General features: G+C 43.2%; 5 protein-coding genes and 1 pseudogene across 10 annotated transcripts in view; 5 read left to right on the forward strand and 1 right to left on the reverse strand.

Moving 5' to 3' along the window:
• Nucleotides 1-114,776, forward strand: part of ARHGEF12 (Rho guanine nucleotide exchange factor 12) — a 169,894-nt gene extending 55,118 nt beyond the window's left edge. Inside the window, exons 2-41 of one of the 2 annotated variants that reach the window (XM_049857588.1) lie at nucleotides 26,957-26,980; nucleotides 28,256-28,341; nucleotides 30,035-30,091; nucleotides 49,100-49,198; nucleotides 49,864-49,913; nucleotides 52,710-52,767; nucleotides 55,451-55,629; nucleotides 57,039-57,116; nucleotides 58,460-58,579; nucleotides 60,120-60,260; nucleotides 65,583-65,657; nucleotides 68,254-68,346; nucleotides 70,528-70,638; nucleotides 70,928-71,026; nucleotides 73,703-73,745; nucleotides 74,051-74,156; nucleotides 74,816-74,953; nucleotides 75,453-75,485; nucleotides 75,826-75,940; nucleotides 77,448-77,553; nucleotides 78,921-79,133; nucleotides 83,048-83,180; nucleotides 83,488-83,523; nucleotides 83,842-83,996; nucleotides 85,089-85,235; nucleotides 87,466-87,551; nucleotides 91,849-91,974; nucleotides 94,400-94,514; nucleotides 95,928-96,028; nucleotides 99,666-99,743; nucleotides 100,840-100,915; nucleotides 101,394-101,561; nucleotides 102,588-102,675; nucleotides 103,082-103,168; nucleotides 103,473-103,552; nucleotides 103,830-104,063; nucleotides 106,609-107,079; nucleotides 108,505-108,821; nucleotides 110,105-110,174; nucleotides 110,764-114,776. In XM_049857588.1, the coding sequence (XP_049713545.1) occupies nucleotides 26,957-26,980; nucleotides 28,256-28,341; nucleotides 30,035-30,091; nucleotides 49,100-49,198; nucleotides 49,864-49,913; nucleotides 52,710-52,767; nucleotides 55,451-55,629; nucleotides 57,039-57,116; nucleotides 58,460-58,579; nucleotides 60,120-60,260; nucleotides 65,583-65,657; nucleotides 68,254-68,346; nucleotides 70,528-70,638; nucleotides 70,928-71,026; nucleotides 73,703-73,745; nucleotides 74,051-74,156; nucleotides 74,816-74,953; nucleotides 75,453-75,485; nucleotides 75,826-75,940; nucleotides 77,448-77,553; nucleotides 78,921-79,133; nucleotides 83,048-83,180; nucleotides 83,488-83,523; nucleotides 83,842-83,996; nucleotides 85,089-85,235; nucleotides 87,466-87,551; nucleotides 91,849-91,974; nucleotides 94,400-94,514; nucleotides 95,928-96,028; nucleotides 99,666-99,743; nucleotides 100,840-100,915; nucleotides 101,394-101,561; nucleotides 102,588-102,675; nucleotides 103,082-103,168; nucleotides 103,473-103,552; nucleotides 103,830-104,063; nucleotides 106,609-107,079; nucleotides 108,505-108,821; nucleotides 110,105-110,174; nucleotides 110,764-110,774 (4,603 nt within the window). In that variant the 3' untranslated portion in view covers nucleotides 110,775-114,776. The remainder of the gene's footprint in view (nucleotides 1-26,956; nucleotides 26,981-28,255; nucleotides 28,342-30,034; nucleotides 30,092-49,099; nucleotides 49,199-49,863; nucleotides 49,914-52,709; nucleotides 52,768-55,450; nucleotides 55,630-57,038; nucleotides 57,117-58,459; nucleotides 58,580-60,119; nucleotides 60,261-65,582; nucleotides 65,658-68,253; nucleotides 68,347-70,527; nucleotides 70,639-70,927; nucleotides 71,027-73,702; nucleotides 73,746-74,050; nucleotides 74,157-74,815; nucleotides 74,954-75,452; nucleotides 75,486-75,825; nucleotides 75,941-77,447; nucleotides 77,554-78,920; nucleotides 79,134-83,047; nucleotides 83,181-83,487; nucleotides 83,524-83,841; nucleotides 83,997-85,088; nucleotides 85,236-87,465; nucleotides 87,552-91,848; nucleotides 91,975-94,399; nucleotides 94,515-95,927; nucleotides 96,029-99,665; nucleotides 99,744-100,839; nucleotides 100,916-101,393; nucleotides 101,562-102,587; nucleotides 102,676-103,081; nucleotides 103,169-103,472; nucleotides 103,553-103,829; nucleotides 104,064-106,608; nucleotides 107,080-108,504; nucleotides 108,822-110,104; nucleotides 110,175-110,763) is intronic. The other variant, XM_049857589.1, reaches the window with a different exon arrangement.
• Nucleotides 114,777-135,507: 20,731 nt separating this feature from the next.
• Nucleotides 135,508-655,200, forward strand: GRIK4 (glutamate ionotropic receptor kainate type subunit 4). 2 transcript variants are annotated; one of them, XM_049856800.1, is made up of 23 exons: nucleotides 135,508-135,715; nucleotides 267,064-267,209; nucleotides 285,461-285,566; nucleotides 290,966-291,097; nucleotides 451,352-451,516; nucleotides 474,211-474,308; nucleotides 478,676-478,841; nucleotides 494,425-494,603; nucleotides 500,045-500,098; nucleotides 529,186-529,347; nucleotides 540,869-541,021; nucleotides 541,904-542,008; nucleotides 566,910-567,017; nucleotides 573,499-573,702; nucleotides 603,382-603,525; nucleotides 609,806-609,919; nucleotides 621,168-621,277; nucleotides 624,699-624,872; nucleotides 630,350-630,515; nucleotides 632,649-632,874; nucleotides 637,296-637,424; nucleotides 652,355-652,473; nucleotides 654,766-655,200. In XM_049856800.1, exons 4-23 carry the CDS (start codon nucleotides 291,016-291,018, stop codon nucleotides 655,120-655,122), a joined length of 3,015 nt encoding a protein of 1,004 aa, XP_049712757.1. In that variant the 5' UTR covers nucleotides 135,508-135,715; nucleotides 267,064-267,209; nucleotides 285,461-285,566; nucleotides 290,966-291,015; the 3' UTR covers nucleotides 655,123-655,200. The 2 variants fall into 2 exon arrangements, with proteins under 2 accessions (XP_049712757.1, XP_049712758.1); XM_049856801.1 differs by lacking the exon at nucleotides 603,382-603,525.
• Nucleotides 388,907-397,913, reverse strand: LOC126060461 (SANT and BTB domain regulator of class switch recombination-like; annotated as a pseudogene).
• A 66,148-nt stretch (nucleotides 655,201-721,348) lies between the features above and the next one.
• TBCEL (tubulin folding cofactor E like) lies at nucleotides 721,349-803,159 on the forward strand. The gene is made up of 8 exons (XM_049856802.1): nucleotides 721,349-721,559; nucleotides 759,761-759,910; nucleotides 762,167-762,306; nucleotides 770,275-770,456; nucleotides 771,779-772,035; nucleotides 773,512-773,638; nucleotides 775,981-776,097; nucleotides 799,146-803,159. The coding sequence occupies exons 2-8, from the start codon at nucleotides 759,778-759,780 to the stop codon at nucleotides 799,462-799,464; spliced, it is 1,275 nt and encodes a 424-aa protein (XP_049712759.1). The 5' UTR covers nucleotides 721,349-721,559; nucleotides 759,761-759,777; the 3' UTR covers nucleotides 799,465-803,159.
• Nucleotides 803,160-820,681: 17,522 nt separating this feature from the next.
• TECTA (tectorin alpha) lies at nucleotides 820,682-921,457 on the forward strand. The gene is made up of 23 exons (XM_049856799.1): nucleotides 820,682-820,745; nucleotides 824,252-824,385; nucleotides 826,976-827,263; nucleotides 831,362-831,499; nucleotides 831,845-832,010; nucleotides 835,926-836,338; nucleotides 843,054-843,624; nucleotides 845,745-846,337; nucleotides 847,710-848,283; nucleotides 873,552-874,153; nucleotides 881,741-882,302; nucleotides 887,946-888,145; nucleotides 899,284-899,667; nucleotides 902,560-902,846; nucleotides 904,353-904,648; nucleotides 907,350-907,460; nucleotides 908,716-908,918; nucleotides 910,205-910,368; nucleotides 910,812-911,060; nucleotides 917,006-917,168; nucleotides 919,640-919,727; nucleotides 920,676-920,792; nucleotides 921,357-921,457. Exons 1-23 carry the CDS (start codon nucleotides 820,682-820,684, stop codon nucleotides 921,455-921,457), a joined length of 6,468 nt encoding a protein of 2,155 aa, XP_049712756.1.
• A 124,939-nt stretch (nucleotides 921,458-1,046,396) lies between these two features.
• SC5D (sterol-C5-desaturase) lies at nucleotides 1,046,397-1,064,778 on the forward strand. Of its 4 annotated transcripts, none has more exons than XM_049856806.1 (6): nucleotides 1,046,397-1,046,565; nucleotides 1,046,971-1,047,014; nucleotides 1,055,194-1,055,411; nucleotides 1,056,199-1,056,331; nucleotides 1,058,431-1,058,531; nucleotides 1,058,873-1,064,778. In XM_049856806.1, exons 3-6 carry the CDS (start codon nucleotides 1,055,202-1,055,204, stop codon nucleotides 1,059,326-1,059,328), a joined length of 900 nt encoding a protein of 299 aa, XP_049712763.1. In that variant the 5' UTR covers nucleotides 1,046,397-1,046,565; nucleotides 1,046,971-1,047,014; nucleotides 1,055,194-1,055,201; the 3' UTR covers nucleotides 1,059,329-1,064,778. The 4 variants fall into 4 exon arrangements, with proteins under 4 accessions (XP_049712763.1, XP_049712760.1, XP_049712762.1 ...); XM_049856803.1 differs by having other exon boundaries at nucleotides 1,046,398-1,046,565; nucleotides 1,046,971-1,047,159; XM_049856805.1 differs by having other exon boundaries at nucleotides 1,046,398-1,046,535; nucleotides 1,046,971-1,047,159.
• Nucleotides 1,064,779-1,153,433: the final 88,655 nt, after the last annotated feature.

Here is a 1,153,433-nt window from a genome sequence, read left to right on the forward strand (position 1 = left end):
GTAAACTGAAGTTTGTTGGAATTTCCCCATATAAGGCTGTTGATAGTATAGAACTTGATAATCATAGATTTGCTCAGTGTCTATTTAATAATACTTTACTAAAGTGATATGAGATGATTTCATGTCTACACAGAAAAGCATGGTAGCAGAATTCTTTCTTGATTAATTAGTTAACTTACGCATACTCTCAAATGCTGTTACTTTACAGTGGATTTAATATGCAGACTATTGAATCTTTTATGATTTCTCATGAAGTATAAAAATGTTTGCTAGTATTTTGTTTTGTTTGAATGTTAGACTTTTAAAATGTTTAACAGCTTTATTGTGGTTTTATGGGTATCTAATCGACCACATATGTTTACATTGTGCAGTTTGATAAGTTTTGATGTGTGTATGTAAATATGTGTGTATTCAGTCTGGAGGCCTTTTATTTATCTTTCTTGTCTTACTGCACTGTAAGTACCTATAGTGCAGTGTTGAATAAAAGTGGTGAGAGGGGACATCTCTGTCCTGGTATGATATTAGGGGAAAACATTCAGTTTTTCACAACTAAGCATGATGTTAGCTGTGGGTTTCTGTAGATGTCCTTTGTCAGGTTAGACTTTTTATAAGTGTTTATTGCTTTCAGGACTAGAAATGATCACATGTAAATATTTTAGGAAGAAGGGCTTTCAGAGTATTTTCAAAATGGTAATACTCTTTGAACCCTTTCAGGACCAGCGGCATATTCATTGTGAAGCTACTCTTCTGTAGACTACTATACAGGCAGGGTCCTATATAAACAGTCTGAAATGGATAGAACAGGCATGTGCTGCAAATTCCTTTTTTAAATAGGGTTTTGTATGAGGTGGTGCTGAATCATTGAATTTTTGGCAGAAAAAACATGAGTTTTGGAAAATTCTACTTGGTACACCTCTGGACTTGGTAAAATTTATGTTCACAAGGGGTACACGTATGTACCTCTGGACTCTGATGGTATGATTAGTGAAATAACGCATAAAACAAAAACCATATTACCTACCAAAAATTCATACACACTAAGTGATTTGGCATGCTCTCCATTATTGAAGACACGTAGTATCAACAACAAATTAAAAGGAAAAAATAATTGGGTCACAAAAAGGTTTTAAGCAGGTGAATTCTACCACTACCAGTATTCTGGCATTGCAGAAGAAGACGTAGCTAAGCCGTCTTATATTTTCCCTCCTATGCAATAGCTGCGACATAAAGCTGAATTCAAAATATATTGTAAGACCACGATGAGGAGGTAGAAACTAAAGGTGTCTAATATAAACTTCAAAATAAAGGGCTTGTTTCCATAAGCCACACAGAAAAACCACTGATAATAATTGACTGATTTCTTGTGTTTCAGTATTTGTATTATTTATAGTACACCTTAACACACACACACACAAAAAAACACACAAAGAAAACAAAAATTCTCACAACTGGAGTAATAAGCAACATCATGATAAACGCAGAAAAGATTGAGGTTGTCAAGGATTTTATTTTACTTAGATCCACAGTCAACACCCATGGAAGCAGCAGTCAAAAAATCAAAAGACACATTGCCTTAGGCAAATCAGCTGCAAAGGACCTCTTTAAAGTGTTGAAAAGCAAGGATGTCACCTTGAGGACTAAGGTGCGCCTGACCCAAGCCATGGTGTTTTTAGTCTCCTCATACGCATGTGAAAGCTGGAAGATGAATAGGGAAGACCGAAGAAGAATTGAAGCCTTTGAATTGTGGTGTTGGCAAAGAATACTGAATATACCATGACTGCCAAAAGAACGAACAAATCTGTCTTGGAAGAAGTACAACCAGAATGCCCCTTAGAAGCAAGGATGGCGAGACTACGTCTCACATACTTTGGACGTGTTATTGGGAGGGATCAGTTCCTAGAAAAGGGCATTATGCTTGGTAGAGTATAGGGTCACCGAAAAAGAAGACCTTCAAGGAGATGCATTGACATAGTGGCTGCAGCAGTGGGCTCAAGCACAGAAACAATTGTGAGGATGGCGCAGGACCGGGTAGTATTTTGTCTGTTGTGCATAGAGTCGCTATGAGTCAGAACAGACTCCACTGCACCTAGCAACAACAGCTATTTATAGGGCATTTCAGATTATTTAGTCTACCCCTTACATGTCACAGATGATATTAAGGTGGTGTGATATTCTCTGGGGGAATCTCATCTACTTTCATGATTTGTGCTGTCATGTTGATGTCATACAAATCTGAATTTCCAGATTAGACCTTTCCTCTGAACTCAAGTCCGTAGTAGACATCTTTTCCAGGGTTCCTACAGGTACCTTGACAGACATAAAACTGTTTCTCTCCAAAATTGCTCTCGTATTTCTTTTCTTGGTGAGTGGCACGACTACCTGTTTGTCATCTATGCCGGAAACTTGGGAGTTCCTTCCTTCTTTCACTTTCTAAGTCAACTAGATTTATAGTGCCTGTTTCCTTAGTATTATTATATTATTTTTGGTCGTTATATTCTTTTCTTTATCGTCTTTGATATTGCCCTTGTTTAAATCTTTTTTTCTTTTTTTTTACATGTACTATTACAGTTTCCTAATTGGTGTCCCTGCCACCAGTTCCGTAACTTCTCCATCCGTTCTCATCACTGTTTTGCAGGACAGTATTTCTGAAATACAAATTGGATCACATTGTCTCTAGCAGTGGTTCTTTGGGGGAGGGTTTTATCGACCCCTTTTGAGTATCTCCCTGGAGACTACCTTACCCCAAAGTATTCATTACCCATAGAAGCTGAACCCTAGCTTAAGAACCTTTTTTCTACAGAAGTTTAACCCTTTCAAGACTCCATTATTTTCTCCTTTGAATTTTTTGTTGATACCATGTGTTTTCACTAATGGAAGGCATGCTGATTAAAGGACCAATTCAGAATTTTTGTTACGATTCATGGATTTCGATACCCACAGAGATCACATATGTCTCAGGGCACCTGGGATGTTTTAAGTCTGCCACTATGGGTCAATGATAAAAATCTTTTTTTTTTTTTTTAATTCTTGAAAATTTGCAAAACATGCAGTAAAACATGAAGGCACCTGGCAATGACAGCACATAACATTTTATTCTGGTTTCCTTTTCTTAGCCTTTTTATTATTTTTCATGAAACTTTTCAAAACATGAAAAGTTTCACAACGCATCCTTCCTTACTGCAAAAGCAGTAATTACAGCCTAAATAAAGCCAAGGGATTTTTTATCTCTGGAAAATTACCACCCCAACACATTATTCATTGCTGCAAAGCAGTACGAAGAGGCCAAATAAGTAACACTAAAGGAATTTGAATCTCAGGAAAATGACCAGTACTATATAGGGTGCCTGGTGGTGCAGTGGTTAAGTGATACGGCTGCTAACCAAAAGGTCGGCAGTTCAAATCCACCAGCTGCTCCTTGGAAACCCTATGGGGCAAAGTTCTACTCTGTCTTATAGGTCTGTCTGTGGGTCGGAATTGACTCGACGGCAACAGGTCAACTACGTATTCTTCATTATAACAAAAGCAGTACTAATAGCTAGGAAGCAGCTACAGCAGCCCTAGAATACTGCGGAACCACTGACATCAGGCATTCCTCCTGCTACGCGTGGAAGCAATGTTTGGGCCCTGATATTGGAGGGAGGGTAAAAATAACTTATAGGAGCTCTTGTCTCGTGAAGTCCCGCTGCAGTGCATTATTCCTTATTGCAAAGACACTGTTCACTGTTCAGAAGCTAGAAATATAGGGAACCAGTGACACCTGGGAACAATGAATGGCGTCAGGGATAAAACGGCCACTGTGACTAAATGAAAACTAGGAATAGCTTATTCCTGTGATAAGTACATTTTCACGAGAACATAGTAACTGGGAAACATAGTGAGGAGACCTCCCTCACAGAAATAAAGACTAGCCTTCAAAAGTTTAGAAAATTCACACATCCAGGAGGCACATCCTAAGACAATGTTCAGTCTACAGAAAAAAAATGACGCCGCAAGTCAGGTTTCTCGAGTTTCACTGGCTCCCACCTTAAGGCTAAACACGTAATAAAGTCAGCTATCTCCATTCCCAAAGGACTCAAGAGGCATAAGAAGCAGTTGGGATACTGTTGTACCACAAGTCATGAGGGAGCATGAATTCCTTTGTATGGTATATAGACCCACCTTATATGGTGTATAGAGATCTGCCACTGCTCATCTCTCCAGCTCCACCCAGTCCCAGTGCTCCAGCCATACTGAGCCACTTGCATTTTCTCCAAACACATCAGCATGTGCTACTCCCTTTCCTTAGAATTTCTCTACTTGGCTCTTTGCCTTGGTTAAATTATTAATTCGTTAAACAAACATTTATTGAACACTTTCAGGAGCTAAGCCAGTTGCTGCGTTTACAGTCCCATATACTCATGGAGCTGTCTAATGGTGTAGATTAATATTAGACACAAAATAGAGCAAAACCTGCAAAAGCCAGAACCTGTGTAAGCTGGCGTTACGAATTGAATTGAGTCCTCCCAAAATATGTGTTGTAAATCCTAACCTCTATGCCTGTGGTTATAATCCCATTTGGGAATGGGTTGTCTTTGTTATATGTCTTGAGTCAATCTCTTTTGAGACATGTATAAAAGAGATTAAACAGCTGACTCTGACAGATGGAAATGTTTGTGGTAAAGATGGAGGCCCTGTTCCAGGCAGAGGGAACAGCATAAGCAAAGATGCAGAACTCAGAGACCTGCTGTGTTAGAGGAACAGTACCTTCAGCCTTAGAGCAGTGGTGTTCAGACTGTTTCAAGGAGACTACTAACTAATGATGCCTCAGAGACTGTGAAAGGTAGGGACGGGATGTGGTGGTATTGCTGGGGCCCCATTTCAGCTATATTTTATATTTTAAAAATGAATTCTACCATTAAAAATGAAAAACTTGAAAAATATCACTGAGCCAACACACAGGGCCCTTCTAAAATCATCACCTAGAGCCATGCCTGGCATGTAGTAGGCATTCAGATATTCATTGAATAAATAAATGAATCAATTAAAAAAAAAAAAAGATTAAACAAACAAGTGAGGGAACAGAAATGAGGGGAAGAGAGATACTGAGCCACGTGAAGATTGCTCAGGAGTAGAAAAAGACAAGGACCTTCCATGAGGGCCAACAGAGAGAGAAAGCCTTCCTCTAGAGCCGGCACCCTGAATTTGGACTTTTAGCCTCCGAAACTGTGAAAAAATAAACCTGTTAAGGCCACCCACTTGTAGCGTTTCTGTTGTACCAGCAGTAGATAACTAAGATAGGTGGAAACCTGTCAGAGAAGGAAAACGCAAATATTTTCCTCTAAAACAAGTGATAGAAAAGTAGTAAGACTGCAGTCTGTCAAAGGCAGAAAACTTGTGAGACTTGGAAAAATAAGGCAGTCCCGTAGAGTTCTGGCTCTCACAGGTTTCACTGTAATTGTATAACTATAAAATGTGATAAATGGTTAAAAAAAAAAACAAAAACGGGTAGTTCTGGGAGAAAATAACATGAGGAACCTAGTTTAAATGGAGGAGCAGAGGTCAGGAAAGGTCTTTCTGAGGAAGCAACCTTTAAGCAGAGACCTAAAGTATGCTCGGAAGTTGGAACTGGGTGAGAGGGTGTTCCGGATAGAGAGAACAGCGTGCGAGACACAGGTTTTTGTGGAAGAGAACATTTGAGGCACTGAAGAAAGGCCACTATGGCTGGAGAATAGTTGAGTGAGAGAGTGATAAGAGTTAAAGTTAGAGAGGTGGCAAAGAGCTCTATTACTTGGGGCTTTTGTATGTTATGTTTGACATTTGGATTTTTTTCCATAAATGTAGTGGGAAGCTCTTGAAGGCATTTAAGCAGAGAAGGGACACAATAAGATTTATGTTTTTAAATTATATGGCTGCTGTATGGGAAAATTAATTGGAGGAGTAAGCAAGAGTGGTAATGACAAGGCCTCTTAAACTATTATAGTATTCGTTGCTAGCTCTAAGCTAGCAATGGAGAAGGTCAGAAATAGATGAATTTCAGATATTTATAGAAGGTAAAAATCAATAGACTATGATGATGGATGTAAATTCCATGAAAATAGAGAGTTTATTTATCATGGTATCTTCAGCCTCTGGAACACTGCCTGGTATACAATAGATGCTCAATAAATATTATTGGGTGGATGGAGAGTTGGCTACATTGGGTGTGGGGCTGAGGAAAAGGAAGGTGTAATTAATAGCTTCTAGATTTCTGACTAGATCAGTTAGGTGAGTAGAAGGCTATTGAGATGGAGAAGTAGGTTTTGGGGGCAGAGGGACAATTTAGTTTTGGATTTATTAAATTAGCAATGCCAGTGAGATAGCCAAAAGAATATGCTCAGAAAAAGGAGTCTCGGGATGGTTATATACTTGACGACTTGCCAAAAGATTGGTGATTCGAACCTGTCCAGAGACGCCCAGAAGACAGGCCTGGTGATTTGCTTCAGAAAGGTCACAGCCTTGAAATCCTATGAAGCGGTTCTACCCCGCACACGTGGAATCTCCATGAGTTGGAATCTACTTGATGGCAGCCAACAATAACATGCCAAGTAAGCAGTTGGTTGGAGCAGGTCCATCTGCCCATGTCTGATGTCCATCCATTCGGTAGGCAGGTATCTATTGAGCACACCTGCTCTGTGCCTACCGCTGTCCTGGGGTATAGCAGTGAACCAGAGATCTTGCCGTCACAGAGTTTATGTTCCATAAATTGGTTGTTGTTGAGTAACTGACATATGCGGTGTAGAAAGGGTACAAAGTTAATACAAATTCTCTAGGGAAGAAATGCTAATGTTTTGCCGAATGGGGTTGGGGTAGCTGTTGTTACAAGATGCTTATTAGTTTCTGTGTGTTAATAGATCCAGTGCTTATTCGCAATCCTTTTAGCCTCCACTCCTGCATTCTTTTAGTAGTAGTATTGTGTTTTTGTTGGATGGATTTTTTCAAGTAGGTTTTTTATTGTTTGATTTCTGTCCAAGAAGGGCTTGTGAGTGCTCTATATTCTTAGTTTTCCAATAAGTTTGAAAATATATGTCTTTTGTTTTAATATTGGATGACTTGGGGCAGAAACAAAATTTTTGGAAAGAAATTTCGGGCATGCTATCTTCTTGCACTGGATCTTATTTTGGAGAAATCTTGAGGCCAACTTAATTTTTCCCATTTGTCTTAAATTTTTATGTCTCGGTACCATACCAAAAACCCAAAACCAAACCCACTGCCATCGAGTTGATTCCGACTCATAGCGACCGTATAGGACAGAGTAGAACTGCTGCCCCATAGGGTTTCCAAGGACCGCCTTGGGGATTCGAACTGTGACCTTTTGGTTAGCAGCCATAGCTCTTAACCACTATGCCACCAGGGTTTCCCTAGGTGCCACAGAGCTCTTTATTTTAAAGACTTGTTTTCATAGCTTTAGCAGCGTGTTAGTATTGATTATCTTAGCAGCGTGTTAGTATTGATTATCTGGTATCAATTTTTTTCTAGGGCTCAGTATGCCCTTTCAATCTCCAGATTCAAGTCATTGTTTATATTTTGGAATTTTTTTCTAGGCTGTGTTTGAATGTTCTCTTTATTCTGTAAAGAATGGTGATTAAAAACAAGTTCCAGAGCTATAAGGTCTGGGTTTGTATCTCAGCCTCTCTGCTTAGTATCTAATCTTGGGCAAGTTCCTTAATCTTTCCACGCCTCAGTTTCGTCATCTATAAAATAGGGATAATAACAGTACTTTAAAAAAGGATTAAATGAGTTAATATATGTAATGCAATTAACATCAGTTAGTGCCATATATTACGTGCACACTGAGGGTTAGATATTATCATCAGCAGTTCCGTATTTCTGTTATTTACTCTTCTGTCAGTGCTCAGAAGGCCTGAGCTGCTCATAGCAAAGTCTTTGAGGTCACAGGCTCTCTGTGTGACCTGGTGGCAGTTGCTCTTTCTCTCCACTTTACCCCAGCAGTGTACCCTAAACCTAGGAATGTGTCGACATGTTTGTTTGTTTCTTTGTTTCCACCTCCCGTTGGTTTTCTGGGTCTCTACAGGGTCCCTTACTCCCTTGGTCCACACACACACCTGGATATTGCCTTCCTAATCAAAGGATTGGATCAGCCTTTTAGGTCTTTGCTTCTTACGTTTAGGGAAATCTGTTTTCCTGTTCAAAGTCTACCAGTCCAGACTTCTTTGGTTTTGGTCCAGAATTGAGCAGATTGGCAAGTATGTTTTACAGTTAGGGGTTTGAGGTTATAGTCATGTCCTTTCATGGAAGATGGATTATTTTCCCTTTGTTTATTTTTTAACTTATTTTTGCTTTTAGTGTTTTCTAAGGAAGGATAGTGAAGTAACTGCTCTTGCTGTCTTCCATCTTTACCTGGAATTTAACACATATTTATAGAAGGAATGAGTGGTTTGCCACGAAGAAACACATTCAGGTGCAAACAGGTTTGTCTTTAGATGTGTAGCTGGCACGTTGCCCATGTGGCAACTAGATATTAGCTGAATTCTCTACTGGCTGTGGGATTTGCAGACACAGATTCTGCAGGATTGGGAGTTCTTTTTAAACTAGTTTATGTTGGCTAATCTTTTAATCGGCCTTATCTGAAACTATATAAAGTGCGTGAATACCTTGCTAGCTAAATATCTTTATGACTGATAGAGAGCTGTTTTGTGGTAAGCTTAGTTTTACTGACCATAGTAGTTATACTAGATCTGGTTTTCTGAATTCCACTGGTGGAAAACTGTAAAAAAACCCATTCAAAAGGAAGTTGGTAATGTTTTCGTTGTAAGGCATTAAGTCCAGAGGTTGAGAGCAGGGGCTGTAGTTAGACTGTGTTTGAATCTAAGCGTCTCCAGTTACCTGCTCGTCACCTAACTTGTATAAGTTACTTAACCTCTGAACCTCACAATTTCTCTTCTGTTAAATAAGGCTAAAAATAATATGTATCTCGTAAGTTTATCGTTAAAATTAAATGAATTAATACCTCTGAAGTACTTAAGCAGAGACTGGCACATGGCAAGTACTGGACTAAGTTTTAAGTTAGTTTCCAAACTTAGTTTAACTTTAGTTTCCATGGTTTTAATTGTTACATATCATCATGGATAGTGGAGGACGTGTATTTGGAGCAGTCTGCCTCAAATAATTTTTGGCTACCAAGTGTGACTTAAAGTTATTGAGTATTCCTCAGCTAACCATTCTTCCTGTATGAGTAATTGTTTTAGATTTTGCTTTAGGGAAGCCAACCCCAGGAAATACGGAACAGCTTACTGTATTATTCTTTACCTCTGTATTTTTTATTTCTAGCTAGTTCACCTCCTCTTTAAATAGAGTTCAGCATAATGGTTTTTCTCATAAGAATTAAGAAACCTTTGTTCTGATGATGAGCCCATTTAAATTTGGAGTAGAGCACTGAGAGAAAAAGAAGCTGGGTTCCCTTAATGAGGAATCTCGCCATCCACCCTCTCCCTTCCTCTCAGGATAGAATTTTTTTCGGGAACTAAATAGCTCTATCTAGCAGGGTCTTCCTGCCTTTAGCAGTGGAACGGTACAAAGGCCACATTGAGCATAGCTGCTGGGGAAACCCTTTTTCCTTCTCTGGCCTGTAAATGCTGTTCTGTCTCTGTGAAAAGCCCTGACATCAGCTCTTGGAAAAATCCAAATACTTGTGTCAGAACACGGCTGAAACACTTGCCTGGGCAGAGACTAAATGGCTGAACTATATAGTTCTAAGTTTACCAAATGCCTCAGCCATGTTATGCATTTTGAAAAAATACTAAGTGTATGAGTTTTAGACATACGTAGAGAAATTTTTTTTTTTTTTTAGAAATTAGGAAAGAAACGATAGCTCGTTCAGTGCCCCTTTACCCCCAATTCTTTGCTAGTTTCTCCTCATTTTATTATTTTTCCTAAATAAAATCTACCTTCAATATAATGTGGAGTTCTTCCATGGGACAGAGGGCAGAATAAATTAACAGTGTAAACTTTGTGTAGTGTTCTTCACATATTAGGTGTTTCATTTGATGATATTTGTGGTGAAATATACTGTCACTGTAAACATAGACTGAATTTGACTTTCTTAGTGTTCACATCTATGAAATATAAAGGCTTATTCATTGATCAGGTGCTCCTTTGAAGTATAAATCAGATTGTGACTGAAACTCCCCAGTCCTTTTCCATTGTACTTTGAATAAAATCTAAAACTCCTTACCATGGCTCACAGTCTTGCATTATCTGGTCCCTGTCTGCTTTTGTTGATCTTATTTCAATATTACTCATTGTTGAGCCACAGCGGACTTTGTTTTCTCAAATACTCTAAGCTTCTTCTCCCTTATGACCCTTGTACTAGCTATTTCCTTGGCCTGTAAATCTCTGGCCCCAGATCTTCGCACTGCTCGTTTCTTCACCTCATTTAGGTCTCAGTTTAAATGCCTCAGAGGGTCCTCTTTGAATAAACAAAATTAACACCTTTTATCACAATCACATCTGTTCTGTTTTCCTCGTAGCATTTATCATTATCTGAAATTATTTGATACATGTTCTGTTTATACATTACCTGTAGAATGTAAGCTTCTTGTGAGCAGGGCCTTATCTGTTCACTGCAGTAATCTCCAGTGTTGAGAACAGTGCCTGGTACAAGTTGGTGTTTGTGTAACTTAGTACGCATTTGACTGCATGGAACAGGGAACTTAAATCAAACTCACTTAAGCAGTAAGGACATTCCAGGGGTAGGCTTCAGGGATTTTTGATTTGGTGGCTTGATTGTATCAAGGGACCAGGTTCTTTCCATCCTTCCACTCTTGCCATCTAGTGCCAGCTTCTTCCTAAACTAGTTCTTAAGGATGGGTATTCAGTAGCAGTCAGGGCTACTTGCTTCCTTGTTTGTTTGCAGTGGGAGGGAGGGGAAAGAAGTTTCTTGTGGTTCTATCTTGAGAGTAAGGAAGTACTTTCACAGATACGTCCAGTGAATTTTTTCATTCTCATTGCCTGTTTCTGAACCAATCACCCAAGAATGGAATCACCATTAGGCTGAAAAGACCCATCTCTTTTGCTGCAGACTGGGTCTGCTGGGATCCAAGGTAGTAGTGCATAACTGAATAAAATTGGGGCTGTCTTGAAAGGTTGTGGTTTCTGCATTGGGAATCACCTATATCCTCTATAATTCTAAGTAAAAGTTGTTCAGTGTGTTCACTTAGTAAACATGGACTGAATGTCAAGTATGTGCTCAGCACTGTGCCAGTTAATTAGAATATAAAGTTAAAGGGAACATGATCTTTGTCTTCAGATCATTTTAAGGTCTAGTGCAAGAGACAGACAAGTTAACAAGCTATTAAAATTGTTTAAAATAACAATTAGTTGGTTAAAATAATTTAATTCAAAAGAAGGCAGAGAAAGAGAAAAAGGAGGACAAAGAATAGATGTTGTTTTTAGGGGCTGTGGAGTCGATTCCTACTCATAGTAGCCCAATATGACAGAGTAGAATGCCCCACAGGGTTTTCTAGGCTGTAATCTTTACAAGAGTGGATCTCCAGGTCTTTTGCCCTCACAGAGCTGCTGAGTGAGTTCAAACCGTCAACGTTTTGGTTTGCAGCTGAGCGCTTAGCCGTTGCACCATCACAGCTCCTTTTTAAAGAACAGATAAGACAATAAAAAACACATGGCGAGATGATAGACCTAAACTTTACCACATCAATAATCATATTAAAAGTAAATGGTCTGCAATACAGACAAGAGGAACCTCTGAGACTATGGGCCTAAGACACCCTTTGAACTTGGAACTGAAGCTATTTCTGGAGGTCACCTTTCAGCCAAATAATAGGTTGGCTTGTAAACAAACAGTATCACCTGTGAGTAACATCCTCCCTGGAACCATCAACCATATGAAACCAAAGGGTCAACATTTATGCAAAAGCAAGATGAGAAGGCAAGGAAGGAAAGGCAAGCTAGATCAATGGGAAAAGAAACAGAATGGAAATAATGAGAATGCTGACATATTGTGAAAATTGTAACCAATGGCATGGAAAAATCTGTACAAAAACTGTTAGCGGAAGCTAATTTGCTGTATAAACTTTCACCTAAAACACAATAAAATATTATTTTTAAAAAAGGTAAATGGTCTAAAGCACCTCAATTAAAAGGCAGAGATTTTCAGAGTGTATAGAACAGCAAAGCCCAACTACATACTGTCTACAAGTAACGTTTTAAAAAATAAAGATACAAGTAGATTAAAAATAAAAGAATGTAAAAAGATATGCTATTCTAATCGAAAGAAAGCTAGAGTGACAACAGTAATATTAGACAAAGTAGATTTCAGAGCAAAAATGATAATGGGGTCAATTAAAAAAAAGACATAATGGCTCAAAACTTGTTTTTGTACCTTATAACGGAGCTTCAAAATTCATGAAATAAAACATGATATAACTGCAAGAAGAAATAGACAAATCTACCATTATTGTCAATAATTTCAATACTCCTTTCTCAATAATTGCTAGACTTTGAAAATCTGCAAGGTTATAGAAGACTTAACACTACCAACCAATTACATTTGTAGAACACTTTGCCCGACAACATAATACATCTTTTTTGCAGGTGTACGTGGAGCATTTGCCAAGATAGATCATATTCTGGGGCATAAAATGAGTCTCAATAATTCAAAAGGATTCAGGTCATGCAAAGTATGTTCTCTGACCGCAATGGAATTAAATTAGAAATCAGTTAAATCAGTTGAAAAGAGCACTCTGGAAAATTCCCAAGTATTTGGAAATTAAACAACACAATTCTGAATAACTGTAGGTAGGAGAAGAAATCAACAGGGAAAGTATTTTGAATTGAACGAAAATGAAAACACAATATATAATTTGGGGGATACCACTAAATCATTACTTAGAAATTTACGGCATTAAACACCTATATTAGAATTGAAGAAGGGTTAATATTAACGACATCAGCTTCTGTTTCAAGCAACTAGAAAAAGAAGAGCAAATTAAAACCAAAGTAACTAGAAGAAAAGTAGTAGTAAAGATCAGAGCAGAAAACAGAAAATAGGGAAAATTAACGAAACGAAGAGCTGATTATTTTTATAAGATCAATAAAATTGATAAACCTCTAGCCAAGCTGATAAGGAATAAAAGAGAGAAGACACACCATGACCAATATCAGGAATGGAAGAGGTAACATCACTACATATTCTGTAGGTATTAGAAGGATAATAAGGGAATATTATGAATAGCTTTATGGCAGTAAATCCAACAATTTAGACTGAAATGGATACATTACTTAAAAGACGAAGTATCAAAGCTCACTGAAGAATAGATAACTTGAATAGCCCTATATCTGTTAAAGATATGTGTTTGTGTAGATTGTGCTTATAGTTGGAAATGTTTCCACAGGAAAACTGTAGGTACTGATGAATTCTATCAGACAATAAAAAAGAAATGATACCAGTTTTACACAAACTCTTCTAGAACATTGAGTAAGGGGAAATACTTTCCAACATATTATATGAGGCTAACATTAACCTGATACCAAATAGAGTCAAAGACATTAAAGAAAACTATAGAGATATCTCTCATGAACATAGGTGCAAAAATTCCAAACAATATTTTAGCTAATCAAATCCAATAATATATAAAAAGGACAATACATTATGAACAAGTTAGGTTTATTCTAGGAATGTGAAGCTGGTTCAACATTCAAAAATCAATCAATATGAATAAATGAATTGGAGCCAGGTTTCTCAGATAAGGAAGTTACAGATAAGCAATAGGAAAGCTAAAAACTTGGTACTGGATTAGAATCAGAGACATTAGTATGAACTTATGTTTAGCTTAATATATATACAAATGGATAGTTACACAATTACAGAAATGTGTGTAAGTGCGTGTACACATAGGTTAGTTTATGAACATAAGTTTCCTGTCTGCTTAGAGGACCTGGAAGTAGTGACATCCCAGGAGCAGTGAGCACACTCAGCACCCAGATCTTGGCTTCTAACTACCATTCTCCAGTAAAAGGAACCATGGCTTTTTAGAGAAATGGCTGCTCCTAGGACTGCAGTAGGGAAAATAAAAGATGAACCTGGAGCATCTTGTAACACAAGAAAGCCAGAAAGTGCTCAAAAGCAAAAGTTGGGGTATATGTCCAAGGGACACAGGCACCTACCTAAAAGAACTGTCAATGGCTTAAGCTAGAACAATTTGAGAAAGAAAATAAATAATGTAGCATTGGATTAGAACTCAAAGTATAAAATAGATGTACATGGGTCCATGGTGATATAGATGAATGAATAAGTGGAGGAGAAGACACAAATCTTCCTTATGGAAGAATTCCAAATAATATATGTAGATTTTCTCTCCTTCAGGAGATGGAGCTTAATCTCCCCAACTCTAAATGTGGGTTAAATTTAGTGACTTGCTTCTAAAGAATAGAGTATGGAAGAAAAAAATAGTAACTTTGCAGTGGAGAAGCCTGGCAAACTACTTTAACCAAATGACCAAAGTTACCCTCAGCAGTGATAAGTCATGTTGATATCACGTACCCTCTGGTATGATACGATGAGAAGAGCACTTCACCTCTCTGGTATTTTGGAAGTAGACCCACACAATATATGGACAACTGATTTTCAACAAAAGTGGAGAGGCAATTCAGTGGAGAAAGGATGGTCTTTTCAACGAATGGTGTTGAGACAACTACATATTCATATGCAAAAAAAAAAAAAAAAACTATCCATACCACATGCTATATACAAAAAATTATCATAAAATATACCGTATACCTGAAAATAAAATCCTAAATTATTAAACTTCTGGAAGAAAATATAGGAGAAAATCTTTAGTACTTTGGATTGGGCAAAGACTTTGATGTAACAGCAGAAGCACAATCCATAAAAGAAAAAAAAAGATAAATTGGAGTTTATTAAAGTAAAAACCTTCTGCTCTTTGAAGGACACTTTATTAAAAAAAAAAAAATTTTTTTTTTTTTTTTAATGAAAATTCAAGTCACAGAACTTGGAGAAAATATTTGCAGGAGATTAATCTGAGAAAGGACATGTATCCAGAATGTATAAAGAATTCTCAAAACTAAGAAAGCAAACAACCCAGTGCAAAAACGCACAAAAGATTCGAGCATACACGTCACCAGAGATGTACAGACGGCAAATCAGCGTGTACAAAGGTGCTCACCATTACCAATAGTGACAGCAGATGTGAAATTCTTCAGCAGGGAAGAGAGATACTTCTTCATAGTGAAAAGGTAGAGAGCTTTTTAAGGAAACTTTACTTTTTTTTTTTAATTGTACTTCAGATGAAGGTTTACAGAACAAACTAGTTTCTAAATAAACTACACATACTGTTTTATGACATTAGTTAACAACCCCGCTACATGTCAACACTCTCCCTTCTTAACCTTGGGTTCCCTATGACCAGCTTTCCTGTTCCCTCCTGCCGTCTAGTCCTTGCCCCTGGGCTGGTGTGCCCCCTTTAGTCTCGTTTTGTTTTATGGGCCATCCAATCTTTGGCTGAAGGGTGAACCTCAGGGGAGACTTCATTACTGAGCTGAAAGGGGAAACTTCATATTTTGAAAAGATAATTTTATTCCTCAATCCCTTGAGAAAGAATTATTGTTTTGAAAATGTTATCAAAATAGTAACATGTATTTGGAGGCTATTAACGTCAACAGTCTTATGTGTAACGTGTACTAGGATAAGTCACATTTTTCAGCAGCCGAAAGAGAAAATAGAAGTGAGTTAGAAAATGAACTAAACTTTGTAGTGTAGTGATTCCCAATGCTGGAATGATGTAAGAGAAATATCAAAATCATTAAAACACCCCTTCCTTCCAACCTTCCAAATTCCATGCTGTGGGAGCCAGTATTACTGAGAAGAATATCTTGTGTGAGGAAAAACGTTTGTCTAAGCAACTGTGAAGCGGCATATATATGACTAATTTTCTCACCCTTTCCACATAAAATTGGAGATCTTTCTTTATGTTATGGTCTGAAGGCTTGGGGTATTCAGATTTGGCAATCGAAGATGTGTTTTTCGTGGTAAAATCAGTGGATAGATAGCTAAGAGGAATTGGTAATATCTGATGCCAGAACCAAAGCAGTCATGAAGAGAAATCTTTTTAGTATAAAGCGAAACTTTTCATTAGAGCATTTGTCATATAAACAACCAGTAAAAGTATTTTTAATGAAAAAGAATTTTCTCAGAAGAAAATAATTAAGATACTGTTTCCGTGGATGTGTGGAAGGTTTGTTATATAGAAGATTTAATTGTAACGATATTGGCTGTGATCAGTTTTTTTTAGTAGTCTTATCTTTACCTATATTTTATATTCCTACAGCCTCTAAATTTTACATATTTATAGAAATATATTTACCAACTAAGGAATATACCGTTCATAAATTTAAGGATCTGTAACCAAAAGTTTTATACATAATGTATTTAATTATGATATAAAACCACCAAACCAGCTGCGGTTGAGTTGACCCCGACTCGTGGTAAGCCTGTTTGTGTCACAGTAGAACTGTGCTCCGTAGATTGTCAGTGGCTGGTTTTATGAGCTGTAGGTCACCAGGCCTTTCTTCCTAGTCTGCCGTAGCCTGGAATCCCTGCTGAGACTGCTCAGTGGTGTAGCAACACCCAGGCCTCCACTGACAGATGGCTGGTGGCTGCACACGAGGTGCGCTGACCAGAAATTGAACCTGGGTCTTCGGCATGGGAGGCGGGAGCTCTACCACTGCACCACCATTACCCCGTAGACGCTTAGCAACCAGCTGCTGTTCATTCGACTCCGACTTGCGGTGACCACGTGTGTATCAGAGTGGAGCTGTACTCTGTGGAGTTTTTAATGGCTGATTTTTTCAGGAGATCGCCAGGCCTTTCTTCTGAGGCACCTCCAGTTGGGCTTGAACCTCCAAACTTTCCCTTAGTAGCCAAGCATGTTAACCATTTGCACCACCCAGGGACCAGACCCTTAGTGAGGGCCTTTTATTTCCTGGACTTACTTTGATAAACAGTAAATTTCTTCTACATTATTTTAATTCCCTTTACTGAAACCCTGGTGGCATAGTGGTTAAGAGCTATGGCTGCTAACCAAAAGGTCGGCGGCTCAGATCCACCAGGCGCTTCTTGGAAACTCTGTAGGGCAGTTCTACTCTGTCCTGTAGGGTGGCTACAAGTCGGAACTGACTCGAGGGCAGCGGGTTGGTGGTGACCAGAGCTCTCCCCAGCAGCCTCCCTGGGAAAAACGTGTGGCAGTCTGCTTCTGTAAAGATCTTCAGCCTTGGAAACCCCATGGGGAAGCTCTGCTCTGTCTTGTAGGGTTACTAAGAGTCGGAATCGACTTGTAGGGTTTGACTTGGTTACCAGAGAGCGCTCTTATGGATTGAACGTTGCTGTTTCTGAACTGTGTCACGGTAAATGTCACAGCTTTTGTTAAAGGCTTCCATTTCCTTATTAACAGCCTGGAAGATTATCACCTTTGTGAATATTTCCTCTAAGGTTAATTCATAACTTTCTTTTAAGATATATGAGCATCACTGTTACACAGTTTCTTTTTAGAGCCTGAACTATTCATTACAGAAAACCTGGTAAACAGAACTGCCACATTGACCACTACTGATCCCATTGACCACTACTCAGACCATCAAGTCCAAGTTTATAAAAGGAATATTAAATCAAGCAAGTATAAGCAATAAACTGGATTTACAGAATCTCGTGATTTATGAAGTCGGGGCAGTGCATGATTTTTGTTAGTTAGAAGTTTAAATCTTAATCTTGTTTCACATTTCCCTCTTTCAAGATATTCTTATAAAAATAGTAAAAATGAGAGGGAAAAAGATACTCTTAAACTGGGGTAGGCATTTTTCCTACCAATGTTTTTTTTATAAACTACATTAATATTACTTGTTCAGATTTTGTAAAGTGAAGTGAGAATAGTTGTACAAGATCTGTTAGGACAAGCTGCTTTTTGGAAATTTGCCAGAAGATATAATTGTGCTCCTGAAAAAAGCAGAAAGTTCTAGTTAGCATTTATCTTTTGCGTTTTGGTGTCATTGACACAGGTTCCAGCATATAGTGTTTACTTCTCAACCTGAGCCCAAGAATTTCATTAAAATATAAAATAATACATCAACATAAATATAAAATAATAAGTAGACATGTTTACTTTCTTGAATAAATATACTCTATGGAGTCGGGAGTCGACTCAGGGACCGCTGACAGTGACACTAAGGGTCGGTCACCTGTTTCAATTTCTCATTAAAAGTTGTTGTAAGGGGCCATCGAGTTGATTCTGACTCGTAGCAACACCGTGTGACAGAGTAGAACTGCCCCATAGGGTTTTTGTGGCTGTAATCTTTACAGAAGCAGATCACCAGGTCTTTTTCCCACGGAGCTGCTGGGTGGGTTTGAACCATCTCAACCTTTCAGTTAGCAACGGTGCACTTACTTTGAGCTACCAAGGCTCTATTTATTAAAAGTAGCAGTGTATTAAACTATATTTAAAAGGTTAATCTGAGATCTTACATTACATCTAGTGATCTGGATTTTACATTAACTGGGCTCCTTGATCCATGTCATTAGGTGGTTTGTATTGCAAAGTAAAGAAGTTTAAAACAAATAACATTATGAAAAATTCTCTGTGAGTCATCTGTCAGCTGTAGCTTCAGCTTTCCAGTCCTACTGATAGAACTCATGTTTTATTGGCAGCTCTGCTAACAACTTTTCATGCTTTGGGTTTATGTAGATATATAAAAAGGTACATCGGTAAGGCTATTGCAGGTAATGTTCAGATTCTTTTTTTTTTTTTGACCAGTTCCATACTTTTCTAGTTCTTTTAGTGACTTTCAGCTACACTGTAGATGATGAAAGGATTTATGACTTGCTTTTTTTGGGGAGGGGGGTGGTTCTTTACTGCTTTTGGTTCTGTAAATTTTTCTGTTCAGAGATTTGAAGATTGAATTAACAGTTCAGCTGGAGTCAGCACTTGGTGATAAATCCCTATACTTAAGGGTTCTTACACATTGCAGACAAATGCTCTCTGAGCTGTTTCGTTTGTTATTTTTGAAAAATGATATAATACTAGAGCAAGCTGGTTGATATTTATGTTAGAGTAGCTTCAGATTTTAAGCATTATGCTTTAGGCTGCTTAGATTATCTTATAGAAATAAAAAATAGGTAAATGAAAAACTTGATTCGGCATCCAGCCCACAAAATGCCTTAATCATTCTTGATATTTTAAAGGAGATGAGGAAATAATGAGCTTGTTTGCTGATAAATGGCAAGTATGGGGAACAAAATTTCATAATGTTTCTAAAAACCACTGACCCTGGTTGCTAAGCAAATTAAAAGCTGAGGTTATAACCTGATATTTTTTTTTTCTTACCCTGTAGTATCTGGGAGTTGTTTTGAGTATTGATATTAATTTTATGCACTTTTGACTTTGTGACTTAAATCTGTGGTTTTATCATTGGCTGTGCACTATTCACTTCTGTGGATCTCATGGAGCCTATTTGAATACAGGCGGTCCCTGGGCTACGAAGGAGATCCGTTCCTAAGTCTGTCTTTAAGTTGAATTTGTAGGTAAGCCGGAACAGGTGTTCATACAGTTCATATCTAGCATCAGTAAGTCAAATGTTTGTCTTAGTATGTAATATATATTTTACCTCTCTGTGCATATAAACGCTTAGGAACACTCCCAAACTGTGCGATGTTTTCAGTGTCACAAAGTAGTGGATGCTTTTGTTATTACGAACTACTGTATGTATTTAACTCAGAATTTTTTTTTTAACTCAGAACTTAAATATTATAGACTTTATGGCAGTCCATTCTTAAGTATGAGTTCTCTGTAAGTTGGACACTCATAACCTGAGGTTTGCCTGTAACTGTGTTTTTACGCAAATAATGCGTGCATTCTAGGTTTTTTTTTATTTGCCAACGTGCCTGCCCCAAGGTATTTTCATAAGCTTGCTATGCTAATTTGTTTTTACATGTTGCTATAAAAAATTAGCATAGCGTGCTTACAAAAATACCTTGGGGGGAGGGTGCGGTTGGCAAAAAAAAAAAAAAAAGCAGGTCAGACTCATTATTTGCGTAAAAATACGGTGACTGAATATTGTTAGTCTTTTATTTTCCCATTCTATTTACTTTGGAGTCATACCACTAATGTTGAGATTTCATTTTGTTCTTCCAAATAGCTAATAATAAGTAATTGGTGCTATGTGCTAGGCAATGCTTCTCGTTCTAAATTCTCAAATTTGTGAGATTTAAGTGCTATTACTAATCTCCATTTTACAGATGAGGCTTGGAGAGGTTAAGCAACCTCTCAAGCTGAAGCACCTATTCAATTGTGAAACTATAATATGAACTCAGGCATATTTTTCTGAGGAGTCCCCTACCGAAGGCCTTGAGATCACATGGACTGACTGTAACAATCATTGATAATATCCCCATACCATTCTTGCCCATTTCTGATGTTTTCAGAATACCTCTCACTGGGGTGTTGTCAAAAGTCTAGTAATTAACTATTCTAACTAAAACCGGTAACAGGAAAATGTGATTTCTAGTAGACTGCTTATTATAAGCAAATATGTGGCAACGTAAAAATTTGGTGACCCACTGTTTTTTTTTTAACCCAGAAGAAATTCTGTTTAATAACCTTTAAAAGAAATATCCCGATCATAAAATCGTGTGTATGTATATATTGTAGAATAGTTAAATCTTGCTAAAGGAAGTCTGACTCTAGCATACTAATTTATTGGGTTAACCAAAAAAACCCAAATGCATTGCTGTCAAGTTGATTCCGACTCATAGTGACCCTTCTGGACAGAGTAGAACTGCCTCATAGGGCTACTAAGGTAGATTTGAACTGCCGACCTTTTGGTTAGCAGCGGAGCTTTTAACTAATGTGCTAGGCTTATTTAATTAATTACATTTGTGTATATACTGTATTGCAAATAACAGCATATTGGGAGGGGTGTGAAAAAATAGAATTTGAGGAAGTTTCTGCATATTGCCACCTAAGGTTTTAATATTAGAGCTCAGAACCAAGAAGGAAAAGACATCCCAGGTTGAGAGAATAAATGTATTCTGAACATTTAAGGCCCTTGGTGTGTGCATGTGTACATACACACAGTTTTGTACTCTAAATCCCAAGCAGTCATGAGACCATTAGGATCCAGTTGGGTCGCACACACAAAGACACTTTACAAAGTGTTGCCAATTGAAAGTCATTATTTCCTATGGAAAATAGTAAACAACAGGAACAAATTACTCATGGAAAACAAACAGTAAACAAGGGGAACAGATTTGAGGTGAACTGGACCCCTTAGGAGAGAGACCTACATAAGTGGGGGGGTGTCCACTCACCTTCCCAAAGAATCAATGTCCATTTTTGTGTCACTGGGTGGCCATGTGTGTTGCCAGCTCAGGCCAGGTACACATTGCTGTATTTTCTGTCTCATTGTCACCCTCTGTGGCTTTTCTTGGCAGCCTTTGCTTTCTTGTGGTTACTGGTCCAGCTCTCAACCTGGGACAACCCTGGACCTGTGCCGTCATCATGTCAGCTCTGGAGGCAGGAGTTTTATTTGTAACCCCCGCACAGAGTATGCCCAAGCCTCTGCAGGCAGCATCACTTGCAGTGCACCCAGCCAGGCTCCAGCGGGCCCGTTCACAAGTTAGGGCAGGCCTCCTTCTCTCCAAGGATCATAGCTTTCAGCACAGCCAGGTGTCCACTTCTGCATTTTGGTGGCCAGGTTGGCCCGCATCGCCATCTGAGGGGGCCCCCTGACAGCTCTCAGCTCAGCCGGGACTTTGACTGCCGTCTTTCTTGCAGCTGTCCACATCCCTGTACCGCTGTCTGGAGTGTGCCCTCGACAGCTCTCAGCTCAGCTGGGGCTTCTGCTGCTACTTTTTCAGTGGGGTGGCTTGACCCGCTCTGCCATATACTGCTGAGAGCCGGTTTGGCCTTGCGCCCCCACAGCTCTGCTGCTGAGGTCTGCAGTGCTAGTCTTTGGCTTCGCTCCCGCTGCCACCCTGACTGCCACCAGCAATGGGCCTCTTGGCTCCCGCCGCTCACCGCTTGCTTTGTGGCATCTTCTCTGAGGGCTGGGCCCTTTTGGATGGAGCTCTGTGTCACCTACTGCAGTCTGTTCCATGGGTTTTCCCACTACTGCCACCTGTGGGCACTGTCTTCGGTTTTACCAGCTCAGTGTTACAGCAGCCCTTTCATTTGGGTCTAGGCAGTTCTGAGCCCAGAGACCCTGAGTCCAAAGGATGTGTTCCTCTCCAGACGCTTGTTGATCAGGAGGTCCCCAAAAACCTTTGTGAGTTTGGTCTCATATAGGAAAACTCCTTGTTAATTTCAAGACTGGCTTTCAGGCAGGATCGCAGACTGACCAATCCTCTCATGTAGATTGCAGCTCAACCAATCCCATGGCAGATTGTGGCCTGACCAATCATTTTAAGAGAATTGTAAACTCGGTCAGAAAGGCCATGTAAGAGAAACACATGTACCACAATTCATGAGTATACTTAGTGTAAATCAGGGCGTCTTATCCTTATCCAAATGGCTGGAATTCCTGATACTCCTTTTCTTTATTCATCATGGTTCTTCGTATTGGTGCTTTGACTTTGGGTTATATCTAGAAAGGTGTACACAAACACATGTAACAGCAAACAAAGCACTTGCTATCGAGTAGATTCCGACTCATGGCAACCCCTGATGTGTCAAGGTAGAGCTGTGCTCCATAGGGCTTTCAGTGGCTGATTTTTTGCAAGTACATCACCAGACCTTTCTTCCAAGGCACTTCTGGGTGGAATCAAACCTCCAGTCTTTTGGTTAGCAGCTGAGTGTATTAATTATTTGCATTACCCAGGGGATATACACAAACATATTCATTGTTGGCTCAATGTCCAAGTCATCAATATGATATTTTCAAAAGCTAGGCCAGTTTGATTAGACACATCTAACATTATATCAGCATTCAAGTATGATTGTTCTCCGTAAATACCTACCCCCCTGGCGGCATAGTGGTTAAGTGCTACGGCTGCTAACCAAAGGGTCGGCAGTTCGAATCCGCCAGGCGCTCCTTGGAAACTCTATGGGGCAGTTCTACTCTGGCCTGTAGGGTCACTATGAGTCGAAATTGACTCGATGGCACTTGGTTTGGTTTGGTGGTTTAAATACCTAACCAAAACAAGATTGCCTTGATTTCATGAATGGACTGTGCAGTGGACAGGAGAGTTGAGAATATAGAATTTGTTTCACTAGTCTTGTGTTGGACTAATTTGTTGTTTAGGACATAATTACTTTTTAGTTTTCAGACCTGCCTTTCTTCAGCATTTGATAGTATCGATTATTTCCTCTTCCGTGGCCTCTGTGACAGCCCTTTTTCTTTTCTGACTTGTCACCCTCATCTCCTTCATTGGCTGCCACCCCCATTCTGCATCACTGAGATGCTAGTTTTCCCAAAGGATTCGATGTTTTCTTTATATGCTGTTTAAAGTTTCAATAACCATCCCCAACTTTTTCCAGTTACCTGATTACACCCCCTGTCATAGTCATCTAGTGCTGCCATAACAGAAATACCACAAGTGGATGGTTTTAACAAAGAGAAATTACTTTTCTCACGGTCTAGTAGGTTACGAGTCCAAATTCAGGGTGTCGGCTCCCGGGGAAGGCTTTCTCTCTCTATTGGCGCTGGAGGAAGGTCCTTGTCTTCAATCTTCCCCTGGTTCAGGAGCTTCTCAGGCACAGGGACCCCGTGTCCAATGGACACGCTCTGCTCCTGGGGCTACTTTCTTGGTAGTATGAAGTCTCCAACTCTCTGCATGCTTCTCTTTCCTTTTATCTCTTGAGACATAAAGGGTGGTGCAGGCCACACCCCAAGAAAACTCCCTTTACCTTGGATCAGGGAGGTGACCTAAGTAAGGGTGGTGTTACAATCCCACCCTAATCCTCTCAACATAAAATTAGACTCACAAAATGGAGGACAACCACACAATTCTGGGAATCATGACCTAACCAAGTTGACACATATTTTTGGGGGGTCAGAGTTCAATCCATGGCACCCCCTTCTTAATATCCAGGAGATGACAGCATTTTTTCAAAACTGCAGGATTATTTTGGTGATTTTCTTAGCTGCAGCAGAGGGAGCAAATGAAATAATCATAAAGGCTCTTGACATTGTTACTTATGTGTTTATGTAGTTATGCACATATGTACATAGATGTTTGTTTTACCAGATACTTTTAACCCTTTATTTTCTGCTTTGAATTTTTTTTTTATACTACATGTTTTCATTAACAGAAGCATGTTGAGCCCTGGAGTGTAATTAAATTTTTGGTTTATAATATGGGTTTCGAGAAATATTATTTGGGAATACGTGGTTCCCGTAAACCTTGGCGGGGAGGGATTCTAGGGCACCAGGATTAGTGAGTGCCTGTCTGTCCTACTGGTCATGGAAGGCAGGATGTATTGCAACACACAGAAACCAAACTCACCAGGGCTCCCTAACTGTCACAAGGAAACCATAAATATGCTTACAAGGCTTACTTAGCTGTGCAAAAGCCAAAAGAGACAATTTTTTCAACCTAATCACACTTCCTGGATTTGCTACCTTATATTTAAGGCTGATACCCCAGCTATTTTGCTTCAATGAATGTTTCTTTTGCTGTTTGCCATTACACAAATTTCCACTGGAGGAAGGCAAATGCTTTTAGTGGAAAAAGTAGAGTCCCAAGAAATCTGAGAGCCAGAAGAAGTGGGTGGGATACTGTATGTCTCATGGATCATATAAGTAGAATTCAGTGATTAGAGAAAAGATCGTTATGAATTAAAAATTTTATTTGAAAAATGTTTCTGTACTTAATGAATGTAGATTGTGGAATGTAGATTGTCCTCTTCTTTCCCCTCCTTTTCCATTCCCTTAAAGGAGAAAATAGCTCCAGAAACTGGTTAAGTCTGAGAACTTTCAGGATTCTTTACCAGAATCCTTCTGGATTTTGCTGTCCCTGATGAAAGCAGCATTGTTTTGGGGTTGGACTTTTTATAATGGCTGTGAGGCAGAGTGGCTGAGGTTGATAACTATAGGTGTTGTCCTTTGCAGAAACTAAGTTGGGAATCTTCTTCTGCCAACTTTTACATTCATCTGTAAATTAAAAAAGAACATATTCTCATTCATATTCATTTTCTCTCTTTCTCTAACAGGTAAGGGGCTATTTATGAACTCCTATTTCTGAGGAATTTGGTAGTCTTTTGTAAGCCTATGTTCTCTTAGAGCAGTGTCCCCTTGTTCCAGAACCCCTTTTCCTTGTTATCGCTAACTTTCTTATGAGTTAACATGCCATCACTTATTAGGGAAGTTTTTAGGTTCTTTGCCTTCTCCTGTAAGTCACTTTGATTTAAATAGGAATTAAATGGGATTGTAATTAAGTGGATATTTTAGAATTTTTTTTTAACAGAAGTACCTCTCTACTAATTATATTCTTTCAAGTATGGTTGTTTTATGTTTATTTCTTACAGTCTTTACTAATAGTCTTTTTTTTCAAATAGCCTTTTTTTTGTGCTTTGAGTGAGAGTTTCCAAACCAAGTCAGTCTCTCACACAAAAACGTATACACGCCTTGCTATGTACTCCTAGCTGCTCTCCCCGTAATGAGACAGCACACTGCTCCTCTACACCTTGTATTCCCCGTATCCATTCAGCCAGCTCCTTTCCCCCTCTGCCTTCTCATCTTATCTCCGGACAGGAGTTGCCCACCTAGTCTCATGTGTCTACTTGAGCCAAGAAGGGCACTTCTTACCAGTATCATTTTCTGTCTTATAGTCCAGTCCAATCCCTGTCTGAAGAGTTGGCTTTGGGGATAATTCCTACCTTGGGCTAATAAAGGGTCCGGGGACTATGACCTCCAGCGTCCATCCAGTCTCAGTTAGACCATTAAGTCTAACAGCCTTTTTTTAAACTCTGATGATAAGCACTGTTCTTATTACCTAGCTAAATAGTTTTTATAAAATGCCTAAGATTGGTAGAATCTAAAAAGGACAGAAATCAAAAGAGGAATAGGAGGAAACTTGAGACCACCCTTTTAGAATTAGGTTAGTATTTTTGTTTAGCATCAAATTCATCTCACAAAACCTCCAATAATATTTATTTCAAGAAAGACAACCGGGAAGAAATACCGTAGTTCTTTTAGTGTACAGAGCCACCCCCCACAAAAAAAGAACCTATATTTTATTTTTCCTACTTGTGAAATGTATTTTTAGTAACTAGTAGTACCCCAGTTTTGATCTAGATTTCTTGGATGTGCCTATTATTTGTTACTAAAGCCAAACATAAATACTTGAGGATCATGATTTGATCAAAGGATAGGCAAAGATCAAATAGTGCAATAATCAGAACCCCCTTATTTTGAGGGATGGGGAGAGGTGATGAGCAGGAAAAGATATTCCTTGCTAGAGAAGCTAAGTGTAATGTCTTAATGGTAAAATAGTTCTCCTTGCTTCAGTTTTTTAAACTTGTAAAATGGAAATAGCAATATCTCTTCTTGGGATTATTTTTGAGGATTAAATGAGATAATATAGTTTAGAATAGCGTTTAGTATATAAAAACCAAAAACCAAGCCCATTATCGTCAAATCAGTTCCGACTCATAGTGACCTTATAGCAAGCTCTTAATGAATTTAGCTGTTGCTATTATTGTTTGGATTTTTAAAAAGAGAACCCATACACAGGGAGACCTGGTAAATGTGCCTGCAATTTAAGATTCAGCAAAGTAGTTAAGGTATTAAAAGGTGGTATCCAGCTTCTTACTCCATGTGTTTGTTGGATCTTGGCTTTCAGAAAGTTAGCATAAGATTTAAATCCCTTATTCTGGTTTAGTAGAATGAATAAATTTAATTACGGAATATTACAAATGAAATAACTGCATCTTTTTTTTTTTTTCTCTCTTTGTTTCAGGTTTCCTCCCAAAAAACCTATAAGGTAAGTTGTCCAGTTACAATTCATAAGTTTAGGTTAAATTTAATTAGACTCATTTCTTTGAAATTATGTTGGATTTTCGTGGTTTTTGAAAATGAGGCTTTAAGTTGTTGAAAATTTCAAAATGTTTACAAATGTAAAATATAACAGGTGTTGCGTATTTTTACTAGAAGACAGTATTGTTTTGATAACATTCTCAGTGTTTTTAATGTAAGCATTTTAAAAGTTTGTTCAAATTGATACTTAAGATCACTCCCTATGAAAAGACTCAATTTTAAAACCTGTGATGTTTTCAGTCACGAGCAGCATGGCGAGTGTAAAAGAGTTTCAGGTTTTTGATGTGTTTTATATAGTTGTTGAACTCTGGCAAACTGATTTAATCTTAATTACTGTAAAATGTTAAAGAAAAAAATCTAAAATGGTGAAATATGTCTGTGCCTATATTTATATCTACATATTTATTCACTTCCAGATATTAAATGCTTTTTCCTCAGTGTTTGTGTTTAAACGTCTCTCTTATCTTAGCTACCATAAATGTTGTTTAAAATGTAGAATAATGTGTCATTCCTAATTGCTACAGTACTGTTATCATTTTTCAGTAATAGCATAATCTAGGATACCAAATGCTAATCTTGGCATTTCAGTTATTTAATAGTGTATGTATTATTGTCATAGCCTTATTTGTTGCTTAGCCATTATCTGATCAGTGTAATAGGGCAGGCCATGGGAAAAATAATAATCCTAGTGCCAGCCAGGCCTGAAGGTGGTTGGCTAAATCTTCTATGCTAGAATTATAAGCAGGCTTAGAGTGAGGCTTGCCTAACTTTTTTTTTTTTTTTTTAACTGTTCCCATGCATGCTGTAGGGTTAGAGAATTTATTTGATTCCTTTTTGGCCCAGTTTTTTTATCTGTCAAAATGGAAATGATAGTAATTAACTTCTGAAAACCACTGAACATTTTTAAGCAGTTATTTCTAAAACTAAAATAGACTGTAATATTAAATACTGTATTATTTTCAAGCACTTTTTATAACCAAAGTAAATAGGCTGCGCATTACACATAGCATAGACTGAGTTTTAAATTTTTCAGTTTTGAATTTTCTTCTTGAAAAAGGTAAATTAGAGTGGTTTATGATACTGCGTAAGTTTTTTGGTGTTTTTGAAGGTGAACTAATTTCCTAGGTTCTCTTTGTAAGACACACTTTTGGGATTTTTAAATTAAATTTTTATTCTAAGGATTTTCTTATAGTAAACACTTGATCGCTTTGATTTAATTTAGGCATGGAAGTATTTTGAACCGAGAGTTACCAACAGATAAGAAGCAGAAAGTTGAGCGCAGTACATCGCATGATTTTGACCCCACAGGTAAAACACTGTCAGTTCTTCCAAAGAGTATTGAAAGCAGGGAAATTCAGAAGTAATATAGCTTAAGCTGAATAACTTCCTGAAACATCCAGAAGTAGTGGTTAGATTTGTTTTAATACCCTTCTCTCCCCCCCACCCCGCACCCCCACCCCCAGCATTTTATAACATAAACCTTTGCACACCGGAGAAATGCAAGCATTCTTAACTTTTAACGTTATAGTTCTCACTCTGGAAACATCATTGTTGAGAGTATTATATTGAAAAATAATACTAATAACAGAGTAATATCTTAATTGGAGATTTTGATCAGATGAAGGACTTAAGTATGAAGATAAATCATAAATATGAATAGCAGTGTGTCATAAAGGCAAGACTTAAAAACTACAAACTTCTGTAGTCATTTAAAAATTCAGTTGGGATCATGGTGAATTAGAGCATTGCATAAAATAAGACTTCAAAATTAATGATTGACTCATTTTAGAGTCAGCAAATGAATAAAGATCCCTTATTCTTCAGTCAAAAGTGTTCTGAAGTCAGAGAGCTGTCGTTCAGTCTCAGTTGTGTTGAATATTCATCCTAGAGTTTTTATGTTAGTGGACCGTTAACTATTTATATTCTTAATTTTTATGCGTATAGATTGAACTCCTCTTATAAAATAGAGGATTTTGCTTTAAAAGTTGACCTCATAGTTATAAGCAGATTGTTTCAGAACTTTCCCCTAGTAAACTCACTCAGTATTTAATTTATAAAAATTGCTTGATAATTTTGCTTTTGTCATTTGGAACCGATATATGTTTTTTGTACACGTGCTGTTTTATTCAGTTGTATGTCTCTGTGGCAACAAAGTAAGTAAAAGCTGAGGTCTCAAATATATAAATATTTTTACATTTTTATTTATAAATATAATTTTAAGTATTTAATAGAAAGTAAATATGTTTTTTGTATCTAATTAAGATGCTTCATACTTTTAGTATAAATTGTTCTCTTATGTTGAAAAGGATTATAAATATGATCTATAAAGGGAAAAGTAATCAATGAATAGTTAATAATTTACCTGCGTATGGGGCAGTAAGTAAAATGAAATTCCAGCCATCAATTCAGGAGGTTTAGGTGGTGGGAGTAGGTAGCATGTCACGTCTGGATCTCCATTAAGAGAGAATTCTTTGTTTCTGACCCCTAATTTTGAAGTTATGGGGTTCAGAGGCTTTCATTTATATGATTAGTTACTGTCTTGCTAATTCGGGTCACAAGTTTCAGCCCAGTGTTCATAAAAGTATTATAGTCATGTTAGACTGACTTATTCTGTATTGTTCACCTGTGGGGTACCCATCTCAAGAGACAGATTTAGCAAAGGGGTATGCAGTGCTTCATAATGAAGTTGTTACAGATTTCAGTGCTTTGTCATCTTTCCAACTGCCAGATGATGTATTTTGTAGACTCTCGTTATTCATGTGTTGTTTTGTTTGAATGTATTTTTATTACACTGTCTTTTCCTTGATAAATCTTTAAAATTTGTCGTTACCTATGCTATTCGTGACTATTCTAAGTGCTGTCACCTGCGATGTTCATACTTTGTGTTTGCACGATTTAACTTGATCATGATTCCTTCTTTTTTTCACCCATGAAGTTTTTTCCCCTTACATTGGTCTCCATATTTTCTATATCTCTCTCCTTTTCTCCCGCTCTTGTGCAGATAGCTCCTCCAAGAAGACAAAGTCTAGTTCAGAGGAGAGTAGATCCGAGACATATGGTAAGATCATGTAGCCAATTCAGCCTTGCACCTTGGAAGCTTGCTTTGTGCTGCTTCTTTCGTCCTTTTTTTTTTTTTTTTAAATAACTGCATCCTTTCTTATGTCTGCTCTGCATGGCGTGATCTTCTGCAGGGAGAGGGAGCCTGGGTTTTGATGTGGCTGTGACGTGGAAGCTCAAGGTTGCTAGAAACTAACGTTGTAGAGCAAGGACAGGCCACGTCACCCATCTTCTCCTTTTCTCTTGTTTTTGTTAGGCAAGTGATTGTCTCTACTATGTTTGGGTCAGGTTCCTCCAGATCACACGGATGGACTTTGAATTCCTGACATCCTCTCCCCGTGTCTCATTTGTGGACTTTCGATCACACAGAATTTAAGCAACATACCGACCGGCCTAATTAGGATGCGTCAGCAGCTCTTGGGAGTTTTAATTTCGTTTTCTTTGTAATCATCTCCTGAGCTGGAGAAGCCATTCTTACATAATTTATCCACAATTATCCACAGCAGCAAAAACACCAAAGTGTTTTATTTTCTCCACGTGAAGAATCTGTGCCTTTTATAAGTTTCTCCGAAGCTTATCCTGAACGGGAAAGTTTCAAAATGGCACCTTTTAAAAATAATCTTCACAAAGGGTAGGTTTAACCTCAGTGGTCAACTTTTGCAACAGACGATTGAAACACTAATGTTTCCAAACGGTGTCCTGTCTTCCAGAGAAAATACGGAGCAGTTTCGAAGTTCATACATATTTTTTCTCTTCCTTTTCCTGGTTACACCTGCCGCCTTCCTTTCTTTGGAGTCTTAATTAGTCTTCTGAGAAGAGCGATTGGGAGAGTGGCTGCCTGGACCCAAGGCTTTTAAAATAATCTCTAGAAGACTGAGACATTATTTCTTTTCAGGAAGGTTCCAGATTTGGCCTCCAAGGAAAACTGGGTTTTCTCTACCCAAAACTAAAACCAAACCCACTGCAGTTGAGTCAATTCTGACTCAAAGTCTATTAAGTAGAAGTTTCCTCAGGTGCAGCTCTTTCCTAGCTTGACATTCATGAAAGGAAAACATATATGTGGGAATACATTAAGTTAGCATGCCAACTCTGTTCTGATCAACTCATCCCTGTGATGATCAATCTCTTTGTTCATTTAAGACATTTTACTGTTTGAATGTCGTGGCACTTGAGTCCATAATATCAGATACTGTTTAATATTATGAAGCCTCAGTGTTTGCTTTTATTTAGATACATACACAAAGTTCTAGCTCGGGTTTTTGTGACCAGTGTTTTTTTTTTTTTTTTTTAATGCGGTTAAACTTTTACATGTAATTGGACAGGAAATGTATACTGTGTCTTGTGGCATGTCAAGTTTATGGTTTTTCTTCCCACCACAGTGTTTTGGCTGTTTATGAGTAAGACATAGCTTTCTAATTTTTTGAGGCTTGCTTTCTGCTCTACAGAAAAGGCTTCCTATAGTTTATTCTCTCCTTGGGAACCTGACACTATCCTTATTGCTCTGTTCATCTCTAGAAGCCTTTGCAGTGGATCTCCCCCACTGTTCTCCAAGATCCGTGGTATATACGCACAAGCTTGCTGGTTGCTTTGGATTAGGACTAACAGTTCAGGAATCTTTGACTAGAAATATTGTACTAATATTTTTCTTACCAGTGATAGGAATATTAACACGGGTTCAGACATGCCATTGGCTTGGTAGTAATAGAAACATTCTAAGTGGGGAAGTAAGGTGTGGCTTCTCTGCATGCTTGTTTGTTGAGAACCCTTGAAATACATTTTTGGAAGAAATCGTGAACCATGAGTCCTCAAAAAAGCGCTCATCACAGGGGTGAGTTGATCAGGACAGGGCTTGCATAGTCACTTAAATCTCTTTGATATCACGGATATTTTATCACCAGTGTGAATAGACTTCCAGCATGGGTAAAAAGGAATCTCTGAGTAGGCAAGGAGGCTTGGGAATCCTGGAATATGATTACAGTTGTAGCAATTGTGACATTGTACTTTAGTGTAGGGTCTCCTAACAAGCCCACTTCTAGCTTTTGAGATTATACATTGTCTTCTATTGAGGTAAAATTCATCAGCCGAGTCCTTATCACAAATGTTATTTACTTACAAATTATTTATTTTAAACTTTTCTAGCCATTTTTAAAGCTGTTCTGTGGGAAAGATTTACTTGCTCATTTTAAAAGGAAACCAAGAGTCTGATTTGTATTGACTTCTTTTAAGTTTATTCTCAGGGCGGTAGGACAATATTCCATTTCCCCTTATTTTTCCCTCTGTACCTTTTGGACTCTATTAAATGTGTAGGATATGTTTTCTGATCTGCAACTTTGGCAATACTTAATTTCTATTTTTCTCATTAATATAGGAATGGAGAACTTTTGTGGATCTTTGTGGAATATGAGAGATGAAGCAAGGGAGTTTTGAGTTAGACTACAGCTTCTTCCTAATTTCTCAGTGTCACGAAGGGATTCTAGCCGATATAGTCTTGTTGTAAAAGAAAATAAGCCATGTATTTTTGAAGTAAAGTGTTAGTACTTGAGATATGCTGATTTGGATACTTCAGAGGCTATTTAAAAAAAATTCTTCTGACTTTTCTTATTCAGGCTTTTCAAATCTTTAAAAAAGTTTTTGGTTTGATTTGCCCACCAAATTATTATTCTGCCTTTTTTCTTCTTCAGCCTTGCAAAGAGCATTAGCTTTCTTGTGTCCTCATGAATCATTCATTTCTTAACCTCTTGTAATCTGACGTCTGAATTCTTTCTATCTTGAAGCAAAACATTCTAATTGAAAATCCATGAACTTTTTCTCAGTTCTCATCTTCCTTCTGAGCCATTTGGCAATGCCGATGCCCCTTCTTTAATGTCTGTAATAGTGCATCCTCCTTGTTCTTTTCTCTTTTAATTGTTTTGTCTTCTCTTTGATTACTTTTTCCCTCTTACAAGTGTAGGAATGACCCAAATTTCCGAATTTCCGTCCCTGATCTTTCCTCCAATCTCCAGTCTTATATTTTTAACAGTTTGCTTACTGCCCCTGAAATTCAGAATGACCAGGCTGAAATTCATCATTGTTCCCTACTGCTGGAAGTCACTCTTCCTCTTGATGTCCCTGAATCCTTTAGTGGTACTGCCATTCTTCCATTCACCTGGTCTTGTTTCCCCAGTCATCTTTGACTTCTCTCTTTCCCCAGTAGTCAACTATTTGCCAGGTCTCATTGATTCTACCATCACAGTGTTTTTTACCCCTCTCACACCTTCATTTCATCCCCGCTGTCTTGTTCAGCGTTTTATCATTGCATTAGAATATTTAAATAGACTCATAACTTTCTTTCCTACTTCTTGTTATTTTCCTTCACCTCCTTTCCTCCATTCTACTATATTCTACCTTATATTGCTGTCAGATTAATATTGCTAAAGTAAGGATTTGGTAGTTCTTGCTAGGAAACTTTCAATGACTTCCCATTTATCTATAAGATAAAGTATAAATAGCTATTAAGATATGCCATAAAATTTGTTTTCAGCTCATCTTTCTGGCTTACTCTACTACCATTTGCCTAAAGGTACCAGACTCTCCTCTAAATTTTCGTTTCCCAAATATGGTTTGGTGTTCTTCCTTTGCTTATGTTGTTCCCTTGTCTGGAATGGCTTGCCTTCTACAACGCCCTGTTAGAACCCTACCCATCCTCCAATGCCTAATTCTGGTGTTACCTTTTTCACAGGGTTTTCCTAGTTTTGCCCATCTACTTCTGTTGTTTCGGAACTTGGACATCCTGTTTCTGAGCTTTGACATCCTGCTTTGTATCTGCTTATTTGTACTTGCCATCTTCGCATCTTTCCCTTAGTGCCTGATGCAGCGGAGGCACTCATTAAGTGTTTTGAATGAATGCTTGTTGAGATTGGGATGAAATATTTTAATAAAGAGAATTGATGGATTAAGATCTTGACTCATCTTGGCTGGATTTTTCTTCCTTTCTGAAAAATTTTAAGTTAGAAGAAAGTGTGACTTGGAAAGAGACTTATTTTTGGAAATAGTCTAAAAGAATGAAATCAGTATACTTGGAACTTCAGGCTCTTCTTGCTGGCAGCACTGTGCATTGAGAATCAAGAAGCTTCTTAATCAAAGGATTATCAGAGGTCTTACTCATAAAACATGTATGTCTGGCAGCAGTTTAAAAATGAGCTGTTTTTATGAGGTTGCACATGGTCTTTCTCCACACCCTTCCCTGAAGTGAATTCTTGAGAGGTGAGACTTGGAGAAGTTTGGTCGTGTAGTAAAATCGAAGGTGAAGAAAGAAGAACATGCTTTCACCAAAGTCAGCGCAGCCTGGAAGGGCTAGCCTGTCTCCTTACGCGTTTAACACTCTGTCTTCACTGAGTTACTGTCTGGTGTCACAGATGTGGCCGTCTTTCAGGACACTTGAGAGCGCTTTCTCACCTTTTTCAGAATACCTTTTATATCACTTCCTCCAGAAATTGCAAAGGACTACACCTTAATTTTTTTCACACTCAGAATCCTTGGTAATTATCTCTTGAGTAAGAAACAGTCCTTTTATGCTGGTTTCAAACACCACATTGTTACACAAGTAACAAAAGCATGTCCTTTGTTATGAAGAAAAAACAAAATCTAGGAAAGGATAGTGTTTATGTCAATTCAATAATAAAAAAAAAAATTCAATAGGACATCTTTATTTCACTGATGGTATGAAGTATAATGTCTAACAACTTCGAGGTGAAATATCATGGTTCTTAAAAAATAGGAAATGAAAATAAATTTATTTATAACCAGAGCAGTTATTTTGGGGTAGATAAGCAATGAAATTATTTTGGTTGGAATTTAGCCAGGGCAGAAGGTTAATTAGTGTTCTTATAAAACTATTTTTCTACTTTGAATAGCCATTGGAGCTATGATTTTACTTTTCATAAAAAAAAAGTAACTTATTTTAAAAAGTTTTTGGAAAAACTTATTTAAAAAAGTGACTTACTTAAAACTTTACGTAGAATAAATACAAATTTATTTAGTACTTACTCATTGAGCACCTACTGTATTGCGAGGTACTATGCTAAGACATAGAGATGGAAAGAAAATAGGTGACTGTACCTGCCTTCAGGAAGCTAACAGTCTGGTGAAAAAGAAGGAATTGTAATGTATTTTGACAAGTGCAGTAATAGAAAGATACGCTCATTTACCAACCCTCATTATGCATTAAAAAATAGTTATGAAAAAAACCTTTATGTGGAGCCAAGAACAATGGGAATGAAGAGGTATTACTGTGACTAAGTTTTGAGGAAATTTAAGCCTTATCGTTACCTTACTTGTTAAGTACCCTCTTGGCCTGTCTCCATATGGACACAGCTCATATAAAAGTAATTATGTGATGTTATAAAACTCATATTCAGAGATAAATATATTTGTATGATAATTATGAATAATATTCTTTATACCAGACAATAAGAGATTTAGCCCCCCCCCAAGAAAAATCATGGACTCTGTGTGTCTATAAAAACCATTAAAGTAAAAATAATGAAAGCTGTTTATTTTATATTAATGAAATGTGGAGTTAGAAGTCGACGTTTATCTTTCCCTTCTTTTATAGCATAAAAAAACCAATCCCGTTCCTGTCGAGTCAATTCCAACTCATAGCTACCCTGTAGGATAGAGTAGAACTGCCGCATGGGGTTTCCAAGGAGCAGCTGATAGATTTGAACTGCTGACTTTTTGGTTAGCAGCTGAGCTCTTAACCACAGGGCCACCAGGGCACCTTTGTAACATATACCAAAAAAACAAAAAACAAAAAACCAAACCCAGTGCCTGTTGAGTCAATTCCGACTCATAGCGACCCTATAGGGCAGAGTAGAACTGCCCCATAGAGTTTCCAAGGAGCATCTGGCGGATTCAAACTGCCGACCCTTTGGTTAGCAGCTGTAACACTTAACCACTACGCCACCAGGGTTTCTTTATAACATATAGGGCCCATTTTCTGTGCCATACTCTAATTCCTAGGCATAGTGATTGCTTGTTTGTTTCTGTTCTGTTGTTCCTGTCAAGATTTTAAGTTCTTTGAGGGCAAAGACCCTTGTAGTTTTGTATTACTCACAGCATCTACAGATAACAGTGTTAAAACAACTAGTAAACAAATGCTGAATACAAATTTGCTGAAACAAAGAAGTGGTGGGGTTTTTTTTTTTTTTGTCAAAAAAGACACTTTAAAGATTTTATGATGACTTAGCCAGTTTTTTTTTTTTTTTTTAGTGGTTTCCGTGTTTAAGGTTAGCATGTTCTTGTTAGCTGCCATTGGATGGGGCCCCGACTCATGGCAGCCACATGCACAACAGGATCAGACTATTGTGACCCATAAGGTTTTTTTGGCTGGTTTTTGGAAGTGGGTATTCAGATCTTTCTTCTTAGTCTGTCTTAGTCTGGAAATTCCACTGAAACCTATTCAATATCATAGCAACACACACCTCCTCTGACAGACAGGTGGTGGCTGAGCACGAGGTTCGCTGGCCAGGAATTGAACCATGGTCTCCTGCATTGAAGGCGAGAATTTTATCAGTGAACCACTATTGCCCTAAAGGGTAACATAAAGGGTAGAATTTATCCTCAGTGAAACTTCCAGACTAAGACAGACTAGGAGGGACCTGGCAGTCTACTTCTGAAAAAATTGGTCAGTGAAAACCTTATGAATAGCAACAGAACATTGTCTGATTTAGTGCCAGAAGATAAGCCTCTCAGGTTGAAAGGCACTGAAGATAGGAGTAGGGAAGTGCTGCCTCCTCAAAGTACAGTCGACTTTAATGACGTAGCTGAAGTCAAGCATTGGGGACCTTCATTTGCTGATGTGGTATGACTCAAAATGAGATAGAATTTTGCACAAGCAACGACTTCTTCATTGCAAATACTTTTTTCAACAACATAAACAGTGACTATACACATGGACCTCGCCAGCTGGAACGCACGGGAATCAAATTGACTACGTCTATGGAAAGAGATGATGGAGAAACTCAGTATCATCAGCTACAACAAGGCCAGGGGCCCACTGTGGAACAGACCATCAATTGCTTATATGCAAGTTCAAGTTGAAGCTGAAGAAAATTAAAGCAAGTCCATGAGAGCCAAAATATGACCTTGAGTATATCACATCTGAATTTAGAGGCTATCTCAAGAACAGATTTGACACACTGAACACTAATGACCAAAAACCAGGTAAGTTGTGGAATGACATCAAAGACATCTAACATGAGGAAATCAAGAGGTCATTAAAAAGACAGGAAAGAAAGAAAAATCCAAAGTGAATGTCAGAAGAGACTCTGAAACTTGCCCTTGAATGCGGAGTAGCTAAAGCAAACAAAAGAAATGATGAAATAAAAGAGCCGAACAGAGGATTTCAAGGGCAGCTCAAGAAGACATAGTAAAGTATTATAATGATATGTGCAAAGACATGGAGTTAGAAAACCAAAAGGGAAGAACATGCTTGGCATCTGTCAAGCTGAAAGAAAAAAATTCAAGCCACGAGTTGCTATTGAAGGATTCTACAGGGAAAATATTGAATGATGCAGAAAGTATCAAAAGAAGATGGAAGGAATACACAGAGTTACTGTACCAAAAAGAACTGGTTGATGTTCAGCCATTTCAGGAGGGAGCATATGATCAGGAACGGATGGCACCGAAGGAAGAAGTCCAAACTGCATTGACGGCATTGGCAAAACAAAACAAAAAAGGCTGCAGGAATTGATGGAATACCAATTGAGATGTTTTAACAAATGTATGCAGCACTGGTGGTACTCACTCATCTATGCCAAGAAATTTGGAAGACAGCTATCTGGCCAACCAACTGGAAGAGATCCGTATTTGTGCCCATTCCTAAGAAAGATGATCCAACAGAAAGTGGAAGTTATCAAACGGTATCATTCATGTCACATACGGGTAACATTTTGCTGAAAATCATACAAAAAGGGTTGAAGTAGCACTGCCAGAAAGTCAAACCGGATTCAGAAGAGGATGTAGAACGAGGAATATCATCGCTGATGTCAGACGCATCTTGGCTGAAAGCAGAGGATACCAGAAAGATGTTTACCTGTGTTTTATTGACTATGCAAAGACATTTGACTCTGTGCATCATTACAAATTATGGATAACATTGCAAGAATGGGAACTCCTGAACACTTAGTTGTGCTCATGAGGAACCTGTACATAGATCAAGAGGTAGTTGTTTGGACTAAACAAGGGGATACTGTGTGGTTTAAAGTCAGGAATGGTGTGAGTCAGGGTTGTATTCTTTTACCGTACTTATTCAATCTGTATGCTGAGCAAATAATCTGCGAAGCTGACCTCTATGAAGAAGGACATGGCATCAAGATAGGAAGACTCATTAATAACCTGAGATATGCAGATTACACAACCTACCTACTGAAAGTGAAGAGGACTTGAAGCACTTACTGATGAAGATCAAAGACCACAGCCTTTAGTATGGATTACACCTTAACATAAAGAAAACAAAAATCCTGATGACTGGACCAATAAGCAACATCATGATAAACGGAGAAAAGATTGAAGTTGTCAAGGATTTCATTTTACTTGGATCCACTATCAACACCCATGGAAGCAGCAGTCAGGAACTCAAACACCGTATTGCATTGGGCAAATCTTCTTGAAGAGACCTCTTTAAAGTGTTAAAAAGCAAAGATGTTACCTTGAGGATTAAGGTGCACCTGACGCTAGCTATGGTGTTTTCAGTCACTTCATATGCATGTGAAAGCTGGACAATTAATAAAGGAGACTGAAGAAGAATTGATGCTTTTGAATCACGGTGTTGGCGAAGAATACTGAACATAACCATGGACTGCCTGAAGAATGAACAAATCTTTCTTGGAAGAAGCACCACAAGAATGCTCCTTAGAAGCAAGGGTCTCATGTACTCTCAGTGAGATAGATTGACCCAGTGGCTGTAACCCTGAGCTCAAACATAGCAATGATTGTGAGAATGGCACAGGACCAGGCAGTGTTTTGTTATGTTGTACGTAGAGTCACTGTAAGTCGGAACCAACTTGATGGCACCTAAGAATAGCAACAACAGTAATGTGTTAAAACAGCTTCTGGTATGCAATGAGTAGAACATTTCTCTCAAGAAACAGGAAAACAATTTTATTTGACTTTGGATGGGAAGGAACATAATAGACATGAGCTTTTGAGTAGCTGGATTTCTAAATTTTGAATGATAGGACAGCTTAGTTTTCAGTTAATTTTGACCCCAAACCTAATTTTATGCAGACAGCACAGATTCAAAAGACAGGATAGTATCGTTAATTTGAATTCCATAGATCCTGAATTGCCTGTATACGTAAAGTATGTTTTCTTTTTCTCCTAGCCTAGTAATTCTTATGTTTATGTGCATCACATGCTCAGAATGGCAGATTGACTTAGACTAATGATAATATAGTGAGGTTGGGGAGAGTAGAAAGATGGATAGGATGTGCACATAGCTCTTTTTCCTTTTTGTCCTTTGCCCCTCTTCTTTTGATGTAGAATTAAAAAGGGAAGTATTAGGCTGAAATGGCTATGAATTGGAGAAGACATATTTATAGTATTCTAAGATAATCCTACTGTATTTACTCAATCCTAGCAGTCTGCTAGAGCCCTGTCATATTTGTACAATTGCCTGTGTGTAGTAGTGGTGATGCTTTGTTTTTTGTTTGTCCCTCTGATCACCTCCCTTTTTGAACTTGCATTCAATTTTAGACTCTCTTACTTTTCTGATTTTCATTATTTATTTAGCAGTTTTGTTTTCATTTTCTTCTATGTACTGGGATATAAGCCAGGTTCTGAGATAAAATTGTAAATAAGATACAGCTTCTGCATCCATGGAACATGTAGTCTGAAGAGGGGATACAAACAAATACTAACCCAGGTGAGTGATAATGATATGATAGGAGTAAATACAGTGTGTAGTAGGAATCGATAAGAAGGGAAGCTAACTTAGTCTATATAGTCAGGAAAAGCTACCAGAGGAGGTAACCTGTATCCTGCGCAGCCTTCTTGCTATCTCTTATCTTATAAAGGTACCTATCACAAGAAGCCCTGCTTTTTAAAGTTTACATTCTGTCTGTCTTCCCCATCCCAAACTAATTTGCTTACCAAAACCTGTGGGACATAGTAAAGGCAGTGCTCAGAGGTCAATTTATAGTAGTAAATGCACATATTATAAAAGAAGAATGGACCAAAACCAAAACGTTAGCCCAACAACTCATAAAAATAGAGAACAGCAAAAGAAGGCCACAGCCACCAGAAGAAAGAAAATAATAGAGATTAGAGGATAAATAAATAAAATAGAGAACAGAAAAAGAATAGAAAGAATCAACAAGACCAAAAGTTGGTTCTTTGAAAAGATCAACAAAATGGACAAGCCATTGGCCAAACTGACAAAAGAAATACCAGAGAGACGTCAAATAACCCAATAAGAAATGAGATCATGGACATGAAAACAGATCTAAGTGAAATAAAAAGGGTCATAACAGAATACTATGAAAAACTGTACTCTAATAATTTTGAAAACCTAGAGAAAATGGACAGATTTCTAGAAACATACACCTACCTAAGCTAACACAAGCTGAGATAGAAAATCTGACAGACCCATTAACAAGAGAAGAGGTTGAAGAGGTAATTAAAAACACAAAACAAAACAAAACAAACTCCCAACAGCAACAAAAAAAATCCCTGGTCTGGACAACTTCACTGGAGGATTCTCCCAGACATTCAGAGAAGAGCTCACACCAGCACTACTCACACTGTTTCAGAGCATAGAAAAGGAAGGAATATTCCTGAATTCATTCTCTGAAGCTAGTATAACCCTGATACAAGACCAGGCAGACACTACGAAAAAAATTACAGACCAGTATCTCTCATGAATATAGATGTAAAAATTGTCAACAAAATTCTAGTCAATAGAATTCAGCATTGCATAAAAAAAGTAATACACCATGACTAAGTGGGATGTATACTAGGTATGCAAGGGTGGTTCAACATTAGAAAAATCAATCACTGTAATCCATCACATAAATAGAACAAAAGAAAAGAATCATATGATCACCTCAGTTGACACAGAGAAGGCGTTTGATAAAGTCCAACACCCATTCCTAATAAAAACTCTCAATAAGATACGAATAGAAGGGAAATTCCCCAACATAATAAAGGCCATCGATACAGAACCAAGGAATCCCTGGTGGTGTAGTGGTTAAGTGCTACGGCTGCCAACCAAAGGGACGGCCGTTTGAATCCGCCAGGCACTCCTTGGAAACTCTATGGGGCAGTTCTACTCTGTCCTATAGGGTCGCTGTAAGTCGAAATCGACTCAACGGCACTGGTTTGGTTTTTGGTTTATACAGAACCAACAGCCAACATCATTCCCAATGAAGAGAAGCTGAAAATGTTCCCCCTGTGAATGGAAACAAGACAAGGATGCCCTTTATCACCAGTCTTATTTAACATTGTACTGGCAGTCCTGGCTAGAGCAATAAGGCAAGAAAAAGAAATAAAATGCATCCAAATTGGAAAGAAAGAAGTAAAACTATCCCTATTCATAAGATGATATGATCTTATAAGTAGAAAACCCAAAAGATTCCACAGGAAAACTACTGGAACTAATAGAAAGATTCAGCAGAGTAGCAGGATACAAGGCCAACATACAAAAACCAGTTGGATTCTTATATACTAAAAAAGAGAATTTTGAACAGGAAATCAGGAAAACAATACCATTTATAGTAGCCCCTAAAAAAATAAATTAAAAAAAAAAATTACTTAGGAATAAATCTAACCAAGGACGTAAAAGACCTGTTCAAAGAAAACTACAAAACTCATTGCAAGAAACCAAAAGAGATTTACATAAATGGAAAAACATACCATGTGCATGGATAGGAAGGCTCAACATTGTGAAAATGTCAGTCACACCCAAAGAGATGTATAGATCCAGTGCAATCTCGATTCAAATACAAACAGCATTCTTTAACGAGATAGAAAAACTAATCACCAATTTTATATGGAAATGAAGGAGACCTTGGATAAACAAAGTATTGCTGAAGAAGAAGAACAAAGCAGAAGGCCTGATCTCAGAACCTACTGTACAACCACAGTAGTCAAAACAGCGTGGTAGTGGTATAGTGACAGACATGTAGACCAATGGAACAAAATCGAGAACCCAGACATAAATCCATCCACCTAAGGTCACCTGATCTTTGACAAAGGACCAGAGTTCATTAAATGGGGGGAAAGACAGTCTTTTTAACAAACGGTACTGCCAAAACTGGATGTCTGTCTGTAAAAAAAAAAATGTAACAGGGCCCATACCTCACACCATACACAAAACCTAACTCAAAATGGATCAAAGACCCTAATATAAAACCTAAAATGATAAAGATCATGGAAGAAAAAATAGGGGCCAAAAATACTATACAAACCATAATTTACAATGCACGAACACCAGAAGAGAAACTAAAAAACTGGGAGCTCCTAAAAATTAAACATTTATGCTCATCAAAAGAATAAAAAGGGAACCTATAGACTGGGAAAAAAAAAATTGGCTATAACATATCCAACAAGGGTCTAATCTCTAAAATCCATGGAATACTTCCACACCTGTACAATATAAAGACAAATAATTCAGATAAAAAGTGGGTAAAGGGTGTGAACAGACACTTCACCAAAGAAGACATTCAGGTGGCTAACAGACACATGAGGAAATGCTCACAGTCATTAGCCAAATGCAAATCAAAACCATAATGAGATATCATCTCACCCTGACACGACTAACACTAATAAAAAATAACAAATGTTGGAGAAGTTGTGGGGAGACTGGAACACTTATCCACTGCAGGTTGGAATGTAAAATGGCACAACCATTTTGAAAAATGATATGGTACCTCCTTAAAAAGCCAGAAACAGAAATACCATACGATCCAGCAATCCCACTCCTAGGAATACATCCTAGAGAAATGAAAGCTGTCACACAAATAGACATATGCACACCCATGTTCACTGCAGCATTACTCACAGTAGCAAAAAGATGGAAGCAACCTAAGTGCCCATCAACAGATGAATGGGTAAACAAATATGATGCACACACAATGGAATACTATGCAACGATAAATAACAATGATGAATCCATGAACCAGCTCATAAATCAATAACCAGAGAACAAATATTGTATGAGTCCACTATTATAAAACCCAAGACAAAGTGTACACACAGGGAAAAAAAAAAACAATCTTTGATGGTTATGAGGAAGGGGAGGGATAGGGAAGGAAAATCACTAAATAGTAGACAAGTGTTAACTTTGGTGAAGGGAAGGACAATGCACAATATAGGGGAAAGCAGCACAACTTGACCAAGGCAAAAGTCATAGAAACTTCCTGGACATATCCAAACACCTTGAGGGACTGAATTACTGGCTCTGAGGGCTCGGGACTGTGGACTTGGGACTCTAAGTTTATTTGGCATAACATACTTTATAGAGAAAGTGTCCCACCTCTTACTTTGGTGAGTAACATCTGGGTTCTTAAAAGCTTTCAAGCTGACATCTAAGATACATCTATTTGTCACATCATATTCAGAGCAAAGGAGATCAGTCCAAAGGACTAGTAGACCACATGAGCCACAGCAACCAGTCTGAGCCCAGAAGAACTAGATGGTGCCCGGCTACCACACCCACCCGTTGTAACAGATTTCAAAATAGAGGGTCCTAGACAGAGTAGGAGAAAAATGTAGAACAAAATTCATACTCACTAAAAAAGTCCAGGACTTACTGGTCTGACAGAGACTGGAAGAACCCCCGAGACTAAGGCCCCCCAGATACCCTGCTAACTCAAAACTGAGGCCAGTCCCAAAGTCCACCTTTCAGCCAAAGATTAGACAGGCTTATAAAACAATAACACACTTGAGTAATATGCTTCTTAGTTCAGTCAAGGATAGGAGACCAAATGGGCAATACTACCCCCAAAGCAAAGGCAGGAAGGGACAGAAAAACTGGAAGAATGGGCTCAGAAAACCCAGGGTGGACATTGAAAGGTGGAGAGTGCCGACACATTGCAGGGAGAGTCCAGATACTTTGTGGGGATTGCAACCAATGTTACAAAACAATTAGTGTATAAATTTTTGAATGAAAAACTAGTTTGCGCAGTAAACTTTCACCTAAAACACAATAAAATTAAAAAAAAAACTGATTTGCTTGTCTGTCAATACAAAACAAAATAAAGTGGGACAAATGCATGAGTGAGAGTTTATTCCCTTAAGGGAGTGCTTGTATTTAATGAGGAATTTATTAATACAGAAGTATTTTTTTTATTGTGCTTTAAGTGAAAGTTTACAAATCAAGTCAGTCTCATGCAAAAATTTGTATATACCTTGCTATATACTCCTAGTTGCTCTCCCTCTAATGAGACAGAACACTCCTTCCCCCTACTCTCTATTTTTGTGTCCATTCGCCCAGTGTCTGCCCCCCTCTGCCCTCTCATCTCTTCTCCAGACAGGAGCTACCCCTGTAGTCTCATGTGTCTGCTTGATCCAAGAAGCTCACTCCTCACCAGTATCATTTTCTATCCCGTAAACCAAAACCCACTGCCATCGAGTCTATTCCGACTCATAGTGACCTTATGGGACAGAGTAGAACTATACCATAGAGTTTCCAAGTTGCGCCTGGCGGATTCAAACTGCTGACCTCTTTGTTAGCAGCTGTAGTACTTAAGCACTACGCCACCAGGGTTTCCTTCTATCCTGTAGTCTAGTCTAATCCCTGTCTGAAGAGTTGGCTTTTGGAATGGTTCCTGTTTTGAGCAACAGAAGACCTGGAGACCATGACCTCCAGGGTCCTTCTAGTCTCTGTCAGACCGTTAACGGTCTTTTTACGAGAATTTGGGATCTGCGCCCCACTGCTCTCCTGCTCCCTCAGGGGTTGTCTGTTGTGTTCTCTGTCACAGCAGTCATGGGTTATATCCGGGCACCATCTAGTTCTTCTGGTCTCAGGCTGATGTAGTCTCTGATTTATGTGGCTCTTTCTGACTCTTGGGCTCATACTTACCTTGTGTCTTTGGTATTCTTCATTCTCCTTTGGTCCAGGTGGGTTGAGACCAATTGATGCATCTTAGATGGCCGCTTGCTAGCGTTTAAGACCCCAGGCGCCACTGTCCAAAATGGGATGCCAAAAGTTTCCTAATAGATTTTATTATGCCAGTTGACCTAGATGTGCCCTGAAACCATGATCCCCACGCCCCCGCCCCTGCTACACTGACCTTTGAAGCGTTGGGTTTATTCAGGAAACTTCTTGGCTTTTGGTTTAGTCCAGTTGTGCTGACCTCCCCTGTATTGTGTGCTGTCTTTCCCTTCACCTTGATTCTTGTCTACTATATAAAAAAAAACAACAAAAACTATATAATATTAGTGAATTCCCCTCTCTCTCCCTCCCTCCTCCACTCTTACTGATTCTTATATTTATTTTATAATGTACTAGAAATTTATAAAGAGTGCTTGTTTTACATGATTGTATATATTCATACCTATTCTGTTTATAGTTCTTCCTAATTACTTGAAAGAAGCAACATTAAATACACAAATGAAAAAGGCTGAATTTTCCTCGGTCCTTCTTACAATTGACTATTTTGTGGGAGTGGTGAATTTTTTAATTCAAGTACAGTTTAGTAGAATTGAGGCTAAATTTTTTTTTTTAATGTTCAAAATCAACTTTATTGAGGTACAATTTTCATAAAATAAGATGCACTCATTTTAAGTATACAGTTCAATGAGTGCTCACAAATGAGCATACTTATGTAAACACCACTTGAATCAAGAGTCCATCACCCCCAGAATTCTTTCATTCATTCCCATTTCTCCTTCCCACCCCACTGCTAGACAACTGATAATCTGCTTTTACCTTAATCATTTATTTTTGTTGTTGTTGTTGAGGATATATACAGCCGAATATACACCAATTCAGAATTTCTACATGTGCATTTCAGTGACACTGATGACATTCTTCGAGTTATGCAATCCTTCTCACCCTCCTTTTCTTAGTTGTCCTTCCTGCATTAACATAAACTCAATGCCCCCTAAGTTTCCTATCTAATCTTTTAAGTTTCTGTTGTCAGTTTGATCCCATATATATAGATCTTAAAAGAGCATAATGCGCAAGACAGACATTCTTTACTGGTGAAGCTACACTGTTGTTTGGCTTTAGGAAGACTTCAGGTGGTATTATTGGTTTAAGGTTTAAAGATTATCTCAGGGCGGTGGTTTCAGGGGTTCATGCAGCCACTTTGCCTCCAGAAAATCTGGATTCTCTGAGACTTGGAAATTCTGTTCTGCATTTCCCCTTTTTGATTAGGATTCTTCTATAGAATCTTTGATCACAATGTTCAGTAGTGGTTAGCTGGGCACCATCCAGCTCTTCTGGTCTCATGGCAAAGAAGGCAGTTGTTCATGGAGGCAGTTAGCCATGCACTCTGTATCCTCCCCTTATTCCTGACTCTCCTTCTTCCTCTTTTGCTCCAAGTGAATAGAGACCAACTGGTATAACTTGGATGGCTGCTTCCAAGGGATAATCTGATTTTTGTTACTATACTTTAGTTTTGCCTATTCTGAGATTGGAATCGTATAGTATGTCCTTTTGTGATTTATCTATGTTGTTGCTTATGGGGAGTTTTTTTTTTTTTAACTAGGTAGTATTTTCTTATATAAACCACAATTTATTTATCTTTTCACCTGTTAATGGGTGTTTGAGTTGTCTGCAGTTTTGGCTCTTAAGAACAAAACTGCTATGAAGGTTTTCATACCAGTCTTTATGTGGACATGAGTTTTCAGTTTTCTTAGGAATGAAATTACTGAGTCGTAAGTATATGTTTACCTTTATAAGAAACTTCCAAACTGTACCATTTTACACTTATACCAGCAATATTTGAGAGTTCCAGTTGTTCCATATCCTTGCCAACCCTTGATATTATTCTTCTTTTTAATTTCAACCATTCTAATTGTATGGTGGTGTGTGTTTTTGGTTTTAATTTGCATTTGTACATCGTGCATCTTTGCATGTGCTTTTTGGCCATTGGTGTATCTTTCTCTGTGATATGTTTATTTAGATCTCTTGCATTCTTTGAAATTTGTTTTCTTTATTAAATTGTAGACTTTTTTTTTTTTAAATATAGTCTGGGTACAATCCTTTTATCAGATTTTTTTTATTGTGAATATTTTCTCCCAGTCCGTAGTTTGTCTTTTTGTTTTCTTATCAGTGTCCTTGGAGGACCAGATGTTTCATATTGTGAAGTCCAATTTATCAATTTTTTCTTTTATGGTTGGTATAGTTTATGTCCTAAGAGATCTTAGTCTACTGAGGGCTCGAAGATAAGATTTTTTCCTGTGTTTACTTCTAAAATGCTTTAGCTTTTATGTTTAGGACCATGATCTATTTTAAGTTATATTTTGTGTAGGGTATGAGATAAGGTTCGAGGTTTATTTTTTCCATATGGGTATTTAGTTATTACAGTCTTTTAGCTATACTGTGATCACATCCTCGTGACATAGCATTACCAACAAGAATATATATATATACTTATGTGTATAAACCAAAAAAAAAAAAAACCAAACCCATTGCTGTCTAGTCGGTTCCGACTCATAGCAACTCTATAGGACAAAGTAGAACTGCCGCATAGAGTTTCCAAGGAGTGGCTGGTAGATTTGAACTGCTGACCTTTTGATCAGCAGCCAAGCTCTAAACCACTGTGCCACCAGAGCTCCTATATGTGTATATATATACATAACCAAGGTAAAAAAACAAACCGGTTGCTGTTGAGTCGATTCCGATTCATTGCGACCTTAAAGGACAGAGTAGAACTGCCCCATAGGGTGTCCAAGGAGCGCCTGGTGCATTCGAACTGCTAACCTTCTGGTTAGCAGCTGTAGCTCTAACCAGCAGGGCACACCACCAGGGTTTCCATATATATATACATACACACATAGACTCGTTAATATATAATTTTAATATATCCTTTGGTTTGCACATCAGACATGTTTAGAAGATCATGGCTTTTTGCATAAAAGTCTTTATTTGAAAGATGTTTTTGTTTTCTAATCATCATTGTACTTGTGCTATTTTATGTGTTCTTAGACATTGATTTTTGAGGAAATGTTTAGATTCTGCAAAACTTTCAGTCTATATTAAGTCTCTGGCTAACACAGAGTTCAGGATCCTCAGAGGCATTTGTGATAAAACAGCCCTGGGTGCTAATCAGGGTTCTAGAAGGGGGCACCCCTGTTCCTTTGGTTGGGGTCCTCTTTCTCTCACCTTGTCTTTTCATTTGCTGTTTAACTAGAAGAAAAACAAATTCTCTTCTAGGAGGCTGGTGAGTATATGAAATAGATGAAAGAAATGGTTGAGCTCATAGGTTCTTCATCTTTTCTACCTTTTTCTCCTTCCTGCTTATTTTCCCTATGAGCTAGGCTAGAAAGCTTCCTTTTCTGTCTCCCTCTTGGGATAAAAGCTGCGCTGCAGGTGCTCTGGACACACCTCTTTTCTTTTTACAGTCTGCTTAAGTATATTTTCTTGAGAGTGAGATTAGATTTCCCCAGAATTTACCATGGGATGCACCTAGCCTAAAGCCCCAAAATGTTAAACACCAATTAGAGCACTAAACACATAGCGTGGTGGGGGAGGATTTTGTTTTGCAAATAAATAGGGTAGATGTGAATGGGCTTTCCTTCTAACTGTCTCATCTCTAATACTTCATCCTTTCCAGTGTGCCATAGTGTTTTTAACCTTGGAGCAATTCTGCTGTACCTCTGCAGTGAGAAACCAACATATGTGATTCTTTGTGATGTTCTTGTGTGTGTTTGGTTTATGAGGTTACCACCCTCTATTTTATATTGGTTTTCACTTGCTGCTTTGTGCTTCTCCAGATAGAATACAGTTCATTGCTAACATGTATTGTCTTTTTCTTTCTGTTTTCTCTACCTTTTCTCTCTCCCTGTTGTTCTTGCGCAGGTCTTGTTCAGCGTTGTGTGATTATCCAGAAGGACGACAATGGATTTGGGCTGACGGTCAGTGGAGACAATCCAGTCTTCGTACAGTCTGTCAAAGAAGGCAAGGCATTTTTTTAAAAAATTGTCTTGTTACTTGAGAGCAAACAGTAAGAATGGAAAGGCTTAAATAATGTCTATTTTCTTCTTTTGGATACAATATTATGTGGATTGCAAATCATAAGTGCTTTTGTGCGAGATTTGTCTTTTGTACCATAGCAATAGGCATAAGTTTACCTCAGTTGGTTTTCATTGTACTCTGCAGAAAGTAAACAGTTCTTAAGTAGTTTTTAGAAATCATATGACACCTTGGTCATGATACGTTATACATCATCACTGTAAGTTTTTAATTTCTGGAACTTCTTAATGACACCAGGAATGTTTTGGTAGATAAAGATTGAAGAGATGGTTGTAGGCTCAAAAATATTAATTTATTTCCAAAAACAACAATAACAGTATCTTTTAGTCTTACTATATACTGAATACCTCTTTGTGTATTGAGTGTTATAATTTGAGGTATTTTTTATCCACATTTCACAGTTGATATCGAGGCTTAGAGTACAAAAAAAACAACCAGTCTGAGGCCACGCAGCTAGTAAGTGGCAGAGGCAGGATTTGAACCTGTCAGTCTGACCTTAACAGCCTGTGTTTAGTCAGTGCCTCTCCTCCAAGAAAATTATGAGTGAATGCAATTGAATTAGATTTTAAGTAAAGTAATTTCTCTTATAGATGGAGCAGCCATGCGGGCTGGAGTACAGACAGGTGATCGAATCATCAAGGTAAGAGCTGGTAGGGAATGTATGGCAGGATTTAAAAACATCGTATTAACCATATTCTGATTTTCCTTTCATGCAGATTTTTATAAAAAACAGCACATAATTGATGATGGATCTGTTGACTCTAAAAATTTATTTTGTTTTAAAATTAATATATCTCTTTACTGAAGGACATAATAAAAGGCTTGTATAAAAGGAATCATATATGTTCCTGGGTAGGAGGATAACAAACTGTTAGAAAGATAACCATTTCACTCCAAATTAATTTGTTAGCAAGGAATTCCTGTCAAAATATACTAATAGAATTGGGGAGGTGTGTTGTTACTTGTCAAACTGATTATTCTCCCAGGTGAACTTTACAAAGGTATAATAATAGCTAAACAAAAAAATGTGTTGTATGTATAGGTATGTATGAAGGGAGATGGTGTGGCTTAATTTAAAACATGTGACTCTAGTCTAGGTCTAGACCTATCAGTGGGACACAGCAGAGAGGCCAGAAAGAGGTCTTGCGTTTCAGATTAGTGGGAAAAGAATGGATTAGTCAATACTTTTAAGACAACTGACTAATTTAACTACTTAAAATCAAATTGCTGTATAGGAAAAAACACCATGAATATACTTTACAAATAAAAACAATCTGGAGAAAATATTTGAAACTTATTATATAGTATAATATTTTTAATATGTAGGGAATTCTTAAAATTAATAAAGCAATAAATCAAAAAATGGACAAAGGATTTTATTAGGCAATTCCCCAAAATAATTGAAGTTGATAACAGTAATGAGAATATGTTCAACCGCATTAATAACAAAGAAGTTAAAGTGATAAGTGAAAAATATATTTGTTAGAAGCTAAAAAGAATGTAAATGTGCATAAAATGAGGGATAGATAAATTACAATTCATCTGAAGCTTTTAAGAAGAATGGACTAGGTTTGTGTGTATCTATATTGAAAGATATCCACAATACAATAAAAAAACACATGTATATATTCATTTTTTCTTAAGGGGAAAAAGCTATACTATAGTTTTTTTTTTTTTTTTTTTTTAATGTGTGTATGTGTCTGTGTATCTGGTGGGTACATGCTTGAAAAGTGTTTCCAAGGTGAAACATTATGGTTAACAGTGATTCTCTCTGGTGGACATGACGAGGATACTTTTGTTTTATCCTCTGTTGTATTTGCACTTTTTAAAAATTAGTATTCCTTGCATCAGAAAAAAAATGTTAGATCCATGTTTGCTATTTTTTTACCTTAATTTGTTTGATTTAGTGGAGACTTTGGATAACATTTCCTACCTTTAACCTGCCTAAAAAGTAATTATCTTTTTTAAGATTAGGTCATGATCAGAAAAATTAAAAGTAAATTGAGTTATTATCGTGGAAATATCACTTAATTTTTTTTGTGTGTCGTTCTTTAAGTGAAAGTTTACAGATCAAGTCAGTCTCATATAAAACCTCATACACACCCCACTGTGTACTCCTAGTTGCTCTCCCCCTAATGAGAGAGCACATTCCTTCTCTCCACCCTGTGTTTCTGCATCCATTCAGCCAGCTTCTGTCCCCCTCGGCCTTCACATCTTCCCTCCAGACAGGAGCTGTCCAGATAGTCTCATGTGTCTACCTGATCTAAGAAGCCCACTCCTCACCAGTATCATTTTCTGTCTTGTAGTCCCGTCCAATCCCTGTCTGAAGAGTTGGCTTCGAGAATGGTTCCTGTCTTGGGCTAACATAAGGCATGGGGACAATGACCTCTGGGGTCCCAGTAGTCTCAGTCAGACAATTAAGTCTGGTCTTTTTACTAGAATTTGGGGCCTGCATCCCACTGCTCACCCGCTCCATCAGGGATTCTCTGTTGTGCTCTCCTGTCATGGCAGTCATCAGTTGTAGCTGGGTACTATCTAATTCTTCTGGTCTCAGGCTGATGTAGTCTCTGGTTTATGTGGCCCATTCTGACCCTTGGGCTCATACTTATCTTTTGTCTTTGGTGTTCTTCATTCTCCTTTGCTCCATGTGGGTTGAGACCAATTGTTGCATCTTAGATGGCCGCTTGCTAGCGTTTAAGACCCCAGGCGCCACTCTCCAAAATGGGATACAGAATGTTTTCTTAATAGTTTTTATTATGCCAATTGACCAAGATGTCCCCTGACATCTACGCTGCTGCTACGCTGGCTTTCGAAATGTTCACTTAATATTTTATGTTTTTTTGATTTATTATGATTTTGACAAATCGGTAAATTAGTAATTAAAAACAAAGAGACATTTTCTATTTGTAAGAGCCCTTAGTTGTGATGGATTTGTAAATCTGTTGCTTGGCATGTATAGTCATTTGTCATGGTGAATAAGTTGTAATGTTCATTAAATCAAGGCCTTGTTTTGTGTTCAAGTTCATTTTGTTGCTGAGTATAACTTATAGAATATTTGTAAAAGTGGATATTGAACCAAGTGTGTAGGTGTATACACACACACATATATACACACACATATACATACCTGTACACACACACACACACATATGTGGCTCAGACACAGCAACAATTGTGAGGATGGCGCAGGACCGGGCAGTGTTTCATTCTGTTGTACACAGGGTCACTATGAGTCGAAACTGACTCAATGACGCCTAACAATATATCTATACATCTGTCTGTCAGTCTGTGTATCTATCTGTGGCCTGGTTTCCTTATCTATAGCCTGGTTTCCTATATTGTAATTGGTTGTATTATGAATGATAACTCCTGAAATCATTTTATCCATTGTTCCAATAGAACGTATCTGACGTGCACTGTTTTCATTTTCTTACAGGTGAATGGAACTCTAGTGACTCATTCAAACCATTTGGAGGTGGTGAAACTAATCAAATGTAGGTGAATGTTATTCACAATTTTAATTATTTTTTGAAATCCTTAAAGCAAGGATCAGCAAACTTTTTTCTAATGAGACAGATGGTAAATATTTTAGGCTTTGTGGGCCATGTGGTAAACCACCAAGGAGTCCTGGCGGCACAGTGGTTAAAGCACTTGACTGCTAACCAAAAGGTCGGTGGTTGGAACCCACCAGCCGCTCCATGAGAGAAGGATGTGGCGGACTACTTGTGTAAAGATTTACAGCTTTGGAAACCCTACAGAGCAGTTCTACTCTGTCCTATACAGTTTCTATGAGTCAGAATCAGCTCAATGGCAGTGGGTTTGGTTTTGGTTGGGGCTGTATGGCCAGCTACTGAGGAGCCCTGGTGGTGCAGTGGTTAAAGCTCTTGGCCAGTAACTGAAAGGTTGGCGTTTTGAATCTACCATCTGCTCCAAGGGAGAAGGATGCAGCAGTCTGCTTTCGTAAGATTTACAGCCTTGGAAACCCTGTGGGGCAGTTCTACTCTGTTCTGTAGGGTCACTGTGAGCCGGAGTTGACTCAACGGCACCGAGGGTGGTAAACTACTTAACTCTGTCATTGTAGAGCAGGAGCAGCCATAAATGTATGTAACTGAATGGACTTGGCTGTTCCAATAAAACTTTATTTACAAAAGCAGCTTGTGCCCTGGATTTAGCTCATGGCATTAATGGAAAGTCTGATATGAACGCTCTTAATTTACAAACAGCTATCTTCTGGCAACCCCATGTGTATGGTTGTTTATAGTATCTCATATATCTGAAAGAGATGCATATGTCACCTGAGAGGGAGGAGGTTTTGAAATCAGAGTCAATGGTGTGTTGAACTGTAGTGAAACTTTAAAAATATCATTTAGCATAATCACTTTGCCTCAGACAAGCAAATGATTCAATAATCCAGGGTAGTTATCTTCTCTGGGAAATCTCCAGGGTTAAGAACTTCTAACCTTTGGAATTTCACTTTAGAGCACAAATAAGAGAGAACTGTTTGTTTCCAAGCAGAATCACTACTGCTTTATTTAATCCTATTTCTTCAATTGAGTGAACATCTTTAGAATAAATTCAATAAATTAAATTCTTTTGGACTTCTTATTTCTTAGGTTAAGCAATGCTAAATTCCTTTACCTTTTCATCAAAGTGTCAATGGTCTAAGTGGTCACTTTGATCGTATTTTTAAAGTTCAGTGTATTTTTATAAGAAATGTGGTGATCAAAATTAGATCTCCATATTTGAATAAATTTGATTACTTATTTTCTGAGATTGTGACTTATAAATTTTTATATGCTACATAAATATGATGGTTTATGATAATAGAGGTAATAAGTATATGCCTGATGTCTGACTATTACAGAGTATAAAAAGTAAGATAATTTCTTTAGCTTTCTAAGTTATATTTTTCGTTCATCCCAGTATAAATATTACTTAAAAATTAAATCCTAGGACTATAGCAATTTTTTTCCCCAGTAGCCAGAGCCTAGCTAAAATCTTGAAGTTAAGCGTAAAACAATTCTGAATATCCAAAACCAGATATAAATTTGGCATGCCTGAAACCTGTATACTGTTCTTATAAAAGAGCTCCTTCATGTTCTACATTTTAGTGCATATTTTAGAAATAGTAAATGTGGTTTCAACTCAAAAGCAGTCTAGAAAGTGCTGAAGAAAGGAAGAGCTAGGAAGCTGTTGGAAGCCGACACATGAGCGAGTGAATACGGCATGACAGATGACTTTCTGTCAGTGAGAAAAAAGACTGGACAACCTTTAAAAATACAGTATTTGGGACCATTCAGTGTAACAATAGTAATTTTTAGAACCCTGGAACGTTGTGAAATAATATTAAAAAAAAAAAGTAAACAAAATAAACAAAAACCAAACCCACTGTTGCCCATAGGAGGGTTAAATTGGGGAAAAAGTGTGAAATATATTTAAATCTGTTTGCAAAGAAAAAGGTTTTGTCACATAAAGATCAGTTATCTAGAAGAGTCGTTTATTTGGAACACCAGATTTCTTGCCGATGCTAGATAAATAATGGATGTCTGTTGTTGAGTCTTTCTGATGACGAATTTTGCCTTCTAGAATTTTTTTTCTGTAATAGGCCTAGTGAATTTTCCTCCTCTGTCCTGCAAGTTTTTAAAATTAAAACCCACTGAGTATTTATTGTGTTTTTTTGTCATTCTGTGGGATCTTTTTATCATTTTCATTTTGTGAAGTTAATTTAAAAGTGCATCATATTCCAGAATATTAGTTAAACCTGCCTCGTTTCATCTTAAAATGTGATGATTTTTTAGATTTGCATTAAAAAAATTAACTGAACATAGCCATTGATAGATGGTTGATATTAATTCACTCTCCTCTAAATTGAAAAAAAAAGAAAAGTTTCTCAGGGTTTTAATTTTTTTTTTTTTTTTGCTTTTAAGTAATATCTGATCTTATGAGTAGTAATTTGTTGTCTGAAAATGGCATTTTTTTTTTTTAGATTTTTAGGGCAGTCACAAAAGAGAATTGACAATTTGATTTTTTTCCTGCAGAGAAATGGTTAGCAACTGACTTTCTCATGTAACTGGATATTTTAGAACGGTCAAAGGTTAAATAGTGAAGTGGTATAAAATGTTTCATGACAGTGTGCTTTTTCTCTCCCTCCCCTTTTTTCCATCTCCCCACTCCAAGCTGGTTCCTATGTAGCGCTCACTGTTCAGGGACGCCCACCTGGGTCGCCCCAGATTCCACTAGCTGATCCTGAAGTAGAGCCATCAGTCATTGGACATATGTCTCCCATCATGTCATCCCCTCATTCACCTGGAGCGTCTGGGAATATGGAGAGAATCACTAGTCCTGTGCTCGTGGGGGTAAGAGTAGGACTATTTCTTTGTAAATGCTCAGTTGCATAATGATGTCTTTGCTTTATTTTGCTTTGTATTGAGAGTTTTAAAGTATTGGGCTGATAAATTTAATTGAACTATTCTAGAAGATAATTTCTTAATAAGAAATTCCATCATAATTTAGAACGATTATATAGAGTATTGGGGGAGCAGATTTAATTCAGCAAATATGCATATGCAAAGTGGAAACGCTTGTGGCGTAGTGGTTAAGTGCTATGGCTGCTGACTAAAAAGTTGGCAGTTGGAATCCACCATTCACTCCTTGGAAACTCTGTGGGGCAGTTCTGCTCTGTCCTGTAGGCTTGCTATGAGTTGGAATTGATTTGACGACAACAGGTTTTTGTTTTTTTTTTAATATATGCAAAGCAGTGTTCCAGCCGTGAGAATATAATTAGCACATCTTATAGTCAAGGTTTGTAGTCATCTTAGGATGTTTGCTCTAAGAGGACAAGGACTTTTTGTTTATTTTGTTTACTGTGGGTCCCCGTTGCCTAGAATATTGCTTAGTATATGGTAGGTGTTTAATAAACTTTTGGTGATTGAGTTTGAATCAAGAGTATACAGGTAACTAATACAAAGTCAGAATGTAGACATTGTGAGGGAAAAAATATTAAGTTCTATGAGAAGGAAGAAGGCACATCCAGTTGTGATAAAGAAGGAATTTATAGAAAGGTATTATATGAATTGACCCTTGGAAAACAGGTTATATTTAAGGAGTAGAGATGAGAAAAAGGCCATGCAAGTGGAGGGGGAGTAGAATAAACCAAGGTAAAGATCCAAGAAAGCACCAAGTACTTTTGGAAAGTAGCCAGGACTCTTCTTTGATTGGTGTAAATGATGCCAATTAAGAAGGTATGTTGAGAGAGATGAGTTTGAAAAAAGTAGATTGACAATTTATTTTGGAAAATCATTTTGATTGTAACTAGGTAGGCAATCAGAACCGATTGAAGTTTTTCTTGAGCAAGAGAGTGATGTGATCATGACATGGTTTTAGGAAGATGAATGCGGTAAATAGGGTTGTGAAGCAAGGAGAGATGGTGGGAGATGAGTTAGGAGCCTGTCTTCATATTTCAGGTAGGAGGTCCTGTGAATCTGAGGATGCATGGGGTTTGATACTGAAGATCTTAGCAGAACAAGTATAAAATATTATACTTAAAGAAATTTCATTTCTCCAACCAATATCAGTATTTAATGTTTTTGAACCCAAAATAGAAGGCCAGAAATTTCTCTGTAATCTTTTATCTTTAAAACTGTCATGTTTAAAGCCTGTCTTTATAACTACCAGGAATAAAGAAAACCCAATAGGTAGCTTTCAGTTTCCCTGTATTGATTCTTGTTTGCTTGTTTACTGTTTTTTTTTTTTAATCTTTATCTAGGAGGAAAACAATGTGGTTCATAACCAGAAAGTAGAAATTCTGAGAAAAATGTTACAAAAAGAACAGGAGCGACTACAGGTACTGAATTTGAAATGGGGCTACTTACAGGCCAATAAAAATGTGAGTGGGAGTAGTTAAGTTGGTATTTATCTGAATTATAATTACGCAGTATTGTAATCAATGCTATCATCTTTTTTTTTTAACTTTTATTTTATTGTTGAGAATATACACACCAAAATATATACCAACTCAGCAGTTTCTACATGTGCAAATCAGTGACATTGATTATGATTTGTGCAACCATTCTGATCTTCCTTTTCTGAATTGTTCCTCCTCCATTAACATAAACTCACTGCACCCTAAGATTCCTGTGTACTCTTTCAAATTGCTGTTGTCACTTTGATTCCACATAAAAAAACATAGATAGTTCTTAAAAGAGCGTAATGCTCAAGGGAGACATTTTCTACTAGTTAAGCTAAACTATTGTTTGGCTTTAAGAAGACTTCAGGGGATAATTTTGGTTTAAGGTTTAAAGCTTATCTCAGGGCAATAATTTCAGGGGTTCGTTCAGCTCCTTTGGCTCCAGAAAGTCTGAAATCCTTGAGAATTTGAATATGGATAGAGCTGGAAGACGTTATGCTAAGTGAAATAAGTCAGTCACAAAAGGACAAATACTGTATGACCTCACTTATGTACAAAGGCAAATGTGTAGAGACTAAAAGTTTGTTAGTAGTTACCAGGGGCGGGAGGGAGGGGGACAATAGGGGTAACGGTGATGGACAAGTCATATTGTTTAAGGGTAGAGTTGTACAGGGAATTATTACAATTGCCGTCAATAAGTTGTACACCTATACAAAGTTGAACTGGAAAAAGTTGTGTGATAGACATTTTTACAACAATGACAAGAAAAAGAAAAAAAGGAGTAGCAGCTGAAGCTGCTTATGTACAACCAAACACCTCAGAGGATTTGTTTCCTTGGTTTGGAGGTTTACTGTCATGGTTTTATGGGACATCCCAGTTAACTGGCCTAATAATGTGTTTAGTGCTTCTATTCTACCTCCTAGTTCCTTGCGTAGTGCCTGGGGTGTTAAAAGCTTGCAAGAGACCATCTAAGGCACAATAATTGGTCTCTATTCACCTGGAGCAACAGAGGAAGGAGGAGAGTCAGGAATAGGAGAAGGATATGGAATGTGTGGCTGACTGCCTCCATGAACGACTGCGTACTTTGCCTTATGGATGGTACCTGGCTACTGTTGACTGACGATTTTGATCAGAGATTCTGTAGAAGAATCCTGGTCAAAAGGGGGAAAATGCTGTCATCTGTTTTGTGGAATGGATGCTTTGTATGCTTATAGCATGGATTTTTCTATGTTTTGTTGATATAAGTAATTAATTCTCAAAATATTTTTCTAACTTTTCAGTCATTGCAGGAAGATTACAACCGGACACCTGTCCAAAGATTGCTAAAAGAGATCCAAGAGGCCAAGAAGCACATTCCCCAGCTGCAAGAGCAGTTATCCAAAGCCACAGGCTCTGCTCAGGTAGCATCACTATTAAAAGTGCTACCCGACATTTTGCAGGAGAATTTTCTTCTGGGAATGTGCCAGAGAATGTTTCAGTTGCCTTTAAGAAAAGTTATTTTTTATAGCATGGGACAACAGGATGTCCTGTAGAGGATGTAACAGAAATAATGATGAAAAGAAATGTGGGCTTCTGATTGTTTGCTTGGCCATGATAGCATGTTTCTTTGTTCCATAAAAATGTAAAAAACAATTGAGTGCTTTTGCTTTGATGTGACAGACTACTAAAAAGTATGTACATAGACCTGTGAACTTTTTTGTGGTTCATTCTGCCATTTTGAAACAGAATAGCAATCGATACATTTTTAAGTAGGGACTTAATATTTTACAAAATGACAGGCATTCTCTTATTTAATCTTCACAAGAACCCTCTGATTTTAATTTCTGCTTTTCCCCCGTTTTATGTTAAACGTTTTGAAACTTAGATTAAATAACTTGTTTAAGATTATGTAGCTCAAACTCAGTCTGATGATTTCAAAGCATGTTCATATTCTGAATGACTATGTTTTTACTGTACTTGTAAACAGCATTTGCTGCATGGGTGTAACTTACCGAGGTAACGGTCTCGTTAGAAAAGGAAAGCTCAGCATTTGTATGTCAACCAAATTTATCTTCTATAATACTGATATTTGACCTATGAAAAGAAACTTTAATTATAAGCTCCTCATACCTCATCTTAAAGCTAAATGATCCAGTTGCCTACACCATTTTAAATGGATAAAAGCTGTTTTGTCACTGTTGCTGGGTTAGATCCGTATGTGAAAGCCACAGACTGATAGAAAACTAAAAGGATTTTTTTTTTTTAAACCATCATCAGCCTAATCCGATCACTTTAAAGCTGAAAAATCATGTTACAGTTGAGAAAACTAGGGCCTAGATTAGTTAAATGACTTATTTAAGGCCACATAGTTTATAAATTCTCCTGACTTCCTGGTTTGGTGTACTTTTCATTACATGTTATTCATTAATTTTTCCATAATTTGTAGTTTCACTATCCAGTTGGAGTATTATGCTTCAGTTATGTGGACAGTTGAACAAAGACAACATTGTTAGTCTGTTCAAATATGAAAAATGTGGTTCCTGATCTAAAAGCTTACGATAATTTATGGTATAGCATTGTGTCCCCAAATTGGCAACTTCTTGAAATTCTGAGTTAATGGAAGGGACGTAACCAGAAGTACTGCATAATAATCTTAATCTTAAGGGGTAAAGACTAATAGGCAGGAAATATGAATTATATAAGTCGATAAACAATTTTATCTTTTTGCTCTATTTCAAAGTTTCACCTTGTATTTCCTTTATTCAGATGTCACTTTTTTTGTCTTTGAGGTCATGCCGTTTTAGAATTTGTAGTTACGCTTTTTACTTTTAAAGCTTTAAGCATTCTTGATCACACCGGAGTGTCCAACTTTTAACAATCTCCATTTAGGTTGTAATGCAGGTCAGTTTCTATGTGTGGTTTGTAGTGAAAGTTGTTTGTTTTTTCTTTAACCTGTTGTAGGATGGAGCTGTATTTACACCCTCCAAGCCTTTATGTGATGCAGTAACGGTCAGTGACGTGGAAGCAGATCCTGGTGATGGACTAGGCAGACTTGACTCCAGCAGTGGCGATGGTTCTCGGCCCAGTAGTGACAATGCAGATGTAAGCATGAAGTGTTCTTGATCTTTGTCTTCTTGTCTTCTCTCTCACAGCCCCTTTCTAAATTTGATTTTAAGTTATGCAGATTAAAGTGTTATCCTATTACTTTTTTTTTTTCTTTTGCATGCAGTTCATCTTTAACATAGCAATTTGATGAGCAGAAATTCTGGACACTATGTATATGAGCTTTTAATTCCAGAGTTCACTTTTTCCCTTGGATACCCATTGCCAAATGTTGTTTCTTTTGAGGGGCTGGAATTTCCCAGCAGGCATCTTGTTTGTGGGTAGAGAAGTTAATAACGTCAGTGATTCTACTGAACCGAGAGGCCAAGTGTTGATATCTTTAAGAGCACGTTAATATTCCATTTGTGGTCAGAGTGACTCAGTCTTGAATCATGGGACACTTTGTCATTACCAAGAGGAAAAGCCCTAGTCCTATAAAAAAAAAAAAATTAGATAGGCTTCAGTTAATAACCCATGTTTAGTAACAAATCTTTCTTGATTAACCCAGAAACTGCCAACTGAACATGGGTATTTGTCAGAAGGTGATAATGAAATATTTTAAGTTGACTATGATGAAGCGCCATTGTCGTAGGAGTAATTAAAAGCTGAGCTCAGTGTTGTTTCCTCAGCAGTACTTTTAAGTAGTGTGCAGTGGTAGCAATGACGACTGGAAAATGGATGAACCTCTTTAAATAATGGGGGAAGTAGTCTGAGCCACCGGGTCATGAAAATCAGTTTAGTGAGTTGGGACCAGCAAAAAGGCTGAAAGAGGAATAGGATAGGAAATACGAGTGCTTTGCGTATACAAGAGGAAAATGTTATTTTTTCGTGACTTTTGTTGATTTCACACGTACACAGACGTGTGTATCTGTTTACATGTATGTGTGTACTGGGTAACAATGTAAAATCTATCTCTTTGAATGGTCGTGGTAAAAAAATTTGAAAGCCACTAGTCTCAGGCATCATTCAGGCCAACTTTTGAGGTTTAGGCCCAATGACTCAGTTCCTCATGCAAGGAAAATTAAAAAAAAAAAAATTGTGATTGGGTAGGCTAAAGATTTTCATGGAAAATTTCAGTTTCGACTTAAGAAAAAAATTCATAATAGCTAACATAATAGCTAACAGTTATTGCCATAACTATGATAAATGTTTTACATTCCTTATCTTAGTTAATTTTCAAAACAACCTAATGAAGTAGCACTATTGTTAACATAACTTTGCAAAAGAAAACAAAACAAAAACAGAGGCGAACGGGAGTTAACGAAGTTGCCAGACTTACCCAGGCAATTAGTGGTCTTCCTTCACCTAGCTCCAAAGTACTAATACCCTAAATATACACAAAGTCACTGAGATGTGGAAACATGTAACATTTTGGGGAAATAGTGAAAACTTTAGGACAGCCTGGTATATTTGGGTTATGGATGAAATGGCTAGGATTATCTTAGAAGCAAAGTTTTGAGGCCAAGTCATACAGGGGTTCAGCTTGTAGTAACAGGAGTGCTTTCAGGAACCCATCTTTGTGACTTAGGACTGCCTCTCCTCTGTGTGCTCATGGCTTGTCTACGGTTAGATGGGAAATTCCATGAGAGCACCAAAAAACAAAAAACAACAAAAAACCCAAACCTGTTGCCTTTGAGTTGATTCCAACTCATAGTGACCCTATAGGACAGAGTAGAACTGCCCCATCGGGTTTCCAAGGAGTGGCTAATGGATTCGACTGTCTGTTCAGCCTTCTGTTTCCAAAGCTTGGCAGATTATATGAATTCAGAACAAGTGATCTGAATTAGAAGTTTGAATTCTATGTTGAATTGTAAGGAATATTACAATCAAGTCTGTGTCTTAGAAAGATACCTTTATAATATAAAGAGTGAACTGGTGAGTGTAGAAATGGGCATTCCTGTGAATTAAGACTGCTTGACATGTAAATAAGAGCTCAGCTGCTAACCAAAAGGTCCGCAGTTTGAATCCACTAGCCACTCCTTGGAAACCCTATGGGGAAATTTCTATTCTGTCCTATACGGTCCACCGAGAGTTGGGATCGACATAACAGCAACAGGTTTGGGTTTTTTTTTTTCATATAATTAGCGTTTAATAAAAATTAACAACAAAATGAACAAATGAGAGAATAAGTAAAGGGTTTAGTCTTTATCTTGCATGCAGAGGAGAGGGACAGTCAGGCCTGTATATATCAAAAACATGTCAGTATGGAAAATGAATTAGGGTCAAGAGACAGGGAGGGAGATCTGTAAGAAAAGAAGAATGTTTGGCTTAACAGATGCTAACAAGTGTGTAGAATGGCTACTAGTTACCATTTGCTGATTACTTACTTTTAGTTAGAGAATGTACATCATACTTTACAGATATTCTTATTTAACTCTCATAATATCCCAAAATTAAATGTGACGAAGCAGTATCACCCCTTCAGAGATGAGGAAACTGAGGCCAAATGAAGAAACTAAAATTGTAGAAATCCAGGAGAGATGATAAAGCCCAAACTAGGATATCTACTGAACATATAACAAACTGGTTTAATTCTTACAAATGTCCATTTGAGGCTAAAAATTTGCTTCTTTTAGCTTATAGATTTCCATGTTTATTTCAATTGTACTATATTAAGTTTATAGGAATCCGTTTTCTTACCTTTTGAGTCAACACTTTTTTTTTTCCTACTCATATTTACAATATAATCTCCTGGTGGAGTTTCTGCTAATCATTTATCATTTAAAAAAAAAGAGAAGAAAGATCCCTGCTCTTGCTTACTTTGGAGAAGGCCTTTAAGAGTGTCCACATGCCCAGTTCTCATCAGAGAAGCAAACTGGTCACAGATCATCATCTAACATTCCGCGTGTCTGCCACTCTGATTTGCAATTTGTGGCTGATATTTTTAAAAAGAAAACGTGTATTTTGGGAAATTTGCAAACATATTCAGAAGTAGAGAGAATGGATAGTGATCCTCAGTCATGTACCTGATTACCCAGCTTCAGCAGTCACCAACGCCTGCACAGACTTGCTTTGTCTGCATCCCCCGTTCCCCACACTGCCAAACACGGGGCTATTTTAAAGTAAACCCTAGGTATTATTTTACCGGTATGCATCTCTAGGAGATAAAAAGGGTTTTAAAAACATCATTATCAAGTAATATAATTAATAATATACAATAGTACAATAATAGAAACCAAAAACCCAGTGCCAGTGAGTCGATTCCGACTCGTAGTGACCCTATAGGACAGAGTAGAACTGCCCCATAGAGTTTCCAAGGAGCGCCTGGCAGATTTGAACTGCCGACACTTTGGTTAGCAGCCATAGCACTGAACCACTACGCCACCAGGGTTTCCAGTATAATGATAGATAATATAATAAGTAATCCAATATCATTATCAAACCTTAGCAATTAATGTTTCTTTAATATCATCCACTTTGATTACCCCAATTGTCTTACAATGAAGTTTTTACAGTTGGTTTATTTGAATTAGAATTCATTCAAGTTTTTCACTTTAACTTTGTTGAGGAGTCATTTTAATTTATAATACTTCCACCCTTGTTCTTTTTTTTTTTTTTTCCTTGCTATTTTTGTGTTAAAGAAACTGGTTCGTGTCCAATAGAATAACCCACATTCTAATTGTGTTTTCATGGTGCTTCGCATATTTTTCTGTCTATATTTCCTGAAAACTGATAGTTAGAGCTGGAGTCTTGATCAAATTAAAGTTTGGCAGTGGTGGCTGCTGTTGTTCTTTGGCAAGAACTATTCGTAGATGGTACTGTGTACTTCATACTTCATCCTATTAGGAGGTGAACGTCTGGTTGTCTGGTTGTTTCTTTAACGTGTTCAGGCTATGTCAGCACAATTCCTTCATTATGTCGCTGCAGTGCCCCATCAGGCTTTCCTGTAATGTTTTTACTTGCCATTAATGATCAAAATGCCTAGGTCCATTATTAAATTGGGGGTTTCAAGATGATGATATTATAATTTTGTCAATTTTTTATGCATTTATTAGATGGAATTATTTTATAGAGGAAAATTTTCCCTCATTAGCTGTTACTGTTACCTATTGCTGTCAAGTCAATTCCGACTCATAGCGACCCTATAGGACAGAGTAGAACTGCCCCTATAGAGTTTCCAAGGACTACCTGGTGGATTTGAACTGCTGACCTTTTGGTTAGCAGCGGTAATGGTTAACCACTATACCACGAGGGTTTCCAATTAGCTGCTGGGTTACACTAAAATACAGCTTACACAGGAATACAAGATACTGAATTCTTTCCCTTCATGTGTTTGTTTTGAGAAGAGTCAATCCCCTAACAAACTCCCCAGGTGACAAATCAGGGGCGTGTATGTGTTTGTGTGTATGTGTTTAACTCAGATTTTAACATATTTGCTTGTTGTATTTCAGTACATTACAGTCATTATTCCTTTTGACATTCAGATTGTCCCTTTTTGACTGGTTGCGAGTCCCTTCATTTTGTCATCTGTGTTCTTTTGACGAGATCCCCCAGTGTCTTTGATAGCTTCCTTGCTTTTTTGTTGTGACAGGATTTTAGTCTTATTTTTTATGTCTTATTTCTGAGACCCAGAGTCATCCATTTCTCCAAGGTGGGGCTTGTATTTGAAACTCCTGTTTTCTCTGTCTGTGGTCTCTTGGTACACATATAGGTAGCATGTGTCTTCTGTATTGGCATTCTTATACAAGTCTCTTGTTTCTCATTTCCAGCTGCTCTGAAGGATGACTCCTGATGCTCTGAGGTGTTTCTATTCCTCCAAAGTGAACTTTCTGCATGTTACATAGTCTATATTTTATATTAGATCATCCCAAACATACCCGTAAATTTTATGAAAATCTACCTACCCGTTTTCACATGAGGTAGTAACAGAAAACAGAAGTTTAATTTCATTTCTGTAAATAGGACAAAATGCTTTTAACTTAGAAAGAACGGTTTGAGGAAGGGATTAAAGGCAGTGGCTAGAGTTTGATTTTGATGTAGTAAGTTTGAGCTGTATGATATATTCAGTTAGAGTGATTTGGTAGAAATCTAGCCTCCAGGTTTGGAGATTAGGTTAAACTGTTCTCTTGGTTCTATCTTGTTAAAGTTTTAAATTGTGCCTTGGGTTCTATATTGTTTTATTGATGTGAAATTAAAAAGTTGAGAGAATAAGTGACTTGCCCAAAGCCAGGAAGAAAGTAGCAGAGCCAGGTATTACATGAAAGATATTTAGTAGCCCCAGAGACAAACATGAAATTCAGAACATCATTCTTTCACGATTTTTTTTCCTTATTCCTTTTTGGTGAGCCAGTTGAAATTAATTGAATGTCGTTTTTGCCTTAGAGCCCCAGGAGTGGCCTGAAAGAGAGGATTTATCTAGAAGAAAGCCCAGACAAAAGCGAAGTCATTCCGGACACCGTGAGTATGGAATACATACTGTGCTAGTGCTTTCTTTGGAAACCCCAGTGGCGTAGTGGTTAAGTGCTACGGCTGCTAACCAAAGGGTCGGCAGTTCAAATCTGCCAGGCGCTCCTTGGAAACTCTATGGGGCAGTTCTACTCTATAGTTCTACTCTGTCCTGTAGGGTCACTATGAGTCGGAATTGACTCGACGACACTGGGTTTGGTTTTTTTTTTTTTTGGTTCAGTGCTTTCTTTAGCTGTCCTGGTACTTAAGTGATAATAGACGTGCCTGATAATTTTGCATATTCTTAGTTGAATGCTTTTAGTGTTCTGATTTTATTTTTTAATTAGGCTTGTTCAAATCTTTTTAGTAAAAAATTTTAAAGTATTTTGCGATGCACAGATTATTAATTAGCAACAAAAGGACTATTAAAAACCAAGATACATCTAATCAAATATAAAATCAAAAGTTGTCTGACTGCTGCTCTTAAAAAATTCCTGTTGTTCTACCTGATTTTTTTTTTTAATTATTAAAGCTCTGGGGGTAAAAAAAAATAGTAAAAAAGACAGAATCAAGTTTCAGAGATGCAAGTGCACACTGTTGCAACATACTTAAGGAGGAAAAAGCAACAGCTACGTATTATTCACTCCGTTTATAACTTGTGAATCTGCTTATAGTTTCAACTATAACAACTATGCTGATCTTTATTTCTGGCCCTACCCTTTTTGCTGACCTCCAGGTCCTACATGTTTAACTGCTGTCATATTTGAACCAAACTTATTTCTTCATTTCCTTTTTCTCCCCAAATTCTTATTTCTCTTAATGGTATATGGTCTTTTTTATTTTGGTACTTGTGATTTTCAGACAACCCGTGTTTTTTATATTGCACATTGATGGCTCTACACTGCCTTTGACCACATTGAATCCAACTTAGTAAAGTCAGTTGATAAGTGGAGAGCTGTTGCATGGGGATGCTATCTGCTGACCTGCAATTTCTTGCTGCCGTTTTGCTATCTCTGTTTCTATAGCAGTGTTTGTGTGATTCCTTGGAAAATCTTATTGCATTATGCCAGTGATTTTCAACTGGGAGTAATTTTGCCCCCCAGGAAACATTTGGCAATGTCTGGGAACATTTTTGGTTGTCATAACTGGGGGCCTGCTAGTGGCATCTAATGGATGGGTATAGGCCAGGGATGTTGCTAAATATCTTACAATGCACAAGACAACCCCCACAACAAAAATTTAAAAAAAAAAAAAAAAAAAAAAAAAATTTTTTTTTTTTTTACCTGGCCCAAAATGTCCACATGCCAAAGCTGAGAAACCTTGCATTATACACTCATGACAGTGAATTAAAAATGAAAAATAGTAGTAGGATTCAGCAATGACTTTAAATTATGTGACATTAATGGAAATCTTTTGGTAGTACTTCTGAGGTGTATTAACCTTTCTGCTAACATTGTCTTATCATCTCTGCTATCATTTTCCTTTTGTCCTGTTGTCCACATTCACTTTCTTTTTAATTTAACTTTTTTATATTGTAACTGTTTATGTAAATCAACTTCAGTTTTTTCTGTAACAAGGTGTAGGTATGTGTGAATTAATAAGTGAAGTATTCAGAAAGTGATTAGAATCAGATAACCAATGCTATAATGAGAGGGTAATGAGTGAGCTGGAAAATGAATAAGGAAGGCTGAAGAAGAATTGATTTCTTTGAATTGTGGTGTTGGTGAAGAATATTGAATATGCCATTGGCTGCCAGAAGAATGAACAAATCTGTCCTGGAAGAAGTACAACCAGAATGCTCCTTGAAAGCAAGGATGGCAAGACTGTGTCTTACTTTGAACATGTTGTCAGGAGGGATCAGTCCCTGGAGAAGGATATCATGCTTGGTAAAGTACAGAGTCAGTAGAAAAGAGGAAGACCCTCAGTGAGATGGATTGACACAGTGGCTGCAACAGTGAACTTACGCATAACAATTGTGAGGATGGTGCAGGACCGGGCAGTGTTTCGTTCTGTGGTACATAGGGTTGCTGTGAGTCGGAACCGACTCGATGGTACCTAACAACAACAACAACAACAACAACAACAATAACAGTATAGTGAGTGGGTAAAGGGTATTTGCTGTTCCCAGAGGACATGTTTTTTCCCATGAAAAGCAATTAGTACTATTATGGCGGTTTTTTGTGCTGAAAGGATTCATGGCCTTGAAAATTTGAGAACTACTACTTTGAAAATAAAGTTGTTTTTAGTTGCCTTCAAGTTGATTCTGACTCATGGTGACCCCACATGTGCGGAATAGAATTGCTCCATAGGGTTTTCAAGGCTGTGACCTTTTGGAAACAGATAACCAGGCTGTCTTCTGAGGGGCCTCTGGGTGGGTTCAGAATGCCAGTCACTTGGCTAGTAGTGGATCCCTTAACCTTTTATGCCACTCAGGGACTCCTTGTAAATAAAGTACCTTGAAACATAAATAAGAAGATAACCCCAAGGCTTTAATAATTTTAAAAGTTAAGTGAATCATGTCTTTTTTTAGTATCAGTTTGGCTTTATTCCTTCTTTGAAATTTGACCATCGGATAATTTTTCTGTTCCTTTTCTCTGAACGCTACCAGGATACTCAGTCACTTATCGGGAGTCCTTCAACCCGTATAACACCTCATATTATTGGGGCAGAGGATGATGATTTTGGCACTGAACATGAACAGGTGATGACATTTTTTCTAAAAAATAAGTTATTAATTTTATGAGATGTCTGATTTACTGCAAAACTTAACACTTTCTGGAGCTTGAAATAACTTTGTAAGGGCTGAAAGCTAAATATCAGAGCTGGTAGTCCCTTAAGTTAATTGCTTATTTCAGCTTTCACCGATAGGAATGACTTGGATTTTAAAACTGATGAGAGTTAGGTCACTGACTTATACCTAAGTACTTCGGTTTTTGGTGGGTATTATTATAAATGGTATTTTTTGTTTGTTTATTTCAAATTGCAATTGTTCGTTGATGGTTTATGTATAGGAATACTGTTGGCTTTATTATAAATGGTATTTTTTTATTTCAAATTCTTCCAGTTGTTTATCAATGGCATATGTATAGGAATACGATCAGCTTGATTGTTGATCTTGTGTCCTGCAATATTGCTTAAACTCTCCTGTTACTTCTAGGAGTTTTTTTTTTTTTTTCTTGTAAATTCTTCGGGGTTTTCTACATAGACAAATATATTTCAATCTGTGTATCTCTTATTTCTGGCTCTTGCCCTAGTGCTGTGGCTAGACCTTCCACTATGAGGTTGAATCGGAGTGATGAGACAGGACATCCCTGCCTTATTCCTGGTCTCAGGGAGAAAGCACTCAGTCTCTTCACCAGTCTGATGTTAGCTGTAGTTTTTTGTCAATGCCTTTATTAGGTTAAGGAAGTTTCCTTTTGTTCCTAGTTTGCCAAGAGTTTTTTTTTTTTTATCATGAATGGATGTTGAATTTTGTTAAATGATTTTTCTGAATCTATTTTTTTTTTATTGAGATAATCGTATGAGTTTTCTTATTTAGTCTGTTAATATAGTAAATTACATTGATATTTGAATGTTGAGGGAAAAAAAAAAGTTGCCATTGAGTTGATTCCAACCCATGGTGACCCCGTATATGTCAGAGTAGTGCTCCGTAGGGTTTTGAATGGCATATTTTTCAGAAGTAAGATTGCTAAACCTTTCTTCCAAGGTGCCTCTGGGTAGACTCAAACCTCCAACCTTACAGTTAACAGCTGAGCATGTTGATTATTTGCACCACCCAGGAACTCCATTTGAATATGGAACCAACTTTTTATTCCTGGAGCGAACCACAATTGGTCATGATGTTTTATTGTTATGTATTGCTGGATTCAATTTGGTAATATTCTGCTGAGGAATATTGGTCTGTAGTTTCTTTCTATGTGGTGTCTCTTCTGTGATGTCACTGCTTGTTTTTTGGTATTTGGGTAATTCTGGCATTATAGAATGTGTTCCCTCCTTTTCTGTTTTCTGGAAGAGATTGTATAAAATTGGTATTATTTGTTGCTTAAATTTATTTGGTAAAATTCTTCAATAAAACCATCTGGGTCTGAAGTTTTCTTTTGGGGGAGGTTTTTAAGAGTTAGATCATGGAGCAATCAATAGTTATTTACAAACTCCCCCCATGGGAAAGTGAAGGATTCTTGTCTGTTCTCTTAGATGAACTTTGTTCTCTATTTTTGTGAAGATGAAAAACTATATGGAAATTGTGATGCTAGTTTACCTACACTCTTACTGTTTTCTGTGTTCATTGTATTTAGGGAATATACAAGTATTCTAGGAGTTCCCTACTTAAAATCATACAATTCTGTTTCCTACCACCATTTCTGTGATTAGTCCAAAAGTAAAGGGAAGAGCTATTTCATTGTTAGGCAAAAGGCCTTCCATTGTCTTTTTAGAAATGTTTTTAAACTATTTTTAATATACTGATATTTGAATGGTGAGGAAAAAAAAAAAGTTGCCATAGAATTGATTCCAACCCATCATGACCCCGTATATGTCAGAGTAGTACCCGATAAAAAAAATCAATTTATAAATATTGAAGCTCCTGAAAATCATCTCCTCAATTTCCATTTTCTGCAGACGGTCTTTTTTCCCATCTCTCCCCGAGAGATGTTGCATGTTGAGAGGAAGAGAGTCCATAGCCTATGTTGCTAATAAATTCTAGTGAATTTTTTAAAATATTGAATTTTCGTAATATCTAACTTAATCCTTTCTGTCTGATTTAAAGCGTAAAATAATTAGGGTAGGTCAGAGTAGAATTTGGACAGTTAGGTGAAGTTGAGCCTACAGTGCATTTTTGATTTGTGTGTTGAAGTTATTGATGTTCAATGATTTCTTTTTCTAGATCAATGGACAGTGCAGCTGTTTCCAGAGCATTGAACTGCTAAAATCTCGTCCTGCTCATTTGGCTGTTTTCTTACACCATGTGGTTTCACAGTTTGACCCTGCAACATTGGTAATATGTTTTATGATTTAGCCAATTCAGAGTTCTTATATTGATTTATATACCATTATGCATTTCACATTTGCGTGAGAAGTGAGCCTTTTTTCAGTCTTCCAGTTATATACATAAAGTAAAAGATAATTAAAATGTTATTAATTTTTTTTAAAGACTTGGTTACATGCTCACAAGTACATTGGTTATGGTGACCTACCTATTCCAAATATTCCTACCCAGTGATGTAGCAGATTACATTTTTTTGTGATTTCTAACTTTAACTTTTCTATTACTTTCTCTGCGGCAGCTCTGTTATCTCTATTCAGACCTGTATAAACAGACCAATTCCAAGGAGACTCGTCGAGTCTTCCTTGAGTTTCATCAGTTCTTCCTGGATCGATCTGCAGTAAGTTGTCAAATTAAAGTTATAATCTTTGCTTTAGTACATTGAATTATTGGCCTCCTGCTTCTAACCTTCCATCCTTGTGTTTTTGGACTTTATTGTATTTTCTGACATCTGTATTACATCTCAATTATTGATTGCTGTTTTTACTGTTTTGATAAAGTCCATTGATGAATGTAAGTATTTAATTTTTATGAGGTCCCAGTTACCTATTTCGTTTTCTGGTTCTTGTGCATTGGATGTTGTGTTTGATAGTCTCTCCTTAAAAAATAATTGGGTCCCATAGCTTCACCCCTATATTCAATTATTGACTACTCTTGACTTATTTTTTTATCCTTTCTAAATCAGTTGTAGGCATGTGAATTCTCACAGTAGGTGTATATATGTGTATTGGGGTTTATACATGTGCTTAATTAGAGTGAGGGAGTGAAGAAGATGTCAAGTATGATATATGTTTATATATTAGGATGCAGGGGATAATACTTGCATAATTGAACTGTGGCTGCCCTCTGTGAAGTTTGGAGGCACAAATTTAAGTAAAAGGTGATGAAAAAGATCTTAACAGTGAAACAAACAGTAATAGTGTTTTACCAATAGAAATCTTAGCAAAGTTTTTAAACTCTAGTTAGTTTTATTATTAGCCTTGTTACAGGGTAAATAGCAGTTAGCCCTTGCTGCTTCCTGGTGCACTTCCTAGTCCTTCCACTTTTGCAGTTCTCTTACATGACTGCTATGTACCTTCTGTCTTCTGAAACCTCTGTCACTTCCTCTCTTCTTCTCTCAGCTGATGACCTTGCTATTTCTCTGAGAAATTTAAAGCATGTAGAAGAGAACACCTACTGCCTTCATCTCCTCACTCTCTCAGACCATATACTCTGCCCTTGGTGGCATGAATGGATTGTCCGTGGTCTTGCCTGAAGTCAACTCTTCCCCGTGTGCACTGGTTTCTGTTTCCTCACACCTACTCAGAGACTTCACTCTAGCAATTATTTCCTCTTTCTCCTGCATCAGCTGTGTTTTGTTTTCAGCTGAATCATTCACATATCGTTGTTTCTCCTATCTTAAAACAAACATGCACAAATACACTTCGGCTCCACCAATCTCTCCTGGTTGGCCCCATTTTCTTTGCATTCCTTTACAAAGTCGTCTGCATACCTTCACACTGCTAAATACAGTTACCTTCCCAATGAGGCCATCCCTGACCAACCTCCTCAGATTTCACTCCTTTCATTTTCTGGTACTTTTCCTGCTTTATTTCTGTCCATAGAAATTATGTATTTATTTTTGCCTATATTCCTCCTCTTCTGCCCTGGGTGTTAATTCCATTAAGGCAGATATTTCTGTCTGTTCACTGCTGTGTCCCCAACGTTGAACAGATCCTGGCATGTAGTGGGCACTTAAATATTTGTTGAATGAATTACAGTTCTGATGTGCTGCCATTATTTAAACTATTATGCATTATTTTTATTAAAATAATTTGCTCCCATGAAGAAATGACAATATATTCAAGTATATTTGAATCTCACATTTCTTAAAGGGAGCTCCAAGCTAAGTTAAAACTTTATGTTTTGCTACTCATGAGCTATATATCATCAAAGTGAAATCAGAACTCTAGTTATATAATTTTCACATTCTTTTAGTGCTACAAGTGATATTTATTTTATATAAACACCCACATACACAAATGAACTTTTGTCTACTTTGTGCACTTCCGCTAGATGTGTTTTTAAGAAAGTTGATTTGTGCAACCGCGTGGCAGTCTCAGTTAAAGAGGAAGCTTTGAAACCCATTTTGTTGTTCTTTAAATGAATAAGAGAAATCTAATTCTTAGAAGTGATTCTTTCAAACTTAAAACTTCATGTCTCGTAGGAATTGTTTCGTTTCTGGAAGCTCATGACTTAAGTGGGTCTGCTCTCCAGAATAAGTGCGAAGAGGTTAAGACATTTCCTCTTAATGCAGAGTAATTTTTTTCAAGACAGATTCTAAACTGATGAGGGAAAACCACCTTCTGATAATGGGACCAAAAACTGCAGTTATTATGGTGAAAATCCTAGCTAAGACGAGGTAAATTATAAGATAGCCCCCTTAGTTAGTTCAGCAATAAATTACTGGAGATAGAAGACTCCAAAAACTCAACACTGTCCTACAACACCTTCTCGTTGGGCGTGTGACTAATGTGACAATTCTTTATGTGGAAAAATGACTGTGAGTATCATGGTCTGTAGTGTGAATATCTCAAATACAGAAAATAAAAATCATGGTCATATATCAGTAAATCTTCATACGATAATAGACGCTTTGTTTAGATTTTATCTGTATTGACTTAAAATTATATATAACTGATTATATAAACCAATGATTCTAAAAAGCCCAAGGCAGCATATTCATTAGGAATAAATATGGTGCAGAAGCGTTCAGTAACCTAGTGAAATGACCGTAGATATTTTCTTTACAGTATGATTCTTGGGAAGAAGGTTTATTTTCAAGTTTAATCAATACTGTGCTCCAAAGCTGTGAAATTTGGATGAGTGGAACTCAATAAATGAGTTTATGTATGAGTATGCTTTTAAGAACAGGTATCCCAAGTCGTATTATATCCTTTTAGTTTATACAAGCACTTATATACATCTTGAAAATCCCTTTGTGCTATTTCAATTTTTGTTTGCATTTTTGTTTTAGCACCTGAAAGTTTCTGTTCCTGATGAAATATCTATAGATCTAGGTAAGTTGGGAGCACCAATATCCTGGAAAATTACTTTTCTGTAGATATGTAGCTCATCTTTAAAGACAGTTTTTTGTGTCATGTGGTGTCTAATTGGTCACCCGAATTGAAAGAGAAGGAAAGTTTATAATACATTTAAGGTTAATGAAACCCGAGTTCTGAAATCAGAGAGGTGAAAAGCGCTGAGGCACTTCTCTTCGGCTGCCCCTCGGGTCGGATTCCCCCAGATAGCGCTGACCCCTTGCCAGCTGTAACGCACAGAACATACCTTTAGACGGAATGCTTCTTTCCTTTCCATTTTGCAGAAAAGAGAAGACCAGAGCTTATTCCTGAGGATCTGCATCGCCATTATATCCAAACTATGCAAGAAAGAGTTCACCCAGAAGTTCAAAGGCACTTGGAAGATTTCCGGTAATCTTGGCAGTAGATATAAGCTAATAAGGTCATTCTGAATTAAATTTTTTTTTTTTTTTTTTTTGATCGGGAAATGTTACACATTTAATCCTTATCTTAAAACCAGAAAACCCAGTTGCCATCGAGTTGATTCCAACCCTGTGTGTATAGAGTAGAACTGCTCCATAGGGTTTTCAAGGCTGTGACCTTTTGGAAGCAGATCACTAGGCCTTTCTTCTGAGATGCCTCTGGGAGGGTTTGAACAGCCAACCTTTCAGTTAGTAGTCAAGCAGCCAACCCAGGGACTCCATCCTTACCTTAGTGCCAGGTAAACCGTATACGGTCTTTATCGCCATATTAAAAGTAGAATGAACATCTGGAGTCAAAGGGCTAGAGTAGAACTGAGAGCCCATGGTCCCTATTCCGTAAGCTTTCAGAATTTGAGCTCAGTACTGGCTCTGTGCTAAGTGTGTCCCTTTAGGATGTGTGTTCTGTTGAGTGAGTGTCTCTAGAATTTTTTTCCTCTGGCATCCTAGGTGACATGGGTACAGATGTAGAACACTGTGTCATTTTGCCTGTTGCTAGAAACTCATAGCTGTGGGGAGTCCGATGAGCCAACTCCAGAGGAAGATAGTTTTTCTTAAGTTATATGAGGAAATTTCTCCTATTCTTTTTAGGCAAAAGCGTAGTATGGGGCTGACTTTGGCTGAAAGTGAGCTGACTAAACTCGATGCAGAGCGAGACAAGGACCGGGTAACTTTGGAGAAGGAACGGGCATGTGCAGAACAGATCGTTGCCAAAATTGAAGAAGTGTTGTAAGTAATAGAAGTATATGTGGAAACGCCCTCTCTACTGAGATGCCACGTAATTATGCTTGAAGTATGAGCTGAACAAATTTAGAAGGAATGTCAGATTATGCGTGGAGCTGTTTATTTTGTCACAATACTTGAGAAGCTGGAATTTTTTCCCCCTCTCTGATGATATCTTATTTCTGGTAAAGTCCTTGTGTTTCTTTTTCTGGATGTTGATTAAATGAGTAACTCTAAAATTTCTAGTCGGTGATCAAAAATAGGTTGAATGTTTTCATTGGTTTTGGGAATACTTTTTTGCTACGTAACATGTACATTCGATGACATGAGCATGAAAAGCACGTAGTCCCTTTGTGGATTAGAGTCCCTTTTGGCATTTTATTCTAGGGGACATTAGGATAGGGACCAAGGCGTTTGACTCTGTTCTATTGTTTCAGGTATCTGAGTATAATAACAACTCTTTTATTAAACTTTCATATTTCATTTTTAACATTTTTGCTTTTAGGATGACTGCTCAGGCCATAGAAGAAGATAAAAGGTAATATAACTGTTTAATCCTGGGATTTTAAGAAAAACAAACAAACAAACAAACCGTGTTTTCTCCTGTCAGCCCTAAATTATGACTTCTTTCTTTTAACTTAAAAATATAGGCTGTGGTCTCCCTCTGGTGGCCTGTTTTTTATCTGATTCATATTCTAGTGACTTCTTGAATGGAATCCCTTCCTGTCTGCAATGAATAGATAATTCCTTATTTTTTGCTTGATGAATTAACTCCAAGAATTCCAGAGTTGGAGTTTTGGGTTTGATGTCATTTTATGTCTTTATTCTAATCACGCCCCATCTCAGAAGTCTTATTTTACTAATCCTTTCCTTTCCAGTTCAACAATGCAGTATGTTATTCTCATGTACATGAAGCATTTGGGTGTAAAAGTGAAAGAACCTCGAAATTTGGAGCACAAGCGAGGTCGGATTGGATTCCTTCCAAAAATCAAGGTGAGACCGGAATGATAACGGAGTGTTCAAGTCTTTGTGCTTCCTTTCTTTTTTTTTTTTTAAATAATATTTTACTGTGTTTTTGGTGAAAGTTTACACAGCAAGTAAGGTTCCCATTTTACAATTTCTGTACAGATTATTCAGTGACATTTGTTACATTTTTCATGGTGTGTCAATGTTCTTTTTAATTGCTTTTTGGTAGTTCCATTTCCAGTACGTTAGTTTCCCTGTATCCTTATCTTCTCATCTTTGCCTTTAGAGTAATTGTTGACCTTTTGGTCTCAAAGAGATGGTTTTGTAATGGAGTACCGTACTCATGGGTAATATCCTTTATTTTGTGTGCCAATCTGTCATTTCGCCAAAAGGTGACCTTGGGATATATAGTTTCAGTTCAAGGTTTAAAGAGTATCTCAGGGTGATAGTCTCAGAGAATCTCCTAGTCTCAACTGGTCCAGAAAGTCTGGACTTCTTAAGAATGAGTTCTATTCAGATTTTCTCCCATTCTATCAGGGTCCATCTGTTGTGGCCTTGATCAACTCGATCGATAGTGGTATCCGGGCACCATCTAGTTCTTTTGGTCTCAGGGTAGATGAGGCCGTGGCTTATGTAGGCTATTAGCGCTGTAAACTACTTTCTCCTCTGAGACTTTGGTCTCCTTCTTTCCTTTTTGCTTCTGACAAGTAGGGACTAATAGTTGTATCTTGAATGGCTCCTCACAAGCTTTTAAGACCCCAGATGCTACTCACCTCACCTAGAATGCAGAACATGAACTTTGTGAACTATATTATGCCAACTGACTGAATTGTCCCATGAGACTAAGGGCCTCTGTGCCTCTTTACATTTGGTTGTAGTGCTTTCCTTCTCTTAATTGTATTTATTTATTCGTCAAATTAGCGTTAGACATCCTAATAGATGTAAGATATGGTCCTTGTTCTCAAGAAAGTCAAAATCCAGTGAGAAATCCAGAGTTAAGACTGAATTATTAGACAGTGCAAAAAGTGTAAATAGTGGTTTACACAGAGTACCGTCCCCAGCTCACTGCCTTAGACTTTTCATTTTTAGTATCTGCTACAGTTTGTAATTATTTGTGTTTTTGTTTAATGTTTGCTAGATTGAGGGTGAGGACCTTGTCTATGTCTTCATCACTGTAACCCCAGCTTTTAGCCAAGCACCCTCATACATTCTGAGCTGCGTAAACATTTGTCAAATGTGAGTGAATTGCTTAGAACAAGTTCCTGGTAAATGTGTTATCAAACTACCTTTTTATTTTCCAAAATTGTCAGCTCTAAAGGATCTGAGAAGACATCTTGAGTTTGATGCATACACAATGCTGTATACTCACCTCTGATGGGTGCTCTGTGTGTGTGTGTGTATGTGTGTCTTCCATTTGTATTTAACCAGTTTCTGTCAACTCACCATTAGATTGCATTTCTGTGTTTGAAAGCAGTAAAAAGACATCTGTTCTTTACACATCTCTTATATCTTTAATTGTATATATCCACTCTAGCACAGCATGAAGAAAGATAGGGAAGGCGAAGAAAAAGGGAAGCGAAGAGGATTCACCAGCATCCTGGGACCCCCAAGGAGACCAAGCCGCCATGACAACAGTGCGAGTACGTTGAAGTTTAAAATGCTGCGTTCGCACTGTTCCCTGCAGTCTTTATATCAGAGACTCATTCAGCTAGGATGAATTACTGGAAAAGAGTGTACTTAAATCTAACCCCACTGAGCTTCCAATGTGCCGTGTTTCCTTTCAGTGTTATTTCTGAACTGCGTACCCCCATGTTGCAACATAATTGTCATAAACATCTTTAATGGCAGTACAGTATCACATCAGTTATTCATGGCAGAATTTATGTATTCTGATTTTGTTTGCATTCAATTTGTGATGGTTAAATTAAGAAAAGTGTACATAGATCTCTCCAACATACTTTGTTTAATCTCTTTATACCTATATTACTGACTGTCTCCACATTTCTTCTGCGATCTCTCCACCTCTCCAATGTACTTTATTTCATGATCTTCCTCCACCCCCAGGTCAATGGAGAGAGGTCAGCCCACTCAAGAGGGCTGTAGGAGAATTAGGGAGGGTGGTACTGGGGAGAGACTTAACTAGATCAGGTAGTGGTTCTCAACCTTGGCAGTACCACATTTTAAAACATCACCTTAGTTGGGGTGGGTGTTGTGAACAGTGATACTGAATGCCCCACACAGTGAGGAATTTTCACTGAAATGTTAGTAGCGCCTCTTGTTGAGAAACACAGAAGATGAAATAAATTTTCAGAGAGCAGGTTGAGGAGATGGAGGATTTCACAGATACTAACCACGAGTTCTAGGGGTACAGAAGAAGGATTTTATGAATTAGGGGAGATAGGGTTAGATTAGGACTGTACAAAGCTGTGTAAGGGTGTGTAGTGCTATGGAGGATGATGACCTGAGAGACTTTAGCCTCTTGTGGTGACTGATGTGAACAGGGATAAAGAACAGACTGGGAAATCATCTGGATGGCCTGAGGCATATCGTGATGAGACAGCTGTGGGCATCGGGCAGAAGTGGGGTGGGAGGCTTGCTAAGCGTTCACAGAGCTTAAGGCTTTACCTTCACTCTTACACACGAGCTCAGCTCCTTAGGAATCTGCTTCTGTCTCTGAGCATTCCCTCTCTGCTCTCCCCACTGTTGTTGTCCCCATCTCCTTTTCTCATAACCCTTCCTCTTCGTCTCCTCCCTTCCTTTTCTCTTCATCCTTCCTCCATCTCCTCCTCTTTCTCCTTTGCCTTTCTCTGCCTTTCTCTCTCTACCTCTTTTCTCTCTCCCTCCATTTGTCTGTCTATCCATCTATCTATTTCTGACTCTGTATAATAATTCAACTAATATTTTTCTAGGGCCTACCAGGTCCCAGGCATTTTTCAGATCCTTTTACATTATTATCTTTGTTTAACTGTTTTGCGGCCCATATCGCTAACCATTGCTTTCTGTTCAGTTGGCAGAGCCATGGAACTACAGAAGCAGCGCCATCCTAAACATTTATCCACACTCTCATCATTGAGTCCTGAGACTCAAGACTCTGCTAAGTTGCGCCAGAGTGGAATAGCAAATGAAGGACCAGATATTGGATATCTGCCTGCCAATCCCACGTCCTCTGTGGCTGCAGGGACCACTCTTTCCCAGGAAGGAGGGAAAGAGAATGACATGGGTGAGCTAGTGCTATAGTTCAATTTAACTAAGTATCATGATTTTAGAACAAACACCTTAACTGGAAAATCTAGTAGCAGGTTACTTAGTCAAGACTGAATCCCAGTTTAATTTAGTTTTAAAATCTTAACATGCCACAACCAGCAACAAATATAAAAAAGCAAAACTCATTGCTGTTGAGTTGGTTTTGACTCATGGCGACCCCATGTGTTGCAGAGTGAAACTAGCCTGTTGGGTTTTCTTGGCTGTAATCTTTATGGAAGGAGATCTCCAGACCTTTTTTTTCATGCTGCTGTGGGGTGGGTTTCAACTGTCAACCTTCAGGTTAGTAGTTGAGGGCAGACCACTTGTGCCACCGAAGGACCTATTGACAAATACATGCTGAGTGATAATTTCTAGTTCTCACTCATTCAAAAAAGATTCATTAAACTCTCTGCCAGGCATCAGGCATTAGCTTTGCATTAGATGTTAGCATGCGGTAATGACGCTGCTTAGTCTCAGGGGGAGACAGTCCTACAAATAAAAGCTTCATATTGTGCTAAGTCCCATAAAGAAACAGGAAAGAGAGTGTTGAGGGGCTGGTCAGTAGGTGGAGGCAACATGGGGGGTCTAAGGAAGACATTTTTAAAGTCTGAGATACTAGATTTTTTAATACTAAGGGGGAGCCAGTTGAGAGAAAGAGGTTGAAAATGTGGGAGACAGAGGGTATCACCAACAGAAGAAAGGCTTGAGAAGGAGATGGGAGGCAGAGGGTATGTGAAGGGCTAGGTTATTTGCTGAGAGTAGGGATTTAAGAAGGGCAAAGGGGTTTGAAGAGTAAAGAGTGCTATGAAGTAGTTGTTGCCGATAATTGGGAAAGGAGCTTATTGGAGAAATCGTACCGTATTTCTTCATACTTGTTATAATGGATGTCTTAACAAGCGAGCTGGGAAAATAGGTGGCTTTGGTTGAAGAAGAGCATGCCTGTCTGTATTAGTGATTTTAGAGGTGGTTCAGATTCTCATGACGACAAGATCAAGGATAAGGCTGTGTGTATGGGTCATGGAGGTGGCAGAGAGGAGGTTACTGGAGATGCAGAAGTCAAGGAACCAAGGAGCCAGGGGTTTGAATAATTCAATAGGTGTGGGTGCAAATGTCCCCTAGTGTGCTGTCTGCATGGAGAGGAAGACCGAGCCAGCAGCCAAGGCTCAGTGTTGGTGGATGATTGTTGTTAAGATGGAGGCATGATAATATCCAGAGGGTGTGAGCCTCAGTGGAGCAAGGCATTTGATAAGAAGAGGCAGCAAGGTAATAGTCTGAAATCAGTTTTGAGGAACAAGGAGCGTATCCATTTCCTCACCACCCTGAAGCACACAGTGTATGACAGAAGCGCCAGCATCTGTTTGAAAGGACTGTAGCAGGAGAGGTAACTCCCCTCTTCTGGGATCAGGGGTAGGGATGGACAGGTTTCTGTTTAAGAGAAAGATATGAAAATGACGTTTGGAGAAAAGTCTGGGAATGTTGTCAAATACGGAATTTTGAAGATGTTGGATTGAGTATATTCATTGATATTTGAAGACTCCCATAGTTCATTGAAATAAAAACATAGTAGTTAAAGGAGCGGAGCCCTGGTGGTGCAGTGGTTAAGAGGTGGGCTGCTAACGGCAGTTTGAATCTGCCACTTGTTCCTTGAAAACCCTATGGGACAGTTCTGCCTGGTCCTATAGAGTTGTTCTGAGTTGCAATCAACTCGAAGGCAATGGTTTTGTTTATTTAAAGGAATAAACAAAAACTGCAGAGTGAAAGGAAGTAGAGGAAGGGAAAACATTACCAGCAAATAAGAGATTTCAATAAATATTTGGGAGAAAGAAAGTAAACAAGAGTGGTTAGATAGATGAAAGAATGAAAAGGAAGCCAGAATCCGTAATCTGTGTAAGGGGCCCAGGATGGAAGCCAGTACGCCCACTGGATCCCTGAAGAGACTTTGGTCTTAGAATTGGGATGAGTTACGCAGCACATGGATAATAAGTAGAGCTGAAAATGATGAATTTAATTGAAGGTCTGTAATCAAAACAACTGTGTCAGCAGCTTCTGACCCCTGCATTGTGTGATACGAGCTGTTTATCATTTATGCACCAGAAGAAAATGGGTGTGCTATTTTTTAGAGAAATCAATACTTCCAAACCACTACTACAGCCAGAATTAAAAGAAGTCCCTGAAAATAAAGTCAAGGAAATATTTCAGAATGTAGATTGGAAACATTAAAGGCGTAGAAATTTGAGAGAAAAAAAAAAACATATAGATAGCCATTACAGAGGTCCAAGTCCAATATCCATCTCTTTACATTATATTTTTACAGAGAAAATGGATGAAACATATTTAACAAAACACAATAGAAGAAAGTTTACCAGAGTTGAAAAACAATACATGTTTTTAGATTGAAGGGGCTCCCCAAGAACCAACTACAATGAATAATAATAAAAAAAAAAGACCCATACCTAAAATGTCCTTGGAAATTTCAGTGTGCCAGGAATAAAGAAAAAGTCCTAAGAGCGTCTAAGAGAAAGAGAAGAGGGATTATGCTGCATCATACTTCTCATGATGACACTGGGTGCTAAAATGCAAAGGCACACTGGCTTCAACTTTCTGAATAACACTGGTTTTAAACTTAGAACTCTCTACCCACCCATCCAAAACAAACAAACAAACAAAACCTATTGCCATCGAGTCAATTCCAACTCACAGCAATGCCAGCAGACAGAGTAGAACCGCCCTGTAGGGTTTCTAAGGTTATAAATCTGTAAGGAAGCAGACTGCCACATCTTGCTCCCAAGGAGTGGCTGGTGGGTTTGAACTGCCAACTTTTGTGTTAACAGCCGAGTGCTTAACCATTGTACCACCAGGGCTCCTTTGTATCCACCCAAACTGCCCTAACAAATATGAAGAAAGAACAGACATTTTTAGAGAAGCAAGGATTGAAAGCTTAATTAAAACACACCTTTTGCTTGGAAATTATTTGAGGATACACACTCCAGCAAAATGAGAGGAAAAATTAAGAAAATCTCATGGGTCCAGGAGACAACCCAGGAAAGCAGTGATGGAAAGTTTTAGGATGATGGTGGTTGTCGCAGGTCGCCACTGCCCCAGGCTGGAGCTCGAGAATATAGGAAAGCTTTTAAGAAAAGGGGGGATTTGAAGCAGTTGATAGTATGATGTAGGAGATGAAAAAATTTGAGACTTAATAAATTATATTATTTTGACAGCAAGGAAATAAGCCATGATGTAAACATGAAGCAAAATAAAAAGTGACAGGATTTTAAAGCAACTGATGAAGTATAGGATAGAGTTGAGATGCTAACTCCTTGATGGAGCAAAAATATAGATTATGATTGTATCATCTTAATTTAGGTAATAACTAATAACACCATTAATAATTGTAATAATATAATTATTAAACTTTGGAACAAAATGGGAGGAAGTGAAGACGGGAAGTATAAGTGAACCAGATTGTCAGGGAGGAAGAAATAGATATTGCCTAAAAGATAATCAATCAAGAAAAAGACATAGGTTATTACTTGGAGTTGGAACACTGAAAGAATTCAAAGTTGAAACCACGAAAAAGGGCTGGCACTGGGGATAGAAAAGGATGGGGTAGGAAAATGTTGCTGCTTATCACAAGCTCTTCTGAACTCTTTGAGTTGTTGCCGTGTTTTATATCGATATATTAAAAACTGATTACAAATGATTTTTACATTTATATTTTAGTGCATTTTAGAATTTGATATATTAAAAATCTTGTTTTAACTAATCTACGGTTGTTTATATAAGAATGTGCCTATGGATTCAGTTGAAGTTCTTTTGGGGACTAATTTTTTATTTTGGAATCAGTGACTTTACTATTAATACTCTTTGAATGTCTGACTTTTGACTTTTCAGGGTCAAAGCAAGTTGGAGAAACACCAACATCTGGAGACTCCACAGATGGCACACCTCGTACCCCTAATACCGTCTTCGATTTCCCACCTCCTCCATTAGACCAGGTGCAGGAGGAGGAGTGTGAAGTAGAAAGGTAATTCAGCCAGGCCTTTGGAGAGGGTTAGGGAAGTGCTTCAAGTTTTTCTGCAGTGCATATTATTCCTGTACTTTCTGGGATTTTTTACTGTATGTAATTTTTGGGAAAGCGCTAGCACTTTTTGGCAGTAAATATTAGATAGGCACTGAAATTTTCTTTAATTTATATTTTATTAAATCATTACACTACCCAGAAGAACTGATTATCAAGCTACTGCCATTTAATCCGGTTTTGAGTATCTTCGGCGTAAATTTCTTGATCACTGTTTTGTTTTCATGTTGACTCTTTACCTTTCATTGTTTAGGGCGATTGAACATGGGACACCAAAGCCTTTTCGAAAGTAAGTAATTTTTAAGTAGCTTTCAGTAAATGCACATTAAAAAAAATCTGTCTTTCTCCTAAGGTCCCAGTTTTAAAGGAAAGCAGCCCTGTACATTAATCTGTTAGACAGTATAAAAGAAAGTTCTTAATGAGCACAGGTCATTCAAAAGGCATCCATTCAGGTGCGTATAACAACCGTTAGCTATTTGGTAGGAGATGATGGTCGTTCAGGCTCTGTGCTAAGCCATACTTTAGAAATCTGACTGTGAAGACTTGTCTTTTTGCCCGTTGTCCACCTGATGTTTTCAAATGGGATTCATCATTTTCTTTTCATTAGATTTGACAGCATAGCCTTTAGAGAAAGTCAAAGTGAGGATGAACAATTTGAAAATGACTTAGAGACAGATCCACCCAACTGGCAGCAGCTTGTTAGTCGAGAAGTGTTACTGGAACTAAAACCTTGTGAGATCAAAAGACAGGAAGTGATTAATGGTGAGTTTAATCAATTTTTGTTTTGTTCTTTCAGTTTCTATATATTGAGTTTTGTAAGGGGCGAAGCAAACCCGTCAGCCCTGGAGTCTGCTTCCAAGTTTCTGCTAGCCTTTTAAAGTAAAGTGAAAATTACATTAGGTAGATGATCTTTGAACGCTTCAACTAAAAAAAAATGCAAATGGTTCTTTGACTCTTACTGATAATTTTAGAGGGAAAGGTGTTTAGCCTTAGGATACTTAAGGTTTATAGCATCATGATCTCAAACTTGAAAAATCCTTTGGATAACACGTACCCCATCCTCTTACTTTTATTCATAAATTATAAGTGAGGAAGCTAAGTTTCAGGGAAATTAGTTGAGTTAATTAAGATCATACAGCTGATAAGTAATAAGGTGAAAACTCTGATCCTGGTCGTCCTTAATCCTAGTGCAGCGTTCTTTATTTCACCCTAGCGTGCCTGTGGCAGATATGTGACATGGGTGCTGTGCCCTCTGCTGCCCTTAGCATGTGACTTGAGTGAATATCCTTCCCGTCTCTAATAACATTGAGAAATAATGAAATTATAAGTCTGACTCCAAAAATGAGGGTGTATAGGCAGATAAGATAACCAAAACCAAACCCGTTGTCGCGTCGATTCTGACTCCCCAAGCAGCAGCTGGTAGATCGGAACTGTTGACCTTTTGGTAGCAGCCAAACACTTAACCACTTTGCCGCCAGGGCCCCAAGATAACCAAAAGTACTGTTATTTCTGAAAAGGACTCAGTATAAAGGCTGTATGATGTCTGAGCATATGGTTTTCTAGTTTTGTAGTTGTAACAGAAAAGAGGGCCGAGTTTTAGGGTACACTGTTAACTTTTAAATACAAAGTAGTTTTGAATGATAGTTTTCACTTGTCAGTATTCAACTGTCAGAGCCAGTATGTAGGAGAGTTTCATGGACTCAAGAAGGGGACTTCTGAGCCATTGCCTCCTCTCTAAACTAATTCATTTGTTATGTAACTCATTTGCTACTTCCTTCCAGATGTGGCTGATGTTTGGCCCCATGAAATGATTGCAAGTAAGGTAACATTTCTTATCTCCTTTCTTCTGCTTAGAATTGTTCTACACTGAAAGAGCTCATGTCCGAACACTGAAGGTTCTTGATCAAGTGTTCTATCAGCGAGTGTCCAGGGAAGGAATTTTGTCACCTTCAGAACTACGGAAAATTTTCTCAAATTTGGAAGATATTCTTCAACTTCATAGTAAGAGAAATTGACTCTGCTCTTTGTCCCTAACATTTCCATAGAGAAGAGATTGTGAGTATAAAGGTACCATAAGAGTAAAATTTTGTGAATGTATCCATGTTAGTGCTCCTGAAATTATATGTGAGCATGGAACCTAAAGAAATGATTGAATCTTTGAATCTTTTTTTCCCACAATTAACCTTTTGTGTAGAGCTTAGGATCTAAAGTCAGTACATAAAGTAAAAAATATGAGTAGTCAAAATTACCCTTGAAAATTTTCTTAAATTTCCTATTAATTACAGTATGTATTTTTTAAAATTTTATTTTAAGTGAAAGTGTACACATCAAATCAGTCTCTCATACAAAACCTTATATACACCTTGAAAAAAAAATTTTTATTATTTTTTGTATACTCCTAGTTGCTCTCGCCCTAATGAGACAGTACATGCCTTCCCTCCAACCCTATGTTTCTATGTCCATTCAGTCAGCTTCTGTCCCCCTCTGCCTTCACATCTCCCCTCCAGACAGGAGGTGCCCAGATAGTCTCATGTATCTACTTGATCCAAGAAGCCCACTCCTCACTAGTATCATTTTTCTGTCTACAATCCAGTCCAATCCTTGTCTGGAGAGTTGGCTTCGAGAATGGTTCCTGTCTTGGGCTAACAGAAGGTCTGGGGACAATGACCTCCAGGATTCCTCTAGTCTCAGTCAGACCGTTAAGTCTGGCCTTTTTACTAGAATTTGGGGTCTGTATCTCACTGCTCTCCTGCTCCTTCAGGGATTCTCTGTTGTGCTCCCTGTCATGGCAGTCATCAGTTGTTGCTGGGCACTATCTAGTTCTTCTAGTCTCGGGCTGATGTAGTCTTTGATTTATGTGGCCCAGTCTGACTCCTGGGCTCATACTTACCTTGTGTCTTTGGTGTTCTTCATTCTCCTTTGCTCCATGTGGGTTGAGACCAATTGTTGCATCTTAGATGACCACTTGCTAGTGTTTAAGACCCCAGACTTCACTCTCCAAAATGGGATGCAGAGTGTTTTCTTAATAGTTTTTATTATGCCAGTTGACCTAGGTGTCTGCTGAAACCATGGTCCCTAAACCCTGGCCCCTGCTACTCTGGCCTTTGAAGCATTCGGTTTATTCAGGAAACTTCTTTGCTGTTGGTATAGTTCAGTTGTGCTGACTTCTCCTGTATTGTGTGTTGTCCATCCCTTCACCTAAATTAGTTCTTGTCTACTGTCTAAGTAGTGAGTCCCCCTCTCCCTCCCTGCTCTTGTAACCATCAGAGAATATTTTCTTCTCTGTTTAGACTATATCCTGAGTTCTTATAATAGAATTACAGTATATATGTTTTTCAAAAGATATGTCCCATATAATAATGTTGTTGTTGTTAGGTGCTGTCAAGTCGGTTCCTACTCATAGTGACCCTATGTACAACAGAATGAAACACTAGCTGGTCCTGGGCCATCTTCAGAGTCATTGTCAGAGCCCATTGTTGCAGCCACTGTATCAGTCCTTCTCGTTGAGGATCTTCCTCTTTTTCCCTGACCCTCTACTTTAATGTATAAGTGTGTTTTGTAAATAGTAATAGTATATAATCCCATGGTGGGATAATTTTCAGGAACTGAATTATTGTTTTGTTACTTGGAGCACTCGAGTAGGCATACAAAAATTCGACCTTGCTGGCTTTCCCTGGTTATAGTTGTCTTGGACTTTTGTAGAGAGTCGTGTCATTTCCTCTTTTTTTAAGTCATTGTTTCTCTATGATGCTTAACTAATTTTTCAGTCTTTCTTTTCGTCAAGCATGTCATTACCTCCCCTTCCTGCCCACTAGATGGGATGCCTTTTACTTCTTTCTGGGCCATCTTTGATTTCACCATTATGCATTGCCAGAGTCAGGCTCGATTCCTCCCTGTGCCTGTGCACATAGACATTTTGAGAGGAACAGTAGGCAGAGTCAGGTACACTATTTAAATTTAAGTTCTCTTCTAGCGTGATTATAGATGGGGTCTTGATGTTAAATGCATGTTTGATGCAACTGCACTGTGTGTAATGTACTAGTTCCAGAGGTGTTGTTTCATGCTTTGGCACCTGTTTTTCTGATAGAGCTCAGAGATTCATAGATGTATAAGCTTTCTGTCCAGATTTAAGGATATTGGAAGCAGCTCTACTACTCTGAAAATCCTTTCTTGGAAAATTTAGCTTGTTATACTCCGCTTAAAATGATTACATACTTAATTTTTTCCTTAGTTGGATTGAATGAACAAATGAAGGTTGTTCGAAAGAGGAATGAGACTTCTGTTATTGATCAGATTGGGGAAGATTTGCTGAGCTGGGTAAGGAAATTTCCTTTTTTTTTTTTAATATCATTACAGACAATTGATGATGAGAATCAAGATTGAGTAACTAACCTTTCCAAATATGCAAACTCAACCGTTTTGTAATGATAATGTTAAGCTTTGTAAATGTCACACTTTTTTTTTTTCTACTGTGTTTTAGGTTAAAGTTTACAGCTCAAGTTAGTTTCTCATACAGAAATTCATACACACATCGTTATGTGACCCTAGTTGCACTCCCTAGGATGTGACAGCACACTCCTCCTTTCCAACCCAGATTTCCCATGTCCATTCAACCAACTCTTTTCCTTTCTGCCTTCTCGTCTTGCCTCCGGACAGCAAACTTTTTTAATATAAACTGTCTAGAGCATATATTCAACTTCTTCATCGAATTAAAGACACTAGTCCTTTGTGTTTTAAAGAATATACAGTAATATAGATCTTGATAGAAATAATTCATCTGATGTAGATTTTTAGTCGTCTTCTGTTTTCCAAATCTAGAAATCTTAATATACAACACTAGACAATTACATAGCCCCAAAACTATCATCACCAGTACTGGAAAGTGATGATTGCTTAATCTTGTTCACAGTATAAGGAAAGAGTCCAGAGGATGTGGCAGCAGTTTGTCATAATCTGCTTATCTTTACGTCTGACGCTGTCAGTGTATTCTCGACAATGCCGTATGTACTTTTGTGCCAAGCACTGTGCTGTGTGCTGAGCGTATAGTAGTGATCAAAGCAGATCCTGGAGTTTACAGTCAACAGGAAAACAGTCATTAATTCTTTCTAGTATGATAAGTGTTACAAAAATGTCAAAGTGCGAGTTGTTACTGGAACAGGGAGACCTAAACTAGAACGTACAGAGTGCCTTACTAGGAAAAAGTGCATTTGACTGAGGCTTTTAAAGAAAGTACTGCAGTTAAGGCTACAAATGATAGTAAAGTTATGGTGTACACCCCAGAGTCTTCCAATAATTTGAACAGAACTGTTTAGATATGCCCACAGAAATTTGCTTCAACATATAGACCACTTGGGGAAATGCAACAAGACTGTGTTAGTTCTACAATAATAACTTTTTAAAAGATTCAGGACTAGGAAGTCGACTAAAACAATCATCTTACTCCTGTCATTGGTGGTGAGATCTGGCTTAGAATCTGCTAATCCAATTAGTAGATCTCTCCTTAGCCGTTCAGCTCATACAACAGGAGCAAGGAATCATAAACCAGTTTCCTGCTGCAGCTATTCAACTCTCCGAAGCATTTTCTAACCCCAGGCCCACCTTGGCAATGTTGTTATTAAGATTTGACTTCTATCTATGGCTACTCTATGACAGTGTGGCTGTCGGTTTTCATTTTGCATCTTGATCTCAGTATAACAAGGAAAACTTATAGCTAGTTCTATTGGCTTGACAGTACACTGCTCAAGTTGAAACCGAAAACAGAAAATTTTATAAGATTATCATTTCATTTTGTAATACTACGTAATGTAGCATCCATTTCCATGTCAAACTTGATTAAAAAGTTGCAAGTCATGTGCACTTAAGATAGCATGTCTTGATTCTTAAGTGGCTTCACTCATCTTAACAGTTGCATCTCCTGTTAATAATGTTTAACACCAAGTATCAAGTGAGAGTCATCATTGATAAGGCACAGAAGTGCAGCTGGTCCTCCTGTCATGGTTCGTTGGACTGCACTGCATAGATCTACAGGGTGAAGTGGAGAAACTTCTGAGCAGAGAGGACAAAGAATTTTTTTTAGAACATGCAGAAAGAAGTGGATTCTTGATCAATGTGATATACCCATAAAAAGTTAAGGAAAAAACAGAATGGACTGAGCAGCCTGGCTTGTAACTATTACATACAAAGGATTAATTTAGAAAAAAGCATTGGCCAGAAATCCCAAAAAGCAAAAATTATCAATAGGCCTTTAGATTTACTCCCGCTATTCTGCTGTGGAACTGCTTGAGGTTAGGGGTGTTATTTTCTTTTGTAAGCCCAGCTGCCTTAAGTATTCTTATGGCCCTCTGATTGACTAACATGCCAGTAATGCTGCTAGTTTTATCTTTAAACATGTTAAGTGTCATATTTTTCATAGACTAAGAATACAACATTGGAGTAACCTATTAAAATATCACTTTCTGTGTGTCCTACTTGAAAAGAAAAATACTCGGAATTTTATCTACAAACCCATTACAAAAGAATTTTTCACAAAATGTCTTCACGTACAAACTTTTGGGAATAAGGCTTTAAATAAGAGATTGTATGGAAAAGTGTAAAACATACACCAGTTATTACAGATGTTGAGGTGGTGTTAAAAAAGAGTTTATTACCTCTGTGGTTTACGAGAGTACTTACTGTGAATGGAGCACTCAGTAGGCGTTTTATCAGAAACTTTAAAATGGCATACACAAACTTACAAATTAAAAAATATCAGTTAAAAGTATAATACTTGGCAAAAGAGATTCACGTACTCGTGGATCTCTCCCCCAAGTCGGCTCCAGCCTCTGCACAGGTGAAACGGCAATGATTTAATTTTACTGCAACCCAGAAAAGTTATGACCTGTTTCTGGGTTTCATAGCAGGGCTTCAAACCAGTTCTAAACAGTTCAGTCATGGCCAAGGGAAACAAGTCAGGCTTTCAAACTGGTTAGAAGGGGTTCAGCCATGGCCGATAGAAACAAGGGCAGCATTGCACATTGCATAGCAACCAAATCTCTTGTGTGTTGGCTTTTGACCCGAGTAGGAAACAGGCAGCAATGCCCTGCTCAGAGATGGTGGCCTACCATGCCACTTTGAATATGTATCGCTCTCCATAGCCCTGCCAATAATCCAGTCTCCTGCATCAATCAGGCTTCTGAAAGTTTCCTGATGCAGGAGATTAGTTATTGGCTCCTTACAGGTTCCTGATACGGGAGACTCGGTTATTGGCAGGACTGTGCAGGGTGACATACACAGTGGCGTGATCAGCTGCCATCTTCGAGTGGGACACTGGTGCCTGTTTCCTACTTGGGTCAAAAGCCGACACACAAGAGATTTGCTTGCTGCACAATGTGTATGCTGCCCTTGTTTCCACTGGCCATGACTGAACCACTTTGAACTGGTTTGAAGCCCTGCCTTATTTATATTGGCCATGACTGAACCATTGAACTGGTTCGAAGCCCTGTTTCATAAATAGTGAGTAAGAAAGAAAGCTGGAATCCCAAGGATTTGCTTCCAGGAACAGTCACAGAGTAATTTTTCTGCTGGTGTCAGGATCCAAGAAAATGAAAATTTAATTTCAGTTTCCAGGTGTTTGTTGTCTCGTAGTCCCCAAACATCAACCTTTCTGTCTAATTTATAAGTGTGCAGACTGAAAGGTAATAAGTTGTGGTAGTCTGAGAGCAAGAGAACATTGGAATGTGATCAGGAAAGGTCTGGATATGTCAAGGTCAGCCTTTTATTTTTTTGTACTTTAGGTGAAGGTTTACAGAACAAACTAGTTTCTCATTAAACAGTTAGTACACACATTGTTCTATGACGTTGGTTAACAACCCCACAACACGTCAACACTCTCCCTTCTCAACCTTGGGTTCCCTACTACCAGCTTTCCTGTCCCCTCCTGCCTTCTAGTCCCTGCCCCAGGGCTGGTGTGTCCCTTTAGTCTTTTTTTTTTTTTTTCCCTATGGCCCTGTTCAATCTTTGGCTGAAGGGTGAACTGCAGGAGTGACCTTATTACTGAGCTGAAAGTGTGTCTGGGGGCCATACTCTCAGTGTTTCTCCAGTCTCTGTTAGGCCAGCAAGTCTGGTCTTTCTTTTTGAGTTAGAATTTTGTTCTGCATTTTTCTTCAGCTCTGTCTGGGACCCTCTATTGTGATCCCTGTCATAGCAGTCAGTGGTGGTAGCCGGGCACCATCTGGTTTTACTGGACTCATTCTGGTGGAGGCCATGGTAGATGTGGTCCATTAGTCCTTTGGACTAATCTTTCCCTTGTATCTTTAGTTCTTTTCATTCTTTCTTACTCCTGAAGGGGTGAGACCAGTGGAGTATCCTACATGGCCACTCACAGGCTTTTAAGACCCCGGACGCTACTCGCCACAGTAGAATGTTGAACATATTCTTCATAAACTATAATATGCAAGGTCAGCCTTTTTAATGGATAAACATGGATATTCCACATAGATCTATAGTTCTGTTTTTCCTGTCACTTGGGAATACTTACTTGAATGTTGAACAGGATTGTGGTTGTCTGTCGTTTTGCCTGGCGTTATATAAGCTCAATATCCCATTCTCGATTGTTTTCTTTACATTCTTGGCACAGTTCAGCGGAGCAGGAGAGGAGAAGTTGAAACATGCTGCTGCTACCTTTTGTAGTAACCAACCTTTCGCTCTGGAAATGATCAAGTCTCGTCAGAAAAAGGATTCTCGATTCCAGACTTTTGTGCAAGTGAGTTGAGTGATTCATGCAAGAAAAAAAAAACTAATGCAAGTTTTTATCAATTATAGAAACCACTGGGGAGTTGTGTCTAAATTGTTTACAAGGATTATATCTATGTTAACAATTTTTAAAGCTATAAGTTATTCCTTAAATTACTGGCGGATATAAAGTTGATATTAGAATGGTAAATAATAAAGAATATAGGTCAGGATTAAAATACTTGTCATAGAATTCCACATTGCCATGGAATATTACCAGGAAATGACTCACACACACTATTAAAAGAACACTGTCAAAACATTAAAATGGGCTAATATCAGGCCCAGGGAAGAATATAACAACAGGTGTATCCACTGAGAGATACAGCTAGTCCCTGACTTATGATGGAGTTCCGTTCTGACAACGCTGTCATACGTCGGTTTTGACATAAATCGTTTTTTTTTTTTTTGAGTTTTCATTATTATTGCCTTTTATTATCAATTTCTTTATAAATACAATCTTTATTTGTCTTTGAGGGGTTGAAAACATTACATATAAACTTACAGATATATTTTGATAGATACATATATACATTAAAAAATACACGAAGCATAAAAAAAGACGGCTGTAAGTGCAGTTCACCCTAACTTGCATACACTGTGAATTGGGGCCTAGCTGTATGTTGGTGCAGTTCACCCTAACTTGTGTACACCGTGAGTTGGGGACTACGTGTATTTTGGTGCAGTTCACCCTAACTAGCATACACCATGAGTTGGGGACTACCTGTATGTTGGTGTATATTAAGGGATGGTAAACTACAGCCTATGGGCTACATCCAGCCTGTTGTCTGTTTTTGTAAATAAAGCTCTATTGGAACATAATGTATTAGTTTCCTATTGCTGCATAACAAATTACTACAGACGTAGCAACTTAAAACAACACAAATTTATTATCTCACAGTTTCTGTGGTTTGGGAGTCTGGGTTTCCTTCAGCTGGGTCCCCTGCTTGGAGTCTGACCAGGCTGAAATCCAGGGTGTTGGCTGGGGCCGCAGTTCTTGTCTGAAGCTCAGGGTCATCTTCTAAGCTCACTGGCTGTGTAACTGAATTGGCATCTTCCTGTAGTTGTTAGCCAGGACCAGCTCCTAGAGAACACCTACGCTTCTGGGCTGTAGTCCCCATAGATAGTTCACAACATGGATATTTGCTTTTTTAAAAATTTTTTTTCAGGTAAGGAGAGGTGTATCTCTCTGACACTTTACTTTCTTTTTACTCTTTCATTACCTGTTGTACGTGTAGTGACCACTTACTTTTTCAGCCTCTGGGGTTTATTAGGAAGCTGCTTTTCCATTGATAGTGTGTGCTGCCACAAAGCAGGGGCCTTTATGACTGTTTGAAACCCAAGAAACAGGTGTGTGCTGCAAATCACTGTTTTTACAGGGCATCGTATGAGGGGATACTGAATTGATTTTTCTTTTTGGGTAAAATAGGGATTTTGAAAAATCTTTAAGTGGTACAGATACATACCTCTGGGTTCTGGGGTTCGAGTTAGGGGTACACATATGTACCACTGTACTCTGAGGGTAGGGTTGTAGGAGGGGGCAAGAAAAAAAGTCTATACTACTTACCAAAAATTTAGACACACCCAATGATTCAGCATGTTTCCATTCATTAAAACACATGGTATCAACAGAAAATTCAAAGCAGAAAATAATTGGTGTTGAAAGGGTTAAAGGTTCCTCTGACTTTGATTAACTCCAAGAAAACTGATTAGTAACCTCCTCATGGGAGTGATATCCCATCATATTCATAGGCTGCAGCAATATTCAAGGGGAGTTCCACTGGTACTACCAGAGGGTGGGAATCTTGAAAGCCATGCCCATTCATTTCCGTATTGTCTATGGCTGTGTTTGTGCCCTAAGGGCAGAGTTAAGTCACCGTGACAGATCATATGCCCTCCCAAGTCTAAATTATTTACTCTCAGGCCCTTTACAGAAACCCTTGCAGACCCCTGGCGTAGATGAGCTGACAGATCCAAACTGATAATTCATTATGCCTACGTGGAAAGTCAGAGAGCAAATTAGCTGATTAATTTTTGGTTAGGAATGCCAATCACGGAAAGTGTGATGAGATTTTCTGAATAGGTGAGGATGAAACCCTTTTGTCACACAAGAGCAATTCTTAGAGTTGATTATAGGTGCTCTCGTTCCTTGTTTAAACAGAAAACAAAGAAGTCTTTGGTTTAATGATAAAGGCCCCTTTTCCTATTATGTGATTAAGGGAGAAAGCAGAGTGTAGCTTGGTGAGGAGACATCTTCACCTTTTTCCAATCTCTATTTAATAGTCAGAACTATGATGGTGGAGACATATATGGGGAATACATGGTGCATGTCAGGTAATTACGGTCTTAATAAGAATTAGGACTATAAGAATTTAATTATTTGACTTTAATTTTAGGATGCTGAGAGTAATCCGCTGTGTCGTCGTCTGCAACTGAAGGATATCATTCCCACCCAAATGCAGAGGCTTACTAAGTATCCTCTTTTATTGGATAATATTGCCAAATATACAGGTACAGCATTCTCACTGAAATAAAAAAGCTTAGGAACAAAAAATAACATGTCCTGCTAAATAATCTCTCAGTGTCCAGATTGGATTTCCAAATGGTATGGCAAGATTTTCTAACAAGATATAATCAAGTCTTCTTCAGGCTGTTTGGTTTAATGCGCTCCATTAGTAGCTCTAGTAAAGAGTTTGACAAATCCTGGCTTGTGGGTCAAATATGGCTCACCACCTGTTTTTATAAATAAAGTTTTATTGGAACGCAGCCATGCTTATTGGTTTGCATGCTGTCCGTGACTGCCTTTACACTACAGCAGCAGAGTTGAGTAGTTGCAACAATAACTGTATGGCTTGCAAAGTGTAAAATATTTATTATCTGGCTCTTTACAGAAAAAGAAAATTGTCAACCCTTGTTCTAGTAGATATTATATTTGATTTGAAGAGAGCATACACTGGATCAAAGAGACGTTTTGTGTCTATATATGTACTTTATTAAGCCAGACTAACATAGGCTCCGGAAAGGAAGCAAGGTTTAGAGTGCATTGTAATTCCAGCTCTCCTGTTTTGAAACATGAAGTGAATCTGAATTTCTTAGTTGGTCTTTGGGCTCTTATACCTAGATCTCATTAATAATTCTGTGGAACCAAACTGTTTATTATGTCTGAGAATTTGAATGCATAATTGGAAAATTTTAAATTATGGTACCTTATAACAAAAGTGGTTTGTACTCATATAAATTAACTTTTATACTTGAATGAATCAGTTCAGTGTAGTTGGACTGTGATTTGGATGATTATAATTTTGAATATTCTGATTTTGGTATTGTTTACATTGTAGACATCAACACATTTTGGTAAATTTCATTTTCTTTCAATGATACAAATGCTGTAATCTTTTTTTTTTTTTTCTTTAAACAATCTCAAATTTAAAGAAACTTTTTTGAGGTTATTTTGAATTGTGTTGTCATTCAGAAATATGGCTTAGAAGATCCACTGCACATCATGGAGGCCATGTACTGTGGATCTCGGGGCAGGGGAGGGCCCCATTTGTATAGCTTTTGATGGGAGTGGGACCCACCCCTGGAGCTATATATAACATAGTGTCCTTGATACTTGGTGCAAAGCATCACTTCTTGGATTCTATACTATGTTTTTTTTTTTTTTAAAGATTAGTATTTATGTTTAAAGTACAGTCATAAAAAGGCTTACTTGCCCAAAGACTATCTGAATTGAGATTCTGCCATAGGTATTAGCTTGGCATAAAAATATACAAGGTCTTAGTATGTTCTTATCACTGTTGAATAAAATGAAGTTATGTATATATATGTGTGTATATGTATGCACACACACACATATATATATTTTTTCTTTTTTTGTAACTCTTTTCTAATTTCCTCCATTTTGGATTTCCCCTGAATATTTAGAGTGGCCAACAGAAAGAGAAAGGGTGAAGAAAGCTGCAGATCATTGCCGTCAGATCTTAAATTATGTAAATCAGGCTGTCAAGGAGGCAGAAAACAAGCAGGTAAGAAGGGAAAAGCAAGAAAATACAGGCTGACGTAGTGAGAATATGAAGTTAGTATTAAGCGGAATCTGTAAAATAGTCATAGAAACTATCACTACATAATTGAAGGCAAGACATTTGTTAACTGTGCATGTGATAGTTGGGTCCGGATCATTTCGTGATAGAACATTAAAGTTATATTTGACTTTTTTGAGCATTATATTTGGTTGTTTGTATTAAATAGATTATAGTCCAAGTTTTTTCTCCATTGTGATAGCTGCTATGAAGGAGAGTTTCAGGATGCTATGAGTATACAAGAGATGTTGTTGGTTCAGTGATAGAATTCTCACCTTCTCACCTCCCATGTGGGAGAGCCGGGTTTGAGCCCTGCTCTGTGCATCTGGTGTGCAGCCACCACCTGTTCATCAGTGGAGGCGTGCATGTTGCCATAATGCTGAAGAGGCCTCAGCGGAGCGTCCAGGTAAAGACAGATGAGGAAGAAAGGCCTGCTGATCTACTTCTAAAAAGCAGCCAGTGATCACAATAGTTCAGTCCACAACTCATCATGGGGATGGTTAGGACTGGGCAGGGTTTTGTTCCGTTTTGCGTGGGGTCACCATGAGTGAGGGGCCAGTTCAACAGCAGCTAACAGCAGTAACGAGTGTATAACTAGGGGGCCTAGCCTAGGTTGGGGATGTTGGGTGATGGCTATCAGAGAAAGTTTCCTTGAGGAATTGACATTTGAGCCAAGCTCTGAAGAATGAGTAGAAATGAAGCCAAAGGATGTGGACGAGAACAACCTTCCAGGTATAGGGAATAGCATGTACAAAAGTCCTGAGGTAATAGGAAGCATGGTCTGTTTGAGGAATTGAGAGATTAATGTGGATCATGCCCAAAGCAGAAGTCAGAGTGGTGTGAAATGAGGTGAAGTGGGCCAGGGCCAAATCATATAGGGCCTGGAGACCACGTTGAAGATTTTTTTTTTATTCTAATAGGAATTCATTATAGACATTTAAGGATGGGGTAGCATGTTCAGATTTTCACTTTAGAAGTATCATTTGAACTACATGGAGAATGGGCCACAGGGGCAAGAGAGTGGGCGAAAAGGGCTCAGGTAGTAGTCATTGCAGCAGTCAAGGCCAGAGGTGATGGTAGCTTAGAGAAGTGTAAGAATTGGACATGTATATAGAAGGTGGACTGACAGGACTTGGTGATTGATTTAGGGTAGGATTCGAAGAAGAGGTGACGTCAAGGATAAATCCCAGGCGTCTGGCTTACACATTTGAATGAACAGGATAGGAGAATGGAGAAGCCCCAGATTTGTGGGGAAGATGATCAGTTTGGGATGTCAGGTGGGTGGAGGTCAATCAACAGTAAGCAATTGGCTATGTGAGTCCAGCTCTAAGAGAACTGTGCTGAAGATAAACGTTTAAGATTGTGACCACAGAGAGGCTCATTGAATCTATGGACATAGATGTAAATTTCTTACGAACTGAGTATGATGACAGTTGTGTTGGTGAGGCTGTAGGAAAACAAGTACTTTCAAATGTATGTTTTAGTGCAACAGATAACTCCAGAGGGCAATTTAGCAGTATTCATTAAATTAAAAATGAGCATACCTATATGTCTACCTCTGACCCAGAAATTCTACTTCTAGTGATTTACCCAGGAATCCCAGGAATAAAGAAGGTATATGTCCACAAAAAGACTTGTCTAAGAATATTTTATAGCAGCTTTATTCATAAACCAGTGATGGTATACGCATGTAATAGAGTATAAAAGATAAAAACTGACTGCGAAGAACTACGATAGAACTTTCTGGGATGATGATAATTTTTTTTAAATTGTGTTTTAGGTGAAATTAAGTTCCCATTTAACAATTTTTGTACAAATTGTTTTATGACATTGTTTATATTTTTCACAGTGTGTCAGCATTCTCATTATTCCCATTCTGTTTGTTCTGTTGCCATTAATCTAGCCTCCCTGCCCTTCCTGACCATCTCATCTTTGTTTTAGGGTAAATGTGGACCATTTGGTCTCATATAGTTGATTATTTAAAGGAGCACTTACTCATGGGTGATATTGTTTATTTTATAAGCCAATCCTTTATTTGGATGAAAGGTGACTTCCAAGAGTGGTTTCAGTTCCCAATTCAAAGCGTATATTAGGATAATACTCTCAGAGTTCCTCTAGTCTCTATCTGTCCAGTAAGTCAGGTTTTTTTAGGAATTTGAGTTTTGTTCTACATTTCTCTCCCATTCTGAGAACCTTCTGTTGTGTCACTTGTCAGAACAGTCACTAGTGGTAGCTGGGCACCATCTAGTCCCTCCGGTCTCAGGCTGGGTGAGGCCGTGGTGTAATATATTTTATATCTTGATAGGAGTTTGCCTTGCACAGATGTATGCATTTGTCAGAACTCATAGAAAGGTACACTTAAGATGTGTGCATTTCATTGCATATAAATGTTACTTAAACTGTGAACAAATACTGAATTCTTATTAGTGATATGCATACTGAAACGTTTAGGGGTGAAGTGTATTTATACCTGCAGCTTGTTTTGAAATGCATCAAAAAAATAAGATGGGTTGGTGAATAGAGGGATAGATAATTGATAAAACAAATATGGCAAAATATGAATTGTAGAATGTAGGTGGAGGGCATGTTGGTATTCACATTCATATTCAAAATTTTCTATATGTTTGGAAATTTTTATGATGTTGGGGAAAAATGCACATAGTCTTCAACCCAAGGGTTCTTCTTCTAAGAATTTATCACGCAGACATTTCAACACACTTGTGTAAAGGCATGTTGGAAGCCGTTTTATTGTAGTGTTGCTTGTTATAGTAGAAGGTTGGAAGTAACCTAAATGTCCGTCAGTAAAGTCTAGTTAAGTAGATTGTAGTTCTTTCAGAGTTGAGTCTTGCAGTCATTGAAATGAATGAGGCAGCTCTACATGTTCCAGTAACATAGAATAATCTCCAAGATATATTAATAAGTGATACACACACAGGAATATGTATATGAATATATTAGGCTACCATTTAGTTTTTTTAAAAGGATATATAGATATATATACACACAGCACTGGGTTTTGGGATACACACATACACAGAGACAAGCATACATTTATACTCACAGATATTCTATTAGCCTTCTTGACGGCTCCTCAAGAAATGGGTACTAGAGATTTGTTCTTTAGAGGAAGTTAGAGGGCAAGGGGACAGGGCTGGAGGAAGACTTACTTTGTATTGTGTGACTTGTTTTACCTTCTAAATTTTGTACCGTGTGTAGGATTTGCATATTCAAAAAATAAATATAAGCTAGTTAGAGGGCAGTGTGTTTGAAAAAAAGATTGAGAAAGAACAATCAGAGAGGTGGGAGGAAAACCAGGAGAGTGTAATATCACCAAAGCCAAGGGCAGAGAGTGTTTTTTCTTCTTAATTTTATTAATTTTGTTGTTATTGTTGAGAATTACACAGCAAAACATATACCAATTCAACAGTTCAGAGGGTGTTTTAAGAAAGAATGTGTTGTCAATCCTGTCTAATATTGCTGAGAGCCCAGTAAAATGCAAATTTAAAACATCCATTTTATTTGAGAATAGGGAGGTCGCTGATGATCAAAGTAGTAACCTTGGCTTCAACCTGTCTAATTTCAGCGCTTAGAAGATTATCAGCGTCGCCTCGATACCTCCAGTCTGAAGCTGTCGGAGTACCCGAATGTGGAAGAGCTCAGGGTGAGAGATGGTCTAATCATCATTTTAAAAACATAAAATTTACTAAAGACCTGGCATTTAAATAAAACATCTCAGTGGGAACACATATCACCTGAAGGAGTTCTTTATTGACGGTTTTATTTCTTTTAAGTCTCTGATTGTGTAAGGATCACTTTAGTCTTTCCTTAGAGAGATATTTTGTGCGAAACTAACTTTATGTGACAGGAATTGGCGGGAGACTAAGGAACGCTAGTTATTAAATTTAATTTTCTTGTGTTTTATAGTTTGAATAAGTGTAGTACTGTTTAATGCGGGAACTTTCTAGATCGTCGAGTAAAGAAAAATAACTTGTTTTTCCATGAAGCTCTTCAAAAGCATTAAACCTCCAACTGTTATAGAAATGATAGTACACTATGTACTAATTGCTACTTCTAGTATGTTGACCCTTGTATTAAGTAACTTTTGAGGATTTTAAGTCTTTCTGGTACCGTTTCACTAGGTAGTTGTTTTGGCAGATTTAGTGACTGTTCAAAACAGACTTTCATGTCATACGTAACAGCTTCTCAGGAGGTATGCTAGTGTTCTTAGCCCCTTAGCTTCCAGAGAATGACATTTTTCTAGAGCTTCTTATCCTAGAAGGTGAGTCTCCTGCTAATGAATTATTCGTATTTAATGCAAGCCTGCATATTGCCTGGACTTCTCATGATGAATGCTGTGTTTCTCAGGACGCCTTTGGAACTAGGGCCTTGGATCTCCGAGGTCCCTGACAGACTAGCACAGGCATCATCCCCATCTGCTTATTCGCGGAAAAATTAAGGGGTGGGCTAAGAATCTAGTGGCTGAATGTAACTTCCTAAGATCTTCTCAGCTACTTAGACTGAGATTTGGAAGGCAGTACCCTTGAATGTTTTTCTGGAAGACACCTTTACCTTTCTAGAAAATTGATGCAGATTACTTTAACTTGGTCTTTACTCTGTCTTCAAAATAGACAACAGTAATGATAGTGAACGTAAGTGGTATCTGTTAAGAATTTCTTGAAAAAAGAGACTAGATCATACAGAATATCATCACTGAACACTGGGAAATAATTTGTGTGCAATTCTCTTTATTTTTGCAGAATTTGGATTTAACAAAAAGGAAGATGATTCATGAAGGGCCGTTGGTTTGGAAGGTGAATAGAGATAAAACGATTGGTAGGTCTAATGTTACATGCCGATTTGGGGAAGTGGAGAAGGGAAAAGAACAGGAAAATCTCCTCATGCCAAAGGGAAGGCCAGATAATTACCAGTATCCGGTTAGCAGTGTTACTTTGTGTCATTTGTGCACTTGTAGATCTGCTTAGGCCTGAAGTCCGTTAAATATTCTGCAGAAGACTTTATGATTGAGTACTATTTTCATCATCGTTGTATTCTAATGAGTTTTTCATAAGCTTTCCTTAGATTAGTGCATCTCAAACTATCTGTGGTGAAGAACATTTTTTCAATTTCAGATCTGTCACAGACTGACAATTCTGTGAACTACAGTAAAAATAAATGATTAAAAAAATGAAATAAAGGCAACGTACAAGTCAATTTGTACATTTAAGATGTAAAATGTCTGTCAAGTTGTTACGAAGTTTAGAAAACACATCTTAACTTCTGTACTTATCACCTTCCCTGCTTTTGTTTCTAGACCTATACACACTGCTGCTGGAAGACATTCTTGTACTATTACAAAAGCAGGATGATAGACTGGTGCTAAGGTGTCACAGTAAGATTCTGGCATCTACAGCTGATAGCAAACACACGTTTAGCCCTGTCATTAAGCTGAATACAGTGTTGGTTCGACAAGTGGCCACAGGCAAGTATGCCCACTGAGCAACGCTAATCTCCAGATTTGTTGTGAAGTTGCAGAAGGTAGTGTTTAAGCAGCATACCTGGCATAGAGTTTTGCTCATTTTATATTTTTAGGCAAATTAGATTAATTTTACGTATAGTGAATTTCAAGTAAGTGTTTATACCCCAAAATGATTTCGGATGCCTAGATCCTCTGAGTGATTTTCTGCATTCGAAACATTTTATGTAGTTTGCTTTATGCAGATTACTGTGGTCTTTTTTTCTGTGTTCATATCATTGATAGATACCAGTGAAGACAGTGAACCGGGGTAATCTAATCACCACGTCTAGCACACAGGCTTTTTGTATTAAGTAACTTTTTAGGGTCTTAAACCTTTCATGTACCACTTCACTAGGTAGTTGTTTTGACAGATTTTTTTGGTGGCAGTTTAGAATAGACGTTTATGTGTGTAACAAGTAATCCCAATGAAAAAGCTTTCATTAGAGTGGTGTTTTTTGATTTGGTAAAAATAAAGCAGAAACTGAAGGAGGTGAGTATCGTTTGGGGTTTTTGAAATCAATGAGTTGGCAAGTTATATTTTAACTATCAAAGATGAAATCCCTTTGAAAACCTTTTAGCTCTGGGATGGCAAGATAAATTAACGGCCTCTTTACTCAACAGCCATCGAGTGTTATCAATGGCCTACCGAGAGGGCAATCCCGAATTAACGCAAAAGAGCAGTAGCGTTCAGTGCAGTGATTTAGATGTGTTGATATCTTCCTGTGTCTGATAATCCTGTGGGACCCCTGTTACTTTTTGTAATCTTTGTTTTACTGAAGTAGCCTATGTATAGTATAATATACAGGAAGTTGCACACTTTAAGTATACGACTTGATGAATTTTTACAAAGTGAATACGTGTTTCCAAGGTGAACCCGTATAACCTTTATCTAGATTAAGATGCAGAATATTACCAAGGTCCTAGAAACCTTTCTTATGTCTGCTGTAGGTCATAGTGTTAGAGTCAGTTTTGTCTTTTTTTCCCCCCCAGATAACAAAGCATTATTCGTCATTTCCATGTCAGACAATGGAGCCCAAATTTATGAACTAGTGGCTCAGACAGTTTCTGAAAAGACCGTGTAAGTATTAGATTTAGCTGCCTTACCCCAACTAATATTCATCTTTATCCTGAGGTATACTGTTTAACAAACTTGACTTTGTTTAGTAGGACTTTGAAAACCAAAGACTGGAGTGGAAACCAAACACTTCCCCTGTTACTCTTTCAGAGATGCTCTTTTCGAAAGTCTTTTATTTTGATTCTGTTTTGTTGGAAGTGTCTTTTTTGTAAAAGAAAAAATTCTCAGAAGTGTCAAGTGAAGTTTTTTTAATGGGTAGTATATCCAAAATGATGTTAGGCTTTTCTTTAAGGTAGAGTTCTCTTAGGTGTTGTGTTTTTGTTTTGTTTTGATTTTTGCTGAGTATATTTAAGGGTGTTTCTTTTTCCCTCCCCTTTTGTATTTTGGGTTCTTTTAATACTTCCTGCAGCTGGCAGGACCTAATCTGTCGGATGGCTGCATCAGTGAAAGAGCAATCCACAAAACCAATTCCATTACCAGAGTCACCACCTTGCGAGTGAGTGTTCCCTTTGTGCTTTATAGGTCTTATTTTGTATTTTGGAGCCCTGGTGGAGCAGTGGTTAAGAGCTCAGCTGCGAACCAAAAGGTTGGCAATTTGAATCCACCAGCCGCTCCTTGGAAACCCTATGGGGCAGTTCTACTCTGTCCTATAGGGTTGCTGTGAGCTGGAATTGACTCGAAGGCAACGGGTTTGGTTATTTTGTATTTTTGGTCAGAAAAGGAATAGTTAATTCTTAATTTTGTTGCAATGGTGTTTAAGTACCTCATGAAGCTGAAAGATTGTTTTCTTTGTCCCACAGAGGAGACAATGATGAAGAAGAACCTTCAAAATTAAAAGGGGAACATCGTGGCATTTCAGGCACTGGCCTGCAGAGTCCAGGTAAACACTTCCTTTAAGTTAACCTGAAAGAATGGAGCCTGTCTTTTAAAATGCAAAGAAACGTTAAAACTCTTTTGGTTAATGCAGATTCTGGCATCAGCTATTCAGTTTTCCAAACTTCGCTCTGAGCCTGCTGCCTGCCCAGAGTGCTGTGTGTTTTATTTAACAGCTACCTCTGTAGCAAATGTGGTTATTTTTTTCCAAGTGTTTCCTGAATGCTTCATGTTAAAAGTTAAGTGTTGTTAAAATACACTCTACCTTTTCTCCCATTGAACAGACAGAGATTTGGGATTAGGGTCTCCCTTAATGTCCTCAAAAGCTCAGGCTCGTTCACTGGGCACCGCTGAGAAACCGGAGGTTGACGAGTTCTTGGCAGCTGAGAGACCCTTTGCAGAGGAGCGGCATGCAGATGGGGCCCTAAAGGAGCTTGGAGTCGGTTACCAAATCTCAATCCCAGGTCCGCATTTTCCTGTCTCAGAGGAACGGTGGGCATTGGACGCCCTAAGGAATTGTAAGTTTTATTCACGCCTTATGACCAATACTTATTAAGGACTAAGTTGTATAATGTATTTTCCAGGCATTTACGGAGAATCCAAAGAAGTAATAGCTGTGATTTTTACCTTTAAGAAATTTAGTTTAGTTGGGAAGATGGTAGAAACAACACCCTCACCCTCCTTTTTTATCAATGAAGATATGTCACAGTTGGCCTGTGTCGGGTTAACTATAGAAGGGGGAAGCATCAGAGAACAAGGGAGATGTGATTATTGTTTGAAGAATGGGTGTGATTCAGATAAGTGTGTAGAGGAATGAAAGGCGTTTAGATGGGAATAATGGTAGGTCCAAAGCATAGGGGGAGAAAACTCTGAGGGTTTTCAGAGAGTGGCATGTAGACTGGAGCCCTGGTGGCACAGTGGTCAAGAGCTCAGCTGCTAACCAAGAGGTCAGCAGTTTGAATCCACCAGCCGCTCCTTGGAAACCCTGCGGGGCAGTTCTACTTTGTCCTGTAGGGTCGCTATGAGTCGGAATCTACTCACTGGCAATGGATTTTAGTGAGTAGACCAGTTGGGCTGAGGTAGAATGTATAAGTTAAAGGAATCATGTGAGATAAGGTTGGAAAGATGAAGATGTGCCGTTGAGCCCAGCTGTCGTGAATCTTGAATCCTCCATACTTTAGGGATGACACGTCACAGTGTTTTGAGGACTTTTTCAAACTACATTTTCTTGCGGAGATTCTAGTATTCTTCACTGTGCTGGCCCTGTTTCCTCCCATCCCAGCACCCCTCCCACCCCCATACACATACACATGAGAGTGTGTGGCCCTTGTCACTCCATAGCTGCCCCCTCCCTTCCCAGCTTGGTGGAGAATCACTAATAGGCTATGTCTCTGTTACAGGTGGGAGTGTAGCACATCTTCCAGGTATACTGAGGTGGGAAAAAAGTTGTGAACCATTCCTCTAGCTGTGGAGAACCATTCAGAGTTTTCATTAGCATGGCTAATGAAAAAAAGATTAATCTGGGAAAGCCACATAAGGATTATGATGGAAAGAAGTTTTGGGGCGGGGCGGGGGGTGCGGGGTGCAGTTACTAAATAAGCTGTTGTGGGTAGTACCCTGGGCTTGAGGCTAAAAGGTTTTAGACTAGAGTGGTATCAGAAGGGATAAAAATGAAGTAATGGTGTCAACCAATACTTGAAAGAATTGACTTTGAATGTGAGGGCAAAGGAAAGGGAATACTGAGGTATTTTCAGTATTCTTGTGAGAAATAAGAGGGAGAAAGGGACGCCCCCCCTTCCCTCACCCCCACCTCAGACACACTTCTTTTTTTGTTTGGCAGAGATTATGGGCCCAGTCTTAAAACATGTTGAGATTAAGATAAGGAATGACAAGGGATTTAGGGGATGTGACTACCAAGAAGTTGGAGTTCTAGGACTGGAACTCTGGAGAGAGATAAGGGAAGAGGTGGGTTTGAGTTTCAAAGCCTTAAAACTTCATAGAAGCTCTGAGGAGGTGAATGTAGAGCAGAAAGGTGGAGGGCCAAAGACTCAACCTACACGGAAACTGTTTACCTAAAGGATGTAAAAAAGAAAAAAAAAAAGGATGTAAAGGAATTGGTAAAGTTATTCAAAACCTAATTTACTCTGAATTCTCTTAAATTGGCATTGTCTTAATGATTTCTGATGGTTTGACTAAATTTGTCTGAGTAATTTTATCACGATGTGAGTGACCTCATTGCATCACTTTGTCCATTCAAAATTCAATTGGTTCTTATTTTCAACAACCTCAAGAAGCTGTGCCACTAGTAAGGTAATTTTTAAAACACTGGTAAATATTTCCTTATTCTTTGAAATTATACATGTGACCAAATCATTGGAAACCCTGGTGCTGTAATGGCTAAGTGCTACAGCTGCTAGCCAAAGGGTCGGTAGTTCGAATCCGCCAGGCACTCCTTGGAAACTCTATGGGGCAGTTGTACTCTGTCCTATAGGGCCGCTATGAGTCGGAATCGACTCGAGGGCACTGGGTTTTTGGACCAGATCATTGGAATTAAATTTTATTATGAGGCACTTTTATTTCCTTCTTCATCATTTAGGGGGATTCTTTGGGTTATCATAAAATGATAATATAAATGTTCTGTGTATCTAAGAAAATTAGAAAAAGAAATAACGCTTATGTGTAGAGTACCTGCTTCTGGAAAAAGCAGAACTTCTAGCATTTTTTTTCCTGGCTTACCAAGGCTTTCAACATCCTTAAGAAGTACCTCTGGGGTGTTATTCCAGTTATACGGAACGAAAAATAGAGGCATAGTTATTTAGGAGTTCTAAGACTATGCTTAGATCTCTTCCATTCTAGTTTAATGTTAAATCTTCTCTAGAAAATGGTGCCCTATTTCATTTTTCAAAACAAAACCATGATTATATGAAATTAATATTTGATCCTATTTTACTAAAAAGATACTTTTTGAGGTACAAATTGGCAATTCAGCAAATGTAATTCTGGCAGTCTGAGATTATAGTAATGAGTGTGCTTTTTGTCTTTTTTCCTTCCTAAATCTTTCAGTGGGTTTGTTGAAGCAGTTGCTGGTACACCAGCTAGGTTTGACTGAGAGGAGCACTCAGGAAGACTGGCACCATTTCCCGAGATCTAGGACAGCCTCTCAGGGGGTACAGGCAGAGAGTGGAATCCAGAACTCTGAAAATATTAAAGCCTATCATCCTGGTGAAGGACAGATGCCCTTTAGAACTGGAACTGGTAACATTTCTGCTTATTGCAGTCCGAGGACTTCAACTGAATCTTCTGCTCCACGGGATTCAGTGGTACTGGCATCCCATGATAGCCAGGCAGGTAACATTGTAGTCATGGACCATATGAATATGACCCCAGAGATGCCTAGCCCAGAGCCTGAAGGGGGTCTGGATGAGAGTGGAGAGCACTTTTTCGATGCCCGTGAAGCACATAGTGATGATAATCCATCCGAAGGCGATGGAGCCATTAAAAAGGAAGAGAAGGATGTTCATTCACGCATCTCAGGCAAGTTTCTTTCCCCCATTGAAACCTTAATTTGGATTGTTAACAGATGCCATGTGTGCAGAAATGGGTGCTGTTTTGTTATTCTAGCATTACAGTGTGTGTGTGCACAGAAAAATCCCTCTGCTCATGAAGCGCGAGTACTAGTAGGGGAAAGAGTAATGATAAATAAGTGACCAAATAAGTAGATGTCAGATAGTGAGAAGTATAGGAAGAAACATGAGTCAGCCCCGGGGGAAAGGGAGTAATGGAGGCAGGGAGGTGCTGTTCTAGGTAGAGTGATCAGGCAGAGAGCCTCCGATGAGGTGACATTTGAGCAGAGACCTGGGTGAAGTGAGGGAACAAGCCACGTCGACAACTGGGAGCAGAGTGCTCCAGCAGAGAGAAGCAGGGGTGCCAAGGCTGTGCGGCCAGAGCAAGCTCCTTATGGTTAAGGAACAGCAAGGATGTCACGTGGCTGGAAGAAGGGAGAAAATGGTTGGAGATGAGACAAGAGAGGGATTTGGCAGGGGGAGTGGTGGCAAGATCAAATAGGGGCTCTGTAATTATCAACTTTTAACTTTTAAAATATTAACTGATAAATTATTTAGGAATTGCCTTGAAATTTTGCTAAATTTAGCTATAATCTGAAGTGATAAAATGTATTTAAAACTAAATTTGAGAATTAAGGAATTAATGGCATTTTCCCATTTAATAAACTTCAAAGTTGTCAGCAAATTGTTGTTAGGTGCTGTCTAGTTGGTTCCACTTCATAGCGACCCTACATTCAACAGAACAAAACACCGCCTGGTACTGTGCCATCGTCACAGTCATTGCTGTGTTTGAGCCCATTGTTGCAGCCACCGTGTCAATCCATTTCATTGAGGGTCTTCCTCTTTTTCACTGACCCTCTACTTTACCAAGCATGATGTCCTTCTCCAGGGACTGGTCCCTCTCGATAGCATGTCCAAAGTACGTGAGATGAAGTCTTGCCATCCTCGCCTCTAATGAGCATTCTGGCTGTACTTCCAAGACAGATTTGTTCTTCTGGCAGTCCATGGTATATTCAATATTCTTTGCCAATAGCATAATTCAAAGGCATCAATTCTTCTTCAGTCTTCCTTATTCATTGTCGAGCTTTCACATGCATATAAGGCGATTGAAAATACCATGGCTTGGGTCAGTCGCACCTTAGTCCTCAAAGTGACATCTTTGCTTTTCAACACTTTAAAGAGGTCTTTTGCAGCAATCAGTATGGTGTTTGATTACTTGACTGCTGTTCCTATGGGTGTTGATTTGTGGATCCAAGTAAAATGAAATCCTTGACAACTCCAGTCTTTTCTCATTTATCATCGTGTTGCCTTATTGTTCCAGCAAATTACCGTCTCTGTTCTCTGATTTGATGATGATAGTACTAATCTCATCAAAGTGTTCTGTTCCCATCAACAGGAAACTACTTCATCCTTGATGGCTATGAGACCGTGCAGGAGAGCTCCACAGATGAGGAGGTTGTCTCCTCGCTTCCCCTGCAGCCTACGGCAGGCATCCCCTCTACGGACTCTACCTACCAGCAGCAGCATTCTCCCCAAGATGCTCATTCTGATGGGGCAAGCTCACCCTTCACCCCAGAATTCCTGGTCCAGCAACGCTGGGGAGCTATGGAGGATTCCTGTTTTGAGATCCAGACTCCCTCTTCTTGTGCAGACTCACAAAGCCAGATCATGGAGTACATCCATAAGATAGAGGCTGACCTTGAACACTTAAAGGTACCTCCAGTTTCAGCATCCTCAGGACTTGATTATAAGAAACCCATTTGGCAGAGGGGAAGTACAGAATGATTGAAATGCTGATGTCAGTAAACTTGTTCAGGTTCTAGATTTGTATGCTTCTTTGATCCTATCCATGAGTAGTGTTGTTGTTAGCTGCCATTGACTCTGTTCCCAGATGATGGCAACCCAGTGCACAATGGGATTGGACCATTGTAATCCATAGGGTTTTCAGTGGCTGAGATTTGGAAGTAGATCACTAGGCCTTTCTTTCTACCTGGATTAAAAGCTGAGATCAGCATTATTCCTCTGGTTATAAATCACAGGAACAGAAAAAGATGTAGCTCTATAAACTGTGTTTATATGAGTTCTCAAGTTTAAGAACCAAAATATATTTGGGATTGTTGGCTATCCTCCATGAGAAGATGTGAACAGTAAGCATAGATAGGTGGGGTTTGTATAGTCAGGCATCTAGGCCGGGAAATGCTATAACTTGCCATAACCTATGAATTATCTGTGAATCATTAGGCGGTGTGGGTAGTTTCCCAGACGCTGTGACAGGTAGGAATTGGCTTCGGTGACTCTCATAATCTAAAAACCAGGCCATGACTGGGATTTTTGTTAACTGGTAATTGAAAATAGCCCTGTTTTAGCCACTATTTTAAAACTGGCTTGTATAGTAATTTCTGAGAAAAGGACCCTGTTCACATTTGCCATCAGTAGACACAGCTGCAGGAACCCATTTCATTACATTTGGAAAAATAAGAGCTTCAAGTAGTTAGAGGTGTTGGGGACAAAGTTAAAATCTGATGCTGCTCCGTTTTTCCTTTAACTTTATATGCTAGGTTTCCCCTTGTTTCATATAATTATAGGTATGCAGTATCACCCCGTTGCTGAGATGAGGTGAAATATCCACAAGGCAATTGAGGGCAGGTCCTTTCTAATACAGTTCATCATACCATATGATATAGGACTACTTTAGGGCAACTTCTGGGGGTGAGGAAATCACCTTGTATGGTTGTCCCCTCTTCGCTTTCTTTTTTACATAGGAAAGTTTGAAGTTATTCATTGAAGAGAAAAATGAATAAAAAGAATAAAGTTCACTATTCCCCCCACTAAGAAAATTTCTAACAATGTTAATGTTGAAACTTGGAAGCATATACCTATAATGTTAAAAAAAAAAAAAAAAAAAAAGCCTCCTTTATTATTTTCAGAAGTTTTTTTTTTTTTTTTTTCTTTCCCCATCAAGTTTAAGTGAAAAACATATGGGTTTTATTTTACAGAAGGTGGAGGAAAGTTACACCATTCTTTGCCAAAGGCTGGCTGGATCAGCCCTCACAGACAAGCACTCAGGTATGTGAAAAGGACTCTAGACTTCAGAATCATCCTGCCTGAGCACTACGTTGAATAAAATGATTTATTATTATTCTTTACAGCGAAAACCTTCTGAGATTCCATTTCTTTGCTGTTTTTTAAAAAACTGCGTATTTCTAAACATTGTAGATCACGCAGAGGCTGTGGTCTGCTGACTCAGCTTTCCTTCTCTCAGAGAGGAACTGCTGCTGTCAGTTCCCAGGCCGCCCCCTCCGCTCTCTCTTTACCTTTTCAAAAGCAGAAGGCGGGGCGGTGGTAAGCCTAGTAAATCTTAGTTTTGGTGCAAGATTTGCTGGTGCCCGTGGGACTCGCTAGTGGTGGAGGATTGGTGTCCTTGGGTCATGCAGTGCTTTTGTGTCTGCCCTGATGAGGAGGACAGTGACCCCTTCACTGGAAATGCATCTGTTCAGTGCAGTCATTTCTACCCATTTGCGCACATCCTTTCAGAGGGAGCTGTTCTGATTTAGAAGCAGGTATAACCACGCCCACGTATTTCATAGCTGTACTTTACAGTGTTAATTTCTTCTTTCCCCTTAATGTGGTCCCCACTTATCTGTATTCTTCTCAGATAAAAGTTAGAGCCGCGCGTCCTGGAGGGACTGAAGGTTGTTGGATTTTGAGCATCAGCGCTGTATCACCGCATCCCGGCTCCAGCGTGGACGCAGAGAGTGTGCCAGAGGGTCTGCCTGTGAACCACCTGGGGCTGGCCATGTCCCAGTGTGCCCAAAGCGGGACTAGTTCTTCACAGTCTGGCAGCTGCACTAGTCTGTCTGTGAGGGGATGTCCGTTCTCTCACTCTGCTCTCCTCACTATTGGAAATTCACTTTGATTCTGAACAAAAACCAAATGTACAGAGCTTTGGGTGTAGGATATGAAATTGTACTTAGACTTAAGAAAAAGAAAAAAAAAAATCAAATGTATTTATTTGACTTCATTCCGTATTTGAAAGCACATTTTAATTTTTATTCTGCCATGTTTTGTTTTAATTAAGTAGTGAGAGTTTTAGCCCATTGTATTTAGTACACCCAAGGATCAACTGCTCCTGAAGCAGAGTTCTGGATGGGGTTTTCGGAGGTTGGGTAGAGAGGTGAAGAAGATGAGGAAGTGAGAAGGGGGACGAGGAAGGGGTACTCCTTGCTCTCTGCTGTTCAGTTAGGCTGCCTCTCTGAGGGTCACCTCAGGGGCACAGTGTGCTGTGTGGCTCTTACGTGCAGAGGACTTGAGAGCTGTGTGCTACGCAGGTGGTCAGAGAGTAGGTCCCCCGCGAGGCAAGCACCTCTTCTCTGTAGCTGGCATCAACCCCCAATTAACAGGAATCCTCAGTGTACTAAATAGCCAGGCACTTGAAAATGGGTATGTTTTCTTCTCTTGTCTTCTTTTCTATTGAGGGTTGGGATTTGGGAGGGAAAGGAAAGCAAATTTTATTTTCTTGACTATAAATTTGTTATTCTTGGTATTGTTTCATTTTTATAATTATACATTAGACTTTGGCATTTGTGTAAAATTATCCCTGCAGCTCAAGCAGGAAGTAAAAACAAATGGAACTGCTTCAGACGGTGGTAGGGGTGGGGGTTGCTAAGGAAGGGTGGGATGGGAGCGGGTAAAGAGTTTGGGAAGGTTATCTAACTGAATCACTACTGAGTTAAACCATGGCTGTCATTAGCCACGGGTACTGCTGATTCTAAGGCCAGTAAAATTTTAGTACCTGGAGGTTTGACTCTAATTTTTGCACTGATGGTGCCAAAGGGCTCTCTTGAGTCAGAAGGAGAGCCAAGGGTGGAGTGGAGAGAGAGGAGGTGGAAAAGGCAGAACTGCCCAAAACGTGCTCCAGAAGTACACTCTCTGCCTTCGCTGCCAGAGCTCTTTCCACACTGGTGCATGGCTGACCTTCAAAATTGCAGACCAGAACGTACACTGGATACTGCAGGCAAGGCCTGCTCTGGGATGACGGTGGTACCGGCAACACCCTACAGAGAATAAATGTTTCAGAATTGTCACTTGAGAACTCCTTCAATTATATTGGGTTTCTGTGGTTTTCTTTGTACATCAGGTATATATATGTTTTGAAGTATTTCTGCCAACTGAAACCAAATCATTTGCCAAATCTGTAAATTCTGTTAATATACAAGAAACTCGTCCACTGCTCACAGACTTCTATAGTGCCCTCTGGTCTCTGTGGGTAGTAGTCAGGATGTAATTGGTATTTTCCTGCAGTCAAAAAAAAAAATTTTTTTTTTCTTATGACAAATAGTAAGGATTCCCAACTACTTTTATAAACACTTCTGCAACTTAACAAGCTCGTCTATGTCCAGATGGCTATTTCTGTCTTTTCAAAACTGATCTCTGTTTTCAGATGGATCCCCTTGGATCTTTGGACCTCATCTATGAACTAGAATTATCTTGTGAGTTGTATATCAAGTATAACTTAAATCAGAAGGAAATAAAAACATTTTAGAAAGGGAGGCTTATCTGGTGACGCTTGGGACCGGAAACGATCTGTATCTCTTAGGAGAAGCAAGTAGAAACCAAATGGTTACACTGGGCTGCTGAAATGTTGTAGCTGTACACCTGCAGCCACTTGACACTAACACTGTCAGCTGGCAGGTAATCAGGAGAAAGGTAAATATAATAGAACTTTCATCTGAACTTCAGACACTACAGGATAATGACGTAATTCTGTAGTGCTTAATTAAGCTTGTGGGTTAAGCAAAGTTTTCGGTTGTCTTTTAGCTCAGCCAATAACCTGGCCTTAGCTTTTCTTGTTGCCCAGTTTAACCTCCCCTGGGAACAGTAACAGGGCTAACTGGGAAGATACTTTGACCGTAGCTCTAGTACTTCTGAATAAATTCATTTTTTTTTTCCTTCCAAATAAAGCCCCCAAGACGAAGTTTTCTTTTGAAAAGATCCCACAATTTTGAGTGTTGTTTTCATCTTACCGGCTTAATGTCTTCGCTCCGCCTCCCCAGCCTGGCACCCCACACCTTTCATTTCATTTTGACTGTAATTTCCTTACGGTCGCATCCATTTTTACTTTGATACTTATATCAGCCTTTCGGGATGATGGAATTCGATATTCATCCTGTCTTTGGGTGAGACCTGTTACTCTGCTACTCTCAGAGTGTTTTTCGCAAAGCTGTGTGACTACAAGTTGGAATCTACTTCATTTACCTGACGACACAGGACGGTGGACAAGGCAGCCTTCCCAGAGCTGGAGAGCTGGGGTTTAGCTACTGAAGTGACCTGCTGTGACACTGCGCTCTCTCCTGGGGGCTTAATGGCTCCTCTGCTATTAAGTGGCAAATTACATTTGGAGTGTCTCCTTCCTCTTCAGAGAACAGAGTTAATCAAGGCAAATCAGCAAGCCCCCAAAGTACTCTAATTTAAAATCGTGATTACTGTCCTAGAAGCCATATGTTTTGCATACTTTATAAAATCAGCTAACTTGGACTGCTTGAGTTATCTTGGCTTTTAGGACCTAAAATGTTAACTATTTATGGTGTAATAAATAGTTTTTTGGCTTTCTCTTCCCCTAAAATAACTAGCACTGTTAGAAAGGACAGGTCCCCTTTTAAAAAGTTTTGTTGTTGTTTGTTTCGGGGGGTGGCAGGGCTAATGTGACAGTAGAGGAGAAAAGTCCATTTTCTTCTTTTTGGAAGCTAAAGAAAATATGCTTCCAGCCAGTTTTCTTTTCCTTGCATACTTTTCTCTCTCTCTTTCTCTTTGATGTTGGTAAACTTGGTGTATTACACGGGCCTACATATTTTAAATGGGAAGCTGTCTTCTCTGAAGTTGATGTGTGATGTTGTTTGGAGCGACTAGAGCTTTGGTCACTCGTTCCTTCCCGTCTGCCACACAGGGCACCACCAACCTGTGCAGAGGACCTCAAAACCCAGAAATGAGGGGACCTTCCCGGGAACTTTCTGCTGGCTAGTATCCCCCCCTAGTATTACAATTTTTGTTTTGTAAATCATAGAGCTTTTTTTTTTTTTTTTTTCCTGATTTTGCCCCTTCTTTTCAAAGCGATCTACAAAATTGTTCTCTTTCAAGAAGAGTTTCTTGTGCTGTTTCCTTATGCCTCCTCCACTGGTACTGATGGTTTTGATCATAAGTTGGTAGGAAAAAAATGTACCTCCTAGAAGGAAGCCCTCCCCTCATTTCCAGGTGCCAACTGCTAAGCGGACATACTGCAAAAATGGTAACTGTTATGTGCACACTGTTGGTTATTTTTAATAAGCCTCTTCCTGTTAGAACATTTTATTCTCCTTGTTCACCATACAATCATGTACTCTTTAACAGAAATTGCTTTAAAAAAAAAATCTGGAACTATCTTTTAAAAATCTTTATTAATAACCATGTATTTTTACTGATCACATTTTGAAATGCCTAAAAGACTTTATTGTTCTAATTATCCAGATGTACCTTTGTAAAATAGCTCTTTTATGAATTAGCTGATAAGGCTGTATGTTTCTGGAACAAAATATTGGTCATCTAAAAACTTTCTGTTTTCTGGGGTCTGGGAAAATAGAAAATGAGAGTTCAAATATTAAATAAGCTTAAAGGAACCAAATACTTGACTTTTTATTTGTATTCTTGTTTTTTTTTCTCTTTGTGCTAGTTATATTAGAAAAGTTGAGGAGCAGAGGAGGCCTTAATTTACCTGCCTGGTGGTTACTTCCTGCTTCATGGGAGCATCTTCACTAGTGAGAGTGGCCAGTTGATCTCAGTAACTTACAAACCTCCACGAGAAAACTGGCAAGCCGGGATTGGGGAACGCCTAGTGTCTGGGGGCAGCTTTTATGATTCACTTGACGATAACTTTGGCCTACTGCTACCCTAAATGAAAAGAAGAAGAAAAAAAAAAAAGTATTATCATTTCTATCCCCCAATCCCAGGCTTCCTAACGAACATTTCTATGTTCTAGTGGATACCAGTTTACCCAGAAAGCTCACTCAGTTTTGGTCTTTTCTGCAGGTTGGTTTTGAAGTAGACACGTGATTTGACTTATCCTTGAGATGGTGTTTTTGTTTTAAGTCATTCACAGGGCACATTTGGCTACCAGATCTAATAGAGCATAACAAAAACACTTAGTATTTTTTAAGGATCTTTTAAACATGTAAAAAATGAACGGCATTCAAATGTGCTTTGCATAAGAGCAGTTCACCTGTTTGTGATAGAACAATACCTATACCATTCTCACTTGCTCCTAGATAGCCGGCAAAACCAAACCAAACCCATTGCTGTCGAGTCAGTTCTGAATCACAGTGACCCTACAGAACAGAGTAGAACTGCCCAAAGGGATTCTAAGGAGCGCCTGGTGGATTTGAACTGCCAACCTTTTGGTTAGCAGCCGAACTCTTAACCACTATGCCACCAGGGTTAGCCATCATCCAGTAGAAATGGAGAAAATGACACTGTATTTGCATGTGAGCAGTATCTCGACTTTTTGCTGAACTCTTTCAAGCCAAGTGACTGGCTTTCCAAAGGTTTAATACCAGCTTGAAAGACAAGAGGCTCTACCCTGATTAAAAAGCTGCTTTTCAGTTCAGCATGTCTTCCCGCTATGGTGAGTGTTGTAAAACATTACAGATAAATAGCTGGATGTCTTTCCTATTTTCCCCCATAATGTCAAGTATAATTATTATTACTAGTTGAAAGCACTTTCTTGATTTTAGTTGTCAGGGAATGTTTGTTTTGCCACCTATTATTACCAGTGAAGAGAGAGCTGGTGGTGCAATGGTTAAGCACCAGCTGCTAACTGAAATATTGGCAGTTCGAGCCCACCAGCTGTTCCATGAGAGAAAGATGTGGCAGTTTGCTTCCATAAAGATTTACAGCCTTGGAAACCCTGTGGGGCAGTTCTACTCTGTCCTGTAGAGTCTCTGTGAGTGCAATGGTTTTGTTACTAGTGAGATGTCAGCATTACCTTAGCGTCAGCTGAGGCCTTGGTTTGAAATCATTTAAAGTGGGGAAAACTCTGGTGGTGCCATGGCTAAGAGCTCAGGCTGCTATCCAAAACGTTGGCAGTTTGACTCCACCAGCCACTCCTCGGAAGCCCTATGGGGCACTCCTACTCTGTCCCATAGGGTTGCTACGAGTGGGAATTGACTGGAAGACAACCGGTAAAGCTCTCTTGCTAGCCTTTCTGTGTTTGATTAGGGTGCTTTAGGACCTACCAATAATTTAAGGCTTCCCTTAGAACATTTATTCGAGGGTATTCCTTTCTTTGCACAGGGACCATAGGGGTGGGGCTGCCTGAACACACCCTGCTCAATAACACTAATTAGGGTACATCTTGATAATCTGTTATAAAATGTTTACAAAAGTATCTCTACAGAGAATTTTTTTCTATCATTTTTAATATTAAAGATAGGTAGCATGATATAGTACAGCAGTTCTCAATCTTTTCTATCTCAGGACCCCTTTCTACACTCAAAAATCATTGAAGACTTTATTTTATTAAGGAGCTGATTTTCATGTGGATTATATTGACATTTACCTTATTAGAAATTAAAATGAGAAAACTGAAGCATCTATTAAGTCTTTTAGAAATAATACTAAACATGTTACATGATAACGTAAGTCACATTTTTATGAAAAACTCCTGTATTTTCCACAATAGGAAAAATTTATTGCGATGTCCATAGTTTTTCAAATCTCTTTCAGTGTCTGGTTGAATAGAAGACAGCTGGGTTATCACGTTGGCTCTGCATGCAATCTTTTGTGATATGTTGCTCTGAAGTATATGAAGAAAATCCAGCCTCACACAAATATAAGTTTAGGAAAGGAAGGAGTATTTTAATAGCCTTTTCAGATAATAGTGAATATTCTTCTTTGATGCTACACCAAAATTTACAAAGCGGTAGTATCTTAAAGGATTACTGCAATGTGAAATCTGAAACCAAAGAACTTTTTGTACTCTTCCATTAAAGCCCATCGGTCTATTTTAAACTTGAAATGTGCAAAAGATGGGATCTTTTACCCATGCATGATTTTGTAACATCCTGTATCGGACCTTTGGAAAGTATTAGTTCACTGAGTTATGCAGGTCTTCCAAAGTTATGACACATTTCTTTATACAAAAAAAAAAAAAAAAAAAAGACATTTGTTAATATCGCTACTGACCTCATCGGAAAAATCTCAGGGTGGTGGATACAAATTTCCCATAATTCTAATTTGTCCTTGAAAACTTGGATTTCATCCTTGGCAACAAATACAGTTGTTTTCCTTGAAATGACAGGCTCACTTTCTTTGTTTTTGAGAAAATGCCTGCCAGATACCCACATCTGAATAGTAATTGCTTATTAGTGATTTTTTTCAAGTAAAAATGGTCTTCCATTAAAAAAAAAAAAAGGCGACTGGTTTAGCTCTCAGCATAAACAGTTCCACAAGTACTTTTTCCTGAAACACAAGCACTTTGGTATGTGACGGGGTGCTTTACGCATATTTTCCGTGTCATCACACAGAAATACTAAAAAGATATGTACGCAAGTATTGAGATTTAATAAAATGACTAATTTTTACAGTTTCAATGAGGGTATTCAAGTAAAAATGTCATTGTTTGTATCGCAAGTGAGTGTTAGTAATACAGATCTGTGCTAAGCTGTCCGTTTTACCCTCCATTGCTTTTGCACCATTGGTGCAAACGTTAATACGGTGAAAAAGCAAGTGGTGTGTTAGTAGTTTTATGAAATAATTTTGACTTCTTAGACCCTCTGAAAGAGTCTTGGGGACCCTCAAGGTTTTGCAGACCACACTTTGATAACTGTTGGTATAGTGAAAAGAGCCTGACCTTAGACCGTCTGGATTCAGTCCCAACTCTTCTACTTACTTGCTGGGTGGCCTTGAGAGGGTTGCCCTCTTGGTTTCCATTTTCTCATCTGTAAAATGAGGCAAATAATACTTAACTCAGCAGAGTTGTTGTGAAGATTAATTAAATGAGAAATCGCCACGCATGTGGTTGGTTATCTCCCAAATATTTTTTTCTTTCCTTCGAGGATCTGGGTAATTAAAGTTGGAGAGGAAAACTACGATTAATGAATTTAGAACGTGTAAACCTCTCTTGCTGACTTAATGGTTATAATGGCTCTGTATATGTAAACCCTAGGCTCTTAGGTATGTGTGTGTGTGTGTTTGTGTTCATTTTTTAAAAAATTGGTTTGCTGACCTTGATAATAATATACTTGTTTAACGTAATTACTTTCCTAGATGCGAAGGAAGAAAGAAAACTTTCCATTTGATTTAGTAAGAACCTTCCTTTTAGAGAAGCCTGTATATTGGACTTGTGCCGTCTTGGTGCTACTGTTATAAGGGGGTACGGTGTGGTAGTACTGAATGTTCTAGAAACATCAACACTTATGTGTAACTGTAGTGATTTTTTTCTTGCTGAAAGCCCCTTTCCATATGTAACATGCTAATACTGCCTGAGTTTATCTTCTAGTTAAAACTAGATCTTGGTAGTTTTGAAATATCCTTAACCTCAAAATACACGAGGCTGCTTACATTCTTTTTAATTCTTAATGGAAGACGAAGTTGTATTTCATGAGCGTTTGCATTTTGTCTTCCTGAAAATGCAATGATTGCCTTGTTTACTGATTTTGATAGGCAGATCATTATAGTACACTGAGACCTTTCCTGCGAACTCTAGAGCCAACCTAGACATTACAATGTCCAGCATATGGCAAGGTTTCTGGATTTCTCTCCACCTTCTCCTCTGCAAAGGGAGAGGGCATGCATACCAAGGAAGCAAGACCAAGCCAAACAGTGCTTTCTAGTCTCTGCTCTGATATTAGCTGGTGTTCTAATCTAGAACAAGTCATTTGTTTCATCTGGGCCTCAGCTGTCTCACTGTACACTGAGGAAGTGCCTTCGACTCTCACATCTGTGAAACTGACAACACAGGACCACAGAGACAGCGCTTACTGCCGACTTGCTGAGTAGTCTCAGGTAAGCTTTATTCTTTCCTTTCCCAACCTTGTGTGTTGCTTCAAATAAGAATATGATCTTAATCCCTGATGGAGCAGGACAACAGTGGGATGCAGATCTCAAATTCTTGTAAAAAGACCAGACTTAATGGCCTAAATGACACTGTAGGGACCCCGGAGGTCATGGTCCCCAGACCCTTTGTTAGCCCAAGACTGGAACCATTCCCGAAGCCAACTCTTTGAAAGGGATTGGGCTGGACTGTAAGACAGAAAATGATACTGGTGAGGAGTGAGCTTCTTGGCTCAAGTAGACACATGAGACTATGTGAGCAGCTCTTGTCTGGGGGCGAGATGAAAAGCCAGAGGAGGACAGGAGCTAGCTGAATGGATATGAGAAAGGTAGGATGGAGAGAAGGAGGGTGCTCTTTCATTAGGGGGAGAGCAGCTAGGAGAACATAGCAAGGTGTGTATAAGTTTTTATACGAGAGACTGACTTCCACTTAAAGCACAATTAAAAAAAAAAAAGTATGATCTTAATATCACCCACAGGAGTCTGTCCTCGGACAATTCTCCTATTCCTTGGAGTACTTCTCTTTGGATAGCTTCCCCTAGTTCAGTGTTACCTGCAGGCTGGTGAAACATTATTTTCATTTCTTTAATCCTACTCTCACTGCCAGTTTACAAGAAACTTGGGGGCTTTGGTGGAAAAGAGCTGACATTCCTGGTTCAGAGAGACCTGTTGAAATTAGGCTGAGGAGAAACTGACAGATGTTATCTCCACTCCAGCTCCTGTCCTGACTGATGGCTTGTTTTGAAAGGTTTATGCAATTTGGAGACTTCCTAAAAGCTGAGTCCCTGGGACATGAGCTAGCTGGATTGATTCTTTAGCAAGCAAATGTACCATGAGGGAAACTGGTCCAGTCAGCAAGAATAAGTCCCAGAGAACTTGGAAGCTTTCATGCAATCAAATATTTACAAACTAACAGCTAAAGTGAAAGGAAAGGATGTGGAACAAAACTTTCCATGTCTTGCCACCTACTGGAAGTAAAAAAAAAAAAAAAAAAGGACTCAAATATTCTCAACGGTCTTTGCTCTTTTCCTTTTAGAAATTGGTCTCTTTGGGATAAATTCTACCTTGGTTGGGCAGACAGTGACATTTAGCTGCAATACATAGCGAGCCAAATGTTTGCTTCCTGTGGGAATATTTGTACTCCATTAGGAGTATGTGGGGGGAAGACTCTGGGTCTTTAAGCGTGAGTTATGGTTAACTGACATTCTCAACATCTTTTTCGTCCTTTCTCTTCAGAGAAGTCTGTGCTGAATTGCAAATAAGGCTGGGTGTGTCTAGACAGATTAAAATAAGCAGGAATCTTTCTATCTTGAGCCAGAGTGGCTTGGCAGCAGTGACTAAAGAGTTGATTGATTAATTGATTAACTTATTCCCTGCTTTGTGTCAGAAAACAAGGACTTGTGGGAGCAGAGTGTTTGAAGATGGTTTGAGGAGAAAAATGAAATATGGGGTTTGGGGAAAGGAAGCTAAAGGTTAGGATCATTTACGGTATTTGTTACTAAGTTCTGTGATTTTTTTTTTTTTTTTTTTTCCTATTCCCAAAATGTTTCTGAGTTCTCCCTTCCACTCTTCTCATGGTAGCCAGGAAATTTTGCCACACAGCTGGATGTCTAACACCTGCATAAACGTCCTTCTGCACTCCAGTCTGTCATGCACATGGCTATCCATTCTGTTGTCCAAAAAGCACAACTTTCACCATGTCATTTTCCTGCCCAAGAAAGAACCTACAGTGGCCCCTACGGTTACTCTAGTACTGAGGTGAAACTCCTTTGTTGCGTTTCTGAAATGCTTATAATTTATCTGGCCAACTTCATTTTTCTCTACTACCCATCATGGACCCCCCCCCCGCCCCCGTAAGGCTGAGCTTCCTCCCTGTCTCCCCGTCAGGTATTTCAGGTCCTGCCTCAACATTTGATTTTATGTCAATCTGAAATGTACCCCTTCTTCCTATCTAAATCATGCCCATCTTCTCAAGCTCACCCTTCTCAGTTCCTGTAACTGCTAGTTACTGTTCTCTGCCCAACTCTTCCCTGATGCTGTGGCTTCCTCTTGTATCCTCTGGGACCCCACATCTCCCCCAGCAACACAAGTACTTTGGAAGACCCACTCTGTGCAGAACAGCGTGCTGGATCTTGCAGAAGATTCAAAGATGAGTATTAAAAGTAACAGCTACAATTTATTAAGTACAAACTATGAGTCAGGTGTCAGGTACTGCACACTGTGTTTGGAGAGGTGTAGGCAGAATTCAAGATGAAGTCTGTCTTCCACCAAAGCCCTTAAAAGTGTTTACAGTCAAGTAGTGAAGAGAACAAGTTTGTGCAGATCACTTTTCTGCCTTTCTCCCTTATTAGACTGCAGTTACCTACTCTGGGGCTAATGGGTAGAAATCCTGAGCAGTTTGCCTCCCATTTAAGGTGTTGGATCTTGGGGTAACTTGAACAAAATAGATGAATTCAGCAACTGACTAGTATGGAGTAGAAAAAGGAGAATGAGGAGGCAGGAATAATATTGTAATATCCAAATAAAAGGCTGAAATTTGATAAAGCAGTGATGGAATGGAAAAGAATAGTATAGTTGATAGAATTGACATATCTTGGCACATAATGACACAAAGGAGAAGGAAGAGCAAAAAGGAAAGGAGAATTCTGTTTTGTGACCCTACAAGATTGGTATTGCCATTAACCAAAGTAGGGAAGCATGGAGCCCAAGTAAGCTTTGAGGGAAAAAGTAGCTTCATTTTGCCACGTTGATAGCAGTGGGGTATCAACTTGGAGCTGTCCAGCAAGAAGGTGCAAGTATAGCTCTGGGGCTGAATTGACTCAAGTCAGATATGCTAGTCTTCCTGGCTAGATAAATGCCAGGGACCTTGTGTTCATAAAAGTGTAGAGCTGAAAGCATTTACGAGTCTGTCAGCTAATGAATGAGTTAACAAAATGTGGTGTATCCATAAAAAGGCATATTATTCAGCCATAAAAAGGAATAAAGTACTGATACATTCTACAACACTGATCAACCCTGAAAACTTCATGAAGTGAAAGAAGCCAGTCACAAAAGACCACATATCCTGTGACTCATTTATATGAAATGTTCAGGATAAGCAAATCCCCAGAGACAGAAAGCAGATTAGTGGCTGCCAGGGAGAAGGGGGAGTGACTGCTAATGGATATAGGTTTCTGGGGGGTGATGAAAATGTTCCGGTATTAGATGGTGATGCACAACCTTGTGAATATTACTAAAAATCACTGAGTTGTATACTTCAAAACAGCGAATTTTAGGGCATGTGAATCATACCTTTAAAAAGGTGGAAGGGAATACAGCAAAGAAAGTACCCTAGAAGTCACCCTGTCTCTGTACCGAGTGACTGCCTGCATCCATCCTCTGCTTACACCGGCTGTGCTTATACATTTCCTGTCACAGGGAACTTATTCTTGGCACAGCAACCTGCTGGTTTTTTTTTTTTTTTTGAGACTTCTTATTGATACGTGTGGCATAGTTGTTAAAGAGCATGGACTCTGGCTGTTTATTCTGGCTCTGCCATTTATTAGCTTGTGTGACACTGGGTAAGTTTTTTTCACTTCACTGAGCCATAATGATTGTAGCTACCTCATAAGGTATATCAACAGGGAACTGCCAGAAATTCAAGCTGGATTCAGAAGAGGACGTGGAACCAGGGATATCACTGCTGATGTCAGATGGATCCTGGCTGAAGGAAGAAAATACCAGAAAGATGTTTACCTGTGTTTTATTGACTGTGGTAAGGCATTCGACTGTGTGAACCATAACAAATTATGGATAACATTGCAGAGAATGGGAATTCCAGAACACTTAATTGTGATCATGAGGAATCTGTATGTGGATCAAGAGGCAGTCATTCGAACAGAACAAGGGGATACTGCATGGTTTAAACTCAGGAAAGGTGTGTGTCAGGGTTGTATCCTTTCACTATACCTATTCAATCTGTATGCTGAGCAAATAATCCGAGAAACTGGACTATATGAAGAAGAACAGGGCATCAAGACTGGAGGAAGACTGATTAACAACCTACATTATGCAGATGACACGACCTTGCTTGCTGAAAGTGAGGAGGACTTGAAGCACTTACTGATGAAGATAAAAAACCACAGCCTTCAGTATGGATTACACCTTAACATAAAGAAAACAAAAATCCTCACAACTGGACCAATAAACAACATCATGATAAACAGGAGATTGAAGCTGTCAAGGATTTCATTTTACTTGCATCCACAATCAACACCCACGGAAGCAGCAGTCAAGAAATCAAAAGACATATTGCATTGGGCAAATCGCCTGCAAAAGATGTCTTTAAAGTGTTGAAAAGTAAAGCTGTCACCTTAAAGACTAAGGTGTGCCTGACCCAAGCCATGGTAGAGTAGAGGGTCAGTGAAAAAGAGGAAGACCCTCAAGGAGATGGATTGGCACAGTGGTTGCAACAATGGGCTCGAGCATAACGATGACTGTGAAGACGGCGCAGGACCGGGCAGTATCCTGTTCTGTTGTACATAGGGTCGCTATGAGTTGGAACTGACCAGATGGCATCTAACAACAACAACCTCATAAGGTTGTATTGATGAAAATGAAGCAGTGCATGAAAGGTATATAGTGCTTAGCATATAGTAAGCACTCGGTAAATGATAACAGTTGTTATTTCTCACCTGTCCCTCACAATGCTAAATACCTAGTAAGAGTTCATTACAACAGTTGCCTATTTTTTGATTGCCCAATAACCCCAAAAGTCTGTAGCTCCAAATTGAGGAATATAGGGCACTGACTTTGTTGGAATGAGCTGTGGAAATTTATGGTTTGTGTTTTTGTTTTTTAAGGGTCTCGATAGTACATGCTGATGTTCTATGGCAATTAGGTCCCTGTGCCAGAAGTTCTCTTATTCTCTTCATGAGCATGTTCACAGTGTGGCAACAGATCTGTACGAGGTGCTTTGGGATCTCCGCAGCTGCCTGTGGCATGCATGGCCCTGCCAGTAGAGCTCTGCGTTCAACTTTAGTGTTTCTCCCCACCCTCCGAAGACTTAATGACATTAAGAACGCTGGGAGCAGCCATCTTTAGCGTAAGGTGGCAGACCAGAACCTTCCTAATATTCCTGTGCTCTTTGGTAACGGGAGGATATACAGAAAGATAGTTTGCGAAGTGTGTGAAAGTAAACAAGTTGTTTCCTACTTCTTGTCCTTACCTCAGACTTCTGGTCCTAGTTTTGGCTACGGTTAGACGAGTACTGTGGACTGGTGTGGTGCCAAAAGCCTAGACAAGAGACGATTTATTTAGGGTCAATCACCTAGAAGATTCAGCAACCTTTTACAAGCCATTTGTTGTATTATGTGTCTAATGCAATCCTGGTGTTAGCTGAAGATGTCTGGGTAATCTCTTGTATGGCTTCATAAAACACAGTAATAAACCCAATAGCTTTGCACCCAGGCAGCATCTCCTCCCACCTCTCATTCCCTCTGCTTTCTCTCCCTTACCCCTAACTCATTCCCCACCTCAGGCAGCTGGAACTACAAATCACACTTATCGCTTTCACGGGAATACAATAACCTAAATCTCCTACCTGCTTTTTTAACTGGGTTGTGTGTTTCCAGATTTCAGTATTTTCCCTCATTGATGTTTTAACCTTCTTGTGGATATTTATTCAGCTCTGTTGAGTATACTGTATTAAACCGAGCTCCATGGATAGGAGAGTGAATCTGAATTTCTCTCTGTCCTCTGGAGACATGATAATATTTCCTGTTATCGGAGGTTATTGTTTTGCTAGGATATTAACAAGCAGTGTCCCTGCTGGAGTTATCATTTCTTTCCCTTCAGCCCCAAACAGTTTTGAATTAACATGGAAACCAAGTGTAATTTCTTGACTCACCTCCTCCGGTTCTGGATCTCTTTCTCAGTTTCATGCCAGTGTAGGTAATTTGGTGTTCCCATCTGTCCATCTCCTCTGACCCTGCCACTGATTCTGTGATTAAACCCTCCTCTCTGTTGCTTTTCATTTACTTCTGGATTATTTCTGATTGTGTGTGCTGTTTTTTCTTTATTTAGATCCAAGGTATAATTAGGGAAGAGAGCTGAACAAAAAAGAGCTAATTTTTTTTCTTTCTCTCACCATGGTGTTGGCTTAAAAATGTTCTCCAACATGTCCGATGGGATACCGACTGGTCTGTGTCTTTTGTTAATAGGTGGGAGGTGTTTACCTACATAAAGCCACATGTGTGATGGTACCTTGTTTATCTTACTTTGCGGTTAACAAGATTCTTCAGATATTGTTACCTTTAAGTATTTCCATTTTTATTATCTAACATTGTTAAATGTTAACCATGTGCTCTGTTAAACACAAAGATAGCGTGGTTCTGTCTGGATTTAGAGTCTAGAATGCTTGCAAGTTCAGTTTCAGCCCTGTTGTTACGTGCCGTGGAGTCAGTTCTGACTCAAAGTGACCCTATGTGCAATGGCACAAAACACTGAGCCACCCTCACAATCATTGCTATGTTTGAGCCCATTGTTGCAGCCACTGTGTCAATCCGTCTCCTTGAGGGCCCTCCTCTTTTTCACTGACCCTCTACTTTACCAAACCTGATGTCCTTCTCCAGGGACTGATCCCTCCTGATAACGTGCCCAAAGTATGTGAGATGAAGTGTTGCCCCCCTCGCTTCTGGTTTCAGCCCTAGTGACTCAAGGATGTAGAGTGGGCGGTGTTTATGCCATCCTGGGGAATGTTTTCCTAATATTTTCTATTAAACTAATACATATGAGAACCGACTCCTGGGGGAGATATAAATAAAGCAAGGCATAAATTAAGAGAGAGAGAAAATCTACTGGCATTTACTTTAAAAGTAAGGTAGATTTTACCTTAAGCTTTGCTCTTATTTCAGGTGGTGGGTTGGACTTTCCAGCTATTTTGATCTCACACTGTCTTTCATACTGCAAAGAATGTTTTGATCTTTCCCTTTGGCCCAAGGCAAAATCGGTGACTTGGCTCAGTTGCAAGGAAGGGGTCTTGGAACCTCAAGGACAAGAGTGGGGGTCTTAGCTCACTTAAACAATCAGTGGCACAGGTTTCGCTTAAACGCTCTGTACTTCAGGCCCCGTATGTGTTAGGACGGGCGTGTGGTTGTTAAAATCTAACCGTAGTGGAAGGGGAATTTTCTGATTTAAAATTAGAAAATAAACCTCCAAGTCTTATCATTGACTACTAACTAGGTTAGTTTCCTCATCTTTGCAATGAGGCTGCCACAGGGCTCACAAGGCTGTGATGAGAAACAAACGTGGCGATGGTGGATGGAAAAGTACTTTGTAAACCGTGACGTGCTGGACAAATTGCTTGTGATTAAGAAGAACCTGTTGTCGTCGAGTCAATTCCGACTCATAGAGACCCTATAGGATAGAGCAGACCTGCCCATTAGGCTTCCAAGGAGTAGCTGATTTGAACTCCTGACCTTTTGGTCAACAGCTGAGCTCTTAACGACTATGCCACCAGGGTTAACGAGAGCGGTGGTGATATATAGATCGTGTACCTACATTGCAACAGGATTCAAAAGTATTTATCCCGAGAGCTCCTGCTGTTCCATTTATATATATCTATATTTAAGATATATGTAAAATACGTATCAAGATGTATCTACTCACGCATTTGGCAGTGTTGAGCTGAGAACTGAAGCTAGTGGAGTTGACAGGAAAATGCTGCCTCACTATACCTCTGTGAGCTCCTGGAGGCCAGGGACCGCCTCTACTCAAACGTATATCCCCAGCATCCAGTACAGTGCCTGGCACGTGGTCCAACCAAACCTGTTGCCAAGTCGATTCCAACTCATAGCAACTCTACAGGACAGAGTGAACTGCCCCCTTAGGGTTTCCAAGGAGCATCTGGTAGCAGCCATAGCTCCTAATCACTGTGCCACAGGGCTCCTGGCATATGGTAGCAACTGAATAACTGTCCGTCTAAATTATACTGAAGCATTTAAACACATCCCCAGGAGTAACCTCCTTTATTTAATTCTCTCTTCCTTGCCCTCCTCCATCCACTTCTTTAGCTAACTACAACATAAAATGGATCCTTATATCGCTACTGAAAAATGAAAATCTTGTCTTAGGGGGTTTGGAAGTTAGAAGACTTGCTTTACTGTATAGGTATTTATGTATATGTTCCTTTCCCTGTGTCTACTTTTGCTTTTTTTTTTTTAATTTAGTTTTCCTATTCCTCTTTCCCCGCCAAATTTTTAAGTCAGCTATATATCACCTCTAAAGTGGGCCTAATTAATTAGCATTTGAAAAGCAGTGCACTCCATCAGACTGGGGGAAGGGTAGCTTGGAGTCAATGCGTATTCAGAAGAACAAGATACTATTGTGTGTGCTGAGCTTTACCCAAGCACTTAATGCTTGAGAATGCATCAAGAAAACTACCCTTCTTCTAGCGTTAGGTCAGTCTGACTCAAAGGCATAAAGGCAGTAGATGTATTGAGACACGTTTTCGTTTTTTACCCCACTCTGGGTTTTCATTCCTGAACGTGTACGCATGTGTGTGTTATAAGGAGTCCTTTTAAAAACAAGCACGATGTTCATCCATTCAGATCAGACTTATTTTGGAGCTGTCTTCCTCTCATGTAAATATATTCTTGTTTTTAAGAAGGCCATTAATACTATGTACCCCCTAACACTTGAGTGTGTCAATACTATGACTTTCGTCAATGGAGCCCTTAGGTAATTACTGCATTTGATAGTATTAAGTGTCTTCACTGCATTTAAAGAAAAGTGCCCATGCGTTTTTTAAAATGCAGGGATTCCAACAGGTTCCTTCTGGTTCAACCCCTGCTGAGATTTTGCATCTCTAACAAGTTCCCTGCTGAAAATTTGCATTTCCACTCCCCAAATATACTGAATCAGAATCTACATTTTAACAAGATCCTCAACCAAAAAAAAAAAAAAAAGCCAAACCCACTACCTGCCGTTGAGTCAATTCCGAAACGTAGCGACCCTATAGGACAGAGTAGAACTGCCCCATAGAGTTTCCAAGGCGCGCCTGGCGGATTTGAACTGCCGACCATTTGTTTGGCAGCCATAGCACTTAACCACTATGGCACCAGGGTTTCCAAAACAAGATTCCCAGGTGATTCTTATGTATAATCTCCTGGGAACTTGTTAGAAATGCAGATTCTCAGCGGGGGTTCCCTGTTTAAAAGGCAAGTTTTCATTTTTACTAAGAAATGTTCCATTTCTCCAAAGACTTTTTTTTTAGCCTTGGGCCAAGGAGACAGATTGAGAATCCAAGAATTTAGAGATGGAAAGTACCTCATTTCAGCCCCTAATCCAATCTGGGATACTCTCTACAGCAATCCTGGCAGATGGCCGTCCATCTGCTTGTATACTTCCAGTGCTGGGGAGCTCATTATCTCCTGAGGCAACTCATAAACTCCTCCTTATCTGCACTAACAGGGGCTTTTCTTTAGCTTCTAACCATTGGCCCTGGTTGTGGAACATCACAGGACAGATCTTAAAAATTTGAATACAAGTGTCCACGTCTTCCTTTAGTCTTTTCTAAATTAACTGGATTCTTGTAAAGTTAAGACTTTTGCTTGGAATCTAGAAGAACAAGACTTGACTTAAACCACATGGTACCCAACATGAAAAGTCTGCTAGCTGGTAAAGCATCTACCTCTTCCGGTAACTCGGACATAGCCCACCACATAGTGTAGTTCTTGAATGTGACCCATCGCTAATTTAGTGAAGATGAGTAAGAAACCCCTCCTGGGGAAATAGAAATTCTGCTATCTTATTTCTTTTTCTATTCTGAATTCCTCGAGAGAGCACAAGCTCCTAAAAATTGCTGTGAGATAAAATTGAAAGGTTTTCCTTTGGGAGGAGAAATTAAATGCACTATACTCTAAGCTTTTTTGAAAGTAGGAACCATGTCCAATTTGTCTTTCTGTCCCCAAATACGGTACCTGGCAGACAGAAGCTGCTCAGTGACTTATTGTTCCGTTGAGCTGAAAAAGATAACTGGCCAACATTATGTTGAAATATGCATGTGTGTATAAATATGCACAGACACGCACCAAACTTTTTTTTGCCTTCAAGTACGTTCATTATATTTCTGAGTCGTTTCACGATAATTCATAGGGAGACTTGATGACACTGTCCAGACAAAACTATATTCTGGATAAACTGCAAGTCCCAAACGCCGTGGGTGATACGACAATGCCATCTTATTTCTGACGTGCACAGGTTGTTGCAGCGAGAAGAGAGACCCTCTTCTATGTACCTGCCATTGCTGAGGAGCTTATACTCTTCTCCCAGGTAGCCAGTGCAACCCTTCTCCTCATCCCCCCTCCTCTTCCTTCTGTTCAATTGCATTGCTTCTTCAGTTGCTCCTGGTATTGGAGACTGAAAGGGAAAAGAGTGAAAGGATGAAAGAAAATGCAGCTTCTTTGGTCCTTATTTAACATTCTGCCCAATTTGACTTACATCCCTTCTGGAGCCAGAAGCCCTGAGCTTCAGCCCAGCTTTGGTTCTTCCTTACTGGGTGGTTTGTATCTATAACATGGTATAATAGAGCCTACCTAGACTAACTGTAATAATCAGATGAGGAAAGATGGCTGTGGAAGTATGAAGCTCACCGTAAGTAAAATGCTGCTTTTAGAAGTGAACATAGTACCCCGTACTGTCGTGGTACTGGTTATAAGCCTTTGTACAGGTGAATGAAGGTCAGTGTCTCTTTCCCTTAGCGGCAAACCTCCAGCTATAGTGCAGAGGATTCAGACTCAGAATTCTGGGTGTATGTCCAAGCCTACTTATGTTAAAGACCCTGGCTCCAACGGTTGAACTGCCATGAGCCACATACCCTTGCCCCACTCCCATGCAGCCTGCTGGCCTAAACTATGACCACATAACTGAGTTATGGGAAATACCATACAGAAAGTATCGATGTCAGACCAAAGCTGTAAGGAGAAGAATGTACTGCCCCTGTGATACCTTTTACCTGACCATAAACACCAAGGGGACAAGCCCTGAGTCTGTCGTGTTTTCTGTTTTGCCTCCGGAGCCTGGCATGTAATAGACACCAAAGATTTCTTAAAGAACTAATTGCCATGCCAGATTCTCTCCTCTGCAGAGTAGTAAATGGAAACTGAGACATGTGGTGGGAATGAATTAGGTTCCCACACTAGAGATGAGGGCAGGGCTTCAGAATGACAGGTTTATGTTGTATTTTGATGAAGAATAATCCAAATTTTCATTTTAATTTCAGTGTGAGCAATATTCTTTATGCCTAGACTAATAAAATGGAAACAAGAGGTGTTAGGGGAAGGGAGCTGCATTATAATACACTTGTCAAGTGGGGGGGTGGGACTTTTTAGCATTAGATGTGCTCTTTGTAGCCCATTTGTTGGTTCCAACTCATAGCGACCTTTATGTACAACAGAACAAAACACTGCCCGGTCCTGTACCATCCTCATAATTGTTGCTATATTTGAGTTCATTCTTGCAGGCACTGTATCAGTCCATCTTGTTGAGGTCTTCACCTCAACACTCATTCTCTACTGGGCATGAGGTCCTTCTCTAGGGACTGGTCCCTCCTGATAACATGTCCAAGGTACATGACAAGAAAAGTCTCACTGTCTTTGCTTCCAAGGAGCACTTTGGCTGTACTTTTTCCAAGAGAGACTTGTCCGTTCTTCTGGTAGTCCACGGTATATTCGGTATTCTTCGCTAATGCCATAATTCAAAGGCATCAATTCTTCTTTGATCTTCCTTACTCATTGTCCAGCTTTTGCATGCCTAAGAGGTGATTGAAAATACCATGGCTTGGGTCAGATGAACTTTAGTCCTCAAAGTGACATCTTTGCTTTTTAACACTTTAAAGAGGACGTTTGCAGCAGATTTGCCCAGTGCAATACGGTGTTTGATTTCTTGCCCACTGCTTCCATGGGCATCGGTTGTGGATCCTTGACAACTTCAGTTTTTTTCTCCGCTTATCATGATGTTGCCTACTGGTCCAGTTGTGAGGATTTTTGTTTTCTTTATGTTGAGGTGAAACCCATACTGGTGGCTTTGATCTTCATTAGTAAGTGCTTCAAGTCCTTGTCACTTTCAGCAAGCAGTGTTGTGTCATCTGCATATCACAGGTTGTTAATGAGTATTCCTCCAATTTTGAGACCCCGTTCTTCTTCATATAGTCCAGCTTCTCTGATTATGTGCTCAGCATACAGACTGAATAAGTATGGTGAAATGATACAACCTTCATGCACACTTTTCCTGATTTTAAACCACTCACTATCCCCTAGTTCTGTCTGAACAACTGCCTCTTGGTCTATGTTCAGGTTCCTCATGAGCACAATTAAGTGTTCTGAATTCCCATCCTTCTCAACGTTATCCACAATTTGTTATGATTCACACAGTCGGATGCCTTTGCACAGTCAATAAAACACAGGTAAACATCTTTCTGGTATTCTTTGCTTTCAACCAAAATCCGTCTGACATCAGCAACGATATTCCTCATCTCATGTCCTCTTCTGAATCTGGCTTGAATGTCTGGCAGCTCCCTACCAATGTGCTGCTGCGATTGCTTTTGAATTATCTTCAGCAAAATTTTACTTGCGCATGATATTGTTTGATAAGTTCTGCGTTCTGCTGGATCACTTTTCTTAGGAATGGGCACAAATATGGATCCCTTCCAATCAGTTGGCCAGGTAGCTGTCTTCCAAATTTCTTGGCATAGACAAGTGAGCACCTCTAGCACTGCGTCCATTTGTTGAAACATCTTTGTAGCCCGCTAGGCTGAGTGATACGCTGCTATAAGGCTTGGGGACTATGTGCATCTAAACCCATTCACATCTATATTTGCTTTTGTCAACACTTATCCACAATGTCTTTGAGCAAAACCACTGCTTCTTGCATCCTTTAAGACATGAGTAAAAAGCAAAGAACAGTTCTCTTTCTAACTTCAATTCTGCTTCTAAACCAGTTCTGTTAGACATTATCCTTTAGGAATGAACCATTTATCCCCAAACAAGCGATAAGAAGGAGACATACAGAATATATTTCATTCATCTGGCATTTAAGTACTCTGGTAGGATTTTAATAATATACGGCCATGAAGGGTATACAGTCAGGCTCTTGTTACCTTCAACCTCATGTTTCTCAAATGTGAACCCCAACTTCGGCTTAGGTTTGTTGAGGCTTCAAGCTTAGTGGGGACTGAAAGTTTTGTATGTTACTTAGATAATCTCATTTGACTCCTCTAAACCAACGACTGCAGCAAATTTGAATTGCCTGGATTATGGAGTCCACTAACCCTGGCTCCATGGTGGTTCATTCATTCAACACTTTACTGAGCATCTACCATGCCAGGCATTGTGCTATAAAAATAGAGATTTTTTTTTTTGAAGGACATACTCTCGTTATGAAGTTGTGAGGTATCTTCAAAAGGACCTTTTGAAAAGAAATCATAGCTAAATTTAAGATTAAGTATTCTGCTTCGTGGATTTACCTGAGGCAAATACAAAAAAGAACAAGCTAAAAATAAGTCCAGGAGAACAAACTCCCTGTGGGATCCAGCCACCAAAGAGCTTGGATCTCCCAGTCTTAGTCATGATGCCCAATCACCCTGACTGAGCCCTGTCCATCTAGCACGGCACAGCAGCTGGCTGTGACAGATGCTTCAGACAAGGGGTTCTAGAGGAGGGGCCCCATTCCCAACCCTCCTGCTTTTCCATGCAAGACCATAGCCTCAGAGGTAGATCAGCCGGGCCAGCCTTGTTCCCCTTCTGACATCCCTTTGCCATGGAATTCAAAATCATCTGGGTTGACCTTCCCGCCCCTAGAGCTGGGTTTGGGAAGTTAGCTTGCATGGAATTAAATTTTGATTGCCAGTGGCACCGATGTTCATGAGCAAAGAGAATGGAGAGCAAGCAGTGAGCAACTCAGAACACTCAGCAGCTAGGAGAGGAGGGTAGAGACAGGAGCATGCATGGAGCTAAAGGTGGGCTTCTCTGCATTGCTACCCACCATCGGACTTGTAGAGTGCTCCTTGCTTCCAGGGCAGAAGCCTTAAGCTAGGAAAAGTCAGAATCATCCTTGCAGGAAGGGGGTGAACCCGGGCCCTCAGGTTTTATCAGGGGTAAACCAAGGCTACCCTCAGAGCTGTCAGCAATCCCTCTGCCCTCCCCCAAGCTCCTCCCTCCCCTTTTCTGGTTAATAGGATGTGCTCACCAGGCAAAAGAATAAGATAAAGGATTTCACTTTGACAATATGTTTCTTCCAAAGTACTTTTCTTGCGACCTTCCAATGATACTTGGCATTTCAGAGCTTGAGGTAACTTTAGAGATCATTTAGTCTGCTTCCCTCATTTTCAGACATGTGGAAACTGAAGCCGAGGGAAGTGGAGTCACTTGCCCAGGGCCACAGGGATGCCCCTCTTTCCTGCCTTTCCAGCATACTTCCTGCTTGGCCTGTGCTGCTATTCTGCCCATTCTGCAAATGAGGGAAACGAGGCCCAGCATGAGGGAATGGAGCTAGAATCAGGTATCAGGCCTGTGTAACCTACTCACCCTGAAATGTGGCTGGCTTACGGTGATCTTAACCAAGTTTCCTCATCTCTAAATGGGGTGACTGTCGCTATGTCGTAGGGTCGCTATGAGTCGGAATCGACTCGATGGCACTGGGTTCTGGGTTGTGTTGCCTTAACACCTACCTTGCAAAGTTGATGCAAAGATTTATTAGAAATAAAACCTGTGTAAGTGCTGTAGCCTTGGCATACCCACGCCCGTTGCCATCATAGTGACCCTATAGGACAGGGTAGAACTGTCCCACAGGGCTCCCAAGGCTGTCATCTTTACAGAAGCAGATTGCCACATCTTTCTCCCAAGGAGCAGCTAGTGGGTTCAAACCACCAACCTTTCGGTTAAGCAGCTGAGTGCTTAGCCAGTGCACCACCAGGGTTCCTTCCTTGGCACACAAACCCAAACCAAGCCAGTAGTTATGGAGTCAACTCCAGCTTATAACAACCCTATAAGACACAGTAGAGCTGCCCTGTAGGGTTTCCAAGGAGCAGCAGGTGGCACACAGGTGCTAAATAATGTTTGGCTGGAAAAATGAAGCCCTGTTCCAACGTGGTGATTCCCCTCCCTAAGCAGCCCAGTGTGTGAAGGTGGTGATGGGAAGGCACGACTCTCGTGACCCACATTTCTCCCTGCAACCTGGTTCACAGAAGTGGGAAGCTCAGGGCTGGCTCATGGGGAACGCAGTGTCAATGGCTATTCTGTAGTTCAGGCGTCATTCTTTCATGCCCAGGGCCCAATCAGGTAAGTCTGGAAAGGCACCCTTAACAGAGAACTTAAGTTGTGCTGATGGTTGGGTGTCCGGCACAGGCCCTTGAAGATGGTAGGGCGGGGGTGATCCGTTTGATGGTCTGCCCAAGACAGAGACCCTGTGGGTTGGAAAACAGAAGCCGATAGGCTTGAAGAGGTCACATGTCCGTTGGACCTCCTTTTATTCTCCCTCATTCCACAGCTGTGATGTAGTAAAATGAGCACTGGACTGCGCGTCAGAAAGCTTGGTTGCCTTTCTGGTCCCAAGTGCTCTTGGTAGTCTAGTTCCTTCACCTCTCCTAGCCTCGGGTACTCATCTGTAAAATGGGGATGACAGGCCCTCCCAAGATGTTTGTATTAGTAAAGCAGTGCCTCGGAACTACTAATGCAAGCTGTTTCTCTTCAGCCGCAATGAACAATTTGCTCCTTTCTCTTCCCCTAAAATCTCCCTACTACTCAGGCGGCAGGCTCTTCCCGCGCACGGTCCCCGGAAACCCCACCAGGAGGCGCCCTTTGCCCGCTGAAACCTGCCGGGCTCTAACTCCTCGGCCCGGGGTGGTCGGCCCCTTTCACAGGGCGGCGGAGAGTGGGCTGCACCTCGTCTCCCCACCAGAGGTCGATACACCGCAGCGCCCGCGCCTCGCATTGCGGACCGCTCGGCGTCCGCACCCCTGGCTCCGCGCGCCAGCCCCTGCGCAGCCCCCCCGGCCGGGCTCCTCCCGCTCGGCCCTCAGCCCTCCGGGACCGCGGCAAGTTGGCCCCTCGTCCCCCGGGGCCCGCTCCCTGCGCCGCCGCCGCCACGCTCACCTTCCTGGCGTCTGGAGCTCGGGCCGTGTGAGGTCGACGAGGGCGCGGACGGTGCGTGGGCGTGCACCTCCCGGCCCAGCTCTCGGCCGCGGCCCCGAGGGGGCGCCCCTCCCGGCCGGCTGGCGCGCGGGGTCGCCGCAGTTCCCGCGCTGCCCGCCGGGCGTCGCCCCGCGCCTCGGCCCGCTCCCCGCTCCCCAGCGCGCGCCCCGCGCCCCGCGCCCCGCGCCCCGCTCGCTCGCTCGCTCGCAGCCGGACACCGACTCTGCCTTCAGCTGCCGGCGGAGCGGGCTGGAGCCGCCGCGGCTGCTGCAGAAGGAAAAAAAAAAAGGGAAAAACAACAGACCAGCAGCCGGCGGAGCAGCGTCTGGCCCCACCTCAGCCCCCAAGTTCGGACCCGCTCAGGTAAGGAAGCGGCACCAGCCCCCGGGCCCGCGCAGCGCCCGGAGCCCGGACCTTGGGGTGCCCCTGCGACCCCCGAGTCCCGTCGCGCGGAGCCCCCAGTGCGTGCCCCCAGCCCCACGCGCCCGTATCCCCGACTTCTGACGTCTCTGCGCCTCTTCCCTCCCCTCCTTCCCTCTGGGGCCGCTTCTCCGCACCCCTTCCCCACCCGCGCCCACAGCCCGCTTCCCGGCGCCCTGCCTCGCCTCCCCGCCTACAGCCAGCAATGTCCCCTGCACGCCGGTCCCTGCGTCTCCAGATTCGGCCCCGTCGCCCTGCTGTCTCAGTTCCTCCAGTCTCCATGCCCATCTTCCTCCGTCCGCATCCCTTTCCCGGGCTCGCAGCCCTCTCGCTCTGGTCTTGCCTCTTCCCCAGTACAACTCCCAACCCTGCCTCTGCCCCCTGCAGGGATGACGGCCTCTTCTCTACGCGGCTCTTCTCCCCTACACCTCGTCACCCTCGTTTCTCGGATCGCCCGATCGCCGCAGGTCCCTGGCCACGGTCCCCCATCGCACCCCAGCCCTGGATCCCACGAAGCCCTCTCCCCCTTTCCTCACTGCCATCTGCCTCACCGCTCCTTACCCCTGCTCTGGACTCTGGCCACCCTACCGCCTCCCCGACCCCCCGGACCCCCACTGTACTGCTTTGGGGGAGCCAGCATCCTATGAGAACTGGCCCTCTTTCCCTGGACTAATGGGGCTCCCACCTATTCCACCCTAGTTCACCCGACAGGGAAGTGATGGAGAAACTCTAGAGACCTGCATTGGGTGTGTGATGGGGGAAGGGGCCTTGGGAGGAGGAGAGCTGATTGCGATTCCCTCCAGTGAGGACTGGCAGCGCTGTGAGCGCCTCAGACCCGGGCAGGGTGAGGCAAAGCTCGCTACAGCCGGGACAGGAATTTCAAGACACTGAGAGCACCTGTGTCTCTTCCTCTGGGTCCCTTGAGCTGAAGAAAGTGGGAGGGGAGCAGTTGGAGCCTGGGGAGAGTGGACTGAGGGCCCTTGGTGGGAGGAGGAGGCAGTGGAGGGGGCCGGGCCAGGGCGCATCTGGCTCTGTCTGCCTGGCAGTGGTGGGGCAATGCGGGCTGAGCCGTTCTGTGGCTGGACCTTTGGCTACACACAGCTCTTGGCATCTGTACTTTATGCTGCCATCTTCCTCCTGGTGCCGTTGTCTGGTGATGCCATGCGGTGCCACCTCCCTGCCTCCCTCCAGTGGTTCTCCTGGGCATGTCTCCCAGGGGCCTGGGCTGTCTGGAAAGAGGAGTGGAGCTCTGGGCTCGCCTGGCCCCTTTGCCAGGTAGTGGGCATCTGTGGAGACCAGTCCACTTCCCATCCCCAGGCCAAGAGGTCTGAGGACTGGCTGAGAGGACTCCCCTCACTTTCACTGCCTCTGGGGCACCTGGGTGATAGTGGCACTTCCAGTAGCACTTGGAAACAGCTGGCATGGTATCCCTGTGATAGAGACTGGGTTGCCAGTGGGTGTCGGAGAGAGAAATCTCCTCTGCCTTACTCCCTGAGTGTCGGTGCTTGTGTGGTGGGGGGTGAGGGCCTGAAGAGGTTGGCTGTGCGCTGGTCCCCCCAGGAAGGCAGCTCCGGGAACCCCATCGGGCATCACCAGGCTGGCTTTATTTGTTGAAGCTGCAGCTCATTCCTCGTCGTTAATCAGGTTTATTATTTTCTCTCCTGGCTGGATGTGTTCCTCAAGGTCGTGACCCTTTGAAGAGTTAATCTAGTATGCACACATTACAGTGTCTGAGTTTGTTTAATTTTCCATATTTTGATCATTTCTTGTGGAACGAGCCTTCCACAGGGAGCTGTGGCCTAGGCTTGCCCACCAGCCTCCTTGTGTGCCTCCCCGGCTTCACCCCCCATCCTTCTCCAGACCTGAGACCCAGAGCAAGGCTGGTCCCCGGGGTTATAGGGGAGTGTCTGGTGAAAAAGAGGCCGAGTGTTAGTGGAAGGGGTTAGGAGGAGACCTTGGTTTTCTGTGTTTTCCCCTTCCCCCAACGCCGGGCATCTTGATCATTGGCTGAAGTTTTCCCAGCACCAAAAGTTTTTCAGAGAAACTGGGTCTGATTGGTGGTCTGGTTCCAGCTGGGTTTTCCCTTAGGATGGAGACGGGACTTTTGCATATTGGGAAAGAAGTAAAGACCCTAGGCAGAGGGTTCCAGCTGCTGGGAGGCAAGGGGTCCTGGAGAGTGGATCTCTGCTTCCCCAGTTGGGTCTCAGCCCTATAGAGATGGTGGAAAGGAAGACTGGCCCTGAGTGAGGGGAAAAACAAGAAGAGCAAGGAATAGGAAGCTTGCGGTTTTGTGGCTGGTGAGGGTAGGCGAGTGGCGGTGAATGTGTGTGGGAAGAAAGCGTGTCTTGTTACTTCTGCATAGTACTAACCCCTCGTGTGTGTATGGAGTTCTGCAGCCTACCAAATGCTTTTCAGAAAAATCACTTCATTTGATCTCTGCTACAGCTCTGTAAGCTTTTGATCTGTACTAAACCTGTTGCCGTCTTCATCAATTCCGATGCATGGTGACCCTATAGGACAGAGTAGGGTTTCTAAGGCTGTAATCTTTATAGAGGAGGTTGGCACATCTTTCTCCCGCAGAGGGGCTACTGGGTTCAAACCACCTACCTTAACCACTGTACCACCAGGGCTCCTTTTGATCTGTACTATAGCCCTATTTTAAGAGCTCGGCTGCTAACCAAAAGGTCTGTAGTTCGAATCCACCAGCTGCTCTTTGGAAACGCTGTAGAGCAGTCCTGCTCTGTTCTGCAGAGCTGTTATGGGTTGGAGTTGACTTGACCCAATGGGTTTGGTGCGTTTGTTTGTTTGGTTTTAGCCCCGTAAAAGGAAGCCCTGGTGGTGCAGTGGTTAAGTGCTTGGCTGCTGACAGAAAGTTGGTGGTTCAAACCCACTGGCGGCTCCGCAGGAGAAAAGACCTGGTGATCTCCCGTAAAGACTACAGCCTAGGAAACCCTGTGGGGCAGTTCTGCTCTGTCCTGCAGGGTCTCTTTGAGTTGGAATCAACTCAGTGGCACAGAACAACAACATAGCCTTATAAAGGAGTCCTTGGTTGGTACAGATGATTAAAAGGGCTAGCCTACTAACTGAAAGGTTGGTGGTTCCTGTCCACCCAGAGGCGCCTTGGAAGAAAGGCCTGCTGATCTACTTTTGAAAGATCACAGCCATGAAAACCCTATGGGGCACAGTTTTACTCTGAAACACATGGGGTCGCCATGAATTGGAGTTGGCTTGACAGCAACTGTGTTTTTTTTGTTGTTGTAGTTTACAGCCCTATAACCTTGCCATCAAGTTGATTCTGACTCATAGTGACCCTATAGGGCAAGATAGAACTGCCCCATAGGGTTTCGAAGGCTTTAAATCTTTACAGAAGCAGACTGCCACATTTTTCTCCTGCAGAATGGCTGGTGGGGTTGAAGCACTGACCTTTTGGTTAGCAGCCGAGTGCTAAACCACTGTGCCACCAGGGCTCCTTTTGCAGCCCTAAAAGGAAGTGTTATTGATTCCCCAGAAACTGAGGCTCACAGGGGCTAAATGACTTGGCCAAGGTCCCACAGTTACAGCTGAGGCCTCCCAGCCCAGGGCTTTTGCTACTTCCTGTCGCTTTTTAAAAGTCAGCCCTCAGGTAGACCTTCCTCCACCTTTTCCCCACCCCATACCATCACTCTTTCCAACGTCAGCTCAACACTTTCTTCCTCCATGTCAAGGCTGGCCTTTTTGGCTGCCACCTCTTCCCTGGGTCTGGCTGAATCTTTGTTCTGCATTCTTCTCAGCCCTCAGATGGTTGCTGGAACACCTACGTGTGTTCACTACTCCTCAGACCCCCCAGGTCGGGTCGGACTCTCTGCTTCCCTTTTGCTGAGGTAGTACCACCAGGCCTGTAGGCTCCTCCTTCACGTCTCCTTCAGCCTCTCCTACCCCATTTGCTGGCTGCCTTATCACTTAAGCCCTCTTAGTTCCTTCGGGGACTTCTAGTGCCCAGTCTGACCTTCCCTTTCCCACTGCCACTGTCCTCACTTGGGGCTTTTGCTGCTCCCGCTTGGGTCATGGGAAGGACAGCCTCCTTACTGGCTCCTAGCCTCCCGGCTCTCCTTGCAGGCACACTGCTGTCTCACCTGTCTTCCTACGAAGGGTTGTGCTTTTAACATGTGACCCTGTCTCAAAAACCCTCAGTGGGAATGCTTCAAAGGTCAGCGGAGCAAGGGCGGGGGTTTAGGAACTATGGTTTAAGGGGACTTCTAAGTCAATTGGCAAAATAATACTATTATGAAAACATTCTGCATCCCATTTTGAAATGTGGCGTCTGGGGTCTTAAATGCTAACAAGCGGCCATCTAAGATGCATCAATGGGTCTCAACCCACCTGAATCAAAGGAGAATGAAGAACACCAAGGTCACACGACAACTAAGAGCCCAAGAGACAGAAAGGGCCACATGAACCAGAGACTTACATCATCCCGAGAACAGAAGAACTAGATGGTGCCCGGCCACAACCGATGACTGCCCTGACAGGGAGCACAACAGAGAACCCCTGAGGGAGCAGGAGATCAGTGGGATGCAGACCGCAAATTCTCATAAAAAGACCAGACTTAATGGTCTGACTGAGACTAGAGGAATCCCGGCGGTCATGGTCCCCAAACCTTCTGTTGGCCCAGGACCGGAACCATTCCTGAAGACAACTCATCAGACATGGAAGGGACTGGACAGTGGGTTGGAGAGAGATGCTGATGAAGAGTGAGCTACTTGTATCAGGTGGACACTTGAGAATGTGTTGGCATCTCCTGTCTGGAGGGGAGATAGGAGGGTAGAGAGGGTTAGAAACTGGCAAAATTGTCACAAAAGGAGAGACTGGATGGGCTGACTCATTAGGGGGAGAGTAAGTGGTAAGTGGGAGTATGGAGTAAGGTGTATATAAGCTTATATGTGACGGACTGACTTGATCTGTAAACGTTCACTTAAAGCTCAATAAAAATTATTAAAAAAAAAAAAAAAAACCCTCAGTGGCCTGCTGGGCTAGTGGATAGGGTGCAAATGCCTCAACATGGAGTTACAGGCTCTCCGTGCTCTGGCTCCGGCTTTGTGTCACATCCAGGCACCTGCTGTACAAGATCCTGTGCCCACTTCTCTGCCTCCCCCACCCCCAGCACCAGGTACTCTGTGACCTCGCCCAGGTCGTTTATTTTCTTTGTCTTTTCTGCCCGTCCCCATCTTGCGCGGCCTTCAGAGCACAGCTGGAACCCACTTCTCTGGGAAGCCTTCCCAGCAGAAAGTGGTCTGGCATCTCTGACGGTTATGAGTCAGGCAGCCCTGGGTTCCGGTCTTGGTTGTCACACCCTGAATGACCTTGGACGCATCCCTTAACTTTCCTCACCTGTAAAATGAGGATAGAGCACCTGCCCCAGAGGGTTGTTGTCAGCATGGAACTTGAACGGTATAGGAATGTGAATTGTAAAACGTTCAGGGGTGTCCGCATAAGTATCCAGAGAATGTCGCCTGGGTGGACTCCTACTCTTTCTCTTAGGGGTGCTGGTTTAGCTCCCAGTCTCTTCCTGGTATTGATAGTTATATGCCCCCATTTCCTCCCCACCCAAAGGACAAGCCCTTGAGGACTAAGGTCTTTGTCTGATGCCTTTTAATATCCTATAGCTCCTAAGAGAGCCAGTGCTCTCCTTGACCATCCCGTAAATTGGCCCTTGTTCATAAGAAATAGTTGTTACTTGATTATAAGTTAAATAGGGTATGCCTTACACTTAGCAAATCCACTGTAAAGAAATCTCATGCATGGTACTAGCCGAGGTAAATTACAGGAAAGAAGAAAGGGAGGAATCAATTTAGCATTGTATTGACTGCACACTTGGCTCGTTTTCCTCAGTCACCCCAGCTACCCTGTGAGTTATATGTGAGCATCTCTATTTTTACAGATGAGGAAAGGCGGCTCTGAGGGGCTCCACAGTGTAATGCACTCTGTCCCGGGTAGCTGAGCCAGGGAGCACAGAGCTGGGGTGTGGGCGTAGAACCTCAGGTGCTAGCACTCTGGCTCCTTCCCCTGTACTTGGGCATCACGTGCTTAAAAAATACGTGTATGGAAAGAAAAAAGCTCTTTGCTTTGTAAAGAGATTCATCACAGATTCCCTTTAAATAACTGGACATTTAAATCATTTACCTGCAGCCTAGGTGTAGGGATTGGACAGTAGTTGAATACTCACCCACTCTGTGCTGGGAATAAGGGGAATTTAAAGATGGGTGAGACAGGACCCTCCTCCTTAGGTAGGCTCATGATTTGGGTGGGAAGACCGCACTGAGGCACACCACATGATCAGAAAAACAAGAACGTGTTGATGTGGTGCATCGAAGCAGGCCTCCAGACGGAGCTGGAGCTGGCAAGTCTTTGTGAGGAAGGAGGGAGGGCTTTACGGATAAGGAGGGGCTGCACCGGCAGAGTGAGGGAGAGAAGATGCTCTGAGGAGTGGTGGGTGAGGTGGGCAGAACGGACAACTCCATGGTGGGGAGAGTGGAGAGAGAACCCTGGCTGTGGCAGAAGAGTTGAATCCAGGAGCGACAGGAAGCAAGGATGGATAGAGCAGAACTGGCTGGGGAACACTGGTGGTTCGGTGGTAGAATTCTCGCTTTCTGTGCAGGAGACCAGGCTTTGATTCCTGGCTGGTGTACCTCAGCTGGTGCAGCTGTCTGTCCATGGAAGCATGCATGTTGCTATGATGCTGAACAGGTTTCACTAGAGCTTCCAGACTAAGATGGACTAGGAAGAAAGGCCTGGCAATCTGCTTCCAAAAATCAACCATTGAAAAATGGTCTGATCCACAATTGCGTGGGGATGTTACGGGACCGGGTAGTGTTTCATTCCATTATATAGGGGGTCACCGTGAATCAGGGGCCAACTAGATGACAGCTAACACAACAACAATGAAAAAAAATGGCAGTGGAGTAGACTCCAACTCATGGTGGCCTCGTGTGTCAGAGTAGAACTGTGCTCCATAGGGTTTTCAATGGCAGATTCTTTGTTTGGATCTAGATTGCCAGGCCTTTCTTCCATGGTACTTCTGAGTGGACTTGAACCTTCAACCTTTCGGTTATTAGCAGCTGAGTGCATTAATTGTTTTGACCACTCAGGGACTTCAACAACAGCAGCAACAGAACTAACTAAACTCAAGAAGATCTTGAAAGCTAAAGAGAAATGGTTCAGCTTGCTGCGATGGGTGTGGGGCAGTAGTTGCAGATTCTTGGGCAGACGAGAGATATGCCCAAAAGACGGGTTGAGGGCCTAGCCAGGGGAGATGGCAAAAGGGGGGATACATTTAAATGCCATTTCCAAGAGACAGTAGAACTAGTTGACAGATTGGATATAGCAGCTGAGGGAGCAGGAAGTGTCAGAGATAACTGAGATTTCTAGCCCCAGAGACTGCGGGGAATGGTAATGCTGTTTTCAGAAACAGGAAAGCTGGAAGGTGAAGTGGTTTTGAGGGAAAGCTGATGAGTTTGTTCCAAGACAAGCCATGACTGAGGTGACTGGAGCAATTGGGGATCGGCCGGTGGAGTTCCTGGACAGCCGGGGAGCAGTCTTGTGGGAGTCTTTTGGGCCTCAAGAATGTGCTGTGGAAGGGCCTGTTTCCAGGGCCTTTTGATGCTTGAATTTTACTTTCCCAACCTCCTGTCAGCCCTTTGAGACTGGATTTTTTATTTCTTTTCTCTCTGCCTTCCCCTTATGGCACCGGGGCTCCACACCTGGCACGACTCATTCTGTGTTTGTGACCTCCAGGGGACCCTGAGTGGTGCTTCCATCCAAGAGGCTCTGTTTTGCTCAGTGTTGTATCCCTCGTGTCTCACACAGAGAAGGTGTTATATAAATGTCTGTCTTTTTAAGTGATCTCCACTCAGGTTTAACGAGTGTTTGTTGCAGAGATAAATTCATAGAAAGTGGGAGCTAACGAAGGCTGTGTGGGCCTTAAGCTTCTGGGAATGGGGTGTCCCTGGCTCCTGGGTCAGGCTGTACCCTCTGAAGTCTGTGACTCTTTTTTTTTCCTTTTTGTCCCACCGCTTGGTGTCTGATGGTATAGTCAGCACTTCCCTGGGGCTGCCTGGGTCCTGAGTAGGGGCAAGAAGGGTGGACCCAGAGACTGACAGGCCTCACTTTTTCACTCAGTCCTGAGTGTCAGACTGGCCTGCCTGCTGCCCACTTCAGTGAGGCATCGATCAGGCCTGCTGACTCCCGTGAGCTTCTTCTTCCTCACCTGTTAGTCAGCCCTCATGCACCCAGCCCTTCCTGCTCTTCAGGTTTTTCATGAGGGTCAGGCAAGAGACTGTGAGTGAAAGTCTTCATGAAGCACCGAGCAAACGGGTTACTGTTCCCAGGCTGTGGTGGGCATGCAGGGCAGCCCGCTGGGGTCAAAGCAGCCCTGTTACCTGAAAGGTCTGGGGATGGCCGTGGTGAAATCGCTGCCTGATGGGGCACAGAGGCAGAGGAGACGGCCGTTCCTGCCCTCTCTGGGGGGAGAAGGAAGGGAGAGGAATGCCTGGCTGGTCAGCATAGCGCGGGAGCCATTTGCTCAGAGGAATCGGGGAAAACCAAGTGGAGGCGTTATTGCTGTGCAGGAGCGCTGCGGGGTGTTTTGGCCAGGGAGAGGCTGAATGAAGCCAGGACATGTGCAGAGTCACCGTGGGCACCTTAGAGGGGAGCTGTGGAACTGTGGAAAAGAGCTAGCCTAGAAATAGGAAATCCCGTCTACTTATTACAGCCTCAGTTTCCTTTCTATAAAAATGGGCATATAGTAAATTCTGCCTCACACATAACAAAATGTATTATGAAAACATTCTGCATTCCACTTTGGTGAGTGGTGTCTGGGGTCTTAAATGCTAATAAGTGGCCACCTAAGATGCATCAGTTGGTCGCAACCCATCTGGAGCAAAGGAGAATGAAGAACACCAAAGACACAGAGTACTCATAAGCCCAAGAGACAGAAAGGGCCACATAAATCAGAGACCAGCCTGAGACCAGAAGAACTAGATGGTGCCCAGCTACCATCAATGACTATCCTGACAGGGAACGTAATAGAGAATCTCTGATGGAGCAGGAGAACAGTGGGATGCAGACCTCAAATTCTTGTAAAAAGACCAGACTTAATGGTCTGACCGAGACTGGCGGGACCCCTGAGGTTATGGTCCCCAGACCTTCTGTTGGCCCAAGACAGGAGCCATTCCCAAAGCTAGCTCTTCAGACCGGGATTGGTCTGGACTATAAGACATAAAATGATACTGGTGAGGAGTGAGCTTCTTGGCTCAAGTTGGCACATGAGACTATGTGGGCAGCTGCTGTCTGGAGGGGAGATGAGAAGGCAGAGGGGGACAGAAGCAGGCTGAATGGACACAGGGAATACAGGGTGGAGAGGAGGAGTGTGCTGTCTCATAAGGGAGACAGCAGCTAGGAGTACATAGCAAGGTGTGTATAAATTTTTGTATGAGAGACTGACTTGATTTGTAAACTTTCACTTAAAGCACAATAAATAAAAAAAAAAAAGTCTGTCTCACAGAGCTCCTGATTCAGCAAGATAAGCACAGGAAGGCATCAGGCATGCAGTGTGTGCTTAATAAATGCAGACAGATTCTGTCCTGGGGGCCTCCACCATAGCCCCAGGAAGGAGCAGGGAAGCGATATGCCTCCCCTCCCAGGACAGGAAGAGTTGTAGCGTGGTCTGGGAGAGCAGCTGTGGAGTAAATACATGTTTAGAATTGGAGTTTAAGGGCCAGAGTTAAAGAGGAAGATTTAATAGACGAGAGATCAATAGCCCGGAGGAGGTTAAGATGTGTAAGTGAGAGGCTGGCTGCAAGGCACATAACACAAAAAACAAAAGATGAAGACGATGCGGAAGATGGAGGCACATCTAAGGTGGTGCAGGAAGCTGGGGCTGCCTGTTTCTGCTCTCCCACGTGGGAGAAGGAGGTTCCCTGAGCAGGGAGAATGTGATTAGGGAGTGAAGTGCCACTTTTTCCTTTTAAGGGTGCCCTCTCCCTCTGCTGCTCTCTCCCTGCTGGGGCGCCCTGAGTGGGGCACCTCCCTCTCTTCTTCCCCCAGAGACTGTGTGGTGCAGTGGCTGGCCTGATTGCCCAGGATTCAAATCCCAGCCTTTCCTGTTCCAGCAGCGGCCTTGGGTACCGAGTTTAATACCTGCCCCTGTAAATCTCAGCGGGTGTGGCAAGGGTTTCGTAAACGGTAGAAGTTATTGTTCAGTTATGGTTACGTTCCCATCTTCACAGCATCTCTCCTGGCCCAGTCCAGTTCATTAGACTCCACGGAACAACAACTATGGCAAGGCCGGTGATAGGATGGAAATTTGGGTGAACAGAGGCCTTTTTGGTCATCAGACAAGTCCAGAGTGGGTTAGGCCAAGTCCCAGAGGGTCCTGAGGCTCGGAGAGGTAATATACTTGCCCAGGTTATATAGCCTGGGAGTGCAGAGCTGGGGCATAAGTCTAGGCTTCAGGCGCTCAGGCTGTGTCCTTTTAACTGAGTCTTGTGAACCTCCACACAGGAGGACGAAGACTGGAAAAGACATACTGACACCAAGTTTGGTCCAGTCCCTAGCATCCAGATAAAATTGGACAGGAACAAATTCAGCAAATGATTTTGATTCTTTACGGCACAACAGTGAGTTCCTTGGGGGCAGAGATAGCATCCTACCTTTTTGTCTCCAGCACTGTGCTGACACATAGTAGGTGCTCAGTAAATGTTTGTTAAACAGATCACTTAGTTAACAGCAACAACAGTGACAATAATTATAAACCAAAAATCAAACCCCTTGCTGTCAAGTCGATTCCGACTCATAGCAACCCTATAGGACAGAGTTGAACTGCCCCGTAGGGTTTCCAAGGAGTGGCTGGTGGATTTGAACTGCTCACTTTTTGGTTAGCAGCCACGCTCTCCACCACACATCACCAAGGCTCTGACAATAATGTTTATTGTTGTTAGGTGCCATTGAGTCGGTTCCGACTCATAGTGGCCCTATGTACCACAGAACGAAACAGTGCCTGGTCCTGCGCCATGCTCACAATCGTTGTTATGCTTGAGCCCGTTGTTGCAGCCACTATCTCATTGAGGGAGGGTCTTTCCCGCTGACCCTGTACTTTACCAAGCATGATGTCCTTCTTCAGGGACTGATCCCTCCTGACAACACGTCCAAAGTATGTAAGATGCAGTCTCGCCATCCTTGCTTCTAAGGAGCATTCTGCTTGTACTTCTTCTAAGACAGATTTGTTCATTATTTTGCCAGCATACTCAGTGTTCTTCACCAGCACCACAGTTCGAAGGAGTCAGTTCTTCTTCGGTCTTCCTTATTCATTGTCCAGCTTTAGCATGCATATGATGCAATTGAAAATATCATGGTTTGGGTCAGGTGCACCTTAGTCTTCAAGGTGACATCTTTGCTTTTCGACACTTTAAACAGGCCCTTTGCAGCAGATTCAGCACTGCCTGTAATAGGATAATAGCCACACGCCTATAAGGAAGACCATTTCATACAACTATGACTCAAATTTACGCACCAAGCACTAAGGCCAAAGATGAAGAAATTGAAGATTTTTATTATCTTCTACAGTCTGAAATTGATGGAACATGCAATCAGGATGCCTTCATAATTACTGGTGATTGGAATGCGAACGTTGGAAAAAAAGAAGGATCGGTAGTTGGGAAATATGGCCTTGATGATAGAAACAGTGCTGGAGATCGAATGATAGAATTTCGTAAGACCAAAGACTTCTTCATTGCAAATGCCTGACAATAATAATAACTAATATTTATTGAATGCTTATTATGTACTAAGCAGGGTGCAAAGTTCTTTTCATGTACTATCTTAGTTAATCTTCTTAAAAACCGTAACCAGTAACCAGTCACTGTCCAGTCGATTTTGACTCACGGCAACCCCATGCGTATCAGAGGAGAACCGTGCTCCATACTGTTTTCAATGGCAGATTTTTTGGAGTAGATTGCCAGGCCTAGCAGCAAGCATGTTAACTGTTTTTACCACCCAGGGACTCCCATTAATAGCCATTAGGTGCTATTAGCATACCCATTTTATAGATGAGGAGGCTGGGATTCAGGGTAGATAATTAATTAACCCAAAGTCCCATAGCTAGTAAGAAGCAGAGTTGGAATTTGTATCCAGGCAGCCTGATTTCAAATTCTAGTGGTAAAATTTCCTTGTGTGTGTGTGCGTGTGTGTGCGTGCATGCGCATACGTATATGTCATGTACACTGATCTGATCCTAATTTCCTAGACTCCCCCTCTGGCTACCTCACTGCTTTTCCTATTCTCCATCTCTTAGCCGAGGAGACCAATGCTCATTTCTAGAGCTGGTGCCCTCCAGCCCCAGTGTCAGCCTATCCATCCATCAGCAGGCATGGAGAAGGGGTGGTGGATCCTCCATCCATTCTTGTGTTTGTATTTCCTTTGCCTGATTATTTGACTCCTCAGTGAGAGGGTCACTGGCAATGTTGGGGGATTGATTAAAAACTCACCAGACAGAGCTACTGCTGAGGCTACTCTGTCTTGGGCCAGTTTTTTCCAACATGGAGGCTGCAGAGAAGGGCCTGGGATAAAGGCAGGAAAACACAGGGAGAGGAAACACTGGGGAGACCATCTCAGGAGCTGCAAAGCTTGAGCATTGGTTGGAGCTTAGGGTGAGACTGGGCTTGGTGAGGTCAGGATGAACCGGTGTCCAGTTGTCTAATCACCCTTGTACTCCAAAGGATCAGGGCCCAGCTGCAGCATGACTGCTCTGTTTATCAGTTGGGGGTAATCAGGAGGAGGACGTAACTGCCGTCTTGGGCTCTCGGGAGCATATGGAGAGTCTCTTGAGGAGAAACCTGATGTTAGCTGTGCTGTTACAGTTACGGTTTTTGTTGATTTTACAGTGCCTCCCCAGGCCAGTTCAGCGCGTAAGACCATGACAGACTACTATCCATAGCAAGGTTGGTGACGGGATGGGAATTTGGAGATCCCTCTTTTTGGAGATAATGAGGCTTTTTTAGATTAGAAAAGACTAGAATGTGTTTGTGGGGTGTGATGGTGGTTCAGCGGTAGAATTCTCACCTTCTGTGGGAAACCTGGGTTTGATTCCTGGCCAGTGCACCTCACGCATAGCTACCACTGATGCCGAACAGATTTTGGTGGAGCTTTTTTTTTTCCAGACTAAGATGGACTAGGAAGGAGGCCTGGCAATCTACTCCCCAAAACCAGCTAGTGAAAACCCTACGGATCACAATGGTTTGATCTACGACTGATCATGGGGATGGTGCAGAACTGAGTAGCGTTTTGTTTCCTTGTGTGTAGGGTTGCCATGAGTCAGGGCTGAGCTCTATGGCAGCTAACATCAACAACAAGAGTACGTGTAGGGAGGGCCCTGAGGCCTCAGTGGAGAAGGCCATTATGGTGTCGCGTCATGGGTGGGTTGTGGAGCTCCTCACTAGGCCTTTGAACCTTCATCAGTAGAACCCACCCTATGCTGAAGTTGCCAGTGGTACTGCCTGATGAATGATCACATATCCAAAGACTCATTACGTGTTTGGTGATTTCTGCTCCTCTCCCCAAAATCTCCCAGGGCCACAAGCCTGAGGGGTAGATAGGGCAGGCAGGAATCACTGTCCCAGACTCTGAATTTCAGTAACTAGCTGAAAACCACAGTTATTTGATTGAGACATTGGCTCAGGACACAAGACTCCTGACCCCTACCCAGGGCTCTATCCACACCCATTCTGAAGGCCACCCACGGCCTGTGGAAAGGGTGGAGGCAGTGGCCCTTAGGTGTACCTGCTCTTCCTGCCATTGAGACTGTCACACAGAACAAAGCAGCATTTGTCCAGGAATGATAATGCCCTTTTTATTTCTGGGAAAACTGAAACCCAGAGAGGTTAAAGAATCATAGAACCTTCTCCCTAGAAGGAACTGGGAATTATATCTTTCAGCATCCTGCCAGATGCTTTATTCTCTCCTGCAGACAGAATCTCCCACGGAGAGTTACCCTGCCTCGGTGGTCCTTGCCTCCTCCCCTTCTCCCTCTTCTCCTCCTTTTTCTCCCTCTTTTGCTCCTTCTTCCTTTTTCTTTCTCCTCCTTTTCACCCTCTTTCTCCTTCTCTTCCCTATTTTCTCCCTTCCCTTCTCCTCCTCCGTCTGATTGCTAACAGTCTCCAGCACTCACTGTGTTGCAGGCATAGTTCTATGTGCTTCCTATGTATTTCATTGATCCTCTAACAAACTTACTAAGTAAGTACTATTGTTACCTTACTTACGTATGAGACAGCTGAGGCCCAGAGACGTTTAGTAACTTGCCCAAGGGAACAGACTGGTAAATGGTAGAACCAGAATATAAGTTATAGTCTGGGCCATGCTGTTGACCACTCATAAGGCAGGCCGTCCCCTAGCTGGGCAGCTGTAAATGAGGGGTATGTGAAAGCACCCAGCACCGTGCTTGGTACACAGAAGGTGCTCACTAAGTGCTAATGACCTTCTTCCAAAAAGACCAGAAGGTTTTTTCTTATACCCTGCCACATTTACTTCCCTTGGGCCCTTGTTCTGTACCTTCTCTGGAATACTATAGAGCACTTCTTCCCATGCCAGCCTTCAGAATTTGGAGATACCCAATGAGCACAAAACAAAGTAGGGTTCAGCCTCATCCTTCTTGTGTTTCTGTCCAAGACACTGCCCCAAACTTGGCCCCCCTGGGAAACTGACTGCCGGGGGGGCTCACAGAAATGTCTAGGGCTCGGACTTGCCTCATGGAGTGGGTAGTTGCTGAATTCTGGGCCATGAGGGCTGTGCAGAGTGTGGCCACCTACACATTCATTCAGCTCTCATTTCCTGAGTACCTCCTGTGTGCCAGGCATATGTCACACACACAGCGGGTACAGGGTGGGCTCACCCCAAGGCTAGGTCTTTACAAAATGTGTGCACAGATTTCTTCTGAAATCCGTTAGAAGCTGGGGACAGGGGAACTGAGGACTAGGCTGACTGCCTGCTCCTTTGAGCTCTTAGGAGGCTCAGGCAATGCTGCAGATACCTCGTCAGAGGGGTACAAAGTTCACATGACCCACATTGCCGTCAAGCCAACTCCAACTCATAGCGACCCGGTAGAGCAGAGTAGAACTGCCCCATGGGGTTTCCATGGAGCCACTGGTGGATTTAAACCGCTGACCTTTAGGTTAGTAGCCATAATTCTTCATGTGCACCACCAGGGCTCCACATCTTTAAGGTACAGAGTGGCAAGTAGGTGGAGAAAGCTCACCAGTTTCTTGAGCTAAAATAGCCCCATCCCACACTCCTTTGAAAAGTAAGAGTCCTGCCTGAGTCCAAAGTAAATAGGCTGGAACATGCGATCTGTCAGGTAGGGTGCAAATTGGAAGTAAACAAGGCAATTGGCTCTTGGAGTAGCGGAAAATCAGCTGAGAAGATGTATTTCCACCAGCGCGAAGCCTGCAGGTGGGCAGCTGGGCGGGCTGTCTCTCTTCCTTTCAGCTCCTCTACGGGGAGAAGGATCAGAGGGAGGGTGGATGCTCTGAGGTTGACCTTGGGCCTTAGGAGCTGAGGTGGAACCAAGCTTTGTGCTATATTCCTGGCCGATAATGCCGCTGCTCTTCTTGCTTTTTAGAGCCCTGGTGGCACAGTGGTTAAGAGCTACAGCTGCTAACCTAACCAAAAGGTCGGCAGTTAGAATCCACCAGCTGCTCCTTGGAAACCCTATGGGGTAGTTCTGTTCTGTCCTGTAGGGTTGCTCTGAGTCAGAACCGACTCGGCGGCATCAGGTTTGGTTTGGTTCTTGTTGGTTTTAGGAGTTCCCACTTGTTGAGCACCTACTGTCCTTATATGTCGCCCCAAATCCTTACAGCAACCCTGCACCATAGGTATTATTTGTTCCATTTGACAAGGGGAAAACATGCGCAGAGAATCTGAGTAACTTATACATGGTCACACAGTGGAGCCATGGCATCGCTCAGGTCTGCCCTCTTCTCTGCGTGTCCCTGCTTCTCCTCAGGGACCAGTTGCCTCTCTGAGGAACTGATAGGTGTGTCTGCTTGAGCCTCCAGCCCTTAGCAGGGGAGAAACTTAAGGAGCCAAGAGGTGGTCTCACCTGGGGGACGACCAGGGTGGGTGATGATGAGGCAAGGTCAGGCCACATTTGGGTGCTTTGGAGAGGTCATCAGAGGTCATCGTCTGTCTCTGTGACAGGACCCTGAGCTCTGCTGGCGCAGGGGCTGAGTCTGTCTCTCAGCACTCCATCCCCAGCAGTAGGACACCAGTGTATAGGAGATGTGCAGTAAGTAGTTGTTGAATAAGTGGCTTTTGTGAACTGCTTGTCTGCAGAGACAGAGGGTACTAGAGCCCTAGGCTAGCAATGAGCCTCAGCTCTAGAACACTTGGATGGGCTATCTTCAGCTCACAGATGTGTGGGATTAGAAGGTGAATTGTGGGATTCTCCACACATTTTCACTGCTGGATCATAGAATTAGGTTCTCAGGTTTGCATAACCCATATGGAGCTGAGGCAGTACAGAGGGTAACTCTGGGCCTGCCTAGACCTTGGCCCTAAGCACTTCACCCCCTTCTCTAACCCCTCTGAGCCTGGCATCAGAGGGTTGAGGGAGAGCAAAGGTGGCATACAGGATGATGGAACTCTTGACACTTGGTCGGTGGTGGGCGAGGGGCACTGTAGCCCTGTGGTCAGAAGAGGGAGCTCGGGGGGCAGAGGCTAGAGCTCCAGTGATATACCTCCAGACATACCCAGTGTGAGCTGGGACTGTGTGCACCTGGATTCCTTTACCCCTTGGGTAGATCAGTCTTGTGGGAGGTCAGTGGGCAGGGCGTGGAGTAGGTACTGCTGAGGATAGAGGGACCTAGGACAAGGTGGCCTCTGTGTAGGAACAGTATTCCTGGAGCGTGGTCATGAACTGCACCATCGATGCCGAGCTCCTGTGACACATGCAGACAGTGCTAGCTATAGTCAGGGTGTCAGGTGAGTTTCCTCTCCCGGATGGGTGGTGATGCCTGGAGGACTGGGTTGAAAGGAGTCTGAGGCCAAGTGTGGGCTCCATGGGAAGGCGCCCTGGGATCAACTTGTGATGTCTGCCTTGGGCACAAGATGCAAGGAATTTGTCAAGTCAGATTTAGTCCAGTCATTTTATCTTGCAAATGAGGGAACTGAGACTTAGATAACCCATTGCCATCCAGCCAATTGCAACTCATAGTAACCCTATAGGACAAAGTAGAACTGCCCCATAGGGTTTCCAAGGCTGTGAATCCTTACAGAAGCAGACTGACACATCTTTCCCCCATGGAATGACTGGTGAGTTTGAACTGCCAAGCTTTAAGTTAGCAGCTTAGCGCTTAACTCCTGTGTCACCAGGGCTGCAAAGCTCAGATAGGGGAAGTAATTTGCCCAAGATCACATAACCTGCAGAATTAGGATTTGAAATGCGGTCCCCTGGCACCTAATCATTTTTTGTCTCATGCCTTTCATTAGACTGACTCAGAAGGAGCCACAGAGGTGGAGAAATGGCCTCTTTTCAAACCAGGGTGCATGTACATGGCTCCCACTGCTCCTCGTCTCCTGGGGCTGATTCAGTGATCCCCCCACAGTCCCCAGCTTCTAGCCAGCCCCATTCACATGGAGTGAACCATAGAAGCAGGTGCTGCTCTAAGAGGCACGTGGAGAAGGAAAAGAGGGGTGGGGACATTGCACAGACCCACAGCAGGCAGTAAATATACGCCCCTCCGATGTATGCATGCATGGGAAGACCCAGGGTCCTGTGCTAAAACGGGGCAGAGAGAGGACAAGCTGGTGGCTGTCTCCTGAGCAATCCAAAGAAGCTTCCTGGAGGAAATAAGACTTTGGAGGAGGGGGCTTAACTGCAGCATGCGGGAGGCAGGTTTGGATGTGTGGAAAGTCTGGTGTAGTGGAAAGATGACACGAGAGAGGTTTGTATATCCCAGGGCCGCCATAACAAAGTACCACAAAGTGGATGGCTTTGAATAACAAAAAATTATTGAATCACAGTTCTGGAGGCTAAAAGCTGAAATTAATGAGTGGGCTGGTTATGCTCCCACTGAAGGCTCTAGGGAATAATGTTCTATTGCCTCTCCCAGCTTCTGGTAGCCCAAGAGTTCCTTGGCTTGCAGATACGTCTTGCATGGCTGTCTTTCCTCTGTCTGTCTCTCTACGTCACTTCTGTTTTGTAAGGACACCACTCAGATTGGGTTAGGAATCACCTTACCGCAACATGACCTCATGTTAATTTAACTGGTAACATCTAACACCCTGTGTCTAAACAGGGTCACACTTACAGGTGCCAGGGGGACACAATTCAGTCTGTAACTCGGTTGGACAGTTGGGTTAGAGTCCCTGCCTCTTACTTGCTATGCAGCCTTGGGCATGTCGGTTAACATACCTGAAGCCTCTGTTAGTTCAGCAATAAAACAGGGCTAATAAAAAACTTAATCTCAAAGGGCCTGGGGAAGAGCAAATAAGATAACATACATGAAAGGGCTCTTAAGTCGTAAAGTGCTTTCAGTACGTTATGTGATTTCATTCATATCCATCTCTAAAACACACAAACTAATCTATGGTAGAAGAAGTCAGGATAGTAGTTCCTTTGAAAGGGGACACGAGGCGGGGGCCTCTGGAGTGCTGGTAAGTTCTGACGTCATCTGAGAACTGTTATGTGGGTAATTCATCAGCTGTATGCTTATGTGCACTTTTTTGTACGTACATTATTGTTCAGTTTTTAAAGTAGTTTTTGAAGTGCTTATAATGTTTATAATGACCAGGTTGTAATGGCGAAAACATGGTTTCCTGACAGAATGTTCTGGAAGAGACCTGGAATGGTGTTAATAAAAATAGTTGCCAATGTTTGCTGAACATTTTATAGGCAGTGTGCTAATCATTAGAAACGCTGGTGGCACAGTGGTTAAAATGCTTGGCCACTAACCGAAAGATCAGCGATTTGAACCCACCGCCCCTCCACTGGAGAGAAAGACGTGACAGTCTGCTTCTGTGAAGATTTACTGCCTTGGAAACCCTGTGGGGCAGTTCTACTCTGTCCTATAGGGTCGCTATGAGTCAGAATCCGACTCTACAGCAGTCAGTAGGTTTGGTTTTGGGGTGGATGCTAATCACCTCACATACCTTTTCTCATTTAATTCTTAGGACAACCCACATCTTATAGGTGGGAAACTGAGGTCCAGAAAGATTACTTAAGTGGCCCAAAGCCATGCAGCCAGCCCGGGGCAGGGATGGGGCTGGGCCAGGTCTGACGCCAGAGCTCTCAGTGGGAGTGAAGTTATGAAGGACTCAAGGCACCATGAGTGTTGCCCTGACCCCAGGGCTAACTGGAGGTTGGGCTCCTGGGTCTAGGTTGTTTTTGCAATTCAGACTGTGCCAGGGTCTGACAGAACGGCCTCAGTTCCTGTGCTGGTCCCAAGCTGGAGGTACTTCAGAGAGGAAGTCAAAAGCAGCAGCAGGAATGACTGCACTGTCTGGAGAGCTGCAAGACGTGTTGTGCCTGGTGCACGGGGCGGCCGAGGGCCCCGGAAGGGAGAGGAAGCTGGGTGGAGGCTCCAGGGCAAATGGCATTGCACTCGATTAACAGTGCTCTGGGAAGATCCAGCCAGGTGAGGGAGCGGGAGATGTGCAATATTTATCCCAGCGGTGGGGGGGTGGGGGGAGGTGCTGCTGCATAACGTGAATTCCTTCGCTGTCTCCCCTGAGCCAGTGCTGGGGGATTTGCGTCTTTGTGGAGACCTTACTGCTCACCGGAAGAAGCCAGGATGGGCTGGGGGAACGTGGGCTGTCAGGCACTTTTCTGTTACCTTTATTATTTGCCTAAGCAAGTCAGCCCAGCTTAGTCTAACCTACCCCTGACGCGTGTGGCCTTGTCTAGTGACAGAGAGGTAGCATTGTGTCCGTGTTTATATGCACCTGGGAAAGCTGAGAAAGTCCTATTGTCGTCCAAGGTTTCCAATTAGATGGGAAAAAAGAGGACCTGGTGGCACCATGCGGGGTGCTGCTGGATGCTTGTTTACCAGCTGAGCCAGCCTCACCTCCTTTGGGAGGCTTGCCTTGATTAACCCCTTCAGCTCTCGCTGGTTCCATCCTGGCCCTCAGCAACAACGTACGTGCTGTGAATAGAGTAAGCACATTAACAAGCTGTGGTCGTTTATAACTGTTTATATTTTCAGTCTGTCTCTAGCGTGTTGGTCCTGTCACCCCTTTTTGACTGGAATCTGGTTGAGGGCAGGGATTATAAGGACCCTTCTCCTGAACCTCTCTTAGGGATCCCATCCATTTAGCAGGTGCCCATCTGCAGTGCTGACTCCAGTTCCCCAGTGTAGCTTTGACTGTGCCTCAGGACCTTTGCACATGCTATTCACCCTGCTTGGAACTCCTTTCTCCATCTCCTCTCCTTCTGTTTCTTCACTCTTGCTTATCCACTCCTCTTCCAGGAAGCCCTTCCCTGCTGCTTTCCCCAGCCTGAGCGAGGGCCCTCTTGTGTATTCCCCAGCCCCTGTATTCCTTCCTTTTGGGGTACTCCCTCCACTGCATTGTAACTGCCTGCAATTGCCTGTGTAAGTTCTCATACTAGGCACTGAGCTCTGGGAGGCCAGAGACTGGCTTACATACCCACTCCTGTGCCCCAGCCCCTAACAGAGACCCTGACACACAGGAGGAGCTTACTGAATGTTTGTTGAAAGAACAAAGCCTTTGAGACCTGAGGAGAAGACCAAGGCTTTGGAATTCCTTCTCTGGGACCCCAGCTGCTGTGCCTGTCTGCACAGGAAGAAGGACTCCCTTTGGGCGTTGACTCCCTCCAGATGAGTCTGTACCCGAAAACAGCTACTAGAGGCAGCAGTCTGGAGCCAACCTGGGCACTAGTGACCACATCTGTCTTGCTCAGTGTTGGGTTCTGACATCTGCTTAATGTTATTGTTGTTAGTTGCTGTTGAATAGACTGCAACTCATGGTAACCTTACGTACAGTAGTAGAACATGGTGACCTTACGTACAGTAGAACATGGCGACCTTACGTACAGTAGAACATGGCGACCTTACGTACAGCAAACATTGCTGATCCTGTGTCATCCTCATGATTGCTGGCGTGTTCAAGACCATTGTTGCAGCTGTTGTGCCATCCCATCTCACTGAGGGTTTCTGCACCCTTGTTGGCCCTCTCATTCATCAAACATGACGTCTTCCTCCAGCGATTGATCCCTCCTGATGATGTGTCCAAAGCAAGCAAGTTCTATAGTGATCTATAAGGTTTTTACTGGCTAATTTTCTGAGGTTGATTGCCAGGACTTTCTTCCTAGTCTGTGTTAGACTAGAAGCTCTGCTGAAACCTGTCCACCACGGGTGACCCTGCTGCTATTTGAAGTACGGGTAACATAGCTTCCAGCTTCACAGCAACACACAACCACCTTAGTGCTGCAAACTGACATATGAATGGTGGTGCAGCATAATCGTACCCCACAAATATGCCTGAATATTCAAACGTGTCTGGAGTGGTGGGGGAACCAGGGAAGGTGGTTCCCATTGTTTATCCTTCTGTGGAACAGGAAGGTAAAGGTGATTTCAGTGTATCTGACCCTTCCTGGTAGTGAGAATTCCCCTTCCCTTGTGCCCCACATGGCCACCATCCCTACTACGTGCCAGGTCAGCTGCTAACTGCTTTCACATGCAGCATCTCATCTTCTCTCCCAGCAGCTTGGTGAGGTGGGTGCTGTTGACCCCATTTTACAAGTGAGGAAACAAAAGTTCGGAGAGGCTAAGTTGACATGCCCCAGGTCATGTAGCTGGTAGCCATTCTTCATTTTCTAGCTTCCCTACCTTCCTGGCAGCTCAGTGGCCTACTTAGGAATTGGGGAGCCCCCTTGCAGTCCTTTCTTGGTGCCCGATAGTCCACGACCTTGCAGTGCCTGTATCCCAACCACAAGGAGCGGGTGGGGAAGGAAGCCTGGCTTTGACAAATAGCCCTGTGGTCCCAGGACACACGGGGCTAATTCAAGTGCAAACAGTATATTAGTATTTATTACTCATGCTCCACCGCTAATAAAATCTGAGTTTTAAAAATAATGGTGAGCCCATGAATTGGTCGATGGCCTGTGGGGACAGCATGCAGGGGAAGGATATTTCATGGAGACAAGTGGCATGGGGACTAAGCTGTTTCAACTCTAGGAGACAAGTCTCTTACTGGGTTGGGGGCACAGGGACCTATAACCAGGGGCAGCTCTCTATGTGCTGGTGCAGTTGGGAAAGCCATTAATCTGCACACTAAAATTTTTTGGACTGTACATTTGCTAACAGTGGCAGCTTCTCCAGGCTGGAGAGGTGGTGGTGGGCTGAGCTAATAGCCCCCAACTATCTGTTTCAGTCATCTGTGCTTAAAGTCCTTAATTTGGAAAGCCACTTACTGCAAGATTCCATACCTGCTATCCAGTAGAAGCTTGCCTCTTCTGATGACTGGCTTACAGAGCGGGCTGGGTCCTGCCAAGGAGGGCTGAGGATGAAGTTATGAGACTTTAGAAGGTTCTAAGGAAAACCAGGTGGCATGCCACAGGCAAACTCCATGACGTCTGGGAGAGGGAGAGAGGGCCCCGGGGTGGGAGGGGAATCAGAGCTGGGTAGTATTTGGGGGATAAGCAGAGCATAAGAGATTCCTCCATTCCTTGGGCGTGACCTCCAAGGTCGTTTAGTCCACTGCCCTCTCTGCAGTCAGGGACACAGTTCAGGGTTCTAGGCCACTCCATGCAGCATTAGAGCTGAAGAGGACTTTGGAGACATCTTCGTCCATTCCATCATATTATAGATGAAGAAACCTAGGCCTGGAGAACTTGAGGGACTTGTCTGAGCTCACAAAGCTAGACAGTGAGGGTTGGAACCAGAACCCAGGCCTTCTGCCTTCTCATCTTTTCAAGCTCCTCTGAAGCTCTGCCAGCTTGTCAGATGAGGTGGTCATTGCTGGCGTCTCTCCTTGGCGTAACCTGGCCATCCCACTGGCTGGCTTTACCCAGCCACGAGCCAGGCCCAGAAGTGTTGGGAAGGAGGGTTTGCTTGCCACTGCCTCTCCTTTTCTTCTCATGGTCTTTGCAAGGAGCCCAAGGATGGACGAGGAGATTGGGCCAGCTCTGGAGCCAACAAGTTCTCGGGCTCTAGGATAGATTGCTAGGATGGAGGGAGCTTCAAGGTCGCCTGGTTTAACCATGGATCCTTCTCTCCTCCTACTCCAGAGCCCCCTCCACAGCCTCCCTGAGAGTTGTCCTTCAGCTCCTGCTTCATCGCCTCCATGGTGGGGGCTCACCATCTCATGACACACTGCATTCCTGTGGGTGGGGGGAGTTGTAATTGCGAGACTGCTCTTCCCTATAGCAGACAACACCCCTTTCCCTGTAGCTCATTGGTCCTGCTTGTGGTCTCAGAAGCATCGTGGACTGGAAAAAATACTAAATTAAGAAAGAAGGCCTGCTGCTCTGTGACTTTGGGCAAGTCTTGTCACCTCTTTGTGTCTTAGTTTCCTCATCTGTAAAATGGGGATGATGAAACCTGCTTGGCCCACTTCGTAGAATCCAGTATAATAACGAAGCGGGGAAAACAGGCCCTTCATGTATTTGGAGACAGTTCTCACGTTTTCCTCAAGAAATTGCTCTGCCTAAAGCTGGGCTTTTGGAGGGCTTAGCATATGTGAGGGGATTTGGGATTTGTATGTGTGGGTACTACCTGCAACATTTTTCAGAATTCATCCATCAGGGCCGGAGAGGTCAGGATTATAACTCAGGTAAGCAGCTAGAGGCAGGGCTGTTGCACTGGGTTAATGTACACCTGTTTATGGAATGAGGGATGATGTTTTCCTCCCCTGTATCCTCTCACTCTCCCCAACCCTGGGAGCCTGCCCTGTCTGTGGTGCTGCTGCCTGCATTTGTGCTTAGAGACCAGGAGCTACCAGAGCTGTGGGCCAGGTGCTTTGCACATGTGCTCTCCAGCTCTCACACTGACCTCGAGTGGGTACTGGTATTATTCCATTTTACTGGAGCAGGAAATTGAGGCCTAGGGCAGTGAGAGGGCCTGCCTGAGGTCCCGGTTAGATCTGAGCTTCGCCTGGCTCCCTTAGCACCCCTGCTCCTGTAAGTCATTGTCTGGCCCAAGCCTATTACCCCAAGGGTGGCATCAGTGACCTTGGGGTGTCCCTGCTGCATTGGAGTCATCCCTTCTCCATCCCTTCATTCCCAGATGAAGACCTTCTCCCTGCACCCATCTCTGGATGCCTTGAGCATGAAGCAGGACTTCACTGCCCCTAACGGTGTTGGCTTGGAAAGGAGTTGTGGATATTTTACCTCTAAAGTGCCATTGCCTGCAGGCAGCAAGCTATCCAAAGGCTGGTCTAGGCTTCTGTGGCCACCTGAAGCCTTGGGCTGCTGATGCAAGGGTGATTGCATGATTCTGATTTTGGCCTCTTGGAGTCCTTGGTTACTCTTCCCCAGTCTCAGAAGAGACCTGGCCTCTCTGCTCTGAACATCCTCCCAGCCCCAGGCCAAGCTCTTTCCCTCTGCCTTAGCCCCCGTCCATCCCCCACCCCCAGCTTCTGCTCACCTGGCTGCCCCAGTGCCATGCGGTTGGCCTGGGGCACTAGCATGTAGGGAATGTTCAAGGACCTGGGAAGTATTGAATCCAGGTCTTCTCAGAGAGGGAAAGAGTATTGTTTAGACATTTTGTGTGAATTAGTAAAATTGTAACTGTTAATTGAATGTCCATTGATTGCCTGTCGGGGTTGATTTAATCTGTGGTTCCTGTTCTGAGTCTTAGTCCACTACTTAAATAGTTTGCTTGCCTTGCCTGATTTTTTTGTTCTTCTAATGTGGATTCCTTCCCTGCCCCGGTCCCCCCAACCTTGGTTTCATTTCACTGGTTTCATAATTAGCATCTTTTGTTTTCTGGAGTTGGCCTTGGCCTCCCTGCAACACTGGTCCCTCCCAAGTGATTCCTGTGACTCACTCCTCAACTGGAGTTTTCTGAAGCATCTGGAGACCCAGGACAAAGAAAAAGTCGGCCTGGCCTGTTTCCTTTGGGGATTTCAGTACCTTTGGATTTTCTTTGGAAGGAAGTGGAAAGGGCAGTAGCCTGGAGACAGGGGATAAGCCCTGGTTTTGCTGCTTCATTCATTGACTCATTCAGTGACTATTTTGGGGGTTCAACTCTATAGCAGGCTCTCTGTTCAGCACTAAGGGGACAAGTCCCCGAGACCAACATCTTATAGTGATCAGGGAGAAGGAAGGAGATAGTCACAAAGCAGCATAACGTGACTGGTGGAGGCCAACACAGGGGATCGTGGGAACACAGAAGAGGACATTAAAATCAGACTTGAGCAGCAGGAAAGGCTTCCTGGAGAAGGAGGTGCTTGAGCTGTGTTTCAGGAACAAGTGGGAGTTAGCCTGAAAAAGAAAAGGGCAAGGGTCTCCTTGACAGAGGGAACAGCATGTGCGATGACCGGGGCAGAGGGGCCACCTGGAGGGAGGTGACAGAGGAGAGGCTGTTGTCGTTGTGAGGTGTGTCAATTCCAACTCATAGTGACCCCCTGTGACAGTAGAACTGCCCTATAGTTCTGTCGTAGGCTGTAATCTTTATAAGAGAAAATCGCCAGGTGTTTCTCCTGCAAAGCTGTCGGGTGGGTTTGAACCACCAACCTGTTAGCAGCTGAGCCCTTAATCATTGCACCACCATGGCTCCTCTTAGAGAAGAGACTAGGGGCTAATAATTATAATAATGATAATATATTGAGTGCTTACTAAACATCAGGTACTATTCTAAACGATTTCCTTGTATTATCTACTTTAAACCTTATAACAACCCTCTGAAAAAAACTAAATCCATTGCCACTGAGTTAATTCCAACTCATAGTGACCCTATTGGATAGAGTAGAACTGCCGCATAGTGTTTCCAAGGAGTGGCTGGTGGATTTGAACTGCTGACCTTTTGGTTAGCAGCTGAGCTCTTTACCACTGTGCCACCAGGGCTTCCCATACACAAGGGCTATCGTCATCCCCTTTAGTAGCTGAGGTGGCTGAGCACAGATCACACATCTCCTTGGTGGAGGACCAGAGATGTAAACTCAGCCTGATTGCCGAGTGCTGGCTCCTTCAGCACCCCTGCTGCCTCACAGTCCTTGTCTGGCCCGAGGGTGTTACACCAAGGGCTCAATCACCGACCTCTGGATGTCCCTGCCATGCCAGATTCTGGAGGGCCTTAAATATATGCTAAACAGTTGGAACTTAATTCTGAAAACCATGGAGGAACCACTGAAAAAATTTAAACAGAGGAATAGCTTAGCCGGATTTATTTTTAAAAGTAATCACTCTAGCTGTAATATGGAGGATGGATTGGACTTGACCCAGAATGGAGGCATGGAGATCAGCTACCAAGTGTGGCAGTGATCCTGGGACAAGGGCTGGGCGCTGAGCTAGGGCTGGGGCATCAGGGTGCAGAGGAGAGCATGTGCCCGAGACATGAAGGCCGTGGGATCTTCAGAGCATCTGGGGATTGACCGGATGTGGGCGAGAGGTGGCAGGTGAAAGGGAGGCATCTAGATGATTCTCAGATTCTTCATTTGAGGCAGTTGGGAGTCATTCACCAAGATGGAGGATATGGGGCAGGACTGGACTGCAGTGGAAGGTGATGTGATTTGGACCCACCCACTGGTGCTTCAGAAGACAGGGGTGGTGGTCTGCTCCTGAAAGGTCACAGCCTGGAAAACCCTATGGAGCAGTTCCACTCGGCACACACGGTGTCACCATGAGTCAGAATCAACTTGATAGACAGCAACTCACAACAAGAAGGAATGGGTGAAAAATCATCCTTACAATGCTGAGAAGGCCTGAGGTGGCGTGGCAGCATCATTAGACCAGGTCTGGGGAGGTAGGAGAAGCGTGTGTGGTAGCCCAGGAGGGAAGGGCCAGGTCATGCCAGGGCATAGGTTTTGCAGCCTCTCCCCTCAGCTAAGCCCTCTCATTCTGGCTGCAGAACTGAGCCTTGTCCAGGAGCCCAGCTCTCATCCCAGGACCACGGAGGTCCCTGGGTAGAAACAGGGCTCCTCTTTGAGAGCCCTCCTCCGCTTCCTTTGCTGCATTTTGTCTCTGCACTTGGGCATGATTTGAGGCTGAGCCAGAGAACAAGGTTCTTGGCTGATGCAGCCCCAGACTAATGTCTTCTGGGGCTTGGGGGAGGCTGTATACTGAGCTTCAGAGTCAGACAGACTCAGCTTGAGTCCCAGCCCTTAGGTTTGAGTCCTGGCTGCATTATTTAAACTCTGTGGCTCCTTGGTCAAGAGGCTTAACCTCTCAGTGGTCTCAGTTTTCTGATCTGTGAAAGGGGGATACTAATAGCACTCACCTTATGGACTTGTGAGGATTAGATGCAGTAATTCATGTAACGTGTTTGGCACCATGCCTACGTGCAGACACTGCTCAGCCAGTGTTAGACGTGATGACTGCGGACCTGTGTCAGCTCTAACTTGCCCTCATTCAGTCTTTCTCATCTGTATCTGCCTCCTCCGATTCATGGAATGGTCTTGGCTCACCATCACCCCTGTTAGACGGGGAAGTTAGGCAGCTGAGGGACTGTGCATTTTCATTGGAGTGCTGGGGTAGTTCAGTGGGTAGTTGAAGGGATGCCCTCTATGCCTTTCTGGCTGGCACTTCTCGTGGGAGCTGAGGAAGAGTCTCAGAGTTCAGGATCCAGTGGCAAAGCTGCCTGCAACATCCCTCTTCTCGACTCCCTCTCCTGCTTTCTTTCTCACAGTAGCACTCGCCACTGTCTACAAGGCTATATATTTTGCTTGCTTGGTTTATTGTGTGTCTCCTCTCACTAGAATGTGATCTCCACGAAGGCAGGGATTTTTGTCTTTTGTTCTCTGCTCTATCCCCAGTATCTGAAACGGTGCCTGGAATACAGTAGGCATTCAATAAATATGTATTGAATGAATGAACAAGTGAAAGCCCCAAATAGCCTGAAGACTTTATTCTTGCTATTTTTTTGTCAGCTGCCTGGCTCAGAAGTCCTTGTTCTGGAATCTTTCACTGTTTACCAAGCCTGATGTAGCTGGTTGTGATATAATGTAATATAAACAGCTTGCTGTAGGCCCAGAAAAGAGGGAGCTAGTTATCCTACTTGGGGTGCGATTAGAACATGCATCACAGAAAAGGTGACATTGAACTGGGCTTTGAAGGATGAATAGAAGTTTTCTGAATGGACACGAGGAGAAGGATATTCCATGCAGAGGCAACAGAGACACAGTGGTGGGGAAGTGTGTGGACTGTTCAAGGCACGGTGAGTATCCAGATGTAAAGACTGGGTGGTGTGTGCTGGGGGGCTGGAAGAAATGAAGTGGAGAGCCTGGACTGGGGTCTTGCTGATGTATGTAAACATGCCTAAGAAGCAGCAGCAGCAGTAGTAGTTGAGAGCCCATGTTCTGGGGCTGGCTGTTTGGGTTCCAGTCCTGGCTTTACCACTCACAGCTGTGTGCTTCTGCCTGCTGTAAAGTGGGGATAATGATAGTGCCCACCTGAAAGGATTGTAGTGACGATTAAACGAGTTAAAATACATAAAACACAGAGTCCCCGCAGCATGGTAAGTGATATAAAGCATTAACAGTTATTAGGATAGCAGGAACTCAGTGGATGTTGTATTTTTTATACACTTGTCATGCACATTTGCTCACACTTGCGTTGCCACACATATTCATGCCTTGCTCACGTAAAGCACCTCCTTAAAATTTGTAAGTGATACCATAACCCACCTTCAATCAGTGGAGCACAATTTTTTATTTTTCGACTGTGGGCATGAAGGCACATGAGTGCGGTATGAACACGCCTGACTGGCTCCTCCTGACCACGGGGCCCCATTTCCACCACGATGGGCCACAGCTAGGGATCGGATCCGAGACCAGGACAGAAAAAGGTAGTTGTGAAGTCCTTCTTAGGGGAGCAGTGGAACATGATAAATGTGATTCTGGAAGCATTTTACTGAGAAATGGTGGAGAAGGTGAGAGGTGCCAGAAACCTGAAGGGAGGCAGATGTTTTCACAGAGAAGAAAAAGCTGGATTAAAAAATATTATAAAGCAATACGTGTTATGCCATTTTCCTCCAGTGTTTTTAAAGAGTGTATGAAGTGGGTGGTTTTGAGCTCGGGGAGACAAAGAGATGATCAGTAGGACCAGTAGGAGTTCCTGAAGAACAAGGCAGGCCAGACTCACCTCATTTTTGTTTTTCCAAAAGTGTACATGGGACGTCTTAATTTCAGCAAACATTGAAGCCAAATCTTGATGGCATCTTTAGGGATACGATGATAAGAGGTGCCAACAGGTGGATTCATAGTTGGTTGAACCATTGGACCCAGTGCACTGATGAAGGATCAGGGTGGACCTATAGAGAGGTCACATTTGTCTGTTTATTCATTGTCACTCATTTATTTGTGTGGCAAATATTAACTGAGCCCTTCCTGGAGGTCTCTAGTGCCACATAATCCTTGGGCCGGTCCTACTTGACGTACTTATCGCTGGCTTGGATGAAGACAGAGAAGGCAGATTCTCAAATTCACATGATCCTAGGGTAGAAGGGAAAGGAGTCCTTCCACCAGATGACATGATCAGTGTGCAGTGATCGATAGGCAGAACAGCGGGCGAAAACCAACAAGATGGAATTGACCATGAGCAAATGAAAAGTCCTACATTTAGATTAAAAAAAAAATCAATGCCATAAATGTAGGATGGGGAGGCCTCGGGACTTAGAGGCAGGCTGACCACAAGCTTGGTGTGGGTTGATGCAAGCCTAGGAAGAGACCAAGGGTCCAGCCGAAGGGCATGTCTCCCATGTGCCACCTGATAAGAGCATGCATGGAGGCTCCTGTGCCCGGTGCTGAGATCCTTTCTGAGACCCACTGATAAAACCTGTGGGTCATCCAGATGAGGGATGGCAAGATGGCAGGGGATCTAAGCTCTACTTCCTGGGAAGTGTGGCTGAAGGAGGGAGCCTTCCCTGAAGGAGAGAAGACCCAGGGTGACTGAGTCAAATATTTGAAGGGCTGCAGGGTGTCTGAGGAGCTCTGGTGGCACAGTGGTTAAGAGCTCAGCTGTTTACCAGAAGGTCAACAGTTCGAATCCACCAGCCACTCGTCAGAAACCCTATGGGGCAGTTCTGCTCTGTCTTAAAGTGTTGCTATGAGTCAGAATCGACTCTACAGCACTGGGTTTGTTTTTTTTTTTTGTTTAAGGTGACTAAAGGAGAGCCTAACTTATTTGTGTCACTGTCGTCGCCCTTTGCCCTCTGATTGGCGGCCTGCGGGATCCCTCCTTTTCTCTCCACACCCCCATCATCCTCTCCTCACCTGGCTAAATGGGCTCCTTAGGAATGAGAGAATGGAAAGTAGGAGGAAATTTGAGTTGTGGGCAGAGGGGAACACTCAGAGCTGGAGATGTTAAATTCCTCTATGGGCCCTGGGGATCTTAAAAATAAACAGTCATCATCCTTAATAGGGATGTCTCATTGCTTTTTATTGGGAATGAAGAGAAGGCAGATGAGCGTGTACAAATGAGATCTCTGGGATTCGTCGTCCTGGCAGCCTCCGTACTGCCTGGGGGATTCCTACCTGGAAACCCACAGTAAGGAAGCAAACTCAGATGCCTCCTTGAAGCACTCCCCAAAGCCTGAGGCAGAATGAATCATCCTCTCTTTTGGTCTCCAGTCGCTTTGTACCCGCCTCTATTAGAGCACTGTCGTAGTGCATTATGAATGGGCGGTGCCTAAGCCTTACTCCCCTGCCGCACTGTGGAGCTTCCTCACCTGTTTATAGCCTCAGCCTTGGCCCCGGGCCGGGCACAAAGTAGGTGGTCAGTAAGGAATGGTTGACTCTGTTGTGGAATAAACGTGTTCTTCTGTGTACAGGTTGGCACAAATACTATTCGCTTGTTCTCAAAAAAAAAAAAAAACAAAAAACACCTGTGAATGGTTTGTCTTTGTTAAGGACAAACCCAGGGTAAGGGTGGAGGGAGGACTATATATCTATATAGCATACATCATGGAAAACCACCAACAAGTTCATGATTTATTGTCAAGGCCAATGTTTCAATGAAAACGTTGTCTTGGTTATTTAGACTTAATAAACCAAAGTGTGTTTTGATGTTGCAGCCACAGACTTTTCATATATTACACAGCTCCAGAGAGGGCAGAAGTCTTTCTGCAGAGGTATGAAGAAGCTCGGGTACGAAGCCTGGGGACACAGCGTGACAGAGCGCAGTCTCCGAAATCCCCCACGAGCCTCCTGAGGGGGGCCTGTCTCCAGGGTGGGTCTGATTTCCCGCACAGCTTGGGCACATCACTTTGGCACTAAGGCAGGGGGACAAGGCCTGTTTCTGGAGATGGTGTCTCCTCCTGGAGAAAAAAGAGGGGCGTACAGTAGTTGGTTATAGGTAGGTGCTTGTTCAGGAAGGTAGAAAATGCCCAGGTGATCTCCTCACTGCATCCCCCTGTCCACCAGGCAGACGTCTGACTCTGTCCTTGTGAGGTCTATACTGTAAAAGGTCCACTCTCCCAGCACAACTACATCCAGCCATTCCAAATCCTTGGGACTTCACATTCCAAGCAGATTTCACTTTTCTTTCTTCCTGGGTTAGAATCAGTTTTCACATTAGTAATGAAATTGTGTCTATTGCATTAGCCATTGTCATTGGCTTCCTTGCCCCTCAAGGCTGGCCGGGCAGACTGCCTCAAGTCCCTTCTGTGCCGGAAGTGTGGAGATGGGCCAGGTGCTGAAGCTTGCTACTCCTTTGAGAGCTTTAAACTGGCATCCCTCCTGGCCAACCACCTGTCTCACCTCAGAGAAGGAGGGAGTCAGGAGAAAAAGAGGGTTGGATTTCTTCATTGGTAAGTCAGTGCAGTTCATTGATAAGTAAGTCTAAGGGCAGTTTTGCAGGTGCCAGGCCTGGAGGTCAGACCTCTGACTATATCCCAGGGATGGGGATGGGGTAGGGTCTTCTCAAGGGAGGTATCAGAGAGAAGGCCTGGGGCTGAGTTAGGTATGTCTCTTCTCCCTACTCTCTGGATTGGGGAATTCTGTGCTGAGGAAGGAAAGAGGTGCTGACTACCTATCCCCTAAGTTCCTTGGGTATACCCAAGGCCAGAGCCACTTCCAGAGGAGGTGAGAGGCTCAAGCTGGGGGAGCGATCCCTAGGGTTTGGGAGATAGCACGGAGAGCACTCTGCTCAGGAGAAGGCATTCCTCAGAGGACTGTCTGCCTCCGGGGGAGAGTAGAGCCCCTTTGATGGTGATGGGGTAGTTTCCGGGGGCCCCTGAGGCCATCCTGGGTATATTGGCCAACTTGTGTTCCCTCTCCTAAAGAGCTTCTGGGTAAGAGGTCTGGCAAACCATATGGTGGACCACTCGAGGATGAACTGGGAGCCTCTTTAACTGCTAGTGACAATGATCCCTTAGGTCTTTATGCACTTAGTAGATCATAAAATAAAGCATTTTTTGCAAATGTGATCTTGTTTGCTTTTCACAGCAACACAAGGAGAATAAGCATTATCTGTCCCCTTTACAGATGGACTCCAAATCCAGTGCTCTTCCCGGGAGACACAGCTGCCCCTTGTGGCCATCTGCTGTGAGGGAAGCTGGCCAGGGAGTTAATTAGAAGTGTTTCAGGTTCAACAAATCTTATTTGATCGAGAGCTTAATTTGAGCTGCCATCAGCAAAGTTATTATCATTACCCACGTCTTTAAAGTGGTTAAATATTTAAAGCCGTGTCAGCTTCTCCTGGCTGAACAGGGTCATCAAACACATAAGCAAAACTCCTCCATTGGGGGCCAGACTGTGGGTTTCTTCAAAGGGTATGTGTGTGGAGTGGCTTAACGGAGCTCCTTAAGGGGTAAATAGGCAGCCAGATGAAGGGGAACCAGCAACTCTAATCTGCTTGGCTTTCAAAGGCCTTTTCAAGGTTACCCACTGAAGGCAGTTTTAAAATAATTGAGTTACTGTGGGGCTGGGGCTACTACTTTGTCTGAGATAAAGAAGCTGTTTGGTGACAGGCAGTGAAGGGAGGCATGGCTGGGTCCAGGAATGGAGTGTTTCTTGGGACCGGACCTGGACTTATTGAACACTTTTATAAATGATGAATGAGAAAGTGCTCAAAGGGTAATCTCCAGGTTTGCAGAAGACTCTCCCAGGCTTCTGGGGAAAGACCACCAAAAGGTCTCACAGTCCTGGGCAGGCTGCTGGGAAAGAGCCAAAAACAAAACAAAACTCATTGCCGTGGAGTCCAACTCATAGCGCCCTGTGGGACAGAGTAGAACTTTGCCATAGGCTTTCCAAGGATCAGCTGGTGGATTTGAAACGCCAACCTTTTGGTTAGCAGCCGAGCTTTTAACCACCGTGCCACCAGGGCTCACACCTGAGAAAGGGCGGAGGAGCTTTAATGTAAAAAAGTGTGCTGTGGTACTTTTAGGGAGTAATATTCCAAACCACACAGTGTAAGGTCCAAGTCATCTGACATACTCCCGTGGAGTGGTGGGGTCACATCGCCAGGGTTTATTCCTGAGGACACTGGGCCAATGAGGGACATTGAGCTTTTAACCTGGGGTTCATGAACACCCAGGTTGGGTCTATTGATAGAATCCTGGGGTGGGAAGCTCCTGAATTGTACGCAAAATTGTGAAGATTTGCGTTTTGAGGGGTACAAGGTCAATAGCCTCCATCAGGTTCACAGAGGGCTGTGACCTCCCAAAGTATGAGGAGACCCTTGTTTGTTCACCGTGTAAGGCCCTCCCCAAACTGTCCCTGCAGGATAATTTTTACCACTGCCCCCCATCCCACCACCTGTGTCCAGCCAGGCTGACCCAGGGCAGCTTCCTGAATGTGCTGTGTTAGTTCAAGTGTTTGGGCCTCTGCCCGCGCTCTACCTCTCTGTCCTTGCCTCCTTGCCTGCCTGCCGAACTCCTGCTCATCCTCCATGGCCCAGCTCAAGCCTTTGCTGACCCAGCCCTGCCGGGCAGAGCCGATTGCCCCCTGCTTTGTGCTAGCATCAGACCTTGTACGGGTGTATTGGAGCACTTACCACACAGTGTGCTGAAACTGTTAATGTGTCTGTCTCACCCAGAAGACTAGGCAGCATTTCTTTTCTTTTTTAAACAACATGAATGTATTATCTTATAGTTCTGGAGGTCAGATTCTGATGAGCGTCTCGCTGGGCTAAAACCAAGGTATCGGCAGGCTGCATTTCTTTCTGGGAAGTCTAGGGGAGAAACCATTTTCTTGCCTTTTCCAGCTTCTAGAAGCTTAGACAGTATTTCCTGAGTGTAGGGGCTGTCCTATTCATTTCCAAGTAGGCCTTTTGAGTAAGCCTTCATAAATATTTGTTAAATTGACCCGAATAAGCTGTTTGAAGCAAAAGGGCCACACCATGTAGGTATCAAGAAAAATACTTGTTTTAAACTTGGAAATTGGAAAAATGGCAGCACTGATGTTATTAGGAAGTGTGTCCCCCCACCTGACTCCCGAAGCATGCACCAGTGATGTTTCCTTGGGTTTGGACCAGGCTGAGTTTGAGTTTGCCCGGCGGACACAGAAGGGAGACGTCCTATAGGGCATCAGAGCTCTGGCCGTAAGGCAGGGATGAGAGGTCAGGGCTGGAAATGGAACCATCGGTAGAGAGGTCATCATTGAAATCACATTAGACTCTTTTCACCAAGGACCCATTGGGAAGGAACTGTGAAGAACTAAGGGAAGAGGAACCAAGCTGTGCTGAACATAACTCAGGTTCTTAGTCTAGTGCTAGGCACGGGACCTGAAGTGTCTAATTTAATCATACCAGCGACCCTATGCTGGAGCGTTACTATTGTCTCTAATTTGTGAATGGGGAAACTGAGGCAGAGAGGCTGCACAGTTGTCGCAGGGTACGCAGCTACTCAGTGGCAGGGTCAGTTGTGAAGTCTGTGCAGTCCCCTCTCCCTGTGGTGATGTTGGGGGGCCATGACGGTGTCTGAGAGGCATGAGCCAACCAGGGAAGGTCCCGGCCTGGCATCCTGCAGGGTTATGATACTTCAGTCATAGTTGTGAGGAGGTGACTTGAGACAGTGCTCAAAAGGAAATGGGAGCACTTTTGTGTGTGACTCTGACCACAAGGCACACCAGAAATGGAGCTCTGCTCACTCAAAACTGTCTTATCCGTAGTCTCTAGAACATTCTTTTGCTTGAAACTATATTAAGTTAATTTAATTGAGGGTTATTTTCATAAGATAATTTTTTTCCTTATAAAATGATGATATGTGCTCATTGAAGAAAGTTTAAAAAATATATCGTGAAGCAAGTATAAAACCAAATCAAACCAGTTGCCGTTGAGTTGATTCTGATCATGGCAACCCATGTGTTGCAGAGTAGAACTGCGCTCCGTAGGGCTTTCACAGCTGTGACCCTTTGGAAGCGGATTGCGAGGTCTTTCTTCCAAGGTGCTTCTGGGTGGGTTCGAACCACAACTTTTTGTTTAGCAGTAGAATGCCTACCATTTGTGCTACCCAGGGTGGAAGTTGACCACACTCCTAATCATGTACAATAATATTAATAATAGTAACTGACATGTATTGAGTGATTACTGTTTAGCAAGCACTATTCTGGAGGATGGAGCCCTGGTGGCCCAGTGGTTAAGAACTCGGTTGCTAACCAAGAGGTCAGTAAGAATCTACCAGCTGCTTCTTGGAAACCCTGTAGGTCAGTTCTGTTCTGTCCTATAGGGTTGCTATGAGTCAGAATCGAGTTGACAGCAAGAGTTTTTTTTATTCTGGTGGGCACTGGTGGTTCAGTGGTAGAACTCTCACCTGCCATGCTGAAGACCTGAGTTCAGTTCCTGGCCATTTTACCTCACGCGCAGCCACCACCACCTGTCTCCCAGTGGAGGCTTGAGTGTTGCTATGATGCTGAACAGGTTTCAGTGGAGTTTCCAGACTAAGACAGACTAGGAAGACAGTTCTAGTGATCTACTTCTGAAAATCAACCTGTGAAAACCCTACGGATCACAACGGTCTGATCTGCCACTGATCGTGGGGATGGTGCAGGACGGGGCCGTGTTTAGTTGTATTGTGCACGGAGCCACCGTGAGTCAGGAGCCGACAAGATGGCAGTTAACGACAACAAGCACTGTTTTAAGTGCTTTAAGACACTGTTATTATTAACCCATTTTTATATGTGAGGAAAACTGAGGCTCAAAGAGGTTAAGTGACTTGGTGAAGGCCACACAGCCAGGAAATGATGAGATTTTAATATACACAGTTCGACTTCAGGGCCCAGGCCTTTAAATACCTGTCTTTTGTATGAGACAGCGATACTAATTTTAAAACAGAGTAGTTGAAGCTGTTTACTGGGTTTTACCTACTCTGGACTGCAGTAATCTTGATTATAATTGTCAGGTAGGGACCAACAGTTTCAGAAATCTTTAGATAACAATACCTAGAGGCTCTGTAACTCAGGCTTTATGAAGACAGAGAAAGACTTATTGAGAACCACTGACCGAGCTTTGAGCTTTGAGTTTCATAATGAGAACTTCAGTTGCCGCTGTATGCTTAAAGAGACAAGCAAAGGGTGGGACACGGATGCCTTCCCTCCCCGGTGGTGTGGCTCTGGGCTGGAGTGCTTCACACCTCTCCTGTGGGCTCAGCTTGTGGTCTGGTGCCCCATGGCCTGGTCTGGGTACCCTCTGTTTCTCTGCCTGGTGTCCCTATGGCCAGTGATCCAGAGGACTTGGTCTTCAGACTTACTGGTCTGACCGAGACTGGAGAAACCCTGAGAATATGACCCCTGGACACCATCTTAGTTCGGTAATGAAGTCACTCCTGAGGGTTACCCTTCAGCCAAAGATTAGACAGTCCCATAAAACAAAATGAGACTGAATGGGCACACCAACCCAGGGGCAAGGACAAGAAGGCAGGAGTGGACAGGAAAGCTGGTTATAGGGAACCCAATGTTGAAAAGTGTTGACATGTAATGGGTTGGCAACCAATGTCACAAAACAATATGTGTACTAATCGTTTAATGAGAATCTAGTTTGTTCTGTAAACCTTCATCTAATGTACAATTAAAAAAAAAAGAGGCCTTGGTCTTCATTGGTGGTCCATGTGTTGACCTGAGGCACAGTGGTTCTGTGGTTCTAATGGGGGTCCCTTGGGCTGCATTCTATATGGGGGGACCAGTATGTGCAGGAGACAGGAGATTTAAGCAGCCAGGAGCTCTCATTGAAAACCACTCCTTACAGCACTAGCTTTGCATTACTCTAACTGGTTTTGGCCCATTCGACATGGGTTTGCTTATGCAGTCTCACTTAGCGCCCTGGATGCGGTTCTCAGGACCCAAGAAAGATATGCTGGTCCAGAGAAGTGATTTTCCAAGGAGGGGTTGGAAAGAGCGTGAGCCATGTGTGAGCAGAAGAACCATTTGGAATGGCAAAGGACTTCCTGAGGGGCTATGTCTGTTTCTTCCACGTGGGTGGATACAGGCTGGGGGTTTATGGCTCCTGTGCCTGCCATTCCAACAGCCTGACTGCTTCTCCTATGTGGTGTACTCAGAAGAAGGGGGATATAATCTGACATGTCATCATAACAATCCTGCCACAGAGTGTGTAGAAGGTGAAGGATGGCATCTATAGCATGCACGGTGCATGGAAAGGGGTACAGGATTTGCTTCCTGGCTCAGCTGCACTGTTAACCCTGAGTTCTTTAGTCTGTCACTGCCCTTGCAGAGTTGCAGACCCCTGGCTTCCAATGACCTCCCCCCCACCCCAATGTGGTTAATAGGAGTAAGGGTGGAATTGGTGTGGGGCTTCGGGCCGCCATGAACTGGCCACGAAATGGAAATCCAAGAAGATGATTTGTAGACTTGCTAGAGGAACTTTGATCTCCCTGTAATCTCGCCAGGCTCTGGGACGAAGGGCAGCCGTAGAACAGCGAGGGGCGTTTGGCATTGCCTGACTGTCCGTTGTGAAGCTCTTGATGCAGAGCTCTGTGTTTCTTCCCTGCCTCCCTGGCCCTTTGGCTCTGGCAGCACCAAACACTTTTCCATTCCCTCTACACGCTGTGTCTTGCATGTACCAGTCCCTTTGCGTGAAGTCTTCTTCCTTCTCTCTCACCTCCATTTCTGCTCATGAATTCCCAGCTCTGCTGGACCACTCATCTGCAGGAGCCAGCTCAGTGGTCATCTTCTCCACAAAACCTTGCCTGGAAGCCTTTCCTGGAAACAGTCACCCTCCTCTTTGCTCCCAGAATACCCTGGGCAAGCCTTATTGTGGCTCTTAGCATCTGTGCTCTGTTTGTGCTGATGTCTGACTTTGGGGCTCATGGAGTTCAGAGGCCTTGCCTAGGCATCTTTGTATGTCTAGTTTCTAGCACGCAGTGCCCATGCCAGGTGGCTGGGTGCCTGGATGGGTGGAAGCAGAGATAGGTGAATGGATGATATGGTGACATGGAGAAGGAAAGAGAGTCTTCCTCTTGGTTTGATCAGGAGCTGGCTAGAGGTGACCAGATGTCCACACAGACATAAAGCCCCCCAAACATTTTCAAGGCAACAATCAGATAAGTGAGGGAGAAGGTGTTGGAGGGGCACTGGAGCTGAGGGAACGGGCAAGCAGGGAAGGCTTCCTCCTTGTTTTTGTCCTGACATAAACAATTGGTTTTTCCACTGAAACATTTTACATGAGAAATCAGAAAATCTTTCTTAGGGGGAGACCGGAAATTACATGAGCTGATCATTATGATTTTTTAATTAAAAGATAGTGACTGCCTGGTATTTAGTAAATTCAGCCATCCCTCCCTTCCCCCAATCCCTGTGGGTTTACTAATATGCTGAAATCTGGGTTTAATGTATTTTTTATAAGAATCTGTTACTGAACCTGCTCAGTGGAAGGAGCCTTGTCAGAGCTTTAAGAAACTTATCCTCAGTGGGATAAATGTGCTGCGTGCTGGGGGAATCAGCAACCCACCACTCTAGGCACCTGCCAGGGTGAGCAGGGCTGCCTGGCCTTATGTCAGGCTGATTCCTGAGGGCTCCTGTTGGAGTGTGTACCTGGGGGTGATGAGAGGGCTGACTCTGGGGACTGCTGTCCACGGGGGGAGGACACTGGGAACTCGTACGCATAAGCATTCTGCTTGAAGTCTTTGCTTGAGAGTCATCCGCTGTTGCCTGGTGATGGCAGGTGACTAAGCCTGAATCATACACAGCCCAGACCTGCTTGGCCTCTAAGACTCCTGCTCTTCGCCCCGCACTGCCTGGCACCGAGAAGCTCACTGATGTGGGAAAGTAGACACAATGCCATGGTGTAAGTACTGTCTATGGTGGGAACATAGAAGAGGCCGCAGTACCATGGATGTCCACGTAAGAGATCTTAATTCTGATTGGGGGTGGGAGTGGGAAAGGACACTTGAGCAGAGCCTTGATTATGAAGTAGAATTACAATAGATAGAAACGTGGGGGCAAAGAGGATTCCAAACAGAGGGAACAGCACAAGCAAAAGTATGGTAGTGTGGAAATAGAAGGCGGGGCCAGAGAAGGCCAGGGCGTCTCGTTTGGCTGGACCTCAGGCTTGCAAGAGGGATGGGAGGAGATAAGACTACTGATTGCCTTGCTGGGGGATTTAAACTTTGTCTTCTGAGCAGTGGGTTTTAAGAGTGAGGGAGAATGACATGATCATATCGATGTTTTGGGAAGAAGACTCTGATGGCAGTGTGGAAGATGGTGTGCGGAGAGGAGCGACTGACTACCTGCATAAAAGCACCAGCGCAGATGCCCTAAAGCAGAGGTGTGGCCATGGGGACGTCTGTCCCAGCCCCAAGATCCCTTTGTGTTGCATCAGCAAACTTTTTTGAGGGCGGGGGACAAGCATTTTGTGTGGAAACACAACTGCAAACTTACATTCTAGGCTGAAGAATCATCATTGCCTATTGGAGCAGAATAGGCCCTAAAGATCACTTTCCCAGCCCCTTCAGTGTACAGACAGGACACAAGCTCAGAAAGGTTAAGTGATTTACCAAAAGTTGCTCAGCAGAGGTGGCAGAATTTTCAGGGGAGAAAGGCATCTGCTGCACTGGAGTGCACCTCTGCTCAGGGGCATAGTCCCCACAAGACTCTCAGACACAACCCAAGCGTCTATCAACAGATGAATGAATAAACAAACTGTGGTATACACACACAGTGGAATAGTATTCCCTCATAAAAAGGAACAGAGTTCCATTATGCTAAGTAAAATAAGTCAAACGCAAAAGGGCAAATATCATATCATCTCTCTCACTTAAGATACCTAGAACAGGCAAATGCATTGAGTCAGAAAGTAGATTAGTGGTTAGACCGATTGGGCGGCAGGCAATGGGGAGTTAATGGGTGCTGAGTTTCTGTGTGAGGTGATGAAAAGTTTTGGAAATAGAGAGTGGTAATGGTTGCACACCACTGTGAATATAATTAATGCCTCTGACTTGTACACTTAAAAATGGTTAAAGGGAAAAGTTTGTTATATATATTTTCCCATTAAAAAAATTATTGCATGAAGAAAACTGTACGCACGCACACACACACACACACACACACACACACACACACACACACACAGCCCATCTGACCTGCAGGGGTGGTGGTGGCCTCTGCCTCTGGCACTGTACACTTTAGCATGTCATGGGCAGAGAGGGCCCTGAAAGATGCTGTTTTCTAGGCTATTGCTTACTGGAAGAAGCATGCCCCATGGGGTGCTGTTGGCAGATGTGGACGACACAAACTGCAACAAAGAAGGAGTGATGCCTGGATGCGGAGCTGCCATAGCGCATGTTTAAAGGCCTCTTCCCTTTAGAAGGATGTGGGGATGCAGAGAGGATGGGAAGAGGCAGAGCAGCGCCCTACCCCAGAGCCCACCTCCCTTTGTCAGGCCCTTCACTGAGCAGGGAGGAAAGGCATCTGCAGTCAATGCGGCTGGGATGACAGCATCAGCCCGGGCCCAGAAGGAGCAGAGGCGAGGAGGATGACCTGTGAGCAGCTGGTAGAGCTGGGCACCGCAGGGGGGCTGGCAGGGGCGGGCAGCTGCTGAAATGAGGGAAGACCAGGGAAATTTCTGAGTAGGCAGAGCCCCAAGAGATTGAGGTCTCTCACCTGAGCTCCCGGCGCTGCTGCAGGCCTATCTGCTCCCTTTGTGGTATTTAGAAAAAGGCCTCCCCCGGATACTGAGGTACGAAGATGTGAAGTCAGCAACATCTTCAGCCATTTTGCTATCAACAAATTAGTGTTTGTCGTTTAAGCCAGTTGGAGTTGGGTTTTCTGCCACTTGCAGTGGATTTTGTTCTAAGTGCAATGAAAAGCCGGTGAAGGATTTTGAGCAGAAAGTGACGCGATCTGATCTACATGTTAACAATATCCCTGTGGCTGGTGGTGGAGAATGGGCTGCAGAGCAGCAGGAGAGGGGTGGGAAGACTACCCTGGCAGCTGTTGTGGTAGTTCAGGTGGAGATGGTTTTACGTGAGTAGCAGTAGTGGGGTGACCAGACACCGACAGAGCCGTGGTATACTTTGGATGGAGAACCAGCAAGACAGCTGCTGATGCATTGGAAGGAGAGGGCAAAAGAAGAGGCAGAATTAAGGATGGCTTCTAAATCCTGATTGCAGGAGGGAGGTTGGTGCCATTAAGTGATGATACTGGTATAGGAACAGAATTTGAGGTGTTATGGGTTGGATGAGAGAGCAGGGGGTTCTCTTGAGCAGGATAAATTTGAGATGCCAAATAGACAAATTTAAGTGGAGATAACAAGTCAGCAGTTGGATACTTAAGTCTTTTGCCTAGCTGAAAGGTCAGGACTGAAGAAGATATAATTCGAGAGTCATCAGAGATTAAGAGGAAAATAGAAAAGATAGCTTAGGGAGAAATATATATATAGGAGAAGAGGGCTGAGGACAGTGCTGGGATAGTATGAGAGTCAGGTAGAGGGGAGAGGCCACTATGGGAAACAGAGAAAGAGAGGCCAGAGAGACAGAGGGCAAGCCAGGGTGCCATGGCAGTAGCGAGAGGAATGAGCATCAGGAAGGAGGGAGAGGTCAGCCATGTCCACCGGTTCTGAAGGACCACACAAAAGAAGAATACAGATATGTCTGTAGGATTTGGCATCATGGCAGGCATTGGCGACCTTGATAAGAAGCCACACTGGAGTGATTAAAGAGTGAGTGGGAGCAGAAGAACAGGGGAACAAGCACAGAAAGTTCTTTGAGTTATGCTGTGAACAGGGACAGATAAATGGGGCAGTGACTGGAGGGGAACATGGGGTCAGTGAAGGTATTTTATTTTTAAAGATGGGAAACAACAGAACGTGTATGTATAGTGATGAGGACAATCTCGTATAGGGGGAATAAATTGATAATAGAGGAGAGAGAGGGGAGAACTTCAAGAATGAAAGCCTTGAGAAGGTGAGGGGTTGGGATTCAGAGAACAAATCGTTTGGCCACTGTTGGGAGTAGGGGCACTTCTACCATAAATAAAACGAAGACAGAGAAAATGAGAACAGAAAGAAGTAAGTTTGTAGATTTGGTGGTGGGAAGCTGTGGGAGTGCATTGTTCATTGTTTTCTCAATGAACTATGGGGCAAGGCAGTAGGCTGAGAGTGATGGGGAGATTGAGGTGAAATGAAGGGCATAAAGTAGCAGTCCAAGAGTTGGGTGATAACCTTACCAGGGAAATGTAGGAGGATTACAGGATGTCATGGATTGAATTGTGTCCCCCCCAAAATATCTGTCAACTTAGCTGGGCCATGACTCTCGGTATTGTGTGATTGTCCACCGTTTTATGTGATTGTGAACCATTTTATGTGATTTTCCCATATGTTGTAAATCCTATCACTATGATATAATTAGATGGATTAGCGGTAGTTATAACTGATGAGGTCCACAAGATTAGGTAGTGTCTTAAGCCAATCTCTTTTGAGATATGAAAGAGAGAAGTGAGCAGAGAAACATGGGGACCTCATACCACCAAGAAAGCAGTGCTGGGAGCAGAGCGTGTCCTTTGAACCTGAGGTTCCTGAGCTGAAATGTTCCCAGAACAAGGGAAGACTGATGACAAGGACCTTCCTCCAGAGCCGACAGAGAGAGAAATCCTCCCCCTGGAGCCAGCGATTCTCACTTACTGGACTGTGAGAGAAGAAACTTCTCTTTGTTAAAGCCATCCACTTGTGATATTTCTGTTATAGCAGCACAAGATAACCAAGACACAGGGCAGTGCTGAGTGCCTTTTTCAGCAGTGTGCCTATATATTTAAATTGCAACTAGTCAAGTTGGTTATGTGGTTTTCTCCAGGAATGTTCAGTTGCTGAGGTGCAGGTGTGGAGAAGATGAATGTATAGTTGGGGCTTGGGGTTTAGCCAGGTGAGTCAAAGGAGGAGGAAGAGGCAAAGGATTAGAGGTAGTTTGCAAGGGAGAGAATAATGGGGCTATAGTTACGCATATCCAACTACTTCCTAGGTAGAAAAGAAGCTGGAAATAAAGATTTGAGATCATCAGCTAATAGACAGTAAGTAGGTGAAGGGTTTAGATGAGATTGCCCAGGGTGAGTGTGTAGAGTGAGAAAAAAATGGAGTGAATGATCAATCCCTGGGACTCAACAGGTAGGGTTTGAGCAGAGGAACCTATAAAAGGGACTGAGAGGGAGCAGCCAGAGAAGGAGAAACCAGTAAAGGCAGTGTCATGGAAACCAGTAGGCAGGAAGAGTAGGTGTGGCCAACAGTGTCGCAGGCTTCCAAGAAGCCAAATGAGGTTGAAATTCTTACTTTGGAGAGCACTGGTGACCTAGGTGAGAGCATTTTCAGAGTAGCAGTGGGGTGGTGGGGAGGCACAGGGGCTAGAATGACGGGGAGAAGGGAGGAAGTGGAGACAACGAATGGGATCCAAAGAGGATTAAAAGTGTTAGAAACCGAGGGAACTTGACCTGGGCCTGGAGAAATGAGAAATCAGTTAATTTTCTGACGGGCTATAGGGACATGAAGTTATAACTTGAACTTAGAGGCTGTATTTGGAATCAGCAAACAGCACTTGGCTTCCTTGGGGGCTGGAGCTGTGAGAGAGAACCCTCTGAGCCTGGAGGGGAAAGGGGAAGTTAAAAGGGATCAGGGAACAGGTTGAAAGTGAGGAGTTGGTACTGTTGAACTTTGAGTGAGCTGAGTTACTGCAAATTGCCTGCCCATATGTCAGTGGTGCCCTGAGCTTTCTCACTCTGTAGTAAAGTGGATTGTGTGCTCCCAAAGCTGGCAGAGTGGAGAAGGTGCATGGTAGAGGATTAAGGAAGATCATGGCCACAGTCTCAAGGTTGTGATTTAAAGGAGAGAAACCACTTTGGAGGCAGATGTGGATGTGACTAGGAGTAGATGTGGGGAACACTTACATTAAGAATAATGTTAAGGGTTTCAGAATACACCCAAAGTATCTGGAAGACCAAAAAAACCCAAAACCAAACCCATTGCCATTGAGTCGATTCTGACTCATAGTGACCCTATAGGACAGAGTAGAGCTGCCCCATAGGATTTCCAAGGAGTAGCTGGTAGATTCAGACTGCTGACCTTTTGGTCAGCTGCCACAGCTCTTAACCACTGTACCACCAGGGCCCTGTGCTCGTCATACTTATAAGGCTACATGAATGAATAAAGACAGGTGAATACATGATGTTAAGAAACTAGGGTTTGGCCCAAATGGGACTAACAAAAATAGCTGTAGACTGCATGAGTTTTTGAGCTCAGGCTATCATTGGCAGAGACAGTTTATGCCCTAAATCAGCTCTGGACAGTTGGCTGAGGCAATTCATTATTCTTAGCCATGAACACCTTTCCAGTGTCTCTGGGCATGTCCGTTCTGCCCTCTCCAAGGTTAGAATCAGGGGAGTGGTCAGAGCTCAGTGTTGGACGACAGTGCCTCTCAAACTTGCAGGGCTGCATGGGCTCATACCTCCATTTAGGGCTTTTTGTTTGCTCGTTTTTTGAGTTGCTCTCCTTACACCCAAGACTGGTGTGTAGGGTAAAGTCAAGGGGTTAGGCTGGCTTCCTTTTCCTTTCCTGTTTCTTGTGGCCGGGGCTCAGTTGGCGAGCCCCTCTCTCCCCTCCTTTCTAATGGGGAGCATCTGCTCAGCTCAGGGTAGCGCAGTGAGGAGGAGGTGGCCGTCACACTGGGGTGCACGCTCCCTGGAAGAGTGGTCCACCGAGGTCCAGAAAGGAGCCAGTTGCTTCTGGAGAATGTGGGGCACGAGAAGGCTCTGTTGAGCCCCAGGGCACACCCTGCCCTGTAGTTGCTGTACAGATGTCCTCCAGGACATGTGTGCTTGGGTCAAAGTGCAGATGTTGCTGTGCCCTCTGTTGGTCTTCACATTACTTCAAGCTCAGCTCCTGCATATACAGATGTTTTTTCCTTCACTGGCTGGAATTCCTAATGCAGAGCCCAGCCAGTGGCTTCCTGTTTATTCATCAGGTCTGGAAGCTCTCATTATCGGGTGGTAAACCAGAAGCCACAGCAAGTAGAGGGCCAGATTAGAAGTGGAAAAGCATCTCTGGAGCTGACACGGCAGTCAGAGGTCTGGCTTTTGTTTCTCCAGGCTGGATTTGCATTGAGGTTGCTAAGAAAGCCTTCTGCCCTTCTACCCTTCCACTCTATTTGCCGAGCCTACACGCACAGCCTTTTTCATCTTCCCTCAGGAAAATTCACTTTGGAGCTGAGGCTGCTGCCAGTGCACACAGTGGGCATCCTTCTCTCTCATGGTCCGTCTGCCTTTCTCGACCTCTCCACTCCTGAGGCAGCTTCTTATTTGGCAAATCGAATTAAAGAATGCCCAGCAGTTGAGGGGTGGGGACAGAGAGCAAGTCTGCTTCTTTAGACTCTCAGGAAAGCTGTACCTGGCAGGCAGTATGCAAGTTCCTTTTACCTCCATCCCTAACCGCTCTGTCATCCTGCGAGGCCTTGGGGTTTCTTCCAGCCCGTCCTCTTTATCGATGCTCCTGCTCATAGACAGGCTGGGCACTAGTGGTTCCATTTGTCTTGGGGATGGTGGGAATTGCTTGCCTTGGATTTGATGGGTTAGGCAATGACAGAGTTTATACAGGTGCCCCCCACTTATGTACGGGCCACCTTTCTAATGGTTTATTTATAAATTGGCTCTTAGCTACTTGAAACCAGCTCTTCTCATAGAAATATATTCTCAGGTGGTGGTTAGGTTTCCATGCCAGTGCACAAAGGCTGTTTAACTTAGATTAAAGTAAATTACCCTGTGGCTGGAAGGAGCAGGTATAAATCAAGTTTGAAGTTGACCAGAAGGTGGGAGTAGGAGTAGGGGTAAGCTAGGGAGAAAGAAATGTCATTGCACCTGGGTCCAAGCCACTGCAGTCAGGGTGGGGCATTTGTACATTCATTCATTCTTGATTCCTCTCTTTCTCTCACATCTCATATTCAATTCCTCATCAAGCCTGTTTGTTCTTCACTCAAAATATACCCCAAATCTTCTGCTAGTTACCATGATAGTCCAGGCCACCATCCTCTCTGCTTTCACTCTCCCCCGTCCCCACAGTCTATTTTCATATTACAGCCAGAATAAACCTTTTAAATGCAGGTTAGACCAAGCCATTTTGCAAAGATAAGGCAAAGTGCATCCAGGAGACAGCACCTACCCAGTAGCATCACTAGGGGGGTGTGAAGGGCGTGAGCCACACTGGGTGACACCATCTGAGAGGGTGAGCATCGTGAGAAGTGCCAAGTGCCAGTGCCGGGCCAGCCTCTGGGCCACAACCTTCAGAGGGGAGCAGAGTTGTCAGACGGGCAGGGACCCAGAGGTCATGAAGAGGAGGGTAAGGCAGGCAGCAGGGAGGCCGCAAAGAGGTTGCTGGGTGCGCGCTCTTGGGGAAGGGGCGCACAGGGAGTGATGGGGGGCCCTGCCTTTCTCCGAGGTGGAGGGGGTGATGGGTTTCACCTGCACGGCTACAAGCACACACTGTTGATTTCATTGCTGGAGGTTTTGCGGGGGAGGTGTAACACCATGAGTTACCGCACTGTGTGATACCAACCCTAGTCATGCCCCCGCACCACCACGCAGCCCCCTGCCAGTCAACTCAGAGAATCTGCTGCCAACTCTACAAAGAAGGGGGGTCATCAAGATTTCCTGGGCACTCTTGCTTGCTTTTGGCCTCTGCCTGGTTTCCTTTCGACCTGCCTAATTTCTCCAAGTCCCTGGGTTCCTGTTTGCTTTCTTGAACAAATAACATTTGCCTTTAGAATTGGCTTAACCCTTACCCATGGCCTTTGCTTTAGGAGGAAAAAAAAAACTGAACCCTCGTCTCCCCTCCCGCGTTTACACATGGTACACAGGAGGACCACTTCTGCTTTTACCGTGCACCACGGGCACATAATTACCGTAATTCATCTTCTCTCCGTTCCTTTAGTAGTTATGGATGGCAGTCACGTTCCTGCCCCTGAGTCAGCTTAGCTGCACTCCACGCACCGGGCCTCTGACTTCTCCTCATTAGTCGCTGTCTCTCCCGTCCATCCTGCCACCCTGCCCTAGGTCCCCAGCTGCCCTTGGTCCTCAACTTCCTGGTATTGGGTTACATTCACCCTTGAGCTGACCCCATCCAGGCTGCCTCCTGCCACAGAAGGCACCCACCTCTGACCGAGGCCTCAATTGTCCTGACTTGCGGGGCAGACAGACAGCTTCTTCTTGAAGGCTACTTGGTGACAGCATTCAGGGACTCACAGCTGCCTTTCTCTTGTGACCCTATCTGTGCATTTCTGGGCCATGTTTATGACTGCACAGAATTCAGGGACTAGAAGAAACTCTTGAGGTCATATTTCCCCTCCCTTACCCCTACCATTTGCAAGCACCTTCACCTTACCCAGAAAGAACCCTCTTCCCTGTGGAGCTAGCCCTGCCCAGCTTTCCTTCTGTCTGCCTGCAGTCTTCTTGCTACAGACTGTAGTTCTGCTGCTTTGGGACAAAAAACTGTGCCTCCTGCTGTTGGACTCTCCTCTCAGATGGGCCTTGCCCTGGTTGAGCTCCTCCTTCTGCCCATCACCAGCCTCTTCTCTTGACCACTTGTTTACCGTTCCCCAGCCTCTCTGCTGTCAGGGTGACGTGGGAGCACCCAGCCAAGACCATCTGAATTCATTTTGCAGGTAAAATTTCATCAGATGACCTATCAAGCGCTTCACTAAATCAAGACATATTACATTGTGTGTGTGCTCCGAGTCCATTTGTCATGTAAGTCAGCCCCCAAATACCAGCTGAAATAGGCTGAAAACGAGGAACATTCTTGTCTGAGGTCAGAGGGGGTCTTCCTTATCCCCAGATTTGCCATCCAGAAGGCCTCACTCTCTTCTTTTGTTGATGATAATCATCAAGAAGGCATTGTCAGTGGTACATGGAGTCACAGTCAGATGAACTTGAAATGGAATCCCTGTTTTGACATTTACTAGCTGTGTGACTTTGAGCAAGTTACATAACCTCTCTAAGCCTCAGTTTGCTCATGTATAAAATGGAAATAATATCTACCTTCTGAGGTTAAAGGGAGAAACCTACGTGAGATATAGTAGTTGCTCTATAAACGTTAGTCCCTTTACCCCCTTATGAAGTACATTAAAAACACCAAAGATGTTTTTGGTTCAAACAGTCATGCTAATGTAGAAGCATTTGTATACAGCATAGAAGCATTTGTATACAGCATAAATGATAGAAAATTAAAAAAACAGTTAGGTTATATATAAATAACACCGAAATGAATTTAGCTGCTAGAGGGAAGGGAGATGGGACCAGGGGACATTTTAGGTTCGCATAGAAAGTGGACAAAAGTTTTTACGTTCTAGATGGGTTGCTATGAGTTGGAATTGACTCACCAGCAACGGGTTTGTTTTGTTTAGATATGGTGTGGGTTTCATAGGTTGGTCCCTCACTTGTTTTCTTGCTCTGGCTCGTTACCTGAGAGTGTTTGGTTTTCCAGAGGCGTCTGAGATCCTTGATAAGGCTTCACTATGGTGATGTTGATAGATCCTCATTTTTTAACTTTGTTTACTTTTCCTGTCACCTTCCCGAGCAGCAGCTGATTAGAGCCATTTAGGACCAGTTAAAGGCAGATGGAGGAACCTTTTTTTATCAGCTGGAGGTTGGCTGCTGACAGCTTAGATTAGGATAAGTCCTTCCAGAGAAGGCTAGAGCCCTGGTAGTGTAGTGGTTAAAAGCTTGGCTGCTAACCAAAAGGTAAGCTGTTCAAATCCACCAGCCACTCCTTGGAAACCCTATGGGGGCAGTTCTACTCTGCCCTTATAGGGTTGCCTCAACGGCAGTGGGTTTTTTGGTCTAGAGAAGTCTGGGAATGGTGATCTTAGTGGGATAGCAGAGGTCCCCTGAGGCTAAACCAAAAAACCACACCCACTGCAGTCAATTCCCACTCATAGGGACCCTGTAGGATGGAGTAGAGCTGATCTATAGGATTTCCGAGGTTGTAATCTTTATGGAAGCAGACTGGTACATCTTTCTCCCATGGATTGGCTGGTGGGTTTGAACTGTTGACCTTTTGGTTAGCAGCTGAGCAGTTAATCACCGCACCACCAGACCTAGGTGGTGGTAATTCCACTCTAGGCTTGGCCCCCTGAGAGCTGTGGAATGAGGTCCTGGGCTCCCCAGGACTGGCTTTGGAGGGGGTCCAGACTCCCTGGCTTCCCCTACCTTTTTGGCAATAGTGACAGTCATCGTTTGTGGTGTGCTTACCTGTGCTGAGCACTGAGCAGAGAGGACCCACCAAAACTATTCCTGTCCACCAGGAGCTTCCAGTCCTGACCAGCTGTGGCCCTTAATTATATACCATAATTCATATTTCAACAGGCATTTTAGGAGAATGTAACTTACTCCTTTAAGCACCAAAACTTAAAATGTTCTATATCTTAATGTAAGTAGTGACTAGGGTCTTAAAAGCTTGCGAGTGGCCGTCTAAGATACATCTACTGGTCCCATCCCAGCTGGAGTAAATAAGAATGAAGAAGACCAAAGACACAAGAGAAAGATTACTCCAAAGGACTAATGGATCACAACTACCACAACCTCCACCAGACTGAGTCCAGCACAACTAGATGGTGCCCAGTTACCACCACCAACTGCTCTGGCAAGGATCACAGTAGAGGATCCCAGAGCAGAGCAGGAGAAAAATGTAGAACAAAATTAAAATTCACACACACACACACACGCAAAGACCAGGCTTCCAGGTCTGACAGAGACTGGAGAAACACCGAGAGTTTGGCCCCCGGACGCCCTTTTAACTCAGTACTGAAGTCACTCCTGAGGTTCACCATTCAGCCAAAGATTAGACAGGCCTATAGGGCCAACAATAACACACATGAGGGACATGCTTCATAGTTCAACCATGTATATGAGACTAATGGGCACACCAGCCCAAATGCAAAGATAAGATGGCAGGAAGGGACAGGAAAACTGGATGAACGGAAACAGGGAACCTGGGCTGGAGAAGGGGAGAGTGTTGATGCATTGTGGGGTTGGCAACTAGTGTCACAAAACAATTTGTGTATTAACTGTTTAATGAGAAATTAATTTGCCCTGTAAACTTTCACCTACATCACAATTAAAAAAAAAAAGCTTATATATATGTATTTTTTTGTCACTTTAACTATTTGCATTCAAATGAGCACAAGAAAAGTATGACTGATGTGCATACTTTCTAAAGCAGCATACACAGAACACAATATGATAATTTTTTCATCACCCATGGTCATTATTATAAACATTAGCTACTAACCTGTGTTCTAATGAATGGATACTCCCAGAGGATAGTACAGTATTCTGTTTTCTCCCACACCAAGTGGCCCAAGACTGCTGAACTTTTTATCTACCTTGGGTGTTTGCCTCCTCTCCGGTTTGATCAGCTGCCTCTTCTTACTTTTTGCCTGCCTACCTGCCACCCTTCTCTTCTCTGTTCTGTGTTTCATGTTCATAAACTATCGGAATTACACTTACAGCAAGAGGAGATAGGTTTACAGTGAGTGGGGCCTAAGAGGGTCTTTCTTGTTCGTTCTGAGTGTTTGTTTCCTTCTTTTAATGGAGAGCTGAGGCCGCTAGGTAAGAGGGTGCTGCTCTGCTGCCTTGTCTTGGTGCTGCATGGTTTTGCAATTAGATTTTAAGATCCCGGTAGACAAGGGCCCTTGCCTCACATTTATTCTGCCGTCCCCACAGGATTGCTCCATGTATAGCAACGTGTACACATATGTACACATCAAATTTATCTATAAATCTACTTACCAGTGAGCTATGGAATTCAACTGAATTAAAACATAGCAGAGTTGTGCCAGTCAAAAGAAGACATTTCTGTTATTCACACAAAATAGACAGTATGATAGTGGGATAAGAATTGAATCAGCTACCTCGTTTACTAGCTGGGTGATCTTGGTCAGGCTTAGGTTACTCTGTGCCTCAGTTTCCTAATCCATGACGTGGGATAATTATAGTGCCTACCTCATAAGGTTGTGAGGAGTAAATGAGATCATGGCTGCTAAAATTGCTTAGCATAATGCCTGATGCATAATAACTGCACAGTGATGTTAATAACAATAATTTAAAAATTAGCTGTTTGATTTGGTGGAAGAGTGGTAGGAATGGTATGAGCTTGAAAGGAGCCAGTGGTTTTCCAGGGACCCTTCCTCTTTGCTCAGGATTTCATCCCCATCCCTCCCCACTTCTGTACCCCGGGAAGATCTTTACTTGACCTTAGCTCTTATTATTGTTGTTGTTAGGTGCCATCGAGTCAGTTCCAACTCATAGCGACCCTTATGTACAAAAGAATGAAACACTGCCCAGTCCTGCGCCATCCTCACAATCCTTGCTATATATGAGCCCCTTCTTGCAGCCGCTGTGTCAGTCCATCTCGTTGAGGGTCTTTCTTTGCTTTACCAAGCATGATGTCCTTTAGGGACTGTTCTCTCCTGATAACACGTCCAAAGTACGAGAGATGAAGTCTCGCCATCCTTGCTTCCAAGGAGCACTCTGGCTGTATTTCTTCCAAGACAGACTTAGTAGGTCTTATGGTGATCAATAGTGTATTTAGTATTCTTCACCAGCACCATAATTCAAAGGTATCAATTCTTTGGTCTTCCTTATTCATTGTCCAGCTTTCGCATGCATATGAGGCAATTGAAAATATCATGGCTTGAGTCAGGTGCACCTTAGTCCTCAAAGTGACATCTTTGCTTTTTAACACTTTAAAGAGGCCTTTTGCAGCAGATTTGCCCAGTGCAATACTTCATTTAATTTTCTGACTGCTGCTTCTGTTGGTGTTTATTGTGGATCCAAGTAAAATGAAATACTTGACAACTTTAATATTTCCTCCATTTACCATGATGTTGCTTATTGGACCAGTTGTGAGGATTTTTGTCTTCTTTATGTTGAGGTGTAATCCATACTGAAAGCTGTAGTCTTTGATCTTCATCAGTAAGTGCTTCAAGTCCTCTTCACTTTCAGCAAGCAAGGTTGTGTCATCTGCATATTGCAGGCTGTTAATGAGTCTTCTACCAGTCCTGATGCTGCGTTCTTCATATAGCCCAGCTTCTAGGATTATTTGCTCAGAATACAGATTGAATAAGTATGGTAAAAGGACACAACCCTGACACACACCTTTCTTGATTTTAAACCATGCAGCATCTCCTTGCTCTGTTAAAATGACTGCCTCTTGATCTATGTACAGGTTCTACATGAACACAATTAAGTGTTCTGGAATTCCCATTCTTCGCAGTGTTATCCATAATTGTTATGATCCACACAGTCTGGATGGGTAGCTCTAGATGGATATTAATGCAAAAATATTAGGGCTGGAGATTTCCACAGCCTTTGAATAATTTTTTTTTTGAATAATACACATTTGGAGAATTAAGTATTTCTGTCAAGTGTGGCATAAATCTTGGCTGTTTAGGAAGGTGAGAAATTAAAATTGTAAAACAGCCAGGCAGAGTGAGCCTGCCCAGTCCCGTGTGTATAGTCTCAGGGTGAGGTGGGAAATGGGGGGCTGGTGTATGGCACAGGGATAGGCCTTTGGCTAAGGGTCAGCCAGTAGAGGGTTGGTTGCTGCAGGTCATTGAGGTCTAGCCAGTTCTGATGGACTGCTTAGCCCTTTGTGTCCTAGATCCCTTTCAGGCTGCCCTGCTGGGCTTCAGACCTTCCTTTTTCTTCTCTCCCACCCACCCACTCATGCGCCTCCCAGGCCCCTTCCCTTCCCCAACCTCAGAGTGCAGCCGCATTAGTTCCATTTCACTGCTGGAGAACCACACAGGGAGGGAGAAGTCAATTCTGGGACTCCCCAGAGAACCTTATAGGCACCCCCTGCCCTGTGAGAGGGGCAGGTTGACGTATAGAGAGGGTATCCCAGGTCACATGGGGCAGCACATGTATCCCTAAGGATCATGATACAGCAAAGAGAATACACTTTGGTTGAGGCCTGTTTACATATGACATGAATCTGTCTTCTGGAAGAACATGACCCATCCCCGTATCTCCTTCCTTTCCTCCTCCAAGTCCCGAGGTGACCAGAGAGATGCAGCCACCCCTTGCTGCCTTCTCACCCATTCATACATCAGGATTTGACTCTCGACAACTGCACTGTATACATTTGATGATGGGTGTATGACTCGGTCACCAGTTCTTTGTGATCCACTTGAAAAGGGATACAAGAAAACCAAAGGATATCCAGGAGAGAACAGCCATGGTGGTAGAGACTCAGAACCATGTCATACTTCATTTCATCCATGTGTGGACTCAACAGTTATGAATAAGTGGTGAGAATGTGCTGATGCTAAGGAAATACAAATAATAAAGGGAAGAGTCCTTCTTGCCATGTGCCAAGCATTGTGCTAAATTGTTTAAGCTCATTAGTTCATTTAACCCTTATGGCCATGAGGTATTATTATTATCCATTTTAATAAAGAAACCGTGATTTAGAGAAATTAAGCGCCTAGATGGAAGATCTGAGAACCAAACCTACTTCTGACTGACCTCAAAGCCAGATTCTTAAACATTGCCAATAAGGCCTTGGTGAAGAGTCAGCGGGGACTGGGCCTTGCCCGTTAGGAATTCGCAATCCAGTGGGGAGCACGTGACTCTATTTGAGGGGCTAGTTCAACCAAGCATGAATGTCAGGGAACGAGGGTGGGCTTCCTGAAGGAGATAATGCCTAGGCTGAGTCTGGAAGGATGTGCAGGAGCCAGCCAGAGGGAGAGAGGGAGTTGGGGTATTGTGAGGCTGGAGGAAGGGCTTTCAGGAACACACAGAAGTGAGCTCTTGTTTGGGTAAAGGCAAGCAAGCTGGAGCCCAGGCTCCATGGGGACAGAGGAGTCAGAGAGGTGGTGGTGATGGAGTCACGAAGGGTCTTGTATACCAGACTGAAGGCACTGTGACGATTTAGACAAAGAAAGAACAGGTGGAGGCCCTTTGGTGGTAGTAAGGGGGCTGGATGAAAGGAGGCAGAAAAACCATGAGACTACTACAGCGAGAAATGTGTGTGGCTTAAACTAAGGTCTGGAAGTGGACTCATTTGAGGGACTTTCTAGAATGTAGAATCAACAGAACTAGTGCTGACTGGATATGGGGAGTGTTCTGTGTGAAGAGGGAGGAACCAGGTCTAGGGGACCAGAGTGGGCAGCCAGCCCCCTAATATGCATGGTCCAGCTGCTTGGTTGCAGTGGGGAAGCCTCACCCATGGACATGACCCCATTCTGGCTTATGTGAATGTAGCCAATGCATTGTGACCACCGGGCTATGGGATGTGTGTGCCTATTGAGATATCAGTCACGCAGGCAGGCATCTAGCTGGCCCAGCTCCCTGGAACTGGATGGGGAAGTGTGCCTCTCCACCTCTTCCTCCCCTCAGGCAAAACCCAGGATGGGCTCCCTCCTTTGTCTGTTACAAAGGAAATAGACTCTGTATTAGACATGTGGGCAATGTCTCTTACTAGCCTCTTTTTTCTGTACGGCATTGGGATTGTTTGCCCAGTAAGCATTGGTTTGGGGCTTAGCTTCTCCTAGGTTACTAGCATATGGCTCTTTGGAAGGCAGATGCCCCTGAAGCCTTAGCCTAGCTTTAGGAGAGGAGCTGTGCGATTCTGAGGGCCGATTCCAGGTTGCCCTCTACCCTTGGCTTCTCTGAGCTCTAGGTGAGAACAACTTCTGGGGCCTGGATGAAGCCCAAAGAGAAGCATGTAAAAGGAGATAAGGCAGGCCTTATATTTTTGGAAGAGCCTCTGGGTGGTGCAAATGTTTAACGTGCTTGGCTGCTAACTGAATGGCTGGAGGTTCTAGTCTACCTGGAGATCTACTTCTGAAAAGTCTGACATTGGAAAACCTCATGAAGCCCAGTTCTACTCTGATACACGTGGGCTCTCCATGAGTTGGGGCCTATCCCTTGACAACAGGTTATATTGTTGGATCCCTGGGAAAAAAGCAGGATGGATGGCAACCTTAACTTTCTGGAGTAAAATTTGAACTTTTGAAAAATGAGAACCAACAGCTAAGTTCAGTCTTGGGCCAACTTAGGCCAAGGGCTGGGAGAAAGCAACAACAGTGGGTCTTGTGGTTATGGGTGGGATGGATGGGTTTTGTTTACCATCCACCTAGTCTCTTCCGTTAGCTTATTAGACCCAAAGTTCTTCTGGATCTCTGTTCTTTGGTTCTCCTCCTCAGTTGAGGGAAATTAGCTGTAAAAACCAAACCAAACCTGCTGCCATTGAGTCGATCCTGACTCAAAGGGTTTCCAAGGACTCATAGCGACCCTATAGGAGAGGGTAGGACTGCCTCATAGGGTTTCCAAGGCTGTAATCTTTACCCAAACAAACTGCCACAGCCTTCTCCCATGGCACGGCTGGTGGGTTCAAACCACTGGCCTTTGAGTTAGCAGCTGAGCTCGTCACCACTGCAGCAGCTAAAAAGCAAATCAAACCCACTGCCATCAAGTCAATTCCAACTATAGTGACCCTATAGGACAGGGTAGAACTGCCCCATAGGGTTCCCAAGGCTGTAAATCTTGAGGAAAGCAGACTGCCACATCTTTATGCAAAGCGGATGGTAGATTCCAACCATGACCTTTTGGTTAGCAGCCAAGCGCTTAACCACTGTGCCACCAGGCTCCTTCTGGGCCACCTAAACCTGACCTTTTGGCTAGCAGCTGTAGCACTTAACCACTATGGCATCAGGGTTTCCCTGCGCTACCTGGGGACTTTAAAATTAGAAGTAACCCCCCCCCACCTCCCGTCATTCAACGCACAATTCCCCTCCACCCTTCTCCAGAACTCTCAGAAAAGCGACCCCTTGCTCCATTGGAGAGCTAAGGAATTCCCACCCGCTTTTTTTTTTTTTTTTTCTCTCTAGCTGTTTGTACCAGTTCAGGCACCTACTACACCTGGGCTCTGCTATGTCTCCTGGGCTGCTCTGAGCACAGCCCGTCACCCCAGGCCTGGCGCATTAGCTCTCACTGAGTACGTGTTCCGGAGCGTCTTATGAATTTAATACAAGCTCCCAGAGAGCTTGTTAAAGGCTGGAGGCTGGGTAGTGGTATTGTGACAGCGGATTGTTGGGCTGAAGAAAGACCCATAACGGTCGTGGCGCTGCGCTCTGGGGCCTGGGCGTCATTGTCCGAGGCGGTGGCGGCTCTACACAGCCCTGGAACCCCCCTGAGCCGTGCTCGCTCTCACCACGTGTGCGCTAGGCCTTGGTTACTCTGGCAACTCGCCCGGCTCAGACCGCAGCAGACAGCTGAATCCAGCCCCTTGTTACGGGGGAAAATGCTCTCATTGAAGCGCCAGAGCGGAGCTTCTGCCTTTTATTGCAAACGGCGCCAACGGCTTCCATTTGTAAACTTATTAACGTGCGCGCGCTGGGAGAGGGCCCGGGAATCCAGGCCGCCGTGCGCCGGGGACCAGAGGGGGCGACAGCCGCTGCATGCTAATCAGGGTTTGGGGCGGACTGAGCAATGGAGCGGGCAGGGGCCGCCCAGACCCCCGCCCCTAGCGGCGGCGCCCCAGTAATGCCCTTGCCTGTTTCCATTCCTCACGACGTTCCGCAAGGACTGAGATGGGACGGCAGAATTGGGGAGGGCTTAGGAATCCAAAGAGGAGACAGGTGCGTCTCGGGGGAGGAACCCTGCTCCCCCTATGAGGAGAAGTAGCTCCCTGCCCTCCCCCTGGGAGCTGTGATAGCCCCAGTTCCTGGGCTTCCAGCAGCCACAGCCGGTTGTTGCTGTGGCTGGAGCCGCGGCGACCCCGTGAGGGGAGGCAGCCTGCTGTCTGGAATGATAACACGCTCTCTCGCCTGCGCCTCTTTATTTTTAAAGGTCAGCCGCTGGGCTGCTGTACCAGGTAATTAGCTGGACAGATGGGAACAGCCTCGGAGGTAGATGTTTGCAGCGAGGATAGGCGCCCTTCTCAGCCTCCCTGTATTGCTCCCTGAAGACGCCTGATTGGGATGACGAACAAAGCGTGGGCCCTCCGGAAGCGAGGTGCTTTGGACTCATCTCAAGACTTCGCATAAGGGCAGCTCTTTGTTTACAGCTCTTCTTTCCTTCTCTCCGTTTCCTTCTCTCCCGTCTATTTCCATTTCCGGTTATCTGCTCCATGGGAGGCTGGGGGTGGGGAGCTTCTGTTTAACTGCCCTCCCCTCAATACTTGCCCATCGTTATTGTTAGGGGACCCTCTGCCAGTGTGTCTGGCGCGCGCGCACACACACACACACACACACACCTGTGGAGGCAGTGACACTGGGGCAGGCGTGGGAGGACATACCCTGGAGTCAACATCATCCTGCCCTTGGGGAGTGCTGTCTGCCCTCCAGCCAGAAGGCGGAGGTGCCCTGGCCGCAACCAAGCAGGGGTTTGCCTGCCATGTCGCCGCCAGCTGCTGACCTCATTAGGGCCAGTGTCGTGGAGGAGCCGGTGGTTAAAGGACCATAAGACCTAGAGCTGAGAGGCTGCCAAGATATTGTCAGTGTCCTGAGAAACTCACTTTTCAATGAGCTACTGCATCCCCTCCTCCTTTAATTAGCAGGAGGGAGCTGGACAAGTTGTTACAACTGCAGGGAGAACGATAAAAGATGGCTTTGTATTAGTGTGGCAAATTTTATTAAACCGAAAGAAAGGGTAACTGAAACATGACAGCCGTGTGAGTGGAGCCTCCAGAATTTGTAATAACCCAATCTTGTTCTGAATCATCCCTGAGTTGGCAAACGGAATATAAAGCATTTAACAGATCCAATATTGTAAGAGGTACAACAGAGAAGAACCAGGTGGGGAGGGACAGGTAGGAGAGCTGCTGCCCAACCCAGGGCAGTGCCTGCTCCTTAATGAGACTCGCGGCAGAAATGCAGGGTCTGGTTTAAGACTTTGTCTCATTAATTACTCCTGTCCCCTGGCTCTTTTTTTAAGTACGTCTTTCCGTTTATAATTCAGAGGTAATATCTGGCTGGGCAAGAAAACTTAACTAATAGGATATTAGTTGGTAGGGAACGGACAAAGCTATCTTTTTCTAAAGGGAGTAAAAGGCAAGACGGGACGTCTAGGAGACAGAGAGGAGGATGGGCATGTGGCTTGTCCTGGGTTTGGACGTGACTTCGGTACCTAAGCTCGAAGGGAGGAGGGTGGCACCATGTTTACTACACATCAGCTACGGTGCCAATAGGTATCATTATTTTTATGATAAAGATACCAGCGAGACCTAGAGATATTAAGTCGTGTCCAAGGTTTAGTAAGTGGCAGCCTGAATTTGTGCTTTGGATGTTCAGACTCTAAAGCCAATGCTTTTCCTGTTATCCTAGCCTCAGATTTTATTGGACAAGAAACAAGAAGCCTTCATTTGTGGAGGACATTTAGTGAGGACATTTAGCTGTTAAGCTGTGTGGAACTTCAGGAGACCTTCTGATCTATAGGAAACCTTGGTGGTGTAGTGATTAAGTGCTCCGGCTGCTAACCAAAATATCGACAGTTCGAATCCACCAGGCGCTCCTTGGAAACTCTGTGTGGCAGTTCTACTCTGTCCTGTAGGGTCGCTATGAGTCGGAATCGACTTGAAGGCAACGGGTTTGGTTTGGTTTGGTTTGGTTTGGTTTCTGATCTATGTAAGATAGTATTTACTCTGCTTTTCAGAGGAGGTGACTGGGGCCCAGAGGCATTAAGGTACCGGTCGAGAGTCACCCAGCCAGGAAGTGATTGAGAAGGAGACCAAACTTCAAATTCCTTCCTACTGAGTAAGGCCTCTGATAAAGGACGAGTCCATGCTGGTATTAAAATAGGGACTGTTTAGAATCTTAAGGGAATCTGTGAACTAAATTGAGCCAACAGATGATGTTAGACCTTTTATAGAGTTGGAATAGAAAGGTGTTTAGCATATGTATCACAAACTGTTCCAACAACACATAAACCCTTTTCGACTCTAGTTTCGGTTTTCTAAATGAGAGACAGTACAGTTAAGGAGATTCATAATTGATTGAGTAATGATGTCAGCCATAAGGGAGCTTCTAAGAACATGCCACAGGGGTTTGTCCTTGTTCTTATCCACTTCAATGCTTTTGATGTGTTGAATATTGGAATTAAGACTCAAGAAGCTATCAGCAGGATGGGAGAGCTTGGGGAGGGGATTTCTGTGCTTGATTAGCTAAGGGTGTAGGACAGACATGTGATTGAAGGCATTGAATGCCCAGACTCTAAGAAAGGCTTGTGAGAGTGGCTGGTACTTCCCAAGCAGGAGAACAGGGTGATAAACTCATGGTCTCCGTGACAGAGAAAGACATCCCTAGTTATACTGGGAAAGCCTCATTCCCTTCAAAGACACTTGTGTTTTTTCTGCCTGGCCCTTGGTAACCAGTGGGTATCTGATGTCAACAGGAAGAGTGGCATGTGTGACTAGCATATCACACTGTTGGCTTTTCAAAAGCTACCTGTCCCATTCCCCTGCCCCAAGGCACATATGGACTGAAGACATCCCATAAAGATAGTTGTCTAACCACACAAAGACTTTTACAACCTCTTTGGGGAATGTAACCAAATGTTGCCTCTGTTTCTATAGCAAGTCACCTCCTCCCGGTATCCAGCCTAAGTTCTTGTTGCTGCCATTTTCTTCTGTCCTCTGTGGAGAAAGACACAGGCCACCCTCTCTCTAGTTACTCTTCCTGGATTTGAAGGCTGGCGTTTAAGTCTCACCTCTCCTTTCACTCAAATTCTTTCTGCTAGACCCTCTGAGGGACTTTACTCCCCACTCAGGAGTGATTAACATGCCCCTTTTCCCAGAGTGGAGAGGAAACGAGCAAAGCTCTTTGGTTAAAAAAAGAAGACAAAAATATGTAATATAACCCCAGGCTCCAGTTTGGGTTTGCAAAGTGGAAAACAAAACAGAACCATTTTCCGGGTACTTTTATGTTATTGCCTCTATAATGTGCCCAAAAATATTTTTTCAAGGGATTCATCTACAATCCAATAAGAACAACGGCTGTTGCCATTCGGATGAAAGGAGCTGAGGAGCATTAGTGAGCGGATTTTATTTTATGAAGGGGAAGTGGCACAGGTGTTTGGAACCATTTGCCTGAGGCACTGAGGTCTGTGCCTGGGACCTCTGCAGCTTCAGGCTGGGCAGCTGGCAGGGCTGTAGTTGGTTAGTATGGGAAAGAGCTGCCCATGGTGGAGACTTTTTAACTTCAACGCATTGGTCCCCTGCCTCTCAAGGATCTCTTTCTACTCTGCTAAGTTTTAAAATTATTGTTAATACTAATTTATACTAATAAAAATAATAATAGCGATAATAATAATTCAGATTTGTAAGGGACTTCGCAGCTTACAAAGCTGCACTCTGTTTATTATCTAACTTCATCCTGATAACCACTCTGGGGGTGAAACAGATACTATTATCCCCATTTTACAGAAGAGAAAGCCGAGGCTTTGAGATGTTTACCACTTTGTCCATTAAGAAATTCCTCCTCTCTCATCCCGTTATTTCTATATGTGCGTATTCCCTTGTGAATGTCAGGGATGTTACCTTGAATTCCGGTTTTGATGGTGGAGGGGCGGGGGTGTGGGCTTTGCTAAAGGGTAATGATGCATAATGTCAGTCACTGGAGGAAGAGGAAGGTCCTTAGCCACAAAGCAGGAGTCACGAGGAGGGCCCCAGGTTGGCAGGGGAGAGTCTCTGGGCTTCACATGTGTCTACAGATGTAGAGGAGGCCAGAGGAGGAAACGGTGGTATCTTCCCACATGATGGGCTGGGGCTAGGAAGGGAAACCCAGAGAGTGTCTAACCATACGTGATGGGCTGGGCCTAGGAAGGGAAACCCAGAGAGTGTCTAACCATACATGACGGGCTGGGCCTAGGAAGGGAAACCCAGAGAGTGTCTAATCATACATGACAGGCTGGGCCTAGGAAGGGAAACCCAGAGAGTGTCTAACCATACATGATGGGCTGGGCCTAGGATGGGAAACCCAGAGAGTGTCAAATCATACATGATGGGCTGGGCCTAGGAAGGGAAGCCCAGAGAGTGTCTAACCATACATGATGGGCTGGGCCTAGGAAGGGAAACCCAGAGAGTGTCTAACCATACATGATGGGCTGGGGCTAGGAAGGGAAACCCAGAGAGTGTCTAACCATACATGATGGGCTGGGCCTAGGATGGGAAAGCCAGAGAGTGTCTAACCATACATGATGGGCTGGGCCTAGGATGGGAAACCCAGAGAGTGTCTAACCATATCTGCGAAGGCCACATCAGCTTGAGTGTCCCTCTCTTGTTGCTTTTCCCTTTGTATTTCCAGACTTGTTAGAAAAGTCTTATTTAATCATTCCAGTCTTATTAGCTGTACTTGTGGGATTTAAAGCAAAAGACTCATGTTCACTGCAAAGCATTAGATGAAATGGGTGGCCGACACTCTTGAGGCCATCCTGGTAGTGGCAGCAATAATGAGGGAGAGACCCCCAGGATGAGATGAAATTTAGGTGACAAGGTCAGCGTAGAAGGAGTCCACTGTCTTCCTTCACCTGGAGAGTCTCCCTCACTGCCAGCTGTGCAGGCTCAGGGTTTGAGGTTTAAAATGAATTGTAATAATTGCTCATAGTTTATAAGTCAAATAGTATTAAAAGCCTTAAACAGTCCCCCAGCCTTTTTCCTTAGAAGCAGTTACGTTCAACTTTTTAGCTCTTTCTCTTGATATTTATATATCTCCACAAACCCAGTGCTGTCAAGTCGATTCCGACTCATAGCAACCCTATAGGACAGAGTAGAGCTGCCCATAGAGTTTCCAAGGAGCGCCTGGTGGATTTGAACAGCTGACCGTTTGGTTAGCAGCCGTAGCTCTTAACCACTACGTATCTCCATAAAAAATACAGTTCTGAATAATACGTGTGTATTGCTGTTTTATTGCCATGACTGTACATATTGTCTTTTGACTTCCTGTTTATGGTAGATGAGGATTTAGTTCTCTCACACTGCCATCCTCTGATTCTTACCCCAATGTTGTATTTAAATCTTAGTTAAATCACTAGAGTTTACATTACTTTGCCTCTTTACCTATGACTTACAACTGACTCTTGTGTTATGTTATGGTTGTGTTTCCCTTCTTACCTTTTGTTTTTTCTAAAGTCAATGACTTCATGCTTTGTCATTTGCTTTTTTTCTTTGTACTCATCTGTCATTCCTCAAGGTCAGTCTCATCAGGCAGCCAACCCATTCCAGCTTTTTTTCTGAGAGACTTTGCCCCTGCACACCTCTGTTCTTCTGTCTGGATGTGTTGCTCTCTAGGCCTGCATGGCTGTTAGCCTCGGAGTCATCCTTGCTGTCATCCCTGGAATTCCCTTTGCCTTTCCATGATTTATAGTCTCTATTTCCAGGACCTTGCATTGTCTTCTTTCTTGGTTTATTCCATTGTTTTGCTGGAGCACATTCTTCAGGAGTTCCATCAGGTTAGGAAGATGCACAGTGACAGAGGGCGTGGTGACGACCGTCCCCAGTGTACCACGGCGCAAGTTACGTTACACCACCTGGGCTGCCATCTGCATCTGGCCCACGGCGTCGCTTCTCCCCTGGGCTGGATCCCCTGTTTTCCTTTGCCCACGTATTCCACTTTCTTAGGTTATTTTCTCCTCTTGCTGGAGGGTTTTGATTTTTAGGAAGGCTGGTTGGTGGCAGGGCCCTGATGTGGTCACACTAGTAGGTGGCAGAATTGTTATTTGGACCCAGATCCGCAGGCTCCAAGTCTGGTGCCCTTTTGCCCCCCCTGGGCTATAATGTTCTCATTCTGCTGTGGCCTGGGATCAGTGCTCTCCACCTGTCCCTCCCCTCCCCTCCCCACTGATTGTCCATCTGAGCCTCTCCCACTGGCCCTTACCTCTTCTCCTTCTCTCTGGGCAAGCCTAGTGCCGGACCCTGCTGCCGAGGTCTGTCTGTCTGACACCCTGCACCTTTTCCTGGACCACTTCCAGGGCATGGTCTCCCAAGTGGAAACCTCATGTGAGCTGACTTGGACTTTTTATTCTGGGTGGCTGGTCTACTTGGTGGAGGGGAGATACGGCTATAAGGACCAAGGTCACCACTGTTCCTCCTTTGTCCGTCACACAGCCCTGCTCATGTCCCTTTGAATTGGCAGGAAGTCATTGGAGGGATCCCCCGCAGTATGCCTGATAGCCTTTGCATGGAAAAATGAAAAATTCAGGTCAAGGAGCGCTGCATTTGGGGGAAGCCCAGGCGAGAGTGCATCTGAATCCCATGCTCAGTAGGCGGGAGAGTGTTGAGGTGGGAGACAGAGACAGAGAGCCCCTCGCTCCTTTGCAAGCTGTCTTTGGATTTGCCTGATCTGCTTAAGGAGGCTCTCTTCTCCTGACTGGGCTCCTTCCCTCCCTCTCCTCTCTCAATCACCTGCTGAAGCATTGCCTTGGTTGGGAAGTTTTCCAGGTGGAGTAGAAGCAAGATGGCAATTCATGCCAGAAGTCATACATAAATAAAGTCCGCAGATAATTCCCGAGCCCTACTTTGGCCATTAGTTTCAATCTTCTCATCCACTAAACCCTTTCCCGGAGCTGCTTAAGGGGACAACACTGATTGATTTGTGTCTTTTTGCTTTTCATTTCCTCTGTTCCCTCCCTCTTCTTCTGATTGAGGTACAAATTAGCAATGAAATGATCCAAGTAAGGTCCATTAAATGTTCTGCAAGAAGATGGGAAAGCAAGAGTCCTCAGTAATCCATAAATTAAATAATCAGGCTCAAAGCAATTGAGAGGTGACTATACTCTTGGAGCAGTAGTGGTTCAGTGGTGGAATTCTTGCCTTCCTTATGGGAGACCCTGGTTCAGTTCCCGGCCGGTGCCCCTCATGTGCAGCCACCAACTGTCTCTCAGTAGAGGCTTGAGTATTGCCATGATGCTGAACAGGTCTCAGTGGAGCTTCCAGAATAAGACAGACTAGGACGAAAGTTCTGGCTATCTCTTCCTAAAAATCAGCCAGTGAAAACCGTATGGGAGCACAGTGGTCCAATCCAGTTATGCATGGGCTGGTCACGAGTTGGGGGCTGACTTGACAGCAGCTAACAAGAACAACATATTCTGTTTATTCATTCATTCATTCATTCATTTATTCACTCAGTTGTCTTCTGTTGTTATCAAATCACAGTGCCTTTTAGTTTGAGGTATTCCGGTGTTGGTATGCCTTTACACAGTGTATTTAAAGCAAAGTGACCTCTTGTGGATTATAATCACCCCAAGGCCATGAACCAGGTTGGCTTTCCTGGCTTGGTTGGTATCCTCAGGGTTCCGCTACTTGGAATGGGAGACAGGCAGTGTGCTCAGACTGAGAACCCCATAAATATTTACTGTTGATGATGGTGACGCTTGATCAATAAAGCTAATCTTACTGTTGTCATCAGGGTATAAATCTTCAGTCATGTGCATGAGAATTTCCCCTGGAACCTGATTCTAAGGATTCTCATTCATGAAGACTTTCTGTGTATAGTTTACAAGAGCCGAGGCATGATGAAAAAAGATCTTAGTGATTTGCTGCTGAGGAGAATTTGAGACAACAACAAAGAGTTGCTCAATTAGTCCAGGTCTAACTGCCACCTTCCACCCTCCACCTGACACCACCCCCACAGCTGCCAAAGACACTTTCCCTCAGCTCTCTTTGGTCATAGCTTGTGGGTCCTTTAAGGTCCAACTCAAATCTTGTCTAACTGGGTGGAAGGGGGAGGCATACATGATGATGGAAAGCCAGAGTAAGAGCCTTGGGGACTTGGAGTGGTCATTGAGCAGGTATACAAGAAGGGCTAGCCAGTTAACTGAAGGAGATCAGGGATGGACAGAGAAGTGGAATAAGGCCTAGGCTTGGAGTCTAGGCCACAAGACTTGGAGTCCTGTCCACGAGAGACAGTATGTGGAAGACCTGGATCAGGAGCCAGGAAGCCAGAATTTGCTTCTCTGGAGTCGGCTCAGGGACCCTGTCCCATCCCTTTATATCTGGAAGTGGCCTGGACTGACAGCTAACTCAGCACTCTTGCTTCTGGCTCCTCCTCACCATAAAGGCCCAGAAAGAACCCCACTGAAGCCAAGCTGATGTTAAGGCCATGGAGCTCCTGCTGACTCATCGCCCCTGGCTCACAGGGTGCGGGTTGTACGCTGAAAGGGCTTTAGAGCCCTGAGAACATCTGACAAATTCTCTCACCCCTGGGGCCAGTCAAATGCCTTCTGGATAGACTATACAGTATTAAATTTAGTACTTTGTTATGTGTCTTCTTTTGACCTCTCATCACCTCTCCAACATTATGATAAACTTCTTAAGAACAAGTCATACACCTCTTTTCTATTTCAGACATGCTCCAGCATGTGCCAGGGCATGGTGGAGGCTCAGGAAACGCTGACTGAATTGAGCAGGGGGTTACGCTGTGGGATTATGCCTGATTGGGTAGGGAACAATGTAGGGAGCAGGCTTCCAAGATTAAGCTATGGGGCTGGGTGGGCCTCCTTGTTTTTAGAGGGAATCATGGAGGGGTGATGAAATAATAACAGCCAAAATAGCGAACGCTTAAACAGTGTTTGCTGCACACCAGAAACTGTTATAACACTTTACACGTGTTATGTCATTTAATTCTCACAACAACCCTATGAGGCAGGTATCTTATTATCCCCATTTTGTTGTTGTTGGTTCCACTGAGTCAGCTCTGACTCTTGATGACCCTGTGTACAACAGAACAAAACGTTGCTTGGTCCTGCACCATTTTCACAATCGTTGGTATGCTCGAGTCCACCGTTGTAGCCACTGTGTATATTGAGTGCCTTCCAACCTGGGGAGCCCATCTTCTTGCACTACATCAGATAATATTCTGTTGTAATCCATAGAATTTTCATTGGCTAATTTTTGGAACTACGTCACCAGGCCCTTCTTCCTAGTCTGTCTTAGTCCGAAAGCTCTGCTGAAAACTGTTCACCATGGGTGACCCTGATGATATTTGAAATACTGGTGACACAGCTTCCAGCATCACAGCAACATGCAAGCCACCACAGTACGACGAACTGACAGATGGCTGGAGGACCCCCATGGTAGATGAGGAAATGGAGGCACCTGGCTCACTACTGTTTATTCTTCGGGTCTCAGTTTGAATGTCTCTTCCTTTGAGAAGGCCATAATGCCCTCTACCTCCTTACCTTTGCATTTCTTACTTCTCCTGGTTATTGTTTGCTTGCTTTTCTTGCCTGGGATTATAAGCTCTTTAAGAGCAGAGACTACGCCTGTCTTGCTCACTATTCCATCCCTGATGCCTGGCACATAGCTGGTATGGAGTAGGTGCTCAGTAAGTGGCTTTTGAATGAATGGATGAATGACCAAGTTCTTAGAGCGTCAGTTGGCCTCCACTGAAGCACTTCATCAATCCTGTCTCTTTTCCCCGTGTCTCCCCACAGTGCCTGCTGAGAAGGGGGGTATCCCGGAACCAGGCATCTCTGTTTAACCTGTGTTTATGGAGCATCCACTATGTGCGTGGGTGTATTCTGAGTGACAGGGAAGGGGTCCCTGACCTCAGGGAGCTTCTAACATTGTTCATAGGGTGTGCGGGCTGTAGACCACATCTCCTGCAAAGAAACCCCTTCACTTGACTCTCTCTAACAGGTCTCTCATGCTCTTGCTAAATAACTCCTGCTTTGCCCCGTGAGTTCTGGAAGGGGGCTGATGGGCACCATGCTCAGCAGCCTTGTAGGCTTCACAGGGGCCTACCATGCCCGCCATTCCTCAGGTAGACCAGTGGAGAGGATTCGGTTATGCACATCAAACCTGGGATCCTCTGCCCCTTCTGTGTGAGGACACGAGCATTTTTGCAAATTCTGAGGAGTGCACATTTTCTGCTGAGCTTCTCTCGGGCTGACAGTGCCTCTATGCTGGTTTCTTTCCACCTGTCGTCTCACGCCTTTCCTTCCGTTTCCCTGCCCAGCTATTGCCTTTTATCTGATTTAATTTTCATACTTTATTCAGTGTCTTCTCATGCAACTTGCCTGCATCCTTTTACTTTTCTTTCCTCTGGCTAGTAAGTCATCTCACCATTTTCCATGCCTCCCCCTCCAAAAATTTTTTTTTAATTAAATCAGAATGTTTTTATTGACAAGTTTTCTAAATATATAATTGTATTATCAGCAAGTTTTTTTCATTGTTTGTATAAATTACTTCATTTTCTTGTCTAATTTCTTTTGTTCATACTTTTTCCCTCATTCCTTTTTTTTCTAAATTTTATTTATTTTTTTGTTGTTGACAATATACGCAGTAAAACTTACACTAATTTAAGAGTTTGTACATATCTGACATTGATTACATTCTTTGAGTTATGCGACCACTCTCACCCTCATTTCCTGAGTTGTTCCTCCCTCATTAACATAAACTCACTGCCTCCTAAGTTTCCTATCTAATCTTTCAAATTGCTGTTGTCAGTTTGATCCCATATAGATAGTTCTAAAAAGAGCATAATGCTCAAGGCAGACTTTTTTTTTTTTTTTTAAGCAAACTATTGTTCATTTTTAAGATGACTTCAGGGGATATTTTTGGTTTAAGGTTCAAAGATTATCTTAGGACAATAGTTTCAGGAGGTTCATCCACCTTCCATGGCTCCAGAAAGTCTAGAGTCCATGTGAATTTGCTGTTCTGTTCTGTGTTTTCCCTGTTTTGATTAGGATCCATCTGTGGAATCAAATCAATTTGTTTGTGGATCAAAATGGTCAGTAATAGGAGCTGGGCACCATCCAGTTCTTCTGGTCTCATGGCAAAGGAGACAGTTGTTCACAGAGGCAATTAGCCACATATTCCATGTCCCCCTCCTGTCCCTGACTCTCCTTCTTCCTCCGTTGCTCCAGGTGAATAGAGACTAATTTTTGGGCCTTGGATGGCCACTTGCAAGCTTTTAAGACCCCAGGCACTACTTAACAAACTAGGAGGTAGAACAGAAGCACTAAACATGTTATTAGGCCAATACAAAAAAACATTTTTGCAGAAAAGGACTGTTACCAAAGTTTTTTTTTCCACTGCCCATCTAGCCAGGTGTTGTCTGTTGCTAAATGGGTGTGTTTATAAGAGTGCAAGTTTGTATTTGGGGCATGTACCTCACACACGTACCAAGCGATGGTATTTTCAATCGCATCATATGCATGTGAAAGCTGGACGATGAATAAGGAAGACCAAAGAATTGATGCCTTTGAATTGTGGTGTTGGTGAAGAATATTGAATATACCGGGGACTGCCAAGAGAATGAACAAATCTGTCTTGGAAGAAGTACAACCAAAGTGCTCCTTAGAAGCAAGGATGGAGAGACTGCATCTTATATACTTTGGATATGTTGTCAGGAGGAATCAGTTCCTGGAGAAGGACATCATGCTTGGTAAGGTACCGGGTCAGCGGAAAAGAGGAAGACCCTCAGTGAGATGGATTGACACAGTCGCTGCAACAGTGGGCTCAAGCATAACAATGATTGTAAGGATGGCACAGGACTGGGCAGTGTTTTGTTCTGTGGTACATAGGGTTGCTATGAGTCGGATCCAACTCAACAGCACCTAACAACAACAACAACCTCACACTACTCCGTCACAACCATACATATGACCTCAACTCTTGCCTGATTCTTCACCATTCTCCCTCCAGCAACCACAAGCCACTCTGACTTCCTGCTGGGCATCCCTACATGTGTTGGCAGAATTTGGGCATCCAGCACCCCCCTGCATTCATCATGTGCTTATGAGCCAAGCAGTAGAAGGCCTGCTGCTGTTGAGGAGGGACCCAAGGAGGAGCGGCTCACAGGCAGTCCAGACGGCATCCTGCTGTGGCCGGAACATGCAGCCCCTTTGATTGTAGGAGTCGATCGTAGGAAAACAAAGTTTGAATGGCCGTAATTTACTGGGCTTCTGGATAAATTTGTATTTCATTCTGATTATTGAATGTGCCACCTAATTGCAGCTATAAAAATGAATAGTCCATCTTCCCCATGAAAGCTCGGTGCTGGCTGATTATTGTTTAATTAGCTGATTCCAGTGGTCGAGGGGTGAGTTTGGAATTACAATTGCAACTTCTATTATTTCAGGGAGATTGCTGAATTAATTAGTGGAACAATAGGATTCCTCATTGTTGACATCTTAAGAATCCACAATAATAACTTTAAAATTGGTTGCAATAATGGAAGTTGGTAATAAATTTGTCTTCTCTGCTGGGCGAGGCTGGACTTGGGAAGGACTGGGGCCTCCCTCTCTGTTCCCATCATGGGGAAGGGGTGTGAGTACGGGGAGACAGCTGCTCTGGACTTGGTGAGATTTTGACAATCTAGGGGTGATGGAGGAAGCAGGGAGGGATTACATACCTGTATTTAGCTTGCTCATCACCTGGGCAGGTGGAGACCAAAGATAATGTGAAGTAGCATGGTGGAGAGAGAAAGAGGAGAGAGAGGGTCAAGTCAAGAATGTGCAGGATTTAACTCAAGGTCAATGAAGAGGAGCCCTGCTTACAGTGCTGATGGCCATGGACAGCTACTCTGGCCAGAGGCAAGTGGCAGTGCCTCCAGAGAGCCAGGCCCAAGAGAGGGCCAGGTCAAGGTCATGCACAGAGGGAGCTGTTGGAGCTGGATGGGTTCTCGTGAGCCTGTGTTCCCAAGGCCCCTCTGTGACGGCCAGACTGCACTGCCCAGGGACAAGGCCGGCTGTTTGGTTCCGGGTGACCTCTGGCCTTCTGGTCAAGGTCTTGCCTTGGCTCCTGCTGAGCATCCAGATTGCCTGTTGAGGTGGGAGCTGGAAGGAGTCCCCTCCCTCTTCCCCTAAGCTTGCCCTCTCCTTCCCTTTCTTGCTTCTTTTCCCTCTCCCCAGGAGTCACCAGAAGCATCTTCCACGTTGGATATAAAAGAGAAATATTGCACTTTAGCTTCAGCAAGAGAGGTGATAATGAGGATTTAGGAGAAACTGTTTATTCAGGTGGTTAATATTTGAGTAATCCTGAAGGTCATGTGGCATCTTTCTTTCACGGGAAGATTTTTACCCTACCCTCGGTTGTGCCCATGGAGGAGTGGGGACAGGCACAGTCTGCCCTGAAGTGTACAAGTGCCTGGGATGGAGGAGGGCCAGGTGGGTTTCGGAGTGGGTGAAGACTGGTCTGAAAGGAGAGTGTGAAGGAAGGGGTCCTGTGGGTAGCGCAGAATGGGACCATGGGGATTTCTTGTTTTAGAAGGACCTTTTTCCCTCAGGCTAAAACACAGCTGCCCCATGAAAGATGGATGGAGCTCCTTCCTGATAACCCTCTACTGGGTATTCATCTTCCCTGCCTCCCACCAGCATCTCATTCTGAAAGGCTTAGGTGTCTTCCTGGGGACAGTGGGGCTAGGGAATTTCTTGGAAGGCAGATCATTAAAATTTTACTGGACTATTCCCACCAGACAGGGGGATCGTAAAATACAGCTAATTTAGAGAGCTAGGGGATCACAGAGTCATTGTGCTTGTCGGCTAGGAAAGGGCAGACATGAAATTATGCCAGTCCCTGCCCTGCTCTCTCTAGCCCTCCCTAACCACACTGCTGGGCTGCAGCCAAGGTGGTCCAGTGCATCTGCTGGACAGAGCCCCTCCTCACTGGTGTCCACGTGTGCAGGTGCAGCTGACTGACGCCAGGTGACTAGTGGGCTGCTTAACATGGCTGAGAGCTTAATGAGAATCTGCGATGTGGGAGAAGGGTCTAGCACCACCAGCCCCTGTGGACCGTACAGGCTGCTCAGCTCCAGCTCTGGGGACCACAGCCCCACCCAGATATCCTTTTGATACCATTGATCCCTTACGGCAGCAGCATCCTCTCCTTTAGGAGGGATGAGTTGAACAGTTGACGGAAGTGAGCTGGAAAAGGGCAGTATGAGTGCATGCACGAGACAAACAGAGGGGGACAGAGAGACAAACAAAGGCTGGGGCACGGGGCAGACACAGGAAGATGGAGACCAAAGTGGAGAAGCAAGACCAGAAGGCAGGTTGCCTTTTCTCTGCTTTTTAGGAAAAATTATGGGGAAGGAAAAATGGAAGCAATGAATAGTGGTAGGTTAGGCAAGAGCTGATGGAGGGTTTGTACAAACAAGTGGCCTCGGAGGCAACATGTATGTGCTGAGCAGATTCAAGGTGTGTGTGTGTTTTTAAAAGGTATAATTTACGTACAGTAAAATCAACTTTTTTTTAGGGTAAAGTTCTATGCATTTTGATAAACACATACAGTTGTATAAGCACCACACTGTCGCTTATCCCTGTAGGCTTGCCTTCTCTAAAAAGCCATGAATGTAATCATGCAGTATGTAGCCTTTTGAGTCTGGTGTCTTTCATTTAGCAGAAGGCATTTGAGTTTCATCCATGTACCTGCGTATCAGTAGTTCATTTCTTTTTACTGCTGAGTGGTATTCCATTGTACAGAAATGCCAGTTTGTTTTTTCTTCCATTAGTTGAAGGACATTTGAGTCGTTTTCAATTTTTGTAAATTTCAAGTAAAGCTGCATTAAACATGTGAGTACCAGTTTTTATGTAAACATAACGTTTTCATTTCACGTGGGTAAATACGCAGGAGTGGGATTGTTGGATCATAAGGCAAATGTGTGTTTCACTTTATAAGAAACTGCTAAGCTGTTTTTCAGGGTGGCTGCGCCATTTTGCCTTGCTGCCAGCCATGTATCAGAGTTTCTGTTGCTCTGCATCTTCTCCAGCACTTGGTATATTCCTTTTTGTCTTTTTTCAGTAGAATTTTATCCATTCCAGTGGGTATGTTTAGTGATATCTGATGGTTTTAATTTGCATTTTCCTAATGATTAATGGGAGCCCTGGTGGTATGGTTGGTTAAGCGCCTGGCTGCTAACCAAAAAGTCAGTAGCTCGAATCTACTTGGAAACCCTATGGGACAGTTCTGCTCTGTTCTGTAGGGTCACTGTGAGTCGGAATCAACTCGACAGCAACGGCTTTGGTTTTTTTTTTTTAAAGGACTAATGATCTGCTTATGGGCGTCCACATATCTTCTTTGGTGAAGTGTCTATTCACATCTTTTGTGCATTTTTATATTGGGTTGTTTGTTTTCTTATTATGGGACTTTGAAAGGTTTTTTTTTTTTTTTTTTTTTGTATATTCTGGTTGGAAACCCCAGTGGCGTAGTGGTTAAGTGCTACAGCTGCTAACCAAAGGGTTGGCAGTTCAAATCCGCCAGGCGTTCCTTGGAAACTCTATGGGGCAGTTCTACTCTGGCCTATAGGGTAGCTATGAGTCGTAATCGACTCGACGGCACTGGGTTTGGTTTTTTTGGTCTTCTGGTTGCAGACCTTTTCTCAGATATGTGATTTGCAAATATTTTCTCCAGGTCTATGGCTTGTTTTTTTTAATTAAAATTTATTAATATTTTCTTTCCAAGTGATCAGATGAGATCTGACTTACCAATTTTTTTCTTTTATAGATTGTTCTTTTGGTGTTGTATCTAAGAACTCATTGCCTAACTAACCCAGGGTCGCAAAGATTTTCTCCTATGTTTTCTTCTAGAAGTTTTATATTAGGTTTTATACCTAGGTCTGTGATTCATTTTGAGTTTTGTTGAAAAGACTTCTTCCTCCATTGAATAACTTTTGCATTAGACATGTTTCTGAGATGGGTTGACAGGACTTGTTTTTGGACATGAGGGAGAGGAGTTATTAAGAGTGAACGTGAGTCTGGGTGAAGCAACTGGTTGGAGCAGGGTGCCGTTTTCTAAGATGGGGGAGCCTTGGGGAGAGGCAGGTTTAGTGTTTGGAGATACCCATTAGGCATAAGAAGATTTGTCAAGGAGACAGGTGGACATATGAGTCTGGAGTCCAGAACATACATAAGGGCTGGAGATAATACACTTTGCAAGCCATTGGTACATACAGACAGACATATAAGCTGATACTTCCAAACCAAAAAACCAAACCTGTTGCCGGCAAGTCAGTTCCGACTCATAGTGACCCTATAGGGTGGAGTAGAACTGCCCCATAGAGTTTCCAAGGCTGTAAGTCTTTATGGAAGCAGACTGCCGTATCTTTCTCCTGCAGAGTGGCTGGTGGGTTCGAACTGCTGACTTTTGGGTTCAGACCACTGACCTTTGGGTTGGCAGCTGAGCGCTTAACCACTGCATCACCAGGGCTCTTTAGAGGGCCATGTACTGGATTCAGTGATAAAGCTATGTACAAGGAGTGGGTAGAGCCCTGAGGCAGGAATGCAGGAGGGATCAGGGAAGGTGCCTCAGAGGAGGACATGTGGGTAGATCTTAAAGGGTGAGTAGGGGGTTCCCAAGCAGAGAAGCTACAGAATGGATTTCAGGGGAAGGATCAGTGCGTGCAAAGGCTTAGGAGCAAAATACGTAGAATGTGTTCAGGAAACAGCAAAGGGTTCAGAACAGCCAGAGGAAAAGGTGCATTGGTAGGCAAACAATGTGAGGCTGAATGAGAAGGCAAGGCCAGTTCAGGGAAGGCCTTTACTTAAAGAGAGTGAGTTGGACCTTCTCATGTAGACATTGGAGGAATCAATGAAAAACTTTCTGTAAGGGAGTGACCATTCCTTGCTTCATCAAGTGTTTGTTGTAGGTTGATCACCAGGGCCACAGAGTGAATTAGAGGCCAGGAGATGGGAAGCAGGAAGGTCAGTGAGGAAGCTGCCGTCCAGGTACGAGAGGAAGAGTGTCTGAACTCGGCGATGGTTGTAGGCATGGAGAGTCTAAGAGATGACATTTAGGATGGGCTTCCGCCTCTCCGGTTTCCCTCCCTTCTGCCCCACAGCAGGGCTGCCCTCCTCCACCTACTGGGTGTATGGCTCCGAGGAATCCCCTGATTGGATTATACTCCACGATTTAGGTGAAGCTCTCTGTGCAGCAGCCTCCCCAAAGCCCAGTGTGCAATTGAGATCAAGGCACACGCTACCCCCTTCTCTGCTCCAGGAGCTGCTGAGGGCCTCAGACCTGGCAGTGAGGGGGCATTCAGATACAAACCTTCAGGGTACTGGTGTTGGGTCTGGTCCCTCATCCATCGGCCTAATCAGACCCTGTCTGCCCTGACAGGGATACAGATGTGACGCTGCTTTTTCACTCTGCCTGGAATTGCTTTGGAATAACAGTAGGAGTCAGAGAGGCATTTTTATTGATTACACAATCGAGGCGATTTGTCTTTACAAAACTGAAAATATAGAGGTGTCTCTTTCTCCCTCTGTATGCAGTCCACATGCTTCCTTATTAGAGGCACAGTCTCTGCTGGTAATGGAGCCGATGTTTATGATGGGGCTGCTTTGTAATGCCAGTCTGAGATGATATAATGGGAACTGGAGTGAAAAGAAACCTGATGTAATGACACTGACAATGAGGGGTGAGAGGCGCCCGGGGAAGTCAGCTTAGGTCAAGGATGAGTGGATAGAGTCTTTGGAGCCATTTTGATAAGGGAAAAGGATTCTCATCATGTCATGTATAGAGAGGAGCACAGGCTTGGGATCAGACGACTCAGGGTTTGAATGCTAGCTCTGCTCTGTATTGCCTTTGTCACCTTGGAAAAGTTACTTCAAGTAACTGATGAGATGGTGGATGTGAAATGCCCAGCACAGTATCAGACATACAGACATATCTATATAGCTATTGTTGCTGTCATCTCTCCAGGATGGAGTTCTAGGTAGGAAGGGGTCTGTGTAGTGGCTTGGGCCAGTAACATGTAGGGAGTAAGCCAGGAGCCCTTCGGGACTAATTTTCAGGCCAGGCTCATTCATTCTACACTCTGTTTGCAAAGCCTGCCTGATTGTGGATCAGGCAGGCAGGTACATTTAATCTCAGTGTGATGGTTAAGGTTGTGTCAACCTGGCCGGGTCAGGATTCTCAGAAGTTTGGCAGTTATGATATAGATTGGTAGCTATGTAATGATATAATCACTTCCCTGATGAGAGTTGCTATGAGGAGCCAGTTGGTTAAAAGGGAGTTTCCTTGGAGGTGTGGCCTGCATCCAATATATGTGGACTTCCTGGCAAAGCTCGTTGGCTTTTGCTCACTCTGGATCCTGCAGCTGGCTCCTAATTCACCTGACCTCCAGTTCTTGGGACTTGAACTAGCAGCTTACTTGCCGATCTTGGAATTCGTTGGCTTCCACAGCCTGTGAACCAGAGGCCTGCTGTCTGACCTGCTGATCTTGAGTTTGCCAGCTCCTGCAGCTACCTGAGTCAGGAGAAGGCTCCAGCCTGACCCATGGACTTGGCACTTTCCAGCCTCTACGACCGCGTGAGCCATTTCCTTGTTATAAATCTCTCTCTCTCTCTCCTCTTATATGTATGTACATAGGTGCGCACACACACACATACACCTGTGTATCTATATGTTTATATATATACGTGTCACTGGTTTTGCTCCTCTAGAGAACCCAGCCTCAGATACATGATGTCTTGGGTCTGCTAAGCTACCTGGCCAGGTACTGGTCAGCTCAGGTGCTGGGTAAGTCTGCAGGGGTGAGGCAGGTACCCAGAGGCCAGTGATCTGCATTTCGAATTGAGTGGGAAGAACAGTGCCTTACTGGACAAGGACGCTGCTGCTGGAGCAACTGGCCACATTATTAAGAGATCTTTCTCATTCTATCCTGATATGGCATAATTGTTCCAGAATGCAGGGCTCAGTATGAAAACTGCTGTCAGTCACTTGACTGCTGGGATTTGCCAGACCGCGTTCTTGAATTTAATTTCTTGCCCTGGACTGTGAGCTGCCCACGCAGACCATGGACATGCAGACTCAGGAGGGCAGGTGCTGGAGGTGAGGGAGACAGAAACATCCAGGGCGCCTATCTTTGTTGGTATGTGGCTGGACTCTGCCCACACTTGGGGACACCTGGGATTCAGAGGGAGGTGAAATAGCTTAGGCAGAGCTCAAGGAATATTCTCCTGGTCCTCAGGTTTCTCAATGCCTGGGTCCAGGGTCTACTGGGAAGGAGGCATCTTGGAGTATGGTGTTCTTGGTGTTGGAGTGTTAGGGTGAGGTGATCACCCTGCTGGTCAGCTTCTTTTCTTAATGCTTGGCAACCAGTAAACGTGCACATATCTGGTACCTACCATGTGCAAACCAGGGCTTCAAACTGGTTCATTCCGGTTCTTATAGATCCCCAGGTGATTCTTATGTATATGCTTATGTATACATAAAAATCACCTGGGAATCTTGTTAAAATGTAGATTCTGATTCATTATATCTGGGTGGAAATGCAAATTTTCCACAGAGTTTGAACTAGAATGAACCAGTTCCAAGCCCTGGTGCAAACACAGAGTGTGATAGGAGAGTGTAAGACTGAGTGGGCCCTCTCGGGACTCATGGTGGGAGGGGGAGACAGTGGTCACAACATAAGGCCCTTTATTCCGTGGCTCATTCTAGAGTAGGTTTTCAGAGGGCAGGCAGTTACTGCAAGCTAGACTGGTCAGGAAAGCCTCACAGCACAAGTGGGTTTGCAAAAGATTCATAAAGGCATGGTTGACAGGAGAGGGATTCTAGAGAGGTCAAGGAGCTAAGCCAAGGGGAAAAGTGTTTGGAATAATGAATGTAAGAGCTTAGCCTCAGAGGAACGTGTAGGGCAAGATCTCCCAACTCAGGTACTGTTGACATTTTAGGCCAGGTAATTTTTACTGTGGAGGCTGTCCTCTACATTGTAGGGTGTCTAGCAGCATCCTGGCCTCTACCCACCAGATGCCAGTAACAAACTCCTTCCCCCCAAGTTGTGACAACAAAAACTATCTCTGGGCTTTGTCAAATGTCTTCTGGGTAGCAAACTGCTGGTGTAAGGAATTGTCAGAGATAAGAGTTTAAAAGTTGGCTGGTCAGGTCTAGGTGGGCCTTGGGTTTCAGGTTAAGAGACTTTACTCTGGAAATAATGGGGAACCTTTTATAAGAAGATGGTGGTGCAAAGAGGCTGTGGCACCAGGAAACTATTATGAGGAGATTTTGTTCAGGATGGAGCTGCCTTCTCTGCCAAGGGTCACAGAAGTCAGATGCTCTGTGGGAGACTCAGCTGGCTGGTAGTATAAATGCACCAGGCAGGCCAAGCTTAAGACCAAAAACCAAATAAAACTCATTGCCATTGGTCGCCTCCCACTAATAGCGACCCTATAGGGCAGAGCAGAACTACCCCATAGGGGTTTCCAAGACTGTAATCTTTACTGAAGCAGATTGCCACATCTTTTTCCTGTGGAACAGCTGGTGGGTTCAAACCACCGACCTTCTGGTTAGCAGCCGGGTGCTTAACCGCTACACCACCAGATCTCCTTAGTTAAAGCTCAAGACAATAGGTGTTAAACATCTTGTATTGGGTCCAAGACTAACCCTACCTTGTCAGTGGTTTGCATACTTTACCAAGCATCAGAATCACCTGCAGAATTTATTTAAACACAGATCGTTGGGTCCTGCACCCCGAGTCTCTGACTGAGTAGTGGCCCAAGTATTTGCATTTCTCACAAGTTCCCAGGTGGTGCTATGCTCAACCCTGTCCTGTTGTGAATCACCGCCCAGGCCAAACAATGCAGAGTTTGCAGGCTGCAGACATGCAGCCCCTGACCTCATCCTAGCAGTGGTCAGAAGCCTACCTTGGCCACCAGCTAAATGGTCCAGACCTTTCTAGGAAGGCCTGACAGATTGGAGACACCTGCTTTTGGCCCAAGATGAAGTCTCAACAACCCTTACTGGCTCGACTCATGGACCTCCACAGTACCAGCTCCCTGTGTTTTATTCTGGCAGTCAACATCTTGAATTAGATGCAGTCTCTGAAGACGGACGGGGCTCAGTACACAAAGGCGTTAAGCCAGCAGCTGTCTGCTGTGGGAGCACTCCTGTTTGCATGCCTTGGCTCACAGGGGGGACTTGGAAAACAAAACAACCCTCACCGCAGAGGTGGATCCCCCTGGGTCTCTGGCTACCCCCTGCCTGCCTGGCTCCTCCATCCATAATAAATCCCCTCCCCAGCAGGGCAGAAACACATTTGTCTCTCTTATATATATTTCAAAGGTATCGATAGCCAAGAAGGCCAGAGGGACGCACAGGTCGATCTGCCTGAGTGGCTGGCATTTTCACATGTAAAGGCTTTTCTGTATCTTCACTCCTAGAAGGCCAGAGCAGGAGACCTTAATGGTCATTACACCAAAGCCTTGAGGCCCAGAGAGGGAAGTATGGGTCACATGGTCATGGGGCCGAGGAGGGACAGAGCCAGCTCTGCGACTCTTAACTGCTTTTAACTGATGCTTCCTGCTGATTCAAGGCCTTCCTGTCCTGAAGGCCAAGTTCTGGGACCAAATCTCAATGCCCTTTTCATCCGTAAAGGATTAGTTCCCACTGGCTTTTCCTCTTTCTCTTTAGTGTTTCAGCCTCATCCCAGAGCCCACACCTTACCCCTGTCTGTTCTTCCTCACAGCTGGTCATGGGGCCCCCAGCTGCTGGCCTAAGTACCCCAGCTCCCAAGTCCATCTCATCTGGGCCAAGCGTTTCCCTCAGCCTCGGGCTTTCTCTGTCCAAAGGATTTAGAGTTAAATCAGCTTGCAGGCTCTGCAGTCTGACCTGGAACTAGCACTCTGCCTTGTGGATCAACCTGGTGGCCTGGGCCTACTGCCCAGACAGACTCCTCAGTGAGAACTCCCCACTGGTGACTTCCAGGCACCACCTGCTGCTGGCAGATCATCTCGGGCGTGTCTGTCTCGTTCATTGCTGAATTTCTAGGCTGAGCACAGTGCCTGGAGTATAACTGGCAGTCAGTTCAATTGTAGAATGAATAAATGGATACATTTGTGCTTTGCTCATTACCTTGATCTGGACTCAGGTCTCTCTTGGGATCCCCAAGACTAACTGTATGGTGACTCATATGTGACATGGTGACCGGTATCAGTGGGACCTTAGGCCTCAGTTGTCTGATGACCTTTCTGGAGGCAGCCTCTAACTGCAAGGCCCCTTCTCTAGGCAAGCCTAACCTTTCATTTGTGGAATACTTCCTATAAGCTGGCTGAATGGTTGACACACATAGGTAATTCTCTCAGCAACCCTTGAGACGGGCATGGCTACATTAAGATGTAGAGCAGTTAAGGGAACTTGATTTTGCTTACCTTCAACTTCCTTCTTTCTCCGAGTTTCTGTAGGCTGAATCTGTCCTGGGCCTCGGAGACTCTTACCCATTGTCATTGTTGGAGAGGCAGTGTGTTTATTTGTTAAATCACTGGAGATCTGGCTTCCTAATTTGCATTTGTCTCAGGCTTGAGGGGTAAACTGAGGCAAGTCACCATACTGGGAGATCTGGGCACATCTGAAAAATAACAGCGTAGAGCCTGCCCTCACACACCTCCTCCCTTAGCTGCAGGACACGCACCTCTGGGAGCTGCCTTCTCCCATCCTTCCTTCTGTGTGTGCAGTCCGGTTTTGACACTGGCAGATGGACCCGGGGTGAGCCTATGCCACTGCCTGGCAGGGGAGCTAGTGCCTCAAGAAGGCATCATCCTGTGACTACTGTCTTGATACAACTCAGTCTTGTTTTCACACTCTTCCTCATGATACCTTCTCACTGTAGCTGTAGTCATAATAATGTCACAAGTTTAACTTAAACGTGTGCTCCCTGGCTGCCTTCCTGCCTCTTCTCCCCTCCACCTTCCACCACCACCTCTTCTTTGAAGGCCCCCTAGTCAGAGCAGTGGCACGCAGCTGGCTTTTCTCCTTGTCCCTGTCCCAGGAAGCCCTGGTGCTTGTCTGCCCCTGGACTGATGCCCACAGACAAACATTTTGGGCATAAGCATAGTGCTGATGCTCACATTGTGATACGTTGTAAAGTGCCTGTTCCACCCCCTCTGCTGGCATCCCCCCTTGTCTTCTGTATTCACATCAGCACAGAAAGTCTTGTTCTCATCAAATGAGTCAGGGGAGAGATCTTGGAAGAGTAATTAATTTGAGCAGATGTGTGTCACTGTCCCAGGAAATAATAGGTGTCAGTACAACCCTCCTGTGCATGCCATGGGCACAAAAGCTCCAGGAGTGCAGGTGGGCCTCCCTTTAGGAAAACCAATGGGGGGAGACTATTTGCATTACAAAAGACTTTGATTTACAAAGAATTTGCTGCAAGGTTTCTGAAAATTGGAGCTCTTTTGCTTTATTTAAGTGTTTTACAGGTCATTAAAAAAAAAAAAAAAAGTACTTGATAAAGAGGCTTTAGGGACCGGAAGACTTTATGTTCAGCCTTAAGAACCAGTTATAGATCCTTCAGAAATGAAGATGGAGCATCTCAGAAATGGTATGTAAATCAGTGGAGAAATGCAGCCTGGTTTGCCAAAACATGTCCACTGCACACCTTTTTAGAGATGATTGCCATTGTAGGAGTCCCTGGGTGGGGCAAATGGCTCTTCATACCTACCCAGTGGGCGCCTCAGAAGAAAGAAGGGCCTGGTGATCTCACAGCCTTGAAAACGCAATAGAATGCACTTCCGTTTTGACAGACATGGGGTCTCCATGAGTCAGAATAGACTGGACAGCAACTGGTCACTGGTCGCCATTATCGAAGGTCAGGGACCCCTACATAAATGTGCCTAATTTTTCTTAATGATGAATCCTGAGAATGGGAACTGAGTTCTCTGCACCAGTTTGTAATACTCAGTGTTGCATTCCCTGGGGCCAGGAGATCTCCTAACTGAAAGTCATGGTTCAATTCGGTGGCCTTTTAAGATGCTTTATCATCTGATGTTTCTCTAGGAGACTCCCTCTCCCTCCCCAAGGCTTCTATTTCCTACCTTCTCTCACTTCAGATTTCCCACATGGCCTCCCACACCCTCTTTCTCAGCTCTCAGTCTCACCTCATACTTGACGGAGGAAACAGAAGGCAGCAGACTGGGGCTCCCTCACCTTCCACCCCCAAATCTTTAAGCCCACCTGCAGCCGCACTCAGATCCGTCCCTCCTGATGCTCCCAGGGGCCGGTGCTTCCTTTGGATCCCACCTCTCACTGCCTCTAGGACTACACTCTTGGATCGTTCCCAACAGTGTTGAACATGCTCTGTTACTATCATCTTTAAAAGAGCCACCTATAAGGGTTTTTTCTTTCAGCTTTTGCTCCATTTCTACTTCCTCTCATGGCCAAACAACTCAGGAGTTGGGGACACACACTGCCTCTACTTCCTTACCTCCTGTCACTTTCCTGCCTATTTCAATATGGCTTCCGTCCCCACCACTTCACTGAACAGCTTGTGGAGGTCGCTGGTAGCTTCCATGTTGCTCAATCCCGGGGATGCTTTACTGTCTTCATCTTGGCTTCTCAGCAGCATTTGACATCCTCTCTTCAGAGACACTTTCTCTAGGCTCCGAGAAAAAGCCCTCGGTCTCTCGTTTTTTTGTTTTTTTCTGTTTATTCCTCCTTTAGACTAGCTAACTAGTTGCTGTTGAGTTGATTCTGACTGGGTGACATGGTTAACATGGTAGACTCCTAAACTGAAAGGTTGGCGGTTTGAGTCCACCCAGAGGAGCCTTAGAAGAAAGGCCTGGTTATCTACTTCTGAAAAATCAGCCACTGAAAACCCTTTGGAGCACAGTTCTACTCTGACGCACATGGAGGGTCATTCTTCCTTGACCCTTACCTAAATGTTAGATGTCCCAGGTCTTGGCCCCTACGCCTTCTTCTCTCTCTACACTCTCTCACTAGGTGAGCTCACCTAGTGCCAGGCTTTAAATACCATCCCTATAGTAATGGGAACCCTGGTGGCTCAGTGGTTAAGAGTTTGGTTGCTAACCAAAAGGTTGGCAGTTCAAACCTACCAGCCGCTCCTTGGAAACCCTATGGGCAGTTCTACTCTGTTATATAGGGTTGCTATGAGTCGGAATCCACTTGATGGCAATGTTTTTTTTTTATTTTTTACAGTAACGACTTCCAAATTTATGTCTTAACCCCAGACCTTTTCTTTGAACTCTACTCTTGCAATTACATCTGCCTACTTTAATTTTTCATTTGAATGTCCCACGGATATCGCAAACTTAAAAAAAAAAAAACAAAAACCCAAACTCTTGATTTCTCCTCCTGCCTTGATCTCTCCCTAAATTTCTCCCATCCCAGTCAGTGGCACCATTGTCCACCAGTTTGCAAGGCCAAAAACGTGGGAGTCCTGCCCAATTTCTCCTTTCTCTTGCCCTCTACATTCCATATCCCAAGTCCTGCTAATTTACCTAATGTGACTTTGAGTCACATTAATTTACCTAACATGACTCAAAGTTCTACCCTTCTCTCCATCTGCCTGGCCACCACCCCAATCCAAGCCACCCTCGTCTCTTCCTGAACTAGGGCAGCAGCCTCCTGATTGGTCTCTGCTTCCGCTCTTGCGCTTGCTCCCTGTTCCTCACACAGCACAACATTTTAAAAACTTACATTGTTTCATGTTAACTCCCTGGCTTAAAACCCTTTAAGAGTTACCACTGCCCTTAGAATAAAATTCTGCCTCCTGCAATGCCTTATAAGGCCCTGTGTGAATTGGTTCATCTAATTCTCCAACCTCTTCTGGATCAGTTGCTCTCCTGACAACCATTTCCTCCCATCTTCCCTGGTAGCAGAATCCTTATTTTGTTCATCCTATGGGGGATTTTTTTTTTTTAGTGAAAGAGGTGGCAACTTTTCAGGGAAGGCGAGTGCTTCTCCCATCTGCGGGAGGAGAATGCCATAACTCCCTTGTCAGTGATTGGTTTAAAGGCAGGCATGTGACTTGGTTCTGACCAGTGGGACTTTAGAGAATGTCTGAGGATGCCATCTAGGAAAGACTAGTAGTCCACTATTTATGACGTAGTTGAGTTACCATGAACTGCACACTTACGACCGTGCTTTTTTTTTTTTTTTGTACATCTTACCCATTTTTTTACCCTTAGTAATATGCACAACATATAACACGAGGGTGAGTCAGAAAGTATTGCTACTAGGGTTCCAGTTCATACATGCACGGCTTTATTCCAAACAGACATGTTTAAACATGTCTCTGTGATCAGCGAATGGCTGCAGACAAATTCTCACAGTCATACACTTGTCCTAGTCTCTTTAAAAAAAAAAGTCTCTTTAGGGTGCCTTAAAAAAAAAGGCGGGGGGGATACTTTTTGTGCCATGGAAAAAAATGATTTTGAGGTCAGGGCTGATATCAAATTTTTAACAAAACTCAAGTGGACATCTTCCCAAATCCTTGAAGCTTTGCAACAAGTTTATGGGAATGCTGCCCCACATAAGACAACAGCTTTTAGATGGAGCAAGTATTTTAAGGAAGGTTGGGAAGACCGCAAAGATGAGCTACGGAGATGGAAGACCGCTCAGCAGGTTATGATGACTGCTTTTTGGGATCCCAAAGGGGTAACCTTGATAGGTTTTCTCAGAGGACCCTGCACAATCACAGGGGCTTATTATGAAGAAGTTTTAAGAAAATTGAAAACTGCATAGGTAAGAAAAAGGCCAGGAATTTTTTTCCGTCACGACAATGCACGTGCTCATTCTTTGAGGGTAACAAGGACTGCCCTACGAGAATTTCATTGAGAAGCCTTACCCCATCCATCCTACAGCCCTGATCTTGCCTCTTCAGACTTCTTTTTGTTCCCAATACTCAAAGAACACTTAAAGGGAATACAATTTGAGTCACTTGAGGATGCCAGAACTGCCGTTTTGTCGTGGTGTAAATTGAAGAGCGCCAAATTCTTTGGAGAAGGCTTAGGGAAACATGAAAACAATAGCTTTATATTTTGATACTTTTGTTTAATAAAGGTTTCTATGATTTTGGAGGAATACTTTTTGACTTATCCTTGTATCCTAGCACATAATTTGCTGATGTTGTCTTTCTCAGATGTTCTCATTGTCAGATTTTGAACAGAAAATTATAAAAATTGCAAATGTTCAATTTTATGATTTACAGTTCAAAACACTGCCGTGTAGATTGGGTTTTCTAAACTAAATCAGCGGTTTCAGTTACTTGAAAACATGGACCCAAACACTTATTGCTTTGCTAAAGTTGATAGGCAGATTCAGGCAGCAGTGAGATGTTACCGAGAAATATATGAAGAAAAAACGAAAAGAAACATACAGCCAACTCTCACTAATTTTCTGACTGGAAGCGGCATCTCCATTTCTAGGAATAATCCAGATGATCCAGAACTTTCCACAAGTATAGTTATTACCGCAACTGACAAAGTACTGGAATCGTCCACCTCTTCTTCATGGTCAGAGTAAATTTTTTGATTTGTGTATTTTTTTATCTGTGTATGCATGAAAATATATCTGTAAGTTTATATGTAATGTTTCCAACCCCCAAAGACAAATATAGATCAGATTTATAAAGATACTGATAATAAAAGGCAGTCATAATGAAAGCTAAAAAAAAATGAGGTATTCGACGTACATCGGAACTGATTTACAACAGAGACGTCACAACGGAAACCCGTTGTAAGTTGGGGATGACCTGTACTGTTGTAAGAGAATTTTCAGGAGGAGACTTCTCCACATTTCTCTTCCTGTGTTTGGATGTTGGTGGTTGAGGACCAGTCATCTAACAACCATGAGAGAGACACTGCCCGCACATCAAGGATGGCAGATGGAAGAAGCAGGTCCTTAAAGACACTGGGGAGCTACTGAATCAACCCTGGAATTGATTAAATGGGATAATAAATGTGTTTACAATTCAAGCCGCATTTAGGAAGATACTCTGTTGCTGGCAGCTGAACACATCCGAACTGATAGACTTTCTGCTCACTTTCTGTGTTTCGTCCCCGTTGGCCTTTCAGCCGTTGGACGTGCCTCAGGAGGTTTGCACATGCTGGTCCCTCCTTTGGGAACACTCTTCACCCTGCTTTTCACAAGCTAGTGGTTTTCCATCCTTTTAGTCTCAGAATCCTCTCACACGAAGATTTTCTTGCCTCTGTTGGTTTTTTTGTTTATTATTTCTTTAGGTCCCTGAGTGGTACAAACGGTTTGTGATCAACTACTAACCTAAAAAGGATCCCTTGATGGCACAAGTGGCTAAGCGCTTGACTATTTGCCAAAAGGTTGGTGGTTTGAACCCACCCAGCTGTACCGCAGAAGAAAGGCCTGACAATCTGCTTCTGTAAAGATCACACCCAAAAAGCTCCTGCGTAACAATTCTACTGTGTAACACATGGGGTCATCATGAGCCAGAATCAATTTGATGGCAAGAAGTTCTTTTAACTTCTTGTTAGTTTTATTCATAGTCCTTGGCACACTTTGAAAGTATATCATTTGTGTGTTTACACTTTTCTTCCCCTCGAGACTGTAAGCTCCACGTGGGCAAGGATCGTACATGTTGTTCACCATCTCCTCCCAACCACCTCACATGGTGTATTGCAGAGAGAACGTACTCACCAAGTATTTTTCTTTTTTCTGAATTGTACTTTCGGTGAAGGTTTACAGAGCAAACTAGTTTCTCATTAAACAGTTAGTGCACATATTGTGTTGTGGCATTGGTTGCCAACCCCAAGACCTGTCAACACTCTCCCCCTCTCTGCCCCGGGTTCCCCATTACCAGATTTCCTTCCCCTCCTGCCTTCTCATCCATGCCTCGGGGCTGGTGTGCTCATTTAGTCTCGTTTTGTTTTATGGGCCTGTCTAATCTTTAGGCTGAAGAGTGAACCTCAGGAACGATTTCAGCACCGAGCTAAAAGGATGTCTGGGGGCCATAGTCTCGGGGCCTTTCCAGCCTCTGTCAGCCCAGTAAGTCTGGTCTTTTTTTATGAGTTAGAATTTTGGCCTATGGTTTTCTCCAGCTCTGTCCGGTACTTTCTATTGTGATCCCCGTCAGAGCAGTCAGTGGTGGAAGCCGAGCACCATCTAGTTGTGCTGGACTCAGTCTGGTGGAGGCTGTGGTAGTTGTGGCCCATTAGTCCTTTGGACTAATCTCTCCCTTGTACCTTTAGTTTTCTTCATTCTCCCTTGTTCCCGATGGGATGAGACCAGTGGAGTATCTTAGATGGCTGCTCACAAGCTTCTAAGACCCCAGATGCTACTTACCAAAGTATGGTATGGGTAGGAACGTTTTCTTTATAAACTATGTTATGCCGATTGAGCTAGATGTTCCCTGAGACCATTCATCATGTATTTCTTGACTGTTTGAATGAGTGGAGGAATGATGTGATCCAGGCTTATCTTCCTGTTCCTGTCCTCTGCTACTCGATGATGTCTTATACTTTGTACTCTAACCACACTGACCTATGGTATTTCAGTTTCTAGAATATTCCTTAGTCTTTCTAACCTATGGATCTTTGCATATGCAGTTCAGTATGCCTGGAACAGCACTCCCTTCTTCACTTAGATACCTCCCAATCTTCCATAGGTCTTGGCTGTGATGCCATCTCTTCCCAGAAGCTTCCCTCCCTAGACCGCGTGCCCCAGGACCCTGTTCTTACCCCACCAAAGTACTCCCCATAGGCCTGTGATTGCCTGACTCTCTTCCTGGACTCTGTGCTCCTTGAGAAGGTGCCTCCTCTATCACTGTGTCCCTAACAGTGGCCCACAGTGTCCCTAACACTGGCCCACAGTAAAAAAACACTGGCCCACAGTAGGTGCTCACAAATTGTTTATTGAATTAATTCCTTTGGCTAATACACTTGAATACCTGTTATGTGTCAAACATATCTTCTGCTGTGTGTTGGTGATACAAAGATGAATAAGTGTTTCTATGCTTTCATTCTAGAAAGGCAGACGGGCCCATTAGCCAGTGAATAGAACACAACGCACTGTGTGTGGGAAAAGAGGCATTTGTAAAGTGCTGTGGGGACCTGGGTGAGGGAACTCTGAATCATCTGCCTTGCAAGTGGGAGAATGGGGTGTTAGGCAGAGGTTCTGAGAGGAAAGATAGACTGGGGCTCAAGCCAGCAAAGTTATTTTCAAAAAGGAAGGGCGGATATCTGTGGCTATGGCTATATATAAAAATCTGAAAGAAGGAGTAGGCTGGTGAGATTGGGGAGGGTATGGGTAGGAAAGATGAGGGGGAGGGCCTGAGAAGGGGCTTCAGAAGCTAGACTTGTGTTCCATTCAGTCCTCACCTCACCTGATGCTTCTTTGTGTATAAATACTAGAGGGCCTCAGGACCACTGGCTTAGTCAGCAGCCACCCACAGAGTCTCTGGGTGACGCAAATGGTTAACCTCTGCTGCTAACTGAAAGATTAGAGGTTCAGTTCCATCCAGAGGCACCTTGGAATAAAGGCCTGGCAATCTACTTCCAATAGATCACAGCCACTGAAAACCCCATGGAGCACAGTTCTACTCTGACTCTCATGGGGCCACCATGAGTTGAAGTCGACTCTTCACGCAACTGGTTTGGTTTTGGTTTTACCCACAGAGTTTGGCCACAGGACAGCCTTGTGCCAGGTCAGCGTTGGGTGGCTTGTACCTAAGCTCCTTGGTTGCCAGAAGTGTCTCCTCTCACCTTGGAGTGCTGACCCCTTTCCTCCTCCAGAACCTATGTGGTTCTGCTCCTTACCTGCTGGGTGACTGGAGGCAAGTTCCTCCCCACTGTGTCAGGGTGATAATGCTGCTCACAGGGTTCTCAGGAGGATTCACTGGGGCGATGTATGTAAAGCACCTCACACAGTACCTGGTGCACTGTGGGAGCTCACTAATTGCCAGTTCTTGGCTGGCTCCACCCGGTAGGTGTCTGCTCTCTGTCCCAGGCCCCCAGTCCCTTCACCGGAGCCCCGGGGCAGGCAGTGTAATGTAAGGTGGTTTCTTGAGCGGCTTCTTTTTAAGCAACGAAAATAAAATTGCCTCTCAGTCTTACTTGGCTGCCTCAGCCAACACGTTTACATTAAGGGATCCGCGGGGGTCCCCCAGGTTGTGGGCTGTGTGTTTTGCCTATTTGGTGTGGCTCCTACTTTGTCTAATTTCCTAATACGGTGCGGCATTCTCATTTTTTCTTTAAGGGTGTGGAAGGAAAAGGGAAATTGTGCCTTTGAATGAGTCCCTCTTAGCAACCTCTGTGAGACGCCCCCCAAAGTCATTCTCTATCCCAGTTAGACACCTGCTTGGCTTTTAGGACCGGCGGTGTCTGCTGACCAAGATTCCTGTTCTGGGCCCTAATTCCTTTTTGATGGAATGAATAAAGACGTTGTGTTTTCTGCATTTTACTTACAGAGTTGCTGATGCGGTGAATGTTGGGTGAAACGTCTCTTTCCTCAGAATAAAAGCTAAGTGCCTCAGCGAGAGATCCAAGTGGCTGTTTTGGCCACAGACTTTCCCTCTTGCCCTCTCTTGGCCCTGCGGTTTGAGCTTGTCTGGGGTCAGGGAGAGTGAGTCCCCTTGGGGGAGCCTGTACTTTCTGGAATCAAGGTGGAAGACACTTTGATGATCTAGTCTTGCTAGAAAAGAGAAACAGCGAGAGATTCATTTATTAAGCATTTACTGTAGGTCAAGGGTTTTCCCACCCGTGCTCTCATTTCCTTCTCACAATGTTATGAAATGTCTTGTTTTCCCCATTGTAGAGATGGGGAAGCTGAGGATCAGAGAGTTATTAAGTATCTTGCCTGAGATCACACACAGCAGGCAGCACAACTGTGGTTTGAATTGAGGCCTCTGATGCTCTTTCCCTATTGGCTCTAAGGACACCTTCCTGGTCTGCCTGATAGAGTCTGCCCAGCCCTCGAGGAGCCAACAGTTCTTTTCCTTGAGAGTGAATGGCAAGGAGAGTGTATTGGTTAACTTTTGCTGCATAAAAACTCACCCCCAAACTTAGTGACTTAAACCAGCTTTATTATTTTCCAAAGCTCTGTGTTACCTACATGGCTTTTCTGGTCTGGGCCAGCTTGGCTGGGCCAATGGCCACATGGTCTTACCTTCCAAGAGACTACCCCAGGCCTGGTCCCTTCCTCTGTGTTTTATATGTAGGTGTAAAGAGAGAGATACCAACAGAGATAGAGACATAGATATCCATCCTTCCTCTCTAAAAATAACCTTGAACCCCCATCTGTCTTTCTTCATTCAAGTGGTGGCAGAAGGTTCCTAGTAGCAGCAGAGGGAAGCCCTGATGCACAAATACTTTTAGAGCTTCTGTTGTGGTGGCATAGTGGTTAAGTTCTACGGCTGCTAACCAAAGGGTCGGCAGTTCAAATCCACCAAGCACTTCTTGGAAACTCTATGGGGTAGTTCTACTGTGTCCTATAGGGTCGCTATGAGTCGGAATCGACTCAGCGGCACTGGGTTTTGGGTTTTTTTTTGTTGTTGTTGTTTCATGTTTGTTAATGCCTGGCTGGCCAAAGAGAGTCATGTGTTCAAGCCCAGATTTAAGGGGAGAGTGGACTCCATATCTTGATGGGAGGAGCTGAAAAGTTGCTTTACAAAAACAGCCTGCATACAGGAGTGGTAAGACTTGTGACCTTCATTTTGCAATCTACCACCAAGGATAAAGTTCTTCAGAAGGTTCTCTCAGGACTCTTGGTCAACCAAGGACTTGGGGAGGAGGCTGAGCTCATCCCCTGCATCTGGACAGGATATCACTAAGGCTATTCCTGACAGGTGTCTTGATTTTTTTGTTTATTTATTTATTTTAACATGTAGAGAATGAAAAAACAAAGCCTCCCTTTGATAATTCTTCCACATTCTCATAACCAACCATTGTCTTTTATTATTTTTAATTCTCTAGACCAGGTGCTTCAGATGCCTGAGGGTGCGTTTTAGAGTTGGTGGTAGGGAACATCCCCGCCCTGCAGCATGTAGCTGCCGGGATGAAGGAGGGGACATGTGTGCCCCATACCTCAACGCGTCTCTAGAGCTCGCGGCGTGCTTTGGGGTTTCCACTCGGACTTAATATGCCCCCCATCATCTGGGAAATGCAGACCAGAGAGTTTTAGATTGTTAAAGGAGAAGCTCTGAAGAATCAGTACGGTGATTGGCAGCTTCGTCTTAGATTCTATATTCCCAATGCCCACCCGCCTCCCTCCCAGCCCCTCCTTGTGATTCCAAGGCCTTGGTGACCTGCTTTAAGAATAGAAACTGCTATCATCAGAGGCTTGTGGAAACCAGTTTGCAGGCTGCCTGCCTTGGGCATTACTGGGGTGTGGGCCCCCGGGCCTCATTTCAAGGTTGCTCTGAAACTCTCCCTCCAACAGGGAGAGAAAAGGGCAGTGGGAACTATAAACACCTGGGGCCTTTGCCAAGCTCAGCCTTCTCAGAGCAAGATCGAATTCCCATCACAGGGTCTGGGAGCCAAAGGTGAAAGGCTTTTTTGGTGCCTCTTGCAGCCAGAGGATGTTTTAAAAGTAGTGCCTGGTTTTTGGTTTTACTTCTTCCTCTGTCGGCTTGAGTATCTAGCACAGGGCCTGGCACAGGAGGACTATTTTAGAATTGCACTTGCTCTTTGACCTCTGTGCAGGTGGCTTTACCCCTCTGGTGGAAGGTTCCAAGGGAGATAGTGTTGGCAGCTCTGAAGAAGGAGGAAGTGTGACCCAATATTCTCGTTGGTTCTGGTGGGTTTGGGGGACGACACCCTCAATATGAGGCCCTGCCTTTGTGGACACCTTAGGCTACAGCATTTGCCCTTAGACAAATGGAAACTCTTGAAACTGCTCCCTGTACCCAGCCCCCTCCCCCCTTGACCCCCTGCCTGCCCCCCCCCCACCCCCCAACCTGCTGGCTTCTCAGCAGGGCTGATTCCTGGCGCACTGTCAGCCTTTATGGGTTCCATCAGAGCAAGAGAGTGAAACGTTTTATGAGGTTTTTTTTTTTTTTTCCTGTCTTAAAAAAAAAAAAAAGTAGAATTTTCCTGCAAGTTAAACAAATGTCACATTGGCTTTTGTTGCCTGGTTGGTAGCCTTCCAGAAGCAGTGCCTGAGGCTAACCTGGGAAGCTGTGGGTTCCCACTCTTTAGGGCCTCTTGGGAGCACCCACCTGGTTCTTGTTCTGCTCCTGGAACAGAGGGCTGAAGAGAGGTGCTGGTCTTTGTTTTGCCCCTGGAATCAGGGCTGGAAGTGATTCAATGCAAGGTTGCTGTGCCAGGGCTCTGTGCACCCCCAGGAGGGGCTTCAAGGGCTCTGGGAGCCTCTGACATGACAGGTAGTCTTTTGTATATGTGTTGTTAGTTCCCATCAAGTCAGCTCCAGCTCACGCGACCCCGTGTACAACAGAACACAGTGTCGCCTGGTCCTGTGCCATCTTCATGATTGATGGCATGTTTGAGGCCATTGTTGCAGCTGTTGTGTAGTGCTTCCAACCCAGGGGGCTCATCTTCCAGCATTTTACTGGGCAGCATTCAGTTGTGATCTATAGGGTTGTCACTGATTAATTTTCGGAAGTAGATCATCAGGCCTTTCTTCCTAGTCTTAGTCTGAAAGCTTCACTGAAACCTGTCTCCCATGGGTGACCCTGCTGGTATTTGATATGTTGATGGCATAGCTTCCAGCATCACAGCAACATGCAAGCCTCCATAGTTCCACAAACTGACAGATGTGTGGTGGTGTGTATATGGATATACAGTGAAACTGGAGGTGATATAGCTTTCTTCAGATTCCCAAGGAGGTCAGTGGCCCTCAAAATTAAGAAGAACTCATGAGAACTAGTACAGCACCCTCATTTTGGACAGGAGAAACTTCAGGCCCAGAGAGGGCAAGCGACTTGATTGAAATCACATAGCCATTAAAAAAAATTTTTTTTTTAATTTAAAGATCAAATCCCTATGTTTAAGGGGAGGGGGCGATAGCGAGGAGAGTAGGCTTTTTCTCATTTGCTGGTGATTTGCAAGCAGCTTGTCTCTTAATTGGTTGTGGGCTTTTTTTTTTTTTTTTTTTTTGAAGTTGGAAGCACTCCCAGAAGTAAAGGGGCTGAGATGAGCAAAATAAATAAGGAATAAACAGGCTCAACGTGTGGGGGAAGTGGAAAGTGATAAGTAACTGAGTTTGGGGTAAAACTGACTCAGAACTGAATAGGAGCAAAACCAAAGCTATGCTTGTCCAGGTGTGATGAGATGGAAAAAGAGCAGCATTAATGATAAAAAGCTGGGGTGAGTGCCCATATATATTTTTTTTCTCGTACAGTGGGGCTAAGGCATTGCCTTTCTCTTTTGATGATGAGCCCTGGGCTTGGAGTGTTCCCCAATTTTGTAGGTCTGTAGGATTGAAATGAAACTCTCACCTTCTGGGCCATTGGTCCTGTGCTTTGATTTTTGCCTGGGTCCCAGTTACCAGCTCAGTCTCCAGCCAGGTACCCGACCCGGGGCCTTCTTCCATTTACTCTCATCTTCCTGTTTCATCCAGCGGCTCCCTAAATTTCCCGCCTGTTCCACTTAGGGTATTGATCAGGAAGCCCCTTTTTCTTTATTACCTTTGGCAAGCCTTGAATCCCCCCTCCTGGTTTCTCTGAGATGAAGAGGATGTTGCAAACACCCTTTTGCTGTTCTCAACTGATAAGAGTTTTTGATTCCTGGGGCCAGCCTCCGCTTAAAGGATAAAATAGAACTCTATAGGAATTGATTATCACCCTCTGGCTCCTGGCAGGCTAGCAGCCTGGCAAGGAGGTGGGCATTGGCTTGGCATCTTATGACACCATCTCAGGTCAGCCCCATCACAGCCCTATATGGAGCAGGTATTGATAGGCCCAGTTTTGCACATGAGAAAACAAAGGCTGGGAGAAGTGGAGTAGCAAGCCTCAGTGTTGACAGAAGGAGACCATGAACACAGAATGTCCGAACCCAAAGCCCATGTCCTGGCCCAGGTTCTGACTGGCAGATAAGCTGATAGCTCAAGTCCCAAGAACCAGAGGTCAGATGAACAGGAGATAGCTACAGAATCCAGAGTGAGCAAAAAAGCCAGAACGTCTGCTTATGTTCAGATGCAGGCCACACCCCCAAGGAAACTCCGTTTCAACTGATTGGCCACTCACAGCAGATTCAATCATGGGAGTGATCGCATATAAACACTGAGAATCACAGCCTAGCCAAGTTGACACACATTCTTACCCATCACGGTGGTGGCCGGGTGCCATTTAGCTCTCCTGGGCTCAGGCTGGTGGAGGCTCTGGTTCATGTGGTCCTTCAGCCCTTTGGAATAATATTTGCCTTGTAGTATTGGTTTTCTTCCTTCTTCTTTGCCCCGGATGAGATGGAACCAATAGATGGAGCTTAGGTGACCACTTGTAAACTTTTAAGACCCCAGATGCTACCCACCAAAGTAAGATGTAGAACATTTTTTTACGAACTACGTTAATGCCAGTTGACCTAGATATCCTCTGAGACCATGGTCCCCAACCTTCAGCTCCAGCAACTCGGTCCCTCAAGGTGTTTGGATGTGTCTGGGAAACTTCTGTGATTTTGCCTTGGTCAAGTTGTCCCAGCTGCGTTTTCATTAGTACTCCTAGTAATATTAAAGCTATCCATCATGTTCGGTGCTAGCTCTGACAATAGAGGACTGAAGGCAGAAGAAGGGACAGAGGAAGGAAGGCTGAGGACTGATTTTCTGATGGAGAAGCTCCAGAGCAGTGGTCACAATCTGGTGGTCTGGGTCCTGCTGGCAGACGCACTTTATTTGTCCAGGATCTGCTGTTGTGTTGTTTTGCTTTGAAGTGACTTGGAATCCCATCAAGCAGGGCAAGCATTGCCCAGTGGGGCCCGAGGTCCACCATTCCCTACTGTCCCCCTTTCCCTGCCCAGGTCACGCATATTTATTCGCTCGGCTGGCTCGAGAGATCATTCTGCATATCTCTTGCCAATTTAGTACTCAGTGACATCATGTTGGTAGCTTGAAATTGGCCATTTGGGGAGTATTCGCACCATGGGGATCAGCAAACATTTCAAATCAGAGCCTCTTAGTTAGTTAGTTGTTTATTTTTAGAGAGCCAGTTTACCTGCAGACCACACTACCTATAGGCATTTGTGTTCAACTCCTGTTCTAAAAGTCCCTCCAGTTTCTTCTAGGCATGTTCACACGCGTCAGTTTATCTAATTCAATCTCATTTAATTCTTTCAACAACCCAGTGTGGCAGATATCATTGACCTTATCTTGAAGATAAAGAAATAGATGCAGAGAGAGTGGGGCCAGAGTTGGATTCAAAGACAAGTCCGTTGCCTTCGAGCTCAACACTTCTTGATGCTTAGCTTAGTGTAATGAATGGATGTAGCTATATATGAGATTTATGGTTCTCAACAGGAGGTTGGGGGTGGCATGATTTGCCCCCCAGGGGACATTTGGCAATATTTGGGGACATGTGTGATTGTCACAACTAGGGGGTGCTACTGGTGTCTAGAGGGAGGAGATCAAGGATGCTACTAAACATCCTACAATGCAAGGACGGCCTCTCACAACAAAGAATTATCCAGCCCCAAATGTCAGTAGTGCTGAGGTTGAGGACCCCTGGCTCAGCTTAGCTGGTGGTGCCCCCTGAATATTTCCCTTTTCTTGTCCCAGAAAAAAGAGATGAATAAAGATGACATTCATCTTGGTCAGGAAGGAGGAAGCACCATTTGGAGGACATGACTGTCCTGCCAATGAGGGTTTCAGAGGGTTGGGTTAGCCCTGACTGGGCTTGTCCCTACCTAGAAAGTTAACATAAGGCAGGAGAGGATCCTGGCCATCACCAAGCAGGGGGAACTGTGACCTGAAGACAGAGGACATGGGAAGACTTCACAAGACAAAGAGAAGCTTGAAGGATGATTGAATAAACAGAAAGAGGATCCATCCTAGGAAGGGGCCAACTGGTTTCCATTAGCCCTAAGTCAGAACTGGGGGAAATAGAGTCAGGCTCCAGGTGAGAGGATTAAAGGGTTCCCAAACCTGCCTCATCATCAGAATCATCCACAGAGCTTTAAACAGAAAAAAAAAAAGAACATATGGTCAGACCCCAGCCCCAGACTTAACTGAGATCACCAGAAGTGGGGCTCAGAGCTCTGAATTTTTAAAAACTCTTAAGTAATGCTGATAACCTGCCAAGTGTGGGAACCCCTGGGTGGATGAGCATGTTACCTGTCGGTGAGGGATGTTAAAGATCAAGATGAGTGTTTCAAACATCATTAAACATCAAGATTGATGTAGTCTGTGGGTACTCTAGGAGTCCCTAAGTGGTACAAATAGTTAACAGGCTTGGCTCCTGACTAAAAAATTGGAGGTCAAGTCCACCCAGAGGTGCCTCGGAAGAAAGGCCTGGCGATCTGCTTCCAAAAAATCAGCTATTGGAAGCCCTATAAAGCACACTTCTACTCTGATACACATGGGGTCGCCATGAGTTGGAATCAACTCAGTGGAAACTGGAGTGGGGACAGTGCTGGTTCAGGGGTAGAATCCTTGCCTTCCTTTCAGCAGACCTGGGTTGGAGTCCATGCAGGTGGACCTCATGCACAGCCACCACCCATTGGTCGGTGGCTATTGTTCAGGTGGTCACCATGAGCCGGGGGCCAGCTCCACAGCAGCTAACAACCACAACAGCATGGAATCAATACTCATTTACTTCACAAAGTTTTTGAAGACTCACCGGGTGCCAGGCCCAGCTGTAGGGGCTGAGGTTGCAGCAGCAGGGTGGACGGGTTTCATGCTGTCCAGGAGCTTACAGAATGTTACTAGGCACCGGTGACAAAACCTCTCAGCCTCGTTTTCCTCATTACTTAAATGGGACAAGTAATACCTAGAGCACAGGGTCTTTTGTGAGAATCATATGAAAAAGCAATGTAAAAACCATTGGCGAGTGCCTAGCTTAGCAGGCCAGAGTAGGTTCTCCGGAGCCGCCTGTTGTCTGTGGCTCTTGATATGAAACCCTCCTCTCTTTTATCAGATACTGTGCAGTGAGGGTCTACTCTGTGTCAGGGATGTTCCAGGCTCTCGGGATGTTGAAGGAAGGAGACTAGTTGTCATCCTCAGAGGCCTTACAGTGCGGCGGGGAGTCAGATATCTGTCTACACACCCAGGCCTTCCGTGTATAGGATGTCAGGCCATGCTGGGCACAGAGAGGAGAGCGGTTGCACAGAGGAAAGCAGGACGCACTTTCTGTGGGTCTGGGGTGAGTGGCTGCACGGGTCAGGGGCAGCTGCTTAGATTCCAAAGGAAGCTGGTGGATTTTGCAGGATGAATAAAATTCTTCAGGTGGGCAAGGTAGAGGAGGCTTGAGAGTGTGGCTGGCCAGAGGTCTCTGTGTCTTTCCTTCTGGAGTCTATAGGCCCTTGGCTCCTTCCTGCGCCTTTACCTCTCTTTCCCCCCTTCTCCCCTCCTGAGGCCTGGGACATGTCAGGTGCAGACGCTTGAAAAAGTTCATCTGCTTGGTACTTAATTTATCATTTAAACCTTCGGCAACCGATTTCCAGTCTTGTAAAATATTAAATACATCCATATATTGAATATCACATTTGGATATGTTTTCATGCCTCATTTGCCACTGAAGTCAAGGACATACTCACATTTTTCATGGCATGGGGCCCAGATTTGTCCTCAGACAGTGTTTTATTATAGCCCCTCGAGCCACCCCCCACCCTTCCACTGCAGACCTGCATCCCTTAGTGTCTCACCTGAGCAGCTACACTGACAGCCCACTTGGCATGGACCACCGCAGGCCTGGGGCAGAAAGGCCACATGCATCACCCCAGGAGAGAGCTGTTGACATAGCACTGTAAACATTTGCAGAAGGACAAGGTCTGTGCCAGTCATCTCCAGATCCCACAACAGATAGTCGCCAAGCCAGTGACAGAGCCTAAGGGAAAGAGGCCGTATCTTCCTACATCCCTGTGAGTCCATTCATTCATTCTCTTATGTTTTCAACCAACATTGAATGAGTACCTACCAGGTGTCAGGCACTGAGTTAGACAGTGGGGATTTTAAGATGATAAGCTCTAGCCTTGCCTTCAAGGGAGGAAGGTGTATATGCCATTTGGGGCACTAGAGTACCACAGGTTTCCTGAGAAAAGTGTGTTCTAGAACTATGAGGGTAGAGGGGAAGGCACGCAATGCCCTCATTTTGGATGAGGGGAGGGAGAGGTGACAAGGGTGGCAGGAAAGATTTCATAGAAGGAGTGATCTTTGAGCTCAGTTTTGGCTAAGAGTAAGCGTGCAGCCCACCCCTCATCTGTCAGTTTGTTATACAGTGGTGGCTTGTGTGTTCCTATGATGCTGGAAGCTATGTCTCTGGTATTTCAAATACCAGTAGATGATCCGTGGTGAACAGGTGTCAGCAGAGCCTCCAGACTAAGATTGACTAAGAAGCAATCTAGTTCTGAAAATTAGCCAATGAAAACCCTGAGGATTTTTCGGAATATTGTCTGATGTAGTGCTGGAAGATGACTCGCCGAGGTTGGAAGTCGTTCAGAATACACAGTGGCCGCTGCGATAGACTTGAGCATACCAGCAATCCTGAAGATGGCGCAGGATCGAGCAACATTTTGTTATGTTGTACATGAGGTCACCGTGAACCAGAGCCGACCTGATGGCAACTAACAGGTGTGCAGCAGGCAGAAGGAGGACAAAGATATTCCAGGAAAAGTGGGCCACTGGATCAACAGTATGGACTTGTGAAGTCACTTGTTCAATATGGCTGTTGTTGTAGGGTTCATGGAGAGGCCTGATGGAGTTCAATATAGAGGGAAGGTGAGGACAGATCAGGAAGGGCCTTTGAAGCCACACAAAGACATTTAGATTTTATCCTGTGGGCTCTGGGGGTCCACTGAAGGGTTTAAAGCAAGACAGTGCCATGGTCAGCTTTGTCATTTGCAGGATGGTCTGGAGCAGGGCAAGACCAGAAGCAGGGAAGCCAATCAGATGGCTAGTTCAGTAGCCAGGTGAGAAATGATGCGAGCTGGACCCAGGGTGGAGATGAAGGAACACAGCTTCAAGAGACATTTGGGGACTGAACTCTTTAGTGGTGACCGACTGAAAAGCGATGGGTACTTAGGCTGGCTTTCCCCAGAGGTAGAACATGAGAGAAAGATTTAGGTGTAAAAGATTTATCTGGGATATAATCGTATGACGTGCCAATGGCAAAGTGAGACAAGGAAGGGGATGAAGCCAATTCAAGGTGCTTAAAAAGCAGGTTACTGTGGTGGACAAACGGGACCTTTTTGTTTGTTTGTTTTTACTGTGTTTTAAGTGGAAGTTTACAGTTCGAGTTAGTTTCTCATATAAAAATTTATGTACACGTTGTTATGTATCCCTAGTTGCTCTCCCTATAATGTGACAGTACACTCCTCCTTTCCACCCCGGATTTCCCGTGTCCATTCAACCAGCTTCTGTCCCTTTCTGCCTTCTCATCTCACCTCTGGACAGGAGCTGCCCATTTATTCTCATGTCTCTCTCTCTACTTGAACTAAGAAGCACTGTCTTCACGAGTGTCATTTTAAGTCTTATAGTCAAGTCTAATCTTTGTCTGAAGAGTTGGCTTCAGGAATAGTTTCAATTCTGGGCTAACAGAGAGTCTGGGAGCCATGTCTTCAGAGTCCTTGTGGATTCAGCCAGACCATTAAGTCTGGTGTTTTTACTAGAATTTGAATTCTATACCCCACTCTTCTCCTTTTCTGTTGTGTTCCTTGTCAGGGTGGAAATGGGACCTTTTTTAAAAATAATATTTTATGGAGTTTTTGGTGAAAGTGTACACAGGAAATCAAGTTCCCATTTGACTATTTCCACACAAATTATTCAATGATGTTAGTTACATTTATTATAGTGTGTCAATATTCTCTAATTGTGTTCTTTTTTTTTCTTTCTAATACTCTGATCTCTCTGCCTCCTTATCTTCTCATCCTTACTTTTGAGTAAGTGTTGACCTTCTGGTCTCATACTGATGGTTTTTAAGCAGGGCACTGATCTTTGTGTGCCACTCTACTATTTTACTAAAAGGCAGTCTCAAGGGATAGGCTCAGTTCTGGGTTTAAAGAGTGTCTCAGGGCGACAGCCTCAGGGAGTCCCTTGTTGTCTACTGTTCTAGTTTGTCTGGCTATTTTTTTTTTTTTTTAAATAATAATTTCAGTTCTGCTCCATATTTTACTCCCATTCTATCCAGGACCATCTGTTGTGACCTTGGGCAGAACAGTCAGTGGTGGTAGCTAGACACCATCTAGTTCTTCTGGTCTCAGGGTAGATGAGGTTGTGGCTTGAATAGATTTTTTACTTCTCTGAACTTTTGGTTATCTTCTTATTGTTTTGCTTTTGGTGTATAGATACCCATAGTTGTGTCTTAAATGGTCGCTTGCAAACTTTTAAGACCCCAGACACTTCTTACTTTACTAGGACGCAGATCATGATTTTTATGAACTGTGCTATGTCAGTTGAATGAGTTGTACCACGAGGCTATGGTCTTAAGCCTTCAAACCCAGAAAATCAATCTTAGAAGGTATTTGGTTATGTCTGAGGAGTATCTGTAGCAAATGAGACTTAATTGCGTTGGAATCTCCAGCAGATTGGGAAACATGTCTCCGAGGTGTCTACCAGAAGGACCAGGAAACTGGGATGTTTATCATCCAGTTCCCATTCATCACTGGCTGAGGGTTGCTTCCATGTTTAACTCTGCATGTTACTTTGTTCTGTGGGAGGCCAAGAGGAAGTCCACAGGAGAGAGACATAGGTGCTTGCATATGGAGGTGGTGATTGCTAGTTGAATTAAGCAGGGCACCCGCTAAGGGGGGTAAAGGAGAGGGAGGAGGTGAAGATGATCCTCTGGGCCACTGGTCGGGTGATGATGCCATTCATAAGAAGAGAGAATTTGGGGAGAGTCGCCAATTTGGGGCAGAAAGGGATATGACTAATTCAGTTTGCATACTTTGAGTTTGGGATAGAATGCCTACATGGAAGTATCCAACAAGCAGCTGGTTGATGGCTCCTGGAATTCAGGCAAGTGGTGTGGGCCAAAGACACAGATTTGGTCTTTTTTTGATAGAGATGGTAGCCCAGGCCATGGGCTCAGAATAAGTTGCTTAAGGTCACATAAGGAGTAAGAAAAACAGAAAACGGGGGAAAGAGCTGGGAAACTCAAGAATTTATGGAACAAGTCGAGGAAGAAAGCCCAGAATGTCAGGCGAGGAGTAACCAGAGAGGTAGAAGGAAAAACAAGAGGATTTTAGACCATAGCAATCAAGGGAGGCGGTTACAAGGAAATGACAGATGTTACTGAGAGAGGGGTCAAGAAAGATGAAGGCAGAAAAGTGTTCATGGGTGACCTTATGGGGAGTATTTTCAGTTGAATCATGGGAGCAGAAACCAGACAGCAGAGGCAGCCGAATGAGATTTTTAAGCAAGGAAATGTCAAGGTCAAAGTAGCACTTTAGAAGATTATCCTGGAATTGGTGTGTGAGAACGGAGGAAAGAGAGACTGAGATCAGGGAGGCCAGCGAAGGGCCCAGCCTGGAATGTAGCAGTGGGCTTCAGAAAGGAGACAGATAGACATATTGCAAGAAGGACTTGATAGGGCTCAAAATCACTGGGCTGAGAGGGTACATTTGCAGTGGTTCTTAGGGCCAGTCCCACCCGCTGGCCACACTCTGCTGGGAGCCTGTATTCTCTGTAGTATCCATGAGTGTGTGTGTGTGTGTGTGTATTTCCTGGGCAAAATGCTGTTTTCATTAACACACACAGTCTGCCCATCCCCTGCTAAGAGGGTGACCTTGAACAGGGTCCAAGCCTCTCATTGTAGAGGAAGCAATGATGCCCACCTTGGCCACCTTGTAGGGCTGTGAGACTTGAACCAGTGATGCATGTCAAAGCCTGGCACAGGTTGTGATGGACTATGTGGGTTTTTAACTATGGTGAAAACAACCGTCAGGGCCTATGGCTTTGGGGGGTCCAGGATGGTGCACCCAGAAACTGACCCTGCTGGTTCCTCTACTGCTTCTCTGCCATTTGGGCTTTGAACCCCCAGTCTCACCCTTCTGGAAGCGCCATATGTGCTGACCTTGGTTGCTCTGACCTCAAGGCGGACAGGCCTGGCGGGACGGCAGCCTGGGTACAAAGAAGTGAACTGCCATTAGGAGCCTTTTTCTCTCTATTCTCTTCCATTCAGGGCTGGTCTGCAACCCACTGGCAGGGAGATTATTGAATCTGATTTGCTGAAATACAATAGCAAATTGATTTTGTAGCCAACAATGCCTGTAACAAATTCCAAGCGAAGTTTGAATAGCACGATTGTGGGGTAATGACACTTTAATTATGTATTACATTTACAGTGGCTAAATTCTGGAGGCCTGGGGCAGAGGCCCAACCCTCCGCTCCCTTGAAGTGTGTCTCCTGTCAGATACGTCATACCCTCTGACCCGGGCTCCTCCTGCCTCAGGGGTCTGGGAGCAGTGTAGTTGGGGTGCAGTTGAAGATGACTCTGGCCTTGCATCTGTTTCAGAGTCTTTCCCCCTTTCCAGCACCTTCTGCAGCTATCCTACCTTTCTTTTTCCCTCTCTGCTTCCTCTTTCTCCCCTCTGCTTCCTCCCTCTGCTTTCTACCACTTCTTCCTCTCACCCACGCTTATTTTTCCTGTCCCCTTTCTCAACTCACCACCCATGTGATCTTGGGCCAGCCCCAGTCCTCATTTATAAAATGAGGGGATTAAACTAATTGGTCTCTGAGGTCCGTTGGTGGGAATCCTCTCTGATCCCCCCTGTTTGCGACCCTCTTTCCCTCCCACCTGTCTTCTCCTCCTTTATTTCCTCCCTCTCACTTCTTGGCCTCACTTGCCCTTCCGTGGCCAGCCTGCATTCTGGCCAAGCCACAGCATGGACTGCTGGGCGCAGGCGTCTCCCTCCCCACAGTATGGGTGGAGGCCCAGGCTGCCTTTTATGATCCTGAACCTTCCACAGAAGATGGATTTAGCGAGGAGCTGACTTGGCTCCCCTCCCCCAGAACAGCCAAGTAATTGAAGAAAACATGAATGTTAATGATGCATTTAGCATTTGGAAGTTAGAGGGGCTGATTAATATGTTGTAAGTTGTATATTAACACCTTCGCAGTGGCGCAATGAAGAAAGAATATACACTCAGCAATGAAATTGTTTATCCTTGGGTGCGGCGCTCCGGCTTCCCAGGCCCTTAACGCCGCAGAGAACACAGCATTGCTCTGTGTGGCAGGAGAGGGTGGGTGGAGGGGTGGTTTTCTGATGTTGTGGTTCCTGCTGTCTCACCTGCCTCAGAACTGGTCCAGGTAACTGCGAGTGGAGTGTGGTGAGCATGGTTGGACTGGGGTACTCGGAGTCACCGTGGGGCCCCGTGGTGTAGGACACTGTCATGCAGGATCGTTAGGACACAGAAGACAGTGCAGCATATTCTTCGTGTCCCACGGAGCTGACTCTAAGTTTTCAAAGGGGAACGGGACAGCAAAGGGTAAAATGAAGGAAGGGCACGGGAGATAGTCTTGAACCTCAGGAATGGCGGGGATTTGCCCGGCCTGCTCTGGGGAGGTATCCTGTCCCTGGCCTGGGAGATCTTGTGTACAGATTATTCCCAGTAAATCACAGGCTTGGGCCCAAGCAAAATATACTGATGGGAAACTCTCTGGCTAGCTTCTAGTTTTAGTATTTGATGCTCAGTTTAGGCTAAAAGCACGGGATCGCAGATTGTCAGAGCGAAAGGGTCTTGAAAGAACATCTAGTCCAAGTCTTGTATTTTTCAGTCAGAAGCTGAGGCCCAGTGAGGGGAAGACACTTTGATGTGGGCACATAGCTAGAGGCAGAGCCTGGAGAGGGTCCCTCTCTCCTTTGTTACTCCTCAGGAACTCTAGATTGAGGTGTTGAGACTTGGGGACTGTGGCTCCTTGACTCGATGGCTCCTTTGGCTGGGTAGGCCTGTGGATGGCTCAGTTGTTCAGGAGGTCAACTGTGGACTGACCCAATAGTTCCCAAGCGTGGGATCACAGGTAGAATATGGTCAGATTTAATCCTAACTCTGCTGCTTTCTATTACTGGCTGTGTGGCCATGAGAAAGTCACTTCATCTCTCTAGGTCTCAGTATCCCCATTCATCAAGCAGGAATGATAATATTTCATAAGTAATGTGGTTTTCAGGATCACTCGCATCCTATCCACACATACGCAAAAGCTGAGTTAATGTGTGTGTGCACGCTTATGTGTGTGTGTGTGTGTGTGTGTGTGTGTGAAATGCCAAGTGTAGGAATACCTGGTACAAAACAAGGCAGGCACTCAAAGAATCATGGTAATGATGGTGTATTATAATTATTATTACTGGTATCATCAATATTTGCTTTCATGGCTGCCCCCTGCATACCCAGTGCCTACCTGTTCTTCAGGATTTGGCTTAGTTATCAATTCTGGGCAGTTTCCTTCACTGCCCCGCCTCCCCCAGTCTGGATACAGGGCCCTCCTGTGTGTGGTACAAACACTCATCTGTCTGTATTCTCGCTTAGAGCTTACCTGTCTCACTCTCCCATCTGGCAATGAGCTCAGTGAAGGCAGAGACTGCGCCTTCCCCTCTATGGTATCCTCCGCATCAGCTACTGATAAATGTGTATTGAATGAACAAGTGATCTAACTGTGGGCCTGGTAAGCACACTGTGGAAGGAAGCCAGTAGGTGTGTACACACCGGGTTCTCATTTTCCAACATTAATCAGGCGTTCGCTTGTGCTGTGCAGGAAAGACGGTGCTTCTGGGGTTACAGCAGCATCTCCTAGTGAGGGGCCGTCTGTGATCCAGTTTACCTCCACACAGGACCAGTTGTGACTCAGGTCTTGCTGCTTGGTAATTCCACCTTTTCTGTATTCCCATAATACTTTGTTCTTCTCCTAGCATGCCTGCCATATTTCACCTTGTCCTCTACTCACTTGCTTATGTACTCTATTTCCTCCAAGCTCTTTGAGAATATACCCATATTAAGAGCTTGGCTGCTAACCAGAAGGTCGGCAGTTTGAATCTACCAACCACTCCTTGGAAATACTTTGGGGGCAGTTCTACTGTATCCTGCAGGGTCGCTGTAAGTCGGAATGGACTTGATGCCAACAGGTTTGGGTGTTCGATTCCTATTTGGGAGCCCTGGTGGAGCAGTGGTTAAGCATTTGGCTGCACCTCCTGTGTAGCCAGCACCCATCTGTCATTAGAGGCTTGTGTGTTGCTATGATGCTGAATGGTTTCAGTGGAACTTCCAGACTAAGATGGACTAGGAAGAAAAGCCTGGCAATCTACTTCTGAAAATCAGCTAGAGAAAACCCTGTGGAACATAATGGTCTGATCCACAACCGATCGTGAGGATGGCGCAGGACTAGGTAGTGTTTGGTTCCATTGTGCGTGGGTGTTATGGATTGAATTGTGTCCCCTTAAAATATGTGTCAACTTGGTCGGACCATGATTTCCAATATTGTGTGGTTGTCCTCCATTTTGTGATCTGATGTAGTTACCCTCCATTTTGTAATGGGTTGTAAATCCTGATGTGTTAATGAGTCAGGATTAAGTTATGTTAATGAGGATTGGGTTATGTTTGTTGTGTTAGTGAGGCAGGATTAGGGTGGGATGCCACACCCTTACTCAGGTCACAGCCCTGATCTGATGTAAGGGGAGTTTTCCCTGGGGTGTGGCCCGCATCACCTTACAAGAGATAAAAGGAGACAGAAATGAGCAGAGAGGGAAGAACCTCATTGCCATTAAGAAAGAAGAGCTGTAAGCAGGCACGTCCTTTGGACTTGGGGTCCCTGTGCTGAGAACATCCTAGACCCAGGGGAAGATTGATGCCAAGGCACATGGAGATCTCCAAGGAACATCGAGCCCACAGATGTTGAAAGGAAGCAAGGACCTTCCCCCAGAGCCAACAGAGAGAGAAAGCCTTCTCCTAGAGTTGGCGCCCTGAATTTGGACTTCTAGCTCCTAAATTGTGGGACAGTAGACTTCTGTTTGTTATAAGCCATCCACTTGTGGTATTTCTGTTATAGCGGCACTAAATAACTAAGACAGTGGGCTTTCTATGAGTCAAGGGCTGACTTGATGGCAGATGCAACAACAGCCCTCATTGTAAGTAGAGCTCTGTGTGTGAGTGATGGGTATATTGGAATGAACAAAGTCGTTCGAGGCAGGAAGGACTGGTCTTTGCCATGTCATGCTGGGTAGCGAAAATGACAAGGATAGTATCTACAGTAGTATATAGCAGTGACTAAGAGAGACCTAAGCTTATAGCTGAGCTCGGCCACTTACTAGCTGACTGACCTTGGATAAGTTACTTAAACTCTGTTTCTTTTTTTTTTTTACATGGGGATATCATAGTGAGTGTGTCATGGGGATGGTTGTGAGGCTTCAATGAGGTAATGTGTTGTACGGCTTTTAGCACAGAGCGTGGCACATCATAAGCGCTCAATAAATGGTAGCTGCTGCCATGGCAATGATGACGAGGAAGATCACAATGGTGATTCTTTATAAAGCGATTTCACATGTTTTGTCTCATAGCCACCTTGGGAAGGAGGCATGCAGGTGAGGAATCTGAGGCTCAGAGAGGCTGTGGCAAGGAGACAAGGCTCACCACGTGGGTCTAGAACCTGGGTCTTGTCAACTCATGTCCTGCGCTTTCTATAGACTATAGCTGAGGGGAAGAGGGACTCTGTCTGTTTAATTTGTGGATGTTGGTATAAGCTTTGGAGATACAAAACTCTAAATAACCGCTAATCCCCTTAATCTGTGTAGGGCTGATGTGTGAATGTAACATAGAAGGCGAACAGCACTGGGGGAATTGACTAGCGTGCAGGGTAGCACGGAGAGTGGATATGTGCACATGTGTGTGCATATGTGCACATGTGTGTTTTTTATACTCCCCTCGGGGATGCTGCCGAAATGAAGGGTGGGGGGTGGTTGGAGGTGCCCTCTTGTTTGGAGGAGGTGCCCTTCTGTCTTTTCATCCCAGAAAGACTGAGATTCTATCCTCGCCTGGAAGGTGACCTGGGTTCTGGGGCAGGGAAGCTCCTGGGCTCCAATGAGGCTGGTCCCAGGGAAGGGTTGAGAGCCCAGAGTCAGATGCAGAGTAAGCTTTCTGCATGCTGCCATGATCATCATCTCGGGATGCCTGTAGCATTTCAAAATGGCCCTGATGAATCCTCCTGGCACAGTTTCCAGCCCTCCTGTAGCCTAGAGTTGGGGAATCTGAACTCAGAGACATTCTGTTCTGTTTTTTCCCCAGGAGTTTAGATTTGGCCTTAAATGATCAATCAGTTGTTTCTCCCCTCTGGGCCCTCCTTCCCTCCATACGTAGGCTACACCCACATCCTCCGTAGCTTCTGTGCCCCTTCCCTCTCAGTGGTGACAGGGAACAGGTCTTCAGTGTGGTGCCTGGCCTGCACCCTTAAAACAGATACCTCTCCCAGGAGCTGACCTTGAGACAAATGTAAGTGCAAGTAGCTACTTGATAGGTGATCCCAGGAAACACTGAGAGAGGTGGTTGTGGTTTTAAAAAGCTAGATCATTTGCCAGTTAGAGGAGTAGGGAAATGAGACAGGGAAGGGAAGAAGACCACAAAGCAGACCAGAGGTTGTTGCAGTAGGTTCCGTCTCTCTGGACTCAGGTCCCCTGGGCATCCTGGGAGAGCAGAGAGTCTGCCTCAGAGCTGGTTCTCCCGCTGGTCATTGATGCAGCGTTGTGGCGCTTGGACCTGCCCCATGTACCTGGACCGAATGGCCTAGAGACCAGCAAGGCTCAGGGGAGTCCTCCACTGGTCACTGATGCAGGGTTGTGGCACTTGGACCTGCCCCATGTACCTGGACCGAATGGCCTAGAGACCAGCGAGGCTCAGAGGAGTCCCCCACTGGTCACTGATGCAGGGTTGTGGCACTTGGACCTGCCCCATGTACCTGGACCGAATGGCCTAGAGACCAGCGAGGCTCAGGGGAGTCTCAGGGGAGTCTCAGGTGCAGGGTGGAAGCCGTCAGGTGGGCTGAGTGTGAGGGGCTATAACATGGGAACCTAGCTTCCCCTGGCCACTCTGAACCAACCTGTAAACCAGACTGGTGTTTGGGCCTGTTGAGTTTGGGGTGAGGGCAGCTCTTTTGGTCATAACCTCCCTCACTATAGGTTCTGGGGGCATTTCTGCAATTTTCATTTCTCAAAGGCACAGGCAGTGATCTGATTTGTTAAAGCCACACGCGCACACATTTATTGAGTGTTTCCTGAGTGCTGGACACCACACTAAATACTTTTCCTGCATATTTCATTTTACCAGTACCAGTCGCTGTGGAGCCGATTCCAACTCATGGCGACCCCATATGTGTCAGAGCAGGACGGTGCTCCAGACGGTTTTCAGTGGCTGATTTTTCGGAAGTAGACCTCCAGGCCTTTCTTCTGAGGCATCTCTGGGTGGATTTGAACTTCCAGCCTTTCAGTTAGCAGGGGAGCATGTAACTGTACCACCCGGGAATTTAGTCCTTTTGTGTTCCTAATAAATAGCTGTTGTTCTTATTTTCCAGTTAAAGCAACTGAGGCACAGAATAGTTAAGCGATTTGCCCCAGCTTACGCAACCAGAGATGAATTTGGGATTCTAATCAGGCCCGTAATCCCACACTGTACCAGCTCTCCTACCTGATCTCAGTCTGTGGGTGCTGGTTATGCCAGTTGGCACTTCACCAAGCACTGGGTGGGTGGGTTGACCGCTGCTGTGGGTCGCTTGTGATTAAAGACACCAACATGAGTCTCAACCCTCTAAAAACCCACTAATTACTCCCCTGGATTATGGATTGATTGGTGCCTGGGCCCGGATGGATGGGAGCCTACCTTTAAGCCAACCTGTGAGGAATGTCCCAGCCTCTGCCCCTTTGATGAATTCATCTCTGCCTGGCAGGGCCTGGCAATTGCTCGTGCTCCAGCTCTCTCCTTGATTCCAGGAAGCGCAACCGTGCCAGCCTGCTTGTCACTGTCTTTGTCCTGGGATGCCCCTTGGGACCTCCTAGCAACACATTTTCCCTGTTGGGCCTGGCGCTTTCTCTACCCCTAGGCCTGGTACGGTGACTTTGCCGAGTAGTCAGGCTCTGTGTCTGCAGCTTATTGGCAGGGACGCAGGGTCCTCTTGTAGTGGATGCTTAGTTTGCATTTTAATCTTACGGCTGAAGAGGCTTCCGGAGATCTTGACCTCAGGCCCACTAATTTCATGTGTGGCCTTGTACTTCTCCTCTCTGGGCCTCAGATTCCCCATCCGTGAAGTAATGGAATCTGATATCCCTCCCAGTCCTGAAATTCCAGGAGTTGGGGAGACGAAGGAATTGGGTCACACAGAGGGTAGAGTTAGTAGCTGATTTCAGAGGCTGGTCTCCCCTGGGTCTCAGCTGTCTGCCAGCTGACAGTTCGAGCACCCGGAGCCATTAGAATAGCCCAGAGACCTTGGGCCCTGCCAGTCCTAGGAGCTTGAGAAAACTGCTGGCTCCAGGTCTCCAAGGGGATGGCGGCAGGGGCAGAGGGAAGAACTTGGAAATCTGTGTGTGGTGGGGGTGAGGGGAGGGGGTCTCTGGACCCTGCCAGATAGGAGGCATTGGAGTCTGGGCAGCTCCAGGAGCAGAGGGGCTTGTGGAATGGACCAGGCCATGATGGACTGTAACAACTTGGCTTCTGGGTCAATAATCCTTCCACTAAGGGATCCCCAGGTGCAGCTTAGTGGGAGCTCAGTCATAAAGACAGCAGTGGAGAATGAAGCTTTGGTAAGGAGGTCCTGAGGAAAATCCTTTTGTGCTTGCTCTTTCAGATTGGCCTTGACAGGCACGTCCCTCAAGGAGCCAGTATTAGCTCTCTCATCAGACAGAAACTGGGTACTTTGGTTGGGAGGATTTGACCCTAAGCCACTTAGCCAGGGTGAGTGGGAGAGGAGGTGGCCTTACAGTGCCTCAGGCTAAAGGCGCTAGGCTCAGCTAGACAGTCCTGATCCTCTTCTGCAGCCTACCAGCTTACCCTCATCCCTGTTTTTCCGAAGAAGAAAGCAAAGTTGACTGAGCACCTGCTGCGTGCCAGGCACAGTACTAGGCTTTAGGGGACTCCAAGGTGAATGAACAGAAACCCTTTCCTCCAGGGGCTTAGAGTCTATGAGCAGAGACAGGGCATGTGCACACGTAGAAGATGAAGAATGCAGAAAAGGAGAGAGTGCCACCTACTGAGATACAGTTAACAACTTCCCAGAGAAGGAGTATTCACCCAGGTTGAGGGTGAGGAGGAGAGTGAGGTTTGTCTAGGGGACCTGCATAAACAAAGGCAGGATGGCAGGGACACGTACCTGCCCAGCATGGATGAGATGGGAGAGCAAGGCTGTAACAAGCACCTGGGAATAGTGGTCAGCTCTGACCCTTTTGTAGGAAAGGAGGCCGGGTCTTGAATGTACGCTAGAAGGATTGGAGAACACAGTGCATGAGGCACCAAGCCCCTCCCAAGGGCGACTGGAAAACCAAAGGCCAGTGTCTTAGTTTCTTAGAGCTGCTGTGACAGAAATACCACAAGTGGGTGGCTTTAAAGTACAGGAATTTATTTTCTCACAGTTTGGGAGGCTAGACTTCTGAATTCAGGGCACTGGCTCTATGGGAAGGCTGTTTATCAACTCTGGGGGAAGAGCCTTGTCTCTTTGAGCTTCTGTAACCCTGGCGTTTCTTGGTTCCTTGGCAGTTCTCATGTGGCATCTCTCTTACCCCATTTGTGCTTTCTTGTCTCTGTGTCTCAGAAGTGATTAGGTTTAGGACACACCCTACAATGATACGGCTTCATTAACATAACAAGGAAAAATCTGTTCCCAATGGGATTATATCTACAGGTACAGGAGTTAGGATTCCAACACATATTTTGGGAGGAAGCAATTCAGTCCATAACAGCCAGCGCTTGAAGCCAAGTTGAGACGTTTATTAAGGAAGCAGACAGGTTTCAGACAGGAGAGTGGGATGCTTGGATTTTACCATATACCCCGTCTGCCTCATACAATGAGCTTTCCTTGAACAGAACAAGCTTACAATATCCTGTGATTACCTGTGCAGGTGATTCTAGTACACTCCCTGCATAAAGTGGTTTTTACTGGGCTTTTGCCTCTGTTAGAAGGTCATGAATGTTTTCCGGGAGTGGCAGTGGACAGGTATGGCTATGGCAGAAAGTTCACTTAGGGAGATAGGGGTTTTCGCTGGGCTCACAGAGGCCTTCTCTGAGCCCCCTGAGTGTCTGCAAAGTGTTATGTATATGGAGTGAAGTGTGGTTTTGTAGAGAAGAGTCTAGAAACAGCCAATCCGATTTTTGGAATGGTCTCTTATCCCCCAAAGGATTTAAGAACCTGTAAAAACAGTGTGGGGGCAGTGTCTGACCTCCTCTAACTTCAGAAGGGGAAAGGAGAGCTAAGATCAACAGCCCAAGACTGATTCCCATGAGGCGGAGGCCAGACGAGCCTCCTCTCTCTGCCATCTTCACTAATTCTGACACCAGCCGTCTCTCCCTCAGCACTCTCGGCTGGGTTCAATAATTCATTGCAGTGGTCACACAGAACTCACAGACCATACTCACGATTATGGGGTTTATTAGGGAGCTGATAGTTACAATTCAGGCTCAGGAACACTCGAGATACAGTTCTTCTATCAGGACAGCCTCTTCCCAACCGTGCTCGTCCTGGCCCTAGACCTCCCCTCAAAGCCACTCAGTCTTTTCTCTCTGTGAGCTGGGAACCCCACTGGCTGTCTCTGTGCTGCCAGGTCTCTCCTTCCACTGCTTCTCTCCATCTTCAGGTGTTAAAGCTTGCTCTCTCTCTCTCTCTGTGTCTTCTGCTTCCAGGGGCTTCTCAGCACAGGGATCCTGGGCCCAAAGGACACACTTTCCACTCCTGTCTGTTCTTCCTTGGTGGTGGTGGGATCCTCCTCTCTGCTGTGGAATTGGATCTCTCTTAAATCAAAACTGACCAATCATAATTGCCCTATCACAAGTCACCTGGGTGGGAGTTACATGACTGCGTCTAGAAAGCCCCCACACAGAAGTAACTAATTGCACTGCAGAACCACAGTAAGCACTACAAGGGTAGGGACTAGGTCTGTGGTGCTTAGTACTTTTTTCCCAGTGCCAACCTGGGACATAGTTCCTTGGTAAATAATTGCTGGATCAATAGGTGATTACGAAGAATAATGGTTCATGAATGGGGAAAGCTTTTAGTGCAGATATTCACAGCCCATCCACAGAAATGGAGCATTTCTGGTTTAATTAATTCCTATTATATGCCAGGTATTATAATAGTAGTAGTAGTAGTACTAGTACTACAAGTACCACCCACCAAAAACCAAACCCACTGCTGCCGAGTTGATTTTGACTCCTAGTGACCCTATAGCACAGAATAGAACTGCCCCGTAGGATTTCTAAGGTTGTGCATCTTTACGGAAACAGATTGCCACATCTTCTGCAGAGTGGCTTGGGGGTTAGAGCTGCCGATCCTTCGGTTAGCAGCTGAGTGCTTAACCACTGCACCACCAGGGCTCCTTACCACTACTGTTACTACTACTAGTTCTTCTACTATTTACCACCGTTTACTGGATTTTTTTTTTTTTACTGGTTATACATGATGTGACAGCAGGACCAGACAGTGTTTCATCCTGTCGTACACAGGGTTGCTATGAGTCGGAATTGACTCGACGGCACCTAACAACGATGATGACAGGCATTGTGCTAAGCCCTTTTCAAACATGATCTCATTTAATTCTTACAACAATCTGATGAAGTAGATATCGTTATCCCTATTCTATAGATGAGACAACCAAGGCACAGAGAGAAGTCAAGTCACTTGCCCAAGATCACATAACTAGTAAGTGGAAAAGCAGTTACAACCCAAATCTGCCTGACTCCAAAACCTGTATCCTTAACCCTTACACCCACTCCTCACTTAGCGACATGGTGACATGGTTCCAAAGGCCAGTCATTATGTGAAAATGGAGGATGACCACATCAGATCACAAAACGGAGGGTGACTACATCATTACATAACTGCCAAACCACTGAGAATCACGGCCCAGCCAAGTTGACACATAACCTTAACCATCGCAGGCAGTGTTACTCTTTCGTCACGCTCTGGCATTTGTTACTGCCAGACATACATCCTTAATGTGCAAAAGGGTCAGATAGCAGATTTTTTACTATTGTTGTAAATGTGAAATGTCAGATAATGAGATAGGTGATAAGTAAGGAGTAGTATATTTAATCGTCAGGGCTGGGTACTGGGTGCTGGGAACACAAGGACTCATCCGCCATTTTCCCTATTTCTGCAGATTGGCTGAGAGGTGCCATGGAGCAGCCTACACAAACTGCCAAGCTCAGAAACCCCTGTTAACTAGGAAAATAACACGATCACTCTGAGTCCTGGGTAAAGTTGGGAAAGCTGCTGGGGGGAGCTTGGCATGTGGAGATTTGGAGAGTGATCCTGTGGACTCTTTCCCCAGTTTAGCCTCTCCTGCAGTCTGTGTTCTTGTCTTCGATCAGCTGGCTTCCTGTCCGATGGGGTCAGGGGATTTGGCACTTGGAGCTATCAGAGAGAAATACTGTAATCATTTAACAAGTAATTACAGGGTATTGTAAACTTGTTCAGTGCAAGGAAAGCTTGTTGGTGCAGAGACCCCCTCCCAGATAATCAATGGGTGTTGCATCTGAGAAATTTCCTGTGGGGCACACACAAAGGTGGCTTCCGGGGGCTCTGACTGCGGAGTGAGGGTCTGGGCTGGCAGGAGGCCAGAAGGAAGGGTGGCCGTGATGTGTTCAGGGGCAAATGGGAGATTATGGAGAGCTGAGTTAGCATGCCTTTGCCTTAGACTGGGAGATTGGTTTCTGGTCTTGTCTCGGTCATTCACTAACTGCATGACTTTGGCACAGTCATTGTTCTTTGGGCCTCAATTTCCTCTTCACTAAAGAGAAGGGCTTGAAAGGGCTTGACTGCATGATTTGTAGGGTCCTTAAAAAAAAAAAAAAAATTTTTTTTTTCTCGGTTCTGATGTGCAATGATTTGGGGATCCTCAGAGGCCCCCAAGGAGCAGCAGGACAAAGGGCTTTTATAATAATTAATATGGGTATAGGGTATAGCTTATGCTCTGTGTATGTCTTTTACCACTATTATCATTAAACAATAACAACAAATATATAACAAGTAACATTCATTGTGCTTTCAGAGCATGTTAGGCACTGTGGCAAGTGCGTCCTCTCATTTGATCCTCTCAGTAACCCTGTGAGTCATGTGCTGTCATCACTCCCATTTCACATGCGAGTACACGGAGGCTCACAGAGCACAGAGCTTGTAGGAAGCACAAATAAGATATTTGTCTGGACTGTTTGATTCCAAAGCCCCATGCCCTTAACCACTAAACCCGTTGCTATTGAGTTGATTTCGACTCACAGCAACCCTATAGGACAGAGAGAACTGCCCCATAAGGTTTCCAAGGAACAGCTGGTAGATTTCGAACTGCTAAACTTTCGGTTGGCAGCTGAACTCTTAACCGCTGCGCCACAACCACTAGGACAGAGTTTGTCAGTTTTTTGATGATGACCCACAGCAAGAAATAGATTTCAGTTTCCAACCCCATTACACACATGTATTTATATCAAATTGAAGTACTGTGTGCTACGTGCTTTGATAGTTTCTTTGTCCATTTTTTTGGGCTTCCTTCTTTTGAGTATCATTATTACATTAGTTTCCTGTGCCTACTGTAACAAATTACCACAAAGTGGGTGGCTTAAAACAACGGAAGTTTATTGTGTCACAGTTCCAGAGGCCAGAAGTTCAAAATCAAGATTTCAGCAGAGCCAAAGACTCTAGGGGAGAATCTGTCCCTTCTCTTTTCCACCTTCTGGTGGTTCCAGGTGGTCCTTGACTTGTGGCCTCATCACTCCAGTCTGCCTCCGTGGTCACGTTGCTTCCTCTTCTTTCTTTTCCTCAGTGTGTCTGTCTTATAAGGATACATGTGATTGCATTTAGGGCCTACCCAGATAATCCAGGATAAGCTTCTTCTCTCAAGATCCTTAATCACATCTTCTGTTATATAAGGTCATATTCATTCTCTTGCTATGTGACATAATATTCACAGGTTACAGGGATCAGGACAAGGACATTCTTCCGGGGGCTGCTATTCAACCTACTTCAGTTATGGACCGATGATTTCTTACATATTCCAGGGTATTTCCATCAGTTACCTTCACTCTTCTTTTTGAATCTCAAATTGTGCAGTTCTGGTCCCATGAGAGCCCTTTGGCGTCAGCCCCTGTGCTCTTTTGACATGGCCCCATTAGTCCGTTCCTTGCTCTCTGGCACAAGATATTGTAGGCTTCCCTTGTGTATTCCTTGCCCCAGACCTGACATTTCTCCAAGGAACCGTGATTTCTTTTAGTAGTGAATAGTATTTCTCTCTGATATTTTTCATTCTATCGTATTTTATTAAAAAAAAAAAATACTGATTGCAACCTACTAAATTGAATTCAGAGACCTACTTATGGATTGTGACCCACAATTTGGAAATCACTGCACTGGACTATTTTACCTCTCTTTATCTTCCTCACAAAGGTGGGGCCTTCCTTCCAATCTGAATGTCAAGTACCCCGAAGGTGGGGCTAACCTTCCATCCAGTGACCCTCCCATGGCCCCAGGTCACATGGAGGGCAGCACTTCCCAAGCCGCACTCCGCCCCTGCTCTCCTCCCCAGTGCCCTGCTTCCCTTCTGGGCTTCATCTCTCCCTCCCCCTCCTCCCTTCCCTGCCCCTCTCCATCACTGCCAGGCGTCTGCTTTGCCGTTCTAAGACACTAATGTGAAAATTGCTTACAGATGGCACAAACAATATGGAAAAGAGCCTCTCTCTTCATTAGAGTAACACAAGATAGTGTTTTTAAATGATTAAACTGTTGTCACAATAATTATGTCGAAATCCAAACATCTTCTCAGTGCGCTGCTTTAGCCTCTCCTCAAGGCTCCTGAGGCCCCTTGGAGGTTTCCAGGAAGTGGCACAATGGCGAGCCCAGGAACTGGCTGCCCACTATTTTCTGTGGCCTTCAAAATGGGACAGAAATCTTTGAGCAGTGTCAATGCCTCCACTGCCAGCCCCTCACCTGTAACCAGATGCAAAGGCCCTAGGCCCCAGGTCAAGCACTAGCTAAGCTTCTCTTTGTTGATCACCCCGTTCCCTTTAGTCTCTTCCTTGTCCCACCCCAGGCGTGTGTTGTAAACCACCCACAGGTGCTTCTAGAGCGCTGGTTATTGGCTTACAGAATTCCCTCTTCTCTTAGCACCTTCTCTGGAGCCAGCTGGCACAGAGGAAGGAAAGCGAGCTGGGTGAAGTCCTTTGCAGGACATTAAGACTGACAATCTATTACCCCTGCACAGAGTATTTGCATTTTCTCGGTGTCTTGGAAATTGCTCTCAACTCAATCCTTCCTTCCATGAGCGAAGACACTTATTTCTTCCTTCCAGAAATTAAAAAAAAATTGTGGTAAAAATATATGTAACAAAACATTTGCCATTTTGGCTTTTTTTGTGTGTACAGTCAGTAATATTAATTACATTCATCATGTTATGCAGCTATCACTATTATCTGTTCCCATTTTTTTCCATTCCCTATAGTACAAACTGAGTGTCTCCGAAGCCATGATTCTCCATTTCGCCTCCCTCCTGCCCGTGGTAACCACTAATAACTTCAGCGTCTATATATTTGATAGATTCTATCCATTTTTATATAAGTGGGATCATACAATTTTTGTCTTTTTGTAACTAACATTTCACACAGCATAATGCTTTCAAGCTTCTTCCATGTTGTAGCATGTATCAGGTTTTCATTTCTCTTTATGGTTGAGTAATATTCCATTGTATGTATGTACCACATCTTGTCTGTCCATTCATTTATTGATGGGCATTTAGGTTGTTTCCACCTTTGGGCTATTGTGAATAGTCCTGCAATGAACATTGGTGTACAAGTATCTGTCTGCGTTTCTGCTTTCAGTTCTTTTGAGTATATACCTAGGGGTGGAATTGCTGGGTTATATGTGTAGTTCTGTGTTTAACTTTTTGGTAACTGTCAAAATGTTTTACACAGCAGCTGCACCATTTTACAGTTATACTGGCAAAGAATGAGAGTTCCAGTTTCTCCACGTCCTTGCTGATGCTGGTTCTTTTCCATTTTCATGATCGTAGCCACCCTTGTTGTGATTGTTAGTTACTGTCGAATTGGCTCTGACTCATTGCAACCCCATGTACAACAGAACAAAATGTTGCTTGGTTCTGTACCCTCTTTACAATAGTTGGTATGCTCAAGTCCATTGTTGTGGTCACTGTGTATTTTCAGTGCCTACCAACCTAGGGGGTCATCTTCCAGCACTATATTGGACAATATTCTTTTGTGATCCATAGAGTTTTCATTGATTAATTTTCAGAAATGGATTGCCAGGCCTTTCTTCCTAGTCTGTCTTAGTCAGGAAGCTCTGCTGAAGCCTGTCCACCATGAGCGATTGTGCTAGTATTTGAACTACTGGTAGCATAGCTTCTAGCATTATAGCAACACACAAGCCACTGCAATATGACAGACAGGCGGTGGATAGACATACTACTCGGGGGTGGAATGATATCTCATTGTGATTTTGATTTGCATTTCACTATTGACTACTGATGTTGAGCATCTTTTCATGTGCTTGTTGGCCATTCGTACATCTGCTTTAGTGAAATGTCTATTCAAGTCCTTTGCTCATTTTTTGATTGGGCTGTTTTTTGTTGCTAAGTTGTAGATCATTATATATTCTGGATATGAAACCTATATCTGATATATGGTTCCCAAGTTTCTCTCAGTCCATAGGTTGTCTCTTCACTTTATTGATAAAGTCCTTTGATACACTAAAGTTTTAAATTTTGATGAAGTCCAAGTTACCCATTTTGTCTTTTGTTGCTTGTGTTTTTGGTGAATCCATTGTCAAAGACTAGATCCCAAAGCACTGCCCTTGTTTTCTTCTAAGAGGTTTACAGTTTTAGTTCATAGATTTAGGTCCTTGATTCATTTTGAGCTAATTTTCATGTATAGTGTGAGGTATGGGTCCAGCTTCCTTCTTTTGCGTGTGGAGACCCAGTTGTCCCATCACCATTTATTAAAGAAACTATTATTCTTTCCCCACTGAATGGACTTAGCATCCTTGTTGAAAATCAATTTCCCATAGATGTATGGGTTTCTTTTTTTTTTTTAATTTTAAACTATTTGTAAAGTTTTAATTAGTGATTGTATTAAGGATTACAGTATACATATATAAATTCTCACGGTCTACTTAAAATGAAGATTTTATTACTTGAAATGGAATGTAGAAACTTTTACCTTTCCTTGTTTATGTTGTAATCATATGTGTTATATCTACATATATTGAAAACTATATCAGACAATGTTATACTTTTTGCTTTCAACTTTCATGCATATTACAAAGAACTTTAGAGGATAGGAATAGCCTGTTATATTTACCCATGTATTTACCATTCCTGTTACTCTTTCTTTATTTCCAATGTCCCAGATTTCTCGTGGTATCATTTCCCTTCTAAGATGCTTGCTTTAGCATTTCTCTTAGAGCAGATCTGGTGGTTCCGAACTCGCTTAGATTTCCTTTATTAGAGAATGTCTTTCATTTCTTTTTATTTCTAAAGGATATGCTCACTGGGTCTAGAATTGCAGATTGAGAGTCATTTTTTTTCAATCCTTTGAAAACGTTTGCCAATTTCCTCTGGTCTCCATGGTTTCTGGTGAGAAATCTGAAGTCGTTCAAATCATTGTTTCTCCATATGTAATGTATCCTTTTTCTAGCCACGCCAGACGTCATCTACTTTAGTGTTTTTTTAAATCTTTTCTTTTTAATAATTTTGTCGTGGTGAAATATATAAAACAAAAAGTTTGCCATCTTAGCCAATTCTGAGGCATTAATGACATTCACCATGTTGTGATACCATTACCACAATCTGTTTCCAAAATTCCCATCACCCTTAGCAGAAACAGTGCTATGGGTTTATTTCTGAACTCTCAATTCTATGCCACTAGTCTAACTGTCTGTCCTTGTATCAGTACCAGACTGTTTTGATTATTGCAGCTTTGTAGTATGTTTAGAAATTGGGACATGTGAGTCCTCCTACTTTGTTCTTCTTTTTCAGAATTGCTTTGATGATTCACAGCCACTTGAAGTTCTGTATAAATTTGAGGATTGGCTTTTCCATTTCTGTAGAAAAAGCTGTGGACTTTTGATAGGGATTGTGTTTAATCTATAAATTGCTTGGGTAGTATTGGCATTTTAGGAATATTAACTCTTTAATCCATGAGCACAGAATGTCCTTCTGTTTACTTAGGTCTTCTTTAACTTCTTTCAGTAATGTTTTATAGTTTCCAGTGCACAAATCTTTCACCTCCCTGATTACAGTTATTCCTATATATATTATTCTTTTAGATGATAATGTAAATGGAATTGTTTCCTTAGTTTCCTTTACAGAAATGCACATCACTGATGTATAGAAACCTGACTGATTTTTGTGTGTTGACCTTGAACCCTGAAAATTTGCTGAATTAGTTTATTAGCTCTAGTAGTTTTCTTCAGGAGTCTTTGGGGTTTTCTATGTACAGGATCATGTTATCTGAAAAAAGGTATAGTTTTACTTCTTCCTTTCTGATTTGGATACCTTTTTTTTTTTTTGCTGAATTGCCCTCCCTCTAGGACTTTTGAAATAGCTCCCACCTCATCTCCTGTCCTCCAGGCTCTCTCCCCATCTGCTGCCCCAGGAAAGAAAGCCCACAAGGCTATGCAGAAATAAAGACAACTTCATGTATCTGGTTATCTAAGGGAGAAGGAAGGCAGTGGTGGGAATTTAAAAGTGACCTACAAAAGATTAAATGCACTCAATATTAAAATGAAAGTCTATTAACCATAAAACTTTGTTTTACACATTTTTAAAATAGGCTTCAGTTTCATATTATGGTCAGGTAAGGTAGTTGGGAAAGAGGGGAAGTTGGAAAAGGGGGAAGTCAAGAGGAAGGACAATGGAGGGGGAAATGCCCAGAGAAGACACAGAGCAAAAGAGCAGACCTGAGGGAGAGAGGAGCCCAGGGGAGGATGGGAAGAGAGAAGGGGCCGTGTTGTGCAGAAGCCTTTGATAAGTTATTAACAGACTTCGTTCTTCATTTGGGTTTGGGGATGCAAAGTGTTACTGCCTCGTATCACTAACACCCAAGATGCTGATGAGCCAGCTCTTCAGTGGCTCTTTCTCTTTAGATTTTTCTGTCTCCCCTTTCAATAGGGACAGCCCCATCTGCCCAGTAGAGGAGACATATTAGTTTGGTAATCGGTGGACAGATGCCAGATCTGTCTTGTATTTTCTTCTCTTTTTACCCCCAGTTCCAAACAGAATGCCAGCAACGTGGTAGATGCTCAGTGTGTTTGGCGAAAGGGCGGACGGGTGCGTGGGTGAGTCAGCACTTCCAGGTGGAAGCGATGTGTCAGAGGATGGATTCTTCAAGGGTGGTGACATCTACATCTGGGACTGTGGGGAATGTCAGTGATTGCTGCCACCTGTCCCTGCCGCCCACTGGCCCCAGGCTCTGATGAGCAGAGCCTGCCTAGTCCCTCTTCCCTTCAGATTCTACCACTGATTAAGAGCCCTGACGTGATATTTGAATAAAAATAAAAAGGCAAGTTGATCTGCCGAGACAGAATTACATTAAGGAGGATGAAATTAAAGGCTTTTCATGGAAAGAGATCTCCAGGATAATTTGATGGAAGACTTTAATTATTTCAAAGTACCCCCAAAAAAGATGCTTTAAAAAAGAATTCATTCGGGGAATCCCGTAAAAATATTATGTATGTGTATCTCTTTGAGTCTTTACAGCTGCTATTGATCTAGGGGGCTGCTGGCAGCCCAGGAAAGGGGGGAACTTGAATATTCTGCCCCCCCCCCCACATGTGCTATAACAGATGAGGCAAGGCTCTGCCACCAAGGGAACTGAAGACGAGGGAGAGGGAAAAAATGTGTTTAAATTGCTTAGGTTAGACACCAGAAGGAACTTGAAACCATTTCACCTGCTTTAATTGAATTGACATGATACTTTCCTGGAAGGAAGCTAAAGAGCTTTCCCTGTCCTTGGGAGAAAGGATGGTGTCTCTTACGTGGGTGGGGAGGTAAGCTTTTCAAGAGGTTGTGCTGTTTCAAGGCCATACAGGGTGATGGTTCTAGGACCCAACGTCTTATAGCCTTACCATCTTTCCACTGCTGCACCAACACTGCTTCCAGGGAGCACTCAGCTTAATCCAGGCTTTTCCCAGGGAATACTAGGCTCCTTGAGACCTCGGAGTTCACTCAGTCCATCCCTCTACCTGAGCTGCCATTTGGACCCAATCTCAAGGATTCCAGAGCTGCCATCCATTAATTGCTCTATACCCACATAGTCTGGAAACTCTCTTGCTGTTCTTTCAGCCCTTCCCCACTTGTTCAGGGCTTATCAGGAGAAGGCTGGTAGAGTCAGATAGCTAGAGCTTTGTAAGGCAAGGGAGACTGAAATGTTTGCCTTATGGTCTGCTCTGAAGAAACATCCACCTGATGAGACTGACAGGGAGCCAACTCTAGCAGTGAGATGGCTAGGTACACACTGAGGGTCAGCCACCAGTTGTTTATGTGCCAGCTAAGACCATGGAGGCTCAAGGGGTCTGTTCCGGTACACAAGACCCTGGGCATCCTGGTCGTTGGCACCTGAGAGAAGTGGGCCAGGTGGAGGGCAAGCCTGGCCCTGTCCTTGCTGGTCTTGTCTTGGGAGGTCCTGGGCCAGCACTGGGAGATGCATCTGGAGTTGTATGGTTCAGTGTTCATCAATGTCAGCAGTCTGCTTTATTTACTGTCGTATCCCCAGCGAGTAGCACATTTGTTGTTGTTGTTAGTTGCCATCGAATTGGCTCTGACTAACAGCAACCAATGTACAATGGAACAGAACATTGCTGGGTCCTACACCATCTTCATGATTGTTGGTATGCTCAAGTTCATTGTTGTGTCCACTGTGTATTTTGAGTGACTTCCAACCTAGGGGCTCATCTTCCAGCACTATATCAGAGAGTAGTCTGTTGTGATCCATAGGATTTTCAGTGGCTAACATTTGGAAGTAGATTGCTAGGCTTTTCTTCCTAGTCTTAGCCTGGAAGCCCCACTGAAACTTGTCCACTGTGGGTGACCCTGTTGGTATTTGAAATACTGGTAGCATAGCTTCTGGCATCATAACAACATGCAAGTCACCATCTGACAGATGGTGGTGGGCCTGGCACATAGTAGTCATTGGATTAAAATTGTGTGATGAGTGAGAATTTTGGAGCCTAAGTTCATTCACAGGAAATTACAATACCCATAGTTTACTCACAAAATTGACTTTCCATGGGAGCCTTCACTGTCCTGGTCCTCCCCGAAAGAGGAGCCACACAGCATGGTGTAGGCAGAGCACCAGACTGGAAGCCATAAACCTGGGTCTAGTCCTGGCTCTGCCCCCAGCTGGCCCTGGGAGCATGGGCAGTTCACTTCCCAGAGTCTCTGTGTTCGTAGTTAGCTGCCGTGGAGCCAGCCCCCAGTGCACGGCAATCCCACGTGCATCGGAACAAAATGCTGCCCAGTCCTGCTCCATCCCCATGCATGGTTGCGGATTGGACCATTGTGGTCCACATGGTCTTCATTGAATAAGTTTCAGAAGTAGATTGCCAGACCTCTCTTCCTAGTCTGTTTTAGTCTGGAGGCTCCACTGAAGCCTGTTCAGCATCATAGCAACACACAAGCCTCTAATGACAGATGGGTGGTAGCTGCACATGAGGTGGATTGGCCAGGAATCAAACCTGGGTCTCTCTCATGGGAGGTGAGAATTCTACCACTGAACCACTGATGACTGACGCCATCTACAGTCTCCTTGTGCTCTAAAAGGGGCAGGTATGGTTGTGCTAATTCCTTCTAGCTCTGAAGGGGACTTTCCTTCTCTCTTCCCCCTCCCTACTCAACCCTTTGTCTTCCAGAGCATGCCAGACTGGGAGACGGAATGAGGCCTGTAGTGGCTTCTGCAGCTCACGTTCCTCCTGTCCCCACCTCCTGCTCCCTTTGTGTAACTAAGGCCTTGTCCTTCCTTTAATGATGCGCTGCATCCCTGGCAGCTCCTGAAGACAGAGTTACCTCCTGGGAAGAAGGGCCTCTTGTCCAGAGGTGGATGCTGCTGGAGCAAAGCCGTCCACAGAGCTGCTGCTGTTTGGCGACAGGCAGGACTAGCCTGTGGCTTAGGGGCACCAGACGCGGACTTGCAGGAGCTATGCAGGAGAGCCTGCCTCAATCTTGTCTGAAGCACCTGAGCCAGACAAGCAGAGAGGAGGGTCTCAAGAGCTGCCCTCACCTGGCCTCATGCTCCCCATTTCCAGCATGGAATCATTCTTAAAGTCATAACAGAGCACCTCGGGGAATAAAGAAAGGCTGACAGGAACTCCAAAGTAAGCTCCTGAGCTTGGGTCAGGTGTGGCCCACAATTTGCTATGTCCTCTAATTCTTCTGAGTCTCAGTTTCCTTATCTCTAAAATAGGGCTGAAATGCATGTGGCTGTATTGAAGATTGCAAGGGGCAGTATACGGGAAAACCCTTGAAAAGTGCGAAGGGCTATCTCAGCCTGAGGTCTAGGGGGTGAGGAGCAGCCTGGGACAGGGCAAGGGCACATTACATGGAGGGGGTGTTATTAAAGTGGTTAGGTCTGATGAGGAACTCAGAGGTTTGGCAAGCTGTCAGGTGGAAGGAGGTCCAGTGGACTTTGTCTTCACCACTGGGCTTGTCATCTGACACCTCTGGCTCAGGCCATGGACTGGGAGAGCTGTCTTCTCTCCAGCTTGAAGGAGTCGTTGATTTTGCCCAAAATATAGATCTTCAACCTATAGCACCAGGAGACCCCAGTCACCCCCACATCGCTCAAGGCCTCTTGGCCGTCTTTTCCGTTGGCTGAAATAAGGGAATCTGACTCTTGACCTGTTTCTGGTATTCACTGGATTTCTCTGACCACCACCCTCCCTTCTGAGTAAGAACACCTGTGGGGGTTAGCTTTACCCAAAGAATTTGGTCTTGGTCCTTGGTTTTTGAGAAAAAACCTCTAAAAACTTTGGAATTTCCCCAGTGATTAAAGTGTCTTTGATGTAGCCTTTAGACCATACCTACCTATCAGGTTATGTGGATGAGGTAACTCAGGTGGGGTCTGGCCAGGCCAGGAAGGTGCACCAAGATAGCAACTGTGTGATGTCAGCCAACCTGATGGGTGTGGTGGGGTGGGGGTGGGGGGAGACTGGAGGATGATTGAACCAACATGACTATGTAATGAGGCTCCAATAAAGGCTCTGGACACTGAAGCTCCATGGGCTTCCTGGTTGGTGAAATATATTGATGCACATGGGAGATAGTGCATTCCATTTGGGAAGTGGAAGCTTTGCCTTGGGAACCCTCCCAGAACTCACCCTATGCAGGTCTTTGTTTGCATTCTTTTTCCTATAATAAACATATAATAATAAGTATAGCACTTTCCCTGAGTTCTGTCATTCCAGCAAATTATTGAACCTGAGGCAATAGTGGGAGCTAAGAGGTAAGAAATGAGAGGGATTGGGGACGCCTCAGCTTACGGCTGGCATCCTGAGGCAGTAGTGAGGAAACCCAGAATTTGTAGCAAGCAGGTCAGAGGTGATGGTGTCATGGGAACTCCAAGCTTGCAGCTGACATCTGAGGTCCTGGGCAAACTTGGCAGTCTGGAGGACTGTGCCCTCTACCTTTGAGGTCTGACCTAGCTCCAGGTGGTTAGGGTCAGAGGAAGAAGTGTTGTACATGCAGTTGATGTCAGAACAGAAGTGGGACAGAGGGGAACAGAACTGATGATACATTGATTTGGATTGATCAACACATTTGGTGTCAGAAGTGGGATTTGATTTTTTTGAGCAGCACCCCTTGGAAATAATAAGTTCCCCAAAGGCAGGGCATGTGCTCTCAGGGTCCTCCTAACAGCACTCAGCACTGTTGCTCATGTGGAGAGGGGCTTGTTTGCAATGGCACAAGGGTTGTTAGCTGCATCCCTGAGGTCCTGGTCTATTTCACCAGTGGGTGGAGGAGGAGGGGGAGATGAGTGACAGAGGGGCCTGAGGAAGGCCAGTCCATGGGACCTAGGTAGGTTGAGTCCTTGGCTGTGGCATCAGCTCTGGGGGCTGAGAAACTTCTCTAGAGAGGGTGTAAAACCTCATGCTCAGTTCTCTCTGTTATTTTTTTAATACCGTGAAAAATAAATGTGAAGTAAAGAGGGTTTCAGGGAAAGACCCATCCTTCTTCCTTCCCTCCCTTCCTTCCTTTCTAAAATATTTATTGAGCAAACAGTATATGCCTTACCCTGTGCTAGGAAACCAAGGGTAAAGAACATTCTCCTGCCCTCTTAGGAAATCACCATCTAGTCAGAAAGGTGAGAGTAACAAGGCAGCGAAAGTAGGCATTCAGGCACTGAGGGGAGGGCGTAGGCAGTCAAACTTGGGTGAACTCGAGAAAGCCTGGTGTATCAAGGAGGGCATGATGGGGGAGGTGGCCTAGAGCTGGGCCTTGGAGGACAGGGTCAGTTTGAAGAGGTGGAGAAGGCAGGAAAGCATACAGAGAGAACAAACCAGTGCAGGGCAGGTGGCTGGTGATCTGAATTTGAATGCTGTCTGTACCACTGAATACCTATGGGGCCTTGGATAACCACCTTCCTGTGTGAGCTTCTGTTTCTCCATTTCAAAAATGGAGGCAATAGTAGCATATTCCTCATAGGTTGTTTGAGGGTTTAATGAAATTAAATATGTAAGCTACCTAGGGCCAAGCTTACCCCAGAGCACCTATTCAAAAATGGTAGCTATTGTCTTTCAGTAGCTGGTACTGCTGGCTGCCCTCTACCTTTCATTGCTCCTCCTCTCCCTTCCTCCAAGCCCTCCCTGCTTCTCCTCAACCACCTGGAGGCCCCTCCCCTGTGATGGGAAGGCACTGAAGCTCCGCTGGGGCCACATGTGCACCTGGTTATGCGCTGAGGCCTCTGGCCAATCCTCTCTTCCCAAGCAGACCTGTGAGCAGGTATGAATTAAGCCCAGCTTTTTTTTTTTTTTTTTTTTTTTTTCGCCTGCCCTGCTCCATTGTCCTCCCAGGCAGAAAGTTTCCCTGCCAGGCCTCTGATGTTTGTATTAACAACTCCAGCCACCTTTTCCTGCCATTGTCCCCCCATGCTGGGTGGCTGGGGAGCTGGCCTTTTGTTAGGAGCGGTGGAACGCAGTGCCCTCGGAGGCAGCGTCTGCCCACCCCCCCAGGAGACTGGCATTTTATGTGTACCAGGGCAGAGGCCCCTGTGCTAATTGGCCCCATCCTGGCTGTCCTGGTGTTAATCCAATATCGTTGAGCTGTGATTGGACTTGGAAACCTTGGGAGCAGAGTACCCAGCACAGAGATGAAAGGGAGCTGGTGTTTGTGCTGGGGGCAGGGTCACTGTGGGCCCGGAGCAGGGAGCCTCCCTTCCCAGCCAGGGTCCTGGAGCCCAGTGGAGCTCATTCCGCAAGTGAAGTGGCTGGGAGGTTTTTTTCTCCCCCAGCTGTAGGCTGCACCCTTTGCAGGCCCCCAGCTGCCTCACCCATCACCCTTGGGTTGAGCTGAAGGCCCTGTATCTCAGGAACAGGAGCTAAGCCCCTCAGGAGTGGACAAGCCAGGTCCCTGGTGACCTGCTCTTTAGCCCAGACAAAAGGCTCCTAGACTTTTGTGGTGCCATTCAGAGAGTGTCTCTGAGACAAATCGAAACATGCTTGAAGGCCAGTGAATGTGAATGTCTCTGGATGCCTTTAAAGTGCACATGCTCCTGGCAGCCCGCTGGGAAGAGAAAGCAGCCCAGGGTTTGAACCATGAACACTTGTGCTGATGGTTCTGAGCTAGCAGCCATCTCCAGCTTTCTGTGGTCTGCCAGGAACATGTGAAATCTGGAGAGGCAGATTCCTGATTCTTCTCCCCAGGCTGTGGCTGGGCTCTGGGTGGCTGGGACCCATCTCAGGAGCTATCAGGTAAGGGCAGAGTGCTGGTGTGGTCCACAAGTCCATATTGTTCTGAGCAAAAATGAGGAGATGATTTAAAATTAGCTTTGCTGCTTTGAAACTCTTTTCCAGCTCCTTTTATGCACTGCTGTTAGATGCTGATGGAGGGTAGCATGATATATTGGGGAGTATCCTGACCAGGGAGCCCTAGTGGCACAGTGGTTAGGAGCTTGGCTGCTAACCAAAAGATCAGCAGTTCGAATCCACCAGCCACTCCTTGGAAACCCCGTGGGGCCATCCTGTAGAGTCCCTATGAGTTGGAATTGACTCAATGGCAACGGGTTTTTTTGGTTTATCCTGACCAGAGGTTCTGGAGTCCTGGCTGAGGGCCTTGAGCAAGGGCCCTTTGCTGGCGGGACTTATTTCTTCATCTGTAAATTAAGAAAGTGGACCTGCGTCATCTTTGGGCTCGTGGAGAAGCACTCTAGATAAGTAGGTGAGAATGTGTGTGGGCTGTAGTGTAGTGTTGGATGGTCTGGGTCCTGGCTCTGTCATTTACAGGCTGGATAACCTCTCCCAGGGGACACTGGTGGTTCTGTGGTAGAATTCTTGCCTTCTGTGTTGGAAACCTGGGTTCAACTCCTGGCCAGTACACCTCATGTGTATCTACCACCCATCTGTCAGCGGTAGTTTGTGTGTTGCAGGCTGCCCTCTGTTTGCTCCATTGCGTCTGGGGTCACCATGAGTCCGGCTGACTGAACGGCCGCTAACAGCAGCAACAGCCTCTCTCAGCCCCAGCTCTCTCGTATTGCAGAATGTGAATGACTGTAGCACCTGCCTCTTAGGACTGTTGTGAGGATTAATAAAAGCAAACCAAACCCATTGCCATTGAGTCGATTCCGACTAATAGCAACCCTATAGGACAGAGTAGAACTGCCCCATAGAGTTTCCAAGGAGCGCCTGGTGGATTCGAACTGCCAACCTTTTGGTTAGCGGCTGTGGCACTTAACCACTACGCCACCAGGGTTTCCATGAGGATTAATAGAGACACATGTAAAGCACTTGGCAGTGTCGAGCTCATAGACAGCACTCAGTACGTGCCAGCTGTTATACTTGCTTTCTTTGTACTTGTCATTGTTATTATGTGCCCAGTTGAGGGTTCTTAAGCCCTTCTCAGACTTTGATGTGTACATAAATCACTGGAGGATCTGGTCAGTCGGGGGTCTTGGGTGGGGCCTGGATTCCACATTTCTAACTAAGCTCCCAGGTGAGCCCAGATTCTGATGCTGCTGTCTGTGGCCTCACTTTGAGTAGTGGTACTTCCAGTGTTGATGCACAGTGTAGGTGACGTGTAACACAGGCCCAGGCCTCAGAGTCAGGTAGGAGTCTATTAGGGTCCATGAAGAGGTGTGTTGAGCCTAGTAAGCACAACAGTTGCCCCAGGAGGTGGACACAGACACCTCACCAGGGAAGCGTGAAAAACAGGACAAAGGCTTTTGGGCGCAATGAGCTCGGGGGAGGTCTTTCCAGCTGGTGTCATGAAAGAGATTTTGAACATGCTTCTTTCCTTGAACTCCTAACGTTCTCATAACTTGCTATGATTGTCTCATGAGTATGAGCTTGTGTCTCCAATATGTAAAGCTCTTGGAGGACAAGGGCCTTGTCTCATAATGTCTTTATCCCACATCTTCCAGCACAGTGCTGGGCTTGTAGAGGGCCTGTGGGATACCTGTGACTCGGGAATATTTCTTAACATCTTCTCCATGCTCAGTTACCATGCTGGGTAGTCCTACCTCTGGGTCACCTCCATGCTTTGAAAACTGGAGGTTTAAAACCTACTCCTCCTGGCCCCAGTGCCCCGCCCCTCCCTCTGCCTGGCCACTGTCTTGGTGAAAACCTTGCTCTTTCAGGGATGGCGCTCAAGTACCACTGCCAGTGTGTCCAGGAGCTGAGATGGTTCATGAGGGTGAGAGCCCCTGCAGCCCCTGTCCTACCCCTAGCCAACCCCCAGGTGTGGTCACAGAGAACAAGCGTTTCTCTGAGGCAGTGGGGTGCGTGTATTCTGTGTGCTGAGAAGTGGGGCAGGTGTATGCTGTACCTGAGTATTGCTGCAGAAGAACATGTGGGCAGAGGGAGCTGAAGATAATACCTTATGAATTGTTCGTATAGTAACCCACCTTGGAGTGCCCATGTCCTTTCCTTTGGCCCTCGCAAATAACCTGTGGGGTGGGCTGATTATATCATCATCCTCATTTCACAGACCAGGTGGTTCACCCAGTGACAGTCAGATGGTGGTACTTTGATCTTCTGACTCTAAGTTCAGTGCGCTTTGCCTTGAGTGACAGCTGCCCGCAGGGACACCAGCATCGCGGGAGGGCTAGTGTCTGTCAGTCAGTCGTTCAGTGACAATGATTTTGGAGGCTTCTTTGGCTTGGAGCTTCATTTAAGATGAAGTGCCATTAATACGGTAATTATCATTATCAGCACATTTAAAGTACTTTAATATTTGAAGCCATGTCAAGCTTTTAAAAACTCCCTAAATCAGAGAGGCAGTTACTCCGGGGCCAGGCCTCGTAGGAGTGCCAGCCCTCCTGGATGAGGTGTGTAGAGAACCGTTTCCGGCGATAAAGGGGGTGCCCTGCAGGCCACTGGCTCTTTCCTGAATTGTCCAGCCCTGTTCTGTGTACCTGAGCGTCTCCAGCTGTCTTAGAACCTTTTGATTTGGAAGTCTTCAGCGTATTACCTGTGTCTGAGGTTAGGCTGCTGCATCTGCCAGGGATGGTTCTCAGTTAGGGGCCTGAGAGAAGCTTCTAACTTTTCTTGTTTATTAATAAAGATAAATTTTAGGTATTAAAACTGTACCGATTTAACTTTTTTAAGTAAAGAGGGAAGCGAAAGCGACATATTCTCTAGGTGGAAGGGGAGGGACTATGTCAGCATTTGAAGGCCCCTGAGCAAGGAGGATAAGGAGGCTTGGTGGCAGAATGGTTAAGCCCTCGGCTGCTAACCGAAAGGTCGAAAGTTCAAACCCACCAGCCATTCCTTGGGAGAAAGATGTGGCAGTCTACTTCTGTAAAGATTACTGCCTTGGAAACCCTATGGGGCAGTTCCACTCTGTCCTACAGGGTCATTCTGAGTAAGAATTGACAGCAATGGGTTTTTGTGGAAGCAGGAAGGAGGAGTCCTTGAGGGCCCCAAGAGTTAAGCACTTGACTACTAACTTGAAAGGTTGGTGGTTTGAACCCCCTCAGAGGTACCTTAGAAGAAGGGCCTGGTTGTCTGCTTCTGAAAGGTCACAGTTATGAAAACCCTGTGGAGGACAGTTCTACTCTGATGCACATGGGGTCGCCATGAGTTGAGATTGACTCAAGGCAATGGGTTTGGTTTTTGTTTTGAGCAGGGAGGGGCTGGGAAAGGAAATGGGAGCCCCTCTCCCTCCCCTTGCTGACATTGTGGTGGTTTGCTGAGGGGAGTGAAATATAGGCAGAAAGCAAGCCTGGCTGGGCATAGGGTTTTTGAGAGGAGGGCCCCACTTGCAGAACATCTACCCATGGGGTGCTCAGAAAGACCACCGCAAACCTCTTTGCTGGTACGAACTGAATATCATGGAGCATGGGGGTGGGGGACTGGAGGGATACCATAGTCGTTAACAGTGCAGACTTTGTAGGCAGCCAATGTAGGTTCAAGTCCTCGTGCTGCCACTTACAAGCTGTGTAACTTTAGAACAGCGGCTGCACCTTTCTGAACCTCATCTCCTCAGTGGAGCACTTTAGGCTTGGCTTTCAGTTTGTGTGCAGATTAAGAGCGATAATGAATGTAACGTGCTTGGCAAAATGCCTGACATGTTGTAAGCCACCTAATAAATGGCAGGAGGTAGACTCTGGTCCCCTGTGTTTGATGGCACTCTTTTTCTCAGTTTAGCATTGTTAGAGTATTCGTTGGCTAAGATGACAACTAACATTTACAGAGATGGAGCTAGGATTCAAATCCAGGTCTCCTGACTCCAAAGCTCCTTTTCTTTTCAGCAGTTGGTGCTGCTTCCCAGGCTGCTTCCCAGAAAGGGCCCCACCTAAAGTGCCAAGCCCCCTGCTCCGCAAGGGTCCTGCCTGGTCAGCCCCCTGCCGGGTCTGTGTGAATGGCCTTGCCCTGGCCGTTATGGAGAGAGCCTCCCAGGCACAAAAGACTCTTCTAGCCTGCCAGCCTGCTTTCCCCAAAGAGACTTCAGAGAGAGTCTTTGTTCCTCTAGGGACTCATTTGGGTTGAGTCTGTCAGACAGGGGACCTGTTGCTATGTCTGGAAAACCCAGTGATCTGGAGACAGCGGGTTTGGGAACTGCACAGAGACCAAGAGCAGAGCGGGGAGACAGTGAGTGAGAGCTTCATCCCAGGAACTCTCACAAGACCCTTGCAGGAGGGAGCAGATTCCTCCCTGCCAGGCACTAATCTCTCCCTCCTTACAGCCAGTCTCCCTGCCCAGATCACAGCCACCAAGCACATGATCACCTGCCTGCTGCAGCAGGTGGCCGGACTGAGCGGCCTTTCAAGTCTTGATGCCTAGGGAAGCAAGGTGCATATGTCCCCCTGCCCTTCCGTTGAGCTCAGGCTTGACAGCCAGGGAGCAGAGCCCCTGGGGAAATGAACTAGGGAGGCTGGGGGACCTCAAGTAGCCATGGCCTTTGTTTCCTGCCCTTTTACCCCCTTTCAGGTAGAGCCTTGGTGGTGCAGTGGCTAAGCCGAGAGGTCAGCAGTTGGAACCCACCAGCCCCTCCATAGGAGAAAGATGTGGCAGTCTGCTTCCATAAAGATTTACAGCTTTGGAAATCCTATGGGGCGGTTCTCCTCTGTCCTACAGGGTCACTATGAGATGGAATCAGGTTTGGTTTTTTTTTTTTCAGGACAGAGATGATCGGAAGGCATGTGTGGAACCCTCATGTTAGGGTCCCTGCGATGTGTCTGGATCCTCCTCTGCTGATGTGAATTTTTCTCAGAGGTCATCTAGCTGTGGAGTTACAAACCTAGCAATTCCCCACCTGCTAAGAAGGTAAAAAAATATTTGGGTAATTCTTGGAAACCTGATAGGACTGTCCAAGTTGTACTGAATCAGTTATGTAAATTTTGAGACATAGGTCAAAGTCCTGTTTGTTCTTTGGCAGTATAAAATTGCAAATTCCCTGGCAAGACTTGTACCAGGACACTCAAGTCATCTGTGTGGCTCCCCTCCTGCCCTAAGCTCATGTTGTACTTACTTGGGGCTGACCCAAAGGCCTGGCCACTCTACTCTCAAAAGCAGGTTTTCCCGGTGAGTCGTAGCTTACAGTTTAGATGCCCAAATTGGCCCTCCCTGGCTGTGCCCAGGAGTCCAGCTGTGCTGTCACCGTTGCTCAGTCTCCTGGAAGAAGAAGGAAGCTTGGCAGTGTCACACAGGGCCTGCAGCTAAGCAGTGGCATAGAGTAAGTTGAAGGGTGTTAGGAAAGTGCCCACCACCACCACGTTTCTCTCCTTGCCCCTGCTGTTCCTGCCTGGCATAAGTCACTATCTTAAATTAAAGCAATTCTGCTTTATTAAAAGGAAAGTCCCCCAGGGAGGGGTAATACTGTTGAACTGCTATCAGTCATGGGCAATTTAGTATGAATTAATTAATTCTGTCTTGTTCCTGTGACTGCAGAATGAAAGAGGTAAGGTGAAGGATTGGGAAGGGCGTAAAATCGCTAGATGATTATGGAGAGATAACAAAGTAGGGGAGCCAAGGACATTGAAGATAGGCATGACCCCTGCTTTGCCAAGTGTCTTAGTCATCTAGTGCTGCTGTGACAGAAATACTACAAGTGGATGGCTTTAACAAAGAGAAATTTATTTTCTCACAGTCTCGTAGGCTAGAAGTCCAAATTTAAGGCGTTGGCTGCAGGGGAAGGCTTTCTCTCTCTGTCAGCTCTGGGGAAGGTCCTTCTCATCAATCTTCCTCAGTTGAGGAGCTTCTTAGCACAGGGACCCTGGGTCCAAAGGACGCGCTATGCTCCCAGTGCTTCTTTCTTGGTGGTATAGGTTCCCCTGTCTTTCTGCTTGCTTCTCTTTTTATATCCCAAAAGAAATTGGCTCAAGACACAATCCAGTCTTGGAGATTGAGGCCTCCTTTATTAACATAACTGCCGCCTGCCCCCTCCCCCATTAACATCATAGAAGCAGAGTTTACAACACATAGGAGAATCACATCGGTTAACAGAGTGGTAGACAATCACACGATACTGGGAATCATGGCCTCGCCAGATTGATACACATATTTTTGGAGGACACAATTCAATCCATCACACCAAGTTATCTCTTATCTTTTAAAAAATTGTTTTAGTATAAACTTTCGGATGGAACTGTATCAAACGTACCAAAAAATTCGTAAATCGTCAGTGTACAGCTTTGAATATTCACAGAGTGAACACACCCTGTATCCAGCACTGATTTAGAGATGGCACCCAGTTGGCCCTTTCGAGCCCCCAACCACTACTATGCCCGCCGAGTGTCTGCTCTCCGGGCTTCTAAGCTATGGATAACTTTGGCCTGTTTTTGAATTCCATGAACATGAAATTTTACAGTATATTTCTTTTGTGTCATGCTTTTCATTTCTTAAACATTCTGTTCGTGGGACTCGTCCATGATATAGTTTGTTCATTTTCATTACTACGTAGTGTTGCATTGTATGACTATACCACCATGCATTTATTCCGTGGTTGATGGATTTTTGGGTGCCAAGTTTTTGGCTATTATGAATAGTGATACCTTGAATATTTTTGGACTTGGCTTCCTTATTCTTTTTTTTTTTTTTTAAAGACATTCTCTTGGGCATTCCCTCTGAAGATCCCACCACAGGGGAGCTTGAGTGCTCTTTGATCCCCATCACCCTCTGTATTCCTCCACGAGAGCAGGAATGTTAAACAGTAGTATCTTCAGTTCCTAGGCCAGTATCTGGCACTGAGGAGGTGATCAAAAGTGTTGGTTGAGTGAATGGATGAACAAGTCTTACCTATGTCACAGTTTTTCCAAGGTGTTGTTTTGGTATCTAAGAAAAGCAGCCTGGGGAGGCTTTGGGAACAACTGTAATTTCTCCCTGGAAAGAATGTTGCTTACTAGACTCTAGGGGTCCTCTTGGATCCTGGGTGTCCCTGAGAATGGGGCTGGAATCCAGGACCACGGACAGAGGCATCTGGCTGGCAGGAGCAAACTTTTGAGGGAGAGTTCAGAGTGTCCGTTGAGCAAGTGACACTTGTTAGCACCTCCAGGGGAGAAGTCTCATCACATGGAGGATAGTAACCCACTCCATGGTTTGCAGGTTTCATGGTTGCCAAGAAGACATGACTCACACACAGGCATTGGACAGAACAGCAGTTTACTCACACAGAGGAGAGTCAGCGCAAGGTCAGCTTTAATAGTGGGCGTCGGTCCCTCATGGCCAGTGGATCACTTCCCACAGTGGCTGATATGGGGAGATGGTCTGCACGCACCCCTCTTGTGCAGCAGGAGAAGGACCCCATTCCCTCCCCACTGGAACAGGTACAGAAATGTGGTTGGTGAGGTGCTGTATAAGGCATATACTTAGCTAAACAGTTCCTGGGAATGTGGGTATGTGCTCAGGGGAAAGGAGAGGGATGTGCTGATGGGCCAGCAGCTGCTATAGGATGTGTTTTGGGTCAAGATGCTCCAGTAAAAGGGATTCATCCCTCACTTTCATCCTGTCCGAGATGCCAGATTGACACATCCGGTCCTAAGCACAAGGTTCATTTGTGGGTCGCAGGGAAATGTGGCAGGCTGCGTGCACACTGCCCCCTTCCACAGTGCCCCTTAGAAGTCAAGCTGATGTAAAACCAGCTTCTGTCCCCTTTGTGTCTCTGAGGACCCTGATGTCATCAGGCTCTCTGGGCGTAGGCATTTGGTAGACAGACAGGAGGGGAGGGGGCATGAGGATTAGAAGAAAATGGGGGAAAGATGCAGGAAGGAAGGGAGGAGAAATAGAAGAGGTAAGAGGGAGAGTGAACACATGAACAGTTTTTCTTCTTCTTTCCAGAAGCAAAGCACAGGGGAGAGCCAGACAGGCACGGAGCCAGTGCTCTTGGGGGAAGCGAATGTCCTCATGTTTGGACTGTATTGTTTTCACTAGTAAGTGACAAAGTGGAAGCAGGAATATGAGCCTGTCAAAATGCAATGTCAGGGTGCCCTGGTGGGATAGGTTTTTTTTTTCTCCTGGTTCTTGGCAAATCCCTTTCCCAGGCACAGTGGCTTCCTAGGCTTCCCGGCAGAGCAGTGTTGATTGAGCATGTTATTCTTTATTCATACACCTTTTGCTGAGCGCATAATAAATGTGCTGTAAATTTCAGTGCTTTAGAGAGAGCCTGACACATAAAACAGGACTACCTCCCCTAATATCGCTGAGGCTGGTCAAATTCCACAGACATCAAAGTCATTTGGGGTGCAACTGCTGTGTTTCAGAAGTAAATGTTACTTGTTAAAGAAGATCAACACCCAGAGTAATTATTTCTTGGGGGTGATCTGAGTCTGAAGCTGATTCAATCTATTCACTTGGCTTAGCCCAGTTTTTTGCCTGGTGAAGTATGTCAGCGTGCTTAAGGCCCACACTGCAGAATACCCCTTCCTTCTCCTTCTTACAGAGCCACACCCCACCACACACACTGGTTATCATGTTCCTAGCAGTGGCATCCAAATCTCCATCTTATATATGCATCCCATTAATTTAACAATTACATAGCACTTACCATGTGCCAGGCACTCTTCTAAGCTCTTTTACAAATATTAACTCATTTAACCCTCACAAGTCTATGAGGCACTTTTTAAATACCCATTTTCCAAGTGATGGAAATAAAGCACAGAGAGGTTAAGCTACCTGCCCAAGATCACACAGCTCATTGGTGATGGAGCTGGGATTTGTTGCCAGAGTCCATGCTTTACTGTGCTCTGCTGCCTCTCAGTTATATCTTCTAAATTGGCATAAGACACAGAGGCCTGCCTTTTTCGGGGATTAGAAGTAACTTTCTTTGCCTTTCTTAATGTCATCCCTATCCAAGGTGGCCCTTGACCTTGGAAGAGCAGAGGGTCAACCCCTGGGAAAGAAATCACAGTCTACAGAGTACGCCAGCCCCAAGTCCCAGTGAACCAGGAGCACCATGGACAGATGTGGAATGGTGAATTTAGAGCTCAAGCCCAGAACTGAGTTCTGGATGGAAGAATTCCAAGGACCTGCTCTTTGCATTCCTTATCTTGCTAGAAACACACACCACACGTCCTCCTGGCATCTCTGGGATGGCTGTCCCTTTCTCCTGCTTTTTTCTTTCTCTTCTGGGGAGGTCACCCCACTCCTGCCCACAAGCTCTCCTCTGGTGGTCTCTGTCTCAGTGAATAGCACTACCACCCACCCAACTGCTCAAGCCTGGCAGTCATTCTTATTTCCTGTTTCTTCATGATCCCCATCTGATCACCAGGTCCTCAACTCTGCCTCCTTTGAAGGTCCCAGATGTAGCCACGTCTTCATGATCTCTTACCAGGACTCCTTCCACACTCACCCAATTTCTTCCCAGACTCTGGACTTGACCCCTCTCCTCTAAAACTGTTTTCAAATTGCAGCCAGAGTGATCCTTCTATAAGTAACTCTGATGATGTCACCCCTTTGCTTAAAACTCTTCAATGGCTCCACATCACCCTTAGACTCAGATTTGTTGCCATGGCTGCCAAAGCCTCGGATGATCTGGGCTCTGCCTCCCTCAGGTGCCATCTTTTCAGTGCTTTCAGTTTACTCAAGATAGCTCAGCAGGCTGCTCTGTGTGCTGTCTCCTCCTCCCACTCCTCCCCTTCCCTTTGGCCGATTCCAACTCATTGTTCAGGTCTCAACTTAAATGTTCTTTCTTCTGAGGAGTCTCCCCTGATCCCCAAACCTGGCTTGGGTACCCCTTCCCTGTGTTGTTCCCTGGAGTCCAGGAAACACTTCCTCGGGGTGATCCTGTCTACTTTACCTGAATCTGATGGCTACCTGTGTGTTTTTGCCAATACATGCGGTCTGTCTTGTACACAATTGTGTCCTCAAAACATAATAAAAGTTTGTGGAAGATAATTTTTAAAAAATTGTTTTAGTGAGTACTGTCATGAAAAAGGCACTGATCTAGCAGTCAGGAGACTTGGGTTTTAGAACCTGCTCTGGTACACACTCTGTGGCCTTGACTAAGTCATTTTCCCTCTCTGACCCTCATTTCATGTCTGTAAAGTGAAGTGCTGGCGCTAGTTGATCCCCAATGGCCCTTCTAGCTTCAAGGTTCTGGGCTCCATCTTCTGATCTGAGAGTTCACGCTCTTCGTCTCCTCTGGCTTTCCAGGCTGTGAGAGGCCCACCTTCTCCCTGCTCCTTTTGGTGGTCCTGTCGTTTCAGGGATGTGCTAGAAGCAGAGCCTGTCTTTCTGCGTTCAGCTGTGCTCAGACGTGGCCAGTGGTGGCCTTGGGCTCTCCTTTTATCTAGGACAAGAACTCCTTGAAATTCTCTGATGTCCTTCTGCCCTCATCTCATTTGCTGTCAGAACATTGCAAACTGGAAGCTTCTAATGCTTCTGTCCCTGAATTGTCACAGTGATCAATAAAAATAGGAAGTGTTAAATCTATATGCCTTAAGGCTGCCCTTCCCTGCAAAAATAGGGAAGTCCTGGTGGACTAATAGCCTTTAGTCAGCACTGTGAGTTTTCAGTCTTAAAACCCATGTACTGTTCAAGTAGTTCTCATATTCATTCATTCAGCACGTATTTACTGAGCACCTCCTATATGGCAGGCATTGCTCTAGGTGCCTGGGACACATAAGAACGAAGCAGAACAAATCCCTGCTTTCAGGAAGCTTGCATTTTAGCAAGTGTGTGGGGAAAACCCATATAAATAAGAAATAAGTAAATTATATCATCGATGCATGTGTACTGTGGTTTTGGTGAAGAATATTGAATATACTGTGGACTACCAGAAGACAAATCAGGCTGAGAAGAAATACAACCAGAATACTCCTTAGAGGGAAGGATATCGAGACTTTGGCTCGCTTCCTTTGGATACATCATCACGAGAGACGAGTCACTAGAAAAGGACATCACGTTTGGTAAAGTAGAAGGTCAGTGAAAGCAAGGGAAGCCTTTAGTGAGGGGGACTGACACAATAACCACAACGATGGACTCGCACGTACCAACGACCATGAAGGTGGCGTGGGCCCAGGCGACGTTCCATTCTGCTGCACGTAAGGTCACCACGAGTTGGGGTCACTGGATGGCAGCTAACAACAATGATAAGCTAGGAGGTTATAAGTGCTGTGGGAACAAGGTAAAGTAGAGCAGGACAAGGAGGGTAAAGGCCTGCTGAGACTTAGAGATTTGAGTCAACGCCTGGAAGAAGGTAAGGGAGCAAGCCAGGCTCAGCTGTGGGGAGAGCGTTCCAGGCGAAGGGAAGAGCCAGTGCAGAGACCCTAGGTGGGGACATGCAGGGTGTGCTCAAGGGACTGCGAGGATACCAGGGCTGCTTGTAGATTCTGCAGGTCAGGGTATTCTGTCAGAGCTCAGTGTCTGGCCAGAGAACGCCTACCACTGGTGTTTGTTGGAGGTTAGAAGACAGGTGCTGGGCTTCCAGCCAAATGACCTGCAATTTGTCTGAATGGTGCCACTTATTAAGCCTAGTCTGGTCCTGTGGGAGAAGCTAGTGGGTCAGAGTCACACAAAACGTTTGCATCCTGGCTCATCACTTATTAGCTTTGTGATCCTTGGCAAGTTACTTAACCTCTCTGAGTTTCCATTTCTTTGTCTTCGAAGGAAGGCTCCAACACAGGTCTCATAGGGTGGTTGTGGGATTTGATGGAATAATTATATGGGTGCACCTAACTGCCCAGCACAATGCTTTGTGCAGAATAAGTGCCTCATAATGTTTGTTCCCCAGCATACCGCTTCCCCTGGTCTTTGGGCAAGGTGTGATTTTCTCTGAGCCTCAGTTTCTTCTTCCAAAAACGAGGACAGTAACCCCTGTGCTGCTTACTGCCCAGACGTGAAGAATTATCAAGTCACACAATGTAGATAAGAGTACTTTCTATACAGATGGGACATGCGCAGGGGCAAGAGCTCTGTGCACATGTGTGTATACAGGCCTGTGTGTGCACTGTGTGAGTGTGTGTAGAGTTCTGCAGGAAACAGGTGGGTAGGTGTTTTTATGATTTCATAAATGCTACAAGGACAAGAACGCTGTGCTTTTGTACAAGACCTTATAGGCATAGTACAGCACCTTATAGGCGCTCAGTCCATCCTTGTTGAATGAATGAATGAAATGGTGGTGATGGAAATGCTCTTTGCTGGATTAAGCTTGTGGATCAGAATCGGAAGAACCATTTGCAGGCTTGTTTATTTGAACCATTGCAAATTCTGTTTATTGAGGACTTCATTATGTGCCAGCCATTGTACTAAGCACTTCACATGCATTTCTCATTTGAAACTGCCAACAGTCCTATGAGGTAGGTGCTGTTATTACTCCTGTTTTATAGATGATGCAACAGAGCTTTAGAAATTCATGCCTTGGTCACAGGTAGTAAATGAGGGACCTGTGATTAGAACCCAGCCTTCCAGAGCTAACCACTTACCCACTACCCTGGATGCACTCCTGAAATGTCATTGCATGTCAGTCTCTCATGATGAGGAGGAAGGACCCTTTTGCTACCAGGCCAGGAGGAGAGTCCAGGGTTGTAAAGTCACGTCTCAGGTCACCGACAGCCCTTCCACTGAAAGGGGAGAAAGGGAAGGGATTCCCTTTTCTTGCCTGCAATAGAAATCATCAAAGACAAGGATTGCTTTCTGCCACGTACCTAAGTTTGTCCCTTTCCTCTTGGTCTCAGAGCGTGTTAAGAACTTGGTAGAGATACGAGAGCTTTGGGCCTCATGTTTTCCGCCTTAGGTTTCTGAAACCTGAGGGTACATATATACTTCCTTCAAGACCAGCGTAGGGGTGTCTTTCTTTGCAAAGCCTCCCTTGAGGTCCCTGGGCAGCACTGGGAGCTCTCTGCCTAGAGCCAGTACTAACTCATGCCTTGGCTGCATGACCGCACGTCCCAGCCTATGTTGGGCGGCTGTGCTGTGCCTGTCTCCCTGACACATGTTGAGCCCCTTGCCAGATGGCCTATGTATCCTGGCTTTCCGTCCACATGCAGCTGATGTCTGTGAAAGCATGTTGAGTGAATGGGTGAGTCATGTGAATAACCAAGTGAATGGTCTTCATGCCCCACTGCTTACACCAGCCTTGGTGAGCCCATCACCTACCTCTGATCCCCCAGTGCATGTGGGGTTAATATCAGGGAGGCTGCCTTCCTAGGGGGTGGATCACCTGAGTGGGGCCTAGAGAAGTGCTGGACATCCTGGGCACCCAAGCGCACTTAGGACACACCAGGCTGTGTGTGCTGACCCAGGTCTTTGCCCCTTCCTCTCCCATCTGTGGCGGTGCTGGGCTGGGTGGCCAGCTGGGGGCGTCTGGAAGAGCCTTTCTTCTGCGGGTCTGGAGCGTTCCCCTTCTGGCGCCTGTGCTCACGTTCCCTTGCCTGCTGGCTTCTCCTTGTGGAAAACGAAAGAGTTGGAAAGTCGCTCTTCCCTGTGGTTAATGTGTTCCATGCCCTGCTGTGTCCCCCTGTGCTCAAGTTCCGGGCAATTACCCTCCTGCCGGGTTTTGTTGCTGAGCATAGCAGGTGGGCCTTGTTTGTAATTCACTGGCACCATTAACGCTGGGTTAGCACCATCAGGGCGACCGATCCTCTCAGTGCCCCTGGGCCCAGATGCCATTCCCTAGCAGGATGTCTGTTGGCTTTGGGGGTCCAGGCATTTCAGAGCTCATCCAGATCTGGTTTCTCCAGTGTAAAGCATTGAAGGACTTACTCTATTGGCAGTAATGATCATCCGCACTAATCATCCCCCGCTCCCCCCGCCGAATAATGGTGATTCGGCTCTGGACAATCATAGCAATAGTAACAATAATAGCTGTCAAGCATTGAGCACTTGGTACTTGCAGGCAAACTGTTCAGAATTGCACCTCATTTTTGAAGGCAATCTTAGGAATATCATACATTTTCTCCATCTTGAGGGTGGGGAAACTGAGGTTTGGGGAGGTTAATCACTAGGAATATCATACATTTTCTCCATCTTGAGGGTGGGGAAACTGAGGTTTGGGGAGGTTAATCACTTCCCCAAGGTCATATACCTAATAGTAAGTAGGGAGTCCCTGGGTGGTACAAACAATTCATGCACTTGGCTGCTAACTGAAAGGTTGGAGGTTTGAGTTCACCCAAAAGCACCTTGTAACAGCCATCAGAAGCCCTTTGGAACACAGTTCTACTCTGATACACATGCGGGCTCCATGAGTCAGAGTCAACTCGATGGCCACTGATGGTTTTGCAGAGCCCAGACTTGGGGAGCTCTGTCTAAAGTAGGTGCAAAGCTTATGCTGATCTTCAGTATCTTGTCCTGCCTCCCTCTTGGATGAATCGCGAAGGTTTGTGAGTGACGGGTGGGTTGTAGCTCAAACTTGCCATTCTAATTATTTTTCTGCTAACATTGATATTAAAATGAGTCACTGAGTAGGGGGAAGATGAGTAGGATTAAAACATCCTCTATAGGTTCACTTTATTAATTAACCCATCATACATTTATTGAGATCCAACTAGGTGGAAAACATTGTCCTAGGTGTTCCATAGAAAAACCTGTTGCCATTGAGTTGATTACGACTCACAGCAACCCTGTAGGACAGAGTAGAGCTGCACCATAGGGTTTCCAAGGAGTGGCTGGTGGATTCGAACTGTCCACCTTTTGATTAGCAGCCTGAGCTCTTAACCACTGCACCACCAGGCCTTCTTCGTAGATAACAAAGGTAAATTATCCATCAGTATCTCTGAGAGATGGGGAGTCAGACAGGTATTCTAGAACACAGGACACGGAGAGAAATGTTACAGTGAGGGTGAAGGGGGAACGCTAAGAACTAACCAACCACAGAGATCTGATTTGGAAAAAACCTTTCTTACGGTTTGATTACATGTTATTAAAACACATTTCACACATAAGGCCCATTTGATCTATGTGACACAGACAGGACAGGCAGCATGTCTCCCGTTTTATGGGAAACTAAGGTGCAGAGAGATTTTAGGATCTGACCACAGTCACACAGGGGACATGGAGCAGAGCCAGGCTTGAACAGAGACCCTGGGACCCGTATCTACAAAGTCACTCCCATTAGAGCCCGGTGTTTTGGGTGGCCCGATCCAGGCCTGAAGGTACTTTGGCTCCTCCAGTGTCCTACTGAGGCTAGCTCTGGAGCCGCCTGAACTCTGCATTCCTTGGGGAACCACAGGGTATCCACTCCTGCCCAACTCTTGGCTGCTCAGAAGCTTTCTTCTCCAGTTTGCGGCGTAAGTCCCGGCTGTCTGGTATTCAGGCAGTATCGGTCAGTTTCCTACAGGGTCTGCTCCCAGCTGCATTCTCATCCCCTTCACAGGTGGCTAAGTGCCCATTAACCGGCCTCTGCTCTCCAGTCCGTCCGGCACGCCATGGTCACATCAATTTCCCTGAGGCACAGCTTTGGTCCCATCACTCCCTTGCCCGGAAACTTCCAGTGGCTCTTTATTGCCTAGGGGATAAAGTCCAAACTCCTTAACCTTGGCATTCGAGGCTCTCTGGAACCTGACATCGACACTTATCTCTCTCTGGCCCCTCAGACACGAGATTCTCCTACCAAATTGGTTCATTCACCATCGTCTGGACACCCCTTGCTTTTCCCAGCACTTACCTGGGAGGCCTTCCTTCCTACTCAGCACTTAACCTTGGGGCCCATGTCTTCTAAGAATCTTGCTCAACTGCAGGGCCCAGGAGTGACCTTCTACCTCTGTCTCCCCAGCTCTGCTCCCTAACTTGACGACACAGGCTACCCTGCCTCGTGAAAGCTGCTTCACTGCAATCATGCATCATGAATTAAGGGGCATGTTGTTTTGCTTTTCTCGTGAAGACATTGTACTTTTCCAGTAAGCTCCTTGAGGGTAGACACCATACCTGAGAGTTCGGGCCTTCCATCAGTGTCTAGCACAGAGCCCAGGAAGGGCAGGAATGCTTGCGCAGCGCCAGGGGATTGCCGGGAGCTAGGCAATGTGTCCATAGCCCTGCCGAGTGGCACAACCTCTCCTGGGAGGAGGTCCAGCACTCGGCAGTATTGCTCTCCTCCTTCTGGCAGCTGGAGGTCTCTGGGTGGCACAAATAGTTTGCGCTTGGCTACTAACTAGGAAGTTGGTGCTGTCACCCAGTGATGCCACAGAAGAAAGGCCTGGCAGTCTACTCTCAAAAGGTCGCAGCCGTTGAAAACACTGTGGAGCACAGTCCTACTCTGAAACGTGGGGGGTTGCCGTGAATCGGAATTGACTCCACGGCAATGGGTTTGCCTTGGTTTTGGTTTCTGGCAGCTGAAGGTGGGCTCTCAGGGTTAGATACCCATCTCACCAGCGACCCTGCTGGGAGAATGCTGAGTGCAGCAGGGACAACCCACTGTGTCGCTAAGGAAATCAAGGCCTGAAGAGATGCAGTGACTTTAGAAGGGGAGGGGGCCAGAGTCTTCAGCCTCTGGACTTCCAGCACACATACTCGCCCAGCTCTTGGCCATTTCTGAGGCATCCCCAGGCCACTGGCAGAGGAAAGGTGACTGTTGACACAGAGAGTGGTGTACTCTTTGGTGGCCTGTGATGGATGCAGAAACTGAGAGCAGTTTTTGGAAGGGTTGTGCTCTGTATTCCTGACCACCTTGGAGACCAGCTAAACCTCACAGCCCTCCAGGCTCCTTCCTTCCTTCCTCTTGCCAGGGCCTGGGATCCAGGCAAGAACCAGAGCCAGGGGTCTCTGAGGCTCATGTTGTGGCTGCAGGTAGACTCTGGCAGGTGGTAGCTGTGGAGGAGGAAGAGAGGTGAGCACCATAGTGAGCCTCTGTGGCTGGGAGAGGCTGCAGGTCTCAGGGACAGACTCCTAGGGTCAACTCTGAGCAGAGTTCCTACTCATACTCCCCTCCAAGCAGCCAGAGAGATGAGAAGCAGGGTACCTGGGGCAGGCAAGGAGCAGCCCAGAGAGGTCCACGGGGCCTGGGGAGACCCAGCGTTCAGAGTGCACTTGAGCTGCGCGTGTAAGCATCCTTAGGCTGACTCTACAGAGCAGGGGATCAAGGCTTGGGAAGTGCCCCAGGAGCCAGTCGCTGAGAGAATCAAAAGTCGTCATTGTTTTTTAAATTATTGGCCAGATTTTTTAATTGAAAAAGCAATTTGTCTCTTAGTTAAAAATGCAAACAGTAGAGAATGCTTTAGAATGCAAAGCAGGTGTCCCTTCTACCCCTGTCTGCAGGTGAGTCCTGTGGTCCCAGAACCTCTCTGCCCCTCAGAGAGCCTAGAGGGAAGGGAAGGGAGGAAATGGAATGGACCATCCCTGCACTCTTAGGCAGTTGCCAGAGATTGTTCTAGCTTGAATGGCATCAGTGAAATAAGTCTATTGCTCTGCATTTTGAAGGGGACCCACCTGTATTGGTGTGGATCTTTATTTTTAAATATCTAGCTCTCCTATCTCCACATCCACCCCTGGAGGTACCAAAGGGGCTGCTTCTGGGTTTCCCCGAGGAGTGCACGTGCCCAGGGTAGCCGCTTCCTCACCTGCTCTGGCAGGGCCATCCTTTCTGACAACAATGTTGTAGCACCAAGGAGGTTGATGGACATGTGAACCGGACAGGTCAGGACAGGTGGGTGAGATGGAGCCAGGCCCTGGGACAGAGCCCCATGGCTGTGACTGGCCACTCTCAGCTTCAGAACTTGCCTCTTTGTCTCTAGCATCAGTTAGAGTGCCTTCCTCTTGCTTTGACCTCAGTGGGGCTGGAGAATTTCTGAGTGCCATCATCTGTGAGTCTGCGATAACCCATCTCTGGCTTCCAATGGCTAAATTCTGACTTCATCTCCCCCCTCGCGTCACACAGCTCCCACCGCTGTCCCTACCCTTCTCTTCTCCGGGTGAAGTAGCCCCAGGTCTTTTCAAATCTCTTTATGGAAGTTGCGATGCATATAGTCTCACTTTGAGATACTGACAGGCTTCTCTAGGATAGCCGCCCCCCCCAGACACCTAGAGAGAGCCCCAGATGGGGGGGGGGCTGTGACACCCAGAGAGAGCCCTGGTGGGGGGGCTGTGACACCCAGAGAGAGCCCTGGTGGGGGGGCTGTGACACCCAGAGAGAGCCCTGATGGGGGTGCTGTGACACCCAGAGAGAGCCCTGGTGGGGGGGGCTGTGACACCCAGAGAGAGCCCTGGTGGGGAGGGGCATAGGTGTGACACCCAGAGAGAGCCCTGGCGGGGATGGGGTAGGTGTGACACCCAGAGAGAGCGCTGGCGGGGAGGGGGGTAGGTGTGACACTACCAGAGAGAGCCCTGGCAGAAGAGGGGGCTGTGACACCCAGAGGGAACCCTGGCAGGGTGGGCGTAATACCCAGAGAGAGCCCTGGTATGGAGGGGGGCCGTGATACCCATAGAGAGCCCTAGCAGAGGGTGGATGTGACACCCAGAGAGAGCCCTAGCAGGGGAGTGGATGTGACACCCAGAGAGAGCCCTGGCAGAGGAGGGGGCTGTGATACCCAGAGGGAGGCCCAGCAGTGGGACCGGCAACACCCAGAGAGAGTCCTCGCACAGGGGCGGGGGGGGGGGGGGCGGGCTGTGGTACCCAGAGAGTCTTGGCGCAGGGGGAGAAGGCATAACACCCAGAGAGAACCCTGGAGGCACTGGTGGGACTGTGAAACCCAGAGAGCCCTGGCAGGGCGGTGGGTATGGCACCAAGAGACAGCCCTGGCAGAGGGGCGGGGCGTGTTTACCTGGAGGTAATTAAAATGCTGTCCCTAAAAGCAGTTTCATTCGGAGTCTCTTCTCCCCGCTCACTCTTTTCTTCTGTGTAGGCTCCTGCAAGGTCTGCCTTCTCTAAATATGTTACAAAGGGCTCTAGCACTTAGCGATTTTATTTCAAAGCCTCAGCTCACGTGGTCTCTGCCAGGAGCCTGGCTCCTCGGGGCCCAGGCTGGTGACCACAGATAAATGCCAGGGACATTTTTCTCCATTTGGAGCCAGTCCTGCCCTTGCTATCTGACCCTGTGGTCCTCATCTTCACCCCTCCCCTGGCTGGGCTCAGGCTGGTGATTAACTGTCTGTCTTCTCACCTCTAACTACCTCGTTTGCAGCAAAAGGAGATTGGGATGCTGCTGCCTCCTCACCTTTGCTGTGAAGGGTGCCAGGTCCAGTGTGAGATTCACAGAGATAATCACCTTTGGAGGCAGAGCCTTATCTGGACTGCGGGGCAGAGAGAGAGGGGGAACAGGCTTTTTTGCCCTTGGAGAGGCCACACGTAATGAGGGAGACTGGATGTAAACACGGCACTTGCATAGAGAAGGATCTCTGGGCTTTCCAGCCTCAGGGGACTCCCTACCATTTCTGAAGCTCCCTGGTCTGTGTCCTGTCAGGGACCTCTGGGTCTTCTCATCAGTCGTTCCTCTGCCTGGGGCCTCCTCCCTGTCCAACCTGCTGCCTTCACCTGGCTAACTCAGGTCAAAGATCATATCCTCAAGCCTTTCCCTCCCACCCAGACAAGGACGGATCTCTTTGTTACTCTCATAGCAACTCGTACTTTTCCTTCACGGTCTGTAACTGTATCACCTGTCTGTCAGTTTGTTGTACCATGGTGGCTTGCATATTGCTATGATGTTGGAAGTTATGCCCATGGTATTTCAAATACCAGTGTGGTCATCTGTGGTGGACAGGTTCCAGCAGAACTTATAGACTAAGACAGACTAGGAAGAAAGGCTTGGCAATCTACTGCTGAAAATTAGCCAGTGAGAACGTATGGATCACAACACGATATTGTCTGGTATAGTGCTGGAAGGAAGATGAGCCCCCTAGGTTAGAAGGCACTCGAAATTCACAGTGGCTGCACCAATGTACTCGAGGTTACCAACGATCATGAAGATAGCGCAGGACCGGGCAACATTTCATTCTGTTATATGTGAGGTTATACATGAGTCAGTTATAGATGACTCAGAGTCAACTTGACAGCAACAGTAACAACTTACCTGAATACGCGATGGGCGCCCCTTCACCTGGACTGTAAGCTGCACGAGGTCAGGGGCTGTGTCTCGAGGACTAGAACACAGCCTGGCATACAGTAGACATTTACAGAAGTATTTGTTGAATGGATGAAGTAAGAGTTATAGAGCTGTATGAAGTGTGCTCTGGCCAGTCGTTTTGCTTAGAAAGCACTTTGTTCATCTGCTGAGTAATTCCTCATCCATTATTTCCCTTGATCCTCTTAGCGACCCTGGAAGGTAGTTGGTGTGAATATAATTTTCTGCATTTAATAGAAGAGGAAATGGAAACCCTGAGAGGTTAAGTGACGTGACCCAGGTCATAAAGGTCTCTCACCTCCAACCCACTGATTCTTCTCCTATCCCAAGCTGAGTCTGAGTGAGGAAGGACTTTGTCAGGGAATGCTGCTGGGGTGGGTTATTTGGAGCAGCATTTTGAAGGCTATGGATTAATAGCAGCAAGTGGGCGTGGGAGGCCGTCTGGGTAGAGAAGACGTGGCTGCCATCAAGGGCCCCTCTGTACACAGGCTGGAGGGAAAGCTTTGAAGGGGGAAGAGGGTCAGGGATGAAAGAAAAGAAGTCCACATTTACTGATTGCATTACACTGAAAATCTCATTTACTGCTTGCAACGACCTTTCACGGGGTCTGCCATCATCCACAGTTTTACAGTCATGAGTGTGGGGCTCTCTCAGAGGTTGAGTAACCAGTGTAAGGATACGGTGGCAGCACTGGGATTGGAAGCTTGGGACGTGGGGATCTCTGGCTTATGGGGAGGGGACATTGTTTAGAGGTGGATTGGGGGCTTCAGTATGAAATGTACCTGGGTGGTAACTTGGAGGGGAGGAAAGACTGGGGGATCCTCACATCTTGCTCATTCGTGCCTGTGAGAGCGCCATTCATATTTGGAACGGCTGCTCTAGTTGTGTCCTGAGTGATGCCAGATACCTGCAGCGGTAGTGCTCCCTGAACGTGCTCCCCAAAGTCAGGCCTGCCTGGGCAGCCAGTCCAGCACCTGCTCCTCAGTTTGTCTTAATGAGTCAGACTGGGTCCCACTCCCAAGCCCAGTGCTGAGCCAGCCGCGGCTAACCTGCCACATCATAACTCATTGTCAGCTCCTGCGAACCTCTCCTGATGATAAATCCTAAAGACTGCGGACACCTGGGCTGATCATTTTGCCAGATCACACTCCCACACTCATTCTTCTGTTGCACGCCCCCGTGAGTTGGCTAGGTGTTCCGCTGGGCCCCAGATCTACCTGTATTAACGTGTCTTCTTAGTATCATTATAATCGTCCTAGTCACGTTCCAGCATTTCCTTTAGGGCCACTTATGTGTTAGGTTCTGGGATATTTAGGTGGGTGTAGAGAGTGGTGGGTAAGAACAGGATCCTGGAGCCAAGGGTCTGGTTCCTCATTTACCAGCTGAGTCACCTGGCAAGTCACTCACCTCTCCACCTTTGGGTTCCACATCTGCAGAGGCGGATAGGAGAGGTCTCCCTCATTGGGTTCTTGAGGAGCAAAGGAATTAACACGTGTAAAGCACTGAAATGGTACTTTGCACAGGGAAAGTAAGTATTCAGCAAATATTATCTGTTAAGATAAAACACAATTCTAGAACTACAGAATTTTAGAGCTCAAAAGAATCTTAGAGATCATCTCGTCTCACTCACTCATTTCACAGAACGAGAAACTGAGGCTCAGAGAGGTGTGGTGATCGATAGATCCCCAGAGCTAGTGAAGAATAGAGTGAGCCTGACACCCAGGGCCATGACTCCCAGCACAGGGCCTGCCCTGGCGTCACGCTGCTTGTTTCCAGGGAGACAGGATACCTACAAAGTGGTGCCCAACTGTGTTAGGCCACAAAGGTTGATTCTGTGTCATGGAGGCCACAGGGCCTGGAATGGGTCCCAGTCCCCTGGCCAGGCCACCCCATGCACTTGGTTCACTTTCCAGGCAGCCTGGCTGCTGGCTGCTGCTTAGAGTTTCTCCCATCTAGGAGGAGTCAGAGCAGCGAAGAAGCCCACGACCATTTGTCTTGAGGAGCCCAGAGGGTCATGAGGAGTAATCAAGATCTTGTTGCCCGTAGCCGAGAGAAAACCTGTAATTAATCTGGCTGCCCCTCTGATTTCCTCTGTCCGCCTCGCCACCAAACACTGTCTGGTGGCTGTCAGCCTCCTCTGCGACCCACCCTGGAAAATCACGATTAATGGTGTAATAACCCTACCAAGAAGAGAGAGACCGACGGAGGGACTGCTGACAGATCAGGAGAAAGGAGGCTGTTTAGCACAACTGGGCTGAGTGAGTCCAGACAGCGTGTTCAGCGCCTGAATACAGCGAGCTGTCGGAAGGCTGTGCCCTCTGGGCTTATGAACTGGCCACTGGTCTGGTGATCTACTTCCGGAAAATCAGCCACTGAAAACCCAGTGGAGCACAGTTCTACCCTGACACACATGGGTTTGCCATGAGTTGGAGCTGACTCCATGGTAATGACCATGAACCAACACACATTTGTTGAGCATCAGCTGAGTCTGGTTATGGTGATAAGGTGTACAAAAGCACCAGATGAAGTAACCATTCATTTACGCATGCGTTCCTGTGTTTGGCCACATGGATTTGTATCTGCCCTGCAGCAGACACTGGTCTAGGTGCTGGAGGTGCAACAGTGAGTGAAGGGATAAGGTCCCTACCCTCATGGAGCTTGCATTTGAAATCCAAGCCCAGAAGAGGGAGTTCAGAGACTTTTAGATCTGAAAGAGACATTTGAGAACCATCTAGTTTGAGGACGCTGAGTCTTGAGATTTTGAGAAAGTGAAAATTAGGTTCTCCTTCTGGAAAAGGTGAAGGTGTCAGGTTTTTGGTGGAGGAAACATCCAGGGCAGGTAAATGGTAAAGCTGAGATGAGACCTTGGGAGCCTCGGTCCCAGGCCAGTGCTGCACAGCATGTCTTTCAAGCTGTCACAGGGTGGTGTGTGATTAAATGTCACCTGCGAGCTGCAGACAAGGAGGAGAGCTCATATGGATGGAGAAATTATACCTGGATTGTAAATTCCTCGTGGGCAAGGACTCTAAATGTAACGACAGCTGACAGCATTTTCCACAAACATCATCTGATGGGATGCTTTCATTATTTCAACAGATATTTTTTGAGTGCCTACTATGTGCCAGCCTGTGCTAGGCACTGGGGACACAGGTGGAGAAGTCCGACGTGTTCCCTGCTCTCCTGATGCTCATCACTTTGTGAGGTAGGCATTGCTTTTTCCATGTTATCCGTGAGGATACGGGGTCAGAGGGGTGTCACTGTTGGAGAGGATTCACTTATAAGGCCCAGAAGAGTCTCTGGGTGGCAGCAACGGTTTGCGCTTGGCTATTAACCGAAAGGTTGGTGGTGCCTCAGAATCCTACCCAGAGGTGCCTCAGAAGAAAGGCCTGGCAATCTACTTTCTGAAAGGTCACAGCCATGAAAACCCTATGGAGCAGTTCTACTCTGATACACATGGGGCCGCCAGGAGTCGGCACCAACTCAGTGGCAACTGTTGTTTGTTTTTTGCTTGGTTTTATAAAGCCCAGGGCCAGATTCAACCTGGTTTCAGTCAAGCCCCTAACTCTGCACTTGTTATGATGGGCATGGATACCCCCAGGGTGTTTAGAACAGTGTCCTTAATCACGTGGAAAAGTTTTGTGTTGGAGCTCTGTACTTTCAGAGTTACCAAAAGTACAGGATTGGGGCCCAGCTCTGTTCAGGTGGGGACTGTCACAGACCCTCAGGAATCAGAAGTCATATTTGCATACCCCCTTTGGACTTAAATGCTGCCAGACCATCCATTATTAACTCTAGTATAAGAAGGAGTGTGGGATTTGTGAGCATGTATGATTAGATACTCTTGAACTTGAACCCCGGCACTACCGTTTTTGTTACATGACCTCGGATAAGTTAGTATGCCTCAGCTTCCACGTTTGCGAAATGGGATGAAACACTATTTTATGTGGTTATTATAATAATAATGAATAAATTGTTAGTATTTACCGAGTGTTCATGATGAGCAGCATTGTATAAACATCCTGTCATTTAGTCCTCATAACAGCTCTTTGAGGGTACTTTTTATTATCCCCATATTATAAATGAAAAATACAAAGCTTAGAGAAATCAGATAACTTGCCCAAGGTATACAACTGTTAAGTGGCAGTGCAGGGCTTAAACCCCTGTGCTTAAAGCCCCTCATAATTTTCGTGGGTGTTATATGAAGCCTCAAGCACAGAAGAAAAGGATAGGAAATGTTTGCTCCCCCTTCCCCTTTCTGGCATATATTGCTGTGATCTATAGTATTATGTCTATTTAGGTTGCTTGTTTTAACCACAATGAGTATACAAAATACACAGTCCAAACTGGGAATTTATTTCATATTGGCGTAAACTAAAAAAATGCCCTTTTGATACCACCCACTCATTTATTCATTATTCAATTTTAATAGAGCCCTCCTATGTACCAGATAGTGTGCTAGGAGCTTAGGACAGTCCCTGCCATCAGAGCTCACAGGTTTATGAAGAGACAGGTAGGGTTATAGTTGTAACCTTGATATGTGCCCTAGCGGGAGAGTGTTCAAGGTGTGTAGGAGCATGTAGGGAAGGCGCCAAAGAAAGCCCCAGAGGAGAGATAGTGAGCAGAGCTCATCCCAGATTCTCAGGGATGGGGCTACCTTCCAAGAAGCAGGAGCACACGCATAGGGCTGGTACAGAGAAGGGAGGCAGCGTGTGTGTGTGCGGAAGGCGGCCTTCAGCTCTGCTGGAGCGTCGGGTGCAGTGGATGGGTGGGTGGGACAGGTGAGCAGGGGCAGATAGGGAGGGGCTTATACATTGTGGTGAGGACTTCGCCCTGGATCATCTATGCAGTGGAGAGCTACTGAAGCCTTTGGAGCCAGGGTGTGTCATCATCCAGTCTGTAGTTCAGTAAGAAGAACTGGCTGGAGAGGGAGAGACCAGAGGAAGGGATTCCCAGCAAGGGTGCTGCTGCAGAGTCCAGGTTATTGCTGACAAATGCCTGGACTGGGGAGTGTCATGTCATAGGGCAAAGGTCATGGTGTTCAGGAGGCAGAATGGTCAGGACCTGGTGACTGACTGGATGTAGAGGAGTGGGGAAGGAGAACTGTAGGGTGACTCTCAGCTTTCTGGCTTGGGTGCCTGGTGAATTGTGGTGCTACCTGCTAAGATGGAGGGCGTAGGAGGTGAAGCAGATGGTGGTGAGTGGTGGAGGTATGTGTTCTCCTGAGGACAAGGTATGTCTGAGGTGCCGTGGCCACCCAGGTGGAGATTTCAGGAACTACCTGTGTAGTAAGTGCCGCTGACTTGGGCTTGAGATGCTGACTTAGAAACCACAGCACTTAGGGGGTATGGGTATGGGTGGAGGTTCTAAGACCAGATTCGTCTGAACGTTAAACTGAAAATAAGACCTTCGAATTCTTCGTGTGTGTGTGCGTGTGTGTGTGTTAATAAAGAATCCAACAGCTTCATCTTTCTGCTCTCCTATGCAAATAGTTAAGATAGAGCAGAAATGCCAGTGGAGCCAGAGAACCAGCTGGCCCCAGCCCTGTGTGACCATGAGTGAGCCTCTTCACCTTTCTTGGGTTCAGCTCTTCATCTGTACAAGAGCTTGTTTTTTGTTCTGTGGCTTCAATGAGGTAAAGACTGTGGAGAGAATTTTGTAAACTGTTGAGCCTTACAAACATGTCAAGTGGTGGTTCTGTTACTCTTGTGAAGTTTGAAAGGAGGTGATCATCGTGCCCAGGGTAACACAGCTGAGGCCCCAGAGCAGCCCAGGACTCTCGATGCTCAGCCATGGTTGCCGTTAAATATGGTCTCCACATCCAGCCAGGTTCAGAGTCATGAGCAACGAACGTCAGGCCTGTGTAAACCGAGTGTACTTCTGTCATCAGATAAGACTTACACAGGCTAATCTGACAGCTAATTAGAGGTCTGTATAATTACTGTGCAGCATGCTGATTGGCCATAAGTGGAAGGCGTTGGATGTAAATGATTGTATTTAGTATTACTTTTGTGTAGCCTAACCAGATTTTTACGGTTCCTTCCTCTTTGACAACTTGTTCATTTATCCACTCAGCGAGTATTTACTGAGGCCATAATTTAATGCCAGGCACCATCTGGGCCCTGGAGACATAGACAAACACAGTTTCTGTCTCCCCATTGGGCTTACATTCTAGTGGGGAGACAGATGATAAAAGAATACTTGACATATCTTTATGAACCAGAATGACAAGTTTCCCTTGAGATTGTGTTTGCTTTCATCTGTCCCTGTACCAGCACCCACAAATTATAGGACAAAGATTCTGGGCCTGGCTTGCTGATAGCAGAGTTAGCTTTACCCCATTCCTTTTCCCTTTATTTTCCTCTCTCTCACTATAGCAGAAGATTGCTTGAGGCCTTCCATTCACTGAACAAAATATGTGCTGGGCCCCTACTGTGTAGACCCTGGGGATATAACAGTAGCTGGAGACAGTCCTTGCCCTTAAGAAACTCACATGGCCCAGGTGTAGACACACACAGGTAATCACAATAGAGGGAAAAGTGCTGCTGTCAGGGCCCCTATAGGCTGCTGGGATGGCATATAGAGAGCAGCCTAATTACGGCCAAGGGCAGGGCTGGAGAAGGACAATGCTTCAGGCAGAGGGAACACCATGTGCAGAGGAGACTGCAATGAGCTGGGTATGACTGAAGCACGGGGGCCGAGGAGGATGGCAGGGGGACCACCCGACCAATAGTGACCCTACAGGACAGAGTAGAACTGCCCCATACGGTTTCCAAGCACGGGCTGGTGGATTCAAGCTGCTGACCTTTTGATTATCAGCCAAGCTCTTTAACCACTGCAGCAGAGGGTGGGAGGTGTCGTTAAAAAGAACTTGTCCTAGTATAACATGCGTGCGGAGAAGTGCACATATCACAAATACGCAGCTACATGAATTTTCACAAACTGAACACGCTTGCATAACCAGCACCCAGAGAAAGAAACAGAACATCTCCAGCCCCCCAGAAGGTCCTTCAGGTCCCCTTCTAGTCACTACACCCCCAAGGGTGACCACTATCTGGACTTCTAACAGCATACAGTATCTGTATCTGGTTTTGTACTTTATGAAAATAGATTCATACCTATACACTCTTCTGTGCCTGTTTTTTTTCACTCCATGTTATGTGTTTGAGATGCATCCATACTGTTGCATGTGATTGATGATCATTTTCCTTTCTGTGTAACGTTCCCATGTGTGAATATACCCGTACCAGTTGTCTCGGAGTTGACTCCAACTCGTGCGTGGTGACTCCATGTGTGTCAGAGTAGAGCTGTGTTCCATACGGTTTTTAATGGCTGACTTTTTTGGGAAGTAGATCACCAGGCCTTCTTCTGAGGTGCCTCTGAGTGGACTTGAACCTCCAACCTTTTCAGTTAGCAGCCAGGCATGTTAACCATTTACACCACCCAGGAACTGTTGTGTGAATATACAACTACATATTTCTCTCACCTGTTGCTGGACATTTGGGTTGCTTTCAGTTTTGGAAAATCCAGAATGCTGCTATGAACCTTCTAGTACATGTCTTTGGTGAGCATGTGCATGGATTTCTGTTGGATATATACCTAGGAGTGGAATTTCTGGGTCATTAGGTTAAGCCATGGTGTTTTCAGTTGCCTCATACGGGTGTGAAAGCTGGACGATGAATAAGGAAGACCGAAGAATTGACGCCTTTGAATTGGGACGTTGGTGAAGAATATTGAATATACCATACCGTGGACTGCCAAAAGAATGAACAAATCTGTCTTGTAAGAATTATCACCAGAATGCTCTTTAGAAGCAAGGATAGCAAGACTATGTCTCACATCTTTTGGACCTTTTTTTTTTATGTTTTCACTAGAGATATAAAAAAAGTGGAGCCCTGCAAACCATTCAACTATAGTAACACCAGCCTGCCCCATTTTTTTCCTGTCTCTACTTTTTAAAAATTGTGGTAAAAATACACATAACAAAACATTGCCAGTTCAACAGTTTTTACATGTATAATTCAGTGACATTGATGTTGTGCAACTGTGGTCACTCTGCTTTTCCAACCCATTTCACCACCGTTGACATAAACTCGGTGTCCCCCTAAACAGTAACTCCCCTCTCCACCTCCCCACCCCGCTCTGCCCCTGGTAACCACTAATCCGCTTCGGTCTCTATGCATTTGCCGTTTCTAGATATTTCATATAAGTGGGATCATACAATGTTTGTCCTTTTGTGACTGACTTCTTTCACTCAGCATAATGTTTTCAAGGTTCATCCATGTTGTGGCATGTATCAGGACTTCATTTCTCTTTATGGCTGAGTAATATTCCATTGAGCCTGCCCCCATTTTTATCAGAGGGAGGAAATTAGAACCTATGCCTGGGTGTAGGGAGGAAGGAGAGAGGACTCGCCAACTCCTTGGCACTGGCTGGAGCCAGCCCTGGAGCTCCCCAGGCCATCACTCAAGTTCTTCAGGAGGAGCTGTTGCCTCTCCCCACAGAGGATCTCTGGGTGGGCTGAGCTGTAGTTGGGTCACTGGGATGGATGGAGTGGCCGCATGGATGGGTCGCAGGATTCACGTGCTCCCCGCTCTCTTGCAGAGTTATGTCATGCCCAGACCAGCAGAGGGCTCCATGAGGATTTATAGAAGATGCCCCGCGTCTCGGCGCCTTTGGTGCTGCTTCCTGTGTGGCTCGTGATGGTCGCCTGCAGCCCGCACTCCCTGAGGATCGGTAAGTTCCTTGGACACTACTCCGGGGGTAACCCTGCTCTGGGTGATGCCCCCACCCATTACCCCAGACGCCCCTGGAGCCCAGGCGACATCTGACTGCTGCACTGATCCTGCAGGAAGCTGCCTAGACCCTGCACTATGTCCTCCCCGAGTTTGGGAGGGGCGGGGGCAGCCAACAGAGCTGACAGCTCTCATCTGGTCAACTTGCCACGCTCGCCTTGTGAAAGAATAAAGATGCTACAGACTCCCTGTGACGGTTGGAACTGACTCAGCCTAGCACATTACGGGCAGCTGTTAGGTGAAGAAGGAGGGCGGGAGCGGCTGTGGGGATTCCTAATCCAGGGTCGGAGATAAAAGGCCACGTCTCCCCCCCTTTGATCAACCCAAGAAGGCTTCCTGGAGAGTGTGCCATCTCCAGGGCTGTTTGGTTGAAGCCAGAGAGTCCGCGTGGTGACCCTGGCTCTGCTGCCTGGGAGGACCCTTGACTTTGCATCTGTGTGTTCTCTCCTGGCTCTGGAGTGGGTGGGCAGGGCCGCTTCAATGACATGGGTTCCAGCTGCTCTTGCTTATCCTTGTTTCTGTCGGGATGCACACACTAGTGTTGGCAGAGTGTTGATATCTGTGCCATCAACACATTTATCCCTGGAGGGTCCAGGAGGGCCTGGGAAATCAAGCGCCTCCTCCCTTGCCAGGACTGGACAAGGCTTGGTTAACCACAGGCTCGTGGACGAGGAGAAAGTTAGTCCAGCAGACATAGTGCGGCTATCTGATGGCCCAGCAACAGAGGACCTGTGGAGTCAGGACAAGCATTAGGTGTCAGGGATCAGTGTGTGTGTGTGTGAAAGGTGGGATAGTGTGGCAAGACAGGTAGACAGCAGTGAGAAATCCAGGTAGGTGGGCTGTTGACCTCAAAGCCCCATCTAAGGGAGCAGCGGGACCCCAGGAGTAGGAGTAGATGGCAGCCGTAGAGGGACTCACACCAGGAAGTTACCCAGAGAACCACATGAGGCCCCTCTTCCCAGTCTGGGGGTGCAGTGGAGGCTAAGTGGATGCTATGAATGAGGCTGCACCCCAGCCTCTCACATTGAACTTAAAAGGGCTACAGTCTGACTCTGAATGAAGACGTCTAGATGCCAGGTCTCAAGGAATTGGCTTGTTGTTGTTGTTGTTGTATGCCCTCAAGTCAGTTCCAACTCAGCGACCCTATAGGACAGGATAGAATTGCCCCATAGGGTTTCCTAGGCTGCAGTCTTTACAGGAACAGATTGCCAGGTCTTTGGGTTAATCAGCCGAATGCTTAACCATTGCGCCGCCAGGGCTCTTTTGTATGAGCTTCAAGCTCCCAGATCCTTCAGTGGCGATTAGGACTGGTCCTAAGGGCTCTGAATGAGGCCGGAATGCTGGTGTGGGCAGAGGCCTCAGTGTGGGCAGAGCCGGGCCAGAAGCCGAGATCGGTAAGGCCAGGCTCACAGGCCACTGTCCCATCTGCAAGCCCCAGAGCTGCTTCGTGTTCCCTTGTGGGCATGCTTCTCCATGCATGGACCATGCCAGCCGATTGGAGTCAGAAACCTGGACAGGGACTCATTGCTCCCCCACACCCACCTCTGCTCACCACTGTGCATACTTAAAAAAGGAAAAAAAAGAATTTAAAACAAAATCTTCCCATGTCTTTTTTTCCCCCCTCATCCCATTCATTTCTAATGAAACTTCAAAACCTAATTTAATTCTACTTAGCAGCAGTGCAAAACGGTTCATACCCTTAAGATGCTTAATTTATAAGATGCCTGCAGTTATTCGGCATTTGCGGCGAGGCTGCTCCCCCGCAAGCGAGCGGATAAAGCGGTAACCCATCAAGTTCCAGTTGTCGCTGATGGGAATCGGAAAGGGAGGCAGTTGAATCGGCAGTGCCCCATGCCTGGCCCTCTGACACTTGTTCTCCAGAAGGGAAGCAGAAAGTGGAGCTGACAGACCCCTTTCTGGGCTGCTACATCGGCAACAGGGGGCTTCGGGGGGACCCCTCACACTCCAAAGCCATATTCAGAGCAGTGTTTGTCCAGCTCTGGCAAGGCTCTCCTGCCCTCGGTTTAGTTCATGCCAGGCCACTTCCAGCTGATTTCCAGCCAGGGGCCTGCTGGCTGGCAAGGTCAAACCAGGCCGAATCTCCTGCAGAGGCCAGGAAGCCAAGTTAAGCCAACAAAGAGAAACAAAAGAAAAAAACCCAAACAGCAATGCCTGGACCTGTTTTGCTGTCTCCTTGGTTATTCTGAGAGTCAGGGGCTTTTTAAAAGTCCCCGGATCCTTCTGGACAGAAAAATGCTAATTACAGGGGCTTCAGAGGGGGGCTGGTGTTAGGCAGGGATGGGAAGAGAAGTAGGTCAGAAAAACACAAGGAGCTGTCTTAGCGGCAGGCAGCCTTGTGCCTTGCAACACAAATGGTCCGGGTGAGCATTTATGGGGCCGGGGTGCCCCAAGTCCTTGAGTGACTCATGGGAGAGGGAGGAGTTGCTGCCCCTCCCACCTTCCCAGGGTCACGTTTCCCCAAATTTGAGCTTTTCTGAGAGCCTCAGAATGGATGGCAGGCAGAGCGGGGCTTCACGAAGGGCTAGGGAATCTGGGAGGTAAATCGCCCCGCCTGCTCCGTCTCAGCCTCACTTGTCTGCTGGTGACAATATGGATGTTTGTAAAGAGGCAGCTGGACCCATTACCTTGGCTTTGTGACTGCTGTTTTTCATTCAAGTGAGGCAGGGGGTAGGAGATACAGCCAAATTGTCTCTTACATGCCCGGTGTTTACCCCCCGAATGAGATTTTGGGTAAGAGAAAGAGATTTTATTTATGACTGTGGAGCCACCTGCATAAATTCCCCTAACTCTCACAGATACGCCGGCTCCCTTCAGTCATTGATCTTCCACAAATGTCTTTTGATTTTGCTTCTGTCCCTCTGGGTCCTCTGAGTGATGACTGTGGCAGCCACAAGTTAATAAATGCCCTGAGAAGACCCCAGTCCATCTCAGTAGCTCTCCCTTACTTAAAGGAATCATTGTCAGAATATTTTAGAGCCATAAGGGATTATAAGGATCCTATTATCCAACTGCTCATGTTACAGATGAGGAAATAGGCCCAAAGGGGGTTGTGATTTGGCTGAGGTCACACAGCAAGGTGGTGGCCACTTGGTGGCAGTCACCAGTAGAACCGGCTCTCCTGGACTCCTTGTCTAACGCCCTCCTCACTGCCCACCAGTGGTCTCCCTTAGCACCCAAGATGTAGACTCACCTTCAACAGCGTGTGAAGGTTATCTTTTCTCATGGTTTCCTCCTTTGCTGTTTGGGAATTTTTCAGACATTAGCAGATGTTCCCCTTGCCTCTAAAACATTAGGTTCTCAATTAGTATTTATTGACTGGACGGACATTAGGCTTGCCAGCCTACATCTTGCTACTCCTTCTCTGGTTCTGTATTTTAGCAACTCTGAACTACTTGCCATTACCGAAATATTCTAGGGGTGTTGACTCTGGGCTCGATCTGTTCCCCTCACCCTGCCTGTAGTATTTTTCCTCCCATTCCATCTCCTCAGCTGAGAAGCTTCTTCTTCTCCTCTTCCTCCTCCTCACCCCTGCGTCTTCTTCATCTTCCTCCATCACACAGCCATTGGCTTAAGTGACTTTTTCTCTGCAAACTCCTTTCCCATTCTTAGCCTGTCTCTCTCCCAGAGTGTGTGAGTGTGGGGCAGATGGGGGCGCTTGCCCCCAAGTGCAAGCTCAAGGGGACACCAAATGAGGCGTGGAATGATGTTCCGATGTGCCACAAATATGAAAGGTAGCCAGACAAGAGGGGGAAAGTCGTTACTGCTGACCTGTCACCGCTATCAACGTCTATTCACCTTGAAATTGTTGGGTGGGCGCAACTTAGAGATTGCCCCTGGGCACTCGAATTGGCGGGGAGGTACCCAATTTAGAGATTGCTGCTGGGCACTCATTAGCTTTCCTGCGCCCCAGTCTTTCCTGGGGAGAAGCCATCTTTTCCTTCCTATTTTCCCCTTCCCTGGTACATACGCCTCTTCCAGCGCTTACTGTATTGTATTCTTGTTATTACATCATTTTCCTTCCAGACTCTGAACTCCATGGGTGAGCACCTAACACAAGGGCCTGGCACCTGGTATACACAGGTATATGTATAGCTCAAAACCACTTAATGTGATGGATGAATGAATCCATGGCTCTTATAACACATGGTTCCTCACAGCATATTTAGGATCATTGTTTTAATAACTTTTCTTCTGGTTTTACCTGCACTTAAAGAGGTAGACTTATTGGAAGAAGAAGACAGGAAAGGAGAAAGAAGAGGAGAAAATGGAATGGGCTTAAGACCCTGACTGGGTTCTGTTGCAAGTTTGGCTATAATAGTAACTACAATGACTCAAGTATTCATTCGTTAGTTTACTCAACAGATATTTATTGGGTGTTTATGTGCCAAGCACTGAGGTTACAGTGTTGAGTAATAATCACAAAATAACTCCCACTTGGAAAGGCCATACTCTTTGCCAGGCACTGGGCTAAGTATTTCACGTATATTTTTCTCAGCAAATCTTCATGCCAGAATTATTGATCCTATATTATAGATGAAGAAACAGAGGCCGGGGGCACACCAGCACTGAAATTTGAGCCTGTCTGTATCCAGACTATCTCTTTCTGCTCTGTTCTACTGCAGCTAGTGAACCCCTGGAGACAGAATATTCCATTATCACAGCAGTCGCATTGAATAGATTGTGTTCTTCTATCTGGTAAAAGAATTGAAAGGTGGGATCATTATTGTTAATATAGCCTCTTGTTTTTCTTTGACACTTCGCTTCCAAAATAATTCCTGAGGGTACAGACGGGTCTTTCTGACAGATGAGGAAACTGAGGCTTAGGGAGGCTCAGAGGCTTCCACAGGGTGGTACAGGAAGTCCTGCTCAGCGTGGGGGGCCTTAGACACACCAGCAGGTTATCATAGTGATTGAATCTCTTTCTCGTTTAAAGTTGCCCTGTGTGGTGAGGCAGCAAGAGCTTGGATTTATTTGACGCTTGCCTCATTCGAGCCCCCAAGCATTTTACAACTACTGTTTTTTTCACTTAGTTGGTTTCCCCTGTGAGCTCAAAGTCCTGTACAGAGAATGTAAAACATGGACTATTCAGATGTTATAAAGATGAAGATAATAGGAGGATTGGGGGAGTCGGGGGGAGGATAAAAAACACTGGTTTCATATCTTGTTCTGCTGTGTATTAAATATATTTGACACACCAAGATTCAAATGTAGCAACTGAATGCTTTGTGGGGTTTTTTGAATGGTTAATGTTAATGCTATCATGAGATTTGACTTAACAAATTTTGATCTGCATGTAACTTTTCATCTCTTTTCCAAATCGAGTCACCATATAGACAATCAATTGGTCTTTCACATTAGTGACAAATAGAAATCGATGACTTTCTCCTTCATCTGTCATCTAGAGAGGGAATGTAGAAAGGTTTCTAAGCCATAAATCTCTCCCCTGGTGAGCACCTTAAGGAGCCTGTGTCTTTCTCATTCATGTCTGTATCCCCTGGGTCTAGCACAGTGCCTGGCCCATAGTAGGTGCCTAATAAATATTTCCAAAATGAGTTATATAAGGCCCCAGAGTGGCTCAGGTAAGCACTTGATTACTAGTCAAAAGGTTGGCAGTTTAAACCCACCCAGAAGCACCTGAGAAGGTAGGCCTAGCAATCTGCTTTCAAAAGGTCACAGCCTTGAACCCTATGGAACAGTTCTACTCTGCACACATGGGGTCACCATGAGTGGAAATTGACTTGACAGCAACTAACAACAACAACATGGCCGGTTTTGAATCTTGTGCTGACCTATCAGTCTTCAAACTTCTTTTCCCCGGAAATGGGTCAGTTCTTAAAAATGCCAATCAATTTTATTGTTGGTCCACAAAATCTATAATTAGGAGAACAAAGCTTTTGCCAAAGAAAGTGTGCATGTGTCTGAGTGGATGTGTGTATACATAGGGCTATCTCCTCCCTTCCCTGCCTCGCCCCTGCCACCAACAATTTTTAGGTGGGTGCCGGAGACTTGGTTGTAATTAGACAGGCATCCAGCCCAGTGTGTGTGGAGTCATGTCAGCCTAGAGTGGAGTTACCCATCTTCATCTGTGGCTCAGTCAACTGGGAGCACCACACGGGATGCTTTGAGGACGTTTATCTTCTCTTTCAACCCCTCCAGAACCAACCTTGTGAGCTGTCATCTCTTCTGCTGAGAAGTTGGAGATGAAGTAGCCCTAGATGCTCCATTTTACAGATAAGGAAAACCAGGATCCCCAAAAGGCAAAGTGAGTTGGTAAAGGCTCCTGCCTCCCAATTGCCTGGTGACACATGTACCATGGCTTACGGTTTATCAAGTATTCTTACATACATCTTAATTCAAGTTCCTCGACAATCTGTGAGGCAGGTAGAAGTCTGTCTATCTTATGGAAGATTAGACTGAGAGTCAGCACATGGCTTGCCCAGGCCCCTACAGTGGCGAGTGCTAGTCAAAGGCAAGAGGGAGGAGGACATCTTCCAGGGCAGGGCAAGGGGGAGAACCAAGTGGAGTCTGAGGACAAGTGTGGTGGCAGAGTCCTGAACAGCCTTTTAGCGCTATGTTCTTGATGGCTGAGGACTGAAAGCCACCAGGGGCAAGTGTGCTGATGACCAAGACCTCAGGCAATCAGGCCGAGCTAAAGAGAACCAGGCAAGTAATAGCAGTGAGCATCAATGAGTCTTGTTTCTCTATTTTTTCTTAAACATACTGTGATTGATCCCTGGGGGGAAACTGGGAAAGGTTCCAGTGGCAGGGGTATCAGAGATGGCAGCACAGGACTGTTGTTCCACAACTAAAAGTCCTGGGTAATAGAGCTGATTTCCTTAGAATTTTGGTGTGTGGCCACATGTATTCATTTGTGCTTGAATGGCCTGGTTCCCCCAGGCTCTTATTCTGCCCCTCACTGTTTGTTATGGCCTGATGATATCTGTGGCCTGCTGAATAGAACAGGGTCCAGCCCTGCCTGGGAGGGTGGCTGGTGGACCTGACTGGCAGCATCATGCTAGGCAGAGCTGGGTGTGGTATAAGGAGAACAGTGCTGGCGGTACTTTGTCAGAATTTCAGAAACCTGTCTCCAGCTCTGAGGAGTGGCTTACAGAAGTCTTGGGATGAGGAGCAAGCTCTGTTGTTTGGGGGCGGGGGGGGGGGGTGGAAATTATGGAGAGAGATTTTGGTTCGATGTAAAAAAAAAAAAAAGTTTTCCAGGCACATGGAGTGAGCCGTCTTGAATACTGAGGACCCTGTAGCTAGTGACAGCCATAGAAAGATCGGGCAGGGATTTCAACAGCCAATGAGAAGTTGGACTTGGTACCTCGAAGACTTCTTCCAGCCTGGGAATCTGGGGTATAATATTTTACCCTTTAGTTTGTTCTCATACTCTAACAGAGAGATGCTACATTATCATTGCGTCCTCGTTAATAGCCGTTAATAGGAGCTTAGAATTGAGGCAGCCATCTGTGTAATTCAAGCCATGACTCCGTTTGGCCTCAACTGCTCGGATAAGCCAAATAATAGATAATATTCGTACTGATTCTTTTTATTTTGCTGGTGTAGGCCTGGCCAGACTGGCTGCTCCCTTTCTCCCTCTGGCCACTGAGGGAAGATCTCCAGCACGGGTAATAGAGGAAGCTGTTTCTGGATGGCAGCCGTGTGCCTTCTAGTGTGAGTCCGCGTGGGTGGGATGTGCACGTGTGCAGCAGTGGAGCCAGCATATCCCACTTACAGCCTTGCAGTTCATCTGTAGGCAAGACAGTCACAGTCAGCTCTCATTAGCCTGCATAAGCAGGTATACACTCCCTATTGACTACAGGGCCTGGGGCTTGGCTGGTGGGGAGCAGTGGGTGGCAGGATGCTGTAGACAGCTGTCAGGCTACCCAATAGTTGGTGTGTGTTTCTTCTCATTGAGCTTGAAATATGATGCCCAGTCAGCTTGTGGTGGGCTGGGCTAGTGAGGTCTGTTAAGCCCACGCTGGTGAGCAATGCTGCTCAGAAGGGAGGGCTCTGGCCTGACCAGTTGGACCTCTGTGAGTGCGTGCCCTGGCTTGCACAGTTCTCTGGCTGAACTTGTTGTTGTTGTTGGGTGCCATCAAGTTGGTGCCAATTCATAGCGACCCTGTGAACAACAGAATGAAACACTGACCAGTCCTGCACCATCCTTACAATAGTTGTTACGCTTGAGTTCCTTGTTGCAGCCACTGTGTCAATCCACCTTGTTAAGGGCCTTCCTCTTTTCCGCTGACCCTCTACTTTGCCAAGCATGATGTCCTTCTCCAGGAACTGATCCCTCTTGACAACATGTCCAAAGTATGTAAGATGCATCTTTGCTTCTAAAGAGCATTCTGGTTGTACTTCTTCTAAAACAGATTTGTTCGTTCTTTTGGCAGTCCATGGTATATTCAGTATTCTTCGCCAACACCACAATTCAAAGGCCTCAGTTCTTCTTTGGTCTTCCTTATTCATTGTCCAGCTTTCACATGCATATGACGCGATTGAAAATACCATGGCCTGGGTCAGATGCACCTTTGTCTTCAAGGTGACATCTTTGCTCTTCAACACTTTAAAAAGGTCCTTTGCAGCAGATTTACCCAGTGCAATGCATCTCTTGATTTCTTGACTGCTGCTTCCATGGCTGTTGATGGTGGATCCAAGTAAAATGAAATCCTTGACAGCTTCAATCTTTTCTCCATTTATCATGATTTTGCTCATTGGTCCAGTTGTGAGGATTTTTGTTTTCTTTATGTTGAGGTGCAATCCATACTGAAGGCTGTTTTCTTTGATCTTCATCAGGAAGTGCTTCTTTCAAGTCCTCTTCACTTTCAGCAAGCAAGGTTGTGTCATCTGCATAACGCAGGTTGTTAATGAGTCTTCCTCCAATCCTGATGCCCCGTTCTTCTTCATATAGTCCAGCTTCTCGTATTATTTGCTCAGCATAGAGATTGAATAGGTATGGTGAAAGAATACAGCCCTGACGCACACCTTTCCTGACTTTAAACCAATCAGTATCCCCTTGCTCTGTCTGAACAACTGCCTCTTGATCTATATAAAGCTTCCTCATGAGCACAGTTAAGTGTTCTGGAATTCCCATTCTTCGCAATGTTATCTGTAATTTTTATGATCCAGCAGGGTCACCCGTGGAGGACAGGTTTTAGCTGAGCTTCCAGACTAAGACAGACTAGGAAGAAGGACCCGGCAGTCTAATTCTGAAAAGCATTAGCCAGTGAAAACCTTATGAATACCAGCGGGACATTGATATAGAGCTGGAAGATGAGCCCCCCAGGTTTGAAAGCACTCAAAAGATGACTGGGGAAGAGCTGCCTCCTCAAAGTAGAGTCAACCTTAAGGACATGGATGGAGTAAAGCTTTTTGGACCTTTGTTTGCTGATGTGGCACAACTCAAAATGAGAAGAAACAGCTGCAAACATCCGTTAGTAATCGGAACCTGGAATGTATGAAGTCTGAATCTAGGAAAATTGGAAATCGTCAAAAATGAAATGGAACACATAAACATCTATATCCTAGGCCTCAGTGAGCCAAAATGGACTGGTATTGGCCATTTTGAATCGGACAATCATATAGTCTAGCATGCTGGGAATGACAACTTGAAGAGGAATGGTGTCGCATTCATCATCAAAAAGAACGTTTCAAGATCTGTCCTGAAGTACAACGCTGTCAGTGATAGGATAATATCCATACACCTACAAGGAAGACCAGTTAATACGACTATTATTCAGATTTACGCACCAACCACTAGGGCCAAAGATGAAGAAATAGAAGATTTTTATCAGCTGCTGCAGTCTGAAATTGATGGAACATGTAGTCAAGATGCATTGATCCTTACTGGTGATTGGAATGCGAAAGTTGGAAACAAAGAAGGATCAGTAGTTGGAAAATATGGCCTTGGTGATAGAAACAATGCTGGAGATCGAACGATAGAATTTTGTAAGACCAATGACTTCTTCATTGCAAATACCTTCTTTCACCAACGTAAAACGGTAACTATACACATGGACCTCGCCAGATGGAACACAGACAGAAATCAAATTGACTACATCTGTGAAAAGTGACAATGGAAAAGCTCAATATCATCAGTGAGAACAAGGCCAGTGGCCGACTGTGGAACAGCCCATCGATTGCTCATATGCAAGTTTGAATCTGGCTGAGCAGACAGTGCTATCATGTCGCAGGATCCCAATGCTCAGCCCAAATTGGAAAGCTCTGGATTTGAGCCTTTTTCAGTTAGTAGGACCCCCTTTTAGAGAAGAGATTCACAGTTCTGAAGCTACCCTGGGGACAGGCATTAGCCACAGTTCTTTCAGGGTCTCTCACTTGCTGTGCTCCAGCTGAGGAAACCAGCATAATTGGGGTTGAGCAGCCATCTAGGGCAGCCCAGAAGAGGTCCCTCTGGTGTCTCCCTCTTCTTAGCCCCTTCCATTTAGGTTTGGGCTCAGCAGTATTGTTCATTGTACTTGGCACTGATTCACCCTGATGCCTTAAATGGGACCTGGATAGCAAGGGAAAAGTGGGAATCAGATGTGCTATGGGTGATACTGGGTGGCTCCTCGCAGGTTGGATCCAGCATAGTAGAGGTTAAGACTAAAGCATGGACTCTGGAACCAGATTCCAAAAAAACAAAACCAAACCCATTGCTGTCGAGTCGATTCCGACTCATAGTGACCTGATAGGACAGAGTAGAACTGCCCCATAGAGTTTCCAGGGAGCGCCTGGTGGATTTGAACTGCCGACATTTGGGTCAGCAATCGCAGCTCTTAACCAGATTGCCTGGATTTAAATATGAACTCCACCTTTTACCGTCTGCATGACCTTGGACAAGAACTTCATTTCTCAGTGTCTCAGTTTCTTCATTTAGAGTATGGGCTGATCGTAGTCCCTACCTTATGTTTCTGTGAGAATTAAGTTACTACAGAGAAAGTGCATAGAATGGTATCAGACATATAGTAAGTGCTATGAAAGAGACACATATTATTATTAATACCGCTATTGGACCAGCCTGTGTCTCTCTCTTAGCCTTCTCCTGCCTGGGACATCCTTCCCCACTCCCTCACCAAATCCTTTCTCTTCCTGCTTTTAAAACCTGGCCTTAAATCCATCTCTTTCTAGAAGATGAGAATTCACACTTTGTTTGACAAACTTTTACTTCCAGAATTCTCTTTGTACAGACTGTGTTCATGCTCACACACTCACACACACACAGTACACTGTCTTCATTGGTACTTACCCACGTGTTTGTCTCAACCTTATTTGAATTCCATCTGCCCCACAAGCCTAAGAGTATCCTGAGGGGATGAACTCTATCTCCTCTGTCTCACAGTGTCGTGGGCTCTTCACGTTGGGGTAATGGTCCCAGGTACCGGCTAATGGATCGGAACTATCTCCCATCTTAAAAACCTCTCTTCGCCCAGCGTCCCTCTTCAGCCAAACCCTTATTTCTCCCTGCAAAAGTGAAACTGCAAAATAATGCCTGATTCAAGCTGTTCCCATTGCCCCTCCTTCCCTATTAATAGGACTCCCTCCAATCAGACTTTCTTCCCCACCGTTGCCTTCTGCATTGCTAAATCTGATGCTCTGTCTTCAGGCCTCGTCTTACTGGACTTATCAGTAGCATTTGACATAGTGCACTCCCTCTTTCTTAAAACATTTCTTTCTCTTGGCTTGTGAGCAATACCCTATCTTGGTTCACTAGGTATACCTTCTCATTTGCCCTTGCTACTTCCTCCTCCTCTTCCTGCTCTCTGAATATGGATGTGCCCCAAGGCTACATCCTGGGACCTCTTCTCTGTCTAGCCACACTCACTCCCTTGGTGATCTCATTCAGTCTCCTGACTAAAAGCATCTGTATGCTTCTGACTCTCTGATCTCATCTCCAGCTCTGACCTCCCTCCACAACTCCAGACTCATGTACGCAGCTGCCTACTGGTCATCTCCACTCGAATGTCTAATAGACAACTCAAACTTGACATGTCCAAAATCGAGTTCTTGATTTTCTCCTCCAAGCCTGTTTCTCCTTTTCTTCATCTCATACATGATTGTAATGTCATTCTAGCTATGGACTTAGACCCAAAACCTTGGAGCCCTCCTTCACCTATCTTTCTCTGACACCCCACGTTCTCTCTCCACCAGCAGAGCCTGTTGGCTTTACTTTCCAAGATTACCCAGAATCTAGCTACTTCTTAATACCTCAGCTGTTACTTTCCTGTTCCAAGGCAGCATTATCTGTCACATGAATTATTGCAAACCTTTCTTATTAGTTTCCTTGCTTCTTACTAGCTCTGCCACTCTTGACTCTCAAAATGGCAGCCAGAGTGATTCTTTTAAAATGTAAGTTGGGTTATATCAGTGCTCTGCTCAAACCCACCAATGGCTTCTCATGTTAGAGTAAAAGACAAAGTCCTTACAGTGGTCCACAGGGCCTTACATGCTCTGTCCCTACTGTTCTGCTACTTTTTTTGTCCTCATCTCTTACCGCTCTGCTTATTGCTGGCTCCACACCGGTTCCACTGGCTTCCTTGCATTTCCTCAAACACAGCAAGGAAGCTCCTGCCTCAGGGGTTTTGTGCGTGCTATTTTTTCTGCCTGGAGCACTCTTGTAGATATCTGCATGGTTCCCTCCTTCACTTCCTGCAGGTCTTCCCCTGAGCGTCCTATGCTACCTTGCCTTCCCTAGTGCTCCCTATGCCTTTTCCCTGCTTTATTTTTTCTGTAGTTCTTATCACCACCTAACATTCCAAACCCCAAAAAACCAAACCTACCGCCATCAAGTCGATTCCGACTCATAGGGACCCTATAGGATAGAGTAGAACTGCTCCCTAGAGTTTCCAAGGAGCACCTGGCGGGTTCGAACTGCCAACCTTTTGGTTAGCAGCCATAGCACTTAACCACTACGCCACCAGGATTTCCACCATCCAACATACTGATCCTATCTATCTATTGTCTGTATCTTCTCATGAGGAAAAGCCTTTGCTTTGTTCTCTGCTGTTTCCCCAGCACTTCAGACAGTGCCTGGTGTATAGTACCAAACCAAACCCACTGCAATGGAGTTGATTTGAACTCATAGCAACCCTATAGGACAGGGTAGAACTGCCCTATAGGGTTTCCAAGGCTGTAAATCTTTATGGAAGCAGACTGCCACATCTTTCTCCTGAGGGGTGGGTGATGAGTTTAATCTGCCAACCTTTCAGTTAGCAGCTGAGTGCTTTAACCACTGTGCCACCAGGGCTCCTTGGTATGTAGTAGATGCTCCCTAAATACCTGTTGAACAAATGAATGAGTGATGCAGATCCAAGGGCAGTTCCAGAGGAGCTTCAGATTTGAAGGCTTTTGGGAGGCAGAGATGATGATGGGCTCACTTGACACACAGGTGAGTCTTAACAAGTGCTGCTTGCCAATGACAGTGCAGTGACCCTGCTGTTCCCTGCTCCCATGTTTTCTCATCTCTGCAGTCAAACCCCAGGTCTTGGTACTAATCTTGCTCCCATTTTGAGGAAGGCCAAGCCAGCAGTTTAATGACTCAACTTAAAAATGAGTCTTGGCTCTTGGTCTTACTTAGTCCCTCAGATCTAAACACCAGGCCATTGGCTTATAATCAACCCTGCCCTGTGTTACCACTGCAGTGTCCAAGTCTCTATCTTATCATCAAGTCTGAAACCTCACTTTGATACTCAAGCTCTCCTAGGGTTATGGTGAGGCTTCCAAGAGCCTGGAGACCTGAACTTGGATCCAGCCTTCCAGCTGGAACCCTGCTGCCTGCTTCCAGCTCTTTACTGAAGCTGCCGTTGTTGGCCAGCAGAGTTTCCCAGTACTGTGCTCTGCTTGTCTGCCTGGATTCATAAAATCTTAATTGTGACAAGGACCCCAAAATCTATCTCTCTGTCTTTTATTTACTGTCTGGCTTTGCGTGTCCTGCAAAATCATACAGAAAGGTCTAATCCTCCTTCCCGTGACAGCTTCTCTGACATCTGAAGCACTGTCATTTCGTGGCTCCTTGGGTCTTCTTTCTTCCAAAGATTCATCATTAGTGCCTTTGACTGTTCCTTCCATTTCATTGTTTGAATTCCATTCATCATTCTGGTCACCCTCCTCTGAATGAATTTTTTTTTTCTCCTTCCTAGTTAGGATGTGATTCCCCAAATCAGAGGCAGGCACTCCCCTCCTCTGCTTTAATCCAGCATGGGTGCCTGCACCAGTCTGGTGGGGACCTGGTCTCCAGGTTCAGACCCCTGTTGGACCCACACCCACCAAGCCCTGGATGTGTAGTCATGGGGTCACGGAAAGCAAATCAAGGCCTCAGCCTGTGCCTGTAAAAGGCAGCCCCTCCCAGCTCTTCATGGGCTGGCTTTGTTCTCAGTGCCCAGAGATGGTGCTGCTCTTTGAAAGCCCTCTCTCAGGCTCCCCTGGTGTCTCAGACACCTGCTTGAAGAAGCCAGGAGCTGGGGTGCTCCCTGAGTTGTGTCATCCCTGTGGCCTCTTTTAAGCTGAGCTTCTCCCATCCTTTCTAGGCCATGGTCTTTTGAGCAGGGAGTGACACAGGCAGGGAAGGGAACACCACTTTGCTGGTGACACTCATAAATTTCCCCCAGTGGCAGGGATCTAACAGCGTGAGACTTTGAGCTTTCAGCTCACAGATGAAAAGCAGGGATTTTACTAGAGATGAGAGAAAAGGGAAGCATACAGCCCCGGGGGCCTCAGCAGGAAGCTGAGTTACTCCAAAGAGGAACCAGCAACCAACTTGTGCTGGAGTAGAACTGCAGTGGTGGCCGGGAGCCTGGGGGCTGCCACCCAGAACCAGGCCAACAGGCTGGGGGAGAGGAAGAACTTTTCCAAGGCCATCTCCTTGCACTTCTTGGAGCTCCTGGTGTTTCTGACACTGAAAGGACCTTTATTTGAAAATGGTGGTTGAATGCAAATTCCTTTAGAGCCAATTTGGAAAACCTGGAGTGCTAAAGGAATTAAGATTGTTAAATGGAATTAAGTCTAGTTGGTAGAAATGAAATAAGGTATAAATGAGTGACGTTATCTGTGGATTGTTCCCATTGGTGCTCTCCCTTTATTTAATCAACCTGTTCCTCATCTGCCACAGGAATTGTCTCCAAAAGAGCAAGATTGGCCCCTGGAGAACCCCAAGCAGGGGGAGACAGGGCTGCCCTCTCCTGGAGGGCTGTTGCTGTTGGCTTGTAGTTGTAGCCCAGGCAGGGGCTCCCTTTTGGGTCTCGTATATTAATAGTGTTGTATTCCTAGGGCTTTCATTGGTTAATTTTTGAAGCAGATCACCTGGTCTTTCTTCCAAGTCTGCCTTAGTCTAAAAAAAAGCTCTGGTGAAATTTGCCCACTATGGGTCACCTTGTTGGTGTTTGAAATACTCATGGCATAGCTTTATTCAGCATTGTAGCAACACGCAAGCCTCCATAGTACGACAAACTGACATAGAATGTTGTCCAATGTAGTGGACAACAAATACACAGTGGCCACAACAATGGACTTGAGCGTAACAACAGTTGTGAAGATGGTGCAGGACTGGGCATTCCCTTATGTTGTACATGAGGTCACGATGAGTCAGAGCTTGTTTGATGGCAACTAACCACAAATATTAATAGCAGGAAAAGAAGCAGTTAAGTTGGGTCTGCTTGGCTGGTGCTTGGTATCAAGAAACCCTGTGACTCTCTGAGAGAGAGAAAGTGCATGAGAACAAGGAACTCCGTGAAGCCCTAAGGATGGTCACCTGGGAGAGCTTGGAGTTTCATTTTCAAGTCTTCATATCACAGGCATCATCGGACAAGTCTGGCCTTGGATTCAAAAGGCACGTGGCTTACTAGCCACGTGCCTTTCTCACAACCAGTTTCTCATCTGTAAACTGGAGATAACGGTGCTTACAGTACGGGGCTACAGTATTAACTGAGAGGATGGATGTCAAGTACCATTCACAGTGTGTAGCACAGAGTAATATTTAATAAATAGGAGTTCTCTTTCTTTTAAAATAGTTGTTTGCTCAACAAGTATAGCAAGCATAATTCGAGATGGATCATAGTGAAGTGGAGTGGGCATGGACTTTATTGACACACAGACCTGGAATTGAATTACAGTTTTAGCATGTGATCTTGGGCAAATTATTGGATCCCTGTTTTCTACTATAAAATAGGGACAATAATATCTTACAGGATTGTTGAGGTTTACGTGAGATAATGTTTACAACATGGCTAGCACAGTGCCTGATAGTAGGAGGTCAATGAATATTAGCTATTTTCATTAGCACTACCATTATTATTATTACCATAGTTTCCTATTACTGCAGTCACAAATTACCACAGACATAGTAACCTAAACAGTATACGTTTATTATCATATGGTCTGTAGGTCAGAAGTCCGACATATGTCTCACTGGGCTAAAAACCAAGGTGTGGGCAGAGTTGTGTTCCTTCTGGAGGCCCTAGGGGAGAATCTGTTTCATGCTTATTTGAGTTGTTGGCAGAATTCAGTTTTTGCAGTTGTAGCACTGAGGTTCTCATTTTCTTGCTAGCTGTAAGCTGAGAGCCATTTCCAACTTCCAGAGGCTGCTGTATTCCTTGGCTCACGGCTCCTTTCTTCCATTTCCAAAGCCAGCAATGGTGTATTGAATCATTCTTACATTGCATCTCTCAGGCCTCAACTAGGAAAGGTTCCCTGATTTTAAGAATCCATGTGATTAGATTGCGTCCGCTTGGATAATCTCTCCACCTCAAAGTTTGTAACTTTAATCATATCTGCAAATTCCCTTTTGCCACGTAAAGTGGCATGGACATCTTTGGAGGCCAGTATTCTGCCTTCCACAGCTGCTGTTCAGTTTGGATGGCCTTCACAAATGGGGGGTTGAGTCACTTGAAAGCCTTCTCGAGAGCAGTGCTTTATGCAGGGGGACAGTGCAGTTGGAAACTGTCCTGAATCTGATCCTTCGCCTGAGTTGCCTGACCCCTGTTGTGGTCAACCATTTTGTATGAGAAACAGGCAGCTCTAGAACACCGAAGCTGGTGTGTTCCTTCCATGGGTGGAGGAAACTGGACGTGTTGGGCACATTATACCTTCTCCTCACTTATCAACTATCTCGTTATCTGATGTTTTGCATTTACGACAACAGTAAAAAATCTGCTATCCGACTATTTTGTGCATTAACGACGTACTTCTGGCAGTAACGAACACCTAAGTGGAAGGCAAGAGTAATGTTTACTTTGATGGTTATATGTTAACTTGGCTAGACCATGGTCTCAGTGGTTTCGCAGTTATGCGGTGATATAATTTGGCAGTTACGTAGTGATGTCATCTGGCAGTTATTTAACGGTGTAATCATCCTCCATTTTGTGATTTGATGTGGTCATCCTCCATTTTCTTATAACGCCGATTTTGCATAACGACCTGGTCTTTGGAACCTAACCATGTGCATAAGTGAGGAGTGGGTGTACTGCGGCTGAGATTGTGTTACAAGGGGAGAGAGAACAAGGAAAGAACTATGTAGCAGGAAGCACTTTATCATGTTGGTTTAGTAGTCTTGTCACTTATAACATGTCAGGGCTCTAAAAGGAGCAGCCTGCAAGCTGAATGTTATCTGAGGCTGTGTCATGTGGGCATGGCTGGGCTTGGCTTGGAGTGATGTGTTTATTTCCTGTTATGTCTACCATAGCAGGAATCTCAGGGCTTAGCGAGAATAATGTCCCCCAGAGTCCTAGCAGACCATCTTTTACTCTCCCTGCCATCCTTCCAGAAAGGGACAGATCCACTTCTGCTTGAAGAAGCAACGTGATGTAGGAAGGTACTGCTGTGAGTGAGGAATTAGGAGACCCAGGGTCTAAAGCTCGCCCAGCCTGTTCTTCCCCTGGTGCTTATTTAATACTGTCAGTACCCTGCTCTGGGCTAGGCTCTGTGGGAAATACAATTATGATATTTTGTTGGTACATGTTCTAAATAGGAGCCCTGGTAGTCCAATGGTTACAAGCTCAGCTGCTAACCAAAAGGTCAGCAGTTCGAATCTACCAGCTGCTCCTTGGAAACCCTATGGGGCAGTTGTGCTCTGTCCTGTAGGGTTGCTATGAGTTGGAATCGACTTGACAGCAATGGGTTTGGTTTAGTTTTTGTTCTAAATATGGAAAGGCAAGACTCAGATGTGATGAAACTAGAGGCCAGCACATGACAATGAAGCATGAAGTGCTAAAATGTCCGCTCTGGAGTTAAGCATCGTTGATTGTGGTGGTCCACGGACCTTTGGTGAGTTGGCATGTGGGCCTTCTTTTTTCCTTCTTAATGCCTCTGCCTCATCTGGAATGGAGCTGATGAGAGGGCAGTGGATCATCACTTTGAAGGGCTGCATCGTGGGGCAATGAAATGACATAATATTTATTGAGCACTTAATATGTGCCCAGAGCTCTGGTGGCACAGTGGTTAAGTGCTCAGGCTGCTAACCAAAAGGTGGTTGTTGTTGTTTTTGTTCCAACTCATAGCGACCCTATGCACAACAGAATGAAACACTGCCCGGTCCTGCACCATCCTTACAATCGTTGTTATGCTTGAGCTCATTGTTGCAGCCACTCTGTCAGTCCACCTCGTTAAGGATCTTCCTCTTTTCCGCTGACCCTCTACTTTGCCAAGCATGATGTCCTTCTCCAGGAACTGATCCCTCTTGACAACATGTCCGAAGTATGCAAGACGCATCCTTGCTTCTAAGGAGCATTCTGGTTGTACTTCTTCTAAAACAGATTTGTTCGTTCTTTTGGCAGTCCATGGTATATTCAGTATTCTTCGCCAACACCACAATTCAAAGGCATCAATTCTTCTTCGGTCTTCCTTATTCATTGTCCAGTTTTCACATGCATATGATGCGATTGAAAATACCATGGCTTGGGTCAGGCACATCTTAGTCTTCAAGGTGACATCTTTGCTCTTCAACACTTTAAAGAAGTCCTTTGCAGCAGATTTACCCAATGCAATGCGTCTTTTGATTTCTTGACTGCTGCTTCCATGGCTGTTGATGGTGGATCCAAATAAAATGAAATCCTTGACAACTTCAATCTTTTCTCCATTTATCATGATGTTGCTCATTGGTCCAGTTGTGAGGATTTTTGTTTTCTTTATGTTGAGGTGCAACAGATACTGAAGGCTGTGGTCTTTGATCTTCATCAGGAAGTGCTTCAAGTCCTCTTCACTTTCAGCAAGCAAGGTTGTGTCATCTGCATAACGCAGGTTGTTAATGAGTCTTCCTCCAATCCTGATGCCCCGTTCTTCTTCGTATAGTCCAGCTTCTTGTATTATTTGCTCAGCATGGGATTGAATAGGTATGGTGAAAGAATACAACCCTGATGCACACCTTTCCTGACTTTAAACCACTCAGTGTCCCCTTGTTCTGTCCGAGCAACTGCCTCTTGATCTATGTAAAGGTTCCTCATGAGCACAATTAAGTGTTCTGGAATTCCCACTCTTCGCAATGTTATCCATTATTTGTTATGATCCACACAGTTGAATGCCTTTGCTCAGTCAGTAAATCAGAGGTAAACATCCTTCAGGTATCCTCTGCTTTCAGCCAGGATCCATCTGACATCAGCAGTGATATCCCTGGTTCCATGTCCTCTTCTGAAACCAGCCTCAATTTCTGGCAGTTCCCTGTCGGTATACTGCTGCAGCCGTTTTTGAATGATCTTCAGCAAAATTTTGCTTGCGTGTGATATTAACGATATTGTGCTATAATTTCCACATTCAGTTGGATCACCTTTCTTGGGAATAGGCATAATTATGGATCTCTTCCAGTCAGTTGGCCAGGAAGCTGTCTTCCATGTTTCTTGGCATAGACGAGTGATCACCTCCAGCGCTGCATCTGTTTGTTGAAACATCTCAGTTGATATTCCATCAGTTCCTGGAGCCTTGTTTTTCTCCAGTGCCTTCAGAGCAGCTTGGACTTCTTCCTTCAATCAGTACCATCGGTTCCTGATCATATGCTACCTCTTGAAATGGTTGAACATTGACTAATTCTTTTTGATATAATGACTCCGTGTATTCCTTCCATCTTCTTTTGATGCTTCCTGTGTCGTGTAATATTTTCCCCCTAGAATCTTTCACTGTTGCAACTCGAGGCTTGAATTTTGTCTTCTGTTCCTTCAGCTTGAGAAACGCCGAGCATGTTCTTCCCTTTTGGTTTTTCATCTCCAGCTCTTTGCATGTGCCATTATAATATTTTGTCTTCTTGAGCTGCTCTTTGAAATCTTCAGTTCTTTTACTCCATGAATTCTTCCTTTTGCTTTAGCTGCTCAATGCTCAAGAGCAAGTTTCAGAGTCTCCTCTGACATCCATCTTGGTCTTTTCTTTCTTTCCTGTCTTTTCAATGACCTCTTGCTTTCTTCATGTATGATGTCCTTGATGTCATTCCACAACTCGTCTGGTGTTCGGTCACTAGCGTTCAGTGCGTCAAATCTATTCTTCAGATTGTCTCTAAATTCAGGTCGGATATACTCGAGGTCATATTTTGGCTTTTGTGGACTTGCTCTGATTTTCTTCAGTTTCAGCTTGAACTTGCATATGAGCAATTGATGGTCTGCTCCACAGTCGGCCCCTGGCCTTGTTCTGACTGATGATATTGAACTTTTCCATCGTCTTTTTCCACAGATGTAATCAATTTGATTTCTGTGTATTCCATCTGGTGAGGTCCATGTGTCTAGTCGCCGTTTATGTTGGTGAAAGAAGATATTTGCAATGAAGAAGTCGTTAGTCTCACAAAATTCTATCATCTGATCTCCAGTAGTTTCTATCACCAAGGCCATATTTTCTAACTATTGATCCTTCTTCTTTGTTTTCAACTTGTGCATTTCAATCACCATTAATTACCAATGCATCTTGGTTGTATGTTCGATCAATTTCAGACTACAGCAGCTGATAAAAATCTTCTGTTTCTTCATCTTTGGCCCTAGTGTTTGGTGTGTAAATTTGAATAATAGTTGTATTAACTGGTCTTCCTTGTAGGCATATGGATATTATCCTATCTCTGACAACATTATACTTCAGGATAGATCTTGAAATGTTCTTTTTGATGATGAATGCAACACCATTCCTCTTCAAGTTGTCATTCCCAACATAGTAGACTATATGATTGTCTGATTCAAAATGGCCAATTCCAGTCCATTTTGGCTCACTAATGCCTAGGGTATAGATGTTTATGCGTTCCATTTCATTTCTGACGATTTCCAATTTTCCTAGATTCATACTTCGTACAGTCCAGATTCCAATTATTAATGATGTTTGCAGCTGTTTCTTCTCATTTTGAGTCATGCCACATCAGCAAATGAAGGTCCCAAAAGCTTTACTCCACCCATGTCCTTAAGGTTGACTCTACTTTGAGGAGGCAGCTCTTCTGCAGTCATCTTTTGAGTGCCTTCCAAGCTGGGGGGCTCATCTTCCAGCACTATATCAGACAGTGTTCCGCTGGTATTCATAAGGTTTTCTCTGGCTAATGCTTTTCAGAAGTAGACTGCCAGGTCCTTCTTCCTAGTGTGTCTTAGTCTGGAAGCTCAGCTGAAACCTGTCCTCCATGGGTGACCCTGCTGGTATCTGAATAGCGGTGGCATAGCTTCCAGCATCACAGCAACACACAAGCCCCCACAGTACGACAAACTAACAAAAGATTGGCAGTTCGAATCCACCAGCCATTCCTTGGAAACCATATGAGGCAGTTGTAGTCTGTCCTGTAGGTTCGCTATGAGTTGGAATCAATTCGATGGCAACGGGTTTTTAGTTTAATATGTTCCCATCACTTTCTATGAATTATCTACATTAATTTTTACAACAGTTCCCAGAGGTAGGTTTGGTAATCTCCATATTTAGATAAGAAAAGCGACGGTCCAGGTGGAGCATGGAAGGCCCTGATTTGGACACAGATTTCCTTGGCTCCTAACCTGTGTTTTGTCACCAGACGTGGTGCCTCCCTTTCTTGTCCCTGCTGTGCTCCTCTCTCTGGAGCCTCTGGCCATTGCCTTGTGGGCTTGGGAGGTAAGGGGGAAGATGGGTCTGAGCAAGGGCAAGTTTAGCCCAAGACCCATGTGGCAACTCCGTGTCTTTAGACAAGCAGGAGGCAGACATTGCCCCCCAGCCCTCCACATTGGCCCCTGCCTCGGCAGGTTTCCTTTTCAGACATTTGAGAGAGAAATTAACTTAAAATTGAACCACAGGAGTAGCACCAAACGCACCTTTGGGTTAATAATAAGAGCAGAGGCTGTGCGGTTCTGAGGGGACAAGTCTGCACACTGGCTTTATTTATAGCTGCTTACTTATTAGATTCTAAATGATGTTTAACCAGGAATCATATGGCAGTGTTCTTTGATTACTTATGCAGCTAATGGCTGAACATATATCATTATTGCTATTTATTTAGCCCTGTTAAATGTGCTGGTGCGTCTCTCCAGGAAGGCCTCAAAGAAAGGGGCCTTGAGAGTCCTTTGCTTCTAACATCAGCACAAGGCCCCAGAGGAATGAGAATAGAGAAAGTGGCTTGGCAGGTGGTCCTATAGACCAGGTGAGGGGGTCCACCAATTTTCTTTTAAAAGGGACAGTCTTTTGGAATAAAAGAGGTAGGGTGGAAGTGAGAGAGAGCTCCCTAAAAGGGAAAGAGTTTGAGGTAAGTATCTAGCCTCATAATAACAGATAGATGGATAGATGGACAGGTAGGTAGATAGATGGATAGGTTGATTGATTGATTGATGATAGATAGATGATAGATTGATAAATGATAGATTGATAGATAGATGATTGATTGATTGATCAATTAGATAGATAGGTAACTGCCCTTAAATTGACTCCACCACATGGAAACCTCGTGTACAACAGAACAAAACATTGCTTGTTCCTTCATCATCCTCGTAATTGCTGGCCTGTTCAAGTCCATCGTTGCAGCTATTGTGCCAATCCAACTCAACAAGGATCTCCCTTGCCCTCATTAACCCTCTACTTCACCAAATACGATGTTCCTCTCTAGCAGTTGATTTCTCCTGATGACATGCCCAAAGAAAGCAAGTCAGACAGTGTTCTGTTGTGATCTGTAAGGTTTTTACAGGCTAATTTCCAGAAGTAGATTGCCAGTCCTTTCTTCCTAGTCTGCCTTAGTCTGGAGACTATGCTGAAACCTGTCCACCATGGGTGACCCTGCAGGTATTTCAAATATTGGTGGCATAGCTTCCAGCATCACAATAACACATAAGCCACCACAGTACGACAAAGGCGGCAGCTTACATTAATAGCAGCCATAAATATTGAGTATTTATTATGTGCCAGGCACTATGCTTAGTGTTGTTTAAAATTATTTAATTCTAACATTACCCCCATTTTACAGATGAGAAAGCCAAGGCTCAGAGAAGTTAAATAACTTACCCAAGGTCACACACCTGGTATGAAGCTGGGCTGGCATTCAAATCCCAGCCATTTTAGCTCTGGAGGCCACACACCCATCAGACTATCATGCCCTACTTCAAAGTCAGTTCACTTCCCTTCTTTTTATTAAACTTAACTTCTTGGGTAGATTGCCCAGCAAAAGAGCAGAAAGCTTGTTGCCCCAAGAGTCCAGGAAAGGGCGTGGAGTTCTGACTTCCACTGTGCTCTCCCAAATGAGCTGTCAGCAGTGCTTGGGGCACAGTCCACACAGGGCCACCTAAAGGCTCTTCAGACCACAGGACCTTTTCTGCCTAAGCCTCCAGAGCACGGAAACCTGGGCATCTGGCTGAAGATGTAGCAGGAGGTGGTGAGGACTGGGCACTGCCAGGCCCTGGGCGGGAAGAGCGTAGAACTTGTGGTGTCTTCACCCTCTGGACTTCTGAACAGAGCAGGGACCCTCCTTGGAGGGAGAACATGCCTCACTGAACTGTAGCCCCTCTAAGCCCCTGGGCTGTCTGCTCACCGCTCACCTCGCCACTCTTCTCTTTCCCAGTTTTGTTTCTCTAGAAGAAAGCGCAAGCTTCTTTTCAGGGCATTTGAAGTCTTTGTAGGCAGGTTGCAGCCCATCTAGGTAGCTTCACCTTTCAGCATCACTCCTTCCATCCCATTCCCACCCCATAGACTCGCTAGCATGCATCCTGAAATCTTGATGACACACTGGAGTCCTCAAAACGTCCTTCACCCTCAGATTTCTGGGCCTTTACTTCCTCTGCTGGAATACTCAGCTTCTCACCTTGCCTGCCTGGTAGAATTGTATTCATCATTCAAGGCCTTGCTTATATATCTTCCTCGGAGAAAGTGTCCCTGACCCTCCTTTCTATCCCCACTCAGAATGGGTGTAGTGGGATGGATCGCTTTTATATGGCCTTTTCATGGGCTTGAGAGAGGGTGGGGGAAGATGCTGATAGGATTATGATTCAGCTGTGAGTATTGATTGTTAACAGGGTTAATTGTGATTGTAAAAATTATTTAAGCAATAACTATGAAAGAGTAGACTAAGGGGGAGGCACTGCTGGACTGGAGTACAGTGGCTGAACCTAAAGTCCTTTAAGGTTTTGCTATACTGATAACCTTGAGAGAATCTCACAGCAAGGGAATAATCTTCTCTCAGTTAAATTTTATCAGAGCGCAGAGATGATGAAGCCCAGATGACTTTTGGAGAAACTGACAAGATCAAATGGATACTTGCAGCAGACCTGAATGACCGGTACCTGAGTAACCTCACCCTGAGGACTCTTTGCCCTACTGGAGAACTAATTGTTAATGACTGTTTTGGACTGGTAAAATATTTGGGAGGGGGAGTTAATCCTCCAGGTATGAAAGAGCCATGGCTAGAAAGCCAGGGGTGGCCTGTAGTGCAATGGATCTCTCTGTTATGGATTGAATTGTATCCCCCACAAATGTGTGTCAAGTTGACTAGGCCATGAATCCCAGTATTGTGTGGTTGTCCTCCATTTTGTCATCTGATGTAATTTTCCTGTGTGTTGTAAATCCTATCCTCTATGATGTTAATGAGGCAGGATTAGAGGCAGTTATGTTAATCAGGACACAATCTACAGGATTAGGTTGTATCTTGAGTCAATATCTTTTGAGATACAGAAGAGAGAAGTGAGCAGAGAGGAGAGGGACCTCATTATTACCACCAAGCAAGAACAGCCAGGAACGGAGTGCATCCTTTGGATCCAGGGTCCCTGTGTTGAGAAGCTCCTAGACCGGGGAAGATTGATGACAAGGATCTTCCCTCAGAGCCAACAGAGAGAGAAAGCCTTTCCCTGGAACTGATGCCCTGAATTTGGACTTCTAGCCTCTTAGACCCTGAGAGAATAAATTTCTGTTTGTTAAAGCTATCCACTTGTGGTATTTCTGTTATAGCAGCACTAGATGACTAAGACACGCTTTTATGTGGCTTTTCTTGCCATGGTATTGTAACTCCCACCAAATGCAAATAGGGTAATAGTGGCTCATCAAGGGGATTGGACAGCTTCCTATTAATGCAAGTAGGGTGCATATGGGGGTGGGGTCATGAAAATAGGGTGTATGGAACTCTAACAAGAGAATTGGTCAGTTTTGCCATCCTGCTAGGCTTAAAGTGAGATATGGGGGAGAGAGAGAGAGGAGTTGTAACAGAAAAGACTGTGAAAGACGGCAGCACAGCAGTAGTGCAGCAGTGGTGGCACGAGATGGCAGGGACAAGGAGACCAGCACGAGATGGCTGCTGTGGGGCTTGCAGCCCACGGAGCTAGGAGCTTTGTAACACTTACCGGAACAGGGCAGAGGTGCAATCAAGGGGCTGAGGGCCAGAGAGAGGTCTGCCTGCTGGCACAGCTGAGGAGAAGCTGTCCTGATTGAAGCACTGTATCATCAGTTATTTCTGAATCTGAGTTGTACCCCGTTACTTCCCTAATAAACTCCATAACCGTCAGTGTGGTCTGTGAGTTCTGTGTGGCCATTACAGCTGATTATTAACCAGCAGAGAAGTAGAGAGTGCCATGGGAGGGACGGCTGGTGTCAGAATTGGTAGAAAGTTTGGGGAGAGGAGGTATGTCTGACCTATGCCTCATAGGAATCAGCCTTGGGCTGTTGATCTTGATTCTCCTTTCTCCTTGGTGAAGTTCCAGGAGGTCAGACATCTCTGCCACGCTGTTTTTACAATGAGTCTCATCCTCTTCAGTGTTCCCATACCATGGTGTGGGTGACAATCTGACCCTTGATCTCACATGACACAGTGATGTGAATTGTTTGGGCATTGATTTCTTTGAGGGCAAAGACCGGGCCTTATTAATTCTCACTTCCCCTGGCCTTGCTTGTAGTAGGTGTCCAATAGACCCTGGTTGAGTGAATGAATGAATGACTCATTTTTATCCTGGGCTGCTGTGGCAAAGGTGATACTCCACTCAGGCCATATACCCACTGGCTTGGAAAATGGGGGCACTGGGACAGGAAACAGACTAAACGAACTAAGTCACACACCCCAAAATAGAACAGGAAAGAGCCTGGAACGTTCTGGTTGGCGGGAGGAGGGAAGCTGTTAACTGGCCGTTTGTCTCAAAGTTTGAAAGGGAAGAGAAAGAGACCTTGGCTAGATACAAAAGGAAGATTGCACCAGCTGCCTTCCCAGTGACTGTCTGCCCCCGTAATACCAACATTGCGTCTCTAGCCTTTTCAGTTAATGCAAAATACACCGTGTGAGGCGTTTGACCTCTATAAAGAGGATTGTATGTGCTCGGCCCGGCATCACGGGGGCCCCTGTGCTGCTTGGCTCCTGTGCCCAGCTTACCCACAGGAAGGCGCCCCTCCACAATGGGGGTGGGCCAGCCATGGGCCTTTTCAACCTTTTACTCCACCACTTGGTGCGCTTCCCCGAATCTCTGCAGACATGGTGGCCAGTGGCTGCCTGGGATTTGGCCAGGTACCAGAGGAGTTGAAGAGAGGATCCTTGGCCAGTTTCAGGAACAGACCCAGTGGGAGGCCTGGTAGAGAGGCCTAGTGGAAAGGAAGAGTGGAGAGGGAGTGGAGGAGGTGGTCAGGGCTGGGAAAGGAATGGTGATCTGAAAAGCTCAGGGCCAGAAGGGAAGCCCAGAAGGAGAATGAGCCCCAGGCTTTGTTAACTGTTGAATTTGCAGGCTGTCACGTCGTCTCTCCAGGCCTTGTTTTCTCAGTGGTCTCCAAGGTCCCGTCCTCCGGCCTGGCCTCTGTGTTTCAATACGGTTTCTCTCTCGCTTACGGCTACACTAGATGCATTTGAACCAGCCTCTTGTCCTCACCCTTCGTTGTTTTCTGTCCTGTTCCTCTCTTCCTCTTGCCCATCTATTTACTCTCCACCTGGGTCTAGATTATCCCCTGATTAAGCGCTATTTAGCTGTTGGCTGCCTGTTCACTCCATTTTTATAGGCACATTCAGTGAGGCAAAGAGGCCAAGGCCTGATTTTGGAGCGGGAGGGTAATGAGAACAGAGAGCAGCGGCGGCCCACTTAGATTGGATTTTAATAAAGTTTCCAGCTAACCTAAATCATCTCCATCACAGGCGGCCTAGCCACTGCTGAGTGCATCGGTCAGCTCGAAGCTGCCTTCCAGGCTGGGGACAGGGAAGAAACTGCAGAATGGGGGCTGGTGGGGCAGAGTTATGGGGCTCTGTAGGAGACGAAGGGCTCATCTCAAGCTGAGGTCCTTCCTCGAAGGCAAGGGTAGGGCTGTTGTCGAAGTGCTCTGAGGTAAAGGCTCTCAGAGGGAAGGCGTAATGCCTGCTCTTTCAGCAGCTGTTAATTAGTTGCAGATGATGAGATAATTCGTAAAAATTAGCAGTGATTTCCTTCATTGTGTTAATATCACCGGGCAATAAAACTGCTCTTCAAGGATGACTTTTCCCTGCATCCAGGAGCAGGATGTCAAGGCAAAAACAGCCCTCAACAGGGGAGGAGGGAGGGAAAAAGGAAAACAGAACTGGCAAGAGAATGTCAGAGGGAGTGATTTCCAAGCTTTGGCTGGAATCATTGGAAAGAAGTTAAACTGACCATGCAAACCCTTGTGTTTCTCAGCACTGCCTGGGAAGACATACATTTGGTGGTGTCACCTTGGCGCTGGGTGGGCAGGCAGACGGGTGTGAGGAGGGATTCCCTGCTGCTCAGTGGAAGGAAACATGGCTGTAACCAGAGACCAGGCCTGTAGCTTCAGCCCTGAGCAGAGAGTTGGCCTGGGCACGCAGGAGAATTCGGTGGAGATGGGACACATTTGTTTATCTGGCCCCTGAGCCACTTCCATCTGCATCTCTTGGTGTTTTTCCCCTCTTTCACCACGCTCTGGTCACACTGGCCTAATGTCAGTTTCTTGGATATGCCAAGAGCTTTCCTGCTGTAGAGCCTTCCCATGTATAGTTCCTTCTGCCTAGATCATTATTTATCCCCCCACCCCCTTTTTTTTTGTTTTTAACCTGGCCAACTCCTGTTCACCCCTCAGGTAAAATGTCATTTCTAGAGATAAGCCTTCTCTGAACTCCATTTCTGGTGCCTGACACAATTCCTGGCATGATGCACATGAGGCGTGAGGGATTGATGAATGAATCTCTCTTCCCTGTTTAAACCCTTCCCCGTACCCTATTGCTTACAGGATAAGATCCAAACTCAGTTGCGTGTAGCATCTTATGGGATGTAGTCCCAGCCTACCTCACCAACTGCATCTCCACCTATCCTCCTAACTCTGCTATGCTTGCAGTTGTCTGAACATGCCATATTTTCCCATCTGTGAGCCTTGAAAAATGCTAGTCACCATACCCAGAGGCATTTGTTTCATGTGTTAGCCTAGTGAATCCCGACTAATATTCTCTGAGACCCACTATAAATGTCATGGTTTCAGTGAAGTGTTCTGTGACACTGTTCTCCCCTCCCCTTTATTGCTCACACCCTCCCTCTGTCTCATCATACTGTGTAAATGCCTTGATTGTAGCAGGTTTGCCTGTGGTTCTTTTCTGTACCAACTGGGCTCCGTTGAGGGCATCGACTGACACAGAGTGGGCTTCATAAATTATTGACTGAACAAATGAATGAGTGAATTGAAAGCTTAAAAATGGTTTTAGGTACTGTTTAATAGCCCAGGCCAGAAATGATTTTGGAGGGAGGCTAGGGAGGTGATAATGGCGATGGTGAGAAGTAAACAGATATTTTTTGAAGTTGAGTTGACTTATCCTGTTATTAGATAGGATGTGGGAGATGAAGGGAAGGCCAAAAATGACCAGGTTTCTGGCTTGAGCAGCTAGGTAGCCTGAGGTATCATTTATTGAGAAGGGGAAGAATGGAGGAGGAGCAACCTTGGGTGGGGTGGGGGGTGGAGTGGGGAATCAAGAATTCCATTTGGGAAATATTAAATTTGAGATCCTGTGTGAGACATCCAAGTAGAGATGTCAGACTCAGATAGTGAAATGGATATAAGAAGACATCAGAGGAGACGTCTCAGATGGAGATATAAATAGGGAAGTCATTGGCATGTAAATGGTATTTAGAGCCATGGGAGTAGGCAGTCACTAAGGAGAGAATGATGTGGAGAGCAACAGAAGGCTAGGACTGTGCTTATGTCAAGCAGCCTACAGTGTTTGCTCGAAAGATGATCAAAGGCTCCTGGGCTGTTTTGTGGAATAGGCACAGTATGTTGTTAGTGTTAGCTGCCGACGAGTCAACTCCAACTCATGGTGACTTATGTACAGCAGATCAAAATGTTGCCTGGTTCTGCATCGTCCTCACAGTCACCAGTAAGTTTGAGTCCATTGTTGCCACTGTTGTGCCAATCCATCTCACCAACAGCGTCCCACATCCTTGATGACCCTCTATGTTTTCAAACATGATGTCCTTCTTTAGCATTTGATTCTTCCTAATGGTCCAGAGGGAAACTCTGGTGCCGTAGTGGTTAAGTGCTACAGCTGCTACCAAGGGGTTGGCAGTTCACATCTGCCAGGTGCTCCTTAGAAGCTCTGTCGGGCAGTTCTACTCTCTCCTGTAGGGTCACTGTGAGTCAGAATCAACTCGACAGCAGTGGGCTTGGTTTAATGGTCCAGAGCAAGCAAGCCAGACAGTGTTCTGTTGTGATCTATAAGGTTTTCATTGGCTAAATTTTGAAACTATATCGGCAGGCCATTCTTTCTAGTCTGTCTTAGTCTAGAAGCTTCACGGAAACCTGTTCACCATGAATGACCCTGGTGGTGTTTGAAATACCAGTGGCATAACTTCCAGCATCATAGCAACAACATACTGACAGGTGGGTGGTGGAGGCATAGTATAGTGAATCCATAATAAATTGCAAGGCTAAACTATATGTAAGACTAAGGTATAGCCAAAGAAATTTAACCAGCAAGAAAGAATAGAAAGTTATGAACTTTGTGTCTGGAGGCACATTGGCCACTGATGGTAGGCTAGCCATAGAATTGATCAGTGAAAAAGAGGAAGACCCTAAATGAGATGGATGGACACAGTGGCTACAACAGTGGCCTCAAACATAATAACAAGTGTGAGACTAGCACAGGATTGGGGAGTGTTTTGTTCTGTTGTACATAGGGTTGCTATGAGTCAGAACCGACTTGATGGCACCTGACAACAGCAACAAAACCATAGAAAAGTAGGGAATGGTCTTAAGAGACCATATTGTCTTTGGTAGACCAGATGACAGTAAGTTATGCCAGCGTGGCCTCACATCCTGCCCTAGATGGAGTATCCATTTGCTAGGCTCAGAGAAGTTATCACCAGTGATGTGTTGGAAGGGTCTCAGGAGATAAAATGTGAGCACAGACTTGCAGATAAGTACAGACGTTTTCCAGACCTCTGACACTTTCTGGTAAACCTCTTTTTTATGGGAAGAAAGCACGGTGAAATAAGTGGAATACGTATTTGATTTAATTTACAGTTGATTGATCCATTCACTCATTCATTATGGAGTGTTACTATCAGCAAGGCACTGTAAGGCAAAGTTAAGAAGAAAAAGAAGAATAGCAGTTGATTCCTGACCTCCAAGGGCTCATGGAGACAATACTAACACATATGAAAAATTGAATGACAGTACAAGACAAATTTAATAACTCTAGCAAGGCAAAACATATTTAATAGCCCAATGAATGGTGCTTACAATATATGGTACAAGAGCTTAGGAGAGGAGATCTCCCCCTCAATATACTTGAGTAGTCAAGAAAAGCATTTTGATGTTCACCTGATCCAATTATTTATCTTGTAGAAGTAAATAAAGGATTTTTTTTTTTTTTTTTTTTTTTTAAAGCATAAAGGAAGTCAGGGCTTAGAAGCTGGAATGGAATCTCTGAACCTGTACTTTGGTGGAAGATGATGTTTAGATCTGCTGCCATCTATTGGTGAGTGTGCAAGGAGCCTGGCGCATGGTCCTCAGGTGGCAAAAATGAAAGGAGAACCAGGGTTGGCACCTACTTCTCTGGGACAAATGAACTTTGGTCATTAAAAGTGTGTTCCTTAGACCCGCAGCATTGACATCACCTGGTTTCATGTTAAACTGCAGAACCATGAGGCCTGCCTCAGACCTACTGGCTAAGAATCTGCATTTTAGCCAAATACTCAGGTGATTCTCATGTCTATTAAAATTTGAGAAGCATAGTCCAATGTTTCTGAAGCTTCCTTGAGGTGAGAATCTTCTGGGATGCTTCCCAGACCGTCTCCCCTGGAGATTATGATCTGGCATGGGGCTTGGTGATTCATATTTTGAATAGCTATAGCATAGTGATTCCAGCCATCACTATTCTATAGCTGTGACCCATGTCCTTGGGTGAGACCAGTGCATACCCCTGACCATAGGGCACCCTTCCTTCTATTGAAACCATTCTCTTGAAGACTTTCAACCAGGTGGCATTTTCTTGGTCTTCATCCTCCCGTCCTTCTCCACCACCTCTTTGTACCAGTTGCAGTTTTAACTCCCTCTTTCTTCTTGAACCTCTCTCTTGATCTTGGTTTCCATTAGACTAGGGTTTCTTTTTTCCAGTTCTCCTCTCTCTTTTTTCTGATTATTCTTCTCCCTTGAGTCCTTTATTCTTCTCCCACCCTTCCTGGGCAGACTTGTCCACTGCGTGGCTGGGGTCACCCTTTACGTGAACAACTTCCAAGTCATCTGCAACCTTGACCTCTTTTCTGCTCTGCCTGTGTGCTGAACATCCCACATGTGTGAGAGTACCACTCAGGCTGGAGATCAGTAATGTCACCCTAAGAAGCAAGAACAGTGGGCTTTAGAGCTAAAATTCTAAATTTTGCTCTCCATTTGTCAGCTGAGGGATCTTGGGTAAATTAACTTTCTAAGACCCTTGTAGGACAGAACAGAACTGCCTAGGGTTTCCAAGGAGTGGCCGGTGGATTCGGACTGCCAACCTTTTGGATAGCAGCCAAGCTCATAACTACTAAGCTCCCAGGGATCCAACTTAAATTGATAATACCTGCTTCAGAGGCTTATTATGAGGACCAAATAAGATAATGCATATAAACTGCATAGCACATAATAAACAATAAATGTCAGTTCCTTAAAAAAAAAAAATTCTTCATGATACCTCTGTCAAACTGAACTCAACTTCTTGTACCTAGCCTATGTCTTTTTAGCTGTATGTCTTTGTTCATACACCTGCCTCTGCTTGGCATTTCCAATTTTGCTGTCTTTCAGGGGCAAGCTCTATTGCCACCTTGACCATGAAGTCTTTGATCCACCTAACACCAAACCAGTTTTCACACAAATTCCCATGTTTCTTTAACTGTCACTCTGATGGCACGTAAATCACTTTCTGTCTTTTATCATGACATCTTTCCGCTAGACTGAAAGCTCCATTCAGGCTGGGCTCATGACTGGTATAATGGTTTTATTCCCTGAGGAGCCTAGCACCATGCCTGTGGGATCCTTCCCATACCTGGGAAGCTAAAATGTCTTACTGGTGGTGGGTGGTCTGCATCTCCTTTTCATGTAAAAGCTAGCACGTTAATCTCCATTACATACGTGAACAGAGGAGAGCAGCCATGTGGAGAATCAGAATAGCAGTTGGCCCCAACATTATTGCAGTCAGCTTTGGAATACATTGTGGTATTTCTGTTTCAGATTTACCTTGCTGATTATGTTTTATTAGGCTCATATTGATATTAATTTGCATTCCATGAGTGTATACTATCTGAGAAACTGAAGGGTGTGACCCCAAAACATCTAAGCAACGGGAGAAGCTGGTTTAGGATTTTAAATTGTCCAGGAACAATCCACAAAGGGAATAACGAACCCCAAGGTAATGAAGAGTTGGTTGTTTTATTATTATTTCTTTCTTAGCTTCCTCTAGCCAAACCTTTATGACAATGCCAGCATTAGTCAAGGTCACGCTCATCACTGTCATTGACATAAAAGTATTTCTGGTGATGGAACAGAAGCACTGTGTTTTGAATTGGTGCTAGACTATTATAATAATGACATCTTACGTTTGTATAATAATTGGTAATTTATAAAGAACTGTCACACATGTCATTTAATTTTATCTGCTCGGTGCTCTGACATAAATAGAGCAGGTTTCATTGTCCCATTTGACAGGTATGGAAACCAAGGTTCAGAGAAATAAAGTGATATCCCAAGTTCTGTTATGTAAATATAGGCAGAGCCAGGGGCCACATCTTTGTCTTTTTTACTTTTGGAGTCCAGTGCTTTCTCCATTTTTTCATGCTCCTTTAATGAACCTCCTATTCTTTCAGATGTTTGTTATCATTCACTTGTAAAATTTCTAGGTGGTTCTTTTTGTAGTTGCCAATTCTCTGATGAAGTCTTCATTTTCATCTGTTTTGTACATTTTCTTTTCATTTTTTTTGAACATGAAAATTCATCACATTTAAAGTCCTTTTCTGTTGACTATAATATCTGCAACCACCTGTGGGTCTGTTTCTATTGTCTATTTTTATTTTCCTCTTGGTTTTTTTATCATATGGTTTTATCAGAGGGCATGTCTCATAATTTTTTACTGAATGTTGGTCATGGTGCATAAAAAAAATATATAGGCTCTAGATGCTGTGGTCTTCCTTAAGAGAGGGTTTACTCTTTGCTAAGCAAAGCCGATCATCTTAATCCAGTCAAGACTGAACTGAGTCCAGGCTAAGTAGTGTTTAGTGTTTTGATAAGGTTTTGTCCAGCTCTGGTTCATCACTTTCCCAGGCATAGGCTGGACTTTCAGATGAGACTATGGTGTGTTCCTTGGGACCCCTCCCTGACTGGTTCTGAATTCTAGTCCTTGTCTTTTCAGTTCTTCAAGACTGCCAGGAAAACTTTCTGCTTTATAGAGACTTTCCACTAAGGGTTTTTTAGCTTTCTGCTCCATACAGCTTCAGAATTCCGTAAATTATGTAAAGGGAAAGCCAGCCATGAATTTGAGCCCTTCAAGTCGCTAATTTTCTGTACTTAGTCCCAAAAACTGCTAGCAGGCTGCTGGTGTCTTTGTCCTCCAGCAGCAGCCCGTATAAAGCCTGGGCTCTCAGTCTCATCCTGTGCCCAGAAGTGGCAAATGCCTTGTTTTAGGTTGAATGGTGTCCACCCAAAGTATGTGTTGTAAATCCAAACCTCTATACCTGTGAAAGAGCCCTGGTGGCGCAATGGTTAAAAGGTACAGCAGCTAATCAAAACGTCGGCAGTTTGAATCCTCTAGCCTCTCCTTGGAAACCCTATGGGGCAATTCTACTCTGTCCTGCAACGTCGCTATGAGTTGGAATCGACTTGAAGGTAACAGGTTTGGTTTTTTTTGGTTTATACCTGTGAATGTAATCCCATTTGGGAATAGGATTTTTTGTTATATTAATGAGGCCTATCCGTGTAGGATGTCTTAATCTAATCATTTCTGAGATATAAAAAGATTGGATTAGGCACACAAGCAGGCAAGCAGAAACAGGGGGTAGATGCCACGTGGACATCTCCAAAGAACGATAAGAAGAATACTAGAGAAACTGAGACAAGGGTTTTCCCCCCAGAACACACAAAGAGGCCCTTCACCTAAAGCCCTGAATTTGGACTTCTAGTCCCCTAAATTGTGAGAAAACAAATTATGGTTCATTAAAGCCACTAACTTGTGGTATTTTTGTTAAAGCAGCACTAGGTAACTAAGACATGCCTGCAGATAAGAAGTGAGTATAGACCATCAGCTCACCTCACCTCACTTTCCCTTCTCTGTACACTCCTTGATCCTTGTTGCTTCAACGGGCCTGTGATGCCTTATTTGATTATTGATCCGCCACAAATGATACTGTCCTTCCTGGAAGTATAAGTCAGATGTTCATTTTTAACATACAAAATCACAGGATTACATGGGCAATTCTTCGCTGGGGGTCTTGGTAGGTGGCCCACCACCTGGGGGCGAGCCCTCTTCCATGGCTTTCATTGGAGTCCCTGGGCTGCCCACTCAGGAAGAAGGCAGGGAAATGGATGGGAGTGTAACTGTGTGCCCAGGAGAAAGGCATTCATTAGGTTGAGGAATGAGTACTCGGCAAGCTCAGGAGGCCTCTGATACTCCTTCAGGTTTCTAATGATTTTGTCAGGGTGTTAATCCCCCACAGCAGCATTTTGATATCTGCAAACAAATTGTGTTTCAGCCCAGATAACCCAATATGGTGTCCTGCATGAGAGCAGAAAATAATTCATCATATTTTAATGGGGTTGAGAGAAGCTAGTCAAGGATGATCTCCATCTGAAATAGGGTGATGGGACTTAGAACAAGAGTGGGGTGTGGGAGAGACCTTGGGCTTGGGATTGGCTCATGTATGTGCCAAAATGGAGTGTGCTTCTGTGTGTGGGTATGAAGGAGAAATGGTATGCACAGAGCACTTCAGGACAGCCATTCCATCACAGAATGTTTTCTGAATGCCTGTCTGGACCAGGTTCTGGAAATACAGAGACAGAGAAGACCAAAGTCCTGCCCTGAAGGACCTCACAGCCTGATGGTGGAGGCCAATTAGTAACCAGATGCTGAATAACAATAGCACTGGGTGCTGCGGTGGAAGAATGTCCCTGCTGTATTAGAGCACAGTGGCAGGTCTTGGGTGGGCCAGGAGATACTTGCGCAGATTTCTGCAGTGAGCCAGGAGGGTAGGGGCAGAGGGCATTTCAGGCAGAAGGAACAGGTCGAGGAAAAGTGCTGCTACAATAGTTGTGATAACATGCATGTGGCTTTACAGAAACAAGGAGTTTCCATTGCCCTGGTTCAGACCTTCATGACCTCATACCTGGCAAGAGCCTTCTACCTGTCTCCTGAATCTCTCAACTTCTTGAATCTGTTCTACATGTTGAACCTGTGTTTTCTTCCTAAAATACAGACCCAGCCATTGTTCTTTACAAATTAGGGACTTTCTTTTGATTTCTCTTGTTCCTGAATGAAGAGAAACAAACTCCTTAGTGTGCAGTCAGCCCTCTGTGATCTGGCCATAACCTACTCCCTTTCCCTTCATCATCTTCTTCTATACCCTCCCCAACCCGACACCGCACCCCTATTCTCTAGTTTTACTGGGCCACCCACTATTCCTCTACGCAACCAGCATTTTCCTGCCTCTGTGGCTTTCCTCACGGCATTCCTTATACCTGAAATGTCGTCTTTGCTGGATAAAACTCTACCCTTTATTCAAGACCCAGATCACGTGCACTTTCCTCTCTGAAAACTTCCCTGATTGTCCAGGTCAGAATGAATCATTTGTCTCCTGAGTTACCTAATAGTTTACCTGTCTGTTAAAATAAATCATATTCTGCCTTATCTTACAGCTTTTTGTGTTTCTGTTAGTAGCTACCCCTGCCCCTACCGGAGCAAACTCCTTGAAGGCAGGGAGAACGCTTTATTCTTCTTCACAGACTCCATCCCATCTTGTATGGTGCCTGGTGCATTTCCTGGTGCTTGATAAATATTTATTGATTAAATGAGTATTGAATGGGTTTTCCTTGTGTTTTGCACAAGGTGATGCTTATTGTAATTAAAGTTTTTTTTAAAAAAAAAAAAAAAACAGTATCAGCCAAACAACAAGATAAATTTTATGTGAGGTTTGAGAAGGACTATAAAAATGATTCATAGTTGCGTAGCAGATCTGTGCAAATGGGTTGAGAAACTGCTCCCAGTCAGCTTCTGCCTGCTTCTTCCATCGCTCCAAACCTTAAATGCAAAAGCACAGCTACCCTCAATAGTCCTGGCCCAGGCTTGGTGGGCCTCAGGCAGAAGGATCCCTCATGACATGTGAATGGCTCTAATGTTCCCTCCTGAGGGTATGTTAAGATGTTATGGGTGAATGTGCACTGCAGTCCTGTGCCAGACACTGTGGGGCTTGTGCTCTTAGGCACATTTTCACCAGTGGAGGTAGCTTTTTATTTGTCCAGCCACATTGTTCACTACAGGCCTTGCCAAAAGTGCCTGTAGGGATCAAACCTGTGACCTTGGCCTCCTGGCCGTATGTTCCAGCCAGCTGAGTCAGCCAGCCACAGCAGGAATTGGCTGCACCTGTCTCTTTGTATTTCAAGAGCTGAAGTTGAACATGGGTATCCATGCAGAGGAGCCAGCACCCTGCTTGTCATGAATCAGATGCCCAGAAACTGCAGTTCACGTGGAGAGTGAGAACATCACCTGAGCAGCCAAGATAGGTCCCAACGGGGCCATTTTCCCAAATGGGGACAGCAGCCCTGGGATCTTTGGCTTTCACTTTCTGATGACTTAGCACCAATAGCCAGGTGTCTTGTACCCCACCCTCCCTATCATCCAGTGTTCCCAGGGCCCAGATTTAACTTCCTCTTATTTCAATTTCAGGCCATTTCTTCTTTTAATGGTGTCCCAAGCTGCCTGAAATTGTGCTCTTACCCTTCTTCTGTGTGGCTCTGTCGCGCATATTTATGGGACGTTATCATGTCCTTCTAGTCCCTGGTTCTCTGAGTTCCGCATATTATGTTCCTTTAACCTCCTTTTATAGGTCAAGTCTTCTAATTCCTTTAATCATTTTTATTACTTTCCTTTCAGTTCAGTCTCCCTCCTTGGCTTCTTTATCTCTCTTTTTTTTTAGAGAGCAAGAAGGTCCAAACTTCAAGAATGACCAGAATAGGGGGGCAGTCAGGGACCCCTGTTTTGGGGACTCTTTGCTCCTTTCGCTGATGGACCTCTTGTATGTTTCTGGTTTTACTTTGGCTGCCACTATCCCCAAGTCATCCACCCTAAGCTTCACCTTCCATGGGATGGTCATATTCTCACTATGGCCCCAAAACCAAGCTTGGGATGAAGGCTCAGGAGTCATTGTGAGTTCAGAAGAGAAGGTTGGGAAGATTTAGGGTGGAAGAAGGAGGCAACAAACAAGTACTGAGCACCTGTGATGAGATAGGCACTAGACAATTATATATTGTCTTTGTGAGTTCCTACATAGTCATATGAAATAGATATTATTGCCCCCTTTTTACATTTAAGGGAACTGAGGCTCAACTTTGTTAAATAACTTTACTAAGAGTATGTATGCAGTGTGTGGCTTTTCTCGCCATGGTCTTGTAATTCCCACCCAAGTGATTGGGTGGGACTGTGTAAATAAGATAATTATGGCCCACCAAGGGGATTGGTTAGTTTTGCCCTTCTGTTAAGCTTAAAAGAGAGCCAGTTCCAGAGCAGGGAGAGGATCCCACCACTAGCAAGGAAGGAGAGCCAAGAGTGGAGCGTGACCTTTGGATCCGGGATCCCTGCACTGAGAACCAGGAGACTGAGAAAGAGAGAGAGCTGTAACATAAGATAGCAAAGAAGAGGTGGCACAACAGAGAATCCCTGAAGGAGCAGGAGAGCAGTGGGATGCAGACCCCAAATTCTAGTAAAAAGACCAGACTTAATGGTCTGACTGAGACCAGAGCGATCCTAGAGGTCATGGTCCCCAGAACATTCTGTTAGCCCCAGGATAGGAACCATTCTCGAAGCCAACTCTCCAAACAAGGATTGGACTGGACTACAAGACAGAAAATTATACTGGTGAGGAGTGGGCTTCTTAGATCAAGTAGACACATGAGACTATCTGGGCAGCTGCTGTCTGGAGAGGAGATGTGAGGCCGAGGGGGGCAGAAGCTGGCTGAATGGACACAGAAACACAGGGTGGAGAGAAGGAATGTGCTGTGTCATTAGGACGAGAGCAACTAGGAATATAGAGCAAGGTGTATATAAGGTTTTGTATGAGAGACTGAATTGATGGGTAAACTTTCACTTAAAGCACAATAAAAATTTAAAGAAGAGGTGGCAGAGAAACGGTGGCAGAAGAGACTAGCAGCAGAAGACAGTGTGGTGGGCTTTCTGGCCCACAGAGCGAGAAAGCTAAGTACCTTTGGGCAAGAGTAGGGTCCCTCTAGATACTTGGTGAAGATAGGTTTGCTGACCCACGGAATTAGAGCTGAGTGCCTTTGGGTCAAGGTTTACTGGCAGAGTGGGGTGCCTCTGGGCACTTATTTGCAAAGCTAATTATGGATAACATTGCGAAGAATGGGCATTCCAGAACACTTAATTGTGCTCATCAGGAACCTCTACATAGATCAAGAAGCAGTTGTTTGAACAGAACCAGGGGATACTGTGTGGTTTAAAGTCGGGAAAGGTGTGCATTAAGGTTATATCCTCTCCCCATACCTATGAGAAAATAATCCGAGAAGCTGGACTATATACAAAAGAATGGGGCATCAGGATTGGAGGAAGACTCATTAACAACCTGCTTTATGGAGATAACACAACCTTGCTTGCTGAAAGTAAAAAGGACTTGAAGCACTTCCTGATGAAGATCAAAGACCCACAGCCTTCAGTATGGATGACACCTCAACAGAAAGAAAACAAATGTCCTCACAACTGGACCAATAAGCACCATCATGATAAACAGAAAAGGTTGAAGTTGTTAAGGATTTCATTTTATGTGGATCCACAATCAATAACTATGGATGTGGCAGTCAGGAAATCAAAAGACGCGTTGTATTAGGCAAATCTGCTGCAAGAGACCTCTTTACAGTGTTGAAAAGCAAAGATGTCACCTTGAAGACTGAGGTGCGCCTGACCTAAGCCATGGTGTTTTTAATCACCTTATATGCATGTGAAAGCTATATGATGAATAAGGAAGATGGAAGAGTTGACGCCTTTGAATTGTGGTGTTGACAAAGAATATCGAATATACCATGGACTGTCAAAAGAACGAACAAATCTGTTTTAGAAGAAGTACAACCAGAATTCTCCTTAGAAGCAAGGATGAGGAGACTGCGTCTCACATACTTTGGACATGTTATCAGAAGGGATCAGTCCCTGGAGAAGGACATCATGTCTTGGTAAAGTAGAGGGTCAGAGAAAAAGAGGAAGATCCTCAACAAGATGGATGACACAGTGGCTGGAACAAGGGGCTCAAGCATAACAACAATTGAGAGGAAGTGCAGGACTGGACAGTGTTGTGTTCTGTCATACATCGGGTTGCTATGAGTCGGAGTCAACTTGACACACCTAACAACAACAACGACAACAGAGCTTTGTAACACTTGCCTGAGCAGGGCAGAGGCTGAAGAGCCAGAGAGAGGCTGTATCTGATGGAAGAACTGTATCCTGAGTGTTGCTGAGCATGAATTGTAACGGTTACTTCCCTAATAAACCCTACAATGGTGAGTATTGTGTATGAGCTCTGTGTGGCCATTACAATAAATTATCAAACTCAGCAGAGAAGCAGAGAGTGCTGTGGGAGGGATGGTTGGTGTCAGAATCGGCAAATTTGGTGGAGAGAAGGGACATGTCTGACCTCTGCCTCATAAGAATCAGCCTTGGCCTGTTGATCTTGATTCTCCTTCCCCTTGTGAAGTTAGAGGAGGTCAGATGTAGCCCCATGCCATTTTTACAATACAGCTAATAAATGATCATCTAGGATTTGAACACAGGCTGTGAGATGATACCAAGAAGTCTTCCCACTCTGTTCAGCCTCCTCTAAGAAAAGTAGGAGAGAATTTTGCAAAGGGAGCAGTGTAACTCAGAGCAGCTTTAAGGTGAAGACTCTAATATTTGCCATGACCCTTGAACTCAGATATTGGCTTTCTTCTGGCATGATCCCATATAATAAAACTCAGTTGATCTGGTTCAAATGCTTCTTCCTTTATCTTAATTCAGCTTATTTCCTGCCTCTTATATACAGAGAGGTCCAGCTGCCCCAGACCCCCTTCCAGTGGCCTGAAGGAGCATTTTGGAGTTGTCGTTACTGTTGTTGGCCGCCGTAGGGCTGGCCCCTGACTCATGGTGGCCCCAAGTACAATGTAATGAAACGCCGACCAGTCCTGCGCCACGCCCACGATCAGTTGCAGATTGGACTGTTGTGCTCTATAAGGCTTTTTGAAAAATTTTATTGTGTTTTAGGTGAAAGTTTACAGTGCACTTTAGTTTTTCATTAAACAATTTTATAGACAAATTCTTGTGACATTGGTTGCAGTCCCCATAATGTGTCAGCCCTCTCCCCCTTTCCTTTTCAACCCTGGGTTCTCAGTGTCCATTCATCCAGTTTTCCTGTCCCTTCTTGCCTTCTTGTCTTTGCTTTTGGGCAGGTGTTGCCCATTTGGTCTTGTATACTTGATTGAACTAAGAAGCATTTTCCTTTGTGTCTTATTTTTTGTTTCATAGGCCTGTCTAATCTTTGGCTGAAAGGCGGGCTTCAGGAGTGGGTTAGGTTCTGAGTTAGCAGGGTGTCTGGGGGCCATAGTCTCGGGGGTTCCTCCAGTCACTGTCAGACCAGTAAATCTGTTTTTTTTTTTTTATGAATTTGTATTTTGTTTTATGTTTTTCTCCCACTCTGTCTAGGACCCTCTATTGTTATCTCTGTCAGAGCTGTCAGTGGTGGTAGCCGGGCACCATCTAGTTCTGGGCTCATGCTGGCGGAGGCTGTGGTTCATGTGGTCCACTCTTCCTTTAGGCTCATATTTTCCCTGTATCTTTGGCTTTCTTCATTCTCCTTTGCTCCAAACATGCTGGGACCAATAGATGTATCTTAGATGGCCACTTGCAAGCTTTTAAGACCCCAGACACTACTCACCAAAGTAGGATGTAGAACATTTTCTTTGTGAACTATGTTATGCCAATTGCCTAAATGTCCCCCGAGGCCGTGGTCACGAGCCCTCAGCCCCAGTAACTCAGTCCCTCAAGGTGTTTGGATGTGTCTAAGAAGCTTCTATTATGACTGCCTCGGTCAAGTTGTGCTGACTCCCCTATGTTGTGTGTTGTCTTTCTCTTCACCAGCGTCCACAGGGTTTTTATTGGCTGATTTTTGGAAGTAGATCCCCATGCCTTTCTTCCTAATTCATCTTAGTCTGGAAGCTCCACTGAAACCAGTTCAGCATCATAGCAACACACAAGTTGTCACTGACAAACAGGTGGTGGCTGTACTTGAGGTGCCTTGGTCAGATCTCTCACATGGAAGGCAAGAGTTCTACGACTGAACCACCACTGATATTAGGGTTACTGCTGTAGTATTCCTTACTCTTGAACTGGATCGGGATCATTCTGTAGCCTAGAGTTTGGTAATCTTCCATACTAGCTGATACTGTGCCAAGCCCTTCAATTGCTCCCCATTAGGGCTGCTGTGAGGGATACCCTCATATAATGGGCGTGCAGTTGGGTTGGACTAGATGTGGCATCTCTATGGGTGGCCTTCCATTCTATCCCTCCCTGTGCTCAGCCAGGCAACGGGAAGGATGTGATGACTTTTGGCTCAATGTGATAAACTTGCCAAGTTTCACTGACACCTAGGCTGATGTCTGCCTTCCCTGCCACTTGGTAGGGGGTAGGGTGGGGTCTATCACTTCACTATTGCCGCGCCTGCCTCGCCCTATCATAAGAGTAAACACACAAGAGAGGTTTGCCCAACAGAAAATATCAGGGGAAAGTCCTGGCCCTCCCATAGTAGAGGTAACCAGTGCCTATGATGGGCTGGGGAGAGGCCAGAGAGAAGCTGGCTCAACCCCTGCAGAGCACACTCAGCTCTAGGGAAGATTTCCGAGACGGCCATGCTTCTCAGAATCAGCCCCACTGGAGCACATTCACTTATTTACAAACCAGACTATCACCCTGTGTTGATCTTTGTGCGGGGCACTGGGAATGCAAAGTTGAGTACAGCAGAGAGCTTGTTTTCAAGGAGTGAGCAGTCTACTGGGGGAGATGACACACAACCAGATAATGATCACTCAGTGTGGCAGTTGGAGGGATGGAGTCTTGTATCCTGGAAAGCCAGAGGCAAGGCCCTGATGTGCCTAGGACAGGGGGTAGCAGAAGCAGTGATGGTTTTTGAGGGACATGCCCCTTAACCTAAGTTTAAAGAGTGAAAGCCAGTTGAAGGAGAAGGACACTCCAAAGAGGGAAATTACATGTAGGAGGTAGAGGAGATGAGACTGGAGAGGCAAGCCAGGGTCAAGTCACAGAGATCCTGTGTGCCGTAGTAGGAAGCTTTGTTTGGAGTAGCAGGGAACTACTAAAGAGAAGTTTTAAATAAGGAGAGTCTCTTGGCAATTTACATTTTAGATATATCATCATCTAAGCAGTAGGACGGAAGACATATTTGAGAGGAATAGAGTTTTAAGAAGGGAGAACATGGGGAAAGAGAGATGCCAAGCCAGATAACAATTGCCCAGGATCAGAAGCTCAGAAGAGACAAGGACCTTCCTCCAGAGTCGACAGAGAAAGCCTTCCCCTAGAGCTGGCACCCTGAATTCGGACTTCCAGCCTCCTAAACTGTGAGAAAACAAATTTCTGTTTGTTAAAGAAAAAAAGGGAGGGGGGGAGAACCATTAAGAGGCTATTGCAATAATAATCAAACCATCCATCCATCCATCCATTTGTCTATCCATTCATCCTCTCAGTAAATACTTACTGCGTACCTAGTATGTGCCAGGTACTGGGCGAGTGCTGGGTGTACAGAAGTGAATGAGAAAGACAGAGTCTTGCCTTCTAGAGCTGACATAGGAGAGGTGAAGAGGCCTGAGCCTCTCTTGTAGAGCAGCTGGAGAAAGAAAAATGAATTAAAAAGTCATTTCAGACATCAGTTTAGTAGGATTTGGTCACTGATTGGATGTAGGGGCCGAGTGTGAGGGACGAGGCAAGAATATCTCCCATTTTCCACCTTGGGTGACTACAGGGGCCGAGTTAAGAGGAGGCCTTCCATCAGTGTCTCCAGCACCCGATTAAATGCATAACCTAAGGAAGAGCAGTGTGCTTGGTATGCAGAGTCAGCTCCAAGACCAGTCCACTGGCACATACCCTTTCTTTTTCATCTGGACTGCCTTTCAGCCCCTCCTATAAAAACCCTGGAGCTGCACTGGAGGACTAGGGGACTGGACGGGCCACTAACTGAGACAAACATTCAACAAGGGGCAGATGGTGGGTAGTAGGCAGGTTGGAATGCCCATGGAAGCAGCAGTAAGGAAATCAAATGACATGTTGCATTAGGCAAATCTGCTGCAAAAGACCTCTTCAAAGTGTTGAAAAGCAAAGTTGTCACTTTGAGGACTAAGGTAAGTCATGGTATTTTCAGTGGCCTCATATGCATGCTAAAGCTGGACAATGAATAAGGAAGATCAAAGAAGAATTGATGGTTTTGAATTATGGTATTGGCAAAGAATATTGAGTATACCATGGATGACCAGAAGAATGAAAAATCTGTCTTCGAAGAAGCTCAGCCAGAATGTTCCTTAGAAACAAGGATGGTGAGACTTTGTCTCACATACTTTGGACATGTTATTAGGAGGACATCATGCTTGGTAAAGCAGAGGGTCAGCGAAAAAGAAAAAGACCCTCAATGAGATGGATTGACACAGTGGGTCCAACAATGGACTCAAGCATAGCAATGATTGTGAGGATGGTGCAGGACTGGGCAGTGTTTCGTTCTGTTGTATGTAGGTAGGGTCACTGTGAGTCAGAACTGACTTGAAGGCAGCTAACGACAATGACAACAGACATGTTGGGCTGCAGGTGCCGTGGACATCAAGTAGAGACTTCCAGCAGGCAGTGGGTATACATGTGTGAAGCGTGACGAGGGCTCTGGACTGTAGGTACAATGGTGGCATTGTCAGCAGAAGAATGGAGGAGAGCAGATAAATGATTGGGGAAGAGTGGTGTAGGGAAGAGAACACGGGACTAATTGTCAAGCTACCTTGGTTCGCGTCTGCGATTTGCCATTCATTTGCAGTATGACCTAAGATGAGCCCTTCCCCCTCTGAGCCTCAGAGGCCCTCGTCTGTAAAATGAGATGATCAGACCAGCTCAGTGGTCTCCAAACTTATTTCTAGTGGTTAAATCTTTTGCTCAAATAAAATCACATACGGAATCCCACTAGGTAAAAATTGAGCTGCTCTGGTTGATGCAGTAGGTCAGTGATTTGGAGATTGGGCTCCCTTTTCCTCCCAACTCCCTGCACCCCAGCACCCTGAGGGTGCTCTGGGAGCAGAGCTAGAAAATCAGACATTTAGCCAATCCTTGAGGTCCCCCCTGTCCAGTGCCACCCTTCTGAAGCCTGATGCACAGCCTGGCTTTGGGTGTGGGGAGGCAGAGAGGCGTATTAGGCCTCCTGGAGGCTGTGATAGGGCTGCTTGGAGCCTGGGGAGAAAGAGGCTGCCTGGAACCTGTTCCCACCCGCACGAACCCTGTGTAATTTTTGTCTTTCAATAGACTAATTAAAATCCAGGCACTTTAATTTGTTTCCCTTAAAACAGAGAAAGAGAAAGAAAAGAAGTCCCGGCCATAAAACACTGCAGCTCCCGTAATGCGTCCCCTCCTGCAGTTCCAAGACCTCCTAATTTATCATCCTCAGGCTTGATCACAGGAACCTTATTATTTCCTTTCCCCCTTCAGAGCACTTAGGAAGGTATTTAAAAAAAAAATCCCAACCCCCATCTGAAGCCAGCCTTGCGTTTCACCCCTTTCAAAGGTCTATGTTGTTCATGATCCACAGCCAAAGGAGGAAACCTAGAGCCCCCCCTGCCCCCGTGCCACCGGCTAAGAGCTCTTATCCCCTCCTCAGACTGCTGGGAGATGGGCACCTGGAAGCCCAGGAGTGTGGGGTGTGCTGTGCTCACGCATGCGAGCTCGCTGCTCTTGGGGGCAGTACTGGGGGCTGAGCTGCATCCACAGCTGCCAGTTTACCAGCTGCCTTTACGACCCCAGAAACCCATTGCCATTGAGTCGATTCCTACTCCTTGTGACCCTGTAGGACAGAGTAGGAGCATCTGGTGGATTCGAATGGCCAACCTTTTGGTTAGTAGCTGATCACTTACCTACTGTGCCTCCAGGGCTCCATATGACCCCAGAGGGGCTGTAAATAGGCCAAGGGGCTGTAATGAACCTGTGGGCTTGGAGCTGTTCCACCTTTCTCTCTTCCAGCCCCTCATGGGGCAGTCCACCCTCCCACCCAGCTCCCGGCCCTCCTTGGGCCCGTGTGGCTGCGTGTCCTGCTGTGAAGGGCCTTCATGCCATGCAAAGGAATTGTTTTAAAGGCACACATTTCCCCCAGCCCATGTGGGAAAGACTCATTCTGTTCTGAGAAGCAAGAGAGAGATTTCTTTGGCCATATCAAGACATCTGTTTTGCAGTGCCAAGGGCGCCTGAGGCCATGCTTGTCAGAAATTTCATTTATGCAGAAGAGGAAGAGAGGTCAGCCTACAGGTCTGGTCCCAGGCCTGGAAGGCTGCCAGGGTGGAAGGTAGGACGAGCAAACCTGTCTCGGCCTTGTTAGTGCTGCCTAGGCTGGTTGTGAGCTGAAGTGGCAGCAGGCTGATGCCCCTTGTGACCAGGGTGAGATGCAGTGTCATTAGGCAGGGCGGACTGGCTGGATATTCATCGGCCCTCCAGAGGCCTGGCGGGTTGGCAGATGGAGCCTCCATGCAGATCACTGCCCATCGCCCATTTTGTGGTGACAAGACCAGAATGGGCCTACGGGAGCTCACACCACTCGTACAGAGCCCGACTCCATTGACCAGTAGGAATAGGCCACAGCGCTCTCACATTTCTAAAACTGGGGGCCTGGTGGCCCTCTCTGCCTGAGGGGACCTACCCTTGGGTTCCTTCCTGGAGCCCTCATTCCATAGCAGGCCTCCAGCTCCCCCTCCTCAGCGGAGCGATCTGGATGCCCTGCCTATGCAAGATGGCAGAGTGGCCTGGGAGCACCACCACGATGACTTGTCCTGTAAATGACAACAGAGCTAACAAGATCTAATTGGCTATTAAAGGAGAAAGCAGCCCTATAGATGCTGCAGGCTAATTAACCCTGGAGCGCAGAGCGTGAGAACGGACCTCTGCAGGGGCTGAATGTGAGCACATCTGTGCTGAAGTGTGTCTGCCCCAATGGCAACTGGAGAAGGAGACACGTATTGCACAGAAGACCTCACACCACCGATAGGAAGTCCTTCTCAGTGGGCCAGGAGACGCTGGGTCTACCCCAGCTCAGAGCCCAGAGTGTCCGACCTGAAAGGAGCCATAGAGCCATCAGACACAGTGTGTTTGTTTTACAGATGAGGGAACTGAGGCCTGAGATGGGATGGGACTAACCTAAGGCCATATAATTAGTTGGTGACGGAGCCCAGGTTGAATAGGTTTGGGAAGACTGACCAGCCTTTCCTTCCTCATGTCTGGTGCAGTGTGTGAGGGCTCTGCCTCTGTTGGGTGTTCAGTGTCTAATGAGGGAGGGGGAGAGTCTCTAGAGTAGGCTACCGTGCAGAGTACGAAGGAGCTCTGGTCGTGCAGTGGTTTAGCGCTCTGCTGCTAGCTGATAGGTTAGTGGTTCAAACCTACCAGCTGCTTCACAGGAGAAAGATATGGCAGTCTGCTTCCATAAAGATTTACAGCCTTGGAAACCCTCTTGGGCAATTCTACTCTGTCCCACAGGGTCACTATGAGTCAGAATTGACTCCACCACAGTGGATTTGGTTTGGCTGGTGTAGAGTACTAGAGTAAGAACCTGAACTGAGTAGTGACCATTTTCCTCTGCCTGGAGGCATCAGGGAAGACTTCCCAGGGGAGGTGAAGTCTGAGCTCAGTTTTGAGCAAGGCCTGGGTGGGCATTTTAACAAAGGAGTCTGGGAAGCTCAAATTCAATGAGGACCAAGGTGAGGGAGCCAAGGTCAGAGAGGGATTTGGAGCCCTGTGTGTTACTGTTGAATCGAGATATGATCCTGGGAGCAGTGGGGAGTCAGTGTAGATGGTTGCTTCCTCATAATTCTCTTTTGGAAGAGAAGTAGAGGCAGCAAGAATGGGCCTAGAGTTGAGGGAAAGGCAGGGGCAGGGAGACCAGGGAGGAAGGCAGCTCCACAGGCCAGGTAAGAGATGATGAGGGTTTGGCTAAAGCAGTGGTATCAGGGACGGAAGGGAGAAAGAGAAAGGAGTCAAGGGTGTCTCTCAGACCGAGGCACCATTAATGATGACAGAGAGCCCGCTGGAAAACTACCTTCCTGCTAACCGACTCCCCAACTCATAGGCTACCAGAACAAAGAAGAGGCCTTTTGAGACCTCCTGTTCCAACTCCTCATCTTACAGATGAGAAAGCCAAGACCTGGGGAGGAGGGACAGTCTCGCATCTAGAGCCCTGGCTTCTAGTCCTTGTCCAGTGTCCTTTATGCTACACTTCTCCACTGTTTGCATGTTTCCCTGGCCTGTCCTTAGCCCCCTTCTCTCCCCATCTTTTGTTTCCCTCCAGCTCTTCTTAGGGCCTACCCAGCCTTATGGCTCAAATAGATTAAGCAGCCATGTTCTGTTCTTGAAAGAAGGGACAGTGAGAGCCCTTGCGTGGTTGTGCTGATGGAGGGGAACAATGGTGGGTAGTTCACAGCATCAGCTAACTCCAAATCCTAAATGCCAGACAGCATACTCCGTTCTACCTGGTTTAGCCGAGTCTGACCTTTAAGAGAGTTTGTGTTTCTTTAGCAGACACCAACTGCCATAGGGAAGGGTGGCCCTAAGGTTCCCAATGAGTTAAGGATGAGCTGCAGGGTGCAGAAGGAAGAAATTGCCCTGCACAGAATGGTTTTTGTTGATGGTGTCAGTGGTGTGACCTAGGCATGTTTGGCCACAGCACACTCCCAGATGTAATTTATATTGGGGTGGTATGTAGGGTCTGGGTTATAGAGTTGGGGCAGGTCCTTCCTGGGAAAGGCTGTCAGTGGTGAAAGAGAACCCAGAAGTGGTCTCAACTGAGGGTCCTAGCTCCTCCATCTGCCACTTCCTACATCAGTCCACAGCCCTCTTGTCACCTCCTGTGCTCCAGTGTCCTGGGGGTAGGAGTGGAGTGGTTTTGTCAGAACTAAGGTAACATTGCTCGAGCTTCCTGGCTTTGTATGCTGTGCTGTTTCTCAGCATCAAATCCACTTTATGACAAGGACGTGAAAACAGAAGTCCCTGGGTGATGCAAATGGTTAAGTGCTTGGGTGCTAACTGAAAGGCTGGAATTTTGAGCCCACCCAGAGGTGGCTTGGAAGAAAGACCTGGCTATCTACTTCCAAAAAATCAGCCATTGAAAATGCTCTGGAGCACAGTTCTACTCTGACACACACGGGGTCTCCATGATTTGGAATTGACTCGAAAGCAGCTGACTGGCTATTTTGAAAAAAGCCCACTTTACTATTCTAAAATGAAATTCAGAGATCGTAAAACCTTTCTATATCCATTACCTAAAAAGTATAATGCCCTAAATATATATAATATAAAGGGTAAATAAAAATAAAATAGCTTAGAATAAAATATACTTCAGCATGTAAATATTTGGGCACTACGACACTAGTGCCAGAAATGTCCAGAATCCTCAGAGGGCTCCTGCTAATAATCATTGGCTTTGATGTTAGAGAAGCTTGGGTTCAAATTCTGCCTCCAGCCACCAATAGCCCTGTGACCTTGGGCAACTGCTCTGAGCTGCAGACTCCTCATCTGCAAATTACACATAACTATTTTTTTTTTATAAGGTCGCTATGAGTCAGAATCCGCTTGACGGCAACAAGTTTGGTTTGGTTTGGTTAGGAGCCCTGGTGATGTAGTGGGTAGGAGCTCGGCTGCTAACCAAAAGCCGGGCAGTCTGAATCCACCAGCTGCTCCTTGGAAACCCTGTGGGGCAGTCCTACTCTGTCCTATAGGGTAGCTATGGGTCGGAATCGATTGGATGGCAATAGGTTTGGCTTTGGTTTGTGGCTACCCTACAGGTGGCTGTGAGGAGTTAATGAGATGCAATATTTTAAAGCTCTTTACACAGGGCCGGCCCCCTCCCCCCATCTCCTGGTAATATTTGGTATATCCTTACGCCTCACCTTTGTTCTGTGCTTTCCCTTTGAATGCAGTTTTGCCTTCATCATTCCATCCCAGCCTGCTGCCCTCCACTCTCCGCATCCCTGCGCCTACTTGTGCTGCCAGGTCAGCAGCAACATTCCTGCTTCTTAACTGCCCCCGAAGCCCTGTCCTCTCAGACCTCATCAGGCCCCTGCCTTGCCTGTCCTCAGGCCCTGCGGGGTGGGTAGGGGTCAGGTATCAGGAGTCTGTTTGCCTCCACCCCCAGTGCATATAATTTTCTGTGTTGTCCCTGCATTATGCTAATCAGGGGAAGCAGGCTTTTGTTTCCTTTTGTCCCCAGTGAGACCTGGCCCCAGGTAAGAGTCCTTAATAAATGTTCTCTCTCCCCTGCCCCCGCCCCGCCCCTTGCCATAACATAATGGGTAGGAATCCCATCTGGCTCTTGGAAGACTTCCCGCTTGCATCTGTTTGCCTCATCGGCAGCCCCAGCACACACTGCCTCTCACATTTTGTATTTCCCATTGCCGATAGATGGTAATAGAACCAGCTGCTGCAGTCCAGCACAGCTGCCTGGGAACCTCTGACCCTGAGTGGCGAGGTGAGGACAACCAACTGTCAGCTGCCCAGAAGTCTCTTGGTGCCCCACACGCTCCCCAGCCCCACTTCTCCAAGACCTGAGTCATACTCTGTCTGCTTTAAGGAACACTCAAACTGATTTCTTCAGGGGTCCTGTCCCTGAGTGTTGAGGACTGGTGGGCCCCTCTGCCCCTGCAGCTTCCACAGCCCCATGACTGGGCAAGGCCTACACTAGGACCTCTAGCACTTGGTTTCGGTATTTGTTTTGTTCATTCATTCATTCAACAAAAATTTATTTAGTGCCTACTATTTTTTTTTTTATGAGCCAGGCGAGGAGCCTGGTGGCACAAGGGTTAAGCATTGGGCTACTAACCGAAAAGCTGGCAGTTCCAACCTACCAGTGGTTCCGAGGAAGAAAAGATCTAGTGATCTTCTCCAGTAAGGGTTATAGCCTAGGAAACCCGATGGACCAGTTCTACTCTGTCCTATAGGGTCACTATGAGTCGGAATCGACTTGGTGACACACAAGAAGAAAAACAACCTGAGCCAGGCACTGGGAATAGAGAGGTGAATTAAAACAAACAAAAATCCCTGCTCTATGAGGAATATAAACAATAAGGCAGAAAAAAATTTTGTGTATGTATCCTGCATGCCTCTGTCAGGTTGTCGTACTGTGGGGCCTCGCGTGTTGCTGTGATGCTGGAAGCTATGCCACTGGTATTCAAATACCAGCAGGGTCACCCATGGTGGATAGGCTTCTGTGGAGCTTCTAGCCTAAAACAGACTAGGAAGAAGGACCCGGCGGTCTACTTCTGAAAAGAATTAGCCAGTGAAAACCTTACGAATAGCAGCGGAACATTGTCTGATATAGTGCCAGAAGATGAGTCCCTCAGGTTGGAAGGCACTCAAAAGATGACTGGGGAAGAGCTGCCTCCTCAAAGTAGACTTGATCTTAATGATGTGGATGGAGTCAAGCTTTCAGGACCTTCGTTTGCTTATGTGGCATGACTCAAAATGAGAAGAAACAGCTGTAAATATCCATTAATAATCGAAACATGGAATGTACAAAGTATGAATCTAGGAAAATTGGAAATGGTCAAAAATGAAATGGAACGCATAAACATCAATACCCTAGGCATTAGTGAGCTGAAATGGACTGGTATTGGCCATTCTGAATCAGACAATCATATGGTCTGCTATGCTGGGAATGAAGAGGAATGGCATTGCATTCATTGCCAGAAAGAACATTTCAGGATCTATCCTGAAGTACAGTGCTGTCAGTGATAGGATAATGTCCATATGCCTACAAGGAAGACCAGTTAATACGACTATTATTCAAATTTACTCACTAGCCACTAAGGCCAAAGATGAAGAAACTGAAGATTTTTACCAATATCTGCAGTCAGAAATTGATTGAACATGCAGTGAGGATACATTGATAATTACTGGTGATTGGGATGTGAAAGCTGGAAACAAACTAGAATTGGCAGTTGGAAAATATGGCTTTGGTGGTAGAAAGGATGCTGGAGATCACATGATAAAATTTTATAAGACTAATGACTCCTTCATTGCAAATACCTTTTTTCAACAACATTAACAGTGACTATAGGGTTGATATGGGGTCTTTATGAGTCGGAATCAACTTGACTGCAACGGGTTTGGGTTTTTTATACATGTGGACCTCGTCAGATGGAATACGCAGGAATCAAATCAATTACATCTGTGGAAAGAGACAATGGAAAAACTCAATATCATCAGTCAGGACAAGGCCAGGGGCCTACTGTGAAACAGACTATGTATTAAAAAAAAAAAAAAAAAATTTTTTTTTTTTTTTTGCTTATATGCAAATTCAAGTTGAAGTTGAAGAAAATTCGAACAAGTTCACGGGAGCCGAAGTATGACCTTGAGTACATCCCACCTGAATTTAGAGACCCTCTCAAGAATAGGCTTGATTCATTGAACACTAATGACTGAACACCAGAGGAATGACATCAAGAACATCATACATGAAGAAAGCAAGAAGTCCTTAAAAAGACAGGAAAGAAAGAAAAGACCAAAATGGACGTCAGAGGAGACTCCAAAACTTGGCTCTTGAATGTTGAGTAGCTAAAAAAAAGCAAACGGAAAATATGATGAAGTAAAAGAGCTGAACAGAAGATTTCAAAGGACAGCTGGAGAAGAAAGAGTAAAGTATTACAATGACATGTGCAAAGACCTGGAGATAGAAAACCAAAAGGGAAGAACATGCTTGGCATTTCTCAAGCTGAGAGAACTGAAGAGAAAATTCAAGCCTCCAGTTGCAATATTGAAGGATTCTACGGGGAAAATATTAAACAAGGCAGAAAACATCAAAAGAAGATGAAAAGAATACACCGAGTCACCATACCAAGAAGAATTGGTTGACGTTCAAGCACTTCAGGAGGTAGCATGTGATCAGGGACTGATGGTACTGAAGGAAGAAGTCCAAGCTGCACTGAAGGCACTGGCGACAAACAAGGCTCTGGGAATTGACCTAATAATAGCAATTGAGATGTTTCAACAAACAGACGTGGCACTGGAAGTGCTCATTCGTCTATGCCAAGAAATTTGCAAGACAGCTATCTGGCCAACTGACTGGAAGAGATCCATATTTATGCCTATTCCCAAGAAAGGTGATCCAACTGAATTTGGAAATTATCGAACAATATCATTAATACCATAAAAAAAAATTTTGTTTTTTAATACAAATAGATAAGTAAAATTTTGCTGAAGATCATTCAGAAGCAACTGCAGTAGGACATATACATGGAACTGCTAGGCATTCAAGCTGGATTCAGAAGAGGATGTGATGTCAGATGGATCCTGACTGAAAGCAGAGAATACAAAAAAAGATGTTTACCTCTGTTTTATTGGCTCTGCAAAGGCATTTGACTATGTGGACCATAGCAAATTATGGATAACATGGCAAAGAATGGGAATTCCAGAACACTTAATTGTGCTCATGAGGAACTTGTACATAGATCAAGAGGCAGTTCTTCAGTCAGAACAAGGGGATACTACATGGTTTAAAGTCAGGACAGGTGTGTGTCAGAGCTGTGTCCTTTCACCATACTTATTCAGTCTGTACGCTGAGCAAATAATCTGAGAAACTGGTCTGTTCGAAGAATGGAGCATCAGGATTGGAGGAAGAACCATTAACAACCTGCTCTATGTAGGTGACACAACCTTGCTTGCCAAAAATGAAGAGGACTTAAGGCGCTTACTGATGAAGATCAGAGACCACAGCCTTCAGTGTGCATTACACCTCAACATAAAGAAAACAAAAATCCTCACAAATGGACCAATAGCAACATCATGATAAATGAAGAAAATATTGAAGTTCTCAAGGATTTAATTTTACTTGAATCCACAGTCAGCACCCATGGAAACAGCAGTCTAGAAATCAAATGATGCATTGGGCAAATCTGCTGCAAAAGACCACTTTAAAGTGTTGAAAAGCAAAGATGTCACCTTGAAGACACAGGTGTGCTTGACCCAAGCTGTGGTATTTTCTGTCACCTCATATGCATGTGAAAGCTGGATAATGAATAAGGAAGACCGAAAAAGAATTGACACTTTCTTTGAATTATGGTGTTGGTGGAGAATATTGAATATACCGTGTACTGCCAAAAGAACAAGCAAATCTATTTTGGAAGAAATACAGCCAGAATACTCCTTAGAAGCAAGGATGGCGAGGCACCATCTCACATACTTTGGACATGTTATCAGGAAGGACCAGTCCCTGGAGAAGGACATCATGCTTAGTAAAGAAAAGGAGCAGCAAAAAAGAGGAAGACCCTCAACGAAATGGATTGACTCAGTGGCTGCAACAATGGGCTCAAGCATAACAACGATTGTGAGGATGGCACAGGACTAGGCAATGTTTTTGTTCTGTTGTACATAGGGTCACTAAGAGTTAGAGCCAACTGGATGGCACCTAACAGCAGCAGCAACGTACACACAGACACACTCACACACAAACATACATGTATATTTATATGGATTCCCTGGGTGGTGCAAATAGTTAAGTGCTCGGCTACTAGCCAAAAGGCTGGTGGTTTAAACCCACATTGAGGTACCTCAGAAGAAAGGCCTGGCGATCTTCCAGAAGGTCACAACCTTGAAAATCCTATGGAACAGTTCAACTCTGCAACACATAGGTCTCCATGAATTGATATCAACTGGTTTGAGAGATCAAACCAGAAACCAAACCCATTGCCGTTGAGTCAGTTCCAACTCACAGTGCCCCTATAGAACAGAGGACAAGTGCCTCAGTGTTTCCAAGGCTGTAAATCTTTATGAAAGCAGTGGCTGGTGGGTACGAACCGCTGAACTTTTGGTTAACAGTCCAGTGCTTAACCACTGCGCAGTTTGAGGGAAGGGGTGTTAAATTTTAGACAGGATAGCCAGGAAAAGCCTCATTGAGAAAGTGACATTCTAGGAAGGGAGAGAAAGAACCATGCAGACATCTGGGATAGAACATGTCAGAAAGAGGGAACAGTAAGTGTACAAGTGCAGAGATCCAAGGCTGACGTGGCTGGTTCACAGTGACCAAAGTGCAGAGCGATAGAAGATAGCATCAGAGGTGTCAGGGTGCAAGGACCAAGTCACTCAGGTTCTGTAGAGTAAAATAGAGAATAGTTAGAATGTTTTGAGCAAAGGAAGGTCATGATCTGACTTAGATTTTGAGGGATCACTCTGACAGCTGTGTTGAGAATAAACTAAAAGTGGTAAGGAAAGAAGCAGGGAGAACAGTTTAGGAAGGTCCTGCAGTAATTCAGGTAAGAGATGACGGTGGCTGACAACAGGGTATAGCAGTAAAGTAGTAAGTGGTGGAATTTTGGATATATTTGGGATATATCTTGAAGGTAAAACCAACAATTGCCTGATGACTTGGAATTGAGATATGAGAGAAAGAGAGGAGTTATGAATGACCACAAGGTTTTTGGCTTGGTGTTTAAAGGGATGGAATTGTCACTTGCTGTGATATGGAAGACACCTGGAGGTAGGAGATAGCAGAATTCATTCTTGGTATGTTATGTCCAAGATGGCTATTAGACGACCATGTGTAGATGTCCAGTGGCAGTTGGAATGTGAATCTGCAGTTCAGGGGACAGGGTCCTGCTAGTGGTACAGATTTGGGAGTCACTGGCATATGGATAATACTTAAAGCCTTGAGACTGGGTGAGACCCCCAAGGAATGCATATAGAAGGAGAAGAAGGCCAAGGACAAAGCTCTGGAGCACTTCAAAATGAAGAGATCAGAGAGAAAAGGAGGAGAATGAGAAGGAGCAACCAAAGGGTAGGAGGAAAACCCAGTAAACATGTCTTCTGGAAGCCAAGGAAGGTGTGATCTGCTTTGACAAATGCTCCTGAGAGGTTCAGAAACACAAGGTCTCATTCCTGTGAGAATTTTTGTTTCACTTCGTCTTTTAATGCTCCACTTTTTTTTTTTTTTTTTTTAATTCCAAAGGTCTGGGGAAGTATTTTTGTTGTTGTTGTTAGGTAGTCAGTTCTGACTCATAGCGACCCTACATACAACAGAACGAAACGCTGCCTGGTCCTGCGCCGTCCTTACTTTCCTTGCTTTGTTTGAGTCCATTGTAGCCACTGTGTCAGTTCATCTCATTGAGGGTCTTTCTATTTTTTGCTGACCCTCTACTTTACCAAGCATGATGCCATTCTCCAGGGACTGGTCCCTCCTGATAACATGTCCAAAGTATGTGAGACGAAGTCTTGCCATCCTCACTCTACTTCTTCCAAAACGGATTTGTTCATTCTTCTTACAGTCCATGGCATATTAAATATTTTTTGCCAATACCATAATTCAAATGCATCAATTCTTCTTTGGTCTTTTTTATTCATTATCCAGCTCTTGAATGCATATTAGGTGATTGAAAACACCATGGCTTGGTCAGGCACACCTTACTCCTCCAAGTGACATCTTTGCTTTTCAACACTTTAAAGAGGTCTTTTCAGCAGATTTGCCCAATGCAATACATAGTTTGATTTCTTGACTACTGTTTCCATGGGTGTTGATTCCATGGATCTGAGTAAAATGAAACCCTTGACAACTTCAGTATTTTCTCCATTTATCATGATGTTACTTATTCATAAAGTTGTGAGGATTTTTATTTTCTTTATGTTGAGGTGTAATGCATACTGAAGGCTGTGGTCTTTGATCTTCATCAGTAAGTGCTTCAAGTCCTCTTTGCTTTCAGCAAGCAAAGTTGTGCCATCTGCATATTACAGGTTGTTAATGAGACTTCCTTCAATCATGATGCTGCATTCTTCTTCATAAAGTCCAGCTTCTCAGATTTTTTGCTCAGCATAAAGATTGAATAAGTATGGTGAACAGATAGAACTCTGACATACGCCATTCCTGATTTTAAACCATGCAGTACCTCCTTGTTCTGTTCAAATGACTGCTTCTTGGTCTATGTACAGGTTCTGCATGAGCACAATTAAGGGAAAAGTAGCAGAGCCAATAGTGGGACACTTTTCTCTGAGTTGATCTGGAGGCCCCAGCCCTGTGGAAAATAGGAGGGAAGGTTTGTTTGTATCAAAAGGGAAAGAGGAAGGTACCAACACACTTTCAAGTTCATTATCTCATTTTATTCACACATCAAGTCCTGTTAGGGAAGTATTTGTAGCGTTACTCTCATTTTAACATGAGGAGAACAAGGTGCAAACAGGCAACATAACTAACTTTAGATCATAGGCTTTAAAGTCAGCATTGGCCAATAGAACTTTCCGCGAAGATGAAAACATTCTATTTCTGCATTGTCCAGTATTGTATTCATGGGGCACATGTGGCTGCTGAGCACTGGATATGTGACTAGTGCACCTGAGCTGACTGTTTAAGTGTATTTAACTTTAATTTTAATAGTTTAAATAGCTACATGTGGCTAGTGGCTGCCATAATGGAGAGTGTGGTTCTGTGGTCAAACCTGGATTTAAATCAAGGTCTTCTGACCCAAGGCTTGGGGTCTTTACTCTCTACTCTCTGTTTCCCAAGAAGCACATGGAACGTTTCAAAGGCGGTTGGGCTGATGAGTGTTGGGGAGTGCAGAGTTGGAGAAGGAGATAATTTATATGACCCAGGAGCTTTTGGAAACCCTGGTGGCATAGTGGTTAAGTGCTACAGCTGCTAGCCAAAAGGTCGGCAGTTCAAATCCACCAGGCGCTCCTTGGAAACTCTATGGGGCAGTTCCACTCTGACGTATAGGGTCTCTATGAGTCGGAATCGACTTGACGGCAACGGGCTTGTTTCGGGGTTTAGGAGCTTATCTCCACCACTCGTCTGTCCGTTTGTTGTAGTGTGGTGGCTTGCTTGTTGCTGTGATGTTGGAAGGTATGCCACTGGTATTTCAAATGCTAGCAGGGTCACCCATGGTGGATGGGTTTCAGCAGAGCTTCTGGAGTAAGACGGACTAGAAAGAAAGGTCTGGTTATCTGCTTCTGAAAATTAGCCAATGAAAACCTTATGGATCACAACACAACATTGTCCAACTTGATTGTGTTGGACACAACAGGTGGATTCAGTCACTAGAGGAGGACGTCATGTTTGGTGAAGAAGAGGACCAATGAGGGTGAGGTGAGATGGATTGGCACAATAACTATAGTGATGGTCTCTTACATGCTGACAATTGTGAGGATGACACAGCATTGGGCAGTGTTTTGTTCTGTTGTATATAAGGTTACCAGGAGTTGGAGTCGACTCAGTGGCAGCTAATTAGCTAGGTGTCTGTCTGTCTATCCATCAGCTTATCTAAAGTTCTCAGTTTTATTATCCAATTTACAAGTCCTCCAGGAGCCTCTGGATGGTGCAGATGGTTAAGCACTCAGCTACTAGCTGAAAGGTTGGCAGTTCAGGCCCACCCAGAAGCACCTTGGAAGACAGGCCTGGTGATCTGCTTCCAAAAGGTCATAGCCTTGAAAATCCCATGAAGCAGTTCTACACTGCACACATGGGATCACCATGAGTCAGAATCAACCCCATGGCACCTAATAACAACTAACAACATTACAGGTCCTCCAGGGTATCTTGAAAAGCCTCTTTTCCCCTACTTCTCCGTCCAGCCTAGGCTCTGTGGAGTGTCAGTGTGGAGGGGAGGATGTACCTAGGACATGTGACCAATTATAAATCCCTTTATCTCTCAATTCCCTCTCTTCTGTGAAGCTTTCCCTATCCATCATGTCTTAGTTATCTAGTGCTGCTATAACAGAAATACCACAAGCGGATGGCTTTTATAAAGAGAAATGTATCCTCTCACAGTCTAGTAGGCTAGATGTCCAAATTCAGGGCACCAGCTCCAAGGGAAGGCTTTCTCTCTCTGTCTGCCCTGGGGGAAGGTCCTTGTCATCAATCTTCCCCTGGTCTAGGAGTTTCTCAGCACAGGGAACCCAGGTCCAAAAGATGTACTTTCGTGGCTCTTCTTGTTTGGTGGTAATGAGGTCCCCCTGTTTCTCTGCTCACTTCCCTCTTTAAAATCTCAAAAGAGATTGACTCAAGATACAACCTAGTCTTGTGGATTGAGTCCTCCCTCATTAATGTAACCGCCTCTAATCCTGCGTCATTAACATCATACAAAAACATCATAGAGGTAGGATTTACAACACATACGAAAATCACATCAGATGACAAAATAACGGACAGTCACACAATACTGGGAATCATGGCCTAGCCAAGTTGACACGTACTTTTGGGGGACACAGTTCAATCCATAACACATTCCATCCCTAAGTAAGTCAGTTCTTTGCAATTCTGTTTGTAGACCTCTTACTGGACACTTAGCATGTACCTCGCATTGTGTTACTGTCTCATTTATGCCTGTGTCCTGCCTCCTGAATTGCTGAAGGCAGGTAAGTTATGCCATGACCTGTTCCTTATTCATGGTGGTTTGGTGTAAGGAGCACTGGTCTTGATCAGCTTTGTGTTACCAGCACCTGGACTGTTGCTTACAAGGCCATTAGGAGCTCAATAAATGTCTCTTTAATAATTTAGTGGCTAAACTTAGAATCGTAGAGTTTAGGTGCAGATTTCTGGGTTTCCACCTGTAAGCTTTGTGGCCAAAGGCAAAATACTAAGCTCTTTGGAACTCAGTTTCCTTATCTATAAAATATGATGACAGTATTTCTGGTGTTGTCTTGAGAATTGGATGAAGTGATCACTAGAGAAGTTTTTATACAGTGCCTGGCACATGGCAGGTGCTCAGTAAGTGGTAGTGTTCCTTTGCTTCTCCTAGGATCATGTGTATTCATTTCCTCCTCCACCGGACTGTGAATTTCTATGATTTAGGGACTGTTTTTTACTCATCGTTGTCCTCCATAGCACTTACACAAAGCCCTGAGTGTATTAGGTGCTCAGGAAGAACTAGTGGATTTCTTGCTTGTTGGCCACCTCTGGCCCCAACCCAGAGAATGCAGCTGACTGAGACGTGACAAGGGCCAACGGGGAGCATTAGGTGAGCCCAAGCAGAGAGGAGCCATGGCCTCTGTCTCAGCTTATATACCTGCTGGTAGTTCATACAGCCCCCCTGCTTCTCCTCCTCAAGCGGCCATTGCATTTTCTTTAGGTTGAAGGGCTATGGTGGATAGTTGTTTATCTAGAGCAATGCCTGGCACGTGGTAGGTGCTTAATAAATGTTTGTTGAATGAAAGTACGTCCACAGGTGAGCCCGAGAAGCAGTGTTTTAGAGCTGGGATCTGCAAAAAAAAATTTTTTTGAGGGCCAAATAGTAAATATTTTAGGCTGTCTTTGTCATGACTGCTCCACTCCTCCATATGGCTCAAAAACAACCATATACAATATTTAAACACATGGGCTTGGCTGTGTTCCAACAAAACTTAATTTACAAAACCAGGTGGCAGGCTAGATTTGGCCCATAGATTTGCCAACCAGTTCTAGAGCAGTGTGTTTCAACCTGCAGGCCAGACCCATTAGTGGGTTGGGAAATCAGTTTAGTGAATCACAACCGGCAATTTTAGAAAAATGAAAAAAAAAAAAAAATGGAATAGAGCATATCAGCAGCGTCACAGGTAGCAGCTTTATTGTTTCATGAAATGTATATATTCACATAGGTATGAGGGTCCCAGATTATGATGTAGTATGTATTTCTTTATGCGGGCTATGACTTAAAAAGCTTGAAAGTCATTCTTTAGTTAATCTTGTGACTTCTTTCTTGGGTCAAGTCTAGAACCAAAGTCTAAAACTAATCTGCATTTTCTACTCATTTTCCCCGGAGATTCCAATGTCTCGGGCTACTGTCCAGCATCCTTCTGTAGCCACAGTGATGCCTCCAGGACATCCCACTTCCAGCATGGGACCCTGAGCACCCAGTATCCTGTTTGGTTTTGAGCCTTCCAGAGTTCCCTGGGCACTGGGCAGCTACAAAGACCAAGTCCGTTTGGAATCTACTCAGAGAAGACACGAGAATGTCCTCCTGCCTATTGGCAGGACTTGCATGATCGACATGAAAATCCATGCCTCTCCCAGAAAGGGAATTCGGGGGTAGAGCTGACCCTGACCCTACCTACAACTCTTTTTAAATGTTTTTATCCCCAGCCCCACCCCTCTAGCTGCTTTGTGTATAGTAGATTTTTTGCTTGTCATCATTTGGGAACCAATTTCTCCTGATTTCCGGCTGATTCAGCCTCAGTGTTTGGTTCATAAGCCCTCATTTCCTAAGGTCCCCATTCTCTCATCATGCCTGTCTGGCTTGCTCAGGCTCTGTGGGGAGTGGGGTGGACATGCATGTATGGGTTTGTGGGTATGTGCACATGGGACATGTACATGGGTCTGTATATGAACCCTTGCACGAGTCCGCAGGACAGGAGTCCTCACTTCAAGCCCGTGGATAAGCCACAGGAGGGAATGGGATGGTGTAATCTAGCAGTGTCAGAAGTCCTCTAACCTCAGGGAGGATGAAAATCAACATCAGCACAAAGCTGATTCCTATGAGGTGGAGGTCTCTCCAACTTTTTTACCAATTCCAGCACTAGCCATCTTTCCCACAGCACACTACTTTTCTACTGGGTTCAATAATTTGTTGCAGTGGCCACACAGAACTCATAGACCATACTTAATTATGTGGTTTCTTAGGGAAGTAACAGGCTGCAACTTGGTATCAGGATCAACTTGGAAGTAACAGGACATGACTCAGGAGACAGGACACGACTCAGGAGACAGGACACAGTCCTTCAATCAAGACAGCTCTCAGCCGTGCCCACAAGCAGGCCTAATCTTAGCCATGCCTGCCACCAGGCAAGTGTTATAGCGCTTTAGTTCCACCAGCAAGTGCCTGGAGGCACCCCACTCTGCCAGCAAGCCTCCTGCCCGAAGGCACTCAGCCGTCTCTGTAAGTCGGCAAGCCCACTGCAGCTGTCTTACACCATCTCCTGGGCGGCCATGCTCATGTAGTGTCGTCTTGTGCCACCTCTTGCATAGTCTCGTGCTGCCTCTCACCATCTCCAGTGTTATACCTCTCTCTCTTCTGGGTCTAGGAGGTTCTCAGCACAGGGACTCCAGGTCCAAAGGACATGCTCCACTCAGACTCTTCTTGATGGTAGCGAGGTTTCCCTCAACGTCTGTGGGATTGGCTCTTTTATAAACCTACTTTTCCTACCAAGACCGGGAACTGACCAATTCCTTCAGGCCATAGTCACTTAATTTGCATAATAATCAACCAATGCCCTCAAGGGGTTTATGCACCTTACTTGTTGTCATGGGTTGAATTGCATTCCCCCCCTCCACCCGAAAATTTGTGTCCATTTGGTTAGGCCATGATTCCCAGTATTGTGTGGTTGTCCTCCATTTTGTGATTATAATTTTATGCTAAAGAGGATTAGGGTGGGATGGTAACACCACCCTTACTCAGGTCACCTCCCTGATGCAATGTAAAGAGAGTTTCCCTGGGGTGGGGCCTGCACCACCTTTTATCTCTCAAGAGATAAAAGGAAAGGGAAGTAAGCAGAGAGTCGGGGACCTCAGACCACCAAAAAAGCAGTGCCGGGAGCAGAGTGCGTCCTCTGGACCTAAGGTTCCTGTGCTGAGTTACTCCCAGATCAAGGGAGGGTGGATGATAAGGATCTTCCTCCAGAGCCAAGAGAGAAAAAGCCTTCCTTTAGAGCTGGCGCCCTGAATTTGGACTTGTAGCGTACTAGAATGTGAGAAAGTAAACCTCTCTTTGTTAAAGCCATCCACTTGTGGTATTTCTGTTATAGCAGCACTAGATAACTAAGACACTGGTATTGTACACTAACCAATGCCTTTGCAAGATTGTGGCCTAGCAAATTAATAAAAAAAAAAAATTTTTTTTTATCTTGGCAAAACTACAAACTGAGGGCCGGAAAGGCCCATTGCGTTGCAGATGGGCAGCTGGGCTGCCTGGCTGAGAGGTTGCTTGTGTGTGGCCTGAGCTCAGGTTTTAGGACAGGGGACCCCTTAAAGAACCTGGGATGATTTCTGGCCCAAGAAGTGCTGAACTTCTTTGGACCTTTATCACGTAAGGCATCCAGGTAGTCTGTTCCATACAGTATCAGAACAATATGGGAGGTTAAGAAAGGAAAACTTATGACCAAAACCTTGGGAAGCTGTGACTGGATTGATGGCAGCTAGCCCCCATCCCTCTGTGGCTGTGGCCAGCAAGCCTTCTGATTTCAGGTCCCTGGTCTGAGAGTATACATCACCTAGTGCCTTGTCTCCTGTGAGGTCATTCTTTTTTTTTTTTTTTTTTTTTTTTGTGCTTTAAGTGAAAGTTGACAAATCAAGTCAGTCTCTCATAAAAATTTATATACACCTTGCCGTGTACTCCTAGTTGCTCTCCCCCTAATAAGACAGCACACTCTTCCTCTGCACCCTGTATTCCCTGTGTCTATTCAGTCAGCTCCTGTCTCCTTCTGCCTTCTCATCTCCCCTCAAGACAGAAGCTGCCCACAGTCGCATTGTCTACTTGAGCCAAGAAGCTCACTCCTCACCAGTATCATTTTCTGTCTTATAGTCCAGTCCAATCCCTGTCTGAAGAGTTGGCTTTGGGATGGTTCCAGTCTTGGGCTAACAGCAGGTCTAGGGACCATGACCTTCGGGGTCTTTCTAGTCTCAGTCAGACCATTAAGTCTGGTCTTTTTACGAGAATTTGAGGTCTGTATCCCTCTGTTCTCCTGCTCCATCAGGAATTCTCTGTTATGTTCCCTGTCAGGGAGTCATCTGTTGTAGCTAGGCACCATCTAGTTCTTCTGGTCTCAGACTGATGTAGTCTCTGATTTGTGTGGCCCTTTCTGTCTCTTGGGCTCATAATTAAATTACATTGTGTCTTTGGTGTTCTTCATTCTCCTTTGCTCCAGTTGGGTTGAGACCAATTGATGCATCTGAGATGGCTGCTTGCTAGTGTTTAAGACCCCAAACGCCCCTGACCAAAGTGGAATGCAGAGTGTTTTCTTAATACATTTTATTATGCCAATTGACCTAGACGTCCCCTGAAACCCTGGTCCCCAGACCCCTTCCCCTGCTACTCTTGCCTTCAAAGTGTTGAGTTGTATTCAGGAAACTTCTTTGCTTTTGGTTTAGTCCAGTTGCGGTGACCTCTTCTGTATTGTCCGCTGTCTTTCCCTTCACCTAAAGTACTTCTCTACCAGGGGATTCTTGTTTGTTGTGAATTGCCTTGTTAACATTCCTTGCTCTGACAGCTACCCTCAGTGCTGTGGCCAGATACTGTGTCAGGTACCACAAGAGGCGTAAATAGCCATGGGTCCTGTCTAACTCAGGCAAAGATCCTGGAGCACCTCAGAATTCCTGAGACAACCAAGTGGAGGTTTTTTGTCTTCATTAACACTAAGCCACCAGGCTTGGGTGAGCTTACCAGAATAGGGCTTCTCAGGGGGACACTGCAGTAAAATGCTCATTGACTGAGTCAAGGAGAAAGAGGAAATCATGAGACCAGAATCCTAGGGAGCTATGGAGGTGAGGCTAAGTACATGAGTCAGAACTACATGCCCTGGTAGCTGGAGCCATCAGGCCTCAATGTATCGGTACATTGGCTGAGATCCACTGCTTTGGCTGCCAGCTACCAGGCACACTCACTCTACTTGGGGTGAGCCATACAGGGGAAGACCTGAGGAAGGACCTAGCAATGTGGGTTTCAACCCTGTACTCTGTTCCCCAGCCAGCCCCACATAATTGTCTCTCTATATAAATCCCTATGACTTAGTAACCTCAGAGCTCCCTTTTGATGACAGGCAAGGTGACAGGCTGCTAATGGCCCAGAACCTGAGCAAAGTCAGGGAGGTAACCTTTACCTGGTCTGGCCTGCGAACACTTATAAAACCCAGCAGCTTGGGAACCAACTCTGTTTACATGAGATATGTACATAGCCCTCAAGAGGACCTGCCAGCAAAGGGGAAGGGGAATGACTGAGAGGCTAGGCTTCCAGTGCATAAGCAAATTCTTCCAGTTATCTATTACTATGTAACAAATCACTTCAAAACAGTGAAGTCATTTATTTTACTTCCAAATCTTCAGTTTGGGGGAAGTCTCAGTGGGGAACATTCAGAAGGCTTACCTTGACTCCATGTAGCATCAACCAGGGAAGCTTAATAGGAAGCTGGAGGATCTACTCCAAGGTGGCTTACTTACATGGTGGGCAAGTTGGTGCTGGTTTATAAGCTCAGTCAGAACTGAGAGTCAAGGGCTCTATTCCTTTCCACGTGGGCCTCTCCTTGTGGGCTCCTCTGCAGCCTGCTTGAGCTTCCTCACAGCATGGTGGCGGAGTTCCAAGATTAAGCAACCAAAAGGACCATGCAGAAGCTGTATTACCTTTTATGACCTAGCAGAAGTCACATAGTATCACTTCTACTGTAGTCAAAAGTCCACCTAGATTCAAGAGGAGGAATACAGACCCATTTTTCCATGGGAGGTATGTCAGAGTCACATTGGAAAAAGAGCATGTGAGATGGGATATATTGTTGAGGTCCCTTTTGGAAAATACAGTCTGCCATATAGGCCATACAGAGGGAGTGGCCATATTTTGGCTTTACCACAAGCTTAGAACCCTAAGGAACTTGGTAATGTGGTGATGGGTAGAAGGGCAGGGTGCTGAGGAAGTGAAGCTTGCCATGGGCACAAGGAGCCTGGCTCTAACTGTGGTTCCTGGTTTGTTTCTGCTTGGATGTGAGGTGGGGCTGGATACAGGCTTTTATCTGCTTCTTTGATATATGTAATAGGCTCTTTGTAAGAAAAACACCAGTGGGATTTGTGTGTTGAGTCTCTCCCCAGCCACTTCTCCATCTTCTCCCATCTCTAGCTGAGCTCAACAGAAATCCCTGATGAATAATCCTCATCAGGAAGAGACCAGAAATATCTTCCCACTTAACAACCAGGCAGAGGCGGGGATGAGCCCAGGGCTCGGAAGTGCTAGCCCTGGCAGCTGGCAAATTGGCCAGTGTGGGTTTTTTCCCTTTTTTATCCCTGGGCCCTGGAACAGAGCCACATCCAGGGAGATGCCCTGAGTGTGATGCTCCTTAAGGGAATGTGAAAAGGCTCCAGAGGACAGAGGCAGCTGCTTATTCCAGAAATGAAGCTGCCTCTCTAAAGGTTAATTGCCCTCAGCAGTGTTGGCCGGAAAGTAGTTGCTTAGATCCACTGTCCTTCTGATATTCTCCTTGTGGGCGCACGGGCTGAGGTCTTTGCATCAGCTCGGGGTCTGCTGCTGTTAGGTCCAGGCTGTAGTCCACAAGCATTCCTATATTTGACCCGCCATTTTCTATTCTATTTTGAGTCCTAGCTCAAAGCCCCCAGTCTCTGCCCTATGGTGTGGATGCACGGGGGTTTGTTTGTGCATTTGTAGGACTCCAACAAGCCAGCTTGCTCCTTGCTAATGGCTCAGAGCCTGAGCAAAGTCAGGGACGTAACCTTTACCTGGTCTGGCCTGTGAACATTTATTAAACCTGGCAGCTTGGGGACCAACTGTGTGGACTTGAGATGTATAAATAGCCTTCAGGGAAGACCTGCCAGCTTGGTAACTCTGAGTTGCTTCTAGACCAGTATTTTTCAAAGGGAGGACCAAGGATCACTTATTTAGACTCTTATCTGGGGAACTCACTAAAGATGCAGATTGCAGACCTACTGAATCATATCCTTTAGGGTGTGGAGCCCAGGAATCTGCATTTTAACAAGCACCTCAGTGATCATAGAAACTTTAAAGTTTCAAACCCGGTTCTAGGCTCTGCCCTCAATCTAGAATGCCAAGGGCACCTACTCTGTGCCATGTGTTGTGTTAGATACTGGAGATATGAGGGTAAATAAGACATGGTACCGGCCAGGAAGGGGATAATCATTTCCAGAAATTCCTAAATTTTATCGTTGAAGAATGAGGGTTCACTTCCTCTGACCCTTCTCTTCTTCTACCAGGGTTTTGGAATTACTTCCTACGGGATCCTCTGCAAATGCTGACTTGCTTATGAAAAAGAAAAGGTCAGCTTGGTAGGAGTACTGGGGAATGGATGCCATCTGGTTTTGTAAAGTGAAATTTAAAAAATGACCGTACTTTACTTTTATATGGCACCTTTGACTACCCTGCAAATAGACAAATCTAGGAGTGTTTGTTTCAGCCGAATGCTTTGGACAGCTGTTCACCCTTTTCCCGAAGCTTCCTTCTTTCCAAGGCTCTCTTAGATTTTCTGATTATACCGAGAGAGTCTTCTGTTATTTTTAACAAAAGAGGCAGAGGGATAGAAGAGAAAGTCCTGGACAAGGAGTAAGATGACCAGGATTTAGGTCCTCTCTGTAACTTGTGACTCGAGACTTAGGAGCGACCCTTGACACATTATGAGTAGTGGCAAGAACTCTGTACCTTGGTTTCACAGTTGCTTCCAGGTCCCAGCTAATAGCACCGAGCAAGAGGCAAGGTGGAAGTGAAATGAGGTGTTTGACCTCATGTCAAACCTTAAATCCTGAATCCACAAATACAGAAAGTTTACTGCGTTCCAATTAATCCTTATAGCAACTTTGAGAAATAGGTAGAACAGATGTTGTCTGTACAGTGAGGAAATTGGACCAGATATTTTCCAGGGCCTCTTCCAGCTCTAAAATGAAATCATTCTATTATTTTCCAGATGAGAAGACTGAGTTGAGCTTAACTGAGGACAGGGAGGGTCAGTGGCCTCACTGAGACCACATGGCTCACTAATGACAAAAATCAAGATGCAACAGACTTTCTGGCTCTCCACCCAAGGCTCCTCTGACAGACTACATTGCCTTGCTAGCGCTCAGATTCAGCCCGGCCTCTGTCACCCTTGAAGGCAAGGTTTGAGCCTATTCCAGTATATCCCATCCCTGGTGTTAGGGGCCCCGTCCTCGGTAAGCTGGCTTCTCATTGACAAAGGGTCTGTTGATTCTGAGTCTGGCCTTCAGTATGGGCAAAATGGTCCCTAATTCCAGCTGTGTGGGCCCCTTTCTCCTGAGCACTGTGGCTCACAATGTTGTTGCTGTTAGCTGCCATCAAGTCAGCTCCTGACTCGTGGCGACTCCATACACAGTGGAATGAAATACTGCCTGGTCTTGCCCATCCCTATGCTTGGTTGTCGATCAGACATAGGGTTTTCATTGGCTGATTTATGGACGGCCTTTCTTCCTCTTTCGCCTTAGTCTGGAAGCTCCTCTGAAGCCTGTCCAGCATCATAGCAACACATGAGCCTCCCCTGACAGATGGCTGGTGGCTGTGCATGAGGTGCGTTGCCTGGGACTTGAACCCGGGTTTCCTGCGTGGAGAGTAAGAATTTTACCACTGAACCACCAGTGCCTGACTGTGGCTCACATGAGAGTCTCTTTCTTCACAGTTTGGAAGGTACCGGGTGATTTCTATGCAAAGAGATTGTCTTAGTCATCTAGTGCTGCTATAACAGAAATACCACAAGTGGATGGCTTTAACAAAGAGAAATTTATTTTCTTATAGTCTAGTAGGCTAGAAGTCCAAATTCAGGGCATCAGCTCCAGAGGAAGGCTTTCTCTCTCTATCGGCTTTGGAGGAAGGTCCTTGTCATCTGTCTTCCCTTGGTCTGGGAGCACCTCAGGCCCAAAGGATTAGCTATGCTCTTGGTGGTGATTTCTTGGTGGTATGAGGTCCCCAACTCTCTGGTTGCTTCCCTTTCCTTTTTATCTCTTGAGAGATGAAAGGTTGCGTAGACCACACCTCAGGGAAACTCCCTTTATAATGGATCAGGGAGGTGACCTGAACCTAATTGTTTTAACAACAGGCAGAGATTATGATTTATAACACTTAGGAAAATCACAAAGTGGAGGACAACCACAGATGGCCTAACCAAGTTGACACATATTTTGGGGGGACACAATTCAATCCATTACAGGGATCAAACAGAAGCCAGGAGCAGCTGCCCTTTCTCCAAGGAAGAAGGCACACCTCCAGACTCTGCCCCCAGTGGGCCTGAGGTTAAAGATGGCGCCCTGCACATCCCACTCCTGGCTTCTGTCTCTGAGCTGCTCTGCAACCTTGGGAGACCAGAACGAACTGTTGCAGCTTTACCATTTTAAATGTTAATGATTTGTATTGTTTTCAAATCTGCTTGTGTGCCCAGAGGCCTCTTTGCCAGAGGCCCAGTGAGTGAGGAAGCAGGTAAATAAATAAACTGGGAACCTTCAGCAGACTCCAGGGCTGTCATTCCCTGGAGGGCAGCATGGAACCTGTGCCTCAGTCTCCTAGCTCATACCTTGCGTGCCCCAGGAGGGGCTGCAGGATGTGTGGGCCACCACAGGGCCCTGCTCTCCCGTTCTGGCCCCGGGTGAGCATACTGAGCTACAGGAGGCAGCGAGCTCCAAGCCAGTCTCTCTGATTAATACTGCACCAGAGCTTGTTGTGTCAGGGAAGCATGCCTTCCTCGAGAGACATGAAATATTAATAGCAGCAATTGCAGCAATAGAAGCAGAAGGTAAAAAAGAGTTATAAAATGTTCATTTTAAGGGCAGCAGTGTTAACTGCGGCGGGCGATAGTAGAGTGAGCATTTCAAGAGTAGGGCAAAGGCATTAACTCCACAGGTCTTAATTTTTCTCAGTGGGCTGGCCAAGTTGAGGCCAGGTACTATGCTTTTCGGCTGCTGTCCCAGGTCTGAGACCTCCCGGTTCCCCTCACCTGCGTCCAGCTGTGACTCCTCCTCCAGGACCAGGAGGCTGAGGATCTGTTTCCGCACTCTGCTGAGTCATATCCAGAATAGGGTGGGTTTCTATCCCAGGGCCATCTCTCAGGATAACCCCAGGCCGGGAGGACAGGCCTTTCCGGAATCTAAGAGCACAGCTCTCCAGGGCAGAAAAGGGGCTTCAGAGACCATCTCTTCCGATCTCTAACCACCTGGAAAAACCATACCAAACAGATTTATGATTTTAATGTTTCCAGGAGAGGAGTTCCTGAAATGTCCACTGCAGGGCTGTCCAGTGGGAAGGTGTAGCTAATACCCCTAGAAGCTGAGGAAGGCCTGTTGGGGTTGGAGAGGATGGTGCTTCCTCTCTCAGGGCAGAAGGGCTTCTAGGCAGACGTGCAGTGCAGGCCAGCTGCAGCCAGAGGCTGATTGAAGCCCCTGTTGACAGAGGAGAGAGGAGGTGGGTTCTGTGAGGGAGGAAAAGCCTGAAGTCCTAGCAGCTGAGCCTACCCATGCTGTAGTCTAAGTAGCTTCACTTAGAATCCAGCGCATTCATATATTACTTGGTGTCTGCAAGGTGCTGTGTGCAGTGCTAGGCACACTGGATACAGTAGTGAGCAAACCAGACCCTTGCCTTCACACAGCTTGCATCCAGCAGGGAAATGAAACAGACCGGTAAATAATCAGTAACTGCCAAGTGGGCCAAGTAGTTCGATATGGGAAACAGAGTGCTAAGGGAGCCTGGGCAGTGCAGATGTTTAATGTGCTCGATTGCTCAGTGAGAGGTTGATGGTTTGAGCCCACCCAGATACACCTCAGAAGAAAGGTCTGGCAATCTACTTCTGAAAAACCAGCCATTGAAAACCCCCTGGGGAAAAGAAAAAGAAAACCCTGTGGAGCTTAGTTCTACTCTGACACACATGGGGTCGCCATGAGTTGGAATCAACTCGATGGCAACTTTTTTTAAGGGAACCTGTGACCTTTTGGTTCGCAGCCGAGCGCTTTAACCACTGCCACCAGGGTCCCTGGGGTGCAAGGGCACCCAGCCTGCTCTTGGGTCTGGTGGCACAAGACTTCTTAGAAGTTGAACCTTGAGGTGTACTTGGGTGGGGGTTGGCACAGGAGAGGGCGGCGTGGCAGACAATGAGGCTATAGAGGCAAGATTTAAGAGGGGAGGAGGAACCAACATCTGCCAAAGCAGACTGGAGCCCTTTTCAGCTGAATCAGTCAAATCTTCTCTACACGTATTTGTTTCTGTGATTTGCAGAGGCCTTATCAGCTGAGGCCATGACCTTTTGTTTTTGTGTTCTTCTAAATTTACCCTCTGCTTACATCCCCGCAGGGACAGGGAACTCACCACCTCTTGAGGTGGCAGCTCTGTTGTCAGTTTTTCCTGATGTCCAGTCTAAATCTGAGCCTCATCACTTCCTTCGGCTTGTCCCGGCTTGGTCCTCATAGGCCTAGAGCAGGTGGTCCCCCCATTCTTTGTGCTGGCCCTTTACACATTTGAAGGCAGCAACCACGTCCCTTCCAACCTCCTGTTCTTCAGAAGAGATATTTCCTGGCTCTTCAGTCACTTGTCATATGGTTTGGCTTCTACTTGTGTCACTAGCCCAGACCCTTTCCTCTTCTAATTGGTCACTGTCCTTCTGAAATTGGTGGCCTCAGCTGGTCACAGTGTCTGGCATTAGTCTGACTAGAGCAGAGCTCAGGGAGGGAGTCCCCTCCTTTGTCACAGACCCTCTGCCATGATTAACACAGCCCCAGATTTCACCTTTGTTTGTTTTTCTTTATAAGCAGCAGTTTGTCACACTTGGCTCATGTTAAGGTTGTAGTTCTAAAAACAAATGCACAAACAAACAGAGCCCGTGTCTTTTTCTTTTAATAAACTGGTCTAAACCAAGTGTCTCCTTTTTATAGGCACGCTGTTGATTCCTTCAGTCCAAATGCAAGACTTTACATTTGCCCTCTGTGATTTCACTGTATTGGTTTCCCTCAGTATTCTAATCTGCTGATCAATTTGGATTTGGATCCTGGCACCTGAACATGCCCCCACCCCCATTGTGGTCCCTCTGCAGAGTGATAAACATTCTCTGTGTGCTGTCATCCCTGCAGGTTCCCAGACCCCCACTGGTGAACTCCATGTGGGAGCAGGAGGAAGGCAGAGTGGGCCTCCTTTGCCTCACTGATACTGAGTTACTCAGTCATTGTCATGTTCTAATTGGCAAATGCAGAAAGCACCAGCGTGTTCTGTGCTTAGAGCCCTTTACCAGTCTAGGTTTAATTGCAATGGGATTTATGACTGTAGCTTGTAGGAGGTAATAGATGTGGCTGGGCTCTTTCATCCTCTCTGGCTATGGAGGATTTTTAAGGGAAGAGAAGAGACAAGGGAGACTGGGGCTGGGAAAGTCTTTAAGGTGGGGAAGTGGCTCCAAGTGACTTGATGAGCTGGAGCTGCTAAGGTTGCCCTAAGAGATGTACAAGAATAGTCATAGTTCCTTTCTCTTAGGTAGCTGCTTTCCTGGCCTTATGTCTTCACAGCAGGCTTAGAAGATAGGGCAAGTAGGGCTCGATTATCCGTTTTACAGAGGGAGAGATTGAGTCTAGAATGAATTTGGGGCTGACTCAAGGTCCCACTGAAAGTCGGGAATAGAACTGGGGCTAGAATGCAGGTGTTTGGCCCTCTTCTTCTTAACACAGATCATGCTGCTCCAGTGTTGCTCCAGGGAGCCCGTGTCTGCTTACCACTCAGCCCTCTTGGTTCATTACTTATGAGATAATGTAGATGACAGCTTACTGCAAACTAAAGCCTAGAAGTGGTTTTGATAGTTTCTGTTGCTATGACTGAGAACTTGCTGTGTGCATGACACCATGCTAGGCACCCTGGGGATGAAAAATGTATAATTTGTTATCCTGGCTTTTCAATGGAAGTGACCTTTAATAATGTTGGGAACTCACCCAGCTTAGAGGTTCATCCTGATGCACACTCTACAACTCAGGGAATTTTAGGGGATGGGAAAGTATTGGCTTGTGTGCTTGAGTCTGCGGCAGCATCAGCCACATTTGGAGCACCTAAGGGACAGCTAGGAGTCTTTGGGTGGTGCAAACTGTTGTTAACTAAAAGGTTCAAGGTTTGAATCCATTCAGAGGGTCCGTGGACGAAAGTCCTGGTAACCGGCTTCTGAAAAATCAGCCACTGAAAACCCTGGGGAGCACAGTTTTACATATGGGTCACCGTGAGTCGAAATCGACTTGATAGGAACTGGTAGGGAGCTCGGGAAGTAGGAAGAGATGAGTCTGGAGTGGTAGGCGGGGACCAGATCATCAAAGGCCTTAGAAGTTCTGGTAAGGAGGTTGGATTTTAGCGTAGTGGCAGTGAAAGCTACTGAAGGATTATAAGCAGGGAGGAGCATGATCAGATTTCTATTTTGGAGAGATTCCTCTGGCTGCAGTGAGGAGAATGAATTGGACAGAGACAAGTGTTCAGTTTTGGTCCTACCGAATCTGAAGTGGCTCTGGGCTTCCCAGTGGAGCTATCTGTCCTGTAGATAACTCAATGTGTGGGTCTGGAGCTCAGAAGACAGATGCAGGCTGGAAATAGAAATGCATTCTCTTCGTGCTGGTATTGGAGGACCAGTGCTGGCCTAGGCCAGGTGCTGGGCGTCAGCTTATGGAGCAGTAATTGAAGTTGGATATATAGATGCTATTGCCAGCAGGCAGAAGGCTTAGGATAGAATTCTGAGAAGCACCATCCTACCCAGGCAGGCAAGAAGGTCGAGCCTACAAAGAATCTGGGAAAAAGAAAGCTGTTTTTGGAGTCATAGGCTTCTCTGAGAATCCATGAGTCCTGTGGGTCCTTTCTGCCTCAAAAAAGAAAAAGAAAGAAATCGAAAGCTCATGAACCCTCTAGATGTTGATCTGTGAACCCCAGATGAGGAATTCCTGGTGTAAGGTGTCACCATTGTTGTGTGCTGTTGAGTCGATTCTGACTCATAGTGACCCTATATGACAGAGTAGAACTGCTGCATACAGTGTCTTAGGCTATAATCTTTATGGGAGCAGATTGCCAGGTCTTTTCTCCTATGGAGCTGCTGGTGGATTTGAACTGCCAGCCTTTTGGTTGTCAGCCAAGCACTTTTCCACTGTGCCACCAGGCCTCCTAAGGTGTCACTGGAGGGGGCAAACATGTCCGCCCCTTCACATTCCTTTTCCTTTCCCTCTTTGTCTGATTCTGACATCTCCCTCTCTCCTTTCTCGTCACGTTTCCCTTTCTAGATGTTAGTTTATCCCACCAGTGACTTCCTGGTCAGGTATGGAGAATGACATTTGCAAAGGGCTCAGGGACTCTCAAATCACGGTGGCCCCAAACCGCTGGGAAGGAAACGTCACACTTTTATAGCATCATTTCACACCAGGCTCCGTGGGTGCTTTGCAGTTCTCCCTTTTGTGGGGCTGGTGGACCCCGGGCAGCTATTCCCACTGCTGAGGTAGAGCTGGGGAGACTGAAGCAGAAAATAGGATGCAGCCTTCTCTGGGTCCTGACTTTAATTTAATTCAAATGAATTAAGCATGCTCTTCCTGTCCCCCCTCTGTGCCGAGCGCTGTGTGTTCCAGGTAGGGGAAATAACTCAGCAAAGGCGCAGAGACAGGGCCATCCCCATACCAGAGCAGAGACGGGCTCTCATTTAGTTCAGGAACTGGGTGGCAAGTTGCCACGGGGAAAATGAGGCCAACTCGTAGGTTGGTGGAAACCCTGGTGGCGTAGTGGGTAAGAGCTACAGCTGCTAACCAAAATGTCGGCAGTTTGAATCCACCAGTTGCTCCTTGGAAACCCTGTGGGGCAGTTCTACTCTGTCCTGAAGGGTTGCTGTGAGTTGAAATTGACTTGACAGCAACAATTTTGGTTTTGGTGGTAGGTTGGAACCGGATGATGGCGATGTCAACTGTAAGGGTGAGGAGTCTGGACTGCTCTGTAGGCAGTGGGGAGCTGACAGAGGTTTTTGAAGTGAGAGTGACCATATCAGAGCTGAGATGAAGGAACCAGATCCTGATCTGCAGAAGCACAAACCTGGATTTGTACAATTATGTTGTTATTGTTGTTAGCTACCATTGAGTTGGCCCTGACTCGTGGTGACTTCATGCACAATGGAACAAAATTATACCTGATCCTGCGCTATCCCAGTGGTTAGTTATATATCAGACTATTGTGATCCGTAGGGTTTTCATTGATTTTTGAAAGTAGATCACCAGGATTTTCTTCCTAGTCTTAGTCTGGAAGCTCTGCTGAAACCTGTTCAGCAACACAAAAGCCTCCAGCGACAGACTGGGTGGTGTCTGTGCAGGAGGTGCATTGGCCAGGAATTGAACCTAGGTCTCCCGCATGGAAGGTGAGAATTCTACCACTGAGCCACCATTGCCACCCAGTAACCCAGTGCCGTCGAGTCGATTCCGACTCATAGCGACCCCATAGGACAGAGTAGAACGGCCTCATAGAGTTTCCGAGGAGCGCCTGACAGATTCGAACTGCCAACCCTTTGGTTAGCAGCCGTAGAACTTAACCACTATGCCACTAGGGTTTCCACCGTTGCCACAGTGTACAATTATAAAACCAAAAATCCAAACCCATTGCCGTTGAGTGAAATCCTGACTCATAGCAACCCTATAGGACAGAGTAGAACTGTCCCATAGGGTTTCCAAGGCTGTTAATCTTTTCAGAAGCAGACTGCCACATCTTGGCTGGTGGGTTCAAACCTCTGACCTTTGGTTTAGCAGCCAGGGCTCCAGAACTCATTAATTTACCCAACCCGAATTGAGTGCCTGTTGTGTGCAGGCACAGAGCTGGATAGCAGAGATACAAAGATAGCTAAGACGCAGTTCCTGCTTCCGGAGAGTTGGCAGCCTAGCTGGGGAAACAGAGCATCGTGTGCTAAGTCCACGGGGAGGAAACTCAGGTCCTCGGCAGCCCACATCCACCCGCCAGCACATTCACCCACCTGGCACAGGAAGCCTTCCAACAGTGAGAGGAGACAAAAAATTCTGCTCTTCTAGACGCTCTGGGAGAGACAGCCTTCCCAGCAGCGCTGCTCTGACTAGAGAGCTAATGATGGATTCACAGGGGAGGATGAGTCTTCGTTTAGCAGTCAGGGCCCTGGTAAAAAGCCCGTTTGCACAGCCCTGAGGTCTAGAGGTCATGGGCAGGGATTCGGGTCCAAATCTCTAAATATCTGCTCTGGGGATCTTTCCATACCCAAGTAGAGGAAAGTGGCTCCCTACCACTCTGACAGGCGATTTGGGGTCTGGTCAGAAGATTTCTCCTTGCTGACCCAGTGACCTTTAAATGGAAGCCAAATGCCCTGCACTTATCGCAGATGGTCATCTTAATGAGAGCGGGCTGGGTGGATCGCCTGACTGGGCTGATGCAAATGTAACTGAGGAATGAGAAGAAAGAATGGGCTGCAAAGGTGCAGGTAGGAAATGCTGGAGGAATGGCTGCTTCCAGAGAGGCACCTGCTAAGGGGCCCCCATTGGAAACGTTTTCATTGTCACCAGGACGGAGACTGCACCGTCCCTGTGGGCTTTTCCCCTGCTTCTCCTGGCTGCTGAGGTTGCTCACAGGTGTGGCGAGCAGGCCAAGGATCTGGCAATGCTACAGTAGTGGAGAAAGATGGGGCATTTCTCTCTTTAGCCACCGCCCCCGCCCCCCACTTCCTATCCTGTTTCAAGAGTCAGTGTAGGGCCAAGAACTCTTGAGTCCCAAAAGCCAAAACACTGGGTTCTAGAATTAGATTTGTGATTTTGTATGTGGGTGGTGCAAACCGTTAACTGCTGGACTACTAACCACAAGGTTGGTGGTTCAAACCCACTCAGTGGTGCTGTGGAAGAAAGGCCTGGTGATCTGCTTCTGAAAGGTCACACAGTCCTGCCCTGCAACACATGGAGGTGCCAAGAGTCAGAATAGACTCTGTGGCAACTGGTTGGCTGGTATATGTCAGCTGACCTCTTTGGTCCCCATTTCATTACTTACAAGAAGGGAAATAAGAATTCCCCTGGTTCCTGTCTCACTAAGATGATGTGAGGTGGCTAAATGAGACCAAGAAAGAGAGAGACTTGGGAAAAACCCTCTAGGTGTATAGGGGATTCTAAAGGGGAAACCTAGCTGGGGTGTGACGTTCTAGCACTCTCTCAGAGCGGAGGTCCAGGCTCTGCCCCTCCTGGAGGCTGCCCTCGGGGCTGGAGGAACTCATCTTGGTAGTGGGGCAGAAAATCACTTAGGCGCCTCCCCCAGCACCAGGCTGCCCTCTCTGAACTGAGGCTGTCGTCTGGTGCAAGAAGGACCCAGGAAATTTCACATGGAATTAAGTCAGCGCTGCTTGTTTCCCCTTAAGTGTCTGTCTAGACACAGCACCTGATGCTAGGAAAGGAAGATCATAAGCTACTTCGTTGCTGTGCTGGGTGCTGAGAGGCCTGCCTTCCCGTCCTGCCATTTCCCCTCTACTAAGGTCAGTAGTGGCCTCGCAGCCACTTTCTCCTCTCCCTGCCTTTACCCAGCATTTCAGAAACATCAGAAAAACCTCCAGCTCCCGGTAGACAGGAGTGATATGACCAACGTCTTTAAGTTGCTAAAGCATCCATATTTAGCAGAGAATGCTCGCCACTTCCCATTTTCCCCGAGGACAGAGCAAGAAGAAATAGGGGCGGCAGCTGGCTGGATTTGGCTCGGGGTTAAGAAAGAGCTTGGTGACGTTGAATATAATGATTCGCTTGGCTCCTTGCTCCTGCTCCTCTTGAGTGTGCTAAGCCACACTTAACCTCCAGCTGTAAGCACAGCCTTGCCCCAGCATGGGATTAATCCTGTCCTTGAGGTGGAAGGAGGAGGGAGAGAGCCTAACATGTGTTGAGTGCCGTCTGTATGCTGATGCTGAGTGAGGTGCTTTCATGTCCAGTACCGTCCTCACCTTGGGCAGAGGGGTGGATTCCTGAGACTGTGGGACTGCTTTAGAAGAGTCAGCCTGGCAGCCTTTGCCTAGCTGCAATCCCAGGGCCTGCCAGTGCCCACCTTGGTCCTGCCTGACCTAGCCTCTTTGCCTGGGCCCTGATCTCAAGGCTGCTGCAGGACCTGCCTCACTCTGCTTTCTGTCTGCTTCCCAAGCTGGCTGCCTGGACCTTTCACCCCCTGCCCCATCCATCCTGCCTGATTTCTGCTTCTGTGCTGACTCGGACATGAACAGTTTCACTACTGGCTGAGCCCTGGTTTAAACAACAAGAGTTGTTAATTATGGAAATGATTTGCTAAGAAAGAAGGTGGCTTGTTCCAATATTATGTAAGACAGTCCTTAAAGATGCAAGATGAAGCGGTGGGGGTTCAGTAGGAGAATTCTCACCTTCCATGCAGGAGACCCAGGCTGGATTCCCGGCCAGTGCACCTCACGCATGGGCGTCACCCATCTGTCAGTGGAGGCTTGCATGTTGCTATGGTGCTGAACAGGTTTCAGCAGAGCTTCCAGACTAAGACGAACTAGGAAGAAAGGCCTGGCTGTCTACTTCTGAAAATCAGCCAGTGAACACCCACTGATTACAGTGGTCCCATCCACAACTGATCACGAGGATGGTGCAGGACCGGGCAGTGTTTCATTCCATTGTGCACAGGGTCATCGTGGTCAGGGGCCAACTCACCAGCAGCTAACAACAACAGCAAAGAAGTAACAAAAAGAAGGATTAAGAAAAAAGAGAAGGGCTATAGCAACTTCTATAGCCACATGTAAGGCGGTATTTCCTATAATCTGTCTGGTCCTAGGCAGAGGGAGGGGGTGGACCAGAAACAGCTTGGTGAAAAGTGAAGATTTTAGAACCAGACAAATTTAGGTTAAAATCCCAGCTGAGACACTCACTGCCTGTTTGACCTTGGGCCAGCTACCCAACCCCTTAGATCTTGAGTCCTGTCCCTTTTGGTAAAGTCAGAGTGATGATAATACTTGCACATGGTTGTGAAGACACGCTGAGATACAGCATGTGAAGGTAGCCTCACCAAGGCCTGGCCAGCTCCCCAGACACATTATTATTACTCCCTCCCAGCTGCCTGTCCTCTTCCTTCAAGCTTCAGGAGTCCACAGTTATTTGTAAACACTTCTACTAAAAAGATATTTAATCTGAAATAAGCATCTCTCCCACCTAATTCTCAAAATCCTAATTTATGGAATAGAAAATGAAGAAACAATGGCTAGACACATTACAGATGTGTCATTATTTTTGCATAAAGATATTTAATAGGGTACTTCCACTACAGAGCATTTTTCTCTATTTTAGATGCTATTATCCATATGACAAAGAAGATGAGAAGAGAGGCTGAAAGTGAAAGGCTTAAGTATTAGGAACTGTTGTTTCCTAAAGATCAGTCAGAAAAAGGGGTGAGGTAGATCTGAAAAGTAAGATTTGGGGAAATTGGGATTTGATTTACAAATATTCAAGTTGTTTCCGAAAATGACTTGTACGTGAAGCAAGGTTTACCTGAGTTGAGGAGCACTGTACTGCCTGTGTATCTAGAATGAGAAACCATTAAGTGTGTGTGTGTGTATGGAGAGAGAGACAGGGCTGGGTGGGAAGAGGAGGAGGGAGAGGGTGAGACTGAGAAGTGAAGGCTCTGTATTGGCGTGACAGTTAAAACTACTTTGGCTGGTCACAGTCACAGCAGGTTCAGGTCTGCCAAGGCAGGATTGGTCATGAAATTGATCAACACTGCATTTTGTGTTTGACGCTGGTTCATCATAGACTGTTTTCTCTAGACACCCTCTGTGTTTGGCCTTGAACAAGCGAATATAGATTTTTCCCACCACACTCGAGGTCTCAAGGCTGTCTCCCTGCAGCCTTGTACCTGTGAGGCATATGGAGCTATTTGGGATGGTTCCTGGGCCCCCAGACCCAAGATCCTAGGCAGTGTGGGAAGCAGTAGTTGAGGGTGTTGACACGTGTTCTGCTTTGGTGAGGATTATGTCAGGATTGGGAAGAAAGACACTTTCAGGTGGAAGAGCACAGTGCACAGCTATGAGAAGTTGGGGATGCAGCCAGGAAATTGGGGAGGCGGAGGAGGTGCTGACATCGGGATAAACTCTTCTACCAGGGTGGAGTTGAGGGGTAGGGAAGGAGGTAGACTGAAGATTTTATTTTTATCTTAAGAAATTTAAACTGGTGGTAAGGGAGCCTTGGTAGTGCAATGGTTAAGTGTTTAGCTGCTAACTGAAAGGTCGACAGAACCCACCCAGTAGCTCCATGAAAGAAAGACCTGGCGATCTGCCCCCATAAAAATTACTGATGTCATGTGTGCTAATTGTTTGATGAGAGGCTGGTTTGTTCTGTGGATCTTCATCCAAAATATAATTAAAAAAAAGAAAAGATTATTGTTGTTGTGTGCCGTCGAGTCAATTCTGACCCATAGCAATCCAACAGGACAGAGTAGAACTACCCTATAGGGTTTCCTGGGTGTAATCTTTACAGGGGAGCCCTGGTGGTGAAGTGGTTCAGAGCTCAGGCTGCTAATCAGCAGGTCGACAGTGCAAAACCAGCAGCCACTCCTTAGAAACTCTGTGGGGTAGTTCTGCTCTGTCCTGTAGGGTCACTATGAGCCAGAATTGACTTGACAGCACGCAACAACAACAATCTTTATAGGAGCAGATCGCCAGGTCTTTTCTCCCACAGAGCTGCTGGGTAGATTTGGACCACCTTTTGGTTAGGAGCTGAGCGTTTAACCGTTGTGCTACCAGGGCTCTTTCAGGCAGTTCTACTCTGTCACATGGGGTCTCTATGAGTTGGAAGTCTAGTCAACGGCACCTAACAGCAGCAATCTGATGGTGGGGGGCGATATGCATGGGGTAGGGGGAATATTGGAATTAAGAAAATAAATAAAAGATTGTTGCTGTGTTTCAGCATGTGATGGAAAGGATAGACGGGTAGGGGGCGTTGGAAGGGAAGGGCATAGAGTGAATGGGGGGCAGAGGAGAGAAAAGGGAGCAATTAAAGATAACTCTAAGCTTTAAAAATTGGATGAGTTCATTCCTGTCATCATTTGTTCATTCTTTCGGCTAATAAGAGCAGCACCAGATGTTGACTGCACACTGGAGGGAAGACATGGCTTATGTGTTCCTAGAGCTGGCTGTCTAATGGAGGGTTTACAGATGCAAAAATGGGCCATGGCAGTAGTGCTGGGAGCATGTAGGAGGGTCTCTAGTTGGGGTTCTGGAGGAGTGATTTGGAAAGACTTTTTTGAAACAGGTGACCTCTAAGCTGTGAGCTAGTCAACAAAGTCGAATTCTACACAAAGACTAAGGGAAAAAATAGACGTGGATGAGGCCATCTGGTTGGCAACCACGACACCACTGATGACCTTCAAGAGAGCAGTTTCAGGAGTTTTAAAGCTACAGCAAAGGCAGGTAAGGGTTCAGTTACAGGTGACATTTACCGAGCACTGACTCTGCGTCAGGCACTCCTCTTAGTAATTTCCTTCTTTGAACTGAACTCTCACAGCGTCTTGAGGAGTTAAGTACCGTTATCATCCCCACTTTACAGATGAGGAAACAGAAGTTCAGAGAGGTTTAGTAACTTGAGTTGGTCACACAGCTGGTAAGTGGCTGGGCCTGGAGTCCAACCCCCAGACTGGCTCCAGGGCTAGCAGCCTTAATCACTCTGCTATGCTGCCTCCTCTAGTGGGTGTTAAGCAGGTCAGGGTATAGGTGTAGGTCCCTCATTCAGCAATGACAATATTAGCTTAAGTCTTGCATGTCTATGTAGTATTTTTCTTTTTAAAACTCTCCACTTGACCCTACTGCTTCCACCATGATGGAGGTAGTGGCGTTTTGGGATACAATAAACTGAGGACCGGAAAGATTCTGAGGCTTTTCTGGAGAGAAATCTTAATTCAGTCAGGGAGCCTGACTCCTGACTTTAGTTTTTCTACAAGAGCCTCACATTCCCCTTTATGGGCAGCACCAGCCGGCTTCCCCCAAACAGGGCACCTTCTTCATTTGCATGCACACAGAGTGTCTCCAAGTTTCAAGGAGTCTTTTACAAGCCCACGCACTGTTGTTTCTGTACAGGAAGGGTGAAGAACAGTGTGTGCTGTGGCCTTCACAGCATTGAGTGAACCCAAATGAGATTTACTCGGTAATTATGTTTTCCTTAACGAAGTTTAAAGGAGGCGGTAACTAACAGGGTTATTCAGACACCAGCCATCCCTCATCACTAAATGGCATTCATAGCAGAATCATACACAAAGGATTTTGAAGGGTTCAAATTCCAAAGACTGCAGTGAACAGGAGGGGGAGAGGAGGTGCTGAGCTTTGGGGTATGTATTCCAACCTCAGGCAGGGCAGCTGCTGACAGCTGGCCTTCCTGCCTCAATTCTAATGGCTAACAGTCTTTTCAACCAGTACCAGTTGCAACTCCATGTGTGTTAGAGTAGAACTGTGCTCCGGATGGTTTTTAATGGCTTTTTTTTTTTTTTGTAGTAGATTGCCAGGCATTTCTTCCAAGGCAGCTCTAGGTAGACTTGAACTACCAACACTTTGCTTGGCAGCCGAGTGTGTTGTTTATTCTATCCAGGGACTCTGTAATAGGCTTTAGTTGGTATTAACTCTCCTTAAAGATGCTACAAGAGTTTCACGGGGTAGTGGGGGTGTGGTGGCTGGGAGCTCTGGAGGTTCGTGGTACAAAATGTTTTTCTTTACCCCTTAAAGGTAGGCCTTAGGTGTACTGTCAGTGGGGGCAGCAGAGTAAGGAGGGAAGGAGAAGAGAGTCCCCAGGAGGAGAAAATTGTTTCCCCAGGAAGGAAAACAATACCCCTTGGGAATCCCTGTGCTGCTGGCCATTAGAAAGAGAAGCCTGTCAAGGGTGGGACAGTTGGCAGCGAGCATGGCCCTGACTTCTGATTTGTTGCAAAGTCGTCTTGCCCAGACTTGCTGGCATCTGGGATACCTGACCCACTTGCAATAGGCACTTCCCTCTGGTGCCCATTCCCAGTCATGTCCACTCACTGCTCATCTGGGCATCATTCCTGACCCCTGTCCTTTGTACTGACCCTTGGCAGGAGAGTGGACTGTTGATGGGTCTGCCTAATATGTTGTCCGTGGGAGATGTCTCAGTTATCAGCACAGCGAGACTAAGGAGTGATGGCTCAGGACCTGGAAGCCCTGCAGCCTGGTCTTGGGTCTGCCATTAAATAGCTCCATCAATCACTGAGTCAAAGAGAGTTAGGAACAAGAGGTTAGGAAACTGAGGCTCAGAGGAGAAAAGTTACTTGCTCAAATTCCAGGCCTTGGAACCAGATCTTCAACCTAAGCGTTGGTTTTCCCACATATCATGCTGCTTGTCTCCAGAATGGGGCAGAGAGTCTTGCCCAGCCTTTCTTACAGTGGACAAGGACATCGAAAGTGCGTGATAAACTGTGAAGCTCTAGTCCAGTGGTTCCCAGTGGGGTGGTCCCTATATTTTTTAGCACTTTTAGAATTCGAGGAATGATTTACATACAATAACATTCACCTGTTTTAGCGTACAGTTCTATTAGCTTGAATAAATCCGCACATTCACGTAACCACCACCACAGTCAAGATGTTAAACAGTTGTATCATCCTGGAAAATTCTGTGTCCTTTTGTAGACGGACCATCTCCCCACTCTCAGCCTCTGGGCAGACACTGTTTTCTGTGCCTATAATTTTTCCTTTTTCAAAATGTCATATAAATGGAATCATGTAGTATGTAGACTTTTGAGTCTGACTTCTTTCACGTAGCATAATGCACTGGATACTTATAGATGTTGTTCCATGTATCAGAAGTCTGTCCTTTTTATTACTGAGTAGTGCTCCGTTCTATGAATGTACCAGAGTTTGTACCACAGAGCGTTTATCCAGTCAATTGAAGGACATTTGGGTTGTTTCCCGGTTTGGTGATTATGAACAAGGCTACTATTTTAAAATTACATAAACCAAAGAGGCAGTTTGGAAATTTGTTGTCATTTTGATTTTCATAATGACTGGGGAGGGAGTGCTGGGGCCCTGGTGGCACAGTGGTTAAGAGCTCATCTGCTTACCAAAAGGTCAGCAGTTCGAACACACCAGCTGCTCCTTGGAAACCCTATGGGGCAGTTCTATTCTGTCTCATAGGTCGCCATGAGTCGCAGTCAACTCGATGGTAGTGGGTTTGGTTTTTTTGATTTGGGGAGAGAGTGCTATTGGCATCTAATGGGCCAGGCCTGGGGTACTAGATGTCCTGCAAGGTTCAGGATAGTCTAACACATTGAGGACATTTCCTGCTTCCTGCAAGACTTTAGGTGTTCTAGTGAGCATTCATGTAATCGATAAACCTGTTTATTAATACTGAACCTAGAAATGAACTGCATTTTATGTGTAAATACAGAGTAAAAAAGATGCATTGGATTCTCCATTAATGTAACTACTAAGTACATTGGGAAAACTATGCTTTGTTTTGTTCTAAATTTTCCCAAAAGTTGTTTACCATTTTAGGAAATCGTATCAGTCTTCACCATTCTTGCCAACTTGGCTCGTGATACTTGAGTTGCCAATACAACACTCCTGTATTAGTCTGCATTTGTAATTACTGTGTTCATTTTTTTTTTTAGTGGGTGTTCATGATGATTCTACATAAAGGTGTGAATGTCTGACTACTTCACTATGTCTTAAACTTTAGTCATGCTCAAGCATTTATGTAATGCAGTACTTATTATTTTATTGCAAATTGCTTTCTCTTATTACTCCTGTGTATTATAGTTAGGGAATTCTATGGGTTTTTTAAAAAAACACTTGCATACATAGAAAGTTTATGTTATATGTGGATTTTATTAAAAAATAGAAAAGGAATGCTACAAATGCTTGTTTTAGAAAGAAAGTGCTAGTTCTAGTAGAGTTGAGAACCACTGCTTTTCATAAGAGTTAGGTGGCCAGGACACTGTATCCAGCAGCACAGACAGGGCCATGTTATAAGCAGAAGTTTTAGGTTAGAAGCTGTCAATTTTTAGGAAGATATTCAATTCCAGAGCTTGCTATGGCCAAAGGCTCAGTTCCCCTGGCTGCTTCAAAAGATATCTGGAAATACAGTTAGCTGACAGGTATCTTTGGAGCACCTGTTATATACCAGCTGCTGTTCCTGTCCACAGGGAGATTTCTGGTGGTGGTGGTGATGCAGGGGTGTATTAGTTTCATAGGGCTACCATAACAAAAGTACCTCAAAATAGGTGACTTTAAACAACAGTAATTTATTGTCTCACAGTTCCAGAAGCTAGTATGAGTTCAGGGTGTCAGCAGCAGGGCTATGTTTTCTTCTAAGGCTGTAGAGGAAGGCCCTTCTCGTCTCTCCAAGGTTTTGGTAGTCCCAAGCATTCCTTGGCATATAGATGCACCTTCATATGGCCACCCTTCCTCTTTCCATCTGTGTCTCTTCTCCTCTTTTATAAAGGGTCACTCAGATCGAATTAGGACTTACGCTACTTCAGTGTGACCTCATGTTAACTGATAACATCTTCAAAGACCTGATTTCCACACAAGGTCGTGTTCACAGGCAGCAGGGGTTAGACTTCAACACATCTTTTTTTGGGAGGCACAACTCAATCCATAGCAAGGGGCATACAGACAGACAATATTTATATTATACAAATAAATGTAAAAGGTAATTCCAGCCACTGATAAGGAAGGAGGGTGCTCTCTCAGTTCAGACCTGAATGATGAGATACACTGTGGTGAAGATCTAGGGGAAAAGTATTCCAGCCATCAAAACCAAAGCCCTTGGGATGAGAAGCATTTGGGGATATTTTGGGGATGAAAAGATAGACCAGTTGTCTGAAGCATAGAGAACGTAGGGAGAGTCGAGGGAGATGGAGCCAGACAAGACAGCATAGTCCAAATGATGCAGGGTATTACAGGCCAGGTTTAGAAGCTGGCATTTTATTGTTTGCAGTGCACAGTGCTGCAGCTGCTAACAAAAGAGTCATCAGTCAGAATCCAGCAGCCACTCCTTGGAAACCCTATGGGGCAGTTCTACTCTGTCCTATAGGGCTGCTATGAGCTGAAGTCGACGACAATGGGATTGGGTTTTTTTTTTTTTTTTTTTGGTTTAGTGCAAAGTGCTATGTGGCAAGTGAAATGTGTTAAACACGGGAATGATGTAATCTGAGTTATGCTTTAGAAAGACCACTCTGGCTGCCTTGCAGGGAAATGAGAGTGGAGGCTGGGAGATCAGTCAGGAAGCTAGTGCACAAGTCCAGAGGAGAGATGATGGCGATCTAGACTAGAGTTAAAGCAGTGGAGCTGGTAAAAAGGAATTGAATTAGGGATGTAGTTTGGAGGTAGAATGGCCAGGGCTTATTGATAACATTAATTTTCGAGTGTGAGTAAAAGGGACAGAATCCTAGGTTTTGGCTGGAGCAACTGAGTGAGAGGTGATACAGTTTATTGTGATAGGAAGATTAATAGAGATGGTAGATTTGAGGGAGAAAATGGGCTTCTTTGGGCAAAATTAAGTTCAAGACACCTACTAGACATCCATATGGAGATATCAATTAATAGCTGGGTATACAAGATCAGGTGACAGACACAGACCGGAGATACAAATTTGAAAGTCATCAGCAGGAGAATTTTGGGAAGATAATGGCAGTGGTTACAGCATAGTTTTTGATCTTCCTAAATTCCCACATAAAAATAACAGTAAGTTAGTGAAATAAAAAAACCACAGGCAACATTTACAATAAAACTAGGTGACGTTATCCCCATGAGCTCCAAAATATAAGCATGTAGGGAGAGACCATCAATAATCACAACACTTGCGTGTTATTGGTGTTCTTGAATGAAAAGCAGGGGGAAACAAAGTGAATGTGGACCTGAGAACAGGAACCTTAAAGTAGCAACATTACATGTAACACACCAATTTGAGAATAGCAGCTGAAACTGGGAATGGTTTGCTCACTACATCAGCAGGTGAATGCAAGGTGCCCACTGGATGTACTGAAGGGACCTAGTCCCTGCATGTTCTCAAAATTGACCCACCAGGGCTTCCTTCCTAGGCCTCCACTGAGGAGAAACTGCTGGCAGTGGAATCCAAATTGAACAGGATAGGACTAAGAAGGATAAAAGAAAGAGAAAAGTCCAGATAAAAGTTTGGGAGAGAAACAGAGCCAGGAATTCCTAGGAAGCAAGCCACTGTACATTTTAACACTGCATAAAATGATAGAAGAGGGAGCTCTGTGGCATTACCTTGGTTAGAAGAATCAAACTTCTTTCTAAAACTTCAGTAAAATTTATTTCCCACAAAAATGAAATGATTGTGGTCAAATCCCATAAAAATTATTGTAAGAAAGAGAGAATAAAAGAATACATGTCTGCAGACAATGAAAGACCAGAAAGACACACTCAAAAAACAGAAAAAAGGTATAACGTAGTATTTCATGATGAGCTAAAAACATTTTTAAAATGATACAAGGTATTAATGGTAACATAAGTCATAATTAGAAAAACTGAGAAATAAGGTGACAGAATTCAAGAAAGATTTAGAAATAAAAGAAAAATATCATTTTAGAAATGAAAACTAAACTACAAGCATCCCAAAAGCAGGTAAACACTACAGACAATGCCATATGTGAAATAAAAGACATAAAACCCATTGCTGTTGAGTCAATTGTGACTCATAGTGATCATATAGGACAGAGTAGAACTGCCCCATAGGGTTTCCAAGGCTGTAATCTTTATGGAAGGAGACTGCCACATTTTTCTCACGTGAAGCAGCTGGTGTATTTAAACCACCCACCTTTCAGTTAGCAGCTGAGTGCTCAGCCATTGTGCCATCAGGACTGCTTCAATAGAAGGCATACAAGAAGGAAATTTTAAAAACGAAAAAGAAATTTAGAAAGAGATAAAATGGGTTTAAAAAAAGTGCACGCATTAAAGGCGAAGAATATCCAACATATGGATAATAGGCATTCCTGAAAAAAAAACCAAAGCAAGGTAATAGAACAAATCCTAAAAACTGTAATTCAAGAAAAGTATCCCTGAAATTAAAAATATATATATTTAAAACTGCATATTGAAAGAGCACACCATGTACCTGAAAATATTGACCCAAGAAGACCAAGATGTATTCTAATAAAACTACTGGGCTTCAAAGAAGAAGGGCGGGGGGGAAACTCTTTGTATATCTAGGCAAAAAGAGTAAGTGACTTATATAGGAAAGAGAAAGATATTGTCATCAGGCTTTTTGACAGCCACACACATGACAGAAGAAAATGGAGTAGTATGTTAAAGGTACTTAAAAAAGAAAATGTGAATGTGAAGCAAGGATTTTGTTTTCAGCAAAATTGACCTTCATATAAAGAGCACAAAATGTTAGTAATGTGCGAGAACTCAGAGAATATTGTTCCCATGAGCCCTTCCTCAGGAGCCTGCTAGAGAATGAGTTTCAGACAACCAAATGTTATTTGACATTTCACATTTATGACAATAGTAAAAAATCTACTATCTGGCTATTTTGCACGGTAATGATGTACACCTGGCAGTAACGAAGGCTGAGGTGCAAGGTGAGAGTAACACTGGCTGTGATGGTTAAGGTTATATGTCAGCTTGGCTGGGCCATGATTCTCAGTGATTTGGCAGTTATGTAATGATGTAATTTGGCCAGGTGTGTAATGATGTGATCATCCTCCATTTTCACATAATGCCGATTTCATATAATGACCTGGTCTTTGGGACCTAACCATGTGGATAAATGAGAAGAGGGTGTAGTCTATTTTCTCCCAGCTCTGTCTACTAAAAAAGGCCTAGAAACTATGACCAAGAGATGCAATGGGGATTTTTTTATGCCCAGATTATGGTCATGATATCCCATTTCCTCATGAAAAAAGAACTAGAGTTTCTTGGAGAAATGATTGATTTTAGATCTGAGCAGGAAATGTACAACATGAGCCTGGAACAGATCATGTCAAAAGGACTTAGAAACCAACTTAAAGAGACTCTCATGGGCCAAAGATGGGACAATTTGAGCTTTAATACGGATACGAATTGCAGTGGATTGAAAATCATGACTAAACATGGATTTAATATGTTTACGTCCATGCGTTCATAAAGATATTTTAAAAATTAGTTGGTTATCTTCTGAGGATGACAGGAAACAAATTTATTATCTTGAAAACTAAATAAGCAAAAAGAAATAAGAATTTTTCCTGTTATTCCTATATGAACTGCATCCCTGGGTAACCAAATAATAGATGAGGGGTAAAATAGATAAATTGTAAGGAAAAGAAAGAGATCAAGGAATTCTGTAATTTAAAAGAGACCTAAAGACATACAAAGTTAAAAAAAAATCAGCAAGACTATAGTGCTTAGGAGTGCACTCGGATGATAAAACCGTAAAAGAAACACACACACACACACACACACACGGAAGTGACTATTATAAAAGTAAAGTGGTTACTTTTGGAGGGAAGGAAGAGGCTGTGGTTGGGATGGGGACATGGAAGGGTCTGCAAGGCTCTATTTCTTAACCTGAGTAGTGATTACAGGGGTGTTCACTTTATAATAATTTGCTAAGCTATTTATTTTTTGTGTGTGATTTTCTGCATCTGTGTTTTATTTACAACAAACGGGTAAACACACATACACACACACATGCAAAGTCATTAATACATAAGTGGAATTTAAAGCCACGGGAATGGATGAGGTCACTTGGGAGAGAGTATAGATTACAGATAGACAGCCCAGGACACCAACATTTGAAAGTATGGTAAGGAGGAGAGATTGAGAAGGAGCAGCCACTGAGGCAGGAAAATGGAACGACAGCAGTGAAGAAGCGGAGAACAGAGGGATAAGTGCATCAATGGCCCAGTGCTGCCAGGAGACTAAATAGAATGAGGTTAGATCGACCGCGGGCTTTGGCGCGATGTCAGCAACTGGTGACGTCAGTAAGCACTGACTTGGGGTGCTGGAGATGAAGCCCAAGGGGTGGGTTGAGGGGAGAATGGGAAGTGAGGAGATGGAGTCGGTGAGTAATGACAACAATTTCACGGGAGCCTTGAGTGATATTCAGAGATTGGCACAGGGTAAGGATGGGTAAGAAAAGCCCTTGAACTATTTTAGTGCCAGGCAGAGAGCAAAAGCTACCCAGCCCAGGTGAAATGTGCATTCTGCTCAGTTGAGCTACATGGCCTGCCGTTCTGCTAAATCATCACATTGTAGTCCTGCACCCCACCCAGGGCATGGGACAGGGTGGTGTCAGGAAGGATTACCCAATAAGCAAGGAACACATGGGCTTGCCTGTGTTTACTAAATTAATCTGTAGTGAAACCATGTGAAATTGTGCACTCCAGATTAGTAAGTAAACACAATTAAGCCTATGCATATCTTGCTTGCTGTAAGCCCTTGTATACTTGTTTACCATTTAATCCGCCCCCAACCCCACCCTGTCCCATGCCCTGCTCTGGCCAGTGCAGGGTGCTGTAGAGAGTAGACCTACAACAAGGTGACCAGCAGCCAGCTGGTGATTCACACACAGGGCAAGCAGGGCCTGATGGGTGGAGAGGATACCAGCCACCAGCGGGATTTCTGATCTTCATCACTAACTGCTTCAGCAAGGCTGAGCAGATCAGCTCCCCCTGGGTCTTGCTCATTCCTTCTCGCCAAAGCTCAGTCACAGCTGTTTCTCGTCCCAGTAAGGCAGAAGGACCCAGGCCTGAAGATGAGGCAGGCTGGGGCTGCTGGAGACACAGCCAGTGGGGAGCAGGTCTGTTTCTGGATTGGATGACTCTGACGTGTATAAGAGCAGAGTAGCCCTTTGTTCTTTGAAAGATCAGAGCCAAAAAAAAATGGGGCAGAGAAGCTTTGACAGCAGGGCTAGAAACCCTCTTCAGAGCAGCCTGGCAATTTAAAAGGATCATTTGTATGCCTTGATCTACACCGGCCTGGTGCCCCCCACTCTCAGTCCAGCTTAGTTCCTGAGGCTACAGACCCCACCCTGTAGCCACCCACCCTGGCAGCCTTCTAGCAGGATGACATAATGATTAAGAATGGTGTCTGAAGCCAACTTGGGTTTCCTCATCTAGATGGAGATAGTAACAGTGCCTGCTTCATGGAATCACTATAAGGAAGGAAAGCCTTAGTATGTTTAAAGTGCTTAGAACAAGCTTGCTGCACGGGTAGGGATTCTTGGTTGATCCAGATACTTAAATATCCCTATCGTTCTGTGTTTTTTACTGTGTTCTGTCAGGAACTTAAAAGACACTTCAGAGAGGCTGAGCCTGGGCCTCTCCTGGCCTTGCTCCATGTACCTGAGAAGATGGGAGTCTACAGATTAGGACTCTTCACTGCCCAGTGAGTTCAGAGGTGGAACAACCCAGGGGGTCATTTTATAGATGAGAAAGCTGAGGCCCATAGGCGAGAAATCCTCTTCTACTTCTTCTAGAGCTCTCTTTGCCGTCCTGTGTTTCTGTGAGACAAAATATTTATACTCCTCTGTTGTGTAGCAACCCACTGGCACCTGAACCCAAGGTTGGCCGCATCTCCAAGAGACCGAAGAAAGACTCAGGAACCAGTGATCATGACATATAGTTTATTTGGGAAGTCTACTTATGGAACCATGGCACAGGGTGGCGGCTAGACCAGCTTAGCGCTCTGCAACCACCTAGCAGGGGACACAAGCTTATATACCATTTCAGCTGGGACCAAAGCTCATTGTTTTCTTCCACATCCTTGGGCAGCCAGCATTCCCAGGGACTTCACATCCAGGCCCAGATGTTTTTCTTCTTGTTGCTAAGGCATTCCTCGGCCTTGACCACTGGCCAGTCACGCCACTCCTGGCCTTGTACCTTAGGCCACGTCCATCCCAAATTCATCCCCAGCATGCTTCCGGGAAGAGCAAAGCTGACTCCATTAGGAGGGGATACATATAGTTGAATAGCATTACTCTATACCCTCTTAATATATATCTGCAGGAGCCAAAGTTCTGCATTGCTTTATGGGGCATTTTTGAATACTGAATACATTATGTGTGTGTGTGTGTGTGGTGTTTATCTATCTATATCCTTTCCATTCTCAGATGGCAATTCTCAGTGTTAGTTATGGATATACAATTGTTTTCTAGCATCTGTGCTGAATTTACACTGAACTGATCCAGTCACAGGCCTTCTGACATGTAGGAGGCAGGCTGAACCTAAAAGTGGCTTTTGTGGCTAAAAACAGTCACACTAACAAAATCTTACCTGGGCCAAACCCATTACCCATGTTGTAGGACTGCTTTGGCCAACTGACCTCACACGTGCTCCAACCTTGTCTTCCAGGACAGCCCATCTGCTGGCCAAAGTCTGTTTTTGGGGAGTGCAGGGTGGCTGGTTTGCATGACATCAACAGCTTGGGATCTGCACTACATGGACAGTTTGCTGAACCTGTGCAGATCCAACCAGATGTTTGACATCACACAGGTGTAGGTCCTCTCTTCCTCTTTCTGAGCCTACTCTCAGCCTCAGGGAATTTTAATGAAATGCCTGAGCCTGACTGAACTCTAGAATCTACAGCCTATTATTTATACCCCTGCATGACATTGGACTGTAGTTAGCCGTGTTGTCCATGCAGATGCTTTTTATTCGAAGGTCAACAGGGCTCAAAACAGTCACAACTGGCCTCTCAGAGAGGGCAGCATCTCAGCCCTGCCTTTCGCATTTGTGCATGAGTGGCAGTGCTTCCAGCTAGAGACTGAGGCATCTCCACAGGAACCTGCTGACCCCTCAGCATCCACAGCTGCCCATGGCCCTGCCCAGCTGGGACTGCGATCACCAGGCCCCACCGTGCCCTTTCATACACATGGAGCCCCAGCCGGGAGAGGGTAAGGGGCCACTCAGAGAAGCCACCCAACAATGCCTTGTTACCTGCGAGGAGGTGTCTCTGGAATCCTGGCCCCCTTGCTTGGCCCAGGGGAAGTCTTCGCAGCTGCTGTGTCCTCATGGAGCCAAGCCGGGAACAGGAGCATTGGCAGCGTCCCCTCTCGCCTGTCGGTGGGCCCTTCCCCTTTGAGTTCCCCAGTGTCTCTGGAAAGGACAGTGGCCTCCCTCATACGTCTCCTGGCTGTGTGCTTTGAAAATGTTTGATCGTGGGCCGTTTCCCGTGTCACCCTCATTTACCATAGAGAAGACATCTTTCTTTTGTTTTATATGAAACCAAGGGCTGAAACTGCACCGAGTACCTGACGCTACCCTGTATTTCTGGGATCTTCCAGCTGGGCCAGAGGCCTAGCCATTCTGGGGGAGCAGGACCTCACTAGAGCCAGGGGTTGTATGTGAGGTATGTGTGGCTTGTTCCCTGGGGCAGGTCTCTGGTAAGTGGTCCAGAGCCCTGCTACTGAGTGAGCTCTCTTCCTCCCTGGCGTTGTTGGGGCATGTGCCATATTCCAGATGTCATTCTAATCATTTGCAGGCATGACCTCGTTTACTATTCACAGCACCCCCCATTTTACAACTGAGGGATTTGTGGCATAGAGAAGTTTGGGAAACCCATCCCAGGTTGCACAGCTAAGAGGCAGCAGAGCAGGCAGTGTGCTCCTAACCATGGTGCCCTCCTGCCTTTCCCCAAAGAAAAAACATGCAGGTCGCCCTCCCTCTGCAGGCTGCCTGCTGTTCATGTCATTGTCACAGAGGGGACCTGTCACCTGCAGATCAAACGTAAAATGCCTTCTGTTTTCACGGGTATCAGTATACATGCACGTGGGTGCAGGCATACGCACACACATCTACCAATAATCATTTCCTTGTGAATTGTTCATTCATTCAGGCAAATAGCCAAAATTATCCTGTATTCCAGAATCAGTTCCATCTCTTTCTTAACCTTTGTACTGGTCCCTCATTTACAAATAAGCAAAAGTACCAATTTCTACCAAAAGATCTTTCACAGTTCTGCCCACTGGCCTAACATTATGAGAATACATTTGACCTGTAGGACAGAGGTTGTCAGGTCTCATTTGTAAGGCCAACACTGTCCAGTTGAGTATAATTTAAAATGTCCATACTCTTTGACCCAAATCTTTTTACTTCTAGGAATTGCTTTCCAGAAACACTCATGCAAATATACAAAGACTCATGTACAAGGATAGACATGTCTATCAAAAGGGGAATGGGTACTTAAATTTTGGTGTATTCACATAAAGGAAGTACATACAGCTTTTAAAAAGAAGTAGGTAGATTTCTATAAGCGGACATGGAAAGCTGTTCACAGTACAGTGGAAAAGGCAGTTACAAAACAGTCTTACAGAATGATACTCCATTTTTTCTTTTTTTTTGGAAAGAAAAAAATGTATACATTTATATGAATAGAAGAAAAGTCCATATGAGTGTCTACCTCTGGTGGTTAACTTGACAGATGGGAGAGAGGGCAATTATAGGAGCTGGGAGTAGACTTTCCCAAAGGTGCCCAGTGGATTCTGCAAGGAATCCTGGGTCTCCACTTTCCAGCTGTGACTTGGATGGAAGCTGAGGCCTCTCCCCAGAGTCATATTTGAACATCAGTGAGGATGCTCCAGAAAAGGTCGTTTCCTTTATATCCTTATGCCATCCTTTTCAGTCACCCAGTCTCATCAGATTCAAAATGTAATCAAATAATAAAAATGAAGCACAAATTTATTTACCACTGTGGTAGGATTGGGCCATTTTTTTCTATCAATTTCCTAGCCCAGAAATTGCCTTTTAAATGGGTAATGATGCTTCTCAGGGTCCAGTTATTACCTTGAAACCTCACATTTTGATATATCCGATGCTGTTCTCTTATATAAATAACGGTTATTACTGCAAAGCAATTTTTTTCCCTGCACTTCCAAAATGTTCCTGCAGGAGATGGCAAGAAAATGGATTCCATTAATATTCCACTTAGAACTGTTGCTCTTTCCAGCACTAACTTCCACATAAATCTCAGGAGTCTTTTACACAAACGCCATCCCTTCCACCCTGCCATTGCCCCTCTCCTTCCACCCCGTCTTTCCTCCTGCTTCCTCATCACCTCCTCTTCCCAGGAAAAAGAACACTTCATTCTCTGTTTGGTTAATCCACTGCCGGGACGATGCTGCCACCTGCTTTGCCCAGAGCTTGGCACCTAGTAAGTGGTGGCCGACATTATTCTTTGCCTGTTGTTTGTCACCTCCATGCCCCCTCCACCAGCCAGAGAACAAGCCTGTCAGCTCATTTTTCCTGCCTGCTTAGTACTAATTAAAACCCCAAAGTAAAATGTATGAACAACAGAAAGCTCCACTGATCATATGAGCCGGGGGACTAGGGTGTTATGGGTCTTGCTGTGCCCAGTGCCCAGGCCCAGGGGAGAGGCAGCACCTGAGCCTCACACAGCTTCGTGAACATTCCCCAGTCCCAGAGGCTGTTCTCTGCAGTCTGATGGATCCAGGCTTTAACAGACACCCAACAGCCTCATTAACGCTCCCACCAACCCCACTCCCTCTGGAAATCTTGTAGGTTGTTGTTGTTGGGAAGTATTTATAAAAGACTCTGTCACTGCAAAGTACATTACAGTCATTTCACAGGAGAAACTAGGGTGCTGGGAGAATTGTACTTGACACTGTCACTATCTCTTGCTAGAGGCTTGCAACCAAGCACCTTAAAGGACCAATTCTGTCATTCAGAGCCTGTTACATCCTGGCTTCCCTCTGCACAACGCTTAAGCTGGCCTGTCCCTGTACAGCTAATTAAAATAAGCAAAGTTCCTATTTTAAAGCCCTCATCCACAGTAAATTGGTTTTTCCACACTATAATCTTTAATGATACTCAAAGCAGATACTCTTCTTCCTATTTTATAAATGGGACAATTGAGGCTGAACAAGGTTGACTGACTTATTCAGGGTCACAGAGCTAGTGGATTAAAAAAAATAACAATTCACAGACATTTATGAGATCCAGTGTGCAGTAAACTTTGTGCTGGGTCCTTTGACACTTTATCATTGCAGCAGCTCCAGCCAGTAATCGACAGAACTAGGATTTGAACCTGTTGTCGTTAGGTGCTGTCAAGTTGGTTCTAACTCATAGCAACCCTGGTACAACAGAACGAAACACTGCGCTGTCCTCGGCAATTGTTGCTATGTTCGAGCCCATTGCTGCAGCTGCTGGGTCGATCCATCTCATCAAAGATCTTGCTCTTTTTTGCTGACCCTCTTCCTTACCAAGCATGATACCCTTCTCCAAGGACTGGTCACTCCTAATAACGTGTCCAGAATACATGAGACAAAGCCTCACCAGCCTCGCTCAAGGAGCACTCTGGCTATTTCTTCCAAGACCGACTTGTTCGTTCGTCTGGCAGTCCATGGCATATTCAGTATTCTTTGCCAACACCATAATTCAAAGGCATCAATTCTTCTTCAGCCTTCCTTATTCATTGTCCAGCTTTTGCATGCATATGAGGTGATTGAAAATACCACGATTTAAGTCATGAGCACCTTAGTCTTCAAAATGACATCTTTGCTTTTCAACACTTTGATGAAGCTTTTTGCAGCAGATTTGCCCAATGCAATACGTCTTTTGATCTCTTGACTGCTGCTTCCAAAGGATTTGAACCTAGAATTTCCTTATGCGAACTCCAAGCTAGCTTTTATTATACTAAACATCTCAGTTTCTGAGATGAAATTCCGATTTCCAGATACCCATATCATACTGGCTCCTCTGGGCCCCCCGTGGTAGCTTGCACAACCTCTGTGCTGCAGCCTCCCTGGGCCATAGCATGTCTACAGGTCTGTCTCTCCTCTTAGCCTGAGAACTTCTTCAGGGCAAGGACTGCATCTTACTCATCTCTGAAGCCCCAGCATCCACCACAGTGCTCAGTAGGACTCAATAGATTTGAGTTTGTGTAAATGAATGAATGAACGAACAAATGAATGAATGAATTGTGAGACAACTACTGTTGATGAGTGTGTGTGTATGTATATGCCTGCATCCACGTGCGTGTATACTGACATCCATGAGAACAGAAGGCATTTCACGTTTGACCTGCAGGTGATGGTCCCCTTTGTGACACTGACATGAACAGCAGGCAGCCTGCAGAGGAAGGGAGACCTGCATGTTTTTTCTTTGGGGAGAGGCAGGAGGGCACCATGGTTAGGAGTGCACTGCCTGCTCTGCCGCCTCTTAGCTGTGCAACCTGGGGCCAATTTCCAAACTTCTGTATGCGTAAATCCCTCAGTTGTAAATGGAGGGTGCTGTGAATAGTAAATGAGGTCATGCCTGCAAATGCTTAGAATGATGCCTGGCACGTGCTCATCTATGTCTCATCCTCACTGATGGTGTCAGCAGTGTGACTTGGGAGATATTCAAGAGGGTAGTGATAACTCCCTTGCTACCTCAGCTGTTGATAATAGCAGCTACCACTCAGCACTGACTGTGAGCGAGGCACTTGGGCCTTGCTCTCACAGACCAGCATTAGAATTCCAGCTCTGCCGGTAATGAGCTCAGGGCTCAAGCTTGCTTTTTTTTTTTTGGTATAACAGTCGTATCTTTTATTGTTAACTCATTTTGAATGCCTCATTTGAGTGCCATTCCGAATCATCTCATGTACTCTAATGTCAGAGCCACATTTTGAGAAATACGTTAGGTTACACCTGGAGTGAAAATTTGGAGGCTTGTTCCCCAGTACGCTGCACTATTGGTGCCAGGAGTAAGAAACTTGGATGGAGCCTCCTTTATTTTCTTCTTTTTTAAAAAAATATATTTTAACCTACCATGTAGATTTAGAAAGCCACCTCCCCATCCTCTGTACTAAAGCCTTTACAGTGCAGCCCCTTCATGAACAGTGAGACTTGATTTTACTTTAGAAATCAATACTTTGTTTCCTGGATACTTCTTCGTCTCCAGCTTCATCTTCAGTGACCTCAGACCCAGTGGTATATTCTTCTGAAAATAATGACTGCTGTTTCAGTTGCGGAGTCCAGGTTTTCCATGACAAAAAAGCATTGAGCTCCCTGGTTCAGTTCTGAGGCCCCATGGTGTGTTTGGCTCTAGTAAAACATCACTCTAGACCCTTTTCCTCACAGGGGCCAACCCCAGAGTCACTAGTCACTAACTGTATCTTTAGAAAAAGGCACAACAATGGCATCTTTGTGACTAAGTGGGTAGTCCCGTATTCTGGTGGTCGGACAGGACAGCAAACCCCGACCTTCACATCGATCACAAAGAGCAACCCTGTGGCCCCTCACTTTACAACCCTTTGGAAACTGAGTGGGATCAAACTGAAGAACCTTTTGGTTACCACACAGATAAATTCCAGCACCAAGAGTGCTCAGCAAACTTGCTGCAGTGGGATAAACTACTTTCTGAGTGATCCTGACAATAAAAATTCAACACAGAGAAAAGCTTGACAACATCTTGATCAAGTCAGTCAGTTGACTGTTCCCCACAAGGGCCAATGCATGCCTCTCCAAGATTTTAATTCTTCGAAGAAACTATTCAAATACTCATGAACATCCCAAGTCTCGACTCTTAGGTGAATACAGATAATGTTTCCATGCTAATCCACATTGTTTTTTTCAGGAATGCAAGAAATTCTTATTTCTCTTGCCTTTGTTAAAAGTTTCTTACACAAATAGCATCTATGTGATGTGACTGAATTACTCTGAGAATCTGATTCAAATACCCTAAATCAAACAGCCTGTCAATCTTCTGACAAAAGAGTTTACTCTTAAACTTATCTTTCTTGTTCTTTAAATTATCAGCTTCATTGTGCATAAGCAGATCAGCTATATGTGTTAAAAATAAAAAACACAAACACAGTGCTGTTGAGTCGATTCCGACTCATAGCGACCCTATAGGACAGAGTAGAGCTGCCCCATAGAGTTTCCAAGGAGTGCCTGGCGGATGTGAACTGCCGACCCTTTGGCGGCTATAGCTCTTAACCACTATGCCACGTGTTAGAAGACGTGAATTAATACAGTCGACGTTGTATGGAGTAGCTACTATGGCATTCATATTTTTGTGGCAATACTGAATACATAGTTCAACCAATGAATCCATTTTTCAAAAACTCTGAAGAAATAAGAATAGAAATGACATTACCTGCCTCTAAAGTGGGCATCTCACAATCTTTATTCTCCTTAGTGTTCCTTTTAATATATTTCATCAATCAGTTGAAGATGTGAACGTCACAGTGAACTGAAATGTCTACCTTTTCCCAGCACTGGGCATCCATAAATAAATATTCAGCAAAATCCTTCATTTCTGATATCAAAAGATCTCATGGGCTACTAAAATCTTCTTTCAAGTTTTTTGCTTCATCAGATACATGGATAACCATATTTGACCCTTGGGATTTTCCTGTCTTTTCTCCACCATTATGAGTAGTACAGTTTTGACTTTCTGAAGACCAGTTCCTTGCAGAAGCTGTACTGTGTCTTCCTGTTTTGGAAACTGCATCTCGACCAACCAGAGCCTCCTGAAATTCTCCCTGTGTGTCAAGAAGTGAGGATTCGATATATGTGGCTAAAGTTTCATCAGGGCTCTCTCCAGTAGCCTTTAGAGGGCTATACTGGTTGTTAGCAGGTAAGCTTCCACGGCTATTCAGTTCATCAGACCTTTCTGCACACCCTTTGAGTGTTAATCCAGGCACAAGCCTTGCCACAGTTTTCTCCTAATTGATGGTCTAAGGGATTCCAGGTAACGGATAAAGGATCATGTCCAACACCATTTGGTTGGTATTGTTCAGGAAATGACGTTTCTCTGAATATCCATGACTTATCTTTTAGAACTTACTTAAAAAAAAAAAATCTTTAAATGTGCCTGATTTACACTCTGCTTAGCATCTCATGGATGGTAGAATTTAACTTCACAGGGCCTCGCTGGCCAGAACCTTCCTCGACCCAGCCTGCAACCTAGGCCATGGTGTTGTCATGCGCTGCCCCCACAGACAGTGGCCAGGGATCCTTGAGAATGCTTTTAAACTTCATCCTGGGTGAGATGAGGGTCATCATACTTACCTCAGGGAGTTAATGTGAGGATTACATGAGAGAATTCTTGTAATATTACTTTGTAAAGTATGATGTTCTACATAAATGTCAGTGTCTTTATTAATAATAAATTTGAGGTTTATTTAAAGCTGACCAAGAAGTATTTTTACCCCCCATCTGCCTTTCCCCTCCCCGTCCCATTCCACTGGTCTCAGAGTCCTGGAACCTAGTTTACAGATATGTCTTTTCCCTGGATTATTTCGCTCTTTGACCTTAGGGAAGTGATTAAACCTCCCTAATCCACAGCTTCCCTTTCTGACAACTTGAGGAGCACAGTTGCGTGAGAGGCCCAACCCTGTGGAGATCAGTAGTATCTTTAGCCAGAGAATATCCATCTAGTTTGATACACCTAAGCACAGGTGCTCTGCTGAATTTTAGATAGCGTGTGGGACAAGTAGGTGATTAGGTAGGACTGGTAGGTAGGTCATGGGAGCAGGATAAGAAGAGGAAACTGCTCCTTCCTCCACTTCCCTCCTCTGTCCTGGCCAAGAGGGGCGGGCTGTGTGTTCTCAAAGCCCAAGGACACAGAACACGGAGTGCTGACATAGATAATGCCTCAGGAGCCAAGGAGCTGTCCTAGATAGCAGCTGGGGAGGAGCTTACGCTCCCCAAAAGGTGGAATAAAGTTTCCATTTTTATTCAGCCACACTGCAGAGAAATCAGGAAATATTCATGAGTTGCAAGCATGGGACTACGAGGTCTCTCAGTCATCTACAGGGATGCCTGGGTCCCTTGGAAGAGAAATGTGCAGAGCACAGGTTTTGGCACCTTCTCTTAGCACATCATTTAATAGAATTTCAAACATAGAGAACTCTTGGATCAATAGAGTCACTACATATGGAGGCAGAGGTTGGAGGATGGGGACAGTACAATGGAGTGGTTAAGACTGTGATGTGGAATCCTGGCTCCAACACTGGTAAGCTTTGTAACCTTGTAAATCCCATAACCTCTCTAAGCCAGGGTTCTCTCATTTCTGCAACAGGCAGGATACCTTCCTCACTTGTTTGCTGTGAGGACTAAATGAGATGGGATGCCTAGAACATAGTAATTGTTCACTAAATGGTAGCTTGGCAAGGTACAGTATTCTCTGAATGATAGCTGTGTATGTTATTGCCCAACTCCAACGACCAATTAAGGTCCACAAACGCAGGCCATTCCTAGTATCAGCAGACACTGCCTTGATGTGCTAACAACCCCTAATGAGTACCCTGATCATTGGTTAAATAAACAAGCCATTAGTGGGCAAGCAGAAGGCTCTTCCTCAGCACATCCTATTAATCTGCTGATTATTAGTTCCCATTAGTTGAAAGCTGATTAACTACATGTCCCAACAGGCACCAGGCAACCTGAATTCTAAGGGAGACCTAAGCGTTCCCAGCCTGTCTGGACTTGCTGCAGTATCCTCCCTTCCAAAGGTTTGTGACAAACTCAGTCAACATTAGGAGTGGGCGAAGATGTCTGGAAGGAAGCCAGGAATTGATGGAAAAAGTCCCAAAACCCATAAACAGATTATCTTAGCTATAAAGTCAGGAGTGTTAAGGTGGTTTGAGGCTGATGAAGAGCTTAGACAAATAGCTAAGACTTGAGAAATTACATTAGATGAATTCAGAACAATCTGGGGGTGAGGGTGTGGGAAGAGGCATGCAGGCTGCCAGGATTCCTGGTTCTGTGCACCATTCTCATTTGTGATATTTTTGTTTAGTGATTTATTTTGAGCACAACACAGTATTACTGCTCATATTTTTAGTATTGCATTAGTATTATGAATACTATTGTCAGATAATTTAATTAGAATTTTACCGTGGTTTCTAGAAGCGGGCACAGGGCCCAGCAGAAAAACTGCATGCGTGAATTTGCACACACATGCATGTGTGCACACAAACACGCACGAGTTTTCAGGTCTCGCCCTCTCCAACTAAGTGTGCTTTCCAAACAAGACCCAGGGCGAAGGCCACGCGGATTTGAATCCTTGCATGACGGATGAGTGAATCTAGCTGTTTGTAACCCAAGCCCATGATCCAGTAACTAAATGGTTTAATTAAGCTTATCACTGCCACCCCAAGCCAGGCGCCTCTGTGGATTAATGTAACTTATTCAATATCCTCTCTAAGAAGCACCATCGGGGAATGTGATTCTGCTCTGAGAACCAGTCCTCAGGCCCTCCATTCATCACCAAGGCCCTGGCTGGGGTGTTTGTGTTTATCTCCTGAGGTGGTCTCTGAGAAGCTGGCTGATGAGTTATTCCCCCCTCTTTCCCTGTCTCCCTCCTCAAGCACTGGGATATTTTGTCCACTGGAAATCTTCCAGAGCCCCCCCCCCCGCCCCTCTCCTCCCAGCTACTTCTGCCCCCCTGCTGGGCACTTTTAATTTTCTCAGAATAATTGATTCTGTCTTCCTCTTGCATCTCATTGTCTTCTCAATTTTATATATCACCTTTCAACCTCTCCTTGATACAAGCAGGCCCTGGCATCTGCAGAGAAGAGTTGAGCGTAACATGGGTGCTGTGGGGCAGGCAGAGGTTTGGTGCTCCTCTGGTCTTGGAATCCACAGTGGCCACTTCCCCCATCCTCCCTCACACACTCTCGACCTCATGGCTGTGTCCCCAGTGTCTAGAAAGCACCTGGCACATTGGAAAGTAATGAGTAGTTGTAGAAGAGATGGATGGATGAATGAATGAATGGAAATTGCCTGATGGCTTTTGCACACGGCTTTTCACGTGATGATAAATGCGTTCCCCTACACATCGCTCCTACTGATCAGTCACAGTGGGACTCAAAACCTGGTTCCTCTGCAAAACCCTCCTGGGTTACCCTTAGGAATCTTCTAGGCCCAAACTTTCATCTCACAGAAGAGGCAATGGACCCCTGAGAGTCACCTTTCCAAGGTTGCCTAGCAGCAGATCTACGACAAGAATCCTTGGGACTCCTTGAGGACTCCTTGCTTCTCTCCCCTGGTCACTTTGTCAGTTATTTTCTATTTTGTATTAATCCCTGTTTCCCCCTACAATTCTGGGAGCTGCTGAGGGATAGAGACCATGGGTTATTCTTTGACGCTTCTCATAGTAGATGGCACAGTGCCTGCTACCCAGTATTTACCCTCCATTAACATTCATTGATGATGGTGATGGTGATGAAGATGATGATGATAGTAATGTCTTGCATTTGAGAATTTCAGCATCTCATAGATTTTCTCTGCTTCTTTGCATGAAAAAGATAAGGACGGGGACTTGTCCAGGGTCCTTCAGGAGCTGAAGGAGAAGCTGGGCAAGTTGCAACCTTCCATCTGCCTAAGATGTTATAGAAATCTGCGTCTTTCCCCAGTAATTCGTACAAAGAAGGCTCCTCTTCTTTCTCAGGAAAGTGTTGATGCACTTGAACCAAATTTCTGAGTAGTCTGTGTCATTGTGCATGCATTGGGAGTGGGATGCGGAATTGAGACCAAAAGTGCTTGTGAACCTTTTTATCAAACCGACTTCTACATATACTGACCACTCATCACCTGGAAGAAAAAGTTAGTGGGTTTCTATTTCTGATTCCCTTTCCTTGGCTCTGTGGCTTTTTTCAAGTTACTGAAGCCGCCTGTCTCCTCCTCCTTTATTGCCCCCAGATTTGATCCCTGAGAGTTAGAAATTGGCCATAGGCTGACTGGGGTATATTTAAGCAGGCATGTGAGAACTCTTGCAGGTTTGGAATTTCCTAAGCAGAGTCGGATCTGTTCTTGGTCCCATAGTACTTTTTTGTCCCAGGGGAGTTATGCCAAAGTACCCCCCCCCACCCTCATCCTCATCATCACCACTTACCCCAGAACGTCAAAGTAACTGACCTCTGGACCTCACTGGCTGTGGTGTCCAGGCTAGAAAGATGCTTGCTTTTCTCTCCTGTGGCTGCAGTACTCTGGGCGTGGGTCAGGGGAGGGAGTAGGCAGCGGGGCCAGACGCCTCTATCTGCCTAGCTCACACATGGGAACCAGCAACAACAGAGAAGCACACAATCCTTGCCATTGTCCCAGCATCACCCACTTCTGTGGAAACCATGTGGCTGCTGGGATCAGAGCAACTAGCAGTGCTTTCCAGGCAGGACGAGTGAGCGGGCACGGGACAGAGCAGAGGAACTCCCCAGAAGGAGCCGCGCTGAGAGGACAAAGGCTGAGAACCGAGGGCTTGGCCAAAGCATACCCAGCACAGCCTCAGAGCAGAGTGACAGAGGCAGGGGTAGGAAGGTGGTAAGTAACCCCACCGTACTGTATAGTAGAGTGTTTTCATGGAGGCCAACTGCAAAGAATAGGTCCTGTGGCAGTGCAGCCCTGCAGTGCCTTGGCCTTGGCGCCCACAGGAGGGCTGATGGGCTCAGGCCGGGTAAGGGAAAGTTGCAGAATCCCTTTACAACTTTGTTCTATTTCATTATTTTAATTTTTCCCTGACAGATTAGGAAGAAAAATCAATCTGGTAGTGGGTCCCAAGTTTTGATTGCTGTACTCTGTGTGTGAGAGCCACTTGTTCATGTGCTTTCTTGGTGGTGCTGCAGAAGGAGGGGAGGCCAGAAGCCTCTGGAAAGAATCCCATGATGTTAGCCCTGGAAAGAGCCTCAGAGGTTCTGGTGCAGCCTCCTCATTTTACAGGTGGGGAAACCGAGGCCGAGAGGGGCAGTGATTGCTGGGTTTCACACAGCTACTTTTTGGCAGGGTTGAGACCAGGACCCAAGGCTCTTAACTCCCAAGCTAATCCCACTCTGTGAAAAAAAGAGCGATAAGCTATTTGAGCACAAAAATGGTTTTTTTTTTTTGTTTGTTTCTTATAGATACCAAAGATGGGTTCATGCACCAAACCAGAAAACCAGACCTATTGCTGTCAAGTCGATTCCCACTCACAGTGACCCTATAAGGCAGAGTAGAACTGCCTCATAGGGTTTCCAAGGGGCATCGGTGGATTCGAACTGCCAACCTTTTGGTTAGCAGCCAAGCTCTTAACCACTGCACCACCAGGGCTCTGGTTCATGCATAGTCATTCAGTTGGAAAGAATTGTTGAGATATGAGCCTACACCCTCCCCCTTCCCTAATTGTGAAAAAGGATCTTCAAATTGGAAACTTCTCCTTCTGTCATTCTTATACTCCCTCATCCAGAATGCAAGCTCCTCAAAGTGAGGTACTCTGTCTTCCATTTTGTTAAAATAATGTAATAATAACCTGTTGTTATCAATAACCTATTAATAACAGACACTAGGCTGAGTACTTCAAATACGTTATTGCATGTCATCATCACCCCAGTCAGATGAGGGAATCAAAGCTCAGAGAAATTAAGCAGCTTGCCTAAAGTCACGTAGCTGGTTAATGGTTGAGGCAGGGCTTGATCTCAGGTCTGTAGGGTTCCAGAAAAATACTCGAACCATACAAGTGTTCAGTAAAGGCTTTTGCAATGCGACAGCTGAACAGGGAGGGTTCCATGCAGTGCACCTGTGCTGGATTTGACCTGTAGTGCTGCAGGGGCAGGTCCTGAAGAAGACTCCAGCTTGAGAAGCACAGTGGAGAGGAAGTGTTCCCTTTTCGCCTTAGCAGAGCCCACGGGCTGGCTTACCACCTGGCCCCCTACTGTCAGTGCAATTAACCAGCTCTGTAGCCAGCTCACAACCCATGCCTGGCAGCCGGAGCAAGCCAAGCCCTGCCAGGCGCTCCCAGCGGAGAGACATGGCAAGGAGGCAGCTGAGTGGAGGGCAGAGGACCAGGCAGGAGGTGCTGCAGTGCCATTACAATTAAAAAAGAAGAAGAAGAAGAAAAAGCGACCAAGATTCTTGGCTCCAAACCCCAATTTGCGTCTCATCTGGGAGTCATTTGCGTAGGAAGTCCTATCTGTAGCTTTATGAAATAAATAAAATGAATGGGCCCGTGAGGTTGCCAAGTATACTCCCATAAGCCTGTACTCTGAGGGGGAAGTTACTGCTTTGTTGGGGTCCCCTTCACATCCCCAGGATCCCTGGCTGTGAGGCACTTTGCGGGGTGAGGTGGGGTTGTGGGAGACAGGTTTCCAGGGTGGAGGCTCGGGGGAAGCAGGCAGGTCATGTACACAGTAGGACAGTCTCCAGACGCTGTGAAAGTTGCCGTGTGTTCCCACCAGGACATGGCTCTGCATGTTCTCCAGACCTTTGGCGCAGTCTTGAAGTCAGCAGAGCCTTCCCATTTGTCTTCTTTGGAGGGGCGCTTCTCCCTCTTGCCCGAGCTGTGCTTCAGGGCTGGCTTCTGCGCTTCCTGAACAGCAGTTCTCAATATTGAGTGAGCAGGGTAATCCCTCAGGAAGCACTTTAAAATGAAGATTCCATGGTCCATCTCAGAGATTGATGTGGTCTTTCTGGAGCGGGAATCTGTTTCCTTAGTACGCGGTGGGGGAGAAGGGCACTTGGGAAGCTACACTTTGAGGATCCCTGCTGCAAGGTGTGCCGCGGGAGCTGATAAGATACAGAGCGCTACCTCCAGGGGGACAGCATGGTCTCCAGTGTGGCTGCATGCTCCACACAGCCATGGCCTTCACCCCGTGCTGTCTTTGCATCCTCTCCACAATCCATGCAGGAGAGATGCTCAACTTCCTGTTACAAATGAGGCTTTCAGATGGACCAAGGATCAGCTCAAGGTCACTCAGCCAGGAAGTGGGAGAGGTTGATTTAAAACGCAGCTTTTCAGGCTCAAAGCCTTGCTGCCTTGAAGTAAGAGGTCCTTGCAAGCGAAGCAACAACTGTATTGGTGGAGTTTCATGGTAACTGGGTAGCAGGGGGTGTCACCTTGCCAGAGGAATCCTCCTCAGCACAGCCCCCTCCCACATTATCCCCCTCCATGGGGCTGGACTAGTCCTGCCTCCCTAAATGCAGTAGACAAAAGCAGCCACTGAGGACTCTAGACTCAGGTGCAGAGGGGAGGGGGCATGTCCAGGTCACATTGCCAGTGGGGGAGTGGGAGACGGTCCACAATCTAAGAGTCATTGCAAAACCTACGCTAACCCCAGCTTGGTTGGGCAGTGGGGAGACCTGCCCCTTTTCTGAGCCCAGCAGTGGGTTTTCTCATACTCATGGATAGTTTAACAATATTGGTATCTGAATGACCTTCAGCATTCATCCAGTTTAACTTTCTGCCTTCTACCATCTCTGTGGTAGCCAGGGAGCAGGGACCATACCACCCTTCAGAGGAACTAGGACTAGGACCCAGTCTCCTGAGCCTTAGTCCAGAGTTTTCTTAATGGTCCTGCATCCTTGTTCTGGTCTCTGACTCTGGAAGGAGGGGAAGGACCACCTGCTATCAGACAACCACCTGGTTCACTGCACAGTCAAAGCACAAAGCATGGCACTGAGCAGTGACACACAGCAGTCTTCTAAGCCTATCCACCCCTTCCCTACACCAGTAGGTCAAAGGAGGTCCCACTTCAATCCTGGGTTGGAGGCAGGAGAACTTGCGGGCCTTGGCTGGAAGATGCCCTTGAGGTGCCACCTCCTAGGAACTGCCCTTCTTCCCCACCTCACCACCTCCCTTCCTCCCTCTTTCCATCTTTCAGCCTCCAGGGAAGTCATCCTGAGAGACCAGGGTGATGGGGGTGGGAGTGGGCTTGTGAGCAAGATGTCCCTGCTCATCTCATCACATCCTTGGCAGGGGAGAAGCTGAGCACAGGATGGGTGGTTTGGAGAAAATGAGAAAGTTCTGGAGTTTTGCCCAGTTTCTCTCCAAGCAGAACAGAAATATATTGGCTGTGCCCTGCTCTGCATTCAGCCTGTTTAGGTGAATCTGACAAATCTGATGCAAGGGCTTCAGGTCCTGAAGGGCTGCTAGCCTGAAGCTGGGGAGAAGAGGCAGATGCCAGCCCTGGGCTAGAAGTTGAACAATCAGACAATAACAATGGTGTGGTGTGTGAGTGTATATGAGAGAGAGAGACACACACTCGGGGCTGGGGCGAGGGTGGGGGAGTATTAGGGTGGCTTTGCCTTAGGGTAAAGCAGACAGGTCAGGAAATACGGAAATGTAACCCCACCTTTGTCATTCAATAACCTGCAACCTCAGACAAGCCATTTAACCTCATTGTACCACAATTTCCTCTTCTGTAAAGTAGGAATAATATCTACCCTAACTGGTTATTGTTGTTGTTGTTAGGTGCCATCGAGTTGGTTCCAACTCATAGTGACCCTGTGTACAACAGAACGAAACACTGCTTGGTCCTGCGCCATCCTCACAGTTGTTATGCTTGAGCCCATTGTTGCAGCCACTTTGTCAATCCATTTCATTGAGGGTCTTCCTCGTTTTTGCTGACCCACTACTTTACCAAGCATGATGTCCTTCTACAGGAACTGGTCCCTCCTGATAACATGTCCAAAGTATGTGAGACGAAGCCTCATCTTCCTCGCTTCTAATGGACATTCTTGGTGCACTTCTTCCAAGACAGAGTTGTTCATTCTCCTGGCAGTCCACTGTATATTTAATATTCTTTCCCAGCACCACAGTTCAAAAGCATCAATTCTTCTTTGGTCTTCCTTATTCATTGCCCAGTTTTCACATGTACATGAGGTGATTGAAAACACCATGGCTTGGGTCAGGTGCGTTTTAGTCCTCAAAGCGGTATCTTTGCTTTTTAACACTTTAAAGAGGTCTTTTGCAGCAGATTTGTCCAATGTGATGTGTCATTTGATTTCTTGATTGCTGCTTTCATGGGCTTTGATTGTGGATCCAAGTAAAATGAAATCCCTGACAACTTCAGTCTTTTCTCCGTTTATCATGATGTTGCTTATTGGTCCAGTTGTGAGGATTTTTGTTTCCTTTATGGGTTTGGGTTGTGGTTAGAGAAATTAAGGTAGGTAAGCAAGTCCCATATAGCTGTTAGGAGATTATTATGTTGCCAATAATTGAATTTGAGTGAGAAACTTCATACTATATTTTCATATTTCACTAGTCATCATTTTCAATTCAACGAATATTTATTGAGTAATACTCTACATTCAGGGAGCCCTGTGGTGCAGTGGTTAAGCAATTGGCTGCTAACTGAAAGGTCAGCAGTTCCAACCTACCAGTTGCTCCGCTGGAGAAAAATGTGGCAGCCTGCTTCCATAAAGATTTACAGCCTTGGAAATCCTATAGAGCAGGTGTATTCTGTCCTGTAGGGTCAGGATGAGTTGGAATGGACTTGATGGCAACAGGTTTGGTCTTGGACTCTAATTCAAGGAGCCCTGCTGGTACAGTGGTTAAGTGCTTCGCTGCTAACTGAAAGGTTGATGGTTCGAACCCACCAGCTGATCTGCAGTAGAAAGATGGGGCAATCTGCCTCTGTAAAGATTATAGCCTTGGAAACCCTATGGGGTAGTTTGTCCCTGCCCTAATAGGGTCTCTGTGAATCAGAGTTGACTCGATGGCAAAGGATTACTCCACATTCAGTACTGTGTTAGATGCTGTGGGGATATGATAGGTCAGATGCAACTCAGGCCCTTGTTTTCTAAAATTAGAGACTTGAGAGTTGGGTGTCAGAAAACTGAAGACGTCTGAATCTGTTTTGTTTTAAGCAGCTTTATTCAGATACCATACAATTCACTCATTTAAAGTGTACAATTCAGTGGCTTTTAGGATATTCAGTTTTGCAGCCACCACCAAGATCACTGCTTCTGTGAAGATTTACAGCCTTGGAAACCCTGTGGAGCAGTTCTACTCGGTCCTACAGGGTCCCTATGGGTAAGAATTGACTCAATGACAGTGGATTTGGTTTTGGACTCTGTGTTCAAGGAGCCCAGGTGGTGCTACTCAATAACTATTTTCATCACCCCGAAAAGAAACTCTCTACCCTTTATCTATCCCCCTCTGTCCCCCTGTTTCTCCAGTCCCTGGCAACCACTAATCTACTTTCTATCCCCTATCTTTGTGGATTTGTCTATTCTGGACATTTCATATAAATGAAATCATGCAGTGTGTGGTTCTTTGTGACTCACTTCTTTCACTTAATGTAATGTTTTCCAGGTTCATCCATGTTGGAGCATGTATCAGAACTTCATTCCTTTTTATTTTGAATAATATTCCGTTGTATGCTGTACCACAGTTTACTTATCCATTCATCAGTTGATGGGCATTTGGGTTGTTTGCACTTTTGGGCTATTGTGAATAATATTGCTTTGAACATTTGTGTACACATCTTTATGTGGACCTGTGCTTTCATTTCTCTTGGCTATTATCTCAGAGTGGAATTTTGGGTCATGTGATAACCCTATGTTTAGCATTTTGGGTAACTGCCAATTTGTTTTCCAAAGCAGCTGTACTGTTTTATATTCCCACCAGCAATGTATGAGGATTCCAGTTTCTCTACATCCTATCTCATTGTGGTTTTGATTTGCATTTCCCCGATGACTAGTGAAGGAGCCCTGGTGGTGCAGTGGTTAAAGTTATTCACTGCTTACTGAAAGGTTGACAGTTCAAAACCACCAGATGCTCTGTGGGAGGAAGATGTGGCAGTCTGCTTCGGTAGAGATTCACAGCCTTGGAAACCCTATGGGGTCGCTATGATTTGGATTGACTGGATGGCAGTGGGTCTTGGGTGGGAATGACTAATGATGCTGATCATGATCTCATGTGCTTATTGGTCATTTGTAGATCTTTTTTGGAGAAATGTCTATGCAGAACTTTTGCCCATTTTTAATTGGGCTACTTGTCTTTTTACTATAGAGTTGCAAGAGTTCTTTGTATATTCTAGATATAAGCCCTTTATCATGTGTATGATTTACAAATATTTTCTCCCATTTTGTGTGTTGCCTTTTCACTCTGTTGGTGATGTACTTTGAAGCAAGACATCTGAATCTGAACTGCAAAAAAATAAAATGTCAGTGTTAATTACACTGAGACTTCATTAATTTAGACTTCAATAATTTGGAATTGGTCAGGGCAGAGGTCCGAAGCATATAGTCCATTAATTCAATAAATAGTTATTGAGACTTTCTTTGGCCAGGGACTATTCCAGGCCCTGGGGATAGAGAGATGAATAGGACAGAGCCCTGCCTTTGCACCCCACAGGCTGGAGTGAGGGTAATACAAACATGTCATTCCAGCCAATGGGCTGAGCACTAATGGATGAGAAGGGTGATCTGGGAGCCCTGGGGAAGGAACAGCTAACTCTTCTCTTGAAAAAAGGGGCTTACTAAGCAAATGAGCAGTGAAAACTATTTAGGAAAATAAACTGCCTTTGAAAGCCCCTGGCATCCCTTAATGGCTTTCATTTCTGTGCTAACAGAAGATGTGGTTGGCTTGATCCTCTTACCCTCTGAGGAGAGTTGTTTTAGATGCCTTCTGCTGTTCCTCCTTAGGCCCAGAACATTCTGTCTCCTTAAATCCTCATGATAACCTGGTAGGCTAACTATTATTGTTGCCATTTACAGATGAGGAAACTGTAAATTGGGGAGGTTAAGAGACTTGCCCAAGATGACAGTCATTATTGGGACTGGGCGAAGGGCATAGGTGCCCTCCCCTCAGCCTCTTGGAGCTCTGTTTTATGTACTGGATTCCAGACCTGACTCAACCCCAGCAGTGTAAACATGGTGCCCTCCATAAGGATGATACCTGCCCCCCAGATGGAAAAGGAGTTGGTCAGATGTACCACTGAAAACCAATGGACGGCACTGCTGTTGCAGCCTTGGGTTCTCCAGGTCATACCAGCCTGAGGAATGGTAGTTTGAAGGTATATTTTCATTCATCAAACATTGGTTGTGTGTCTGCTGTATATAACACCCACAATAATTTTAACAAAATTTTGCTAGATTGACTCCATGCTCCATCCTGCTCTTGGACCCTCTGTGGGTCCCAGTGGCTCCATGCCCATCTCTGACTCCTGACCCTCAAATCCTCTGTGGTGTACTGAGGTGAATAATATGTTCCCCATCCTCCATGTGCCACACACAGGGCTGCTTTATATGCTCACTATCCTAAAGAAACCTCTCTCTTGTTTTCACTTGTCTTTATTGCATTCTCTCTAGGACTTGGGTCAGTGGGCAGTGTGAGGTCTGTGGGCCATGCTGGATTCAAAATCATTTCTCTCCCTTCCAGTTTCTCTTAAATTCTTAAACCAGGTTTACTACAACTCCCTTTTCAGATAGGGTGAATTTCTTCTCCTGAGGCTCCTCAGTCCCTCATGAGGATGGACCTCAGTAGCTCTACCCCGTGGACCTTCTAGACTTTTCCCTGGTCTGCAGTGGATGTGCGGATTCTGCCACCAAGACGCCTGGAGGTGTCTGTTATTTAAGAGGCTAGCCTGGGGGGACAGGAAGTCAGGGTGATGGAGCATCCAGGCCCTCAGGCTCAGGCAGCTTCTGTGTAGGCTTTATACAGCCTGGATAACTCAGCTCCCTCCCCACCCTGGCCTCCCACTGTACAAACACCTGCAGCCACACAGCCCCGTCTGTGCTCAGCTTACTTCCTGCCTGGAGAACACAGTTCAACAGAGCGGATTTTTCTGCCCTTGAAGGAGGTACAGGATTTCACCCTTGAGTGAATCGAGTGTACGCTTGTCAGCTCAATGGCCCATGAGTGTCTTGTCTCCTTGGTGGCACAGTGGCAGCATAAGGTGGAGCCGCCTCCTTTCTGAGCAGGGTTAGAAACTCCCAGAGGTGTCCTGAGACTGAGAGGCCATTGGAGGCACATCCTTGGCCCTCAGGAGCCACCAACCTTGATTCCCTGGAAGCAGCCTCTGGGGAGAGAAAAGTGAGTACAGCCAGACAGGGCATGGCGGATTTTGTCTGTTGGGCCATGACACCTACCTTGGGACTTCGGGAGGTGATGTGGCCTGTGGAAGGAGCATAGGATTTTTGCCAAATCCCAGCTTTGCTTCTCTCTGGCTGTGTCTTTGGGCAAGTCCTCTGACTTCTCCTAGCCTCCGGGTACCTTATCTGTGAAGTGTGGGTAATAGCACTGCCTGTCTCACAGAGCGCCTGGGAGGACTAAACTACTTCATTATGGAAAATACCAAGGGTGGGGCGTGGCCCAGAGGAGGGCTCAGTAACTGGTAGTCTCTCTATCAAGAATCTGTCCACCTCTATATCTATAAAGTAGAGAAGAGCCCCAGGGTTAGGGAGGAAGCAGTAAAACATCTGAACCCCTCCATTTTATTTTTGGGGGTTCCAAAATAGGTCTTGGGCTCCAAAAATGGAGAATTACATTAAAATGCTGGTTTTCTCTCTCTTGGGCATAGAGCCACCAGTATTCCTTCCTTTCTAGGGGTCAGAGGGCTGTTACCAAGTCTCAGCTGTCTATGGAGAAGAGTTTGAATTTGGGGACAACTTGGACTCCATGGGATTCCTTCCCTCTGGATTTACAGAGGATGGGGTCAGGGTGCCTCCACTCCCACCTCTCACTTGATACGTTCAGAAAACCTAAGGGGAGCCTGAGCCTCCAGCTCCTCGCTAGAACTTGCCTTGACAGTGCCTTAATGACAGCATTGTCGTTAAGGTTTATGGTTTACAGAATTGGCAGTGTGGGGACTGATATCGCTCCCAGCAGAGGGGAATCATGCAGAAAAAGTGGCATACACTGTGGCCTGCACCTCAGCAGAGGAATGATCTCCATAGCCAACAATCTAAGCTTAGTGGATGGTTTTAGCTCCCAGCCCAGGAGTACGGGCTGGACCAAGATGCCATCTCAGAACTCCCCTTGTCCTCCAGGTGACCCCTCTGGGCCCATTAGTGCAGCATGGTCTGTGCCCCTCAAGCCACACTGAGAGCAGGGGTGGCACTCTGTTCCATACGGTGGATGAGACGGTAGCCTTCCCCATCACCTCCCCTCAGCTGTCTACCTCTCCACCCTCATCCTGACCACCTAGGGAGCCCCGTACCTAAGATCAGTGTTGGTGCAGATTTTTAGCAAACTGCTTGCTTTGTGCTGGAGACCCCTGTGGACCACTTAACTTAGCCACTGCAATTGCCTTTTCCCAAAGCCTCTAAGCCAGCATTTCACCAAATTAAATTAAAACAAAAAACAAAAAAAAACTTGAGTCTAGTAAGGCATTACTTGGTTTAGAGAAAAGAGTGCCATGGTCAAATTTGTTTAGGAAATGCTGCCATGTTATACTCCCCTCTTTGAGACACGCAACCAGAGCCTGTGCTTTCCAGGGTCAGCACTATAACATGGCATTAGCATAGCAAAGGCTCTGAGAAATCCAGTAGTAAAGACAGCTGCTTAACTTTGGTTCTCAAAATTATTTAAATTTTAGACCTTTTTTTTTCCTGGAGCACCTAATAATAATAGAGTTAAAAAAAAAAAAAAAAAAAAAAACGAACCCAGTGCCATCGAGTCGATTCCGAATCATAGCAACCCTATAGGACAGAGTAGAACTGCCCCATAGAGTTTCCAAGGAGCGCCTGGTGGATTCAAACTGCTGACCCTTTGGTTAGCAGCGTAGCACTTAACCACTACACCACCAGGGTTTCCATAATAGAGTTACCACCTAATATATAGTCTAAACAGGACACTGAAGTGAAGCATTGCAGAAGAGAATGTCTGGAGAGGCAGCCAAAAATAATTGTCAGGTGTTAATTGGTCTATGATAGGCATCGATAAGTGGGAATGTTGGATGCCTTACTTAATAGCGTTTCATGAGACACTGGTATTCCACAAAGCGTAGTTTGGGAAATGCTGCTCCCTGTGTAGTTTAGTTAGCACCAAATTGCTAGTCACTGTGCTAGGTACTTGGAATATAGTGGAGAACAAAACAAACATTGATCTTGGCTATAGTGAATTACATAGACTAGCAAGGAAGGCAAAGACAAACACATAATAGGTAAGTGATGTGCATTATAAAAGAGAGAGTCCAGGGTACTGTGGAGGGAATGGTGTGTAGCCCACCAATACTAAGAATCCCATATGGCCTTCCTATGACATTGCTTTTTATCTTGAAACTTGAGAGATGAGAAGTTAACTGGGGAAGGAATAGTGGTTGAGGAGTTTTCTTGGCAGAGGGGAATATGTGCAGATGATCAGAGTTAAGAAATGCTTTTGGCTGCAGGCTACAGAAAACCAAACCTGAAGCAGCTTAAACCATAAGAAAATGAACTGGCATCTACAACAGGAAGGCTAAAGCGGGCTTTGGTGCTGGTTGGTTCAGGGACTCAGTGATGCCAGCAGGGACTCAGCTTCTTCCTGTTTCTTCACTCTGCTGTCCACAGCAGCATTAGCTTTATCCTAAGATTGGCTCTCCCATCAGGAGAGTGAGGACCAGATGGAGAAAGAGTCTTCTTCCCTCAAGTCTTAATGGGCCAGTTTGGATCACCTTGCTCACCCCTGGACCATTTCTTGTCATGGGGGAATGCCTTGCTCTGATTGGCTTAGACTGGGCTCTTTAAAAAAACAAAAAAAAAAACCACTGGCAAGGGAAATGGGATTACCACGATTGATTTAGGCCAGGGCTGCAACAAACTTTCTCTGTAAAGAGCTAGATAGTATTTTAGGCTTCACAGACCATTTAGTCTCTGTCCCGACTTCTCAACTGTGCTCTTTGTAGTAAGAAAGCAGCCATAGACAGTATGCAAATGAATAAGCATGGCTGCGTTCCAATAATACTTTATTTATGGGCATTGTTATTTGAATTTCATATAATTTTCATATGTCACCAAATATTACCCTTCTTTTGATCTTTTGCCAAACACTTAAAAATGTATAAACCATTCGTAGCTTCTTAGCTTGCAGGCCGTACAAAAACAGGTGCTGGGCCAGAGTTGGCCTGCGGGTTGTAGTTTGTTAACCCTTGACTTAAACTAATCAGAGCTCATTCCCGAAGTCGGGACTCAGTCCCTAATCCACGCTGCTGTTACACAATGAGGGAGGGGTGGGATGGATGGGGAGTCGACCTCAACATGCCCTGCTGAGTGCCTGCCTGGTACTTTGGAGGGTCTGTGAGAAGGGTAGTGGCTGGACTGTGGGTGGTACAGATTATGATATCTGTGCAGTGCTCTTTGGTAGACAAAGGCCTGTCCTTTGGACTCAAGGCCCATCTCTGAGTCTACTTCTCCTTTCCCTTCTGGGTACTGCCATGACTCACAAAACCAGTATGCCATCTAAAAAATTAATTCTGGCAAAGCGTGCCATTGGGAAAGGGACAGGGAATCACCCTCTCACTTCCAAGTAATGACAAACCCAGGCATTTCAGCAGGTTCTTCCTGAAGACAAGGCCCCCATTTTTGTTGCCAGACCCAGAGTGCCTGCAATTAGTCAGTTAATCAGTGAGTAGTCATTTTAATGCTCACTGGGTTTGCAGCCCCCCTGGGTGCAGTAGGGAAACTGGAGTTGTTGAATGATCCCCCTTTATAAGGAAGGCGTGGCGTACAAGGCAAACAAACACAAATCTTCCCAAATTCTGCAGAGCAGAGCCGGCTGGCTTACAGTGGCATGAGAAAACGACCTAAGCTCCCCAGCATCTGTTTATGCCACACAATGAAAGTTAATGAGGGCTGACCCGCCGCAAAACTGGGAAGTCAACCAAAGTTCAGCTTCTGGCTCCAGCCATCCTTCCTAAACACGCATTCTCTCTTTTAGCAGCAAACTGTTCCCCAGTCCCACCACTATATCCGGCTCTCTCCCCCCCGACCTTGCTCCGTCCTTTGTAAGCGACAGGATCTGCCTCTCGGCCAACCCACTGGAGACTGGCTGGCGGAATAGACTTTCTTTTGAATGGACTTCAGTATGTTCACACACTAGGTGTGCATTTTGGTATTTTATAGCTAATTTTGTATTTTATGCACTGAGACACTGTCTCTGGGGCAAAGAATTTCAGGCCAAAGCAGACATGTCATGGGGTTGATTTGGAGTTGGAAGAGGTAGAGGGCGGAAATCACACAACATTAATGCTTGTGCTCTACTTTACACTTGTAGAGTACACACATCGTTTCTTATAGAAATCCTGCAACAAAGTAAGGCTATGATAGTGCTATTACCAGTATACCCATTTTATAGGTGAAGAAACTGAGGTTCAGAGAGACTGGCTTGTCCAGAGTTATTCCAGAGATAGTATTGGTAGGACAGAGAGTTGAACCCAGGAGTTCAAACTTTATCAAAGTGTATGTACTTTTCATTGAGCCATGCTGCCCCCTCACCAGCTCCTGGCCATTCTTACTTCTCTCTAGGCCTGCTCATCAGGACAGCCATGATGATAAATTCAGTTTTGAACTTTGACAGTTCATTGTTCATCTGGATTATCCTAATGCAGACTAGGGTATGACTATTGAACTTCTTTTGTTTTTTGAACTCCTGGGGGTAAGGATAATAAGTATTGTTTCATTGCTGGCTTCGATTAATTTGTTTATTTAACCAGCACTTATTGAGTACCTACTATGTGCTGAGTACTGGGGTTACCAAGGGGAGAACTATATTCCCATTGTCTAGTAAACCGCAATTACCATGCAGTGCATAAGGGCCAGGATTGAAGTTAGGACAGGTAACATTGGGCTCCTGGGGAAGGGAATCGAATCCAGGCAGGGGAGATCAAGAAAGGAGTTGGTCCACAAGCTGAACTTGGTTGGTAAGCAAGGCTGCAGACTTAGCAAGACTGTTCTAGGGGATGTACATTTAAGGGAGGTGTGTGTGTGTGTGCATATGTGTTTTAGATGGGAGAAATGAAAATGTGTTATATTCTAGGTAGGAGAGAGGAAAGGAAAGGTAGAGTTACAGTAGAGAGGTGGCGAAAAGAAATGAAATCTAGAATACCACTATAAGGATTGGCCTTACACAGGTGAGGGATACCTCTTTCCCTGGGAAAGGAGGGAAAATGGGTACAAATGTAGATTCATTCATTCACTCCTCCACTCACCTGGTCATATTAATTCATTAAATATTTACTAAATGTTGTGATGTGTCATGGATTGAATTGTATCCCCCCAAAATGTGTGTCAGCTTGGTTAGGCCGTGATCCCCAGGATTGTGTGGTTGTCCTCCATGTTGTAAATCCTAGTCTCTGCCTGTGGTTAGTGAGGCAAGATTAGATTATGTTAAAGAGGATTAGGATGGGATGTAACACCCTCACTCAGGTCACATCCCTGATCCAGTGTGAAAGGAGTTTCTGTGGGATGTGGACTGTATCACATTTTATAAGCGATAAAAGGAGAAGGAAGCAAGCAGAGAGTTGGGGACCTCATGCCACAAAGAAAGTAGCACTGGGAGCAGCGCACGTCCTTTAGACTTGTGGTCCCTGTGCCTGAGAAGCTCCTTGACCAGAGGAAGATTGATGACGAGGACCTTCCTCTACAGCCAACAGAGAGATAAAGCCTTCCCCTGGAGCTGATGCCCTGAATTCAGACTTCTAGCCTACTAGACTGTGAGAGAATAAGTTTGTCTTTGTTAAAACCATCTGCTTGTGGTACTTCTTTTATAGCAGCACTAGATAACTAAGACAGAATTTGGTACTGAGGGTGGGATGCTGCTCTAACAGATACCTAAAATGTGGAAGCAGTTTTGAAATTGTGAATGGATAGAGGGCTCAGAAAGAAGTGAGGAGAACTGTTCACATGGGAGAAGGTGCAGATAGTGAGAAGCAGCAGCAGAGGACCAGGTGCAGCAGAGGACGGGCAGCAGCAGAGGACCAGCAGCAGCAGAGGACCAGCAGCAGCAGAACCAGGAGACCAGTGTGAGATGGCGCTAGAGCCGACCCATGGAGTGAGACAGCTGAGTGCTTTTGCATAGGAGACTTCCTGGCAGAGTAGGGTGCTTCTGGGTACTTATCGGTAGAGCTAGGCTTGCCGACCCACAGAGCAAGAGAGCTGAGTGCCTTCTGGCTGAAGTTTACTGGCGGAATGTTGTGCCTCCAGGTATTTATCACCGGAGCTACAGAGCTTTGGAATACTTGCCCTATTAGGGCAGATGCAGGCAATGAGGCCCAAGGGCCGAGAGGCCAAGGAACCAGGAAGCAGAAGCTGAAGAGACAAGGAACACAGGAAGCAGAGCTGCCTCAGTCTTAAAGGGTATGGCTATGACCCCTGGGGTCTCAAAGGGTGGAGCCATGGTTTCTGGTGTTTCTAAGGGTGTAGTTGCCATTCTGATGGACTGGGATAATAGTGTGCCTAAAGCCGAGGGAGCAGAGTTGCCTTCCCAGTGGGCCTAGAAGGCAGAGCTGAAGCCCAGGGCCAAGGGGCCCTCACTCAAATTCCGGAGAGGGTGGCCAATACCTAGATTTTGGAGGGCAGGGCCATTGTGTAAATGGTCTCAGAGAACAGAGGATTATTTTCAAAGCCTTGAGGGCTAATACAATGTGCGTGTTTTGCTAACTTTCTTGGTGCCTGTTATGTGTTCTTTCCCTCCAGTTTCTCGCATTTGTAATGGAAATGTCTACCTTGCACCACTGTACTTTGGAAAAAGATAACTGGTATCCTAAATTTCACAGATAAGGAAAAAATTTTGAATTTTAGACTTGGAGTTGATTTAAGACTTTTGCTATGATATGATGGGGTGACTGTGTTTTACGTGTTGCAAGGACCTGGAGTATCATGGATTGAATTGTGTCCCCCCAAAATATGTATCAACTTGGTTAGGCCATGATTCCCAGTATCATGTGGTTGCCCTCCATTTTGTGATTAATGTAATTTTCCTTTGTGTTATGAGTCCTAATCTCTGCTTGTGGTTAATGAGACAGAATTAGATTATGTTAAAGAGGATTAGGGTGGGATGTAATACCCTTACTCAGGTCACCTCCCTGATCCAATGTACAGGGAGTTTCCCTGAGGTGTGACCTGCCTTACCTTTTATCTTATAAGAGATAGAAGGAAAAGGAAATAAGCAGAGAGTTGGGGGCATCATACCACCAACAAAGCAGCACCAGGTGCAAAGCACATCCTTTGGACCCAGGGTACCTGTATCTGAAAAGCTCCTTAACCAGCGGAAGATCGATGACCAGGATCTTCCTCCAGAGCTGACAGATAGAGAAAGCCTTCCCCTGGAGTTGATGGCTTGAATTCAGACTTCTAGTCTACTAGACTGTGAGAGAATAAATTTCTCTTTGTTAAAGCCATCTACTTGTGGTATTTCTGTTATAGCAGCAGTAGATAACTAAGACGTGATACGACAGCATTACAGTGCTAGGAGAGGATATAAAATTCAAAATAATTTAATACATATTTACTGAACACCTACCTGCTGTATTGTATCCTAACAATAATAGCAGTGTGTTTTGAGTATTTATCATTTGCTTGCTTTTGTTGGAAAAGTTTTTCATGTATAATTTCATTTAGTCATCATGACAGCAGGTGCTATCAGTATTTTTAGTTGGGTAAAATGAGACACAGAGGTGAGGTAACTTGCCCATGGTTACACACAGATGGACTTTGCACCCAGTTGGCCTGTGCTCTGAAGCCGGAGCTCATGACCACTGAGGTACTGTCTCAGGATGGGTATAGTCCCAGTGCGGGGCAGACGGATGTGCAAACAAACAACTAAAATACAGCAGATTTCTCTTTCTGACAATATGGTTAACTAGATAAACCGAAAACTTCTCTGTTCTAAAATACTGAGAAGTGCTGGATAAAATATAGTGACAAGCCTTTTTAAGAAGTCAGATAAGTAAGAAAGAAAGTGAGGAAAATCACCAGGGACAAAAATGAGGGGAAAGCTGAAAACTGAAGTGGCAAGTGTGTGAATTGGTGCTGTGGCAGCTTAGAGTGGGGAAGTTGGGTTGTTGCTGGTTTTTGAGAGTCACGGGATTTGGATTTTACTGCCCATGGAGATATAGGAGGCAGAACCTTAGAACTGTATAAGGAGGAGAGTTAGAATTGAGAGCCCTCGTAAAGGGGCCAGAACGCTTAATTGTACTCATGTGGAACCCGTACAAAGACCAAGAGACAGAACAAGGGGATACTGCATGGTTTAAAATCAGGAAGGGTATGTGTCAGGGTTGTATCCTTTCACCATACTGATTCAATCTGTATGCTGAGCAAATAATCTGAGAAACTGGACTATATGAAGAAGAATGCAGCACCATAATTGGAGTAAGACTCGTTAACAACCTCCAATATGCAGATGACACAGCCTTGCTTGCTGAAAATAAAGAGGACTTGAAACACCGATGACAATCACAGACTACGGCCTTCAGTATGGATTACACTTCAACATAAAGAAAACAAAAATCCTCACAACTGGACCAATAAGCAACATCATGATATATGGAGAAAATATTGAAGTTGTCAAGGATTTCATTTTACTTAAATCCAAAATCAACACCCATGGAAGCAGCAATCAAGAAATCAAATGACATATTGCACTGGGCAAATCTGCTGCAAAAGATCTTTTTAATGTGTTAAGAAGCAAAGATGTCACTTTGAGGACTAGGGTGTGCCTGACCCAAGCCATGGTGTTTTCAATTGCCTCATATGCATGCAAAGGCTGGACAGTGAATAAGGAACACCAAAGAAGAATTGATGCCTTTGAAATATGGTGTTGGTGAAAAATATTGAATATACCAAGGACTGCCAGAAGTACTCCTTGGAAGTGAGGATGGCAAGACTTTATCTCATGTAATTTGGACATGTTATCAGGAAGGACCAGTCCCTGGAAAAGGACATCATGCTTGGTAAGGCAGAGGTTCAGTGAAAAAGTGGAAGACCCTAGACGAGATGGATTGACACAGTGGCTGCAACAATCGGCTCAAATATACCAACGATTGTGAGAATGGTGCAGGACCAGACTCGATGTCCCCTAACAAGAACAGTAACATAAAGGCCATGCTCTCAGTAAAACAGGTACAACAAAACAGCCCACCCATAGGCACAGAGTGATAATCTGAGCTCTGAATTAGAAAAAATAGCCCCTATGTAGCCTTAACGGGTTTGAGGTTTCAATTTAAACTCCTTGCATTGCCCAAGAATTACCAAGTGGGAACGCTCGTCTGGAAAGAGGTCACAGGCTAGTAATACTCGTAGAGTTTTGTTCTCAGAGGAGCAAAACAAAACCCCTCAAATGGATAAACCCTCAACTTAGGCCACAAAGAATTCCCACAGAGTAAGCTCCACTGAAATGAGGACACGCTGGTAGCGTAGTGGTTAAGTGCTACGGCTGCTAACCAAAGGGATGGCAGCTTGAATGCGCCTGGCGCTCCTTGGAAACTCTATGGGGCAGTTCTACTCTGTCCTATAGGGTCGCTATGAGTCGGAATCAACTCAACGGCACTGGGTTTGGTTTGGTTTTTGGTTTGAAATGAGCTCACAATTCAGAATTACCAAAAACAGACAAACAAACAAAGGAAACAGGGAAAAACAACCCCCTGTGAGTGAGAGTCAGCGGATGCAGCAAACATCAGGGTGAGGACGAAACCCTGAAGAAGTGCAGCTGAGAGAACCATCAAATGGAGCCAGGCACATCACCGTAGAGTCATCATCATGATGGAAGAGGCTCGAGTCTATGATGAGGAGCTGTGTCTGGAGGAGTCCGGGAGGGCCTCACCCTGGTCACATGTGAGCATAGACTGAAGGGTGGGTAGGGGTTTGCCCAAAGGATTGCTGAGGAGGTGGCATTGGGGTAAGAAGCGTAGGACCTGATAGACTGTATTATCTCTGTGAACTGGAAGGAAAGGTGATCTGCTGAGAGTGACGGTAGCAAGGATGGATGGGGAGGCTGAGGAGAGTGGGCACTTGGAGACTGTACTGGTAAGGCCATGGGGAAGAGTTGATTCAGCAACTCTTGGAGGACCATATGAGGTTGGATGAGTGATTGAATGCATGAATGAATGTATAAAATCTACATTACAGCAGGAAGGACTAGCTGATGCTGGCATGAGGGACATCTCTGTTACTGAGGCAGGAGAGGAGATAGAGATCAGAATAGGTACAGACAGGTGTGTGGGTGGGAGCAGGAGGATGGAGGAACCTAGCAGCCCTTCCTTTCTTTGCCACTCCTCTGCCCTGAGCATCCCAAAGGGGTGGTTTATGTTTTTAGTACTTATAATTTGATTTGGTCGCAATGAGTTGGAACCAACTCAACAGGACCTAACAACAACAATTGGAATTGAGTTGGTATTTAACAAGGGACTTGTAAAATGACTGCTCCTTATCTAATGTCCTGTGACATGTCCCTGGACCTCTGTATTTCTCCTATATGTGGTCTTCCAGCAAGTCCAGGATCTTGTTCTTCAGGAGTCTGCCATCCTTAAGACTGTGGACTCATGTGAAACTGTACACAAGCCATACAAGAGGGTCCTTCTAAGCAAGAAAACATAATGGGGGTGGAGGGGGAGTCGCTTCACAGATGCGGCTGGGGCAGAGTGGCAAGAGGACTGGGAATTAGACAGCCTGGGTTCTAGCCCCGACTCGTCTCTTTACCACCTGTATGAGTTGGGCAAAACTGGAGCTAACAGTACCTGCCCCTCAGACCTCACAGGATCCAATAAGTTTGTGAATGTGGAAGCATTCTGCAAATTATTAACTACTTGCTGTCTAAACGACTCCAACTCATGGCGACCCTGTGTGTGTCAGAGTAGAACCGTGCCCCGTAGGGTTTTCAGAAGTAGATGGCCAGATCTTCCTTCTCAGGTGCTTCTGAGTGGTCTCGAACCTCCGACCTTTCATTTAGCAGCCCAGTGTATAAACCATTTGCATCACCCAGGGACTCCTTATAAATTATAAAACATGGCAAAAATGACAGGTACTATTTTGGGGTGCTTACTACATGCATGGGACAAAGAAAAAGGGAATTCACAGTCTTCAGGGTGGAGTGGGATGGGGTAGGGATAGACTTTCACATCTCATAGCAGAAAGACCCTTATCAAGTGCCTGCTGTCCTGCAGACTCTGTGGTGGGCACTTTATTTTTGGTTTCTTGTTTAAACCTGATGACAACACTGACAGGAGTGCCTGGTTCAGAGGCATCAAGTCTTTTACCCAGGACAAAAACTAAACAGTAGCGCTCAAGTTGGAATGCAAGTGTGCCTGCCTCTATGCCCGGCCTCTCCCCACAGTGCTGCCTTCTGTGGTCTTTGCAAGGTGTTTTTAGTGTTGTTTGCATTAGGAGTGCCCTCTTTTACCACCCACTTGTCGCTCAGGCAGTGGCACACTGGGAGAACTTCCCCGAGAATCTGAGATGGGCACCCAGGGCCTTCATAAGGATATTAATAACAATAAACGTGACAGAGAAAGGTCAGCCTCCAGGTGTTGTTGCAACAGTAGATAAACCTGCCCTGAAACACCTGTTCCCTGTTACTGTTGTGCAGATGCTGCTGCAAAGCCCCTGATCAGTTCATGAATTAAGTGTGTGGGTGGGGAGGGGGAGCAGCAAAGCAGTCTGCCATGCTCGCGTCTCTACATCACCTCTGGGACCTGTGTGGGTCACGGAGCCAGGTGCGGGGAGCTGGCAAGCACCAGAAGCTGGAGGCAGGCCCGTGTCTGTCCCAGCCCAGCTGGAGGCTGAGTTCCAGGCATCCTTCCCACCTGCTGGACTTTGGGGAGGAGGGGTTCAAGTATCCTATTATGCCTTAACTTCATTGGAGACCTCTGATGAGTGGCCTGTATGGAAGGGACAGCCCCCATTTCTATTCCAGTCTGCCCCAAAGGCGGGAGAGATCCCTGGATACTCTGGGAGGAGAATTAGGCTGTATTAGTTACCAGTGGCAGTCCCTGCCTGAGTGGTACAGTTATCATGCTCAGCTGCTAACCAAAAGATTAGACGTTGAAGTCCACCCAGAGACATCTCGGAAGAAAGGCCTAGCAGCGTATTCTGAAAAGCCAGCTATTGAAAACCCTGTGGAGCACAGTTCTTTTCTGACACACATGGAGTTGCCATGAGTCAGTGTCAACCCGATGGCAACTGGAAAGAAGAGTTATCTATCACTGCATAACAAATTATACTCACAACTTAACAGGTTAAAATAACAAATGTTTATGATTTCACATGGTTTCTGAAAGTCAGGAATCTGGGAGCTACTTAGCTGGGTGGATCTGGCTCAGGGTCTCTCATAAGGGTGTCTCCTGGAACTCCAGAATTACTTTGTATGTAGCTCTGCAAGAGCAGCGATCGAGTCCACATTTGGCAAGTATTGACTGTCTACTGTGGGCTGGGCACTGTGCTGGGGCTACAGACATAGGAGGAAACAGCACAGACAAAATTCCTACCCGCATAGATTTACACGTGGTTGGAGGAAACAGAGAAATAAATAAGCAAGTAAATGTGGAGTGTATTGGCTATTAATAAGTGTTGGACAAAAAGGAAGTGAAGCAGGGTAAGGTTAATGGTGGATGGTTCTGGCAGAGGAGGAAGAGGGGAATATTTCACACACTGTACTCAGGGAAGGCCTTACTGCTAAGGTGACATGTGAGCAGAGACTGAAAGGAAGTGAGGAATTGAATTGTGACGATATCCGGCGGAAGAATGTACCAGGCCCACCGCATTATAACTATTTCTTTTTCTTTCCACACAAGTCTGTAACTCAAAGGGCAAACCAAAACAAAAAACCCATTGCTGTCAAGTCGATTCCAACTCATGGCAACTCATGTGTGACAGAGTAGAACTGCTCCATAGGGCTTTCTTGGCTGTAATCTTTACAGAAGCAGATCACCAGGCCTTTCTTCCCGCTGGGTAAGTTTGAGGAGGGACCGTGACATAAGGCAATACTGTGTCCTCTCTTCTTTGCACAGTGCTGGGCATGTGATGAGTGGTGAATGTCCTTTAATGTGAGGAAACTGAAGAGTGTCAGACAGGACTGGACACCCAGCATACTCCTAGAGACTTATTGGGGGAGAAAAGCGAGAGAAGATAAATTTGTTCTGAGGACTAAAGACTTGCTATGTTTTCTAGACAGGGATGAATTGGAAATGAATTTAAATAAAGTCTTTAGTTTGTATTTAATGATGCCTTTTTTAGGCTGCATTTGGCAATGTGTCCCCTGACATAATGTTTTAAAATCGGCTTTTCAAACCCTAAATTACCTTTTGGGTCTGCCAGCTCTAATGATAAATAAACTGAAAGCCAACCTCATTATCATCACATTCATGGAGTGAGTTAACATCTGGCAGATTAACCAGTTCTGAATGCCGAGAAATGAAGGCCACTAAATTTGACAGATTCTGGTGGAGAATCAGGGGCTCGAGTCACACTTGCAGCCAAGTTCATTACAGAGGGGTGGATGAGCCCCTGCTTAAAATCAATGTGACCCCAGATCCCTCTACATTCTTAAAGCAGGACAGCCCATGGATGCCTTTGTTTGGCTCAAGTGGCTCTGAAGTCCCAGGCTAAGGAGGCAGGGGTAGGAGAAAGAGCTGACTCAGAGGAGGTGGTGTGAGAGGCCTTTCTGAGTTGAGAGGGTGTGGGAAAGGGTGGCCTCTCACATGCCCAGTGATGGACTCTACATCCAGGTCCCCTTCTCTTCTAGGGTTCCTGGAAGTTCCTCAGGAACCCTGGCCAGCATTCCCCTTCAGGGACCTTCTAGCCCCTGCATGGGGAACCCCTTTGTTGCTTACTGCCAGGCTGGGGAGTGGTGAGGACTGGTTTGGTGGAAAAGGCACACCAAGATTTCAATTGTGAGTTCCTTCATGAGTGAGGGAAGGGGCTGTGAGAAAGGAGTGACTGACTGGATATTCACTCCTTCCTGCCCCCTGAGAAGTCCCAGGGAGGTATGAGTCCTGTGACACAGAGGAGGGACCAGCTGCTCTCAGAGGAAATGGTAAGGCAGGCTTTGTGTGAGCCAGGAGGAAGGGAGAGTAAAAGGACAGCCTTCCACAGGCCACTTCTCTCCTCAGCCTGAAAAGCCCAAACAGAATGAGCTGTTCGGGACAGGGGCAAAGTGCAGCTATGTGGCTGGGTCCATCGAGAAGGTTCCAGGAAAGCACCCCCTTTGAAATGAAAATACCTCTGTTGCAGTGGTAGTGGATTAAGAAAGCAGTTTAGGTAAGGAATCAATTGACTGCTACCCAAGGGCAAGAAGAGGTGAATGCCACGTGTTTGTCAGCCAGACTGTTTTAGAACAAGGGGTTGTTGCAGTCCCAGTAGTGGGATCATGGGCCCAGAAGTCACACAGATCTAGATTCATAGTAGTAGTGAAACTGAGTGATTTAAGGTCTCTATTTTTATTCTCATTATCTGTGAAATAATAATAATGCCCATCATATAGGGTTGTAATATGTAAAAGTTATGAGAAAAAAAACATATAAAAACTGTTAGGCACACAACAGTGTTCAGCAAGTGTTGGTTTTCCCTCCTTTAAATCATGAGAGAGGAATATTTGTCAAACCAAATAATTTCTTCTCTTCCTCCCTCGCCTTCCTTTCTTTCTCCCAATTATCCATCTAATGTTTATACATCACTTAGAACACAAAAGATGATTTACTATACAGAACGTTCTACCAGAAGCATTGTGCTATGCTGGGCTGAGTGTTGATAGAATAGCGGGAGATCTGATTTTGAGTTTTGTTTCCTCAACTCTGTGGCCTTGAATTGATTTAATCTTCCTAAACCTCTGAATACTCATCTATAAAATGGGAATGATTATATTTTACTATTATTTCACAGATTATTATGAGGTACAGTAGGATATGTATAAGGTATATGAAAATGCTTTGTAAAGTGTAAAAGAAGGTACAAATGGTAGTCATTTATATGGGTGATTGATTTAATCATAGGTCAGTCAAAGCAGAAAAGAAAGTACTTTTAGATAGATTTTTTAAAATTGAGTCCCTGTCCTGGAGGAAGCCATGGTTTAGAAGGGGAATCAAGGCATTTGTCTTAGTTATCTAGTGCTGCTATAACAGAAATACCACAAGTGACAGCTTTAACAAAGAGAAATTTATCCTCTTACAGCCTAGTTAGTAAGCTAGAAGTCCAAATTCAGGGCGCCAGCTCCAGGGGAAGGTTTTCTCGCTCTGTCAACTCTGGGGGAAGGTTCTTGTCATTAATCTTCCTCTTGTCGAGGAGCCTCTCAGCATAGGGACCCTGGGTCCAAAGGACTTACTCCCCTCTGTTTTGCCATTCTTGGTGGTATGAGGTCCCCATGTCTCTCTGCTTGCTTCTTTCTTTTATATCTCAAAAGAGATTGACTCAAGATACAACTTAATCCTGTAGATTACGTCCTGCCCTATTAACATAACGGCCTCTAATCCTGCCTCGTTAACATCATAGAGGATTTACAACACATAGTACAAATACATCAGATCACAAAATGGAGGACAACCACACAATACTGGGAATCATGGCCTAGCCAAGAAGACACACATTTTTGGGAGACACAGTTTGATCCGTAACAGCATTCATACAAGTATGAATGCTACAGGTTGGAAGTTGGTAATGCCCTATGAATGGTACCCAATGTGATGGTTAGGTAGGGAGGAGTGGTATGTTTCCTGGGGTGACCACTGAAGGTGTGTGTGAGAGTCACCTTTTGAGCTGGATCCTGAAGAATGACTGGGATATTAATACACATGGATTGCAGGCTAGGAATAGAGCGGTAGGTATTCTCAGCAATGGAAGTAACATGATCAGAGACATGTCTTAGAAGTAGTAAAGTTTGTTCAGGAAGTGCTCTTCAAAGGGTGGTCCCTGGACTAGCAGCATCAGCATTGCCTGGAGACATGTTAGAAATGAAAATTCTCATCACGTTTCTAACCACTGGTTTAGAATATCAAGTTCAAACACTTGAGTGGGAGCAGATAAGCTGGGGAAGTGGGCTAGGGGCTAGATTGTAAAAGCCTAGAATGAGGATAGGGAGTTTGAGTTGTGTTTATAACCCTCCAATGACTGCCATTGCAACTGGAAAAAGTAAGCTTCTCACAATGGCCCAGGAGACCATCTGATGGGCTCCTGACACCCTCCCTTCCTTCCCTGCCTCCATTCTTTCCCTCATTCACTACACTTCAGCCCCTGAACTCTACCGCCAGGACAAGCTCTTTGTTCTCTTGTGGGCCTGGCCCTTGTTCCTTCATCTTGAAATGAACGTTCTTCACCCTGTCCCCATGGGTTTTCCCTCCTTATTCAGGTCTCAGCTCAGATTCATCTCTTCAGAGATTAAAGCTTCCCTGACCACCCTCTGTCATTCTGTCATACTACTGTTTTATTATCTGCACAGCACCTCTTGCTATCTGAAAATTTCCTTTGTTTATTTCTTTACATGTTCACCATCTATCTCCCCCAGCTAGGCATAAGATCCTTGAGTCAGGATCTCCTTCCTGCTTACCACTCTATTTCCACCACTTAGAACAAAGCCTGGTACGTAGTCAAAACCAAACTCATGGCTGTTGAGTTGATTCTGACTCATTGCAACCCTATAGGACAGAATAGAACTACCCCAGGTTTCCAAGGAGCAGCTCCTGGATTCGAACTGCCCACCTTTTGGTTAGTAGCAGAGCTCTTAACCACTGCACCACCAGGGCACTTAGTAGGTGTCTATTATTATCTTAAATTCTCTTTAGTAGATACTGGGATGCTTTTATGTGGCTCTGAATAGTGAGGTGATACCATCAAAGTGGTGGCGCGGTGAGGGAGATTTCTTATGTGGCTGTGCATGCAAGGTGTTGGAGCAGGAAGACTCTGAAAGGAGGGAGAACTGTTACGAGCAAGAATGGAGTTGTGAAGTGATAATGGTTTGAAGCAGCGGTCCTCAACAATGGGCACTATGCCCCTGCCCCTGCCCCAAGGGATATTGGGACATTTTTGGTTGTCACAACTGGGGGGTGGGGAGGGGGTGCCACTGGCATCTAGTGGATAGAGGCCGGGGTGCTGCTAAACATTCTCTAATGCACAGGGCATCCCCCAACAACCAAGAATTCCAGAACCACAAAAACTGAACCCATTGCCATCAAGTCGATTCCAACTCATAGTGACTTATTCTTCCTCAAATGTCAATAGTACTGAGGTTGAGAAGACCTGCTCTCAACTAGAGTGGTGGCCATGGGCAAGAAGAGGAAAGAAGTGACATTTTCTAGTCAGCAGGGTAAGACTTTGTCCCTATCTGTGCCTACAGATATGACATTTTTAACAGCTTTTTTGAGATAAAATTTACATCCTATACAATTCATCCATTTAAAGTGTACAAATCAGTGGTTTTTAGTAGTCACAGATGTGTGCAACCTTCACTTTAGTCAATTTTATAACATTTCATTGCCTCAAAACGAAACCTACTCCTTCCCACCCTAGCCCTAAGGAGCCACTAATCTACTCTCTGTCTCTGTAGATGTCTATGTTCTAGACATTTCATATGAATAGAATCATATAATATATGGTTTTCTGTGACCGGGTTCTTTAATTTCGCATAATGGTTCAAGGATCATTCGTATTATGATGTGTATCTGTACTTTGTTCCTTTTCATTGCTGAATACTATTCCATTATATGGATATACCCCTTTTTGTTTGTACATTCATCAGCTGGTGGACATTTGGGTTGTTTCTACCTCTCGACTATTTTGAATAATGCTGCTATGAGCATTCACACTCGTGTACAACTTCTGGTGTGGACATATGTTTTCATTTCTCTTGGGTATATACCTGGAAGTGGAATTGCTGGGTTGCATGATAACTCTATGTTTAACTTTTTTAGAAACTGCCAGTCTGTTTTCCAAAGTGGCTACACCATTGTGTATCCCCACTAGCAGTGTTTGAGGGTTCCAGTTTCTCTGCATCCTCACCAACACTTACTATCTGACTTTTGATTCTAGCCACCCTTGTGGGTGTGAAGTGGTATCTCATTGTGGCTTTGATTTTCATTTCCTTGATGACTAATGATGTTGAACATCTGGTTATGTGCTTCTTGGCCATTTGTATATCTTTCTTGGAGAAATATCTATTCAGATCCTTCACCCATTTTTTATCGGGCTATGCTTTTTATTACTCGGTTGTAAGAGTTCTTTATATATTCTGCATACAAATCTCTTATATATGATTGAAAAATATTTTCTCCCATTCTGCGGGCTCTTTTCCCTTTCTTGGTGGTATCCTTGGGAGGCAAAAAAGTTTTTAATTTTTTGAAGCCCAGTTTATCTGTATTTTGTTGTTCATGCTTTGGGTGTATTAATAAGAAGTCTTTGCCAAATCCAAGGTCATGAAAATTTACTCCTATGTTTTCTTCTAAGAGTTTTATAGGTTTAGCTCTTATACTTAGGTCTTTGATCCATTTTTAGTTAATTTTTGTATATGGTGTGAAATTAGAGTCTATTTTTATTCTTTTGCTTGTGGAGATCCAGTTTTCCCAGCACCATTTGTTGAAAAGACTTTTCTTTCCCCATTGGATGGTATTGGCATCTTTCTTGAAAATCAGTTGGCCATAGGTGTATGGATTTATTTCTAGACTCTCAATTCTATTCCATTGATCTATGTGTCTGTACTTGTGCCAGTACCACACTGTGTTGATTACCATTGCTTTGCAATAAGTTTTGGAATCAGGGCATATGAGTCTCTCTTTGTTCTTTTTCAAAATAGTTTTGGCCATTCTTGGTCCCTTCAATTACATATGAATTTTAGAGCCAGCATATCAGTTTCTACAAAGAAATCAGCTGGGATTCTTATGGGGATTACATTGAACCTGTAGATCAGTTTGGGGGAGTGCAGTTGTGGTTTAAAACTCTTTGGCAACAGAATCAGAAGACCCTAGGGATGGGAAATTCCTCTGGGTACATGCATGTCTTATGCTGTTTCTCCTTCTTCCTCTGTTTTTCTCTTGGTGCCTGTCTCAATCTCTGTCTTGCTTAGTCTGTATTTCTTTTTCCTTTCCCTCCCTTCTTCCCGTTTTCTTCTTCCTTCATCTTTCCTCTTTTCTACTTCTTCCTCTTTCCTTCTGCTCCCCTCTCTTTTTCTCTCTCATTTAACTGCCCATTATGAAGATTTGAAGCTTAGTGGGTTTATGGTCTCGGTCCTTAATTTTTAAAGTGGGTGATTGATTGTGTGGTCTGTACTAAATTAAATTTACTAGCTTTTTACTTCTATGGCATATGGCATCTGAAGAGGACTGCTTTTTATCCCCTACTGGCTGGTGATATTTCTTTTCCCTTGTTCCTCTGTACATTTTGAATACTCCAGTTAATAGCCACTAAGCAGCTCTTTCAGCCCACAGCTCCTTAGGAAGCTCAGGCTGACAGTGTAAAGTTACCTAAAAAAGTGAGACCAAGTCATCTTGTGAAGCCGTCAACTTATAGGTTCTTGTCAAACAGACTAGCGAATTGAAGTCAGCCAGACACAGGATTGGAAGAACAGAAAGGTTTATTCATAGTTCGCCAATTGGGAGACAGGAAGGGTCTCATGACCTAAGGTTGCCAGCTCCCTGAACCAGGGCAGATTTGCTCCTTTTATAGGGAGTGACATACATATCATGAACAGTGAGGGAAGGATCTTTAGTCTTGTGATGTGTGCACAGTCTGCATAATTTTAGTGAATGGGTTTTTGCACATGGCTCTAAAAATGCTGTGTACAGCCTTGAAAAATGGTGATGGCTTGCTACTGCCACCCCAGAAAGGTCATATAGCAGGTAGATTCGGAGTCAGTGTACCTGTGCCTTGGCCTCCAGCCAGAAGAGAAGAAACCTGGGGATTCTACCAATCATGGTGAAGTGTTGTAAAGTTGTTACAAAAATTTAGCAAGAGTAGACTTTTCTGGAAAAAACAAAACTATTATAGGATGGTTAATAACCCTTAATAGCCCTTTCACGACTGCCTGCTTCATTTCCTGGGGGGTCTGACCTGCTGGACTTTGATGCAGAACCTTTGCAGACACTCCCTCCCCTTAATGTGAGTAATGCCCTCTCCATGTTGGACTGCCCTTCTGGGTTTTGGTGTGGCGAGGGCCATTGCTTTTCCTTGAAGGGGCCACCCCAATTCCTTATTGTCCCTCCACAAGGCACTGAGTAAATGAGTTCCCAAGGATAGCCTTGAGGTACCTACAGACACCAGGACAAACCACCAAGTCAGCTTCAACAAGAAATATGGTGCATAATATGGGCTTTTGACGAGGGACAGACCTGAGAGGTGTTTGTTCTGCTGAAGTGCTGTAGAGGATGTTTGAGACTTCTGCAGACTAAGAGGGAGTCAGTGTGGCAGGGAGGTCCTGGCCTCAGGAGGCAAGGATGGTAGTGAGACAGGACTCCAACCTATGTTCTAGATGTAGGCCCAGGACTTTTCATGACTCCCCAGGACCTAGAACAATGGCTGTCATCCCCCGTCAGAAATGGTAATTATAATGTTAGCTAGAAATTTGACACATTTTATTAATACAAATCTCCTTCCATTTTAGGAAAAGGGCAAGAAAGATATGATGACAGATTATCTGAATATTTCCTGAATTAATGAACAAATATTCTGTTTTCACCCTCTCTGGAGCCCTTGCTTAGACTCTGTAAACCTGTGTCGTCCTCGATAAATGTTCCCTGCTGGTTCTCACGCTTCTCTGAGGGAACGATGGGGGTGAACAAGAAGATCCATTACTTGTGTTTTGATCTCCTGGGGAAAGAGACAGATAACTCCAAGGTAGAAACAATCAGAGTAATAGCCCCTCAGCTTTTTCTAGTCGTATTCTTGCAGAGAACTTAAAAGCAGTCCTAATCTGTCATTATCTGTCGTTTGCCCATTTTCTTGGGCTGAAGAGAGATTAGCATCACCTAACGCATCAAACTTCTGCCTCCTGTTGTAATTGCCATTTCTGATTGGAGGTGACAGGGTCTTGTATTCTAAACATTAGTAGGCATGACACTCATCTGTTCACAGCTGTAGTAAAATGTAGAGATAAAAATCTGTCAGTGGTATTATGGGTTAGGATCTCGATCCCTAGAATCAGGCAGGGAGAGGCCGCTCTCTGGTGATATAACATGTTCATCATGGGGATTGACAGGACAGGTCATTGGACTACATGGATTGGGTGTGGTTCAGAAGGAACTGAGCTCTTAGGATGGCACCTGCCAGCTGCCGAGCTGAGCTCAGTTTCAGAGTCTGCCAGCACCAAGTTTGTTTACTTTACCCTCACTCCTTATCCCCCATTGGCAACTCCCCAATGAGTCTATGAGTCTTTGAGGCTTCATGTCTTCATGCCTTATGTTCTCAACTGCATCTACCTTGCTAGTGCCAGGCAAGATGGGTGCTCAGTAAATGCTCATCCAATTGAATAACCCCGGACAGTGAAGCTGCTTGGGGTTCGCCTCCTGTGGAATAAAAGGCAGATGCTTCTTGGCATCCTTGTACACACTAGACCCGTTGAGGCTCCAAGCAGCCCCTATCACTCCCCATCAATTATGCTTTCATTCTCATTCTGTCCCATAACTCGGCCAGCAGCTGTCACCAGCCACTATTAGAGAAGACAAACGGGCTGCTCCAGTCCACAGTTGCTCTCCCCGAGCGAGGCTCTGGGTGCAGTGTGAGCTATGGGTGTAGATATGCTGGCAGCTACCCTGCCACAGTTGGGCGTCTGATCCACCCCTGTCTGCCGGTGGAGCTACCTGACATAGCTGAGGGCTCCCTCTGTGCCTACTGCAGAGAATACCTGGAGGGAGGTGGCAAGATCCAGAGAGTCAGTGGAATAGTTTAAGGAGGTTGACTGGGAATATAAATAGAGTTTACAGAAACCTTACAAAGGGTCAGTTAATACGGCATTAAATGCGGACATAAATGCCAGTTAAGTTAGGGGCTTTATTCATAAGTTTTTTTCAGAGGTCACATCCTTTCGTTAGCTGTGAGGGTGTGAAGGATTAGGGGATGGATCAAAAGGTGGACTGTGTTGGAAAGCAAACAATTCACTCATAATTTGATTCAAGTCTTTTTAAAAAGTTTGAAAGGCACCCAAGCCTAGCATTTGTCCAGACCTGCTCTGAAGTGTATGGGGGACACCCAACAAGATGAGACATGGTCCCTGCACTTGAAGTGTCCACAGTTTAGAGAGCAGCCCCATGGCATAAGGAAACAGTGCAACACCAGAGCCGACTACTTCCCTCTATGCCATCCTCCCTTGTACTGTCACACCTCGTTGCTGCTCTGTACTCTCTCCCCAGCTCAGACTCCCGCTCCTGACCTCCCTTCAGCCCCTTTTCAGGATGCACACAGAGCCTCCATTCAGCCAAGATGTCAAACGCATCACACACGGCCCCTCCACTTGCTAAACCACAACCTGGAGGGCAGAGTGCTTCCCTTGTACTTATCTCTAGAGGCAACCGCTCGCTCAAAAGAATGGCAGCTACATTCACCAGCTCCTCAGTGCTCCCTGCAAACTCTTCTTTCTCCTCATGAGAACACCCATCTATTTCTCTGCTCCTGGTGATCACCAGTAGCAGGATTGATTTGATGACAGCTAACAGGTCACCAGTACATGTCTCCACTCACCTTGAGTCTGCCTTTCCTGTCTAGTACTTTGACTCCTGGCTCACAGTCTTCCTCCCCATCCCAACTTGTGCTCTCACTCTGATCATCCTCAGTGCCCGTGTATCCATCCCTCTGGTGTCACTGCCTTCCTCCCCAACAGTGACCCTCTTTCCCACTCTGCTTCACTATCACAGCCGCACTCTGGACCCTGGCAACCCTTGGTTATATTCTGCCTCTAAAATCTTAAATTTCAAAATCCCACGGTCTAAAAGCAATATCCTCTCCTCCTAGTCTTTTCACCTTCCTGCCATTTTTCCTGCTCTTCCGTGGATTCACATATGCACATATTCCATGTATTGTACAGCTCTTACCTCCTCTGAGTCTAACCAGAAGAACAGCTATTTCTGGGTTTTACTCCCTGTCCTGTCCAGTCAAAAGACTCATGCTCACGCCATGTTCTTACTGGTACCTCCAACGCTTTTGTCTCCTTACCTTGCCCACCCACCCTGACAAGTGCATACTCTCTCTCAGTTCTAGAATCTACCTGCCTTGCTTTTGTCTGTGCCCTGAGGCTGCTTTCATAAACACACCAGCACCTCTTAATTTCAACAGTGCCCACAACAGAAATTTACATATGGGAGCAGCTATTCTGAGCTTTCCCGTGAAGCTACCTACCCCATCACTGTCAGTCTTGCTCTCGGAAGATGACAACTTTGCCTTTCCTTAGAGCAAACAGAAACTATCAAGCTCCGTCTCTGTCAACTCTTCTCCAAAATATTCATCTACCACTGTAACTGTCAGTGTTAGTTAGGCCTGTGCTGTCCAGTATGGTAGCCTCTAGCTAGTAATCACTTGAAACGTGGCTAGTCTGAATTGAGATATGCAGTAAGTATAAAATACACATTGGATTTGGAGGTTTTAGTATGACAACAAGAATGTGTAATACCTCAATAACTTTTATATTTACAGGAGGCCACAATAATATTTGGGAAAATTTGGTTAAATAATAGATTGTTAATGTTGCTTGTTTCTTTTTATTTTTTTTAATTGTGGCTACCAGAAAGTTAAAAATTAACAGGTGGCTTGTGTGGTATTTTTACTGACAGCACTGAGATAGAATACAGACTGAGCTATAATAACAAAGAGATGTGAAAATCCAGTAGGTCAAAGATAAAAGTGTACTTCTCTCATACTGTCTGGAGATAAGTGGTGGTCCAAGGATGGGGAGCAGCGTTGCCATCAACATGTAGCGTCCATGTGTTCCTATTGTCACCATTTCTAGCCAGCAAAAAAGGGAAGGTCAGTCCAGTAAAGAAATGACCTGAAAGTTCCACAATCAGTTTTACACACACTCACCAGCCAAAATTTACTGCATGACCTTCCCACACTGAAGGAGAGTCTGGCAAATGCAGCCATGTGTCCAGTTAAACCTAGTGTATTCTCTTATTAAACCACATCTGTCAGTTTGCCATACCATGGTATGATGGTGAAGGTTGTGCGTCAACTTGGCTGGGCAGTTATGAGGTAGTTTGGCAGCTTTTTAATGACGTAATCTCCTTCATAATGAAATCTGATATAATGTGATCACCTCCATGATAAGATCCATTGTGAGCAGCCAATCAGTTGAAAGGCAGTTTCCTTGGGGGTGTAGCCTGCATCGAATATAGGTGGACTTTCTGGCAAGACTTGCTGGCTTTTGCTCATTCCAAATCCTGCAGCTGGTTCCTATTCATCTGACCTCTGGTTCTTGGGACTTGAACTAGCAGCTTACCTGCTGATCTTGGGATTCATCGGCCTCCACAGCCTGTGAACAAGAGGCCTCCTATCTGACCTTCCAATATTGGGTTTGCCAACACCTATGGCTACCTGAGTCAGAAGAAGCGTCCAACTTGACCCATGAACTTAGGACTTTCCAGCCTCTACAACCTCATGAGCTATTTCCTTTATACACATCTCTCTCTATGTATACTTATATGCTGCACTGGTTTTGCTTCTCTAGAGAACCCAGCCTAAGACATTTGGAGCCAAGAGTGGTTCTAGAGAAACAAAACTGTAAAGATGAGTTTTCTAAACTGGTTCTCAAGTCTGGTTTGTCTTAAAAATGTTAATGACTCTGCTTTTAGTAGTAAAGAGGTCACTGCTAATCCATGGTATGAGGTGGCAATACAACTATGCAAAATATTGCCACCAATAGATCAGATATTGGTGAGAGGTGAGGCTCTGGGTAATCACTTGTTTGATACCTTTCTACAATTTTGTCATAATGAGAAGTATAAGGAAGCTGGTTAGTTGGTCCTACTTTTGCTGGACAAAGTGGTGAAAGAAAGAGATGAGCTCAGGGCTTTAGAGTCAAATCTCAAGCACCACATAAATGACTTGGAAGTTTTCACTTGTGCCTTGAAAGAAAGACTTATTTCTTGTAGTGACAACAGAGTCGATATTGCCAAAAACCAAACCTAGAGTCTTATCATAAGAGTGGCTGAGTTACAACGCCAACTCAATTGCCAGCCTTGGGTTGTGTCTGAAGTTAATGTGAGGGCATTGATTGGGAAGAAATGGGATCTTGAAACTTGGGATGGGGACATATGGGCAGATAATCAGTTTGCCATACCATGGTATGATGGTGAAGGTTGTGCGTCAACTTGGCTGGGCAGTTATGAGGTAGTTTGGCAGCTTTTTAATGACGTAATCTCCTTCATAATGAAATCTGATATAATGTGATCACCTCCATGATAAGATCCATTGTGAGCAGCCAATCAGTTGAAAGGCAGTTTCCTTGGGGGTGTAGCCTGCATCGAATATAGGTGGACTTCCTCTCCAGGAAGTTGGAGGCACTGAGCTGCTAAATTCTCTTGAATCTCTCCTGCTAACAGAACCAGCGCTCTTATTCCCATCAGAAGAAATTACTCTCTTTATCAGCTAAGCTACCCTCCCCAGTAAAACCATTAGCCCCTCCTCACCCATCTGATGAGATTAACCCAGCTGTGTCTGAAGAGCCTTTTGTCTGAGTCATTGCCTGGGTCATTGCCTGAGGCAGATGCCTTACAAGACAATGCTGAATGCTCTGGAAACACATCCCCACCACACATTTTGTCTTCTAAATATATAACTAGAACCAACTAGCCCCAAAACTTGAAGTATAAAATGTGACCCAGGAGGTGGTATGCTACACTCTAAAAGAACTGTTTGAGTTTTCTAATACGTACAAACAGAAACCTGAGGAATATGTGTGGGAATGGCTATTAAGGGTGTGGGATAATGGTAAAAAGAACATAAAGATGGATCAGCCTGAGTTGATTGATATGGGCCCACTAAGCACAGATTCTTCAGTGTTTGAGCTTGAGAAGTTAGGAGAGGATCTATTAATTTATTTGGTTGGGTTGATGAATCACGAATTATGTGGTGGCCTGCACTAAATCAAGCTGAAGTCCAGACCTACCTTGGTAACTGTAGAAGAAGGTATCCAAAGGCTTAGGGAAATTGGCATGTTAGAGTGAATTTATCAGGTTAGACCCACAGAGCTAAACATGGAATATCCAAAGGACACACCCTTCACCACAATGGTAAGGAACAAATTTGTGAAGGGAACCGCAGCATCCTTGAAGACTGATGTGATTGCTATTTTATGTAAGTCAGATTTGACAGTGGAAACTGCCCTAAGTGCCCACTCTGCCAGCGTCAGAGACCAACACTGAATCCCCATACAGCACTATTCCTTGAGGTGATCAGCCATCAACCTGGTGGCAGTTTGATTACATTGGACTGCTTTCATCATGGAAAGGGCAGCCTTTTGTTCTTACTGGAATAGACACTTACTCTGGATATGAATTTGCCTTCCTTGCTCGCAATTCCTCTGCCAAAACTACCATCCGTGGACTTACAGAATGTCTTATTCACTGTAATAGTATACCACACAGCGTCACGTTGGATCAAGAGACTCACTTCACAGCAAATGAAGTGCAACAGTGGGCCCATGCTCATGGAGTTCACTAGTCTTACCATGTTCCCCATCATTCTGAAGCAGCTAGCTTGACAGAATGACCTTCTAAAGACACAGTTACAGTACCAGCTAAGTGCCGATACCTTTCAGGTATGGGGCACTGTTTTCTAGGAGGCTGTATATGCTCTAAACCAGTGTCCGATGTATGGTACTGTTTCTCTCATAGCCAGGATTCATGGGTCCAGGAATCAAGGGGTGAAAATGGGAGTTGCGTCACTCACTGTTACCACTAGTAACTCACTCACAAAGTTTTTACTTCCTGTCCCCGTGACCCTATGCTCTGTGGATCTAGAGGTCTTAGTTCCAAAGAGAGGAATGCTCCCACCTGGAGACACATCACAGGTTCCATTGAACTGGAAGTTAAGAATGCCAACTGGCCACTTTGGGCTCCTTATGCTTCTGGATCAACAGGCAAAGAAGGGAGTTACCATATCGGCTGGTGTGACAGATCCTGATGACCAGTATTACATAATGGAGGTAAAGAACAGCATGCCTGGAATGCAGGAGATCCCTTAGGGCATCTCAGTACTACCACGCCTTGTGACTAAAGTCAATGGAAAACTACAGCAACCCAATTACGACATGACTACTAATGGCCCAGACTTTCAGGTATGAAAGTTTGGGTCACTCCACCAGGCAAAGAACCACAGCCAGCTTGCTGAGGGCAGAGGGAATATGGAATGGGTGGTGGAACAAGGTAGTTCTAAATGCCAGTTACGTCCACATGACCAGTTGCAGAAACAAGGACTGTAATTATGAGTATTTCTTCCTTGTATGTGTATGTTTTAGTTATCTAGTGCTGCTATATCAGAAATACCACAGGTGGATGGCTGTAACAAAAATAAATTTATTCTGTCACAGTCTAGGAGGCTGGAAGCCTGAATTCAGGGTGCCAGCTCCAGAGGAAGGCTTTCTCTCTCTCTTTTGGCCCTGGGGAAGGTCCTTGTTATCAACTTTCCCCTGGTCTAGCAGCTTCTCAGTGCAGGGACCCTGGGTTGAAAGGATGCACTTTGCTACTGGCTCTGCTTTCTTGTTGGTAAGAGGTCCTTCTGTCTCTCTGCCCTGCTCTCTTCTGTCTTTTATATCTCAAAAGAGATTGACTCTTTCATTCCTCTCAATGTTTGCCTTGGCCGTCTTATGCCGACTTCCCCCATATTGTATATTGCCTTTCCCTTCACCAGTATTAACACATCTTCTTCTATCTCGTTGGAGCCCTGGTGGTGCAGTGATTAAGAGCTTGGCTGATAACCAAAGGGTCAGCAGTTTGAATCCACCAGCTGCTCCTTGGAAACCCTATGGAGCAGTTCAACTCTGTCCTTCAGAGTCTGTGTGAGTCAAAATCAACTCGATGACAATGGATTTGGTTTTTTTGTTGTTGTTTTCTATCTAGTTAGTGATTTTCCCTCCTTAATCCCAGCCATCCCTGATAACCATTGAAGAATGTTTGTTTTTTCTGTATGTAAAACCTTTTTTTGTTTTTTTTTATAATAGTGGCCTCGTATAATATTTATCCTTTTGTGATTGACTTATTTCACTCAGCATAATGTCCTCCAAATTCATCCGTGTGAGCTGTTTTCAGATTCTTTGTTATTCTTTATCGTCACATAGTATTCCATTGTGTGTGTACCACAATTTCTTTATCCATTCATCTGCTCATGGGCACTTAGGTTGTTTCCATCTTTTTGCTATCGTGAATAATGCTGCAGTGAACGTGGGTGTGCATAGGTCTGTTCGTCTCACGGCTTTTATTTCTTTAGGTTATATACCTAAGAGTGGGATTGCTGGATCATATAGTATTTCTATTTCTAGCTTTTTAAGGAAGTGCCATACCGTTTTCTGTAGTTGTTGTATCATTTTGCATTCCCATCAGCAGTGCATAAGAGTTCCAGTCTCCCTATAACCTTGACAACATTTGTTATTTGCTGTTTTTTTGATTAGTACCAGTAATGTTGGGGTGAGATAGTATATCATTGTAGTATATCATTGTAGTGTTTATTTGCATCTCTAATGGCTAATGAAAGTGAGCAATTCTTCATGTGTTTGCTAGCCACCTGTATGTCTTCTTTAGTGAAGTGTCTGTTCTTATCCTTTGCCCATTTTTTAATTGGATTGTTTGCCTTTTTGTTGTTGAGGTGTTGAAGTTTTCTATGAATTTTAGAGATTAGACTCTTGTTGGATATGTTGTTGCTGATTTTTTTTTCCCCAGTGTGTAGGTTCTCTTTTTATTCTTTTGATGAGCCTAAGTGTTTAATTTTTAGGAGGTCTCATTTACCTAGTTCATCTCCTGCTGTTTGTGCATTTTTAGTTATGTTTGATATTCTATTTATGCCATATATTTGGGCCCCTAGTGTTGTCCTTATTTTTTCTTCCATGATCTCTATAGTTTTAGGTTTCGTATTTAGGTCTTTGATCCATTTTGAGTTAGTTTTTGTGTATGGTGTGAGGTATGGGTCCTGTTTCATTTTTCTGTAGGTAGACATCCAGTTTTGCCATTACTATTTGTTAAAGAAACTGTCTCTTTCCCATTTAATGGACTTTGGTCCTTTGTCAAAGATCAGCTGTCCATAGGTGTATGAATTTACATCTGGGATCTCAATTCTGTCCCATTGGTCTTTGTGTCCGTTGTTGTTCCAGTACCTGGCTGTTTGGACTACTATGGTTGTATTGTAAGTTCTGAGATCAGGTAGTGTGAGGCTTCCTACTTGTTCTTCTTCAGTAATGCTTTACTTATCTGGGGCCTGTTTGCTTTCCATATATAATTAGCGATTAGATTTTCCATCTTGTTAAAGAATGCTGTTGAAATTTGGAACAGAATTGCATTATAGCTATAGATCATTTTGTGTAGTATTGACATCTTTACAGTGTTGTCTTCCTGTCCATGAGCATGGCATGTTTCCTATTTATGTAGGTCTCTTGGTTTCTTGCAGTAGTTTTTTTGTCATTTTCTTAGTATAGGTCTTTTTCATCCCTGGTTGGATTTATTCCTAAGCGTTTTATCTTTTGGGGGGCTATTGTAAATGGTATTGTTTTCCTGATTTCCTTTTCGAAGTTCTATTTGTTGATGTGGAGGAATCCAACTGATTTTGGTATGTTAATCTTGTGTTCTGCTGCTTTGCTGAGTCCTTCTTTGAGTTCCAGTAGCTTTCTTGTGCAATCATTAGGATTTTCTATGTATAAAAAAAAAAAATTTTATTTATTTATTATTTGCAAAAAGGGGTAGTTTTTCTTCTTCATCACCAATGTGTATGCCCTTTATTTCCCTTTCTTGCCTTATTACTCTAGCTAGGGTAGTACAATGTTGAATAAGAGTGGTGATAAAGGGCATCCCTGTCTGGTTCCCGTTTTCAAGGAGAAGGCTTTCAGTCTCCCTCCATTGAGAATAATATTGGCTGTTGATTTTGTATAAATGCTCTTTATTATGTTGAGGAATCTTCTTTCTGTTCCTATTTTTTGGTGAGAGTTTTTATCAGAAATGGGTGTTGGTTTTTGTCAGGTGCCTTTTCTGTGTCAATTGAGATAATCATGTGATTCTTTTGTTTTATTCATGTGGTGGATTACGTTGATTGATTTTCTAATGTTGAACCATCCTTGCAAACCTGGTATAAATCCCATTTGGTTAGGATTCTTTTTTTTTTTTTTTTTTATGTGCTGTTGAATTGTATTGGCTAGAATTTTGTTGAGAAGTTTTGCATCTATATTCATGAGGTATATTGGTCTGTAATTTTCTTTTCTTTCTTTCTTTTTTTTTTTTGGTGTCTTTGCCTGGCTTTAGTATCAGGGTTATACTGGCTTCATAGAATGAATTCTGGAGTATTCTTTCCTTTTCTGTGCTCTGAAAGAGTTTGATTTGTATTGGTGTGAGTTCTTCTCTGAATGGTTGGTAGAATTCTCCAGTGAAGCCGTCCAAGTTAGGGGTTTTGGGGAGTTCTTTATCTGTTTAATCTCTTCTCTTGTTATGGGTCTATTCGTATTTTCTATCTCAGTGTGTGTTAGTGTAGGTAGGTAGTGTGTTTCTAGAAATTTGCCCGTTTCCTCTAGGTTTTCAAATTTGTTGGAGTACAATTTTTTTAATTGGTTCTGCTGTAATGTCACCCATCTCATTTCTTATTTGGGCTGTTTGCTTCCTCTCCTGCTTTTCTTTTGTCAATATGGCCACTGGTCTTGACTTGTCGATTTTTATTGATCCTTTCAAAGAACCAACTCTGGTCTTGTTAATTCTTTATATTGTTTTTCTGCTCTGTGTTTCATTTATTTTTGCTCTAATCTTTATTATTTTCTTTCTTCTGGTGACTGTGGGCTTTAGCTGCTTTCTTTCTGAGTTGTAGGGTTAATGTTTTGATTTGGGCCCTTTCTTCTTTTTTGATGTGTACGTTAATCGCTGTAAATTGAACTCTGAGCATTGCTTTGGTCTGTCCCAAAGGATCTGATATATTTTCATTCTTGTTTGATTCTAGGGATTTTTTAATTTCATGTTTGACTTCTATTACCCAGTGGTTTTTTAAGCAAGGTGGTATTCAGCTTCCATGTGTTTGATTTTTTTACCCCTTTTTCTTACTGTTATTGATTTTTACTTATATAGTGTTGTAATCAGAGAAAATGCTTTGTACTACTTCAGTGTTTTGGATTTATTGAGGCTTGCTTTATGGCCTAAAATGTGGTCTGTTCTGAAGAATGATTCATATGCATTGGAAAAGAATGTATACTTTCTGTTGTTGGGTGGATTGTTTTGTATATGTCTGTGAGTCAAGTTGGTTGACTGTGGTATTTAGCTCTTCTCTGTCTTTGTTGAGTTTCTTTTAGTTGTTTTGTCCTTCATTTAAAGTGGTGTGTTGAAGTCTCCTACTGTTATCGTAGAACTGTCTATTTCTCTTTTCAATGTTGTTAAGAGTTTGTTTTATATATTTTGGAGCCCTGTCATTGGATTCCTATGTAGTTATTATGGTTATGTCCTCTTGGTGGATTGACACTTTAATCATTGTATAATGTCCTTCCTCATCTTTTATGGTGGATTTTGCCTTAAGGTCTGTTTTATCAGAGATTAATATTGGCACTCCTGCTGTTTTTGGGTTATTGTTTGCTTGATATATATATTTTTTCCATCCTTTGAATTTTAGTTCATTTATGTCTTTGTGTCTAAGCTTTGTCTCTTGTAGACAGCATATGGATGGGTTGTGTTTTTTTTTGTTGTTGTCCATTCTGCCACTCCCTGTCTCTTTACAGTTACATTTAAGCCATTTACATTCAGTGTGATTATCTACAGATATTAGCTTACTGTTGTCATTTGGTTGTGCTTTGTGTGTGTGCGTTGGTGATGATTTCTTTGTTTTGCTTAATTTTCTGTGGTGAGTTCTTTTTGTTTGTGGGTTTTCTTTTCACTTATTTTGTTGTTGATTTTGTGTTTACTGTGTCTTTGTTTTTCTTCGTTTTCATTTTGATGAGTAGGTTGTTAACTTTCTTTGTGGTTACCTCGAAATTTACTTTTATCTTCCTAAGTGTAAAGCAGTCTTTTATTTCTTCATATCACTTTCACTTCCTCTCCATATGAAAGTTCTATAACTACACCACTTACTGTCCCTTTTGTTTTGACGTTGTCGTCATTTATAGATTGATGTCTCTGGTTCCCTGCTTTGTTTTATTTTTGAGAATTCTTTATCTGGGTTGGTATCTGGCTAATGCTGTCCTGTGTCCTAACGTCAGATTGTTGTCTGATGTTGTTGGCTCTCTGTCTGAAGGACTCTCTTTAATATTTCTTGTAAGATTGGTTTGGTTTTTACAAATTCCCTTAATTTCTGTTTATCTGGAAATGTCCTAATTTAGCAATGGTAGTTGAGTGACAGTTTTGCTGGATATATAATTCTTGGTTGGCAGCTTTTTTCTTTCAAGGTTTTATATGTCTCATCCCATTGCCTTCTTGCTTGTGTGGTTTCTGCCGAGTAATCAAGAGCTTGGTCTTATTGGCTCCCCTTTGTAGATGACTTTTCATTTTTTTGAGTTGCTCTCAGGATTCTTTCTTTGTCTTTGGTTTTGGCAAGTATGATTATGATATGTCTTGGTGACTTGCTTTTGGGGTCTGTCCTGTATGGGAGTACCTGGTGAACTCGAACTGCCAACCTCTTGGTTAGCAGTCATAGCACTTAACTGCTACGCCACCAGGGTTTCCATAAATACATATATATATAAAAAAAAGGGAGATTCATTTCAAGGGAATGGCTCAGATAATTGTGGAGGCTGGCAAGTTCCAAATCTTTGGGTCAGGCATCAGGCTGGAGGCTTCCCCTGACTCGTGGGTGCAGGGGCTGATGAACCCAAAAACAGCAGGCCAGAAGGCAGGCTGCCGGCTCATGTCCCAAGAATCAGAGGTCAGAGGATGACAAGTTGGCTACAAGATCGAGAGAGAGCGAGCTTTGCCAGAATGTTCACGTATATTGGATGCAGGCCACACCCCCAAGGGAACTCCCCCTTCAACTGATTAGCTGCATACATCAGATCACAAAATGAAGGATGATTACATAATAGCTGCCAAACCACTGAGAATCACAGCCTAGCCAAGTTGATACATACCATTAACCATCACGTTCTTTTTCTGAGTTGTTCTTCCCTCATTAACATAACCACTGCCCACTAAGGTTCCTGTCTGATCTTTTGAGTTGCTGTTGTCAATTTGATCCCAAATAGGTAGCTCCTAAAAGAGTATAATGCTCAAGGCAGACATTTTTTACTAGTTAAGCTAAAATATTCTTTGGTTTAAAGAAGAATTTAGAGGTTATTTTTGGTTTAAGTTTTAAAGATTATCTCAGGGCAATAGTTTCAAGGATTTATCCAGCCTCCATGGCTCCAGAAAGTCTAGAGTCAGTGAGATTTAGAAATTCTGTTCTGTATTATGCCCCGCTTTGATCGAGATTCTCCTATAGAATCTTTGATCAAAATGTTCAGTAATGGTAGCCGGGCACCTTCCAGTTCTTCTGTTCTCATGGCAAAGGAGACAATTAGCCACACATTCCATATCCTCTTCCTATTCCTGACTCTCCTTTGTCCTCTATTGCTCCAGGCGAATAGAGAACAATTGTCATGCCTTGGATGGCCACTTGTAAGCTTTTAAGACACCAGGCATTATGCAATGAATGAAGGGGTAGAACAGAAGCACTAAACACGTTATTAGGCCACTTAACTGGGATGTCCCATGAAACCATGACCCTGAATCTCCAAACTGAGGAACTAAATCCCATGAGGTGTTTGGTTGTGCCTCAGCAGCTTTTTTTTTTCTTGTCATTGTTGTAACTATATCTATCACACAACTTTTGTCCATTCAACTTTTTACAGATGTACTGCTTATGGGCAGCTATTACAATAACTGGCTGTGTAGCCCTTTCCTTATTCAATGCAATTTTTCCATCACTGTTAACCCCCTCTTTTCCCTTCCCTCCTGCCCTGGTAACCACTAATAAACTTTGTTCTGTGTACATTTGCCTTTTCTTATCTTTTTATGTAAGTGAAGTCATAGAATATTTGTCCTTTTGTGGTTGACTTGTTTCACACAGCATAATGTCTTCAGGCTCCAACCATATTGTAGCATGTATCAAGACTTCTTTTCTCCTACTGGCTGAGTGGTATTCCATTGTATGTATGTACAACATTTTGTTTATCCATTTATCTGTTGATGGACATTTAGGTTGTTTCCACCTTTTGGCAATTATAAATAGTTTGCAGTGAACATTGGTGTACAGGTCTGTGTTTGAGCCTCTGGTTTCAAATTTTGTGGATTTGGACCTAGCAGTGGAATTGCTGGGCTGTGTGGTAGGTCTACTTTTAGTTTTTTTTAGGAACCACCACACTGTTTTCCACAACAGCTGTACAATTTTGCATTCCCACCAGCAGTGGATAAGGGTTCCAATCTCCTCACATCCTTGCCAACATTTGTTATTTTCTATTTCTTTTTTTTTTTTTAATCTTAGCCATCCTATTGTTGTTGTTGGGTGCCATTGAGTCAGTTCCAACTCATAGCAATCCTGTGTACAACAGAAAGAAACATTACCTGGTCCTGCGCTATCCTCACTATCATTTTTATGTTTGAGCCCATGTTTGAAGCCATTGCGTCAGATCATCTCCTTGAGGGTCTTCTTCTTTTTTGCTGATATCCTAACAAACATGATGTCCTTCTCTAGGGACTGGTCCTTCCTGATAACATGTACAAAGTATGCAAGACGAAGTCTCACCACCTCGCTTCCAAGGAATATTCTGGTGTACTTCTTCCAAGAAAGATTTGTTTGTTCTTCCGGCAGTCCATAGTACATTCAATGTTCTTTGCCAACACCATAATTCAAAGGCATCAATTCCTCTCCAGTTTTCGTTATTCTTTGTCCTGCTTTCACGTGCATATGAGGTGATTGAAAATACCGTGGCTTGGGCAAGACACACCTTAGTCCTCAAAGTGACATCTTTGCATTTTAACACTTTAAAGAGGTCTTTTGCAGCAGATTGGCCCAATGCAATATGTAATTTGATTTCATGACTGCTGCTCCCGTGGGCATTGATTGTGTATCCAAGTAAAATGAAATCCTTGACAACTTCAGTGTTTTCTTCATTTATTATCATGTTGTTTATTGGTCCAGTTGTGAGAATTTTTGTTTTCTTTATGTTGAGGCGTAGTCCATGCTGAAGGCTGTAGTCTTTGATCTTCATCAGTGAGTGCTTCAAGTACTCTTCACTTTCAGCAGCAAGGTTTTGTCATATGCATATGACAGGCTGTTAATGAGTCTTCCTCCAATCCTGATGTCATGTTCTTCATATAGTCCAGCTTCTCAGATTATTCACTCAGCATACAGATTGAATAAGTATGGTGAAAGGATACAACCCTGAAACACACTTTTTCTTGGTTTTAAACCACACAGTATCCCCTTGTTCTGCTTGAACGACTGCCTTTTGGTCTATGTACAGATTCCGCGTGAACGCAATTAAGTGTTCTGGAATTCCAGTTCTTCTCAGTGTTATCCATAATTTGTTATGATCCACACAGTTGAATACCTTTTCATAGTCAATAAAACAGAAGTAGCCCTGGTGGCACAGTGGTTAAGAGATTGACTGCTAACCAAAAGGTCAGCAGTTCAAATCCACCAGGCGCTCCTTGGAAACCCTATGAGGCAGTTCTGCTCTGTCCTGTAGGGTTGCTATGAGTGGGAATCGACTTGTTGGCAACGGGTTTTGGGCTTTAAATATCTTTCTTGTATTCTCTGCTTTCAGCCAAGATCAATCTGACACCAGCAGTGGTATCCCTCATTCCACATCCTCTTCTGAATCCAGCTTGAATTTCTGGCAGTCGATGTATTGCTGCAACTGTTTTTGATTATCTTCAGCAAAATTTTACTTGTGTGTGATAGTGATGATATTGTTTGATAGTTTCTGTATTCTGTTGGATCACCTATCTTTGGAATGGGCACAGATATGGGTCTCTTCCAGTCAGTTGGCCAGGTAGCTGTCTTCTAAATTTCTTAGTCGTTCTAGTGAGAGTAAAATGGTATCTCGTTATGGTTTTGAATTGTATCCTTGAATTTTGAGAGTTCTTTGTTTATGCTGGCTATAACTCATTTATCAGGTATCTGTTCTGCAAATAATGTTTTTCTCCCAGTGTGTAGCTTGGCTTCTTCATTCTGTCACCAGCGTCTTCTGAGGAGCAGGCATTTTTATTTAAAAAAAAAAAAAATTTTATTGTACTTTATATGAAGGTTTACAGAGCAAACTAGTTTCTCATTAAAAAATTAATACATGTATTGTTTTGTGACGTTGGTTGCCAACCCCACGACAGACATGTCAACGCTCTGTCCCTCTTGACCTTGGGTTCCGTATTACTAGCCTTCCTGTCTCCTCCTGCCTTCCCGTCCTTGCCTGTGGGCTGGTGTGCCCATTTAGTCTTGTTTTGTTTTATGGGCCTAACTAATCTTTGGCTGAAGGGCGAATCTTAAGAGTGACTTCATTACTGAGCTTTAAGAGTGTCCGGGGGCCATCCTCTTGGGATCTCTCCAGTCTCTGTCAGACGAGTAAGTCTGGCTTTTTGTGTGTGTGTGTGTGTGTGAGTTAGCATTGTGTTCTCCGTCTTTCTCCACTCTGTGTGGGACCGTCTATTGTGACCCCTGTCAGAGCAGTTGGTGGTTATAGCCAGGGACATTCTGGTTGTGCTGGACTCAGTCTGGTGGAGCCTGTGGTAGTGGTGGTTGGTTAGTCCTTTGGACTAATCTTTCACTTGTGTCCTTGGCTTTCTTCATTCTCACTTTCTCCAGATGGGGTGAGACCAGTGGAATATCTTAGGTGGCAGATGAGCAGACATTTTTAATTATAGTAAAGTCCAATTTATCTATTTTTTTATTTTATTGATTCTGCTCCTGGTGTATAGGTAAGAAATCTTTGTCTACCTCGAGGTCACAAAAATTGTCTTCTAGAAATTTTATAGTTTTAGGTTTTACATTTAGGTCTGTGATTCATTTTGTGTTAGTTTTCGTATGTGGTGTGAATTAGAAATGGAAATTCTTTTATTTTTATTTTTACTTATGGATTGTCAGTTGTTCCAGCACCATTTGTTGGGGGGAAAATAGAGAAGGAAAAAAACAAAACAAAACAAAGTATTACTTTACACTCACCTCTGTAAAAATCAATTATCTATATATGTATGGATTGGAGTAAAGATAAAATGGGCATAAAACCCCTCAAAAGCCTGGAAAAGTTGGACTCAAGCATTTATAAATAAATGTACCAGGCACTAGAAGTAGCAAAAATTGAAGAGTGAAAGTTGAAGGCTAAAACATTGATTGAAATGTAGTGTAACATACATGGGTTTCTGTGAAAACGCATAGGTGGTGACTTAGCCTGTATGTTCAGGGAAGACTTTCTGAAGGAGGCACTGTCTGAGCTCTAGAACCATCCTAAGAGAGAGTGGTCATTGAGCAAAGAGGAGAAGGCAGAAGGCAGAGCCATGGTGCCTGGCTAACTGGTGCTACCATCAGCTAGAATTAGGACTATGTTGTTCTTAGGTGCTGTTGAGTGGGTTCTGATTCATAGCAACCCTATGTCCAAGAGAACGAAACTCTGCATGGTTCTGTGCCATTCTCACAGTTGTTGTTATGCTTGAGCCCATTGTTGCAGCCACTGTGTCAATCCATTTCATTGAGAGTCTTCCTTTTTCGATAACCCTCTTCTTTACCAGCCATGATGTCCTTCTTCAGGGACTGGCCCCTCTTGATAACATCTCCAAAGTACATGAGACAAAGTCTCACCATCCTTGAATTCTAAGGAACATTCTGGCTATACTTCTTCCAAGATGATTTGTTCATTTTTCTGGTAGTCCCTGGTATATTCAATATTCTTTGCCAATACCGTAATTCAAAGGCATCAATTCTGCTTTGGTCTTCCTTATTCATTGTCCAGCTTTTGTGTGTATATGAGGTGATTGAAAATACTATGGTTTGAGTCAGGCACACCTTAGTCCTCAAAGTGACATCTTTGCTTTTCAACACTTTAAAGAGGTCTTTTATAGCAGATTTGCCTAATGCAATGCATTGATTTTTTGACTACTGCTTCCATGGGTGTTGATTGTGGATCCAAGTAAAATGAAATCCTTGACAACTTCAGTCTTTTCTCCATTATTCATGATGTTGCTTTTTGGTCCAGTTATGAGGATTTTTGTTTTCTTTATGTTGAGGTTTAATCTATACTGAAGGCTCTAGTCTTTGATCTTTCATCAGGAAGTGCTTCAAGTCCTCTTCACTTTTGGGAAGCAAGGTTGTGTCATCTGCATACCACAGGTTGTTAATGAATCTTCTTCCAATCCTGATGCCATGTTCTTCTTCATATAGTCCATCTTCTCAGGCTGTTTGCTCAGCATACAGATTGAATAAGTATGGTGAAATGATACAACCCTGACACACACTTTTCCTGACTTTAGGACTATAACAGGAAGAATACAGGAGGGAAGAGGGTGAGTTTACATCACATCTTAGTAGGTTTGAGATGGCTGTGGGACACTGAAGTGGAGACATCATCAGGCAGTTGGATATAAATAAAGCCCTATAAGTCGTCCCCATAGATGTGTCTGTGAATGGGATTGCTTTGGAAGATCCTAGAGTCCCTGGAAGCACAAATGGTTAACACACTTGGCTGCTAACCAAAAGGTCAGAAGTTTGAGTCTACCCAGAGATGCCTTGCAAGAAAGGCCTGGTAATCTACTTCTGAAAAATCAGCCCTTAAAAACCCTGTGGAGCATGGTTCTGCTCTGACACACCTGCGGTCGCCACGAGTCAGAACTGACTCAACAGAAACTAGTTAGGAAGATCCTGGGAGTAAAGCAAGAAGAAGACCCTGAACAGAACCTTGGTATTTACCAATATATAAAGGCTAGGCAGGAGAAGGGTGCACCTGGACAGAATGATCAGAGAAGTAGGAGGAGAACCCTGGGAGAGTAGTGTTTTGAAAGCCAATAAGTTGAGGATCTCAGGCAAGAAAGAATGCTCAGTACTGTCAGACACAAAGGGAGCACCAGCCCAGGAGGCGACCCAATGAAATGGTCTAGCAGCCCACAGGCGCTGGGTCCAGACTGCCATTAAGAGCTACGTGATCTCGGGCAAGTTGCTTAATTTGCCCCTTTGTCAGTCCACCTATAACATAGGATAACAAACTGTAGGGTTGTGTGGATATTAAATGGCATACTAAGATGTTCTGAGAATAGTATCTGGAATATATTAAGCAACAATGCCAGCTATTGGTATAATTAGGCAAGGGATCAAAAGTCTCCATCAGTTTTATAGAAATGGTTGTCAGTGGTGTTGGTGAGTACATTTGAGTGGGGCGGCGGGGACAGAAGACAGCTTGCAGTGGGTTGAGGAGAATATGTATGAAGTGAAGTCAGCAAACGTTGAGTAGTCACTTGAAAAGCCTGGCTTGGATTGAAGGCCAGAGGGAAACCTGTGGTCAAGGGAGGCCACACAGAAGGGGAAGGTCTTGGCCAGGTTTTTGCAAAGTGGAGTGGGCCAATCCAGGAGAGGGATTGAGGATATAGGGAAAAAAAGAAGCATGGTGAAGCAGAGTCCCAGGGGCGAGGAGGGCAGGGATGCGTGTACTCTCTTTGGACAGGAGTTCCCATTATCTGAGCCTCTTGAGGTGGGTGGCACAAAGTTGAGGGAGTTCACTGACAGTGGCCTCATTTTACCCAGTGTGTGTGCCCAGGTAAAGGGGTGGGTGTGGGAGTGTCTAGAGCTGTTGGCCCAGAATATAAGAGGGTGCAGCAGCTCAGCTAGTCAAAGCACGGATGATGGTCCCGTGTTGTGCCCAGTAAAGCTGATGAGTGTGAATATGTGGTGGGAGCAGCCTACGCGGTGGTGTGACTTCTTCCAGTGGGAGGAATAGTTGTGAGCAACGGTGTGAAAAGAGGGGCACCCAGAGGACAGAGGTGAGGGGAGAAAGCTGGTGCCAGATGAGCCAGGGAGGACAGGGCTGGGGCCAGGAGAGCATGCAGCTGGGTGTCATTTGATGCTAGCTAGCTCTCCTGGGGCCCAAACCATCTCTTTTCTTTGTTAGCATGGGGCTCTAACGGTCTGAGCCAAACAGCCGTAGGCAGTGTTATAGATCCTGCCTATAAAAACTCTCCAGTAAAACCTCTTTATTTCCCTCTTAAAGAGGAAGGAGTTATTGAAGTGCTTGGGAATTTCAGCAGTGAGACATTGGAGGAACCAAGAAATTAAGGACACTGATTTTCCAGCTTGAGTGGTCACTCGTGGGTTGTTGAGAATTTGTGGAAGGAAGGCAAGCCCTGTTCCAGTTTACACAGGTGGGTGGAGGGCAGGAGGAGTGCCGCCAGCCCCTGGTGCCCTGCAGGTCTCTGTGTGGGCTCTCCACCCTGCTGGTACTGTGAACTGGGCCTACACACAGTCCCACATCGTCCAGTGCTTCTTGTACCGTGCCGGGGCAAGGCATCTGCTACTTGTTGTAGAGAATGAAAAGACAAATAGCCTCCGATTATTTATTCACTCCATAGCCATTAATTAAGGTCCTGTTGCATGTCTGGAATTGTGCAGCTACAAAGATGAATCAGATGAATATGTGTCCCCGTGATCCTTTCTCTCAAGGAGCTGACTGCCTAGAGAAGGAGAAAAGATGGAAGACCACTGTTGTTGTTAGGTGCCATTGAGTCAGTTCCAACTCAGTGACCCTATGTACGATAGAACAGAACACCACCTGGTCCTGCCGCATCCTCACATCATTGCTATGCTTGAGCCCATCATTGCAGCCACTGTGTCAGTTGATCTCGTTGAAGGTCTTCCTCTCTTTTGCTGATCCTATGCTTTACCAAACATGATGTCCTTCTCCAGGGACCAGTTCCTCCTGATAACATGTCCAAAGTACATGAGATGAAATCTTACCATCCTTTCTTCTAAGGAACATTCTGGCTGTGCTTCTTCCAAGACCAATTTGTTTGTTCTTTTGGCAGTCCATGGTATATTCAGTATTCTTCACCAACACCATAATTCAAAGGCATCGACTCTTTTTCGGTTTTCAATATTTATTGTCCAGCTTTTGTATGCATATGAGGCGATTGAAAATACCATGGCTTGGATCAGGCACACCTTAGTCCTCAAAGTGACATCTTTGCTTTTTAATACTTTAATGAGGTCTTTTGCAGGGAATTTGCCCAATTTTATACATCATTTATTGTACTGGTAGGTATAATAAAAAAAAGTCAAAAGTGATTAGTGTCTCATGAAAGGTACAGAGAAGTTTCTGTGGAAGTTCAAAGGAGGGAGGGATTACTCTGGGCCTGTAAAATACAGGTAGTCCCCGACTTAGACAGAATTCTGTTCTGACAGCTCTGTTTTAAGTCAATCCTGACAGAAGTCGAACACCTCTTTTTATTTTTTTAGTTTTCATTATTATTGCCTTTTATTATTAGTATCTTCATAAATCCAACCTTTACTTGTCTTTGGGAATTGGCATGAGAATGATAACATCAGCAGATTATGCACTGCAGCATAGTACATAGTACATATTACTAACAATAAGGTGTATAAACGAACAACAACAAAAAAACAGATGGCCGTAAGTGCGATTTGTCGTAAGTCCAGTACATTGTAAGTAGGGCACCACCTGTACAAGCTAGTTGAGAAAACACATAGATAGGACAGATAAGTACCACGCCAAGGCTGTGTGTAGAGAACAGGCCTAGCGGAGTGGTGGGATCTCCAAGAAAATGAAAAGAGAAGGTAACACTAGGGCTATGGGATCAGAGATGGCTTCTTAGAAGTGGTAAATCTGAGGAAAAGAAGATGTGTGATAGGGATGGAGAAATGAGGGGCAGGGACAGTGTCAGCAGGGCATAGTGGTAGGGCCAGCAGGCCTGTCTAGGTACAATTAGGTAACTTCCATGGAGGTTTTTTCACTGTTTGGGTTGGAAGGGACACTGGGGCTAAAACTGTGTCGTGGAGGGCCAGATTGTGGAGGACCTTGAATGCCATTGACGAGAATCGATTGGGACCAACCCTTCAGGCAGTGATGAGGCCCTAAGGAGTTTGCAGCAGCTCAGTACTTTGATGCTCACCTGGGTAGTCATGGCTGCACTCATTAGGGATGGACCAGGAGGTGTTGCAATGGGCAGGGCCAGGCCTGCCAGTTCCAGGGAAACTGTCCTCCCCAGAGTGGACACAGTCATCAACAAGAACGTGGAGACTGCTTGGGGTGGAGGTGGGGGCACAGAGTCAAGAGGCCACCCTCTCTTTGGCATGATCTTTAAAGCTCAGAGAGAACTAGGCAGAGAGTAAAGCTTTTAAGGCTGGTAGAGAGAAAGGCCCAATGTAAATTCAAGGCGTCCATGGCTTCCTGGACTGAAGGAAGCACAGTGAGTACACCTGGGTTGGAAGAGTCATTCTGTACTGAGTGCCCATGGCAGGAAAGGGTATGGAAGGTCCATCTCTGGCTGAGGCTGGGGCAGACCTGGTCACCAAATGTGTCTCCCCATCCCAGCCCTAGCCTTTCTGCAGCCCCAGACCTCCCAGCCTCACCGTGGCTGCTGGTGGACTTGTCTGCAGAGCAGTCCTTGGGGCTGGAGGATGTGCTAGATCATGTGTTCCTCATTAGGCAGCAGCTGAGAACTCTGAGCATCCAGGCCCAGCCCTGGGCCCGGTAGACACAGCGGAGTCCGGGAGTGTTGGCTGCACATTAAGTCCTGGGCACACTGCTCGCCTTCCTCCATCTGGGCCACTCTCCTGGCACTGCTGAGGAGCCAGTGTGCTGTTCGGTGGCCATCTGTTAGGGACATGTTTCTCTGGTGTCCCAAGAGAGACCGAGGCTAGACCTCATCTTTGGTCTGCACAGCCCCAGAGTCCCTGTTCCTATTATCCTAATTATTTTGATCCCAATGTGTTTGATGGCAACCAAACACCCAGCTGAGGCTGCTTTCAGCCAGAAATGAGTCAGTGTCTGAAACTGAATGGTGAGTGGTGCCTAGAAGGGCTCTGGGGTGTTTTGCTGGGTGGAAGTCTGAGCGAGATGGCGAGCACCTGTTGCACACCTCTGAGTGCAGAGTCCTGTGGTACATAGACCCTGGGAGGAGAGAAGGAGGAAAGGGAGTGCAGAGGCAGAGGGGACCTCATACTCCCTGTCCTCCTCCTGGCCATAACCCCTCTGTCTCAAAGTTTGTCAGATGATACTCTGTAAGTTGGCTGTGTGGTGTAGTATGAATGGCTGGTGTCCTTCATACTTGGGTTTTTATCAGTATACTTGAATAGGTACTCTGCAAAAAGATGGGACCAGTGGAACTAACCGGCTCTGGAATAGACCTTTTTACATGTGTTGACTACTGTGATATGTTGTTGTTGTTGTTTTTAGGTATCATCGAGTCAGTTCCAACTCATAGCAACCCTATGTACAACAGAACGAAACACTGCCTGTACCATCCTCGCCGTCATGACTGTGCTCGAGCCCGTTGTTGCAGCTACTGTGTCAGTCCATCTTGTTGAGGGTCTTCCTCTTTTTCACTAACCCTCTACTTTACCAAGCATGATGACCTTCTCTAGGGACTGATCCCTCCTGAAAACATGTCCGAAGTACGTAAGACAAAGTGTTGCCATCCTTGCTTCTAAGGAACATTCTGGCTGTACTTCTTCTAAGACAGATTTGTTCGTTCTGCTAGCTGTCCGTGGTATATGCAATATTCTTTGCCAACACTACAATTCAAATGTGATAGCCAAAAAAACTCATTGCCATCAAGTCAATTCTGACTCATAGCGACCTTATAGGATGGAGTAGAGCTGCCCCATAGGGTTTCCACGTCTGTAATCTTTATGGAAGCAGACTTTCTCCCTCAGAGTGGATTGTTGGATAGCAGCTGAGCGCTTAGTAACCACTGTGCTGCCAGGGCTCCTTCAAATGTGATATAGTTGTCCTTATGTGATGAGGCACAGGTAAGTCCAGTATGACTCTATAATATGAACAAATGGATCAAAACATTACTAAAGCTAATGCTAATAGTAAACTCCCAGATTCCCAGGGGACATGGGCATTTTCTGAGCAAGATCACTCTATTAATTAATTTATTTTATTACATGTGATTTTTTAAAATATTTAATAAGTTGTAAATGGAAAAGTTGGAAATAGTGAGGTTGCATGGCCTGAAGGGAAGGATCACTGCCTCCGTGCCAAACCATCACACTAGAGGAATTTTCAGAGGTCCAAGGTCTATCCTGTTAGTGTGTCAGGGTCAATTTGCTTGGTGAAGTTTCCAATGACTAGAAGGCTCGTCTCCTACCTGGCACACCCTGTTCTCAGCAGCAAATCCCTGGGAAGACAAGTTTTCATTAGAAGGAAGATGAGCCATGGTTTAGAGTGCAGGGTCTGAAGTCAGGCTCACCCCAGTTCACTACCCCTCTCTGCCACTCACCAACTCCATGTAGGCTGGCAGTTGCTTGACTTCTCTGAGCCTCCGTCTTCTCATCTCCAGATAAGGTTCCTATACCCATCTTATGGAGATGTGGCAAAGATAAAGTGAGATTGTTCCCACTGAGCACTCACACCCATGTTGTCACTGAGTAAATGCTCACTTATTAGTGTTAACTCTTAGCATATTTCTCCACTAATCAAAAGTCTATGTACCATGAATTTTCTGGAAGGGACTGCCAGTTTCTGGCATTTTAGATGTCTCATTTCTATTTCTGTGCCCTAAGGAAGCCCTGGTTGTGCAGTGGTTAAGAGCTCAGTTGCTAACCAAAAGGTCGGCAGTTCAAATCCACCAGCTGCTCCTTTTAAACCTTAAGGGAGAGTTCTGTTGGGTCGCTATACGTCTGAATCGACTTGACAGCAACGGGTTAAGGCTAGGCTAATGGCTTCTATTTTATTTTTTAACAGCGGAACATTTTTTTCCCACGTCAAATCTTATATGAAACCCTAACATCTAAAACTGATAATGTGGAGTTGAGCTGGTTGAAGCTGGAGTGGAGCCAGAGACCCCTGGGCAGCCTTCCCTGTCTGCTTCTTGAAGGAGCCCATGGACCCTCCAAGGAACACCATATAAGAATCACCCCTCTAGGCTGACCCACTTCCCTTCTAGCCCCAATGTCTTCCTCTAGTATAGTGCAGTATAACTGTTGAGGTTTCTGCTTCCTAAATAACAATCACCTTCCAGTCTTGATTCCCTTAGTTCACCTTGGTTAGTTTTATGTGTTCCCAGGCTCTTCAGTCACACAGTTAAAACAGTGTTTTGGCCACTTCTGCAGGTGTCTAATCATATTGGTTAGCACGTAGACTTTGCTAGTTTAACTCATAGAAGCTCGTTTTATTTCCAAGGTCTTGGGAAGCACCTCTTATTGCCCCATGCATGTCCAGCCTGAGTAAATGACATTTAACTTTTTATTGTTCAGTAAGGCTATTTGTATTAAAAAAAAAAAAAAAAAAAAACCATTGCCATTGAGTCGATTCCGACTCATAGCGACTCCATAGGACAGAGTAGAACTGCCTCATAGAATTTCTATAGAGTGCCTGGTGTATTTGAACTGCTGACCTTTTGGTTAGCAGCCACAGCTCTTAACCACTACATTACTAGGGTTTCCTATTCATATAAGTTTATTTTATATGAATAAAAAATTTTATTTATTCGTATTTTTATTCATACAAATAAATCCACAAATCAGATAAAAATGCGTTGTCATATTCTGTGTCCTGATTTTTGTTTTAGAAGGTAAGTCATGGTAGATATGATACTGGAATACAGTAAAGACAGTGCAAACCCTGGGTCTCTGTGTCCACATCAGTGACAGAGATTCAAGGGCCGTGTGTCGGTGAAGTCGACTTGTCTTGATTCCCCATGTTGGTTTTCTGAGCCTTCAACCTCTAAAATATACTTTTGATATTTCTTTTTTTTTTCTATAATAGCTTTATTGAGATATAATTCACGTATCACGCAATTCACCCATTTAAAGTGTACAGTTCAGTGTTATTTAGTATAGTCACAGTCACCACAGTCAATTTTAGAACATTTCATCACCCCAAAAAGAAACTCCACACCCTTTATCAGTCATTCCCCAAGCCCTTCCCCCTAGCCCTAGGCAACCACCAGTCTACTTTCTGTCTCTGTGAGTTTTTCTGTTCTGGACATTTCATATAAATGGAATCATACAGTATGTGGTCTCTCATGCCTGGCTTCTTTCACTTAGCATAACGTTTTCAAGGTTTATTCATGTTGTAGCATGTATCAGCACTTTATTCCTTTTTCTTGCCAAATAATATTCCATGGTATGAGTATACCACATTTCATTTATCCATTCATCAGTTGATGGACATTTGGGTTGTTTACATTTTTTGACTATTATGAATAATGCTTCATTGAACCTTTTTGTGTAAGTTTTTATGTGGAGTTATTTCATTTCTATAATTCCCTCTATCAAGAGAAATATTGATATCAATAGTTACCATTTATTGAGTGCTTACTGTGTACCAGGGACTGTGCTGAGCACTTCCCACATACTGCCTCATGTATTCCTTACAATAAGCCCAAGGGGTAAGCTCTGTCCCCATTTTACAAGTGAAAACACTGGGGTCCCACAACTAAAAAGTGGTAGAGCTGGGATTGAAACCTAGGTTCATATAATGCCATAACACTTACCCTTAATACTGCTTCCAGAAATTGGGCAGCTGTTAGTGTTATACCACTCCAACCATGGCCTCAGGCACATCGATTAAGTCTTTATGATGTGCCGCTTACATGCATTGTCTTATTTAATCTTCAAACCAACCCTGTGAGGTTGTCTTACTATTCTTAACATTCAGTGAGGAAAAAAAAAAAAGAGGTTTAGAAAAACTATGTAGGTTCCCGTGGTGACATGGCTCATCAGGGTTGGATCCTGGGGCGTGAGCATACTCACCCTGCATGTCTTCCTGCAAAGCCTGTCCTCACCTCACAGTGTCCAGCAGCCACTCCTTCATACCGCAGCTCTCCCTCACACAACTGGGCTCCTTTAACTCTCCCTCACCTCGGGGAGAGTTTCTCATATGCCCAGAATACCATTTTTCAAGGACAGCTCTTATCTCCCTCCCTGTGCACACCCTTGCCTTTCTGTGGACCAAACCAAAAACCAAATTGCCATTGAGTCAATTCCGACTCATAGTGACCCTATAGGACAGAGTAGAACTGTCCCATAGGGCTTCCAAGGAGCACCTGGTGGATTTGAACTGCTGACCTTTTGGTTAGCAGTGTAGCTCTTAACCACTATACCACCTAGGTTTCTGTGCACACATAGACTTATATTCAAAGGTATGATCATGCCTGGGCCTAGAAGCCTCATACAGATAGCATCTGCAGTGGCCTCCCGTGACATTACAGGGTTCCTGTGGTTGATATTCATATTAGAATTTACCTTGTTCCACCTGGCTAGAAACCAAGACCTTTACTTTGGTTTCAGGGATAGTACTGAAGATGGCAGTGGGGAGGGGGTAGCCGGAAGCTGCTTGGAAAGGAAGATGGCAGTGGGGGGAGGCTGGAGAAGAAGGAAGGATGAATGGTAGAAGACGGGGTAACTGTCTCCATGTGTTTGCCTGCCCGCAGCTGCTATCCTGGACGATCCCATGGAGTGCAGCAGAGGGGAGAGGCTCTCCATCACCCTGGCCAAGAATCGCATCAACCGTGCCCCTGAGAGGCTGGGCAAGGCCAAGGTGGAAGTGGACATCTTTGAACTTCTCAGAGACAGCGAATACGAGACTGCAGAAACCAGTACGTAGAATGGGCAGAGCTGCCCTCTGGTTCCCTTGCTGGCCGAGGAGGGGCTGGAGGTGTGAGCTGCACCTATTGCTAGGCCTCTGGTGTAGGTGTTCCCAGGGGAGGGAGAGAAACATGTGCTTGGAGGCCCTCTGGGGCTGTCCTCCTGGATGAGGTTCCCAGGTATTGTTACCAATCAGGTGTGGAGTAGAATTAAGACAGATAAGGCTTCAGGATACTCGTTAAGTTATTTAATCACCCACTCATTCATTTCTTCATGTATCGATCCATTCACCTCCTGAACATTTTGTACACAAGGGCCTGGATGAAGTCTTGTGTATGGTTAAGAAAGGAGAGGTACAGCCATCCCAAGGGTAACTTTGTCATTGCACATCTGACTGCTTGTCTTGCTTTCTTGTGCTGGGGGCAGAGTTGTGGGAAGACACCAGGACTTGGAATGGAGTTTGGCTGCTCATTCTGTGGGTGACTACTTATCCTATCTGAACCTCAGTTTCTTAATCTTTAAAATGGGAATGCTAAGCTCTGCTTTTTAAATCTTGAAAATTATTGTAAGATTTGAATTACTTAAAATATAGGAAAATCCTTTGTGAATTGCTTTACAGATATAAGTAATAGTGTCATTCAGGGCACACATGTGGAGCCCCTACCATGTGCTGGGCACTGCTTTTAAGTCTCACAACAACCCGAGAGTTAAATGTTGTTATACCCACTGTCTTAGTTATCTAGTGCTGCTATAACAAATACCACAAGTGGATCATTTTAACAAACAGAAGTTTATTCTCTGACAATTTAGGAGGCTAGAAGCCTAAATTCAGGGCATCAGCTCCAGGGGAAGTCTTTCTTTCTCTGTTGGTTCTGGGGAAAGGTCCTTGTTATCAATCTTCCCCTGGTCTAGGAGCTTCTCAGCACAGGGACCCTGTATCCAAAGGACGTGTACCACTCCTGGTGCTTCTTTCTTGGTGACATGAGGTCCCACCACTCTCTGCTTGCTTCTGTCCTTTGTATCTCAAAAGAGATTGACTAGAGATGTAACCCAATCCTGTAGATTGAGTCCTCCCTCATTAACATAACTGCCTCTAATCCTGCCTCATCAACATCATAGAGGTTGGGATTTACAATACACAGGATAATCACATCAGATCACAAAATGGTGGACACCCACACAATGCTGGGAATCATGGCCTAGCCAAGTTGACACACATTTTGGGGGGACACAATTCAATCCATAGCATCACTTTTGTAAAGAAACCGAGGCTCAAAGACATCAAAGAATTTGTCCAATCACAGAACTAGTCAGTGGCTGAGATATTGTGGACTCTGAACTCAAGTTGTCAACCTGCAAGTCCGGTGCTCAATTCACTATACGTCCACGAGGACCATCTGGCATGTTGCTGGTGTTGCCTTGGTGACTTTACAGGACAAGCTTCCAAGTTGGTAGGCAGGTGGTTTATATAGCTGAACTGGAAACAAACAGCTTCCGTTCAGAGAGGAGAAGAGCCCCTTAGCCCAAAGAGGTGATAGCATCTATTCCCTAAGACTTTGAAGACTTTCTGTATCCTCTCTTTCTAAGTCATTTCAACCTTTCACAATCCTCAGTGGCAAAAACAACAAAACAAAGGAACAGCTTACTCAGCTTCAGTAACATATGTAAGTCAGATATCTGGTCATTGCTGAGCCAGCCATGATACTTTAGCCTGGGCTTTGAAGGTTGCAAGAAAAGAAACACATTCACACCAGCCCAGGTAAAACAGGTAAGGATCCAGAGAGGGCAGGAGTGCAGCAGCCCTGGAGCCCACCCAGCCTCTCACAGCAATCCCTTTTGCTTGTAGCTTCTTTAATGCTCTCCAGGTATCTGACCCATGCTCTTCGCTTTCTGCCAGTCTGATTCCCGTGTCTTATTAATCATGTATCTGTCCCATATTCGCCACCCAAGCCCTATTTACCTTTTACCTATTCATCCAAGAAACCTTTATCGAGCATTTGCTCTATTTCAGGCATGATTCAGGATACCATGCATTGGGAACAGTGTGGAAAACAAAGTAGACCTGGTCCCTGCCCTTGGATGGCTTACAGTCTCTCTCCAGTGTGCACACCCACCGGCAGCTTCTCTTAGTGCCTCTTGGCTTGGCTTGCCGAGACTCAGGGTCTGATCCAGCTCATCTTGCTGTGGCAGCTCTTACAGGTGCATTTTTTGGCCAACCTGCCTAACAGCGACCCTTGGGTAGAGTGTCCACTCTTGGTCCAGTAGGGTGGGTTTCTGTCTTATAGAACAGAGCATTGAGGCCATCAGGATCTATGGGCATAGATTCCTCCAGAAGAAGGCATTGGGGAACAGGTACCCAGAAATAGGCATTCATTCATTCCATTAGTCAACAAATATTTAGTGACTCTTATACTCCTGGAGCCCTGTTGGCGCAGTGGTTAAGAGCTCGGCTGCCAACCAAAAGGTCCGCAGTTCGAATTCACCAGCCACTCCTTGGAAACTATGGGGCAGTTTCTACTCTGTCCTATAGGATCGCTATGGGTTGGAAGTGACTCGAAGGCAATAGAATTCAACAGGGAAGAGATAAAAAAATCCTAGTCCTCATAGAGGTTAAATTCTAATACAGTGAAAGGGAGATTAAAATTTCCCAGATTCTTATAAATAAAATTAGAAATACCGGCGGTAACTTCTTATGAATCTCCTAGTCCAGTCCGCTGTGTTTGAATAGCTCTCAGACAAGGGTCCAGATTTCTAAATAGCTCTTCAGTTCATACTTTGAAAAACCAACTCCTCCTTCCTTGTCTTTGGATCTGGCTGGACCCAAGCACAGGTTCGCCCATTGTGGATGGGGGTCATTAGCAGATGTAAATTTCCTCTCCCAATGACGCATGCATCCAGGTTTAGAAGAGTCAATACATCCAAAATATTAAGCCAGGTGAATCAAGGGAATAAAGGAAACGAATCTCTTCCCTCCACATTGCAGAGCTTTGGGGCACCTTTTTTTTTTTTTTTTTAATTACCTTTTATTAAGCTTCAAGTGAACGTTTACAAATCCAATCAGTCTGTCACATATAAGTTTACATACATCTCACTCCCTACTCCCATTTGCTCTCCCCCTCTTGAGTCAGCCCTTTCAGTCTGTCCTTTCGTGACAATTTTGCCAGCTTCCCTCTCTCTCTATCCTCCCATCCCCCCTCCAGACAAGAGTTGCCAACACAATCTCAAGTATCCACCTGATATAATTAGCTCGCTCTTCATCAGCGTCTCTCTCCTACCCGCTGACCAGTCCCTTTCATGTCTGATGAGTTTCTTTGGGGATGGTTCCTGTCCTGTGCCAACAGAAGGTCTGGGGACCATGGCCGCTGGGATTCCTCTAGTCTCAGTCAGACCATTAAGTTTGGTCTTTTTATGAGAATTTGGGGTCTGTATCCCACTGATCTCCTGCTCCCTCAGGGGTCCTCTGCTGTGCTCCCTGTCAGGGCAGTCATCGATTGTGGCCGGGCACCAACTAGTTCTTCTGGTCTCAGGATGATGTGGGTCTCTGGTTCATGTGGCCCTTTCTGTCTCTTGGGCTCTTAGTTGTCGTGTGACCTTGGTGTTCTTCATTTTCCTTTGCTCCAGGTGGGTTGAGACCAATTGATGCATCTTAGATGGCCGCTTGTTAGCATTTAAGACCCCAGATGCCACATTTCAAAGTGGGATGCGGAATGATTTCATAATAGAATTATTTTGCCAATTGACTTAGAAGTCCCCGCAAACCATGTTCCCCAGACCCCCGCCCTTGCTCCACTGACCTTTGAAGCATTCATTTTATCCCGGAAACTTCTTTGCTTTTGGTCCAGTCCATTTGAGCTGACCTTCCATGTATTGAGTGTTGTCTTTCCGTTCACCTAAAGCAGTTCTTATCTACTGATTAATCAATAAAAAACCCTCTCCCACCCTCCCTCCCTCCCCTCCTCGTAACCACAAAAGTATGTGTTCTTCTTAGGTTTACTATTTCTCAAGATCTTATAATAGTGGTCTTATACAATATTTGTCCTTTTGCCTCTGACTAATTTCGCTCAGCATAATGCCTTCCAGGTTCCTCCATGTTATGAAATGTTTCAGAGATTCGTCACTGTTCTTTATCGATGCGTAGTATTCCGTTGTGTGAATATACCACAATTTATTTACCCATTCATCCGTTGATGGACACCTTGGTTGCTTCCAACTTTTTGCTATTGTAAACAGAGCTGGAATAAACATGGGTGTGCATACATCTGTTTGTGTGAAGGCTCTTGTATCTCTAGGGTATATTCCGAGGAGTGGGATTTCTGGGTTGTATGGTAGTTCTATTTCTAACTGTTTAAGATAACGCCAGATAGATTTCCAAAGTGGTTGTACCATTTTACATTCCCACCAGCAGTGTATAAGAGTTCCAATCTCTCCGCAGCCTCTCCAACATTTATTATTTTGTGTTTTTTGGATTAATGCCAGCCTTGCTGGTGTGAGATGGAATCTCATCGTAGTTTTAATTTGCATTTCTCTAATGGCTAATGATCGAGAGCATTTTCTCATGTATCTGTTAGCTGCCTGAATATCTTCTTTAGTGAAATGTGTGTTCATATCCTTTGCCCACTTTTTGATTGGGTTGTTTGTCTTTTTGTGGTTGAGTTTTGACAGAATCATGTAGATTTTAGAGATCAGGCGCTGGTCGGAGATGTCATAGCTGAAAATTCTTTCCCAGTCTGTAGGTGGTCTTTTTACTCTTTTGGTGAAGTCTTTAGATGAGCATAGGTGTTTGATTTTTAGGAGTTCCCAGTTATCGGGTTTCTCTTCATCATTTTTGGTAATGTTTTGTATTCTGTTTATGCCTTGTATTAGGGCTCCTAGGGTTGTCCCAATTTTTTCTTCCATGATCTTTATCGTTTTAGTCTTTATGTTTAGGTCTTTGATCCACTTGGAGTTAGTTTTTATGCATGGTGTAAGGTATGGGTCCTGTTTCATTTTTTTGCAAATGGATATCCAGTTATGCCAGCACCATTTGTTAAAAAGGCTATCTTTTCCCCAATTAATTGACACTGGTCCTTTGTCAAATATCAGCTGCTCATACGTGGATGGATCTATGTCTGGGTTCTCAATTCTGTTCCATTGGTCTATGTGCCTGTTGTTGTACCAGTACCAGGCTGTTTTGACTACTGTGGCTGTATAATAGGTTCTGAAATCAGGTAGAGTGAGGCCTCCCACTTTCTTTTTCTTTTTCAGTAGTGCTTTGCTTATCCGGGGCTTCTTTCCCTTCCGTATGAAATTGGTGATTTGTTTCTCTATCCCCTTAAAATATGACATTGGAATTTGGATTGGAAGTGCATTTTATGTATAGATGGCTTTTGGTAGAATAGACATTTTTACTATGTTAAGTCTTCCTATCCATGAGCAAGGTATGTTTTTCCACTTAAGTATGTCCTTTTGAATTTCTTGTAGTAGAGCTTTGTAGTTTTCTTTGTATAGGTCTTTTACATCCTTGGTAAGATTTATTCCTAAGTATCTTATCTTCTTGGGGGCTACTGTGAATGGTATTGATTTGGTTATTTCCTCTTCGGTGTTCTTTTTGTTGATGTAGAGGAATCCAAGTGATTTTTGTATGTTTATTTTATAACCTGAGACTCTGCCAAACTCTTCTATTAGTTTCAGTAGTTTTCTGGAGGATTCCTTAGGGTTTTCTGTGTATATAATCATGTCATCTGCAAATAGTGATAACTTTACTTCCTCCTTGCCAATCCGGATACCTTTTATTTCTTTGTCTAGCCTAATTGCCCTGGCTAGGACTTCCAGCACGATGTTGAATAAGAGCGGTGATAAAGGGCATCCTTGTCTGGTTCCCGTTCTCAAGGGAAATGCTTTCAGGTTCTCTCCATTTAGAGTGATATTGGCTGTTGGCTTTGCATAGATGCCCTTTATTACGTTGAGGAATTTTCCTTCAATTCCTATTTTGGTGAGAGTTTTTATCATAAATGGGTGTTGGACTTTGTCAAATGCCTTTTCTGCATCAATTGTTAAGATCATGTGGTTTTTGTCTTTTGTTTTATTTATGTGATGGATTACATTAATGGTTTTTCTGATATTAAACCAGCCTTGCATACCTGGTATAAATCCCACTTGATCAGGGTGAATTATTTTTTTGATGTGTTGTTGGATTCTGTTGGCTAGAATTTTGTTGAGGATTTTTGCATCTATGTTCATGAGGGATATAGGTCTATAATTTTCTTTTTTTTGTAATGTCTTTACCTGGTTTTGGTATCAGGGAGATGGTGGCTTCATAGAATGAGTTGGGTAGTATTCCGTCATTTTCTATGCTTTGGAATACCTTCAGAAGTAGTGGTATTAACTCTTCTCTGAAAGTTTGGTAGAACTCTGCAGTGAAGCCGTCCGGGCCAGGGCTTTTTTTTTGTTGGGAGTTTTTTGATTACCGTTTCAATCTCTTTTTTTGTTATGGGTCTATTTAGTTGTTCTACTTCTGAATGTGTTAGTTTAGGTAGGTAGTGCTTTTCCAGGAATTCATCCATTTCTTCTAGGTTTTCAAATTGTTAGAGTACAATTTTTCATAATAATCTGAAATGATTCTTTTAATTTCATTTGGTTCTGTTGTGATGTGGTCCTTCTCGTTTCTTATTCGGGTTATTTGTTTCCTTTCCTGTATTTCTTTAGTCAGTCTAGCCAATGATTTATCAATTTTGTTAGTTTTTTCAAAGAACCAGCTTTTGGCTTTGTTAATTCTTTCAATTGTTTTTCTGTTCTCTAATTCATTTAGTTCAGCTCTAATTTTTATTATTTGTTTTCTTCTGGTGCCTGATGGATTCTTTTGTTGCTCACTTTCTACTTGTTCAAGTTGTAGGGACAGTTCTCTGATTTTGGCTCTTTCTTCTTTTTGTATGTGTGCATTTATCGATATAAATTGGCCTCTGAGCACTGCTTTTGCTGTGTCCCATAGGTTTTGATAGGAAGTATTTTCATTCTCGTTGCTTTCTATGAATTTCCTTATTCCCTCCTTGATGTCTTCTATAACCCAGTCTTTTTTCAGGAGGGTATTGCTCATTTTCCAAGGATTTGATTTCTTTTCCCTAGTTTTTCTGTTATTGATCTCTAGTTTCATTGCCTTGTGGTCTGAGAAGATGCTTTGTAATATTTCGATGTTTTGGACTCTGCAAAGGTTTGTTTTATGACTTAATATGTGGTCTATTCTAGAGAATGTTCCATGTGCGCTAGAAAAAAAAGTATATTTTGCAGCAGTTGGGTGGAGAGTTCTGTATAAGTCAATGAGGTCAAGTTGGTTGATTGTTGTAATTAGATCTTCCATGTCTCTATCGAGCTTCTTACTGGATGTCCTGTCCTTTTCCGAAAGTGGTGTGTTGAAGTCTCCTACTATAATTGTGGAGGTATCTATCTCACTTTCAATTCTGTTAAAATTTGATTTATGTATCTTCCAGCCCTGTCATTGGGTGCATAAATATTTAATATGGTTATGTCTTCCTGATCAATTGTCCCTTTTATCATTATATAGTGTCCTTCTTTATCCTTTGTGGTGGATTTAATTCTAAAGTCTATTTTGTCAGAAATTAATATTGCTGCTCCTCTTCTTTTTTGCTTATTGTTTGCTTGATATATTTTTTTCCATCCTTTGAGTTTTAGTTTGTTTGTGTCTCTAAGTCTAAGATGTGTCTTTTTTAGGCAGCATATAGATGGATCGTGTTTCTTTATCCAGTCTGTGACTCTCTGTCTCTTTATTGGTGCATTTAGTCCATTTACATTCAGCGTAATTATAGATAAATAAGTTTTTAGTGCTGTCATTTTGATGCCTTTTTATGTGTGTTGTTGACAATTTCATTTTTCCACATACTTTTTTGTGCTGAGGCGTTTTTCTTAGTAAATTGTGAGATCCTCATTTTCATAGTTTTTGACTTTATGTTAGTTGAGTCGTTACGTTTTTCTTGGCTTTTATCTTGAGTTATAGAGTTGTTATACCTTTTTGTGGTTACTTTATTATTTACCCCTATTTTTCTAAGTAAAAACCTAACTTGTATTGTTCTATATCGCCTTGTATCACTCTCCATATGGCAGTTCAATGCCTCCTGTATTTAGTCCCTCTTTTTGATTATTGTGATCTTTTACCTATTGACTTCCATGATTCCCTGTTATGTGTATTTTTTTTTAATTAATCTTAATTTGTTTGTTTTTGTGATTTCCCTATTTGAGTTGATATTAGGACGTTCTGTTTTGTGACCTTGTGTTGTGCTGATATCTGATATTATTGGTTCTCTGACCAAACAATATCCTTTAGTATTTCTTGTAGCTTTGGTTTGGTTTTTGCAAATTTTCTAAACTTGTGTTTATCTGAAAATAGCTTAATTTTACCTTCATATTTCAGAGAGAGTTTTGCTGGATATATGATCCTTGGCTGGCAGTTTTTCTCCTTCAGTGTTCTGTATATGTTGTCCCATTCCCTTCTTGCCTGCATGGTTTCTGCTGAGTAGTCTGAACTTATTCTTATTGATTCTCCCTTGAAGGAAACCTTTCTTTTCTCCCTGGCTGCTTTTAAAATTTTCTGTTTATCTTTGGTTTTTGTGATGATAATATGTCTTGGTGTTTTTCTTTTTGGATCAATCTTAAATGGGGTTCGATGAGCATCTTGGATAGATATCCTTTCGTCTTTCATGATGTCAGGGAAGTTTTCTGTCAGCAGATCTTCAACTATTTTCTCTGTGTTTTCTGTCCCCCCTCCCTGTTCTGGGACTCCAATCACCCACAGGTTATCCTTCTTGATAGAGTCCCACATGATTCTTAGGGTTTCTTCATTTTTTTTAATTCTTTTATCTGATTTTTTTTCAGCTATGTTGGTGTTGATTCCCTGGTCCTCCAGATGTCCCAGTCTGCATTCTAATTGCTCAAGTCTGCTACTCTGACTTCCTATTGCGTTGTCTAATTCTGTAATTTTATTGTTAATCTTTTGGATTTCTACATGCTGTCTCTCTATGGATTCTTGCAACTTATTAATTTTTCCACTATGTTCTTGAATAATCTTTTTGAGTTCTTCAACTGTTTTATCAGTGTGTTCCTTGGCTTTTTATGCAGTTTGCCTTATTTCATTTGTGATGTCTTGAAGCATTCTGTAAATTAGTTTTTTATATTCTGTATCTGATAATTCCAGGATTGTATCTTCATTTGGGAAAGATTTTGATTCTTTTGTTTGGGGGGTTGGAGAAGCTGTCATGGTCTGCTTCTTTAAGTGGTTTGATATGGATTGTTGTCTCCGAGCCATCACTGGGAAACTAGTTTTTCCAGAAAATCCGCTAAAAAAAAATGCAGTCAAATCCCTATGATAGTTCTCCCTCTGGCTCAGGCTATTCGGATGTTAATGAAGCCGCCTGGGGAGGGTGGGGGAGGGAACAGAGAGATAGGAGAGTAGCACCTCAGAATATAGCCAGAGTTGCTTGTCTCGCTTGGAATGACTATTATATCTGAGATTCCCGTGGGGCGCGTCGCCTATGTGTGCTGGCTGTGTGGAGATTGCCCCTGGGGGGTCTGGCCCGCTGGAGTCACGGTCAGATCCTCTGCCTCCAGCCCCACGCCCAGCGTCAAGGCTCCCCTGCTGGGACGGTGCACTCTCGACTCCAAAATCAGTTGCTGCCTCCCGGGGACTTCTCGTCCCTCCAGCCGTGTTGTCGTGCCGCCCCCGCGAACTGGTTGGGTCCCCTCCCGGGGTTAGTTCAGGTGGGTGGAGCAGCTCCCCGTGCTTGTGCCGTGACCGAGTGTTCTGGCTGGGACGCTGTTCTCCCCGCTCCAATACCAGTCGCTGCCTCCCGGGGACTTCTCCTACCGGCTGCGTCCCACGCCGCCTGCCCGAACCAGCTGGGCCCCCTCCTGGGGTTAGTTCAGGGGGGTGGAGCAGCTCTCCGTGTTTATGCCGTACCTGCGTCCAGTCCAAATCCCGGCGGGACAGTTCCCCGGCTGGGACGCTGCTCTCCCCGTTCCAAGACCAGTCACTGCCTCCCAGGGACTTCTACCGGCTGCATCCCACGCCGCCCGCTGGTCCCCCTCCCGGGGTTAGTTCAGGGGGGTGGAGCAGCTGTCTGTGCTTGTGCCGTACCTGACTGGTACGCTGGCTTCAGGCTCTGAAAACAATCGCTGCTTCCCCGTATTAGTTCGTTCTCCGTCTCTAAATCTGTGTTTGTTGTTCAGGGTTCGTAGATTGTTATGTATGTGATCGATTCACTTGTTTTTCCGTGTCTTTGTTGTAAGAGGGATCCGAGGTAGCGTCTGCCTAGTCCGCCATCTTGGCCTGGGGCACCTTTTTAATGCCTTTCTTTTTCTTTTAGGTGCCAAGTATTTTATTAGCAAGTGGCCCTCTGCTCAGCTTTTACTTCTCAATGTGTTGGAGGCATGATTAGCATTTGTTAGAGAAGAGGTCTTCTGGGTCTTTCTACCCCAAAGATCTTTCATCTGAAGCCAGGGCTGCACTTCTGTCCTGGGTTTTGAACACCTTCTAGATAGTTCATAGAAATGCTCCAGCTGAGCTCCTTGCTTCCCAAAGTCAGGGGTGGATGGATGGTGGCTATTTGCTGAAGCAGGGCAGGGACTGGACTTCAGTGGCCATACTGGGGGAAGGGAGGTTGGAAAGAGGACAGGATTTCTGGGTAAAGGATGGGCAATAATGCAGTGATCCCTGCTTTGGGGGCGACCGTGGTATAATGAATAGGAACATGGATTTTAGGATCAGACTGACCAGGTGTGAATCCTGGCTCTCTCAGACAGGCTGTTTCAGCTTCCTCATTTGTAAAATGGGGATGATGATAATATTACCTCATGGGGTGTTAGGGACGTTATGTGAGACAGTGCAGATATTCAGTGAGTGGCAGCCATGGTTGCTGATGTTGGCTTTGGTTCTCTCCCCCTCACCTCTGAGCAGGCATCTGCCTACACTCTTACCTCTCCCTCTCTCCTCTGTCTCAAAGTTCAGCCATACCTATGTGGGAGTACCATCTATTTCCCAGGCTCTTCTCAAGTGGCCTGTCTTATCATCAACAGTCCTCATAGGGCTATGTCATAACTGGATAGACCCCTTCTCTTCCTAGCTGTCATGGATTGAGTTGTGTCCCCCAGAAATATCTGTCAACTTGACTAGGTCATGATTTGCAGTATCATATGATTGTCTACCATTTCATCATCTGGTGTGATTTCCCTGTGTGTTATAAATCCTGTCACTATGCTGTAAAAAGATGGATAAGTGGAAGTTATATTGGTGAGATCTACAAGATTAGATAGTGTCTTGAGCCAAACTCTTTTGAGATGTAAAAGAGAGAAGTGAGCAGAGAGACACAGGGACTTCATACCACTAAGAAAGCAGTGCCAGGAGCAGGGCCTGTCCTTTGGACCTGAGGTTCCTGTGCTGAGGTGCTCCCAGACCAAGGGAAGACTGATGCATCACAAGGACCTTCCTCCAGAGTCGACAGAGAAAGAAAGCGTTCCCCTGGAGCTGGCGTCCTAAATTCAAACTTCTAGCCTGCTGGACTGTGAGAGAATAAACTTCTCTGTTAAAGCCATCCACTTGTGGTATTTCTGTGATAGCAGCACTAGATGACTAAGACTTCAGCTCTCTGACAGCTTTGGGAGTTTGGAAGTTGTGGTCGGTCACCTCAAGCCAGCTGCTGCTGGGTGTCAGGGGCTGTATCTGCCCTGGGCTAGTGGCCTAGGGCTACTTTGCATGTTAATTTAAAAATATGTGAGTAGCTCTGTGGCCCTGAACATCTTCCCCAACCCCACACCTGTCACCCTGTGGCCAGGCAATCTACTTTAAGGGAATGAAGGATGACACCCTGGTGATGGCATTCTTGTTTAGAAAGCAGAGGCTCTGATCTATTTTGGGGGCTGTCTGTAGGAACCCAACAATGCACAGCTTTGCCTTCCTTTCAGTAATAGGTGGGCTTCAAAACACTCTGTACAAATCACACAGAATGAATCATATTCTGAGGTGGGAGTGTTGGTGGAGGGGACCAATGGCTATTTCAAGAATCAAACATATGAAGCAGAAAGAACCTTTAAAGATACTGGACTCTAGAGGCCAGCCTCCTCCTTTGATGGCTAAAAATGAGGCTCAGAAATGGAATTATCACTGAGGGCATTAATTAATAGCAAACCTGGAAAAACACAAGTAGAAAATCACTTGCTTTCTATCGGGCTCAAATAGACAGATTTTCATAAAGCGAGTCTATTCAAAGTGAGGGTCACTTGTAAAGCTTCCGCCAAGTCTGCCTTCCCCCACCTCTCTGGCCCTTTCACCATCATTGCCTCAGGCTTCTTGATGTTTGACTTTCCAACTCCCTGTACACAACCCACAGATCTGAAACAACAGGAATGGACAAGACCTATTAGGTCATCTCGGTTCCACCTGGCCCTGTCCTTCCTTCCCTTCCGTATCTTATCTCCATCTCAGTCTTTCTTTTGCAGCAGCTCCCACAAGACATCGCCCTCCTCCGTTCCTAAAGTTCAGCCTGTCTACTGCAGCTAATGTATTACAGCTTAACTACGCTCCTGCCCCCTTATCACCCAGATGCCCTGAGGCACCGACCCGGCTACCACCAGAGCCAGTTTGGGGTTTAATTTACAGCAGAGCTGGAAGCAGAAGCCTCCTTGTCAACTGTGGGCCTTTGCCTAGTTTATCTGTGTGACACCAATGGTGCTATCAGGTGTCCACCCTGTTTCCCCTTGAAACCCAGGGGCTCACTGGTCACCTGGCCTGCACGGCTCCAGTGCACCTGGAGAGGGGGCCTGGTGTGTGATGTTCCCACTTTTCGTGGCTGTTCACACAAACTTCGCAGCTTCTTGCAGGTTCCTGGTCCCATGGGCATCACCCAGAGCTGTCTTTAATAAGCAAGGGTTAGTGTCCCTCCCTCAGTCCAACAGAATGAATCAAAGCATAAAAAAATGTAAGAAGCCAAAAGAGAAATAGTGATGAGTCATTAAGCAAACATTCTTTGCTCCCCTTCTCTGAGCTACCCACATTGCATATGCATAATATGGTCTCAGGAAGGACATAAATTAAAGCACTTAGAAATCATCTAGTCCAACTCCCTCATTTTACAGATGGGGAAACTGAGGCCCATGGTCTTTTCCAGGAGGAAGTTAAGACCCACCTGTATGAAACGTGATATAAACACTGGCTAGCTTCTGCTGTAGGAGCCTGAGTAGTGCAAGCGGTTTGTGTTCGGCTGCTAACCTAAAGGTTGGTGGCTTGAACTCACCCAGCGGCTCTGTGGAAGAAAGGCCTGGCAAAGTGCTGCCATGAGGATGACGGCCAAGAAAACCCTGTGGAGCAGTTCTTCTCTGTAACACGTGGAGTCACCATGGGGGCCCAATCCACGACGGCTAACAACAGCAGCCTCTGCTCTGGGCTTGTGCTGTGAGTGACTCAGACAAGGGCAAAGGGAGGTCAGAAACAGGACATAGGCTTAGGTGGGGGTGATGGGGCAAGGGCACTTGGCTAGACATTGGAATGTGCAAGAGGTGAGGGAGGGGAGTGGGTGTGTCTGTGTAGAAGGTATAATGGCATGAGCCAAGGCTTGAGGCAGAAAAACGGGTACATTGAGGCACCAGATGGGCGTGGGTAAAACAGAAGAGTTTCTGTAGGGGCAGTGGTGAGGGCCAGGGCTGGAGGGCAGTGTAGACAGCTATCAGAACTCAGGTTCCAGAATCAGATGCCCCTGGCTCTACCAGCACCTTGGGCAGTTACTTGATCTCCTGTGACCCAGGTTTCTTTTCTGTAAAATGGGAAGAATAAGAGTTCTCACTTCATGAGACTGTTGTAAGGGTTAAGTGAGCTAATGTTCTTAGAGAGTAAACTGTCAATAAATTTTACTTATTGTTAGTGGTAGTAGTAGTAGTAGGGTTAGTATAGCAGTCCCTCCTTCCCAGGGCCATTGTGAGGATTAAGGTGGTACTGTGTCTGCCAGCCTGGTGCCTGGCACGTGGAAAGCACTCATTAAATGGTGCTGCTACTAGCACAGTGGTTTAGGACCGAGCTGAACAGAGTCTGAAAACCAGGCTGAGAGCTCTGAATAATATGCAGTTGGTGAGGGGTGCCTTTGACAGCTTTGAGTTCTCCCAGATCCTGGAAAACTCTAAACAGGTAGGCAGGCTGTCACTGCCAGGTATGACCAACCCATCTTTGCTCCTCACAGCCTCAGCTCTGGGACCAGCAAGGCCAATCATTTATCCCAATGTTCACTCACAGAGAGGGAAGAATTGGACACGTTTCCGAAAGCTTTGGCACAAGAGAGGAAATCTTCCTTCCAAATTGATTGAGGCAATTGTTTCACTTGCTTTGGGAGGGTCAGGGCTCCACGTAGTGCTCAGCGTACAGGGTAAACAGGCACCAAGAGAGACCTTGCCCTCCATGCCACTCACCTTCATCTCTGTGGGCTGTCTTTTGTGTTCTGTTCCCAGGCCTCTCTGCTCAGGCAGCTCTGTGGGCAGGCGTGGCCAGGACTGGCTATCACAAGGGCTCAGAGAGCAGCTTGGTGGCTGAGGGCTTAGCAAGTCCCACACTGGTAGTGACGAGGACCTGCTTCCTTGCCCCTGGAAGAATCTGCCCCTTCCCTGGCAGGGGCTGAAGCCCAGAGGCCTGGCCCATACGACCAACCCCTCTGAGCCGTCTGTCACAGCCAGGCCCTTCTCTCTCTCTGAATCACTCTCTCTCCTCTCGTTGGGAGGGGAGGACCTCGTGAACACTCCGGGAAGGAGTAAGTTCCTGTGAGCCCCTCCTGGTCAGCCCAGCTTTCTAAGGGAACTTGGGATCCAGGCCAGAGCTGGGTTTTGAGGGGAAGAGTCTCTCCATGGGATTACAAGACCCCATCGTGGTCTTTTATTCCCACAGCTGCCCAGTTGTCTTCTCCTCTGCTGGCCGGAAAACTTAGTTGCCATGTCATTGTCACTCATGTCTCCATGTTCCCCTCTTTCCCTGCTCACTGGGAGACAGAGGCAAAATACACCTCCTTCCCTCCCCATCCTCTCCTGCAAACTGTTCAGAATCCTTGCCAGACGGCCAGGGCCTGCAGAATCAGGGTATGGTGGGGGTGGGGGAGTAGGGTTCCCAGAGCTGAGGCCCTTTAGAAATGATTTCCATTTCTACCAAGCAGGGCGTCCTTCATAGGGAACGAAAGACCAGTTCCCACATCTCAGGAAATCCCCAAGCCACCTCTGCTGATAGGACGACAGTTAATTTCATTGACCTCATCTCAGATCTCTCAATTCAGTTGAGCAGACCTGTGTTGAGCAATTCCTTTTTGCCAGGACTGAACAGACATGAACCCTGCCATCAAGGCATTTACAGTCCAGCCAGGGAGAAGGAGACACATATGTGAGAAGCTCAGCAGCAGGGGCAGGTCCACAAAGCCATGAGGCTGATGTATTCAGAATCCAGAGCTTTTCAGACATTGGAATGGTTGTGGGGTACATATACCGTACATGCAGTGCATCTACCATGGGACAGAACCCTGTATTCTCTCATGCTTGTATTCATACTTCTATTCAAATATTCAAACATTGTAAATAGTTTCACATCTGTCTAGATCAGATTTTGCTGTCAAATGAGTTTGATGAAAAATGTCCAATTTGGGATAAGGAATCATGACCTTCTATAAGAATTTATTTTAAGGAGAAACTCCCTTTGTTGAGGCCCATGGTAACGAGCCTGCTTGGGGCAGAAGCTGGCCAGGACAAGAAGCTGACCTGTCTCCTAAAAGCAGTTTCCTGTGGAGCTGACTCAGAGCCATAGTGTGATGAGAATATAAGGAGGGAGAGATACCTCTTTCCTAGGTACAGGGAAGGCACCTGAGCAGACCTGAGCTGGGCACTGGAGGATCCGTAGGAGTTTGCCAGGAGGAAGGGCAAGGAAGGTCCTGGACCAGGGAAGGATTTTTTTGTTGTTCCACGGGCCCCTCTGGTAGTCTGGGGATGCTAATTGACTCCCTTCTTAGAAAAATGTTTTTAAATGAATAAAATACCATAGATAGGACGACCAAAGAAACCAATTATGTGGAAATACGGTTAAAATGTTTTTAATAGTGATCTATTTTTGTGCTTCTTTATTCATGTATTGCCCCTGGGTAGCATAAACATACGCATTGCATTACGCATTTGACTGCTTGCTGAAAGATTGGCTGTTCAAACCCACCCAGAGGAGCCTTGGAAGACAGGCCTGGCAATCTGTTTCCGAAATGTCACAGCCTTGAAAACCCAATGGAGCAGTTCTACTCTGCACACATGGTGTCCATGAATCAGAATTGACTCGATGGCAACCAACAACAACAACAACTTTCATTAGCCCTAGCATCAGGTGTAATTACCGGCATAATGTCACAGTAGTAATGAATGCAAATGGTATTTCCAGATATCTGCGGCACTGTAATGTAACAGGAAAACATTTGTGATTTCTGTTGGTGATAAAGTCGCAAGTACTACTAACCTAGTGTGGTTTGTTGCCTGTGTTCAGAATTGGAGGAAATGTTAAACTTCAATTACGGGTTAGAGAAAATGATTAGTCCGCCCCTGCCGCCCCCAAAACGTTCTGTTCTGATAAGCGAGTAAGCGTTATTCTATCCACAGGCCCGGGGCCACAGGCTAAGAACCTCTGATTGGGTCAGAGAGGACCACTTGGGAATAGATAGGCTCAGGTGGGAAAATACGAAGTTATGTTCTAGGGAAGAAGGACTACCTGATGGGCTGGCATGAAGCAGAGAGAGTGTGATGGGAGGAAGGGCCAGAAAGGCAGGATCTTGAGGAAATCAGAACCATTTGGATTTTACTTGCTCATCAGGACAGATTTTTTTTTTATAATGACATTTTATTTTTTATAGTCATGCTATAAAAGGAATGCATGCTCATTATAGAAAAGAGAGAAAAGAAAAGAAGAAAAAAAAAGAAAGGAAAATCATTAGGTATCCCAATGCCCAAGGCAATCTCTATTAACATTCCAGCTAATCACTACTAACTCACTTTGGAGGCTGCACATTTGAGTCAAGGAACTGGACCCTAGAGTCGGAGTGTGAGAAGTTTTGAGTCCTGACTCTGCTGCTTAATTTTCCTTTCCTGTTTTCTTGTCTGTCTAATGAGGGTGATTGTAATATTACCTATCTCATTAGGTTGTGTTGAGAATTAAATAAGTTAATTCATGTAAAACACTGAGAATAGTTCATAATTAGTACTCAATAAATGTTGACTTTTATAGCATTTTCCTTCAGTCATTCCTCAATGCATAACTATTTTCTGTATTTGCCTAATTATGGCCATTCCATAGATATATGTGTAATTTTACATCCTGCTTCTTTCTCTTAAAATTATTTCATAAACTCTTTGTAAGCATTTTATTTGCCCATATAATATTCCATTTGGGTATATGGCCCACACTTTACATAAGTATGCCTTTATAGTTGGGCACTTAGTTCATTTCCAGTTTTCAGTGGAAGGTGTTGAGCAGGCTTCATTGTGGTTCAGCGAAGATTTATTGAGCACATATCTGTGCTAGATACTGAGGATGCAGAGATAAATAAGACAACCTTTCTGCCCTCAAGGAGCAAGGCTTCAAAGTGGTTCCTCCTGGTTCAGTCATGGCCAAGGAAGCAAAACGGGAACAGACCTGAATTTTTAAAAAATTGGGTGAATGGGAGTGGTAACTAGAATAGGAAAAATTATGGGTTGAAGCCCTGTTGGAAACCTAATGTACCTCTTAGAAAGCAAAGGCAACATACGCATTGCATTCGCACACCTCTTGGCCTTTGAATTTTGAGCAGAGTTGGAAACAGTAGTGCCCTGCTCAAAGATGGCGGCCAACCGCACCGCTTTGAATTTGTGTAACTCTCCGCAGTCTTACCAATAATCCAGTCTCACGTATCGGGCTCCTGAAATGGCTCACTATGCCTCTTCTGAGTCTCCCATTCCTGGGCTCCAACCCATAATTTTTCTTTTTCTGGTTATTGTTCTAGATCACCCAAATTGTAAAAATTTAGATCTTTTTTGGTTTTGCTTTGTTGGCCATGACGGAATTGGTTCAAACTGTGTTAAAGCCCTGCCAGGAAGCACACAGTTCTATGCTTTAGGATTATATTGTGGCTCACTGTTGGGAGAATGGATTGAAAATGAAGATTCTGGAGACAGGGAGGCCCCTTAGGAGGCAGGTAGTAAAGAGGGGCTGACCTGGAACAGTGACAGTGGAAAGGAAGGGACAGTGGGAGTGTGCAGGCCAAACAGTCAAAATCTGGCCCCTGATTGGTGAATCAAGTGAATGGACTTAGTGAAGGAAGATGAGGGAAAAGTCTAGGATGACTGTGATTTTGAGCCTGAAAAGCTAAAAAGAGTAGAGTGAATAAGAACATGGGCTTTGGCATCACATGAATCTCCAGATTCAACCTAGTTCCATATTACCTGTGATCTTGAACAAGTAACTTGAATTGTCTAAGCCTCAGTTTCCCCATTTGTAAGTGGGGGATAATGATAACTATTCCTCAAAGAAGTTTAAAGATTGAGTCAGGTTGTATATGAAAAAGTACATACAGGGCATAACAATAAGAACAGCTGTGCCCATTAGGCTCCATTCTAAGCATATGTATTAACTCACTTGAATTCTCACAACAACCCTATGAGAGAGGTGTTGTCAGTATTCTAGTTTTACAGAAGAAGACACAGGCCCAGAGAGGTAGCTTAAGCAAGGTCTCATGGCTAGTAAATGACAGCTGGAACTCAAACCCAGACCGACTTTAATCAGAGTCGGTGTTTTTAAAGGTTGTGCTACCTGCCTCTCTGCCGTACCCAGGGTGCGTTGGGATTCCAGAGGGAAGTCCCCGTGGTGATGTCCAGCAACTGGTTGGATGCTTGATTTTGTAATCCATGACATGGATCAGAGAGTGTAGGGTCATCTGAAATGAGAGTGGTTGCCACAGGCAAGGGTGAGATTGCCCAGTGAGAGTGTGGTGTTTCGTTAACTTGCATTTAGTGGGTGGGGCAAGGAAGAAGAGTCAGCAAAGAAAGTGAGAAAGAAGGGTCAGAGAACTGGGTGAGAATCAGAATTGGAGGGTGTTGTGAGATTCAAAAGAACAAGGCAATCAGCAACATCAGATGGGGCAAGAAGAGAGTACACTGAGAACTGATGAGAGGCCACCAGTGACCTTGGAGAAATCAGATTCAGTAGGACAGGGTTGGGTGGAGGAGGAGGGGACCCCAGCTGTAGGGAGATGAGCAAAAAGGTGGCTGTGGAGTAGTGCAGACAAAACAGGAGGCTGCAAGAGAGGAGAATGAACACTGAACAGAGGGTCAAGAGACTTGAACACAAATACAGGATCTGGCCATTTTTTTACAGGTGTGGAGTTAGGCAAGTTATTTAACATCTCTAAGATGCTATTTCCTTGTTGGTCAGATCAGGAAATAAGACCCACCTCTGAGGCTGTTGAGGAGTCCTTGCGTGGTATAAATGGTTAAGTGAAAGGTTGGCTGTTCAAACCCACCCAGAGGCACTTCAGAAAAAAGACCTGGCAATCTGCTTCCAAAAGGTCATAGGCTTGAAAAACATATGAATCGGAATAGATGTGGCAGCAACTGATTTATTTTACTTTATTTATTCTGGTTTTCTGAGGCGGATGATGGGATAATGAACTTTTATGAAGCACCCAGCAGGCAATATGCATTAACTTGGCTGAGGCTCCCATGAGATAACTCTTATAGAAATAGCTTGAACTTTGAAGAGCACTTTTCAAAGGTAAAGCTGAGTCATTGCTACTCTGCCACTGGGGACTGTTCTGACAGTATTGATGAGCCCACTTTAGGCCCCCTCTACCTGTAGCCTCTCAATCTGCTGAGATCCCAGGATATTGCAAATTCCTGCCTGAACTACAGGTTGAGAGAAGACGGAGCTGATATGCAGTTTATATGGTAAATTGTTCTTCCTTGCCACCTGTGCCCCCTTAAGGTGATCACGTGGCCTTGTTGACCCAGGCTTAAGACTCTAAATTGGGAGAAAGAGCATTCCGGTTGCAGGGCAGGCCTTGCAGCTGACTCAACAATGAGCCGTGTACTACCACTTAACCTCAGTTTAGGGACCTGAGAAATGGCTCTTCCTGACTCTTGATGTGATTAGGAGGGAGATGTGTCTGGAGCTAAGCTTTGAGTTTTGCAGAGGACTCCATGTAGTGCCACTAGGAACCTTGATGCATGTTCTGAGGGCTCTCCTTGGTCCTGATGTTGCAGTGTGTGTGCTGAGAGTTATCTCGTGCTCCCTCTTTCTAGGTTTCACCTTTTTTCTCCCTTTCTTAGTCTCTAGAATTTTTAAATGTTACATTCTCTCCATCTCTTCTGACCACATGTTGCATTCATTCACTCATCCATTCGACAAATATCAACTGGGCACCTACTGTCTAGAAAACATTGTGTTGGACACTGAGGAAGTAAAAAGTGGGGATTTAGAGATAAAAATGGCTCAGCTCCAGCCCTTAAGGGGTTTGAAATCTAGTGAGAGGGGAAACCTCTCAAGAATAAACTGAAACAGACACATTTACAAGTATCTTATAATAGAATCACACACCGCTGGCCTTGCAGCCCAGGCGAAGGTTGTCAGTTCCAGCTAAGGAGGCCAGGAAGGTCTAAAGAAGACGATGACATTTGAGGTAATCCTTGACAGGTGAGGAGGAGGAGGAGGCCTGCTGAGCTGAGGAAGCACAAGGTCAAAGCCCATGCTGGTTGGTCAGTCTGAAGATCAGGAGACAGGCTAGAGATTCCCTACAGTCCTGTGTCCCCACACCCATAGATCAGATGACAGGACGAGTGAAGAGTGACGTTCTGGCAAGTTTTCTATTTGTAGTCTGGAGGCAGAACATACCGTGGGGAGACTCCCTCTTTACTCTTAAGGGCTTCAGCTGATCCACTGAGGCCCGCCCACACTTTGGAAGGTAATCTGCTTTACTTGAGGCCAACTGATTTAATCACGTGACTACCTAACAGCAACTAGATTAGTGTTTGACCAGCTGGACACCATAGCCTAGCCAAGATAGGACATAAAATTCTCCATCACAGTCAGGAAAGCAGGGAAGCCAGTTTGACAGGCTGGGGAGGTGAACGGGAGGATGGCACTCAGGGGCAGATAATCCAATAAGCAAGGTAAGCACAGGCCTATTTGTGCTTATGTACTAACGTGTTGTGAACAATTTCACATGGGTTTAAGTAAGCCCGTGTTTACCTTACTTACTGGGTCATCCACCCATCAGGGACTGTAACTTTGAAAAGAGGCTTTGATTCTGTAGGAAGGTGCTGTGGGGTTGGGAGAGAGACAAATGCCAGCCATACCAGAAGCAGAATCTTTGATGTGGGGAAAAAATGTGAAATTGTTCACTACAGATGAATTGGGAAGCAAGATAAGCACCGTGTTTACCTTGCCTATTGGGTAAACTGCCCTTGATTCCACCCCTGCTCCTCAGGCTCCATTTCTTTCTATTGTGGGGACCGATGGGCCGACCCTCAGCCACAGAGAGCAGCCATGCCCAGCTCCCTGCACCCACACTGCTGGCCAGGCCATAGGATGGAATCTGTGGTTCCTCCCATTAGCCTCTGTCCTTCCATGACAGCCCAGACAATTTATATGCCCTGTTGGCTGTGGCCGTATGTTGTCATAACCCAGATCATTTCCTCATTTAATATCTTCCATAAACTCTAATAAAACTGTCCTGGAATCGAGTAGTCCCAGGGAGAAGGAGAGGCCCTGGGTTCGGAAAGGTTGAGGAGAGGGCAAGCATGAAGATTATAGGGCTCAAGGCCACAGCCAAGGCAGGAGAGCTGTCCCAAGCCAAATCTAATGAGTACCTTGTTTCCTTTTCTTCTCCGATGCTCCACCGCCACCTCCCTCAACCACCACCTCCCTCAACCACCACCTCCCTCAACCACCACCTCCCTCAACCACCACCTCCCTCAACCACCACCTCCCTCAACCACCACCTCCCTCAACCACCACCTCCCTCAACCACCACCTCCCTCAACCACCACCTCCCTCAACCACCACCTCCCTCAACCACCACCTCCCTCAACCACCACCTCCCTCAACCACCACCTCCCTCAACCACCACCTCCCTCAACCACCACCTCCCTCAACCACCACCTCCCTCAACCACCACCTCCCTCAACCACCACCTCCCTCAACCACCACCTCCCTCAACCACCACCTCCCTCAACCACCACCTCCCTCAACCACCACCTCCCTCAACCACCACCTCCCTCAACCACCACCTCCCTCAACCACCACCTCCCTCAACCACCACCTCCCTCAACCACCACCTCCCTCAACCACCACCTCCCTCAACCACCACCTCCCTCAACCACCACCTCCCTCAACCACCACCTCCCTCAACCACCACCTCCCTCAACCACCACCTCCCTCAACCACCACCTCCCTCAACCACCACCTCCCTCAACCACCACCTCCCTCAACCACCACCTCCCTCAACCACCACCTCCCTCAACCACCACCTCCCTCAACCACCACCTCCCTCAACCACCACCTCCCTCAACCACCACCTCCCTCAACCACCACCTCCCTCAACCACCACCTCCCTCAACCACCACCTCCCTCAACCACCACCTCCCTCAACCACCACCTCCCTCAACCACCACCTCCCTCAACCACCACCTCCCTCGTCTGCTGCAGTGTGTCAGATCCTCCCCAAGGGAGTGGTTGCTGTCCTGGGACCATCCTCCAGCCCTGCCTCCAGCTCCATCATCAGCAACATCTGTGGGGAGAAGGAGGTGAGTGCTGGGCCGGGTTGGGGGAATATCTGCCAGTTGGAAGCCTGTGCCCAAGGGCACAAGTAGGTCATTGATGGAAGAGCCCATCAAAGCTGGGATGGTGTTCTTAAAAACAACGTCAGTGCAAATAATTTGTTGGCCATTTGTTGCTCCAAGTTGTTTGAATGGAGAAACATCTCCTCTGAGTCTTAAGTGCTGTGGTGGTGCCTCCAGTGGCCTCTTTGGTGGCAGTGGTGGTAGAGGGAGAGGACAGAGGAGGGTGGTAGTCAGGGGGATGCCCAAGAGGGCAGAAGTCTGAGCTCCCACACTCAAGTCCACATGAGTAGCTCCTTGGTGATCTGTTTATGTATTGGTGCTCTGGGGAAGAGTACCTTTGGGGGAAGGGGAAGTTTTATTGCTAAAATAAAGTTTGAAAAGCTCTGTAAGTTCTCTAGAAAAGCTATTTTTATTTTTAATTCCAGTATTTACTTCTTCAATCAGTAAATCCTTTTTCATGTGCTTCCTGTAACCACACCTGGGATTTTAAAGAGTTGAGTCCATTTCCTCTTGTTCTAGATCCATGGGAGATTAAAAATGGCACGGCCCCAGTTTTGGAGTCATAGCCCACTTCCTGTTCCTCCAACTCTCCACTTCCTTTTTCCCTGGAGAAACAAAAAGAACTTCAGAGATTCTGTCCATTGTTGGAATCTTTCCTAATCCTCCACTGGAATCAATCCTCCTTTAGATGTGCCCCTGGTAGACAGTAAGAACATGACCTCTTAACCCCTCTCCATCCCAAGGGCCTTTAAGCCAGGTCCTTAGGGGGCAGATGGAGCAAGGTGGTGAGACTATGGGAGAGGGGGAGATGGGCAGAGGAAGGAAGGATCAATCTTCCACTGTCCCTGGAGGGCCTGGAGGCTCCATCCCAAGGGCCTTTAAGCCAGGTCCTTTAGGGGGTAGATGAAGCAAGGTGGTGAGACTATGGGAGAGGGGGAGATGGGCAGAGGAAGGAAGGATCAATCTTCCACTGTCTCTGGAGACCTGGAGGCTCTGCCCTCCAGAAGCTTTAGCTTTAGAAAGAGTCAGAAATAAGATGGGACACCCTACACTGCAGGACAGGCTGGATGCCTCCCCAGTCCCTGCAGAGACAGTGGAATGCAGATGGTCACTTCCTACTCCAGGCCCTCCTGGGAACCTACCCCCTTGATGCCTCTACTTTCTTTTATGATCGGAGGGCTTGGTGTGTCCTTGAGGCTTTGGGAAGAATATCTGTGCTCCTTATTTTATGAGCCCACTTGCAGAATTGTGATTTGCAAATTTTAAGTGTCATTGAGCCTCGTAGCCCTAGCCCCACAGTTGGTCTTGCTCCTTGGTAGATGGGCCCTTGCCTGTAGGCTGAGCCCTCTGAGCCTTCTTGTCACATTGACAACTTCCCACCCCCAATGCCATCAGGTGTCCAGAAAGATGACTCTTGAACCAACCTGGGCCAAAAAGAAACGTCTGTCCCTCTGCAGTCCGTTCCACCATCTCGCAGGCCTTGGCCCCAGGAAGTGAGACCTGATGTTTAATTTAAATCTTCCTTGCCATGCTCCAGGTAAAAGCTCATCTGTGGCAGGCTGTTATTTCAGCAGTGGCTCTGATCTTCACCGAGTGAGGTTGCCAAGACCTCAGCTCCTGTTTTCTCCTTTCAGCTCTCTCCTTTTCTTTTCTCCCCTCTCCCTCCCCCTCCACCCATTCTTCTCTGTCCCTTACAATCCTTCCCCCAATCCCATTGCAAAATGGGGTTCCTTTGGGACTCAGTGGATATTTTCTCTCAGCCAAGGCATCCCTTAACCCTGTTTGGCATTTTGGGCTGGAGGTGCAGATCCTGACTCACAGGGCCTCCCTGTCTTCTCCCAGCCTGCTCTCTGTGCCATCACTGACCAGTCAGACAGCAGCCCTGTCCAGGGAATGGCCAGACAGTTACCCCTCCTTTGCCTGTTCCTTTCTGAGCAACTGTTCCTCTCTGTCCGGATTATGCGTTTCTTTTAATATTTTATGAAGCTGAACTGCCTTACACTGATTCCCTCCAGCTCCAGGGAAAAGAGACGGAGTTCTCACCAAGGAGCTCATTCCTTTAAATGCTGCTAACATTGTAGAAGCCCTAGTGGCTGGCTGCTTTCTGCTTAGGTGCTCTCCCCTCCATTCTGCCTGCCTCTCTTGGTTCCCCTCACCAGCCCTGCTGATGACTTCCTGGGATACATTTGCACTTGCAAATCAGTTATGAATTGATCTTTATCCTAGAGAAAGATTCGATAGGATTGGGTTAGGCCCATCGGAACAGTGGCTGCTTCCCTAGCAGGCTTCAAGATGGCAAGCTATGCTAGACAACCCCCATCAATGCCCTCTTCCTGAAGAGGCCCCTCAATCCTCACCCCATGTACAGACAGCTGCAGGATTTTTGGGGGGAGCACCTAGATATTGGGAGAAAGGGGAAGAAAAAGAGAAAAGGCATTGTCTGAGCACTTGTTACATATTAGGTACTGAGCTGTGGCATCTTTCATACTCGGTAGCTCATTTTGCCCTCCCAAAGCTCTAAGAAGCACCTGTTCTTATCTCCATTTTTATAAAGCTTAGATAAGTTACGTGGTTTGCCCCAAGTCACACCACAGAATCTGGATGCAAACTCAAGTCTGTGGATTCCAAAACGCATTTGTTCTTCACCTTCCCAAGTCCTTAGCGATACCCTTGATCTGTAGATTCAAGGGTATCCCTAAGGTTACCACACTCACTGGGGGGTGAGTTAGCTGCGAATGGAACCTGGTAGACTGGATGGCCACACAGGGAGGGCTTTGGTCAGTGATGCTCAGATGTGTAAATTAGCCAGCCCACCCTTCCCCTGCCCAGCCATTGCCTCCATCTTGCCCCTTCGTGTCCACTTTTATTTCCAACACATTACTCCTTTTAGACAAATGTTATAGACTGCAAAATACACGAGGGATGGAAGAGTCTTTATGACACGACACACCCCAGGTCAACTTTACACTTCAGAGTCCTTGTAATTCACTAGGTTCTCCCCAGTTCTGCAGTTTTTAGTCTCTGCTGGAAAATATTGGTTGCTGTCTTTCTAATGCTCAAGAGTTAATCCTAGGTGAGTTTGGGTTTTCTCCCTAACTTCTGCTTTCACCCCATTCTCAGAGGAGCCTTGGTATCTGCCTAACTTCTCCCAGAGTTTTAGAAGGATGAGGTAGCAAAATCCTACAGAGACCATCTCAGCATCTTCCCAGGCTCCTGGCAAGATAGCCTCTGAGCCAGTCCAGGCAAAGAGAACTCCTAAAATTATGTCTGAATAGCCCGTTCTAGAAGCCAGCCAAATCCTCATCAGGAAGTTCTTCCTGCTGCCTATCTGAAATCTTACTTGCTTTAACATCATTACCACACTTTCTGCAAGTTGGCATTCCCATAAGGAGGCCCTACCTGAGGACTAGGGCTGAGGTTTCTGCCTCATCTACCTCTGATAGAAGCACCAGGTAGGCTTCAGCTCTCTTGGCTCCAGGTACCAGGGATGAGGGTGACAGAACAAAATTAAGGTGGATAGGGGCTTATTACATTTTAACTTTCCTATTACCTACTGAATAGCCTTGGCTGCCATTCGCAGCCTGTTAATTTCTCTTCCTGGGAGAAGAAAGGCAGAAGGCAGGGGCAGTGCCTCCCGGAAATGTCAGTGATAGACGCAGAGGGAATCTGACAGTGTCCTAATGAAGCCAAAGTGAAGCCAAAGCAGGTATTTATTTACCTGGCTCCACCTGAGGCTCTCTAGGTGGCTTCTCAGCTTGTGATGCTGTCTCCTCCATATGCGTCTTTTTGGTGAACGCTACCCCTGCCTTCCTTCTTGCTCCAGAATTCACCCCCAAAAGTTAGTTGGGAGCTGGTTTGTACACCTGTTGGCTGGGCTGGAATGATGGGACTCCTCTCTTAGTCCCCAGGGCACTGTTTCTGTCTTCCAGCCATCTCTGCTCTGATTTATTCACTACAAACAAAATATGATAAGAATTATCCCTTTAAGAGTCATTTGTCCCCCTGCCCAGCAGTAGACAGCTCCACTGAGAATAAAGGTCTATTATCATACCATCTCAGAAGGACAGGCACCAGCTCGCGGCCCGGAGCGCATTATGCAGGGCTGTGGTCCTGGGCCTTCCTCTCTTCGGCACTGTCGGGGATATCGTCTTGTCTTCCTCCCATGGATTGGGCACCCTGGGCCTGCAAGCTCTGCCTTCCGCAGAGACAGGGTGTGTGTGTGGCAAAGGTCTTGAAGGAATCCATCCTCCGTAGCTTTGTCTTATTCCTCGCTTTTTCTCTCTCTCCCATCCTGGATCTTCCCTGCTGCCCATTTTTGCTCCTCCTCCCAGGTCCCTCATTTCAAAGTGGCCCCTGAGGAGTTTGTAAAGTTCCAGTTCCAGAGATTCACAACCCTAAACCTCCACCCCAGCAACACCGACATCAGCGTGGCTGTAGCCGGCATCCTGAACTTCTTCAACTGCACCACTGCCTGCCTCATCTGTGCCAAAGCAGAATGTAAGTGCCCCCGGATTGAGTTCTGCCTTCACACGGACCAGTCTAGTGGATTTGGACACTGGTTCCCTGTCCCCCTGGCTGAAGACACACCAGGAAGGGGAGGGCTCCTTCACATCGTGTGGGTCGGTAACTAATGGTTCAGGCATTTGTGTGTGTCCTTGTGTGATTGTTCTATATATTTGTTTGTGCTGGTGTGGGTGTGAGAGAGAGTGGTCCAGGACCACCCTTTGCCAGGACTCGCTGGTCATGGACAGAGCAGAGAACTGGGTTGCAGGAAGATTGACCAACCTCCAAGCCTTTTTGCATTTGCAAACTCAGTTCCCACATTTTCAGCCTCATTGTTAAGGAGACACAAAAAAAGAGAGAGAGGGGAAAAAATCAAATTGGCTGCATTTGTACTTGATGGGTTGAAGAGCTTCTTCCTCCAGAGAGCGCATTTTGCTAATGGAACAAGGTCCAAGGTCAATGCCTCAAAAAGCATTTTTTTGTAAATGCAGGTTTTGGAAATGTATTTTCTCTGACTCTCAGACAATTTGTGACAAAAATTTAGTGTTCATGAGATTTAGCTAATTTAAGCCAGCACCTTCCAGCAAATATGTGCATTTGTGTGCTCCCGGTGGCAGCTGTGTACTCACACATGGACAGGCAGATGCTGGCCACTGGCTGCCGCTGGGGCCCAGTGCCTGAGCCCCAGGCACCTGGGTCCGGCACGGCTTACCTGCCCACACACTTACCTGCGTCTTTGGGCGCTGCATTGTCAAAGATATGCCATCTGCAATCAGTGTCCCTTTCTATGGCTTCTCAGAACTGATCTGCCTTCTTAAGCCCCTCTTCAACCCTGTAGCCCCTACCGCACTGGAAAACAAAAGCCACCTCACTGTCAAGGGTCAGAATAACCTACTTTACTAGACCTTCGTACCTGACTGCCTCCACATTAATTTACTCAACACATATTTATTAATTATTGTGTGTTACCCAAGAAACAAAATAACCGAGTCCTAGCTATGTATGGAAATCCTGGTGGCATAGTGGTAAATAAGTACGGCTGCTAACCAAAAGGTCGGCAGTTCAAATCCACCAGGCGCTCCTTGGAAACCCTATGGAGCAGTTCTACTCTGTCCTGTATGGTTGCTCTGAGTGGGAATCGACTCGATGGCAACGAGTTTACCTATATATAGAAACCCTGGTGGTGTAGTGGTTAAGAGCTACAGCTGCTAACCAAAAGGTTGGCAGTTTGATCCACCAGGCGCTCCTTGGAAACTGAATGGGGCAGTTCTATTCTGTCCTATAGGGTCACTATGAGTTGTAATTGACTCGATGGCAGTGGGTTGGGTTTGGTTTTGGTAGCTATGTATGCTTTTACATACTTTCTTTAATGTTTACAGCAACTCAGTGAGTTTGGGTGTATTGGAATTCCCCATGTTATAGATGAGGAAATTGAGACTCAGACTCTGGGAAATGACTTGCCCAGGGTCACATAATGTAAGAGAGCCTGAAGTCTTCTCACTACAAGTTCAGAGCTCCTTCCAGAGCTCTCTAGTGAACGTGAAGGAGCAGTGGCCCCTGTGCTGCAGACAGCAGTAAAAGCTGTCAGTATGAGAAAGCACAGAGTAGGTTATGCCAAGTGTCAAGTACGTAGTACGACTAGGCTTTGGGATCAGGGTGGGACATGAGATGAACCTTGAAGGATGAAAGATTTCAATAAACATAGAAAAGAGGGCATACCAGATGAGGAGAAGGGGAGGGGAGCGGAGATCTAGATGGTCTGACTAAGAGAAGTCAGTAGGAACATAGAGCTTGTATTGGTTAAAGCTGGAAAGAGAGGCTCAGGGAAGGGTGTGGAGCCTGTTGAGAGGCAGGGAGGGGATGTGGCCTTGGTCCTGTGTCAATCGAGAGCCCTTGGAGGTCTCTCCACAGAGGAATGTCCTCAGAGGAAAGGTAGTTCTAATCATGGGTCTGCCTTCGGGGGAGCAATTGGCTTGGAGTACATGAAAAAGAACATAGGAGTCGAAAAACTGGAATTTGACCAGAGAAGCTGGACACTGTCAGACTTGGAGAAAGAAAGTTGACTCCACACCATTTTCAATGGACAGGTCCCGATAGGAACCAGCAAGTTGGATGTGTACAAGAGCACACCTGTTCTTCACTTACTCAGTCCACAGGCATTTAGTGAGCCAGGCACTGGGCTAGGCTTTACTGGTTCTTCAGTCACTCAGTCCACAGGCATTTAGTGAGCCAGGCAGTGGGCTAGGCTTTACCAGTTCTTCAGTCATTCAGTCCACAGGCATTTAGTGAGCCAGGCACTGGGCTAGGCTTTACCGGTTCTTTAGTCACTCAGTCCACAGGCATTTAGTGAGCCAGGCACTGGGCTAGGCTTTACCAGTTCTTCAGTCGCTCAGTGCACAGGCATTTAGTGAGCCAGGCACTGGGCTAGGCTTTACTGGTTCTTCAGTCACTCAGTCCACAGGCATTTAGTGAGCCAGGCACTGGGCTAGGCTTTAGCGGTTCTTCAGTCACTCAGTCCACAGGCATTTAGTGAGCCAGGCACTGGGCTAGGCTTTACCAGTTCTTCAGTCGCTCAGTGCACAGGCATTTAGTGAGCCAGGCACTGGGCTAGGCTTTACCAGTTCTTCAGTCATTCAGTCCACAGGCATTTAGTGAGCCAGGCAGTGGGCTAGGCTTTACCGGTTCTTCAGTCATTCAGTCCACAGGCATTTAGTGAGCCAGGCGCTGGGCTAGGCTTTACTGGTTCTTCAGTCACTCAGTCCACAGGCATTTAGTGAGCCAGGCACTGGGCTAGGCTTTACCAGTTCTTCAGTCGCTCAGTGCACAGGCATTTAGTGAGCCAGGCAGTGGGCTAGGCTTTACCAGTTCTTCATTTGCTCAGTCCACGGGCATTTAGTGAGCCAGGCAGTGGGCTAGGCTTTACCAGTTCTTCAGTCACTCAGTCCACAGGCATTTAGTGGGCCAGGCACTGGGCTAGGCTTTGCCAGTTCTTCAGTCGCTCAGTGCACAGGCATTTAGTGAGCCAGGCAGTGGGCTAGGCTTTACCAGTTCTTCATTTGCTCAGTCCATGGGCATTTAGTGAGCCAGGCAGTGGGCTAGGCTTTACCAGTTCTTCATTTGCTCAGTCCACGGGCATTTAGTGAGCCAGGCAGTGGGCTAGGCTTTACCAGTTCTTCATTTGCTCAGTCCACGGGCATTTAGTGAGCCAGGCAGTGGGCTAGGCTTTACCAGTTCTTCATTTGCTCAGTCCACGGGCATTTAGTGAGCCAGGCAGTGGGCTAGGCTTTACCAGTTCTTCAGTCACTCAGTCCACAGGCATTTAGTGGGCCAGGCACTGGGCTAGGCTTTGCCAGTTCTTCAGTCACTCAGTCCACAGGCATTTAGTGAGCCAGGCACTGAGCTAGGCTTTACCAGTTCTTCAGTCACTCAGTCCACAAGCATTTAGTGGGCCAGGCACTGGGCTAGGCTTTGTGTGAGAGAGAAGAGAAGAATGATATACAGTGTTTGTTCTCAAGGATGTAGCAGAGTCTGTGTACATTAAGCAATGCAGACAGTAGAATGATGAGGCTGGACTCAGGGAATTAGGATATGCCGGAGTTCTCAGGCAGGAGTTCCGTGGAGTGGGGTTGGTAAGAGCTCAGTGAACAAAGAGTCTATCCCCCTTAATTACAGAAAAGGGAACTGAGGCTCAAAAGTAACTTAACTTGCCTAGTCCCATAATTAGTAAGTGGTAGAGCTGGGATTTGAACCCAGGTTTCCTGGATCACTGTCCAGTACACCTTCACCATTATACCAGGATTTCTCCAACTGGGCTCCTCTTGAGCTGTGCTGACCAACACAGTAGCCACAAGCCACATGTGGCTACTTAAATTTAAATTTGAATTAATTAAGAGTAAACAAAATAAATTCATTTCCCAGTCTTTCTGGCCATATCTCAAGTGCTCAATAGCTACAATGTGGGAGTGACTACTATATTGAACAGCACTGATACAGAACATTTCCTTCATCACAGGAAGCTCTATCCAGTTGTGCTGCTTTAGATGATAAGTGCCACATAGACAAAGAGCTCTGTGGCAGAAAATAAGAAGTTTGGATAATACTTCATTCTATTTCTCCCTCGTGGACATTCCCAACACAATAACATGGACATTCTGAGATATGCAGTAGCTAAAACAGCGGTAGGTAGTCCCTGACTTATGGCGTATTCTGGTTACACCAAACCACACTTAGGTCTGTTTTTTTGCATATCTTACCATTAGTAATACATACTGCATACAGTGTTAAAATATATCTGTCAGTTTATATGTAATGTTTCCAACTCCCAAAGACAAGTAAAGATTGGATCAATAAAGATACTGATAATAAAAGGCAATAGTAATGAAAACTAAAAAAAAAAAAAAAAAAATGAGGTATTCAACTTATATCAGAACTGACTTACGACAGCATCGTCAGAACGGTAACCCATCGTAAGTCCAGGACTACCTGTATTTATCTCATCATTACCCGCATAGGTTTGGCCGTCGTCTTAGGCTGTAGAGAGGCGAAACCAGTGAAGCGCGCGCGCGCACGTGTGTGTGTGTGTGTGTGTGTATGGAAAGAGATTGATCTTGAGGAAATGGCTCATGAATTGTAGAGGCTGGCAAGTCCCAAGTCTGTGGGTCAGGCATGAGGCTGGAGGCTTCTCCTGACTCACGTAGCCGCAGGCTGTGAGGCTGATGGATCCCTCGCACTCCTTACAGGCTGTGAGGCTGATGGATCCCAAGATCGGCAGGGAAGCTGCTAGTTCAAGTCCCAAGAACCAGAAGGCAGATGATGTTGAGCCAGATGCAGGATCCAGAGTGAGAGCCTTGCTGGACCATCTGTTTATATACTGGAGGCAGGCCATACCCCCAAGGAAACTCCCTTTCAGCTGGTTGGCTGCTCATAGCAGATCTCATCATGGAGGTGCTTACATCATTACATAACTGCCAAATTACATCATAACTGCCAAACCACTGAGAATCATGGCCCAGCCAAGTTGACACACAACCTTAACCATCACAGCCCTGAAACCCTGGAGGATGCCATTTTTATACTCCACAGGACACTGGTATTTTGTGGAACACAACTGGGAATTGCTGAGTTCCACCATGTGGCCATCCTTGCACTATGGAAGGGTGTAATGGAATCAAGGATTCTCCCCTCAAGCAGTGAACTGGAGCGTCCCCGCACATACAGAGGGTGTTGAGGGGCAGAGGACAGGCTACAAATATCTGCAGGCAAAGATGATCCTTCCATCTTCCTCAGTGCTGGTGTAATGTCTCACACCCTGACAGGAAGTTCTTTCTTGTGTCTAGCCACAGTCCTTCTTGCTTATAGGCTGGTCCCTTTTTCCTCTTCTTCAACTCTTACTGGGGTTTGGAAAATGAGTTGCTCACATGTTTGTTGACCGTCTCCTATGTGCTGAGTGCTATGTTAGGCACTGTTGCCTCCCAGCCCAGGGCTCCTTTTATTGCAATTATGACATTCTTTGACCTTCAGACAGTTCCATACAGATTGCAAAGCACTTTCAGTATGTTTTCACATTTTTATCCTCCTCCCCCAGTCATCCTAAAGCCTAGAAAAGGAGTCTTGGGACTTGCTGAAGGTCACACAGTGGATACATGGTAAAGCCAACACTCTAACTCAGGCTCCTTGCCTCTCAACCTGGTGCTTCCTCCTCCATGGCCCCTTACATCCCCCTGGTCTACAGGGACAGCCTCAGAGCAGCAGCTGGAGACAGAGTGAGGGCTCCAGCTGGCAGGCACAGTGTCACAGGACAGGGATCTCTAGAGCAGAGCATCACCTTCCTTCCTGGAGCAAGGGCGTAGGGTGGCTGAGTACAGACAAGGCCTGGAGAGGATGAGGCTGCCCAGGTGTAGGAGAGGGCCAGCCGGCAGCCAGGGCGGGTCTTATCAGCCATACAATGCCACCGCTACTTGGAAAACTCATCCATCTAGGCTGTTGAATGACGGCGCTCCCCACCTACCCAAGCCAGGGAAAGGAAGGTGGGACAGAAGAGGAGAGGTTCGGGGCAAAGAGGATTAAAAATCTAATCAAAGGATGAGAAAATGAGGGTCTGAAGTGAGATACAGCTCAGCGCTCGGGAGGAGATACTTCCATCTTCCTTATGGTGCAGAGCTGAGAGACACTGCAAGTGGAATTAGGAACAGAATCTAATTCTATTTTCCAGTCGTCAAAATGAGGCATAACTATGATCATTCCACAGGGAATCATGCTACTTGTTCTGCTTCTTCCCCGAAGTAGATTTTTAATAAGCAGGCTTTGGATTAAATAGAGATGTATTGAGGGTTAAATTACTTTTCTTTAATGGGAAAAAAAATCACAATTACTGATTTGCAAGTACCCAGTTCTGATGAGGCAGGGGCGGAGATGTGGTAAGGGGCTCAGGCGGGGCTGTCCCGTTCACCCCTTAGAGCAAGGGGACGTTGGCTCTTTGGGGAATTCCAAGGAGAGCTGGGACCTCTGAGGCCAGTTTGATAAGATCACCCTGCCCTGCCACAGAGCTACCTGTTGAGACCCTCGGGAGGGACCCAGATTCCTTGTGGTCATGAGCGTAGTATGCTCTGTGTTTCCCTGGCATCTTTGTATCTGGCTCAAATAATCCTTCTTTTTGGTGTTTCTTTCTAAGTATTTTTTGTTGTTGTTGTTATGTGTCCTGTGTCTCTGTATCTCTCGCTACTTATTTACTACCTGTGTGTTCTTAGAAAAGTGACAGCCTCTTTTCAGCCCATTTTCTGGTCTCTAAAATGAGGATAATGAGACCTGCCTCCCAGGATGGCTGAGGACATTACCTAGGATGACATATACAGAGTGCGTAACTCAGTATCCACACCTAGGAAATTCTTGGCGCACCCAGGTTTTCCATTTCTTCCTTCCTTCCTCAAATCCCATTTAAACGAGGCCAGGCCAGGACCTGTAGCCCTGGTGGTGCAGTGGTTTTAAGGGCTTGGCTGTTAACCAAAAGGTTGGCGGTTCGAATCCACCAGCGGCTCTTTGGAAAACCTTTGGGACAGTTCTCCTTTGTCCTATAGGGTCACTTGAGTTGGAATTGAGTCGATGGCACTGGGTTTGGTTTTTAGGTCAGGATGTGGAGCACAGCGAGATGAGGTGAGGTGAGGTGATGTTCGGCTCTGCCATTAGTCCTGTGGTCACTAAACCCAGTCCAGGTTGTTGGAGAGGAGCACACTCTGATCCTGAGGTGGTCCCTGCTCCTGGGGAGGAAGTGCTGCCAAAGAGAAAGACAGGATGGTGCCATAAACAGAGAACTGTGTGGAGTCAAACCAAGTAGCTCCACTGCTTATGTGTGATGTTAAGTGGGTCACTCCACAGCTCTGAGCCTGAGTTTCCTTCTCAGGCTAAAGATGAGTATAATCATACCTCTCAGGGTAATGGGGTGGAAAGTGGGCCCAGAGCATGATACACATTTAATTACTGTTACCACATTCTGCAAGACTGGGTGCTGGCAGTAGGTTATGGTGAGAGGAAGAGGGTAGGGAGTAGGGAATGAGAACCAGGGCCCTGTATGAAAGTAGTAGAAGTCCCTGGGTGGCGCAAAGGGTTAAGTGCTTGACGACTAATCAAAAGCTTGGCAGTTCGAACCCACTCAGAGAAACCTTGGAAGGAAGGCAATCTGCTTCTGAAAGATCAGTTAGCCTTGAAAACTCTGCAGAATGCATTTCTACTCTGCACACATGGGGTCACCAAGAGTTGGAATTTACCAGGCGACAACTGCATGTTTTTTTTATGGGGGTCAGTAGTGGGCCTTCCCCATGCCACCCCTAGGAGGCTCTATGGGAGGCCTTTTGTTCTTTATGATACACAATTAACCATTTACTGAGCACTTAATATGTGCCAAACATTGTGCTAAGGATTTTGCATTCGTTGCTGTTGAAATGATCTTGATTCACCCTATAGGACAGAGTAGAACTGCCCCATAGGGTTTCCAAGGCTGTAAATCTTTATGGAAGCAGACTGGAATCCTCTCGCAGAGCAGCTGGTGAGTTCAAACCGCTGACTTTTTGGTTAGCAGCTGAACACTTTAGCCACTGCACCACCAGGGCTCCTTGATTTTTGTATTATCTCCTTTAAATTTCAAATTATCTCATTTAAATCTCATGATAACCATATAAGGTGGGCTCTATGAGTATTCTCATTGTATACATGTAGAAAAGAGAAATTACATTGTGTTCAAGGTCACGTGGTTCCTATTACCTCCCCTTCTGACACTGAAAGAGCCAGAACCCAGGGACCACCGTACCTATTTTACAGGAGACTGAAGCCTTTCTGTGCCAACCTGAATGGTGAATCAGTTTGAAATCAGGTCTAAAGCCTGGGTGTATGCTGGCTCAGTCCAGTTGGCCTCAGCTTCATCACTGAGCTTCTCTTGCCTCTGCTATTTTTTCTGTTACACAGGGATTAATAATAGCTATCTCCCAGGGCAGTCATGTGGGTTGGATCAACTGTGCAAGTGAAGGAGCTTAGCAAACACTGAAGGCTATTGTCAGGTCAGGGGTGCTCACTGGGCCTCCATAGCTGAGGCCGAAGCTGGTGACAGACACCCTGAAGAGAGGAGGCTGCTTGAAGCAGAGGCGCCATCATAGCAGGTGACAGTCTTGATGGCCAAGCCAGGCAGGCAGGAAGACGGTCCTCTCGTCAGTGAGTGCCTTGGCCTGCTCCTCTATCCCTCTCCTCTGCCGCCCTCATCTTACCCCCTCCTGCCTGTTCCGGAGGCCGAGCCCAGGTGTGGGATGGGACAAGATTGAGCAACAGATGAAATACATCTTTCAAGCACTGCAGTTCCCTGTTCTCCACCCCTTCCTTGCCTGGTGATGTCTTGGACAGTCATCCTCTCTCTGTCTAGCCAGAGTGTGCCCTGAGACTGAAGGTGCCTGGTAGGGAAGGGGAATTAAGAGTAAGGAGGTTGAGGGCACTACGCACAGTGCTGAACTCCTATCATCTCATTAAATCCCTCCCACCATTCTCTGCAGTGCCCCCCACAAGATTGAAAAGTGCTGCCCCACCTGGGAAGATTAGCATTTTCCAAGACCAGAGCCTTAAGCCAGGGGAACCGGCAGTGGAAGAAGGAGCAGGCAGACTGAAGGGGTGTTTTCTTTATTTTATTTTTGATACAAGGGTTTTCTGTGTCCCCTGCAGACTCATCACTTAGGTGTCCGTGTCCCTGAATTGCAGCTATGTCCAACCCTGGCTATGCCTTTCACAGCCTCTCCATCCTCTTCCCAGCCCTCCTGGCACCCCACCTTCCTGTTCCAGAGCCAGCCTCTCTCCTCTTCCCAGAACAGCTGGCCTGCTGAGTCTCTCATCAATCCATCCTGCTGCCTCCTGAGTGAGACTAATAGATTCCCGAGGTCCCTCTCAGCCTTAGACTTGGCAGACAGGCCCGCTGCTGGGCCAAGGGTCCAGCAAGAGAGGAAGGCTGGAATGGAGGTTGAGGAGGGGGACTGGGAGGAGAGCAGCTTTTTACCCGTCTGGTGGCAACTGCCTATGGTAAATGGAAAATGCCAAACTGGACTGAAACAAACTCCTAATAAGCTTTTTTGTTCCCAAAGGATCAGATGATTTTTTTTTCTTCTAAATTTTATTTATTTTGTTGTTATTGAGCATATACACAGCAAAACATACACCAATTCAACAGTTTCTACAGGTACAATTTATTGATTAATAGATTATATTCTTTGAGTTGTGCAGCCATTGTCCCCCTCCTTTACTGAGTCGTTCCTCCCTCATTAACATAAACTCATGCCCCGCCAAGGTTCCTACCTAATCTTTCCATTTACTGTTGTCAATTTGATTCATATAGATAGTTCTTTAAAGAGCACAATGTTCAAGACAGACCTTTTTTGCTAGTTAAGCTAAACTATTGTTCGGTTTTAAGAAGACTCTAGGGGATGTTTTTGGTTTAAGGTTTAAAGATTATCTCAGTGCAATAGTTTCAGGGGTTCATCCAGCCTCGTGGCTCCAGAAAATCTAGAGCCCATGAGAATTTAAAATTCTCCTCTGCATTTTCCCCCTTTTGATTGGCCTTCTTCTATAGAATCTTTGATCAAAATGTCAGTAACAGTAGCCAGGCACCGTCCAGTCTTCTGGCCTCATGGCAAAGGAGGCAGTTGTTCATGGAGGCAATTAGCCACGCACTCCACATCCTCCTCCTATTCCTGGCTCTCCTTTTTTCTCTGTGCTCCAGATAAATAGAGAACAATTGTTGTGCCTTGGATGGCCACTTGCAAGCTTTTAAGACCCCAGGCACTACACAACGAACTAGGAGGTAGAACAGAAGCACTAAACTCGTTACTAAGCAGATTCACTGGGATGTCCCAAGACACCATGACCGTAAACCTCCAAACCAAGCAGCCAAATCCCAGAGGTATTTGGTTGTGTATAAGCAGCCTCAGCAACTACCCTTTTTGTTGTTGTTGTTATAATATATCACATAACTTTGGCCAATTCAACTTTCACAGCGAACAACTTACTGACAGCAATTATAATAAGCGGCTGCGCAGCCCTGCCCTTAATCAGTGCAATTTTTCCGTTACTGTTAACCCCTTTTTCGCCTTCCTCCCACCCCTGGTAACCACTAATAACCTTTAGTCTCTATATATTTGCCTTTTCTTGTCTTTTTATATAAATGTGGTTATACAATATATGTCCTTTTGTGATTGGCTTATTTTGTTCAGCATAATGTCTTCCAGCTCCATCCATACTGTAACATGTATCAAGACCTCATTTCTCCTACTGGCTGAGTAGTAACTCCTAATACTCCTAGTGTAACTAAACCACGCTTTCTCTTTAGATTCCTTCTAGTGCCTAGAATAAAAAAGTATCCTCTTTCTGATTTATAGAATTAGATAATCTCTGGGCCAGGAAGACATCATAGTTCTTCTAGTTTGACTTCTCATGCACTGGTTTCATTCTCTCTACAATAGTCCTCAAGAGGGACTTAAGTCTTTCCTCGACTACCTCCAATGATGGGGGACTCACTACCTCATGGTGCATCCTGCTGCACCTTCAGATAGTTCCAACAGAAGGTTCTTTCTTAAATTGAGCTGAAGTCTGTCTCCCTGTAACTTCCACCCATTTATTGTTTCTAGGTTTATTCTTGGAGGCTGCCAAGAGCAAATCTGCTTTCTGCAGCCCTTCTCACTCTAGAAGACAGCTGCAATAGCCCCCTGAGGCTCCTGCTCTCCAGGCTAGGCAGCCCCTTCCTTCATCTGTCCCTTAGTGACATTGTGTCAGTTCCCTCGGCCTGGCACTGCTGCTACCAAGGCCTTAGGACTTAGTCTCTGTTTTCCCTTGACAGTGCTCCAGTCCAGTCCAGCAGGTCCTGTGCAACATGCCCCACACTGGTTTGAGGTAGAATCACTGAGCTCTAGGAGTTTAATTACTAGTTAGTAAAAATTTTTTTTTTTAAAAAATAAATACCCATCACTGTGACATAATTATGTATATGCATACATACTATATAATGTCACTGAGTAGCACAAGCAGTTAAGCGCTCAGCCGCTAGCCAAAAAGTTCGCAGCTGAAGTCCACCCAGAGGTACCTTGGAAGAAAGGCCTGGTGATCTACTTGCAGAAAAACTAACCATTGAAAACCCTATGGAGCTTGGGTCTGCTCTGACACACAAGGGGGTCTCAGTGAGTTGAAATCAACTCAGCAACTGTCGTTGTGTATATTTGTATGTGTACACACACACACACATGCAATCAAATATTTTATATGATTTGTAACCAAGAGCTCCGTATGTGGATTGGATAATAAGTCCTGTCAGGGTTTGGGAAAAGTGAAGTGGGTGACACCTAGAGAGCTGAGATGTGGTGAGGGACATTTAGGGTGTGAAGGGGAGGGAGATGAGTGGGAGACCTGATTTGTTAAGCACCGTCTAGGTGACTCTGTTCTCCTTGCTTGACACCCTAATGACCCCCAATTTTCCAATAAGGGACACTGAGCACAGCAGGGCTGGGCGAGCCTCCTGCACTGACCTGGCTGGGCTTCATGTCTAGTCCTTGTGCTCTTTTTGCTGCACCAGGTGCTGTGGAGGTTTGGAAAAAGAATGACTAACTGATAAGTGATTCCGGGCATGAAACTTGAAAATTCCAAGGACTTGCCGCCCCTCCCCTCTCCTGGCCCCCCACGCCCTCAACAAACACAGGAAGTGTATGGGATGAGCTGGAGGAGTGATGGTCCTTCGTTGCTTAAAGGGCAGCAGAGCACACCAAGGGATAGGGTGGTGGGGGATGCTGGGGACTGTGGAGCAGGTTCCCCAGAATTGTCATCTGACATCTGGAGGGGGGCTCTTTTTCCAGGGAGCTCAGCGTGTCTGCCAATTTTCAAGGAATAAGGGGCTCCTGGGCTGTCTTTGCCAGGTAGCACCATGCTATACGTAATGCTGTTGTCATCCCCCAAGCACCCCATCTCAGCAGTGAATGTCATTGCCTGTTGGAGCAGCCCCGGGGATTTGGCCTCTGTCCTAGATGGGCTCCAGAGATTCTTGGTGTTGGCATGCCTGGACCTGTGGGGTCTGCCTCTGCCACCTCTCCCCTGTTCACCATCTCCAGCTCCGGTGTCCCTCACCCACTGAGGAGGTCCCTTTTTCCATAATTTGCCCAGGCAGAGCTTGCCTCGAGCCAAGGAGATGGCTGAGACTCTAGGAGTTTGCGACTCTATAGCCTCCCCTACTCCTTGTTACAGTGTCTTTCGGGTCAGGAGCTCTTACCTTTATCCAGATGGGATTTTGCTTTTCACATTGTCTCTCAGGAAGATGCAGTGACTCTCCTCTCCATTTTACATATTGGGCGATGTGAGGGCCCCAAAAGAGACCAGATTAATTTAGGCCACTAAACAAGATATTGTTGTTGTGTGCTGTTGAGTTGATTCCGGCTCATAGTGACCGTATAACACAGAGTAGAACTGCCCGCATTGGGTTTCCTAGGCTGTAATCTTTACGGGAGCAGATCTCCTGATCTTTTCTTCCTCAGAGTGGCTGGTGGGTTCGAACCCTTGACCTTTCGGTTAGCAGTTAATAACTTGACCATTGCACCGACAGGGCTCCTTACTAAACAAAGTAGGGATGTGGCTTGAGCTTGGTTATAGACTTAGCTGGAAGTCGCCCGGCTACAAGTTCCTGGAGGACAGCGATTATATCTGGCCCCTCCTCTTTTCCTAGTGTCTTGTTAGCACAGTGCTAACACTTAGGACATACCGGCTGAGTGCTGGTTGAACAGACTTGGACTTCGCTCGCTCTATTCTGCATGCCAAAAGCCTTTGAGCTCCTGTGGTGATAAACACAAGAGAAGGAACATGCCTGTGGCACTTTCCAGGTCACTGTGGACTTTCATATAGGATCTCATTGAGTTCTCACCTTTTTATACCGATTTTACAGATGAAGAAGGGAGACTCAGAGAGGTTAGGTGACTTCTGAAGGTCACATAGCCAGTGAGGGCTGGCCCTAAGCTTGGATCCAGATCTTGTTTGGGCTGGCAAGAGGTGCCCAGGCATTGAAATTCTTTTTGGAGGCCGGTAATGAGGAGCTGTGAGGAGCTTAGGGCTGCCTCCCAGATAGCTGTGGATCTTTGCAAGTCTCCAAGGGAGGCCCTACACAGAAAGAGGAAAGGCCAGCCAATGTCGTGGCTTACATGGCTGGGCTGCTTCTGAAGCCCGCTTATAAATAATAGACCCTCCCAGGGAATCTCCCCTCCCTGCCATGGCCTTCCAGCAACCTGGAAAGCCTTCTCAGGACCTGATGGCAGGAGAGAGGCTGGCAACACCTTCCCAGAGTTCCTGTCTCCATCGTGCCAGGCCTCAGGCTCCAGTCCTGCCCCCTTTTCCTTCTTGTTACGAAGCACACACGAAGTGTAGGCTTTCTTTCCCTTGAGTCCCCAGAAGCATGTCCCTGAGCTCCTCCTGGAGGGTGTGCCTGCTATCTCCAGGTGTGTTTTGTCCTAAAAGGCAGCCTGGTCTCATGGGAGGAAGGTTGGGTGGGGGTCAGAAAATAGGAGCTGGGGTCCCAGCTATGTCACCGTGTTCCTGTGTGGCTGGGCAAGTCATGTCACATTGCTACAAAATGAGGGAGGTAGACGAGATGCTCTTCAACAGCACTTTTGAATGTGTGTGGCCTTTTGACTCCCGAGGGTCACGAGGGGGAGTAATCTTGGCGGGGAGGAGTCTTTGGGGGTTGTATTCAGGACATCCTCAAATTTGATTCCAGATGTCCCCTTAGCCAGTACAGAAACCAGCAGCACTGGGACCTTTGACTGGTTAGAAAACTACCCCTTCCCCACAATCCAGTGTGTAGACAATAGTGTCTGGTGAGTGACTCATCCTCTCCCAGCCTCACGTTCCCCTCTGTCCTGTGGGATTGTCAGATCTCATAGGACTGTTGTAAGGATTTAATGAGATAAACCAGGTAACATTTTAACACTCTGTTGGAATACAAAAAGAGTTCAATACATGTTGCTCTTGCTTGTTGCTTTTGGGAGCAAATGCCTACATGTCTCTTTTAATGGGAATTGAGACCACTGCTTTGGCAGGAAACCCCTCCCCCAACACACCGGTGCACACACTCTCTCTCACACACTCACACACATACACAGTCATGTGCAAACACACATACATTCAGACATACACTCAGGCACGCACGTATACACCCCCACCACACTATCTCTCTCTCTCACACACACACACACACACACACCCTTCTGTGCTGCCTTTCCACAGAAAAGTAAAATTGAGACTCTTTTGTCTCAGCGATATCATTCTGGAGCCCCTCCTCCTACCATCACTCCTTAGGCAGCAGATAGCTCTTGGGGGGAGAGAGAGCCCTTTGCTCGCAATCAGTTTTCCATTTTCTTCTGGACCCCATATTGTTGCCTTTTGGAGTGCAGTTCAAAGCCTTTTCTTTTATAATCATAGTAATACCTTGTCTGAATGTAGCCACTATGCTTTGAGGAGTTCAAAGGGTTTTTGCTAGACCTGTTTTCTGGTCCTTGTGATCTTGAGGGAACTGCTCCCCCACCTCCAAGACAGGCACGAAGGCTTTTATGGAGATTGATGTCAGAATGAGAATTTACTATGTGTAACGCACAGGGCTAAGCAGTTGGCATGCTACCTCACTCAGTCCTCACAACAGCCCTACGAGCTGGCCTCTGTGACGATTCTCCTTTCACGGAGGGAGAAACTAAGGCCGAGCACCCGGGGAGTAAATGGCCAAGTTGGAGAAAGAAACCCAGGCTTCATGGTCTCTTACACAACCCGCGGAAGCTTCCTTTTCAGTTTAAAGAACGTTCCAGGAGGGAGCGGGGGAGGCCATGGGAGCTGAGGAGATTTCTGTTTATTTTGGATGGGATGGTGAAACCCATAAAAGTTGAGAGACTTGCTTAGGATGCGGTGCAGCGACTTAGCACCAGAATCGGAGTCAGGCCCGTGACCCCTGCCTCCAGCCTTTACTCATCCCATTTTTGCCCCAGCGACTCCTAAGGCAGACCTCAGATCCTCAGGGGCTTCATCCTCTCTCCCCCTCCAGGCCTTTTAAACCTAGAGAAGCTGCTCCGGCAATTCCTTATCTCCAAGGACACACTCTCAGTCCGGATGCTGGACGACACCCGGGACCCCACCCCACTCCTCAAGGAGATCCGGGATGACAAGACAGCCACCATCATCATCCACGCCAACGCCTCCATGTCCCACACCATCCTCCTCAAGGTGCGAGCCAGGCTGGGCGGGGCTGATGGGCACCAGAGATGACCCTTCTCTACCCATCCTCCCTCCTGGAGTCCCTCCTAGCCTGAGTGTTCTCCTGTGCTTGGCCTGAGGGGCTATGTGCTGAACCCATTGACAAACCTGTCTCTATACTTCAAGTTCAACGTGTGATTCCTGAAAGCTTAAAGGAGAAAGCAGGATCATGGTATTTAACACCTGGTGCAGCAGGGCACCAACCGACTTAAACACTGGCCAAACCTTAACCTTGACAGGGGCTCTTGGAGAGGTCCCTCGGTTCCTAAGAGGGGCTAGGGTGGTGGGGTGGGGTGCTTGGGGGCTCCTGGCAGAGGCTATTTGTCAAGCAGTATAGAAGTATTTCTGTATTTTGACAACTAGGACAGTTACACCAGTGTGCATTGCTGATTATGTGCCCCGTGTATAATCCTTATATGGTATACAGTGGTTTACAAAGTGCTTCCATGTAATTTTCCAATGTAATCCTCTCAACGACTATGTGAGGTAGGTATGATATCTTCACTTTACAGGTGAAAAAACTGAGACTGTAAGATTATGTGTGTATCCAAGGCCCAGCCCTGTACATAGCAGAACTCAGCCTGAGTCTGATCTCCCAGGCAGTTTCACCCACCCCTACCCCTCCAAATACAGAGAGGCAGAGTGCCAGCCCTGAGTGAGGATACACATGTGTGGAAGCTAGACAGAGAGAGAGAGAGAGAGAGAAGTCAGGTACCTGGGGGCCCTGCCTCGACAAATAGCTAGAAACAGTGGGCAGCCTTGCAGCCGCCTGCAACAATTCCTGGGCTGGTGACTGGGCTAGGCGTGCACCCTCAGTTAGAGTGGACCCTGATTCCTGGCTCCTCCATGCCTTTGACAACCCCCAGCCTCTCCAGCCCATTGGCCTCTTCTGATGCCATTTTGGAAACCCTGGTGGCGTAGTGGTTAAGAGCTATGGTTGCTGTAATGCTATTTTAATTACACATTCAAACACAACCTGCCATCTCCCAGTGGGGGAGCAAGGCACCTCGTTAACCTCTGCCAAGCTGTGCGGAGCCCGGCAGACACTGGGATGATTGTCTCTTCCTCTCCCTCTGAGCCCTCTCCCGAGCTACTTTTTGTCTCAGAGTTAATAAGAGATTTGAATGAGTTCTCTTAGTACTGAGGGCTGTCCCTTCAGCCCGTTGCTATAGTGATTTTCCACAGCTCCAAAGCCATGTCTGTCTGTGTGCATGCGTACACCCATCGTTCTCTTTCTGTCTCCTTCACAAACACACAGTTTCTCCCTTGCTTTTTTATTTCCTCTCTCATGTCTGGGACTATGATAAATGAAGGCATCAAGGATGGAAAAGCTCCTCTATGTTTCAAGGGAGCAGAGAGACAGGCTGAGGTGAGGGGTCCTCCTCTGGGAAGTTGGGGAGCAGGAAGTAAGAGCCTCAGCTTGGGAGATAGATGTGCTCCCAGCCCCCTCGTGGACGACAGGTCAGAGCACACAATTCCCTGCGCAGTAGCTGGAGCCCAGACACCCCCAGCTGGAATATTTCCATGGCTTCCAGCATAGAAGCCTGGGCTTTATTATTATTTTTTAATAATATGACTACAAGGTCATTCTTGAAATTTTGGAAAATACAGAAAAGTACATAGAAGAAAATGAAAATCATTTATAAGCCCATCACCCAGAAGATAACCACTATTAAATTTTGGTGTCTGTCTCTTCTGTCTTTACGGACATGTTTTCTTTTCCAAAATTACCGTCATACTTTCCATGTTCTTCTGTCACCTGCTTTTTTCGCTTAATTATATGCCTTGCATTTTCCCGTGTCGTTAAATATTTTTCTGCAAATACCGTTTTAATGGCCGCATCATTTCCTATCATAAGGATGTACCATAATTTATTTAACCATCTCTGTATTGTTGGTGATACCAGCCATTTCCAGTCTTCTGCTGTAATAAATACTGCTGCGATGCACGCCTTCAAACATAAATCTTTATGCACATTCATGAATATTTTCTTACATAAATTTCTAGAAATGGAATTACTGAGTTAGAAGTGTGCGTGCTTTCAAGGATTTTGATCTGATTTTTCCAGTTGCCTTCTAGAAAAGCTGTAGTAGTTCACACTCCCACCAGCAGCATATAGGCGTGCCTGCCTTACAGCGATCTTGCCAGTACTGGGCATTTTCATTAAAAATGCTTCCAGTGGCTACCCTTTTGAAGGAAACACAGCCTCTAATGATTACGATTCACAAATGGTTCAGCTGGGTGGCCAGTGGCCAGCTTTCCAGAGATCACCTATTGGCCTCAACCCCCATGACCTTGGAGCCAAGCTGACCAGTGTCCAGTGAGGCTCAGGGAGACTCTTTCTGTCTTTTTTCCAGTTTTGATTTTCTAGTGGCCCCAGGAGATCTTCATGCTTCCCCAGGGCTCCATACTCCTCCCGGCTAGGGGGTGCCAGCAGGGCCTTTTGGGGCCCCGAGAGGATGGGCATCGTATGGGAAGGCCATGTGAGCAGAGCGCACAGGGAGCTTCTGGGAGACTCGAGCTGTGTGTATGTGAGCCTGGCCCACAGAGCTTTGCAGCACTCTGCTGTCTCTTGATTTCAGGGGGATTTGCAGAGTAATCCTGTACTTTATTGAGCGGCTGTTCTGGCAACGAACTCCATGTTTACCCAGAATTCAGGTCTTAAAAAACAAGGATCTCTTGTCTTTCATCTTTAGGACAGCAGATTTCACAAAATGGGTTTTAACCATCTGACTATGCCCTCTCCCAGCCCCACGCCCCACCCCAGCCCATTCCTCTAGCCAGCGGGACCATGTTGTAAGGGAGTGAGCCTCCTGGAAGGGGAGCCTCCTCTAGCGGGGGCAGGAGGCAGCAGCACTATCATGTGGACAGTGTGAGTATCTGTTTGTGTGGGGAGGGGGTCATCAGGCCCTACCATCCCCTTGGACATGCAGGAGGAAATGTAGCTTTGCTTAGAGGAAGAGGAGGCTCCAGATAAGAGGCCCTGTGCTCCATTGCCAGTCTCAGCATGACCTTGCCCCACTCACTAAGCCCTCCTGCACTTTAGTTACCCCTTTGAATGATGGTGATGTAGTTACCCTCAGCATGTCCTGCTAGGAGCCTGTGAGGGTTTCTACAAGGATGCTCACGAACTTATTTGAGTTCCTTGGGAGATAAAGACCATGTGAGAGAAAAAGGTAATCATCCTTGGTCTTGTTTCTCCCCCATGCACTCAATAGTCATGACAAAAATGGTTTCCTGGTGGCCCCGGGGCTGCAGGATACATTATGAAAATCTAGAAGACCGTCAGGAGGGCTGCAGGCCCTGGGGAGAGCTGGGCTCATTATTCACTGATCTCCTTGTCAGTTTCTGTAGTACCTGTCACACTCAAAGCCGGGCACAGTGGCAGCGAAGGTTGGTTAGGGATATTTATGGCGGGTACAAGGATCAGACAAAAGGGAGACTGTTCCGAGGTAGCAGTTCTCAGCTGTGGAATGATGACACGCTGGTGCGCTCTGATCAAGTGTGAAGTATGTCACCAGCAACTTGTTACTTACTACTAATAAAGTACCAAAGTTTGCAAATGATTCACTTGTTTCCTACGTTGCCGTAGATCCAGGAATACTCTTAGGAGTCTCACTTGCCTTCTGACAGCCTTTCTTGAGTGGACAAGAGAGGGGTGGAGTTAACTGGGGAATTGCCAGCAACCTCCAGACTCTGTCCTCTGCCACAGCCCCTAGGAGAATTGTTCTAGTACTTTCCATTGGTATCCTGGTTGTCAAGGGCTAGTATAGTTTGGTTAAAAGTACTGAAATCAGATTGCCTGGCTTTAATTTCATCTAGACCACTTATGAGACATGAGACCTTACACGAGTTACTCAGCGCTTTTGAGTGTCAGTTTCCTTGGCTGTATAATGGGGAGAAGTAATAGTGCTAACCTCATCTAGTTAAGCCGTATAAAATGCTTTCATAGGACCTGCACCTACTAAACAGTGGGTAAGTGTTAGCCATTATTGTTGTTAATAGTCATGGAGAAATTTTTTTTTTTTATTTTGTTGTTGAGAATATACAAAGCAAAACATACACCTATTCAACAGTTTCTGCATGTACCATTTAGTGACACTGATTACATTCTTTGAGTTACACAACTATTCTCACCCTCCTTTTCTGAGTTGTTCCTCCCCAATTAACATAAATTCACTGCCCCCTCAGGTTCCTATCTTTCAAGTTGCTGTTGTCAATTTGATCCCGTATAGATAGTTATTAAAAGAGTTTAATGCTCAAGGCATTTTTTACTAGTTAAGCTAAACTACACCTACTCCTCACTTATCCACTATCTTGTTATCCGATATTTTGCATTTATGACAATAGTAAAAAATCTATGTGTATTTTGCACATTAATCCCATACGTCTGGCAGTATCGAATGCCAAGTTGCGAGGCAAGACTAACGCTGGCTATGATGGCTAAGGTTATGTGTCAGTTTGGCAGGCCATGATTCTCAGTGGTTTGGCAGTACATAATGATGTAATTTGGCAGTTGTGTAGTAATGTAGTCATCCTCCATTTTGTGATCTGATGTAGCCATCCTCCATTTTTGCATAATGCTGATTTTCAAATTAACAACCTGGCCTTTGGAACCTAACCATGTCAATCAGCGAGGAGTGGGTGTATTGTTTGATTTTAAGAAGACTTCAGGGGATATTTTTGGTTTAAAGTTTAAAAATTATCTCAGGGCAGTAGTTTCAGGGGTTCATCCAATCTTCATGGCTCCGGGAAGTCTGGAGTCCATGAGATTTTTAAATTCTGTTCTACATTTTACTGCCTATCGATTGGGATTCTTCTATAGAATCTTTGATCAAAATGTTCAGTAATGGTAGCCAGGCACCATGCAATTTTTCTGGTCTCATGGCAAAGGAGGCAGTTGTTCATGGAGGCACTTAGCTACACGTCCCTTATCCTCCTTCTGTTCTTGATGCTCCTTCTTCCTCTGTTGCTCCAGGCAAATAAAGACCAATCATTGTGCCTTGAATGGCCACCTGCAAGCTTTTAAGATCCCAGGAAATAGCTGTGGTGATTTTAAAGTATTATAGCCTGTTTTATTATTTATTTCATTTCTCCAAAGGTCATTTTGGTTCTCAAAATATCTGGTTCTGTCCACGAGAGTACACTGTGCATACACGAGCACGTCAGCTACAATGAGCATCAACGGCAGGGGTAGGGAGTAGGTAGAGGTAGAGAGACCCTGCTCTTGAGGCCAGTGTTTGTTTCTCATCCTCCAAGATCAAAGAAAGTCTAAGAACCAATCAAGACGCTGTACTCTGCATGACTCCAAAGGGTAGTGGGCCCAAAAATTACTCTTAGAGTCGTCATTGCTCATTCACTTCAAGTGGATTTTTGTTTCATTCTCTAATCTCCTTCTCTTCCCTCTGCAGGCAGCTGAACTAGGGATGGTGTCAGCCTATTACACATACATCTTCACTAATCTGGTAAGACATTTTCACAGCTCACCTCCTTGGCATGGAGAGTGTCATGAATTAGGGTCAGTGGATTGTGACAGAATGAAGCCCAGGAGATGGGGAGTGGCGAATTAGAAGCAGAGAAGCAGAAGCATGCCCGAGTAGGAGGGCATCCTAGAAACATGGAGGTCCAAGGGCCCACTGCGATTCTCATCCCAACAGTTCTTGGCCCTGGGATAATGGAGATTTTGGAAGGGAGCCTCCAGTCAAACACCACGAGCTCCATAATGCTAATCCCTCTGTGCCGTGGCAGGCTGGGTGAGCCTGCTCTGTAGGTCCAGTTACTGAATTGCAGTTCAGTTTTTACTTATATTGCCAGACCCTTATGCTAACTCTGAAAAAGGAAAGCTAGAACACGAAAAGTACACAAGCCTTTTGCTGTTATAACTGGATACATCTTTAGAGGCCACATTAGCCAAAACCCCTTATTTTGCAGATGAGAAATCTGAGGTCTGTAGAAATTATTATTGAGCCAGGTTTGAGTCGTAACTTTGCCATGTACCAACTGGGTGACCTTTGATAAATCGCTAAGCCTTGGTTTCTTTACCTGTAAAATGGGCATAAGAACAGCTACTTCATAGAATTGTCGTGATTTTGAAATGATGTAATTTTATCTGTGTGTAAGCATTTTGAAAATTGTAAATTATTTAAGAAATGTGAAAGGTTGTTGTGAAGCATAGGTACACCCAATTATACAGTAGAAAGGACCTCAGAGAACAGGTTTATTTATTTACTTGTCATTTTGAAATAATGATAGATTCACAGCACATTGCAAAGATGGTATATAGAGATCTCATGTACCTTTCGCACATATCAGATCCATCAGGTGTAGGTTTGTGTAGCTACCGCTGCAGTCAACATACAGAACCATTCCATCACCACAGAGATCTTCCTCGTGCCACCTCTTTAGAGTCACGCCAACCCCCTCTTTCCTACCGTCCCTAACCCCTGGAAACCACTAGTCTGTCCTCTGTTTCTATAACTTTGTCTTTTTGAGAATGTTGCAGGAATGGAAGTATATCGTATGTAACCTTTTGAGGTTGGCTTTTTTCACAAGTTGTTGCATGTATCATTAATTTGTTCTTTTTTTTGTAGCTGAGTAGTATTCTGTGGTATGGATATACCATAGTTTGTTTAACCATTTGCCTATTGAGAGACACTCTGGTTGTTTCCAGTTTTTAGCTATGATAAGTAGTGCTGTTGTAAACAGTTGCTCAGGGAACAGATTTATTTTATTTTATAAATGCATGAGATACCAAGTTCATTAAATCATGTAACTAAGGATGCACATTCATCGAAATATGCTGAGCACCACCTATGTAAAAGGCACTGGGCCAGGCATTGGGGATTAAAATGTGAAAAAGAAACCAAACTGCCTTGGAAAAACATAAAGTACTTATTATCGTGCAAAGTGGTTAGTTCTGTCTTAGCCATGTATACCAGCTGCTCTTGACGCTAGAACATGGAGGAGGTTTGATTGCTCAGGCTGGGGCAGGCAGAACAAGTGTTAACGAGGAGGGGCCTTTAAGCTATGCCCCGAAAGGGCTTTTTTCTTCATCAACAAGGAAGGAAAGAGCATGTCAGCAGAAGGAACAACATATCCACAGACTTGGAAATGTGAAAGAATGTGACATGTCCAGGAAACAGCAAGTTACTATAAACTTACGGACTGCTTCACGAATGTGCATGCCCATTAACTAGTGTTCCTTTATCTATTTATATCCGGTCTTGAAAGTAACCTAGTTCGAGTGGTAAAGAGTTTTGATAAGTTAGGGAGCAGATTTGACCTGAAGTTAAGACTTCTCAGTCAAAGTATGTGATGGGGTCACTTAGGAGATTATGTAGCTCTTCCTCTCTGGACTTAGGGACCGGGTCTTCCAAATGTCCTGCAAGGCTTAGGAGATGCCCAAAGAGTCAGGTTTGGACTTGGATCCTTGTTCCCTTCCAGCTGTAGGTTTCTATGAGCAGTCCATCCTTTGGGCTGCTGTGGAGCTATTAGCCTGGAAGCATCCCACAGTCCTTTTCTCTCAGGGCTAGAAAAGACCTTAGAGTAATCCAATATGGCCACTTTCCCAACGTAGGGAAACCAGAAACCTGTTGTCCCTCCATAACACACTTGCCAGCCATTACTTGAGTACAAATGGCTAGTTTGCCACCACCACGAAACTGCTGGTCCGTTGTTTGTAACTTTCTAGGTCATCTCTTTATTGAAGTTTAACGTACTGTTATGGATTGAATTGTGTCCCCCCAAAATGTGTGTCAGCTTGGCTAGGCCAGAATTCCCAGTATTATGCGGTTGTCCACCGTTTTGTCAGCTGATGTGATTTTCCTCTGTGTTGTAGCTCCTACCTCTATGATGTTAATGAGGCAGGATTAAAGGCAATTAAATTAATGAGGCAGGATTCAGTCTACAAGATTAGGTTGTGTCTTAAGTTAGTCTCTTTTGGGATATAAAAGCGAGAAGCCAGAAGAGTGTCATACCACCAAGAAAGTAGTGCCAGGAGAAGAGTGTTTTTTGGACCTGGGGTCCCCCAGGGTAAGATCAATGATGAGGACCTTCCTCCAGAGCCAACAGAGAGAAAGCCTTGCCGTGTAGCTAACGCCCTGAATTTGGACTTCTAGCCTATTAGACTGTGAGAGAATAAACTTCTGTTTGTTGAAGCCATCCACGTGTGGTATTTCTGTTATAGCAGCACTAGATGACTAACACACTTACATATAGAAGAGCACACAGATTATATGTGCACAGCCTAGTGCATTTTCTCCAAGTGACATTCTCATGTCAGCAGCATGCAGATCCAGAAATAGAACAGGACCAGCACCCCGGAAGCCCCCTCGTGCCTCCTGTGGGTTCCTATTTGCTTATTTATTTATTTATTTGTCCTACCTAACACTGCCCATTGGCTGTAAATCAGACCGTTAACATGTAAAAGGGAGAAAAGGATTAGGCTATTCCCAGAGCAATGCAAACGTATTTGCTTAAAGTAAGGAGGCATTTGGGGAGCCTGGGCAGATTGGCAGGACGGTAATGAGAGATTAAAGTGCAGAAGTGTTCCATTTTACCCAGTAGGAGCCTGGAAATAGAGGGGAGGAGAGGGAAGAGGCAGGCCAGGTGCTGCCTGCATTGTCCCAGCCTGCCAGGGATTCTGCCTCCATTAGGCAGCAACATTGGGAGAAGGGGCGGCAAGGAGCCACAGGGTGACTTAGCAGGTGAGAGGGAGCCAGCCGTTTGGAATAAGAGTCCCTGCAGCAGTGACCAGAAGAAGGTGGAGTTGCTTGGCTTAGAAACATTTAAGAGGACAGCATCACCCACACTGCATACCACATTCCCCCTTCACAGAAATAATTATAATGATTAGGACCATGCTATCTAGTGGAAAAAGCACTGGCCTGTAAAGTCAGGAGATATGGGTTCAAGTCCCTGCTCTGCCATATTCTCACTGTGTGACTTTGTGTGAATCACACTGAGTTTCCAAGCCCCATTTTCTCCATATTAAAATGGAGTCATAAACCCTTACAAGGTTGTTGTGAAGATTAAGCAAATTCTAGAAGTAAAACTGCTTTGTAAATTGTAAAGTACTATTTTTAAAAAATATACAACACAAGGATACTTTCAGTTTTCAAAGAGCTTTCCTCCTTCTTGGCCAGGTATGGAAGGAGGTGCGTTCTGGGAACATGCCCGGCTGCTAACGAAAAGGTTGACAGTTCAAATCTACCAGCTGCTCCTTGGAAACCCTATGGAGCGGTTCTACCCTGTCCTATAGTGTTGCTGTCTTACTTATCTAGTGCTGCTATAACAGAACCACAAGTGAAAGCTTTAACAAAGAGAAGTTAATTTTCTCACAGTTTTAAGAGGCTGCCACCACCACCACCCAGTGCCATCGAGTCGATTCCGACTCATAGCAACCCTATAGGACAGAGTAGAACTGCCCCATAGAGTTTCCAAGGAGTGCCTGGCAGATTTGAACTCCCCACCCTTTGGTTAGCAGCCGTAGCACTTAACCACTACACAACCAGTGTTTCCTTTAAGAGACTAGAAGTCCTAATTCAGGGCACCAGCTCCAGGGGGAACACTTTCTCTCTCTGTCAGCTCTGGGGGAAAGACCTTGTCATCAATCCTCCCCTGGTCAGGAAGCTTCCCAGCACAGGGACCCCAGGTCCAAAGGACGTGCTATGCTCCTGGTGCTGTTTTCTTGGTGGTATGAGATCCCCATGTCTCTCTGCTCGCTTCTCTCTTTTATATCTCAAAAGAGATTGACTTAAGACACAACCTAATCTTGTAGATTGAGTCCTGCCTTATTAATAGAACTGCCTCTTATCCTACCTCATTAACACCATAAAAAAATCAAACCCATTGCTGTTGAGTAGATTTCAACTCACAGCAACTCTGTAGAGGTAGAATTTACAACACATGGGAAAATTACATCAGATGACAAAATGGTAAACAATCACACAATACTGGGAATCCCATTGTGAAAGGTAGTGAGAGAATATTCTGGAAGCTTTTCATTAGTACTGAGACTTTTCTAGAAGTAACAGACCTGTGATAGGAATAAAGGAACTGTTTTTTGGTCCATTCTTCCTGCCCAGTTACAGGTGGAGTCTTGGGCCAGAGTGGGAGGGGCTTCATACAGAAGGGTTATGAATTACGCTCTGCACTTCCCCAGCCCCTTCACCTGAAATACAGATGCCACCCAGGCTTTAATTCATATTTATAACTTCTCTGAGTTCCTCAGTGACCCCCTTCATGTTTAATCTCCTGGAATGCTGCCACAGTGATACAGCAGGTGCGCAGATTAGCTTTTTTGAGAACCAGCACAGTGAGCTGGAAAGGCACAGGCCTTGGCGTTAGGGAAACCTGACTTAGAATTCTAGTTTGAACAACTGCCAGCTGTGTGACCCTTTGTACGTTACTAACCCTTTCTGAGCCCCAGTGCACTGACCTGCAAGTGGACACTAATAATTCTTGCCTCATGGACTATACATAAAGAAATGGGCTCCCAATAAGAGTTGAGTAAAGGGAAGGTAATATTTTAAGAAATCCTGTTTCTGCTTCCTATGGACTAAAAGAAATGGGACATGGTTGTTTTGCTGCACAGCCTCTAATGGGCTATAAAAACGACTGCTAAGATGCAATTTTATTTATTTCCAAAGAAGGAAGAGAACAAGGTAGTTCAGTAATTGTGCGTGACTGAGCTGACCATTGTAGGGTTTATTTGTGTCAGTAATTAGTGAGCAATTGATCAGGACTCCATACTGCTGTCCCATCCAGGCATTAAGAAAACTGATTGATTTAGAGCATCTATAATAAATGAATTAGATTGGTGTGTATTCGATCAGTTGATTACCAATCACCAGAGTTGGGACGAGAATATTCATCATGACTCAAACTTCTAAACCATCAATTCATTTGACTTTATGGTTTCTTTCTAGGTCAGGGTCTGGTCAGCAAAGAGAGTGAGTCTGCCATCCCTGGGCCCTGGGTGATAGAGGTGACGGACCCAAAGAGGGGACTTGAGCCAGACAGAGCTGAGGCCGGGCTTGGAGCGTCATGCTACTATCATGGGCAGAGCCTAGGTCGGTGGGTCCAGTGGAAGCTGGGGCTCAGTAAAAATGGATATGCAGGCAGTGGGTACCAGGCACTGGAAGAAACATTTCAATAACAGGGGAGAAACCCATGTACAGGGACAGATCCTCAGCAGAACAGAGGAAGAGGTCAGTGATGGGAAGTTTATAGATGTTGAAGGTACACAGTCATAGCAAATACTCAGGTCTTTTATTTACATATCTGTTTCCAAAAGAAATTTGAGGTCAGAGTTTGAACCCATGTCAGATCTTTGATCAATGAAACAGCTTTTTGCCCCTGCTTCTAGTCCTTTCTGGATCAGGAATCACTCCCAGCAGAGCAAATCCCAGATCAGCATATGGGACTGGGCCTCTGAAGGCACTTGGCTAAGGCAGGAGCCCAGGGGAAGAGGATCAGCTTTTAGGGTCCAAATCACAAGATCCTGAGAGGTGAATTGAGAGCCAGGATGTACATTTGGTCAGAGATCAGGTACATGGAGAGGAACCAGGAAGAAGCAACCCTTGGAGGTAAGCCAAAGGAGGATTCAAGAGTCCAGGCCAAAGTGAGATGTGCCAAAAGAAGGACAAAGGAAAGCAAAAAAGAAAATTACTATGCAGAGTCACAGAAGACATAGATGCAGAAGGAGCCTGGAGAACTGGCTCCTGCCTTCATCAGATGTTTCTTATTTTCTATTTAGAATTCTCAGTTTGAAAGAAGTAAGACCACGTGGCCGGATTTGAGAGTTCTGCCAATCCAGAGCATCTTTAATAAGAGAACGTAGCCCAGTGTGTGAAAACCCAATCCTTGTAGTCCGTCAGACCTGGGGAAAACCCCTAGTGCAGGAGCTTACTAGCTGGGTGGCCCTGAGGCTCTTGGATCCTAAGTTTTCTCATGTGGAGAATGTAATAATAATAGTATCCATCTCAAACCATCTTTGTAAAAATTAAATATTAGCTGTTGATGACACTGTTTGTATCAGGTAGGTAACGCTAGCTGCTATAGCAGATAACCCTCCAAATCTCACTACCTGACACAATAGAAGTCCCAAAAGGATGTTCCTGATCAGTGGGTAGCTTTCCATGAGGTCATTCAGGGGCCCAGGCTTTTTCTAGCTTATAAACGTGCCCTCTCAGAGGCCAGAGGTGGAAAAGGAACATGGGCCTGGTCTGGAAAAAGTGGTGCATATTACTCCTGCCCACATCCTGTTGGCTAGAACTCAGTGACATGAACACACCTAGCTGCAAGGGAAGCTGGGAGATGAGGTCTGGCTGTGTGCCCAAGGAGATGAGTATGGTGATTAGATGGCAATCCTTGCCACATTATTAAATTATAAACCATCATCACAGCATTCCCTCCTTGTATGCTAGAAAAACAATTAACACCCTGAACGCTGAGCTTCTCTTTTAACTGGTCCTGTAAGTAGAGATTAGCAGAAGGCCTCAGTGGGTGTCGACTCTCTTATAACTAAAAAAGCCCACTCTTCAGGTGCCTCCATCTAGGTGAGCTGCTGGCCTAACAATCTTGTCTGGTGCTTCCAAGTAGGGTGTGTGTCGAACAATTATAGAGGCACCGCGTTTGTTCTGCTCTGTAGTCTGGAAGGGATCCTCTGCCCTCTGCTCGGCCTCCAGGTTTGGCTGGGGAAGCTGTTATTCCACAAGATTGATGGAAGAACTGGATAGGGGGAAACCCAATCTGTCGCTGAGACAGCAGAGACAGCCGATGCCATCTGAAGAGAAGAGGTGGAGGAGGAAGCTCAATTTGAGCTAATAAATTTGGAGGGATTATCCAGCTACTAATGAACCTAGGGAGATTTGCAATCAGTGCTTAATAGGAAAGATAAAATCACCCTAATCTATTTGTCAAAGAGTACAGATGGACCCAGTGCCAAAGGAGATTGCTGCCGCCTTGGCAGGGAGAAGGGTTGAGATTTAAGGGTAAAGGTCAAAAGTCATGCAGGAGTCAATGAAAGGCAGAAAATAATTGGGCACTGGAAAGCAAGAGGCTGTTCACGCTGGTGGCTACTTGGGCTGCTTCCAGCATCACAGGCAGCATGCCTCAGCTGGATGTCATCCCGCCATGTCACCACCATGCCCGGCAGGACCAGAGCTCCCCGCTCTTGGCACCACCACCACCCTGGAGGGCAGGCGCCATTGGTAGGTGTATATAAAGGCAGTGGAACCTTAGAGTTTTTTCTTGGGGAATCTAGAGAGAAGGAGCCAAGTGCTGTTGTGCCATGTCGGAAGATCTAGGGGAAAGGTTACACCAGCAGGAGGCCGCATCATTTGGAGGACAAAGCCCTGGACTCAAAGTGAAGCAGCTGTGGCTTCTAGTCCTAGCCCTGCCACTAACTAGCTGTGTCACGTACTAATTGTGACAGTTGATATCTGTTGCAAGGCTCTATAATAAGTGCTTCACATTTATTTTGTCATTTAAACCTCACAATAACTCTAGCAGTAGGCACTATTTTATCCCCATTTTTTTTTTTTTTTTTTATAGGCAAGCAAGCTGGGACTCATAAAATTTTGGTATCTTGCTCAAAGTAGTGGAGCTGGATCATGAACTCAGTTAGCTCTTAATCACTTCATTCTACTGCCTTTATCTAAGTAAGCCATTTCTCTTTCCTGGACTTCAGTTTTCTTCGTCTGTAAAATTATAAGTTTGGTACTAGGTGATCTCTGAGGGTCTTTTTAGTTCTAGAGTTCATTAGTCCTACATACTGCTGGGGACATTACAGGTCATAGTGCCTTAGGATTGGGAGTGTTCTCTGGAGAGAGGAAATGAACCATCAGGATCAGAAGGGTCACATGGCCCTTGGGAGCAGTTTCTGTTCACATAGTAGCTCCTTGGATTCCTAAACTGTAACCAGGTCCCCTTGAGCTCTGAAGAAATAACCCCTCCACGTCCCAATCTCTATCTTGCTTGGGCAGAAAGGATATATGCAGCCAGTCTTTCTCCTCTGGGTTCATTTTATTTTCAAGTAGACCTGAGCCTGTGTTTATATTTCCCCAAGTTATTTCTGAAGAAATAAGCACTCCATGTCCCAATCTCTATCTTGCTTGGGCAGAAGGATATATGCAGCCAGTCTTTCTCCTCTGGGTTCATTTTATTGTCAAGTAGACCTGAGCCTGTGTTTACATTTCCAAAAGTTTATCAGAGAGATTAATCATAAGTAATTGAAATTCCTAAATTTATTACAGAAAGGGGAGCCAGGGCAGACAGGGAGGGAAGAAGCAGTTGATTCAAGGAGGAAGTGAGAGTATTTCCCCACCCCATTCTTTTGCTCCTTTCTTTAGCAAGCTAACCCTACTCATCTTTCAAGTCTTACTTCAATGTTACTCCCTCGGGGAAGTCTTTTCTGACACCCCAGACTAGGTTGAGTCCCATTATACACTGTCACAATACCTTGTGTTTTATATTTTATAGCATTCATCTCAACTGGGAATTCCTTCATCTGTATCTGACCTGTTTGCCAGACTTGGAGCTTCAGAAAGACCAGACCAAGTCTGTCTTATCCACCACTGCAATCCTAGCAGTAGCCCAGTGACTGGCACATAGCAGGGGCCCAGTATTTCTTGAATGAGTGAATGAAGAACGGAGCAGCTCATAATGTTATAGAGTTCTTGGACTAGGAGGAGTGGCCAGGTGAGATAGTACATCCCCTTGCCTCCAGCAGGAACTAAGCTCCTGTGGACTAAGCCCTTAAGCACAAAGGATTCTGGTGGGTTGTCCTGCAGTTCAACCAGGGAGAGCTGGGCCTAGTCTCTCTGTGGCCCAATATAGCCCAAATGGTGGTCTACTCAATCTGGAATGCCCTTCCCACTCTGAGCTGGACAGATTTGAAATTAATGTTGTGCATGGGCCATGAAGGGTAGTGTCTTAATTAAATACCACAAGTGGATGGCTTTAACATCAGAGGTTTATTCTCTCACCGTTCAGGAAGCTAGAAGTCCGAATTCAGGCCCCAGCTCCAGGGGAAGGAAGGCTTTCTCTCTGTCAGCCTTGGGGGAAGGTCCTTGTCATCAGCCTTCCCCTAGTCTAGGAGCTTCTCGGTGCAGGGACCCCATGTCCAAAGGACACGCTGTACTCCTGGTGCTTCTTTCTTGGTGGCATGAGGTCCCACTCCTCTCTGCTTGCTTCTCTCCTTTATATCTTAAAAGAGATTGACTCAAAATACAACCTAATCCTGTAGATTGAATCCTGCATAATTAACATATCTCCCTCTAATCCTGCCTCATTAATGTCATGGAGGTTAGGATTTACAACACATAGGAAAATCACTTCAGATCACAAAATGGTGGACAACCACACAGTACTGGGAATCATGGCCTAGCCAAGTTGACATGCATTTGTGGGGGACACAATTCAATCCATAACAGGTGGTATAGTTCAGGATCCAAGAATCAAGGTTTCAGGGGGCTGTGCTGAGTGAGGGAGTTGTCCAAACCTGAGGCCCAGGGTTTTCACCAGGAATGACCATCAAGATAAGAAGAGGCAGAAGACTTGCAAGGATAGCCAAGCTGATTGTGCTAAATGGCCTCTCTGGTTGTACCATGCCTGGGTCAGCTTTTGTCAGATGGCCTCTTCATGGAGCCAGAACCCAGTGTCCTAGAAATAAAACATCTCCTTCAGGTTTGAAAGGTCATTATGAAATTATCTTGGAGTCCCTGGGTGGTGTAAATGGTTAATGTGCTCACCTGCTAACGGAAAGGTTGGCGGTTTGAATCCACCTAGAGGCGCTTTGGAAGAAGGGCCTGGCAATCTATTTCTGAAAGCTCACAGCCATTGAAAACCCTATAGAGCACAGTTCTACTCTGAAATGCACTACTTTGAATCAACTTGATGGCAACTAGTTTTTAATGAAATTATCTAGTCCTATCCCCCATCCCTTGTCTGCATGGCTTGGCACATGAATTTGGATGAGCCTCATCACGTGTTGACCCAGAGGTTGAAAACATGATTTACTGGAAACAACAAAGGCCTCAAACCACAGAGGACTTGAGTTTGAAGCTGGGGCCTGCCAGACATTAGATATGTGGTAGGTACTTAATGTCTCAGAGTCTGTTTTCCCCTTTGTATAATGGGAGTAGTAACGCTCACCTCGTACCATCATTTGTGAAAAACGTGGAAAGCTTCTGATCCTCAGTAGGATATTAATAAAAACAAATAAACAAACAAAAAAAAAACATTTGCTGTTGAGTCAATTCCGACTCATAGCGACCCTGTAGAACAGAGTAGAACTTCCTCATTGAATTTCCAAGGAGCAGTTGGTAGATTTGAACTGCCAGCCTTTTGGCTTGAGGCCAAGTTCTTAACCAGTACACCACCAGGGCTCCTGTTAGGAGGCTATTAGTGTTATTACCCACTGGGAGTAGTAGCCTGTTGAATATTTCCATCCTTAGACCACAGTTTTCTGACTTAATGCTTCTAGCATTCCAAACCTCTCCAAATTGGCCTCCCACCTAGTTGGAACTACAGTTCTCAGGGTGCCCTAGCCTCTTCTGTATCCTGCAGATCTTCACTGAAAGCACATCACACACACAAACACACATACCTACCTACACACACACACACACACACACACACACACACACAGAGCCAGCCAGTGGCTACAATCCATCAGTCGGACAACTTTCTAGTGCCAGAGCAATTGATTCTAAAGTGTAGTTTATTGTAAAATTATTAAGAGAACCCACATATTTCAACTTAACGGAGCCTTTTAGGAGAGCCACTCTGCATAATACAGTATACTTTGGTGAATAAATATGTTTGTAGTGCAACTAGGAAAAGAGTAATGGAGGGAAGCTCCCCAAGTACCACCCCCACCAAATGCAGAGCCGGGGAGCAGGCAGGTCTGGTAATGACAGGCGTTTCCTGGGCATGTGTGGGCAGAGCAGGCTCTTCAGTAGAAGCTGTTACTGCAAACCGTGCTCTCTGGAGCTGCTAACTCTGCTGTACCTGTTCTCTGAACTAGGTTGTTGGTGGAGAGGGATATATTTAAAAGCAGAAAATGGCGGGGAGAACCTGAAGGGGATTCGGGAGGGACTGACTGAAAAATTTTTTGCGTTTGCCTTTGGGGAAACTGTGGCTGACACCCAGAAGCCCCTTGACCCAAGTTATAAAGATTATGAAATTATTAACCAGCCATAACTAAGGAAATATTAAAATTAACCTATGGAAAATGTTAGAATTAACTACACTTCTTCAACAAGCACTTAGTAAGTGCCTACTGTGTGCTGGGGATTATAAGGAGCAGCATGATGTGGCCTGGTACGATGTTGTTTGAATAGCTCTTCGTCTAACAGAGGAGAAAGGCAACAGAGTCAACAAGAGGTATAGTTGATTTTAGCATGTATGTCTCACTCATCCCAGACAACACTGACATTTTAACCAAAGCCTTAACCAAGAGAGTAAATAGGATGGGAAATTATGGTGCCTGTGAGGTATTTTGGGGGTGGGGAGAACCTTTCAGAGCCTGGCCTAAAGAGAGAATACAAGCCCAGGCTGGCTTAGGGAAAGAGCAGAGAGAGTTGGCCAGCCCTAAAGGTGGGGTTGGAAACCCTGGTGGCATAGTGGTTAAGTGCTACAGCTGCTAACCAAAAGGTCGCCAGTTCGAATCTGCCAGGCACTCCTTGAAAACTCTATGGGGCAGTTCTGCCCTGTCTTATAGGGTCGCTATGAGTCGGAATCGACTCAATGGCAGTGGGTTTTTTTTTTTTTTAAAGAGGGGGTGGCCAAGTGGGTGGCCCTGATGTGCTCATGGTGTTAGGTCCCGATGAGTGTTTGACGGGTGAACTCAGTTCTGCCCACCCAGGTCTCTGGCCCTGTCCTTTATGAAGCAGGCTCCACCTGGACTGGTGAACCACCTTCTTCTCTGCAATCCCCCATGTGTAGGGTCTTCTAACCTTGAGACCTGAGGAAGAAGAAACTCCTTCCAGAAGGGAGGAATTCTCCAGAGGAGCTGCGGTGGCTGTTGAGATGGTTGGAGGATGTAGCAGGTTAGGTACAGATTGAACTCGAAAGTGCCAAGCTGTGTAAATTAAGTTTAGCTGGAGCTCCAGGCCACCTTAGTCTGGCAGGGCTCATTTCTATGAGTCATCCCTCTTCTTGCCAATGTCTACAGATGGCCACTCCTTCCTGTCACCTCCCTCCCCGCCCCCCCCCCCCCATTTCGCATCTGCTTATTCTGGTAAACCTGGTAGAACCTGGTACAGCGCTCTGGGCCTGGAGGTATTTTGAATCAATCAACTGCTTTCTTTGCTAGCAGGTGGGTAGCTGGTCACCAAGTCCTATTGGGTAATGGGGAGAGGAAAGGGCCTCAGAGATGGGATTCTTCTCTTGGTAAGCCCAGGTGACCAACAGGACTACCCCAAGATGCCTGGGAGGCTTCCCTATGAACTGCCATCTTTGAGATGTTTCTTCTGGGTCCCTTCGTCTGCTCTCTGCTCAAAGCAAGAATTTGTCTCAGCAGAGACTGATTAATCAGATTCTCTAAGGAGAATTAAAAAAAAGTGAGACATATTGATGTTAATTATCCGGGAAGAAGAACCAGGCACCAGTATTGGGAATGCAGGATCATTGAAAATGGAAATGAACTAATTAGGCTTTGCTGTCTCCCAGAGCTTGCGTGGGGGGAGGAGGAGCCTGCACCTTGGCAACAGGGTGAGATGTGATACATTAAAGGTGAGGCAGGAGTTTCCAGATATGGTAGATTCCTACCCAAGTGGGGGTAAGGGGTTTGAGAGCAGAATGAGTATTGCCATGAAAATCAATAGAAACAGAAGCAGCTTCAATAGGGGGTGTAGAGACTCCGGTGGAGGCGAAGAAACTCTGCTTGCATCGGAGGAACCAATTATCAGACAACCCCTTTGCTGATGTTTGACAAACAGCATGACAGTGAAGGCAAGTCCTGTGGGATTCCCAGAACCGAGTTTGAGATGTTTGTGTATCATCTATTTAATAAAAATTGAAACGTGTTCCTTGGGTCTGCCCCCAAGACACACACACACACATTTTGTCTATGTGTGTTGGTGACTGGGTACGCCAGGCTGTGCACATAAAATAAATCAAATTGAAATAAGAACTAGACTCTGGGGACTGCTCTGGTTCAGTATCTTTAGAAACATAATGGAAATGTCCTCCTCTGACTGCCCTGGCCTTCTGTTTAATAGAGCTTTGGGAGAAGGGGGACCTGCCTTGACCTCCATCACAAATTTGTTGAAGGTTCAAAAGTCCCGTTAATTCAGTAAGATATGCCTCAGCCTCCCCTTCTGACCCGTGATCCAGTAATTCTCAATTATCCACAATCAAGAGTCTGATAGTAAAAATCCAGCCATTCCCACAAGTTGGCATTTTAATAATAGTCTACCAGGTTCCAAGTGCCAGCAGTGTGCCAGCACCACACTAAACCTTTGTAGTCAAGACCACTGTCCTTGAAACAGCACTACTGGGTAGGTTTTCTAGTTCTACAGAATAGGAAAGGGAGGCCCAAGGAGTCGGAGAACCTTCTCTAAGGTTATTTAGTCAACAAGTGGTGGATCTGAGAATCTGCCTTTTACCTCCCAGTGCATAGCTTGTGCTTAACAAACTGACCTTTATGACTTTTCTGCGCTGTATTTTCCACGGCTGTGTAACAGATTACCACAAAGCTAGCAGCTCAAACCAACGCCACTTATTAGCTCCAAGTCCTGTAGGTCGGAAGTCTAGCAGTGCATGGCTGTATTTTTCTCCCCAGGGATCAGCCAGCTACGCACTCACCTGGAGCCCAGGGTACTCTCCCAAGACCATTCCTGTTGTTGGCTGAATTCAGTTGCATTTGTAGGAGCGAAAGCCATGTTTTCTTGCTATTGACTGAGGTCTGCTCTCAGCTCCTAGAGGCCTCTTTCTCAGGTCCTTGCCCCATGACACCCTCTGTCCATCAACGGAGGTGCTCCCTCAGTCAAATACCTCCCATACCTCGAATCTGACTGCCTTTTCTGCAAGAAGCCAGTGAAAACTTGGCTTTTAAAGGGCTAATGTGCTTAGGTCAGGCACACCCAGGTCATCTGTGCCGTTGAAGAGCCTGGGTGGCGCAGTGGTTAAGAGCTGTAGGGCAGTTTCACTCTGCCCTATAGGGTCACTGTGAGTCGGACTCGATGGCAACAGGTTTTGGTTTCGGTTGGTGCCATTGAATGAGGTCCCTGGGTGCCACAAATGTTGTGCTTGTCTGCTAACCTAAAGGTTTACCGACCAATCCATGGCTTCCAACCTGTCTGGTCAGGTTCAAATCCCTACTAAGAATTTGCATTTCTAACACGTTCCCTGCTGAGAATTTACATTTCTGCCCCAGATATACTGAATCTGAATCTACAGTTTAACAGGATCCACAGGCGATTCTTACGTATAACTTCCTGGGAACTTGTTTGAAATTCAAATTCTCAGCAGAGAACTTGTTAGAAATACACATTCTCGGCCAGGGTTCGAACCCGTTGGAAGCCGTGGTTCAATCCACTTCCTTAAAGATTACAGCCAAGAAAACCCTATGGAGCATTTCTACTCCATAACACATGGGGTCGCCATGAGTTGGAATGGACTTGACGGCAACGGGTTTGATTTTGGGTTTGGGTGCCATAGAACATAACCTAATCACAAAAGGAAAATTCATCATGTTCATAGTCCTGGAGATTATGGGGGGTGTGAATTTTGGGGGCCATTTTATAATTCTGCCAGGCCTATATGCCAACCATGTAAATGAGTTTATTTCTTTTACTTTCCCTCCTACCAGCTGGTGAATGGGTAAACAAGGGGAGGTCTAGCCAGGCAATCAGGAAGAAGGGACTAGAGACTCTTGGGGCAGGAAATCGATGCATCATGATAATGTAGATGGACAGACACCATGTTCTCTCTGCTAGCCCACTATGGGGCTCAGAGCAGGACACATCCTCAGCTCCTGATGGTGGTCTATAAACAAGCCCCTGAGAGAAGACTGAAAGCCAGAGTGGGGGGAGAAACTGAGGCACCTGGGCCTGCCACAGCTGCCAGGGAGACTCCCAGCCCAGAGGCATTCGGACCCCGCTGAGAAGATTATTTGGGATTTAATGGATGTTTGGAAAGCATAGGGAGACTGAGAATGAAAGACATTATGGCAAATTGTGTTGTTATTATTATTACATTACAAGTGCTATTGTATTACAAGCACCATTAGGAGTAGCATGGGCTATTATTATTAAGCAATCCAGCTTCTCCATCCCCAGCATCAGTCTCCGCTCAGTGTCAAAGGCATCAACAGCTCAATTAATCACCACCAGAGGCTTCTGGAGCCCTGTCTTTGTGGTGCTGACAGCTCATGTTCACAACCCAGTGGTAAGCATGATTCTGCCCATCCCGCTAAAGCCCCCAGCCAGAACTCACACTGGTGGACGCCTCTCCTGTGAATTTCAAAGCTGATTTTATCTTGGCCAAGAGTAAAGATCTTTCTAAAAGCATTCCTGGTCATATCACTCTCTTGCTTAAAGCTCTTGTATGGCTCCCCATTACCCTCAGGATAAAGTCCAAAGTCCTTAACGTGACTTGTGAAGCCTCTTATGAACTTTCCCATCGGGGTTTATCTGCTCCATTCCCCATCACCTACTGCGCTCCCCAGCCAGACTGAATGACTTGCAGCTCCCTGAATTTATCCTGTACGCGCTGGCTCCTCTGGGCATGTACACACACTGCTATTCCTCTGTCTGGGAAGCTTCTCTGCCCACTTCTTCATCTGGCTAACTCTTGCCCATTTTTCAGATCCAGCGTAGGAAAACCAGCAGAAAATCTGAAAGAAGGGATCATCTTATATTTGCCTACAGCACCTTGTACTTCTCACTCTTCAGAGGACTGGCCTGTTTCCTTGTCTTTCTTCCCTCCCACTCCTGCTTGCCACTAGACTCACTATAAGCCCCTTTAGACAGGGATGGGTATACCCACCAGTATATCTCTACTGCCTAACACGATGTGCGTCATAGAGGAGACACTCGTATTTGTGTTGAATGAATGAAGGAGTGAATGAGGTTAGCAAACATGGTCAAGATCTGAATATGTCATGTCCTGTGTACCCTCTCCCCTGGTGGAAACCCACCTGAGAGCCTGATGGCTTGGGTTCTGGTCAGTCACATACCTCCCGGTGATTGTCTTAGTTTCTTAGCGCTGCTGTAACAGAAGTACCGCCAGTGGGTGGCTTTAACAATGGAAATTTATTTCCTCATGGTTTAGGAAGCGAAAGTCTGAATTCGGGGAAGGAAGACTCTCTGTTCGCTGTGGGGGAAGATCCTTGTCTGTTTTCAGCTTCTATTCTCAGGTTCCTTGGTGAACACGTGGCGTGTATCTCCCCCTCCGTTTGCTCTGGCTTGCTTAATCTGCTCTTTTGTATCTCAAAAGAGATTGATTTAAGACACACCTACACTAATACTGCTTCACTGACAAAACAAAAAAGCCGTTCCCACAAGGGATTATAACTGCAGGTATAAACCCACTTTCACTGAGTGGATTTTGACTCATAGTGACCACACAGGACAGAGCAGAACTGCCCCATAGGGTTTCCAAAGCTGTAGTCTTTATGGAAACAGACTGCCACATGTTTTTCCCATGGAGCAGCTGGTGAGTTCAAATCCCCGACCTTTTGGTTAGCAGCTAAGCACTTGACCATTGCGCCACCAGGGCTCCTTACTAAACAAAAAAGGGGAATGGCTTGAACTTGGTTATAGACTTAGCTGGAAGTCACTGGACTACAAGTTCCCGGAGGCAGGGATTATATCTGGTCTCTCCTTGTTCCCTGGTGTCTTAGCACAGTGTTCACACTTAGAACATACAGGGTGAGTGCTGGTTGAACAGACTTGGCGGCTGGTGGGTTCAAACTATCGACCTTTTGGTTAAAGCCCAGTGCTTAACCACTGCTCCCACAGGGCCCCTTGACCACTGGTATAAAACCAAACCAAACCCACTGCTGTCAAGTCGATTCCAACTCATAGTGATCCTATAGGGATAGAGTAAAACTGTCCCTTAGGGTTTCCAAGGAGTGGCTGATGGATTCTAACAGCCTTTTGGCTCTGGGGTCCCAGCCAAAAGTTTACAACACATATTTCGGGGGTCACATTTCAATCCATAACAGGGATCTTGAGCATGCCAGAGTCAGCAAGACACTCAGCCCCCATGTGGTTGCCCGTCATTCAATCCTGCTGCAGAGATTGGGCAGGCAGAGTCCTTAAGCAGGCAGAGGCTGCTGGTTGACAGCGCCGCTCACCTTCCTAAATGACTGTACCCCTGGTGAGGTCAGGGCTGGACCTCGTGTTTGCTTAGTGCTTTCTTAAATCCTGTTGTGGCCCTGTGAGGGGAGGTGGGAAAAGCTTGGGTCTGTACATGTCTGAGGCTAATGAGTTGGTACCTGGGAAGGGAGAGGTTTAGTACCTGATGTGTAGAGGGGAGGCTTGATCATGGCTCCTGAGTGCAGAGACCATCAAAGGTGAGGAATTGGTGCTTGAAAATGAAACAGGCCTGGAGAAAAGCAGTAGCTCCCAGCCTGGAACCCTGGTGGCACAGTGGTTAAGAACTATGGCTGCTAACCAAAAGGATGGCTGTTCAGATCCACCAGCTGCTCCTTGGAAACCCTGTGGAGCAGTTCTGCTCTGCCCTATGGTTCACTATGAGTCTGAATCAACTCGGCAATGGGTTTGGCTTTTTTATTTTTCTTCTCCCCAGTCTAACGGAGAGCATCAAGTATCCCGCATTGTTCATGTCACTTTCATCCACCGAGGTTTCAGCTACCCAGTTAATAACTACTTATTTAGTTCCCAGAGGCACAGAGCAGTCTGCTAAATACAAGATGAAGACAGCCTCAGCTGTTGGGGAGGAGGTGGGAAGATTCTTCCACCTGGCCTCTGCCTTCCTCTTCCTAGGAGCGAATGACTGAAGTCTTTGTAAGAGTGGTTCCATCCCGATGGGTGGCTGCAGGTGAACATTAATTCATTTGATGAATGTATATTGAGCACTTGCTAAGCAAAAGTGTGGGTAAGGTGCAGGGAACAAGACAGAATATGCTCTGCCTTTGAAGTCCTGTTTGTGGTCTCATATTGGGCAAGAAAGGCAAAGAAGGAAGAGAGTTCCTGGGAGGAGTAGATATGCATGCTTAGGTCATGGGAATAAATGAACAGGAAACATGAGGGAAGAGGGAGCCAGGAGGTTTAGGACCAAACCTCCCATTAAACAGAATTCACTGACAGGTAAGAATTAGCCTCCAAGCTGCTACTTTCTTCAAAGACCTGTTACACAAAAAGCAATCCCCCAGCCTGCAGAGAGCAGAGGCTTTGATGCAGATAGAGCGAGGCAACACAGTCTGACAAACTCTGGAGACAGGGAGAGGCTGTCAAGGGGTAGCCAGGAGATTCTGGACTCCTGGTGGCTCCAGGGATTACCAGAGAAAGGCTAAGAAGGGACTGGTGAGACAAGGGTCTGGGGACTGGCCTCTAGCATGCTGTGGGTCTCAAGGAGAAATGAATGGATATAGCTATAAAGAAGAGCCGTGGGGAGTGGAGAGGATCAGGCTGCCATGGGTGAGATGAGGGACCATCAGACAGCGGCTCCCTCCTAAATGCACTCAGTCAAAGCATTGGCTCCTTTCTGTATGCTGTGCACCAGGATAGACGCCGATAATATAAGTGCACTTGTCTCAGTAGCACCCTGTCCTTGGAGAGAGAGCTAAGAACAAAGGCAAGTGATAGAAGCTATAAACGATAAGAGGTATGCATGTAAGGTACAGTGGTAGCACAGTTGAAGCAGTGGCCCATTCTGCCTGGCTTTGGGGATGGAAGAGGTCAAGGTAAGGAATGAGGGGAGGGTAGACAGGAATCATAGCATGCAAATGTATGTATGTCGAGGGAAGGAGTTTGTCCTCTGTGTAATAAGGAGCATTGGTGAGGGGAGATCTCTCCAGCAACAGCATGGAGAATGAACTTAGAAAAATGCAGGTCTAGAGGAAGGGAAACCAATTAGTTTATAGTCCAGGAACAAGCTGGTGAGGATCTAAATTAGGGTAGAGGCAATGGGGACGGAGAGCAGGGGACAGATTCAAGGGATGTGAAGGAAGTAAAATGATCTCAGATGACAATGAATGACTGCATGCATGCATGCATGAATGAATGAGATGTAGAGGTTGAGAGAATGGAAGAAATGGAGGATGAGCTACAAATTCTGGCTTGAATGATGGGTGTGTCATGATCATAATCCCAGACAGGGTCCCAAGGGAGGGGAACAGATTTCAGTGGAAAGATTAGTTCAAGTTCAGGCAGTGACATAGTCTTAAGTATATCTTCCACCGTTGTAGCTTCATGGAGCCCTGGTGGCAAAGTAGTTAAGAGCTCAGCCTGCTAGCCAACAGGTTGGCAGTTCAAATCCATCAGCCACTCTTTAGAAACCCTGTGAGGCAGTTGTACTCTGTCCCAAAGGGTGATAATGAATTGGAATTGACTCAGCGGTACACAACAACAACAATTCTAGCTTCATAAATATGAGTTAAGAAATTAGAATCTTTTGTTGTTCTCAATACTCACTTAAAATGTATCTCATGGCGGTCTAACCCACTGCTGAGCTGTTGAGAACAGTAGAGTAAGCACTGATCTTGTCAGCCAAGTACTTGGATCTTAATCCCTCATCTGTCTTTTGGGAAAGAGACTTCACACTTAGGCACCTCAGTTTCTTCTTCCTCCAGATGGGAATCTGAGTAAAAGCTGTCCTGTCTAGTTCCAAGGGTGGTTGTGAGGACCATCCAAAACAGTTGTAGAAAGAACCACATCAGTGAAAACAGTTAATATAGTTATACTCGATAATAAATTGATGCCCAGTAAATTACTTGTTATTCAGATGATATAAAGGGTGCTGACCTTCCCTCCAAGGCAGATTCTGGAGCCAGGGCTGAGCATGGAGCAGAGGAGCTCAGATTCTCAATCTTGGCTGAAGGAAGCCAAGAAGCAAGGGACTGTTTGAAGTACCACCTCTAGGGGGTGATGGAGAATAAGAACCAGTTCTAGAGTGATGGGCCTGCAAATAAGGGCAGATGGCTGGGCCCAGGCAGCAGAATTTGGAGAGATTCTTGGGACTGTCGGGGCCTTGGGACTTTTTATATGGCATCTGTGGTCCAGCAGGAAACCCTGGTGGTGTAGTGGTTAAGTGCTACGGCTGCTAACCAAAAGTTTGGTGGTTCAAATCCACCAGGCACTCCTTGGAAACTCTATGGGGCAGTTCTACTCTGTCCTATAGGGTCACTATGAGTCGGAATCAACTCTACGGCATTGGGTTTTTTTTTTGGTGGTCCAGCAGGAAGGGAGCTGTTAAGGTTCTTGGACTCACTAGGACCAAAGGCCTTATGGGGAAGCAGGGAGATGGCCAACTTTGTGGCATAATCTTCTAGGCTTCAGGGAGGCCCCCTTTCCATCCTGTCTTCCTCATTGCCTGTTAATGATGCCTGCAAGTGCGTGAGTTATTTTATTGTTACTGGTAGTAATACTAGTAATTGAAGAAGTCTGCATCATACTTCTGGTCTACACAGCACTTTTGTATATATATCATCTTCTTTGAGCCTCACAGCAACAACATAGTGACGCATTATTGTCCCCATTTTATAATGAGGAAAGTTGTCTAATTAAACGAAATAAAACTAAAGAGATTTTTTTTTAAGTTTTATTTAGGACAAAATACCACTAGACGGTATATGACAAAATGCTATAACTCAAAACCATACTCATTCTCTCCAGCATAATTATTCTCTGAATCAGTGAATTAAGCCAAAGAACCACTTTTGGCCTCATTGATTTTTCTCTAGGTGCTGGGGATACAGCAGTGAGCCCGACAAGGCCCACTGTACCTTCAGGGAGTTTACAGGCCAGCAGAGAAGGCATTTATGGCCCCAGTAAGGGTGACCATAGGGAGATTTGACTGTAGGTGGTGAAGGTTCCTGGACAGCTCTCAGCAGAAGTTGGCCAAGTTCAAGAAGCTGCATTTTGACAGCCTACTTCTCCATGCCATCTTAGCCACAGGTCTTCTATTATGCTCCATTTATTTCTAATTTCTCCCTACCTGTGACACCTGGTGTTTGCTCTTATTCCTTCTCTGAGTTCTTCTCATGTCTTCTCAACCCTCTCATGTCTCAAGATCGCTCATGGTTCAGGTGCTTAGTCAGGAAGCCCCAGATCTCTCTGTTATTAAAGCCCTCCTCACGCGAGATTTCCTTAATGTTCGGTAATCCCTTTACTTGCTCAGACCACAAGTGTTCATTTTGTAGATGCAAATCACCTCACCAGTCTTAAGTTGACAGGTGTATTCTGAAATCAATTTTAACTCAATTTCGCCAGCACAATCACAGTGAGCTCATGGAACCTCTGACCCTCAGTACCCTGCATGCTGAGGTCACGCAGTTGGCGAGGAAACCGTAACAAGAACACAGAGCAATGGTTTTGAAGTCAGACATGCCTGGGTTTGAATTCAGACCCCTTTGTTTACCAGTTGTATGGCCTCGGGCGAGCCACCTTACTACTCTGGGTCCCAGTCCCCTCAACTATAAAATGACAAATAGTAACTCCCATATCATAGGGCTGCCTTAAGGATGGATTGAGATAATTCACGTGAAGGGCTTAGTTCTGCCTGGCACACAGTTGGTGGTCAATAAATTGTGGTAGTTATTACTAATATAATTACTATTTTGTTATTATTATTAATGATTAGAAGATCTGGAACTTTAACTGAAACCTTGTATCTCTATGCAAATAGCCACACCAAGCAATTAACATGTATGGTGACTTATTTAGCAAAACATTTCTCATTTGACAGGTAGCTAAGAATAGCTTCTTACAGACTGAGAGAGAGCAGGAGGGAGGAGAAGCCCCCAGGCCAGATGTTTCTCTTCGGAAGGTTTGGCTGTAGCAGGGGGACCAGGAACACCCTCTTCAGTAACACTGGCAGCGTGGGGGATAGATTGCACTTGGAGAGAAGAGGACTCACCTGTAGTGAGCGCCTACTGTCACCCCTGCAAAATAAAGGAATGTTACTATCTGCATTTCATAAGTGAGCAAACTGAAGTTCAGTAAGGCTAACGACCTTCCCAAGGTCGCCAAACCAGTAAGTGGCCAAATCATTATTTGAACCCAAGCCTGTCTCACTCCAAAGCCTGGGTTCTTTCGACTGCATCCTGCTGTCTCCTGATGAGACTTCCAGGTTGTATACCTCCAGGGCGCACCATTCATATTGTCATCAATGTAAATGTAAATGGCACCCGTGCAATATGGTGGCCATGCCTCCTGAGATCAGAAGTACAGAAAACAGGCAGCTATTGCAAAGGAGAAATGACGAGGGCCTAACCTGTTGGGACTGGGAAAGAAGGGGCAGCTTCAAGAGACATTTAGACAGGAATTGGCAACTGACTGTATCTGGAGTTAGAAGAGAAGGGAATTGAAGCTGACTTCAGAGTTTCAGGCTTGGGTGGCCAGGAGAATAGTAATGCACGTCCTGGGTTAGGAATACTGTGGGCAGACAGAAGTTGGCCACTTCCCTTACCTCCCCATTTTGCCTGGGGCCCAGGTGGTGAAGTGTTGGGAGATGGATTTGATTCCAGGACGTGGTCTAGACCTGTACTTTAGTTTTTCTGCTTTTAAAGTCAAGCAGAGGAGCTGAGTCTGGATAATTAAAAGCTCTTGTGTTTTTAGCTCTAGTTGACCAACATTGTCCTCTTCCAGGGTTGCCTGTCTAACTCCAGTCCACACTGATGGGACCTGGCTGCTTAGCCCAGGCTGAATGACCGCCACTCCTCATAGAGGACATCTCTTTCATTCTCCTGTGCAGAAGCTGCCCATGGGATCTGCTCACCCTTTTTATTAACCCCTCCCCTCCCTTCTAAATTCCTCATGCCACAGTTTTGCACTTCTTTTTGGCACTGAGACCCTGGGTGGTGTGAGGCATTGCCATTCCACTCCCAGCTACCAGCTCCCCAAGCCCTCCCTTCCGCCTTGCCCTCCAATAAATCTTCCTGAGACCTGGGACCTCCATGCTTCTGGGCCCCATCTCCAAATCAGCTTCCCACTCATAGCCTGCCCTTGCCTGCTGGCCCAAGTGGAGGAACAGGTTGTGGATGCATGGAAAGGCCGCTGCAGCTGACTGCTGAATAGATGCATGTTTATAAACTGGGAGCTTGGAGATGTCACACTTGCTGAAGAAAGTGAGGGGCACTCAGCAGAGCTGCACCGCCCATGGTGACCTTTCCAGTAGCTTTCAAGCCATGTTCCTTGAGGGGTTCCTTCCAGGCCCTGTTCGAAACACCCCTCATCCCAGGGTAACATCCGTCTCTATTCACTTGTGACTGAGTCGACCTTCAACTGTAGTTTTTTAACTCTCTGCACATCATTGTATATACACAAGGATTCACACACATGCACACATACACACAAACACTGGCACGCACGTGCACACACACACTTACATACACACAGGCACACACATTTTTTAGTTTTTTAATGAGAAAGCCCAATGAGATGACAACAAGCTGTCAGGAATTTGTTTTTCAAAATCCAATGATGCAACTCCCAGAGGATAATCAGGGGTTGGTATATATTCCCTTCATGTCCTTACACTTTCTGTAGGTATACATATGGCTGTGTAGTTAGCGATCAGAGTTGGGCACAGTGAGGACCCCAAGGCCTGGAAACGTCTTCAGTCAACAGCCCTTCAACGAGCATTTACCAAACAGCTTCCAGGTATCAGGCATTATGCTAGGTGCAATGTGGTGTTCAAAAATGAGGCAGACACATTTCTGCTCTCTAGGAACATACAGTCCATTGGAGAGAGAGGCCAACCACAGAGATAGATTTGACAGGAGTTGGAAACTGACTGGATGAAAAAGTAACAGCAGCACGAGAGCTGTCACAAAGGCATACACGCTTGGAGTAATTGAAAATCGGGGTCTTGGTCTCTTCCACCACTCGGCCCTACCAGATGGCCATTTGCTCTATTCTTCGCCCTGGCTTCCCTGGTGTCAGAACGGTGGGAATCCACTGCCAGTGGACCCTTAGGGTTTCCCTTTCCCGCACATTAACAAGAATGGAACCAAGCTCTCCGTGAGAGCCTACTCCACCCCAGGGACCACTGCCAGCCCTTTGTCTTCCTTGGACTCTCATTCAGAAACGTCATAGCTAGCCAGGCAGTATGGCTAAGGTAAAGGTAGGGGGTGCAGGGAACCTGAGTGGGCCAGGTGGGCATTCTTAGTGAACTAAGTGTGCTTTCTTAGTGACCCAGGTGTGCATTTTCAGAGCTTACGAGAGCAATAAAAACCAGATGACTGTTAATCCCTTGAAATATCCTGCACAGATTTTTGTGTTTATAATACATGTTTCCCTGAAGTCCCTGGGTAGTGCAAATGTTAACACATTTGGCTGCTAGGCAAAAGGTTGGCAGTTTGAGTCTACCTGGAGGTGCCTCAGAAGAAGGCACTGGCAGTCTTCTTCCAAAAAATCAACCCTTGAAACCCTGTGGAGCCATATCTGACACTCATGGTGTCACCATAGGTCAGAAATCACTCCACGGCAACCGGCTAGTTGGTTGGTTTCCTACATATGTTTAGAGTAGCATTTCCCAAATTATGTTCTGTGGAACGCTACGGTGAGATACTCCTGGGTTTCTGCAGGGGAAAGTGTTCTGTGATCAATACATTGGAAAGTGCTGGGTTAAACAAAATTAAACGAGCTGCTTTACTGAAGGACTTCTTTCAACCTTTAATAGGCTAGTGCATTGTGAATCTCGAAAAGGTGGGCATAACATGCAATGTGTTTCCCACCTTGTTTGAACATGGAGCCTTGTTTTCATAAAATTTCTGTTAACATCTGGAAGGCTAGCATCCTGAGGAGCATACTTTGGAGAATACTGGCTGAGAAGATTTGTGTTGTTGATAAACTCATGATGATCAGCTATTTCCCATATTCTTTTAGAAAGTCTTCAGTAGCAGCAGGAGAGTCTAAGTTTAGATGTAAAGAAGATTTTCCTAACGAGAAAGATGCTTGGGGAGTAGAATCCTAGAGTGCCCTGGGAGATGATGATAATAAGAGAACATACCACCCCCCTTTTTGTCCTTCTACTCGCTCTTCCATGAGTCATTGTAAATAGAATGAGTTATCAAGGAATCTCCTGGAATCTTTTTTATCTGAAGGGGCCTTTGAAAATAGGATGTAATTGAGGGATAAGAAGGTAGGAATTAAAAGAGAGACAGACTAGCTGATTTCTGGATGGACTGTCTGTAAGTACGTATAATTAACTCATTTATTTTTACTCTGCCCAGAAGGTGCATTTGCAGGAAACACCTTTTTAATTCAGGTTTCCCAGACAGGTAGAACTAAAGAAATAGAGGCCCAGAAGTTTCCCAAGATCTGACAGTAATATCAGTTACTACCATATGTTGAGCACTTCTCATTCCAGATACGATGCTAAGCCTTTTGCATATAACATCTTGTTTTGTTTTGGGGGGCGGGGGTAATATAGTATCTGGATTATTGTTTCCATTTTGCAAAATGAGGATTTGAAGCCCAGAGAGGTTAAGGAAGTTGCCTAAGGGCACACAGCTAGTATGGTATTAAACCTGGATTTTGAACACCAAAGCCCATACCCTTATCCACTATATCTTCATTATTGTCGCTGTGAGTCTCTGCACACCCAAGACATCAGGGCTTCCTTGAAAAGGGCCTCCAGCTCTACGGCCATGTGGGTGGGGAGAGGATAGAGGTGGAGTGATAAGCTACCACATTAACAAGGAAACCAAGGGAGAGGAGACATTTTACAGCTCCCACTGTATGAACCATGGCCGATGAGGGCCCTTGGTGCCCAACAGCAGCCTGGCTCTGCACCGTATGAATCAATACGTTCTTTGGATTGTCTCTGTGCCCCTAATGTAATGGGAATGTGGCAGAATCCAAAATACACTTAACCTTCATCCAGCTCCACTCTTGTCAGGGGTCAGTGGCTCCAAAGGAGTCTGTGTAACTCCACTCTGCAAGCTAATGTGGCCAGGCTGTGGGCAGGGGTGCTCGGGCCAGCAGTCTGAGGCCTTGGCGGTGGCTATAGATATGAGTGAGGCTGCATGGGGGTGCCAGGTGCTTTTAGGAGCTAAGTCTTTGTTTTTTTTTAAGGTTTTATTGTGTTTGGGGTGAAAGTTTACACAGTAAATTAGGTTCCCGTTTAACAATTTTTCTACAGATTGTTCCATGACATTGGTTCAGTGTTCGCCACGTGTCAGCAGTCTCATTATTTCCATTCTGTTTATTCTCTTTCCATTTATCTAGTTCCCCTGCCCTTCCTCGTCTTCTCGTCTTTGCTTTTGGGCAAATGCTGACTGTTTGGTCTCGTGTAGTTGATTGTTTAAGGGAGCACATTCTGGAGGAGCTAAGTCTTAAGAAAAGGAGACCACCTGAAGGAAAGCAATGTTTCCGCCTGGCCAGAAAGTAAACACAAGGCACCTGCCATCTGTTGTGTCAGGTTGCGTGGCTGACGGGTCAGTCCTGAGGTCTGTAAGTAATGTGTGTCCGTGGGGTACAGAGCCACGTGTGAGGCACTGGTAATGACCAAGTGAGGAATGCCACTTCAGTGTGAGACGATGACCTGGCTCACACTTGAGGCAATTTTCCAGGAGTGGGGATTGGTGGGCTGAATAATCTGTAGCCCTCACTTGGCTTGCCTGTGTAGGACCAAGTGAGGGCCCTGGAGGTCCGGGGCTCTGGGCTTAGCTGTGCCTGAGGAAGAAGGTTCTTCTTTCTGTATTACTGGCTGGCCTCAGTGGACTCATATCCACGGGTTTTAGCTTACTCTGCTAATACTTGGCCGCAGCATAGTGATTGGATAAGGACCATAGGTTACTGGGAGAATTCACTTGAGCTTCCAAATGCCACTGCCCCATGTGGGGCTTCTTTGACTACTGCAACCCCTACTATGATCCCACATACCAAAAAAAAAAAAAAAAAAACTAAACCCATTGCCATTGAGTTGATTTCAACTCATAGCGACCCATAGGACAGAATAGAACTGCCCCATAGGGTTTCTAAGGAGTGTCTGGTGGATTCAAACTGCCGACCTTTTGGTTAGCAGCTGTAGCTCTTAACCACTACACCACTAGGGTTTCCATGATCCCCCATAGCAATCTGAAATTATATGTAATATAGCTGCTAACCAAAAGGTCAGCAGTTCAAATCCACCAGGTACTCCTTGGGAAATCCATGGGGCAGTTCTACTCTGTCCTGTAGGGTTGCTATGAGTGGGAATCGACTCGACGGTTTTTTGGTTTGTTTACTTACTGTCTGCCTCCTCCAGGAGTCTGCAGGCTCCTTGAGAGTAGGAAATGTGTCTTTCTTGTTCATATCCTCTGTGCCTAGAACACTGTCTGGTAGATAATAAGCATTTAAATATTTGTTAAAGGAATTACGAAATAATAAAGACACATCCCTACCCACAGACATCCAACATGAGATTCCTACAAAGCAAATTTGATTTTGTCACTCCTCTGCTGACAGCGCTCTTGGGTCCTGTCACTTTCAGGACAGAATACCAGCTACCCAGCCTGGCATCCAGGTCCTTGTGCCCTTGTCCCTGCTTACCTCTCCAGCTTTGTTTCTCACCATTCTGTCCTCTTCAGCACCCATGGATCCTATGCTCTAACCCAGTGGCCCCCAAACTTCAGTGTGCATGAGACCTAGGAACCTGTTGAAAATGCAGACTTCTGGACCTTGTTGTTGTTAGTTGCCTGGTCCGTCAGCATCTTCACGATTGTTGGTATGCTCAAGGCCATTGTTGAAGCCATTGTGTATTTTGAGAGTCTTCTAACCTAGGGTGCTCACTCTCAAGCACTATATCAGACAGTATTATGTTGTGATCCATAGGGTTTTCATTGCCTAATTTTCCTGGGCCTTAGTCCCAGAGATTCCATATTCAGTTGGTGGTAGGTGGCATGCAGGAATTGTCACCCCCCCCCCCCCGAGAAACCCAGGTGATTCTGATGCAGGTATTCTGTGGTCCGCACTTTGAGGAGCATTGCTTCCAGCAAGCACACCACTGCAGCTCACTGAAAGCACCATGCACCCTCTTACCTCCATGCCTTTGCATGCATGGTGCCTTCTGTATGGCATAGCCTCTCTCTATTCATATTTCCCACCCAGAAAATGCCTATGTATCTTTTAGGATTCAGCCCAGGTGTCACATCTTAGACACAGTCCTCCTCCATCTTATACAAACCTTTATTGGAGATCATTCTATTTATCTTTTTCTCCGTATAACACTGTGAGCTCCCAGAAAAATAACTCTTAGTTATATCTATATCCCTAGTACCTAGCAGAGTATCTGGTGTAGGATAGGTACTCAATAATTGTTTGTTAAGGGTAGAATGAGACACCTGGATATGCTCCAGCAAAGTCCATCCCCACACTTCTTCCCTTCCTAACTCTGTTCTCTGTTTCTGATTGCTGGGTCTTTCTAGGAGTTCTCACTCCAGAGAATGGACAACCTTGTGGATGATCGTGTCAACATCCTGGGATTTTCCATTTTCAACCAGTCCCATGCTTTCTTCCAAGAGTTTGCCCAGAGCCTCAACCAGTCGTGGCAGGAGAACTGTGACCATGTGCCCTTCACTGGGCCTGCGGTAAGTGCCCACCAGAGCTCCTTTCTACTGCCCTGTCCCCTCCACACACACACATCTCTCTAGGCCAGCTGCTGAGTCCATCCTTCCTCTTCTTCCAGTCCCAGCTCAAATAGAGATGCACAGAAGTGCTGGGAAAAGGTTAAATGGGACCATTTGGGGAAGTAGTGAGCTGTAGAACAGCAAGCTTGGACAAGGAGACAGCAGGGGGAGGTCGTATGGAGCCACCAGGTTGTCATTGAATGATGTCTGTGAGGTCTCCCGTGGCTGGGCTCCTGATAATGTTGTTGCTGAAAACTGCCTTAGCTCAGGAACCAATCTTACTATTGGAACGGCCCATTAGAGGATCTGTTCCCCTCATCTTTCACATAAGGAAACTGAAGCTCAGGCTGGGGATTGGAGTGGGAGGAGTAAATACCAAGCCTTTTGCCAAGTGAAACTAGACTCTTGACCCCTGGTCCAGTGATCTTTCCATCCCATTGTACAGTAGAAGCTCTCCAGAGAGGTTTCCTTTGTGCTGTCGTCCATGTTCTTCCTCTTTGTAGTTCCTTCCCCCTGCTGTGTGTGTGATGGACACAAACATCTCCCTGCCGTTCTCCAGTGGGTTTAATGCTCTTACTCTGTGGGACAGGTCAAGTGCACCTGCCTGTGTCCATTTGTTAAAAGGCAGGTTCTCAGGAGACTGTGATTATGGGGCTCTCTTCTGTCTCTCTCACCAGAGGGAAAAGGCCAAGAAACACCATTCTTGGAGACTGCCTTCTCTCCAGGCTCCATCCTAGCTATGTTACATACATCATTTCATTTAAGCCTAAAAAGTCCCCAAGGAAGCTCATGTGATGCTTACAACAACCCTTGGAGATAACTACTATCAGTATCTACATTTTATAGATGATGAAACTGAGATCTAGAGAGGTTAAGTAAATTGCCATGGTCACACAGCTTGTGAGCGGAGGAACTAGGATTAGAACCAGGCCATATGTCTTTACAGTTCATACTTATAAGCCCTGCACGATTTTGCCACTGTGTGGGACCATCCAACATTCTTTTGACACACTGTACTGCAGCTGTGCCTAGAAGAATGCAAGTACTTAATAGGTATTTGTTGAATGAATGAATGAATGAATGAGTGGGTCAGGTGGAATGATGAGTTATGGATAGAATGAAATGGAAAAGAGTTAGACCAAGGAAGTAGAAGTGGAATTGGGCTGCTGGAATGGGTACCCTCCTGGAGTGGGAAATTCTCTGGTGGCTTTGAAAACAGGGGTGATACCTATCTTTGATGAGGCATGTCTAGAGGTAAGGACAGGGCTAGACATCTGCACACGAGGGCACCCAATTAGGGGTTGGCCAACGTGGCAATCCAGGGGCGGGCCTATTGGGACAGGGGTAGGGAAAAAGCCACCTTTCACAAAACTCTGTGCTTTTATAATTGTGTAGCCTGGTGGAAATCTTAGGAAGGAGGAGGTAGCTAAGGGGTCAGAGTTCAAACACTCAGGAAGCTTTGATCAGGGGAACTGGACAGGAGAAGGGGGTTTGACAACTGAGTTCCATGGAAGGTTTTTGGAGGGGGTCCCAACAAGCTGTTTTAGATCTGAAAGAAGAATTCACTGGAAGGATTTGGGGAGAAGCATTGAAGGGAGGGGATCTTCACCCCCATTAGATGGCTTAAGGGATGGGGAGGGACATCCTGAAGCCCAGTGTCATGTGCAGGATCAGGCTCATCCCTCCTGGCAGGAATACAAGCCCTGCTTTCCTGGTCGAGTCTACGGTTCTTGCAGGCATCACACTAATGAGGTGCTGACAAACTTGAAGGACTCCCAAAACAATATTAGGAAAGGAGAAAAATATGCTTCCTCCTGTCCAACCCAAACCTTATCACGCTTGGCAACTGGCCTAATAAAATAAAAAGTCCCCATGCTACATTTCCAGTTTCTCTCTGAGGGCTTCAGTACTTCCATTCATGCTGTGCATTGACCATGAGCAGGCAGATGAGAGGCCCTTGGTGCCTGGTGGAATACCTCTCTATGGGTCTGACACAAATGCCAAGCAACCTCTGTCACCTGGCTTCTAGGCCAGCCCTGGCAGAGGTCATACATGACAGAAAGAGCACTGGCCTTGGAGGCAGAAGACCTGGGTTCAAATAGTGCCCTTGCCATTTTCACGCTGTGTGATCTTAGGTAGTTATGTAGTCCCTCTGAGCCTCACATTCTTCATCTGTACAATTGGGCTATTTGTGCTTGACCACCTTAGGGGATTGTTGTAAAGACAAAATAAGATGATTCGATCTTCAATCCGCAATTACTCATCGCATAGGTTTATTTAACATCTGTACGCCAGACACTGGGATAAAGGTTAGCAAATATGTCAAGTATCTTTTGCTACAAAAATGCTGTGCACCAAACAACCATAAAATCTCATTAGCGTACAACAGTTAGCATTTTTATAGCTCATACACCTGGGGTCAGCTAACCTGTTGCCATTGAGTTGATTTCAACTTCTGGTGAACCCACACGTATCAGAGTAGAACTATGCTCCATAGGGTTTTCACTACCTAATTTTTTGGACGTAGATTGCAAGGCCTTTTTTCCGAGGTACCTCTGGGTAGAATTGCCACCCTTTTGCTTAGCAGCCAAGTGCATTAATTGTTTGCACCACCCAGGGACCCTGAGGGTGAGCTAGGAATTGACTATCTAAGCTGGTTTAGGTGAGCAGCTCTGCTGATCTGGCTGGGCTCACTCAAGGAAAGTGTGCCAGCTGATCCAGGCTGGGCCTGACAGGGGCAGCTCTCCCACATCTCTCCTGGATCAGTGTGCCAGCCTGCCATGTTCTGATGACAAAGGCAGAAGGACAGCAAAGCAAGTGGAAACACAAGACATCTTAGTCCTAGAGCAGACACACTGTTACTTCCTCTTCATTTTATTGGCCAAAGCAAGTCACACAGCAGAACTAGGAAGTCAGGGAGTGAGGAAATATAGTCCACCCTTTCGGAGGGAACAGCTGCAAAATCACAAGGCAAAGGGTTTGAATACAGAGAAGGGTGCTGGTTGGGGGCCCCTCATGCAGTCGGTCGCAGCGAAGAAAAGCCAAAGTCTATGCTGTCTCGAGGTTCACCGGGTGGAAGCAGATCCACCTCTCCCTCTGGGAGTATAAGTCTAGGGGTATCACACTCCTCCATGCTCCAGCGGAAGCAGAGGGGAGCTCCTGAGCCCTTTGTGGAGAGGTGAGGGAAGGCCTACCAGAGGAGGGGCAGCACATATTCACTGCTCATGTACAGTGTGCAAGATAATGAAGGGAGCAGCGGGGGCTGGAGCTGACCTGCTCAGGTGACCTGGGTAAGATGTCCTATCACAGGGTTAAAGCATATAAAACTCTGACCTTAGTTTCCTCCTTCCCGATCTAGTCTCAGACCTCCCCAAACCTCAGCATTCTACACTCCCCAAGAATTTTGGTGGGCATTCGATGAGTGGGAGCATTCTCTGGAGGCTCCCTCAGTGCTGGGGGTGGAGATGAGTAAAAATAGGCTGTCCCACAGCTGCTCAAGGCTATTTCTGAGGGGTGGTGTGAGGAGAATAAATGTGAACCTTAGACCTGGAATTGGTTACAGAGGGGGACACCTGTGCTGGGTCACAGAATCTGGTTCTACCTCAGCCAACATTATCTTGGCTAAGTCTCTTTGGTTTTCTTGCCAATAAAATGGGAACTTGTCTTCTCTCTTGCTGAGGAGAATGGGGCGCTCATTCCATTTGGCTTCACCTCAGCACGGAGCCGAGGAATACTATAACACTTCCCTCCTGGACCTCTCTTTCCTCCTCATGGCATCGTTGTAACAGATAAGCGTGGTCATGCACCACCTTTTTGACAGATTAGGAAACTGAGGCACAGAAGATCTAGGTGGCATGCTGAGGGTCTCCCAGAGGTCAGGACTCTGAGTGCAGCCTGGACTAGGTTTAGTGCACCTCTCAGTCCCTGGAAGCTTCCAGCCAGTCTCTCTGTGGTCTCCGTGGAGGCAGGGAAGGTGTTACAGACACTAGGAAAGTGTGGAAAGGAAGCTCGTGGCAGGAAGAACAGCAACAAATCTCTTCTCAAGACTTCTCATTTCAGCAACTGCCTTTTGAAGAGCAGTGCCTCTTCCTGCCTCTTTGGGGGCTGGAATTCCCAGCACAAACAGCCCAGCTCTTTCATGTGCTTGGAAGCTGGTAGGCGAGAAGTAATCAGTTCCAGGGAAATATAGCCTGGTTTTGTCTCCTCATGGAGTTTTCTAAAAAGGCTGCAGGTTAACCCCCTCCTTCCTCTGTGGGGACCTTCTCTCTTTCCCTCCCCTTCTCTCTCCTTCTTTGCCCTCTTTTACTTCCTTTTCTCCTCTCCCCTTCTCTATCTCTTCCTTTTCTCAACTTCTCCTCGCTTTTCTTTTCCACTTCCCCCTTACCCACGACCTCCTTCCTTTCTCTTCCTGTTTCCCTCTCGCACAGTCAGTGTTCCCTGCTTCTTCTTGACTCTCAGCATTCTCGCCATCCCTCCTTTTTCTTTTCCCCCCAACTGTGTGTGAATCTCTCTCTCTTCCTTACCTTCCTAGTCAGACCTGCAGTATTCAAGATGGTGCTTGCTAGAAAAGGGACCCAGTTCTAAGGGCACAGAGAGAGAGTGACTGAACTAAGAGGTAACCCCTAAAGAAAGCTCCATGTGGCTCTCCCAGGCTGTACCCACCAGGTGGCTGACAGCAAGCAGAAACTGCTTCTCGCCTGAGATGGGGCCAGCAGAAGAAGGAGTGTCGTAAATAGAGGAACGTACCGACTCCTTTCACGTGCCGTTCCCATTAATCACACTGCAAAGAAAGAAAATTGTAGAAAATCATTAAAATTACAGATGGTTCGATTAAGTAATTAGAATTTAGACCAAAACAGATGTTTGTAATTAAGTGTTTATTTCATGAAATAAAATCCAGATTGTAAAGACTATTCCATGAGATTTTAATGGCTCCTGTCCTGGTATTATATTGGGGGGTAGAGTTTAAGCTGACAGGGAGTCAGAGATAAACAGGCATTCAAGAGGATCCTGGGAATTCAGTGATCTGGGGGGTATGTGGGATGGGGTGCCGAGGAATGAGAGTTACAGGTGTGTATTTGGAAGATACCCTGATTTCTGTGTCAGCAGAGGGGGGAGAAACCCAGCCACAACTCCCTGAGTCAAAATTGATTCATCTTAATTTATACAGAGTCTTTTATTCCCTCAAACAATTTACAAACAGTCCAAAAAGAAAATAACAGTGAAACACCAAATGAAAATATAAAAACAAGAGAATCAAGGGTTCCTTGCCAAGCTGCATTTTGGTGCCAAGAAAGAGAGAGGGTTGTAAATGAGGATTGAGCCATTTGGAGGATTTAATATGTAGAAGAGACAGGGATGGAAGATGCAGAGTAGAGACGGAGAGGGACGTGCACACAGATGGGGAGCCGGGCCATGGAGAGACAGGGTGGAGTAGCGAAAAGAAAAGGAAAGGCAGGGGAAGGGACAGGAGAGGGGGACACCCACCTGTGCACTCGGAAATGGAGACGTGTATGGGGTGCAGTTTTGTCACAGAAACGCTTTTCACGACTGCAGTCCCAAATGCTTTCCAGAGCTAAATTAGTAAATAATAGCAGAGGGAGGAAGCCATTAGGAGAGCAAAAAGATACTTCAAGATGGAGATTTGAAACAAGATGGAAAAGTGATGAAGCAGAGCCATACAGGTACTCGCACCTTCGGAGGTGAAACTGGGTGAGGAGGGAAATTGGGTGGCTGGGGGAAGATAAGACGAAGGAGCCTGGTATGGGGAGCAAGTTCTCAGAAAACTAGTTCGGAGGATCCCAGTGAGAGGCCTGGGCAGATTGCCAGAAGCCTGTAAAAGAGGTGTGGTCTGGTTATACCTAGAGAGCCCTGAGGAGACGAGCTGGGGAGGAAGATAGCCTGGCTTAGAGGTCTCTGCTCTGACTGACTGCAGAGTGGACCATGAAGACCAGACCTACTGGGGAGGCGTCACCTCTCACCCCCTCTGGAGGTGACACACACAGGACAGGAGACGGAAGCCTGAGGCTTCCCTTCCACCCACCTCCAGCCCCCTGCATCTTGTCTGGGCTTATAATTACTAGAAGCATTTGAAGAATCTTGAGTTAGAGATTCTAAAGAATGTTGTCAACAGGCACACACCAGTCTCTCAGCATCCGGCTGCTTCGCTAATAAGAGAGCATCAGCCAAGAAAACTGCACCCCAGACGGAGTGGGAATAGTGACAGCCGTGTGGCAGGAAGGAGCTTGGAACCTGGTGGGAGGATGTGAGAAATGACACGGCGAGCTTCGTATGGAAGCCTGCGGTGAGGAGAGTCTCTTGAGGACTAAGCGCAGGGCCTCAGAAATAGAAAAAAGGGTCTTTTCAGAGGTGAGACCCAGGGCAAAAATACTTCTGAGAGGAGGGGGCATCCCCAGGGCCTTCAACCAGCTGGGGTGCTCTCAGCTCCCAGTAACAGAAATCTAGCAATAAACTGCCTTATACAAAAATGAGATGGATCATCTCATGTTCCAGGAAGACGAGAGGTATAGCGATGTCATTGGAAACTCAGGTCCCTTCCATCTCTGCTCTGTCTCCTTGGTGACAGCGTCATCCTCTGGCTGGAGCCAAGATGGCTGTAGCAGTTCCAGGCATCATGGCCAGACACACTAATGTCCAGAGGAACAAGGAAGATGGCCTGTCTTAGAAAAGAAACTTTTCTGAGAAGCTGTCTCTCACTCCACCCAGACCTCAGCTCACTGGCCCAGTCCTAGATCACATATTGGTAGGGGGATGGGGTACTCATGGGCCAATCAGGCTCACCTGGGTGTTGGGGTTGGGTCAGTTTCCCCTGAAGCACGTGGCTGCTTGGAGGAGGGGTGTGTCCTTGGCTGGTACAAACAGTGCTCAGATGCTAACCGAAAGGTTGGAGGTTCAAGTCTACCCAGAGGTACCTCCAAAGAAAGACCTGGAGATCTACTTCGAAAAGATCAGCAATTGACCCCTGTGGGTTCTACTCTGACATACATGGGGTCGCCATGAGTTAGAATTAACACGATGGCAGCTGCTAATTGATGGCTAAGGTGGAAGAAGAGAATGGGTGCTAGGTAGGCAACCAGTGGCACCCCTCCACTGCCCCTCTGTCTTGCCCTTATAGCCCTGTTCTGGCAAAACTTCCAGGTGGCTCTTTACTTGAGGAAGTAACATCAAGACAAACAACCTGTTGAGCCAAAGCTTTCTCCTGTCCCTGGTCCAAGAGTCTTATGCTGTCCATCTGCTGTTGAGCAGGTAACAATATACAGAGATTGCCTTAAGTTGTCCTGGGAGTCTAGACACAAAAATAAATCAGATATGCTGGTGAAGACTGGGCTTCTGGGCTGAAGTAGACACATCAGAGTATGTGGGCAGCTCCTGTCTGGAGGTGAGATGAGAGAGCAGAGAGGGACAGGAGCTGGTTGAATGGACACAAGGAATACAGGGTAAAGAGGAGGAGTGTGCGGTCTCATTAGGCGGAGAGTAGCTAGGAGTACATAGCAAGGTGTGTATAACTTTTTATATGAAAGACTGACTTGATATGTAAACTTTCACTTAAAGCACAATATATAAATAAATTAATCTAAAAAAAAAAAGAATCAGATGAAACCATGACAGTCCCCCAGACTTCTGGAGGGGAAACTTGGCGGTAGGATGCAAAGACAATGCAGCAGAGAGAAAGGAACCCGACTGGAGAAACGGGTGCTGGGGTTCCCGTTCCGTCTCTGCCACAGTCTTGCTTTGTGACCTTGGGCAAGAGAAGAACTCTTTGAAACTCAGTTTCTTTGTTTGTAGAACAAGAAAGACTAGTTGATTTCTAGAATTGCTTTCAGTTCTAACACTTCGTGATTTTGGAATTCTCCAAATGGAATGATCAACTGGGAGTCAAGGGAGAAGGTTGGGGTACAAATTCTTCTACAGCATCATTTTAATAGCCAAAGTGAAGGACCTAGAAGCTAAATGTCAATAAGGGCAACTAACTTCCCCTCAGGTAGATGTTTGTCTAAGCCAGGAAAAGAGTCTGTAGCATTCATATTTTCCATATGTCCTTTTGGCAAGGAAATCTGAGAGGTCCATTAATAAAGGAGACACTTGTGCTCAGGGGAAAGAGAATTATGTGCAAAGGACAAGGACAATTGTGGGCTTGCCGAGAAGCATCAAGTGCCATACAGGTGAGCCTCAAGTCAAATGAAGAGGAAGCTAAGCTGCAAAGGGGAAGGGCAGAGGGAGGGAGAGGAGAGAGCAGAAGATGATGGATGGTAGCAGTCCAGAGAAGCCCGGCTGGTCAGCATACCTCCGCATGGCTCCGTAGAACCTTAGAGGTGGGCACTGATCCAAGCTGGGCTTCAGTCGTCCTTACCTGCTTGGTCTTTGGGTCACAACTGTGGCTTTGGGACCAGGAGACAGAAAGGAAGGGTGTTGGAGCTGGAAGGGCAGGAGGCTAAATGGAGGCAGAGGGGCACAATGGCTTCTGCCTGGTTGAATGCCTCTGCTGAGAATGGGAGGTATTGTGATCTACAGAACCTGTTAGATTGTAGGGCTGAATAAATGTGGGAAGAAAGAAAAAAGAAGTAGGGGAAAGGAAGGAAAGGAAGGGAGAGAGAGTGGGAGGGAGGAAGAAAGAACATAAACTTCGACTGGGACAGAGAAAAGAAACTATTTGGCTCTTTTTCTCTACAATTGTCTTTTAAAAAGGTTATCCAAAGTCAGCTCAAAAAAACCCAAACCCATTGCCATCAAGGCGATTTCGACTCATAGTGACCCTGTAGGACAGAGTAGAACTGCCTCATAGGGTTTCCAAAGAGCAGCTGGTGGATTCCAACTGCTGACCTTTTGGTTAGCAGCCAAGCTCTTAACCACTGTGTCACCAGGGCTCCAAAGTCAGCTCACCCAGCTCCTATTTATTATGGGTCTCCTGGCCCAACATGGGGCAAAACTTTGAAGAAAATTAAGTCAGCATTTCTAGCCTATTTTCTGCCCTTGTAACTGCGTGTTCCCATTACTCCCCAGTGCATTAGTTCAGGTAATCCTTGCTTTCTGAGTACCTGCTAACACCTTCCTAGGACCTGAGAGTGCACAACCCCTGCCTTCAGGATTATTGACTCCTGTGTTTACAGTTTACAGTCCTGTGAGGCAGGGATCACTCACTATCTCTCTTTTAGGAGACTGTCGCTCATTCAGAGAGGTTAAGTAACATGCCCAGGATCACTCAGCACAAAAGTGAGGGGCTGGAATCTAGACTCAGGGTTCAGTGCTCCTTGTTTCAGGCTCCTTCCTCTGCACCTTACTGTCTCAAGTTGCTTATGTTTTGCCTGGACAGCTCAAACAGATCCAAGAGCTCACAAGATGGCCTTGGATGGGCCAGTGTTCCAGGGTCCCAGCCACATCGGAAGAGGATTGTAGAAGTCAGCCACATGAGAGAGTGCTCTGGGAGCCCTCCCAAGGATATCCTCAGTTGAAATAATAGGCTTGGAAGTGACAGGATTGAATTGCCAGAGATGGTGGGTCACGCTTCAATGAAGGATTCTTTGTAACGAGGTGGTATGGGGACTGCCAGTCTTCCAAAATCACTCCTTCAAGGAAACCTCCACCTGCCTTCCTGAGCTTCCCCTCAGAGTTCCTGTAGAGTTTACCTTCTAGTCATTTACATTCAATAGGTTTTTATTGTCAAGGACCTTCTGTACATGTAACACAGTATAGTGTTACCTCTTCATTAGATTGCACATTCCCTAAAAACAGAGGTATTCTGTTTTTCTACTCCTACTGTTGTTGTTGTTAGGTGCTGTTGAATTAGCTCCGATTCATAGCAACCCTGTGTCCAACAGAACGAAACATTGCCCAGTCCTGCACCATCCTCACAATTGTTGCTATGTTTGAGCCCATTGTTGCAGTCACTGTGTCAGTCCATCTCATTGAAGGTCTTCCTCTTTTTCATTGACCCTCTACTACTTCTACCATCTCCACCCAAATACCTCAGCCTTTGCCTCCACAAAGTCTATAAACATTGAGTTAACTCCTTAGGTAGCGTGCAGGCTAAGCCTTATCAGTAGATTTCAGCCAAGATTTAATTCAGTGAAGAACTATGTACTGCAGGCGTACAACAGGCTAGGCCCGGGTACCAGATTCTGGGAAAGGTAAAGGGTTTAACACCCTGCATGTTTGCCGCCCTAAGGAGCTTGTGATTTAATCCCAGCCTGTTGCTATTGAGTTAATTTGACTCACAGTGACCCTATAGGACAGAGTAGAACTGCCCTGTAGGGTTTCTAAGGCTGTAAATCTTTATGGAAGCAGATTGCCACATCTTTCATCTGTGGAAGGACTAGGAGATTTGAACTGCCGACCTTTCAGTTTGCAGCTGAGCACTTTAACCGCTGCACCACCAGGGATCCTTTGTGATTTAATACCAAATCAAAAAACCCAAACCCGTTGCCCTCGAGTCAAAATTTAACAGGGAGATGAAAATATGGAAAAACAACTGCAGTGACCTCTTCCCCTGGCTTTAAGGTCCCCTTCTGTATGACCCCTGCCTACATTTCTAATTTATTACTTCCTCTCCTCCCCTCCCTCCAAGTGGTTCCACACTTTCCCACCTCTATCTTTCGTACAGCTCTACCCTCTGGAATGCCTTTCTCCCTTCCTCCCTTCCCTAGCTGCTGCCGACTCCTGTATCCGACAACATATCTACCAGAATCCTTAAGTGCTCATATCCAATGCTGTATTCTCCATGATGTATTTTTTGTATCACCCAACAGATAAGGTATCTCCCTCTTTGGAACCCCACAGACTTATGTGGGTCCATCCCACTTAGTCTCATGTTATCCATATTGTTTCTCTGTCCCTGCACCCATCTCACCCAACCTGCTGTAATCTACTGTAAGAATAGGGTCTTACTCATCTTTGGCCTTTGAGCTTATCCTGTGCTTCTTAAACACTCATCAAATGGAATAGTATGAAGTAGACTGAAGTAATAGGTACATCTAGGAAGAGACAGTACCGTAGGGGTCTTCTGGGAGACATTGACCTTCAAACTTGTAGACTTGGCAAATCTGACAGGAGAGGCTGTGTCTCTTCCCTCTTCTCAAGATAGTCAGGTATCCCCTTATTGGGGATTCCTAAGAGCAATGGAAGTTGCTATTTTCCTTGAACAAAGAGAGAAAAGAATATCCTTGAAACCATCTGGGGTGCAAGGGATAGACTGAAGCTTGAATCCTGGAAAAGGCCTCGCCAGCGTTGCCTTCCTGGGCCAGCACTCAGACTCTTCGTCCGGTGACACAGGCCAAGGGCAGTAAAGACACTCCCTTACATCTACTTTCTTTTGCTTTTCTTCTCTTTTCCTCCTACTCCATTTGTCCCTCTCTTATTTTCTATCTCCCCTTCCCTTCCCTCCCTCTATACCTGTCTCTCCCTCTCCCTCTGGTCCTCTTCCCTCCACCCCACCTCTCTCCCTGCCCACTGTCCGCCGGACCTCCAGCTCTCCTCGGCCTTGCTGTTTGACGCTGTCTATGCTGTGGTGACTGCGGTGCAGGAGCTGAACCGGAGCCAGGAGATCGGCGTGAAGCCTCTGTCCTGCGGCTCGGCCCAGATCTGGCAGCACGGCACCAGCCTCATGAACTACCTGCGCATGGTGAGAGCGGCTGAGGGCCCTGCAGGCCACACCTGGCCAGCTCGCTGGGTGGTCGGTTCAAGGAGCAAGAGCCCCTCTATTCCACGTCTTATTGATATATCGCAGCCCCAGATAAAACAGCAATTTATGGTGACTCCAATTCAGTGGGTCCTGGGTCACATTTGTTCCCTAATCCCTAACAACCACCGAGAATACATGGCAAGTTTGTCTACAAGGCAGTGACCCTTGAGCCTTAAATTCCGGAAGTAGTCTCAGCAAAGCTTGGCCTGTCATAGCTGGGAAGGGCAGTGTTGCCGGAGACTCTGATTGCTCAGGGAGCTTGCAGGCTCAGAACTTCTAAGTTGGTGCTGGATTTTCCCAATGTTCTCCTTCCCAGCAATGCCTCCTCTGGTGGGTTTGGCGTGCACCTATAACCACTAGGAAGACATCTGCCAGAGAAGTCTGCTGGAGAGTCTATCTTGGATTTTGCATTTATACTCAGGTATAGGGTCATGCCAACTTCTTGCAGACCTGAGGCGGGTTGGTAGCTGTCCAGTGAGAATCAATGCTTTAAATAGCATTCCCCAAAGGTCTGGAGAATGCATACAGCGGAATCAGCTCAATCTAGAATCTTGACATTTTATTGGTTTATAGAGCAGGTGTGGCGCCATTGGGTGTGGGGGCACCTTTCTCCTCCTTCAGCCCCAGCCAAGTCTGAATTGGCTCCAGAAACATTTCACTTGTAGTCTCAAGATGCTGTGGCTGGGAGCAGCAGGAGATGGATCTTGATGGCGTCTGCTGTTTTGAGCATCCCTAAATAGGATCCCTAAAGCGGAATGCTTGCTTGGGGCCAGGTGGTACACGGGGCCAGTGTGGTGCTGTAACTCACTCTCTCTTGGACAGGTAGAATTGGAAGGTCTCACCGGCCACATCGAATTCAACAGCAAAGGCCAGAGATCTAACTATGCCCTGAAAATCTTACAATTCACCAAGAACGGTTTTCGGCAGGTAAGCCTAGTGCTGCTGTGATGGCAGATCCCGCCTCTTCACTCTTTTCTCTGTTCCTGGCCCATTTCTTTGACTCCTTGGAGCCCAGGATGCCCACCTGCTCTCAGTTATTCCCAAGAACAACAGCCTGCATTCTGTACCAGGCACCTGACATGTGCTGGCCTTGCTTCCCGCCCCCAGGATCTGCCAGTGTGGGTTGGGGACTGCACAGAGAGCAAGGCGCCAAGAGTAAGGCAGCACACTTTCTGGGGGAGAGGAAAGGCGAGGGGGTGTCATGTAAGGAAGGACTTCCAGGCCTTGTCCACTCTTCTGGATTACTCTACTTCCTAAATCTTTCCTTAACTCTGGAACCAGTGTTAGCCTTCAGGGAGCCCACTGGTAAGGAACAGATCGGGCCTCATGTGGGTGAGAAATCCCTTCAGCATTGGAGAACTACCATCTTTCCTGCCAGCTCCTCTCTGACCCACCCACAACACCACCATGCCAGTCACCCGCTCCTCTGCTGTCTGCTACCTGTCTGCTCCTGTCATCTCAGCAGTGCTTTGTCCTTCATAGCTCCTTTCAGCTTCCTACTCCTTTTCTCATTCTCCCCGATTAACCTTCTTATTCCCCTTTCCTCCAATTCTCTTACATCAGAGGAAACAAGGATTCTGACAGCCATTCCACGTGCCTCTCTGAAGGTCTTCCCGCCCTCCCCTTTGGCCTAATAATCAAATCTCTATTCTTACTCCAGCCCTTCTCAAAAGAAGGAAATGAGGTACTAGTTACAGCAGGATGCAGACATGTTGAAGAGTTTCCTATCTAAGTGGCTGAGTTTCCTATCCAAGTGGCTGAGTTTCCTATCCAAGGGGATATACCACTGAAGGGATTGCAGACTCTCCTTTTCCAGGAGATTCTTAAGAATCATCTTCTTCATCATCATCATAATTGCTGGCATTTATTAAGCCCTTACCATGGGCTGTATACCGTGTGCCAAGGGCATGATAAGTATTTTCTCATTTAATCTTACAAAACCAAAAACCAAAGCCATTGCTGTCAAGTAGATTCCGAATTCCCATTTTACAAGTGAGGAAACTGAGGCACAGATTGACTGACTTGTCCTTGAACAGTTAGTAATGGCAGAACAGGTTTGGAACTCACTCTCAGTCCAAGTCGTAAGTCCAGGTTCTTAATCGTTATGGCAAATTATGCATCAGAATCACCTTGGTGATTTGCTGAAAAACACAGATTTTTAGACTCTACCCCAGAAGAGCCTGGTTGGATAGGCCTAGGATAGGGCCCAGGAACGAACACATTCATCAGGCACCCAAGCTGATTCTGACGGAACCCTGTGCTACTCTGTGGACGCCTCGTGGCATCTGCCTCCTGCCATTCTGCCCCTGGGAATGAGGCTTCTATCCAACCCTTCTGAAGAGGTCCAATGGGGTTCTTTCTAGGAGAACAGTGATTATGCTGGGCCATAAGGCAAGGTCATTCTCTTGGAAGACAACAAGGTAACAAGAAAGAGTCCCAGACAAAATGTGAGAAGTCCTGAATCCTGGTATGAGTCTTTAAATGGTACCTCACAAAGCCAGGACTACTTGATCTTTAAGCAATGACCAAGTTAATTCTGCCTCAGAGCAATTCCACGTGTGCCAGAGTAGAGCTGTGCTCCACAGGGTTTTCAGTGGCCGATTTTGCAGAAGTAGATGACCAGACCTTTCTTATGAGGCCCCTCTGGGTGGACTCAAATCACCAACCTTTTGGTTAGTAGCTTGGTGCTTAACTGCTGATACCACACAGGGACTCCAAAGAAATGACAGCGGCTAGCACTTCTTCGTAACTTGCTAACCGGGGGCAGGGTTGGGTAGCATCCTGGGACAGTGGGAAGGAATATAACAAAATGACTATCTCTTTTATTTAATAAGTCATTTATTGAGCACATACTATATACCAGGCACTGTACTGGACATGGGGGAAACAAAGCTTAAAAGGCATGGAGAGAGCTCACAGTCTGGCGAGGAAGACTGATGTGAAAAAAAAAATAAATGTAATTTTGAGTTATGAAACTCAAACTGAAGCATCAGGCTTTAGGGCAATTGCCAGGGAGGCTTTTCCATGAGTCCCAGTATGTTAGGGAAAGTGGAGTAAAGAACATTCGTTAATTCTTTCAAGAAGTATTTGTCCAGTGCCTGCTCTGTGTCAGGCTGTCTTCTAGGCATGGGTTTTAAAAAATAAGCCAAGTGTCTGCATATGTGGAGCCTCTATTATAGCAGGAGACAGGTAACAGGCAAATATACATTTATAACAATGTCAGTAGTGATGACTCTAAGGGGAAAAATAGAATGCAGTGAGGAAAAAGGAGTGTGTGGAGAACAGTGTTGGAGGAACAATGGTTAGAAGAACAGAAGACTCTTCCAAACCCCAGACTACACCAGAGAAAGCCCAACCCCGGGCTTTGAAAAACTGTCCTTGAACCTCAGTCCTGTCTTCTGAGTTCCTCCCAGAAAGAGTCCGCATCTCCAGCCCTCCATCCCTCAAGTGACATCTGTGGTGGTCGAGTTGCCTGCTGGTGTGGTCCCGCCCTCCTCTTGAATGACAGCTGATTGGGCTCAAAGTACCTCTTCACCTTAGCTTTGCATTTCCAGTGGCTGCCATTCAGGCTGGCTTTTCCAATGGGCGCCTCAGTCATTAAGAAAAGAAGTATCGTCAACCACAAGCACCCATTCTTCAGCCCTCTACCCCACCCAAAACCAGCAACAGATTCTGCTCAAGGTACCTTGAACAGCAGCAGGGGCTCCTTCGTCAAAAGTAAAGGTTACTGCTATAGGGCAGGGCTTCTCAAACGTAGGTGTGCACAAGAATGACTTATGGTGTTTGTTTTAAAATGTAGATCCCCCGGCTCCACTGCTATAAATTCTAATTTAGTAAAACTGAATGCGTTCCAGGAATCTGCATATTTTTAAACTAGCACCCAGATAGGAGACCGTAATGCAGGTGGTCCGCAGACTACTTTTTGAGAAATACTGCCCTACTAGAAGAGTGTCAGGGGTGTTGCTCAGCTGCTAACAGAAAGGCTGGAGGTTCAGGTTCACCCAGAGGCACCTTGAAAGAAAGGCCTGGCAACCTACTTCTGAAAAATCAGCCATTGAAAACCCCATGGAACACAGTTCTACTCTGACACACACGGGGTCACCATGAGTTGGAGCCGACTCGATGGCAGTTGGTAGAAGAGTGTCAGTGAACTGCAGCCTCTATCATAAAATTTTTTTTGTTTCACTTTGAGCTCATTTTGGATGGACTCTGCAATCTGCTGCAGAAAAAAAAAAAAAAACATTAAAGTGGATGGTATTTTTGACCTTCACTTACCCTAAGGGACATACACTCTTGACTGGATTTATAAAGTGGATTGTATTAACCCTCCTTATTACCCATTTTTCTTCGACACATCTGGTGACCGTCCTCTCTGTTTCAGGTTCCATAAGTACCAAGTGGGAACTGTGCAGAATGCATCGTGGGCACAGACGTAGCTTTGCAGTGCTGGTCCCCAGGTCCCCTCCCAATCACCAGCCCAATCTTTGCCTCTTGACAGGTGTCCTTCCCTGTTTATTACAGGATGAAGGAATCGTTTGGGTAGTGATAATGAGTTGGGCTTCTCATCCAGGGTGGGAGTGCTCTAGTATTGTCCCAGTTCCATCCAAGGTGATGCTGGCAGGGGAAGGGAGGATGACAAGGAGCAAGAGAAATAACATCTCATGAGTGCCGGTGACATTGCAGACACCACACAGGCACTTTGCACAGATCACTTCCAATCTTGAAGACAACCCTGCAAGGCAGATAAATCCTCATTTCACAAATAAGAAAACTGAAGCTATGAACTTGGCCCACTGTTAGCACGGACTTTGGGCAGAGCTGGATTCACATCCAGGTTTGTCTAATTCCAAAGCCCACACTCTTGGGTCTCCCACTCTTGGCTTTTCCTCTCTTTGCTGGAACCCCTGAGCCCCCAAATCAAAATACCACATCCAGGCCTGTTGCTTTGCTGCCGCCTGCTGCAAACCAGAAGGTCTCTCAGTTCCTCATAACCCATCGAATGGGTATTCTTTAGTAATGGCATCTTCTCATGTTGATTTCATTCTATTCTCTCCCTCAGCCTGGGTGAATGACTATTAAGAATTGTTTTTGGTTATTAGAAGGCACTGTCTAGGGGCCCAGTGGGTTGTAATTGCTAAAATGTCTGAATTCAAAGCCATAGTCCCTGCCGATGGCTGATTAAAGGATTATTGCCATTTTTAAATAGTCTTTCAGAATTTAGGGTTATTTTTTTACCGTTTAAAAATTTACTATTTTGACTGTGTATGGAGAGGATTTTCCATCTGGGGACTCTGTGGCACCTTCTGTGAGAACCTATTTGCAGGGAAATGTTCCCTATGGTATTCTGTGCAGAGCCCTGGTAGCACAGTGGTTAAGCACTTGGCTGCTAACCAAAAGGTCTGCGGTTCAAACCCACCAGCTGCTCCATGGGACAAAGGTGTGGCAGCCTGCTTTGGTAAAAATTTACAGCCTTGGAAACCCTAGGGGTCAGTTCTACTCTGTCCTGTAAGGCTGCTGGGAGTCAGAATCTACTTGACAGCAACGGGTTAATAAGTTACATTTCTGAACCCGGACCGTCTTCCGACAGTCTGGGTATTCCAAAGTTGATAACATTGCTTTCAGCTTCTGTAGACCCTTCCCCCAGTTTCTTCCCAGGTGAGATCTCCCGTCTCCCTCCCATCTCCCTCCCATCTCCCCATTTCCATCCCCCAGAAGATACCTTGACTATTCCTGGAGTAGTATAGCCTCCTTTTCCTGATTTTGGCATTAGAAATTCCCTTTGAAAGAGGTGAGGAAAAAAAGAAATGGGTATTAAAGGACCCTTAATTTCCTTCATTTAACTTGGTCTAAAGATCAGAGGTCCTGAGCAGCCCCCGAGTGACTTTGTTAATAAGATAAGCACACCTTTCATCTGAGAATCAGAAATAGCTTAACAGGCTCTAATTAAGCCTTCGGGAGAGGAAGGGATGAGGCGCTGGGTTTTGACATCCCTAGCTAAAGACGCGGGATCTGAATTTTTCTACTGGCTCACTGTTTATCCAGTGGCGGAGGGGGGTACCTCAGTTCCTCCTTCTGCACAGTGAAGATGGTTACCCCTCAACATATGGCTTGGCAGAACCCAAAGGGTTATTGACTTGTGTGGCACTCTCTTCTGTCTGCTAGAGTTCAATAGAAAGCTGACTTTGCTGACACCATGATAATAACCAGCTGCCATTGAGTCGTGGTGACCCCACGTGTGTTAGGGTAGAACTGTGCTCCATGGGGTCTTCAATGGCTGAGTTTTTCAGAATTAGATTGCCAGACCTTTCTTCCAGGGTGCTTCTGGGTGGACTCTAACTGCCAACCTTGCAGTTAGCAACGGAGCACATGAGCCATTTGTACCACGCAGGGACTGACTTATGGATGTCTTCTACATGCATGCTGTAAGCTAGGTGATGTATATATATTTAAAATTTCCTATCCGTTTCTCAACCCTGCCTGAAAGCTATTCCCTCCATCTTGTGGGTGGAGAAACAGACAGGGAGAGAGAAAGTAATATGTCCTCATTCACATAGCTAGTAAGTGCTAGGCTTAAGAACAGAGCGCTACTCTAGCTGTCTTCAAAGTTCTTTCCACTATGCAACATCGCTCTAGAACATGTTCGATGAGACGTTGCAGGCCTCTAGTCTCATCTCCCAAGCCAATACAAGCATGTCCTACAAGAGCCCATGAGGGAGACAGTCCCCAAGCCTCTGTTGGGAGCATGTCCTGGGTTGGGGAATCCGTGCCTCTCAGGGAAACACACTCCAGATTCTTCCAGGGACTGGCTCAAAATCACCTCCTAATTCTGCCCTACGGAGGAACCCAGAAGAGTACTGCTTAGCTCTCTTAAGGACTTTTCAAACATTTGAAAATAGTTTATTTCACTTCATTCATTCATTCCTGAATTCAGCATTAAGTTTTTGAGCATCTACTCTGTGTCAGGGTTTGGCAATTCAGAGACAAATGAGTCAGGGTCCCTTCGAGAGCTTATATAGTCTTTTACCAAACCAAAACCAAACCCATTGCGGTCGAGTCGATTCCGACTCATAGTGACCCTACAGGACCGAGTAGAATTGCCGCACAGGGTTTCCAAGGAGCAGCTGGTGGATTCAAACTGCCAACCTTTTGGTTAGCAGCTAAGTTCTTAACCACTGTGCCACCAGGGCCCCATAGTCTTTTGGGAAAGGCAAAAATTGTAGCTAACAATTACCATACAGAGTATGAGTTGTTATTCCCCTTATTTATTTATTTTATTTTTTCCCCAAGCAGGGACCCCCAGCTGTTCCCAATGTGACACAGTTTCTAAAGCTCTTACCGCTAATGTTTTGTGGTGTGTCTAGTTCTCTTTTCAAGCACCAGGCCCAAACCGGGGACCATGCCCCAGCTGGGGCTGGACAGCACAGAGCTGAGGGCACTGGGGGACTGTCCATTTCCTCTGTCTGAACACTGAATTTCTCTCCACTGTGTTAGCTTTCTTACTGGAGTGAGTTTTCACATTTTTGATTCATTCTGAACTCTGGGCATTGGGGTCAGTTAATTACTCCACCTTCCCCCGTGCCCAAACACCCAGGGTCATTTTCTCATGAACTTTTCACGGAAACTGGAGCTGTGCCACCCTTTACTTAAATAACTGATTCATTGAACTCTGTGTTCCTGCAGAGATGGCGAGATTGGCAGGGCTGGGCAAGAAGGGGTGAGTAAAAAGCCTCACGAGCTGATAGCCACATCTTGTTTTCCAAAGCTGTTAGAAACTCGCCACTCAAGGGGCTGGTTCTCTGGAATAATTGGAGAGCAGTCGTGACCAACGCTGGGAGGGTGGGCGCCATAGCGTTTCTGGGTTACCCTTACAAATGAGGAACTCGGGGTTCCTTGACCTCTTGAGAAGGTTCAGAGGCTCCAGCTACAGTTTCCCAATGTTCCTGCAGGTTCCCACCAGTTGCTGGGAGGGCAGGCTGCCTCTCTTTAATCTCCTCTCCTGCAATTTCCCCTGACAGAAGCCCACACAGAGGCAAGACTCCCTCCTTCCTGGGGAAGTCTGGATCCCTCTGGCTCACAGTAGCAGGGCTTGCTTGGGCAGCTCCCAGAGTGGGGTCAAGGCAGCTACATTTCTGAGCATGGCCCTCTCTAGGCTAGAACACCAGGGAACGTGTTGTTTTGCTTTGACGGCAATTTTAGCAGACCTATTGGTGGAATCCACACCTCCAGACCCCTTCCCCCACTTAGGAGACCAACACACAAAGAACAACAACAAAAAAAACAACATAAAAACACGCTGTCAGTCACAGTTGGCTTTGGCATTGCCTTCAAATGGGATGAACAGTGAGCAAGGGTGTCGTTTTCTCCCTGGCGAGGTCTCTCCCGGCATCTGCGCCCCCCCCCCGCCCCCAGCCCTCTATTATGAGCGTGGTGACAGCTCCGATTCCATCTGTGCTAACGAGAACAGCCATTAAGGCTCAGACAGGTTGCCAGCGGGGGGAAGCGGCTTTGAGCGTGCTGTGATTGCTACTGTCTAATACAGTTTCAATTTGAGGAAGGAGTTCACCATAAATATGCAGATCCTTTGAAGCTTCCTTCCCAGGACCTGGCTCAGGGCACTGGAGCAGGGGTCTAATTGCTGGAAATCAGCAGCCTCAAGTGCCAGCTCCCAGCTGGCGGACAGACCTAACAGGAGTGGGCCAGCTGGGGAGGCTGCTGGGCTGGCGATTCCCCGAGAGCCACAGCGACTTTGCCTTTGATGAGGAAATTCGGAGGGGCGGAAGGATGGAGGCAGGGGAGAAAGGGATGCTTGGTTTGGGGGCTGCTCTGAAGGTCGCTAAGAAGTCACTATTTTGTCCTTTTAATTAAGGAGACAGAGAAGGGATTGACGTGAGGTTTAAAATAGACCACATCTCATGGAACGTCCTACGTTGGTAGAGCTGAAGAGGTCTAAGACAGAAAGGTCATCCAGTGCAGCTCTCCTGCTAGACAATGCAAAGGCAGGTGTGTCATCCCTGTGCTTAGAGCCCCTCCCAGGGCTCCTCCCCCTCACCCCCGTCTGCTTTCGGGGTGAAATTCCCATTGCGCAGCCAGCCTGGGCTGGGCCCTGCCTGCCACTCGTCTTCAGCTTCTGCCACTTGCTCCTCAAATGAAATGAAGTGAACAAGTCCAGATGAGGCCCTCTCATAGTGCCGTGATGCACAGGCCAGCCCCCATTTCTCACCTGGTAACTCCTACTCTCAGCTTCAAAACTGAGCTCCCATTTCCCCCCTGCAGAAGCTCTTCCCTGATGGCCCTCCGCCCCCAGGCCCTACAATATTCCTTCACTGTAGGATCAGCTCCAGCACTGGGCACTCCTGAAGTCCAGGGCCCAGCTTAGCACCGTGCTCTGCCCAGCTCTGGGGAATGGGTGCTCCAGGTGATAGGAACTGGTGTGTTTAGGGCCCAGAGCTGGGGACCCAGAACCATGCCAGGAGCTAACAGGACGTGCCCTCCTGGCACTAAGGCACACACATCCCGTGGTCACGCCACAGCACTGGGGGCCTGCGGGTTATCTCACGAGAGTCCCCGAAAGCCACCGCTCCCCAGTTTGTTCAGGAGAGATTTCATGTGACAGCTTTTCCCATTGGCAACTGGAATTTGAAAATGTGAAATGGAAGGCCCCTTGAATCACTGATATGTTTTTCCTTTTTCATTTTCTTTCCATTCTCTACTAGCAGTACTCCTAACTAAGTAAAAGGCTGTTAGCTTCCTGCTCCTGGGGGCACTCTGGTTCTCCTGGCCAGCAGGTGACAATGGTCGAAGGGCAGGTGGGCTGGAGGGAGGTGACCTGAAGGGCTTTCTCTCCTCTCCTGATTTCCAGGGCCACCTAAGCCTGGGTCTTTCTCCCAAAACACAGGGACTTGCTGTTTGTCAGCTTTGATGGAAAATTCACTGACTGCAGGTGCTTATTCACAAATCAGCGGGCCAACAAATTAAAGCCACTTACATTTTCAAATGGGGGACTGCTTTTGGGCAGAGGAGCAGGGTTTGAAAGTGCTACATTTTAAACATATTTCTTGTAATGTGCCCGATCACGCTTCTCGCCTGAGCTCAGCCTGGGGAAGTTTGCCAGTTCTGAGTGACTCCTCTTTGTGGCTCTTCAGCCAGCTCATGCCTGGGAGAGCTGGGAGAGGTTTAGCTGCTAATTTAGTCCCATGAAGCAGCCTGCGTCAATCAGCTCAGATGAGAGGTGAGGCAGGCAACGGGCCAGAGGTGTGGGGATCAGAGGCAAACAGGCCAAGGAGAAAGTGGAAAATCCCAGCAAGGGGAGTGGAGGCAGGCAGTGTGGGGTAGCAGAAGGAGCGAGGCGGTTAGCAGCTGAGGATTCCGGCCTGAGTCGCAGCTCTCATGGTATCTAGCTCCCTGAGCCTCAGTGTTTTCCTGGTAAAATATGGATGGTGATCATAATAATATCTACTTTATATGCATCATAAAATTATTGTTAGAACAAAATGAAATGTTGTTTGTAGATGTGCTTTGAGGATTTGACTATATTGTGCAAATTTTAGCTCTGTCATTTCTCATGGAGAGTTCTATCAATTTATCTCTCTATCTTTGTATGTTGCATTCCTGGAATCTCACCTCTCGCCTCATTCAGGGGTTCAGGGCAGAGTGAAAGACAAAGCAGGAATGAGTGTTAGGCTCATGTCACTCCTGCTGTAACCCCAAAGCTATGGGAGAGGGCTTCAGTGACCAGCTCACGCCAGCAGCCATGCTGGGTGGAAATAAATTCTGCCAGAATCCCCCTCCCTGCTTCGGGATGGGTTCCCCACAGGCTCCCCACCCCATCACCACTTGTCTTGTCTCCATCGGAGCCTAGGATCCCCTCTTTTGCAGTGGCCCTGGGTGGACATGAAGACGAGAACCAGGAGTCATGGCTCCATGTCTGGGAGAGTCCAGAGCTTAGCAAAGGCCTGCCTGACATGGTACTGCTCAGCAAGAGCTGCTGATACCCCCAAACTAAAAGCTCCCCATTTTCCCAGAGCACACAGTACCCCCCACCCATGCACCCACATCCAGCTGGGTCAGGGATGTGCCGTTCTCAGCCCGTCTTGGAAAACTCAGAAGGCACACCCTTCTCTGCTCCAGGCAGTTCTACTGACTTCATCGTCCTGAGTTGCTGAACGACAGTGAGTGACCAACTTCCTTCAGCCCAGAGCCTTCGTTAGAACTATTAGTTCAAGTGGCATCTGTCCCTCAGAGCTCAGGGTTCTGTGTTATTAACACAACCTTCTGCAAGGTACTTCTCCACCTGGAGAGTACCAAATGAAGCCAGGCACCTCCAGGCCCTGCTGTGTCATGCTCACTGGCAGTGATCTTCTTGTACGATGAAAAGTCTTGAGAATGCCTGAGCTCTCTGATAAATTCTCTCCTCGGCAGCTAATTAGAAATACCTCCTGTCTTCTGGGAGGTGAGAAAAGGGCTGTGTGGATGAGTCTGTCTTCCTATTTACGGACTCAGCCATGATCTCACCACATGCCATTTTGAGTAAGGCATTTGGTCATCCCCCAGAATGTTCAGATGAGTCTGTAATATTTTCGGCCATTTAAGAAAAAAAGGGGTACAGGCAAAAAAAAAATTATTAAACTCTGCACTTCTGTCTAAAAAGAAAGACCTGTTCAAAAAGAAAGGAACCCCCAGAGCCCCACTCTGGGCAATTTAACTTCTAAGCTCCAAGCTAGATGGGGAGCCCATTGAATCCATGAGAGCATCTTTGGGGTGGCATTTTGAGTCACAGCTGACTGGGGATGCACTGAGCTCCACTCATGCCCTATTCACCTGTCACTGGAATCTCTGAGAACAGCCGACATGGGTTTATTCTCTTTGGCAGGAGGAGCGGTGAGGGCTAGATCAAATTCTACTTCACATCCCTGAGTCTGGGGATTTGGGATGGCAGTCTGGGCATCTTGGCAAAAACCAACCAATAGATCTTCGAGCTACAGACAGATGAATGAGACTCAGCCAGGAGAGGAAACCAGGAATGGTCAGAGTGATGTGTGGCTAAAGTTTTCTTACAGTGGCCCTTTTTTCTCTGCACCCACTGTCCAACACTCCTGCTCTCCTGTCTTCTCATGATGTCCAAGGGCCTCATCTGCCCATTGATACCCTGGCCTTCATCCAGTTTCCCAGGCTGTAGAACCTAGATCCTACACTCCTGTGCTAAAGGAATAACAAAAGCCCTGAAGACTAGTGCTCCAGCCAAATGCTTGGATTCTCGCAAGTGCATTCTCATGAAGTAGAGTCTGTTCTTAAACACCTCCCATGAAGGGGGACTCACCACCTGTCGGGACAGCATATGACATCTTGGAAAGCTCTCACTGTTAGAAAGTGCTTCCTCCTATTGGGCAGAAATCTTTCTTTCTAAGCCTCTTCCTTTTGGCCTTAGCTCTGCTCCTTGGGTTCACACATATATTCTATCCTCCTCAGGTCTGCCTCATTATTTTTCCTTATTATAATGTAATTTCAGTCTCTTTACCTTCCTGGTCAGTGTCCTTGGAACACACTCCAGTTGGGCTACACCCCTCTTAATGAGTAGTCCCTGGAACAATAAGCCATATTTTAGTTGCGATCTGAGTAGAAGATGACGCACTGGTTAAGCGTTTGGCTACTAACCAAAAAGGTGGGCATTTCTAATCCACCAGCTGCTCCTTGGAAACCCCATGGGGCAGTTCTCCTCTGTTCTGTAGGGTTGCTATGAGCCAGAATCAACTTGACGGCAACGGGTTTGGGTTTTTAGAAGAGCAGTCTCTTTCCCCTTGCATCAAATCTGCCATCCCTTTGTAAATGGTGTGCTTACCTGAGAAAACCCTTAGATGTATTTCAGTGTTAACCACACAAACATATTAAACACTAGGCTGTGTAATGGAGGAGTGCCAGCCATCAGCCACAGGGCTCAGAGAGAGCTGTGACAGCTGGGAGAGAGGCCATCCTAACTCCTCACGTAAATGGCCACCTGCTTCACCTTCATGCCTGGGCAACCGTGCTGCCACTGTCCTCCTGCATTCACCTGTCCAAGGCCCCTCAGGCAGCTTCTCCCAGGTACCACCTCAACCCCTTTGGAAAATGCCACTACATTATAAATAAAACCAAATATACCTGGCTTTTTCAGGAATTCCTGTTAGAGCTGGAAGGGATCTAGCCCATATCCTTTTTCTATAGGTAAGATCCTGGAAGACTAAAGAGGAGTGATTTGCCCAGAGGAACTGCATAATTCAATGCAGCAGATATTATTTACTGAGCACCATTACAGGCCAGGCTCTGTCCTGGAGCTGGGACCACAAAGGGGAGTCTACTCATGCAATCACCGAATGTTTACTGAGCACTGACAGACTGTGGGCTAGGCATCGGGGATCCAGTGGTGAACAAGACAGAGTCTGATTGCTTGTGGACTGTTGTCTAGTGGGGGAGATGGGCTTGAAGCAAATAATTATCTGAATAACTGTATGATTACATGTGTGACGGTGCTACAAAGGAGACATCCAGGGCGCTATGTGTGGCTCCCCATACTGGCCAAGTCAGGGCGGTTGGGGAAGGCCTCCCCAAGGGAGTGACACTCAGGCTGAAGCTTGAGTGGACATCCCCAGATGCAAGGGAGGGTGAGGAGCCTGAGCACAAGTCTCACAGAGCTCTTGGTCTGATGTGGGACTTGGAGACCAGAGCTAGATGATGGCAGGAAACCAGATCTCCCGGTGCTTGACTCTCGCAGTCTACCTGCTGCCTTCTTTCTCAAGTTTTATTTAAGTATCCTTTTCTAAATATTTATGTCAGAATCGAAGGCAAGGAGAAACAAAGGCCGACTTCAGGGACGTGGAAACTCAGGCAGGACTACCTAAGGCAAATACCAATGGATAAAGAAAAACAATTTAAGTGTTTGCTAAATGTTTAACCACATATCCACAGCATGGTACGATCAATACCTTGGGGGTGGCATAGCATTATGGTCCTGGAGACAGCCTGCCCGGGTTTGAATCTGCATGAACTCTGGAACTTTGGGCAAGAAACCTAATCTCCCTGAGCCTCAGTTTTTTTATCTGTAAAGTAGGGATGATGGCAGTACCTTCCTTGTAATATGATTGGGAAGATCAGTAAGATAACACATGTAAAGCGATTAGTCCAGTACCTGACATGTGGTAAATGCTAAAAAAAATAATAGCTTGTATAATTTTTCTATAGTTAGTGTTTACAAGTGCCTAGGACTAGGAGTTCATTTATGCCAAAAAGTATATTGAGCATCCACTTGTTCAAGGTACCCTGCTAGGCTGATTATAGAGTCGTGAAAATGTACAGTGTCTCAGATCCCTTAGGCCAGGCACTTTCACACTCTTGCTGCCTGACTCACATTTAGGTTACAATCCAGGACACACAGACATCCATATGTACGCAACTTAAACCAAGGTCGATGAAGCAGTATTTACTCCTGCTGGGCAGATTACACTCTGATCTATTCTCCTCTGTTTCATTTTTAAAATGCAAGTCTTGACCCACAATATTGATTTCATAATCCACTAATGGGTTGCAACCCACAGTGAAAAAAAAAAAAACAAAAACACTGCCTTAGACCATCTTGAGTTGAAGGCTGATAGCCCGGGTAGAGTTCATTTGATGGAGGGCCTTCTCAACTTTTCCTGGACTTGCGTTTGGCCTCCTACCTTTGGCACTTGTCATGTGTTCCTTTGATCTTGAATTTTCACAGCGTTCTGGACTTAAGTACACATTTTGAGGGCTCCTTTGGCTGAGAGAATGAGATCTTTGACCAACTTCAACAACTTCCTTTGTTCTTCCAGATCACCCCCCAGGCGCTCAGTTGGGCCCTTGTTCATAACCCCGACTCCCCTGTAAGCTAAACTTTTATGACTAGAGATATTGGATTTAAATTCAATAAACATTTTATTCCTCATACCAGAGGTGTTCACTATGGAGGCTTATATTACAGGTCTTTTTAGCTGGTCTTATATCAAGGTACAGACTTGTACTATATTGGCTCTGAAAATGTTACTCAGTATTATGTTGCAATCTTGATTAATTCCTGGGGTCTGTGGCCATAGTGTTTCACACTTGACCATCACTTTTCTTTTGTCCATTATATCAAAACCAGTTCTGTACACTCAAAGAAACACTAATATATAATTTTATGCACCCTTCCAAAATCAGCCACTGAAACCCCAGGGAGCACAGTTCTTCTCTGACATACATGGAGTCCCCTATGAGTCAGAATCAACTGCACGGCAACTGAGTTTAATCCCCCCCACCCCACCCATGAGAACTTCAACTTGGCACCCGCACTTAAGGTTAAAAAGAAAAGGTGGTCAGTTATGATTCATCCAACTTCGGATAGCCCTAGAGAACAATGATTTGGAATAAAAAGACCTTGCATTTGGATAGGCCTTTAAACTTTTAGTCACATTTGTGATCCCCGTAGATAATTCCAATAAAGGGAGAGAGCAAGAAAGACTGTCGTTAATTAATAGGGAGCAAAATTGACTTCCCAAAGCCACAGGGTAAATGGCAGAGTGGAACTTGAACCCAATTCCCCTGACTTCTTCCTGGTCAGCTGCATTCCCATCAAATGGAAAATGGTACTGTTGTCTTATGTTCCCTTATCTTGGCTTACCAAAAGCCATCACAGGCATTATCTCAGTTGATTGTCAACAACAGTTCTATACGATGGGCATGCAGCTTCATTTATCTCCAGAGAGGCTAAGTGACTTGTCCAAAGGCATACACCTTATGCATGGCAGAGGTGGAAGGGAAGCATGGGTCTTCTGGCACCCCTGCTTCCCCTTGTGCCAAGCCCCTAAGCCACCACCGCTGGACCTTGGCCAGGACCACTCTTCTGGGCTCTCGTATAGACTTCCTTCAGGGCTTTATTCTCCAGCGAACAAGTTCACAGAGGGTATTGATCAGAGCCACTATCAGTCTGTCAGTTTGTCATGCTGTGGTGGCTTGCATGTTGCTATGATGCTGAAAGCTATGCCACTAGTGTTTCAGATACCAGCAGGGTCACCCATGGTGGACAGGTTTCAGCTGTCCAGAGCTTCCAGGCTAAGACTAGGAAGAAAAGCCTGGTGATTTACTTCCAAAAATTAGCCAGTGAAAACCCTATGGATTTGATACAGTGCTAGAAGATGAGCCCCTTGGGTTGGAAGTCACTCAAAATACACAGTGGCTTCAACAATGGGCTGGAACATACCACTGATTGTGAAGATGGCACAGAACCGGACAATGTTTCATTCTGCTGTACATGGAGTTGCCATGAGTCATAGTTGACTTGATGGCAACTCACAACAAGATCAACAGCACTGATGAGAGAGGCAGATGGAAAGACCCATGTGTTACGGTCATCATAGTCTCCACCTGCCCGAACTTGGTAGTGGCTAAGTGCTACTAAATGGTATAATTGTTGTTAGGTGCCGTTAAGTTGGTTCGGACTCATAGTGATCCTATAGGACAGAGTAGAACTTGCCCATAGGGTTTCCAAGGAGCGTCTGGTGGATTTGAACTGCCGACCTTTTGGTTAGCAGCCGAGCTCTTAACCACTATGCCACCAGGGAAAGTTCAGATCCCAGTTTTATCCCGTATTTACTTGCTGTGTGGTCCTCAGCAAGTTGCTTGACATCTCTGAGTCTCAGTTTCATTCATTCCACAAACAGTTGTTACATGAAGTGGCTGCATTAAGCATTATTGTTGTATGAAGTGCCTATATTAAGCCTACAGTTCTCAGGTGGGAATAACAGCATGGTTGTTACACAGAGTCAGTGAGATTTATGTACGTTAAACTACGGGGCTGTGGGCCCAGCATGCAGAGGTGGTCAGTAATTATGCGGGAAGTCTAAATGAAGCAGGATTTAGCCTCCCTTGGAGTTATGTCTGCCTCCCTAGAAAAAGCTGGATGCTGGCAGCACTGAGTGCGAAGAACAGGCGTCTAAATGTACATAAAATATTAAATGTTATAGAGCCATGTGCACACCCACGGATGTAGGCAAGGATGTGAGGAAATCCCTGAGGGCTTTAAAAACGAGTCTCTTTCTACCTACTTGGGAGAGAACAAAGTGGCAAAATGACAAGTCTTGAGTGATTCGAGGCAGGAGAGGGCCATGAGCTGGAGGCGCGTGTAGCTGCTCTCGCAGGGCCCCGTGTCTCAGGCGACAGTGAGGGCTGTCCCACAGCGGTTGGGCGTGGGAGTCCCAAGGACGACAGCCAACAATCGGGAAGTGCCTGGGCCTCCAGCAGTCATGTGCAGGAAGAGACCTGAGGGCCACCCGTGCAGCCAGTGCAGAAACAGAAGCACAGAGAGGGGAAGTGATTTGATGAAGCTCTTCTCCGCTCTGCTAATGTGCAGGCACTGTGCTAGGACCTACTGGTAAAACCAAAACCAAACCCATTGCTGTCAAATGGATTCTGACTCATAGCAAATGTACAGGACAGAGTAGAACTACCCCGTAGAGTTTCCAAGGCTGTAAATCTTCACAGAAGCACACTGTCGCATCTTTCTCCTGTGGGGTCGCTACTGGTTTCGAACTGCTGACCTTTCATTTAGCAGCTGTGCGCTTTAACCACTGTGCTGCCAGGGCTCCCTTCTTTGACTATAAAACAAACAAAAAAAACCAAACCCGTTGCCATTGAGTCAGTTCCGACTCATAGCAACTCTATAGGACAGAGTAGAATTGCCCCATAGGGTGTCCAAGGAGTGGCTGGTGGATTTGAACTGCCAACCTTTTGGTTACCAGCTGAGCTCTTGTTCACTGCACCACCAGGGCTCCAAAAAGGGAGGGCAAAAACAGCCTCGCTGTCTGCTGTCACAAAGCTTGTGGTATAGTCAGAAAGACAGGCAGTAAACAACCGTCACGTTAATGAATGCACAGTCATGACCTGAGATAAATGCTCCGAAGGAAAAGAATATGGTCCTGGAAGAAGTTTGATTTTGGGAGATAAGGAAAGGTTTCCTGGACGAAGTGACCTTCAAGCTGAGGCTGAAGGAATAACAGGCATAAACTAGATCAGGGTTTGCTAAAACTTTTTCTAAAAGGACCAAGTAGTAAATATTTTAGACTTCATGGGCCGTAAGGCCTTTGTCACAACTTTGCTTTTGTAGCAGGAAAGCAGCTACCAAAAAAACAAACAAACCCATTGACATCAAGTTGATTTCAACTCATGGGGACCCCATGTGTTACAGACCAGAATTGTACTCCGTTAGGGCTTTTCTAGCTGTAATCATTATGGAAGCAGATTGCGAGGGGTTTTTTCCATGGTACCGCTAGGTAGAATTGCCAACCTTTGGGTTAGTAAACCCAAAAAAAAAAAAAACCCATTGCCATCTAGTCAATTCCGACTTATAGGGACCTGATAAGACAGAGTAGAACCGCCCCATAGAGTTTCCAAGGAGCACCTGGTGGATTTGAACTGCCGGCCACTTGGTTAGCATTAGTAGCTCTTAACCACTACGCCACCAGGGTTTCCTTGGGTTAGTAGTTGAGCGTAAACCTTTTGTGCCACCCAGGGACCTTGAAAGCAGCTACAGATGGTACATAAACGAATGGGTGTGATGGTACATAAGGTAATTGACTGCATTCCAATAAAACTTTATTTACAAAAACAAGCATGAGCTGGATTTGATCTGTGGCTGAGGTTTGCCAACCCCTGAACTAGATGAAAGAGAAGAAGGCTGGGGGAGGGGTGTCAGGAGCATGCAAGAAGGAGGGAGTTCTAGACAGGGAATGGCACGCAAGACAACCCTGGCAGGAGGCACTTGAACACATGAAAGAAGGTAGGTGAGACTGAAGCACAGATGAAGCTGGAGGAAATAGCACGAGCTGTGGGTAGAAGAGTGGGCAGAGGCCCGGCCATGCAGGGACATGGATGCTGTGTTAAGGATTTTGGTCTTTATCTGTAAAGCAAAATGGAAAAGAAATGGAAGGTTTTAAGCAGAGCCTGGTGTGGTTGTATTTGAGATCTTGTAGAAATGACTTTGGCTTCTGCTGCATGGAGAACAGAGCAGAGAGAGGCCAGAGTGGATCCTGGTCCAGGGGAAGTTCCGTGGGAACTGACATTAATTAGGGTGGAGGCTAGGGAGGGGCCAGACCTGGGGAAACTGACTTGTCACGGTCACCCAGCCCCTCGGCCACAGGGTGAGGATGCTAATGCAGGTCAGCAGACTCCAGGTGACACACTGCAGGCTCCCGTTGGGAAGCAGCAGAGAACCCTGTGGTCATGGCCCCCCGGGCGAGCTTTTCTATAGTGTGATGCTGAGGGAGTAACCAGCTTACTTATGCCCACCCGGGGTCACATGGCAGACCAAATCCAGGTCTCTGGCACTCATTCAATTGTACAGGAATCACCTTTCCAAAGGACTGTGGGTATCCCATACTGACGTCAGGGAGCCTTTCACTACAGCCCCCCAGGCCCGCCTCAGTGCCTACTCATGGCGGCCCCACGTGTGTCAGAGTAGAACTGTGTTTTTTAGGGTTTTCCATGGCTGATTTTTTGGAAGTAGATCACCAGGTCTTTCTTCTCAGGTGTCTCTGGGTGGACTTGAACCTCCAAACTTTCCAGTAGCCGCCGAGAGCATTAACTGTTTGCATCACCCAAGGACTCCATGTGCCCTTCAAGCCTTATTTACTCTTTCTTTACAAGCTGTTCTTCCAAGCTCGGTCTTAAGCACCGTTACTGGGAGGGTAGGGTCTCTGAGAGGCAGGTATCCTGATGGCAGTGAGAAGTGACAGCTCACAGTGAGAAAAGGGACAAACACTGAAAAGTACACAGAAATACAGGCAAGTGGCCCTGCATGTGACAGGAACCCATGCGGCAGCGTTCTATCCCAGCACAGTATCCTAACTGGCTTTGTGATAACACTGCCTGTTTGGAAACCCTGGTGGCATAGTGGTCAAGAGCTCCCCTCCTAACCAAAAGGTTGGCAGTTGGAATCCACAAGGTACTCCTTGGAAACCCTCTGAGGCACTTCTACTCTGTCATATAGGGTTGCTATGAGCTGGAATCGACTCAACGGCAATGGGTTTATTAAAGTCAAGATGGCTTCTCTGTTTAATAGGGTAGACAAAAATATAATTCCTTTAGAAAGGATTTTTGGAAATACGGTTTTGAATAAATAATTGAAATCTCCAAAATTTTAGTTCTTAAAGGAGCAAGCTTATTATTAATTTATATGGATTCTATGTTCCTTGGTGATGTCAGATAAATGGTACTTTCTACACACATGCAAACCCATCTCATATCAGTTATATTTACCTAAATGTTCCTATTTGACTAAGCATTGCTGTCATAAAGCATCTCTTCTAACGGCACTAGAATCAGTAGTTAGAAGGAGCACACATTTGTTTTAAATACTGTGATCCCAGTTAAGCAGCACACTGGCCTGGTTTTGAATTCTGCTTTTTCCACTTACCAGCTCTGGGACTTGGGCAAGTTATTAACTTACCTGGACGTCGCTTTCCTTATCTACTGATAAGGGGTGGCAGTGAGATTAGTGTAAGCTCCCAGGGCCAGCAGAGGGCCTGTGCACGCCTGGCAGCTGTGGTGTGCTGGGGCCGGCTCTCACATACAGCCAGAGCCCACTCTACACACCTCGTCCCAATGCTATGTCTGGTGATCCCCTTTTGATAGCTTGAAATCGGCCAGCAGGAGTGTTTACACCACAGAAATTGGCAGACACTAAAAATTAAGGACTTTTTTCCCTGGAGAGCACATTTTTAAACATTTGCCAGCTGGGTCACTGTCAATGTCTACACCTTTGCCTTTCCCTGTGGTCTTGTGATCCGAGTTCCTCCTTCCTCTCTGCTCTTCTCCAGCCTGCTTCAGAATCTCCTGGGGGCGTGTCACAACAGATTGCTGGGCCCTTCCCCTAGAATTTCAGATTTGGTCAGTCTAGGGTGGATTTGCAGTTTTGACACTGATACTGCTGGTAAGGGAACCAAACTTTGAGACTTGGTTTATTTGTCTAATAAACTAGAATCTACAGTGCAAAGCCATTTGCGAGACAGAAGAGATCTGACCTCCTGTCTCAGGCAATGATGTTAAAAATTAATGAATACTTATATGGTACTTCGTACATACGCTATCTCATTTAATCTCCTTAAGAACCCTCTGAAGTGATAATTAGTGTTCTGCTATTGATGTTAGTTGCCACTGAGTCAGCTCTAACTTGTGGCAACCTGTGTACAACAGAATGAAACATCGCCCAGTCCTGTGCCATCTTGATGATTGTTGGTACGCTCGAGTCCATTGCTGTGGCCACTGTGTATTTTGGGTGCCTTCCAACCTAGGTTGCTATGAGTCAGAATCGATTCGACGGCACTGGGTTTGGTTTTCTTGCCTGGGGGCTCATCTTCCAGCATTTTATCAGATAATATTCTATGGCCAATTTTTGAAAGTAGATTGCCAGGCCTTTCTTCCTAGCCTGTCTTAGCCTGGAAGCTCCTCTGAAACCTGTCCACCATAGGTGGTGGTATTTGAAATACTGGTGGCATAGCTTCTAGGATCATGGTAACACACAAGCCACCACATTACAGCAAACTGACAGATGGGTGGTGGAATGACTATTTTAGTCCCTATCTTGTAGGTGGGGGAAACGGAGGTCGCACAGCTAATAAGCAGAGAAGCCACGTTAATCCCCACCACCCCAAAAAAAACATTGTCATCAAGTCAATTCCAACTCACAACGACTTCGTAGGACAGAGTAGAACTGCCCCATAGGGTTTCCAAGGAGTGGGTGGTGGATTTGAACTGCCAACCTTTTGGTTAGCAGCCGAGCTCTTAACCACTGTACCACCAGGTAGTGGAAAAAAAAAAAGGCTGTAGGTTAAACCCAGGTTCTCCAAACCCAGGGCCATTACATTCCTGGTGCAGGCCATACGGTGCTCAGGGTGAGAAGCAGCTGAACTCCAGCCTGCATTCTGTATGCCTGGCTGTGCACCTGCAGGCCCACATCAGCCCAGAGAGGCACCTTTTTCTTATCTGCACCAAGGTGCTGGCTAGGCCAGCAATGGCCGTGTTCACATCTGTACACTCTGCTCCTTTCTCTCCAACTCCTGGACCTCTAACCTGGTAGAAAAGCAGAGGAAATGGGAGAGACAGAAGGAACAGAGAGAGAGAAAAAGAAAAATATGATTTGAAGCGTGGAGACAGCACCCGTGGGCATGTGGAAGAGCCTTACACAACAGCTGTTCCTACAGGAGGCTTCAGGGCAGGTGTCAGCAGGGCGGAGCCAGGGGATTTGGCTGGAGGCAGAGGCACAGATTGTCAGTGATGACAGCTCTGTCTCCTGCCCACCCCGGCATGTGTGTGGCTTCGAAGGTGCCCAGTGGGTGGGGCAATTAGCCTCTATCCCAGGGCGCCTGGCTATCTCTCCCTTTCCCTACCACTGCCTTTCTGCAATTAGATTGCACTGGGTAATAGCTGCCAAGCACTTTGTTGGATCTGATGAGTTTATTAATTTCTTGGGGGCTAATGGGAGAGAGTGGGTGGGAGATTGATTTCCTGACTGGAGCCTGGGGGCTAATTAGTGCCTGTGCCATGGCCTCAGAGGAGGGGGTGTCAGGGTGGGAGGATTGCTCAGACTGTCAGCTCTAGCTTTGGGTAAATAGTTTCTATCCCTGGCTTTTGTGAGATCTTCTCTAGCGCCTTTGATGTGTAAGACCAGGACTGGGGCTTCCTAGAGCAGATGGTTGGTGGGATTAGATCCCCTAAAAGCAGAGAGGTAAAGTGGGAACATGGACAGGGAGACCCAAGGTCTAACTGGCCGTTTTGGGGTAAAGGTGTAGGTTTAAGTGACAAATAGGACTCTGAGATGGTCAATCCTGTTCCTAACATCCAAATGCTGACATTTAGCCCAATTGCTCTCTATATTCTTCTGTCCAGATATGGCCCTTCCCAGCCTAAGAGGCCATCAGAAGCCAATTTACCCATTTTGAAGACAGAGAAACTCAGCCTTCAAGAGGAGAATCAGTTCACCTGACCCTGTGGGGTATCAAAACCAAGGAGAAAAAAGCATTGTATTCTGAGTTTTAGCTGAGTAGCAGAGGCCCCTTCAGACCCTCCCCTAGTTAGCCTGGCCTGCTTATGTGAATGGTGTATTAGTGACCCCCACTCTAAGGGGCAGCATCAGGGATAGGAAAGATCACAGACTTAGGGGTCAGACAGACCTGGGTTCAAGCCAGTGCTGCACCAACTAGCCAGGTGGCTTAGACACGCCACCAAACCTCTCAGAGCCTCGGTTTCCCCATAAGTAAAACAGAAGCACCATAACTACTCTCAGAGTTGATGGGAGAATTCAAAGAGATGATAGAACACAACACACCTAGCACAACAGTAGGTGTTCAGTAACTATTGTTACCTTCTCCCCTTTCACTTGAGTCTAGCTGCTAATCCCTTCTACTCCCCACCCCCTCAGCCTGTAGAGAGAGCTGAGGAAGGGGACGCGCAGGAAATGACCTGACCTGATTCTCCTCTTGGGGAGATCACAGGTGCTCCAGAGGGCCAGAGGAGGGCTCACTGCCCTCTGCCAGCCCTCGCCTGCAGCAGTAATCTGATATGAAAGGATGGCTTGCCCTGCTTCCAGGTGGGTAGCAGACCCTGAGCAAGGTGCTGGGGTGTGAGCAGAAATAAGATGGCCCCTGCTGTTGCACACACACAGGTTAGCAGGGAGACAGACAGGTAAATGAATGCGTGGCAGTCAGACAAGGCGGCTGCACAGCCTTCCTTAGGGAGCTTCATCTGGGTGAAGAACACAGAGTGAAAACTCAGGCCTCTCAGCTGACTGGCTGAGTGACCTTAGGCAAGTTAGGTGGACTCTTTTCTTCTGCCCTGGATTTCTTCTGTAAAATGGGGCTTGCTGTCTGGACATGCCTGAGACACTGCTTATAAACTAGAACACAAGCATGTACAGGTTCATTCCATTCTTGAATAGATGGAGACACCTGCTCACCCTGTTCCAGGTCACATCCGTGCAGAGGCATGGAGGGGAGTTTTTGGTCATCTCTCCAGATGAAAGGCTCACCTGCAGAGACCGTAGGGCTCCCCACCTACACAGGCTATAGAGACTATAGGTTCCCCGCCTACAGAGACTGTAGGGTTTCTCACCTGCAGAGCCTCAGGCACCTCACCTGCGGAGACCTCAGGGCTCCTTACCTGCAGAGACCTCAGGGCTCCTCACCTGCGGAGACCACCAGACTCCTCACTTTCGGAGACCTTAGGGCTCCTCACATGCTGAGACCTCAGGACTCCTCACGTGTGGAGACCGTAGCCTCCCCACCTGCCGAAACCATAGGGCTCCAGTGTGGAACTGGAGGCCTGGGAGAGGTCCCAGCTGATGGTCCCAGATGGTCCTGGGTTGGTCGTCTCCTCTACAAGCTCCAACTTGCAGGAAGTTAGGAAGATGGACCCTCAGCTCCCTGGCTCCCTCGACTGGGGGTGGGGTGACCCAGGTGAGACATGTCTTTATGGTTCTTGGAGCTTCCAGAAGAGGAACCCAGAGCCCAGCTCTGAGGAACAGAGCCACATGGCATCCATGGGACTTGTGAGGGTTTTCCAGGGAAGCTGCTGCTGGAGCCTGAAGATGCCTGGCAGAGGCGGGTGTGTGCATTTCACTGGGTTTCCAGCCAGCTGTCAGCGTCTCTCCTGGTTGCCCACCTCAAACTGCTCAGCGGCAAAATTGATCTGCCAGGGGCTCCAGCTAGGAGAAATATATTGGGATTTCACTTAAGGTTTTTTTTATAAAAACCGTTCCACTGGGAAACCAAACAAACCAGCCACCACCAAACACACAATTCTCTGCTGTTGAGCTTAGGTTTAGGTAAGTTCCTAGAATGGGTAACCAAGTAAGCTGTGGGCTTTTTTCCCTAAAGGTCTTCAAGACAAAGGGTAAGAGGAGGGAAAATAGCATTTAAGTGCCAGGTTAAATACATCCTCACAATGCCCCAGTGAAGTTTCTATTATTATTCACATTTTACATATGAGGAAACAGAGAGGTCCAGTAACTTTTCTGAGGTTGCACAGTTGGGACCCATGCTTCTGGGTCTGGCTGAATAATGGAACATAAAGTGGTGCATACATCGTCTCAGTTGGTCTTCAACGTGGCTCTATGAAGAAGGCAGGGCAAAAGTTACCATCCCCACGTGCAGATGGGGAAACCGAGGCTCCAAAAGATTTAAATAACTTGCCTAAGTTCTCACAGCTAGCAGGGGAATCAACTGGGACTAGAACCTGGGTCTTTTCTTTTCTGGTTCATTCATTCATTCATTCAGCTATTAACCAAACATTCATTCAAGGGCCCGGTATATGCAGCTCTCTCCAGTACACCATCCTTAGTTAGAGTTATCGAAGGTAGGCTGAAGCGAGAGAGCACTGCTGGCTCAGTCCTGCCTCAGAGTATCTGATTCCAGATGTTTAGTAACCTTCCCTGTGAGAGCACTCCCCTGGTCGCGTTCCATTCCTGATTTATTTTTCCCTTTTCTCCTTCTACCGCTCCCAAGTTGTTGCCCCTTCCTTTCCTTATTCTCACGTTTCTCCCAACCCTTCCCTTAGCCGGCCTAGCCCTGTGTAAGGTATCTCCTGGCCCTAATCCAGCCTTGCTGCTCCATGCTCCATATCCCCCTTCCTTCTGTGGTTTAAATGCCACCCAACCAGAGGCAGAGGATTGGCCTCTCAGCTTCTTCCAACCCTGGATGCCTGGCCTGTGCCTGCCTTCCCAGACCTGGACACCTTCAGGACCTCAGCAACCCAGGCTCCCCAGCTCCTCCTTCCCCCATTTCTCCTAGTCCTCTCCTGTTGGTCTTCTCAGATCGGCCAGTGGCATGTGGCAGAGGGCCTCAGCATGGACAGCCGCCTCTACGCGTCCAACATCTCCGACAGTCTCTTCAACACCACCCTGGTCGTCACCACCATCCTGGTAAGCAGGGTGCTCCTTGGGCCTCCCAGCTGCAGCTCCCCAGGGTGCCTCCCGCAGTTCCATACAGTCACAGGCTTCCCTTCCCAGTGAACAGAAGATGGGAGCTCTAATCACAGCACTGAGGCCAATTTATGACAGTGTAATTAAACTCAAGTTGCTGTTGCATATGGAAATGATATTTGATGCGTTTCACAGCAGCTGGGGAAGAGGGATTGGGTGAAGAGACACTACAGGGTATGGATGCCTCTTCCAGGGGGCATCCTGGCAGCTGGGCAGCTGTGCACAGCCAAGGGAAGGGGACCTTACGGCACAGGTGGGAGAAACCCATCAGGGGGCTGGATCCAGGGCGCTGGGTGCTCACTGCTGTTTCCCAGCAGTGGCCACCTTGCTTGGTGCCTACAATGTACAAAATGGGTCCCTCCCCGTCTCCCCACCTTCCGAGTGAACACGTGAGTTTCTGTGTGTTTATGTGGCCTGATTCTTTATTTCCAGGTGGTGACAGGAGAGTTCTCAATTAATCTATATCATAGGGCAAGACCTTTTTTATTCAATTCCATTCTATTCAGAAATTACAGAATTCCACTATGTGCCAGGCACTGTGCTCAGTCCAGGAGACATAAAGATGAGTAAGACTCATCTCTAGCTTCAAAAAGGTTATAATTTAGCAAATAGAATAAGCCAGCTGCATATATGACCAAGATGTTATCTTTCCTCCCTCCTGAAAACTTCATGTTTTAAAAGATTTGTCAATTAAATGAACTGCTTATATTAAGCCATAATTAGTTTTCCCCCTCCCCTTTTTTTATTTTTTAACTAACCAAAAGCCTATTTACCTGCCTGGCACAGTGTCTTACCAGCAGGAGATAACCAGTATTGCCACATTGATGTAATTCCAGCCCAAAGCAAAGAGACTTGATGTATTAGTTAGCCTGCTCAACCTTATCCCTGCTAAATGCACATGGTCTGCAAATGTATCTGTTTCTTTTAGGCTTTTAGGCGTCATACAGACAGCTCAGGGACCTCCATCACTGCCTTGGTGAACTCCTGGGGCCCCAGAACTCTGGAGTAGGAATTATTGGTCTACTGTAAGCCAAGTGTGATAAAAAACACGAAAGAGTTGCAAAGCTATTCCTGTGGGGTTTGAAGGAGCGAGAGGCCTCATCCCACTGGGGAGGTCAGCAAAGCCTTAGACAGGAAGGGACATTTCAAAGACAGGGTGGGTGGGAGAGGTGGCAATGAAGGAAGGAGAGAATTGTCAGGTGTTTGGGAAATGCTGAAAAGTATAGGTTGGCCCAGGGAATGGGCATTGGTTGGGAAGTAGAGAGGCATAAGTCCAGAAAAGTGGGTTGCATACATATTGTTTAGGAACTTGAATGCCAGGCTGTTGCGCTTTCTCTTCATTTGATAGGAAACGGGATCACTGAATCTTTTCATTCATTCAGTGAGTATTTATTCGGTACCTGCTCTGTGTTTGGCACTGTTCTGGGTACTTGGGACGTATGTCAATGAACTAAGCAGTCAAAAATTCCTGCCCGTAAGGAGCTTACATTCCAACAGGAAATCTGTGATATACAGTAAAAAGTAAATATAATCTCTCCATAAATTAGAACGTGGTAAGGTTTTTTTTTTTTTTTAAGGCTAAGTAAGGGACAGCCACCACCCATCTGTCAGTGGAGGCTTGCATGCTGCTATTGATGCTAAACAGGTTCCAGTGGAGCTTCCAGGCTAAGATAGACTAGGACGAAAGGCCTGGCGAATTACTTGCGAAAACCCTATCGAGCACAACGGTCTAATCTGATTGCGCGTGGGGTAGCCAAGAGTTGGGGGCCGGCTCTGTGGCAGCCAAATGACAGCAACAACAAGGCTAAGGGGAACAAGAAGTAGGGTGTGGGAAGGAGATTTGGCAGTGTTGAGAGTGACCCCCAAACAAGGTGGTCAGGGTCAGCCTCACTGAGAAGGTGAGATGTGAGCAAAGCTCTCACGGAGGTGAGGGGAGAGCCAACCAGTTGCCTAAGGGACGAGTATTCCTGGCGGAGGGATCATTAGAGCAATGTCCCTGTAGGACAGAGGAGAACTGCCCCATAGGGTTTCCAGGGAGCAACTGGTGAATTTGAACTGCTGACCTTTTGGTTTGCAGACTTAGCTATTAACCACTGTGCCACTAGGGCTCCGGAGCAAAGGAAGGGGAGAGCAATTCCAGCTCCCAGCATTTTAGTTGCTTGCCGTCTCAGCTCCAGCCTTAGTTTATCTGAACCAACGTGGAAATGTCAGAAAGATTAGAAGGTGGTGGTGTCCATAGCCATTCCAGCTGGAGGAGCTGGGGCAGGGTGGCCGAGCCAGGAGGTAGGCGCAGTGTGGTTGCTGGGCTGTCCTTTTCTACCTCTGAAATACCTCTTGAGCCTGCCCTCTGTGCCCTCTATCCATCCCCATTGCCTGTGCCGTAATTCAGGCCCATGTTACTCCTTTCACCTGAACTCCTGGCATGGCCTGCTAGTGGGCTCCCTTCTCACTTGCTTACCTTGTGCCCCCGCGCCCCCATCCTGTCAGAGTGATCATTTTAAAATCTGAGTGAGTGGTTCCCCAGGCCCTGCTGCCTTCGGCTCTGTGGATAAACCCTTCATGATTGGCCCTGCTTACCTTCGTTGCTTCCTCTCCATGCAACCGGACATCTAGTGGTGCTGGTTTCCCAGCATGTCCTCGCCATACCATTCATGCCTTTTCTTGCCTTCCAGCCTTTGCACGTGCTGTCCCCTCTTACCAAGGTTTGTGTCTCTTTTGTGGCTTTTATCACACTCTGGTCAGTAGACCAGTAATTCCCATTCCAGGCTTCCAGGGGTTCAGGAGTTGGTGAAGGTAGTGAGTGTTCCCTCAGCCCCTCAGTGATCACTTGTGAGTGATCCCTGGCAAATGGTCATCCTGCATGATTTCTCTCTTAAAACTCCACACGTATCTGTGTTATGTCCCGCTGCTGTCAGTGCATGCTTGTCAGCACCAGCAAATACACAGAGTTAGTCAAAGCTATGATGCAGTGGTAGAATTCTTGCCTTCCATGCAGGAGACCTCAGTTTGATTCCTGGTCAATGTACCTCAAGTGCAGCCACCACCCATCTGTCACTGGAGGCTTGAGTGTTGCTATGATGCTGAATAGGCTTCAGCAGAGCTTCCAGACTAAGATGAACTAGGAAGAAAGGCCTCGTGATCTACTTCCAAAAATCAGCCAGCGAAAACCCTATGGATCACAGTAGTCTGGTCTGCAACTGATTGGCCAGTGTTTCATTCTATCGTGCACGAGGTCCCCATGGTGGGGAGCTGATTCAACGGCTGTTAACAGCAGCAGCAACCATTCCTTGAACATCTGTTCTGTGTCAGCCTCCAGGCTTTGTCTGCTTCAGTTCTTCCAGTGCTTCTGCAAGAGACAGTCTCTAGGCCAGTGCTTGGCCTCCCACATTTCCCAAAGCACCAAGGGGCCCCGGCCTTTCTGACATTTTAGCTCTCCAATGTGTCTCCTCCCTCCAAGAACAGCCGTGCATGTATTTACTTTGAATATGTAAGTGAATTTTAAATTAAATTGAGTGTAGAAAGTATTTGGATTGGAGAATTTTGTGACACTCCTTGGGGCAATTAAAGATAGCCTAGGCCATTGCCAAACTAGGAATGGACACCCTTGGCCAAGCCATGTCCAAGCAGCCATTTAAGTGCTTTTCACTCACACAATTAGTGCTTGCTTAATGCTGGAGGCAGGTGGAGCATACAAAAGAAGTGGAAGAGTCAGTCCCAGGCCCCACTTACCTTCTACCTAGGGAGCAGGTGCAGATAGGAAAACACCGAAGGTTAAGTATGAGGGACGCTGACTGGGAGTAGGAGTTCTGAGAAGTGGGTTGGAGTAGGAAGAAGTGATGGGACTCCAAGACAGATGATGAGTTAGGTTACATGGGAGAGGGGGAGGGAGAAATCCTTGAGCTGAGGCTGGCATGTGTAGCAGGCAGGGAGATTGGCCCCATCTCACTGACATGACAGTGGACTTGATCATGAATCAGAACCATATTACCTTCAGCCCAGAGCTCATCCCTGGCATACCGTCTCACTCTCCCACTTCACCAGGCCCACAGACTGCTCTCCCTATCTTCTGCTCCTACGCCTGGTCTTCTGACCCTCCGTGTTCCCCCAACCCAGGAGCCCCTTCCAGTATGAGCTCAGCAGATCAACACTTCAACACTTCCCTCTCTTAACTTCTAGAATCATCGCTGCCATCTCCTCTCACTCCTATCCCCAACCCGAACTGTCTGTGCCTTGGGCTTTCCCTGGTCCCTGCTGCTGATCTGCATTCAGCCTCATGACTCCGGCTGGCATTGGAAATGCCTGTGCTCACCTCTTGCTCACTACCTATCATATCCCTAGAGAAGATCTGCCAAACTTTCAACCCCACCTGACCCACTTTCGACATAGCTCTGGTGGCTGGCAAGGGTTTCCTCACCTCCTGGCCTCCTCACCTCTGCTCTGTATCCACCCTCATGTTTTCCACCTTACCTCCAGGCCCACTTCCCAGCCTCACACTCACCTTGATCCCACCTCCTTCTCCTGGTCCCTGGGATCTTGCTCCACCAACTAACCCTTCTCTTTCTTACTTTTCTAATCTGTTCTTTTCTAGGGATTCCTTCCTTTCTGCCTCTAAATATACTCTAGTCTCTCCCATCCTAAAACATTCTGACTACTGTCTTACTTACACCCTGCTGCCCTTCAAGCTACCCTCCAGTCTGTAGAATCATAGGATTGGATGGGCTCGTGGGTATCTTCTGGTATTGTTGTTTGCAGATGGGGAACTGAAGCTGGCAGGACAGGCATGACTCAGAGCAGTCAGGAGAGGCAGCCTGCTCCTTGCCATGCTTTCCTCATTCCAGGATCTCCTAACTTTCTCAAAATGCTGATCTACTCTGGCTTTAGCACCAGTTGCTCACTTCTTAGTCCTCAAAGAGTCCTACCACCCCCCATGGAATCTGCCTTCTGAAAGGTCCACAGTGACACCTGATCCAGATGTGCTTGCATAGCCCTGATCTCTGGGGGGGGAATGGCTGTATTCTCCTTCTTGAAACTCCTTCCTCCTTGACTTTCATGACTGTGTTATCCTGATTTTCAGCCTTTCTGGCCAATTCGTCTTTGTCTTCTACAACTACTCTTCATTTTCCCAGTTTCTGAGATCAGGTTCTCCACAAGGTCCTATTCTTATCTGTTCTTTCTGAATCCTTCCCCCTTGGTGACCTAATATATTTTGGAGCTTCAGCTATCACCACTATAGAGGCCTCCCAATCTCTGTCCCCCATCTTACCCTCTCTCCACATTTTAAACATCCCGTTGGACATTTCCTCCTGGATAGTCTACCAGTTAACACCTCAAATCCAGCATGTTCCAAATCCCCCAGCCTCCCCAACCATCCACGCCAAAAACCAAAAAAAAAAAAAAAAACTCTGTCATTCACCCAGGCTCCGAGGGTCTGAAAATCTGCCTTCCCGATACCCTACCCAACCAATCATCAAGCCTGTGTTTCTCTGTGGCTCTTGCATCCTTTCAGCTGTTTCCAAACCAGCATGAGCCAGTCCATGGCTCAGACCTCAGTATCTCATACCACAAACAGCCTGTCATCATCCTTTGATTCTCCCTCTCTGATTAATTAATATTCTTTACTCACAGCCTTAAGTTTTTAAAACCCTCATTGTTTTACTATACATATATGATGTATAGTCTCCTCATCTTGGCATCCAAAGCCTATGCTGACCCTCATTCATCTTTCTAAGTTTACCCTCCCCCACCCCTCCACACAACCCGTGATCGAAGTAAACTGGGGAATCCATGAGTAGACCCTGCTCCTCTTACCCTGGTTTATGCCCTTGATCATGCCTTTCCCCTTCATTCATAGATATGACTGCTTCCATCTGTCCTTGTTCTGCCATCCTTCAGAGCCCAGTTTGGATCCACCTCCTCCATGGAACCTTCTCTGGACTTTTGCTGGAAGAAATCCATCCCTCTTTCCAATGCTGTCATGGAAAGATCATGCTTTGCCTTGGATTGCAGTTGTTCATGTATTTATTCTTACCCAGTCTGCTGTATCTGGAGCATCCTTGTATCTCTGATATGATAGGTATCAAAGCAATAGACCTCTGCAGAATAATCAAAAGGAATAAAGGGGTAGAGAAGGCATCGGGTCAGATAATGACTTTAAACAAGGTAAAGGGACTTCAACTTGACCCTGTGCAATGGGAGCCATTGTGTATTCCTGCTAAGAGAAGCACCTTGGTGATGAAGAGATTTGGGAAGTGAGTGGGGGAACGGAGCTAATCACCACCTCCAAAGTAGCCCATTACCGAAGGCACGTCTTCCCTTCCACTTCATCTTCTTCCCAACTTCATCTACTCCTGTCCCTCCCCATCACATGTGACTGATAAGCCAGGGCTAAGATGAGAATGACAGCTGCCCAGTTTTGCTGCAGGAAAACCCATATTTAATGCTGAAGGGGAACCACCAGGAGATGGAAGGCAATGACCGCTACGAGGGCTTCTGTGTGGACATGCTCAAGGAGCTGGCAGAGATCCTCCGATTCAACTACAAGATCCGCCTGGTCGGGGATGGTGTGTACGGCGTTCCTGAGGCCAACGGCACCTGGACAGGAATGGTCGGGGAGCTGATCGCTAGGGTAAGGAAGGGACAGCGATGTGGACTTGGCGGTAGGGTGGGTAGGGAGAGAGAAGGGCATAAATGTGTGTTGCATGTTCATATACCCTCCATTTATTCAGGCAGCCAGTGAATGATTCATACTTGAAAAAGTTTTTATTGTGGTAAAAAACATATATAATGTAAAATTTGCCGTTTTAACCATTCTTAATGATACAATTCAGTGACATTAATTACATTCACAATATTGTGCCACCGTCACCACTATTTCCAAAACTTTTTCATCACCCAAACAGAAATTCAGTACCCGTTGAGCAATAACTTGTCATTTTCTCTCCCCACAACCCTGGTAACCTCTAATCTACCTTCTTTCTCTGTGAAGTTGCGTAGTCTATATGTTTCGTGTAAGTGAGATCATACAGTATTTGTCCTTTTCTATTTGACTTATCTCACTTAGCATAATGCTTTCAAGGCTCATCTGTACTGTAGCATATATTACAATTTCATTCCTTTTGTGACTGAATAATATTTGACTATATGTATATATCATATTTTATTTATCCATTCATCTGTTGAGGGACACTTGGGTTGTTTCTACTTTTTGACTAATGTGAATAGTGCTTCTGTGAGCATTGGTGTACACATATCCATTTTGAGTTCCTGCTTTCAATTCTTCTGGGTATATACCTAGAAGTGGAATTGCTGGCTCACTTGGTAATTCTATGTTTAACTTTTTGAGGAACCACCAAACTGTTTTCCACAGGGTCTGCGCTATTTCACATTCCCACTAGCAGTGCATGAGGGTTCTGATTTCTCCACATCCTCACCAATGCTTGTTATTTTCCAATTTTTTAAATAATAAGCGTCCCCACCAGGTGTGCAGTGGTATCTCATTGTGGCTTTGATTAGCATTTCCCCTGATGATGAACATTTTTCGTGTGATTATTGGTCATTTGAATATCTTCTTTGGAGAAATGTTTATTCAAGTCCCTTACTCATTTTCAAATTGGGTTGTCTTTTGACTGTTGAGTTGTTGGAGTTCTTTATATATTCTGGATACAATCCCTTATCATATACATGACTGGCAAATATTTTCTCCGATTTTGTGGGTTGTCTTTTCACTCTCTTTATAGTGTCCTTTGAGCACAAAAGTTTTTATTTTTGATTTGTCCACTTTATTTTTATCTTTTGTTGCTGGTGCTTTTGGTGTTGTATGTAAGAATCCATTGCCGACACCAAGGACATGACGATTTATCCTATATTTTCTTATAAGAGTTGTGTGGTTTTAGCTCTTATATTTAGGCCATGGGAATCCTGGTGGCATAGTGTTTAAGTGCTACGGCTGCTTACCAAAAGGTCGGCGGTTCGAATCCACCAGGCTCTCCTTGGAAACTCTATGGGGCAGTTCTACTCTGTCCTATAGGGTCACTATGAGTCAGAATTAACAGCAATGGGTTTATTTAGGTCATTGATCTATTTCAAGTTTATTTTCATATATGGTGTGAGGTAAGGGCCCAATTTCATCCTTTTGCCTGTAGAAATCCAGTTGTCTCAGCACTGTTTATTGAGGACAGTATTTTTTCCCTGTTGAATGAACTTGGAAACCTTGTCAAAAATTAGTTGGCCGTAGATGTATGTGTTTATTTCTGGACTCTCATTTCTGTTCCGCTGGTCTATATGTCTATCCTTATGCCAATACCACACTGTAGCTTTGTAGTAAGTTTTGATATTGGGAAATGTGAGTCCTCCAGCTTTGCTCTTGTTTTGCCAGGATTGTTTTGATTATTGGGGCCTCTTACAATTCCACATGAATTTAAGGATCAGCTTTTCTGTTTTTTCTTAAAAAAAAAAAAAAACTGTTGGAATTTTGATAGGGATTACATTGAATCTGTAGATCATTTTGGGTACTATTGGCATTTTAGCAATATTAAGTCTGACAATCCGTGAACATGGGATGTCTTTACACTTATTTAGATCATCTTTAATTTCTTTCAGCAATGTTCTATAGTTTTCAGTATGCAAGTCTTTTGGTTCCTTGGTGAAATTTATTCTTAGGTATTTTATACTTTTAAATGCTATTTTAAATGAAATTGTTTTCTTAATTTTCTTGATAGAGTGTTTAGTGCTAGTGTATAGAAACACAACTGATTTTTGTGTGTTGATGTACCCTGCAACTTTGCTGAATTTTTTAGCTCCAGTGCCTTTTTCATGTGAATTATTTGGGATTTTCTATATATAGGATCATGTCATCTGTGAATAGAGGTAGTTTTAATTCTTTCCAACTTAGATGCCTTTTATTTCCTTTTCTTCCCTAACTGCTGTGGCTAGAGCTTCCAGTACAGTGTTGAATAGCCATGGTGAAAGCAAGCATCCTTGTCTTGTTCCTGATCTTAGGGGAAAAGTGTTCAGTCTTTCACCACTGAACATGAGGTTAGCTGTATGGGTTTTTCATAAATGTCCTTTATCATGTTGAGGAAGTTCCCTTCTATTTTTAGTTTTTGGAGTGCTTTTTTTTATCATAGAAGTGCTGGATTTTGTCAAATGCCTTTTCTGTGTCAATGGAGATGATCATGTGTTTTTTCCCTTGATTACAGTGATTGATTTTTCTACATTCAACCACCTTTGCATCCCTGGAATAAATCCCACTTGGTCATGGTGTATAATCCTTTTAATATGCTATTGAATTCAGTTTGCTAGTGTTTTGCCATTGACACATTTTTCATTTATTTGTTTGTTCATTCCACACGTCTTTATTGAGCAGGAACCATAAGAGGCACTGGTGATGTACCAAGGATATACTGCAGCAAGGAGGGAATATGCTTCTGCAAGAATGTAAATACGACAGCCATGATTTCTGCCCCATGGCTCTCTCAGACTAGCGTCTGTTACAAGTAATGGAGTCTGACCAGTTATCACATACTAGTGAGTTTGGTTCCACTTTTAGATAATCCCAAATGCTCTTTGTTTGTTCTGATCATTTTGTTGCACGTTACCACCCCCTGGCAGAGATGGGGCACGCTGTGAGTGTAGAGCAAACCCACATCACTGGCTCTGACATCTGAGAGGTACTGTCAGGGGACACGTGGATAAATAATAGGGGGAAGGGAATAACTGTCAAAGGAGTTGGTCACAGACACAGTTATTTTGTTACTTCTTGTATTATTTTCTGCTATCACTAATGTCTTTTTCCAGACCCAGAGCCTAGGTGGACTCGAATAGGCTGTAGATTTTCAGGGTGAATGTGGAGACTTGATTAAAACGCAGGTGAGCATCACAGAATGTCAGTCATCTGTTAGGTTAAAGCAAGGGTATAACAACATTCTTCAAGGGGGAAATCTCTTGTTTTCTTGGTATACACTGTTAACATCTGTGAAAATTAATTCTGTCATTACTAATTCACTGTTCATATTTCCGTAACTGAGTTTAATGGTCAGAATAGGTGATGGGCACCCAATCCAGAGCACACATATTCTGGATATGACCTTGAATCCACCCCTTTCCCTCTCTGCTCTCCAAAGGGGAAGGAGCCTCTGCTGCTCCACCTTGGCTTCCAGCATGTGCCACTGCTCAGGCACTTTACATACATTATCTCTAATCCTCTCCAGACACACCTTTTAGCTAGCTGTTTTTTTTTTTTTTATCCCCATTTGACAAAGGAGCAATCTGAAGCTCAGAGACCTTAAACCACTTGTCCAAAGCCACGCAGTTGGCATGAGACAGAGTTGGGATTCAAAGCCAGGTCTAACTCCAAAGCCTGTGTTCTTCCTACTATAGTACCCTGTCTCAGCTGGACTTTGAGGTCATGAAAAAAATGCCTTCAAGTCAATTTCAACTCACAGCCAACAGGGTAAACCCAGGCACTTCCTTTTTTCTTTTCTTTTGTCTTCCCTCCCTCATAACTCCAGGCCTCTTGCCCTTCCTTTCTTTTTCTCTTTTCTTCCTTCTCTTCATTTGTTGAATTAATAAGATTTTAACCCTTTATATGTACTAAACTGAGGATACAAGATACAATTTTAAGATCCTCGTCTTCAAGGACAAATTTAATTGAGGTGTTAAATAAGTAATCCTTGACAACACATTGTGAGAAGTTCTATACAGACAGGAGGTATGGGAAAGCTGTTTAAGAAGTGGAGAAGGAGGGTGCCTAGGAGTTTGCCTGGCAGTACAGACAGCATTCGCAAAGGCACAGCAAGGTAAAACAGCAAGACTTGTTGGTGTGACTGGAGTCCAGCCGTGATCTGGATGAGAAGTAAGGCCTCCCTCGCAGAAAGGCTTGCAAATGGAGAAATGACAAATGGGCAGAAGGCCATCAAAGGCCCAGGGAACCCTGGAGGGTTATCGTGGCAGAGATTAGGGGGTGAGGGGATGAAGACTTCTGCAGGGTCTCTCTGCTGCCTTTGAGACCCAAGCACGCCCTGTGGATGATACAGGCAGAAGAGATTTGCTGCTGTTTCTACAGTCCTGGCTCCTTCCTGAAACATTCTCTTACTTGGATTCCACTATGGAGATGCTGCTCAGTGGTTAGACCAGAGAACGCTGAAATGCCAGACCTTTTCCTTCCCTTCTTACTGACATACTCCGTCACCTTGAGCCCATTTCTTCAGCCCCCTTGGGCCACCTGGTGCCAAGGAGAGTAACTTCAGGAATGGCAGAGTCAGCACACAGCCATCTCCTTATCAGCCTCCTAACGAGCTCTGGCAGGGAATGACAGGAGGAGGACAGGAGCCTGAGACTCAAGGACATGCAGCTCCATACTGAACAACGTGGGCAATCAGACGGGGATCTTAAAATTCACCCCAGGTCGTCTTTCAAGCAAAAACACTGCTACTTTGGTCTCATCAAGATTTGGCTACGTGGTATTAATTAATCAATCTATTAATCTGTTAAGTCAATAAATATTTATTGAATATCTTCAACTATTGTAGACATTGGAGATACAATGGGGGATAAAATAAACCTGGACACTGTCCGCATGGATCTTACAGGCTAGTGAACAAGACAGAGATCAGTGAGTTTCTAAATGTGTTAGGTGCAAGGGAGGCTAAGGGCAAGGAGCTATGAGATCACAGAGAGGGGAACAGGATTCTGTCTCAAGGGGCAGGGAGGGCAGGGAAGACTTCCCTTGGGAAATTCTGTTTGAGCTGACGTCTAAGGAATGAGTAGGAGTTACTGGGCAAGGAGAAGGGAAGGGCATTTCAGCCAGATGGCTATCTGAATGCCACTGGAGTTGGTCCTGGGCAGGAATGGGTGATACTGGACCACACCTTGCCCCAGATGTGAAGCTCTGATATGCCTTCCAAGATGTTCCCTAGGATTACAAGAGCCCAAGTCCTGGAGCCATCCTCTATGACTCCCCCAAGCTTCACAGGAAGATTTCAGAGACTGTAATAGCATAGGATTCCCTATGAGACCCCCTTGGGGCTATGAAATGTCCCAGCTGGGAGATCTTAGAGGGCATCACATCTACGTCTGCGTTTTCTTTTACATACAGGTACCACTTGCCATCAAGTTGATCTCACTCAGGGTAGCCCCATGTGTATCAGAGTAGAACTGTGCTCCAGAGGGTTTTTGGAGGCTGATTTTTCAGAAGTAGATTGCCGGGCCTTTATCGCGAGGTACCTGTGGATGGACTGGAACCTCCAGCGTTTTTTTAAGCAGCGGAGCACGTTAACCGCTCGAGGACTCTTATATAGAGGTATATAATATATTCTTTTAAAATATACATGTAAGTTTAAAAAATAAAAAATTACCTATAATTCCAACATCTAGTAACATCCCTGGTTAACACTTTGGTGTCATTCCTTTTTTTAATAAAGAATGTATAGTTTAGATAAGTTCTTTTCATAAAAATGAGATCACACTATATATACGGTTTTGTAATCTTTTGCAAACCAATTAACAGGTGGATTATCTGGACTCAGGGACCAAATGGATATGGGATATGAGAGAGAGGGAGAATGGTAGAATGACCCCCAGGTTTCTGATGTGGACATCTGGGTAGACGGTGGTGACAGTCCCAGAGGGGAAAACCAGGAGAAAGCCAGATCTGAGAAGGAGGGTGAGTTTAGCTTTGGAAATAGTAGCTTTGGAGTCCCTTTTAGCCATCCAGAGTCCAGAATGAAGATGAGATGCTGGAGTGAACAATGAATAGGTGGCTACTTGGAGTTGTGCGTGGGAAAGGAATGAGCCAGAGAGAGAAACGTGTTCAAGAGGTAGGCAGAAGTGGAGATCCTGTAAAGGCAACTGAAAGAGCGGGTCGGGAGGTTTTCCAGAGAAATCTTGTAAAGTCAGTACAGAAAAGCATTTATCAGATTCGGCAATACAGAGGTCACTAGCAGGAGCAGTTTCCCTGGGTGGCTGAGGTGGAGGTCAGGTGGCAGTGGGTGGCCGTGAGTACGGAGAGTGAGGAGAGGGGATGGAGATAGCAGTTTGTGGAATACTACTTTTTAGATGCTTAGCTTTTATGGGAAAGCAAGATATAAGGTTATAGCTAGAGGTGGCTGTGGGGCTGAGAGGTTGGCTGTTTAAGAAGAAATAGCTTATGTAAGAGGCTGTTGGAAATGCTGGTGGCGCAGTGGTTAAGAGCTATGTTTGCTAACCAGAAGGTCAGCAGTTCAAATCCACCGGGTGCTCCTTGGAAACTCTGTGGGGAGTTCTACTCTGTCCTGTAGGGTCACTATGAGTCAGAATTGACTCTGTGGCAGTGGGTAAAGAGCTGTTCAGAATCAAGCACCAGTATCTTATGGACAGGAGCCCTGGTGGCTCAGTGGTTAAGCACTCAGCTGCTAACTGAAAGATTGGCGATTCGAACCTACCAACAGCTCCACAGGAGAAAGATGTGGTTGTCTGCTTCCATAAAGATTCCGAAAAACCAAACCTATTGCTGTCTATTCAATTCCAACTCATAGCGACCCTATATGGTTTCCAGGGCTGTAATCTTTATGGAAGCAGATTGCCACTTCTTTCTCCCTCAGAGAGGTTGATGGGTTCAGACCGCCAACCTTTTGGCTAGTGCTTTAACCACTGCACCACCAGGTCTCCTTCCATAAAGATTACAGCCTTGGAAACCCTATGGGGCAGTTCTACTCTGTCCTATAGAGTCGCCATGAGTCAGAATTGACTTGTCTGCGTTGGAGTTACAATACAGGTTGGCAGAATGGAGGATCAGGGAATAAAGCCTTCATAAAGGAACTCTGAAGCCCTTGCCAAGACACTAGCAGTTTTTCCCACAGCAAATAACTGGGAACCCCTGTAGTCAGGCTAGTATCTGCCTGGATGTTGTCTTAAAAATCCTTTACTTTCGTGCAGTGATTTAGTGTTTACAAAGTACTTTCTCAAGCATGAGTTCGTCTGTCCTTTCCTACGGCTCTCCGAAGTAGGTATTATTATCCCCACCTTACAGATAAGTGACCTGAGGGTTTAAAGTGCATAGCGACTCACCCAGTGTCCCACAGCCAGCAAGTGGCAGAGGTGGGGTGATAACTTAGCACCTGACTTCAAGTCACATGGCCTTTCACTGCTGGAATTATAGCCTTGTCTCCAGCCACGACTGGTGTCAATGTCTGAGAAGTCCTTATAGGTAGAGAGTTTGAAAGGTGCCCACAACCTGGCACCCAAATCTGAATCTGTCCACAAAGGCACCGTAAACCATCTGTAAAGTGAGAGAGCTGGACAGATGACCTCTAAGATCCCTTCTGCTCTGACCATCTGTGTATAAGGGCCTCTTGGCTGTTAAGTGCTCAGCACTGGTACCTGTAAGGAGAGGAACTGGTACCTGCAAGGAGAGGAACTGGTCCCAGCCTGAGTGCGAGAAAGCACACTGGAGAAGGACTAGAGGCCCCTCTAGCTTCAAAGTTGGGAACCAAGTAATCTGTGGGCACTCACCTCCATGTTGGCCAAATGGCACATTTCAGTTCAAAGAGAAAAGGACTTTGGAAGGCTTAGATTCAAGGCTCATAAGCTTTGGACATCAAATAGCTCTTACCAATGACATCTTGATGAATTAAGCATAAACGAAGCTGAAATGCCTCATTCCATTTCCCTTCATGGGCTCTTGGAAAAAAGGATTGCGGAGGGAGTCTGCCAGAGACCTGGTGGGGCGGGCTGCGGTGGCCTCAATCCACTGGGATGGTTGTCCAGACACATTTTGCTGAACTAAAAAAAAAATACAACAACTAGTCCCCTGGGATTACTTTTCACCTTGAAGGCAGAGATGACTTTAACTGCAAATAGGTCATAGAATTCTGTTCAGCTTCTTTAAAATAAAGAGACAGATCTAGGGGCCAAAATGGGGTAATCACCTCTTTTCCGCACGTGACAGCCTAGCTTAAAAAAAAAAAAATTTTTTTTTCTTTTTTTTTTTAGGGAGGGGTTTATCGTCCCTTCCCACTTAAGCCTTGTGTCTTAGTTATCTAGTGCTGCTATATAACAGAAATACCACACATGGGTAGCTTTAACAAACAAGTTTATTTTCTCACAGTTTAGGAGGCAAGAAGTCCAAATTCAGGGTGCCAACTCTAGGGGAAGTCTTTCTTGCTGTTGGCTCTGGAGAAAGGTCCTTGTCTCTTTGAGTGTCTGCTCCTGGGCAATCTTCATGTGGTTTGGCATCGCTCTTCCCCCATCTCTGCACTGCTGGCTTGTTTAATCCTTTTTATAGCTCTGTTTACTCTATGGAAACCCTGGTGGTTAAGTGCTATGGCTGCAAAGCAAAGGGTTGGCAGTTCAAATTCAACAGGCACTCCTCGGAAACTCTATGGTGCAGTTCTACTCTGTCCTATAGGGTCGCTATGAGTTGGACTGGACTCGATAGCAACAGGTTTGGTTTTTTTTTTTTTTAATACACTCTATAAAAAGAGTTAAACAATCCTGACTCATTAACATAACAAAGACAACCCATTCCCAAATGGGATTATAACCACAGGCAGAGAGGTTTCAATTTACAACACATATTTTTGGGGGACACGATTCAATCCATAACAGCTTGTTTTCTGCATTTACTTGAATCAAGAAGAGATGGGCTTCAATTATAATTCAACCATTCATTCATTGATTTATCAAAACAATACAAAGTGCCCACTGTCTGCCAAGTACTGTTCCGGTGCCAGGCATTGCCCTTAAGGAGCTGAGAATCTGTTTAAGGAGACAGGTAAACCAACAATTACCATCAGTATGATACATTTTATATTAATAATACTTATGGTGATAATAGCACTTTACTATGTAACTCATTTAATCCACATGGTAACCACATGATACAGATGAGTCACGAAGAGGTTAAGTCACCTGTTAAAGGTCACATGACTTGTACGTGGTTAGGCATGGTAGAAGTATGATCAAGATTGTGGTACAGGAGCAGAGACGGGTTCCCCAAGGACGTGGTGATTGAGCAGAGGATCGGGAAGATTTGTCTTGATAGAAAAGGATAATCCAGGTACTGTGGACACCGTGACACATACAGTCTTGTGTGGCTAGAGTCACGCGAAGTAAGAGCGGGCAAGAATAGAGCTGTAGGCAGCGTCCAGTTCTGCTGGGATTTGGGTATTTAAACTATGTCCAGAGGGCTAAAGGAGAGCTGTTGAAGAGCCGGGGTAGTTTGTCTGTGTTATTTAAGGAGAGAGAGCACTTAGTTGGCTTTGGTTTAGAGGTTACTGTGACAGGTAAGGAGACAGTTGGAGTCGGGGGACTGGATGCAGTATCCTCATTCGATCCAGGCTGGACGGGGTGAGCCTGAATCAGGCCTTAGCAACAAGGAGGCCTGGGAGACGGTTGCTCCACTGTAGGAATTTCAGCATTTAATCTCTGACCGATTGAGTAGGGAGACATGCCCTTTCCTGTAAAATTCTTAACATGGGTTAAGGTACTTTGGCTCTCAGGCAAAGAGGAATGGGCTTTTTGACCCAGGGAAAAGTCCTTTCTAGATTGTGACTTGAAGGATACATTCCAGGAATGATCCACCTATACAGCCTCCCCATCCCCTGAAACCTGGGAAGGGAGGCAATCCATCTTGTCTGGTTCATTATTCACAAACAGAGACTAAAAGGGCCAGGGCCCTGGACTGCATCTCGGCCCCGACTGCCTTGCTCTGCCTCATCTGTCCCTGTCTTTACAACACTCGGTCTCATTTTGAGTTCTCTAAAGGTTCTTTTCCATCACTTGGGTCCTTTCACCGATCTGATAAAAAGCCAATAGAAACAGTTTCAAGACTGCAGCCACTTTCCCATTCTTCTGAGTTGACTGTATCGGCCCCACCAATAGCCGGGCTCGTCTGTCTCCGTTCTGTGATTGCCTCCCTTCTCCCATTCAGGGGTGAGGCTGCATACCCCCCAGAAGTTGCGGCTGGGCCTCAAGAGCCGCAGCCAGTGGTCAGTGAGAGCCCCGGGTGACTCCCACCTGGCTGTGACCTGCTGTCAGTGGAGGGCTATGCCCGGGCTTTTAGATTTTCCCCTCCCCTGGCTTCCTGTAGCTTTGTAGACCATCAGAATGGGGGTTTCCTCTGCTGCAGACACTTAGTCACGTCTCTTCCTAGTTCAGGAGCCCCTGGGTGGCACAAATGATTAATTGCTATCTACTAACCGAAAGATTGGCAGTTCAGACCCACCCAGAGGGGACTCAGAAGTAAGACCTGGGAATCTGCTTCTGAAAGATCACAACCTTGAAGACCCTATGGAGCAGTTCTACCTTGCACACATAGGGTCAACATGAGTCAAAATCAGCTAACAACAGCAACTTCCTAGATCACAGCTGAGTCACCAAATGGGAAAGGGAGCCAAAAAGTATGGGGGAGGATACTGATGATAGCTCCTGACGAGGGCCACGCTCTTTGTAGGAGCTCTACACATGCTATTGCATTTAATTCTTAAATGGCCATGGCAAGGATTATTACCCCATTCCACAGATGAGAACACAGAGGTCAGAGAGCTCAGTAATTAATGGAAGCTCAGACATACAGCAGGTAGCCAGAGCCCAGACTCATACTCTATTCATACCCCAATCATGTGCTCTTCCCTCTACACCACTAGGATTCATGAGAACTGGTGGCTGCAACAGAGAACCATCATAGTCGAGTCCTCTCGTTGACTATGTCTGCCTGCCACAGGAATGGACAGGAAGGAATAGGCTGGTCCAGTAGAACAGCAATAAAGAAGGCATCTCTGAGTGGCTCTTTAAGAGGGTCAGTTATTCCTCAACTCTGTTTTCTGGGATGCTGTGTTATATATAACCACTGCTTCTCCTTACAGACAAGAAAGCAGAGCCCCAGAGAGACTAATGCATGGAAGTGGTAGGATTTAAAACCAGGCCCCTTTGCTTTAGGAGCTTACAAGCTAGAAGGGCAGACAGATGCCAGAAGAAATCATTTTAAAATGAGGTCTTAGAGGATAAGTACCATATTAGACACACCAGCCACATTATACTGAAGTACGTGAGTAGGAGGCAGGAATTAGTTATGAATAGGGACCCCTGGGATGGATTCTTGGTGGAAGTAAGACTGGAAACTCCTTGAGGGCAAGCTCTATATCTTATTACCATGGCATCCTTATTGCCTGTCACAGTGCCTGAAACACAGTAAAGAGTTAATAATAGTTCCATTGACTCATATAGAATAAGGCACCATGTGGTAAATACTCCTAGCATAATCCTAGGGAGAGCTCCCCTCAACAGGTTTATATCAACGCAAGGCTTAGAAAACCAGGTTATCAATTGGTTAATCAACCAACAGACATGACTTTGACACTTACTATATACCAGGCCCTGTTCTAGAGGTTTGGGGTAGAAGGGCAAATCAGATCTGGTTCTGTATGTGAAAGCTTACAGACTAGGTAGTTTTGGGGTAGGGAGCATCCAGGCACGTGAAAACATGTTTGCTCCAGAGTAGTTGTGAGAGGTGTGAGAACATTGCTGGGGGAGCACCAAATGGGGCAGGGCCAAAAGATAACATCATCTGTCACGATATGTAGCTGAAATCCTCATCTCCCATAAAGCATTCTAAGCCCATTCCCTCATCAGGATTGTGGAACATAAGGCCCAGAGAAGGGCAGCCACGGATGAAGTGAAAGACCCCAGCGTTCTGCCTGCCAATCCTTAGATCCCTGTGATGGGGGCTTTTGAGGGGCTTGGGATTCAGTTTGTCTCAGAGCTACCAGGGCAGCTTCAGATTGGGAACTCCTCCAAACCCACTGGGCATCTAGAAGCAGGCTGTGAAATTTGTCAGAAGGCTTACTTCTTGGGAATTATTACCGCCTTCCCCCAGAGTGCCAGCTGTTAAGGGGAGCAAGGGGTCTGCAAAGGAAATGGAAATGTGTTAATTAAGCATCTGAAAGCCCTCTAAGAGGTTGGTTTGCTGTTAAGCAGAGGAAACAAAACCAAACCCACTGCCGTCTAGTCAATTCCATAGTGACCCTGTACCCAAAAAACCCAGTGTCCTCGAGGATAGAGTAAAACTGCCCCATAGAGTTTCCATGGCTGAAATCCTTATGGAAGCAGACTGCCACATCTTTTAGTGGGTTTGAACTGTGGACCTTTGCATTCGTAGCTGAGGTTTTAACCACTGTGCCACCGGGGACCCTAGATGAGACAGGCAGTTGGGAATTGATTTGGGTCGAGGTAGGGAAGGAAGCTATGGAAAGTGGTATCTTAATATACTCTAAGAATACTCTGGCCCTGCTTCCTCCCCCACGACGGCAGAGGTGAGGTCCTTACCTGCAGGCTCAGCCACGCACCAGCCTCTAGTATGCGTTTAGGAATCCTTTCAAGAGCTCTGGTTCAGCATACAAGGACTTAGCTTCGGCCGTGTTCCCCAAAGTAAGTTCTTGCTTGCCACCCAGTTCTAGTAATTCAGCCCCTAGTTATTCGCTAAGACAAAGTCTCTGATGTTGCTAAGCCTGGTTCTTTTGCTCCTTATTCTCCAGGAGTAAGGATCCTATTCCTTAATATGGCTTAAAAAAAAAAAAAAAGCATTGGCATTGAGTTGATTCTGACTCATAACTCCTGTTGGCATACTTCCTGTTCTCTGCCAATATTGCCTGTCCCTAGATACATTGATTCAACATTGATTGTACATTCCGGTTGAATAAGACATAGCTCTTGCTTTCATGGAGCTCACATTCTGTATGCATAGAACCTTCAAGTATGGTTGTGTAGGTTGCATATTGTACAAGCGTGAATGACTCTGAACTCCAGTCCTCACTCTGCTCACCAAGCATGTTTTCTAGTGTGGGGCTTATCCACCCACAGATTTTCTTCCTACAGAGATGTCTTCAGCTTGGTGAGCCATGTGCCCACTAAGTCTGCTGGGAGGCCCTATTAGGATTCTCCAGAGAAACAAAACCAACAGGATACACACACATACACATAGTGTAAAAACCAAAGCCATTGCTGTCAAGTTGATTGCAACTCATGGCAACCCCATGTGATATAGAATACAACTGCTCCATAGGGTTTTCTGGGCTGTAATTTTTTTTTTTTTTTTTTTTTACAGTTCTACTCTAATACACGTGGGGCCACCATGAGTCAAGACTGACTTCATGGCAACTGAGTTTTTTTTTTTTAATTGTGCTTTAAGTGAAAGTTTACGAATCAAGTCAGTCTCTCACACAAAAATTTATATACACCTTGCTGTATACTCCTAGTTGCTCTCCCCATTATGAGACAGCACACTCCTTCTCTCCACTCTCTATTTTTGTGTCCTTTCGGCCAGCTTCTGACCCCCTATGGCCTCTCATCTCCCCTCCAGACAGGAGCTGCCTACATAGTCTCAGGTGTCAACTTGAGCCAAGAAGCTCACTCCTCACCAGTGTCATTTTCTGTCCTATAGTCCAATCCCTGCCTGAAGAGTTGGCTTTGGGAATGGTTCCTGTCTTGGGCTAACAGATGGTCTGGGGACTATAACCTCCGGGGCCCTTCTAGTGTCAGTCAGACCATCAAGTCTGGTCTTTTTACAAGAATTTGAGGTCTACATCCCACTGCTCTCCTTCTCCCTCAGGGGTTCTCTGTTGTGTTCCCTGTCAGGGCAGTCATCAGTTGTAGCCAGGCACCATCTAGTTTTTCTGGTCTCAGGCTGATGTAGTCTCTGGTTTATGTGGCCCTTTCTGTCTCTTGGGCTCGTCGTTACCTTGTGTCTTTGGTGTTCTTCATTCTCCTTTGCTCCAGGTGGGTTGAGACCAATTGATACATCTTAGATGGCTGCTTGCTAACGTTTAAGACCCCATACACCACTCTCCAAAGTGGGATGCAGAATGTTTTTTTTGATAGATTTTATTATGCCAGTTGCCCTCCATGTCCCCTGAAACCATGGTCCCCAAATCCCCACCCCTGCTATGCTGGCCTTCGAAGCATTCAGCTTATTCAGGAAACTTCTTTGCTTTTGGTTTAGTCCAGTTGTGCTGACCTCTTCTGTATTGTGTGTTGTCTTTCTCTTCACCTAAAATAGTTCTTGTCTACTATCTAATTAGTGAATACCCCTCTCCCTCCCTCCCTCCACACCCTCCTAACCATCAAAGAATATTTTCTTCTCTGTTTAAACTATTTCTCGAGTTCTTATAATAGTAGTCTCATACAATATTTGTCCTTTTGCAACTGACTAATTTCACTCAGCGTAATGCCTTCCAGATTCCTCCCCTATGTTATGAATTGTTTCATGGATTCATCATTGTTCTTTATCGACGTGTAGTATTCCATTGTGTGAATATACTATAATTTACTTACCCATTCATTCATTGCTGGGAACCTTGGTTGCTTCCACCTTTTTGTTATTGTAAACAGTGCTGCAGTGAACATGGGTGTGCGTATATCTGTTCAAGTAAAGGCTGTTATTTCCCTAGGATATATTCCAAGGAGTGGGATTGCTGGATCATATGGTAATTCTATTTCTAGCTTTTTAAGGAAGTGCCAAATCGATTTCAAAAGTGGTGGTGCCATTTTACATTCCCACCAACAGTGTAGAAGTGTCCCAGTCTTTCCACAACCTCTCCAACATTTATTATTTTTTGTTTTTTGGATTAATGCCAGCCTTGTTGGAGTGAGATGGAATCTCATTGTAGTTTTGATTTGCATTTCCTTAATGATCCTGAGCATTTCCTCATCTATCTGTTAGCTACCTAAATGTCTTCTTTAGTGAAGTGCCTGTTCATATCCTTTGCCCATTTTTTAATTGGGTTATTTGTCTTTTTGTAGTTGAGTTTTTGCAGTATCATGTAGATTTTAGAGACCAGACGCTAACTGGAAATGTAATAGCTAAAACCTTTTTCCCAGTCTGTAGGTAATCTTTTTACTCTTTTGGTGAAGTCTTTGGATGAGCATAGGTGTTTGATTTTTAGGAGCTCCCAGTTATCTAGTTTCTCTTGTTAGTGCATTGTTAGTAATGTTTTGTATACTGTTTATGCCATGTATTAGGGCTCTTAGCCTTGTCCCTGTTCTTTCTTCTATGATCTTTATCTTTTTAGATTTTATATTTAGGTCTTTGATCCATTTTGAGTTCGTTTTTGTGCATAGTGTGAGGTATGGATCTTGTTTCATTTTTTGGCAGATGGCTATCCAGTTACGCCAGCACTTTTTTTTTTAAGAGACTGTCTTTTCCCCATTTAACTGACTTTGGGCCTTTGTCAAATATCAGCTGCTCATAGGTGGATGGATCTATGTCTGGATTCTCAATTCTGTTCTCTTGGCCTATGTATCTGTTCTTGTACCAGTACCAGGCTGTTTTGACTACTGTGGCAGTATAATAGGTTCTAAAATCTGGTAGAGTGAGGCCTCCCACTTTGTTCTGCTTTTTCAGTAATGCTCTATTTATTTGGGGCCTCTTTCCCTTCCATATGAAGTTGGTGATTTGTTTCTCCATCTCGCTGGAATTTGAATCGGAATTGCATTGTACCTATAGATAGCTTTTGGTAGAATAGACATTTTTTAAATGTTAAGTCTTCCTATCCATGAGCAAGGTATGTTTTTCCACTTATGTAGGTCTCTTTTGGTTTCTTGCAGTAGCGTCTTGTAGTTTTTTTGTGTAGGTCTTTTACATCTCTGGTAAGTTTTATTCCTAAGCATTTTATCTTCTTGGGGGCTACTGTAAATAGTATTGATTTGGTGATTTCCTCTTTGATGTTCTTTTTGTTGGTGTAGAGGAATCCGACTGATTTTCATATGTTTATCTTGTATCCTGATACTCTAATGAACTCTTCTATTGGTTTCAGTAGTTTTCTTGAGGATTCTTTAGGGTTTTCTGTGTGTAAGATGATGTCATCTGCAAATAGAGATACTTTCACTTCTTCCTTACCGATCTGGATGCCCTTTATTTCTTTGTCTAGCCTAACTGCTCCGGCTAGGACCTCCAGCACAGTGTTGAATAAGAGTGGTGATAAAGGGCATCCTTGTCTGGTTCCCAGTCTCAAGGGAATACTTTAAGACTCTCTCCATTTAGGATGATGTTGGCTGTTGGCTTTGTATAAATGCCCTTTATTATGTTGAGGAATTTTCCTTCTATTCCTATTTTGCTGAGAGTTTTTATCATGAATGGGTGTTGAACTTTGTCAAATGCCTTTTCTGCATCAATTGATAAGATCATGTGGTTCTTTTGTTTTATTGAGATAATGGATTACATTAATTGTTTTTCTAATGTTGAACCATCCCTCTATACCTGGTAAGAATCCCACTTGGTCATGGTGAATTTTTTTTTTTTGATACGTAGTTGAATTCTATTGGCTAGAATTTTTTTGAGGATTTTTGCATCTAATTTCATGAGGGATATAGGTCTCTGAGCTGTAATCTTTATAGAAGCAGATCGCCAGGCATTTCTTCTGTGCGTCTCTGGGTGGGTTTGAACTGCCAACCTTTAGGATGGTAGTTCAGTGAAAATCATTTGCACCACCCAGGGACCTACACATAATATACATATACATGCAGAGAGAGAGAGATTTATTTTAAGGAACTGGCTCGCGTGATTATGGGGACTGGCAAGTCCAAAATCCATAGGCCAGGCAGGCTGGAAACTCCAGCAGGATATCTGTGTCACAGTCTTGAGGCAGAATCCTTCTTCTCTTGGAAATCTCAGTTTTTGCTCCTAAGGCTTTGAATTAATAGGCCAATCCATCTTGTCAAGGGTAATCTCCTTTACTTAGTGTCAGTGATGGTAAATGTTAATTGTATCAACAAAATACTTTCACAGCAACATCTAGACTAAGTGTTTGACCAAACAGTTGGGCACCAAACTCAGCCAAGTTGACACATAAAATAACCCATCATAGAGGGTCACCTTTTTATAATTCATACAATGGTTTCAACTGTACTAGGAAGGAGGCTCTATGTGGAAAAATAATATGATACAAAAAAAAAAACAGTTTTTTTTTTCATGTGATATATGCAAAATGAAACCATTTGCAAAAACTATAGGCATGCACAGAAGAAAGGCAGTAGAACGAAATAATGATAACAATAACTACTGTGTATTGAGTATCTACTACTTGCCAGGCATTTGTCATATGTAATTTCCTCTCCACACAGCAGTGATCTCACAATATAAATATTATTATTCACGTTATCGGTGAAAGAGTAGAGAGTAACTTCAGCTTGAGAGAGAGGCTAACCTAGGATCACGCAGCTAACAAATGACTGATGTGGGATTCAAACCCAAGCCTACCTGACATCAGAGTCCATGGCCATTCTAACACACCGGGATGCCTCTATGGGAAGTAACATTCAAGTTGGACCTTGATGGATGAGTTTGTCAAGCAGATAAGGGGAAAAGATTTCCAGGCAGAGGGAAATGACTGGGCAGAGGCATGGAGTCTGACACAGATGACATGTTTAAGGAACATGGATAGAGCAACGTGGCCACCTCAGAGGCTGAAGGGAGATCAGCAGCTTGAGGTGATGCTGAGAAGGCACGTCTAGGTCAGATTGTAGATCCTTTTAGAACACAGTAAAGAGCTCGGACTATATCTTAAAGATAGTGGGAAGTCAGTGGGTTTTTTTTAAAGCAAGGGACTGATATGGTTAGATCTTTATTGTAGAAATAGTGTCTAGAACAGTGGTTCTCCAAGTTGGTCCCTGAACCAGCAGCATCGCCATCACTTAGGAACTTGTCAGAAATCCCAATTATGCAGCTGCATCCAGGCCTTCTGACTCAGAAACTCTGGGGGCAGGGCTGGGGGTGGTACAATCTGCATTTTAGTGGGGACTCCAGGCAGGAGTAGATTATTCAATAGGCAAGGTAAGCACAGTGCTTACCTTGCTTACCAGATCGTCTGTAGTGAACAGTTTCACATTTCTTCACATCAAAGATTCTGCTTCTAGGTATGGCTGGCATCTATCTCTCTCCCAACCCCACAGCATCTTCCTACAGAATCAAAGCCTCTTTTCAAAGTTATGATCCCTGACACGCATGGATTACCCAGTAATCAGATGTGGTGTAACCCATGTCAAATAGTTCATTACAGATTAGTAAGTAAGCACAAGTGAGCCCATGCTTACTTTGTTTCCTGGGTAATCTGCTCCCCGGCTCCAGGTGATTCTGATGCATGCTCAAGTTTGAGATCCAGTAGTCCTTGGTGCAGTTTGGTGAATGGATAGAGTAGAGAGGACCTGGTAGCAAAAAGGCCAGTACAAAGGGTATTGAATAATTCAGGCTTGATGAGGTAGCAGCAGTATGATTTGAGTAGCTGTAATGAATTACACAGGCATTTCAGAGATAGAATGGATGGGGCTTGGTTATTGAATGGGGAGAGAAGGCAGAGGGGAGGGAGAGGGGAGACTCCAGGCTGACTCCTAGTCTCTGATTTGAATGACAGGTGGATGGTGAAGTCATTGGTTGGGAAAATGGTGCATAGGAACAGAGAAGCTCTAAATGGCAGAGATAAGGTGTGTATGATGTGTTACTACAGTGTTGCCAGAACTTTGAGGTGGAAAAGTACAGTAGGTCAGTGAGATGGGGAGGAAGGCCAGCCAGAGGCAGAGTTGGGCACCAGCTCTATTTGGGAGTCGTCAGCACACACGTGGTAGTGAAATGGAAGGGATGTGCACACTCCTGGCCTCACATCCCTTTCCCTCTCTGCTGGTCGCGAAGGGTGCAGATCGCTGCACTGTCACTTATGAGCTATGTGGACTTGGACAAGTCGCCTAATGTTTCTGAGCCCCAGTTTCTTCATCCTCAAAATGGGAATAATAGCACCACCCTCTGGGTTATTGTGAGAAATAAATGAAATATAATATCTGTAGTGTGCCAGGCACATCATAGACTCTCACTAGAATGTAAGTTCCCTGAGATTAGGAGCTATGTCTCTCTTACTCATCTTGTATTGGCAGCTCCTGGAACAGTACCCAGATTATGGCAGAATATGGGCTGGATGGAGGGATGGAATGCTGTGACGGTATGTGCAAGAGAACTAACCATTACACACTGACCCCAAGAAACTTAGAGCCTAAACAGAACAGTCCAATGCTGAAAACAAGTTGCAGGTTTTCAGATGATTCCAGTACTAGTAGCAGGGAAAGCCCCCACAACCCAGCTGTCCTGGTGCATCCATCAGGTGGGGGCTGCAGGAGAAGGTAGTTTCTTCAGCTGTCCTCACACGGCAACCTGCCCTCTCACACCCCCAACCTGTGTCCCCTCCCTGGGCTGTGCCTGCCCGAGCTGTCCACAGCTGGGCCTCTAGCTCACCCCACTGCGTGTTCAACTCACCCTACTTCCCACATTACATTGCTTTGCTTTGAGAACAAAGAAATGAGACGACCTCAACTCTCTCTCCCCCCGAGGTGGGAATGTCCAGGTTAGTTGTCTGACTCTAAGATTGATCCCCAGCCTCCTATTTTGTTCTGAGTCACAGCTCCTCCTCTCTTCACTCTTGGACCTTTAGTTGGCCCACCTGGGTGTTTGCTCAGCCCCTACCACACACACATTTCAGTCCCACCTGCCTTTAGAATATACCCACTCTCATGGTGCTTGCTGGCTTTATTTCCTTGAGTATGTGTGTTGGGAAAGAGGGAGGACCTTAGCCTGAACATCATGGAACAGGCGCCCAGAGCTGTGTGGACCCTGAGACTCCCATGTGCTGCATGCAGCCCCTTATGGCTCCCAGTGCTGACCCTTTGCCTGTCCCTTGGCTGAAAATTGTTTTAATGATAGTAGTGGGGACCATTTTTTGAGTATTTACCATGTGCCAGATACACTGCCAGTTGCTTTACAAATATTTAATCCTTAAACAACCTTACAAGGTAAAGTATTACTACCCCCATTTTATAGATTACAAGACTGAGGCTGAAAGGTCAAGTAACGTGTCCAAGGTCATTATAGCTGGGAAGTGACAGAACAGGATTCAAACTTGGGCTGATACACAATGTGCACTCTTAATTATCATGCAGAGCCACCCTGAACACACACCAGGTTTTACTTACCTAGTCGTACCGTGGTCATCAAATCTTGCTGCTGTGGCTCCCTGCCTGCCCCAGTAGACAGGCCCTGGTCATCTCTTGTCTTCCTGTGAATAAATAGCCCTGCTTCAAAGAATCCCTGATGTGACGATCCCTTCTGTCCTCTGGCCATCCCTCACTTAGGAAATGAATTTGCACCAGAAGGTCTTGTGGTGTTCAGCTTGCTTGTTGCCATGGCTTGGCTTCGCTGTCTCGCAGTTCCTGGCCAGAATCATTATGTGCTCTGGGGGACTTACTTACAGGCTATTTTTCTTGCCATCCTGTAGCTTATCAGGAACAACTGACATCTCGCCATCCATCAGCAGGAGAGCCAGGCCTGTCTCAGTCGTGCCAGTGACACTGTTGGCAGCTATGGAGGCAGCCATTTGAGAGCCCCTCTCCGTCCTGTCCATTCCGGAACCTATGGAATTATTCCTTGTCTTCTGCAGCCCTCAGAGAGGCCCCTTTGTTTGATGATAAACTCCTCTGCCCGAGTTGGGTCTACATCTGCAGCTTAGGCAAAAAAACGAAGGCCTTGGTCCTTGTAAATGGCAGCATGTGGTCCAGTCAATGAATTTGGACCACTCAGAAAGACACTGTTGGCTCCTGCCAAACAGATCCCAATCCAGATCCAGGAGACACCCTGTGCAGACCTGAAAGTAATGTGGCTTCACTGCCATGTCCTGGTGGCTGCAGAACTGTGGGCCAGGGGCCTGGCAGGGAGCCAGTGTGTGGCAAACGGGGACACAGGCGATCAGACCAGAGGGTCGGGTGGTCAGTACACACAGCAGATGTGCAGGCTGGTGTCAGTCTGACTGATAACCCATGGGAAGGCAGTAGGAACAAGTCAGCTCTGGAGGTTTGGCCTTCAGCAAACCCCACCAGGCAGGACGGCAGAGCCCAAAGCAGAAACCAGGTCTACAGGGCTCACAGGAATGGACAAGGGATGGAGGCCGAATCCGGAATCAGGAACAGCACAATAATAACAATAAAAACCAGCTGCCATCAAGTCGATCCTGACTCAATGTGTCACCACGTGTATCAGAAGAGAACCGTGCTCCATAGGGTTTGCGATGGCTGAGTGGAAGTAGATTGTCAGGCAGTGAGCATTTATGAACCACTTACTCCGTGCCAAGCCCTGCACATTAACTCATTTAATCCTCACAACAACCCCACAAAGTAGAAACTTATCATTCATACTTTGGTCATGAGAAAACAAGTTCAGAGAGGCTAAATAACGTTCTCAAGGTCACACAGCTGGCAAGAGGCAGACTTAGACACAGGGCCATCTGACAGCTCTGTGATCAGATACTGGTGGGCAGTTCATACAAAACCCTGTGAGAGCTTGGCTGTGGGACCTAGGCCAGATGGGTTTTAAGAACCCTTCACAGAGGGGGCCGGCAAGCATTGGAGGGTGACTGCAGCTCCCAGCAGGGAGGCAGGTCTCTCCCAGGGCTTCGCCTCTCGTTCCCTGCAGACAGAGAGTTAGGTCCTATGGAAGTTTAACAATCTGTCCAGTTGTTTGGACCCGATGAGAGATCTAGACTTTTTTCCATCCAAATGAAAATCCGGTTAAAACATGCAGAGGTTCATTTTACCCCTTCTTGAATTAGAAGCCACCCAGATGTTTAAACTGAGAGACAGCGAAGACTTGCCACGCCTGACCCTACCTTTCTTGTGGGTGTGAAGTCACAGACTGTGACACAATTAATGCAGTCACCGCAGCCCCTTGCGTATCTGGGAGGCTTTTCACACCATAGAATCAATAGGATGTTTAGCGTCAGGCATGAACGTAGCCAGACGGCAACATGGTATAGTCGTGGGAGCCAGCCTTTGCTGGGATTCCGTCTTCCACTTAGGCAAATCGGTCAACTTTTAAAACACATTTTTATTTTCTGTATACATACAGAAAAGTATACAAATTTTAAGTTATCAGTCTAATGAATTATCACAAAGGAAGCTAGTCATGTAATCACTGCCCAGGTCAAGGATTACACCATTATCAGCACCCTGGAAGCCCCTCTGTCCCTCACCACCACCGCCACTACACACCTTCTCAGCTCGCACCCTCTCCCCACCAAAGGTAACCGCTATCTCTAGTTTTAACACCGCTTAGCTGTGTTGAGGGGAACCCTGGTAGCGTCATGGTTAACAGCGCGGCTGCCAACCGAAAGGTCGAATCCACCAGGCGCTCCTTGGAAACCCTATGGGGCAGTTCTACTCTGTCCTGTAGGATTGTTATGAGTCAGAATCGACTTGATGGCCACAGGTTTGGTTTGGTTTCTAGCTTTGTTGAGCTTCATTCCCACATCTCTAAACAGGCCACTGCTGACCTTAGAGGCTGTTGTGATGCTTAAAAGATAGAACCTGGGAAAGAAGCTTTGAGATGTTATTATTGATGGGCACAGGAGCCATGTCAACAGGTGGCACACCCCTCCCGAAATAGGCCAAACACACTTCTGTCGCACCAGGAACATGGCTACAGCCTGATTTACTGCCATATCTCTCCTCGAAAAACTGCTGGCAGCCCTGAGAAAGCCCCTGCTGCCCCTCGCAATGGTTTTTACGTGTTCCTGTGCTGATAAGAAATGAGGAAAAGGCTAGATACTATCCAATTAGTGGAGCTAATTGGTCAGATAATTGCTCACCCTTCAAGGTGTGGTGGGGCAGCTCAGGGCAGGTCTCTGAGGCAGAGTAGGGGCCACCTCTGTCTGGCAGGAGCTGTCAGGAAGGAGGGAGAAGCAGGAGAGGGGACCCATTGGCTGGGAGTATGGAGAGAGCAAAGGAGAGACCTCTAGAAGTTCTCTATGGCTGTCAGCAATGCTCCCAGCAATTGGTGGTACTTTACTTCACCCAACAAAAGCAGCCCTAATAGCAGGCCTGTGCATTACACCATCCCTAATTACAGGGCTGACAAGTAGGGAGGAAATAAAAGAAAGACAGCACCATGAGCTGGTGGTACTGTCAGATTTTTCCTGCGGCAGCAGCAGCTGCACAAGCTGCTTGCCTGAGCTTGCCTGACACAGCCACCCGCACAGGCCTGGTACCCATAGGCCCTGAGGTGTAGACTTGGCCCCCTGCTTGTCAGGTTAGAGCCGCAAGTCTGATCCCCACGTGGGCCAGTAGGCTTCGCTCAGTGCAGGGCCCCGTGCGCGCTCCAGACCTTAACCAGCGGGACTTGGGAGAGTGGGAGAGTATGGACTCACAGGTAGATGTGGTGCCTCTTATCACATGGCCGGGGCTGGAGGCTTCCTCAACATGACTAGCAAAAAGGGGCATTTGGATTAGATATGAGCATAAACAACAGCAACAACAAAAAACACCAATTGCCGTCACGTCCATTCCAACTCATAGCCACCCTATAGAACAGGGTAGAACTGCCTCATAGGGTTCCCAAGGAGCGGCTGGTGCATTCAAACTGCCAACCTTTTGGTTAGCAGCCGTAGCTCTTAACCACTGTGCCACCAGGGCTCTAAAATGAGCATATCAGCCTGACAACTCAGATAAGATTCTATGTCTTTTCATTATTTGACATGTAAATTGTTGGTCAATCTTCAGAAAACCAGGTTGGATGATAATGGTGATGGTAGTGGTGATGCCAGGAAAAAGAGCCTAAGGTCTTGGGGCCTCACCACATGTGTTGTTGCTGCCTAGACCAAACATTTCGTTTGTTAATTCTTAACTACGGAAACACTGTATGACATCAATAACACCTACTGCTTTTCCAATTGTGGGATTTCTTTGCATGCTCTTCAAAACCTGCATTGATATTTCTGAAACAGTAATCTGTTTTTTTTTTTCTTTTTTAAATCAAAAGTGATTGTTAAATTACAATAAAATAGTAATAGCCTACACTCGTGAAGCAAGAACAGGCTCTGTTTTAAGTGCTTTTTGTATATTGTCATTTAATCTTCACAATGGCCCTATGAGGTATGTACTATTATTATCCCCATTTTACAGTTGAGGAAACTGAGGCAGAGAGAGGTTAGGTAACTTGCCCAAGATTACATGGCTAGTAAGGGGCAAAGCTGGCCTCGGAGTGTATTATCTTAGCCAAAACACTCTACTACAAAATTGTTCCAGCAGCTCAGAGTCAAGGTAAGAGAATAGTATGAATTAAGCTCCTGCTTCCATTGATTCATCTGTGCATTCGTTTGATGATGCCTTCATCCAACAACTACTGATTTAGTGCCTCTGTGTGCCAGGCATCGTTCTAGGCTCTGGAGATACATGGTGGAGAAGGAAGGCCGGCAAGAGGTTTTTGATGTTGAGGAGCTTGCATTCTAGATAGGCAATAAATAGGTAAATCAGTAAATAAACAAGACAATTTTAATTCATGATGTTTGCTGTGAAGAACACAAGCAGGATCATGAGACAGAGAGCATCAGGGGAGAGAGGCCTTTTGATGGGAATTCAGGAGAGACTATTCTGACAGCATGTAGTTCAAAAGCTGACGTGTAAATGAACACCAAGAAGAAGCCAGCCAGGCCAAGGCCCGGCAGAGCATTCCAGGGAGAGGAAAGAGTAAATGCACAGATCCTAATGTGGAAACGAACTTGTCTGTTGTGCTCAAGAAACAGGACGGTAGCCGGTGTGGCTCATTTACCTGGTGATGCCTTACCATGCATGCCTGGCAGGCCATGCTAAGGAGTTGGGATTTTTTTGTAAGTAGCCCAGGGCATCTCTCTGGGTTCTCTTCCTGGATCCATGCACGCCCAGGGGCCTGAAGATAGGATTAAGAGAGCCCACGAACTTAGAAGGGAAAAAATTATATCTGTGTTTTTCTTAAATTATGAATGTGGTCAACAAACCATAGAGGTATTAACTGTACCCGTGGCTTTATCACCGGTGATATGTTAGCTATTAGACCCACCTCTCAACAGTCCAATCCATGTGCATGGGTGTTGCCCGAGTCGGGGCCAACTGGACAACAGCTAACAACATTAGACCCACCTCTAGCTCTTGTTATGTAAAGTTGCATATATGTCATTGCGTCACGAAAACTGTAACAGTATTTAACTGTATTTCTATGCAGTCATCTAGGCATTTTTTTAAGGAGTTAAGAGCCTTCTCACCAAACTGCGTAAGAGGTCTATGGCCTAAGAAAGATTAAGAAGGAACTCTAGAGGGCAGTGCAGAGAAGAATGGCATGATCTGCTTTAGCTTTTTAAAGGCTCCTCTGGCTGTACACTCGGGGGTACTGGATTCTGGCTGTAGTGGAGCCCTGGTGGCGCGGTAGTTAAGAGCTTGGCTGCTAACTAAAAGGTTGGCCGTTCGAGTCCTCCAGATGCTTGTTGGAAACCCTACGGGGCAGTTCTGCTCTGCCCTGTAGGGTTGCTGTGCATTAGAATCGACTCGATAGCAGTGGGTTTTGGTTCTGGCTGCAGTGGGAGAGGGCATTGCAAGAGGCAGGACTGCATGTGAGCTCCATTTACACAGGTTATTGGACTCAACCCTCAGAACAATCATAAGAAGTTGACATCCTTCTGCCCATTTTAGAGATGAGGAAACCGAAGCTGTGACTGCAGGTGACTTGCCCAGCTGGTAAATGGCAAAGCTGGGGTTCAAACATAAGTACCTGACCCAAAGGGCAAGATGGTCCCAGAGCCAGGAATAGGAGCCTGTGACAGAGGTCGCAAGGTAAACAGTATCTGCTGGGCCTCCTGGCCCAGCCAGGACCGCAGAGCCACACTGCTTCACCAGCCAATGAATTGCCAACCCCTTCTCGAGCCTGTTTCTTTCCTGAAATCTGCTTCATAGACCAGTAACACAGCCCTGCACTGAGCCAACTAAATATTTCATGGGGATTTTAATTTAACTCTGAAGAAATCCATCCAACCCTGGCAGTAGACTGTCACCTCAAGAAACAGCACAGGGAGCACTTGGACCAGCAGAAGGCATCGCAGCACCTCCGGGAACGTTAGCGCCCCTCTGGGCCTTGGCCTCCCCCAGCATTACCACCACAGGCTCCGGCCTGGTAAGCCTGGGAAATCCTCCAGATCTGAGCTCAGGTTGGTTTGCAAAGGCTCTTGGGGGGGCATAGGGGGTGCAAACAGGGTTGAGAGTGTGTATATGTGTAAGAGAGAGAGACAGGTGGTTAACTGAGCACTCTTCCCTGAAAGAAGTGAGAAGCAGTGGGGTTGGCCTTCAGCCTCCCCAGTGGACGGCAGCAAACATTCTGCAGGTGCCATGTGACCCCTCAGAGTTTATCCTTGGCCCCAGCCCCCAGCGGGTGGAGTGGGAAGACAGCCTGACTCATGTGGCAGGAGCAGATGAGCATGTTCCGGAGCATGTTATTATGACGTCTAAATGATAACTCCTGCTGATGTGTGAGCCAGGAGTGGGAGTGCGCGTCCCTGTCTCCTTCAGTCCCATTGCCACGCAGCTCGGTGACCCCAGTGAGTCATGGCAGGTTTCCTGGGCATTTCAATAGGTGGGAGCAGAGGGGTGAGGAAGAAAGGTGCCCAGCAGGATCAGAAAACAGGAAGTGAGCAGAAAATCTAATTTGAAATGGGCTGAGATGCAGATGTTAATCTGCTCAACTGCATAGCGCAAAGGACTTGGGGGGCTGGGGAGAATTTGGAAGCATCTCCATGCAGCATGCTCCTTCCTCTCCTGGCCCCTGGCTCAGGCTAGGCCTGTCATCTCGATTCCTTCCCACGGTGTAATTAACACCCCTCTGCTGATGGTACCTTAAGCTGGAGTATGGGGCCCTGATCCTCTTCTGCTTGGGTAACCCAGTGATGCTGTCCAAGGTCTTAAAGAGAACAGGGTCTGGAGAAGGGGTAAGGGGAGAAGGGCGCCCTCTAGTGGGAGCCTGGGCCTTCAAGTCTTCCTTAGGCCCAACCGGGTCTGGAGGGAGACCTGAATCTGGTTATAACATTCTGGCTTCCTGACAAAGCTCCTCCTGCATAAAGGCATCTGCCAGAAATCAGCTTGATTCAGCTGTCAGCAAGAAGGGGCTTTAGCAAGTGTCAAGAGATGGTTTGAGTCCCAGTCTTGCTACCTGCTTGCTTTGTGACCTTTGGCAAGTTACTTAATCCCCCGTGCCTTAGTTTCCCCACCTAAAAAAATGGGGATAATAATAGTCACCTTCCGCAGGGGGTATTGTGAGCACCAAGTGAATTACTTAGTGCAGTGCCTGGCACACAGAAAGCACTGTAGTTATTACAAACCTGATCATGCAGACCACCCCCTAGCTAAAATACTTCAGGGTCCCCCGATTGCTTGTCAAAGTGTTGTACTTCCCAGTCCCTGCCTGCCTTCCAGCCTCATCTTACAGCAGGTGCCCTGGCCTTTGGACTCCAGCCAGTCTGGTGTCTTTCAGCCCCTGGGATACACCAAGCTCCTTCCTGCCTCAGGGCCTTGCCACATGCTAACGCTTCCACTGGGAATGCTTACCCCAAGCTTCCTCGCAGGTAACTTCTATTCATGTAATTGTGCCCAGTTGTCACTTCCTTAGAAAGGCCCCCGTGGACTTCCCAGGCTCTGTCAGACTGCCCTCTCTACCTTCTCATGGTGCCAATAAACCAAAAACCAAACGTGTTGTCATTGAGTCAACTCCAATTCATGGCCACTGCATGTGTGTCAAAGTAGAACACAGAGCTTTCAGTGGCTGATTTTTAGGAAGTGGATCATCAGGCCCTTCTTCCAAGGTGCCTCTGTGTGGACTTGAACCTCCAACCTTTCAGTTAGCACCAAGCAAGTTAACTGTTTACACTACCCAGGGACTCCAATGGTGCCAATATGACTCCCTTGTAACACTTAGCACAGCTGTTAACTTTGGAGTTGCGTTTTTTTGTTTTTGATGGTCTGCTGGATGCCTGCGTTCCCCACCAGACTGGCAGCTCCTTGCCATCAGGGGTCAGGACTGTTTGCTCACTGCTGTGCCCCAGCACCTGGCAGTGCCTAACACAGGGCAGACACTGTACAGAGCATTGAATGGACGTGGGGCAAGTGGAGTGTGGTGTTAAAGCGGAGGGCAGGTGATAGCCAGGGACGGGGGCAAACCCTGCCCACCTTGAGACTCTACACTCAAAGTAGACCCATGACACGACACTTCCCGCGGGCCTTCGTGAGCGCAGCAGTCCCATGTCACCCTCGACAGACCCTCAGGCAGAGCCGGGCGTGTCTTATCCCTCCTGTAAAAGCCAGATTTGGTGGACTCTGAGCTCTTTCCTGTCTGGGTGTTTATGGATAACGCGGGCCTCGGCCTGGCCTTGTTTGGAATTCAGTAAGCCTTTTCAATACACGGGGGCTCTCCAGAGGCAATTACCTTGGAATGAAGGTTTCCCGGAATGCTTAGTACGACCTTATTTTGTGTGGTATCTTCTCATTCCGACTGTATCCTCCCAAAGCTTTCCAGAGTTAAGTAATGCAATCACAGAGTTAAATAAATGACAGCCAAGAAATGAGGCGCTGCTGAGCACAAAAAAAAAAAAAAAAAAAACACAAGCAGCAGGTAAAACAGGTATGTGCAGATGTGACTTGCAAAGGGGTAGAAAGCTGCTGGCCTGGAAGGACCAGCTGGCCTCCCCAGGGGCTGCTAGGGTCTGGGGAACAGTGAGAAAAAGCCAGAGAAGAAAGATCTGGAAGTTGATCAAAGATAGTGCCGTGGACCCAAGAATTCAAAGGGAGCTGGGAAGGTCATTTAATCAGCTCTCCGCAGAGGAGAATCATATAACAAGGAAGAGACTGTGGAGAGTAACTGGGTCCCCAAGCTCGGCGTTGGCTTTTTTTCTTAGGGTTTTTGGAGCACTGGGTCAGGGTGAGGCCTGGGAGAGACCCCATGTGGGTCTGCAGAGACAGGGGCAGACCAGGAAGCACATTATATCAGCACAGTTGTATGTGTGATGCAAGCCACCCAGAAAAGACCATCGGGGGGCCAAGTGCCCAGGGGCTTTGGTGACAGTCGGCTCTGCCCATAGGAAGGACAGGCCTGTCTGCCCCTTACCCTCTTACAAATCACCGTTGGTTAAGGCGTTGCCTCCAGAAGCCCTTATTGAGGTGATCGCCATTGTCAAGTTCATTGTCATCCTCATCACCATTGCCATTATCCTAACAGCAAACGTTTTGTTGGGCACTTGCTTTGCACCAGGCCACATGCTCCACATTTACAGGCATCATCTCAGTCACCTTCTCAGCAACCCTAGGAGGTAGGTGCTATTATGCCCATTTTATTTATGAGAAAACTGAGGCGCAGGGGGGTTAAATGACTTGCTGAAGGTCACAGAGCAAGTGACAGAGCCCAGACAGTTCTGTCTCACGGTAAAGGCTAAGCTCTCAGCCACCCACTCTCTTGCCTTAACAGCCCCTCATTTGTGTGACAGCACTCTACGGTTTGTACAGCTCTCCCGCATTCATCGTCTCTCTTGGTCCTCTGGGAGCCAGGAGAGCCAATACTGGTAGCAGGCGTTGCCCCACTTTACGGCTGAGGAAAAGGAGCTCCAGAGCGGTGAGTCGCCCCAGGACATTTGGTCAGCCAGAGGCAGAGCTAGGTCTTGGGGTGGTCTTTGCCCAGCCCTCCCACCTTCTCATTGGCTTGGCTGCGTGTACGGGAGGGACCACCAGCTGGCGGGAGGAAAGGACTGAGGCAGCTGAAGGTGTAATGGTGCCGGGGCACTGCTGAGAGGAAGGAATAGGACTTTTCCCAGAAAAGTGCAGCAGCTATTTAAAGATGGAGACAAAGGGACACTTTGACCGCATCAGATTGTCCGGGACACGGGGCTGCCATCAGATCCCTGTCTTGTGTTGTCCTCAGGGAAACGTAGGTGGACACAGCAGGCCCAGGCAAAAAGCAGACCGAAACCCTGCATGAGCATGCTGTCTCCTGCTTCATTCCAGCCAGGGCCCAAATCCCAGGAGAAGAGCGGCAGCCACACAGACCTCCAGGCTTTGATAGCAATGGCGGTGGTGCTGTGACCTCTGTTAAATTCCACGAGGTATGTTTTGGAAGTCACCTCCAGGCTGGCTCCAGCCTGCCCTCCCTTGTAAATTCCACGAGCATCCTGGAGATAAAAGAGGGGATCTCTCTGCCGCAGCACACGAAACTCTTCAAAGAATACTTTCAATAAAAAATGGGGAGAGGAGAGAGGTCTTTCTCTCCAGAGCAATGTATTTATACACACCCACGCATGTGCACACACCCACACGGCAGGACCAGGGACATGGGGCTGCATGTAGAATTCTCTGGCAGTTCCCTTTTACAAGTCCTTTTCCTGTGACAGACCCTACCCTCTGGCTCTGGTGGTCCCAATCTTCTCCAGTTTTCCACACCCCACACTTACACTGCAAGATCTGCTCTCCCAGATGGTATTGCATCTCCCTAACCTTTCTGGGTTTCCTTCCCAGTGACAAAATTGACTTTAGAACTCGTTCTCCACAACTACTCCACAGCATTCAATTCTGCTGATCACCATCATCTTCCTGAGCCAAGTGGGGACAAGTTAAACTAGGCCAGACCTCTTCTAGCCAGACCCATCAAATCATGAGACTTTAGAGCTGAAAACAAGCTTAGAGAGCACCTGGATGAAACTTTTCATTTTACAGCAGAGGAAACCAGGGCCCAGAGAGTGGAATAACTTGCCCAAGGTCACAGGCACTGCTGCAGTGAGTCTTCTGGTGTCCTGGCCACAGCTCTTTCTGTGGACAGCTCGGCCCCCGCCCCCACCAGTGGCCAGAGGAGTGAAGGGGCTTAGACAAGCTGTCCTCGTAGCCACACTTCACTCAGCCTCCCACACCAGCGATTCCCAGCATTTGTGTACTTTTTGTTGTAGTTTGGTTTCACGGCACATCATCTGCTCATCTAGAGTGCTTTATAGCGTAATGTCTTTTTAACTAAGGTAAAGTAAAATGAACGCACATCTTTTGGAATAATTCGATCCCGTGAGATTGTTGGTGATACCCCAGGGTGCGCTGAAGCCAAGGTAGATAATTACCGTTCTATACTGAGTCTCTATGAGTCGGAATCAACTCGACGGCAGTGGGTTGGGTTTATACTGAGTCAATTAAATAGAAAAAAAAAAAAAAAACACCACAAAATCGCCATGGTTTCTTTTTGTTTGTGGCTGCCCCTTCCTGTCTCGTTCCTACTTCCCTGCCTTTCCTGCCGAACACATTGGTGACGGAGAAAGGAAGGAGAGACTGGGCTGGCGGGGAAAGGGTCAGCAATATGGGCATGAAGCAGGGTTTTCTGTTTGGCTTAGTTTGGGGAAGTGTCTATTTGTGAACAGACGGAAATGCCCTGTCGGAGCTTAGGGCCAACACTCCCTGTATACGCGGTCATTCTCTGTGCACACAGGACAGTCCCTAGTGGGAGGCAGTCCGTGTCCAGCTTTCTCTCCATATGGAATTGTTTTCCCATAATGCCATTGTTAGGGGCCCTGGTGGCACAATGGTTAAGCACTCAGCTGCTAACCAAAAGGTTGGCAGTTCAGATCCACCCAGCAGCGCCATGGGATGAAGACCTGGTGGTCCGCTCCTGCAGAGATTACAGTAGAAGACTCTATGGGGCAGTTCTGCTCTGTCACAGGGGGTTGCTGAGTCTAAAGCAGTTTGATGGCACCTAACAACAATGTCAGTGTCGGCTAACCTTTATAAATTTTTAATTGATTTCCAAATTTTAATCCAAAATTTGCCCTTTTTGCATGGAAGCTGAGTATGCGGAAGAGGAATTTGAGGACAGAGTTGTTTACTTTGGTTAATTGATTTGTAGTTTTTTTAATAACCTGGAAGAGCATTGGATAATTTGTTTACCTCTTACATGTTTTATCACTTTTAGTTTTCCCAATTGCTACTTCAGTTTCTTCATTCCAGTGCACTTAACTCTCGTCGTCTTCACCTAAGGTTTGGGCAGGGCTCGTCTAACTTGTCCTAACCGCCTGCACAGGATTGGAATCGCACCTGCTGGGCCTTTTCAGTTAACTTCTGTCGCTTCACATCCTTGCTTGTGAGCTCTGAATTCAAGTCAGCGCCAACATCATTCAGAGGCTGAGGCTCTGAAAGGCCCAAACAGCTCTTTAAAGAGTCTCCCAAATCCAGGCACTAACAATCCCCTAATCAAACCTCACTCTGTAATTCCAGGGTTGATTCATTTGATAGCAGTAATCAACACTCTCTTGGAGAACTACAGAATGAGTACGAAGAGTCATTCGTATTTTTCATTTTTTATTAAATATCTCTTACGTGTGCTCTTGAGTTTCTTTTAAGCCTGGCCTCTCTATATAAGGTCCCGAGTTTGTTAACCTGTGCTGGGTCACATGGCTTCTTTAGCTAATTGAACGTGAATTATGAGTGGAGAATTGGGATTGAGATATAGAAGAAACTGACCATTGCCAGTGGATTTAGCCTCTTGTACAGAAATCATAAATTCCCTTGTGTGTAAGGTGTGGGCCAGCATGTCTGTCTCGCTGCTTTTCTAGCAATGACTTAGTAAGAATCAAGTGTGTGTGTGTTCAGAACTGATTGGCCTTTTCCTCATTTATTTCTTCATCTTTTGCATCAGCTGATGAGTTAAAGAAGCTGAAATGTAAACCACGGGGGAAGCCAGTCTGAGATACGGTGCCTAGGTGATAAAAGACGATTGTCGAATATTAGCACAAGTCTGAACCACCTGGCAACTTGTTACAAATACAGATTCCTGAGTCCTGCTGCCAGAGAGGCTGATCCAGGGGGTCTTGATGGGACTCAGGGATGTACATTTAATAATCCCTGCAGGTTATTCGGAAACCCTGGTGGCTTAATGCTTAAGAGTTCAGCTGCTAACCGAAAGGTCGGCAATTCGAATCCACCAGGTGCTCCTTGGAAACCTTGATGCAGGTGCCCCTTAGACTGCATTTTGAGAATCACTGTTACAGAAAAACACTGTCTTAGCCCGGCCACTGCCATCAGTTGCTGTCAAGTCGACTGGCTCATGGCAACCCCACATGTGTCAGAGTAGAACTCTGTTCCATAGGGGTTTCAAATGGTTGATTTTGGAAATAGATCTCCAGGCCTTTCTCCAAGGTGCCCTTGGATGGACTCAAACCTCTGACCTTTGGTTAGCAGCTGAGCATGTTAACTATTTGCACCTCCCAGGGACTCTTTCTTGGCCTCATACTAAATCCAAACCCGTTACTGTCCAGTTGATTCTGACTCATAGCAACCCTATAGGACAGAGTAGAACTGCCTCAGAGGGTTTCCAGGACCAGCTGGTGGGTTCAAACTGCCATCTTTTTGGTTAGCAGCTGAGCTCTTACCCACTGTACCACCTACCCTTGATTTATGGCCGAGGTTAAGAAAACCTAGAGAAGTGAAGTGACTAAAAAAAAATTAGTTAGGGCCGAGCGTGGACTAGAACGGAAGACAAGCTCTGAGCTTTGCCACTGCCCATGCGTAGGAGAGAATTAAGTAAATGGCCAACAGAATATTGGGGATTATCTGCAAATCTGTTTCAATATTAATTGGAATGTTCTGAGTAGGTTTTCCAGATCAAACAGAAAATTACATGTCTATTTCTAAGATTCAGATAAATTGGATAAAAGTACAGTTTAGATCCAAATCATCAGGTTAGATTGCCGCAGTCCGCCACTCCCAGCTGACAAGAGCTCAGGGAGGAAGGTGCATAGGCCCTGGACTCCTTGGCATGACGGAAGACATCAGGAACGCTCTGCCTTCTCTACCAGCACCTGTCTGAGCTGTTTCACTTGGTGCCCTCAGCCACCACTCTGCAAAGGTATTGCCACCCACCCTGGTACCTGAGAGCTTCCATTCTCCAACAAAGCTGGGAAGCTGGGGAAACCCTGCTTAGAGGTGGCCATGCCCGTGACCCCACAGTCCCCTTTAGGTATGTGTGCCCACAGAGTTCATATTCTCTTAACAGTCTCGCACCATTTATCTTATTCTTACGCCCCTATCCAGTCTCCAGTACGGTAGAACCAGCCAGATGATCTCTAGTACACTCTTCAAATTTAATAAAGGTCATTGTAATGATTGGATCCCTGGTGGCACAGTGGTTAGGAGTTCAGCTGTTAACCAAAACGTCGGCAGTTCAAATTCACCAGCTGTTCCTTGGAAACCCTATGGGACAGTTCTACTCTATCCTATAGGGTTGCTATGAGTTGGAATCGACTCGATAGCAAAGGGTTTGGTTTTTTTGCTATGTATATATGAGTTAGGAATGGAGAATTGGGATCGAGACGTGTATATACATACAAACACACACACACATATATATTCATGTATATGTACATGAAGGAGCCCTGGTGGCACAGTGGTTAAGTGCTAGGCTTTAACTGCAAGGTCGGTGGTTGGAATCCACCAGCCACTCCATGGGAGAAAGATGTAACAGTCTGCTTCCAGGAAGATTATAGCCTTGGAAACCCTATGGGGCAGTTCTACTCTGTCCTGTGGGGTCACTATGAGTCAGAATTGACAGCAATGGGTTTGGTTTGGTTTGTAATGATTGGGTTCCATCTTTCTCAAAATCGACCAGTCGGAAGTGGGCCTGCTTTGTAACAGGATGGACTTAGACTAGACACAAGGAAGAATTCCCACATGGAAGAGTGTTGAGGAAGCCTGTTGCGTCTCGTTTCCCAGAGACCCTTAATACAGGACAGATATGGGCACTTGGGGTGCAAAGAGAAAGGAAGGAAATCTCTTCAGAACAAATTCTGGTTATTTTGCATTTATTAAAAGCGCCAGAGACCCGTCTTCTGTTTCTGCGGTGACACCTGAATTTTAACCTCAGCATAAGTGGCCAGTGACCGGGAAGACTTTGTTCTAGGCCCAGCTGAGACAAGGACAAGCTTTGTGACCTTGGGCTTCTGGCTCAGTTTCTGGTTCTTCGTTTTCTCACTGTGAAATGGATGGGGTTGCATTGGATTGTTTCTTATTTCTGTGGTTCCAACATTTTTGTTTCTTTGTAATGCCCTCCCCTCAACTGCCTGATATCCCAGTAGCCACTCACTGAAGTTTTGTTGACTGAACAAATGAGTAAGTTGAATAAAACAACTACTCAATGTTGAGAACCTAGGAGCCCTCTCTGCTAGTTTTCCTCTCCTGAGCCCCTACCCTAGGACATTTTGAGACTGTCTCTGGGCTGTCTGGTGGTAAGCTCCCTGCTTTTTAAAATGGTATGTGTATTTAGAGGTGTCTAACCTCAAATGGAAAACCCTGGTGGTGTAATGTAGTGGCTAACTGCTACGGCTGCTAACCAAAGGATCAGCAGTTGAAATCCACCAGGTGCTCCCTGGAAACTGTATGAGGCAGTTGTACCCTGTCATATAGGATTGCTGTGAATCAGAATCAACTCAAGGCAATGGGTTTGGTTTTTTTTTCTTTTTTTCGTCCCTGGGTGGCACAAGTGGTTAAACTCTAGACTACTAACCAAAAGGTTGGAGGTTCGAACCCACCCAGTGGCACTTCAGAAGACAGGCCTGGCAATCTGCCTCTGAAAGGTCACAGCTTTGAAAACCCTATGGAGCACAGTTTTACTCTACATACATGGGGTTGCTATAAGTTGGAATCGACTCAACGGCAATTGATTAACTTTAAATGAACATGAGTTAGAGCTTCAGTATTCATATCCTGTCATGAGGAATTGTTCAGATCTGAGGTATGCTGTGAATACTTGGAGTCACCCTCAGCACTGAGAAGCCCCAATAACATCTCCCCAGGGTGATGGCCTCTGGTCACAAGTCCCTGTGCCCCCATCTCACATGGCCACCCCACTGATGGGCTCTTTCTGTTCCTTTCAGAAAGCAGATCTGGCTGTGGCCGGCCTCACCATTACGGCTGAGCGGGAGAAGGTGATTGATTTCTCTAAGCCATTCATGACTCTGGGAATTAGCATTCTTTACCGAGTTCATATGGTAAGAGACTTATTTTATAAGCATTTATGTCATTAAAGTTATTTGCATGCAAACACTGAGTTATATGGTAATAATGAATGACTCACGGAAATATTTAGATTCCAAGACTTAAATGTAAATGGGCTGGGCTGTTTTTTCCCCCATCCAGCTGCATGGACTTGCCTACAGGAGGGATGGAAAAGTTACACTCGTGGGCTTTTTGGTAAAAATGGCTTCTGTCTCACTGGATAGGGGTGACCAAAAGTGATTGTTCAACACTTGGTACATAGAATGTCAGGGACTGACCCCCTCACTCACTGTGCTGCCTTCTGGCGGGGGGGAACCTGCAGCCCACATAACTCAGCCCAGATTCTCAGGCATGCCTCTGTCCCAACCACTCTGGTGATAGAATATAGACTCCTGCCCCTCTTGGTAATCTGTACTGATGAATGAAGAGCAGATCATCCAGTGTCATTTATACCTGGCTTGTCCCCTCTTCTGCACCACCCCCCCCCCCAAAAAAAGACTTCTCTGGGCAGGGTTAGCTGGAGTGGGTGTAAAACAGGTTTGAGAACACACCAATGGGCAGCAGAGGATGGACGGGACCCCAGCGTATACTGGCTGGTGGGGACAGCATCTTCGGTCTTCCAGAGTCTTCAGTCTTCCAGGAACTTGTGCAAGGCACCTTTGTGCGCACTTCCCCATTTGAGGAAAGAGGGCAGGGATTGTAATTCCCATCTTACAGAGAAGGAAACAAAAGTCACACTTGGAGCTAATACAGAGCAGGACCAGGAATCCGAGTCTCCCAGCTCTCAGGACAGCATTCTTGTCATTCTTGTTATCTTTGTTGGAACTCAGGCAGTTTCAAGCCAGCACCATTTCTTGAGGCCCCACTGACCCCTGAGGGAGCACCAAAAAGAAATGGAGACATACAGACTCTTTCCAAACGATCCTGCTGTGGCCGGGCCATACAACTAGGCTCTCACCTTGGTTTCTTGGTTAGCGTCGAAGGAACGAGAGCCCAGCTCTTGACCAGTGGACCCATCAGGAACCATGTGGCTGAAGGCACGTGACCCCAAGGGTTTCTACTACCTAGGAACACCTGGGCTAGGTGACCTTCCCCCCACAGGTCACCACTAAATATCAACTCTGGTCAGAATCAAACCTGAATTCACCAACCCTCTGGGCATCCTAAATTGGATGGTTGACCAAATGTCCCCACCACCCACAACCCTCTTGCTGTATTAGTTACTCTGACTGCTCAGGTCCTCCCCTCTTCCATCTTCCATCTTGAGGCACCACATGGCTTCTCAGCTCTGATTTATAACAGGGGCAAGCTGAGCAAAAACTGAGTGCTGGCATGAACAGCTTCCACTAAGCAGAACTGACAGTTTATGCATTTATTCAACAAATATTTATTGCGTGCATTCTGTGTGTCAGGCAGTATGCTCAGAAAGTACCAAGCTGGGGAAAGAAGAATCCTGAATTAACTAAGCCAAAGGGGACCTGATGAGAACAAGCCTGAGATGGACTTTGCTGCGTCTGAAACAAAGGCGGCATTAGCAAGAAAGGCTAGTGCTGAAGGGTCGACTGATAGAGTCCACCACGACAGCCGAAGTCTAAAATTACATAGAGAAGCTATCGCTGTTAGGGTCAAGTTAATGAAATTAAACTTAAATACTGAATGCTTATTATTTTTTTAGTTTTCTCTAGTTGATAATTATCTTTTCACAAAAATATGGTTAATTTCATTTCATTTATAGTCTATGTTATTGCTGCTGTTGTTAGTTGCTATCAGTTTGGTCCCCGACTCATGGGGACCCCATGCACAACAGAACAAAATGCTGCTCAGTCCTGTACCATCCGCATAATTGGTTGCAGATTGGTCTCTTATGATCCATAGGGTTTTCATTGGCTGATTCTCAGAAGTAGATTGCTAGGCCTTTGTTCTCAGTCCATCTATAAGGAATCTAGACTCTCTATCTTAGTTCTGTGTTCATGAGATCATCCAGTTGTTAAGTAACTGTTACCAAAAAGTGAGCATTTGGTGGTAGTCAAACCTGGGTGTAAAAGTAAAAATAATGACCCCAAAGTACAAATGCCTAGGTAAGAATTATTGCAAACCCCAGCAAAGTAAAAACCAACAACAAATGCATCTCTAAAGTCTAAAGACAACCATAAATAATTTGTGAATTCCCAGCAATCTATGATTTTTATGTGAGTATAGATCATCAGGCATTGATTATGGGATATTTCCCTTCTTCCCAACATGGGGGTATAAACTCTGCTTCTGCCCAGGCATTCCTAGGACCAAAATAAGAAGAGTGTTTTGTTCTTACCACCTACTCCCTGCCACTCAAGAGAGTGGCTAAAGATTTTGGCATTGGTATTTGGTAGAGTTAATCCCTCCTGCTTTTAAAAACTCCCTCTGTACCTAGCATCCAAGTCTCCATTTTCTCCTGATGTCCTTCCTGCCCTCTGATTCTTGCCTCTTCCATCATCTCTGTTGATTCCTCTCTCTGCCCCTTAAATGTCCATAGCCCTTTCTATTCTCATTCTACCTGCTCTCTCCCTGGGTAATTGTACTCATTCCCTAATCTGTAAATCTAACCCTGGCCTCTCCTCTGGGTTCCGGGAGCATGTTACTAACGTAACACATTACTAGACATCTCCACCTGGATGTCTCAAGACCCCTTATAAACAGGCTCTCAGACTGCGTTCAGTCTATTTCCGGCTCAGGCTTGTCCTCCCACCTCCCCTCCACTCCATCCCAGGTAATGGCAGCTCCATCTTGTTTCCTGGGTCATCCTTACTCTCTTTTACCTTTCACATTCAGTAGCTCATCTCACCTAACAGTTCTCAAATATACTGTCTCTCCCCATTGCTTCTGCCTGGGCTCAGGCTCTCATTATCTCTAACCCGAATCACTGCCATCCCAGTGGCCTGGATGCTCCTTGGCCATTTCTATTCATTACTGTCTCTGCATCAAAGGACCACACACATTATAAGCATTCAATAAGAAGCAATAGAATGAATTCATAGACTCTGGACTCATAGACTGCTTGGGTTTCTTCCCAGATCTGCCACTTACTAACTGCACGATGTGTACATTTCAGTTTCTTCCTCTGTAAAAATGAATTGTCATGCAAGTTAGATGAGAATGTATACACAATACACTCAGAACAGTGCCTGGCATATTATATGCATAATTAAGTGTTAGCTTTCCTGTTGAAGAAATCAAATGTATGTGAATTGTTCCCCACTGCAGTCCATCCTCCACACTTAGGTTGTTTTGTTCTTTGCAAATGTAATCATATCAGCTTCCTACTGAAAATCTTTCACTGGCTGCCCTTCACCTACAAGAAAAAGTTCATCCATCTTAGCACAGAGAATAAAATCCATCTCTCTCACCCCACTTCCAGTTCTTCACTTCACCCCGTGTACTCACTGCTTTCCCATCATGTCAGCCTCTCCTCTATCCTTGTCTAGGTTCATGCTTGTCTTCTGGCCATTTCGCCATCTAACAGACTCTTCCCTGGCCTTCAATACCCAGCTCAGATAGCACTTGCTCTTCAATGCGATTCCTCAAGATGAAGCTGATTGCTTCTTTGTCTGAGTCACTGCCCTCTGCTTTGATTCACAGCACTTTTATGCCATATTCTATTATTCCTGGATTTTCTGTCTCTCCCTCCAGTACACCCTAGTGGGAGATACATTAGGAGAAGATGCCTTTTGTCAGACTATAAATCTTTATGATTTTGGGTATGGAAAATGGGATCATCCTTAGCATACAGCATTTACTTGTAAGTGTGGAAGGAAAAGAGGAAGGAAGGGAGAGCGGGAGGGAGATCCTGTGATCTTGTGGGCAGTGAGCATCAAACTTTCTTTTGTGGCTCCTGGTCAATAGCCCTGAGCCCCAGGAGCTTGGGCTTCTGATACAAGGCCCTCAGGGCCAGCAGAATAAGTGACCTAAATAGAATTTTTTTTTTTCTTCCTGGCCTTTACCCCACTGGTCTTAGGAGCAAAAAGAGATGGGAGGCAGATGTTTCAGGCAGCTCAGATATATCTGCTTAGGCCTGGCCATGACTGCCACCTGAACTCATTGATCTCTCCTTCCCCCATGATGGCACATCCACGTATGACATCACACCCACCTGAGAAGATATCAGAATGCCAGCTTGGGCCAGGTGAGCTTCCAGGCCATACGTAGAGGACCCACCACAGTTGCAATCTGAGGTGTCTCTTGACATGCCAGGAATGGGAATCGAGCCAAGGACATCTGAATTCAAGACCCTCTGGACTTCTCTGGCATATTAGCACGTTTCTTCTTATTGAGGAGTTCAGTATTTGCTGTCATAAGAGAACTTCGAGGGCATCTTGCAGTGGAGGGTTTTATAGCATCAATGCTTACTGTGTGCTCTCAAATACCTGTGTGAATGGCGGGAAGATCAGCATGGAAAGACAAAAGCATTTATATTTGACATTAGAATCTACTACGTAGTTTTCTTTCTTTCCTTTCCACAGCAACAATTTGTCTAACGACGTTTTGCTCAGACTAATATTAAAGTCCACTTGCATCACTGCAGCACACGCTGTTGTGGGGATAGCAAGACAGCATCAGGGCGTGCAGGAAGCCAACCCTTAAGTGGATCATCCAAGTCAAAAAATTTAGTGTTGACATATTCAAGGATGACGCGTATATGTCCAGGATATTTGTATGTTGATGAACATCTGTCTGGCATCTCTTTATTTATGAAGCGCTTTCGCATATGGTATCTTATTTGACATAGTAATTCCCACAGGCAGGTATTAGGACTCCCATTTTACAAGGGAGGATTCTGAGATGCAGTGAGACTAGTCAGTGCAGTGGAAAGAGGAAAAGTAGTGCAGTGGGAGGTGGGCATTGGAGTGTCTTTCCTGTCTCCAGATCCCACACACTCCCAACTCCCTACCTTTATGGTGTAGTAGGTGCATTTCTCTTGGAGGCCCTGGGTGGTGCAAACTGTTAATGTGCTTGGCTGCTAACCTGAAGGATAGAGACTTGAGTCCATCCAGAGGTGCCTTGCAAGAAAGGCCTGGGGATCTACTTCTGAAAAATCAGCCATTGAAAGCTCTGTGTAGCACAGTTCTACTATGACACACACAGGATCGTCATGAGTCAGAGCCAACTCAGTAGCAACTGGTTTACTGGTTTAGGTGCGTTTTTCTTAGTGTCAAGGTTGTGTGTTAGATAATCTTTCAAGATCCTTTCCCAGACTCAGGGTACTATCTGTGATCCCATATAGGGTCCCAAGCCAGCCAGAGCTTCTAAGACTCCCTCAAAAATGGGAACTGACCATTTTCCCCCTATAATGTCCTCTTCCACCTTTGATTAACAAATGGAAAAGTTTCATACTCTGTTCTTTTTCTCTTCTTAACCCTCATCTAGAGTATTTCCTCTCCAAAAAAAAAGAAAAAATCAGACAGTGATTAAAAAGTGAGAGAGAAATAAATGCCAGCGTTAAATTAATGCACGGCATTTGCTGGATGTATTACCCATTTTTCAAGAAGGTCTGTTTCATTTCAGGAAGACTGTCTAAGAAAATAGAGAACAATACTAAGTAAACCAGTGAATCATTTCTAATACTGCTTAATACTCAGTTATAAGAAAATGGAAAATGAATAGAGTTCTGTCCCTTAAAGCTAAGTAACATGATAGCCTATATAATGGAAATATGGATCACTGAGACGACACTGGGTTCTGGGTTGGGAGTATATAATCATTTTAATATTGGCTACTTACTGAGCACCTCTCTCTCAAGAATCTCCAGGTGTTTTAGTAATTCTCACAGTCCCCTTCATGTTAATTATAGTGTTCCATTTTGTGGAAGAAGAAAATGGCACCCAGAGGAGTTGAGTAGCTTGTCTAGGATCACACAGCAAGTCAAAGTCAGTGCCAAGATTAGAACTTAGATTTCTCCATACCAGTTTTCCAACCAAAAAAAAAAAAACCAAACCCGTTGCCACCGAGTCAATTGCAACTTATAGCAACTGTATAGGACAGGGTAGAACTGCCCCATAGGATTTCCCAGGAGCAACTGGTGGATTCGAACTGCTGACCTTTTGGTGAGCAACCAAACGCTTAACCACTGTTGCCACTTAAAAAAACCCATCTGGACATTTCATGTGAAGAGGGATTGTTTACCTCTTTTTTCCTTTTGGAATCAGAGGTAAGAAGTGCATATTAAACCAAAATATTGACAAGACAATCCACTGTAGATACACTGAGGAGGCTAACCATGGGCTCCTGGGGTGGAACAAGAAGAAAACACCTCCTTCTGCCTCTCCTAGAAGGAGCCATGGAAGCTGTGTTCTTTTATCTCTCAGCCCTAAAGAATGTTTTATTGACCACTGACTGCTGGGTCTTGAATATATAACAAGAAACCTCTCTATAAATTGCCATTTACTTCAAAGACTGCCAAAACCACATGGAGGACATGGCAAGTACAAAATGTGTCCTAGTCTATGCTGGGGAGGGAGGGAGGGCAGACAGGAAGGAGGAAACCTGATGTCACTAGTTCGTGTACAGGACATTGCCAGGATAGGCAACCCTCACTCAGACCTGGGAGAACCTGCTATGTGTCTCATCCAGTCTGTCTTCAGCTTCTGTGGGAAGGCTGAGATGAAACTGAGTTCCAAAGGTTGGAATCACTTGTTTCTAAGATCCATTCTTCCAGAAGAGAGCCTGATATTGCCCTAATTGCTTCCCTGGAAAGCCCTGGGGGAACCCTCATGATTCATATATTATGATTCCTAGAAACTCCAGGAGTTATAGAAAGTGGCTGTAGCCAGATGGCATTCTCCCCCCGAGGCATCTTTAGCATGTGTCACCATAGGACAGAAAACAGTATTTCTTGTCCATTGAGCTAAGCATCAATATAAAAGAAAGTTCCCCCCTTTGTCACACACTCCTCCCCTGCATTGACTCGCGGCTACCATTAGACAGAGGAACAAACACAGATGTAGCCTTTACTCTGTGCTAGGCACTGTCCCAGCCCTTTACATGCATTAACTCACTTCATTCTCAAAACAACCCCACAAGGTAGGTTTTATTATCCTCATGTTACAAAAGAGGAAGCTGAGGCTGGTAACGTAGTCAAGTAACTTGCCCAAGGTCACACAACTCATAAGTGGTAGAGCCAGGATTCAATCCTGGACAATGTGGCTCTGTGGTCAGTGTTTTAAATCACTACCTTGTCCTGCATTACCTGGTTCCATGGTCCTTATCCATTTGATTCCAGACTCTGGACGAGTAGTTATGTTCTAACTATGATGCCATTGTCTGCTGTACACACAGAATGAAGTATGAGCAAATTAACAGATTTTTTTAGGGATCAGAGGATGTTTCACCATGCAAGGGGATTTCCGTGCCACTTCATAGCTCCGTGAGTGGTTCCACTGCTCTAGTTCAAAGAATCTCAGCACACCAGGATTGTGGTCAATTGATGACTAGCTCTTTGGGCCTCTCCTACCATGAGAGAGCATCGAGGATGCTGGCTTGTGTGGTCTCATGTGGTCAGAAGTCAAGAAAATCAGTTTTAATTTTGGTGGCGTCTAATTTTCAGTTCCATCTATGGGGCTTTGACCTGTCCTAGATATGTGGGCATAGAATATACATAAGCAGTTATCTGCCTTCAAAGTGATTGTATTCCCCGGAAGTAACTAGTCCAACTTGCCATCAACCAAGACACACATAAATCAATACAAACGCCTGTAAATACAACAGAGTCACAATAAGTGATAAAACCCCGGACCAAACCCACTGCTGTTAGGTCTATTCTAACTCATAGTGACTCATTAGGAGAGAATAGAACTGCCCCAGAGGGTTTCCAAGGAGTGGCTGGTGGATTTGAACTGCCAACCTTTTGGTTAGCAGCTGAACTCTTAACCACTGTGTCACCAGGGCTCCCAATAAGTGATAATGGGTGTTAATAAATAATGTTTAAAAGTACTTTAAGGGGGTGAGATAGAGTAGGTTGGGACTCTGTTGGAATTGGGGAGATGGCATGGGATTAATTAGGAAGCTTATTGGAGCAAGTTGCAAAGATAAAAAGGAGGGGAAGATGTGGTACAGCTGTCGTTTGAATGAGGGAGACTGTGCCTGCCTGTGGCACAGCTTGACAAATGAGTACCAGAGAAATTGAAGCCATCGCCAATGATTAGAGTGAAGCACTTAACCTCCCTGGGTCTCAGTTCTTCCATCTGTCAATATGGAAAGCTGGGCACTGAAATCAAGGGAACGTAGTGCAACACTTTGAGTTCTTCAGAAGACAAGCATCACCATCCCATATATCTTTGGGTTAAGGAAAATCTATTATTTGGAAGAAATGCCTGTGGCACATGACACTTGATTTGCCCAAAGCGCCAGTAAGTCAGATGTCTTTTGGGAAAGAAGCAATCTAAAGCGTATGTATTAAAAAAGAAATAAAAATTCAAAAGATAGGTGTTCAGAGTCTTCCAAGTCACACACTTCTCTTTGGCATCATATAAACATCTTGGGCTCAGACCAGGCCGAGGCTGTAGAAGCCCAGACCCAGATCTCAAATGACTACCCATTTCTTGCATCTTCTGGTTGGCGTCAGTCAGTCACAAGGGGAATCAGATGTTGCCTTGCTAACATGACCGATATGTTTCCGGCGGAGATATGTTTATGTCTTGGTCGCTGTTTCTGTGATGTTCCATGTTTTATAACCTGAGTCTCCAGGAATGTTTCCCACGGTTGTCCGTCGTTCCTTATCGCTCATAACCAAACATGGCAGCTTTAAATAGTGTGGTCATTTTCCTCGGTTTCACTCGCTGTGATATAATCAGGTATAGATTTCTGACATTGAGCATCTAATGGGGTTTCAGATTCAGAAAGCAACAATGCAATTTTTTTTTTCTCCTGGCTTTTTCTCAATTGAGAGATACAGAGGGAAATAGTCATGAGGGATAGAGTACATGGAATGCATGTACATTTGTCTGGGGAAAGTGTGGACCAAGCTAGTAAACTCTGCTTCAGGAGGTATGCAGGCAGGATCAGCTCCTTTATCCCCTTCTGGACTCTGTGTACTTATCCTGCACGCTCTGTCTTCCTTCCTGTGTCTGCCACTGGCACTTAAGATGATGAAGAAGACATGGTCAGCCCATGACAGACATGAGAGTGACTAGCTCTGGGGACTCCAATTCTGCTCTTAAGTCCTTTGCTTCCTGTTAGAGAATTTATGTCGCAATGGCCCAAGACATCTTCAAATAGTCTTTCCCCCATTCCTCCCCTGTTCCCCTTGGTTACAAGCTTGTCTCCAGTTATTTCATTTTTCCAGTTGAATCACCCGAGTTTTCTATGCAGACCAAGCATGGATATACCATGAGTCAGAAAACAGTTGGCATCAGAGGGCAGTTCTCTGGTCTAAGACATACTGGGAAAGAACATCAGTTTCAGAAAGACCATCCTAAAGGTCACTGCCACATGCTGAAGGGCCTCAAGGCCAAGAGCAGCTGCCCCATTGGCAGAGGGTAAGCTGTTTACTTCTCTGAGCACCCACCGTGCTGTTGTCCTCAAATGGAAGTATAAAATTGTACCCCCAAGTGGGTCAAGAATGTGCCTACTGATGCCATAGCTGACTCTCAGAGAAGGAAAGTCCTCCAGAAAAGAAACTGGAACTGCTCCCCCCAACACACACCACCATGATTGCAGCCATGCAAATATAGCAGGACCCCCAGCAGGACCACGCAGAGCTGTCTCCTTCCCACCTGTCTCAGATGCCGCTATCATTACTTGGAATTTCTGAGCAGGTTCTCCCTGGCCAACCATCCTATGGATAATGAAAGCTCAGAAAGCTGGTAGCTCAATATTGGCGTAGAGAGTTCCCCTTTGTGTTTCTGGGAACCTGCATAAAAATGACAGACTTTGATATAGAACTGTATCATGATGGTAGCTTGTGCCATGACCAATATGACATTGAGCTTGGAAGTTTACCTGTTCATAGAACCCCAGAGCTTAATGCTGATTTTCAGTCTCATCCATGGACTACCCAGAATCTTGGAATCATAGAATCACAGCATTTTCAGTTTAGAATGGTCCTTGAGGAGCATTTATGCCTGTGGTTTCATAGGAAATGAAAGAAGCAAGCCTGGTAGCAACAGGGAGCTGGAGAGACCATGCCCTCTCTACACTCTGCTCCAGCCAGTGTTGGCCATGTGGGAATTAGGCTCAGTGTTGCCAGAGCACCCTGTGTAAAAAAAAAAAAAAAAAGCCAGAAATCTGAAGTTTTATGAGAAATTTCCTAATCACTTAATGCTGGCAACAAATAGAAAATTTTCAAACATGGCAGGATAAACAAAACAAATCTGTGGGCTGTGTCTGGTTCATAGGCCATCGGAACAACCTTTGATTGAGCCTGGCTACAACAAAGACCAGAGAGGGGTGGGGACTTACCCAAAAGCACACAGCTAAGGGCTGAGAGCAGGCAAATTAACTTCATCCTATCATTTCATTTCATTTCCCTGCTGACAATGACTGGGAGCTTGGCTTCCAGGGATCCTATTCCTGGTTTCATTGCTGGCTTACGTGACTCCGGCTGAAGCGTATCCCAAGGCTTGGGACACACCATGTTCCCTGCAGCGTACTGGTACAAGCCCTGGCCTCTGAGTCAGATGGTGTGCGTTTGAGTCCCAGCCCTTTCTCTTACAAGCTGTATAACCTTGGACACATGTCTTGACTGCCCTGGGCTTTGGATTCTTCATTAGTAAAATGAAAATAATAACCTGCGCCTCACAGGGCTGCTGTGTGTTTTACATGAGAAGGTCTATGTGTGGGTGACACCACCCTACAAACTCAAAACCTGGGATGTCTGTTGTATTAGGGTCCTCTAGAGGAAGATGTGAGTGGCAAAGAGGGGTGCTGTTGTCATACCCTGGCACTGCAGACAGCTCAGAGCCCACCCATGCCACCCTCAGGGGACACAGGCAGTACCGAGATTTCCTAACACAACACCTCCCTCACCCCAGGAAGTGATGGGTCCCAGCTTGTGCCTCTATTTATCTGCTGAGATCAGGGCTGGGCCAGGTATTTTGGAGTAGCCCCCTTCACGCCTTCAGCCCCAGTGCCACTGAAACCAATTACCCAGAACCATCAGAGAAATGAAATCTTGGGCCAAACCCGCATTCACCCTACCCTCTGCCCTGCCTTGCTCAAGGACCATTTTGACTGATTCTGTACGGTGAATCTTGTTTTTATCTCCATTTCCAGGGGCGCAAACCCGGCTATTTCTCCTTCCTGGACCCATTTTCTCCGGGCGTCTGGCTCTTCATGCTTCTAGCCTACCTGGCTGTCAGCTGTGTCCTCTTCCTAGTGGCTAGGTACTGCCTCTCCCCGTTCTTGTCTTCATGTCGCCACCTAGTGTCTGGCCTCGGGAACTGCATGGGGAGGGGTGGTGGAGTAGGAGAGGAGAGGGGCGGTTTGAGAAGATCCTGGAGCCAAACTAAGGGATGGGAGAGGAGCTGGGACCTGAAACACTCCCTGCCCAGCCGTCAGCCCCATGCTACCCATCCACCATCTACATGCCCATTCCCTCGTGTGCATACAGCAGGCAGGTGAGCTTGTCTGAATTTGCCTCTGCACCCCTGCCTCTTTCTCCCTCCCCCTCCCCCAGTCTCCATCGCCCACCCCCATGTGTAGCCTTGGGAAAGGGGGAGGGGGAGGTGTCAGGAAGGTCACTCTGATTAAGTGCTGGGCATCTGCCTGCCTTGGCGTCAGTCCTTGCCAGGATCTGCCACGAAGTGCTGAATGACAAGAAACAGCTGCAGATCTGGAACGGGGGACTGGAGGCTGCCCTGGCACAGATGAGAGGGCGGAGGACTCCTGTGCAGAGAGCCTGGCCCTTCCTCAGCCTGGATCTGCCTCTGAAAGCACAGCTGCCCACGTCGAGTGGTCACTGTGGAGGGTGGCAGGCAGCAGTAGGGCAGGGTGGAGAGAGGCGTTTGCAGGGAGTGTTGAGTTGAGACTAGAGGTCCAGAATAGGGTTAGGGGAGGGTAAACCCTCCCCTCTCCCCATGAGACCAAGGGCCTCCCCCAGGCCCTCCCCCGGGGGCCTCCCCCAGGGCCATGGAAGCACCTGAAGAGCATCCCTAGGCTCTGCCTCCCAAGAATGTGCACAGAGGGGAGGGTTGTCCTTGTCTGAGCTCAAGGGCTGTTGGACCAGCCTGGGCTTCAGGAGAGCCACCTTCCTCTCCAGAAGTGGTACAAGCCCTACTGGCTCACCATCTACCCACTCAGAATCCTACTCCCTGCTCAGCCCTCAGCTTCCTATAATGGAGGCCCCAAAGGGCAGTTACATTGGAGCAGAGACCTCCTCAGAATGAGCTTCTAGAAGCCTGGTGGTGACTCCGTTCCACCTTTCTCTTCACATGTCTCCTGTGCCTCAGTGGCAGAAGGCAGGTGATTCTACAGTACATATTCCACCTCTGGGGGACCAGATTCTCCCTACAAGCTGGTTCATTCAGTGGCTCAAAGGGGGAGCCCACGCTCTGTCCAGCTAGAAGATGGAGCAGGCGTCCCGAGCCCTAAGGAACTGCTGAGGAGGAGTTGCATCACCCTGCCTGTGGAGATCAAAGCCAAGATCAGGAAAGTCATCCTGGGTCCACTAAATCCAGCCAAACAGAGACAGGCCTTGCTTACCACCCGGTAGCCTCCAAAGGCAGCAGGAGCGGCTCAGTACCACCTATCCCTCCTGGGCCTACAGGCATTGCCGCTGTCAAGTATCTGTTGTCAGTGAGAGCTGGTGAGATGTGAGGGAGCTAACATGCTGTCAGACACTTCCCCTCTCCACATCACTGCACTGGCTGCTGCTGTTTCGTGGAAGCTGTCCCCCTGAGCCCTGGTGCCACTGTTCTGTAATTCACTCTTGCTCCTTTTCATTGAGTCCCTGTAAGTAGCATGCCGCCGCTCTCAGGTGACCCCGCGGCCCTGGTAATGGTCTCAGGGCTTGATCCCCAGATACACACACACAAGGCCGTGTCACCATGCCCATGGAAGCCTAAAGTGTTTCAGACCAGCCCTGAGGGGCCAATAGCCTCTCTTCCCTGCCTTCCAGACAGGCACACACAGCACCAAGAGCCATCTTTGACAAAAAGGAGGTAGAGAAGGCCTGACTTTGCAGCCCATGGGTATTGCACTTACGAGCCTAGGAGATTCTGACCTGAGGTGGTAGTTTCCAAGTAGGGTTCCATGGAGTATGGAGGTTCCTGGGAGGTACAGAGACTTTGGTGGGGTGAGAAGGGGCTGGGCAGTCAGCTACAGGGCCCCAACCCCTCTACACACAGACCAGCTCCACTTTGATCTCTTACACATCGTACTTCTCAAAAAGACTTTAGAGAGGAAAAATGTTTGAAAAGTACTGATCTCAGGTAGCAGTTTCCAAGCAAAAGATCGGAGTCTCCCAGGAACTTTTAACAAGCTTGCATTCCCAGGCCCTGTTGTTTCAGACTCTCCAGGGGTGGGGCTGGGGAAGCTGGGTTTCAGAAGCTCCTCAGGTCATTCCAACAGTCTGTCGGCTTGGGAACCTGGGAGCCACCGAGGGAGGCACCACTAGTGAGAGGCAGCTCCGCAGGACCTACCGAGGGAGGGAGCCCATCTCCTAGGACAGGTGATTCACGGGCATGAAGAGTTGGGCAGCATGGGTGAGTATGTGGGCGAGGAGGAACTGTAGGCATGCCCAGAGCAGAGTCAGCTGAGCGAAGGACGAAGGGCCCAATGATGATAGCACCCTGCGAACACATCACACCTGCTCCAGGCACACGGTGCACATCATCACTCATCAAAGCTGGAGGCTTTGTGTGGGAGATGGCCTTGGGGCCACTGAGCAGAGGAGAGGAGGCATGTGCAGGGTGGGCAGGAAGGAAAGGGCATTCCAGGCCTCAGAGGCACAGCTCAGAGAGAGGCAAGTGGTGAGGCTTCGAGGGATGGGGGAGGGTGCTCTGCCTCATTTGGGGGCAGAGACCTTGGAGCCACCCTTCTCGACCCTGTCTGCCCATTGTCTCCACCTAGAGAACTTAAAAAAGATACACAGGTGTCTGGGTCCTACCAGGACAAATTAAACCAGACTCTCTGAGAGTGGAATCCAGGCATTGGCAGTTTTTTAAAAGCTCCCCAGGTGAGTCGGGTGAGCAGACAGGGCTGGGAACCACGACCTTAGAGACTGCTGAGGCCAGCGGTTTTCAAAGTATGGCCCCTGGACCAGTGGCATCAGCACCCCCTGGGAACTTACAAATCCTCACCCCTCCCCCAGACTTACCGAATCAGAAACGCGGGGAGTGGAGCCCAGCAATCTGTGTTTTCACAAGTCATCTCGGGAAGTCAGATGTAGGCTAAAGTCTGAGAACCACTGCTCTAGACTGGGGGTTTTCAAACTGGGCTTCTGTGGGGCCCTAGGGTTCCTCCATGATCACCTTGGGGAACTGAGGGTAGCAGGACAAGCAGCTTCCCAGGCTCTCCACCCCTTGACACTCTCAGCATCCAGCAGAGGAGCTCCATTTTAATCCACTTTGTGAACTGGAGTTTCACATCAGAATTTATCTGGAAAAAACAAAAATGTTCCTCTGATTATAGAAAAACAGTTTGAAAATCACCAGCCTAATCCGGTTGGACTTGTTTGGCTGGTGGAAGGCCACGTAGGCGGTGGCTGAGCACTGAGGTGAGGCTGGATCTCCTCTCCCACCCCCCGGCACCTTCTCCCCCGGAGTCATCCTCTCCGCACTGGCACATGTTCCTTTTCTCCCACAGGTTGACCCCCTATGAGTGGTACAGCCCACACTCATGCGCCCAGGGCCGGTGCAACCTCCTAGTGAACCAGTACTCCCTTGGCAACAGCCTCTGGTTTCCAGTTGGGGGCTTCATGCAGCAGGGCTCTACAATCGCCCCCCGCGCCTTGTCCACCCGCTGTGTCAGCGGCGTCTGGTAAGGTCCCAGGCAGACACGGGGCCAGGCCTAATGTGGCAGGAACCAGGCAAACGGGGCAAGGATGCAAAGGGGATCCTTGGATGAGCCCTACTCTGGCTCAGCGGCCTTGTGGGAGGGCCCTGCAGCCACCTCCTTTTGAAACAAGCTCTAGCGGGGAGCTTGGCTACATTTTGCAGCCCAAGGAGGATTGTGGGCAGTGGGTGGGTGCTTTTTCTGCTGCCTTATCCCTTTCCCCTTCCTCTGCCTCTGTGGCCCAGATCAGGAATAAGAAGGGTGAAAAAAACAGCCTTGATGTCCCTCAGCAAAGCAATTACAGCTTCTTGACCTGACAGCAGCCTGAGGTGGAATGGCTGGGCCTGCGAAGGCATATGTAGAGCGTGTCCAGGAAATCCCTGCTTGAAGGCACTCATGGCCAGCTGCCATGTTACCCACCCATCGACTGTGGCCCACCCAACCACTGCCATAGAGTCGATTCCGACTTATAGCGACTGTATAGGACAGAGTAGAACTGCCCCATAGAGTTTCCAAGAAGCACCTGGTGGATTTGAACTGCCGAAGTCTTGGTTAGCAACTGTAGCACTTAACCACTACGCCACCAGGGTTTCCAACTATGGCAGGGGTGGGGAACTCTTAGTCCCTCGGAGTTGGAGAGGACCTCAGAGGGCAAGTTGATGGCAAGCAGTGCTACATCCTGTCTGCAGGGGCAGTCGGCCAGCCGTAGCCTGAAACCCCTTCTCTTGGTTCATCCAGAGCAAAACAAACTTTGTCAGAAGATTCAGTATGTGGGAAAGCGCTTAGAAAACTTGAAAGTGCGATGTAAATGTATGGTCTCAGTGTCCTGGGGCTTCATGATAAAATACCACAAAGCGGGTGGCTTTAAACAACAGAAATTTCTTGTCTCATAGATCTGAAGGCTGGAAGTCCACATCAGGGTATCGGCCATGTTGGTTCCTTCTGAGGCTCTGAGGGAGAAACTGTCCCCTGCCTCCCTCCCTCCCAGCTCCTGGCAGTCCTTGATGTTCCTTGACCTGTAGATGCATCTCCACAGGGATCTTCCCCTGTGTCTCCTCTTCTATAAGACACCACTCAGAAGAGAGTAGTGATAACTTTGATAACTTCTCAAAGACCCTATTGCCAAACAAGTTCACATTCATAGGTACAGGAGTTAGGATTTCTGCATTTTTTTTGTGTGTGGGGGGGACACAATTCAGTCCATAACATCTACAAACTAATAATTATTATTAGATCATTATGGGGGAAGGGGGAATATGTTAAAATATATATATATTTTTAAAAAAGAACAATTGTGCTCATGAGGAACCTTTACATAGATCAAGAGGCAGTTGTTCAGACAGAACAAGGGGATACTGATTGGTTTAAAGTCAGGAAAGATGTACATCAGGGTTGTATCCTTTCACCATACCTATTTAATCTGTATACGGAACAAATAATCTGAGAAGCTGGACTATATGAAGAAAAACAGGGCATCAGGATTGGAGGAAGACTCATTAACAACCTGCGTTATGCAGATGACACTACCTTGTTTGCTGAAAGTGAAGAGGACTTGAAGCATTTACTGATGAAGATCAAAGACCACAGCCTTCAGTATGGGTTGCACTTCAACATAAAGAAAACAAAAATCCTCACAACTGGACCAATGAGCAATATCATGATAAATGGAGAAAAGATAGAAGTTGTCAAGGATTTCATTTTACTTGGATCCACAATCAACAGCCATGGAAGCAGCAGTCAAGAAATCAAACGACGCATTGCAGGGTAAATCTGCTAAAAAGGACCTTTTTAAAGTGTTGAAAAGCAAAGATGTCACCTTGAAGACTGTGCTGCACCTGACCCAAGCCATGATACCTTCAATCGCATCATGTGCATGTGAAAGCTGGACAATGAATAAGGAAGACCGAAGAAGAATTGACGCCTTTGAATTGTGGTGTTGGTGAAGAATGTTGAATATAGCATGGACTGCCAAAAGAACTAGCAGATCTGTGTTGGAGGAAGTACAACCAGAATGCTCCTCAGAAGCAAAGATGGCAAGACTGCGTCTTACATACTTTGGACATGTTGTCAGGAGGGATTAGTCCCTGGAGAAGGACATCATGCTTGGCAGAGTACAGGGTCAGCAGAAAAGAGGAAGACCCTCAGCGAGGTGGATTGACACAGTGGCTGCAACGATGAGCTCAAGCTTAACAACGATTTTAAGGATGGCGCAAGACAGGGCAGTGTTTCGTTTTGTTGTATGTGGGGTCACTAACAACAACAATCCATTGCTGTCGAGTCGATTCCGATTCATAACAACCCTGTAAGACAGAGTAGAACATCCCCACAGGGTTTCCAAGGAGTGGCTGGTGCATTCCAACGCTTGCCACCAGGGCTCCATATATATGTATATGTAAAGTTCCCAATCTTCATTTAAAAATCCACTGTTAGGTTTTGCTGCCAGAGAGTACAGGACTTACAACCCTGGTTCTCCCCCCTCCTTCTCAGCCCCATTTAAGCCAGTTTGAAAGGAAAGTGGTGTTTCTACCCCTCAATACCTGTGACCTGGGGCAGGGGGGTGGTCTGGGCAGAGTTAACTGAGGAGCCACTGGGGCCGATCAGAAAAAAAAAGCCCAAACCCGTTGCTATTGAGTTGATTCCGACTCATAGTGACCCTATAGGACAGGGTACAACTGCCCCATAGGATCTCCAAGAAGCAGCTGGTGGATTTGAACTGCTGACCTTCATTTGGTTAGCAGCCTGAGCTTTTAATCACTGCACCACCAGGGCTCCCTGGAGCTGCTACGGAAGTGAAAACTTCCCTGAAAACTTTTTCCCTGAAAAGCAATAACTACAGTAGGACTCGAATGGTTTGGGCAGGTTGTTCACCTATTACCAGATAGTACAGGGAAGTCCCCGATTAGATCAGTATGAAGAACTGGGTCTCAGGTCCTCAGGATAAGGTGCTATCTCAGCAGGGACAGACACAGAGCTCCCTCGAAACCCAGGAGATCTGGGCAGACCAGAAGACAGGCTGATAAGAAGTCAGCTGCAGGTTTTGATCTCTTTCCGCATGGGTTTTTTTTCCCCCCCCAGAGGATAGTTGTTCCCCTGCAGTGCAGGAGGTCCCTGCTGCCTGGTTCATCTCTGCCAGCTCCCCACCCAGCAGGAAGTCCCTGCTCTGAGAACTTCAGTGTCGCTCTGCTTTAAATATCTGTCCCCATGGCTTTGTTCCTTAGCTCCAGAGCTTTGTGGGTGGCTCAGCACTAATGAGAACCCGCCACGTCAGGCTATCAACAGTCCCTGACCCAGGCTGTTACTGTGCCCTCTGCCTTTTGGAACTCTTCATCATTAATTGAGGACCCTGGTTTTGTCAGTTCCCTGAGGGTGGGGGGATCTGAAGACAGGGCCTTCATGGCCTACCTTGGCCTCCTCACTCAGAGAAAGAGACAGAAAACACCATGTCGCTAAGAAGAACACCAGTTTTACAGCTGATAGTGCTCCTTTCACACAGGAGCAGGGCTCCACTAACCCTCCCCAAGAGCTTGGGTGTGATTTGCTTTCTGACACACTATCACTAAGCTCCCCTTGTGACCAGCGGCATAAATAGCCACATGGTTGCCCAGGGTAGAAGCAATACCAGAGTGTAGCCATGGGGCTGAGGGAACTGCCCCAGCCAACGCTGAGGTCATGTCCACACCCAGCCCTCATTAACCCAAGACACTAGCCAAGGGAGCTGTGCAGCTTCAGAATACCAGCCTCCTCCTGGGTTATCACACGCGTCCGGGTCCTCCTCCAGGGCTAGTCACGAGCAACAGCTTCCAAGTAAAGGGTAAGAGCTGAGGCAGGAGCAGCGAAAGCAGGTCTTAGTATGGAGGGACACATGGCACTTATAGGTGACCAACAGAGATGGCAGCAAGGAAGTGGCCAAGTTATTTTTGCCTGATACTCAATCTGAGGGTCTTTCTATGTATCTCTGATATCTCACATTCATACAATACTTCATAGATGATGAATCACTAATGACATATTACCTCATTTGATCTCACAACTCTCAGAAGATAGAGCAGGCATCGTTATCCCCATTTATTAGACGATAAAAGAGCTCAGAGGAGTGGCTTTCGATGTGACAATGTGACAAAGCCAGAACTCAAAACCAGATCACCTTACTGATGCTCTGGCCACAGTTCTGGTGGTCTGGAGGATGGTTGTCCCCACTGAACTGGAGGATGTCCCACGGCTTCACTGCTGGGGAGGTAGCTGCCAGTAGTTTTGGACATGGTGGCAAAGGGGACAACAGGACTTCCAGCTTCTTGAAAATCCATCTGGAAGCTGCTGGCTGCTGAATCCTGTGGCAAACAATGCAGTAGTTGGAACATCTTCATAATGAATAAAGCCTCATTAATTCAGACTCCTCTGACTCAGAATTGGTGATTATCTACCCTAAATTGTGCTTAGGTATAGCTTTGAACCACTTATAAACAAAAGAATTGGGATGCAAATCCATTCTGTTGACCAGATGGTAGAAGGCTTGTTTAACCTACTTAAGTGAACAAACCGTTTTTAATGGCTTTATCATCATATGCTGCCTGAGCTGCAAAAAAAAAAAAATTATTCTAATTTAAGTGAGTTCTATCCACTCAATAAAACAACCTCCTGATGTGAAATACCATGACCACTGTAAGAGTATTTTCTAATTCCAACTTTTCAGCAGTTCAGAGGTGTTTTCACCAGTTATTCTTAATTAAAGAGTCTCTGAGTATCTACTGTTATGGTTTGCAGACCTCATCCTAAAATACAAATTTATCAGTGTGTTACTTGGCAAGTTACTTCATTTCTCTGAGCCTCAATCTCCTCGTCTGTAAAATTGGGAGAAGAATTTTACCTCTCTGAGATGTAGGGATTCCATGAGATATGGTACATGTCTCCTGGTAGAGGCTTCCTAGACTGCAGTTCTCATCTAAAGGTTGGCTTCATCACGAAGAGGCAGAGGGAGCCATCCCAGCTTGAGCTCCCCATCCTTAGCTCATTTATTGGTACTTCTCACAGGATCCCAAGCTGTCTCGTGCATGGACTATCTCTCTGTTGAATACCCCAGTGCCGTCAAGTCGATTCCAACTCATAGCGACCCTATAGGACAGAGTAGAACTGCCCCACAGAGTTTCCAAGGAGCGCCCAGTGGATTCAAACTGCTAGCCCTTTGGTTAGAAGCCATAGCACTTAACCACTACGCCACCAGGGTTTCAACCCCCAAACCACCTCCTTTAGGAAATCGAAAAACAAAAGAATTGTCTTCTTCTAGGCAACCCTCCCAAACAGTTCATTTCCGTTGGCATCATATGTCCTGCCTCCTCTCTGTCCCCCTACTAAGCTGAGAGCTCCTTCAGAAGAGAGATACCTGGTCTCTCACATGGACTGGGGATGGGGCTAAGACTCCTGGGAGTGCCTGGGCAATGATGACTCCCTGATCTTTTTCTGCACAGGTGGGCCTTCACGCTGATCATCATCTCATCCTACACGGCCAATCTGGCAGCCTTCCTGACCGTTCAGCGCATGGATGTGCCCATCGAGTCAGTGGATGACCTGGCTGACCAGACTGCCATCGAGTATGGCACCATCCACGGAGGCTCCAGCATGACCTTTTTTCAAGTAAACCCCCTTTTGTTGCTCACAAACATTGAGAATTGAAAAGAAAAAAGTTGGGATGTTTGTCCTCTAGAGAAAAAAAATCACCTCTCCTGATCCTGTTACCTCTTTTGAACATTTAGTATTTGTGCACATGGGGCTCATTTATCTCCTGCTCCACAAAGTAGCCCTGGAGTAAGGTCCTACAGGGACAGTGCCCCAAGTGTTGTACATAGACCGTTGGTGGCACTTGAGATAACATTAGGTACAATGTGGCACAAGTATTTTTTAATTGCAATAATCTCATATTTATTTTAATGGGATATTGTGTGTGTAAACACACATATATTCAGTATATGCATGTTGTTGTTAGTTGATTCTGACTCATGGTGACCCGTGTGTGCAGAGTAAAACTGTGCTCCATAGGGCTTTCAAGGCTGTGACCTTTTGGAAGCAGATTGCCATGCCTGTCTTCTGAGGCATCTCTGGTTGGTTTGAACCACCAACATTTCAGCTAGTAGTCAAGCACATAATTGTTTATACTACCCAGGCTACTATATGTATATGTACATGTATGAAACCAAACCAAACCCATTGCTGTTGGGTCAATTCTGAGTCATAGCATAGGTATATAATATATAGATACATATATACACGTAGGGACACGTATATACATGTATAGGTGCATGTATACATGTACAGATACATATATACATGTATAGATATATAGAGAGAAACCCTGGTGGTGTAGTGGTTAAGAGCTACAGCTGCGAACCAAAAAGGTGAGCAGTTCAAATCCACCAGGCACTCTACTCTGTCCTATGGGGTCGCTATGAGTCGGAATTGACTCGATGGCAACGGTTTTTTTAACAGGTTAGATATATATACATGTAAGTATATATGTAATCATATCTATTACTTCATGAGATGAGGCTAACATTATGCATTTAAAATTTAAAAAGTGAGTCAAATTTTATAGGTAGCAGTCAGACAAAACAAGATTAAAATAATCTTTAAATGATTGAAGTTTGAGAAAGATTAGATTAAGATGATTTGATTTGATTGATGGCTGACTTACTAGGTCTCAGGTAGTGACCCTGTTGGCTTCCTTGCAAGGCTCAGGAGAAGGCACTGTCACAATGGTGACAGAAGAATTGATCAATTGATCTCCAAGGCTGACAGAGCCAGGCCAGACAGATGAGCAGTTCTCATATCTTTCCAAAATCTCTAGGCAAGCAAATTTCCCTTTTAGTGACTTTAGGTGGGCACTCTCAAGGTATCTAACCAACCGACTGCCCAAGAAGTTCGTTTTCACGTGAAACATGCCTAAGACTTCAGTTTTCTATTTTCCATACAAGTCTCAGTGCCTGTTGGCCCAGAGATCAGTGAAAGCATCGTCCAAACACAGAGTTTGAATAGGTCCCCAGAATTTTCTAGGTCTCGTAATTATATGTAAAACAGAAGCCAGTGTTCCGTATGTGGAGTCCTGGTGGCACAGTGGTTAAGAGCTTGGCTGCTAACCAAAAGGTTGGCAGTTTGAATCTACCAGCTACTCCTTGGAAACCCTGTGAGGCAGTTCTGCTCTGTCCTACAGGGTCACTACGAGTCAGAATCAATGCGATGGCAACCGGTTTGGTTTTTATTTTTGGTTACTTATGTAATTAATAAAATGGTTTAGTATTGGTAGAAACAACAGCTCACACTGCTCCTTCAGATGATGTCACTTTAAAAGTCTTGAATGAACGTGAGTTCACTGCCACCAACCCGAAGTACAATGAAGGGACCACAAGTATAATTCCAGCTTTTCTATCAGAACGTGGAGGCTAGCAATGGAAGACCTGTCCAGGGTAAATGAGGCAGAACCTCAACTTACCCAATCAGTAGGCAAAGTTTACAGTACCTGAGGTTGCTGTTGCTCCTTCATCTTTCTGGTAAACATATAAAATTTATAGCTGCCTCCTCCTGCTGTTACGTAAATGTTCTATGACCCCAGTAAACGTTGTGAGCTCAGAGAAGCAAAGAAAAAAGGCTATTGAATACGAATGAGTTGAGTAACAGAAGGGTCAGAATTTTAAGACTCACCTTGACTCCTTCTCTTTATAAACCAGCATGTCCTTTCCCTTTTCCCAATCTTGCTTCCTTTTGTTCTTTTCCCAGAATTCTCGATACCAGACCTACCAACGCATGTGGAATTACATGTATTCCAAGCAGCCGAGTGTGTTTGTGAAGAGCACGGAGGAGGGAATCGCCAGGGTGTTGAATTCCAACTACGCCTTCCTTCTGGAGTCCACCATGAATGAGTACTATCGGCAGCGAAACTGCAACCTCACTCAGATTGGGGGCCTGCTGGACACCAAGGGCTATGGGATTGGCATGCCAGTCGGTATGCAGGAGAGGGACAGCCTCTTTGTGTAGCTTCACCCAGGCTGGGTCAGGGTAGGAAAACCATCGAATGCAGTGGTGAATTCAACAGCCCCTGTTTCTAGAGCCAGCTTGACAGTGACTTTAGGTTGGCAGTCTCAAGGTCTTTTTTAAAAGCAAACCCATATGCTTTTACTCGTCATTGATCAATATTCAGTCCTTAATTATTAAGGGGCTATTGATACCCTCCCTGTATCCCTAGTGGCACAGCAGTTAAGAGCTCGGCTGCTAACCAAAAAGTTAGCAGTTGGGGCCTACCAGCCGCTCCTTGGAAACCCTGTGGGGCAGTTCTACTCTGTCCTATAGTGTCGCCATGAGTTGGAATCAACTCACAGCAATGGGTTTATTGATACCCTCGATAGATTTTTTAGACCTTTTGTTCCTTCCCTCTCCTGCTTCCTGCCTTTTGGCCATTTTTCAGTTGATTGACATCTCTACTAGCAGTGGGAAGGAGAAGGAAGCCAGGGTAAAACTCAAATGAATTAATTTTGCTATTTGTTAATGTCCCTGGTGAAAAGTTTGCTGCAAAAAGAACTGACATGATTAGATGAGATGGCTTTCAAATGATTGGTGGCTCTCACTGACCCATGCACTCCGGGCCAGCATGGATAACTGAGAACAGGCAGCAGGCCTCTGGTATTTATCTTGCTCCTTGTGTGCCAGTCTGTGTTGTTATGGGAGGGTAAAGGGGTTTGGCTTCCAGAAACATCTTCCAGCTGTGCATTTTAAAGGACTTTTAACCTTCCGGCCTTCCCCTACTGCAAGTGCCTCCACCAGAAGATGAGAGGGGAGGGCTTATTTAGCTACTTGTTGTGATTGTGGAGGGGAGTTTCAAACGTCTCCCAGGTGATTCTAATATACACACTCCCCTATTGTCATCCTTCCCCTCCCCACACATGCTATTAAGAGCTCCTGTCATGTACAGTTGTCCTTCAGCAGGGGAAGAAGGAGGAATTGAGCCCATCAAATCCTGTGAGGAAATTGATATATAGTATAAGCATTTTTGTAGTTATATTACACATCTCTTCTATTGATCTTTATGTAACTCAAAGATCTATAAATGATAGAATTCACTTAAACCTGTGGAGTATAAAGAGCATGGGCTCCAGGTCAGACAGACCTGGGAATGAATCCTGGTTGCCCTCTGTGGAACCTTGGGTAGGTTATTTAATCTTTTTTGAGCTTCGGTTATCTCACTTAAGTTTCTAACACCTACTTCATAGGGTGATTGAAAGAGTTAAACCTAATAATCTGGTCAGGCGCCTTAACCATAATGTCTCGCACTTAGCCTGTCTTGGGGAGTATTCATTCTCTTTCCATCTTTTCGTTTCTTCCCTGTATCATTGATAAAAGCGAATAGCTTCTTAAAGACTGATCAGAAACTAGGCCAACACAAGCAGTAATACGGTTCATCCTCACATGATGTGAATTTTGACAGTAGCAGTTCTGTAAACTGGAGGCCTTACTGGGGCACTTGTAAACCTCCATACCTTCTCCTTGCCATCATATTTCATCGATGTCCATTAATATCACAGATGATGGGTCCCTTTGAGAAATTTGTTGGCTGACATTTTGTTTCAAGATGGTGGAGTGAACTACAAATTGAACTTAAGGTGCACCTTGATAATACTCTTAGCAGCTTAGCAAATTTAACCCAAAATGTCAAGCGCGTCAAAAGTTTTCATGGAACAAACCTACAAATTGAGGCAAAACAGACCGACTCCGGAAATTTTCAGCAGTAACCAAGGAAAAAGGGAGGGAAACCCATTTGTTGTGTATCTGACACGCTGCTGTTTTCACCTGTGTCACCATTGCAGCTGCAAGGCAGATATGGCTGTTCTACTCTGTAGAGTGTGGAGCTGAGGTCAGAGCAGAGATGTCACTTGTCTAAGTTCACAGATTAAGTAGAGGAGCTGAGCCTGAGCCCAGGATCCTTGTCTCCACATCCAGTACTTCATTCACCAGACCATGTTGCCAGATGGGTCCTGCCAGCTAGACAGAATGGGCTGGGCAAGAGCGTGAGCTGTGGGCTAGCCTGGGTCCTCAGGTCAGAGGGGAAGAGTGCATTGATTAGACAGGACCGGGGTCCAGCTGAGGTTATGTCCAAGAAAGACAAGCATGCTGTCACTCTGAAGTGAGAGCTGAGGGCGTAACTATAGAATGAGCAGTAATACAGCTGGGCCTAGGAAGAGTAAGAGAAACAAAACAAGGAACAAGATCAAAGACTAGTCAGGTAATTTAGGAGCTAAGTAGGCAAACAGGGAGTAAGAAGAACAGTCCTCTCACGTGGCCCCTGGTGTGGTGTGCGTTTGGCTTGAAAATGTCTCGAAAGTGCCTGAGATGCCTGGCGGGCTGAATAGTTGTCTCTGAACCTAAAATACTCTTTTGTTTCACCATCTCACGGTATCTGCTGAGCAACTAGTTCATATATCCATTCCCTGAAGATCAATTTTTAGTACTATTTTTTTTTTACTACACATGAGGAAACCCTGGTGGTGTAGTGGTTAAGTACTACGGCTGCTAACCAAAGAGTCGGCAGTTCGAATCCCCCAGGTGCTCCTTGGAAACTCTATGGGGCAAGCTCTACTCTGTCCTATAGGGTCGCTATGAGTCGGAATCGACTCCACGGCACTGGGTTTGGTTTTTTGGTTTGGACTATGCGTGAAGCTGGAGCCCTGATGGTGCAGTGGTTAAGTGATCGGTTTGAATCCACCAGCTGCTCTGTGGGAAGAAGATGTGATAGTCTCCTTCCACAAAGACTACAACCTTGGAAACCCTATGGGGCAGTTTTACTCTGTCCCATAGGGCCACTAGGAGTCAGAATCAATTCCATGGCAATGGGTTTAGTTTATACATGAGGCAGAAGTCCCTGGATAGTACAAACAGTTAACATGCTCGGCTGCTAGCCAAAAGGTTGGAGGTTCAGATCTACCCAGAGGCACCTCAGAAGAAAGGGCTGGTGATCTACTTTTGAAAAACCCATCATTGAAAACCCCATGGAGCACAGTTCTACTCTGACGCACGCACACGCGTTCACCATGAGTCAGAACCGACTCACCAGCAACTGGTTTTACACATGCGGTGCTCTGGATGTTCACTCAAGTTAGTTGCACACACACACTCAGTGCAGCAGGCGTGGGGTTGTGTGCCAGCATTGTTGTATCTGTAGTAGGGAAGGGTCTGTCTGCGGAGACATGGCTGTCAGAGTCGGAAGACATCTGGGAGATGATCTAGTTCCTTGAGGTCCATGGACCGATAGAGTCAGCATCGCCTGGGAAAGAGTTGGATATACAGACTCTCAGATCCCACCCAGACCTCCTGAATCTGGATCTGCATTCTAACAAGGTCCCCAGCTGATTTCTGTGCACATTAAATGTTGAGAAGCACTCATCTGTTTGTTCCAAGCTTAGCTTTGTTCCTCTGGGGCATCTGCTCACATCAGGCCTTCGCAAAGCTTGGGCAAGAAAACCGGGCAGCGTAGTTGATTTCCAACCTTTTGGCAGCTTCTTCTTAATGATCTCAGGCCTGAGCCTGTGCTGGAGCGTTGAGTTTTCCACGGTTTCATTCAAACCTGTTTTTGTGATTAAACCTAAATTCTAGAACCCAAGCTCCTTGACCATGTTCCCTCAGAAAAATTAAAAAGGAATTGCTCTGAACAGAAGCCTTCTGTTTGAGGAGGCAGGAGGGGCTGGGGGAGATGGGGTGATGTATGTGTGGTGCCCTCAGCAGGCAGCTGTGAAGGTGGGGGGACTTCTGGTGATTGGATTCTCCACACTGATGGACAAGAGGAGGCTTCCGGCACTTTCCGGGATGGCTCTTCTCTCATTGGCTGGTGACTGCACTGGGTAGACAGTTGTGAAGTGTAATGTAGTGAGAGCTATAGGTGCCTGAGAAATTAAATAAAGTAGAAAATAGTCAATGATTCACTGAGAGGATTGTGTCACAGAACATTTCTCTGCTTGGACTACTGGAGGCAGATGGGATGCTTGGCACCCACTTCCTGTGTGTCGGTAGACAGGCCATTTAACCTGGAAAGACGGTTGTTTAACTGAGAAAGTGATAGGGACAGAGTGGGGATGGGGGTGGCACAACTGTCTGGTGAGCTGTTACCTGACTCATTCCAGGCTCAACATGCTAGTCAGTATGGAGAGAAGAGAAAGTAGAAAGGGCAGAGTGCCCTTCCACGAAGCCAGAACTCACTCCTCTCTGTGGAGATTCCTGAGACTGGCCACAGTGGAGAGCCATGGCCCTGTGGGGACACCCCACTACATCTGTCTTGTCCACCTGAGGTTAAAGCGGATAGAGATTTACCAGGAAAGGGAGTGAGAGACACCTAAGTGGGTATTCATGTCCTGTGTTCTGACCCCTCCTGTGACCCCGCAGGCTCGGTTTTCCGGGACGAGTTTGATCTGGCCATTCTCCAGCTGCAGGAGAACAACCGCTTGGAAATCCTGAAGCGCAAATGGTGGGAAGGGGGAAAGTGCCCCAAGGAGGAAGATCACAGAGCCAAAGGTAAGGAGATTCAGGACCTTCCCCCTCCCACCCTAGAAGACCAAAGCAGCTTGTTTCTTGTGTGCAGAATTTCAGGTAATGACTTCTAGGGCATACTGAGAACCAGCCCTGGGAGAACCTGACCCTAAGATAAGGCTGTGGTCAGTCCTGTGCCAGGATCTTACCTGTTGGAGGCACCCAGTGTCCACCTGATTCACAAGTCCTAGAGGCTCTGCCTGCACGAGGTTCCCTGAATCCAGCCACCTCTTACCCCAGCATCTACCTGGTCTGCACCCGCATCATCCTGTGATTGCCATAGCCTGCTCTCCTTCTCCCATTCTTGCCCCTCCACAGTATGTCCTCCATCAGTAGCCAGAATGATTCTTTTCAAAATGCAAGCCAGATTGCAGCATTCCCTTGCACAAAATTCCAATGGCTTCTATCTCACTCAAGGCCATATGTGATCTGCTCCCACCTTAGACTCCGATTTTTCTCCTCACTGATAACTCTGGCCACACTGGCCTCTCTGTTCTCCAAGCCTCCTGGCTTGATCTCACCTCAGAGCCTTTGCACTTGCTGTTCTCTTTGCCTGGAAGGCCCTTCCCCAGACCGCCTCCTGGCTCACCTTCACTTAACTCCCTGAGGAGGCTCCCCTCAGACGAGTCCCTCCCCACCCCATTAAAATAACTCTTCACACCACATCCCTCCCCATCTCCTTAACCCTAATTTTTCTTTACAGCCCTTATTACTACCTGACATTATATTTTCTGTTTGTTTACTTTCCACCTCCTCTACTAGAATGTAAGTTTCATGACGGCAGGGACGTTGTCTTCTTCACAGGACTGGCCACAGGGCCTGGCATGTGGATGTTTTATTTAATGAACAAGCACGTGAATGTTAAATTGGGTTGAATAGAAAGCAAGTGTAGCTGAGGAAAATTGCAGGTCCCTCACACCCAGGGTTTTCTGTAGAGTAACACACATCCTGGTTAGCCTGGGACAGTCCCAAATTACCTCTGTTCTAGACCAGTCAATGCCTGCTAGTTATTTTTAGAACACTTTTCATTCTCAAAAAAGTGTCTTGGTTTGGACAGTAAATCATATGGTCACCGTACTAATCTACCACAGCCTTGCTGAAATATGCAACAGATTTACCTATTCATGGTTTCCCTCAGGAAGGCAGCTGAGGACTAAAATGAATGATATTGTGTGCATTACTCTGCTCAGCATAAGTGATTATACCTGGTGAGACAGTGAATGAGTGAAAAGGCGTCTCTAAGTGTCTCCTCATGGATCTCTATCCTGTAAGGAGAGGTCTCCGGAACACTGACCGATGGGGCCAGTCCTTTGTAATTTATATGTGAAAAGGGTGGGCTAGAGTAACTGCTGCTTCCTTCTCTCCGGGCACACAGTGAGGCTGCACACTTCCTGGCTCTCCACTCCCCAAAGGTCAGTGCCGTCCACGTGGAGGGCAGTGGACATTAGGGGGCATGGTGCAGGGGCAGACCTCCGCCTGAATCCCAGCTCACCCAGTTACTAGTTCTGGGTACTTCGGCATGTTATTAGCACTGCTGAGCCTGTTTCCTCATCTGTGGAATGAGGACAGTAAGGAGCACACCATCGGGTTGTTGTAAAGGTGGAGTGTGAAGTAGCACCAGGTGTGGCTCATAACAAGGGACCAGTTCTTCATACCTCTTAGGGACACACATCTGGCACCGTGCTGTGCCCCCCTCATAACCTCAGGGGAGTCTGATTTTGTCAGCAGTCTGCAGGGAGTTATTTTCAGGCGGCCAGCCAGCCAGCCATTCAGTCATCAGGGATGTGCTAAGTGACAGTGGGGTCCCCAGCACCTTGGGTAATACTCCTGGGAATGACAAAGTACTGTAGGCTTACAGTCGAGGATTTTAAAGTGATTTCTGAAAACACAGCCAACATACTTGAAGTGATTAGCAAAGAATTCTAGATACTATCCAATCTACAATCAAATCCTCGGGGAAGGGGTGTGTGTGAGATGCGGAGGAGACCAACTCTATTTGTTCAGAGAAAAAAGACTGGGGGGACATAGAGAAAATTACCTGGAAACTTTCGTGGATTGGATAGAACAAATTAGATGCTGAAGATGCCCAGGACCGAGTAGATAGGGAGGTGGGAAATAAGCACCTTGGGGAAAGATGTGGAGGCTGAAAGCAGTGCAGTGGGCAGGGCTGTGAGCCGGACGGCCAGTGTGTGGTCAGAACACACTCAGATTCTAGTCTGTGTAGATGGTAGTGCTTCTCCACCACCACCCTCCCCCCCGCCCACACCAACAAAATAACATGGGTTGACGACTGTCTGAATCTGACTGGGCCTTGAAGAGTCAAACTATGATAAGGTTGTTGATAAGTTAACGTGTGTTAATGTTGTCAGGCCTTGCTAAAATGGTGAACGGAACTGGTTGTACTTACCTTCCTGAATGGCCTTCCCACCCGGGACTCCCCACTGCTAGCTGTACACGTCTCTGCACAGCTAACTGAACACACACAGTGATGCAGGGGCACTGTGCAGGAGGGAGGCTGAGAAACAGCAGGGGATGGCCAGGGGCGAGGGATTCAGAGCAGCGGCCCCTGCTGTTAACCCAGCAGGTCTAGGCTGCCAGCTCTGGTAGGCTGCTAGTCTCTGTCCTTCCTCTTTCCCCCTAGCCTCAGATTTCCTGGGTCCTCCTTTCTTTTTTAAACTTGACCCCATTTGATCACTATCCTTGTGAGACTCACTACTGCATTGATCCCATCTCTCCTGTTCTCTCTTTCTTCCCAGACCTCTTAAACAAGCCACAAGACCTTCTTTTGTGTTTACTGGTTCTTGTAGCTGTATTTATTTATGCATACTGCTAATCACTCTGGGGAAGCAAGTGGAGGGTAGTGAAATTGGCAAGCATGGGAAGGTGATGCGGGATCTGGGTGCCTGGCAGTTTTCATACTCAGGGACTCAGTTTAGTATCTTTTTCCCATTTTCGATGTCACCCAAAGTCCAGTGGACTTGCCTCCCACACCCTGAGAATAGAGCTCATGAAATTTATACCCCTCTGCATACCGCATTTGTTCTTAGGACAGCCACCAGGATGGTTCTCGAGGCAGTTTTGATAGGGGTCAAGAGTGTGAGCGTTGGGTCAAACGAACTCCGCTACGCAGATGGTCTTGTTAGAGACAGTATGAAACATCTTTGAGCCTCACCTTCCTACTCTGGAAAATAAAGGTAATAACAGTAATGCCAGGGCTGTTGTGAAGATCGAATGAGGTAAATCACATTAAGCCCTTAGCAAAGTGCCTGGCACAAAGTAAATGGGGACTCATTTCGTTTTGAAATCTAGGCCTAATGGAGAAATTAAGGCACAACCAGAAGTCTGAAGAGTGTCCCCAAGTCACAAGTGTGCCCCCCATCCCGGCTCCTTGAGGCTGGGTTGCTCTTCAGAACACACTTAGGACACTTATTTTGTGTCTATTGTGTCTTCGTTCCCCATAGACTGCGAGTAACTCAGGATGTCGCATTCATTTTTGTATCCCGGTATTCAGCACATCCCCTGACATCAGTGTTTGATGAAGGGATGAACAACAAATAAATACATAAGGGAATGAATAAATGAGAAAAGATCTGCAGACTAGGTGCCACTTCCTCTCTCATCCTAGTCCCTGTCCTCCCAAATAGGAAGTATTCATTACATCCATCAAGCACTGTTGTAAACCACTGCATACCAGGCAAGGTGCTAAGCTCTGAGATTATGAAAAGGAATAAGACATGACCCTGCTCTAAGAGGTGTAGAGCCCAGAGCGAGGCACACATAGTAGTTAACACGATTGTACTATAGAGATGCTTTAATAGAGCTATAAAGAAAGTGTGCGAAGCCGGAGAAGGAAGCGATTAATTCTGATGAATGGCCAGGGAAGGTTTTACGGAGACGTTTGGCCTGGACCTTGAAGTATCCATTAAGTGTCATTGCTTTAGGAATGTTGGAGAGCAGAATTTGTTACAATCCGAAATTGGTTTGAATAAGTAGGACGAGGAGGGGGGTAAGAAAGAATTAAAACTGGGGTAAAGGCATTTGAATGGCAAATCAGTATGTCTCAAGCTCCCCCAGGGAAGGAAATAGCAGAGGAGACTGGATGTATGCTCTTGGGGATCTGCTGATACAGACTAAAGCAATCCAGCCTGCTTAAAGTCTTAAAGCCCATCTCCTTAAAGTCTTCTGTTTTGTCCTAAAAATACATGTGCATGTTGTATCTTACTCTATAATACAGACACATTTACTTAATGTAAAAATGCTCTTCCCACCCAAAGTTTAGGTAAAATTAATGTTCCCGGAAAGATGCCCCATAGTCGTCCCGTAGCTTTGCCTGTGCCTTGGTACACCCACAGCACACTGATCCGAGTTAGAGAATATTGGCTGTGGACATCAAGGTTCTGCGGAGAGGCACCGTCTGAGGAAAGCAGTCCGTAGGATGGAAGTCTCAGTTCTCCGTCAAAGTTCTCAACTTATTTGTGGCATTCGTGGTCCCAGAGGAGGGCCATTGCCTCAGGAGGAATAAAAATTCAAATTATTGGCCCTAAGTTCCAAAATAAGTTCTTACAACTCATAGCAGAGGCAGTGTTCTTAGAAGTTGAGAGATTTTATTTGGTAGAGAAGGTATTTTGGGATGCGCAGGTTAATTCTTAAAGGAAGTTGGGCATAAAATTTACAAGTTAGAGAGTGATAAAAGAGTAGTAGAGAGTGATAAAAGAGTAGTAGAGCCAGGCCATCCAGTCTCTAAACCAGATAAAAGAATACCTTGGCTGGAGGAGGGGAGCTTCTGAGACGGAAAGGATATGTTAGAAAGTGGTCGTTGCTGTCATTGCTGTTGCCATCTGCCTTCAAGTCAATCCAGACTCGTGGTGACCCCACACATGATGGGATCAGACCATTGTGATCTACAGGGTTTTGACTGGCAGATTTTCAGAAGGAGATTGTCAGGCCTTTCTTCCTAGTCCATCTTAGTCTGGAGGCCCCACTGAAACCCGTTCAGTATCAGAGCAACACGCAAGCCTCCACTGACAGGTGGTAGCTGCACTTGAGGTGCGCTGGCTGGCAGTTAAACCTGGGTCTTCTGCATGAAGGGCGAGCATTGTACCCCTGAACCACCACTGCGGTACTAGAATGTGGAGGTTCCCTGAGACGGAGGTGGGTAGATACAACTCCTAGATTAGCTGGAGATGTGGAGTTTGGCAAGCTTCCGAAACATGTCATGCCACAGTGGAGTGGAAGCATGAGAGATAGCAAAGAGGGCTCAGTGACAGGCCTGAGTTTCCCGGGCCCCAGACAGGGATACTGGAAGTCCAGATGGAATCCAGCATAAGACTGGACACCTACTCTCTAACCCATGCCATGACATATAGCTGTCCTCCTTCCCAGCCCCAGATCAGAAATACATCCTGGGGAGAGGGGGAAAGGAGAAAACCCTGCGTTTAACTGAGTTTAAACCTGAAATGACTGAGAAGCCTCTATGTTTTTGGCAGTCAGGTGGCAATGGAGTTTGAGGTAGAGATTAGGTTCATCTGTAGAAAAATAAAGTTATAATTTTTGCAGAGTTATTGGCTTTGGAAACTCTCATTCCCCAGAGCTTTAGGCAGGCTGATCAGACGCCTGCAGAGTTGAGGGTGGATGGAGAGGAAGATCGGCTCCCAGGGAAGATGGAAGAAGTGAACAGGAGGCTTCTCTCCTCTCTGCGCTTTGGGACCAAATGTTCCCTGGCACAGAGAAAAGAGCCGAGCAGATGAAAAGGGAAAATAGACAGTGGAACTCATCCTGTGGAGGTCCCGAAAGCTTCACAAGATGCTCAGGCTCTATCATCCAGCAACTGTGAGCTGGCCTCTGTGCGTTAATCCTCTGCAACCAGAGGGTAAGCTGTATCAACAAGCGGGAATGCCCAGGAGTGAGGCTGTCTGGGAGATGCGATACAAATCACCATAAAGCCAGGGATTCGGTGGCCATCCCAGCCACAGTAGCTAGTGCCAGTTTAATGCAGTGGCTCCATTTGTGCCATGGCAGGAGCCCAAGCAAACATTATTCAGAGAGGCTAACAGGCTTCCCGGCCACACGAGGCTCCACGTGACCTTCTCCAACCCAAGGGAGAAGCGCCGGCCTGGCAGAGGAGGCGCCATTGCTTGGTTTCTCTCTGGCAAATTAGCCACCCAGACTTAGGGTAGATAACCCACTGCTCAAGGGACCCCCTAATGTGGCAGAGCAACAGGACCAGTACCACCTGAAAGACGTCTTCCTTTAAGTCTTTAAATGGCAGCCAGGGGTCGAGCAGGGGGAACATTCTTTTTCCTTGTGTCTCAAATTGAATAGAGGGCAGTAGTTTGAATTTGCCTTCCCAGGCAGCTCCGAGGTGATCTTTCTTTTTCTGATTCGAATCAGCTGGCTTTCACATGCACCTAAAGAAATGAGAATATGGAACAGGCAGAAAGGAATGGGGACAAAAAAAATTTGTCTTTCAAGGGGGTCCTTTTTTCAGAGACCTCTGAAAGGAGAGCAGCTCTGGGCACTTTGGTTTCAATTAGCATGTCCCAGACAATGCACAGCACCTAACACAATCCTTTTCTACTTTGTTATCCTATTTAAATGCGAGATGTTTCATAGGAACTGGTGCTTCCCCACTTCTAAGCCAATATTACAGCTCGGACATCGCTGCCAGATTCCAGAGAGGAATCTTAGTGTTGGGGCGACTCCACCAATCCCGAGTCTTTTTGCCAGGTCTTATTTGGCTCTGGTAAGGGCCATGGCGTTACCCCTTCTCCCCATTTCCCTTCCGGCCTGCAGCTCAGTGACCATCTACCTTCCTAAGCAGCTGAAAAAAAAAAAAAAAAAGAAATGGCAGATTGTGTGGAAGACTGGAGGATTACAAAAAAAAGGAGCAGGCTTCATTCCAAGCTGTTTCATTTTCTTCTGCCTTCTCTTTGCAAAAAAAAACCCTTGTTTTATGTATTTATTTTCTGCTCAACTCCTATAAAAAGAAATATCGCTAGCCACTCACAGATGCGGGCCTCCCAATTCAAGAGGATTAGATTACCGAAGCCTTTGCAGAACAATTGCTAGACAAAAAAAGGTGGTCGGTGAATTCCAAGGAGATTAAATACCTTTATCTTGAAAAACACCAGCTCACCATCGGGCTTCAAAGGAACACAAATACGACACCAGGCTGTGAAAAGCAGGGTCCCCTTTCAAGGATGGAAAAGAGGCCATGACAGAGACTCCTGAGATCCTTAGAGAGTAGGAAGTTTGCTGTCTGGCACAGTGGGAATGAGAGTGTGAGACATCTTAGCAAGAGTGGGGGCGTGTGAGGAGAGGAGGGGCATTCTGGAGATGGTTTCCTTTCTCTTTCTATTCAGGGGGCCCAGCCCAGTTATCCTGGGTCTCTGGTTTCTCTGGTTTGAGCCAAGGCTGTAAACCCGAATGTGGGAGTTGAGATAGTGCCTCAGAGAGATACTTGCAGAGGAAGCCTCCCTGATCAAATCAGATTTATTGCTGGGAGACGCAGAAACTCCCGGCGGGGGCAGAGAGGTCCAGAAGGCACAAGGGAGGCAAAGGGTGGCCCAAGCGAGTCTGTAACAAAGGAGGTCACTGATTACAAAGGCCACAGCACAACTTTGTCTCGAAACTGAGCCAAGATTAAGTCAATAAATCATCGATTCAAACATCTGATGTTTCATTGGAGAGAAGGCGATTTTATAAGGTGACTACTGTACACGGGACCCTCTTGCCAGTTGCTCTGGGGTGGATGCACCGTCAGGATTAGCTTGAGTTCTGTAGTTACAGGGACTGGTGGTGTGAGCTCAGCCTCTGGCTTCAGTTTGGATTCTGGCACTGCCACTTGTCAGCCATGTAGCCTTGGACAAGCTACCCGACTACTCTGTACCTTAGTTCCTTGTCAAGAAAATGGAGATAAAGGTAGTGCCTGTTGCAGAGGGCAGCTGTAAGGATTGAATTACAGTGGTTGGCCTAGTAGCTTTACTCATAGTCTTTGTCGTTAGTTGCTGTAAAGTTGGCTCCGACTCATATCAACCCCGTGTACAACAAAACCAACTGTTGCCTGGTCCTGCTCTATCTTCCTGATCATTGATATGCTCGAGGCCATTGTGTTCAACCTAGGGGGCTCATCTTCCAGCACTATCTTCGACAGTATTCCGTTTTGAGCCATAGGATTTCCATTGACTAATGTTCAGAAGTAGGTCACCCGGCGTTCCTCCCTAGTCTGTCTTAGTCTGGAAGCTCCTCTGAAACCTGTCTACCATGGGTGACCCTGCTAATATTTGAAATCCTAGTGCCATACGTTCCAGCTTCATAGCAACACACAAGTCACCAAAAAGTATGACAAACTGACAGGTGGGTGGTAGTGGTAAATTCCCACGAAGGTCAGCTGCACTTCATAAAAAGCGTTAGCTTTAGAATCAGACTTACTCAGATTCACCTCTTAGCTGTGAAGACTTGGGCAACTTACTTAATCTCTCTGATTTTCTGCTTCTTTAACTATAAAATGGGGGCAGTAAAGCCTGTTTTATGGTATTTTTAATAACTGAATGAGGCAGCAAATGTTTTTAAAATGAGCTGGCTGAGCTCATATTTGGATAGATTATAAAATGCCTGTCCCATACTTAGTGTTTTGATGAATTGTAAAATTCATCATCTGCCTCTTCCATCTCTGTTCTATTTTGTGCCCCTTTTCCTACTTTCCTGTTGTCACTCTCTCTAGTATCTGCTATGTCTAATCAATGGATGTCACCGAGAATGCAAGAAGAAATGGCGAGCATACTGTTACAGTCCTCAACAGTGCAAGCATAATGAGTCACTTTCTGTTTTCTGGGAAGGCCACATAGGCCAGCTCACACATGGGCATGTGAAGTTGCTATTTACAACAGATAAGTCTGTGGAAATGGGCCATTTAATATGTTTGCACGGATGTAGGTGAGCATGGTTCGGAAGTAGAACATGCTTGAAAGCCATGTTGGTCAAAGAATCCGTGTTCTTGTCCAATATTTTTAATATGTGAATATTGCACAGAGCTCAGCACCTAGTACAGTGCTTAGCTCACGGAAGCTCCTCAATAAAGACCTGTTTACTGAAGTCAGAGATGAATATGTTGTCCCTCGATGGGATTGTGACATGAGGCTCTCCCCTCTCTGTATATGTGGATCCTCTGCATCTGCCTCAGTGGCTCCTGTGGCCTCTGCCTCTTTGCCTCTCCAGCTACAGCCACCCCCTCTTTGTTCAAAAGGAACCTCCCCTCTGCATCTCAGTCACAAGCTTCCACCCTGCTACCAGGAGATAGGAGTTCCAGGGCAGTGTGCACGGTTACTGTGCTCCACTGCTAACCAGAAGGCTGGAGGCTCCAGTCTACCCAGTGGCACCTTGGAAGAAAGACCTGATGATCTACTTCTGAAAAAGCAGCCACTGAAAACCCTACGGGATCACCATGAGTCAGAGTCCACTCAATGGCAACAGGTTTTTGTTGCTGTTGTTGTTACCAGGAGATGCGGAAAGGTTTTAGGCTTTTAAGGTCTAAAGATAAAGATGCAGCTACACCCTAGAAGTGATTATTATCCAGTCAGAGCTGAAGGAAGAGCAGATGGGTAGGTGGCTGGGAGGAGATTCAAATCTCTTCAAGGTGCTCTCTTCCAGTTTGCCATTCCCTTCTGTAGTTCTAGAGACAAAGGAAGTTATTCGTTTGCATTTGTGAGCTAGCATTTGTATTTGTGAGCAATTTGTGAGTGACACCAAAGTTCGTATTTAACCAACCAGGAGTTTGCAAGGCAAGCTTTATTCTGTTTCAGCTAATGCAGCATTATTACATATTGGGGCCTAATCGAGGCTAGAGATGCAAGTGTCAGGAGAAAATCCCCATTCTAAAAGCCATCTGTCTGTGTGTGGCTTATTGTGGTCCCATCTGGAGAAGGAAGGGTGGGGTGGTAAGATGGCTTCCCAGTACCCCTTGCAGGTGCTTCAGTGTCTGTGAGTGCCACGAGGGCTTTCTAGTCAGGCTAGAGGGAGCCCACATCACAGTCTGCTTCTGATTAATGGCTGTGTGCTGGGGAAGGCATTTGACTTCTAGGAGAATGACTGATGACAGTGTTAAATGGAACTGCTGCACTCTCCTAACGCTCACTTCCCGCTTCCCGCTCCATCTGTTTCTCAGCTCTGACTATGCCAGCAATCTATTCTTGCTTCCACTTCCCAATAAGTTCCTAAAGGGAGGAGTGATATACAAGCCTCTCTCCTGTGGGGAGGAGGCCCCTCAGCCAAGAATCAGCACTTGGAGCCAGCACCCAGGATTAACATGCTGGCCCTGAAACACCAGAAGGACTTGTGGGTGTTTCGGTGACTCACGGCTTCTACCAGAATCCCGTGAAAACCTCAGCTCCTTCAAGACGCTTTACCTGATCTGACCAGAATTATCCTAGCACAGATCATATGTCCATCATAACCCTTTCCGGCACCACCACGCCTGCCTCGGACCCGGAACGGTCAGTTCACACCATGATTATCCATGTCAGTGTTCAGACCCATGTTGGCCAGCCACTCAGTAGTTCCGTGCCGCCTGCCTCTGTGACCAGGCAGGGCATGCTCAAAGACGTGCTGCCTCATTTTACTATTATTTCAAACAACATCTCATTAGGAATGGATACATATCACAGTATGGATTTCCAGAGCTTTTAATAATGCAGTCCTCTGTATCTGCGGTGTCTTTATCCTCTTTTTTTCTGCTCATTCTTTCAACAAACATTTATGAAGCTCTTATCATGGACAAGGTACCATGATTGTGGGGTTATAGAATTGAAGAAGGTATGGTTCTTACCCTCAAGGAGTTCACAATCTAGTGGGAAATACTGATATGCAAACATAAATTAATGCATTATTTTATGTGATATTAGAGTGATACACAATGCATTGGTAATGCCCAAAAGAGGTATAAAGAACAGATAAGATCAGAGGAAGTGGCCTGGAGGAAGTGATCCCTGAGCTAAGTCTTAAGGAAAGGTTGGCGGTAGCCAGGTGTGGGGCTGGGGCTGGGGGTAGGCTCCAGGCAAAGGTGCTAACATGAGCAAAGAGACAGAAGGTGGGAGCAACAGTGGTGTGTGGTGGGAACTATAAGCAGTTCTGGGTTGCTAGCGAATGTGTCACAGTTAGGTTTTGCATTTCAGAAAGATCACTCAGGCAACTATGTGGAGTGGAGTTGAGGAGGACACAGCTAAAAGCAGGGAAATCTCAGAGGCTGCTGCAGTGGTCCAAGCAAGATGATGGGGGCTTGGACTTGGGAAGTGGCAGGAGGAATAGAGAGAAGGGTGAGACATTGAAAACTGTTTCGGAAGTAAGATCATCAGGACTTGGAAATTGCCAGGGCATGGAGGAGAGGCAAGAGACCACATGCCAGAAAATGAGGAGAGAATGGTATCACCGAGCAAGCAAAGGTGATTGAGAAGATCAGAAGAGAGCATGGCTTTACAAAAACCAAGAAAGGGGTGTGGTTGACAAGGTCAAGTGCTAAGAGAGCTCAAGTAAGATGTGGACTGGAAATTCTTCAGTGGCTAGAAACAGTGTTCATCAGTGACCTTGGTGAGGGCAGTGGTATAAGGCCAAATTGCATGAGATGAGGAAATAGGAAGGACAAAAGTAAATTCAGAGCTGAATCAGTTTCTCCCTTCAGATATCATAGAGTAGCTGGGGCCTGAAAGCTTTTCAAGGGTCCAGAGTTACATTTGAGGTCTGGAAAAAAAAAAAAAAATTATTGTGTTGCCCTATGAGGTTCCATGCCCTGGAGCAGTCAAACCAATGAAATGTACTCCAAGTCAGAAAGAGTAAGAAAGTTTATTTAGGAGATGTGTACACCACCAGGAACCTGACAGCAACAGCGACTGTCTCTATGGAGTCCCAAAGAGCAGTTTTACATTAGAGCTTATGTAGAATTTTTAGAAGGGTTATAAGTGTCTTTGTAGCCTGCAGATGGCATGGCCAGAGGAATTACTCATTACAAGATAATGACAAAAGTCCCTTTATCAGACTAAAGAGATGCATGCCGGACATCTCCTTATCAGGTTGAAGATATACATATCAGACACCTGGGCTCTGATGTCCCTGTAGGGATTGTAAGTTACAGGTGGTCCAACAGAACAAAACAAAGTTATCTGCAACAGATCAAACAGAGAACAGAGTTATTAGCATTAGGTCAGAAGAAAGTCATTAAGAAAGGTATGCAAGTCATTAAGAAAGGTATGCAAGTCATTAAGAAAGGTATGCGAAGGAGGAGGCAGGCAGAGGAAGGAGAAAAACTTATAGGTGCATCTTTCATCATGGCATTAGTTATGTCAAGTCCATTTTGAAAAGGAGAAAACATGCTGGGGAGTATTAGGGTCATAATTGGCTTAAAAATGCAAGCAGAAAATTGCAAAATGTAATTAAGACATGTTTAAGTATCTCCAGGATGTAACATTGTTTCAACTTCATTAATTTTTAAATTTAATATTTGTAAAAACTTCATTACATTTAGAAACGATTTTTTGGTTAGATTTTCTCATCTTGCAAACATTCCCCTGTATTCACACTAATTGCTGAGAAATCACAGCCAATTGTAAATTAACTGCCTCTTGCTGCTCAGTAATACCGTAAGCAAAATTTTAAAAATGCATTTAACATAAGATGTGGGTGCATTTCTGGCATTTCTGTGAGATGGGGCCTCCAAGCAGAAGAATTTAAGGGTTTCAGAATGTCTCAGAATAGCTCTGATACGGACAACGCTTTGAAAAACCTTGGCCATGGAAACCAGGAGAGAGAAAGGGTGTTCACTAGACAAAGTTGGAGGGTGGAGGAGGATTTTTTGGTTTTCTTTAAGAAGGGAGAAACTTGAGTGTGTGCATGTGCTGAAAGAAAGAGTCCGTGGAGAGGGAAAGATTGTAGGAGGGCCAGGTGGCTACTGATAGAAAGGCAGGGGAAACAGCTGGAGTTCAGGGGGCGGAACCGGTCCAGAGGAGAGAAGAACACCTCCTCACAGGAACAGGAAGTGAGGTGGCTGAGGCCCTTCAAGAGGATCCTAGTCCTTCTATGTCAGGCAGAACTATTCCAAGGTGACGGTGGAGTCTAGTAGTATTTCAGTACCTTGGGGACTCCTTTTACTGAGCAGGTGGCCATCCTTACTATCACGGTTGTCACCTCCCCTTCATCGGGGGTCTCCCTCCAACCTCTCTCCACAGGGGCTGTCTGGGGAAACTAGTTCATCCATGAGGCTCAAACACACATCCTACAATTGCTCAGTTCTCACCACCCCTCACATCTGCCTGCACATCCCTGCTACATCCTTGACGCATCCCCTCTCGCATCCCTTTTGTGGGTATTTCCCTCTGGGCTCCCTAACTCGCAGTTCCCCATTCATGTAGATCTGATGCCCCATGCCCCCAGGTCAAAACCTACGGCCCAAATGGCCCCAGGTTAGAGGGGGAGGTGTTCAAATGAACCCCAATCACCTTCCTTCTGGAAGGTAGAAATCTGTTTCCTTAGGATGGTGTGGATCTGCAGGCCAGAGTATGTAGTAATATGTGAAAATGCTTTATGAACAGCAAAATCCTATACAACTATAACTTAAGGTGTAGTGTAATACAAAACAATAGACAACCATTTGGAGCTTTGTGAAAGGAAACCCAAGGCAGTTTGAAACAACTAGGCAGGGCTATGTCTATGGCTTTCCAAGGTACAGAAAGAAGGTGGTGTCAGATTTCTGCTTCTGAACCGCGACTCATCTCACGTGCTGTGGGAAGCTTTCCCTGACACTGACATAGTTCCGTGTTCAGCGATGACACTACTGATAGAACAAGCATTCAGATGGGCAAGCATTCCTAAAAAGCACAGGACATAAGCTACTCTCCTAGACATTTCCAAAGATGCCATCTGATTTATGACTGTGGCCCCTGTTCAGTCAGGCTTTCATGTGTTTATGACACTCTGCCTAAAGCTTGTATTTCTCTAAAGCCAGAAAAAGCATTCAGACTATCAATTCAGCTAAACTCAACGCTGGACACTATGGAAATGAAACAACCATATCATTCTCCACATAGTATATATGCCAGCTGCTGTGCTAGCCAATGAGGATACAGTACCTGATTTCAGCAACTCACAGTGTAGTACAGTGCTTCCAAAAAGATCAGTTTGCAAACTAATTTTAGGCCTGGCCGGAAAGGAATCAGCTGTGTAGTTTGCTAAAGCATACAGATTGCTGGGCCCCATCTGCAGAGATACTGACGTAACAGGTCTGGGGTAGGAACTGGGAATCTGTATTTTAACAAGCTTCCAAGGTGGTTCTGATGGCAGCCAGGTCTGGTGGGATAAAAAATTTCACTTTCTAAATAAGTGTTTTAGTAGCATGGTAATACAGACAGGTAAACATAATTTTTCCTATCCATGGTTTGGTCAAGACAGTTGCTTTACACGAAACGAATACAAGGTGAGCAAGATTGACTAAAATTGTTATGAAACTGCTAGAATTTGCAGAAATTTTGGTGGTGCATCTCTACAGGCTAAATCAAATTTGTCCTGAGCCCTTTTCTTAAGAGGAGGCTTACCTTCCCACCCCTAGACACCCTTTTGCATCTCATTAGTCTTGTCCATTTGCAACTAGGTCTCCCCGCTACTTTTACTCCAGCCATGTTGCCTCCCCCACCTCAAAAAAAAATGCCCCAAACTCAAATGCTCCATAGTCAAAAAAAAAACCTGCTCAAACAGCCCCAGGTTAGAAGGGCAAGTGTTCAGGTGAATTCAGTCTCTTCAAGGAACGTGCATCTAAAGTGCCTGCAAGACTCAAATTCTGGTCGTTTAAATGACTTTCACCATTTTTGGTAGAAGGATTATGTTTTCCAGTCATTTTACACTGTTTTTTTGTTGTTGTTGTTATCACTTTCTTACAGGCCTGGGAATGGAGAATATTGGTGGAATCTTTGTGGTTCTTATTTGTGGCTTAATCGTGGCCATTTTTATGGCAATGTTGGAGTTCTTATGGACTCTCCGACACTCAGAAGCAACTGAGGTAAACTTCCAAAGGAGTACTGATAGTGTTGACAGATGGGGCAAAGTTTACCCTTTCCAACAGAAGTCATTTCAAACAGGATAGAATACCAGTAGAACAAACAGTGCAGTGGAAAAGAATTCCCGAGCCGAGGGCAGGAGTCTGCGTGATTTCTTCATCACTGATTTCATGCATTTAATTATGCAGCCACAGAAAAGGGCTCTTAACCTCTCTGGGCTTCAGAGTCTTCTTTGAAATGGCCCATCATAAATAAATATAATATGGGAAAATGGTTATGAATAGCAAAATCCTATATACAACTATAATTTCTTTTTTAGTACAGCACAGAAAAACAGGTACACGTACCAGGTGACTAATGGAAAAGATGATCGCAGTCCTTTGATTCTGAGTATGTTTGTTGCCTTATGTGTCAAGACACACTTAGAGATACCCCAACTCACTTTAGCCCAAGAATTATGTCTTCTCAGACATTTTGAATAAGTTTAACTTCCCAACCTATGGCACAGAGACTGGGTTAATGTAAACTTCAGATAGATTGGAGAGTCTGAGAAGGAGGAAGACTTTATCCTACTCTCCTTCCATCCTCACCCCAGAGAAGGGGCACGACTCAATGGCATTATTAGATTTGTAAAGTGCATTAGACTCTATCTCCTTCTCCCAACTCTGGAATTTCCTAAAACCTCCTTCCCTGATGGCCACTGGTGAGGAATCTCCTAACTGTGCAGATGGTGCCCCTCTGAATGTATGCAGTTCTGCCCCACGTAGGACCTCCATACAACACTGCTGCCATTCCTTGTCCTCTTCTCTGCTCTCCCGCACAATCACAGGTATTGTCACACCCAGCTACTCCGGGATTATCCTCTTTCTCCCTGTATTTTTTTTCTGCCTGCCCTCTCCCTATTTATGGTATTTATTTTTCTCATTTAGTGAGAATATATATACATTTTGCTACAGAAATATTAATGTGTTTCAATATCACGTCTGGCCCAGACCCCACTGGGTGTGATACATAAATACTGCATATGCATTGCATTACCCGTTGAGTCAATCCTCATTCATAGCGACCCTACAGGACACAGCAGAACTGCCCCCATAGGATTTCCAAGGCTGTATTCTTTTTATTCTTCATGGAAGCAGACTGCCACTTCTCCCGTGGTGCGGCTGGAGGATTCAAACCACCAGCCCTTTGGTTCACGGCAGAGCACTTTAACCACTGCACCACCAGGGCTACTTGTATTACTTTCCTAAAATCCAAAATATTCAGAATTCTGCACCACAGTTGGACCCAAGGGTTTCCTATGAGGAGATGCTGGGCCTGTAGTAACAGTACTTGCTGTTGTCTTTCTTCTTAGTTACCATTATAGTGCATCGCCTCCAGCTGTAGCCAGCAGACTAAAAGAAAGGAGAACATTTAACTTGAGAAAAGAATGCTCCTGTGGACTTGGCAGCTTTTCCAAGCACAGGTTTCCCCCATTATCCACAAGTAGAGTGTTCCTATGAAACCTTTCCTAAGCCAAAATGGTGTAAAGCAAAGAAACAATTAGCCATTAATTTATGTGAGAAAATGAACATTGCCAGACCCCAAAATCATACCAAATAACACATAAAACCTAAAATAACACCAGCGAAGCTACGGCGGCTTGGTGTTGAGATGCTGAGTGTAGCTCCCGGGGAAGGAGCCACTGTCACTGCCCCACACAGGGTGCCCGCTCTGCTCCCTCTCTAACTGCTCACTGCAAAACAAACGCTGATCGCAATTTCCGCTTTTCACCTTTTTTCGTAAAAGCAAAAATCCTCTTTGGATTTCTGTCAGTTAGGGAAAACAGGTACTAATGCAGGTCCTTCATGAAAGCGAAGTGGCCTAAAGCGAACTTCAGAGCAACAGAAACCTGTACTTGAAAGACTGACATGCATTGAAGGGTTATTTGTTTAGTGGGCTTCAAGGTCCAAATTGTACTGGGATCAAGGGATGGAAATTTCAGGCAGAGGAACTGTTGGCTCAACAGAAGGAAGAAGGATTTAGCAGCTAGAATTGTGCAAGATCCTGAGGTCGCTGACTTTGAAGGTGTTCAAACCTGGGCAACCAGCTGGCTGGGCGGCTATAGAGCATGTTTGGACATAAATGGGTGGTGGGAGTGAGGCGATGGATTGAAAGGTCTTCAGGGTTCCATCCGTTCCTCGGACTGTGTGATTCTGTGACACCCCCCCCCCCCCCCAGCCCGCAGCAGACCCGCAGGGAACCCGCGGGGGCTGTTCTGAGAGGCCTGGCTGTGACCTCCCTGTTTCCTCCAGGTGTCCGTCTGCCAGGAGATGGTGAGCGAGCTGCGGAGCATCGTCCTGTGTCAGGACAGTGTCCATCCCCGGCGGCGGCGCGCTGGGGTGCCGCAGCCCCGACCCCCCATCCCCGAGGAGCGCCGGCCCCGGGGCACGGCCACGCTCAGCAACGGCAAGCTGTGCGGGGCCGGAGAGCCCGACCCCCTCGCCCAGAGACTGGCCCAGGAGGCCGCCCTGGTGGCCCGCGGCTGCACACACATCCGGGTCTGCCCCGAGTGCCGCCGGTTCCAGGGCCTGCGGGCGCGGCCGTCGCCCTCCCGCAGCGAGGAGAGCCTGGAGTGGGAGAAGACCACCAACAGCAGCGAGCCCGAGTAGCCCGGGCGGCGGCGGGAGCCTGCGCGGCCAGGTGGGGAGGCGGCAGGGCCCGGGCCGGCGCCCGCTGTCTGCCCAGGGCCGGCCTTTGTACAGCGTGGAAGCTTCTCTCCGGATTTTGGATACAGTAACTTTGGAAAACGATCAAAGAGCCTGGCCCCCCCCAGAGACAGCGCCCTAGTCAGGGAGCGGGGTCCACCCGGAGACCTTGCGAGCAAGTGGCGATGGGGACGCTCTCCCTCCCAGGCACGAGGAGCCCCACTTCTCCCACCGGGCCTTTCCCTGCCACCAAAATAACATAGCGTCTGGAGTGGGGCTCCTGCCCGGCCAGACCTGTCCAATAGTGGGTGGAATCACCAGTGGACTGTCCCCCTAGGACAGGGCCATTGTACCCTGGGTCTAGTTCTCACAGGAAAAAAAATTAAACTCAACAGGGAAGTTTTGTTTTCTGGTTTTGTATGTTTTTTTCTTTTCCCTTTTCTCTCCTTCCTCCTTTTGTTGTCTTCTTGTTCCTGTTGTTTTGTTTTTTGGAGGGGGAGGCTGGGGTTAGGGAATGGAAGTCTAAATAATTCCTGTTCCTCTTCCTGAATTTTAGGATGTGGAGTCGATGCATCCGATTTCGGGTGCTGAATTCTCCTTTCTGTGTGGTGACTGGGGTCAGGGAGTGTAGGAATCTTGGGAACAATAAGTTGGAAAGTCTCAAATAAAAGTCCATTAAAGCAATTTTTAAAATGCCCCCCCCCCAAAAAATCCATAGTCTACTCAAAGAGGCCTTGAATGCCTGGGATTTCAGGGGTTGGTGTCTTTTCTTTCTCTTTCTCTGACTCTCACTATTACTGGGTTTGATTTGGGCTTCTGTGAATGTGGTCTCTGAAGATGGACAGGGTCCCAGGGGAGCAGAATGCACCAAGTACAAGGAGCCGGGCCAAGTGGATACAGTGCTCCATACCGTGGCCTGGGCTTCGGTTGGCAAGTGCTGTTCATGGAGGAGGAAGACAGGCCACCTCTTAGTATGCTGCATACCTTGTCAACTGCATCTCTTTTTAACCAAACTCAGTGGCTGTCTGTGAAGCCAGGTCCCCAGGTATCATAGATTGGTAGGTTTCTTGCTACTGGACTTGAGATATGTTGTCAGGAAGGATCAGTCCCTGCAGAAGTACATCACGCTTGGTAAAGTAGAGGGCAAAAAAGAGGAAGACCTTCAATGAGATGGACTGACACAGTGGCTGCAACAGTGGGTTTAAGCATAACAATGATTGTGAGGATGGTGCAGGACCGGGCAGTGTTTCATTCTGTTGTACATAGGGTCACTGTGAGTGGCAACCGACTTGATGGCACCTCACAACAACAGACTTGAGACCCGGGTGCAAGTGTATGTGTTTGCATGTGTTTATGTGTGTGAGTGTGTGTGAGTGTGTTTATTAAATGGAAAGACCATAAGTAGTCAAGAATTTGCCAGGTTCCTGGGAGAGAAGTAAGAGTCTCGTAGCCAATACACAGGCTTGGGAACTAGTAACTCTTAAGTTTTAACCTCAGTTTGGGCAATAGCTCCTCCTGTGAGACTTTAGATAAAGCATTTAACTTCTTTTCCATTCACAAAATAGAAGTTACTGATGTTTTCCAGGTTATGGTATGACTGCTAGTTAATGCTCGACTTTGCCAGGAGTTTGGGAGGTCGTGAGCACTCGTCTGATGGAAGGGGTGCGGCTTCCCTGCAGCTGCTTGACCTTTGCTTGGCTTCACCACCTGGGAGTTTCATGCAGAGTTTCCATTTTCTGATGGAAAACAAATTCTATGCAACTTCTGATTGTAAACTTAGAAAACCTAAAAGGAGAGAAAAATAAACAGCCGCTACCACCACCTCCACCTCCGCCACCTCCACCACCACCTTGAATTGAATTGTCCTCGAATTGCTTCTGTTTTGAATGTACTAAAATAAAGACATCTTTGGAAGACGACAAGCTTAATTCCATGTGTTTGCCATTGGGTAGGTCAGCATCCTATGTCAGGGCGATTAGTTGGAGCTGCCATCCTGGGGTCAAGTGGTACCCTGATGATTCCTGTTAAAGATGCCAGTTGTGTCCTAAATTGACCTCTCATGGATTTGAGTCCTTTATCTTTTTTCTCTTTAACCATCAAATGACAGCAAGTGGTACAGGACACGAGTGTTTTTTAAACCACCTTGTCTCCATCCTAGTGGAGAAACATGGATTTAGTGGGAAGGACACCCAGAGGCCCACTGACCGAAGACCCCAATGGTGCCATCTGCTCTCCACCCCACACTCCATCCCTTGCTTCTGACAATGTGGTCTGTACTGCCAGATCACATTTGGGGTGGGAAGGGTTGTTTTTTTAAAACTCGTTTTTATGAGCAGGAGATCTTGACCAATAGCAAACTTTTTTTAATGGATTAGTGAAATAAATGTCCCCAAGAATCATTTTACAGTCTGTTTCTTTCACCGTTTGGAATGAAGACTGGGCACTAGGCAGTTTCTGTTAGCTGCAGAGCCCATCGCTGCACCTCACTCCGGCTGGTGAGAATTTGCAACCAGCTAGTTTTCTTCCTCAGTTTGTCTCCACTTTTGGTCTGTTGGTTGTTGGCTTTCTTTTCCATTCTGTATTTTCTATCTGACTCTGTATACTAAAGCAGTTTTTTCTTGTCTGTTTTTCTTTGTCTGGAATATTTACAATAAAACGGAAACAAACCCCGAAATGTTAGTGATGGGTGAAAGCTGCTTTGGTTTGGAAAGTATGGTTTGGTGTGTCCAGGTACTCTAAAACCAAATAAAAATACAAACCCAGTTTGTGTCTTCCCCTCCACCTGCCCTCCTCTCTCCTGCTCTGTCCACACCTCCTCTCCACTCCCCCAATGCCCTCCAGTTCTTTGTTCAGATCCCAGAAAAGTCTAGGTGGCTCTTTTCAATTTTTAGCCCTGGGAGTCTGAGCCAGTCCCCCCGAAACGGATACACATGTTAATGAAGTTCAGGGTTCCTAGGGTCTGGCCTTCCTAAATGTACTTTCAGAGAATAGTCACCTATTGATACCTAGGGTAACTCTAGTCAGATATCACCCCAGATTCCACTGGGAGCTTGAAGATTACATCAATTCAAATATAATACTTTGCTTTATTTCTTTTAATTGCCTCGCAGGGCCCCAACTGTCACAAGATCTCTACCTCAGAATCCAGGTGGGGTGTAAGCTGAGCGTGTAGATGGCCGAAAGTCTTTTGGCTTCCTCTAATGCAACGCTCACATGAGAATATTCCTCCTGGGAACTTGCCAGCTGGCCCTCGTATTGGTTAGGTGAGACTGAAATATCATGATAACCAACCCACCTGAGGCCACTCTGTGAAAGTTTATTTAATAGTTTTGGATTCGAAAGAGTTTAATTTTCTTCTGGAATCCAAGGGGGACTTCCCCATGGTGGAGGAGTCAAATATACGAGGCCAGAGAGGGCTGGGGCATTTCAGACATGAAAGATTGGTGGCTTGTGCAAAGCTTGAGAGAGCCATTTGTGGCCCTCCAGCCAATGGGGTGTGTGCAGCAAGGTAAAATAGTCTGGAAACGATAAGGGAGATTTGATTCCCTGACTAGTTGTCAAGCTCTCTTGGGGTAAATGACAAAGGGGCCTGTTTGGAAAATTCAGAGAAGGAATCCTTTCATAAAGATTTTACTTAAAGGTAGTGCTTCCTTCAGGGCCTTCTCAAAGAGAGAAATTAAACCTTTAGTTACTCTGAGCTCTGAGTAACCCCTGTGCTTTTCTGTGGAAAGGAGGTCTCCCCCAACCCCCGCCCCCCGCCCCCCCCCCCGCCCCAACGTGCTTCCCACCACCCAAACAGGCAGTGCCTTCAGGGACTGATAATCAAATGGTGTGCCTCAGAGATTGGTGATGACATGCATTCAGAAAACTCTTCCCATGGGGGGAAAATTGTAACTGGGTGTGGCTCCCAGAGAAAAGAAACCTCCAGATTTTAGAAGTGAACGGGTCAATAAACCTGTTGTAATTTAAGGGCAATCGGATGAGGGAAGCACTGTTACTACTGATAGAACATTATTATTTACATTTTATTAATTTCATACTAATGTCCAAATCTGACTAATATGCAGGAAAAAAAAAAAAACCTAACATTACCATTAAACAAATAGTAGAGCTAGTGCTGAGATCCAGAAAGAAGTCCGTGAAGCCAATAAAATGGGATAAATATCCTCTCTGATCAGAAATAACAGAAAAGTTTAGGCACCAAGAAAGTGCATTGAGAAACTGAGCATATAATATGGCCATATATTCATTAAAAATATAAATATTTTACTTGATTGGCTTTATTGAGGCACATCAGGGAATCTATGCATTGTGACTTATGTAGTGTCTGGGGAATTTATCCTATTTACTGGCCCAACTATGTAGAGGCTATATTACCAAGGATGGAGGTCAAATATGTAAGTGCAGAATAAATTATCCTCCTTCTAAAAAATTGGCTAAAGAATCCTGCCCGATCTTCGGTATTCCTTGTGCCCAATCTAATGTTCTCTTTTAATCAAAGGGTCTCTCATCTTGACTACTTTTTGATCGATTGGTGAGTGACCTTGAGAGTATTTCTCAAGCACCCAGCACCACATTATTGCTGTGGGAAGTAATGAGGAAGTAGAAGAAAAGATGCGTACCTGCCTGCGGAGACAAAACCACCTATAAGGCACAGTGAAAGGAAAGCACAAAACAACAAAATGCCAGAATGTATGGTGTGGCATATAAACCACATAGGAATTCAGAAGAGCTGAAGATTCTAGGTACTTAAAGATAGCAAGGGAGGGCTTAGTGGAGGAGGCAGGACCGTGTATTTTGGGTTGTTAAGTTTTATTTTAATGTCTGGAAAAACAAGATTTGCTTCATCTCTGTTGGAGTGAAGTATGGTTAATTCCTGTTGATGAATGCCGCCCTCCTCTGACACAAGATAAATCGTTGCTGCAGTTGTTCCGTTTTCACCCACAGTATTCCCTTTTGAGGGATTCTGGCTCTCGCATTATGCTTCTTCCTGTTCGCTGCCAGCACTGCTCAGAGATTCTCACCACTATCTCATTCCTGGCTTCTTTAAGTGGTATTAGTTGCAGAGACAGACAGCCTAGTCCTACACAATCTAGGAAGACTAAATGAAATGAGCAGTGAGACTGTCTGGAGTGGATTATGGGCTCTTCAAAAAAAAAAAAAAAAAGGATTAAACTTTTTAAAATTTGGAGGGAAGGAGCATAAGTACAGAACCAAAGATGTGGAACCAATGTGAAAAATTAATACAGAATCAAATCCCCAAATTTCTGATGTACAGAAACATTTTGATCTATTTTCCTTTTCAGTCCATTAAACTATCTAGCTATCCACGGCAGGAGGAGTCTGCCTGGAAAGTTATTCTACCTGGATTGCTCTGATTAGATTCTTAGTAGCTTTTCCATGAAAAATAGAGTAATGTAGCTTCCATTTCTACATCATCTGTAATCCTACGGCACCAAGTGTGCACGGAGAAAGCATTTTAAATCACGAAAACTTGGCCAAATGTGAGCATCAAAGGACAGCACTTGGAGGCAGGTGAACAACATAGGGCAGCTCTACCAAGGACTGAGTGTGCCCACGAAGCTCAAACGCGGTGAAAGGACTTGAAAAAACAGCTTAAAAGAGGATCAGGTGAAAGACAGTGCTATAAAGAGATTTAAAGTTATTTCTCTTTGCTCCTTTCTGTTTTTTGCTTTTTAAATAAGATAAACTGGTATGTGCGTGTGTGTGTATGTATGTGTGTGTGTGTATGTGCAGTTCAGCACAGACCTATAGACTCCTGTCAGTGCTTCTTATGTCCCTTTCAAGAGAGAGACACTTTCCGTTATTACTTCAGCCTTTCTCCATGCTTCCAGATGACATTGCTGGGCTTAGTCTTCTGGCTTTCAGTGGCTTAGTTCTCACTGAGTGGTCTTCGATGTAATTTATTTCTAAGCCACATGTATATGTAGATACAGGAGGGAAAGGTGTTTTTCCCCATTTCTGATTGAGTGAGAAGATGCCTCAGCTGACTCCTTAAAACCTGTCCCTCCTCTATCATCTGCAAAATAAAGTTCCTCTGCCATTAATAAGGGACCAGCAAAAATGTTCCGCCAATAATGCTATTGAACACGGCCAGTAGAAACAGGAGCGCTGCAGGCGGACTTGCATTTGTACTCCATGCTTATCAATCGCCATGGCCATTTTAGGAAAAAACAGTCTTCAAAAAGATCAGACAATGAAATTGTTAAAATGTGAGTGAGTAGACTGGCAGATAAAGCACAAAATTCAGAAACAACATTTTTATTCAGCTAGCATATCTTTTGTTTCAAATAAAACAGCAGGTTTGCTCAGGCTGTCATTATTTCCAGAAAATTCAAGGTCCTCCCTGACCTGGACCCTGATGATTTTTCAATCTTCTCATGAGACTTTCTCACCTACCTTCCATCACCCCACACTGTGGTCAAGCCATACTACTTAGGACTCTTTTTTAATCCTATTTACCCCCATAGTTTTCTACTTCTGTGCCTTTGCTTTGGCAGTTCCCACCCCCTGAACTGCCCATCCCATTTATCTCTACATTGCCAAAGCCTGCCCACATTTAAGATCCAGCTTAAATACCATCTCCCTGTGAAGTCTTCCATGATCCCTGCTCCCAAGGAAGGAAGGAATAATGTCTCCCTCTCTCAGCTCCCTCAACCTTTCTTCACAGCCCTTATCACTTTCTACACTGAATTATGTTTTTGACACATCTTGTCTAAAACACCCTCACCTACCAGAGTGAGGCCCTTAAAGTGCAAAGAAAATGCCTGTTCGTCTTTTATTCTTTCACAAAGCGTAGAATTTCTCGAACATATTGGTACCCATGAATGAATGCATGAGTGAATGAGGCAAATTCAACTGAGAGCAAATGTACATAAAAATGCTGCAGGTGTGAAACCGAATAGTAGGAATATGCTAGCGCTGTCTTGATTTAAAGCAGCCAAGCAAAGAACAACTTAATAATTTATGCCCATACCCATTGCCAGCAAATTGATTCTGACTAATAGCCACCCTATACCTGGTAAAATGTAATTTCATTTATTTTACTGGGAATGAACCTAGTAAGAAGAGCAAGCTCATTACATTTGTAGGCTGGGAGAGTTGGTTCCAATTGGTGGGTACGAGGAACAATTCTCTTCTAGTTGCCTACAAACTTCTTATTCAGGTTAGAAGAATTCAGCCTCCCAATTCCCAAGCCAGCTTTGGAAAACTCAATCAGCCTCCTCCCTTCTCTTCTTGTTATCCTCAAAAAATGATTTTTCTGGTCCAAAACAAAATTACCAAAACTTGGTTCCCGGGCTATCCGTTTCAATATAAGTCCATCAAGGTGGTACTTGCTGAAAACAAATATGATCTTCTTTACCAAAATAATCAAAATCAACTGCATTTTCCTCATAAAAAAAAAATAAACAGAAAAAATTTCCCTTGGTGCTTTGCTTTTAAAATGTGAAAACATCATAGTGGTTTGAAGGGCAACAAATTATAGCTCTCGCATTTAGAGTGATTATCGTACTGGGCAGCCTGGCCAGTTCTGACAAGTGTAGGAAAATGCTGCTATTTCCCTAAACTAGTGCCATCGATTTCCCTAAGTGTTAGTATTTAGATCACAGAAAAAGGAGGGGAGCAGCAGAAAGGAACCAGTGTTTCTCCAGTACCTGCTAGATGCCAAACAGACTATAAACATTCTTTTATTTCATCCTCATGATGGCTCTATGAATTAAATGCTATTGTTTTCAGAAGAGAAAAGCGAAGCCTTCTGCAAGTTAAATAACATGCCCAAAGTTCCACAGCTAGTCAAGGATAAAGCTGTGACTCAAATCTAGTTGTCTCTGTCTACACTGACAGGATATTTCCCATTGCATACACAACCTGATCCCATCTGGGGCGTTTGCTTCGGAAAGGATAGAATGCAGACAGGGTTGCACGTATGCTTAGTTTTTATTAGTTAGGATTTTTTGTTGTTGTTGAAGTAGGCAAATCACTTTGATTCCATAACTTTGCTCACCCCTGATATTTTGCATTTGTTTTTGAAACAACTGGCTCCCATAAATGCGGAGAAGTCATCAGAGACGCTACATCTGTTACTTAAGAGATGGAATGATACTGTAGTAAGAGTTTTTTTTATTAGGTTATCTGACAATGTTTCTTATTATTAATAGCAATGAGGGTTTATGGTTTTAATATAGCATACATCAACAAACCACAATAGTCATTTAGTTTATGTGTAAGAATCCAGCTGCTCTATGTTTTTTCTTCCAGAGAAAGAAAATCCTGTTCAGTGATCAAAGATAACCATCTAAATGAGGAAAATTATGTATAAGGCTTTCATAGATCTAGGAGTTTGCCTCCTAAAATTATAAGGACACTCCAGTAGTCAGTTATTCCACTTTTAGTTCCTTCTCCTGCCATTAGGACCACACTCAAACCATTGTGACTAAAAAGGTAACTAACCCAACCTTTCAATTCAAATAAATAAGACTTTGTTAAATGCTATGTTTGCACTGATGGGGAGGGAAGGGGGTTTGTGAGTGCAGCCAAGAGATATGAAGATGGATAAGATATGGAAAAGACAGTAGACTTTTTATTCCCTATCCTTTTTAAAAAAAAAAAAAAAATTTTATCCTCTAGAACAAATATTGCATGTTGTTGAGACCCAGAAAACGGATAAATAAAAGGAAGAACTGTAAGTATGGAAGAATTTTTAAACAAAATACAGGTAGCTCCCTATCACTGTAAGTATGCATGCTAATGTGATGAAAATACCATAGAGGGAATTCTTATATTTCATGAGAAGTTAGTTTAGATGACCTATTATGTTTATGATTATAATAGTAATAATAATAAAGGAGAACCAACACCATTGAGTCAATTCTGACTCATAGCAACCCTGTAAGACAGACCAGAACTGCCCCATAGGGTTTCCAAGGAGTGGCTGGTAGATTCGAACTGCCAACCTTTTGGTTAGCAGCCATAGCACTTAACTACTGGGCCACCAGGGCTCTATAATAATAATAATAGCAACTATCTTTATTGAATACTTAGTAACTGCCAGATAATGTGCTCTGTGTTTTATATATTCTCTTTTTATATTCACAGTGGGTAGATACTATTTTTCTCATTTTACAGGAAAGAAAACCATTTTACTTCGTCAGGACCAATTTAGAAGTCAGTGATGGAACCAGGATTTGGACACAGTTGCCTGGCTCCAAAGCCTTTGCTATTTTCAATAAAGTCTTTTTCATTCCAACTTTGAGATATTTATCAGGCATGGGGTGGGTCCTCAAAGGACCATTTAAAAGAAGAGACAAGTGTACATAATTATACTGCAAAAGAATATAATATATATCACAAAATATTATTATCTTGTACAAGAGATATAAAACTGATAAAGTAATGGAAGAGATTTCACAATGAAAGACCTTTCTAAAAATACATGTAACAAGGAGTTATATAATCAACTAATAAAATTTATATTCAAATATTTATTATTATATAGTCAAAAATATATTCCTTCAACATCTACTATGTACCTGTTTCTGTCCTAGATATTAAAAACAAGGTACTTACAACTTAAGTAACTCATTTTCTTGATCACTCATTTGGCCCTAAACTTTAACTTGATTTTGTGACATTTCTGTTACTGTATTTATTGCTACTTAATTCATATTTTAAAGTTTCTTTTTTTATATAATTAATAAAGTAGTACAGGTACATTTTAGAAAATTTGGAAAATACAAAAAGTAGAAGAAATAAAAACCATCCCAAATGTCTGGGTCTACAGACACACATTAATAAAATTTTGTCTCATAGTCATTTTTTATATATTTTTTAATAATTATGATCTTATTATGTGCCACTACATTATTATCTAACTTTTTTTCCGTACACGTCAAGCTTATCCAACAAGACTGTAAGCTACTGGAAGGCAAAAATTAGGTACTTCCCTTTTCTGGCGCCCCTGGAGCATCTAGAAATAAGCCTTGCACAGTGCTCTAAGTGTAGTAGGTGCTGGGTAAATAATGAATGGATGTATTTATCAATCAATAAGTGAATGAACTAAAATATACAAAACAAAGTTCTTGCCTTATAAACGAGGCATTTACAATCTGTTTTGATAGGTAAGTCTTAACGCACACAGCATTCTAACCCAAGACAATATATAATTAAATGCCAAATGACTAACTGTGGAGTGCTCCTTAAGAAGTGATAACAAGGTGAAGAAAAGTGGCCTGGGACATAGCCAAAGTACAGTAACTAGGGTGAAAGAATCTGAGATTAGGTTTTCCTAACGGTTCAATAACCCCTGGTAGAATGGGTTGGTCTAATCCAACCTGTTCCATTATGTAACCTAGTTCTCAGAGGATCCACTATACTCTAAACAAGTAGAAGAAACTAAAGCACCTCTGCCATCACAGAGAGCTACCCAGCTAATGTTTTCTCTCAGCTCTGGGACAAGGAGGAAATTCTAGGCTACATAGACATTCTGTGGATACCTTTCTCCAGTGGTAAACTTACTAGCGGACCTTAATGATGGAGTAAAGCTTCTGGGACTTTCATTTGCTGATGTGGAATGACTCAAGATAAGAAGAAACAGCTCCAAACACCCATTAATAATTGGAATGTGGAATATACGAAGTATGAATTAAGGAAAATTGGAAGTTGTCAAAAAGGAAATGGAATGTTTGAAGATTGGTATCTTAGGTATTCATGAGCTGAAACGGACTGGTATTGGCAATTTCCAATTCAATAATCATATGGTCTTCTATGCCAAGAATGACAAATTTAAAAGGAAAGGTGTCACATTCATTGTCAAAAAGAACATTTCAAGATCTGTACTGAAATTCAACACTGTTGGTGATAGGATAGTATCCATACACTGACAAGGAACATCAGTTAATATAACTAATATTCAAATTTATGCACCAACCACTAAGGCCAAAGATGAAGAAATTGAAGATTTTTATCAACTTCTGCAATCTGACATTGATCAAACATGCAATCAATATGCACTGATAATTACTGGTGATTGGAATGGGAAAGTTGGAAACAAAGAAGGATCAGTAGCTGGAAAATATGGCCTTGATGATAGAAACGATGTGGGAGATTGCGTGATAGAATTTTGCAACACCAACAACTTATTCATTGGAAATACCTTTTTTCAACAACATGAACGGCAACTATACACATTGACCTTGTCAGATGGAATACACAGGAATCATATCAACTACATCCGTGGAAAGAGACGATGGATAAGCTTAGTATCGTCAGTCAGAACAAGGCTAGGGGCCAGCTACGGAACAGACCATCAATTGCTCATATCCAAGTTCAAGTTGAAGCTGAAGAGTCAAAGTATGACCTCTAGTATATCCCATCTGAATTTAGAGACCATCTTAAGAATAGATTTAACACACTGAATACTAATGACTGATGACCAGACAAGTTGTGGGATGACATCAAGAACATCATACATTAAGAAAGCTAAAGGTCATTAAAAATACAAAAAATTTTAAAAGACCAAAATAGATGTCAGAAGAGACTCTGAAACTTGCTCTTTAATGTAGAATAGCTAAAGTGAAAAAAACAAATGGTAAAGTAAAAGAGCTGAACAGAAGATTTCAAAGTGTGGCTCATGAAGACAAAGAATGTATTATAATGAAATGTGCAATGGCCTGGAGTTAGAAAAACAAGAGGGAAGAATATGCCTGGCATTTCTCAAGCTGAAAGAATTCAAGAAGAATTCAATCCTAGATTTGCAATACTGAAGGATTCTATGGGCAAAAAACCGAATGACATAGGAAGCATCAAAATAAGATGGAAGGAATACACAGAGTCATTGTACCAAAAGAATTGGTGGATATTCAACCATTTCAGGAGGTAGTATACGATCAAGAACCGATGCTATTGAAGGAAGAAATCCAATCTGTATTGAAGGGAATGATGAAAATCAAGGCTCTAGGAATTGACAGATGAGATGTTTCAAAAAACAGATGCAGCCCTGGAGGTGCTCATTTGTCCATGTCAAGAAATTTGGAAGACAGCTTCCTGGCCAATCAATTGGAAGAGATCCATATTTGTGGCCATTCCAAAGAAAGGTGATTGAACAGACTGTGGGAATTATTGAACAACATGATTAATGTCACACACAAATAAAATTTTGCTGAGATCATTCAAAAGCAGTTGCAGCAGTACATCGACAGGGAACTTCCAGAAGTTCAAAGCAGATTCAGAAGAGGAGGTGGACCTAGGGATATCATTGCTGATGTCAGATGGATCTTGGCTGAAAGCAGAGAATACCAGAAGGATGTTTATCTGTGTTCTATTGACTATGCAAAGGCATTCGACTGTGTGGATCATAACAAATTATGGATAATATTGCAAAGAATAAGAATTCCAGAACACTTAATTGTGTTTATGAGGAACCCGTACATAGACCAAGAGGCAGTTGTTCAAACAGAACAGGGATATACTGTGTGGTTCAAAGTCAGGAAAGTTGTGCATCTGGGTTGTATTCTTTCACTATCCTTACTCAGTCTGCATGCTGAACAATAATCTGAGAAGCTGGACTATATGAAGAAGAACGGGGCATCAGGGTGGAGGAAGACTCATTAACAACCTGTGATACGCAGATGACACAACCTTGTTTGCTGGAAGTGAAGAGGACTCAATGAAGAACAAAGACTATAGCCTTCAGTATGTATTACACTTCAACAAAAAGAAAACACAAATCATCACAACTGGACCAATAAGCAACATCATGATAAACGGAAAAGCGATTGAAGTTGTCAAGGATTTCATCTTACTTGGGTCCACAATCAATGCCCATAGAAGCAGCAGTCAAGAAATCAAAGGACGTATTGCATTGGGAAAATCTGGTGCTAAAGACCTCTTTAAAGTGTTAAAAAGCAAAGATGTCACTTTGAGGGCTAAAGTGCACCTGACCCAAGCCATGGTATTTTCAATTGCCTCATATGCATGTGAAAACTGGGCAGTGAATAAGGAAGACCGAAGAAGAATTGATGCCTTTGATTATGGTGTTGGCAAAGAATGTAGAATATACCATGGACTGCCAGAAGAATGAACAAATCTGTCTTAGAAGAAGTACAGCAGGAATGCTCCTTAGAAAGGAGGATAGAAAGTCTTCATCTCACATATTTTGGACATGTTATCAAGAGGGACCAGTCCCTTGAGAAGGACATCATGCTTGGCAAAGTAAAGGGTCAGCAAAAGAGAGAAGACCCTCAAGGGGATGGATTGACACAGTGGCTGCAACAATGGGCTCGAGCATAGCAAGGATTGTGAGGCTGGCGCAGGACTGGGCAGTGTTTTGTTCTGTTGTTCATAGGATCTCTATGAGTCAAAATCGACGTGACGGCACCTAACAACAACGACATTGCATTGGGCAACTCTGCTACAAGAGAACTCTTTAAAGTTTTAAAAAGCAAAGATGTCATCTTGAGGACTAAGGTTCACCTGACCCAGCTGTGGTATTTTTAATCATCTCATATGTATGCGAAAGCTGGACAATGGATAAAGAAGATATAAGAAGAATTGATACCTTTGAATCATGGTGTTGGCAAAGAATATTGAATATACCATGGACTGCCAGAAGAAGGAACAGATCTGTTTTGGAAGAAGTACAGCCAGAATGCTCCTTAGAAGTGAGGATGGCGAACTTCATCTCATGTATTTTGGACATGTTTTCAGAAGAGACCAGTCCCTGGAGAAGGACGTGATGCTTGGAAAAGTAGGGGATTAGTAAAAAAGAGGAAGACCATCAACCAGATAGACTGACACAGTGGCTGCAACAATGGACTCAAACATATCAATGAATGTGAGGATGGCGCAACACCAGGCAGTGTTTGGTTCTAATGTACACAAGGTGGGTATGAGTTGGAACTGACTCGATAGCACCTAACAACAACTCTAACCTTAGATCTAACCCTATTCTCCAACTAACCCCAACCCTAACCCTATCCCTAACCCTAACTCCATATCTAACCCTAACCCTAATCATAACCCTAACCTGTTTTACATAGGGTCACTATGAGTCGGAACTGACTTGATGGCACCTAACAACAAAACAGGCTAGAAAAGTGTTTTAAAACTTTTTATAATTCTTTCTTTTAAGTTCAAGTCTGCTCAGGTGGAAGTGTTGAGACGATACTCTCTACTGCCTAGTTATCTGATAATTGTGATCTCAGGGCCCCCATTATACAACTTGTACTTAAGCATATTAGAACTGGGTAACTTCCCTTGGTTCCGCTGGGCCGCATGTGAGGTACACACAAGGGACCGGGGGTCTTCTTAGATGGCCTGCATTCAATTAATAGCTCACAGTTAATCAATGGGAACACAGCAATCAGTTGGATGTAAACAGGGCTGGATTTGAAGGATTTTCAAGTAATCATATTGGAGAATTACCCTGGGTGTGAAGAAAGGTATAATATCAAGCCACATTTGGCATGCTACAGCTGAGGTTGTGGCCGCTTGTCTGACAGGAGGCCCACCCCTTCAACAGCTCTTTTAATTCTGGATGAAATGAAAATTCCCTCCTTAGTAGTCATTAAGGCTCCGATTTTATTTCTCATTATTAAACCATGAAGTTGGCCAAAACATGTAAATTAAGCAAAACGAAGCGATTTATGAGGAAATTGGAGTCTAGGTGAAAAATTGAAGCCTAATCTCCAAAGATTAAGAAAGACACAATAACCAAACTACTGGGGGGAAAAGAGAAAATCTTGGAGTAAACAGGATGAAATGTTCTTTCTCGTTTTTCCCAAAGAACCAACTCTTTAAAATTAAGTTTTTAGATGGTAATTTCATGCTTGGTAATACCCACATGATTTGAGAAATGTTGGCATAAGACTTAAATGGTATTTTAGTTTCCATATAGAACTAGAAAGGGATATCTGATTGGTAGCCCCAAGCAGCCAACAGCCTCCCGTGGAGAAAGAACACCGTGATGAGAACAACATGAATTATTTCAGGTCCCCCTTGCCCTAAGGACAGCACCCCGCTAGCTGACTAGTGTGTGGGTCAGAGATTAAACTTGTTTGATCTTCAGTTTTCCACGGAGACTGTCAGTGAGGAGCCATCGTGCCAGAGGGAGAGATGCTTCCAGTCTGCAGAGTGTCCATCAGTAAGGGACTGGGCTGCGAAGCCATTCAAATTCCTTATCAGAGGCTGCCTTATTCCAGGAGGGGAATGCTGTTGCAGGGGCAAATTTGAAATGGTAACTGAGAGATAAAGGTTCCAAGCCACCAACTGTTAAAATCATTTTTCACTTAAAACCAAAGTGTGTCACAGATATTCATAATCCCACCTCTTGGTCCTTAATCTCTCCCAGTAGTGAGGAGAGGCTGTTGCCTTCAGAGCAGATAAGGACGCTGATTGTTCCCTAGGGGCTTTCAGAGCAAAATCAGTTCTGAAGGTAAGTGGTATGATCTGGAGGTTAGTTTTAATTGCTGCAAGATTCCGACTATCCCCAAATACTGTATCTCCCCCATAAGGCTGCTGGGATCCTGAAATTACGAACTACAGAATAATTTTTTGGGTTAAGGAAGTTATAAAAAAAAAAAACAAGCCCATTGCCATCAAGTTAATTCCGACTCATGGTGATCCCATGTGTGTCAGAGTAGAACTGTACTTCATAGGTTTTCAATGGCTGTGATCTTTCAGAAGTAGATCACCAGGCCTTTCTTTCAAGGTGCCTCTGGGTGGACTCAAACTGTCAGCCTTTTGGTCAGCAGCTGAATGTGTTAACCGTTTGTGTCACCCAGGGACTCCAAGGGAGGTATGTTGTTGTTGTTGTGTGCCATTGAGTCAATTCCACTCATACCAACACTATGAGACAGAGTAGAATACCCCACAGCATTTCCTAGGCTGTAATCTTCACAGAAGCAGATCACCAGGTCTTTTCTCCCACAGAGCAGTTGGTAGGTTTGAGTCACCAACCTTTGGGTTAGCAGCTAAGTGCTTAACTGTTATGCCACTAGGGCTCCTTAAAAAACCAAAACCCATTACCGTTGAGTCGATTCCAACTCATAGCAACCCTATAGGACAGAGTAGAACTGCCCCATGGGGCTTCCAAGGAGCATCTGGGCGATTTGAACTACTCACCTTTTGGTTAGCAGCTGAAGGCTTAACCACTGTACCACCAAGACTCCAAGGGCTCCTTAAGGGGTTATGTAATAGCTAGCTAATCATAATCAGTTAGTTGTTACCCAGTAGCAGAGACAAGGTCTGGGAATTGGACAAGACAGAGGTCACCTTTTACAGAGGGTCACACAAGGCCTGGTGCCAGGAGACCTGCCTCCAAGGATCCTGGGTTGGGGGGGTGGTGGCAGGTACTGGAGCACTGGGTACTGTGGGAATATTGGCCCCAGAGACAAAGGGGTGTGGGCTGTGGGGGAAGCAGTAAACTGGGCACTTTTACATGAAGTACTGAATCAAATCCTCACAGTAACTTGCTAAGTTAGTCATTATTACCGTCATTTTAGGGCTGAAGCAGTTTGAGGCTCAGGGAGTTTAAGCAATTTGCCCAAGTTAACAAACCTTTCCCAGCATGGTCATGAACTCAAGTTCACCAGGCTCCAAAGATCATACTCTTCCTGTAACATCATGCTGACTCCCTGGAAAAAAAAGAACAGGGGACTAGTTTATAAATGGGTTAGCTAGGACTCCCCCTGCTGCAGCCATCTACGTGGGAAACTATAGCTATAAGAAACCCCATAGTTTCCTTTACTAAAATCCCCCAAGATTGGGATGGAGGTAGAATCTCCACATAAGAAGGGGAGACTGGATTTGATAACCAGACTCTGTCCCTCAAGACTCACCTTCCCCTTGGAGCTGGTCATAAATTACTGTTGTTGCTGCCTTTGCCCCCCAGAGCCATTCTTGCTCTTTCACAAATCCTACTCAAGTGGACTTTTCACTCTTTCCTTAATTCCCCGTAGCAGAGCTGAAACAAAGCTGAAATGATGAAACGAAAATTAACTAAAGCCTCGGAGATAACAACGTGGGGGAAAAAAAACCCATACAGATTAAGAGGCAACTAATTAATCAGGCTCAGGAGTTGAAGCTTCTCTCCAGAGCATGGTTCATCCTTCTAGGGCTCCATTGCAGGCACCCCCCTGCCTAGCATCCCTCCTGCCTCCCTGTGGCAGAGGCCAAATTCCCCATTCCACCCCCAAGCTACTGGAATCATCTTAAAGCCTGCTTATGTTCCTGGAGTACCAGGCAGTGGTGGTTCAGTGGTAGAATTCTTGCTTTCCATGCAGGGGACTTGGGTTCAATTCCCAACCAATGTACGTCATGTGCAACCACCATTGTCAGAAGAGCTTCCAGACTTAGACAGACTGGTAAAAAAGGCCTGGTGATCTACTTCGGAAAATCGGCCAATGAAAACCCTATGGATCACAACTGTCCAATCTGCACAGGGCCACCAGGAGCTGGGGGCTGACTCCTCAGCAGGTCAGCACCTCACAATAAGAACATGTTCCTGGAAGTTCAGGCCATAAAGAAAGAGGGAATTTCTCTTCCCACTATCTAAAATTGGCCTTCAAATTTCTAAGCATGGTTTCCCCATGCAGATGGGCACCAATCTTGACTGACTCAGTAGCACCAAATTCATAACTCAATTTAAACAGAAAAAAGTACTAGCTTAGGAAAAGGAGAAGACTTTATGATTCGTCAAAATATGAATAACGATATCTCATTTTTATTTTAAATACTGAAAGCACTGGCAAAGCACTGGCAGCAGCTGATCCCCCTCACCACAGTCAATGGGACATCAGCAAGATAAATTCTTCCCAGGCATTACCACTTCCTTTAGAAAAAGGCTCTGTTTTCACAGAGCTACAAAATCAGTTGGCTTTCAGATGTTTAAAGACCTTCAAAGCGACAATGAGATACATTTCACACCCATCAGATAGGCAAAATAAATAAATAAAAATCTGATAATACCAAGGGCTGGAGAGGATGTGAAGTAAAAAGAAACTCTCATACATTCACTGCCGGTAAGAGTGTAAACTGAAGAACAATTCGACATTCTCTGATAAAAGTAACGAGGAGGAATACCCTAGGAACCATCAATCCCGTATCTTGGCAAACACTCTAGAAAAATTATTTAAAGTGTTCACAAGTAGACATGAACAAGAACATTCACTGCAGCAGTTTGTAATAGGAAAAATAAGCAAACAAACAGGCAACACCATGGAAACCCTTCAAATATATACCAATAAAACCCAAACCGAAACTAGTTGCCTTGGAGTTGATTCTGACTCACGGTGGTCTGTCTGTTGCCGAGTAGAACTGCACTTCATAGGGTTTCCTAAGGTTGTGACCTTTTGGAAGCATATCCCAGGTGCCTCTGGCTGTGTTTGAACTGCCAACCTTTCTGTGCTTAACCATCGGTGCCACCCAAGGACTCCTATACTGACTAAGGAGGGATTTAAAAAAAAAAAAGTATGATATATTGGCATGGATGGAACGATTCACAGCAGTGAAAGGGAATGAACCAGATCTGCATATTTCAATAAGGATAAGTCTTTACAATAAAGCGTTAGTGAAAACTCCAGCAGCTCAGGTGAACAATATTGTCTTTCAGGTTTAATCACTGACCGAGAAAAACGCTTGCTTGAACATTCTTCAAATCAATATTCATACTTATATGGCCACGGCCTGAGTTAGGTACTTTAGGAGGTTGAACTAATGATCTTACTCAGCAAAGAAGCTTTTCCTTAACGGTCCTGTGGTTTGGGCGCATTTGTTATACACAGACAGCCACTTGTACCAGTGGTGGCATGGGTTGGGTGTGTGCTGATGAACTGAAACCGGTGTAAGCAGGAAAATAAAACAAAAAGGCATTCCCTACCACAAATGCACAAAAGGAACTATAACCTAGTTAAAGGAATGCAGTGGGTTTTAATGAGAATGTGCTAGTCAACAAATATTTGGACTACACTACTCAAGAACTCAGATTGCAGGGGCCAAGATGGCAGAATAGCCAGATGCTTCCTACGATCCCTCTTACAACAAAGATAAAAAAAAAAAACAAACAAGTGAAATGATTGTATTTATGACAAGCTAGGAGCCCTCAATGTGAAAGGCAAAGTTAGAAAATGGACTAAGCAGCAGGGGGAGGGAGAGATGGTTCAGAAGTGGAGAGTCATTGCCGGACCTGAACTGCCGGGATCCCTCAGGCACCATTCCGGGGAGTGGCCGCTGTGAATTGGTGGTAGCGTTCACCACAGTTTCCTCAGGGAGAAGCAGTCAACCACACAGCCCACTCACACCTCCAGAACCAGAGAAGAATAGTGCTCTTGGCAAAAGCTAACTACTTGCATATATTTTACTGCACCCCCCACTCCCAAGCCAACTTCAGAGGCTGTTGATTTCCGTGGGCCAGCGATAGGTCCTGTTGAGCCCCAGAGCCATCCTCTCAGCCTTGGAGTAGGAATAAGTTCACAAGTGGGGGGAAAGGTAATTTGCCAGCTCCACTAAACAGGGGAGCTCAGAACAGAAGCGGCTCCTGTCTAGGCATAAACAGTCCATGGGCTTGGAATACCTTTCCCCCCTGCATGGACCTGTGTGGGCCTATTTCAGGAGAATAGGCCCTTGTTTGGCAGGCTGCAACCGTTTCAGCTGTGCAGTGAAGAGGTGGGTGTTTGATATTTGACACCACTTTCCCTACTAAACAGGGTCCTTACCTATCCACATCAGGGGCCTAAGGACTGGTGGCTCCCCTCAGGTCACCCAGCCACCTGCGACAGGGGTCCAAGGATAACTGGTACCTCCCAGTCCTTACAATCATGGCCACTGGGTGCCCATGGCCCATCTGCAGAACCTACCCACCTGTACGCTGAAGAGAACAGGGACACACTTTCCTCACAGACACTTGCAGGATGGTTCTCAGCCCCCTCCCTTGTTCAGACCATGACCCCCTGCTGCAACCAGATACTGGTACCTATGCCAATCACCCCTGACCCTCTAAGACTGTAGGACAGAGTCTGTACCACACATTGATGATCAGCTATCTGGACACCTGAGCTGAATTCATACAAGAAAAGCTAACAGACTCCTAGACTGATATAGCTGATAACAGCTCAAGCCATCTGGTGATAGGACATCAGAGCTTCAAAGGCAAAAATAATCAAGCTAGCTCACTCAAGCAACTCATTTGGGCATATCAAAACAAAACAAAGCAATAAGCTAGGATACTGTAAGCAAACATAAAATAAATTAATACAGTAACTTATAGATGTCTCAGAGACAACAGTCAATATCAAGTCACATAAAGAAACAGACCATGATCACCTCAACAAGCTCTTAAAACAAAGAATCAATGGATCTTCTGGATGAAGGTGCCTTCCTGGAATTATAGGATGCAGAATTCAAAAAATTAATATACAGAACTCTTCAAGACTTCAGGAATGAAATTAGGAAGAAGATCAGGCAATACACAGAACAAGCCAAGGAACACACAGATAAAGTAGTTGAAGAAATTAAAAAGGGTATTTGAGAACATAATGAAAAATTCAGTAAGATGCAAGAATCCATAGAGAGACAACAATCAGAAATTCAGAAGATTAACAAAATTACAGAATTGGACAACTTAATAGAAAGTCAGAGGAGTAGAATTGAGCAAATGGAAGGTAGAATTGGTAAGCTTGAAGATAAAGCACTTGGCACTAAGATATTTAAAGAAAAATCATATAAAACATTTTTTAAAAATGAAAAAAACCTTAAGAATCATATGGGACTCTATTAAGAGAAATAACCTATGAGCGATTGAGTACCAGAACAGGGAGGGACAACAGAAAATACAGAGAGAATTGTTGAAGATTTGTTGGCAGAAAACTTCCCTGATATCGTGAAAGATGAGAAGATATCTATCAAGATGCTCATCGAACTCCACATAAGGTAGATTTAAGAAGAAAGTCACCAAGACATTTATAATCAAACTTGCCAAAACCAAAGAAAAAGAGATAATTTTAAGAGCAGCTAGGGATAAATGAAAAGTCGCCTACAAAGGAGAGTCAACAAGAGTAAGTTCGGACTACTCAGCAGAAACCATGAAGGCAAGAAGGCAATGGGATGACTTATATAAAGCATTGAAGGAAAAAAATTGCAAGCCAAGAATCATATATCCAGCAAAACTGCCTCCCAAATATAAAAGTGAAATTAGGACATTTCCAGATAAAGAGACGTTTAGGGAATTCGTAAAAACCAGACCAAAACTACAAGAAATACTAAAGGGAGTTCTTTGGTTAGAAGATCAATATCAGTTATCAACCCAAGACTAGAACACTGAACAGAGCAATCAGAGGTCAACCCAGATATGGAAATCACAAAAATAAATCAAGATCAAAAAACACTCAAAACTCGGAACCCAGAACCCAGTGCTGTCAACTTGATTCCGACTCATAGCGATCCTATATGCCAGAGTAGAAGTACTCCATACAGTTTCCAAGGAGTGCCTGGTGGATTTGAACTGCTGACCCTTTGGTTAGCAGCCTTAGCACTTAACCACTACATTACCAGGGTTTCCCAAAACAGGGAAACAGTGATGTTATTATGTAAAAGAAGACAACATTCAAAAAATAAAGAGGGACTAAGAAATGTAGTCATAGATCTTTCATATGGAGAGGAAGACAAGGTTATATAAAGAAATAAAAGTTAGGTTTAAACTTAGAAAAATAGGGGTAAATAATAAGATAACCACAAAGGAGACTAACTATCCTACCCACCCACTGCTGTCAAGTCAATTCTGACTCATAGCTACTCATCAAAATAAAATACAAGAAAAAAATAGATTCAGCAGAAACAAAATCAGCAACAACGAATAAGAGGAAAAGACCAAACTCACCACAAAAAATTAAGTGGGAAAAAGAAACTGTCAACAACACACAAAAAAAGACATCAAAATGATAGCACTAAACTCATACCTATCTATAATTATGCCACATGTAAATGGACTAAATGCACCGATAAAGAGACAACAGAGTGGCATAATGGATTAAAAAAAAACACAATCTGTCTATATGCTGCATATAAGAGACACACATTAGACTTAACAGACACAAAGTAAAACTCAAAGAATGGAAGAAAATAAGTCAAGCAAACAACAATCAAAAAAGAGCAGGAGTGGCAGTATTAATTTTTGACAAAATAGACTTTAAAGTAAAATCTACCACAAAGGACATGGAGGGACACTATATAGTGATTAAAGGGACAATATACCAGGAGAATATAACCATATTAAATACTTATGCACCCAATGACAGGGCTGCAAGATACATAAAACAAACTCTAACAGCATTGAAAAGTGAGAAACACAGCTCCACAATTACAGGAGGAGACTTCAATACAACCACTTTCAGTGAAGGATAACACAACCACTTTCAGTGAAGGACAGGACATCCAGAAAGAAGGTCAATAAAGACAGGGAAGATCTAAATGCCACAATAAACCAACTTGACCTCATAGACATATACAGAACACTCTACCCAACAGCAGCCAAGTATACTTTCTTTTCTAGTGCACATGTAACATCCTCTAGAATAGACAACACATTAGGTCATAAAGAAAGCCTTAGCAGAATCCAAAACACTGAAATATTACAAAGCATCTTCTCTGACCATAAGGCCATAAAAGTAGAAATCAATAACAGAAAAAGCAGGGAAAAGAAATCAAATACTTGAAAAATGAACAATACCCTGCTCAAAAAAGACTGGATTATAGAAGACATTAAGGATGGAATAAAGACATTCATAGAATCCAATGAGAATGAAAACACTTCCTATTAGAACCTCTGGAAGACAGCAAAAGCAGTGGTCAATTTATATCAATAAATGCACACATCCAAAAAGAAGAAACGGCCAAAATCAAAGAATTATGCCTAGAATTTGAACAAATAGAAAGAGAGCAACAAAAGAAATGCTCAGGCACCAGAAGAAAGCAAATAATAAAAATCAGAGCAGAATTAAATGAATTAGAGAACAGAAAAACAATTGAAAGTGTTAACAAGACCAAAAGCTAGTTTTCTGAAAAAATTAACAAAATTGATAAAGCATTGGCCAAACTGACAAAAGAAAAACAGGAGAGGAAGCAAATAACCCAAATAAGAAATTAGATGGGTGATATTACGACAGACCCAAGTGAAATTAAAAGAATCGTATCAGATTACTGCAAAAAAATTGTACTCTAACAAATTTGAAAACCTAGAAGAAATGGATGAATTTCTAGAAACACACTACCTACCTAAACTAACACAAACAGAGGTAGAACAATTAAATAGACTCATAACAAAAGAAGAGATTGAAAAGGTAATCAAAAAACTCCCAACAAAAAAAAAAGCCCTGGCCCTGACATCTTCACTGCAGAGTTCTACCAAACTTTCAGAGAAGAGTTAACACCACTACTACTAAAGGCATTTCAGAGCATAGAAAAGGACGGAATACTCCCAAACTCATTCTATGAAGCTAGCATATCCCTGATACCAAAACCAGGTAAAGACCCCCTCCAAAAAAAAAAAAAAGAAAATTACAAACCTATATCCCTCATGAACTCAGATGCAAAAATCCTCAACAAAATTCTAGCCAATAGAATTCAACAACACATCAAAAAAATAATTCACCATGACCAAGTGGGATTCATACCAGGTATGCAGGGATGGTTCAACATTAGAAAAACAATCAATGTAATCCATCATATAAATAAAACAAAAGACAAGAACTATGTGATTTTATCAATTGATGCAGAAAAGGCATTTGACAAAGTTCAACACCCATTCATGGTAAAAACTCTCAGCAAAATAGGAATAGAAGGAAAATTCCTCAACATAATAAAGGGCATTTGTACAAAGCCAACAGCCAACATCATCCTAAATGGAGAGAGTCTGAAAGCCTTTCCCCTGAGATCAGGAACCAGACAAGGATGCCCTTTATCACCACCCTTATTCAACATTGTGCTGGAGGTCCTAATTAGAGCAATTAGGCTAGATAAAGAAATAAAGGGCATCCAGATTGGTATGGAAGAAGTAAAAGTATCTCTATTTGCAGATGATATGCTCTTATACACAGAAAACCCTAAAGAATCCTCAAGAAAACTACTGAAACTGATAGAAGAGTTCAGCAGATTATCAGGATACAAGATAAACATACAAAAATCAGTTGGATTCTTCTACACCAACAAAAAGAACATCGAAGGGGCAATAGCCAAATCAATACCATTTACAGTAGATCCCAGGAAGATAAAATACTTAGGAATAAATCTTACCAGAGGTGTAAAAGACCTATACAAAGAAAACTACAAGACACTACTGCAAGAAACCAAAAGAGATCCACTAAGTGGAAAAACATACCTTGCTCATGGAAAGGAAGAGTTAACATTGTAAAAATTTCTGTTCTACCGAAAGCCACCTATCGATTACAATGCAATTTCAATTCAAATTCCAATGATAATTTTAATGAGATGGAGAAGCAAATCACCAACTTCATATGGAAGGGCAAGGGGCCCTGGATAAGTAAAGCATTGCTGAAAAAGAAGAACAAAGTGGGAGGCCTTGCGCGACCTGATCTTAGAACCTATTATACTGCCACAGTAGTCAAAATAGCCTGGTACTGGTAGAACAACAGATGCATAGACCAATGGAACAGAATTGAGAATCCAGACTTAAATCCATCCTCATATGAGCAGCTGGTATTTGACAAAGGCTCAAAGTCAGTTAAATGGGGAAAAGATAGTCTGTTAACAAATGGTGCTGGCATAGCTGGATATTCATCTGCAAAAAAATGAAACAAGACCCATAACTCACACCATGCACAAAAACTAACTCAAATGGATCAAAGACCTAAATATAAAATCTAAAATGATAAAGATCATGGAAGAAAAATAGGGCGAACGCTAGGAGCCCTAATACACGGCATAAACAGTATACAAAACATTACTAACAACGTGTAAACGCCAGAAGAGAAACCAGGTAACTGGGAGCTCCTAAAAAATCAAACACCTATCTCATCCAAAGACTTCACCAAAAGAGTAAAAAGACTACCTACAGACTGGGAAAAAGTTTTTAGCTATGACATTTCCAATCAGCATCTGATCCCTAAAATCTACATGATACTGCAAAAACTCAACTACAAAAAGACAAATATCCCAATTAAAAAATGGGCAAAAGATATGAACAGACACTTCACTAAAGAAGACATTCAGGTAGCTAACAGAAACATAAGGAAATGCTCATAATCATTAGGCATTACAAAAATGCAAATCAAAACTACAACGAGATTCCATCTCAGTCTGACAAGGCTGGCATTAATCCAAAAAACAAAAAATAATAAATGTTGGAGAGGTTATGGAGAGACTGGAACACTCATACACTGCTGGTGGGAATGTAAAACGGTACAACCACTTTGGAAATCGATTTGGCACTTCCTTAAAAAGCTAGAAATAGAACTACCGTAGGATCCAGCAATCCCACTCCTTGGAATATATCCTACAGAATTAAGAGCCTTTACACGAACAGATATATGCACACCCATGTTCTTTGCAGCACTGTTCACAATAGCAAAAAGATGGAAGCAACCAAGGTGCCCATCAATGGTTGAATGGATAAATAAATTATGGTATATTCACACAGTGGAATACTATGCATCAATAAAGAACAATGATGAATCCGTGAAACATTTCATAACATGGAGGAATCTGGAAGGCATTATACTGAGCGAAATTAGTCAGTTACAAAAGAACAAATATTGTATAAGACCACTATTGTAATAACTGGAGAAATAGTTTAAACAGAGAAGGAAATATTCTTTGATGGTGACGAGAGGGAGGAGGGAGGGAGGAAGAGAGGTTTTCACTGGTTAGATAGTAGAAAGGAATTATTTTGGGTGAAGGGAAGGACAACACACAATACAGGCGAGGTTAGCACAACTGCGCTAAACTAAAAGCAAAGGAGTTTCCTGAATAAACTGAACACTTCGAAGGCCATCATATCAGGGGCGGAGGTTTGGGGACCATAGTTTCAGGGGACACCTAAGTCAACTGGCATAATAAAATCTATTAAGAAAACGTTCTGCATCCCACTGTGGAGAGTCGCTTCTGGGGTCTTAAACACTAGCAAGTGGCCATCTAAGATGCATCGATGGGTCTCAACCTACCTGGAGCAAGGGAGAATAAAGAACACCAAAGACACAAGGTAAGTATGTGCCCAAGAGATAGAAAGGACCACATAAACCAGAGACTGTATCGGCCCGAGACCAGAAGGGCTAGATGGTACCCGGCTACAATCAATGACTGCCCTGACAGGGAGAGCAACGGAGAGCCCCTGAGGGAGCAGGCGAGCAGTGGGACCCAGACCCCAAATTCTTGTAAAGAGACCAGACTTAATGGTCTGACTGAGACTAGAAGGACCCTGGAGTCTATGGTCCCTAGACCTTCTGTTAGCCCAGGACAGAAGCCATTCCCAAAGCCAACTCTTCAGACAGGGATTGGACTGGACTATGATAGAAAATGATACCAGTGACGAATGAGCTTCTTGGATTAAGTAGACACTTGAGACTATGCTGGCATCTCCTACCTGGAGGGGAGATGAGAGAGCTGATGGTGTCAGAAGCTGGCCGAACGGACATGAAAATAGACAGCAAAGGGAAGAAATGTGCTGTCTCCTTAGGGGGAGAGCGATTAGGAGTATATATACTTAAAAAAAAAAAACAAAAAACCTGTCAATAGCAAGGTGTATATAAATTTTTGTATGGGAGACTGACTTTTTTGTGAACTTTCACTTAAAGCACAGTAAAAACTAAAAAAAAAAGAACTCAGATTGCACTGTTGTTACTCACAGAGTGAAAGGATTGAGAGATGACCCCCCCCCCACTAGAATATCATATCTACTTAAAAGACCAACAGATTGTTTTTTGTTTTCAACTGACTTTTAGTCCTATATGCCATCTGGAAGAAGTTATACAAAATAGAAAGGAAGTCCAAGAAATCAGGTAAAGAACTCAATAAAGTGGTAGAAATACAAACCCTACTCTCAGGGGTGGCATGGTAGAATGGAAAGTCAGAACTTTAGTCAAATCCTGGCTCTAATGCTTAAGAGCTGGTGGCTTTGGGCAACTCACTTAATGGTTATAATCTCCAATTTTCTTTTTTAAAAAATAGAACCTCTTGAAGAGCTGATGAGGATTACAGAGATAATACAGATAAAGCAAATATGTACAGTGCTTCATAAATAAGAAAGGCCCAAGAAAAGACAGGGATTGGGATTATTATATCATTCTCTAGGCTGCTACTGAAGGAACCCTGGTGGCGCAGTGGTTAAAGTGCTTCACTGCTAACCAGAAGGTGTGTAGTTCTAACCCCCCAGCTGCTCCACTGGAGAAAGATGTGGCAGTCTGTCCATAAAGATTTACAGCCTTGGAAACCCTTTGGGGTAGTTGTACTGTGTCCTACAGGGTCACCATGAGTCAGAATCAACTCAGCGTCAGTGGGTTTGGTTTTGGAGGCTGCCACTACTCGCAGCTGTCTGATACTTCCTACTTCTAATATATGTGATGCTGATGGGAAAGGAGTAGAAAATTTTTCAAAATGATCAAAATTTAAGTCAGTATAGCATTTAGTGGTAAAATACAACTTCTTGCACTCAGATGATAACAGCCAGTCTATTTTATTAATATAATGTTTTCTGGTTTCACTTTACTTGCACAGTATTGATAAGCAGAGAGCTGGTTATACAGACTGCATTAAATTGGGCTCCTGCCAGATTGCTCTTATGGGATTACCCTTTGGTGAGACGCTGTTAGCTCATATGGAGGGTCTTTATGAGGATTAGCCCAGTGACATTCATGGGATTTTTTGTAAGGAATATTTTTGAGTAAGAAGCTCACTACATTATACAGTGTCCATTTCATCAGGCCCCTAGGGAAAAACCTGTATCTAATCCTGCTGCCCAAAATAGCTGAAAATCCCTTAAGCAGCTGGTTTTATCCTATGGACACTGTGAACCGCCAAGGTTCCTTTCCTTTTTTGAAACAGTATCTGCAAAGCTAAATTTGAGGTCTCACTGGTAAGTGCGTATGTCATCACTGCGCACATTTTTTAAGCCTCACTTTGGAAGTATCTTTGTTCTTGATCTTGCTTTTTCCTCTCTTTTCACCCTACTATTTCTGGAAAAACATACATACATAAACCAAAAACCCTCTGCCATCAAGTCAATTCTGACTCATAGCAACATACATAGATGTGTACATATGCCTACATATAAAATATGCAGAGCTCTATACTATAAAATACAGAGCTCCATACTAATCTACGAAAGAAAATATGCAAAGTGTTGTCACCCTGGGTGGTCTGACAAGATTAGTACAGAGCAGACTAATGTGAAGTATTTTTTCTCTCATAGAAATGAAACTTCATATGTTATTGTTGTTAGGTGCCATTGAGACAGTTCCAACTCTTAGGCGACCCCTTATACAACAGAACAAAACACTGTCCAGTCCTGCGCCATCCTCACAGTTCTTGCTATATTTGAGCCTATTGTTGCAGCCACTGTGTCAATCCATCTCATTTAGAGTCTTCATCTACTTTACCAAGCATGATGCCCTTTTGCAGGGACTGGTCCCCTCCTGATAACGTGTTCAGAGTATGTGAGACAAAGTCTCACCATCCTCATTTCCAAGGAGCATTCTGGCTGTACTTCTTCCAAGACAGATTTGTTCAGTCTTTTTGCAGACCCTAGTGTATTCAATATTCTTCGCCAACACCATAACTCAAAGGCATCAATCCTTCTTCGGTCTTCCTTATTCATTGTCCAACTTTCACATGCATATGAGGCGGTTGAACATACCATGGCTTGGGTCAGGCACACCTTAGTCCTCAGGTGACATCTTTGCTTTTTAACACTTTAAAGAGGTCTTTTGCACCAGATTTTCCCAACGCAATACGTCCTTTGATTTCTTGACTGCTGCTTCCGAGGATGTTGATTGTGGTTCCAAGTAAAATAAAATCTTCAACAACCTCAATGTTTTCTCCATTTATCATGATGTTGCTTATTGGTCCAGTTGTGAGGACTTTTGTTTTCTTCATGTTGAGGTGTAATCCACACTGAAGGCTGTAGTCTTCGATCTTCATCAGTAAGGGTTTCAAGTCCTCCTTGCTTTCAGTAAGCAAGGTTGTGTCATCTGCATATTGCAGGCTGTTAATGAGTTTTCCTTCAACCCTGATGCCACATTGTTCTTCATATAGTACAGCTTTTCGGAGTGTTTGCTCAGCATACAGGCTGAATAGGTATGGTGAAAGGACACAATCCTGATGCACACCCTTCTTAGTTCTAAGCCATGCAGTATTCCCTCGTTCTGTGTCAATGACTGCCTCTTCATCTGTTTACAGCTTCTGCACAAGCACAATTAAGTGCTCTGGAATTTCCATTCTTTGCAATGTTATCCATAATTTGTTATGATTCACAAGGTTGAACGCCTTGTGTAGTTGATAAACCACAGGTATACATTTTTCTGGTATTCTCTGCTTTTAGCCAGGATCCGTCTCACATCGGCAATGATATCCCTCATTCCACATCCTCTTCTGAATCTGGGTTGAATTTCTGGCAGTTCCCTGTCAAAGTACTGCTACAACTGCTTTTGAATTATCTTCAGCAAAATTTTACCTGCATGTGATATTAATGATATTGTTCAATAATTCCCACAGTGTGTTGGATCCCCTTTCTTTGGAACGTGCACAAATATGGATCTCTTCCAGTCAGTTGGCCAGGTAGCTGTCTTCCAAATTTCTTGGCATACCCTAGGAAGTGCTTCCAGCATTGTGTCCATTCGTTGAAACATCTCAGTTGGTATTCTGTCAATTCCTGGAGCCTTGTTTTTCATCAATGCTTTCAGTGCAGCTTGGATTTCTTCCTTCAGTACCATTAGTTGTTGGTCACATGCTACCTCCTAAAATGGGTGAACATGGACCAATTCTTTTTGGTACAGTAACTCTGTATTCCCTCCATTTTCTTTGGATATTTCCTGCTTTGTTCAATTTTTTTTCCCAATAGAATCCTTCAAAATTGCAACTCAAGGATTGAATTTTTCTTCAGTTCTTTCAGCTTGAGAAATGACGAATATGTTCTTCTCTTTTGGTTTCCTAACTCCAGGTCTTTGTATATTTCATTATAATACTCTACCTTGCCTTCTTGAGCCATCTTTGAAATCCTCTGTTCAGCTTTTTTGCTTCATCATTTATTTCATTCCCTTGAGCTACTCTATGTTCAAGAGAATATCATTGATATCACGCCCAGGCAAAATTTTGCAGAAGATCATCCAAAAACGGCTGCAGCAGTATATTGACAGGGAACTGCCAGAAATTCAGGCTGGTTTCAGAAGAGGACGTGGAACCAGAGATATCATTGCTGATGTCAGATGGATCCTGGCTGAAAGCAGAGAATACCAGAAGGATGTTTACCTGTGTTTCATTGACTATGCAAAGGCATTGGACTGTGCGGATCATAACAAATTGTGGATAACATTGCAAAGAATGGGAATTCCAGAACACTTAATTGTGCTTATGAGGAGCCTTTGCATAGATCGAGAGGCAGTTGTTCGGACAGAACAAGGGGATACTGATTGGTTTAAAGTCAGGAAAGGTGTGCGTCAGGGTTGTATTCTTTCACCATACCTATTTAATCTGTATGCTGAACAAATAACACGAGAAGCTGGAGTATATGAAGAAGAACGGGGCCTCAGGATTGGAGGAAGACTCAGTAACAACCTGTGTTATGCAGATGATACAACCTTGCTTGCTGAAAGTGAAGAAGGCTTGAAGCACTTACTAATGAAGATCAAAGACCACAGCCTTCAGTATGGATTGCATCTCAGCAAAAAGAAAACAAAAATCCTTACAACTGGACCAATGAGTGACATCATGATAAACGGAGAAAAGATTGAAGTTGTCAAGGATTTCATTTTACTTGGATCCACAATCAACAGCCATGGAAGCAGCAGTCAAGAAATCAGAAGACTCTTAGCATTGGGTAAATCTGCTGCAAAGGACCTCTTTAAAGTGTTGAAGAGCAAAGGTGTCACCTTGAAGACTAAGGTGTGCCTCATCCAAGCCATGGTATTTTTGATCACATCATATGCATGTGAAAGCTGGACAATGAATAAGGAAGACCGAAGAAGAATTGACGCCTTTGAATTGTGGTGTTGGCAAAGAATATTGATTATATCATGGACTGCCAAAAGAATGAACAAATGTCTTAGAATAAGTACAACCAGAATGCTCCTTAGAAGCAAGGATGGCTAGACTGTGTCTTACATACTTTGGACATGTTGTCAGGAGGGATCAGTCCCTGGAGAAGGACATCATGCTCGGCAGAGTACAGGGTCAGTGGAAAAAAGGAAGACCCTCAACAAGGTGGATTGACACAGTGATTGCAACAATGAGCTCATACATAGCAATGATTGTAAAGATGGTACAGGACCGGGCAGTGTTTCGTTCTGTTGTGCGTAGGGTCGCTATGAGTCGGAACCGACTTGACAGCACCTAACAACAACAACGTTTAAGAGCAAGTTTCAGAGTCTTTTCTGACATCCATTTTGTTCTTTTCTTTCTTTCCTGATGTTTTAATGACTTTTCGATTTCTTAATGTATTATGTTTTTGATGTCATCCCACAACTTATCTGGTCTTTGGTCATTAGTGTTCAACGTGTCAAATCTATTCTTGAGATGCTCTCTAAATTCAGGTGTGATATGCTCAAGGCCATACTTTGGCTCTCTTGGACTTGTTCTAATTTTCTTCAGCTTTAACTTGAACTTGCATATGAACAATTGATTGTCTATTCCGAAGTTGGCCCCTGGCCTTGTTCCGGCTGATGACATTGAGCTTATCCATTGTCTCTTTCCACTGATGTAGTCAATTTGATTCCTGTGTATTCCATCTGGCAAAGTCCACATCTATAAAAAAATAGTCACCATTTATGTTGTTGAAAAAAAAGTATTTGCAATGAATAGATCGTTGGTCTTTGAAAATTGAATCACACAATCTCTTGTGTCATTTCTATAACCAAGGCCTTATTTTCCAACTACTGATCCTTCTTCATTTCCAACTTTCTCATTCCAATCACCAGTGAATCTTGATTGCATGTTTGATCAATTTCAGACTGCGGATACTGATAAAAATCTTCAATTTCGTCATCTTTGGCCTTAGTGGTTGGTACATAAATTTGAATAATAGTCACATTAACTGGTCTTCTTTGTAGGCATATGGATATTATTATATAGTTGACAGTGCTGCACTTCAGGATAGATCTCGAAATGTTCTTTTTGGTGAATGAATGCAATGCCATCCCTCTTCAATTTGTCATCCCCAGCATAGTAGACTATATGGTTTTCTGATTAAAAATGGCCAATACCAGTCCACTTCAGCTCCCCAATAACTAGGATATTGATCTTTATATGGTCCGATTCATTTTTGACGACTTCCAATTTTCCTAGTTTCATACTTTGTACATTCTATGTTCTGATTATTAATGGATGTTTACAGTTATTTCTTCTCATTTTGAGTCATGCCACATCAGCAAATATAGGTCCCAGAAGCTGTACTCCATGCACGTCATTAAGTTCAACTCTACTTTGAGGAGGCAAACTTCCCCAGTCGTATTTTGAGTGCCTTCCAACCTGAAGGGCTCATCTTCTGGCACTATATCAGGCAATGTTCTACTGTTACTCATAAGGTTTTCACTGGCCACATTTTTCGAAGTAGATCATCAGGTCTTTCTACCTAGTCTGTCTTAGTCTGGAAGCTCTGCTGAAATCTGTCCACTATGGTTGAACCTGCTAGTTTTTTTTTGTTGTTGTTGTTGTTTTTTAATTTTTATTAAGCTTCAAGTGAACATTTACCATTCCAATCAGTCTGTCACATGTAGGTTTACATACATCTTACTCCCTTCTCCCACTTGCTCTCCCCCTATTGAGTCAGCCCTTACAGTCTCTCGTTTCGTGCCAATTTTGCCATCTTCCCTCTCTCTCTATCTTCCCATCCCCCCTCCAGTCAAGAGTTGCCAACACACTCTCCAGTGTCCACCTGATTTAATTAGCTCACTCTTCATCAGCATCTCTCTCCCCCACACTGACCAGTCCTTTTCATGCCTGATGATTTGTCTTCAGGGATGGTTCCTGTCCTGTGCCATCAGAAGTTCTGGGGAACATTGCCTCTGGGATTCCTCTAGTCACAATCATACCATTAGGTATGGTCTTTTCATGAGAATTTGGGGTCTGTATCCCATTGGTCTCCTGCTCCCTCAGGAGTTGTCTGTTGTGCTCCCTGACAGGGGAGACATCGATTGTGGCCGGGCACCAACTAGTTCTTCTGGTCTCAGGATAATGTAGGTCTCTGGTTCATGTGGCCCTTTCTGTCTCTTGGGTTCTTAGTTGTCGTGTGACCTTGGTGTTCTTCCTTTGCCTTTGCTCCAGGTGGGTTGAGACCAATTGATGTATCTTAGATGGCCGCTTCTTGGCATTTAGGACCCCAGGCACCACAATTCAAAGTGGGATGCAGAGTGTTTTCATAATAGAATTATTTTGCCCATTGACTTAGAAGTCCCCTCAAACCAAGTTCCCCAGACCCCAGCCCCTGCTCCGCTGACCTTTGAAGCTTTCATTTTATCCCGGAAACCTCTTTGCTTTTAATCCAGTCCAATTAGGCTGACCTTCCTTGTATTGAGTGTTGTCTTTCCCTTCACCCAAAGCAGTTCTTATCTACAGATTGATCAATAAAAAGCCCTCTCCCTCCCTCCCTCCCTCCCCCCTTTGTAACCACATAAGTATGTGTTCTTCTCCGTTTTTTCTATTTCTCAAGATCTTATAATAGTTGTCTTATACAATATTTGTCCTTTTGCAACTGACTCATTTCGCTCAGCATAGTGCCTTCCAGATTCCTCCATGTTATGAAATGTTTCAGAGATTCGTCACTGTTCTTTATCGATGCGTAGTATTCCATTGTATGAATATACCACAATTTATTTAACCATTCATCCGTTGACGGACATCTTGGTTGCTTCCAGCTTTTTGCTATTGTAAACAGAGCTGCAATAAACATGGGTGTGCATATATCTGTTTGTGTGAAGGCTCTTGTATCTCTAGGGTATATTCCGAGGAGTGGGATTTCTGGGTTGTATGGTAGTTCTATTTCTAACTGTTTAAGATAACGCCAGATGGATTTCCAAAGTGGTTGTACCATTTTACAATCCCACCAGCAGTGTATGAGAGTTCCAATCTCTCCGCAGCCTCTCCAGCATTTATTATTTTGTGTTTTTTGGATTAATGCCAGTCTAGTTGATGTGAGATGGAATCTCATCGTAGTTTTAATTTGCATTTCTCTAATGGCTAATGATCGGGAGCATTTTCTCATGTATCTGTTGGCTGCCTGAATATCTTCTTTAGTGAAATGTGTGTTCATATCCTTTGCCCACTTCTTGATTGGGTTGTTTGTCTTTTTGTGGTTGAGTTTTGACAGAATCATGTAGATTTTAGAGATCAGGCGCTGGTCTGAGATGTCATAGCTGAATATTCTTTCCCAGTCTGTAGGTGGTCTTTTTACTCTTTTGGTGAAGTCTTTAGATGAGCATAGGTGTTTGATTTTTAGGAGCTCCCAGTTATCTGGTTTCTCTTCGTCATTTTTGGTAATGTTTTGTATTCTGTTTATGCCCTGTATTAGGGCTCCTAGGGTTGATCCTATTTTTTCTTCCATGATCTTTATCATTTTAGTCTTTATGTTTAGGTCTTTGATCCACTTGGAGTTAGTTTTTGTGCATGGTGTGAGGTATGGGTCCTGTTTCATTCTTTTGCAAATGGATATCCAGGTATGCCAGCACCATTTGTTAAAAAGACTATTATTTCCCCAATTGACTGACACTGGTCCTTTGTCAAATATCAACTGCTCATACGTGGATGGATTTATATCTGGGTTCTCAATTCTGTTCCATTGGTCTATGTGCCTGTTGTTGTACCAGTACCAGGCTGTTTTGACTACCGTAGCTATATAGTAGGTTCTGAAATCAGGTAGGGTGAGGCCTCCCACTTTCTTCTTCTTTTTCAATAATGTTTTGCTTATCCGGGGGCTCTTTCCCTTCCATATGAAATTAGTGATTTGTTTCTCTATCCCCTTAAAGTATGACATTGGTATTTGGATTGGAAGTGCGTTGTATGTATAAATGGCTTTTGGTAGAATAGACATTTTTACTATGTTAAGTCTTCCTATCCATGAGCAGGGTATGTTTTTCCACTTAAGTATGCCCTTTTGAATTTCTTGTAGCAGAGTTTTATAGTTTTCTTTGTATAGGTCTTTTACATCCTTGGTAAGATTTATTCCTAAGTATTTTATCTTCTTGGGGGCTACTGTGAATGGTATTGATTTGGTTATTTCCTCTTCCGTGTTCTTTTTGTTGATGTAGAGGAATCCAAGTGATTTTTGTATGTTTATTTTATAACCTGAGACTCTTCCAAACTCTTCTATTAGTTTCAGTAGTTTTCTGGAGGATTCCTTAGGGTTTTCCATGTATACGATCATGTCATCTGCAAATAGTGATAGCTTTACTTCCTCCTTACCAATCTGGATACCCTTTATTTCTTTGTCTAGCCTAATTGCCCTGGCTAGGACTTCAAATACGATGTTGAATAAGAGCGGTGATAAAGGGCATCCTTGTCTGGTTCCCGTTCTCAAGGGAAATGCTTTCAGGTTCTCTCCATTTAGAGTGATATTGGCTGTTGGCTTTGCATAGATGCATTTTCCTTCAATTCCTATTTTGGTAAGAGTTTTTATCATAAATGGGTGTTGAACTTTGTCAAGTGCCTTTTCTGCATCTATTGATAAGATCATGTGGTTTTTATCTTTTGTTTTATTTATGTGATGGATTACATTAATGGTTTTTCTGATATTAAACCAGCCTTGCATACCTGGTATAAATCCCACTTGATCAGGGTGAATTATTTTTTTGATGTGTTGTTGGATTCTATTGGCTAGAATTTTGTTGAGGATTTTTGCATCTATGTTCATGAGGGATATAGGTCTAAAATTTTCTTTTTTTGTAATGTCTTTACCTGGTTTTGGTATCAGGGAGATGGTGGCTTCATAGAATGAGTTGGGTAGTATTCCGTCTTTTTCTATGCTTTGAAATACCTTCAATAGTAATGGTGTTAAGTCTTCTCTAAAGGTTTGGTAGAACTCTGCAGTGAAGCCGTCCGGGCCAGGACTTTTTTTTGTTGGAAGTTTTTTGATTACCGTTTCAATCTCTTTTTTTGTTATGGGTCTATTTAGTTGTTCTACTTCTGAATGTGTTAGTTTAGGTAGGTAGTATTGTTCCAAGAATTTATCCATTTCTTCTAGGTTTTCAAATTTGTTAGAGTACAATTTTACATAGTAATCTGCAATGATTCTTTTAATTTCATTTGGTTCTGTCGTGACGTGGTCCTTCTCGTTTCTTATTCGGGTTATTTGTTTCCTTTCCTGTTTTTCTTTAGTCAGTCTAGCCAATGGTTTATCAATTTTGCTAATTTTTTCAAAGAACCAGCTTTTGGCTTTGTTAATTCTTTCAATTGTTTTTCTGTTCTCTAATTCATTTCGTTCAGCTCTAATTTTTATTATTTGTTTTCTTCTGGTGCCTGATGGATTCTTTTGTTGCTCACTTTCTATTTGTTCAAGTTGTAGGGACAGTTCTCTGATTTTGGCTCTTTCTTCTTTTTGTATGTGTGCATTTATCGATATAAATTGGCCTCTGAGCACTGCTTTTGCTGTGTCCCAGAGGTTTTGATAGGAAGTATTTTCATTCTCATTGCATTCTATGAATTTCCTTATTCCCTCCTTGATGTCTTCTATAACCCAATCTTTTTTCAGGAGGGTATTGTTCATTTTCCAAGTATTTGATTTCTTTTCCCTAGTTTTTCCGTTATTGATTTCTAGCTTCATTGCCTTGTGGTCTGAGAAGATGCTTTGTAATATTTCGATGTTTTGGATTCTGCAAAGGTTTGTTTTATGACCTAATATGTGGTCTATTCTAGAGAATGTTCCATGTGCACTAGAAAAAAAAGTATATTTTGCAGCAGTTGGGTGGAGAGTTCTGTATAAGTCAATGAGGTCAAGTTGGTTGATTGTTGTAAGTAGGTCTTCCGTGTCTCTATTGAGCTTCTTACTGGATGTCCTGTCCTTCTCCGAAAGTGGTGTGTTGAAGTCTCCTACTATAAATGTGGAGGTGTCTATCTCACTTTTCAATTCTGTTAAAATTTGATTTATGTATCTTGCAGCCCTGTCATTAGGTGCGTAAATATTTAATATGGTTATGTCTTCCTGATCAATTGTCCCTTTTATCATTATATAGTGTCCTTCTTTATCCTTTGTGGTGGATTTAAGTCTAAAGTCTATTTTGTCAGAAATTAATATTGCTACTCCTCTTCTTTTTTGCTTATTGTTTGCTTGATATATTTTTTTCCATCCTTTGAGTTTTAGTTTGTTTGTGTCTCTAAGTCTAAGGTGTGTCTCTTGTAGGCAGCATATAGATGGATCATATTTCTTTATCCAGTCCGTGACTCTCTGTCTCTTTATTGGTGCATTTAGTCCATTTACATTCAGCATAATTATAGATAAATAAGTTTTTAGTGCTGTCATTTTGATGCCTTTTCATGTGTGTTGTTGGCCATTTCATTTTTCCACATGCTTTTTTGTGCTGAGACGTTTTTCTTAGTAGCTTGTGAGATCCTCATTTTCACAATGTTTAACTTTGTGTTTGTTGAGTCGTTACGTTTTTCTTGGCTTTTTTCTTGAGTTATGGAATTGATATTCCTTTTCGTGGTTACCTTATTATTTACCCCTATTTTTCTAAGTAAAAACCTAACTTGTATCCTTCTATATCGCCTTGTATCACTCTCCATCTGGCAGTTCAATGCCTCCTATATTTAGTCCCTCTTTTTGATTATTGTGATCGTTTATCTATTGATTTCCATGATTTCCTGTTATGTGTATTATTTTGTTTATTTATTTATTTTTTAGAATTAGTCTTAATTTGTTTGTTTTTGTGCTTTCCCTATTTGAGTTGCGTTGATATCAGGACATTCTGTTTTGTGACCTTGTATTGTGCTGGTACCTGATATTATTGGTCATCAGGCCAAACAATCTCCTTTAGCATTTCTTGCAGTCTTGGTTTAGTTTTTGCAAATTCTCTAAACTTGTGTTTATCTGTAAATATCTTAATTTCTCCTTCATATTTCAGAGAGAGTTTTGCTGGATATATGATCCTTGGTTGGCAGTTTTTCTCCTTCAGTGCTCTGTATACGTCGTCCCATTCCCTTCTTGCCTGCATGGTTTCTGCTGAGTAGTCTGAACTTATTCTTATTGATTCTCCCTTGAAGGAAACCTTTCTTTTCTCCCTGGCTGCTTTTAAAATTTTCTGTTTGTCTTTGGTTTTGGCAGGTTTGATGATAATATGTCTTGGTGTTTTTCTTTTTGGATCAATCTTAAATGGGGTTCGATGAGCATCTTGGATAGATATCCTTTCGTCTTTCATGATGTCAGGGAAGTTTTGTGTCAGGAGTTCTTCAACTATTTTCTCTGTGTTTTCTGTCCCCCCTCCCTGTTCTGGGACTCCAATCACTCGCAAGTTATCCTTCTTGATAGAGTCCCACATGATTCTTAGGGTTTCTTCATTTTTTTAAATTCTTTTATCTGATTTTTTTTCAGCTATGTTGGTGTTGTTTCCCTGGTCCTCCAGAAGTCCCAGTCTACACTCTAATTGCTCGAGTCTGTTCCTCTGACTTTCTATTGCGTTGTCAAATTCTGTAATTTTATTGTTAATCTTTTGGATTTCTACATGCTGTCTCTCTATGGATTCTTGCAACTTATTAATTTTTCCACTATGTTCTTGAATAATCTTTTTGAGTTCTTCAACTGTTTTATCAGTGTGTTCCTTGGCTTTTTCTGCATTTATCCTAATTTCATTTGTGATATCTTTAAGCATTCTGTAAATTAGTTTTTTATATTCTGTATCTGATAATTCCAGGATTGTATCTTCATTTGGGAAAGATTTTGATTCTTTTGTTTGAGGGGTTGGAGAAGCTGTCATGGTCTGTTTCTTTATGTGGTTTGATATGGACTGCTGTCTCCGAGCCATCACTGGGAAACTAGATTTTCCAGGTAATCAGCTAAGAAAAAATGCAGTCAGATCCCTATCTGAATTCTCCCTCTGGCTCCGGGTATTCGGATGTTAATGGAGCCGCCTGGGGAGGGTGGGGGAGGGATCAGAAAGCTAGGAGTGTAGCACCACAGAATATAGAGCTGAACACCACGTTCACACTCCGCCCCTGTCCGCCAAAATCCGGGCGGGACGGGTCCCTGGCTGGGACGCTGCTTTCCCTGCTCCAAGACCAGTCACTTCCTCCCGGGGACTTCTCCCTCCGATGCGCGGCACTGCTCGCGCGAACTGGGTGGGCATTTCCCGCACGAACGGGTGGGCCCGCCCCCAGGGTCTATTCAGGCGGATATAATTGGACCCTGCGGTCACGCCCCGCCCACGCGCGCGCCCAAATTCCAGCGGGACGACTCCCCAGCTGGGATGCTGCTTTCCCCGCTCAGGGACCAGTCACTTCCTCCCGGGGACTTCCCCTTCTGGAGCGCCGCACCGCACGCGCGAATTGGGTGGGTGTCACCCGCACGACCAGGTGGGCCTGCCCCCTGGGTCAATTCAGGGGAATATAATTGGACCCCTCGGTCACGCCCTGCCCACGCGCACGCCCAAATCCCAGCGGTATGGCACCCCGGCTGGGACGCTGCTTTCCCCGCTCTGAGACCAGTCACTTCCTCCCGGGGACTTCTCCCTCTGGTGCGCCGCGCCACATGCGCGGACTGGGTGTGCGTCCCCCCACACGAACGTGTGGGCCCGGCCCCGGGGTCGCTTTAGGGAAATATAGCTGACCCCCCCCCCGCTCGCGCCCCGCCCGCTTCCCGCCAAACTCTCGGCGGGAGGGCTCCCCGGCTGGGATGCTGTTCTCCCCACTCCCAGATCAGTCACTGCCTCCCGGGTGTTTCTCCCTCCGGCTGTGCCGCTACGCCGCCCGCGCCAACCAGCTAGGCTTCCTCCTGGGATGGGTTCGGGGGGGAAGGGCTGGGCCCCCCTTCTGTGCCGTCTGCCCCCCTGGGCTCTGCCCCAGATCGGGCTCCGAAGGTCACCTGCCTGGTACGCTGGCTCCTAGTTCTGAAAACGGTCGCTGTCTGCCCGTATTTGTTCGTTTTCCGTCTCTAAGTCTGTGCTTGTTGTTCAGAGTTCGTAGATTATTATGTATGTGATCAATTCCCTTGTTTTTCCGAGTCTTTGTTGCAAGAGGGATCCGCGGTAGCGTCCACCTAGTCCGCCATCTTGGCCCCGCCTCCTCTATCTGCGAACCTGCTAGTTTTTGAAACACTGGTGACATAGCTTGTGGCATCACAGCAACATATAAGCCACCACAGTCCAGCAAACTGACAGACTTCACATACATGTTTAAATGCACCTCTTAAAAAGGCAATTAAATTGTTAATTCCCATGTAGGCTCTAAGTAAGTATTGTTCCAAACACAACACATCATTTATAATATTCAGTTGCACCTCAGGAATTTAGGTGTTAAAGTGCTGCTTCAGACATGCTGGGAAAACTCTGGAAGATAACTTGCTAAAAGAAAAACAGTTCAGGGAGGCAATTTTACATCAATTTTTCTGGTGGGATACTACTGGAGATGGGGTGCTTCTGTTTACATGTAAGCAAAAAACTATTCCATAAATTGAAAAAAAAGGCAAAAACAATGCCAATGTGAGACATAAAGCAGTAGCACTTAGTAGTTAATTTACAGGGCAGAGAGTTATGGATTCGCACTTTTGCAATTATTGTCATCTTTATGCATGACGGGCCACCATTGTATGTTTTGCCTTCCTTTTGTTCTCTGGTACATCTATTAAAAAAAAAATTACACATATTAAGCCTTTCCATGGGTTCAAAGGTACATCTTACCTCACTCAAATCACGCTCCTTGTCCCTGACTGTGAAAAGCGCACGTAATTCAGCATTATTACCAAGGGTGAGGCAACAGGCCTCAGCAGGTCTCCCTCCGTCAAGAATGCTCTTCTTTATAACCGTCTCGGTAGTTGTGTCAGAGTGCTTTTTTCAATTCGTTTTGGACCAAGCCCTGTCGAGGTGCTGTGGGGATCCATAGGCCCATGTGATTTCATGAGGAAAGAGTGATGATTTCTTTAGCCTAAAAGAAAGGTGAGGAAAGGACCCTCCCTTCATACCTTCATTTTTCTCAATATGCTGAGTTGACTTTTTTTTTTTTAATTTCAGAATTAATAAAGAAAAAGGCAGAACATGTTCTTGTGCAGGGAAGGTGTGATGATTAATTTTATGTGTCAACTTGGCCAGGCTTGGCTAGGTTTGGCTGGCCAAACCCTAGTCTAGTTGCTGTCATGGAGTGGTTACATGTGATTAAACCAGTTGGACCTAGGTAGAGCAGATCATGTTTCATAGCAATGTAATGTAATTACTTTCCATAATGTAATCAGTCCATCAATTGGGGTCATACTAGTATAGGTGGATCCTAAACCTAATCCCTTCTGAGTTATAAAGGACGAGAATAGACATAGTGATATGTACATACAGGAGAAGACAGACACCATGTGAGGACTGTCTCCAAGCCAAGGAATGCCTGGGGCTATGAACAAGGAAAGAATCTACACAATTGAGACCCTGCTTTGGTCTTTTAGCCTTCAGAATTGTGAGAAAATGAATTTCTGTTCTTTAAAGCTACCCACTGGTGTTATTTGTGTTACATCAGTACTAGGTAATAAGGCAGGAGGTCTATAGAGAAGTCTCTCAGGAACTTGTAGGAATAGAATTATCTGCCATAAAACAAGACATAGAAATCCACATTCTCCCTTGATAAAAATCAAACATGTGGTTGTGCCTTACTCCTTTCAGTATGTGCTGCCATACAGCCTACTGGTTAAGACAATGGTCTCTGGAGTCAGGCACCTGGATTCAGGTCCCAGCTCTACCACTTTATGTTGTATGACTTTAAGCAGATTGCTGCACTTAACCTTTCTAAAAACCCAAACCAGTTGCCATCTAGTAGATTGTGACTCATGGTGGCCTCATATGTGTTAGAGTAGAACTATGCTCCAGAGGGTTTTCAATGGCTGATTTTTCAGAAGTAGCTATCCAGGCGCCTCTGGATGGACTCGAACCTCCAAGCTTTCATTTAGCAGCTGAGCGCATTAACCGTTTGCACCACCATGGCAATCACTGTAATACTTTTAGTATCAAGTGATTAAAAATTAGTATTTTTTGTTGACAGGTATTGACACTTATTTTTAAAAGCAGCACAAGCGTATTTGGGAACTGTTGTTTGTTGCTTATCCAGGGTTTGGTGCACGTGAGGACTGGCAGATCCTTTGTATGTAGCTCTCCAGCACCCAAAGACTCTGAAATCTGTAGCTGGAGAAATACTGCTTCCCTGCAGTTCTCTATTTTTGTGGTTTTAGGGTTCAGTGACATGTTAAAAGATATTCAGGTCAAAGGTTCTGAGTCAAAACATGTTTGAAATGTGCTGCATAAAATAAAGTTAAACAGTGCTTCTCGGAGCACTTATAATGCAAATGTGTGCGGGCAGCTCCCCGGTTATGAACGAGATCCGTTCCTAAGTGTATCTTTAAGCTGAATTTGTAGCTAAGTCATAACAGGTGCATATGGTTCTTATATAGCCTTACTTTAGTGCAAGAAAAGGCTCGAAGCCTTTTCAATGATTTAAAAGGTGCAAGAGAAGGTGATTGTGATGAAGAATTTGTTGCGAGTAGGGGCTGGTTTGCTGTGAGTTGGAATCAGCTCCATGGCAACAGGTTATAGGGGTTGGTTCAGTTTCAAAGTGAGTGTAAATTTACACAACATTAAAGGGCAAGTACCGGTTGTCTGTAAGTCGCATATTCGTAACTTGGGGACTTACTATACAGTGATTCTCCAAGAGTGATGTAGGGTGCTGCTTTTCCCGGGCCTTTTTGACAAGCACTGTGGGGTGTGTGTGTGTGTGTGTGTGTGTGTAAGGTACCTGTAGCAATTTGGGGAACACTAGGGCTGGGAAGGAGTCTTGGATGGTACAAATGATGAACGCACTTGGTTGCTAACCAAAAGGTTGGAGGTTTGGGTGTACCCAGAGGCACCTTGGAAGAAAGGCCTGGTGATCTACTTCCAAAAAATCAGCCACCGGAAACCCTATGGAACACAGTTTTAATGTGACACACACGGGGTCGCCGTGAGTCAGAGTTGACTTGATGGCAACTTGTTTTAGGATTGGGAAATGTGACTATGAAGAATCCCAAGGACTCTGACTGCCACTTTGGAGAATGACTGGGCTTCTTTTCTCTGTCCAGGTCCCCAGCTCATGCACGTTCCATGCCTTATAAAACTTCCATGCTGCTTTACTGCTGCCACTAACACTGCTGCTGACCATGTCCTACCTACTCCAGATCTGCCATTCTTATTAAGATGCTATAGTCCTTTCAATAGGCTGTCCAAAGTACGGCCTCACTTTCTAAGTTTACAAAGGCTTTGGCAGAGAAACTTGGGAAAACCTCCCAAGGTCTGGTCTGGAGGGGTTTGATCCCTATTCTACGTGAGCATTCCTCCCTGCCCATCACAGTAGAGTGACTCAAAGGATATAGGCACCTTGACTCTTACCTACCCCGAAGTAGGTTCTCTGCCCATTCCAGAAGCTGAAAAAGTCTTTTCCCCACTTACTTTGGGCATGCTTTAATTCCAGTGTCCTGGTGCCCTACTGGAGCCCTGGTGGTGCAGTGGTTAAGAGCTCAGCTGCTAACCTAAAGGTCTGCAGTTGAAATCCACCAGCCGCTCTTTGGAAACCCTGTGGGGCAGTTCTACTCTCTCCTACAGAGTTGCTATGTGCCAGAATTAACTCAACAGCAACGGGGTTTCTTTGTTTGTTTTGGTGCCCTACTGGCACAGGGATGCCAAGTTCTCGCATAATAAGACTCTCAGAAATCTGTTCCAGAGTTTCTCAAGGGAGCAAACACATTAACCCTTTCCTATTCATTTGTTTATTGAGCTGGGTATCTACAAAGATAGAGATAAGTATATTTTGAAGGTAGAGAGCATTTGGTAGAGTCAGGAGGAATTCCAAGATACTGGATTTAGCAATTGGTATGAAAAGTGGTGCCTTTTACTGACATGGCAAAGACTAGAGTAGGATGGGATTTGGAGGAATGGATAGAGATCTCTATTTGATCTTTAGATTATCCAAGTGGAAATATTAAATAGGCAGTTAGATACGTGTGATATGGAGAAGGCTGGGTTGATGATTTGAAATTCACCATCATGAAGATGCTATTTAAATCTAGGGCAATAGATGACATGACCTAGGGAGAGACAAGAGAGAGGAGAGAAGAGGGCTTTGAACTGAGCCCTAGAAAACCCTAACATTTGGAGGTAGGGTAGAGGATGAAACCTCTAAGGAGAATAAGGAGCAGCCAGCATGAAAGACAAAAACAAGAAGCAAGTGATGCGGCCTTCACCAGAATGAGTCCAGCACAACTAGATGGTGCCCAGCTACCACAACCTACTGCTCTGACAGGGATCACAATAGAGGGTCCCAGACAGAGCTAGAGAAGAATGTAGAACAAAATTTTTTAACTCACAAAAAAATACCAGACTTACTGGTCTGACCGAAACTGGAGAAACCCCAAGAGTATGGCCTCTGGACACCCTTTTAGCTCAGTAAGGAAATCACTCCTGAGGTTCACCCTTCAGCCAAAGATTAGACAGGCCCATAAAACAAAATGAGACTAAAGGGGCACATCAGCCCTGGGGCAAGGACTAGAAGGCAGGTAGGGACAGGAAAGTTGGTAATAGGGAACCCAAGGTTGAGAAGGGAGAGTGTTGACATGCTGTGGGGTTGTTAACCAGTGTCATAAAACAACATGTGTGCTAACTGTTTAATGAGAAGCTAGCTTGTTCTGTAAACCTTCCTCTAAAATTCAATTAAAAAAAAAAAAAGAAGAAGCAACTGATGTCCCTGAGGCCAAAAAGAAGGGAGGGGCTGAGTGAGGCAAATGCTACTGTGATTTTAAAATGAAAGCAGAGAAGCATCCATTGGTGACTCTCAGAAGAATGGTTTCAGTGGCGGAAACAATCCACATCCAAGCAAACCAAGAAGTGAATGGTGAGTGAAGACACAGAGACAACATGTGTAGCCACTATTTCATTGAAATTTTACTGGGCCAGGGGCTGGGGGCCATAGAAGCAGTAAGGAAAGGGTACAGAATGTGAAGTCAGGGAGTATTTTTTTTAAGATGGGAAATACCACAGCAAGTTTATGTTGTGAAGGGAATCATCCGGAAGAGAGGAAGAGACTGGTGAAGCATGAAAGGAAGGGAGAAACTAAAGGATGGACGACCTTGCGTGGTTGTGAGCAGAAGAAATCCAGAACACAAGAGGAAGAACCAGCCTTGTGTAGGTAATGCAATACATCCTCCGTCATAGCAGAGGAGAAATGGGGCAAGTGCAGGCGGGCTTTTAGGGATGGTATAGGAAGATAAACGAGTCCACACTGATGGTATCTATTTTTCTCAGAAAGTCTGAAGTGAGGCCATCAGCTCAAAAGGAAGGAGAACATGGAACATAAGAGGTTTGAGGAGACAGAATGTCATTCTAGGGAGTGGGAAACTAGAAAAGCTCAGTAAGATGGGTGGGGAACGCTGAGTGCCTGTGTGTAGTCTGAGAAGTGAGAAGAAGTTAAAGTACGCCCAGTCAGCTCAGTTATGTGAATTTCTCCAGCAGCATTCAGCTCCTCTGCTACAGCACAGTTAGCGTTATTCTGGGATTTGCCACGCAAGAAGGACAGGGCAAAATGAGGAGCGCTTCAATTGAGGATGTTTGCAAGGAAGCAAGCATAATGATAGGCCATGAAATCTAAACTGTACAGCACCTACTACAGTGCCTGGTACACAGTGGACAATAATGAGCTAAGAATAATACTGATCTCCTCTTATATGACTTCCATAACTCACTTATGTATACCAACAAAATTAAAAAGTATAGGTCTCGTTAGTGGAGACAGTATTTGGGCAGGGACTTAGGTTCTATAAATTATTATTTTTTCATCAGCTTTATTGAGGTACAGAAACCCTGGTGGTGTAGTGATTAAGAGCCACAGCTGCTAACCAAAAGGTCAGTAGTTCAAATCCACCAGGTGCTCCTTGGAAACCCTAAGAGGCAGTTCTACTCTGTCCAATGGGGTCGCTATGAGTCGGAATCGACTCGACGGCAATGGGTTTTTTTTTGGTACTGAAGTATAAATCACATACTATAAAATTCCCCACTCTGAAGTGTACAACTCAATGGTTTTTAGCATCACCACAGTCAATTTTCATCAGCTCAAAAAGAAACCCTATACCCTTTAGCTACCATCTCCACTGCTAATCTATTTTCTGTCTGGACTTTCATATGGAGGGAATCATATGATATGTGAACTTTTTGTGTCTGGCGTCTTGCACTTGGCATAATGCTTTGAAGGTTCATCCATGTTGTAGCATGTATCAGTGCTTTTATGGCCCAGCAATATTCCATTGTATGGATATAACACATTTTGTTTATTCACTTGTCCATTGATGGACATTTGGGTTGTTTCTCCTTTTTGGCTATTATGAATAATGCTGTTATGAACATTTGTATACCAGTTTTTGTGTGGACATGTTTTCATTTCTCTTGGGTTACTTAGGTTCCATAAATTCTTGAGCCATAGACATCTAACAAATTCTTTATTTCCCTTTCCCTATTATAAAAGAAAAAGGAAAAAACCCAAACCCATTGCCATCGAGTCAATCCCAACTCACAGCGACCCTAAGGACAGAGTAGAACTGCCCCACAGGGTTTCCAAGGAGTGGCTGGTAGATTTGATCTGCCAACCTTTTGGTTATCAGCCTTAGCTCAACTACTGTACCATCAGGGCTTCACTTTCCCCATTATGGTATTTAATTAAAACAAAAAACCAAACCCACTGCCGTCAAGTCAATTCCAACTCGTAGCAACCTTATAGGACAGAGTAGAACCGCCTCATAGGATTTTCAAAGCCATAAGTCTTTATGGAAGCAGACTGCCACATCCTTCTCCTGTGGAGCAGCTGGTGGGTTCAAACCACTGACCTTTTGGTTAGCAGCTTAACCACTGCACAACCAGGGCTCCTGGTATTTAAGGCTCTATCCTATAGGGTCACCGTGAGTGGAAATGAACTTGCCAGCAATGGATTTGGTTTATATGGCATATCAAATATAAATATACATACACCACACAGAACAAGCAAATTGTTTACTTTTGTGAGCCCTTTGCCTGAAACATTATTCTTAAGAAATTTAGAGTTTAATGGGGTCGCATATATAAGTTACTTGTCAAAACCATTGGAGAAAAATTTGTAAAGTTCCTGGAAGCATAATGGAAGGAGCAATTTAATTTTGTCTTGTAGGTAAGGGTGTCTTTAAAGAGGAACTGATGTATAAACTCAGACTTAAAAGATAAAAAATTTCATTTAAGTCTTGAATGTTCAATAGAAACTCACTTAAGGGAATAGAAAGAACCTATAATAATTATAATAATAGCTGACAATTACTGAGTGTTTACTATGTGCCAGGCACTAAGCACTTTACATACTTTAGCCATTCAATCTATGAATAGGTTCTATTTTTATCCCTATTTTTCTGGTGAGGACTAAAGGGATTGATTACTCAGCTCTTTAGTGGCCCAAATGGAGCTTAAACCCAGGTTTTCCTGATGCTGAAGCCCAGGAAGAGGGAACAGCACCAGCAAGGGCCAGGGGAATGTGAAAGAGCATGAGGTGCTCATGAAGGGAGAACAGTCTGGACGGAGGAGAAAGAATGAGGAGTATATCAGGGGCAAGGGAGGGAGGAACAATGGAAGATGAACCAAGACAGCATCCTTAACTATGGGTGGGTTACAGTTATCTACTGCTGTGCAACAAACTATCCCAAACTTAGTAGTATAAGACAACCAATTTGTTAATGTCATGGATTTGGTTGGTGTCATGGATTGAATTGTGTCTCCCAAAAATGTGTGTATCAAGTTGGCTAGGCCATGATTCCCAGTATTGTGTGACTGTCCATCATTTTGTTATCTGATGTGATTTTCCTATGTGTTGTAAATCCTGTCTCTATGATGTTAACGAGATGAGATGGGCCACAGTTATGTTAATGAGGCAGGACTCAATCTATAAGGTTGGATAGTGTCTTGAGCCAATCTTTTCTGAGATATAAAAGAGAGAAGCGAGCAGAGAGACAGGGGGGCCTCATACTACCAAGAAAGCAGTGCCAGGGTCAGAGCTCATCCTTTAGACCTGGGGTCCCTGTGCAGGGAAGCTCCTAGTCCAGGGGAAGATTGGTGACAAGGACCTTCCTCCAGAGCCAAGAGAGAAAGTCTTCCCCTGGAGCTGATGCCCTGAATTTGGACTCATAGCCTACTAGACTGTTAGAAAACAAACTTCTGCTTGTTAAAGCCATCCACTTATGATATTTCTGTTATAGCAGCACTAGATAACTAAGACAGTGGGTGAGGAGTTCAGAAAGGACACAGTAGGATGGATTGCTCCTGTTCCATAATGTCTCCTGTTCCATAATCAGCTCCAAGGCTGGGGGTGATTCAATGCTGGGGGCTAGAAGGATGTGAGGCTCACTTACTCATACATCCAGTTGTTGATGTTCGCTGTTGGCTGAGACCTTAGCTGGGTTGTTTGGTGAGAATACCTTCACACAACTTCTTCATATGGCTACATAGGCTTCTTCACAGCATGGTAGTTGGGCTCTAAGCACAAGTATCCCCAGAGAACAAGGCCATAGTGTGTGGCATTTTACTCCACAGACTGAGGAAGACAGGTCCATCTAGGTTCAAGAGCAGAGGACAAACACCCCACAACTCAATGAAAGGAGTATCGAAGAACTTGTGGGTGTATTTTAAAACTACCACAGAATCAGAATCAAGTCATTAAATAAGGCAAGACATTTAATTTAAGAGAGAGCTAGTCTACCAGCATTGGGGTGATGTCTGTTGCTATGCAACTACCTTCTCCATGTAAAATGTATGGAATATTACTACCCATTCTTCCAAAATCCCTCCTGATGCTTTCATTTCCTCATTTCCTTTTCCCTTTCTGTAGTCTACTTTACTTCTCTCATTTACAACTTTATGTGAGAAGAACCAAGTTTAAAGGAGTCATATGGGAGTACCTTGAAGATTTTTAGAGAAAAAGTGATATAAAATTCTAACATACAAATAATGAAATAACATATAACAAAAGAATTTTATATTGGAGAGGATTACCTTTCCAGTGTCTTAGTAGTTGGATGGACCTTTTGGACTAATATTGTATACAATATTTTTAATTATGTCCAATGTTATTTCCAAATTGGTACAATTTTTTAAAATGATGTATGCACAGAGCTCAATGGAATCTCCTGAGGTAAGTGAACAGCTAAACCTTCCAAGACAGATGGATACCTATAAGCTATATTTAATCTTACTAACGTGCCAGGATTACCTATGACAAGTTCCTGGCTTGGAAGCAATGCTTACTGTGATACAACTTTGCTGAGCTAAATATTCACACAGAGTAGAGAGTAACAAGATAGCCAAACAGCTGCATTACTGTCAGCTGTCATTTAAAACATGCCTAAGAACACTTGATTAGATGTTTCCGTGTATCTTCAACTGGGCCTACCAATGGCTCTTCAAAGTGCAACTCAGTAATATAATCGTTAGTTCAATTATGCTCCAATGTTATTCATTTATTTCTTCAGCAAATATTTATTGACCAACTACTGTGGTCAAGTTTTGAGCTAGTTACTGAATGTTATCAACTAGCTATACATTTAGAAGTATGTTGTTTTTAGAGAGATTCCCCTTTAAAATTGTTAATCCTTACTGAAGAGTTCACATAAGATTTATCTTTAGAAGCTAAATCAGTTAAGCACATGAAAAGTTAAGAACAGTATTTGGCTCCAGGAAGAGCTCAATACGTGTTAGCTACTATTATTATTAAGCTCAAACTGCTCACTGAAATTCCCTAAAGTTACCCATATCCATTCTCATTACATTTCTTGAGTGGGGTCAGGGATTAGTAAAAAAGCCAAAAAAGAAGCAGCACTAGAAATGAATTGGCAACTTCCATTTCTAGCTTGGTGAACTGGATATCAACTAAGCCTCCCTTTGAAGACAACTAGAAAAGCTGGACAAATATTTTTTAAAACCTGCTTGTGGAAATCGGGTAACTAATAAAGAAATAAAGGGGCCCAGATCTGGGAGGAGAAATCCAGAGAGGCATTTGGGGCTGTTTCTGCCCTGGTAGTGTATGCTGATTTAAGAAAAGACAATGAGAAGCTTATAAACTGAGCAGTGCTTTTGATAGCACCATGGGGCTAAGATATAACACAAAAACTTGTCCAAAGCCTAAAAACAGGAGTCCTGATAACTCATCATGTTTCAGTTGGTGTATTAGCTTCCTAGGGCTGCTGTAACAAATTACCATAAACTGGGTGCCTTACAACAAAGAAATTTATTCTCTCACAGTTCTGGAGGCTAGAAGTCTGAATCCTGGGTGTTGGCAGGGCCATGCTCTCCCTGAAGGCTCTAGGGGAAAATCCTTCATTGTTTCTTCCAGCTCTGATGGTCCCAGGAATTCCTTGGTTTGTAGATGCATCACTCCAATCTCTGCTTCCTGTCTTCACACGTCATTCTCTGTGTAAGTCTCCGTGTCTGTTCTCTTCTTATAACGACACCAGTCATACTGGATTAGGGACCATACTACTCTAATATGACCTCATGTTAACTTATTACATCTACAAAGACCCTAATTCCAAATAAATTCACATTCACAGGAACCAGGGATGAGGACTTCAACATATCTTTTTTGGGGGACACAATTTAAGCCGTAACAGTTGGGTATCTAAAAGACTACTTAGAAGGAAGGATGAACCATCAAGTAGATGAGCTCCCAAAGATTTCGAAGCCTAAATTCAAATATTCTCTGAAATTGGATTAAGTTTTTCCTGGGTTATTAGTGTTCCTGGTTGTCTGCCCAAAGAAAATATAAACCCTTTCATAGAAACATAATATCATCTTAGGCCTCAAATTACTACTAGAATTTTTAACTTACAATATCTTCCTTGTAATCAAAATTAACCATGCAAATGAAGAGTCAAGAAAATATGAAAGAGAAGCAATGTACAATTGAATTAGACCTGTAGGCACTCCAAATTACAAGTTATGACACATAGACTTAAAAAAAAACAAAACCCTATCCCTAAATTATTCAAAATAAGAAAAAAAATCGACAATTTTGGCAGATAACCAGAAATTATACAAAATAACCATAGAAAAATATAATAACCAAAATTAAGAACTCAGTGGATGGATTCTATAGCAGTTGAAGAAAGAATTAATGTACTGGAATATAGGTTAGAAGCAAATGGCCATAGTGAATCATAGAGAGACAAATAAATGGAAAATTTAAAAGTGAATGTAAAAGACAGAAGGGCATGCCAAGAAAGCCTCATATACGTGTAAATGGTGTCACAGAAGGAAATAACACATGGGTCAGAAGCTGTATTTGAAAATGTAATTGAAGAGAATTCTCAAATGTGATGAAAGTCCATCAAGCCACAGATATCTTCAAGCACCCTGTGAAATCCAAAGGTGGGGGTGGTAGAAGAAACCACCTAGTGCATCAGTTTAAAACTGCTGAAAATCAAATACCAATATAAAAAAAAACAGACACCAAATTTGGTTCTGACTCATAGGGACCCTATAGGACAGAATAGAACGTCCCCATAGGGTTTTCAAGAGCAGATGGTGGACTTAAGCTGCTGACCTTTTGGTTAGCAGCTGAGCTGTAACCACTGTGCAACCAGGGCTCCCAAATACCAGTAGAAAACCTTAAAAGCACCCATAAAAATTTTTAAAAAGATTATACCAAAAAGACCCAGAAATTGAACAATTCAGGAACAATCAACTGTGACCTCTACTATAACACACTAAAAGCAATCAGAGAACTTTGGGAAAATGGCTGATTTCAGGTATTTCTTGTCATAACAAAGAGCAAGAAAGCTGTCAAAGACTACCAGTGTTGTGGTCCAAGTACTCATGAGCCACTTGGAAGAGGATCCCTCTAGCCAAAGATAGAAAAAGTTGAGCATCATAAGAATGATAAGTGCAACACATTAAAACACATCAAAATATTAAATCTATGAATTCATAGTCATACTTAAAAACAACTCATCTGTCATTTTTGGAGCATTTAACTTGGTGTTCTTATGAAATTGTTACCTAAGGGCAACCAAATAGTAAATGAGAAAACAGTTCTCTTTAAAGAAATACTCTAGCTAGTAAATTAAGTAAGAACTACGTAACTAGAATATCATTTTCCAAATGATTGATGTAGGCAATGATCATTGATATCATTTTCCAAATTATTGATGTAGGCAATGATCATTGGTGGCCACCAACATTACAAAAAGAGACAACTCAATATTAAATGCCTCCAGATAGAAGTATTCAATACTACCTCTGAAGTATTCTTGCCAAAAATGTAATCTGAATCAGACCCAGCTTCTAAATTTAATTATCACTATAATGTGTTAAAAATAACAAGGATGCAATTGGCAAAGTCCAGAATATGGGAAACTACAGGACACACAACTTGATTTCTTCAACAAATAAACTATAAGAGGGAAAAAAAGAGAAGGGAAACCTACAGATTAAAAGAAACTTAAGAGGTGTGTCAACCAAATGCAGTGGGTAGATTTTGTTTGGATCCTCATTCGAACAAACCAACTGGAAAAAAAAAGGCATTTATGAGATACTCAAAGAATTTAAAATGTTGACTGGGTGCTTGGTATTATTAAGTAATTATAGGTATAATCATGGTGATTCCTTATTGTATTAGGTAGAATAATGGTCTCCAAAATATGTTCAGGAAACCCTGGTGGTGTAGTGGTTAAGTGCTACAGCTGTTAATCAAAGGGTTGGCAGTTCGAATCTGCCAGGCACTCCTTGGAAACTCCGTGGGGCAGTTCTACTCTGTCCTATAGGGTCGCTATGAGTTGGAATCGACTTGATGGCACTGGGTTTGGTTTTGGTTTTTTAAAGATGTTCACATCATAACTCCTGGAACCTGTGAATAGGTTATGTTACATGGCAAAAGGGAATTAATGTTGCTAATCAGCTGACCTTGAGATAGGAATATTATCCTGGATCATCCAGGTCAGCCCAATGTAACCACAAGAAGTGGAAGAAGGAGGCAGAAGAGGAGAGTCAGAGGGAGATGTGACTATGGAAGAATGGTCAGAGAGATGCATTGTTGCTGGCTTTGAAGAAGGAAGGGAACCACAAGCCAAGAGATGTGAGCAGTATATACCTGGAAAAGGCAAGGAAACATTTTTTTTTTTTTTCCTACAGCTTCCAGAAAGGAACTCAGCCCTGCCAATACCTTGAGTTTAGCTCCAAAACCAAAACCAAACCTGTTGCTGTCAAGTCAATTCTGACTCACAGCAACCCTACAGGACAGAGTAGACCTGCCCCACAGGGTTTCCAAGGAGCAGTTGGTGGATTTGAACTGCTGATCTTTTGTTTAGCAGCCATAGCTCTTAACCACTGCGTCACCAGCTCGGTGAGACCCATATCAGATTTCTAATCTACAGAACTGTAAGGTAATAAATTTGTGTTGTTTTAAGGCACTAAGTTTATGGAAATTTTGTTACAGCAGCAATACAAAACTAATATACTTATCTTTTGAAATATTTGCAGGTGAAATGATATAGCTTTTGGGATTTGCTTCAAAATTATTCTGTGTGGTGGATGAAGGTATAGAAGACACAAGAATGTTCTTAATACAAAGGCATTTGTCGTATTATTTTTTTCTACTTTTATGTGTATTTGAATTTTGCATAATAAAATTTTGAAGATTACCTTTAAAGGAACAAAAATTATCCTGACAGGTGACCTTTCAAAAGAAACAATGAATGCTAGAAGCTAATGGAATAATAACCTCAAAGTCCTGAAACAAAACTTCCTGCTGACCTAGGTTTACCTAACAAAAATATCTTTTTGGAATGAAAAAGATTAAATAAAGACCTTTTTGCAGGGATAATTCATCACCTGCAGTCCCTCACTAAAAATAAAATTTGAGGATTTCTGTCACAAAGAAGGAAAATTATTCCAGATAGAACATTGTAGATAATGGAAAAATAAAAAGCAAAAAAAAAAAAAAGTGATTATTATACAGGTATTCAAAATGAATACTGACTGAAAAAACCAAACATGGAACAGGTAGAACAAATACAAATCACATTGTAAAATGGTTGATTTAAACCCAAATTTATCAGTATTTGCATTAAATGTAAATGAATAAAATTCTCCAATTAAAAGATAAAGAATGTCAGACTAAATTTAAAAATATCACTCTTATTTTTTATGAGAAATGCATGTAAAATATAAGAACTTGGAAGTAAAAGTATAGGAAGATCTACCAAAAGAAAGCTGGTGTGGCTAGATGCGTTAGTTTCCTATGGCTGCAGTAACAAACTACCACAAACTTTGTGGCTTAAAACAACAGAAATTTATTCTCTCACAGCTCTGGAGCCCAAAAGTCTAAAATCACAGTGTTGGCAGAACCATGCTTCCTCAAAAGGCTCTAGGGGTGAATCCTTCCTTGCTTCTTCCAGCTTCTGGTGGCTCCAAGCGTTTCCTGACTTGGGGCTGCACAACTCCCAATTTTTGCCTCCATCCTCATATGGCCTTTTCCTCTTCTCTGAGACCCTGGTGGTGCAGGGGTTAAGAGTTTGACTGTTAACCAAAAGGTCAGCAGTTCAAATCCACCAGATGCTCCTTGGAAACCCTATGGAGCAGTTCTACTCTGTCCTATAGGGTCGCTATGAGTCAGAATTGACTTGATGGCAACGGGTTTGGCTTTTTTCTTTTTGGTCTCTCTGTGTTTTCTCCTCTTCTGTCTTTTATACAGACACTTGTAATTGGATTTAGGACCCACCCAGATAATTCAGGATGATCTCATCTCAAGATCCTTAACTTAACTACATCTATAAAAACCCTTTTTCCAAAATAATGTCACATTCACAGGTTCCAGGATGTGGGCATATCTTTTTGGGGGCCACGACTCAACCTACTACACTATATTAATATCAGAAAAAATAGCATTTAAAGTAAAAGCATTACTAAAGATGAGTGGGATAGTTCACAAGGAGAGCGAGTTGAATTTACCAGAAAGAGAATATAATTCTAAATTAATATTTATCTGATACCATAGCATCAAAATACTTTAGTCAAAAATTGACAAAGCTACGAATAAAAATGAATGTATCCACAGTCATAGTGAGATATTCTTTAACAAATCTCCCTTAATAACTGATGCAACAGACAAAAAAATCAATAAAAATAAAATATGTTTGAAGAACACAATTGACAAACTTGATCTAATTGACTTATATAGAACACTGAACTCAACAATTGCAGCAAACATATTCTTTTCAAGCACTCACAATTCTATTACAAATTGACCATATTCTGGGCCATAAAGCAAATTTCAGTAATTTCTAAAGGACTGAAATTATATAGAATGTGTTCTCTAACCACAGTTTAATTAAATTAGAAATTTACTAAAAATCACTCAAAAGCTTTTATATATTTAGAAATTAAGAAATATACTTCTAAATAAGCCATGGATTACAGAAGAAATCACAACTGAAATGAGAAAATATTTAAAACTGAATGACAACAAAAATACTACATATTAGAACTGTGGCACACAACTAAACCTGTATTTATATGCATATCACAGTCGTTAAAGAGTTCAGCTGCTAATCAAAAGGTTGGGAGTTTGAATCCACCAGCCATTATAAATGGATGTTTGCAGTTCTACTCTGTCCTATAGTGTCGTCATGAGTCAGAATTGACTCGATGGCAATGGGTTTTTATATAGTTTTAAACACATACTTTAGAAAAGGTGAAAGTTAAGAAAAGAATAGCAAATTATATACGATAAGAATAGAAGAAAGGAAATAATAAAATTAAAAACAAACAAAAAATAAAACAGGAAAAAAATAACAGAGGTTAAAAAAACAATTGTTTCTTTGGGAAGACCAACAAAATTGGTGAGGCTGAAATTTTTGTTTATTTTTTTTGATCATGAAAACTATAGGGTCGCTATGAATTGGAATTAACTTGATGGCAGTGGGTTTAGTTTGGGTTTTGATCATGAAAAAAAGACAGCACAATTACTCAATATCTAGAGTAAAGGGAGAGATTACTGCAGATCCTGAAGATATGACAAAGTTAGTATTATGAGCAATTTTATATTAACGAAGTGAAATTTTATATACAGTGAACAAATTCCCAGAAAAATACAACTTACCAAAACTGACTCAAGAAGAAATTGAAAAAAAAAAAAAATCCAAATAATGTAATAATTATTAAATAAATTGAATTTGTAATTAGAAGCCATAAAGAAAACTCTAGGTCCAAATGGCTTCACTGGAGAAATCTAAAACACATTTAAGGAAGAAATAATGTCAACATTACACAATTTTTTACAAAGAAAAGAGAGAATACTTTCAATTAATTTTATGAGGCTGATATCCCCTACGCATCTGTCAGTTTGTTGTACTGTGGAAGCTTGCATGTTGCTGTGATGCTGGAAGCTATGCCACAGGTATTGAAATGCCAGAAGCATCACCCATGGTGGACAGGTTTCAGCTGAGCTTCTAGACTCAGACAGACTAGGAAGAAGGACCTTGCAGTCTACTTCTGAAAAAAATTAGCCAGGTGAAAATCTTATGGAACCAACAGAACATTGCCTGTTATAGTGCCGGAAGATGAGCCCCTCAGGTTGGAAGGCATTCAAAATACCAACGGGGAAGAGCTGCCTACTCAAAGTGGAGTTGACCTTAATGATGTGGTTGGAGTCAAGCTTTCGGGACCTTTATTTGCCAATGTGGCACGACTCAAAAGGAGAAGAAACAGTCGCAAACATCCATTTATAATAGGAAGGTGCAATGTATGAAGTATGAATCTAGGAAAATTGGAAATCATCAAAAATGAAACTCATAAATATCAATATTTTAGGCATTAGTGACCTGAAATGGACTGATGTTGGCCATTTTGAGTTGGAAAATCATATGGTCTACTATGTTGGGAGTGACAAATTAAAGAGGAATGACACTGCGTTCATCCTCAAAAGGAACATTTCAAGATCTATCCTGAAGTACAAACATGTTAGTAACAGGATAACATCCATACGCCTACAAGGAAGAGCAGTTAATATGACTATTATTCAAATTTACACACCAACCACTAAGGCCAAAGATGAAGAAATTGAAGATTTTTACCAATTTCTGCAGTCTGAAATTGATCAAACGTTCAATCAAGATGCATTGATAATTACTGGCAACTGGAATGTGAAAGCTGGAAACAAAGAAGAGGGATTGGTAGCTGGAAAATAATGTCTTGGTGATAGAAACAACGCTGGAGATCATATAATAGAAGCTTGCAAGACCAACGACTTCTTCACATGGTACTGAAGGAAGAGGTGCAAGCTGCACTGAAGACATTGGTGAAAAACAAGGCTGCAGGAATTGATGGAATACCCATTGCAATGTTTCAACAAACGCACGCAACACTGGAGGTGTTCACTCAACTATGCCAAGAAATTTGGAAGACAGCTACCTGACCAACTGGAAGAGATCCATATTTATGCCTATTCCAAAGAAAGGCAATCCAACAGAATGTGGAAGTTATCTAACAATATCATTAATATCACACGCAAGTAAAATTTTGCTAAGATCATTCAAAAGTTGTTGCAGCAGTACATGGACAGGGAACAGCCAGAAATTCAAGTCAGATTCAGAAGAGGATATGGAACGAGGGATATCATGCTGATATCAGATGAATCCTGGCTGGAAGCAGAAAATACCAGAAAGATGTTTATTTGTGTTTCATTGACTATGCAAAGGCATTTGACTGTGTGGATCATAACAAATTGTGGATAATATTGTGAAGTATGGAAATTCCAGAAAACTTAATTGTGCTCATGAGGAACCTGTACATAGATCAAGAGGCAGTTGTTCAGAAAGAACAAGGGGATACTGCGTGGCTTAAAGTCAGGAAAGATGTGTGTCTGGGCTGTATCCTTTTACCATACTTATTCAATCTGTATGCCGAGTACATAAGCCGAGAAGCTGGACTATATCAGGAAGAACGTGGCATCACGATTGGAGGAAGACTCGTTAACAACCTGCAATATGCAGATGACACAGCCTTGCTTGTTGAAAGAGAAGAGGACTTGAATCATTACTGACGAAGATCAAGAACTACAGTCTTCAGTGTGGATTACACCTCAACATAAAAGAACATAAATTCTCACAACTGGACCAATAAGTGACATCATGATAAACAGAGAAAAGATCGAAATTGTCAAGGAATTTGTTTTACTAGGATCCTCAATTAATGCCCATAGAAGTAGCAGTCAAGAAATCAAACGTCGTATCGCATTGGGAAAATCTGCTGCAAAAGACCTTTTTAATGTGTTATGAAGCAAAGAGGACTAGGGTGTGCCTGACCCAAGCCATGGTGTTTTCAATTGCCTTATATGCTTGTAAAAGCTGGGCAATGAATAAGGAAGACCGAAGAATTGATGCCTTTGAAACATGGTGTTGGTGAAGAATATTGAATATACCATGGACTGCCAAAAGAACAAACAAATCTGTCTTCGAGGAAGCACAGCCAGAATGCTCCTCAGAGGCAAGGATGGCAAAACTTCATCTCATGTACTTTGGACGTGCTGTCAGGAGGGCATCACGCTTGGTGAAGCAGAGGATCAGCAAAAAAGAGGAAGATCCTCAACGAGATGGACTGACACAGTGGCTGCAACAATAGGCTCAAACATAACATTGATTGTGAAGATGGCGCAGGACCGCAGTATTTGGTTCTGTTGTATATAGGGTTGCTATGAATAGGAACCTACTCGAAGGCACCTAACAACACTAACAACAACAATAAGAAAAAGACAGGCTAATTCAGTAGAAAAAAAGCCCTAATTTCTTCATAAAAGAGGCTACCCAGATGGCCCATAAACATGTAAAAAGATACTCAACCACCTTACCATCAAGGAAATGCTACTACACAGATACTACTATAAAACCACCAGACTGGCTAAAATGAAAGACTGACAATACCAAGTGCTGATAAAGATGTGGACTAACGGTAAATCTCAAATACTAGTGTCATGAATGTAAATTGGTACAACCACTTTGTAAAACTGTTTGGTAATATTATCTAAAGCTGCACTCTCCAACATGACAGTCACTAGCCACATTTGGCTCTTGAGCACTTGAAATATGTCTAGTTAGAATTACTGTAAGCATAAAATACACACTAAATTCAGAAGACTTAATATGCAAAAAAGAATGTAAAATACCTAATTAATCATTTTAACACTGATGTTGGCAATGGTAATATTTTGGATACATTAGGTTCAATAAAATGCACTATTAAAATTAATTTCACCTGCTTCTTTTTACTTTTTTACTGTGGCTACTAGAAAATTTAAAATTACACATGTGACTCGCGTTTATAGTTCTATTAGACAGTGCTGACATAAAGCTATGTATGATCTACCAACTCTCCTCCTGGATATATTTCCAACAGAAATGTGTATATTTGTGCACTTAAAGACAAGCACAAGAATGTTCATAGCAGCATTATGCATAATACTTAAACCTGAAAACAACCCAAATGTCCATCTACAATGGAATGGATAAGTAAAGTGCAGTGTAAGTATAATATGAGTAAATTATATCTATATGGAACAACACGGAAAGTTCTAACAATGTTAAATGAAAGCAGTCATCCCATTTGATTCCATTTATATAAGGTCCTTGGATACTCCATCAGGCAGTTCTACTCTGTTCTATAGGGTCGCTATGAGTTGGAATCGACTCGATGGCAGTGGGTGTTTTGGTTTGGGCTAAGGTTTTAAAACAGTGGAAAATAAACTATAATGTTATAAGTCAGAACAGCAGTAACTTTGAGGAGAATAGTGGGTGTAGTGACTGGAGAAAAGCTCTGACCTGACCTGAACGATGGCTACATGGGTGTTTGCTTTGTGCTAATTCGCTGCACTGTATGTTTATGCATTTTGTAGTGTTTTGTATATATGTTATTCTTTACCAAAATGAAAAGTAAGTGTGGTCAGTGAGCATCCTAGAAATCTAATGCAAATGATTTTCATAAACTTAAGAGCCTTTTTCAAAATTAAGCTTTATTATGGTGCAGGACCGGGCAATACCTTGTTCTATTATACATAAGGTTGCTGTGAGTTGGAGTTGACTGAACGACACCTAACAACAACAACAATGACAACCTTTTAAAATAAATTCTTATGGCTGATCTATCCACGTAAATTGAAGAAAAGCAAATTAAGAGTTGTTCGTTTAAAACCATATTCTGCCCAGTAAAGAAATCCTGAAACTTCCTTAATAAGTTATTTTTATGACTTTCCAGTTTAAAATAAAAAATCTCTGCCCTTTTTTGGTCAGTAAGCTTGGCATGACAGTCCATTTCCTGACAAATATGTCAATGATGTTGATAAAAATAAAATAGAGAATTGCAGAATTTCAAGGCTTCTTACTCATCTTTGAGTTGCGATCTCTTTGTAAATCTGATGGAAACTCTGCCAGTCCTTCTTGAAAAATGGATATATTTGCATATACACAATGTTTTACCCATGGTTTCAGGTGGTTCACTGTGGTAGTTTATCTAATCCAGGTTACAATATTTGGGAAATAAGGCTCTAAAACGAAACACTGCCCCATCCTGAGCCATCCTTACAATCGTTGTTATGCTTGAGCTCATTGTTGCAGCCACTGTGTCAATCTACCTCGTTGAGGGTCTTCCTCTTTTCCACTGACCCTGTACTTTGCCAAGCATGATGTCCTTCTCCAGGGACTGAGCCCTCCTGAGAACATGTCCAAAGTATGTAAAACGCAGCTCTAAGGAGCATTCTGGCTGTACTTCTTCTAAGGCAGATTTGTTCGTTCTTTTGGCAGTCCATGGTATATTCAATACTCTTCACCAACACCACAATTCAAAGGCGCCAATTCTTCTTCTGTCTTCCTTACTCATTGTCCAGCTTTGACATGCGTATGATGCGATTGAAACTACCATGGCTTGGATCAGGCGCACATGAGTCTTCAAGGTGACATCTTTGCTCTTCAACACTTTAAAGAGGTCCTTTGCAGCAGATTTACCCAATGCAATGCATCTTTTGATTTCTTGACTGCTGTTTCCATGGCTGTTGATTGTGGGTCCAAGTAAAATTAAATCCTTGATGTTAAAAAAAAAAAAAAAATGAAATTCTTGATGTTAGACAGACCTAAATATAAATTGTGCATCTGCTATTTACCAGCTATATGTTGCTGGGTTTATTACTTAACCTAAGTCTTTTTTTTTTTAAGTCTTACTCAGTATATCTGATAGTACCAAACCTACTTCATAATATCATTGTGAGGATTACAGGAGAGAATCTGTGTAAAATATCTTGAGCAGTGTCTGGCACAGTAAAATCTCCGATAGTAGCTATGAATGTCCTTATTGCATACTCAACCATATATTAAAGACTCAATTGGAGGAACATAGTCTTAGAATCTTAGAGTAGGACAACCAGTCCAATTGATCCAGGAATTATTTATACATTGTTCTAACAGATTCTACTTTTACTCAACTTATTCCAATGACAGGGATCATTAGAACTGATTGAAGCAGCTCCAACTCTTCAAAGTTCTTCCTTATAATTAGGTCAAACCATATAAAATTGCCATTTGTAGGTCAAAACGATCAAATATCAACAATTTCTAAAAAAAAAAAAGACAAAAAATTTGCCTTTTTGTTACTTTCTCTCACTTTACTTCACCTTCCTTTCTCTCCTTTTATGCCAGTCCTTTAGATATGGAGAATAAATAGTGAACAAGATAGACCTAGTTCTTGACTTCACTGAGGCTTACGTGCTTGTCAAGGAGATGGCAACAAAAAAATAAGCAATTACGTATAATTTTAAGTCTTAAGGAAGTGGAAAATGAGTGATTCAAGCAAAGGCCTAGCAGAAGGAAAATCCCATAAAACATATCATAAGTGAAGAACTTTCTGTGATGATGAAAAAATTCTATACCTGTGCTGTCCAATACGATTGACACTAGCCACATGCAGCTATGGAGCACTTGAAATGTGGCTAGTGTCATGTGACTGAGTGTGGTGCAATGGGTTTTCTTTTACGTGGCCTTTCTGACCCTGGGTTTGTAATTTTCCAAGGATGATTGGTTGGCCACAATCTGCCAAGGAATTTGTCTCTTTGCTATCCGTATAAGTGGCTTGCAAGGATTGGTGGTTTATGATCCATGTTTACAGAATTGGCTGGGAGGCCACACCCAGCCTGACCTTTACCAGGATTGGCTGAGGAGCCCACCCAGTGACTGATAAAAACTCCAGAACATGGAGGCTCAGATGCGGCTTCTCGATCAATGACAGCCGGGAGAGGAGCATGTCCTTTGAACACAGGGCTGAGAATCTCCTCTAAGAGTTGTAATACAGTGCAGGTCAGGGACTATAATACTGAATTGGTAACACTGAAGACCAAGAGAAACTGCAGCAAGCACACCAGAGCTGAATGGCAGAGAAATGGCAGCAGTGGTATGAGCTGTGGGAGCCATGAGACCAGTAGACAGCAGCGGTGGGCAGAGTTGGCCCAGAGAGTGGAGATGGGCACCTCCAAGCAGGAGGTCACCAGTGAAGCAGAGGCTCGGGCACACATCATACAGGCGTTGCCTATAAAACGGTTTTGCCTTGAGAGCACTGGCCCAGTGTTGCCCTAAAGTTGCTGGTTGAGAGCTGGACCAGCAAGCTCAGAGGGCCAGACCCAGTCAAGAAAAGCCTTGGAGAGAGACAAAGACAGAAAACAAACAGCCATGCCATGCTTGACCTGGGCTGATGACACAGCTGCTGAGAGAGAGACACCTGCTGACACCTGATCCACAATGTGCCCACTAAGTGACACAGAAATGGACATGGGTAATTTGGGACGTGTGAGTGCATCCTCTTTTAGACATAAGTAGGTTCCTCTCCTACAATACTAAGTGGGGTACTCGTAGGAGTGGAGGGGACTGTTCACCTCAAATCTGTTTGCTTTCTATAAGTAATCTGTTCTTGTTGTTTACCATTTACCTTCTATAAACAACAGTAATGTCTTTCAATTGCCAACACTGTGTACGGGTCTTGTGTGTATGACCCTAAACCCTGGTGGTGTAGTGGTTAAGAGCTACGGCTACTAACCAAAAGGTCAGCAGTTCGAATCTACCAGGCGCTCCTTGGAAACTGTATGGGGCAGTTCTACTCTGTCCTATAGGGTTGCTATGAGTCAGAATCAACTGGGCGGCAATGGGTATGGTGTATGACCCAACTGGATCGGATAGTACAGTCCTCATCCCAGCAGTCTTATCTTTGCTTGTAATTTTGAGGCAACTGGCATGTGTTTATGCACACAGTTCACTGAGGATCTGAATTTTTAATTTAATTACCTAGTAACTACCATAGTGTACAGAGCAGGTACAGAGTAAGAGGAAACAAGGACAAGAGATGAGGCTGGAGAAATAAACAGGGCTCAGATCATGGAGCCTTCTAAAACATATTAATAACTGTGGGCTTTCTCCTGAGGGCCATGGGGAATCTGGGGAGGGTTTTAAGCTCTGGGAAATAATATGATCAGATATGACTTTTAGAAAGATAATACTGGCTGTTTTGTGGAGATAGACAAGAGATAGGTGGAGACTTTGATCTTGTCTTTAGGAGTCTTCTCTATAAGGGAAAAGATGGAAACAAAAGACAAAAGTTTCTCTAGGATATCTCAAAGAAGTATATAACCAATCATTCCCAGCCATACACAATACTTAAATATGTGTTTATATACATAGTAATACTATTTGTTAACAGTAATGACCCACATTTCTTCTTTTTTTCTCCCAGTTGCTGATAGTGCATCTAACCTATTTTGATCCCCCAAGATCACCTGAGCTCATGAATCAGTCAGTCAACAAACTATTTATGCCGCATCCACCTTATTCTTCTTCCTCTGCATACTTCACTCAGCTCTACCCTTCTCATGGTCCTCCGCACGGAGACTACACTTGAAGGTGGTCGTGCCAATGCTCCTGGTGCTTCCAAAGCCATTAATACTTAAAGTGCCAAAAGAGTGCTCAGCTCATCGTGGAAGGCAGAGGAAAGCCCCAACCTGGGCAACCTAAACCACATTGCTTGGCTCACCTCCTTTATCTTCAGATTTCTATAATCAGTTCCTTTAGCTGTTTTCTCTCTAACCCCTCTAAGTCCTACCTATGGGTTAAGGAAATACAAAACAAAACAACAAGTCCCTGGGAACTGATGGTGGTAAGCTGTCATTGGGTCCCCCCTAAATAACTGTCTAGAAACCAATACATAGATGTGCAGCATGCACCCCATAACCTTCCTGCCCCCTTCCCAACACACGCCACATGAAAGCACACACACCTTATGCATGGAGACCCCTTCAACTCTTAGCACTTCAGCTAAATTCTCTTCAGGAGCAGCCAGAACCACTCCTATTCCATGTACATTCCTGCAAAAGAAACAGATAAAGAAGTACAGAAGCAAGCATAGCCTAACAGTCACATGTAATGTGTTTGGACCTAGGAGAGTATGGTATAACATGAAGCACGTGGTACTAGGCTGACCTGAATTCAAATCTCAGCCTGGTCACTTTTACTAACTGGGTGGTCCTCTTTAAACTTCAGTTTTCAATTCTACAAAATACCTAATTTTAGAAGGTTGTAAAAACTAGAAATGGCATAAGTACATTGCCTGGTGCCTAAAAGGGGCTCCATAAATGGCAGCTACTATTATTACATTTACATCCTGTCAGTTTGTTGTACTGTGGTGGCTTCTATGCTGGAAACTATGCTAAACAAAACAAAACCCAGCGCCGTCAAGTCAATTCCGACTCATAGCAACCCTATAGGACAGAGTAGAACTGCCCCATAGAGTTTCCAAGGAGCACCTGGTGGACTCGAACTGCTGACCCTTTGGTTAGCAACTGTAGCACTTAACCACTACGCCACTAGGATGCTACCAGTATTTCAAATACCGGTAGGGTCATGCATGGCAGACAGGTTTCAGTGGAGCATTCAGAGTAAGACAGACTAGGAAGAAAGGACTGGTGATCTACTTCTGAACCTTAGCCGATGAAAACCTTATGGATCACAACAGAATATTGTCCTATATAGTGCTGGAAGATTAGCTCCTAAGTTGGAAGGCACTTCATAACAGCCACAACAATAAACTCAAACATACCAATGATTGTGAAGATGACACAGGACCAGGCAACATTTTGTTCTGACATAAATAAGGTCGCCATGCGTACAAGTCAACTCCACACCAACTAACACCAACAATTATTACATTGGTGTTGGAGTATTAAACCTCACGATGGCACAAGCCTTGTGAAGGGGACACAATAACGGCCAGAGCGCTACCATATCCTGATGAGCATCATGGAATAGTATTAAGTTACAGCCGACAGTTCACCTCGCATAATTTCGTCATTTTGTGGTTGAGGACACTGTACCCAGAGACAGGAAGCGACTTGATCAGGGTCACAGAGCAAATTAGTGACAAAGCCAGAACACGATTCCAGGTCTGTCCAGAGAGGTGCAGCCCAGTGCTCCTTTTTGTGAGGCAGCAACCTCTCAGCCGCCTCAGTCTCTGGTCTGACAGGCCCCTATCTCTCTCTGAGGTGCCAGTTTGTACTCCTCCTTTGCACCTGAGGTGTCACTTCACCTGGACAAGCCAGAGAAGCGCAGGAGAGGAGGTGTGTTTCCAGCGAAGCCCAGCCCTGTACAGACATCCCCGTCGCCATGGGAACCCCAGCTAGGTTGGAGAGGACCTGCTCCTCTGGCGCCCCCGCCCATTCACGCAGCGGACGTGACACGTGCGGCAGGGTCACGTGTTGTTGTTGGGCCGTGAAAGCTGCTTCCGGGTCAATGCAGGACACTGGGCTCGGGCGGCCGGAGTGGGGGACGCGGTGAAGCGGTGCCGGTCCGCGGCCGGCCGGGACCAGGCCGGAGGCCGAGGGGCGGCGACGGCGGAGGCCGGGAGGGGGGAGGAGAAGAGCCGCCGGAGGAGCCGCCGCAGCAGCTCCCCCGCCTCCCGGGCTGAGGGGTGAGTGGAGCCTAGGCCTGCCGGCTCTGCCGGGTTCTCGGGGCCCCGGGCGCTCCCCTCCGGGGCTGCGGCGGGGAGGCCGCTCCTGCTAGGGCGCAGTGTCAGGAGGCCCGGGGAGGGGACTCCGAGCGCGAGGGTGCCGGCCTGGGGCAGCGGGACGGATGGGAGACCTCCCCGGGCTTGGGGGAGGATGGAGCCTGGCCTGGTTCCGGGACGGGGGCGGAGCGGGAGGGCCCGGGGTGGCAGAGGGAGGCCGGACCCCGGGTTGGAGGAGGGGGTGTGGGGACCTTGTCTGCGGTCCTGGGAGATTCAAGGCTGCTCGCTGTGCTCCATGGGCTTGGGGGATGGGGGGATGCCCCCTGGCTGCGGTGGAGACGTGTCCGGGGCTGCTGAAGAACTAGTAAACTCGTCCCTGAACCACTGAGTCACCCCTGGGGCAGTGTCTCCAGGGAGGTTTGCTGGGCAGAGGAGGGGAGGGGAACATTCCCAGGTTTCTAAAACACTAGGTCGGTTTCTACCCCGGGGGTGATAAAAAAGGGTGCGGTAGGTAAATAAGGGCTTTGGGGAGAATAGATTTGCCCCAAGTTGGGAGATCTGAGAATGAGAAGATTGGAATAAGACAGGGACTGGGAGGAGGAGGAGAGTAGTCTGTCCTGGGATCTTTGAGGGGAGTGTCAAGACCTGTGTGGAGGAGCTTATCAGTTGAGAATGAGGAAGAGAGTGTTCTAAATCCTCTACGAAGACATTTTGAGAAATGCACAGTGATTCTAGAATTGTAGTTAAGGAAAGTTTGTTGGGAGTGATGAACTGTTCACGGTCAGTGAAGGAAGGAGGAGCTCTACTCTGAAGGTTGCTAGGCTGCAGAGAGCTGGTAGGCAACCGCCTAGAGCTGTTTCAGGCAAGCTAGCTATCCTTTCAGGTCTAAATATAGCCTTAGCAAGGGCATGTCCCAGTACTCTGTCCTGACCTGGGGCTCTTAAATTGGTTTCCAAGGGTCCATCTTGAGCAAAGAGACTGTAGGTGCTGAGGACTAATGAAAACACTCAGCCTTTGTCCCGAGGTGTTAGGGAGTAGCTTTCCAACTTTTTCTTTTATCATGCTCCACAGTAAGAAGTACATTTTTCATCACGATCTAGTACACACCTACATGTGATTGCAAAGTTCCACAAAACAATATAAGCCCTTTTTAAATGTAATGTGTTGTAATGTTTTCTATTCTAGTCTGTTCTGTTTCATTAAAAAAAAAAAATCCTGCCCTAAATCCATTAAATTGATTTTTGGGTTACAACTTGCAGTTTGAAAAACACTGTCTCTTAGACACATTTGTTGGACTTCAATCAGTGACCCCACGGTATAAGTTTGTAGAGAGCAAAGGTGAGTTTTTTGCGGGGCGGGGGGGGATGTTCGGGGGAGGGAAGTAGGGACAGCCAGGTGCAATTGACTGCTTAATGTTTACAACATGTAGCATATTTGACCCTTGTTTTCTTAAGTACCAGAATCTAATCTTTGATATCTTAATGCTGCCTGATCATTTGATGAAGTTTTTGAAATGTGTGCGTGTTTTACTTTCCCTTTAGCCTTTACTGCATCTGACAAATGTGAGATGCCTAGTTCCATTTATCACTACGTGATAATTTTATTTTAATGTTCCAGTGTTGTAAAAATACACTAATGTGCTTTTTTTCTCTTTACAAAATCTCAAGTTGAAACCCAGACTGTTCAGACTCTGGTAATTGTTATATGGTATATTTTTTGCTACGTGATTGAAGGTGTAAGGTTCAGGGATTTAGTCTTTATTTTATACTTAGTCATAAACTTAGGTATAACTTCCGAGTTAGTTAACACCTAAGTTTCCTCCATGGAAATGATGTTTTCTTCTGTTTATAAAATAGGTAGGGCCTTTAATGGATAAAAGTTAATAAGTGTTGGTGTACAAAGAGAGAGGGCTTCATGTATTGCTTTGTTTAAAGTATTTTTAAAAAGTTGTCACAGAGCCTATTGCTGTGAAGTTGAGTGTCAAGTGATGTTGCCTAATACCAATAGGTGTATTTGTAGGGTATATGTCTAAGACCAGTTTATTCGTGTTGATCTTTGTTGAGGATGAGTGCGTATTGTTTGGAACATGACATTCAAAGGCACAGCCACCAGGAAAGGATTACCAAATTAAACTTAATCAATGAGGCTACACTGTTGATTAGTTAGATAGATGCCTTATGAAAGCATCCTCTCATCTTCAAACTTTGTGTTCTACAAAATATATCTTTCTTGCCTTTGACTGTATCTTGGTTACTGATGACAAATGCTGTGTTGGCATGTATCAGCCATCCTTTAAAAAGTATCTCTCTTAATTAGGTAGATATTATTATTTAAAAAAATATTTAGTTTTTAAAAAAGGTTTTCTTTTTGTTTGAAACATTAAGGAAAATTCTTTATTGATTTCAGTTTTTGGAGAATAATTTGTACCTGACAATAAAGAATTGTGGTGAATTTAGCCTGAGTGATTGTATGTGTGTGTTTGTTAGTTTGTTTGCTTTTTGAGTTTTCATTTTGTAAGTATGTCTACTTATAGCGAGCTTTTCCCGCCTTGAAACCTTTGCTTTCAAACTTGTGTTTGAAAGTCAGATATAGGCAATCCCTGGGTTATGAACGTCTGATTTAAGTACAACCATGAGGATAACCTGTTTCGAACCAACCCCTTTAAAGTCTATTATGTTAAAAATTTGAGGTACATACAGTGGTTTGTAATAAAGGAGCGCTACTTTGTGCCGTGCAGCAAAACATTATTACTGTATCATGACGTTAAAGGTATTTTAGTGTATCTGCAAGTGTTTAATGCTTTTTATGCATAGAAAGGTACATTATATACTATATACTAAAACATTTGACTAACCAACATTAGATATGAATGAACCATATCTAACTGTTCCAACTTATGTACAAATTAGACTTAAAGACAGACGTAGGAACGAAGTTCATTTGTAATCTGGGAACTGCCTGTGCTTACATTTGTTAGAATTTTATGTAAGATAGGGTCGTATAGCTCTGAAAAATGTCCTTTCATTCATATTATGTGTACCATATTTTTACGCAAATAATGCTCATCTTCTATCTTTGTTAGCCAACTGCACCTGTCTTCCCACAAGGTATATTTGTAAGTAGCTATGCCAGTTAATTTTACCTGTTGTGTATTATTTGCATAAAAACAGAAACCCTGTGGAGCAGTTCTGCTCTGTCCTATAGTGAATTCGACAGCAAAGAGTTACATGTATACGTTGTTTGGTGCCCTGGATTCAGTTCCAACCCATAGCAACCCCATGAACAGTAGAATGAAACACTGCCTGGTCCTGTGCCATCATCACAGTGACTGCTATGTTTGAGCTCATTGTAGCCACTGTGTCAGTCCATCTCATTGAGGGTCTTCCTCTTTTTCACTGACCCTTTGCTTCAAGAGTGATATCCTCCAGGGACTGGTCGCTCCTGATAACGTGTCCAAAGTACGTGAGCCAAAGTCTCACCATCCTGGCTTCTAATGAGCATTCTGACTGTACTTTTTCCGAGACAGATTTGTTCGTTCTGACAGTCTATGGTATTTTCAGTATTCTTCACCAGCGCCATGATTCAAAGGCATCAGTTCTTCAGTCTTCCTTATTCATCATCCAGCATTCCCGTCCATGTGAGACGATTGAAAATACCATGGCTTGGGTCAGGCACACCTTAGTCCTCAAAATGACATCTTTTAACACTTTTAAGAGGTGTTTTGCAGCAAATTTGCCTAATGCAGTTCAGCCTTTGTTTTCCTGACTGCTGCTTCCATGGGCGTTGATTGTGGATGCAAATAAAATGTATCCTTGACGACTTCAGTCTATTCTCCATTTATCATGATGTTGCTTATTGATCCAGTTGTGAGGATTTTTGTTTTCTTTCTGTTGAGGTGTAATCCATACTGAAGGCTGTGGCCTTTCATCTTCATCAGGAAGTACTTCAAGTCCCCTTCACTTTCAGTAAGGTTGCGTCATCTGCATAATGCAGGTTGTTAGTAAATCTTCCTCCAATCCTGATGCCACATTCTTCTTCATATAGTCCAGCTTCTCAGATTATTTGCTCAACATACAGATTGAATAAGTACGGTGAAAGGATACAGCCCTGACGCACACTCTTCCTTGCTTTAGACCACGCAGTATCCCCTTGTTCTGTGTGAACAATGGCCTCTTGGTCTGTGTACAGGTTCCTCATGAGCACAATTAAGTGCTGTGGAATTCCATTCTTCTGAGTGTTACCCATGATTTGTTATGAGCCACACAATCGAACGTGTTTGCATAGTTAATAAAACACAGGTAAACAGCTTTATGGTATTCTCAGCTTTCAACTTGGATCCATCTGACATCAGCAGTGATATACCTGGCTCCACATCCTCTTCTGAATCCAGCTTGAATTTCTGGCAGTTCCTTGTGGATGTACTGTTGCAACTACTTTTGAATTACTTTCAGCAAAATTTAACTTGCATGTGATATTAATGATATTATTTGATAAGAAGAGTGAGCCCTTCTAGTGTTACATCCATTTGTTGAAACATCTCAATTGGTTTTCCATCAGTTCCTCAAGCCTTGACATTCAGGGCCTTCTACAGCTTTCCTACACTTTTCCTTTTATGACTTTATCATTTAATTCCTAAATGTAGATCCTCCATTCCACTCATTGTATCTTACTTTGTGAATAACATCTCTGCAAGTCTCTGCATAGAATGTGTTGCCTTCATGAAATCCTACTCATTTCAGGCGACCTCTTTTCCTTGAAATCTTTTTTGCTTGTATTGTCTGTACTACTTTTCCTATATCGGTTTATATTGTTTGTGTACCTTATTTGTACCTGTTTTAGATTGTAAACTCCTAGAGGCCAGGCAGGTGAAAGATCTTTGAATTTCTAGGACACCTAGCACATGGTTTATCAGAGTGTAGTTCATGGACCAAGTGAATCATAATTGACCGAAATTATGGTTAAAAGTGTGGATCCCTGAATCCCAGCCTAGACTTACTGACTCAAAATCTGGTAGAGCCTGGGAGCCTGCATTTTAACAAGCTGCCCAGGTGATTTTTCTGTACAGTAAAATTTAAAGATCACTGACTTAGTATGATGCTTTAAATTACAGTAAACCAAAACCAAGTCCATTGCCACTGAGTTGATTTCCACTCATAGCGACCCTATAGGACAGAGTAGAACTGCCCCGTTGGGTTTCCAAGGAACGGCTGGTGGATTCGAACTGCTGACCTTTTGGTTAGCACGTGAGCTCTTAACCAGTAGTTAAACACAAATAATTCAGCGAATGACGTAAATGAATCAAGCAATGTCAAAGTTCAGCAGATTGGTTTAATTCTAGGGCTTTGAAGTCAGATGGCCAAGATTTGAATCCTGGCTCTGTCACTTAGTAGGTGTGTGACCATAACCTCTTTGCTTCAGTTTTTACATCTGTAAAATGGGGTTAATAATAGTATCCCATAAAGTTGTGAGAACTGAACAAGCTAATGCATGTAAAACAACACAGTACATGGCGCACAATAAACTCCCAATAGGTTTTATCTGTTGTGATGATAATTAGTATGGTATCAGTAGGCATGATAGTAATGAAAAACAGGGTTGTGAGAATACGTTCCATGTCAGTTGTTGTCAATAAGCAAATTGCTGATACAGTTTCAAGTATTCAGGCTTAAAATTTGTTTTCTCTTTTAGGTCAACAGACAGAGCATATATATTGTATTTAAAGTTATAAAGGTGTTTTGCCTTCTTTAGAAGGATTAGTGTCACATAGGATGTTAAGTTTTTTTCTCATACATTTCCACATTGCCTGAGGAACAGAGTCCAAATTTTTAAACAGAGGACTTTAACCACTTACCCTCTGGCCATTACCTGGCAGTCCTTAATCTTCCTGCCTTCTCCCCACATACACTCCACACCAGCTGCATTACATTTCTCACTTTTTCTTGCATGCCACACTCTTTGACTCATTTGTGCCTTTACACATGCTTTCCCCCATCTTTTTCTTCTGGTGAATTCCTGCACATTTCTCTCAAGACTCAGTTTTATGTGTGACTGACCTCAGTGAAGACAGTTATTCTCAAAGTGTCCTGTTCATACTTGTTATGTATTACCTTTGTGCATATTTTCCTTCTTGGAGGAAAATGATTTAGTCCTGATGTGTGTTCCTGGTACATTGTGTATAGTGAATCCTCTGCTAGAGACGGGGGATGTTTGTTATCAGGTTTGTGTTCACCATTTGTTTCGACATCCCTGCTCTCAGCTATCAGCATCATCATGGTGACTATAATTTCTTGAGCACTTATTACATGTCAGACACCTACTAAATGCTTAAAAAATGTTATTTCATTTAATCTCCACAATAACTATGATGTCATATTATTCACTACATTTTCTAAATGAGGAAGCAGGCATAGAGAGTTAAGTAACTTGCTGAAATTTCACAGCAGAGTCATAATTGAACTTAGGGCTAGCTGAAGCTCGTGCTCTTGATCACAGTGCTCTGGTAAAAGCAGGAGATTTAAACAGATGGTACATTTCCAAAACTCAGGACTCTGTGGCCATGTGAAACTTTCATTAATGTCCTTAGGAATGTGACCCGTAACTAGTACTGCTGAGAAAAGGACTGCTGAAAATTGTTCTTAGGTTAATGCTTTTCCAGTAATTTTCAAAATTTCCCTTTTTCCCATTCTGCCATACTTCTCTTTGGTGTCCATGACTCCCATTTCACTGTCAGAAGGTGAAACATGAAAACTTCATGTTTATCCAAAGTAAAATTTATTTTTCGTTCATCCAACAGGTATTTATTGCCATGCGCCACATGGCAGGCTCTGTTCATATAATGCTGAAGTGGACCGACACATCTCAGCTTTTGTGGGGCTTACGTTCTAGTGGAGAGGGACCTTAAACCAGTGAACCCTAAACTAATGATTGTGATTAGGAAAACAGAGGTGAAATGATGACAAGTGATTGTTGGTGGTATGGTGCTATTTTTGATGTGGTGGCCAGAGGCAGCCCCTTTGAGGAGGTAACATTTATGTTGAAATTTTAAATGCCTTAATGAAGCCAGCCAGGCCAAGAACCAGGAAAAGGACATTCCTAACAGAGGAAACTGCAGGTGCAAAGTCTCTTAGAGGGGAAAGAGCTGGGTGGGTTTGAGAATTAGAAAGCCGTTATGTGGCTGAAGCATAGTGGGCTATGAGAAGGGTGGAAGGAGGTGAGGTTAGAGAGGCAAGAAGAGATGAGAGTAAATGAAGCCTGGAAGACTAGTTTAAAAAGTTTGGATTTCATTTTAAGTGTGAAGGGAGGCTATTGGAGAGTTTAAAGGACATGATTTCATTTAAATTCTGAAGAGTTCATTCAGCTGCTTTATGTAGATACCAGGTAGGAGGCTATTGGTGAGGTTGATGGTGGCTTGAACAACAGTAATAGGGATCAAAAGAACTGGGATATTTTGGAGGTAGAGTTGATAGGTCTTGCTGATGAATTACATGAGGGTGTGAGAGGAAGAGAAGTCAGATACAACTTGTTCGATGGGAAAGAGTAGAAGGAGGAACAGGTTTGGGAAGGAATCAAGAGTTATGTTTTTGCCCCATGTGCCTCTCCGTGATCATACACACCCCTACCCCACCCTCCAAGGATACTACTATTTTGAATTTTGTGGTTTTTATTCTTTGGGTTGTTTTTTAAATAGTGTTTACCATGTATCTTACCCTAAACAATAAAATGATTAATTTTCCATGTTTTTGAATTATGTATAAATGGGATTGTACTGTGTATAGTGTTATGATTAGCATTCCCCTCATTTATCATTTCTTGTAAAAGTCATTGATGTTCGTTAGCTATCATTGGTTAATTTCCATTGCTGTGCAACATTTTATATTATGAATGTATCACAATTTATTTCACCAATTGCCTGTTCTGGGATATAAGGGTTTTTTCCCCAAGATTTTGTAACTTCAAAAAATGCTGTTGTTAGGGACATTTTTGTGCTGGTTTCTTGGTGGACATGTACAAGTGCCTCAAGAATTCATACTGAGAAGTAGAATTGCTGGATCATTAAAAAGAAACAAAAAGTCTAACTTGTTGCCGCCGTCGAGTTGATTCTGACTCATAGTGACCCTATAGGACAGAGTAGGGTTTCTAGTGAGTGGCCGGTGGGTTTGAATGGCCCACTTTTTGATTAGCAGCTGAGCTCTTAACTGCTGCTCCACCAGTATATGCATCTTGAACTTTACTAGACAGTGGTCCGTTATTTTCCATGGTGTTTTTGGATGGTGCAAATGGTTAACATGCTCAGCTGCTATCTGAATGGGTTAGAGCCCACCCAGAGTTGCCTTGGAAGAAATGCCCAGCCATCTATTTCTGAGAAATCAGTCATTCAAAACTGGACTTAAGGTGGGGCCAAGATGGCGGAATAGCCAGACGCTTCCTGCAACCCCTCTTACAACAAAGACCTGAAGAAACAAGTGAAATGATTATATTTATGACAAGTTAGGAGCCCTGAACATCAAAGGCAAGGTAAGAAAACGTATTGAGTGGCAGCAGCAAGGAGAGACGGTTCAGAAGCGGAGAGGAGTTACTGGACCTGAATTGCTGGGATCCCTCAGGCACCATTCCCGGGAGTGGCTGGTGGTAGCATTCGGCAGCAGTTTCCTCAGGGAGAAGCAGCCAGCCACACACCGTGCTCACACCTCCAGAACCAGAGAGGAATGGTGCTCTTGGGAAAATTTAAGGAATTGTGTAATTTTACCGCGCCCCCCAGCCCCAAGCCGTCTTCAGTGGCTATTAACTTCCCTGGGCCAGAGATAGGCCATGTTGAGTGCCTGGAGCCATCCTCCTGGCCTTGGAATAAATTCACAAGTGGGTGAAAAGATAATTTGCCAGCTCCACTAACCGGCGAAGCTCAGGACAGAAGCGGCTCCTGTCCAGGCATAAACGGTCCGTGGATGTGGAATACCTTTCCCCCATACATGGACCTGTGTGGGCCTATTTCAGGAGAATAGGCACTTGTTGGCAGACTGCAACTGTTTCAGCTGTGCGATAAAGGGGTGGGTGTTTGATATTTGACACTGCTTTGCCTATTAAATAGAGTCATCACCTGCCCACATCAGGGGGCATAAGGACTGGTGGCTCCACTCAGGTCACACAGCCACCCATGACAAGGGTCCAAGGATAATTGGTACCTCCCAGCCCATATAAGAAAAGCACTGGGTGCCTGTGGTCCTTCTGCAGAACCCACCCACCTGTACGCTCTAGGGAACAGGGTTGCGCATTCCTCACATATATTCGGGGGATGGTTCTCAGCCTCCTGCCTTGTTCAGAGCATGACCTCCTGCTGCAACCAAATACCGGTACCTACATCAATCACCCCTGCCCTTCTAAGGCTGTAAGACAGAGTCTGTACCACACACTTAATGATCAGCTACCTGGACACCTGAGCTGAATTCATACAAGAAAAGTTAATGGATTCCTAGACTGATAAATCTGGTAACAACTGTAGCCATCTGGTGACAGGGTGTCAGAGATTCAAAGGCGAAAATAATCAACGTAGCTCACTCAAGCAACCCATTTGGGCATATCAAAACAAAACAAAGCAATAAACTAGGATATAGTAGAAAAGTGCCGTAACAAAAGATAAAGCAATACAATAACTTCTGGATGGCTCAGAGACAACAGTCAATATCAAGTCACATAAAGAAACAAGACCATGATCGCCTCAACAGGCTCTCAAAACAAAGAATCAATGGATTTTCTGGATGAAGGTGACTTCCTGGCATTACTGGTTGCAGATTTCAAAAGATTAATATGCAGAACTCTTAAAGACATCAGGAACAAAATTAGGAAGGAGATCAGGCAATACGCAGAACAAGCCAAGGAACACACAGATAAAGTAGTTGAAGAAATTAAAAAGGTTATTCAAGAACATAATGAAAAATTTAACAAGCTGCAAGAATCTATAGAGAGTCAGCAATAAAAAATTCAGAAGATTAACAAAGTTACAGAATTAGACAACTCAATAGAAAGAGGAGCAGAACTGAGCAAGTGGAAGGCAGAATTGGTGAGCTTGAAGATAAAGCAATTGATGCCAATATATTCGAAGAAAAATCAGATAAAAGAATTAGAAAAATAATGAAGAAACTAAGAATCATGTGGGACTCTATCAAGAGAAATAACCTATGAGTGATTGGAGTACCAGAACAGGGAGGGACAACAGAAAATACAGAGAGAATTGCTGAAGATTTGTTGGCAGAAAACTTCCTTGATATTGTGAAAGATGAGAATGTATCTATCCAAGATGCTTATCGAGCTCCACATAAGGTAGATTCTAAAAGAAAGTCACCAAGACATACCATAATCAAACTTGCCAAAACCAAAGAAAAAGAATTTTAAGAGCGCTAGGGATAAACAAAAAGTCTCCTACAAAGGAGAATCAATAAGAATAAGCTCGGACTACTCAGCAGAAACCATGCAGGCAAGAAGGCAATGGGATGACTTATAAAATTGCCAGCCAAGAATCATATATCCAGCAAAACTGTCTCTCAAATATAAAGGTGAAATTAAGGCATTTCCAGATAAACAGAAGTTTAGGGAATTCATAAAAACCAAACCAAAACTATAAGAAATACTAAAGGGAATTCTTTGGTTAGAAGATCAATAATATCAGGTGTCAACCTAAGATTAGAACACTGGACAGAGCAATCAGATGTCAACCCAGGCAGGGAAATCACAAAAATAAATCAAGATAAAAAAACGCTCACAACAGGGAAACAGTGATGTTATTATATAAAAGAGGACAATGTTAAAACAACAAAGAGGGAGTAAAATATAGCTCTTTCATATGGAGAGGAAAACAAGGCGATATAAAGAAGTAAAAGTTAAGTTTAAACTTAGAAAAATAGGGGTGAGGTAACCACAAAGGAGACTAACTATCCTACTCAACAAAATACAAGAAAAAAATAGAGACTCAAAATCAACAACAATGAATAAGAGGACAAGACAATATATAAACCACTCAGCACAAAAAATTAAGTGGGAAAAAGAAACTCAGCAACACACAAAAAAAGACTTCAAAATGACAGCACTAAACTCATACTTATCTATAATTATACTCAATGTAAATGGACTAAATACACCAATGAGACAGAGATTGTCAAAATGGATAAAAAAACACGATCTGTCTATATGTTGCCTACAAAAGACACACCTTAGACTTAGAGACACAAGCAAACTAAAACTCAACAGATGGAAAAAAATATATCAAGCAAACAACAATCAGAAAAAAGCAGGAGTGGCAGTATTAATTTTTGACAAATTACACTTTAAAGTTAAATCCACCACAAAGGACAAAGAAGGACACTATATAATGATTAAAGGGACAATATACCAGGAGGATATAATCGTATTAAATATTTATACACGCAGTGACAGGGCTGCAAGATACATAAAACAAACTAACAGCATTGAAAAGTGAGAGAGACAGCTCCACTATTACAGTAGGAGACTTCAACACAACCACTTTTGGTGAAGGACAGGACATCCAGAAAGCAGCACAATAAAGACTACCCAAAAACCCAGTGCCATTGGCACAGGGAAGATCTAAATGCCACAGTCAACCAACTTGACCTCATGACATATACAGAACACTTCACCCAACAGCAACCAAGTATACTTTTTTTTTAGTGCACATAGAACATTCTCTAGAATAGACCACGTATTAAGTCATAAAGCAAGCCTTAGCAGAATCCAAAACACTGAAATATTACAAAGCATCTTCTCTGACCATAAGGCCATAAAAGTAGAAATCAATAACAGAAGAAGCAGGGAAAAGAAATCAAACATTTGGAAACTGAACAATACCCTGCTCAAAAAAGACTGGGTTTTAGAAGACATTAAGGATGGAATAAAGAAATTCATAGAATTCAATGAGAATGAAAACACTTCCTGTCAGAACCTTTGGGACACAGTGAAAGCAGGGGTCAGAGGTCAATTTATATGAATAAACGCACACATCCAAAAAGAAGAAAGGGCCAAAATCAAAGAATTATTCCTACAACTTGAACAAATAGAAAGAGAGCAACAAAAGAAAACCACAGGCACCAGAAGAAAGCAAATAATAAAAATTAGAGCAGAATTAAATGAAATAGAAAACAGAAAAACAATTCAAAGAGTTAACAAGTCCAAAAGCTGGTTCTTTGAAAAAATTAACAAAATTGATAAATCATTGGCCAAACTGACAAAAGAAAAAGAGGTGAGGACGCAAATAGCCTGAATAAGAAAGGAGATGAGCGATATTACAACAGACCCAACTGAAAAGTATCATATCAGATTACTACGAAAAATTGTACTCTAACAAATTTGAAAACCTAGAAGAAACAGATGAACTCCTAGAAACACACTACCTACCTAAACTAACACAAACAGAGGTAGAACAATTAAATAGACCCATAACAAAAGAAGAGATTGAAAAGGTAATCAAAAAACTCCCAACAACAACAAAAAAAAATCCTGGCCCAGACAGCTTCACTGCAGAGTTCTAGCAAACTTTCAGAGAAGAGTTACCACCACTACTACTAAAGGTATTTCAGAGCATAGAAAAGAACAGAATATTCCCAAACTCATTCTATGAAGCTAGCATGTCCCTGATACCAAAACCAGGTAAAGACTCCACAAAAAAAGAAAATCACAAACCTATATCCCTCATGAACTTAGATGCAAAAGTCCTCAACAAAATTCTAGCCAGTAGAATTCAACAACATATCAAATAATTCATCATGACCAGGTATGCAGGGGTGGCTCAACATTAGAAAAACAAATAATGTAATCCATTATATACATGGAAACCTTGGTGGCGTAGTGGTTAAGTGCTACGGCTGCAAACCAAAGGGTCGGCAGTTTGAATCCGCCAGGCACTCCTTGGAAAGTCTATGGGGCAGTTCTACTCTGTCCTCTAGGGTCGCTATGAGTCAGGAATTTTCCTTCTATTCCTATTTTGCTGAGAGTTTTTATCATGATTGGTGCTGAACTTTGTCAAATGCCTTTTCTGTATCAATTGATAAAATCATGTGGTTCTTGTGTTTTATTTATATGATAAATATAAATAAATATTTGTATATAAATACATATTTACATGATATTTATGATAAATATAGACATTTATATTTATATAAAATATATAAATATATTTTATTTGTTTAAACATCTATATATAAATAAATATTTATATTTATGATAAATATAAATATATGATATTTATATAAAATACATAAATATATTTTATTTATATAAATATTTGTATATAAATATTTATATATTGATTTATATAGAAATATTTATATATTTATTTATATTTATCACATAAATATTTCTATTTATCATATAAATAAAAGATAAGAACCACATGATTTTATCAATTGATGCAGAAAAGGCATTTGACAAAGTTCAATGCCCATTCATGATAAAAACTCTCAGCAAAATGGGAATAGAAGGAAAATTCCTCAACATAATAAAGGGCATTTATACAAAGCCAACAGCCAACATCATCCTAAATGGAGAGAGTCTGAAAGCATTACCCCTGAGATTGGGAACCAGAAAAGGATGCCCTTTATCACCACGCTTATTCAACATTGTACTGGAGGTCCTAGCCAGAGCAGTTAGGCTAGCTAAAGAAATAAAGGACATCCAGATTGGTAAGGAAGAAGTAAAATTATCTCTATTTGCAGATGACATGATCTTATACACAGAAAACCCTAAGGAATCCTCAAAAAAAAACTACTGAAACTGATAGAAGAGTTCAGCAGAGTATCAGGATACAAGATAAACACAAAAAAATCAGTTGGATTCCGCAACACCAACAAAAAGAACATCGAGGAGGAAATCACCAAATCAATACCATTTACAGTAGCCCCCAAGAAGATAAAATACTTAGGAATAAATCTTCCCAGAGATGTAAAAGACCTATACAAAGAAAACTACAAGACACTACTGCAAGAAAGCAAAAGTGACCTACATGAGTAGAAAAACATATCTTGCTCATGGATTGGAAGACTTAACATTGTAAAAATGTTTATTCTACCAAAAGCAACCTATAGATACAATGCAATTCCGATTAAGATTCCAACGACATTTTTCAATGAGATGGAGAAACAAATCACCAACTTCATATGGAAGGGAAAGAGTCCCTGGTTAAGGAAAACATTACTGAAAAAGAAGAACAAAGTGGGGGGCCTTGGTCTACCTGATATTAGAACCTATTATACTGCCACAGTAGTCAGAACAGCCTGGTACTAGTACAACAACAGATACGTAAACCAATGGAACAGAATTGAGAATCCAGACTTAAATCCATCCACATAGAAGCAGCTGATATTTGACAGAGGGCCAAACTCATTTAAGTGGGGAAAAGATAGTCCATTTAACAAATGGTGGTGGCATAACTAGATATCCATCTGCAAAAAAATGAAACTAGACCCATACCTCACACCATGCACAAAAACTAACTCAAAATGGATCAAAGACCTAAATATAAAATCTAAAACAATAAAGATCATGGAAGAAAAAATAGGGAGAACGCTAGGAGCCCTAATATATGGCATAAACAGTATACAAAACATTACTAACAATGCCGAAGACAAAGTAGGTAACTGAGAGCTCCAAAAAATCAAACACCTATGCTCATCCAAAGACTTCACCAAAAGAGTAAAAAGATTACCTACAGACTGGGAAAAAGGTTTTAGCTATGACATTTCCGATCAGCGTCTGATCTCTAAAATCTACATGATACTGCAAAAACTCAACTACAAAAAGGCAAATAACCCAATTAAAAAATGGGCTAAGGATACGAACAGGCACTTCACTAAAGAAGACATTCAGGTAGCTAACAGATAGATGAGGAAGTGCGCACAATCATTAGGAATGCAAATCAAAACTACGATGAGATTCCATCTCAGTCCAGCAAGGCTGGCATTAATCCCCAAAACACAAAATAATAAATGTTGGAGAGGTTGTGGAGAGACTGGAACACTTACACACAGCTGGTGGGAATGTAAAATGGTATAACCACTTTGGAAATTGATTTGGCATGTTCTTAAAAAACTAGAAATAGAATTACCATACGATCCAGCAATCCCACCCCTTGGAATATACGCTAGAGAATTAAGACATTTACACGAACAGATAAATGCACACCCATGTTCATTTTATCACTGTTTACAATAGCAAAAAGATGGAAGCAAGAAAGGTGCCCATCAGTGGATGAATGGGTAAATAAATTATGGTATATTCACACAGTGGAATACTACGCATTGGTAAAGAACAACGATGAAACATTTCATAACATGGAGGAATCTGGAAGGCATTATGCTGAGTGAAATTAGTTGCAAAAGGACAAATACTGTATAACACTGCTATTATAATAACTGGAGAAATAGCTTAAACGGAGAAGAAAATATTTTTTAATGATTATGAGAGGAGCGAGGAAGGGAGGGAGGGAGAAGGGTTTTCACTAATTAGATAAAAAATATCAATTATTTTAGGTGAAGGGGAAGACAACACAATATAGGCAAGGTCAGCAGAACTGGACTAAACCAAAAGTAGTTTCCTGAATAAACTGAAGTCTTTGAAGGCCAGTGTAGCAGGGGTGGGGGTTTGGGGATCATGGTTTTAGGGGATATCTAAATCAGTTGGCATACTAAAATCTATTCAGAAAACATTCTGCATCCCACTTTGGAGAGAGGCTTCTGATTGACAGATGCCATTATCTCAATAGAGAAGCTTTGTTGAGAATATTTTTATTGTTTTTAGGATCATGGTGTTGCTTTAGGAGCCTCTGGGTGGCATGAATGGTTAAGTGCTTGACTACTAGCTGAAAGGTTGGCAGTTTGAACTCACCCAGAGGTACCTTGGAAGACAGCCTGGTGATCTGCTTCTGAAAGGTCACAACCTCGAAAACCCTGTGGAGCAGTTCTCTTGTGCACCCGTGGGGTCACCATGAGTCTGGATTGACTCGATGGCAGCTAACAACAACAACAACGTTGTTATTTTAGTTCATAGGTAAATGTTTAAAGCAAATAATTTTAGGAAAGATGGTATCTCTTAAGATGTTGAAAACAAGTAAATAAACTCATTATTGTGATTCCTATGAGGATCATATTTTGTCATAGGTACTACTAATAAGGTACAAGTTTTATAAAGGCAAGTACCCTTTGGAAGTTGAAATTTAAATATTACTGCTGTTAGTCCCTCATTCATTTAATGACATTTCTCCTCATAAACATCGGTAAAGGAGCCCAAGAAAAATATAAATGAAGATTTTATAAATCACAGATCAAATCTCTTACAAATGAGTTTATTGAGATTTGACTCGTTAATTCTTCACTTACCGTTTAAGATCCTCAAGTGAATTGTTTATATTAATTTGATAAGGGTACTGCGAGAGTAAGAGCCACAAATTTTGGATTTGACCTGTATTCATCTTTATTGAAAAGTACCTATTGTGCTGAAGTATGGCATGTTTTACTAACTCCTGCTTGTGGTCTGTAAGGTCTAGATGTGGATACAAAATTATATATTCAGTATTAAATCTATTGTACCTGTGGTTCTTGCAGAAGATTTTAGCTTCGGCTACTGTCTTAGGCTGGGTTCTCTAGAGAAGAAAAACCAGTGAAGCATATATGTGTGTGTATGTGTGCCAAGACAATGGCTTGCACGATTGTAGAGGCTGACGAGTCCCAAGTCCATGGGTCAGGCATCAGGATGGAGGCTTCTTCTGACTCATGTAGCTGCAGGGACTATTAAACCCAAGATCAGCAACTCATACAGCAGGCTGCTGGCTCACGGGCTACAGAGGCCGACAAATCCAAGATCAACAGGTAGGATGGCAAGCTGCTGGCTCACAGTCTTTGGATGCTGATGAATCCCAAGATTGCAGGCGGTTGGCTCAAGCCCCAAGAACTGAGGTTAGGTGGTAATGAACCAGATGCAGGATCCAGAGCAAGCGAGTGAGCTTTGCCATGATGTCCATATACGTATTGACGCCCTGGTGGCATAGTGATTAAGAGCTTGGCTGTAACCAAAAGGCTGGCAGCTCAGATCCACCAGCCACTCCTTGGAAACACTGTCGGGCAGTTATGCTCCGCCCTATATAGGGTCACTATGAGTTGGAACCGACTCGATGGCACCTATCAACAACAACAAAATGTACTGGATGCAGGCCATACCCCTGAGGAAACTGCCCTTAAAACTGATTGGCTGATCACATCAGGGAGGATGACTACATCATATAACTGCCAAACTGCATCATTACATAACTCCTAAACCACTGAGAATCATGGCCCAGCCACGTCGACACACAATCTTAACCATCACAGCTAGATAGGTAGCAAGTATTTCTGACTCTGCCAACTAATTTGTTTACTAATTATGTCACCTTTTCTGAGTCTCTGTGGAGAAGTAGATACAATTATGTATTCCAGTGATAGCTACGAAGCATTTGTGTTTGTAAAGCACTGTAATCTCAGAGTTTATTAATAAACTTGCTTTTCCCACTTTATGAAATGTATTTTATGTACACAATTAGGAGTGATTAGAAAACCCTCTGATTAACACATTGGTTATTGTTAGGTGCCGTCAGGTTGGTTCTGACTCACAGCGACCCTGTGCACAACAGAACGAAACACTGCCCTGTCCTGCGCCATCCTTGCAATCGTTGTTATGCTTGAGCTCATTGTTGCAGCCGCTGTGTTAGTCCACCTCGTTGAGGGTCTTCCTCTTTTCCACTCACCCTGTACTTTGCCAAGCATGATGTCCTTCCCCGGGGACTGATCCCTCCTGACAACACGTCCAAAGTATGTAAGACACAGTCTCGCCACCCTTGCTACTAAGGAGCATTCTGGTTGTACTTCTTCTAAGACAGATTTGTTCGTTCTTTTGGCAGTCCATGGTATATTCAATATTCTTCGCCAACACCACATTTCAAAGGTGTCAACTTTTCTTCGGTCTTCCTTATTCATTGTCCAGCTTTCACATGCACATGATGCAATTGAAAATACCATGGCTTGGGTCAGGCGCACCTTAGTCTTCAGGGTGACATCTTGCTCTTCAACACTTTGAAGAGGTCCTTTGCAGCACATTTGCCCAATGCAATGCATCTTTTGATTTCTTGACTTGCTGCTTCCATGGCTGTTGATTGCTGATTGTGGATCCAAGTAAAATGAAATCCTTGACAACTTCAATCTTTTCTCCATTTGTCATGATGTTGCTCCTTTGTCCAGTTGTGAGGATTTTTGTTTTCTTTATGTTGAGGTGCAATCCATACTGAAGGCTGTGGTCTTTGATCTTCATTAGTAAGTGCTTCAAGTCCTCTTCACTTACAGCAAGCAAGGTTGTGTCATCTGCATAACACAGGTTGTTAATGAGTCTTCCTCCAATCTTGATGCCCCATTCTTCTTCATATAGTCCAGCTTCTCATATTATTTGTTCAGCATACAGTTAAATAGGTATGGTGAAAGAATACAACCCTGACGCACACCTTTTCTGACCTTACACCAGGCAGTATCCCCTTCTGCTGTCGGAACAACTGCCTCTCGATCTATGTAAAGGTTCCTCATGAGCACAATTAAGTGTTCTGGAATTCCCATTCTTCGCAGTGTTATCCATAGTTTGTTATGATCCACACAGTCAAATGCCTTTGCATAATCAATAAAACACAGGTAAACATCCTTCTGGTATTGTCTGCTTTCAGCCAGGATCCATCTGACATCAGCAATGATACCCCTGGTTCCACATCATCTTCTGATCTGAAACCAGCCTGAATTTCTGGCAGTTCCCTGTCAATGATATACTGCTACAGCCGTTTTTGAATGATCTTCAGCAGAATTTTGCTTGCGTGTGATATTAATGATATTCTATAATTTCCACATTTGGTTGGATCACTTTTCTTGGGAATAGGCATAAATATGGATCTCTTCCAATCAGTTGGCCAGGAAGCTGTTTTCCATATTTCTTGGCATAGACGAGTGAGCACCTCCAGCGCTGCATCTGTTTGTTGAAACATCTCAATTGATATTCCCTCAGTTCCTGGAGCCTTGTTTTTCACCAATGCCTTCAGAGCAGCTTGGACTTCTTCCTTCAGTACCATTGGTTCCTGATCATATGCCACCTCTTGAAATGGTTGAATATCGACTAATTCTTTTTGGTATAATGACTCTGTGTATTCCTTCCATCTTCTTTTGATGCTTCCTGCATCATTTAATATTTTCCCCATGGAATCCTTTACTATTGCAACTTGAGGCTTGAATTTTTTCTTCAGTTCTTTCAGCTTGAGAAACGCTGAGCATGTTCTTCCCTTTTGGTTTTCCATCTCCAGCTCTTTGCACATGTCATTATAATACTTTATTTTGTCTTCTCGAGAGGCCCTTTGAAATCTTCTGTTCAGTTCTTTTACGTCATGAATTCTTCCTTTTGCTTTAGCTGCTCAACGCACAAGAGCAAGTTTCAGAGTCTTTTCTGACATCCATCTTGGTCTTTTCTTTCTTTCCTGTCTTTTCAGTGACCTCTGGTCCTTGATGTCATTCCACAACTCGTCTGGTCTTCGGTCACTAGCGTTCAGAGAGTCAAATCTATTCTTCAGATGGTCTCTAAATTCAGGTGGGATATACTCAAGGTCATAGTTTGGCTCTCGTGGACTTGCTCTGATTTTCTTCAGTTTCAGCTTGAACTTGCATATGAGTAATCGATGGTCTGTTCTACAGTTGGCCCCGGCCTTGTTCCGACTGATGATATTGAGCTTTTCCGTCGTCTCTTTCACAGATGTAGTCAGTTTGATTTCTGTGTGTTCCATCTGGTGAGGTCCATGTGTATAATAAAAAAAAAAAAAAATTTTTTTTTTTTTAATAATAGTCACCATTTATGTTGATGAAAGAAGATATTTGCAATGAAGAAGTCGTTGGTCTTGCAAAATTCTATCATTTGATCTCCGGCATTGTTTCTATCACCAGGGCCATATTTTCCAATGACGGATCCTTCTTCTTTGTTTCCAACTTTCACATTCCAGTTGCCAGTAATTATCAATGCATGTTCGATCAATTTCAGACTGCCTCTGCTGATAAAAATGCTCTATTTCTTCATCTTTGGCCCTAGTGGTTGGTGTGTAAATTTGAATAATAGTCGCACTAACTGGTCTTCCTTGTAGGCATATGGATATTATCCTATCACTGACAGCATTGTACTTCAGGACAGATCTTGAAACGTTCTTCTTGATGATGAATGCAACACCATTCCTTTTCGAGTTGTCCTTCCCAGCATAGTAGACTATATGATTGTCTGATTCAGAATGGCCAACATCAGTCCATATCAGCTCACTAATGCCTAGGATATCAATGTTTATGCGTTCCATTTCATTTTTGATGATTTCCAATTTTCCTAGATTCATGCTTTGTACATTCCATGTTCCGATTATTAATGGATGCTTGCAGCTGTTTCTTCTCATTCTGAGTCGTGCCACATCAGCAAATGAAGGCCCCAAAAGCTTTACTCCATCCATGTCATTAAGGTCGACTCCACTTTGAGGAGGCAGCTCTTCTCCAGTTATCTTTTGAGTGCCTTCCAACCTGGGGGCTTATCTTCCAGCACTATATCAGACGATGTTCCACTGCTATTCATAAGGTTTTCACTGGCTAATGCTTTTCAGAAGTAGACTGCCGGGTCCTTCTTCCTAGTCTGTCTTAGTCTGGAAGCTCAGCTGAAACCTGTCCTCCATGGGTGACCCTTCTGGTACCTGAATACCGGTGGCATATCTTCCAGCATCAGAGCAACACACAAACCCCCACAGTATGTCAAACTGACAGACACGTGGGTGCCAATTATGTGCAAAGCGCCAGTCTTTGATAAATACAGAGAAACATTAGAATACGGTCCTTACCGTCAAGAGCTATACAGTTGGACAGCATAGATACAGACAAATATTATATTACTATAAAAAAAATTACTACGCGTGAGTTAAATAATACTGTATATAGGACGAAAATGAAAAGGTGATATGCCAATATGTGATTAATTGCCCACTGAATATTTTAGGCTATAGATACCATGAGCTCAGATCAAATGAAACATATCATGGCAGGACATATCTGAAAACGCTTCATCTCAGAAGTATGTTCTGAATAAGACCTTGAAGGATACATAATATTTAGAAAGGTAGAAGGGAGAGGGGAAGACCTTCCAGTTAAGGAAGAATGGCCTTATAAGTGTCAGACATTTTTACTGTGCTGCAGTCATTAAGTGGCATGTTCCTAGGCCTAAAAAATTAGGTCAAATCTATTTAACAGAAATTGCAAGTCCCCAGCCCAGCATTCATGCTACCATGTTTACTGGGTAGTGATGGTAGTAGTAGTGGTGGTAGCAGTAGAAGTAATAGTAAGCAAATATTCAGTGCTTTCTATGTGTCAAGCACTGTGCTTCAACATTTTTTACCCATATAATCTCCATTCATTTTTTAGTGACCTTATGAGCTAGGAGTTAGGGGCTATCTCTTATCTCGTTATGGATGAGGAAATGGAGGCTTAGGAAACTTAAGTAACTTTCCCACAGTCACAGGGAGTAAGTAATGGAGTCAGGATTTACATCCAGGCAGTTTGTTCCCAGAGCAAACAGGCAATACTGCTGTGACACTCAAATGTGGAAGGAGCTGGTGAATTTTTTGTATGCCCTGTAGACTTCTGTAATCTATCTGTGCGTTTTAGCATCCTGGCAATCCCTGTTTATTAGCTGGAGTGGTTTGTAAACCACAGAAGGCTGCGTGCAGCGTGATGAACTAGTAGTCTTCCTGACGAAGCTTTGCTTCTGTAGCTGCTCAGGAGCAGAGATAATGGCGTAGTCTGTTCTGTAAACAGCTGACTAATGACCTTAAACGTGTATTCACAGCTGAAAGAAAACATGCGTATATAATTTTCTTCTGATGAAACCTAATCCATTCAAGAAACAAATATTCATTGCTTTTTTAGAGAGACAAAAAAGAGTAATTTTTTCCTCTAATGACTAGACCAGTCAGTACTGCTGCTTATTTTTTTGGTTCAGTTACTTTGATTTGGTTATAAGATGTAATTTTGCTGTTATGTTTTTTCATACATTTGAGTAAGTTGTATTTCTATGGTTTGTGTGTGATGTGATATACTGCTGACATGAAATACTCCTTTTTTGGTAAAGATGGCATGGCTGGCTCAACAGATTAGGATATAGAAAGTATGACTAAGCATGCTGCTTGGGCCACAGAAACCTAAGCAAGTCACCTCAGTTTCTTGTTCTGCAAATAGAGATAAGTGTTAGCCTGTCTGTCTCAGATAGGCTTTAAAAGGATTGTTAATCTCAGTGTAGGGATGCTTGGTTTGGGGAACATCCATTCAAGAGGAAATGTATCTGCTCCTAAACTTTGAGTAAGTGCAGCATTAAAGCTTTGAAACTTTCCCAAATCAAATCTGGGCCAAATAGAAATGTAGGCGTAGATGCAAATTTGTTTGTGAAGGAGGTTAAGTTTGCTTAGCTTCAGAGTTGCTGGTTGAGGGTAGAACTCTTCTTGGAAGCTATTGAAGTAAATGGTATAATGAATGTTAAAACTTTTGTTGTTGTGACTGCTCAAAGTATATGTAAAGTGCTTTGTTCTATATTTCAGAATGCCTAATTTAATAGGGGTACTTCAGTATAAGAAGCAATGTTAATTTTTTTCCTCTCTAATACTTTCTCATCAAAAACATAATATTCTTGGGCTAGTGGATTTGGATCAGAAATGTCAAGTGCTGTGTTTACAGTTCGCAGTGGACTACAAGCATGAGAGCCAGTCTTACTCGCCGATGTGCAGTTTTAGAGGAGAAAAGTTTGTCTAACATCAAACGTGTTTTGTATGCAGTGTGATACTTAAGCAGAAAATGTAGACAGGTCCTAGGCAGTACTGTTCACTCATAGCATAGAGTCGTGGTTTTAGACATCTTTGGTGTCACTAATATTATGAAATAAAGAATTTTAGGTAGGTATTTTAATGTTTGTGATGCTTTTAAGGAGAAGCATAGTGCTGCGATAAAAGAGGGTAGCAGTGCCTTACTAATTGGACAGCATGGTTCAAGGAATAGTCAGGACCCTGAATTCACATTTCATTTGGAAGTGTTGGATTTTTTTTTTTTTTAATCTTCCACCAAGAATCTACCAAGATCTGCTACATTATTACACTTGCTTGCAGTGTAATAGACCGTTGAGAAAAAGACTTTAAGAAACTGGGTGGTTCATAGTAGGGTGTGAAATCGTGGTGGCATGGTGTGGTATGATAATGGATTTATCAGTTACGCTAAAGCTTTTCACTTGGAATGCTTTAGTAATAAATTTATTTAATTGGATAATTTTAATTCTACAGAATAGTTTTAAAAGTTTAATTAGTTTATTTTCCTGGCTTTCCATATATTACATAATGCTCAGGGAAGGAAACCGAGATAGAATTGTAGGTATCAGTACTTTAAGATAAATTAGAAGTGCCATATAGAATAAGACTGACCTGCCGAATCGTTTTGACTTGGACAATGTCACTGAGTGGTTTTTTTTTAAAGACATAGCTCGCATTCATTACTTCAGCCACAAAAGCTTATTAATGGCATATTTTACAAATCTTAAAAATGATTAGATGTATATTTATTGACAGAAGTTTTTTTTTATGAGTTAATTGGTGAGAAGGCAAGTTACAAGACTATCTAAAAGTAGTTCAGCTTTTGTGTAAAAATATATATATCTACGTAGCGTGGGAAAAGCAACCTGGAAGGATATAGACCATAAGGTGTATTCTCAGGCTCAGTCTACTTGCTAAATCTGTCAACTGAGGCCTCTGGGTATGGCTATGCCTCTAAAATGGTTCAGATATGAAAAACTTTTTGCAACACTTATTAATGAGCTTAGCTTGGGGAAAAAAAGACACTGAAATGAAATGTCACCTGTCCAGAAAATTTAAAGAAACCTAAAGGCTGCTGACTGAAAGATTGTAGGTTCAAGTCCACCCAGAGGCACCTTGGAAGAAAGGCCTGGCAGTCTACTTCTGAAAAATCAGCCATGTGAAACTGTATGGAGCACAGTTCTACTCTGACACATAGGGTCACCATGAGTTGGAGTCAACTCGATTGCAACTGGTTGGTTAAAGGTGAAATTGTGGAGCCTGTGACCTAAATGCTTACCTTTTGTAAAAATCAGCAAATGTATTCAAAATTAACTTGAAATGGACCAAGGACTTAAATATAAGAACTGAAGCCATAAGACTTGTAGAAGAAAACATAGGGGTAATGGCTCAGAACCTACTTTTTAACAATAGATTCTTATGATACTGAAGGTATGAGTAGCAAAAGATAAAATAGGTGGGCCCTCATCAAAATAAAAACCTTTGCACATCAAAAGATTTTATTAAGAAAGTAAAGAGACAATCTACAGATTGTGAGAAAATTTTTGGAAACAGCATATCTGGATAAGTTGGCATATTTTACAAACCTTAAAATGATTTAAAAAAAAAGATTAGATGTGTATTTATTGACATGAAAAGTTTTTTTTTTTAATGACCTAATTGGTGAAAAGGCAGGTTAAGGGCTTAATATCCAGAATGTATAAAGAACTCTTAAAACTTAATAACAATAACAAAAACAAACAACCCAGTCAAAAATTGGGCAAAGGACTTCAATAGACATTTCACCAATGGCCAGCAAACACATTAAAAGATGCTCAGTGTCATTAAAAAAAAAAAAAAATCAAACTTGTTGCCATCGAGTTGATTCTGACTCCTAAGGACCCGATAGGACAGAGTAGAACTGCCCCATAGAGTTTCCAAGGAGCATCTGGTGGATTTGAACTGCCAGTCTTTGGCTTAGCAGCCATAGCTCTTAACCACTACGCCACCAGGGTTTCCTCAGTGTCATTACTCATTAGGAAAATGCAAATCAAAACCACAATGAGATATCTCTTCACATAGACTAGAATGGCTATGATTTAAAAAAAAAGGAAAACAACAGCTGTTGGCAAGGATATAGAGAAATTGGAACTCTTGTGCATTGCTGGTGGGAATGTAAAATGGTGCAGCTGCTTTTTGAAAAAGTTTGGCAGTTCCTCAAAAAGTTAAACATAATTACCATATGATCCAGGAATTCTACTCCTAGGTATAGACCCAAAAGAATTGAAAGCAGCAACACAAACAGTGTTCATTGCAGCACTATTCGCAGTAGCCAAAAAGTGGAAACAGCCTAAATGTCTATCAATAGATAAATGGATAAACAAACAAAAAAATATGGTACATAAATATAATGGAATGTTACTTAGCCCTAAAGAGAAATAAAGCCCTGATACATGCTACAGCAAGAATGAACCATGAAAACATTATGCTGAGTGAAATAAGCAAGTCATAAAAGGACAAATGTTGAATGATCCCACTTACATGAGATATCTAGAATAGGCAAGTGTATAGAGGTCAAAGAGGTGTTGAAAACCAAATGTTACTTTGAGGACTAAGGTGCACGTGTTGCCCAAGCCATGGTATTTCAGTGGCCTCATATGCATACAAAAGATGACTGAAGAAGACCGGAGAATTGATACATTTGAGCTATGGTACTGGCGAAGAATATTGAACATACCGTGGACTGCCAGAAGAATGAGCAAATCCATCTTGGAAGAAGTACAGCCAGACTGTACTTGGTAAGTACAGTCAGCCTCCTTGGAAGCGAAGGTGGGGAGACTTCATCTCACATACTTTGGACATGTTATCAGAAGGGACCAGAGACCCTGGAGAAGGACATCATCCTTGGTAAGGTGGAGGGTCAACGAAAAAAGGAACACCCTCAACGAGATAGACTGACAGTGGCTGGAACGATGGGCTCAAACATAGCAGCGATTGTGAGGATGGTGCAGGACCAGGCAGTGTTTTGTTCAGTTGTACATAGGGTCGCTATGAGTCGGAATCAAATTGATGGCATCTAAAAACAAGAACGATGATTCTGTTTAACTTTTTCAGAAACTGCCAAAGTGTTTTCCACAGTGCTGTTCCATTTTACAGTCCCACCACAATGCACAAGAGTTCCAATGTTCCTACATCCTTACCGACACTATTTTCCATGTTTTTGATAATAAGCGTCCTAGTCTGTGAGAAGTGATATCTTGTTGTGGTTTTCATTTGCATTTCCCTAATGACATTGAACATCTTTTAATGTGCTTTTTTTTTGGCCATTTGTATATCTTCTTTGGAGAAATGCCTATTCAAGACCTTTACCTTATTTTATAATCGGATTATTTGCCTTTTTGCTGTTGAGTTGTAGTTAATTCTTTATATATTCTAGACACTAAACCCTTATCCAGATACGTGATTCCAAAATATTTTCTCCCATTCTGTGGGTTGTCTCTTTACTTTGTTGATAAAATTCTTTCTTGGTTGTACAAAACTTTTTAATTTTGATAATGTCTAGTTAATCTATTTTTTCTTTTTTTGCTTGTCTTTTTGATGTTAATCTAAGAATCCATTGTCAAAAACAAGGTCTTGAAGCTCTACCCCTTTGTTTTCTTCTAAGAGTTTTATGATTTTAGTTTTTATATTTAGGTAGTTGATCCATTTGCAGTTAATTTTTGTACATGTTATGAGGTATGGGTCCAATGTCATTCTTTTGCATGTGGAGATTAGTTGTTCAGCACCATTTCTTAAAGAGACTCTTTAGCATTCTTTCGCCATTTAATGGACTTGTCACCCTTGTTGATGTTTGAGTCTATTTCTGAACCCTCAGTTCTATTCCATTGTTCTATACGTCTAATCCTTGTACTGGTACCAGAAAGTTTTGATTACTGCAGCTTCATAGCATGTTTTGAAATTGGGCAGTGTAAGTTCTCCTTCTTTGTTCCTTTTCAAGATTGTTTTGGCTATTTGGTATCCCTTGCATTTCCATATGAATTGGAAGGTTTGTTTTTCTATTTTCTGCAAAAAAGGCTGTTGAACTTTTAGTAGGGATTGCATTGAATTTTAGACCACTTTGGGAAGTATTGACCTCTTAACAATATTAAGTCTGTATTAAGTCTCCAACCCGTGAACATGGATATCTATTTCCATGCCAGTCCATGAACACTGGATGTTTTTAGGTCTTTTTTAATTTCTTTCATCAATGTTTTATAATTTTCAGTGTACAACTTTTTCACCTCCCTTGTTAAATTTTTTCTATGAATTTTTTTTCTTTATATACTATTGTAAGCAAGATTGTTTTCTTGATTTCCTTTTCAGATTAATTAGTGGTCCATAGAAACATCACTGGTTTTTGTGTGTTGATCTTGTACCCTGTAACTTTGCTGGATTCATTAATTAGCAGTTAGTTTTCTTGAGGGTTCTTCGGGATTATTCTGTATATACCTTCATGGTCATCTGCAAATATAGTTTTACTTCTTTCTGATTTAAATGCTTTTTATTTTTTTTTTTCCTTGCCTAATTGCAGTGGCTAGAAAACTTTCAGTACAATGTTGAATGTTGTTATTGTTAGCTGCCACTGAGTCGGTCTCTGACTTATGGTGATCCCATGCACAGCAGAATAAAATGCTGCCTGGTTCTGATTGGTTGAAGATTGTCCTGTTTTGATCCATGGAATTTTCATTGGCTGATTCTTGGAAGTAGATTGCCAGGCCTTTCTTCCTAGTCTGTCTCAGTCTGGAAGCTCCGCTGAAACCTGTTTATCATCACAGCAACATGCAAGCCTCCACTGATAGATGCTTGCTGGGTGCTCATGAGGTATTTTGGCCAGGAATCGAACTCAGGTTTCCTCCCATGGAAGGTGAGAATTCTACCACTGAACTGCAGTGTTGAACAGCAGTGGTGAAAACGGGTATCCTTGTCTTGTTCCTGATCTTACAGGGGACACTTTCAGTCTTTTCACCATCAAGTATGATGTTAGCTCTGTGTTTTTTATAAGTGCCCTTTATCATGTTGAGGAGTTAACCTTCTGTTCGTAGTTTGCTGAGTGTTTTTATTGTGAAAGGGCTTTGATTATAGTAATTTCATGTCAGAGCTCGTCTAGGTTCTTGAGGGATAAGAATCAGGACGAGCACAAAGCTGGTTCCTATAAGGTGGAGGTCAGATATAACGTCCACTCTCCAACTTCTTCACCACTTCTGATGCCGTCCATTCCCTCCACGGCACTCTCTACTTCTCTACTGGGCTTGGTTAATTCATTGCAATGGCCACACAGAACTCACAGACCATACTCACAGTTATGTGATTTATTAGGGGAGTAATAGGCTACAACTCAGGATCAGAATCAACTTGGAAGTAAGAGGATACAACTCAGGACAGGATCATCTTCAGGACAGCTTCCAGCTAGGACCGCTCTCTCAGCTCCTTGGCCATGCTAGTGGCTGACCCTTCTTGGCTGTTCTAGCCAAGCCTCTCAGCTGTTCATGCCCCCTCTGGACAGGGCTCCTGTCAGTCTCTTCTTGGCCCTTAGGCCTTGTCCCCTCTCTGCCTTAGGGTTACAGCTCTCAGCATAGCCAGGCATCTGCCACTGCCAAAGACAGGCCAGCTATGCCTCCACACTGCCACTTGCTCTGCCCAGGCGTTCACTTTTATGAGGCACCTAGCTCCATTGGTGACCTCCTGCCCAAAGGTGCCCAGCTCCGCTTTGCAGATCGACTTCCAACTGCCACTGTCTGCTGGTCTCTGGTTCCTTCCACTCTTCCTGCTGCCCATGTTTCTCTGCTGCTGAGCCCTGCTGTGCTTTTGCACCATCTCATGCCGTCTCACACCATCTTCATTGTTGCAGCTTTTGACCTGTATTACAGCTCTTTTAGGAGGTCACCTCCTCTGCTCTCTCTCTGCTGCCCCTCTTCTCTCTGCTTCTTCTCTGAAAAACCTCTGGGAGGTTGGCTGCTTAGTTAAGCAAACTCCTTGTCAGCTCCCTATCAAGACCATAAGCAACCAATCCCCTCAGTGAACCGCAAGTCAGTCAGTCCTATAGGGTGGATTTTCAAACCGCTATTTGAATAGCAAGCCAACCAATCCGTGCAAGGTATGTGAAATAGACCAACCACAGGGCAGACTGTGGCCCAACCAGTCATTTTTGGCAGAATTACGAACCCAAGGCCAGAAAGGCCATATATAAAGAGAAACCATGGCACTGTAATTATACAATTTTTTAAAAATAACCTTTGTTATTTCGGTAGCAAAATATTGGCTAGGGAGCTTTGCCAAATGTATTTTTTCTTCTCTTCTCTGATGAATAGATAATAAAGGTTTGTTGTTTATAAATGGGTCCACCTCAAGTGCCTGAAAGTAAATTTAAACTATTTCAGAGTAATTTCCCCTTCTCCATCATTTTTATGCTATGAAACTCTTGCCGAAGATTTGGCCCCCATCCTAAATTAATGCACATTTTGAATTATTGTAATTTTGTTTCAAAACTGTAAAACAATTCCCAATTATCTACTAGTCCAGTAACTTGAAATCTTAAGGAAATACCTTCCTGCTAAAGGAAACACCACTCTTTTCTCTGTTAAAGTCTCCACGGTATGAGGTGACAGAGAGGCCTGAACCTTCTCAGGCATCCTTAGGCTTGATCCCTTTGTTATCTTCTGCCTCCTAGTGTAGTTTGGCTCCAGAGTCAGGATAATTTGAATAAATTTGGATAATTTAGATGAAAGATTTGGGTAATTAGCGTGTTTGACTTTGTTTGCAAAAGAAGAGAAACTGGGCAGTCCTTAGAGTATTCTTCTAGCTCTTCTGTATAATCCATACCGTAGCTTTTGCTTTGTCCTTTTTAAAGCTGTGGTAGAGAAGAGTAGAACAGTGTGATCTGGCTCTGGCATCTTATCCACCTTCGTCTCAACTGCCCCTCTCATTTTTATCGGAGTTTAGTTCTGAGATCCTGGGTGTGTTTTGTTTCTGCTATCTAATCTTTCCCAGTGCGGTCATACATAAGTACCTGTATTTGTTCTGCCACCCGTTTTATTTCTCTTTTCTTTCCTGGATCCTGAATTTATTTTAAAAATGCTTTCATCCCCAAATATGTCACCTAAAAGTGTTCTGCGTTTTGAATAGATAATAAATGCATATGGTAAGCTCAGATGGTTCAAAAGGGTAAACAGTGAAGAGCAAATCTCCTTTCCAATCTTATTTCTCGTTTCCTCTCTTTAGATTCAACCATTGGTACTAATTATACTAATTTCTATTTTATCCTTCTGGAGATAGTCTATACATAGTTTAGCAAATAAATCCATTTTTATAGATTTAAAATTTATGTTTTGAGACTGTGGGATAGTGTTTGTATATTTTGGAAATGGTGAGTAAAGCAGGTGGTATTTATACTTATGAAGCGTGGTACTCTACTATAAAGTTCCTTTGTGCAGTAAATATTGATCCTGCGTACCAACATAACACTTGTATAGCTCACAGTGTTGGTGGTCAGATATGGCCCATTTTCTCTTCCCAGTTGTGTTGAGTTTCATACTAATTTTGACTTTACCTTTAGTTGGGAACATAAAGCACTTACTGTTTGGTAGCAATTGAGGATACTGGATATTTAATCCATCTGACAAAAGTACATGGAGCACCTTATCCTGCAAGGCGCGCTTCAGCCTGACTTTCACCGAGCACTTTACAAGAGTGTATCACAGTCAGGATCTTGGGGCGCAAAGGAGTTGAGATTTTCACAGCACACTCAATGACTTCAAAATGGAACCAAGCAACATCACCCAAGATTCCTGGCTCCCTGGCTTTATGCTCCAATTCAGAACACTTTTACAAATGCATTAGAACTCTGCCAGTGGTAGAGGTAGTCAGGTGTGATTTGACACCTGTTATTTCCAGAAAATCATAGATACTCCCCCACTCCCCAAAAAAACCTTTCAAAAGGCTCCAGTTAAAGATCTTTTTTCATCCTGTATTTCCTCATTTTTCAATCTGTTTTGGTTTTCAGCCGCCCTTTTCCCACCCGCTGTACCTCCTCAAACTGCCCCAACAGATTTTGAATAGATTTATGTTACTGATGCATTTTGAAATCTTTTTCTAATTCAAAACCCATATATTAAAGTGTACTCCATCTGCATTCCTGGGAAGCTATTCCAATAAAGTATCCTGGAAAATGACCAAATGACAGCACCTGGCATTGCTTTTCAATCCTTTTTTTTTATAAAAAGGGATTAAAACAACAACAACAACAAAACCAGAGACTATTTGGAAGAATTGTTAAAGGCTGGGCCTGAGGAAAAACTTAAGTTCTCATGCTTGCTTGCTTGCATGCTAAGCATTAGTTTATCCTGAATGTCTTTAATCGTACTATCCCTCAGTTTCTCTATATTTAAAATGAGTATATGAGTATTGGAAACCCTGGCGGCGTAGAGGTTAAGTGCTATGGCTGCTAACCAAAAGGTCGGCAGTGTGAATCTGCCAGGCACTCCTTGGAAACTCTATGGGGCAGTTCTACTCTGTCCTATAGGGTTGCTATGAGTCAGAATCGACTCGACAGCACTGGGTTTTATATGAGTATTACCCTTGAAAAAAAGAGGTTTGAGTTTTCAGTGGTTCTGAAGCCTTAAGATGAAAGGTACTGTTCAAACTCAGTGGCCATCATTCTGACAGTGACAGTTCAGTACCCTCCCCTCACACTTTTTATTTCTTTTGAATTGTCAGTTGTACGGAAGGTCGTAATGCAACTTCTACTTTTTGTTAAACGTTCTAAAAATTCTGGCATTGTGCTTGAGACAGGTTTTTTATAAGAGCTGCGGTGCCTGTCAAGGAGCCCTGGTGGTGCAGCCGTTAAAGTGCTTGGCTGCTAACTGAAAGGTTAGAGGTTCGAATCCACCAGCCACTCCATGGGAGAAAGATGTAGCAGTCTGCTTCTGTAAAGATTACAGCCTTAGAAACCGTATGGGGTAGCTCTACTTTGTCCTGTAGGGTTGTTATGAGTCAGAATTGACTTGTGGGCAACAGGTTATGGTTCCTGTCACTGTGGTATAGCATCTGTTCTGTGTCATCTGCTGTTGGTGGTGATAAACTGACATTCAAACAAACAACAAACAAACAACCTTTCAACCTGAAAGTTCCTAAAGCCCTCGATGAACACAGCACAGTTCAGTTTCCACCCAGTCATTGCTGGGATAGAGGACAGCAGTTTTATAGGCACTCATCACTCTCTGGGTAGAAAGAACAAACTGTCTTACACTAAAACAGGCTCTATTGTTAAGCTCACAAATGAGGATTATAAAAACGGGGGGTAGCTTGTATTTTCAAGGTAACTTGTGATATAATCATTATGGGATATATTCCATAGTCTATAAATTGTACAGATGGAGCTTTTATTCAGTGGATAGATGTATTCAGTGAGTGAATACTCTGTGTTCTAGGCATTTGTGAATTGATTTCACAGGGACAGTAAACATGGTCATGGTGATAATCTAGGAAATGGGCCAAGTTTAAAGGCCACTTTTATATCCATGCATTTAAAAACTTCTTATTACAAACCTGAGAGGCAGGTTGTAGCCCATCAAAGGTGAGAAAATTCAAGTAGACAGAATTAGCTAGCTTATGCTTACCCAGCTAGTAAGTAACGGAGCCTAAGTTTTCTATGCCTGTGTTCTTTCTACCATAATATAACTTCCTCTTATAATTAGTAGCACTTGTATATTTTAGAGCTTTACAACACCTCTGTAATCTAAATAATATGTTTGTATATTTTAGAGCTCTACAGCAACCTATAATCTAAGTAGTATAGATATTAACATCTCATTTTACAGATGAAGACATTTGAGCCCCAGAGAAATTGAGTGACTTGCCTGACCACACAAAACTATTAAGCAGTGGAATTGGGTGGGGTTTAAACCTGCTGAATTCTCTCCTGTTTCTGCTTACCATTTTGGAGGCTAGTGATTTTAGTACTCAGCAACATTGATTGAGCCCTTACCATGTGTGCTTTACTGTGGCAGAGGACACTGTTTGACTCCCGTTTATAATTTAATGGTGGAGTTAGGACAATCATGAAAAAAACACCTAACATTCAATGTAATTAAGCTGAATAAGCAAAAACAAATTAATGCAATTGTAGCAAAATAAATAATGTCACCACTAATGGTAAACGATATGGAGTATTATCTGGCTAATATCAAACGGCCTTCTGAGAAGATTTTTAATGCCCATTCTTGCTGCTTTCTTCTAGAACCATGTACCAGTGGTCATTTCTGGCCTCTCCAGCTCTCCTGGCTTCTTCTCTGTAGTCTATAACCATGTTTTTTTTTTTTTTCTTTTAAGTCTCTCCTATTTTAGAGAAAAAAATCTTAAACACTTGCTCCTGATTCCCTTCTCCCTCCTATCCCTGCCTGGCTTACCATTCTATCTTCCTCCTCTCCTTCTCATCAAAACTTCCTAAAACATTGGCTGTGCATTCTACTGTCTGGTTATTCCTTCTTTTCCTTCATGATTCTGCTTTTTCTGCCTGCCCCTTAAATAGCGTGCCCCCAGAGTTCTGTTGTCCTGCTGTTCTTATTCAAAACATTCTCTGTGTGCTGCTCATGGTCAGATCTTCTCCTCCAGCCCACGTTTCTTCAGACTCTTTCCCTGGTACCTGAGAATGAACATGCATAAAATAGAGTTCATTATTGTTTTCTCTTTAACACTGGCTCATTCATATATATATGAATCGACTTGAGGGCACTGGGCTGGGATATATATATATATATATATATATATATAATATATATATATATATTTTTTTTTTTAAAGTAAATGGTATCACCATTCATCAGGTCACCTGTACTAGAAGCCTGGGGTCAGCCTGGACTTCACACTCTCCCTCACCCACTGTAATTCCTGAAAAGTTTGCTTTTTAAGTTTATCTTGAATCTGCCCCTTCTTGTATTTGTGCTACTAATGTATCGCCTCAGGCCCTCATCATCTCTCTCCTGTAACTTTCCAACATCTTCCCAATTCTTCTCCCTGCCTCCATTCTTTCTTTCTTTCCTTCTTTTAAAATATATTTATTTTGTTGTTGAGAATATACACAGGAAAACATACGCCAATTCAACAATTTCTACATGTACAATTCAGTGACATTGGTTGCAGTATTTGAGTTGTGCAACGATTCTCACCCTCCTATTCTGAGTTACTCCTCCCCCCGTTAATATAAACACACTCCCCTCTAAGATTTTTACCTAATTTTTTGAGTCGCTATTGTCAACTTGATCCAACGTAGGATAGTTCTTAAAACAGCATAATGCTGAAGGGAGACTTTTTTTTTTTTTTAACCAGTTAAGCTAAACTAAAATTTGTTAGGTTTTAAGAAGACTTCAGGGAATATTTTTGGTTTAAGGTTTAAAGATTATCCTAGGGCAATAGTTCCAGGGGTCATCTAGCCTCCATGGCTCCAGAAAGTCTGGAGTTCATGAGTGTTTGAAATTCTGATGTGCACTTTCCCCTTTTTGATCAGGATTCCTCTATAGAATTCTTGATCAAAATGTTCGGTAATGGTAGCTGGGCACCATCCAGTTCTAGTCTCATGGCAAAGGAGGCAGTAATTTATGGAGGCAATTAGCCACGCATTCCATTTCTTCATCCTATTCCTGATTCTCCTTCTTCCTCTCTTGCTTCAGGTGAATACAGACTAATAGTTGTACCTTAGATGACTGCTTGCAAGCTTTTAAGACTCCGTATTACTTTATTCTTATTCACCCCATATTTATGCACCACATAATTGCCAGCGTGAGTTTTCTAAAAATATTCAATTGTTGTATTCCCTTCCTTAAAACTTTTTTGTTTCTTCTAGTTTTCTGCAGAATAAAGTTCAGCCCCTTGATGTGGTTTACAGGATCTCCTATTTAGATACCCCTGACGATGTCTTCCTTAGTCGTGCTGCTTCTCCAACACCAAGTCTCTTGTGGTTACACATATGTATCACTGTAGTTTCTCGTTGCTATACCTTTTTTCATGGTACACCTTCTTCTTTGAGTGTTCTTTATCCATCTCCCCTTTTCTGATCACCTCAGTAAAATAAAACAGCTGATATCTGATTGTTAGAATTACAGAGGTCAATTATAGTTGCCTAAAAAAAAAAAAAAAAAAATTTTTTTTTTTTTTTTTTTTTTATGGTTTGAACCCAACAAGCAGCTCCGTAAGGAGGAAAGACCTGGTAATCTATTGCCATAAAAATTTCAGCCTAGGAAACCCTATGGGGCAGTTCTACTGTGTCATATAGGATCACTATGAGTCTCAGTGGCATACAACAAAAATAAATAAATAATGACATAATTAAAAAAAAATAATGACATGTTTTGGCTGACATTTAATACAGGGCATAGGCCAGCCCCTCAAGGTAATGGGTAATCAGGCTGTGAGATGTTAGCATGTTGTTTAATATTATCTGTTTTAACATACGCTGAAAGGATGGTGGAGTTACTAAATATTTGAAATCTTAACTGAGGTTAGTTAGAGAACATTACCCAAACTGAGAACTTAAAAGAAATGACATTCTGTGTTAGAATTCAGTCCGGCTGTAAGTAACTGAAAGATGGAAAACAACTATAGCTTAAATAAAATAGAAGGTTATTTATCTCTTGCTGAAAAGTTGAGAGATATGCAATCAAGCACTGGTATGGCAGCTAATCTCCATGAAGTACTCAGGAACCCAGGCCTCTTTCAGCAATTAGATCCACCATCCTTAGAGTGTGGTCCTTAGGCTTGTGGTCCAAGGTGGCATCTGTTTTCAAGGCACTAGAATTGAGGAAGAGACAAAGAAGGAGGGGCAAAAGGCACATTCTGGCTGTTTTTTAAGAATTGTCCTCAGAAGCTGCCACAGAATACTTCATTTCTAGCTCATCAGCTAGAACTTAGTCATATACCCATTCCTAAATATAAGTAGCCATGTTTACAATGTAAAATTCTTTTACTGTGGATTTTGAGTGACAGACAGCAGTCTCTTATCTATTATGCTCCTGTCAGCAGAATGGAATCCCTGGGTGGTACGAATAATTAATGTACTCAGCTGCTAACTGAAAGGTTGGAGGTTTGACTCCACTCAGAAACACCTCAGAAGAAAGGCCTAGTGATCGCCTGAAAAATCAGCCACTAAAAATCCTATGGATTTGAAATGTGGCGCCTGGGGTCGTAAATGCTAACAAGCGGCCATCTAAGATGCATCAATGGGTCTCAACCCACCTGGAGCAAAGGAGAATGAAGAACACCAAGGTCACACGACAACTAAGAGCCCAAGAGACAGAAAGGGCCTCGTGAAATAGAGACTTACATCATCCTGAGACTAGAAGAACTAGATGGTGCCCGGCCACAATCGATGACTGCCCTGACAGGGAGCACAACAGAGAACCCCTGAGGGAGCAAGAGATCAGTGGGATGCAGACCCCAAATTCTCATAAAAAGACCATACTTAATGGTCTGACTGAGACTAGAGGAATCCCGGCGGCCATGGTCCCCAAACCTTCTGTTGGCACAGGATGGGAACCATCCCCGAAGACAATTCATCAGACATGAAAGGAACTGGACAGTGGGTGGGAGAGAGATGCTGATGAAGAGTGAGCTAATTATATGAGGTGGACACTTGAGACTGCGTTGGCATCTCCTGTCTGGAGGGGGGATGGGAGGATAGAGAGAGTGGGAAGCTGGCAAAATTGTCACGAAAGGAGAGACTGGAAGGGCTGACTCATTAGGGGGAGAGCAAGTGGGAGTACGGAGTAAGATGTATGTAAACTTATATGTGACAGACTGACTTGAATTGTAAACGTTCACTTGAAGCTCAATAAAAGTTAATTAAAAAAAAAAAAAAAAACCCTGTGCTGCACAGTTCTACTCTTGACACACATTGAGTCACCATGAGTCAGAGCGGATTTGACAACGGTGGGCTTTTTATCAGCAGAATGGTTAACTTCATTGCTCTTGAAAGAGGAACAAGAAATGTGTGCATGTAGGAAAGAAGGAATGTCTTTTTTTTAAAGTAGCATATTAAATAATAGTTTTAATTTCTGAACTTGTGTTTGCTAGGAAAAAGTGATTAAAAGTAGATTATCTTAAGGGAAAGATTAGTAAAAAGGACTGTGGACCACATCTGCCACGGCCTCCACCAGACTGAGTCTAGCACAACTAGATGGTGCCCGGCCACCACCACTGACTACTCTGACAGGGATCAGAATAGAGGGTCCCAGACAGAGCTGGAGAAAAAGGTAGAACACAATTCTAACTCAAAAAAAAAAGACCGGATTTGCTGGGCTGACAGAGACTAGAGAAAACCCTGAGAGTATGGCCTCCGGACACCCTTTCAGCTCAGTAATGAGGCCACTTCTGAGGTTCACCCTTTAGCCAAAGATTGAACAGTCCCATGGAACAAAACAAGACTAAAGGGGTGCACCAGCCCCAGGGCAGGGACTAGAAGGCAGGAGGGAACAGGAAAGCTGGTAATAGGGAACCCAGGGTTAAGAAGGGAGAGTGTTGACATGTTGTGGGGTTATTCACCAATGTCATAGAACAATGTGTGTACTAACTGTTTGATAAGAAACTTGTTTGTTCTGTGAACCTCTGTCTAAAGCACAATAAAAAAAAGGATTGTCTAAAACTATTTGTTTCATGTTACTGACCTTTCTACCCCACTTCTGCAGGCTTTTTGCCCCAATCCTTCTTTCTTTTTTATTTTTGCCGTTGTCGTTAACGATACTACAATTTTCTCAGTTACCCAGTTCCACTCTCTTCGTGTTCTGTCTTTCTACATAAACCGGCCAGTGTAATCTTTCTGAAACATCACTTTTAATGTTATTTGTTTGTTTATTTAGAAACTCCGAATGTATGTGACTTGGTCAAAGAACTATTTAGATTGATATGTTCAGTCTAGATCTCCTTTTCAGTCGCTTTTCCAATTACTTACCACGCGAGCCCTGTGCACTAGCCAAAACCTTTCTTGTTATTCTTCGTTGGAAATGATCTCTTCCGCTTCAAAATTTTGTAGCACTTTTCATCTGTACTGCAACTTACACTGTATTGCCATCATTTGTCTGCACATTTAGCTTCCTTAATCGTAAGGTCTCCCAACAGTGTAAGTTCCTGGGGACAGTGGCCATGTCTTATATAGTGTGCAGCCTAGTACCTTATAAGTAATTGGTTCTCAAGAAGTATTTCTTATCTGAGTAATAAGTAATTTTGATGATTTCTTGGTTTCTTGTAGAATTTTAGGAAAGAAAGATGGCTCAACCTACAGGGAGAAGTTTTATGCAAGTATTATGTGAAAAATACAGTCCCGAGAACTTTCCTTATCGCCGTGGTCCTGGGATGGGAGTCCATGTTCCAGCTACACCTCAGGGCACACCTATGAAAGGTAAGAAAGATGGAACCAACACCATTTATTTATTAAAACTTACTTAAGGTGTGGGATTCCCTGGGTGGCACAAACAGTTAAGCACTCGACAGTGAGAGGTACCATGGAAGACAGGCTTGATAATCTGCCTCCGAAAGGTCAGAGCCTTGAAAACCCTATGGAGGAGTTCTACTTTCCACGTATGGGGCCTCTATGAGTTGGAATCGACTAGATGGCAACTATCAACAACAGTGTGACAGTTACGGGGTTAAATCAAAATGTTGCCTTGTTTGCAAGGTTTCCTTTATTTTGAAGGATGAGTCAAATAGTGTTTCCTCTTGTGATTTCAGAATTTTTAAGAACCTGGCAGGACTTGTTTTCCTTCAGATTGGTCAAAAGGCATTTTAGGTGCCCTCATATGGTAAGAATAATATTTGAGTGATAATATTTTCGATGCCTTTTCTTTCAAGGAACTTGGAGGGTACAAAGCAGTACAGGGCTGACCTGTGCCCTCAAGGGCCTTACAGCCTGATTGGATTATAAGGTATTCACATTTACGAAGATGTGACACCAGGTAGTCTATGTTGAGCCAAATGAATGGCACAGAGCTTGGGAAAGAAATTTAGAAAAGAGTTGATTGATAGAATCCGGAAAGGCTTTAAAACTGTGAGACTTGATTTAGCCCTTCATGAATGAATAGAATTTGGTTAGAGAAGTGACAGAGGCATTCTGGGAGAGGGATTATGATATGAGCAAAGATCCACAACTAGAAATGTATAAGGTGTGTCTTTTGCTTGCCTTTTAGTTTAGTGTTGTAATTAACAGCCTTTGAAAGTAGTTATCATTAAAAAAAACAAATCCACTGCCGTTGAGTCGATTCCAACCCATAGTAACCCTATAAGATAGAGTAGAACTTCCCTATAGAGTTTCCAAGGAGCGCCTGGTGGATTCGAACTGCTGACCTTTTGGTTAGTAGCTGTCGCACTTAACCACTACGGCATTATGTGGGATTAAATATTAAATCAAAAGTGTTAGTTCCTGTGTCCAGAGGTTACTGAGTGTTTGTTATTTCTCAGTACAGCTATCTTATCTCTGTATAAACTGGAATGGCAGGGAGGGGTGAACTTCTTTCTTGATAGTTTGTTTTTCAGGATCCATTCCCATTCTAAGAAATTTGATACTGAAAAGTTACACCAAGGTGAAAAACCATATAATTTGGAGCCTCTGTTAATAATTTATTACCTTCTTAAACCCTTAAGTGATTGAATTCTCATGCTTATCCTTTTTATTGGAGATAGTAACTAATTTTTTTGGCACATGTGTTTTTGAACCAGGCCATAGAGCCTTGTTCCTTCAGTCTGACCAAGTTCGTTGAACAGTTTTAAGACTCTGAAATGCTTTCATTTTCTCCCATTAAAATTATATTTAAAAAGAAGCTAATCTCATGAGGGGCAAATTCTATTTGGATATGAAATAGGGATGATTGATGAAGTATGAGAAAAAGAGATGTAGTTTTTTTTTTTTTAATTTTTATTGTGCTTTAAGTGAAAGTTTACAAATCAAGTCAATCTCTCACACAAAAACTTATATACACCTTGCTACATACTCCCAATTGCTCTCCCCCTAATGAGACAGCCCACTCCTTCCCTCCACTCTCTCTTTTCCTGTCCATTTCGCCAGCTTCTAACCCCCTCCACCCTCTCATCTCCCAGAGATTTTTTAATGGAGCCACTTAAGTAAGGAAGATTTCTTGAATGATATGAACTGGAAGGACAGAAGTAGTTTAGCAGATAGACTATCTAGTGGTCTGTGATAACTTTCAGACACAGCAAAAGGTAAAGATAAGCATCAGAGAGAAAAGAGATATCCAGAATGATGCTTTTGAGCTAAATTTTAAAAAGGAAAGAATTGAGGCCAGCAAGAAGGCAGTAGTAGTCCAGACATGAAAAGCATGGCCCTAATGTTCAGATGGTAATGTAGTCTAGTGTTCAGATAATGGCTCGGTTGTTGGTAATTGTCATAAACAATCCCGTAGGAGTTAAACCCTCAAAGACTTGGGGGTGGTACTGGTCCAGTGCATCTCATCTCCCCTCGGTCATATTGGCTGCCCCCCCTTAGAAGTCAGTATTCTCGGATCCCATTATATCCTAAAATTTTTAGGTCCTTGTATAATTTTGTGCAGTTTGATTTTTGTTTCTTGATGATTCCCAGGGGCCAAATGTATGTAGACAAGAATTAGACTGACATAGGAAATGTCTTGTTTCCCCTGTGATTCAGATCGCCTCAACCTCCCAAGTGTGCTGGTGTTGAACAGCTGTGGAATAACCTGTGCAGGAGATGAAAAAGAAATTGCTGCCTTTTGTGCTCATGTATCAGAACTAGATCTTTCTGACAACAAACTCGAAGACTGGCATGAGGTAAAGTTGTTACATTGCTGTGTTTTGGTGAAATGCAACAATAACCACTGTATTATTGTCTGTGTTGTTAAGTAGTTTGCTGATTCTGGTTCTCACTTGAGATTCTTGTCTGTGTCTTCAGATAAATAGTTGACTGCTTCAACTTTGATTCTGTGGTGATTTTTCGACCAACTTTGTTATTGCTCATTTGTTTTTCATCATTGTAAAAAAGCACTGAGGAACTTTATTCCAGGCGTGAAGAGGTTAATGAGACTACAGAGGTTTACACTCTCAACAGTGCGTTAAATTCTATACTTCTTCACTACTTTATGCATTCTGTGTTCATCCTCTACTCCTACTTCAATATTTATTATTATAATTTGACATAAAATTGCTTGAATTCAAAACCAAAAATATAAAAATGTATTCTTATTGCTGAAATTTATTCTGAATATTTTAGAACTTTTTCTTATGTTATTAAGTCCTTCTGGTGCTTTGACATAAATAATGTCTTTTGACTTCAGTGTAATTCTAAAACACATACACAAATAACAGCACTGTCTCTTATTATTATAACATTACCTACCTGATTATAACATTAGCTGATAGAAGATACCATTAAAAATAAGGGAAAAATAGCTCTTCCTACTTGGTTCATTCTCCTGCCTTAATCTGGGCTCTTATTTCTTGCTTAAAACCAAACCCAAAACCAAACTCATTGCTGTTGAGTCAATTCTGACTCATAGCAACCCTATAGGTCAGAGTAGAACTGCCCCATAGGTTTCCAAGGGGTGGCTGGTAGGTTCAAACTGCCAGCCTTTTGGTTAGCAGCCGAGCTCTTAACCACTGCGCCGCCAGGGCTCCTATTTCTTGCTTACACTATTGAAAAAGTTTCCCAGTGGGTTTTCCTGCCTCCGGTTTTGTCCTCCTTCCTCTAAGCTTCCACAGTGTTACCAGATTCCTTGTAATAAGTGGAACATGATTCTGACATTCTCCTGCTTGAAATCCCTCATTTGCCCAGAAGGTAAGGCCTGAACTCTTTAAGAATGTCCCTGCTTCGTATGGACCGTTGCTATTTCTAGAGCTTTATGTCTACCTTTAGCCATGTGGTTTTTTTACTCATGCTAAACATTTCATTCATCCTGAATCCACTGTTCTTCTTCACCTCTTGTCTACTTGGTCACTTGTATTCATCCTTCAAGGCTTGGCCCAAGTGGCTGTTGCTCTGTGAAACTTTCCCTGGCTCTTCTCAGCAGAATCAGATTAGCATGGGGTACCTACCATACTGCTCTGAAAAGAATTTATCTTAATGTACTGTCATCACTTGCTTACTTGACAATTTTCCTGTGAGACTGTGAGCTTATTCAGAATGGATATTTCTGTCTTTTATTATCACCACCACCCATCATAGTAGGCACTCAAATCTTTGTTGAATACATTAATGAATCAGTGATTATATCTTAAGGATTGATCAAGGCCGCATGCTCCAACCTTTCCTGTGATTTAGAGCAATTCGTTTAATCCTTTGGTGCTTCAGTTTTACTCATACATAAGGCAGGGCTGCTAATAAAATTAATCATCGAAGCACTTTGTAGATATTGAGTGCTATATGAATTCTAATACAGCTTTCTTATTGAAGAAAAATTTATCTATAACCAGCTTTCTTCAGCTTATATTTATCCATTTCGTAGTCTTGTTTAACCTGGTAACTGTGCCCTAAGTTCTGTTTTCTACGTTTATTAAGATATTAACCAAAATTCTTGGAGATACATGTCCCCTGACTTCTGAGTGACTTGAATATATGCAGGTTAATAGGGTGGTTCAGAGAAACAACTTCTATTTGTATGTATTTTATCTATTTATTTATTTTGCTTCTCTAAACTAGTACAGTCCACTGTCTACCAACTTACAGTCTGTGCCTTCGTGGTCCTTTGAGACACTTAACTGACATGTATGCTTTGTCCACAAATGCAGAAAAGAGCTGGTTCATAATTCTCCTTCTCATCCATGGTCCTCACAATAGTCCTGCTGCTGAAACCTCTGGTGAGATTTGTGACCTGCGTAGGTGACAAGTCCAACCAAATCTTCCTCTGAATCAGCGCAGCACCTGTGTTCACATGCTGACTCCCCTAAATATGTTTCTTTGCGAGTATAAGATTTTGCATAGGTTTTACACTCATTCTTTGAAAATGAACATAAACTTTTGCTAATTGGTAGGAACAGTTTAACAGTGATGTATTTGCTACCTCAGAAGGAAGATTCATGTAAATATGGGTGAGTACACAGTTTACATTGGGTTATCTAGCTGTCCCTCTGCTTAGAAGAAGGTCTGCTCTCAATATTTTTCATACCACAGTGATGCATATAGCCATTTATCTGGACTCTTTTTACACCCACTTTGCATGTTCCTATATGTGCTTTATATTCTGTTTTCAGGTAAACATTTATTGCTGCTATTCTTCGGGTTTCTATTTTGCAATTTATTTTTGTCTGTATCGTTCCTTTATAATCCCTCCTTATTCTTAATGGTAGTTGATCCAATCTTCTAGAGTATATATTAGCGCACAGAGATGGCAGAAATACTGACAGCAATGAATATTGATTTTTCAGGGTCGATTAAACTCTTTGCCAGGCTACAAATGCCTCATAGATCACAGTTTTAAAACATTACATTTCAACCAGGGTGTCGAACCTGTTGTTCTGGTTCAAATCCCTGCTGAGAAATTGCATTTCCACCCCAGATATACTTAATCTGAATCTACATTTTAACAAGATTCCCAGGTCATTCTTATGTATAATAAATTTTGAGAACCACTGCTCTAGTAGTGGTTCTCAGAGTTGGTCCCTAACCAGCAGCATTAGCATTGCCCCAGACACCCTGCTCACTCAGAACTGAAGCTGCTTTTGAAGTCCGCCTTTCATCCAAAGATGAGACAGACCTATGAAACAAACAATAGCGCAAGTGAAGAACGTGCTTCTTAGTTCTGTCAAGTATAGGAGACCGAGTGGACACCACTTGCCCAAAAGCAAAGACAAGAGGGCAGGAAGGGACAGGAAAACTGAATGAATGGACATTGAGAACCCAGGGTGGAAAGGGAAAAGGGGAGAGAGCTGACACATTGCAGGGATTGCAGCCAATGTCACAAAACAATTTGTGTATAAATTTTCGAATGAATAACGTACTGTAAACTTTCACCTAAAACACAATAAAATTAAAGGAAAAAAAAAAGAAATGCAAATCTTCAGCAGGGGTTCACCCCAATTTCAACCTCATTACGACCCATATCCCTGATTACCAAAAAGATAATTAATTCCTGGCAATTAACTAAGTTTATTTCAGCCAGTATTTGAAACAGCAATGTGCAGCAAAATAATACAATTTGTTCTTTGTAGTTTTTTAATGGTCAGTAATGTTATGAGTTATGAGTAACTTCTTTTGCAGTTTATACTACTGGCTACTACATACCAGAGACGAAGATAATATGGATAAGAAGTGTTAATACTTTAGGGAGAGGGAACGGTTTATCTTTATCCTTCTAAAACTGGACACCTATGCATAAAATGAGGACTAAGGTGCACCTAACCCAAGCCATGGTGTTTTCAGTCGCCTCATATGCATCTGAAAGCTGGACAATGAATAAGGAAGACTGAAGAGGAATTGATGCCTTTGAATTATGGTGTTGGTGAAGAATATTGACTATTCCATGGAGTATCAGAAGAATGAACAAATCTGTCTTGAAACAAGTATAGCCAGAGTGCCCCTTGAAAGAGAGAATGGCAAGACTTTGTCTCTCATAATCTGGACATGTTATCAGGAAGGACTAGTCCCTGGAGAAGGACATCATGCTTGGTAAGGTAGAGGGTCAGTGGAAAAGAGGAAGACCCTCAGTGAGGTGGACTGACACAGAGCCTGCAACAGTGGGTTCAAACATAGCGAAGATTGTGAAGATGGTGCAGGACTGGGCAGTGTTTCACTCTGTTGTACCTAGGATCACTGTGAGTCGGAACCCACTCGACAGCACCCAACAAAAAAAACATGCATTAAAAAAAAAAATGCATTTCTCTAACCTTTTCCTTGAATTTTCAACTAGGTGGATTTTTGTCTGACCTTTCCTAAGGTATCTCCTTTTTCCTTTCTTCCTTATCAAAATTATTTTATAATTTTATAAAAGAAATTAAACCAAGTAGTTGAGAGGAGAGCAGAATTAGCCACTCAGGTGAGCTGCATAATATAAATTATGTATAAATTACAGATGGTTATCTTAAAACCCTTTCCCTATATTTCTTAAAACTGTAGTTTCTTCCTTTTTTTAAAAGCTAGAGTAGAGGGTCCCCTATTATAGAATTGTGGAGACCTAAAAAGTGATGTAAGTTCATCTCCATGTTTCTACATATGTGTGTGCCGAACTCATCCCTGCTAGAGGAGCCATTTTTATTTTTAGAATTTAAAATAACTTAAAAGGGGGAAGTCAATATTCTGAGTGCTGGGGACCATGGTCTCAGGGGACGTCTAGGTCATAACATAGTTCATAAAGAAAATGTTCTACATCCTACTTTGGTGAGTAGTGTCTGGGGTCTTAAAAGCTTATGAGTAGCCATCTAAAATACATCTGTTGGTCCCATTACGTTCAGCGCAAAGGAGAATGAAGAAGACCAAACACACAAGGAAAATATTAGTACAAAGGAGTAATGGACCACGTGAACTATAGCCTCCACCAGCCTGAGCCCAGGAGAACTAGATGATGTCTGACTACTACCACTGACCACTCTGACAGGGATCACAATAGAGTGTCCCAGACAGACTGGGAGAAAAATGTAGAACAAAATTCAAAATCACAAAAAAAGACCAGACTTGCTGGTCTGATAGAGTCTGGAGAAACCCTGAGACTATTCCCCCTGGACTCCCTGCTAACTCAGAACTGAAGCCACTCCCGAAGTCCACCTTGGAGCTAAAGATTAGACAGGCCTATAAAACAAACACGTGAGGAATGTGCTTCTTAGTTCAAACAAGTATATGTGACCAAACGGGCAACATCTGCCCAAAAGCAAAGACTGAAAACTAGATGAATAGACATGGAGAACCCAGGATGAAGAGTTCCCAGGGGAGAGTGCTGACACGTTGCAGGGATTGCAAGCAATGTCGCAAAACAATTTGTGTATACATTTTTGAATGAAAAACTAATTTGCACTGTAAACTCTCACCCGAAACACAATTAAAAAAGAAAGTACATATATACTGCCCTAGAAACTCATGGAATGTCGGTCTTACAGATCTTTCCACTGTAAGTAAATTTACTGTAATATTGTATAATGAATATTATATTTTCCTGAATTTTATCATTAATTCAGAGTTACCCCCAAAATCTTTTTCATTTCAGCCCTTTAAAGAAAATGTTTATCTGTATGTTATTTTCTCCTACCTGACTTATTATTATTAGACTATAGTCCAAGTTTATCTTTTTAGGGTATTCCAGGGTTAATGAGTCATTATTCTAAATCTTTATTGTCATTATACAGTGGTGGAGAGTGTATTAAGTATCTAACCTTAAGAAATCTTCCAGAAATTGCTCTAAAAACCCTTAAAATAGTACTCTTTTTACTATTTTCTTCTTTATTATAAAAATGAAATATGGAGGATTGTGGTTAGCCAAAGGTTTATAGTTTGTTTTTTTTTAACTGGGGTTGTGCTTTAATTATTCTTTATGCTTTACTTAGAGCACAATTCCTCTTCATCTTCTTTTGTCCTTAAAAGAGGTGAGGTATAGTGGGCCATCATCTTCTGTATGAAAGTCTTGCATATCGTTAGTATTCAGGCAGCAGAATGCAGTTCGGGGTTGGTCCTTGTATGGGGAATTTAATTGTATTGTGGCCACAAACTCCCAGTTCTAGCCATCTATCTCACAGTGTTTGATACCATTTGATCACAAATACAGACTGGTATAAATTCCTTACTGGTACTAGAAGAACATTTTAAGCTGAAGCCTAGTGCTTTTTCTCTAAAAGATAGCTCATTTCTTCATTTGTAACATGAAAATAAAAATGGCACCTACTTCGAAGGGCAAGTTTATGGAATCGATGACAATATGGTGTGTAAGGACCATTCCCTCTGACATACTTCTCTGAACCTTCTTGGAATTGATTGACTTCTCGCTGGTTTTATAGCTCCTGAAATGGACGGTACACAGTAGATCTGATTTGAAGTACTGATTGCTTTTTTTCTACCCGTAGTTCTCAACCCTGGCAGTCCTTCGGCATTACCTACAGAACTCCAAAAAGAAGCAGATATCTGGGTTCCAACCTGAAAGCTTGTCCCACCTGTGAAGCTTCTGATTCAGTCATTTATGGTGGAGCCTGGCAGTGGGTTTATTTTTAAAGTTCTACCAGTGATTCTGATGTATAGTCGGGGTTGAGATATTGGTCCATACTATAACCAGAAAACCACACCCATTGCTGTCCAGTCAATTCTGACTCATAGCGACCCTGTAGGACAGAGTAGAATTGCTCTGTAGGGTTTCCAAGGCTGTAAATCTTTACAGAAGCAGACTGCCACATCGTTCCCCCGCAGAGCAGCTGGGGGTTCCAGCAACCGACCTTTCAGTTAGCAGCTGAGTGCTTTAACCACTATGCCACCAGGGCTCCTTACTATACCTATCATATTAATAATAATTTAACACGTATTGAATGATTTTGTGCCATTAATTTATTCAGTAAATATTAAGTGCCCACTATGCAGTTATGCAGTGGTGAACTAGGTATAAGTACTATCCCTGCTTTCATAGCTTCCCTTCTTTTGTGGTGAAGTAAGGGAACAGGTTTCTAAAACATGTACCAATTACCATACTGAGTGCTTTACATGTGTATCTCATTTAATCCTACCAGCAATCCTGTAAAATAAATGGGTACAATTTTATTTTCCATGTTTTACAAGTGTGGAAACCGAGATTTGGATGATTTACTAGAAACCCAAACTGGATGCCCTGGAGTCGATTCCAACTCCCAGCAACCCTACAGGACAGAGTAGAACTGCCCCACAGGGTCCAAGGAGTGGCTGGTGGATTTGAAGTGCCGACCTTTTGGTTAGCAGCCGAGCTCTTAACCACTGTGCCACGAGGGCTCCACGTTGATTTACTAGCTGTAGTATATTGGAAAGAACAATGACTCTGGTTTTTAAATTCCAGCTTTGGCTCTTTTGACTGTAAAACCTTAGTCAAATTATTTAGCATCTCTGAGCTTCAAGTTTTGTCATTTATTACAATGAAAGTAGTGTTATCTTGCAAGTTATTTTGAGAATTTAATGGAATAAGCTATATCAAAGAGACTAGTATTATGCAGAGCTAATAATAAAGGTCTGTAATGCTCATTTCCTTTTTTTTTTCCTAAAAAAAGTTGCTAGCTAAATTGTTAGATTGATCATGTTTTCTCTTTCATTATGCAGCTGTGGATCCTTTTTGCTTTTAAGTAAAAATATTTTAAAAGTTAGTATATTTTGAACCAAGCTGAAACTGTTTTCGAAGTGATTATGACTACTCAATGAAGTTTGAGCATAAGAATTGTTATCCTATCGTCTTCAGGAAACCTCTAGTTAGCCTTAATGTTGTGCTGGGAATGGGGGAAGGAGGATATTCAAAGAGAATTACAGGGCCTGTCTCAGCTCCTTAGGCTGTTGTAGTCTCACGTGTCATCTAAACTCTTTTCCTCATTTATCAAAGAGAACAGCATCAGATAGAGCAGAATCAGAAAATTCGCTAAAGGCAACATAGGGCATCTTTCTTTTGTACCATTTCCTGTCAGTTAAGCCATCATTTTATATAAGAGATTAAATTATTTGCCGAGATTTGTGGAAATTACTCATGCCCCATCACTGAATAGGACACCCTAATGTAAATACTTCTTTGCCTGGAGACCGTCCACTCGTTTAGGCTCTCATGAGCGTGATTGCTGTTTAAAAGCTCTGATTGTGCCTGATGTCTTTTCTTTTTTTCTCCTTAGGTCAGTAAGATTGTGTCAAATGTTCCTCAGTTGGAGTTTCTAAACCTGAGTTCCAACCCTCTGAATTTGTCGGTTTTAGAAAGAACATGTGCTGGGTCCTTCTCTGGGGTTCGCAAACTTGTCCTCAACAACAGCAAAGCTTCTTGGGAGACAGTGCACACGATACTTCAGGAGTTACCAGAGTAAGCCCAGACAGCATGATGGCAAGGGAGCTATGTTGCCATCTGTGTTATTACATAGAATTACTGCTGATCTTCCGTCTCAGAAATACTAGAACTGCAGATTGAATGGAGAATGAGGTTAGAAAAATGAAGTAATTAGAATCATAGTGTTAGGATAATCTAGTAGCATTTCCATTGGAACACGGTTCAGGGTGTTGAGTAGCACCAAGATATAGGATACGTCATCCTTTGGCTAGAAAATACTCCTGAGAAGTATTTATCACTGACAGATCAACCCAGCCTTTCTCCAGTTTAATCTTCTGATTACCTGATTTAAGAATTTTGCTCATTAGCCCTTTTCTTTGAGAGGAAAAAAACCTTATTTATCTCTAAAATATGTTAACACTGAGATGATTAAGTGTCTAGCTGGCCTGATGGGAAAATGGATATTTTTATATTCTTTTCAATAATTTAAGCAAGAAATTTTTTTCATTTGTGAGTTTAGAAATCCTTTCTATATTTTGTTTGTATTTATCATTGTATATGCACGTAAGTGTTCAAAGGGGGCAATTTAAAGAAATACATGAAGTTCTAGTTTTTTTGACTATCTGAAAATGGAAATTATCAAAGCCCTTCAGAATCTGGTCTCACCTTACTTATTCCAACTTAGTTTCTCACTTTCACTCTAACAAGACTGATTTCATCACTGCACGCATCGTGCAGCATGGCATGGAATAAACTTTTAAATCCCAGTTCCATTTACTAACTGTATGATCTTTGGCAAGCTACTTAACCTCTTTGAGCTCAGTTTTCTTGTCTGCAAATTGGGAGTAATTGTATCTGCCTTGCAGAAATAGAAGTGAAATATACAAAGCACCTGGCACAGGGTAGGAGTTTACTAAATGGTGGTTACTATTTCCATTTCTGAACATATGTTCATGTTGTTTCTGGAATTTTCTTCTGTCTCCTCTTAACTTAGGGAAGTTCAGCCCTCCTTCAAGGCCATGCATCCTTTCCTGATCATTCTAACTTCAATTTCAATTTCATTCTTATATGAACTACTACTGTGCTTACAATTAGTACTGCTTAATTTGGCACTTAATTATTTGAGCACAAAATTAATTTGGTATTGGCCTGTATCATTCTCTGCTGTTTCATGTATTTTAAGTTTTGTCTTCCCAGCTGTATTTTAAGCTTCAGGGAGAAATCTATATTTCCTCTACAACACCCAGCAGAGACTCACATGTAGTAGGCACTTATTTATTTATTAAATGAATGAAAGTAGGTGTAAAGGAGAAACTTAACTGCTTTCCACAATGAAATATTTCCTTTTTTCTCTGCAGTTTGGAGGAGCTTTTCCTGTGCCTTAATGACTATGAAACAGTGTCTTGTCCTTCTATTTGCTGTCATTCTCTTAAGCTACTACATATAACAGACAATAACCTCCAAGACTGGACTGAAATACGGAAGTTAGGAGTTATGTTTCCTTCCCTGGATACCCTTGTCCTGGCCAACAATCATTTGAATGCTATTGAGGAGCCTAATGATTCACTGGCAAGGTTATTTCCTAATCTACGATCCATCAGCCTTCATAAGTCAGGTTAGTACAGGCTTCTTCTCATTCTACACGCAAATCAACCTAAGTGTATGCATGAAATAAAATGAAAGTATATTTCTTTCAGTCACATCTCTACCTTCTTATGGGATGAATTTTCAGTGGTGATGTGCAGATGCCTCTTGATCGGCTAAGTTTAAAGCACTTTCATAAATGCTCTGATAAATATTCAATAGCATAGCATTATACTCACATATGTAGTTCTGTACTAAAGGGGTCATGCTATGAAAGGAGTGAAAGGAAATTGATGAATTAGATAGTAAAAGGCAAAGCACAAAGAATTACAAACTGAAACAAACATTTTATCTGGATTTAGGTTGTAGAATCCCAACCTGCTGTGCCTTTTCAAATACTCACTCTACTTTTCTGTGATTTCATAGGAATGAATATTTTTTGCTCATTTCTTAAAACAACTGCATAACTAATAACTCTAACCTACAGCTGAGAAAACGTAAACTTTAGCTTTATTCGCCATAGGGTTCGTAAGTGTGGGAAATAAATTAAAAAACCCAGCATTTCTTGTAAGGAAGCTATTTATTTCATAATTCCATTCCTCTTGAGCTCGCTCTATTCCTCCTCCTAGATGGAAATGCCATTCTGAAGGGAAGAGGATGGTTGTGACTTGGGATAGTTATACACCAGAGTCCTCATAAATTGCTCCTCTGCCATTTTCCCTTGCTGAAGGTTGATAGAAATAGGAAGGGGCTCCATTATACTCTGAAATGAATTTAGTGTGTTGCTATCTTGACCAGCTTCATTATTACAGGACTGTTTTTCCTACCAGTGGCAAGTATTGACCTGGATTTATACATTTCCTCACAATCAGAGGGAGTGTTTCATTTTAGGACTAAAAAACCTTCATGTGTGACATGCTCTCCTTACTCAAAGGTCCAGGTTTTCTGTGTTTCTTTTTAATATCATTTTGAATTGGTTTTCCCTGTCTCCAAAATGAGAACAATTTGAAAGAGAGATGATACTTAGTTTCTGGTTCTATTGAGCTTGCCCCATTTTAGAATTTGTCAGGTAAAAATTTGTGTATGGCAGTATCAACTCTGATGAATAATTATTATTTTTTTCGGTGTGTGTGATTGGGTAGTTGAGTGAAATGAGCTGGTCATCACTTTTTATTATGTAGTCATGGAATACACCCTGATATTGAGACCACCAATGATCCTTTCTGCAAGCAGTTTTGGGGGAGGATAAGTAAATGAGTGGATGTTGGAAAACAAGATAGTTCTCCTTGACTGCTGGGATCACAGGGATAGGAGAGACTCTAGGGAAGTTTTTATGATATTCTACTATATTCCACTCTTTCTTGGATAAAGAAAATTTTCAGGCTCTGTAGCTTTAGTATTATTTTAACATTTTAGAAATTATTAATTGAAATAATTTTTTAGTATGTTTATCTTCTTATTTGTGTGATTTTCTGGATTTACTTAAACACTGTATTTCCCAAATTAGGTTTGCATTCTTGGGAAGACATTGACAAACTAAATTCATTCCCCAAACTTGAAGAAGTGAGGTTATTAGGAATTCCTCTTCTGCAGCCATATACCACTGAGGAGCGAAGGAAGTTGGTGATAGCCAGGTCTGTTGTTCTTTAGCTTTGTTTTTGAGATGCCTTATTGTTTCCTTAAGGATCCCTGGTGCCGCAGTGGTTAAGCACTCGGCTGCTACCTGAAAGGTCAGCTATTTGAACTCACCAGCCTCTCCTTGGGAGAAAGAGGTGGCAGTCTGCTTCTGTAAAGACTGCAGCTTTGGAAACCCTACGGGACAGTTCCACTGTGCCCTATAGGGTTGCTATGAGTGGAAATCAGCTCATCGGCAATGGGTTTATTGTTTCCTTAAAGGGTTAATGCGCCATCTGAGCGGAGTGTAGTGTGAGCTTATCTGTCTCTTGAGTAGACTGCTTGAAGAAGCTGCTCTGTAGCTCCCAACTTAGATGAAAAGGAATGTAATCTGATGAGAAAAATGTGAAATTGAATTGGCCTCCCAAGACCACTGAAAAATTTCCTCACATCTATTCTATTTTTAAACTTTTTGATACATAAAAAAAACCAAACCCACTGCCGTCAAAGAATATTTGAAATCCTATTTTGGGTCATGAAAAAAAGCACATATAATAGGGAATTCGTTCTATTTTAATTTTCCGTATTTTCTCTGTTAACATAAACCAAAAAAAAAAAAAAAAATGCAAACTAGTTGCTGCTGAGTTGATTCTGATTCGTATTGACTTCGTGTGTATCAGAGTAGAACTTCTGCTCTGTGGGGTTTTCAGTGGCTGATTTTTCAGAAGTAGATCAATAGCCCTTTCTTTCAAGGCACCACCGGGTGTACTTGAAGCTCCAGACTTGTGGTTATAGCCAAGTCGGTTCACCATTTGCAACACCCAGGTATAAATTGGGCAGTTTCATCAATGTGAAACTTATGGGAACGACATCAGTGTTTTCTCCTTGAATGTAGATTAACTTAAATATGGCTACCATTACTGTTACCTTCTTCCTTGACTCCCCTCAGACTCTACTTCCCACACTCTACTGAAATGTCCCACTAGTGTTTATTTTTGTATGAATGTTTAGCAGCAATACGAGGTTGGCTAAAGTGGAAAGGGTCATGGGACTGTAATTTGTTCTCTCTGTGTGCATGGTAGTTTTGGAAGGAGAAGAGTCAGTTTTAAGGTTCCCTAAGTGGTTCTTTAAACAAGTGTATGATATTCTGACCAACTAACACCTAGCCCATCCTTAATGCTTTGCAGTTGTTAACATACACATTAATATCTCACTAAAGAAATTAAATTTCAAGGTACTTTTCTTCCAAGAAGAATAAGTCTTGCACTAGGCCTTATACTTTATTTTCGTTATACGATTCTTTTGTAACTATATTAATTCCTGAACTATATAACCAAATTGTACTGACTTCTCTCTAGACCTGTGCTGTCCAATATGGTAGCTACTAGCCATGTGTGGCTCTGGGGCACTTGAAGTATGTTTTGTCTGAATTGAAATGTGCTATAAGTGTAAAGGAAACCCTGGTGGCGTAGTGGTTAAGTACTATGGCTGCTAACCAAAAAGTTGGCAGTTCAAATTCACCAGGCGCTCCTGGGAAACTCTGTGGGGGCAGTTCTACTCTGTCCTATAGGGTCGCTATGAGTCGGAATCAACTTGATGGCAGTGGGTTTTGGTTTTACAAGTGTAAAATATACACCATGTTTCAAACACTTTATATGAAAAAAAAAATGTAAAATCTCATTAGTTTTTTTTTTTTTTTTTATACTGATTACCTGTTGAAATGACTATATGCTGTATGTATTGGATTAGCTAAAATATATTTTTTTATTTAATATTGTATTTTTGGTGAAAAAGGTTTACACAGCAAGTTAGGTTCCCATTTAACAATTTCTACAAAAGTTGTTACATAGTCAATTTCTATATAGTTGTTAGGTAGCCAGTGCCGTTGATTACATTCTTTACAATGTACAACATTCTCATTGTTCTCATGAACATTTCCATTCTTGTTATTCTGTTTGCATTAATCTAGTTTCCCTGCCACCTTTAAGATGTATTATTAAAATTAATTTCACCCGTTTCATTTTTATTTTTTAAAATGAGCTATTAGAAATTTTAAATTTACATATATGGCTTGCATAATATTTAAGTTGAACAGTACTGGTCTAGAATCTTAGTTTAAATGGTGGGAGGTATAATTTTAAAAAGTCTGCATCGTACCCTAAAACGAAACTGAATTTTATTGATTCTTTCTGTTATACCACCTTAGTTCATGCCAGTAGTTGTACATAAGCAGAGCTACTACATACATCAAATGCGTTGTTTTAAGAGAAGAAGACTAGGCCTCAAACCACTGATTTTTAAATTTCTAAATCTAAATATTTTTAGTATTTTGTAATGTCTTTATTTTGGTTTTGACTTGTAGATTGCCATCAGTTTCCAAACTTAATGGCAGTGTTGTCACTGATGGTGAGCGGGAAGATTCGGAGAGATTTTTTATTCGTTACCATGTCGATGTCCCACAGGAAGAAGTGCCATTCAGGTAAAAATTCCTCGTCAGGTTGGCGAGACACTTCAGGAAGTGTTGAGGCAGCTTGGGAACTGTCGTTTAGAGCAAAATCTAATAATTTGTTACTGGGTTTTTCTTAGAGGACTTTGGTAATAGATTATTTAAAAAAGGGGGGGGGAAGCAATATAAAAGCAAGCCTATTTTATTTCATTTTCCACAGTGTATTTCTTCTAGCCTTGCACTTATATTAAGAATGATTAAGTACTTGACTGCTTTCCCACTCCATACACTGTATCATTGGTTCCTTTTTGATCTGCTTCTTCAGGGGTATGTTTTCACCCACTGTCAAAATGCAATGTGAAAAGACAAAATTGTGTCTTCTCACATTACATCCACTTGTAGGATATACTAAGTAATGCAGTTTAGAAGATCTGGCAAATGTACAGTTTAGAAAATTCGAGAAAAGATCTAGAAAAAAAGCTCTTGAGAAAATATTAAAGGAATTAGGATAATTGAGTATGAAGAGAAATGCTGAGGGCTAAATTCGTAATTTTTAATTTAGTAATTTTCCATATATGAAAAGTTAATCTGTTGTTTGGTAAAGAGCTACCTTTAATGTTTTGAAAATGTAAAAGGAAATGTAGTGAGTATGATACACGTAAATATATAAGAAACAAATTCCTCCAACAATACCTCTCTAGGTTTTGGTAAACTGGAATAAGTTGCCAAAAAAGTTACGGGCTTCTTTCCATAATGATTTTAAGAATAATATGAATACCCACTTGACGGGAGGCGTTGCAGACAAATAGGACAGCAGTTAGGGCTGAATGCGAATCAAATCATTTGATTCTGCTCCTTACAGATTTTTGTGATTCTTACTTATTCTTTTTGAACACATCTATTTTTTTCTCCTAAAGTCCTCTATTATTGACAGACTTTGAGGGGGTCGACATTCTATTACGTCTCAACCAGCGCTGTATAAAAACATTTTGTGGTATTATTAGTAGTATTTCAAAGCCTAAGTGTTTAAAAATATTAGACTAAGTAAGGAATTTTAAGATAATCTTTAAAAATTAGCTAAGAACAGCCAGGCAGGGAGAAACACAGTCCAGAAATATTAAATATTAGATTAAATGATATCAAATTGTGCTTTTTTTATTTTTTAAGAAAAACTTGGTTTAATATCTATAATTTCATTTCATTCAAGCTAACGTATTAATTGAAGAATCTAACGTATAAATATTCTTACTTTGATCATAAGTCTTTCATTTCAGTTTACTTAACTTCCCGTTGGCTACAAGAAGTAATATCGATATATGCAGGAAATTGTTTTCTGTCCCTGATGGTGTAATTATCCTAAAGTGTATTTGTGCGTCCATACTTGCATCTTGAATGAAAGACCTATAAATCAACCTTGATTAACTTTAATAAGGAGAGGAACTTGTGGGAAGGAGAGTAGGGGAAACTAAAGGAATTATTAGGCAGGAACCAAGGGAGGCAAGGATAGCCAAGCGTTCAATATTGCTGCTGCAACGTCTTCTCTAGACACGTACCACAGTACTGGACTTCACTGCTGCACACATGCAGGCCTGTCATTGGACACTTTTCCCCCATAAATGTCAGAAATAATTTCTTGATGATCTTTGCTTCATTCCCCAGAAGTCAAAAATCTGTATGGAACTAATCGATTGGTTGTGTATAGGGCATGTGCTCACATGCTATCTCCCGGGGGATAGGGAGAGCTATTATCTGCTCTACGTTGGCTTCTGTAGTGGGAGGTATATCTTGCTTCCCCTGGTCTTGGAATTCTGCCCCAAATAGAAAACATTTCAGCAAAAATAGTATCTACGATAGTCGGCCACTTGGACTATCCAATGTCTATGCATACCTTTTCTTCACAATTATATTTTAGTAAAAATTTATTTCCACCTTCCCTAATATATTCCATGTACAAATGAAAACACATTTACTTTCTTCTTGAAATGAGATAACCCAGAGTTTTATCAGTTGTTTAATCTAGTTCCAAGTCTTGGAGCTTTTGATGGTATCTATTTCTCCTTTATTTCTGTATCCTGCAACCTATTAATTCAATTGCAGAACTAACTACTTCAATATACCCATTATAAAATAGAGAAGAAAGAAAAATCAGTTAAGATTTATAAATATTTACAGAACACAGCAGTCAATGCAATATAAATGTGGATTGATGCTCTCATTTTTTCTACATTGGTCCTGAGGCCATAATTACTATTTACGACTTCTGTCTTCATTACCTGCCCTTTTTGTTTGCCTTCAGCTAATTTTGCCACTTAGTCAGTCAGGGTTCTTTAGCTACTAGGGGAAATCTAAACCTTTTTTCTGTGACGTTTGCACCCTTGGTGGTATTGTCTGTATGTGGTTTCAGTCAAACTAAAAAACCAAACCTGTTGCCGGCGAGTCAATTCCAACTCATAGCGAGTTGATTCCAACTCATAGCAACCCTACAGGACAGAGTAGAACTGCCCCGTAGAGTTTCTAAGGACCACCCGGTGGATTCAAACTGCTGACCTTTTGGTTAGCAGCCATAGCACTTAACCACCATGCCATGCCGCCAGGCGTGGTTTCAGTAGTCTTGGGTTATTTTTTTTTACCACTAGGCCTGCTAATACCAGGAGACACCACCAGGGATACCGTGGGTTCCATCCATACTCCGGTATTACCTCTGCTGTATTTCTCCTGACAGTCAGCGTCAGTTTTCTCAGATGAAAATAAATTCTTTTTCTTTCTTTGGGGGCAGGGGTTTTTTGCCTAGTGATTTCTAGAACCTAAAATGGGTAGTAGAAGTCTCATCTTCCAGCGCATTGCAATAATTGTAGTATTGGCGGAGAGTTTCCCTCTTGGACTCTAAAACCTCTAAACCTAGCCCTCCTAGGGTTTATAGATGGAGAATGGGTGGAGCAGTAACATGGGTGTCACAGTAATTTTCGTTATCCCTATGTCCCAAAATCTTTGAATTCCTTCTTTCACATTGTCCCCAATAATCTGTGGCATCTCAGGCTCTTTTAGCCTAGACCACCATGCGTCCAGGTTCCAATACACCAGCTAGATAAACACTTAGAGCTGCTCCTAGTCGATGAAGCTAGCCTTTTGAATTCAGAATCTCTAGTTAATGTGCCTATATCAATGAATTGAGCTAGGTCTAAGATTGCTTTTCCTTCCTTGGTCTAACACACTCAGAATCTGTTTCTGTACTTATTGTCCATTCTTTGGTCCTATAAATGACCAGAGTCCTTTAATTCTTTTGGTATGTTTGTTATTGAACCCCACAGAGCATGCTATGGTATAATGCTAGTGGAGCAGGGTGTATGTGTGCAAGGGTGAGGTAAATAGGGAACTAGTTTGCTCTTACAAGGTAATTCCCTCAGGCACAGCGATTAGTTCCTTTTCCAGCAAGATAAAACCAGTCTCACTAGACAAGAGAGGAGGGGCTATTTCAGCTAGTAAGGGGAGGAGAGGGTTAAGTGAGGGTTAGGGACTCAGGGTATGACTAAGCCCTCAGAATTCTCTCGTATATCCCTATTCCAATAATTTTTTTTTTTCCAATCAGTGCCCAACTTTAATATAAGAGTTGCAGTAAGGGTGCAAATTTAACTGACTTGTAATTCTGTAAACTTGGAGCATTAAACCTGTGTGTTTGGTTTGTTTGTTTGTTTGTTTGTTTGTTAGCTACCTCAGTTCTGTTGTAGGAGAAAAAAAGTGCTTCTCTTAAAAATACGTAGGCTTTGGCCTGTGTCTCATATTCTCTTTATTTAAATGATCTTGTGCCCTTAGAATAAGTCAATGCTGTACTCCCATGGTCTTGAATTCTTCATGTCCTACATTTTGTTCCTTTCTTGGCAGCAGTCTCTCAATCACCCAGAGCATCTTCTTCAATAGACACTTCATTCCTAGTGACCTTAGGTTATTAGTTTTTTCACTGTACCAAGTCATGGACTTGCAAAATCCCTTCCATGAACACTAACATGATATCACTGACCCCAACTAGAGCAGAAACCAATCCCAAAATGTCCTTATTACCTGAGAGACTACTGCCTACAACTACTCCCTGGTAACAATTTTCTTAGTGCAAGTCAACTTTGGCTAATTTAAGAAGGAGAGGGATTTAGTGTGTGGAGCTCACAGAACTGACACGAAGATTAGAGAATTAGGCTTGGGAAGGATTTATGGGAAGCAAGACATAAGCCAAGATTTCTGTATCTCACTATACAAACAATGTGCTTCTGACACCAGTCATTCGACAGTCATCCCAAGATGCTGGACCTCATTGTTCTCAGACATTTACAGCCATGCCTTTGGACTCGAGTCCCCTATATCTGCTGTGAAATATCTCTGTTAGACCTTATGCCTTTGCGTTACTCCTCAAGATTTAAAGTACCAGTTATGTTTAGACATGCTTAGGTCACCTTCCCATGATCTAGCTTCCAGGGAGGGGAGAAGAGAGTATCTACTCCTCTTCAGCTTCTGTGGTAGGACATGGTTCTTGTTCAACTAGTTGAAGTTTCTCCCAAATCAGAAGGGTATTTAGATACTGTGATCATGTATCCACTATAGTATCTGTTTCCAAGAGTTTTTCTTAAAAGTTCTCTGGTGAAATCTCCATTTATTCAGCAGGTAGTTTTTGATCCCTCATGATGTACCAGGAACTGTTAGACACTTAAAAAGAACTGTAATAGCAGGAGGTGGTGGTGAACAAAAGCAGAGGAATTTGTATTAAAATGCATTCATTAGGAATTAAGAATAGTGATATGTAAACAGGAGATTAGTAATATTCTTATCCTCTCTTTGTTCTTCAAATTATATGCATAATCTGTCCCTAAAAAAAACCAATGAATAGAGAACAATGCATAGTTAGTAAAAGGTGAAAGTTTAACTCTCTGGATAATTCAGCATTTCATACAGGGTCACGTTTGAGCTTTAGTCTCTAAGTAGGATGAAAGGGTTCATTTATTTGGAGAAAAACGTTCCTTTTCATTTGACCCTGGAGTTTTTATCAGTGATTAACTTGATTTTCCTACAAATTCCAGCTTGTGCCACAACCTCACTTTGTTTGGTTCCCTGAACTTTCCCTCTGCCTTCATTCTTCTGTCTGTGTCGGTTAAACATGAGATAGCTCTACTCAACTTAGACACGAGTAAGTTAGCTAAAATGTCTTTGCAGACATGAGCACAGAGTCATAACGATCAGCTGAATGCCCTTGATGGCAGCAACATTACTTTGTAAGTCAGTTGGATTATTCATGCACATCTGGTGCCATGTGATGAGCCATTTTGGGAGCGTAAGACTTTAAAGATAATGCAGAGATTCCCTTATTCTGTTTTCTTATCCAGGAATAAAATGCTGGCTCCAGTTACCTGAATTGTTTGAATTTTTTATGATGAACAGAATAAAAATGTTTAGGGGACTGAAGGGAAGCATTCTTATTAAGAGTTTTATGATTTCTCACAGGTACTCAATTATGCTTTTTATTATCTTCCACTGATTGGCAGAGCCAGAAGCTTAGCTATTCTACTATGACCACTTATGGTAGTAATGGACTAACACAAAAAACTGAGCAATCGGCCATGTGTTTCATGTTTTTTTACTATGTGAAACAACAGAAGATGAAAAGTTGCTGTTTTCCGATTCCTGGCCTTTAAATGTCATAGTATTTGCCTTTGCAGTCAATAGACTCTTTTCTTCCAAAGCTTTCAACTGTGCCTTGTCTCTTAGTGGCTTGAGCAACAGTGGTGTGGTGTTTCAAAATAAGCTCAGTGTATGCTGCAGGTGGCTGAAAAGATGTCCTCGCTGGGCTGGTCATGTTTCCGTTATTAGACTGTCGTGTCTTATCTGGAGAACTTCTAGGAAATAACTCTACATTCTAGCTGGGTTTCAAAGGACAGTTTAATTCATTTACTTGATACCGACTATGAACCAGGAGGCACTGTGCCAGAAGCTACAGATAAAAAGACAAAAAAGTAATGCCTGCTCTCAAGAAGCTTGCCATGTGGGCTAAGCTAGAGATACGTTTCTTTGCCGGATTCTACTCATGTTCCCAACCTCTAAAAATTGAGTTACACCTGGACGTAGTCCTTGGACTTCTTTTCCCCTATACTCGTACCCTAGATACTTTTCATTAGTCCTGCAGCGTTAGCTGCCTTTGATTTCTGATAGCTGCCAAACTTTTACTTCCAGCTCTGATCTGCCCCTAAATTCCAGACTAGTATTTTTTAAAATTTTAAACCGCCTACTTGATATCTCTGCCTGGATGTCTAAATTTAACATGTCCAAAACTGAACTTTTGATCCCCTCCCTTACCCCACCTGCCAAATCTGTTCTCCAGATTTCTCCCATCTCCATTCTTCAGTTGCTGAGAACAAAAACTTGGGAGTCATCCTTGATTTCTTTCTCCCACACCTCATACATAGTCCATCTGTTATCTCTATCAGTTCTACTTTAAAAAAAGAGAGAATACAACTGCTTCTTACCATTCACATTAGTCCAAGCCTCCGTCAGCTGTCACCTGTATTATTATAGCAGCTTCCTAACTTGCCTCTCAGAATTCACTCTCTCCTTTTTTTTTTCCTGTAGTCTATTTTCTGCATAACTGCCAGTTTATAAAAACTCAAGTTTATAAAAACTTGAATCATATAGATGACGTTACTCCATCCCTCAAACACATCAATCATGCTGTCACCTCAGGCCTTGTATTTTTATCCTCTCTTTGGAGCGTACCAAGTTATCTGCTTGACTCTTTCCCTCTGTAACACCCTGCCCATATTATCTAAAATACCTTTAGTCCTCTTAACCTACTTTTATTTTTCTCATCACTTAGGAATACCTGACTTACATGTCTTGCATGCTGTCTTCCCCACACTGGACTATAAGTTCTCAAAGAGCAGGGACCATCAAATTGCAAACGTGGAAGCTGTGTTGGCAAATGTTTTGGTGTGTGTCTCTTCACCACAATTAAAAAAAAAAGTGGGGGCTTTTTCTGTTTTGTACCTTGCTATATCCTCAGTTCCTAAAGCAATGCCTCACAATGTAGTAAGTGTCCAATAAAATCATTAACTCTTTACATTTTGCTCTGGGAGCGTGAAGGAGTACTTAGCTCTGCTGGAAGAGAGGGTACTTCCTAGAAAACACTTGCATTAATCCGGTGAAGGTGAGAAGAGAAGATTCCCGACAGATGTGAGTACATGGGAAGTAAAGGCACGAAGGTATTAAATAGCTCTTTATGTGCAATGAGCAACAACAGTTTGCTATGACTAGGTGTAAAGTGGAAAGTGGGACGTCATGGCAGGTAATGCTGGGGAGGAAGGTAGAAGCTAGGTACGGCATACTGAAAGACCTGGACTTTATCTTGTTGACAGTGGGAAATCATGGAAACACAGATGTTTCAAGTGAGGAGGTTACATGGTCAGATTGTATTTAGAAGACGAAACTGAGAGAGACCCAGAGACCTAGTTAAAACTGCGACTTTAGTAAAGGAGGTTGTGTGTTTTGGAGATTGCTTGTGTCTATTTTGAGAGGTGCTGAATTTCACTATAAAATTTTAAGTGGTCCTCAGAAAACACATTATGGAGTTCTGCTTTTTTCTAATATGAACAACCTTGATTTCTCTAGGGGTATATAAATATCGGAGGAGCCCTGGTGGTACAGTGGTTAAAGCACTTGCTGCTAACTGAAGGCTTGGTGGTTCAAACCCACCAGCCCCTCCACGGGAGGAAGATGTGGCAGTCTGTTTCCATAAAGATTTACAGCCTTGGAAACCCTATGGGGCAGTTCTGTTCTGTCCTATAGGGTCATTATGAGTTGGAATACTCAACAGCAACAGGTGTTTTTAAATTTTATATAGATAAATATCAGGAGTCCCTGGTGACACAAACAGTTCAGCACTTGACCACTAACCAAAACGTTGGTCATTTGAACCCACCCAGAAGCACTTCGGAAGACAGGCCTGGTGATCTGCTTCCGAAAGGTGATAGCCTTGAAAACCCTATGCAGCACAGTTCTATTCTGCATACATGGGGTCGCCACGACTCAGAATCAACTTGACGGCAACTAACAACAATATTAATATCATTTAGAGAGAAAGAAACCTCCACATTTATGAATCGTGCACATATTTATTATTTTTGCCTTACCCTTTATCAGATGTCTGTCCACATTGTATAGTTACCAGTTTTTCTTTTATTTTGTGTTTGCTTCATCTCTCCGTTTCCTGTGAGATACTGAATTTGCATTGCTTATTTAATACTTAACTAATACACAGTCCTCCTCTGTTTAGTTTTAAAGACAGAGAGGGGTGGGGGGAAGAACAAAACCAAGCCACTTTTCTTTCAGAAATCAACATATCATGTATCTTTTGGGGTTTACTGGTCTCCTGTTTTTGAGTACAGTGGGGGGAAGTGAATTCATTGATTTGGGGTCTCATTTTTTCACTCTTTAACATTTTGCTTTTCATAAAGAGGGCTTGTAACAGGCATAGCTTCAGTAAACAAGTATTTGGTAGATGGAGGAGGTGCTGTTATTGTCAGAGATAGGGTGGCAAAGCCACAGAGGTTTTCTTAAAGGCTTTTCTTTGCCTTTACTCTCCTGTAGTGCCTTACTTTCTTTTTGTCCCAAGAAACCCCTAAACCATGTCCTAGGAAATCCTTATTTATGATGTAAAGGATTATATTAGGAATTCCTCCTATGCTTATTTGATGGTCGTTAGAGGTATGCTTTTTAAAATACGGAGAATATGTTTTTTCCTGCTTAAGACTAATGGCTTTTTCTAAATAGAGCTGATTGTATCTTCCTGTTATTGTGAGAGCAGGGCAGCAGCCTGTATTTGGACACCACCTCAATGAAGGCTTATTTTGTCTCAGATGCTGGAGAAATGCTAGTGCGCTGTGTCCGTTACCTCATGTTCCTTCCACACAGAGGACCTGCTGTTGTGAAGAAACATTCCTCCGTTTGACATGAGTCTCCTGGGGTTCTCCATATTGCTGGGCTCCATCATCCTCTGACAAGGGCAGTGACACAGCACTACTCGCATTAAGCCCTGGGTCTGATGAGAAACAAAAGGGGTGTTCTCCTGGGTGAGCCATGGAGAGGCTGTGAAACGTGAGCTCCCCCTGGGACTTGCAGCCTTTGTCATTCCAGTTACCTTGGACTCTATTTTGACTTCTTGCTACTTTCCCAGCCCAGCAGAAGATAGGCTACCTTCCTAATCTTGATTGGAGTTATATATGAGAATTTGAATGTACCTGCAAAGGAAAGAGAGAATGAGAACCACCCAGAACCCAGTGCCGTCGAGTCGCCCTCCCAAATCATGTTCTTGGGAGGAACTGTCTTTGGTGTCTGAACTGTTGTTTCGGCCAGTGCAGGGGGCCAGTATTATCTTTTTTGTTTTTTAGAATTAAAAGAAGTACTGAAAAATACTGAGAATATAATAAACACTCAGGTTCACAATATCTTCTTATCTGTGAACATAGACTACCTTTCCATTTAATTCGGGGTATCTTTTATGTCTTTTAATATTGTTTTCTAGTTTTCTCAGAAAGACCTTGCATATCTGTGTTAGATTTATTTCCAGGCACCTAATACATTTTGTTGCTATCTTAAATAGCATTTTTTTTTTCTGTTACTGCTTTCTAATTGTTTGTTGCTGTATCGGAATGCTGTTGATTATGGCTGTGGGTTGTGTGTCCATCCTTTTTACTGATGTGTGTCGTAGTTAATCTTTACTTTTTTTGGCAGTCTAGTAGACAGGCGTATCTGCAAAGAATTTTTACATGTTTTTTATCTTTCTGTTGGGTAGGATCTCCAGTGTAATGTTTAAAAGGAACAGTAAAAGAGGACATCTTTATCTTGTTTCTGACTTTAAAGGGGGTGCTTCTAAAGTTCCAATGTGAAGTACTTGGATTTGAAGTATGACTTTTGTTGTAGGTTTTTGATAGATGCCATCCATCAGGGTAAGGTAGCTCTTTTCTATTCCCGTTTTTCTAAGAGTTTTTGTTTTTTTTTTTAAATCATGATTGAACATTGAATGTTATAGGATGTTCTTTCCGGATCAGTTGAGATAAGCATGTATTTTTCTTCTGTTAATCTGAATTTTAATGATAAATCTTCAGATATTTGCATTCCTGGAATAGATTGAACTTGATCATGAAGTATTAAGTTTTCTTATAAACACTGTAGAATTTAGTTTTATAATGTTATTTGGACTGTTTCCATCTATTTTCATATGTAAAATTGACCAGTAAACTTATTTTCTACTGATCTTTTCTGATTTTGTTATAAAGGTTGTACTAGCTTCATAAAATGAATAGGGTTGGTAATTTAAATTTTTCTGTTAAATTAACTGTTTCATTTAAGTCTAAAAATTTACAGTCATTCATAGTGTTCTTATGACTTGGGGATAGGTGTTTTAGTTTTTTCATTATTTTATTATATTTAATTTTCGTTTAGACTAGGTAATAGTCTCACATGGAAAACTTAAAAAGGGTGTAGACCAAAAATTAAGTCATCTCATGCATATCTTTTGTAGCCACTCAGATATTTGGCCCCTTGAAACCCCTGAAAACTAATTTCTTGTTAATAGTTTCCGTTGCTATTCAGTGTATAATTTTTATATACAAATGATCACAAAGTGTACTCTGTACACTTGCCTTTTGCATTAAATGGTAGATCTTCACTGCTATAATGAAGGGTCCTTGTGATTAAAAAAATTACTATAGATTCATCTCTTTTTTTTTTATTCCTAATAGTGTTTAACCCCACGATATGTCGACACACGCTCTTCTCAACACTGGGTTCCCTATTGCCAGCTTTCCTGTTCCCTCCTGCCTTCCAGTCCCTGTCCTAGGGCTGGTGTGCCCCTTTAGTCTTGTTTGTTCCATGGGCCTGTTCAATCTTTGGCTGAAGGGTGAACCTGAGGAGTGACCTCGTTACTGAGCTGAAAGGGTGCCTGGGGGCCATGCTCTCAGGGTTTTCTTTAGTCTCTGTCAGGCCAGCAAGTTTGGTCTTTTTTTTTTTTTTGAGTTAAAATTTTGTTCTACATTTTTCTCCAGCTCTGTCTGGGACCCTCTATTGTGATCCTTGTGAGAGCAGTCGGTGGTAGCTGGGCACCATCTAGTTGTACTGGACTCAGTCTGGTAGAGACCTTGGTAGAAGTGGCCCATTAATCCTTTGGACCAATCTTTCCCTTGTATCTTTAGTTTTTATTATTATTCCTTGCTCCTGAAGGGGTGAGACCAGTGTAGTATCCTCGATGGCCACTCACAGGCTTTTAAGACCCCAGATGCTACTCACCAAAGTAGAATGTAGAACATATTCTTTATAAACTATGTTATGTTAATTCAGCTAGATGTTCCCCCACGACCATGGTCCCTGTAGCTGTCAGCTCAGCAATTCGGTCCCTCAGGGAGTTTGGATGTGTCTGTGGAGCTACCATGACCTTACCTTGTACAGGTTGTGCTGGCTTCCCCAGTGTTGTGTACTCACCAAAGTTTCCCCTTATCTGTTATCTTTGTCTGTTATCTATTATCTAGTTAGTGTTTTTCCATCCCCACCCCTCCCCTCCCTTGTAACCATCAAAGATTATTTCTTTTTGTCTGTAAACCTTTTCATGAGTTTTTACGTGGTGGTCTCCTACAATATTTGTCCTTTTGTGAATTGATTTATTTCACTCAGCATAATGCCCTCCAGATTCATTGATGTTATGAGATGCTTCACAGATTCATCATTGTTCTTTATCGTTGCATAATACTCTGTTGTGTGTATGTACCACAGTTTATCCATTCATCTGTTGATAGGCATCTAAGTTGTTTCCATCTTTTTGCTATTGTGGACAATGCTGCACTGAACATGGTTGAGCATATCTATTCTTGTGACGACTCTTACTTCTCTAGGGTATATTCGTAGGAGTGGAATTACTAGATCATATGGTATTTCTATTTCTAGTTTTCTAAGGAAGCACCATATCGCTTTCCAAAATGGGTGTATCATTTTGCATTCCCACCAGCAGTGCATAAGACTTCCCATCTCCCCTCAGCCTCGCCAACATTTGTTATTTCCTGTTTTATTGATTCGTGCTGATAATGCCGGGGTGAGATGGTATCTCATTGTGGTTTTGATTTGCATTTCTCTGTTTGGGCTAGAGATCGTGAGCATTTCCTCGTGTGTCTATTAGTCACTTGAATGTCTTCTTTGGTGAAGTGTCTATTCATTTCCTTTGCCCATTTTTTTTTTTTTTACTGGAGTATTTGTCTTTATGTTGTAGAGGTATTGGATTTTCTTGTAGATTTTAGAGATTAGACCTTTGTCTGATTTGTAATAGCCAAAAATTTTTTCCCAGTCTGTAGGTTCTCGTTTTACTGTTTTGATGAAGTCTTTTGATGAGCATAAGTATTTAATGTTTATGAAAATCCCAGTTATCTAGCTTATCCTCTGGAGCTCATATGTTGTTGGCTGTGGTTTGTACCCTGTTAATGCTGTGTATTAGGGCCGCTAGCGTTGATAGTATTTTTTCTTCTATGAATTTCATAGTTTTTGGCTTTATATTTAATCCATTTTGAGTTAGTTTTTGTATATGGTGTGAGGTCTGGGTCCTGTTTCATTTTTTGCAGATGGACATCCAGTTTTGCCAGCACCATGTTAAAAATACTGTCTTTTCCCCATTTGATGGTAGTTTTTATTTAATAGGGGTTTCTTTTGGAGTAAGATAGCTTTATTTAAAGACTCCGATTGATTGTATAGGTCTGCATTTGGGGAGCAACAGATTGACAGAATTGATAGGGTTAAGACTACTGCCATAGGCCACCTGTGAATACACCTTTAGGCAGTTGTGAGGGATAGATGGGACACCTCCTGGATACCTACAATCTCAGTGTGATACAGGCAGCTGCAGAAAATGTAAATTCCATCATTTCTCTCTAGGACGCACCTTGAGATTGTGAGTTGTTGCTTTTATAAGGATTTGGAGACATGAAGTCCAAAGGCAGATGCTCTCTGCCACTGGAAGAAAAGCCCCTGATTATAGACTGTAATTTTCCAGCTTCCAGAAAATTATGTACCGTATTTATTGTTTGTACCCTTAGTACAGTTTATGAGGCTACTCAGAGCTGAGAATGGTTTAAATTGAATTAACCTTTTGTCTCTATCCATCTTTGAGTTCCAGGTATTGTCATGAATTCCCCTCAGGCTAAAATTCCTGGCAGGAACCTAAAGTCTTTTTGAGATAGTTCGCCAGGTTTTCATTTGTTCTGTAATCACAGACTCATGACTGAATTGTGATTGAAGAAATGCTCCCAGGTACCTTGGGAATAAAGGGTGAGGATGGGCAGTAAGGAGCAAGGCGCGTATGTGTCCCAAACCTGATCACCGTGCCACTACAGTCTGCTTGTATGCCACCCGAGGCAGGTGTGCCATAGCCCAGGCACCCCGCGGGTGTGAAGGATTGCTTATGTCTGCATGGAGTAGAGCTAGCCTAACACCACTGGAGATGCTTCATTCTCCAGTCCCGTTTGTTAGTACCACCTTCAACCCCGCTCTGTCACAGGCCTGATTTCTAACTGCTAGTGATTCAGAGACCCTTAAAGTAAAAGCTTTTCACTCTGTGAGTGTTTTTATTTAATAGAGAAGGGAAGAGGGGGGAGGAGGAGCAAATATTAGTTTGTCTGTGGGTGGAGCTCTTCATGGGGCTGTGGCTAGCATTTGGCTTCCGTTTATCACTCTCAGTTAACCATGTGTAGTAACATTTGTTTCACCTATGATGTGGTTGTTTTCTGTTAGAAGGTCATGGTAGAATGGGCTAGAGGACCCCCAAACACAAATATAGTATATATTACATTTTAGCACTTGATGATTGCAATACATCTCTGTCAATAATATATTCCAAGGTAGGTTTGTAGCATTTTGCCTACTTTAGAATAGAAATGAGGCTTATAAATTTTAAATATTGTTAAAAATTAGATAAAGGAATTGATCAATAGAATATAAATTGAGAAGAATACTTAGTCATTACCTTTTAAGACTGTAGCTTGGGGCAGCCATTGGGACTGGTGCTAAGAAAGCTCAGATAATACAATGTATGCAAACAGAGTCCAGTTTGAATTGAGTTTTGAATAGTGAATAAGCTAAGCTGGGAGACTAGGTAGAAATTGGTTTCCAGAATTTACTGGGAGTTTTGTAAAATTAAGATTTCTTGTGTTTACTGATTTACCCTGTGTGAAGATAATCCAAAATAAGAAAATTGGGAGTAAACAGATTATGCTGAAATCATGATTTTTATTTATGTAGCTTTTGCAGGAACTCACCCAGGGTATATAGTGAGTCACAGCCCAAATACTGTTTTTCGTTTGTATATAATGAAGAGTGAATATTTGTTATAGCCCATATCCAGAATCTTACCCCTATACAAAAGTCTGCTGGCCTTTGATAAATAACAGCCACCAAATACTGACAAAAGTGTCAATTTTGAGATTTAAACAGTGGGAAGGGAGATGCAGAAAGTGATAATGGTGATGGCACAAAGTGAGGTGAGGTTGGAGAGTTATGAAGGAAGCAGATCACGAAGGGCCTTTTATATCACTGTATTCATTTCCTATCGCTGCTGTATTTGTTAGTGGCTTAAAACAACATCTGTGTATTATCTCACAGTGTCTGTGGGTTGAGTCTGGGAACAGCATGACTCAGCTGGGCTCTCTGCTTAGGGTCTTTCTCACAAGGCTGAAATGAAGGTGTCAATGGGGCTGTGTTCCTTACTGGAGGCTCTGGAAAAGGATCATCTTGCATGCTCATTCACGGTGGTAGCAGAATTCTGTTGCTTCTCATATTCTTTATGTGGCCCCCTCCATCTTTGAGCCAGCAGTGGGCGCAGCAAGTTCTTCCCTTGCTCTTAATCTCTCTGACTTCCTCTTCTACCTCCAGCGGGAGAAGCTCTACTTTTAATTGCTGTGTGATTAGACTTGGCCCACCCAGATAACCTCCCTATTTTAAGGTTGGCTGTGCCGCCTAAAATAATCTTGAGAATAATACTAGGGGACAAAGGTCATGAAGCCAAAATTCTGCCTGTGGCGATCATGTTTAAGAGTTAAGGCTTTGTTGTCGGTATTGTGTGATTTTCAGTAGAGAAGTGATGTGATCAAATCTGTGCAGCAATCACTCTGGCTGTACAATAGACAAAGGATGGCCCGGGGCCACTCTGAAGTCATGGAAATCCAATTGAGAGAATATTATTTGGGATTCTTTTACAGATAACGGGAGCTACTCTAGCTATTTTAAGAAGAGGTTTAATACAGGGTATTAGTTACTTACAAAACCTTTGAAAGTATTGGAGGAGCAGGCTTAGGCTGCCTCCCCAGGCTTAGCTCTAGAACAGTACAGGGGGACTGGCCCATCTCTGCCAGATTCTAAGGGAAGAATCAGGAAGCTGCTGTCCCTGGGGCTGGATCACACACACCACCTTAGCCATGATCTGGAGATCAGCAAGCTGCTGGCAGGACTGCTGGCTCCGGGAACACACTGCCTGAACTGCAGTCTGTAATTAGGAAGCCTGTACCCAAACTATTCCCACACCATGTCTGCTAGATCCACTACTTCTTTCCCAAGTCTGATTGAATGTGCCTGATAGAAGCAAAATCTCATTTGCAAGGGAGTGTGGGCAATGTAGATTTCAGCTCCCGAGTTTTTGCAGTACAGGAAGGCTCAGCTCCCGAGTTTTTGCAGTACAGGAAGGCTCAGCTCCCGAGTTTTTGCAGTACAGGAAGGCATACCAGAAAGAGGTTGGAACAGATGTTGAGGGAGCTCATCTAGCTTTTGCATCCACAGAAAGCTGTAGCTCTCCAGATTATTAATGGTAGTGTCTTGAATTTACAAGGCAAATAGGCAAGAGAGATACAGAGAGATTCATATTTAGGAGGAGGAATTAATGGGACATGGTACTTGATTAAATGAGAGGGGAGGAGAGATAGGACAGAATTAAGGGTGAGTCTCCAGTTTCTGGCTAGGATACCTGGGTGGTTTCTGGTGCCATTTACTGAGGTAAGGAAGACGAAGAGAAGATGGCCGGAGAGTGGCGATGAATTATTTTTGGACGTGTTGATTTTGAGAAAATGGGGACCTTAGAGTATCCCAATTTGTAGGTTGTATACTCTGTAGATAAAAACCAAAAAAAAAAAAAAAAAAACCAAACCCACTGCCTTCGTGAGTCGGTTCCGACTCATAGTGACCCTGTAGGACAGCATAGAACTGCCCCATAGAGTTTCCAAGGAGCGCCTGGCAGATTTGAACTGCCAGTCTCTTGGTTAACAGCTATAGCACTTAACCACTATGCCACCAGGGTTCCCACTATGTAGATAGACTTGACTATTTGTAGCAAATAGGCTAGTGGCTGCATGTGGGTCATAGCTTTGTGTGCCCACATGTTTAAGATCAATTCAGATGGTTATAATGTCTTAGTATAAATGAGTTTAGGATTATGCCATTAGTATTATAAGATTAAAAATGTTACAATGACTTTGGGCCACTGGTAATAATGATTTTATAACCCTGTGACCACCGTTAACATCCTTCATTTCTCTCAGTCATCTTGCAAGTAAGTGAGACTGCAACTGTGAATCAGTATACATCACTATTAGTCATCTCAGAAGTATTTAGACTCTAATCTTCGGGATGCTTAGCAGCACTATGCCACGCACAACTGCAGAAAAGATCATGTCACCTATAAGCTTCCATTAGTGTGCCATCATACCGCAGGAGAGATGCATATGATTGCTGTCAGTGAAGCTGTTAAGTTGTGCTCAGATCTTCTGATTAGCTGTCAGGCCTGAGGTCTTCAGGTGTACGTGTCCACTGATCTTTCAGTGGATGTATCAGTAATAGCTTGATATCAGAGAACCAGGCATTCACCTAGGTGATTTTTTTAAGACAATGACTCTATTATTTTATAAAACATGATACAAGTTCACTATTAAAAATATTAAAGCATACAGAAAAGTGCATGGAAGAGAGCAACAAATCAGAATTCCACCATCCAAAAGAAAAAAAAGCAGCATAATTAATTAGTGACTCATCATTCCAGACAGCTGTAGATAAGTGGATACATAAGTAGGGAGGGAAGGAGAGAGAGAGAGGGACTTACATAGGTAGATAGGTTGGCAGGAGGGGAGGAAGCAAGATAGGTAGATAGATGGATAGATGAAGGTATTAATTTTATAAAAATGGAATTATACAATATATAGCATTTATGCTATTTTAATAGAAGCCCTGGTGGTGCAGTGGTTAAGTGCTTGGCTGATAACCAAAAGGTTGGCAGTTCAAACTCACCAGTCACTCCTCAGGAGAAAGACGTGGCATTCTGCTTCTGTAAAGAGTTAAGGCCTTGGAAACACTGTGAGGCAGTTCTACTCTGTCTTACAAGGTCGCTATGAGTTGGAATTGACTTGATGAATTTGGCTTTTGGTTTTTGTGCTATTTTAAACAATTAAATGTAATTTTACTTGAATTTAATATGAAGAAAAAACTAAAGCAACACTGAACTTCATATAAATATTTCTTCAAATTAGCTCCTAAGAGAACTTTTCCTAGGACTGAGAAAAAAAGATCATGAAGAATGCTTTGACATCAAAGTTTTTATTTTTTAATTCAGAGTTTCAATTTTAGATAGTATTGATCAACTCCCTGTTGTGAAGACTTCTTTTGCTCACACCTCCTGATTTTTATTGGTTATATTACTTTTACTTTTATAAGAATATATAATACACATTTTTTTAAATAGAGTCATAGTTGTTTAGTTTTACATTTTACTAGATTCAGAGCTCACAGCTAATTCTTTGCTAAGTAGCTGCTTTTATTTTTAAGGATTCACAGGTGCTCTATTCCCTGAGTTCTTTCTTCTTTTGGAATATCTGCTTGTCAGATTTATTCCTGAACAAAACTTAGCTAGGTATAACATCCTTGAGTCATGCTTTCTCATCTGTTTGGTCAGTAATGGTGATGTTTTACTCCTTGGTTTGTTTTATCAGCTCTGCAGTCTCCCCTTTTATCTCACTCTGCTCTTTATCATTTGTCTTTGAGCTTTTGTTTTATTATATATTCATGCACTTACTAATTTCGATAACTTAACGCATTTGTGGAGCATTTCCATTTCCTTTTTTCAGATTGAGTTCTGCCTCGGCCTTTTGCTTATTGTGCTCCTTTCCTTAATTCTTTTTGCTTAGCTACCATTCTGTGTCTTTTCTTCCTGCTTATTCTTAAAAAGTGGGTTCCTCTCCCCAGACATTTCTTTGCTGAAATGTAGTATGGACAACTTCTCTTTGATCACTTTGCCATTGGTTCTTCTTTTCCTCCTAGTCCAAGCTTGAGAGCCAGGGTTCTGCCCACTTTTCTGTAATACGAAGGGAGAGCATCTCCGGAGTTGGGTTCAGCTCATATTTGACCACCTGGGTTCTGCTGTTTTTTTTCTGAGATTTTGTTAAATTATTATAACCTAAAAAACAACAACAAAAAAAAGTAGTGCCGTCGAGTCTATTCCGACTCATAGCGACCCTATAGGACAGAGTAGAACTGCCCCACAGAGTCTTCACTTATTTCAGGGCATACACTAGTAGATAGGGTTAGGGAAAGATACCCTTGGACTTTGAATCATTTCCTTTTCAGCTTGGGAAGTTTCAAGCCCTGGTAATTTTGTTTGTTTGGCTTTTTTGTTTTGTTCGCCTTTGCTAAGATCCTGGCACCCTGGCAGTGCGAAGTAGAGGTTCTTGGCCCTCAAGGCTTTTCCTCAATGTCTCTCCTGGCTGACCCCTTACCCCATCAGCCCGTGCTCTTCTGATTGGGAGGTATTAGTCAGTATGCTCAGGATTTTGTCTCCTCGCCTTCTTTATTTTGGCTTCTGGGGGTTGGGCAAGGATCCTCACTTAGCTGAACTCTACCTAGTGCAGAGCTTTCAGTTCCTTTTAAAAGGTTGTGGTGGAAGGTGATGCCCCCTTCTTTTGTTGGCTACTGCCACAACCTTTTAAAAAATAAACTGGTGGTTTATTTACCCTTTCACAAAACACTATTTTTGGCTAAAGTCTTGGGAGAAGAAGATTTTATAATCTGTTTCATGATACCATCACCTTTTCCAAGAAGTCCCACCTAGGTAGATTTCAATCTTATATTTTCTAAGGGGTGTGCTTTATATGTTTTAATAGTGTAAGATCCAGAATAGCAGGAATATAATGTTAATATTTCTTATTTGTATATGAACTTAGAATTTGCAAAATCCTTACTCATTATCATTTCTAATTTTTTGTTTATTATGGTAAAATTATGTAACAAAAAATTGCCATTTCAACCATTTTAAGGTTTACAGTTCAGTGGCATTAATTACGGTCACAGTGGTATTTCCCATTGGTGGTTACCATCACCACTGCCTATTTCTAAAACTTTTTCATCACCCCAAATAGAAACTCCACAATAACTAAGCAATAACTCTCTGTTCCTTCCTTGCCCCAGCCCCTGGTAACTTCTAATCTACTTTGTTTCTGTATGTATTTGCCTATTCTAGATATTTCATATGAGTGGAATCATACAGTATTAATCCTTTTGTGTCTGACTTATTTCCCTTAACATAATCTTTTCAAGGTTCATCCATGTTGTAGCATGTATCAAAACTTCATTCCTTTTTATGTCTGAATAATATTCCATCATACATATACATCACATTTATCTATTCATCTGTTGATAGACACTTGGGCTGTTTTCACCTTTTGGCTATCGTGCATCATGCTGCAATGAACATTGGCATACTAGTGTCTGTTTGAGTTCCTGTTTTCAGTTCTTTTGGGCATATACCTAGGAGTGGAATTGCTGGATCATATGGTGATTCCATGCTTAACTTTTTTGAGAAACCATTTTCCACAATGGTTGCACCATTTTACATTCCTACCAGCAGTATATGAAGGTTATAGTTTCTTCACATCCTCACCAACACTTGCCGGTTTCTGCTTTTTTTGTCATCGCCATCCTCATGTGTGTAAAGTCGTATCTAACTGCGGTTTTGATTTACATTTTCCTAATGATGAACGGCATTGGGCATCTTTTCATTTGTTTATTGGCCATTTGTATACCTTTTTTGGAGAAATGTTGCTATAAACCTTTGATTGTTTTTCTGAGTTCTGACAAAGTTGACTGTGACAGTTTCTGCTTGTTTTTTAATGCTTCTGTGAAGGGATGGTAGCTTGGAGCTGCTTACTTTGCCATTTGGCTGACCAGGAAGCTCTCATTATTATTTTATTTAATTTATAATTGTCTTATAAAGGTAGGAAGGGCAGAAGTTATTATCCCACTTTTACTAATGAGGAAACTGAGATCTAAAAGGATTAAATGAGTTGCCAAATTACACAGCTAATTAAAAGATAGAGTTAATAACAGATATATGAGGAAATGTTCACGATCATTAGCCATTAGAGAAATGCAGATCAGAACTACAGTGAGATTTCATCTTACTCCAACAAGGCTGGCATTAATCCAAAAAACACAAAATAATAAATGTTGGAGAGGCTGTGGAGAGATTGGAACACTTATACACTGCTGGTGGGAATGTCAAATGGTACAACCACTTTGGAAATTGATTTGGTGCTTCCTTAAAAAGTTAGAAATAGAACTACCATACGATCCAGCAATCCCACTCCTTGGAATATATCCTAGAGAAATAAGAGCCTTTACATGAACAGATATATGCACACCGCTGTTTATTGCAGCACTGTTTACAATAGCAAAAACACGGAAGCAACCAAGGTGCCCATCAACGGATAAATGGGTAAATAAATTATGGTATATTCACACAATGGAATATTACGCATCGATAAAGAACAGTGAGGAATCTGTGAAACATTTCATAACATGGAGGAACCTGGAAGGCATTATACTGAGTGAAATTAGTCAGTTGCAAAAGGACAAATATTGTATAAGACCACTATTATAAGAACTTGAGAGATAGTTTAAACTGAGAAGAAAACATTCTTTTGTGATTACGAGAGGGCGGAGGGAGGGAGGGTGGGAGAGGGGTATTCACTAATTAGATAGTAGATAAGAACTACTTTAGGTGAAGGGAAAGACAGCACACAGTACAGAGGAGGTCAGCACAATTGGACTAAACCAAAACAAAGAAGTTTCCTGGATAAACTGAATGCTTCGAAGGCCAGCGAAGCAGAGGCAGGGGTCTGGGGACCGTGGTTTCAGGGGACATCTAAGTCAGTTGGCATAATAAAATCTATTAAGAAAACATTCTGCATCCCACTTTGAAGAGTGGCATCTGGGGTCTTAAACGTTAGCAAGCAGCCATTTAAGATGCATCAATTGGTCTCAACCCACCTGGATCAAAGGAGAATGAAGAACACCAAGGACACAAGGTGATTACGAGCCCAAGAGACAGAAAGGGCCACATGAACCAGCGACTACATCATCCTGAGGCCAGAAGAACTAGATGGTGCCCGGCTACAACCGATGACTGCCCTGACAGGGAACACAACAGAGAACCCCTGAGGGAGCAGGAGAGCAATGGGATGCAGACCCCAAATTCTAATAAGACCAGACTTAATGGTCTGACTGAGACTGGAAGGACCCTGGAGGTCATGGCCCCCAGACCTTCTGTTGGCCCAGGACAGGAACCATTCCCGAAGCCAACTCTTCAGACATGGTTTGGACTGGACAATGGGTTGGAGAGGGATGCTGGTGAGGAGTGAGCTTCTTGGATCAGGTGGACACTTGAGACTATGTTGGCATCTCCTGCCTGGAGGGGAGATGAGAGGGTGGAGGGGGTTAGAAGCTGGCAAAAAGGACAGGAAAAGAGAGAGTGGAGGGAGAGAGCAGGCTGTCTCATTAGGGGGAGAGTAATTGGGAGTGTGTAGCAAGGTGTATATGGGTTTTTGTGTGAGAGACTGACTTGATTTGTAAACTTTCACTTAAAGCACAGTAAAAATTATTTAAAAAAAAGAAAAAAGATAGAGTTAAGACTGTGAAGTTCAGATCTTCTAACTCCAAGGCCAGTGCTATTTTTGCTGTACCATATTACTCCACTTGTAATGGTTATCTCTATCCCCAAGCACAGACATCTTACCATGCCTTTAATGTTCCTACCACCCTTATTATGTCACTGGTTTTAACTGAATTAAAGCCAAGAGCAGGTGGAGAGGTAGGGGGATAATTGTACATGACTGTTGTACTCTGATCCTGAATTAACTCAGTATGTCTTGGTTATAATAAAGCTGACCAAGATCTTTTTAGCATTTTCTCCTTCTCTGTGCGTAGGAAACTCCCCAGCTTCCTCAATAAAGCCAAGCCTAGATCTTCCAAGGCTGGCAGTGGAGACAAGATTTTCCATGTTGGGAGCTTGACCTTGTGGGCCTTATTTTCATCTCTATAGTTTACTTTCTTCTTGGTATCTTTTGTTTCTTACTCTTATCTTAATCAAGGAACTTGTATCCCTCATTTGCCGCTTTATTATAAGAATGTATCTTTGACTTTTCCATAAATTCTTTGTGTGCAGCCAAAATGAAGCTGGAACATTAAAAAAAGGGTTCACTGCAGGAGCTGGATTAGCAGCTCACATACAATTAGATGTTCTTGTTTGTAAGTTATAGCTCCCCCAGGGCTTGGAAACTGTTGGCCTACTTCCGTCTTCCCACCTGTTACCGAAGAACATGCACTTAGATGTCTGCCGTTGACACCCAGGAAAGCAAGTTTTACGGAGAGATTTGACTTCTCTCTATTGTCTTTATAGGGCTTACCTTTCTAGGTTCTACTTTCCTCTATAAGCCTATTCGTATGTAATGATTAACAGCAGTCATGGTGACCATCTTCAGGAGAAGCCCTTCCCCTAGCCGTGGGACTGTGGTTTTACTGTGGCTTCAACAGGGCAACCATATCAGGTCATGATATTCATCCAAGTAATACATACATGTGTATAATGGCAAGGGGTAATATTAGAATAGAATATGAGAATGATATTGAGGATAGCAGTGTATTTATAGTTATGAAGAAGTCCATAATTCATGTGCTAGCAGTTTAAACTGTTTTCCTTTTTATCGTTCTAGGTACCATGAACTAATCACAAAATATGGGAAGTTGGAGCCTTTGGCAGAAGTGGACTTAAGACCGCAGAGCAGTGCAAAAGTAGAAGTCCACTTTAATGATCAGGTGGAAGAAATAAGCATTCGTCTGGACCAAACAGTTGCAGAACTAAAGAAGCAATTAAAAACTCTAGTGCAATTGCCCACAAGCAATATGCGTCTCTACTATTTTGACCATGAAGCACCCTTTGGCCCAGAAGAAATGAAGTACAGCTCTCGGGCATTGCATTCCTTTGGCATTAGGGATGGAGATAAAATTTATGTGGAATCCAAAACAAAATAACCTCTACCAGCCTTGTAAAAACACATAGAAGGACTTCTTGCAGGGCATTTGTTTCCAATGTGGTTTTCTTTAGGAGGGAGAAGTTTGTTTTTGTTGGTTTTGTTTAGGTTTTGGGGGCTTTTGTATAATTTTCCCCTAGGTTGGGCAGGGGGCTGTTTTGGTATTTTCTGGTACAGATTTCTTTGGCTGAGCCAGTATTACTGGCCAGATCTCCAGTCCATGCGCTGTCCCTATGAAAGAAATGACTAAGAAATCACTGACTTCTTACTGTGCTCACGGGATTTGTCTGACACTTGGTTATCATTACCATTTGGGTACACCTGTGAAAATAGCATGAATAGTATATCCCCTCAGAAGGGTGTGTTATGGTATTTAAATCAGGAAATGAGGGATGTCTACAGGAAGGGCCAGCACTTCTTCCCGTTCCTCCTTTTTCTTCCCTCTCCCTCCTTTTCCCTTTTGGTTCAGTTTTTTGACTTGTGTCAACACATGTTTACCTAATACTTTTATTCTGTCTATAATTAATTTATTTCTCAACTTGGGTGACTTTTCTTATTTCTCCCTTTTGAAAGAATTTAAAGTGTTTTAAGCATTTCTCAACCTGGTTCTGATCTCAGGTACTCAGTAAGAACCTGTATAACTCTGTTCGAACCCTAGAGAGGAGTAGCTGGACAGTCAAAGCTCCAGGAAGACATGTTGTTATTCTGGAAGCACAGACAGAGCCATCTCATTTCTTTGTATGTTGCTATCTCAATTTAATGTTCCTCACATATTATACCAAGCGTTGCTTCAGTAACATGTAATATTCCAGACTCCAGTGTTCCTTTTTTGTTTCAAAGAATATATTTCCTCGTATCTTTCTTTTTCATTCCTTTAAACTATTGGGAATAGAGGCCTGACTTTATGGAGAATCCAATACAGTAATGGATATTGTGCCAGGAGGGTTGGAATTAGCTTAGAAACTGTCTGTGGCGTGTGTGAGAGAGTGAAGTGGGGGAACATGGGAGGAAGAGTGCACCAGCCCTCCTGTCGGTATCATCAGTTTGAAGCCCCCTCTCTTGCACTTTTCATTAAAACTGGGAAATTCTAATCAACGGAGCTTTGATTCCCAGTTCTTTCCTGGGATTTTGTGGTGTCATAATTGAGCAATTCTTTTTGTTTTACATTTCAGTTTAGTTGCCCCAATAGAAAAACATGTCTGCCTAATCTGTGAGTAAAGTGTAAGTATCAAAACTTCAGAATGTTTTGTAAAAGCATGAAGTCCTTTTTCTTCAAAAGCTGGTTCTACCTGCTCTGAAATCTTTCTGTTTGTTCTTCTTTTCTCTTGTTTATCAGATGCAATCCCTTTCTTTAATATATATCTTTCTTGGTCGACCATGTTGACAGTGAAAGACTTGAGGAAAATAGTTAGCTTAACTGGGGCAAAAGTTGTGCCCCTGAAGTATTTTTCAAAGAATGTAATCATTAGCTGATTCCATTTGACATTCTGACCTTTGTTACCTGATTCCATCTCCCTACAAATTCTCTAATTTCTTTTGAAGATTTGGGTGAATCATAAATTCTTCACGTGTGAGGAGTTGGTTTTATTATTGCTACTTTTTTATTTTCGTGTGCCATAATGGCAGATGTTTATTCTCTTCATGCACTTCGGGTTCATTATCTGTAAAGCCTTTGACTCAGGCCTATGAGTCAAATCTACATTCACTGTAACATTCAAGGTGGAAACCAAAGGGTTTGAGAAAGATGAATGAGGCCTGTTCTCCTGCTGCTGCAGACTTTATCTTTCAGAATCATAAAAATGAGCAATGGAGATCCAGGCTGGGTGTAGACAAGAATAATTATTTTGCAATCACATTTTCCTGACACATTTTTGGAAGTGCGAAAAAAGTGTGGTGGCAACAGTGTCATGAAGATTCAAACTGTGGGTGCTCCGTGTGTGTGCGCATGAGTGCAGAGAAATTTGAGAGGGAAACAGTGTAATTGAGCCCGTTGCTGTCGCCAGGGTGGGAAACAGATGTACTCTTATTTTTTGAAGTTGTATGACCCTGACTGTCCCACAGCAAAAGGCAGAGCAAGCACTTATGTTATGCTTTAATCATAAGTGGAATGGTCATAATTAATAAGATATTTTGTATATGACAAAGTTTTATGAAATGCTTTTTTATTGTTAGAGACCTGTTTCTTTTGTTATTATAGCACACAGTGTTCATCAGCTGCAGGCATACCTCTTTTGTTATACAGTTGCATGTAAGGGGAACTTCGAATTTAATTCAGTGGACGTGGGTATTTTTAGAGCATTGTAATTTGATGGTTTTAATAATTGCCGAATAATTTTTGATTAAGAAAAATCTCATACAATTACAGGTCTTTTAGAGTTATAGAAGAGCAGTGAATGAGAAAAGCTATTTGAGCACGTGTGCTTGTATATTCATTTGGTGGCTGAGTAACGATGCTGCTTTTGAAATAAAATGGGTGCTGTGTAGACACGCGTAACCAAAATTATTTTTATAGCAGGCTTAAAAAAAGGAGAGAAGGGGCCATGGGCCTTTGAGTCTAAAAGTTACGTATAACTGATCGGCTACAGCATATCTGTATTTTAATATTGACTTTGTCCAGATTCAATGAGAACATATTATTGACGTTTAAGAGGCTGAATGCTGCCATAGCCAGTATTACAGATACGTTTGCTACAGGCAAAGTGTATGGAACATGCCTTTTCTAAAATAGACATTCTTTTCAGTTATGACAAAAGAAGAGAGTAACGAAAGAAAGCCAAATCAAAACCAAGGGATCCTTTTCTATGTGTGGGCTGCTGAAGCCACAGTGAAAGTCAGTTTTTGGATTTGAATTGTTGAAATATCTCAATATTGCTTTAAAGGAAAAAACATCCAGAGTCACGTCTTTTTTCATTATTAAAAGTTTCTGTTGTTTCTGCAAACTATGGCCACCACGGCCATAAATACATAATAAAGCAGCAGATATAATAACCTCTTGTTTTTTTAAAGACCTTTTAGTGAAAATTAAGCCCCAAACATAACTTGAGTTATGTGTGACAGGGATGAATGCTATGATACTGTGTTTTAAAAGGTTTACTTTAAAAAAGTGAAAGTCTGTTTCTAACCAGATGTTTCCTCTATATTGCTGAAAAGCAGTGTTATGAACAGAGAACACTTGTTGAGCAGGTTGCTTGCTGATCACCACCTGAGGCACACAGCCAATAGCTTTTCCCAGTGCATGTGCGAGTTGCAGCTTGCCACATGGGAAGTGCTAGGCTCCAGGGCATGTAAAACATGAATACAGGTAACTAGATTGTTCTAAGCAATGTCATTTCTGTTTATGAATTTGATTTTTCCCTTCATTTCATGTTAGATTGAAAATGCAAACTGCTTTCAAGACCACCCAGAAGCTATCTGTGTTACCAGACGTGTTTTGAACGCTCTACTGTTTTCATAGGTGCTTCCTTAAAATATATGTCCATTGTAGTGACGGAGAGGGACTGGACTCTCTCAGGCTCTTTACTTGCCAGTTGTCTCCTGCAGGTAATGGAAATATATATATTTTATTTTAGAATATAATTTAAACATGAAGGTCTATTCTTTGCACTTTTTATTAATATATATATATAGATAATCTTTAAAAAAATTAAAGATCCAAGTCCATTTTCTCTTTGTGTTCTGCTTTTTTTCCTGGGGTGGGAGTCAAGGTTTTATGTTTATTTTTATATAGCTTACTCAGCTGAAAGAGTATGACCATTTTAATAGAAATATTGCCAAAGTTAGAAATGAAAACGGCCAAAGAAAGATTCATAGGAAATGTGTTACTGTTTTCGGTTGGCAAAATGTTATACTTCTAACCTGCTCTCTGTATTAGGGTTCTCCAGAGGAACAGAACCAACAGGATGTGTATTAAATAGATTTATTTTAAAGAATTGGCTCTCATGATTGTGAGGGCTAACAAGCCCAAAACCCCTCAGTTAGGTGGCAGGCTGGAAACTCCAGCAGGATGTCCGTGTTGCAGTCTTGAGGAAGAATCTTTCTCCCTTAGGAAACCTCAGTGTTTTGCTCTTAAGGCCTTCAATTGACTGGATGAGGTCCACCCACACTATGGAGGGTAGTCTGTTTTATGATCAACTGATTTAAATGTTAATCACATGTAAATACCTTCATAGCAACACCTAGACTAGTGTTTAACCAAACAACTAGGTACCACACCTAGCCAAAAAAACCAAAACCAAACCCGTTACTGCCGAGCCAATTCTGACTCATAGTGACCCTATAGAACACAGTAGAACTGTCCCCTCGGGTGTCTAAGGAGCAGCTGGTGGATTGCAACAGCTGACCTTTTGATGAGCAGATGAGCTCTTAACTACTACACCACCAGGGCTCCATATAGCTAGCCAAGCTGACACATAAAATTAACCATCACATTCTCTGTACTACGTTTTAACTTTATTTTGAGATATTTGGCATTCCCTTTTTTGAGTAAGATTGAAAATTCCATTTTGGTGAAATAAAAATTTTCCAACTCTTACTCAAAGGATACTTTTTTCCTTTGAACTATAATTTTCTTTCGTAATTAGAGTTTTGGACATTTGAACCATACCTGCTTATCAATAACTTCTTAGTAAACAGTTAGGAACCAAGAATTAAGGTACAAGGATGGTATTTTTCTCTGTATTTAGGAGACAGAATCCATTAATTTCTTTCTCAGTGTTTCAGAAGTGCCTACATGTCATGATCTGTTTAAATTTCAGATGATTTCTACCTCTTATATAAATTTCAAAGAATTATGATAATTTTAGCTTTTTTGCTAAAATTCTATTTAATCACTATTCATTGAGAGTTTCTCTGAGTACTTGGAAGGTAGACATACATCAAGACATCCCATACCCATTCAACTGGAAAATATTGCAGTAGCCACCAGTTATTAGAATGAATGTAGAAAAAGAAGCTTGACCTTTGAAGTCACATTTCTTTCTCCATCTCTTCTCTGGAAGAGAAATTACCTGTGTCATCTAACTTAGGGTTAAAAAAAAAAATTAGAGCTTCAGAATTCAGATGTAACCAGGTAACTTTTAAAATATAGGTCACTGTGGATATTAACATGAGTTATTCCATCTACTTTTAGGTTTTACTGTAACCATGGTTTAAGAATTGAGTTAATCAGTGAAGGGAATAATATCATCTTGGATCTCCTTAAAAATATAATGAATTTCTAATGTTGATGTCTTTTCTTCAAAATTTTGAGACTAACATTAGAAATGTTTAGCTTTTTTTTAAAAAAAAAACAAACTGCTCTATTGAAATATTCCAATGGTGGCCTATATATGAATGTGATATACATAAACATATTCCTATACTAGCTTCCCACCTTACTCTGGACCAAAGAAAACAGTAACACCATATTTGAGGTTTTTACTAATAAAGTTTTGGATAATTCTGCAGAGTCAGTGGCATTTTTATAGCTTTACTTCAAAACACTGAAACAGTGACCTGAATAATAATTGAGCCTAATACATACAGAGCAAACTAGAATAAAGAAAAATAAATTCTTTACTCTTAAAATAGGTAAAGTGAGTATTGCTCACTGTCTAATACTATCAATATGGTTTAGGCACCCAAACGATTTTACTACATTCTGTTTTAAGGCCCAAATACTAAGGGGGTAACAAGCACACTCGTAACCCAGGAGGAAAGAAAGACATAGCAGGTAGAGTTGCTGGCTATGCTAAGCAGTGCCAGGGACCCAGGATTACAATTTTTGGCTCTTGAGTTGTTTTTAAACACTTTATCACAAGCATTTATAAAGCATTTATTATCAGCAGGGAGGCCCCATTCTAGATGCTTTACATATATTAAACCTATTTTATCTTCATAATGACCCTGTGGGGTTACCACTGTTGTAATAAGGAAATTGAGGCACAGATAGGTTAAGTCACGTTGGTAAATGGCAGCAGAGCCAGGATTCAAACCCAAGCAATTTGGCTGCAGAGTCTATGTACTTGATGGCTCTACTGTAATACTTGGTGCTAAAGTTCTCCATATCCCCAAGTCCCACTCTCCCACACTCACCTTTGTGGTTAGTCTTTATGTTTCATTAAAACACCAAGGTGTTCTTCAGTATTCGTTTACTAAATTGATTTGCTCCATAACAAAATCGCTGATGTGGGTGATGACTAAAAATGCAAATTGGAATTCCTCCCCATCCTATTTCTAGAATTGTGAAACTGCAGTTTGTATCCATGTGAAATTTTGGTTGGTATATATCTATTGCCTTCCCTGCTCCTCTGCAATGCGGTATCAGATACTTGTGATGGGTGCCATTGGCAAGAATAGATGAGCCAGTAATATGCAAGAAAACTGATAATTTGGTTTTTAACCTGAGTACATTCTAGAGCCTTAAAACTTGATTTCAGTAGGCAGCCAAAGGTCACTCAGTTCCAGCTTAGACTTTATCAGTGAGGTACCAGTGTTCAAATGAACTTAAAATTGGTGTTTGTAGAGGGGAAAAAAAACAAGTGTATAATCCAGCGGAGCCTCTGTCCAAGGTTTTGTTATGGGAAAGAATGAGGCTGTCATTGCTATTGTTCCTCCTCAAAATTCAACAGAGAGACTGTTAAGAATATAAATATTGCAGGAGACAGGCTATCTATTATGGCCTGCAAGACCTCGAACTATGAAAAAATTACACTGCAATATCAGTTTGTCGAGTCTTCCACAAATTCTTCATCCTTGAATGCTTCTTAGTCATTATAAGTAATACATTAAGTTGTTAAATAAATAAGAGTGGGAATAAGGGGATCAGACATGAAAGAATACAGGCTAAAGAGGAAAAGAAATTTCCAAAAGAATCTGATACTTTTGAGGACACATACAAACTTTGCTCCATTGTTAGGGAATACAGTTGCCTTCTCTGTGTTAAAATTTTGTTTGACTTAAATTTCAATTTGCTTACAAAAAGAAAGCTTTTAATAATATCCTTTACATTTAATTTTTAAATAGATAACATTCACATGGTTCAAAAACCCAGCCATATAAAGAAGGTATTATTGAAAAGTCTCACGGAACACCTGTCCTCCATCTTTCTTTAGTTTATTGTGTATCCCTCCAGAATTTGCACAAATAACATAGACCTCTCTTCCCCCTTTTTATAAAGTGAAGTTAGCATATTATGTACTATCATACGCCTTTATTTTTTTACTCAAAATGTATTTTTGAGAACTCTCTGTTGCAGTACACAGTGAAGCAATCACCTTATCCTGTTTTATAGTATGACAGCTAATATTCCATTTATAGGTGTACCTTACTGTAGTTAGTCAGTGCCCTATTGATGAGCATTTGAATTTTTCTCTTCTCTTGCTCTCTTTTTTTTTTTTTTTAGTTAAAATAAAAAGAATGACCCATTTCTTCGGTAAACAGCATGTGTGCTTTTACACATGCAGACATGTAACTGTAGCATACATTCCCAGAAGTGGGATGGCTGGATCAAAAGGTCCAAGTGTTTGCAATTCTGGTAGGTATTGCCAAATTATTCTCCATTGGGGTTATATAAAAAGAGCTTTATTTATTTATTTTTTTACTGGTTTTATTGTTTGTCACATCTCTGCAAAGGCAAAGACTTTACTGATTTGGGGCTTGCTATGTGATTCCTGGCTAATGCAGCCAAGATACCATTCTTCCCAATCAGGCAAGCTAGTCTAGGCACTTGAATTCAACACATTCCATGTTTGGTGACCCATGCATATCTTCTACGTTAGGAGCCATCATGCCTCTGGAACCCGTAATTTTTAATCATCAGTTAGTGAGATTTCACCTCTACAGCAGAAGGTACATACACGATTTATCCTTAACAATATCTGAGCACTTGTTTCAGCTGAGTGCCCTTGAAAAATGATGGATTAATAGCCATAAAATGCTGTTTATTGTCTAGGGTGAGCTTTACTCAGAGCATGCTCTTGCCTACCAGTGAAATCTCTCCTAGAGAAACTATTCGGTGCTATTTGGTGAATAGGAAATACAGTGTGTCTGGTCTCTCTTCCTTTTTTTTTTTTTTTAAGGAGCTCTTTTTTTTTTTTTTTGTAGTGGCTCAGCGGTTAAAGCACCTGGCAGCTAACTGAAAGGTTTGCAGTTTAAACCCAGTAGCGGCTCCACAGGAGACAGATACGGCAGTCTGCTTCCCTAAAGATTTACAGCCTTGGAAACCCTATGCGGCAGTTCTACTCTGTCCTGCATGAGTCAGAACCGATTGACTCAATGGCAACGGGGTTTTTTTTTTTGGTCTTTTTAACTTTATTGCTAAGGTGCTAGATGTTAGAATAAGACCAATTGCAGGTTTTTTGGTAATATCAGCCTACATAGAGTTAGCTAATATAAATTCCTTGCCTGGAAATACTTCAGGTGCTTTCAGAAAGTATCTTTTAGTCCTTGTTTAAGTATCAGGTATGAGCATCTTTTATTATTGATTTCTTAGATCTAACCAATCTTGCAGGCTGGTTAATAAGCATTAATGTGTCATGGATATGTCAGTGTGGTTTTCAAAGAGCCAATACCATCATTCTCATAATTAAGCCATGTCTTTTACAAGGTATGCAAAATGAAATACAATATGGAACTGTATCTCAAAGGAAAAAACTTCCTTGAATAAGAACTGGAACATTTTTATTTCATCAAAATGAATTTTCAATCTTACTCAAAAAGGGGGATGTCAGCTGTCTCAAGGATAAAAAGATATAGAGTACGATGGTTAGTTTTATGTGTCAGCTTGGTTAGCTGAAATCCAACATCTAGAATAAGGCCAGTACAAAAAGAAATATAACTTAAAGGCAGGTAATAAAAAAAAGATGGCTTGCAGCTTGCAGTATCATGATTACGGTGATATTAATAAAAATGAAGACTGTTAGAAACATTACAGATATTTAAAGAATCTATTTTTAAGAAAGAACAGATAACACACTGTATGAGAAACTCATTTTATGAAAGTTAACCCAGATGTCCAAGAACAAAGGTTCCAAGGCAGTAACAGAAGCAGGTTTCTAGATGAGGTGCTCCTGAGAATCCTTCTGTTGTTAAATATATTTATTGATTAGGAAAGGTCTTCAGGACCATAATTGCATTTTCAACATCATCTCATCAATTTCAAAGATCCTTCTATTCTTCTACATTACCATTTTCAGGGAGAATTTAAGTACAGCCTTACATGCTATCACCTTAGTGAGTTAGATCTAGGAAGTGGGACAGCATTCAATCCGTGGTAGAAGTACTGGATCTAGGAGGTTGGACAACATTCAATCAATTCAAGCAATTAATTGCACTACATAGAAATATCTAGAATCTCCAAGGTAGATTATACAATGAAGCAAAATGATCAGTGGTAGAAGGCTTGTAAAATCATCCTAAACACCAGTTGTTACAGGTTGAATTCCTTGGGAATCAGAGGTAAGATGGAGCTAGAGTGCAAAAGGTTTACTGGGAAGTAACACCTATGAAAGGACAGGGGAGGAAGTAAGATGGGGCAGGAAGGGCCATCAAGCTATGATGGCCTGACAAGATCTCTACCAGCCCAATAGGACACTCCAGAGCAAAGATTTTCTGTTAGAAGGAGAGTGCCGTCTTGGGAAGAAATGGCTAGGCCCTTTACCAACGCTTTTCTCAGTTTTTGGCTGGGGTTGCGAAAAGAAGAATGCGACTTCAGCTTGAACACTAATGAAAATACTGAAGAAACCACCAACTGGAAAATGTTAACCATACTCCTTGCAGCTGGAAAGCAAGTCTTTTCTTGAAGGTGGTTCTGAACAGTACATTTCCATGTCCGCCACAGTCCAACCATTGCAATGTGTGGATCCAATCCTCCATCTATAATCAGGGAGCAGCTCCTTTAGGGCCCTGGTGACCTCTCTTCCTGAGGAGAAAATTAGAATAAGGGGCTTAGGGGGATGAACTATAACACCTGTCACTACAGTTGATTTAGGCCACAACTGGTACCCATTGTCTCCCTCTTCGCCCATCCAATCTAAATTCCCCTCACCCTTAACTATCGCTTCTGCTGGTCTCAGGGCCTTACCTGGTGGTTTTGCCCAAATCTTAATTCCCGAATAATATAAGTCCCTCGTAGCCATATTTATGCTTCTCAGGCTGGGGTTGCTACACTTGTCCACCACAGTCACAATTGGGCAAGAGAGTACCTGAGTTCCACATACATTATCCCTTGCACCCAGCTCTATCTCTTCCTGCTGATCAATTACTTCTAAAAAATGGTGGCTCTTCTTCTTGCCTGTTGGTTTTTGGATACAAAGAGCCTAAAGTACCCAGGCAGCATCACAGCCATAGCTTGTAGTTCATTGAGGCTCTTGCTTTGTCCCCTGGTGAGAGTGTGTCCTCTTGGGGGCCAGGACTTCAAGTTCTGCACAACCCAGAGATGAGAGTTGTGCAGAACTTGAAGTTAAAAAGGAAGCACAAAGTCCCCCAGTAATCATTGGGAGTGATGGTGTCGTGGACTGAATTATGTCCCCCCAAAATATCTGTCAACTTGAGGGAACACAACAGAGAACCCCTGAGAGAGCAGAACAGTGGGATGCAGACCCCCAGATTCTCATAAGAAGACCAGACTTAATGGTCTGACTGAGACTGGAAGGACCCTGGTGATCATGGCCTCCAGACCTGTTGACCCACTACAGGAACCATCCCCAAAGCCAGCTTGTCAGACATGGATTGGACTGGACAATGGGTTGGAGAGGGATGCTGGTGAGGCGTGAGCTACTTGGTTCGGGTAGACACTTCAGACAACGTTGGCATCTCCTGCCTGGAGGGGAGATGCAAGGGTAGAGGGGCTTAGAAGCTGGCAAAATGGTCACAAAAAGAGAGAGTAGAAGGAGGGAGGGGCTGTCTCATGGGGGGGCGGGAGAAGTAATTGGGAGTATGTAGCAGGTTGTGTATGGGTTTTTGTGTGAGACACTGACTTGATTTGTAAACTTTCACTTAAAGCACAATAAAAATTACTTTAAAAAAAAAATCTGTCAAGTCGGTTGGGCCATGATTCCCAGTATTGTGTGGTTGTCCTCCATTTTGTGGTTGTAATTTTACATTAAAGAGGATTAGGGTGGCATTGTATCACCCTTACTAAGGTTACATCCCTGATCCAATGTAAAAGGAGTTTCCCTGGGGTGTGGCCTGCACCAGCTTTTATCTTACAAGAGATGAAAGGGAAGCAAGCAGAGAGAGGGGACCGCATACCACCAAGAAAGCAGTGCCGGGAGCAGAGAGCATCCTTTGGACCCGGGGCCCCTGCATGGAGAAGCTCCTAGTCCAGGGGAAGATTGATGAGAAGGCCTTCCCCTGGTGCTGATGCCCTGAATTTGGACTTTTAGCCTACTTTACTGTTAAGAAATAAACTTCTCTTTGTTAAAGCCATCCACTTGTGGTATTTCTGTTAAAGCAGCACTAGATGACTAAGACAGATGGTAAGTGGAGTCACTCCTGCTTTCACACATTGGTTACCAGACCCATGTTTTCTTCCTCTTGGGGACACTGCACCATACAAAGTTCTATGATAAGTGCATATACAATATCCTGGAGGGTAGCACCCAAGCCTTGCAGGGTATTGCTTTCCAGGTGGTGCTTCGCCCACTCCCTCAGCGTGTCATTTCAATGCCCTATCAGGCTAGCATCTTCTGCATCGTATTATTTGTGCTCCAAACAGTGGACCTTTTTTTCTGTAAAGTGGATTCCCTAGTGAGATGCTATTTTACATGTAATTCTATGCCTATGGATCAGACATTCAGTAACCCTCCCCTTAATGGTATTGACTGAGGCCCTGTGGGCAGGAAAGATATATACAGAATATGGGTCTATTCCCATGAGAAAGAACTTCTGGTCCTTCCAGGATGAAAGGGGCCCAATATAGTCAGTTTGCTACTGATTGACTTGTTGGTCTCGCTGAGGAACAGTGACATACTGGGGGCTCAACTTTGGTCTCTGTTGTTGCCAGGTGAGGCATTTAGAGGCAGTGACAGTGAGATTAGCCCTGGTAAGTGGGAGTTCAATCTGTTGGGCCCATGCATAGCCTTTATCCTTGCTGCTGTGGCCACTTCATTCATGTGCTGTTGTTCTAAAAAAGGCTGCCTTACATCAACAGGCCAAGTCATTTTTTCTACTTGGTTTAGTCCCTTTTCTGTAGTGGATGCATTCTGATGGGTATTAACGTGTAATACAAATACCTTCACACTTCATGCCCATTCACATGTCTCTACTCTAGACCTCCTCATTGATTTTCTTTTTTTTTTTTAACCTTCAAAGCCCCAGCCTAGCTGGCCGTCTGATTCACCACTGCCTGTGAACCCGTACTTGTTCTAACCTTAAGACACTTCTCCTTTGACACAAAGTGATGACCAGATGTATCACCCAAAGGTCCACCCATTGGAAAGATGTTCCCTTGCCACTGTCTTTTAAAACCACCCCTGAATGATGTCATAATTTAGCCACCATCTGCTTGAAGCTTGTACCCACATACCAAATCAATCCATCTGTATACCAAGATTAGGCTTTTTCCTCCTCCTTCAGCTAGTGATATGTATGACCTTCCCCAATATGGCAATAGGTGTGATATGGGGGAGGGGTACTGTTGCAGCTGTGGTTGGTGACATGGAGGTTGGGCTGCCTGCTCAGGCAGCTTGCTCATGGGCAATCCCAGGTATACCATTTCTATCTCACAACTGATTGCTGCTGGACCCACCTGACCTCATGAATTGGTGGTCCAACAGGCCCCAGCTCATGATAGGAAGTTCGGGACACATGCTCATTTGTTGTCTATTGGTCAAACGTTCTACCTCTAGCAGAGCCTTATAACATGCCAGGAACTACTTTTCAGAAAGTGTGTAATTCTTTGCTAGTGATAACATGACCTTGCTCCAGAACTCCAGAGGCTTACATTGTGGTTTCACACTGGTGTTTGCAATAATTGCCACACATCATCTTTTACCATTCCCGACACCTCCAACATCAGTGGGTCTGCTGAATCATATAGCCCATATGCTGCTTGCATCATAGTTTGGACCTTCTACAGAGTAATTTCATGTTGTCAGCCCAACTCAAAGCTGGCTAAATCCCATGTCACCTGAGCTGAAACAATTTTCCTAGATATGGAATGTATGCCTCCATTAATGGAAGGAACCTAGCAAGTGCTGTGCTTCCCTCTGTAGTAAAAAAAAGAGGACAAAAATTCATAAATTTATTTTTTACTTTGGAGAGGATGTCCCAGCATGTTCCTGACCACTGGACCCCTAAAAATTTTACTGAAGTATCAGGTCTCCAAATCTTCATAGGATTTATCTACCACCTTCTGGAATATATGTGTCTTATCAAGGCCTCCAGCATGCTAGCCACCTCTGGCTTTTTCTGCCCAGTCAGCATGATGTCATTGATGTGATGAATCAATGCAGTGTTCTGTGGGATGTCCAGATGGTCCAGATTTCTTTGCATTATATTACAAAAGATGGTGGGAGAGTTATAGCCCTGAGGCAAAACTATAAATGCATATCGCTGTCTGTTTCATGTGAATGTGGACTATTTCTGAAACTTGTTCTTGATTCACACAGAAATAAAATAAATTTGCCAAATGAGTGGCCACGTATAATGTGCCTGAAGCTATGTTAGTCTGCTTTAGCAAAGATACCACGTCAGCACAGTAGCTGAAATTGGAGCTACTACCTGGTTCACAGTCCACAGCCATTCTTCAGCACCCATCTTGACCAGTTAAATGGAGCAATGATAGAGATCATCATTCTTGCTCTTTAGGAGTAGCGCTAATCTTTACCACCCTTCCCCGCCCAAGAAAACTCTTTTAAAAAAAAAAAAAAAAAAAAAACTACCTTGGCTGGTAGTAAAAAGACAGGAAAGAATGAAAAGACCAAAATGGAAGTCAGAGGAGACTCTGAAACTTGTTCTTGGATGTAGAGCAGCTAAGGCAAATGGAAGAAATGATGAAGTAAAAGAGATGAAAAGAAGATTTCAAAGTGCAGTTCAAGAAGGCAAAGTATTGTAATGAAATGTTCTAAAACTTGGAGTTAAAAAACCAAAAAGGAAGAACGCACTCAGCATTTCTCAAGCTGAAGGAAATGAGCAAAAAATTCAAGAACTGAGCTGAAATTTTGAAGGATTCTATTGGCAAAAATTGAATGACGCAGAAAGAATCAAAAGACGATGGAAGGAATACGCAGAGTCAGTGTACCAAAAAGAATTGGTTGACACTCAACCATTTCACGAGGTAGAATATGATCAAGAGCTGATGGTACTCGAGGAAGCCGTCCAAGCTGCACTGATGTCATTGGATAAAAACAAGGCTCTAGGAATTGACAGAATACTAATTGAGATGCTCCAACAAATGGATGTAATGTTGGAAGCACTAACTCATCTATGCCAAGAAATTTGGAAGACAGCTACCTGGCCAACTGACTGGAAAAGATCTGTATTTGTACCCATTCCATAAAAAGGTGATCTAATGGAATGCAGAAATTATCAAACAATAAATACCATTAATATCAAATGTAAGCAAAATTTTGCTGAAGATAATCCAAAAACAGCTGAAGATGTACATGGACAGGGAGCTGCCAGAAATTCAAGCCAGATTCAGAAGAGGGTGTGAAATGAGGGATATCATTGCTGATGTCAGATGGATCTTGGCTGAAAACAGAGAATACCAGAAAGATATTAAAAAAAAAAAAATCTTTTACTGACTATGCAAAGGCATTCAACTGTGTGGACCGTAGCAAATTATGGATAACAGTGTGAAGAATGGGAATTCCAGAACACTTGATTGTGCTCATGTGGAACCTGTACATAGACCAAAAGGCAGTTGTTTGAACAGAACAAAGGAATACTGCATGGTTTAAAGTTGGAAAAGGTGTGGTTCAGGGTTGTAAGCTTTCACCATACTTATTCAATCTGTATGCTGAGCAAATAATCCAAAAAGCTGGACTACATGAAGAACGGGGCATCAGGATTGGAAGAAGACTCATTAACAACCTGCCATATGCAGAAGATGCCATCTTTCTTATTGAAAGCAAAGAGGACTTGAAGCACTTACTGATGAAGATCAAAGACATTCAGTATGGATTGCATCTCAATATAAAGAAAACAAAAATCCTCACAACTGGATCAATAAGCAACATCATGATAAATGGAGAAAATGTTGAAGTTGTCAAAGGATTTCATTTTACTTGGTCAACAACCAATGCCCTTGGAAGCCCCCATTCCACCCCCTGTTTGCCGTTGAGTTGATTCCAACTCGTAGCGACTCTATAGGACAGAGCAGAACTGCCCCATAGAGTTTCCCAGGAGTGCCTGGTGGATTTGAACTGCTGACCTTTTGGTTAACAGCCATAGCTCTTAACCACTGTGCCACCAGGATTTCCCCCATGGAAACAGCAGTTAAAAAATCAAATGGCGTTTTGCATTGAGTGAATCTGCTGCAAAAGACCTCTTTAAACTATTAAAAAGCAAAGATGTCATTTTGATGTCTAAGGTATGTCTGACCCAAGCCATGGTCTTTTCAATCATCTTATATGCAGTGAAAGCTGGACAATGAATAAGGAAGACCAAAGAAGAATTGATGTATTTGAATTATGGTGTTGGCAAAGAATATTGAATATACCATGGACTACCAGAAAAACAAATACGTCTTGGAAGAACTACAGCCGGAATGCTCCTTAGAAGTGAGGCTAGTGAGAGTTTCTCTCACTTACTTTTAACATGGTATCTGCAGGGACCAATACCTGGAGAAGGACATCATGGATGGTACAGTAGAGGGTCAGCAAAAAAAAGGAAGACCCTCAACAAGATGGATTGACACAATGGCTGCGCCATTGGCCTCAAACATACCAACTATTGTGAGGATGGCACCAGACGGAGCAAAGTTTCGTTCTATTATACATAGGGTCACTATGGGTCAAACCGACTTGATGGTATATAACAACAACACTACCTTCGCTAGAGTTGAGGGAGCAGTTTCAGAGGTTTTCACGTGCCTTCCTTGCTATGGTAGCTCTTATCTCACAAGCCAAGGACCCGATATGCCAAATATGTCAATTCCAATTACGTGTTTAGGACTGGGACAATGACATCCAAGTGGATCTGAAGACCCTGACTTTGGCCAGGATTGCTTTCATTACCTGGCTGCTATATTTTCCCCTCTAGCAGGACCTTTGAGTATCAGGGTCAACTCAGACACCTTGTCCAACAATCCTCAAAATGTCTAGGTATTCTCAGTCTACCATCATTCAAGTAAATGGCCATAAATCTTTTTCAGGGAAGGACTGAGAGAATCGTTACCATATATACTTGCCATGGTGTTGCAGGATGCTTCCGTTTGGGAACGTGACCCCCTCTTCAGTATACAGGTTCCAGATTTGACAACTGTCTCAGATACAGAAACTGAGCAAGGGATTATGACTTTTTATTGGCACAGCTGCCCTCAGGCTCTTGCTCAACCATTCTTGCCCTTGTTATTATATATATTAAGCAATGGCTTTGCAGGATACTCCTCTACTTTTCCCCTAAGGGTGCCATGCTCTTTAGCCATCTCCATAACTCTCTATAGGCTGTGGCTGCCACTCTAACCTTGCTGGTCATCATGAAAATTACGGCCACCACCACCCTTTCTGGCAGTAGAGTGTTACCACCTGTCCTCTATTGCTTCAGTGGCCTCATCATTCTCACTGTTATCAGGGAGGCCAGTTCTGTGATGGCTGTCCTGCCATCAATCCTGGCCTGCAGGGGAGAGCCACCACTGAACTTCTCAATGATGCTCGTACTCTCATTCCTGTTGACCGTGGTGAATGGTGTGTCCTCTGGGCTTCCCATGGAACACAATCCTCTGGTGCATCTTCTTGACTCACATAATATATCTAGTCCATCATATTCACTTCCCTGAGTATTTTAATCCCATATTCTACCTTCTGCCACAATAATTCAGACATTTCAGCCTCACTCAGTGTGGGCCAGCATTTCTTCCAGGCTTCTGGGAGCTGCCCTAGCAGTGAGTATGCACCATCCCCTGGGGCCTTTGCCGCAACATTAAAAGCTTATCTCCCTAAAGAATGGCTCCAAATCAGTAATTTCTCTTATTTGGTGTTATGTCCCTGCATCCTTGATTGAGCCCAATCAGAATCTAATCCCGTGGGTTCTCCTTCTTCTCCCATCCTGTACCAGCATGTGCCTGGTAGGCCTTTCAGCTCCTGTGGGGTATATATAGTCCCTCTTCTTTTTATTACATATCCCAGTATGTCCCTGGCTGGGTTGTGCTGCAATCTAACCTTGATTATAAACCTAGCAGTGAGAGAAGAGGTGGAGGGCAGCTTCTGAGGGGGGCAGCTGTTGCCACAAGGGGGAAAGCCCTCCCTATTGTCTTCCTGCTCGATAAAAAAAGTTTATCTCTTAATGGCGTAGAGTAGAGCATGTCTGAAGACTCACTTCAAGAAGTCTGCGGAGTCAAAATCTTAGAATGCATTGACCAAGATACCACCATCCATGTGTTAGGGTCCTTGGTTTTCCCCACTGGTCCCTGATTTTGGAATAGCAAAGCTGCCTTAGTTGAGCACCTGACAAAGTCTGTCAGCTCAATAGGGCTCTCCAGAGCAAAAACTACTCGGTAGAGGAGTCCTGCTTTGGGTGGAGATTACTAGGCCATTATGCCACCATCTTGCTCAGTCACTGGCTGGGGCTGCCCAAAGAAGAGTGTGACCTTGGCTCAAACGCTGAGGCTGGTCCTGAAGCAGATGACAGCTGGAGACCGTGAGCCAACTGCCCTTCTCACATCTGTCCTGAAGGGGATCTGGGTAGTGCATCTCCCTGTCTGCCACCACCAGTAACTGCACCCCTTCAAACTAGCTCAGATCTGATGATCTCTGTCACAGAGAGGGTGGAAGAAGTTAAGAATAAAAAACATCCAGCCTATAAAGTCCATTCTACATGTTTTTAGGAAATTATATTTTTGTTCTGTTTGGGGAGGGAATGTCTTTCTTTCCTCCTACCTAAAAAGCACTGTCATCTATGCTATCTTCATAAAGCACAGATATCTTGGATTACTAGCTCCAGGCTACCTCCTACACACCCCTGTCTAAATCTTGTCAGTAACCTTTGCTCACCTCACACCTTTAACAAAATAAGCCCTCCCACCAGCAAGGTAGGACGAGAGAGTTGTGTTATTTGCCCATCTGTGATCACTGCATGTGCACCCAGAAGACACACTCACACACCGACTTCATAGCCCAGTCAGTGATAAGCTAGACCGGCCCTCCTCCAGCTCCTCGCCTGCCCGCACATTCATGTATGTCGCCATCTTGTGAATCTCGTTGTGCCCAGGTGGCATTTACCCCAGGAGCAGTCCAGCTCTGAGAAAGTTGCAGCATTTAATATGGATCAAAGGGCTGAAATTATATACTTGAATGCATAAAGAATGAAGACCAAAGCAATTACTATGCCACTAGTAGTTTTTTAAAAATAGAACCAATTATTTTGCTTCAAGACATTTAGGTTGACTGCTGAACAAAAACCTTAATAGACTGGGCAAAGAGAATGCTTCTCTGGGTGAGGCATTTTATTTTCAGTAGGCACTCAAATCTAGATTCTCTGCTATGTGAATATGTGCCTCTTTGTGGAAAGCAGTCACCTAACACCTGTAAATAGGTATTCGGGGAGGATTTGCAGTGCTACTGAGTGAGTAAAAATAACATGCAAACCTATTGCATTATCATAGATTTTCAAAGGGAAGGAAAATCCTGAGCAACATAGGCTAAAAAATTAATTCCACAACCCTCTTGTCTCTCTTCAAAAATGGACAACTTGCTCAAAATTGGAATTACGTTTTTTTGTACAGTCAGCATTTAAAGCCTGGTCAGAGTCATTTTTAAATTCCCATTGATTTACAGAAGAGTTTGATTTTTCTGTCTGCTGCATTCAAATGATTTCTTTTAAAATGGATTTCCTTTTAAACATTTTGAATAGGAGATTTAGCTTCTATGCCTTCACCAATTTTTCTCATTCCACATCCAACGGCTGCCTGGAAGCATGGAACATAACAGAGTTTTACCTTATTCCCAATGTCTTTTAAAGGATTTACTTACTGCAGACTTTAGTCAGGGTGGTTCTTTCCCCCCTCGCGCTCTGAAGACCCTCCCTGAGCACACGGGGAGGTTTACAGGGCAAGAGTTGGTTTGTCCCTGATGAAAGAATCACCTTGGACTGGCTGCCTCCCTTGGTTTTGCCTGGAAAGTGCCCTGGCCTCTCGCATGTATCAGAGAGAGAGGGGAAGAAATAAACCTTAGAAAAGTTTGGGAATGTTTCTTTAAATACTTCATGCATACCTGTGAAAAAACAGAGTGAAGCCTGTCTGTGGCAACTGTTCAAAACCAGAGAAACAAAAAAAGACTTTCGAGAAAATCAGCTTCATTTAAATGTTGGAGGCAGCAGCTTTGTTTGGAGTTTTAATCCCAGGTGGGGGGATGCTAATTCTGTAACGTTAGACAGTTGCCTTTTTTGGGGAACAAAGGTAGAAGGGGGGTTTTCTTTTGTGTTTTTCAGTGCAAAGTGATTCTGATCAGAAAGGACCAAGGTTTCAGCTCCAAGTACCTGACATTTCCATCTGAATCTACTTTTTTTTTTTAGGGGGAGAAGAAGGGTCTAGTTTTTCAGGAAAAGAACCTCTCTCTGCAATCCTGAAACTGATCTTTAGATTTACTTTTCCTTAATCAATAGAAAAAAAAAAAAAAAAAACTTGATTGCAACTCAACCCTTACCTGACTCTAGCACAGAACTAACCGAAATTTTGGTTTTAAGAGCAGGAGATTCAGACGTCATTTCAGGAATCAGAAATAATTGGCAGCCAGTGGGGGAGAACTGACATGAATTCTTGTTTTACCTAGTTTACCAAGATTTTGCTTAACATTTCTGACTCACTTCCTCCCGTCTCTGCAGAACAGGTTAGTGGCATTTTTTGTAAATACAAATATTTAAACGCATCCTCCTTACTTACTGCTGTCTGAACTGTTTCCCTGGGGCTCAAGGCTTAAACGCGTTCGGCATCTCCCTTTGCTAAAGCCGAGTGTGATCTCTGCTAAAGCCTTGGTACCGTTTTCAGCAAAACGGCCTAATATTTAACGTGTGCTTGAAATTTCAATGTGCCTGCTTGAAAACTGAAGCTTACAAGAAAACCCTCACGGGGTGAACTCACCGCTCTTCCACGGACGTTTGGCTAAAGAATTGTGATAACTCCAAATAACAGGAGGGTTTTCGTTTTTAAAAATGCTGCCAGGAGCAAACTTCATGGTTGAGCCCCACACTCTGAAGCACGCACTTTGGCTCTTCTTCAGGTGTATGTGTAATTCAGATCTTACGTATTTTGCACCTCCGCTCTCAGGAAACTAAGCGTCTATGACCCTAACAGACGGTCAAGCCACCCGTTCAACTGGATGAAAACCAGAGAGCTTCAGTTCGAGTATCATTTCATTTGGGGGCTGTTTATTCTCTATAATTATTTTGCTGGGACTAGTTAGTTGCTTGTGCGTTGGATTCTATTTTTATTATAATTCCAATGAGCAATTCTGGTGTGTGATTTTTATAACCAATGTCTCTGTCATTCATTTCACTGTGAAAAGACAGCGGACAGGGTCTCATGCCACCCGTGAACCTGGTCGAGACGTCAGGATAACGGGTTGGCTCCAGAATATAAGGAAGGGGAGGACAAATGAAATCCTCCTGCCAGCAGAAACACTTTAATCAACTTTTCTTTGGCCTGTGATGGAAAGCTGTTGTGAAAATTAGGAGAGCCCGGTCTCTCAGAGGACGCAGCTTCTGTCGTAGAGACCCAACATGGGACACGCATCTACCGAGCCAGGTCCTAGTTTTCCGGGCTTTCATAGTTGCAGAGTAGAAGACTTTGCTCTACTCATTGCCACTCTGGCTGATTATACATAATTACATGACAATTTGAATGATCTCATTACCCTTTCCAACTGGCTTCTAATGGGGGACTAATTTGTTCCCAAAGTGTTGAACTTCAGAGGACCTGCCGGCTTTGGGGGAATTCTCACCCGACTCAGAACTGTTGATGTTATATGAATTTGTCCTGTGATGGTTGCGGTGTGTCTTGGGATTTGCCACCAAACACACCTGGTGTTCTATTTACTCTGGCAAGCTGGGGATTTTTTTCTTTTTCTTTTTAAAATTCCAGGATGAATTATTCATCATTACTTAGAATTTGGGTCTCTTTCATCTTCGCACTTGTACGGCACCAAGGTGAGTACTATAGAATTCCATGCAGCTCTTGATTAGCATGCTCTTGAATTTATAAAGAGACACTTTTGTTGGAACTATGGTTGTAAGCGCAGGTGTACATGTGTCTACAGATACAACAAAAAAAAAAAGTAAATTAAATCCTGTTGTCAAGGGCAAAATGCGTTAACTTTGGATGACGTTCACTTACATTCCTACTTCTCCTAACTTAAGTTTGAATACAATCTGTATATACCAGTTTTCCCTATTTTAATGAAGTAGTTCTTTAAAATAATGCAAATTATTTTCATTAAACGTATATAGGGTAAGCGTGTGTGCACTCATGCCTGTTAATAGATTCTCATTAAGGCATTTAACCTGTGGAAAAGAATTTTAAAAATGAACTTGTTTTAGCCAAAACTCAGGAAGTTACAAAGGCATTGATGTTTGAGACTTGTGTATCAGTGACCTTTTACACGGCCAAAAATTTTAAACTCCAAGTGAAATAAAAAAATTATTCCCCTCAGTAATTGTGTCTTTTTATCTGTGTAGCATTGCCCTGGGTAGGTGAAAGGCCACGTACAATTCTTTCTACTGTTTGTTGTTTTTATACTCATCTTTCTTTGGATTTTAGACGAGATGGGACATTCTGCATAGATCTTCAACTTTTTAAACTTTTATGGCTAATCTTCTAAACATTTTTCTTTGTTTTGTCTGTTTTTTTTTTAGCTTAGCTCGTACATGATTATAAATTTGAGATGAAGAGATGTATAAGACCCGTTCCTGTCGAGTCAACTCTGACTCGTGGCGACCCTATAGGACAGAGTAGAACTGCTCCACAGGGTTTCCAAGGAGCGGCTGGTGGATTTGAACTGCTGAACTTTTGGTTTGCAGCCGAGCTTGTAACCACCGTACCGCCAGGGCTCCAAGACATGTATAGCCCTAATATTTTCTCAGGGTTGGAGAAATTTAACCAGTTGTAGCATGTAAACTCCATGCGTGTGAAACTCCACAATAGCGGAAGAGCCCCACTGGCTTCATGCTCCTAATTGTGCCCCATCACAAGTACAATTTTATTTGGTGGAAGGAAACATAGTTGTCTATTGTGAAATCACCAGCCTAAAGCCAGCATGGATAGGAATATTCTTTCTTTCACTAACTCTAACACTATTGACAGGCCATGCTGTTAACAAGTTATATTTTTATAATAGTAATGGTTTCTGAGGTGGAAATTATACTACCTTTTATGAAGCACCGTTTTCTCATTCATTTATTCACTGAACAAGCATTTATTGAGTATTTACTATACTAGATATCCTTATTATTTGTATTCTGCCTAGAACGGATCATTTTTAGCTGTCCGTTCTTTCCTGTTCAAAATCACGAACTAATTAGGATCACTTAGGAACAGAAGAATCTTGCACATTTGCCTCACCTTTGGAGCAGAGACAGAAGTTAGGAGAGGTTTCCATGCTTCTTTTTTTGTCTCCTCCTTGAGGGGTTGTGGACGGGGTTTCCATTTCCTAAGCAGGTTAGCCAATGCTGCCCAAAATACCAATGAATATTTCCATGAGCATGATTACAATTCACTGAGAACTTGAACCCTTATTCACACTTGTGCATGACTCTCAAAAAATTCCACAGAAAGGATAAATCCTTGACATGGCTTGATCTTTTATTATTAATTTGAAGAACTGCATCATCATACAAAAGTTAATAAGTACCTGTATATAATGCAGTGGTAGGGATTATAAAGAGATTTTTTAATTTCTAAGAATTTGGAATAGGTTGCTTTTGTGTTTAAATACAAATGTGAGAAAGCCCTTTCTCACCTAATGACAGTCATAGGAGATAAAGCACATCGGCTGAGTGCTCCTGTAATTAAACTTGATACAGCGCCTCCTAAAGGTTAAAATATGGTCAGCGTCCAGAACCTTCTGAGGTTGGGAGCATAATGATGAGTGGATGATTTTTCTCTGCTCTCCTCTGAAGTTAGCCCTTAAAACAGACTAGCTCTCCAGCCCAGCAGGTTTCCTCCTGTTCCGGAACTAGGGAAGCTGTGGTTTGGCCAGGCGCTGCTCCGAACTCTGCTTTCTCTTTTACGTGAGCTGTTGTCTGCTCCCTAAAAGGCTCCCAAAGGAGCAGGACGGTCCTGGGCCAGAGGCTCACTAGCCTATCTGCTCCATCAGCACAAAAAAAAAAAAAAAAAAAAAAATTTTTTTTTTTTTTAAAGCAGGGACTTTTCCAAGGAGAGGCCCCCACAACATGAGAATGGGTGTTAGCGTCTGGAGTGCAGCAAGCAGGTCCCTGGAGAACTGTGACCGGAAGTCCAAAAGGGATTGGCCAGGGCCCTTGAAAGCTAACACTTTTTTCCTTTTTTTGATATTCTATTTTCATTCAAGAGGACAGAGAAAAGAGAAAGTGCCACGAAAATGTAGATTATTTCATAGGTGCCCACTGGACCTGAAAATCAGTGAGGAAGACCCTGGGGAAGTTGTCTAATTTCTCTGTCCAAACTGGGCCACACTTTACAAGAGTTTGAATGGAAAACTTCTGAGAATCAGCTGCGTTGCCAGCAGAGGTGATGACGCTGTTACAAGAGGGTGCTGTGTTTGTTTGTGTGATGACTCTCACCTTTTGACTAGGATGATGAGTAAGAACCCTGTGCCTTCTCTCCAGAGAGTTTTCAAGGGCCCAGCCTCCCTCAGCCCCAGAGGATCCACCTCTGTCTTTGTAAACAAGAGTTGGGCAGAAAGCCTTCTTGAAGGGCCAGCGCTCAATCGAGGTCATTCTCCGGCCGGCTACTGCAAACCCTCTTCTCCCACTTTTGTCCCGGTTCCAAGTGTTATTTCCTTCTGTGATCTGGTGTCTTTTCCAATTGTGCAGCAGAAGGGAGGGGACTCTTTTCAGGAAAGGACAAGATAGATGAATTCTTGAGCTGGAAGGGTGCTCCGTAGGAACGGCCATTTTCTCTACCCCTTGCCTTCTGATCCAGCCTCCTAGGCCACTGCTGACTGACAGGCACTTCTCAGGGCCCTGATTGCTCCGGGCAGCGGTGATCTCATGACTTTCCAGCCAGTGTTCACCCCTGCTCTCCTCAAAAAGCATGGAAGCAGAGAAATTAAGCATGAACTGATTTTTCTTAAGAAGACATGGCATCACTCTTAACCCCCCTTTCCCGGAGGCAGGAAATAATGTGCTTGTGTGACTTAGGATTCCAAACTAAAACTAAACCCATTGCCGTCGAGTCGATTCCGACTCATGGTGACACTATAGTACAGGATAGAACTGCCCTATAGAGTTTCCAAGGAGTGTCTCGTGGATTCGAACTGCCAGCCTTTTGGTTAGCAGCCCTAGCTCTTAACTGCTATGCCACCAGGGCTTAGGGTTAGGATACATAAAAAGGCAATCTGATTTGCATTTAGTTTGCAAGACTTCCTGAAAGAAGCTGGCTTTAGAGGTGGGAGGGCAGTAGCTTGCCATGTGGAAGAGGGAGTTGCTGCCTATCTAACCACTCTATCTCTTGACAGCCCAGCCCAGGGAGCTCATGTATCCATTCTGGCAGAATGACACCAAAACCCCCAAAGTAGACGATGGAAGCTCCTCGGAAATTAAGTTGGCCATCCCTGTTTTCTTCTTTGGCATTCCTTACCGAACTGTCTATGTAAGTGGGGGAGCGGCCCAGCTATTGCTCTGGGACTCTTTGTTTTGTTTGTCATTAAGGAAAAAAAAAAAGCATCTTAAATACCCTCTTCCAAGGCTCTGGGAATGGAGGATTTATTGGCAGCCAAAACAAGAAGTTCTGAGATTTCATGAGCTGATGGGTTTTATGATTAAGAAAGTCAAAGGTATATTTAATGGCTAATGTTCATAGCAAAGGTATATAAAATATGGCTCTTGTGGATGATTAAACACTGAAGTGAGGCAGAGGCCCCAGTGCTATAGACATTATTTCTGCTACCCGACAAGATAAAAAGATAAAATGAACCACAATAGGAACAATTTTATTTTTCTTTTCCTTCCGTGAGTGTGAAAAGTTTAGGCATCTGCTGTTCACGGGCTTGCTACCAATTTGGTGCAGAGTCACGGCACAGTTGAGGGCTAAGCCACTATCGTACAAAAGTTGTTTGCAGAATTTGCCACTCTTATTGGGTCTGTAAAAATGCCAGAGGGTCTCATTATCAAGCGTGTGCTAAGAGATGATAACCATTTTCTGTCAAAGGCCTCCTGGGCAGCTGTGTTCTCAAATTATTTGTTTGGATCATCGGATTGGCAGCTCGTGAGACTGCTGCATGTGGAGAGGATGGTTCAGAGCAACTGAAGCTGTTTTCCTCTTTGGCCTTAAAGGATTGTGAGAGGCATGCATAGACTATACCCTGTCTTATCCTGCCCTGTGCCCTGTACTGGAGAAAGAAACAGAACTCCAAGTCGCTCTACCTCTGGCTATCTCCATATCTGGGACCTCTATCTTCCCCAACTTTTGACTTATAGCTCAGGGCTGATTCCCATTAGAAAACTGTTCCCTCTTCCATTATCTAGGAGTCCCAGGTAGTGTGAATGGTTAACATGCTTGGCTGCTAACCAAAAGGTTGGAGGTTCAATTCCACCCAGTGGACCTTTAGGCACCCCAAAAGACAGGCCTGGCGATCTACTTCCGAAAACTCAGCTATAGAGCACTGTTCTACTTGGATACACACGGGTTGCCGTAAGTCAGAACTGACTTGCAGCGACTGATTTGGTTTGGTCCATTATCTAACTAGCGGTTCTCAAAGTGTTGTCCCTGAGCCTGGAGCATCAGCATCACCTGGGAACTGGGTATAAATGTAACTTCATAGGCCCCACCCCAGAATGACTGAATCAGAAAATCTCGGGGCGGGGGGGCGGTGGGAACCAGTAATCGGTGTCTACCAAAACCTCCAGGTGATTCCGGTGTCCATGAAAGTTTGAGAACCACTGATGTTATCTATAGAATGTAATTAAAACACCTGTGAGCCATTGCCATTCCCTTTGCTAGCCATGTGTTTTAATTACATCTATTACTTCCTAGCAAACACATGGCCCTGGTACCCTGAGCTTAATATACTCTACTCACGGAAGACCCTCTCTAGTCTGTACCTGCTGATTGTAAGTTTAGGAATGTGTCAACCTGACTTTAGGGAGGAGAGGGGAGTACGGGACTTCCATTCTAGAAGCTTTTGTCTCCTAGGCCTTTAGAATAAATGTATTTTGTTAAACTCCTCTTTCTCCCCTATCACCCAAAGTGACATGGAGTCTAACAAGTTCTTGCCTTTGCAAAAAGAGGATCCTTAGTTTGAGGCAAACTTATTTGCCCTCAAATCAGCCTTATTTGCTGACGTATACAGCTACAGATGCTGGCGGAAACTTGATTGTTTACAGGTTCTATGTAATCCGAGTGTATATATTGACTTGGGATTTGCAGTAAGGTTTACTAATTTGATAAACTTACCAAGTTATTCACAAATCATGAAGAAACTGCCATTAGATTGTCATTTACATATACCATGTAAAGTATCCATGTCTCGATTTTTATGCAGTGATTGTACAAAGAGCTCATCAAACGGCAAGAGCAATAATGGAATTGGGCATCTGTAGGTCTTAACCTTGTCCTTGTTCTGAGTACAGAAGTGGTTGTGACATCAATAGAAATCTTTTAAATACTTCATCCAGAGCAGGATTTGGTTTCCTGAGATTTGAGATTGATGATGGATGGAGTATTTGATTTATCTTAGGCATATAATAAGGATCAATCTTGAATGTAGAATTTCTCAATTTTTTTTTTTAATTTAGCTTTATGCTTCCCTGTTGTTTTATTTCTGATGATTTTGCATCTGTAACACTGGGTCTGTCTTTATTACCCACTTTACTCCCTTCATAGCCCCCAATACACACCCACACACGAGTATACGCACACACAAACACACACACTGTCACACACAACTCAGTAGCATTTGATAAGTGTAAATAAAGATAGGATAGAGAACATGAAAATCAGACTGATTATTAATAAGAAATGGAGCCGACAACAAATTGAAAGTGAAAGAAAACCAATGAGTTTGTCTGGAAGTAAATGAACCTCCTAATCTGAGCAATGGAAGCTGGTGTTTGGGAGTTCTAATTCAATAGTTTAAAAGTTGTCTTCATTCGTGTGACTACATGAATGTCTGTCTCGGTTTGTGAGTCTGAAGTTGTCACAGTTTCAGATCCACTGTGCAAACCCTCTCTTCTTTTGGCAGGTCAATAACAACGGAGTTGTTTCCTTCAATGTGCTAGTAAGCCAGTTCACGCCAGAATCCTTTCCCCTGACAGATGGGAGGGCCTTCATTGCCCCATTTTGGGCAGATGTGCACAATGGAATTCGAGGCGAGATCTATTACAGAGAGACCATGGATCCTGCCATCTTGAAAAGAGCTACCAAGGACATCAGGAAGTACTTCAAAGACATGGGAACCTTCTCTGCCACTTGGGTTTTCATTGTGACATGGGAGGAAGTCACGTTTTATGGAGGGAGCAGCACCACACCTGTAATAATTCAAATTTCCCTTTTCCACTTCATATTCTGACATCTAATTCTTGTCCATCTTCACTACCGCCAAGGAGTCTAATTGTTAGAGCAGAGGGGAGTCGGTTCCCTTGAGTTAAACTAATGAGCCTTGCCACCTACTTTCCAGGAAATAGCGGGAAATATCACAACTAACCAGTCGAGTCAGCTGTGATATTTCAGAAGTGTCACCCTATCACAAATCATGACCGGTATCTAGAAAGACCCCAACAATTTTCTTGCAGGGGGCAGCGTTCCTATTTGGCTGAAGAGTGATTGGAGCACCGAGACCTGTTCCAGGCCTCATGAGTAGGGACTCATCCAGGAATCCAAAGGTCTTTTCTTCTTGACAGGGATACAAATGCCTCTCTCCATCACTGATTTCCATTTTTTTCCCAAAACCTGGTAGGAAGAGGAAAGCAGGGTGCTGGATTTGGGCATAAATGACCTGGCTCATTGTATTATGTTATGGCTTTTTTTTTTTTTTATTGTGATCAGGCTGAAATTATTCATATTTGATGTTAATGAGAGTGGGCAGTTAGAACGTTTCGTGAATAAAGTTTCAACATCTGCTCTGAAATCCCAAATGAGCAGTCAAATAAAAGTCACATAAGAAAGATTATCACTGGCATTATGGTAGAGATAATCAACTGTCTGCGTAAAGGGACAGAACCCAGTTTTCATGAGACACTGCAGCTTGCTCGGGTGACATTGGCAGTGGAGATGTTTGAAGTTAGCAGGCGCATCTTCACCTGGGTAATTGCACTCAAAAATCTGCCTTTCACTTTCTTAGGATTATTTTAAATTCCTTCTGTTTTCCAATTTCCTTGGCAAGGAGTCAGTTGTTTAGGGGTGGAGCAGAAGCTACTGAGTGAGAGGCAGAAGTAGAGAAGTGCTGGGCTTGCAGCTCAAAGCTACAACACAGTAAGCACATTGCGTTTTAGCACCTTCTGGCCAGAGCATCAAGAAGCACTTTATTGCTAAGAGGTTTTGTAGAACAGAAAGACACAAGTTTTAAGAGTGGATGCATGGGCTAGAAATAACCTCTAAAGAAGCATACATTTCCCTCTGTCATGTTATGGATTGCTAACGACTCCTTGGGTGATGTTTTATGTCCTTTAAGCCTCATGCCTTACGGAGTTAGAATGCGGGATGCCAGCAATCGATAAATTTTAGTGTCAAGTGGGAAAAAAAGAGAAGAAATGCCCATCAAATGCTGACCACCATTTTTTCAAAAAAAAAAAAAAAAAACTTCCATTGGCAATAAAAATCGACAAGGTAATTTAGGTACTTTCTGGTTTGTACTTTGGAGTGAATTTCTCGGCTAGGTGAGAACTCTTTCTATGAGGATGAATGATGTAACATCTAAGTGCTCTGAGCTCCTTGGAGAAAAAGGTGTTACCATCCTCTGTAGCTGCAAAGTGTCCGTCAGTCTCTAATCTTTAAGTTGGCCCCACCTCTTTCATCTCCCACTATGCCAGCTTTCCCCATTTATTAAAAAAAACTAGACCAAACCCGTTGCTGTCAAGTCAATTCCGACTCAAAGCAACCATGTAGGACAGAGTAGAACTGCCCCATAGATTTTCCAAGGAGCACCTGGTGGATTCAAACTGCCGACCATTTGGTTAGCAGCCGAAGCACTTAACCACTCTACCACCAGGGTTTCCAAGCTCCCCTTTCATATATCATCAGGCAGACTAAACACGGTGCTTGAGAGATTGATGTTGTCAGCTGCTGTCTGTTTGGCCCACAGCTCACGGAAACCCAAGCACAATGGGATCAGACCCTTGTGATCCACGGTGTTTTCAGTGGCTGATTTTCGGAAGTAGATCGTCAGGCTTTTCTTCTTTGGTCCGTCTTAGTCTGGAAGCTCCACTAAAACCTGTTCAGCATCAGAGCAACGTGCAAGCTTCCACTGACAGACAGGTGGTGGCTGTGCCTGAGGTGCACTGGCCAGGAATCAAACCCGGGACTCCCTCATGGAAGGCAATAATTCTACCACTGAGCCACTACTGCCCCTTGACAGATCATTAAAGGCAGAAAATCTCCCGGAAGCCCGATAGAAAGGGAAGGGGAAGGGGAAGGAGACATATTTACTTCAAGGAAGAAAAACAAATATTGAGGGCTTACTACGTGTGAGCACTGTGATAGGCTTTTTTGTGTGTCATTCAACCCTCACAAAAATGTTTCATGATAAATGTTATCTCCACTTGAAAGATGAGGAGACAGGCCCAGAGAGGGTAAGCACCTTGCTCAGGTGGTAAGAATAGGGATTCAAACCTCGTAACAGGCAGTGCAGTGGTTTAAGCCAGCTTCCTAATTTGCAATCTTGAACTTCTTCCTCTGCTGCCTCCTCTGAGTCACATCAGACTTCCTCAGAAGTATATAACAGGGCTTTCAAGAGTTGAAAAAATGGTTTCTGGAAAGCAGATTCAGAGGAATCTTAAAACTGGTATAGAAGAAATCTGTTATGTGTAGGGGCATGTGTGAGAGAGAGAGTAGGACTGCAGGAGGGCTAGTGAGTGCGGGGTTGACAACAGTCAGCCTCTAGAATGTTATGAGGATGGCCGGCTTGGCTTCGGGTGACTTCTGGGATCAGAACTGGGTTGTTCTCAAGACCTGCTTGGACCAAAGATGTTTCTAACTTCAGGAAGCAATTCACTCCCTGAAGAGGAATCCTGGTCTGAAGGAGGGTTCCGATTTAGCCCTTGTTTTATGACCTTGACTTTGCAACTGTCTCTTGGACCTGACCCTGCTCCTGACCTTCTAGTAATCCAGAGCTCTCTCATCTCTGTGTCCCACTTCACGCTTTTGTTGAATGGGACCAGAGAATGAAGGCATATACCTGGGTGACTTTATCGTAAACACCATCAGCTGTGGCAAGAACAGAGCTTGAGAATGTTGTCCTGTACAAAAAGGGCTTTTCTTTACTTGCACCTTGTCTCCCTGCCCAGGACTGTCCAGGATGGGAAGATTTGGGGCTTCCAAGATACTCTACCCCAGTTTGATTGCACAAGATAAGGATTTGGGTCTTCCTCTGGGCCTGGTAGAATGTTCACCAGGATGGTATCAGGCAGCTGGGAAAAGTGCTGGGTTTGAATGGGAAAAGGTCAATGGAGCCTCTCCTTTTAACTCTATTTTTAATTTCCTGTAAACACGTGTCAAAAGGTAAGGATCGGCAAAGGGAAGTAGTAAAGGATGGGGTTTGCTACAGCTTATTTCTGAAAATTGCACGCAAAGTCTTTTGAATTTAAATAGCATCCTAGTCCTAAAAAGTTAAAAATTAAGACAGCATGTGATGCCCATGCACCTAGCCCTGACCTGGGAGCTCTAGTGTGGGTCCCAGTCACTGTTGCTGGGTCACTGTGGAGTCCTCAGTTTTCTTAGCTCTAAGATGGGAATGGGCCAAAAAATCGCGTAAGGGTTGAGTGAAGGTACAGATGAGTGTTGAGGATTTTGAAGATATAAAGTGACGCATAAATGCTCAATTAGAGGCTCAGTTTCTCCCCACAAAGTGCTTTTAAAAAATCACTTTCCAACTTGCATTTTAAAAAGGGGAGACATCTCATCAAGATTAGCTGCGTCGTCCAGGAGGAGAGAGAAGGCAGGCGCTATCATCACTTTAGTCACATCAGCTAGCATTTGTTTGCTCTTCTCCCTCCACCCCAGCCAGCTTTGGGAACAGAGCTGGGCTGCCCACAGCTCTGCCAACAGGTGCTTGCCTCCTTTTCCCTGGCTTGCTGTTTTCTGTAGTTTATTCTCATGCTGCCATCTATAGGTGCTCTCTTATTAGCACAAGCTTAGCTGGGCCTCTGAGTTTTCTGTCTCCTAGAAGTCAGGGATGTAAGAGAGGCGCTGAGTCAGACTCTAGGTTTTTCCGCAGGCAGTTTCTCCTTTAGATGCACAATCCCTCAGGTCTTTCTTTTCTCACTGGAGGCGAGAACAGATTTGGAGGGAAGGCAGATCCAAGGGTCAGGCTGATCAGTTCTGAGCTGCTTGGGAGCAGGCTAAGGGCAGCCGCTGTTGAAGATAGGACCTCCTGGAAGTGTGAGTCATGAGAACATCCATTCCCACCCTGTAGGTGAACACCTTCCAGGCTGTCCTGGTGTCTGATGGCTCCTATACATTCACGCTCTTCAATTACTACGAAATTAACTGGACCACTGGAACTGCGAGTGGTGGGGATCCCCTGACGGGTCTTGGTGGAGTGATGGCACAGGTAGGTGGTTCTCCATTTCATCCTCCTGCCTCTTTCTAAATCACTGAACTCTAAGCTGATGTTCCTCAGTGTCCTGTAAGGAATGCCAACAGCTTTTAACTAGAGAAGCGTGTCTGATCTGTAAGTGGGGCAAAAGGCTAGCCTTGCCCATTTTGGATACCTTGACTTGGGTGTGGGATGGACCAGACAGGTTTTTCTCACCTGGAATGGTGTCCTCCAGGGACCTCAGGAAAAGGGGTCTCTGGCCTTCAGGTGTACGAGATGCTGAAAATAAAGTATTTGGGCAAGTTAACTCATGGGGGAGGTATATGTGCTCAGAAGTCTTGTCTTGCTTTTATGCTCCAGGCAGGATTTAATGGTGGAAACCTCACCAATTTCTTCAGCCTCCCGGGGTCCAGAACCCCTGACATTGTGAATATTCAAGAGACCACAAACGTCAACGTTCCAGGCCGCTGGGCGTTTAAAGTTGATGGGAAGGAAATTGACCCAGCCAATGGCTGCACCTCCAGAGGTAAAGGCTTTTCCTCTCCTTTCTGGCAAAGCAGAGTTTGCTTAGTTGAGATTGACAGGCAGGCTTTCAAGCCATGGGGGCGGCTTGTTCCTGATGCCTTGCTCTTTTGACATCTCTCAGCTGGGTAATGGAGATCAAGGTAATCTTAGCATGCACATTCATCACTCCGGGAGCTGAAACCCTGCATTTGCTACACTGTGGATTTAAAAGTCCTTGCTTGCGTTGTGAGCACTGCTCCCTGTTCTGAACATCCCCAAATTCAGCCAGGATCCTGAGTGATTTCTTAGCCAGAGGGACAGAAGGAAGCCCTCCTGTTTAACATTATTTTTGTTGTTGTTGTTGTTGCCATTTCCCCTTTAAATTTCTCTTCTCATCTTTACTCTCACTCTGCCATCTGCACTTTGTAAATCCACAGGAGTGGGCGAATTTGGAGTGTCACCAAGTCCCTATGAGGGTAAATCAGTACTTCCAAGTACAACTAGAAAGACAGATAGAAAAAGTATCATAGTCTTTGGGGGTAGCTTCTGTCCTAAAATCCTCCCAGCAGCCTCAAAACATTCAGGAAGTTGGGGAGAATCAAAGCTAGCTTTAGGTCTCTGTGAGCAAGCTATCGTTGGACCTCAGTGGGTTTCCTTTAGACTGGCATCAAAAGTTTGGAGCCTCCTCTGAACTATCAAAACCTCTTTGTATGTGCTAAGCAGCCCAGGACTCTCACAGGAACATCCCGGTTTATGAAATTGCTGCTTCTTAAGAGTCTAAAGGCATTCAGAAAAAACAATTTCTGTTAATATTTCTTCTTCCAGTAGTGGAAATAAATAGAAACAGGAAATCATCCACCCATCCACCCATCCACCCTTCCATCCATCCACCCATCCACCCACCCACCCATCCATCCATCCATCCATCCATCCATCCATCCATCCATCCATCCATCCATCCATCCATCCATCCATCCATCCATCCATCCATCCATCCATCCATCCATCCATCCATCCATCCATCCATCCATCCATCCATCCATCCATCCATCCATCCATCCATCCATCCATCCATCCATCCATCCATCCATCCATCCATCCATCCATCCATCCATCCATCCATCCATCCATCCATCCATCCATCCATCCATCCATCCCAACTTTCCAGTGAACATTCTGAGAGCCCCAACTAGGTGCCAGCCACTCTGTTAGGTGCTGGAGATGAAGGTGCTCCAGTCTCCAAAGCCACTACTGTTGTAAGGGACAACTACAGGAACAACAATGTCACAGCATAAGACATATTATGATAGACATGAGTCCAGGGTGCTGTGGAAGCACAGAGGAAGACCCTGAGGAAAGGAAATTGACTTGGTGTTTTCAGATCTCTAAGAAAATCTTGGGTTGGGATACGGGTTTCAGGGAGTCCTTTCCCCTCATCTGATAGAAAGCATGGCATGTCTTGGCAGCCCTAGGAGGCCCCCGTTTCTCTCTTGGCTCAGCTTCAATTTGTTTCATATACAGAAAAGCTGTATTCACATGGTCTGAAGTGCCTAAACCTTCTGCCACCATGTCCTGCCCTGTGGTCAGGCTTATCAAACCTCTGCCTCTGCTCACAGAAAAGGTCATTTGTGAAGATGGCCTTCCTTGATATCCTCGCGTCTGTGGACCCTGCAAAGTCCATCATGTTCAGAATAGCAAATAAATGTTTTGGAGCTAAGCTGGTATTAAACTGGAGAGGAAAGAATCCAGTTCAAAGCACACCAGGATTTCAGAGATTGTGCCCTCCTCCTTTGTAGAGTTTAAACACAGTATCACTTAAGTGTGTGAAAGATACCAACCAATGCCATATTATCTTTCTCCCTGCTATGGCCCAGACTAGGGGGCTGATAAGTTACAGACTCTTACCCAGATGTCTCTCCCCCTTTGTCTGGGCATCACAGAGCTGACTGGCTGTGGCTATGCAGTACAAGTGCCCAGTGAGGGCCTTTCACCTGAGTCCTGGGAATGAAGTGCTGTGATAATGGGAAACATTGGCTTGGAGAGCTGTGCAGTTGGCCAGGTGCCCGCTGTGTACAAAGTCCCCACTTTGACTTCATTCTTTTCCTCTTGAGTTATGGGTTTGGGTTTCATAGACAGGACAAATTCAATATCCTTATACAGATGGCTGTGCATTTTTATGTGCCACTGGGCATATATCAATCTAATGAGACTGGGAGTTGGCCTAGGTTATAGCAGGGGAAGTGTTGCAGAGAGCTGGTTTATTATATCATGATTTCACAAACAAAATTATCTCAGAGAGTCTACCTTTTTGTCCAAACCTCCCCTATTCAAAGGCATTTTCCTCTCATTTATTGGAAACCTGGAAAAGCAGAGGCTGGAAATCACACCAAGTAGAGGCTGTTACAATATATGTAGCCCTGGACTAGTGCCAAAGAGTGCTGGGGCCTGCTTTAAGGATCAATGCGTATGACCTACTAGAGACCTGGATAAATCTATTATCCCATTTTGGAACCCTATTCTCAACAGATAGGAAACAATTGCTTGTTGAAATATAATTGTTCCTGTTGGACAGATGTAGAAAGGACAGTTACAGGAGCACCCATGACTTCTGCTTAGGTTAACCTGTAGCCTGGTGCTATTCACTAGGTATTTGACTTTGTAAAAACTTGAGAAACCTTAGCCAACCCTTTCCAAACTACCGTTATTCTAGGTGCATGACATTACTTACATTTCTTACTGTTGTGTTTGTAATACCTTCCTCTTCAGACTGCCTTAATTTACAGATGCTTCTATCTCTATCAACCTCTGCCAGCTTTTTATAGCATCACTGTTCTACATGAGACAGGGATGAGAAAATAGTGTTATCACAATTTTATAAGGAAAGAAAACTGAGGCATGTGGAAATGAAGTCGATTGCCTTGGAGGTTGGTTGCAGAGTTTTAACTTGCCCAGTTCTCTTGGCCCTCAACCCCAGCCAAGGTCTAGAACACAGCCCGCAGCCCAGAAATGCTCCTATTTCAATTGAAGGTTGATGTTATCAACTAGCAAATTTCAACTTTTTGCGGGGGAGAAAATCATTTATTTAGGAAAACAGTCTTAAAGACTGAATGTCTATGAAATAAATAACAGTGCATATTTTAAAAACTAGCACCACCTTTAAAACCATTTTCCCCTCTTCTTCAATCTCCTACTGTCCTGTACTTGCCAAATAGTTCTTTCCAGTGGTTAAAGAGAGAAGAACTGGACTTGGACAGGGCCTAAGGTGAGGGAGAAGACAGCCTGCACAGGTGCCTAGGCAGCGTCTTCACAAGACCTTGGAGGGAGGGGCTCAGTGCAGAGGCTAAAGGTGTTTCTGAAGGTGCCAACCCAGAGGTCAACTCTTTCCAGGGTCTTCCCAGGGAGCCTGAAATTTACACTTGTGCATCTGACTCCTGATTCATGCTATTGACATTTTCTGGCACATAGTGGGCCTTCAACAAATGTTTGTTGAATGAATAAATGAATGAACAAACAATTGAGCAAATGAATATGCAGATAGTTTTGCTGAGTTACTTGGGTGAGCTTGGTCTTCTTTCTGAATTCCTTTCCTCCTATTCCTGAAAGGGAGGAAAATACTCCTTTCCTATGGATTAAAGACAATGTGTCTTTCCTTGAATGAGGGTTCCTTCACCAGCCATGGAGGTGAAAGTGCAAGAGGCTTAGACTTTGCGTTCAGATACCCCCAGCTTTGAATCCCGGCCTCACCACTGAGTTACGGAGTGATCTTAGATAAATTACTCAACTTCTTTTAAGCCTTGGCTCCCTCACTTGTAAAATGGGGGTGGCAATACCTACCTAATAGGATTAAATGGTACAGCGCAAATTCAGCATGTAGCCCTATGCCTGGCATAGAGAGTAAGTGCTCAATAAATGTTGGCTTAATGTCATTATTCCCCAGGACAGTTCCTTCGTCGAGGAGAGGTATTCTGGGATGACCTGAACTGCACCATCAAGTGCCGCTGTCTGGATTTCAACAATGAGATCTACTGCCAGGAGGCCTCTTGTAGCCCCTATGAGATGTGTGAACCCAAAGGGAAATTCTTCTACTGCAGCCCTGTGGAGACCAGCACATGTGTGGTGTTTGGGGAACCGCACTACCACACTTTTGATGGCTTCCTCTTCCACTTCCAAGGCTCCTGTGCCTACCTGTTGGCCCGACAGTGCTTACAGACTTCTAGCCTCCCCTTCTTTAGCGTGGAGGCCAAGAATGAACACCGGAGTGGCTCGGCTGTCTCCTGGGTAAAGGAGCTCTCTGTGGAGGTGAATGGCTACAAGGTTCTCATCCCCAAAGGAAGCTATGGGAAAGTCAAGGTGAGCCCCTCTGCATCTTTCATGGGGAGATGGAGAAGCTGGAGACTCTTCAGCCTGGGGAAGATGAAGTTTCCCAGGTCTCCTGGTTCTGCTGTTTGGCTCTCCACAGTACCAAAGAGATGTGCGGCTCTTCCTGCCTTACAAATAGCTTATAAATTTTTTTTTCTAGGCCAGATTTTATGTATACAAGAACTAACCTAAGCTCTCTCCTTGACATGTCTATCTCCTTTTTAACTTGAAGTCCATTTAAATGTTTTGTTCCCTCACTAATACTGGGGTACACACACATGCACAGACATACTCATACACAGGCATACTCATAGACACACACAGAGACACACAAACACACTCACACATACATGCACAGCTCTGAAGTACAGTAGTCCCCTCTTATCCGTGGTTTCATTTTCCACGGTTTCAGTTATCCACAGTCAAGTGTGGTCTGAAAACGTTAAATGAGTGGCATGATGAAGTCTCATGCCATACCACTCCATCCCACCCGGGAACCATATTCACATAAGTTTTATTACAGTATATTGTTATATTTGCTCTATTTTATTATTATTGTTGTTAATCTCTTACTGTGCCTAATTTATAAATTAAGCTTTATCATAGGTATGTATGTATAGGAGAAAACATAGTATCTATAGGGTTCGGTACTATCCACAGTTTGAGGCATCCATGGGCGGTCTTGGAATGTATTCCCTGTGGATAAGGGGGGACTACTGTAGCTGAAAAGAGAGGTAAGTTTAATTTCCCATGGACCAGGCTTGTGTAGTTGTAGACATGTGACCATTCCCTGGAGATGATGCAAACATAAAACATTGTAAGCTGTCATCAAGTTAGCCCCCGTATTATGGTGACCCCATGCCCAACAAAATGAAATGCTACCTGGGCCTGTGCCATTCCTGTGATCCATGATAGCACCTTCGTGACCCATAGGGTTTTCATTGGCTGATTTTTGGAAGTAGATCTCTCCTCCCTCATGGCAGGTGAAAAGTCTATCAGTGGACCATCAATGCCCCCAAACACAAAAGTACTAACCCAAAATTCAGTATGGTCCTTGATTAACCATCATAGACCTACCTCAGCCCCTCCTCCCATCCTGTTTTCCCAAAAGCTACTGTTTCAGTCTCAGAGAAACCTCTAAATGATTGATGTTTCCAGAGGCAACAGCTATGCAGGCATTTGGAGTGGGCTTTTTTTTTTTTTTTTTTTGGTGGCTTTTTTAGTGAGGCCTGAGTGGGATGGTTCCATAAAAGCTTTGTCTAAACACCCCTCGAGCGGAATTCCCCACTCTGCCTAGAATCCAAGAGAACACAGGTCTCTGTTGGCCTGTTTAGCATATGCAAATGATTCCTGTCACTGTCACCTGGATTTCAAACAGGGGCACAAACAAAAGAGGGAGAGCAAAAAGCCACTAGCAATTACTAAATTTGTGGAGGCCCCAATTTTCATAATACTAATGAAGGCTTTGTTGCAACCATGTGTTTATTCAAGAAATAATAACCAAGACCACAGGGACTGATTGCTGCAGCGCCCTGCCATGCTTAATCCCCAGGCATGGAGGTCGTTATGGAGATTACAAACCAGAACTGATGCCAGTGCAGGGATTTCTTTCTTTCTTTTTTAATATGTGTTGTAGTTTTAATTGAAGTAGCATGTCCAACAAAAGGCAGAACTGAGGACCTCATTCCACTTTTTCTGGCTCTGCCTTTCCTAGGTCTGTGCAGCTTATCAGTCTCATAATTAGAAAAGTAAGCTATTAGTGGGGTTGACTTGCCAATTTGCCTGTTATTTGGTTAGCCTGTCTAGAGACACCTCTGCATATTAAGTCAAAGCTCATGGTTGGGGGGCAGACCTTGGGAGTTTTTCCCTTCTAAATTTCCATTGTGCTGTTGAGCACTATACTCATCCTTGCAGATAAAAAGCAAACCAGTTGCTGTCAGGTCAATTCCAACTCGTGGCGACCCCATGTGTGTCAGAGTAGAACTGTGCTCCTTAGGGTTTTCCGTGCCTATGATTTTGGAAGCAGATTGCCAGATCTTTCTTCCAAGGTACCTCGGGGTGGATTTGAACCCCTAACATTTTGTTAGAAGCCGAGTGCATTAACCATTTGCACAACCCAGGTGGCCTCCTTGTAGACAGAGGCTAACATTTCAAGCCAGAAAGACTTTAACTAGCTTTCCCCTACTTGCTGGTACTGTGGGATCATGTGTCTGATAACTGTAGTTGAAAAAGAAAGCTTCGTGCTTTATTCCTACTTTCCATTTGATAACAATTATTTTTCACTCGCAGTCAGACTTTTTTTTTTCCTCCCAAGCCAGGAAGGGGCACCTTCATTTCTTGCAGGCCCAGCAGCCCTGCTAATTTTTCAAGGCTCTGTTCCATCGTCCGGGCATAGGGCACGAATTCCTCAATTTTCTGTAGCAACACAGAGATGTGGATGTGATGTGAATGTAAATGTTCCAGGAAGAAAAGGTTTTGTGACTCCAACTGCAAGCTAAATGGCTTCCAGGGATCTCTGAATACACCTGCTCCCTGGTAGGAAGAGGCATGGCAGAGGCAGAGTGCTGGTCCAGGATGAAGTGGGGACGGGGGCAGCAGGACAGGGCCCAGGAAGGAACTGGTTAGACCTTTGAGGCAGCTGACTTGTTTAGAGATGCCAGGCTGGGAACGGCCACTAAGATCTGTTCTTCCAAACTATACATGCCCTTTCTCCAACCCTTTCTCCGTATGCTGGGGTTAGGAACTGGGTTCTGTAGATGGGTTTTCCCCTCTGAAATGTTCTCAAGTAATACATAATTTAGGATTGTATATGCTAATGGGGGCCAGCCAGGATAACTAAAATCCATTTACAGTAAACGTTTCCTTCTAGCTGATATTGGTTTTCATAGTTCTCCCCCATTCAACCAGGGTAGTTTCGGGTGCTCCGGTGGAAGGGATGCGAACCCGTATAGCACATGGTGATGGACAGCTCAGACTCTGGTCAGATCTGTCCACTTCCTGTACCACTGTTGCCAGTTGAGTGGCTTCTTTAACATCACTTCATCTGTATAACGGGGGTGATAGTGTCAAAGAGGCAGCGTACTTCAGATGTAGTCTGGACTTGGGGCTGGAAGGGCAGTGTCAGGGAGCAATAGAGAGAGAGAGAGCATGGCTTTGGAGCCCAACGAATGGAGTCATGCAAATCATGAAAGGTGTGGGCTCAATTTCATCATCTCTAAAAGGGAAGATGATAAGGACCTGGGGAGGTTGTTGTGAGGATTTAATAGGATAACCACATGCACAGTGCCTGGGATAATGCCTGGCACATGGCAGGCACTCAGTCCACACTGGCTCCACACTGCCATTCCCACCCACAGTCTCCTTCAGGTCTAAGACCTATGCTTCTGTGATGCTCCTTCTCTCTCTTAACCTTGTCCCTGCCCACATCCCGGGAGAGACATTACTGGAGAGGGAAATGACTAGAAAACAGGGAGAAGAAGGGAAAGCAAAGAGGTGAAGCCAATCAACTGTTGGCTAATCAAGGACTGATTGTACTGTTGAAGGAATGGAGGAATGAAATAAGAAATCGTGTGTTGGAGTCAAAGTCCACCTGGAGCTCCTACTCTGAGCACATAAGGACTGTGACTGGATAATTCGTGGCTCAAATGGAGATGCTTGTGAGAGCGAAGGGGTGCACAATTGTTAACAGTTATGTCAGGGAGAAAGTTGGGAACTGGGACATACCAGCCCCTGGTCAGCCTAGGTGTAAGGTGTTTGGTTGGTCAGTATGAGTGGGACCAGACCTGTTGTAGGGAAACCAGGTGGGGCTGTTGAAACATTCAGACACGTTCTACCCAGTAGCTTCTGCTTGAAGACATGTAAGACCTTGCCCCTGGTTAGCTGGAGCTTAAGTGTGAGTTGGGGAGGACACTCAGCAATTGATGTATTTGGCATTTAAAATTATACCAACCTTTGGGATGATTTCACTTCTACATCTCAGCACAGAACAATACATAATAATCATCTAACACTCTTGCTAGCTTGCTAATCTCCCTAAGGGTATGGCTTTTCTCACCCTTGTTAGATAACCCTCTACCTAGGAGATGAGGACAAACTGATCAACCCCTAGGCTTTTCCTTTCTCATTCTAGCTCTCTGCAGAACAATTTATTTCCCCAGCCTTTTTTCCTTGTTCTTGTCCCTACCAAGTCTTACTAATCTCAGAGACAGAGATTAGTCTGCTATGATGATTCTTGGGAGAGATGCTTGGACAATCTATTGTCTCACCTTCTAGACAATTTAGAAAGTTGTAACAATGGTGACAACTAGGACCCTTGTCCTTCTCATGTTCCGTAGAGCAGTTTGTGCCCAGGGGAGCTTGGAATATGTATGTGTACTTAACAGTCAAGTCCAGCTGGGACTGTTCTAGACTAGCCATTCCATCCCAGCCCACAAATGTGAGTGTCTATTGGTGGTAGGTATGTGAAGTGCGAAAAAAAGAACATTAACTCCCTCTGTTGGAGGCTTATCAAGCCACCTGTTCACATGAGCTAGACCACCTAGGACTTATCCTGGATTCTGCTCCCTTCTCTTACTCCCCGCAGCAAAAATCACTAGGTCCTGCTGAGTTTACGCTGTAAATTTTTCCCTCCCTTTTCAACTCTTCATGTCTGCATCTACTTTAGTTCCTCATCTTTGTTTGCCCATCTGGACTCTTGCAGCAACAAACTGTCTGGTATCTCTGCTTCTAATCTTGACATATTTCAATACATTCTCATGCTGGCCAGAATGGGCTTACTGAAATGCAAATGTGACCATGCCATGGCCTTACATAAAACCCTTCAAAGGTTCTCCCTACAGAAGAGAAATCCAAGTTTTGTTTTTTAACATGGCATGAAAGGCCCTCTGAGATCTATTCTCAACACTGAAGCCAGAGCAATTCTTTTAAAACAGAAGTCAGATCATGTCAATCCTTTGCTCTAAACACTCTTTGGCTCTCTGTCTCACTCCTAGTCAAAGCCAAAGTCTTGACAATGGCCAACAAGGCTCTGCCTGTTCTGGCTGCTGTTATCTTTCTGACATCATCTACTATTGCCCTCTCCTTGCTCTGTCTGCTCCAGCCTCACTGGCCTTCCTGGTGTCCCAGGAATATCCAGGCACACTCCCACCTCAAGCCTGGCTGTTCCCTCTATGCGATACTCTCGCACTACGTAAATGGATGACCATCTGCCTCACCTAAATGTCCCTTTCCTGGTGAGGTCTCCCCTCACCATGCTAGTTAAAATTAGGAACCCTCTTCCCCAGCACTCCTATTCATCCTCCCTGCTTTATTGTTCTCCATAACACTGATATGATATAAAAAGCCAGTTCCTGTCAAGCTGATTCCAGCTCATGGTGGCCCTATGTGTGTCAGAGTAGAGTTGCATTCTGTAGGGTTTTCAATGGCTGATTGTTCAGAAGTAGATTGCCAGGTCTGCCAATGTGCTTCCAGGTGGACTCGAACCTTCAACTGCCCAGGGACTCCAAGATATAATTTTACTTGATATGTTTTATGTATTTATTTTGTTTATTACTGGTCTCTCCAACTAGAATATAAGCTCCATGAAAGGGAATTTTGTCTGTTTTGTTTATGGTTGATCCCCAACTCCTAGAACAGTGCTTGGCACACAGAAGAGGCAAAATGAGTATTTGTTGACCTTGCCCATGTCTCCAGCTTTATCTCTGGCCACCTTCCCCCTGCAGCACAGTGACACCCTGATGACTTCCCCACCCACATGCAGCTATTTCTATCCACCTTGCCCTTATTCCCATCATGGAATTCTGTCTCCCCCACTCTTCCTTTGGCCCTTTCCTTCAAGACTCAGGTCAGACTAACCTCCTCTAAAAAGTATTATTTGACTTCCCCCATCTGGGCTTGGTGTTCATTCACTGGTCTCCCTCTGCAGCATCCATTAATTCATCTGTAAAACAGCATATGATAAATACCTATTTGTGTCCCTCTTCCTCAATAGACCTAAAACTCCTTGAAAGGCAGAGGCATTTTTTTAATTCCTTAGTTTTCAGCACCTAACATAGTGCTTGGTACCCAGTAGGTATTCGACTTTTTTTTTTTTGTGGTTGAATGAATGATTAAATGACATAGTCCTGTTATCAAGGAAATTACAGGGTGAAATGCTCAAAGAATAACACCAGGGCAGCTCCAGAAGCTAAACTGTGTCCAACAGTCTATATCGACATTTCAGCTGGGAGGAATGGTCAGTGAGTGTTAACGGAAGGGAAGGGGTCATGAAAAATATGTGACGTAAGCTGGGACATAAGGAATGGATTTAGAGGAATACACAGGGAAAAACTCGATGACTAGCCTTTCAAGAAAAGACTTGGAGCTGACCCTAGAGCCATACAAGAAGGGTTGACAACCACCTGATCACAGAGGACTCTCTGGGCTGGGGTGTTGGATGGTGGCCCTAGAAATGCTATGCCTAAAAAAAAAAAAAAAAAAAAAAGCCTATCATGGCTCAAATGCACACTGCCCAGGTTGCCCCAGCCAGCCTGATCTCTAAGGCTTTTCCCCAAGCCTTTGTCTTAGTAGAAGGTTGCCCACTGGAGCAGACACTTGGGGGCCGTTGTCTCGGCAGCAGTGAGTTGCTTTGCCTCCTCTCCTGACCTCTGCTGGAAACTGTTGCCCTGGTACCTGCTCACCTGCCTTTTACTGTTACTGTCGTTGGCAGGTTAATGACCTAGTGACTTCTCTGCCCGTCACCTTAGGATTGGGGGCGGTGAAAATCTACCAGAGTGGCATGTCTACTGCTGTGGAAACGGATTTTGGGCTCTTAGTGACGTTTGACGGCCAGCACTATGCCTCCATTTCCATCCCAGGCTCCTATATAAACTCCACTTGTGGGCTCTGTGGAAACTACAATAAAAACCCACTGGATGACTTCCTCCGCCCCGATGGCAGGCCAGCCATGTCTGTGCTGGACCTCGGAGAGAGCTGGCGTGTCTACCACCCCGACTGGAAGTGCGACTCCGGCTGTGTGGACAACTGCACCCAGTGTGATGCTGCCACCGAGGCCGTCTACTTCGGCTCTGACTACTGTGGCTTCCTCAACAAGACGGATAGCCCCCTGTGGGAGTGCGGTACCGTGGTGGACCCCACAGCCTTCATCCACAGCTGTGTGTATGACCTGTGCAGTGTGCAGGACAATGGCACCCTCCTCTGTCAAGCCATCCAGGCCTACGCCCTGGTGTGCCAAGCCCTCGGCATTGCAATTGGAGACTGGCGAATCCAGACTGGGTGTGGTAAGCTGGCGTCCCATCCAAATGAAAGGCCTGGCTTGTGTAGGCGGGCAGGGATAGGGCTTCTGGGCTCTTCAGAAATGCCCTTGTTATGACAAATTGCCCAAGGTGGAGGCTAAGGCTGAAATATGACAAGTTACAAAGAATGAACTGTACGAGGATCTTTACTTCCTCTCCCTACCCCTCCCCACACACCCAATATCATAGCCAGAAAACAAGAAACTGCTGATTGATGTGAATGATCTGGAAATGTGGAGTGCCTGGAAGGACCTTCATGGCTGGGGTCAGGCCCTGTAGCAAGGAATGGCCGTCCCAGGGCTGAGTGAAGAGGTGTTGTTTTCAGAGATGGAGGTGGCTAGGCCTGGGTAATCATGACGGCCTGTCGGAAAACATCTCACCTCCCAACTGGAACCTGCAGCATTTGTTCCTTGGGGTTTTTTCCCCCCCACTTTCAGGTACTTTAGGGTTTGTGCCCTTGTGTTGGCGCATTCTGCTGATCTGTCGCTGGTAGAAGGTCTGCAGAGAGGGAGTATACCAAAACCAAACCAAACCTGCTGCCGTGGAGTTCATACCGACTCATAGTGACCCTAGAGGGCAGAGCAGAACTGCCCCATAGGGTTTCCCAGGAGTGGCTGGTGGATTCGAACTGCCGACCTTTTGGTTAGCAGCTATAGCTCTTAACCACTGTGCCATAGTCCACGAATAAAGCAGCCCTTCTGAAATGCTAAACGGCTAAGAAAAGCCCCAACGGTATAGGGAAACCCAGTTTCTTTTGAGTTACACTTTTGGGTTAAGCATTTTATACTATTTAGTCATCTCATTCTTTTTTCCTTCTATCTCACTTAAATCTCTCTTTCTTTTTTAGCTTTAGAAACTTTGGAGACAAGCAAACAACAAATAGCTTCTCTGAATTTTGTTTCCTTCCCGGTCCTTGGCTTTCTCCATCAGTTAATAGATGATTACAGCCCAGGCATACGACAGTGCAACGGAGATGAGACGACTGAACAGTTTCTTTACATTGCAAGGCCGGGGGAGGTTTTTCCCCATCAGTAGGAGTTAGTTTTACATAAATCATCCTGTATCAGGTTTATGCTAATTCTTAGCTTATTGTTCAGACTATGATGAGACCATGTATTTTCCTTGCTCTGTGACTGGCAGCCTCTTCTGCCCAGAGCACCCCCATCTCTGAGCCTGACCAAATATGGCTTGTCCTTAATGCTTGTACAATCCAACAGCATCCACATTGCCCAACTACATTTTTATCTATAATGTCTCTATTCTTTTTTTCCTAGTTGTACTACTTTGCCATTTCCCACATTTTCTCCCAGCTCTGCTTCTCTCTTTCTCTGATGTTTGTTTTGGTAGGATGAATTTTATTTAACTCAAAGAGCTAGTTTGCTAGGCCACTGAGCCCCTGCATATTCTATTCAACCAGACTGAGACATTTATTTAGATTCAGATGTTCTTAAAAGCAGAGCCGAAGGTTTCTAAAGCAAGAAGTCCCTCCAGAAGGCATCTGGCTCAGATCAGGTTTCCTGGCGCAGGAAGCACACACATCGTTTCAGATAGTCAAGGCGACTTCTTAATTTCAATACCCCAGGGAATTCACTTCCACAGTGTTCCTTGGTGACATTTAGGTATTTTAAGACTCTCCTTGCTAGAAATTTCATGTTTTCAACTTTTTTTTCGTTTCTCCTGAAAGCTGCATTTCATTTCCTTCAAAGAATGGGCCATGCTCTTAAAAATCAGATCAACTGATAAAAGTCTATCAGTTTAAGATTTTAAAACTTCTCGATAGTTGTAGCTCACCAAACATTGACTATAGCCTAGTCTAATTAGGACAGCAACCTTAAGTGTACTGTCAGCCTAGATGATCAAATTAGAGTTCACACTTCAATGATACTGCACAGTAGTTTGATGAGAGTAATTGAGCTCACTTCTATAGATGCAACTTAAGTCTCTCCTTCCTGAATGAAGGGTCTTTTTGCCCTCCCCGAGGAGCTAAATGATAGAGAAGAAGAGTTATTTTCTCTTGGTCCCTGTGCTTGTTGGACTCTGGACGTTGGCACACGGGGTCCCTCACCTTGTGGTCACATTCTCTTTCTTCCTTTTCCCCACGTCAGTGTCCACCGTGCAGTGCCCAAGCTTCAGCCACTATTCCGTGTGCACCAGCAGCTGCCCCAACACGTGCTCAGATCTGACGGCCTCTCAGAACTGCCCAACCCCCTGCACTGAGGGCTGTGAGTGCAACGAAGGCTTTGTCCTCAGCACCAGCCAGTGCGTCCCCCTGCACAAGTGCGGCTGCGACTTCGACGGCCACTACTACACCATGGGGGAGTTCTTCTGGGCCACGGCCAACTGCACCGTGCAGTGCCTGTGCGAGGAGGGCGGAGACGTCTACTGCTTCAACAAGACCTGCCGCAGCGGCGAGGTGTGCGCGGTGGAGGATGGCTACCAGGGCTGCTTCCCCTCGCGGGAGACCGTGTGCCTGCTCAGCCAGAACCAGGTGCTGCACACCTTCGATGGCGTTGCCTACTCCTTCCCCTCGGAGTTCTCCTACACCCTCCTGAAGACCTGCCCCGACCGGCCAGAGTACTTAGAAATCGACATCAACAAAAAGAAGCCTGACGCAGGGCTTGCTTGGCTACGAGGCCTTCGGATCCTCGTGGCTGACCAGGAGGTCAAGATAGGCGGAGTCGGGGCTTCAGAAGTCAAGGTAAGATTCCTTGCTACCTTTGAAGGTTTTTTGATGACTCTCACCAAGTAAATGGGCTTCCATTCTCTTCAGTTTGCCTTTCTGCCTTTGACCAGGAGTGGATTCTAGAAGGAGATGGCTACTACCAGCATCAGCTAAGAGTCTGTCAAGTGGAGAATGGAGTGAAGCTGGAATTTCTCTAATTTGATGGGTATCACAGGCCTAGTTCTCTATAATAGCAAATATTTATGGACTGCTTACTGTGTGCCAAGCACTATCCTAAGCACTTTATAAGCAGGGTTGTATTGAATTTGATGAGGTAGATAATACTATTATCTTCATTTTACATTTGAGAAAACTGAGGCATAGAGAGGTTAGGTAACTTCCCAAGGGACATATAAGGTAGAATTTAAGCCCAGGCAATCTGGCCCCAGAGTCTGTGCTTTGTACTATATATATATATATATATATATATATATATATATATATATATATATACACACTCCCCTATCCATAGATGGGAACATGTCAGGTAATATAAGGGATTTTTGCCATGGTGACTTCCACCCCTCTGATCTGGTCTAAAATATCCGTCATTAGGCATCGAGACTCATATCATTAGCTATAGAAAGAATCTTGTAACTCATCTAGTACAACGCCTTGTTTTCATATGAAGATCCCAAAGGGCCAAGTGAGGGGTCCCACTGCTCAGTAGTGGCAGAGCTGGGATGAGGTGGGGGACTTCTCTCTCCCAATCCAACAGGCATTTCATCATATCACATACATTCTAATTTAGAATGTAAAAGTCAGTACACTACTGTACAAAGAGATAACAAAATACGTATCCACAAACTGAAAGGACTGGGTTTTTGTTCCCATTTGATGCATTGGCAGAGATTAACGTACTGAAAGAATAGTGAGAGGTGGATAGGTAGATGGATAGTGAGATAATTAGATACACACTATATGCCTCCGGGGGGCTGGGGCATAGGGAAGGTAAGATCTGAAGGGAAAAGGAGAAACCAGAAGGATTGGGAAGGTGAGGATCTGTTTCCGAAAGGTACCAAAATGGAGGATCCAGGTAGCAGGAGAAAGCCACATACCTATCGCAGTTTTTCTCACATTTCAGTTTTGTTTTGGGCTCACTTTAGGTCTTGGGCACACACAAATAAACAGCAAATGTGTTGAATCAGGGGGCTCTGGAAAGAAAGAAACAAAGATGCCCATGAAGAAACAGTTGGTGTTTATCTGTGTGGTTTGCACAGACCATCAGCTTCTTGGCTGTTCTCTAAGAGATAATCATGGAGCAGAACCAGGTCCTTATTCCATAGCCTGGAAATGTGTGGGTACTCTGTGTGTATCTGGAATTGATAATAGTGATTTGGTTTTTCAGTTGAATAGTCAGGAGGTGGAATTACCTTTTTTCCATCCTTCGGGGAAGCTGGAAATTTATCGAAACAAAAACAGTACCACGGTGGAGTCCAAGGGTGTTGTGACGGTGCAGTACTCAGACACAGGCCTGTTGTACATCCGGCTGTCCACTACCTACTTCAATTGCACTGGAGGGCTGTGTGGCTTCTTCAATGCAAATGCCAGTGATGAGTTCTGTCTCCCCAACGGCAAGTGCACAGACAACCTAGCAGTGTTCCTGGAAAGCTGGACAACCTTCGAGGAGATCTGCAACGGGGAGTGCGGGGACCTGCTGAAGGCTTGCAACAACGACTCAGAGCTGCTCAAGTTTTATCGGAGCCGTTCCAGGTGCGGCATCATCAACGACCCCTCCAACAGCTCCTTTCTGGAATGCCATGGTGTGGTCAATGTCACTGCCTACTATCGCACCTGCCTCTTCCGCCTGTGCCAAAGTGGGGGCAACGAGTCGGAACTCTGTGACTCTGTGGCTCGCTATGCCAGTGCTTGCAAGAATGCTGATGTGGAGGTGGGCCCCTGGCGAACCTATGACTTCTGCCGTAAGTTGGGGTTATATTCTGGGGAAGGCTAAGTAGGGAAGTGGGAGGAGATGAGGCTCTGGTTCTCTTACTCAGGACTTCTCTTTCTGGTGGAACTGGGTTTAAGGGTGATGTATTTACTGTGATATCTTCCCTAATCTGATATGTCCTCTGGAAGGCCGATCACCCCAAACCAGATGGTGTCTCACCTTTATTTTTGTTTTTCATTCCACAGTGCCTCTTTTTGTAGAAAAATTAACCATCCTATTGACTTGTGGTTTCATCTGGCATAGGGAAGAGACCTTGCCATGTCAAAGCAGTAGGGGCACTCAGGCCCCAAGGATGTATAGAAATCCTTACAGTGGCTCCGTATGTGCCCTTCTCTTGGCAAAAGAAGGGCCCCATTCATTTAGATGCAAGGTGATCAGTTCAGGGTGCCTCTCACTGCAAAGATTAGCACCACTCCCCAGGGCAAAACTGGCCATGCTGTTCAGAGAGTCCCATGTTGCTGTTCTTTCATTTCGTCCCCAGAGTATCTGACCCCTCTCGGCAAGGCAGTGGAAGTACTAGCAGTAATTAGAATAATTGCTTGGAAGAACAATATATGACACCTTTGAATATCAGGGAGGCCACAGGGAGGAGTAACATGGAGATTAGAAGAAGCTCACTGGCTGAGAGGGTGGGATCCATGCCTAGACTCCAGCACACATTCCTCTCTCACCAAGAGATAGGTCCGAGACAGAAACCAATGCCACCATTCAGATTCTATCCTCTACATCTGTTTATCTGTCTCCCATTGCATTTTTCCTGTTGATGTTTTTCTTTTTAACTTTTTATTTGAAATAATTCAAAGTGACAGAAGAGTTCCAAGAGCACCTGTATACCCTTTACCCAGATTAACCTATTGTTAACATTTGGCACCTTCTGCTTTATCATTTGCTTTCTGTCCCTGTATGTCTTTCTGTCTGTCTCTTTCTCCCTCTGGGTACGTCTCTGTCTGTCTAAATATATGTATGAAGAGAGAGACATATTTATGTGAACCATTTGAGAGTAAGTCATAGACATCATATCCCTTTACCCCTAAATATTTCAGCGTGTATGAACTTAGAATGACATGCACGTACATAACCATGGTACAGATACCTACCTTAGGAAATTTCACATTGATACAGTAATTTTTTTATCCTAATTTTTTCAATTGACTCAGTAATGTCCCTTATAGCATTTTTTTTTTTTTTTTTGTCCCAGTATAGGATCTCGTCTGGGATCACATGTTATATTTAACTGTCATGTCTCTTTAGTCTCCTGTAATCTGAAACAGTTCTTTAGCTTTTTTGTCTTTTATGGCTTTGACATTTTTGAAGAATACATCCCTCCCCTACCCCATCTGCTTTTGTTCCCCTCAGTTAATTTTCTTTCTAATTTTTATTTATTTTGTTGCTGTTGTTGAGAATATACACAGCAAAATGTACACCAATTCAGCAGTTTCTACACGTACTTTTTAGTGACATTGATCACATTCTTTGAGTTAGTTGCACAGCCATTCTCACCCTCCTTTGCTGAGTTATTTCTCCCCATTAACATAAACTCACTACCTCCGAAGGTTCCTGTCTAATCTTTCGAGTTACTGTTCTCAATGTGATCCCATATAGATAGTTCTTAAGAGCATAATGCTCAAGGCAGATCTTTTTTACTAGCTAAGCTAAACCATTGCTTGGTTTTAAGAAGACTTCAGGGGATATTTTTGGTTTAAGATTTAAAGATTCTCTCAGGCCAATAGTTTCAGGGGTTCATCTAGCCTCCATAGCTTCAGAAAGTCTAGAGTCTGTGAGAATTTGAAATTCTGTTCTGCATTTTCCCCCTTTTGATCAGGAATCTTCAATGGAATGATCAGTAAGGGTACCCAGGCACCACTCAGTTCTTCTGGTCTCATGGCAAAGGAGGCAGTAGTTCATGGAGGCTATTAGCCACACATTCCGTCTCCTCCTTCTGTTCCTGACTCTCCTTCTTCTTCTGTTGCTCCAGGTGAATAGATACTAATTGTTGTACCTTGGATGGACACTTGCAAGCTTTTAAGACCTCAGGCATTATGCAATGGACTAGGAAGTAGGACAGAAGCACTGAACACATTATTAGGCCAATTAACTGGGATGTCTCATGAAACCATGACCCTAAACCTCCAAATCAAGGAACCAAATTCCATGAGATGTTAGTACGTGAGCAGCATTAGCAGCTACTCTTTTTTTTTTTTTTTTTGGTCATTGTTGTAAATATATCTATCACACAACTTTTGGCAATGCGACTTTTTACAGGTGTACAACTTATTGACAGCAATTGCAATAATAATTGGCTGTGCAAGCCTACTCTTAATCAATGTGATTTTTCCATTACTGTTAACCCCTTTTCCCCCTCTCACTGCCCTTGGTAAATAAACTTTGGTCTGTATACATTTGCTTTTTCTTGTCTTTTTATATAAGTGAGGTCATACAGTATTTGTCCTTTAGTGACTAGCTTATTTTGCTCAGCATAATGTCTTCAAGCTCCATCCATACTGTAGCATGTATCAAGACTTCATTTCTCCTACTAAAAAAAAAAAAAAAAATTTTTTTTTTTTTTCTCCTACTAGCTAAATAGTATTCCATTGTTTTATGTATCACATTTTGTTGGGTATTTGGATCATTTCCACTTTTGGCTGTTGTGAATACTGTTGCGATGAACATTGGTGTAGAACTCTTTTTGAGTTTCTGCTTTCAAGTCTTTTGGACATATACCTATGAGTGGAATTGCTGGGTCAAATGGTAGTTTTGCAGAAACCCTGGTGACGTAGTGGTTAAGTGCTACAGCTGCTAACCAAAGGGTCGGCAGTTCAAATCCGCCAGGCGCTCCTTGGAAACTCTATGGGGCAGTTCTACTCTGTCATATAGGGTCGCTATGAGTTGAAATCGACTCAACGGCACTGGGTTTTTTTGGGTTACGGTTGTTTTATTTTCAGTTTTTTGAGGAACCACCGCACTTTTTTCCACAATGGCTTTACCATTTTGGATTCCCACCAGCAATGGATAAAGGTTCCAATTTCCTGACATCCTCCAATATTTGTTATTTTCTGTCTTCTTCTTTTTTTTTAATCTTAGCCATAGTAAAAAATTGATCTCATTTGGTTTATATTTGTATCTCTCTGATGGCTAATGATGTTGAGCATCTTTTTTTTTTTCTTCCATTTGTGCCACCCGGGGACGTTCATGTGGGCCATGGTTTTGTGTGTGTGTGTGTGTGTGTGTGTGTGTGTGCTTTAGATTAAGGTTTATGGAGAAAATTAGTTTCTCATTAAACAATTAATACACATATTGTTTTGTGACATTGGTTGCCAAACCTACGACTCTCCCCTTCTCAACCTTGGGTTCCCCATTACCAGCTTTCCTGTCTCCTCCTGTCTTCTCGTACTTGCCTGTGGGCTGCTGTGCCCTTTAGTCTCATTTTGTTTTATGGGCCTGTCTAATCTTTGGCTGAAGGGTGAACCTTAGGAGTGACCTCATTACCGAGCCAAAAGAGTGTCTGGGGGCCATACTCTCTGGGTTTCTCCAGTCTCTGTCACCAGTAAGTCTGGTTTGTGTGTGTGTGTGTGTGTGAGTTAGAATTTTGTTCTACATTTTTCTCCAGCTGTCTGGGACCCTCTATTGTGATCCCTGTCAGAGCAGTCCATAGTGGTAGCTGGGCACCATCTAGTTGTGCTGGACTCAGTCTGGTGGAGGCTGTGGTAGTTGTGGTCCATTAGTCCTTTGGACTAATTTTTCCCATTTGTCTTTTGTCTTCTTCATTCTCCCTTGCTCCAGATGGGGTGAGACAAGTGGTGTATCTTAGATGGCTACTAACAAGCTTTTAAGACCCCAGACACTTTTCTCCAAAGTAGGATGTAGAATTTTTTCTTTATAAACTATATTATGTCAATTGAGCTAGATGTCTCCAGAGACCATGGGCCCCAGCCCGATGGTGAGCATCTTTTCAGGTATTTGGTGGCCATTTAAATATCCTCTTTGGTGAAATATCTATTCAAGTCCCTTCCCCATTTTATGATTGGGTTATTTATCTTTTTGTCCTTAAGTTGTTGAAGTTTTATATATATTTTTGGTTATTAGATTTTTTTTTTTTATATATGGTCTCTGAAGATATCCTCCCAGTCAATAGTTTGTATTTTCACTTTTTTGGTAAAGGCTTTCACGAACAAAAGTTTTTAATTTTTATGAAGTCCCATTTATTTATTTTGTCTTTTTCTGTTTGTGCTTTTGTTATCATAGTCGATAATCCATTGTTGAAAGCTAGGCCTGACAGTGTTGCCCCTGCTTGTTCTTCTAAGAATTTTATGGTTTTAGTTTGCACATTTAGATCCTTAATCCATTTTGAATTTGCTTTTGTGTGTGGTACAAGACATAGATCCTGTTTCATTTTTTGGCATGTGGAAATTCCAGCACCATTTATTGAAAAGATTCTTCTTTCCTCATTGAATAGACTTAGCACCCTTGTAAAAAATCTGTTGGCCATGGATGTGTGGGTTTACTTCTGGACTCTCAATTCTATTCCATTGGTCTGTCTGTTGTCATATCAGTACCAGGCTGTTTTGATTACTGTACCTGTATAGTATGTTTTTTTTTTTTAGTCATGTTATTCTAATATTTTTTTAATTAACTTTTATTGAGCTTCAAGTGAACGTTTACAAATTAAGTCAGACTGTCACATATAAGTTTATATACACCTTACTCCGTTCTCCCACTTGCTCTCCCCCTAATGAGTCAACCCTTCCAGTCTCTCCTTTTGTGACAATTTTGCCAGCTTCCAACTCTCTCTATCCTCCCATCCCCCCTCCAGACAGGAGATGCCAACACAGTCTCAAGTGTCCACCTGATATCATTAGCTCACTCTTCATCAGCATCTCTCTCCTACCCACTGTCCAGTCCCTTTCATGACTGCTGAGTTGTCTTCGGGAATGGTTCCTGTCCTGAGCCAACAGAAGTTTTGCGGACCATAACCGCCGGGATTCCTCTAGTCTCATTCAGACCATTAAGTATGGTCTTTTTGTGAGAATTTGGGGTCTGCATCACACTGATCTCCTGCTCCCTCAGGGGTTCTCTGATGTGCTCCCTGCCAGGGCAGTCATCAGTTGTAGCCGGGCACCATCTAGTTCTTCTGGTCTCAGGATGATGTAAGTCTCTATTTCATGAGGCTCTTTCTGTCTCTTGGGCTCTTAGTTATCGTGTGACCTTGGTGTTCTTCATTCTCCTTTGATCCAGGTGAGTTGAGACCAATTGATGCATCTTAGATGGCCGCTTGTTAGCATTTAAGACCCCAGATGCCACATTTCAAAGTGGGATGCAGAATGTTTTCATAATAGAATTATTTTGCCCATTGACTTAGAAGTCCCCTTAAGCCATAGTCCCCAAACCCCCGCCCTTGCTCCACTGACCTTTGAAGCATTCAGTTTATCCTGGAAACTTCTTTGCTTTTGGTCCAGTCCAGTTGAGCTGACCTTCCATGTATTGAGTGTTGTCCTTCCCTTCACCTAAAGCAGTTCTTATCTACTAATTAATCAGTAAAAAACCCTCTCCCACCCTCCCTCCCTCCCCGCCTCGTAACCACAAAAGTATGTGTTCTTCTCAGTTTATACCATTTCTCAAGATCTTATAATAGTGGTCTTATACAATATTTGTCCTTTTGCCTCTGACTAATATCGCTCAGCATAATGCCTTCCAGGTTCCTCCATGTTATGAAATGTTTCACAGATTCCTTACTGTTCTTTATCGATGCGTAGTATTCCATTGTGTGAATGTACCACAATTTATTTAACCATTCATCCGTTGATGGACACCTTGGTTGCTTCCAGCTTTTTGCTATTGTAAACAGAGCTGCAATAAACATGGGTGTGCATATATCTCTTTGTGTGAAGGCTCTTATTTCTCTAGGGTATATTCCGAGGAGTGGGATTTCTGGGTTGTATGGTAGTTCTATTTCTAACTGTTTAAGGTAACGCCAGATAGATTTCCAAAGTGGTTGTACCATTTTACATTCCCACCAGCAGTGTATAGGAGTTCCAATCTCTCCGCAGCCTCTCCAACATTAATTATTTTGTGTTTTTTGGATTAATGCCAGCCTTGTTGGAGTGAGACGGAATCTCATCGTGGTTTTAATTTGCATTTCTCTAATGGCTAATGATCGAGAGCATTTTCTCATGTATCTGTTAGCTGCCTGAATATCTTCTTTAGTGAAGTGTGTGTTCATATCCTTTGCCTACTTCTTGATTGGGTTGTTTGTCTTTTTGTGGTTGAGTTTTGACAGAATCATATAGATTTTAGAGATCAAGTGCTGGTCGGAGATGTCATAGCTGAAAATTCTTTCCCAGTCTGTAGGTGTTCTTTTTACTCTTATGGTGAAGTCTTTAGAGGAGCATAGGTGGTTGATTTTTAGGAGCTCCCAGTTATCTGGTTTCTCTTCGTCATTTTTGGTAATGTTTTGTATTCTGTTTATGCCTTGTATTAGGGCTCCTAAGGTTGTCCCTATTTTTTCTTCCATGATCTTTATCGTTTTAGTCTTTATGTTTAGGTCTTTGATCCACTTGGAGTTAGTTTTTGTGCATGGTGTGAGGTATGGGTCCTGTTTCATTTTTTTGCAAATGGATATCCAGTTATGCCAGCACCATTTGTTAAAAAGATTATCTTTTCCCCAACTAACTGACACTGGGCCTTTGTCAAATATCAGCTGCTCATATGTGGATGGATTTGTATCTGGGTTCTCAATTCTGTTCCACTGGTCTATGTGTCTGTTGTTGTACCAGTACCAGGCTGTTTTGACTACTGTGGCTGTATAATAGGTTCTGAAATCAGGTAGAGTGAGGCTTCCCACTTTCTTCTTCTTTTTCAGTAATGCTTTGCTTATCCGAGGCTTCTTTCCCTTCCATATGAAGTTGGTGATTTGTTTCTCTATCACCTTAAAAAATGACATTGGAATTTGGATCGGAAGTGCATTGTATGTATAGATGGCTTTTGGTAGAATAGACATTTTTACTATGTTAAGTCTTCCTATCCATGAGCAAAGTATGTTTTTCCACTTAAGTATGTCCTTTTTAATTTCTTGTAGTAGTGCTTTGTAGTTTTCTTTGTGTAGGTCTTTTACATCTTTGGTAAGATTTATTCCTAAGTATTTTATCTTCTTGGGGGCTACTGTGAATGGTATTGATTTGGTGATTTCCTCTTTGATGTTCTTTTTGTTGATGTAGAGGAATCCAAGTGATTTTTGTATGTTTATCTTATAACCTGAGACTCTGCCAAACTCTTCTATTAGTTTCAGTAGTTTTCTGGAGGATTCCTTGGGGTTTTCTGTGTATAAGATCATGTCAACTGCAAATAGAGATAATTTTACTTCCTCCTTGCCAATCTGGATGCCCTTTATTTCTTTGTCTAGCCTAATTGCTCTGGCTAGGACTTCTAGCATAATGTTGAATAAGAGTGGTGATAAAGGGCATCCTTGTCCGGTTCCTGTTCTCAAGGGAAATGCTTTCAGGTTCTCTCCATTTAGAGTGATGTTGGCTGTTGGCTTTGTATAGATGCCCTTTATTATGTTGAGGAATTTTCCTTCAATTCCTATTTTGGTGAGAGTTTTTATCATAAATGTGTGTTGGAGTTTGCCAAATGCCTTTTCTGCATCAATTGATAAGATCATGTGGTTTTTGTCTTTTGTTTTATTTACATGGTGGATTACATTAATGGTTTTTCTAATATTAAACCAGCCTTGCATACCTGGTATAAATCCCACTTGGTCGTGGTGAATTATTTTTTTGATATGTTGTTGAATTCTATTGGCTAGAATTTTGTTGAGGATTTTTGCATCTATGTTCATGAGGGATATAGGTCTGTAATTTTCTTTTTTTGTGATGTCTTTACCTGGTTTTGGTATCAGGGATATGGTGGCTTCATAGAATGAGTTAGGTAGTATTCCGTCATTTTCTATGCTTTGAAATACCTTTAGTAGTAGTGGTGTTAACTCTTCTCTGAAAGTTTGGTAGAACTCTGCAGTATAGCCATCAGGGCCAGGGCTTTTTTTTGTTGGGAGTTTTTTGATTACCGTTTCAATCTCTTTTTTTGTTATGGGTCTATTTAGTTGTTCTACTTCTGATTGTGTTAGTTTAGGTAGGTCGTGTTTTTCCAGGAATTCATCCATTTCTTCTAGGTTTGCAAATTTGTTAGAATACAATTTTTCATAATAATCTGTTATGATTCTTTTAATTTCAGTTGGGTCTGTTGTGATGTGGCCCTTCTCGTTTCTTATTCAGGTTATTTGTTTCTTTTCCTGTATTTCTTTAGTCAGTCTAGCCAATGGTTTATCAATTTTGTTAATTTTTTCAAAGAACCAGCTTTTGGCTTTGTTAATTCTTTCAAGTGTTTTTCTGTTCTCTAATCCATTTAGTTCAGCTCTAATTTTTATTATTTGTTTTCTTCTGGTGCCTGATGGATTCTTTTGTTGCTCACTTTCTATTTGTTCAAGTTGTAGGGACAGTTCTCTGATTTTAGCTCTTTCTTCTTTTTGTATGTCTGCATTTATCGATATAAATTGGCCTCTGAGCACTGCTTTTGCTGTGTCCCAGAGGTTTTGATAGGAAGTATTTTCATTCTCGTTGCATTCTATGAATTTCCTTATTCCCTCCTTAATGTCTTCTATAACCCAATCTTTTTTCAGGAGGGTATTGTTCATTTTCCAAGTATTTGATTTCTTTTCCCTAATTTTTCTGTTATTGCTTTCCACTTATGGCCTTGTGGTCTGAGAAGATGCTTTGTAATATTTTGATGTTTTGGATTCTGCAAAGGTTTGTTTTATGACCTAATATGTGGTCTATTCTAGAGAATGTTCCATGTGTGCTAGAAAAAAAAGTATACTTTGCAGCAGTTGGGTGGAGAGTTCTGTATAAGTCAATGAGGTCAAGTTGGTTGATTGTTGTAATTAGGTCTTCCGTGTCTCTATTGAGCTTCTTAATGGATGTCGTGTCCTTTTCCGAGAGTGGTGTGTTGAAGTCTCCTACTATAATTATGGAGGTGTCTATCTCACTTTTCAGTTCTGTTAAAATTTGATTTATGTATCTTGCAGCCCTGTCATTGGGTGCATAAATATTTAATATGGTTATATCTTCCTGGTCAATTGTCCCTTTTATCATTATGTAGTGTCCTTCTTTATCCTTTGTGGTGGATTTAAGTTTAAAGTCTATTTTGTCAGAAATTAATATTGCTATGCCTCTTCTTTTTTGCTTATTGTTTGCTTGATATATTTTTTTCCATCCTTTGAGTTTTAGTTTGTTTGTGTCTCTAAGTCTAAGGTGTGTCTCTTGTAGGCAGCATATAGACGGATCGTGTTTCTTTATCCAGTCTGAGGCTCTCTGTCTCTTTATTGGTGCATTTAGTCCATTTACATTCAGCGTAATTATAGATCAGTAAGTGTTTAGTGTTGTCATTTTGATGCCTTTTTATGTGTGTTGTTGACAGTTTCATTTTTCCACTTACTGTTTTGTGCTGAGACGTTTTTCTTTGTAAATTGTGAGATCCTCATTTTCATAGTATTTGACTTTATGTTTGCTGAGTCGTTACATTTTTCTTGGTTTTTATTTTGAGTTATGGAGTTGTTATACCTCTTTGTGGTTACCTTAATATTTACCCCTATTTTTCTAAGTAAAAACCTAACTTGTGTTGTCCTATATTGCCTTGCATCCCTCTCCATATGGCAGTTCTATGCCACCTGTATTTAGTCCCTCTTTTTGATTATTGTGATCTTTTACATATTGACTTCAATGATTCCCTGTTTTGAGCATTTTTTTTTTTAAATTAATCTTAATTTGTTTTTGCGATTTCCCTATTTGAGTTGATATCAGGATGTTCTGTTCTGTGACCTTGTGTTGTGGTGGTATCTGATATTATTGGTTTTCTGACCAAACAATTTCCTTTAGTATTTCTTGTAGCTTTGGTTTGGTTTTTGCAAATTCTCTAAGCTTGTGTTTATCTGTAAATATCTTAATTTCGCCTTCATATTTCAGAGAGAGTTTTGCTGGATGTATGATCCTTGGCTGGCAGTTTTTCTCCTTCAGTGCTCTGTATATGTCATCCCATTGCCTTCCTGCCTGCATGGTTTCTGCTGAGTAGTCTGAACTTATTCTTATTGATTCTCCCTTGAAGGAGACCTTTCTTTTCTCCCTGGCTGCTTTTAAAATTTTCTCTTTATGTTTGGTTTTGGCAAGTTTGATGATAATATGTCTTTGTGTTTTTCTTTTTGGATCGATCTTAAATGGGGTTCAATGAGCATCTTGGGTAGATATCCTTTCGTCTTTCATGATGTCAGGGAAGTTTTCTGTCAGCAGATCTTCAACTATTCTCTCTGTGTTTTCTGTCCTCCCTCCCTGTTCTGGGACTCCAATCACACGCAAATTATCCTTCTTGATAGAGTCCCACATGATTCTTAGGGTTTCTTCATTTTTTTTAATTCTTTTATCTGATTTTTTTTTCAGCTATGTTGGTGTTAATTCCCTGGTCCTCCAGATTTCCCAGTCTACATTCTAATTGCTCGAGTCTGCTCCTCTGACTTCCTATTGCGTTGTCTAATTCTGTAATTTTATTGTTAATCTTTTGGATTTCTGCATGCTGTCTCTCTATGGATTCTTGCAACTTATTAATTTTTCCACTATGTTCTTGAATAATCTTTTTGAGTTCTTCAGCTGTTTTATCAGTGTGTTCCTTGTCTTTTTCTGCAGTTTGCCTTATTTCATTTCTGAGGTCATCCCTGATGTCTTGAAGCATTCTGTAAATTAGTTTTTTATATTCTGTGTCTGATAATTCCAGGATTGTATTTTCATTTGGGAAAGATTTTGATTCTTTTGTTTGGGGGGTTGTAGAAGCTGTCATGGTCTGCTTCTTTATGTGGTTTGATATCGATTGCTGTCTGCGAGCCATCACTAAGATATTGTAGTGATTTATTCTATATTTGCTCACTGAGTCTTATCTTGTTTTGTTTTCTTTCAATATACGTGGATGGGCTACTAGATTGTGCTGTCTTGATTGTTGTAGTCCTTGACTTACTTATGACCTATTACCAGCTGGTTTGGGCTGTTGCCAGATATATATGCCTGAGTCTATTCACTATTCTTGTGTGGAATCTGATTTTGGATCATCAAGTGTGTGCTGCACCCTAACACCTACCCACCTAGAGAAGTAGTGGTGATAGTTGTGTGCACCAGATTCTATTAGCAGCTAGGGTTCACACTCCGGGGGGGGCAGGATGCTGACAGGCTTCCCCCAAGTGTCAGTGAGGTAGGTGTGTCTCTATTCCTAAAGCACCTTGGTGGGAGGGCTCTGCAGCTGTACCTTAGGCCCCCAATGCAAGTACCTCTACAGATTGGTAGGTGTCACCCTACTTAGACCCCTAAGGCAAGAGGCTAGGTGGTCTGGGGGGAGCTTCAGCCCTCAGTTCCCTGTTGTGGGTCAGTTAGGGCTCTGTTAAATAAGCAGAGATATCAGACCTGGGAAACTTGTTTTTCCAGTAAATCCGCTAAAAAAAATGCAGTCAGATCCCTATCAGAAATGCCTTTGCATTATAATAGCCACCTTGTTCCCTGTAGGGATGAAAGCCCGAAATATGGATCATATATGCTTGGCTGGAGCTAGTTCTGTGTTTTCAGTCCAATTAGGGAAGGATTTTTGGTCCCTGGGTTTTTTGTGGTTGCTTCTCTCAGGCCGGAAGAATGGGTTAGGAAAAGACCAAAAAAAAAAAAAAAAAAAAAGGGGGGGGAAGAAAAGCTGCGGAGCTGGAGCCGTTCTCCCTCTGGCTCAGGAAATTCCAATGTTAATGAAGCTGCCTGGGAAGGGGAGGGGAGGGTTCAGGAAAACAGGAGAGAGTAGCACCCCAGGATATAGCCAAAGTTGCTTATCTTGCTTGGGATGACTATTTTATCTGAGACTCCCGAGGGGCCTGTCGCCTATGTGTGCTGGCTGGGTAGAGATTGCCCCCGAGGGTCTGGCCCGCAGAAGCCGCGGTCAGTTCCTCCGTTGCCAGTCCACAGCCCAGCATCAAGGTTCCCCTGCTGGGACGCTGCACTCCCGGTGTTTTTAGTCCAATTAGGGAAGGATTTTTGGTCTCTGGGTTTTTTGTGGTTGCTTCTCTCAGGCCGGAAGAATGGGTTAGGAAAAGACCAAAAAAAAAAGGGAAAAGAAAAGCCGTGGAGCTGGAGCCATTCTCCCTCTGGCTCAGGAAATTCCAATGTTAATGAAGCCACCTGGGAAGGGGAGTGGAGGGTTCAGAAAAACAGGAGAGAGTAGCACCCCGGGATATAGCCAAAGTTGCTTATCTTGCTTGGGATGACTATTTTATCTGAGATTCCCGAGGGGCGTGTCGCCTAGGTGTGCTGGCTGGGTAGAGATTGCCCCCGAGGGTCTGGCCCGCAGAAGCCGCGGTCAGTTCCTCCGTTGCCAGTCCACAGCCCAGCGTCAAGGTTCACCTGCTGGGACGCTGCACTCCCGGCTCCAAAACCAGTCACTGCCTCCCGGCGACTTCTCCTCCTGGCAGCCTCATTGCTGCGCCGCCTGTGCGGACTGGCTGGGCCCCCTCCCCGGGTCAGTTCAGGAGGGTAGGGCTGCACCCCGTGTTTGCGCCGTGAGAGGATGCCGTGCTCAGCTCTCCCCTGCGCCCAGTCCTAAGCCTGGCGCCAAGGTTACCTGACTGGGACGCTGGCTCCAGGCTCCGAAAACAGTCACTGCTTCCCCGTAGTTGTTCGTTCTCCGTCTCTGTCACTCAGGTCAACTCTTTAAATCTGTGTTTGTTGTTCAGGGTTCGTAGATTGTCCTGTATGTGATCGATTCACTTGTTTTTCCAAGTCTTTGTTGCAAGAGGGATCCGAGGTAGCATCTACCTAGTCAGCCATCTTGGCCCCCCAGTCTATAGTATGTTTTAAAATTAGGAAGTGTGAGCCCTCCTACTTCATTCTTCTCTTTCAACTTTGTTTTAGCTATTCGAGGCCTCTTTCCATTCCACGTAAAGCTTAGGATTGGTTTTTCTGTTTTTCTAAAGAAGGCTGCTGGAATTTTGACCAGGATTTCATTCAATCTATAGACTGCTGTAGGTAGTATTGACGTCTTAAAGGTGTTAAATCTTCCAATGCATGAACATGGAACATCTTTCCATTTATTTAAGCCCTCCTTAATCTCTTTCAGTGATATTTTACAGTTTTCATTGTATAAGTCCTTCACATCCCTGGTTAGATTTATTCCTAGGTATTTTATCATCTTCGACAATATTGTAAATGGAATTGTTCCACTAATTTCCCTTTCAAACTTCACATTGCTGGTGTATAGAAATGTAACTGATTTTTGTTTGTTGATCTTGTACCTTGCAACTTTGCTAAATTCCTCTATTAGCTCTAGAAGTTTTCCTGTGGACTCCTTGGGATTTTCTATAGATAGATAAAAAAAAGATAGGATCCACAAATAGAGATAATTTTACTTCTTCTTTTCCATTCTGGATACTTTCCATTTATTTATTTATTTTGTCTTTTTGCTCTGGATAGTGCTTCTAAAACAATGTTGAATAGAAGTGGTGAGAGCAGCCACCCTTGTCATGTTCCTGATTTCAAGTGGAAAACTCTCAATCTTTCTCCATTAAGTATAATGTTGGCTGTTGGGATTTTGATATATGCCCTGAATTACATCGAGGAATTTCACTTCTCTTCTAATTTTCTTTCGGGTTTTCATCAATAAAGGGTGTTGAACTTTATCAAATGCTTCTGCACCTGTAGAGATGATCCTGTGGTTTTTTTTCCTTTGTTCTATTGGTATATAAAGTTGATCGATTTTCTAATTCATTCTTGGCATAAATCCCACTTGGTTGTGGTGTATGACTCTTTTAATGTGCTGTTGGATTCTGTTCTCTAGTATTCGTTGAGGATTTTTGCATCTATATTCATAAGAGATATTGGCTAGTTGTTTTCTTTTCTTGTAGTGTTTTTGTCTGGCTTGGGTATCAGTGTTATGTTTGCTTCATAGAATGAATTGAGGAGTATTCCTTCTTTCTCTATCTTTTGGAAGAGTTTAAATAGTATTGGCTTCAATTCTTCTCTAAATGTTTAATAGAATTCTTCAGTGAAGCCACCTGGTCCAAGTCTGTTTTTTTTGTTGTTGTCGTTGAGAGGTTTTTGATCACTGATTTGATCTCTTCACTTGTTATGGGTCTGTCGAGACGTTCTTTTTCCTCTTGAGTCAATTTGGATAGGTTGTGTGCTTCTAAGAGTTTGTCTGTTTCATCTAGATTGTCCAGTTTGTGGCTGTTCAATTGTTCATAATATAGTGTCCTAATTCTCTTTATTTCTGTTGGGTCAGTTGTAATGTCCTCTCTTTCATTTTTTATTTGATTGTTTGCATCTTTTCTTTGTCAATGTGGCTAAAGGTTTATCAATCTTATTGATCTTTCCAAAGAACCAACTTCTGGTATTTCTGCTCCAATCTTTGTTATTTCCTTTCTTTTGGTAGGTTTAGGCTTAGCTCTTCTCTTTCTAGTACCTGGAGTTGTTGAGGTAGATTGTTAAGTTGAGATCTTTCTTCCTTTTTTATGTAGGAATTCATTGCTGTATGTTTCCTTCTGAATACTGCCTTTGCTGCATCCATAAGTTTTGGTATGTTGTGCTTGCATTTTCATTTTACTCGTGATTCCTCTTTTGATTTCTTCCTTGGCCCATTGGTTTTTTAAAAGTATGTTGTTTAATTTCCATATGTTTGGGTATTTTCCAAGTTCTTCTTCTTTTTTTTTTAATTGACTTCTAGCTTCACTCTATGGTGGTCAGAAAAGATACTTTGTATGATTTTAATCTTCTTAAATTTATCAAGACTTGCTTTGGAACCTAAAATGTGGTCTATCCTGGAGACTGATTCATGTGCAGTAAAGTAGACTGTATACTGTGGTGCTTTTGGGTGGAGTATTCTGTATATGTCTGTTAAGTCTCGTTGGTTTATAGTGTCATTCAGGTCATCTGCTTCCTTGTTGATCTTCTTTCTGGATGTTCTGCCCAATATTGAAAATGTATGTTTAAGTCTCCAACTAGTATTGTACTACTATCTATTTCTTCCTTCAATTCTATCAGTGTTTGCTTTATATATTTAGGTACCCTGATGTTGGGTGCATATATATTTATGATCATTAAATCTCATGGATTAGCTGACCATTTTATCACTTTAACTCTTCTTACAGATTTTATCTTAAATTGTACTTTGTCTGATATTAAGATTTCCACCCACCTCTATTTGGTTATTATTTGCATGGAATATTTTTTCCATCCTTTCACTTTCGACCTATTTATATCCTTCATGTCTTTTGTAAACAGCATGTAATTGGATCACTTTTTTTAAATCCATTTTTCCACTTTCTGCCTTTTGGTTGGAGCATTTATATTCACTGTAGTTACTGGTAAGAAGTGACCTACTTCTGCCATTTTGTTATTTGTTTTTTGTGTCTTAAGCCTTCTTTGTCTTCGTCCTTTAGTACTTCTTGCTTTTGTATTTTGCTGGTTTATTGTAGTGAGTCTTTTTGGTTCCCTTCCCTTTCTTTTTGTGTATGTTTTTAGTATCTTTTCTTAGTGGTTGCCATGAACATTATATTTAAGAGCTTGTATTTATAATATTCTAGGGAAAGTTGGTACCAACTTAAGTTCAGTAACATACAAGAAATTCTATATCATTCCTCTGTCCCCCTTTTGTCATTATCACTAATTATGTCTTTATATTTCATGTGCCCTATAACATAATTTTATCCTTACCTTTGATATATTTGCTATTAAAAATATGAAGGACAAAACATTTAGAATTATCAAGCATTGATAACTTATTACTGGCCCTTGTATATACTTGTCCATTTATACCCTCATACCCTCGTATATACTCATCCATGCATTTCCCTTTATTAAGGATCTTTCTTTTTATGCATAGCTTTGAATTCCTTTCTAGCATCTTTTCCCTTCCATCTACAGAACTCCCATTAGTATTTTTCATATTTATGGTCTGGTGGATATAGACTCTCTTAGCTTCAATTTATCTGGGAATGTTTTAATTTCACCCCCATTCTTGAAGGATAGTTTTGCTGGGTACAATATTCTTGGTTGACGGTTTTTTTGTTTTTTTCCTTTCACACTTTAAATATATCATTCCATTGCCTTTTGGCTTCCAATGTTTCTGAGGAAAGATCAGCACTTAATTTTTTTTTTTACTAGGGATCCTTTGTATGTGACTCTTTGCTTCTCTTTAACTGCTTTCAGGATTCTCTCTTTATCTTTAATTTTTGAGAGCCTGACTATGATGTGTCTTGGTGTAGATCTCTTTGAGTTTACCTTGCTTGGAGTTCTTTGAACTTCTTGGATTTGTAGATTCATGCCCTATGTTAGATTGGGCACATTTTCTGTCATTATTTCTTCAAACATTCTTTCTGTTCCTTTCTCATCTTCTGGAATTTCCATGATGTGTATATTAGGTGTCTTGTCATTGATCCATGATTGCATTAAACTGTGCTCAGGCTTCTTGAGCCTCTGTTCCTCTTCAATGTCTGTAATATTAACTGTCTTATCCTCTAATTTGCTGGTTCTTTCTTCTGTCTGATTAAGTCTGTTGGAAAGTCCTTCTGTTATGTTTCTCATTTCACTTATTGTTCCTTTCAGTTGCAATATCTCTTTTTTTAGATCTTCATTTTGTTCTTGAATTCTTTGTTTGTTTTAGCTCTTTGTTTTCTCTTAGTTCTTCGATTATGTTTAACATTGCTGTATTATATTCCTCCTTTTTTTTTCCTTATTTGGTCATCCCTATATGCACTTTTGGAGACCTGGTGGCACAATGGCTAAGAGTTACAGTGAGCTACAGCTGCTGACCAAAAGGTTGGCAGTTCGGATCCACTAATCACTCCTTAGAAATCATACGGGACAGTCCTACTGCATCCTATAGGGTAGCTATGAGTCAGAATCAACTCAACAGCAATGGGTATGTGCACTTTCACTCCCTTTGTCATGCTCATTTTTATGGACCATTGCTTCTCTGTTCTTTGCATGTCTTGTGATTTTTTTGTTGAGGCATTGGAATTTTCAAGAGTGTTAACTTTCTCAGGTTTCCCCAGTAGTTGGTGTTTTTGCCAGCAATCATTTCTGCAAGAAAGTCTTAGGTAGGCAGAGGCTTCAGTTTTTACTTACCTGTTTCACCCTCTGCTTTTTAAATAGAATGCCTCTCAATATGGGGTTGATGTTTCCTCATGATTAGAATCAGGTTATGCATCCCCAGTCAGAATCCTACATAAGTGTTGTATGTTTTTCTCATGTTGTCCTATCACATGCAGAAGCACTCTTTGTCCATCTTTCCCTCATTGGTGATGTTCATTTTCATCCTCTGCTCAAGAATTTATTGACTATCTCTACTATGTAGTTGCTATGTTTCTTCCTTGTAACTAATAAACAACCTGTAGGAAGATATGCAAATATCCTGCTCCTCATCAAAATTCTCTTCTCGGGTTTAGTGCACATTGGTGATTTTTGCCTGTATTAATCTTTACTATATGATTGCAAAATGGTGGTTTCCAACTCCAGTACTCCCTCTGTTTTTACCAGCCAGCAGTTGCCATTCTGCTGTAAGCACAAACCCTCTCTTCTCTTTCTCTGTTTCTCTCTCCCATCATTCCTTTCACCCTCTATCTGTCTACAGGCAGAACCAGGTTACAAACGAGTTCCTTCCTAAGTCTGTCTTTAAGTTGAATTTCTACACGAGTTGGGACAGTTAGGTATGATTCATATCTAACGTCAGTCAAATGTTTGTCTTAGTATATGTCGTTGTTGCTAGGTGCCGTCAAGTTGGTTCCGACTCATAGCGACTCTATGCACAACAGAATGAAACACTGCCTAATCCTGAGCCATCCTTACAATCATTGTTACGCTTGAGCTCATTGTTGCAGCCACTGTGTCAATCCACCTCATTGAGGGTCTTCCCCTTTTCCATTGACCCTGTACTCTGCCAAGCATGATGTCCTTCTCCAGGAACTGATCCCTCCTGACAACATGTCCAAAGTATGTAAGATGCAGCCTTACCATCCTTGCTTCTAAGGAGCATTCTGGTTGTACTTCTTCTAAGACAGATTTTTTCATTCTTTTGGCAGTCCATGGTATATTCAATATTCTTTGCCAACACCACAATTTAAAGGCGTTAATTCTTCTTTGGTCTTCCTTATTCATTGTCCAGCTTTCCAATGCATATGATGCAATTGAAAATATCATGGCTTGGGTCAGGCACACCTTAGTCTTCAAGGTGATGTTTTTGCTTTTTAACACTTTAAAGAGGCCTTTTGTAGCAGATTTGCCCAGTGCAATGAGTCTTTTGATTTCTTGACTGCTGCTTCCATGGCTGTTGATTGTGCATCCAAGTACAATGAAATCCTTGACAACTTCAATCTTTTCTCCGTTTATCATGATGTTGCCCATTGGTCCAGTTGTGAGGACTTTTGTTTTCTTTATGTTGAGGTGCAATCTATACTGAAGGCTGTGGTCTTTGATCTTCATTAGTAAGTGCTTCAAGTCCTCTTCACTTTTGGCAAGCAAGGTTATGTCATCTGCATAACGCAGGTTGTTAATGAGTCTTCCTCCAATCCTGATGCCATTCTTCTTCATATAGTCCAGCTTCTCGTATTATTTGGTTTTATGTTGAGGTGCAATCTATACTGAAGGCTGTGGTCTTTGATCTTCATTAGTAAGTGCTTCAAGTCCTCTTTACTTTCGGCAAGCAAGGTTGTGTCATCTGCATAACGCAGGTAGTTAATGAGTCTTCCTCCAGTCCTGATGCTGTTCTTCTTCATATAGTCCAGCTTCTCATATTATTTGGTTTTATGTTGAGGTGTAATCTACACTGAAGGCTGTGGTCTTTGATCTTCATTAATAAGTGCTTCAAGTCCTCTTCACTTTCAGCAAGCAAGGTTATGTCATCTGCATAATGAAGGTAGTTAATGAGTCTTCCTCTAATCCTGATGCCCTGTTCTTCTTCATATAGTCCAGCTTCTTGAATTATTTGCTCAGCATACGGATTGAATAGGTATGGTGAAAGAATACAACCCTGATGCACGCCTTTCCTGACTTTAAACCAATCAGTGTGCCCTTGTTTTGTCTGAACAACTGCCTCTTGATCTATGTAAAGGTGCCTCATGAGCACAATTAAGTCTTCTGGAATTCCCATTTTTTGCAACGTTGTCCATAATTTGTCATGATCCACACAGTTGAATGCCTTTGCATAGTCAATAAAACACAGGTAAACATCCTTCTGGTATTGTCTGCTTTCAGCCAGGATCCATCTGACATCAGCAATGATACCCCTGGTTCCACATCCTCTTCTGAAACCAGCCTGAATTCCTGGCAGTTCCCTGTCAATATACTGCTGCAGCCGTTTTTGAATGATCTTCAGCAAAATTTTGCTTGCATGTGATATTAATGATAAAAACCTGTTCTATAATTTCCAAGTTCAGTTGGATCACCTTTCTTGGAAATAAGCATACATATGGATCTCTTCCAGTCAGTTGGCCAGGAAGCTGTCTTCCATATTTCTTGGCGTAGATGAGTGAGCACCTCCAGCACTACATCTGTTTGTTGAAATATCTCAATTGATATTCCATCAATTCCTGGGGACTTGTTTTTCGCCAATCCCTTCAGAGCAGCTTGGACTTCTTTCTTCAGTACCATCGGTTCCTGATCATATGCCACCTCTTGAAATGGTTGAACATTGACTAATTCTTTTTGGTATAATGACTCTGTATATTCCTTCCATCTTCTTTTGATGCTTCCTGTGCTGTTTAATATTTTCCCCACAGAATCCTTCACGTTCGTCAGTTCTTTCACTTGAGAAACACCGAGCGTGTTCTTCCCTTTTGGTTTTCCATCTCCAGCTCTTTGCACATGTCATTATAATACTTTACTTTGTCTTCTCGAGATGCCCTTTGAAATCTTCAGTTCTTTTACTTCATCAATTCTTCCTTTTGCTCTAGCTGCTCGACGTTCGAGAGCAAGTTTCAGAGTCTCCTCTGACATCCATCTTGGTCTTTGCTTTCTTTCCTGTCTTTTCAATGACCTCTTGCTTTCTTCATGTATGATGTCCTTGATGTCATTCCACAACTTGCCTGGTCTTTGGTCACAAGTGTTCAATGCGTCAAATCTATTCTTGAGATGGTCTCTAAATTCAGGTGCGATAGACTCAAGGTCGTATTTTGGCTCTCGTGGACTTGCTCTGATTTTCTTCAGCTTCAGCTTGAACTTGCATATGAGCAATTGATGCCCTGTTCCAGAGTCGGCCCCTGGTCTTGTTCTGACTGATAATATTGAGCTTTTCCATCGTCTCTTTCCACAGATGTAGTCAGTTTGATGTCTGTGCATTCCCTCTGGCAAGGTCTATGTGTCTAGTTGCTGTTTATGTTGGTGAAAGAAGGTATTTGCAAAGAAGAAGTCATTGGCCTTGCAAAATTCTATCATTCGATCTCTGGCATTGTTTCTATCACCAAGGCTACATTTTCCAACTACTGATCCTCCTTCTTTGTTTCCAACTTTTGCATTCCAGTCACCAGTAATTATCAATGCATCTTGATTGCATGTTCGATCAATTTCAGACTGCAGCAGCTGAAAAAAATCTTCTATTTCTTCATCTTTGGCCCTAGTGGTTGGTGCGTATATTTGAATAATAGCCGTATTAACTGATCTTCCTTGTAAGTGTATGGATATTATCCTATCACTGATAGCATTGTACTTCAGGATGGATCTTGGAACGTTCGTTTTGACGATGAATGCAACACCATTCCTCTTCAAGTTGTCATTTCCAGCGTAGTAGACTATATGGTTGTCCGATTCACAATGGCTAATACCAGTCCATTTCAGCTCACTAATGCCTAGGATATCGATGTTTATGTGTTCCAATTCATTTTTGATGATTTCGAATTTTCCTAGACTCATACTTTGTACATTCTAGGTTCTGATCATTAATGGATGTTTGCAGCTGTTTCTTCTCATTTTGAGTCGTGGCACATCAGCAAATGAAGGTTCTGAAAGCTTTACTCCATCCATGTCATTAAGGTCAACTCTACTTTGAGGAGGCAGCTCTTCCCCAGTTATCTTTTGAGTGCCCTCCAACCTGGGGGCTCATCTTCCAGCACTGTATCAGACAATGTTCCTCTGCTATTCATAAGGTTTTCACTGGCTAATGCTTTTCAGAAGTAGACTGCCAGGTCCTTCTTCCTAGTCTGTCTTAGTCTGGAAGCTCAGCTGAAACCTGTCCTCCATGGGTGACCCTGCTGGTATCTGAATACTGGTGGCATAGCTTCCAGCATCACAGCAACACGCATGCCCCCACAGTATGACAAACTGACAGACATATGGGGGTTTTCTATGTTCTTCTTCATTTATTTCTGCTCTGATCTTTATTATTTCCTTTCTTCTGGTGGTTGTGGGCTTCTTTTGCTGTTCTCTTTGTATTTGTTCAAGTTGCATAACTAATATTTTGATTTTGTCCCTCTCTTCTTTTTTGATGTGGGCATCTAGTGCTACAAATTGACATCTGTATGTTTTTATGCATAAAAAATTAAAGAAACATTTCCAGATACATGAAAACTTCTTTAACATAATAATACAGAAATAATAATAATGTTTTGATGAACATTGCAAAGTAGCACTTGTTTTTTATTGCAAACCATTGTACATACCTCAAATTTTTAATATAGTAGGTTTTACAGGGGTTGGTTTATTACTACAGTTGTACATAAGTCAGACATTCTTAACCTGGGGACTGCCTGTGTCTATCTTCTTTTCATCATCATCATCTTATTAATATGGATTTATGAATTCCTATTTTTATCATGGTTTATATTTCATATTACATTTGTTAATTATTTTAAAATTGTTCCAGTAGGCTTTTCTGTCCTTTTGCCATGCCTTTATCATTTTTTGAACACTTTCTTACTTTCTGGAATAACGAGGTGCTCCACACTCATTGCTTACCTTCTTTGTCCTGGAGTAGAATCAGCCATGTCTCCAAGGAGCTCTGATTCTTTTTGTGGGGAATATTATTAGAAACCAAGGTCTGGGTGAGGTGTGCTCATTGCTATGAGAGTGCCTTTGCTTTGCTTCTAGGCCCTTTCAATGGACAGCGCTAAGGGCTACACACACACACACACACACAACACACACACACATCTTCTATTGTTTTGTTTGTTCTCTTTTAGTTTAAAAATTCTTTTAATAGACTTTTTTTTTAAGAGCAATTGTAGCTTTATAGGAAATTTGTGGAAAAAGTACATAGAATTCCCATATACCCTCCTCCCCTGCACAACATTTCTCCTATTGTTAACACCTGCATACATGTGATACACTTGTTACAATTGAGAAACCAATGTTATTACATTAGTATTCACTAAAATCTATAGTTTACATTAGAGTTCACAACTTGGGTTGTACAGTCCTATGGATTTTGACAAATACACAGTGTGTCACGCATCCACCGTTACAGTGTCATACAGAGTAATTTCCCTGCCCTAAATATGCCTCATGTTCCACTCTATTTTTTAAAACTCAGATTTCTACACTTGAGAAAGTCAAAGAAGTACATGGAGGGTTGGTTGTTGTCATCTCAGAGAAGGGTGGTTATGTGCCTGGCAAGTGTTAACCATCCTGCAAAAAACCAAAAACCAAACTCGTTACTTGATTCCGACTCATAGTGACCCTGTAGGACAGAGAAGAACTGCTCCATAGGGTTTCCAAGGGCAGCTGGTGGATTCAAACTGCTGACCTTTTGGTTAGCAGACGAGCTCTTAACCACTGTGCCACCAGCAGATGGTGTTAAATCTTAAAGCTGGAATTCTGGGAGCACACAGGAGGGGAGAGGCCCCAAGATTTCTCTTGATCGCCACATCTAGTAGGACCTTCTTTTCCCAAAGCCTTCTTTTAATCCATCTCCCTGCATCCTCTTCTGCCCTATCTCCACCTTATTGAACATGATTTCTGTCCCTGCTCACACACCCAGCTTCTTTCTAGATGTATTTAAATCACAGCGTGGACTGCCAGAGTCTCCCCCAGACTAAATCCATTTTGTTGCCAGGCTGTCAGTGCCATCCTTTTTGACCGCTAACTCCTAACCAGCAGGCAGTGTTTCTGGGTTGTTTTTGTACCATGCCAAGCACAATATGGTGGCTTTGTGCATGCCAAGCACAGCAGTGTGATGGGGATGATTCTTCTTTCCCTGTGTGCAATGGCTGCTGAAAAGACCTTCTTGCCATCCCTCATCTGGGCCAACAGAGCTGGAGAGAGCTTTCATAAGTAACTTTTCTTAGAGAGAGATATGGGTAGAAGCAGCCACGTGGAACATGGCATCCTCAGGCAAAGAGCCAGGGCTCCAACTTGAGACATCCCCCAGGATGTCTCATGTAGACCTTTAGTACGTGGATCTGGAGAGAAGGACCTGAAACATGCACACTTGGTTAATCAAGTGTCCGGGTACTAAGGGGTTAATCTGGTTGGGGTCTTGCAGAGTGGGGATTGAATGGACAGCAGCTGCAAATCAGGAACACAATCTTCTGTGAACCTAGAGAGAGAGGACCACTGCTTCTGTATTCAGATATTTTTAACCAGCTCTCTTGCTGGCCGAGCCAGGCTGCCAAATTAAGCAATTTCACAGAGGCATCGAGGGAAGTTTTATTACTGCACGTCTGTATGTTCCAGACTTTCAGACAAATTCAGACAACACAGTAAGTCATAAAGCGAGAGCCATTTAAATAAGTCATGTTATTTCTATCGCCATAAACCTGCAGTCAGTGTTATAACATTCATAATTTCGAGACCAATGTGAAAATCCCTCTATGCAGACATATTTAATTAGTGCTGAACTAGCCTTTAACTCCAAAGCTGTATGGTATTGTAGTTGATGGGGAGGGCAATGGGGAGTGGAGACAGTTCTTTAGCCTAGAAAAAAGATTTGCTTCCAGGACACACTGCGGAACAATTGAGTTGGTACTTTTGGGCAAAACTATTATTGCCATGCAATTTATTTCTTTGTAATGTCTTTTATGTCCTTGGATTGTATTAAGGAGTGAGAGTCTGTATAAGAGCCAAAGGAAATTTTAAAGGCAAGATCTTATTCTCCCCGGAGATGGTGGGCACCTTCACGGATCTCTAGATTTCACGGACTTGTTGGTAGATTTCTTCTGGGATCCTAGATTCTGTCCATGACTATGTCGAGTTCTGACAAACTAAAGTAACAGAGAAAGGGAAAGGTTACCCAAAACTCAACAGTGAACAGCACATGAAGTTTGTGTGCTGTGCTTTTTGACTGAGAGACTTCCCTGCCAAGGAAGGCTTCTTGGTGGAAGTGCAATTTGAAATGAAACTTGAAGGATTGATGAGATTTGGCTTGTGGGAAGACAGTCCAGGCAGAGGAAAAAGACTAGGTGGGAGTGAGCATGGTACAGAGGGTCAGGAGAAGGCGGAGGCAACCAGAGGACATCAGTAGCAGGAAAGTGAAAGACAAAAGAAAAGACATGGAACTAATTTCTAGAACAAAAAATACCTATATAAAGCCTAACTGTATACTAGAGTATAAAGAGAGGAAGACATAACATTTATTTAGACTTTACTTTGGGCTCAATATATGAGGCTATTAATCCTCAGAACAACCCTGCCAGGTAAGTATTGTCCTTATTTTGAAAAAGAAGAAACTGAAGCTCAAAGACATCCCCAGGCCTCTGTGGCCCCCAAACACGTGTTCTTTCCAGTACAACACACTGCCTCTCCACAACTCTAGACTTACAGTCAGGAGATATGGGTTCATATCCCAACTCTGGTACTTAATAGCTAGCTGGGTTGAGTCACTGAACTGCAGGTTCTTCATCTATAAGATAGGGATAATAAGATTTACCTTACTTTGCAGGTTGTTGAGATAAAGTACACAAAGATGCTCAAGACAGCACCTGGCATGTAGCAGGTGATCAATACATGCTCATGGAATCAGAATCCTGTACATGGCACGTGAGTGAGGGGTTCACTGAACCTTTGATCACCCCGACTGAGGATGACAGTGGTGCTGCTCATGTGGCATTTATCAAGCTCACTGAGCTGTACAAATGAGTACACATACACTTGCATGCACGCACCTGCGTGCACGTATGCATGCATGCACACGCACACACACACACATTCCCACCTCTGACTGCTGTTCCTTTCTCAAGCCTGTCTTCTCCTTGACCACCCTCAGCTCTGGAGTGCCCGGAGAACAGCCATTTTGAGGAGTGCATGACGTGTACGGAGACCTGTGAAACCCTGGCCCTGGGCCCCATCTGTGTGGATAGCTGCTCTGAGGGCTGTCAGTGTGACGAGGGCTATGCCCTGCAGGGCAGCCAGTGTGTTACCCGGAGCGAGTGTGGCTGCAACTTCGAGGGGCACCAACTCGCCACCAATGAGACCTTCTGGGTGGACCTGGATTGCCAGATCTTCTGCTATTGCAATGGTACAGACAACAGCGTCCACTGTGAGACCATCCCCTGCAGGGCTGATGAGTACTGCACGGAGGAGGGCGGCCTGTACTACTGCCAGGCCCGCACTGATGCCTCCTGCATTGTCTCAGGCTATGGCCACTATCTGACCTTTGATGGCTACCCCTTTGACTTCCAGACCAGCTGCCCATTCATCCTGTGCACCACAGGAAACAGGCCTAGCTCAGACACTATCCCCAAGTTCATCGTCACAGCCAAGAATGAGGACCGGGACCCATCGCTGGCCTTGTGGGTCAAGCAGGTGGACGTGACTCTGTTTGGCTACAGCATTGTGATTCACCGGGCCTACAAACACACTGTGCTGGTGAGTAGTCACAGGCTGGATCTCAAGAGTTAGTCACGGGGATGCTGGGACAGGGGTCACAGGTAGGCTGGAGCTGAATCAGGCTAGTCTAGAATCCAAGGGTTAGAGCGGGGAAGGGTCCTGGAGATTTTCTGTCACTTAATCTTACAGATAAGGAAACCAAGGCACAGAGAGAAAAATGATTTTCCCAAGTCACGGAAAACTAATTAAGAGCAGACGCAACTCTAGAAATGGAGCCTTTTACATTGCAGCATAGTCTATCACAAAGACTTGGGAGTCACCAGACCTAGATTTGAATTCCACTGTGGCTACTGCCCTGGGCAGTCACTTCCCCTCCTGGCTCAGTCACTTCATCTGTAAAAGAGAACACATGCCTAGCACAGATTAGGCGTCTATAAGAGGTGCCATTGTCATAACTCATCTCCTTCTGTCTTTTAAGATCAGAATTTCACTTACCTGCTTCTGGCCTCCTTCTATGGAGTCCCTGGATGGTACAAATGGTTAAGCACTGGGCTACTAACCGAAAGGTTGGTGGTTCAGATCCACCCAGATGCACATCAGAAGAAAGGCCTGGTGATCTACGTCTGAAAAACCACAGCCATTGAAAACCTTGTAGAGTTCTACTCTGACACACGTGAGGTTGCTGTGAGTCAGAGCAGTCTCGATGGCAACAGGTTTTGTTTCGGTTTTTGGCTTTTTTTTTTTTTTTTTTGGTCTCCCTCTAGTTCTTCCATCTCCACAGTTGGTTTCCACCGGATCCCAGGAGTTCAGGAGCTTTGAACTCATTCGGAGCATTCAGGGGATGTCCTACAATCTCTTTATTCACCTGTGGCTTTAGTTTTACCGTTTTCTACCCTTACCACCCAAAGAGCATTCCCTTTGACCATGAAGACAGATGAAAAGTAGGGATTGAGAAATTCCATGTACTCCTTGTCATCTAGCCTGACAAGATCAAACCAGAAACAGGCCCAGTCACTCCTTGGCCAGTGTCTTCCTCTGAACATAACTGAAGACACTAACAAGCAAGCCAACAGCCTCTGTCCTTAGCATTCTGGATGAGCTGATTTAGGATGTGGGCTCTTAACGTTATTATTGTAGGTCCTTGTCATAATTTATCCACCCCTACTGTGGTGGCATGGCGGTTAAGAGCTACAGCTGCTAACCAAAAGGTCGGCAGTTCAAATCCACCAGGCGCTCCTTGGAAATCCTATGGGGCAGTTCTACTCTGTCTTATAGGGTCACTGTGAGTTGGAATTGACTTGATAGCAACGGGCTTTTTGGAAGGGGACCCTGGACCCTGGTGGCCTAGTGGTTAAGAGTTCGGCTGCTAACCAAAATATTGGCAGTTCAGATCCACCAGCTGCTCCTTGGAAACCCTATGGGGCAGTTTTACTCTCTCCTTTAGGGTCACTATGATTCAGCATTGACACAATGACAACGAGTTTGGTTTTTCTGTAAGGAGGCTTCTTTTCATCTTGTATATTCTCTTTAAAATTCTGAGTCATTATTAGAGTTACCTGAGCAACTACACTGATTTCTTTTCTTCCTTGAGATTTTCCTAAACCCATCTGCTCCTTTAAAGATCACAGTCCAGAAAACCTATGGGGTAGTTCTATTCTGTCACATGGGGTCATTATGAGTTGAAAATCAACTTGATGGCACCGAACAGCAACAACAACTTCTCTGACAATGAGAGGTTCCCAAGCCTCTTGAACTGTGTTCCCTTTCACATCTATTGGAAATCTACCTTCTTAGTCTCTAAGGTAGAGATCTTACCATGCCCATTCTTTGCGTTTTTGGATAATATGAATCTAAACTCCTGGTTGTTTCCCTCTATGCTTTCGTAACAGTGTGTTCCTGTATCCATTACTGCATTTATCGCATTGTCTCTTACCGTGGTGGTTGCCTAACTCACTCAATATTAACCGTAGGCTTCTTGAGAGGTGGGCCCACACCTAATTTATCTTTATGTTGAATGAATGTGCAGTGATTTGCAGATAGTGACACTCAAAACATTTTGCCAACTGGATGAATGAGATGACATAATAACCTCATTCTTCCAAGGTTCCTGTCACTTTCGTTTTGCTACTGGTCACTTCTTCAGCAATTGGGGGGATTAAATGGCCATTGAGACGAGTCAGGAATGTATCAGATGCTTTGCTTTTAGCCCCATAAGATTCCCAGCAGACATCTGGGTAGCTGTAGTTGCCCGTTACAATAACTTTCCTCTGTTGCGTTTGCATCGCGTCAAAACGAACGTATCAATCATTTTGTCCATGTCGCCTACGTCATTTTTGTCTTTTTCTTCTTTTCTCCTCATCTGATATATTTCCAGCCTTAGATTTGCAAATTTTCATGCAGTTACCTATTTCCTTGTCATTCAACACTCTTCCACCTTTCTAACTTACAGGCTTTTTTCTTTTAAAATATAATCTGTTCATAGATCCTGTCCTAACCTAGCTTATTATGAAATAATATTTTATGCTTTGGGTTGCGTGCACTTGGCATTGAGGTACATGGATATCTGAGGCCACACGTGTGGTTTTCTGACCTCTCCCCAGTTATTTTCGCAGCTAGACCACTGGATCCTTTCCAGGGTTTCCCTCCCCCTCCACATTCGGGCTAAGTCCCTAGAAGGTCAGCTCACCTTCCAGGCATGTGTCCTACCCAATCTCATGAGATGTGTTCATGGCTAAAGTCAAGGTACATGAACCACACAGCTGGCTTCTTCCTCACACAAAGAGATGAAGAGCGGGCTGGATAATGGGGGGGAAGTGGGTAAAGAGAGAATAATGAGCATCGAGGAGGAACTAATTAAAAAGGTGGGAGACCCTTTGCCAGGACCCTTCTTTCTAAGCCACCCAAATGTCCTAAGTGCCCAAACTGGGAACAGGATATGCAGCCTTCAAATCCCTGACAAGAAAACGAAGTTCAGGATTCATTGAAATGTTCTTTTCTTTTGGGGCCTGGGGGATAGATTTAGCAGTTACTTTGAATTATTAATATGCATCAGAGGATCTGCTTATTCAATGATTTGCATTTGTTTTTCCCATGATGTTATTATTAGTCACCAGCTCTCCCTGAGCCTGAAGAATAATGGCCATCATAATGACAGTGTGAAATGAAGTGCAGGCAAAACACAGCCCAGAGCCCCCGGTCACTGCCAGTGCTCTCAGCAATGGAGGGTGACAGGAAAGTGACTTCTTGGGACATGGGATCCCCTATGACTCTGCCCTTTTCCTGCATTGAGCAGCACTGCAGGGTGTGGGAAAATGCACAGAGCCAAGGGAAAATAGAGATAAACCTGCTCTCCCTCTACCAGGCAGGGATGTGGGGGTGAGCAAGAGAAGGGGAGACACCCCTAGGTGCACCATGGTGCCCACAGCTGCACTGTCCTCAATTAGAGCCCAGCAGAGGCAGCATCTCTCCTGCCATCTCCCCTGAGGCTTCAACACAGCCAAGAACTTCATGGCCCAGGCCAAGGGGAAGGTTTTCAGGATGCCCACACCAGTCTCCTGTGTCTTTATGGCCTATTGCCAGTGCTGTGGCCATCAGAGAAGAGTGTTTGAGTATCACTCTAGCTCAGTCTAGTTCAACAAGCCTGTATTAACTTCTATTCTATGCCAAGCCCTGGGGCACAAAAACAAATCAAACATGGCTTCTGTCTGAAGAGTGCTCAGAGTGCAGTGGGAGAGAAGGACACATTAACAGATAATGTAACATGAGGGGCTGCAAGGATGTCTCCCACAGAGGACAGTGACAGCACAGCAAAGGGGCTGCCTAAGCCAGCCTGGGGGCTTCAGGAAAGGCTTCCTGGAAGAGATGGCCCAGAGCTGAGCCCTGAAGGGGTACATTAGCCAGGCAGAGAATGAGGTAAAGGCATTCTAGGAAAAAGAAACATCAGTGAAGTCCCAGAGGTATAACACAGCTTGGGGTAGGTAGGACCTCAGAACAGTTCCTCTAGGGAGCATGAGGTGGGGAACAGAGAGCTGGCTGAAGAGGCTGTAGAAGTAGGTTAGGGTCAGTTGTTTAAAGCAAAGCTCTCTACTGAAATCTAATACATGGTCTTAGTACCAGTACTTAAAAATGTTGACTACATTTGCCCATGTGCACTCCCATTTGTCTGTCTTCTTCTCTTCCGCCTCTGCAGCTTCCTCCTCCATCCGTCCATCTATCTCTGTTTCCATACCAACCACTTCTTTTTCTCTGACCTCCTCTCCCATAGGTCCCTCTGCATTTCTCACTCACAAAGAGAGAGAGGGCAGCGACGTTGGGATGGAGGTCAATTCGTGGGGCTTCAGAGACAAAGCCAAGACAGCCCTGTGAGAGGGAGGGTATTCTTTCTCAGGCTTCTCTTTGGCAATGGCAGACTTTGCAAGCTTTTTAGCTTTAATCCAATTATGTTGCTTCCCTGAGGTATTGCTTCCTGCCTGAAACCGGTTGCCCAGAATATAAAATGTGGAACGCTTAGGAAGAAAACCAAACGGACACACACAGGCTTTTGAGTGCAGTGCTTTCAGTTTATTAGTTGTAAGCCTACGAGGCAAGGCAGAGTCCCCACAGGCTCCACTTCTCTTAGCAACCTGCCACATGTGGGTTCTGTGTTTACAGAAGTGTCTACCTCGCTCACCAGACACCCTCTCGCTGCTCTGCCCACCCTCCACATACCTGCCGCCTAGATGGTGGGCCATCAACATCCTCTTCTCTTCCTCCTTTCTAACCCACTCTCCCCTGTGCCTGACTCCATTTCGTCTTCCTACTTAGGCATCTTGTCCGTCTGTCATCCCCTCTGCCTATTGGGTTTCCAACCTGTCCTTTCCTATGAGGTCCACCAACACACTCATTCTAAAGCATTTTTAGAAGCCTTGACCTCGATTTTCAACAAGCTGCTGTCCACTATGTCTCCTCTCCCTTATATCGAAATTTCCTGATGGTCGGCTCTGCTTCCTTATCGCCTATTTCCCATGTGACCTCTACAATCTGACTTCTGGCCTCATCATTCTACTGAAATCTCTTACTGAAGTCATTGATGAATCTTCGGGTTTTTTTTTTTGCAAAACGAACGGGGATTTTTCGGGCTTTATCTCTCAGAGACTCTCTGCCCTGTGTGACGTTGCATACAAGGCCCTCCTCTGTGGTCCAGCCCTGCCCACCTCTCCATCTTCGTCTCCCACATCTCCTAAGTCCACACTTTATGCTCTAGCAGCACTGAATTGCTGGGAATCTTTGTGTTTCTCATGCTTCTTCTCCCCTCCGGGTCTTTCCTCATGAGGTTCTGTCTTCTGGGAACTCCCTTTCTTCACTCCCATTCCGCTTTGATTGGCCAACACCAACTCATCCTTTAAGACCAGGTGTGGGCGTCATCTTCTTCAGGAATCCCTGGGTCTGTCCCCAGGATGACTCAGGTACCTGTGCATCTGTTTATCTCTAGTGCTGCTTTTCTCAGATGACATTGTTATTTTCTGTTTATGTACCTGGCTCTCCCATTTGCCTGTGATCTCCTAGACAGAGGCCCTGTGCCTTATCCCAGCATTTAGTACAGTGCCTGGTAGGCAGTAGTGTCAAATTCCTGTCTACTGGATGGATGAATGAGTTCTGCCTAGAAGAACGTTCATAGAAGAAGAAATAGTTGAATTGAGTTGAGTTTTGAAGGGTGAGTATTGCCCAGGGGGCATCCTTGCTGTCTTAGGTCAGGTTCCCAGAGGCAGAGTCGAGAAGGGGGTTTTTAGAGAAGTGAGGGAAACAGTGTAGGGCAGGGGGTGAGACCTTAGTATGTGGTCTAAGCAGGAGTCCAGCTTCAGCTTGATCCATTGACAGCTCTGGAGCATGGATTATACCCCAAAGTTAGTCTCACCTTAGGCAAAGGGGCAGTCCTTTGTACTCCTGTGTCAGTCAGTCATTGGTTGAGGGCTGCATTTGAGGGGGTTGGGTTGGGGTTGGGAGTCATAATGTCCTGGGCAAGGTGGCTTCCATTTGACAATGCCAGCAGTGAGTTATTACTAGCCCACAGACACAGTGGCTGAAAAAAAGAGGACCTGGGTGGGACACCCAAAGCATCCACCACATGTGCGAAGAGAACAGTCTAGGAAATGGCAGGGTAGAATGACGCCACTTGGTCCATTTGGGGGACTGCAAACTGTTGGGAATGGCTGGAGAAGAGGAAGCAAGTAGGCTGGGACTGAGAGGTGGGCCTGGTTCCTGGAGAGCCCTGTGTGATGGGCTAAGGCTGTCAGACATTTTACTTAAGCCTGGGAGAGGGTTTTCAGTAGTGAATGAACTGTTTTCAATCCCCTTTTAAAATATCGATATGGCAGCAGTGAGTGAATGGAGGATGGGGACAGTTCTGCTGCCAGGAGGACAAGTTAGGGGATTATTCAGTTGTCACGGTGAAAGTTGATGAGAGTCTGAACTAAGGCAGTAGCAGTGCGGTGAAGGAAGGTGTCAGACAGGAGAGTGAAGCTGGAGCTCAGGAGAAAAGGAGAAAAGGCAACATTAAAACACCCCAAGAAGCAGCCACCTACCTGTCCCCCAAGGAAGCCCAGCTTGCATCTTAGGCCTGGTGCCCATTCTTGCAGTGGGGAAGCAGGCAGCCTCTATTTTCCACCATGGACTACCCACGCCAAGAACTATAGGATTCAGCTCATCTGAATCAAAATAGTTCAAGGGCAGTGCAGTTCTGGAGTTTAATGTTAACACATATCTCTGTTGACTGAATTAAAAATGTATAGTAAGACATATGTTCAAATGCTTTCTCTGTGTGAGGCATTGTGCTGGGCTGGAGAGGAGGGAAGGAAGTAAGGGGAAAGCGGATATATATATCAGTAGTATGTGGCTCCTGCCCTGAAGTTGCTCAAAATCTTGTAGGCAAGACAGAAACGTACGCAGCCAATCATAATATAAGGCAGATTGTCACATGTGCTTCAAAAGCATTGTACACATACATGCTTGATCTTGGCCAGAGGTGGAGATGGCTACAAAAGAAGTATAAATAATATGCCCTGGTTGCTCATAGAACTGAGTGATTAATTCTGACCACAGGCTTGGAAAGTCTTGCTTTGCATAAGAGGGGACATTTGAACAGGGTCTGGAGGATGAGAGGGATCTTGATGGGTGAAGAGTGGGATCCTAAGCAGAAGGAACGGCAAAGTCAAGTCATGCTTTCAGGGTATAAAAAGTCCCAAAAGGATTAATAAATTGGGACTTGCCTAAAATAAATCCACCATCGAGCTGGAAATAGAAGCTCAGGAGTTCTAGGTTGTGGTATTTTAGTCTGAACCTTAATTGAAATCTTATTACCCTTTCATTACCTTGGAGAAAACGATTTGAACTCCTGGGGGAAATAATGCTATGTAAACAGAAGGTACTGAAATAAATAGGTGTATTTGTGTACAAAAGATCATCATCTAAGTCTGTTGAAATCCTAATAATAATAGTTGACTGACATATACAACACCAAGTGCAAAGCATTGCATTCAGCCCACTTAAACCCCCTCTGGGACTCCTCTCTTGCGACTGTTCGTGAGGAGAATTGCTGAAAAATCTCTGGGCCAACTGTATTTCTCCATCTCTACCTTCTTTCTCTTACAGGTCAACAATGAACGGCTCTATCTACCCCTGAAATTGGGACAAGGGAAAATAAACATCTTTTCCTTTGGCTTCCATGTGGTCGTGGAAACTGATTTTGGCCTGAAGGTCGTGTATGACTGGAAGACCTTCCTGTCAATCACAGTCCCCCGGAGCATGCAGAATAGCACCTATGGCCTATGTGGCCGCTATAATGGCAACGCTGACGATGACCTGGAGATGCCCATGGGGCTGCTTGCATCTAGTGTCAGTGAGTTTGGGCAGAGCTGGGTGAAGAGGGACATCTTCTGCCAGGTTGGCTGTGGGGACCGCTGTCCTTCCTGTGCCAAGGTTGAAGGGTTCTCCAAGGTCCAGCAGCTGTGTAGCCTGATCCCCAACCAGAACGCTGGCTTCGCCAAGTGTCACAGCAAAGTCAACCCCACCTTCTTCTACAAGAACTGCCTTTTTGACTCTTGCATCGATGCGGGCGCGGTGCAGACTGCCTGTAGCTGGCTACAGAACTACGCCAGCACCTGCCAGACTCAGGGGATCGCAGTGACCGGCTGGCGGAATTACACGTCCTGCTGTGAGTTCTTCCGGTTATCTCTCCTTATTCTTCATTGGTGAGGGAGGCCAGGCTTTCAACTCCAAGGAAGTCAGAGCAGTTGGGAGAGTAGTTTAAGGATATGCACTTTGAAACTGGGTTTGCTATCCGATACAAGAAATTTAAACTTCCAGAGCCTCTATTTCCTTGTCTATAAAATGGGCTAATATCAGTTATTTCTTATGTTACTCTGCGGATGAAATAAGATCCTGTGTATAAAGCATGAGACATTGATGGTTCAGTGATAGAAATCTTGCCTTCCACGTGGGAGAGCAGGTTTCTGTTCCCAGCCAGTGCACGTCACGCATGGCCACAGCCTACCAGGGGTGGCTTGTGTGCTGCTGTGATGCCAAACAGGTTTCAGAGGAACTTCTAGACTAAGACAGACCAGGAAGAACGGCCTGGTGATATACTTCTGAAAATCTGCCAGTGAAAGCTCTATGGATCACAACCAAGCAGTGCTTTGTTCGGTTGTGCATGGGGTCGCCAACTTGATGGCGGCTAACAACAAAAACGACATGTAAAGCACAGAGCACTGTACGTGGCATTTGAACTCAGCTAGTGCACAATCGGAAACCCTGGTGGCATAGCGGTTAAGAGTTCAGCTGCCAACCAAAAGGTTAGCAGTTCGAATCTACCGGGCACTCCTTGGAAACCCTATGGGGGCAGTTCTACTCTGTCCCATAGGGTTGCTATGAGTCAGAAGCGACGGCAACGAGTTTGGCTTTTGAGGTTTTAGTGCACAATAAAATGTTAACAAGAGACTAATGAGGGAAGAGTATGTTAGTTACTTAGTTCTGGACTCTCATGGGCCCATCGTTGTGCTGATATTATATGCTTTCCCCACGTGTGTTGTTCAATTTGATTCATATATGTCATGCATCAGTCTTTGTGCTTATGGGAAAACAGAATGTTAAGAGCTTTAGAAAAGGAGTCAGAGCTCCTGGACTCTAGCCTGGGCTCTGTCTTAAGGGTCTGTGTGACCTTGGACTGATCCACTTTTCCTCCCCGGTTCTCAGTTTCCCCCTCCGGAGAGAAGCGATAATGCTGCCTACACCATTTATGTTACAGAAACTTTAGGAGGATCGAATTAGGTAATTGAAAGCCTAGCACACTCTATGCATGCTAAGTGGTATTGTTGTTACATAAATGGCTTGCTCTGAGCCAAGGCCCGTGCTAAACACTTTATCAAAATTATCACATTTATTCTTCTCAAGAACCCAATTAGTCAGGGAGAAACAGACTCATTGGAGCTAAGTAACTTGCCTAAGGTCTCAGAGACAAAGTCAGTATTGGACCTTCTAACCTCAAAGCCCGTGTTGTTAACCCATAACTACACTGGTGTCCTGGAATATATTGGAATAATTTGCCCCCATTTAGCACATCAGAATAGGAAAGTTTCAGAGAGAAACCACTGCTGGTCTTTGGCCAACCTGCCTTGGTCTATTTTCCCATCTCCATTTCATTAACTATAGCAGATTTCTTTTCGAAGGCCTGTTTTTATAAAAAGGCTACAAATTGATGCTGAATGCATAGAGCTCTAAATAAGTGATTCAGCAGGGCTCCTGGAGAATAAACTCCCTTTTCATCCTGGAAAGGGAGCTTTCGGTAAAAAACCAGAAAGTGTGTTATGGTTTAATGCTCACAGTTAGTTCACGTTCTACATGATTGGATTCAGGTAGATTGGCGGGGAGGGTGTTGCGGGAGGGGCGGGGGAGAGATACCAACACTGGTTCATCCAGTCCCAGTCTCTGAGCCAGGGGCTGGGAGGGTGATGCCAGCAGGGGTGACTGTCCAGATTCATTGGCCTCTGCTGATTTCAGTAAAATAAACAAGCCCATACAGAAGTCGGAATCGACTTGGTGGCAATGGGTTGGATACAAAAGTCAGGGCCTGGATAAAGCCCCAGAGCCTCTCTGGATTCATTGGGGTCAGCACAGCAGGGCTAGAAAGCATGCCTTACTCTAAATCAGAAACCCAGGCCCTGTACCCAGAGGCCTAAAAATGGTGCAGGATGGGGAAACAGCTTTGTAAAGGGAGACTTGAGCCCTACTACAGGGACTTCATTCTTTTTACCTATAACCATGGGGCTGTACTGCTCTCACAGGTGGCTGGGATTGGGGGATGGGGGTGGGGCAGACCTCGGGTACGCCAAAACCATTGCTTCTATCTGTAGTGTACAGAGAAGCGCATAGGTGAGAATCATTTTGTAGAGGGGGCTCGTGAGAGACCAGAAGGAGCTCTTACCTCAAATCATGGGTCTCAACTTTGGTCACTCATGGAAAAGAAAGGGAATGAGTTAGCAGGCCCCATAGCCTGACCTCTGAGGAAAAAGGTCCTCCCACATCTATAGAACTTGGATAGGAAGAAGGGATATGAAGACATTTTTTCCTGTCTTGCTGTCCCCTTTACCAGAAACCCTTCTCCCCCCCACCTCAAATTTCTATTCAGACCTTGGTCCCCCCCGCCCCCCAGTCTACATGGACTACACTAGTAATGGACAGCTCTGTCCATTGCTCTCAGAGCCCAGCCATCCTCCCTCATCCTCCGCCTTGGTTTCCTGTCTGTCATAGACCAGATGCATCCCACAAGTCCTAGGCTGATGCGTCACAGCGAGTAGGTGATCTAGAATTGTTTCCTTCCCGAGGAGGTTTAGACCTTCCCCTACCTTGGCATTTCAGGACAGGGCCAAAGATACAAAAGAGACAGCACCTGAGGAAATGGTAGTCATGACTGGAAAAAAGTAAAGGTAAAATAACCAAAAAGTACATACGCTTTAAAGACGGCATGTGAGTGAGGATGGGTGACGGGACACAGTTGGAGGCGGCTTAGTTTTCCATCTTGGAGTTTAGAAGCAGAAAAGAGCTGTGGGAGACTGAGTCCTAGTCCAGCCATTCAGCTGGAAAGATTGGTGAACACAGAAAGCCTGACTTGAATATGGTTGTCTGTAATTGTACCTGATGTGACTTTAACCTCTGAGAATTGAGGGCAAGACTAACAGCCTCTCTCCTATTCTCTCAAGAACTAATGCAATTTAACATTCACAGGTCCAAATATAAAAAAATGGTCCTTTTGGGAGAAAGGGGGTTAAACCAGATTTGCCCTTTAAATTTGTACTTTACTGGTAACAAGGTAGAATGCTGATGCTTTTCAATGATATTGGCTGTTCCTATCAGTGGGATAATTTATTACTCAATTACCTTATTTGTAAATGCATCAGAAATCCTCTTAACCCAAGTTGAATAAATAGGCTTAGAGGAGGAAGGGGAAGCAAATTGTCTTAATTACTGACTCTGCCTTAAGACTCATTCAGCTGAGTCCGTCATTCTTTCAGTCCCTTAATGGGGGACTTAAAGTACTAGATGGTGAGAGTGCAGTAAGTGGAAATAATAAATAAATAGCAGGCATTTCCCTCTTACTATGTGCTAGGCACTATTGTAGTGTGGTAAATAGGCCATCTCATTTATTCCTCACCGTGACCCTGTAAAGCAGGTATTATTTATAGTCCCATTTTACAGATGAGGAAACTGAAGTTCAGAGAACTTAAGTGGCTTTCCCAGCGACACTCAATTGGTAAATAGCCCCAGAAACAGATGCTGCCCCAATGGGCAATACTGCCTCCCTAGGCTTGGTCAGGCCAGGGGGGCCCAGGGAGCTGGGGAGCCCCATCCTGATGCCGCAGAGGGGATACGGCTCTGAGGATCAGTCTGGGGAGGTGTCTTCCAGCCTAGTAGGGCCACTTGAGAATTGAAATGTGGCAATGTTTCATAACCCAGGCCACCCAGAGCCCGACCTGTGGTAAGTGGGCAGTCAAGGTCGGTCATTGTGGTCGTTGTCCCATTTCTTTTTATCAGAGGCAGCTTTTGCTACTTCAGAGTCCTGGGTCCAAAGTCCGGTAATTAAGGTTTTTCTTACCAGTTTCTCTGAAACTCCAATAAATGTTTGTTGGATAACTTAAACTAAATTTAGACTACTACTACAACTACTACTATTATTAGTAGAAAAACCATCATGGGAGTACCAAGCACTGTACTGGAAAATTTACACATTGCATCTTATTGTATCCTAACAATTACTTGATTAGGGAGATACTGTTAGCCCCATTGTATAGATGAGGAAACTGAGGTTTACAGAGGGTAAGTAACCTGTCCAGGGTGATAACTGCTGCCAGGGCTCAAACCCAGGGCAGTGTAAGTCCAAAGCTCTTGTCCATTCTATTGCAGTACGTTACTCTTCAAGGCGACTCATTCACCTCCTCTCTGCGTGGGTCACAAGTGTTCTCAGACCACTGGCCACAGCAAGATTCTCATTGGTGACCACAGGAGAAATGCAGGGTGGAGCCCTATCACCACGCCACAGCTCTCTGTACTTCACCTGGGAGATGAGCAGGCAGAAAACCAGTATCAGGGATTTAAAGTTTGCATGATTCAAGTATTTATTTACCAACTGCCGTGTTCTCAGTACTGTGTTGGCTGCCGTGGACGCCATGAAAGGATCAGAAGTGGAAAAATAGTTTTACTCTAGTCCAGGAAATAGGGGCAACATACCTGAAACCACAACTAACCCAAAACCAAATCTTCCGCGTTGTGAGGTGAGCATCACGCACACATAAAAATGAATGATCCAACAGTACAAAAGCAATAATTTGGAGCTAAATGGAAGAAACATTGTCATGAAAAATCCATGGGCAGAAAAGTGTGTATATTATGCTGCCATTTATGTAAAAAAAAGTGGAGAATGAGATACACGTCACATGTGCCAGTACCTTAAGCTCACCCCACAACATGCATGTCCACCTCAGTTAGGCATTTCACTTGACAGTCTCCCGGCGCCCACCCCGCTCATCCCTGCCTTTAGGTCCTCACTCGTATTGTTCTTCTTCATTCCTCCCTTCTTAATCCTCTAAGCCTATCCAATTCCCCATTCTTCAACCCCAGCTAGAGTCTCACCTTACCCATAAAACTTTCCCTCTATGCCAGTGCCAGCTCATCTTTACCCCAGAACTTCTACAGAACCTTTTTGTAAACCACTCATTTATGATCAGTGGGCCCCTGAGCCCCATGGCTTCTGAGGATCTCAACAAACAAGGCCGAGAAGAAGGCAAATGTTATGTGAGGAGCCTCCAGCAAACTCCATCTGCTCATTGGTCCATTGTTTAAGCAGTCATAAGTCAGACACAGGCTTTCCATAAACAGAAAAAAAAAAAAAGTTGCAGTCAAGTGGATTATGACTCATGTGTATCAGAGTGTGACCCCATGTGTGTCAGAGTAGAACTGCTCCACAGGGTTTGCAATGGCTGATTTTTAGAAGTAGATTGCCAGGCTTTTCTTCCAAGATATCTCTGGGTGAACTCCAACCACCAACTTTTAGGTTTGAAGCCAAGCTTGTTAACCTTGCAATATCTAGGGACTCGTCTATCACAAGCAGGGAGGGTAGTAATTAGGAAAGGTGGGAGATACCCCTACACACACACACAGGTGCGCGCATGTGCGCGCGCGCGCGCGCACACACACACACACACACACACACCCCTGTATCTCCCTAAGTGGGCCAGCAGTGGCCAGGAGAAAATCATTTACAGTGACTTGTGACTGTGCAAGTCTTGATTTGTCTCTTCTGTTCCAGCTGTCACCTGCCCTCCCAACAGCCATTACGAGAGCTGTGTGAGTGTCTGTCAGCCCCGCTGTGCCGCCATCCGCCTGAAGAGCGACTGCAACCATTACTGTGTGGAGGGCTGTCAGTGTGACGTGGGCTACGTCCTGAACGGCAAGAGCTGCATCCTGCCCCACAACTGCGGCTGCTACTCAGACGGCAAATACTATGAGGTACGCGAGGCAAGCCCTACCTCTCCTCCTTGCCAATCACCATGTTTCTCTCCAATGCAGAGAGGTGGGCAGGGGCAAGGAAGACAAGTCAGATTGGATGAGGTGCCTGCTCACCGCATACCAGATTTGGAAAAGCCTGGGCCTGGCCTTCCTCCCTCCCCAGCATCTGCAAGGTCTCAAGACACCTGCCTGTCCTCATTCACATTGTGCCATCTCTCTGCCATGCCTTTCTCTAGGGTCTTTGTTGTTAGCTGCTGTTGAGTTGGCTCCCAACTCATGGCAACCCCATGCACATGGGGATGAAACACTGCCCATTCCTGTGCCATCCTCAAGATCGGTTGCAGATCAAATGGTTGTGATCCATAGCATTTTCATTGGCTGATTGCCAGGCATTTCTTCCTAGTCCATCTTAGTCTGGAAGCTCCACTGGAACCTGTGCAGCGTCATAGCAACATGCAAGCCTCCACTGACAGACGGGTGGTGCTGTGCGTGAGGTGCGTTGGGTGGGAATCAACAGGGTCTCCCACATTGAAGGTGAGAACTCTACCAATGAACCACAACTGCCCTCTTCTGGAGTCTGGGCCCTTCCAATTTCTCCTATGATAAATCCTAGTTGGAAAGCCCCTGATGTGGCTGTAGTTTGGAAATATGGTGGCTGTGAATCTGACATTTTTAGCTGTCTTAGCTGAGGACATTCTTTTCTCTCTCTCGCTCTCTTTTTTATATTTTTATTGTGCTTTAAGCGAAAATTTACAAATCAGGCCAGTCTCTTGTACAAAAATTTACATACACCTTGCTATACACTCCTAATTGCTCTCCCCCTAATGAGATAGCACAATCCTTCTCTCCACTCTCTCTCCTCATGTCCACTCGGGCAGCTTCTGGCCCCCTCTGCCCTCTCATCTCATCTCCAGACAGGAGATGCCAACATAGTCTCATGTGTTTACTTGACCCAAGAAGCTCAGTCTTCACCAGTATCATTTTCCATCCCATATTCCAATACAATCCCTGTCTGAAGAGTTGGCTTTGGGAATGGTTCCTGTCTTGGGCTAACAGAAGGTCTGGGGACCATGGCCCCCAGGGTCCTTCTAATCCCAGCCTGATCATTAAGTCTGGTCTTTTTACGAGAATTTGGGGTCTGTACCCCACTGCTCTCCTGCTCCCTCAGGGGTTCTCTGTTGTGTTGCTAAGGACATTTTAAAATAATTTTTATTGTGCTTTAAGTGAAAGTTTACAAAGCAAGTCAGTCTCTCATATAAAAACTTATACACCTTGCTACATACTCCCAATTACTCTCCCCTCAACGAGACAGTCTGCTCCCTCCTTCCAATCTCTCTTTTCATGTCCATTTCACCAGCTTCTAACCCCCTCTACCCTCTCATCTCCCCTCCAGACAGGAGATGCCAACATAGTCTCAAGTGTCCACCTGATCCAAGTAGCTCACTCCTCACCAGCATCCCTCTCCAAACCATTGTCCAGCCCAATCCATGTCGGCTTCGGGAATGGTCCCTGTCCTAGGCCAACAGTAGGTCTGGGGGCCATGACCACTGGGGTCCTTCTAGTCTCAGTCAGACCACTAAGTCTGGTCTTTTTAGGAGAATTTGGGGTCTGAATTCCACTGTTCTCCTCCTCCCTCAGGGGTCTCTGTTGTGTTCCCTGTCAGGTCAGTCATCGGTTTTGACCGGGCACCATCTAGTTCTTCTGGTTTCAGGATGATGAAGTCTCTGGTTCATGTGGCCCTTTCTGTCTTTTGGGCTCTTAATCACCTTGTGTCCTTGGTGTTCTTCATTCTCCTTTGATCCAGGTGGGTTGAGACTCATTGATGCATCTTCGATGGCCGCTTGCTGGCGTTTAAGACCCCAGACACCACTCTTCAAAGTGGGATGCAGAATGTTTTCTTAATAGATTTTATTATGCCAGTTGACTTAGATGTCCCCTGAAACCATGGTCCCCAAACCCCTGCCCCTGCTACACTGACATCTGAAGCATTCAGTTTATTCAGGAAACTTCTTTGCTTTTGGTTTAGTCCAGTTGTGCTGACCTCCCCTGTATTGAGGGTTGTCCTTCCCTTCACCTAAAGTAGTTCTTATCTACTATCTAATAAGCAAATACCGCTCTCCCACCCTCTCTCCCCCCTCATAACCACAAAAGAATGTGTTCTTCTCAGTTTAAACTATTTCTCAAGATGTTATAATAGTGGTCTTATACAATATTTGTCCTTTTGCAACTGACTAATTTCACTCAGCATAATGCCTTCCAGGTTCCTCCATGTTATGAAATGTTTCACAGATGCCTCACTGTTCTTTATCGATGCATAGTATTCCATTGTGTGAATATACCACAATTTATTTAACCATTCATCCGTTGATGGACACCTTGGTTGCTTCCATCTTTTTGCTATTGTAAACAGTGCTGCAATAAACATGGGTGTGCATATATCCGTGTAAAGGCTCTTATTTCTCTAGGATATATTCCAAGGGGTGGGATTGCTGGATCGTATGGTAGTTCTATTTCTAACTTTTTAAGGACGCACCAAATTGATTTCCAAAGTAGTTGTACCATTTTGCATTCCCACCAGCAGTGTATAAGTGTTTCAATCTCTCCACATCCGCTCCAACATGTATTATTTTGTGTTTTTTGGATTAATGCCAGCCTTGTTGGAGTAAGATGGAATCTCGTAGTTTTGATCTGCATTTCTCTAATGGCTAATGATCAAGAGCATTTCCTTATGTATCTGTTAGCTGCCTGAATGTCTTCTTTAGTGAAGTGTTTCTTCATATCCTTTGCCCATTTTTTAATTGGATTGTTTGTCTTTTTGGGGTTGAGTTTTAGCAGAATCATGTAGATTTTAGAGATCAAGTGCTGGTCAGAGATGCCGTAGCTGAAAATTTTTTCCCAATCTGTAAATGGTCTTTTTACCCTTTTGGTGAAGTCTTGGAAATCCTGGTGGCATAGTGGTTAAGTGCTACGGCTGCTTACCAAAAGTTCAGCAGTCTGAATCCGCCAGGCGCTCCTTGGAAACTCTATGGGGCAGTCCTACTCTGTCCTACAGGGTCGCTATGAGTCGGAATCGACTTGATGGCAGTGGGTTTGGTTTGGTTTTGATTTGGTGAAGTCTTTAGATGAGCATAGGTGGTTGATTTTTAGGAGCTCCCAGTTATCTGGTTTCTCTTTGGCATTTTTACTAATGTTTTGTATTCTGTTTATGCCATGTATTAGGGCTCCTAACGTTGTCCCTATTTTTTCTTCCGTGATATTTATCGTTTTAGACTTTACGTTTAGGTCTTTGATCCATCCGGAGTTAGTTATTGTGCATGGTGCGAGGTATGGGTCCTGTTTCATTTTTTTGCAGATGGCTATCCAGTTATGCCCACACCATTTGTTAAAAAGGCTATCTTTTCCCCAATTAACTGACACTGGGGCTTTGTCAAATATCAGCTGCTCATATGTAGATGGATTTATATCTGGATTCTCAATTCTGTTCCATTGGTCTATGTGTCTGTTGTTGTACCAGTACCAGGCTGTTTTGACTACTACGGCGGTATAATAGGTTCTAAAATCAGGTAGAGTGAGTACTCCCACTTTGTTCTTCTTTTTCAGTAATGCTTTACTTATCTGGGGCTTCTTTCCCTTCCATATGAAGTTGGTGATTTGTTTCTCCATCTCATTAAAAAATGTTGTTGGAATTTAGATTGGAAGTGCATTGTATCTATAGATGGCTTTTGGTAGAAGAGACATTTTTACAATGCTAAGTCTTCCTATCCATGAGCAAGGTATGTTTTTCTACTTATGTAGGTCCCTTTTGATTTCTTGCAGTAGTGCCTCATAGTTTTCTTTGTATAGGTCTTTTACGCCTCTGGTTAGATTTATTCCTAAGTATTTGATCTTCTTGGGAGCTACTGTGAATGGTATTGATTTGGTGATTTCTTCTTTGATGTTCTTTTTGTTGCTGTAGAGGAATACAACTGATTTTTGTATGTTTATCTTGTAACCTGATACTCTGCTGAACTCTTCTATTAGTTTTAGTAGTTCTCTTGAGGACTCCTTAGGGTTTTCTGTGTATAAGATGATGTCATCTGCAAATAGAGATAATTTTACTTCTTCCTTGCCAATCTGGAAGCCCTTTATTTCTTTGTCTAGCCTAATTGCTCTGGCTAGGACCTCTAGCACAATGTTGAATAAGAGTGGTGATAAAGGCCATCCTTGTCTGGTTCCTGTTCTTAAGGGAAATGCTTTCAGGCTCTCTCCATTTAGAGTGATGTTGGCTGTTGGCTTTGTATAAATGCCCTTTATTATGTTGAGGAATTTTCCTTCTATTCCTATTTTGCTGAGAGTTTTTATCCTGAATGGGTGTTGGACTTTGTCAAATGCCTTTTCTACATCAATTGATAAAATCACGTGGTTCTTGTCTCTTGTTTTCCTTATATGGTGGATTACATTAATTGTTTTTCTAACATTGAACCAACCTTGCATACCTGGCGTAAATCCCACTGATTCATGGTGGATTATTTTTTTTGATATGTTGTTGAATTCTATTGGCTAGAATTTTGTTGAGGATTTTTGCATCTATGTTCATAAGGATATAGGTCTGTAATTTTATTTTTTTTGTGCTGTCTTTAGCTGGTTTTGGTATCAGGGATATGCTGGCTTCATAGAATGTGTTTGGGAGTATTCCGTCCTTTTCTATACTCTGAAATACCTTTAGTAGTAGAGGTGTTAACTCTTCTCTGAAAGTTTGGTAGAACTCTGCAGTGAAGCCATCCGGGCCAGGGATTTTTTTTGTTGGGAGTTTTTTTATTTCCTTTTCAATCTCTTCTTTTGTTATGGGTCTATTTAGTTGTTCTACCTCTGTTTGTGTTAGTTTAGGTAGGTAGTGTGTTTCTAGGAATTCATCCATTTCTCCTAGGTTTTCAAATTTGTTGGAGTACAATTTTTCGTAGTAATCTGATATGACTCTTTTAATTTCAGTTGGGTGTGTTGTGATATGGTCCCTCTCATTTCTTATTTGGGTTATTTGTTTCCTTTCCTGTATTTCTTTAGTCAGTCTGGCCAATGTTTTATCCATTTTGTTAATTTTTTTCAGAGAACCAGCTGTTGGCCTTGTTAACTCTTTCAATTGTTTTTCTGTTCTCTAATTCATTTAATTCTGCTCTAATTTGTATTATTTGTTTTCTTCTGGTGCTTTTGTTTCTTTTGTTACTCTGTTTCTATTTGTTCAAGTTGTAGGGACACTTCTTTGATTTTGGCTCTTTCTTCTTTATGTATGTATGCATTTATTGATATAAATTGACCTCTGAGCACTGCTTTCACTGTGTCTCAAAGGTTTTGATAGGAAGTGTTTTCATTCTCGTTGCATTCTATGAGTTTCTTTATTCCCTCCTTAATGTCTTCTATAACCCCATCCTTTTTGAGCAGGGTATTGTTCAGTTTCCAAGTATTGGATTTCTTTTCCCTGGTTTTTCTGTTATTGATTTCCACTTTTATGGCCTTATGGTCTGAGAAGATGCTTTGTAATATTTCAATGTTTTGGACTCTGCAAAGGCTTGTTTTATGACCTAATATGTGATGTATTATAGAGAATGTTCCGTGTGCACTAGAAAAGAAATACTTTGCAGCTGTTGGGTGGAGTGTTCTATAATAGTCTATGAGGTCAAGTTTGTTGATTGTAGCGATTAGATCTTCTGTGTCTCTGTTGAACTTCTTACTGGATGCCCTATCCTTCACCGAAAGTGGTGTGTTGAAGTCTCCTACTATGATTGTGGAGGTGTCTATGTCACTTTTCAATTCTGTAAAAGTTTGTTTTATGTATCTTGCAGCTCTGTCATTGGGTGCATAAATATTTAATATGGTTATATCTTCCTGGTAAATTGTCCCTTTAATCATTATGTAGTGTCCTTCTTTATCCTTTGTGATGGATTTAACTTTAAAGTCTATTTTGTCAGAAATTGATATTGCCACTCCTGCTCTTTTTTGATTGTTGTTTGCTTGGTGTATTTTTTTCCATCCTTTGAGTTTTAGTTTGTGTCTCTAAGATGTGTCTCTTGTAGGCAGCATATAGGTGGGTCGTGTTTTTTAATCCAATCTGCAACTCTCTGTCTGTTTATTGGTGCATTTAGTCCATTTACATTCAGCGTAATTATAGATAAGTTATGAGTTTAGTGCTGTTATTTTGATGCCTTTTTTTTTGTGTTGTTGACAATTTCATTTTTCCACTTACTTTTTTTGTACTGAGATGTTTTTCTTTGTAAATTGTGTAGTCCTCATTTTCATAGTAGTTGAATTTATTTTTGCTGAGTCTTTATGTTTACCTTGGTTTTTATTTTGAAGTATGGAATTGTTAGACCTCTTTGCAGTTACCTTAATATTTACTCCTATTTTTCTAAGTAAAAACCTAACTTGTATCGCCCTATGTTGCCTTGGTTTCCTCTCCATATGGAAGATCTATGCCTCCTGTATTTAATCCCTCTTTTTTGATTACTGTAATCTTTTACATAATGACATCAATGATTCCCTGTTTTGAGCATTTTCTTTTTAAATTAACCTTATTTTGCTTTTGTGATTTCCCTATCAGAGTTGATATCAGGATATTCTGTTCTGTGAACTTCCGTTTTGTTGCTCTTTGATATTATTGATTTTCTGGCCAAAGAATTTCCTTTAGTAATTCTTGTTACTTTGGTCTGGTTTTTGGAAATTCCCTAAGCTTGTGTTTTTCTATAAACGTCTTAATTTCACCTTTATATTTGAGAGAAAGTTTTGCTGGATATATGATTCTTGGCTGGCAGTTTTTCTCCTTCAGTGCTCTATATATGTCATCCCTTTGCCTTCTTGCCTGCATGGTTTCTGCGGAGTAGTCCGAACTTATTCTTATTGATTCTCCTTTGTAGGTGACTTTTCTTTTATCCCTGGCTGCTTTTAAAATTTTCTCTTTATCTTTGGCTTGGGCAAGTTTGGTGATATATGTCTTGGTGATTTTCTTTTGGTATCTATCTTGTATGGGGTTCGATGAGCATCTTGGATAGATATCCTTTCATCTTTCACGATGCCAGGGAAGTTTCCTGCCAACAGTTCTTCAACTATTCTCTCTGTATTTTCTGTTACTCCTCCCTGTTCTGGAACTTCAATAACACGCAAGTTATTCTTCTTGATAGAGGCTAAGGACATTCTTAACCAGAAAACATGGAGCTCGAGGCTGGGAAAAGCAGCCTTTCCTCTCTTGGCTGTTGAAGTGAAAGTCAGCTAAGGCTGCCATCTCTGCATCTGCCATTTGTCACTTGGCATTGTCCCCAGAGTTCTGTCTGGATAGCTTAGTGATGTGCCCTCCTATCCTGCACTTTGGTTCCCACACTAGGGGGGCTCAAACTCAGCTGGTGAAGACACCCTTTGTAGATGCCTCTCCAATAAAACATATTCGCTCACTGTATCATTTCACTTTTGGACTTTGTAATGTTTATGTGCCATGCTAAACTAGAAAAGGTCTTTCTAGAAAAGGTATTTAGTCCGTGGTTCTGACTCAAGCCCATTGTCTGTTTAAATGACATCAAAGCCCGATGTTGCTGAGTAGACAGCTAACAACCACGATATTAAGCATCTATTATTTGCAAATCACTGTGCTGGTGGTATTGAGGGGGAATGAAAGAGCAGTTTTCCTGCCTTAAGGAACTTAAAAATCTATTCAGGAGAGAGGAAACAAACAAACAAACAACACATGCAGTTCAAAGAACAAGAGAACATTTACAAAATAACATATCAACAAGTGAAAAAAATGCCCTACGGAACGAATCGATTTTAAATGAAAGAAGAATGGAAGTATTTCAAAAGTCTAATTGAAATATCTGAAATGGAAATAAACTAGGCAAAAATAAATATATTTTTTTGTAAAGATTCATTGACTTGTTCAGGAACAACAAAGTTGCCTTTACTTGAAGGATAAATAAAAGAAAATAAATGTGGAAGTTACCCTCAATTTCATTTTCAGTGGAAAGTGTATTTAAATTTTATAAGAAAGACAGGGAGGAAGCAGAGTAAAATAGTGGAACTAATCAAAGAAGACTTCTTGGAAGAGGTGGGTTTTGGAGTCAGCTCTTAATCATTGATCATTTGAGAGGAAAGGCAGAGCACGTGGGAAAAAGTAAGTTCAGTGTTCTCACAACCTGGGAGAAGAGATAACCAGGCTCAAAAATGAAAAAGCACTCATTTTGACTCAGCTCTCCTGCCCTGAGACTTATCAAAATGTATCCATCTATCAAATGTGACATCCACCCCCCATCAAGAATCCTGCGTGTCAGTGTGGTACAAACCCATAATGAGACCTGAGTTTGATCCTGGCTGTACATCCTTTTCTTTGAAACATAGGTAATAATACCACTTGGTAGGGTTGTTGTATAAATTATCTATGCCAAGTACCCACCTTAGTAGCCAGCGCTTAGTAGTTCCGCAATAATGGATAGCTGCTATCGTTCTGAAAATGGTTTGTGCTGAACTACTAACCTAAAGGTTCATGGTTTGAACTCACTGAGTGGCACTGCGGAAGAAAGGCCTGGAGATGTGCTTCTGAAAATATTACAGCCAAGAAAACCTCATGGAATTGACTCAGTGGCAATGTTATTTTTTTTTTATTATTGTTGTTTGTAGTTGTTATTCTATTGAGAAACATTTGGTTAAAAAACAAATCCAGGCGTGTTAATGAAATGATGCATATAAAGGCCCTTGGAACTCTCAGGAAAGGCACTCTCAGCAGCTATTAGTACTGTAAACATTGTTATTCTGTTTTCATCAGAAAGTCAGTGGGGTCTGACAACAGCTTATATCTGCGAAGCAGGAAACTCACAGAACAAATAACCCACATCTACTTGCCACAGTTTAAACAAGCTTGGGGCCTTGTTTACACAACAAATTTCTTTGAAAAGAAAGAGAGAAGTATCTAGCCATTAGCACATAGGGTAATCACCCAGCTGCCAGTGTTACATCTAATTAAGGTAAAGAAAGCAGCATCGGGCCATTCACTTTACTATGAAGCTAGTTTCATGATCAAGTTCTCCTGTGAGGTGAGTCATTTATCCTTGATCATATCCACATCTGCCAGGTTATTTTTCTCTTTCCACCGATGTAATGTCTGACTTCTTATCAGAGAAAGACCAGACCATCCACTCAATTATTCTGTAAATCTGATAAGAGGAATGAAGTCAATTTGTAAGGCTGCTGGCACCCAAAATATTTTATAGGTCTAGAAAGAGAGAAGCCTTGGTTCCAGGAACCACTTCACTTTGGGAAGAAGGAATCAGCCATGGCATCTGGAAGTGAAATGGGCTAAGGAAACTTCTTCTGGAAGATCTTATCTCTTTACCCTTATATATGAGTCATATCTGTATTTGATATCCAGGGTTTTGAAAAGGCTATAGTTAAAACAGACAACAGTGACCAGATGGGAGCAATAAACTTTTTTTGTGCCATTAAAACACCTTTTCCAGATAGCGGGTTTTGGTAAACTGAATTAATGCAGTGAATGTTCACATCCCTAAAACACAGTATCCTTGATAGGACTGCACCCCAGCTGGACCATCGTGGCCAATTTCCAACATTTGCCTGAAATGTTTGGTCTAGAGCAAGTGAAAGATCAAGAGAATAAAATAAGCTCCACCAAGTAGAACTGTGTCTACGGTTTATTGTCCACCTGAGAAGGTATAGAAAATACAGCTTCCACTAATTGAGGATAGGTGTCCCTGGGTAGTGCAAATGGTTACGGTCCTGGACTGCTAACTGGAAATCTGGCAGTTCTGGTTCACCCAGAGGCACCTTGGAAGAAAGTCCTGGCAATCTACTTCCCAAAAAATCAGCAATTGAAAAGCCTATGGAGCACAGTTCTACTTTGACACACATGGGGTCACTATGAACCAGAAATCAACTTGACAGCAACTGAAATTGAGGATATAATATGTTCTAAGTATTTTTTATTGTTACTCCACCATATGAAAGAGGACAAAAGGTTATTCTTCTATAATAATGAGAGCAGCTGGGGGCATTGGTGGCTCAGTGGTAGAATTCTCACCTTCCACGCGGGAGACCTGTGTTCGATTCCTGGCCAATGCACCTTAAGCGCAGCCTCTGCCGATCTGTCAGTGGAGGCTTGCATGCTGCTATGATGCTGAACAGGTTTCAGCGGAGCTTCCAGACTAAGATGGTTTAGGAAGAAAGGCTTGGCAACCTACTTCTGAAAATCAGCCAGTGAAAATCCTATGAATTGCAAGGATCCGATCCCACTGCATGGGATCCCCCAGAAGTTGGGGGCCTACTTGATGGTAGCTAACAACGACAATTTATCGAGTGCCTACACTATTCCAGGAAATGTGCTTTATACATTTTATTTAAATTAATCTCTGCGACTGCCCTGAAAGACATTATTAATCTCCAATTTATAGATGGGGAAACTGACACTCTGGGAGGTTAAGTAACACTCCTTAAGATCACCCCATTAGGGTGGCAGGGCAGGGATTGAAACCCGGCGGGTCGGCTGCCCCTAAAGCTTCCCTTTAGGAGAACCTCACCACTCTCCAGACCTCTTGCACTCAGGACATAGAGAAATGAATGTATTTACAACAGAAGTAAATAAGATGTAGATTTGATACAAGGAAAAATTTGGAATGGTGAGTATTGTGAGATGTCAAAATGGTTCATTATTAGAGTTAGGCTATCACTTTGTTTGGAAAAACTTAAGATCTGAGGTGCCCGTTTGTCTTCATGAGGGAATTTAAATTTAATCCTTGAAGTGGAGCTGGTACTTGGAGCTGGTATGAGTCCTTGGTAAAAATGCCCCACCAAATGTTTTTCTTCTTTACCTGGTTCCTCTACCAGCTCACGTTCAGGTTGGCTGTGATTAGCTCTACAACCCAGCCATGAAGATTCCCGAGTCCTTCCTTGACTGAAACCAGTAAGTCGAAATTGTTTATTGTTTGGCACCCGAGCTGCACGTAACTGATGTCACTTCTGCACGGAAGCGGCCTCCCTACCGCTCCCTGTTGGAGATTCCAGCCTCATTAAAGATAAGCTAGCCCAGCCTAGCAAAGGGTCCAGATGGACTGGGCTTTGGGCCCCCAGCCCTGACCACGGCCTGAGTTTAACGCAAACCGGCGCCTCTCTTCCAGCCCAAGCAGCTGTTCTGGAACAGCGACTGCACGCGGCGCTGCCGCTGTTTCCGCCGCAACCTGATCCAGTGCGACCCGCGCCAGTGCAAGTCGGAGGAGGAGTGCGCCCTGCGCAACGGCGTGCGCGGCTGCTTCAGCACCAAGGCCTCCTACTGCCTGGCGGCCGGCGGCGGCGTCTTCCGCACCTTCGATGGCGCCTTCCTCCGCTTTCCCGCCAACTGCGCCTTCGTGCTGTCCACCATCTGCCAGAAACTGCCCGACATCTCTTTTCAGCTCATCATCAACTTCGACAAGTGGTCGTCCCCCAACCTCACCATCATTTCTCCCGTCTACTTCTACATTAACGAGGAGCAGATCCTCATCAACGACCGGAACACGGTCAAGGTAACGAGCCTGGGGTTGATTCTGCCCCTACCAGGCCTGAGGCTGAAGACAGTGCCCAGATCGAGGGCTGGTTAGCAGACTGCATCGCGACTCTCCCAGATAACCACGTTTATTGTAACAGGCTGTTTCGTCAGATGTACCACACACCAAACCAAAAGCCAAATCCGTTGCTGTCCCATCAATTCTGACTCATAGCGACCCTATAGGACAGAGCAGAGTTGTCCCGTAGGATTTCCAAGGTGTGGCTGTTGGATTCGAACTGCTGATCTTTTGGTTAGCAGCTGAGATCTTAACCAGTGTGCCACCAGGGCTCTGTACCATACACAAGTGATCATGTTTTAAAGAAGGAAAGTATAAAAATTCTACAAGAGTAGGAATGGCCCCGTTTAGCCCTTGGTGATGGTCTGGAATGCCTTGCAGGGAACTTGGGAAGTGTCAGGCTGTAATTAGAAGGGAGCCCTGGTGGCGCGCTGGTTGACAGTTTGGCCGCTAACCAAAAGGTTGGCATTTTGAATTCACCAGCCACTCCTTGGAAACCCTATGGGGCAGTTCTACTCTGCCCTGTAGGGTCGCTATGAGTCAGAATCGATTTGATGGCAAAGGGTGTGGTTTTATTTGGGTTTTTCATGGTAAAAATGGTAAAGAAGCTTTTACTCTGGGTTCATTTCCAAAAAGCATCTCCTTTGTCCATGTTTTTAAGAACCTTTAAAATTATTCCCAGTTCTCCCCACATGTATCAAAGGCCTCCCCCTTCATACTCTGCCATCCTGTCTTACTGTGTTTACCTTTCTGTCAGGTAAGAGAACACAAGAATTTGCCTGTAAATGAAGGCCCCATAATATCATACCAAGTGAAAGAAAATGAGAGGTTGAATATGGTGACTTTCTCTTAGATCTGCTGTTCCATAGGTCTGTTGCCTGGCTTCTTGTGAATCTTGTTGCTGTTGTTAGTTGCCGTCAAGTTGGGTCTGACTCATGGTGACCCCACGTACAACAGAATGAAATGTCGCTCAGTCCTGCACCATTTCCACCATTTTTGGTGTGCTCAAGTCTGCTGTTGGAGCCACTGGGTATTTTGAGCGCCTTCCAACTTTTTTTTCCAACTTAGGGCTCATCTTCTAGTGCTATATTGGGCAATATTCTGTTGTGATCCCAGGGTTTAGTTGGCTTATTTTGGAAGTAGATCACCAGGTGCCTTTCTTCCTAGTTTGTCTTAGTCTGGAGGCTCCACTGAAACGTGTCCACCATGGGTGACCCTGCTGGTATTTAAAATACTGGTGGCCTAGCTTCCAGCGTCACAGCAACACAGAAGCCAGCACAGTCCATCAAACTGACAGATGGGTGGTGGTTGTGCATCTTAGAGTTGTACATAAAAAAGGTGAATCCCCACTCCCACTTCACCACCGCCCATAACTAATATGGCTCTTGGACTTGAGTTCCTTCCACCCCTTCCATTTAAGAAGATCATCTGCTCTGCAGTGCTATGGGCAGTGACTCCGAGCTCTTGAGCTAAAGCAGGCCGCTCAGAGCAGGTAGGATGGAACCTGGCCCCAGTGCTGTGAGCACAGCTAGGGAGGGCCGGGAGAATACGGACATACCCATAAACATTTTTGGGGATTGAATATTTTTGTGTATGGCTGTTTTCTGCCATTGGCTCAGATAATCAGGCACTGAATGTGTGCTTGAAGAATCATCAAATAGCTTAGTGTCCAGTGTTAGGCAACAGATTGGCAGGATTTTGCAAATTTAAAAGGAAGAGTCTGGATTTCAATACTGATTTTCTAATTTCAGTGAAAGCTGCTGTTATTTTTGACATTCCACCTCCTTTTCAATTGGCCCACATAGACACAACCCAACGGGCCTGGGATACAGGAAGAAGCTCGACCGTGAAATTCCCGCTTGGGAGGGCAAAGCCGACATTGTTGCTGAATTACATACCCTAAGCGAACCAAAACAGTAAACAAAATTGTATTTTCCCCCAAAAAGCCTTCTCCTTTTTTTGAAGAAACAGAAGTTACTAATAACCTGAAAAAAAAATCTATTTTCGAAGTATAGGGAAACCACATTATATTCGTTCCCAAGAGCTAAGGAAAAAAAAATGTTATAAAGCAGGAAAATGACAAATGCAGAAAATACTGTGTGTATAGGACCTTGGGGGGAGGGGACTCTGGTTTGAACATTTTAAGCAAGAAAGCAGTAAACTCGGCATTGATCCCGAGATTCATCTTAACTGTGCTAGACTCCTTAGTGCAGGATTGGGGGTTCATTTTTGGTAATTGGTTTATGTTGGGGAAGGTTTTACCCAGAAATCCTGTCATTCATTATGGGTTATACTTTTCTACTGTTAACTCTCAAGCTTCTGGCACCCATCCTCCCTCCATATTTTGCTTCCTTTGGGGGAACTGGAACCCCTGGTGGCATAGTGGTTAAGTGCTATGACCACTAACCAAGAGGGCAGCAGTTCGAATCCACCAGGCACTTCTTGGGAACTCTGTGGGGCAGTTCTACTCTGTCCTATAGGGTCACATGAGTCAGAACCTACTCGACGGCAGTGGGTTTTTTTTTTTTTTTTTTTTGGTTTTGGGGGCACTGTGGACAGAAAGACAAGTGAATACCCTTACACGTAGGGCAAGGGTCAACAGACCACAGCCTACAGCCAGGCTTGCTGGCTGCCTGTTGTTGTATGTAAAGCTTTACGGGAGGACAGCCACACTCGTTTATTTTCATATTATCTGTGGCTGTTTTTACAAGGACAGAGTTGAGTAGTAGGCGCAGAGATCAAATGGCCCGCAAAGCCTAAAATATCTACTTGGGACCTTCACAGAAAAAAGTTCACTGACCCCCTTCTCTAGAGTAATTTACTTCCTGTTTTTCTTTTTTCCCCCTCCAATAGGTGAATGGCACACAAGTGAATGTGCCTTTTATAACTGGCTTGGCAACCAAAATCTACAGCAGCGAGGGGTTTCTGGTGATTGACACCAGCCCTGACATCCAGATCTATTACAATGGCTTCAATGTCATTAAAATCAGCATTAGTGAGAGGCTGCAGAACAAAGTGTGTGGCCTCTGTGGCAACTTCAACGGGGACTTGACTGATGACTACGTGACCTTGCGGGGGAAGCCAGTGGTGAGCAGCGTGGTGCTGGCCCAGAGCTGGAAAACCAATGGCATGCAGAAGAGGTGAGGGTGTCCACGTCGTTGACGCCACTAGGCTGGGTGGCCCAAATCGTACCAGTGTGTGGGAGGTGTTAATGAGTAATGCACCCTTCCTCCCCACAAAGAGCTGAGCCAAAGGTCTTCGGAGTTTTGATGATACAAATCGGTACATCAGAGGCTCCAGTAATTTCTTAAATTGCAGAGGAAGGAGCTGGGCTTGGACGACATGACTCTAAACTTTCATGTCACCCAGCCCTCAGCAAAACAGAAGCCTGTGCCCAGGGTTAGAATGCTGAAGCCTTGACCAGCTGCCCCCCCGGAACGTAGGCTCCCCTGCTGGGAGTAGGATGAAGAATTAACTCAGGAGAAGAAGCGCTACCCTTTACTCCTTAGTACTGGGTCTATTTGGGTGTCCTTTGCTCTTACTGAAGGCTTGACTGTGGTTGTGGAGGTAGACATTGGTGGAAATTGGGGGAAGCCTTTTTAAACACAGAAGTCGTGGAGGTTATTATCAGGCCCATCTTTGGCCAGTGATGAGAGAATAAACTAAATCAGTTATCCCAAAGGTTTTTAATTTAGTGCCCTTCTAGGCCTAGGAATTTACGTTAATACTTTTCTGGCTCTGTGGTTTTGCTTCTCCTTCCTGGTATTCCTTTGTTTGTACAGTGAGTCGATCCCCTTGTACGTCAACAGGCCAAACGTCAGCCGAATACCCAGATGTGGAAATGATGCTCTAAACCTCCTTTGACCCTTCTGCAAGTGTACACTGAATAAATTCGACACCCTGTGAATTATGGGACCCGGAGCTGGAAAGAACCTTGGGCAATATCAAGTCCAAATCTTCCTTTTTAGAGATAAAACTAAGCCAGAGCAGTGAACTGTTTCCATGAGGAGGTCCAGCAAGTGGCAAAGCCAGGACTAAATTCCAGGGCTCATAATATGATGCTTTCTCCAAAATGCCGCTCGTTTAGGCTCATAGTTCAAAAAAAGACAACTTTGGATACTTAAACTGTTCTAGGGTTTGCAAAGATAAGCAAGGTTCGGGTCCTTCTGAGGAACTGTCAGTCCATCTGAATGTCCTTCCTCTCTCTCGCTCTCTTCCTCCCTTCTTCCTTCCTTCCTTCTTTGTTCCCCTCCTCTCCCCCTCCCTTTCTTCCTTCCTAAACTGTCAGCAGCTTTACTTCAGTTTTCTTGTGAATGTTTTATTTTTGGTTTCAGCTAAACTGGAACTAGTTTGGAAGACTTCTGGGCTTCCTTACAGATCTTGCATTGTGCCAATTATCACTATTATTATGAATGGAGATTATGTCAGTATCTGCCTTTTGTATGGCACTTTGGCTGTTGTTGTTGTCAGTCAATGATATTAACGACAGAGTAACTCTTTTTAAATGGATAGATTGAGTCCAATAGTACCTAGTTTTCTTAAGATTACATAGCTATTAGCCTTGGGATCAAGATACCTAACTTCTGGGTATCCAAACAGTAACAGCAAATCTCTGCAGATTGTCTTGCTCCACTTAGTCTGACCAGACCTCTTGTCCCCAGCTGCAACGAGCTGCAGTTTTCGCAGTACGCAGCCATGTGTGACAATGTGCACATCCAGAAGATGCAGGGTGACGGCTACTGCCTGAAGCTCACGGACATGAAGGGCTTCTTCCAGCCCTGCTACGGGCTTCTCGACCCACTCCCGTTCTATGAGTCCTGCTACCTAGACGGCTGCTACAACCTCAAGAAGTTCCAGCTGTGCGGTTCCCTGGCTGCCTATGGGGAGGCCTGTCGCTCTTTTGGGATCCTCAGCACTGAGTGGATTGAGAAGGAGAATTGCTGTAAGAGAATTCTTTTATTTCTGAGGGTTCTTCCACAGTTAAAAGAACGGCTCTGCAGGTAACGAACCACAACAGAGATGTTGGTGAGGAGCGTTTTCAGTGTGCCCTAGCCTACCTGTATTTTCTATCCACTTACGAGGTTTGGAAAACAAACTTGGGAAGATTAAGTTCTCTGGGTTGGAGGAGCGCCAGCCGAGAGACTTACAAGGTAGAGAGACACAGTGTGGGACCCCTGAATGGTTTCAAATCCCAGACCCACCTCCTTTAGCATGGTCAGAGCACACACCAGAAAGGCAGAGAGAGTGGGAAGTGGCCAGTTGAGTTGGAATTTAGCTGGCTATATCTGCTTGGGTTGAAAGGACGCTACACTGGATTTATAAAGTGATTGCCATTGTCATTGTTCACTGATGTTGAGTGGGCCCCCAACTAATGGCGACCCCATGCACAACGGAATGAGATGCTGCCCAGTCCTATGCCATCCCTGTGATTGGTATCAGATCATACTATTGTGACCCATAGGGGTTTCACCAGCTGATTTCTGACTTTTTGGAAGTAGATTGCCAGGCCATTCTTCCTAGTCCATCTTAGTCTGGAAGCTCCACTGAAAGCTCTTTAGGATCATCAATTACATAAAGTAATCACACACACGAAAATTAGGTGGTGAAATAAGGATCTATAGATGCTTGTATTTTTTCTGTGGTAAGAAAACCATTTTGATGTGTGTTTCCATTACTCTAGTTGTTCATTTTCTCACTGTTAATCAAACATACGAGAAAATATACCATATTTTATGAAAATAATGAGCACCTTCTACGTTTGTTTGCTAACCATGCCCTCTGCGAGGTATTTTCATAAGCGCTGCTATGCCAAGTTTTTACACGTTGCTGTAAAAAAATTAGCATAGTGTGCTTATGAAAATATCCCAAGGTGCCCGTTATTTCCGTAAAAATACGGTAAATGTATATAAACAAATATAAATTTCTCATATATGTATATGCATGTTGTCCATACACATAAATGGTCCGTCTGTTCCATTAATGCAGTGTGACACTGTGACCACCAGAACGTGTATGTTCCATATACACAACTGCAACCCCATATGCTTACAGGTACCACTGTGAAAACAGGCCCCTTCTGACACTGTCAACCCTGACGTTTGTAGGAATATATTTAATCCAGAACCTACAAAAATGTGTTGAGTAAAATAAGCATTCAGTGAGTTCAGGAACAGTTAAAAAGCAAATTACTCATTTCTGTTGGAAATTAACAGAAGTATTTTAGTTGGTAACTTTAATATTTTAGCTTGCTGTGTTAATAAGCAATATTTTAAATAACTTTAAAATTAACTCTTTTGAACTTTAAAAGCTGTCTGGAATTTAAAAAATTTTTTTTTTTTTTTACCTATGTATAAATCAGTTTTATCGATGTTCTCAACTTCAAAGGTTCCCTCTGTATAAAGGCAAGTCTTGTTTGCCAATTGGCAGATAGACCCACACATTTGTAAATGAGTTTTTTTCTTCGTGTGAGTTGTAAGCTCGGCAGTTTATTTCTGTAAGTCTTTGTTGTTAGCTGCTGTTGACTCAGCCCCTGGCTTATGGCAACCCCCGTGCACAACAGAACAAAACATTGCCAGGTCCTGTGCCATCCTCATGATCAACTGTGGGTCTGATGGTTGTGATCCATAGGGTTTTCACTGGCTGATTTCTGGAAGTAGATTACCCGGCCTTTTTTCCTAGCCTGCCTTAGTCTGTAAGCTCTGCTGAAACCTGTTCAGCGCCGTAGCAAGACACAAGCTTCCACTGACAGACAAGTGGCTGTGCGTGAGCTGCGTTGGCTGGGAATTGATTAGCATAAGTGTGAAAAGCACCAAAGAAAATAACGTGAGGTATTGGTGGTTCACTGGTAGGATTCTTGCCTTCCATAAGGACACCCAGGTTTCATTCCCAGCCAATGCACCTCAGTGAAGCCACCACCCATCTGTCTGTCGATGGAGGCTTGTATGTTGCTATGATGCTGAATAGGTTTTAGCAGAGCTTTCAGTCTAAGATGGACTAGGAAGAAAGACCTGTTGTTCTACTTCCAAAAATCCGCCAATGAAAACTGAATGAGTTGCAATGGTCCAATCTGCAACCAATCATGGGGATGGTGCAGGATTGGGCAGCGTTCTGTTCTGTTGTGCATAGAGTCACCATGAGTCAGTCGGGGGCCAACCTAATGGCAGCTAACAACAACAACATACAATGACTGGGTGCTGGGAATATAGAGATAAATAACTTGGATCTTACTCTTTCTATAAATATAAAGATTTAAATGCAAAGAATTAGTGTAGTAAGCACAGTAATTCTGGTTCCTCTTGGCAGTTAAGAGTATCTGGGTATCCTGTCCTCACCACATCTTCACCTGTAACCTTGGACAAATTTCAGCTATGAAATGGGGGATTATAATACTTACCCCATGGAGTATCTGTGTAGGCTAAATGAGATAATACAGCCAAAGTATGAAGCACAGTGCCTGGCCCATAGCAAGTACCCAATTACTAGCTTTTGTCATTATTCTTTGGAAGGCTGCCCTGTCAATTTGTGGCTGCAATCCTGACCATTTCCAATTTGATTCAAGTGGCAAGTCCAGACTGTAAGCAACTGCTACCACGCGTTGGTGTGAAAATCAAGTTGTGTGTGTTTCTGTGTGTTTTCTTTTTTAGCAGGAGTGGTTGAAGATCCCTGTGTGGGGGTGGACTGTCCCAACCGAACCTGTGAGCTGGAGAACGGAGGGGAGCTGTGTGGGTGCATCGAGCCCCCTCCCTATGGAAACAGTGAGTGAGGACTACCACTTCCCACCCTGAATGGCCCAATGCGAGAGGCCAGCTGGGCATGAGAGGGTGCCAGGAAGGCCCACAACACATTCTACACGGTAGTGTAGAAACCCAAATACTAGGCTTTCACAAACATTTAAGTAGAACAAGGAAGCAATCCAACCCCTTCAAAGTAGGCTAATGTTCATTTCCTTGTAACTACATCCTTTTCTTCAGTAAGTTATAACACGCACATTTGTACATGAATGGAATCAGCCAGTTCCATCTGAGGCCACATTCAACATCAGAGAGATCCCAGTTGATCTTTTGGATTCACTGCGAAGCAAGGTGATTTCATACGAGCATGAAAAAAATGGGAGGAAAGAGCCAAGTGCCTTCTTCAGACTCATTTAAAGCCAACTGTACCTGGTCCAAAGGTTTTGGCCCTGAAAATACAACTGGATTGTTTGAAACAAGCAGTAAGTAATGGGGACTCCAGGCCATGCTCCCAATTGTAGCTCCCTTATGGTACCAACGGCCTTGGCTGCTGGACCAGCCCGCTGGTGATGGTCAGTCAGAAAGGGAATTGCTTGGTCTCGCAGCGCCACAGGTTGCCCTTATGAACCAAGTAACTCAGAAGCAGGTGCTGAATTTAACCATCTTTAGAGAATGAAAGCCTAATTGACTAAAAGATTCCATAGGCAGGAATGTCGTGTGCTGTTCAAGAGCTTCACCTAAGCAGATAAAAGTATTTCTCTTTGTTTCTATGGTGCTTATTAACTTGTGTTTATATGCTTAGAAAATGTCCATTGGGCATCACCATGTAAAAAGCAAGAGTTCTTGGTGCTCTTCTGCGAATCGCTTGGGTTCTTGCTGAGCTGGGTTCAGCAGGGCTTTGAGTGTGGTCTCACCTGGGGACATGTTCTTTAGCCACAATGTGCAAGGTTAGGTTGGTAGCTTACAGAAGTAGCCACTTTGGGTGGTACTACCACCAAAGTGTATGTAGGAAGGGAGGCCTGGGTTTATGAAGAAAGACAAAAAGACCATTTGCTAGCATTTCATCCTTGTGAAAGGCTCTCCCAATGTCCACATCATTTCTTTTACTAAATTCACATACTCATTCAATGTGATCCGAGCTTCATTAGAAATGCTGTAGCCTTTGGGTGAAGACCATTAGCCTCTTCTAAAGGAGCGTGGTCATGGGCTGTCTTGCCCCCATCCCCACAGCAAGACGGGCTCCCACTGATATGACTTTCCTCATGACTGCTCCCCACAGACTCACGTGACATTATCGATGTAGAGGTGACCTGCAAGGCAGCCCAGATGGAAGTGTCCATATCTAAGTGCAGACTCTTCCAGCTTGGCTTTGAGAGGGAGGGCGTGAGGATCAATGACAGACGGTGCACCGGCATTGAGGGAGAAGATTTCATCTCCTTCCAGATCAACAACACCAAAGAGAGTTGTGGAAACATTGTGCAGGTGAGGACGCGGGACAGGAAAGGTGGTGAGAAGTGGTGAGAGAGTAAGACAGGCAGTGAGAGCTCCTGGTGTTTGCACGTTTGCTGTCTGGAATGCTGCCTTCGGAGTCATCTACTTGGAAACAAGCTCTTTGGAGCAGGGCTTCCTTCCCTTTCGAACCCCTGCTGAGAATTTGCATCTCTAACAAGTTCCCAGGGGATGCTCATGCTGCTGGTTGGGGACCAATTCTGAGAACCACTAGTAAAGCAGTGGTTCTCAAAATTTATTATACATAAGAATCACCTGGGGATCTTGTTAAAATGTAGATTCTGATTCAGTATATCTAGGGATGGAAATGGAAATTCCAAATCAGAACGAACCGGTTTGAAGCCCTGCTGTGGGACAAAGCAAGGCATGCGTGAAATGAAAGCAAGAGGATTGATGACCGGGCGCTAAGTGATTGGTCGAACTGGAAGCACGTTTTAAGTGAAGTGTTTCTTTCCTTGATGGCTTTGTCTGCAGTCACTCTTTGCCCTACATAATCTCTGTGTACATATTTTCTTCTTCAGACTACTTTAAGACAGCTCTAAACTTGGTTTTTGAAATGTCTTGTCCCAGGTCCAGGTCAGTTTGACAAAATTTTTGTTACCCCTTTTACATTTCTATTGTTCCTCCAGATAAATACAGCTGGATTCAGGTCTCTTGGCGGGGAGGTGGGGAGAGTGTCCCAGATACCACGGAACAGTTGGCTACGGAAATACAGCAAGGCCACAACTATTAGTATCTGATTATCCAGGTTATAGGGTAGCAAACATCTTGCTTCTCTATTCTTCCTGCCCCTTCCTGCTGTCCATCCTTTGTTCACTTTTATCAGAGGGTGAAAGTAGTTAGGAGGTGAAACTCGCACTTTTTCATTTGGTACTCGTAGGCACAGCTGGTACCATTCCGGTGGGGGAGTAATTTTGAATTAAGGATTGAAAACCTCTGTTCACTTATGATGGCAGTACGTCGTGCTGTGCCCCAGTTTGTGTTCCCACAGATGATGGGGGGCTGGCTCTAGTTATAATTCAGTGGTACATGAAATCACCCTCCGTGAACATTCCAGGTTATCAGACTGAAGGGTGCTGTTGACATCTGTTTTTTTTATCCCCAATAAGTGCTGAGACTAGCTCCATACTGATTTATACTGGCCTCTGGGTTACATATGGAATGAAGCCATTTCTTCTCTTTCAGGGCTGTGGACTTGAAATGCCAGCCACATACTCACTCCCAGATTTAATGATTTCTGATCTTCCTTTGCTCCACAGTCCAATGGCACTCATATCATCTACAAAAACACAATCTGGATTGAAAGCGCGGACAACACTGGCAACATCATCACCAGGGACCGGACAATCAGTGTGGAGTTTTCATGTGCTTACGAACTGGATATCAAGATCTCCTTAGATTCTGTTGTGAAACCTATGCTAAGGTGAAGTACCTCGTAGGGTTTATACATTACTTTGCCTTTTCCTTGACAGGTAAGGTTAGCATAATCAAGATTGCTAGCATTTGTCTTTGAGGCACTAGGCAAAAAATAATTCGTATTTCATGAACCATAATGCCTTAGACAAACACTTCCATAGCACTTTCTATGATGATAAGAAACTCTCTGTAGATGCACTATCCAATACAGTAGCTGCGTGTGGCTATTGAGCACTCGAAATGTGGATACTGGGGCTGAAGAATTGAATTTTTAATATTTAATTTACTTTAAAGCATGCGGCTAATGACTTATCTTATCAGACAGGGCAGCCTTAGATTTTACTACTTCCTGCTTTGCCTTCCCTCTGCAGTTTCAACATAAAAAATGGTAGGCAATTGACTAAATACATTTGTTTGGGGTTCCCTGACTTATAATTATTTCCTTTTTAGTGTCATTAACCTGACAGTTCCAACCCAAGAAGGCAGCTTCACTACCAAGATGGCGCTCTACAAAAATGCCTCCTATAAACATCCTTACCGCCAGGGGGAAGTAGTTTTGACGACTCGAGATGTGTTGTATGTAGGGGTCTTTGTGGTTGGAGCTGACGCTACACATTTGATCCTAACGCTGAACAAATGCTACGCCACCCCTTCCCGTGACCCCAATGATAAGCTGCGATACTTCATCATTGAAGGAGGGTGAGTAGCCTCCTATTAGAAGACAGCCTCAGACATCTTAGTATAATATTTGACTGCATCAATTTTTAGGGAAGGAGATGGGAACTAATATTTGTCAACAATCTAAAATGCCAGCATTCTGCATCCATTTATGCATCTAATTCTCATAATGACATATGAGGCAGATATTATAAGCCCCATTTTACAGATGAGAAGGCTGAGTATTTGTGAGACCAAGAAGCTTACAACATAGTGGTAGGTCCCCAAGTCCGGGTGGTGGTAACTACGAGATGCTTCGTTCTTAATGTAATCAAGGAAGGGGTTCTGTCCTGCCTACTTTGAATTTCAATTGAGAGGAATGTGGAGCATATGCAAATGAAAGAATGCAATGAGAATAACTAAAAGTTGGCGAATAGGACACTTATCAATATGAGAAAAAGAAATTAGAATAATAACCTGTGAGTTCCATGAGCACTGTTGGCTATATGCCCAGCAGAGTCCCTGGGTGGTACAAATGGTTAAAATGCTGGACTGCTAACTGAAAAATTTGAAGTTTAAGTCCACCCAGAGGCATCTCGGAAGAAAGGCCTGGAGACTGACTTCTAAAAAATCAGCCATTGTTGTGGAGTGACTGGAACACTTACACACTGCTGGTGGGAATGTAAAATGGTGCAACCACTTTGGAAATTGATTTGGCGCTTCCTTAAGAAACTGGAAATAGAGCTACCATACGATCCGGCAATCCCACTCCTTGGCGTATATCCTAGAGAAATAAGAGCCCTCATAGGAATAGATATATGCACACCCATGTTCATTGCAGCACTGTTTACAATAACAAAAAGATGGAAACAACCTAGGTGCCCATCAGTGACTGAATGGATAAACAAATTATGGTATATTCACACAATGGAATACTATGCAACAATAAAGAATGATGACTCTGTGAAATATCTCATAACATAGAGGAATCTGGAAGGCATTATGCTGAGTGAAATTAGTCAGTCGCAAAAGGACAAACATTGTATGAGACCACTATCATAAGAACTCAAGAAAAGGTTTAAACACAGAAGAAAACACATTCTGATGGTTACAAGGGTGGGGTGGGAGAGGGGGTATTCACTAACTAGATAATAGACAAGAATTAGGTGAAGGGAATGAAAACGCACAATACAGGAGAAGTCAGCACAACTGGACTAAACCAAAAGCTAAGAAGTCTCCTAAATGGAACCAAACATTTCAAGGGACAGAGTAGCAGGGGTGGGGATCTGGGGACCATGGTTTCAGGGGACATCTAGGTCAATTGACATAACAAAGTTTATTAAGAAAATGTGCTGCATCCCACTTTGGTGGGTGGTGTCTGGGGTCTTAAAAGGTAGCAAGCGGCCATCTAAGATATATCAATTGGTCTTAACCCACCTGGAGCAAAGGAGAATGAAGAACACCAAAGACACAAGGAAAATATGAGCCCAAGAGACAGAAAGGGCCACATCAACCAGAGACTTCATCAGCCTAAGACCAGAAGAACTAGATGGTGCCTAGCTACCACCAATGACTGCCCTGACAGGGAACACAACAGAGTCCCTGATGGAGCAGGAGAAAAGTGGGGTGCAGAACTCAAATTCTAGTAAAAAGACAAGACTTAATGGTCTGACTGAGACTGGAGGGACCCCAGAGGACATGGCCCCTAGACTCTCTTGTTAGCCCAAAACTAAACCATTTCCGAAGCCAACTCTTCAGACAAAGATTAGACTGGATTATAAGACATAAAAGGATACTGGTGAGGAGTGTGTTTCTTAGCTCAAGTAGACACATGAGACAAAGTGGGCAGCTCCTGTCCAGAGGTGAGATGAGAAGGCGGGGGGGACAGGAGCTGGTTGAATGGACATGGGGTATACAAGGTGGAAAGGAGGAGTGTGCTGTCACATTATAGGGAGAGCAACTAGGGTCACATAACAATGTGTATATAAGTTTTCGTATGAGAAACTGATGTGAGTTGTAAACTTTCACTTAAACCACAGTAATATATATATATGCTTCCCCCCCCCCATGAAAGTTTTTTAATGGAAAAAAAAAACAAACAGCCATTGAAAACCCTATGGAGCACAAGTCTACCCTGACACACATGGAGTCACCGTGAGTCGGAGTCAACTGTACGGCAACTGTTTTTTATGTGCTCAGCACCTAGTGTTCCTGAAACATGGCAATTACTCTGTGAAAATTACTGAATGAATGAATGAAAGAGAAGAAAAGACTATAGAACAAAAAACAATAATAATTTATTTTCTTTTCTTTGAACATTTACTGATTATGTCAAGCAGAATTTATTACAGAATTTACAATAATTGTTTTAAGAGCTTTAGTGGGATAAAATTTACATAACATAAAATTCACTTGTTTTAAGTATAAAATTCAGTGATTTTTGTAAATTTACAGAGGAATGCAACAGCACCATAATCTAATTTCAGAACATGTCCATCACCCCAATACAATAATTCCTAAAGCAGCTGGCTATATTAATCAGAATTCTATTATCAGTGGTACAGACCAAGCCAGAATAACTTAAGCAAAAACAAGGCATTTCATGGTTACAGACTAAATCACAGGAGTGCATGTGCCCACTGCTCCAGTGGGTAGGAAGTGCCATAGATACTGAAATTAGCAGCCTCCACCTGGTGGCACAGTAGTTAAAGTGCTCGGCAGTTAACCTAAAGGTCTGCAGTTTGAATTCACTAGCCACTCTGAGGGAGAAAGATATGGCAGTCTGTTCCCATAAAGATTTATAGCCTTGGAAACCCTCTGGGGCAGTCCTGTAGGGTTGCTATGAGTCAGAATCAACTTGATGGCAATGGATTTTTGTCCTGAGCTTTTGGAGTGAGTCCCTGGGTGGCAGAAATGGTCAAATGCTGAACTACTAACCAAAAGGTTGGAGGTTCAAACCCACCCAGAGGTGCCTTAGATGTAAGGCCTGGTGATCTGCTTCTGAAATTTCACGACCTTGAAAACCCTATTTAATGCAGTTCTACCCTACACACCTGGGGTCGCCATGAGTTGAAAGCAACTCATGGCGACTAACAACAACAACACCTGAGCTTTATGGCTGGGAAGAAGAGGAATGGATCTCCAAAGGAGAAAGGGTGTAGTTCTGGGCAGACAAACCATAGACATCCACTATTTTGGAGATGAAACAGGCACAGAGAGGTTAGGTACACAACTCACCGAAGACCACCCAACTAGCAAGGGACAGAGAAAGAGTCCATTATAGGTGTTGGGACACACTGGCTGCCTGAATGACTAGGCATGGCCCACGTAGCTGAGGTGTGTTATGGAGTCTTCTTCCAAAGAGCATTGACTTCTCTGAATTGGTAAAGCGAAGGGCCTAAAGACTGCTTAGGTGACTTACCAGCCTAGAGGGTTGGGTTAAAGTCACAGTTCCCCTTTTTTCCCATGTGTCTTCCCATCTTATCATATTCATTTCCCAGGGTAAAAGGGCTAAGTAAGATAGGGGCCACTATACAAATGCAAACCCAGATTATAGGGCTTAGGATTCCTTTGAAGGACACCATGGCATTTAGCATTTTTTAAGTGGTATTTAATAGACTTGACCCAGAGAAAGAGGGCAAGTTAGCGAGCATGTTCATAAATCTCAGCTCACCCCAGGGTCTGAATAAATTCCTGTAAATTAAGCTATTGTTGGGTGTGAAGTGATTTCGTTTTGTGGGAGAATTCTAATTCATCGGTCTTCCTGACCTTTCATGGAGGGACGTGGTTATTGTTTTTCCAGTGAGTTTATGGGAAAATTGATGCTCAATGCAGTGAGACCGTCTGTGAGAGCCCTGAAGGAATGAGCTGCAAAATGTGCCACTTCAGCGTTTTGGGGGGTCAGTTGCTCCTCCCCAGCAATGGGAGGGCAGAAATGGCACCAGCTTCCACAGTGGTTCAGAAGTCTGGGGACATGCACGTCACTTCTCGTTTTTCTCCGTGGGCCTAGACCAGAGGAAAGGACAGGTGTTCCTGTGTTAGTGGGCAAAGGGCTCAAGTGCTTGGCTTGTTTGCTGTCTGTAAGGCTGGTATCCAGGCAGCCTGTGTTCCCTGAGACCTGCTCCTCCCTTTCTCCTTCCCTTCTGCTTTTCTAATGCCTAAACCTCAAATCATCTCTCTGCGAGAGAGTTGGTGGTCTGATTAAGAGGGAAGGGCTGTGAAGGTTGAAGAACCGGTGGACCAATTTAGATTACCCAAGTGAATGGCAATGACAAGGAAATGTATGGCATGTAGGTTCTTGTTTCAAAGCATTTAAGAGCAACTTGTATTTTGCCTAGAAGACTAATTACAAAACTTAATAAGTGTGAGAGTGCTGAAGGATAACTTGGGTTTTTAATATTCCTTATCACTAAGCTATTTAATCCTGTGGATTAGGGAAATAAGAAAAAGAGACACCCTTTTTGTATTTATCATTTTAAAGAGCTTTTTAGCTCTAATGGGCCATCCATTGGCCAAGGACAATTAATTCATTTATCCACCCAACAAAGATTTTTAAATACCTACTACAAAGCCCTGGTGGTGCAGTGGTTAAGAGCTGCCACTGCTAACCAAAAGGTTGGCAGTTCGAATACACCAGCCTCTCCTTGAAAACCTATCAGGCAGTTCTGCTCTGTCCTATAGGGTCACTATGAGACAGAATCGACTCAATGGCAATGTGTTTATGTGGCATGTAGCATACCGGAGACACAGTGGGGATTACAACTTCGCTCCTGCTCTCAAGGAGCTCAACAAGGTGCTGTTGGCAAATCCAGGAAAAACCACCTGGTCCAGCCTGGTCAGGGCATCTTGTTATTGTTGTCGGTTGTCATCAAGTTGGCTCCCACTCATGGCGACCTTATGTCTAACAGAACGAAACGTTGCCCAGTCCTGCGTCGTGTCCACGATCGTTGGTATGCTTGAGTACATTGTTTTGGCTATTGTGTCAATCCATCTCATTGAGGGTTTCCACCACCCACCTGTCAGTTTTGTCATATTGTGGTGGCTTGTGCATTGCTATGATGCCAGAAGCTATGCCAACAGTATTTCACAGATCAGCAGGGTCACGCATGGTGGACAGGTTTCAGCACAGCTTCCGGACTGTGAAGACTATGAAGAAAGGCCTGGTGATCTATTTCTGAAAATTAGTCAATCTTATGAAAACCTTATGGTTCGGGCATGACTAGGGGACATTTATAAAGGAGGAGGACCCATAGCCAGATGCTGAAGAAAGAGCAGGATTTACACATGAGAAGAACAGCAGAAAGGCCTGCTAGGTGGGAGATGTAGTACATGCAAGGACAGCGGGCATGAGACTGTGACACATTTGGGGAGCCGTAAGCAGCTGAGGCAAGATATCTGTGCTTGAGGAAGCGCCGCCATTACCAGTTGGCTCAATGCCACAAGGATGAGAGGGAGTTGAGAGAAGAGGCGGTCAGCTCCATCAGAACAAGTCCACAGCTCCTCCTTGGCCGCTCCTTCCGCTCCACCTCCTACCTATTTTAACGCGTGGGAAGACCTCCCAATAGGCCTTGAATCAGAGGCCCCTCCCAAAATTAGTAATTAACTGAAGAAAGTACTGAAGAAGTGGGCACTAATCTTTTGTTTGTTAAATTGATATCAGGAAAACACAGCATGATGAGGGGGTGGAATGAGAAACTAAGGTGTTGGGAAATTGAGAGTGGTCCCTGCAGTCATTTTGTTTTGGGGTTGCAGGTAGGATACTAATTTGCAACTGTATGTGGTGCTTTCAAAACAAACTCTGATAATACAAAGGAGTGATAATAACTGACAATGCCATACAGTCCAGCAGTTATTTTCAAACGCAGAGGCATTTGAAATACAAGGACGTTTATGATGGTTTTATATGAAATTTTGAAATGAAGATGAGGATTAAAGCGTAAAAGGAGAAAAATGTGAAGCAAATATTACACTTTTTTTTTTCTGAATAGGTGTCAGAATATTAAAGATAACACCATTGTCATCGAAGAGAACGGTGTCTCCCTAACCTGTCGTTTTCACGTAACTGTCTTCAAGTTCATCGGGGATTATGATGAAGTTCACCTTCACTGTGCAGTGTCACTCTGCGACACAGAAAAACAGTCCTGCAAAATAGTAAGTGAGAGTGTAAAAATCAAGCTCTAACCTTAGTTCTCACTGCTCCAGTTTTCCCAGCATGGGGGTCATGAATGCCAGAGTGCGTATGGCTTTAAAGGCCTTTAAGCAGGGAATGGACTCGACAGGAATGGGTTTGGTTTTTGTTTAAGCACCTGGAAGTGGTTGGATTGGAATCATTCTCAGATCCTTAGGAGTGGGAAGTCATCTTTTGTGGGACGATAAGGAGAGAATGGGGACATGTGGGAGACTGGAGTTCAATTCCAGGCCAGTGCATCTCAGGCACACCACCACCCACCTGTCAGTTTTTTTTTTTTATTGTGCTGAACAGGTTTCAGTGGCACTTCCGGACTAAGATGGACTAGGAGGAAAGGCCTGGAGATCTACTTCCGAAAATCCACTAGTGAAAATCCTATAGATCACAACAGTCCAATCCACAACCAATCATGGGGATGGCAAAATGGCAGCCTTTTGTTCTATTGTGCATAGGGTCACCACGAGTTGGGGGCCATCTTGATGGCGGCTAACAACAGTAACAACAATAAGAGAGTGAGAACATGTTGGAACGATGTCCATTTACTCCCTTTCTACATCCCTGAAATGTCACTTGGTCATTGGCTTGACCCTAGACCAGGGTTCCTCAAATCTCAGCACTATTCACATTTTGGACCAAATAATTCTTTGTTGTGGGGGCTGTTCTGTGCATTGTAGGATGTTTAGCAGCATCTCTGGCCTGTACCTACTAGATGACTATAAAAATAGATGGGGCCAACTGTAAAAATGGCATGATGGGGATGTTGGACCACCTCGTCTAACTTCACTAGGAGGGGAGGAGAATCAGCATCAGCCCAAAGCTGATTCCTAGAAGGTGGAGGTCAGACATGCCTTCTCTCTCATTTTTGCCAATTCTGACACCAGCCATCTCTCCCACGGCACTCTCTCCTCCTCAGCTGAGTTCGATAATTCATTGCAGTGGCCACACAGAACTCACAGACCATACTCACAGTTATGAGATTTTTATTAGGGAAGTAATAGGGCACTGGGTTTTTGGGTAATAGGTTATATGGAAACCCTGGTGGTGTAGTGGCTAAGTGCTACAGCTGCTCACTAAAGGGTCAGCAGTTCAAATCTGCCAGCTGCTCCTTGGAAACTCTATGGGGCAGTTCTACTCTGTCCTGTAGGGTCACTCTGAATCAGAATTGACTCGACTGCAATGGGTTTTTTGTTCTTTTTTTTTTTTATATGTTATACTTCAGGATGAGGAATGAGTCAGAGTACTTTTCTTTGATCAGGACAGCCTCTTCTCCCACAGGCAGGCCCCTCCCTGGCCCTTGGTCCCCCAGCCTCTTGGCCCCTCGGCCTGGCCTCTGCCCTGCTCAGGAAAGTGTTACAAAGCTCTTTAGCTCCACCAATAAGTGTGCAGAGGCACCCCACTCCGTCAGCAAGTTTCCTGCCCAAAGGCTTCTCCAATTTTCATCTCTGGGATGGCTCATTTTAAGCCTAGCAGGATGGCAAAACTGACAAATACCGTTAGGATTCCATACACCTTATTTGCCTGGTCCCAAACCCAGAAGGGGGTGCCATGCACCTTATTTGTATTATTAGCAAAGCACCTTATTTGCACAGTCCCACCCAGTCTTTTGGTGGGAGTTATAAGAGCATGGCTAGAAAAGCCATATAGAAGTGATCCATCATACCACAATGACAGTAGCACCTCCTGCCTCAGTCACAACCCTGAAAAATGGTTCCAGATTGCCAAACGTTCCCTGCGGGTGGGGGGTAGGGGAGGGGGTAAATTACCCCAATTGAGAACCATTGCACTAGAGTCTAAAGGAGCATCCTGAGCCAGGCACCCTGACTCTGAACTGACCATTTGGGCCAAACCCTACTTCACAATAGAGCCAAACTCCTGGGCTCTGGATATAGTTTATCCAAGTGTCCTTTAGACAGGGGCTATCCTACAGCTCAACCAGATCTATACCAGAGCCTAAGGGTTTGCAGGGGCTGTGGGACTAGGGGACAAACCAGCCGTCTCTTCCATGGCAGGCTTACATCACCGCCATGCCTGGCTCTGCCCTTAAGATTTGATTCCACTGGTACCTGGTGTCTAAGTTTAACATTTCAGCTTTATGGTTACCCTATGTCTGCAAAATCAAGATGTGAATTATGGTCAGAGCTACTTACAGATAATGCTGCATACATCGTGTCTGATGAGATCAAACAATCCTCATTGCTGGGCAGAAAGCCCCTTTGAATCTAATTCTAGCGTGGAGAATATATTTAATTCTGTTCAACATAAAGCCTCAAGTCCCAGTGGGCTCGGGGATCAAGAATGCATTGGTTCTAATTAATCTGAGCAGCAATAGCGTTTGAGACTGGAGGCACTGCCTCTTCTGGAGATGGAAATATGGTGAAGAATAAGATATCAGCTTAATTGTGTGAAATTTTCCCTCTGGTGTTCTGTCTTTCAGAGTTGTCCACAAAATTCCAGGATTGCCACAGATTATAGGAAAGAACCCAAAGAGCAAATCATTTCAGTGGGACCTATTAGGAGGAAAAGTATGTATGTTCCTCAAACACGCTATAAATTATTAATGCAATGAGATTTGAAGGTGCAAGCCAACTCTTGGGTGTGTTTCACCTATCCTGTGAATCTGGTCAATGAGGAGGTTGGTGTTGAGGATACTAGTCTGGGACTGCCCTCTTCCTTAAGGAAAACTTTCACTGACTTTTTTTTTTTGGCACTATTATTACCTAGAGTTCACACTTTTTTCTGTCTTCCCTTTTTTTAGTTGTTTTATCATGGTAAAAATATACATAACAAAACATTTGCCAGTTCAACATGTTTATGTGTACACTTCAATGACGTTAATTACATTCAGCATGTTGTGCAACCATCCCCAGTGTCTATTTCCAAATTATTCCACCACCATTGGCAGAAACTCAGTGATCCTTAAATAATAATGCCCCTTTTCCTCCTCCTTCCCACCCCTGATAATCACTAATGCATTTGCCTGTTTCAAATAAGTGGGATCACACAGTATTTGTCCTTTTGTGACTGACTTGTTTCACTCAGCAGAATGTTTTCAAGGTTCGTCCACGTATCAGAACTTCATTTCTCTTCGTGACTGAGTACCATTCCATTGTACATATATACCGCATTTTGTTGTCCGCTTTGGCTATTGTGAATAGTGCTGCAGTGAACATTGGTGTACAAGTTTGCATACAACTGTTTGCATTCATGTTTTCACTTCTTCTGGGTGTACACCTAGGAGTGGGCTTGCTGGGTCATATGGCAGTGTCTGTCTAACTTTGTGAGGAGCTCCAGACTGTTTTCCACAGCACTTCGCCATTTTGCATTCCCACCAGCAACGGATGAGGGTTCCTTTCATTGACTTTTAAAAACTCGCCACAGCACTGGGCTTTTCTTCCTCTCCTCTCCGCCCTTAGATGTGAGGTGAAGCGTTGAGCTGCCTGTAGTTGATCTGACCACCTGCTCTTTCTCAGGGCTGGACTGGTGTGAGGACAACGGAGGCTGTGAGCAGATCTGTACCAGCCGAGTGGATGGAGCTCTGTGCAGCTGTGTGACAGGAACTCTGCAGGAGGATGGCAAGAGCTGCCGAGGTAGCTGCCCCTCTGCCCCGGAGAGGCCCCTTCCTGAGCAGACACTGGGGCATAAGGATGCTTTTTACCCAGAGAAAGAGAACTTGCAGAAATTAAGAAGGAAAGGTGGAGAAAATGTCCCAGTAACTCAAGCACCATTTTAATTTTTCTCCTTTGGGTCCCTGCTCTTTTATATAAAAGATGAAGGATGAATTAAAAAAAATAAGTTATTCAGCCATTTACAGATCATATGTCGGCCTTCATCTGGCCAGCCCAGTCTACTTGGGCTGTGGTTGGGGCTGGGATGACACGGCTCCAGCAAATAGCATTTTCTGCAGTGCCTGTTGCACGATTTCCGGGGTGCTGTCTGAGGTTTTTTTTTTTTTTTTGTCTGAGGTTAGTAGGACTCTTGTAGAGGTTGGGTTAATTCTGCTCCTTTGCTGCTTTAGTCAGGGCCTTCTGGGTAAAGTGGTTCTTAGCCCTTTATGAAGTTTCCTTTATTTAGTTGAATACTGCAAAGGTGTCTGATTCCTCTCAAACAGGTATTTTTTTTATAAGACTTACTATTTTCCTCTCTGTTCACAGCCTCTAATTCTTCCGTTGAACTTCAAGTTTGGATGATTCTTCTCATCATGACCCAGATTTCATTATGGCATTTTGTCTATACAACAGGCATAACCTCATAAATAACTCAAGGTTGCTATCTAAAGTACTGTAATTTACTTACTTCAGCTCCCCGTAGGATAAAAAGTGTGTGCCCTTAGGTTGGAACCTATTTGAAAGTGTGCAGCACCGCAAAGTGATGCCACCTGCCTCAAACAGTCAGAGATCTGGAAATGGGTGAGAGTCCATGCTACTCTTTCAAAGTACACAGTTGGGCTTCTAAAAAGCCAGTTGTGAAAAGCGTATATCTTGTCTAAAGTTTCCAAACAGTTATCACTAGGAACTTTGGTTCATGTGAAAAACCGGTAAAGAATATAATTCTGGTTAGAGCAATCTGTCTGGCCAGTGCTGTTTCTGGATCACAGTTTTTGCAGAAAGAGGGCCCGTGGGAACCATACAAAGAGCAACAACAGGAAGGCTTGACTCCCTCTGAGCAACCTTTATGGTGTTTGCAAGTGTCTGATCTACAATATGCGCGTGTTGCCCCCTTCTGCTCATGATGACCTAGTCCCCATTCGCTGTGCCCTTCCACCTTGCAGGGGCAGCTCTGGCCATTCTCTATGTTGTTTGCAGACCTGGGGACCCCCTCCCCACTCCATCCCCTCAAGCCCAATCCCTCCTCTTTTATAAATCAACCAAATAATTTTTAATGTGTTTCATGCTTAAATAAACTTTGTATTCACCTATTCTCATTACTTGTGGCTGGAATCATTCTTATTCATGCTAAGCTTTGTGCACTAAGTAAATGCCATGATTAAAGAAGAAGAAGAAAAACAGCAGCAAGGGGACTAGGTAGGCACTGGGGGCCAGAGCTCTGATGCATTTTGCTGTATTACCTTTGCTGTGGACTTGCAGAACATTACCAAGGCGTTAAGGTGCTGTGTAGAGGAAAGGCAGGCAGCATCCTCTTCTGTTAGTACACACACACACACACACACATTTACTACAATTAATAGCAAAATACAGGCTTTGCTAAGTATATTCATTCTTTGAGTGCTTCTGTTTTTAAGGTTAAAAACAAAGCAAGATCCGCTTCATGTTTATTTTGAAGTTGTTTTGGATTTAAGCTTACGGTGTTTTTGTATTTTTCCGGGAACTCGTGCAAAGCTGAGCAGAAACCCACAGCACCCTTGAATGTGGGGTGGATGTAATCACTGTAGTCTTCTGTGTAAATGGCACCAGCATCACACCGTTGTGGGACTGAAGATGCACAGCTGAAGACTGAGGCTGTGGCCAGCTCCCAGCTCTTTGGGTTCTGCCCCTGTGAGGGTCAACAGTCTAGTCACACATGCTTTGTGGCTAAGAGGACAATTGGGGTAGAGGGTGAAAACCAGGCATCTGCTTCTCCTTGGACATCTTAAGATCTTTGGAGAAAAGTGCTGAGCATTGAGGTGAATGACGGAATCAGACCATCTATTCTGTATGACTATGAGGTCAAGTTGGTTGTTTGTGGCACTTAGATCTTCCGTGTCTTTATTTCGAGCTTCTTTCTGCATGTTCTTTCCTTCACTGAAAGTGGTGTGTTGAAGTCTTCTACTATTATTGTGGAGCTATTTATCTCTTTTCAATGCTGTTAGAGTTTATGTATTTTGGAGCCCTGCCGTTGGGCGTGTAAATATTTATTATGGTTTTGTCCTCTTGTATTGACCCTTTAATCATTATATAGTGTCCTTCCTTATCCTTTGTGGTGGATTTAACTTTAAAGTCTATTTTGTCAGAAATTAATATTGCTACTCCTGCTGTGTTTTGATTGTTGTTTGCTTGGTATATTTTTTTCCATACTTTGAGTTTAAGTTTGTTTGTGTCTCTAAGTCTAAGCTGTGTCTCTTGTAGGCAGCATATTGACAGATCATGTTTTTTGTTTTTTTTTTAAATCCATTCTGCCACTCTCTGGCTCTTTATTGGTGCATTTAGTCCATTCAGTGTAATTATTGATAGATACGAGTTTAGTGCTGTCATTTTAATGTCTTTGTGTGTTGTTGACAGTTTTTTTGTTCCACTTAATTTTCTGTGCTGAGTCATTTTTCTCTATTTTCTTTTCCTCTTTTTCATTGTTGTTGATTTTGTATTTGCTAAGTCTTTATGTTTTTCTTGTTTTTTATTTTGCTATGTAGGATTGTTATTTTCCTTTGTGTTTACCTTAAACATTTACCCCTATTTTTCTAAATTTAAACCAATCTTTTATTTCTTGATATTGCCTTGACTTCCTCTCCATATGAAAGATCTATGAATACATTTTTTAGTCTCTCTTTTTTGTTTTAATGTTGTCATCTTTTACATACTGACGTTTCTGTTTCCCTATTTTTATTTTTGTGACATCCCTATCTGGCTTGATACCTGGTTGCTCTGTCCCGTGTTCTAGTTTTGGGTTATTATGTGATGTTATTGATTTTCTAACCAGAGGACTCCCTTTAGTATTTCTTGTAATTTTGGTTTGCTTTTTGCAAATTCCCTAAACTTCTGTTTATCTGGAAATGCCCTAATTTCACCATCGTATTTGAGAGACAGTTTTGCTGGGTATATAATTCTTGGTTGGCAATTTTTTTCCCTTCAAGGTTTTATATATGTCATCCATTGCCTTCCTGCCTGCATGGTTTCTGCTGAGTAGTCAGAGCTTATTCTTACTGAATCTCCTTTGTAGATGACTTTTCATTTATCGTTAGTCGCTCTTAAAATTCTCTCTTATCTTTGGTTTTGGTGAGTTTGATTATGTCTTAGTGACTTTCATTGGGGGTCTACCTTGTGTGGGGCTTGATAAGCACCTGGGATAGATATCTTTTCATCTTTCACAATATCAGGGACATTTTCTGTCAACAAATTTTCAACAATTGTCTCTGTATTTTCTGTTATCCCCCCGTTCAGGCACTCCTGTCACTCGTAGGTTATTTCTCTTGATAGAGTCTCACATAATTCTTAAGGTTTCTTCATTTTTAAAAAATTCTTTTATCTGATTTTTCCTCAGATAAGTTGGTGACAAATGCTTTATCTTCAATCTCACTAATCCTGACTTCCATTGCCTCAATTCCACTCCTCTGACTTTCTGTTGAGTTGTCTAATTCTGAAATTTTATTGTTAATCTTCTGGATTTCTGTTTGCTGTCTCTCTATGGATTCTTACAGCCTGTTAAATTTGTCATTATGTTTTTCTATAATCTTCTTAAGTTCCTTCCTCTATTGCTTTGTGTGTTCCTTGACTTGTTCTGCATTTTGCTGATCTCCTTCCTGATCTCTTGAAGAGTTCTGTATATTAATCTTTTGTATTCTACCTCTGGTAATTCCAAGAAGTTATCTTCCTCTGAAAGATTTCTTGATTCTTTGTTTTGGGAGCTTGCTGAAGCCATCGTGGTCTGCCTCTTTATGTGATTTGATATTGACTATTGTCTCCTAGCCATCTATAAGTTACTATATGTATTTATTTTATGTTTGCTTCCTGTGTCCTAGTTTCTTGTTTTGTTTTGATATGCCCAAATAGGCTGCTTGTGTGAGCTAGTTTGACTATTGGTGCCTTTGAAGTTCTCACATCCTGTCACCAGGTGGTTAGAACTGTTACTAGGTATGTGAGCCCAGGAGTCCATTTACTTTTCTTGTATGGATTCAGCTCAAGTGTCCAGGTAGTCAGTCACTAAGTGTGTGGTGCAGGCTCTCACCTACAGTCCTGGACAGGGGTGATTGGTGTAGGCACAGGTATCTGACTGCAGTAGAGGGTCAAGTGCTGAGCAAGGTAGGGGACTGATGGCTGCCCCTGAGTGTCTGGGGAGAAAGCATGTTCCTGTTCCCTAGAGCATGTAGGTGGGTGGGTTTTGGAGCCAGACTATGGGTACCCAATGCTGTTGGCTGTAAGGACTGGGAAGTCCCACTTATTCTTGGACCCGTTTGGGTGGCTAGGTGGTGTAGGTGGAGCCACCAATCCTCAGGCCCCTGATGTGGGTAGGTGAGGATGGTCCCTGCTTAATGGGCACAGTGGTGTCAAATGTCATGAACCTGCCACTGCACGATATAGCTGATAGAGCTGAAGTTAGGCTTTAAGTATATATCCTGTTATACTGTGCTAATGAGGGCTGTTGAAATGGGCCCACACAGGTCTATGCAGGGGTGAAGGGCATTCAAAGTCCATGAACCCCTTATGCCTGTGCCTAGGCAAAGGGGCTGTGCCTGCCCTGAGTTCCTGGCTTGGGGGAGCTGGTAGATTATTTTTTCCCTGTTTGTTAATTTGTTCCCTCTCTGTACTTCTGGCCCAGACAATGCAGCAATCTCTGAAGCTGGCCCAGGACCTGGTGCAGAGTGGGGAGCGGGCAGGTAAATGGGAGAGAGGTTTTACCCAAAAGGGTGTTCTTCGATCTGTGTGGTAGCTTAGACGCATGTACTTATCATTTGCCAATTGAGCTCCACTTTTCACTGGTTCTGGAGGGTTGAGCAGACCCTCTGCCACGTGGTCTCTCCTGATGTGGAAAATACATCCTGAGCACCACTGTCTGCCTCACCACTGGTGCCAGCCGATACGGCCTGCAGGATGCTGGTTCTCACTGGGTCAGGTCTGGCAACTCCTCGCTGCTTCTGAACTGTCTCTTGCTCCCCCTGCTACTCAGTCTGACTCCTTGACTTTGCCTTTGATATTCAGAGCTCCTAGATTGTCATATATAATTGATTTACTTGTTTTTTCTGGTCTTTGTTGTAAGAGGGACTGTGGGAAGTGTCTGACTACTCTGCCATTTTGGCTCCACCTCAGACCATCTATTCTAGGTGAGACACATCTTTCTTCTTCCTCAACAGGACAGAAGTTGATGTGATGCACGTGTTTTTCTCTTCTATGAAAACCGCCTCAATCCCAGAGTATACCATGCTTCCAGATCAGCAGATTCACATAAGCTAATATACTATTTCCATTTACATGGTTTAAGGGTTAGGTTTCTAAAAATCAGATTATGAGTTGATCACAATAATGTCTCACCTATCTTTTTACTCGATCTCCTTAGATGAATTTTAACTAAAAACATACAAGGAAGAAATGATATTTTACCTACTTAATAACTCCTTTCGACAGCACTGGGGTATGGTATATGGTAATAACTCCTTTTTATTGAGTCCCATGTCAAGGTCATTAAACATTACTAAATTAAAAACTATAGTTAAAAAAATGTAGCTTTTAAATTAAATGCTTTCTTACTGCAATTTTGTTCTTAGCCTTTGGTTTTCTAACAAGGTTGACATTCTTAAATTGTCTGTCATCAGGATATGCTAGGTTATGGTGCCGGAGCAGAAAAGCCCATTCTCTCAGTGGATAAATAACAAAGGCTTCTTTCTTGCTCACTCAAGGGCTCTCTGCTCCTCACGGTCTCCCTGGGATGGAGGCTGATGGAGGCTTCATTATCTTTCAATGCTGCTGGCCTGACATGAGGCTTGGGTTTCACAACAGCGAGGGATGAGAGCATGAAGACTCACACCCAGCTCTTACATGCTTCTGCCAGAAGTAGACATATCCTTCCATTGGCCGAAGCAGGTCACAAGGCTGTAACTAACTTTTAGAAAGCAGGAAGTGTGAACTTCCCATGTGCCCAGAAAGGAAGCTGAAATTTTGGTGAGCAGGTGGTGACTATCACATTGTCTTTTAGTACCGGGCAACATTTTGTTCTGTTATGCATAAGGTTGCCATGAGTCAGTGCCAACTCAAGAGCAACTAATGATAACAACAATATCTGTGTTAAGGAGAAGTATTTCCACAGAACTAAACACAAACAGACCCCTTAGTTCATTACCTAGAAGGCAAAAGAATTAGAAGATGATCCTGACCCTTCTACGAATTCACTGCTTCAAACATACATCACTCGATGTCTCAATACCTTAATTTTCCTATTTGTAAAATGAGAACATTGCACTTCTATGCAAATATTCTTAGGTTCAGTGTAAGTTCGCTCCCCTGAAACCCGTCTACCATCAGTAAGCCTCTGGTATTTGAAATACCGGTGGCATAGCTTCCAGCATCATAGCAACACGCAAGCCACCGCAACATGACAAACTGAGAGATGGGCGATGGAAACCATATGATATTATAAATTAAAATAACTCCAGGGCATTGCTTTTTTCTGCTGCTCAGGGAGGGGGAGGGGAAGGCAAATGCTTAGCAAAGGTTAGAAAGAAAGTTAATTGGAAATCTTGTTGACTTGGTATTTGTCTGATATCAAAAGAAACAACATCTTGGGGTCTGGCATTTCTGACAATTGGGAATTCAATAATTAGTTTTTTAACAAGTAGTAGGTACGTGCTGTCCTCAAAATCCTAACGGTAAAACTTGAGAGTGCTAACTGTTTAACATTATCTAATATTCTACCTATTTTTAGAACCATTTGACATTTAGTGAGAGCTTGAAATCTAATAAAGCATCTTTCAAACAAAGGAATTAAGCAATTATCTAAAGATCCTGCAGAACTAGAATCATACAGAATTACTTCTTAACTAACTCTGAATTGATCAAGCATCTACCTGATTCTGAACCCTCCAGCCTCTCTCGCAGAGCTCGGGGGAGTTCTACAACGTGTTTCATTGCAATTTGGTCCTGGTTAGAACAGGCTGGTATTTTTCAGTGCCCTGACGCACTGACATCTGCGGCACAGCCCAGTGAAAAAGAAAAGCAAACAGCACCATCTAGTGTCCGCTTTCTAGTCTTGCCTGAAACCAAAATATATATTGAACCACACCAACCAAAATATGACACCCCCGTCCCCGAAACCTTAGCTGCAGAACATTACCAGAATATAGCTTTAGAGAACACATCAAATGCCAAGGACTTTCTGGAGAACAGTGTGAGATTTATTTTTATGCACACAGTAAGCATCCTTCCAGGAAAATACCAGCTCTTGGCATCCCATGCAAATTTTGCCCTTAATATATATTTCTCTAACATGTTGGCAAAAATAGCTGTCGAGAAAAATTAAGTATCGCTTTAAAATTTCGAGAAATAAACAATCTGATCAAGAAAAACCCGTGACATATCTAGTGGTCTCCCCCCCCCCCCCATCTCCCCCCGCAGCCAAATGTGAAATGCTTGGCGTCTAAAACACCAGGAATAGCTCTGGTCTGACTAAGGGAGGCTTTCTTTGTGACGGTTTAATTATGTTTGCTGAAATACGACTCTCATAGATAGTATCGCCACGGCAGAAGGACAGGTCTCTGTTTCTACAGATAGAAATAAAACACGGAAGACTCATCGTTCCATGAAGCACTCGGCAATCGAATTCTATTTGCTAAGGAAACAAATGGAGGAAGGACGTTCAACGTACATTCTGTGGTGCGTTTCTGTTCGCGTACAGCCTCTAGCTTAGCTATTACTTTATTCGTTAGCATAATACCCTGATAGTAAAATATTGTTGGAACTGACATATTCACCCTTTAGGTGAAATAATGCCGTATGCTAATGTAGCAGCTGTCTTAACGGATGCTTTACTACCTGTATTTAATGTTGTTCAACCCTAAATCACGCTGCAGTTTTGACAGAGAGATTAGAGGAAAGTGTTAAGCTCAGTTTATATCATAAAGGGCATAAAGTACCAAAGAAAGAAAAGCACAGAGGCACCCACATATGTGTGTGCCCATGTGTGTAGCTTTATTTAATAATTTTCAATTTCTAAAGACACATATTCGAATGATAACCAGTTGCTGGCAAGTCTGTTCCAAATCATAGCGACCCCATGTGGGTCAGAGTAGAATTGTGCTCCACAGGGTTCAATGACTGATTTTTTGGAAGTAGATTGCCAGGCCTTTCTTCCAGGGTGCTTCTGGGTGGACTTGAACCTCCAATCTTCTGGCTAACCTTTTACACCACTCAGGGACTCCATTAGAATGATAAAAACCAAACCCAGTGCCGTCAAGTCGATTCCGACTCATAGCGACCCTACACGACAGAGTAGAACTGCCCCTTAGAGTTTCCAAAGACCGCCTGGCGGATTCAAACCGCTGACCCTTTGGTTTGCAGCCGTAGCACTTAACCACTATGCCACCAAGGTTTCCATTGGAAGGATAGCAGCCTGCTATTTAAGAACCAAAAAAACCTTCAGGCAGAATTTTGACTTATTTCCCCCAACGCTTGAATTTGTTTGTGGAATAAATTTAGGGCATAAAATTCCACTGATATTGCCCTAATTTAGTTGGGTAAAAATATATTATTTTACTGAAAAAGACAACATATTTAATTATTTTGAAGTCTTGAAAGTTTTTGCATTATATCTACCCAGAATTAATAGATTTTTTTTTTAAAGATAATTCACAGAAAAATTTGCTCCTAAGTTAATTCCTGTTAACCAAAGGCAGAAAATGTGTGGGTCTGTAGTATATTTTCATTTTCCCTGTCTTGAACATTCTTAATGCAACAGGTCACCTGGTCCTTAGATGTAGTTTACTTAACTACATGGATCATTCAAATCAAGGAGTTGCCAAGTGTATATACAATCGCTCTTTCCATGAGTCTTTGCCCTGATGACTGCAAAACGCTGTTAAGGAATATTTGCATCTGTATAGAGAAGGGAGTCTGCTCTCCGGAATAGACCCCATCAGAAAGCAATTTGGCAAACTAATTTGACAAGGGGAAAGTGATTTATCATATAATGTAAAAGCTTCTAGGTACGTATCAGAATACTCAGGGCAGAAAATGAAAAGACGTGTGGATAGCACACAGCACAATTTTTTGCTCTTAAAACAAGGGCTCACATTCTAAATGCTTACTTTGAACCTCTAAGGGAGAAGAGGAGTGGAAATATTCTGAATATTCCTTCAAGGCTAGCAGAAATGTAGGGAGTTGGAGGTGCTTGACCTCCGGAGATTATAGTCAAGTCTCCCAAGTGTTAGCATTTTCTAAGTGCACTTTCGACCTATTTTTTTCCCATAAAAAATTACTTTCACTAGTTAACGTTATGCGGAACGCAAGAACTAAGGGAGAGAGATCTCACCACCATTGTCTTAAACCTCAGTCCCTGGGTGGGGCAAACGATGGATGCCCTTGGCTGCTAACCAAAAGGTTAAAGGTTCAAGTCCACCCAGAGGTGCCAGGGAAGAAAGGCCTGGTAATCTACTTCCAAAAAAATCAGTCGTTGAAAACCCTACGGAGTATAGTTCTACTCTAACACACACGGGGTTGCCATGAGTCAGAATCGGCTCCGCGTCCATTTTTTTGTGTGTGTCTTAAACAACCCCCAGAAACACACTGAACAATTTACCCAATAGCAACCAATTTAAATACACACTATTTAAGCAAATTGCCCTGAAATCATTGACTATCTAAATCATAGGGAAACACGCATCTATCAAATAGCCCTGAATAGTCATTGTTTTAGGAAAAACAGTTTCCCACAGTTACAACACATGAAGACTTCATTGTATTTTCAGGCATTGTACCCTGGAAACACAAATTCAGCAACAGCTCATCTTCCTGATAGGCCCCATGTAGGCACGAGCCCCTGGCTCATACGAACCGAGAGACCTCACAACTACATCAGCACCAACTGGCTCTACTTTCTTTCCCCTAGAGTTTTCCATACTTTGTTGGGAGGATGAAACTATAAAACTTCCAAGTATGTAGTGATTTGAAAAATTTCATAATAAGATGTTGTAAAATGTATGGATGCATTTCTAAGTCTTCTATCAAGAGGTATGTATCGTTCTGGGCGGCGGGGGGCTCTAATGTTACAGAAACAACAACAACCACCACAAAATTCCCATCTTTGGGTCTAATCTTAGAAGCGACTTCTTTAAACGTCCCCATGCAAAACGTGAACTTCAGTTAGCTATCACTGGCCAAGTCTGCTCCTATGGCTGTCTTATTTGTATAGACAATTTCAAATGCAAGCATTTTCACCAATTCCTACACTATTTATTCCAACCCTATTCTGGGCTTTCCCCTCTCACAGGAAGAGTGTAAAACATACGAGTTGGAAAAATGAGAATGCCTGAATCTTTTAGTTTTGTGGAACTGAGACAAAAACATTTACATTAAATCAAACACGTAAGAAGGTGAAGATGGTGGAGATAACGCAGGAGTTGAGTCTGTCGGTGAGCCCCTGCCCTAGCCCTCGCTTCTCCTGGGACCTTGAGTGAGCCACCCTCCCTGGGGTGTTACCGGCTGTCCTCTAAGGTATCTTCCTCCCCCAAAATGTTAAGTGAAGAAGAGTTCATGTCTAGTAAAACCCCTAAGCAGATTTTTGTTAAAAGGTACGAAAAATTATCTTAATTCTCATTCCGAGATATTTTTAAATACGATAAGAAGGAACACAACGGCTCCTTCAAATTTAAAACAGTGAATAAAAATCTGCTGGAACCAAGAATCAAGAAATGAAATAAAAAAACAGGATTACCCTGAGGAAGGAAGATTGAATTTAATAAAACAATTCTTTGTAGACACTACACAAAAGATCTTAGCATTATTGCTTTTGGAATAAATGCATGATTTCATAAATGGAAAAAAAAACTAAACTGATTACCTTGAACATGGAGTAAATAAACGTTAAAGCTTCAACATTATCCGTAAGATACATAATAAACACCAATACTTTACCCCTAGGATGCTGAAAGTTATTTCGGTGCCCATTCCCACTCAGTAAGGGCACTAAGGTTCCACTGTATTTCTACAGGTGTGTGTGTACTTGTATGTATAATTTGACGGTCTCAGGGTCAGTTGCAAGGAAAAAATCTCATTATGATTACTCTTAAAATCTGTAATATTTAGCTTTAAGCTTTCCTTCTCCAAAACATGTAAATATTTAGCAAAAGTTCTGTTTAATTTTCCCTAAGTTACATGACATTAGGGATTTACTACTGAAAATCCACTCGTCTCCATTTACTAAGCTTTCAAACTCTAAAAGAACTTCTGTGGCTTCTTCTGCCCAGTTGTCCATTTTGTCACCATAACATCCAAAACCTGAGAGACAGAAAAGAAATTTTGAGCTTTTTTTTAAATGAAAGAAATATGGTCTTCTCAAACTAATCTCAAAGGAAAATGGGGCCTAAGACTTTCATTAAAACCAGATGAAATAGTGCACTTGGCAAATACTGGCTAACAAAGTCCTCTGAGGCAAGAAAGGGAAAGAAAAGAAAGAAATTCACATCACTAAAAATCAGTGTTTATTTTTAAATTTTTGTTGTTCTAGGCAGAATCAATGAACTGAATCAAACTTCTCTTTAAAAGTAATTTAGAAAAGAACACCTATGCCACTATACTCCTCTTGTAAGAAGAAGCTATATTTAAGGAGGAAATGTAAACTCAAGAGTCAAACACCAATTCCAAGGATGGCATCAACGGCAAATTGGGACTATAGCTGTGCTTTGCGGTAGTTATAAAGAGTAAACTCAATGGAAATTTGGAGCCTGGTTCTTCCAGATTTGAAGTTGGACTATGGATTTCTAAGGTCCCCCTGTGGAGGCAGCTTCTTGCCTATTTCCTTTCTATATCATGAGTCTTTGATGACTTGGCATGCCAACCCAGCTCATCTGGACCATGTCAGGATTTAGAAAGGGTGAAAGATGACCAGTTAGATTAACCATAAAGATTAGAGTTTTAAGTCAACAAACGAATTTAGACTTTTTCTTTAAAGAACCACAGTTATTGATCACTCACCATTTACTGAGCACATCGTAGGGGTCTTTGCATTTATTATTTCCTTCAGTCTCCCTCAATAATCCTATGAAATAGTTATTTCTCTATTTTCTAGATGAGGAAACAGTGGCCAAGAGAGGTTCAGTAACTTGCCCAAGGTCATTTTATTTGACTTCACAGAATATTTGATAGAGTTGAAAACGAATCATTGCAAAGGATCTTGTCTGGGCGTTTTAGTGAACAAATACCAAATATAGTATAATTTATGTTATCTAGCCTCAATATTGTTTTGGAGGATAGTGGTCAGCCAAGTATTCTATTGTGATTAGAGGATTATCATATGATTACCAAATTTTAAAAGAAAGTTAGATTTTTATGCTAAAATAAATTTCACACTAAAATTCCACTGAACATGGATTAATCTTCATAGCTAAATAGTTTAGAATGCAGATTCTGGAGTCAGACCTGGGTTTGAATCCTAGCTTCACCACTTATCAGTTGCATGTACTTCGCTCATTCATTTATTTATTCATCAAATATTTATTGATTGCCTACCTTGTATCAGGTATTAGGTCTACGGTGGTAAATGAAGCAGATATCTCTGCCCTATAGAATTAGTGTTTTTGGAGGACACAATTCAAGCTATGACAAAAAAAAAAAAAAATTTTTTTTTTTTATGACAAGGAGGAGCCAAATCAGTAAAGTTATTAACATCTTAAAAATATGAGGTCACTTCCAGTAAAAACTTTACTATAGAAGTCTCTTGTGAGAGTATACTCCAAAAAGCTTGTTTTAATATTCAGAATATATAAAGAACCCCTGCAATGTAACAACTAAAAGACAAACATCCCTATCAAAAAATGAGCAAAGAACTTGAATAGACATTTTACCAAAGAAGATATACAAATGGCCAACGAGCAAAAAAAAGATACTCAATGACATGAGTCGTTAGGAAAATGTAAATCCAAACCACAGTATCACTTCATATCCATTAGGATGGCTATGATAAAAAAAAAAAAAAAAGGGGGGGAACGACAGGACGTGGAAAAAGTGGAACCCTCCTCCACTGCTGGTAGGAATGCAAAATGGCGCAGCCACCGTGGAAAACAGTTTAGCAGCTCCCCAGAAAGTTAAACATAGAATTATGGCACATACGGTGCGGCAATTCCACTCCTAAATATACATCCAAAAGAAGTGAAAGCAGGAATGCAAGCAGATACTTGTATACCGATGTTCCTGGCAGCACTGTTCACAATACCCAAAAGGTGGAAACAGCCTAAATGTCCATCAACAGATGAACAGATAAAGAAAATGTGGAACATACATACAGCCATAAAGAGAAATGAAGTCCTGATACATGCTACAACAGGGATGAACCTTGGAAACATTAAGCTGGGTGAAATAAGGCAGTCACAAAAGGACAAACATTATGTGATCCCACTTACATGAAACATCTAGAACAGGCAAATGTATAGAGACCAAGGTTCATTAGCGGTTACCGGGGCAGAAGGGAGAGGGGAAAGGAGAATCATTTCTTGGGGACTCAGAGTTCCTGTTAAGGGTGATGGAAAAATTTGGAAATGGATAGTGATGATGATTATACAACATGATGGATGCAGTTAACGTCCCTGAATTATACTCGTAACAATTTTGAAATGGCAAAAGTTTTATTATGCATATTTTTAACAGAATTAAAAAAAAAAATTTGTTGATGTTCCTGAATGCTGAAGTACAGTTTAAAAAGGAAAATTATCAAGCATGCAGGCTTTCCAGAAGGAAAGAGCAATCAAAAGCTACTAAAAACAGCGATGCATTAACAAAAAGAAAATGAGCAGCTTTCATTTATTAAAAATTATGTAAACACACTCATTCCAGGCTCGTTATTATTGTACTTCGGTCTTTTTGCTAAACATTATCAGCAGGTAGAAATAAACGATGAAGATCTATTCTCAGCTAGCATTAAAAAATAGAAACTTCTTTTCAATATATTGATCCTCACAAATTTTTTTCAGACTAGTTGGACTGATGACAAGTACTTTAGCCTATGGAATTTCAATCAGGATTAATATAAAATTTCAAAGTTCACAAAAAGGATCCAAGAGAAATCAGAGGACAACTTCCCTATCATTTTCTAAATTAAAACTTTAGAGATTTTTCCCATATGATCAAAAACATGCATCTCAAAGCTTTTATTATGCAATGGAGACCACTTTATAAGCAAAAATAACAAGTAACCTTGTATAAAGGATCTTATTAATTTGTTAGTACTTACCCAATGAATAGAAAATGTGCTGGTAAATATCCATGAAAGACTGTTATATGAGTTGGTTACTTGAACCCTAACTCTGATTATTACACTAAGGCACGTATGAGCTTGAGCTGGTCAAGACACTTGGTGTCTTCTATCCGCCCTCTTTTTTCTCCTCCCATTCTTATTTCTACTCACTCACCCTCTATTCCTTCCCTTCCTCTCAGTGTACCCAACAACTACTGAAGTCACTAATAGGAATATGTTGTTTTTAGATGCCATGCAGTCAATTCCAACTCATGGCGACCCCGTGTGTGCAGAGTAGAACTGCTACATAGGGTTTCCAAGGCTGTGACCTTCTGGAAGCAGATTGCAGGCCTGTATCCCAAGACACCTCTGAGTGGGTTTGAACCGACAACCTTTTGACTAGTAGTCGAGTACTTAACTATTTGCGCCACCCAGGGACTCTATATTTCTATAGAAATAATAAAAATAGCATTATTTAGAAGTAGGTGTGGGGAAAAAGGAGGTTAAGTATATAAAATAGTACCCAAAATGAGACAATTGTAAACTTGCTTGTCACAAAATCCTACATAAGTGCTAAGGATGGGCCACTCATTTGGTTCGAAGCTCTCTAACAAACAATGCAAAGAGGAAAACAATAAGCTACCCTATTGAGTGCCTACAGGATAGAAACAAACTGCTTAGGTTAACTGGTAAATGAGGTGGAAAAAAAATGGGTACAATCATTTAGAAAGCGCAGCCAGCGATTTTACTTCTTCCACTGGGAACTACATATCCGTGGGAGGTGCCTTTTGTCAGCTATGACAGCCTTTTAAACCAAGTGTTAAAATAAATTGAACTTAGAACCAGACTGTCAAATTGCTGTATTGCAAAAACGAGCATAATTGTTCCCTATGCTAAGAACAGAAAGAACTCTCTCCTGCATGTGCTGTTAAGGATACAGGACTGTAACAATACGAAGGCCTCGTTATTGAGCGCTCACTGTGTACCAGGCTCTGTGACCTGCGCTCTACATACATTATATTGTCAATAACATCCTCACTCTAGTTGGCTAGCACGAATTTAAACGGCCATTTCTTTCTTACAGAGTGCCTTAATACAAGCCATTGACATTGTGCCGAGGTTCAATTCCACAAATAAGCAGTTCGGCAGAGTCTGGGGATGAGACACAGCTCTCCAAAGATGTAGCTTTAATTGTGGTTTCAATTTAGAGCAAAATTGTGGCAGGCATGCTACCTGCATCAGAATCGCCTGGGATGTGTATTAAAAATACATATTCCTGGAGTCCTCTCCAGACTAAGTGAATCAGAATCCTGGGGGTTACATCCGGAAGATGGCATTTTAAGCTTAAACACTCAGTTGTGTTTTTTTTTAACGGGTACCCTCATTTTAGGTTGAACATTGACTAATTCTTCTTGGTATAATGACTAGCCAACTGCCTGGAAGAGATCCATATTTATGCCTGTTCCCAAGAAAGGTGATTCAACTGAACGTGGAAATTACAGAACAACATCATTAATATCACACGCAAGCAAAATTTTGCTGAAGATCATTCAAAAACGGCTGCAGCAGTATATTGACAGGGAACTGCCAGAAATTCAGGCCGGTTTCAGAAGACGACGTGGAACCAGGGATATCATTGCTGATGTCAGATGGATCCTGGCTGAAAGCAGACAATACCAGAAGGATGTTTACCTGTGTTTTATTGACTATGCAAAGGCATTTGACTGTGCGGATCATAACAAATTGTGGATAACATTGCGCAGAATGGGAATTCCAGAACACTTAATTGTGCTCATGAGGAACCTTTACATAGATCAAGAGGCAGTTGTTCAGACAGAACAAGGGGATACTGATTGGTTTAAAGTCAGGAAAGGTGTGCGTCAGGGTTGTATTCTTTCACCATACCTATTTAATCTGTATGCTGAACAAATAATATGAGAAGCTGGATTATATGAAGAAGAACGGGGCCTCAGGATTGGAGGAAGACTCATTAACAACCTGCGTTATGCAGATGACACAACCTTGCTTGCTGAAAGTGAAGACTTGAAGCACTTACTAATGAAGATCAAAGACCACAACCTTCAGTATGGATTGCATCTCAACATAAAGAAAACAAAAATCCTCACAACTGGACCAACGAGCAACATCGTGATAAATGGAGAAAAGATTGATGTTGTCAAGGATTTCATTTTACTTGGATCTGCAATCAACAGCCACGGAAGCAGCAGTCAAGAAATCAAAAGACGCGTTGCATTGGGTAAATCTGCTGCAAAGGACCTCTTCAAAGTGTCGAAGAGCAAAGATGTCACCTTGAAGACTAAGGTGTGCCTGACCCAAGCCATGGTATTTTCAATCGCATCATATGCAATGAAAGCTGGACAATGAATAAGGAAGACTAAAGAAGAATTGATGCCTTTGAATTGTGCTGTTGGCAAAGAATATTGAATATACCATGGACTGCCAAAAGAACGAACAAATCTGTCTTAGAAGAAGTACAACCAGAATGCTCCTTAGAAGCAAGGATGGCAAGACTGTGTCTTACATACTTCGGACATGTTGTCAGGAGGGATCAGTCCCTGGAGAAGGACATTATGCTTGGCAGAGTACAGGGTCGGTGGAAAAGAGGAAGACCCTCAATGAGGTGGATTGACACAGTGGCTGCAACAATGAGCTCAAGCATAACAACGATTGTAAGGATGGCTCAGGACGGGGCAGTGTTTTGTTCTGTTGTGCATAGGGTCGCTATGAGTCGAAACCGACTCAACGGCACCTAACAACGAGAATAACAACCACCCTCATTTTGTGAACTGATAGTATCTCGAACACTGGTCTCCAAATGTTTTGAGTGCCCATTTGTAAGAAATTTTTGCACATGGCCCCCCAACCTTGTATTTATGTTGACTTATAAATTGGAAAGCAGTATTAGTTTATTAGTTTACTAGTACATTATATATATATGTATACATATAAAAGCACACATAAAATTTAAGAGAATGAGGTTTTAAATAATAATTATTATATAAAGATATTTTAGTAGAAGCAAAGTAATGATATATGCTTTATTCTTTTTGAAAATTTTAGATACCAGAGCATTCTACAATCATTAGTAAAATGCTAGCACATTAATAAGGTTTCCTATGGTGACACAATGGTCAAGCGCTTGGCTTAACTGAAAGGTCCGTGGTTTGAACCCACCAGCAGCTCTGGGAGAGAAAGATGCAGCAGTCTGTTTCCGTAAAGATTTACAGCCTTGGAAATCCTATAGGGCAGTTCTACCCTGTCCTACAGGGTCACTATGAGTCGACACTGACTTGATAGCAAAGTGTTTCAGTTTTTTGCATGCTGTTTTTGCTTATGAATGGGATTTCTAATCAGCTAAAAAGTTTTGAGGAGTATGTTTGTAAATGAGCAACGTATATGTCTGTCTGAGTTATCTAGTGTGCTGCTATAACAGAAACACCACCATTGGATGGCTTTCTCAAACAGAAGTTTGTTCTCTCACAGTCTAGGAGGCTAGAAGTCCAAATTCAGGGTGCCAGCTCCAGGCGAAGGCTTGCTCTCTGTCTTTGTCATCAATCTTCCCCTGGTCTAGGAGCTTCTCAGAGCAGGAACCCCGATTCCAAAGGACTTGCTCTGCTCCTGGTACTACTTTCTTGGTGGTATGAGGTCCCTCTTAGGCACTGTGCTTCCTCCTTCTGGTATCCCCCTGCTTCACCCTGGAGCAGCTCCCCTATAGCCCTGAGCCCAAGTGTAGCCCAGGTAGGTGGGCACTGGAGGATTGGATCAGGGGGCCTGCAGGAGGGTTACCACTAGGGGGAGCTGCAGACAGACACACTCCCCCCTGCACCCCCCTCCCCATCCCCTGACCCTGCAGCCCCTCCTCTGTGCACTGGGCCAGTTTCTTGGGTGGTACAAAACCCCCGGCAGTGCGGGCACTGACAGGCCCAGGGCTTGAGCCCAGCGGGGCAATGTCCAAGTGTTCACTTTGTAGAATTGTAAATGTTTAATTAAAATTTTGGTTGTGAAATATACCATACACATAAGTGTTTATAAAGATAAATACTGTAAAGAATTATAATAAAGCGAACAGTCATGTACCCACCACAGGTTAAGAAAGAAAACGTTACTAGTACCGTCAAACCTCTGTTTATGGCCCTCCCTAATCTTATATATGCACGCACCCCTTCTCAAAGTAACTACTATCTTATTAATCATTCCCTCTTTGTAATTTTATTTCCAAACAGTAAATTACCTCTTTTTTCCTTTGTTCAAATTTTGTATAAAAGGGATCATGTTGTATGTATTTATTGAATGGCTTTTTTTTTTTCTCATTCAACACCATCCTTTTGAGACTCATCCATGCTAATGTGTGCAGCCCTATTTCACTCATTTTTACTACTGTATAATGGCTAAAAAAAAAAAATTTTTTTTTTTTTTTTTTATAACGGCTATTCTCTTAAAAGTCTCAAACTCCTTTTATCAGTTTGATAGTAGTTTTCATTATGTCTGGATGCGAATTTTCTCTAATGCTTTTCCAGTATCTATTGAGTCAATTATATGATTTTTCTCCTTTAACTTATTAATGTGGTGAATCACTTCATTGATTTTCTAATAGTATGCCAATCTTGCGTTTCTGGGATAAACCCAACTTGTTTATAAAATATTAACTTTTTTTGAATACAGTTGGATTACTAATTAGTTTATGTTGGCCTGTAGTTTTTCTTTCTCATACTATCCTCACTAGAATTTCATACCAAAATTATTCTATCCTCACAAAATGAGTTCCAGAATGTTTCCTATTTTCTTTATTCTCTGCAACTGCTTTTGGAAGCTTGGGATTATTTTTTCTTTTGTTGTTTTGTAGAGCCCATATTTTCTTTTTGGAATAATTTTTAGCCACTAAGTCAATGTCTTTAATACTAAAACCGGGACTAATCTAGTTCTCTATTTCTTCATGAGTCAGTTTTTTGTTTGTTTGTTTTTTTAATAATTTTTATTGAGCTTTAAGTGAACGTTTACAAATCAAGTCAGTCTGTCACATATGAGCTTATATACACCTTACTCCATACTCCCACTTGCTCTCCCCCTAATGAGGCAGCCCTTGCAGTCTATCCTTTCGTGACAATTTTGCCAGTTTCTAACCCTCTCTACCCTCCTATCTCCCCTCCAGACAGGAGATGCCAACACAGTCTCAAGTGTCCACCTGATACAAGTAGCTCACTCTTCATCAGTATCTCTCTCCAACACGTTGCCCAGTCCCTTCCATGTCTGATGAGTTGTCTTCGGGAATGGTTCCTGTCCTGGGCCAACGGAAGGTTTGGGGACCATGACTGCTGGGATTCCTCTAGTCTCAGTCAGACCATTAAGTCTGGTCTTTTTATGAGAATTTGGGGTCTGCATCCCACTGATCTCCTGCTCCCTCAGGGGTTCTCTGTTGTGCTCCCTGTCAGGGCAGTCATCGGTTGTGGCCGGGCACCATCTAGTTCTTCTGGTCTCAGGATGATGTAAGACTCTGGTTCATGTGGCCCTTTCTGTCTCTTGGGCTCATAGTTGTCGTGTGACCTTGGTGTTCTTGTTCTTCATTCTCCTTTGATCCAGGTGGGTTGAGACCCATTGATGCATCTAGATGGCTGCTTGTTAGCCTTTAAGACCCCAGAAGCCACATTTCAAAGTGGGATGCAGATTGTCTTCATAAAGTATTATTTTGCCAATTGACTTAGAAGTTCCCTTAAGCCATAGTCCCCAAACCCCCGCCCTTGCTCCGCTGACCTCTGAAGCATTCGGTTTATCCAGGAAACTTCTTTGCTTTTGGTCCAGTCCATTTGAGCTGACCTTCCGTGTATTGAGTATTGTCCTTCCCTTCACCTAAAATAGTTCTTATCTACTAACTAATCAGTAAATAACCCTCTCCCACCTTCCCTCCCCAACTCGTAACCACAAAAGTATGTGTTCTTCTCAGTTTATACTATTTCTCAAGATCTTATAATAGTGGTCTTATACAATATTCGTCCTTTTGCCTCTAATTTCACTCAGCATAATGCCTTCCAGGTTCCTCCATGTTATGAAATGTTTCACAGATTCGTCACTGTTCTTTATCGATGCGTAGTATTCCATTGTGTGAATATACCACAATTTATTTAACCATTCATCCATTGATGGACACCTTGGTTGCTTCTAGTTTTTTGCTATTGTAAACAGAGCTGCAACAAACATGGGTGTGCATATATCTGTTTGTGTAAAGGCCATGAGTCAGTTTTGATAACTTATATTTTTATAAGAATTTTTCAATTTTATTTAAATTTTAAATATTATTGGCATAAATTTGTTTATATCTATTAATTATCATTTTAATGTCTGTAGCAATGTCCATTTCTTTCATTCCTGACATTATTTCTGCCTCCTTTCTTTTTTACTCAGTCTTGCCAGAGGATTGTCAATTTTATCAGTCTTTCAAATAATCAACCTTTGATTTTGTTCTTCTTTTCAAATTGAATTTATGCTTCCTATTTTATTTATTTCTGCTTTTGTTTTATTATATACTTTCTTCTCCCTTCTACTTCTTTAAGTTAACTTTGCTATTTTTCCCTTAAATGCAGGCTTAAAATATAGGCTTTGAGTGATTCTTTTTTTTTCTATACTAAGCATTTAAAGCTATAATGTTCTCTCTAAGAACTGCTTTAGCTCGATCCTACAAGTTTTGATATGTAGCTTATTATTATTATTACCCATTAAAATATTTCCTATTTTTTATAACAACATTTAGCATTAGGTCTAGTGAAATTTTATAAGCAATATATGATATTGTATAACTCTAAAAATCATGAAATCATGAAGGACTGTTTTTACATTATGGTTACCTAATTTTTATCTAACCATTGTGTTGCTTAGCTTGTTGTTGCTGGTTGCCATTGAGTCGATTTTGACTCATGGCCACTCCACTGCTCCACAGAGTTTTCAAGGCTGTGACCTTTCAGAGGCAGATCACCAGGTCTGTCTACCAAGGTGCCTTTAGGTGGATTTGAACTGCCAAATTTCAGCTAGTAGTCAAGCACTTACCCATTTGTGCCACCCAGGGACTCCATTGCTTAGCTTACGATGTTGTTACTGTATTTTATCTGTGCTTTCCTTATAAAAAATCTTCTTTATAAATTTCTTTTGGAAACCATAAATTCCACTTAATTTATCGTTGTCAGGCACCATCGAATCAGTTCCAACTCATAGCGACTGTCTTGGTCATCTAGTGCTCCTATAACAGAAACACCACAAGTGGATGGCTTTAACAAAGAGAAGTCTATTCTCTCGCAGTACAGGAGGTTAGAAGTCTGAATTCAGGGTGCTGGCTCCAGGGGAAGTCTTTCTGTCTCTGTCGGCTCTGGAGGAAGGTCTTTGTCATCAGTCTTCCCTTGATCAGGGAGCATCTCAGCACAGGAACCTCAGGTCCAAAGGACAGGCTCTGCTTCCAGTGCTGCTTTCTTGGTGGTATGAGGTCCCCTGTCTCTCTGCTCACCTCTTTTATATCTCAAACAAACTGGCTTAAGACACAATCCAATCTTGTAGATCTCATCAACATTACTGCTGCTAATCCATCTCATTAATATCATAGTGATAGGGTTTACAGCACACAGGAAAATCACAAAATGGTGGACAATACCGGGAATCATGGCCTAGCCAAGTTGACAGATATTTTGGGGGGACACAATTCATTCCATGACAGCAACCCTAGTACAACAGAATGAAACACTGCATGGTCCTGAGCCATCCTCACAATCTTTGCTATGTTTGAACTCACTGTTACAGACAATATGTCAATCCATTTCATTGAGGGTCTTCCTCTTTCTCATTGACCCTCTACTTTACCAAGCATGATGTCCTTCTCCAGTGACTGGTCTCTCCTGATAATATGTCCAAAGTACCTGAGATGAAGTCTTGCCATCCTTGCTCCTAAAGAGCATTCTGGCTGTACTTCTTCCAAGACAGATTTGTTTGTTCCTCTGCTAGTCCATAGTATATTCAATATTCCTTGCCAGCACCATAATTCAAAGGCATCAATTCTTCTTTGGTCTTCCTTATTCATTGTCCAGGTTTCACATGCATATGAAGCTACTAAAAAATACCATGGCTTGGGTCAGATGCACCTTAGTCCTCAAAGTGACATCTTTGCTTTTTTACACTTTAAAGAGGTCTTTTACAGCAGATTTGCCCAAAGCAATATGTTGTTTGATTTCTTGACTGCTGCATCCATGGGCGTTGATTGTGGATCCAAGTAAAATGAAATCCTTGACAACATAATATTTTCTCCATTTATCATTATGTTCCTTATTGGTCCAGTTGTGAGGATTTTTGTTTTCTTTATGTGGAGATGTAATTCATGTTGAAGGCCGCAGTCTTTGATCTTCATTAGTAAGTGCTTCAAGTCTTCACGTTCAGCAAGCAAGGTTGTGTCATCTGCATAACGCAGGTTTTTAATGAGTCTTCCTCCAATCCTGATGCTGCATTCTTCTTCATATAGTCAGGCTTCTTGGATTATTTGCTCAGCATACAAGTTGAATAAGTATTGTGAAACGATACAACCCTGATGCACATCTTTCCTGATTTTAAACCACACAGTATACCCTTGTTCTGTTTGAATGACTGACTGCCTCTTGGTCTATGTACAGGTTCTGCATGAGCACAACCAAGTGTTCTGGAATTTCGATTCTTCACAATGTTATTCATAATTTGTTTATGATTCACCCAGTCGAATGCCTTTGCATAGTCAATAAAACACGGGTAAACATCTTTCTTGTATTCTCTGCTTTCAGAAAAGATCCGTCTGACATCAGCAACAATTTCCTTCATTCTATGTCCTCTTCTGAGCCTGGCTTGAATCTCTGGCAGTTCCACGTTGATGAACTGCTGCAACTGTTTTTGAATTATCTTCAAAATAATTTCACTTGTGTGTGACATTAATGATATTGTTAGATAATTTCCATATTCTGTTGGATCACTTTTCTTTGGAATGGGCACAAATGTGGGTCTCTTCCATTAGGTTAGCCAGGTTGTTGTCTTCCAAATTTCTTGGCATAGACAAGTGAGCTCTTCCAGTGCTTTATCCATTTGTTGAAACATCTCAATCAGTATTTCGTCAATTCCTGGAGCTTTGTTTTTTGCCAATGCCGTCAGTGCACCTTAGACTTCTTCCTTCAATACCATCAGTTCTTGATCATATGCTACCTCCTGAAATGGCTGAATGTTGACTAATTCTTTTTGGTACAGTGACTCTGTATTCCTTCCATCTTCTTTTGATGTTCCTGCATTGTTCAGTATTTTGCCCATAGAATCCTTCAATATTGCATTGAATTTTTTCTTCAGTTCTTTCAGCTTGAGAAATGCCAAGCATGTTCTCCCCTTTTGGTTTACTAATTCCAGGTATTTGCATATTTCATTAATACATCAATTAACACTGACACCGTCACTTGATTTGTATGTTAGACAGTTGCCTATGACATACTGAATCTGAGTATTCTGAGGAAAGAGTTGGAATGTCCTAATATGGAAGAATTAACAGTGAGACTTTGCCACATTTATTATCTTTTATCATATTGTGATGTAGGCAATTTATGTCCATAAATTATTTCTGTAAATAAATTGCCTACATAACAATATGATCACTTCCTTGTTGAGATTCGACATGTGATCACACTGGTGATGGAATCAGTAGGAAGGGAGTTTCCTTGGGCTTGTGCCTTGCATTGAATATAAGCAGACATTGTGACAGGGCTCAGGGGCTTCTGTTTATTCTGAATCCTGCAGCTGGCTCCTATTTGTCTGACCTCTTGTTCTTGGGACTTGAGCTAGCAGCTTACCTGTGGTCTTGCCTGCTGATCTTGGAATTCGTCAATCTTCACAGCTTGTGAGCAAAAGTCGTGCTCTCCAACCTGCTACTCCTGGATTCGCCAGCCCCTGCGGCTACGTGAATCAGGACAAGCCTCTATCCTGACCCATACACTTGGGAAGTTCCACCCTCTATAACCACATGAGCCATTTCCTTGATATAAATCTCTCTCTCTCTATATATATATATTTATACATTTTACTGGTTTTGCTTCTTTTTTTTTTAGAGAGCCCAGCCTAAGACAAAGTCCTAACCCCTATACTTGTGAATGTGACCCTGTTTGGAAATAGGGTCATTGAAGATGCTGTCAGTCAGGTTAACACGAGGTCATACTAAAATGGGATAGGTCCGAATCCTATATGACTGGTGTCCTTATAAAAAAAGAGAAGATACATAGAATCAGAGAAACAGAGGATGGATGCCAGGTGAAGTGATGTGATACTGCAGCTGCAAGCCAAAGAATGCCTGGAGCTACCAGAAGCTAGGAGAGAGGAATGGAATCGTTTCTCTCTCAGAGTCCTCAGAAGAAATCAACACAGCCAATGATTTGGACTTCTAGCCTCCAAAACTTTGAGACAGTTTATAAACCACCCAATTTATGGTACTTTGTTACAATAGCCCTAGGAAACTCATACATACCCAGAGGTCAACTGGGATCTGTTACCAAGCAGAAAGAGAACCATTACCTTTATGTATACTTGAACTGAGGGTAAGACCTGCAATATTCTTAAAACACACCATTCATTGTAATTCTGTTCTCCAGCATAGTTTCCAAACCTTCAACCGTCCATAGTTTTTTTCGTCTAAATTAAAAATTGGGAAAAGGTATAAGGAAACTAAGGCTACCAGGACACACAACAGTGTGTCAAAAATGGTTTTTCTTCCCCTTTAGTATCCCATTTTTCTAAATAGGTTTTACGTAAAATAATTTAAATTATTAATGTTAGCAAGTTAGTCAATGTTTATAAGGTATGTAAAAATTCTCTTATATGAAAAATGCCATATAGACACACTTAAGTATATTTATGTTATGTAAGCTCTGACTTTTCTAATTCAAGGCCCATCATCCTAAAATGATGCTTGAATGATTCATTCCAGAAAACACAATCTCATGCATTTTAATTTTTTTATCAAGAGTTTCAGAAGAAACTTATCAGAAAGTTGTTTACCAGCAAATATTATAACCTACACAATAGACCAGTCATTCTAATTACACTTTAAAAGGAACAGAAATGAAAACCATTTACAGGAACTTCTCCTATTACTCTTTCTGCTGCTCAAGCAGAGACAAGGACTCCCCTTTCCACATCTTCTTGTACAAAGGCTTGTGCTTCCACGACTTGCCAGAAACTTGTCTTAGTTGTCGGGAAAGAAAATATAAAAAGATAGAATTGAACAATAGACGCAATGCCAAGATTATTTTGATGTATAAAATCTAACCACAAGCAAATACAACCTAAAACCTCCAAATATTTCTTAGGCTGTCTTCTAGGTGAGAGAATGTTTACTACTTTAGAATTAGATGCCACGTTCTCGAAGAAGCTTTTCCTGAGCCCCAAAGATGGAGTAGGCGCCCAGCTGGGTGCTGAGCTGGGTGTCCTCTAGCTTCCTGTACTTAATTCTATTGTAGCACTTATCATACTCTGCTATAGTTGTCTGTTAATTTATCTATCTCCCACTAAAATGCAATCTTCCTGAAGGAGATCTATATATTTAATCTATTTCACCCTCAATACTTAACATTGTGCTTGCTTGGCCCATAGAAGGAAGACAATAAATACACATTAAATTAAATTAAACCTTAAGACTCCTTAAAACTGCAGTTCAGGGCTTCCAACCAGGTCATTCAGGGTTTGAACCCCTGCTAAGAATTTGCATTTCTAACAAGTTCCCAGGAAGTAATGCATGAGAATCACCAGGGGAATCTTGTTAAAGTGTAGATTCTGATTCAGTATATCTGGAGTGGAAATGCAAATTCTCAGCAGAGAACTTGTAGAAATACAAATTCTCAGCAGGGGTTTGAAATGGAATGAATCAGTTCAAAGCCCTGCTTCAGATTAATACAGATTATTTAATATATAATTCCTGTGGCTGTGGACTAACCACTGTACTTATTCCCTATACCAGTGGTTCTCAAAGTGATGCCCAAATCAGCAACATTAGCATTACCTGGGAACTTGTTAAAAATGTACATTCTTGGAGCCCATCCTAGATCTACTCAATCTGAAACACTGGGGCTGGGGTCCAGCAATCTGTAGCTGAACAAGTCCTCCAGGTGATTCTGATGTACTTCAAAGTTTGAGAACTACTTTCCTTTAACATTTGACCATTCAAACAGGTGTATTGCATTTACAAGACGTAATTTCTTAAATACATACATTGATGGAATCCCTAATTGAGCTCACAGTCTTGCATAATGCAAAAGGGGATGTTCTAGGCTATATGTTGATTCTGCCCAATACGTATAAAGACAACCTTGGTCACTAGACAATTTTAAATGTCAATGGGTTGCCAAGAAAGTAAGAAGACATTGACATAGAAATAGCATCACCAAATAGACTGGGAGTTTCCAAACTGTATTCCTTGGATCACTGGGATTCCTCAGAGCCCCTGCAAGCACTGCAGCAGACAGGACAAACGGGGCTGCAGACCCTCCACCTTCCACTGCAAATACAGCATCTTCAATTCGTTTGTTTTCTACGTTAGGGTTCTGCATACACTTTCTTGTAAAAAAAAGGATTCAACCTCTGAAACCAAAAAAAAAAAAAAATTCAAAATCACTGACAGTGTCTTGGACAAGAACAATACCTTGCTCAAACATTACCATACTTTTACACAAATAACGTGCACCTTCTATATGTGTTTGCTGGCTGCACCCTCCCCCCATGAGGCACCCTCACAAGCACGACCATGCCAATTCTCTTCCATATGTTACTGTAAAAAAATTAGCATAGTGCACTTATGAAAATACCTCAGGGGGGAGGGCATGGCCAGCAAACAAATGCAGAAGGTGCCTGTTATTTACATAAAAATACGGTAGTAGGTTTATTAGGTAACTCTGCTGCCTTTCAAGCAGTCAACTGTAAAGTGAGTCATAAGTGACTTGTTCCAAAGAAATGAGTGCTAGCCATGAGAAGAGAATTGGCTCTTTATATGCATTATCTTGGGCATCTCAATAACTATCTTATGACTTAGGCACATTAGCTGTACTTTATAGCTGAGAAAACTGAAGCACAGAGGTCAAGTAACTTGCCAGAAATCACATACTAGAGTCAAATTCTATCCAACACAATTGTACTCCACAGACTATGCACCAGAAGTCAATATGTTAAGTTGATCTCTATTGAAAGTGCTGAAGTTTCCAAAAGTTTTATATACATATGTATTTTTTTATATATATGTATACACATAAACATATATATGCATACATATTACATATATGTGTGTTTCTGTATATATATGTATATACAGAGAGAGAGACTTAAATTAGAAGGGATTCCAGAGAACCCCTATTATATCACCATTACTGAGTAGCATTCTGGGAGACAAGGGGTTATAGCCATTGACACAGAGCTCAAGTTCGTCTCTGCAGTAGATCACAAGGAGTCAACACTACAGATGGGCAGTTAACTGTTCTGATGATTATAAATTATTTCAGTGCATGACTTCCAAATGTGGGAAATGTTTGTCAAAATATAAATGTGTCCTTGAGGATGTTCTACACATAAAATAATCATTTATCAACAGTGTCATGACAGTGAAAGGATGAGAACCGACTGCTGTTTTAGAAAGTATACATTGCAGTTGTGTGCTGATTTGAACTACCTACCAGCCAGAGGATAGAGTGACCCAGTACACGTTTTTAAGATTCTAAAATGTCCTAAATATGGGAATCTCAAAAAATAAAATAACGTATGAAAGGTTTTGTGATGTTGTGAAGTTGTGAGTTGTGAAATTTTAGGTTGGAAAAAGAAGAGCAAAGTTTTAAAAAGTGAGAGATGAGCTTCAAGTGTTTAATGGTTATTGTCACAGAGCTGAGTTTCCTAGAGCAAAATATTCCTCAATCATCTTAAACATAGCCATCCAGGTGACCTTACTGATAATATTCTCAATTTTTATTAATTGATCTTGAGGAACATGAATGTTTCTTTCTACTCAATACATTAAAAAAAATCTCTACTTGCAGATATTCACACACAGCTTCCAGCCACATAGATCACTCCCAGAATCATGATATAAATCAAACTCATTATTCCCTCATTGTCTTTTCTTCACCTTCCCATTAGATAATAAAATATTTGGGAAACAGATAATCTGTATCAATATACTTTACATACAGTATAAACAATCAGTTTAACCTCTGAGTGTGTAAAACACATGTAACAATATATTTTCAAAGTTGAAAAATCTAAGCTAAGGGTGATATCAGTGAAAATGGTGGCATAAGGACCTCCAAAACTTTTCTTCTCCATAAAAGAAAGAGAACACTAGCAAAAAAAATTGCTAGGATCAATTTTTTTATTACTCTGGAAATTAAAGAATTCAGCAATCCAAAGAACATTTATTCAAGAAAAATGGCTGAAGCTTAGTAGAAACAGTGAGCCTTGTGGCATTTTAACTTACCCTATTCTTATGCCCTTTCCATGATGTTTTCAATCACCTTATATGCTTGTGAAAGCTGGACAATGAATAAGGAAGATCAAAGAAGAATTGACGCCTTTGAATTGTGGTGTTGGCAAAGAATATTGACTATACCATGGGCTGCCAAAAGAACGAACAAATCTGTCTTGGAAGAAGTACAACCAGAAAGCTCCTTAGAAGCAAGGATGGCGAAACTATGTCTCACATACTTTGACCATTTTATCAGGAGGGATCAATCCCTGGAGAAGGACAGCATGCTTGGTAAAGTAGAGGGTCAGCAAAAAAGAGGAAGACCCTCAATGAGATAGATTGATACAGTGGCTGCAACAATGGGCTCAAGCATAGTAAAGATTGTGAGGATGGCACAGGACCAGGTAGCATGTCATTCTGTTATACATTAGGTTGCTATGAGTCAGAACTGACTTGACAGCACTTAACAACGACAACAATTCTCATCCCCTTTTCTAGCTAGTCTGCAATCATGGAACAAAACTTCAGATTGGCAGCCACTGGAGGGGTCAGAAAGGAGCCAGAGTTCCTTCAAAGCCCCATTCCCAGAGAATTGTTATTATTTGATCTGTCTTGGAAGATTTCACTCATAACGGTCACTTTATTTGACCTGACAGGGAGCTTGCCCAGCACAAACAGCCTTTCCCCTGGTGGTGTTTGTAAAAAAAAAATTGAGGTAATTGTTGAGCACCATGACTTTCTCAGGTGATGGATAATCAAAAATCCTAAATAAAAAGCTGGGGGAATGAGGTGTTCATAGGGGACTTTGAAAATTTCCAACATTTTCCTGAGAATCTAGAAGGCAGTACAGATGCATAGACTTGTGCCCATGCCCAGGGCTGTGTATATGGTCAGGAAGACCTGAGAAGGCCCTAATCTCTCACCTTTGGCTAACCTTGAGGCTCTATGCAAGCAGGAAATGAAGGTTAAAATGAAGTTATAAACTGCTTTGCACACACAAACACACATAGAGCCCCTTCACAGAGAATGGGGAACTTAATGGTTCTAGGCATCTGAGTAAATCTCTGTTCAATCATTAGCTGGCCACTAAGCTAACCAAATGGAGATTTCAGTGGTCAGACATGAAAAAGAACACGGATTTTATATTCATCCAGGAAATTGACTAAACAAAAAGGCAACAATAACAGTAACAACAGTAAACATGGGGGATGGAACAGAATCTGATTTCCAGAGTTGCCACATTATATTATTTAAAATGTCCAGTTTTCAACAAAAAACTATGAGATATGCAAAAAAGTATAGCCCATACATGAAAAAACAAAAATAGTCAATAGAACCTGTCCCTGAGGAAGCCCAGGTGTTAGATTTACTAGACAAATACCTTTGTATTAGTTTCTGAGGGCTGCCTTATTAAAATACCACAGAGGATGATTTAAAAAAAAGCAAAACAGAAACTTATTGTTTCACAGTTCTGGAGGCTAGGAGTCCAAATTTGGGGTATCACCCAGGTCATGCTCTCTATCTCTCTGTCAGCTCTAGAGGAAGATCCTTCCTTGTCTCTTCCAGATTTTTGGTGCTCCCAGGTGCTCTGTGGAGTTCCTTAGCTTATAGATACATCTTCACATGGCTCTCTTCTCTCTGTTTCTGTGTGTCTTTTCTCATCCTTTTTTAAAGACAGCACTTAGACTGGATTAGGACCCATCCTACTCCATTATGATCTCATGTTAAATTAATATCTTCAAAGACTATTTCTAAACAAGGTCACATTCAAAAGTATCAAGGTTAGAATTTCAGCATATCTTTTTTGGGGGGAGTGGGGGACAAAATTTAATAAATAACAGTCCTAAATCAGCTATTTTAAATATATCCAAGTTAATAAAGTAAACCATTTTTAACAAACTAAAAGAAAATATGAGAATGATGTCTTCCCCCCAAAAATTGCACCTATAAAGATATAAAATTGTAAAAACAGCCAACCAGATATTCTGGAGCTGAAAAAACACAATAATTGAAATGAAAAATTCATCAGAGGGGCTCAACAGCATATTTGAGCAGGAAGAAAAAAGTCAGTACACTTGAAGGTAGGCTAATGCCCAAGATATTGATGTTTATGTGTTCCATTTCATTTTTGACAATTTTCAATTTTCTTAGATTTATATTTCTTACATTCCATGTTCCTATTATTAATGGATGTTTGCAGCTGTTTCTTCTGATTTTGAGTTGCGTCACATCAGCAAATGAAGATCCTGAATGCTTGAATCCATCTACATCATTAAGATTGACTCTACTCTGAGGAGGCATCTCTTCCCTAGTTGTATTTTGAGTGTCTTCCAGCCTGAGGGACTCATCTTCTAGTACTATATCAGACAATGTTCCACTGCTATCCATAAGGTTTTCACTGGCTAGCTTTTTCAGAAGTAGATAGACCACCAGGTCCTTCTTCCAAATCTGTCTTAGTCTGGACTCTCAGCTGAAACCTGTCCATCATGGGGTGATCCTGTTGGTACTTGAAATACTGGTGGCATAGCTTCCAGCATCACAGCAACATGCAAGCCACCACAGTACGACAAACTGATAGATGTGTGGGGTCAACCAGTACTAGACCAAATGGACAACACCTATCCAAATGCAAAGATGAGAAGGCAGGAAGGGACAAGAAAACTGGATGAATGGACACTGGGAACCTGGGGCAGAAATGGAAAAGGGGAGAGTGCTAACATATTGCAGGGGTTGCAACCCATGTCAGAAGGAAATTTGTGCACAAATTTTGAACGAGAAACTTTCACCTAAAATACAACAAAAAAAATTTTAAGACAAAAAATAACAAGTATTGAAGAGGATATGTAGAAATTGAAATCCTCATACCCTGCTGGTGGGGATGTAAAATTGTGTAGAAACTGCAGAACAGTTTGGTAGTTTCTCAACCTTAGAGAAATAAAAATTTTATGTAGTCAAAATTTTAAACAGAGTTGCTATGTGACCCAGCAATTCCACTCCTAGGCATATATTCAAGAGAAATGAAAACATATGCCCACTCGGAAGCATATACGTGAATGGTTACAGCAGCATTATTCAGAATAGTCCAAAGGTGGAAACAGCCCAAATGTCTATCAATTAAGAAATATGTAAGTATGACTCGGTGTATCTATACAAGTTTTCTGGGTGGCACAAATGATTTGTACTAGACTACTAACCTAAAGATTGGTGATTTGAACTCACCCAGCAGTGCCAAAGAAGAAAGGCATGGAGATCTGCTTCCATAAAGGATATAGCCAAGGAAACCCTCGGCTCCAATTCTACTCTGTAACACGTGGGTTGCCACGTGTCTGAATTGACTTGATGGCAACAGATTTGATTTTGGTGTGTCCATACAAGTGAATATCCAGCAATAAAAAGGAAAAAAAAATCCTTTTATATGCAACAGTGATGAAATTTAAAAACATTTTCAATCACAAAAGGCTATATACTGTATGACTCCTTTTATGTGGCCTGCCCAGAGTAGACAAATCTTTAGAGATATAAAGAAGGTTATTGGTTGTCTAGGCATGATTGAGAAGGTAGGAAAATAAGGAGTGACTGCTAATGGGTATGGGGTTTCTTTTTGGGATGCTGAAAATGTAAAATTGATTTTGGTGATGATCTCACAACTCTTTGAATATACTAAAAACCACTGAATTGTACGCTTAAATAGGTGACTTTTATGGTATGTGAATTAAATCTCCATTAAAAAAACAACATTAAGTGAAACCTTGACAAAAGATATAGGGAATGCTATTATTTTTGCAACTTTTCTGTAAATCTATAATATCTAAAAGAAAAAATATATTAAATAAGATGATAAAAGTTACAAAACTATTTGTGCAAACATGATAAAGTATAGTTAAAAAAGAAAAGAGATAGTACCCATAACCTCACCTCAGAAATAGTTCTATTAATCCTTCAATGTATAATTTTTCAAAATTTTTTCTTTGAATTTCTAAATTAAAATGATTCTATAATGTACATTTTTTTTTTTTTTGGTAGCCTGCTCTTTTCTACTGACTAACTCTCCATATCCATGAACATGCTCCTGAGCATTTTATTACCATAATTTATTTAAGCAATCCCTTACCTTTTTTTTTTTTTTTTTTTTTACTTTAGACAGAAACGCTGGTGGCCTAGCGGTCAAGAGTGATGGCTGTTAACCACAAGGTTGGTAGTTCCAATCCACAAGGCGATCCTTGGAAGCTCTATGGGGCAGTTCCACTCTGTCCTTATAGGGTCGCTATGAGTCAGAATCAACTCAAGGGCAACGGGTTCGGTTTGGTTTCAGTTTACTTTAGACACTTAGGTTGTTTTCAATTTTTCATCATTTTAAACAACACTGTAATGAAGAGTCTTGTAGGTAAATCATTGTATACACTCTTTAGTTACTTCCTCTGGATTAATTCCCAGAAAGAGAATTGCTGGGACAATGGGTATACATATTACCCCCAGAATGATGTCCATTCCTACCAGTCGCGTATGTGACCACCCATTTCTTCAATTACTCCCAACACAGTTTATATATTTTTTTTCCTTAATCTTTGTCGTTTGTTGAGTAGAACACAAACAATCTTTTTGTAATCGATTTGATTACTGATGAAACTGGACAATTCCTCTTTGGGGGGGGAGGAAACATGTGCATGTTTTCTCTGTGAATTGGCTGTTAATGTCCTTTAACCATTTTCCTTATTAGGGAGCTCGTTTTTACTCATTGATTTATAAGATATTGAGGATATATATTAAGTAAATCTATAAATGTATATTGCAAATTTGCTTTTCAGGTTGTTCACTTACCTTTTAATTTATGGATGAGTTTTTTAAAAATCAACACAATTTTAAATTTATGTAAAATTTTCTCTTTCATGTCATACTTAGAAATTCTCTCCACTCCCAGTTTGCATAAATATCTACCCATCTTCTTCTTAGACATTTACAGTTTATTTCTTACATTTAAAATTTTATAACAATTTAGATTAAATATTTAATTTAAATGGTAGTATAATTCATGATAAAATGACTAAAAACGGTGGCATGTTTAAATGCCCTGGATACCAACAATTATCTTTGAGGCCTGTATTCCCTGAAGACATCACAGATCTTTTCTCTTCCTTTAAGGAATAATTTGCCCTTGGAAAGTTCATCTTCCATTCATTACATAACCTTCTATCTGGGTTTGCCCTCATTATAGTACTGAAACATATCCTTCAAAGAACACCAATGATTGCCTAGCTCAGGTGGCCTTTTCTTGGACCTCAGACTCCTTAACCTGTATATATCAGTTTGCCCAAAACTGTCAATCAGCCTCATCCTCCTTCTTGAAACTGTCCCCCCTTGTCTAATGGGTATGAAATTTCAGTTCATACACTTATGAGTACAAGAAATACAACTTTATTTTTCTATAGCTGAACTTAGCTTCTCTAGGTGGTGAATTTTAATTTTAGTCAACTCAAGGTATTTTTGGCCATTTTAAAGATTTACACTCCTCTTCTTTGAGATTTTGTAAGGAATGTAACCAAACTTGTTGCCGTCCCGTCGATTCTGACTTATAGGGACCCTATAGGACAGAGTAGAACTGCCCCATAGAGTTTTCAAGGAGCAGCTAGTGGATTAGAACTGCCGACATTTTGGTTGGCAGCCATAGCTCTTAACCATTATACCACTAGGGCTCTGTAAGGTACGTAGTAACGGCAAATACAGCGTAAGTGTATATACACAAACTTCAGAGTCAACAAGATTTTCGAGTCCCATTTGTGTTCACTTTTTTTTTTTAATTGTGCTTTAAGTGAAAATTTACAGTTCGAGTTAGTTTCTCATACAAAAATTTATACACACATTGTTATGTGACCCTAGTTGCTCTCCCTATAAGGTGACAGCACACTCCTCCTTTCCACCTGGGATTTCTTGGTGCATTCAACCAGCTTCTGTCACTTTTAGCCTTCTCATCTCACCTCCAGACAGGAGCTTCCCATTTAGTCTCATGTACCTATCTGAGCTAAGAAGCACACTCTTCACGAGTATCATTTTACGTCTTATAGTCCAGTCTAATCTTTGTCTGAAGAGTTGGCTTTGGGAACGGTTTTAGTTTGGGGCTAACAGGGAATTCAGGGGCCATGTCTTCTGGGGTCCCTCCAGTCTCAGTCAGACCATTAAGTCTGGCCTTTTTACTAGAATTTGAGTTCTGCACCCCACTTTTCTCTTGTTCTGTCAGGGACTCTGTTGTGTTCCCTGTCAGGGTGGTCATTGGTGGTAGCTGGGCACCATATAGCTCTTCTGATCTCAGGCTGATGGAGTCTCTGGTTTATACGGCCCTTTCTGTCTCATATTTTCCTTGTGTCTTTGGTGTTCTTCATTCTCATTTGCTCCAGGTGGGTTGGGACCAACTGATGCATCTTAGATGCCCACTTGCTAGCTTTTAAGACCCCAGACACCACTCACTAAAATGGGATACAGAACATTTTCTTAATAAACTTTGTTATACCAATTGACCTAGATGTCTGCTGAAATCATGGTCCCCAGACTCGTGGCCCTGCTACTCTGTTCCTTGAAGTATTTGGTGTATTTAGGAAACTTCTTAGCTTTTGGTTTAGTCCAGCTGTGCTGACTTCCCCTGTACCGTGTGTTGTCCTTCCCTTCACCTAAGATAATTCTTGCCTACTATTTTTTTTTTATCTAGTTAGTGAATACTTCTTAATAACTGAGACCTTAGCCAAGAACTTTTTTGAGCTCTAATCTCCTTATCCTAGCCTTAACCCTTCATCGGCTGTTATGAAAACTAAATTAGGTACACAATCAAAGCATAAATTCCTGGTACATAATAAGATTCAAGAAATGTTAAGCATTAGCTAGTACTGTGTCTGCACATAGTAGATATTCAACAAATGGTAATTATTCAATTTATTAATAGTTTTTTATTTGTGTGATATTGCTAATATAAATGTGGAAACTGCAGATGAAGGTCTCACTTGTTCAGGGAAACGGGGCTGTAGCATAACACAAAATAAATTTACTTGGATCTTTGGGCAACAGATAACCAGGGCTTTGAACTGGCTCTTCCTGGTTCAATCATGGCTGAGGAAGTGACACCAGAACAGATCTAAATTTTTAAACTTTGGGTGAACCAGAACCATAACAAGAATGGGAAAAATGGTGAGTCAAAGCCCTACTAGGAACTTAATCTCCCTCTTAGAAAACAAGGGCATCATATGTGTTGCATAGCAACCAAATCTCTTACCTGTTGGATTTTGCACAGTTGGAAACAGCAGAGCCCCACTCAAAGATAGTGGCCAACCGCGCCGTTTTGAATGTGTGTCACTCTCCTCGGTTCTGGCAGTAAAACAATCTCACACATCACGCTCCTGAAAGAGCTCACAACACTTCTTCCGAGTCTCCCCATTCCAGGGCTTCTACTTGTGATTTTTCCGGTTCCAGTTATGACCAAACCAGTTCAAGCCGGTTCAAAGCCCTGCAAATAACATAATTAGCAAGGTTCAGCTGTGCAGTTTTAATACCCTCAGTAGCAATTTTATTCACAGTGTCGTAAGTGGCTCTTGGCTTAAGCAATCAAGAAAATCCTTCCAAAGGAGGAGTTGTTTATGGATGAAATTATCCATGCATTCCATTTCCTCTTCCTATTCCTGACTGTCCTTCTTCTGTTGGTCCAGGCAAATAGAGACAACTTGTACCTCGGATGGCCCCTTGCAAACTTTTAAGACCCCAGGTACTACTCAACAAAGTAGGAAGTAGAATAGAAGCACTAAACATGGTGTTGGGCCAATTAACTAGAAAGTCTCATGAAACCATGACCCTAAACCTCCAAACCCAGAAACCAAATCCCATGGTATTTAGTGGTACATAAACAGGCTCAGCAGCTGCTTTTTTTTTTTTTTTTTTTGGTAAATATGTATACCACACATTTTCTAATTCCATCACCGTTAACAGAAACTCAGTGCTCCATAAGCAATAACCCCTTTCCCCACTTCCTCTTGCCCTTGGTAACCAATAAATTTTGGTCTCTATACATTTGCCTGTTCTTGTCTTTTTATATAATTGTGGTCATAAAATATTTGCCCTTTTGAGATTGACTTATTTCACTCAGCATAATGTCAGTGGGTGGTTTTTGTAATGTCTTCAAGTTCTATTCAAGTTGTAGCATGTATCAGGACTTCATTTCTCTTTCTGGCTGAGTAATATTCATTGTATGTACATTTTGTTTGCCCATATATCCATTGATGGGAATTTAGATAGTTTTCACCTTTTGGCTATCGTAAACACTGCTGCACTGAACACTGGTGTACGTATGTCTGTTCATGTTGCTGCTTTCAAGTCCCTTGAGAATATTCCTAGCAGTGGAATTGCTGGGTCATATGGTAGTTCTATTTTTAGTTTTCTGAGGAACATCCATACTGTTTTCCACAACTTGCCAGAAGAACTGGATGGTGCCTAGCTACTATTACTGAATGTGTTGATCAAAGATTTTATAGAAGAATCCTGATCAAAAGGGGGGAAATGCAAACCAGAATTTCAAATTCTCATGGAAGCCAGACTTTCTGGAGCCATTGAGGCTAGATGAACCCCCCTGAAACTATTGCCCTGAGGTAATTTTTAAACCTTAAGCTTCAAGTCAAAAATATCTCCTGAAATCCTCTTTAAACGGAGTAAGAGTTTAGCATAATCAGTAAAGAATGTCTGCTTTGAGCATTGTGCTCTTTTAAAGAACTATCTATATGGGATAAAATTGACAACAGTAACTTGAAATGTTAGATAGGAAGCTTAGGGAGCAGTGAGTTTATGCTAATGGGGGAGGAACAATTTGGAAAAGGAGGGTGAGAATGGTTGTATAACTTGAATAATATAATATCATGCGTAGAAATTGTTGAATTGGTATATGTTTTGATGTGTATAATTTCAACAACAACAACAAAAAAATGAAATAAGGCATAAAAAGAAAGATCTTTTCAGAGAGATCTTTCACAACTTTACTTCCAAGCTCATCCAGCAAAACATGGGTAGGTGATTCAAACAAACAAACAAAAAAATCAATTGCCGTCAAGTTGATTCTGACTAATGTTGACCGCATGTGTGTCAGAGCAGAACTGTGCTCCACAGGGTTTTCAATGGCTGTAATCTTCCAGAAGTAGATCACCAGGCCTTTTTCTGAGGTGGCTCTAGGTGGATTTGAACCCCCTACTGGAATTAAAAATCAATAAAATATTGAGAGAAGAAACTGTGACACATCGAAAACATGGAATTTATTTTGTTATTCTTCCTCTCTTCCCTTTCAAAAATTATATTAAGGAGGAATTTGTATTTAGTACTTAGGAACCAGTGTTTAGGGTTAAAGATGATCAAATCATCAGACTTCACAACTGCTCCCATTCCTTGTAGTTGTCATCTACTGACCCCTGCCTGGTCAGTCACCCTCATTTACTTATACCTCTAGTCCTGACTTAGTATCCTCCTTTCTATCTCTGCTCCTATCACCACTCATGGTGATTTCAAATGCATGCAAGTGATCTATCCAAAAAAAAAAAAAAATTTTTTTTTTTTTTTTTTCTAGTCCTGACTTAGTATCCTCCTTTCTATCTCTGCTCCTATCACCACTCATGGTGATTTCAAATGCATGCAAGTGATCTATCCAAAGCCCTAGCCTTTCAGGTCTTCAGCCTCCACCCTGCGTAGCAATTATTCCCATGGTCATACCCTAACCCTTGTAATCTCAAAAATTGAACCACATCTGGAATCATGATTTTAAGTTTTACATTCCTGGACTACCATCACTTAGACTTCCAATTCATTTACTTATTTTCTTCTACTCTAGCAATTCTTTGATCCTGATGAAGGTTCTATTCTATTAACCTAACTATTTTTGCTCTATTCATCACACCACTCTTGTCTTCACTTCCCTCATTACATAACTTACATTCTATGGCCCTTACCTACTCCTTTGAAACCATTCTAAAACCTTTCCCCCAGCTCTTACTGCATCAAAACCCATTGTCATCAAGTGGGTTTTGATTCATAGGAACATTATAGGACAGAGTAGTACTTCCTCATAGAATTTCCAAGGCTGTAATTTTTTTTTCATTTATGTTCACTGGAAACCCTGATGGCATAGCGGTGAAGAGCTACGGCTGCTAACCAGAAGGTTAGCAGTTTGAATCCACCACATTCTCCTTGGAAATGAGTCACTATGAGTCAGAATAGACTCGATGGCAACGGGTTTGGTTGCTTTGGTTTAATGTTCACTAGAATCATCTGTAAAACTTTATACAGATGCTTTGATCCCAACAATTGAGATTCTGATACAGTAGATCTGATGTGGAACCTGGAAATTTGTAGTTAGCAACTCTTTTTTTTTTTTCTTTCAATTGTGTTTTAGGTGAAACTTTACAGAGCAAATTAGTTTCTCATTCAGCAATTTATACACAAATTGTTTTTTTAGACACGGATTGCAATTCCTGCGATGCATTAACTCTCTCCCCTCCCATACCCCAATTCCCTGTTTCCATCCGTCCATTTTTCCTGTCCCTTCCTGCCTTCTCATAATTGCTTTTAGGCAGGTGTTGCCCTTTTGGTCTCATATACACGACTGAACTAAGAAGCACATTCCTCACCTGTGTTATTGTTTCTTTTATAGACTTATCTAATCTTTGGCTGAAGGGTGAACTTCGAGAGTGTATTCTGTTCTGAGTTAAAAGGGGGTCCAGAGGCCATAGGCTCGGGGGTTCTTCCTGTCTCTGTCAGACAAGTAAGTCTGGTTTTGTTTGTTTGTTTTGTGTGTGTGAAGTTGAATTTTGTACTACATTTTTCTCCCACTCTGTCTGGGATCCTGTATCGTGATCCCTGTCAGAGTGGTCAGTGGTGGTAGCTGGGCAACATCTAGTTCTTCTGGGCTCAGGCTGGTGGAGGTTGTGGTTCATGTGGTCCAAATAGTTCTTTGGATTAACATTTTCCTTGTGTCTTTTGTTTTCTCCATTCTCCTTTGCTCCAAACATGATGGGAGTAATACATATATTTTAGATGGCTGCTTACAAGCTTTTAAGACCCAAGACGCTACTCACCAAAGTATGATGCAGAACATTTTCTTTATGAACCTGGTGGTAGGTTTTTTTTTTTTTTTTTACTGCCTCTTCTTGTTATGGGCCTGTTCAGCGTTTCTATCTCAGTTAGTGTTAGTTTAGGTAAGTAGTGTGTTTCTAGAAATTTGTCCATTTCTTCTAGGTTCTCAAATTTTTTGAAGTATAATTTTTTATAGTATTCTGTTGTGATCCTTTTTATTTCACTTGGGTCTTTTGTAATGTTCCCCATCTCATTTTTTATTTGGGTTACTTGTTTCTTCTCCAGTGTTCCTTTTGTCATTTTGGCCAGTGGTTTGTTGATTTTGTTGATCTTTTCATAGAACCAACTTTCAGTTTGTTGATTCTCTATTGTTTTTCTGTTGTCTATTTTATTTATTTCTGCTCTAATCTTTATTATTTTCTTTCTTCTGTTGTTTGTGGGCTTCTTTTGCTGTTCTCTTTATTTGTTCAAGTTATAGGGGTAATGTTTTTATTTTCGCCCCTTCTTCTCTTTTGATCTATGTATTTATTGCTATAAATTGACCACTGAGCACTGCCTTTGCTGTATTCCAAAGGTTTTGAGATGATGGATGTGTTTTCATTCACATTAAATCTAGGAATTTTTTAATTACCTCTTTGATTCTATAACCCAGTAGTTTTTAAGTAAGGTGTTATTCAGTTTCCACGTATTTGGTTTTTTTCCCTTGCTCTTCCTGTAATTGGTTTGTACTATTGTGGCGTTCTGATCAGAGGGAATGCTTTCTATTATTTCAATGGCCTGGATTGTATTGAGGGTTGCTTTGTGGCCTAAAATGAAGTCTATTCTGGAGAATGTTCCATGTGCATTGGAAAGAATGTATGCTTTGCTGCTGTTGGGTGGAGTGTTCTATACATGTCTATGAGGTCAAGATGTTTGATTGTGGCCTTCAGATCTTCTGTATCTTTGCTGAGCTTCTTTCTAGATGTTCTGTCCTAACTGAGATGATGTGTTGAAGTCTCCTGCTATTATTGTGGAACTATTTCTCTTTTCAGTGCAGTTAAAGTTTGTGTATTTTGGAGCCCTGTCATTGAGTGCATAGATAGCTATTAATGTTATGTCTTTTTGATGGATTGCTCCTTTAATCATTATATAATGTCCTTTCTTGTATTTTATGGTAGATTTTGCCTTGAAGTCTATTTTATCTGAGATTATTATTGCCACTCCTGCCCTTTTCTGGTTACAGTTTGCTTGATATATATTTTTTCCAACCTTTGATTTTTAATATATTCATGTCTCTGTATTTAAGGTGTGTCTCTTGTAGACAGCATATTGATGAGTCATGTTTTTTATTCATTCTGTCACTCTTTGTCTCTTTACGAGTGCATTTAAGCCATTTACATTCAGAGTAATTATCAATAGGCATGAGTTTACTGCTGTCATATTGTTGGCTTTTTTTGTGGCACTGACATTTTCCTTGTTCCTCTTACTTTCCTGCTCTGAGTTCCTTTTGTTTGTGGATTTTCTCTTCTTTCCTTTCATATTATAGATTTTGTGTTTACTGAGACATTGTTTTTCTTCTTTTTTATTCTAGTGAGTAGGTTTGTTAACTTTCTTTGTGGTTACCTTGAAATTTACCCCAATCCTCCTGTCTTAGGCTGGGTTCTCTAGGGAAGCAAAACCAGTAAAGCCTATAAATATATAAAAATAAATAAATAAATATAGAGAGAGATTTATATTAAGGAAATGGCTCATGCAGTTGTAGAGGCTGGAAAATCCCAAGTCCATGGATCAGACTGGAGGTTTCTCCTGACTCACGTAGCTGCAGGGGCTGGCAAACCGAGTATCAACAGGTAAGCTGCTAGCTCAAGTCCCAAGAACCAAAAGTCAGGTGAGCAGGAGCCACCTGCATGATCCAGAGTGAGCAAAAGCCAGTGAGCTTTTCCAGAAAGTCCCTCTCTACTGGATGCAGGCCACATTCCCAAGAAAACTCCCTTTCAACAGACTGGCTGCTCATAACAGATCTCATTATGGAGATGACTATAATCTGTTAGATCTCATTATGGGGTGATTACATCATTACATAGCTACCAAATTACATTATAACTGCCAAACCACTGAGAATTATGGCCCAGCCAAGTTGACACACAACCTTAACCATCACACTTTCTAAGTTGGAACCAGTCTTTTATAACTTTGTATCACCTTGACTTCCTCTCCACTTGGAAGTTTTATAGCTATGCCTTTTATCCCCCCTTTTATTGTTTTGACTTTGTTGTCATTTACAGATTGAAAACAGTTTGTCTGCTTCCCTGTTTTAAGTCTTTTAGTTTTGTTTTATTATTGAGAGCTCTTTACCCAGGTTGGGATCTGGCTGATTGTGTTCTGTGTGCTAGACTCTGGTTCCAACTTAGAAAGTTGGTTTTTACAAATTTCCTTAATTTCTGTTTATATGGAAATGTCCTGATTTCACCATCATATCTGAGAGAGAGTTTTGCAGGATATATTATTCTTGGCTGACAGTTTTTTTCTTTCAAGGTTTTATATATATCACCTTATTGCCTTCTTGCCTGCATAATTCCCGCTTAGTAATCAGAGCTTAGTCTTATTATTTTTCCTTTGTAAGTGACTTTTCGTTTTTCTTGTGCTGCTCTCAGGATCCTTTCTTTGCCTTCAGTTTTGGCAAGTGTGATTATGATATGTCCTGGTGACTTTCTTTTGGGGTCTGTCTTATTCACCTAGTGCTGCTATAACAGAAATACCACAAGTGAACGGCTTTAACAAAGAGAAATTTATTCTCTCACAGCCCAGTAGGCTAGAAGTCTGAATTCAGTGTGCCGGCTCCAGGGGAAGCCTTTTTCTCTCTGTCGGCTCTGAAGGAAGGTCCTTGTCATCAGTCTTCCCTTGGTCTGTCTTCCCTTGGTCTGGGAGCATCTCAGCACAGGAACTTCAGGTCCAAAGGATGTACTGTGTTCCTAACACTGCTTTCTTGGTAGTATGAGGGCCCTATGTGCCATGGATTGAATTATGTCCCCCCCAAAATATGTGTATCAACTTGGTTAGGCCCAGTATTGTGTGGTTGTCCTCCATTTTGTAATTGTAATTTTATGTTAAGAGGATTAGGGTGGGATTTTAACACCACCCTTATTCGCGTCACCTCCCCGATCCAATGTAAGGGGAGTTTCCCTGGAGTGTGGCCTGCACCACCTTTTATCTATCCAAGAGATAAAAGAAAAGGGAAGCAAGCAGAGAGTTGGGTACCTCATACCACCAATAAAGCAGCATCAGGAGCAGAGCACATCCTTTGGACCTGGGGTTCCTGCACCTGAGGATCTCCTCAACCAGGGAAAGACTGATGACAAAGAATCTTCCTCCAGAGCTGACCGAGAGGGAAAGCCTTCCCCTGGAGCTGACCAAAAAAACACCTTGAATTTGGACCTGTAACCTACTAGACTGTGAGAGAATAAATTTCTCTTTGTTAAAGTCATCCACTTGTGGTATTTCTGTTATAGCAGCACTAGATGACTAAGACACCATGTCTCTTTGCTTGCTTCTCTCTTTTATATCTCAGAAGAGACTGACTTAAGACACTACCTAATCTTGTAGACCTCACCAGTATAATTGCCACTAATCCATCTTGTTACATCATACATATAGGGAAATCACATCAGAAGATAAAATGGTAGACAATGATACAATCATACAAGGGAATCATGACCTGGCCAAGTTGACAGATATTTTGGGGGACACGATTCAATCCATGAGAGGCTCTATCCTCTATAGGGTCTGCTGAGCTTCTTGGATGGTCGGCTTTTCATTTTTCATGAAATTTGGGAAATTTTCTGCCAGAAAATCTTCAACAATCTTCTCTGTGTTTTCCATTTTCTTCCCCTGTTCTGGAACTCTGATCACATGCAAATTTTTGCTCTTGATTGCATCCCATATAATTCTTAGGTTTTCTTCATTCTTTTATCTTATTTTTCCTCAAAGTGGTGTCCATGAATTTGTCTTTAATCTCACTGATTCTGTCTTCCATTGTTTCAAATTTGGTCCTAAAACCTTTTATTGAATTGTCCATTTCTGAAATTTTTTTTATTTATCTTTTGGATTTCTAGTTGCTGTGTTTGTATGCTTTCTAATTATTTATTTTGATTTTTTTCTTGTATTATTTTCCTGAATTCTAATACCATTTCTGTGTTTTCCTTGATTTTGGCTATGTTTTTGTTGGTTTTGTCTGTGTTTTCCATGATTTTGTCTATTTTTTCCCTCACTTTGTCTCTGTTTTCCTTGATCTCTTTCTTAATCTCTTGGAGAGCCTGAAATACCAGTCTTTTGAATTCCATATCAGGTAGTTTCACTGCCTTTTCTTCAACATATCAGGTAGTTTCACTGCCTTTTCTTCAACTGGAAGGTGATTTGATTCTTTATTTTGGCTACTTGCTGGAGTCGTCTTGACTTGCATTTTTATATGTTTTGATATATTCTGCTGTCTCCAAGATATATAAGGTATTATTTTCTTTATTGATTGATCGCATGTTCCTTTGTTTCATGCTGTTCGTTTTGTTTTAATATGTCAGGGCAAGCAGGCCAGCCACTCTTTGCTGCTTGCTTGTCTGTGGGCACGATGGCTCTCATCACCTTGTCTGGGTAGGCAGGGCAGCAGCAGGCAGGGCAAAAATGCTTCCCTGTGCACTGGTTTGGTGAGGTAGCTGAGTGTAAACTGGGTGGGCACTGTCTGTCTCCTGATGTTGGTCCAGCAGTGTGGGAGTATTCACAGCATGTTAAAACAGCAGGTGGCTGTCTGACCTCCTCTAATGTCACAAGGGGGAAGGAGAATCAAGGTCAACAGCCCAACGCACATTCCTATGAGGCGGAGGTCAAACATGCCTCCTCTCTTTGCCATCTTTACCAATTCTGACACCAACCGTCCCTCACATGGCACTCTCTACTTCTCTGCTGGGTTTGATAATTCATTGCAATGGCCATATAACTCACAAGCAGTACTCATGATTGTGGGGTTTATTAGGGAAGAAAAAGGCTACCATTCAGGCTCAGGAACATTCAAGATACAGTTCTTTCATTAGGACAGCCTGTTCCTAGCCATGCTCACAGACATGCCTCTCTCTGGCTCTTGGCCTCTGCCCAAAGGCACCCAGCTCTCTCTCTTCACAGGCTGAGAAACCCACCACACCGTCACTTGGTGCCAGGTCTTTGCTGCCTGGTCTCTGCTACCAGGTCTCTACTTCCACTTCTCTCTGCCTTCAGTATTACAACTTTCTCTCTCTTGGTTCTAGGAGCTTCTTAGTGCAGGAATCCTGGGCCAAAGGATGTGCTGGCTCCTGGTGGTTCTTCCTTGGTGGTGATGGTAGAATTCTCTTTCCCGCCTTTAGGGCAGCTCATTTCAAGCCCAGTGGTTTGTTAAAACTGACCAATCCCTTTGGTAAGCCAAAATTATCCAATCACACTGTCCCACCCAATCACTTGGGTGATAGTTACAAGACCATGGCTAGAAAGGCCACACACAAAAGTGATCCATTACACCACAGGCCACCCCCTGCCCCCCTGCCTTTTCTAGCCATGGTTCTTTCATAGTTAAAGGATAACTCCCCCCCCCCACCCACACACAATCATTTTACCATTCCACAACAATCGTTAACAATTAGTCATTCAATAGACCAAAGAGTCTTCAGGGTGAGTTTTCTCAGATCACTAGCCATTGAGGTCTGCTGCAGGTTTCCATCTGATCTGGTCAGGTTCTCCAATAGTTTGTCTTATCTTCGCTCTTTCTGGTGTTTAATAAAATTTAACTGAGAGAAGATTATTTCCTTGTTCTGAGCCTCAGGAGGTATCAGCATAGCAAAACCTTTAAGGGACTTTAGGTTCAGCCACTGTACTGCAGTCCAGCAGTGCCTCCCCCTTAGTCCACTCTTTCACACTTACAGCTTCTACAATTAGTTTTTACAATCATGATTAACCCTGTTAACAATCAACACTGACAACTGAATCATCCTATCAACATCTTCCCCCACCCTCTCTTCCCCAGGTACATCAGAAAAAGAGGAATCTATTCCATAGGGATCCTCCCTTGTCCCCCTTATTGTGAGTGTAAGCACACCAATGAAAGCATGTAAGCCAGCCACTTCATGCCTTTATCTCCTGTCATTTTAGATAGCCAATGTTTAAATTGCCCATGCCTATCAAACCAGTACTCTGAGGAGACAAACATGTTTTTGGTCTTGAAGAATCTTCAGTTTCAGTTGGAACTTTGAACATCTGCATCCATAAACAAAGTCCAGTCCAGAACAAGCCATCAAATTGCAGCAATCTACACCAGCTTACAGTGTCAAACATTTTCCCCTTCATTTGGTCAGGTTCTGGGCAGCTCATCCCTAGTGATCCAAGCTAGGTCACGATAGGTAACAGCCTTAGGCTTGAGAGTTCACATACTCCTCTGGGCACTTCAGACAGCCCCTTCACAAACTCTCATCCCTAGCCCTCATGGGCTGGGTCAATGGGTGCCAATGGAACATGTCCAAACTCTGCCTGTCTCTTCATTGCTGCATTTCCCCCACTTCCACTCATTGAGTGGACCCAGGTGGTCACCTCAAGCAAGCAGACCAAGCTGTCTACTTGTCAGCTCCCTTTAACTTTCAGTCCTGGAAGGGGGTTCCTTCTGATGGGCACTGGCTTTTTCTCCCTTGATGCATCCAACAGCAGACCACTTACTCAAAATTCAAAAAGCAAAACAGTCACTTTTTTTTTTTTATCTTCTGCAGATCCTTCCTTCAAATGCAAATCTCCCTTTCAGCAGTTCTGGGTGGCTCTGCATGTCTTTTCAAATGCAAAATCTGGGTGGGGCTTAGGTTTTAGACCTAAGGCCCCCAGTCTACAGGCAGGGCTACTGCCTTCAAACAGCCTATGTTTCCCTCAGGAAATACTAGCACCCCTTTTAGCATATCCAATCAAGTACTGGCTGAAGGCAGAGTTACACGCTTTCTGTAATCTATGTTGTTGTTGTTAGGTGCCTTTGAGTCAGTTCCTACTCATAGTGACCCTATGCACAACAGAACAAGACACTGCCTGTCCTGGACCATCCTCACAGTTGTTGCTATGATTGCACACATTGTTGCAGCCACTGTGTCAATCCATCTCGTTGAGGATCTTCCTTTTTTTTTTTGATGACCCTTGACTTTACCAAGCATGATGTCCTTCTCCAGAGACTGATCCCTCTTGATAAATGTGCAAAGTATGTGAGACATAGTCTCACCATCCTTGTTTCTAAGGAGCATTCTGGTTGTGCTTCTTCCAAGACAGATTTGTTCATTCTTTTGGCAGCCCATGGCATAGTCAATATTCTCGGCCAACACCACAATTCAAAGATGTCAGTTCTTCTTCGGTCTTCCTTATTCATTGTCCAGGCTTTGCATGCATATAAGATGATTGAAAACACCATGGCTTAGGTCAGGAACACCTTAGTCTTCAAGGTGACATCTTTGCTTTTCAACACTTTAAAGAGGTCTTTTGCAGCAGATTTGCCCAATGCAATACATCTTTTGATTTCTTGACTGCTGCTTTCATGGGTGTTGTGGATCCACGTAAAATGAAATCCTTGACAACCTCAATCTTTTCTCCGTTTACTGTGATGTTGCTTATTGGTCCAGTTGTGAGGATTTTTTTCTTTATGTTGAGGTGTAATCCATACTGAAGACTGTGGTCTTTGATCTTCATCAGGAAGTGCTTCAAGTCCTCTTCACTTTCAGCAAGCAACTTTGTGTCACCTGCATAATGCAGGTGTTAATGAGTCTTCCTCCAGTCCTGATGTCTCGTTCTTTGTATAGGCCATCTTCTCAGATTATTTGCTCAGTATACAGATTGAATAGGTATGGTGAAAGGATACAACCCTGACACACACCTTTCCTGACTTTAAACCATCCAGTATTGCCTTTTTCTGTTTGAACAACTCCCTCTTAATTCATGTAGAGATTCCTCATGAGCACAATTAAGTGCTCCAGAATTCCCATTCTCCACAATATTATCCATAATTTGTTATGATCTACACAGTCGAATGCCTCTACATAGTCAATAAAACACAGGTAAACATCTTTCTGGTATTCTCCGCCATCAGCCAAGATCCATCTGACATCAGCAATGACATCCCTGGTTCTACGTCCTCTTCTAAATCTGTCTTGAATTTCTGGCAGTTCCTTGCTACAGCCATTTTTGAATGATCTTCAGCAAAATTTTGTTGGCATGTGATAGTAATGATATTGTTCATTAATTTCTGCATTCCGTTGGAATGCCTTTCTTGGGAATAGGCATAAATATGGATCTGTTCCAATCAGTTGACCAGGTAGCTGTCTTCCAAATTTCTTGGCATAGATGAGTCAGCACTTCCAGTGCTGCATCCATTTGGTGAAACATCTCAATTGGTATTTCGTCAATTCCCAGAGCCTTGTTTTTTGCCAATTCCTTCAGTACAGCTCAGACTTCTCCCTTCAGTATCATCGGTTCCTGATCATATGTTACCTGCTGAAATGGTTGAACATCAACCAATTCTTTTTGTATAGTGACTCTGTGTATTCCTTCCATCTTCTTTTGATGCTTCCTGTGTTGTTTAATATTTTCTTCATAGAGTCCTTCAGTATTGCAACTTGAGGCTTGAATTTTTTCTTCAGTTCTTTCAGCTTGAGAAATGCTGAACGTGTTTTTCCCTTTTGGTTTTTTTACCTCCAGGTCTTTGTACACGTCATCATAATACTTTGTTTTCTCCAGCCACCCTTTGAAATCTTCTGTTCAGCTCTTTTACTTCATCATTTTTTCCTTTTGCTTTACCTACTCGACGTTCAAGAGCAAGTTTCAGAGTCTCTTCTGACATCCATTTAGGTCTTTTCTTTCTCTCCTGTCTTTTAATGACCTCTTGTTTTCTTCATGTATGATGTCCTTGATGTAAGCTATAATACCCAATATTCATTTCTATCATACATTTTGGTCTGCTTTACAACACCAGGCTGGAGAAACATTCAATATCCACAGTACATTCAATTAAATTCATAATCCCAAACACGTAATCCTTTTTAAAATACTCCAGTTGCATCTTCTTTTCTCCACACTTTAACTGTCTTCTCATTAATATGTACATGGCCTTAGGCCTCTGGCTGGATGAAACCAGTAGACACTGGCCCCTTTCAATCATCCTGCTTATCTGGCCTGGCTCTGGCCCTAGGCCTCTCCATATGCAGTATAACATTCCATTCAGCCATTACAGGTAACAACAACCAAAGTAACCATCCAAGAATCAAAAGTTTCACTTCCCAAGTCCCTTCATTCTTTCTTTTACAAAGTCCCTTGCTTTCATGAGTCTAGAACCACTGCAAAGAATCCCGTTTCTGACACCTACTGTAAAAACAGCATGGGGGTGGTATCTAACCTCCTGTAACTTCACAAGGGGAAAGTAGAATCAAGATAAACAGACCAATGCTTGTACCTGTGAGGCAGAGGTTGGACACACCTCTTCTCTCTGCCATCTTTACCAATTCTGACACCAACTCTCCCTCCCATGGCACTCTCTGCTTCTCTGCTGGGTTCAATAATTCATTGCAACAGCCACACATAACCCACAGACAATACTCATGATTATGGGGTTTATTAGGGAAGTAACAGGTTATGATTCAGGCTCGGGAGCACTGAGGATACAGCTTTTCCATCAGGACAGCCTCTTCCCAGCCATGCTCACAGGCACATTCTCCCTGGCCCTTGGCACTCAGCTCTCCCTCTTCATGAGCCAAAAAGCCCGCCACACCATCACCTGCTGATGGGTCTCTGTTGCCAGGTCTCAGCCACCTCTTCTCTCTGTCTTCAGTGTTACAGCTCATTCTCTCTTTTGGTCTCTTGATTATAGGAGCTTTTCAGCACAGGGATGCCAGGTCCAAAGGACATGCTGGCTCCTGGCTGTTCTTCCTTGGCAGTGGTGGTGAGATTCTCTCCTTCCTGCCTCTGGGATAGCTAATTTCAAGCCCAGTGGGATGTAAATCTGACCAATCCTTTTGGTGGGCCACAATTACCCTATCAGAATCACTTGGGTGGGAGTTACAAGTCCATGGTAGAAAGCCCACACAAAAGTGATCCATCGCACTGCATAGCCCTTCACCAGATAGATGTAGGTGTTGGACAGAGAGTGGTATGGGCTCACTTCCCATTGTTCCACAGTTAGTCAAATAACAGCAGGGAAGGGGTAGTGCAGGCCCAGTGTGGTGGTGGGCCTAAGCCAGAGATGCTGTATCTGCAGCAGCACAGTGAGGTCCAGTGGGAAGGGGAGGTGGCATATGGGGCTAAGTGGGGAGGAAAAAGAAAAGAGAGAGAAAGAAAGAAATGGTGCAGTGGGAGCCAGTGGGTGGGGGCTGTGTGTGCCCGGGGTTGTTGGCAGGTCAGTGGTTCTCACCTATGGCAGTGTGGTGTGGCCCAGTTGTAAGGGGTAGAGGTAGCATATGGGGATTGGTAGGAGGGAGAAAGAAAAGGAAGAATGGGAAAAAGAAAAATATTGATACAGCAGGAGCTGGAGGGTGGGGGCAGGGTGGACCCAGGCTGGCAGGGGGCCAGTGTCTCTCTACCTGCAGCTGTGCAGTGTGGCCCAGTGGTAAGGGGTAGAGGCTTCATATCAGGCTATGTGGGAAGAATGACTAGGTGGTAGAGAAAAAGAAAAAGAACAAAGGGGGAAAAATGGCATGGCAGGAGCCAGCAGGTGGGGGCAGGGCAAACCCAGGGTGACTCTAGGCCTGTAGCTCTTTAGCTGAGAGGTGGGGGTGGCCTTTTGGGAAGGTGTAGGGGTGGTGTACAGGGCTAGGTGTGAAGGATAAAGAAAAGGAAGAAAAGGGGAAAAATGGTGCAGCAGGATCCACCAAGTGGAGGTGGGGGTGACAGAGGGTGGCACCAGCTGACAGCTTTCCAGCCCAGCAGTGTGGTGTGGCCAGTTGGGAAAGGGTGGGGTTGGTATATGGGGCAGAAAAGTGAGGGGTGGAAAAGCATGTTTCTCTTGTTACCAGGTGCTCTGTCTTCTGTTGGGATCTCTATGAAGTTGCTTTCCTGTGCTCTCTGTCTGGTGTTATTGCTGGCTGTGCTCCAAGATGCTGACACTGTGCTGTGTTAGTTGGCAGGTGACTTTCACTCTGTATCTCTCCTCGTTCTCTATTTTCCTTCACTTTCTTCTTCCATTTGGCATTCAATCTAGTTCAGTATCCCTTCATTTGGTGCTTAGGTTTCCAGAATTGATGTATCTGTTTTACTTAGTTTTTTGGGTCTTTGCTGCAGAGGGACAGTGTGATGCATCTGTTTAGGGTGCCATATTGGCTTTGACTCCTAAATTTTATATATTAATATGAGTATTTATAAAAGACTAGAAAAAAATTACCAAAATGTTATTCTTGAATGTTAAGATTTCAGCTAGCTTTATTATTTTTCTATATTTCCAATTTTTACAAAAAATTTTTTACAAAAAAAATTTTTTTTTTTTAGTCTGTATTAAATATGTAATAAGATATTTTTTAAAGCATTCTACAAAATTAGTGTCTTATTTTTAGAAGTGCAAAGATACTGTTAGGAAAAATTAAGCTGTAAGTTTCTTACAGAGTGTGTGTCTTATGATTTTGTTTATTTCTAGTTGTGAGCTCAGTGTTTGACAAATTTTAGGCATAATTGATGAAGAAATAAAAATTGATGTGATCTCAAACAATGAGTTGGTGAAAAACCAATTATCTGAATTGAAAAAACTATTTCCTAGGGGAATACAAATCATAACACTCACTGCCTGGTTCAAACTAGTGCAGACTGATGATAATACTTCTCACCAAATCATGTCTTCTAAATATTTATTTCTACTTTCTAGGTTTTTGATATTATGGTAGAAATTTAAAAAAGAGTGTTTTGAAATGAGTTGATCATTTAGGACAATTATTCTAGTCACATAAATGTAAATTATAGCTATTATCATTCTGCTTCACTCTAGAGTCCCAGGTTAGCTTAAATTTTATATATAAATTTGTTCACAAACTGGAGAGCCAAATGAATAAAGCATAGGCAGTGAGCCAGGTTAATTTGCATCTGGATTCTCTGTAGGACTCAGGGAAAGCATTGCCTTGCAGTTCCAGAGGCAAATTTATTTGTGTAGTACAGATGGTTGGCTCAAGAACCATTTATAACACAAATTGCTATTGTGGCATGTCATTCTTGTTACTTTAGAGCCAGATCAGTTTTGTCCTAATTACAAATAGATAAAGAGCCTGTCCATTTTAGGTTTTCAATTAAAAAAAGAATGGCCTTAGACTATATATACTTTAAATCAGGAAGTAAAATAAGAACGTGTGAATGATTGTAACCCAAGTGTCTGTCTCCCTCTCTTAAGGGAACAGTTTCCTCTAGTATATTTAGGGGTTGGTGTTACAGTGATACCCGACGTGTCCATCAGTTTGTTGTACTGTAGGGACTTGTGTCTTGCTGTGATGCTGGAAGCTATGCCACCTGTATTGAAATACCAGCAAAGTCACCCATGCAGACAGGTTTCAGCTGAGCTTCCAGACTAAGACAGACTAGGAACAAGGACTGGCAGTCTACTTCTGAAAAGAATTATCCAGTGAAAACCATATGAATAGCAGCAGAACATTGTCTGATATAGTGCTGGAATATGAACCCCTTGGGTTGGAAGGCACTCAAAAGATGACTGGGGAAGAGCTGCCTCCTCACAGCAGAGTTGATCTTAATGACGTGGATGGAGTCAAGCTTTCCGGACTTTCATTTGCTAATATGGCTTGACTCCAAATGAGAAGAAACAGCTGCAAACATCCATTAATAACAGGAGCATGGAATGTACAAAGCATAAAACCAAAAAAGCCAAACACATTGCCGTCGAGTCGATTCCAACTCATAGCAATCCTATAGGACAGAATAGAACTGCCCCATCGAGTTTCCAAGGGATTCAAACTGCCAATCTTTTGGTTAGCAGCCGTAGCACTTAACCAATATGCCACCAGGGTTTCCGTATGAAGTATGAATCTAGGAAAATTGGAAATCTTTGAAAATGAAACAAAATACATAAACATCAATATACTAGGCATTAGTGAGCTGAAATGGACTGGTACTGGCCATTTTGAATTGGAAAATCATATGGTCTACATGCCAGGAATGATAACTTGAAGAGGAACGATGTGGCATTCATCGTCAAAAAGAACATGCCAAGATCTATCCTGAAGTACAACACTGTCAGTGATAGGATAATATCCATATGCCTACAAGAAAGACCAGTTAATAAGACTATTATTCAAATTTACACACCAAGCACTAAGGCCAAAGATGAAGAAACTGAGGATTTTTGCAAACTTCCGCAGTCTGAAATTGATCAAACATTGCAATCAAGATGCATTGATAATTACTGGATTTGGAACATGAAAGTTGGATACAGAGAAGAAGGATCAGTAGTTGGAAAATATGGCCTTGGTGATAGAAACAATGCTGGAGACAGCATGAGAGAATTTTGCAAGACCAATGACTTCTTTCATTGCAAATACCGTTGTCCAACAACATAAACTGTGACTATACACGTGGACCTTGCCAGATGGAATACAGAGGAATCAAAATGACTACATCTGTGGAAAGAGAAGATGGAAAAGCTCAATATCCTCAGTCAGAACAAGGCCAAGGGCGGACTGTGGAACAGACCATCAATTGCTCATGTGCAAGTTCAAGATGAAGCTGAAGAAAATTAAAACAAGTCCACGAGACCCAAAGTACAATCTTGAGTATATCCCACCTGAATTTAGAGACCATCTCAAGAATATATTTGACTAATGACCAAAGACCAAACAAGTTGTGGAATGACACCAAGGACATCATACATGAAGAAAGCAAAAAGTCATTAAAAAGACAGGAAAGAAAGAAAAGACCAAAATGGATGTAGCTAAAGTGAAGGGATGAAATGATGAAGAAAAAGAGTTGAACAGAAGATTTAGAAAGACGGCACGAGAAGACAAAGTAAAGTCTTATAATGACATGTACAAAGACCTGAAGTTAGAAAACCAGAAGGGAAGAACATGCTCAGCTTTTCTCAAGCTGATAGAACTGAAGAAAAAATTCAAGCCTCAAGTTGCAATACTGAAGAACTCTACGGGGAAAATATTAAATGACACAGGAAGCAACAAAAGAAGATCGAAGGAATACAGAGAGTCACTATACCAAAAAGAATCGGTCGACATTTAACCATTTCGGGAGGTAGCATATGATCAGGAATTGATGGTACTGAAGGAAGAAGGCCAAGCTGCACTGAAAGCACTGGTGAAAAACGAGGCTCCCCGCACTGACAAAATACCAACTGAGATGTTTTATCAAATGGATGCAGCTTTGGAAGTGCTCATTTGCCTATGCCAAGAAATTTGGAAGACAGCTACCTGGCCAACGGACTGGAACAGATCCATATTTATGCTTATTCTTAAGAAAGGTGATCCAACGTAATGTGGAAATTATTGAACTATATCATTAATATCACAGGAAAATAAAATTTTGCTGATCATTCAAAAGTGTCTGCAGCAGTATATCAACAGGAAACTGCCAGAAAGTCAAACCAGATTCAGAAAAGGACATTTAACGAAGGATACCCAGCTGAAAGCAGAGAAAAGCAGAAAGATGTTTACCTGTGTTTTATTGACTATACAAAGGCATTCGACTGTGTGGATCATAATAAATTATGGATAGCATTGCGGAGAATGGGAATTCCAGAACACTTAATTGTACTCATGAGGAACCTGTATATAGATTGAGAGGCAGTGGTTTGAACAGGACGAGGGGATACTGCGTGGTTTAAATTCAGGAAAGGTGTGCATCAGGGTTGTATCCTTTCACCATACCTATTCAATCTATGCTGAGAAAATAATTGGAGAAGCTGAACTATATGAAGAAGAACGGGGCATCATGATTGGAGGAAGACTCATTAACAACCTACATTATGCAGATGACACAACCTTGCTTGCTGAAAGTGAAGAGGACTTGAAGCACTTACTGAGGAAGATCCAAGGCCACAGCCTTAAGTATGGATTACACCTCAATATAAAGAAAACAAAAATTCTCACGACTGGACCAATAAGCAATATCAAGATTGAAGTTGTCAAGGATTTCATTTTACTTTGATCCACAATCAACACCCATGGAAGCAGCAGTCAAGAAATCAAAATACGCATTGCACTGGGCAGATCTTCTGCAAAAGATGTCTTTAAAGTGTTAAAAAGCAAAGATGTCCCCTTGAAGGCTAAGGTGCACCTGACCCAAGCCATGGTGTTTTCAATCATCTTATATGCAGGTGAAAGCTGGATGATGAATAAGGAAGACAGAAGAAGAATTGATGCCTTTGAATTATGGTGTTGGTGAAGAATATTGAATATGGGCTGCCTAAAGAAGGAACAAATCTGTCTTGGAAGAAGTACAGCCAGAATGCTCCTTAGGAGCAAGGATGGCATGACTACTGTCACATACTTTGCACATGTTATCAGGAGGGATCGGTCCCTGGAGAAGGACATCATGCTTGGTAAAGTAGAGTGTCATTGAAAAATAGGAAGCTCCTCAATGAGATGGATTGACACAGTGACTGCAACAATGGGCTCAAGCACAACAATTGTGAGAATGGCGCAGGACTGGGCAGCGTTTTATTTTGTTGTGCGTAGGGTCGCTGAGTCATTACCGACTCAAGGGCACCTAACAATAGCTTGAGCTTGGAGCCCTGGTGGTGTAGTGGTTAAAAGCTCAGCTGCTAACCAAAAAGTCAGCAGTTCAAATCCACCAGCTGCTCCCTGGAAACCCAATGGGCAGAAAGCCTGAGCTTTCATTGACTACCCTTGAGTCAGATCCAGCCCGGTGATGGTAGGAATGATTCTGAAGTAAGGGTACAGAAATTACATAGTACAGAATGTGGCTGTCAAAGACATACCTGAATTAATAATATATTTGCAATTATAATATTATGAAGCTTACACACACACGTATATCATCTTACTTTTTGATACTTATCTCATTATATAGTAAATGTTTGTGCGTAGTTTCATAAGTAGATTTTACCATGTGTCATACTATTTGAAATTTCTGTTTCCATATCAGTACTATATTTAAAATGCATTCTAATATCTAGAAGAGTTAATTCCTTTTCCTTTGTTTGGTTCTTTCATTATTATTATTTAGTATCATCATTGCCTGCCAATTTACCCAAATTAATTTTAGAATTATTTTACTGAGCTCTATAAAACAATTACGTTGGAATTTTTATTGAAATTGGTCAATGCAATCTGTATATGAACTTGCAGAAACTATTTAATTTCTCCACCAGCATCATGGTAGGTCCCTGAAGTCTGCTTTTCTGTATCCCAGTGCAATTTCACAATTTTTCTTACACAGACACACACATTCCAGGCTAATTAACAATTTGTATTTTTACTTTATTAGATTCTTCATTGTCTTTGGTTCTTTTTCTTTAACCCAAAACAATGCCTTTTTATACAAAATTATTATCACAGATAGTGAATTTTTGGAGTACAGCTAAAAAAAAAAAAGGAAGAAAGAAGAAAATTGTCCACCAGAATCCGCTGGCTTTTAACACCTCAGTTTAAACCTATCCACATCTTTTCTTATGCTATTCATATTTTTTCTTTAACTAAAAATGTGATTACCCTATATATACCCTGTTGGGATTTTCATGAATTTCATTACCTACAAATAATAATACTTTTCCATTTCTTTCAAGTAACAACTTTGCATAACTTTGTGTTTCTTATTGTATTATAACTTTCAAACCAATACAATAAAAATAGTAATAGAGAAGATGAACTTCTGCACCTCCCTCCATGCTGGACCTGGATTGGTGGTTAATCTCATTGTCCACAGTTCAGGAGACTCATTGGTGCATGTTTTACCAATGGAAGGGGTCGCACTATTACAAGGGGCTGCGTATCTGTGCATACATCTTCTGACGCAATTTCTCTGCCTTGTACTGGGTGGTCTGCTCTGAAGACCTGACAAAGTATATAAAGCTATAGGTCTTACAAAGGCCTCCTGGTTTATGCTGCATTCTTCAGCCCAGCCTTTACCTAGGAGGTACCACATACTTGCCCAGTATTAATAATAAGGGGTCTTTGCTTCCTATGTGGGAGAAAGATGTGGTAGTCTGCTTCTGTAAAGATTTACAGCCTTGGAAACCCCATGGGGCAGTTCTACTCTGTCCTACAGGGTTGCTAATAGTTGGAATCGACTCAATAGCAGTGGGTTTGTTTTTTTTGTTTTTTGTTCCCTACAGCTTCCTTAGTCCAAATGCTTAACATGCTGATGCCTCTACAGGACCAAACTAGCATATGGGGACAAAGTGCCAGGTACATAACTGCTTTTAACTCATATGGTGTCTTTGTGCGAATTAGAAAAATTCCTGTTCCTTGAGACACTACAATGCCTTCTGGCAGAATATTTTATTGTAATTGCACGGTAAGGAACAGCATGGGTCCAATACCCAAAATGTACAGATCGATCCAGTTCTCACATTTCTCTCTCTCCTTCCTTGTTGCCAGCTGCCCCCATGGCTCTCTCCCTCTCTCTCATTCTAACCACCCTGAGCTAGGTCAGAACTTATAATTTAAAAGAACGCCACCCTTCAGACAGCCTCAAGTTTGGGAAGTCCACATGACACCAACCTCTGGCCTGCTGGGTATTAATTCTGGGCTGATTTCCCACTACCCCTTCAGGATGCCAACTCTAAGCTTGGGAGTCCACACAACACCCTTACTTTCTGACCTGCTATCTCCTACCACCCCTTTGGGCTCAATAATTCACTAGAATGCCTCACAGAATTCACAGAGAGTATACCATACTTACGACTACAGATTTATCATAGCCATATTAAGGATATAAATGAAGAGACACCTATGGCAAAATCTGGGAGGGCTCTCAACACAGAGCTTCCATGTCCCAAGAGATGTACTACCCTCCCCGAGAGCAGATGTCTCATCAACCAGGAAGCTCTCTGAGGCCCCCTGTTCAGGGCTTTTATGGCCAGTCTGCATGATAGGCTAAACCATGCCTTCTGAGGTCAGTTGATATTGGCCTCCCAGGCAGGTCTCTTCTGGTCTGGCCAGTCCCTACTAGCCAGCACAAGTCCTCCCCAGATCAAGGCACTCCAATTTCTCCAAGGATTACTTCTCCAGAGCCAAGAACAAAGGCCATCTCACTTAGGGTAAAACGGTACTTTACTCCATGGTAATAAGTCTTGATCTACTAAATCTCAATCAAAATAAAAATCTCAGTCTGAATCTAAAATCTTAAATATAATCTATGATGAATGAAATGGTGTTTCCTAAAGTTGTTCAATGCACAACCTGCAAACTGTCTGTGGTGGCCCCGGCTGGGTGTGGAGATCCATATTCATGGTAAGGATGCAGTGAATGGCACCGACAGGCAGGGGAGCGGCGGCTCATTTTACATCCCGGGGTACCTGGGACAGGCAGGGCGCCGCTGGTTCCTATTGTGATCACATGTGGTATTAGTTTCTCGAGAAGAAGGCTTCATTTTGATGCCAGAAAAGGCTTGCCTGGGATCTCAAACGGAGCAGAGTTTTGGTCTCAGGCAGAGAATTTCTTTCGAAGGTAGGAACAAATATCTTGGGGACTTTAATTGCAGAAGAAACTGCAGTGCTTGTGGCTGTTAGAGTCCCACATGGAGAGGACAAGGCTATTGCCAGAGTCAGGAAGGCTACCTTGAAACAGGTTTTTGTAAACTACAGGGCATAGGGATAGTATGTGAAATTTTGGAAATGCTGAATATTGTTAGGTTAAAAAACATATATATATAAGTCAGGTAGTCCCTGACTTACAGTGTATTTGAGTTACAACAAACAGCACTTACGACCATCTGGCTTTTTCCGTCTTATTGTTAGTAAGGTGTACTGCACACAATGTTGCGGCATGTAATTTGCTGATGTTATTCTCATGTCAACCCCCAAAGACAAAAAAGATCAGATTTATAAAGATACTGATAATAAAAGGCAAAAATAATGAAAACTAAAAAAAAAAAAAAAAAACAGCTGTTCGACTTAGACTGGAACAAACTTACAATGGAGTTGTTGGAACGGAATCCATCATAAGTCAGGCATTACCCGTATATACACAGTAGAACCTGTAAAAGCCAGAACGTGTGTAATGCAGGAACATGTCAGAGAAGGAAAACTCAAATTATTTCCCACTAAACGGGCAATAGAAAAAAGAGACTGCACCCTGTGAAAGGCAGAAAATTTGTGAGACCCAGAAAAACAAAACAGTTCCAAGAGGTGTAGTGGGAGGGGCAAAGGTGGCACTTGCCTCTGGGGGTAAGTTCAAGGAGGCGCCAGATGAGGTGCAGAGCGACACCCCGAGGCACCACAAATATGAAAGGCACCTGAATGTGACAGCCAGACAACGGGGGGAGGCGTTTCTGTTGGCGTGTCACTGCTATCAACGTCTGTTCATACTGAAATTGGGGGAAGTGCACAACCTAGAGACTGCCCCAGGGCTCTGGTTATCCTCCTGACCCTTGCTCTGTCCCTGGCTGTCCCGTCAAGTTCTGGCTCTCACAGGTTTCACTACATGTAAAATTTCTCTTTTTCCCCTTTATTCTTTCTTCCAGGTAGAGCTGAGGAACTGGTGGTGCATTTAAAGTGTTGTCCTGAAGAAGCAGGAAAATCAGAGGTGAACAAAGACTTTTCATGGAGTGAAAGTTAAGTAGGGAAACAGGGATTCAAGAGCAAATTGGGTGGGCAGGTGAGGAACATACAGCAGAGATCCTTGTTCCTCATACAGCTTCTGAAGACATTTAGCTAGGAAATGCTGACAACTCTGGGATAGGATGAATGGAAGCTTGGTGACTTATTCCAGCAACATGACAGATTACTTAGCTATTAAAAAAAAAAACCCACTGCCGTTGAGTCGATTCTGACTCATAGTGGCCCTATAGGACAGAGTAGAACTGCCCCATAGAGTTTCCAGGGAGCGCCTGGCCGATTTGAACTGCTGCCCTCTTGGTTAGCAGCCGTAGCACTTAACCACTACGCCACCAGGGTTTTCTACTTAGCTATAGATAACTTAAACATTCCTTCCAATACAAACATCTAGAAATACTAGATAAAATATGACGATCATATTTGTAAACTTATGAATGACCTCATAAGAAGGTAAATCAATCCCTACAGTTCAAAAACAGAAAGGGAGCCAGAAATCAGAATAGTAAGCTGACAATAAAACTTTCACTGTCCTCCATGAACTTGGCAAGGTTGGTAATCTGAAGATTATTTTACTGGCAATTGGGAGACAAGAAATGATGCCTTAGATCTGTATAATCTATAGAGTGGGGATTGAGGAACCCCCCTCCCCAACACACATACACAGCAATCTAGGATCCTTGAAAGGCAATAACCAAACCAAAAACCTATCGGTATTGAGTCAATTCTGACTCATAGCAACCCTAAAGGACAGAAGAGAACTGCCCCATAGGGTTTCCAAGGCTGTAATCTTTATGGAAACAGACTGCCCCATCTTTTTCCTGCAGAGTGGCTGGTGGGTTCAAACTACTAAACTTTCAGTTAGCAGCTGAGTCTTTAACCACTGTGCCACCAGAACTCTTGAAGGGCAATACCCATGGTGAAATGGTAGATGAACTAGAAAAACCCACACAGTAGCAAAGGAGAACCACACAGGAACTTGTCTGTCTTGGCCTGGCTGTGAATGGGGAGAAAAAGTAGCTCTTGAAAATTTGTAATCACAGGTGACTCTGAGATTTGAATTTACACTAACCACATTGTCCAAGAAACCACAAGGTGATGATTTTTAAAAATATAATTTGTGACAAAGAGACATGTAGAGCAGGAAGAGAAGGGGAGGAAGGAAATAATCAGGTATGAGTTAATTTTGCAGAATTAATGAAAGACATGAATTCCCCCCAAAACCAAAAAGCCAAGCTGAGTCGATTTTGACTTATAGCAACCTTATAGAACAAAGTAGAACTGTCCCATAGGGTTTTCAAGGCTATAAATCTGTATGGAAGCAAACCGCTACCTCCTTCTCCCATGGAGGGGCAGGTGGGTTTGAACCACCAATTTTTTGGTTAACAGCTGAGTGCTTTAGCCACTGCACCACCAGGGCTCCACATGAATCCTCATAAACAGGAAAAGAAATTCTAAACAGAGTAAAAAAAAAAAAAAAAAACTTACACATATTGTAATGAAAGTACATGACAGTTTAAAGATAATAAGCTTATCTAAAAAGCAGTCAAAGAGCAAAAACAGATTATCTACAAAGGAATATAGCAACATGTAAATTTTTAAAAAATTGGCACAGCAGCACTTTCAAAAATACTTAGGTGTGGTGGGGGGGAAAGTGGTTGGCAAACAAAGATAGAAGGCAAGCGATATTTGGGTAAAAATATGTAGCTATTGATTAACAGTAGATTCTTAATGGCAAAAACAGAAGCCAGAAAGCAGTGGGAAAATTTTTCAAAATACTAAAAGTAAACACTAACTTAAAATTTTATGCCCAGCAAGAATATATTTCAATAATGAGGAGACAATAAAGACAGAGAATTTACCACCAACAAAACCTCACTAAAGGAAATTCCAAAGGATATATTCTAGACAAAAAAACAAAAACAAATTTTCACATAATGCATGTTTGAGATCCAAAGAAAACGGAAACATGTGGATGAATATAAAAATTATTCAGTGTTTAAAATAATTATTATAATGTTTAATAAAAAAAACCAAACCCAGTGCTGTTGAGTCGATTCCGACTCATAGCGACCCTGTAGGACAGAGTAGAGCTGCCCCACAGAGTTTCCAAGAGCACCTGGCGGATTCAAACTGCCGACCCTTTGTTTAGCAGCTGTAGTACTTAACCACTACGCCACCTAATATGGGGAATAAAATGGAGAGGACTAAATTACTAAACTATACTGACGAGTAAGATGGTAGAGGGGGATGATCTAAGTTAAAGCATTCTAAGCTTTTGGTATTACTGAGGAGAGTAGAGATCTTCATTATCTTTAAACATTGTTATATCAGGTACAGATGTTAGAAGTTGAAGTGAAACCACTAAAATAGTAAAAGTGAAGTATATAAATTCCAAATGAATAGAGAGCAAAACATGGGGGGAATCTCAAATAATCACAAGGGAAGAAACAGAAGCAGAGAAAATGAATAGACATTACAAAGTAATATTGTAAAAATAAGCCCAAATGAAACTTTAATTGAAATTCATATAAATGGATGAAATTTACCAGCTACAAGACAGTTTGTCAGACTGAGCTTTTTAAAGTCCAACTTTATACTATTTATAAGAGATAACCTAAAACTTAGGGACAGAAAGATTAAAGCAAAAACTGGGGTGGTTGGGGAGGGGGATACACTAAGCAAATACAAACTAAAAAGAAAGCTGATAAAGCTATGGTAGCTTCCAACAAGATAGATTTCAAGGAAAAGGCATCAGTAGAGATGCCCTGCTGGGAAGTGGTTAAGAGCTACAGATGCTAACCAATAGGCCGGCAGTTCGAATCCACCAGCCGCTTCTTGGAAACCCTATGGGACAGTTGTACTTTGTCCTACTGGGTTGCTATGAGTCAGAATTAACTTGATAGCAACAAGTTTGGTTTTTCATTTTTAGAGATAAAGTAAATAATATCATACAGATTGACCCACCAACCACTAATGTTAAAGATGAAGAAATTAAAGCTTTTTACCAACTTCTGTAGTCTGAAATTGATCAAACATGCAATCAGGATGCATTGATAATCACTGATGATTGCAATAGGGAAGTTGGAAGCAAAGCATGACCAGTAGTTGGAAAATATGGTGTTGATAAGAGAAATGACACGGGAGATTGCATGGCAGAATTCTGTTAAGACCAACAACTTTTTCATCAGAAATACCTTTTTTCAACAACATAAATGGCAACTATACACATGGACCTCATCAGATGGGATATACAATTATAACATTGACTACATCTGTGGAAAGAGACAATGGAGAAGCTCAATATCATCAGTCAGAACAAGGGCAGCGGCCAACAGCAGAACAGACCATCAATTGCTCATATGGAAGTTCAAGTTTAAGCTAAAGAAAATTAGAACAAGTCCAAGAGAGCCAAAGCATGACCTTGAGCATATTCCACCTGAATTTAGAGGTCATCTCAAGAACAGATTTGACACATTGAACACTAATGACCCGAAGACCAGACAAATTGTGGGATGATATCAAGGACATCATACATGAAGAAAACAAAAGGTCATTAAAAAGACAAGAAAGAAAAGACCAAAATGGATGTCAGAATAGATTCTGAAACATGCATTTGAATGTAGAATAGCTAAAGGGAATGGAAGAAATGATAAAGAAAAAGAGCTGAACAGAAGATTTGAGAAGGCTTGAGAAGGCAAAGTAAAATATTATAATGAAATTAGAATGAAATGTGCAAAGGAGTTAGAAAACAAAAAAGAAAGAACAATCCTTGGCATTTCCCAAGCTGAAAGAACTGAAGAAAATTTTCAAGCTTCAAGTAGCAATATTGAAACATTATATGGGCAAAGTACTGAAAGAGAAAGCATCAAAAGATGGAAGGAATACACAGAATCACTGTACCAAAAAGAATTGGTCAACATTTAATCATTTCAGGAGGTAGTATATGATCAAGAACCGATGATACTGAAGGAAGAATCCCAAGTCGCAATGAAGGCATTGGCGAAAATCAAGGCTCCGGGGATTGATGGAATACCAATTGAGATATTTTAACAAATGGGTGTAATGCTGGAAGTGCACACTCATCTATGCCAAGAAATGTGGAAGACAGTTACGTGGCCAAACAACTGGAAGAGATTTATATACCTGCACATTCCAAGGAAAGGTGATCCAAAGGAATGCAAAATTATCAAACCATATCATTAGTATCACACACAAGTAAAATTTTTCTGAATATAATTCAAAAACAGTTGCAGCAGTATGTCTGCAGGATACTGCCAGAAATTCAAGCCAGATTCAGAAGAGGATGTGGAATGAGGGATATCATCACAGATATCAGACGGATCTTGGCTGAAAGCAGAGAATACCAGAAAGATGTTTACTGTGTTTCATTGACTATTCAAAGCCATTTGACTCTGTGAATCATAACAAATTGTGGATAACATTGGGAAGAATGGGAATTCCAGAACACTTAATTGTGCCCATGTGGAACCTGGCAGTTGTTCAAACAGAACAAAGTCATACTGCATGATTTAAAATCAAAAAGGTGTGTGCCAGGTTTGTATACCTTCACCATATATATTCAACCTGTATGCTGAGCAAATAAACCAAGATGCTGGACCATAGGAAGAAGGTGCACCATCAGGATTGGAGGAAGGCTTATTAACAACCTGTGATATACAGATGATACAGCCTTCAGTGTGGATTACACCTCAACATAAAGAAAACAAAAATCCTTACAACTGGACCAACAAGCAACGTCATGATAAGCAAAGAAAATATTGCAGTTGTCAAACATTTCATTTTACTTGGATCAACAATCAATACCCATGGAAGCACCAGTCAAGAAATCAAATGACATTGCACTGGATAAATCTGTTACAAAAGACCTATTTAATGTGTTAAAAAGGAAAGATGTCACTTTAAGGACTATGATACGCCTGACTCAAGCAATGATATTTTCAATCACCTCATAATGCATGCAAAAGCTGGACAATGTATAAGGGTGACTGAAGAAGAACTGATGCCTTCAAATTATGGTGTTGATGAGGAATATTGAATATACCATGATGGACTGTCTGAAGAACAAACAAATCTGTCTTGGAAGAAGCACAGCTAGAATCCTCCTTAGAAGCAACGATGGCGAGACTACATCTCACATACTTTGGACATGTTATCAGGAGGAACCAGTCCCTGGAGAAGGACATCGTGCTCGGTAAAGCAGAGGTTCAGTGAAAAAGAGGAAGAACCTCAACGAGATGGACTGACACAGTGGGTGCAACAATGAGCTCAAGCATAACAATGATTATGAGGATGGTACAGGACCAGGCAGCGTTTCATTCTCTTATACATAGGATCGCTATGGGTCGAAACCAACTTGATGGCACCTAACTACAACAACAGAGATAAAATTACTACATTAAGAGAAACTTTTCATTTCAAGAAGATATAAATATCCTGAATTTTATGTACTTTACAGCATAACCTTAAAATACATCTTAAATTGACAAAATTAGAAGGAAAATTTATAAATCTATTATCATAGTGGGAGATATTTATACGTCTCTTTCAGTAATTGTAAATTAAACCAATAAAACATTAGAAGGAAACAGAAGATTTAAACACACAAGTAACAAGGTTAAGTTTGTTTGATAAATGATAATCCGTGCACATTCTTTTTAAGTACATGTGACACATTTATGAAATTTGGCTATGTACCAGGCCCGAAGCAACTATCCACAAATTTCAAAGAATCTGTAGCATTCAAATGACATTCTCTGATCACAATTCAATTAAAAGTCAATAATTTAAAAAATGCTAAAAATGAAACAAAAACTACATTTTTTCAAGTTTTAAGACACAACATAATAGCTAATCTTTACTGAGTGTTCTGGACATTTTCTCATCATCGTATGTTTACTAATCAGTCACTTAAACCTCACGACAATCCTGAGATGGGTACAATTACAACCCTCTTTAGTACGATCGATTACTTTTGTGTGGCCTTTCTAGCCACGGCCTCGTAACTCCCAGCCAGGTGATTGGGTAGGATGTGTGATAGGGTAATTGTGGCCTACCAGCGGATCGGTCAGTTCTGCTTTAAAAGACAGCTGATTCCAGAGCAGAAAGGAGGCTCCTGCCACCACCAAGGAAGTACAGCCAGGGGCAGAGAGCACATCCTTTGAACCTGGGATCCCTGCACTGAGAAGCTCCTGGAAACAGGAGACCCAAAGAGAGAGAAAGCTGTAACCCTGAAGATGGTGACAAGCAGTGGCAGCAGAGACCTCGTAGCAGGAGGTGGTGCAGGGGGCTTCCTGGCCCATGGAGATTGAAAGCTGAGTGCCTCTGGGCAGAGGCCTAGGGCCAGGGAGATTCGTGCCTGCAAGCACAGCTGGGAAGAAGCTGTCTTGATGGAAGAACTGTATCCTTGAGGGTTCCTGAGCCTGAACTGTAACCTGTAGTAAACTCCCTAATCGTGAGTATGGTCTGTGAGTTCTGTGTGGCCATGGCAATGAATTATCAAACACAGCAGAGAAGCAGAGAGTACTGAGCAAGGGATGATTGGTGTCAGATTTGGTAAGGATGGTAGAGAGGAGACATATCTGACCTCCACCTCACAGGAATCAGCCTTGGGCTGTTGATCTTGATTCTCCTTCCCCCTACTGCCCTCAAGCCATTTTTACACCCTCATTTTAAAAATGAGGAAACTGAGGTACAGACAGCCTAACTACTTTGTACAGTTACACTGCTAATAAGTGAAGGAGGGAGATAGGATTGAGCTCAGGCAACTTGTGTTAAAGTCTGTACTCTTAATTGTTATGATACAGCTGCCTTCACTCTTAAATAATTTGTAAGTCAAAGAAACCATAACAGAAATTACAATTTACTTTAAGCTAAATGATGTTGAAAATACATATCACATTTGTGGGATGTATTAAAATGGTACTTAACAGGAAAAGTATAGTCTAAATACTTATAATAGCAACAAAAAAAGGCATAATGACAATAATCATTAAAGGTCAAACTTAAGAATTCTGAAAAAGAATGAAAGAAAAAAAACTGTAGAAGAAATTGTTGTTGTTAAGTGCCGTGTGCCATGGAGTCAGTTCCAACTTATAGCATCCCTCTGTACAACAGAACAAAACACTGCCTGGTCCTGTGCCATCCTCACAGTTATTATGCTTGAGCCCGTTGTTGCATTCACTGTGTCAGTCTGTCTCATTGAGGGTCTTCTCTTTTTCGCTTACATTCTATTCTACCAAGCACGATGTCTTTCTCCAGGAACTGATCCCTCCTGATGACACGTTCAGTGTATATGAGATGTAGTCTTGCCATCCTTGCTTCTAAGGAACATTCTGGCTGTACTTCTTCCAAGACAGATTTGTTTGTTCTTTTGGCAGTCCATGGTAGAAGAAATCCTTTTTGTAAAATTGTAGAAATTAATAAAACACAAAATTCTGATAAGATAGAAAGACTACAAAGCCAAAAGACAGTTGTTTAGAAAAACTAGTAAAATAAGAGAAAATAACCCCCTAGCCTGATTACAAAGAAAAAGATAGGGTACAAATAAAGATTTTTGGAATAAAAGGAGAACATAACAACAGATACAGCAGAGATTTCAAAAATAATATTGTGAACAACTTTCTGCCAAAAAATTTGAAAACTTAGATAAAATGGAAATTTTCCTGCAAACACAAATGTTACTAAAACTGAGTCAAGGAGAAATAGAAAACCTAGATGGATCTAAAATCATGAAAGAAATTGAATTAGTAATTTAAAATCTACAATCCATAGAGTAGATAGATTGAAAGATGATAAAAAAAAGACAACCAATTTATAGGTAGCTTCTGAATCCCAGGATTGCTTTCTAGATTGGGAATCAGGACATATATTGAATATATTAGAAACCTGTCGGGGGACAGCCCCAGCAAGGAAAGACCCTCACTGTGTGTCCTGACAGATAATCTGAAGAACTGACACATAGCCCTTTCCAGATTCATACGTTTATTCAAGGAAACTTACTTACATGGGCAAGCAGCTGCTTTCTCCGGTGGCGGCCGGCTGGAGTATTTTTCACAACCACCTAGCAAGGAACCCAAGCTTATATACAATTCCAGCTGGGACCAAGGCTCATCATTTTTCTCCCATGTCCTTGGGCAGTCAGTGTTCCCAGGGACTTCAAGTCCAGGCCCAGATGTTTTCCTTCTTGTTACTAAGGCATTCTTTGGCCTTGGCCGCTGGCCCAGTCATGCCACTCCTGGCCTTGTACCTTAGCCCGAGTCCATCCCGAATTCATCCCCAGCATCCTTCAGGGAAGAGCAAAGCTGACTCCATCAGGGAGGGGATGCATATAGCTGAATAGCATTACCTTACAAAACCCTATAGGGTTGCTATTAATTGGAATTGACTCAACGGCAACAGGTTTGGTTTGGTTTTTATATATATAACCCGACTGCATGTAAGACTGACTTTATTAAAATTTGAAATACGCTGCAAGAGATTTCCAATTGTATTATAGTAGTAATTCACATTTATAGGGTTATATTATTTCATTGGAAACCCTGGTGGTGTAGTGCTTAAGAGCTACAGCTGCTAACCAAAAGGTCAGCAGTTCAAATCCACCAGGTGCTCCTCGGAAACTCTACAGGGCAGTTCCACTCTGACCTATAGGGTTGCTATGAGTCGAAATCTACTCAATGGCAACAGGTTTTGGTTTTAGTTAATCAGCATGAACTATTTTTTTCTGGCATTAAAGTTCTAATTTCAGTTAAATTCTAAACACTACCCTTCAGAAAAAAATTGTGGATTATTCAATCTCAGAAGTAGAAAAAGTCCCAAAGTATAACACGCTTGTAACAGTCCCATCATTTTTATCATCTAAATCCCAATGGGAGATGAAGAAAGCACAGAATATCAATGCTCTAAACAGAAGTTTATCTGCAGGACTAGGTTGAGGCCAACTGATGGTGGCAGGACAGCCCAACAGTGGTGCTCCTCTACCCTTCTGTCTTAGTCATCTAGTGCTGCTATAATAAATACCATAAGCAGATGGCTTTAACAAACAGAAATTTAGGAAGCTAGAAGTCCAAATTCAGAGGGCCGGCTCGCAGGGAAGGCTTTCTCTATTGGCTCTGGAGGAAGGTCCACGTACATCAGGGTAGCTTCTTCTCAGCCATGTCTACAGGCAGGCCTCTCTCTGGCCTTGGCCCCTCAGCCCCTCAGCCCCTCATCCCCTCTTCCTGGCCTCTGCCCTGCTGAGGCAAGTGTTACAAAGCTCTTTAGCACTCCACTCTACCAGGAAGCCTCCTGCCTGAAGGCACTCTGCCCTCTTGCTCTGTGGATCAGCTCCCACACCATTTTGCACCACTTTCCTGTTTCTGCTGCCAAGTTTCTCTGTTGCTGCTTCTTGCAGTCTTGCGCCATCTCCTGTGTTACAGGTCTCTCTCTGTGTCTCCTGGTTTTAGGAGATTCTCAGCACAGGGATCCCAGGTCCAAAGGACACGCTCCACTCCTGTATCATCTTCTTGTGGTATTGAGGTCCCTCTCTCTACTTGCTTCTCTCGTCTTTTATCTCTTATAAGATAAAAGGTGTGACTCAAACAAGGTCGTGGCTTGAGTAAGGGTGGCGAAGGGTGTTGACTCAAGATACATCCTACCCTAAACCTTAGTACTGCCTTATTAACAGAGAGGTCAAGATTTACAACACACAAGATGAGGAATAGGATAATTACATCAGACCACAAAACAGAATCCTAGCCAAGCTGATACATATTTTGAGGGGACACAATTCAATCCATGACACCTTCCATTGCTTAAAGAGTTTAAAGGTCAGTTACACAAATCAGTGTTTTAATGCTAGCCAGATGTGTCAGCTGTGTTTACAACAGAAAGAAGCAAAGTGAAACTCTTGCACCATAAAACAAATGTGAAATCACCCCATGCCAAAGAAAACTTTCATTGTGCAGACTGAAATTGAACATGGCAGATAAACACAATTACAAAGGAAATATTACTAACATTCAGTGTGGCAGTTAAAGATTAAGGGCACAATTGTTTTTGTTGTTAGATACCTTTGAGTTAGTTCTGACTCACAGGGAGCCTATGCATAACAGAATGAAACATTGCCCAGTCCTGCACCATCCTCACAATAGTAGATGTGTGTTTGAGCCCATTGTTTCTGCCACTGTGTCAATCCATCTTGTTGAGGGTCCTCTTTTTTGCTGACCCTCTATTTTACCAGCATGATGTCTTTCTCCAGGGATTGGTCTCTCCTGATAACATGTCCAAAGTACGCGAGACAAAGTCTCACCATCCTTACCTCTAAGGAACATTCTAGCTGTACTTGGTCCAAGACAGATCAGTTTGTTCTTCTGGCAGCCCATAGTATAGTCAATATTCTTCACCAGTGCTGTAATTCAAATGTGTCAGTTCTTCAGTCTTCCTTTTTCATTGTCTAGCTTTCGCATGCATATAAGGCCTTTGACAGTACCATGGCTTGGGTCAGGCACACCTTAGTCATCAAAGTGAGAGCTTTGCTTTTTAAGATTTTAAAGAAATCTTTTGCAGCACATTTACTCAATGCAATTCTTCATCTGATTTCTTGACTGCTGCTTCCATGGGTGCTGATTGTTGATCCAAGTAAAATGAAATCACTGACAACTTCAATACTTTCTTCATTTATCATGATGTTGCTTATTGGCCCAGTTGTGAGAATTTTTGTTTTGAGGTGTGATCACACTGAAGGCTGTGTAGTCTTTGATCTTCATCAGTAAGTTTTTCAAGTCCTCTTCACTTTTTGCAAGCAAGGTTGTATCACATGCATATTGTAGGTTGTTAATGAGTCTTCCTCCAATTCTGATGCTGTGTTCTTCTTCATATAGTCAAGGTTCTTGGATAATTTGCTCAGTAACCAGATTGAATAAATTTAGTGAAAGAATACAACCCTGATGCACACCTTTTCCGATTTTAAACCACACAGCATCCCCTTGTTCTGTTCAAACGACTGCCTCTTGAGCTATGTATAAGTTCCACATGAGCACAGTTAAGGGCATGATAACTAGTGGAAGAAACTTTGTGGTGCGCTCTTCCCTTGATGATTTAAGAATGTGCTTACTTTGGTTAATGATTAACCTGGCCTGTTTACTTGTCTGCAACAACAGTAGGTTAACCTAGGTAAATGTTTAATACTGTTGTTGCTGTGTGCCATCGAGTCGATTCTGATTCACAGTGACCCAGTGGCATCACTAGGGTCTGTGGGGGATGTGGACCACACTGGGTGACACTATTAGAAGGGGTGACACCAAAATGACTACAAAAATATCCCTGTAGTTAAACAACAAAAACATTTCTCATAAGTCAGCTTACATGTATCAATATACCTACAAAGCTAAAACTGTATGCTAATTTACTTTTTTGTGTGTATGTGTATTTTTTAATTTTCATTGTGCTTTAAGTGAAAGTTTACAAATCAAGTCAGACTCACAGAAAAACTTATATACACCTTGCTACATACTCCCAATTGCTCTCTCCCTAATGAGACAGCCCACTCCCTCCTTCCACTCTCTTCCTGTCCATTTCGCCAGCTTCTAACCCCCTGTACCCTCTCATCTCTCCTCCAGGGAGGAGATGCCAACATAGTCTCAAGTGTCCACCTGATCCAAGAAGCTCACTCCTCACCAGCATCCCTCTCCAACCCATTGTCCAGTCCGATCCATGTCTGAAGAGTTGGCTTTGGGTATGGTTCCTGTCCTGGGCCAACAGAAGGTCTGGGGGCCACGACCACTGGGGTCTTTCTAGTCTCAGTCAGACCATTAAGTCTGGTCTTTTTACAAGAATTTGGGGTCTGCATCCCACTGCTCTCCTGCTCCCTCAGAGGTTCTCTGTCACATTCCCTGTCAGGGCAGTCATTGGTTGTAGCCCGGCACCATCTAGCTCTTCTGGTCTCAGGCTTATGTAGTCTCTCGTTCATGTGGTCCTTTCTGTCTCTTGGGCTCATAATTACCTTGTGTCCTTGGTGCTCTTCATTCTCCTTTGATTCAGGTGAGTTGAGAACAATTGATGCATCTTAGATGGCCGCTTGCTAGTATTTAAGACCCCAGACGCCTCTCTCCAAGGTGGGATGCAGAATGTTTTCTTAATAGATTTTATTATGCCAATTGACATAGATGTCCCCTGAAACCATGGTCCCCAAACCCCCACCCCTGGTACGCTGACCTTCGGAGCATTCAGTTTATTCTGGAAGCTTCTTTGCTTTTCGTTTAGTCCAGCTGTGCTGAGCTCGCCTGTATTGTGTGTTCTCTTTCTTGTCACCTAAAGTAGTTCTTATCTACTGTCCAATTAGTAAATATTCCTCTCCCACCCTCCCTCCCTCCCCCCTCTCGTAACCATCAAAGAATATTTTCTTCTCTGTTTAGTTTCTTGAGTTCTTATAATAGTGGACTTATACAATATTTATCCTTTTGTAACTGACTAATTTCACTCAGCATAGTGCCTTCCAGATTCCTCCATGTTATGAAATGTTTCACAGATTCCTCACTGTTCTTTATTGATGTGTAGTATTCCATTGTGTGAATATACCATAATTATCCATTCATCTGTTGATGGGCACTTTGGTTCCTTCCATCTTTTTGCTATTGTAAACAGTGCTGCAATTAACATGGGTGTGCATGTATCTGTTCATGTAAAGGCTCTTATTTCTCTAGGATATATTCCAAGGAGTAAGATTGCTGGATCGTATGGTAGTTCTATTTCTAGCTTTTAAGGAAGTGCCAAATTGATTTGCAAAGTGGTTGTACCATTTGACATTCCCACCAGCAGTGTATAAGTGTTCCAATCTCTCCACAGCCTCTCCAACATTTATTATTTTGTGTTTTTTGGATTAATGCCAGCCTTGTTGGAGTGAGATGGAATCTCATTGTAGTTTTAATTTGCATTTCTCTAATGGCTAATGATCCAGAGCATTTTCTCATGTATCTGTTCGCTGCCTGAATGTCTTCTTTAGTGCAGTGTCTGTTCATATCTTTTGCCCATTTTTTAATTGGGTTATTTGTCTTTTTGCAGTTGAGTTTTTGCAGTATCATGTAGATTTTTGAGATCAGGTGCTGACTGGAAATGTCAGAGCTAAAATCTTTTTCCCAGTCTGTAGGTAGTCTTTTTGCTCTTTTGGTGAAGTCTTTGGATGAGCATTGGTGTTTGATTTTTAGGAGCTCCCAGTTATCTAGTTTTTCTTCCGCATCGTTAGTAATGTTTTGTGTGCTGTTTATGCCATGTACTAGGGCTCCTAACGTTGTCCCTGTTTTTTCTTCCATGATCTTTATCGTTTTAGATTTTATATTTAGCTCTTTGATCCATTTTGAGCTTGTTTTTGTGCATGGAGTGAGGTATGGGTCTTGTTTCATTTTTTTTGCTGATGGATATCCAGTTATGCCAGTACCGTTTGTTAAAAAGACTGTCTTTTCCCCATTTAACTGTTTTGGGGCCTTTGTCAAACATCAGCTGCTCATATGCGGATGGATTTATGTCTGGATTCTCAATTCTGTTCCATTGGTCTATGTATCTGTTGTTGTACCAGTACTAGGCTGTTTTGACTACTGTGGTGGTATAATAGGCTCCATAATCAGGTAAAGTAAGGCCTCCCACTTTGTTCTTCTTTTTCAGTAATGCTTTACTTATCTGGGGCCTCTTTCCCTTCCATATGAAGTTGGTGATTTGTTTCTCCATCTCATTGAAGAATGTCATTGGAATTTGGATTGCAATTGCATTAAATGTATAGATCGCTTTTGGTAGAATAGATATTTTTATAATGTTAAGTCTTCCTAACCATGAGCAAGGTATGTTTTTCCACTTAAGATTTATTCCTAAGTATTTTATCTTCTTGGGGGCTACAGTAAATGGTATTGATTTGGTGATTTCCTCCTCGATGTTCTTTTTGCTAGTGTAGAAGAATCCAACTGATTTTTGTATGTTTATGTTGTATCCCGATACTCTGCTGAACTCTTCTATTAGTTTCAGTAGTTTTCTGGAGGATTCCTTAGGTTTTTCTGTGTATAAGATCATGTCATCTGAAAATAGAGGTAACTTTACTTGTTCCTTGCCAGTGTGGATACCCTTTATTTCTTTGTCTAGCCTAACTGCTCTGGCTAGGACCTCCAGCACAGTGTTGAATAAGAGTGGTGATAAAGGGTATCCCTGTCTGGTTCCCGATCTCAAGGGGAATGCTTTCAGACTCTCTCCATTTGGGATGATGTTGGCTTTGTATAAATGCCCTTTGTTATGTTGAGGAATTTTCCTTCTATTCATATTTTCCTGAGAGATTTTGTCATGAATGGGTGTTGGACTTTGTCAAATGCCTTTTCTGTATCAATTGATAAAATCATGTGATTCTTGTCTTTTGTTTTATTTATGTGATTTTTTTTTTTTTTACATTAATTGTTTTCCTAATGTTGAACCATCCCTGCATACCTGGTATGAATCCCACTTGGTCACGGTTATTTATTTTTTTGATATGTTGTTGAATTCTATTGGCTAGAATTTTGTTGAGGATTTTTGCATCTAAGTTCATGAGGGATATAGGTCTGTCTTTTTTTGTGGTGTCTTTACCTGGTTTTGGTATCAGGGATATGCTGGCTTCATAGATTGAGTTTGGGAGTATTCTGTCCTTTTCTATGCTCTGAAATACCTTTAGTAGTAGTGGTGTTAACTCTTCTCTGAAAGTTTGCTAGAACTCTGCAGTGACGCCATCTGGGCCGGGGCTTTTTTTGTTGGGAGTTTTTTGATTACCTTTTCAATCTTTTTTTATGGGTCTATTTAGTTGTTCTACCTCTGTTTGTGTTAGTATAGGTAGGTAATGTGTTTCTAGGAAATCATCCATTTCTTCTAGGTTTTCAAATTTGTTAGAGTACAATTTTTCATAGTAATCTGATATGATTCTTTTAATTTCAGTTGGGTCTGTTGTAATACCACCCATCTCATTTCTTGTTCGGGTTATTTGCTTCCTCTCCTGTTTTTCTTTGGTCAGTTTGGCCAATGGTTTATCAATTTTGTTGATTTCTTCAAAGAACCAGCTTTTGGTCTTCTTAAATTCTTTCAATTGTTTTTCTGTTTTCTATTTCATTTAGCTCTGCTGTAATTTTTATTTGTTTTCTTCTGGTGCCTGAGGGTTTCTTTTGTTGCTCTCTATTTGTTCAAGATGTAGGCGTAAATTCTTTGATTTTGGCCCTTTCTTCTTTTTGGATGTGTGCATTTATTGATATAAATTGACCTCTGAGCACTGATTTCACTGTCTCCCAAAAGTTCTGATAGGAAGTGTTTTCATTCTCATTGGATTCTATGAATTTCTTTATTCCATCCTTAATGTCTTCTATAATTCCGTCTTTTTTGAGCAGGGTATTGTTCAGTTTCCAAGTCTTTGATTTCTTTTCCCTGCTTTTTCTGTTATTAATTTCCACTTTTATGGCCTTATGGTCAGAGAAGATGCTTTGTAATATTTCAATGTTTTGGATTCTGCTAAGGCTTGCTTTATGACCTAATATGTGGTCTATTCTAGAGAATGTTCCATGTGCACTAGAAGGAAAGTATACTTGGTTGCTGTTGGGTGGAGTGTTCTGTACATGTCTATGAGGTCAAGTTGGTTGATTGTGGCATTTAGATTTTCCGTGTCTTTATTGAGCTTCTTCCTGGATGTCCTGTCCTTCACCGAAATTGGTGTGTTGAAGTCTCCTACTATTATTGTGGAGCTTTCTATCTCACTTTTCAATGCTGATAGGGTTTGTTTTATGTATCTTGCAGCCCTGTCATTGGGTGCATAAATATTTAATATGGTTATGTCTTCTTGGTATCTTGTTCCTTTAATCATTATATAGTGTCCTTCCTTATCCTTTATGATGGATTTAACTTTAAAGTCTATTTTGTCAGAAATTAATATTGCCACTCCTGCTCTTTTTTGATTGTTGTTTGCTTGATATATTTTTTTCCATCCTTTGAGTTTTAGTTTGTCTGTGTCTCTGAGTCTAAGGTGTGTCTCTTGTAGGCAGCATATAGACAGGTCATGTTTTTTAATCCATTCTGCGACTCTCTGTCTCTTTATTTGTGCATTTAGTCCATTTACATTCAGGGTAATTATGGATAGGTATGAATTTAGTGCTATCATTTTGATGTCCTTTTTTGTGTGTTATTGACAGTTTTTTTCCCTCTGAATTTTATGCGCTGAGTAGATTATCCTTATATATTGTCCTTTCCCCATATTCACTGTTGTTGATTTTGTTTCTGCCGAGTCTCTATTTTTTTCTTGTATTTTCTTTTGATGAGTAGGATAGTTTGTCTCCTTTGTGGTTACCTTACTATTTATCCCTATGTTTCTAAATTTAAACCTAATTTTTATTTCTTTATATCACCATATCTCCTCTCCATATGGAAGGTCTATGATTATATTTCTTAGTCCCTCTTTATTGTTTTAATGTTGTCTTCTTTTAGCTAATAACATTGCTGTTACCCCCTTTTGAGTTTTTTTTTTTTTAATCTTGCTTTTTTTTTTTTATTTCCCTGTCTGGGCTGACTTCTGATTACTTTGCCCAGTGTTCTAGTCTTGGGTTGATACCTGATATTTTTGATTTTCTAACCAAAGAACTCCCTTTAGTATTTCTTGTAGTTTTGGTTTAGTTTTTACGAATTCCCTAAACTCCCGTTTATCTGGAAATGCCCTAATTTCACCTTCATGTATAAGAGACAGATATGCTGGATATATGATTCTGGGCTGGCAGTTTTTTTCCTTCAGTTTTTTAAATAAGTCATCCCATTGCCTTCTTGCCTGCATGGTTTCTGCTGAGTAGTCCGAGCTTATTCTTATTGGCTCTCCATTGTTGGTGACTTTTCATTTATCCCTAGCTGCTCTTAAAATTCTGCCCTTATCTTTGGTTTTGGCAAGTTTGATTATGATATGCCTTGGTGACTTTCTTTTAGAATCTACCTTATGTGGGGTTCGATGAGCATCTTGGATAGATATCGTCTCATCTTTCACGATATCAGGGAAGTTGTCTGCCAACAAATAGTCAACAATTCTCTCTGTATTTTCTGTTATCTCTCCCTGTTCTGGTACTCCAATCACTTGTAGGTTATTTCTCTTGATAGACTCCCACAAGATTCTTAAGGTTTCTTCATTTTTTAAAATTCTTTTATCTGATTTTCCTTCAAATACATTTGTGCCAAGTGATTTATCTTCAAGTTCAGAAATTCTGGCTTCTACTTGCTCAATTCTGCTCCTCTGACTTTCTATTGAGTTGTCTACTTCTGTAATTTTATTGTTAATCTTCTAAATTTCTGATTGCTCTCTGTCTATGGATTTTCCCAGCTTATTAAATTTTCCATTATGTTCCTGAATAATCTTCCTAATTTCTTCAGTTGCTTTATCTGTGTGTTCCTTGTCTTGTTCTGCGTATTGCCTCGTTTCCTTCCTGATGTCTTCAAGGGTTCTGTATATTAAACTTTTGTATTCTGCCTCTGGTAATTCCAGGAATGGACTTTCATCTAGAAGATCCTTGGATTCTTTGTTTTGAGAGCTTGTTGAGGTGATCATGGTCTGTTTCCTTATGTGACTTGATATTGGCTGTTGTCTCTGAGCCATCTATAAGTTATTGTATTAGTTTATGCTTGCTTACTGTGTCATAGCTTATTGCTTTGTTTTGTTTTGATATGCCCACATGGGTTGCTTGAGTGAGCTAGCTTGATTATTTTCACCTTTGGAGCTCTGATGTCCTGTCCCTAGATGGCTAGATGTATATCAGTCTAAGAGTCCTTTCACTTTTCTTGTATGAATTCTGCGCAGGTGGCCAGGTAGCTGATCATCAAGTATGTGTTACAGGTTCTGTCCTACAGTCTTAGCAGGGCAGGGGTGATTGGTGTAGGTACCAGTATCTGATTGCAGCAGGGGGTCATGCTCTGAACAAGGCCGGGGGTTGAGAACCGACCCCGAGTGTCTCTGAGGAAAGCGCGTTCCTATTCCCTAGAGCGTGCAGGTGGGTGGGTTCTGCAGGTGGACCATGGGCACCCAATATTTTTGGTTGTATGGACTGGGAGGTACTAGTTATCCTTGGACCCCTGTCGTGGGTGTCTGGGTGGCCTGAGTGGAGCTACCAGTCCTTAGGCCCCCAATGTGGGTAGGTGAGGACCCTGTTTAATAGGCAAAGCAATGTCAAACATCAAACACCTACCTCTCCACCACACAGCTGAAATGGTTGGAGTCTGCCAACAAGGGCCTATTCTCCTGAAATAGGTCCATGCAGGTCCATGCAGAGGGGAAAGGTGCTCAAAGTCCACAGACTGTTTACACCTGGACAGGAGCCGCTTCTGTCCTGAGCTCCCCCAGTTAGTGGAGCTGGCAAATTATCTTTTCCCCCAAATGCAATTTTATTCATTCTCCGAGGCCGGGAGGATGGTTGTAGGTGCTCAACAGTGCCTATCGCAAGGCCAGGGAATTCAGCTGCTGAAGTCGGCTTGGGGGTGGGGGTGGGCGTGTTAAAATATGTACAAGTAATTAGCTTTTGCCAAGAGCACCGTTCTTCTCTGGTTCCAGAGGTGTGAGTAGGCTGTGTGGCTGCCTGCTTCTCCCTGAGGAAACTGCAGCCAAACGCTAGTACCAGCCCGCTGCCACTGCTCCGGGAATGGTACCTCAGGGCTCCCCACGATTCAGGTCTTGTAACTTCTCTCTGCTTCTGAACGGTCTCTTCCTCCCCCTGCCCCTCTATTCACTTTCTAAGCTTGCCTTTGATGCTTAGGGCTCCTAGCTTGTCATAAATATACTCATTTCACTTGTTTTTTCGGGTCTTTGTTGTAAAGAGGGCTCACCAGAAGCATTTGTCTATTCCGCCATCTTGGCTCCGCCTCCTATGCTGATTTACTTTTGCACGTTCTAATTCACTCCAGTTGGAGCTGTCATTATTACCCAATTTCAGTGATGCCTCGAATCACATGGTTTTGTCTGCATGCACTACAAGCACATGCTGCTGTTTTTATCACTGTTGGTGTTTTTATAGTCTCTGATTTTGTCAAATTTTCTGGTGTTTTAGCTACAATATTGTGGTAATTAGTATTTGTGAGCTATATAAATAACTTTGAGAATGAAGTAGCAATTAAACAAAAAGAAGGCGTGATATATGAGAATTATGATTCATGAGTAATATTGTACAAAAAATATTGTTAAGGAGCCTATATGGTATGCTTAGGAATGAGGTCCATGGGGTGGGGTGACACCAACTCTAGTGACACTGCTGTAGCAAGTCTGTAGGGCAGAGTAGAACTGCCCCATAAGGTTTCGTAGGTTGTAATGTTTATGAGAACAGATCGCCTGGTTTTCTCTTCTGTGGAGCAGCTGATAAGTTGGAACCACGGACCTTTTAGTTAACAGCCAAGTGCTTAACCACTAGTCACGTTAAAACCCACTATCACTAATATGAGAAATTGTAAAATCCAATGTGTTATGAGCATCTATGCTCTGGAATATAATTAGACCTTTACGATGAAAATATTTTTAAAAATTAACATGAGACACACAGCCCACATGGTGCCATACAGAGAAGCACCATGCTGTCCCTCTGCAGCAAAGACCCAAAAAACTAAGTAAAACAGAGACAAACGTCATTCCTGGAACCCAAACTGTCAAACGAAGAGGTAAAGAACTCAGCCAAACACCGAATGAAATAAGAAACTGACAGAGGACAGAGAGTGAGGAGAGATATGTGCAGAGGTCCCTTATCAGCTAAAGCAGTGCAGATTCACCATATTGGACTCCTGTTGGGGATCGGCAGACAGGGGGCATAGGAAAGCAGGTTCACAGAGCTCCCAGCAGGAAACAAAGCACCCAGTGCTTTCCCAGCCCCTATCCTTTCCCCGCTGCTTTACCACTGAGCTTCCTGGCTGGCTGTGGTGGTTCAGCTGGCTGGGAAGTACAGCATCTGTGCTGCTTGGATTCGCCCCAACAACATTGCTGACTGGCAGACCGGGAGTATTGGCATGCAGCTTCACGACGTTCCCAGCAGGAGACAGAGCACCTGGTAATGAGTGATATATGCTTTCCTAATCCCTGCCCTTCATCCCCTACTCCTCTGCCCAGCCTCCTCTCCTTCCCACCAGCCACAGTCTCTTGGCTGGGAAATAGCTGCTTCCGCCCTGGGGCACTTGGATTCACCCCACCCACACTGGCCGGGTACCTGGACTGGTGTTTCTTCTTTCCATTTATTTTAGTTCCTTCTGTGCATCCCACTACCTCCCCCTCCTTTCTCTCGGACACCTGGCTCTGTGTGCCATCTTTGCATCTTCTTGAAAGGCTGTGAAGTCCCACTTGACTGGGGAACCACTCCTCTGGCCTGCCACACCACGCTGGTGGGATCCCTGAGGCTTTTTTTTTTTCTTGTTTTGTTTTTCTTTTGTTTTTGTTTTCTTTCTCTTTTCTCACTTGGGAGCCCCTTCTAGCCAGGCTGCACTGCATGGCTTAGCAGCCACTCCCCCAATCTGCACAGCCCCATAGGTGGAATCCCTGGGGGCATTTCTTTTTCTTTCTTTTTTTTCTCTTTTTCCCTTTCTGTCTTTCATTTCTCAGTTCTTGTCTGTCTAAACTTACCTTCTTTTCCAGTCTTCTGAATACCCGGTGCTGTGTGACATCTATACCCCCTCGAGCCAGGCTACAGTATGCAGCCTGGGAGCCACTTCCCCAGTCTTTGAAGCCACACTGGTGGGACCACTGAGGGCTTTTTTTTTTCTTTTCCAAATTTTTGTCCAGTTATTTTTTCCTTTTGCCTTTTTATTTATTTTCTTTTTGCTTTTCTCCATTTCTTGGTTTCTTATCTCTCCACTCCAATGGCAAGCTCCCTTAGCCCTCTTTTTTTTTCCTTTGTTTGTTTTTGGCTCCTGTTTCTGTCTCCTCTTTCCCATACCCACATTAGCTCCACACATCACAATCTCCCCTCTTTCCTGATTACCTGCACTGTGCGCCGAACATCACACTCCTGAGCAGCACAGGCACGGCCTACTGGAACCTGCCTGGCACTGATTCCTGGCCCGCCCTGTCAGCCCTAGTACATGCCACAAAGAACCCATCCCATCCCTGCCCTGCTGCACCATAGATGAGTGACTGGCCCCAACCATTGGACAAGGAGGTGAAAAGTATCACGACTACAGATGAGCAAACAAACAAGCAAACAAAAAAATTCACAGCCCACGTGCTCAAATATAAGCAAATAAGACAAAAAAGCAGAATGAAACAAACAAGTCTATAATCAAGAAGCAAAGAAAATAACTACTGAATGTCCCCAAAACAGGAAAAAATATCAAAACATTAAAAAAAAAAGACAGGATGGTTCCAGTACACATCCAAAACACCAGATGACTTTCTAGTAGAAGAAAAGGCACTAGAACTACCTGACAGCGTATTCAAATCTCTAATATTCAGAGCTATCCAAGAGTTTAAGCAAACAGCAGACAAAAATTAGGAAAAAATAGACAAATTCATGGAAAATACAGACAAAAAAAAATGGAAGAATCAGGAAAATAATACAGGGACAAAATGCCAAAATAAATTTACAGCTAGAAATCCTACAAAAACAATTAGAAATCCAAAAGACAAACAACAAGATTTCAGAAATGGACAGTGTCATAGAAGGGCTGAGGAGTAGGTTTGAAATGATGGAAGACAGGATAAGTGAAACTGAAGACAAACACTTGGATACAACTCTGTTTTAGGAAAAGTCAGAAAAGAGAATGAAGAAAAATGAGGAAACCCTGAGAATTATGTGGAATACTATCAAAAGCAAAAATCTGCAAATGATTGGAGTTCCAGAACAGGGAGAGAAAATGGAAAACACAGAGAGGATTATGGAAGAATTACTGACAGGAAACTTTCATAATATCATGAATGATGAAAAGCTGAATATCCAAGAAGCCCAATAAACCCCATACAGGATAGATCCCAAAAAACACCAAGGCATATCATAATCACACTCACTAAAGCCAAAGCCAAAGAAAAAAGCCTGAGAGCAGCTCGAGAAAAACAAAAAGTCACATACAGAGAGGAAACAATAAGGCTAAACTCTGATTATTTGGCAGAAACTATGCAGGTAAGAAGGCAATGGGATGACATATATAAAATCTTGAAAGCAAAAAAAATTGCCAACCACAAATAACACATCCTGCAAAACTTTTGTTCAAATATGTTGGTGAAATTGGGACATTTCCAGATAAACAGAAATTAAGGGAATATGTGAAAACCAAACCAAACTTATGAGAATTATTAAAGGGAATCCTTCGGTCTAAGAACAAACAATATCAGACCACAGCCTGAATCTAGGATGCAAGATTGTACCAGTCATATACCAACGTAGGAAATGAACTCTCAAGGACTATAAAAACCAAAAAAATTGCAACAGGGAACCAGAGAGGTTAATCTGTAAATGAAAACAATATCAGAGCAATAAAAAAGGGAATAAATGGTATAGGTATAGAATTTTCTATCGGAGAGGAAGGCAAGGTGATAACAAGTCATAATAGACTGGTTCAAACCTAGAAAAAAAGATGAGGGTAAATTTCAAGGTAACCACAAAGAAAGTTAACAAACCTACTCATCAAAATAAAGAAAAAAAACATAAAGTCTCAATAAAAACAAAATCTACAAAAACAAAGGAAATGAAAAAGAAATCCACAAACAAAAGGAACTCAGCACAGGAGAGTAAGAGGAACAAAGAAAATGTTAGCACCACAAAAAAAAAACACTATAAAACAACAGTAATAAACTCAATCCTATCAGTAATTATACTGAATGTAAAAGGCCTGAACGTACCCAAAGAGAGACACAGAGTGACAAAATGGATTAAAAAAAACAAGATCCATCAATATGCTGTCTACAAGAGACACACCTTAGAAACAAAGATGTAAATTTATTAAAAATCAAAGGATGGAAAAAAATATCAACCAAATAACTACCAAAAAAGTGAGAGTGGCAATACTAATCTCAGATAAAATAGGCTTTAAGGCAAAATCCATCATAAAAGACAAAGAAGGGCACTATATAATGATTAAAGGGACAATCTGTCATGAAGACTCAACCATAATAAACATCTAAGTACTCGATGACAGGGCTCCAAAATACGTAAACTCTAACAGCACTGAAAAGAGAAATTGGCAGTCCCACAATAACAGTGGGAGATTTCAACATACCACTCTTGGTAAGAACAGAACATCTAGAAAGAAACACAACAAAGATACAGAAAAGCTACAGAGCACAATCAACCAACTTGATCTCAAAGACATATATAGAACACTCCACCCAACAGCTACAAAGTACACATTCTTTTCCAATGCACATGGAACATTCTCCAGAAAAGACCGCATCTTAGTCCACAGGGCAACCCTCAATAAAATCCAAAACATTGAGATAATACAAAGTATCTTCTCTGACCAAAATGCCATCAAATTAAGAATTCACAACAGGAAGAGTAAGGAAAAAAAAATCAATTACATAGAAACTGAATAACACCCTGCTTAAACACCACTGGGTAATACAAGAAATGAGATATGGAATAAAAAAAAATTCCAAGAATCAAATGAGAATGAAAACAGATCATACTAAAACCTTTGGGACACAGCAAAGGCAGTCCTTAGAGGTCAATTGACAGCAATAGATGCACACATCAAAAAAGAAAAGACAAAATCAAAACATTAGTTACACAACTCAAACAAATAGGAAGAGAGCAGCAAAAGAAGCCCACAGCCACCAGGAGAAAGGAATAATAAAGATCAGCGCAGAAATAAATGAAACAGAATAAAAAAGCAATATAAGGAATCGACAAAACCAAAAGTTGGTTCTTTGAAAGGATCAACAAAATTGACAAACCACTGGCCAAACTGACAAAAGAAAAACAGGAGATGATGCAAATAACCCAAATAAGAAATAAAGTGGGGGACATTATAATGGATGCAACTGAAATAAAAAGGATCATAACAGTATTATGAAAAACAATAATCCAATAAATTTGAAAACCTAGAGGAAATGGACAAATTTCTAGAAACACACTCCCTACCAAACTAACACAAAATAATGTTGAAAACCTGAACAGATCCTTGACAAGAGAAGAGATTGAAAAGGTAATTAAAAAAAATTCCCAACAAAAAAAAGCTCTGGCCCAGATGGCTTTACTGGAGAGTTCTACCAAACATTCAGAGAAGTGCTTACACCAGCACTACTCAAACTATTTCAGAACATAGAAAAGGAACCAACACTTCTGAATTCATTCTATGAAGCCAGCATAACCCTGATAGCAAAACCAGGCAAAGACCCCCCACAAAAAAAAAAGACTAATATCTCTCATGAATACAGATGCAAAAATTCTCAACAAAATTCTAGCAAATAGATTTCAGCATCATATCAAAAAAATAATACACCGTGACCAAGTAGGATTTATACCAGGTATGCAAGGATGGTTCAACATTATAAGATCAATCAATGTAATCCACCACATAAATAAAAGGAAAGAAAAAATCACATGATCATCTCAATCAATGCAGAAAAGGCATTTGACAAAGTCCAACATCCATTCCTGATAAAAACTCTGAATAAAATAGGTACAGAAGGAAAATTTCTCAACACAATAAAGGGCATATACGCAAAACCAATGGTCAGCATCATTCTTAATGGAGAGAGGCTGAAAACATTCCCCTTGAGACCAGGAACAAGACAAAAATGCCCTTTATCACCACTCCTATTTAACATTGTGTTGCAAGTCCTAGCTAGAGCAATAAGGCAAGAAACAAAGGGCATCCAAATTGGTAATGAAGAAGTTAAACTGTCTCTATTGCAGATGATATGATGCTATACATAGAAAACCCAAAAGAATCCATGAGAAAACTACTGGAACTAATAGATTCAGCAGATTAGCAGGATACAAGATAAACATACAAAGATTCAGCAGAGCAGCAGGATACAAGATAAGCATACGAAACTCAGTTGGATTCCTATACACCAATAAAGAGAACAATGAAAAGGAAATCAGGAAAACAATACCTAAAAAAGTAAAATACTTAGGAATAAATCTAACCAAGGATGTAAAAGACCTATACAAAGAAAACTACAAAACACTACTGCAAGAAACCAAAAGAGTTCTACATAAATGGAAAAACATACCATGCTCATGGATAGGTAGACTCAACACTGTGAAAATGACAATTCTACCCAAAGCAATTTACAAATACAGTGCAATACCGATCCAAATACCAGCAACATTCTTTAAAGAGGTGGAAAAACATATCATTAACTTTATAAGGAAAGGGAAGAAGCCCCAGATAAATACAGCACTATTGAAGAATAAACTAGGAGGACTCACGCTACCTGACCTCAGAACCTACTATACAGCTACAGTAGTCAAAACAGCTCGATAATGGTACAACAACAGATACACTGGCCAATGGAACAGAATTGAGAACCCAGATGTAAATCCATTCACCTGTGGTCACCTGATCTTCGACAAGGGCCCAAAGCCCATCAAATGGGGAAAAGATAGTCTTTTTAACAAATGATGCTGGCAAAACTGGATGTCCATCTGCAAAAAAATGAAAGAGGACCCATACCTCACACCATATACAAAAACTAAAAATGGATCAAAGACCTAAATATAAAGCCAAAAACTATGAAGTTCATAGAAGAAAAAAATAGGATCAACGCTAGAGGCCCTAATACATGGTATTAACAGGATACAAACCACAACAAACAACACACAAGCTCCAGAGGATTAGCTAGATAACTGGGATCTTCTAAAAATTAAACACTTAAGCTCATCAAAAGACTTCGCCAAAAGAGTAAAAAGAGAACCTACGGACTGGGAAAAAATTTTTTGGCTGTTACAAATCAGACAAAGTTCTAATCCCTAAAATCTGCAGGAAAATCCAACACCTCTACAACAAAAATATAAATAATCCAATTAAAAAATGGGTGAAGGAAACGAACAGACACTTTACCAAAGCGGCCAACAGACACATGAGGAAATGCTCATGATCTCTAGCCATTAGAGAAATGCAAATCAAAACCACAATGAGATAACATCTCACCCCAGCATTACTGGCACAAACCAATAAAACAGGAAATAACAAATGTTGGAGAGGCTGGGGGGGAGATTGGAACTCTTACGCATTGCTGGTGGGAATGCAAAATGATACAACCATTTTGGAAAAAAATATGGCGCTTCCTTAGAAAGCTAGAAATAGAACTATCATATGATCCAGCAATCCCACTCCTAAGAATATATCCTAGAGAAATAAGAGTCATCACACGAACAGACATATGCACACCCATGTTCACTGCAGCATTGTTCACAATATCAAAAAGATGGAAACAACCTAAATGCCCATCAACAGATGAATGGATAAACAAACTGTGGTACATACACACAATGGAGTACTACCCAGTGATAACAACGATGAATCTGTGAAGTGTCTCCTAACATGGATGAATCTGGAGGGCATTATGCTGGGTGAAATAAGTCAATCACAAAAGGACAAATACTGTATGAGACCACTACTGTAAAAACTCATGAAAAGGTTTACATACAAAAAATTAAAAATTTCCATTCCCAAAGCCAACTCTTCAGACAGAGATTGGACTGAACTAGGGGATAGAAAATGATACTGGTGAAAAATGAGCTTCTTGGATCAAGTAGACATATGAGACTATGCTGGCATCTCCTGTCTGGAGAGGAGATGAGAGAGCAGAGGGGGTCAGAAGCTGAACACAAAAATAGAGAGTGGAGGGAAGGAGTGTGCTGTCTCATTAAAAAAAAAAATGAGTCTCATTAGGGGGAGAGCAATTAGGAGTATATAACAAGGTGTATGTAAATTTTTATATGAGAGACTGACTTGATTCGTAAACTTTCACTTAAAGCACAATGAAAATTAAAAAAAGAAAAAATCTTTGATGGTTATGAGGGAGGCGAGGGGTGAGGATGGAAAAACACTAAATAGACAATAGATACATGGAAACTTTGGTGAAGGGTAAGACAGCATACACAATACCAGGGAAGCCAGCACAACCTGTACAAGGCAAGGTCATGGTAGCTCCACAGACACATCCAAACTTCCTGAGGGACCCAATTACTGGGCTGAGGGCTATGGAGACCATGGTCTCAGGGGAACAGCTAGCTCAACTGGCATAACATAGTTTATGTAGAATATGTTCTACATTCTACTTTGGTGAGCACTGTCTGGGGTCTTAAAAGCCTGTGAGCAGCCATCTAGGATATTCCACTGGTCTCACCCCTTCAGGAGCAAGGAAGAATGAAGAAAACTAAAGATACAAGGGAAAGATTAGTCCAGTGGACTAATGGACCACATCTACCATTTCTTCACCAGACTGAGTCCAGTAAAACTAGATGGTACCCGGCTACCACCACTGACTGCTCTGACAAGGATCACAATAGAGGTTCCAGGACAGGGCTGGAGAAAAATGTAGAAAAAAATTCTAATTTAAAAAGAAAGACCACACTTACTGGCCTGACAGAGACTAGAGAAACCCTGAGAGTATGGCCTCTGGACACCCTTTCAGCTCAGTAATGAGGTCACTCGTGAGGTTCACCCTTCAGCCAAAGATTGAACAGTCCCATGGAACAAAAGACTAAAGGGGTGCACCAGCCCTGGGATAGGGACTGGAAGGAAGGAGGGAACAGGAAAGCTGGTAAAAGGGAACCCAGGGTTGAGAAGGGAGAGTGTGTTGCCATGCCGTGGGGTTGTTAACCAATGTCATACAACAATACATGTACTAACTGTTTGATGAGAAACTAGTTTGTTCTGTAAACCTCCATCTGACATAAAATTAAAAAAAATTAATGAGAAAGGTACTAAAGCTCTAGTCTAGGTATGGTGCAATTTATTTATTAAGGCTATTTCTTACCATTCTTAGGCTACTGAAATATGTTTCAGTTAGGATGATTTCAATTGGAAGTAACGGAAAAATCAACCCAATATGACCTAAACACTAAAAGATTTACCAGCTGGAATTTCCATGAATTCCAGAGATGGGGCAGGTTCCAGGGTTGGTTAGATTAGTGGCTCACTTGTGTCATCAAGAACCCATGTGCTTTTCATCTCTTTGCTCTTTATTCACAGGGTCTGCATCATTCCAAATCTGGTTCCCCTCTGGATTGTACAAAGGCTGTCAGTTACAGTAAGTTCTGCTTACTTTCTTACTCATATCCGGCAGAGAAAAATTGCCTCTCTCTAATCCATCAAACCCACCAGTGTTTCAAACACCAGCAGGATCACACATGGTGAGCTGGTTTCACCAGAGCTTTCAGGCTAAGACAGGCTAGGAAGAAAGGCCTGGAGACCTACTTCCGAGAATTAGCCAATGAAAACCCTATGGATCACAGAATATTATTGACAGTTAACTTGCTTACTCTGGGCTCATCATCAGGAGGGACTGGATCGCTGTAGAAGAATACCACGCTTGGTGAAGTGGAGGGTCAGCTGAGGCAAGGGAAACCCTCAATGAGATGAATTGACACAATGATCACAACAACGGACTCAAATATAACAACGATCAAGAGGATGGGGCAGGATCAGGCAATGTTTTATTCTGTTAAACATAAAATCACCATGAGTTGGAGGCAACCCAATGACAACTAATAACAAGCCAACGGACAGAAGTCTCTGTTTTCAGTCTTTTTCTGTCTACTTACATCACCCTGAAATGATGCTGTCAGGTAGGGCTGGGTTCTTGAATCAATCACTTATTGGCTAATCAGAGTGCATCAGTGGTGCTCAGGGCAATTCCCCAAAGAGCAGTGCCACCACACGATGGGAGGAGGTGGGGAGAGTGAGTGTTGAGGAACCAACTACTACATCCACTACAAAATATTTGCTCAGAAAACATTCACATTTTTACTGAAGTGACACTTGACTGTACATGCAATTTGACATTCATGAAAATGAAAGGAATCGTAGTGTTTCTTCCAGTAAGTGCTGGACTCATCATCAGGAGGGATTGATAGCTGTAGAGGTACTTCTCTACGAAGGTTATGTGCCAGTTTGGAATTGCTGTTAGATTTCAGGCAATTTATGAAGTATCAATTGATTTTTTAAAAAATAACTAGAAAAAAATATCAGTTGTCAGACACATCCTTTTAAACTAAAATGGTAGCTAAACGTTAAAGGCAATAACCAAATATGCCCAAAGTCACGTATATAGAGATTCCTTCCACCCAGGTGAAAACATTTCTCTGACAAACTAAGGTTGCCCTGTATAACAGCTGAAGTGTTTAGGAGAAAATAGTTTTGTATACAATAAAACACTAATACATAAAATCGACTAGAAAGCATCAGTGTTCTTTATCTATAGCAAATTTACTTATCAGGGTGATGTTATCTACATATATGGAATGAATGCATCATTTTCTTTCTAAAATTTGAGAAAATAGTACATGTAATTTGTAACAAATCTCAACCAACACCAAAAAATAGGAAAAAAACAAAAAAAAACAAAACTAAAGTCTCTCTCATTCCATTTGCCCAGAATTCCCCTCCATAAAGGTCTAGAGTTCTCAGTTTCTTATGTGCCATTTCCAAAATAGTCTGTGTATATATGAAAACATATATTCTTTTTAAAAAATGAGAACACATGCTATTGGGCACCTTGCTCATTTTCATTTAACAACACATTCTTAGTGTAGAATGACCTCAACCTTGAACAGTTGTATGAATGTATCTCATGACCTTGAAACAAAGCTGAAACATTTGAGCTTTGGTAAATGAACTAGGAAGGAGTTGTCTGATGCACAGGACAATTGAAGTAAGGAAAAAAGACTACCAACAGGGGTTAAAAATGGGGAAAAGGAAGCTGGGGCCTCACAAATGGCCTAAGTTTGCTTTTTATTCTTTCAACAAGGTAGAGACAAACTGAAAAATTTTACCATACTTCTGGAAAGCCTGGTGGTGTAGTGGTTAAGTCCTATGGCTGCTAACGAGAAGGTTGACAGTTTGAATCCACCAGGTGCCCCTTGGAAACTCTTTGGGGCAGTTCTACTCTGTCCTATAGGGTCACTCTGAGTCAGAGTCGATTCCACGGCAGTGGGTTTGGGTTTTTGTTTTCTGAAAACGAAGAGTTCTCCACTTGATTAACAAAGATTTGTTTTTCTGTTTGTGTATATGGTTTTTGAATAGGCTCTTTTCCAATAAAAACCTGACATGCTAACGTATTCCATGATTCTCTAGTTCACCACTAAAAAAAAAAAAAACCACTAGATGGACTTATTTGCTATTTTGTCTTCCAAGAAAAACAACAGTTTTATATTCAGTAAGGTCTTTCTAGAATGGATCTAGGCTACTGATCTTAAATCAACATTTTAGTTTTTAAAAAAGAAATTATCATTCACAGAAAATAATGAGTGAGTATTTATATATTTAAATAATAACACCTGTACACTTACTTCTTAAGAAATAAAACATGATTAAATAAAAGTTTGAAGCCAACTGTACTTCCTCTCTGATCTCCTCCCTCTCCCTCCCACCAGGATGAAACCACTATTCTGAATTATAAATCACTAGCTACTTAAAAAAAATTGTTTTGCAACATATGATGTATTCCTTAGTAATATAATGTTTAATTTTCCAGGTTTTAAACTTATGTAAAAGAACTCATGTCTTTTTCTGACTTGCTTTTTTCACTTACTCTCTTTCTGAGACTCATCCATATTGATATGTATAGCTCTATTGGATTTTTTTAAACCACTCTATGGTATTGTGTTGTGTAAATAGACTAAAATTCATTTATCCATTTTACTGATTTTGGACATGCCTTTTTTTATTCAACATTATGATTTTAAGATTTTCATTTTCATTCATGAAGCTCAAATTTAGGTAGATTAAACCTCCTTGATCTATAATCTGTATCTAATAATTCCCATATCAATCTTGGGAGTCCAAGTCCTCAGTTCATTATTTTTTCTGCTAACTTTTGTTCATTTGGGCTTGCTTTCTCCCATGTTTCAGTCATCTTTTTGAAAAAAGTTACGACTGCATGTTCTTCATGGAAATTCTTTCCACTTCTCTCCTCTGGAGATTATTTCACCCACTGTTCTGTTTGGCAACCAGCCTCTTGTCTCTGTCTTCAGCAATAGGGAAGCAAATACCCTTTCTTTGGGGCAGGGAAATCTATGATTTTCAATAATGAGTATGTTGGAAAGCCTGGTAGCAGAGCTATTGCTGTTGGCATCTATCACATGAACCACATTAAAAGAGCCAGATTGTCTCTCTCTCTCTATTGGTAATCACACCAAGCACTTCTGGTTGTCACACACAGGTTACCAAAACTTAATGAAATGACTAATTCATGTGGCTAAGCTCCAAATCAGTCAAAGATCTTTCTCATTTTGCACAACTTATACTTGGCCTGCTTGAATGCTGTTGACATCCATACAGCCAGCAGCGTAGATTGTATCAGTGTGGAAGCTGCCATCAATCTTAATGAACCACTGCATGTAGGTTTTCAATTCATTTCCTGGCAGATTATAATTAAGCCTGTTCCTTAGGACAATGATGGAAGGGGGCAGCTTGTTGGGGCTAGTGGATGGACAAGGGGCAAATACGTCAGTCAGTTCATCCAGTTTTGGAGTTGCTACATAGTTTAGATGTTTTTTAGGACCATGAGCCATGGCTGTTCAGGGCACACAAGAAAGCTGAAATCAATGTTTTCAATTTTTTATTTGCTCTGCTTCTGCCAGACACGTAGGGCACTACCAACCCAAAGCTACTTAAAAATGAAATCTTGGCTTGGTGATATTCAGACCATGTAGGTATGAATTATGTTCCCAAATCAGCATGAGTGTGGACTGATGGTTCAGAATTCTCATGGAAAGCTCTGTTCAGAGAGAAGACAGCAATTATATAATTGTTTTAATTCTTATTAGTTTGATTTTGGAAATACAGAGTAAATCAGGCATTGTCATGAGCTGAAGCTGGGAGAATGTGAGACAAGTTTGTTATTGTTAGTTGCTATCAAGTTGCCTCCAACTCACGGTGACCTTATGCATAACAGAATGAAACATCGTCTGGTCCTGCACCATCTTCTTTATTTGCCATCTCATCGCAGAGCTAAGTCCAAATAGATACAGCTCCTTTTGAGTGGTAAGTTTGTGCATCACCCTTTTCTAGAGTTCTGGCCTATGTTAGGGACTTGGATTCTACTCCCCAAGGGGAAGCTTTTTCTCCTATTACCCCCCCAAAACCAAACCCACTGCCATTAAGTCGATTCCAAATGATAGCAACCCTACAGTACAAAGTAGAACTGCCCCATAGGGTTTCCAAGGCTGTAAATCTTTATTCTTTCTCCCATGAAGCAGCTGGTGGGTTTGAACTGCTAACCTTCCAGTTAGTAGCCAAGCACTCAACCACTGTACCACCAGGGCTCCCACCAATTAGAGGTCATTAAAAACCCAAGTTCTAGGGCTTCTACTTTTTTGAGTCACAAGAGACTGTTTCTGCTACCCTAACAACAATAATAAACCAGATAAGGTATAAAATTACAGTTTTTTAAACCCACCAGAGGCCTGAGGACACAGAGAAACCTAATGAAACTAAAATATAGAACTAAACTGTAGAAAATGAGGGAGCTTCCTTTTAGACCTATAACTATTTTCATCTCTAGCAGGGTAGCTGGAAAAAGGAAGGAATACTTCATAATATGTGGTAGGAAAAAAACACCCATACTTTTGATAAATTTTTAATGACTGCCTATGAGCTGGCATGGTGAATTAGAATCCCAAGGAACCTCAAGCATAGAATGAGTATGCACTTATCTGCCAATCATTTCCCACAGGCCTTTACCAGAGTTATATGGATAGTATGCCAAAGGCTGGGAGAGGGCAGAACAGCTTAGAGAGACCTCTTTATGAGGCATTCAGGTTTTTCCTATGTTAAAACGATGGCCCAAAGAAGGCTGGGAGCAGGGTAGAAAGAGGAGAGAAATCTCTACAAGGCACTCTGGGCCGTGACTGAGTACAAAGCAGAGACCTAAGTCACAAGTCACTGGCTATGGGCCAAATATACGAGTCCTGAAGATGGAGCCAACATGGTGCTATAGACAGAAGCACCATGCCATCCCTCTACAGCAAAGACCTGAAAAACTAAGTAAAATGGATGCAAATATCAATCCGGGAACCCTGTGTCAAATGAAGGGATAAAGAACTCACCGAATGGAATAAGAAACTGACAGAGAACAGAGAGCGAGGAAAACTACAGAGTGGAGGTCCCCTACAAACTAACATGGCACAGATTTGCCATCTTGAACCTCAGCCACCAAGGAATGCAGATGGAGTACGGGAAGGCAAATTTGTGGACCTCCCAACAGGAGAGAGAGCACCTGGTAACGAGTGATATACACTTTCCCATATTCCCACCCCTCTTACCTGTACGAGGCCTCCGCCACTTTCCAACAGGCCACAGTCACTCAGCTGGAGGGACACCACCTCGCTGCCACCTGGATTTGGCATCTTGAACCTCAGCCACCAAGGACTGTGGGCAGGGAGTACAGAAAGGCAGCTTCATGGAACTCCCAACAGGAGGCATAGCACCCGGCAACCACAGATACACGCTTTCCCACCCACCACCCTTCTTCCCTGTATGCAGCCTCCGCTGCTTTCCAATGAACCATGGTAACTGGGACGAAGATACACCAGCTCACTGCCACCCAGATTCACCCCGCCCCCACTGGCCAGCTCCTTCAGTGCCTTTTTTGAGGGGAGGGGACTTTTTTTGTTTCTTCTCTCTCTTTCAGTTCCTTCCTTTCCTTTCTCCTGCACAGCTAGCTCCTACTGCCGTCTCCACCTCTTCTTGACAGGCTGTGCTATACTTCTCAGCTAGAGAGCCACAAGCACATGGCTTCCCCAGGTCCATGCCAACCCACTGGCAGGCTCCCTCAGAGCCATTTCTTTTCTTTTTTTTTTTTTCATTGTCTTATCTCTCCCCCTCCCTTCCTTTCCTTTCTTTTGCCCACCTAGCCAAGTGTGCCATCCTCACCCTTTCTTTACAGGCTATGCCACACCGCTCAGCTAGTGAGCCACGAGCACGCACCTTCCCCAGGTCCACGCCACCCCACTGGCAGACTCCTTTGGCGCATTTATTTTTTTCTTTTTGTTTGTTTGTTTTGGCTTTTCTTTTTTGTTGCTGTTTTTTCTCTCTCTCCCTTCCTTTACTTTCTCCCACCCACCTAGCCCTGTGTGCTGCCCCCACTTCTTGCCAGGCTGTGCTGTACCACTCAGCTGGAGAACCTCTGGCACATGGCCTCCCTGAGTCTGCACTGCCCCCACATGCTGGTTCCCTCGATGGCTTTTTTAAATTTTTTTATTGTGCTTTAAGTAAAAGTTTACAAATCAAGTCAGCCTCTCATACAAAAATTTATACACACCTTGCTACATACTCCTAGTTGCTCTCCCCCAAATAAGACAGCACACTACTTTCTTCCACTCTCTATTTTCGTGTCCATTCAGTCAGCTTCTGACCCCCTCTGCCCTCTCATCTCCCATCCAGACAGGAGCTGCCCACATAGTTTCATGTCTACTTGATCCAAGAAGCTCACTCCTCACCAGTATCATTTTCTATCCCATAGTCCAGCCCAATCCCTGTCTGAAGAGTTGGCTTTGGGAATGGTTCCTGTCCTGGGCTAACAGAAATGATGGCATTTTTTTTTTTTTTTTTTTTATCTTTCCCCTTCCTGCTTTTCATCCTCTCTCCCATCTAGGCTCTATGCTGCCTCTGCCACTTCCTGATGAGCCATGCCATGCTGCTTGATGAGAGAGACATCAGCTGGGCACCACCCCAATTCTGCCCTACCCTCAATGGCCAGCTATCCTAGTACCATATTTATTTGTATTTTTCTTGTTCTTTTTTCTTCTTTCTTTTCCTTTCTCCTGCTTGTGTAGCCCATGTGCCACCCACACCCTTTCTAGAAAGGCCAAACTACACTGCTCAGCTGGAGAGCAACCAGTATATGGCCTTACTGGATCTGCCCTGCCCCCACTTGCTGAATCCTACCACACTGCCATTTGATTCACTTTTTCTTCACTTTTTTCTTCCTGTTTCTGGCTTTCTCTCTTCTTTCTCTCACCCACTTAGCTCCATACATCACATCCTCTCCCTGCCCTCCTGGCTATCTGCACCATGCACCATGTGCTGAACCCCCAAGCGACATAGGTGCAGACCACTAGACCACGCCCTGCACTACCCCATGACCCCGAATGGTCAGCCTCAGTAAGTCCTGCAAGTGATCCATCCCCACCTCTCCAACCCTGTTAGACCTGCCCTGCTGCACCATAGCTGAGCAACTGGCCCTGTCCACATGGACAAGGTGGTGAGAAGTATTATGCCCATAAACAAGCAAGCAACAAAGCATGACAAGCCTGCCCAAACATAACCAAGTAAAACAAAAAAGCAGAATGAAACAAACAAATCTACAAACATAAAGGAAGAAAATAATTCCTGAATGTCTCAAAAACAGTAGACAATATCAAAAGAAAAAAAAACAGGAAAGGATGGGACCAGAAAGTGACAAAAATAAAACACAGATGACCTTCTGGTAGAAAAAAAGAAACTGGAAGTACTTGATAGGAAATTCAAAACTCTAATATTCAGGGCTCTCCAAGAGATGAAGGAAAACTCACACAAAAATGAGGAAAAAATACAAAATTACGGGAAATACAGACAAAATCAGGGAAAACACAGACAAAGCAATGGAAGAATTCAAGAAAATAATACAGGAACAAAAATGTCAAAACAACTAGAAATCATACAAAAACAGAAATTCAAAAGATAAACAAGACTTCAGAAATGGAAAGTGCAATAGAAGATCTTAGGTGCAAATTTGAAACAACGGAAAACAGTATCAGTGAAATTGAAGACAAATCCTTGTATCCCACTTTATTTGAGGGAAAATCAGAGGAAAAAATGAAGAAACCCTGAGAATGATGTGGGGTACAATCAAAAGCAAAATCTGAGTGTAATTGGAGTTCCAGAACAGGAGGGAAGAAATGGAAAACACAGAGAGGATCACTGAAGATTTCCTGACAGAAAACTTCCCTAATGTCATGAAAGATTAACAGCTGAACATCCAAGAAGCTCAACAATCCCCATATAGGCAAGACACCAAAAGGAAGTCACCAAGACATATCATAAACACACTTGCTAAAACCAAAGGCAAAGAAAGAATCCTGAGAGCAGGTGAAGAAAAATGAAAAGTCACATACAAAGGGGAAACAATAAGATTAAACTCTGATGGCCCAGCAGAAACTGAAACAAGGGGGCAATGGAATGACATATATGATACCTTGAAAGAAAAAAACTGCCAACCACAAATAATATATTCTGCAAATCTCTCACTCAAATATGATGGCAAAATTAGGACATTTCCAGGTAAATAAAAACTAAGGTAAAATGTAAAATCTAAAACAAAGTTACAAGAATTATTAAAGGAAGTCCTTCAGTTAGAGAACCAACAACATTAGCCAAAGACCTGAATCTAGGACACACGAAATCATCATCCAGATACCAACCTCCGTAAGGAATTCTCAAGGATAAAACAAAACTAAAAGATTTACAACAGGGAACCAGAGAGGTCAATCTGTAAATGACAACAATATCAGAACAATAAAAGAGGGAATAAACAGTGTAGGTATAGAACTTTCAAATGGAGAAGAAGTCAAGGCAATATTAAGTAATAAAAGACTGGTTTAAACTTAGGAAGATAGAGGTAGATTTCAAGGTAACCACAAAGAAATGTAACAAACCTAGTCATCAAAATAAAGAAGAAAAACATAAAGTCTCAGTAAAAACAAAATCTGCAAAAATGAAATAAGTGGGAAAAAAAGATCCACAAACAAAAGGAATTCAGCACAAGAAAGTAAGAGGAGCAAAGAACACGGCAGCACCACACACACAAAAAAATCACTACAAAACGACAGCAATAAATTCACACCTATCAATAACCGCGGGGCGCTGATGGCGCAGTGGTTAAAAGCTACAGCTGCTAACCAAAAGGCCAGCAGTTCAAATCCACCAGCCACTCCTTGGAAATCATATGGGGCAGTTCTACTCTGTCTTACAGGGTTGCTATAAGTTGGAATCGACTCAATGGCAATGGGTTTGGGTTTTTATCAATAATCATGCTGAACGTAAATGGCTTAAATTCACTCATAAAGAGACAGACTGACAGAATGGATAAATAAAATAGGACCTATCAACATGCTCTGTACAATGGATATACCTTAGAAACAAAGACCCAAATATATTAAAAATCAAAAGATGGGAAAAAATATATCAAGCAAACAGCAATCAAAAAAGAGCAAGAGTGACAACACTAATCTCAGATAAAATAGATTTTAAAACAAAATCCACCGTGAAAGACAAAGAAGGGCACTATATAATGATCAAAGGGACGATCCATCATGAAGACATAACCATGATAAATATCTATGTACCCCATGACAGGGCTTCAAACTATATAAAACGAACTCAAACAGCACTGAAAAGAGAAATTGACAGTTTCACAGTAACAGTAGGAGACTTCAACACACCACTGTTGGTAAAGGACAGAACATCTAGAAAGAAACTCAGCAAAGATACATAAGATCTAAAGGCCACAATTGACCAACTTGACCTCATGGACATATATAGAACACTCCATCCAACAGCAGCAAAGTACACATTCTTTTCCAATGCACATGGAACATTCTCCAGAATAGAATACATCTTAGATCACAAAGCAACCCTCAACAAAATCCAAAACACTGAGATAACACAAAGCATCTTCTCTGATCACAACGTCATAAAAGTAGAAATTAATATAACAAGAGGAGCAAGGGAAAAAAATCAAATACATGGAAACTGAATAATACCTTGCTTAAAAACCACGGTGTAATAGAAGAAATCAAAGATGGAATAAAAAAAATTTCTAGAATCGAAGGAGTGTGAAAACACATCATACCAAAACCTTTGGGACAGAGCAAAATCAGTCCTCAGTGGTTACTTTATAGTAACAGATGTACACATTAAAAACGAGGAAAGGGACAAAATCAAAACATTGGCTATACAATGTGAACAAATAGAGAACAGCAAAAGAAGCCCACAGCCACCAGGAGAAAGGAAATAAAGATCAGAGCAGAAATAAATGAAATAGAGAATAGAAAAACAATAGAAGTAATCAACAAAACCAAAAGTTGGTTCTTTGAAAGGATCAACAAAATTAACAAACCACCGGCCAAGTTGACAAAAGAAAAACAAGAGAGAACACAAAAAATCCAAATAAGAAATGAAATGGGGACATTACAACAGTCCCAACTAAAATAAAAAGGATCGTAACAGAGTACTATGAACAACTATACTGCAAAAAATTTGAAAACCTAGAGGAAATGTACAAATTTCTAGAAACACACTAAACCCAAAACAAACTAGGGTTTCCAGAAACACACTACCTACCAAAATTAACACAAACTGAGTTCAAAAATCTGAACAGACCCATAACAAGAGAAGTCATTGAAAAGGTAATAACAATAATAAAAAAAATCTCCCAACAACAACAAAAGCCTGGGCCCATATGGCTTTACTGGAGAATTATACCAAACATTCAGAGAAGAGCTTACGCCAGTACTACCCAAACTATTTCAGAACACAGAAAAGGAAGCGATATTTCTAAATTCATTCTACGAAAACAGCATAACCCTGATACCAAAACCAGGCAAAAACACTACAAAAAAAGAAAATTACAGACCAATAACTTTCACGAATATAGACACAAAAATCCTCAACAAAATTCTAGCCAATAGAATTCAGGATGATATAAAAAAATAATATATCATGGCCAAGTGGGATTCATACTAGGTATACAAGGATGGTTCAGCATTAGAAAATCAATCACCATAATCTAGCACATAAATGAAACAAAAGAAAATAATTACATGATCATTTCCATCAATGCAGAAAAGCATTCGATAAAGCCCAACACCCATTCCCAAGAAAAACTCTCAATAAAATATGTATAGAAGAGAAACTCCTCAACATAATAAAGGGCATCTATACAAAATCAACAGCTAACATCATTCTTAACAGAGACAGGCTGAAAACATTCCCCCTGAGAACAGGAACAAGACAAGGATACGCTTTATGACCACTCCTATTTAACATTGTGCTGAAAGTCCAAGCTAGAGCAATAAGGCAAGAAAAAAAAAAAATGGGGCATCCAAATTGGTAAGGAAGAAATAAAACTGTCCCTATTTGTGGATGACTCCACAAGAAAGTGCTGGAACTGATAGAAAGATCCAGTATAGTTGTAGGATATAAGATAAACACACAAAAAATCAGTTGGATTCCTATATACCAATAAAGACAACAATGAAAATGAAATTAGGAAAGCAATACCATTTATAATAGCCCCTAAAAAAATAAAATAAAATGCTATGCCACCAGGGCTCCACCATCTATAATAGTCCCTAAAAAAATAAAATACTTAGAAATAAATCTAACCAGGGATGTAAAAGGCCTATACAAAGAAAACTAAAAAAACACCACTGCAAGAGACCTATATAAATGGAAAAACATACCATGCTCATGGATAGGTAGACTCAACATCGTGAAAATGTCAATTCTACCCAAAGCAATCTACAAATAAAATGCAATCCTGATCCAAATATCAACAGCATTCTTTAATGAGATGGAAAAACTAATCAGTAAATTTTTATGGAAAGGGAAGAGGCCTTAGACAAGTAAAGCACAATTGAAGATGAATAAACTAGGAGAACTCACACTACTTGACCTCAGAACCTACTATACAGCTACAGTAGTCAAAACACAGACACACTGACCAATGGAAGAGAACTGAGAACTCAGATGTAAACCCATCCACCTGTGGTCACCTGATCTTTGACAAAGGCCCAAATTCCATCAAATGGGGAAAAATAGTCTTTTTAACAAGTGGTGCTGGCAAAACTGGATGTCCATCTGCAAAAAAGTGAAACAGGACCCACACCTCTCACCATACACAAAAACTAATTCAAAATGGATCAAAGACTTAAATATAAAACCCAACAATATGAAGATCATAGAAGAAAAATTGGATCAATGCTGGAGACCCTAATACATGGCATAAACAGGATATAAACCATAACTAACAATACATAAACACCAGAAGATAAGCTAGATAACTGAGATCTCCTAAAAATTAAACACTAGCCAATAAAGAAAAGAGAAATGTAAATCAAAACTACAATGAGATACCATCTCACCCTGACGTTACCGGCACAAATCGGAAAATAACAAATGTTGGAGAGGCTGCAGGGAGATTGGAACTCTTCTGCGTCACTGGTGGGAATGCAAAATGGTACAATTATTTCAGAAAACAATATGGTGTTTCTTTAAAAAGCTAGAAATAGAAATACAGTAAATATCCAGCAATCCCACTCCTAGGAATATATTCTAGAGAAATAAGAGCCATAACGTGAATAGACATATGCACATCCATGTTCACTGCAGCATTATTCACAATAGCAAAAAGATGGAAACAACCTAAGTGCCCATCAACAGATGAATGGATAAACAAACTATGGTACAAGCACACAATGGCATACTAAGCAATGGTAAAGAACGATGAATCTTCGAATACTATGCAACAGTAAAGAACAATGATGAATCTGTGCGACATCTCATGACATGGATGAATCTGGAGGATATGCTGAGTAAAATAAGTCAATCACAAAAGGACAAATAGTGTATGAGACTACCATTATAAAAACTTATACCATCAGAGGCAGGGCCAAGATGGCTAACTAGTCAGAAGCTTCCACTGAACCCTCTTGCAACAAAGGCCAAAAAAAAAAAACCAGTGAATCGATAACATATATGACAATCCACGAACCCTGAGCATCAAACGCAGAATTAAGGAATTGATCTGAGTGACAGGGGAGCAAGAGACGGTGCAGAAGCAGTGATGAGTTGCCAAGCCCGCACTGTGCCTCAGCTCTGATTCCTTGACACCATTCTTTGGGGCAAATGCAGCAGGGCTGATGGTAGTTTCCTGAGATGCTGCAGCTTCAGCAAAAAAAGGCAAGCAAAGTGGTACACCCCTGACCCTGTGTGACCCTGTGGCGTGTCTACAGCAGGGCTGGCTGCAGAGTCTAGGAAGCATCTGCTTCAGTGAAAGAAGGCAAAAGTGCCGGCACCCAGACCCCCTGGTATGACGATTGCAGGTCTGGCTGTGGAGTTTAGGACAAAGCTGCTTCAGCAAAAAAAGACAAGCACAGGAAGCAGCTTTAACCCTCTGGGGCAATCTCAGTGGGGACTCAGCCAGTGCACACAGGCTACACATGCCTCTGGAATCTGAGATAAAACAGCAGTCTCAACACAAGATAAGTGATTTTGTCTAATTTACCACACAGATCTAATAGCTCCTTCTTCTGAAAGTACTGTCTCCTAGCTATCTGATCCCTCCCCCCTTCTGCCCCAGCCAACTTCATTAACAGTTGATTTCCCTGGGCCTGAGACAGAACCTGCTGTGCCCCCTCTGAGACACTCTCCTGGCCTGGGAGAAGGTGCAAATTAACGAATGGGGGAAAAATACTTTCCCGACACCCCTAATCTGGAAGCTCAGAGTAGAAGCGGCTCCAGTCCAGGCATAAGTGATCCACAGACTTTGGCTTTCACCCCTGCATGGATCCAGGTGACTATTATAATGCAACGGCAAATCTTTTAGAGGTCTGACTGTAATTGTTTCAGCTGTGTGGTAGAGAGGCAGGTTTTGGAGGTCTGATACAGCTCTGCCTATTAAAAAGAGCCCTCACCTACCCACAGCAGGGACCTGAGGGCTGGAGGCTCCATCCTTGCCACCTGGCCACCTGCGAAAGGGGTCTGAGGATAGTGGTACCTACCTGTCTTTACAGGTATAAGCATTGGGTACCTAAGATACAGCTGCAGAGCCCACTCACCAGAGCACTCTAGAGAACACAGACGTTCCATCCTCACTGACACTTGGGGGAAGGCTGTCAGCACCCCGCCCCCCTCAGAGTGTCACCCCCTGCCGCTACCAGAAACCAGTGCATACAATGATCACCACTACACCTCTAAGATAGTAGGTGAGAGCCTAAACCACACGCTAGGTGACTGATTATCAGGACACCTGAGCTGAATCTATGCAAGAATAGTGAATGGACTACTAGGCTCATATACCTGGTAAGAACTCTAACCATCTGGTAACAGGACATTAGTGCTTCAAAGGCTCCAATAATCAAGTTGGCTCGCTCTAGAAGCCTATTTGGGTACCCTGAAACAAAACAAAGCAAGAAGCTAGGACACAGTGAGCAAACATAAAATAAATTATTGCAATAACTTATAGATGTCTTGGAGACAGCAGTCGATATCAAATAACATAAAGGAGCAGACCATGGTTGATTCATCAAACTTCCAGAACAGAGAACCAAGGACTGTCCTGGATGAAGATGTATTCCTCAAATTTCCAGATATAGAATACAAATATTAATATAGAGAATTCTGCAAGACATCAGGAACGAGACAGGAAATATACAGAAAAAGCCAAGGAACACACAGATAAAGCAGTTGAAGAAATTAAAAAGATTATTCAAGAACATAATGAAAAATTTAATAAGCTGCAAGAATCCTTAGAGAGACAGCATTCAGAAATGCAAAAGATTGACGATAAAATTACAGAAATAGCGCAATAGGAAGTCAGAGGAGCAGAACTGAGGAACTGGATTGCAGAATTGGGGAGATGGAGGATAAAGCACTTGGCACCAATATATTTGCAGAAAAATCAGATAAAAGAATTAAAAAAATGAAGAAACCCTAAGAATCATGTGGGACTCTATCAAGAAGAATAACTCGCAAGTGATTGGAAAACTAGAAAAGGGAGCGATAACAGAAAATACAGAGAGAATTGTTGAAGATTTGTTGGCAGAAGATTTCCCTGACATCGTGAAAGATGAAAGGATATCTATCCAAGGTGCTCATCAAATCCCATACAAGGTAGATTGCAAAAGAAAGTCACCGAGACATATTATCATCAAACTTGCCAAAACCAAAGATAAAAAGAAAATTTTAAGAGCAGCCAGGGATAAGTCAAAAGTCACCTACAAAGGAGAATTGATAAGAATAAGTTCGGACAATTCAGCAGAAACCATGCAGGCAAGAAAGCAATGTGATGACATATATAGAGCATTGAAGGAGAAAAGCTGCCAGCCAAGAATCATATATCCAGCAAAACTTTCTCTCAAAATATGAAGGCAAAATTAAGACATTTACATATAAACACACGCTTAGGGAGTTTGCAAAAACCAAACCAAAACTACAAGAAATCCTAAAGGGAATTCCCTGGTTAGAAAATCAATAATATCAGACATCAACACAACACTAGAACACAGAACAGAGCATCCAGATATCAACTCAGATAGGGAAATCACAAAAATAAAATAAATTAAAAAAAATGCTCTAAACAGGGAATCAGTGATGTCCTTATGTAAAAGATGGCAATAATCAACAAAGAGGGACTAAATAAAGTAGGCATAGATTTTCCATATGGAGAGGAAATCAAGGTGATATAGGGAGATACAAGTTAGGTTCATACTTAGAAAAATAGGGGTAAATATTAAGGTAAGCACAAAGAAGACTAACAATCCCACACTTCAAAATAAAAACCAAGATAAACATAACGACTCAGCAAAAACAAACTCAACTACAATAAAAAAGAGGAACACGCAATTTACAAAGAAAAACTTCTCAGCACAAAAAAGTAAGTGGAAAAATGAAACTGTCAACAACACACAAAAAAAGGCATCAAAATGACCGCACTAAACCCATACCTATCTATAATCACGCTGAATGTAAATGGACTAAATGCACCAATAAAGAGACAAGACAGTGGCAGAATGGATTAAAAAACATGGTCCAGCTATATGCTGCCTACAAGAGACACACCTTAGACTTAGAGACACAAACAAACTAAAACTCAAAGGATGGAAAAAAAATATATCAAGCAAACAACAATCAAAAAAGAGCAGAAGTGGCAGTATTAATTTCTGACAAAATAGATTTTAAAGTTAAATCCACCACAAAGGACAAGGAAGGACACTATATAGTGATTAAGGAGAAAATATACCAGAAGGATATTACCATATTAAATATTTATACGCCCAATGACAGGGCTGCAAGATACATAAAACAAACTCTATCAGCATTGAAAAGTGAGATAGACAGCTCCACAATTATAGTAGGAGACTTCAACACAACACTTTTTGTGAAGGACAGGACATCCAGTAAGAAGCTCAATAAAGACATGGAAGATCTAAATGCCATAATCAACCAACTTGACCTCATAGATGTATACAGAACACTCCACCCAACAGCAGCCAAGTATACTTTCTTTTCTAGTGCACATGGAACATTCTCTAGAATAGACCACATATTAGGTCATAAAGCAAGCCTTAGCAGAATCCAAAACATTGAAATATTACAAAGCATCTTCTCTGACCATAAGGCTATAAAAGTAGAAATCAGTAACAGAAAAAGCAGGGAAAAGAAACCAAATATTTGGAAACTGAACAATACCCTGCCTAAAAAAGACTGGGTTATAGAAGACATTAAGGATGGAATAAAGAAATTCATAGACTCCAATGAGAATGAAAACACTTCCTATCAGAACCTTTGGAACACAGTGAAATCAGTGCTCAGAGGTCAATTTATATCAATAAATGCACATATCCAAAAAGAAGAAAGGGCTAAAATCAAAGAATTATCCCTATAACTTGAACAAATAGAAGGAGAGCAACAAAAAAAACCCTAACACACCAGAAGAAAGTGAATAATAAAAATTAGAGCAGAATTATATGAAATAGAAAACAGAAAAACAATTGAAAGAATTAACAAGACCAACAGCTGGATCTTTGAAAAAATTAACAAAATTGATAAAGCATTGGCCAAACTGACCAAAGAAAAACAGGAGAGAAAGCAAATAACCCAAATAAGAAATGAGATGGGCAACATTACAACGGACCCAACTGAAATTAAAAGAATCATATTGGATTACTATGAAAAATTGTACTCTAACAAATTTGAAAACCTAGAAGAAATGAATGAATTCCTAGAAACACACTACCTACCTTAGTGGTTAAGTGCTACGGCTGCTAACCAAAAGGTTGGCAGTTTGAATCCACCAGGCGTTCCTTGGAAACTCTATGGGGCAGTTCTACTCTGTCCTATAGGGTCGCTATGAGTCAGAATTGACTCCAAGGCACTGGGTTTTTTTTTACCTAAACTAACAGAAACAGAGGTAGAACAATTAAATAGACCCATAACAAAAGAAGAGATTTAAAACGTAATCAAAAAACTCCCAACAAAAAAAACCCTGGTCCGGACGGCTTCACTGCAGAGTTCTACCAAACTTTCAGAGAAGAGTTAACACCACTATTACTAAAGGCATTTCAGAGCATAGAAAAGGACAGAACACTCCCAAACTCATTCTATGAAGCCAGCATATCCCTGATACCAAAAAGCCACGTAAAGACACCACAAAAAAAGAAAATTACAGACCTATATCCCTTATGAACTTAGATGCAAAAATCCTCAACAAAATTCTAGCCAATAGAATTCAACAACATATCAAAAAAGTAATTCACCATGACCAAGTGGGATTCATACCAGGTATGCAGGGATGGTTCAACATTAGAAAAATAATCAATGTAATCCATCATATACATAAAACAAAAGACAAAAATCACATGATTTTATCAATTGTTGCAGAAAAGACATTTGATAAAGTTCATCACCCATTTTTTATTTAAAAAAAAACTCCCAGCAAAATAGGATTAGAAGGAAAATTCCTCAACATAATAAAGGGCTTTTATACAAAGCCAACAGCCAACATCATCCTAAATTGATAAGAGTCTGAAACCATTCCCCTTGAGAACAGGAACAGACAAGGATGCCCTTTATCACCACTCTTATTCAACACTGTGCTGCAGGTCCTAGCCAGAGAAATTAGGCTAAAGAAATAAGGGGCATCCAGATTGGTCAGGAAGAAGTAAAAGTATTTCTATTTTCAGATGATATGATCCTATAAACAGAAAACCCTAAAGAATCCTCAAGGAAGCTACTGAAACTGATAGAAGAGTTCAGCAGAGTATCAAGATACAAGATAAACATAGAAAACTCAGTTGGATTCCTCTATACCAACAAAAAGAACATCGAAGAGGAAATAACTAAATCAACACTATTTACAGTAGCCCCCAAGAAGATAAAATACTTAGGAGTAAATCTCACCAGAGATATAAAAGGCCTATACAAAGAAAACTACAAGACACTATACTGCAAGAAATCAAAAGAGACCTACATGAGTGGAAAAACATACCTTGCTCATGGATAGGAAGACTGAACATTGTAAAAATGTCTATTCTACCAAAAAACATCTATAGATACAATGCAATTCCAATCCAAATTCCAATGACATTTTTTAATAAGATGGAGACAAATCACCAACTTCATATGGAAGGGAAAGAGGTCCCAGATAAGTAAAGCATTACTGAAAAAGAAGAACAAAGTGGGAGGCCTCACTCTACCTGATTTTACAACCTGTTATACCACTGCTGTAGTCAAAACAGCCTAGTACTGGTACAACAACAGATACATAGACCAATGGACCAGAATTGAGAATACAGACATAAATCCATCCACATATGAGCAGCTGATATTTGACAAAGGCCCAAAGTCAGTTAATTCGGGAAAAGACAGTCTTTTTAACAAATGGTGCTGGCATAACTGGATATTCATCTGCAAAAACAATGAAACAAGACCCATACCTCACACCATACACAAAAACTAACTCAAAATGGATCAAAGAGCTAAATATAAAATCTAAAACGACAAAGATCATAGAAGAAAAAATAAGGACAACCCTAGGAGCCCTAATACATGGCATAAATAGTATACAAAACATTACTAACAATGCCAAAAAGAAACCAGATAATTTGGAGCTCCTAAAAATCAAACACATATGCTCATCCAAAGACTTCACTGGAAGAGTAAAAAGACTACCTACAGACTGGGAAAAAGCTTGTAGCTATGGCATTTCCAATCAGCGCCTGATCTCAAAAATCTACATGATACTGCAAAAACTCAACTACGAGAAGACAAATAACCCAGTTAAAAAATGGACAAAAGATATGAACAGGCACTTCACTAAAGAAGACATTCAGGTAGCTAACAGATACACAAGGAGAAATGCTCATGATCATTAGCCATTAGAGAAATGCAAATCAAAACTACAATGAGATTCCATCTCATTCCAACAAGGCTGGCATTAATCCAAAAAAACAAAAAATAATAAATGTTGGAGAGGTTGTGGAGAGACTGGAACACTTACACACTGCTGATGGGAATATAAAATAGTACAACCATTTCTAAAAAACTAGAAATAGAACTACCATATGATCCAGCAATCCCACTCCTTGGAATATATCCTAGACAAATAAGGGCTTTTAGATGAACAGATTTATGCACACCCATGTTCACTGCAGCACTGTTTACAATAGCAAAAATATGGAAGCAACCAAGGTGCCCATTAACAAATGAATGGATAAATAAATTATGGTATGTTCACACAATGGAAACTACTCATCGATAAAAAAATAATGATGAATCCATGAAACATTTCATAATGTGGAGAAACCTGGAAGACATTATGCTGAGTGAAATTAGTCAGTTGCAGAAGGACAAATATTGTGTAAGGCCACTATTATAAGAACTGGTGAAATAGTTTAAACAGAGAAGAAAATATTCTTCGATGGTTATGAGAGAGATTAGGGAGGGAGGGAGAGGGATTTTCACTAATTATATAGTAGGTAAGTTTTATTTTAGGTGAAGGAAAAGACAACACACAATATAGGAGAGGTCAACACAACTGAAGTAAACCAAAAGCAAAGAAGTTTCCTGAATAAACTGAGTGCTTCGAAGGCCAGCGTAGCAGGGGCAGGGGTTTGGGGACCATGGTTTCAGGGGACATTTAAGTCTATTAAACATTCTGCATCCCACTTTGGAGAGTGGCGTCTGGGGCCTTAAATGCTAGCAAGTGGCCATCTAAGATGCATCAATTGGTCTCAACCCACCTGGAGCAAGGAATAATGAAGAACACCAAAGACACAAGGTAATTACGAGCCCAAGAGATAGAAAGGACCACATAAACCAGAGACTACATCAGCCTGAGACCAGAAGAACTAGATGGTGCCTGGCCACAACCAATGACTGCCCTGACAGGAAACACAACAGAGAACCCCTTAGGGAGCAGGAGAGCAGTGGGATGCAGACCCCAAATTCTTGTAAAAAGACCAGGCTTAATGGTCAGACTGAGACTAGAAGGACCTGGGAAGTTATGGTCCCCAGACCTTCTGTTAGCCTAAGACAGGAACCATTCCCAAAGCCAACTCTTCAGACAGGGATTGGACTGGACTATCGGTTGGAAAATGATACTGGTGAAGAATGAGCTTCTTGGGTCAAGTAGACACACGAGATTATGTTGGCACCTCCTGTCTGGAGGGGAGATGAGAGGGCAGAGAGTGTGAGAAGTTGGCGGAATGGACACAAGGAGAGAGAGTGGAGGGAAGGAGTGTGTTGTCTCATTAGGCAAAGAGTAATTAGGAGTGTATAGCAAGGTGTATATATATTTTTGTATGAGACTGACTTGTAAACTTTCACTTAAAGCACAATAAAAATTAATAAAAAAAAAAGTTTACCCACAAAAAAGAAATGATCTTTGATGGTTATAGAGTGGGAGGGGTGGGAAGTGAAAAATACTAACTAGGTAATAGATAAGTGGCAACTTTGGTGAAGGATAAAACAGTACACAATACTGGGGAAGCCAGCACAACTTGACCAAGGCAAGGTCATGGAAGCTTTGTAGACATATCTGAACGCCCTGAGGGACCGAATTACTGGGCTGAGAGCTGGGAATTATGGTCTTGGAGGACATCTAGCTCAATTGGCATAACGTGGTTTATAAAGAAAATATTCTACATCCTACTTTGGTGAGTAGCATCTGGGGTCTTAAAAGCTTGTGAGCAGCAATCTAAGATGCTCCACTGGTCCCACCCCAACTAGAGCAAAGGAGAATGAAGAAAACCAAAGACACAAGGGAAAGATTAGTCCAAAGGACTAGTGGACAACTACCACAGCCTCCACCAGACTGTGTCCAGCACAACTAGATGGTGCCCGGCTACCACCACTGTTCTGACAGGGATCACAATACAGGGTCTCGGACAGAGCTGGAGAAAAATACAGAACAAAATTCTAACTCACAAAAAAAGACCAGACTTACTGGCCTAACAGAAACTGGAAAAACCCCCAAGAGTATGGCCCTTGAATACCCTTTTAACTCAGTATTGAAATCACTCCTGAGGTTCACCCTTGAGCTAAAGATTAGACAGGCCCATAAAATAAAACAGACTAAATGGACACATCAATCCACGAGTAAGGATAAGAAGGCAGGAGGGAACAAGAAAGTTGCTAATGGGGATCCCAAGTTCAAGGAGATAGTGTTGACATGTCACAGGGTTGGCAACCAATGTCACAAAACAATATGTGTATAATTGTCTAATGAGAAACTAATTGTAAACCTTCATCTAAAGCATGATTCAAAGAAATTATTCTAAAGCAAAGATGAGAAGGTAAGGGGGCAGGGAAACTAGTGTACTGGAAATGGTACATCCAGAATAAAATGAAAGAACCATGACACATTGTGAAAAATGCAAGCAATATCATTGAATAATTTGTGTAGAAGTTGTTGAATGGAAACATAAACTACTGTGTAAAACTATGTAAACTTTCACCTTAAAAAATAAATATTAAAAATATTAAAATATATATATATATATATATATATATGAGTCCCTTGGTGGTACAAATGGTTAAATGCTTGACCACTAGCCAAAACTTTGGAGATTTGAACCCACCCAGAGAACCTCAGAAGACATGCCTGGCGATCTGTTTCTGGAAGGTCACAGCCTTGAAAACCCTATGGAGCAGTTCCACTCAGCCCATATAGGGTCACCCAGAGTTGGCATCGATTTGACAGCAACTAACAACAACAGCAAATGTAGTACCCAGAAAAAAGTTTAATTTGTTAACTTTAATCTGTATGTTGAATTTAATGCCTGAAACAGGGTTTGCATTTTCTAGTTTGCCATAGTCTCCACTTCTTTGTGTATGTTTATGATCACTATATTTACATATCTAATCCTAACAACTTCTGTTCTCAGACCCAGACCTACAAACCCAACTGCTTATTGGATATTTTAACCTGGCAAGCCCTTTAAAAATATGCCCCAAATTGAAATCTTAATCCTCCCTAATAAACCTGCTCTTCCTTTTATGGCCCCTTTGTTGAGTGGAAACCATAAGCTTGGGAGCCATTTTTGGCTTTAAAAGCACAAGATAAAGAAGAGATAATCAATCAATCTTGTCAAATGTATGCCTGAAATAACTCCAGACCTAAATTCCTCTGTTTAACCCTGATTGTCACTACCTTATCTTAGGTATTCATCATCTTTCACCTGGATTATTGGAACAGTGCTCTAACTCGTCTCCTTGTCTTTTGTTTGCCATCTTAAAAACTGCCCTTCAAATTACTGCTAAAATTGTTTTTTCTAATATTCAAATCTATTTGTTGCCCTCCTGTCCTTAAAAATATTTAATAGCTTCTCATAGTTTGCAGAATGAAAACCAAGCTCCTTACGGTTCATATCTTCTGTGATCCAATCACTACCTATCTCTCTAGCCTATGTCCTATAATCCTTTGTCTTATTAATTGCATTTCAACAATTCCAAATTACATGTTTTCTGTATACAATTTATAGTTCTATATCTGAAACCCTCACCTCTTGTGTCTGCTAATTTATTACTCAAAATCTTGTTCAGGTGTGACCACTTCTCTGACTATTATCTGAGGTCTTTCTCCCTACGGACTTATCATTCTTCCCCTGTAATACCTCTGTCCACCACGTGTCTGCCAGTTTGTTGTACTGTGGTGGCTTGCGTGTTATTGTGATACTGGAAGGTTTGCCACCAGTATTTCAAAGTGTTCTGGGAATTTCAGAACACTTAATTGTTCTCATGAGGAACCTGTACTTAGACAAAGAGCCAGTCCCTTGAACAGAGAAAGGGGACACTGAGTGGTTTAAAGACAGGAAAGATGTGCATCAGCATTGTATCTTTTCACCATATTTATTTAATCATGTGCTGAGCAAATAATCTGAGAAGCTGCACTATATGCAGAAGAATGTGGCATCAGGATTGGAGGAAGACTAACAACGTGCAATATGCAGATAACACAACCTTGCTTGCTGAAAGTGAAAAGGGCTTGAAGCTCTTACCGATGAAGATCAAAGACCAGAGCCTTCAGTATGGATTACACCTCAGCATAAAGAAAACAGAAATACTCACAACTGGACCAATAAGCAACATCATGATAAATGGAGAAAATATTGAAGTTGTCAAGGATTTCATTTTACTTGGCTCCACAATCAACACTCGTGGAAGCAGCAGTCAATAAATCAAACGATGTATCTCGTTGGGCAAACCTGCTGCAAAAGACCTCTTTAAAGTGATGAAAAGCAAGGACGTCCCTTTGCGGACTAAAGTGTACCTAACCCAAGCCATGGTATTTTCAACTGCCTCATATGCATGCAAAAGCTGGACAATGAACAAGGAAGACTGAGGAAGAATTGAAGACTTTGAATTATGGTGTTGGCAAAGAATATTGAATATACCATAGACTGCCAGAAGAACGAACAAATCTGTCTTGGAAGAAGTACAGCCAGAAAGCTCCTTAGAAGCGAGAATGGCAAGACTACATTTCACATACTTAGGACATGTTATCTGAGGGACCGGTCCCTGGAGAAGGACATCATGCTTGGTGAAGTAGAGGGTCAGCAAAAAAGAGGAAGACCCTCAACAAGATGGATTGACACAGTGGTTGCAACAATGGACTCAAACAAGAGGATGGCGCAGGACCAGGTAGTGTTTCATTCAGTGTACTTAGGGTCAGAAGCAACTTGATGACAACTAACAACAATAATACCTCTGTACTTTGGATGTATTTCTGTTATTCTATGTACCATATGGAAACCCTGGTGGCATAGTGGTTAAGTGCTACAGCTGCTAACCAAGAGGTCGGCAGTTCAAATCCGCCAGGTGCTCCTCGGAAACTCTTTGGGGGCATCCTATAGGGTCATTGTGAGTTGGAATCTACTCGACGGCAGTGGGTTTGGTTTGGTTTTGGTTTATGTACCACACGTGCTACATGGCCTGAATTTTTTAAATATATTTTATTGAGATATAAAGCACATGTCATAAAAATCACCCATTTAAACTATACAATTCACTGGGTGTTAGGAAATTCAGAGTTGAGCAATCCTCACCACTTTCTAATTTCAGGATATTTTCATCACCCCCAAAAGAAACACTGTACCCATTAGCTGTTACTCCCTATTCCTCAATCCCTCCAGCTCCTGGCAACCATTAATCTAAATTCTGTCTGGTGGATTTGCCCATTCTGGTCATTTCATACTAATGGAATCACACTATATGTGGTCTTTTGTGTCTACCTTCATCTAGTATAATGTTTTCAAGGTTCACCAATATTGTAGCATGTATTTTTATAGCCAAATAATACTTCAGCGCATATTTTGTTTATCCTTTCATCAGTTGATGGATATCTGTGTTGTTTCTACTTTTTAAGTATTATGAATAATGTTGCTATGAATATTCATGTAGATGTTTGTGTATCCAGAAAAAACCCATGGCAGTCAAGTTGATTCTGACTCAAAGGAACCCTACAGGACATAGTACAACTGCCCCATAGGGTTTCCAAGGCTGTAAATCATCATGGAAGCAGACTGCCACATCTTTCTCTCATGGAAGTGCTGGTAGGTTCAAACTGCTGACCTTTTGGTTAGAAGCCGAGTGCTTTAACCACTGCACCACCAGGGCTGGAAGTTTGTGTATAGGCATATATATTCAATTTTCTTGGATATAACCCAACAATGGAATTTCTGGGTCATAGGGTAACCCTATGTTTAACATTTTGAGGAACTGCCCAACTGTTTCAAAGTAGCCACACTATTTTACAATCCCACCAGAAATGTATGAGGGTCCCAATTTCTCCACGTCTTTGTCAAACATTTGTTATTACCTGTCTTTTTTTATTTAAGCCACACGGCCCTTGTGGCATAATGGTTAAGAGCTTGGCTGCTAAACAAATCGTCAGCAGGCAGTTCAAATCCACCAGCCACTCCTTGGAAACCCTATGGGGCAGTTCTACTCTGTCCTAGAGGGTCATTTTGAGTCTGAATCGACTCGACTGCAAAGCGTTTGTTTTTTGATTTTTAGTAGGTGTAAAGTGGTAATTCATTGTGGTTTTGATTTGCATTTCCCTAATGACTCATGATGTTGAGCATCATTTCATGTCCTTATTGGCCATTTGTATATCTTTGGAGAAATGTCTATTCAAATCGTAAGCCCATTTTAAAAACTGGGTTATTTGTATTTTTACTGATGAGTTGTAAGAATTCATTATATATTCTTGATACAAGATGCTTATTAGATATATTACTTGCAAATATTTTCTCCCATTCTGTGGGCTGTCTTTTCACTTTGTTCACAGTGTCCTTTGAGGCACAAAATTTTTAATTTTGAAGAGTCCAATCTATCTTATTTTGTTGTTGTTGTTGCTTGTACTTTTAATGTCATATCTAAGATATAATGGCCTAACCCAAGGTAAGGATTTACACCTATGTTTTCTTCTAATTGACTGTAAAAGTGAGAGTTTATTTCTGGACTCTAAATCCTATTCCATTGAACTGTATGTCTGTCCTTATGCAAGTGCCACGCAGTCTTGATTACTGTAGGTTTGTAGTAAGTTTTGAAATCGAGAAGTGTGAATCATCCAATTTTGTTCTTTTTCGAGATTGTTTTGGGTATTCTGAGTTCCTTGCTCTTCTACGTGATTTTTAGAATGAGCTTGTCAGTTTCTGGGCGGAGTGGGGGAAGGCAGCTTGGATTTCGCTCAATTTTCCATTGAGTCTGGACATCAGTTTGGGAAATATTGCCATTTCAACAATATTGTCTTCCAATCCATACACGATGTCTTTTCATTTACTTACTTTAGGTTTTCTTTAATTTCTTTCAATAATGCTTCATAGTTTTCAATGTACAAGTCCTGCATTTCTTCTATTAAATTTATTCTTAGGTATTTTTTGTGCTGTTGTAAATAGAATTGTTTGCTTAATTTTATTTTCAGGTTGTTCATTACTAGGGGAAAAAAACAAAACCCGTTGCCATCAAGTTGATTCTGAGTCATAGCGACCCTATAGGACAGAGTAAAACTGCCCCATTGAGTTTCCAAGGAGTGGCTGGTGGATTTGAACTGCCTATCTTTCGGTCAGTAGTCTGAGCTCTTAACCACTGTGCCCCTCTAGGGCTCCTACCGTATAGAAATATTGATTTTTGCGTATTTATCTTGCATCCTACAAATTTGTTGAACTTGTTTTATTAGTTCTAATACTATCTTTGTAGATTCCTTAGCATTTTCTATATATTAGATCAAGTCATCTGCAAATAGAAATTAATTTACTTCTCCTTTCCAATCTGGATTCTTTTTATTTTTTTCTTGCCTAATTACCCTAGCTAAAACCTCCAGGAAGTCCCTGGGTAATGCAAATGGTTAATGTGCTCAGTTGCTAATGAAAAGGTTGGAAGTTCGAGTCTACCCAGAGATGCCTCAGAAGAAAGGCCTTGTGATCTACTTCTGAAAAATGAGCCATTGCAAACCCTCTGGAGCACAGTTGTACCCTGTACATACATGGGGTTACTGCGAGCCAGGGTTGATCAACAGTACCTGGTTTAGAACCTCCAGTACAATACTAAATACAAGTGGGGAGAACAGACATTCTTGTCTCGTTTCTAGCCTTAAGGTAAGAGCATTCAGTCTCCTACCATTTACCATGTTACTGGGGGGCTTTCCATAGATGCCCTTGGTCAAGTTAAGAAAGTGTCCTCCCGGGCCTAGTTTGTTGAGATTTTTATCATGAAGTTTTTTGGATTTCGTGAAATGCTTTTTTGTGTCTATCGAGATAATTATGTGGCTTTTATCCTTTTTTATATTCATATGATTTTTTAACATTGATGGATTTTTAGATGGTAAAACAAACTTTCACTCCGGCATCATGGAGTATCATCTTTTTAATGGTATGTTAGATTCAGTTCGCTAGCATTTTGTTGAGGATTAAAAAAATGTTATTGTTGTAAAAATATAAATAATACAACATTGGCCAGTTTTGTGGAAGATTTTTGTACCTCTTTTTTGGGGGGGTTCATAAGGGAGATTCGCCTGTAGTTTTTTAATGAAGCATCTGTCTGGTTTTGGTATCAGGACAACACTGGTCATAGAAGGAGTTAGGAAGAATTTACTCCTCTTCTACTGTTTGGAAGAGTTTGTGAATGATTGGTTCCTTGAATATTTGGAAAAATTCACCAGTAAAGCCATCTGGTCCTGGGCTTTTTTTGTGGTGGGAAGCTTTTTCGATTACTATTAAATTTGTTTACTTGTAGGTTTATTCAGATTTTCAATTTGCTCTGGAGTCAGTTTCAGTAGTTTGTGTCTTTCTAGGAATTTGTCCATTTCATTTATGTTATCCAATTTTTGGGCATGTAAACATTCATAACAGTCCCTTAAATCCTCTTTATTTCTATAAGGTGGGTGTTAATGTGCCTTATCTTCATATTTTAGTAATTTAAACTTCCTTTTGTCTTGGTCAGTCTAGCTGAAGGTTTGTCAGTTTTGTTGATGTCAATTTAAAAAAAAAAAAGCAAGTTTTGGATTCATTAAGTTTCTCTATTTCATTTGGTTTCACTCTAATCTTTATTTCCTTCCTTCTGCTTGCCTTGGGTTTAGTTTGTTCTTCTTTACCTAGTTTTTTAAGGTAGAATATTAAGTTATTCCTATGAGATCTTTCTTCTTTTTTACTATAAGCATTAAACCAAAAACCAAACCAAGTCTGTTGCCATCGAGTTGATTCTCACTCATAGTGACCCTACAGGACAGAGTAGAACCGCCTCATAGGGTTTCCAAGGAGTGGCTGGAGGATTCAAACTGCCGACCTTTGGGTTAGCAGCCAAGCTCTCAACCATTATAGGCATCAGAAGTTTTAATTTTCCTGCTAAATACTGCCATCACTGCATCCCACAAGTTTTGGTATGTTGTATTTTTATTTTGTCTCTAAGTATTTTCAAATTTCCCTTGTGACTTCTTCTTCGATCCATCAGTTATTTAAGGGTGTGTTGTTAAATTTCCATATAAGATTCCCAAATTTCCTTCTGTTATTTAACTCTAAAGTCATTCCATTATGGTAAGGGGACATAATTTGTATAATTTCAAACTTTGTAAACTTACTGAGACTTGTTATATAACCTATCATATGGTCTATCCTGGAGGTTTCACGTGGACTTGAAAAGAATGTATATTCTGCTATTGTTGGGTGGAGTGTTCTATAGATGTCTGTTAGGGCTAGTTGGTTTATAGCATTGTTCAAGTGTTCTGTTTCCTAGTTTATCTTCTGCCTTATTGTTCTATATATTATTAGAAATGGGATATTATAGTCTAATTATTATTGTTGAATTCTCTATTTCTTCCTTTAATTCTGCTAGATTTTGTTTCATATATTTTGAAGCTCTCTTGTTAGGTGCATATATATTTATAATTGTATGTCTTCCTGATGAATTGATAGTTTTGTCAATATAAAATGTCCCTTTTTAGCTCTAGCAACTTTTTTGTTTTAAAGTCTTTTTTTTTTTTTTTTCCTGATCCCATTCCAGCTTTCTTTTGGTGGTTCTTTGCATGGAATATCTTTTTCCATCCTTTCACTTTCAGCCTGTTTGTGTCTTTATTTCGTTGATAATAGATTGTATAGAACGTGTGTGGGGGTGGCACATAATTTTCAAAGAACAATGGCCTTCTCTTTGGGAAGTGACTGGACAGCACCTAATAACAACAAGCTTCCCCACCTAAGGATGGCCACCCCATCTTGATTAAGTCAGCTCCGTATTTTAAAATCTTTTATAACACCCCATTTCATTGATTTTGTATTAGTTAAGAAACACTTTTTGGTAGCAAGTAATGAACTATAACTCAGAGTAATGCCCATTCCTAAATCAGGAAAACAAAGTAATGTACATAATTAGAGAGAGAAAAGGAGAAAAATGAATAGTTTTCAGATAATGTCAATTTTATACTAAATGCTTTGCTTTGTCTATGAAATGCCAAAGCACCGTGCTACTATATTTCCCATGACTCAGAGAACACAATGAGAAGAGTTCTTTCAAGTTTTGCTTGCAGGCAGACAGAAACACATTAGAAAATTAGCCTTTGGATATAGTCTAGATTCATGATAAAACTCCACTATACTTCCTGATACATACAAGTTGTAACTTTCCACTGGATGCCTTCAATATTGCTTTAGTCTAACTCTTTCAAATACATTGGTTTGGGGCTTCTGTATTAGTAATTTCTTATTTCAGTCTTTTAACATTCCTAGTCAGTTGGGACCTGAAACAATCCCACAAAACTAACCAAAGATGTAGCAATGTTAGCATTTCCCTAAGGGTGTTCTTCAGGATGTTCTTCAGCTACTAGCAAAAACAAAATAAGTAAAAACAAAACAGAAGAGTCAACGATGTTGGAAAATGGCTTAAGGAAAATTAAGATTTCTTTATTGCAGCTTGTTTATGCAGTGTGTTGGATTGCCTAGCATAAGCTGAGGGCCATTTTCTTCATCCTTTTCTGCTCTCATCTGAAAGGCTGTGAGCATGGTTGAGAAACTTTCTTCTCTAATGTGTCAATCACTGTTGCTTCTAATATTTCCAACCAGCGTCCCATTTGAATGCATTTTAAATGGAGGATTTATCACTTTTACATAAAAATTTGGAAGCATATGAATTACATTTCCAAGAATCCCTTGCCAGGAGGGTTCTGATTTAGATCATGCTAATGAAAGACACTTGTACCTTATTTGAACAGAAGAAGAGATGTATTGTAGTTGTTGTTCTTGTTAGTGCTATCCAGTCAGTTCTGATTCATAGCAACCCTATGAACAACTGATCAAAACAGTACCTGGTCCTGTGCCATCCTCAAAATCATTGCTATGTTTGAGCCCATTGTTGCAGCCACTGTGTCAGTCCATCACATTGAAGGTCTTCCTCTTTTTCGCTGATCCTCTACTTTATCAAGTATGATGTCCTCCAGGAACTGGTCCCTCCTGATAACATGTCAAAAGTACATGAGACCAAGTCTTGCCATCCTTGTTTCCAAGGAGCACTCTGCCTGTACTTCTCAGACAGACCTGGTTGTTCTTCTCGCAGTCCATTCAATGTTCTTCGCCAACACCATAATTCAAAGGTTTCAATTCTTCTTCGGTCTTCCTTATTCATTGTCCAGCTTACATATGCATATGAGGAGATTGAAAATACCATGGCTTCGATCAGGCACACCTTAGTCCTCAAGCACATCTTTGCTTTTTAACACTTTAAAGAGGCCTTTGCAGCAGATTTCCCAACGCAAAGTGTCACTCGATTTACTGATTGCTGCTTCTATGGGTATTGATTGTGGAGCCAAGTAAAATGAAATCCTTGACAACTTCAATATTTTCTCCATTTATCATGATGTTGCTTAATGGTCCAGTTGTGATTATTTCTGTTTTCTTCATGTTGAGGTGTAATCCATACTGAAGGCTGTAGTCTTTGATCTTCATCAGTAAGTGCTTCAAGACCTCTTTGCATTCAGCAAGCAAGGTTGTATCATCTGCATACCGCAGGTTGTTAATGAGTCTTCCCTCAATCCTGATGCCACTATTTTCTTCATATAGTCCAGCTTCTTGGATTATTTGCTCAGCATAAAGAGTGAATAAGTATGCTGAAAGGATACAACCCTGGCACACATCTTTCCTGATTTTAAATCACATAGAATCCCCTTGTTCTGTCTGAATTACTGCCTCTTAGTCTAAGTACAGGTTCCACATGACCACAATTAAGCGTTCTGGAATTCCCATTCTTCTCATGTTATCCATAATTTGTTATGATTCCCACAGTCGAATGCCTCTGCATAGTCAATAAAACACAGGTAAACATCTTTCCAATATTCTCTGCTCTTGGCCAAGATCCACCTGATATCAGCAATGATATCCCTCATTCCACAACTTCTTCTGAATCCAGCTTGAATTTTGAGCTGTTCCTTGTCGATGTACTGCTGCAACCACTTTTGAATTATCTTCAGCAAAATTTTACTTGTTTGTGATATTAATGATATTGTCCAATAATTTTCGTATTCTGTTGAATCACCTTTCTTTGTAATGGGCACAAATATGGATCTCTTCCAGCTGGTTGTCCAGGCAGCTGTCTTATAAATTTCTTGGCATAGACATGTGAGTACCTCCAGCGCTGCATCCATTTGTTGAACCATCTCAATTGGTATTCAATCAATTCTTGGAGCCATGTTTTTTTCCAGTGCCTTCAGTGCAGCTCAGACTTCTTCCTTCAGTACCATCCGTGATGATTAAGATTGTGTGTCATCTTGGGCTGGGCCATGATTCTCAGTGTGTATATGTGATCTCCCCATGATGGGATCTGCTGTGAGTAGTCAGTCAGTTTAAAAGGGGTTTTCCTTGGGTGTATGGCCTGCATCTGAATATTAGTGGATGTTCTGACTTTTGCCCTTTCTGGATCCTGCAGCTGTCTCCTGTTCATCTGACCTCCAGGTCTTGGGACTTAAGATAGAAGCTTGCCTGCTGATCTGGGGATTCATTGATCTTCACAGCCTGTGAGCAAAAGCCCTGCTCACCAACCTGCCGATCTTGGGTTCGCTAGCCCCTGCAGCTATGTGAATCAGGAGAAACTTGCGGTCTTGCTTGCCAATCTTGGAATTCGTTGATCTTCACAGCCTGTGAACAAGAGCCTTGCTCTCTGACCTGCCGATCTTGAGTTCACCAGCCCCTGTGGCTATGTGAATCAGGAGAAGCCTCTATCCTGATTCACAGACTTGGGAGATTCCAGCCTCTACAATTGCATGAGCCATTTCCTTGGTATAAATCTATTTTTTTAAATATATATTTATATACTTTACTGGTTTTGCTTCTCTGGAGAACCCAGCCTAAGACACCATAGGTTCTTGATCATACCCGACCTCCTACCAATTATTTTTGGCACAGTGACTCTGTGTACTCCTTCCATCTTCTTTTGATGCTTCCTGGGTCATTCAATATTTTGCCCATAAATCCTTCAAAATGAACTCGAGGCTTGAATTTTTCCTTCAGTTCTTTCAGCTTGAAAAATGCCAATAGTGTTCTCCCCTTTCAGTTTTCTAACTCCAGGTCTTTGCACATGTCATTATAATACTTTACTTTTTCTTCTTGTGCTGCCCTTGAAAATCTTTGATTCAGCTCTTTTATTTCATTGTTTCTTCCATTCACTTTAGCTACTCTATGTTCAAGAGTAAGTTTCAGAATCTCTTCTAACATCCATTTTGGTCTTTTCTTTCTTTCCTGTCTTTTTAAAAGACCTTTTGCTTTCTTCATGTATGATGTCATCCCACAACTCATCTGGTCTTTGGTCATTAGTGTTTAACGTATAAAATCTATTCTTTTGGTGGTCTCCTAATTCAAGTGTGATATACTCAAGGTTGTACTTTGGTTCTTGTGGACCTGTTTTGATTTCCTTCACCTTCAACTTAAACTTGCGAATGAGCAATTGATGGTCTCTTTTACAGTTGGCCCCTGGCCTTGTTCTGACTGATGATATTGAGCTTTTCTATTGTCTCTTTCCACAGATGTAGTCAATTTGATAACTGTGTTTTCTGTCCAGTGAGGTTCATGTGTATAGTTGCTGTTTATGTTGTTGAAAAAAGGGTATTTGCAATGAATAAGTTGTTGGTCTTGCAAAAATTCTATGATGTGATCTCCGGCATCATTTCCATCACTAAGGTTCACAATTACAGATTCTTCTTCGTTTCCAGCTTTCACATTCCAATCACCAGTAATTATCAATGCATCTCAATTGCAAGTTTGATCAGTTTCAGACTGCAGAAATTTTACCAACTTCTGCAGTCTGAAGAAGAGATGTAGAAGCCATTATTTAGTTACCTGCAGTGGAATGTAGACTTGTGGCCAGAAGGCAGACATAACGTTTGCAGTAGCTTCCAGGCAAGCATCTGTGAATTATCTGCTTCAATGCTGCAGGTCACTCATATCATCTATGGCAGCTTCCTGTAATTCTGCGTTCTTTACTTTTCTGGGAGCTCACAGTTCTTTCTGACCTGCATTCCTCCCAGGTCTTCTGGTAATTTTTTAAGTGTCTAAATACATGTATTAAATCCCTTTTGGCTAAAATATCTATAGTGGTTTTTTTTATTTCCCATCTGAATCCTAGCTAATATAGAACTTGGTTTAAATATTGGTTCCAGAAAACAAGATCCTCAAGAAATCTATAATTGGTTATCCTACCTGGTTATATACGAAAGCAGTGATGACCTCATCACTAGTGAAAAATGGAACACTGATAATCCATGGCATTCAGTGAGAAACAATTATCTTAAAATAATCACCCATAGTTAAAGCTATAGAACTTTAAATTGGAAGTTAGGATGACAATAACTGTAAGAGTAGACTAGCTGCTATGGAGTATACAGGAAATCTCACAAAAATAAAACGACAAAACTCAGGGCTTTAAATTCTTCAATTGAAGCACTGTGAGAAAACCAGAGAACTTCTAGGATCTATCCTGAAAAAAAAAACCTCTTATCTCTTATAATCGCAGGAGGTACATGTCTGAAAAAAAGCAGATTTAAAGTGTGATCCCAAGGGTTGCAGAATTGCAATATAAGTTGTGTTCACGGCCTTGTCAAGCCTCTTATGTAAAAATTAATCGGAAAAGAGTTTGTCTGAGTTATCTAGTGCTACTATAACAGAAATACCACAAGTAGGTGGCTTTCAGGAACAGAATTTATTTCTCTGTCTCTCGGCTCTGGAGAAAGGACCTATCTTTTTCAGCTTCTGTTCCTTGGTCCCTTGGTGATCTTCATTTGGCCTAGCATCTATCTTCCCTGTCTTTGCTTGCATGTTTGCTCAATTTGCTCTTTTATATCTCAAAAGAGGTTGATTTACAACACACCCTACACTATACTGTCGCATTAATATAACAAAGAAAACTCATTCCCAAATGGGATTATAACAACAGGTATAGGGATTAGAATTTATAACACATATTTGGGAGGACACAATTTAATCCATAACAGAATGGGATCCTGAAAATTGTCTCTTCATTTGTGTCCTTTCTGGTTATAATAAATAGGTAGCTTTAAGCATGATTCTGTGAATACCGTGGGTCATTCCAGAGAATTCTCAAACCCACAGGGGCACTGGCAATCAGCATGTCATGAGTATGGGTGTTGTGTTGTAAAAACAGCTTGGGGGTGGTGTCTGACCTCCTCCAACTTCACAAGGGTGAAGAAGAACCAGGATCAACAGCCCAAGATGGATTTCTATGAGGCGGGGATAAGATATGCTTCCTCTCTCTGTCATCTTTACTAATTCTGACACCAAATGTCCCTCCCAGAGCACTCTCTACTTTTCCGTTGGGTTCGATTATTCACTGCACTGGTCACACAGAATTCACAGACCATACTCATGATTATGGGATTTATTAGGCAAGTAACAGTTACAATTCAGGCTCAGGAACACTCCTTCCATCAAGACAGCCACTTCCCCACCATGCGCACAGGCACGCCTCTCCCTGGCCCTAAGCCTCTGCCCCAAGGCACTCAGCTTTCTCTCTCATGGGCTGGGAAGCCCACTGTTCAGTCTCCTGCTGCTGGGTCTCTGCTGCCACAGCTTCTCACCATCTTCAGGGTTATGGCTCTCTCTCTCAGTCTCCTGGTTAGAAGAGCTTCTCAGTGCAGGGATCCCAGGTCCAAAAGACATATGGGCTCCTGGGTGTTCTTCCTTGGTAGTGGTAATATCACCTCTTTCCTGCCTCTGGGGTGGCTCATTTCAAGCCCAGTGGGACGGCAAAACTAACCAATCCCCTTGCTGAGCCACAATTACACTATCACACAGTCCTGCCCAATAACCTGGTGGGAGTTACAAGACCATGGTAAGAAAGGCCACACAAAAACCATCCATGGCACCTCATGTGTTGACTCCTGAACTTGTGGCTGGCATTCTGAAGTGGTAGTGGGAAACCAGTCCCAAATTAGCGGGAGCCAGAAGGTCAGAAGTTTGGGGTATCAGGTGGGCTTCCAACTGGTATCCTGAAGGAATACGGGGAATCGAGCCCAGGGCAGAAGGTTGGGGAGTTGTGTGGACTTCCCAAGTTTGAGGTTGGTGTCCGCCTATCTGGAAGTCTAAAAGGGGCAGGGTTCTTTAAACGAGTGAGTCTCTGACTTAACTTCAGGGATCTGGAGTAAGAGACAGAGTGTTCCACTTGAGCAGCTGGCGACAAGGATGAAAAAGTGGGAAGGTGAGGAGTGGATCTACTTCCAAGTGAGAACTGGGTTCACGCTGATTGTGACCACACAGTTAGCAATGAAGGTGAGAGGTATCCACTGTGCCCCTTGTCTATTAATACAATGCAAGTAGCGCCCTTCCTCCAAGTGTGACAGCTGAAAATGTCTCCAGATAATGCTGAATATCCTCTGGGGGGCAAAATCATCCCCAGTTAAGAACCACTAAAAAAAAAAAGTATACAGAAACTCTCTACACTGTTCCTGCATTTTCTCTGTAAGTCTAAAATTATTTCAAAGTTTAAGTTTAAAAAAATAAAACCTTCCCACAAAGATAACTCCAGACACAGATGGTTACACAAATGACGTCTTCCAATTATTTAAGGAATAAACAATACCAATCTTACACGAACTCTTTCAGACGTGAGGAAAAGAGGGAATACTTTTCAACTCACTTTATTGGAGCAGCATAATTTTGATATCTGAATCTGCCAAGGATATGAAACCAATAACCCAGTGCTGTTGAGTCAATTCTGACTCATAGCGACCCTATATGACAAGAAAGAAAAATTACAAGCCAATCCCACCCACGTATATAAAAAAAACCACACCCATTGCCATCGAGTCGATTCTGACTCATAGCGACCCTGTAAGACAGAACAGAGCTGCCCCATAGAGTTTCCAAGGAGTGCCTGGTAGATTTGAACTGCTGACTTTTTGGTTAGCAGCCACAGCACTTAACCACTATGCCACCAGGGTTTTCCACCTACATACAAAAAACAGAGGTGTAAAAATCCTAAACAAACATTAGCAAAATGATCCTAGCCATATGTAAAAGATTATATAATGGTGGAAATGGTAGATTTAATGGTATATAATGGTAGATTTATTTCAAGAATGCAAAGCTGTTTTAATATTTAAAAAGTGGTGAATGGAAATGTACTATATTAACAGAATGAAGGAAAAAAATCATGTGGTCATTTCAATAGATGCAGAAAAATGATCTGATGAAATTTTCAACATCATTTCATAATAAAATCTCTCAGTAAATAGAAAAGAATCATCCTTAGTTTGATAATAATAATAAAAAAAAGTTGATTCTGCCTCATAGCAAGCCTATAGGACAGAGTAAAACAGCCCCATAGAGTTTTCAAGGATGGCCAGACCTGGTCTCACGTTCTTTGGACATGTTATTAGGACTGACCAGTTCCTGGAGAAGGACATCATGCTTGATAAGGTAGAGGGTCAGCGAAAAAGAGGAAGTCCCTCAATGTGATGGACTGACACAGTGGCCGCAACAATGGGCTCAAACATAGCAACCATTGTGAGGATGGCGCAGGACCAGGCAGTGTTTTGTTCTGTTGTACACAAGACTCGAAGGCACCTAACAAGTTAGATTTTCTTCTGATTCGTCAAGTTCACTAGAGCAGTGTTCTCATACTTTATTAGGGTTTGTTAAAACACAGATTACTGAACTCCACCTAGTAAAACACAGATTACTGGGCCCCACCCAGAGTTTCCGATCCAAGCAGTCTAGGGTGGCTCCCCAGAATTTGCATTTCTAAAAAGCTCCCAGATAGTGAGGATGCTGCTAGTTGAAAGACTGCCCTTTAAGAACCACTACAATAACAGCTTCCAGGAAAGTCTGTTTAGTGTGACTATCACAATTCATGTTTGGAAACTACGTCAATAAAACAACCATGACAATAAAAACTAAGTACTCACAAACAAAGCAAACCTCTCGGAACCTACAGATATGCCCCACTTACTCTGCATAGGTTTTCTCTACCTGTACTATGAAAAGATTTCCATCAATTTCTACCCTCATTTTGTCACCACTTAAACATCTACATAAATTGGTTGAGCTAGAATCTGGCCATTCAATGCTAGACATTAGCAATAATCTGACAGATGTTTGAGCCTCTCCACTTGAGCAGAAGAAAACATTTGCCTCTGATATTCACTTCAGGTGAAATGCCATCTATTTTCCTCAAGGTACAAGATCATGTTTAGAAATGTTTGCATAAATACTGAAAATCTTTTAGGTACAAGACTCGGAGCTGCCTATGTCAGTGGCAGCTGAAAAGCAAAGAAACAAAAACAAAACCTGAAACTCAATCCTTCACAGCCTGGGTACCTGACTTGCGTTCCCGACATCCCTTTCGTCAGGCCAGACGAAGGGGGCGTGGCCGAATGCGCGGTGCCCACGTGACCCCTGAAGCCTCAAGCCCCGCAGTCGCGCGATCCGCCGTCATATCAGCTTATGCCGCCGGCCCCGGATTGGCTGGCGGCGTCTGGTATTCCGCGCGTGGGCTCAGTTTCCGCTCTTATTGGCGGACCCGCCTAGTAGCCCGAGAAACTGAGGTGTGCGGGGCGGTGGCGAACCTCCGCGAGGTAGGGACCGCAGGAGGACGGAGCTAGGGGCGGAATAAGCGGGACGGGGTAGGAGAGGCAGAATGGGGAATGGGGAGTTACCAGAAGGTGGGACGAAAGTGGAGGATGAGTGGGAGCGTACCTGGACCTTTTTATTTTATTTTTTGACCTTGCCGCGGGCGTGTATTGAATGCCTCTCGGTGCCAGGCACTGGGTAGGCGCTGGCGGTAAACAGTGAGGCTGCGTCAGGGGCTCCTGCCCTGAGGTGCCCCTGCCCTGAGGTGCCCGAGAGCTTCAGGGAGCCGAGTACCCTTAAAACAAGCTGCGAGGGGTGTGATAGGGCGAGTGCGGGGCTAGGGGACGCGTGCTGGCTTGGGCTGGGTTATGGCGGAGCTAGACCTTTGGTTTTTTTTTTTTTTTTTCCAGACCTCTGGTTTAGGGGCCTCTGCTGGGCCCTGGTGGTGCAGTGGGTAAGCGCTGCAAAGCTAACCAGAAGGTGGGCGGTTTGAACCCACCAGCCGCACCGCGGGAGAAAGACGTGGCAGCTGGCTTCCATAAATATTTACGACCTTGGAAACCCTGTGAGGCAGTACTGCTTTGTCCTGTAGTGTCGCCGTGAGTCGTGATCCACTTTGTGGCAGCGATTTTTTTTTTTTCGTTTCGTGTCAGGGGAGAGGAGGTGTTTCAGGGCGGGTGGGGAGGTCTAGACGTGAAACAGAGGGTGGGCTTGGAGCAAATGAAATACTAGTTGATGCTGGCTGTCATGGATTTTTTTATTCAAGGGAAGTCTGTTCTTTGAACAGTAATGGGTTATATCGCGACGATTTCCCTCTTTTTTTTTTAAGGCAAAAGAATTAAGCTAAAGAACTGGTTACCGCGACGTACTTATGATGGAGGGACAACAGTCCATGGTTTGAAAAGACTAGAAAAGGGAAATAATACAAGCAAAGTCATGTATACTGACATGTTATAGGAGAGTTAATTTGGAGGTGGTATAGTATTTTTTTTTTTAGTATAAGAGAAAGAGAAAACCCTGGTGGCGTAGTGGTTAACTGCTGTGGCTGCTAACCAGAAAGCTGGCAGTTCGAATCCACCAGGCGCTCCTTGGAAACTCTATGGGGCAGTTCTACTCTGTCCTGTAGGGTCGCTATGAATCGGAATTGACTTGACGGCAACGGATTACGGGTGTAGTAGAAGAAACATTACTTAAGTAAGTAAAGTTTCAGGAAGTGGAAAGTTTGTGGCAGCCTGATATCTCAGCAAAAACTTCTAGTACGTTATTTACCTTTGTAGGACCATCATGACTTTTTAAAAATTTCAAATAATAAATAATTTTTTAAAAGACCCTTGATTGTTTACAGAGTGCTTTCCAATTCACTATCTAATGTAATTAAAAGGATGTAATACTCAGAATTCTTCAGATGCGTGCATAACATCTTGAGAGAATATAGTGAGAACAGACTCTGGAATTATATAATCCAGCTGTAACTTACTAGCTGTTCAGCTAGATCAAGTTATTTAAATCCTCATGACCTTGGCTTCCCCATCTATAAAATGGAAATTATGAAAGTATCTACCTCATAGGGTTGTTATGAGAATTAAAAATACATAAACTGTGTTTAAAATATCTGGTTCTCAAATGTTAGCTATTCTTATCTGAAGTTTTTAAGTATGGGAAAAATACTGGACTCAGTCATTCCAAGCCTTTAGTTGTTGTTGTGTGCCATCCAATCAATTTCTACTCATAGTGACCCCATGTGACAGAACTGCTCTATAGAATTTTCTTGGCTATTTTTATAATTTTTATAGACTCGACGGCACTGGGTTTTTGGGGTTTATAATCTTTATGGAAGCAGATCTCCAGGTCTTTCTCTCGCAGAGCCTCTGGGTGAGTTTGGACTGCCAACCTTTCAGTTGGCAGCTGAGCACTTAACCACTTGCACCACTAGGGCTCCTTATTCCAGGCCTAGTAGTAGTATATTGATAGGTGTGTTTTAACAAAAGCTTTTTTTCTGCAAAGGTAAAATGCTGTCTAATACAAACTTCTTCTTAAAGTAGGAGTACTTAGGGCCTGTGGAGCCCTTGATTTCGGGGAGTCTTTGAACCCCTTAAAATTACATGTAAAGTTATTTAAGCTTGTGCAGTTACTCAGAATTTAAAAAATTAAGGAGTTGAAATATTAAAGAGGCAGTAGAGCTTAGTTCAAGTCCAGGGACTTTGCAGCCAGAGTGTACTTGTTCCAACCTGGGGCAAGTTTCACAAGTTTTCTGTGCCCAGCTTCCTCATCTGTAAAATAAGAATAATACTAGTACCTAACTTTTAGGGTTTTTTGAGAAGATAAAATGAGTTAATATATGTAAAACATTTGCAGTACCTTCCATTCCAAAACCCATTGCGATCGAGTTGATTCCAACTCCTAGTGACCCTACAGGGCAGAGCAGAACTGTCCCACAGGGTTTCCAAGGAAGCAGACTGCCACATCTTTCTGCTGCGGAGTGGTTTGTGGGTTCAAACTGCCTACCTTTTGGTTACCAGCCGAGTGCTTAACCATTGTACCACCAGGGCTCCTTTGCAGTATCTAGTACATAATGAATATTAATGGGAACTATTATTAATTGGGGAAACCCTGGTGGCTACGGCTGCTAATCAAAAAGTTGGTAGTTCAGATCCACCAGGCACTCCTTGGAAACTCTATGGGGCAGTTCTTCTCTGTTCTTTAGGGTCACTATGAGTTGGAATCAACTCAACTGCAACAGGTTTTTGTTTTAATTATTAATTGGAGCCCTGATGGCATAGTGGTTAAGAGCTTGGCTGGTAACCGAAAGGTCAGCAGTTTCAATCCACCAGATGTTCCTTGGAAATCTATGGGGCAGTTCTGCTCTGTCCTGTAGGGTCGCTACGAGCTGGAATCGACTCAGTGGTAATGGCTTTCTTTTTTTTGCTTATTGTTAATTACTTAAAAAAAAAAAAAGAAAAATCAAATGACCCCCTTTTCTGCTTTAGGTTAAAGTAATTTTGACTCAGGTTTTGACTGTCATAATAGTAGTAATTATAGCACTCATTTGTTGAACACCTCCCATGTCAGATGGTGCCAAGTGCTCTATGTACTTAGTCTCTAAACCTTATCACAATTCTATAGCAATAGATACGTTATCTCTGTTTTATTGCTGAGAGTGTCAATATAAACTTTAAAATTGAATTACAATTTTGAGATACTACTGTTATTGATTTCAGAAGATTATGTGTTAGATGTCACAAATTACAGCAGTATATTCATGAGTACGTAATTACTACAATCAACAAATATGACTGATTCAAACCAAAATTCTAAAAGCACTTAAAACAAATTTAATTGCACAGTATCTAAAGTTCCTCCAAATTTTTCTTTTTCTGACAAAGCGAGAAGAAAATATTTGCAACTCATATCACAGAGGGCTAAGCTCCCTGTTAAATAAGGAGCTTCTGGAAATTGATTTTTTAAATGAGAATAAAAGCCTAGTGGGAAAATGGGCAAAGGATACAAGCATAATTCACAGAAAATATAAATTACTGTAAGTGTGTGAAATGATGCTCAACTTCACTTATAATAAGTCAAATGTAAATTAAGTCTACACTGAGATAACCTTTCCTACCAGATTCACAAATATCTAAAAGTTAGCTAAGATCCTCTGTTAAGGTTGTAGGGAAATAGGTATCATCTTACATTGCTTATGGACTGGCAAAATAGTATATCCCCTGTGGAGAGCAGCCTAGCAATATCCACCCAAGTCATGAATGCAGTTACTCTTTGACCTAGCATTTGTATTTGGCAGAAGTTTACACTATACAGGGTTCTTCATTGTAACATTGCTTGTAAAGGCAAAAGATTAGAATCTATCTTAGTTATCTAGTACTCCTATAATGGAAATAGTACAAGTGGATGGCTTTCTCACAGGTTAGGAGGCTGTAAGTACAAATTCAGAGTGCTGGCTCTAGAGGAAGACTTTCTTTGTTGCTCTGGAGGAAGATCCTTGTCTCTTTAGCTTTTGCTTTCTGGTTCCTCGGAGATCTTCATGTGTCTTGGAATCTGTCTTACCCCATCTCTCTTACTCACTTCCCTGTTTAATCTATTTTATATTTCAAAAGAGATTGATTCAAGAGACACTAATGTTCAAGAGACATTAATCCAGCCTCATTAACATAACAAAGACAGCACATTTCCAAGTGGAATTATAACCACAGGCATAGAGGTTAGGATTTACAACACGTTATTTCGGGGGAACATAATTCAATCCACAACACCATCCAAATGTCTGTATGTGGGCGATTGGTTAAATAAACAGCAGTGAAATCACAGTGATGGGAGCACAGGTCTACAGTCTCTTACCCGTAATTTCAAAGTCTGCAAAGCCTAAAAACCAAAAGCCTTTGTTTGTTTTAAATTTGGCAGCCTAATTCATTTGATGTCAAAACCTTACTCTGGCTGACTGAGGTGCCTGTTTTGTCTTGTACCTTCCAGGCACTCCTGCTTCTGCTGTCTGCTAGTACATTTTGCTTTTTAGTTGTTCAGTTACCTTGGGTTTAATTGCATTTGAAAATGTCAAAAATAGGTAAAGATGGCCCTGTAGCAACGAATGAAAACATTTGTTATTAATAATAGAATGGAATATAGAGTTATTGTAGTAGGTTGTGCATGGTGTGTCTTTGAGACATCATACAGAAGAAGACAGTGTGAGAACTACCACCATAAAAAAAAAAAAAAACCCATTGCCGTCAAGTTGATTCCAACTTACAGCGACCCTATATGACTTAAAGAATAGAAAGATTATTGATATTTTACCATGGCAATGATGAGAAGAACTAATGAAAAATAGGAAAACATTATTGAAAATAAAAATCTTAACCGTGTTTTAATTAAGTGGATTTGACAATTAGGAAGTAAACAAATACCATTGATCAGTTTACTGGTCATGAAACAAATTAGAATAGATAATGAAGAATTGCTACTGAAGATGAATATAGTATTAAGCAGGGCTTTGAACTGGTTTTAAACAGTTCAGTTGCGGTTGACACCATGAGGCTCAATAGCAGATTTGAGCTGATAGAAAAAAGAATCAAAGAACATGAAGATAGGTTAATTGAAATTACCCAATCTGAGGAACAAAAAGGCAAAGAATGGAGAAAAACGAACACAGCCTCAGAGACCTGGGGGATGCCATCAAGCATACCAGCATAAGTATAATGGGAGTCCCAAAAGGAGAAGGCAGAGAAATGGACAGAACAATTATTTTAAGAAATAGTGATGGGAATTCCCCAAATTTGATTAAAAAATATTAATCTGCACATAAAAAGCTAAACAAACTCCATATAGAATAACACTGAAAGAGGTCCACATTTAGACACATGATAATGAAACTGTGAAAAGCCAAGGAGAGAGAATCCTAAAAGCAGTAAGAGAGAAGTGACTAATCGTGCACAAGGATTCTCAGTAAGATTAACAGCTGATTTCTCATTAGAAAACAGAGAAGCCCAAAGGTAGTAGAATGACATTTGAAAAGCTGGAAGAAAAAGACTAACAAGAATTCTATATCCAGCAAAACCTATTTCTCCAAAATGAAGAAATTAAGACATTCTAGATAATCCAAAACAGGCTTCGTCACTAGTAGACCTGCACTACAAGAAATAACACAAAATGAGTCCTTCAGGCTAAAATAAATGGACCAAAAAATAAATAAATAAATAACCAAATCTGTTGCTGTCGAATCAATTTCAACTCATAGCTACCCTGTAAGACAGAGAACTGCCCCATAGGGTTTCTAAGGAGCAGCTGGTGGATTTGAACTGCCGACCTTTTGGCTAGCAGCTGAGCTCTTTATCATTGTGCCACCCTGCCTCCCCAAATGCCAGAAATAAACCTTTTTTTTTTTTTAATCTATAGCCAGTTGATTTTTGACAAGGGTGCCAAGTCCATTCAATGGAGAAAGAAGAGTCTCTTCAGTGAACGGTGCTGGGTAGTCTCATGGGACATCTCAGTCGATTCATAAAGTTACGTTCTATATCCTAGTTTGGTGAGTAATGTCTGGGGCCTTAAAAAACTTGTAAGCAGACATCTAACATACAACTATTGGTCTCTACTTGTCTGGAGCAAAAGAGAAGGAAACCAAAGAGTCAAAGAAGAAACGAGTCTACAGGACAAGTAGTCTACACGAACCACAGCCTCATCTACCCTGAGACCGGAAGACCTAGATGGTGCCTGGCTACCACTACTGACCACTCTAATCAGGGCCACAATAGATGGACCCTGATAGAATGGAAGAAAAATGTGGAACAGAAACCTACCTTCCTAAAAAACAAAAAACCAGACCTACTGGACTTTTCAAGACTGAAGGACTCCTCTAGACTAGTGCCCTGAGATACGCTTCAGACCTTGAACTGAAATTAACCCCTGTGATCACCTTGTAGATAAATAACAAATTGGCTCAAAAAATAATGGATATCACCCGTAAGTACTATACTTCTTTAAAAAATCACCTGTATGAGTCCAAACGGTCAATAATTACTTTAAAACAAAAGAGGCAGGAAAACTAGATTAATGGAAATAGAACAACCAGAACCAAAATAATGAGACTGTTCATGCATTGTGAAGAATGTGACCAATGTCACTGAACAACTTGTGTAGAAATTGTTGAATGGGACCCTAAACTGCTGTGTAAACCTTCACTGAAAACACAATAAAATATTGTCTTAAAAAAAAAAAAAAAGACAAATGGTGCTGGGGCAGCTGGATTTCGACATGCCAAAGAGACCTCTTTGGACCCCCTCCGTCACACCATATGCAAAAATGGACTCAATAAACTTTCACCCAAAATACAATAAAAAATGTATTTTTAAAAAATTTAAAAAATGAACTCAAAGTGGATCAATAGCCTATATTTAAGAACCAAAACCATAAAACTCATAGAAGAAAACGGGTAACATTTCAAGACCTTGTTTTTGACAGTGGATTCTTAGATACGACAACAAAAGTACAAGCAACAAAAGAAAACAGATAAACCGAACTTGATCGAAATGAAAAGTTTTTGTGCATCAAAGGACTTTATCAAGAAAGTGCATTGCCATAAAATTGACCCAGCAATTTTACTTCCAGGTATTTACCCAATAGACTCAAAAGCAGGGACTCAGATACGTGTATAGCAATGTTCATTGCAGGATTCACAATATTCAAAAAGTGGAAACAACCCAAGTATTCATCAGTAGATGAATGGACAAGCAAAGTAATGGTGTATGCACGCAGTGGAGTATTCTTAGGCCATAAAGAGCATACGAAGTTCTGATATGTGCTATAATATGAACCTTCAAAACATTATGCTGAGTGAAATAAGGCCAAAAGGACAAATACTGTAATGATACAACTTATATAAAATATCTAGAGGAGACAAATGCGCAGAGACAAAAGTTCGTTAGTAGTTACCAGTGGTAGGGTGGAGGAAGGAATGAGAGTTACGGCTGACAGGGTACTGAGTTGCTGTTTGAGGTAATGTAAAACTTTTGGAAATAGGTAATAGTGATAGTGGTACAACATGGTAAATGTAATTAACTTCATTGAATTGTACACTTAAAAATGGTTAATATGGGAAACTTTCGTTATATGTATTTATCAAAATATTAAAAAATATCATATACCTAGATATAACAATCAGAAGATCATATACCTAACTACAGAACTATCAAAAGAAAATATAGGGGTAAACATTGATGACCTTGGATTTGGCAAAGGATTCATAGATATGGCACCAAAAGGACAAGCAACAAAAGAAAAAAAATTTTTTGACTTCGTCAGAATTCAGTGATACTATCTGGAAAGTTAAAAGATAACCCACAGGATGAGTAAATATATTTTTAAGTCATATATCTGATCAGGGACTTGTATCAAGTATGTGTGTATATATATACAGAATTCTTAAAACTCATCAATAAAAAGACAACCCAGTTTTAATAAAGTGGAGGGGGAGGATTTGAATAGACATTTCTCCAAAGAAGATACAGAAATGACTTTATGTATAGATACACAAAGATTTCCAAGATGCATTGTTAAGTGAAAAAGGACCTTGGCTGTATAGTACACCACTTTTTATAGGGAAGGAAATTGAAAATTGCAGTTATATGCATTTACATGAAAAACACTGTCATGACCCTGTAGGACAGAGTAGAACTGCCCCCATAGGGTTTCAAAAAAACTTAACATTCCTGGGCTTCATTTTCTCTCACTGGGCTTTAGCGTCGCCCTGTATAATATGAAGAGAGTGGACTAGAGATGTTGTTGAAGATCCCTTCTGGCTCTAAAGGTTGTATTTAGGGGATTCTCTAAAAAAAAAAAATTTTTTTTTTTTTCTTCATAACAGGGAGCCCTGGTTGCCAACAGCTAAGTGTTTGGATGCTAATCCACCAGCCGCTCTTTGGAAACCCTATGGGGCAGTTCTGCTGTGTCCTGTAGGGTTGCTGTGAATTAGAACCAACTTGACAGCAACGGCTTTGAGTTTTGGTTTTAGTTCTTCGTAACAGACTTGTACTTCATATGGTTTTTCTTAAATCAGGAACTTCGTACAGTTTTTTCGTTTGTTTTTGCTTAGAGGAATGTAAAGGTGGTGTTTACACATGTTTATTTTTTAGAGGCCAAGATGGACCTTGTACTCAGTGTTGCAGATGATCATTTTTTTACACCGTATGTGTACCCAGCTGCGTGGCCAGAGGATGACATCTTCCGACAAACTCTCAGCCTCCTGATTGTGACAAATGTTGGTGCTTATATCCTTTATTTCCTCTTTGCATCACTCAGCTATTATTTTGTCTTTGATCATTCGTTGATGAAACATCCACAATTTTTGAAGGTGAGTGATTTTCTTACCTACTTTCTAACTAGTGTTGGAGTAAAAATAACCATGTGATATGTTTGTGTGATTTTCAGATGCAACTGGTTATATATAACCGTAAAAGTGTTTGACACCAGCCCGAAATGGATTAGACACTTTTGGTAGGGCTAATGTCTCTCCTTCCCTTTAAACAAATAAATGAATGCAACTTTAAAAAACAAAAACAAGTTACAAGCCTGGTATCTATTAGGTACTTAGATATTTCTTTGCTGATAGTGATAATTAACAAATGCACACATTTATATACTTATTTTAATGTATGACTTTCACAAACTGAAATATTTTTACTATGTATTTTTTTTTTTATGTTTTATTCAACTAGATAGGAGATTCAAACTAGGTAGTTTTGGAGTTATTTATAATCATTTTTCTGTTTCAGTTGCTTATATTTGTCAGTTACTGGAAGGAGAGAAAATAAATTGTGAGGGTTGACGTGGGAATAGAAATTAATTATGACAGGGATAATTACCCCTCAAAGAGAAATTTAGAATATAAATTTTGTGGGAAGAAAAAAAAGTTTCAACTTTAAAATATTTATTGCATTTACTTTTTACAGAAGCATGTCTTGCATATGCGTTCCTACGTATTAAAATCTTAATAAGAACAATTTGGAGGTCAGCACCAGTCAATAAAAAGAGATTTTAAAAATCCAATCCAAAACAATTTTCTGCTAGTTTTGTTTGTTACAGATTTTGTGTTGATAAGTTGATTTTTCTAATTTAAGTATTGTAAATGCGATTTTCAGAATCAAGTCTCTCGAGAAATTAAGTATACTGTCCAGGCACTGCCATGGATAAGTATCCCCACTGTTGCATTGTTCCTGTTAGAGGTGAGAGGTTACAGCAAATTGTATGATGGCATAGGAGAGTTTCCATCTGGTAAGTAAACAATTTGAGTCTCAGGAGGAGGGTGGTCTGAGCACCCATGGATTTCTTTAAAGCACCAAATCACTCTCTTTTTTCTTCTGTTAAAATAATTATAAACTGTTGCGTTACCTTTATTCTCCTTTTTTGGATTCATGTCATGTCACATACGTGCATTTCTTTGGTCTATCTGTTTTCAAGTCTGTTGTAGGTGAGATTATGCCTGAGGGAAGAGTGAGATGTTTTGCTAGGCCCTTGGGTTTCTATCCTTAATAGGAAATTAAACTTCTGAAACAAATAATTCAGGTAATAAATGATAATTGCTGAAAAATCAGAAAATAGCAATTTTTAAAAGTCATTTTCCTGCTCTTTGGAAACTAAATCTTTTGTCATATATCCTCCCATTTTCTTATGCCTGTGTATGTCATTATTTACATCATAAAAACAAAATCTTACTCTGCATGCTGGGTGGACCCTTATTTATTTATTTATTTTTCTTTTAGAAATATCTATGGCCGTATTTTCATGTCAATTAATACTGGCATCATATAGTATATTATAGTATTTCATTGGATGGATACCTGTTATCTAAATGATTCCTAATTAGACTTTAGATTACGCCTTTGTTTCTCTTTTATAAACAGCCCTGGGGTGACTATTGTGAAATTTTGGAATTATTCCATCAGGATACATTGCTGGTATCTAGCATATAGAAAGTAATGCTAATAGTTAACACTTACTGAGTGTCTGTTAATGTACCAGCTCTAGTTCTAAGCATGTATCAATCCATTTCATTCACATAACAATTTTATAAGGTAAGTACTGTTATGCTCATTTCATTGGTGAATAAATTAGGTATACAGAGAATTTGTTATTTGCCTAGATTGCTCAACGAACAAGTAGTGGACCTGGGATTTGAATCCAGGTTTGCTGATACTAGCACCCTTGCTCTCTAAGTAAGGGGTTATTTATTTAGAGTAGGGGAAAAAAATTACACATTGGAGTGATGAGCTGGCTGGCCTTGAAGAATAAATAGGATTATGAGTAAAAAATAAAGGGAGGGAGGGCATTCTAGATAAGTGGAACAGTATGAATAAAGGTCTGGAGGTAAGACTTTCAAGACTCTTGGGAGGAAGACGTTGAATAAACCAGCCTGGTCAGGGCAGAAGAACAAGAATGATGAGGTTGGAAAAATCAGAGATAGTTGGGTTATAGAGTTAATGCTAGGCTTTAGGTATTTAGTAGAAAGTTTTAAACAGGAAAATAATGTGTAAAAGCATATTTTAGAAAGATTAATTTGAAAGAAGACTATTAAATAGCATTATTCTCAGAAGGTACCCTGGTGGTAACAGTGGTTAAGTGCTCGGCTCCTAACTGGAAGGTCAGTGGCTTGAACCCATCAGCCACTCCGCAGAAGAAAGATGTGGCAGTCTACCTCTATAAAGATTTACAGTCTTGGAAACCCTGTGGGATATTTCTGCTCTGTCCTATAGGGTTGCTATGAGTCGGAATTGACTCCACAATAATAGGCTTGGTTTTGGTTTGGATTATTCTCAGAAATTTAAAAAACAAAGATGCCTCAGCAGTGTCCTTTTTCTGTCATAGATATATACATATATATATACACACACGCACATGCGCGCGCACACACACACATATATATATATACACACACACATATATAATAGTTGCCATTGAATTGACTCAATGTGTGTCAGAGGAGAACGGTCCTCCATAAGGTTTTCAATGGCTGATTTTTCGGAAGTAGATTGCCAGGCCTGTCTTCCAAGGCACGTTTTGGTGGACTTGAACTTCCAACCTTTTGTTTAGCAGCCAAGCACATTAATTGTTTCCACTATCCAGAAACTCCCTGGTGTATATGTTTTTAGTTTAAGTTAAGAAATATTTTAGGTGGGACAGTTCATAAGACATTTTAAGTTCTTAGGAGAGGCAAGTAAGGAAATACCTTTGGAGCAAGCTCCAAGGAATCAAGAGAGATGACAATTTATAGTGTTTGGTTCCTAGATCACATTTTGAATTTAGATGAACACATGAAAGGTAAACTCTGGCCCAGGAAGCCAAACCTTAATTATGCTGTTCTCTGTTTCTTCTAGGTTGGATTCAACTCTGTGTTAGTATAGTATCCTTCCTCTTTTTCACTGACATGTTGATCTATTGGATTCACAGAGGCCTTCACCATCGACTTGTATATAAGGTAGAGTCATTTGTAGGAGAAATAGAAAAAAATTACACCTTATAACTGTGTGTGATTATAAATTCTGTTCTCTATTTGAGAATCTCCTCTATGTTAAATACCTAAGTAGCCATAGTCATGACAGGTACCAGGTACATTTTGTTCACATTCTTTTTGATTCTGGACAGGGCCGTGTTAAGATTTTTACTGTTTTAAGGCAAAGAAGGAGGATATTTTATAAAATGGTTTTGCTCATTTCAGAGGAAAATTTCAGTTAAGTCATTTCCATAAGTATGAAAAGCTAAACTGAATGTTGCTCAGGATAATATTTGCAGTGCTGACGATGTCCTTTTCTTCTGTAGCGTATACACAAACCTCATCATGTTTGGAAGATTACTACGCCATTTGCAAGTCATGCCTTTCACCCGGTGGATGGTTTCCTTCAGAGTCTACCTTACCATATATACCCTTTTATCTTTCCCTTACACAAGGTGATTTATTTAACTTTGTACGTCTTGGTCAATATTTGGTCTATTTCCATTCATGATGGTGATTTTCATGTCCCCAAAATCTTAAGACCATTTATTAATGGCGCAGCTCATCATACAGACCACCACCTATTCTTTGACTATAACTACGGACAGTATTTCACATTGTGGGATAGAATTGGAGGCTCGTTCAAAAACCCTTCGTCTTTTGAAGGGAAGGGACCGCTTAGTTATATGAAAAAGATGACAGAAGAAAAATGCAAGAACCATGCAGGAAATGATTGTAAAAATGAACAATTATTCAATGGAGAGTGTACAAAGAATGAGTAGATTATTGCCCAATTATTCTGAAGTATTTTTAATAAGTTAAAAATATTCTACATACAGCAAAGAGTCATAGCAAGTAAATGGTATCATTTGAAAATCAGCACTGTAGATACTGCTGAGGAATGGTAGATCAAAGGAAGATGCTGTGAGCACTAGGGTTTGAATTTCATGATTAAAATGCCCGGCCTTGGTATAAGGGACAACTTGGGTCTTTCTAGCCAGCAGATCTGTAGTTCATCTTCCTGCAATGTCAATTTTCAGAAAGATGGAGGATTATCGAGAGGACTAGGCATTTTCTTTTTGCCTTAATCCACCCACATGCATCAAGAAACATCCATTATGCTTAATAATACCAAGACTAAGAACCATAACAAAGAAGTACTAATGTAAAGATGGTTCTTTGTTTCTGGAATGGTTAAGTCTTGGGTATTGGGATGAAGATGATGACTTGTATTTGGTTCAAGTGAAAACATGAATGTGAAAAAAAAATTCTGATACAACATATTAGCTGTTACATAAATGACCTGATTACTAGCAGGTATAATCACCTTCCTACACATGCAGAGCTCATTGTCTGGGAACGTTGTCAGATATTTACATTTTACTGATGTAGAAATAAAACAGAATTTGAACAAACATCAATACTACCATGATTTAATCCAGATCTGGGATTATTGAACTGAAGATTTTGTTGGTTATTATTTAAAGCCATTATTTAATCAGTGTAAAATATGCGAATCTGAATATATTTAGAAAGGAAAACTTGATATCTGAATAATATATTTGACACTACTGATTTTTTTAAATTAAATTGATGCACTGCACTTTTGATATGTTTCAAAGTTACGAACGTATACTTTTCTTTAAAAGGAAATAATTGCCAAATATTTAGGCCAATCACTGAATAGTTTTGAAATCTTATTCTCCCCCTCTCCGCCTCTCTTCCCCATTTTCTCTGCAAAAAAATTTAACAGCTATGTTCATAAAGAAATGTGCATTGTAACAAATACATTAGGAAAAACATGGTTTACAAAGGCATTCTATAAGCTATTTATATAAAATCAATAAAGTTGATAATGATTATTATTAAACTGTTATCAGTTAAATATTGTAACATCACAAAGTTTTCTTTAGACAAATTGTCAGTTTGAAAGCCCAGAAATGATGCGGCCTGTCAAAACTGTATTAAAACATCCCCAGAGGCTCAGTGTCCAGGGGAAAAATACAGATGGTGGGGGGAGGGTGTCACCTTCTTTTTATACTTCACATGTCTATTAAAATTTGAGTATTCTGCAAGAGGCCGGTCATAAAATTTAATGCCTAGGATCCGGAAAAAGTTTTTTTTCCCTCTCTGAATTACTGTTATACTGTCATTTTACTTCACTGTACCAATATACCAGTTGATATTTTGTAGTACGTAAACGCACCTGAATGCTTCTCACTAATACCCCTCTCTCCCCACCCAGTAGTCACTTTGCCTGAGAAGGAAAATTAAGGAGAAGTAAAACTTTGTTTCCTAATAATAATGACATCTAATGAGTCGGAATCAACCTGATGGCACACAAAAACAACAATATTTATTGAACTTTTATTATTGGTCAGGCACCATTACAAGTCCTTGACACAAGAAAACTGGGACCCAGAGAAGTTAAGTAACTTCCCTGAGGTTTATTTCTCACTCGTGAAGTCCAGTATGGATATTTGTGGTCAGTGAGCAGCTTTCCATATAATCGTTCTGAAACTCAGGCTCCTTACACCTTGTGGCTCTGCCTTTCTCTCACCCCACACGCCCTGATTGTTGAGGGAGCAGATAGGGAAAGAGGATAGAATTTGCACATGGGAAATTTCTTTTGTGCCAGGCTAAGAAGTAGTAGTGCATATCACTTCTGCCCACCGTCCTTTGGACAAATCTTGGTCTATGGCCCACCTTACTCAAAGAGTTTCTGGGAAGTACAGCTAGCTATGTACCTGGGAGGAAAGGGAAACCAGTTTCTTGAACAGCCAGCCAATTTGCCATATCCATGCAATTTATTCCCCTCTGTTTGAGGGTCCCAAGGATAGAAAGGCATTGAAAGGTGACTGAGCTCAGGAATATTTCAAGTTATCCATATGCTGGTTATCTTAGTGTAATTCCATAACTCCAATTGTGTTAGTCTCCAGATTCTTACTCATGTAGCTTATAGAAAAGAAGGAACAGAATTTATGGGTAGAGGGCTCTCTAAAAGGTGTTAGAAATAATCAAACTAGCCTCTTCCCTCCCACTCTTCTCAAATTCTGCTCTTATTAAGCAGTATGGTCCTAACAGTTTTTAAGCACCATTACCACATTCTCCTATCACCCATTAGAGGAATTCAGAGGTCCTTCCCACAGAAATATTAAATAAAAAATACTTTTTCTATTGACTTTAAAACTTTTTATAATATAGGGCAGAAAGGGAAAGTGAAGCCTACATTTTCCACTTTTATTGTATAAGTTGGGAAGTGGCTGGAGATGCTGAGAGAACACATTTCAAAAATGCATAAAGTTTCAAAAACTTAGTGAGTCCTCATCATCCTCTCTGTCTCTGAATACTGTGAATTTCCAACTCCTCATACACCTATAGCATGATTCATTTTTCCTTCCATCTTCAAGAAGTCAGAGACAAATTGGGAGAGAAACTATAAGTTCAGTTTTTGATACATGGAGTTTACAGTGCAGGCAGATTGCTTATATAGAGATGGTGTCTGGGAGGAGGATGGAAACTAGGGAGAAAAATCAGAACAAAGATTTGGGGTTAATCCAGATAGAAGAGACATTTAAAGCCATGAGATTGCCAAGGCCAGCATGAAAAAAGATCTAAAGAAACAAACCAACTGCAGGGGAAAAGTTGGTCTTCCTAACTTCTTCAGACACACAAAACGCTTTGCTGGCAGTCTTAAATCAGCACTTATGCTTTCTGTCATCTATTATAGTTATGTGTATCTTATCTGTTCTAGACCGTAAATGCCTTGAAAGTAAAAACCACCTGAATCATTGTATTAAACCATGCATCCTTACAGAATCCCAAGCGTGGCTGTGGTTCGATAAATACTAGTTGAACGTTCTTCTCTTTGAACTAGGTGCAAATGTTGAATCTACAGACTCGACTGTATTTTTAGTGAACAATTTGTTCCTCGGTCATTTAGCAGACATTTTGTTGAATGCATTGGGAAAGGCAAAGTGGGAAATAAAGAGGAATCAAAGAGGGCCCTTTATCAAGGATAGGCTCTATTCCTTTTTCTCATCCAAAGTCATAACCTTCCACTGGAAACAAACAAACGTAACCTACCAGTGCTCAGTATTCTGGCCATATATGAATCAGTAAAACAGGTACTCATTAGAGGTCTGGATGAATCCGTATACGTGGCACTTAACCCCACTGTGCATACAAAAGAAGACCCTCAGAGATACTGGCTGATTGAACCAGGGACGGACAAATTTAGTAGGACCTCAATAACTTCAACTGGAGGATAACTCTCTACCTCAGAAGAATTGTAGTAGCTAAGAGCTTTGGCATTAAATAGGTGATTTTGAGTCTTGGCTCTGTTACTTGCTGATGATGACCCTTGGTTTCTCCATCTGTAAATTGATAAAATAGGCCTACCTCATAGGATTAAGTTGTTATTTGCTGTCATCTTGTCTCTGACTCATGGCAGCCTTAGGTATAACAATGAATTGTTGCCCTGTCTTTTACCATCTTTAAATATCATTTTGAAACTCAGATGTTAGCTGAGGTTATTCATGTAAATTGTGCTTAATGCTTCCACTTCCTAGGTTCAGTGGTTGTCTTTACACCTAAGCTAGGCCCTCAGTAGAAATCAGTTGGAGGAGAACAAAAGGCTAGATACTTTCACTTTAAAACTGGAGGGCGAAAGACATGAAGTTAACTAGGGTGAGGGGGTACAGAGGCAATTACGTAAGTAAAACTAATACGTCATTTACCGTAAAATGTCTTTATAAGAGTTGTAGGATACCTAGATTATTTGTTGCTATATAGTTTCAGGAAACCCTGGTGGCATAGTGGTTAAGTGCTACGGCTGCTAACCAGAGGGTCAGCAGTCCGAATCTGCCAGGCGCTCCTTGGAAACTCTATGGGGGGCAGTTCTACTTTGTCCTATAGGGTCGCTATGAGTCGGGATCGACTCGACGGCACTGGGTTTTATATAGTTTTATGAAAACAAATGCATTGTTATAAATCATAAGACCAGCCTACGAGATTTTGAGATAGACTAGAAGAAACATACTTTGTCTGAAAAGTAGAATAAGTTAAAATGATTAAGAAAGCAAGAAGGAAGCATGCCAACTATTTTGTCCACAAGCTTTATTGCCAAGAGGGATTTTGGTATAAAAAGAAAAATACTTATAAATACTTGCTTTAGTCAATATTTGCTTTATTAAAATAATAAGTTTAAAACACAGTTTTTCTTAAATCTCTAAGCCCAGCTTGGAGATCTTGTTATTCTGTTACAAGTATGGTGAAATTTGTATAAAAATAAGAGTAATTGCATTCTCATTTCTTTGAGTACCAATTAACTCAGAAATTTGACATCAGATATTCTAAACATTTAACACCATTTATGTATTTTGTCCATCACATTTTCGTAAACATTTGATCAGAGATTTAATTTATTTCATTATCTTTTTATTTCAAATACCTCAACCGCTAAAAAGGCAGACTTTCATACTTGACAGATTTTTCTAAGCACCTCAACCACTCATGAATAAACCCATACTTAAACATACACAAAACAGCATAATGGTATTAAAACTCATGAGTCACTCAAACAAGTATTCATATTATAGACTTTTATTCACTTCTTGCACCATTTCTTTATGAATTGTCTTCCTCTGTTTTAAGATTACGGTTTTGTTCACTAAGCCATTTACATAAGTGAAAAACTTGTCCCCCTTATATGTGCTTCCAAACAAAGAAAAAGAAGGCTGGGACCTTAGCACATGTTCCAGTGTTAAAACAGTAACTTTTGTAGTGGCTTTTGTCTGTCACTTCATTGGGATTTTTTTTAAACTATATAATTTATATACAATCAAATACATGCATTTTAATTGTACAGTTCAGTATACTTTGACAAATATGTACACCCATGTAACCATCCCCTCCAATCAAGATATAGCACATTTTCTTCTAGAAAAACTTTCATCTCCCTTTTCATTCAGTCTCTCCCCAACTCCAGCCCTAGGTAATCACTGATGTATTTTCTGTTACTGGAGGTGAATTTTGCCTGTTCTAGAATTTCACATAAATGGAATCATAGTATGTACTCTTTTGTGTTTAGTTTTTTTTTTAGCTCAGTGTGTTTTAATATTCACTCATGATGTTACATATATCTGTAGCTTGTTCGTTTTTATTGCTGAATAAGTGTCCCTTTATAGCATACCACCATTTGTTTATCCATGTATCTGTTGATGAATATTTGGGTTAATTCCTTTTTTTTTCCTTTGGTTATTATGAATAAAGTTGATACAAACATTTGTGTAAAAGTCTTTGGATCTGTGTTTTCATTTCTCCTTGGTAAATACCTATCAGTTTAATTGCTGGGTCTTAAGGTAGATATATGTTTAATTTTATAAGAAACCATCAGACTTTCCCAAAGTGGTTATACCATTGTACGTTCCTACTAGCAGTGATAAGCGATCCGGTTGCTCCACATCCTCACCAACATTTAGTATTGTCCGTTTTTACCTTAGCCATCCTAGCGGGTGTGAAATAGTTTCTCATTGTGGCTTAATTTGCATGTTTCATATGACTAATGATGTTAAGCACCTTTTCTCATACCCTTTGGCTCCTTATATTTTGTGAAGTATCTGTTCAAGTCTTTTAACCATGTAAAAAATTGGTTTGGTTTTATTATTGATACGTAGGAATTCTTTATATATTATGAACCAAAGTCCTTTGTCCTGAGGGAAGGGGAGAGCAGGAAGTTAATGGTGATGGAAAAATCGCATTGATTAAAGGTAGTGTTGCACAGCTGAGTATTGAAATTTCTGCTTATAAGTTGTACGCCTGTAAAAAGTTGAATTGCAAAAGTTGTGTAATAGATATATTTACAACAATGACAGAAGTACCTGCAGAGGCTGCTCTTGTACAACCAAACACCTTATGGGATGTAATTCTTTGGTTTGGAGTGTAAGGTCATGGTTTCATGGAACATCCCAGTTAATTGGCCTAATAACATATTTAGTGCTTCTGTTTTATCTCCTAGTTTGTGGCATAGTGCCTGGGGTCTTAAAAGCTTGCAAGTGGCCATTGCAATGCACAATGATTGGTCTCTATTCACCTGGAGCAACAGAGGAAGAAGGAGAGTCAGGAATAGGAGGAGGATATGGAATGTGTGGCTAAATTGTCTCTATGAACTGCCTCCTTTGTCATGAGACCAGAAGAACTGGATGATGCCTGGCTACCATTACTGAGCATTTGGATCAAAGATTGCATAGAAGAATCCTGATCAAAGTGGGGAAAATGCAGAACAGAATTTCAAATGCTCATGGACCCTAGATTTTCTTGAGCCATGGAGGCTAGATGAACCCCTGAACCTCTTGCCCTGAGATAATCTTTAAACTAAAAATATCCCCTGAAGTCATCTTAAAACCCAAAAATAGTTTAGCTTAACTAGTAAAAAAAAGGTCTGCCTTGAGCATTATGCTTTTAAGAACTATCTGTATGATATCAAATTGATAGTAGCAACTCAAAAGATTAGATAGGAACCTTAGGAGGCAGTGAGTTTACATTAATGAGGGAGGAGCAACTCAGAAAATAAAGGTGAGACTGGTTGCACAATTTGAAGAATGTAATCAATATCACTAAATTGTACATGTGGAAACTGGAATTGGCATATGTTTTGCTGTATACTCAAAAACAAAAATTTAGGAAAAAAAAGGTAATGGAGAATTTAGCAAACAAGATAAAGCAACAAAATTAAGATAACAAAATTTTGAAAAGTCCTTTGTCCTACAGATATTTACTACAAGTCTGTGGCTTGCCTTTTTATTTTCTTAATGGTGTCTTTTAATGAGCAGAACTTTAAAATTTTGACAAAGACCAATTTACCGATTTTTTTTTTTTCTTTCATAGTTACTGCATTTTATCTCCTAAGAAACCTCTGCCTACCCCAGGGCAAATCTTGGCGAATTTTGTGAGAAGGCTTTTGATAATTTCTTCAATGGGTATAAATATTTCTTCCTTTGTCAGTTTTGATACGTTTTTTCAAGGAATTTTCTCATTAAATTTCATTTAAGTTACCATATTTGTTGCTATAAACTTAATTGTATCATTCCCTGTGTTAGAATTCCAAGATGGAGGTGCTTGACTCGTATCAGAAATATTAGCTCAGGTCTGAGCCCTGACTCTGTCTTAGCTTTTGCTGATTTATCCTGCAACTGTCAAACCCTTGTTGTTGTTTTTAGGTGCTGTCAAATCAGTTCCAACTCATACTGATGCTGTGTACGATAGAACAAAACACCATCCAGTCCTGCACCATCCTCACAATTATTGCTGTGTTTGAGCCCATTGTTGTAGCCACCATGTCAATCCATCTCGTTGAGGGTCTTCTTTTTCGCTGACCCTCTACCTTACCAAGCAGGATTATATTCTCCAGGAACTGGCCCCTAATGATAACATGTCCAAAGTATGTGAGATGAAGTCTCGCCATCCTTCTAAGAAGCATCTGGGTGTACTTCTTCCAAGACAGATTTGTTCATTCTTCTGGCAGTCTGTGGTATATTCAATGTTCTTTGCCAACACCATAATTTAAATGTATCAGTCTTTGGTCTTCCTTGTTGTCAGGTGCTGTTGAGCCGGTTCTGACTCACAGAGATCCTATGTACAACAAAATGAAACACTGTCTTCCTTAGACAGACTTAAGTACATAACAAAGGATTTCCCCTGTAACTGTCAATCCCTTAGATTTAAGCATATAACAAAGGAAATTTTTTTCTCTGTGGTTATACTAAAGATACGGAAAGAATGTTCCTAAGGGAGGCCCTGACACAAGGTCTTAATCAGAAATCTCAGCAACTCTCAGGAAACGTTTTAAGATAATTACCTTGCGACCTCCCTGTAAAACCCTTCTTTGTCAAATATTTAACCAATCCAAATAACCCACATTCGTGTTTCCAACCAATCATTGAAAGCCTCCCCCCATCCCCCCGCCCCCCACCCCCACCGCTTCTAATTGTCCCATCTCTGACTTCCCTGATCTTGTAACTTCCTGTCAGAATGTTGTACTGTTAGTTCTTGATTTTACCTTATAAATATGCCTCTGTTTTGGAGCATCTGATTTCATTTTGTGAGATCAGACATGTCCCCGGTTTGAACCGTTTTGAACCTTCAATGAACCTTTTTACTTTTATTTTAACAAGAGTACATGTTCTTACTTGTTGACACCCCTAGATCTGCAGTGATGTTTCCTCTGTCATTCTTGGTATTGATAATTTGTGTTTTTTTCATCTTCTTGATCAGTCTGGATGAAGGAGTATCAATTTTATTAATCTTTTTTAAAGAACCAGTTTTTGGCGTTATTTTTCTCTGTTGCTTGTCTTTGATTTTATTAATTTCTGCTTTTTTATTCCTTCTACTTATTTTGGGTTTAATTTCCTCTCTTTTTTTCTAGCGTTTTATAGTGGAAGCACAGATCATTGGTTTACTTTTTTTCCTTTATAAATGTAAGCATATAAAGCTACAGAGTTCCCTGTAAGGGCTGCTATAACTGTATCCCACAAATTTTGATATATTGTGTTTTCATTGTTGTTCAGTTCAAAATATTTTCCATCTCTACTGAGATTTCTTCTTTGATCGGTGGTGTGGGCTTGTGTGTAGGAAATCCAAATCAAATCAATCAAAATCTACACTTCTCCCTTCTCTCTCAATTCTGACACCGCCTATCCATGCAGCACTTCCTTCTCTGGCCCTAGCCACTCAGAGCTAGGACAGGCCTCACAAGATAAAAAGGCACTGTCCTTAAGACTGCCAAATAGGCAGACACCAGCCACAAGTTTGGGAGTCCATATGTCATCCTCACTTCTGACCTGTTGGCTACAAATTTGGGGTTTTCCCACTATCCCTTCAGGATGCCAGCTGCAAGCTCAGAGGTCCCCTCTGGGCTCCCTCATTCTGACCTCCTGGCTACAAATTCCCTTACCTCTTCTGGATGTTGTCAGCTGCAAGTTCAGGAATCCCCCCCTCAGCTCTCTCACTTCTGACCTGCTGGCTCCCACTACCCCTTTGAGTTCGATAAGTTGCTGGAACAACTCAAAAAACTCGGGGAGAGGGCTATATTTACAATTACAGTTTTAACATTGTAAAAAGCATACAAGTGAAGAGACACATAAGATGAGGTCTGGGAGGGTTGCCAGCATGAAGCTTTCAGGTCCCAAAGGACACACTTAACCCCCTCCCCCCACAGGCATCTATGTCTTCCACCAATGAGGAGACCCAAGGGACATCTGTGTCCACAGCCTTTATTGGCTTCATAATCAAGCCGGAGGTCTCATTGCATAGGTATGATTGGTTGATTCATGATCCGCTCCCTGAGGTCAGCTGATATCAGGCTACCAGGTGGTCTTTGTGGCTTGGCCAGCCTCCAATCATTAGCACAAACCATCAGGTGTGATTTAGAAAACAAAGACACCTCAATTACTCAGGAAATTCCAAGGATTTAGAGTTATCTCTAGGTAAACAAGGGCAAAGGCAAAATTACTTTGGATAAAGCTCAATTCTTTACCCTACAGCTTATACTGTGTCAATTTAGCTAACCAGTGCTGTTTCCCAGAATTACTTGCCTGCAAAGTCCCAGATTAGTATGGCCACACGAGGCATTTTCTGTGAGATTTGGAAGGTGGAAGTGCAGCAGCACCCATCTTGCTTTTATGCTTGTAAAGATGGAGCAGTCCACAAAGCACTTGTCAATCTCCCAGCTCACCTGGTTGGTCTGGGCAGCACTGGGGTCCATAACAACTGCAGATCCTTCCTGGTTCTTCTTCAGCTTCACCAAATCCTGGACCAGATGTGTGTTTAGCTCCGTGATGAAGGGCACCAGCTTCTTGCACAGGAATCCCCATCTCAAAGTTAAGGCTTAGAGATGATGAGGGAATGACAAAGTGTCAGTCTGCCATCTTGAGTTCCAGCTCAACCTCACAAGTTCTAGTTTGTTCTTGCTTTGCCTGCCTCACATTCATCTTTCCTTCCTGACTTCTTGCTCGTAGTCTCAGTTCCAACACTAGCCACAGAAATGACAGCCACACATAGACTGTGTAGTCAGCTCTCACATTTGCCATACAGTAGTCGAATCTCTGGCCTCTCTGGTGGAACACTGATAAAGAATTAGGGGCTGATAGATGATCAGAACCTTAAGAATGGATCCTCTGAATTGATCCTGTGGTATCTGGAATTGGTTTTCTGATCTGATTAGGTTTAAAGTCATTAATGACCTTGTTTCCAATAGTGAAGGAGATATCAGAAGTCCATGATAAAATGCAGTAGCAAAACGGTTACTTAAGTGATCACCTATAGTCAGAATCGACTCGATGGCAATGGTTATAGACACCTATGATCTAGTGCCTGTAGAGAACAAGGCTTTGTATGACCAAGTATTTGCTGCATAGAACATTTCGGTGAAAAAAGGAGTGTGATAGGGGTTGGATGATTGCTTCTAAGTGTGCGGAGGAACTTGGGGTGAGAAAAATCCTGCCGAGCCTCCTTTGCCAATAGAGAAAACTGTGAAATAAACAAAGTGCATTGGAGGCAATGTTCTGTAGCAGAAAGAAAGATGTCATAAAATGAATCTGGGATCAGAGATGGGCTCTAAGCTTATATTTTTTTCCTCTACAAATCAGAGATAAAATGTACTCAATATTGTAAATAGCTGCCATTATTGGATACCCATTTTGTGTAATAGATTATGAAGACCCCTTTACATGCATTGGGTTGGTTTTTTTTACATGCATTATCTCATTTAATATTTCCAACAATCCTATGGGAAAATTCCCTACTTTACAGGTGAATAAATGAATAAAATTGAGACTGATATGTTAAGATAATTTGCCCAATGTCACAGAGCTAGTATCTGGTAAAGCCAGAATTTGAACTCAGGATTTAAACCTAGGTCTGTTTCATTTCACAGCCTTCGGTTATGCTTCAGGATGGACTACACTACTATCATGTAAAAATGAACCAAAATAACATTTGCAAAGCACCTTGGTCTGTACCTGATGGTTAGCACTCAGTAAGTAGCTGTCACTGTTATTGTTTATTTGAAGTCTGCTAACCCAGCCCTTCTCCCCATTTCTTTTACTTCCCTCATGATGAGGGCTTGAAATTCTAACCAACTTTCAGTACTGTTGGTCTCTTTATCTAGGTTAAAGCTTCCACGATTAACTCATATATGGAGATGAATAACTAACATCCTAATCCTTCTTCCAGAAATCTTATGGAATCACAAAACATTTATCTCATAGGACATTAGAGTTAGAACATCATAAGTTCCACCCTTTATTTGCAGAAGAACAGGGTCCAAGGAGATATGGTGAATCACTCAATTTCACATGGTAAGTTCATAGGCTGGAATGATAATCCTATTGAGAAGGATGAGAGAAGGCCAAAACATTACTAAAGCAAATCTTGTTCGAATTCTCTTTAAAGCAACTATGGTAATGATAACGTGCAGGGAAGCTCTAATTGTAAACTTTTCCGCAGTGCTGGAGTTGTGAAAAAAGTAATTCTTTGACTTGAGTGTGAAATCACATACTGGATAATTATGGGTAATTCCTATGAAATTCTGTTGTTCCAAGTACCTTCCTAATGGGAAATTAAGGAATTTGTTTATCAGACTTCTGTTTTGGGAGCTTAGGGGTGCCAAGTTTCCAGCGACTTGCGTTGTTTTTAGGTGCCATCAAGTCAGTTCCGACTCACAGCAACCCTATGTACAACAGAACAAAACACTGCCTGGTCCTGCGCCATCCTCACAATCGTTGTTATGCTTAAGCCCACTGCTGCAGTCGCTGTGTCAGTTCATTTCATTGAGGATCTTCCTCTTTTTGAATGACCCTTTACTTTACCAAACACGATATCCTTCTTTAGGAACTGAGCGCCTCCTGAAAACATGCCCAAAGTATGTGAGACGTAGTCTTGCCATCCTTGCTTCTGAGGAGCATGCTGGTTCTACTTCCACCAAGAGAAATTTGTTCGTTCTTTTGGCATTCCATGGCATATTTAATATTCTTTGCAAACACCACAATTCAAAGGCGTCAATTCTTTGGTCTTCTTTATCCATTGTCCAGCTTTCACATGCATGGGAGGCAACTGAAAACACCATGGCTTGGGTCAGGTGCACCTTAGTCTTCAAGGTGACACCTTTGCTTGAGTAGTAATTAGAAATTAGCTGCTTATTGATAGAGAAAGGTCTACATTGGGTGTAACTCTTGATCTTGTTTGGCACCAAGAATGAGGACTCAAAGTGCTATGAAAGTGTTTCCTCCCTTCCTCTCCCTTTCTTCATCTTTCTCAGTAATTCAGTCCTAAAGCCATTAAAAAAAAAGAAGTCCATATCAGTAGCATCATGTCACAGCCTCCAGAGCCCACCAGACTGAGGAGGGCTTTATGCTTCATGCACTTTTCAATATATGCATTACTTTTTAAGAAGGAAGAGCACATGGCTACTATTTTAGATAAGGTATATACCAACTAGCCATGGAAGCCATCTCTGAGGTGATGACATTTGAGCAGAGACCTGAATGAAGAAAAAGAATAAGCCATGTGGGTGTCAGAAAAGAGCACTCTGGGCAGAAAAATGGACAAGTGCAAAGGCCTTGAGGTCTTTGGTGTGTTTGAGAAAGAATATGGAGGCTGCTGTAGTTTGAGCCTGTTAATATCTGGAAAGTTACAGAAATGAGAGGTAGCTTATAAGGACAAAGGCAAGGAAGTCAGAAGGAAAAAGGTATGTTCAGGTTGCCTGAGACATAGAGGAATGAGTACAGAACCTGTGGGTTAAGAGGGGAAAGAATGTGAGGTATAATATTTGAAGACAGCACTGTAACGTTGGGTCAATCTCAGAAGTATAGAAACCTTCACATATATGCCTTATTGGGAGTCAGAATACCTGGGTCTTGGCTTGAGGCACTGTGTAATCATGGACAGCTAACTTACCTGTCTCTCTTAGGCTGGGTTCTCTAGAGAAGAAAAATCAGTGAAGTGTATATATATATATAACTATAGAGAGAGAAATTTATCTCAAGAATATGGCTTAGGCAGTTGTGGAGGCTGGCAAGTACCAAATCCATGCGTCAGGCATCAGGATGGAGGCCTCTCCCGACTCATATGGTTGCAGGGCTTACAAACCCAAGACTGGCAAGTCAGACAGCAGGTTGTTGGCCCATGGGGCTGCAGAAGCTGATGAATCTCAGAATCGGCAAGTCAGATGATAGCTGCTGGCTCAAGTCCCAAGAACCAGGGGTCAAGCTGGATGCAGGACCCACAGTGAGTTTTGCCAGAGCATCCATGTATATTGGATGCAGGTCACACCCTCAAGAAAACTCCCCTTACATCAGATATTTGAGTAAGGCAGTGACTTGAGTAAGGGTGAGACTTGAGTACAGGTGTGACTTGAGTAAGACCATGACTTGAGCAAGGCTGTGACTTGAGTAAGGCTGTGCCTTGAGTAATGCCCTTTAGTAAGGGTGGGACTCAAGATACACTCCACACTAATCCTGCTTTATTAACATATAGAGGTTTAGGATTTATATCACATAAAATGGAGGATGACTATTCAATACCACAAAATGGAGGACAATGACATCAGATCACAAAATGTAGGATAATTATACAATACTGGGAATCATGGCTAGCCAACTGACACATAACATTAACCATATTCCACCCCTTTTCAGCCTGGCATCTGTACATGTCTCCTTAACCATATATAATCTCTAAATAAAGACAATTACAAGATCATACTTGCTCCTAACATGATACAACTAACATGTGTACAACCAAAAATGCACTAGCCCAATTTAATTTTAATGTTATAAGGGAGGGAATAAAACAAAAATAATTGCTATGTATATACATATACATATATATGCACACATATACGTATAATAAAACAAGAAATACTCTTAACAAGTCCTTGTTTCTGCAACCTATTGCATACTTCTAACAGTATTTAGAACTACTTTCTTCCACCAGCCATTCCATATTCCCTTTACCCTCTGCAAGCACCTCAGGTGGTTGTGGTTCTTTCCCTGGTGGAGTGACACAAACCTTCATTCCTGAAGGGTTTGGGCCATTAATGGTCGTGTCAGAACTGGGTTGTCGTAGTTTTCCATTGGCTTTAATCACAGGGCATGGTAGTACTAAGAGACACCCTAAGGGATCGCCTGTATTCCAGATGTACTCTTCTTATCTCTGTTATGTAATACTGATCCAATTCCCCCTTGGTAATCAGGATCAGGATCAGTCATAACAGCCAATAAGGTAACTCCCTTCTTTGCCTGTTTATCCAGAGGCATAAGGAGCCCAGAATGGCTGGGTGGCATTCTTAACTTCCAGTTCAATGGAATCAGTGATGTGTCTCCAGGTGGGAGCATTCCTCCCTTTGGAACTAGGACCTTTTGACCTGCAAAGCATAGGGCCGCAGGGATAGAAAGCAAAAATTTTGGGAGTGGGCCACTAGGGATAATAGTGAGTGATGCCACTCCCATTTCCATCCCTTGATTCCTGAACCATGAATCTTGGCTATGGGAGGAACAGCACCATATATTGGATGCTAGTTTAGAGCATTTTTTTTTTTTAGAGCATATACAGCCTCCTGCAGAATGCTGCACCAGCTTTGCAAAGTATTGCCAACTAGTTGGTGTCGTAATTGTGTTTAGGAGGCCAATCCATTTGTGTGCTAAAAAGAGGGTGGGAAATTAATAAAAATTCAGGTGCCTTCAAACTCAGTGAAATTGCTAAGGTTCCAGTGGTGTGGGACATGTCAAAATATCCCTTCTAAAGTGAAGGAGAAGTTATTGCATCTCACCCCTCCCTCAACTAAAAACGAGGCACAACACTAGGTGGGCCTCTTTGGATTTCAGAGGCAACATATACTTCATTTGGGTATGCCACTCCCACCTCTTTATCAACTGACTCAAAAAGCTGCTAGTTTTGAGTGGGACACAGAACAAGAGAAGGCTCTGCAACGGGTTCAGGCTGCCGAGCAAGCTGCTCTGCCACTTAAGGCCATGTGATCCAGCTGATCCAATGGTGCTCGAATGTCAGTGGCAGATAGAGATGCTGTTTTGAGTCCTTGGCAAGCCCCTATTGGTGAAACACAGTGAGGACCCTTAGGATTTTGGAGCAATGCCCTTCCATCCTTTGCAGATAAATTCTCTCTTTTTGAGAAACAGCGTTTGGCTTGTTACTGGGTCTTAGTAGAGACTGAACACCGAACCATGGGCACCAAGTCACCATGCGAACTGAGCTGCCCGTCACGAACTAAGTGTTGTCTGATCCAGAGTCATAAAGTCAGATGTGTACAGCAACATGTCCATCATTTAATGGAAGTGGTATATATGAGATTGGGCCTGAGCAAAACCTGAAGGCACAAGTTAGTTGCATGAGGAAGTGGCCCAAATGCCCATGGTCTCCAATCCTGTCACATTACCTTCCTTCTCCCAGTCTGTACCTATGGCCTCATGCGGAGTTACTTATGATCAGTTGACTGAGGAGAAAACTTGTACCTGGTTTACAGATGGTTCTGTGTGATATGCAGGCACCACTCAAAAGCGGACAGCAGCAGCACTGCAGCCCATTTCTGGGACCTCCCTGAAGGAGAGTGGTGAAGGGAAATCCTCCCAATGGGCAGAGCTTTGAGCAGTGCACCTGGTTGTTCACTTTAGTTGGAAGGAGAAGTGGCCAGATATGTGATTGTATACTGATTCGTAGGCTATGGCCAATGGTTTGGCTGGATGGTCAGGGACTTAGAAGGAATATGATTGGAAAATTGGAGGCAAGGAAGTATGGGGAAGAGGTATGCGGATAGTCCTTTCTGAATGGGCCAAAAAAGTGAAGACATTTGAGTCTCATGTGAATGCTCACCAAAGTGTGACCTTGGCCGAGGAGGATTTTAACTATCAAGTGGATAGGATGATGCATTCTGTGGAAACCAGTCATCCTCTTTCCCCAGCAACTCCTGTCATTGCCCAATGGGCTTATGAACAAAGTGGCCATGGTGGCACGGATCAAGGTTACGCATGAGCTCAGCAACATGTACTTTACTCAAGGCTGACTTAGCTAGAGCCACTGCTGAATATCCAGTTTGCCAACAACAGAGATCAGCACTGAGTCTCTGATATTGCACCATCCGCCGAGGCAATCAGCCAGCAATGTGGTGGCAGGTTGATTACATTGGACTGCTTCCGTCATGGAAAAGGCAGCATTTTGTTCTTACTGAAATAGGCATTTACTCCAGGTATGGATTTTCCTTCCCTGCAACCACCAGCCTGCCATCTGACCTGCTGATTATGGGTTCAGCAGCCCTGCGGCTACATGAATCATGAGAAGCCTCCCGCCTGACACTTGACCCACAGACTTTGAACTTTCCAGCCTCTGGAACCAAGTGAGCCATTTCCACGCTATAAATCTCTCTCTTTCTCTCTCTATTTACATACATATGTGTGTGTATATATATATATGTATGTGTCTGTGCTATAGAACCCAGCCTTACTAAAGTAATCTACAGAATCAATGTAATCCTGATACAAATCTCAACAACATTCTTTACTGAAATGGAAAAGCTCATGACCAACCTTATTTGGAAAGGAAAGAAACTGCGAACAGTCAAAGCAATATTGAAGAAAAAGAACAGAGCAGGGGGCTTCACACTCCCTGACATCAAAAATACTATACAGCCACTGTAATCAAAACAGCCTGGTACTGGTTCAATGATAGACACATAGACCAGTGAAACAGAATTGAGAACTCAGAACTAAACCCAAACATCCATGTATAATTGATCTTTGACAAAGGGTCAAAGTCTATCCAGTGGGGCAGAGGCATTCTCTTTAATACATGGTGCTGGCAAAACAGGATATCCACCTGCAGAAAACTGAAACAGGACCTATCCCTCACAACAAACACAAAAATTACTCAAAATGGATCAAATACCTAAAGGTCAAACCTAAAACCATCAAATTCCTGGAAGAAAATGTAGGGAAAAAACTATGGGACTTAATCTTCTGTAAAAATAAAATTACAACAAATGTACAAATAGAAGACAAAATAGATAAATGGGATCTCATAAAATTATAAACTGCTCATCAAAAGACATTATCAAAAGAATAAAAAGAGAATCTACAGACTGGAAAAAATTTTCAGAAAAGACATCAGATAAGAGTCTAATAAAAAACTTCAACAACTCAACAACAACAACAAAATCATAAAATGGGCAAAGGACATGAACAGAACCTTCAGCAAAGAAGACATCCAAGAAGCCAACAAACACGTGAAAAGATGCTCACGATCATTAGCCATTAGAGAGATGCAAATCAAAGCTACAACAAGATACCATCTTACTCCTATTGATTAAAAAAACAGAAAACAATAAATATTGGTGGGAATGTAGGAAGATTAGAACCCTTATTCATTGCTTGTGGGACTGTAAAATGGTACCACTACTATGGAAAATGGTGTGACACTTCCTCAAAAAGGTAGCAGTCCCACTCCTAGGAATATACCCTAAACCAAAAACCCAGTGCCGTTGAGTCAGAGACCTAAAACTACTGATATGACCAGAATAGCATAGATGGACCTGGAGTGCATAATGGTAAGTGAAATAAGTCAAGCATATAAGGGCAAATATTGTATGATCCCTCTTTTATAAAAATGCAAGAACAGATAAATATAGACAGACCAATATCCATTGGTAGTTACCAGGGAGCAGGGTCGAGGAGTAAGTTACACTTTAGAACTTAGAGACTTGTTTCTTTTGGTGATGGGAAATGTGGCTCTGAATGTGGAAGTAGTGAGTAGTGAGCAGAGCACAAACATAGTAAAGACAAGTATTTGAGCACAAATAGAAGGGTATGGATACAATTAAAGAGAATGCTGACAAATTGTGATAAATTTAAAAAGAAAACAAAAAAAACTTGAGGCACTATTCAAGATTGGAAATTTAATTGGTGTTGTAATTCAGCCACTCTTATGATAAGACTGAGTTTGGTTTCAGCAATATCAGCTCTGTTACTACAAGACATAAGCCTTTCTTTCAGGGCACAATTGGCCACTTTCAGGTCTTTTATGCAGCGTGTGAGCTGTGATCCTGAAGCCCTGAGCTCATCCCTTTCTTCTACCACTTTGTCTAGTGAAAATAGGACCAACCAACCAGTTTCCTCATACTTCTCGTTCTGACAAAGTTGTAGTAAAGTATCCAATTTGCAATCACCCAGAGCCTTGTTTCTCACAAATACTTGATCTAATAGTGGTGATATTTTGCTTATTTCTATTGCCACCTCATGCCATGGATTAGCAATGCCCTCTGTACTACTGGAGGCAGAGTCATCAGCACTTTAAGACTAGCCAGATTTGGGAATCAATTTAGAAAACTCATTATTACAATTTTGATTCTCTAGAACCCCATTCCTGGTATCAAATGTCTTAGGCTGGGTTCTCTGGAGAAGAAAAAACAGTGAAGTATATATATATATAAATACATGGAGAGAGATTTATCTCAAGGAAATGGCTCATGTGGTTGTGGGGGCTGGCAAGTGCTAAATCTGTGGGTCAGGCATTAGGCTGGAGGCTTCTCCTGACTCATGTGGTTGTAGGGCTGACAAATCCAAGATCAGCAAATCAGATGGCTCACAGGGCTGCGGAAGCTGATGAATCCCAGAATCAGCAGAATTAGATGGCAGGCTGCTGGCTCAAGTCCCAAGAACCGGAGGTGAGATGGTGACAAGATAGATGCAGGATCCAGAGCAAGTTTTGCCATATATATTGATGCAGGCATACCCTCAAGGAAACTCCCCTTACATCAGATACTTGAGTAATGGTGAGACTTGAACAAGTGTGTGATTTGAATAAGGTGTGACTTGAGTAATGATGTGACTTAAGTAAGGTGGTGACTTGAGTAAGGGCATAACTTGAATAAGGGCATTACTTGAGTAAAGAGTGTGACAAGTCACATCGCTTAGTAAAACTGGGACTCAAGATACACTTCACGCTAATTCTGCCTCTTTAATATATAGAGGTTTAGGATTTACTTCACATAAAATGGAGGATAATTATATAATACCACAAAATGGAGGACAATTACATCAGATCACAAAATGGAGGATAACTACACAATACTGGGAATCATGGTATAATTGTTAAGGTTGTGTATCAACTCAGCTGAGCCATGATCCTCAGTGATTTGATAGTCGTTTAATGGTGTGATCATTTCCATAATGAGATTAGATACTATGTGATCACCTCCATGATGTGATCTGCTGGGAGTAGCTAATCAGTTGAAAGGGAGCTTCCTTGGGCTAGTGGCATGCACTGAATATAAGTGGATATTCTGGTAAGGCTTGTGGGCTTTTGCACGTTCTGGATCCTGCAGTTGGCTCCTGATCATCTGATCTCCAGTTCTTGGGGCCTGAGCTAGCAGCTTACCTGCAGTCTTGCCTGCTGATCTTTGGCATTCATTGATCTTCACAGCCTGTGAGCAAGAGCCCTGCTCTCTGACCTGCCGATCTTGGGTTCACCAGCCCCTGTGGCTATGTGCATCAGGAGAAGCCTGACCCATGGACTTGGGATGTTCCAGCCTCTACAGCGATGTGAACCATTTCCTTAATATAAATCTGTCTCTGTATATATATTTATATGCTTTACTGGTTTTGCTTCTCTAAAAAACACAGCCTAAGACACATGGCCTAACGAAGTTGACACATAACATTTGCCATCGCAACTTCAGAGTCTTTGTTCCCCACTTGTCAAAGGAAGAGCCACATTTTCTGTCTCTTTCCTTTCTCATGGAATAGTCTCATGCAATAGACTTTACTATATGGATGAATACAGATAATTGTACAAAACACAGATATTACATTTACTGTCACTTCTAAAGTCCAGACCAAAAGTAAAAATCGGTTCTTGGGGAATAATTCTCATGATAAAGTCTGAGATTGTACTGCATACTTTCCAGTGTGCCCTCCCTTCCCATTTTGTTTGTTTTGTTGTTTTTCCTGGCTGAGGCCAAGCAGTTTCTACGATCAGACTGTAGGTGGAGCACTTATACTTTTTCCCATATTGCAGCAGTAAAACCAGGAGCCTCCACACTTCATGTCTAGACAGAGGACGTGCATCGAATCATAAAATCTCAACACTGGAAGGATTTGGAAAGGTCATCTACTTCCTCCCTTGTCTTCAAAAAAGGCTTCTCTTGAACCAGCCTGGTAGTAATGCATCCTGTCTGCTATAATTCTTTTAACTGAGCTTAAAGCTTTACTGTGCCATTCCTGGCCATTTGTTTTAGGCTCAACAGCAGCAACAAAACACACAGAACAACAAACCCCAAATAAAATCCAACATGTGCATGTACACACATCCCTTCTCTATGGGAAAAAATATAACTCCATGTTGCGGGACAGCAAAGTAATTCTCTACATTCTAATAGTTTAATAAATGTCACCTCTAAGTTCTTACAAAACATGTTGTTTGTGTTAGGTTGATTTTTCCAAGTATTTGGGTTCCTTATGTAGAGGGGAAAAAACAGGCAAATATTTTTACAAAATGACAGAACTAAAAATCAATAGGGCAAGATTTAGACAGATAAAGCTTCCCCATAGGCCCTAGGCAGATCCCATTCCCATTACTTGTGTCTCACCCAGAAGGAGGTATATAAAAAGATTTCTCTCAATTGTGTGAAACTAGGATATCCTAGAAGTTTTCCTATGCATATCTAGTCCTGTTTTTCCATTAGAAATCAGTTTTCTCTTTTGGAAAAACCCAAGCCTATGTGTTAACAAAATCACATTTATGGGTGGATAAAATATTCTTTTAAATGCTTTAAGGAAAATGTTTTCATGATCAGTTATTAGTCATAATACTGAAAACAAATTGCAGAGTATATTTGTAAAATACCCAGCAGGTCTTGAGAAAAAAAAACAGGTGTTTAAGGCATACGTTAAACATACATTCAATTAAACTCACACCCCAGTATTCTGCAGGAGAAGAACATAACAGCTGTCTTTGGATTTTGCAGCATTTTCCTCCACAATTTTATAAGATAGCTTAGTTGTTATGAATGAGTAGGTTGGCTTAGGAGCAACAGTTGATTCAAAAGTGAAAGAACACACAAGGACCACCTCCCTGCAGGGACTTGAAAATTCTCAAATATGAAAGTTCAGATAATGTTATTATCATTTTGGTAATTAGGTCATTCAACAAATATTTTTTAGAGGGGTATATCAAGTGTTGTGCTAGGAGGTGGGATAGAGCAGTGAACAGTTAACTAGGAATATCAATAAAGATTAGTGAATATTTTGACAGGAAATGTATAGAAGTGTTGTAAGATCATAAGTCAACAGGACCTAACCTAGTCTAGGGGTGGGAAAGTTCTCACTAAAGGATGCAACATTTACCAGAGATCTAAAGGTGGCAGGGAGGTGGGTGAGCAAAAAAGGGTTGACAGTAGAAAGAATTGAATGAGAAAGTCTCACAGCTGAAAGATGATGGAACATTCAAGGAACCAAAGGAGACAGGCAGTCCAAGATGGCGGAGTAGTCAGATGCTTCATGTCATCCTTCTTACAACAAAAAAAAAAAAATTTTTTTTTTTTTCTTACAACAAAGACCTAAAAAAACAAGCGAATCGAATATATGTGACAATTTAGGAATGCTAAGATCAAATTTTTTTTTTAAGATCAAAGACAAGCCTGAAGAATCAGACTGAATGACAAGTGGAAGGAGAGACAATTAAAAAACAGGGGAAATGGAGAATTACGGATTGCCAGTGTCCTGCTACCTGACCTGCACAGCAAGGACATATTGAGATAAAGTAAGAAGCGTTCCCAGCCAAAACCCATTCCACCTGGTACAGCCAAGCAGGAGCAACTCTGCATGTGGTCCAGAGCCAACCAGGAGTGCTTCCAGTCCTGCAAAAGTTAAGTGCATGCATCCCACCCACCATGAACACCACAGCCCCCCACACCAAAGGTCCACAGGCCTGGGGAGTGCTCCCACCCTCCTCACGCATCCTTGTCCTTGCTGGCGACTGAAGGCCAGTGTTATTCAACACCACCATGCCCCTTAAGCTGGAAGCTTGCTATCCAGTCTGGAAGCACCCTCCCCCTCAGCCACCCAGGAGCACCACGGGTCCACAGATTTGCAGCACATTCTACAGCCTTCAGTCACCTGTGCCAGCGCCCTGCTAGCCAAGCTGGCACAGTGTAGCCATATTGGGAAAATGTGGGCAGCATTCCCAGCTGAAGCCCATTGCACCTAATGCAGCTAAGCGGGAATGACTCTGTGTGCAAGCCAGGGGCCAGACAGGAGTGCTTCCAGCCCTGCAAAAGTTAAGTGCATATAACTTGACCAAGGCAAAGTCATAGAAGTTTCACAGACACAGTCAAACTCCCTGAGGGACCGAATTACTGGGCTGAGGGCTGAGACGATGGTCTCAGGGGATATCTAGCTCAATTGGCATGATTGGATCTTATGCACTGCTGGTGGGGATGCAAAATGCTGCAACCATTTTGGAAAATGATATGGTGCCTCCTTAAAAAGCTGGAAACAAATATCATACTGTCATGGATTGAATTGTGTCCCCCCAAAAATATGTGTCAACTTGGTTAGGCCATGATTCCCAATATTGCATGGTTGTCTTCCATTTTGTGATTGTAATTTTATATGACAAGATTAGGGTGGGATTGTAACACCATCCTTACTCAGGTCACCTCCCTGATCCAAGATAAAGGGAGTTTCCCTGAGGTGTGGCCTGTACCACCTTTTATATCTCAAGAGATAAAAAGAAAAGGAAGCAAGCAGGGAGTTGGGGACCTCATACCACCAAGAATGTAGCACCGGGAGCAGAGCACATCCTTTGGACCCGGGGTCCCTGTGCTTGAGAAGCTTCTCGACCATGGGAAGATTGAGGACAAGGACCTTCCTCCAGAGCCGACAAAGAGAGAAAGCCTTCCCCTGGAGCTGATGCCCTGAATTTGGACTTTTAGCCTACTTTACTGTCAGGAAATAAATTTCTCTTTGTTAAAGCCACCTACTTGCGGTATTTCTGTTATAGCAGCACTAGGTAACTAAGACACATACAATCCAGCAATCCCACTCCTAGGAACATATCCTAGAGAAATAAGACCCATCACATGAATAGCCATATGCACACCCACATTCACTGCGGCATTATTCACAATAGCAAAAAGATGGAAACAACCTAGGTGCCCATCAACAGATGAAGAGATAAACAAACTATGATATATACACACAGTGGAATACCATGCAACAATAAAGAACAGGGATGAATCTGCAAAACATCTCACAACATGGATAAATCTGGAGGGCATTATGCTGAGTGAAATAAGTCAGTCACAAAAGGACAAATACTGTATGAGACCATTATTATAAAAACTCATGGAAAGGCTTACACACAAAAAGAATCTTTGATGGTTACAAGGGGGAAGCGGGAGGAAGGAAAACACTAACAGACAACAGATAAGTGGTAAAACTTTGGTGAAGGGTAAGACAGTACACAATACTGGGGAAATCAGTACAGCTTGACCAAGGCAAGGTCATGGAAGCTTCATAGACACATCCAAGCTCCCTGAAGGACCAAATTACTGGGCTGAGGGCTGAAGACCATGGTCTCAGAAGACATCTAGCTCAACTGGCATAGCAGTTTATGAAGAAAATGTTCTACATCCTACTTTGGTGAGCAATGTCTGGGGTCTTCAAAGCTTGGGAGCAGCCACCTAAGATACTCCACTGATTCCAACCTGTCTGAAGCAAGGGAGAATGGAGAAAACCAAAGACCCAAGGGAAAAATTAGCCCAAAGGACTAATGGGCCACAACTACCACAGCCTCCACCAGATTGAGTCCAGTACAACTAGATGGTACCCAGCTACCACTACAGACTGCTCTGACAGGGATCACAATAAAGGGTCCCAGACATAGCTGGAGAAAAAATGTAGAACAAAATTCAAACTCACGAGAGGTGAAGCCAACATGGTGCTATAGACAGAAGCACCATGCTGTCCCTCCACAGCAAAGACTGGAAAAACTAAGTAAAACAGAAACAAACGTCAGTCCTGGAACCCTAAGCATCAAGTGAAGAGATACAGAACTCAGCCAAGCACTGAATGGAATAAGAAACTGACAGAGAACACAGAATGAGGAGATATGTGCTGAGGTCCCCTATTAGCTAATGCAGCACCAATTTGCCATCTTTGACTCCTGTCAGAGATCGTTAGATAGGGACTACATGAAAGCGGCTTCACAGAGCGCCCAGGAGAAAGAGCACCTAGTAACCAGTGATATATGCTTTCTCACCCTCCACCCTTATTCCACCCCACTGGGCCTCTGCTGCTTTCTGCCAGCTGCAGTCTCTTGGCCAAGAGACGCCAGATCTGGCCCTGTGCTGTTTGGATTCGCCCCATCCACACTGGCCATCTCCATCAGTGCCATTTTTTGTTGTTGGTGGTGGTGTTGCTGTTTTTTGCTTCATATGATTTCCTTCCTGCCTCTCACCACCTCCCACTCCTTTCTCTTGAACACCTGGCTCTGTGTGCCACCTTTGATTCTTCTTCAAAGGTGTGAAGCACTGCTCGGCTGGGGAACTGCTTTCCCAGTCAGTGACGCCATGCTGGAGGGATCCTTGGGACATTTTTTTTTCTTTTCTTTTCTTTTGTTTGATTGTTTTCTTTTTCTTTTTGCAGCTTGGGAAACCCTTCTAGCTGGGCTTTACTGGCTGACTTAGGAGGCGGGGCCAAGATGGTGGAATAGACAGACGCTTCTGGCAAGCCCTCTTTATAAGAAAGACCCCCAAAATAAAGTGAAACGAGTATATTTATGACAAGCTAGGAGCCCTGAACATCAAAGGCAGGCTTAGAAAATGAACTGAGGGCTAGGGGCAGGAAGAGGCAGTTCAGAAGCAGAGAGGAGTTACCAGACCTGAATCATGGGGAGCCCTCAGGCACCATTCCCAGGACTGGTGGTGGTGGGCGAGTACTAGCGTTCGGCTGCAGTTTCCTCTGGGAGAAGCAGCCAGCCACACGGCCTACTCACTCCTCCGGAACCAGAGAAGAATGGTGCCTCGGCAAAAGCTAAGTACTTGCATATACTTACTGCGCCCCTCCCCCAGCTCCCAAGCCGGCTACAGTAGCTGACTTCCCTGAGCCTGAGATAGACCCTGCTGAGTGCCTAGAGCCATCCTCCCGGCCTTGGAGAAGGAATAAATTTGCAACTTGGGGGAAAAGATAATTTGCCAGCTCCTCTAACTGGGGGAGCTCAGGACAGAAGCAGCTTCTGTCCAGGCATAAATAGTCCATGGACTGAGTATGTTTCCCCTCTGCATGGACCTGTGTGGACCTATTTCAGGAGAATAAGCCCTTGTTGGCAGACTACAACCCTTTCAGCTGTGAGGTGGAGAGGTGGGTGTTTGATGTTTGACATTGCTTTGCCTAATAAAAAGGGTCCTCACCTACCCATGTCAGGGCCCTAAGGACTGGCAGCTCTACTCAGGTCACCCAGCCACCCATGAAAGGGATCCAAGGATAACTGGTACCTTCCAGGCCTTACAGCCAAAAACACTGGGTGCCCATAATCTGTCTGCAGAGCCTACCCACCTGTACAATCTAGGGAACAGTGACACATTTTCCTCAGAGACATGTGGGGGATGATTCTCAGCTCCCTGCCTTGTTCAGAGTGTGACCCTTGTTGCAACCAGATACCAGTACCTACACCAATCACCCCTGCCCCTCTAAGACTGTAGGACAGAGCCTGTACCACACACTTGATGATCAGCTACCTGGACACCTGAGCTGAATTCATACAAGAAAAGTGAATGGACTCCTAGACTGATATACCTAATAACAGCTCTACCTATCTGGGCACAGGATGTCAGAGCTCCAAAGGCAAAAATAATCAAGCTAGCTCACTCAAGCAACCCATGTGGGCATATCAAACCAAAACAAAGCAAGAAGCTATGATATAGTAAGCAAACATAAAATAAGCTGATACAATAACTTATAGATGGCTCAGAGACAAGAGTCAATGACAAGTCACATAAAGAAACAGACCACGATTGTCTCAACAAGCTCTCAAAACAAAGAATCCTGGGATCTTCTACTGGCCGGCTTAGGAGCCTCTTCCCAGTCTATGTAGCCATGCTGGTGGGATCGGGGGTGGGGGGACACTTCCTCTTTTGTTTTGTTTGTTTTCATGGCTTGGGGGCCCCTTCTAGCCAGGCTGTACTGCACAGCTTGGAAGCCACTTCCTCCGTCTTGCAGCTGCACTGGCAGAATCCCAGGGGGGTTTTCTTTCTTTCTTTTTTTTTTTCTAATTTTTATTTATTTCTTTTTCTTCTTTTTCTCTTTTTGTTTTTCACCGTTTCTCGTCTCTCCACTCCAAGAGCAAGCTCCATTAGCACTTTGTTTGTTTGTTTTGGGCCCCTGTTTCTCTCTCCTCTCTCTCTTGTTTTTCATACCCAACTCAGCTACACACATCACAACTTCCTTCCTCCTTCTTCCTACCTGTGTTATGTGCTGAACATCATACTGCCTAACAGCACAGGCATGGCCTACCAAGACCTGCTCTATACTGATTCCTCGCCCGCCCTGTCGGCCCTAGTATGTGCCACAAACAACCCATCCCAGCCCTTCCCCTTCAGATGGACCTACCCTGCTGCACCATATCTGAGTGATTGGCCCTGCCCATTGGACAAGGAGGTGAAAAGTATCATGCCTACAGATGAACAAACAACAAAGAACGCAAAGCCCACCTGCTCAGACATAAACAAATAAAACAAAAAAAGCAGGACAAAACTAATATATCTGCAATCAATAAACAAAGAAAATAAATACTGAATGTCCTGAATACAGGAGACAATATCAAAACATGTAAAAACCAGGACAGGATGGTTCCAGTAGGCATCTAAAATAAAACACCAGATGACTTTCCAGTAGAAAAAAAGGCACTAGAATTACCTGATATGGAATTCAAATCTCTAATATTCAGAGCTATCCAAGAACTGAAGCAAAAAGCAGACAAAAATAAGGAAAAAAATGGACAAATTCATGGAAAATCCTGACAACTTCATGGAAAATACAGATAAAAATAAATGGAAGAATTCAGGAAACTAATACAGGGACAAAATGAGAAAATAAATTCACAACTAGAAATCATCCAAAAACAACAATTAGAAATCCAAAAGATAATAAGATTTCAGAAATGCGCAGTGTCACAGAAGGGCTGAGGAGCAAGTTTGAAACAATGGAAGATAGGATCAGTGAAATTTAAGACAAACACTTGGATACTACTTTGAGGAAAAATCAGAAAAAAGAACAAAGAAAAACAAAGAAACCCTGAGAATTATGTGGGACACAATCAAAAGGAAAAATTGTGAGGGATCAATGTTCCAGAACAGGGAGAGAAAATGGAAAACACAGAGATGATCATTGAAGAAATGGTAACAGAAAACTCCCCTCATATCATGAAAGATGAAAAGCTGACCATCCAAGAAGCTCAACAAACCCCATATAGGATAGACCCCAAAAGGAAATCACAAAGACATATCATAATTACACTTGTAAAAACCAAAGACAAAGAAAGAATCCAGAGATAAATGAAAAGTCACATACAGAGAGAAAACAATGAGACTAAACTCTGATTATTCAGCAGAAACCATTGGAGGCAAGAAGGCAATGGGATGACATATATAAAATCTTGGGAAAAAAAAAAACTACCAACCAGGAATAATATGTCCTGCAAAACTCTCATTCAAATATGGTGGTGAAATTAGGACATTTCTAGATAAACAGAAATTAAGGGAATATGTAAAAACCAAATGAAACTTACAAGAATTATTAAAGGGAATCCTTCAGTTTGAGAACAAACAATATCAGACCACAGCCTGAATGCAAGATCATACCAGCCAGATACCAGTCTAGGAAATGAACTCTCAAGGATTATCCTAAACCAAAAGAATTTAAAAAAGGAACCAGAGAGGTTAGTCTGCAAACGACAACAAAGTCAGAAAAATAAAAGAGGGAATAAACAGTGTAAGTATAGAACTTTCCGATGAAGAGGAAGACAAGGCAATACCAAGTAATAATAGACTGGTTCAAAACTAGGACAATAAGGTTAAATTTCAATGTAATCACAAAGAAAGTTAACAAACCTACTCATCAAAATAAAGAAGAAAAATATACAGTCTCAGTAAAAACAAAATCTACAAAAACAAATGAAAAAAAAATCCACAAACAAAAGGCATTCAGCACAGAAGAGTAAAATGAAGAAGAGGTCAGCACCACACACACACACACACACAAAAACCATCTTAGTTATCTAGTGCTACTATAAAAGAAGTACCACAAGTGGATGGCTTTAACAAAGAGAAATTTATTCTCTCACAGCCTAGCAGGTTACAAGTCCAAATTCAGGGTGTCGGCTCCAAGGGAAGGCTTCTCTCTGTCAGCTCTGGAGGAAGGTCCCTGTCATCAGTCTTCACTTGGTCAAGGAGCATCTCAGCATAGGAACCTCAGGTCCAAAGGACATGCTCTGCTTCCAGAGCTGCTTTCTTGGTGGTATGAGGTTCCCAACTCTCTGCTTGCTTCCCTTTCCATTTATGTCTTAAGATAAAAGGTGGTGCAGGCCACACCCCAGGGAAACTCCCTTTACACTGGACTTAGGGAGGTGACATGAGTGAGGGTGGTGTTACAACCCCACCTTAATCCTGTCAACATAAAATTACATTGACAAAATGGAGTACTACCACACAATACTGGGAATCATAGCCTAACAAAATTGACACGTATTTTTGGGTGACAAAATTCAATCTATGACAAAAGCAGTAAAAAATGACAGGAATAAACACACCTATCAATAATTACACTGAATGTAAATGGCCTAAATGCACCCATAAATAAAGAGTGACAGAATGGACTAAAAAAACAGGATCCATCAATATGCTGTCTACAAGAGACACACCTTAGAAACAAAGATGGAAATTTATTAAAAAACGAGGGATGGAAAAAAATATATCAAGCAAACAGCTACCAAAAAAGAGGAGGAGTGGCAATACTAATCTCAGATAAAATAGACTTTAAAACAAAATGCACCATAAAAGATGAAGAAGGGCATCATCTTGAAGACATAATAATAAACATCTACGCACCCGAAGACAGGGCTCCAAAATACATAAAACAAACTCTAACAACACTGAAAAGAGAAATTGACAGTTCCACAATAATAGTAGGAGACTTCAACACACCACTCTTGGTAAAGGATAGAACATCTAGAAAGAAACTCAACAAAGATACAGAAGAGCTAAAGGGCACAATCAGACAACTTGACCTCATAGACACATATAGATCACTCAATCCAACAGCAGTAAAGTACACATTCTTTTCCAACTATAGACCACATCTTAGGCCACAGACCAATCTTCAACAAAACCCAAAACATTGAGATAATTCAAAGTATCTTCTCTGACCACAAAACCCAGTGCCGTTGAGTCGATTCTGACTCATAACGCACAGCACATTCAAAATAGAAATTAACAAGAAAAGCAAGGGAAAAAATCAATTACATGGAAACTGAATAACACTCTGCTAAAAATCACTGAGTAATATTTTTTAAATAGAAGAAATCAGAGATGGAATCAGAAGAATTCCTAGAACGAAAACACATCATACTAAAACCTTTGGGACAGAGCAAAGGTAGTCCTCAGAGGTCATTTTATAGCAATAGATGCACACATCAAAAAAGAAGAAAGGGACAAAATCAAAACATTAGCTACACAACTCGAACATATAGAAAGACAACAACAACAACAAAAAAGCCTGCAGCCAACAGAAGAAAGGAAATAATAAAGATCAGAGCAGAAATAAATAAAATAGAGAATAGAAAAACAACAGAAAGAATCAACAAAACCAAAAGTTGGGTCTTTGAAAGGATCAATAAAATCAACAAACCACTGGCCAAACTGACAAAAGAAGACAGGAGAGGACCCAAATAAGAAATTAAGTGGGGGACATTACAACAGACCCAACTGAAATAAAAAGGATCATAACAGTGTATTATGGAAAACTATACTCCAACAAATTTGAAAACCTAGAGGAAATGGACAAATTTCTAGAAACATATTACCTACCCAAACTAACACAAAATGATTCTGAAAATCTGAATAGACCCATAATAACAGAAGAGATTGAAAAGGTAATAACAACAACAACAACAACAAAACTCCCAATGAAAAAAAGCCCCGGCTCAGATGGCTTCACTGGAGAATTCTACCAAACATTTGGAGAAGAGCTTATGCCAGTACTACTCAAACTATTTCAGAACATAGAAAAGGAAGTGATACTTCCAAATTCATTCTATGGAACCAACGTAATCCTGATACCAAACCAGGCAAAGACATCACAAAAAAAAGAAAATTACAGACCAATATTTCTTATGAATATAGATACAAAACTTCTCAACAAAATTCTAGCCAATAGAATTCAGCATCATATCAAAAAAGTTAATATACCACGACCAAGTAGGATTCATTCCAGATATGCAAGGATGGTTCAATATTAGAAATTCAATCAATGTAATCCACCATATAAATAAAAGGAAAGGGAAGAATCACATGATCATCTCAGTCGACACAGAAAAAGCATTTTAAAAAGTCCAACACCCATTCCTGATAAAAACTCTCGATGAAATAGGTACAGAAGGGAAACTGCTCAACATAATAAAGGGCATCTATGCAAAACAAACAGCCAACATCCTTCATAATGGAGAGAGTCTGAAAACATTTCCCTTGAGAACAGGAACAAGACAAGGATGGCCGTTATCACCACTCCTGTTTAACATTGTGTTGGAAGTCCTAGCTAGAGCAATAAGGCAAGAAAAAGAAATAAAGGGCATCCAAACTGGTAATGAAGAAGTTAAACTGTCCCTATTTGCAGATGATATGAAACTATACATAGAAAACCCAGAAGACTCCACAAGAAAAATACTGGAACTAATGGAAATATTCAGCAAAGCAGCAGGATACAAGAGAAACATGAAAAATCAGCTGGATTCCTATACACCAATAAAGAGAACAATGAAAAGGAAATCAGGAAAACAATACCATTTATACCAAAAAAAAAAAAAAAAAAAAACCTGTTTTTTTAGGGGCTATTATTTTATTAGGGGCTAAAATAAATGATATTTATTTATAAATGGTATTTATAATAGCCCTAAAAAAATAAAATAATTAGGACTAAATCTAACCAGGCATGTAAAAGACCTATACAAAGAAAAGTAAAAAACAGTACTGCAAGAAACCAAAAGAGATCTATATAAATGGAAAAACATGCCATCCTTAGGGATAAGTAGACTGAACATTGTGAAAATGACAATCCTACCCAAAGCAATTTACAAATACAATTTAATCCCAAATCGAATACCAACAACATTCTTTAAAGAAATGGAAAGACTAATTATTAACTTTATATGGAGAGGGAAGAAGCCCCAGATAAGAAAGCACTACTGAAGAACAATGAAGCAGGAGGACTTGTACTACCTGACCTCAGTACCTACTATAGAGCTACGGTAGTCAAAACAGCCTGGTACTGGTACAATAACAGATACATTGACCAATGGAACAGAATTGAGAACCCAGATGTAAATCCATCCACATACAGTCACCTTATCTTCAACAAAGGCCCAAAGACCGTCAAATGGGAAAAGGACAGTCTTTTTAACAAATGGTGCTGGCAAAACTGAATGCCCATCTGCAAAAAAATGAAAGAGGACCCATACCTCACATCATACATAAAAACTAATTCAAAATGGATCAAAGACCTAAATATAAAGCCAAAAACTATGACGTTCATAGAGGAAAAAATAGGATCAACGCTAGAGGCCCTAATACACTGCATTAACAAGATACAACCATAACCAACAATACGCAAACTCCAGAAGATAAGCTAGATAACTGGGATCTTCTAAAAATTAAACACTTATGCTCATCAAAAGACTTCACCAAAAGAGTAAAAAGAGAACCTACAGACTGGGAAAAAATTCTTGGTTATTATAAATCAGACAAAGGCCTAATCTCTAAAATCTACAGGAAAACCCAATACCTCTACAACAAAAAGACGATCCGATTAAAAAAAAAAAAATGGGCAAAGGAAATGAACAGACGCTTCACCAAAGAAGACATTAAAGCAGCCAAAAGACACATGAGGAAATGCATGTGCTCACTAGTCATTAGAGAAATGCAAATCAAAACCACAATGAGATACCATCTCAACCCGCCATTACTGGCATGAATCAAAAAAACAGGAAATAAATGTTGGCAAGGCTGTGCAGAGATCAGAACTCTTATGCACTGCTGGTAGGAATTCAAAATGATACAACCATTTTGGAAAATGATATACTGCTTCCTTAAAAACCTAGAGATAGAAATACCATACGATCCAGCAATTCCACCCCTAAAAGTATATCCTAGAGAAATAAGAGCCGTCATACGAATAGACATATGGACACCCATGTTCATTGCAGCATTGTTCACAATAGCAAAAAGATGGAAACAACCTAGATGCCCATCAACAGGGGAATGGATAAACACACTGTGGCATATACACACAATGGATTGTTACGCAATGATAAAGGACAATGACGAATCTGCAAAGCATCTCACAGCATGGATAAATCTGGAAGACATTATGCCAAGTCAATTAAGTCAATCACAAAAGGAAAAATATTGTATGAGACCACTGCTGTCAAAACTCCAAAAAAGGTTTACACACAAAAAGAAAAAATCTTTGATGATTATGAGGGTGGGCGGGGAGGGGAGGAGATGGAAAAACACTAAATAGACAATAGATAACTGGTAACTTTTGTGAAGGGTAAGACAGTACACAATACTGGGGAAGTCAGCACAACTTGTACAGATCAAGGTCATGGAAGCTCCATACACACATCCAAACTCCCTGAGGGACCGAACTGTTGGGCTGAGGGCTGTGGGATCATGGTCTCGGGGAACATCTAGCTCGTTTGGTATAACACAGTTTATAAAGAAAATGTTCTACATTCTACTTCGGTGAGTAGCATCTGGAGTCTTAAAAGCCTGTCAGCAGCCATCTAGGATACTCCACTGCTCTCACCCCTTTGGGAGCAAGGAAGAATGAAGAAAACTAAACATACAAGGGAAAGATTAATCCGAAGGACTAATGGACCACATCTACCACGGCCTCTATCAGTCTGAGTCCAGTATATCTAGATAACCGGCTACCAACACTGACTGCTCTGACAAAGATCACAATAGAGGCTCCTGGACAGAGCTAGAGAAAAATGTGGAACAAAATTCTAACTCACAAAAAAAGATCAGATTTACTGGCCTGACAGAGGCTGGAGAAACCCCAAGAGTATGGCCCCTGGAAACCCTTTTAGCTCAGTCATGAAGTCACTCCCAAGGTTCACCCTTTAGCCAAAGATTAGACAGGTCCATGAAACAGAAGGAGATAAAGGGGCACACCAGCCCTGGAGCAAGGACTAGAAGGCAGGAGGGGACTGGAAAGCTGGTAACGGAGAACCCAAGGTTGAGAAGGGAGAGTGCTGACATGTTGTGGGGTTGTTAACCTATGTCATAAAACAATATGTGTACTCACTGTTTAATGAGAAACTAGTTTGTTCTGTAAACCTTCATTTAAAGTATGATTAAAAAAACGTTAAAAAATAAATAAAAAAATTCAAACACACACACACAAACTGGTCTGACAGAGACTGGAGAAACCCCAAGAGTGTGGCCCCTAGATACCCTTTTAACTCAGTACTGAGTCACTCCTGGAAGTTCACCCTTTAGCCAAAGATTAGACAGGTTCATAAAACAACAGTAATATACATAGCTCAACCATGTATATGACATTAAAAGGGCACACTAGCTCAGGGGAAGGGCAACAACGTAGAAGAGGACAGGAAAGCTGGACGAACGGAAATGTGGAACACAAGGGCAAGGAGGGGAGAGTGTCAACACATCACAGGTTTGGCAACCAATGTCACAAGACAGTATGTGAATTGTTTAGTGAGAAACTATTTGCTCTGTAAATAATAATAAAAAGAATATTGGATTCTGCATAACAATGGACAAGTAAAAATTTTGTGCCACTTTCCCTGTCCCTGACCCCCAGGGTGCCCAAGGTAAAAGTGTCCTTCATATGAATAAAAGTATGGTATATTTATTCTGTCCAACTTCTTCAGACTTCATTGACTCTGTTCATATACTTATTGGACCATGCTGTGATGTTCAGTATATACTTATAGTGGGTATCAAAAAAAAAAAGACTCTTGCTTATTGCCAGCATTTAATATACACAATAATAAATAAAAAAAAAAAAAAAGAAAGGTAAGTGCATGTACCCTACACACCATGTGCAACCCAATCTCCCTGTGCTGGGGGTCCACAGGCCAGGGACACACCCCCACTGTCCTTGCCCATCCCCTCTTCCTGGTGGCTGCAGTCCTGTGGCATTTAACACCATCCTTTCCCCTAAGCCAGGAGCTCATGGTCTGGTCTGGAGGCATCCACCCTTTGCCCAGCCACTGGCACAGGGAGTCCATGGACTTGCAGTCCTTCTGCCCTCTCCAGTTACCCATGCCAATGCCTTGCTGGCCAAGAGACTGCACAGCACAGACATACTGAGACAAAGCAAGCAGCATTGCCAGCGAAACTCACTCCACCTAGTGCAGCCAAGCAGGGGCGACAGTGAGAGTAGGCAGGAGTGCTTCTGTCCTGCAAAAGTTAACTGTACCCCCCCCACTCACCATACCCACCACAGCACCCTGTGTCAGAGGTCCACAGGCCTGGGGACACCCCCACCCGCCTCACTCATCCCCCCTCCCAGCTTGTGACTGCAGCCTGGCAGCATTCACCACTGCCCCACCCCCTAAGCTGGCAGCTTAGTCGCCAATTCCAGGATGCCTGAGGGCCGATGGTGCTACCCACTCTATCCAGTCACCTGTGCCGAGGGCCTGAGAGCTGGTTGTGCCCCCAACTCCCTGCAGCCAACAGCACTGGGCACCCAAGGACCAGCTGTACAACCTCCCTGATGACATGCTGTAGTGGACAGGGGAACACCCTCCAACTGGTCATCTGTGGGCAGGTGACATCCCCTTGCCTTGCCCCATGCATCCTCCCACCCCTTGACTGGAGGCTTGTGCCCACTCTGAACACCCCCATGCAGCCTTGCCTACCTGGGACTATTGGTGACAGTCTCCACAACACCCACCCAGTGGCAAACAACCCAGGCACCTTTTCTCTGACCAACTGGTAAGTGGCAGGGCACACATGCAACACCCAACCCAATGACCAAGGAGAATGTCCCCTGTACCCACAGTCAAGTGGGCAGCAGGACAGATACATCACATCACCAAAAACATCACCTACATCCTCAGCAGTGCCAGAAGCTTAGCAAAGAGGGATTCTTGCTCACACACCCAGCTGGTGCTCCACTCACCCAGAGACAGAAGGTGAGAGCTTCAACATGGCCAGATTAGTGACCAGAGTAGCACAGACACCTAGTCTGCTCAGAGATTTCAAAACAAAAATTAAGACACAGCAAACAAACATACAATAAATAAATATAACCTCTTGATGCCTTGGAGACAACAGACAATACCAAGTTACATAAAAAAGCAGGACAGGATGGCTTCAGCAAGCGACCAAAATAAAGAACCAGAAAATCTTCCAGAGGAAGATCAGAATTTGGAATTACCTAATAAAGAATTTAAAAGACTAATATACAAAGCTCTCCAATAGATGAAGAAAGAGATCTGGGAAAACAGACAAAATCAAGGAAAACAAATAATCAAGGAAAATGCAGACAAAACAATAGAAGAATTCGAGAAAAAAATACAAGAACAAAATGAGAAAATAAATAGACAGTTAGAAACCATACAGAAACAGTAACTAGAAATCCAAAAGATTTTAACAATAAAATTTAAGAAACAGACAACTCAATAGAAGGACACAGGAGCAGAATTGAGACAATGGAAAATAGAAATAGTGAAATTGAAAACAAATCCCTTGAAGCCAATTAGTTGGAGGAAAAATCAGAAAAAAGAATGAAGAAAACCTAAGGATTATGTGGGACACTATAAAGAGGAAAAACTTATGTGTGACTGGAGCTCCAGAACAGGGGTGGGAGGTGTCATGGATTGAATTGTGTTCCCAAAAAATATGTGTCAAATTGGTTAGGCCATGATTCCCAGTAGTGTGTGGTTGTCCTCCATTTTTGTGATTGATATAATTTTCCTATGTGTTGTAAATCCTAATTTCTGCTTGTGGTTAATGGGGCAAGATTAGATTATGTTAAAGAGGATTAGGGTGGGATGTAACACCCTTGCTCAGGTCACATCCCTGATCAATGTAAAGGGAGATTCCGTGGGCTTTGCCCTGCACCACCTTTTATCCTACAAGAAATAAAAGGTAAAGGAAGTGAGTGGGTGGGGGGTGGGACCTCATACCACAAAGAAAGCAGTGGCAGGAACAGACTCAAGCACCTGCGAGGAGAAGCTCCTAGTCCAGAGGAAGATTGATGACAAGGACTGTCCTCTAGAGCCGACAGACAGAAAAAGCCTTCCCCTGGAGCTGACACCCTGAATTGGACTTCTAGTCTACTAGACTGTGCGAAAATTAATTTCTCTTTGTAAAAGCCATCCGCTTGCGGTATTTCTGTTATAGCAGCACTAGACGACTAAGACAGGGTGCTATGGAAAACACAAAGAGAATTGTTGAAGATTTGCTGGCAGAAAACTTCACTAACATCATAAAAGATGAGAAGATATCCACCCAAGAAGCTCAATGAATCCCATGTAGGATAGACGCCCCAAAAGAAAGTCACCAAGACGTACCATAATCAAACTTCCCAAAACCAAAGGCAAAGAAAGAATTCTGAAAGGATCTAGGGAAAAATCAAAAGTCACCTACAAATGAGAACCAATAAGACTAAGCTCTGATTACTCAGCAGAAACCATGCAGGCAAGAAAGAAATGTGATGGCTGTCTTAGTTATCTAGTGCTGCTATAACAGAAATACCACAAGTGGCTGGCTTTAATAAAGAGTTTATTTTCTCAGAGTAAAGTAGGGTAAAAGTCCAAATTCAAGGTGTCAGCTCCAGGGGAAGGCTTTCTCTCTATGTCAGCCTTCTCATCAATGTTAGCCTAGACTAGGAGCTACTTCGCTCAGGGACCCTGGGTCCAAAGGATATGCCCTGGTCCCAGCACTGCTTTCTTGGTGGTATGAGGTCCCCAACTCTCTGCTCGCTTCTCTTTCCTTTTATCTCTTAAGAGATAAAAAGGTGTTGCAGGCCACACCCCAGGGAAACTCTCTTTACATTGGATCAGGGAGGTGACCTGAGTAAGGGTGGTATCACAATCCCACCCTAATCCTCTTAACATAAAATTACAATCACAAAATGGAGGACAACCACACAATACTGGCAGTCATGGCCTAACCAAAAAGATACACACTTTTTTGGGGGGACATAATTCAATCCATGACAATGATATATATAAAGCCTTGAAGGAAAAAAATTTGCCAGCTAAGGCTTATAGAAAAAAAAAGGCTTATATATCCAGCAAAATCATCTCTCAAATATGGTGGTGAAATTAGCACATTTCCAGATAAACAGAAATTAAGGGAATTTGTAAAAACCAGACCACACCTACAAGAAATACTAAAGGGAGTCCTCCAGTTAAACAGCCAGCAACATCAGAAAACAATCCAAGACTAGGACACAGGAGAAGTTAAACAAATACCAACCCAGACAAAGAATTCTCAAAAATAAAACAAAGCTAAAAGACTGAAAATAGGGTATCAGAGATTTAATATGTAAAAGACAATGCCAAAACAAAGAGGGAATAAACGGTGTAGTTAAAGAACTTCCATATGGGAAGGATGTCAAGGAAATATCAAGAAATAAAATACTAATTTAAACTTATGAAAATAAAGGTAAATTTCAAGGAAACCACAAAGGAAGCTAACAAATCTACCAATTAAAATAAAAAAGAAGAAAACCATAAAACAAAAAATTACCAATTAAAATAAAAAAGAAGAAAAACATAAAGACACAGTAAATGCAAAATCAACAATAATGAAAGAAATGAAAAGAAAATTCATAAACAAAAAGAATTCAGCACAGAAAATTAAGCAGGACAAAGAAATCGTCAACACCACACACAAAAAAAGTTCAACAGAATGACAGCAGTAAACTCATACCTATTGATAATTACACTGAATGTAAATGGCTTAAATGCACCAGTAAAGAGACAGAGAGTAGCAGAATGGATTAAAAAAAACACGACCCATCTATATGCTATCTACAATAGTCACACCTTAGGCATAAACACATAAACAAACTAAAACTCAAACGATGAAAAAAAGTATCAAGCAAACAATAACAAAAAAAGAGCAGAAGTAGCAATGTTAAACTCTGATAAAATAGACTTTTAAAGCAAAATTCACTGTAAAGGATATTAGGAAGGATACTATACAATGATTAAAGGGTCACTACACCAGGAGGGCATAACCATAATAAATATGTAATGACAGAGCTTCAAAATACATAAACTCTAATAGCATTGAAAAGAGAAATAGGCAGTTCCACAATAAGACTTCAATACACCACTTTCGGTGAAGGACAGAGCATCTAGAAAGAAACTCAATAAAGATATAGAAGATCCAAATGCCACAATCAACCACCTTGACCCCACAGACACATACAGAATACTCTACCTAACAGCAGCAAAGCACACATTATTTTCCAACCGATATTCAACATTCTCCAGACTAGACCACATTTTAGGCCACAAAGCAAGCCTCAGCAAAATCTAAAACATTGAAATAATACCAAGCATTTTCTCTGATCACTTCACCATAAAAGTAGAAGTCAATAACAGGAATATCAAGGGAAAAAAATCAAATACATGTAAACTGAACAGCAGCTTGCTTAAAAAAAAAAAAACACTGGGTAATAGAAGAAATCAAGAATGGAATAAAAAAATTCATAGACTCAAATGAGAATGAAAACATATCTTACCAAAACTTTTTGGACACAGCAAAAGCAGTGTTTAGAGGTCAATTTATAGCAATAAACATGCACATAAAAAAGAAGGAAGGGCCAAAATCAAAACTTGAGCAAACAGAAAGAGAGCAATGAAACAAGCCCACAGTTACCAGAAGAAAAGAAATAATAAAGATTAGAGCATAATAAAGATTAGACACAGTGGCTGTAACAATGGGCTCAAGCATGACAATGATTGTGAGGATGGCACACGACTGGGCAGTGTTTTGTTTTGTTGTATATAGGGCCACTATGAGTTGGAACTGACTCAGTGGCACCTAACAACAATAACAACAAAGCAGAAGTAAATGAAACAGAGAACAGAAAAACAATAGAAAGAATAAACAACACCAGAAATTGGTTCTTTGAAAGAATCAAAAAAATTAACAAACCATTGGGTAAATGGACAGAAGAAAAGCAGAAAGGAAGCAAATAACCCAAATAAGAAATGAGATGGGTGATATCACAACAGAATCAAATGAAATAAAAATGATCCTAACAGAATACTATGAAAAATTGTACTCCAACAATTTGAAAACCTAAAGGAAATGGACAAATTTCTAGAAACACACTACCTACCTAAACTAACACAAACTGAGGTAGAAAAACTAAACAGACTCATAGCAAGAAGAGATTGAAGAGGAAATAAACTTCCAACAACAACAACAAAAAAGCCCTGTACCAGATGGCTTCACTGGAGAATTCTACCAAACAGTCTGAGAAGAGTTCACACCAGTACTACTCAAACTATTTCAAGGCATAGGAAAGGAAGTACTCCCAAATTCATTCTATGAAGTCAGCCTAACTCTAATACCAAATCCAGGCAAAGATATCACAAAAGAAAATTACAGACCAATATCACCCATGGATATAGATGCAAAAATTCTCAACAAAATTCTAGCCAATAGAATTCAACAGCATCTCAAAAAAATAATATATCATGACCAAGTGGAATTCATACCAGGTATGCAGTCATGCAGTCAACATTAGAAAGTCAATCAATGTAATCCATCACGTGAATAGAGCAAAAGAGAAGAACCGCATGATCATCTCAATTGACAAAGAAAAGGCATTCAATAAAGTCCAACACCTATTCCTGATAAAAAACGCTCAGCAAAATAGGAATAGAGGGGAAATTCCTCAACATAATAAAAAGCATTTATAGAAACCCAACAGCCAAAATTATTCTCAATGAAGAGAGACTGAAAACATTCCCCTTGAAAATGAGAACTAGACAAGGATAGCCTTTATTGCCACTCTTATTCAACATTGTGTTGGAATCCTAGATAGAGCAATATGGTAAGAAAAAGAAGTAAAGGACATCCAAATTGGTGAGGAAGAGGTAAAGCTATCACTATTTGCAGATGATATGATTCTATACATAGAAAACCCCAAAGAATTTACAAGAAAGCTACTGGAACTAATAGAAGTTTTCAGCAAAGTAGAAAGATGCAAGATCAACATACAAAAATCAGTTGGATTACTTTACATCGATAAAGAGAACTTCAAAAGAAATCAGGAAATCAATACAATTTACAATAGCTCCCTAAAAGATAAAATACTTAGGAATAAATCTAACCAGGGATATAACAGACCTATACAAAAAACCCCACAAAACACTACTGCAAGAAACAAAAAGAGACTTACATAGATGGAAAAACATACCATGCTCGTGAATAAGAAGATTCAACATTGTGAAGTCGTCAATACTACCCAAAGTAATCTACATATATAATGCAATACCACTCCTCATTCCGATGGCATTCTTTAATGAGATGGAGAAACTAATCACCAACTTCATATGGAAAGGAAAGAGGCTCTAGATAAGCAAAGCATTATTGAAGTAGAAGACAATGTGGGAGGCCTCACACTACCTGATATTAGAACCTACTATACAACCATGGTAGTCAGAAGAGGCTGGTACTTGTACAACAACAGACACATAGACCAATGGAACAGAACTGAGAACCCAGACATAAATCCATCCACCTACAGGCAGCTAATATTTGACAAAGGGCCAAAGTTCATTAGATGGGGAAAAGACCGTCTCTTTAATAAATGGTGCTTACATAACTGGATGTCCATCCGTAAAAAAATGGAACAGCTCCCACAGTTCACGCCATGTACAAAAACTAACTAAAAATGCATCAAAGACCTAAATATAAAACCTAAAAAGATACAGATCATGGAAGAAAAAACAGGGACAATGTTAGGGGCCCTAATACATGGCATAAATACAATACGAACCATAACTAACAATGCACAAACACCAGAAAAGAAGCTAGATACTGGGGGCTCCTAAACATTAAACACTTATCGCTCATCAAAAGACTTCACCAAAAGAGTAAAAAGAGAACCTACAGACGGGGGTAAAAATTTTGGCTATGACATATCCAACAAGGGTCTAATCTTTAAAATCTATAGAATACTTCAATACCTCAACACCAGAAAGACAAAGAGTCCAATTAAAAAATGGGCAAAGGATATGAACAGACACTTCACCAAAGAAGACATTCAGGTACCTAACAGACACATAAGGAGATGCTTTCAATCATTAGCCATTTGAGAAATGCAAATCAAAACTACAATGAAATACCCTCTCCCCCAATATTACTGGCACAAATCAAAAAACAGAAACTGACAAATGTTGGAGAGGTTGCGGGGAGATTGGAACTCTTATGCACTACTGGTGGGAACACAAAATGGTGCAACCATTTTGGAAAAGGATACGGTTCCTCCTTAAAAAGCTAGAAATAGAAATACCATACAATCTAGCAATCCCACTCCTAGGAACATATCCTAGAGAAATAAGAGCCGTCACACGAATAGACATATGTACACCCATGTTCATTGCCAAATTATTCACAATAGCAAAAAGATGGAAACAAGTGCCTATCAAGAGATGAATGGATAAACAAATTATGGTACATACATACAACGGAATACTATGCAGTGATAAAGAACAATGATGAATCCTAGAATATTTCACAACACGGGTTAATCTGGAGGGCGTTATGCTGAGTAAAATAAGACAACCACAAAAGGACAAATATTGTATGAGACCCCTATTGTAAAAACTCAAGAAGTTTTCCGCACAGAAAGAAACAATTTTTGATGATTACAGAGGAGGGAAGGGTGGGGAGGGGAAATCATTAACTAGATAGTAGACAAGTGTTAACTTTTGTGACAGGAAAGACAACACACTATATAGGGGAAGTCAGCTCACCTTGACCAAGGCAAAGTCATAGAAGCTTCCTAGACACATCCAAACACCTTGAGTGGCCGAGTTACTGAGGCTGAGGCCTGGGGACCATGGTCTCAAGGAACATCTAGGTCAATTGGCATAGCATAGTTCATAAAGAAAATGTTCTACATCCTACTTTGGCATCTGGAATCTTAAAAGCTTGTGGGTAGCCATCTAAGATACATTTATTGTTTTTTATCCTATCTGGAGCAAAGGAGAATGAAGAAAACCAAAGACACAGGAAAATACTAGTCCAAAGGACTAATGGACCACATGAACCACAGCCTCCACCGGCCTGAGCCCAGAAGAACTAGATGGTGCCCGGCTACCACCACGTACTGCCCTGACAAGGATCACAATAGAGGGTCCTGGACAGAGTGGGAGAAAAATGTAGAACAATACACAAACTGACAAAAAAAAGACCAGGACTTACTGGTCTGGCAGAGACTGGAGAAACCCCTGAGACTGTGGCCCCAGTACATCCTGGTAACTCAGAACTGAAGCCACTCCCGTAGTCCATCTTTCAGCCAAAGATTAGACAGGGCTGTAAAACAAACAATAACACACGTTAGGAATGTGCTTCTTACTTAGTTCAGTCAAGTATACGAGACCAAATGGGCATCACCTACTCAAAAGCAAAGACAAGGCAGGAGGGGACAGGAAAACTGGATGAATGGACACGGGAACATAGGGTGGAATGAGAGAGAGTGCTGATACATTGTGGGGATTGCAACCAATGTAGCAAAACAATTTGTGTATATATTTTTGAATGAGGAACTAATTTGCTCTATAAACTTTCATCTAAAGTGCAATTAAAAAAAAATAGAAAAAGAAGCTGAAGGAGGCCCAGCATGGCTGGACTGTAGAAGACTAGAAAGGGATTGGAGCTGGAAAGCAAAGTAAGGCTAGATCCCAAGGGCTTTGTGGCCCTGTAAAGATGTTTCTTTTTATCCTAAGTGCAGTGGGGAAACACTAAGAAGTATATGCAGGGAGATGATAGAGCCCGATTTGTATATGAGAAAGATTTGTATCTGCTGTGTGCGTGGATGGGTGACAGGGCAAACGTAGACTGGGAAGTTAACGGCATATAGATTTGGAAGTTAACTAAAAACGCCTTGAGAGGAATGAGATGAACCAGAGAGAGTGTCGAGTAAGAAAAAGGCCAAGGACAGAATCCTAAGGAATAAAGGTCGAGCAGAAGAACCAATAAAGGAACCAATAGGAAATAGGGAAGGAGACAGAGAAACAGGGTTAACCAGGAGAATGTGACTGTGTAGAAGCCAATGTAAAAGGCTGTTTCAAAAAGGAGAGATCTGTCAGGGGTGACAAATATGGCCAAGAAGCCAAGCAAACAAAGGGTGCTCATGGGTGAGCTCGGTGAAATCGGTTTCAGTAGAGTGGTGGGGGAAGAAGCCACACTACAGTTGGGATATACAATGAGTGGGAGGTAAGAGATGGAGACAGTTCTTTTAGAAGTACAACTCTGAATGTGGGGAAAGAAATACAGCCATTAGTGGATGGCAGGAGACTGAGATCAAGTGGGGGTGTTCTATAAACTGGAGAAGTTTGGAGGGTATTTAAGTACTAAAGGAAGTGACAAATTGTTTAAGGGAAGCTGAAGGAAGTCCCAGTCCCAGGAACAGTACCAGTTGCCTTTGAGTTGATTCCAACTCGTGGATACCCCATGTGTGTCAGAGTAGGACTCTGCTCCAGAGGGTTTTCAATGGCTGTTTTTTCTTGGAAGTAGATTGCCAGGCCTTCTGAGACACCTGTGGGTGGACTTGAACCTCCAACCATTTAGTTAGCAGCTGAGCATGTTAACTGTTTGTACCATCCAGGGACTTTGAAGGAAGCCCCCAGATGGAGGTTAATGAGGATGGAGAGGCTGAGATTCAGAAGACAAGTAGAGGAATAGTTTTGGATGGAGGGGGAGTGCCACTCCAACTGTCACAGAAGAGAAGGAAAGAATGAGTGCGGACCCTGGTATGTTTGAGAGTTGAGTGACAAGAATTTGGGGGTGTTTCTGTCTAGTGAATTGTATCTTCTCTGGGGAGTAGATAAGAAGCCATTACCTGAGTGAGGGGTGGGGTAGGAGTTGGAGGAGAGGGGAGAAGGTACTAAGAGTGCATTTTTCTACATACCCGTTGTGAAAGTTTAAAGCTATTGTTGATGAAGTTTTAAAAAGTGTTCTCGAAATTGAGAGAGGGATAGAAAATTCTTAGAATGTATTTTTACAAACAAATTTGGGTAAATGTAATTCGTATTCAAGACAGGGTGAAACAGACTCAGTGTGAAAATTCTGTCTATAACAGGTGATGGCAGGTGCACTAAAAGTAATCACTGAGGCTGAAGTAGTACATCTTACTCTAGTAAACATTTTATGATAAAATATAATGGCTAAATAAATCGAAACAATTCACCTTATAGATCTAGATTTAATTTTTTTTTAACTGAGTAGCTGAATAAATACATATTCGCTAATTGCTGTGGGATTATAGTAAAATCAGATAGTTTAATAAAATTTATAGAACTGAACGACAACTAACACTATAATCTAAACTTAATTAGATATGCATATTAAATGCTGGCAATAAGCAAGTGTCTTTTTTTTTTTTTTTTTCGGATACCCACTATAAGTGCAGGTAGCCCTGCAGGCCCAGGGGTTAAGCATTCTACTGCTAACTAAAAGGTCAGCAGTTCGAAACCAACAGCTGATCCTCAGAAACCCTCTGGGGCAGTTCTGCTGTGTCCTACAGGGTCACTGTGATGGTTAAGATTGTGTGTCAATCTTAACATGATTCTGTGTTTTGGCAGTTGTGTGATGCCGTGGTCACTTCCCTGTTGAGATTTGTTATGTGATCACCTCCTTGATGGGATCTGCTGTGAGTAGCCAGTCGGTTGAAGGAGAGTTTCCTTGGGCATGTGGTCTGCATTGGGTGTGGGTGGATGTTCTGGCAGGGCTCAGGGGCCTTTGCTCTCTCTGGATCCTGCAGCTGGCTCCTTTTATCTGACACCTGGTTCTTGGGACTTGAGCTAGCAGCTTACCCGTGGTCTTGCCTGCTGACCTTGGGATTCCGTCAATCTTCACAGCCTTTGAGCAAAAGCCCCTGCCAACACCTGTGGCTACATGAATCAGGGGAAACCTCTATCTTGACCCACAGACTTGGAACATTACAGCCTCTACAACTGTGTGAGCCATTTCCTTGATATAAATCTCTCTCTCACTCCCTCTATATATATTTATATGCTTTTCTGGTTTTGCTTCTCTAGAGAACCCAGCCTAAGACAATCACTACGAGTCAGAATCAACTCCATGGCAATGAGTTTGGTTTGGTTTTTTTAAGTGTGTACTAAATATCACAGCATCGTCCGATAAGAACATGTACAAAGATAGTCAACAAAGTTTGAAGAAATTGGACAAAATAAATAAATCATACTTTTATTCATATGGGGGGCACTTTTAACTTGGCCACCCTGAGAGACAGGGATAGGGAAAGTGGCACAAACTTGTTTTCTTGTCCATCATTATGCAGATTCCAATATATATTTATTTTTTAATGTGCTTTAGATGAAGGTTGACAGAGCAAATAGTTTTTCATTAAACAATTAATACACATATTATTTTGTGATACTGGTTGCCAACCCCATGATGATACTCTCCCTTTCTCGACATTGGGTTTCCCTTTCCACTCGCCCAGATTTCCTGTCCCCTCCTGCCTTCTCCTTGCCCCTGGGCTTGTTGTGCCTGAGCTATGTGTATTATTGTTTATTTTATGGGCCTGTCTAGTCTTCGGCTGAAGGGTGCACCTCAGGAGTGACTTCAGAACTGAGTTAAAAAGGTGTCCAGGGGCCATACTCTCGGGGCTTCTCCAGTCTCTGTTAGACTGGTAAGTCCCATCTTTTTTGTGGTTTTGAATTTTGTTCTACATTTTTCTCTACCTTTGTCTTTGACCCTCTATTGTGATCCCTGTCAGAGTAGTCAGTGGTGGCAGATGGGCACCATCTAGTTGTACTGGACTCAGTCTGGTGTAGGCTGTGGTACTTATGGTCCATTAGTTCTTTGGACTAATCTTTCCCTTGTGTCTTTGGTTTTCCTCATTCTCCCTTGCTCCAGATGGGGTAGGACCAGTGGAATATCTTAGATGGCCACTCACAAGCTTTTAAGACCCCAAGCAGTAATCACAAAGTAGGATGTAGAACATTTTCTTTGTAAACTGTGTTATACCAATTGAGCTAGATGTCCCCCAAGACCATGGTCTCCAGCTCTCAGCCTAGTAATTCAGTCCCTCAGGGAGTTTAGATGTGTCTATGAAGCTTCCACAACCTTGCTTTGGTCAAGTTGTGCTGACTTCCCCAGTACTGTGTACTGTCTTAGGCTTCACCAAATTTACCACTTATCTATTGTCTAGTTAGTGTCTTCACCCCTCCCCTCCCTCGTAACCATCAAAGATTCTTTCTTTCTGTGTGTAAACCTTTTCATGAATTTTTATAATAGTGGTCTCATACAGTATTCATCCTTTTGTGATTGACTTATTTCACTTGGCATAATGCCCTCCAGATTCATCCATGTTGTGAGATGTTTTGCAGATTCTTCACTGTTCTTTATTGTTGCATAGTATTTCATTGTGTGTATGTACCATAGTTTGCTTATCCATTCGTCTGTTGATGGCCACTTAGGTTGTTTCCATCTTTTTACTATTGTGAATAATGAGCAGTGAACATGGATGTACATATGTCTATTGATGTGACAGCCCTTATTTCTCTAGGATATGTTCCTAGGACTGGGATTGCTAGATTGTATGGTATTTCTATTTCTAGCTTTTTAATGAGGTGCCATATCATTTTCCAAAATGGTTGTACCATTTTGCATTCCCACCAACAGTACGAGTTCCAATCTCCCCATAGCCTCTCCAATATTCACTATTGTCTGATTTTTGATTTGTGTCAGTAATGCGGGATGAGATGGTATCTCCTGTAGCTTTAATTTGCATTTCTCTAATGGCCAATGATTGAAAGCGTTTCCTCATGTGTCTGTTAGGCACCTGAACATCTTCTGTGGTGAAGTGTCTGTTCATATCCTTTGCTCATTTTTTAATTGGATTATTTGTCTTTTTGTTGTAGAGGTGTTGGGTTTTTCTATAGATTTTAGAGACTAGATCCTTATCCGATATGTTGTAGCCAAAAATTGTTTCCCAGTCTATAAGTTCTCTTTTTACTCTTTTGCTGGTCTTTTGATGAGCATAAATGTTTAATTTTTAGAAGATCCCATTTATCTAGCTTATCTTCTAGTATTTGTGTACTGTTAGTTAACGGTTTGTATCCTATTTTTTTTTTTATCCTATTTATGCCATGCATTAGGGCCTCTAGCATTGACCCTATTTTTTCTTCTATGATCTTTATAATTTTTGGTTTTATATTTAGGTCTTTGATCCATTTTGAATTAGTTTTTGTGTATGCTGTGAGGTGTGGGTCCTGTTTCATACTTCTACAGATAGATGTCCAGATTCGCCAGCAGCATTTGTTAAAAAGACTGTCTTTTCCCCCATTTAATGGACTTTGGGCCTTTGTCAAAGACCAGATGACCTTGGGTGGATGGATTTACATCTGGATTCTCAATTCTGATCCATCGGTCAATGTGTCTCTCATTGTACAAGTACCAAGCTGTTTTGACTACCATAGCTGTATGGTAGGTTCTGAGGCTAGGTAGTGTGAGGACTTCTACTTTATTCTTCTTCAATAGTGATTTACTTATCTGGGGCCTCTTTCCATATAAAGTAAATGATTAGTTTTTCCATTTCACTGAAGAATACTGTTGGTATTTGGATCAGGCTTGAATTGTATTTATAGACTGCTTTAGGTAGAATTGATATGTTCACAACGTTGAGTCTACCTATGCACATGCATGGTATGTTTTTCCATTTATTTAGGTCTCTTTTGGGTTCTCGCTGTAGTGTTTTGTAGTTTTTTGTATAGGTCTTTTATGTTCCTGGTTAGATTTATTCCTAAGCATTTTTTTTTAGGGGCTATTATAAATGGTATCGTTTTCCTGATTTCTTTTTCATACTTCTCTTTATCTGTATATAGGAATCCAACTCATTTTTTGTATGTTTATCTTGTATCCTGAGAATTCAATAATCACAATTAAAAGGCGTAATTCTTCTTCAGTCTTCTTATTCATTGTCCAGCTTTCGCATGCATTTGAGGTGATTGAAAATACCATGGCTTGGGTCAGGCACACTTTGGTCTTCAAGGTGACATCTTTGCTTTTGAACACTTCAAAGAGGTCTTTTGCAGCACATTTGCCCAATGCATTGTGTCATTTGATTATTTGATTCCTGCTTCCATGGGTGTTGATTTTGGATCCAAATAAAATTAAGTCCTTGACAACTTCGATCTTTTCTCCATTTATCATGATATTGCTTATTGGTCCAGTTGTGAGAATTTTTGTTTTCTTTATGTTGAGGTGTAATCCATACTGAAGGTTGTAGTCTTCAATCTTAATCGGTGTTTCAAGTTCTCTTCACTTTCAGCAAGCAAGGTTGTGTCATCTGCATAACACAGGTTGTTAATGAGTCTTCTTCCAATCCTGATGCCATGTTCTTTTTCATATAGTCCAGCTTCTTGGATTACTTTTGCTCAGCACACAGAGTGAATAAATACAATGAAAAGATACAACCCTGACACACACCTTTCCTGACTTTAAACCACACAGTATCCCCTTGTTCTGTTCAAAGACTTCCTCTTGATCTATGTACAGGTTCCTCATGAGCACAATTAAGTGTTCTGGAATTCCCATTCTTCGCACTGTTATCCATTATTTGTTATGATCCACATAGTCAAATGCCTTCACATAGACTATCCTAAAAAAAAAAATCCTAGGGAATGCAATTTCTTGAGCACTTTCCTTACCTTTCTTGTCTCTACTTCAGGCCAAAACTTAAAGGCAGTACAGCCCATGGTGTTGAGTGACCATAAAGGCAGCCACTCTCATACACTTCCTACCTCCCCTTCTCCCCTCTGGTGAATATCTAGCTAACTACATGTTTCTTCCTGAAAGGCTTTACCATCAGTCCTGCCTACAAGTGTTACCTCATTCTCCTTGTTTTTCGTGCATTTAATTATGCAGATATATCAGGCTTGCCCTTGTTTGGTGCATTTTAGGTATATTTTATATGTATTTTGATGATATATTCCAAGGAAAGATAACCTCCTGGGTAGCTCTCTTTTTTCTTTGTTTCCTAGGGCATGCTTTCCTAGTTCTGCACAGTGCAGGCTCAGACAATACTATTTGCTGTTGAACTAGTTAATGTAATAGTATATGAATTTTGGCATTGAACAGACCTGCGTTTGGATCCTGTCTCTTGCCACTTGCTAGGTTTGGAGACTTGGGAAAGCTATTTAATTTTTATGGGCCTAATTTTCATCATTAGTAAAATGAGAATAATAATGCCAAGTATTATTGTAGCATTATCACAGTTCCTGGCAGGCAGTGGGTTCTCAACCTAGCTGTTAATAAGAGTCTGAGATTTGTTCTCTACCTTTCACAGTTGTGTAAGAGAGGAGGCCATATCTTTTTGTTTCCATGCTGTATAAGACATTGCATTTGCAGATGCTAAGGGTCCAAGATGAAGGGCATTTTCATTTCTCTTTTAAACGGTAAGAAGAAGAAGAACCCTGTTCCCAACTACTCAAATAGAGATGAGCTTTACATCAAACTGCATTTACTTGAGGAATACATTTTGACAATCTTATTCTGCATCTTGAATAACCCAAGGTCAAATGCCACCCATCTTCAGTGAAATAAGTTGTATGAACCTCCTACAGAGATCTTAAAAAAAGCTGAGAAAGGGCTAGTGCTCTAGGCATCCATATTTTTCCATAATTGTGTCATCAATTAAAACAAAATATTGAACTTTCATTCCTTTCATATAATCAATGTATATTATGCTCCTACTAAGTGACAGGTGACAGGAGCCCTGCATGGCACAAATGGTTAAGTGCTGCACTACTAACCAAAAGGTTGGCAGTTCAAACCCACCCAGAGGCCCCTCTGAAGTAAGGCCTGGTGACCTACTTCCAAAAACCCCATGGAGCGATTCCACTCTGCACACTTGGGATCACTTTGAGGGCAACTGACAACAACAACAACTAGGCGACAGCTGCTGTGCTGGGTGTTGAGCTGTGGGGTATGAGACAGGCACGGTCTCCAACCTGTTGGAACTTAGAGTCTAGTAGGGAGTTCCTACTAACAAGAAAACAAACAAATAAATAGTCATGTGTACCATGAAATAAACATCACACTGCGATCTACAACAGTGGTGGGGGGATCTGCTTTAGAGATTGTGATTGGTAAAGGCCTCTCTTCAGGGGTCATATTTAAGCAGCCACCCAAGGGATCAGAGAAGTCCTCAGGCGGTACAGGTAATAGGTTTGGCTGCAAAGTGAAAGGCTGGGGTTTGAGCCTACCCAGCGGTGCCTTGCAAGAAAGGTCTGTGGATCTATTTCTGAAAACTCAGCCACCAAAAACCCTATAGAGCACAGTTCTACTCTGACACATGTGGGGTCCCCATGAATTGGCTCAACAGCAACTGTTTTAAGGGATAAGAAGCAGCCAGTCAAGGAAAGGGTAAGGAAGAGATTATTCCTTAAGTGGGAAGCTCAGGGAGGGCTGAGGGTGGAGGAGCTGGGTGTAACTCCAGGGACTGAAGGAATAAAGGAGGGCCAGTGTGGCTGGGGTTGGGGAATGAGGAAGAGCGGCACTTTCTAAGAAATGTGCTCCTATTCCTCCTGTTGCCTTCCTGAGCATTTCAGGAGCCATTTCAAAAAGGCCCTCAGAAAGCACCTACCCTACATACTTAACAATTTAAAAATGGATATGTTATTAAAGCAACTTGGGAGCTTTAATAGAGAGGGCAGGCATTTATAGAAGGACATTTCAGACTTTGTAACCCAAATTGGTAATAGGAATTGCATTATTATTCTTAAATGGTCCATCACCACCTTTTAGTATGGCACCTGATCACATCTCTGGTCTCTGTGTTAGGAATCATCTGAATATCAGCAGCTAAAGGCACCTAGGACAACCCGAATGCTCTTTAGAAGCAAAGATGCTGTGCCTACGTCTCACGTACTTTGGACATGTCATCAGGAGAGATCAGTCCCTGGAGAAGGACATTATACTTGGTAAAATAGAGCGTCGTTGAAAAAGAAGACCCTCAATGAGATGGATTGACACAGTGGCTGCAACGATGGGCTCAAACATAGCAACAATTGTGAGGATGGCCCAGGACTGGGCAGCGTTTCATTCTGTTGTGCACAGGGTTGCCAAGAATTAGAACCATCTCGAAGGCACCTAACAACAACAAACCAAAACCCCAACCAAACCCGTTGCTATCGAGTCGACTCTGACTCATAGCGGCCCTACAGGACAGAGTAGAACTGCCCCACATGGTTTCCAAGGAACGGCTGGTGGATTCAAACTGCTGACCTTTAGGTTAAGCAGCTGAGCTCTTAACCACTGTGCCACCAAAAGGAAAAACAAAAACAAAGTCAATTTCAACTCATAGCAAATCATAGCAATCCTAAAGGACAGAGTAGAACTGCCCCATAGGGTTTCCAGGAGCACCTGGTGGATTTGAACTACCAACCTTTTAGTTAGCAGCCATAGCTCTTACCCACTATACCACCAGGGTTTCCGCTGTGCCACCAGGGCTCCATTATAATATACCACTCAGAATGAATCAGATTTAGGACTAACCCTATTCTGGTACGGTGTCATTAACATAACAACAACAAAAAAAACATAAACCTGAGTGGATTCCAACTCATACCGACCCTATAGAACAGAGTAGAACTGCCCCATAGGGTTTCCAAGGAGTGGCTGGTGGATTCGAACTGCCGACCTTTTGGTTAGCAGCTGTAGCTCTTAACCACTGTGCCACCAGGGCCCCAATATAACGAAAGAAAACTCTTATTTCCAAACAGGGTTACATTCACAAGTATGGAGGGTTAGGATTTCAACATGTTTTGGGAGAAACAATTCAATCCATAACAATTAATAAAGTCCTTAGGACCCTGTAAGGGAAACCCTGGTGTCATACGGGTTAAGAGCTAAGGCTGTTAATCAAGAGGTCAACAGTTCGAATCCATCAGGTGCTCCTCGGAAACCCTGTGGGGCAGTTCTACTCTGTTCTTCAGGGTTGCTATGAGTCAGAACTGACTCGACAGCAGTGGGTTTGGGTTTGGGATTTGGGTTTAGACCCTGTAAGTATTATCTCTTTTTTAGAGGTTAACTTGCCCAAGGTCACGCAGTTAGTTAGTGGTTAATTCAGATTTCAAACCCAGGGTAGTGGGTGTGGCCCAGGTTTCAACCAACAACACCAGTGTTGTGTATTTCTTCTCCAATCCCAAAGACCTATTGTAGTGGAAGTGCTTTAATAATAATTTCCTATTTTCCACTAAAACACTAAAAGGATTTGCCGAAGGAGGTCACCGAAGTTGCTTGCTTAGAGAATATTCAGGGAAAAAGCTAGACGGTCGCATTAGGGAGATGGTTTTTCAATACAGAACTGCCTAGAGGTGTGAAGATAAATTAGCTGACCTCTTAGGTTCTTTCCAGTCTCAGAGTGCCAGGATGTATTTGCCAATGAAAAAGTCACAATTTTTCTTCCATAAAATGATGCTTGATGGTCTGAGTACCTTCCCTACTCCCACCCTCACCTCCTTGTATCTGATTCAAAAGCAAAGATTGGATCACCAGAAGCACTGGGAAGGAAGACTGCCTCCAGGAGTTTTGAGATCTTCTTGAGACAAGGCAGTAGGGGGAGCAAAGGGAGTAAGTGGGAAACAGTAGTCTGGGAAGGACAAGCCTGATCCAGGAATGAAGTGTGTGGACAAAGGGCGGATGCACTTGAGCTATAAGGGCCATCGTTTTGTGTGTGTGTGCGCGCTTTAGGTGAAGGTTTACAGAGCAAATAGTTTCTCATTAAACTATTAATATACATATTGTTTTGTGACATTGGTTGCCAACCCCACAAAGTGTCAACACTTTCCCTTTCTTGACCTTGGGTTCCTCATTTCCATTCGTCCAGCATTCCTGTGCCCTCCTGCCTTTTTGTCCTTGCCCCTGGGCTGATGTGCCCATTTAGTCTTCTATGCGTGGTTGAGCTACGTGTATTATTGTTTGTTTTATGGGCCTGTCTAATCTTTGGCTGAAGGGTGAGCCTCAGGAGTGACTTCGGTAATGAGTGAAAAACGTGTCTGGGGGCCATACTCTTGGGGCTTCTCCAGTCTGTCAGGCCAGTAAGTCTGGTCTTTTTTTGTGAGTTAGAATTTTGTTCTACATTTTTCTCCAGCTCTGTCCTAGACCCTCTATTGTGATCCCTGTCACAGCACTTGGTGGTGGTAGCCAGGGAGGGCCATCACTTTGAATCAACAGGCATCATGTGTAAACCAGGTCTCCGCTTTGGAAAAGAATATAATTAGACAAACAAAATTAATGCACATGAAACCATTTGAGAACCATCCATTTTTAGCCAGGAGATAAATTGGTCCTGAGACAGAACTCATTCGTTCAACAAATATTCATTGAGTGCCTTCTCTGTGCTAGGAACTGCTCCGGGTACAAGGAATCCAGAAATGAACAAAACAGATTCAAGTCACTGCTCTGGTAGAAAAACCCACTGCCATCGAGTCAATTCTGACTCATAGCGACCCTACAGGACAGAGTAGAACTGCCCCACAGGGTTTCCAAGAACAACTGGAGGACTCGAACTCCTGACCTTTTTGGTTAGCAGCTGTATCACTTAACCACTATGCCACCAGGGTTTCCTTGCTCTAGTCGGGGAGGCAACAAATAAACAAGATAATTAAGTGAAACAGGTAGTATTATAGTCAGTGTTGAGTGCTAATTAGAAAAATGAAGCACAGAGATGGATAGGAAATATCAGGGGCAGAGTAGGAAGTTGTAATGTTTGATAGGGTGGCAGGGATGCCTCACTGAGAAGGTAATGCCCGAGTGAAGGGGCTGAAGGAGCAGGGAGTGAGTGAGACTGAAATCTGCTGGAAGAGCATTCCAGCCAAGGGAACAGCAAATGGAAGGTCCTGAGGTAGGAGAAGATGGGGACTAGGTGGGTGGTGCAAATGGTTAAGCGCTCAGCTGCTAATGGAATGTTTGGTGTGGTTCAAATACACCCACAAGTGCCTTGGAAGAAAGGCCTGGCAATCTACTCCCAAAAGCTCAGCCATTGAAAATTATATGGTTCACAGTTCTGCGCTGACACAGACACAGTGTCATTATGAGCTGGAGTTGACTCAACGTCGACTAGTTACTGGCGGTAGGAGAGGGCCTGGTGCACTGAGAAATGGTGAGGCATAGTAGGGCTGAGTAGAGGGTAGAGTCTGAGAGTTAGCAGGGGCCAGAAAGAATTTGAAAAGAATTCGGCTTTCACTTTGACTGTGGTGAGAGCCATAGGAGGCTTTTGAGTGGGGGGGGGGGGGGCATGATCTTATTTACATTTTACAGGATCACTCTGGTGCTGTGTTGGCAACAGGGTATAACCTAGGAAGGCAAAGCAGGGAGGCCAGTTAGGAGTCTATTGCAAGAATCAAACAAAAGATGATGTTGGCTTCAACTTCCCCTTCTCAGCCAAGCAGCTTGAAAATAGAGTCTACACCTAGGAGTCGTCACTTACCGCAATTATTCAATACCCTGCCCCCTGGCTTCTGACTCAATGACTCAACTCAGACTGCTGCCGTAAGCATCACCTTAGGCCAAGCCAATCAACACGCCCTGTCGAAGTCTGATTAGACTTTCTGCTGCATTTGACACTGCTTGTTATTCAGTCCTTTCTGAGAGTCTTTATTTCCTTGACATCTTTCATGATTCCTCTACATCTCTGATTGTGTTGGTCATCTAGTGTTGCTGTAACAGAAGTACCACAAATGGATGGCTTTAACAAAGAGAAATTTATTCTCTCACAGTCTAGTATGTTACAAGTCCTAATTCAGGGTGTCAGCTCTCTCTGTCGGCTCTGGAGGAAGGTCCTTGTCATCAATCTTCCCTTGGGCTGGGAGCATCTTAGAACAGGAGCCTCAGGTCCAAAGGACGCACTCTGCCCCAGCACTGCTTTCTTGGTGGTATGAGGTCCCCATCTCTGCTTGCTTCCCTTTCCTTTTTATCTCTTGAGAGATAAAAGGTGGTGCAGGCCACACCCCAGGGAAACTCCCTTTACATTGGCTCAGGGAGGTGACCTGAGTAAAGATGGTATTACAATCCCACCTTAATCCTCTTTAACATAAAATTACAATCACAAAATGGAGGACAACTACACAATACTGGGGATCATGGCCTAACCAAGTTGACACGTATTTTGGGGGGACACAATTCAATCCACGACACTGATCGTTGTTTTTTGTCCTGTTTCACAGGCCTTTTTCTCCTTTGCCAACTTCTTAAACATTTGCATTGCCCCAAGGGTTCCCTTCTGGGCCCAGTCTTTTATTTCCCTATGCTACCCAACATAGAGTCCCTAGGTGGTGCAGAGTTAATGAGCTCAGCTGGAAGGTTGGGGGGTTGAGTCCATCCAGAGGCGCCTCAGAAGAAAGGCCTGTTGATCCACTTGCAAAGAAATCTGCGATTGAAAACTCTATGGAGCACAGTTCTACTCTGACACACATGGGGTCGCCGTGAGTTGGATCGACTCGATGGCAGTTTTATTATTATTATTTTGTTGCTTTTCTTATTAGTAAATTATACTTTTATTGAAAACTATTTAACTGAATACATACAGCAGTGAATAAAGGTACAGTTCCTAGTCTCAAGGAACTTAGAATCTAGGGGAGCTTAAAATGTGGATTTTTGTATCCCCAGGATTCCACAGAGGATTTTATGTCTCTGGAGAGACCGTCATGCTGTTAAGAGAGGACTGTTGTTAGAGGAACTCTCTGCTCTGTGTGGGCAGGTCTATGTCTCTACTCATTGATCTACACCAAGTCTTTGTCTTACCTAGAGTTGCTGGATGGTACAAACGGTGAACACACTTGGCTGCTAACCAAAAGGTGGAAGTTTGGGTCTACCCAGAGGCACCTTGGAAGAAAGGCCTGGTGATCCACTTTCAAAAGTTCACAGCCTTATAAACCCTGTGGAGCATAGTTCTATTCTGATACACATGGGGTCGCCACGAGTCAGAGTTGACTCAACAACAGCAACTGGTTGGTTATCTTACTCATTATTATATTGCCCGTGTGTGGAATAGGGCCCAGCAGGTACTAGGAGCTCAACAAACTTATTTAATGAATAAATAAAAGAATAAGAAATTAGTCCTTAGTAACTATTTCTGAAGAGAATTGATATGGTTTCGATCATTATCTACAGAGTATGGTCTGCACTTTCACGCTGTTTCCTATTACTCCTCGTCCTCAATCCCACCTGTCTGCTCCCTGCCACGCTGGCTGCTCTTCCTCAGTTACGCCAGCACACCGCTACCTCAGGGGCTGGACTTGGCTGATCCTGTTCCTGGTACGTTCTCACCCATCGTCTCCCTCAGGTGTATGCTCAAATGGCACCTTTGAAGTGAGGCCATCCCTGACGATCCTATTTCAAATCACAGTGTCCATCTCCCTCACTCCCTGTCCACCTGCCCTGCCTTTGTTTCCTTCCATCTCATGTGCACCGTCTAGCCGATCATACTTTTTGTTTGTCTGTTGTTTGTGTCTTTATTTTTCCCTATGTTTATCCCCTCCCTCATAGAATGTAAACTCCCTGCGTCTGTTTTGTTCACTGCTGTACCCCCAGCACTCAGAGCTGTGTCTTGGCACAGAGTGGGCATCCAAAAAATATTTTATATGGATATTACCTTTCCCAGTCTACCTTGCGACTTGGTGGGGCCCTGTGACTAAACGTGGGCCAATGGGATGTGGGCAGATGTGATGAGCACAACCTCCCATTCATGTCTGATTTAAAAGGAAAGCAGTGTACCTTTGCACAAACTGAAACTCAGATGTGCCCATGACCTACTTGGTCCATGCGGACGATGACATCACCCCATTAGGTGGCAGGGCGTCAAGACTCAGGCGCCTGGTTCCCTGGAGGAACTCACGTGCAGAGCCCCTGTTCTCCCGCCAGCCTGGACTGCTACCACTGGGAGTGTGTATAAGGGAGAACAAGAGCTGCACTTCTTGTTACAGCAGCTGAGCCTTTACCCAACCCACAGAATGAATGAATGAACCATACTTTAGCTCCAAAGGGCATTTAAGGTGGAGTACAGTAGTCTGTGAGGTGAATTACAATATAAAACCACATAAAAAAGGACCAAGTAACTAGTCAGCAAAAGAAGAAAAAAAGGAAAGAACTACTGATACAATCCACAACATGAATAAACTGCAAAACCGTCACGCTGAGTGGAAGAAGCTGGACAAAAAAGAGTGCTGTTGGCATGTGCACGTGAGTTGATTCTGACTCACAGTGACCCCAGGCGACAGGGCAGAGCTTCCCCAGAGGCTTTCCTAGGCTGTAATCTTTACGGGGGCAGATCACCAGACCGTTCCTCCCAGGAGCAGCTGTTGGGTTTGAACCGCCGACTAGTTAGCAGCTGCGTGCTTAGCCATTGTACCACCCAGGCTCCTTATGCGAAAGAGTAAATACCGTATCTTCCATTTATGTGAAGTTCTAGATCAGAAAAAAACAAATCTATGGTGTTTTAGTCTCTAGTGCTGCTATAACAGAAGTACCACAAGTGGATGGCTTTAACAAAGAGAAATTTATTTTCTTACAGTTTAGTGGGCCAGAAGTCCAAATTCAGGGCGTCGGCTCCAAAGAAAGTCTTTCTGTCTCTGTTGGCTCTGGAGGAAGGTCCTTCTTATCAGCCTCCCCTTGGTCTGGGAGCAACTCAGAGCAGGAAACTCAGGTCCAAAGGATGCGCTCTGCCCCGGCACTACCTTCTTGGTGGTATCTCTGGATAAAATGTGTTGCAGGCCACACCCCAGGGAAACTCCCTTTACATTGGATCAGGGATGTGACCTGGGTAAGGGTGTTACAATCCCACCCTAATCCTCTTTAACATAAAATTACAATCACTAAATGGAGTACAACCACAGAATACTGAGAATCATGGCCTAACCAAGTTGATACACACATTTTTGGGGGGACATAATTCAATCCATGACATATGGTGATAGAAATCAGAATAGTTGGTATCCTCTTGCTATGATGGTGGTGGAGCAGAATAACAGAAAAGAAGTACAAATAGACTTTCTGGGGTAAGAGAAATATTTTATACCTTGATATGGACACACTGGTCAAAACTGTACACTTAAGATTTGTGCATTTAACAATATGGAATTATACCTCAATAAAGTGAAAACAGTAAACAAAAAAAGACCAAGTCAATAAGACAGTATATACAGAGTAATACGCAAAAGTGTTTGGATTTAGATAGTTACTGCATTTAGGCAATGTGTTTAATTCAGAAATGCCTAGAAATTAAGGCAAAAGGAGAAACGTGTTCTAACTCACGTTCGATGAAAATAATTACACATTTTCTTTTATATGATTTCTGAAAATCCTGGGATTATGTATTTATAGCCCCAGGATCTTACAATTACTGGGGGGGGGGGTATATGCCCATATGGGGGGAGGGAGATTTTATAAGCAGTAAATCAGCTGGATTATAAGCCCCTCAGGGTCAGGGGCTGTGGGCTCTTCCTCTCTTGGTTGCTCCTCCCTGCCCTCTTCTTATTCCCAGTTCCTTCCACCTCATACATTTCGCTCTTACCCATAACCATTGCTGACTCATAGAGATCCTACAGGACACAGTAGAACTGCCCCACGGGGTTTCCAAGGATATAATTAAGGAAGCTGACTGTCACATCTTTGTCCCACAGGGGGCTGGTGGGTTTGAACCACCAACCTTTCAGTTAGTAGCTGAGAGCTTAACTGCTGCGCTTCCGGGGCTGCAAGTACCCAGTAACTGCAACTCTGCCATTCCTCCTGCTCTTTCCTAGCGAGGAGGGGAAGCAATGGGGCCTGCACTTGGGGACTAAGAATTGCAGGCTGCCTGTAAAGCTGCGAGGTAATTCTGTTACTTGTTGAATTGTAACTTCTCTCTGGAAGAAGTCACTTGATCTTTTCAGCCAACTATGGGAAAAGCAGCTGATCTAATTAAAATACTGACCCTAGGTCACCTCTTCATTTAGGAGGATCACTCCTTTCCTTCCCAAATAGACGTGCTTGTTTGGAGAGAATCAGCCTCTCAACTGCTAGGTGCTTTGTGTGTCCTTCTTTCCCCTCTCCACCCTGGTTCTTCAAGTTAAAATAAACCTGACAGCCCAGGGAAGAAGGGAAGACACACCAGTACGGTGGCTGCAGCTGATGAGAGGGACTCAGTAAATAAGCTAACATTTTATTCACCAAGTCACCATAACAAGACACAGGTTTCAAAGTATTTGAGATTCAATAGTAATTCTAATTTAAAAATATGTCTAATACATGGTCATGTAAAATTTTTAGAAAATACAAACACAGAAATAAAAATTTATCACCACCCTCTGAAAACCAGTGTTGATATTTCAGGGGTTAGTCTTTCTCTGGGTCTCCCCACCTCTCTACCTGTCTCTCCGCCTCTCACTGTCTCTCTCTACCTCTCTCTGCCTTGCTCCCTCTTGCACAACTGGGACCATAAAGTACATCATGTTCTAGAACTTCCAGTTTTTGGTTTAGTCATATACAAGAAATACTTTTTCCATTTTTAAACACACACCCTTAGCAGAACATGATTCGCCTCGAAGCACCTAATACAGGCATGTTTATGGGAAGCTGCAACTCTTTCATTCAGAAATATTCGCCGAGCGCCCACTGGGTCCCGGGCACTATGATGGCCCTAATGTGAAGAGAGAGAGAGATGTGGCCTCATGGAGCTTCCAGTCCAACAAGGAGGATGGATGTTAAATGAGTAACTACCAGTGGGGAAACCTTCCATCAAGGGAAGCCGGGGGTCCTTGGGGATACATAACAAGGGCCAGTGACCAAGGGCCAGTGACTCTGTCTGCTTTCCTGAAAAGGAAAGTCCTCAGACCTCAGTGGTAGTGTGTCAGGCCAGTTTACATCCAGAAGCACACGGGTCCATTCACACTGTGGTAAATATACATATAATGTGATTTTGGTAAATATATATATGTATATAACAAAACACTGTGATAAATGTATATATATATATAACATAACATTTGCCATCTCAACTTTCTTCACATGTACAGTTCAATGGCATTGCGTTCATCACGGTAAGCAACCATCACCATTATCCATCGCTACATTTTTCCATCTCCCTTAACAGAAGCCCAGTGTCCCCTAAGCCATGAGTCCCTCTTTCCCCTTCCCTCCCACCTGCCCCTGGAAACCACTAATCTACTTTGGTCTGTATACACTTGCCCATTCTAGACATTTCACACAAATGGGATCATAAAATATCCGTCCTTTTGTGACTGACATTTCACTCAGCATGATGTTTCCCAAATTCATCCATGTTGTAGCAGGCTGTTTTCAAATAAACCCTTTTTACCAAAGGTGGAACATCACCCAAGTTCAGTGTGAGAGAAAACAGACCCTCTGGTACACTGCTGTTAGCAGTTAAACAGGTGTGCTCTTTCTAAGAAAGCTATTTGGCAATATGTATTAAAAATTAAAAATGACCTAAGCTTTGATTCGGAGTCCCTGGGTGGTGCAAATAGTTAACACATTTGACTGCTAACTGAAAGGTTGGTGGTTCAAGTCCACCCAGAGGCCCCTCGGAAGAAAGGCCTGGTGATTTGCTTCCAAAAAATCATCTATTGAAAACCCTACGGAGCAGAGTTTTACTCTGACACACATGGGGTTGCCATGAGTCTGAATCTTAGACAAATTCTTGTTATGATTGTTCATAACAGTGGGAGAAAGGTGACAACCTAAATGTTTATCAAATTACGAAAGGTTAAATAAATAATACTTTCATTCATACAGTGGAGTATTATGCAATAAATACTAACAGCTACAATTGTGTTAAGCATTTACTATGTTCCAGAAACTGTTCTAAGCTCTTAAAACTGTGTTTTCAAAGCATATATAATTATAGGGAAATGCTTATATATAACATTGAGGTGGAAAATGGGAGCCAGCAAGATTTATAGTCTAGTTTATATTTTGTCTTATGTTGATATACACGCATATTGAAAAGAGACCAGGATGCTCATGATAGAAGGATTATAAGTGACTGTTAATTTCTTCTTTTACTTTTCTGTATTTGCAAATTTTCTGTTAATAAGCATGTATCAAACATACTGATATGTTTTAAGACATATTGTCTTAAAAAAATTCAAAGGCTATTAATGACTCCCTTCCATCAAATCATTAAACATCTCAGGAAAAGAATAAAAAAGTCTAAGGCCAGAGTATATCAGAAGGTTGTTAATAAAACTGCCAGAGGCCTTGCTTCCTAATGAACACTGAGTTTGCCAGGAGGCACCAGACCTACTTCTCGATTGGTCAGATCCCACCCGGGTCTCCCTGGACAACTTTGGAATTGCTTCTGACAACACTGATTTAGCGTAGAATAACCACTATGTTGGAATTCAGCATGTTATGGGTCGAACTGTGTCCCCCAGAAAGAGATGTTGAAGTCCTCTGTGAATGTTTGTTTGGAAACGGGGTCTTTGCAGATGATATCAATTAAGTTACCATGAGGTCATACTGGAGTAAGGTGGGCCCTAATACAATATTCGGAAGACCGAAGAAGAATTGATGCCTTTGAATTATGATGTTGGTGAAGAAAACGGAATATACCACGGACTGCCAAAAGAATGAACAAATCTGTCTTGGAAGTACAACCAGAATGCTCCTTAGAAGAAAGGATGGCAAGACTTTGTCTCACATACTTTGGACATGTTATCAGGAAGGACCAGTCCCTCGAGAAGGACATCATGCTGGGTAAAGTTGAGGGTCAGTGAAAAAGAGGAAGACCCTCAATGAACTGGACTGACACAGTGGCTGAAACAACCGGCCCAAGCACAACAACGATTGTGAGGATGGCACAGGACCGGACAGTGTTTTCTTTCTGTTGTACATAGGGTCACTATGAGTAGGAACCAACTCAATGACACCTAACAACAATACGTCGGGTACCCTTGTTAAAAGAGGAGAGAGACGCAGAGGGAGAACACCACACCACGTGAAGATGGAGGCAGAGATTGGAGTCATACTGCCACAAGCCAAACCTGGGGCCACCAGAAACTGGAAGAGGCAAGGAAGAGAGAGCGTGGCCCTGCCACATCCCAAATTTGGACTTCCAGCCTCCAAAACTGTGAGAGAATACATTTCTGTTGTTTTAAACCTCCCGTTTCTTTTTTAGGCAGCCATTGGAAAATAACACACAGAGTTTGGGGGCTTGAATCCTGACTCTGCTGTTTAGTGGACCCAGGACAGCTGACCTCACCTCGCCAATCCTTTTTTCTCGCCTGTAAAATGGAGATAGAACACCTACCTCACGGAGTCACTGTGAGGATTAAATGACGCCCAGCACGTGAAACTGACAGCAGTGTCCGCTCACCCTGGAGACAGTGGGCTCTGAACCAGGGGCGAGACCTCCTGCTGAAGGTCCTCAACAGGTTCTCCACTGGGTTTGCATGCTCATCTGCCTGCAGATCATGGTTAGCCAAGGGTTCCTTTCTATGGTGACAGCTGTGGTGGAGCTGCAAAATGACTTTCAAAATCCCACCTGAAGAGACGGCGTGAGTCAATGACCCCAAAGCCAACAATGGCATGGCCACCTTGCCGCTGCAGCCCTGCCTGAAGGAAATTGCTCCCTGATTTCTGATCAGAAGTGTGGCTCTGGCCAATGATCCTGTGCCCCAGCAGCCACCAACCATGCTGTCAGAGCTGGACACTGACTCCAGGCACCAGCCCAAAACAGATGAGACAAGCCATGTTCAAGCTGTTCAGTTGCAGCCTGTATGTAGCTCTTTGGGCTACATCAGCTGTTGGGCTGGGCACCCCTGGGTGGTGGGATGCCCCTTCAGCAGGGGCCAGAATGGTAACCATAAACAGCTGGGTATTTCAACAACCAAGGCTTTCTGGAGAAATTTTTTTTTTAAGCTCTCTCTCTCTATATATGTACACAACCAGAATGCTCCTTAGAAGCAAGGATGGCAAGACTCACCTTGCTTACTTTGAACACATCATCAGGAAAAGGACATCATGGTTGGTAAAGTAGAGGGTTAGTGAAAAAGAGGGAAACCCTCAATCTCTCAATGAGATGGATGGGTACAAAAGCCACAACAATGGCCTCAAACATACCAACAATCGTTAAGATGGCACAGGACCAGGCAACATTTCCTTCATGAGGTTCAACACGAGGTTGCTATAAGTCAGAGCTGTCTTAGCAGAAATGAACAACCAAAACAATGTATGTATGTGTGTATATGAAGCAGCCCTGGTGGCCCAGTGGTTAAGCACTTGGCTGCTAACTGAAAGGTTGGTGGTTCTAATCCACCAGCTGCTCTGCAGGAGAAAAGGACCTGGCGACCTGTTCCCATAAAGATTATAGCCTAGGAAACCCTATGGGGCTGTTCCACTCTGTCCTATGGGTAAATATCCATTAGAATTGACTCGATGGCACACAACAACAAATATATACATACACATATACATACACATATATATATGTATGTATATGCACATGCACGCATATACATTTTTTAAAAAAAAAAAAAGCCCTGGGAAGTAAAGGTTCTGAGGCTTGCAAAGGGATTAAATTAAAAATGTAAAATGTTGGTGCTCAGAGCTAAGAGGGTTATTGTGAGTAATTAATCAATAGCAGGGGCTAGCCTTAAATAAAATTTCCATTGACATTTTTGTAAGATGTACTATGTTCTTATTTTCTCTAATGTTTCCCCTTTCGGGGTTTAACCAGGCTGAGCATAAGGGACAGTTATCCACGTGATTACCAAATCAGCGTCAGTGCTTGTTCAGATGGGGGCAGTGGTGGCTCAGTGGTAGAATTCTCTGCTTCCATGCAGGAGACCTGGGTTTCATCTGCGGCCAAGGCACCTCGTGTGCAGCCACCACCCATCTGTCGGTGGAGGCTCAGGCGTTGCTATGATGCTGAACAGATTTTAGCAGAGATTCCAGATTAACACAGCCTAGGAAGAAAAGACCTGGCAAACTACTCCCCCAAATCAGCCAATAAAAACCCCATGGATTACAACGGTCTGATCTGCAACAGATCGTGGGGATGGTGCCGGCCAGGCAGCGTTTTGGGCATGGGGTCACCAGGAGTCGGCTGACTTGACAGCAGCTGACAACAACTTTAACAGGGTTGCACTGCTGCTGCTCTCAAGCTTGTGGCCCACCACAGTACCTGATATTTTCCACCTATCTACCCAGCTCTCTCACATATTCGCAATTGAGTTGTTCTCCCCGCAATTGTCCCAAGTGATCAGCAAAGTGATGGCTTCCGACTTACTGCTTCTCCTATCTAATGGGACTAACTGAACCACGAAGGAAGCCCAAATGGTGCTGCAGAGATTTCTGGGTCTGTAGGGGTGTTATCCCGAAAAATAACGAGAGCTCATGTCCGCGGGGGCTCTATAGTCAGAACAATCATTTCAAAGCAGGTTACCAAAAAAACCCAAGCCAAATCCACTGTCATCGAGTCGATTCCAACTCCTAGCAAACCTACAGGACAGAGTAGAACTCCCCCACAGGGTTTCCAAGACTGTAATCTTTACAGAAGCAGACTGATACATCTTTCTTCTGCAGATGTAGGGGGTTCGAACCGCCGGCCTTTTGTTAGCGGCCAAGTGCTTTAACCACTGCACCACCAGGGCTTCTCAAAGCTGGATATCAGCAGAAAAACCAATGAGACAATTTAAAATGCATGTTAATGTAGTAGGTGTGTAAAATTAACAACCTTTGATGGCAGAGCCACAGACACCCTCCTGAGGTCAATATGGAAGTCACAGAGAAGACTCTCTCTGGGGCAGCGTGCCAGCCGTGAGTAGGAAGGCATGGCGTCTGGGGATGACCCAGCTGCATCTTAAAATTAATGTTGTGTTAAATTAGCCCCTATGTAAATGCTGCTTTGTAACAGCTGCCTGGGCTGTTTGTGGGAGCAGCAGCAGTTGGGAGCATGCTGGGCCCTGCCTGAGGACTGTTCTCTCCCCTTTGGCTAAGAATTGACCAATAATAATGCACAAGCCACTGTCTTAATAACAACAAAGTTAGCTGCCACTTACTGAACGCTTCCTATGTACTGAGCTCTGAGCTACACACTTAACATGCATTGTCTTGTTTAATCCTTCCACAGTCACCTAGAGGTGAGTGCTTTCAGTATCCTATTTAACAGATGTGGAAACTGATACTCTCAATGTGACTTGCCCAGGGTCATGGGCTGGGATTGTCAGCTGGGTCTGTCTGACACCAACAGCTGCTGTCTTAACTGGCAATGCATGCTTCCTTCGTACACAGGGTCAGCAGTGGGAACAACCTAAATGTCATCATCAGATGAATGGAGAAACGAAATGTCGTACATACCTGCAATGGAATGTATTACTCAGCCACAAAGTCCTGATACAGGCTACAACGTGGGTGAACCTTGAAAATGTTATGCTGAGTGAAAAATAAGCCAAGTCACAAAAGGTCAAATGCTATACGATTCCACTTGTACGGAATAGGCGGGTATATAGAGACCAAAGTTTATGAGTGGCTACCAGGGGTCTTTTTTTTTTTACCAGGAGTCGGAGGGAGAGCAGAAGGGGGAGTCACAGGTTAGGCGGCACTGAGTTTCTGTTAATGGCGTGGGATAATTTGGAAATGAATAGTGGGGATGGTTGTACAGCATGATGAAGATAACCAGTCATTGAATTACATGGTTAAGAAATGTTGAATTGGGAAATGTTATATATATTTTTACCACAATAAAACAATAAAAAGGTCAGCTGTGGGCTTTTCTTCACAGACAGGGAAAACAGGGATGTTTTCTTAGTCTATTACAAAGCCCAGACAGATTTCCAACCAACAGACTGGTATCTGTTCTTCTGAGAGGCTGGGTTGGACGAATCTGCATTTTGGTTTAGCCAGGATGACTCCTAGTCCTACCAGCAGCAACAGGGCATGGGGAGACAAAGTAGGGGCATTGTTGAGACGCAGGCTGGGAGTTGGGAAAGGTCTTCTGGCAATGAAACCTCCCCACAGGATATCTGGGCATCTGTTCACTGCCCAGCACTTTCAGAGCTATTCTGATCAGGGAACAGGCATCTGTGACCTCCTCCTGGAGGCCTGGCATCCCAGGGAATGGGAAGCTGCCTGTGCATCCCACCTCACGCAAACGTCTTCTAACGCCACCTCTCCCTTGTTTCCCCATCCCAGGGACCCACAGGGAAGGAGCTGTGGGGGCAGCATGGGCTGTCTTGCTGAAGAGTTTCCCGGGATACCTTGGGGCGAAGCCCTGACACACATTCTGCGTCACGCTGCACAAGCCATGCCGCAGCCAGCCTCTGGCAGAAGGAATTGAAGGCATTTCGGAAGCTATCAGAAATACAGCCAAGAAATCCACCCCCTTCCTTTGAGAGGGAAGAAAGACAGGCAGTGAGTTGACAAGCAAGGAAAGCTCCTGGCAAGAAGCGCAACCCAACTCCCAGTCCCGGGGTAAAAGGAAGAGAGAAAAAATTAGGGAAAAAATAGTCAGCTACTTATGTTCCTTTCTATTTTCACAGACAAGAGCCTCTGGCTGACCTTCTAGACCAGCTGGGAAATTATACGACACACTGAGCATGCAAATAGGGCCCACGCTGTGGCTCCACACCACCCTCTCCCCTGCCCACTCCAAGACCTTGCACAGCCCCCATGCCCTCCTCAGGCACACCAGAACATCCCAAATGAGCACAGCCTGGCTGGCATGCAGAGGTGGGGCCAGGAATAAGTGTTCAATATCAGATGGCTCTGGGGCCCATGTGCTAAAATCTGTTCTAGGGACATGAGTCCTGTTGCTAGGGTGATCGGCTCACTCCCTCATGCAGAAGGCAGGAGAAAGCCAGAGGCACAGTAGCTGGGGTGAGTGGGTTTCCCATGCTGGATCCCAGGAGTTCAGGCCACTTTCCTCCTCCCTCTCTGAAAAGCTTATAAAGGCAAATAGCCCTGCAGAGCACCAGGCAAACGTCTGCTCGCCCTTCTTTTTCAGCAACCTGACATAATTCCATCATCCTCAAACTGCAACTCCATTCAACACCCTCTACAACTACCCTAAACTTAACTCTCATTGTCTACGAAGCCAGTCTGGATAATTCTCTATTCTCTTATCTTTCAAACTTGCCATGCCCTCTTCACCTCCTCTTGGCCAGTAAACCCCCACCTATCTTTCAAAGGTCAGCTCAAATGCCCCTCATCGTTCCAGCCACAGTTGTCTACGAGATGTGGACAATCCCCCTCAGATGGTTCTTTCCACATACTAGTATACAATGTAGATAGGTGGTCCAAATGGTTAACACTCTTGGCTGCTAACCAAAAGGTTGGAGGTTTGAGTCCACCCAGAGGAACCCTGGAACAAAGGTCTGGTGATCTAATTTCTGAAAAATCAGCCACTGAACACCACCCTATGGAGCACAGCTTTATTCTGACACACATGGGGTCACAATGAGTCGGAATCCACTTGACAGCAACTAGTGTCTCCCTTTACCATAATGCAAGTTCTTTGTAGTTAGGGGCCATTTCTTGTACTGCTCTGTGTTCCTTACAGCAGTTAGCACAATACCACGTAGCCACTCCTTCTCATTGTTCTATCTAATTCCACTCCCCACCCTTTAAATAAGGTGTCTTGTTACCCCCTCAGAATGATGTTCTTTCAGTCTTTTGCCTGGTCTGGGGTGCCTCTGTGGATTCTAGCACATTCAGAGCTACACTTTAGAAGATTATTCTGGGGCACGACGTGGGAGGGAGTGGAGTTGGAGAGAGAGTCAGGACCATAGTGTCGCACAGTTTATTCCAAAAGACTTTAATACACATTGCGCTTCCATGGAACTGTGCAACACGGATATGTCAAAGAAAGCAAAACCTGGAAAGACTAGTTAACAGGCCTTTTCAACAATCCAGGCAAAATCTAATGCAGCTGTGAGCTAAAGGAGAGACAGGTCAGATGAGAAGAAAACAAACAAAGTGACACTGAAAAGAGAAAAGCAACAAGGCATGAAACTGTAGGGATCATCTATGATTTTTTAAACACAACAGAGGCTGACCTTCTCCTGAGGAACCACCTTTACTATTTGCAGGTCATGTGGCTGGAGTGGGGCATGTATCCCAAACCTGGCCAATATCTCCCTGAGGATTGATTTTGGGTGGGCCATATAACCTAAGCTTGGCCAATGAAAGCTTTATCTGGGAATTTCGCTAGTGCTATCAGCAAAGAGATTCTTTTTTTTCTTTTGCAGCTACCAAACTAAAGAACATCCCAAGAATAAAGACAAATGGAAAAAATAAAGCAAAAAGACAAAGAGATAGAATCCTCTTACATCTTTGAGACTACGCTTAAAATCAGTTGACTTCCCAATTATGTGAACCAGTACGTTTTCTTGGGCTTAAATTGGTTGAGCTGGATTTTTATAACTTTCAACTGAGAGTCCTGACTGACATAAGGACTGGCCAAATGTGAGTCATAAGGGAAACTGAAGAATCAAAAATGCCCTGATGTTTGGGGATCTGGGAGGAGGGTGGTTACGGTCATCAAATGCGGCAAACACAAAAGACAAAGAAGTAATGTAAAGGCCAATATTTAGAAAGCTATACACTGCATGAGCTGAAACGCATGGAAAAAATTCAACTAATATTGGTATATTTGGAGCAAAAAAAAAAAAAAAAAAGAAGGTAGGTCTAGGTCAGGGTGGCCCCAGAACTTGAGAGGGGCTGAGCACTTCCTGAAAGGGTGCTGGGGCACCCTGTGTGCAGAGCCTTCAGCCCCAGTCAGCTTCCTACAGAGGCAGCGTAAAGAGGGAGGGAAACACTGTATCAGCCCTCATGGTGCACCCTCTGCTCCTCACCTGCGAGTTGGGCTGTGTGCCAGCTTAACTGGTAAGGAGCTGCAGGGGGTCACAGCTGGCAAGTGGGGCGCGGCCTCCAGCTGCCTCTGTGGGGCACCACAGGAAGCCCAACAAGGCAATGTGAGCCTGAAGGGCTGGGGTGGTGATGTCTGGAGCTAAGGGCCAGCACCTCTATAGAGTGGTCCTTGGAAGTCTCCAGGAGGTTTTACCTCCTTTTAGGAGAGTGAGTGGTAGGAGGGTGGCTTTGGCAGCCTTGCCGAGCCTTCAGGCCTGGGAGGGAAATGGGCTTTAGACCTCAACGATTGTAACGCTAGGGAGTATGGTGTGGCTGCTCCCTCCCCGTGTCCACTGAGCCTGCAGGGCCATGCTCACCGGTGCTCCCCTTTGCTCCTTCATAGCACATCAGGACTTTGGTTACTTCTATGGCTCCAGCTACGTGGCAGCTCCAGACAGCAGCCGGACCCCCGGGCTCTCCCAGTAGGAAAATGGCATAATTTGAACAACCAGTAGAAAGCAGAATCACTCAGTTGCCACTGTGTGTCTGCCTTTTCCATCAAGTGATTATTTTCAATATGAAAAGAATAGTGCAAATACTACAGGAAGGGAAATGAAGGTGAAGCTATGTGATGATCTAGTAAAAAAGAATTTACTCAGCCTGTCTGAGTTTCCTAGTGCTGCCTTAACAGAAATACCACAAGTGGGTGGCTTTAAAGAATAGAAATTTGTTATCTCACAGTTCTGGACACTAAAAGTCCAAATCCAGGTCTCAGCCCTGTCAATTACTTCTACGGACCTCTCTCCTAGTTTCTGCCAACGGCTGGCCATCCTTCCATGTAGGCACATCTTCACATGGCCCCTGTCTTCCCCCTGTGCCTCTGTGTCTATTTTGTTCTTTTCATAACTCAGAAGTGATTACATTTAGAACCCACCTTACTTGGGCATGGCCTAATTAACATAACAAAGAGAACTCCATTTCCAAACAGGATCGTACTTATAACTATAGGGGCCAGGATTTCAATACATATTTTGGGGGGACCCAATTCCATCCATAACAACAGCTAAGAAAAAATACACTGCCAAATAAACTAAGACATACCGTTGATTACAAGCTGCCACCCAATTTCAGAGATGTCTAAATGTGGGGAAAATGTGTGTCTTAGAATCAGTAAAATACAGTAAAAAGTGTCCAGAAAAAGGAAAGTGATAATCCACTGACTGTCTGGCCAGACCTTTTCTGGAATATGTGTCTGAGGCTGAGATTGTGTTTCTCTCATGCTTTTTATTCCTTCCCTCGTTTCACTTTGGTGGGATTTTGTGCTTTAAGTGGAAGTTTACGAATAAACTCAGTCTCTCATACAAAAACTTATACACACCTTGCTATGTACTCCTAACTGCTCTCCCCCAATGATACAGCATACCCCTTCTCTCCACCCTGTATTCCCGTGTCCATTCAACCAACTCCTGTCCCCCTCTGCCTTCTCATCTCGCCTCCAGACAGGAGCTGCCCACATAGTCTCACATGTCTACTTGAGCCAAGAAGCTCACTCCTCATCAGTATCATTTTCTGTCTTCCAGGCCAGTCCAATTCCTGTTTGAAGACTTGGTTTCAGGAATGGTTCCAGCCTTTGGCAAACAGAGGGTCCGGGGACCATAACCTCCGGGGTCCCTCCAGTTTCAGTCAGGCCATTAAGCCTGGTATTTTTACGAGAATTTGAGGTCTGCATCCCACTGTTCTCCTGCTTCATCAGGGATTCTCTGTTGTGTTCTCTGTCAGGGCAGTATTTGGAGGTAGCTGGGCACCATCTAGTTCTTCTGGTCTCAGGCCCATATAGTCTCTGGTTTATGTGGCCCTTCCTGTCTCTTGGGCTCATATTTACGTTGTGTTTTTGGCGTTCTTCATTCTCCTTTGCTCCAGGTGGGTTGAGATCAATTGATGCATCTTAGATAGCCACTTGCTAGCGTTTAAGACCCCAGATGCCACTCACCAAAGTGGGATGCAGAACGTTTTCTTAATATGTTTTCTTGTACTAATTGACCTAGATGTCCCCTGAAACCATGGTCCCCAGACACCGGCCCCTGCTACTTTGGCCTTTGAAGCATTTGGTTGTATTCAGGAAACTCCTTTTGGTTTAGTGCAGTTGTGCTGACCTCCCCTGTATTTTGTGTTTTCTTTCCCTTTACCTAAAGTAGTTCTTGTTTGTTATCTAATTAGTGAATACCCCCTCCCTCCCTCCCCACCCTTGTAACCATCAAAGAATATTTTCTTCTGTATTTAAACTTTTTCTCGAGTTCTTATAATCATGGTCTCATACAATATTTGTCCTTTTGCATCTGACTAATTTCATTCAGAATTACGCCTTCCAAGTTGCTCCACGTAATGTTTCATGGGTTCGTCATTGTTCTCAGTTGTTGTGTGGTATTCCATTATGAGAATATACCATAATTTATTTATCCATTCATCCATTGATGGGCACTTTGGTTGCTTCCATCTTTTTGGTATTGTAAACAGTGCTGCAATGAACATGCGTGTGCATATATCTGTTCCTGTGAGGAGGCTCTTATTTCTGTAGGGTATATTCCAAGAAGTGGGATTGCTGGATAGTATGATAGTTTTATTTCTAGCTTTTTAAGGAAGTGCCAAAGTGGTTGTACCATTTTACATTCCCACCAGCAGTGTATAAGTGTTTCAATCTCTCTACAACCTCGCCAACATTTATTATATTGTCTTTTTTGGATTAATGCCAGCCTTGTTGGGGTGAGATAGTATCTCATCGCAGTTTTGATCTGCACTTCTCTAATGGCTAATGATCATGAACATTTCCTCGTATACCCATTAGCCACCTGAATGTCTTCTTCGGTGAAGTGCCTGTTCATATCCTTTGCCCATTTTTTAAATTGGGTTATTTGTCTGTTTGTTGTTAAGTTTTTACAGTATCAAATAGATTTTAGAGATCAGACACTGACTGGATGTGTTGTAGGCAAAAACTTTTTTTCCAGTCTGCTGGTAATCTTTTTGCTCTTTTGGTGAAGTCTTTGGATGAGCATAAGTGGTTTTTAGGAGCTCCCAGTCATCTAGTTTCTGTTCTGGTGTTTGTGCACTGTTGGTGATGTTTTGTAAACTGTTTACGCCATGTATTACGGCTCCTAGCATTGTCCCTACTTTTTCTTCCATGATCGTTACCATTTTAGATTTTATATTTAGGTCTTTGATCCATTTTGTGCACAGTGTGAGGTATGGGTCTTGTTTCATTTTTTTGCAGGTGGATATTCAGTTATGCCAGCACCATTTGTCAAAGAGACCGTCTTTTCCCCAGTTAACAGACTTCGGGCCTTTGTCAAATATCAGCTGCTCATATATGGCTGGATTTATGTCTGGATTCTCAATTCTGTTCCATTGGTCTGTGTACCTGTTCTTGTGCCAGTACCAGGCTGTTTTGGCTGCTGTGGTGGTGTAATATGTTCTAAAGTCAGGTAGTGTGAGATCTCCCACTTTGTTCTTCTTTTTCAGTAATGCTTTACTTATCCCGGGCCTCTTTCTCTTCTATATGAAGTTGGTCATTTGTTACTCCATCTCATTAAAAAATGTCATTGGTATTTGGATCAGGATTGCATTGTATCTGTAGATCACTTCGGGTAGAACAGACATTTTTACAATGTTATGTCTTCCTATCCATGAGCAAGGTATGTTTTCTACTTATGTAGGTCTCTTTGGTTTCTTGCACTAGTGTCTTGTAGTTTTCTTTGTATAGGTCTTTTATGTCTCTTGTTAGACTTATTCTTAAGTATTTTATCTTCTTGGGGGCTACTATAAATGGTATTGATTTGGTGATTTCCTCTTCGAAGTTCTCTTTGTTGGTGTTGAGAAATCCAACTGATTTTTGTATGTTTATCTCATATCTTGATACTCTGCTGAACTCTTCTATTAGTTTCAGTACTTTTCTTGAGGATTCTTTAGGATTTTCTGTGTATAAGATCATGTCATCTGCAAATAGAGATACTTTTACTTCTTCCACACCAATCTGGATGCCCTTTATTTCTTTATCTAGCCTAACTGCTCTGGCTAGGACCCCAGTACAATGTTGAATAAGAGTGGTGATAAAGGGCATCCTTGTCTGGTTCCCGATCTCAGGGGGAATGCTTTCAGACTCTCTCCATTTAGGATGATGTTGGCTGTTGGCTTTGTACAAATGCCCTTTATTACGCTGAGGAATTTTCCTTCTATTCCTATTTTGCTGAAAGTTTTTATCATGAATGGCATTTGTCAAATGCCTTTTCTGCATCAATTGTTAAGATTATGTGGTTCTTGTTTTTTGTTTTATTTATATGATGGATTACATTGATTGTTTTTCTAATGTTGAACCATCCCTGCATACCTGGTATGAATCCCACTTGGTCAAGGTGAATTATTTTTTTGATATGTTGTTTAATTCTATTGGCTAGAATTTTGTTGAGGATTTTTGCATCTATGTTCATGAGGGATATAGGTCTGTAATTTTCTTTTTTGTGTGCGTGTGGTGTCTCTACCTGGTTTTGGTGTCAGAGATACGCTGGCTTCATAGAATGAGTTTGGAAACATTCCATCCTTCTCTACGCTCTGAAATACCTTTAGTAGCAGTGGTGTTAACTCTTCTCTGGAAGCTTGGTAGAATTTCCAGTGAAAGTGTCAGGGCCAGGGCTTCTTTTTTTTTTTTTTTGAGTTTTTAAATTATCTTTTCAATGTCTTCTTTTGTTATGGGTTTATTTAGTTGTTCTACCTGTTTGTGTTAGTTTAGGTAGGTAGTGTGTTTCTAGAAATTTGTCCATTCTTCTAGGTTTTCAAATTTGTTAGAGTACGATTTTTCATAGTAATCTGCTGTGATTCTTTTAATTTCAATTGGTCTATTGTGGTATTGCCATCTCATTTCTTATTTATTTGCTTCCTCTCCTGTTTCTCTTTTGTCAGTTTGGCGTCTGGTTTATTCATTTTGTTAATCTTTTCAAAGAACCAGCTTTTGGACCTATTAACACTTTTAATTGTTTTTCTGTTCTCTATTTCATTTAATTCTGCTCTCATTTTTATTATTAGCTTTCTTCTGGTGCCTGACAGTTTCTTTTGTTGCTCTCTTTCTATTTGTTCAAGTTGTAGGGATAATTCTTTGATTTTGGCCCTTTCTTCTTTTTGGATGTGTGCATTTATTGCTATAAATTGACCTCTGAGCACTGCTTTAGCTGTGTCCCAAAGGTTCTGAGAGGAAGTGTTTTCATTCTCATTGGATTCTGTGAATTTCTTTATTCCATCCTTAATTTCTTCTATAATCTGGTAGTTTTTGAGCAAGGTGTTGTTCAGTTTCCATGTGTTTGATTTCTTTTCCCTGCTTTTTCTGTTATTGATTTCGGAAGAGGATATCTTTAAAGACATAGTAAAAAGACCTTCCACACATCTATCAGTTTGTTGTACTGTGGGGGCTTGTATGTTGCTGTGATGCTGGAAGATATGCCACCAGTATTCAAATACTATCAGGGTCACCCATGGCAGATGAGTTTCAGCTGAGCTTCCAGACTAAGACAGACTAGGAAGAAGGACTCAGTGGTCTACTTCTGAAAAGCATCGGCCAGTGAAAACCTTATGAATAGCAGCAGAACACTGTCTCATATAGTGCTGGAAGATGAGCCCTTCAGGTTGGAAGTCACTTAAACTACGACTGGGGAAGAACTGCTTAGTCACAGTAGAGTCAACCTTAATGATGTGGATGAAGTCAAGCCTTTGGCATCTTCATTTACTGATGTGGCATGACTCAAAATGAGAAGAAACAGCTGCAAACATCCATTAATAATTGGAACCTGGGATGTACAAAGTACGAATCTAGGAAAATTGGAAATCATTAAAAATGGACTGGTATTGGCCATTTTGAATCAGAAAACCATGTGGTCTACTACACAGGGAACAACAACTTGAAGAGGTATGGCATTGCATTGATTGTCAAAAAGAACATTTTGAGATCTATCCTGAAGTACATTGCTGTCAGTGATAGGATAATATCCATATGCCTACAATGATGACCAGTTAATATGACTGTTATTCAACCAGTAAGGCCAAAGATGAAGAAATTGATTTTTATCAATTTCTGTAGTCTGAAATTGATCGAACATGCAATCAGGATGCACTGTTAATTGCTGGTGATTGAAATGAGAAAGTTGGAAACAAAGAAGAAGGATTGGTAGTTAGAAAACATGGCCTTAATGACAGGAATGATGCCAGAGGTCAAATGACTAAATTTTGCAAGACCAACTACTTCTTCATCGCAAATACCTTTTATCACCAGTATTAATGGCAACTATACACATGGAATACACAGGAATGAAATCAACTACATCTGTGGAAAGAGACCACGGAAAAGCTCAATATCATCAGTCAGAATAAGGCCAGGAGCCGATTGTCAGTCAGACCATCAATTGCTCATATGTAAGTTCAAGTTGAAACTGAAGAAAATTAGAGCAAGTCCATGAGAGCCAAAGTACAACCTAGAGTACACCCCACCTGAATTTAGAGACCATCTCAAGAATAGATATGATGTGTTGAACAGTAATGACCAAAGACCAGATGAGTTGTGGAATAACATCAAGGACATCATACATGAAGACAGCAAGAGGTCATTAAAAAGACAAAAGAGAAAGAAAAGACCTAAATGGATGTCAGAAGAGACTCTGAAACTTGCTCTTGAACACTGAGTAGCTAAAGCAAAAGGAAGAAATGATGAAGTAAAAGAGCTAAACAGAAGATTTCAAAGGGTGGCTTGAGAAGACAAAGTAAAGTATTATGATGACAAGTGCAAAGAGGTGGAGACAGAAAACCAAAAGAGCAGAACACGTTCAGCATTTCTCAAGCTGAAAGAACTGAAGAAAAAATTCAAGCCTCAAGTTGCAATACTGAAGGATTCTACTGGGAAAATATTAAATGACTCAGGAAGCATTAAAAGAAATGGAAGGAATGCATAGAGTCACTATACCAGAAAGAATTAGTAGATGTTCAACCATTTCAGGAGGTAACATATGACCAGGAACCAATGGTACTAAAGGAAGAAGTCCAAGTTGTACAGAAAGATCTGGCAAAAAACAAGGCTCCAGGAATTGACAGACTACCAATTGAGATATTTCAACAAACATATGCAGCAGTGGAAGTGCTCACTCGTCTATGCCAAGGAAATTGGAAGACAGATACCTGACCAACTGAATGGAAGAGATCCATATTTATGCCTATTCCCAAGAAAGGTGATCCAACCGAATGCAGAAATTATCAAACAATATTATTAATATCACATGCAAGCAAAATTTTGCTGTAGGTCATTCAAATTAGCTGCAGCGATATATCCACAGGGAACTGCCAGAAATTCAAGCTGGATTTAGAAGAGGATGTGGAACCGGGGATATCATCATTGATGTCAGATGGATCGTGGCTGAAAGCACAGAACACCAGAAAGATGTTTACCCGTGTTTTATTGACAATGCTAAGGCACTCAACTGTGTGGATCGTAACAAATTATGGATAACATAACAGAATAAGGAAGCTGTAGATGGATCAAGAGGCAGTTGTTCGAACAGAACAAGGGGATACTGAGTGGTTTCAAGTCAGGAAAGGTATGCATTGGGGTTATATCCTTTCACCAAACCTATTCAATCTGTATGCTCAGCAAATAATCCTAGGAGCTAGACTATTTGAAGAAGAACATGGTATCAGGATTGCAAGACAACTCATTAACAACCTGCAATATGCAGATGACACAATCTTGCTTGTTGAAAGTGAATACGACTTGAAGCACTTACTGATGAAAGTCAAAAACTACAACCTGCCGATGGATTACACCTCAACATAAAGGAAACAAAACTCCTCAAAACTGGACCAATAAGCAACATCATGATAAATGGAGAAAAGATTGAAGCTGTCAAGGATTTCATCTTATTCAAGTCTGCAATCAACACCCATGGAAACAGCAGTCAAGAAATTAAAAGAGAATTATTGCATAGGGCAAATCTGCTGCAAAAGACCTCTTTAAAGAGTTGAAAAGCAAAGATGTCACCTTGAGAACTAAGGTGTGCCTGACCCAAGCCGTGGTGTTTTCTATCATCTCATATGCATGCCAAAGCTGTACAATGAATAAGGAAGACTGAAGAAGAATTGACGCCTCTGAATTGTGGCACTGGCGAAGAATATTGAATATACCATTGACTGCCAAAAGAACAAATCTGTCTTGGAAGGAGTACAAACAGAATGCTCCTTAGAAGCAAGGATGGTGAGACTACGTCTTAAATACTTTGGACATGGTATCAGGAGGAATCAGTCCCTGGAGAAAGACATCATGCTTGGTAAAGTACAGGGTCAGCGGAAAAGAGGAAGACCCTCAACAAGACGGACTGACACAGCGGTGGCAAAAATGGGCTCAAGCACAGTAACAACTGTGAAGATGGTGCAGGAACAGGCAGTGTTTCATTCTGTTGTGCACAGGGTTGCTATGAATTGGAACCAACTCAACGGCACCTAACAACAACAACAACAGTAAAAAGATCATTCTTTTATCATATTAACTCTTTAAATATGCTGTGAGAGATGGTCCAAAGAATATATTGGAGTTTTTCCATTCTAAATACTCTGGATCACTTAAATGTGCTCTGATGACAGAAAGTAAGAAATTTCAGCCATCCTTCCAGGGCAGATCCAGGAAATGCTGGGCACGGAGTGAAGACATAGGGAAGTCAGAGAGACAAGGGGCTTCATGGGGCCCATTCAGGGCTAACTATAAAGAGTGAAAACATCTTCATGAGAAAGTAATGCTTTACAACATCCTTTGGCCTCCGCATTGTTCTGGTAAGACGATAGTAAATCGTTTTCTTTCTTGTAATGTGTCATACTCGCACCCTTCCAGAATTTGCTGGGCATATAAACAGTTTTGGTTGTTACAGATTAAGAAAGCTGTTGTCAAATGAGAAAATTTTAGAATGATAATTCTCAAGTAATGGTTTGTAATGTGGGAGCACCGAGGGAATTTTTGAGAATGCATCAGGGACCGTGGTGGCCATATTGGAGGAGAGGGGTACCCAATCAGGCAGGCCTTGGAGGTTCCATCCCAGCTCCTCTTTTACTGGCCCAGTGATGCTGAATCATTTTCAAATGTTAAGGCCCCTTACTTTTAGGTCTATATTCCAATCTTTAGATTTAGCTATTAGAGGTTAAGGCTATAGTTAGAATCAATATTTATGATATGATCAGATCTTACCCTTGTCACTGGACAATAGCCTAACTATGAGGACTCCTTAAACTTGGAGCTCCCGCCAAATGGTCCTCTTGCTCTCTGCTCTCCCTTATAGATCTGTGCATCTATGTAAGATTTTCTTTTTCTTTTTTTTAAATCCATAAACTTTGTGGCTAAAATAATTTTGAAAACAACTAATCTGGAATTTTGAAAACAACTAATCCGAAACAGTGGTTCCAAAACATGGTTGAACATGGATACGATAACATCGTTAGTATTATACTACAGATTCTTGGGACTCCTCACAAGGCCTTCTAAGTCAGAATCTCAGGCTAGTGTCCAATAATAAAGCCAGTTGCCTGGCAAAAAGGAAGCTCTCCATTACTGGAGGTGTTCAAGTAGAGACTAGATGACCAAATTTTGGCAAAGTCAATGGAATTTCCTTTATTGGGAGTTACTTTGGATTAGCAAAATTCTCTAATATTACCTTCAGTGCTATGAGTCTCTGACTAGAATACATGCATACCTGTTGCTGTCAAGTTTGTTCTGACTCATAGAGACCCTATAGGGTAGAATAGAACTGCCCCATAGGGTTTCCTTTTGGTTAGCAGCCGAGCTCTTAATCACTGTGCCACCAAGCCAGGATTTCTCCCCAAATTCTATGCCCTTAACACTAGTGGACCGGTAAACTAGTGGGCTAGAACAATGGGGGTCCAGGTGCTGGACTGAATATTAACTATTCTAGGATAATTCACTGGTGCATAACTAGTTAACTAATTCAACTATAAAACTAGCCTTTAACAGGAATAAGGCTTCTTCATGGTAATTATGTATTGGTTCTGATATACTTCCCAGACAGAGGCAATCAAGATAACCAATTAAGGACTGGAGAGAAACAATAACAAGGATAATTCAAATTCACCTTTCAGTTTAGAAGATAATAAATTCTTACATTTGAATATGGAACACCTAATGATATTACAAAGCCGATAATGAAACTTAATTAGCAAGTGCCAACTCAGCAGTAGTTATAATACTTTCCAGTTTCCTTGCCTCTTCTCCTTACTGAATGCTTTTCTTCCTCTCCACCTCATGCCACAGATAGAAAGCTTAACCTGTCAGATTGAACATGTCAGTCCCTGTCCCTCTGTGTCTTTCACCTATACTATCTAATGATGTAGGTTTCCCCCCTTCCCTATTTCTGAGCCAACCCTGATCAAGTCCTGCAAGCAAATATTCACTCACTCAACAAACATTCTTTGAGCCCTTGGTTTGAAACACGTCCTATATTGTGTGGTGGGAATAAAGACGTAAAGGACACAATTCCTACTTCTTCAAGTAGAGAGGCAAATAAGGTATTTGAGCAAGCAGGCTTCCATAAATCCAGGGTCCAATTATGAGTACTCTTCTGTATCAGCCCTTCCTTAATCCCAACACATGCCCAGGCCATTCAACTGGATTGCTGCCTCTGTTTTTCAATTTCATTCCAGTTCCTCTGCTACAACTGCAGGCCTGCTTTGAACCCAATCTCACTTGGTCCCACTTTATTCTCCCAAGGGCCAAACCTTATACCAGGAACTAACCTAGAGGGTCCTTTTGCTATCTGCCTCCAGCCCATACTGCCACCTGATTTTGATGTAACTAGGGTATCCTTCTTGTTGTTGTTAAGTACTGTCGAGTCAACCCCCGACTCATGGTGACTCCATGCACAATGGAATGATATGCTGCCCAGTCCTGTGCCATCCTCATGAATGATGATGGATTAGACCATTGTGATCCATAGGGTTTTCATCGACTTATTTTCAGTTTCACCAATCTAAGGGTATGTATGGAACCACAGTAATCATAATAACTCATTTTTGGTATTGTTGATGGTTACAAATTTGGGTTTTAACATGTTATGCAGCTCTTAATTAAAAAAAAAAAAAAACCTACTGCCGTAGAGTTGATTTTGACTCATAGCGATACCTCTTAATATTTCTTTCAATTTTAACTCATAGATCCCTTACACTCCAACAATTGCTGGACTGGGAAGAAAACTAAGAAACTGACCTGACGCTGTATTCAGAATTGCCCCTTACCTCTTTGAGCAAGACTTTTCCCCAATGTCAAGTTGGTCATGCCTGGTTATTTACTCCCTTAGGATGGAACTATCATTCTTGGCTCTTCGTGCAAATTGTTTTCAGACAGGTTGGTGCATCCAGTTACCAAACTTGGCTGAGGCAAGTCAATTACTTAACATACCAAATGCATCAGGTCCCTTAGGACATTTATATTGCCTCGAGTCAAGATCGAATTTGTCAAACTCCCATGGATGCCATTTAACCCTCCTGGCTATCCCTTAGGGGATGAGAAGGCAGGAGGGTAGAGGAGATTACAGCCCTGGTCTGCCTTGAAACTTTGCATCGGACTAGTCCTTCTGGCCCTAAACCAGTTGCCATCAAGCTGATTCCAACTCATGATGAACTCATGTGTGTCAGAGTAGACTTTTCTCCATAGAGTTTTCAATGGCTAGTATCTCAGAAGTATATTACCAGGACTTTCTTACAAGATGCCTCTAGCTGAGCACATTAACTCTTCGCACCGCCAAGGACTCCACAGCTGGGTTGTTTATCCAGAGAACAGCATATCCCTCATTCCTGCTCATTTCTTTTCCCCATGACCAGCTTCTGAGATCGTCGCAGCCTTTCTAGCTTACCCATTTGATTTGTGACAAAAGCGAAGGCTTTCAGTCTTCCTGGCTCACATCTTCCTAGTGAAATACAGAAAAGCAAGAACACTTGTGTGCAGGATTTGCTCGCTTAGCATCTTCAGGGTGGTAGGCTCCAAGAAGGGAAAAAAGAGATACTATGCCATCAACATATTCCAAGATAATAGATGCTCACTATCAAAAGTGCATTTGCTTTTAAGCTGTTTATCCAACAGTGGTGCCAATCCCCACCTTGTGAAGCTGTTTATCCAACAGTGGTCCCGATCCCCACCTTGTGAAAGCAGATTAGTAGACAAACTGTAGCTTCAGGACTGAGCAAAATTAATTTATGTAGGGGAAACAGACCTATCACCATGGCCTCAATTAACAGCTTATATGGTGCAGTAACTCATAAAGCTCAGTTAGAATTCTCAGTTGCAAATTCAGAAACCATCTCTAGTTGGTTTAAGACAAAAAGAGATTCACTATAATAAGGAATTTATTATACAAAACAGTGTGTCCTAAACCAAGGGCCAGAGGAAGGGGACTGAAACTAGAGACTGAAAAGCCTTTCATTTTCTCTTACTGTCTTTGTCTCTCCTCCTCTCTCTGCAATTGATTTATTGCTTTCTATCTGTAGGTGATGTTTCTTGCTGCTTCAATTTAGTTCTTGGAAATGGCTCCCAAATTTACATGTTACAGATCCAGCCATTAGCTTTCTCTAAGCCCTAATTCCTGGGAAAGGGCTCAGCTTCAGTCAAGGGGCCACCTCTACACCAATCAGGTATAGTGTGGTTGGGGTGGGGCAAGAGTAAGTAGCACTGAAAGCTGAAACATGGCAGCCAAGGGTTACCCCTGTGGGGATCTAGGAAAATGGGCTAGGTAGGCAAACAGCCCATGGTCTTGTGATGGATTGAGTTGTGTCCTCCAAAAATATGTGTGAATATCCTAACCCCTGTACCTGTAAATATGGCCCTGTTTGGAAATAGGGGTTTTCTTTTGCTATGTTAATGAAGTCATACCAGAGTAGGGTGGGCCTTCTAGAAGATTGGTGGCTTATAAAAAGAGCAGAATATATATGGACACACACACACAGAGGGAGAAGACAAACACCAGGTGAGGACCTGGCTACAAGCAATGGAAAACCAAGGGCTGCCAGTAGACACCAGAAAATGGACAAGAGGCCCACAGAGGAATAGACACAACCAGGACCTTGATTTAGGTTTTTAGCCTCCAGAGCTATGTGAGAATATAAATTTCTGTTCTTTAAAGCCAAAGATTTGAGGTATTTCTTGTTATGGCAGCACTATGAGTAGGAATCGACTTGATGGCACTGGGTTTTTAGGTAATTAACCTATTGCTGTTGAGTTGATCCTGATTCATAGTGACCCTACAGAACGAAGTAGAACTGCCCCATAAGGTTTCCAAGGAGCAGCTGGTAGATTTGAACTGACAACATTTTAGTTAACATCTGTAGCTTTTAACCATTGTGCCACCAGGGCTCGCTATGAGTCGGAATCAACTCAACGGCAATGAGTTTTTTTTTTTTTTTGGTAGATAACTAAGACGGTGCTTTAACAAGCTTCTCTAACTATCCATGTGGGCACAGTAGTAATGTCAAGAGAATAGAAATAGACCAGATAATCAACTCTTCCTTTGTTCTTTAGAGTACTCAGATATGGAATTAGAGAACAAATTCTAGTGACCAATCCCATGCTGTATTCAAAATAACCCCTTTCCTGTCTCTTGTCTTCCTTGGGATAAATTCTCTGGCAAGACATGCCTCAGTCCTTCAGGCACAGTGCAAAGAGAATAAAAGGTCATCTAACCCACTGAGTGTGTGCCCTATAACTGCAGTTGAAGAACAAGTCAGATTAGAGGTAGGAACTGGTTCTTCTAACTCAGAGGATAATTTCTCAAGAGGATGGGTTAATTGCCAAATGCTTCCTCCCTACTTCCTTCTAGAGAATACAGTGTTGGGCATATGAGCACCAGCTCGTGTATAGATGATCTGAGCTCAAAGTCTGTTCACACATTCCTAAGTAACACTTGGGCAAGTTACTTAACATTCTCAAGCACAGTTTCCCCATCTGTGAAGTGGCAGTAATAGTACCTTCCTCACAGGACTATTAAAGATTAACTGAGATCATAAACCTTAAGTACTTAATATAGTGTCAAGCTCAATTTGTCAGCAGCTATGAGTGTTACGGTCATATTTGACGTAGTACCCTTCATTGGAGGATCCCTGGTGGTGCAGTGGTTAAAAGCTCAGCTGCTAACCAAAAGGTTGGTGGTTTGAACCCACCAGACATTCCATGGAAGAAAAGACATGGCAGTCTGCTTCTGTAAAGATTACAGCCTTGGAAACCCTAAGGAGCAGTTCTACTCTGTCCTATAATGTCACTGTGAATTGGAATTGACATGACAGAAATGCGTTTTACCCTTCACTGGCTTCTCTGAAGCCCCAGGACTGTCTTCTTCTATGATTTTCTGTGGTAGAGATAATACCCCGCAAACAAATCCTCAAATCTCGAGTTTAAAACCTTCTGTGTTTTAAACAGAAGGTGCCCCCTGACATCAGGGTTAGGAGGAAAACCACCAGCCCACAAATTCGCCTCCCCATAAAATTCTAAATACCATGGGAGCCCTGAAGCCTGTGACTTTGGCATCTCTACAGCTTAGTTGGGTATGCAAGATCGGGGAAGAAGTTTAGGATGCTTTGGAGAGAAAACAGAGGAAAACAAAATATTATTAGCTCTAGAGTAAATCAATCACAGACGGCCTTCAAAAATTAACCCAAAAGCAGAATGCTCATTTTAGAAAGCACCTGCCATCTTGAAACAATCTGGAAATGTCCCAAGAACATCTCCCATGTACCCAAAAAAAACCAAACCCACTGCCGTCGAGTCGATTCCAACTCATAGCGACCCTATAGGACAGAGTAGAACTGCCCCATAGAATTCCCAAGGAACACCTGGCGAATTTGAACTGCCGACCCTTTGGTTAGCAGCCGTAGCACTTAACCACTACGCCACCAAGGTTTCCTCTCCCATGTAAGTGATCCAATATTCCCTGCTTCAGCTGGAAATGTTAAATAAATAAATAAATAAATCTTTGTTCCTTTAGTCTTTGCTGCTCCCATTCTCTCTGACAACAGTAGATAAAAAAAAGGGGGAATAGTAAGTAATCGATATGAACTCAGGGACCCACCTCCCGTCTGGGGAAGGGGCTGGCCCACTCTTGCTTCTCTGCAAGACAGTACAGAAGGGAAGGTTTGTCTTTCTGTGTCCAGGGTGTGACTGTCATCCGAAGAGCTCCTGAATCTTCTTCCCTCTCCTCCCTCCTGTCGCCAGTGGCCCCTGTCCACTGCAGGGTTGTTTATTGTCCAATTAATGAAAGGTAATGGCCCTTGCAGATACTCTACCGGGGAGCCCAGAACTTAAACTCAAGCTACTGATGAAGAGAATGCTTTTTTCCCATCTTAATTACCCAGCTCTGTAGAAAGTTCTTAAAGCTCATGAGGTCTCAGGTTATTCATCTCAGCGTCAGTGCATTCTTCTCTCTATTAAGATTCCTACAAAAACACAAAAGGGCCTATAATGGGTGAGGGAACCATTAACTTTTCCCTTTAGGCCTGTTCACTGCATTATTCTAGGGGGAAAAAATTCTCAGCCAAGTGTTCCTGGCTGGCTGACCAGAGCCCCAAGCTTTGCCTCTGCTCAGAACTTCCAACACATGGTTAAAAATCATAGCTAATGCTTCCTGGAAATCGATACCGCAAAACCACTTGCTTTCTGGCCTGCCAGATGGCTGCATTTCACACTTCCAACTGTGTCAGACTCCAAAAAACTCAGCAACTTGAATTTTGTGGTGGGATTTATGAGCCTGGAATAGGGGCTGATGTGGCAAATGGGTAATAGAGGAAGGTTTTTCCTAATTTTTTTTTTTTTTAATAGTGTGAGTCCCACTTGCTTCACTGGAGTGGCACGGTCTAATCATATGGATATTGTTCACAGGTAATTCAGCAGCAAAATTCTGATTAGCTAACATACCCAGCCAAAGTTCTTCTTGAATTTCTATGTACCTCCCCACACTGCCTCCACCCCAGCCCAAATCCCACATCAGCTTAGTCACCCTTATCTTCTCTCGTTCCCTGCATGGGTAGGCTCAGAGATCACCAGACTTCAGGATGGGCCAAGACACTCAGAAGTCCTCGCATGTTAGACACAGATGCACACAAGAACCCAGCTATGACTGAGAGGCAAAGAACACTCACTTCCCTGTAGATCCATTGCCTGCTCTCTTTTGGGTCCATCCTGGCTGCTTTTCAGGCCTTGTACTGAAAAAGGCATCAGGACAGTAAGTCAATTAAGTCTTATTGCTTTATGTTTATTATTAGTGGTAGCAGCATTGTTATTGTTATATAAGTAATATAGATGCATTTAAGACAAATTAGAAAATAAGAGTAAAAGAAGCCAAAATTCAAACATACACACACAAACCACCCTATATTACAGAGAAAAACACTATGAACATTTTAGAGTATATTCTTCCAGACTTTCTCTGTATAGAACTATAAAAAATCCACTGCCATCGAGTTGATTCCGACTCATAGCAACCCTATAGGACACAAGGACTGCCCCACAGGGTTTCCAAGGCTGTAATCTTTATGGACGCAGATTGCCACATCTTTGTTCTGTAGTGCGGCTGGTAGGTTCAAACCACCGACCTTTCAGTTAGCACTCGGCTTAACCACTGCGCCATCAGCTCTCCTCAGAGAACTACATACACACGTGTCTGTATTCACAATATATTTTGTAAGACCAGGCTCATGCTATGTCTACTGTTTTGAAACATGCTTTTCCAAACTTAACAATAGATTGTGGGCATCTTTCCAAGCCCATAAAGCTCTTGTACACGTATATGCAGACACACACACAGACATACATGCACAAACACGCACACACATGCACACACGTACACAGACACACAGACACACACAGAGGCACACAACATCAGCCCCATCCTCAAAAGAAGGTTAAGTTCAGTGTCTTGGTTGTTTACACAAGCAATAAGAGCAGGAGGATGAGACGCGCCCTGACTTCTGTGGGTATGCAAGTCTCAGCTCTGGTCCACTGAAGGAACAGGACTGGCTAGGAAAGGGAGGGCGGTGACCCCATCAGAGGCAGAGTGAGAAGAGGCTGAGGTCAGGCCCTCTGCATCTGCATAAAGACAAGGAAGACTGATAGCAAGCTGCTGGGGCATTAAGGGGGAGGGTTCCCAAGGAGAGGTCCCTAGGCAAAGGCTGATGATGTTCAGCATCAAAACATAAGTCAGCAGCGCTGCGGATGCCGCCTACCTTCCTAATCAGCAGGAGAAATGTCGTGTCCTTGGCAGCCTCCGCTGCCTCTCTCTCAGCCAGCAACAGATGGGAGAGTTTTAGCAGCTGGGAGCCTCCTGTAGCCCTGCCAGCCAACCTTTCCCTAAACCCGAGGGAACTGCCACCAGCCACGTGTTCTCTGCCAACAAGCCTGGCAAGGAAGCTGCTCCTCAGAAATCGTCGTCTCTTAACAACCCACCCCTCACCTGACAGGCAACCTGACCGCCAGGGACCCTCAGAGGCCTCAGTGCACCAACAAGCGCCCCCTAGAACCCCTGCGACCAGCAGAAGCCTTTGTACGGAAGCGACATATGAGACACACAGCACACTCAACGCCCCACACAGAGCATATGACGTGAACAGCGTTCAATCATGCATTCATCCATCAAGCATGTGCCAAAGACTTCATTTCCTGGGGACTCTGGAGCGGAGCCCAGGATGCCAGGTCAGGCCCACTGAAGCTGTTCACTAGGGCAGTCATCTCCAGGGCCCTGGGGCCAGCTCTGAGCCAGCCCAGGAGTCTTCACAGCTCCTTCCTCACCCATCACAGAGTTCCCATAAAAGCGACTGCTGCCTTGAGCCCATGGAATCCAGCCCCACTAGGAGTGCCTTTCACTATGCACTTGAGGAACTGGAAAAACAGTCTCTGTGGCCTTGTTGAACTTGGCCCTAGGAATCTACAAATGCATGGAGCCTCCCTGTTCACTCCCCAGAGCATGTCACCAAACCTGCTGGCTTTCTGCTTGGTCGTGGTTCTGGTCCCACTCCAGGTCGATAAATACTAGCCTGATGAGCTACCACCCTGATAACTTCGCCTCAAGGACCCCGACTCCAGAACCCCTTGCTGGATTCTGACCAACCTCCTGCCCCAATAGCTGCAGCCAAGAATTCCCTCCGTGCTCCTATCCGGTACCCACAGTGAAAAGGGCTCGCTTCAGTTAGCTTGTCCCTGGACTGGTGCCTGGGACAGCCATCGCACCTGAAGGGGGCTTCTACTAGGTTTCCTCCCCGGCCCTACTCTCCTTTGGCTACTACTTCCCACCTCTCAAAATGTTTTTGGCCGGCAAGTGACAGCTGTGTCAGGTTTAAAGAATCCCCTTCCACACCACTCAATCAACCTCAGTGCAAAACACACCCCCTTGTCAAACAGGCCACTGCAGCCCATTTAAGGCCTCTAAGTCTAAGCTCGCCATCTGCATCCACCCTGACCCACCCACGTTACCGAGTATATCCCTGCCTTCTCAAGCCTAGTTCTTTCTCAGTTTTTACCTAAAGGATTGTGGCAGGTGCAGTTTCATGCATCCTGTACACTCTCTCTTCCTCCTTTTGGTAACTATGACCAGTTTACCTTTTAGGAAAGTGTCCCTCCTCCATATCTTGTCATCCTAGGGAAACTGCCAATCAAGATGCACTGCCCCTAAGCCACAGGGCTGAGCACGTGACCAGGGCCTGGCCCAGCATGGTGCCCAATGCCCCTCTCCACAGGGGATTTTTTCCACACAGAGCCAATCAGAGATCCCTTCTAGATCAAGAGCTATAAGAATATAGGCTTGTTATTCCCAGCAATAATCTTTCCTGCCATGTAGACAACCTGCCTGTGGTGTGAGACAATGTGAGTAACACATAAGGAGAGGAAAAAACCATCACTCATGAGCCAGTGGTCCAGTTGCACCACCATCCTGAAGGCTGGCTGTCTCCACCTTCCTGGGTGACAACACCTAAGGATTGATTTGAGGAGGCGGTCAGCAGGTCAGGCCAACATTCTCAAAGAGGGCAATGGGGCAGAGTGTGTCTTTAAGAAAACGAGAAGACCCTCCTCCTACAACAGAGCATAAGACTTTGTTAGCCCTGTCCATGACTGACGGGCGCCAGTTGAGAGGGATGACTGTGAGATGAACAATGTATTTATATACTTCACTGGCCCTGCAGATCCTGAGGGAACGTGTGAAAATTTGGGAGAGGTAGAGGGTGGAGATAGGGCAAGAGAGTGTTTTATAATACAGGAAGTGCAAATAAGTAAAATAGCTGTAACAGAGAGGCACTGTAAGAAACTAACTTAGCAAGGTCACTAAATTGAGGATTAACACAACATTTACACTCAATGAGATGATGGCCCTTTTCTCCATCACCAACTGATGGTCTCCGGCATGGATGAGAAGTGATGTCCACAGTGGTGTTAGAGAACAGGGTGAGCAACACTACATGGACAAGGAAGAAAAGAGTGAGGTGGGTTATGCTCGGTCACCTCCGAGTCACTCATCCAAACCTCCTCAAGAACACCAGGCATGGGAAGTTGTTCCTACCTTGGGAGAAGGTAGGGCCACCAAAAAACCTGAGAAGGAATGAGAGGAACTGGAAGGTGGGGAGAGGGTAGGTAGATGGGGAGCACTCCCGAGAGTTTGGGGGTTATGCTGGTGAGGGCACTACCCAGAGCTACATTGACTAAAAAGTGGCCTGGGAAATGAGGGATCCCAATGACAGGCTGGTAGAAATTCACAGTGAGTGGGGTTAATGCACATTAAAATAGCCTCTTACCAGGAGGCTGGAACAGTCTTTGCAACTTTCTGACCCTGATGGTTAAATACTGACTCTTTCACTCACTGGCATTGTGGCATTGAGAAAATCTATTACTTCTCTAAACTCCTGCTTCCTCATCCATAAAACAGCAATGACAGTGCCTTGCTCATAGAGCTGTTGGGGTTAAGTGCATGGAAGGACTGAACACAGTGGTTGGCAATAGTAAGTTTTCAGCGTTATCATTTTCTTTACTTGCAATACCATATTAGTATTGACATGGAGCAGGCTGAATGTATTAGAAAACGCTATAGCCAAAAGCAAAGAACAGCCATTTTTTGGTTCAATAAACCTTCTGGAGCACCTTCCAGGTACTATAGCCAGGAACTTGGGTAAACAGAGTGGCAGAACAATTGGTCACATCCAGCCACACGGTCCCACGGGAACCACCCTCAGGGGCCTTAGTTAGGCATCTCATGCAGAGAACAGCTCTGTGTAACAATCAGTAAGCCTCCAGCCCTCAGGAAGACAGGTTAGTTTTGCAGAGCACATGTCACATGTAAGTGCAGCCAGAATGGGATACATTGGAAGGGGGGCTGACAGTACAGTTTAAATATTAATTTTTGCTCCCGATTTGGCTGAGTGTCCAGGGTTTACATTCTACTGGCAGAAATTACCAAGATGGTTTTGTCTACTAAGGGAAGCTGACAAGCTTTCTGAACATAATGGCCATCCAAGAGACAGATCTAAACTGCCTCCCTCTGGTCTGTGCAGTCTCTGTGCATTGGCTCTGCAGCCATGTGCCAGGCAATCGCACACACGTGAGCCTGAGCTCATGGACGGGCCTAAGGTAGGCTAGTAACATGTATAACAGTTCTATCAACAGATGAATGGATAAACAAAATGTGGTACATACATACAGCAGAATATGACTCAGCCATAAAAAGAACTGAAGTTCTGATGGACCTTGAAAATATGCTGAGTAAAATAAGTCAGACACAAAAGGACAGATGTTGTATGATCTCACTTATATGAGCTATCTAGACTAGCCAAATGTGTAGAGACTGTCATTGATTGAATTGTGTCGCCCAAAAATATCTGTCAACTTAGCTGGGCCATGAGTCCCAGTATTGTGTGACTGTCCACCATTTTATGTGATTTCCCTACGTGTTTTAAATCCTATCACTATGATGGAATAAGATGGATTAGTGGCAGTTATACTCATAAGATATACAAGATTAGATAGTGTCTTAAGCCAAACTCTTTGAGATATAAAAGAGAGAAGGGAGCAGAGAGACAGGGGGACCTCACACCACCAAGAAAGCTGTGCCCTGAGCAGAGCGCATCTTTTGGACCTGAGGTTCCTGTGCTGAGATGCTCCCAGACCAAGGGAAGACTGACGACAAGGACCTCCCTCCAGAGCCAACAGAGAGAGAAAGCCTTCCCCTGGAGCTAATGCCCTGAATTCGGACTTCTAGCTTCCTGGACTGTGAGAGAATAAACTTCTCTGTGTTAAAGCCAACCACTTGTGGTATTTCTGTTATAGCAGCATTAAGACAGAGACAAAGGTGTGTTAGGGGTTACCAGGGGCTGGGGAGGGAGGGAACGGGAGTAATTGCTGAAGGGGCACAGAAAAAAACAATCTTTGATCATTTCTAGGGAGTGAAGGGGTGGGAAGGGAAAAACACTAACTAGACAATAGATAAGTGGTAACTCTGGTGAAGGGTAAGACAGCACACAATACTGGGGAAGTCAGCACAACCTGACCAAGGCCAAGGTCATGGAAGCTTCATAGATACATCCAAACTCCCTGAGGGACCAAATTACTGGGCTGAGGGCTATGGGGACCATGGTTTCAGGGGCATCTAGTTCAACTGGCATAACATAGATCATGAAGGAAATGTTCTACATCCTAGTTTGATGAGTAGTGTCTGGGATCTTAAAAGCTTGTGAGTGATCACCTAAAATACTCCACTGGCCCCACCCTGTCTGGAGCAAGGGAGAATGAAGAAAACCAAAGACATGAGGGAAAGATTAGTGCAAAGGACTAACGGACCACAACTACCACAGCCTCCACCAGACTGAGCCCAGCACATCTAGATGGTGTCCAGCTACCACCACCGACTGCTCTGACAGGGATCACAATAGAGGGTCCCAGACAGAGCTGGAGAAAAATGTGGAACAAAATTCTAACTCACAAAAAAAAAAAAAAGCCAGACTTACTGGTCTGACAGAAACCAGAGAAACCCTGAGAATATGGCCCCCTGTCACCCTTTTTACTCAGTACTGAAGTCACTCCTGAGGTTCACCCTTCATCCAAAGATTAGACATGCCCATAAAACTAAATGGGCACGCCAGCCCAGGGGCAAGAGTGAGAAGGCAGGACGGGACAGGAAAGCTGGTAATGGGGAACCTAAGGTCTAGAAGGGGAGAGTGTTGACACGTCATGGGGTTGGCAACCAGTGTCACAAAACAATATGTGTATTAATTGTTTAAGGAGAAATCAATTTGTTCTGTATACCTTAATCTAAAGCACAAGAAAAATAAATAAGAAAAGCTGCATAGCATGATGTTTAAGGTCAAAAAGTTTGGAACCAGACTACCTCAGTATCCTCATCCATAAAGTAGGGATAATGTTAGTACCTGCCTCAGAAGATTGTCATAAAGATGAAATGACTTAATATTGTTAAGTGCTGAATAAATATTAGCTGATAGTAACAGCAGCAGCAGCAGTATTTATAGTAGTGGTAGGTGGCTGGGTTTGTTTTTGATGTGTATCTATTCGGAGCCCTGTTGGCGAAGTGGTTAAGAGCTCGGCTGCTAACCAAAAGGTTGGCAGTTCTAATCCACCAGCTACTCCTTGGAAACTCTATGGGACAGTCCTACTCTGTTCTACAGGGTTGCTGTGAGTAAGAATAGACTTGACAGTAATGGTTTTTTAATTTTTTTTTTAACCTATTAGGAAATTGAGGATGGTGGGTGCAGTTTAGAAGGGTTATATACAACTGCGAGTAAGTGGAATAATAGGTAGTTTACTTGACTGAAGTATAGGTCACCATGTGGGAGGGGCAATGAGAGGAAAGACTATTGGGTACTAGGCTTTGACTAGGCCTACCCAGGACTGTTTCCTGAGGGGCTGACAGGGCAGGGGGGCAAGAGGAGGTGCTGATCGTGTCCCCATGGCTACTGAAGCCACAGGAGCTCCAGCAACAGGGGGACCTCCCAGCTTTGGGGTCCAGGAAAGCTGAGAGGAGCTAAAACTTGATCTGGACTTTCACTGATGGAGTAGCAGATGAAAATGTGATGACTTCACGCAGCCTTTCTCCGGGTTTTGTAAGACCCACCTACAGCTAGGGAGAGCCTCAGAGGAAAACATATTTTTAGAACTTAGTTACTAAGCATGTGGTTTTTCTTAATAACTTGACAAATATGACTTATCTGAAAATACCAGCCCCCTTTGGGAGAAAACAATTAGGTACTGAATTATACTTGTAGAAAACAGGATCTCAAAAAACTACAGTCTACAAAGTTCTTTCTGGCAAGAAAAGGGAGCAAGTTTTAGGGTCAAGACACACCCCCTGTCTTAAGAAATTTCTATCAGTAAACTTTCTAGCTACAACTATCTGAGTTAGTGGTGCATCAAAATACTCAAGAGGTATTTTTACTTCCTAGTGTAGGTACATGAGTCCCAGATATTGCTGCCTGCTACTTGTGTAGCAAGAGTATCTCCATGAATGAAGAACACCAAGGTCACACGATAACTATGAGCCCGAGACAGAAAGGGCCACATGAACTAGAGACTTACATCATCCTGAGACCAGAAGAACTAGATGGTGCCTGGCCACAACCGGTGACTGCCCTGACAGGGAGCACAACAGAGAACTCTTGACGGAGCAGGAGAACAATGGGATGCAGACCCCAAATTCTCATAAAAAGACCAGACTTAATGGTCTGACTGAGACTAGAAGAATCCCAGCGGTCATGGTCCCCAAAACTTCTGTTGGCCCAGGACAGGAACCATTCCCGAAGACTACTCATCAGACATGGAAGGGACTGGACAATGGGTTGGAGAGAGATGCTGATGAAGAGTGAGCTACTTGTATCAGATGGACACTTGATACTGTATTGGCATCTCCTGTCTGGAGGGGAGATGGGAAGGTAGAGAGGGTTAGAAACTGGCAAAACCGTCACAAAAGGAGAGACTGGAAGAAGGGAGCGGGCTGACTCATTAGGGGAGTGTAAATGGGAGTATGTAGTAAGGTGTATATAAGCTTATATGTGACAGACTGACTTGATTTGTAACTTTCACTTAAAGCTCAATAAAAATTATTTTAAAAAACAAAAGAAATTGAAGAGGGGAAATACTTACAAAACCAATGAGCTGGAAAATAAACATAATGGAGAGGGTCAATGAATTTCAAATTTGGTTCTTGGAATAGACTAATCAAAGAGAAAATCTCTGGTGAGATGGATTAGGAAAGAAAAGGGGGAGAATGAAAGGGAGGAAGAGAGAAAGAAACAGTATTCAACAACGAATTAATTCTGGACTAACACTGGTTACTAGATAGATACATTGAACATATGTTGTCATTAGGTGCCATCCTCCTGCATCCTGCCCCAGGTCACTACTTATCTGCTTTCTGTCACAGTTTTACATTTCTAGAATTTCATATGAATGAATTTCACAGAAA

The sequence above is a fragment of the Elephas maximus genome, chromosome 17, assembly GCF_024166365.1.
Source record: "Elephas maximus indicus isolate mEleMax1 chromosome 17, mEleMax1 primary haplotype, whole genome shotgun sequence".
Taxonomy (NCBI): domain Eukaryota; kingdom Metazoa; phylum Chordata; class Mammalia; order Proboscidea; family Elephantidae; genus Elephas; species Elephas maximus.

Coding starts and splice junctions, on each gene's coding strand:
- GRIK4 (XM_049856800.1), top strand. CDS start 291,016: ATGCCCCGCGTCTCGGCGCCTTTGGTGCTGCTTCCTGTGTGGCTCGTG. Junction 291,098..451,351: donor CCCGCACTCCCTGAGGATCG/GTAAGTTCCTTG, acceptor GCCTGCCCGCAG/CTGCTATCCTGGACGATCCC. Junction 567,018..573,498: donor TGGTCGTCACCACCATCCTG/GTAAGCAGGGTG, acceptor GTTTTGCTGCAG/GAAAACCCATATTTAATGCT.
- TBCEL (XM_049856802.1), top strand. CDS start 759,778: ATGGCTCAACCTACAGGGAGAAGTTTTATGCAAGTATTATGTGAAAAA. Junction 770,457..771,778: donor ATACTTCAGGAGTTACCAGA/GTAAGCCCAGAC, acceptor TTTTCTCTGCAG/TTTGGAGGAGCTTTTCCTGT. Junction 772,036..773,511: donor CATCAGCCTTCATAAGTCAG/GTTAGTACAGGC, acceptor TTCCCAAATTAG/GTTTGCATTCTTGGGAAGAC.
- TECTA (XM_049856799.1), top strand. CDS start 820,682: ATGAATTATTCATCATTACTTAGAATTTGGGTCTCTTTCATCTTCGCA. Junction 882,303..887,945: donor GCGGAATTACACGTCCTGCT/GTGAGTTCTTCC, acceptor CTTCTGTTCCAG/CTGTCACCTGCCCTCCCAAC. Junction 888,146..899,283: donor CAGACGGCAAATACTATGAG/GTACGCGAGGCA, acceptor CCTCTCTTCCAG/CCCAAGCAGCTGTTCTGGAA.
- SC5D (XM_049856806.1), top strand. CDS start 1,055,202: ATGGACCTTGTACTCAGTGTTGCAGATGATCATTTTTTTACACCGTAT. Junction 1,055,412..1,056,198: donor AACATCCACAATTTTTGAAG/GTGAGTGATTTT, acceptor TGCGATTTTCAG/AATCAAGTCTCTCGAGAAAT. Junction 1,058,532..1,058,872: donor ACCATCGACTTGTATATAAG/GTAGAGTCATTT, acceptor TTTCTTCTGTAG/CGTATACACAAACCTCATCA.